The sequence below is a fragment of the Gorilla gorilla genome, chromosome 11 (genome assembly GCF_029281585.2).
Source record: "Gorilla gorilla gorilla isolate KB3781 chromosome 11, NHGRI_mGorGor1-v2.1_pri, whole genome shotgun sequence".
Taxonomy (NCBI): domain Eukaryota; kingdom Metazoa; phylum Chordata; class Mammalia; order Primates; family Hominidae; genus Gorilla; species Gorilla gorilla.
Window position 1 is genome coordinate 91,975,658 of NC_073235.2, and position 886,681 is coordinate 92,862,338.

General features: G+C 37.9%; 11 protein-coding genes, 2 long non-coding RNA genes and 3 pseudogenes across 72 annotated transcripts in view; 9 read left to right on the forward strand and 7 right to left on the reverse strand.

Moving 5' to 3' along the window:
• LOC129531913 (uncharacterized) overlaps window positions 1-3,601 on the forward strand; it is a 5,275-nt gene extending 1,674 nt beyond the window's left edge. The window contains exons 2-3 of the long non-coding RNA XR_008677382.1: window positions 3,128-3,189; window positions 3,465-3,601. This is a non-coding gene — a long non-coding RNA (uncharacterized lncRNA). The remainder of the gene's footprint in view (window positions 1-3,127; window positions 3,190-3,464) is intronic.
• A 22,496-nt stretch (window positions 3,602-26,097) lies between these two features.
• SLC40A1 (solute carrier family 40 member 1) lies at window positions 26,098-46,341 on the reverse strand. Its single transcript, XM_019022640.4, has 8 exons — window positions 45,873-46,341; window positions 45,268-45,335; window positions 40,607-40,766; window positions 38,278-38,393; window positions 37,144-37,270; window positions 30,864-31,109; window positions 29,096-29,737; window positions 26,098-27,704 (listed from the first exon to the last, which is right to left on the reverse strand). The coding sequence occupies exons 1-8, from the start codon at window positions 45,913-45,915 to the stop codon at window positions 27,391-27,393; spliced, it is 1,716 nt and encodes a 571-aa protein (XP_018878185.3). The 5' UTR covers window positions 45,916-46,341; the 3' UTR covers window positions 26,098-27,390.
• Window positions 46,342-130,722: 84,381 nt separating this feature from the next.
• ASDURF (ASNSD1 upstream open reading frame) lies at window positions 130,723-135,661 on the forward strand. Of its 2 annotated transcripts, none has more exons than XM_031008751.3 (4): window positions 130,723-130,922; window positions 133,210-133,263; window positions 134,736-134,765; window positions 135,310-135,369. In XM_031008751.3, the coding sequence occupies exons 1-4, from the start codon at window positions 130,833-130,835 to the stop codon at window positions 135,325-135,327; spliced, it is 192 nt and encodes a 63-aa protein (XP_030864611.1). In that variant the 5' UTR covers window positions 130,723-130,832; the 3' UTR covers window positions 135,328-135,369. The 2 variants fall into 2 exon arrangements, with proteins under 2 accessions (XP_030864611.1, XP_030864610.1); XM_031008750.3 differs by having other exon boundaries at window positions 130,730-130,922; window positions 134,690-134,765; window positions 135,310-135,661.
• ASNSD1 (asparagine synthetase domain containing 1) lies at window positions 135,402-140,119 on the forward strand. The gene is made up of 3 exons (XM_055379230.1): window positions 135,402-136,865; window positions 137,042-137,223; window positions 139,729-140,119. Exons 1-3 carry the CDS (start codon window positions 135,402-135,404, stop codon window positions 140,012-140,014), a joined length of 1,932 nt encoding a protein of 643 aa, XP_055235205.1. The 3' UTR covers window positions 140,015-140,119.
• A 2,555-nt stretch (window positions 140,120-142,674) lies between these two features.
• ANKAR (ankyrin and armadillo repeat containing) lies at window positions 142,675-215,732 on the forward strand. 7 transcript variants are annotated; one of them, XM_055379214.2, is made up of 24 exons: window positions 143,437-144,130; window positions 145,778-146,413; window positions 158,878-159,315; window positions 161,624-161,787; window positions 162,443-162,546; window positions 164,350-164,530; window positions 165,525-165,744; window positions 167,459-167,494; window positions 174,359-174,560; window positions 176,265-176,473; window positions 180,395-180,499; window positions 188,603-188,844; window positions 189,654-189,822; window positions 196,909-197,150; window positions 197,320-197,473; window positions 197,713-197,874; window positions 199,550-199,656; window positions 202,153-202,275; window positions 206,746-206,904; window positions 207,637-207,754; window positions 210,411-210,520; window positions 212,340-212,539; window positions 213,815-213,861; window positions 215,465-215,732. In XM_055379214.2, exons 2-24 carry the CDS (start codon window positions 145,813-145,815, stop codon window positions 215,710-215,712), a joined length of 4,341 nt encoding a protein of 1,446 aa, XP_055235189.1. In that variant the 5' UTR covers window positions 143,437-144,130; window positions 145,778-145,812; the 3' UTR covers window positions 215,713-215,732. The 7 variants fall into 7 exon arrangements, with proteins under 7 accessions (XP_063551451.1, XP_055235193.1, XP_055235189.1 ...); XM_055379218.2 differs by lacking the exon at window positions 212,340-212,539 and having other exon boundaries at window positions 143,418-144,130; window positions 215,465-215,610; XM_055379216.2 differs by lacking the exon at window positions 180,395-180,499 and having other exon boundaries at window positions 143,439-144,130.
• A 12-nt stretch (window positions 215,733-215,744) lies between these two features.
• Window positions 215,745-232,316, reverse strand: OSGEPL1 (O-sialoglycoprotein endopeptidase like 1). 10 transcript variants are annotated; one of them, XM_063695386.1, is made up of 9 exons: window positions 231,798-231,906; window positions 230,539-230,779; window positions 224,281-224,668; window positions 223,247-223,451; window positions 223,022-223,170; window positions 221,951-222,081; window positions 221,755-221,826; window positions 219,641-219,747; window positions 215,745-216,420 (listed from the first exon to the last, which is right to left on the reverse strand). In XM_063695386.1, the coding sequence occupies exons 2-8, from the start codon at window positions 230,757-230,759 to the stop codon at window positions 219,669-219,671; spliced, it is 1,245 nt and encodes a 414-aa protein (XP_063551456.1). In that variant the 5' UTR covers window positions 230,760-230,779; window positions 231,798-231,906; the 3' UTR covers window positions 215,745-216,420; window positions 219,641-219,668. The 10 variants fall into 10 exon arrangements, 7 of the variants coding, with proteins under 7 accessions (XP_063551456.1, XP_055235212.1, XP_055235210.1 ...); XM_055379237.2 differs by lacking the exon at window positions 219,641-219,747 and having other exon boundaries at window positions 215,745-216,253; window positions 231,798-232,316; XM_055379235.2 differs by lacking the exon at window positions 219,641-219,747 and having other exon boundaries at window positions 215,745-216,416; window positions 231,798-231,953.
• LOC109026014 (uncharacterized) lies at window positions 231,893-236,704 on the forward strand. Its single transcript, XR_002005009.3, has 2 exons — window positions 231,893-232,105; window positions 233,969-236,704. It is a non-coding gene; the product is annotated as an uncharacterized lncRNA (long non-coding RNA).
• Window positions 236,705-239,420: 2,716 nt separating this feature from the next.
• Window positions 239,421-253,488, reverse strand: ORMDL1 (ORMDL sphingolipid biosynthesis regulator 1). 6 transcript variants are annotated; one of them, XM_063695390.1, is made up of 5 exons: window positions 253,311-253,488; window positions 252,102-252,490; window positions 251,510-251,690; window positions 244,657-244,808; window positions 239,421-241,015 (listed from the first exon to the last, which is right to left on the reverse strand). In XM_063695390.1, the coding sequence occupies exons 3-5, from the start codon at window positions 251,681-251,683 to the stop codon at window positions 240,880-240,882; spliced, it is 462 nt and encodes a 153-aa protein (XP_063551460.1). In that variant the 5' UTR covers window positions 251,684-251,690; window positions 252,102-252,490; window positions 253,311-253,488; the 3' UTR covers window positions 239,421-240,879. The 6 variants fall into 6 exon arrangements, with proteins under 6 accessions (XP_063551460.1, XP_018877570.1, XP_030864541.1 ...); XM_019022025.3 differs by having other exon boundaries at window positions 252,102-252,211; window positions 253,311-253,438; XM_031008681.3 differs by lacking the exon at window positions 253,311-253,488 and adding an exon at window positions 252,967-253,134 and having other exon boundaries at window positions 252,102-252,211.
• A 24-nt stretch (window positions 253,489-253,512) lies between these two features.
• PMS1 (PMS1 homolog 1, mismatch repair system component) lies at window positions 253,513-347,680 on the forward strand. Of its 14 annotated transcripts, none has more exons than XM_019022021.4 (14): window positions 253,538-253,675; window positions 254,430-254,555; window positions 260,870-261,021; window positions 264,826-265,008; window positions 274,729-274,831; window positions 287,228-287,391; window positions 314,129-314,245; window positions 322,809-322,931; window positions 324,084-324,227; window positions 324,385-325,274; window positions 333,804-334,289; window positions 337,851-337,981; window positions 343,545-343,705; window positions 347,308-347,680. In XM_019022021.4, exons 3-14 carry the CDS (start codon window positions 260,890-260,892, stop codon window positions 347,470-347,472), a joined length of 2,799 nt encoding a protein of 932 aa, XP_018877566.3. In that variant the 5' UTR covers window positions 253,538-253,675; window positions 254,430-254,555; window positions 260,870-260,889; the 3' UTR covers window positions 347,473-347,680. The 14 variants fall into 14 exon arrangements, with proteins under 14 accessions (XP_018877565.3, XP_055235194.1, XP_018877566.3 ...); XM_055379220.2 differs by having other exon boundaries at window positions 253,538-253,646; XM_055379222.2 differs by having other exon boundaries at window positions 253,560-253,696.
• Window positions 288,917-296,514, forward strand: LOC129531914 (glucosamine 6-phosphate N-acetyltransferase-like; annotated as a pseudogene).
• A 1,676-nt stretch (window positions 347,681-349,356) lies between the features above and the next one.
• On the forward strand, window positions 349,357-673,108 carry C11H2orf88 (chromosome 11 C2orf88 homolog). Of its 16 annotated transcripts, none has more exons than XM_055379250.2 (6): window positions 349,357-349,716; window positions 554,073-554,142; window positions 562,018-562,193; window positions 565,027-565,100; window positions 636,648-636,772; window positions 672,300-673,108. In XM_055379250.2, exon 6 carries the CDS (start codon window positions 672,464-672,466, stop codon window positions 672,749-672,751), a length of 288 nt encoding a protein of 95 aa, XP_055235225.1. In that variant the 5' UTR covers window positions 349,357-349,716; window positions 554,073-554,142; window positions 562,018-562,193; window positions 565,027-565,100; window positions 636,648-636,772; window positions 672,300-672,463; the 3' UTR covers window positions 672,752-673,108. The 16 variants fall into 16 exon arrangements, with proteins under 16 accessions (XP_055235225.1, XP_063551463.1, XP_063551462.1 ...); XM_055379249.2 differs by lacking the exon at window positions 349,357-349,716 and adding an exon at window positions 349,717-349,865; XM_063695393.1 differs by lacking the exon at window positions 636,648-636,772.
• LOC101134533 (telomeric repeat-binding factor 1-like) lies at window positions 387,273-388,550 on the reverse strand (annotated as a pseudogene).
• On the reverse strand, window positions 398,628-422,192 carry LOC101134884 (RING finger protein 11-like; annotated as a pseudogene).
• Window positions 529,918-618,062, reverse strand: MSTN (myostatin). Its single transcript, XM_019022028.4, has 8 exons — window positions 615,726-618,062; window positions 615,205-615,262; window positions 613,306-613,401; window positions 612,547-612,728; window positions 545,372-545,464; window positions 536,443-537,146; window positions 534,283-534,656; window positions 529,918-531,856 (listed from the first exon to the last, which is right to left on the reverse strand). Exons 6-8 carry the CDS (start codon window positions 536,813-536,815, stop codon window positions 531,476-531,478), a joined length of 1,128 nt encoding a protein of 375 aa, XP_018877573.1. The 5' UTR covers window positions 536,816-537,146; window positions 545,372-545,464; window positions 612,547-612,728; window positions 613,306-613,401; window positions 615,205-615,262; window positions 615,726-618,062; the 3' UTR covers window positions 529,918-531,475.
• Window positions 673,109-677,254: 4,146 nt separating the features above from the next.
• HIBCH (3-hydroxyisobutyryl-CoA hydrolase) lies at window positions 677,255-816,732 on the reverse strand. 5 transcript variants are annotated; one of them, XM_055379247.2, is made up of 14 exons: window positions 816,440-816,732; window positions 783,356-783,398; window positions 769,400-769,540; window positions 767,136-767,220; window positions 763,074-763,154; window positions 760,247-760,299; window positions 733,879-733,957; window positions 724,891-725,036; window positions 722,225-722,311; window positions 718,762-718,820; window positions 717,495-717,576; window positions 685,577-685,696; window positions 681,493-681,526; window positions 677,255-677,865 (listed from the first exon to the last, which is right to left on the reverse strand). In XM_055379247.2, exons 1-14 carry the CDS (start codon window positions 816,634-816,636, stop codon window positions 677,750-677,752), a joined length of 1,323 nt encoding a protein of 440 aa, XP_055235222.1. In that variant the 5' UTR covers window positions 816,637-816,732; the 3' UTR covers window positions 677,255-677,749. The 5 variants fall into 5 exon arrangements, with proteins under 5 accessions (XP_055235222.1, XP_055235221.1, XP_018877591.1 ...); XM_055379246.2 differs by lacking the exon at window positions 816,440-816,732 and adding an exon at window positions 816,309-816,388; XM_019022046.4 differs by lacking the exon at window positions 816,440-816,732 and adding an exon at window positions 792,238-792,454.
• INPP1 (inositol polyphosphate-1-phosphatase) lies at window positions 813,008-843,999 on the forward strand. 7 transcript variants are annotated; one of them, XM_055379243.2, is made up of 7 exons: window positions 813,023-813,174; window positions 821,333-821,476; window positions 832,467-832,734; window positions 835,036-835,096; window positions 839,113-839,313; window positions 841,519-841,693; window positions 843,257-843,999. In XM_055379243.2, exons 3-7 carry the CDS (start codon window positions 832,531-832,533, stop codon window positions 843,813-843,815), a joined length of 1,200 nt encoding a protein of 399 aa, XP_055235218.1. In that variant the 5' UTR covers window positions 813,023-813,174; window positions 821,333-821,476; window positions 832,467-832,530; the 3' UTR covers window positions 843,816-843,999. The 7 variants fall into 7 exon arrangements, with proteins under 7 accessions (XP_018877587.1, XP_055235218.1, XP_055235217.1 ...); XM_055379242.2 differs by lacking the exon at window positions 821,333-821,476 and adding an exon at window positions 832,072-832,126 and having other exon boundaries at window positions 813,027-813,174; XM_019022043.4 differs by lacking the exons at window positions 813,023-813,174; window positions 821,333-821,476 and adding exons at window positions 816,024-816,409; window positions 832,072-832,126.
• The last annotated feature ends 42,682 nt before the right edge of the window (window positions 844,000-886,681 follow it).

Genomic DNA, 886,681 nt, shown 5'->3' on the forward strand with positions numbered 1-886,681 from the left:
ATTCAAGTAGGAACTGTAGTGGTTTGGAAAGCATGTTTCTATCTTACCAAAGGAGGAACAGAAGATGACCGACCACAAAATTTGAAGAAGATAGGCTGATTAACCTGGGGGATAAGAGAGATTTTCTAAGCCAAAAGATTGAGATCTTCGCAGACAGGTAGAAAAATTAAAATGCCATCTTGAAGACCAGAAGAGATTGATATGACAGGGAAAGGACACCCCCACCTTCACCTGCCCTCTTCAGGGGCTTAGAAAAGGGGAAGATGGGTCAGTTGCTACCAAGTAAGAAATTGTGACCTCTTGTAACAAAGGAGAAGACAGCTGAGAGAACAGAAAACTATTGAGAAGCATTTTTAAAGCCACAAATAGAAATGAAAAATTGATTGGCTAAGCTTAAATATTGAGAGAAGTCTACGAAGTGATTACAGAGTATCTGGACTGATATGGTGGGGGAAGATGAGGAAGAGCAGCCTCAAAGCCTTAGAGCATATTGGGTAACTAAGCATAAACAATGAATAAGCAGAGACTCTAGGCAAATATGAAGTGGAAAAAATATATTTAGAATAAAGGGTGACATGATTGATCAGGAATTCCTAGAGCAGTACCAAGAGACAGAAAAGAGCTGAGTCACTATTAAGAGAGAGAATTGACTCTCAACCTTTGGACACTGAGAGAGCTATTAAATAACTCAGTTCCCCAAGTGTGTTTCATTCCCCATGAGGCCCACATATAGAACTACTCCTGTGCTTCCATGAGATTTCTATTGCCTTTCTTCTACAAATATCTTTACACTAAATCCCTCAGTACTTAACAGAGTCTGACATAAGTTGTCCCTTTTTCTGGCAGCCAAAATTGCCTAACATGCTAAGAAGTGAACTTCATCCTTCTTACAGTGTAGTGGCCAAAAATGGATAAAATCCTACAGATTTATGCTTCCCAGTGAGGAGTAAAAAGAGATTATTACCTTCTGCACTGTGGACATTATCCCCTTTATCCTTTTATTGGCAGCCTCATCAGATTGCTGCTTATACTGACCTCTGTGCCAAGAATCCTCAATTCTTTCATTACTTATGTATTCTTTCAACATATATTTATTGGGCTCCTTGTATGTGCTAGGCACTGTTCAAGGCACTGAAGATGCAAAAGTAAGCTACACTGTCCCTGCCCTCATGGAGTTTAGCATCTAGTGGTGGAGACAGACACTGAACAAGTATCACACTCATGGAAGCTGATTCATTACACACAAGTGAGGAGATGGCCCCAGAACCACTCATGCTCACCATGAGACTGTCTGCCATCGTCCTCCACCCCTCCCCTGGCAGGAAAACAGAGGAGCTTTAGAGCTCCCTCCCAGGGGAGACTCACTGTCTCTACCACTATCTCTGCTTTATCTTCACTTACTTCAGTCAGCACAAAAAACTCAGGCCTCTCAGGAGATCCCACAAACCCAAACTCCAATATCCGTAAGGCTGTGACTTCAGCTCCCACCCCATCTCCAACTCCTCCAACCCTTCTGCTGTACCCTGGAGAGTGCTCAATGCATCATCACTACCCAACATCCTCAAAATGTCCATGAATGTTCCTGTCTCTTAGGGCTCCAACTAAAAGCCACCTCTTCCCTGAGTTCCCTGCTTCCTCTCCAGCCCTCTCAGGTTGTGGCTGTTACAGGTCTCTAGGCCTGGAGGTGGGAAATGTGTCCTCCTTGCTCCGCTTCCAAATCGTTTTCCATCTCTCCTCCTAACCCCTAAACACACACACACACACAGCTTCGAATCTCATGTCATCAGACAACACTATCCATTATCTTCCCTATAGGAGTCATTTACTCATCTGCCCTTTCCTCCTCCTTAAACTTCTCCCAACACCTTTACCCCACCCCTCTCCTGCCACTCCTAACTAATGACCCAACTCCCCTTTTCAATGATAAAACAGGAGAAATCCGAAGAGAACTTAAACAAGTTCTTCACATCTACCTGCCTAATTATATCTGAGTCATGTACTCTCCATTTTTGTCACTACTGATGAATTATTTGTACTCTTAAAGTTACTTAAGTGTCTACTCAAGGGCTTTGCTTTAGCAACTCTTCCATTTCTTGTTCACACAGGGGGATGTTTCCCAATAGCTTATAAAGATAAACATATTACACTATATATACTGTATATACTCTGGAATATATATATAATAGTGTGTATATATATACTGTATATACACTGTATATATTCTGGAAACCTAGCTCTCCACTTAAAAATTAGGTTGCCTTTAGTGAGCTTTGTTATGTGTCTAATTTTCAATTTCCTCATCTATCCAATGTGAAAATTAATGCCAATTTCATAAAGTTGTTGAGTAGGTTAAATGACTTACCATATGCAAAGTACTTTATACAAAAAAAGCGTTCAATAAATGTTAGCTCCAAATTTCCTCAACACTGCGGGTTAAGCACAGGTAAACAATGGAGAAATGAAAACATTACTTTGTTCAAATGAACTGCACTCAAGCTATTCTGATAACACACTGTACAAACTTCTCGTTATCTTTCACTTCCAGCTCTTGTCTTCACAAACCTATTATTTTGACTCTACCATTCACTACAGCCAAGATGAGACACCAAAATGGTATCTATTTTTAAACACTTACTTAAGGATGCAGAAAGGAAAATCTATTTCTAATGATTTTATGCCTAATCTGTGATACTTGGTAGATGAAAAATTGGTCTCCTTCTTCAACTGTAACTGTTCTTAGAAGTCACTTAATTTAAAAATATATATTAATCAATATAACATATACACATGGTAACAAAGCAAATAGCACATATGATAAAAAGCAAAAATAGCACCCACATCTTTCTCTTCTTACCCCCAATACCACATCCTAGAAGCAAACTCTTCCAATTGTTTCTGCTTGTAGTTTTAGTGGTTACCTCCCTAATTCCAGATACTACGATTTTATCTCTATTTTGATTTATCCACTTTAGATAGTATCTAATTAATCCCATACATGAGAGCTTGAAATTCAGGTCACTTACTCATCTCTATTCTTTTCAATATATATTATTAGTATTAATAATTCTATCAGTTATCTTTATATCTTTAAATAATATATTTAAACCTCTATTTCTTATCCCATCAGCTTTTGCAGTATCTCTTGCAACTCACTTATTGAAGGCATAATTTAATGTAAGCTTCAAAAGGGTAAGAAGTTTTGTCTGTCTTTTCCCCCTTTCTCTGTATCTCAAGTACCTAAAACAACATCTGCACCCAGTAGATTCTCCGCAAATATTTGTCAAGTGAATGAATGAATGACTGCATTAATGGTATCAGTGTATTGGCATCCTTACCCTTCCTTCTACGTGTTCTATTTTTCCTCCTATCCATTATACCTTTGGGGTTTTTTTTACCATGTAAGTTTATTAATATTTGCATTCAGTCCTGCAAGCACAGAAAAGCCTTCTATGCTTTATCCATAGGTGACTAGGACTAGAAGTCTTTGCTTTTCCCAAACGTTATTCAGTTTTAGAGAAGAGCCACCTGATGTTTTGCCTGCATGTTGGTTTGGGGAAGAAGGACTGAGGTACCTACTGGTTGCAGCAGCTTCATTACAGACCTCAAACAAATCCGCTGATTTCAACTTCAGTTCTTATTCCCTTGCTATGGACTCAGGCCAGAGATTTTCTGGGATTTTGCAGAAGAGATTGACTTATATCTATCTCCTTGTAGCTTATCATCTATAAACCGATGAATTTCTCAGCCTATTTCATTCACCAAAATATTCCCATTCATTTTCAATCTCCCAAAATTTATTAAAATAATTTGTTTGTTGGTTTATCCACAATTTCATTGTCTACAATGTCATTAGTTTACTTCTCTTTGTGCATCTCTACTTTTTTCTTAGTAGATGTTAAAATGAAGACTTGTACCTTGTCTGACATCTTAACTAGAAGCATTAGAAGTAATTTTTAAAGTGTTCTATTTAATTTGTGTGTATGTGAAAGAATTATGGGATACAGATGATTTGTTACAGACAACTTCTTGCCTTTCTTGCTCTGACCCTGACTTCTCACATGAACTATAATATACAGTTGATCTTTGAACAACAAAGCTTTGAACTGTGTAGGTCCACTTACACATGGATTTTTTCAGTAAAAGTTACACCAAGTATGCCTTACTCTCTTGCCTCCCCTTCCACCTCTTCACCTCTTCTGCCTCTGCCACCCTAAGACAGCAAGATCGACCTCTTCTGTTCCTCCTTCTCCTCAGCCTAGTCAATGTGAAAATGACAAGGATGAAAACCTTTATAATGATCCACTTAATAAATGGTAAATACATTTTCTCTTCCTTATAATTTTCTTAATAGCAGTTTCTTTTCTCTGGCTTACTATATTGTAAGAATACTGTATATAATACATATACAAAATATGTGTTAATCGACTATTTGTTATCAATAAAGCTTTGAGTCAACAGTAGGCAATTAGTAGTTAAGTTTTGGGGGCGTCAAAAGTTATATGCAGATTTTTGACTGCATGGGGGGCTTGGTGCCCCTAATCCCCCTGTTGTTCAAGGGTCAACTGTATTTAATACGTTAGTGTTGATTCTCTTAATGTTCCTTTTTTATTTTTATTTTATTTCAGAGACTTATGTTAATTACGTGATCCATCTTTTAAGACACTTTTTAAATTTGACAAAAATCTAGTTAATAAGAAAATGAATTTAAAAAATAAAACCTCCCTCCTCTCTATATACATACTGCAGACAAGCTCAAATCCTCCCTCATAGAGAATCAAGAAGAGGGAGGAGTGAGGAGGGGTGAACAGGCAATTGTGATCTGGCTTCTTCCTTATATGGCCACAGACCCAGTGTATGGGCACAACCAGTGTTTCCAAGGTGATGAGTCTAGAGAATTCTAGAAAAAATGTCCAACAACTGCCTACACTTATCATACTTCTACATGAACAGAAGCAATTCTCTTACCAATATTCCTTGATTTATCCAATAAACATTATTTTGGAAGGAAGGAGTGTCATATTTATTGATTATACTATGTTCTAACTCTTCTACCTGTGTTACATTTTCTGATTGTTACAACAAAATTAAGAAGTAGGTATCATAGTAGACTTGTCACTTGAAGACTTAACCTTGGGGATTTTAGCTATTTTTCAGTAACCCCAAAAGTGTATAACGTGTAATTTTTCAAAAGCATTCATTTGGCCAGGAGTGGTGGCTCACGCCTGTAATCTCAGCACTTTGGGAGGCCGAGGCGGGCAGATCACGAGGTCAGGAGGTCGAGACCATCCTGACTAACACGGTGAAACCCCGTCTCTACTAAAAGTACAAAAAATTAGCCGGGCGTGGTGGTGGGCCCCTGTAGTTCAAGCTACTTGGGAGGCTGAGGCAGGAGAATGGCGTGAACCCGGGAGGCAGAGCTTGCAGTGAGCCAAGATCGTGCCACTGTACTCCAGTCTGGGCAACAGTGCAAGACTCCATCTCAAAAAAAAAAAAAAAAAAAAAAAAAGCATTCATTTGATGCTGATGCCAAGTTGAAGGCTGAAGTAGTTGAGCAAGTCATTAATCAGGGAGTAAGATGGAATTATTCTGAGCACCCCTATTTCAGCTTGAGTTTGTATTCTCACCTCTCTATTGTAGCTCTCCAGAAATATTCTGGTAGTATTCTTGCATTTGAGTATTCCCATGCCTCAAGATTGTTCCTTAAATATTTCAAGGGTCTGTTATAATCCATACGTAAAATAATGTGACAATGTTCACTCAAGAAAAATGTCAAACTAGTATTTAAGATCATTTTTTTCTCGCCTCCAAAATTCATGTTCTTCCTTTGCTAACCACTAAGCTTCCCTTAATGCTGGGGATAAAACTGCAGCAATAATCACTGTTTCCTACAAATCTACAGCCCCATAAGGAAGGGGGTACCTCTCGCAGCAGCACACTATGCTTCATGCAGGCCGAAGATTCCTCCAGAGTCAACCAGGCAACAATGAAGATTTGTTACAAAATTAACTCCCTCCTAACGACCAAAAGGATAAGAAGAGCAAATGCAAATCACTCAATTAAATCAGTCAAACAACCAGTTTAATAACAGGTAGAGATTTGTGGCCTGAGGAGAATATGAATTAATTATGAAAAATTGACAAAGAAACCAAAATTGGGTTAAGAAGCAATGGCCTAAGTTCTGCCAAACTCAGAGACAGTCTATGACTCAGACAGACTGTGGTTCACCAGCTTCTTGGTAAGTTGGAGGAGTTTCATGAAACTTCATTGTTCTAGTTCATAATAAGGTGGAGCGTGAAGTGTTCCAGTTGTTTTCAGCAACAAGTAAATCAGTGCCTTTGGGCATGGGCGATACTTGGTCAATGACTGAATCTGTTCCTGCCTCCAAAATTTCTCAGCTTGGTTTCTTCAAACCAATTAACTCTGTTTTAGTAAGAGGAGGTTTGCCCATACCTTCTTTAACGAGATTAATATCAGTCCTTCCATAAAATCACTAATGTATAAAAACAACCCCAAATCTCCATCCTTGATTGACTCCAGCAGATATTTATGAGTTTTTCCTGCTGGGTGTCACATATGCTGTTTGATACGGATGTGGACTTCAGTTCTGTTCTTTTTTCCAAGAAAAAATTTCAAAACAACTTTTAAAAAAGATGACGTGGGCCCTATGCTGCTTAGTTAGCTGAGATGCCCTTAGATAAGAATTGTAACCATTTAGAAGGCACGTAGGCTAGTTAATCAATGAAATTATCAGTGTTTTCTCTTAAAGAAAATAGTACACAGAAAAGGTAAAATCTAACTCAAATTGCATATAATAATTGCTGAAGACATTTATATGACACTTCAGAGCTACAGAATACCTTCACATCCACGATTTCCCTGAATCCTTAGAAGATTGTTGGGAGATAGATGTTATTTTCTTTTTAACAGGTTGAGTATCTTGCCTGAGGTGACACAGGTGCTGCATGACCACAGCCAACTCCACTTATATGTAATTTCTTTACTGAGAGCAAACCTGACCTCTGCTAAGTGAGGTGCTGGGGTTACAACCATGAATAAGACAATGTCTTTCTTCACATTGTGTTTGCAGTGTGCATACACGCATTGTCAGTAAAATGTCTAATACTTGTTGGAATCAGATAGAAAGCAGTGTTTTTTGCCAACAGACAAGAAAACTCCTGTCAGACATGATTCTGGTTCAGCTTGACCTGACCCGCTTCAGCTTTGACCTGGGAAGATCATAAATCATGATGAAAACATTGCCCAGTCCTTGTTCCCATTACCTCTTTGCCAGATCCACACAAGTTGCCAAGGGACTGATTTATCAGATTGTTGTTATGAGGACGGCTAATGCCACATTCATCGTGCCAGGTAGTATCTGTACCCAAGATCCTCCCTAGGAAAAAGCAGCAAGAGTTGAAGTTCCGAGAACTAAGAGGAAACTACGACCTAAGAGAGGTCACCTATGACCACAGGTCAGCTAGGTGTGAATGAAAAATTATTCTGCTGATTTATGAAGTGGAAAATATGACAGGAACTAGTGTTTATTCTAGTAAATTCCATGAATTTTACTGAAATCCTGTCAAAAACCAATATGTGAATCTTTCAAACTGTTAGCCAAAGGCAAATGTTAGTGGTCTGATTAGTGGAGTTATCCCAGCAAGCATGTAAAATGTCACAAATGACTTTAACCTGGGTTAGCCTTGTCCTTCCACTTGCCTCTCTCTGCACTGAGACACCTCCCTCTTGTATATTGAGGAATGAGCTTTGTCCCTCATATCTTTCCTGAACCCAGGGAGTTACTCTGGCATCGCCATGACTCACTCTGCAGCCGGGAACCATCTAGAACGTGCAATCATTGTCTTCATTGACAGAGGCCACCTTTCCTTCACATGGGGCCAGCAACAGGAAAGGCTGTTTTTTTTTTTCTTTTTTCTGCCCAACCTATTTGTTTCCCACAGTGTCATCCTACAAAGCAGTACAGGTATATCAGTTGTTACTGATTGGCAAGATAACCAAAGGAATTGGACAGAAAAAGCAGTAGTTTAGTCTAAGAGAGATAGTCTAGGGGCAAAGCATCCAGCAAGTTGAAGGCCTTGCAGTGGTTCCTGCGTGAACTCTCCCCAACTCATAACCTGTTGCCCTGTCTGCACCTTTCTGGTGTAATCTCTGCTCCTTATGTAATCTCTAGATGCAAACCTCCACCTTTGCAAACCCTCACCCTTAACCTCAGTGGTCATCCTTCCCTCATGGGTTAGTAACCCTGAGTCATTCCATCTAGAATAAATTCCAGAGGTGCTCCAGCTGGGCAGTCCAAAGTGGTGCCATCCCAGGTAAATGTCATGTCTGGGTCCTCTCTGAGAATTTCCCATTAATGAAGGCTGTAGACATTCCTCTTTCTTCAGCTATTATCCTGTGAATGACTGTCAGCCAATATACACATATCTCTAAAGGACAGACATTCACTCTTAGGGATGGGATAGCCAGAGTGTAACTAGAAATCACAAAGTGGTAGCCACAAACATGTTTTATTTGGGGCTGCATTTAAAAAGAAGAGAGAGAGAGAGGGAATCAGTTTCTGGGGCAGACAGAATAATAGTCCCCTCCAGAAGTCCATGTCCTAACCCAGAACCTGGGAATATGCTTATTTCCAAGGCAGAAGGGACTTTGCAGATGAGAATAAGTTAAGGATCTTGAGGTGAGGAGGTTATGCCGGATTAATCAGGTGGGCCCGATGGAATCACAAGGGTCCATATAAGGGAAAGAAGGATGAAGGAGAATCAGAGTGAGAGAAATAGAGGTGATCAAGGAAGCAGAGGGTCAGAGACAGAGAGATGTGAAGACGCTATGCTGCTGGCTTTGAAGGTAGTGGTGGAGGCCACAAGCCAAGAAATGCAGGTGGCTAAAAACCAGAGAAGGCAAGGAAATGGATTCATCTGTAGAGCTTCAGAAGGGAGCATAGCCCACCAACACCCTGATTTCCACCCATGACAAACATCTGACCTCCAGAACTATAAGATGGTAAATTTGTATTGTTTAAGCCACTGTCTGTGGTAACTTGTTACAACATCAATAGGAGGCTGATACAGTTTCCACCATTTAAAAGCAGAAGTTTTGAGGTTAAAAAAAAATCTTTCAGACCTCTCTTGGAAAATAGAAAAAAAATCCGTCCACAGAAGGTCTACTTTCCAGGACAGAATTGGCATAGTAGCCTCTGCCTCTGTTAGAAGCAGAATGGGGTCTGCAGTTCTGTACCACTCCTACTTTCTCTGTGTTCTCAAATGCTGAGGGTGAAGAGCCAGCTACGGATTAATATGGACTTGGAGGTTGCGATTCATGGCTGCCCTCTTCACTCGGTACCCTTTCATCACAAGTGGTCACACCATTCTTCCTCTGCCCTTTTACTGACTTGAACAATAGCCTAAATGGCCAGTCATTTGAAGTTTAAAAATTTGCCAATGGAAGGCTTCTGCTTTTATCTTTGCCTCTGAAAGACATTAGACAGAAAATTGGAATGAACCAGGGATGAGAGGTAAGTGAGTCCACAGGCAAGCAAGAAGGAGGGACAGAATCACCCAGGTAAGTATCACCAATGTGGCTCCATATGATCCTGGGTTCAGACAGTTTACTTTGACAGTATTATTTCATAGGTCATTTGTAGTTATCACCTACACAAATGAGGATTCTGCAGATTATGATCACTTGAAGTCCTAGCTTTTTATTTTTTTCAATGTGAGGGAAGAGGGAGCCTAAATTAGATCTTAGCAATATCTGGTCAGTGATTAATGTATACTACGTTTTATAAAATTATCTTTTAAATCCAGTGAATGTTAGCCAGAATTTGGGTTGTTTTGTCTGAAAAGAAAAGCTTTGGCCACAAAACAATCTTCTAATGGTCTTGAAAATAGAAATGCATAATGCTGAATGTTCTTAAAGTGTGCCCAAAGTAAAGTATTTCTGCCATGGAAACCACCCGCTTAGCAACTTGACCACTAAAGAATGTTTCCACTCTATAGAGAGCATCTATGGCCAAGCCAGGAATACCAATGATGAGCTGTAAATGCTTGCAGTTATACAAAAGGCCACTTTATAAAATGGCAGTTGGTATTTTTCTTTTCCAGTAACACTGAATATCAAAAGGCAGCACCGACAGTACATTTCCAGAAATCATAATCATTTCCTCAGTTAAAAACACCTATTCAGAGCCTTCACCTGTTAACAGGCAACTTTACCTGGCTTTATTTTTATAACACCTCTGACAGCTCAACTCTGCAACTGGCCAATCATTGTGGACAGGCCAGTTCTATTATTAGATTGGTTTTGAAGAGTAAGCAGTCCAGAATAGTGGCAGAGATTTCTTCTCCAAAATTGGCTGTTCCCTCTCAGTGTAAACTCTAGTCAAAGAACTATTCTCTCTGGGAAATGGATTTGGAAAATGAGGTAGTTTTAAACTGCTTGTGTGAATACATTTTTTCTTTTCTTTCTTTTTTTTGTTTTTGTTGTTTTATTTTTGTTTTAGATGGAGTCTTGCTCTTGTTGCCCAGGTTGGAGAGCAATGGCGCGATTTCGGCTCACTGCAACCTCCGCCTCCTGGGTTCAAGCAATTCTCTTACCTCAGCCTCCCTAGTAGCTAGGATTACAGGTGCCCACCACCATGCCCAGCTAATTTTTGTATTTTCAGTAGAGATGGGGTTTCACCATGTTGGCCAGGCTGGTCTCGAACTCCTGACCTCAGGTGATCCACCCGCCTCGGCCTCCCAAAGTGCTGGGATTACAGGCGTGAGCTACCGCGACTGGCCATGAATACATTGTTTCATGAACTAAGTCACTCTTTTCTCTGTGGTACATGTGATGTCAAAGTGCACCACGTGGGGATACACATTGTTAACCTATTTGTTTTGGGACCTATTTGTTTTGTATTAGTGTGCTAGGGCTGTTTTAACAAAGTCTCACAAATTAGGTGGCTTACAAAATAAATTTACTGTCTCTCAGTTCTGGAGGCTAGAAATCCAAGATCAAGATGTTGGCAGGGTTGGTCCCTTCTGAGGGTTCTGAAAGAGAATCTGTTCCATGCCTCTCTCACGGCTTCTAGTGGTTTACTGGCAACCATGGGAATACTTTGGGTGCATCACCCTGGTCTCTTTCCAGGGTGAGGAAAGTCAACTTTCCTCCATATTATACTCTGATCTTGTCCTCTTTCCCTGCTCTATCCCTTGTGACTGCATTTATTCCTTGGCTCCAAGATCACCTTTAGGCAGCTGATTCTGTATAAGTTGCTATTTCTAGCCTTGACTTCTCTACCTAGCTACAAACTCATGTTTCCAGTTGTTTGTATCTGAACGGCAGTAAAACTAAAACTGAAAACATCATCTCATTCTCCTTGAGCCATCTTCTCCTACTACATTGTTTCTGTTAATTTATTATTCTTGTATTCAGCCGTCTTTTCCTATTACATTGTTTCTGTTAATTTATTATTCTTGCATTCAGCCAGAATGTACCTTGTGGTCATCATACATTTTTTTTTCTCTTGTCCTCTTATATCCCGTTTTTCTAGAATCCTGTTGTCTCTGTTTCTGATATGTAAATTTTCTGCCTCTGAGTCGTACTAGTCCAGATCCTCATTGCTTTTCACCTGGGTGGCTTAAATTGCTCCCTGTTAGCCTCTCTTTGCTGCATTCTAAACTATTCCCTGTTCATCCGCTTTAACCTTCCAAAAGTTCAGCTGAAAAACATTTGTTCCCCCATTCTCTATAAATTTCAAACTGAGACATAAATTTTAAACTAGTATTTGTAACTGCTATACTGTGGATATACTCTTCTGGTTTTCCTCATCACCTGCCAGTGCTGCACAGGTACCCACTTTGTATTAGTCCATTCTCACACTGCTAATAAAGACATACTTGAGACTGGGTAATGTATAAAAGAAAGAGGTTTCATTGATTCACAGTTCAGCATGGCTGGGGGGGCCTCAGGAAACTTACAATCATGGCAGAAGGAGAAGCAAACACATCCTTCTTCACTTGGCGGCAACAAGAGCAGAACAAAGCAGAGGGAAAGCCCCTTATAAAACATCAGATCTCACTATCATGAGAACAGCATGGAGGTAACGGCCCCCATGATTCAATTACCTCCCACTGGGTCCTACTCATGACATGTGGGGATTATGGGAAATACAATTCAAGATGAGATTTGGGTGGGGATACAGCCAAACCACATCACTCTTCTTTGGCCAAACTAGACAACTTTCTTTGTTTCTTTTCTTTTCTTTTCCTTTCTTTTCTTTTTTTTAATTAAAGGATTTGATAGAAATGGATTATTCCCAACTATGCATCCTTATGGCCAAAGACTTACTTATTCCATATTCTACATAAAGTCATTTTCTGACAGACTAACAGGATCTGTGATGGCTAGCATTTTATTTGATCCTTTTTTATTCCACTTAACATGAGCCCTAATAAAGAGATGGGCTCATGGCATACACTCAACAAGTGTAGTAGCTGACAGCTTTACCAATAGGCCTTGCTTTAGAGTTATTAGCATGCTTATCTATTCTGTCTGCTAGATTGTAAGCTCCTAGAAAGTGAGGATTCTATTTTATTCATCTCTATAAGCCCTGACAATGGTTTGTTCTGGGCCTCGAATAGACAACCAAGAAAGACTGTTAATTTAAACTAAAAACTGTGTTGGAAAACCAACTTAACACACCAAGAAATTGTGTTCCCAGCCAATATATGAGCAGAAGGTTGAAATTATTATTTGATCTTAAATATCTTGTTAAATTTGCATTAACCACTAGATTATGTAACTTTATCTTTGAAACGTCATAACACCTCTCTTACAAATGTTCCATAGGCTGCTAATGGCTGGGGACTTGGAAAAGAGGGGTGGGAAACAGGAGAAGGAAGCTTCATATGCTTATAAACTCTATTGAAAGTGGAAAAAGAAAAAATAATCTTAAATCTTAGTCTTAAGAACGTCCCCATAGACAAAATTTGCAAACATAGTTATTTCTATTGCTCTTTAGTACAAGATTTCTTGCAAGAGACAAGGCCTAGCTTTGCCTAATTATTTAAATTGAACAGTCAGTAATAAATGTTGGTCTTCTTGGGCTTCCCCACAAGCTGACAATGAATCATCCTGGTCTATATTTCTAATTTATCTTGGAGTCTGAACTCACCTACAGAGGGATGGGAGACTACTTTCTTCAAAATGACATCTTTGGTTTCCCCTCAGCTGGTGGGATACATATTCAATTACAATGATGCTGGGATTTCTAAAAATGTAGAAGAATTTGATACTGTAACAGTTGTCAGAGCACCTTGCTTGAAACAAATGAAATCTAAAAATGTAGGTAAATGAGTATGAAAAATATTCACCATTGTATCTATGTAGGAGGCATAGGGATCGCTTCCCACAGCAAGTTGCTCTAGCCTAGGATACTTTAAAATGTAATTCAAGTTGTAAAATGTGATAGACATTATTATTTCCAGAAAATATCTACCAAATTATAGATTGAAAATCAATTGTATATAAGTCACTGTTTTGTAGATCCTATTTCAAAATCAAGCCACAACTACATGAAAGAACTTGTCTGGGTCTTCAGAAATGATCCAATATTCAGGATAATTGTTGTTTACTGTGAAGGGCAGTCAAAAACCAAACCAGTTCTGAGTATTCAGATTAGCTCAGTGTTTCAGAGGTTAAGCAGTGGAGGCAGGTGTCTAGGCTTAGATCCCAACTGTATCCCCTAGTAACTACATTAGCTTTGACAAAGGTATCTAACCTCATTACGCATCAAGTTCTCATCTATGAAATAAGGATAAGCGTTGCCTTCCTCAAAAGCTTACTATGAACATTAAAAGAGACTGTACATAAACGGCCTACTCCAAAGCAGCCACTCAAGCTACTTTAGCTATTTTTAATTCATAGCAGTCGGTTACTCTATCAAATTAAGCTGATAACTATGCTTCTTTTTTTTTTTTTTTTTTTGTGGCACTGAGGTATTTGGATTTCTATGGCTTTTTAAAAACAGCTTTATTGAGATATAATTCACATACTATACATTTCACCCATTTAAAGTATACAACTTAAAGGCTTTTAGCATGTTCAGAGTTCAGTAGCCATCATCACATCTAATTTTAGATCATTTAAAAAAATTTTTTGCTTAATAAATTAATTAATCTTTTAAAAAAATTTGTCATATTATTCCTGCCTCTTACAATTATTGCTAGGTTCTCTGTAAGGATATGTTGAATGAAAGAAGAAACCACTTTATTACTGGAACTGCCAGTATTTTTGAAGTTGGAGAAATGAATAAAATATAATTAGCATGAGGACAATTCTGGATGAGTTTTGTCTTCCTGGCTGTGTCACAGGAAGTCTAAGACCAATCCAGCTTGTAGAGCACAGAAAAAGCCACAAAAGTATTATTTTTCAACAGCTGGCTTGTAGGTTGGATAGTCTGCCCTGAGAATAGAATGAGTCTCTTGATCCAAATATATATAATATTTTTTAAAGGCTTGGGGGAGTAGCAAGGGCAACCCTATACTCCTAGGTGGTGTACAGAGTAGTAATAAAAAGTCACAGGGTGGGAGATCGTGAATGTCTTTAAAATTCTGAGGTCTGAAAAAGAACTCTGGATAAAAAGTACCTTAAGGTACATTACTTCACTTTAAGGACAGGGGAGTCTATTGATGTTTATTTCATCCCTAGCCAAGCAAAGATTGACTAAGATCAGCTATCCATGACTCAGCATTTGAGGGAGAGGGTTCTATTTAGTGTTAGCTTGGACAGGACACAGAAAGTTAGTACCTGGGCAGGAAATTTAAACCCTAGCAGTGGTATTCCAAGGTCGTGGTTCTGAGGTTGAGGTGAGATGGGCTAAAAATGAGATCAAATGGCAAATGAAGGAAAACTGGAACTACTTCACAAACTTGCCTAGGTTGAGTTCTGTTCAAAACATCCACAAACACACATTCACCAACATTCACATTCCTTGGTTCATACACACTGATTGAAAACATATTAGACTTTGGATTTTTCTTAAATAAATCAATAGGTTCTTAGCAAGCTAAATATGTTTATTGTTAACAGTCACCAGAAGTTTCTTTGGACTAGTTCAGGCAACAGCTGCATAAATATTTCTCACACTGGCTGTCTGCCCCACTCGACTCTTTAAAGGAAAGACCACATCTTTTTTTTTTCCAGTTTAGTTCACTGGTTGTATCTCATGTGGACTGACTAAAGAATGTTATTTCTAAAACTAGGAGTGTTCCAAGTATAACTATGACTTCTGGCAACTAAAGAGAGGCCACTAAACGATTTTTTCCCTCTATTTTGCTGATTCCAGTTCATCCTTCAAGACTTAGCTCAGAATATTCAGTATTAAGAAATGAAGACCCATATAAATAAAACCATAAAGTAACACAAAGATTTGAATAAATGGAAGACATGCTATTTAATGGGAAGAAAAATTAAAAGGTTTGAAGTCAACTTTTCCAAATAACATTCTCTGTATTGCTAATCAAAATCTCAATGAGCTCGTTAAGAATTGACAAAACGATTCTAATGATCATATAGAAAAATAAAAATGCTGGCCGGGCGTGGTGGCTCCAGCCTGTAATCCCAGCACTTTAGGAGGCCGAGGCAGGCGGATCACCTGAGGTCAGGAGTTCGAGACCAGACTGGCCAACATGGTGAAACCCCGTCTCTACTAAAAATACAAAAATTAGCCGGGTTTTGTGATGGGTGACTGTAATCCCAGCTACTCGGGAGGCTGGGACAGGAGAATCGCTTGAACCCGGGAGGCAGAGTTTGCGGTGAGCCGAGATTGCACCACTGCCCTCCAGCCTGGGCTACAGAGTGGGACTCCATCTCTAAATAAATAAACAATAAATATGCTAAAAGAATGAGGAAAATTTTGAAAAAGAATGAGAACTTGTCCATGCATGTTATAAAGCTAGAACTGGTACTGACCCATGAATTTCTAGACTCCAGTGAGTGCAACAATAAGGTCTAGAAATAGTACCACATATACATGTGAATTTGGCATCCAATAACAGCTATTTAGTGGGCTCTTATTATATGTCATATATTATTCTAAGCCCTTTACATACACTAATGTGTGAATCCTGGAAACAACTCCAAGAGATACATAGTATTTTTATTCCTGTTTTATAAATGAGAAAACAGATTCATCTAGTTAGTAAGTAATGGAGCCAGTATTTGATCCAGGCAGCCTAACTCCAGCACCTATTAATTACTATACAGCATTTTATATCAGCAAGGGAAAAGATTATTCGACATAGGTAACTAATATAAACCCCACTTTATTTCTTATATCACAGCTAATTCTAGATGGCTTAATTTTATTTAAATAAAACTGTAAAAGTACCAGGGAAAAATATGAGTTTTTTAAAAAAAACTCTATGTGGAAAGACTTTTTTACAGCCCACCCAAAACTCGAAATCAAAATACAGAAGACTGATAGACCCAATTCATAAATATTTTTAAACCAGAATTAAAGTCAAATAAGCAAAGTGGTGAAATAGCCATAGTGCATACGACAGACTAACATTAACATCCCCAGCATACAAAGATCTTTTACCAATCAGATGATGATAAACATGCCTATGAAAAACATGTATAATTCATAAAAATCAGAAAAATAGGCAAGAAGTTGAAAAGTTTAATCTTACTGTTGATTAAAGAAATGCACATTCAAATAAAAATTCTTTATCAGATTGGCAAACATATAATAGATTGACAAAATCTGATGTTGACAAAGGTGTAGGAAAACGGTGATTCGAATTGGTACAACTTTTCTGGAGAGAATTTTGGCATTTATGAATCAAAATTTCAAATGTGTATAACTTATGATCTAGCAACTTTTCCAGGGAACTGTCTGTGGAAATCATTGCTCAAGTACCCAAAGCTGTAAACACAGTGATGTTAATTATAGCATTATCTAAAACAGCAGAAAAACAGAAAACAACCTAATTGTCCTCTGGCTAAACAAAGGCATAAAGTATGATAAAATACTATATGGCCATGAAAAATTGTAACATGATTTTAAATGTATTGCTCTGCAATGATATCCAGGTTATATTGTTGAATGAAAAATTATCAAGATACTGAATAGCATGTGAAGTATGGCAACATTTTTATAAAATTATGGGTATGCAAACACATGTACATGCATGCCTGGAAAGGTTATTCACTAAAATGTCAACAGCAATGATCTTCGTGAAGAGATTTTGGGTCAGTTTTAGTCTCTTGTTTATATTTTCATGATTATTTGGAATTCTTGAATGAGCAAAAAAAAAAAAAAAAAAAACCACTACCCAAACAGAACAGACACAACTGAAGCATGTCTTCTCAGGAAGCCTTCTCTTACTCCAGGTTGGTCTGGACATTGCCCTCTAACCTCCCATAGCAGCCTATACACATCACCACAGCCCTTCCACATCACAATATTAAGATATTTATTTGTATGCTTTGCCTTTCCTTACAAAACATCAGTAAATACATCTGATATCCTATTATTTTGTTTTTCCTGTGCTGAGCTCAGTGACTGACACATAGCAGGCACCAATGACTCAACCTATTTGGGAATTCAAACTAGCCTCCCCTAAAATTATATATTGTAGGAGGGAGTAGGTGTGAGTTTTATGAGATTAAGATGTGTATTTTTCCCCAGTAGTTTTCATAAGCTAGATAAATTGTGGGGAAATACAAAGTAATGACCTATTTATATGGATCTACCTTTAGGCAAGGTTCAAGGTCCCACTAAATTAACATCCTTCAGAATTCTTATTGGAAGTACTGCTGTTTAAGTCTTGCTTGCTACTGACCCTAACTTGATACTGGGAATATGTCTACTTTTCTGAAACTCTCATTTCCTGTATCTGCAAATTAGAAATGAGAATAATTCACCCAGCAACAGGAATGACTGGCGATGAGGAATAGCTGAGAGCGTTTGCTCGAGGGCTCTATTTTAGGTATGCCTCAATTCTGCTCCAAATTTTCCAGTGAACTCTATTTTGACATTGAAAAACAATGTTTTGGCACTACGCTATATTCAGAGACTTTCACAATAAGCTCGTCTTATCAGTTCACCATGTGATGTTTTCCTTTAGCCAGATCACTCATTTTATTCTGGGGTTAGCACTTTTGGACCATAGTTACAGATATGAACTGTGGATAGAAACAGTCTCTAACTAGTAACTATTATTATTTAGTAACATAAAATACAAAATACATGGAAGGGGGGAGTAGGTAACATATTGGGGTACCCAGTATGTTACCTACCCAAAGGGTTAAAAGGAACTCCCTAACTGAAATTATTTAAAAGCTGAAAGACCTAAACTCCCTATCCAAACTGTTAATATATTCATAACCATATTTTAAGGGATGGTGTTGGTTTTGTGGTGTTGATGGTTCTATTACTGCTTTTAACAATTCAAAGACACACTGGTATTAAATGAAGTTACAGCTTTACCCATTGTTAGACTAACCAGAGATAAGCACTTGGCATTATTTCCATCCTTAGGTCTTCAAGTAGTTATCTCATCATTAGTTTGTTTCCCTGTGTTTAGAAGGGTGTGATTTTCACACACTCCTCCAGCCAATGAAAACACCAGTTTTTAATAAGCACGTGAAAACTGTGACTCTTATTTTATAAACGTTGACACTGACAGGTTGATTCATGTCTGAGTATTTGTTTGATCTTTGGAAGTTAAAGTTGGAATTTCTACAATGTGTTATGTTAAACATGTGTCACCATTTTGAACATAACATATTGCATAAAACTGTTTATAAGACCTGTATGCATTGCTAAGCATTTGTTTGCTTAAAATCAAAGATCTAAGAGTTTTAAGAACTGCAAAACATCTGAGAATATGAATGAAATGCTGCCAGGAAAGATAGAAAAGCAAAGGACGATTAGAACTGAGAAGAGTGAAAAAAAAGTATCAGATGCAAATAACCTACAAGCCATAGTCAACACATTTGCACATGAAGAAAACAGTATAACATAATTTATAACACATTTTGACATATATTTATATTATACTTCAATTAACTTAGTTCTAAGATCATACAGTCTTTTCCTTCTTCTTTACACAAATACATATTTCACTTTTAAAAGAGGGCAGTCTTACAGTCAATTTAATGACTATTAACACATCACAATAATAGACTTTTGAAAAAGTCTGCTTATATCTTCCTGAACCTGTGTTTCCAAATGAATGGTATAAGTTGTTCTCCCATTAAGTCAACCATTGGGCTCATTAAGATATGTATTTGAGAAGAATGAGCTTGTTAGTAAACGTATAGATAAAAGATTTAGGTAAGGATTAGGATCTGCTGAAGTGACTGCTGTTAAGCCAGCTACATCTAATTCTCAATACTACTAATGTAGCTCTAAGCAACCTAAAACAATGACCCACTGTGAAAGATAAGTGATTCATCTCACTTGTTGCTTTCTCCCTGACCATTCTCTCAGGTTTTATTGGTTACTGTATAACTTTTTATTAGTTATCTTTCATGATTTCAAATAATAGGCTTAAATTCTCTTTATTTTTTCATTAATTTTAGGAAGTATCTCAATTTCCTCTCTACAAAGTGAGAACGTATGAATGCTCCACTATCCTTCACTTCTTCTCACCTGTAACTCCCAGGTTTTGTTAACTATACCTGACTTTTAAATTACTGGTATTTATAACATTTACAGTATACCCTATCTTTGTTTTATGAAGTCTTGGGTTTTTTTGGTTTTTTAATATAAAATCTTGTGGGTTGTTTGTTCATTTGTTTTAGAGACAGTATCTCCCTCTGTTGCCCAGGATAGGGAGCAAGTGGTGCATCGTAGCTCACTATAGCCTCAAATTCCGGGATCAAGTGATCTTTCTGAGTAGTTGGGACTACAGGTGCGTATCACCATGCACAGCATTTTTTTTTTAAATTTTTTATTTCTTCAGAGACTGAGTCTCCTATGTTTCCCAGACTGGTCATGAACCCCAGGCCTCAAGCAATCCTCCCACCTCAGCCTTCCATGTAGTTGGGATTACAGTAGGCATAAGCCACCATACCTGGCAAAGTCTTGTTTATATAAAGGCTTTTAAAATAAAGCCTTGTTTTTAAATAAAGTCTTGGTTTTTAAAATAAAGTCTTGTTTTTTTAATAAAGTTTTGTTTTATAAAGTCTTGTCCTTATTTTATTAAGTCTTCTAAGCTTTGTTTACTGGTTGATTCTAAAAGTTAGAAATGAATAGCATATAGAACATTATTATTATGTTGATATTATTAACTGCAAAATCAAGTATTATGATTAAACCTCAGGAGAAAGAAATGTAATCCTACGTAAGGAAAACTTTGCCACTCAAAGGAAATGATTTAAGAATCAAAGTGTCCAGGCACAGTGGCTCATGCCTGTAATCCCAGCACTTTGGGAGGCTGAGGTGGGTGGATCGCTTGAGGCCAGGAGTTCAAGACCAGCCTGGCCTGCATGGTGAAACTCTGTCTCTATTAAAAATACAAAAAAACTAGCCAGACATGGTGCTGCATGCCTGTAATCCCAGCCACTCGGGAGACTGAGGGAGGAGAATCTCTTGAACTGAGAATCTGGAGGCTGCAGTGAGCCGAGATCGTGCCACTGCACTCCAGCCTGAGCCAGAGTGAGACCTTGTCTTAAAAAAAAAAAAAAAAAAAAAAAATCAAAGTAAACTTAATTTTCTTTTCTTTTACTCCAGTAATTCCTCAGCATCATGCCATATGAAACAGTTTACTTTGTTTCATGTCTGGAACATGACTTTCTTGTACAAGTTTTTGTGTTTTTCCTAAAGTTTCTTGTTGCTTTTTTTCCAGATTACACAAGAAACATATAAACGCTTCATCATTGCATTAAGGTAGTCCAGCTTCTCCTCCTATGCCCCCCACCCCCCATTCAGCTCCTCTGTTTATCTGCTCTCTCTTACTTGATTTCTCAATAGAAAGGTATTTGACATCCTAGATTAATCTTTATGATCTCTCACTTTTTTTCTCTCATAGTTACTTTGTCTGTTTGCTCTACTTTTAAACCTAGCCTTTTATTGAATGGAGGGAGGGAGGGGCAATCATATTTTTAATTTCCTCTCATTCTCTTTTTGCATAAAACCGTGTACTTTCCTTATAGATACCATTCTTTCATCAATCTCTGAGGACATTAACTAGAATTGTTTAAAATTTTTCTTCCCTAAATAACCTGTTTTTGTTGGTCTATGACTTTCTTTTTTCATCTTAGCCCTATCTGATGCTGTTGGTTTTCCCCAGATATCTGGCCATCAGTGGTTATCTGCACATACTCATGAGAGAAAGACTAGATTGATGAATTCAAGTAGCTTGTGTGGATTTCCTCTGTTGTTAAGTGGGGTTTTTCTTAACAGATATCACAGCGACTGGAAGGATTTCTGTGTTAGTGGGCAAGTCATGTCACTGGGTAGACTTCTTTAAGATACATGGGCAAAGAGCGCAAAGGTCAATCAGGGTTCCACTCCCAATATCAGAACAGGAGGATGTGCTCTGGGCAGGGGTTGTGGTGGGGCATACCTTCACCAAGAGTACTACCCCCATCCTAACTGTTAACTTTCTTCAGCCATTCACTTGCAAATGTCACCATGTCAGTTTCACTGCAAATGTATTCTGCATGGGTGACAGGAGCAGCTGTTTTTTATAGATCCTTCTGCCAACTTTCCTCACTGGTTCTCCTTATCTGTCAATCTAAGCTACTCCGGAAAGAATGGCTTGTACCTGTGTTACAGCCTTTTGTACTAGGGCTTATGTATCAATACTCACTCATCTATTAATACTTTTTTTTTTTTTTGAGACAGAGTCTCACTCTGTCACCCAGGCTGGAGTGCAGTGGCATGATCTCGGCTCACTGCAACCTCCGACTCCCAGGTTCAAGAGATTCTCCTACCTCAGCCTCCTGAGCAGCTGGGACTACAGGCACATGCCACCACGCCCGGCTAATTTTTGTATTTTTTGGTAGAGACGGGGTTTCACCATATTGACCAGGCTAGTCTCGAACTCCTGACCTCGTGATCCGCCCCCCTTGGCCTCCCAAAGTGCTGGGATTACTGGCGTGAGCCACTGCAGCCCTATTAATACTTTTTTATGCCAGAAATTTGTCTTTGATCTGGTGATGATTCCACCCTAGAAATCCTCATTTGCCATAAACAAATAGGCCCCTTAGGATATTAAGGATTTTCTGGCACTTCTCATTAGACAAAGCTCATGCCAGGGTTATGGGATATGGAGTAGAGAAAGCCTTTGGACACAGACAGAAATCATTTTAGATTCTGTTCTGCTACTTACTAGTGCACAAGTACATGATATTTATTCTAAAACTGTTTCCACAACTATAAATCACAGACAATATCTTTTTCACTGAGTTATGGTGAGGACTAAATGAATAAAGTGTTGACAAATAATAGATGTTCAAATGTTAATTCCTTTCCACTGGAGTGTCTTTACTTTAATACCTGGGATTTAATAGGTAAGAAGATATGTATCTATTTAGTTAATACATAGTATTAAATAAAATATTAAATCGATCATTGGCATTCTTTTAATTATCTTCACATTAAGCTCAAATATTACTTTAGATAGGACTTAATATGTGCCCATGTCCTGCTTGAGATCACTTATTATAAGGTCTTTATAACATAGTTCTTCAAAACATGGATTTCTTTTGAAGTGTTTTAGTTATCATAAAATATATCTATTCTCTTACATCTTCAATCTATTTAATTAGATTAACTTCATCATTACAATTGTATACATTAGTTTAGGACAACCACCAAGTTGATTTTGAACATATTTACTTCAAAAACTTTGCAGTGCACTTTTCTCCCAGCAAAATGCAATAAGGAAAATGTTCAAATAGAAAAATATATACTAACCTACATAGAGGCCAGGGTAAAGAACATGAAAAAAAACAATAAAGCACTTACTTGTGTTGTACTTTGATCTTCCATTTGTCCACTCTTTAGATAAAATACTTGCTCCCTTTTGGACTTGAAAACAAGCCTCCTTATAAGGAAAAAAAGTCATTTAACTTTTAAAGTGTGACTAAGTGTAGCCAGTTCAGACTTGTGCTAATTGTGTATGTGTTGTCACAAGGTTCTTCTAACTTTTCAACTCTATTCCTAAATTGCTGTCCTATAAAAGAAAAATTTCCCGATAGCAAAGATTTTTCTGGAAGGTGGATCAAGAGGAAGACAACATTATAAAAAGAAGGAGCAATACTTAACTGACATCATAGAGTTTGAAGTATCATTTGAGAGAGAAAAGTAAAACTCAGTGATCTTTTGTCTTGGCTGAAAGGAATTGTGGACTAAATTTATTTTTAATCACAATAAATATTAATATTAGACTAGATAAGTTGTGTATCTATTTTCCTCTGTTCTATTAAAGTTTTAAATTTCTATATCAACAGTCTTAATGCAAACGTGACTTTTATTTTAACCTTCCTTAGAATGTGGGGAAAAAATACATAATAATAGTCAGCAGACAGAGATAAGGAAACCGAATGATGATATAAAAAAATTTGTTTTCAAAACTTCAGTAAAAAGAAATTATAAGAACAAACCCTAAGCTGTTCACAGTGGGTACTTCTGAGGATTCAGGGAGTGGGATGGGAGAAGTGGACGTTCATTCTTTAAAATTTGGTGCTGTTTTCTTTTTCAAAACAGGAGTGCACCATCTTTATGATTCTGGCAACTTGAAAGCTTTTTAATTTTTTTTAAACGTCATTATCCTATAGCCCAATAGTGCAAACACATGGACTAAAGGAACTATGTGGTAGAATTCGTACTTACATCAGTATGGCAAGTAATAAATACATAGATCATTTGACCTAAAGGAACCTCCAATAAAGGATGCCTAATAGCTTAATACTCTTTACCACAAATGTCTGCCCAGTTCTTTCTTGTTCTCCTTACTTTGCAGTTCTTGTCCATTCATTCTGCTCTCTTCGTACACTTAGTAGCTTTAATTAAATTCTATCTCCTTGCTCACAAACAATCCCCTGAGAGAAAAGCTTTTAAAATGGCATGTATTTTGTTTGGCTAGCAAAGTATTTTTAGCACTTTCAAATAAGTTGTCAGTATTTAAGAATTTGGAGATCCCAGGCCAGAGGCAGTGGCTCACGCTAGTAATCCAGCACTTTGGGAGGCCAAGGCAGTCAGATCAACTGACGTCAGGAGTTCGAGACAAGCCAGGCCAACATGGTGAAATCTCTTCTCTACTAAAAATACAAAAATTAGCTGGGTGTGGTGGTGGGGGCCTGTAGCCCCAGCTACTCGGGAGGCTGAGGCACAAGAATTGCTTGAACCCAGGAGGCGGAGGTTGCAGTGAGCCCAGATCATGCCACTGCACTCCACCCTGGGTGACAGAGTGAGACTCTGTCTCAAAAACAACAAACAAACAAACAAACAAACAAAAAAGAATTTGGAGATTCCAGAATCCCCAGCTCCTCTTTCAGGATCAAAAGATCTGACAACACAGGACCCACATTCCAGCATGGCAATGGGGAGTACTTACAGCTGACCCCTTAACCTGGGTGTACCCTATTACCACTCCAATAGGACTGCCAAGGCCGTGTGCCATTTAGCATGCCTCTTGTACTGTCTTTTGTCTTATGGGAAACAGTAAAGTTATTTCTTATTTATGCTTATTTTCTTAAAGGGTAGGGAAAAAGGAAAAAAAAAATCAAGCAAGCCAGATGTTTCCAAAAAAGGGGGATATTTCTTTATAGAAATGAAGATGATTTACCTATGTTTAATATGCAAACAAAGGGTGTGTATGCTGAAAGAACCAACTTAATAACTGTAAGAAGCCTGCAACAGAGAAAAGCAGGAAAAAAAATCTAATGAATTTGTTTTTAAGTGGGAATAAAATTAAATACTTTTGTAAAATGCAATTACATATAAAACAAATATTTTCCTATTTCACATCTATTTCATTCATTTTAATGACCTAATTGGCTCTGCAGTTATTTGAGTTTGACCCCATATTTAGAAGCACCCCCATAACACAGCCACACAGGTCACCTACCCCTGCCCTACTTCTGTGGTCTGAGGAAGTAAACAACAAAGGCTGTCCAGACCAGCAGTGATTCTTTTCCACTTCCTTCCTCTTCCTGCTCTGAGCAGTAGTCTGCAAAGGTAAGAGCAGCAGCTGTAAAAATTCCTATTAACTCTTCAACTCCATGCTTCTTCTTCCTACACAGGGCCTCTCTCACTAGATGCACAGAATGGCAAAATGCCCATATTAAGAGCTGAGGCCTCCCCTTGCTAATGTGGTTCTGTTCATTTTTCAAGGTCATAGGCCTTCAGTTACAGCTGCAAACATTCAGGACAGATCTTCAATCCCAGCCTTGACCCCTGTGGGAGGGAGCAGAGAGCCAGTTCAAGACAGCAGCCAAACCTAACAGAGGCATCTAGTTTGCACAAACATCATGAACAGATCAGTAGCTGCAGGGCGATGCCAAATGCTCTCAAGTTCTCAATTTTAGGAGAAAGGAAAGGAGGCTCTGATCAACTATGTCTGAGTCCAGTCTGCATCCCTACGACTGATAACAGTTTAGATCAAGTCCCCAGTAAATGTTTCCTTTATGTAGAATGTGGCTCTACTCTCTCTAGAGGCAGCAGACATCTCTCCTCAGCTCCCCGTCATTACTAAGGTCCAACCTCTAGTAAAAATGCTGCCTTGTCTTGTAGTTCACTAAGTAATTCCACATGGTTTCTCTTATTTTATTCAACCAGGAAAGTCGAAAGGTAGGTAGGGTTGTTTTTTACTATCATTTCCAATTTACAGAAGGGAAAATAGAAGTGAGAACTTAAAAGTGCTTAGTGTGACATATTCAAAGTCAAAGAAAGAGTGCTGGGCCTCATGTTTACTACACTTTTATCCAGTAAACCATAAACTAGAAATATGAACAGGGAGATAACACTAAAAATCATGACACTGTAGCCCTTTATAGAGAAAAACAAGTTACCCAAAACAGATGTTCTGTAACAAAAGCCTTGTTAAATAATTGGGGAACAGAATTCAGGAAAAATTAAGATTTTCAAAATATTTTTATATAGAAATTTTTTACAAAGATTTTACAACATAGCAAATCATTATGTCATACTGTAGAAAGATGAAGCAAAGGATTAAACTCCAAGGATAAAGAAAGTGCTCATAGCAACGTATTGCAGTCTCCATGAAAGTGCATATAAACGGTTAAGGCAAAGTACCATCTTGGTACAGACATGTTGCAAACTGACTTTTAAAACAATTTTTTAAAATATATACAAACTTTTTTTTCTTCTATTCTTCTCAAAGGCATTTGAAAGGGATACTTTTATGAATATTCTTGCTGTAGAACAATGTAGAAATAACTTCTGGGTATAAAACAGTAAAAATAAAAATATTCTACCTGAGTGTGTTAAATCAAGTGATTTGTAAAACAAAACCTTCACAAGTGTGGGCTTTCTACATGTAACTTGCCAGGCTGAAGGCTTACACCCTCATGTTCTACAACACAGATCACTAATGATGATAACATGAGTTAAATTGGGATTCTTGCCCTTCTGTGTGGCTTTTGGCTTCTAGGTTCTATGACCAAACTATTGACATATTTGAAGTCTGTATGCAGTCATTGTGTGATAAATCTACTTTACAGCTTTGCTTCTACCTGCAGCTTACATGATAACCATGCTGTGAAGTGCTACATATGCTTCATACAATATGTTGCCCCATCTGATAATAAAAATACAAAGGTGCTCTTTAAGCTAAACCATAAACCTTATTAGAGAATTCTAGTTAAGTGTTTTGTTTTTCCACTTACATGTAAATACCTTAAGATCAATAGGATCAATAAGGATAATATTAGTTATCAAAATTTAGTCTTCATACTTGAAGAATTTGTTTTTAAAAATAACTAAATAAGATGCAAAAAAATAAATTAGCTAGTCTTGAACAAGAGTGAGTTTTGCAGAAAACTGACATATCTGAATTCTAGTACAGATAAGAATCTGTCAAATGATAACTGAATTCACGTGACTAACCACTCTTTTATGTAAGATTGTATCTACTCATGAGAAATAGGGGAATTCAGTGTTATCATTATAGTCTCCGTATTTAAACTGAGTTTTTCTTTTCCAATTTTTTTTCCATGCCTCAACATAAGGGAAATTAATCAGTTAATTTCTGCTGACTTAGGTTTCCTAAACAGCTTTTAGTCCTCAAGGCACAGCTGTGGTAAAAACAGAGCAAAACACCCAGCCATTTATTGGAATTCTGCAGTACAAAATAAGCACATGTGCTCTATATAATCTAGTAACAGGATAGCAACAGTTAAACTGTCTCAAACAACAGATGTATTTGCTTGATTTTCCTTCCTAACTTCTTTTGCATCAGGACCGCAAGCAAAGAGCTTGTTTCCCAGAGTATTTTGGGCAAATCGGAAATACATAATGTGGCCCATTGCCACAAAGGAGACTGAAATCAATACGAGCAAGCCAAAAGCTTCAGGATTTGGAGCCAGGATGACCATGATGAAATGCAGAAGATCAAGAAGATAGTTCATGGAGTTCTGTACACCATTTATAATGCCTCTTTCAGATTCAATTACATTTTCTTGCAGCAACTGTGTCACAGTTAAATCAAAGGACCAAAGACCTATAATAAAATATTTTTTTAAAGATTAGATTTTAGTTTACAGGCATACATTTCAAATTACAGATAAAAATCTGTTGACTTATGCAAAATATACATTTTAGCCTGACTGTCTTTAAGTCACCTTAAATACACCATAGCCTTGCCTTAAGAATTATTTTTCATAAATAAATATTGGGTTATTAGTGGCCTCAATAAATGATTTTTACAGTCATCAGACAAAAAGAAGTCTAATCTACAAACTTCTTAGTTCTGTTTTTCTGTGATTATTCATACTACAAAAACAAAACTTTGAAATCAGAGACATAATAAATCCTATTACAGTATAAGTACTAGTATTTTTTAAGTTTCAAATGACCTAATTAATGGTTATGGTTAAAGTGTAAGGAAACTTTAAACCATTGTTATATTACTGCTAGAGTTCTAAAGCCCAAACAATAAAGCTGTCTTGCCTGGAAATTAATATCTTCAATAAACTAATGAACTGTTTTGTATCACAAGATAAAAACAGTTTCATTTCAAGAGTGAATTCAGAGATAATTCATCAGTACTCTATTAATTATTACTTAAATTTTGCTTTGTAAGAAGTCTTTATGTTTCCTTCCAGGGCTATAAAATCCATTTGTGTGGCAAACTATATAATAAATACATATTGGCTAGAGAAGACCTTTGGAGGATTTTTTTTATCACTTTCACATCTTCTTTTAAAGCCAAAAACATTACCTTTTTAGTGTTGCCCTATGGGAATATTTTCTAAACTACAGTTTTTTTGTTAAGGTTATTGCAGTATCAAGACTCTACTAGATGGCAGTATAATTAATATAGCTAATATCTTTTATAAATTAAATTACATTTAAAAAGTAATCACTTGAGCTCAGTAATTCAAGACCACCTTCGGCAACATGGCAAAACCCCATCTCTACAAAACATACAAAAATTAGCCGGGTATGGTGGCACATGGCTGTAGTCCCAGCTACTTGGGGGACTGAGGCAGGAGGACTGCTTGATCCCAGGAGGTCGAGGCTGCAGTGAGCTGTGACTGCACCACGGCACTCCAGCCTGGGTAACAGAGCAAGATCCTGATCTCAAAAAAAAAAAAAAAAAAAAAAGTAATATTTAAGATATTCATTTAGAAAAAATTATTTTCAAGCCTGAACCATGTTTTAAGTATATGTATATAATAAAGTAAACAAATACAGGTTTTCAAACTATAAAATAAAATATAAAACACAATAAATATAAAGTATAAATAAGTAAAATAAAAATTTCGTAATAGTGGATTTTGCTTAAATGAACATTTAGGGAACATTTCAGATCATTTATTAATGGATTCTCTGAACCTACATTACAAAAAGACACTTTAGTTCATTAATATATAAAAAGAGATTTCTTACCGATTCTAGCAGCAATGACGCCTGCAAACAGCAGACTGACGGAGATTATGGGCACAGATTCAGGACTTGTCTCCGGGACAATATTAGCAGAATTAGACCCATTAGACATGTATATTTCAGTTGTAATTTCAGGTATCTTGGTAGGTGTAATTGACTCTCCTTGAATGAACCTTGATCGGATATCTTCAAAAGGAGAAACGGACAAGTCCAGGGGGCTTCCAGGCATGAATACAGAGATCACACACAAGATCAAACAGGAAAGCTGTGCCATTCCTGAGATCAGACCTGTCCGAACCAAACCACATTTTCGACGTAGCCAAGTAAAAGCTACAGTTCCCATTATTCCAGTTATAGCTGATGCTCCCATCAAAATACTGAGGATGGAACCACTCAGTCCCTGAGTGTAGGCGTACCCTGTGGTGATGCAGTCAAAGCCCAGGACAGTCATATAAAGGAAAGCAAGACCCATGCCAGCCAGAAACACAGGCTGGTTGTAGTAGGAGACCCATCCATCTCGGAAGGTACGGAAGGGCTCAGCCATCTGGGAGGCACAAGTAGGCTCTTGCTCATGTTCAAGCTCATGGATGTTAGAGTCTTTCACACCCATTAGATGAGTTCCCTCCAGGGGTTTTGGCTCAGTATCTGTTAAGAAAAGATACCATTATTTTGTTGGGGAGGACATGCAGAAATAAAAGCCAATTATTAATAGTACTTTTTTTCCTTCTATTCCCCTTCCCAATGGGTACCCTTGGTTAGACATTATAATATGTATTTTCTTTTACTAATAATCTAAGAATTCCAGCCAAGGAATAATCATCAAGTGTCATTTTTATTAAATAAACAAAATACTATTGATCTATTCCTCTTTTTTTTCTCTCTCTCTCTTGCTCTTAGAAATTATACTCCCACCAAAGTAAACAGCAGGAAAACTCACCAGATAAAATATAAAAATTGTCTAAGAAAACACAGTGTATTGGCCAGGCACGGTGGCTCACACCTGTAATCCCAGCACTTTGGGAGGCCGAGGTGGGCAGATCATGAGGTCAGGAGATCGAGACCATCCTGGCTAACATGGTGAAACCCCGTCTCTACTAAAAATACAAAAAATTAGCTGGGTGTGGTGATGGGTGCCTGCAATCCCAGCTACTTGGGAGGCTGAGGCAGGAGAATGGCGTGAACCCAGGAGGCAGAGCTTGCAGTGAGCCAAGATCACGCCACTGCACTCCAGCCTGGGCGACAGAGCGAGACTCTGTCTCAAAAAAACAAAAAACAACCAGCATATTATTTTCGGGGTCCCTGCAGAGCTGGATAAAAGATTCCATTTACCCAGAAGCCCAGCGTCCTCTTCTCCAGTGAAATACCCATCTTTGTGTCCTCACTCCCTTCCACTGTCCTACAAATGACCACATAACTCCCTCCTCACAGAGTCCAAGGGATTCTCTCATTCTCTTTTTTTCCCCACATTTTTTCCCAGTCCTATGACTTAGCTTTGCCCAGCTATCTCTCAAGTAATTGAACCTCTATAACTACTGCTCACATCAAGGAAGAGGGCTAGGGGACCCATTCCAACCCCACCAGATTCAACCTGGAGTTTTTCCCTAGATCCTCAAAAGCCTGCTCTTGCCTCGTCTACCAAAGTGATATATTTAACCTCATCCGGCCCCCACTGGTAATAAAACCTGATACAAATTCAAAATAGTTTTGATCTTCACCAACATTTAAGGTCTGAACATGAGAACAAAAGGAGCAATCATTGTGTTCAGTTTACCTTTGTGTAAATTCAGCTGTTTCAACTCAGTTTCCTCTTCTTTAAGACCAGCTTTCACAGCTAGAGCTGGGGTTTTCTGGTAAACCTTCCAGAGCAGAACATACTCCACGCACATGGATACCAAGTTCCATCCCGAAATAAAGCCACAGCCGATGACTGGGGAGCCAAATGTCATAATCTGGCCAACAGCCATGGGGGCTAAGATGTTGGTTAACTGGTCAATCCTTCGTATTGTGGCATTCATATCTAGAGAGGCAGGTGAAAGAGGCAGGTAAGTGTGCAAACCCATCAAAGAGAGACTGCCCATTTACACAATACGAAGCTGTAAACCAAGAGTATAGATTCCTAAAATGTGGTTTTCTAAAAGTACATTTGTAAGAAAGACATTTTGTTGGAAAAATATTTGTTGTTTGGGTCAAGTCCCACTAAATTTGCCTCAAAAATGATGATCCCCTTGGAATTGCATAAATCAGTCTAATAGCTTTTTAAAATGAATACAGCAGTGACTCTACATTCATTTTTTTCAACAAATATATCTTAAATGCCTATTATAAGCTAGTCATTATTCTCAACAATTCTTAACAGTATAAAGAAAAGTAACATCCTTCCCTGTCTTCACAGAGTTTATATTCTCACAGGAAAGAAAAGACAATAAATCAACAAGCATGTGTGTGTGTGTGTGTGTGTGTGTGTGTGTATACACACACAAACACTGCATATGTCAGATGTTTATTAAATACTATGGTGAAAAGTAATGCAGCAAAAGGGCAGAGAGTGCTCAGGGGAATGTTCTAAATAAGGCGAGGTCAGAGGATCACTGAAAAGAAGAGCATCACAGCAACGAGAAGCACTGAAAAGAAACACTAGCTTGGTCACAAGAGAGATTCTGGAGACCTCAAAAAAAGGAGAACGATAAGGGCAATGCCTGAATAAAGCTGATTTAAGAGACTGGTGCCAACCCCAGGGGACACCATTTGTATTTTCAGTGAGTCATACCCTGGAGCACAATGTGAATGCTTCCCATGGCCTTATGGAAAGCAACGTACTGCCCAAAAAATGGAATTGGAAATAGACAAGTCTTTTGGATATGTTTTGACAAAAAGAAGAACAAAGAAATAGAGTAGCAGAGAAGGAAGTGTGCTAAAGATAGGGATTTTTAAGAGGAGCAAAATTAGAGCAGGATTATGTGCTGCCTGGAATGATACAGTAGATAAGGGATGTAATCTGAATCTACCGCATAACTGAAGGAGTTGTTCTTAGACAGGAACACAATTCATCAATAGTAACAAGAGTAGAGACCACATATATGGCTTCAGGTACAGGTAGGAAGAGAGACGTGATGGTGGAATCACATGGAAGCTTTCTTCTCATTTATTCCATTTTCTCAGCAAAATACAAAGCCAGGTCATTGACGAAAGTGAGGATGGGGGAGGAGGACTTGAACATGTGATGAGAGAGGAGGAACAACTGTGAATGGTCCTCTAGGAAAGTGGAGAAGGAAAGAATCAGAGAAAAAAGTGTGATTATCTGGAAGCATGAAAGGACCAACTCTGTGGCCCTGAACCTCAAGTGAGAATGCTGAGCAAGTTCGTGCATTTTTTTCCAGCCATGCTCTACTGTGGAAAGTTGGGTTTAACCACAGTCTTACCAAACAAAAGTGACAAAATGAGAGGGGGCCAACTGAGCTGAGGGTATATGCCAAGAGATGATCATATAATCATGACTGGCCTTGAATTTTAAGCTGGGTAAGAAAGAGACAAGAGAGAGGTCATGGACAGTGAAAAGGCAGTGGAATGAATGGTTTGTAGGTGCCAACCACATGGATTGTTGAGGCTGTGGTAGTGAAGAAGTTGGTGGAAAGACAGAAGGTGATTTCTCAAGATATGGATGCCTAAGACTGAGATTATGGGAGGAGAGAATTTAGTGGTGATAACAAAGTCTAGAGTTTGACTACGGGAATGTATTCCTGAGTCAGAGTGGAGGACAAAATAAATAAAGAGGAAGTTAAAAAAATGTCCAACACAAAGAAATGATACATGTTTGAGATGATGGAGATGTATCTCCATCTCATCTCATCACAACGTCACTATGTACTCCATAATAAGCACAATTATGTGTCAGTATAAAAAATTAATTAAAATAAAATAAAACCAAAAGTTTTAGGACAAAAAGAAAGTGAAGAAAGTGATCTACTTTTTCACTTCCTGTCTCACAGAACAGAGTGAAAATTAGTGAGACAAGTCTTAAGCAATCATTTGGGTCACCTTAACAGAAAAACAATACGTGACGAAGAAGTACATTAACAGAAGATTGTCTTTATTCCTTCTGTAATTCTTCCTGGTCCTCAATTGCTTTCCAATTAGCCCTATGAGTATATATTGCATATATGATAACAGGAGAACTTTGACATATTTCACCTTTCACTTGAGAGGCAAAGGCAGCCTTCATTGATCTTACACTTGACTGCCACCGCAGAGGTTTCACTACCATCTGCCTTCCACTAACTAATAAGTTTCCAACTCATATGCCAACAGAGAAGTGTGGAATTTATCCAAATAACTCAATAATTGGAATCCAAAAAGCAAGTAACTAAAGAAAACATATATTTGAATCTTAAAGTCCCAGAATGACAACAACAAATTATTTTAGTTAAAATTATTTCTTACCCTTTCACTACTTCAGTTTTTAAGAGCTCACAGAGCTTCCCAGTGTCACCAATTTCCATCTTTTATATTATACTTAGAAAGTTAATAATATGTAGGTGTCAGCAGAAATGTTGTATTAAAAAACAGCATTTATTTTTCTGATGCAGAATGGATAAAAAAAAAAAAAAAAAAAAGACTCAGGCCGCGTGCAGTGGCCCACGCTTGTAATCCCAGCACTTTGGGAGGCCGAGGCGAGTGGATCACGAGGTCAGGAGATCAAGACCATCCTGGCTAACACAGTGAAACCCTGTCTCTACTAAAAATACAAAAAAATTAGCCGGGCATGGTAGCGGGCGCCTGTAGTCACAGCTACTCGGGAGGCTGAGGCAGGAGAAGGGCGTGAACCCAGGAGGCAGAGCTTGCAGTGAGTTGAGATTGTGCCACTGCACTCCAGCCTGGCTGACAAAGCGAGACTCCGTCTCAAAAAAAAAAAAAAAAGACTTAATCATCTTACTGGTAGCAGGCTAGAAAAGAATCAGTCTTATGAACATGCAAATATACGCTCTTTACCAATTTATATTTAGTCTTACATAAGCACACAAATATGTGTTGATTTGATTCCAATTTAACTGTTCTCAGCTACAGCTGTGGCACAGAACATGACATTAAATAACTACTTCTATTATAATGGGTATATTACATCCATAGAAGAAAAATTTTTTTTAATTTCCTAGCAGTTTTGTCTACTTCATATATGAAATCGATTTTTAATCAATACCACACAAACACAAAATTTATCTGCCATACTTGATCAAGCTAACTGGCAGATTACTTTTTAGCATGATGGGCAAGAAAAATCTCAGAAGATACTAATAAAGAGTGATCCTCAAAAGAAATGGAGGAGGAAAAAAAGCAATAGATGGAGTTAAAAAGCCTGGGAAAAGGAAGTAAGATTCAAACGTGGCACAAGAGAATGTTACCGTAAAACACTGTGCTAAATCAAGCACCTAGAAAGTACCTAAATTAGTTAACTGGTTAGCAGTATTCATGAGAAAAATAAACCACCTTTTCTGGAACTTTCCAAACTGGATAATGACTGCTGTATTTTGGCCTGATGCCACTGAAATTCTAAAACTTTTTAACCTTGGCAAGGAAAATTCCTCCTTTTCTTTTACCCTCAGTGATACAGCTTCTAGTTTTAAAACAATCTCTAAAATTAAGAAACACTGTGATGAGGAAATGGGAGCAATCAGCATCCAGCTCACAACTTTTACTTTTCATGGGCATACCCCTCCCCTTTCACCCTCTAAACATATCACAAACAGGTGAAGCCTTCCTGGCCTAGGCCCCTACCTGGGTTTCTTTGCCACAACCTCAAAAATCAGCCTGCATAAACACAAATCCTTCCTGCCTGGAGTAGGTGGGTCTGTGTATAAGAGACACAACCTCATAGGAACCCAAGGCAGCAGGTGGAGTCCCTTCTAGATGCACTTTCCCCCTTCTTTTTCCCATTTTTCCTTTATCCTCCTCCTTTTTCTCTGTTCTCCTTTAACTCTGCAATAGCAGAAATGGCACAAAAAATCCACAATTAGATACTTGCTGACCTTCAGAACTAAAGAAGTTTCTGTTTCCTGTTTTGAAACATGCAGAAAGTTTTCCTTCACTAGTCCACCAGCCCACACTGCTGGCTGGATGTGAAAGAGCACCACTTACTAAAAGCTAATGTAGAGTGGACAAGAGTTCAACAAACATCTCACTTCCTTTCCTACTTGAAAAACATCAGAAAGTTAGAAAAAGACTGAATAGCCTAGATTCTTCCACTCTGCAATAATTCATAATATAAAGACAGACAGCTGAGAAACGACCAGTCATATTTTTGTTGTTATTCTTGGACATCACTTCATAGAAAAATCCCACAGAGTTATGTGGCATGTTTGAACTTATATTTATATGATGTGTGTATATATATGTATGCATATATATATACACGTATATATGTATGTATATATATATACACGTATATATATATGTAAGTGTGTATATATATGTGTGTATATATATGTGTGTGTATATATACATATTAGGACAAGTTAAAGATTCTGGCTAACTTTCTTTTTCATATTTCAGACTTTGCAGAGTCAAATGAGTTAGTTAAAATCAGTTAAGTGAATGAAAATAATTTTATTTTATTTTCATTTTATCTATAGCTGCTGCACAAATCACAGAATAATCATTGTAAAAGTCAACTTTCTTCTCTAAGTATATCCCAACAAATATATGTGTGATCTATTGTCAAAATATATCCTTTTGTACCCTTTGAATTTTAAAACATGGATATATTTTACATGCTTTAAGTACTTTGTTAAAAAGAGAAAGTAAACAAAAAAAGACAAAGCCTTATCATCTAGTTCAATGTGACAAAAAAGACATGAAATTATTCCTCATTATAAATGATCACAGGAAGAAAAGTAAATGAGAATCATGATTTTAGCTCCAGAGAGAATTTCCTGTGATACAGATTCACACATGCTAAATTCATCTTACATACACACCATCCTTTAAATCAATCACTGTGGAATTTCTAACTCAATAATAATACTGCAACCGCAAAGTGATGATTCAGGCAAATTCTTCTTCTAGACCTTCCACAGACTTTGTTCTCCTTCACTCACCCCTCCTTTCTAACTTTTTTTTTAACCAAATGGTCCAAACAAAGCTGCTTGCTAACCCCAGCACATAATCTTGCCTTCTGTATCCTGGGATATGCCATTTAAGTCATCACGAATGGTTTACTTGTCTGTCAGGACAGTTGGGCAATGTGTTTGTTATACCCATTATCTCAGTGATCAGCAGAGTTGACTCAGCTGATCTGACAGGTAGGGGAAGTGTACCCTTCCTCCTTTCCCCTGTGTAATTATCAATCCAAATTGTGTCTGTGTGTCTTATGAGGGGACGGCAGGCAATAATGAGTGAGGGAGGTTATTCTGAGCCTAAGTAATATTGACAGAATAGGACATGTTGCTTTGTAAGCATTCTTCAGATGTTCTTTGACCACTTGTTTATATTCCCAATGAACAACTAAGATGGTAAGCTTCTTAAAAACTATATTCTGTCCTCTATTTCTTTGGTATTTGTAACAGTAATTATATTACATTGTACATAATGTAATAAAATTATAGATTATAACTTTAAGATGGAAGAAATTAACTTCTAGAGTCTCTCCTACAATTGTTTCCATTTGATTTAGAGAAAACATCCATATGATTGATAAGCACCAGTAATAACATTCATAGGTATGAACAGTAAAATCTCATGTCAGATTTGCACTGTTCTAAGTATAAACATTTAGAAAGTTGATTGAATTTAAAAAAAAAAAAAGAGGAAAGAAAAGTTTTTCCATTTGCCAAGTTTGTGTAGGATAAAAGAGAAGTTAGCTATCCTATAAGTTAACTTCGTAACAGTGAGATAAATCAGCACCAAAACTGACAATAAGGTAAGAAAAAAAGTATGCTTTCAATTTATCATTCTTAAAAAATACCCAGAACAAAAATACAAGGCTTACAGCCTCATTTATCACCACCAATTTAAAGTGAATCCTAACATGCTCATTTCATTGAAAGAGAAAGCCAAATTACTTGCTAGTTTGCTTCTGTCTTCTCCTGCAACAACAACAATCCAATCCCTTTGGATTGTGATTGCAGTAGCAGTACTGGCCAAATTTGCAATATTTGCAATAGTGATGATCAGGATATAGCAGGAAGTCTAAAGAATGACAAGAAAAAAATGAGTTATAATGTCAGTTTACCACACTGTACATATGTCACTAAACAAGGCAGTTTAAAATAGTCTTTGGTGGAATGATAAAAAAAAGTATTTTAATTTCATTTATAAGAAATCATTTTACGTTATAGATATGAAACTGAATGAATACCAGTAGTCAAGGGGCATAATGTCCTAACCTGTATCATCTAGATCATCTGTAGTACACATAATACAAAAATTATAATAGTCAGGTGAATACAGTTATAAAATGTTAACACAGTGGTGGTTTTCAACATTTCTCCCACAAATATTGCCTTTGAAAAGAATGTTGAAGGGGAATTGAAAACACCTGTATTTAAGTCAGAGTTCTGACACCTTCTAGTTGCATGACAATGGGCAATCAACTAACGTTCACTTTGTCTTAATTTTTTCAATAAAATGAAGGGAATAGGCTCAAAGATTTCTAAAGTCCTACCTGGCTTTGCAACTCTATAATATCAATCCACATATACACAAGAAGATTCAATATGACACCAAATGCATGGTTTATACCACACCCCATCCCTCTCCTCTTTTCCATCAAGCTCTTATGAAATCACAACATGAAAAGTTATCTGGTTGACATTCCCAAACAGAAGTAACAATTATTATTGGAGGAATGCAATTAAGACTGACTAATATCGATATGGATAACATTTATTAAATAGCACAAACAAAGTATAGGTCACTAAAAAGCTGAAAACAAACAACTGAATTCTACAGTAAACTCTTAGAAATGCCATTAAAAACCAATAGGACAAAACTTAAATTCAAACAATACTTAATGAGTGCCTGTTGTGGGCAAAACAACAACAAAACAAACTATAGGGGATATTACAGTAGACACAGAAATCAATATTAAAAGGTCACACTGGCAAAAAAAAAAAAAATAGCTTCAAAGCATTTTCATCCTTTACCACTACCAGATATTCAATTTTCTGCCATCAAGAATCTCACTGAGAACTTACGAGAACCCATCCATGGTACATGGTCAGAAGCTCATGTTTATGTAAGAAAACCATCATCAGGATGATTCCACACAGGATGACTGAAACATTCTGTACCACCAGCGAGGTTTGGGCCACTGTGCAGAGGAAGAGAGAAAGTGTACATTACATCAAAATGTCTCAGTGAGACTGTTCTTATCCACACATAATTGTTCTACTATAATACATTAATACACAGACCTAATTATTACCAGATAAAAAGAAAACCTTTCTGAAGTCAGTTCTGCCTCAACTACTCCCAATACGACCCAGAGGATCACACCAGACCAGTAAATATGCAACCAAAATGATGAAGTACCACAAGTTTCTCTGTTCATTGAAGTCTATCATAATGACTACATTTTCATTTAGTTTATCTTCTTGAAAGTTTAACATAAACGGAGCTGTAGTATGATATAGACATGATCCACATTTCAGCTCTTTGTTGCTTAAGGTAAAACAATAACATGTATGAGGTTAAAGAGGAAGTTATGAAATCTACAACCTCCTACATGGCAGGCTGAATCTGATAATATGGTATACCTAAATAGAAAAGATACACAAAAATTTGCCAAGAATAAAGCAGCAGTGTATTTCTTTGCATACTAATGCTATTTGCCACTGCTACGAAATTCTAAGCTACCCCTTCCATCACAGATGGCAATTCTCTTAACATGAGGCGCCCATATAGATAAAGCGTTGGAGTAAGGACAGATAAAGACACCTGGTAGCCTTTTCTCTGCCACTCAGTAGGCAGATGATCTAGGGCAGGATACCTAACATCTCTTATGCCTGCGTCTAGAAGGTGAGAATGGTAATACCTGTCTTCCTTACTTTATAGGGTCATAATGATGCTCAAATAAAACACTTATGAAAGCAGTTTGGAAAACATGAAGTTCATATGTAAGGGATAATTACAGCTCTTGTCTTCAAGGATAACATAGTTCATCCTTGCTTGGAAGGTCATATCAAAGACCCAAGAAAAAATAAACTGCTTTCTGAAAGCAGTCTGATATAAAATCCCAACATATAACTCATTCATTCACTCATGCATTCATTCACTGGATAAGGATCAGATGTCAACTAAATAAGGTTCTTAGCTTTTGGGACCCTACAGACCAGAAGAAGAAAAGATATGTGAACAGATCATTATATCTGTGTAAGAGCAGAGGTGGTAACAAAGCCTCATGGGAACACAGAGGAAGAAATGGTAAACTCAGCCCAGAGGTATCAGGAAACATTTTTCATAAAGAGTAATGTATGAGTTGATTATATAGGATAAGTGGGAAATTGTTATCCTACCACACTTTTCTTCATCCAATTCAATATTCTTTCCTAATCTATGATTGCAGTGCTCAACAATCATTAGATTAAAAGTTTCTATGTATAATATTCCTGTGTTCCTATGTATAATGATGCAAAGAAGTAAATTTTTTTCTAGATTACAGAACTTTTTTCTATATGTGTTCTGGTCTACTCATTCTAAAAACAGAAATATGTTCACCTTGACCATTTTCCTAGTAGCATCAAGTCCTAGAATTTGATAAGCCTGTTGCTCTGTGTCCAGAAGCAGTCATCTCGCACTGAAAGAATGAAACCTCAGTCTTTTGCCAACATCTAAGACAGGCATGGTCAGGTCTTGGCATTATCAACTGAGCAATTCAAGAAAATTTACCCTGAATGATCATCCATATTTCCCTTATATACTGGAAAATTTAATTGCTCAATTACTTTCTTTCCTGTATAAAATGACATGATTTCAGTACTAATGCTTAGAATAAATATCAACACATTATTATTTCTTCTTTTTCCCTACAAAATTTATAATTCAGCTCTTTGTGATCCAGGCTCAACTATTCTGCCTTGAAGCTATTCTTAGTTTTCAATTCCCTTATACATACTCTTACATGAAACATAGTAACCAAAGAACAGATGTTAAAGCTGTCTCAGGAACATCACACTAAAGGGACTCCAGTACAAGATACAGTTAGGAAGCCTGAGTTAAGCAAACTTTTAATGTTTAACATGGTTCTCAGAGAAGTGCTACAAGGTTAATCATTAACATATGAAATTTATGAACAGCCAAAGATACAAAAAAATCTATTAGGTCAATGTCCAGGCATCCCAACTTTGTGTGGGAGCCATGGGACCCTCCATCCAGAGGTGGTGCCATCTAAGCCCTCCTCCCTCAAGTGTGGCATGCAGACATTCCCTGGCTGTTTCTCTCCTAGTTTGTTGTTTCCTTTGCTACAGAGGTAGCTCAGGCATTGCTCCCATGAATATAAGGGCTTAATTATATAACAACACTCACCTTTAAGTCTAGCATTCTTGTCCACCCAGTCACCGATGATGGCTCCCAGGACCAGAACAGACCCTGCCACCACCAGCCCGTAGACTGCTGTCAAAAGGAGGCTGTTTCCATAGAGCTCTACCAGAAACACAGACACCGCAAAGTGCCACATCCGATCTCCCTTAAATGAAAAGAGAAAATGTTTTGATGGAATATTTTTCGTTTCTAGTCTATTGTACTCAGGAAGTTGCTTCCTTATCAAAAGGGCACTTCCTGGCTACATTATGAGACTTTCAAAGTCAGTAATTACTCTTAGATTGAATACTGCTCAGATGTTAAAACATTCATCCCAGCACAATGGAAAATATTCTTGCCCAATTATTAAGTAAACTTGAAAAGGCATGATATTAATGAACCGCATATTCTCTTTTTCATTCTAGAAACAAAATGCAGTTTCCAGACCCAAGATGGCTTTTTGAGACAAAAACGTGTTCTCCTGTGTGTCAGGTTTCTCCTGGGGCCTGGAATTTGCCTATCTTGATTGCAGAGGCATAAAGTAGTTTGCTATTGAACCAGAAATCAATTACAGTACAGTTCACAAACATTAGTATACCTTGAGCATCAAGAAAAAGCCAGTTTTCCAATTTGTAAAATGATGGGAATGGACCATATGATCTCCAAGGTTTCTTTCATGTCTAATATCCTAAAACCTATGAGATTTCATAAAGTCATAATTCGAAAGTCATAAAACAGCGGAGCGATCGGAAAGAGGAGAGTAGTAACAGCAAATTCTGGCACTGCATAAACAGTGATGTCAGAAATAAACTTAAATGCCTAAGTAAGTAGTTACGTTAACATTTTAATAAAGATGAGTTTTGAAAGGGGGAAAAAGCTACTTATTTCTTCACACAAACTCCGGAGAATATAGGGAATTTTGGAGTTCATTACCGTGAAATGTGATTTAACAGAAACTTTTAAGTGAATTAGGCAAATTAATGTCTTAAAAAATCTACAGTGGACCTTATTATGAGATTTTAGGCTCCATCCCTGACTTCTGAAATTAACATTAAGGAGGACAACCATGTTCCATCATAACTTATTTCTGGGAATCCCTATAGGAAACCAAATTCCAGGCCTCATAGATTTGACCCTACAGAAATACTTCTACTCCTAGTTCTTCCCAAAGTCTGTTAACATCTTCATGAAAAAATCCATGTATTAGAAGCAAATACTATCCTGGTATGTCAAATGATTTTAAAAATTTAATGAAGCCAAGATAATAATTGTATACATTCAAAACTTAAATTGATGCATGTTAGCAATCATTTACAAAAAACTTCGTGTAGACCAGTAGTTCTCAACTAGAGATGACTTTGCTTCTCCTACCCCCACCCCACCTCCCCGAGGATCATTTGGCAATGTCTGGAGTAATTTTGAGTTGTCACAACAGCAGGGGGGTGGAACTGTTACTTAATCTTTAACCTGAAAAGCAAATGTAGATTTGATTAGGATAAAATGGGATAGGGAGAGGGGAGATACTTTATTCTAATCTCCACTCCTCTGAATAGCTCCCAAGGAAAAGACAAAAATACACACATGTCCCTAATGATAGGTTGCCTCTGTCAGCGAGTTTTCTCTTTCTTAACACACAGGTTAAGAAACACTTTTCTAATACTGTTGTTTCTTTCTTTTTTTCTTACTCTTATTGTATTTTTTAATTGTCTTAGAGTCCTCTAAAGCAAGACATCAAGATAAATGCTATTAAAGTTTTGAATCTTGCTTATTCTTGCATGCCATACCACCTCTTTGATAGAAAGAAAGAAATTGCTCATGTTACCCCAATTTCCAACGGGCTTAGGCTTTAAGAAGCAACAGATTCTATGTTTACAAAAAGCCCAATATTTGGGTAAAGTCTATGTAAATATTGACCAAGTGCCCATCCTTCCTTATTTCCATTTCTTGCCTTCCCACCAATTCTCACTAAACTTGGATGACCTATTTATGTGTCCATGTACTCCCACTGGACTGAGGGCTGAAGGCAAACCTAATAACTGTCAATGAATGATCATGGTCCTCAATCCACTTAATACTTACTAAGTGGCTACTATGTACCCGACATTTGCAGACACTAGAGCTTCAGCAGCGCACAAAAGGTTTTCATGCACCTCACATTCCAGTGAGCACAGAGCAAAAGCAAATCTAGCACAGGGCACGTGCTGCTAAGAGGAAATATAAAGTAGGATGGAGCCGGTGGCAACAAAGGCCTCCATGAGCAAAGTGAGCCTCTTGGAAACGAGGGCTGGAGAAATGCAGACATATTGGGGTTTAAATGGAGAGAGTTTGTAAGATCATGTTATCAGATATAAGCAACTGGCCCCTCTTTTTCACTGTCTTACACTGTCATCTTTTTGTTATTAGATATCTTTTTTAAAGCCCATACTAAATTGTATTATAAGCTCTTTGACAATAGTATCCACTTTTTTTTTTTTTTTTTTGAGACAGGGTCTTATTCTGTTGTCCAGGCTGGAGTGTAGTGGTGTGATCATAGCTCACTGCAGCTTCAAACTCCTGGGTTCAAGCAATTCTTCCACCTCAGCCTCTCAGTAGCCGGGACTACAGGTGTGTCTCATGACACCTGGCTAATTTTAAAATTTTTTTTTGCAGAGACAGAGTCTCCCTTTGTTGCCCAGGCTGGTCTCAGACTCCTGGGCTCAAGGAATCCTCCTGCCTCAGCCTCCCAAAGTGCTAGGATTACAGGCATGAGCCACTGCACCTAGCCAGGATCCACTTCTTACACTACCTTGTATTTTGATAATATAGAGTAAAATGCATTGATCCACTGGCAGATAGAAATGAAGTCAGAAATAAAAGGCATTCAACCCCACACAAAACTAAACTGAGGCAACCTTCTACTCTAATGCCCCTATGTTCAGTGCATAAGAAATCATGATTTGGCAGGGTGGGACGGGAAATGCATATATATATAATATATACACACACACACACAATACAGAAACATAAATGTTTTGTTGTAATAAAATCAGGCAGAGTGCCACACAAGAGAAAAAACATAAAAAGTATAATTACCTAGTGTTAGAGACATTCCTCTTTTGCACTCCTTTGCAGTGGAAAGGAGTAAAAATCCACTAAACCTTATATGATTGTAGTTGCTGCTGTTTGTTTAATCCAACTTTCTCATGAGAACTTCCTTTGCTTGACTTACTGTAAAGTTGGGATAAGCATGTGTCACCTTTCTTGTGGGACTTTTAATGAACATGACAAAATATCCTCCTGGAACAACCACGGTGCCACTGGTTTTCTGGCAAATCTGACCTCCTAACCTATTAACCAAAGGTCACATAAACCATAATCAGAATTTGGAAGAGAGGCATCTTCTTCCTCTAAGAGCAAGGCCAGACCACAGGCTGAGAATTTCAGATACTATTTCCATCACCTGTTATTAATACTTAATATTTACTGAATTAAACTGGGGGAACAAACTATTGCTTTTGATTTATTAAGGGTTGTTTCACTAGGTTTCTACTTAGCATCATCAGCTGTTGGAATTAAAACAAACTCACACCAATTCCACTTTGTTTACATGTATTTGCAGAGTCATCCCTTGTGTAAGCCTCTGGTAAGATAGGAGCTTGCTTTTCTAAAATGTCATCTATAAACTGCTATTTCTTAGAGAACTAATAATGTAGCTTAACAATTTCTCAAAGGCATTGGGTATAGATTTCCTCTTCCAGTGGTTTCCATCCATGTCTTAAGGATGATCCAATAAAAGTTTCCAATTTAAAAGGAAAATAACATTCAAAAAATTTACTCTCAAAATTCTTTCCATTCTTTTAAAATACATATGAGCCATGGACAGAATATAGCCAGATTTATTGCTTTTAAACAATAATTGTTTAATGTTAAAGATTCTAATCATCCTTAAACATATATCTAACACCCTTCTAGTTTATTATTTTTCGGAGAGAGTTTTAGGAGCCCAGATCTACAGAAACACTACGTCTTTTCCAGGACAACCTAGAAAGTCAGAGGGAAAACTGTAAATCCATTGCTGATATTCATTGGATGATTAATTTTAAGATAGCCTCCATTGCCCCAAACTTTATCTAACTATAGATAACATTTTTAAAGACCAGAATTTTTGTCACTCAGATATTTGTTCTGGGGGTCATTTATGTTTCAATTAATCTTAGAATGTTATTATTAGCTTAAGTCAGTCACTCTACCATTCTATTGTATTCTCATGGTGCTGCACGCTGGAACTAAATTTTAACAAAAAAAGAAAACAAAATATTTTAAAATGTGAAGAAGAGAAGGTATATGAGACATCCATCCATCTTTTGTAGCAGATATGTCTATTTACTAAAGCTACTAATGCAACATACAATTTAAAAACAAGGCAAATATTCCTTTCCTTGTTAATCTTGTCTGGATAGTTGTCTATCTACATAAACTACGATGATCTGATAATTAAGTTGCATTAACTAACACTCATGGGGAAAGATCTTCGATGTAAATAACGTTTTCATTAAAGCATGTGTACTTGGATGATTTATTTCTTTAACTGCTTGACAAAACTGGAAGTTGGCTTAATACAACTGGCTGGAACGAAAGGAAATAAAAAATTGCGCAACTGTGTTGTAAGACTATGCATTCTCACTTACCCAAGTAGAGAGAGAATGACCAAGGTAGAGAAGGAATTTTGCAGAGGTCAGGTAGTCGGCCAAGGATCCTGCAAAGACACAGGCGGGGTGAGAAAAAGCGATGGTAGTCACTTAATGAGCTGAGGGCAGAATGCTTATCCATTTGATCTTATTAGAACATGATTATTAAAAACTACTTTGCAGGACAAACCACGTACATTTTATCAAGTTACCTATGAACCGATGTATTTCGTTCACTTAATACCATTCACTAAATTCAGTTATTGACCTAGTCAATAACTGCCCAACTTCACATTTCACATACAGTGAAGAAACTCTTGTTTCAGCATTCTTTTTTGGGTTGGTTGGTTTGTTTGTTTTGTTTCTTTTTTACACAAGGCAATCCAAACTGCCCAATCTACTCCATCCGTGCCTGCGTGCAAACCCCTTTTCCCACACCCTGAATTTCCTTTCTTCCTTAACGTCCACCAAATATGAGTCAAAGGATCTTTTTACAAAGCTATGGTTCACAGCAGAGCCACATTCCTCCAGAACTCGTGTAGAGTTGCTTGTCTCCAAAGCCCCACCTGGGTTTCCACCATATGCATTCGGTCAACGCCACTCACCACAGCATCCTCTCTGGCGGTTGTGATCTCCCGCCCTGGTCATGACACTAGGCGACCCCGCTGGCTCTTCTGCGGCTGCTATCGCTGCTGCTGCTCTCGCTGAGGTGCTTGTTAACAGGAGTGCAAGGAACTGGAGATAGCACCTCTAAAAACACAACAGCCTTGGGCAAAAAGACTACAACGACGACTTTGGCAAAGAACAAAAGAAAAGGGGCCCAGGGATTTTCTTTTTTCCTTCTTTCCAAACTTAGCTAACACTGTAGCTGAAGTTGGAAAGGCAAAGCCTTATGGAAGCGGTTTGGGAGGCTCAGCAGGTCGTCCGAGCCTAGCGGACGCCCTGAGCCAGCTCTCTCCACCGCCGCCGCCGCCGCCGCCGTGGGCCGGGCCCAGCTCTTATACCGAGTCGGGGGCGGAGCTCCCTGCGACCTCCGACTGGGGCCGCCCCGTCCCCTTCAAGGCCGCCCGGGCGTCCCCGCGGCGCGAGACGAGCTCCCGTCAACCCTGCGCGCCGGGCCGTCCCCGCGCCCTTGCCCGGAGGAGTCGCCCGCCCCGGGCGCCAGCGTCCAACCGGCCGCAGACACCTTGCGTGGCTTGCGGGGACCTTCGCTTCGACCTGTTCCACTCCCCGGGTTTTCCTGCTCTCCGGGAAGCCGCGAGGGCAACCTCGGGGGGCGGCCGTGGGGCTGGGAAAAGGAGGAAGGCGCGTGGAGCCAGCGGGGCGGCGTAGGGAGATTCTGCGCGAAACTAAGCGTCAGGTGCTGGAAGAAAGCGCTGTGCACCGGCTACCCCGCCGTTCAGGGAAAGGGCGGCCGCCGGACGGTCGCAGTGCAAAGCTCCAGCCCGAGCTTGGTGGGTGGGGATTCCTTTTTTAACGAAAATAATTTTTAATACAGGTATCTAAATAAATATAATTCATGCCACAGAGGCCGCTTTCCTGGCCGTCCCATTCCGGCCCGCCTGCGGCAGAGAATGCCTTTCCTTCCCCGGACTGCATAGCAGGGCTTCCCTCAAAGAACCAGAATCAAAGGACAGGAAGGGGGCGCAAAGATCAGAGTCCATCCCTCTTGAGAGGAGCAAACGGAGGCTTGCAAAGGTGAAGTCCCGCAGCGAGTTACAGACCTACCCGTATCCCCAAACTGGGGCTTCCAAATCCGTCCTGGAGACAGAATGAGGATGCTGCAGCCCCAGCAAGCCCTTCACCATCATTCCTTCTCCCTCTGTACCCTCTCACCCCGCCCCCACGCGCGCGTCCCTTCCCCACCTAACCTCCAAATGCCCCAGTGACAGGCTTACCAGGAATACCGGTTATCCCAGTTGTGTCCCTGGATCTGTCCCTGTCCAGATAAAGCCATTCGGTGGCCTGGAGGGTGAGGTGAATGACTAAAGAACACCAGACTCTAGCCTTGGTTGACTTCGTTTTAATCCTGCTGTGCCAAACCAACCCCTGGGGCATACCAGCCCCTTTTGCCAGTAGGTTACCTTACCCTTCTTAATCTCACCAAAACCCTGGGAGTGGATCCTACATATTGAAACTCCAACCAGATGCCACACCTTGAGCACAGGCCAGACTGACACCCAGTAGTGAAGGGAGCCACGCATGAGTATGTGCCCTGTATCTGCTCTCTCAATCAGGAGCCCCAAAGGTCTACGGGGTGGGTGCAGCTGGATTCGGTTGGGATGTGGTCTGGTGAGTAGAGATAGGGGTTACAGTTTAACTACTGCTTTTTTCCTTTTCAAGCCCTCTTTTTTCCTTTCTTTCACACGACATTCAAGTTCTTTCTCCCAATTTAGAGAGGTTTTGGTTTGCTAACCGTGGAGAATAGGGTCATTTACACATGCATCCTTGAGAATAAACCAAAGTATACTCAGATGAGTGAACTAAAGTGAAGGAGTGAACTGGTAAATAAACCCCTCCACTTTATGGCGATCCCTTATTAGAGATGAATTTTTTGACAGGTCCTCAACAAGGCACAAAGGATAATGATAGTTTGCACATTTGTCAGAGTGTGTCAGCAACAAGGACCTCCAAGTGCTTTAGATTAATTATTACATATTATAAGAAGGGGTGTCATGCTGTCCCCAACTTCCAGGTGGCTTTTTAAAAGTTCGGTTGGTTAAAAAAAAAAATTACTTCCCGTAGACACTGTTTGAGAAGTATCTGTGGAAAGAGTGGCTAAGTCAGCATATACCTCAAAATGTGATATGGAGTCTCTGTTCTCCATTGTCACCAAGGAGTCCCCAGAAGCCAAAACCGAGAGAATGTTATAAAGAACAAATGGGATACTGCAGTGAAGCAAGTAGGAAAGATACTTTGGGAAGAAAACAAGCAAGGTTCATGACATTAAAACCAGTGAGTGAGCTGTGGAAGGGGAATCTTAAATCCTAATTAATGAGAATAGTTGAGATATGTTAGTTGGGGCTTATGAAATGGAAAGAAATTGAAAATGAAAATAGAATAAAAATCCTCAAACTATTCAGAAAGTGCAAAATGACAGAATTCTTTTGGCTTTGACATGCTAGGTTACAAAGCACCGCTTTAATCACAAGACCCTTCGGGCTCTTCCTCCTTCTGAGAAAACATTTGACCAGTTGAAAATTAAGATTTCTTCCAAAAGTCATATATATGTTTTTGAGAACACAGAACATACAACATTCCCATCAATTTAATCTAACTAAGAAAGTCATGCAAGTTTTAAGTCAGTTTACAAAAAATAGTAGATACCCTAAAGACCATGTGCCAATTTATTTTCAACATGTTTTAAAGTTTGTAACTAGGTTAACCAACTTTTTAAAAATCCCAGCCAGAATAAAATGTATATGGCTATTTAAAATTCATTTAAAGTGTTTATGGTTGGGAAATAAAAACAGTTTTATCATTTCATTTTTAAGTTGCCTTTTCACTTACCGGCCAGGCATCCTCAGTTTCCTCTGCCATATCAGATGTGCTCACCAGGACAAAGGCAGAATAAAGAATGGTCACTATTCCACTGCTCTGAAGAAAAAAAGTAATAGGGTTATCACCAACTATTACAGGAAGGGCTCCAATCCAGGACTGTGCTTCTGTTGGATGTGAACCTTTTTACATTAACTTAGGAGCTATAAAGCCACGTTTCCATTCAAAAATCTTTCTCAGTGTTACAGGCAAATTTCAAGAACGGTTTTATATTTCTATAATATGAATGAATGGCTCTTGAGAAGTTTAAGTTCAACATCTACTTTAAATTACAGACATCCTATTGAAAGATAAATATCCTCCCAGGTCTTCATTTTGTTTGAACATTTCAAATAGATTTGACCTTGCGAAGTTTCTTATGAATGCTGGCTCTCATTGGGGGTGCTCTCTTGCTTCCTCTCTCTCATACACACACACACACACACACACACACACACAGTAGTCTACAGTTTCTAGTTGGAAAAATTAAATACAGAATTCAGAAGATTCCAAAAGAAATATACTCCTAAGGCAAATCCATAGAGACAGAAAGCATATTGGTTGTTTTCAGAGCCTGGGAGGAGGGAAGACTAGGTAGTGACTGCTTTATGGGTATGTAGTTTCCCTTTGGGGTGATGAAAATGGTCTGAATCTAGATAGTGGTAATGGTTTTGCCACAATGTGAAATAATAAAAGTCACCAAAATGGCTCAAGTGGTGAATTTTATGTTATGCAAATTTTGCCTTGATTAAATATATATATATTCTTAAAAGGAAAGTTTGCCATTTTTCAATAATGGTATTGATTGAGATAAATGTAGGCCAAATGTAGTCTCAGGAGATCTTAATCAAATAGAAAGAGACTGTGGAAAGAAAAAAAGAGAAGTCTTGTCCATTACGCTGACTGGAAACTAAAACATGGAACTAAGTTAACTGTTTAGTTTTCTCCATATACAGCCAGAAAATACATAAAATTCTATTTAATAAATACTTCAGTCTCTTAACTTTTGCCGTGGATCGTCACTTTTGCTGTCTAATCTAACTCTCTCATGTTACAATGTCAAGTCTGTTCTCCTGTATTCTGTCTGAATTCATTAAAGCGCGAAACAAATGCTTGGTATCACCACAACAGTATCCCCTTCACATTCTCCAGATGCTGCTCAGCCTTGCCTTCCTCAGGTTGTATAAACAGGGATGGATTTCCCAAGTGTTCAGTTATTTTAGCTGGTCTTCTCGATGCCCTTTTCAACTGCAATTTGATTGCAAGCTCCTCACAGAAGACAGCACAGAACACCTCATCCATCTAAGCAGAGTTCCTGTTAACACATTCTCATATCCTCAATCTTCCTTTTCAGACACGCTACACTGTTTCTAAGCAGCACCTTGAAGCTGATCCCTACTAAGCTGGCCATAAACATATTCATGAAGTTTGCATTTTGCGCTGCTGTCAAAAAGTTCAGAGTTCCTTAATGTTTTGCTTAGGACATAGTTCATGTTTCCAGTGCAAGAGTCCCTGTTTCCAGCTCCCTCCCCACCCCAACCTCTTAGTGGTATGATCTTTGTGTTTGTTCTTCTGTTTTGTTTTTTTTCCAGTAAATACTACTTCCATACTGCTGATTTTTCCCTTATCAAGTCTCACAAAATACCCAATTATTACAGCATGTCAATTATGAGTGCAACATAGTAAAAGATAATGATGTCTCTCAGTCATAAAATCCCTAGACAATATCCTTAGTCTTGGGTCCTTAATTTGTGCTCACACAATAGTGTAATAAGGAAAATCCTAGAACTATAAAGACTTTTATCATGTGACCTGGACAAAGCCCTCTTCTCTGATGCAATTAGGAAATACTGGCTACAGTAATTATATCAGCATTTAAGAAAAGTTAAAAATACAGTATGAAGGCCCCTCCCAAGGATGTCTGTCAGAAATATTTCATTGCAGTGTTATCTACACTGAATCAACATATATAACAATAGACACCATATATTTGGAGCACTATACAAGTGGAAGATATGACACAAGGTGCTTATCAGATATTATCTTATTTTATTTTCACAACGGCCCTATGAAATAATACTGATATTATCTCCAGTGTACATATAAGGAACTGAGACTCAGAGAGGTTAAATAACTCACTAGAGGTCACTCAGCTAGAGAGGGGCAGAGCTGGGATTCAAGCCTAGACTTGTCTGATTGCAAGGCCTTTGTTCTTTTCGCTTTGTTATTCTGTCTCTTACCTGTCTAATAAGCTTGGAACAACACAGGTGATGCCAATAAGCATAAATATGGCTTTTCCTCCCTACCGGCTCCCTTAAAGATGACAGGTACTCAGGTACCAAAAAGACGTTAGAAGTAACTTAGCACTGATGGTGGAGGCCGGCATAAAACCAGGGCCATAGTGGTGAGAGGTACCACTACCCCCTTGGTTGTGTGGGAACCACTTAATACCAGGGGCTGTCGGAGGGTGTCAGTGTGAAGCCTGCTGCCCGAATCCAGGTGATAGTCTAGCTCCGCTTCCAGAGCACTGTATGTTCATAAGACGAACAAACAACCTATTTAATGTTGCCCAAAGCTCAGTTTTATACTTTGAGATATGACAAGGGGAAACTAAGTAAAAATGAAATATTTTGGAGGTTGTCCATGTTTATTTTCAGACTGCTTACTACTGAATTTTGTAATCAGTATTAAAAGATGCGGGAGTTGGGACTTTATAAAAATATTTTGTTATCTCAAAAATAGTCAAAAGGAATTTCTTGGCACTGTACAGGGAAATAAGTGATAAAATTTTAAAGGGGACATGAGAAGTATAGATTTTACAATATGAAGGAGGTTATTTTTAAGTTATTTATAAAGCAGCATTAGATACAGATTTATTATTCAGTATAGAAGATGAGTTTTTCTATGGTACCAGAAGAAATGTATTTTTGAGAATCATTTTTTATATTTAGTAAATGTTCTACCAAAAAGAAGAAGAATATTTGCACAGGTCTTTTCAGTTTTCAATGTGCTTTCATATTTTCTCACTTAATCCTCTAGTGATTGTACAAGGTCTTTGATCAAGGACATTGTACATCACATCAACCCCAAAGGTCCATTGCCTGTATGTGTGTGTCCCTCTGGAGGTAGGGAAGGATTTTAGTGATAGGGGTTGGTGATTTGGTGTACTATGGGTTTGGAAAAGGAATTGAGTAAAGGAGAACTTAAGGGGCTGAACACAAAAGATCAGGGTTTGGAAAGAAAATGGGCAGCATGGTACATCAGAAACAAGCTTTGGATTAGAAATCAGGAGAAAGAGTTCCATCTTTGCTAATAAGCAGCTTTGTGTCTTTGGGCAACTTATTTGACCTCTAGCTAAGCTCTGTTTCCTCATTTGTAAGTTAAGGCAATAGCTGGTCCCTAAGATCAGATTAATCAAAATTGTGATTCAATAACAGTATCTATGGTTATTATTTTCCTCTTAATGTTTTTCTATATAATGAGCATGTATTACTTGTATAATGAACATATATTATATATACAGAAACAAAAAGATTAATTTAAACTTTCTGAGGCTTTAATTCTTCACACACAAGAAGGCTTTATGCCGCCTCAACCTTTGAACAGGGCTAACAGTAAATTTTCTTCAAGGATGCTGATTTATAAAATGCTAATTAAAGTTTTAAAAATGTGAATTGCAATAATAGTTTTTAAAGAAATTTCAATGTCTTCCTAACATATATAGGTATTATTTTAAGATGAAAACGGGTGATGATTTTCTATTCTTTTTTTTTTTTTTTTTTTTTTTTGAGACGGAGTCTCGCTCTGTCGCCCAGGCTGGAGTGCAGTGGCATGATCTCGGCTCACTGCAAGCTCCGCCTCCCGGGTTCATGCCATTCTCCTGCCTCAGCCTCCCAAGTAGCTGGGACTACAGGCACCCGCCACCACACGGCCAATTTTTTTTTTTTTTTTGTATTTTTAGTAGAGATGAGGTTTCACCGTATTAATAGCCAGGTTGGTCTCCATCTCCTGACCTCGTGATTTGGCCTCCCAAAGTGCTGGGATTACAGGTGTGAGCCACCGCGCCCGATGATTTTCTATTCTTGATTTTACACTTGATATCATTATTATACCTCTGGGGAATTTTGAGGTACTCATTAAGGCAACATATGATCCTTGTTCATTTTCAGGTTACTTTATCTGTCTCCTGGATCCAAATAGTCATAACCTGGAAAATAATATCACCAAGTAAGGACCTTGGTTTGATAACTGCTTTGGTGTTTCTGCATTTAAATTAACTGCTTTTTGAGTTGTTTAGTTCATCTGTTACCTGAAATGTAGCAATGCATATTTGAAGTTTTGCTTCCTGAAGAACATCACATTTACATATGAAGACTGATTTTCAATATACACCTATAGAGTTGCCAAAAACATACAACATAGGTTGCTAGAATTGATTGGCAAAAATATCTTTGAGGTTATAAATCCCAAAGAATGTGTCCTCGAACATGTAGGTTTCATTTGCCTGTGGAAGTCCAGCTGAGGCTCGTTTTAACTTCTTCACGGATTGTTTTCTTAGGCTTACCTGAGTCTCCACCAGCACTGGCTGCGAGCTTCCCCTTTTCTGTCCCCGCCCTTTTTTTCTGATACACAGGCACGGCTTATTATTACTCTGTGGCAAGATCAACATGTAACTTCTTGTGCTCATGAGGTATATGTTTTTTGTATAATCTGCTTTGTATTTGCCTTAGCATTAAGATGGATCCAGCCTTTGATTAAAAACAGTAAAGCAACCTTAGGAAATCACATTAGAAAACATTAATGTTTTGACTAATTTAAAAATGCAAACAAAAAACACCTAGACTATAATTTTCAGTTTATAAGGAGGTAGTGTATCATTAAATGAGTTTAGTTTCTTCTTAGTACCAATTACTCTAGAGATTTCTAATTTGTTTGTCCTTATGATGTGGAGCCTACTGCCTTTAAGGTTAATGTGTACTGATATAGAATGATGATTGTGGTTCAGTCTTTCATGAGGTGGACCATCTGAGGTAAAGTTGAACACCAATGGTAAAATGGTTAAAGGTTTGTATCTGTGTCACAGAAGTACCTCTGTACTACTTTTTTTTTTTTTTTAAACGGAGTCTCACTCTGTCGCCCAGGCTGGAGTGTAGTGGCACAATCTCAGCTCATTGCAACCTCCGCCTCCAGTTTCAACTGATTCTCCTGCCTCAGCCTCCTGTGTAGCTGGGATTACAGGTGCCCACCACCATGCTCAGCTAATTTTTGTATTTTTAGTAGAGATGGGGTTTAACTATGTTGGCTAGGCTGGTCTCAAACTCCTGACCTCAAGTGATCCGCCACCTTGGCCTCCCAAAGTGCTGGGATTATAGGTGTGAGCCATGTACTACTTTTTAAAAAATGTCTCACTTTACAAGCAGTTGACCAACTCAAACAAGACTGTAATCCTAGCAAATTAAATGTATTAATCTGCCTATTGTGAGGTGATAATGAGCTGATGATTGGATATTTAGGAAATAATTCCTCACTAAAGTCTCACAAACTGCATTAAATTGGTATCTTCCTTTACTTGATTGTGCTATCTGGCCCTAGGGAAAATCTGGTACTTTTTCTCTTTTCAAGCTGTTCACATTTTTCAAAGCACAAGTATATTACAACTCTTCCGACTTCTTGTGTTCACATATTTCAGAGACTTCTCATCAGTGCCATTTGTCTCAAATTGCTTTGCAAACCATAGCAGTATATAAAATCACCACTGTAAAAATGTCCCAGAAGTGCCCTCACTGTGCCTTTTGGTCAAATTAACTAGCTATTGCCTTCATATAGAAGATCAAAATAACTAACACTTCCAGTTCTCTGCCAAACGCCTTCAAACAAAGGCAGTTTGGCTACACAACTAAACCTAAAAGTTCCACCATAGGTATAAACTGATGGTTCAACACCTAAAAGCATGGGTAAGCGTTTCTGAGGAATACTTACAAAGATTACTGGTCAAAATCTTTCTCTAATTAATTTTGCTATATATGTATGTCCAGGTTAACCCTGAGTGTAAATATTGTTCACATTGTCCCTATATAACTCTGTCACACTCTCAAGAGAAAGAAAACTTCTCTACTGTAATCAATTGGTTTAGAAATTAAAAGAGGGAAGAAGAGCCTTCAGGTATTTAATCTAGACCTTTTTGATTGATACATAATGAATGTAGATATTTCTGGGCTACATGTGATATTTTGATACATGCATACATTGTGTAATGATCAAATCAGGATAATTGGGATATCTATCACCTAAATATTGATCAATTCTCTAGGTTGGGAAAATTATAAATCTTCTCTTCTAGCTCTTTTGAAGTATACAATAAATTACTATTAACTATAGCCACCCTACTGTGCTATGAAACACTAGAACTTATTTTTTTCTATTAAACTGTATTTTCATTCCCTTTAACCAACTTCTCTTCATCCTTACTCCCCACTACTCTTCCCAGCCGCTAGTAATCACCATTCTACTCTCTACCTCCATGTGATCAACATTTTTTAACTCCCACATCAGTGAAAACATGCAATAATTTTCTATGCCTGGCTTATTTCACTTAACATAATGTCCTCCAGTTCCATCCATATTGCTCAAATGACAGGATTTCATTCTTCTTTATGGCTGAATAATATGTGGTTTTGTATAAACATATACATTTTCTTTATCTATTCATCTGTTGATGGACACTTAGTGTGATTCCATTTCTTGGCTATTATGACTATTGCTACAATAAACATGGACATGCAGATATCTCATCAATGTACTGATTACCTAGCAGTGGGATTGCTTGATCATATGGCAGTTCTAATTTCAGTTTTTTGAAGAACCTCCATACTGTTTTCCATGACTGTATTAGTCAATTTTCACACTGCTATAAAGACATACCTGAGACTGGGTCATTTATGGAGAAAAGAGGTTTAATTGACTCTCAGTTCTGCGAGCTGTACAGGAGGCATGTCTGAGGAGGCCTCAGGAAACTTATAATCATGGCGGAAGGTGAAGAGGAAGCAGGCACAATCTTCACATGGTAGAGCAGGAGATAGAGAGCTAAGGGGGAAGTGCTACACACTTTTAAACAACCAGATCTCATGAGAACTCACTCATTATCACGAGAACAGCAAAGGGAAGTCCGCCCCAATGATTGAATCATCTCCTGCCAGCCCCTCCTCCAACACTGGGGATACAATTCCACATGAGATTTGGGTGGGAACACAGAGTCAAACCATATCAATGACTGTACTAATTTACATTCTCACCAACAGTGTATAAGGATTCCCTTTTCTCTACATCCTCACTAGCATTTGTTATTGTTTGTCTTTTTGATCAGGAAGATAATAACCATTCTAATTGGGATGAGATGATATCTCATTGTGGTTTTGATTTGTATTTCCTTTATGATTAGTAATGTTGAGCATTTTTTCATATACTTTTGGCCATTTGTATCTCTTCTTTTGCAAAATGTCTATTCATGGCCGGGCACGGTGGCTCACGCCTGTAATCCCAGCACTTTGGGAGGCCAAGACGGGTGGATCACCTGAGGTCAGGAGTTCAAAGCCAGCCTGACCAAAATGGCAAAACCCATCTCTACTAAAAATACAAAATTAGCCAGGTGTGGTGGCACGTGCCTGTAATCCCAGCTACTCAAGAGGCTGAGGCAGGGGAATTGCCTGAACCCGGGAGGCGGAGGTTGCAGTGAGCAGAGATCACGCCATCGCACTCCAGCCTGGGCAACCACAGTGAAACTCCATCTAAAAAAAAAAAGAAGAAGAAGAAGAAAAATGTCTGTTCAGATCATCTGCTTATTTTTAAATAGGATTTATTTATTTACTTATTTGCTGTTGAGTTGTTTTGAGTTATTTATATATTCTAGTTATTAATCCCTTGTTGGATGAATAGTTTACAGCTATTTTGTCCCATCCTGTATGTTGTTTTCTTTGCTGAGCAGAAGTTCTTTAGCTTGATGTAATCCCATTTGTCTATTTTTGCTTTTGTTGCCTGTGATTTTAAGGTATTACCCAAAAAAAATCTTTACTCAGACCAATATCCTGAAACATTTCCCCAGTGTTTTCTTTTAGTAGTTTCATAGTTTCAGGGCTTACACTTAAGTATTTAATCCATTTTGATTTGATTTTGTATATGGTAAAAATAGGGATCTAGTTTCATTTTTCTGCATATGGATATCCGGCTTTCCCAGAACCATTTATTGAAGAAAACGTCTTTTCCCAGTGTATGTTCTTGAAACCTTTGTCGAAAATGAGTTCACTGTAGGTGTGTGGACTTGTTTCTGGGGTCTCTATTCTGTTGCATTTGTCCAAGTGTCTGTTTTTATGCCAGTACTATGCCTTTTGGGTGACTACAGATTTTTAATATATTTTGAAGTCAGGTAGTATGATGTCTCTAGCTTTGTTGTTTTTGCTCAGGGTTGCTTTGGCTTTATGGAGTCTTGTGTGGTTCCATATGAATTTTGAGATTGCTTTTTCTAGTTCTGTGAAGAATGGCATTGTTATTTTAACAGGCATTGCATTGAATCTGTAGATCACTTTGGGTAATCTTTCATGAGCATGAGACATCTTTTCATTTTGTGTGTGTCCTTTTTAACTTTTCTCATCAATGTTTTATAGTTTTCCTTGTATAGATCTTTCACTTCTTTGTCTCAATTTATTCCTAGGTATTTTATTTGTTTGGGTAGCTATTGTAAGTGGGATTGCATTCTTTATTTCTTTTTCAAATTATTAACTGTCGGCCAGTAGAAATACTGTTGATTTTTGAACATTGGTTTTTGTATCCTGCAGCTTTACTTAATTCATGTATTGGTTGTAACAGGTTTTTGGTGGAGTCTTTAGGTTTTTCTCAATATAAGAGTATGTTGTCTGCAAATAGGGATAATTCTTACTTCTTCCTTTCCAATTTGAATGTCCTTTATTTTTTTTTCTTTGAACACAAATTTTATCTCCTGGCTCAGCTATTAAGAAATTAGACACTATTTTGTAAACCATTCCCAGGAACAGGACTATAAATGCCAGAAGGAATTAACCTACATTCCATTGACCCGAGATTCAGACTCTGACTTTGGGGCAAAAGGGTAATTTTTAAGAGATCATAGTGGTTTGCCTCCTGTCTTTAAGGAAGTGGTATGGCATAGTAGAGGGATGTGCTGTTTGACTCTAGACAAACCTGAGTTTAATCAAGACTCTACTTCTTATTAATTATGTGATGAGATTACCTAAGTTTCTGAACCTCAGCTTCCTTTTCTGTAATATGGAAATAGTAATGTTTCTTTGCATAGCTAATGTAGGCTCATGTGAGATGCCACAAAGAGATTGCCTGGGACTTGGGGAGTTCTCAAATGTTAATTTACTTCTCACAGACAACTTAGGAAACTGCTGGAGAGCTATCTTTTCACTGATCTCTGTATTTCCTGAATCTGTGTTTTGCTTTTTATAACGTGGTTTTCACTTCCTATCTGAAAAAATAATTCTATTTGTCTACATTATTTTATTTGCCTCAAAAATTTGTTTTTCAAACTTTCAGAAAGCAATCCTATTTTGAGTACCTAGAAGTTAAGTTCATACTTACTAAATCTCCATTCTTTATAATTTCATTGACTTCAATCATTCCTTTTTAGAGTCTTCATGTTTACTAATTAGGGGTCAGCAATCTTTAAAAAACTAAGGATCAATCTTCCTTTTGATTTGTTAATGAGGTGGCTAGTACTGACTGGCCAAATCTCCTGGCTAATTTCACAAATTGAGGTGGCAAATGCATGTAGATCACCTGCCTTAAAAGCTTTGGGGATAAGGGGGAGAGGGGTTACAAGTTAGCCACAAACTGAATAACTGAGGCCTATTCACTCAGACTGCAGGAGATGTGTCTATCTTGCTTCGCTTATGTTTCTGGTGCCTAGCACGGTGCCTGTCACATAGTTGTTGCTTAAGAAATGTTTGATGACTGACTAAATGAATGAATGAGCAAATAGATGCCACAGAAAATCAGCCCATGTGTAATTATTGATAATATGCTGTAGGATACAGGTGCCTTGTTATATCAGTTAGGAATGTTTTCAGTCACAAGTCACCTAATAGTGGCGTAAACAAATGAGATTTATTTCCCCACACAGTTTGCAAGAAGGCAGTTGTAGGTGTGTTGACCCAGTGGTTCTATGATGTCAGGTTTAGAGTCTGTTGGACTTTACAGAGTTGCAAGATTGTTGCGGGATTTCCATGCATCATGTCCTTCTCTAACCATGTTCAAAGGCAGAAGTAGCTATGAGTACAGGGCAGGGAGCCTCCCTTAGTAGCCCCTTCTTTTATCAAAGGGGAAAATATTCCTGAGGAGACCCCCAGGGGATTTTCCCTTCACTTCATTGAACAGAACTAGGTCATATACCTGCTCTTAGGCCAGAAACTAGGATCACTTTCCTTGAGATTATAGGCTCTTCAAGTAATATCTAATAGAGGTTCTGCTAGCAAGGAGGAATTAGTGGGGATGGCTTTTGGCAACATGGCAAGACCCCGCCTCTACAAATAATTTTTAAAAATTACCCAGGTATGGTGGTGCATGCCTGTAGTCCCAGCTACTCAGGAGGTTGAGGCAGGAGGATGGCTTGAGCCCAGGATGTTGAGGCTGCAGAGAGTGGTGATCACTCCACTGCACTCCAACCTGGGTGACAGAGCGAGACCCTGTATCAAACAAACAAACAAACCCCAGTGTTCTGTTGATATTCCTTGGCTATAACTAGACGTAGAATTGATGCTTTTAGTTATCACTGCTAAAGTGGAATGCTGAACTAAAGAAGTGCTGTTTAATTAAATGCCATGTATAATTCAAGGAAAAAGACTAATAATGCTTCTGAATTTTCATCAGTACCTGTGATTTTGCCAGCATTTTTTTGGTATTACTTATTATTTAAATGGCTATTTGCCTTATTAAAAGAATAAAAATTTATTTCAACAAATGGAATTAAATTAACATCTGGATTTATTTTGAAAATGTGTTTCTTTTATTGTGAGCCTAAGAATATCTAGAGTTTCTGTTTGCCCTACTAATCAGTGTCCACAAGAAAATAACGAAACAAGATGTGAAAAATTCAAACAGCTTTCTAGTATCATAGTATGATAGAAGCCCTAGATACCTCACCTAGTATCTAGTATCATAAAAGCCCTCAAAATAAATGGAATCCAGCCTTTTAAAATTTGATTTAGTTAAACTACTTGTTTGTGAAAACACGAACTTGGTCTCAAGTTGCTGTTTTCAGTTTCAGCAAAGTACAAGGTTTTAGAAAATAGTAATTCATAGGGTAGCTATGACAGGTTTTGCTGCTTTGTGAGATACTCCAAATTGTTGTTATTTAAGTGATGGGCATCAAATATCAAAATACTAAAAATTGGGCCAGGTGCAGTAGCTCATGCCCGTAACCTCAGCATTTTGGGAGGCTAAGGTGGGAGGATCACTTGAGTCCAACATAGTGACACCTCGTCTCCATAAAAAAATAAACAAAATGAGTCGAGTGTGGTGGCATGTGCCTGTAGTCTCAGCTATTCAGGAGGCTGAGGTAGGAGCATCACTTGAGCCCAAGAAGTCGAGGATGCAGTGAACTATGTTCATGTCACTGCACTCCAGCCTAGATGACAGAGCCAGACCCTGTCTCAAAAAACAAACAAACAAACAAATAAAAAACCTAACAACAACAACAACAACAAAAGCCCTAAAAATTGCGTGCATCATGTAAGGGGTGTCAGGTGAAAATTCCTCCAAAAGAAAGCATTTATTTCCAGTAATTTTTGTATGAGTGTTTAAGATTATAATTTAGATAAGAGTTTTTAAAACATAATTTTCCATTCCCTATCAAACTCTGTCTCCAAATGTATCTACATTTATATTTTATTAAAGACAGATATCTATCAAAGTATAGCTACCAAACCAAAACACTCATTTCTCCTTTTCTAAAAAAAGTCAATACATTAAAATTAAAGGTTATTTATTTTTAAATGTTATGTGTTGTAAAGGACAACCACTGAAAATATCTTATTTATGAGTGGGTCTTTCATATTTTTAAGAGCTTTTGCCAGTTAATGTAACAAGTCATCATCATCAAATAACTTGCTTGACCACTCTAGTAAATATTAAGCATTTATTTAGATATGAAAGTGAAGTTTACAGGATGTAAGATTTTCCTGGTAAGATTGGGACACTTCCACAGAATGCAGGATGGGTGTCGCCCTTACAGTTTCCTAGTAAGTAGATTATATAAAATCGGAATAGTTTCAAATTTGGGTTTTTTTTTCTCTCTTTTATCTGTTCTCCGACTCTTTTTTTAGAACTTATTTTCCACACTACAATTGATTAAGTTTTACATGTTTAGAATCTATGTAGGAGAATATCATTTATAAATCTGTGCTTATGAAATGAAACCTGTCTCCATCAATTTGTCAACTGAGCATTAGAATCCCTGGCTGGCAGTGGGCTGGTTGTTTAATTGGTTAGTAGGTTCATTTGTTTATTTTTGATTGGTGATTTTTTTCTTTATATTTATAAAATTAAGACACAAACTCCAAGAACAGTTACCACTGATCATTGAGCATTTAAAAGTAGGATCTGAGGATTATAAGGGTTATGGGTTGAATCATGTCCGCCACCAAATTCATATGTTGAAGTTTTAACCTTCAGTACATCAGAATGTGACCTCATTTGGAAATAAGATTAATGCAGATGTCATTAGTTAAGAACAGGCCATATTGGAATAGACTGGGCCCCTAATCCAATGTCACCGCTGTCTTATAAAAAGGGAAAATTTGGATACACACACACACATACACACACGAAGAAAGCCATATGAAGATGAAGGCAGATATCTACAAGCCAAGGAACTCCAAAGATTGCCAACAAACCATCAGAAGCTAAGAGAAAGGCATGGAACAGATTCTCCCTTATATCCATCAGAAGGAAGGAGTCAACCCTGTCAACAGCTTGATCTTGGATCTCTGGTCTCGAGAAATGGGAGACAATGAATTCTGTTGTTCTAAGTCACCTGGTTTGTAGTACTTTGTTATAGCAGCTCTAGAAAACCAGTACAGTAATTAATCATAATTAAGCTTCTTGCATCAGAAAGAAATAATGTTTGACTTCTCCCAAGCATTGTTTTTCAGCATCAAACACAATCAAAGTAAATGTGATTGTGCTTTCTGAAACAAACCACTCATCTCACTTCTACCACTCTCCTTACCATCAATACATTATAATTATTTGAAAACTAGTTAATTTTGGTTATCAGTTATATATGCTTAATATTAATGTTTCATATTGCAGAAATACCATAATGTGACACTGATATTGAGTATACATAAGTAATCAAGGAAAAATTAGCATTCAATAATTACAAGAAATTCTAGCATTACAACTAAAGTGCTACATTTTTTACATGAAAAAACATTAAAGCCTCTATATTCCAGGAGACTATTTCAATAATAAGAAAATTAGGGTGGTTGAAGACTAATGATTTAAGGAATGTCTTTCCTTCTTCATAAAGTCAATAAGGGCAAAATTCACAATATTTTCTTTCTGTTCTATGGGTTAAAGATTTAGATATAATATAGAACAATGTGTGGTCACTTGTCAGACGACTAGAGGCCCCACTTCAATATTCTAAAATCTAAGGCCAAAGCCAAGAAATAAACAAGACTTTGTTAGGGCATGGTGAAGTTATTGAGGGAGGTTAAACTCTCCCTTGAAAAAGGGTGGTCCCCACTGAAGAGAAAGGGGAAAAGGAAAGGGGAGAGAGAGAGACAGAGAGAGAGAGAGATAGAGAGAGATTGGCTCTCAGCACAGCACCACCAAGGAAAAGAGAACTATTTGGTTGGTGCAAAAGTATTTATTTTACATATACTAATTCATTGATTCTCACAGTAAGCCCCATGAAGTAGCCATAATTATTATGCCCCTTTTATAGGCAAGGAAATTGAAGTTTAGAACCCTGGGAAATTTTTTTTACTAAATTTTTAGACCTAAAAGCTAAGAAACTAAACTGTTGACCAGAAATAATCCTGTAATGTGCTCTACCTTCTTATATCTGGCTTGAAATATCCTCAGCAGTCATTACCATAGAAGATACTACCTGTACTATCTCAGCAATTCTCAATTCCCTCTTGAGAATTAGGATAGAATTTTTTGCAAACAAATTTATTATTATTATAATAAACAAAATTACGTCTACTCAGCCAAGTGTAGTGCATGAACCTATAGTCCCAGCTACCCAGGAGACTAAGACAGGAGGATTGCTTGAAGCCAAAAGTTTGAGGCTAGCCTAAGCAGTGTACTGAGACCTGGTCTCAAAAAAAAAAAAAAAAAAAAAAAAAAAAAATCTTCTCAGAGCAACTATGAATGGGTAAGTCTCCAAGATGTCATCTCCCTAGCATCCACAAAAACTATAGATAAAGCAAAGCAACTTGAAAATTTAGGGCATATAGATTATGTACAATTTTGTGTCCACACTATTGCATTACTGTTTCAGAAGCAGTGTTCCTAAGATGTCAGTTTCATCAGTGTGAAGTTCTTTTGCAAGCAAGCACTAGATATTCAGAATCCAAGTATAGTCATGCATCACTTAACAACCGGGATACATTCTGAGAAATTCATCATTAGGCAATTTTGTCATTGTGCAAACATCATAGAGTGTACTTAGACAAACCTGGATTGTATAGCCTGCTACACACCTAGGCTATAGAGTATAGCCTATTGCTCCTAGGCTACAAACCTGTACAGCATGTTACTGTACTGGATACTGTAGGCAATACTTACACAATAGTAAGTATTTGTGAATTTAAACATATCTAAACATAGAAAAGATAATGCATTGCACTATGATTTTACAACAGCTAATGACATCACCAGATGATAGGAATTTCTCAGCTCCATAGTAATCTTATAGAGCCACAATCATATATGTGGTCTGTCATTGACTGAAGGGTCATTATGTGGTACATGACTGTAATCAAACCTTATCCACAGTATAAGAAAGGGCCTTCACATATTCCTTGGAACCACTGTAGCACTTCAAAATGTACAGCAAAAAGTTAAATTTGAAGTGCCCACCTTTCATGTATAAATCTCCACATCTTTAATAGATGAAGTGAAAATAAACACCAACAAAATATAAGCACAGAACAGTTCCCTATATGCAACTTTTATCTTTGATAAAAAAGACATTTAAATTTTATTACTCTGGGCCCAGCGCAGCGGCTCATGCCTGTAATCCCAGCACTTTCGGAGGCTGAGGTGGGCAGATCACTTGAGGTCAGGAGTTTGAGACCAACCTGGCCAACATAGTGAAACCTCATCTCAACTAAAAATACAAAAATTAGCTGGGTGTGGTGGCATGCACCTGAAATCCCAGCTACTCAGGAGGCTGAGGCAGGAGAATCACTTGAACCCAGGAGGCAGAGATTGCAGTGAGCTGAGATTGCGCCACTGCACTCCAGCCCGGGCTACTCAAAAAAAAAAAAAAAAAAAAAAAATTATTACTCTGACCAGAAAAATATTTTTTAAAGTGCTAAGACTATAGAATCAAGCATTCTGTCATATTATCAGTGTTAAACAAATAGAGATAAATTAATCAGAATGGAGAACAAAGAAGCAAGGTAAAGTGAAAGACAGTCATAGGAAAATACTTAGAATCTTCAAATGGGACAGTTTTGACATAGAAAATATTCAATAAATACTTTTAAATGAATGAGTGAATGATTAACAATAAATTTTAAAGCTCTCAAAAAACCACCTCTATTATTTAATATTTGTTGTATGACACAAAGTTATTTGACAATATACAAAAGCTTTTGTCTTATTTTCCCTCTTAAATAGAGGAAGAACATCTGGATATTGCCTGTATGAAAAAATGGCTTAAAGAATTTAAGATAGAATGCAAGCTATTTCAGGCAAGCTCTCCAGTTTCTTACATCCATGAGAATTCTTTACAAACAAACAAAAATCACAAGATGCCCTTCACCTGATCTGCCTCAGATTATCATAGCACAGATTCCAGGGCTGGCTGGCTTACCCTTATCTTCGGAGGGAATGATGTTGAGAACTCAAGATAAATATTCAAAGGAGATATGCTGTAAAGAGAAAAGTAAAGGGGAAGAATTTAGTTTGCCTTGTCAAAACAAATTGTCCCTGGATTTACCTTCTAATGAAATAAATGAGCCATGTCTAGATAGGCACAATGTAGAGAAAGGTTTGTTGTTGGTTGGTTAGATCATTTCATTGGAAGACATTCAATATTTAAGAAAAGAAATGTAGTTGCATAATCCTCTAATTGTCAAACATGAAGAATATTCAAGTATGGTGTAAATTTTTTATTAGTTAAAGAAGACTTTGCATAAATGTTAACTGTTCTGTTATTGGTAGCAGTGCACATTTTTTCTTGCCACATCCTCATATTATCTTCCTGCTCAATTGCCTCCTTAATAGTCTCTTACAGCCTGTGAAAACTGAAAGAAAAGGTTTTAATGACTACTATGTAAAGTAAAAATGTTAATTACCTTCCAAACAAACATGAAAGGATAAAACTAACAGCACATCAACTAGGTGGGGGCAGAGAAAATCCTCTGTACTTAGGCCAATGATTCTTTAAACCAAGTGAAGATGCTGCTCATTCCCAACATGAGGAAGAACAAGGATGGGATCAGCAACAGCCCACAGCCTGGAAAATGGGAAGCTTCTGTATGTTATGAGTCTGAGCTTCATAGGAAAGCTTCATTATCCTATCTGAATTATTTTAAGTTTCAGCATGACACAACCACATGAAAATATCAATCCAAAATACATTCCAGAGACATGTGTAACTATACAATCATCTCTAATAATCCCTGCTAGTAGGGAACAGTGGTACAGACAACCCAAAATGTCTTTTTAAAAATCATTTTAATTGGGCTATGGATACAGTCTCATATCAACATATGACATTAAAAAGTTGATGAGCAATCAGAGGTACTACCTCAGTATTTTTGGTAGCTGTCACACTCATTCTTTCAAGAAGTTTGTGTCCAGTGTTGTTGGAAACTGACAAGGCAGAATGCAACCCTAGGAATAAGTTAAGGTCTAAGGGAATATGAAAATTGAGTGGTATCCATTTCTGAGGTCTCTTCCAATCTAAAATTTAGAAATCTGTGTCTGAGAGACAAGGAAGTTAACAGGCTATCACTGGATTACCTATCTCACAGAAAAAGGAAAAGGAGTTTTATAAGAACTTTTGATCTTCAAAGTCAGAAATAAATGTAAAGTAAATGTAGGAGAGGAAGTTAACCTGGGGGGCATACCAGGTGCCAAGAACTAGCTGGCTTAGAACCAGCTGGCTCAAGAGCAGAGAAACATTATTTTAATTAAAAGAAGAAAAGAAATTTTAAAAGAGAGGTGATAGCACATATTATTCATTAAGAATTTAATTGGGAAAACTTCCGAAGAGCATTTCTACTCATTCATATCAAAATAGCCATAGTCCTACCCAAATATCCACACATATTTGTATTTTCAGTGCGTGATACACAAATAGCCTAAGCAGTTCTAGTTCTAAAACATATTTATCAGGAATATTTCATAGCAAATTCCCACGCTGGAGCCCGGATAAAAACTCAAGAGGCTGCTGCCCATTTTAGAATTAACCATGTGGGAAGCTGCAGGATGATTAAGTGAACATAGAATGTCAATGAGCTTTTGAAAGGCAGAAACTTTTTTTTATTCATCTTTGGAAACCCAGCACCTATTACAGTGCTTGGTTCATAGTCACTACTGAATAAGTGGTGTATAGCCATAGGTCACTATCTGAGCTGGGAGCAAATCACAGACTGAAATTCAAATTATGTCAGTAGCTTCTGTGAACTTCTATGAGTCAGTTCCTGTCCATTTGGTCACCTAGGAAAGAGGCTGTCTGTTGGGATGTGTAACGTATCCGATGTACACTGAAGTCCTCATTTAAAAGTGCCAAATTACTATTATTAACTAAAGAACTGGTTCTTTATATTCACAAAGGTGTCTTTCATCTACATACTTGAAAGCACTTCAAATCATAGCAAATTATTCCTATCACTTTTCTAAAACCTTAACATATTTTAAGGATTAAAAATGTGTTTATAGCTCTCATTTTTAATTATTATCTTTACCCAGTCCTAGATGGCTTCACTGTAATTACAACTTTTAAAGCCTTTGCTTGGTCTTTTACCTTTTTTTAGTATTAATGAAATACTTACATTGAAAAGGTTATTAGGTACAAAGAAATAATATAGTAGGCCCTTAGAATCACTAAGTTCAAGGGCAGTATGACTTTAACTCTGCCCATACCTAGACTCAGATAAATCTGAAGAAATATTTGCCGCTATCCTATTCACAATAGCAAAGACTTGGAACCAACCCAAATGTCCAACAATGATAGACTAGATTAAGAAAATGTGGCATATATACACCATGGAATACTATGCAGCCAGAAAAAAGGATGAGTTCATGTCCTTTGTAGGGACATGGATGAAGCTGGAAACCATCATTCTCAGCAAACTATCGCAAGGACAAAAAACCAAACACTGCATGTTCTCACTCATAGGTGGGAATTGAACAATGAGAACACTTGGACACAGGAAGGGGAACATCACACACCGGGGCCTGTTGTGGGGTGGGGGGAGGGGGGAGGGATAGCATTAGGAGATACACCTAATGTTAAATGACGAGTTAATGGGTGCAGCACACCTACATGGCACATGTATACATATGTAACAAACCTGCATGTTATGCACATGTACCCTAAAACTTAAAGTATAATAATAAAAAAAAGAAATATTTGCCACTATCTAGAGACTTGCTATGTCTGAACTATCACTAGCCCTGAATGGATGGGTCAGATCTAGGGCTTAGGTGGCCTGTAACCACCAGGGAACAGCCATAATCAACAACATAAGGCCAAGTCCTCAGGAATCCTGTAAACTCTTGTTCTCCTAGCACTTGAGAAGTCAGGTGTGTTTGAGGGTTGAGAGGTTCCAACAGGACACATTCAAGGGCTCCCTGTACTTCTGCTGCTTAAATCCAGGCCAGTCTTGAGTACAGGTACTTAGCCATTTCCAGGCAACGCTCTGAGAGTCACTTGTTATTGCAACACTCAAAGGCCCAATTTATAACTGGTGCAGAGCTCCCTGTCTTCACTGCTGAAAAGAGGGAAAATGCTAAGAGAAAACGAAAGAAGCCATGAGCCAATAACAGATTCAAAAAATGGTTATGTTTGTTTAAAATCTTTTTTTGAAAAGTACACAGTTCTTATGGAAATGTAATTTATTTCAGTAAATAATAATGAAGTGACTTTTATAGGTAGGATATATATCAGCACTACAGAGATTACAAGGGTGACTAAAATGTAGATTCTAATCCATGGCAGTTATTCTTACCTTTAAAGAAGAAGGAGTTGGGAATCCAATCCTTCTTTAAAGGTAAGAAGTGGACTGGGACTCCCAACCTCCTTCTCCTTTCAAATAGAGGCAGGGAAAGCAAAAGACTCACTTTCCCAAAGTCTCTTAATTGTTAGAGGTGTGAGTCCCTCAACTGCTGTGTGACAGTTTTGGCCAGTAAGAAGTCTGCTGGAGATGTTCAGAGATTTTTTTCTTTTGTGTTATGGCCCTGAATGCTGACGTGCTGCCTGAGGCTGTGGCAGGCATCTTGCAGTCAAATGGGAAAAAACAGGAGCGTCACCATGATGCTGGTCCTGACAACACCGAGCTGCTGAAGCAATGTCATCTGCCACCTCTTCCCAGCTTTTCTGTCATGTGAGAAAAAATAAAGCCCTATCTTTTTAAGCCAATGTCAATCTTTGTTGCTTAAAACGGAAAAGCATTTATAACTGATAAAGAGTAATAAAAGTATTTTTTAGGTACACACATAACCAAGTTCAAAGAAGAAAATTACATGAAGTAGGCACCACTGTACCCCAGGCTGGGTGATGGAATGAGACCCTGTCTCAAAAAAAAGCTGTTTGAGTTTGAGTAGCTTATATTTATTAAAGTCCATTTTATGTTTATTTTATTTATCTTTCTTTCCAGTGTTTCTTAACCATGAAAATAAAAACATCTTAATCCCATTTAATCATGACAAATTACTGTTTATTAAAAAAATTAAACTATCAGTAGCCAATGATTCATTGTGCCCTTCACACAAACCTGATTATTATATGTATATATTCTAAAAATAAATACAATAATGAGCTCCTTGCTTCTGCATAGATACGACATCAAAATTATAGGATGTGCAGGCTTAAGATCAGAGCAGTAAGTCAGAACTCTGATCCTAACCAGCCCCAGGCAAAGCTGTTGGTAAAAAACAAAACTTATTTTAAATAACAACAACAAAAATCCTATCCCAGTGCAGGGAAATGCACTGTGACTACTTGTTCATTAGATTCAAATATCTTTGCTCCTCATGGGTGAGTCCATTAAAGAGGCGGATGAAAAGCCAAATTTTATTTTAAAAAATGAGAATTCTCCAAATGTAATCCAATGGTGAGGATGATCAATTTAGTTATTTATTTAGAGTGTTTAGAGTGTAAGAACACATCAACTGAATAATTGGCATTAGTGGGAAGGACTGATTTCTATTCTCTGAAACAATCTCTACATAGATAATTTTGGAATTTTCCAGATCTGTACATTGTCAGATTTCTGTAAGTATGCTTAATTCTGAAACAGTAATAATTAAGGATATTTTGTGCCAAGGTATCAAGATTAAAAATTCTGTTTTGTGTCTCAGTTTTCCCAAGCAAATTAGCCTTGAGAAGTTATTTTAGTATAGAGTTAAATACTAAGTTACATAAGAAAATAAACTGATGTATTATAGCCTCTAATATTGCTATGTATTTTTAATATTCAGAATAGCGCAAAACAGAGATGACAGATTAAATCCGTTAACATACATTCCCTGTGTTTAGTAGAGCTACAAAATACGTGAAATTATTTTTAATAAATAAAATTATGCCTCTAAAAGGGTACGTGCTGAAAAAATGTCTAACTTTACTATGTTAGTTAATGGGAATCTAAACAAATTAAGAAAATAAATTTTTTCTTCTTGCTTAATTTGTATATACTTTATTTGCATTTACTAATTTGTATTTGATTTTATTTAATTAGTATTTACTTTAAATACTTCACCCATAGAACTTGTGTGTGTGTGTGTGTTTGTGTGTGTGTGTGTCTGCGTGTATTGGTTCTGTTATCCCTTCATAGCTTCAGAAAGCTGATCTATTTATGGCTAAAATACATTAGTCTTGGAATATGCAAGTATTCGTGACTCTCAAGTATCCTAAAATCAAAAGCTAATTTATTTTACTCTTAAAATACATTTAAGCTTCTAAAGATTGTCTGTCTTTGCTTGTGTCTGTCACAGATGGATTTCTATTTAGCAAATATTGTACAACCTGAGAGCAAGGGACTGTCCCTTCTTACATACACATCATTCTCAGCCTCCTCCACTCCCAAACTAACTACCACCATACACACACCATTTTTTAACAAAACCAAGGAGTCATAGCTTGTTTCTTTTAAAATTTCTTTGCAAACAAAAACTAATGGCTCGTGTTTTGGAGTGAAAGTGGCCAACTTCTCAACAAAGGCAGTCGGTAGCAAAGAGAACTTTCTGCTCCCAAAGTAGAAGCAGTGAATCTTCTGTCCACTCCTGGCTGACAGGTATTGGGGAAGCCAGGCAGAACCACTCAAGAATGGGATCCCAAATGCGTGTGCATACCTGCATATCTGTGCATACACATACATATCTCTCTCTTTTTCTCTCTCTGTCTCTCTTACACATTTCCAGCTGGCCATCTGTCCTTAGTAATTTGCTCCATGAAGTAAAACTGATTTTGGTATAAATGATGGAGACTCTACTAAATTACTGAATTCAACTTTGATACCTAAAGAGTTTAACCAAACCTTTCTAAGATTTTCCTAGTCATGCAATCATTAGGTTTCCGTTTAACTTCTTTCAACTCATTCAGAGGCTGATCTTTCATGCACCATCACTTTTTAACCCCTAAAGTTATTTTCTATTACAGAGGAAAATTTTTTATAAATATACATATTTAAAACTCATTCTTAAAATCAAGTTGAATCATGATCAAACTCTTTCAACTCTTGCTAGCTTCACCAGAGCTCATATTGGTGTTACCAATAACTTGTTTTCCAATGCCTCAACTCTTTTGAAAGAATTAACTGGCACTCTCAGGATTTGGTTGGGAGTTTGTTTTTGTTTTGATTAACTGTGTTTATATTTATTTTTAAGCAATTCAATAAAAATAACCAAATTGAAATAATGTATTACTGAATCCATCATTTGATTGAACTAACTGACCAATTCAATCATGAGTGTAATCAAATACAGTGCAAAATACCAAGACTGAAATTTAAATTCGTTCAGAAATATAGAAATTCAGAATATATAACTACATTTATACTACATTTATATATATATATATACACACACTATATATATATATGCATATCATGGTAATGTACTCTCATATATATATTCATATATATATAAATATATATGCATATCATGGTAATGTACTCTCATCAGACAGGAAGGTACTACCATAGGGCATGTTTAGGTAACCTGAAAATACAGTGTACTTTGAAGAGCTTTGAATACATGGAACTGTACAGAACAATATTTATGCTACTAAACAGTGTGTAACAAGGTGTGGCTCTTGAGTGCCGCATCATAATTATTATTTAGACCTTTGAGCTTGTTCAACCATCACTTATAAGTACCAGGAGAGAAGCTAGGCTGAGAGCATGGCAGGCTGCAGCCTGGGTGGGTAGATTGTCAAGTGGTCTGAGTTTGTCTTCAGAGCTTCCCTTCCTTTTGCTGGGCCTTCCTTGGTTGTGTCTCCCTCATTTGCCCTCCAAGTACGCCCCCATACACTTCCTCCACTACCAAACCAGTCTTCTACCCCTCAGCAAAACATGCTCCAGAAAATGATGGAATACATTTCCTTTCATGCATAAATAGCTAATGAAGCTTCATTTGCTATCACCCCTGAATTATTTAAATTTTAGTTACACTACAAATAAACAAAGAATAAAATATTTAATTTTCTAATTTCACGATCCTGGTAAGTGAAGACAGTACTTTTGTAGTAGGAGGTGACACTTTTCCCAGCGAAAGGGCTAGGGGAAGTATAGTAAGCTCAAATTATTTTCAGAATTTGCTATAGATACTCATCTAAACTTAGATCAGGTGAAATATTTCCATGTAAAATGTGAATGCTGGTATTTGCTTATGCCAAGTAATTGGTAACTTTTAGCTTGATAAATTAAACCATAATTATTTTCAAGAGTCATTTTACCCTGAGTTGTCTCCAAATTACTGTAATCTGTAGAAAAATATTTGGTTGTCCACTGCCCAGAGATATTGATCTGTCATTTTTCACTCTGTTCCTGTTGCTCATTTTAACACATTATAATTTGGCTCATAGACAAAAGAGAACAGTCCAATTTTCTTATTTTAGTATTAAGATAATGAAAATAGTAACTTTGTACTAGGTTAAGCAAGAAACATCACGTGAGACAAAGGGCAGGAAAACATGTTAGAATTAGGAGGATGATTGCCATGCAATTAAGTATTAAAGTTTCCCAATATGTTGAGGCTGTATGTTAAATCTTTCCAATATTTCATGAGCCACATAAAGAGTAACATCCAAAGCAGCATTAGCCGATATCCCAATCCCTGTCTCTCTTGTCTCTGACAATGGACATCGCAGTGCGAGATGTGTCTGCCCAGTTCTGCAGCAGTTTGTGTAGCTAATGAGAGATGTTCATACCCCAGGGCTGCTCAAGCTCCATGTTTTTAACATGAGCACTGAGGGTTGTTGGCGCTTTAGGCTGCACTCTTGTAATATGACTTTCTCTCTCCCTCTTTTTCTTTCTTTTTCTATTTTCTTTGCTTCTTACCACCTCCATCCAGTGGCCTTTCAGTGATCCCTACTGTGGTTGTATTTCCCAGGAGATCCAACAAAAACAGGTACAAAGGTTTCCAAAGTCTTTTCTCAGAATTTAAAGGGAAATGGGAGAATTGCTTTGACTAGGCAGGATGGTTTTTGTTGTTGTTTTTTTTGTTTTGTTTTGTTTTGAGATGGAGTCTCACTCTGTCACCCAGACTGCAGTGCAGTGGCTCCATCACAGCTCACTGTAGTATCAGCCTCCCAGACTGAAGTGATCCTCCCACTTCAGGTCCCTGAGTAGCTGAGACTACAGGCACACTCCACCATGCCTGGCTATTTTTGTATTTTTTGTAGAGACTGGGTCTCGCTGTGTTGCCCAGGCTGGTCTCAAACCACTGAGCTAGCGCAATCCACCCACCTCAGCCTCTCAAAGTGCTGGGATTACAGGCGTGAGCCATCACACCCAGCCTAGGCAGGAAATTTTTTAATGAGCTATGATTGGGGGATTCTGAAGTGTTCTTCCTAACCTCATACCAGTTCATTTTCACAATGGAAGCTACTGCAGGTCTCAGGTGAAGAACTCAGACGGATCGAATCTTTAGTGAGCAGTTGACATGCAAGGGAAGCAGCATGATATGCTGAAAAGAACATTGGTCCAGGAATCAGGAGATCTGAATTCTAGACCTGCTGCAAATAAAGTAATTTAAATCAGCATTTATTTGCCCTGGGCCTCATTTTATTCATCTATAAAAATAGATGATCATCAAGGTCCTCTCCAGTATTAAATTTTTGTGAAATCTATAAATTCTACCAATCTGTAGAGGTTCTATAAAAAGGTAACTGATGAGTTAAATTATTAAGTAGAAGTCTGACCTTCCAAGTAATCATAGCACCTTCAGAGAGGAAGAAAAAAGACAAAAACGACAACAGAACAGCAAAGATGTTTCACCCCCTTCTTTTGAAATTATTCACTGTCTTTCTAGTAACAGCTCTGACTATTATAGGCTAATATTTGTCTTTTGGCCTAGTCATATGTTATCTGAACACTAAGCGTCTGAGGCAAAGGAACAGGAAGTAGTTTCAGTTATCGATATCATATTCTTAAAGCTCCTTATACCACAATTATCCAGTTTGGAACTCTGGCAATATAAAGAAAACCCTTCTTTTATATAATTCACAGAAATAATTTGTTAAGACAGAAAACAGATTTACCAATTTGGAGGTCAATGAACTTCTTGGTTGATTTAGAGATAGTTGTCTAGAAGGCTTTAGGGATCTTCGATTTCCTGGTAATAATATGTCACCCATATTTTGTCTTCTTTTCTTAAAGTTATACTATTTAAGCTCCTTTGTAATCTATATTAAAACATTGAATGATGTTCTAATTAAAGTAATAACAATCAAAAATTAAAATTACTTAACAGGAAAGTCATCATTTTCTGATTTTTTAAATTGGATGCCCAGTATCTGAGGTGAATTAAAGACAAGTTCTCCTAAAGGAATTAAGCTTAAATTTACTTATGCTAATTCACTTGAGGTTAGAATAGTTGTAAAACAATGTAGAGCAGGTTCCTCAAAGATAAAACTATCAAATTTGGCCTTCTACTTGAAGATAATACTGTGGTTTGACATAAATAATAGACATTATAAAAACACTCCAGAGAAACTGACACAGAAAAACCATCAAAATCTGATACGCAGTGCAAAAACAGTGCTTATCGGAAAAACACAACACACTTGATTTAAGTAAAACTGGAAAACAAGTCTAAAATAATAAACAAAAAGCCAACAATTTTATTTCACCATCTCTGAATATTTCATTATTGTGTCATTGAATTTTCTGATTCATTCCCATGACTGTTTTCCTCTGCCTTTGTCCTTATTTTGTAGGGCTCAAAATGTGTACAGATCACCCTGTTAGAAGTCTAGAAGACACATTCCCCGCAAAAGTTGCTTCAGTCTGGTTATTTACCTATAAAACAAGAAAATTAAACAAAGATCTCTGGGTTGGGTATTTTAGATTTTAAAAATCTTTTTAGAAGCTGAATCTATTCTTAAGAAAAAAAATATTACCTATGAAACCCAATAGTGTAAATAGGTAGAAGAGTAGCTGTGTGTGTGTGTGTGTGTCTGTGTGTGTGTGTGTCTGTGTGCATAGGGTCACAGGGTGAGAAAGGGCACAGCCCTATGCACTGGGCCTCTCCTCCTCTACTTGATGATCACTGAGCCATCACAGAGTTTGAGAATAACCGTGATCTCTTAGCTATTTCTCCATACAGGCTCTGATATTTGACTCATATTTGCACTCTGTTTGGTACTGCAATTATTATGTTGCAACAGAGCCAACTACATAGCAATGTTTTCCCAGCCCTGAGATATTATAGAGGCACCTCCGGACTCTTGGGGGTAATAATATCCAAAAAAGAAGCCTCGCCATTGGGGTTCTGTAACTTTCCTATCCCCCACACCCCATTTCAACCAGAGCATGTATGTTTTACATATTTTATATGTTTTAGGGTCATATAAAATGTAGTTTGAGAAAAAGACTCTGTGGCTTAAAAAGTTCAAAATCCACTGTTCTGGAACAGTGTTTCTAACCATTGTTTCACCTTGAAGCACAAGAAAAATGGCATTGGCATGCACCTCACAGTTTTGTAAGCATGCCCAGAAATATAGGCAATATCTCCACCCCTTTTCCTCCCTCTCAAGAACACATAAAAACTTTTCAAGAGGATGACCTCAATGTTACTACAGGGTTTGCCTTGAATATGTGTATTTGTTCCTCCTTTGTGGCTAAAATGATTGCTGTTTCCACAATTTCTTGTAAGCAAGAAATGAACAGGAAAAAAAAAAAGAAATGAACTGAGTTAACTTTAACTTAGTTGTTTATTTATAGAATTATTCTATCCTCATGCAGGAACTTTAGCAACCACAAAAAACTAAGTTTGATAGTTAAAAAGAACTACAATGCACCACTAAGTGCCTTCTTAGCTACCTCATGATTTGTAATTCAACTTCAAGGTGGCATTGGCAAGTCAGCACGTTGAAGGGGCCTGATAGTAGCTAGTTTCCTTTTTCAATTCTTTCTAAATGATGAGGTTTAAAAGAGATGAGAATCACCCATACTTGGAGCGAGGTGAAGGGACAATATGGAGGATTTAAAGAGATGATTTGATATGTCCTTGTTTTTAAAGCCTGGTATATTTAAAATGCCTGTGTGTGTAAATACATATGTGAAATATTAACTGATATTTTAATTACTGCCTACAAATAGTAATCATTGAGGTTTTTAAAAATGAAGTTGTTTGTATAGCCACAATGTCCATAATCAACAATCAAATGTATAAATGAATCAGGGCAAAATCAACCATTACTAAATTTGAGGCAACACAGCCTTTCCTTCTCCTTCCAAGTCTCCCATCGTACTATATGCACTTTACATAGTACTGAGGTGGGAGGGTGTATGCAACCACTCCAAATCCAGAGTGTATATCTGTCATCTCTGAGAAGCTACACAGCTTGGAGCTAGAGGGAAATATTTGTGGTTTTGATACCTTCCTGACCTACCTGAAGTGTGAGGTGAGACATAGTGGCTCCCTGAACTCTACTTCATAACTTAAACATGAAAAGGTCTTGACTGCTTAGGAAATGCAATAAATACATAAAAATAATTTTTACAAATATGAAAAGGTCCATCAGGTAAGTGTACAGGATGATTTATGGTTACAGTCCAGGTCTTCTATTTCAGATTCTTTCTTAAAATGTCCAACCTTCACATATTATCAGCTCCAGGGAAATTATTATCCACCATGCCCGAACAAAAAGAAAAGTCAATCCAGCCTTTTGTTTGTTTGGTTGTTTTTTTGTTTTTCTTTTTGTTTTTGTTTTGATAGAGGGATACCATGCTCTAACAGAAATCTAATTTAAAAACAGCTCATCACAAATGTATTAGAAATCAAATTCGTTATTTTTATATCAGATAGGGTTCTCAGCTATAGAAATATATATATTTATTAAAATAACATATGTATTTCCTTTTCTTCACCAAAAAAAATCTCTTTCAGAAGACTAAAAATTTCACAAAGAAAAAAGATTTTCTACTGTGGAAACTCAGTAAAATTAATGTTACTGCTATGTGCCAAACTTCCCATATAAAGTTAGATACCAAATGATACTGGCAATATTTACATTTTTATAAGTTCATTTAAAAATTTACATAACAACATAGAGAAAATTGTAATGTATGTTTTTAAAATATGAAATAGATGCTTTTAGAATAGAATAGAATCTGAATTTGAAGGAACTATTGAGGTCATTTTGTATTTCTGTGTGTGTGTGTATACATAGGTTTATATATAGGTGTTTTTATTCTGCCAGGCAAATGGAGCTTGCAAAGTACAATTGTCACAAACACACAAAATTCTCTCAAATACAGATTGTACGGGATATGTTTGCACAGACTCATTGCCATTGCTGGGCCTGGATCTCAACCTAGTGAAAGCAGTCAGTCTTGAGAGTAGTACAGGAAATTCTTTGCTGCCATCCCCATAACAATTCCAAGCCTGTACAACAAAGCTTGAAGATGTTTTAACAAAGCAAAAACCTTACATTCCATGATTAAAGATAAGACTCAAAACATATTTCATGAGGGTAACAGGTTTACTCAGACTGACCCAATAGTCACATTGACTGAAGCCTTCTTCCTCAGTCCCCATTTGACAGCAGCTTTGGAAAGGGCTGACTGGTGAGCAGGAAACTGGTGGAGCCCTCCCAGCAGCTGGGGGCCAGGGAGCCGGTATTATCAAGTGGCTTGCATAATGCAGATCAGAAATGCTGGAGAAATATGCTCACAAAATATGCATATTTTGTTTTATTTTATTTTCAGATGGTGTCTCCCTCTATTGCCCAGGATAGAGTGCAGTCATGCGATCTTGGCTCACTGCAACCTCTGCCGCCCGGGTTCAAGTGATTCTCCTGCCTCAGCCTCCCAAGTAGCTAGGACTACAGGCGCCCACCACCACACTCGGCTAATTTTTGTAGTTTTAGTAGAGACAGGGTTTCACCATGTTGGCCAGGCTGGTTGCAAACTCCTTACCTCAAGTGATCTGGCCGCTTCGGCTTTTCAAAGTGCTGGGATTAAAGTTGTAAGCCACCACACCCGGCAAAATCTGCATACTTTGAAATCTTGTCTAGGGCTAGCTCTTGGATGGATACTTTATTTCAACATGAGCAGCAGCCTTATCTTTCTCAAATCAAATTTGTCTGCCTTTTCTGGTGGAAAGTTAAACTATCATTGAGATTTGCTTGAGGAAACAAGTATTTGTGTTTTTTATTTTACAATTGGCTCATATTTGAGGGAAGGAGGTAGAAATCTCACTTTCTACACATATAGACTGAAAAATAAAGCATAGCATCATAGGGTTGCTGTGAGGATTAAATGGGTTAATCTAGGAGGTAGAGCAGGGAAATCTCATTTTTAACTTAATCTAGAAGTTGTAAACTTGATATTTGTCAATTGGTTAACTGAGTCTTATTCAAATTATAATTATCAATCTCCTAATAAATCATAACTTTTTTAAAGTTGTTCTTTCAAGATATCTATTATTCCCGAGGGAAATAAAAAAAGACTGTATAAAAATGCTTGCCATCAGTTCTGCTGTTTTCCTTTCAGAAATCATGTATGTGCTGTTCAAGGTCATGGATATTTTGGGATTTGAGATAGCAAACAATCCTGACATTTTTGATCAACACTTGCAAAATGGCAAAGAAGCACATTATGAAAGAATTGCAGGAAGTGGAGCTCTGAGTAGTAGAAAGCAAAGAGAAGACACGACCTTGCATGCTTCAGCCTTCCACAAGCTTGGATCTCTCACTATCTCACATTCCCAGTGACGTGTGTCAGATATCAGCTTCAGCCTCTTAAAGGACTGCAGACTCATACTGGTCAAAAACAAACACTCTGCAAACCGAAAACAACTCAGTCATTGCCCGGAGTTTAGTATTAAGGGAAAAAGTGTTTTGTTAGTTTCCTCTTTCTAAACTTAATAGTCCGTGTATGGATATTTGGAAAAGAAATGTCATTGTTTAGGCTTCTTTTTGCTAGGAAAAAAGGAAGGAAGGAAAGAAGGAAAAAGGAAAGAACGAAGGAAGGAAGAAACAGGAAGAAACCTATTAGCTATACTTTTTTTTTTTTTTTGGCAAATTCCTCTTCCAAGGTTTACAACAAGGGGAAAAAAATCATATATGGACTAATTTAATATGCATTATCTTCCCTAGATAGAGGTGAAAGAGTCATATATAACCCAAACTATTTTTTTTCAGTTGAAATCAATTGGTGAAGTTCCATTATAATAATAACATGTGAATCACCACAATTCAAAAGCCAGCTATGGCACCTGCAGGCATGTGTGAGCCTTGATACCACTCCTTACCTCTCACATACTTGCTTTCAGCTTCCCTGCCGGAGTGGGCATGTGAGAACAGCTAGCTCAGCTCTCACTAGTGAGAGGAAAAAAATATAGTTTGGTTTTCATTTTTTGCTGACACCATATATTTAAACTGGCATGTTTAGACATTTTAGATGGCAAAGGACCCTTAGGTCAGAAAGTCAACCTTTAATAATGCAGAGAAAGCAATTGAAAACATACTTTTAGGGGCTGTAAACTACAATTCCCATTTTGCTATTAAAAAAAACTCATGTCTTTATGGTTTCATGACTAGCTCTTTCCTATTGGAAATGCAATTAGGCTCTGCTACCTCCATTTATTTTAGTTATCACATGCATTTTTATCATACATATTTATTCTGTCTCTAGCAGTGCAAAGAGGGATCATATTGAAGTGCTGGGAGACTGCCAAATCATATCTTTGGTAAAGTGGGCTGCACAGTCTCTGGGATAAAGGAAATTCCTGTTTAAAGGGGCCCATTTGTTCTTAGACTTAAGTTTGTATCATGTGAGTTTTATCCTGGGATTTGTACAGTTGGCCCTCCATATCCATGGATTCTGCATGCAAGGATTCAACTAACAACGTGTGGAAAATATTCCCCCCAAATTAAAAAATAACAATATAACAATGAAAGTAATACAAATTTTAAAAATACAGTTTAATAACTATTTACATAGGATTTACATTGTATTAGGTATTTTAAGTAATCAAGAGATGCTTTAAAGCATATAGAAGGGTATGTGTAGGTTAAATGCAAATACCATTTTATATAAAGAACTTGAGCATCTGTAGATTTAGGTATCGGGGTGTTGAGGAGCATCCTGGAACCAATCCCCATTGGACATGGAGGGACGACTTTATATGAAATTGCTCCTAAAGCGTAGGATATATGGAGAGCCAGTTTTAACTAGTTTGTTTACACTGAGCCTAGTGCAAGACAGATCTGTGAGGGGGAGGAAAAGAAGGGAGAGATCAACCTGCCAGCAAGGGTCTATGACTGTTCAAACCAGTTGAACATGCTTATGGAAGCAGGAAGCACCCTGGATGAAACTAGGTCCAAAAATAATGGCCTTACACTGTGTAAGGGTGTCATAACATTAATGTTCTGAGGCTGACCCATTTTGGCAAAGCTTTGCAACAACTTGGCTATACAATGTGGAAGTTTGTGTGCTAACTAGAAATCAGGAATATGGATTTTCATGTCTGGTTGCAGATTATAAGCTTAAAACTGAGTTCTAACGATCTTACAGTCTACTTATTGTACAGCATAGCTCAATCCTCTTATTGATGCCTGAATAATGGGAGCATGGTAAAAATATAATGTTTCCCAAGGGTTTCTTCACATCTAAGGGTCTGAAGACATTCTCAGATCTTTGTATTTTGAATTTTGGGATGTGTGTGTGTGTGTGTGTGTGTGTGCATGTGGCTGTTTTCAATTCAATGATGGTATTTAAAATTATTGTTTACGGCTGGGCGCGGTGGCTCATGCCTGTAATCCCAACACTTTGGGAGGCTGAAGCTGGCTGGTCACTTAAGTCCAGGAGTCCAAGACTAGCCAGGGGCAACATGACGAAACCCCATCTCTTAACAAAGAAAAAAAGGAAAGTAGCCAGGTGTGGTGGTGCGAGCCTGTAGTCCCAGCTACTCAGGAAGCTGTGGTGAGAGGATCACTTGAGCCTGGGACATGGAAGTTGCAAGATCACTACACTCCAGCCTGAGTGACAGAGAGAGACCTCATCTCAAAAATAATAATAATAATAAATAAAATAAAATTATTGTTTACTCTTACATAAATGAAAATTTTCTTTTATAGTGATAATTCATAACTGAAAGATGCTTTCATGAATTATGCCATAAATCAGTGTGTTTTAAACCAAGGACTTGACATATTCTTGGTGATAGTTATAAAAGGAGTCTGTTCTTTACTCAAACATGAGAAACACTATGTAACTTTGGGCGAGTTGACCTTGAGCCCCAATTTCTTGCCCCATAAAACGGGATTTATAGTAACTCTTTCTGAGGGTTGCTCTGGATTAAGTGAAGACAATGTTTATAAAGCATCTTGGGAATTAGGAGGTGCTCAATAAATATTAGTTCTCTTCCCTCTCTGAGCTCCTTTTCCTCATTCTCCAGGGGATATGTAGAAGCACAAAAGAGATACAAGGACTCCAATTATAGAGAGAGTAGTTAGTTTTCTTTCTTCAAGTAAAGAAGTTAGAATGGTTTTAACAAGTTGTTGCCATATGTCAGGCTTCTATAAAGTTATATGTAGTCACAATGTAACTTCCGTTTCATTGAGAATACATCCCATAATTGCATATAGAATGTTTTAGCTAGTACAAATGTAACCAGAGTGCTTTATATTTTCCAGCCTTCTGGGGCAGTCCTTTTCATTAACAATCAAATAAACATCATTCAAACCCTCATTTGCTTGCCCACAAGAAAATGAGTCTCCTTCTGGGTATTTTTGAGAGCTCCTTCGAGTCCTGCCTGTTTTATTGTCACTTGCCACTTTTTATTAAACTATCCTCTCAGTTCTTGGTTGTCACTGGCCATTTGATCCCCATACTCCGTGTCAATCTTTCTCCCTCTTTTTCACAGCTCCCAAATGAGGCCAGAGCCCCTTCTTCATGTCCCAGGGCAGTGTGAGGACAGGTGGACACTGGATTGTCTTAAATTCCCTTCCCAGGCTCCAGCAGGAGATGTTTCCAGGCTCTTTCCTTGGGTCCTAGCCTGCTGTTGGGTTCAGCTGCCCTGTATATTTGATACATTCTTCCTGACCTCTTTCTCTCCAAGTTCCTAGGCCTCAATCCCCTGTTACTCTACCTGGATGCTCACAGTACTCAAATCAGGTAGATCTACATAAAGACTCTCTCAATGTTTTTCCTCACAGCTTTAAAGCTGAAATATTTCCAAAGTTAGTAACTAAAATCTGGGTTCTAATTCTGTTAATATTATTAGCTAACAGATTTTATTAACTATTTCTATACAATAATTTCATTGAATTTGGGCTTGATTGGCAAGGGGAAAGATGGGAGTTCTAGAAGATGCAGATATATATATATATATATACATATGCATATATATATTTGTATTTCTGTGTGTGTATATAAACGTATATACACACACACAGAGGGAAATAAAAAAGACTGTATAAAAATGCTTGCCATCAGCTCTGCTGTTTTCCTTTTAGCAGCCCTTTCCAAAGCTACTGTCAAATGGGGACTGAGGAAGAAGGCTTCAGTCAATGTGACTATTGGGTCAGTCTGAGTAAACCTGTTACCCTCATGAAATGTGTTTTGAGTCTTATCTTTAATCATGGAATGAAAGGTTTTTGCTTTGTTAAAACATCTTCAAGCTTTGTTGTACAGGTTTGGAATTGTGATGGGGATGCCAGCAAAGAATTTCCTGTACTAATCTCAAGACTGACTGCTATCACTAGGTTGAGATCCAGGCCTAGCAATGGCAATGAGTCTGTGCAAACATATCCCATACAATCTGTATTTGAGAGAATTTGGTGTGTTTGTGGCAATTGTACTTTGCAAGCTCCATTTGCCTGGCAGAATAAAAATACCTATTCTAAATTTCCTTTCCTTGAAAATGATAATAGTAAAGCATTTTGCCAAAATGTTTTCACAGGCATCAGCCTCACAACACCTGTGAGGTGGGCAAAGCTGGCCTTGTTTCTTCATTCTACAGATTGGGAAGAAAATGCTCAGAGAAATTGATGATCATGGTAAGGCTCAAAGAACCCAAGTAATCTCAGAATTCTTTCATTTGCAGCAATGCGTCCCAAACACAACACCAGGGTCAGATTCCTGAATCCTGTCCCTAAAAAATCTGGAGTAGATCTGGGGATCTGCATGTTTGTAAAAATCTCCCTAATAATTCTGGCGCTCAGACAGTTCACCCTAATGAGGTCATAATCAGCAGATAATTGAAGGAAATGCTGACATATCTCGGTGTCTACTGTGATCATCCCCCCATCAGCTTTATGTTCAATTAGATTGAATACTCAATGGAACTGACTGAGAGAGGTCAGAACAGAAATAAAGAAAGCAGAGAAGGAAGTAATTTGGCTCCAGACTGCCTGGGTTCAAATCCCTGCACCTTGACTTAATAGTGTGTAAGCTGGATCAAGTTACTTTACCTCTTTGATCCTCAGTTTCTTCAGGTTTCTGTGAGGATTAAATGGGTTAATCCGGGTAAATCACCTAGAACAGTGGCAGGCACTTAGTAAATGTTATTTATTAGCTATTATTATTATTATTCTAATTTTTAAATCTAATAAAAAATTGAATATTTGACGTTTCATTTTAATGAAACACATATAATCACCAAATATATCAATTGGGGTTCTTTGTATACCAACATAAATCAGCTCTGGCTAACAAAAGCCAAAAGAGGAATTAATAGGAAGTCATGAGACAGCTCACAGAGAAAGGGAAAAGCTGAAGAATTAGATCCCTATTAGGACAGGATCAAGACAGCTATGAATATTTAGATGTCAGGAACCAGTTGACAGTCCCTTAGGGTCCTGTCCTTGGCCTAACATATGGTCTATCCTTGAGAAACATCCATGTGCTGAGGAGAAGAATGTGTATTCTGCAGCTGTTAGATGAAATGTTCTGTACATACCCATTAGGTTCGTTTGGTCTATAGTGCCAGTTAAGTCTGGTATTTCTGTGTTGATTTGTCTAGATGATCTCTTCAATGCTGAAAGTGGGCTGTTGAAGTCTCCAGCTATTATTGTATTAGGGTGTATCTCTCTCTTTAGTTCTAACAATATTTTCTTTATATATCTATACATCTGGGTGCTCCAGTGTTGAATGCATATATATTTACAATTGTTATATGCTCTTGCTGAATTGACTCCCTTATCATTATTTAATGACCTTCTTTGTCTCTTTTTGTAGATTTTGTCTTAAAATCTATTTTGTCTGATATAGGCATAGCTATTCCTGCTCTTTTTTGGTTTCCATTGTCATGGAATATCTTTTTCTATCCCTTTATTTTTCAGTCTGTGTGTGTCTTTATAGGTGAAGTGTGTTTCTTGTAGGTAACAGATTGTTGGGTCTTGTTTTTTTAATCCATTCAGCCACTCTACGTCTTTTGATTGGAGAATTTATTTACATTCAGTGTTGTTACTGATAAGTAAGAACTTAACTCCTGCCATTTTGTTATTTGTTTTCTAGTTGTTTTGTGGTCGTCTCTTCCCTTTTCCCTTCCTTTCTGTTTTCCTTTAAGTGAAGGTGATTTTCTGTGGTGGTATGTTTTAATTTCTTGCTCCTTATTTTTTGTGTATTTGTAGTATGTTTTCTGAATTGAGGTTACCACGAGGCTTACAAATAATATCTCATAACCTGTTACTTTAAACTGATGACAACTTAACCCTGATTGAGGGTCCTGTCCTTGGGATGAAAGAACCACACTCATTATTTCAGATAACATGTTACTTATTTAAGATTCAAATTCCAGATCATCTATTGACTTGGCTGAGGTCATGTGCCCACCTCTTGCCTAAGAGATGAAAGAGCATTCTAACTAAAACTCCCACTAAGACTCTAAAGGTAAGTAAGTAAAATCAGGGTACTGTTACTAGATGGAGAGATACATGCTGGGAAGGCAAAGTAAACAGATGTGTACCATCTTACTAACCTCCAACCTTGAATGCTTGGAATTTGTTTACATTTTGCCACAGATGCCAAAATAGGTGTGTTAAAGTCCTCTGGCTAGCCCCATAAGGAAGCCAATTTGACTTACAATATGCCAGAAACAACATTAAGAATATTTTAAAGCCCAAGATACTAAAGGATTCTTAAGCCTTTAGTTTTTTCATGGGGTATCTGGTTTTTAACTATAGGTATCAATGGGCTAGAAATGTTGCTTCATAGATTCTACAAAAAGAGTTTTTCCAATCTGCTGAATCAAAACAAAGGTTTAACTCTGTGACATGAATCCACACATCGCAAAGAATTTTCACAGATAGCTTGTTTCTAGTTTTTATCGCGGGATATTTGGTTTTTCACTATAGGCCTCAATGGGCTCAGAAATGTCTCTTCATAGATTCTACAAAAAGAGTGTTTCTAACCTGATGAATCAAAATAAAGGTTTAACTCTAGAGATAAATCCACAAAAATCTGTGAGATAAATCCCTAAATCTGAGCCCTTCTCTTTAAAAACTGTGTGAGAATTTTGGAAAACAGGCTCAGGAGCATATAGACCTATAAAAATTTCTAGGAGGCTGGCTGTATAACACCATGTTGACGTAGGAAGGAAACAATACCAGAATAAAAGATGAGGGGATGGGCAGGGCCTGGATTCTGTGGCTCCACTGGAAATAGCAATGGGAAGCTTCCAAAGAAGATATAAAGTTTTCAAAAAGTTAAAACATGATTCATACAAATTAAGAATGCAAATGAATAAAGGTTTTATTGAACCTATTAACTAATATGAGAACCAGAAAAACATTATAGCTGGTGCTAAGAACATTTTGAAGAACTGAATATATATCAGCATTTTGAGGAAGAATGCTAGAATAAGATTCCTAGATTAAATAACAAACTGGTAAATATCTTTCAGGAAAATAAAACCGTAATCAGCATAATATTTAAGTTCCCTTTTATACCAGACAGAAATAATTTGCATCTCTACTGGAGACAAATCTATAAACTAAAATGTAACTTCCCAAAGTCTGGACCAAATAGTAAGTAGCTAGTCTCAAACACAGGTGCATGCCTCTAAGATAACTGAATAATCCTTGATGATGGGCGAGAGCTTATTGTTAAACATTGTCCTTTATGACGAGGAGAGTATGTGAAGAATTCTCTTGATTGTATTTTCAAGCTCTCATAATGTTTCTTAAGAAAGGGATATCAGCAGAAAGCAAGAACTAAGGGAGAAAGAGCAACAGTTGCTGCCAGGGTATCACAGGTAGGAGAGGTCTCTGCCTAGTGGCAGGAGACCAGAGGGGAGGCCTTCCTGCACACAAGGTGTTCCTTTGTCAAGTGTTTTTGAGTAAGAAACCATAATTAATACTTGCAATGGTGACAAGTCACAGTGAGTGCTTCGTGACTAAAGAAGGACATCAAAAGTCTTGTGTGGGTTACATGCTAGAATAAATGGATTTATTAAAATGTCTTGGTTGGTTAAATACCCTGTGTGCCTGATGCCACAAGAATTTTACTGCATATTATTTAGGCTGCTGTTCTTTTTCTGAAGCAGAAAGCATTTTTCTTTCTCAGCTCTTTGGTTTTTGAAATTCCTAAAAATCCAATTTTCTGTCTTTTTAAGTCCTGTAATTCAAGGACAATGCAGTAGAAATCCAACAATATTATGCCATGATAACTTTATTATCCCAGAATAAAATCATTTTTAGGAAGTAATATTTCTCAAGACATTAAAACGGAATGGATTTTTATTTTCTAGAATTGTTTTATTGTATTGCTCTCTGACACAGGAAATGAGTTCAATGGCCTCTAGGATTCCTTTATTTTATTGCGGTCCAAGGATTCTATATTGATTAGATTTCCTAAATGGTCATATAACACATTTTCATGATAGATTAAAACTGTACATTGTGGCAGATTTTGCCAGTTCTTTTAAATTTCATGTCATTAACACAATTAAAATATAAAATATGTGCTGGCTCATTCCTAAGAACTTTTACAATACCATACTTGTGTTGGTCTCCCAAAAATTGAAAACCATTTTGTGAGAATAATGATAAAACACGTATTTTAAAAATTATTGTTTCCCACTAGAGAATAGTTTATGTTTGAATATAAAAAAGAAAAGACGGAAAACAGAATTCCTTGCTATTGATTGCTACATCACAGGTAAACCAAAGACTCCAATATTATTGATGGGGTTAGAGTCCTATGGTATTCTTCACCAAGATGTTTCTTCAGCATCTTTTAGAGCATCTAATTTTTTTTTTTTTTTTTTTTACTATGTGTGTATCTCAGAAGGAAACTTCTGGTCATTATTTGCAACTATCACAAAATGATGAAGCCTTTTGCTGTTTTGTTTTGTTTTCCTTGTTGCTAAAAAGTACTGAATAATTAATGTCTAACTTTTCAGGTCACATTTTTTTAAAAACACATATGCTTCTCTTTCTAAATGACCTAAGTTCTATTTTAATGTGTTTTTTAATACGTGTATTTTGGAGAGAAGGGAGGGTCCCTTCAAAATTAAAAGCAGATGGTAAAGAAGTTATTTGAGACCAAACTATAAAACTGCTGGAAGTCTACTATAGTTAAGTAAAATAAAATTTCATGTCAAAAGCTGGCTTCCAGGAAAATTATTTTGTTTGAAAAAAGACTCAAAATTTCTACTGAGGGCACATGCAAGGTAACAGTAATCTGTCTTTTATTCTTGCTTTTGCAAACAGGCTTAGATAAGGGAACTGAAGAAAATGCACTTTGGGATCTACAGAAAACTTCCTAATCCATTTATCCAATAAATGCTATTTCCGTCTTCTCAGACACTGTTCCAGATGCTGGTAATAATTAGTGAACTAAGTACCCAAGTTCTCAGTCCTGAGGACCTTACAGCCTCGTAACTGAGACAGACAATAAACAAGTAAGCAAAGAAATTAAAGAGATAATTACAGACCGTGGTAAGTGCTATGAAGGAAATAAACAGGGTTCATGATAAGGGGTAGTGGGGACAGGGAAACACTTTTTATTTATTTCGTCCTTAATTTCTTCAGTGACTCAATGGTCATTCGGGAGCATGTTATTTAATATTTATGTATTTGTATAACTTCCAAAGTTCCTCTTGTTATTAGTATATTCAAAGTGTGATTATCTACTCACTATTGTGGTTCTGCAAACTCTCTTTTCTTACCACAAAAGGTAACTGAGTGGAAACATGTCAGTTCCAGGTAACCTATCTACTTTGGGTTGGCTGTCCCATATTCAGATATTTTCCTTGGCATAATAAATAACTTCATATGAGCCAGATTAAATAATATAAGACCATAACAAATAAATATAAGCTAGATTAAAAATATAAGACCATTATAAATAATATAATACCGTTCTGGCATAAAATGTCATATATGGTAAAATTTTTCTACATAAATCCCATACTTGATGGTTATTCAGGCAAAATTAGGGAGCATCTGAGTGAAAATAAATTTTCTTGAATTAGTTGGTAACAATTTGCTTGAATTACGGAGTTAATAGTAGCAAAAACAATTGATTTTCTAAAATATGTAGTAAACTGAGCATTAAATGAACAGTATCATGGGCCTCACCTTAAATGCTGTATCATGAGTTAAACTGAAACTGAGTATTTTAGATTATTATTTAGTTGACTTCTGAAATTGCATAGCTCAATGGAAAGAGTTGTACTAATTTAGAGGTCAGATAGGGCCTCAATTTCAGCTCAGTCACTTAGCAGCTGAGTTTGAGCAAGTTGGTTAAGCCGTCAGAGCCTCAGTTTGATCATCTGTAAAATGGTGCACCACTATGCACTCCTCAGAAGTGTTTTGAAGATTAAATGACTGCATGCACATAACAGCATCCAACACATAAGACATGCTCAATAAATGTGGTAGTTTCTTCTTCTTCTTTTCTTTGAAAATCTTAAGCTGAAATAATGACCATTAAGTGAAAGAAAACTAAATTAAGTAAAATGTGTTTCTTCTGGCAAGAAGATCAGTTTAAGAATATTGATTTAAGAATAACATAGCTCTCAGGGCACATACTGCTGAATTCTCTAAGAAACAATATACAAGTATTTGACTTTAGCAATCTTTAAAATTTAGTTGCACTAATGTAGCTGGTGCTGAGATTTAAGGCTTCAACAACCCATACCTTAAAATAGCTTTTAAATTCCTACATTTGAATTATTTTCCACAATGATAACAACCAAAAACCCACAGGTAAATGACAGAACAGTAGATGAGAAGGAAAAATGTATTAACTTTTGTACTTTCGGGGAAAAAAACCTGAGGGATTCTTAGAAATATGTTTGAATTTGGGAATATCAAACCTTTAAAAAAGTTACGTAAGTATATACCCATTACACAGATTTACCCTCTTAACCATTTGTCCCTCGGACTCCCTTGCTCACTCACATTCTCATTTTCTCTCTATCCAGATGGATAGAGAAATAAATTTTTTTCAAACATTTAATGGTAGGTTGCATATAGCCCTTTACCCCTAACTCCTAAATACTACAGTTTTTTGTATTATAAAAAAGATATTCCCTTACGTACACACACAAAATACAATAAATTTAACATTGATACAAAATGTATCTATTGTCTTTATTAAAATCTTGGCAATTTACACAATAAAGTCCCCATGAACGTAAGCTTTTCCTTGCTTTTTGTTTTTGTGTTTTGCTTTGGGTTTTGGTTTTTAGTTCCTGAGTTTTTCCCATCTAGAACATGACCCAGTAGGATAATTATATTCGGTTTTCATGTCTCTGGACATCCACCACAAAATTGTCAGATTCAAGGGTCAGGCAGTATGTCCAGATCATCCCCATTCCAGGAGCCCCAGGGAGCCCATTTCCCCAATCAGGCCCTGCCAGCATGGGCGAAAGAGGAGAAGTTCCTCAGGCTGCCCTCTTCACTGTCCCTGGCTTTGTCTTTAGGGATAGTCAACAAGAAAGTCTTCCATCTCCTCTGAGGAGGGAAATTTCCATCAACAAAATGTTCTGTACAATTAGACAAGATTAGCCACATGCTACCACATCCTCTGAAAAACCTGGTCTCTGTTATGTTTCTCATAACCAAGGATATTTATTCTTTCCAAATATATTTGTTCTTCTAGTAACTGAGTGCTATCTTCTGTCTCTACTGTGTTTGGAGTATTGTTTTGGGAATCACAGAAGTTTGAGCTCAGGGGAAGGAAGGAGTCCTCCTCAGCTCTTCCTGAGTACCTGCTTTGGCTTCTCAGAGGTGACCACAGGTTGGGAGGGAGGTTGACAGTAGGTTTGCACATCCTCCCTGCTCAGTGGTAGGCAGCCAAGGGAGTAGGCAGCATGGGGATGCTGGGTCTTTTTCACCCACCTGGGTCAAGTGAACAGTGACTCATTCTCAATAGTCATGTTCGCAGGTTACAGACCTTCCCTTCTTCACTCACCTCAGAGAAGGTAAAAAGAGCTCAGTGTGCGAGGCACTGATATGTATGTCCATAGTAACCTGATTATGAGATTCTGTGTACTCACGGTGGAATAAGAGTGGTAAAGCAGTATCTATAGTTTCCTTTTCCTCTTTATGTCAGAAGGAGGACAGAGAAAGGGGAGAAAAAGACCAGGAGTCAAAAGAAGACAAGGACATGCAATCTCTATGTATTTTCATGTAGTGCTGGGTCACTTTCCACCACTAGAGTGTGACCTGGATTCTAAGCTTGATACATAAAATTGACTCTTGACCTGGGCAGGCTCTCCCCACCTCTTCTCCATGCTGCCACCTCCACTCCAAGAAAGCCTAGCTCCATAGTGCATCAGGAACATAAAAATTTCTTCTGAATACTGTGGTTTTTTTGCATTTTAAAGAAGGTTTCCAATATCTTTGAACCCAGAGCTGCATACACATTGGGTGGGAGTTTGGGTGGTGGACAATATTGCTGTGTTAGATTGTGGGCTGGCCCAGGGTACAGTGTATGATCAGGGTATGTTTGCTTAAGGGTCTGTTGTATCTGTGGTGTTAATCTGTCTGGGAAGCAAACTCTAAATACATCAGAGCAATATCCCTCTGAAGTAGGCACCGTTAGAGAATGAAGCCTCTCCCCAAGGAGTCTGCTCAAGGTGCCTGAATTGACATCATTGCTGAATGAAGGTATCACCCAGGTATCAATAGTGGAAACATTCATGGTGCTGCCTCTTTGTGCTTAGTGGAAAATGAGGCAGAAAGTGAGAAATTGGTTTGGGTTTTACTAAATAAAGAGGAAGAAAGAAGAACAAAAGGGGTCAAAAGAATGAACCAGCTGGTTGGAAGGAAAGGTAATGTTCCTATTATCCCCAATCCTGTCTGCTCCACACACATACAACCTGATCTGGACGCCACCTCCTGGAGCCTCATCAGGCACTGTGAGCATATTGGCACCATCCTGGTGGAAACGTGTAATGGCCTAGTATTTCAGCCCAAAAATAATGTTTATAGAAATATTGTCAGATATGGTATGCCCCTCTCTCCTCTCTGGGGATGATGGCCTTGGTATGTTCCTTCTGGCCATGATTGATGACAAGATGCAGGAATTATCCTCTGTACACAGCTCAACCATCAAGGTTGAGGCACCACCACGTGATTTTCATGCTCTGGCTAGAGCGCTGACAGACCTCCTCCAGAGACAACAACAGTTCATGTACCACAGGTGAGTCCTACACCTTGCTCCCTGGAGCAATGTTTCCACAGGTTGCCTTGGGCCCCAGTTCAACACTTTGAAGCCAAAGCAGTCAGAGATACCAAGTGGGTTCTCACCCTTGCCTACTTTTAATCATTTTTCTGTCCATTGGACTCTCTTGCTTCATGTCATCTGGATTAAAGCCACAGACTTCAAGGGATGTCAAAGAAGGCAAAGAAGCTTTCGAGAGAATGGAGCTACTAGTTCTTTATTTCTTTTTAAGTTCTTTTTTTTAAAGTTCTTTTTAAATTTTTTTTTAAAGTTCTTTTTTTAAGTTTTTTTTTTTAAGTTCTTTTGATGATGAACTTAAAGGAAACTTTTTAAGTTCAGAAAGGCTGAGTTACCCAATAAGTGAAAAATCTGGTACTGGGGAACTCAGGGGATGTGACTGCTTGTCTGGTGATGTTTGGCATGAACAGAACAAAGACACCTAATCAAGGGCTGAATGATTCCTCCAGGAATATAATCTAAGTCATCCCTGACCTCCAGGTTTTTGCTTAACTCTAGAGACATAAAGAAGATGAAGCAATCAGGCAGAGTTTTAAAACAAAGGAGTAAAGAAAGGATTTCCCCAATCTTACTCTGCTTCCTGCGCTGTGTTTCTCCTTCCCAGGATCCATCCCATATGAAAAAGCAGGAGGACAGGCTGGGCGCGGTGGCTCACGCCTGTAAACCCAGCACTTTGGGAGGCAAAGGCGGGCGGATCACGAGGTCGGGAGATCAAGACCAGCCTGGCCAACATGGTGAAACCCTGTCTCTACTAAAAATACAAGAATTAGCTGGGTGTGGTGGCACACGCTTGTAATCCCAGCTACTCGGGAGGCTGAGCTGAGTCAGGAGAATTGCTTGAACCCGGGAGGCGGAGATTGCAGTGAGCCAAGATCGAGCCTCTTCACTGCAGCCTGGCCACACACAGCGAGACGCCATCTTAAAAAAAAAAAAAAAAAAAAGGAGGACAAAACTCATTCACTGCATACCAGTGGGAGAGATGAGGAGCTCTTTCTCATGTAAAATAAAATGTTGAAGCAAATTTTGTGCCTAGACCTAGGGCTCACCGTGTTGCTTAATTCCACGGGTCATTTTTCACTTCATATAGATGACTCTGATGTCGAATACAATGTGAATGGGCTCCCTGGAGTCATAGGATACTACGCTCTATACCCCACACCTAATAGAGGGCTAATAAAAAATGCATGAAGGGCTAGGTGCAGTGGCTCAAGCCTGTAATCCCGGCACTTTGGGAGGCCAAGGCAGGTGGATCACCTGAGGTCAGGAGTTCGAGACCAGCCTGGCCAACATGATGAAACCCTGTCTCTACTAAAAATACAAAAATTAGCTGGGTGTGGTGGCGGACACCTGTAACCCCAGCTGCTTGAGAGGTTGAGGCAGGAGAATTGCTTGAACCCGGGAGGCGGAGGTTGCAGTGAGTTGAGATTGTGCCATTGTACTCCAGCCTGGGCAACAAGAGTGATAATCCATCTCAAAAATAATAATAATAAAATAAATAAAAATTTTAAAATGCACGAATGGGCTGGAGCTTGGGGATGGAGTGGCTGTGGCCTACACATTTTGGGAGGTTGGTGTTTTAATGTTATAAGAATGTTTTACATTCTTTTATTTATTATGAAAGAAAATAGAAGCATCTAGCTGAGGCTCCAAACAATTACATTTTAACATTTCATCTGCCATCATCAGAATAACCCTCTAAAGAAATTTCCTTTAAAATGTTCCTCTTCAACAAATATCCACATAAAACTTGTACATGAGTCTTCATGGCAGCATTACTGATAATAGGCAAACAGTGGAAACAATAAAATGTTCATCAACTTATAAATGGATAAATAAAATATGGCATACCCATACAATAGAATATTATTTGGCAATAAAAAGAAATGAGTACTGATACATGCTACAACATGGATGAGTCTTGAAAACATTATACTAAGTGAAAGAAGTCAGTAACAAAAGCCCACATATCATGTGATTCTATTTCTATGAAATGTTGAGAATAGGCAAATCCATAGAGACATAAAATAGATTAGTGGCTGACTTGGGAGAAAACAGGGAATGACTACTAATGCGGCTAATGGGTGTGGGGTTTTGTGTTGAGGCGATGGAAATGTTCTAGAATTATATTTGCTGATTGCTGTACAACTCTTTCAATACATTAACTTGATTAGTTTATACACTTTAAAGGGTAAATTTTATGGTATGTGAATTATATTTCAACAAGGCTACTATAAAAAAGTTTCCACTTTAGATGCAAAGCTCAGAAGTACAAGTAAATAGCAATTCAACAAAGCAAAAACTAAATGAAAAAAAGAAAACACTGCCTGTACCTCAAATAAAGATGGAAAAGAAAAATATCAAAATTGGTTTTCTTTGAGTTGTGGAACTCTCAGTAAATTTTTCTTTCTACTGTATTTTCCACATTTTAAAAAATAGGCATGTATGAATTTTTAATGAAAAAACAAACACCAAAACTAATGCACATAGAAAAAAAAAAAACAAATAAGTACACCAAGAAGTTAACAGACTTTAGTTTGGGGGAGTGGGATGGTGATTGATTTTTAATTTCTTCTTTTTGTGTGTCTTTATTCTCAACTTTTAAATATATAAATAGGCATTACTCACTTAAATAAAGGGAGAAAATTCCTGGATTATGGACATGGCTGAGCTCATTTTCATGTGCTCCCAGAGGTCTGGCCAAGGTGCCATAGGCCTTCATGGAAGGGCGTGCACCATCATGCTAGGCTTGAGGATTCCTGAAAAAGCATACTGAAGCTCTGGAAGGAACTGTTCATGACCAAAGGTAGAAGACGTGACTTGCCCACTTGGAAATTAGTCAGCCTTTAACGTGTCCATTTCGGTACAGCAGTACTTGCTGTTCATCCAGCTTTGATGCTGAGAATAGCTGGCAGCCCAACGTAAAGGTAGCTCATCGGTAAATATCTCCAAAACTCAGAAATTTCATTGAAGACTGGTTACAGTGATTATGAGTAAATACCTTTATCTTCCCTTTCTTTTATATTCACTTTGTCATCCTTTGCTTAACTAATTTGTATCCCTTCCAGTCTCATCTTAAGTCTTCCCAGAAGCTTGCCCTGACCTCTCTCTGTTCACCTAACCCTTTCTCTGGTTTGAGGCTCTTCCTATGTGCTCTCACAGCAAACTGCACTTTCCATGTCACAGTATTTATCGCTTCAGAAGGTAATTTTCTGTTCAGTTCTCTGCCTCTCTAACTACATCATGTGCTACCTGAGGCAAAGACAGCTGTCTGTCTTGTTCACTATTATATTCCCAGTACCTAGTTTAAAATAAAGAAGATCACATTTACTTGTGGGATGAATGAATAATATGTGTATGGCTCTACAGGAAGCACTGCATCAGTCTCATATCTTCATTCTGCACAGGAATTGGGAAGGCACGCTGGATTAGAAGTGGTCTTCCATGCTAACGCAAAACATGCCTTCTGGATGGGTAGTGATACACAGACTGTGTCTCCAACAGAAATCTGGAGAACTACAAAAACAAACTTGTGGTCATTTGAATCTATCTCCCTGTTAGCTAGGGAGAGCTCAATTTTCATTCCAGAGAATCATCTATGTTATTCCTATTGTTTGAGTTATTTTGTTTTTGTTTTTGTAATTGAAACCTGAAAAGGAATCAAAACACTAACAGGAAGCATACGCTGCTAAACAACATCAAGGGCTGGGGGCAGGGAAGAACAGACGGAAGTAGAAAAGGGAGAATGAAAACAAACAGAATAAAACAGCATTCCAAAACGCACTCTTATTCTAAGACAGCAGGAAGCTATCTGACTGTGGTTCTCATGATGTAAAACATTTGACAAGTTGGCTCATCTTCAAGAGAAAAAAATAATACAAACAACTTCTTGATTTCAATCTAGACTTTTTCTTGGACATCAAGCCGAAATATATATATATAATCTTTCTTTTTCCAAGCTGGGATCTTAGCCAAAAAAAGAAAACAGAAAATTCTGAAATTCAGTTTTCATTAATAGGATTACATCATATAGGTCGGGCATGGTAGCTTCCACCTGCAATTCCTTGGGAGGCCGAGGTGGGTGGATTGCCTGAGGTCAGGAGTTCTAGACCAGACTGGGCAACATGGAGAAACCCCATCTCTACTAAAATACAAAAAATTAGCTGGGCATGGTGGTACACGCTTGTAGTCCTGGCTACTCAGGAGGCTGAGGCACAAGAATTGATCGAACCTAGGAGGCAGAGGTTGCAGTGACCCAAGATCACACCACTGCCCTTGAGCATGGATGGCAGAGTGAGACTCTGTCTCCAAAAAAAAAAAAAAAAAAAAAAAGGATTATGTTACATAGGCTGAACATAAACACTGAGAAACAGTGAAAAGACTGGATGAACAGAATATCACCTTCAGAATGAACATAAAAAGGTTGGCTGTTTATCTTGATGATTTTTAAAAAATGTTTGTAATGCTCTTAGAAGACAAACATGCTCCTTCACTGTTTGAGCTCAGCAGTTACTACAGTAGGCACTTCAGGAGTGTCTGTATATCTGGTGCCTTTCCATTCTCTCCCCACTCACCCTCCCATCAACACACACTTGCTAGCACCTTTTCCCTTTAGGAAAGATGAATCCCAGGAAACATGTGATGCCCCCTCCCTGACCACAGGTGACTGAATCAGCACCAACACCTTCCCTCACTATTACCAAACATATGTTCTCAATTTAAAGCAACATACAGATGGCAAAGTCAGTTTGGTTTTAATTCATCCCCTTTTATATCAAGAATAAATTTATGCTGCTCTGAATCACTAATTTAAACACTATTCTATCACAATATAGTGAAAGAAGGAAAAGGGAGGGAGGAAAAACAGAAGGAAGGCGGGAGAAAGAAAAGAAGGAAGGGAGGAAAGGTGGAAAGAAGGAAGAAGGAAAGGAGGGAAAAAGGAACAGAAACATACTAAGCATTTCCACAGAGGTAAAATAAATACACATTAACCTGAGTTATGTCTCAAAGTGATTCGATACATTTTGACCTTTCAAAAGTAAAATCTTGTTATTGGGATTGAGAATTTATAGATACTGAACATATCTATAAAGTCTGCTTCAATCTAAACAATTGTACTACATTAGTCAGGCAGTCATAAAATTACCCATGAACTTTGAATTTAAGTATGAATCCAGGCAGCAAAAAAAAAAATGAAATAACTCTCCTCTTTTGAGAAATATGGAATAAAACTGAATAAGATGAAGCCATTTTCGAGAGTATTTACCTACCTGGTAAAAACAAAAAAGAATTCTTTAACATGTAATGCTATGGTGAATTTAGCTGAATTCTAGTTAAATCCAACATAACTAGTAATAAAATTATATTCATTTATTTAACTATCATTTATTGAAATCTACCACACCAGGCCCTGTAGCAGGCACTAAGGATATAACAATGGACAAAATAGACATAAATTCCTGACACATGGAGCTTACATTTGAGAGGGGGAAGATAAAATAATAAAATATACAGCATAGTCTGTTATATGTGGTGATAAAAGTAAAATAGAGAAAATGAAACAAGGGATGGTCAGGAAATTCCTCAATTAAAAACTTACATTTGATAAAGATCTGAATGGACCTTTAAGTGTATCCACAGTCTAAATGTTTAGATTGAAGTGATACTTTCTGAAAACAAAACATGAAGGGCAACTCTTTCTAGGTAAGAGTAGACTTTCTGTTCCTAGAACAAGGATACCATCAAGGTGGCATCATCCAGCCTTTGTCCAGCTGGCAAACACCATCAAAGTTTTGTGGAGCCTTCCCAGACTCCCTTACTCTCAGATAGGATTAATCATCCTCTCCTCTGATGCCTCCTCACTATGTACAGACTTTTATGACATACCAGGCGTTCTTCCCTAGTAAATTATAGGCGCCTTAAGATTTTTTTTATGGCTCTGTTTGCCCCTAACATGTAGCACAAGGACTTATTCATTATAGGATTTATTATATAACTCTTTTTTTTTTTTTTTTTTTGATACTGGGTCTTGTTCTGTCGCCAGGCTGTAGTGCAATGGCACAATCTTGGCTCACTGCAACCTCCACCTCCTAGGCCCAAGTGATTCAAGGACCTCAGCCTCCCAAGTAGCTGAGACTAAAGGCATACGCCACCACACCTGGCTAATTTTTGTATTTTTAGTAGAGACAAGGGTTTCACCACGTTGGCCAGTATGGGCTTAAACTCCTGACCTCAAGCGATCTACCTGCCTTAGCTTCCCAAAGTTCTGGGATTACAGGCATCAGCCACCGTGCCTGGCCCTCATTTTTTAAAATTTACTGTAACTGTAATTAGTTACAGTAAACACAATTATAAAACAAACATCTCAATATCCAAATTAGTAACCACTAAATAAAACAGCAGTTGGCTAGATTATCCTTGAACTAGATAGAGAATAGGGTACTCCCACCTATAAATTCTTCAAGCGTTTCTCACGGCTTATAGGAGAGACCATTCAGAGACCTTAGCCTGGCATTCAAGGCCTGCAGCAGCTGGATCCTGCCCGCCTTCCCAGCCTCCTCTCCAGCCATCACCCCACACCTCTCCGATTCCAGTCATACCACCATGTTTATCGTCCCCTAAAGCCATGCCTCTGAGTCTCTGCAGAGGCTGTTTCCTTTGCCTGGAGTCCTTGTTCTCCCTCTGTGCCTGGTAAACTCCTGCTCATCTTAAGCATCTGTTCCAGCTTGGTTTCCTTTTAAAAGTCTTCCATGATTTCCTCAGGTAGAGTAACTCTTTCCTCTGAGCTCCCAAATTTCCATTCCTCAGCTACAATTTTTATTACATTGTGGTGTAGCTGTTTCCTTGCCCAGCTTCCCCACTTGGCTGAGACTTCTTTGAGGATAGAGACCATTTTACTCATCTTTGTACCTTCAGTAGGTAGCAACAGTGCCAATCACATAGTAGTAACTTAATAAGTCTAGGTGGACTGAATGTTGAATATATTTTAAATGCTTGACTGAGAACATTCAGTGACATTGTCAGAGAGAAGAAAAACAAGTTTCTAGTGTACTTTTTTCTATATACCATTCTGCACTTTGGGTAAGGTGGCTCACGTTGTAAAAGCATACAGACCTAAACCAATAACATCATTTATCTAAAAAGCAAGAATCCCTTACATCCTTGGTGATAGAACATGTATGTAGTATGCTGTATTTCATATGACATTAAAGATTTAAAATACATTTGAAATTAGAAATGTAAATAAGTGGAAGAACTAAATAAGCAAGTGGTTTTAATTGGGGATGAGTTTGCCCCCTAGGGGACATTTGGCAAAGTCTGGAACCATTTTTGGTTGTTATAACTTGGAGGATGGGGCTGCTGCTACCATGTAGTGGGTAGAGGCCAGGGATGCTGCTAAACATCCTATAAAGTAGGGGTCCCCAACTCCCAGGCCACGGACCAGCCTGTTAGGAACCCGGTCATGCAGCCGGAGGTGAATAGCAGAAGAATAAGCAAAGCTTCATCTGTATTTACAGCCACTCCCCAATGCTCAAGTTACCACCTGAGCTCCACCTCCTGTCGGATGAGCGGTGGCATTAGATTCTCATAGAAGTGCAAACTCTATTGTGAACTGCACATGCAAGGGACCTAGGTTGCATGCTCCTTCTGAGAATCTTATGCCTGATGATTTGTCACTGTCTCCCATCACCCCCAGATGGGACCATCTAGTTGCAGGAAAATTAGCTAAGGGTTCCCACTGATTCTACATTACGGTAATTTATATAATTATTTCATTATATATTACAAGGTAATAATAGAAATAAAGTGCATGATAAATGTAGTGCACTTGAATCATACCAAAACCACTCCCCCCGGCCCCTGGTCTGTGGAAAAATTGTCTTCCACAAAACCGTTCCCTGGTCCCAAGAAGACTGGGGACAGCTGCCATAAATCATAGGACAAACCCCACAGCAAAGAATTATCTGGCCTTAAATGTCAATGGTACCAAGGTTGAAAAACTCTGACCTAACCCTTTTACCTCAAGAAACTATAATTTTTTTTTTTTTGCAAATTACTATAATGACATTGAAGTTATGATGGGTTCTTAGGGGAATGTAATTGGTTCACTAGTCAACTGCTAGGAATGTACGACTTCTAAAAATAATTGTAAAATGTTGTACTCTGAACTCAGGGAAATATCAATCTTGAGAAAAGTGAAGGGCTGGGTATCATGTTCAACATTTGATCAGTAGTAATTTGAACTCTGCTAAAACAATTAGATGATAATAAACATCATATTCAATCTCAAAACATTTGGATAATTATTAATAAGCATTAAAGAAAGCATTATTGCTGATAAAATGGATGATGACTTTGGAAAGAATCACTTGGCTACTTAGCAATAAGCTTACCAACCTTTGTAACATTTCAGCAATGCATACAAGATTAGGGTAGTTTAAAAATCAGAAAATACATCAAAGCAGAATCAGAAAATGTGAAAGTACTCTAAATAATGAAAACTAAGCTTAACTTGCCACCCAGATTCCAGAATATATGTTAAGAATATGGTGAGAATAGCAACACTTCAAACTTACTTACCTTATTCCAGTGACAATATAGGAATGTGATGCAAAACAAAATCTCTACCTCTGTCTCTAACTTGTTACTGACCATATTTTGACAACCTACAGGTGGGCTTCACTTAGATTTACCTTTGACATACAAATACAGATTGAGCATCCCTAATCTGAAAATCTGAAATCTGAAATGCTCCAAAATCCAAAACATTTTGAGTGCTGATATCACCCTACAAATGGAAAATTCCACACTCCGTACCTTTGCTTTCTGATGGTTGAATGTACACAAACTTTGTTTCATGCACAAATTTATTGAAAATATTGTATGAAATTACTTTCAGGCTATGTGTATAAGGTATATACAAAACATAAATGAATTTTGTGTTTAGACTTTAATCTCATCCCCAATATCTCATTATGTATATGCAAATAGTCTAAAATCCAAAAAACTCTGAAATACGTAACACCTGCGGTCTCAAGCATTTCAGATAATACTCAACCTGTGTAACACTTCAAAAAATGAACTTATCATTTTTCCATAATGAAATGGAAGCTCTTAAATTATTTTCAATGGCATCACCCAATTTTTGAGTACCTAGGCTCATAATTCTATTATCTTTCATTTCACTCTCTACACTTCAGCCTCAATATCCAACTACCCTCTGGATTTGTATCCTACAGTATCTTTTCCATTTGATCCTTTGCCCAGTTTATTCCCTTTCATCCCTGCTCTTAAAGCCACCGCTTTAATGAGGTCCTTATCATTTGTTTCTAGATTTCTGTAACAACCTCGAAGGTCTCTTATCTTTCTTTAGTCTCTCCCTGCTCCACTCAGGTTATTACATGACAATGAAATAATAACAGCTACAACTATAATACTGACAATTCTAGGCTACTTCAGCTTGGGGGTTTATAGTCCAAGTTTTGGAGTCAGACTGCCTGGATTTCACGTACTTAATAACAATCCTATGAAGTAGCCACTATGATTATCCCCATTTCACAAATAAGAAAGTGAAAGTGTAGAGGATGGAAGTCACTTACCCTAGGTCACCTAGCTAGTAAACAGGTAGCCAGGACTTGGTCTAGTCAGTTTGGCCCATCTTCCAGCCTATTTTCACTCCGGACTTGGTGGGTCCTATATCCATACCATGGAGCTACTCTCCATATGTCTTGACCCTATCTGCCTAACTTATTTTCTCTTTCAGTATCGCTTTTGCATGTAATAGGCTAGTAACATTTATTTCACTTTTTATGATAATGAATCATTTTGAAATTGTTCTCAAGTAGCTCCATTTTTTTATTTTTTGTCGCTTCATCTAGCCTTAAGTTTTTTAAGTTTTTTTCTCTCGAATTACCTAGTATAACACCAATTAATACATATTATATATATAATATATATTATTTATATAATACATATTATATATATAATATATATTATTTATATAATACATATTATATATATAATATATATTATTTATATAATACATATTATATATATAATATATATTATTTATATAATACATATTATATATATTATTTATATAATACGTAATATATATTATTTGTATAATACGTAATATACATTATTTGTATAATACGTAATATACATTATTTGTATAATACGTAATATACATTATTTGTATAATACGTAATATACATTATTTGTATAATACGTAATATACATTATTTGTATAATACGTAATATACATTATTTGTATAATACGTAATATACATTATTTGTATAATACGTAATATACATTATTTGTATAATACGTAATATACATTATTTGTATAATACGTAATATACATTATTTGTATAATACGTAATATACATTATTTGTATAATACGTAATATACATTATTTGTATAATACGTAATATACATTATTTGTATAATACGTAATATACATTATTTGTATAATACGTAATATACATTATTTGTATAATACGTAATATACATTATTTGTATAATACGTAATATACATTATTTGTATAATACGTAATATACATTATTTGTATAATACGTAATATACATTATTTGTATAATACGTAATATACATTATTTGTATAATCTATAACATATATTATTTGTATAATCTATAACATATATTATTTGTATAATCTATAACATATATTATTTATATAATATATAACATATATTATTTATATAATATATAACATATATTATTTATATAATATATAACATATATTATTTATATAATATATAACATATATTATTTATATAATATATAACATATATTATTTATATAATATATAACATATATTATTTATATAATATATAACATATATTATTTATTATTTCTATAATACATATCATATATTATTTCTATAATATATATCATATATTATTTATATAATATATGTCATACATTATTTATATAATCTATGATATATATTATATATATTATATATAATATATAATATATATTATATATATTATATATAATATATAATATATATTATATATTATTTATGTAATATATGATATATATTATATATTTTTTAAATAATATATATGATATATTATATAATTAATATATAATATATATGATATATTATATAATTAATATATAATATATATGATATATTATATAATTAATATATAATATATATTATATATTATATGAATAATATATAATATATATTATATGAATAATATAAAATATATATTATATATTATATGAATAATATAAAATATATATTATATATTATATGAATAATATATGATATATATTATATATTATATATAATATATATTATATATATTATTCATATAATATATAATATAATATATATCATATATTATTCATATATAATATATAATATATATTATATGAATAATATATAATATATATTATATATTACTTATATAATATATATCATATATATCATTTAAAGAACATATATTATATAATATATATTCTTTATATAAAAATAATATATATTATATATATTACTTACATAATATATAATATATATTACTTACATAATATATAATATATATTACTTACATAATATATAATATATATTACTTACATAATATATAATATATATTACTTACATAATATATATTATATATTACTTATATAATATATATTATATATTACTTATATAATATATATTATATATTACTTATATAATATATATTACTTATATAATATATATTACTTATATAATATATATTATATAATATATAATATATATTACTTATATAATATATATTACTTATATAATATATATTATATAATATATATTACTTATATAATATATATTACTTATATAATATATATTATATAATATATAATATATATTACTTATATAATATATTACTTATATAATATATAATATATATTACTTATATAATATATATTACTTATATAATATATATTACTTATATAATATATATTACTTATATAATATATAATATATATTACTTATATAATATATAATATATATTACTTATATAATATATATTACTTATATAATATATAATATATATTACTTATATAATATATATTACTTATATAATATAAAATATATATTACTTATATAATATAAAATATATATTACTTATATAATATATAATATATATTACTTATATAATATATATTACTTATATAATATATATTACTTATATAATATAAAATATATATTACTTATATAATATAAAATATATATTACTTCTGTAATATAAAATATATATTACTTATGTAATATATAATATATATTACTTATGTAATATATAATATATATTACTTATGTAATATATAATATATATTACTTATGTAATATATAATATATATTACTTATGTAATATATAATATATATTACTTATGTAATATATAATATATATTACTTATGTAATATATAATATATATTACTTATGTAATATATAATATATATTACTTATGTAATATATAATATATATTACTTATATAATATATAATATATATTACTTATATAATATATAATATATATTACTTATTTATATAATATAATATATAATATATATTATTTATATAATATATATTTTTTGTATAATATATACTACATGTTATATATAATTTATATTATATGTATTATTTATATAATACATAATATATGTTATATATAATTTATATTAGATATATTATTTATACAATATATATTATACATTATATAATATATGATTTATATAATATATATTATATGTTATACATAATATATTATATATTATATGTAATATAATATAATATATATTATATTATATATTACATATAATATATATTATATAATATATATTACATATAATATATATTATATAATATATATTACATATAATATATATTATATAATATATATTACATATAATATATATTATATAATATATATTATAATATATTACATATAATATATAATATATATTATATAATATATAATATATAATATATAATATATGTAATATATAATATATAATATATATAATTTATATAATATATATTATTTATATAATATATATAATATATTATATATAATATATGTAATATATAATATATAATATATATAATTTATGTAATATATATTATTTATATAATATATGTAATATATATTATATATAATATATTATATATTATATATTATTTATATAATATATAATATATATTATACATTATTTATATAATATATTAAATATTATATATTATATATATTATTTATAAAATATATTATAGATAATATATATTATTTATAAAATATATAATATATATAATACATATTATTTATAAAATATATAATATATATAATACATATTATTTATAAAATATATAATACATATTATTTATAAAATATATAATATATATTATTTATATAATATATAATATATATTATTTATATAATATATAATATATATTATTTATATAATATATAATATATATTATTTATATAATATATAATATATATTATTTATATTATTTATATAATATATATTATTTATATTATTTATATAATATATATAATATAATATATTATTTATATAATATAAATAATATATATAATATATTATATATATTATATATAACATATATTATATATATAATATATTATATATATAATACATATAATATAAAATATATAATATATTATATATATAATATATAGTATATATTGTATATATTATTTATATCTTATATAATATATGATATATAGTATTTATATAATATATAATATATATTATATATAGTATTTATATAATATATGATATATAATATATTATTTATATAATATATAGTATATATTATATATAGCGTTTATATAATATATAGTATATATTATATATAGTATTTACATAATATATAGTATATATTATATATAGTATTTTCATAATATATAGTATATATTGTATATAGTATTTATATAATATATAGTATATATTGTATATAGTATTTATATAATATATAGTATATATTATATATTGTATTTATATAATATATTATATATTATATATAGTATTTATATAATATATTATATATTATATATAGTATTTATATAATATATAATATATATTATATATAGTATTTATATAATGTACATTATATATAGTATTTATATAATGTACATTATATATAGTATTTATATAATGTACATTATATATAGTATTTATATAATGTACATTATATATAGTATTTATATAATACACATTATATATAGTATTTATATAATACACATTATAAATAGTATTTATATAATACACATTATAAATAGTATTTATATAATACACATTATAAATAGTATTTATATAATATACATTATAAATAGTATTTATATAATATACATTATATATAGTATTTATATAATATACATTATATAGTATTTATATAATATGCATTATAAATAGTATTTATATAATATATTATATATAGTATTTATATAATATATTATATATAGTATTTATATAATATATTATATATAGTATTTATATAATATATTATATATAGTATTTATATAATATATTATATATAGTATTTATATAATATATTATATATAGTATTTATATAATGTATATTATATATAGTTTTTATATAATGTATATTATATATAGTATTTATATAATGTATATTATATATAGTATTTATATAATATATATTATATAGTATTTATATAATATATAGTATTTATATAATATATATTATATATTATTTATATAATGTATATTATATATATAATTTATGTAATATATATTATTTATATACTATATATTATATATAATTTATATAACATATATTATATATATTATTTATATAGTATATATTATTTATATTATTTATATAATTTATATTATATATAATTTATACAGTATATTATATATATTATTTATATAGTATATATTATTTATATTATTTATATAATATATATTATATATATTATTTATATAATATATTATATATATTATTTATATAATATATATTATATATATTATTTATATGATATATTATATATTATTTATATTATATATATTATGTATTATTCATATTATATATATTATATATTATTTATATAATATATATAAGATATATTATTTATATTATATATTATATATATTATATATAGCATTTATATAGTATATATTATATATAGTATTTATATAATATAATATATATATTATAGATTGTATTTATATAATATAAAATATATATATTATATATAGCATTTATATAACATATTATATATAGCATTTATATAATATATATTATATATAGTATTTATATAATATACTATATACATATATATTTTGAGATGGAGTCTCACTTTGTTGCCCAGGCTGGAGTGCAGTGGCACGATCTTGGCTCACCACAACCTCCACCTCCTGGTTTCAAGTGATTCTCTTGCCTCAGCCTCCTGAGTAGCTGGGACTACAGGCATGCGCCACTGTGCCCAGCTAATTTTTGTATTTTTAGTAGAGACAGGGTTTCACTATGTTGGCCAGGCTGGTCTCGAACTCCTGACCTCAGGTGATCCACCTGCCTAGGCCTCTCAAAGTGCTGGGATTACAGGCGTGAGCCACCGGGTCTGGCCAACACTGATTAGTATTAAGTACTTTCAGACTATCTTTAATTAAGTAGGTGAAAACCCATTACAAATAAAAAATGCAAGAAACTGAGGTGAATACCTAATAAGAGGCATTATTATAAGTATAAAAGTCAAGTTGGAGATTCCCAACATTTCTTAACAAATAATCACAGCAAGCTAAATTTGGGCATCCTGAAAAATAGTAAAAATTTTTAGGCTTCATTTGCTAATGCCAAATACAAGGGTTGAAAAATCAAAAACTTTATTTTTCCAATTAGTATAATTGGTCCAGTTGTTCGAGAATAACACCCAGCTTGAGGACATAAAAGCTTCTGACACTTTCAACTGAAATCACAACCTAGATTGGAAGTCAGCAGTGACAGTTTTTACAATTTTTACAATAACAGCATTTGAGCAAGAATCTCAGGAAGGATAGAGAAAAACATTTTTCTCCATTTGGTACCACTTTTACCACTATGGTCACCATTCAGAAACCTTTCATTGGAATGATAGCCACAAGTCTTCAATTTGGCTTATCCATATTCAGAAAAGAGGAAGACATAAGAAGCTTATATTTCTATTGTTTTTGAGTGCCTAGTCTGTGTCAGGCGCTGGAACAGGGTTTCTCAACCTTACCACGATTGACATTTTGGGCCAGATAATTCTTTCTTGTTGGGGACTGCACAGTGCCTTGTGAGATGTTTAGCACATCCCCAACCTCTCTACCCACCAGATGCCAGCAGCGTATCCTCAGTCATGACAATCATGACTGGGGAGCAAAACCATCCCTGGTTAAGAGCCACTGCACCAAACTGAGGTCTTTCTTTACAAATGTCTTATTGATTCCTCATAACAATTTGACAAACATGCCAATAGTATTGTCTCTATTTTACAGATAAGAAAATGGCAACTCAGGGATGCTACCAACTTGGCCCAGGGGACCCAACCTGCCCAGGGTCAGCTGACCCCATGTTTTTTGTTTTTGTTTTGTTTTGAGATGGAGTTTCACTCTTGTTGCCCAGGCTGGAGTGCAATGGCATGATCTTGGCTCACTGCAACCTCTGCCTCCCAGGTTCAAGTGATTCTCCTTCCTCAGCCTCCCAAGTAGCTGGGATTACAGGTCCTGCCACCACGCCCAGCTAATTTTGTATTTTTTTTAGTAGAGACGGGGTTTCACCATGTTGGTCAGGCTGGTCTCGAGCTCCTGACCTCAGGTGATCCACCCAGCTCAGCCTCCCAAAGTGCTGGGATTACAGGTGTGAGGCATCGCGCCTGGCCTGACCCCATGGTCTTGACTGTGCATTGCCACTTCTTTAATGTAGGTGATGTTTGGTTTTGTGCCTCTCTCTCTTGGTTTCTCACCCACAAAGGTACTACCTGTAGGCAGAGGTTCAGAAGAACCTTCAGAAGATAACAATGAAGACAAATCTCATCTCTACAGGGTTGTGAGATGATCTCAGGAATCCTCATATTATGCCCCAAAACCTTCAGCCACAGTATTTCTATGCAGAGCAACAGAATTTTGGTAAATCTTACCCAGAGTGGGTAAATAAGGAAAAATGGCATTATTCTAAAAATATGTTTCAGGAATATGAACTTTAAATGTATAAGGCTCCACCTTTAATTCCTCCCTCTTCCTCAGTTTCCCTGCCAAGTCCCTCATCAAGTAACATGGATGGCTCTTCCACTCAGCTTCTCTTTTCTGTTCCTACAAACTTCACTGTATCCCTGACCCTCACGAGGCTGTATGGCACTCCAGTTTATTCAGCATCCTGCTGCCAGACCAATCTTTCACAATAATTAAATTCACCAGGTTACTGCCCTGCCAGAAAACCACTAATAAATCCTCATTTTCTGAAGCATCATGTTTAAATTTCACTAAATTGACATTCCAGGCCCTTCAAATGCTGTCTCTGTCTACCCCTTAGTCATGTTGTCTCTCCTCCTTGCACCAAATTCCTCACTATCCTACACATTTGCTGAGGAGAATACTGCCTTTTTAAGCCCCTCATCCTATGGCTTCCTTGCTTGTCAATGCCATCCCTTTTCTGCATCTCTGTGTCAAAATCCTGGCCACTCTTGTAGGCCCAGCTCAGTTGAAGGCCCTCCAGAGAGCATTTTGACTATTGCAGCCTCATCAAGGCCTTTAAAGATATTCACAGCCCTGACTGTCTAACCCATACCACCTAGACTCTCAATTTTAACTCTCCGGTATCTGCTGGAGTTTCACGTTTGCCCAGATGGATTATAATTCTGTTGCATGTTGGTACTGTATCTCAGACTTATGGACTATGCTCAGAGAAGGTCCTCAGTGAGCCCTCACAAATGGAATCCATAAAATTCTCCTGCTGCTGTAGGAATAAAGGGAATACTTCAGAGAAATATAAACCCCTAATCTTATCTTTATGTCTGGGGCTCCACCCAATATGAGGTCACCTTATGTTCACTGCTACTTGGAAACACTATTACCAGCACACCTGCCAACTCATTTCCAGCTTTGGCCCTTCGTCAGCCCTGAGCTTTCAAGACTCCTGGTCTCCTTTTCTTATCAGCACACCTTGACTTACTTCTGTATCATGGTCTTTGACACTGACCTTCTTCCTGGGGAGTAAACCTAAATCATCACTCTGAGATTGTGCTTTATGGCCTCTTCACTGGTGTCTCCGGGAATGGAAATTATGACATCATCTGAGCCTATGATTCCCAAAAACAACTGAGGATAAGAACACTTGTGTGTGCTTATTAAACATCCAATTCCCAGGCCCTGCTCCAGACCTACTGCATCAGAATATCCAGGATAAAGGCCTAGGAACTGGAGAGATTGCCAAGCATCCCAGGTGGTTCTTATGATCAGATGAGTTAAGGAAGCACTGATCTCAGCTACTGGGTAATATTTTACCAACTCAGCTGATGAGATATTCGGTTTCAATTGACAATCAGAAAATAGGCATCCTGGAGAAGGAAATTATTGATATCAGAAGCCTGGCAGCATTCCTCCTCATCAACTTCCATTTTTCTAGCTACTAATATAAGGAAGTGTATTAGTCCATTTTTACACTGCTGATAAAGACATACCTGAGACTGGGTAATTTGTAAGGAAAAAGAGGTTTAATGGACTCACAGTTCCACATGGCTGGGGAGGCCTCACAATCACGGTGGAAGGTGAGGGAAGAACAAAGGCATGTCTTACATGGCAACAGGCAAAAAGAGAATGAGAATCAAGCAACAGGGGAAACCCCTTATAAAACCTTAAGATCTCACGAGACTTATTCACTACCATGAGAACAGTATGGGGAAAATCATGATTCAATTATCTCCCACTGGGTTCCTCACACAATATGTGGGAATTATGAGACCTACAATTCAACATGAGATTTGGGAGAAGACACAACCAAACCATATCAGGAAGTATGCTCTATTAATGAACCACTGATATAAAGACTAGCTGTGGCTCCTTAAACAAGTCATCTAGGAATTCTGAACTTCAATTTCCTAACTTATACAAAAAGGGAGGGTTGGACAATATCAGTAGTTTTCTTTTATGGATACTCACTGCATTTGCCCTTAGACTCACCCCTGGGAATTCTAATTTTATTGATACAATTCTGTTGTAAAATTGAGGTTAAAATAAAGTGAACTGGTGATTTTTAAGATGACTCACGGCTCTGAAATAATCCTTTGATTTAATAACTCTATTATTTGTAAATACTTGTATCAATTCTAGACATTTATTTCACAGCATATGTAAATATATATATACTTTTTATTCCATTTTTCAATATCATCTTTGTTAAGTGTTTGACATTTATGTAGAAGAGAGGCTGAATAATTCTCTCTGTGTATTTTTTTGAGATAAGGTCTTGCTCTGTTTCCCAGGCTGGAGTACAATGGCTTGATCACAGCTCACTGCAGCCTCAACCTCCTAAACTCAAGTGATCCCCCCACCTCGGACTCCCAAGAAGCTGAGACCACAGGTGTGCACCACCATGCCCAGCTATTTTTAATTTTAAAAAATTTTTTAAGAGATGGGATCTCCCTATGTTGCCCAGGCTGGTTTAGAACTCCTGGGCTCAAGCGATCCTCCTGCCTCTGCCTCCCAAAGTGCTGGGATTATAGGCATGAACCCCAGCACCCAGCCTGAGGCTGAATAATTCTAAACAATTTGTATGAGTTATTATTACTATACAAAAATATTCAGGAGTATAATGAAATCTTTTAAAATATATAAGCCAAGAGACATGTGAATAGCAACAACCTAGCTGTTAATCCAGTCAAAGGTAGGAGTATATTTATCCATTCCCTCAGTACTTTGACTAATATTTATTGTTGAATGCCTGCTAATTTATCAGCCCCAGTGATAGTTACTAGAGATACAACAATACATGAGAAACAGTCCAATTCCACATTGGAAAAATAAGCATACTGTCAATAAAACAAACATGATAAGGATCACAAAGGAATCCAAGGAGCTACAAGAACACATAAAGAAAATAAAGAAAGTCTTAACCTCCTCCTGTGCTCAGGAAAGGCTTGCAGGAAGAAGTGACAAGTAGGGTGAAACCTGAGAAATTAATTGGAATTAAGTGTGTGTGTTAAGGCAAGGTAAACAGCATGTTGGAAGAACCTGAAGTAGAAAGAGCTTAGAGAGTACTAGGAAGAGAAATAAGATCAAAAAGGCTGGAAATAGTCAATGAAGGGGACAGTGGCACAAGCAACTACCATGTAGGCCCAGGTAAGAGAGTTTAGAATTTAAAAGCACTGGGGAGCCACTGAATACTTTAAGCAAGGGGCTGAAGTAATCTTATTTACATATTTAAAAGTCCCCAAAGTGCTTGGAAGGCAGAGATGCCTGCGTGGGTACAGGGAAAACAGGCTGTTGCAGTAGTCAGGGGAAATACGATGGACTAAAGTGATAGCAGCAGAGATGGAGTAAGGTGAATGGATTTAAGAAATCCATCTGAAGGAACTCAGAAGAGCTTAATGATTGGTGGGCTGTGAGAGGTAGAGGAATCCATGAGTCAAGGTTTCAGATTTGAGCAACTGGGTGGGTGGCCATGTCATTTGCTGAGATAAGAAACCCTGGAAGAGGAAACATAATGAGTTCAGTCTGGGACACATTGAGTGTGAAACATCTGTGAGTCAACCAGGTGCAGGTCTTGAGTAAAATGGGACTAGAACTCAAAAGAAAGACCTGAACTCAAGTTACAAATTGAGAGTTGTCAGCAGATAGATAAAAATGGAAGTCATTAGAGGTGGATGAAAGCACCTGCTATGGAAGGTGCTGGAGCTAAACTTGTATACCTGTAGACCTATTCACTGTCATGTGGTTCACAGTCCAACAAGTGCAGCCACATATGAACAAGGCCAGAATTTTAGTTCAACTACTATGAAAACTACACTGAAAAGCCCTATTATTGATCACTATAGGTATACCCCTTCTCTGTTCTACCCTCTGGAGGTATATTTCCCAATTCAACCCAAAACTAGAAATGCATCTAAAAGTAAACTAGCCACCATTTTGTTTTAATCAAGTAGGCTTCAACAGAGAGTACCTCTTGAGCCACTAAGAGCTTTCAGTTAACTCTTTTCCTTTTTATTTATTTATTTTTTTTTTTGAGACGGAGTCTCACTCTGTCTCCCAGGCTGGAGTGCAGCGGCGCGATCTCGACTCACTGCCACCTCCGTCTCCTGGGTTCAAGCGATTCTCCTGCCTCAGCCTGCCGAGTAGCTGAGATTACAGGCACGCGCCACTAGGCCCAGCTAACTTTTGCATTTTTCGTAGAGACAGGGTCTCACCGTGTTGGCCAGGCTGATCTCAAACTCCTGGCCTCAGATGATCCGCTTGCCTCGGCCTCCCAAAGTGCTGGGATTACAGGTGTGAGCCACTGCGCCCGGCCCAGTTAACTCTTAACAATAAAATTTACAAGTTGAAATATATTTACATTGATATCATGCTTTTCTAAATCATTGAACAAGAAAATAAAGGGAGTAGATTGCAGATTTTGTGTGTGGTCACTCTCGTAGTGATGTGAACTTTACAGTTTACAAGGCTGTGATTATGAAGCCCAAGGTCTGCTAGACTTGTGCCGTATGCAAGTCTGTTCACAGTCGAAGGCGGTTCTCAGGACAGAGTCTATTTTTAAAATGCATTTTGTAGCTTAAAAGAGCACTGCATGCAACAGCTAAGGTTTCTGTTTGAAAGTTCACTTGATATCATAAATAATTACCAATTAACCTAATGAAGATTGACATTTTTGAGATTTGACCCAATTATCCCTTTTCCTTCCTCCATTCCTTTCTCTTTTTCTCCCACTTCTTCCCCTAATTCTTCCCTCCCTCTCTTCATTCCTTTCATCCTCCCTCCTTCTCCTTTTTTTTCTATTTTTCTCTTTTTCCACAGTTTCTGCTTCTAAGCTTTTTATGGAATGACACAGAGCACATATATAAAATCGACACACCTAATACAGCAATGTTAAGCGACCTCTTCTATGTAAAGCACTTTGACAGAACTACAGCATCAGTATTAAAAACTGAAGAGTCCTTGTGGATCATCTTACCCAATTCACCCATTTTACAAATCAAAAAAGGAAAACTTCTATCCCATTGTTATGCTTGAGAATCATCCTAAGGCTTATTTGGCCATCATGCTAGATTTCACATAATAATGACAGACACTCTTTTGTATTATTTTATTAAGTTAGCAGGCCTAGACCTGTACTGACCGATACAGTTAGCCACTGACACATGTGGCAACTGAACCCCTGAAATCTAGCAAATTTGAATTGAAATGTGCTGTAAGTGTAAAATACACAACAGATTTTGAAAATAGCATAAAAAAGTAAAATATCTTAATAATTTTTATATTGATTATATGGTGAAATGGTAATGTATCTAAATACATTACCTTAAAGGACCAGATTTTGACATCTATTTATATCACTTCTGGTTATGAGGTTTAGAAATGTTCTGTTACCAAATAGCAAATTTTAGTTTTTAACTATAGGCAACTCTTTTAAATATTCTTGGCAAATTTAAAGGAGTTAGACTTTATTCAGAGTAATTCTTCATTGCAAGAATAGTAAAGGAGTTACTTAAATTACTTGCCTTAAACCTTTGGACACTGTGGCTTAGTTCTTCTTCTATCATCATCTTGGCCTTAATCACTTATTGTTTAGATCATCAACAAGGAAATGCATCATTGTTAACTATAGAATTAATTCTACTTTGTTTTGGGTCTTCTAGTATGGTGATGGATTCAGTATATCGATATTTTAGTTAATTATTTGCATCTATACTCATGAGTTTTGGGGGCTATTTCTATCAAGTTTTGGTATGTAAACCATGCTGGCTTCAAAAATTGGAGGTTTTCCATAATTTTTCATAATTATCTATGAATTAGACCAGTTCAAATATGTGAAATTGTCAGTTCTTTGTAGGTTAGAAAAATGTCAGTAGTCGAAAAATCACTCAGGCTTACGCCTTTTAAAATAATATTTCTCCAACAATCTTTTCAATTTCTTCTATATTCATTAGTCTTTCACTGTTTACTTCCTTTTCTTGAGTTACGTGTGTTAATTCATATTTAGCCATAAACAGTTTTATCTGGAGTTTCAAATTTATTGCCACTGAATTACAAATAATCTTCTCTTTAAAAGGTTTTCTTTTTAATTCTTCCATGCCTGTGCTTATGTTCCCTTTCTCATTTCTGAATTTATATATTTTCCTTTTTTTTTCCTTTTTAGTTAATCAGGCTTACTAATCTTTTCTAAGAACCTAGGCTTGGTCAGGCATGGTAGCTCATGCCTGTAATCCCAGCACTTTGGGAGGCCAAGGTAGGCAGATCGCTTGAGCCCAGGAGTTTGAGACCAGCCTGGGTAACATGGTGAAATCCCGTCTCTACAAAAAAATAACAAAAAATTAGCCAGGCACAGTGGCACATGCAGGTAGTCCCAGCTACTCTGGAGGCTGATGTGGGAGAATCACCTGAGCCCAGGGAGGTGGAGGCTGCAGTGAGCTGTGATGGTGTCACTGCACTCCTGGGTGACAGAGTGAGACCCTGTCTCAAAAACAAACAAACAAACAAAAAAAACTTTAAAAATCTGTTTTGCAATTTCAAAATTTATCATCATTAAATCTCTGTTCCTACTTGTTTTTGTTTTGTTGCTCTCTTTTTCAGTCTCTTCATTTGAATTTTTAAATCACATGTTTTCATATGTACCTGTTTTGAAAATAAGCAAATGTTTTAAACACTCAGGTGGAAGGGGGAAAAGAGGGAAAAAAAAACATTTTTTCCTTTGTACTTTTCTTTGTCATTTGACTTCTTGCCAAAATATAATCTTATCTTGCCTCTGTAGTTTGACAGAAAAACAAAACAATAAGCATATTTTTAAATTTGTGATTTATTATCTTAGGTCCCACAGAAATTGTGGTGGGTAGGGAAGAAAAAATCTTCATCTCTCACAATCATTCAATAATCAACCCACTATAAAATTTGTCTCCACTCGAACATTTCCATCCCTTCTTGTTCCCATGAACACTGGCATCTATGCCCAATCATGGAGGGTTAATTTCTGGCTAAACTCTGGGATGTTGGAAACATTTAGTGTAAATAAAATGAAAATCTATTTCAAAGTGATATTACAAATCTCACAAAGCTGTGAAGTGATGTTTCAGGAATTACTGAAAAAGCCTTTGACTAAAGAGAAATTCAAGAAGGCTTATATATAATACAATAGGTTCTTCAAGAGAGAATATTTTGAATACCAAAATACTTACAGTTAACTTTGGGAAAACTGATGAAGTATGAAGTTTGCAAATATTTTTGGAAAATCAGCACTTTTTGGTCATTTCAGGCGAATCAAATGTGAAGTGAAAAATGTCAAGTCAGGCTCTCTTATGTTGTTGGGGTTTTTTCTGGTGCTTACAAAAGCCAACACAATTCATTCTTTGTTCATTCCAAAAATTATGGCATAGTGGACATATAACTCCATTTTCTTAAACATCAGATGGTATGAATTTATTTTAATAACTGTTAATATTCAAAGCTTTTTCTGTATTTATGATAAAATTTGTTTTCACTATAAATATTTTCAATTTAATAAAGTGTTCTTGTACAAATTATCCCATTATTACACTTAGCAACGTTCCCAGAAAGTTTAGCAACCTTCCCAGAAACCATGTGAAAACCATTTTTTCCTTCTTCTTACAATAGAATAAAATGTAAAAAGGAATGAAGAGAGAAGGCATTGAGAAATAATTTAACTGCTTCCTAGTCCCTCCCAACTAGGCCTTTCTCACATTGCTTTATTACCAGTTTTTAGTTGAGTTCTGAAGACAATGGGCAAAAAAACCTGTAATACCATATCAGGAGCATAGGTCCTGGAGCCAGGTTGCCTTAATTCATGTCCCACCTTTACTATTTACTGACTGCGTAGTGTTGGGCAAGTTAACCATTCCCTATGCATCCTTATCTATAAAATGGAGACGATATTAATTGCACTTGCTCCTTATGACGTTATTACAAGGATTAAGTGAGTTAAAATATGTAAAGTTATTAAATCAGTGCCTGGTATGTAGTAATAAGTTTCCAATAAATTTAGCTGCTGTTTTTATTCATATATTCATGTTCAAATGCCAAGTATAAAAGCACGTACCTTCAATTGTGTAGTATCATTAATTATCTTCGGTTGCCTTTGAGTGGTTTCATTGGAACAGATAAATAAGAGTTAACTGTAATAGTTGCTCAGGAGTTTTATCATATTTTGTTTACCAAGTAGAAAAATTAACACTAAACAATATTACACTTCCAATTATTTAATTTGGTTATAACAATAGATGATAACTTGATCTTGAAAATAAAGATTATACTCTAAAACAAGTTATAAATATTTTTCTATTCCAACAACATCCCTATTATTTTTCAATCTGTTGTTTTTCTAATATAAAACAATTTAGTTTTATATTAGAAAAAATGTAATTCCAAAGAACAGTAGAAATATCTGACAAAATGATATTATCTTACTCTCTCTGTACTAAGAGAAGACAGTAAAATCTTAGTGATACACATGATCCTTTGCTATTAAGTATAAAAATACCATGTGATGGAAGGATGTGGTCAGAAAAAAAAGTATGGAAAGACTGGAATTCAACTGTTTACCAGGTGTACAATAAAAATGGCAAATATGTTTGCACCTGTGTGGACAAATCTATTCCTTCTGTCTTTTTCCATCCCTTCTACTTATTGTTTTATTCAAATACATTAATTATGGCAACACCAAAGCTGTAAGTTGCTTTTAAAATCTAGGTTTTATTTTCCTAGATGTCATATTGGTATACCAAATCTATTCAACTGTACCTGAAAATGTTTTGATTGATTATTTTAAAACATACCCTAATAACTTGTTTCAGAGGCTCTAGGTTCTCTCTGGAATTTTTCTTTTTTTGAGACAGAGTCTCGCTGTGTCGCCCAGGCTGGAGTGCGGTTGCGCAATCTCGGCTCACTGCAAGCTCCACCTCCCGGGTTCACGCCATTCTCCTGCCTCAGCCTCCCAAGTAGCTGGGACTACAGGTGCCTGCCACCACACCCGGCTAATTTTTTGTATTTTTTTTTTAGTAGAGATGGGGTTTCACCGTGTTGGCCAGGATGGTCTCCATCTCCTGACCTCGTGATCCACCTGCCTCGGCCTCCCAAAGTGCTGTGATTACAGGCGTGAGCCACCATGCCTGGCTGGAATTTTTTTTCATATATGCTTTATTTCTCCCACCAACCTGTCTTTTTTCCAAATTCCCAGGGCTACGAGTATAACATTCTGACTGGTTAGAAAATAAAACTATTCACCCATACATTTGGCAAATACTTAGTAGTGACCTATGTGCCAGACAAAACAGTCATAATCTCTGCCCTCATTGAGGTAAGTTAAGTAAATATAAATAAATACATAGTTACAAACTGCTACAAATGAGAAGGAACATTTTCTAATTAAATTCAGAAGGTCAGGAAAGGCCTCTCTCAATATGAGGAAGCTATTGCAATAGTTTATGCAAGATATGGTGAACTGGCCTTGGATGGTGCCTACGTAATGGAGAGAAGACAGCAGGTTTGGGTTTTATTTTACAAGTAAAATAATAGGACTCTGACAGTTTGAAAAAGAGGGATGAGAAAGAGGGAGGAACTAAAGATGACTCAAAGGTTATGACATGTACAACTTTTTGGATGGAGGCACCATTTACTGAACTGGGGAAAATTAAAAGAGAAGTAGATTTTCAAGGGGATTACATAGAGTTCAATTTGGGATATGTGTACTGTAAGATGTTTGTAAGGCATTTATATTGAAAGGTCAAACGAAGATTTAGATATAACAGGCCTAAATCTCAGAAGAAAGGCATGTGCAAGATCAAGTTGAGCTGTTGGGATTTAAACAGATTAAAAGCCACAGAAGTAGATGAAGTTGCCTAAGACCAGAGTGTGAGTTAAGAAGAGAGGAACGCTTACAACTAAGTCTCAATTACTTTCAACATTTAGAGATTGGATAGGGATGGTCAAAAATGTCTAATTTGACTAAGAAATCAAATAAAACATGATGAATTAAGAGTTATTATTCCCATTTTCCAAAGGAGAAAACCTAGGTTTAAAGAGGTTAAGTAACTTACCCAAGTTGACACAGCAAGTAAGTCATCCAGACACTAGATGCAAACCTAGGTATGTGTGGTACCAAAACTTTATTCATTTCCTGTGCCAAATTGTCAGACATACTACTACTCTGAAATTACTGCTTTTCCATCTGCTAATTTAGGGCTATATCTAACATGTTCCTCTATCAATGTAGACATTTATCTGTTCCCTAAAATATGCTCACACTATGAGTTTAGTCACCAATAAGAATACATCAGTAGAATGCATAATTGTATGCCCTATATTTGCAAATAAAAAATAAATAATTTTTCCTGCAGAAAATAAAAGGCTTAGCCTCATACTCCCTTGCAGTGTGGAATTAAATAAGTCATTAATTTCTTTGAGCTATAGAATCCTCATCTATAAAACAAGCAAAAGAATACCCATCTCACAGGATTGCTGAAGATTAAATGAAATGACACATATTAAAATGCTTGTAAACTGAAAAGTGTTTTACAAGTAGCCATTTTTATTATTATTATTTTTTTCATTTCCAGGGTCATTATATGCTGCTTCTACCAAAAACACTGAAGTTTTCTAATCCCATAATTCATCTCTCTAAAACAGCATTATAACATGATATAAATACAAAAGAGTTTACTTACAGTTAAAGAAGGTACATTAGGTTCAATATATAAAACGAAATGAGTGATCATCAAAACTAAAATAATTTCTAAATAAAATGCTTTCATCTAAACAACTTTTAAAACTTTTCTGTGACATTTCTCATTTTTTATCCCTTAAAATAAATAATTTTCACATAATTATAATAGTTTTAATCAACATTATTTTATATCTCTATACCATTCCACATGTCTAGATATCTTATGTTTATTATAATGAATGTACAGTGTTTCACAGAAATAAAACCATAAATTGTTAATAAGTACTGACCTACAATTGAAAATTTAAAGTATTTTCAGATTTTTGCATTTAAAATTAATTCTGCTATGAACATTTCTTTGCACATAGCTTTTTGTTTCACTTTTAAATTATATTCCAAATATTGGTATGCCAGCAATGTTTAACAACTGCCATCTTTGAGGTCGAGGAGAGGAGGAACGGGAGAAACCCCAATTTTTCCCATTTGCCAGCTTATGTAGTGTACGTACTACAACTGAGAGGTGAAGCCAGCTGGACTTCCTGGGTCGAGTGGGGACTTGGAGAACTTTTCTGTATAGCTAGAGGATTGTAAAATGCACCAATCAGCGCTCTGCGTCTAGCTGGAGGATTGTAAATGCACCAATCAGCACTCTGTAAAAACACACCAATCAGCGCTCTGTGTCTAGCTAAAGGATTATAAACACACCAATCAGCACTCTGTAAAATGGACCAATCAGTGCTCTGTAAAATGGACCAATCAGCAGGACATGGGCTGGGACAAATAAGGGAATAAAAGCTGGCCACTCCAACCAGCAGCGGCAACTGGCTTGGGTCCCCTTCCATGCTGTGGAAGCTTTGTTCTTTTGCTCTTCACAATAAATCTTGCTGTTGCTCACTCTTTGGGTCCGTGCCACCTCTAAGAGCTGTAACACTCACTGCGAAGGTCCGTGGCTTCATTCTTGAAGTCAGCAAGACCAAGAACCCACCGGAAGTAACCAACTCCAGACACATAACCATAGCCAATTTCAAGCTCCAATGGGCATTCAAATACTTTCAAAATCAAGGCAAGAGTACCTGGAAGAAATTATGTTAAGTGAAATAAGCCAAGCATGAAAACACAAACATCTCATGATCTGACTTACACATAGAATCTAAAAAAGTCAAACTCATAGAAGCTGAGAGTAGCATGGTAGTTACCAGAGGATAAGGGACATGGGGAGGATTTGGGGAGATGTTGGTCAGAGGATACAAAATTTCAGTTAGACAGGAGAAATAAGTTCAAGAGATCTATTGCACAATATGAAACTATAGTTAATAACAATGTACTGTATAATTCATGTATGCAAAGACAGTAGATTTTAAGTGTCCTCACTACATAAAAATAAATGTGAGATAATGGATATGTTAATCAATGTGATTTAGCCATTCCACAATATATACATATATCAAAACATCACATTGTACTCTACAAATATATACCATTCTTATTTTTCAAATAAATAAATAGAAATCAAACCAAGAGCAATATTGATCACAAAGCGAAATTTAACAAGTAGCAACAATCTTACAAGATAAATACGAGCCAAAAACTTCCCATGCCCTTTGACCCTTTAACTCTATCTATTCTATTATTATTCTAGTAAAAATGTAGCCTTAGGGTCAGTGGCAGCTGGAGCCTTCTGAAACCGGCTAATTGTTAAATTGTATATGCTGGAACCACACAAATAAGCCCACATAATAACCAGGTAACAGTGCAATGACAGGATCCACACATACCAATACTCACCTTGAATGTAAGTGGGCTAAATGCCACAGTTAGAAGGCACAGAGTGGCAAGCTGGATAAAAAACCAAGACCCAATGGTATGCTATCTTCAAGAGCCCCATCTGAGATGTAATGACACTCATAGCCTCAAAATAAAGGAATGGAGGAAAATCTACCAAGCAAATGGAAAACAGAAAAAAGCAGCAGTTGCAATCCTAACTTCAGACAAGACATATTTCAAACCAACAAAGTTCAAAAAAGACAAGGAAGGGCATTACAGAATGATAAACATTCCAATTCAACAAAAAGACCTAACTATCCTAAATATATGCACCCAACACAGGAGCACCCAGATTCATGAAGCAAGTTCTTGGAGACCTAGCAAGAGACACAGACTCCCACACAATAATAATGGGAAATTTTAACACCCTACTGACAATATTAGACAGATCATCAAGGCAAAAAATTAACAAAGATATTCAGGACTTAAACTCAGCATTGGACCAAATGGATCTAATAGACCTTTACAGAACTCTCCACCCAAAACCAACAGAATATACATTTTTCTCATCCTCACGTGGCACATACTCTAAAATTGACCACATAATTGGACAAAAAACAAATGTCATCAAATGTAAAACAACTGAAATTATACCAAACACACTCTTAGACCATAGCACAATAAAAATAGGAGTCAAGATTATGAAAATCACTCAAAACCATGCAATTACATGGAAATTAAACAACATGCTCCTGAATGACTTTTGGGTAAATAATGAAATTAAGGCAGAAATCAAGAAGTTCTTTGAAAATGACAAGAACAAAGATACAACATACCAGAATCCCTGGGACACAGATAAGGCAATGTTAAGAGGGAAATTCATAACACTAAATGCCCAAATCAAAAAGTTAGAAAGATCTCTAATAACCTAACATCACAACTGAAAGAATCAAAGAAGCAAGAACAGCTCCCTCCCCCTCCCCCCTCCCCCTCTCCCTCTCCCCACGGTCTCCCTCTCCCTCTCCCTCTCCCTCTCTCTCCATGGTCTCCCTCTGATGCCGAGCGGAGGCTGGACTGTAGTGCAGCCATCTCGGCTCACTGCAACCTCCCTGCCTGATTCTCCTGCTTCAACCTGCCGAGTGCCTGGGATTGCAGGTGCACGCCACCATGCCTGACTGGTTTTGGTATTTTTTTGGTGGAGACGGGGTTTCGCCCTGTTGGCCGGGCTGGTCTCCAGCTCCTAACAGCGAGTGATCTGCTAGCCTGGGCCTCCCGAGGTGCTGGGATTGCAGACGGAGTTTGGCTCACTCAGAGCTCAATGTTGCCCAGGCTGGAGTGCAGTGGCGTGATCTCACCTCACTACAACCTCCACCTCCCAGCCACCTGCCTTGGCCTCCCAAAGTGCCGAGATTGCAGCCTCTGCCTGGCCGCCACCCCGTCTGGGAAGCGAGGAGTGTCTCTGCTTGGCCGCCCATCGTCTGGGATGTGAGGAGCCCCTCTGCCCTGCCGCCCAGTCTGGGAAGTGAGGAGCGCCTCTTCCCAGCCGCCATCCCATCTAGGAAGTGAGGAGCGTCTCTGCCCGGCTGCCCATCGTCTGAGATGTGGGGAGCGCCTCTGCCCCACCGCCCCATCTGGGATGTGAGGAGCGCCTCTGCCCGGCCGCGACCCCGTCTGGGAACTGAGGAGTGTCTCTGCCCAACCGCCACCGCCTGTGGGAGCTGAGGAGCATCTCTGCCCGGCCGCCCTGTCTGAGAAGTGAGGAGCCCCTCCGCCCGGCAGCCACCCCATCTGGGAAGTGAGGAGCGTCTCCGCCCGGCTGCTGCCCCCTCCAGGAGGTGGGGGACAGCCCCCGCCCGGCCAGCTGCCCCATCCGGGAGGGAGGTGGGGGGCAGACCCCGCCCGGCCAGCCGCCTGGTCCGGGAGGGAGGTGGGGGGCAGCCCCCGCCCGGCAGCCGCCTTGTCCGGGAGGTGGGGGGTGCCTCTGCCCGGCTGCCCCGTCTGGGAGGTGGGGGGCCCCTCTGCCCGGCCGCCACCCCGTCTGGGAGGTGTACCCAGCAGCTCATTGAGAACGGGCCATGATGACGATGGCGATTTTGTCGAGTGGAAGAGGGGGAAGTGTGGGGAAAGGAAAGAGAGATCAGATTGTTGCTGTGTCTGTGTAGAAAGAAGTAGACATGGGAGACTCCGTTTTGTTCTGTACTAAGAAAAATTCTTCTGCCTTGGGATGCTGTTAGTCTATGGCCTTACCCCCAACCACTTGCTCTCTGAAACATGTGCTGTGTCCACTCAGGGTTAAATGGATTAAGGGCAGTGCAAGATGTCCTTTGTTAAACAGATGCTTGAAGGCAGCATACTCATTAAGAGTCATCACCACCACTCCCTAATCTCAAGTACCCAGGGACACAAACAATGCGGAAGGCCGCGGGGTCCTCTGCCTAGGAAAACCAGAGACCCTTGTTCACAGGTTTATCTGCTGACCTTCCCTCCACTATTGTCCTATGACCCTGCCAAATCCCCCTCTCCGAGAAACACCCAAGAATGATCAATAAATACCAAAAAAAAAAAAAAAAAAAAACACGAAGCAAGAACAAATCAACTGCAAAGCTAGCAGAAGATGAGAAATAACAAAAATCAGAGCTGAACTAAAGGAAATCAAAACATGAAAAACCACTTAAAAGATCAACAAATCCAGGAGCTGGTTTATTGAAAAAAATAATAAAATAGATAGGCCACTAGCTAGACCAATAGAGAAGAAAAAAGAGATGATCCAAATAAAACACAATTGTAAATGATGAAGGGAATGTTACTACTGACCCCACAGAAATAAAAACAACCACTTCAACATTAGGTCAAGTTGTATTTCTTTTGATGATATCATATCTTTGCAACGCTATACTTTTGGTGGTTGCTGGGATAAAGTACAAATACCTTGTGAAAATCAATGAGGAACAGAAAATGAAAGTTATGATGTCCAATCTGATTCCAAGGTTTGAGAAGTTATATAGTGCCTAACAGGCATACATATCCCATTAGCAATTGTGTTAATTTAAGAATAAAATAAAAACATTATATTCTATTTCAATTTATGTATTTTTTTAATGGCTACTAAGTTGTTAGAACACAAATACTAAGTTGTTTAGATTTAACTACTTACTAAAATGACTTATTTGGGTTTTTTGTTTGTTTTTTGTTTTTGTTTTTGGCTTCAGAGACCATGAAAAATTATGGGGACAATAAGAATGCTGTGAACTGAAAAGTTTAGGAGTCTCTAGCTTAGGCATCAAACTCATCAAGAAGGAATAATGGGACTCTAGATGCTAAGCACCAGAAAGTACAGCCATAAAAAAGTTAAAAACAAATATTGTATTGAAAATATGAAAAGGAACTAAAGAGCAGAATTACCACATGGGACAAATAAAAATATGTAACCATGTATTTAGCACTACTTGTAATACTAAAAGAATGGAGACAACTCAAATGTCCAGAAATAGAAAGGTGTTTGAATAAACAATGATAGAATACATGATATAATACCATGCAGCTGTCAAAGGGATGAAGAATATTGCTATACACTACTGTGGAATGATCTCCAGTATATAATATCTGATAAGAAAGTCAAAGTGGCAGAAAATATGTATAGTATGTCATTTGTCTAAACAAAAGGGTATTATATGAATATATATTAAAAAAGCACTTGCTTACAAGTAAAAATACAAGATAATATAAATGATACATTGTAATTATAAATAATTATAATTAAATAAATAGTAATAAATACACGGCCAGGCACAGTGGCTGACGCCTGTAATCTCAGCACTTTGGGAGGCCAAGGCAGGCAGATTACTTGAGGTCAGGAGTTCAAGACCAGCCTGGCCAGCATGGTGAAACCTCATCTCTACTAAAATACAAAAATTAGCTGGGCATGGTGGCCTGTGCCTGTAATCCCAGCTACTCAGGAGGCTGAGGCAGGAGAATCACTTAAACCCGGGAAGCAGCAGTTGCAGTGAGCAGAGATAGCGCCACTGCACTCCAGCCTGGGCAACAGAGTGAGACTCTGTCTCAAAAATAAAATAATACATTTAAAATGATTACTAGACATCAAGTTTTTACTTAAGGTATAAAAAGCCAGAAAAAAAAATCAGTCTCCCACTTTCAAAAACACACACAAAAAAATGGATGATCTGCAAAATCACAGCTTTTCTTGAACACATCAAAAAACTGAGTTTATGCCTTTGATCCCTTATTGCCAACATATGCCACCAGATGTCAAACAACTCAGAAAGAAAAATTCAGCTAAAGTTTTTAATGAATGCTAAAAGTCAGAGGTAAGCTTGTGTGAGAGTACAGAAGCCCTGGGAGCCACAGATACAAGGGGAATTCGCAACCATATTTATAAATTATATAAAATTACATATAATAATTTATATAAATATTATAAATTTATATAAAAATTATTGTAAATTTATATAAAACTATAAATATAATTATTATATGTAATAATTATATAAAACCATATTTATATATTATATAAAATTGAAATAATTTTTTTAATGCTCATCATCACTGGTCATTAGAGAAAAGCAAATCAAAACCACAATGAGATACCATCTCATGCCAGTTAGAATGGAGATCATTAAAAAGTCAGGAAACAGATGCTGGAGAGGATGTGGAGAAATAGGAACGCTTTTACACTGTTGGTGGGAGTGTAAATTAGTTCAACCATTGTGGAAGACAGTGTGGTGATTCCTCAAGGATCTAGAACTAGAAATACCATTTGACCCAGCAATCCCATTACTGGGTGTATACCCAATGGATTATAAATCATTCTACTGTAAAGACACATGCACATGTATGTTTATTGCAGTACTATTCACAATAGCAAAGACTTGGAACCAACCCAAATGTCCATCAATAATAGACTGGATAAAGAAAATGTGGCACATATACACCATGGAATGCTATGCAGCCACAAAAAAAGGATGAGTTCATGTCTTTTGCAGGTACATGGATGAAGCTGGAAACCATCATTCTCAGCAAACTATCACAAGATCAGAAAACCAAACACTGCATGTTCTCACTCATAAGCAGGAGTTGAACAATGAGAACACATGGACACAGGGAGGGGAACATCACATGCTAGGGCCTGTCTGAGGGTTGGCGATGGGGGAAGGATAACATTAGGATACATACCTAATGGAGGTGATGGGTTGATGGGTGCAGCAAACCACCATGGCACATGTATACCTATGTAACAAAACTGCACGTTCTGCACATGTACCCCAGAACTTAAAGTATAAAAAAAAGAAAAAAGAAAAATAATAGTTTTTATAAACCATTGAACAAAGGAAACTTTAGGCACAGATAAATTCACTGGAAAATTCTATATAATATTAATAGAAGAAATAACATTAATTCTACAAAAACTCTTCCAAAACATAGAAAGGAAGTATTAAAATAATAAATCGGAAGGCCATTACACTGAGGCAGCTCTAGAGCTGAGTGCCTACCTAAACAAACCAAAAGCTAAAAGGTTATATTCTAGGTAAACAGAATTTAGCTTAACCAATCAGAAACCAACAACTAACCTCTAACTAGGGATTTTCCATTGGGATGATCCAAATAAGGCTGCTGGTCCACTTTAACCAATCACATATTTTCTTTGCCTTGCATCCATATTTGAATCTTTGGGAAAGAGGTGGACAGTGGCATTCATATGGAATAGTTCTAGAAGAAGCCAAGATAATTTCGATTAACCTTCTTTATAGCTGTCAGACTATGTGAAGATACAACAGGCATGGGCAGCATATAAAACATCTTTCATTGGTGACATTCACAAACCACACTGACCTCTAGATTGTAAAACAGAACTACCAACAATGAAATCTTCAAATCCAACTGGCAGGAGAGCAGTGGATTGGAAAGAAGACGAATATGCTTAGATGAGGCATGTGAGGCACCTGGGCAGAAAATTTAAAGAGCGCTTACTGCAGGACCTGAGAGTCAGTGCATCTTCAAATTTGCACCCTACCACACTCACCACATCCTGTTTCAGCCCTGCACAAGAGCTCCAAAGCGAAGTTGGCTGCAAGCGTCAGGGAGGCCTGATGTCCGCATTCCACAGCTTTGAAGCAAAGCTTGAGAACCAGCCTTATCTCATGTAAAAAGGATTTACTAATCTCTAGACCAGTACTTGGAAACTCTGCCATTTCCCTTGAGAGACCAAGACCAGCCTGATGTGCTTTGTTACTAGGGCAACAAAGCATTCTCCCTGCGTTCTCCCCGGAAAGAGTTTATGGTAAGGATCCAGTAGCTCCTTTCCCAGATCCTAGAGCCTTGCTGGAAAACATCAGCCCAATATCTCAGGCCCTGTCACCTTCTGGCAGAATTATGGATATAAATCACCTATTTAGACTGTGATATTACCTCTCCCTTGACTTCACCCCCTTGGTCCTACAGCCTGCCTTACTTCCCCCTCTCCAACCCCCTCCCCCCACCGGCAATTACCAGCACTGTCTACTTGCTGAGATTTCCCTTTGGTCTGCTAGTCTACGCCTCTTAGAAGAGTCTGTAGTTGAGTCTGTCTCCTTTCAAATGACTTCCAGTCTGTCCTACCCACCAGAGTTAACAGAACCATCCAATCACTGTGACAACCAACAGTACCTCCACACATTTTTTCAAGCATCAGCTAGGGAAACCCCTAGCTCTGTTGAGAATCACTGGAATAGAAGACATAGTTTCCAGTTATATGGTGGGCTGCAGATGGGCAGTCCTGAGCCAGTTAGGCATGACACATGGTACTAGCTAACCGCAAAGCTGACTTCAAGCAATGCAGGAGTTAGAGCAGCTGAGGGAGGAAATAGAAGCAAATAGATAAATATTTTTAAAATAAGACAAAGTGTGAAAGCACTTTTAAGACAGTTTAGCACCATACTAAAATTATTATCACCACTTTGTTTAGTACTGTGTTGTCTTGGGCAGCCCTTGTGAATAAACAAAAACATCAGAACCTGGCAGAGCCGTAAGCAACAGCCCACTTCCCAAAACGGGGTGAAGAGCTGTAGACCAATCAGCGGTGTTGGGTGTTTCCGGCTACTCGATGTGGACAAGATTGTGAGTCAGAACCAATACAAACTTTAACCAGAGCTCCCACTCTGCCAGACACTATAATAGAAGGTGGGGTACAAAGAAGACCAATAGGCTAGGATGCTCAGTCTCATCAGCTTTACAGATAAGCCTCACTATTACCTCTAAACAAAGTGGAAGCCAGTCCTGGCAGCGCACACCTATAACCCCAGCATTTTGGAAGGCTGAGGCGGGCAGATAGCTGGAAGCCAGGACTTTGAGACCAGCCTGGCCAACATACTGAAACCCCATCTCTACTAAAAATACAAAAATCAGCCGGGCATGGTGGCACGCACTTGTAATCCCAGGTACTTGGGAAGCTGAGGCAGGAGAATAGCTTGAATCCAGAAGGCGGAGGTTGCAGTGAGCAGAGATCGCACCACTGCACTCCAGCCAGGGCAACAGAGAAATACTCTGTCTCAAAATAACAGCAACAACAAAGTGAAGTGATACTTCACTTTGGAGCTCTCTTTTTCCTAAACTTGGATTCTTAAAATGTTTCTAAGCTAGCAGTTTTGTAAGAACTTTTTTCCTTAAAAATCTGGCACATTTAAAGTATTGGAAATTCTGGGCTTTAAAAAATATTGGGATTATACCAGTGCTTATTTTTCTCTATAAACTAGTCAGAACAGAGGCCCTTTATATAGAGATACTATAGTGGGATTTATTAATACACTCCAGAAGTAGGGAAATATTTTATATTCACAAAGGGAGACATAAAGCCTGTTCTAAGTTATAGACACACAGACACATAGAGAGGTTATTGCTTCTGTCTTACAACTTCAATCTCAGGTCAAAAGTAAACACAAAACCACAAAAATTCACCAGTTCTTCTGCTTGACCGGCCTTTATGTTAAAACAAACAAACAAAACCTTACTAGCCCACATCTCAAATAGCTGTCCTCCTTCCCTCTCATTTGACACAAAAGTAATTAATTAATTTGAGCTCACAAACAATAAACAAAAAGACTTACAAACTCTTTTCTCTATCACCTCTCTTATTTATTTATTTGAACCCCTGGCCTCAAGTAATCCTCCCACCTCAGCCCCGAGTGGTTGCGATTACAGGTTTGAGCCACTGCACCTATCTACCTCTCTACCAATGAGACTAGACGTCCATCATCCAACAGATACCACCAAATGGTTAGACCACAAAACCAAACTCCCAATCATTGCTGCTATCAATGTATCAGTAATGTATAAGTTATACCTGAATAACTTATCAGGAATGTACAAATCAGAAACGAAAACACAATCTTTAAAAATCAATTAAAAAGGAAAAATATATAACCAGTTGGGATTTCTCTAAGAGCAAATAAAAAACATGCCTGGCCTTAAACAACCCATGATGTATACATTTCTTTCGCCAGACAGTTTGATTCATCACATAAATCCAGTTGGGCATCTCTGTGGAAACTTAAGATTTCCAATAATATAGTATAATTCTCAAAAACCTAAAATCATGTCTCTAATGTGAACATAAAATATATACATGTCAAACTTTTATTCAACTCATTAGTTAGTGAGGGAACCGATAAGACTTTAAAACCAATACAGAATATTAGAAAAGCTAGGCATATATTAATAAAGAAATGTTAGGACAGAATTGCAGGGTTAGATACAAAACTGACTAATGTGTTGCAGAACAATAAATCATAACGTGTGTTGGTATCTGGTACAACAAAAAATTATTTGCATCTCTACCAAACCAGAATCTCTACCAAAGTTAACCTTTGCCCCTACAGAATTGTAAAACAGCCCAGTCAATATAATAAAGTCAAGTCCAGAGCAGCACTGAAAGAGCATCCAGTAAATAAATCTCTTTTGCCTATTTCCAAGTTTTAGTCATTTTTTCCACAGAAATGAGATATTGCAAATATTGCACGGGACATAGATGCACTAAAAAACTATTAATTCATCCGAAGTTCATACTGTATTTTATCCGGCAACCCTAACCACGAGTTAACCAAAACTTTACCAAGTCTGTACAGTTCTTTTGCCAACACGGTATCTCTTAAATCTGTTCCTTAGCTTCATCTTTCCCTAGATAATAAATATCATATTAAGCGCTGTTTCTATTGCACGACTATTCTTCATATTTACCACTGGAGGGCGCACAGAACTCGTAGTATACTAGATAAGAGGTCATGAAGAAACCACCTGAGCGTTTCTGCATCTCAACCACAAGAGGCCAGTACAGGAACCTCAGATTTTGCAACCAGACTGTTTACTCGCTCCCTAAGCAGCCATGCGCAGGCGCGAAACTCCTCCCCAGGCCAGACCGGGCCTGCGCATGCGTTCAAGTGAGCGCGCAGACGCTATTGGTAAGACTCGCGGGAAAAGAAAGGGTGAGCGCGGTTGGAAGCGCGCATGCGCTGTGGCTAATGCCGTAGGCTCCTTCAGGGCTGAGCAATCCCGCGTGTCCTGCGCTCGGTGGAAATGCCCAGCCGAGGGACGCGACCAGAGGACAGCTCTGTGCTGATCCCCACCGACAATTCGACCCCACACAAGGAGGATCTAAGCAGCAAGGTGAGTGTGAGACGCGACGAAAAGGCTCCTGGACTCCGGACCGGGCGCCACTGGACCCTGAAGGTGGTCCGCAGCGGGCAGCGTGGGGCCTGCCCGGGCCTCGGCTTTGCCCTGCTACTTTGCTTTTTTTATTCATAGCACTTGACAGCCACAGTTAGTCCTTTTATTTTCTGAAAACGGTTGCGAAAAGGGAGATCTTGAAATTTGTCCCGAGACTGGACCCAGGTGACAGTGGGGCGGAGTTTTGGTTGGGTGTTTTCCTCCCTAGTCTTTTTAAACTTTTGGAAATACCGCCCACCCCAAATCTGTTCCATCAAAAATATTCTCCATCCAGTTAACCATGCCAGCAACCCGGGGTCCATCCTTGACCCCCATCATGGAAGCCTATCAATTCTACCTTTGAAGCTCATTTCAAATATGTCCCTTTATCACCGTGAACACTCTTACCACCCCAAATAAGCCACCGTCATCTGCTATCGGGACCCCTGCCCCCGGCAAGGCCTTCCTAAGCGGTCTCTCCTCATCCACCTGTTAGCTGCTGCTTCTCCGTTAATCAGAGCAATGGTCCTAAAACACGCATTGGGTTGTCACTCATACCAAACTGGGGGAGAGAGGAAGCCAATATAATATAAGCCTTAACTGCCATAAACAAACAACCTTTAAAGATAAATGGGGGTGGGGAGGGTTATAGCCCTTCAGGTATTACATGTCCTAGATTCTACTTTGGTTCTGTCCCAAACTTACAATGACATCTTGGGCAAGTCTCTTTAATCTTTCTGTATCAGTTACCTTCTTTGAAGTAAAGTGAAATGTACACCTGTCATTCCTAAAATGGGAAAGCCCTGTATAAATGTTAAGTCTCAAAGAATGTTTACAAATTTGGCCTTGGAATTCAACCTCATTACTACAGCTCTGCCAACGGGGGAGACAGAAAGGTGCACACTCATGGGGATTGGGGGTGAATTTTCAAAAGACACGCAGCCCATTCTGATTACCACCATAGCAAGCCACTTACGCATACTGGTGGTTACAGATCCCTGAGGTGTGTGTGAGGTAGCACAAATATGATAAAAGCTGCTTTTAGAGGCTCTTGTGATACTGTGTAATCAGTCATGTTCATAAAATAAATAGAGTTAAAAAGAAACTTAGTTTTCACTTAGTTGAGCCCTCCCCTACAAATAAATGAAGCCCAGGCCAGCATGGTGGCCCAGGCCTGTAGTCCCAGCTACTCGGAGGCTAAGGTGTGAGAATCACCTGAGCCCAGGAAGATCAAAGCTGCAGTGAGCCGTGATCGCACCACTGCACTCCAGCCTGGGTAACAGAGCAAGACCCTGTTTCAAAAAAAAAAAAAAAAAAAAAAAGCCCAGTTCAACAGTGCCAGCTCTATGCTAGTCATTGAGATAAAAAGAGGGAAAAATACAAAGATGGAACATGATAGGTCTTACTGTCCCCAAATAGGGCATTGCTTGATTTGAATGTTTGACTGCAGCACTTAGTACATAAAATCATGAAAATATTGAAAAAAGTAACCCACCCCTCATTCAATTTGCTTTTTTTAAAATCTAAATCACAACTTAATTTTCAATCTAAATCACAACTTAATTCCTTTTGGTGTATATCATATATATATTTTTTTAATTAATTTTTTATTTTTTTTTTGAGACGGAGTTTTGCTCTTGTTGCCCAGGCTAGAGTGCAGTGGTGCAGTCTTGGCTCACTGCAGCCTCCACCTCCCGGGTTCAAGCAGTTCTCCTGCCTCAGCCTCCCGAATAGCTGGGATTACAGGCATGTGCCACTACGCTTGGCTAATTTTGTATTTTTAGTAGAGATGGGGTGTCTGCATGTTGGTCAGGCTGGTCTCAAACTCCCGACTTCAGGTGATCTGCCCGCCTTGGCCTCCCGAAGTGCTGGGATTACAGGCATGAGCCACTGCACCCGGCCTGATGTATATCATATATTTTTAACAAAAGGTATAAACCTTGTTTAGTAACTGTAGTCCTTGGCATGATTGCTGGTTATGAACACGAAAATCCCTGTCTGGTCTTAATGGGTTACCTAACATTTTGCAAGTCTAATCACTGTTTTTTCTCCTCCAGCTTTTCCCCAACTGTACCCCCACACAGACTCCTGTTGAAAATTATCTGTATATTCACGAACTGCCCGTTTGGAAAACCAGTACATCATAGCCCCTTATCCCATCTCTAATTTTAAAACAACCCCTTAAGGGATTTTCATTGAGCATACTTTGAAAACATCTGACTTAAGGAGTTTTTCTTTATTTCAATAGATTAAAGAACAAAAAATTGTGGTGGATGAACTTTCTAACCTTAAGAAGAATAGGGTGAGTTATTATAGGAATTCTGAATAATATTTGGGAGGTTTATTTATGTTAACTATATATTAAAGTTATAAGAAGTATATATAAGATTTAATCATACTTTAACAAAATGTATAGTATTTCAGCATCTTTTAAAATTACAAGTGTCTAGATTCTTTTTTTAAATGGATAGATCTCATAGCTGAAGATGTCTTTTTTCTATCATATGCCATTCACATTGCCTTTGCAACAAATGATACTAGTTGTATTTTGGTATCTTGGAGCTGTAATCACTAATGATGTTTTATACCTGAATTTGATGTTTTCTTTTGATATAAACGAACTTTATATTGAGATGAGAAGAAACTTTTCTTTTAAATGAATGTGGATAATTATTGAACAAAAAAGGATACATTGCTTCCCCTCCCTCCAAAAAATTTTTACATAGATTTTTCTAAATGTGTAACATGGTTATTTAATGCTATTTCCATTAATATGTTATAAACAAGTAAGCTACTGCTTTGTGTATAGTTATAGTGTCAAATTGCATTTTAACATTCAGGAAGAAATGAGTTTGAGCTCTTAAAAGCTTTGTAAAGATTATGTAATAACTGGCTGGTTAGATATTTCTGATATTGTCACTTATGGAATATTAGAAGTTGAGGCACATACAAAAATTAGCCAGGCGTGTGCCTGTAATCCCAGCTACTCAGGAGGCCGAGGCACAAGAATCGCTTGAACCTGGGAGGCAGAGGTTGCAGTGAGCCGAGCACACCACTGCACTCCAGCCTAGGTGACAGAGCAGGACTCCTTCTCAAAAAAAAAAAAAAAGAAGTTGAGGCAGAATTAATACAAACTTTCTCTAGAGGGCAAATTGGCAAAAAGTCTCAACAACTCAAAACTATAACACTTTGACCCAGCAGTTCCATTTATAGTAGTTGATACTTAGGAGAGAATCATGGGAGTGCACAAAGATTTAGTTACAAAGATAATCATCACAACCTTGATTTACAATAGCAAAGAGATGGTAACATCTTAAATGTCTAGTATTTGAAGCTGAGCAAATAAACTGTAATATATTATATCTATATAGCAGTAGGTATAATTTGGTCACCATAGCTTGCTTTGGCATTTTGGTGTTCTTGTAAAAGAACACTTACTGATAAGAAAAAGTATTCTCAATATATTGCTCATTGATAAAAGAAAAGCATAAATCTGCAGGTACAGTAAGAACCTTTTTTGTTAAAATGGAGAGAAAATAGTTTCATTTCAGTAGTAGCAATTTCTGGTAGTTGGGCGGTGGGTGACTTTTATTTGTCTTTTTGCTTATCTGTATTTGCTAAAGTATTGTACTGAATATATGTTCAAGAATTAGTGATAATAGGGTTAAGGATTTTAATATCTACTTTTTAGATCAAAATTTGATATTAGCCTAAATTATGTTTTCCAGAAAGTATATAGGCAACAACAGAACAGCAATATATTCTTTCTTGTAGACCGAACAGAAATGCTGTCTGAGAGCAAGAGTAAGTTTTTTCTTTTTTGGGGTTTTTGGGGGGTGCCTAAATTATACTCATCTGAATGTTAAAATATGTATCTAAAGATTAATGCAGCAGTTTGATTTTCTTCAAATTAGGCTTCCGAAGATGAGTCAACCATTTTATATATATATATATATATATAATGTGTTAGAAAGCAATAGTTATTAACATGTGCTTTAGAGTTTTAAACAGGTCTAAGTATGACAAACCATTACCACTTTCTACCTTTGTGACTTTGGGTGAAATACTTTAAGCCTCCAAGGTATTGTGGGATCTAAATAAGATGCTATGTAAAAAGTGCTTAGCCAAGTGCTTGGGCCAAAATCAGCACTCGGCAAAACGGAAGCTATTTTTCTAAAAGATAAACGTTCTTTATTAGTAGCCTGTTGTTAATTATCATTGGTACTGGCACAGTGTGTGTGTTTATATGGTTTGATTTTGGTAAACAGCTTGTGTTGCCCTCTGAATTGCTAGCTAAAAGTCCAAGAATTTTATGTTATTTAATATTTATTCTCCTTCCCTGCAACAGATATATTGGATGAACTGAAAAAAGAATACCAAGAAATAGAAAACTTAGACAAGACCAAAATCAAGAAATAGTCAACCTGATTTCACATAACAATGTGTGGCATTTGTTGTTCTGTAAACTTTTCTGCTGAGCATTTCAGTCAAGATTTAAAGGAGGACTTACTATATAATCTTAAACAGCGGGGACCCAATAGTAGTAAACAATTGTTAAAGTCTGATGTTAACTACCAGTGTTTATTTTCTGCTCACGTCCTACACTTGAGGGGTGTTTTGACTACCCAGCCTGTGGAAGATGAAAGAGGCAATGTGTTTCTATGGAATGGAGAAATTTTTAGTGGAATAAAGGTTGAAGCTGAAGAGAATGACACTCAAATTTTGTTCAATTATCTTTCCTCCTGTAAGAATGAATCTGAGATTTTGTCACTCTTCTCAGAAGTACAAGGTCCCTGGTCATTTATATATTATCAAGCATCTAGTCATTATTTATGGTTTGGTAGGGATTTTTTTGGTCGCCGTAGCTTGCTTTGGCATTTTAGTAATTTGGGCAAGAGTTTCTGCCTCTCTTCAGTTGGCACCCAAACATCTGGATTGGCAAATCAGTGGCAAGAAGTTCCAGCATCTGGACTTTTCAGAATTGATCTTAAGTCTACTGTCATTTCCAGATGCATTATTTTACAACTGTATCCTTGGAAATATATTTCTAGGGAGAATATTATTGAAGAAAATGTTAATAGCCTGAGTCAAATTTCAGCAGACTTACCAGCATTTGTATCAGTGGTAGCAAATGAAGCCAAACTGTATCTTGAAAAACCTGTTGTTCCTTTAAATATGATGTTGCCACAAGCTGCATTGGAGACTCATTGCAGTAATATTTCCAGTGTGCCACCTACAAGAGAGATACTTCAAGTCTTTCTTACTGATGTACACATGAAGGAAGTAATTCAGCAGTTCATTGATGTCCTGAGTGTAGCAGTCAAGAAACGTGTCTTGTGTTTACCTAGGGATGAAAACCTGACAGCAAATGAAGTTTTGAAAACGTGTGATAGGAAAGCAAATGTTGCAATCCTGTTTTCTGGGGGCATTGATTCCATGGTTATTGCAACCCTTGCTGACCGTCATATTCCTTTAGATGAACCAATTGATCTTCTTAATGTAGCTTTCATAGCTGAAGAAAAGACCATGCCGACTACCTTTAACAAAGAAGGAAATAAACAGAAAAATAAATGTGAAATACCTTCAGAAGAATTCTCTAAAGATGTTGCTGCTGCTGCTGCTGACAGTCCTAATAAACATGTCAGTGTACCAGATCGAATCACAGGAAGGGCGGGACTAAAGGAACTACAAGCTGTTAGCCCTTCCCGAATTTGGAATTTTGTTGAAATTAATGTTTCTATGGAAGAACTGCAGAAATTAAGAAGAACTCGAATATGTCACTTAATTCGGCCATTGGATACAGTTTTGGATGATAGCATTGGCTGTGCAGTCTGGTTTGCTTCTAGAGGAATTGGTTGGTTAGTGGCCCAGGAAGGAGTGAAATCCTATCAGAGCAATGCAAAGGTATGACACAGTGTTTCTTCTCCTGAGAATTCCTGAGACCTATTTTTGACCCTTAAAGCTTTTAGCATTTTGATTGTAAGAATATAGCATATTTTAGGTGCATTTATCTTATTTTCTTTACTGTGATAACATTTCTTTTGATAACATTTTTATATGGATTTCTTTAAACCTCATAGGTAGTTCTCACTGGAATTGGTGCAGATGAGCAACTTGCAGGTTATTCTCGTCATCGTGTCCGCTTTCAGTCACATGGGCTGGAAGGATTGAATAAGGAAATATTGATGGAACTGGGTCGAATTTCTTCTAGAAATCTTGGTCGTGATGACAGAGTTATTGGTGATCATGGAAAAGAAGCAAGGTAATCCTAATCATTTGAGTGTTCTTACGGTATTTTTATAAAAACAGCAGAGTGTAAATGGAGACTTTAAAGTTTGTTTTCTCTTTGGAGACTGTTCACATGAATAAGAGCAGCAATAATAGCTTGGCTTTGTGTTATAAACAAAGTCAGAAACAGAGCTGGGAAGAGCCAGGAGAGCATTTATTTTCTAGAACTCATTCTCTAAGAAATGTCTTTTCAGTAATTTTCAAAGGTAACATAATGACAGGATTGTTTTTAAGACTATAGTGAAAAATACTGTCAAAATAGGCCAGGCATGGTGGCTCACACCTGTCTTCCTAGCACTTTGGGAGGCCAAGGCGGGTGATTCACCTGAGGACAGGAGTTCAAGACCAGCCTGGTAAACATGATGAAACCCCACCTCTACTAAAAATACAAAAAAATTAGCTGATCATGGTGCTGCATGCCTGTAGTTCGAGCTACTCGGGAGGCTGAGAATGGCTGAACCCAGGAGGTGGAGGTTGCAGTGAGCCCAGATCGCGCCACCGCACTCCAGCCTGGGAGACAGTGCGAGACTCTGTTTCCACAAAAAAGACTGTCAGAGTAAAACTGAGACAGTGAAATACTAAGAGAAGGTATTTAGAGGGTTTTGTTCAGCTTTTAATGTTTGCTTTCCTCCCAGTAAGGGCATAAGCCCCACCTGCAAGCCTTCTCCTCCAGTGTTATAGAAACTGGCTTTGTCTCTATAGACATTTCTGTATGTACAGATCCATGCTGATTTGAAGGTAGTCCTTACACTGGATATTCCTCTGCCACGTTTTTTGAACACAATTTAGTTACATATTGCAGATTACCTAAAACCTTCAAAGAAACCAAGGCACTTTCATGTATGTATTCTTGCTTATCAGGTTTATTTTTACCTGTATCATATTTCTGAAGGTAGTGAACAAGTACAGTATTTGAATAAAACTTTCTAAAACATTAAGTAAGGATAAAGGAAGATGTGACATTTAGTTATAAAGAGCAAAAATTCATTCAAGTAGGCTAATTGATTAAGTGGTAGTTTATTACAAGGGTGCAAGCATCCAAGAATAGAAAGTCCAAGTAAGCTTCATGAGAATTAAACATACTACACTTTCTCTCCCTCTCTCTCTCTCTCTCTCTGACTTCATTGTTTCTTGTGTCTACTTCAGTCTTTTCCTCTTTCCACTGACTTGTAGTTGCCTTTACACAGTGGTCTTTCTTAAGTTTCTGGTCCTAGCCCATGTAAAAGTTTGGCTACTATGTCATTATTCTGTCATAATTTTCAAGATTTCACTATAAACTGATAACTAATGCCATAATAAAGTCTGTAAACTGTTAAACTGTTTTCTCTTTGAAGGACATGAGAGAGGTAGAAATTCAGTCTGTTACTTCAGCTAGGTCATAGAGAAAGGAATTTGTCTAGTAAAAGCCCTTACTTATGAAAGTATTATATTATGCTCAAATAAAAATGCATATGAAGAATGTTTAAAGCAGCTAATACAGAATTGTGATATAACAAATATAGTGGCTAGATCTAAATAATTTATTACGTATCTTGACATACATATTAACAGTAGTGTGTTGATTTGATTCTCTAGTTAAATTTGCTTTTGCAACTCATTCATTTTTATGTAATATTCCAGATAACAAATGTCTTTGTCCTTTCCAATCTCTTAACCTAGAATAGGATGTAATAAAACGGAAACACTAGTGTAACTGTATTGCATTTTGAGATGTGGGATGGTGGGTGTTAAAGTATTTTAAACAGAAAAAGAACATAATTTTCTAGAAATTGGGGAAGGAAAAGGGCAGAAAGTTTTTTTTTAATCGAATATTTTGTTTCTAGGTCATCCCAGAATTTAGGGGAAAAAAATCTAATATTTTGTTCTGTTACAGTAATTTATCACCATTTAATTGGTTTAAGTATAATTAAACAATTTTGATTAACAAAATTTTACCATAAGTGTTTTGCAGGTTCAGGACTGTGGAGCCCTTCTATATTGGTTCCATATCCCTAAAGTGTCATTTCTTTAGACGTGATAAAGATCAGACACAGATTGAATAGTTAGTTAAGATCATGCTCGTAGGCTAGGTGCGGTGGCTCACTCCTGTATTCCCAGCACTTTAGGAGGCCAAAGCAGGTGGGTCACATGAGTTCAGGAGTCCGAGACCAGCCTGGGCAATGTGGCGAAATCTCATCTCTACCAACAAATACAAAGATTAGCTGGGTGTGGTAGTGCTCACCTAGGCAAAAAAAAAAAAAAAAAAAATCATGTTTGTTTTCAAGGCCTCCACAAAGATACCTTGTAAAACAATTTGAAATTATTTCTGGACACAATAAACCTAATTTATTTATTGAGATTTAGACTATTTTGTAGTATATGTGTTAAAATTAGTCATGTTATGAAACAATTTGGTTAAATTTTAGCTATAAAACTGTGTATAAATCAAAGCAGGTTGATTTTATTTTTACATAGTGGTTATATTATCTGTCTATTTTAGATTTCCTTTCCTGGATGAAAATGTTGTCTCCTTTCTAAATTCTCTGCCGATTTGGGAAAAAGCAAACTTGACTTTACCCCGAGGAATTGGTGAAAAATTACTTTTACGCCTTGCAGCTGTGGAACTTGGTCTTACAGCCTCTGCTCTTCTGCCCAAACGGGCCATGCAGTTTGGATCAAGAATTGCAAAAATGGAAAAAATTAATGAAAAGGCATCTGATAAATGTGGACGGCTCCAAATCATGTCCTTAGAAAATCTTTCTATTGAAAAGGAGACTAAATTGTAATGTGATTCACAATGTAACAATATAAAAATAAGTTTTTATATAATTATATAAAAGTAAGATACTCTGCTGCTTTACTATTGTATAATATAGTAGTTTTAAAGTTCATTTGGTTGAATTTTCATTTTTTCCTGTCACAGAGCTTCTAAAACCATGGGATTTCCTTAGTGATAGGGAGTATCTTTTGTTATTCATAATAAGCCCCTTTTGATCACACCTGAGTTTATGCTAATGCGGTGACTTAGGGTGAGGTCTCTAAATAGCCTTTAACACCTGCAGCTTGGGAGGCCAAGGCAGAGGGATCTCTTGAGTCCAGGAGTTTGAGAACAGCCTGGGCAACATGATGAAACCTCATCTCTACCAAAAAAAAAAAAAAAGTACAGAAAATTAGCTGGGCATGGAAGCATGTGCCTCCCTACTCAAGAGTCTGAGGTGGGAGGATCACTTGAGCCCAGGAAGTTGAAGCTGCAGTGAGGCTAGGATCATACTACTGCACTCCAGCCTGGGCGACAGTGAGACCCTGTCTCTAAAAATAAAAATAAAAACAAAAATAAAAATCAAGTGATTAGAAGAGTTGGAATTTCATCCCCACCCACCAACCTCTGGGAGGGAGAGTGGTGCTGAAAATTAAGGTCTATTAAACTCTATAAAAACTCTTGAACAAGATTTGATGAGCCTCTGGTTTGCTGAACATGTGGAGGTGCTGGGAGTGTGGTATGCCCAGAGAGGACAAGGAAGCTCCCTCTCACCTTAATGTTTTTTTAATACTTTGCCTTATGCATCTCTTCAATTTGGCTGTGCCTGAGATGTATCCTATATAATAAGCCAGTAAACATAAGTATTTCTATGAGTGCTGTGAGCCATTCTAGCAAATTATCGAACCTGAATAGGGGGTCATGAAAACCCCCAGTTTATGTAGCTGGTCAATCAGAAGTACCAGAGATCCAGACTTGAAATTGCCATCTAAAGCAGAGACACCTTATGGCACTGAGCCCTTAAATGGAAGGATCTGACACTAACTCCAGGTAGATAGAGGCAGGATTAAACTGTAGGATACCCAGCTGGTATTCAGAGAGCTGGAGAATTGCTTGGTAATTCTCCACACATCTGGTGGAAAAAATCCACACATCTGGTGTCAGAAGTGTTGTGTGAGAGTGAAGAGAAACAGTTTGTTTTCCCAGACTCACTCTCTTTGATCACTCCATCCAGAAATGATTCAGTTCCCTCTCTTCAGGGACCATGATTTAGACAGGGTCCTGTTTCATGGATAAAAGAACTACAGGTTTAAAGAAGCTAAACAATTTGCTTGAGGTTCATCCTCCTGAACAGTACTTGTTACTTCTATTACATCTTTTTAGGCAGCTCATTTTCCCACCCCAGTAACTTTTAAAGACTACAGTTGACCCCTGAACAACACATTTGAACTGTGCAGTTCCACTTATATGTGGATTTTCTTCTGCCTCTGCCACCCCGAGACAGCCCCTTCTCCTCAGCCTACTCAACCTGAAGACAAGAATAAATACGTCTTCCTCTACTTACTATGTCTTGCCTCTCATCCACAGTCACTCTCTCCACCTTTTTGTCTATTTATTCCAACCTGACATCCACCCACATTACTCAACTGTTAACTGCCATACCAGTGTCACTGTGAAATCTGTCCATTAGGATTGATACCGTTTCTGGATCTGGCCACCCTTTGATTCTTTAATCACAGTAGCAAATAAATTCTAGGATCCTGACAAACAGGTCAGTAACCTGGCAACGGCTTTCACATGCCCCGAATTTATTCCCTGGAAGATGCAATGTTCAACCAAAATTTAGATACTGCCTACATAGCTTTCATCCCTCAATCTGAAAGCAGACAACTTCAAGTGTCTGTGTGGGCCTGAGCACTAAATTGACATTGCTTATATTGGGAGTAGATGAACTTAAGAGGTTTGCCCCACGGCCTAGAATTGAATATTATAACACCAATACAGTTTAATACTGAAAATAGCTATAACTTATATAATGCTATATTCCAGGTGCTACTCTACTCTGTGAGATTTAAATGTATTAATCAGTCAAACTTTTATAAGGAATTTCCAGGTCATCTCCACCAGAATACTGAGAGAGACAGAGAGAGGATACACATGCATGTGTGTGAACCCCAAGAGGGCCTGGGCATTTACAACCTTCTGCTATTCAATCCCATTAGCTCTGGGATGGAGTTCTGTGTTGATCCTTTAAAAGATGAGGCATCTCTTTCCGAAGATTTGAGACACATGGAACAAACCATTTGGCTACCCAGGGGGAAAACAATCCTTGAAGTAGGAGAGTGTACATATATGGTTCATATTTCTTAAGTGCAAACATGCAAATCTTTGTAAAAAAAAAAAAGCCCTGGAATGGTCCTCATAAATTTATTAATATTTATTTCCATAGTAGCTAAAATAATGACATGGTTACTGGAAGAGAAATTCTGCCCCAAACAGTCACCAAGAACTTCCAAGCTGCTACATTCAGTGGAAGTTTGTTCTCATCTCCCCTGACCGAGCAGCAGCATCCGATAAAGTTGGCCATTCCTTTTTTTTTTTTTCCACACACTTCTTTGGCTTCTGTGACCAATTTTGGTTTTCCTCCTGCCTTCTTGGCTGTTCTTTCATTGTCTTCTTTGCTGACTTCACTCTCTCTACCTGACATTTAAATGTTAAATTTCTCAGGTCTCTAATCCTTGGTTCTCAACTCCTCATTCTGCACGCTCTCCCTTGGTGATTTCAACCCCACTCCTGGCTTCAATTACTATAAATCTGCCAAAATTTATACATCTAACCCCTACTGCCATTCTTAGCCCAGAACTGTTTATCTAAAGCATATCTCACATCTCAATTTCTCTCACAGGTGCTTCAAGGTCAATTAGTACACAACTGAACTCTTAATCTTGCCCTGATATCCTGCTGCTCCTGACAGAAATGTGGTTCTGACTTGGACACAACCTTCTTTTTCAACATATCCCCATTCAATCTGTCACCAACAGGCAACCTCATTATTTTTCAAGTCTGTCCACAGTCCCTGAGCCCCACCTCCACTGCCACTACTGTAGGCTAATCCTTTGGGATGAAATTCAAAATCATTACTCAGCAGCCTGCATGATCTGTCCATCGCGCACCTCTGCAGCTCGGTTTGTGCCCACATCTCTCTTGTTCTCTAAGCAGGGTTTTGCTCGGTTTCTCAACCATTTCAACTTTGGTCTCACTTCAATTCTTTCTCTCCTGCTGTTCCCTGTTCCTGAAAAGCTACTTGTCCAGTTCTTTGCTTGGGTAGCTCTTTTTCATCTTCCAGGCTTGGAGGGGAAAAGGGCACTTCCTTAGGCAGCCTTTCCTAGCCCTGGGCTAGGTTAGCTTTCATTCGAGTGCTGTCATTTCCATCTAATATTGGCACACGGTTAAATATAGCTGTGAGATGATCTGTTCAACTGTAAGCTCCTTGGAGTTTCGTGTCTGCCCTGTTTTCTAGGGTTTCCCGCTTGTAGCTGGGTGCCTGACTCATAATAGGTGTTCCATAAATGCTTGTTGAATGAAAGAATGATGATGGAGGTGGTATTCCAACTCGGGACTGCCTCAACGCCCGGCGCTTTCTCCTCTGCTACTCTGTTTTGGTGTTTTAGCAGAGGCAGATAGTGAGGGCGGCACAGTGCCCACGGCATGCCGCTGGACTAAGCGCTAAGCGGGCTTGGGAAGATGCGCACGCGGGGGGTCTGAGCCAGCCAAGGGGCCGGGCGCCGCCTGGGGGCGCTGCGGCTGCTGCGGGAGGTACCAGGCCTAGTCGCCCGCAGGCTCCGCCCGAGGAGCAGCCCAGCCACCCCAGGGCCGGCAGGATCAACCGCTTCGACCCGCGCCCGGGCGGCGGCAGTGTTGGCCGGCGAGGCGAGGAGGGCCGGGCCGCCACGGTGGGGCGAAAAGCCCTGAAAGTTCCTCTCAGTTCCTTCCGGTGCGCCTCCCGCTCGCCGTTGCGGAGGCCCTGAGGGCGGATTCAAGGCCCCGCGAGAAGCCATCTGAGGCGGCGACGACTGTCCTCAGCCCCACGGGAACGCCGCGGACGCAGCGTCCCTCTCCCGGACAAGAAAACAGCCATTCTAGAGTAGGTTCCTCCCCTTTGCTTGTTTTTTCCCCTTTCCCGTGCCCATGGCTGACGCGAGCTACTTTTGAACGTGGGTCCCGGGCTTGACTCTGGACAGACGTGGGTTCTGTTTCTGAAAGGCGTAAAACTTCAGACATGTCCTGCAACCTCCTGGTCTCCATTTTTGCCTCTATAAAGTGGGCATAACAAGGTCTGACTCACTGACCTGGGGTCTCAGGTGTGGCGCCCAAACCAGCACTATCAGCATTTCCTGTAACTTTACTAAAACGCATGTTTTCTGGCCCCACTACAGCCCATTGAATCAGAAACTCAGTGGTGGGATGCAGCGATTTGTATTTGAACAAGCCCCAGGTGATTTTGATACAAGCTAAATTTTGAGAACCACTATATAGTAGAGACCAATCAGATGAAATAAATCAAACCATTATATAGTAAAGAACCTGGCTCAATAAATAGTAGTTGTGGTTATTATTATTTCAGGAATAGACAGGCATTCATTGGCACAGAAATTGAAGGTTAAGCAAATGCCTCTTTCCTTTTCTTTTTCTTTTTTTTTCTTTTTTTGAAACAGTGTTTTTCACACTTGTTGCCCAGGCGAGAGTGCAATGGCGTGATCTGGGCTCACCGCAACCTCTGCCTCCTGGGTTCAGCCTCCTGTCTCAAGCCCCCCGAGTAGCTGAGATTACAGGCATGTACGACCACGTTTGGCTAATTTTGTATTTTTAGTAGAGACGGAGTTTCTCCATGTTTGTCAGGCTGGTCTCGAACTCCTGACATCAGTTGATCTGCCCGACTCGACCTCCCAAAGTGCTGGGATTACACGCATGAGCCACTGCGCCCCACCCTTTTCTTTCATGCAGGTCAGTATAGTCTTGCTTTAAAAAACTGAAAACAAAATAAATATCCATATGATTTGGATATTTATCCCCTCCAAATCTCATGTTAAAATAGATTCCCCAATGTTGGAGGTAGGGCTTGGTGCGAGGTGTTTGGATTATGGGGGTGGATCCCTCATGAATGGCTTGGTGCTTTCCTGGCAGAGTGAACTCTACCTCTGAGCTCATGAAAGATCTGGTTGTTTAAGAGTAGACACCTCCCCTTTCTCTCTATTGTTCCCTCTCTTACCATGTGACACACTGGCTCCCCTTCCCCTTCCACCATGATTGTAAGCTTGGTCTCACCAGAAGCTGAGCAGATGCTGGTGCCATGCTTGTACAGCCTGCAGAATTGTGAGCCAAATAAACCTCTTTTCTTTATAAATTATGCAGTCTCAGGTATTCCTTTATAGCAACACAAACAGACTAACACGAACATATACAAAAGAATGCCTCTCCAACAACAAAATAGGTATGTAACAGTAGCTTCTCACAGATAAACTTAACATTTCTTTTTGACATACATCTTCTTGTCTTTTGACTTCTTTGAAAAGCAGAACATGGTTAATGATAAAGGTTTTATAATTTTAATTATTTTAATTCAAATTTCAGTTTTCATATACTGCAGTTATCTTTAATTTGAAAACTATAATGGTTGACCATGAAAAATTAATCTTATGTAGGTGAAAGGTACAGATTTATTTCTAGACGAATCCAGTTTCATTGCCATGTCAGATTTTATTGATAATCTTTTCCTTCTTATTCATTGCAGAAGCTTCAAAAAGGACATACTAGATTTAATTAGAAATGTTAAGATTGCCCAAAAAAGGATTACCTAGATTTGAGCAAGTTCAAGATGAAGACACCTACCTGGAAAATTTAGCAATACAAAGAAATGCATCTGCTTTTTTTGAAAAATATGATCGGAGTGAAATACAAGAGTTACTAACTACTGCACTAGTTAGCTGGTTGTCTGCCAAAGAGGATGTGCGCTCTCAAGTAGACCTCCCATGTGGAATTATGAGTCAAATGAATAACGTAGGCTTCTCCACTGCAATCCTACTGACTCCCGTGGACCCTACTGCCCTCTTAGACTATAGAGAGGTCCATCAAATGATAAGAGAGTTGGCTATTGGAATTTATTGCCTAAATCAAATCCCTTCCATCAGTTTAGAAGCTAATTATGATCAGAGTTCTTCTTGTCAATTACCTCCAGCTTATTATGATACCAGAATTGGGCAAATTCTGATCAATATTGACTACATGCTGAAAGCACTATGGCATGGAATATATATGCCCAAAGAAAAACGAGCTAGATTCTCTGAATTGTGGCGTGCCATCATGGACATTGATCCTGATGGAAAACCTCAAACAAATAAAGACATTTTTTCAGAGTTTAGTTCAGCAGGTAAGAGAATTTAACACTTCTTAAATTTTTTTTTTTTGGAACAGAGTCTTACTACGTCACCCAGGGTGGTCACGAACCCCTGAGCTCAAGCCATTCACCCACCTAGGCCTCCCAAAGTGCTAGGATTACAGGCATGAGCTGCTGCACCTGGCCACTTCTTAATTATTTTTATTCAATGCCATTTTTAAAATTTTTAAATTTTATTTCGATAGTTTTTGGGGGAACAGGTGGTTTTTGGTTACATGGCTAAGTTCTTTAGTGGTGATTTCTGAGATTTTGGTGCACCCATCACCCGAGCAGTGTACACTGTACCCCATGTGTAGTCTTTTATCCCTCATTTTCTTCCTACCTTTCCTCTAGAGTCCCCAAAGTCCATTATATCATTCTTATGCCTTTGCGTCCTCATAGCTTAGCTCCCACTTATAAGGGAGAACATAAAATATTTGGCTTGCCATTCCTGAGTTACTTCACTTAGAATAATGGTCTCCAACCCCATCCATGTTTCTGTGAATGCCATTATTTAATTCATTTTTATGGCTGAGTAGTATTTCATGGTATATATATTTTCTTTCTTTTCTTTTTTTTTTTTTGGAGATGGGGGTCTCCCTATGTTGAACAGGCTGGCCTCGAACCCCTGGCCTCATACGATCATCCCATCTTGACTTCCTAGAGTGCTAGGATTACAGACATGAGCCACTGCACCTGGCCACCACGTTTTCTTTATCTACTCATTGGTTGATGGGCCTTTAGACTGGTTCCATGTTTTTGCAATTGTGAATTGTGCTGCTATAAACATGCATGTGCAAGTGTCTTTTTCATATAGTGACTTCTTTTCCTCTGGGTAGATACCTGGTAGTGGGATTGCTGGATCAAATGGTAGTTCTACATTTAGTTCTTTAAAGAATCTCTATACTGTTTTCCATAGTGGTTGTACTAGTTTACATTACAATCCCACCAGCAGTGTAAGTATTCCCTTTTCACCACATCCATGCCAACATGTATTATTTTTTGATTTTTAAATTATGGCCATTCTTGCGGGAGTAAGATGGTACCTCAGTGTGGTTTGATTTGCATTTCTCTGATGTTAGTGATGTTGAGCATTTTTCATATGTTTGTTGGCCTTTTGTATATCTTCATTTGAGAATTGTCTATTCATGGCTTTTGCCCACTTTTTGATGGGATTGTTTGTTTTTTTCTTGCTAATTTGTTTGAGTTCCTGGTAGATTCTGGATATTAGTCCTTTGTTGGAAGCATAATTTGCAAATATTTTCTCCTACTCTGTGGGTTGTCTGTTTACTGATTGTTTCTTTTGCTGTTTAGAAGCTTTTTAGTTTAATTAGGTCACATCTATTTATGTTTGTTTTTGTTGCATTTGCTTTTGGGTTCTTGGTCATGAACTGTTTGCCTAAGCCAATGTCTAGAAGGGTTTGTCTGAGTTATCTTCTACAATTTTTATGGTTTCAGGTCTTAGATTTAGTTCTCGATCCATCTTGAGTTGATTTTTATATAAGGTGAGAGATGAGGATCCAGTTTCATGTGGCTTGCCAATTATCCCAGCACCATTTGTTGAATAAGGGTGCCCTTTCCCCACTTTACGTTTGTATTTGCTTTGTCAAAGATCAGTTGCCCATAAGTACTTGGTTTTATTTCTGGGTTCTCTATTCTGTTCCATTGGTCTCTGTGCCTATTTTTATACCAGTACCATGCTGTTTTGGTAACTATAGCCTTGTAGTATAGTTTGAAGTCAGATAATGTGATGCCTCCAGATTTGTTCTTTTTGCTTAGTCTTGCTTTAGCTATGTGGGCTCATTTTGGTTCTATATGACATTTAAGATTATTTTTTCTAGTTCCGTGAGGAATGATGATAGTATTTCTATGAGAATTGCATTGAATCTGTAGATTGCTTTTGGCAGTATGGTCATTTTCACAATATTGATTCTACCCATCCATGAGCATGGGATGTGTTTTCATTTGTTTGTGTCATCAATGATTTCTTTCAGCAGTGTTTTGTAGTTTTCCTTGTAAAAATTATTCACCTCCTTGATTAGGTATATTCCTAAGTATTTTATTTTATGTTATGTTATTTTATTTAACTTTATTTAATTTTGTTTTTTGCACCTGTTGTAAAAGGGATTGAGTTCTTGATTTGAGTCTCATCTTGTTTGTTGTTGGTGTATAGCAGCGCTACTGATTTGTGTTCATTGATTTTGTATGCTGAAACTTTACTAAATTCCTTTATGGCATCTAAGAGGTTTTTAGATGAATCCTTAGGGTTTTCTAGGCATATGATCTTATCATTGGCAAAAAGCCACAGTTTGACTTCCTCTTTACCAAATTGGATGTCTGTTATTTATTTCTCTTGTCTGATTCCTCTGGCTAGGACTTCCAGTACTATGTTGAATAGAAGTGGTGAGAGTGGGTATCCTTGTCTTGTTCCAGTTCTTAGGGGAAATGCTTTCAGTGTTTTCCTGTTCAGTATAATGTTGGCTGTGGGTTTGTTATAGAGGACTTTTATTACCTTAAGGTATGTCCCTTCTATGGCCATTTTGTTGAGGGTTTTAATCATAAAGCAATGCTGGATTTTGTCAAATGCTTTTTCTGCATCTATTGAGATGATTTTTGTTTTTGATTCTGTCTGTATGATGTATCACATATATTGACTTGCATATGTTAAACCATCCCTTCATCCCTGGCATGAAACCCACTTGATCATGGTGTATTATCTTTCTGATATGCTGTCAGATTCCGTTAGTATTTTCTTGAGGATTTTTGCATCCATGTTCATCATGGATATTGGTCTGTAGTTTTCTTTTTTTGTTATGTCCTTTCCTGGTTTGGATATTAGGGTGATACTGGCTTCATAGAATAATGTAGGGAGAATTCCCTCTTTATCTTTTGGAATAGTTTCAGTAAGATTGATACCAGTTCTTCTTTGAATGTCTGATAGAATGCAGCTGTGAATCCATCTGGTCCTGGACTTTTTTGTTGTTGGCAATTTTTTATTGTTTCAAGCTCTCTACTTGTTATTGGTCTGTTCAGAGTTTCTGTTTCTTCCTGTTTAATCTAGGAGGGTTGTATATTTCCAGGAATTTATCCATCTCCTCTAGATTTTCTAGTTTGTGCACATAAAGGTGTTTATAGTAACCTTGAATGATCTTTTGTATTTTGTGGTATCGGTTGTAATGACTCCTGTTTCATTTCTAGTTGAGCTTATTTGGATCTTCTCTCTCTTTTCTTGGTTAATCTAGTTAGTGATGTATCAATTTTGTCTTTTCAAAAAACCAGCTTTTTGTTTCATTTATCTTTCACATTGTTTTCTTCTTTCAATTTCATTTAGTTCTGCTCTAATCTTTGTTATTTCTTTTCTTCTGCTTGGTTTGGGTTTGGTTTGTTCCTGTTTCTCTAGTTCCTTGAGGTGTGACCTTAGATTGTCTATTTGTGTTCTTTCAGACTTTTTAATGTAGGCATTTACTGCTATGAACGTTCCTCTTAGCTCCACTTTTGCTGTAATCCCAGAGGTTTTGATATCACTATTATCGTTTGGTTCAAAGATTTTTAAATTTCCATCTTGGTTTCATTGTTGACCCAAAGATCATTCTGGAGCAGATTATTTCATTTCCGTGTGTTTATGTAGTTTTGCGGGTTCCTTTTGGAGTTAATTTCCAGTTTATTCCACTGTGGTCTGAGAGGATACTTGATATAATTTTGATTTTCTTAAATTAATTGAGACTTGTTTTGTGACCTATCATATGATCTATCTTGGAGAATATTAAGCCATTTTTTTAAATTTAAAGGTAATTTATCTGGATCAAGGTGATGCCAAGAGCTTTGTGAAGATCTGAGGTCCGTGGAGGTTAAGGATCAGCAAGAGTGGGTGGTAGTTTCCAACAGCGGTAGAGCCTTGACATTTCTGACAAAATTGTGTTTACTTTTGTTTCCCTTTTTACAAATTTACCTGAGGCTCTCATTTGAGAGGACGTGGGACTGATGAGCCATCATTCTGAATGGGCATATGCCAAACTGGTAAAGAAACAACAAGCTCTTTTTAGATTCAGATATCTAGATGGAAACTTTCAGTATAGAAGTCAAATTCTAGAAAGTGATAAAGGTTAGATACATATTGATTAATCATCCACATGTTAAAGCCACGAGAGCCTTTGGATCATCCAGTTAGAGCACCAATAGAGACCTGATCATGGCAGGAAGGAGCACATGTCCTGTTGTGTAACTAAGGGAAGAGGGCTCTTGCTTACTTGATGACAAAGTTAGTTACATCAAGCCACTTCATGGCCCAGGATCTGGTCTATTTCACCCATCTGTGTGTCATATCTGAGGTTGCCACCCTCTATGAGGATTCCCTTGCAATGGTGCACCTGGTAAGGGGATCAGAGACACATAGGAACATTCTAATCAAGTTGTAGGTGGAAACAGAGAGCACCAAAAGACTAATGTTGTCTGCTTTCTACACCTACATTTTCAGGGGTGATACTCAAAACACTTAACCACCAGCACAGTATTGGCACTGAGCAATCAGAATGGATGTCAGCCATAATGCTGGAGCAGGGTCTCAGAGACCTCCTGCTTGTCATATTTACCCTTTTCTGGATCATGGAGCTTTTCAGGTGATCCCTGGGGAGGGAGGTATTCAATGAGCTTGGGGCTGCAGCAATTCACTTTGCCAATTGAGGGTTCAGTATTTTAACAATGTGGTGTTATTGATGCATATTAGCTAAATATCAGTGCTTTCCTGATATGAAACTTATGTCTTGAGTTTTGTGATTCTACTTTTAAAATATCTCTCAAAATCATCTACTTTGGCTTATCTCTACTGCAACACTGTAGTACAGAACACCCTTTTCCACTGCAACAGCATTCTGACTGCTCTGTGCCTCAAACCTTTTTAAAATTGTTCATAAATGAGGCTGGGAACCTTAACAAATCCAGTCACTCTACTATCATGTGCCTGGGGATAGTGCTGGGTGTGTTTACAATAGAGTGCTTAATACTGTTGGCTCCTGGCCAATCAAAGATGAGCATCAAAACCATGCATGGTGGAATGTATCTTTATTCCCAGCTACTCAGGAGGCTGAGGCAGGAGAATTACTTGAGGCCAGGAGTTCGAGGCTGTAGTGTGTTATGTTTGCACCTGTGAATAACTACCACTCTGCAGCCTGGGAAACATAGTGAGACCCCCATCTTTTAGGAAAAAAAAAAGAAAAAAGATGAGCATTACACCTAGTAGAAATATTTTTTTCTCTCTCCACTGCACATTGGGTGTCTGCTTCAGAAACTTCAACAGTGTGTGGTGCAAGCAATGGTAAATGACCACCAGCATACTTACTAGACCTACTGAAGTAGTTTATAGGGGGAATCTCACGGTGGCAGTAGCAGGAATAGGCACAGGTTTCCCCATCATGCACCACACCTGGAGCACCACTGTGAAATCCTACAGGGCCAATAGTCAGACTCTAAGAAAGGGACCTGAACCATTGGGCTACAGGGCTTTTGTGCTACATGATTAAAGAAGCATCAGGTCAGAGGACAGTATACAATAGCAAGATGTTTTAGCCTAGGTTACACTCCAAATTGCATCAGAAACAAGGACATGAGTCAAGTTAGTTTTTGAGAAATGATTCCAAGGAACAGGAGTGAGGGACAGGAAAAGTGAATAGAAAAGGAGGGAGCATCAACCCAAGAATGTGCTGTTGAGCTTTTTCACCACTTGGGCAATTGGGATTTATTTTGCTGGGACACTCTGAGGAGTCATATAGAATACACTGCAGAATTGCCAGCCTAAGGGATGTGTATGGTCTGAATGTTTATGTCTCCCCAAAATTCAAATGTTGAAACCTAATCACCAATGGCATTAGGACATGGGACCATTGGAGGGTGATTAGTTCATAAAGGCAGACCCCTCATGAATGGGATTAATGCCCTTATAAAAGAGGCCCCAGAGAGCTGCCTTGTCCCTCCCACCCTGTACGGATACAGCAAGAAGGTACTGTCTATGAACCAGGGAATGGGTCCTCATCAGACACCACATCTAACTTGATCTTGGATATCCCAGCCTTTACAGCTGTGAGAAATAATTTTCTGTTCTTTATAAGCTACCCAGTCTGTGCTTTTTTCTTATAGTAGCTCTAAATGATTAAGACAGGATAGATGAGGGAAGAGTGTATCCACTGGCTGCTGTTTCTCATTAGCCAAAGTTTGAATGGAGGGTTAACTCGCTCATGCTTTCAGATTTGTTCCTATACCAGAATGGCTGGATGGGTTCCATCAGGAGTCTAACAGCAGTGGCAGAGAAGCCTCAGGGCAAAAATAATCCTGTGGTGCACTTGAGGCAAGGTACAGTCAGGTCAAGTCTGTGTGGAGCAAAAACTACAGTTTAAAAATGTGGTCTGAAAGGATGTGAGGCAGGGAACAAAAGGTGTCTGATACACAGTGTGACTCATGGAAACTTGGCTGCAGCCCTTTCTTCCAAGCTTAGTGTTAGAGATTGATGGAGTGTACCACCTCTCCCCTGGCATGATCAGAGAGCTGGTGTCCCAGCTTTGTAATTGCAGGTACATGGTGTGAAGCTAGCAGCAGTGTAAGTTGTTACATCACCATTCACGTTTGGGAAAACAGCAGCTCCTCTGTTGGCATGACTGGGAAACTGTGTTCACACCTTGCAACTGACCATGTGATTACCTTAAACACTGTGCTACAGTGGATTTCCAAGGAATTGTGCAGAAAGCCAACTCTTTTTCAGAGGGCAGACTGCTGGGAATCCGTCTTGGCCAAGTTAACCTTTATCTCTCACATAGGTTTGCACTCTACAAACCACCAGCAACATCATTCTTTAAAAACAGTAGCAATAGTAGAGAATAGAGCACACCAAAAATCTGGCCATGTTACCCAGTTTTCTCAGCAGGCATTTTAGTTAGGGTGGATCCCTTCATCTAATTCATAAATTCTTAGACTCTTTCCAGAAGGCTAGGAGGATGGAAGGAAAGAAGAAAACATCTCATGATAGCAAAATAGGAGAAGGGAACTTTTAATAGAAATATTGAGAAAAAATGGGAACTTATTTATTATCACAAGTGAGTAATGTGAGTTGGGTTGTTTTTTTCTCTCTTCATTTCCTGTCCTCTATCTGGAATGCCTTCTTCCTGTTCACCCCACACCACTCGTCCACATTCTTCCGAGGGTTATTGCTACTTATTTTTTGAGACTTGATTCAGATACTGCCTCCTCTATTTGGACTCTTATCTGTGCACAGAAAAATACTTTGTATTTTGAATTGAAATTATTGGCTTCATTTCTTTCTTCCTTATTAGACATTAAGCTCCTTCTTGAGAGCACAGAAAATTGTGTCTTTTTTGGTTTGATTTTAAATTCTCAGCACCTTATACAGTGCATGACTTATAGTAAACTTTCAATACATATAGAAATTAAATGGGTAATAATAGAATATAAGGGAATTGGTTGGGCACAGTGGCTCACACTTGTAATTCTAACACTTGAGGAGGCTGAGGTAGGTGGTTCGCTTTAGCTCAGGAGTTCGAGACCAGGCTCTACAAAATATACAAAAATTAGCCAGGCATGGTGGTGCATGCCTGTAGTCCCAGATGCTCGGGAGGCTGAGGTGGGAAGATCACTTGAGCCCAGAAGGTTGAGGCTGCTGCAGTGAGCCAAGATCATACCACTACACTCCAGCCTGGGTGACAGAGACCCTGTCTCAAAAAAAAAAAAAAAAAAAAAATAGAGGTTAAAGCTGTGGAAACTTTTGTTTCCCCTCATTCCCCTCATCCTCCAAATTTCATTTGATCCAATTTTTTATTAAATTCTTTTTTATTATTTACTTTCCTATGACTGTACATATTCCTTCCAGCTAATTTACATAATGTGCACTTTGTTTTTTGAATTTTTTTTTTTTAAAGGGACAAGCTCTTACTCTGTCACCCAGGCTTGAATGCAGTGGCATGATCTCAGCTCATTGCAGCCTCAGACTCCTGGGCTCAACTGATCTTCCTGCCTCAGCCTCCTGAGTAACTGGGACTACAAGAACTTGCCACCATGCCCAGCTAATTTTTTTGTTTTTTATTTTTTGTAGAGATAGGTCTTACTATGTCACTATGTTGTCCCGGCTGGGACATTTCCTTTCTTTAATAACTTTATTTTTCTTTTTTTTTGCTTCTGGTCCTTGATTCAGGGAACATTATTTTTCAAGATATGAACAATCGTGTTTTTTTTCAAGTAGCTAACTTTTCCATGTACTTACTACTAATTCAGTTCCAGTCTTTCGAAGGGAAATATTGAACTCTTCTTGATAAAAAAATGGGATATGAAGTTCCATTTTTTCCTTAGAGATGTCTCTCTTGATAACTTCATCCTCTTCCTTTTGTCAGAACTCATTGCTTTAAGCCCACTTCACCTTCCTTTAGCACCCCTCCCTGCCCCTGGCCCAGTAATTCCAGTGCTTCTTTCATCTGAGAGGCTCTCCTCACCTGCCTGGCGATCCTTGCTGCTTGTTTTCATTTAGGAGTGAGGCAGGAACGCTGGCAGACTTCATTGTAGAGTGATGAGCAGGAACCCCTGACATTCCACTGGGAAGCCTGTCCCCCAGATGTTGTATCTGCAGGTCTGTTTCCTCCAGTATCCTGCTTGGAGGGAGGGCTGTGAGTCTGGGGCCAAAGGAGGGGAAGTGCTGAACTGTGGATATCTTGGTTCAGCACTCAGACTCTCATTTAACTAGTTTTCAGCACAACTGCTCCTCCCAACCCTCAGCTGTGCTTTGTACCCTTTTAGTGAGGAAGAGGAGAAGGGCTGTGCTATCTGGGGAAGATAATCTAGGGATCTCACTACACCTTTTCTTTTAAAAAAATTCTTGCACCATGGCCTGTCCTTCACAGCCTCCACATAATGCTTTCAGTCTCTAAGGCTTCTTGTGGTTTTTGTTGGCTCCCAGCCACCCCAAGCCATGAGGTTTTAGTGCTATCAACAATCCCTCTGGCTTTTTAGACTTCTTTAAACTGCCAGAATCCCTTTCATTTCTTTGTAATTTATCTAACTATTTTGCAGAAAAGAGATGAATTATAGTGGCCATTTTAAAAACCCAAGAGTATTCTGGCCTTTTTAAAAAAAAGATTTGAGAAAGAAAAAAGAAAAAGAAAGGAGGGGACACATTGACATATCATTTACACTTTAGAGCATATATATTACAAACAAACGCCACATTTTCTACAGTCATGTCTTACGACTACAGGCAGTTTTCTCAAGCCTAAATTAAGGGTAACATTGTAGATATAACTATCTTAAAAAGACTATTTGACAAGAAGAAAGTCCTCAATTTCTTTGTAAATGGCAAGAAAATGTAGCACGGGAAATTTGTCATTTTTTCATAGAGTAAAATCAAGTTTTAATTCTTATTTATTAAATGATGATTGCTTAGCTGGCAGATTCTTTGTTTATTATGCATGTCTAGCTTCTTATTGCCAAAAAAAAAAAAAAAAAAAGAAAGAAAAGAAATTTATAGTACTAGCCTGAAAAAACAAACTATGCTTTTGGCCCAAGTGAGAAGCTGATACCCTGGTTAAAGAAAAATCACGTTTTCTTGTTGTTTCATATTTTCCTTGATCAAAGCTGGGACTTATATTGTATCTGTATTCACTTTCCTTAGTAACCTACTCATCTGTCTGCTTTTATCTTACACAATTTTATTGGCATTGTTAACTTAAGAATCATGAGATTTATAAATTTGGAAATGAGACTCTTTCTTTTTTTGAATTATTTTAAATTTTTGTGGGTACATAGCAGGTATATATATTTATGAGATATTTTCACACAGGCATACAATGCCTAATAATCACATCAGGGTAAATGGAGTATCCTTCACCTCACACATTTATCCTTTCTTTGTGTTACAGACAATCCGATTATACTCTTTTAGTGTTTTTAAATGTACAATAAATTATCGACTGTAGTCACCTTGTTGTGTTGTCAAATACTAGATCTTATTCATTCTATCTAACTATATTTTTGTATCCATTAATTATCCTCACTTCCCTCCTGCCCCACCATTCCCTGCCACCTTTTCCAGCTTCTGGTAACCATCTCTATTTCCATGAGGTCAATTGTTTTAATTTTTAGTTCCCACAAATAAGTGAGAATATGCAAAGTTTGTCTTTCTGTGCATGGCTTATTTCATTTAACATAATGTCCTCCAGTTTCATCAAAGTTGTTGCAAATGACAGAATCTCATGGCTGAATAGTACTCCATTGTGTATATGTACCACTTTTTCTTTATCCATTCATCTGTTGATGGACACTTAGGTTGCTTCCAAATCTTGATTATTACGAACAGTGCTGCAACAAACGTGGGAGTGCAGATACCCTTTGATATTCCGATTTCCTTTCTTTTGCGTTTATACCCAGCAGTGGGATTGCTGTATCATACGGTAGCTATATTTTTAGTTTTTTGAGAAACCTCCAAACTGTTCTCCATAGTGGCTGTACTAGTTTACATTCCCACCAACAGTGTACTAGGGTTCCCTTTTCTCCACATCCTGCCAGCATTCATTTTTGCCTGTCTTTTGGATAAAGGCCATTTTAACTGGGGTAAGATGATATCTTATTATAGTTTTGATTTGCATTTCTCTGATGATCAGAGATGTTGAACACCTTTTCATATGCCTGTTTGACATGTGTATGTCTCCTTTTGAGAAAAGTCTATTCAGATCTTTTGCCTATTTTTAAATCAGATTAGAATTTTTTCCTGTAGAATTGTTTGACCTCCTTATATAGTCTGGTTATTAAGCCCTTGTTGGATAGATAGTTTGCAAATATTTTCTCCCATTCTGTGGGTTGTCTCTTCACTTTGTTGCTTGTTTCCTTTGCTATGTAGAAGCTTTTTAAGTTGATGTGATCCCATTTGTCCATTTTTGCTTGGGTTGCAGAATGTGCTTGTGAGGTATTACTCAAGAAATCTTTGTCCAGACTGATATCCTGGAAAGTTTACACAATTTTTTTTTAGTTGTTTCATAGTTTGAGGTCTTAGATTTAAGTATTTAATCCATTTTGATTTGATGTTTGTATATGGTGAGAGATAGGGGTCTAGTTTTATTCTTCTATACATGGATATCCAGTTTTCCCAGCGCCATTTATTGAAGAGACTGTTCTTTCCCCAGCATATGCTCTTGGCACCTTTGTTGAAAATGAGTTCATTGTATAAGTATGGATTTGTTTCTGAGTTCTCTGACCTCCTTTGGTCTATGCGTCTGTTTTTATGCCAGTACGATGCAGTTTGGATGACTATCACTCTGCAATATACTTTGAAGTCAGGTAATGTAATTCCTCCAGTTTTGTTCTTTTTGCTCAGGATGACTGGCTATTCTGGATCTTTCGTGGTTTCATATATATATTTAGGATTTTTTTTCTATTTCTATGAAGAACAGTGACTGCTATTTTGATATGGATTGCAATGAATCTGTATATTTCTTATAAAGGGTTACAGTCTTCAAGCTGGCCATTCTGACAGGCATTTCGAGGAAGAGAGGAACAAGACAGGAATTTAAGCTGAACTGTTTGGCCAAGTATACATATTCAGGTATAGATATGTAACAAGTTATAGGAAGAGCTATGAACATTCATGAAGTGGGTTCTAACATGCGTATTGAACAAACATGCACGTTACGTATGATCCATGTTCACTTTGGGGTGGAGACTTAACATATAAATGCATTACAATTAGGCCCTTATTATACGTCAGAAAGTAAAGCAGGGACTTGAAGGCATTCATGTGTACAGCCTCTGCAAACAGGCCAGAACCACATCGTGGTCAGTAGTTATGAGGAGAAAGTTACTGAAATCAGTCTCTTGTCCAGTCAAAGCTCTAATTATGGCGTGGGGGACAGGAAGATCAGTTATTCAGCATCTGTTGGTGAGCGGGCTGTAATTCTTTTAAAATTGCTTATCTTGAGGACAGTGTTTGTTTAACTGTTAGAGAAAAAAGAAAAACCTTGTGGCAGTTAGAACATAGTTTATTCTTTAAGTAGAGGGGTTTGTGACTTCACCATTGCCTGGCACGGCCCTAGGTTTTCTTTATAGTTTGGTATCTTATTGCCACAAAGAGTCTGTTCTGTCAGTCTTATGATCTGTATTTTAACATTAATGCTGGTCAGTTATTGTGTCTAAACCACAAAAGGAAAGGGGTATAATGAGGCATGTCTGACCTCCCATCCCATCATGGCCAAGAACTTAGTTTTTAAGGTTTCTCTGGGGTCCCCTTGCCCAAAACAGGTCTGTTCAGTCAGTTGTAGGGGGTGCTTAGAATTATATATTTGGTTTACAGCATCTAATTTTTCCTTTACTGTCATGATAGTAGGATTTCACGATAAAATCCTGTGTTCAATCTTCTGCATTTATCCAGAAGCCAAATATGAAATTTCCACTATCTAAAATTTTCCTTTTTTATCATGAAGGTTTGACTGATATTACAAAGGATCCAGACTTTAATGAAATCTATGATGAAGACGTGAATGAAGATCCAACATATGATCCCAATAGCCCTGAAGAAACAGCTGTATTTATGAAATATGCTGAAAATATTATGCTAAAGTTAACATTCAGTACCACACAAATTCAACAGTATGAAAATGTCTTTATATTTGAAACAGGCTATTGGCTTACTAATGCTATAAAATATAATCAGGATTATCTTGATATCTGTACCTACCAGAGACTACAGCAAAGATTATATCTTCAAAAAAAGATTATTCAAAAACACTTTGAGAAGAAAAAAGATATCAGAAGAGGGATAGGATACCTAAAGTTAATATGTTTTCTGATTCCATTTCTACTGAGTTTAAAGAAGAAAATGAAAGTTCCATATTTAAGTAGTCTGCTTCAGCCTTTTTCAGGTAAGAGTATCACCAAAAATCAAATATAAAATATAGGTATATATTAAATATATGTTTAAATGCAATTTTGTTTCTAGTATATGGGTGCAGGCAGTAACCTAGCTATAACCTGTTAGAGAAAACAAACAATTTAATGTCTCTAATGTAATTAAAAACACTCAGTGTATGTATATAGTACTTTGTATATATTTATACCAATTATAAGGGCTACTGAAAGATTTAAAGTAAGTTAAAATAAGTTCTGTATGAATAGGGAAATATTGCCATATCCATGATGGGAAAACACTGTGAATGTATCATATCTCATTCAAATTACTCTATAAATTCAGTGTACTTCTATTCAAATCCTAATCATATTTTTCATTGAAGTATACACACTTACTCTAAAATTATATAGAGCAGCAAGGGGTTATTAATGGTCTTTCATTTCTGAAAAATAGATTGAAACATATTAAAACTACAGTAATTAAATGAGGGCAGTATTGGCACTTTAATAAACAAATAGAACAATGTAAGAGAATAGAGAACTGAAACAGGCCATGATTAATGGAATTTGATGGGACTTCAGTATAAACTCTTCATTCAACACTGATTAGCACACAATTTATACATTTTCATTGCTTGCCAAGCATGTAGGCTTATTATAATGGGCTTTCTATTCAGATGGCAAATTTTCAGCAGAAATTTTGCAAATCCTTTAGTGAAAGTTTGTATCATGAGAATTCAGGTGCTGTGTTTTAGTGAAAGTTTGTATCATGAGAATTCAATATCTGTGAACTATTAGAAATGGAATTATGACAGGGCATGGCTCTTGGGTGGTGGGGAGCATGTATAGAAGTAGGAAAGACTTGCTTAAAGAGAATGTTAGCTATATCTGCAATATCTTATTACTTAAACTATGGGAAGCAAATATGACTAACGTTAATAGTTAATTCTAGGTGTTGAGATCAGGGTGTATAGGGTATATTATTATTTGTACTTTTCTTTACCTTTTATATTTCTCAAAATACATTATGTCCCTTATGTTGATTAAACCATATTCTACTAACCAGTCAAAATATTGAAAAAACCTAGTCTTTGCTGGAATTTGAGAAAAGAAATTTTTTTTGAGGCAGAGTCTTGCTCTGTCGCACAGGCTGAAGTGCAGTGGCATGATCTCGACTCACTGCAACCTCCACCTCCCGGGTTCAAGCGATTCTCCTGTCTCAGCCTCCCAAGTAGCTGGGATTACAGCCACCTGCCACCATGCCCTGCTAATTTTTCTGTTTTTAGTAGAGACAAGGTTTCACTATGTTGGCCAAGCTGGTCTCGGACTCCTGACCTCAGGTGATCCACCCGCCTTGGCCTCCCAGAGTGCTGGGATTACAGGCATGAGCCGCCGCGCCCGGGAGAGAAAATTATTTTTAAAAATAAGTTATCTGTGTAGTTTCATTACTTTCCAGAAATATGGGATGGTTATTTTTGTATGTGAGATATACTCATCTGCTTCTTTATAATGTCTCCTTTTACCTAAACTAGCTGAGATAAGTTTTTGTATATTAAACAAAGATTCTCTTAGGCACAGAGTTTCTGGTCCTTTCTTATAATTGGGAGTAAGATACTAATCTTGAGCTCACTTACAATAAATCAAGAACTGGAACAATGTTTTGAGCATACTTTTGAAATGTCTGTACAATAAAACTACAGAAAGTGCTCAAAATATAAATATATTGTATATATACATATATATGTATATATTTGAGATATATATGTATATATTTGAGAGATATATATATATATAATATATAAACAGTAATTAACTGAGGGCAGTATTGGCACTGTAATATACGTATTTGAGACAGGGTGTCACTCTGTCACCCAGCCGGAGTGGAGTGGCATGATCTCAGCTCACTGCAGGTTTTACCTCCTGGGCTCAAGCGATCCTCTCACCTCAGCCTTCCAAGTAACTGGGATTACATGCGTGTGCCACCACATCCAGCTAGTTTTTGTGTTTTTAGTAGAGACGGGGTTTCACCATGTTGCCCAGACTGGTCTTGAACTTCTAGGCTCAAGCGATCCGCCCCCCTCAGCCTCTCAAAATGCTGGGATTATAGGCATGAGGCACTGTGCATGCTCAAAAATATATTTTAATGTTAAACTATTTATATACATTAACAGCATAAATAATTTTATGCACTATAATTGCCAAGATTTTAATTTCATCTGGAATTTTCTTACTTTGTTTACATGAATGAGAAGCTAGATCTCTTAAAATATGACTTTATGTGCTGTTCACTTTTTAAATAAAAATTTGTTTTCATTTTTGGAGATGACAAGGTGAAGACAGAGCGAGAATTGCCTCCATTTATTTATGGAAGAGATTTTAAATGCCAGAATTTTCACTACAAAGAGAATCAATATTTTCATGTTCATGGAGGAATTGAATTTGATATCAGCACCCCTTCAATTGAGAATGCCTTGGAAGATTTTCAGGTTTAAATGATCATTCCTTAGACAATTTATCATTTCACAACTCTTTTATCCTATTCTCCAACCAAAAAGAGCCTCTGTTGGTACAGACACTCGACAGCTCTCCAAATGATTATTCTCACAACTCAATAATTTTTTCATACATTATTTTAACATCAATGAATTAAGTGCAGATATATGTAAGGTACTGTGTTGGATATCTGAGATAAAATTATAAATAAGCTAGGTACATCTATCATCCTCACAGAATTTAAAGACTTCTAATGGACTATATTTGTCCCAGAATAGGTAACCAAAGAGTGCAGTGGAAATCTCTGGACACTCAGTACACATTCTTCCATTTTCCTCAAAGAATCAGGATTAGAACAGAGATCCTTTAAAATTTTGGAACAGTAATTCTTCACCTGGAATTTAGTATAAAAATTCTACATTTCAATTGTTATTGCTTTTCTACCTTCTGTATACTATATGTCTTTCCTTTTGTATTTTTTCCTCATTCTCAAAGTAAGGATTAGATATATTCAGCTGCTATCCGGGTCTTCTGGAATAGTAAATTTAAAATTTGTCATTTACATATATACTCTTTCATACAAAGAATTCTTATAATTGTTTAGATGTGTCTAAGGATATGTCTTTAGTAACATAACTCATATTTTAGAAAAATTTAGAAAAAATACGAGATTGTGCTGCTAATACATTTATAGAAGATTCAGGATATAAAGAATATTACTCAATACCAGTCATGGAATTTCATGGAAAAAGGTAAGAAGCTTTCACTAATTACTGACATTAACTACAATTTATTGCAAGTTAGTAGAGAACAAAGAAAATGACAAAATGCAAAGGTTAATTTAAACCTTTACAATGGCGATTCCACAATAATAACCACCATGAATGACTTATGGACTCAACAAAATATTAAATGTTATAGTTATTACTTCATGTATTTGATATAGTCTGTGTAACAATCCTTAGAGCTTGTAATTAGTTCTTATAATTAACAGAGTGGTTAAATAGGGGTAGAGATGGGGATCAAATCGCAGCCTATTTGTCTTTTATGTGTTGTGGTTCTTGGATTTTTAAATATTGGACACTGAAATTTGGAAATATGGGAAGTAGAGCTCAGAGGAAACATTTTCATTAGAGGCAAAGATTTAAAAACAAATAAGGGAGTTTTGCTTGTTGGTTCGTTTGTTTGCTTTTAAGGCATGCAAGCAGTTGGGAGGATAGGACCAAGTCTGGAACTTTGGAGAATAGTAACTGAGGTGGGAGGATCGCTTGAGCCTAGGAGTTTGAGACCAGACTGGGCACCATAGTAAGACCCTATCTTTGTTTTTGTTTGTTTGTTTTTGAGACAGAGTCTTGCTCTGTCACCCAGGCTGGAGTGCAGTGGTGCAATCTTGGCTCACTGCAACCTACACCTCCTAGGTTCAAGTGATTCCCCTGCCTCAGCCTCCTGAGTAGCTAGGATTACAGGCATGCGCCACCATGCCTGGCTAGTTTTTGTATTTTTAGTAGAGAAGAGGTTTTGCCATGTTGGTCAGGCTGGTCTCGAACTCCTGACCTCAAGTGATCTGCCCACGTCAGCCTCCCAAAGTGCTGGGATTACGGGCATGAGCCACCATGCCTGTCCATAAGACCATATCTCTACAAAAAATTTAAAAGCTAGCCAGGCTAGGTGGCACATGCCTGTAGTCACACCTACCCAGGAGGCTGAGGTGGGAGGATCACTTGAGCCTGAGAGGTTGAGGCTGAAGTGAACCGTGATTGTGCCACTGCACTCCAGCCTTGGCAACAGAGTAAGACCTTGTCTCAAGAAAAAAGAATACTGTATTTACAGCAATAAATAGTTGCATTTGGAGGAGAAACCCAGGTAATATTAAGAGGTGTCCCACTGACAGAGGTAGGTCAGCAGCTGAAGTATTCACCGCTGAAATCTGGGCATGGGAAGGGTACCTCATGGGGGGAAGGGGAAGAAGGTCGCCGTTTTCCCTCACCTGTGATGATAAGCAAACCCAGGGAACAGAGTTACTCAAAATTTTATCAATTTTCCATTCCAGAATGATAGGGATCAGGGCTGTTTCAAGCCCCACCTATGTTCCAGGGACCTGGTAGGAGGGGGGTTTCTCTAGTCCACTGCTGCAGTGAGTAAAAGCCAAGGAGCCATTGCTCAAAGCATCATTCCATATTACATTCAAGGTAAACTCTCGAGGAGCCAGATATAGACATAATTAGCTTAAAAGAATAAGAGGTAGGTAAGCAGACAGTTAGATGACCTAGAACTTCAGCCAGAGTTAGGCCTTCCAGGAGCTTTTAGACATTGCCCCAGATCACTGACATGGAAGGGACAGAAACAATACAACATGAAGAAGGTATTTTTATATAAAGACTTGATTAATAACAGTTGATAACTATGTTATTAATATACTTACAGTTGACTACAATTTAAACTACCATTTTGTATTTAATTGTTACAGAAAAATTAAAGTTTTGCCAGCATAGAAAGAGAAGTAGCAAATCACTTCAAAGTTAGAGAAACATCTTTATTTTCTTTATTTTTTATAGCTACTATGTGATCTATTTTGAACTAGAAACTTTCTATCAGCAACTATATAAGACACAGTGGTGGGGAGCCATAAATGAAATAGTGAACAATCTGAGACTGAAAAGACTTCCACTGACAGATGCTCAATTACATGAACAATTTAAGAAAAAACTTGGTTTCAAAAGAGCTATGAAATGCAAGGTATTTCAGTGACTACCACATAATTTAGTATATGAAGTTATGTATTATTGATAAGTATGTGTCTCAAACAGATGTTTATCCTAGGGATAATAATAGGTTAAAGTCTTCAATATGAAATAAAATGCCACATTTTAGTAGCTGAAAGGCTATACAATTCTGGATTATGAATTTCTGGCAGAGTACCTGTTAATGCACTGGATTGTGATTAATCTCAATAATGGCTTATACATATTGATTGCTTATTTTGTATGTTAGGCAATATTATAAATCAATGAACTCTTTTAAGGTACGACTAGTTCTATTATTATCATTCCTGTTATACAAATGAGAAATTTGAGGTGTAGAGAGGGATCTTTCACAAATCATATAGTAAATGGCAGAGCCAGGCTTCAGTCCTGGGAACTAAAACCTAAAGAGCAGACCTAGCATCATCAAATCTCCACATCTGTTTCAACAAGCCTTGAAGTACAGCTTCTGGAACTGAGCAAAGAAGCTCACCAGCTTCAAAGGTTAGACTGGTATTTACTTTCCATTTATTTGTTTTCACGTCCACAAATTAAAACCTCAAAAATTTGTTAGTTAAATTTTTAAATATTAGTCAGAATGTCTAAAGAGGGTGACATTTTTACCTTTGGATGACAAACTGTATTTCTATAGCTATATATTTCAAATTTCTAGACTTCTAAATTAGGTTTTTCTTAAATCAGAGAAGGAACCCAATGATCTCCATTTGCTTTTAAAATATTTTAGAAAAAAATTAAAATAATAATAAAAAAATTCCCCAAAATATTTTTTAAATTCTTAATATTTGCTTATAGCTCTAACTACTTTAATCATTATCCAGTAAGAAACTTTCCATGCATGGATCTTGTGAAAATTCTACTTAATTTTAACAGCATTCATGTGATTCTGTTAATACACTTCATGTATTTTTTTCCTTAAACCAAACTTTAGGTGCATTTTGATAAACTGATTCTGGCCTTCTTAATTTTAGAGTATTCCATTTGGTATGAAGTCCGCTGTTGAAAGAGGGTTGTCTGCAGTTTTCCATACATTTAGCCGTAAAACCTCAAGCTCAACAATCAATGTTTCAGATGAAGCAGGTTATACTATTTTTCATCATGCTGCCCTGCACAACAGAGTTTCTATTATATGTCAACTGTGCAATGCTAACTTCAAGGTCAACCAGAGGCGCTTTGTTACGTTCAGCCAAGGTACCATAAAGTTTTTTAACCTAAAATGTTGTTATTTTATTTACCCTTACTCAGCATTAGGAATGCATGTTGATTTTAGAGCAGGTTAAAATTTGGTATTAACTAGAGCAAAATTGAGGTTTTTGTTTCATTTTTCTAAGAAAGGCTTCTTTTAGTTTTCTAAGTATCACTTATAGCTAGCTTATATGGTTTTATATTTGCTCATTGTGTCTCCTTCATTTGAGTATAAGCTCTATAAGAGGGCAAAGATTCAGCCTACTTTATTTGCCGTGGTATACTAATGTCCAGATGAAAGTGTGGCTTAATGGTTGCTCAGAAAATATTTGTTGAGTTAACGCATGGATGGGTGAAGGCAGGATATCATTTGATAAGCACTGGCAAAATTAATATACACTGATATACTATAGAAATTCAGAGAACAGCAATAGATATGACTGTCAGGTCCCAGTAGAACAATCATTCTTTATTCCAGGATCCTCAAACAGGGAATAGTTTCTTTATATTACATATATGTAAATTACATTTAATAACAAAAAATTTCTTTATAATAATAATGTTTAGCATTAATAGCCCCTTTAAGGTTAACCTCATTTAAACTTTAAAAGCTATTTTTATGATTATTAAATATGCATGGATATTTTATAATCATTGAAATAAATTTAGCTAGAATAAAAACAAAGTTTAAAATGAAATTGGTGGCCCTCCATAACTGGAAAGGAAAATATAGATAAATTGTCAGGGGCAGGTGTAGTGGCTCACTACTGTCATGCCAACACTTTGGGAGGCTGAGGCTGGAGGATCACTTGAGACTAGGAGTTCAAGATGAGCCTGGGCAGCATAACGAGACCCCCCCGCCCATAAAATTAAAAAAAAAAAAAACTTAGCCAGGCTTGGTGGTACATGCCTGTAGTCCTAGCTACTCTGAGAGGCTGAAGCAGGAAGATTGCTTGAGCCCAGGAGTTTGAGGTTACACATATATATGTACATATATATGTAAATTGTCAGGAATGGCCAATGCAACAATATTGGCAATAAGAAGTGGTGATTTTATATTTAATGAGGTCAGCTATCTTAATAAGCTATGTTAAATTTTTACAGACACCAAAACAAAATGTTTTGCTTTAACCATATTGAATATCCATAAATTCTGTACTCTATCAGTATGATTAAAATGTTTTGATATTCAGATTCTTCTGTTACTGAAAATATTCAATACATAATACATAATGAACCTAATTAAAATAAGACACAATTCAATCACATTTAAATGCAATAGGTAACACTATTTAAAGATGTATTACTTTAAGCCTTTTTTAGTGTGGAAAAAGTCTTTGATAAATTAAAAGTTTCTCATGCGCCCTCTGACTGCTTGAGTTTCCATTTGCTGAGAATTAGGTAGATTTTGAAGTGTGGAAAACATAGTACTCTACTTCCAATATTATTGCTTAACCAACACAAAATTGTCCCACCTGTGAGTTTTAAGCAGCCATTTTGGGGGCAGAGTTTCCAGGTCTGCTTTTAATGCGTTGTCAGGTGCATATGACATGCCTGGATGACTTGAGACCAAAAGTTATTCTCAACACTGTTCGATGTAATCTTGCCAGATACATCTACATAGTCATTTTGTTCTTATTCATATGAGTTTTCTTGAACAACTTAGGAAACCGCTGTATATTAATGATCATACTTCTATGTGCATTCCCTTTTAAAACAGAGTCATCCAAAGTAGAAGTAAAAAAGGAAAGAAATGGTAAGACATAAATAAAGTATTTGGTGCATTTAAAAAGCCTATTGCGTATATTAGAACTTTTCTTATAGTATATAATCTCTAAAATAGTGTTGCATCAGAATGTTGCATAATGATGTTTTGTATTCATTTTGAAGCATAAATTACTTTCTACTCATAGTTATTTATTGGTATTCCTCTTCAGTTTGGGGAGTTTTCTCTTTTTTTTCCTGTGGAATTTGCTGTCACCTTTATTTTTTATAAATTCAGGCCCACAAGTGGTTTCTACAACTTAAAAAAAAAAAAAGTTATTATAATATAAATTAGATATGCTGCCATCTAGTGGCAGTAACAATCTGTGAGGTCTGAGGAATGAGTCGTTTTTGACTGAGGTAGTAGACTTAACCTCAATGTTGGATATGGAGAAAAACAAAATGTTAAGAGGTTATACTTTCTTTGTCTATATTTAAGAGGCTATACCTTCATACTCGTATAAGAGAATTCAAAAAGGCTTTTGTTTTAAAGAAATTACGTACAACGACCTGAATTGTCAAGGGGGAGGGGATAGTTACTCAAACTGGCCATCTTCCGTTAGAGGAGGAGCACAGCAAACCTGAGATGACCTCAGAGAGGGAGCCCGACCTCATTCTCCCTCCTCCAATCTCCTGCCAGAGCTATCCATTGGCAGATACTGACAAGGAGCCAGAGGACACAGGTTGCTTTTTCTGCAGGTGCAGGAGAGCCAGGGTGGTAAAGGAGGTGAGTGGACCTGGAGCGGGAAAAAAGGAAGCTTACCTGTCCCATCCGCCCTGTAGAAATTTCCAGTTGAGTAACAATAGTGTGCCTCCTACATTATTGCTCTTTCTTTTTCTTTTCTAAGTATCACTTATGGCTACCTTATATAAATTTATTTAGTTAGTTAGTCTCCCTCACTTGAATATAAAGCTCCATAAAGGACAAGGATTTGGTCTGTTTTGTTAGCCACAGTTTCCTAACACCCAGAAAAACGCTTGGCCTTCATAGGTGCTCAGGAAATTTTTCTTGAGGGGTGTACATTTTATTGGAAACCTTAAATACTCTTCAAACAGAACATGTCTTCAATTAAGGCTCTAAGGTATTCTACACAGAAAACCAAAGTTTTTCAGATTAGAGGCAAGGAGAGGGACAGTATAGAGGACAAGTGCTTAGTTTGCCACAAGGACCCCTCATGATTAATGCTCCTCAGCCAGCTTATCAGCTTCCTTCTCCTTTTTAGGGTTTTTTATCCTATCTTAGCATATTCATTATATTTATTTTTACATTTTTATTAGTGATTGCCCTAGAGTTTACCACATTCATTTACAATTATTCCAAGTCTACTTTCAGATAACACTAAGCCACTTCACCTGTAGTGTAAGTACCTTATAATAACAAAATATTCCTAAGTCTTCCCACCTATCATTCATTTACTCATTTCACTTGTGCATAAGCATATATATGTCATTCATTTCATAAATGTCATTCATTTCACTTATGCATAAGCACATATAAGTATCTATATATTCAAACCCTTTGTTGATAATGTTATTATTTATTTACTTATTTTGAGATGGAATCTTGCTCTGCTGCCGAGGCTGGAGTGCAGTGGTGCGATTTTGGCTCACTGCAACTTCCGCCTCCCGGCCCCCGGGTTCAAGCGATTCTCCCACCTCAGCCTCCCATGTAGCTGGGATTACAGATGTGCACCACTACACCATATATGTTTTGAATTTTTAGTAGAGACAGGGTTTCACCATGTTGGCCAGGCTGGTCTCGAACTCCTAACCTCAAGTGATCCACCCACCTCGGCCTCCCAAAGTGCTGAGATTACAGGCGTGAGCCACTGCACCGGGCCTGATAATGTTATTTTGAACAAACTGTTCTCTGTTAGCTCAATTAAGACAAAGAAACATCTTACTTGACCTTCATTTTTTTTTTTTATTCTCTGATGCTCTTCCTTCCTTTATGTTATGTAAGCTTCTAACCTATATCATTTTTCTTCTCTTTGGACAACTTCTTTTAACATGCCTTGCAAGGCAGGTCTACTGGTGGCAAACTCCCTCAATTTTTGTTTGAGAAAGTCTTTATTCCTCATTCACTTTTGAAGGATAATCTTACAGGTTACAGAATTCTAGATTAGTGGTTCCATTATCTCAACACTTTATTTTCCTCCGCACACTTCCTGCTTGCATAGTTTCTGAGGAGAACTTGGGTATAATTCTTATTTTTGCTTCTCTATTAGTAATGTGTTTTCCTCTGGCTTCTTTTAGGATTGTTTTCTTTTTAAAATAATTTTTAATTTCTGTGTGTACATAGTAGGCATATATACTTGGACTACATGAGATTTTTTTGATACAGGCATGCAATGCATAATAATCACATCAGAGTAGAGTATCCATCACCTCAAGCATTTATCCTTTATTTGTGTTACATATAATCCAGTTATACTCTTTTAGTTATGTTAAAATATACAATTAATTTTTTTTACTATAGTCACCTTGTTGCGCTAGCAAATACTAGGTCTTATCTATTCTTTCTATTTTGTACCCATTAACTATCCCCACTTCCCCCCGCTACCCTTCCCAGCCTCTGGTAACCATCATTATACTCTGTATCTCCATGAGTTCAATTGTTTTAATTTTTAGCTCCCACAAATAAGTGAGAACAGGCAAAGTTTGTCTTTCTTTGCCTGACTTATTTCACTTAACATAATGACCTCCAATTCCATCCATGTTGTTGCAAATGATAGGATCTCATTCTTTTTCATGGCTGAATACTACTCCATTGTGTATCCATCTGAATGGATAAATTTTCTCTATCCACTCATCTGTTGATGGACACTTAGGTTGCTTCCAAATCTTTGCTATTGTGAATAGTGCTGCAGTAAATAGGATTATTTTCTTTATCTTTGTTTTTCTGTAATTTGAAAATGATATGCCTCGGTGTAGTTTTTTGTTTGCTTTGACATTTATTTGGCTTGGTGTTCTCTGAGCTTACCAAATCTGTGGTTTGATATGTCACATTAATATGGAAAAATTATCAATCATTATTGTTTTAAATATTTCTTCTTTTCCTTTCTCTCTTTCTTCTCTTTCTGTTCTTTTTTCCCCCTAGACTTTTAAATTTATTTTTATTTTTATTTTTGAGACAGGGTATTTATTGCCCAGGCTGGAGTGCGGTGGCATGATCTTAGCTTACTCCAGCCTCTACCTCTTGCACTCAAGTGACCCTCTCACCTCAGCCTCCCAAGTAGCTGGGACTACAGGCCCATGCCACCAAGCCTGGCTAATTTTGTTTATTTTTTTGTAGAGGTGAGGTCTCACTATGTTGCCCAGGCTGGTTTCAGACTCTTGGGCTCAAGGAATCCTCCCACCTTGGCTTCCCAAAATGCTGGGATTACAGGAGTGAGCCACTGTGCCTTGGCCTGGAGGTTTCTACTGATACATCTTCAGGATTAGAGATTTCTTCCTCTGCTGCATCTAATCTCTTTATAAGCTCATTAATGGCATTCTTCATTTCTTTTACGGTGTTTTTTATCTGTAGCATGTCATTTTGGTTCTTTCTTAGGATTTCCATCTCTCTGTTTACATTGCCCATCTGTTCTTGCAGGCTACTTTATCCATTAGAACCCTTAGCATAGTAATCATAGTTTTAAATTCCCTGTCTGATCATTCCAACATCCCTGCCATGTCTGGTTCCGATGCTTGCTCTGTCTCTTTAAACTGTGTTTTTTGCTTTTTAAATATGCCTTCTAAATTTTTCTTGATAGCTGAACTTGATGTACTGGGTAAAAGAAACTATATTAAATAGGCCTTTAATAATGTGATGGTAAGGTATGGGGGGAGAAGCATTCTATCATCCTATGATGATATCTCAGTCTCTTGGTGAGCCTGCGTCCCTGTACTTTGAACTTCACCAGTGCTTCTCAGTCCTCTCCCCCTGTCCCTTAGGCCAGTCAGGATGGTTAGAGGGGACTGGAGTTGGGCATTTCCCTTGCCTAGGTAGGTTAGGTTCTGATAAAACCCCAGCAGGTTAGGGTCTGATAAAAGCCCAATAGGTTAGGCTCTGGTAAAGTAGTTTCTCTTGAGAGCAGGTCTTGTTAAGAACAGAATGCCCTGGAGTATTTCAAAATGGTTCCTTTTCTCCCTCCCCCTGCTGGAAGTGTGAGGGGATTTTTCTTCAATATTCACTGTGAGGACTTGATAAAACTCCTAGAGGTAAAACACATGAAAGCATGGGGCCCCACTATGATGGATCCTTCTAGAGTTTTTAACTCTCATACTTGTCCACATTGAGCTTCTAGCAATTGTGAATTAATGTTAAGGTTTTCTTACTCCAGTAATGATTCCTTAGGAAGTTTCTGCTTGTGAGTTTCTGCTCTACTGAGTTATGATTCTCTGAATCCATTTGTCTCTCCAATTTTGAGGGTGTCAGTTTGCCCATTACCTCACTTCTCTGACAAACTTAAGGGCTGTTGATTTCTTTAGGGTTGGTTCAGCTTTTTACTTGTTAGGATGAAGTGGTAACTTCTAAGCTCCTTAAATGCCGGACCAGAAACGGGAAGACTAAACAATAATTTTAAATAAATAGATTTGGGTCAGATTTTGTAGACTATTAAGGCTATAATATCAAGCTCCCACTATGAAGGCAGGTAGGAGACACTGGAAGTTTCTGATGGGAGAGATTTAATGAAAACAGTGGTTCACTGAGGAAATATCTTTTAAACTGAGAAATGATTAGGAGTTAGCTAGATCGGTAAGGGAGGAATTGTTTGGGAGAAGGAAGGTGTCAGAGAGCAGGAATAGTCCAGGGTGACCAGATAATTCATCATTCAAATCAGGGAGACTTGAAAGTGAAAGGGCACTATTAATAATTATGCTAGTGCAACAGACATTGACCAGTACTTTCCTGGGTAACCTGGGGCGTGTGATTATGCTACATTTGGGGAGCTACAAGAAAGCCAGAATGAGGAGAACAAGGTATGCATGGTTTTATTGGGAGGTAGATGAAGAAGGTAGTTGTAGCTGGTGTTTCAAGTTAAGTTGGAGCCAGTGGATCCTGTCACTGTTCCTCATAATCAGATGGCCTTGAGAAGCCATTGAACAAGGAGATGAAAAGATCAGATTTATGTTTTGAAAAACTGGGTTGGATAAGGGCAAAACAAGATGGGTATAGCAGTTGGGAGATGATTATGGCTTGGATTAGGATGGTGGTGGTGGTAGAGATGGGTTCTAGAGATTTTTAGACTTGGTGATGGGCTGGTTATGGAGAAGGAAATAAGAGGGAGGTGCCAAAGAGTCTTCCAGATCTGTGGTCTGTACAACTGGCTGGATCATCATATCTCTCACTGATTTAGGAAGCAATAAAAGAGAACCAGGTTTGGAGGGAAGGATAGTAGTTCAATTTTGAATACATTAAGTTTGAGGGGATGTGTGAAGATGCTTTACAAGATGTCAAAGATATAGATCTGCAAATCAGAAGAAATCAGACCTAGAGACATAATCCTTGGAGTCATCAAGTTGCATATGGTAAGCAAAGCCACTAAGAAGAGAAAAAGGCCCAAGATTGAGCCTTAAAGTTCATTTGGATATTAGGACAATGAGAAGGTTCCAAAGGAGACTGCCAAGGTGTAACCAGTAGGGTTGGACAAAAATTGGGAGTGTGATATCACAAAAGCCAAGGGAAGAAATTATTTTAAATAGGAAGAAGTGGTCAATGGTGTAAAATACTACTGAGAAATAAGTAAGATGAGAATTGAAATATGACAGTTGGACTTCAGTGAGAATTCACTCACTATCATGAGAACAGCATAGGGGAACTGCCCTCATGATCCAGTTACCTCTCTCCCTCGACATGTGGGGATTACAATTCGAGATGAGATTTGGGTGGGGACACAGAGCCAAACCATATCAGGTAGTAAAGGTATGAATTGCTATTATGCTTTGGGAGAATAATTTGGCAATATATATTACCAGTAATAATGATGCTGTTGATAATTATACAGTTTTACCCAGTAACTCCCATTTTTGGGAATTTTTTTTTTTTTTTTGAGATGGAGTCTCGCTCTATTGCCGAGGCTGGAGTGCAGTGGCATGATCTCTGCTCACTACAACCTCCGCCTCCCAGGCTCAAGCGATTCTCCTGCCTCAGCCTTCCAAATAGCTAGGACTACAGGCACACACCACCATGACCAATTACATTTTTTTGGTATTTTTAGTAGACCCCAGTTTCACCATGTTGGCCAGGCTGGTCTCAAACTTGTGACCTCAGGTGATCCACCTACCTCAGCTTCCCAAAGTGCTGGGATTACAGGCATGAGCCACTGCGCCCAGCCCATTTTTGGGACTCTACGCAAATAATAAATATCTATATATGATGGAAAAAAATAAAAGAAAAATGCCCATTGGATTTAGTGACATTGAGGCCTTTGTTAACATATATATATATATTTTAATTTCAAAGGATCTTATCTTCAACTAAAAAACATGAGTAAAATGGAAAATAAACAAGAAATAGTTTACCATAAGACTATTTTACACATTGACTTAAATTTTCAAATATTTAACATTTTATTTTTTTTCAAATATTTAATATTTTAAATGTTACTCATTTTTCTTTGCTTATAAAAAAATATGGATTTTTAAAAATTTTTGTTTTTTGTTTCTAAGTATGGATTTTTAGTGGTTGGGATTTTTAATCCTGAGTTAAATAAAGGAATATAGGGTTGTCTAAATTTTTTTTTTAATGCTTACTTTGGAGATTTTATATCATACAATACTAAGCTCTGTGGCTGGATATCAATAAGGCATTTAGGTTTTTTTTAGGAATGGTAGTGCTGTGATCACTGAAGTAATTGTCCATCCATTCTAGGTCCAACACCTCTACACCTTGCTGCACAGGCTTGCTCATTAGAAACAACAGTTTGTCTACTGTGTTCCAAAGCTGATTACACGCTTTCTGAAAAAAGAGGCTGGATGCCGATTCACTTTGCCGCTTTCTATGACAACGTTTGCATCATTATTGCTCTCTGTAGGAAGGATCCTCGTTTGCTAGAAGCTGAGGCAACAGCTGAGTAAGTCATTAAGCATTTATATCAGGTTGAGGTTGATGTCTAGGCAATAATAAAAAGAAGAAGAAAGAAAATTAAATAGAATATAAATTTCTGCTTTTCATGGCTTGCCACACACACTGCCACTGAAAGGCGATAGGTGTGGGTGATCTGAAAGGTATGTAAGGCTTACTCTGCTATCCTTTCTACTCACTGTCTCCTCCTAACCACTTATCATTAGAATTTATAAAGACGAGAGCTTCTATTAACCTATGCATGTTTTCTGGAAGAATAAGGACTAATCCCCAGGGAGTTTTTCCTAACCTTGTTCCAGTAGTATGGTTCTGCAGATTAACTTTTCATGTTAAATGCTTTGCTTAGTGCCCTGGAAGAAGCCTGAGACTAGGGAGGAGAGAGTTGCTCCAAACTGGATCCTACACAACCAGGAGGCAGCCCTAGGACTTCAGATCAAAGCGGATAGACTTTGGATTACAGGAGAAATATTTAGTGGTATCTGGAAAAGAAATACATTAAAAAGAATAAAATAACTTTGAAATTAAAAAATCCCAACAATCTTTTGTTTCACATTTTAGCTGCGGATCAGCATTTAGAGTAAAGGTGTAACTTCTCCTGAAGGTACATTCTTGGCTAGAAATCTAAAGGCCAGGTCATTACTTTGGATCTCTGAACCTGATTTAGGCATAGTTTCATTCAAGTTTTTCTAGGTCTTTGAGTAACCTTTCCACTATTATTCAGTGGTCTAGGGCTAGTATAATGGCTTGACAGTATGAGGGACACCAGCTTCCTCTTGTTGCTCTTAACATGTGGAAGCCACCAGAGGAAGCTGGTGTCCCTCAGATGGCAACTCCTGCTTTCACCATCATGTCTAGCCATGAGAAGAAAGAAGAGGCCAGGTGCGGTGGCTCACACCTGTAATTCCAGCACTTTGGGAGGCCAAGGCAGGCAGATAACTTGAGGTCAGGAGTTCGAGACCAGCCTGGGCAAAACCCCGTCTCTACTAAAAATACAAAAATTAACCGGGTATGGTGGTCCATACCTGTAATACTAGCTACTCAAGAGGCTAAGGCATGAGAATCACTTGAACCAGAGAGGCAGAGCCTGCAATGAGCTGAGGTCACACCACTGCACTACAGCCTGGGTGACAGAGTGAGACTCCATCTCAACAAAAAAAAAAAAAAAAGGAGAAGAAGAAGCTGGGAAATGTAATATTGCACTGGATAGCCAAACAAAATATCTTTACTATCTAAAAATCAGATAGTGGGTTTTCGAGAAAAACTGTTTCTGCCACAATGAGGAAGCTGGGGTTTGAAAACTGGACATGAAGTAATGGGTGTAATTAATTCCTGAGCCTCAGTTACATGATTTGCAAAATGGGCTGATGATATTTGCCTTGCTTTTTCCTTCACTTACGGAGTAGTTGTAAGGCTTAGATAGGATAGTGTATTGTAAGAACTTTGTGTATTATCATCCTCCAAGCAAATTATAAGGCACGATAATTAAGTTGGGGAGGTGGGTAGGGACCCATAGTAAGGATGGCATGGCAAAGGAGGCAAATCCATTTACATGTAGAATACGGAAGATGAGAATTCCTAAGAATAGAAGGTGGTCGTGTAAGTCAGACTTCCTCCAATTGCAGCTTGAATAGTTTTACAAAAAGTAAATTTGACAGTCTACGCGTGTTTAATTGTTATGTTTCTTAATTTTTAGGAATCAGTGCACTCCACTGTTACTTGCTGCCACTTCAGGAGCACTGGACACTATTCAATACCTGTTTTCTATCGGTGCTAACTGGAGAAAAACAGATATTAAAGGAAATAATATAATCCATTTATCAGTGTTAACCTTTCATACAGAGGTTCTCAAATATATAATAAAATTAAATATTCCTGAACTCCCAGTGTGGAAAACTTTGGTAGGTGAGTATAATCTCTTTATAAATACGTGTTCTGATTATTATTCAGTTTAATTATTGATACTCTGAAAGAGAGAAAATAAAATAATACATGCATTATATTTTAAATATTTAAAAATCATGAAATAAACATTTTATTAAGACCAGAAATAAAAATATGAATAATAAAGAGCTGCATTTTTGTGTGTGCAAACGTAGTTTTATTTCCAAGTTAAAATCAAAGATCTGTGACCCAAACAGACTATATTTTACACAATTATATTTATTTTTATTTTCCAACTTTCTCCAGAAGTTCAAACATCCTCCCCTTCATCAAAAAAAAAAAAAAAGGAAAGAGGAAATTTTAAGTGAAAAATATTCCCTCCAACTTATTCCTTGCCTCCTAATTTTAGAGACAAATTTAGCAAAATCTGTTGTTATATTTTGACGAATGTTTTGTGAAGAATTCTGCTGGAGATTTTCTTTTCTTTTTTTTTTTTTTTCAAATTTGCATTCAGTCTAGCCAAAATAAGGGTAAGGGTCACTAGGCCAATTATATGGACGTATCTAATTTTACTCCCTTTCAAGGCCCTCACTAAAATTACATGGAGATTAAACATTATTAATACCACCAGCAGAAGACAAGCATTCAAGGGAAAACAAGAAAGGATACAACAGCAATAAAATATTGGAAGATGGAAACAGAGAGGCAAGACTTAGGACTTAGCCAGCCAGAGAAAATCATTCCAAGCCAACAGTGGGAAAGCTGAGAACCCCTTGGACTCATACCATAAATCCTCAAAAGGCTTGAGAACTGACAGTGCCCGTTAGGAGTGCTCTCCTCAAAGCCTAACTAGGAAAGACCTAAAGATGCCAAGGCTAGAATTCTTAAGAAATAGAAAGGAGAGGGACCCGGGAAACTGGGAGCCTTACCCAAGCATAAAGCATAGGGAATTTCAAGGAAGACAGCAAGGGGAAGTTCCAGAATGGAACTGTGCATCCAGTCTAGAGGAAAAAAATGGGAGGAATTATCAGTAGGTACAAGGAAAACTAAGCAGATGAAATACAGCAGTCTCCCCTTCTCAGCAGTTTATCTTTCTGTGGTTTTGGTTACCTGCAGTACAGTATAAAAAGATATTTTGAGAGAGAGGCATAGAGCACATTCACATAACTTCTATTATTATATATTGTTGTAATCTATTATTAGTTATTGTTAAGCTATTACTATGCCTACAGACTTTATTATAGATATGTATGTTCAGACAGTCTGGTTTGACTTAAGGTTTTTGATTTTACAATTGTGCAAAAGTGATACACATTCGGAAGAAACTGTACTTACAGTCCTCATACAACCATTTCTGTTTTTCACTTTTAGTACAGTATTCAATAAATTACATGAGTTATTAAACACTCTATTATAAAATGGGCTTTGTGTTAGATCATTTTGCCAAACTGTAGGCTAATGTAATTATTCCAAGCACATTTAAGTTAAGCTAGGCTAAGCTATGCTGTTTGGCAGATTAGGTTTACAAATGCATTTTCAATTTACAATGTTTCAACTTACAATGGGTTTATCAGGAAATAACCAAATCATAAGTTGAGAAGCATCTGTCTAGGAAAAAAAATAGTATATACAGGGTTCAGTACTATCCTCCGTTTCAGGCATCCACTGGGGGTTTTGGAATGTATCCTCTGCAGATAAGGGGGGACTGTTGTAAAATAAGGAAATTATTAGGCCAAGGTGGGCGGATCACGAGGTCAAGAGATAGAGACCATCCTGGCCAACATGGTGAAAACCTGTCTCTACTAAAAATACAAAAATCGGCTGGGCGTGGTGGCACGTGCCTGTAGTCCTAGCTCCTCGGGAGGCTGAGGCAGGAGAATCACTTGAACCTGGGAGGCAAAGGTTGCAGTGAACCGAGATTGTGCCAGTACAGTCCATCCTGTGACACAGCGAGACTTCGTCTCAAAATAAATAAATAAATAAATAAATAAATAAATAAATAAATAAATAAATAAAATAAGGAAATTATTACCTGTTTAAAAAAAAAAGAGACACGACCATAGTACATTACAGTGCTCAGCTGTGAATAATAATTGTATAGACATCATCATGTATTTAACTAAAAGCTATAAATATGGAGAAAGGGAAGTAAGAGGAAAGAGCAACGTTGAAAGAGTTAATTTCCCATTTTTCATAACATGAAGTCAATGAAGTCTAAATCAATGTAGCAAAACACAGCAGTGTATATAAATATGTAGAAATAAGGAGATTTATAAATCATAGAAGGTTATAGGGAAGAGTCCAAACCGATTGTATATGGAGTGATGAACACAGAAAAGTGGGGAGGGTGGGGCCCAGGAACCAATAAGTTTTGTTATAGGCCATTTAATAACATTTAACTCTGAATCATGCACATGCATTACTTTGATAAAAATAAAAAACTAAAGCCAAAAAAGAGAAATGAATTGGAGAATGAGAATGATTTTTTTCCAACAACTCATTTTAGGATGGGATAAAATATGTTTAAGATTTTCAACCCCATTCTACTGATTCAAGAAGTCTGGCTCAATACCTGACGTTGGGATTTACTAGGTACTGGGAACATATCCCAGATACTGGATATGAGCCCCAAGAGATATTGGAAAGTGTTTTCAGTGTTTATTTGCATGCATTTGTATCATTTTGTTGTCTTGTTATGAGGAAGTGAGAGGACCATCCTGTTACTTTTACTAAACTAAATCATTGTAAAAACCTACCTTAATAGTAGGAAGCTCTGCCCCCTAACAGGAATGGCCTAAAAGCACATAAAAATTCACCAGGGCTGCTGCTTCCTGCAGCCATTGTGGGGGAAGTCCTGACAATGACACAAACAGAACAACAGTGAGCATCTGGCTACTGCTGTTTTGCCTTGGGCCCTGCAATAGCTCTCCCTCCTCACACTGCCCATTTCCACTATGCATAAAAGAAAAATCAGTTTATTAGAGGTCTCAGGATTAGTTCTTGGAGTAGAAGCTGAATTTTAAAAGAGGATGTCACGGAATGATATAGCCAAGCTAGATTCAGGACAGATTTGGTAATAGAGTGGCTGGCTAAAGAGATGAGGAAAAGATAGTCTGTGTGTTTTTTCCTGTGTGTATATTTGTAATATCCTCTGTCTGTAGTACAAGTTCATCCAAGATTTTATTTAAAGTATCTTTTTTATACTTGGGAAATGTATAAATTCTCATACCTAATTTAATGGATATTAAATTTTTATTGACAATACTGTGGATTACTTTGCTATTCTTGAAAACCCACATTCAAATTTTATTTAACAATTAATTTTAGCCGAGAGAGTTGTATTATTTTCCAAGGGAATTTGAAGTATGTGACCAGCCAATCTAAGTCATTCAGACCAAAGATTAAACATTTCAGCCAGGCACAGTGGCTCATGCCTGTAATCCTAGCACTTTGGGAGGCCAAGGCAAGTGGATTGCTTGAACCCAAGAGTTTGAGACCAGCCTGGGCCACATGGCAAAATGCTGTCTCTGCAAAAAAATACAAAAATTAGCTGGGTGTGGTGGTGCATACCTGTAGTCTCACCTACTAGGAAGGCTGAGATGGTAGATTACCTGAGCCCAGGGAGATCCAGGCTGCAGTGAGCTGTGATCATGCCATTGCACTCCAGCCTGGGCAACAGACTGAGACCCCATTTCAAAAAAAGAAATTTCAGGATTTTTTCACTAATTATATAGACTATAAACCTCAAAGATCATGGGCTGATGGAATTTGTCAGTACTTCATAGGGAGCTGTGCACAGAGGGGAATTTAATGCATGCAGTTGGTGGTAATAGTGGTGACCTCAACTGTTGGTTTTACTTAGCTGGTACAAAAAACAGAATCAAGCATTTCATTGCCTTTTGTGCAAATTACAGCTGTGTTTTTCTGTTGAACACTTAACAGAAATGTTACAGTGTGAAAGCTATAAGCGAAGGATGATGGCTGTCATGTCCTTGGAAGTAATTTGCTTAGCAAATGATCAATACTGGAGATGTATTTTGGATGCAGGTGATGCAAACTCTATTAATATCTTTTTCTTATGCTATTTTATGTAGAGCTATATTTTATTCATCAGTCATTTTTAAATATATTTTTAATTGTAAAGGAAAAATTTTAGTTGATTTTAAGTTTCTTTTGCTGAGATCACTTCATTTACCTGTCAACCATATATTTTATTTTCCACATGGAAGCTGCACAGGATCAAAAAACTGTATCAATTCTATTTGTCTAAAAGCTTGAAAAATTAAAAAATAATGTTAAGTGTTAATTTAAATGTTAAATTACTTTACCACACTACTTTTATACTTACTTTCATTTAGAAATTATTCCTATTCTGTAATTTGCACAATTTACTTTTGAAATTAAAAATAGCAGATTTAGTGTCAGGTCTGGTTTGTAACTACCTCTGCATTTAGAACTTAAGAAAATTGCTTAACCTGTCTTAGTTTACTTTACTCACTAATAAAATGGCTCTACTGGAGTCCGTTCCAAGATGGCCTAATAGGAACAGCTCCGGTCTGCAGCTCCCAGCATGATCGGCGCAGAAGATAGGTGATTTCTGCATTTCCAACTGAGGTACCTGGTTCATCTCCCTGGGACTGGTTGGACAGTGGGTACAGCCCATGGGTGAGCTGAAGCAGTGCAGGGCATCGCCTCACCTGGGAAGCACAAGGGGTTGGGGGATTTCCCTTTCCTTGCCAAGGGAAGCTGTGACAGACTGTACCTGAAAAAATGGGGCATTCGTGCCCAAATACCGTGCTTTTCCAATGATCTTAGCAAATGGCACACCAGGAGATTATGTCCCGTGCCTGGCTCGGCAGGTCCCACGCTGATGGAGCCTTGCTCACTGCTAGCGCGGCAGTCTGAGATTGACCTGCGAGGCAGCAGCCTGGCAGGGGGAGGGGCATTCGCCACTGCTGAGGCTTGAGTAGGTAAACAAAGCGGCCGGGAAGCTTGAACTGGGCAGAGCCCACTGCAGCTCACCAAGGCCTGCTGTCTCTGTAGACCCCACCTCTGGGGGCAGGGCATAGCTGAACAAAAGGCAGCAGAAACTTCTGCAGACTTAAATGTCCCTGTCTGACAGCTCTGAAGAGAGCAGTGGTTCTCCCAGCATGGTGTTTGAGTTCTGAGAATGGACAGACTGCCTCCTCAAGTGGGCCCCTCACCCCCTTGTAGCTTAACTGGGAGACACCTCCCAGTAGGGGCCGACTGACACCTCATACAGGCGGGTGCCCCTCTGGGACGAAGCTTCCAAAGGAATGATCAGGCAGCAATATTTACTGTTCTGCAATTTTTGCTGTTCTGCAGCCACTGCTGGTGATTTCTAGGCAAACAGGGTCTGGAGTGGACCTCCAGCAAACTCCGACAGACCTGCAGCTGAGGGACCTGACTGTTAGAAGGAAAACTAACAAACAGAAAGGAATAGCATCAACATCAACAAAAAGGACATCTACACCAAAACCCCATTTGTAGGTCACCAACATCAAAGACCAAAGGTAGATAAAACCACAAAGATGGGGAAAAACCAGAGCAGAAAAGCTGAAAATTCTAAAAACCAGAGCACCTCTTCTCCTCCAAAGGATTACAGCTCCTTGCCAGCAACAGAACAAAGCTGGACAGAGAATGACTTTGATGAGTTGACAGAAGTAGGCTTCAGAAGGTCAGTAATAACAAACTTCTCTGAGCTAAAGCAGGATATTCGAACCCATCACAAGGAAGCTAAAACCCTTGAAAAAAGATTAAATGAATGGCTAACTAGAATAAACAGTGTAGAGAGGACCTTAAATGACCAGATGGAGCTGAAAACCATGGCACGAGAACTATGTGAGGCACGCAAAAGCTTCAATAGCTGATTCGACCAAGTGGAAGAAAGGGTATCAGTGATTGAAGATCAAATTAATGAAATAAAGCGAGAAGAGAAGTTTAGAGAAAAAAGAGTAAGAAGAAATGAACAAAGCCTCCAAGAAATATGGGACTATATGAAAAGACCAAATCTACGTCTGATTAGTGTACCTGAAAGTGAAGGGGAGAATGGAACCAAGTTGGAAAACATTCTTCAGGATATTATCCAGGAGAACTTCCCCAACCTAGCAAGGAAGGCCAACATTCAATTCAGGAAATACAGAGAACACCACAAAGATACTCCTCGAGAAGAGCAACCCCAAGACACATAATTGTCAGATTCACCAAGGTTGAAATGAAGGAAAAAATGTTAAGGGCAGCCAGAGAGAAAGGTCAGGTTACCCACAAAGGGAAGCTTATCAGACTTAACAGTAGATCTCTTGGTAGAAAATCTACAAGCCAGAAGAGAGTGGGGGCCAATATTCAGCATTCTTAAAGAAAAGAATTTTCAACCCAGAATTTCATATCCAGCCAAACTAAGCTTCATAAGTGAAGGAGAAATAAAATCCTTTACAGACAAGCAAATGCTGAGAGATTTTGTCACCACCAGGCCTGCCTTACAAGAGCTCCTGAAGAAAGCACTAAACATGCAAAGGAACAACCACTACCAGCCACTGCAAAAACATGCTGAATTGTAAAGACCATCGATGCTAGGAAGAAACTGCATCAACTAATGGGCAAAATAACCAGCTAACATCATATGACAGGATAAAATTCACACACAACAATATTAACTTTAAATGTAAATGGGCTAAATGCCCCAATTAAAAGACACAGACTGGCAAATTGGATAAAGAGTCAAGACCCATCAGTGTGCTGTATTCAGGAGACACATCTCACGTGCAGAGACACACATAGGCTCAAAATAAAGGGATGGAGGAAGATCTACCAAGCAAATGGAAAGCAAAAAAATAGCAGTGGTTGCCATCCTAGTCTCTGATAAAACAGACTTTCAACTAGCAAATATTAAAAAGGAGACAAAGAAGGGCATTATATAATGGTAAAGGGATCAATGCAACAAGAAGAACTAACTATCCTAAATATATATGCACCCAATACAGGAGCACCCAGATTCATAAAGCAAGTTCTTAGAGACTTACAAAGAGACTTAGACTCCCACACAATAATAGTGGGAGACTTTAACACCCCACTGTCAATATTAGATAGATCAACAAGACAGAAAATTAACAAGGATATTCAGGACCTGAACTCAGCTCTGGACCAAACAGACCTAATAGACATCCACAGAACTCTCCACCCCAAATCAACAGAATATACATTCTTCTATTCTTCTCAGCACCACATCACACTTACTCCAAAATTGACCACATAGTTGGAAGTAAAGCACTCCTCAGCAAATGTAAAAGAAAAGAAATCACAACAAACTGTCTCTCAGACCACAGTGCAATCAAAATAGAACTCAGGATTAAGAAACTCACTCAAAACCACACAACTACATGGAAACTGAACAACCTGCTCCTGAATGACTACTGGGTAAATAACTAAATGAAGGCAGAAATAAAGATGTTCTTTGAAACCAATGAGAACAAAGACACAATGTACCAGAATCTCTGGGACACATTTAAAGCACTGCGTAGAGGGAAATTTATAGCACTAAATGCCCACAAGACAAAGCAGGAATTGGCCAGGCGTGGTGGCTCATGCCTGTAACCCCAGCACCTTGGGAGGCTGAGGCAGGTGGATCACGAGGTCAGGAGATGGAGACAATCCTGGCTAACACAGTGAAACCCTGTCTCTGCTAAAAATACAAAAAATTAGCCAGGCGTGGTGGTGGGTACCTGTAGTCCCAGCTACTTGGGAGGCTGAGACAGGACAATGGCATGAACCCTGGAGGCGGAGCTTGCAGTGAGCCAAAATCATGCCACTGCACTCCAGCCTGGGCGACAGAGTGAGACTCCATCTCACAAAAAAAAAAAAAAAAAAAAAAGAGAGAAAGCAGGAAAGATCTAAAATCGACACCCTAACATCACAATTAAAAGAACTAGAGAAGCAAGAGCAGACACATTCAAAAGCTAACAGAAGGTGAGAAATAACTGAGATCAGAGCAGAACTGAAGGAGATAGAGACACAAAAAACCCTTCAAAATATCAATGAATCCAGGAGCTGGTTTGTTGAAAAGATCAACAAAACTGATAGACCACTAGCAAGACTAATAAAGAAGAAAAGAGAAGAATCACATAGACGCAACAAAAAATGATAAAGGGGATATCACTACCAACCCCACAGAAATACATACTACCATCAGAGAATACTATAAACACCCCTACACAAATAAACCAGAAAATCTACAAGAAATGGATAAATTCCTGGACACATACAACCTCCCAAGAGTAAACCAGGAAGAAGTTGAATCTCTGAATAGACCATTAGCAGGCTCTGAAATTGAGGCAATACTTAATAGCCTACCAACCAAAAGAAGTTCAGGACCAGACGGATTCACAGCCGAATTCTGCCAGAGATACAAAGAGGAGCTGGTACCATTCCTTCTGAAACGATTTCAGTCAATAGAAAAAGAGGGAATCCTTCCTAACTCATTTTATGAGGCCAGCATCATCCTGATACCAAAGCCTGGCAGAGACAAAACAAAAAAAGAGAATTTTAGACCAATATCCCTGATGAACATCGATGCAAAAATCCTCAGAAAAAACTGGCAAACTGAATCCAGCAGCACATTAAAAATCTTATCCACCACGATCAAGTCAGCTTCATCCCTGGGATGCAAGGCTGGTTCAACATACGCAAATCAATAAATGTAATCCATCACATAAACAGAACCAAAGACAAAAACCACATGATTATCTCAATAGATGCAGAAAAGGCCTTTGACAAAATTCAACAGCCCTTCATGCTAAAAACTCTCAATAAACTAGGTATTGATGGAGTGTATCTCAAAATAATAAGAGCTATTTATGACAAAGCCACAGCTAATATCGTACTGAATGGGCAAAACCTGGAAGCATTCCCTCTGAAAACTGGCACAAGACAGGGATGCCCTCTCTCACCACTCCTATTTAACATAGTGTTTGAAGTTCTGGCCAGGGCAATCAGGCAAGAGAAAGAAATAAAGGGTATTCAATTAGGAAAAGAGGAAGTCAAATTGTCCCTGTTTGCAGATGACATGATTGTATATTTAGAAAACCCCACCATCTCAGCCCAAAATCTCCTTAAGCTGATAAGCAACTTCAGCAAACTCTCAGGATACAAAATCAATGTGCAAAAATCACAAGCATTCTTATACACCAATAATAGACAAACAGAGAGCCAAATCATGAGTGAACTCCCATTCACAATTGCTACAAAGAGAATAAAGTACCTAGGAATCCAACTTACAGGGGATGTGAAGGACCTCTTCAAGGAGAACTACAAACCACTGCTCAATGAAATAAAAGAGGACACAAACAAATGGAAGAACATTCCATGCTCATGGATAGGAAGAATCAATATCGTGAAAATGGCCATACTGCCCAAGGTAATTTATAGATTCAATGCCATCCCCATCAAGCTACCAATACTTTCTTCACAGAATTGGTAAAAACTACTTTAAAGTTCATATAGAACCAAAAAAGAGCCCACATTGCCAAGACAATCCTAGGCAAAAAGAACAAAGCTGGAGCAATCACGCTACCTGACTTCAAACTATACTAAAAAGCTACAGTAACCAAAACAACATGGTACTGGTACCAAAACAGAGATATAGACCAATGGAACAGAACAGAGCCCTCAGAAATAACACCACACATCTACAACCATCTGATCTTTGACAAACCTGACAAAAACAAGAAATGGGGAAAGGATTCCCTATTTAATAAATGGTGCTGGGAAAACTGGCTAGCCATATGTAGAAAGCTGAAACTGGATCCCTTCCTTATACCTTATACAAAAATTAATTCAAGATGGATTAAACACTTAAACGTTAGACCTAAAACCATAAAAACCCTAGAAGAAAACCTAGGCAATACCATTCAGGACATAGACATGGGCAAGGACTTCATGACTAAAACACCAAAAGCAATGGCAACAAAAGCCAAAATAGACAAATGGGATCTAATTAACCTAAAGAGCTTCTTCACAGCAAAAGAAACTACCATCAGATTGAACAGGCAGCCTACAGAATGGGAGAAAATTTTTGCAATCTACCCATCTGACAAAGGGCTAATATCCAGAATCTACGGAGAACTTAAACAAATTTACAAGAAAAAAAAACCCCATCAAAAAGTGGGCAAAGGATACGAACAGACACTTCTCAAAAGAAGACATTTATGTAGCCAACAGACACATGAAAAAATGCTCATCATCACTGGCCATCAGAGAAATGCAAATCAAAACCACAATGATATACCATCTCACACCAGTTAGAATGGAGATCATTAAAAAGTCAGGAAACAGATGCTGGAGAGGATGTGGAGAAATAGGAATGCTTTTACACCATTGGTGGGAGTGTAAACTAGTTCAACCATTGTGGAAGACAGTGTGGCGATTCCTCAAGGATCTAGAACTAGAAATACCATTTGACCCAGCAATCCCATTACTGGGTATATACCCAAAGCATTATAAATCATGCTGCTATAAAGACACATGCACACATAGGTTTACTGTGGCACTATTCACAATAGCAAAAACTTGGAACCAACCCAAATGTCCATCAATGATAGACTGGATTAAGAAAATGTGGCACATATACACCATGGAATACTATGCAGCCATAAAAAAGGATGAGTTCATGTCCTTTGCAGGGACATGGATGATGCTGGAAACCATCATTCTGAGCAAACTATCACAAGGACAGAAAAGCAAACACCACATGTTCTCACTCATAGGTGGGAATTGAACAATGAGAACACTTGGACACAGGGTGGGAAACATCACATACCAGGGCCTGTTGTGGGGTGGGAGGCAGGGGGAGGGACAGCATTAGGAGAAACACCTAGTGTACATGACAAGTTAATGGGTGCAGCAAACCAACATAGCACATGTATACCTATGTAACAAACCTGCACGTTGTGCACGTGTACCCTAGAACTTAAAGTATAATAAAAAAATAAAATAGTTCTACCCCATAGGATTGTTTTGAGAATAGCACTGTCCAGAATGACTTTCTGAAATGATGAAAATGTTCAGTTGGGCATGGTGGCCCATGCCTGTAATCCCAGCACTTTGGGAGGCCAAGGCAGGAGGATATCTTGAGCCCAGGAGTTTGAGACCAGTCTGGGCAGCATAGTGAGACCCTGTCTTTGCCTTTATCTATATCTGTCTATATCTATATCTATCTGTCTGTCTATCTGTCTATCTATCTACACACAGACACACACACACACACACACACACAAAGAAAATGTTCTATTTGAAAATGTCCAATATGGTAGCCACTACCCTAATGTGGTTATTGAACTCACATGAGATGCTCCAGAAATATTAAATGAATAAATTAAAATTTGATTGATCATAGATAGTCCCCTGATATGTTCCTGAAAACCTGTACAAAAAGCTCTGTATCCAAAAGGTGAACTTAAAGAAGTCATCGGGGATGTTTCATTTCAGATAGCTAAATAAATAAGGTCTTTATTATATCTATTATATTTTCTGTCATTTTGTGCATGTCCTATAAGGTGCTTTCTATTTATCATTAAATTGATGTAAGTATAACAGGCATCCACCTGAAGCCAGATTTTCTATTTTCACTATGGCTAATTTCTATCTTTGAGCCTATTGTAATTAATGAGACTAATGTTGCATTTTACTAGATTCAGCACTTTTTGTTTTTCACATCCTGGTATAAAATAAGGATAAAATATAATAAAATACTCAAATAATTGCATAAGCAGTGCCATACGAAGTTGATGCAATAACCAAAACTGACCTGTACCATATGGTAGCACAAAGAATTTATTTATCAATAATCTGAAGCCAGAATTCAGTGTTTCAATGGTGGCTTAAGGTTACTAATATAAAATGTTTGATCATGCTCTGTGAAAATCAAATGTATGAACAATGAGAGCTGCCCATACCAAAAACAAGATGGAAGGTTTCTTCATGTAGTTTCAAATGATAATTTTATAAATATTTTATAGAATTATTTCATAATTATATTGCAATGCCCATAAATATTATTTAAATATTGCCATGATAAATTGACTACAAATGGTTACCAATAATTCATGCTTTTTAATTTTTTTGCTCTTGTCATTACAGGCACCATTCCTGCCTTAATCAATCTATTAAAAAGTTCCAAAATAAAACTGCAGTGCAAAACTGTTGGGTTATTGAGTAATATCTCAACCCACAAAAGTGCAGTGCATGCTTTGGTAGAAGCGGGAGGCATTCCATCTCTAATCAACCTACTGGTTTGTGATGAGCCTGAAGTACACTCTCGCTGTGCTGTCATTCTATATGATATTGCTCAATGTGAAAACAAGGATGTTATTGCCAAATATGTAAGTTCCTTTCATATACAATTATTTTTGACTGACAATAACTCCCTCATATAGAAGTTACAAAAATAGAAACCCACGTTACTATTCAGTGACAAAACTCTCAGGGAAGAATACAGCAGGGAAAAGGGAGAGAGAGGGCGCCTGATGAAAACCCCACCGAAAAGTTGGCATTTGAGTACAGTCCAGAAGTAGATGAGGGAGTATTTTCATAAGTTAGTGTATGTTGATTGCTTCTTGCTGTTTACCAATTACAGTGCAGTGTCTACAATGGCAAATATTTCCTAATGGGGCAATATATTCAATTAATCTCATTTGCTTCACTTAGATAGCTGTATTAACTGTCACATAATGTATCTTATCAGTAGACACATTTGTTTGTGGCACTCATTCTCTCCCAAATAGTTATTTACAGCAAGAAAGATTACAGACTTGTGTTTCTTTTTTTCTTTTTTTTTTTTGAAACAGTCTTGCTCTGTCACCAGGCTGGGGTGCAATGGTGCAATCTTGGCTCACTGCAACCTCCGCCTCGTGGGTTCAAGTAATTCTCCTGCCTCATCCTCCCGAGTAGCTGGAACTACAGGCATGCGCCACCACGCCTGGCTAATTTTTGTATTTTTAGTAGAGATGGGGTTTCACCATGTTGGCCAGGATGGTCTTGATCTCTTGACCTTGTGATCCGCCTGCCTCGGCCTCCCAAAGTGCTGGGATTACAGGCGTGAGCCACCACGCCCGGCCAACTTGTATTTCTAAATAAAGATTACATTTATCTTAAACAAATTCAAATGTAATTTTTTTTTGTTTATTTTTAGAATGGAATCCTAAGTCTGATAAATCTATTGAACTTAAACATAGAAAATGTGCTAGTAAATGTAATGAACTGTATACGAGTATTATGTATAGGAAATGAAAACAATCAAAGAGCTGTGAGAGAACATAAAGGCCTCCCATATCTTATCAGATTTCTGAGTTCTGATTCAGGTGAGCTTCTATCTCTGTATTATTTTATAATGACCAGATATATTAAGTGAAGCAAACATGGGATTGGACTTGTCCTATATGAATAGATGTCCCGAATCTGTCTTTGAATAGATCTAAACATGTGTAATATAACCTTAATATCCAAAACACAATTTATTTATTTTTCCTAACTGCTAAACTATGTAGATACAGTTAAATTTATTTATATTTTATTTTATTTTTCTCAAGACAGAGTCTCACTCTGTTGCCCAGGCTGGAGTGCAGTGGTGTGATCTCAGCTCACTGCAAACTCCACCTCCCGGGTTAAAGAAATTCTTCTGTCTTAGCCTCCTGAGTAGCTGGGATTACAGGCATGCACCACCACGTCCGGCTAATTTTTGTATTTTTAGTAGAGACAGGGTTTCACCATGTTGGCCAGGCTGGTCTCAAACTCCTCACCTTGTGATCTACCCGACTCAGCCTCCCAAAGTGTTGGGATTACAAGTATGAGCCACCATGCCTGGCAGATAATGATTAAATTTAAACTGCTGGGCTTATAAAAATAATTGACTCTCAAAGGCATATTCTTTAAAAAAGTTTAATTAGACATTTTTATCAATGGAAATATTGGCATGGATGATTTTAAAAATACATATAATATGCCTAGGAGAGTATATGCTACCTTGGGGAATAGTACATATTGATAGTAACATATTGATCATGGGTAGCTATTTTGCAAGTGACAACAAGGGCTTCAGATTTGTTAGATATTTGACGTCAAAATTCAAGTTTATCAGGAAGCATTAGGCCAATTATCAGTTCCTAAAGTGCATCTCAGTACCAAGAACATCAAAAGCCATGAGGCAGTTTCAGCAGCTACTGCAAATGGCCTCCTGGGTTCTGTAAGAATAATCTCATTCCAGTTAGCACATGTAACAGGTAAGTTCCAAATATACGGTTTTCCCCAAATTTGGGGGAAGAGAAAATTGAGAAACACTTGCTCATTTTCTTCCTGCTCAGTATATCATTTGGCTTCCTCTTCCAGTTCACCAGGAATAAATACAAAATAAATATATTCGTTAAATGTAAGTCAAGATTAAGAATAAGGGGAATGTAGAAGCGATCTTTCCTTTACTTTAAAACTTCAAATTTAAGCAAGTGTCACCTTCTAAGAACCTCTATCGTGTGGTGACATCATTTGAAAGCCCTCTCCCTTCATAACAAATTCCTTATGCTCTCTCTGTTCAAGTGTTCTTCCATCGCTTACTATGCTCTACTTTATCCTTTAAGAATAGCATCAGAGGCCAGGCGCGGTGGCTCACACCTATAATCCCAGTATTTTGGGAGGCTGAGGCGGATCACCTGAGGTCAGGAGTTCGAGACCACCTGGCCAACATGGTGAAACCCTATCTCTACTAAAATACAAAAATCAGCTGGGTGTGGTGGTGCACGCCTGTAATCTCAGCTACTTGGGAGGCTGAGGCAGGAGAATTGCCTGAACCCGGGAGGCGGAGGTTGCAGTGGGCTGAGATTGTACCACTGCACTCTAGCCTGGGCAACAGAGGGAGACTCCATCTCAAAAAAAAAAAAAGGGGGGGGGGAAAAAGAATAGCATTAGAGAGGGTCAGCTTTTATGTATATTTTAAACATATAATTTTTACTCATTTACAGTCATTCTTTATCTCTTTTTTTGTTTGTGTTTTATCTAACTAATTAAAATTTAAAGATAGGGACTAGGTCTTCTCTTTCTGTTTTCCTTTTCTCAATCCCAGATGCTGTAACAAAGTACAAATTGTAGCAACCATTTGAATAAATAAATAATAAATGAGTTCATGAAAGAAAACTATAGCACCAGGTGTGGTAGCTCACGCCTGTAATCCCAGCACTTTGGGAGGCCAAGGCGGGCGGATCACAAGGTCAGGAGATCAAGACCATCCTGGCCAACATGGTGAAAACCTGTCTCTACTAAAAATACAAAAAAATTAGCTAGGTGTGGTGGCGTGTGGCTGTAATCCCAGTTACTTGAGAGGCTGAGCAGGATAATCGCTTGAAGCTGGGAGGCAGAGGTTGCAGTGAGCCGAGATCGCGCCACTGCACTCCAGCCTGGCAACAGAGAGAGACACTGTCTAAAAAAAAAAAAAAAGAAAAGAAAACTATAGTATGAAATAAATTATTGAAATAAAAGTATTTTTTCCTACACGATAATCTACATTATCTCCTCACCTCCAAGGAAGAGAACTTAATTTTGAAATAAATTTTAATTATTTTTTCCTTTTAGGTAAGCCTCCCTATATAACTTTAGTGCTTTAGCAAATAGTCCTCTTGGATGTTGGTTGTTAAGGTATAGGAGATCACAAAGGCATATTATTAATTCCAGTGTCTTCTTTACCATGTGAGCTACTCTAAGATTTCATGTATTAAAATGGCCCCAAAGTAGATTCACATACAGTGTCTTGAAAAGATGGATTTGTTAACATCTCCTTGGTCTGAGTCTCTATGTCCAGAGCAAGCCTACCCTTGCTAAGTTTGGTTTGTTTTAGGCCTTTCCTTCACCCATTTAGCTGCTTGTATGCACATTCTTATATACATGTATTCATGTATGCATGCTTTCATTCCTACAACGCTTCTGATTTCATATGGTACCCTACTTTCCTGTTCTGTGTTAATAACAAAAGTTTATATGACACCACCACAGAAACTCAAATATGTAACAAAAGCATACAAAATGCTTTTTCAGTTTCAAACTGAGAAAAACTTAAAAGATCACCTCATTTTTTTTTTCTTGGAATGATTATTCACATATTTCTGCAGAAATTGATTTTCTCCAGAGCCTTTGTGATGTTATACAATATGTAGTATTATGTACTCCTTACATTCTAAAATCTGAAAACTTTGGAATTATGACCCCAAAAGTTGTAGATAAAGTCTGCCTTCACCATTAGTCCTCCTTTAGCCAACTCTTAAAGTTGGAGTTCCTTAAGCTTCCATTCTTGTCATACTGCTGCTTTCATCCAGCATACTCTTCTTTACCTCTTATTCACTCCAAAGGAACTCTACTAGGGTTACAATCTATTCTTCCCCGTTCTTTATCCACATCCCTGACATCTTCCCTGAGCTTTAGAGCTACTTTGGATTACTGAATAGCTTAGTAAAGACACTTCCATTCCTTTCAGAATTTGGGTCCAAATGAGAAATAGACAGGAATCAAATAAAGATCAAAACTTCAGCATTATTGTTGGAAAGTTTGCTTTGAGAAAACAACAAAAAGTGCCAAAAAGAACCTAAACCATGCATTTGCAATGACTCATTCTTCAAACTAAAAAATTATGTAACTCACTATTCTTCTCATGGGGAAGAATGAGTAAGGGGTAAATTTTTATTCTTAACATTTCTGAGTTGGCCATGGGTAGAGGAATTTCTGCTTTTTGTACTGATTCAGGAATAGTAGGTAAGGGAAAGAATGGTTTCCCCCACACTCTCTTAATTTTATTAATCTTTCAGGGTTAACATTCCAAGTGTTACTTGAGTGATCTAACTAAAATGTAAAGTTGATCATATCTTCTTCTTTAAATTATTCAGTGACTCTCTATCACCTAGGATATGATCCACGTTTCCAGCATGGCCTATAGCCCTTTTTACTTCCCTACTTCAAGAGGAAATGACCTTCCTGTCACTCCCTTTTTCTCTGATATTACTCTCAAGTAATATTGAACTTATTGCTTTGTTCTTTACTCTGGCCTTTCCTTTTGTTCGACAAGGTCAAGGACCTTGTTTTGTTGGTTCACCTTTATTTCCCTAGTGCCTGGGACAGTGTCTAGCACATAGCTATTCAATAAATATGCATTAAATAAATGATTAGATGATTAAATGAATAAAATACTCATAACAATAAAAATAGTTAATATGTTTGACATAAATTGATATAAAGTGGGTATAGAAGTTGGTATGAACAATAAGGCCTTAACAGAGAGATAATTAACCTTGATAGTATATGAAAAAACAAATGCTGGATTATAGAGCATCTAAAGGATATAGTTAGCTACATGAATGCACAAACACTTTTCTATTTAGTTTTGCTTTTGTAAATATATTGATATTCTACATAATAAAAAAATTAAATCTACAAGGCTGGGGGAAATGAAAACTGAAATAAATTGTATAACTAGATTTAAAAAGAAAAGAATAATGAATACAAATAATTTTAAACACAGTGCATTATATACCATCTTTCTAAAGGTAAACACAAAACAAACTACACACAGATTTTGAGTTCTTTTTAGTGAGCTTGTATGTCATAATGATATGGGTAGAACAATTCTGAACCCATATGATAAGTACCATAGGACTAAAGAAATGAATAAATGTGTTGATATTATTGGGTTCTTACTGTGCAAAGAAATGTGCAGAATGTAGGAAAACAATAAACCCTGTGGGGTTGGATTGGAATTGGAAATGTATGTGCGTATGTATGAGTGTGTGTGTATACACATATACATATATATGTATACATATTTTATATATATGGATTTATATACACACACACACACACACACACACACACACACATATATATATGATCCAGAAGCAATAATATTCCAGTAGCAATGAGCATACCGAGCACCCAAATCTTGGTTTCTAAATATCATCCCTCATTAAAAGGAACCAGAGCTTCTTGGAGAAATAGTTGATTCCAGGGCAGGGGCAGAGAAGGTATATGGTGAGTCAGGAACATCATCATATGGTGACAGAAAGTAATAAAATCCTTTTTTTTACTATCTATATCTATAGGCATATCTATAGGACATAAGGACAACCTGAAGGGGCTCCCACTGGCCAAATCTTAGACAATTTTGAGTACCAACATAAGTAAGAAAGTACACCGGGCACAGTGGCTCATGCCTATAATCCCAGCACTTTGCGGGGCCAAGACGGGCAAATAGCTTGAGCTCATGAGTTCAACACCAGCCTGGGCAACATGGCAAAACCTCATCTCTACTAAAAATGCAAAAATTAGCTGGGCATGATGGCACATGCCTGTATTCCCAGCTACTTGGGAGGCTGAGGTGGGAGGATTGCTTGAGCCTGGGAGGCAGAGGTTGCAGTGAGCTGAGTTCATGTCATTGCATTCCAGCCTGGGTGACAGAGCGAGACCTTGTCTCAAAAAAGAAAAGAAAAGAAAAGAAAAAAGTAAAGGGTTGAATAAAATAGGAGCCTGTGCCCTCATCCTGATAACAACTGGATAAACAAGGAAACAAATAAATAGAGAATAAGGTAGGGCTCTTCCTTATAGCAGAATGTCAATTGACAAATGTGAAGGGGTGGTAGATTTGGAAAATTAGTATTTTGCAAACAGCATAGTAAAGATTGGTTCAGGCAAAAATTATAAATGGTTGCTAAATCTTGGGGGCAAATTTTGATATTTACATGGTCTTAAAGTGTTTTGCTCCTTATTAGTTGCAAGAGGGAAAATAGCAACTATACAGTAGAGAAACTGGGTGATCAAAATTAACATCACCAATGAGGAATAGATGGACATTATATAACTCCACAGAGGATATCCCCAGAACCTAATGTCACTTTTTTTTTGAAATGAGGTTGCTATGTTGCCCGGGCTGATCTTGAACCCCTGGGCTAAAGCAGTCCTCCCACCTTAGCCTCCTGCATAGCTGGGATTACAGGCATGCACCACTGCACCCAAGCCATAATGTCACTTTAAAAATATTCTGGATGGAGGTGCATATCTTGAGTCATGAGGAAACATCAAACAAACCCAAATTGAGGAAAATTCTCTAAACTAAATGACCCATATTCATTAAAAATGTCTATGTCATAAGAGACCAAAAAACCCCTGAGAAAAGTTTCCAGATAATAGAACACTAAAGAGACATAATTAAGTTAAATACATGGTCTTGGTCTGGATCCTGTACTGGAAGAAAGTAAATGTGATAAAGGACGTTACTAGGAAAATCAACACAATATGATTAAAGTATTGCATCTACTAATTGCCTTGTAGTTACATAAAAGGATAGGCTTGTTTTTAGTAAATACACACTAGACTATTAAAGAGATAAAAGGCCATGATGTATGCACGCAACATACCCTCAAATTTAGAAAAGTAAATTATATAGATAAATGGATAGAAAAACCAATATGGCAATATATTAAAAATTATAAATCCAGGTAAAGGTATATAGGAATTCTTTGACTTATTCTTACAACTTTTCTATAAGTTAAAAAAATGCAACTTGTTAAAATATAGGAAAATGTTTAGACTCACTAATACCAAAAATGCAAAACAAGATGAGACAGCATTTTTTCTATCAAATTTGAGCAAACTTGATGTATTTATTTTTAATGATAATACCCATATTCAAAAAAACACAGTGTAACTGGTTAAAAGAATATAGGAGAATGTTTAGAATCACCAGTACCAAAAATACAAAACAAAATGAGACAGCTATCAAATTAGCAAAGTTTACCTATTTATTTTTAATGATAATACTCATACTCAAACACAGTAACATTGATACTTTTGAACTCTGATTATGGAAGGCTAAGATGCTATTATCATTTTTGATAAGCAGTTTACTGAGATGTACTGAGTTATTCCGGTAATTCCTCTACAAAAAACACAAAAATTAGCCTGGTGTGGTGGTGCACACCTGTAGTCCCAGCTACTCAGGAGGCTGAGGTGGGAGGATGGTGGAGGTTGTAGTGAGCTGAGATCACACACACCACTGCACTCCAGCCTGGGTGATAGAGCCAAACCTTGTCTCAAAAAAAAAAAAAAAAAAAAAAAAAAAAAGGGTGGTGGGGAGGGAATGTTTTAATTGTTAAAAATGCAGGCTATTGTTTTAAAATACAACTATATCAAATACATCTATAACTATCTAAATCTATCTTCATAAGAAATAGTACATGAGATTATGCCAAATGTTTGTGTTTAGGTGGTAAATCTAGCCAGTTTTGTTTATTTCTATTTTTCTTTATTTTCTCTAAGCTTTTTATAAATTTGATTTTATAATATGGGAAACTAATGATATGCTGCACTTTGATATTCTTATTTTTCATAAGGTTTATTTAACTTGTTCTTAAATTCATTTGAAGATGTGTTGAAGGCTGTATCTTCTGCTGCAATTGCTGAGGTTGGGCGTGACAATAAGGAAATTCAGGATGCTATAGCTATGGAGGGAGCGATTCCTCCTCTGGTGGCTCTTTTTAAAGGGAAACAAATTAGTGTCCAAATGAAAGGTGCAATGGCTGTGGAATCACTGGCAAGTCACAACGCTCTTATACAGAAAGCATTTCTGGAAAAATCGTTATCTAAATATCTTTTAAAACTCCTAAAGGTAGGAATTTTATGATTACTGGTCATTTTTCTTAGATGATATATTCTATTTTGAATTGTTAAGTGAATAGGAAAACTAAACCAATTCTAGAATAAACATTTTATAAAATACGCATTCCTAAAATGTTCAATAAATGTTCACTGAATTAATGAAATATTTTTAAAAATAGGCATTTCAAATAGATGTTAAGGAACAAGGAGCTGTTGCACTTTGGGCCTTGGCAGGACAAACACTAAAACAACAAAAATATATGGCAGAACAAATTGGATACAGCTTTATAATAAATATGCTTTTGTCATCATCAGCTAAAATGCAGTATGTTGGTAAGTTATTTTCCTTATTTTATTTTTATTTTTTAGAGACAGGATCCTGCTCTGTTGCCCAGCCTGGTGTGCAGTGGCACAATTATAGCTCACTGCAGCCTCAAACCCCTGGGCTCAAGTGATCCTCTTGCCTCAGCCTCCCAAGTAGCTGGGATTACAAGTGTGAGCCACCGTGTCCTCTGCATAATGTAGGACAGGGCACTGGAGTATCATACATGTATCTTGCTTTTCTTTATCAGGAGGTGAAGCTGTCATAGCTCTAAGTAAGGACAGCAGGATGCATCAAAATCAAATATGTGAAGGGAATGGAATTGCACCATTGGTTCGCTTACTAAGAATTAGTACGATTGCTGAAGGCACACTTCTCAGTGTCATCAGAGCAGTGGGATCCATTTGTATTGGTTTGTATACTTATTCTCAATTTCTTAAATATCTGTAAGAACAAGAACAGATTGGGCAGAGAAGTGGAAATTAATCTCTCTTCCTCTCTATCCCCACTGTTTGAGCCCTAAATGGTATTTAATGTATAAAAGACTATTATAACTTTTAAAGTTTGTCTAAGAACTTGGTCAGTAAAAGTGGTATAATTAAGAATCTTATATCAGTCTTGCTCTTGAACAATGGCTAGAAAGGAAAATTAGGACAATAAGCCTTGGCTATTTTGACTGAAAGCAATCTCTTTTTTAAGTTTAAGAGAAAAATAGTTCTTTTGAATCTCAAGAACTATATGTTTTTGAAGATATAGAAGAGTTTCTAATGCTGGAGCACATTCTTGAATGTCTCTGTAATGATCATTTGTTTATATAACATAGAATTCATTGCAAAGGAATTGACATTTTGGGGTACCTGAGAAAATGTGGAACTGTCAGTTGTGACCCACCGAAAGTTAAAATTTGGGTTCTTGCTGACCTTGATGAATGCAGGGTGCTGATTGTAGACTCCTTCTTGCAAAGAAGAGGAAAAATCTTTATTTCCAGATCACTGAATTTCCTCAAAAATAGTCCAGCTGAATGAAGTATAATAGGAATTGATTCTCACATTTTTTTCTCTTTGCTTGCCAAAAGTTTCTTGCAGAAACTCATTCACAATTCCAAGATAATCAGCCAGAGAAGATGTTTCTTTTTTTTTTGGCCAGAGACTCTGACATAAATTACAGTTATTTCTAAAGTTCTAGTAAATGATAATATATATGCAAGGTTGCCTGATATACATACACATGCACATAATCAAATTTCTTCTCATTAGTTCATTTCAAATCTGTCCACATCAGCTGTGCGTGTGTGTGTGTGTGTGTGTGGTGCGGGTAGGGGGTTTGTGGGGACAAAGGTGTTCTTTTTTCCTTCAAACTTCCCTAGATACAATATGTAGGTGACTTCTCGTCATTGTTCACTGAGAGGCTCAATCTCATATTTAACCCATTTATTTAGGGTTAACCCATTTATATAAACCCACTGTATATTTATTGTGACATTTAATATTAGCAAAAGAACAGAGTTAAAATTCTTTGTCCATGTTCACTAGAAAGAAATGAGTTTCTCAACAGGAAATTGCAAGGAGTGGAAAAAAAAAAAAGAGAGAGTTGAGTTTCTCTGGTGAGTTTAGGCCTGCAATTTAAAGTAGTATGTTATAAAGAGACATAGTAAGATTATCTTGTTAGCGTGTATAATTTAAGAAACCAAGAAATTTTAACTTGGTGATTTACTCTAGTCATTTTTGTAGAAGTAAACTTTTTATAGAAAACAACAGAATTATGAACTGAAGTACCTCGCACATAATATTTCTTCAATAAATGATAGCTATTAGTATTCCTTGGTAGTATAATATTTCTAATTTCCTTTGCTTTGTGACTTTTAGGAAGCCACTCACAATTCTAATAAGGTCTCCATGTTTATTCACTTTGTCTTTTAAAAAATTAATTCAGGACTATTAAAATAGTGTCAATATAGCATACCCTTTTGTAACTTACTAACTGTATTACCTTAGAATGCTTTGTCAACCCAAAATATCAAGCTATGTTTGACTTTACCATTTGTAAGATGGAAAAAAATATTACCTCATTGGCGTGGACTCTTACAGGTGTAGCCCATACAAGCAATCCTGTCAGTCAACAATTTGTTGTAGATGAAAATGCCTTTCCAGTACTTATCCAACTACTAAGAAATCACCCTTCTCCTAACATTAAGGTATAAAGGTTTACATTGTTTTCTGATATGGTAAAAATTAACAAATATAATTTTAAGAAAATTTTGTATCTTTATTCAAGTTCATAAACATAAAAATATTTAATCTTTTAAACTAAATCCTATTTTTCTTGGAGAAATAAGCCAAAAATAAAAATAAAAATAAACAAAATCCTAGAAGTTTTAAAAAGGTTGCTTCAAACCATAAGATACTAGTAAATTTTATTAAAATAGGGTTTCTTCAAATATGACAAGAAAATCTTATGTTTTTACTCTTCAAATAAGATTTTCCTCAGATATTTGATTATTTATTCACAAAAGTTCTTTTCTACCTCCCCAGACATCAGTTGCTAAAACTGGGTGGCGATAGTGGGAATGTGTGACTTATATGGGAATATTTCTCAAATATTAGTGAGTCTTGTCAGTACTACACTTCAGACCAGCCCTGCCTTCTGTCAAGCAGCCTCTGTTGGCTGGAGGTAATAGTTTTCTCAAGGGTGGACATCACAAAGAATTATTGTGAGTTGTTGAAGAGTCATTCAGTCTTCCATTTACTTCTACTAAAATGCCTTTAATAAAATGACATTTACATCTATTCAAATACTCTTACCCAGGCTTTAGAAATTCAGGACATCTATAGATGGCCAGGCAAGAAATTATAACAGCAAAAAAATATTTTATTTTCAAAATTTGGTATGCGTGCTACTGGAGATGAGAAAATAGAAATAACATAGGAGGACAATATCTAAGTAAATAGCATTGTTTCTTTTTCTTTTTTTTTTTTTTTGAGACAGAATCTCGCTCTGTTGCCCAGGCTGGAGTGCAGTGGTGCCATCTCAGCTCACTGCAACCTCCACCTCCTGGGTTCAAGTGATTCTCCTGCCTCAGCCTCCTGAGTAGCTGGGATTACAGGTGTGCACCACAACGCTTGGCTAATTTTTGAATTTTTGTAGAGATGGGGTTTCACCATGTGGCCAGGCTGGTCTTGAATTCCTGACCTCAAGTGATCTTCCCTCCTCGGCCTCCCAAAGTGCTGGGATTAAGGTGTGAGCCACTGCACCCAGGCTGTTTCTTTTTTTAATCTTTATTTATTTATTTAATTTTTTTTTAATATTGAGATGGGGTCTCTCACTGTCAGCCAGGCTAGAGTACAGTAGTGCAATCTTGGCTCACTGCAGCCTCTGCCTCCCAGGGTACAGTGATCCTCCCACCTCAGCCTCCTGAGTAGCTGTGACTACAGGAGTGCACCACCATGCCTGGCTAATTTTTTGTATTTTTGTTGGAGATGGAGTTTCACTATTTTGCCCAGGCTGTTCTCGAATTCCTGGGCTCAAGAGATCCTCCACCTTGGCTTCCAAAGTGATGGGATTACAGGCATTAGCCACCACATCTGGTGCATTCTTTTAACAAATGTGTGTCTTATCATAAAAAATGTATCCATCTATATTTCAGTACATATTTTCAATGAGTTTTGAAACTTGTTTAAATAGAACATAAATACATTTCAATACTTTTTCTCAAAAGATTCTATAATGGATAAAACATTTTGCAATAATTCAATAATCATACTTTTCAAATTCATAATGTTTTTCATAGAAATGCATAGTACAACACTTTAAAAACGTATCTACTGAGTCCCAATAATATGCAAAGTTCACCTTCCTAATGGGCTTCAGAATGTACATTAAATGGTTCCAGAACTAGAGGAGGAAAAATTAGTAGTACTATTTCTTAGTACTACTCCCCAAAGTTTTGCTTAAATTAATAGGTGCTGCAGGCCAGGTGCTTTGGCTCATGCCTGTAATCCCAGCACTTTAGGAGGCCAAAGCAGGCGGATCATGAGGTCAGGAGTTCGAGGCCAGCCTGGCCAACATGGTGAAGCCCTGTCTCTGCTAAAGATACAAAAAATTAGCTGGGCGTGGTAGTGTGCACCTGTAATCCCAGCTACTCGGGAGGCTGGGGCAGGAGAATCGCTTGAACCCAGGAGGTGGAGGTTGCAGTGAGCTAAGATCATGCCATTGTACTCCAGCCTGGGCAACAGAGCAAGACTCCATCTAAAAAAAAAAAAAAAAAAAAGGTGCTGCATTAAAGCCTTACAACTCAATGGTCAGTAGTTAACAAGCAGTTCAAAATAGCTTTTTAATCCATGTCAAAAAATTAAAAGAACATTTTTTTTAATATGGAAGGGATACAACTCTGTACTTAGGATAATACCTCCTTACATGCTCTGCTGGCCCTTGTTCCTTTCTCCAGTGCCCTCAAATGGAGCTCTGTGGTTGGTCCCTGAACACAGAAACGATATTTTCTCAGCTATTAAAAATTATGAGGGAGTTGTAAGTGCAGATCTTTCGCTAGTAAGATAACTGGAATCAATGGATTATATTTTAGCAGATTTTATAGTATCTTTCCACAATGTATTCTATATAAATGCCTGCACAATGAAATGTGTAATTTCATAAAGCATAATTGAAAAGTAATTTCTGAAAACCACATGTTTAGGTTGAAGTGGCATTTTCCTTGGCATGCATTGTCCTAGGGAATGATGTGTTACAGAAAGACTTACATGAAAATGAAGGATTTGAGTATGCTGATGTCCTTTATCTTCTTCACTCAACAGAAAAGGTAATACCTTTACAAAATATTGAGGTTCATTTTGAAAAAAATGGTTTTTATACCACATCTTCAAATTATCAAGTCTTCTTCATGGCAATATTCAATGTATTATTTAAGAAAAGACATGTAAAAGATCTCTTTGTAGGTCATTAGTTTGTAATGATGTAATAATACAGCTCCGTATTTTTCTGAGTTGTCCCACTTCATCGTTGAAATGCAGTAATTTTAATGTTTGGTGATGAGTCAAAAAACAAATCTCTTATGTCCCAAATCAAACCTTTAAAATAATTTTATGCCCTTTCAGCCCTCAGTCATTCACTTATCCAATATGCTAAAGGGGTGCTTCTCAAACTATTTGTGATGAAGAAATAGCTTTTTCCCAGCAATCTATTATGGAAGGATAATTTTTTTTTAACTTTAAAAATTTTGAAATGATCTTAGACTTTCCAAAAATTTGTAAAACCAGTATTCTGGTATATCCTTCATCTAGTTTTCCCAAATGTCAACTAGAACATTAACATTGATACAATACTATTAACTAATTTGCACGCCTTATTTAAATTTTGCCAGTTTTCTCAGCAATGTCCCTTTTTTGGTTTTGTTTTTTTTATTTTTTTAATTTAAAAAATTATTTTTATTTTTTTCAATGTCTACTTTTGTTCCAGAATCTAATCCAGGGTCTCACATTACATCTAAATGTCTTGTCTCTTTAGCCTCCAGTTTGTGAAGCTCAGCCCTTCTTTGTTTTTCATGATTTCATGTCTTTCATGATTTTGACATTTTTGATGAATTCAGGCCAGTTATTTTATAGAATATCCCTCAATTTGACCTTGATGTTTTCCCCTAATTAAATTGAAGTTACACCTTTTGGCAAGAATATCACAGAAGTGATGTGGTCTTCTTCACTCACCTTCCCAGTACATCATGGCATGAGGTATATAATGTTGATGTATTTTACTGGTAATCTTAATTTTGATTACTTGGTTAAAATGGGGTCTGTCATAGTTCTTCACTCACTGTTTTTCCTTTTGTAGTTAATAAGTATCTTAAGGTGAGACACTTTGAGATTATGCAAATATTTTGTCTTGCATCACACTTTTGCTCACCAATCTTAGCATCCATTGATGCAACAATAATAAATGTAACATTCGCCTAAGGGCAATTAAAAAAATTCCCTTCTTCCTTCTACGTTTATTAGTTGGTATTCAACTATAAAGAAGATTTGTTTCTTTTCAATGTTTATTCTCAGTTTTGTCATCCCACTGTTAATGATTTTGTGGACTGTCACTGGTCCACGGGCCACACTTTCAACAGCACTACCCTAACGAAATGAGAGCTATTTTCTACAGGGCATTTCACAACCAGGAAGAAAATTGCCAGCGACGTTTCTCTCAGTTCTGTAAGGTTTTAGAAGGATCAAGGAGGGTCAGGAGGTGGGTAGGAATGAAGTCATGTTATTTTTTTAATATAAAATTTTACTCTACTGTGGTTCACAAAAGAGAAGTGCTGCTATAAAAATATGGGAAATATTTTGGGAGGTCGAGGTGGGCAGATCGCTTGAGATCAGGAGTTCGAGACCAGCCTTGCCAATATGGTGAAACCCCATCTCTACTAAAGAGATGAAAATTGGCCGGGCGTGGTGGCACATGCCTGTAGTCCTAGCTACTTGGGAGGCTGAGGCAGGAAAATCACTTGAACCTGGGAGGTGAAGATTGCAGTTAGCCGAGATTGCACCACTGCACTCCAGCCTGGGTGACAGAGCTAGACTCCGTCTCAAAAAAGAGAATATATATATATATATTTACAGTAGAGTAAATATATATATATATATAAAATATATATATGTGGAAACTAATAGGGTGAGGAGACTAAATGAATGTCTGACTGACTCTAAGCCTTTTGCCCCTCTACTCTTCCTTCTAGCTTTTACTCCCATTACCTTACTCCTCATGTGCACCCTTCTTCTCCCTTTTGTTACACATTCCACTCTCAAGTATTCTGCCTTCCTTCCCAGTTTGTTACCACCTGCTTCACTCTCTGGACCCTGCATTTGGCTTATAATAGATTTATTCTTGTGCATCAGTTCTACAAATGGTAGGGAATCTTAGAGAACTAGAAGGTTTAACCAAAGGATTTATCTGGACTTGGCTGAAATTTTTAATTCTAACACTCATCACAAGGCAAGTTAAAAGTCCTCTAGGGTTTCTTGTACTATATTTTGCCTCAAACTACCTGCCCTGCAGAGGCACATTAGTGCTCTTAGGGCTTTAGAGACAGTACTGAACAACTATGGCCCTTCGTTAAACCTATAGTGGGAGACTTCAGATTACACAGGTGTGTTGTAGAAGTTAGAGGGGAGGGAGGGATGTTCAGCAACATTAAATATGTCACTGAATGAATAGCTATCTTATGGATAATGACAGGAATGCAATAAAAATTAAGTCAGGAACCCAGGTTCTTGTAACTCCTAGCCACACTGATACTGTGTACATGGAGATGCAATAGGTTATGTGTTGTTTTCAAATTATAATTTAACTATTTTCATGCTATCAAACTAGAATAATATATGAAATGGACCATTGAGATTGATTTTCACAAGCCACATAAAATTAGTCACATTAATTTAGTTACTGTTATTCTACTCTTTTTAATTAACTCAAATATGTGGGCTAATTAATTATGAATATACTTTTGAAGAGAGGTTAGTGAGCATAATTAACAGGCACTCTTTTCCCATTTATAAATCAGTGGGTATAAAGTAACAATAAGTAACCAGTGGGTATAACCACCCTGGTAGATAGATAGGTAAATGAAAATATATATGAAGTAAAGAGTTTAAGACAGTTGACATTGGGGAAAAAAAGTATGGAAACATATGTCTTTCCTCAAGGATTAATTTTTAGCCCGCTGAACTGGGAATAGCCAACTTGGTTCTTGTCTTGTATCTGATACTAGCTGGCATGGCGGGAGCAGTCAAACTATGGGATTCATTTTGAAACATTAATAGCCACTTTATAATCTAAACTATTTACTGTAGACTTCCAAAGTGATACTGCAGGAGTGAACCCTACATGAAAAAGAAATGGAAATCAGTCAAGTCTTAGCATATTTCTCTCACTTCGCTCTATCTGACCTTGATACACAAAGCATGCCCCTTTGGTTCATTTCCCATTGCCATTCTTTCCTACTTGGCTCTAGGTTCTATTTTGCTGTCTGTTAATCCACGCTTTGACTATGAATGAGACCTAGTTTCTCAAGCCTTTGACTGTACCTAATACCTTTCTTTTTGCCTATTTAGGTGACTGGGTTTTGTGTGTGTGTGTGTGTGTGTGTACGTGATTTTTATTATGGAATATTTCAAATATATATAAAATGACAGGGTAGCATAATGAACCTAAATGTTCCCACCCAGCTTCAGCAGTCATCATCTCATGGCCAATCTTATTTCATCTATACATCTACTCACTTCCACTAAATTATTTTTGATGCAAATTTCAAGCATCATATAATTTTATCTATAAATATTTCAGTATGTACATGCAGCATTTTAATATTATGATTAATAGTGGCAGAAGAAAATTCAGGGCCGGGTGTGGTGGTTCATGTCTGTAATCCCAGCACTTTGGGAGGCCAAGGCAAGCAGACACCTTGAGCTCAGGAGTTCAAGACCAGCCTGGGCAACAGAGCAAAACCCTGTCTCTACAAAAAATACAGAAAATTAGCCAGGTGTGGTGGCACACGCCTTTGGTCTTAGCTACTTGGGAGGCTGAAGTGGGAGCATTGCTTGAGCCTAGGAGGTGGAAATTGCAGTGAGCCAAGATCACGCCACTGCACTCTAGCCTGGGTGACAGAGGGAGACTTTGTCTCAAAAAAAAAAAAAAAGAAAAAGAAAAAAAAGAAAAGAAAATTCACTAAGATGAATGAGTTCTTTCTGTGTGTAATACATTGTTCAAATAACATACTAATAATACAATATATTGAATTATTTTTAATATTAAAAATAAGATTTAGCAATAAGATTTTATCTTTTGAATCTTTCTGGAAGGTCTGCCATACTTATATATCTCTGGCAAGCAGACTAATTCTACAGAAGAAACTAGCTTTTGCTGTTTGCCCAGCCTCAGAATGTTAAAATGTGATTCTTCAGAATACATTATTTTTCTCCTATTCTTCCTTAAAATATAGTACAATGGAATTTTACAAATGAATTTAAGAGATCATATGGAATACCCAACAATATATGGAATGCAATAGATAACATGTTATATACAAGGGTAGTTTTGATTTATCAACTCTACTTTGAAATGTTGAAAGTTACAACATTCTGGAGTAACTATTATCTCTTTTCCCTAGTAATGTCATATTTTACTCCCAGTGATAAGAATGCAATATATTTTAATAAGCAAGAATTTAAAGTCTATTATGTTGAGTAACATGATAAAAGAAGTTCACTATAATGCCTGTTTCTCCTATTTTTAGGATATTTGCTTAAGAGCAGGCTATGCATTAACACTTTTTGCCTTCAATAATCGCTTTCAACAATACTTAATATTGGAAAGTGGAATAATGACCATATCTGTTTTTGAACGTTTTCTTGAATCAACAGTTGAAACTGAGAAGGCAATGGCAGCATTTCAGGTATAAAATTGAGATTAACACCTCAAATTAATAAATATGTCATTTTGTGAAAACTTGAAAATTACAACAATTTGGAGGCCCAGAAAAATGTTTACTTATTTGTAAAAACTTAGTACTTTGCACATAAGCCCCTTCTACCTCATAAAAACTCCATTATCTATGAGGATTTCTTCATTAATACAGAATTTTACAAGTTACAAGACACTTGCTTATGCCTTTATACCGCATCTGATGTTTATAACAAGCCTGTAAGGTTGACAATCAGGTAGTAGTATTTTCATCACCCCCATATTAAAAGTAAATAGGTAGAAAAACATGTTAGCATCCAAGACAGGTTTTCTAACTGCAAATCTTTAGTTGATCACACTGATCCTTCAACCTAGTAACAACTGTATGTATCTGGGAAGTCTTATTCTCTCTCTTCATTTTCTATCCTGTGCCCTTTAAGAGAAGTATTTTCTATGAACCCATATTGAAAGGGTGCAAAAGTTGCAAACATTGTAGGAAGAATAATAGTACCCCCTATGATCACTGCTATGACCAGACAGGGACAAATACTCTAACTCTCCCCACCACCACATGCTGCTTCTATTGAATCCTCTCAACACTCCCTTTACCCTTCTAAGAAGTATCAAAAGAATAAAAAAAAAAAACATAAAAAATTACAAACGTGTAATTAGAGAAGCTGAGTAGAAAATGTTTAAAGACTCTCTGCTTCTTTTCTGTTTTCAGATTGTTGTACTGGCTAAAGTCATTAGAGATATGGACCATATTACTTTGTCTGCAAGAGGTGTTACTATTTTAGTTGATAGTCTGTATTCAGTTCAGACTTCTACTATTGTCTTGACAGGTAAGAAATGACTAGAAGTTAATTTTAGCCACATGAAACTATTTTCAAAAACAGTTTATTGTAATCTGAATAATAATAAAATAATATGCCTGATACACTGCCACAAGTTTAAAGAACGAACTTATGTTTATATCTACATGGAACTCCACAGCAAGTCTACACGAAACAATGGGTGTCTACTCTGTACCCCAAACAGAAGCTGAGTAACTCTGAATACAGACTTTTTGCTTTCCTAATTACTTTTTCAACCCTTAACTTTTTTTCCAAGATATAAATGAGAATTCAACTATGAACTACAAACAGCAAAATAAAAAAACTGATTTATAATAGTGGTGGCAGATTTACACAGATGTACCTCTGTCTGGTTTCCTTTTGTCCAGTTGTGCACATTTTGCTAACACTGAAAAGTTCTTTACATCGCTGTGCAACAAAGCAAAGCAAGATGGTCCCATAGCGTTCTCAACATATTTATTGCTATTGTATAACTGTGTCTACTGCAGACCTAACCCAACAGCTCACACATAATAGGTGATCAGTAATATTTAATTGACTTGTTATGCCACTCTTAAAGTAACATAAGGCAGGGTCAGAATGAGTAATATGCAGTGACTACTACCAATATAAACAAATAAGTATTTGTTTTTTAATTAAAATGTATCACTAAAGGAAACTTTACTTGATGCCATAGAATTATATGTTTATGAAGTATATGTGCATGGCAAGGAAGGAAAAATGAAGCAATGAAAACCTTCTGATGGAAACTAGCTAAAAAAAGTTTAAAGAAGTTATTAAATATGTTTTAATCTAAATAACATTATTAATTCAATGTTATAGTAATTCTGTGACTCTGAAAAACAACTGTAGTGGGTTTACACTCCACAGTTTTTTTTTTTTTTTGAGACAGAGTCTCACTCTATTGCCAGGCTGGAGTGCAGTGGTGCGATCTTAGCTCACTGTAACCTCCGCCTCCCAGGTTCAAGCGATTCTCCTGCCTCAGCCTCCCGAGTAGCTGGGACTACAGGCGTGCACCACCAAGGCCAGCTAATTTTTGTATTTTTAGTAGAGACGGGGTTTCACCATGTTGGCCAGGATGGTCTCGATCTCTTGACCTCATGATCCGCCCGCCTCGGCCTCCCAAAGTGCTGGGATTACAGGTATGAGCCACCACACCTGGCCTCCACATACTCTTATAGGAAAGAAATGCCATATTACATTGGCTTTCAAATATTAAATTAATTCCTCCAGGATGAGGAGAAATGAATCTCAGAAATTACTGGACTTTCTCTGCACTCCACAACCAGTCATATGCATGTCCAGGGTATCTCAGGCAAAGCTTGATATTCAGGCCTCAGGTATAGTGTAAAATAACTGATGTGCTTGGTGTCAAGTTGACATGGTTTCCAGAAGATGCTCCAAAGGCACAGAAGTTTTTAGGAAACTGATTTCTGTTACCAAGAATTCAGTTTTCCTATTTATACCACTTAGCTATTCTCTACTCAGAGTTCCTCCTTCTACTCCTTTGAGAACTATAAACTTTAGTTCTCTTTCTTAGCTGCACCCTTGGTCTGTTTCCATTTCTAACTTCCCATCTTTAAAGGGTCTTTTTAACTTTAAATAGAGCTTACCTTTAGACAATTTTTGCTTTAGATGATACAACCAATTTTCCCCATTCTGAGGCAATAAACACAAGGAATTTGTTGGCTTATAATAGAGGCCAGACAAAAATATAAGGAGAACAAAAACTCACGTCATATCTCAATAAAGTATCCACATACTCCACACAGAAATATGAAAATACATTTTTATCTTCAAACAAATATAAATGAAATAATATTCAGTTGCTAGCTGCACATTTAATTATTGGGACACTTTATTATTTTAAATCTGAAAACATTTCTTTTTATGTAAAAACTTCAGTGATTTTAAACCTCAGTAAGCAATACATTGATTGATTTTAAAGTATTAATAAGGCTTAACTCAAAGCCATTTGAACCACAAAAAGAACATATTAATTTTTTTTTTTTGAGACGGAGTTTCGCTCTTGTTGCCCAGGCTGTAGTGCAATGGCATGATCTCTGCTCACTGCAACCTCTGCCTCCCAGGTACAAGCGATTCTCCTGCCTCAGCCTCCCGAGTAGCTGGGATTACAGGCATGTACCACCACACCCGGCTAATTTTTGTATTTTTAGTAGAGATGGGGTTTCTCCATGTTGGTCAGGCTGGTCGCGAACTCCCGAAGTCAGGTGATCTGCCCACCTCGGTTTCCCAAAGGGCTGGAATTACAGGTGTGGGCCACCACGCCCGGCCTAAATTTTCTTATGATAATTAAATCATTATGTTCATAGTTATTTTTAAAACCCTAAAAACTTCAAAACAAAATATATTCTGAAGATATGGGAGAAAGAAAACCTCTAATTTTCAAATTTTTCCACCCTTACATAAACCTATTTAATTTACACTATTTGTGACAGAAAACCAAACTGTAATTTTGGGGAGTTTATTCTATATTTACATATGCATGCTTTTTCTCAGTGCTGCTTCATTGACAGAGATGTCTTGTGACACAAACTTTTTTCAGTGCTATGTGCAATTAATGAAAGTATTATAAGTTTATATCAATTAAATAACACAAGCATTTTTCTTGTTTAATTTATAGGGAATTTAATAGCAAGCCTGGCTCATTCTAGAGCTGGTATCCCAGAAGCATTTACCACATTAGGAACAATCCAACGGCTCTGCTATCATTTGTACTCGGGAATAGAAGAGGTAAAAACAAGCAAAAACTAATTCTAAAATTAAATATGCTAAAAATATAATTTACCTCTCCCTCTGCGGACTAATTTTCCCACTGATTGACTGTGTTATAGATATAATATAATTCTTATTACTAACTCAAAATTACATGACTGTGTTATATATATAATATAGTTCTTGTTACTAACTCAAAATTACATGACTTTTCTAATACTAATTAGTCATACATATCTGCCATCCACAATTTTAATTCCTATAAAAATATACATTTGTTTCAACCCTAAGACTTAAAATTAGGATTTTAATCACAAAAGCAGTATAAAACAACTACGATTAAAGATTTAAAAAGAACTACCTGTTCAAATTAGTTTCTGATTTAAAAAACAAAAAACCCTACAAAATAAGTCATCTTAATCCTGGAATTAAGAGTCAATCTATAAGTACGTTGATGACAAAGAAACTTATAATTGTTTACTAAGTATCTAATGAAAACTGGTGACTCTGATCTAAGTTATTTCTATGATTTGAAATGAATGAAAATGGAATTCATAGGATAGCTTTCCTTATGTGTCAAGCAGGGTTAGATGTAAGGGTGTGTGAAAGAGGCCGTGCTGGTCACAGCAGTGGCTTGCCTCTGAGTGTTCCCCTGCTCTCTTCCACTAAGGTCTAAAGCAGTGTTACTCCACCTTTAGGGTATATCAGAATCACCTGGAGGGCCTGTTCTATTGCTTGGCCCCATTCCTAGAGTTTCTGAGCCAATACATTTGAGGTGGGCCCTAGAATTTGCATTTCAAACAAGTTCCCAGCAGCTGAACTACAGGTCCAGGGTTCAAGGTGTAGAAGACATATGAGCATACAGAGCAACCGGATGCCAACATAAAGACCAATATGTTCATTCTATGAAACTTTTTATGCTACTATCATATTCCCTACAACTGGCCAGGAACATACTTTAATTAATCATATGACCAATCTATGGGTCATAGACAGAGGGTATTTTCTTCAAAGAACTATTTTTTCTAGAGTCCTGTGGCCTGACACTTGTGCTTCTTTCTGTTTTTGCCTGTGGAAAAGTGAGTTGCTCTTGTAACATCTGAATGTTAAAAAAAAATTTTTTTAAGTAACAAATAAATAAATAAGTTGCTTTCTCTAAGATTTCTGTTACCAAGAGTTCAGCTTTCCTATGTGTACCACTTAGCTATTCTCCAAAGTGTCTGTTCCTACTCCTTTGAGAACGATAAACAAAATAATTAAATAAGAGTTTCTAGGGATGGAACCCAGGCATAATTGTCAAAGTTATATGCGTGATGCTAATGCATTGTCAGGGTTGCATCCACTACCTTAGTTCAAACTCAGGTTCTTTCTTTGGTGGCACATTAGAATTACCTGACACACACACACACACACACACACACACTAGAATTACCTGACACACACACACACACACACACAATTAGAATTACCTGACACACACACACACACACACACACACACTAGAATTACCTGACACACACACACACACACACACCCACCCCTGAAAGGATTCTGATTTAGTTGGTGGGCTTTTTTTTTTTTTTTTTTAAACACTCCAGGTGGTTCTAAAATGCAGTTAAGACTGAGAACAACCACTAGAAATCAATGGCAGTTGACAGCTCTCTGTAAAAATACGGCAGTTAAGCTTCCGTCTATACACTGCCATTTGTTTGCATACATATTTGCTTACACTTGCTCCCTCCCTTCCAGAGACTTTCCTATGAAATAGCTAATTAGAACGTTAAGATATTTTAAGAACAAAGCCCATTGGTTAAGAAAGAATTGTTTCTTCATTTAGGTTCGCGCAGCTTGTTCCTCTGCTCTTGGCTACTTAACATACAATGCAAATGCTTTCCGCATCCTATTAAAAGAATGCAGGAATAAACCTAACCAGTTCATTCGTATAAAAAATAATATCAGCAGAGATGCAAGTATTAACCCAGCATTTTTAAAGGAATTTCAAATGCAACAAACACTGGTGGGACTTCCTTCCTTAAGGTATGGTCCTATGTTAGAAGTTGCAGTAGTGAAATCATCGATAGAGGAGACTTTAATGAGGTTTAGTAAGATCCAACAAGAGGAACTATTCTTGATATGAACATATCTCCTGTATAGCAGAGGATAAACTTTATTCTAAATGACCACTGCCAAAACCTGTTTTAATTCCAACTCAGCACCAGAGTTGTGGGTGCAGACAAGAACACACCTAGATCTTAGAGATCCTCTCTGGCCAGGATTATTCACATTTTAGAAAGTTTTGGGGAGACTGGTTACCACAACATCTGATTCAAGAAGTCACTTTTTAGCAGACTAGGGATACATTTGAGAGTTCTGAGACAAGACCACCACCCTGACCTTAGCATCAAATGGGTTTTCCGGACCAGATCCAAAGCTAGGCCAAATTCCCAGGGTGGAAACAGGGCTAAATTACACTTAGTGGTTAGTTACAGTGAAGTTTGCCAGGTATTCAGAGGATTTTGACTCAATGTTGTGGTTTCATCACAAACTTAACTCCCCCCAAAAAGGGAGGAGAAGAGAATCTCTACTATGGGCATATTTTCTCTTCTGTAAACGTAGCTGAATTACAAGTCTTCTCTCCAAGTAGTGATATTCATACATAGGAAATAGAACTACTCAAGATACGTTAACTCTATGATAACGGAAGAGAATAGGATCCAATAGTGCATCCGAATAGGACCCATGTACAAACATAGATTCTACATCAATTTTAAGTACAGAGAATGGTGAGTACATCTTTGGAGCCACTTTAATTCTTTGAAAAGCTGAAAGTCTAAAATGGGTGACCTACTTTTATAAGCCAGGGAAGCTAAATTATAACTGTTATAATTGATAATTCTAAATAATTTTCATTGGTTCAAGGAATTAAGATAAATAATGTAAGTAGTATTTTACACAGTCACTCCCACAGCTAGCCCATGTGATGACTTTGTAGGAATTAGAAAAATATACCCCTTTCTCAGACCTATCTTCTTCAAAACCCAGCTGAAGTGTCTCTTCTTCTGTAACACTTTCCCTCATCACTTCAAGCAGATTTAATGTTCCAAATGTTTGGAGTAAATAAGTGAGTAAATGAGTGACTGAATATAAAATACTTCTTACAGATAACATGCAGAGTTAGTGGAGGTAACATGTATGAATTAGGCCATTAGGCATTAAACCTGGTACTGTAAGTCTTCATATACTTCTTCATATATTTTTTCTGGGTGCATTATGTCTTCATTTATTTTAATGACAAAAATGTTTTCCTTTTAGTCTGGAGAAGAATGGAGGACCATCCATAATTCCTATCTTTAAAAGAGGTAATTGATTTTTCTTTTATGTATGAAGTACCTTCTAGCCCAGACACTTTATAATTCTGTATTCCATCTCTAAAAATTCAAAATGTAGGCTGGGCACAGTGGCTCATGCCTGTAATCCCAGCACTTTGGGAGGCCGAGGTGGGCAGATCACTTGAGGTCAGGAGTTCAACATCAGCCTAGCCAATATTGTGAAACCCCATCTCTACTACTACTACTACTACTACTACTACTGCTACTACTACTACTACTACTAATAATACAAAAATTAGCCAGGCATGGTGGCGTGTGCCTGTAATCCCAGCTACCTGGGAGGCTGAGGCAGGAGAATCGCTTGAACCTGGGAGGCAGAGGCTGCAGTCAGCTGAGATCGCACCACTGCACTCTGGCCTGGGTGACAGAGTGAGACTCCGTCTCAAAAAAAAAAGTAGAGGGTACCCCCACAAAAAAGTTTACCTGCATACTTCTCTTTTGTAATTCTGTCTACCTAAAATATCTTAATTACAAGCCCATATTAATCATTTTCTGTAAGGCCTTCCCTATTAGTATCACTTGAAAGTGACTCCTGTCTTATTTTGCTTTTCTCAAACCATGCATAGAAGTAAGTCATTATTTAAACGACCTGTAAATATGACTTTGCTGTTTTATATCTGAAACAACTTACCTATCTGAATTCTCAGGGCAGAGACCACATTTTTTCCATTGATACTCTATATAGTTTTGTACATAGTTGGTACATTACACTTGAATGGACTAGATCTGCAGAGATCAGAGTCCAGATCTCATATTATTTATCCCTTCCTATTAGATATGTAATAGGGAATATAAATTACTTATTAATTTCACATATCTGCTTAGTGCTTGTTCGTGTAGGACCAAAATCAGTCTTGATACATTGTCCTATCAAGAAAATCAAGGATAGAAACATTCAGAAGTCAAGATCAGTTTGCTAGAGTCACAAACAGAAAGGGAGAGAATTTAAAAAGACAGTAAAAGGAGAGGAAACAATTTCATGTATTCAGCCAGTATATGAGGGAAGCTAGGTATGTGGGGAGGCTATATAGAAATATATATAGAATATCATGGGTAGAAAAGCATCCATTTTTTATATAGCTTCTTGAATGTAAGAGTAATTTACATAAAAGAATAAAGTCAGTTCACTCTTCACTTTAACACTGGTTTCTAAACAACAACCTGTTTATCAGTCATGATCTGATGAAGTTTTCACAGGTTTGTAGTAACATAAGAAAAAATAAGGACAAGGTAGCACGTTTCTGATAAAATTAATTTCATTCAATATCAAGTCCATCATTTTGAGATAATGCCTTTTACACTTTTTTTAGTGTTAAAATATTCTTTATTTTACATAATGATATTTAAAGTAGTATTCGTTCTTTTATTGGTGCTAACTTGACATAACAAGCTAGCAAACCATATAGTGGTCCCCACAAATTTTTGGCCTCTGACATCTAAATGTCTGGAAGTACTGATCTGTTCTCTTAGTATGTTTTAGTTATGTAAAGAAAATAGAACTACATAGAAGTAGAAGTAATGAGACTATACCTAGGGCTCTCAGGAGAGACATTTAATTGTGGCTAATTTTTAGGGAAGGAGCACCGAAGAAAATTGAAACCTAAAATTCAACCAAAAGATTCTTTGACTTTATTACCTCCTGTAACTAACTTCATGGGACTCTTCAAAGCAACAAAAAAGACCAAGGATTCCCATAATATTTTTTCTTTTTCATCTACAATTACATCAGATATCACAAATGTATCAAGACCAAGAATAGTGTGTTTGAACCAACTTGGGAAACATGTCCAGAAAGCCAACCCAGAGCCTGCAGAAGGCTAATAAAACATTTTAGAATGAAAGGATTCCTGAGCCATCTTTTAAAAATTTTTTTATTTTTAATAATGGTAATATGCAAATAACATAACTGAATAATCTTTTTGAATGGAAGTTCTTGATCTCGATACTAAGCAGATTTTCCTTAGCATGTCTACAGGAATTTAGTGTCACGTCAGAGTTATGGTTTCAAAAAATTAGGATTTCTGTAAACGAAGGCCTGCACTTAAACCTTAAAATTTATTGACTGACATGAGTGGTATAACTAGTGTATATATCAAGAGTTAACATTTTTAAATTGGTGTGCAAGAAGCCTGATTCAAAGTAGCTCACATGGTAACATTTATTGTAATACTTTGAGATATTTAGTAATAAATATCACAAATGTCTAAGTCTTCTAAGACCCAAAATGTATACCTTAAGAAACATTTTGGCCAGGCATGGTGGCTCACACCTGTAATCCCAGCACTTCTGGAGGCCAAGGTGGGAGGATCACTTGAATTCAGCAGTTCAGGACCAGCCTGGGCAACATGGCAAGAGCCTGTCTCTACAAAAAATAGAAATAAAGTTGGCTGGGCATGGACATGCACACCTGTAGTCCCAGCTATTCAAGAGGCTAAGGCAGGAGGATTGCTTGAGTTCAGGAAGTCAGGGTTGCAGTGAGTTGTGATCTGGCTACTGTACTCCAGCTGAGGTCAGAGAGTGAGACCCTGTCTCAAAAAAAAAAAAAAAAAAAAAAAGTCTGAGAGTCAGTGGATGAAGCAGAAAAGAAAAATTAAAAAAGAGAATAAAACAAAAATTTTTTAAAAGGGAAAAAAAGTTTTATTTAAAATTAAAATCTGAAATCATTGCCCATCAAGTACATGAGTATGGCTTTTGTGGCTAACAGTGTTGCTCATTCTCCATATTTATAGTGTCTTTGGTTTGCAACTGGAAAGGGTAATAGTCTTTGTGGCTTAGAACCATATGATGTCTTTGCTCAAATAGCAATGTCTGCTTCTTCTATTTTATAGCTGCAGATAGATATGATACAAACACCTGGCTTCACTGTGTACTTTATTTTACTTACTTACTTATGTATTTATTTATTCGAGATGGAGTCTCGCTCTGTCACCCAGGCTGGAGTGCAGTGGCAGGATCTCGGCTCACTCCGCCTCCTGGGTTCAGGCAATTCTCCTGCCTCAGCCTCTTGAGTAGCTGCGGTTACAGGCGCCTGCCACCACACCTGGCTAATTTTTGTATTTTTAGTAGAGATGAGGTTTCACCATGTTGGCCAGGCTGGTCTTGACCTCCTGACATCAGGTGATCCGCCTACCTTGGCCTCCCAAAGTGCTGGGATTACAGGTGTGAGCCACTGCGCCTGGCTTTACTGTGTACTTTAAAGCTCCCCTTTTCTCCATCCACTTGCTGAATTGCCTCCATACAGTCTGAGGGTCTTGCTATAATCCATTCTCTACCTGGGCTGCAGTAAGCATTGAAAGTATATATTAATTAGCGGTTATTTTCCCCGATATGTACTTAGGGCTTTCTATGTGCTAGAGTCCAAAGTCAGTGGGTGAGTGAGTGGGTGAATGAATTATTATTTATTTATTTGTCTGTTTAAGACAGGGTCTTGCTCTGTTACCCAGGCTGGAGGGCAATAGTGCAATCATAGCTCACTGTAGCCTGTAACTCTTGGGTTCAAAGCAATCATCCCACCTCAGCCTCCTGAGTGGCTAGGGCTACAGGTCCTCGGTCTTTGTTATGCTGAGTGTGGTGGTACAGGCGTGTAGCCCTAGCTACTCAGGAAGCTGAGGTCTCTGCTGTGTTGCCCAGGCTGGTCCCGAATTCCTGGCCTCAAGTGATCCTCCTCCCTTGGCCTCCCAAAGCATTAGGATGAGCTACCATGCAAAGTTTGTGTTCTTAACCACTAAAAAATAAGAGACCTCTTTAATCTTCATATTTAATTCTAAATTATCTTAATGGTGCTGAGTCACAACTTTCTGGTGGATTGACTGAAATATAGGAAATGTGGAGGGAGATGGTCTATTTTATACTAGAAAGGGATACATATTCAAGTGATGAATTGTGTTATCTAGCACCATTAAGGATAAGAATTTATAACAATGGAAATATTAAGTTTCTGTAGATATTTTTAAAAGCCTTTAGAGAGCAACTTTTGAGCTCTGAAACTGGTTTCAGGTAGGCTCAAGACTATACTTTAGGACTATTTTCAGGTTATCAGAGTTTCTTTGCATTCAATGCCAGATATTTCCTGAGCATCTTGGCCTAGCCAGACCATCCTACCACTCCTAAAATTTATACTACTTCTCCTATAAATCTCCCCTATAAAGATTATTTTTATTGGCTGGGCATGGTGGCTCACACCTGTAATCCCAGCACTTTGGGAGGCCAAGGCGGGTGGATCACATGGTCAGGAGTTCGAGACCAGCCTAGCCAGCATGGTGAAACCCCATCTCTACTAAAAATACAAAAAATGAGCTGGGCATGGTGGTGCTTGCCTGTAGTCCCAGCTACTCGGGAGGCTGAGACAGGAGAATTGCTTGAACCTGGCAGACGGAGGTTGCAGTGAGCCGAGATCAAGCCATTGCACTCCAGTCTGGACAACAGAGCAAGACTCTGTCTAAAAAAAAAAATAAAAATAAAAGATTATTTTTATTACTCCACGGTTTTTTTTTTTTTAAACAATGTGTGAAAAGTCAGGCCCTGGAGGCTGAAGTTGGAGGATTACATGAGCCTAGGAGTTGTACTCCAGCCTGGGCAACATAGCAAGATGCTGTCTATAAAAATCGAAATAAAAAATTATGTATGAGAAAGGCCTCCAGATATAGAGGGTTACATTCAAAGAATTGTACATTTAGTTACTTTAATCAAGGCAGAAAAACGGTGATAAGCTTATAATATTTGCAGTACAAAGTTTGGATTAAAAAAAAAATCCAAAAAAACTCCCTCATTTATTTCCATCTGATTATATACAATTTCTCAAATAACTGATGTGAAAGTATGTGGACAACTAAAGCGTACAATACATACTTGAGGGATTACTTACATGTTAAAATTGTAAAACCTCAAATTATATGGATTTTAAAAAATGCATAGACATCCTATTTACCCCAGAGATGATACCTAATAACGAACTCTTAAAATTAATAACATATTATGTTAGAGAAAGTCAGCTTTTGTCTTGATTTGGAAATGTCTGCTTTGACATGACTGATCTAAAATTGCTGTCTTGAGCACATCCGTAATCCCAGCATTTTGGGAGGCCGAGGCAGGCAGATTGCCTGAGCTCAGGAGTTCAAGACCACCCTGGGAAACATGGTGAAACCCCATCTCTACTAAAAAAACAAAAAATTAGCCAGACGTGGTGGTGGGCTCCTGTAGTCCCAGCTACTCAGGAGGCTGAAGCAGGAGAATCGCTTGAACCCAGAAGGTAGAGGTTGCATGCAGTAAGCTGAGATCACGCCACTGCACTCCAGCCTGGGTGACAGAGGGAGATTATCTCCAAAAAATAATAATGATAAAAAAAAATAAAACTGCTCTCTCATTATAAAGTCAGGTTCTTGTTTCAGTAGGAGTTAAAAAATAGCTTCTCCTATCCTGATTTGAGGAAGTGGGGGAAAGTCCTAGGCATGTATGATACAGGGCCAGAATTCAGCAAAATTACTGTGCTTCTTTCAAAGCTTTCTTTCTACCTGCCAGCATCAATACATTCCTTTCTCAAAAGATGTTTTATTTTGGTTTTTAATAATTAAAAGAAAAAAACTATCTTCCCTTGTAAGACTTTTAACACATTACAGTATCTCAGAAGAGCAGGTAAAACATCAAATATAAAAAAAAAAAGAAATAAAATCTTGATGAATAATTAATATTATATATCTTCTATAATTTGATACACAAAACAATAAAAACTTAATTTTAACCTTAATACTACCTTTAGGGACTTTTTTGAACAGCAGAAATCATATCTCCATTTTTAATTGTGGTACTTTTATGGAAGCTTCTCCAACTTCTTTTGATATGTCTACTCCAAGAGGACATCTACATCATAAGCAGACAAATCGCATTATTTATTTGCTTCATGATCCATCACTAGTTCTGCGGACTATTTGCTTAGAATTCTGATGGTATAAATATCAAATATTTAATTCATCATATGTGGTGATGATTCTTAAATACTTACAAATATACTGGGACCTCAAGTCAGGATAATGAAAGCTAGTCTCAATAAGAAATCTAAATTTTGAGACGTTTTTAAAAGAAACAGTTTTGCTGTTCTCAAATACTGTAAATAAGTTAAAAACATAAAATGAAATATAAAAATAATGAAAAATATCTTATAATTCTCTACAAAGCTAAAAAGGTAAAAACATTTTTGCCACACAGCTAAAGTCAAACCTGTATCCATTCACATTTTAGAAATGTCCTAGGTTTCTATAGGTTCTTCTCTGAAGTTTCAAAAGCTGCCTTGCCCCTTTTCTACCATCCTTTGCCATTACTAGCCAAAGAGGTCTTAGTTCCTGCTGTCTTTTTCTGTTCCTCCTCAGTAACTAATTTTTGCTTCAGATTTCTGCTTTTCTACCATGTTGTCCAAGATAAGGCTTTGCTTTGACTGAATCCCAACCTGGAAAAAGGCATTATCTCCAGCCTCAACACTGCCACAAGGGGGCATAACTGAATCAGAGGATATACTCTATCTGAGACAAGGTATCAAAGGGATGCCTTCTGGTACTACTAACTCAATTCAGTTCATTCATCATCAGCATACATGTAATTCATATATAGCACAACTGTCAAGTTACGGAATATAATGCTGACAAGTTGTGTGTATTTTTTTTTTTTTTTTTGAGATGGAGTCTCACTCTGTCACCCGGGCTGGAGTGCAATGGCGTGATCTTGGCTTACTGCAACCTCCGCCTTGAGGATTCAGGCAATTCTCCTGCCTCAGCCTCCCGAGTAGCTGCGATTACAGGCGCCTGCCACTACGCCTGGCTAATTTTTGTATTTTCAGTAGAGACGGGGTTTCACCATGTTGGCCAGGCTGGTCTCGAACTCCTAACCTCAGATCTGCCCACCTCAGCCTCCCAAAGTGCTGGGATTACAGGCATGAGCCACCGTGCCTGGCCAATGCTGACAAGTTTTAAAACATCAGATGAAACAGTGTTCAAAATAGAATTATGTTAGATTATGAAAATAATTGTCTTTTACTATTCCAGAATTAACTTAAAACAGAATTTGATAGTAATTTGAAAAACCAGCCAGGTGTGGTGGCTCACACCTGTCATCTCAGCATTTTGGGAGGCCGAGGTGGGTGGATCACTTGAGGCCTGGAGTTCGAGACCAGCCTGGCCAATGTGGCAAAACCCAAAAACTAAAAATACAAAAAATGAGCTGGGCACAGCTGTGTGAACCTGTAATTCCAGCTACTCAGGAGGCTGAGGCATGACAATCACTTGAATATGGGAAGCAGAGGTTGCAGTGAGCCGAGAATGCGCCACTGCATTCTAGCCTGGGTGACACAGTAAGACTCTAAAAAAAAAAAAGAAAAAAGTAAAAGAAAAAACTGTGCTATTCACTGGAACTTTGATTTGGGAGAGGAAATAAGGCTTGCAGGAAACAGATATCTTTTGGCCAATTCTCAACTGCCTGTGTAAAAGCGTAATCACAACCCACTCTCACACCTGAATGCTTTCTGCATGTTTTCCTTAAATTTCCCAGCATACTTGCTGGTTCTGAGATGTTCTTGAGATTGCAAAAGTCCAGGCCATGGACATAGTTTACATTCTAGTTCCAAAGGAGGGAATTCATCACCCTTACTCATGACCTGTTTCTAACTCACCTAAACTTGCCAAGATTTTTATAATTTGATACTGTAGCAAAAATATTTCTCATATGGTATCAACCTTAACTAGGTTCATGAAAGAAATTTATGTAACTTTCCTTCAAGTACCACCAGAATGTCAATGAAAACCTCATATATAAAGGCAAAATCCAGGCTTTGTCTCAAGTAATGTAACTTGCATAAAGATCATGAATGATACCACATACTTTGGTTCATAGCGGATGCCTTCTATGCCATGTAAAACGCCCAAGCCAGCACGTAGTCTTTCAATACCATTCCTAAATAAGAAGCATTAAAATAAAATCAATAGCTCCAAGATCTGAAGGAAGAAGGCTTAGTATGATAAAACGGCAATTAATATTTACATAGTTATGAGTGAAGCACGTATATCCTGTGGCTTACCATGCAATCATAATGCCATTATCAGTGCATAGTCTGGGAGGAGGACACAACAAAGTGCACTGTGTTGCGTTTGTTAAAATTTCCAGAGCTCTGCGGATATAGAAGTTACTTGCGACACCACCAGATGCAACCTGAAGGAATTGAGAAAACCAAAATAACTATCATATATGGATATGAACCAAGCTGCTAATTAAACCTGGAGAAAAATATCAGCATTAAACAATAATAAACTATCCCATTTTGAGATGGGTAATGGGCAGATGACATATCTATATAATAAAAATTTGGAAAGAAAAAAATTACTAACAATTCTAATAGCATACAAACATTACTAGCATTTTTGTATATTTTCTTCCAACCTTTCATCTAAATATTTATTTAATATAATTACAATCATAGTACACTATTTTAGACCCTGAAATTTTTATTAAATATTTTGTGCATTTTACTACGTAACTCTGAAAAAATTATTCTTTGATATCCATGTAAAATTCCATCTATGAATTACTACCATTTAAACATTTTCCCACTTTAGTTTATAATTTTTAAATGAATACAGTTTAAGATACAGTTAAACAGGATGTTTATCAAGGCTTTTAAGCACAATTAAAGGGATTTCGGCTGGTACAATATAGTGGATTATCAGAACTTTATCAACATTAGTGTCACGAAAGTTGGTATACCACCTCCCACTGCTAAATTTGACTGGCTTATTAAAAAAACAAACAAACAAAGGGATTTCATCAAAGGATGAAGGAAATCCACCTATTTTTCTAAAAATAGTGATAGCAGTTACTGCATTTACTTTCTTTATTGTAAGCCCTCTTTTAAATCCAACAAGAAGATGCAAAATTAGACTTATGTGCCATAGAAGCTATACAGCTGTCCCATAAAGCTGCCAAACTAGTACAAGAAATGGCTGTTAGTCTTTCCTATCCTGCATAATTTCATACTGTCAGGGCTAGCATAAGGCATAAAGATCTGTTCATCCTAAACACAAGGTCAAGGTCTTGGGAAAAAAGTAACATATTGCAAAGTGTAACTATTACTATAAAATGAGATAAAACTTACCAGTACTGCATTATTTTGAGGTAACAAGTCTCTCTGCTTACAAAACAGAATAGCCCGATGTGTTCTTTTCACAAGATGACATGCCATTGTGTGCTGTACTGTGGCAGCAATGTCTGCAGCTGAAGACAGGATTTGCCCCTTCTCAATACCTGCAGAAATGAGCAGCTATTTTTAGGCACAATCCAGGAATATTTATCTGTTCAACTTTACTAATTAGAAATATACCTTCCTCTTTTTCCTTTTTCATTATTATTTTATCAGTAACGTGTTGAAGTCCAGTAAAAGAAAAATCACAATTTTTAGCATGATGTAAGGGAGGTTTGATGTCAAAATGAAATCTATTTCCTTGTTTGGCCAAATGTTCTATGGCTTTCCCACCACTCATGGTGGAGCACTCTGGATGTTTTATTAAAGAAAGTCTTCTTGCCACCTATCAAAGAAACATATTTTTTAGAGTCATAAAATTAAATACTGTGAAACAAAAAGATGCAAAGGAAATAAATTGAAAATTACTAACAAAACAAAAAACCCCTGAATGAATAAAACATGCTATACTTTGGCAAATATAGACTATAGCTGATATTCAGGTAAGCAGACAACCCTGTTCCTTATGATGACCCGAACAATAAGAGGCCAGTCACTGCCCCTGTCTATGTTTGCTCTTCTATTGGGGTTGGAAAATGGGCTTGAAGTTGACAATAACTGCTTAATGATGAATGTCAATAATAAGAACTTGTCCTATACTTCCTATTATTTCACTGTGGGAAGCAGTGTTTTGTTTGTTTGTTTGTTTGTTTGTTTTCCTATATATGGCAGTAGCCTCTGTAGTATTCTAAAACAAAGGGGGGCGGGGGGGGGACCCTGTCTGTGGTGTAAGTAATTGTGTGATTTAATTCTGTGCATTGCATCTTTAATGTCCTTATGTTAATCTATATATATTCCCTTATTTTACCTTTTTTGCAGTATGTTAGTTTACGAAGCACGTTCTTTCACATATATTATTTGGCAAAATACATAACTGTATCTGCAAACTATTTCAGCCTTTATGTACAGATATGAACCTCTTACCATTTTATTAAGAAAGGCTAAGAATTATAAAATTGTGTATACTCTATTTTTTCTTACCATATGTGAATTTTTTTCAGTTTACTAAGATAAAATTCAGAAATATTTAGGTGAATGGTGGTAGCACATCTATTGCTACTTAGTTGAAATGGACAACATAACAAAAAAGAATGGAGAAATTAATTCTTAATTACCTTGTCAAGCATGTCACCTGGTGCTATGTCCAAAGACTTTCCAAGAAGCAGAAAATCTGAAACTCCTTGAACTAATGCCAACAGACAGTGACCTCCAGAAATCAAAAGAACTAAAAAAGGAAATTCTACTTTATTGGTCAACCTAATAGTAAGTGCATGAGCCTCCATATGATGAATGGGAATGAATGGCTTTTTTAACTGTCCTACCAGCTGTAAGCTAAATGATAAGCCCACTCCCAGGCTTAAAGCAAGTCCTGGTTTTATGGTAGTTGCAATTGCTGAGAGGTCACTTGGAGAGATTCTACTGGCAGAAAGAGCTTCTTGTACTATTCGTTGAATATTTTCTCTGTGAAGCTGTTGAGCTGCTGGAGGAACAATCCCACCTGTTCTGAAAGAAAGAAAGACAGCATTTTGTAGTTTTAAGATTGTAAAAATGAAGAAAAATGATATTACAGCTAAAAGCATGTCTTCAAGTTAATCATTATATAGCTGAGTAAGTCAAGTATTTTCTAATTGTGTGCCTTCTAACATAGCACACTATGGTTAAAACTCAGTAAGCAGTAATTAAGGGGATAATGTTTCTGACTTTTTCAATTTATGCACAACAGACTCCCATGGATTTGTTTGTTGACAAATGAAATCACCAAAATAATCTTGTAAAGCATTCCATACAAGTTTTGAGCATGGGAAGGACAGGAAAAAACTGTATTTAAGGAAAATTAATTTCCTTGCTGACAGAAGATTTTAAGAGAGATTACTGCGAAAATATTTGTGTAAAATGATTATATCTTAAACTGGGCGACTGTGGGAATGGAAAGAAAGGGACAGAGAACCTTAAGAACTGTAATAACTAACTGAATATAAAGGGACAGGGGGATTAAGGCATCAAAGTTTGTTCAGCTATTCAGCTGGAATGACCGGGAGAAAAGAAATTCTAAAAGAGAAACATGAAGACAGTTTTATAAAGACGATGAGTTTATTTTAAAACACATTCCACTTGAGGTCACAGCAGGATAGCAGATAGCTTGCAATCCTGAAATACAGTTTGGGAATCTGGTGCTCAGAGTTTGTAATTTGGATTTTTGGTCCATGTAGGATGGTGGATGGCCACTCCAAATGTCAAGTGTAAAGAACTAAGAGACAAATTTGCTAGCAACAAATTTGCTACCATGTGATTGATTTACAATATGAGAACTAGAGCAATAAAATAGTCTGCAAAACGCACTGCTAGTTTCAAAAAAAAATCATCTTCCAATATTTGATGTTGCAAGATCTACTAGTTCTATGTGTAGAAATGAAAATCCTCAGTAAGTGCAATCAATGAATATTTGCTGAGTAATTAAAATATTGTTTCAGGCAATGAGGGGGATATAAATGAAATGATCTGATTTCAACACATCCACATTATAATATAATTTTCCTTAATTCTTCAAAGCTACTTTTTCTCTTATATTCCTCATCTTTGTTAGTGGCATCAAATAACCCTTGGGTTTCAACGTTCATCTTTACTTCCTTTCTCTCCTTCACTCTCCGCATTTAAGTTTATCACCATTCCCACTGCCAAGTCTCAAAAGCCCTCATCTCAGTCTGTTCAACAGTCTTCTAATTGTACTTTCCTAACTATGTCCTTTGATCCTTAGAGCCCATCCTATATTGCTGCCAGAGAATACTCTAAAGCACATGCTACCACTGTTATTCCCCTACTCAAAACCTTTAGTTTCATGGAATTTGGGAGACATCAAATCCAAATTCTCTCCCTGCAACTCATTTCTTCCTTCTCTGTCTTGCCTCCCTCCTTTCCTTTCTATGCCTTTTCTGTGTATTTTATCTTCCAGGGATTATGCTAAACACTAGGGCCAAATAAGAACATGGCTTTATTCTCAAAGAATTAATAACAACAATGTATTTTTGTCTATGATTTGTAGACAGTATGGAGTGTGGATTATGGAACAAAGCTAACAAAGAGGCAGGGAAACCACTGAGGCTTGAAGCTATAGCCAAGAGTCTGTGCAAAAGACAATAAGGGATTGAACTCAGTCAGTGAGAAGGGAGAGGAAAGTTGCAAAAAATATTTGGGAGATGGATTTACTATGAATGGATGACTGATTTGGATGTGGAATGGTAAGGGAGAAGTCAAGGGTGTCCTTCAGGTTTCTGGCTTGGAAGAAGGGACTCCTCCTGCCAAGTAATCCTCTATTATTGCATTTTCCATGCTGTTTCACAATGATCTGCTTACTGTCTTCTTCATTTTTACTGATGGTAGTAGTAGAACTACTATTGTTACTAATAGCTAGCTTGTATTCAGCCCTTGCTATTCAAGAAGAATGCCCTAAAAGCTTTAAAGGAATTCACACTTAATATTCACAACACTAATTTGAGTTAGTGGTCATTATTATCATTTTACAGATAAGGAAACTGAGGCACAAAAAACTGTGCACAGTATCAAATGTAGTAAATGGTTGAACCAGAATATAAGCCTAGTAAATGGCTGAACCAGAATATAAGCCTACACTCTAACCCACTTATATGGTGAGCTGTTCAAAGGCAAGGGTCATATGTCTCATTTATATTTGTATCCCAAATGCCCTAAGTAATGCCTGGCAGCTATAGGTATTCAAAAAATGCTGAGATGAGCCAGGTGGATGGTATCACTGAAGCCTGTTTGCCCAGTAGTCTCCTCAAGTGACCTATGCTCTAGCTAAACTGAATGTCTAGTACTTTCTCACTTCTTTGACTTTGCTGACAATGCTCACTTAGTGATATGGTTTGGATCTGTGTCCCTGCCCAAATCTCATGTAGAATGGTAATTCCCAATGTTGAAGATGGGGCCTGGTGGGAGGTGACTACATCATGGGGGCATATTTTCCCCTTGGTACTGTGTCGTGATAGTCAATGAGTTCTCATGAGATCTTGTTGTTTAAAAGTGTGGGCCGGGAGCGGTGGTTCATGCCTGTAATCCCAGCACTTTGGGAGGCCGAGGTGGGCGGATCACTTGAGGTCGGGAGTTCGAGACAGCCTGACCAACATGGAGAAACCCCGTCTCTACTAAAAATACAAAATTAGCTGGGCATGGTGGCGCATGCCTATAATCCCAGCTATTCTGAAGGCTGAGGGGGGAGAATCGCTTGAACCCGGGAGGCGGAGGTTGTGATGAGCCAAGATTGCACCATTGCACTCTGGTCTGGGCAACAAGAGGAAAACTCCATCTCAAAAGAAAAAAAAAAGTGTGTAGCACCTCACCCCCCCTCTCGGTCCTGCTCCTGCCATGTAAGACGCCTATTCCCAATTTGCCTTCCGCCATGAGTAAAAGCTCCCTGGGGCCTCCCCAGAAGCAGATGCTGCCACGCTTCCTACACAGCCTGTGGAAACATGAACCAATTAAACCTCTTTTCTTTATAAATTACCCAGTCTCAGGTATTTCTTTATAGCAGTGCAAGAATGAACTAACACAGCCAGGTTATAATATTCTTTCCATCTCCATTCACTGAAGGCCTAACGAAAGGCCACTGAACACCTGTGATGTGTCAAACATTGTGTTAGGCACTAGGCATAGCATAGTGATTAATATAGACATGGCCCCTGTCACCATGGCAGTTAGACTCTACTGAGAGAGATTATACATACACAAGCAAATGTATAAATTGTGAAAGTATTACAAAGAAAATATGCAGGGTATGATGATACAGAATAAATAGGATGGGAGTACCTAATTTAGATAAAGTGGTCAGGGTAGTCCTTTCTGTGCCATTAACTTTTACATGTTCAAAAGTTCAGTGCACTCAGGAAAAACTGAAAGGACTGTGAAGCTGAGGCACGGTAATAATAGTTACTGTCTGCACCACTTGTTTTACCTTATGCTATGCTGCCTTGCACTATTAATTCTCCTTGTAGGTCTAGACGTCATGTCTCCATAATCAAGTTAAGCTTCCTTAAACCAAGGACTTTGCAGTACTTCACAGTGCCTTACTAATATCCAACACAGTCCCTTTCACATAGTTATTGTTTGAGGCTTAATCTGCCTCTTTACATACATTATTTCTAATGCCACCCTCCCGTAATTCTATGAGGCAGATGTTAATTTTCCTTTTTTTTTTTTTTTGAGACGGACTCTCACTCTGTCACCCGGGCTGGAGTCCAATGGCGCGATCTCTGCTCACTGCAAGCTCCGCCTCCCGGGTTCACGCCATTCTCCTGCCTCAGCGTCCCAAGTAGCTGTGACTACAGGCACCCGCCACCATGCCTGGCTAATTTTTTTTGTATTTTTAGTAGAGATGGGGTTTCACCATGTTAGCCAGGATGGTCTCAATCTCCTGACCTCGTGGTCCACTCGCCTCGGCCTCCCAAAGTGATGCGATTACAGGCGTGAGCCACAGCGCCCGGCCAATTTTCCTATTTTACTGATGTGAAAACAGAATCAGAGAGGATATGGAACTTGCCTACAGTTACAGAGCCAATACCAAGTGCTTAATTCAGGATTCAAATACAGGACTGTGATTCCAAAATACCAGGCTTTTTCACTATTCAGATGTTGTAAATTGATAGCTTAAAGGTATACTCATCTGTAGAGTATTTTATTTTATTCTTATTTATTTATTTTTTTTTTAGTATTTATTGATCATTCTTGGGTGTTTCTCGGAGAGGGGGATTTGGCAGGGTCATAGGACAATAGTGGAGAGAAGGTCAGCAGATAAACATGTGAACAAAGGTCTCTGGTTTTCCTAGGCAGAGGACTCTGCGGCCTTCCGCAGTGTTTGTGTCCCTGGGTACTTAAGATTAGGGAGTGGTGATGACTCTTAACGAGTATGCTGCCTTCAAGCATCTGTCTAACAAAGCACATCGTGCACCGCCCTTAATCCATTTAACCCTGAGTTGACACAGCACATGTTTCAGAGAGCAGGGGGTTGGGGGTAAGGTTATAGATTAACAGCATCCCAAGGCAGAAGGATTTTTCTTAGCACAGAACAAAATGGAGTCTCCTATGTCTACTTCTTTCTACACAGACACAGTAACAATCTGATCTCTCTTTCTTTTCCCCACATTTCCCCCTTTTCTATTAGACAAAACCGCCATTGTCATCATGGCCCGTTCTCAATGAGCTGTTGGGTACACCTCCCAGACGGGGTGGCGGCCGGGCAGAGGGGCTCCTCACTTCCCAGACGTGGCGACCAGGCGGAGGGGCCCCCACCCCCAAGATGGGGCGGCTGCCGGGCAGAGGCGCCCCCACCTCCCAGACAGGGCGGCTGCCGGGCGGGGGCGCCCCCCACCTCCCAAGAGTATTTTAATACATTCTAAATTAGCTACTAATGTAAAAAATCTGCAAATACGACATTAACAATCTGGATTTCCAGCCGGGCGCGGTGTCTCACGCCTGTAATCCCCACACTTTGGGAGGCCGAGGTAGGTGGATCACGAGGTCAGGAGATTGAGACCATCCTGGCCAACATGGTGAAACCCCGTCTCTACTAAAATGCAAAAAATCAGCTGGGCGTGGTGGTGCGTGCAGGTAGTCCCAGCTACTTGGGAGGCTGAGACAGGGGAATCGTTTGAACTCGAGACGCGGAGATTGCAGTGAGCCGAGATCATGCCACTGCACTCCAGCCTGGTGACAGAGTGAGACTCTGTCTCACCAAAAAAAAAAAAAAAAAAAAATCTGGATTTCCATTTTCCCTTGAAAATTATAGTAATCTAATAACACAGGTCCTGCATTCCCACATGACAACTGGCTAGAGCTGAGTAGTGACCTCCTCCAGACATTTTCCACTTTATATCTTGTCCATTTATTTAGGTAACCTGCCTGGTAGTCCTCTACAAACATCACAGTTTATAATCCTTGCACTATTCTATGCTTTAATACAACAGTGTATTATTATTTATTTAAGTACTAATACAAGTTATATGTATAAATATGAATAGGATTTTTTTTCAATGACTAACAGTTTTCCTAGGACTTCAGCTGAGACCATGAAACACAGAAGTGGAGAAAAGAAGGAATGCATTACTGAAGGAAAATCAATAAATACGGAAGCTGGGAATGAGCTCAGTTTCTTTTGGCAACAGGATTAGTTAAGGTTGGGACCTTATTGTGAAGACCCTTAAAAGCCAGGATGAAGTGTTTGAGGTTTTCTATAGCAGTTATTAAAAGTGTTTGCAAAAAGGAATAAGACAGTAGCTCCTGAAAACTTTTATATATGACAAATACAAAAGAATGATTTTACTTTTTCCAAAAAAGTAGAAATGACTAAGATAATGTCTACTTACTTTAAATGAACTTCAGTTTGGGAATGTATTGCTTCTCCCAACACATTTCCAGTTTCATCCACCACAGCAGCTGCTGTATCATCACAACTGGTTTCAATTCCCAATACTATTTTATGAAGAAATAGTGTTCCAGGATGAAAATTAAAACTTCTTAAAAATTCATAAACTTTCCTTTTTGATGGTTTAAAAAAAACTCCTGCAGTCTTAGTCAAGATTAGCATACTTACTCTATAGATAATTCCTGAAAAAGAATTACAGAAACAACTTATTATTTGCAACTGACATTAGCCAGCTTATTTTTCAATATATAGTTTTACAGAATTACACGAAAGTTTGTAAAATCACCAAAAGTTTGTAAAGGCTATAGCAACATGGGAATATAAACAATATTATGAATGAATATAATGTTCTCCAAGGGGGAAAACGGGTCAGATATAAAATTTTTTAGTATTATTATTACTTGCATGCTGTTCCTACCAAAAGACTTATTAAGACAGCTAATAGAAAGCACAATAATTGATAGAGTCCTCTGAAAAGTGCTATTTATTTTTTGACTGCTAAAATTAAGACAAAATGTGGATTTTCTAAAAAGAATCAAACAACAAAGGCAGATGGAACAGATAAAAATACTGTTAATGTATTCCATCTCCTAAAAACATCTTTCAAAATAAAACTGGATCATTTGGTTCAAAAACAAGAGTTAACATAAACACACACACGCCAACTGCAACCTAACACCTATTTTATCCTTAATTACAATCTTTGGAATTAAATCTCCACTTTTTGCTACAGGTTTTGTCATAACAAGGATCTTCCCAAATCCTTTTCCCCCAAAATAATAGCAGCCCATCACTAAAGCACACTAGTATTTTCACACTGCGAAGCACCTAATTTTATGCCCCCAGATCATCCGTTCTAAAACTTTCTGGGTGTTAAAGCAGGGCCTTTCTCCACCACACTAAAGGGACACGGCATCCCAGGGATTAGAGATGAGCGACCTATTTGCAGAAGGCAGTTGCGGGCAGTGCAGCCCAGACAGACACAACCTAGAGGAATTAGATTTGCACTAACAAAATCTGGACAAGGAGGATTGTACGAAGCACTACTCTTTCGGGCCAAGAAAGCTGCAGGGTGAACCCACGTGACTTGGGTAGCGCTGGTCTCCTGTCGGCTGTAAGGCGGCGACGGGCGCAAACTGGAACCGCTTTTCCAGGTGCGCAAAAGCGTCAGTGGGGTGAAGAGTGAGCAATTTCACCCACCTTCCTCTTGGGCGGCAGTAGCTAGCGCTTGTCTCCTTTCCCTAGTAAAGACTGTCGACTGCCCTTATTGCTGCAGGAGAAAGCCCGAACCTGGCGCCCGGAAGTGATGTCATCGGAACTGTGCAAGGTCCGGTCCAGAGCTGGCTGCTGTTTCGCTAGCGAGCGGCATGCTTAGTGAAGAAAAGCTTAAAGGCCGTCTTTGCCCAAAACGCTCTCTGTGCGGGCCTGCATTTCCCCCAGATTTGCAGGTGATGAGAGTTCTGTAAAATTACACAGCTAGTGACTGGTCCAGCGGAGGCCGAATACAGGTTTGTCTGACTACACAACATCAAGTTCCAAACACTAAGCTACATTAAAAAGAAATTTTTTTTTTGCCCTTGGCTGGAATTTGGTTGCTACTGTGAGAAAAGGATGGGGTAGATTATTCGTCATTCATTTTTAAGGGAACTATCATCAAATCTAAACGTAGGGGTGAGGTACCTGATACTTTCATCGGAGAAATAGGATGGAATCTAGCGGCGCCCCCTAGCAGGGTTACCAGAGAACGGAAGTGTTTCTCGTCGGACAGTGTAAACCGTTTCTCCCACTTCACTAGGAAGAAAGGGGCTGGCTTATTTTTACAATAAAAAAAAAAAAAAAACTCGGGAGACTGAGGCAGGAGAACTGTTTGAACTGGGACCCGGGAGGCGGAGGTAGCAGTGAGCCGAGATCGCGCCACTGCACTCCAGCCTGAGCTACAGAGCGAGACTCTGTCTCAAAAAAAAAAAAAAAAAAAAAAAGGCTGTGGTAAATATTCAGTTGCCTTAAACCATCCTATTTTCATAATGCATTATATTGTCCTTCCTTACTAGGTACACGAAATTCAGCATGGTATGTTTTCAAAGTCTTGCACCTGCTTTTTCTTTTTTTTTCTTTTATTGGTTTGTGAACTTTGTTTTGAACATTGTTTGGACAGATTTATTCCAAGAGTCAGGCTTTTCCCCTGCTGGTATTTAAGATTTTAGTAAGCAAGGACCTTAGAATCCACTGTTGTACAGGGCTGGCATATATACCTGCACTTTGCACGTTGTGAAGCTCTGGGTATAAAAGATGAGTAAATCCCATAACAACATGTTGGGAAGCCACAGAGTACAGTCTAGAGGTGGATACAGATAAATAAGTAAATAATTACCAGAATATGGTTGAGGTTTTTTAGTTGGAACTTACGTTTTTCAAAAATTTCATTTATGTGTAACAATAATGATAAAGTGGCACTATGTACCAGGCACCTGCTGTAGATTAATTTCTTTCAAAATCCCATGAAATAGTTTCTGTCCTCATTTTACAGGCAACTGGGCCACAGAGTTTGGGTGCTTTGGAGGTCACACAACTAGGAAAAGCAAAGCTAGGATTAGAAGTCAGGCCATCTGGCACTGGAGTCTGTTTTCTTAACTGCTAGAAGAGAAAATAACTCACATTTTCTCTAGGGTGCACTGTTGGCCTAAACAAGGGAAAAAAGAAAAATTAAAACCTAAAGTTAGGAAAAATTAGTCATACTGTTAGAGAGGTCAGAGGTTATTTCTGTTATACACTGGAATCCAGTTTGAACATAAAACCTTTCACATCAGGTATTATTTTTCTTACAATTCCAATTATGTTCAGCAGGTATATCCCAATGCTCTTCTGTGCTGTCAAGACAAGCAAGATCCTATTGTGTGTGCTATCATTGGTAGATTCCTTGTCTAGGCACTCTTGGCCAGTGTTGAGTCCGAATGCTGTTACGTGAAACAAGAGAACTCTAGGGCACATTAGTATGGAATTTTATCTTTCCCTTGACCGAATATATGTGAAGTGGCACTTACACAAGACCCATGTATTTAGCAAAGGTGTACATTTTTTATGTTCTTTATTGTAACATAGGAGAGGGTTATTGGGGGAAAAGCATGTATGCTCTCTGAGGCCTGTCTGTACTTTTATGCAGATAGTTAGAATGCCACTCATGGGCATTCTCAAAAAATATGGCCTATGTAAGTTCAACATAAATCGAGAGTTACAGCTGAATCTAGATATGCTTATTTGGTCTCAGATACTGTGTGTCTAGCTTTCCATTTGTAGCCTTCAGAGGAAAATTTTATTATTAATACATATTATATATTAAAACATATAAGAATCTTTCTTTTCTTTTTTTTTAGATGGAGTCTCACTCTGTTGCCAGGCTGGAGTGCAGTGGTGCCATCTCAGCTCACTACAACCTCCACCTCCGGGGTTCAAGCGATTCTCCTGCCTCAGCCTTCCGAGTAGCTGGGACTACAGGTGCCTGCCACCATTCCCAGTTAATTTTTGTATTTTTAGTAGAGATGACATTTCACTATGTTGGCCAGGCTGGTTTTGAACTCCTGACCTCGTGATCCACCTGCCTCAGCTTCCCAAAGTGCTGGGATTACAGGCATGAGCCACCACGCCTGGCCCAAATCCTATTTTTCAATATTTATTTCCTAATTATGTCCTACTAGGTTAGGTTTTATTTTCATTTGTTACATATTTATTGGGTTATTTCCTTTATGCTAGGAACTTTATTAGTTATTAAGGATACAGATGAGGTCCATTCTCTGTTCTCAAGAATCTGAGTCTACAGGCAGAAGACAAAATGCAGTACAGAATTATGGAAATGTGAATGGAAACTGCATTCAGAGAGGGGTATTGCTTGGGAAAAGCCACATTGGCGTGCCACAGATGTATGCCAGCCTGGCAGGCCCATAGTGTGATTACTTGAGTTTCAATATCTGATTCTTTTATAGGCTTGAAATTGGTTTATCAGGTCTAGAAGTGACTGGACTCTGGAGTACTGAGTTACCCACCACAAACTGCTAATAAAATGCTGTGTAAAACCCATTAATACTAATGTATTATTTATGAGAAACACAATTATGGGGAAGCTAGGATAGTTGAGTTTGCTGGTCATTATCTTCCTTGTATTGACCAAATTACAATGAAGGCTAAATCCAAATTATAATCATAAGATTGCTTGGTAAATACAGAACAGAAACAATAGAAATTGTGTGTGGTGCTTTTAATGGCTAGTATTTCAAGCCTGATGCAGCCCTTTCCACTTGAGTCACATTGTCTTACATTCTTTGACTTGGCTAGTGCTAAAAATACATTGCCATTTTCCTTTCTCCATTTTTTTTTTTTTTTTTGAGACGACGTCTGGATTGCAATGGCGTGAGGTTGGCTCACTGCAACCTCTGCCTCCCGGGTTCAAGCGATTCTCCTGCCCCAGCCTCCTGAGTAGCTGGGACTACAGGTGCACGCCACCACGCCCAGCTAATTTTTGTATTTCTGGCAGAGACGGGGTTTCACCATGTTGGCCAGGATGGTCTCCATCTCTTGACCTCGTGATCCACCTGCCTCGGCCTCCCAAAGTGCTAGGATTACAGGCGTGAGCCACCACGCCCAGCCCATCCTTTCTCCTCTTAAATTTTCTTTGCTGACCAGTATCTCTTGATGTGGAACGTTCTTTCATTAGTGGTAATACTGTCAGGTCTTTGGAAGATATTTTGGGTTTTGTTTGCTGAACCATTATGCTTATTTTACAAATTAACTTTTCTGAACTTTATCGTGGTAGAATTTACGTAACAATTTACCATTTTGACCATTTTTAAGTTCAAAGGAACTAAGTACATTCACATTGCTATGCAACTATGACTACCATCTAGCTCCAGAACCTTTTCATCTTCTCAAACTGAAATTCTGTACCCATTAAACAATAAGCTCCCAGCCGGGCACAGTGGCTCTCGCCTGTAATCCCAGCACTTCGGGAGGCTGAGGTGGGCGGATTACCTGGAGTCAGGAGTTCGAGACCAGCCTGGCCAACATGATGGCCGTCTCTACTAAGAATACAAAAATTAGCTGGGTGTGGTGATGAATGCCTGTAATCCCAGCTGCGCGGGAGGCTGAGGCATGAGAATCACTTGAACCTGGGAGGCAGACGTTGCAGTGAGCTGGGATTGCACCACTACACTCCAGCCTAGGCAACAGAGGGAGACTCCCGTCTCAAAAAAAAACAAAACAAAAACAAGAACCAATAAGCTGCCATTCCTTCTGCCTTCCAGCCCTTGGCAACCACCATTCCACTTTAAATTTAATTATTCTAGGAGTTCATAAAAGTGGGATAACACAGTATTTGTCATTTTGTGACTGACTTATTTCACATATCATAATGTCTTCAAGATTCATCCAGGATGTAATATATATCAGAAGTTTCCTCCTTTTTAAGGCTGAGTAATATTCCATTTTGTGTTTATGTCACATTTCTTTTAACCATTCATCCCTTGATGGACACTTGGATTGCTTCCACCTTCTGGCTATTGTGAATAATGCTGCTGTGAACATAGATGTACAAATTATCTGTCCAAGTTCCTGCTTTCACTTCTTTTGGGTATATACCCGGAAGTGGAATTGCTGGATATAATTTTAATTTTTGAGGAATCTCCATACTCAGATGATCTTATTTCCTTATTTTTCAAGTGTGTGGGTCTATGTGTGGTTTTGGCAGGGAAGGGAGAGGGCGAGTCTCTGTCGTTCCCACGTACTCCCCATGACTGTTAAGTGCTGTGTTAGAAGCATATGGTTTGATGAGAATTCTAGGAGAGACAAATGTTTCAAAGGATCTCTGTATTTTCACCGGCAATAACTAATAAATCATCTGGCTTCTCTGTTCCCCCTGTAAAAATTATAAAATGGAGAAAATAATGCATGTTTTATCATCTTGGTAAAATGGTCAACATAAATGCAGAATATTTGAAAACTCCGGGGTTTTCAAAATAAGATTGTCAATAAAAATTTATAATTGCTAATTGGAAAGTCAGAAAATTTATACACTGTAAAATTCCTTTCATACTTTATATCTTAAAACTATTTTACAATGTTAATGAAGTGGCTTATTTCTTTACTAAAGTTCTTGTATTTAAGATTATTTTATCAACAGTTATGCTGTCTGAGTGAACGGACACTGTGATAAACTGCCTTATCTGCTAAACTTAACATTATTTAGAACTTGAGAGCTACACGTAAGTCATTCCATAACCATTGTTTATCAAGGGCTTGAATAATTAGTCAAGAAATGAAATAAATTACAGTGCTACACTGAAAACCCAATTTTACTATTTTTCTAATTATGAAATATTTCAGATTTTGAAAAAATTAAATACTATAAACAACTTCTGTGAGGCCAACATTCAACTTGAGATAAAATCATCCAATACAGTTGAAGCCCTGTGTCCTATATACTTGATACATTCAGGATTCTGACTTTGATGCTTATAATTCTCATGCATTCATTTGTAGCTATATGAAAATTTTTAAACCCAACATAACAAACTACTTGCTACATCGCTGGATCTTTTTTACCTGGAACTGAAATTAGGCAGTAAAATAAAAATGTGATACATCTCATTCTTTTCTTTTTGACACAACAAAGGAGAGTTTATCTCTGCTATTCTACTTACCTTCCCCTTCCCTGCGCTGCACTACTCCAAACCTCCTTTTAGGGTATTTTACCTAGACATGTCTTTTTAGTACTGAACTTGTTCACATTTCTCACATCAACATGTACTATCCATGTTATTGTTTTAGGAATTACTCTTTTCTGTCTATCCTGTTAGAAAGACTATTAAATTGCACTGGTTGACACTGGGTTACTCCATTTGTGTTCTTCATGACTAGCATGAGGCTATTTTTGGGTGATACTTACTGATGACATATATAATATAGAAGACACAGGAGAAATATACTGCATGAAAATCAAGATTCAGCTTTAGCTAGACAAGATGAATCAATAAACTAAAATCTAACAAGATGGAGTTCTATAGGAAAAATGTCTTAAGAGTTTGGTTTAATAAATCAATTTCATATGTGAAGGGTAAGCCATAATTTAACAGCACTACATATTGAAGATTTAAGGTTTTAATGACATAAAGTGAATCAGTGATATGTGGTTGTCAAAATAAAAAACTAAAGTGGTATTAGGCAGCATTAAAAAAAAGCATCCAGAACATGGGAAGTGGTACTCTTTCACAGCATATCTGATCACCTCTTGTATTTAACTCTTGTGCTATATAATAAGTAATAAACTGGAACTTAGAGCAGAATTACCAGGATAGTGGGAGAAATCTGAAACCATATCATATGGAAAATGGTGAAGGCTCTAGTAATATTTATTCCATGCTGTTGACACCAATTTAAAAGTTATCTTTAAATACTTGAAGAGTTATGTAAAGATTAGATTTTTGACTCAATATACAACAAACTGTAAATTCTATTACAAAAATAGAATATACTGTCTTATAAGTCCTCTTCTATTAATATTATTATTAAAACAGAACTAAATGGAAGGGTGGTAATTAATAAAGATTCAAGCTAAGGTAGGGGGCCCGGCATGTTGGCTCATGCCTGTAATCCCAGCCTGACCAACATGAGGTTGAGGCGGGCAGATCACTTGAGGTCAGGAGTTTGAGACCAGCCTGACCAACATGGTGAAATCCCATCTCTACTAAAAATACAAAATTAGCTGGGCATGGTGGTGCACGCCATAATCCCAGCTACTCAGGAGGCTGAGGCAGGAGAATCGCTTGAACACGGGAGGCAGAAGTTGCAGTGAGCTGGGATCACGCCACTGCACTCCAGCCTGGGCGACAAAAAAAACCCGGCTCCAGCCATCTCAAAAAAAAAAAAAAAAAAAAAAAAGTTAAGGCAGGGGGTTGAATTACATGGTGTCTAAGGGCTTCTCTAACCTAGCTTCATAGAGCTCTATAAGCTAATTCACATAGGTATTAGTGAAGGAGATATTATTATGCCCCTTAGGATCTTTATAATTCAAAAGCTAGAAAAAGGATGGGGGCAGGTCAAAGGGACACAGCAGTCAGCTTGTAAGAGCTCCTAATGGTCAAAGCTGGAGGACAATTTGAGTAACAAATCATAATAATGGATTATAACCCAAAGAATGAAATATCTATAAGCCCAGAGTATAAGTGATTTAATAAGTATATGAAGAAGGGACAAATCTTCCTTATAAAAGATTCTAATAAATAATTATAGAATAAGGGAAAACAGGAAATCATCACTAGAACTCCACAGGAGTAATTGCTGCAAGAAAGATCCACCAATGAATGCTAAAATTTGTGGCATTTCTAAGCTCATGACTCCTTAGAAATTGCGATTATGTCTCCTGACTTGAAGTCAGGAGCATTTATGGCATGGCAATTTATTTTGTTCCAAGTAATAGTCATTTTTAGATTTTGTTTTAAACTGGAATGTAGGCACCAAAGGGAAGGGAGTTGGTTTTTCTTGTCTACAAGCTATCCTCAATACCTAACATAATTCCTGTTACAGAGTGGGCCCTTCAAATATCTACTGAGTAAATATTTTTAAAACATTGACGGGAGAAAGCAGTGAAGAAAGCATGTATAAGAGGGAGACTTCTATCTCTGAAGTATGTTAAAAAAATGTAAGCCTTTTGAGAGGAACTTTAAAATAAAGAAAAATGAATGCTTTTTGTTACTTTAATTTTACAAATTCAGTTGCTTAAAAATAAACTTGAAAAATGTCACTTTAATTTTGATGACTAAATTTGGAGGGCTTTTGAAATAATATCACACCAAAGAAAAATTTTATTAAATTATAGATCACCAGTTATTTAAAAATACACGGGAAAAGACAGACATACAAAGGTAGTATCATACAACTGATTTCTAAACTCAATACTTTTGAGATACAAAACAATGATCATTACCCCCAAAAGTCAGTTTACTGACACGAATTGATGTTTAAGTTGGTCTGTAACTCTTTTCATTCAATTCTGTTTATAAATGTTACTGAATTTTTAAATTTTGTCCCATATCTGAACTTTTTTTTTTTTTGACATGTTTACTTCTCAAAGTAGTATATAGTTATTTCTTGCAATTAATGTCAGCAACTATAAGAAGCTTTCCTAAGTCACAAGAATTCAATGTGGTTGCTGTTCTGGAGACAGTTAGCATTTTGGGCTATATATACTAAAACCCACGTATTCAAAGGCAGAATATTAATGGGCAAAATATGGGGGTTGAGAGCAGGAGGACTAAGAAAAGAAAATGTTATCTTTTACTGCAGACCTGCCAAAAAAGACTCCATTACTTACTTTGGTACTATTGCTAGAGACGTTGTTTCTGCCAGACCACAGGTTGGCTATATGGTTGTTCCTTTTATATTTCCTTTTTCAAATGATGACAAACTTTCCCAATTAAATTGTTCAACCAAATAAGCAGACACCTTTAAATTACCATATATTTTTTTGTTGCTTGAAAGAAATAAATTATTTTCTTAATTGGTTTAGCAGCCTTGTATCTGGAAAAGCAGTAAAACCCGCTTTGTTCCAAAATTAGAACACTGACTCAGAGGCTGCTTGTAAGATACTTGGCTATCTTTTATCACCAATCAGTCACAAAGGTGAACCTCCATGAACTCTGTAACGTAATAAATGTAAAAATGGCCTCATTGACCAATACACAATATTAAGCCAGCAAAACCAAAAAAGTACCCTCTTAAGTGGGAACTGGTTTGTATAAAACAAGAGGATATACATCCTCTTACATAAAACAAGAGAAATATGTACGGTAATAAAAATAATCTTTAATAAACTTGTATAGAGAGGATTCCGGTTTACATGTAAGTCTGCTTTAAATAACCACGGCTGAATGACTGGAAATGTTCTTTTCTTAACACAATGCCCATTCATTATAAGTTAAGCTGGTCCTAGTTTCTTACAAATCTCTTATTTCCTTGAATTTATCTACTACACCCTCACTGTGATGCCCTTTAACTTGTAAGCTGGGCCTGCCCAGCCTGCTTATAAAGCCCCTCTTCAGAAATGTACCAGGTGTATTAAACAGAGGCATCATTTAATGGAAATCTGCACTTCAAAACAGCACTTGAAGGACCAGCCATTGGCCCTCCAATGTAAATACTTCTCATTTCACATTATCACAGAAACAGTGCAGTTTACTAACCACTCCTTCCTTGTAAGAAATTCAGTAGCTGTAAAATTTTTTTTCAGTTTCAAAACATTTCAATACTTATTAATTCCAAAGATCCGAACACCATGTAGTTGTGGCATTTTGGGAATCAGTACACTCAGGAGAGAAGCTGTGTTTAGGATGAAGTGAGTTGGATCATACTTCGTATAGAAACTTGCCAGAAAATATCTGTAGAGATAAAAGTTAAGAATATATATAACATCCAAAAATAAAATTACTTGGAACTTAAGACAATTTTAAAGGTAGAAAAAAAGGCCACTAAAGCATAAATACCTAAAAATGAAACTATTTTTGAGCACTAAAACAAGAGGAATCAGTTTGGTCCCAAGTTTATCTCATTAGGAACTAAAAAATTTGTTTAATGGAGGTCCACATTTTCCATTTCTGTAATTGTATTAAATACATTTAATAGAACACACTGCATCCTTTAAAGCAAGGCTTATCAAACTAGGGTTCATATGCCCTCTGTAATTACAGGTGTAGTTCTGTATTTCCATGTATGTTTCTGAAAAAGATCTGGATTCAAAGCATTCATCTTATTCTCAAAAAGTTTTGTGACTCACAGGTTAAGAACCTCTACTGTAAAGCTCCAAAAAATGGGGTTTTAGTGCATTAGTACAATTCCTATCTTTGAAGGAAATAAATATTTGGTTGCCCTTTTGATGTTCTCATTTTCATACTGTAGTTGAGCAGCTCTATAACCAGTTTAACCGGTAACTTGAAAGACACTGTTGTACCATTCCAGCTGCTTTTTAATAATCAAATGCATGTATGTTTTTGGATATCCAACTGAGAATTTGTTTTAACAAGCCCCAAGCCTAAAAAGCACCTTTAAAATCATAAATCACCAAGTCCAGAATGTTTAGTTTTACCTACAGGTATATCATATCAAGGTGCAGACACATCATCTGATTACTAACAGAATAATACAGATAAGATGTAAAGAATAAAACATCATATCTTATTTGTTCATAACTAAGAAGTTAGTTTCTATTTAGGTCTTTGCAGTACGCAAGGAAAGTATTCTAATAGTCTTTACTGACATTAGTTTCTCATAAGGGAAAATAAGTATCTTGTGTAACATGGTTAGAAGAGAGGAGCTACTTCCAAGTATGACAAAAAACATCACAAGAGAATTTTATACATTTTTAAAACCATCTAGATTGAGAAATTCTACAATCTTCCACCTATTTTGCAAACTACAGTCAGAAAATTCTCTAGTGTAAACCATATTCCTCAATTCTGAAATTCTTTCTTCCTTTCATATATTTGAAGACTAAATTTATACTTCCTTTACTGAACAAAATAGGACATCACTTGCATTTAGCAAACTCATTTCATTTCCCACCATCATTATAGGTTTAATCTATAATCTGATAGGTTAGAAATAATAAATCTTATAATGGGTTCTTTTGACTATAACCTAGCATATGTCCCCTTTTTGTCTTTTAATTAAAACCGATTTTGTGTGTAGATTATATGAAAATTACTTGACTCTTTCAAAAACTTAGACAATCCTCTGATGGTATGCAAAACCCAGGTGGGACTCAGTGTGACAACATTTATTTGCCAACAGCTATATTGGAAAGAGACCTGTATTACAAGATAGTAGTTTAGGGTTTAACCTGAGCTCTGAACTCCAACTAGGTGCAAGATCTTCAACAAGGTAATGCATTTGAGTCTGTTTCTTTACTTAAAAATCTGGAATATGGTGGCTCACGCCTGTAATCCCAGCACTTTGGGAGGCCAAGGCAGGCGGATCACCTGAGGTGAGAAGTTCAAGACCAGCCTGGTCAACATGGTGAAACCCCATCTCTACTAAAAATACAAAAAGTGGCTGGGCATGGTGGTGCACGCCTGTAGTCCCAGCTACTGGGGAGGGTGAGGCAGGAGAATCGCTTGAACCTGGGAGGCGGAGGCTGCAGTGAGCCAAGATCATGCCACTGCACTCCGGCCTGGGCAACAGAGCAAGACTCTGTCTCCACAACAAAAAAAAATTCTGGAATAACATTCCATGTCACACCTACCTGACAAATAATCAAATAAGAAAATGTGAAAGCACTGAAAAGTCCTAATGCTATATAGATGGCTTTAATGCTATTTCTTCAGTTAAGTAAGCAATTTAATCAGAATATTTGAAATCATACCTGTTGGTCAAAAAATACATTTTGAGAAATATGGACACCGTATACAGGTACATCTCAGTTGGCCTTTTGTGTGATAGCTGTGATTAAAACTTCCGAATGTCAGGCATTTTACATGTATTATAATGCAATCCTCAATGTTTTACAGATGAGAAAACTGAGCCTTTGAAGAAAATGGCCAAAAGTCACAGAGCTTCAAAGGGGTTGAGCCAAAATCCAAATTCAGGGCCATCTGAATAACCAATATTTTTGTTATTACATGCATGCATGCATTCATTCACTTATTTATTTAATAAATCGGGTCTTGCTCTGTTGCCCAGACTGGAGTACAGCGGTGTGACTACAGCTCACTGCAGCCTCTTAACTCCTAGGCTCAAACCATCTTCCTGCCTCAGCTTCCCACGTAGCTTACATTTATTTTTATTAGACTACACTGACACTTTTCTTTGAGGTTAATATTATATGGGACTAAATCAATTCAAAATTTCCTCAAAGGGCTATAAATTAAGGAAAAAGAACCCCATTATTTTATGATCAGTTTATTCCTTTCACTTGAAAAATGCCTTCCCTTACTTAAATATCTAAAACCTAGTCTCTCTTAAGTTCTAGCATAAGGATTTCCAACACCTCCAAGAAGTCTTTTGTGCTATGCCAGGCTGCACTGACTCTATCATGGACGTTATTATGTATAGGCTAGATGGTACAGAGTATTAAGATATATGAGCAATACCTCTATTATGTGTAGGCCACTGTACTTACTGTGGGATTCAAAGCAATTCATGCACTTATAAATTCTTTGGAGAGACAAAATAAAACATATATACGTTTTTTTATTTGTCAATTATACCTCAATAAAGCTGGGGAAAAAAGGAGGAGGCATTTCAGGTAGGAGATATGATTTGAACAAAGACAGAAATAGGACTACACATGAAATATTCAAGAAATGCTGCTTAGAAGGCCAGGTAGGAGTTGGGTGGGGATAAAATATTTACATCAAGGGAAAAGGAGGTAAGAACTATTTTCTGGAAGGCCCAGAACATCAGATAGGAGAAAGAAATCAGATACCAGATACAGGTTACATGCTATCCAGGTAGATTATTATCTCATTTATTTCTTACAGCATTAGGATTGAATTAGGTATCACTAGCTAGAATTTTATATATGAGCAATCCAAGCTGGCTGAGTGATATATATAGGACTCCACCCAGGTCGGTCTTATAATGAAAGCCTGACCTACTTTTTTCGAAACCATACTCTTTCCCAAGGAGTCTGAATATCTTAATAGGATAGGTGGCCAGTGAAATTCTTCTGATTATCTAAATCATTGCTTAGGGAGATTAATCTGACAGTGCAATATAGAATATGATTATGTATTTCCTTATATGAAACCTAAGGATGGGAGCTGGAATACATTTGACCTGTATATCCTAAATGTCTAGGTGGACTGCTTAGCATGTAATATTGTCTCCGTATGTACTGACTGAAGTGAAAATTAGTTTATTATCAACTTGTTAAAAATTTTGTCTATATTTTATGTTCTATCCGAGGTGCTACTTATTGATAGAAGTTTGCAACAAAATATGTTTCTAATTCCAATTCAATCTGATGAAAAGATATCTTCCTCTTATCCAATCCTCCTCATACCTAAAAATTTCTGCCACTTACAGAATTATTGGGGAAATTGTGAAAAACTTCCGTGAAGATGTAAACTGTACTCCATAGTCCAGTTGTTCCCAATGAGTTAGGAGCCTTGCTTTACCCTGGTCAGGAGTTTCGAAAGGTGTTCCTTTCACTGCATGCAAAAATACGTACATCCCCTGGAAAACAAGCAAGGGGTTATAAATGATCAATATTAAATACAAAATTAGTCTTTGTCAGTAGCATTAACGAGGTTCCAAGCTGTTTGTGAGAGTGTGTGATTTAACTGAGTTCGTTTTAAGCTTTCATATAATAGTGAAAGGCTGTAGCCAGTTTCTTTATAATAAAATAGAACTTTCTGGGGTATATAAATATTATTAAGTGAGAATTGGTAAAAGGTCAACTGAAAGTAACCTGTTTGCATTTCTTTTCGTTAAACTAAAAATAATTATCAGGGTAGCTTCATATCTTTACATTCAGATTTTCTTACACTTTTCCTATTAGGAAATAGGATTACTTTTTCCCCAATGTACAGGAGGTTTTTCTTCAGGGTATATTAGTAAATTTGATGATACTTAAAAAATGATAAAGACATACAAAGTGGTAGAAAACAATAAAATGATTAAAATCTATTGGGAAAAATAGTTTTGAGATATTTAATATGATGACTGCCTTTGCCTTAATAGTTCTCTTCCAAAGCAATAAAAATAGTTTGATATAATAGGTATAATGTTCCACTCAATTCCCTTTTTAAATCGCTATTGTGCCTCAATAGCATTTCTTCTGAAGTCAGTTTTAAAAACTCAAAGCAAATAACATTACTAAAAGCCATTCTGTCAGATCATATGTCTAAACATATAATTTTTTTTATCAATAGGGTAGAAAAAAACCAATCTATAGATTTGGTTTCCTTGAGATTATGATACCCATTTAGACTCATAGGCAGTGTTTCATTCAGGATCACTGCTTGAGACACTTTATGTAATAATGCCTAAATATTATCATGACACAAAGTTTTTCCTTCTAGACGCCACAATGTGATGTCATTTTTCCTACCTCTACTTTTAATGATTATATAGAAAAATTAGGGATTTGAAATTTTATATGATACCAAGTTAACCAAGCCATTCCTTTCAAGGCTTAGTCTACTTCCTAGTTATTCCAGTAGGCAATTCAGAAGTCGTTTAGCTACAATAACACGTAAGCTATGGAGGAAAGGACTCATGTTCAATTGGATTTAACCCATCAAACATTTAATAGGTGGCTTATATGTATGAGACATAGGACATATATGCACATATGAAATTGAATGAGATGTACCCAAGCCTTGGAAAAATTCAATCCTCTAAGAGATGATAAGGAAAAAAAAAATATGCATAAACAGCTAGAAAGTAGGGCAGAAATTGCTATCAAAGGTACAATCAGAATACTCAGCAAATGGCAGGGGAGGGAAAGGTTCCTTGTTGCTGTGCCAAAAGTCTTGATGCTACTTCATTACGTCATTCTTAAAGGTTCAGCTCAAATAACAATTCCTTAGAAAAACCTACCTCATTAGTAATAATTAATCTCCTCTTTATGTAGTTGTATACAATTTTATTGAAAATACGATTACAGTACAATATATCATGTTAGAGTTGTTTGCATGATGTTTGTTTTCCCATTAGCCTGAATACACTCGGAATAAGCACTGGGACACCACAAGACATTAGACATTGGACACTTCCAACATTAGAAATGTTGGAAGATGACATTACGCCAAGGAGTATTTATTCTGTAAGCTCTACGAAACCATTTTCATATGGGCTTTAAAGTGAATTATAAAACAGAAAGTATATGTTTTCAAATCATCGGAGGGTATAGGACCCCCAAAAAGTTAAGAACAACTATTCCAGACCACATAGATATTAGAATATAAGAGAATAATCATCCTCTCATTATTTCCTTCAAACCATATGTACTTAACTAGCGTTTAGAATATCAAAACAGTTTATTTTATACATCTTTTCAGTGAAAAATAATAAAATCTTATCTGGCCATATATCTTCTGCCCCAATATTTTTTAAATTGTTTTTATGTAAAAATGTTTGTGATTATTATTCCTCCATTAAAAGAATTAGAGAACAAAAGTATGTAGCTCATGCTTAGTCCTTACTAAATACCTACTGAATCAAAATGAATCATTCATTTTTAAAGCTGGGCCAAGAATCCTGTGAAGCATTAATACCTCTAAGGGTGAGGTAGCACTTAATAAAGCAACCACTGTAGGTTTCTACTGTACGGTTCAGAAAGGCAAATATACTGTATTTTTCTAACCGGGTGTAACAATTAGGTCCATTTTCTCATTTTTAAAGGCATTCAATATGTACTTCAGATTTTTAATTGGTTTAATGTGGCTATCTTCAAAGGAAACTTAAATTTGGAGTCATGTAATTGCAACTCCGATGGCTAATTAAGTTTTTAGTGTGGTGAACTAATAACAAATAAATCAGAAGTTTGCTTTTCTATACAATGTCAATTACCAATCATTTGTCCATGGTCAACCAACTTGAAACACTGTTAGGGGGTGGTGGTGGTACAGGGATGGCGTCTAAACCGTGGTGGCTCACGCTCAGCACTTTGGGAGGCCGAGGCGGGCAGATCACCTGAGGTTGGGAGTTCGAGACCAGCCTGACCAACATGGTGAAACCCTGTCTCTACTAAAAATACAAAAATTAGCCAGGCATGGTGGTGCACACCTGTAATCCCAGCGACTCAGGAGGCTGAGGCAGGAGAATCGCTTGAACCCAGGAGGGGGAGGTTGCAGTGAGCCAAGATCGTGCCACTGTACTCCAGCCTGGGTGACAGAGTGAGACTCCGTCTCAAAAAAAAAAGACTAACTTATTCAGCAAACATTTAAATACGTTCTTAGTGATACAAAAATTAAAACATAAAGAGATAAACTGCTAATTATAAAACAATGACAAACACATGATAAAAGAATGCAGCATGGGAGTTGTGTAGATTCCTGGAGGGACAGTTTTGCTGTAGGAAATCAGGCAGAGCAGGAAGGAGGGAGAGGTATTAAAATAGTAGAGACTGGGCCGGGCATGGTAGCTCACACCTGTAATCCCAGCATTTTGGAAGGCCAAGGCAGGTGGATCACCTGAGGTCAGGAGTTCAAGTCCAGCCCGGCCAACATGTTGAAACCCCATCTGTACTAAAAATACAAAAATTAGCCAGGTGTAGTGGCACATGCCTGTAGTCCCATCTGTTCAGGATGCTGAGGCAGGAGAATTGCTTGAACTTGGGAGGTGCAGGTTGCAGTGAGCCAAGATTGCGCCACTGCACTCCAGCCTGGATGACACAGAGAGACTCCATCTCAAAAAAAATAAAAGACCCTGAGTACCATGGCTCACTCATGCTTTGCAAGGCTGAGACAGGAGGATCACTTGAGGTCAGGAGTTTGAGACTAGACTGGGTAACACAGCAAGACCCCCATCTCAATCAGTCAATCAGCTGAGCATGGTGGCACACACCTATACTCCTAGCTACTCGGAAGGCTGAGGCAGGAGGATCACTTGAGACCAGGAGTTCGAGGCTGCAGTGAGCTATGATCATGCCACTGCACTCCAGCCTGGGTAACAGAGTGAGACCCTGTCTCTGTAAGAAAAACAAATTGGCTGGGCATGGTGGCTCATGCCTGTAATCCCAGCACTTTTGGAGGATGGTGCAGAAGGACTGCTTGAGGCCAGGAGTTCAAGACCAGCCTGGGCAACATAGTGAGAGCCTATCACTATTAAAATAAAAACAAATTAGCCGGGTGTGGCGGCATGTGCCTGCAGTCCTCAAATTTATTGGGAAGCTAAGGTGGGAGGAGCTATGATCATGCTAGTCTCTTAAAAACAAAAGAGTACTTGGTCCAGGTGAAAAGAAAATATAGTAGAAAAGCTTAAGCCAAAACAATAAAATGAGAGCAAGATGATTTTCTTTATTGCTAGTGTACAGCCTCTATTTAGAGATGGTTGAGACAAGGTGAAGTCTCCTTGTTTCTGCACTGTTATCAACTGGTCTTATATGTCACACAAGAAACTTGGATTTTACCATGACTGCAATGGATGATCACTGAATGACTTAGAGTATGACTTGAGCAAACATGCATTTTAAAAACATCACTCTGCCAAGTTGGAATGGAGAAGGGTAGAGAAGCATCAAGAAGACCATTTGATTTATCTGAGTAATTTACTTGAGGAAAAAATGAGGGTATGAGGATCAAGTTGAGAGTAAAGCAGTAGAAGACAGTGCTCTGAGCAAATGGATATGGAATATAAAGGAAAAGAAGTTATCCTAAGACTTAGGTGACCTTGTATTCTTGTTTGCATAGGATGGTTCTGATTATACCTATTCTCTTGTAGTAGTTATTACCAAAGCTCCATTTTACTCTCTAAACAGCCTGTTTGGACTATACATTACAGGTTGAGTATTCCTTATCCAAAATGCTTTGAAGCAGAAGTGTTTCAGATTTTGGATTGTTTTGGATTTTGGAATATCAGCATATACATAATGAGATATCTTGGGGACAGGGCCCAAGTCTAAACATGAAATTCATTTATGTTTCATATACATCATACACACACAGCCTAAAGATAATTTTATATAGTATCTTTAATAATTTTGTGCATGAAATAAAGTTTTGATTGCATTTTAATTGCAACCTGTCAGGACGTCAGGTATGGAATTTTCCGCTTGTGGCACCACATTGGTGCTAAAAAAGTTTCGAATTTTAGAACATTTTCTATTTTGGGTTTCCGATTAGGGATGCTCAACCTGTATATTAACTGCTTTACCATTAACATTCAGCTGTCTGGCTTGGCCTTTAGATAAGATTAGTAGTGAAGCCAGAGGATCAGATTGTGGGTGGTAAGGGACTAATCAGGAATAAGATAAGTTCCATTTATACTTGTTTGGTTTAAGGTGCAAAGTAATCTGGTGATATAAATAAATAGGAGCATCCTTATTCTACAGGTAGAAACTGAAAATATGGGTAGATGAAGTAACCTAGGTAGAATACATAGCATAAGAAGAGATGAAGAAAAGAACCTTGGGAATAGAAATATTTAAGAGAGGAAAAGAGAAGGAAGACCCCATAAGAAGAAAGAGAAGGTCAGAAATATATGCCGCTGAAAGTGATCCTATAGAAGCCAAAGGAAGCTTCAACAAAAGTGAGATGATTAGTGTAAAATATTTCAGAGAACTCACTATTTAAAAGAAAACACTGTTTGCTCTTACAAAGTCTATCACATAAAATGGACTAAATAGACACATATTTATCATGTCTACCAGCACATCATTCTTATCCTCTTCCAGTCAACTTCAAATATACTCCAGAAGATAGAAAATAAATATTATTGTTATTATTTGAGGCAGGGTCTCACTGTCACCCAGGCTGGAGTGCAGTGGCACGATCTTGGCTCACTGCAACCTCCGCCTCCCAGGCTCAAGCGATTCTCCCACCTCAGCCTCCCGAATAGCTGGGACTATAGATGTGCTGCCACCATGCCAGGCTAAGGTTTTGTATTTTTTGTAGAGACAGAATTTCAGGCTTCACCATGTTGCCCAGGCTGGTCTTGAAATCCTGAGCTCAAGTGATCTGTCCACCTCAGCCTCCCAAAGCACTGGGATTACAGGCATGAGCCACTGCGCCTGGCCAAAATAAATATTAATTTTTAAAAATCAATTTCTCCTGTTTTCCTGTCTTAATGCTTTAAGTTCATTTAAAAAAATATCTTTCAACAAATGTACTGCTAAACTGGATTCAATTAAAATCCTCAACTAACTGTATTTCCTCCTTTTCACGTTACTTTAATAGGTTATTAAAGACAAGAAAAGTCGCTGTCAAGATTTTTTGTTTTTGTAAAAGGCAATTTCCAGGGCTGCATAATATGGTCAGTACAGTCAATCAAAACTTGGATACTCTGTAGAGCTAACACAAGAGAGTAACAAGCAGCAGCTAAGGCACCATAAGATCCTGAATCACATAAGATGATTAAGTTCAAAACTTAAATACTGAAACAGTAAAGTATACTTACACTATTTAGATAGATAAGTTAACAAGGATTGAAACTAAAATGATCTATTTTCTAGATTCTATACAATGAGAAAAAAAAAAGTCTTACTTAGAAAAAGGCCCAATGTTGAAATAAAGCATGAAAGAAAAAAGAAAATTCTATCCCAGATTAGAATTCTTCAAAATTAAGTCTTATATACTAAAAACCACTAAACTATACACTTTAAATGGGTGGATTTTATTGCATGTGAATTATATCTCAAAAAAGCTGTTAAAAAAACAGCTTGTATACAACACAAAACCTTAAGCTTCTTTAAAAACTATGTTTAAACACACATGTCATAAAGTTTACCATCTTAGACACTTTTTTTTTTTTTGAGACGAAATCTCACTCTGTCATCCAGGCTGGAGTACAGTGGAATGATCTCGGCTCATTGCAACCTCTGCCTCCCAGGTTCAAGCGATTCTCCTGCCTCAGCCTCCCGAGTAGCTGGGACTACAGGCATGCGCCACCATGCCTGGCTAATTTTTGTATTTTTAGTAGAGATGAGGTTTCACCATGTTGGCCAGGCTGGTCTTGAACTCCTGACCTTGTGATCTGCCTGCCTTGGCCTCCCAAAGTGCAGGACTTTAAATGTACAGTTGAGTGGTATTAAAAACATTCATACTGTTGTGCAATCATCACCATTACCATCCACATCCAGAACTCTTTTCATCTTGCAAAACCAAAAACTCTGTACCCATTAAGCAATAACTTTCCATTCCTTCCTCCCCTTAATTTCCGGCAACCACTAAACCTAAAACTTTTAAGTGTTTAGTATAATGTGAAATTCTTACCAGATTATGTATAATATTTGTTAAAGTCCAAGCAACAGGAACACTGAAGAAGGGAATGCTGAGTAAGACAATATGAAGCAAGCCAACTCCCAATGCATATGTCAGCCACATACCCCGGCTGTTCATGACACGGGTATTTGGATTCACTTCACTGTGGGCAACTCCAACATTCATGTTTGCTCTGTAGGAAGTAATGAAATGAATCAACACTGATACAACTGGCAACCTAACACCCCCAATTCTGACATGACAAGGTACCTGTGTTGCGAGGATTATTTTTTCCTAGTTATTTTGAAATAGCACACAAACACCATCCAAAATATGCTACTTGTAGATGCTGATGACAGCAGTAAAGAATGTTCAACATTTGACTTTAGGGTAAGACAAGACTTGTTATTATGGTTCTATTTGAAAAAATAGTTACAATGCCTTTCCAAAAGTTTGTTTTCTAGCATGTTGTTTTACTGAATAGGAAAATTCAAACTGAAAGAGAAAACCTACATTTTCTTATATCATGAGAGCAAAGTGAAAAGCCAAAAGCTAAATTTACCAACATAATAAATTTATATTAAAAAGAAAAAGCAGAACTCACCGAGCCAGTGTGTCAAGTAGTCAGACTCTTATATTTGACTTAATGTATCCATAAAGAATGGTCAGAGTTCAGATCACTTCTTTCTGAATACTCAATGTGGAAGGTACATGCTGTTGACATAATGTGGTGTAAAATTTACATGGTCAAGGGATAATGTTTGTTTCTCAATTTTGTGATTAAACTAGGTGAAAATAAGGAGTCTTCTGAATATTTCTCTAGTCAAATCAAAAACTTCAGTTTTCTTTCTTCTTTTTAAAAAAGGTTTTCCCTTCTCCTTTCCATTGAAGATGGACTCCAAAGGAAGAATTGATAATAGTTCTCAGTTCTTTTAAGGATGGTGTTTACTTGAGGCTAAGAATTGCTTAAAATAAAACTGTCCTGAAGAACACCTATCATCCGACGGAGGGGGAAAACGAGGCTAGATTATATTTGGAACAGCTGTGATTTTAAAATACACAAACGCTTGTATTACGGAGTTAGCATACAGACAGGAATTTCTCATAACCCCTTCCAGCAAGTGTTTCCGGAGTATAATGCTCCTTCCGCTCTAGAGACCCATACAACAGGCATCAAGGGTTAAGGGGACGAAATGTTAGTTACACTAAGACCGCTAAAGTCTCCAATTTATATGTGTAAATCTTTCGTCTAAACACCCATGATTTATCATACATTAAACTATTATGTCATACTTAGAACATGCCAACACTCAAGATAGTTTTCCCACGTTCCACAGGATGGAGGCCTGAAATTTACATCTCAGCTGGAAGGCAAAGCTGGTGCGGTACTCATCCTATTCCAACCAGAAAACCTTTCCCCAGCAGGTTTGCCGCGCTGCCCACGACTGGCAAACAATGACCTTACAGACCGTGAAGAGGCTGTTGGCTCTGCCCTCGCCGGTGCCTCCGAAGACGGCGACCCGCAGCGGCCCCTCAGGGGAGTCTCCCCTGCTAGACCGACAGCCCGAGCGCTCTGGGCCAGAGAAAACTCAGCAAAGGCCGCCGCTGCTACCACCTCAGCGCCTCCCCCAACCCGCCCCTTCCTTCTCGCGGCCGCACGTCACGTCAGGACCCTGGCAAGACAGCGAGGATTTGCGTAGGGGGCGAGCCTCTGAGGCCACTTGGCTCTTACGGCCACGCAGGGCGCCGCAGATGCAGCCGGAGCCCACTTTTCCCTCTCAGGACGACCCCTAGGCCGCCAGCAGTTCCCTACCGACGAAGGCGACTGTACAGCGTCCACCGCGTTCGTGCCCACTTATCCGCCGCCCCACTCCGGGCCGCCGGCTCGCAGCAGGACGAGCCCGGCTGCTACGGCCGCAGATACACGCCCTCAGGCCCGGCGCTGCGCAGCTTGCGGAAGCTTTCCCGTAGACACTCGCTGCCAGCGGATTGGCTGCGAGCAGCGCCAATCTCACGTTGCCCCCGGGCGAGGCGAGACTCAGTGCCGCGCTCCCTGCACCCGCTCTGCCGCGCGCGTGCGTGCTGGGTGCGAGTGCGGGGTTGGGCCTGCGCATCGGGTGAGACGCTGGCTGCTTGCGGCTAGTGGATGGTAATTGCCTGCCTCGTGCTAGCAGGAAGGTAGTGTGGTGTGACTAACGGGTATTTATTATATCCTCGATGGCTCGAGGGCCCCGTCCCCTCTACTCGTCCTGGTCCGGGCGCGAACGCTATAGGGCAGCTAAGGGCGCTCCCCGCGGGGCGGGAAGCGAAGCCGGGCTTGCGGGCGCGTACACGTGGAACGCGTTCTCTGAGCAGGTCTGGGCTCCGGGGTGTTCTGGCTTGGTCTTTGTTGCGGCCCATTCCCCAGACCCTTCTGGGTGGAGGACTTAAAATTTGTTTTCCAGGCAGCAGATTTAACCCATGGCAACTGTAACTCATCTTGTGTGGGTGGCGGTTTATAGTATTGTATCCTGTGGCATCATACAAGGGGTGCAAGTTAAACTCTTTAAAGTTAATCACGATTTTTGCTCGTGGCCTTCTGGGTTTATCCGTACGCCGAAGACAGGCACCTGTATTACATGCTAAGGAAATGTGAATACCAAAAATTGATCCTGAGGAAAGTCTTGATTAGGTTTTTTTGGAATGGCCTTTGAAATGTAATTTCCCTCACCTTGGCAGTGCAGAAAGTTTGTGATTTTTATTGCCGAAATAGCTTTCAACATTTTGAAATTGACTTAAGAGAATGTTGGCTGTGTATGTCTATGTATCTTGCATTTCTGTTGGCTTTGTGAACCTAATTGTTTCGGATTTAGTCTGATCTTTAAATAAATGATTTCTTTGTGTTCTCTCTAATGAAAGTCTGTGAGTTCTCTGATCTTTACTTCTTTTTTAGGCACACCTGTTGTCCTTAACTGACTTTCCGGGTCATCAGCACTCCTTCAGAAGTGTTCCTTTTTCCTCCCAGCAAATATGGAAGACTGACTATCCTGATATTCCCAGACATTCTTTGCTGTGATTTGTAAGCCCGATATAAACCCTTCCATTTGGTACACATATGGTATAGAGTGCTATATTCCAGGGGCTATGCTAGCGATGTGTGATTGATATAAAACCCCTGTCCTCAAAGAACTCTGAGTCAGGAGCAACAGACAGAAACACATATTAATAGAGTAACTTGTGATGAGATTAATTAGAAATGAGGTAAAGGGGGACTGCAGGGGAAGGAATACCTAATCTGTTGGCAGGTGAAGGAAAGGAGGCTGCAGCAGGGAAGAAAGGCTTTCTTGAAGAGTTGATACTGAACTAAATCTGGAAGGATGATTAGAAGTCAGCTGAGAGAGAACCATGTGAGCTGAGGAAGGAGTGAGTGTCACCATGTTAAGAGAGACGAGTTGGCTGGGCACGGTGGCTCACACCTGTAATCCCAGCACTTTGGGAGGCCAAGGTGGGCGGATCACCTGAGGTCAGGAGTTCGACACCAGCCTGGCCAACATGGTGAAACCCTGTCTCTACTAAAAATACGAAAACTAGCCGGGCGTGGTGGTGCGCTCCTGTAATCCCAGCTACTTGCAGGGCTGGGACAGGAGAATTGCTTGAACCTAGGAGGCAGAGGTTGCAGTGAGCCAAAATCGCTGCACTCTGGCCTGGGCAACAAAGTGAGACTCTGTCACAAAAAATAAAAAATAAAAAAAGACGAGCTGTGCAGTATGATCGCCCTAGAGCACATTTGGGCAACGATGGGATGACTGGGAGAGTAGGCAAAAATCCAGTTGTTAAGAAGTTTGTACTTAACCTGGTTGGCAATTGGAAACCTTTATAAAAATTTTAAGTGGGGCAGCAACATGATGAAATTTAAATACAGAAAGAACCCTATAGGTGGTTGAGATTCGAGTCAAAATATCAATTAGGTGGTTATTGCAGTAGTTCAGGAGAGAAAGGCCAAATGGAGGCAGTACAAAGAGGAGAGGACTAGTTTGGGAAACATTTAGATAGTAGGAGAGAGATGACTGGGTGGCAGGATGTAGAGGGCGAGTAGAATTTCTAGGATGACTTCAAGGTTTCTAATTTTGCTTTATGTGCCTGGATGGAAGGTGTTTGAGAGCATGGCCTTTGGAGTCAAACATGCCAAGGTGTGCATCCGCCACTTAATAGTTTTGTGATCTTGAGCAAGTTACCATGCCTTTAAATCCTATTTGGTGATAAAGGATGATAGAATATGTAGAGTTGTTGTGAGGATTAAATAGGATAATATATATAAAATTCTCATGTTGGCTATTACTTTTATTATCAAACAAGAAATATAGGAAGAAAGTTGATTACAGGCCGGTCGTGGTGGCTCACGCCTGTAATCCCAGCACTTTGGGAGGCCGAGGTGGGCGGATCACCTGAGGTCAGGAGTTTGAGACCAGCCTGGCCAACATGGTGAAACCTTGACTCTACTAAAAATACAAAAAATTAGCCAGGTGTGGTGGCGGGCACCTGTAATCCCAGCTACTCGGGAGGCTGAGGCAGAAGAATCGCTTGAACCTGGGAGGTGGAGGCTGCAGTGAGCCGAGATTGTGCCATTGCATTTCAGCCTGGGCAACAAGAGCGAAACCTGAAACTCTGTCTCAAAAAAAAAAAAAAAGAAAGTTAGAGAAAGATTCTCTGATCAGTTTGGGACATGTTATGTTTAAGTTGCCTTCAGGTCATCTAAATGATGATATTTAGAAGGTAGATGGAAGTAAGGCCCTAAAGTCCAGAAAAAAAGTATGAGATACAGGTGAGCTGGAGGATGGTGTGGAAGCCAATTGAAATTATGTATATAAAGGGAAGGAGGATACTTTTTCTAATGTTTGCGTTAGCATAAGAAAGATGCTGATAAATTATATTTAGTGGTCCTTCATTACTATTCATGAAGTGAAGGGCTTGCCATGAGTGAAGCATTTGATTGTTCTGCCTGGCATCCAGAGATACGTAATACATAATTTCCTACATTCAAAAGTTGTACAGCAGGAAAAAAAAAAGTTTTACAGTTCAGGACAAAGATGTAGGTTTAATTATACAATTTAATTAATTTAATCTTTACAGTTATTTTACATTGATTATAGGACAAAATGATATTTGATATTTTGAATATATTAGATTATCCAAATACGTAATTAAAATTCACTTCTTTTTTTTTTTTTTACCTTTTTTAATGTGAGTACTAGAAAATTTTAAATGATGTATGTACATTATAGTTCTGTTCAACAGTGCTGGATAGAGTACTGGTTAAAATGGCAGGCTCTGAAATCATGCTACTTTGGTTTTATCCTAGCTCTTACTAACAGCTATATGATACTGAGGAAATTAAACTTTCTAAAACTCAATCAGCTAATCTATAAAATGGAGATAATACAGATATCATATGCTTATGAATTTGGTAGAGACACAAATATTCAGACTGTAGCAATTAGGAGAGAAGAAAGATGACATGACATGGAAGAAGAGTATGAAAAGAGATGCAGACATCTTAAGACCAGAGGACACAATGGGGTGGGGTAGATAAAGTGTGACAGAATTCATGCTATGAATTGCCATGATCTTAGTAAACTAGAAGAATGAGGAATACTGAGATGCAATTATAGAGATTTAAAAAAAAGATCTTGGATTTGGCATTGTAGGAGATGAGGTATTATAGGAAACGAGACAAAGATGATGAGATTAAGACTGCTCAGGAGTCAGTCTAGGTTTATACCCAAAAGTTTTGTTGATCAGTGTTTTTCTTAGATCCTTGAGATTTCCTAGCTGAGGTGGAAGACTTCTTGAACCCAAGCCTAATGTGTGAGCCCCTTTGGGGTAGGGGTTAGAGGTGGGGGGATTGTTCATTTAGGGGTTTAGAGGAGCTCAGTTTAGTCCCAGTACCCTGGGATGTTTTTAGCATTTATATGCCAAACACTGTAATACATTATTTATATATACTACTTTATTTACTTCTCACCTCAATCATATGATATCATTATTAGATCCATTTGATAGATTAGGTGATTGCATTTTAGAGAGTTTAATTTCCTCAGTGTTACATATCTGTTAGTGTAAGAGCTAGGATAAAACCAAAGTAGTGTGATTTCAGAGCCTGCCATTTTAACCACTGCTCTATCCAGCACTGTTCAATGGAACTATAAGCCACATATATCATTTTAAATTTTCTAGTAGTCACATTAAACCGATTTTTTAAAAGGTTAGTTTTAATAATATATTTTATGTAATCTAGTGTATCCAAATAGGATAAAATCATCCTATAATCAATGTAAAAAATTGATATGATTTTTATTAATGCTGAGTTGGAAATTGAGTGTGTATTAGCACATCTCAATTTGGACTACCCAAGTTTCTAGTGCTCTAGTGTTCAGTAAGCTACATATGACTAATGGCTACCATGTTGGACAGTGCAGATCTGTCCCTTAGATCGAGGTAATTCTGAAGCTTTGGAAAAGTGCAGAGGTTCCTTTTGCTTGTGACAGCACTAATTTGTGTGAATGTTATGATGATGGAGTAGCCTGTAGTCCACTGTTTCCCTGCTTGATTGGGACAGTAAAGCCTCCCAGCTGTTGAGAACAACAAAAACAACTATTGAGAGGTAGTTGTTCACAGCTGCTCTCCTGAGAACTGGGTACCCCAAAATTAAATCAAATATATAGATTAATTAGAGGGTAGTTAGTATTTAAAAAGAATTCCCAGCGTTCCTTTACATAATGATTTCTTATTATAATACTCTACATTTTATAAGGCCTTATCATTTGTAGAACAACACTTTATATATACTTCCTTATTTGATTCTTCACAGTAAACCAGTGAGGTATTAGCTCCATCTTTACAGATGATGAATTGATTTATGGAGGGATTTGAGTGATTTGCTCCATTTTTATAGATGACAAGTTGGTTTATGGAGGGATTTCAGTGATTTGCTGAGTTTATGTGTAATAAAGGTGAACCCCCAATACCTATTTTATAGGCTCTGGTCTGTTACATTTTTTTCATTGTGCCAATCACCTTTGCCTTGTATATAGCAAAATATACTGTATTCATGTACTGTGATCAGTTAACACTCTCGGAACCCAGTATGTCGGCCTCTTCCCAGAAGTGCATTCCTTAAACTCCTGTGTAATTGTTATAGTGCCTGTACTCCATTTCCTACTCAATTACTGAGTCTTTCTTTACATGTTTTTGTCTTATGCTGCCTGAGAAATAATCCTAAACTGATGACTTTTTGTTGTGTTTGTTTTTGGTGTTGCTATTTTATTTGCACCTAGATTGCATAGGATTAAATCATCATAGGAGCATGTAACTAGTCATGGGAAACAAAGTACCTTGAGTCCACCCTCAGCCCCCATTTTTTTTGTCCAATAAAATCTTGATTCTGCAGAGGAATTGCATGTTGTCAAGCTTGTGCTTATTTTCCTGTAATCTTTTCTGAAATTAGGCAATAAGATGCAAAAAGCACCCTCCTCTCTGCATGCTTTACGGATGGAATTTCCATAGGACATTTTTGGATTTTTTGTTTGTTTGAACAAAGGATTTCCAGTTACCAACAGAGATTTTGGATCTGCAGGTTGGATCTATAAAGGACCTCAAATGCCAACTTAGAGATTTAAGCTTTATATTATTGGCTTTGAGGAGCCACATGATTAAAATAATGTCGTAGGCAGAATAATATAGAGGATAGTTATCTGACAAGTCTGGTATGAGACCAGTTCAGATTAACAGTAATCCTAACTAAAGGAGCTTAGTGATTGAAAAAGACATTATAACTCATCAGAATGTGTGGATGACTAATGATGTTTAAATGAGACTGTTGGTAAGGCACATAACTGATTGTCATTATCCACTTCCCAAAGTTATATTATCACTTGGTCATTCTCAGCCAACATCACACTCATTATAGCACAATTGTTCTTATCATTATTCAGTTATTACCATAGCATTTGTTTTTAAGAAATCTTTTTAGAACATGCATGTCTTGATTCCAGTATCTGTGAGCTTTCGGTGATCTGCTGTAATGAGTTTGGACCAAGATGTAGTTGGCACAGACATTTAAGGAAATAGATTTGAAATAAAAATCTCAAAAGTACCTGGGCCCAGTTACTTACTCAGCTTTCAGCCTCTTAAATGTCCATAATAATAAGTATAATATTTTATACATAGTACCTACTTTCTATGGTTTAGCGGTTTAAATGCAATTCTATATGTAAAGTGTTTAGCATACTATATATTTAGTGTAGTAGTTGCTGTTCTTATTGTAATCATCATTTTAATAAACGGCAGTATAGACTGGGTGACCAAAGGTGAAGAGTCATTGAGGCTAATTAGGAAATTATATTGGGAACTAAATGTGAGAAATACTGAGAAAAGAATTGATAGGATTTAGGAGTTGATTAGATTTGAGTCAGGGTGAATGGATTATTCCTGTAGGAAAGTTGTGGGTTTAGGGTAGGGATTGGTTAATTATACCCGGAGTTTGAGCTAGTGATTATTTCAGCAGGCAGTTGGAAATACAGGGTTCGAGTTTGCAAGAAAACTCAGAATATAATTAGTCACACAAAATCCTGGAAGGAATTAGAAAAAAAGCAATTTCTTCCTCTAATGTTATTGTGGACTTTTTTTTTTTAGGTGCTTGTGGCAGAATATTGTGGATTTTTTGAACCCATTTTTGGTTATTTTTATTCATAGGCATTTATATGTATTCATATATTAGGTATCAATAGAGGAATTGTTGAAGGACTTGCCTTAGCTCTGCCTCTTAATAACTGGATGACCTTGGACAACTTTTCTAATTTCTTTATGCCTCAGTAGTTTTATAAAATTGAGGTGATAATGGCACCTATTTTCATAGGGTAATAATAAGAAATAGAAGACTTATGGCTGGGCGTGGTGGCTCACGCCTGTAATCTCAGTACTTTGGGAGGCCAAAGCAGGCGGATCAGTTGGGGTCAGGAGTTTGAGACCAGCCTGACCAACTTGGCAAAACCCCATTTCCACTAAAAACGTAAAAATTAACCAGGTGTCCTGGCGGGTACCTGTAATCCCAGCTACTCTGGAGGCTGGGGCAGGGGTGGCTGAACCTGGGAGGCAGAGGTTGCAGTGAGTCTAGATCACGCCACTGCACTCCAGCCTGGGTGACAGCGAGATTTCATCTCCAAAAAAAAAAAAAGAAGAAATAGAAGACTTAATATTGTATTTGCTAACAGTTGAGCGTAGTATACAGTAAGTCTCAGTGAAGATGATCTATTATCATCTGTCATTATTATTGCCATTTGTCCTGTTGGTCAGGAATGTTTAACAATTCTTACAAGTTGCATTTTTATCTTCTAGCTGCTCTGTTAAAAGCGAAAATGAAACAATTGCCTGCGGCAACAGTTCGACTCCTTTCAAGTTCTCAGATCATCACTTCGGTGGTCAGTGTTGTAAAAGAGCTTATTGAAAACTCCTTGGATGCTGGTGCCACAAGCATAGATGTTAAACTGGTGAGTGTCCTTGAGAACCCAAATACCTTTAAGACAAAGAAAGGGGCTGGACACATGTTTTCTCCTTAAACTGTTACCTTTATTTTATTTCTTTACACCAATAAATTATTCTTAGGACATTGGACCCTTTGTCTTAAGAGTAAATCCTTAAAAATAAATTTTAATTTAAATTAACATTATAGTAACACTAAAGGAAATATAAAAGAAAACATGTTCTTTAGGTCTCCAACACCTAAGACATCTAATGTTTGTATTTTCTACAAATATTGGTTATTCATATTTCCTTGTTTTAGGTATTTACTTTTGCATTTTATTTTTTCCATCTAATCTAATTTCAAACCATTTCCCTTGTTACTTTTTTCACATTTTAAAATTTAAGTGCTGTATATTAAATCATTTGAGTAAATATGGCCTATATCACTCATTATGATTTATTGCAATTAGTTTCCATGACTAGTTCCCCTGTTCTAAATAGCTAACACATAGAGATATGGTCTATTTTATTCATTTTTGTGTCCTCTGTACCTGGCTAGTACCTAGTACATACTAGGAAGGTAAATAAATCTGACTGAATGTAAGAATACATTTTTTAAAATCTCTTAATTATCAGATATTTATGCTGTTTCTAGTGTTATAGAACTAGGAACAATGCTGATAGAAATATATTTGTAGGAAAGGGACCTAACTTTTTCTTATCTACCAGATAAGATTCTATGAGATAAACATGTATATATATTTGGACACAAATATATATATATATGTAAAATAAAATCCCTTCTATAAATCACTTCTCATAAAACACTGTGACTTAACTACTACTATACCCATTTTATTATTTATTTATTTATTTATTTTTTATTTTTTTGAGGCGGAGTCTCGCTTTTTCGCCCAGGCTGGAGTGCAATGGCGCGATCTCGGCTTACTGCACTCTCCCTCCCTGGTTCACGCAATTCTTCTGCCCCAGCCTCCTGAATAGCTGGGATTACAGGCACCTGTTACCACGCCTGGCAAATTTTTGTATTTTTAGTAGAGATGGGGTTTCGCCATGTCGGCCAGTCTGGTCTTGAACTCCTGACCTCAGGTGATCCGCCCACCTCGGCCTCCCAAAGTGTTGGGATTACAGGCGTGAGCCACTCGTGCCCGGCCGTACTATACCCATTTTACAGATAATGTTCTGAGAAGTTTCCCAAAGTCTCATAATTAGTAAGTAGTGGAGCTAAGACTAGAATCCAGGTCTTTCTGACTCTTAAAACCCATTCTTGATCTTCTCTCTGTGCCAGTGGTTCTCATGACGTTTGGGTGCATCAGAATAACTTAGGATGTTTGTTAAAACTGTTACTGGGTCTTACTCATACAACTTCATAGTCTAGATGGGGCCTGAGAATTTGCATTTCTAGTAAATTTCTAATTGATGCTGATGGGTTATGGAACACACTTTGAGAACCATTCTTCTATATCAAACCTCTGTTCTGTTTTGAATACACTATAAGCTTTATAAACGAGAAAACAAGTATATTAAATTATACCCAAAGAAAGACAATTTGTTTTTCTTAGGCATTTCATATACTCAGTTCAGTCTGATTAGAGTATAATTGATAATAATTAAACAGGATTAGATAGTTATATCTGACAGACTTCACTTAAGAATCTTTGGCAGGCAAACATCTTTTTCTTAAACATTTCTGGAAGAAAAACTGGTTTTTAAAACAGTGTTACAAAGCCAACAGAAGTCCTGTATAAACTAAGTTATATATTTTAATCTGGCTGTAAATTTTAGTCTCTTGACATTTACCAGTATTTGCTTTGTAGAATTTTAAGATATACACCTTAAATGTGTGGCTCTACATAATAAGAGCTGTTTCATTATGGTTTTATGCTATAATAGCTATCCTGACTATATATGTTTTCATAATTAATTAAATGTGATGGTACTATTTTAAACATTTAAACAAATCTTTGTGTTCTTATTACGGGGTTTCGAGACCATGTTGCCCAGGCTGGTCTCGAACTGCTGACCTCAAGTGATCCACCCATCTCAGCCTCCTAAATTGCTGGGAGTACAGGCGTGAGCCACCATACTTGGCCTGATTTTTCTTTAAAATGAAGAAGACCGACAGTTCCCAGAATGTAAACTTAACTTTATTCATTTATTTATTTATTTTGAGACAGTCTTATTCTGTTGCCCAGGCTGAAGTGCAGTGGTGCGATCTCAGCTCACTGTAACCTCCGTCTCCCGGTCTCAAGCGATTCTGCTGCCTCAGCCTCCCAAGTAGCTGGGATTACAGGTGTGTGCCACCATGCCCAGCTAATTTTTTGTATTTTTAGTAGTGACCGAGGTTTCACCATGTTGACCAGGCTGGTCTCAAACTCCTGACCTCAAATGATCTGCCTGCCTTGGCCTCCTAAAGTGCTGCAATTACTTGCATGAGCCACTGTGTGCAGCCAAACTGAATTTTAGATTGAGAGAGGTGTGAGGAACAAAATCTTAGGCATCTCTCTCCAATGTTTTGTATATCTAATTTATCTAAAAATTGCCGACATATACAGTATTATATCATTTTAGGTTATTAAAAAGATGTGATTTTATTTTAAATACCAGAGTCAGTATAATTATAGAAAGATTTTTTTTCCCCCTTTGTAACTTGCATCTGTGGTCATACACATAAGACTTTGTGGAGTGAAGTCGGACTTATTTATTATGGAAGTTGGCTACCAAATTTAGAATATGGTGTTCATAGAAAGTATGATCACTATGGGAATTTAAATTTTGTTTTTGTTATATATGCATATTTTTAGTATACGAATATAAAACTAAGCTATGAATTGAGATTTTGAAAAAATTTTCATCTGATATGATGGCTCACACCTGTAATTCCAGCACTTTGGGAAGCTGAGGCAGGAGGATCGCTTGGAGCCAGGAGTTTGATACCAGCCTGGACAACAAAGTGAGACCCCACCTGTACAAAAATTAAAAATAAAAATAGTTAGGCACTGTGGCATGCACCTATAGTCCCAGCACCTCAAGAGGCTGAGGTAGGAGGATCACAATCACAAGCCCAGGCATTCAAGGCTACAGTGAGCTATGATCATGCCACTGTACTGTATGTAGCCTGAGTGACAAAGTATCTAAAAAAAAGTCTTGATTTTTTTCAGATTAAAAACTTACTGTAGTTGCTAAATGAGATGTGTTTTCTCAGCAGTTTCCTGTTAGATGGCTGTTTGCAGAAGAAGATTTAGAAAGTTATAATGTAGTAAACATAGATTTTTATGTAAGGGAGAAAGTATTAAATATCAGGTTGATTCCTGCCATAGAAAAGCAAAATAAGGAAACAAAAAACAAAATAAATAAATAAAAATCAGGTTGAATAATGATACTTGCTAGGTTCTTCCTGACTAGAACATGTGTTACTTTGTCGCTGATGGAGTTCTGTTCTGTTTTGTTTTGTTTTGGGGCCATACATACCAAAGGTGTATGTAATTCAGAAGAATTTTTTTAGTCAAATTTAAACATAAATTATTGTTTATTGTAAATACCCATGATAATGAAACAGTGAAAAGAAACCTTAAAGATCAGCCTAACCTCCTTATTCAACAGTTGAATCTGTGTCCAGAGAAAACAAGGGAGTTGCCTGTTGCACCATAACTAGAAATTAGTAGAGCTGAAGAATTTAAACTCTTATATCCATAATGCTATGCTTCCATAAAAGTAAATAAATGTCAAAATTCTTTCACTTGTGTTTCTTTCTAAGTGTGATAACAGTTTAATATTTTTACATATTAAAAGTGTTTTTTGACATTTTATAGGAGAACTATGGATTTGATAAAATTGAGGTGCGAGATAACGGGGAGGGTATCAAGGCTGTTGATGCACCTGTAATGGCAATGAAGTACTACACCTCAAAAATAAATAGTCATGAAGATCTTGAAAATTTGACAACTTACGGTTTTCGTGGAGAAGCCTTGGGGTCAATTTGTTGTGTAGCTGAGGTAAGGTAATTATATTGGTTATTTTACTGATTTAATATTCACTGAACACTACAGTTAAAACTAACCCAGTATTTGGTGAAGTATGGTTTTAATTATTTTTATTATGGTAAAATATACATAACATAAGCCGGGCGAGGTGGCTTACGCCTGTAATCCCAGCACTTCGGAAGGCTGAGGCAGGTGGATCACCTGAGGTCAGGAGTTCGAGACTAGCCTGGCCAACATGGTGAAACCCCGTCTCTACTAAAAATACAAAATTAGCTGGGTGTGGTGGCTCACGTCTGTAGTCCCAGCTACTTGAGAGGCTGAGGCAGGAGAATTGCTTGAACCCGGGAAACAGAGGCTGCAGTGACCCGAGATCGTGCCACTGCACTCCCACCTAGGCAAGATAGAGCGAGATTCTGTCTCAAAAAAATATATATATATGTAACATAAAATTTATCGTTTTAACTATTTTTAAATGTACAATTCAGTGGCAGTGGCATTAGCTACAGTCACATTGTTGTGTATCTATAACCATTATTCATCTCCGCAACCTTTTCATTATTTCAAACTCTGTACCCATTAAACAATAATGCCTTTTCCCCCCATCCCCTAGTACTCACTGTTCTACTTTCTGTCTCTATGAATTAGACTATTCTAGGTATCACATATAAGTGGACTCATAAAATATTTGTTCTTTTGTGTCTGGCCTATTTCTCTTATAATGTCTTCAGGGTTCATCCATGTTGTAACACGCATCAGAATTTCCTTCCTTTTTAAGGCGAATAATATTCCATCATGTGTATATACCACATTTTGTTTATCTGTTCATTTTCATCGGTGGACACCTGGGTTACTTTCACCCACCTTTGGGCTATTGTGAATAATGTTTCTGTGAACATTGGTGTACAAATACCTGTTTGAGTCCCTGCTTTTACTTCTTTCGGGTATATATCCAGAAGTAGACTTGCTATGTCATATCATAATTCTGTGTTTAATTTTTTGAGGAGCAGCAAAGTGTGTTTTGCATTTAAAAATTGTATTAAGAAAATTAGGCAGATATTTAACTATAGCACTTCTCAGAGCCTTTACTATATTCAAGCACATTGTAAATCTCTAAGGTTGGTGATTTATATACGCACTTTTTCCTATACCTACTTGACCATGAAATTCTTTTATTGAGAAAGCATATCATTTTTGTTTGTTTGTTTGCTTGTTCTGTGGACTACACTTTAGAAATACCACTCTAATCGGTACAGTTAGTGAGATTATGCTCTAGAGATGTGAATTGACTTGGTCTAAACCTTAACTAGTTAAGGGCAGATTGGATTTAAGAACTTTACCCTTCTGACTGTGAGTTAGGTGCTCAGTGTCTATGAACTCCTGAGTTCAGTGCTTGGCACACTCATTTGCATAGTACCAATTATACTACACTGCCTCTGCCCCAGATCTTATAACTAGTTTGTAGCAAAGCCCATCTAGAACCTTGATCTCTTCATTTGTTGTCTCAGTTGTGTTTGATCACGTGACTCTGTACTACTTTTTTTGTATTATACTATTACCCTGTGGATGTTGGGCTCTTATTGTGTGACAGTAACTATGTGTCAGGTGACAGGGTGATTGTGAGGGTCTCTTGAGTTATTGAAATTTGCCCAGTAGCCATGTAATCCTTCATTTGTGCTTAGGCTGGCAGACCCTATTTAGGCAAGAATGTTCCAGTACAGTAAAATGATAGGACTTCATACCTGTTGTTCTGGAAAAGTGGCACAGAAATGAGATATTGTTGCTGTCTCCCCTTCTGGTCTTTGGACATCTGTTTAGTAGTCCAGTCTTGCCAAGAATAATGATATATTCTCTAGGTTCATTGTAGTCTTCCCTCAGCCCTTCTGTTTTTGAAGTGCTAGCATAGGATAGTGTAGGTTTTCTCCATTTTTTGTGGCTAGGATTCCAGCTCAGTACAGATACTCCTTGATTTATGAGGGGATTACATTCCTGATTAAACCTTTGTAAGTTGAAAATATCGTAAATTGAAAATGCATTTAATATGCTTAACTTGCTGAGCATTACAGCTTAGCCTAACCTACTTTAAACATGCTCAGAACACTTACATTGGTCTACAGTTGGGCAAAATTATCTGGCAACATAGTACACTGGAGAGGATCTGTTGTTTATCCTCATCGTCACATGGCTGACTGGGAGCTGTGGGTCACTGTCTCAGCATTGCTAGCTTATCCACTGCTTTCTACTGAATGCATATCACTTCCGCGCCACTGTAAAGTCAAAAAATCCTAAGTAGCACCGTTGTTAAATTGGTGACCCTCTGGGTTCAGTTTTTTTTACTTTTGGGCTTTTCTGGCTGTGTAACATGATGTCTTAAGTAGGCCAGAGAAATTGCAAAGGAGATGAAGTTTAAGTGGGAGATTTTGCTGTTGGAGCATAGAGGACTAGGGGCCCTTGCTTATTAGAATCCAGATATTTAGACATCATTAAAGGGAAATTGTTATGTGTACTCTTAAAACCGCTGTCCAAAATCTAGCACACTGTGTACTTCTCTATTTTCCTCAGCACTTGCTTTATTTGGAGTTCACAGAGCCTTCAAATAGATTTTGGGGAAGAGGGACTAGAGGGTTCAATTGGGCATTGTCCGTTTTTCTCCTCAAGACTATAAATGGGAATCCATAACCCTGGATCTTGTACAAAGAGTTTGTCTTTAAAATTGCACGAGGTTTGCATCAGGGAACCTCTGAATCTGCCAGTACTGTTTAGCTGTCAGTGACTACTCTAGAAGTCATTTTTTTTTCTGTTTTAGAGCATAAGTATTTGATTTTTTTTTTTTTTTAGCTGTTGTTCAAACTTGACAGATAGGCTTTAAGCTTTATTTGGTAGATTATTGTCAAAAAAGATAATTTGGCATTTCTGTATTTTCTGCAAGATATATATGTAACCCTTCAGAGCTGAAATTAGTCATAATTAGCTTTGCCTACTAGGTGGCAGCACTATACTTGGTTTTTAGAAATAGGTTTCACATGAGCTGTATGATTTATTCAGATCTTCACTGTAGTTCTGAGTTTAGATGGCAGTTTTGTAAGTCTTTCTCCATTGGTCACTTTCTATCTTGTTTCCTTATTTGATTACTTAAACCCACATGATAGGCAAGTTTATCATTTTGTCTTTGTTTTATTTTGAGGCACTCAAGTGGCCTTGAGTAAATTATAAAATAATTTTGCTCATCAGAATTACAAAAGAATTGTCAAAGTATCACAATAGTGGAAAACTATAAAGTTTTTTTAAAAATGTTTGCAATGCCAAGCATTTATCTTAGAAAATATTAACAGTATTTTATGGAGTTTCCTTTCTTAGAAGTCTTTGGGAAAACCACATATAGATGTGTGTGTGTATGCATGCACACACACACCTACACTAACAACACAATGAATTTTTACGTATGTATACTCCTGATCAAGATTTAGACCATTATCAGAACCCCAGAAGGTTCCCTCATACCCACTCCCAGTCAGTACTTCTCAAAGGTAACTGCTATTCAGACCTCTGTCAACACAGATTAGTTCTTTATGTTCTTGAACTTGATATAAATGAAATCATATGGTATGTGTTATTTTGGCACAGAGTTTTTGATGATGATTTAGGTTTGATTGTACCTGAAAACTAAAGGAAATACAGAGCTAGCTGGAAGGAACTTTTATAGTAGTAGGGGACCCTAGTACACCATCTAGATCCCCCACTTCAGGACTGAGCAGTCAGCCCCCAGCTGCCAAGAGTGTTGGTGACTCACCCCTGAGTCTCCATCTGGAGCTTGCCCTTACTGCAGCTGAAGACAGCTGCCTTACCCAAGTCATGCAGGGCAACCTGCATCCAATGAATCCAGTGACTGGTTGAGGTGTTATAAACGTCCCAGTTCAGGACAACGTTGCCCTATGCCCACTGGTGATCATCCCAAAGAACCCCCCAGTAAACTGCCTGCTCACTAATCTCCATCTCAGAATGAGCTTCATGGATTAGCCAGCCTACAATGTAGGTCTTCTGTGCTTCAGTCTCTTCATAGTACTGATGAGGAAACTGAGGTCTTTTGAAGCCAAATGCCAAGTCTTCTTACCCAACTTCAAAACACTGTCTCTAATAACTCAAGTAATGTTCATTGTCTACTGCATGCAGGGTGCTGCACTAGGTAGTTGATTTCAGAGGAATTGTACACAGTGAAATATGAAATTTGTAACCTATTCAGGTATACATAGTGTGTTCAAGGCAAGGCCCAGAATTCAGTCCTAATTTCATGCCTTTCAGTAATGTATTTTCCGTGGTAGGTTATATTACCTGTTTACTAGCATGATTAGAAATGTATTTATAAAGTTTAAAAATACTTCCATATTAAATATTAAATTATTTACAAATATACCCAGGCCTGCAGTGCTAAGTTCAATAGATAAGTTGTTAGGAGTAGGTGAGTTGAAACTTATATGGGAGGACTGTGAATAGTGTTTGAGAAAAACAGGAAGTAATGTATGTTTGTTGAAGTCAATTACATTTAAAAATAAATATTTTTAAATAAGACTTAATGGGTGCATTTTGGGGGAAAGGAGTTCACTTTTTAAACTTAATGAATATTCCTTAGCACTCAGAAAGAATTGAGGTTTCATATATAGAAAAAATATATTTTCAAGACTGGCTTATTTTGAAACTTTTTAGATGAAAATTACAGTGAATGCAATAAAAATTAGTAATTTGGTTATTTTATCTACCAAGCTAACTGATGCATATAATTTTAAAGTCATAGGGTTGTAAACCATCCTAGGCTCAGTGGATCGATACGTAATTGGGCACACTATTAAACAGCCATCACCTATAACTCTAGTTATTGACATTATTTTCTGTTTATTTAAAAAATGTTATTAAGAAGAAAAATTAAGTTAGACTTTCAGCAAAATTGGCTGGAGAAATCTAAAATACATCTAATTCTATGTTCTTTATTTATATACTTGAATGGTCAGTTTTCCTAATTTGTCAATTATAAAATAACTTCCAACCTTAAACAGTCCAAAGAAGTAAAGCATTATTTTTGTTTTGTTTTGTTTTATAATTTTTATAATTTTTTGTAGAGATAGGGTCTCACTCTCTTGTTCAGGCTGGGCTCAAAATCCTGGCCTCAAGCAATCTTCCTGTCTCAGCCACCCGAATTGCTGGCAGGCAGGAGCCACTGTGCCCTGCAGGCATTCTTTTTATATCTACAGAGTAAACTATTGGTATTTTAAAATGGAATTATTGCTTTCATGATCTGTGATGAGTATATCAGCAACTGACACAAATTTACTCCTAATGGTTTTCTTTAAAATCCTAACAGCAAGCATAACTTCTTGAAATTTATTGTTTGTAGAGCAATAATTTTGAGAAATTTGTCATCTTCAGTGTTTAATTACTAGTACTAATTACTAAGCACAGTGACTGGGTTGAAATAGAAAGAGTGAAAATCCTGTCTTGACCGTCTCATAAAAATTTTTATAAAGATTGTGTATATTATTCCTATCACATAACAAAAAACACATAAAATATTTTTCTTTTTAGGTTTCTTTTTAGGTCATATTTTATATGTGTTATCAAAGAAATGTTTAAGAAACTAACAACATTTTTGAACTGGATTTTACATGGAGGCTGGTTTTAGAAATACAGAACAGTTTATTTTATTTTATTTTTTTTCTTAAAGAACAAATTCTGAAGTAGGAGTCAGAAGCGTAATTCTAAATCCTGAGTGTTTGAATAAGAGACCTGGCCAAAGGCCAAAGTTAGATTAAGTTTTCTGAGAATTTTTTTTTTTTCATTTATCAAGTGAGGGTCAAATACAATAATACATCTTACAGTGTCTTGAATGTTGTGTACATACAAATGCAAGTTATTTCTACTTTGGACTTGTATGTGAAAAGTAGTATGCGTCTGGATAAGATCATTAGACTTGCTTATTCCCCTCTGCAAACAGTATTTCACCTCCGCATTTGATGTATGCTATTCCACATTTTAGGGAAATCCTTTCTAAAATGTAATAGCCATTCATAGGTAAATTCCTTCTAATTCTCACCAAATGCCTTCATCCTGTAGTGTTAGTTCATTTTTTTCTCTCGTTTTTCCCTCAGAAGAATAAATGTCATCCTCTGCATAACATTTACATTTATTGATTCATTCATCCACCATTTAAATGGTTACAGTGTACTGAATATTATTCTCACCTTATCAAGCTCATTATGCAGTTGACCCTTGAACATCACCCAGTTGAGGTGCAGACCCCCCAACCCCACCACTTCGCTATGCAGTCAAAAATTCACATGTAACTTTTGACTCCTTTAAAACTTAACTACTGTTGACCGGAAGATAACATATTTTGTATGTTGCATGTATTATATACTGTATTCTTACAATAAAGTAAACTAGTGTAAAGAATGTTATTAAGAAAATTATAAGAGAAAATAAATATGTTTGCTGTTCATTAAGTGGAAGCTGTTCATTAAGTGTTCATGTTGAGTAGGCTAAGGAAAGGGTAGAAGAGAAGAGATTGGTCTTGCTGTCTCTGGTGGCAGAAAATCTGTGTGTTAAGTGGACCTGCACAGTTCCGACTTGTGTTGTGGAAGGGTCAACTGTACATAATTTTGTGATGAGATAATATAGGATCTGTAGGTTTGTTTTTTGTATCACCTCACATTAAGCCTCCAGGGCTTAGAGGAGCAGAATGAGAAGCTGAGTCGTTTTGAAGATGGAAGTTGGGACTCACTTATTTGTGGGCCCACATACTATAAAAGGGTCAGGGGAAGCCCCTAATGTCATTATGATGGTTCTAAACCAAGGACTTCTGACTCCTTTTCCACAGTGTAGGGTTGTCTCGTATATTTTTTATAGCTGTGATGGAGGAGCTTTAGTCAAAATACGTCTGGGAAGTTTTGAAGCAGTTGGAATATTTTACTTCCTAAGTGCAGCTTCATCACAGGTGATGGAACTCTATTGAAAGGAGAAAAGCCAGGGCCAAGATCTCCCTGTTGCTAGGCTCCCCATAGTGGGTATCTGGGAAAAAGTCCTGCAGTCAGAGTACTTTAATTAGTGCACAATACTTGCACAGGCAGGCAGGCATACTCACACACAGAAAAGAAAACATTTCAGCCATTCAGGCAAAAGTCTGTATTTCACTTGTATTGTAAAGACCCTGTGTTTTCAACTCATTTTTGTGTCAGTTTTCATGTAAAACTTAGCCCCCCCAAAAACTCAAAAGGCTTTATCATAATTGCCTTAAATGAATTTTTGTCAAGAGGATTTTTACCTGAATTATCAGGATATATTCTAAGTTTTTTCTTTACTTTTTATCTAAACATTGAAGGAAAACTATGTTTATCTGAAGTTTAAATGCTTTTATGTAATTTTAATTTTGTAATGATACTGCGATTTCTTGAAACTCAGTAAACTGGACCAGAGAGTCAGTTTTTAATAACTGATAACTAATATAGCCTTCAAGGTCCTCTAAGGACTTGTAAAACTTTTCCTTTTAAAATACTGGTTTTCTTTATTTCTTCTCTTGACACCACTAGGTTCACTCTGCCACCATTCCTCAATGTCTCTAGTAAGAATCACCAGTAATAGTGTGTACTGTTAGAGATGCTCCTGATGGTGGAGTTACTGCAGGCTCAAATGCTAGCTCCTGCACAGCTAATGAATTCTGAACCTGTGCCCGGTCCAAAAAAAAGTTTCCTGCTCCGGACACAGGGTCATATGATGAAATAATCTCTCGAAATACAATTCCCTTTCCTTCCTCTGTGGAACACACTGTATTTCATAAATTTTTGAAGTACACTTACGTGTTTGCTTTATGCTTTACTGTCTTTAGCCATGAATTGCAAAGCATTTCATATCTAAATACGTTTTCATAGTATTCTACAAATTGTAATTTTACAAAATTTTATTGTTGGAAAGTAGAGGTTTTTTTTTTTTTACTTTAACATGAATGTTACATTATGAGCACTAAGGTCTTATTTTGCTTTTTAGCACTTCAGTTTCTTCGTCTAGACTGGAGTATATATGTTTAAAGGATGAGCAAATTAATATCTTATAAGATACTTAAAGTGGTTGAAACAAAATCCCATGTAACCTTATAAAGTATTAGCATCATCTTCATCTTATCATCACCCTTCCCTTAAGGATGATCTGTGTAATCATTTATTCAGGACCATCTAGAAGCCACTGGCAGGGTTAGTACTGGAACTCAGAGTTCCAGGGCCGCCTTTGCTCAGTGACACCAACTTTAGGTCAGGTGGCTAGTTCTTTGGAGTAGAGAAGTAGAATTCAGTTGACTTTAGCATTTTGGAAAATCAGTTGGTTAAATGTAGAATTGTCTTTAAAGGAATAATTATGGAATAATTAGGCACAGAAAAGAAAATCTCTAGCACTTTCTGTCCTCTAAATTACACCATTTTTGAACCATGGAATGTATTTTGGAAGAAGTAGATCCCTTAAGAGTACTCAGAAACTCACAACTTTGTTTTAGGTTCTGCTTTTTTGGGGGATAGTATCACAGTAATAGCTTGACATAGCGCCCCTAGTAAGAGTTTCATAGACTTCATTTTCAGAGAGAATCTAACGTCCTCTGCTGGTACTGTGAGCTGGAGAAGCCGTTTCTTTTTGTTGCTCTGATATTCCCTGCATGCTACCAACATGTTCCACAGAGCTGTAGGCCCTACAGTAAATCTGCTTGGTTAGGGCAGGGTGACAGAACCTTCAAATATAGACCCACCTGGATTCAGATGAGTTCCAACAGTGGGGTTGGATTCTTGTGGTGTCTAAATTATATAGATTTACTTTAGAATATTCAGCTCTTCGTATAAAGATGGCCAAGAAAGATTACTCCCAATTTTGGGTCATCTTTGGCTCACCAGACATGTGAGGAGGCTAACTTCTTCCCAATGCTTTCCTTGCCAGCATCCCCACTCCCCACTTTTTTTTTTTTGTTTTTTTCTGACAATGGCATATTTTACTATTGTACTTTCATACCTACCTCATGGGGTAGGTAAATAGAAAGCTGAGGATGAAGCTAGCTCAAAAGAGGGCAGACACTTCAAAATTTGTATTTCTATGACTAACATCTGAGGAAATATTTTCATGCTGAATGAAATATCTTCTTCACTTATGCTTACGTTTTAAATTTTTTTAATTAATAAAAAATTTAGGCTTAATGAGTTTAAAGCTCAGTTTTAAGAAAAAATATCTGTAAATATATATATAATTTAATTTTTTTTGGACCATAATCTTGAAATACAGAAGTGCAGTTTTACACATAATAAAGAAGGGGGAGGGAATGATCACTTTACCAAAGAACTATTCATTTACCAACAAATTTATGGAAATAGTCTGTTAAAAAGCAAGTTCCCTTAATACAGTTGAAGTACTTGCTTTTACAGACATAAGTCATATAATGCATACAATACAAATGGCATTTCAGGTATACTTGTTTGTGTACGAGTGTTTTAATAAAGTGAAATACTCAAAACAGTAATTTGCAACATAAAAAAATACAAGCTGGCCTGTTGCTTATTCGTGTAACTCTAAGGAATATTACAAAAGAACTGGTCACAAATGTTTATTAGGTAAAATACGCTATTGAGTAAATATATTATGCAATAATCATTTCAAATCTTTGATAATGAACCCATCGCAATATCTAAAGTGTTAGTTTTATTAGATGTTTTTTTCCCCCAGGTTTTAATTACAACAAGAACGGCTGCTGATAATTTTAGCACCCAGTATGTTTTAGATGGCAGTGGCCACATACTTTCTCAGAAACCTTCACATCTTGGTCAAGGTAAGAAAGTAGCTTTGTATACAAACATTCTTTACCTTTTCTGTCTTAATTGTTGGTTTAAAAAAAAAAAAGTTACTCCGTGAATACAAATATATTGCTTTGGGCTTGGTCCTGATAAAGGCTAGTTAACTTCCAAGTAAACATTCAGCCTTTATTCTAGCCACCAGTTTGTTAAATATTTAGAATTGTTCTCAAAAGGAACTGTATTGCTTTGGGCTTGGTCCTGATAAAGGCTAGTTAACTTCCACGTAAACATTCAGCCTTTATTCTAGCCACCAATTTCTTAAATATTTAGAATTGTTCTCAAAAGGAACTGTATGAGAGACTGGACACTTCCATGGACTAGTTACTCCTCTGTAAAAACTAAGAGTATTTATTTTACCAGTGCTGGATTACCAGTGTCATCTTCATATATGAAGAAGATTAAAATTTTATTGAAACATATAAAACATAATTGATTTGGTAATAGTGGAAATAAACCATACCATCAAGATATGATTAAATAGATAATTTAAAATCTATTTGTTAATTTATGGAAAACTTCAAACATGCATAAGAAGTTACTGTACTTATCACTCAGTTTCAACAATTTATCAATTCATTGCTGAAGTTCTTTCATGTAATACCCTCGCCCATTTCTTCCCTTTCTATATTAGTTTGAAGCAAATACATATTGTTTCTACTTGTAATGTAGTTAGTGTTTTATATACTTTTATGTAATATTATTACATTTTAATTGATATCTTTTTTTTTTTTTTTTTATTTTCCTGAGACAGGGTCTCACTCTGTCACACAGGCTGGACTGCAGTGGCATCATCTTGGTTCACTGCAACCTCTGCCTCCCAGGCTTAAGTGATCCTCCCACCTCAGCCTCCTCAGTAGCTGGGACTACAGGTGCATACCACCACACCCGGCTAATTTTTGTATTTTTAGTAGAGACAGGGTTTTGCTGTGTTGCCCAGCTGGCCTCGAACTCCTGAGCCCAAGCGATACACCTGCCTTGGCCTCCCAGAGTGCTGAGATTACAGATGTGAGCCACTATGTTCAGCTGATAAGTGTTTAAATTTCTCTAAAAACTATTTACTTATAAAGGTAAAAAAGATCTCTTTAGGCTTCAGTTTCACATATCTCCTTTAATCTTTTTTTAATAATTTCTAGTGATGGGATGATTAAGAGACTATTAAAGCTATTACCTCTTTAGAGTCATGTTCAAAATAATTATTAGATCTGAAAAGGGACTTGTGGGTTTTGTTGTTGTTGTTTATCCTTCTGCTTCTCCAATTTGTGTTGTAAATTCATGTTTAATTTTGTGTTCCCTCATTGCAATTTATCAAAGTACATTCTGTATATTTTCTGTGGTTTTTTTCCTTCAGTTTTAATATTAAATTATTGAATTTTTTTTCAAATGACTTCTGTCTTCATTTCATGTATAAAATATAAATTTCTTATATTTTAATACTGGTACCAAATTCTCTCACTCGTTCACTTATTTTGTAAATCCTTAGCTTAATTACTGATTACTTTTGCCCATTAGGAATTGATATTTTTGTTCCACATAAAGGAGAGAGTTAATAGAAACTCCTAAGACAATGCACATTTTTTCCTCATTTATTCAGTTAATGAAAATGAGCTCAAGTCCAACAGCTATTTTATTTGATGTAGAATGATACAAATATTATATATGTTTTAATTAAAAATAATAGATTATAATTCTTTTACTATATATCAAAGGTTAGGGCAGACAGAAGGCATTTTTAAAATATGGCTCCTCTCTAGAAATACTCTGACCCCAGTTCTTACGAGTTCAAATTAGGAAACCATTAGGAGATATTTGAGTGGCTATCCAGTAGAGTACTTTGAAGTAATCTAGTCGCCTTATAAAACTTAAAGGAATTTATTTTTGTCTTAGTAGTGACCAGTCTAATCTGGATGGCCATGGCTTTGCATCACTCATACTTCTCATGCTTTTCTTTATTCATCTCCATGGGAACTATGAAATAACAATCCTAGATATGGAATCCATCTGATCTTTGCCCTTTTGCTGTTGATTTTCCCTTTCCTGCTGACCTCAGTCTTCTACCTTAAGTAAATGAGACCAGGTATGCATATCAAGGAATTTCTGTAGTCAACAAATGAACTTTACTTTCTTTAGTATATTTCTTTTATCTCAAAAAACAAGAATAAATACTTAGAAGATCAGTAGTTGCAAAACTACTAATTGCTTTTCATAACTCAGTTTTTTCACCTAATTATAGTTGATTGGTTAGGAAAACAGCAGAAAGTTAAAGTCTTAATTTTAAGTTGTTCTAGGTGGACATATTATATATATCTACAAACACTTTCAAAAGCCTTTTATATTTGTATTGCCTTAGTGCTGATAGGTTTTGAGTGATTGAATCACATACTCACATTTCACCAGCTGTCATTTAGCTTCCATTTAAATATTTTCTGTGTAAGATAAAATTACAGTTCAACCATCCTAATTTATACCTGTACATGTAGGGTTCTTGGACTAATTTCTGCTGTGAGGTGAACATCCCTGCTTAGCATTTACTCTTCATGTCATCTGATATAATGATACCTGTGGGTGGCATAATTGTAGGTATGGGAACAACTTACAACAAAATTTTATTTAGGCATTGGAAAATTTGTTACCCCTTTAAAAAACATAATTTTTTATTATTATTATTATTTTGAGACAGAGTCTTACTCTGTCGCCCAGGCTAGAGTGCAGTGGCGTGAACTCAGCTCAGTGCAGCCTCCACCTCCCAGGTTCAAACAGTTCTTGTGCCTTTGCCTCCCAAGTAGCTGGGATTGCAGGTGTGTGTCACCACACCTGGCGAATTTTTGTGTTTTTTTTAGTAGAGACAGGGTTTGCCGTGTTGGCCAGGCTGGTCTCGAACTCCTGACCTCAAGAAATCTGCCCTCCTTGGCCTCGCAAAGTGCTGGGATTATAGGCGTGAGCCACTGTGCCCAGCCTAAAAAACATATTTTACAATGTTTAAAAATAGTTTACTAGAAATTCCAGCTCTGGTTTTTCTAGGTGTATATTTGTTTTATGGATTAATTCAGCCATTTAAAATGATTTATGTGTTTCACAGTATGTCACCCTAAGTTGCCCTTACCTTCTGTTCACTTCCATTTTAAAGCATTTTTTTAAACTATAAAGAAAAATAGAAATAAGTCTCTATCTTTTAAATTATTCTACCAAGAACATGGAGTAAATTAATAGCTTTAGTGCTATCATTTTCTGTCATCACTTCTATTCCCTTTACCCTAGATAATCAGTATTAAGCTTTCCAAATTGATTTACCCTCCTGGTCAAATTCTTTTAACATCTCCCAGTACTTCTGCCTTAGAAATTTCTCATATATCAAAAGTAGTATTTAAAGGGCTGTGATCATTTTCCTACCCTGTTACTAGAGTTTCAGAACATCATGTTCTTTGTAAATTCCTACGGTGTGTGATTGTGCGTGTATTAAAAGATCTTTTCATCTTAATTTAAGAATGGACCTTTTATTCCTTAAATATTTTAAGAAAACTTTCTGATATATTCAAGCAACCATACCTTTACATTAGGAATATAAATAGCTGCCATTATAATAAATGGCATACCATAGGGTCATGTAAAAATATAACAGGGAGCATATTACAACACTGCAGTTTAATTCTGGTGTTTGTAGGATGTGCTAAAGTTAGAGAGCTGAATGATTTTCTTGTAAAACATTATAGTATAATGGGGCCTCCTCCCTATTATTGGCCAGTATTACTTGGTGTTTTTAAGGAAGCACATTTCTTTTTTTTTTTTTTTTTTTTTTGCTTTTTGAGACAGGGTTCATTTGGAATCAGAAAAGACTTTTCCATAAGTATGTTTTATTCAAACATATAATTCTTATTAATCTCAATTGGCTGGGCGCAGTGGTTCATGCCTGTAATCCCAGCACTTTGGGAGGCCAAGGCAGGCAGATCTTGAGGTCAGGAGTTCAAGACCTGCCTGGCCAACAAGGTGAAACCCTGTCTCTACTAAAAATACAAAAAATTAGCCAGGCATGGGGGCGGGCACCTGTAATCCCACTGAGGCAGGAGAATTGCATGAACCCAGGAGGCGGAGGTTGCAGTGAGCCGAGATTGTGCCATTGCACTCCAGCCTGGCCAACAAGAGTGAAACTCCATCTCAAAATAATGATAATTCTCATTTTACTTTCAGAGGATATTTTTAGGTGCTGAAGCAATAATTTATCAATATACAGATTAGGTATAATGTGGTCTTAGATACGTAACATATATTTAAAAATCAACAGGTATCTCTTTTTACTTTCATATACACATTTATGTTTTGCCCTCTTGATTTCTGTCTTCCTTCTGTCTAGAGCTACAGTGCATGCCATTATATTTGTCATCTAGGAACTTACTGACTAGTGGGGAACACAGGTGAGTGAATAATGACAAAATGAAGCCACTGACTGCCTAGAGAGAGGTTAGCAAGTTTTTCAGAAAAGATGACGTTTGAGTTTGAAGATGGTAGGAGTTTGAAAATGATAGATAAGAAGACATGGAGTGTAACCTTTTGGCAAGAGAAAAATGATGGATACAGATTTTCAAGAGACCATTGCTATCTGCGTAGCAATGAGGGGAAAAAACATAATTTTAAAAACTTGTAGTCTTTAAACTCATTGAAGACCTGTGTCACAGAGAAGTTTAAATGAACAAAGCTCAAGAGAAACACTACATCTTCCTAGAAAAGAAGTGCCTGGTGGCCATTTGCATCCCTGGGAGCATTAACTGAGTCATAGGTGGGTAAAGGAACAAGTCTTCTACAAATAAGGGAGCTTTTATGGTACAAGGAGAAACCAGCTGAACTTTTATAGCCACTTGTGGGCGGACATGACAGAGATTAGAATATGGGATCCTCAAACAGAGCTAGTCCAACCTCCACACTGAATCTCAGCAGGACTTTTGTTGAGTAAAAAGTGATTAAGAAAATTGGGACTGAGCTAGAGAAAGAAGGATCTTAAAACCTTGCTAGAGAAAGAGACCTGATTCCATCTTCAAGACATTTGAAACCAAAGACATTTGAACTGGAACTAAAAGGTTCAACTCAGATAAACTCCTAGTTAGATTGAAGAGATATATTCTTCACTCTGCCTTCTTGGCAGGAAACGAAGCACTTTCTCTGGGAGAAAATATTTTCTTTTTTAGTATCCTTTTATATACAATGTTTGGCAAAAATAAAAATTTTGAGAGACTTGAGGAGAGGAAAATGGGATCCGTAATGAAGAGAAACAATAGTGTAAATAAACTCACCAATAACCCAGATGTTTGAATTAACAGACAAAAACTTAAAAAACTTATGTTAAAGAATTTAGAAGAAAAGATGGTCAAAATTGGTAAGAAGGTAGCAAATTTCAGCAGAGAAATGGAAACTAAAAAACTAAATGAAAATTCTAGAACAAAAAGTACTATGTCTGAAGAATTAATTGGTTGGACTTATTGGAGTCAGGTCAGTAAAAATGATATGCAAACAGAAGCACAGAAGTAGAATGAGAAAAGAGTATCAGAGACCTGTGGGGCAACATTAAATGGTCTAACATGCCTGTGACTGGAATCTCAGGAGAGAGAATGGGGCAGAACAAACCATCTGAAAGAAAAAAAAAAAAAGTCTGAGGGCTGGGCACGGTGGCTCACACCTGTAATCCTAGCACTTTGGGAGGCCAAGGTGGGCAGATCACTTGAAGTCAGGAGTTTAAGACCAGCCTGGCCAAAATGGTTAAACCCCATCTCTACCAAAAATACAAAAATTACCCAATGTTTTTGTGTTTTGGTGCATGCCTGTAATCCTGGCTACTTAGGTGGCTGAGGCAGGAGAATCTCTTGAACCCAGGAATTAGAGGTTCCAGGGTGCCAAGATTGTGCCATACACTCTAGCCTGGGCAACAGAGTGAGACTCTTGTCTTCAACAACAACAAAAAAAACTAATAACATAATTAAGATTGAAAAAAGAAAATGTCTGAGAATGTTTCAAGGTTTTTGAAAAGATATAAAGCCACATACCAAAGACAGTGAACAGAACCAAGTGGAAAAAAAATAAACAGAACCACAGCTAACTACATCATAATTGAATTACCGAAAACCAGTAATGTGTTGGATAGGAGTGTTGTTAAGGCAGTGTATTATACTTTAATTGGAAGTGTTTTTTCTTTTTTAGAGATTCATAAAAGTGTGGCGCTATTTACAGCTTTCACGAAATATTAAAAGCAGCCAGAGGAGAAAATACATTGAATTCAGAGGAACAATAAAAATAATGACAGCTGACTTCCCATTGGAAACATAGAAGTCCAAAAAAAATGGAATGACATCTTTTAAGTATTTAAATTTTTCAGCCGGGTGCGGTGGCTAACGCCTGTAATCCCAGCACTTTGGGAGACCGAGGCAGGTGGATCACCTGAGGTCAGGAGTTCGAGACCAGCCTGGCCAACATGGCGAAACCCTGTGTCTACTAAAAATACGAAAATTATCTGGGTGTGGTGGCGCATACCTGTAATCCCAGCTACTCAGGAGGGTGAGGCTGGAGAATTGCTTGAACCCAGGAGGCGGAGGTTGCAGTTAGCCGAGATCACGCCACTGTACTCCAGCCTGGGTGACAGAATTAGACTCTCAAACGAAACAAAACAAAAAAACAAACAAAATTTGATTTAGACTTCTATAACCAGTAAAAATGCCCTTTAAAGAATGAGTACAAAGTGAAGGCAATTTCATACAAATAAAACAGAGAATCTCCCACCATGCACTACAAGAAATACTAACAGGGTTTTTAAGCTGAAGGAAAATGATTCTACATGGCAACCTGAATCTGCAAGAAGGAAAGAAAAGCACTAGAAAATGTGTGGAAAAAATGGAAAGACAAGTATTTTAAAAACTTATTTTACAAAAACAAAATCAGTATATTGTGGAGTTTATCACACAGAAAAGTAAAACGCATGACAAAAACTTTACAAAAGGTAAGAGTAAATGAGGTACACTATTACAAAGTTGTTACATTGTGAAATATAATTTATTTCATGGTAATCAAGGTAGACTGATAATTTAAGAATATAAGTTATACTCTCTAGAGTAACCACTAAAAGTAATACAAAGTTATATAGCTAAAAAGCCAATTAAAGCATATAAAATGGAGTACTGAGAATGACATGACAGAATTCAGTGTAAGGATTTTGGAGTAGTAGAAGCAGGAGGTTTAGCTTAGAAAGTGGTAGCGTAGGTGTTAGATTATGAAGGGCCTTTTATATCATACCAGGTAGTTTGTACCTTACCATTATGAGCCACTGGAATTTATTTTAGGCAGACGATTGATATCATGTTATTTACAAAATTAACTAGTAGTAATATGTTATTTACAACATTAACTGGTAATTTCTACTATAAATTTTGTCTTACTGTAAGATACTGTCTTCAACTACTAGAGTTTGAGGGGAGGGAAAGGACTTGACATAAATTGGAGAGAGACTCCTAGGATAGAATAGATAGACCTATAAGACTTATGCAATATTGCAGTAAGAAGTAGAGGGAAGAATCAATTCTTTCTGTAGTATCTGCCTTTGGAAACCATTGGATGTTGGTGTTATATGAGAAAGAAAGGTTAGGTGTAGTATCAAACCCAAGGAAGAAGATAATGAGTTCCAGCCTGAGTGTGGTCGATTTCATATACCTTGAGGATAGCCAGGTGGAGTTAATGAGTGAGCATCTGTCTATAAAACTTAAAAGAGTAGTGTAGGTCTCGGATATGTGTCTTAGTTAACCAATTCTAAGATGCACATTTTGTCACACTTGACGTCCCTGAAAACAGATTGTGGCTTATAATTAATGGCCTCCCAAAATCCTTTTTGGAAAAGCAGCAGTTTTGGATGTCCTTATTGTTGTATCAATTGAATTTTGTGCAATATTAATAATTCATGTGTTGATTGGAGGAATAAACAACTTCATATTTTATTGCAACAATTGCTTTATGAGAGTTAAAAAGGGAAATAGTCACAACTAAATGAAGCTGCGTTAAGTGCCAAAGGATTGCTGTCATATGCAAAGCATTGAAATTGATGGCACCAGAAGAAATTTCCATATTCATGGGAGTAAAGAAATTTCAAAGGAATGAGAGGCTGATGTGACCATTTCATGTGTTACACGGGACTGTTGTTAAGGCAGTGTATCATAGTTTAATTGGAAGTGTTTTTTTCTTTTTTAGAGATTTATAAAAGTATGGTGCTGCTTACAACTTCCATGAAAAGAATCATTGGCATATAGGTAGTAGTTGAAGACATGGGAATGGAGGAAACATCTAGGGGAAAAAAGAATGAAGTGAGGTCTCTGTGAATAGGATCTGGTATAGATTCTGGTGTGTGTGTATTTTCCATTTAGCAGTAGAGGCAGAATGCATACCTGCTCTGACTGCTAAATGCATGCATTTCTTGATCTCCATCAGCTTCTGCTCCAAAATTTGGCAGTGACCTTTTTACTTTCCTAAGCCAAAGAATAGTAGCACCAAGGTGTTACTAGTGAGAACTATGTGTTCTCACCATGTTAGAACATGGTGTTCCAAGGAATTTAATCCTGCCTTTGGAAGTGATGTATGCAGGTAAGCCAAGGAAATGCTCTATATAAAAATAGAGGAAGACCCCCCCCCAAAAAAAATCATTAGTAATGTTATATGCTAATGAGGCACCAGATCAAGAAAAAAGCAGAAAAACATCAAGTGTGAGCAAAATAGGAATATTGCATTTCCTTTAGTCTTTTTCCACAAAAATCTTTTCCCCCAATCTTGTTTTATTTTTCTCTTATAGTAAATTTCCTTTAAAAAATTGCAAGTACTATGTGTCTTCCATAAATAAATAAATAATTCAGACAAATACAAACTTTATTACTTTCTCTTATTCTCTTTAAGTATTCATTTAAGACTTTTTTGTTAAATGCCTACAGATTATTCATTGTTGTTTAAGGTGCTAGGGATATAATGGTAAACATGGTAGTTCTTTGCTCTCATACTTGTATTCTAAGAGGCGAGGCAGACAAAAGTTTTTTCAAGTAGTGACATTCTAAAAAGAAAACATAGTTCCACTGTAGAAGCAGCAGCCTTGGATAGGGCATTTAAGGATGGATTTTCAAAAGATATGATACTCTGGGCCAGGCGCTGTGGCTGACGCCTGTAATCCCAGCACTTTGGGAGGCCGAGGTGGGCAGATCACAAGGTCGGGAGATCGAGACCATCGTGGCTAACATGGTGAAACCCCGTCTCTACTAAAAAAACACAAAAAATTAGCCAGGTGGGCTGGCGGGTGCCTGTAGTCCCAGCTACTCAGGAATCTGAAGCAGGAGAATGGCATGAACCTGGGAGGCGGAGCTTGCAGTGAGCCGAGATCATGCCACTGCACTCCAGCCTGGGCGACAGAGAGACTCCATCTCAAAAAAAAAAAAAAAAAAAAAAAAGGTATGATACTCAAGCTGAGATCTGAAAGAGTTAGCTGTGGAAAGGTTGACAGAAGAACATGTACGAAGGGTCTGAGGTGGAAACAATTCTGATGTGCTGTAGGAACAGAAGGAAGGACATCGGTAGGAGAGAAGATAGCCATGGACCAGGTTGTGTAGGACAGTGTAAGCTTTATACCTCTTAATTCCCACCCCTTTTCTCCAGTTAACCAGTGTTACTGATATGGTTTGGCTCTGTGTCCCCACCCAAATCTCATCTCGAATTGTAATCTCCATGTGTTAAGGGAGGGACCCGTAATCCCTATGTGTTTAGAGAAGGTGGTGATTGGCTCATGAGGGCAGTTTCTCCCATGCTGTTCTCATGATAGTGAGTTCTCACGAGATCCAATGGTTTTTATAAGTATTTGACAGTTCCTCCTTCATAAACTCACACTCTCTCATGCCGCCTTGTGAAGAAGGTGCCTGCTTCCCCTTCTGCCATGAATGTAAATTTCCTGAGGCCTCCCAGCCATGTGGAACTGTGAGTCAATTAAACCTCCTTTGTTTACAGATTACCTATTCCAGGGTAATATCTTTATAGCAGTGTGAGAAGGAACGGACTAATACAGTTACTGATAACAGTTTGTAACATTGAGTTACAAGCTATTGTTAGGCCTTCTCAGACTTACATTATATCTCTTCATGAATCTTTATTTAAGTTATGTTGCAAAGCCCACCCACATTAGCATCTTCTGTTTACAGTCAAACTTTTAAGATGCTTTGCACACCACATTTATTTTCTCATCTTGTTGTCATAAAATGTCTTTTTTTCCCCCCTTAGAAACAGGGTTTTGTTCTGTCACCCGGGCTTGAGTGCAGTGGCACAGTCATAGCTCACTGCAGCCTTGAACTCCTGGGCTCAAGGGATCCTCTCACAGCCTCCCAAGTAGCTAGGACTATAGGCATATACTACCATGCCAGACTAATTTTTTATTTTTAAAGACAGGGTCTCACTGTGTTGCCCAGTCTGGTCTCTACTTCCTGGGCTCAAGCCATCCTACTGCCTAAGGCTCCCAAGTAGTTGGGATTATAGGTGCAACCCACCACACCTGGTGAAATCTCTATTTTGATATTATAGTCATTTGGTTAGAGTTTATCTTCCATTATTTTCATCAAATACATTTGGGTGATATACTTCTGGATCTTTGCAAGTCCAAAAATATCTTCATTTTGCCCTATACCTATCTTAACTGGGTGTCAATTTCTTAATTTCTTAATTTCTTAATAGTTAGTAAATTGTTTGTCTTCTAGTGTTATAGGTGAGAAATTTGATGTTAGTCTTTTCTTGTAAGAAACTTGTTCTTTCTGTATGACAGTGTGTAAAATTCTTTTCTTGTCCTCAAAATTTAGGATTTCCGGTAGAATGTACTTTCTTTTTTCTTCCTAAAATATTCCTCCTTATAATGAAGTAAGCTCTTGAAATCTGCACTTAAGCCTTTAACTCGAAAATTTTCTTCTAGTATTTATTTAATTACATCTCCATTTGTTTCTTTTTCTCCTTTTGGAACTTTAAAACTACTAGTAATTTCTTTTTCTCCTCTTGGAACTTTAAAACTACGTAAAATTTTACACTACAGTTTCAAAGTCTTATACGTTCCTTATGATTGCCATTTTCTTTGTGTTTTTGCTCTGTGTTGTAAGCAATGGGACAAAAATTGACCTATTGCAGCAACTTTAGCCTTTTTGACTGATTCACGGTAATAAATATATTTTACATAGCAACCCAGTTCACACACAGCTAATCAAAACAAAATGTCGTGACATAATATTTATCCTAACTATAGGTGATGCACTCTATTTTTCTAGTTTATTCTATCTTTTTATTCTATTTTACTAAAAAAAAAAGATGGTAGTTTTTAAATACTAAATCAGTGGTTCTCAACCAAGGCAACTTTGTTTCCCAGGGAACATTTGGCAGTATCTGGAGATATTTGATTGTCACAACTAAGGAGGATGCTACTGGCATCTAGTGGGTAAGAGGCCAGAGATGCTGCTAAACATTCTACAATGCACAGAACAGTCCCCCACAACAAATTACCTGGCCAAATGTCAATGCTGCGAAGGTTGAGAAGCACTACACTATAAATTTATTTCATTACTCCTCAGTGTAATGATTCTCTACTCTGACTGTACATTCATAAGAATCACATGGGGAGATTGATTTCATAACTCTGAGATTAACTGGTGACTAGTAGTTTTTAAATGTTTCATTCTTCAGTGTTTTAAAAATATGTACCTGTGTACCTATCATATATGGCTATGATAAACATTCAGTCCTAATTTTATGTGGTAGTGGTGTTGTTTTGAGTAAAAGCTAGTGGTTAATCTGATAGTTCAGCAGTATAATTTTTGCACCTTTATTCAGCTTTTCAGTTAAACTATAAGTTAAAAAAATTCTTTTGTTAGGTTATCCTGTGTTTTTGAATGTTGTTGAAAATGAGGTAAATTTAACTAGGTTACCAGATATTATTTCAGGTAAGAATTTCCAGTGACATAAGGTTATTATATAAACTGTGTAATATTATATCTCCTATAAATTATATTTTAAAGTCCAGAATAAGCACCATTCCCAGGTAGTTTGAGCACAGCAGATTTCTTATGATACTGCATTCTTGTAAGCCCATGTTTCTACGCAGTGATAGAAGTAAGATTATACTTCTTTAGACCACATAGACGAGGTCATACTTCGTAGGTCAGTCTTGTTACAAATAGAAGAGTCTAGCATGGAATCAGAGTAGTTTGCAAAGTTGAGCCTTTGGGTTTCTAGAATTGGAGGAGGAGACCTTCAGTTATAGAAGGGGTTAATTACAAATTGTATACGGATTTGAAGATCTGTGACGTTCCTTCCAAATCTAAATATGCTTTTCTCTTGTCTGCCAACAGGTACAACTGTAACTGCTTTAAGATTATTTAAGAATCTACCTGTAAGAAAGCAGTTTTACTCAACTGCAAAAAAATGTAAAGATGAAATAAAAAAGATCCAAGATCTCCTCATGAGCTACGGTATCCTTAAACCTGACTTAAGGATTGTCTTTGTACATAACAAGGTAAGCATTATTTTATCTTTATAAGTTTCTGGGTATATGATATAATAAACAAACAATGTATACTTTCTAAATCAGTTAGATATGGGCTATGACTAAATGTTTGTGTGCCCTCACAAAATTTATTTGTTGAAAACCTAATCACCATGTGATGTTATTAGGGCATGGGGCCTTTGAGGAGTGAAATTCATGCTCTTAAAATGAAGGAGACCTCAGAGGGCTGCCTTCCTTCTTCTGCCATGTGAGGAGGCCACTACATAGTCAGAGGCACCACCTATGAACCAGAAAGTGGGACCTCACTAGATACCAAGTCATCTGGTACCTTGATCTTGGACTTCTCAGCCTCCAAAATTGTGAAAAATAAATTTCTATTGTTTATAAGCTACCTAGTTTTATGGTATTTTGCTATAGCAGCCCAAAGACAACATGTAAAGAGTCTTTTTTCAAAATGTTAGTCCACATTTATCTAGTTTTATCTTTATTACATAAAGAGTATCTTTAATTTGTTGCCTAATATCTATATGATCTGATTGAACTTTTCATTTCTTAATCTCTGAAATCAGGGATTCCCCCAGCAGACGTTTTTCATCTAAGAAATGGCTTGAGTGCTTCCTTTTATCAGGTGCTGTGATAGATTCTCAAAATATGAAAATGAGTAAGACTGGTTCTTTTCCTTTAAAGACTTCACAGTTTAGTGACATTTTTCACCCTCTACACTGTTGATTCTTTGGAAGAGTGTGTGTGTCAGGAGGATACAAGTGTAATTTTGTTACATGGATATGTTGTGTAGTGGCGAAGTCAGAGCTTTTAGTATATCCATCACCAGAATAACATACCTTTTACCTTTTAAATAATTTGTCATCATCCACCCTCCTCCCTCTCTACCTTTGTGAGTCTCCATTGTCTATCATTCCACACTCTATGTCCATACATGTGGTTTAGCTTCCACTTATAAGTGAAAGCATGCAGTATTTGTCTTTTTCTGAGTTTCACTTAAGATAATGACTTCCATTTCCATCCTTGTTGCTGCAAAAGACATGATTTCATTCTTTTTTATGGTTGAATAGTATTCCACTGTGTATACATACACATTTTCTTTATCCATTTATATGTTGATGGCACTTAAGTTGATTCTGTATCTTTACTATTGTGAATAATGCTGTGATAAACATATGAGCACAGGCGTTCTTCTGGTATAATGATTTCCTTTGGGTAGATACCCAGTAGGGAGATTACTTGGTCAAATAGTAGTTCTATTTTTAGTTTTTTTAGAACTAAAAATACTGTTTTCCATAGAGGTTATACTAATTTACATTCCCATCAGCAGTGAGTAAACGTTCCCTTTTCTCTGCATCCTCACCAACATCTGTTATTTTTCATCTTTTTAATCATAGCCATTCTGACTAAGGCAAGATGATATCTCATTGTGGTTTAATTTGCATTTTTCTAGTGATTAGTAATGTTGAGCATTTTTTCATATGCTTGCTGGCCATTTGTCTTCTTTTGAGGAATGTCAATTCATGTCCTTTGCCCACTTTTTAATGGGATTATTTGTTTTTGTTTTTGTTTTTTGAGCTTCTTATACATTCTGGATGTTATCTCTGTTGGATGCATAGTTTGCAAATATTTTCTCCTATTCTGCAGGCTGTCTGTTCACTCTGTTGATTGTTTCTTTTGCTGTGCAGAAGCTTTTGAGTTTAAGGAAAACTCCAGCTCCTTTCTTTCCATTTTTCAAAGCGCCAATAAGAGAAGGTAGTCATCTTGTTGCTTGGTGAATCTTAAAGGAAAGAAAGGTTTATATATTTTCTAATTATTCTGTTTATCTAATGAAATTTCACATGGGTATCCTGCAGGAAAGCAAACTACACAGCAATGTGGAAACCTGATGGGGAATAGGGAATTAACATCTATTGAGGTCCTACACAATGCCAGGACCTGTGCTAGGTGTATTAGTTTTCTGTAATCCTCACAGCAACAACCAAGTGATGTAGGGGTCATATCAGTTTTGCAGTTGTTCTCTGAATGGAATTCAGATAGGTTTAATACTTTGCTCATTGTTGTGCGACTAGTAAATTGAGATGGGATTTGAAACTTAACATGCCTTCAGAGTGCTTTGCACTCTCCCGTGCTCTCTTCCTTTTTTTTTTCTTTCCTTTTTTAAGAGGGTCTCGTTCTGTCACCCAGGCTGGAGTGCAGTGGCACAATCACAGCTCACTGCAGCCTTAGGCTCAAGCAATCCCTTCCACCTCAGCCTCCTGAGTAGCTGGGGCTACACATGTGTACCACCATGCCTGGCTCATTTTTAATTTTTTTTGTAGGGATATGGGGGGTCTCCCTATGTTGCCTGGGCTGGTCTCAAACTTCTGAGCTTTCAAGCAATGCACCCTCTTCAAGCAATACATGCTCCCAAAGTGCTGGGATTACAGGTGTGTGAGCTACTATGCCTGGCCCTTTTTCCTATTTTAATACTACTTTACATTTATATAGTTTTTTCCCATGTTTCAGAACAGTTACAATAACTTTGTGAGATAGAAAGCATTATCTCTGTTTATATGGGGGAACTTAAAGCTCAGAGCAACTAATGGAATTTTTTTATATTTTACAGTAATAGTGCTGAGGTCAGAACCCTTTTTGATCCAGTTTTCTTATTGTCAGGAAGATTCTTTATTAAAGCCATGGTAGAATGTTTTTGATCAAAATCTTTTATCATTTAAAATAAAATAAGAATAGCAACCTGTTCTTGTTGGCATAGAGCTCAACCAAATGATACCTTGAGATGCTTTCCAGTGCCACCGTGCTATGATTCCTTAGGATGTTGATGATGGATGGAGGCTCATCCTATTAATAAAAATAACCCTATGACCTCTGGATCCAGAGGATATTTAGTAATAAAAAGTTTGTCCCTAAATTAATAAAAGACCAACATCAGAAGGAACATAATAATTAGGAAGGAAAAGTAGATGAAAAAGGTAAAATATAAAGAGAAATAGGAATTATATATTTGTAAAAGAAAAGTGGGCTGGGCGCAGTGGCTCACACCTGTAATCCCAGCACTTTGGGAGGCTGAGGTGAGTGGATCACGAGGTCAGGAGATCGAGACTATCCTGGCTAACACGGTGAAACCCCGTCTCTACTAAAAATACAAAAATGAGCCAGGCATGGTGGCATGCGCCTGTAGTCCCAGCTACTCAGGAGGCTGAGGCAGGAGAATCACTTAAACCCGGGAAGCAGGGAGGTTGCCATGAGCCGAGATTGCGCCACTGCACTGCAGCCTGGGCTACAGAGGGAGACTCCGTCTCAAAAAAAGAAAAGAAAAGTGAGTGGAAGAGAAATCTTTTGAGTTAGAAAATATAATAAGTGAAGGCTGGGTCCGGTGGCTCACACCTGTAATCCCAGCACCTTGGGAGGCCGAGGCGGGTGGATCACCTGAGGTCAGGAGTTGGAGACCAGCCTGGCCAACATGGTGAAACCCCATCTCCACTAAAAGTACAAAAATTAGACGGGTGTGGTGGCAGATGCCTGTAATCCCAGCTACTCGTGAGGCTAAGACAGGGGAATCTCTTGAACCTAGGAGGCAGAGGTTGCAGTGAACTGAGATCGCACCACTGCACTCCAGCCTGGGCGACAGAGTGAGACTCTATCTCCAAAACATAAATAAATAAATAATAGGTAAAAACAAGATTATTACTTCACGTGATAAAAATGAATATATTAGAAATATTTGAAATGACATGAGAGTTCTTATTTCAAGTCAAATATGTATCTTCTAAGTTTTTTTGAGAGGTTTATATCATTTTCCCAACCAATGTAAGATTATCAATGTGGGTATTTTCTTTAGAAATTGGAAAGCAGGGGCCCTGCCACTCGCGCTCCGGGCGGGGTGGGTGGCGCCTCGGGCCTCCACCTCCCCCTGCCTGCGCGTGGTCCTGCGTGAGAGGGCAGAGGCAGAGTGGAGGCGTTGGCACGGGACATGTGGGCCGCGGTTGCCGACTGTGGCGCGGGCAGTGGAGGAGGAGGTGGGGCTGGCGCTGAAGTCGGATCCGGATCCGTTGCTGTGCACCCTGGTCGGGGAGAGTCCGATGCGCCTGGGTAGGAGCACCGACTGCGGGGCCTCTACCGACCTTACTAGAAAGATGAAACCTGATGAAACTCTTATGTCTGACCCAAGTCTACTCGAAGAAGTGGACTGGAGGCAGAATACAGCTACATTTTCTCCAGCCATTTCCCCAACACATCCTGGAGAAGGCTTGATTTTGTGGCCTCTTTGTACTGCTGACTTAAATAGAGGGTTTTTTTTAAGGTATTGGGTCAGCTGACCGAGACTGGAGTTGTCAGCCCTGAACAGTTTATGAAATCTTTTGAGCATATGAAGAAATCTGGGGATTATGTTACAGTTGTAGAAGATGTGACTCTAGGACAGATTGTTGCTACAGCAACTCTGATAATAGAACATAAATCCATCCATTCCTGTGCTAAGAGAGGAAGAGTAGAAGATGTTGTCGTTAGTGATGAATGCAGAGGAAAGCAGCTTGGCTAATTTTTAGTATCAACCCTTACTTTGCTAAGCAAGAAACTGAACTGTTACAAGATTACCCTTGAATGTCTACCACAAAATGTTGGTTTCTATAAAAAGTCTGGATATACTGTATCTGAAGAAAACTACATGTGTCTGTTTCTAGAGTAAAAATCTTACAAGAAAATTGTCAAAGGAGCTAATGCTACAAGGCTCCAGTCTTCCTAGAGTTAAAATATTTTGTTGCTGCAGCAGAGTGACCTCCATAAATACTAGACTGAAAAAACATTGTAATACTACAAGTATAATGACATCTACGAGATTACTTTGGGCTGGTGGGAAATGCTGTGAATTTAGATTACAAATGAATATTATAAAGGGGATTTTTTTCATGTCTTTTTTTCTTTTTTTATTTTATTTTATATAATTCATGTCTTGATCTCTAAAACTAGGCAGTCACCTTTAAAACTTTGGATCTTTAAAAACAAATACCCCGTTACTCCTAAAATTTAACTGAAAAAACTCACAGATTTGGGTTTTTTTGTTTTTTTGTTTTGTTTTGTTTTGCTTTCTGCTTAGATTTTATTTTTATTTTTTAAATTTATTTTTATTATTATACTTTAAGTTCCAGGGTACGTGTGCACAATGTACAGGTTTGTTACATATGTATACATGTGCCATGTTGGTGTGCTGCACCCATTAACTTGTCATTTACATTAGGAATATCTCCTAATGCTATCCCTCCCCCTTTCTCCCACCCCCCCAACAGGCCCCGGTGTGTGATGTTCCCCACCCTGTGTCCAAGTGTTTTCATTGTTCGATTAAAGGGATGATTTTTAACCAAAGGAATATATTTTAAACTTGAATCTTTTCTTGCATTGTATTTTTCCAAAAGTTTGGCTTCATTTCTTGGTAGTTAAGAGTATGGGTAATAAGGAGTTATATGTCTGCCGTGTTGCTCATTTAAAAAAAGTATATATTGAATAAGGCTGTTTTTTTATCACAGGCATAAAATTAAATCTTTTTGTTTCAAAGAAACATCTCAGTACACTTAGGGGTGTATCGTTTCCCACATATTAAGTCAGGCTGGATAAATTTGTTATTATAACTAAACATAGTGTAGTCCAACATTCGTTGATCCCAATACAGGCAAATAACCTGGTCAGCCTTTTAAAGAAGTAGAAGAAATGAAAATTATTTGACAAGATTAAAAGTAAAACAATTTAAATGTTTTACTAAAAGTTTATATAGGTCTACGTAGATAAAAAGTACCACTTGTCTTATCTGTGAATTATAACTGTTCCTTTGTTAAAAACACCTAAGAGCAATTATGGTGGGACATCTAAGGTACTTTTTAAACAGTGAATTAGCAAACCTCAGCGTATGTGTTTCTACCTTGATTTTTTTCTTTTCATGGGTATCTGAAGCCTCCCTTCTGAGTAACAGGATTTTCAAAAATGGAGTATCACAAAATTGAGTGAAATACAATACTGAAACAATACTTAAAAATATATTGTACCAGATTTGTCAAATTCATAAAATGTTGATGGAAGCTTTACTTTTTAGTGTGATTATAATGGCACTATTCTGGTCATTATCCTGTTTTTATTTTATTTATTTTAATTATTTTTTAAAGTTGAAGAATTAAATACTTTAATGTTTCTAATTTTTTGCATTCCATGTTACATTAAACCTGTTCATATGATGAGTAGTTTTCTGTTAGGAAAAAAAAAGAAATTGGAAAGCAGTATTTATAGTGTACTACATTTTATTATTTTCAGAGGACACTGTATCAGAACTTATATTTAGCAAACACAAGTTCCTCTATAGCCTTCAGTAATTTCAGATGCAGTTCAAATCCTGGAGAGTATGTTGAAATGATTATACTGTGAAAGTAATATAAAGTTTTTAAAAGTCTTTTTGTAAAATTAAGTATTAGCTATTATAGAGAGAAATCATGGACTGAATTAGAACAAGCTATTTATGTTCAAGCTTTTTTCTCATAGTAGATTTTTTTATTTTTATATTTCTTAATAGTGCTGTTGCACCTTTAAAATGTTAAAATATATTGTTAAACCTCCCAAAATAGCAATGACATGTTACTATAAATCTCTTTGAACATTGAGTCCTACTTTGCTCTTAGCCTTTTTCTTTTAAGCATGCCTACTTTCATCATTCTATATGTACTTTTTTGTAAAGAATTTTTTTGTCTGCTTAGAATTTAAACCTGACGATATTGTTGTCTTTATTTTTTTCTGCATTAGAAACAAACAATCATATTGCGCATAATACAAGAAGTACTATTGCTATTTTGATAACTTGGATTAGGTAGTGTTCCTTCTTTTTATGAAGGTTTAACCTGCCAAGACATTCTTTGAATACTGATAATGTTGATGTTCTTGCCAGTATGGTTATGTTAGAAAGAGGTATTTTTCTTCTTTCATCACCATGTTCCTTGAAAGCATAGTGAATAATGACACAGCCAAAGGGAAATAATTTACAAGTGGATTTAGTGAGTTTATTTAAAGTAGATATTATTTGGAGAACTGCTAGAGCCATTCCTTAGATGAGCACTACAGAAGCTTTAGTTGAAATAACTGAATCCCTGTGAGGTCCTACTGTAAATATTTTTATTTATAAAGTAGTTATTTTGCAGAATTAACAGTTTTTCTCAATATTATAGTATCTGAAACCACTTTAGTATTCTTAGCTATTTCATATGACAATGCGTAATTTCATAGACCACTAGTTCAGAACATAATGTGAAATGTATGATTTCAAATAAGGGCTACTCCTATATACATTATAATTGCTGATTTGTGTGCATACTTGCTTTTCCAAAAATATTATTTGTGGTTTTAAGAATTGTTTTGATTGAATTTTGTTTTGGTAATTAGAGGCCCACTGGTATTGCAAACGCTGAATTGGATGTCATTGATAAAAGAAGGTTTTAACTGTTAGGAAAGAGAGACATGAATTAAAGAATGTTTTCCTTCCTATTCCCACTTCTATATCACATGAGCATTAAGGCTTATTGAGATGTTGGTTTTCAGTGTTGTCTTTGTTTTTGTTGTTGTTGTTGTTTCTTTGTATGTTTTGTGGTCTGTAAGAATGATGTCAGCTCCGAAGGGTTGAATATCTCTGAATTCAGTTAATCTGGGAAGATGCAGGCCCTTAACCAGGAACAGAGACCCAAAAAACTGGCCGTGGAGATTTGGTAGTGAGTGGTGGCTGAAGATTTGGTTTATAAGATGAAGATAAATAAGTGATGCCCTATAATATATATCCCCTGCACTCATGATATTCTCCATGGTCATTTTATCCTTCTCTAACCTTTTACTTGATCATCTTGAATGTCCCAGTTTTGTTTCGCCTGTGCTATGGGGAATCAAGGAAAAGTCTTTTGCCGCATTTGGACCAATGTTAAGGGTCAGTTCCCCTCCCCCAATCCCAGCCAGGAATGTGGAGTCAGTATAATCAGAGAGAGGTTCCAATTCAGGAGTGTGGCTCAAATGCCCCTTCCTTAGGAACGAATTATTCCAGTGCCGATCTGGAAAGTTTGGGTGTGTTTTGTTTTTGTTTCTTTTTTAATTAAAGAAGGTGGACATCTTTTCAGATATATTTTAAGATTAGCTTGGGGCTGATTATCAATATGGTTTGGTTTGGGCGTCTTTTTTTTTTTTTTTTTGGCTACTTACAAATTAATGATTACTAAATTTATTAAATGGTTTTCATGTGTTCTTTTGTTAAGGATTCTTTTACTTTTCACCTAAATTTTGTGAAATATAGAAAAGATGAAAGACATGTAAGTCAAGTTTTAGTGTAGTTTTATGTTTGTAAGCACTATTAGGAATATAAGAATAAGTTCTTATATTCTGTCACACCGTAGGGACACTATAGCAAATAACAGTGTATTGTGTATTTCAAGATATCTAGAAGAGCTTTTGAATGTTGTCATCACAAAGAAATGAGAAATGTTTGAAATGATAGGGTAATTGCCCCGATTCGATCATTGTACTATGTATACATGCATTAAAACATCACATTGTACCTCATAAATGTGTAATTATTGTGTGTCAATTATAAATTTAAAATCAAATGTTTTAAACACTCAATTGCAGAGTTCACTGGTAAATACTTCACTGTAATAAAGCGTCTCTCACAATGTATCTCTGAAGAAACATTCTCAGATTTAGCTTTTCAACCTGTATATGTAAACTCTTCACAGTGCAATAGTGCAATAGAAGCACTATTTGCATTCTTTCTTTCCTATTTGACAGCCTTTTATAGGAGGGAGGGCTGCATCTAGTTCATCTATATTCCCCTTAATACTGAGTGTATAGTACAGGATGGAATATTAAATTAATTAGGTAGTGTTAAAGCCAAAATAGTAAGTGTATGAAACACTAGTTTTAAACACTCTGGCCTCTCTCAGACCTTATTCATAATATTTATTAATAAAATTCATTCTTTTGAATTCCTTGGTGACCTCTTATGTATTTAGGGAGTATATTTTCACTTGTATTCACATATACAATTCTAGTCCATTGCCCTTCCTGGAAGCTAAGTCACTGATACATCTTCTTTAGAACTAATAAAGAATCATATAAAGACTGCATGGATAAAAATAAAATTAGCCGGGCGTGGTGGTAGGTGCCTGCAGTCCCAGCTATTCGGGAGGCTGAGGCAGGAGAACGGTGTGAACCTGGGAGGCGGAGCTTGCAGTGAGCCAAGATCACACCACTGCACTCCAGCCTGGGTGACAGAGCAAGACTCCATCTCAAAAAAACAAAAAAACAAACAAAAAAAAAACTTATTTTTCCTAACCATAACTTTATCCCCATGGACCAACCCCTCCAGCTTTCCTCCTTCTCCCTCCCCTCCCCAGCTTCTGGTAACAACTATTCTGCTCTCTATTTCTATGAAATCAACTTTCTTAGATTCCACATATAAGTGAGATCATGTGGTATTTGTCTCTCTGTGCCTGGCTCATTTCACTTAACATAGTGTCCTCCAAGATCATCCATATTGCTGCAAACGACAGGATTTCAGTCTGTTTTATGGCTAAATGGCATTCTGTTGTATATACAGTGTATACGCATGATATTTTCTTTATCCATTCATCATTTGATGGGCATTTAGGTTGAAAATCAGTATGTCAACCTGATTGAGGCAGTTGAGGGGAAACACTTGATGGACAGTCTTTAAGAGCTGTCAATTTAATGTATTTTGTTGCTATTAACAGTCAAATAGAACAACATAATTGTTCCTTTACTGATCCTCTAACCACATACATTTTATGTACTTATTATTAACCCAGACACACATTCCTCTATTCCAGCACTGTAGATTTCTCTTCCAAACAATAATACCCAGAGAATCCTGTACAAATGTAGCTTTTTGAGATTAGGCCAATGAAAGTCAATGACATGATCTCTAAGGCCCTTTTTAACTCTAAAACTCTTTGATTTTTAAGGGTGTTTACATATGTATATCTTGAGCACTTCATTTCTTTCTTAGAAAATTGGAATTTCACATTTTTACTTAGAAGTTCTACTGAGTTCATATATGAAATCATAAAATAATAAAAAGTAGAAAGTTCTGCAATAAACATGGTTATGCAGATCTCTTTGACATACTGATTTTCAACCTAAATGCCCATCAAATGATGAATGGATAAAGAAAATATCATGCGTATACACTGTATATACAACAGAATGCCATTTAGCCATAAAACAGACTGAAATCCTGTCGTTTGCAGCAATATGGATGATCTTGGAGGACACTATGTTAAGTGAAATGAGCCAGGCACAGAGAGACAAATACCACATGATCTCACTTATATGTGGAATCTAAGAAAGTTGATTTCATAGAAATAGAGAGCAGAATAGTTGTTACCAGAAGCTGGGGAGGGGAGGGAGAAGGAGGAAAGCTGGAGGGGTTGGTCCATGGGGATAAAGTTATGGTTAGGAAAAATAAGTTTTTTTTTGTTTGTTTTTTTGAGACGGAGTCTTGCTCTGTCACCCAGGCTGGAGTGCAGTGGTGTGATCTCGGCTCACTGCAAGCTCCGCCTCCCAGGTTCACACCGTTCTCCTGCCTCAGCCTCCCGAATAGCTGGGACTGCAGGCACCTACCACCACGCCCGGCTAATTTTTTGTATTTTTAGTAGAGACGGGGTTTCACCGTATTAGCCAGGATGGTCTCGATCTCCTGACCTCGTGATCTGCCCACCTTGGCCTCCCAAAGTGCTGGGATTACAGGCATGAGCCACTGCGCCCGGCCCAGGAAGAATAAGTTCTTATATTCTGTCACACCGTAGGGACACTATAGCAAATAACAGTGTATTGTGTATTTCAAGATATCTAGAAGAGCTTTTGAATGTTGTCATCACAAAGAAATGAGAAATGTTTGAAATGATAGGGTAATTGCCCCTATTCGATCATTGTACTATGTATACATGCATTAAAACATCACATTGTACCTCATAAATGTGTAATTATTGTGCGTCAATTATAAATTTAAAATCAAATGTTTTAAACACTCAATTGCAGAGTTCACTGGTAAATACTTCACTGTAATAAAGCGTCTCTCACAATGTATCTCTGAAGAAACATTCTCAGATTTAGCTTTCAACCTGTATATGTAAACTCTTCACAGTGTCACAGTGGTAAAATTAAAATAGTTAAAAATCATGCTCTAGATGAAAAAACTAGATTATAGGGTTTACTGGTAAACATTAAGTTCACTGTAATAAATAAGCTCACAATGCATCTCTGAAGAAACATGCCCAAACTTAGCTTTTCAACCTTTGTATATAAACTCTGCCATAAGTCGCAATGGTCAAAACCATAGTTAAAAAGCATGTTCTAAACATTTGATGACAGAGTTCACTGATTGGTAAACAGTTCAATTCACTGTGAGAAAGCAGCTCAAAATGTGTCTCTGAAAAAAAAAAAAAAAAAAAGAGGACGTAGAAGGATCCTTAGATCTTTACATCTGAAAAGACCACTGAAAGTGTTTTTTGTCTTGCCTCAAATGTTTTAGCAAATAGTGTTTTTAATCCTGTCCACCTCCCCTTTTATCTTTATGTGACCCCAAGAGTTTTAGTGGATTGCCCAATGACTTAAACATTGAATATAGTAGAGGATGAACTACAGTTCACATATCTTAATTTTTAATGCATCATTCATCCTCCCTTACTGTAGCTTCCTCCCACCAACTATACTCAGAGTACTGAGTAGGTGCTTTGGAAGGGTTAAGTGATGGCTTGCACTCTGAAGAAGGTTACGATGTAAATGAGATAAGATGTGAAAGTGTGTAAACATAACATAAATATACCGTAGACCTTGTCATTGCCCAAAACCACACTCACTCCATAATTTCATTGTTAATGTGTTCCTTCTCTAATCACTACCTGATGCCTCTCCATCTTACTCTCTTCAACAATCCTTAGACTCTGTTGGACCTGTGATCCATTGTTCCTACTGCTTTTTAACTGTTTCTTGTCCCCTGGTGTCCTTGGTTCTCTCCTTACCGTGCTTAAATTTTGTGGTCCATCATTATCATCCTTCTCTTGGGCACTCTGTCAGTTCTCTTGGTCCTTTCTACTTAATTGTACTTGTTTGACTAAATCCTGATTAAATCCATCTGGTCATCATTTTGGTATCTGAGCCAGTATGTAGGGGAAGAAAACACACACCCATGCTGAATAGTGCCTCTGTAAATTCATGAGCATTAATCTTCATGCTGCCAGACAGTCATACTCCTGTTTTTCCAGTTAGCAAACCAGAAGCCTTAGGGTTATTCTTCGCTGCTGATTCTCTCACACTCTAATCTGATTCCAGAGTAAATTCCGTAGGTCTACCTTTAAAATATATCTAGAATCTAACGACTTTTCACCATGTCTGTGACTACGACTGTGGTCCAAGCCACCATTATCTATCACCTGGATTTTTGTAATAGTATCCTAATGGACTCTCCCTGCTTACTTCTTACCCTCTTCAGTGTATTTTCAGCTCAGTGATTCTGTAAAAATGTGAGTCAGATCATATAACTCGTGTTTAATTAGTTCCCATCTCATTCAGAGTAAAATCAAAACCTTTATAAGCGGACTATGAATTCTCTATTGGGGTCAGTATATTTTTTTCTGTATAGAGTCAGATGGTAAACATGTTAGGTTTTTAGGGCCGTATAGTTTCTCTTACAGCTGTTCAGCTCTGTTGTTGTAGTGTGAATGTAGCCATAAACAATAATACTTTATTTACAAAAACAAGAAGGCCATGGGCTGTAGTTTGCTGACCTCTGTAGATCTGATGCCTCCATTACCTCTGATTTCATTAATCTTTTTCCTTTTGCTCATTTTGCTTCAGTTGTTTCTGGAACCTGCGAGTCATGCTTCCAGCTCAGGACTGTCGCATTTGTAGTTTCCTTGCCTAGAACATTTTCCCTCAAGTAACTGGTTCAATCCTCAACTTTTAGGTCTTCACTTAAACTTTCTCCGTGAGGCTTTCTTTAGCCTTCCTAAAATTGCAACCATTTCCCCTGTCCCCCCGCTTCCCCACTTTCCTGCTTTATTTTTCTTGAACTTATCAGTATCCAATATGCTATATATTTTATTTATCTTGATTTATTCTCTCTCCTCCTCTAGAATATAATTTCCTTGAAGGGAAGGACTTTGGCTCTTTTTTCACTGTCGTATCCCTAGTGCTTACAGTAGTGCCTCAAGTGGGTGCTCAAAAAACATGTCAAGTGAATGAGGGCTGACAACAGGATCAAGGGCTGAGATGCTGGTGGCACCAGCCCAACTGGACTGTAAGCGTAGGCCTTAAAGCACCTGAGATCCAGAAGCAGATGGTATCAGTGTAGATTAAAGGTAACAACTGGACAGAGAGATAGCAAAACAGCAAGTATTAGCTCTCATACTCTAGACACTTCCCACTTCTATTGGTTGGGAGACTTCTAGAAAGTCACCAAAAAGGGAGGGGTGAGCCTGGCCACTTGGTAGGTGGGTGGTATTCATTCAGTGGAGTAGGAACAACTCTGAACGTGATTTTCATCTATGACCCCCAGGTGGTTGGGTTATAGGAAAATTTTGTTACAGCAGAATTTGGTTATGTGGATAAAATGGTCAAGATTATTCTAAGTAGAGATAGAGAAATAGTTTAAACATAAAATACCTATATAGGCAGGAGAGCACATTTAGAGGCAGTGAAGAGGTTTCTTTAAATGAGTTGGTATTTAATATGAGAGAATAGAGGAAGATAAATCCAGCAATTTAAACTTTTTAAATGAGAAAATTGGAAGCCATTAAAAGTTTTTAAGTAGGGAATTGACATGATCAAGATGCTGCTACCTTTGAAAGTCAGTTTGGCAGTACTCTACAGGGAGGAGCTAGGGAGACCATAAACATTTAGGAAGCTGCTATAAATTGTAGGCTCTAAGGGCCTGAATTCAGACAAACACATCAGATGTGAAAAGCACAAAGTGTCTATTTTCTTTTATAGCTATTATGAGGAAGAATCAATGGGACTAGCTGTGAGTAGAAAAGGACCAGAAAAGGTTTGAAGATAACTGATTTATTTAACTTATATGCCTAAGGAAATAATACTGCATCCTTTTTTAAACCCTGAATGCACACATTTGAGTTTCTCCTATAATGTATCACCTTCATGAATTGCACTGACATAATTTTGATTTTACTCCTAAAAGAAGCTTATAGAAACAAAACTTTTAAAGTGAAATTGTTACTGCACCAGTAGAGAGTTGTTAACTAGTCAATTCAGAGAGAAAAGCTAATCAGCTCTAGGCTGGATAGTATTTATTTTTTAAAATTTAAAATTTTTTTTTTTTTAAGACAGAATCTTGCTCTGTTGCCTAGGGTGGAGTGCAGTGGCATGATCTCAACTCACTACACCCTCCGCCTCCCAGGTTCAAGCAATTTCTGGCTAATTTTAGTATTTTTAGTAGAGATGGGGTTTCACCATGTTGGCCAGGCTGGTCTCAAACTCCTGACTGCAAATGATCCTCCCGCCTCGGCCTCCCAATGGATGTTATTTGTTACCCTTAAAACTTGTTGTTTTGAAAAAAGGCACAGAAGTAGAATAAAGAACCATATTGTTGAGATGTTTGCCTGAACAAAATAGGTTGTATGGGAAGGGAAATAACATTGGTTAGGTACCAGGGAGCTAGCTGATGGGAGTGTTATAAGCTCAGTATCTGTGCGTTTGGTCTTAATACGAAGGAGAATAACTTAAGAATCATGTAGAGGATGGAGTTGTAATGCAGAAAAGATGATTGGGATGGCTTCATTTTGAATGAAAAACAATGTAATCTATAGGGTGTTCTATTAAATGAAAATAGAGAGTAAAGGCTGAAATCAAATACTGCTATGTTGTTACAAAGCAATAGCAGCTTGATTTGTGAGTAACCTTTTCTGTAAAGTGAAATATGTTAGAAATGAGCAATTGCCTCAGGGTTCAAAGACTGAAGAACTTATCAGCAAGGCTGACCAGAAGGGTTTTCTTTTTTTTTTATTGAGATGGAGTCTCACTCTGTCGCCCAGGCTGGAATGCAGTGGCACAATCTCGGCTCGTTGCAACCTCCGCCTCCTGGGTTCAAGCGATTCTCCTGCCTCAGCCTCCCGGGTAGCTGGGACTACAGGCGTGTGCCACCATGCCCAGCTAATTTTTTGTATTTTTAGTAGAGACCGGGTTTCACTGTATTAACCAAGATGGTCTTGATCTCCTGACCGTGTGAGCCACCACACCTGGTCACGTTTTCTTTAAACAGTATTAAGAAGTACAGATAATATAGAGGCAGAGAAGAGAGCTTCAAATATTGTCGTATTTACCTAAGTTTAGTGCTGTTTGAAAGGTAGGTAGTGAACTTTAGAAGGCCAGTTATTGAAATATTTGTTACTTAAATAGTAGTCTCCTATTCCTAAATCATTTTATTATGTATTTTAAATAATAAAATACAAAAATGGATACTACTGTATTGAACAGCTCCTGAATATTATTACTAGTGTCAAGACCAACCATCTCCCTCTGCCAGCTTTGTTCTTGAAAACAGAATGTTACACATTTTAATGTGGTAAGTGGGCCAAGAGAGTTCTAAAAGGTACGTTTTTAAAATTCATCCCCAATGTCTAAAAACACACATTAACTTCTTTTTCTTCTTCCTTTTCTGTGTGAAATTTGAGTAAACTTACTGTTGATTTGCTTCTCATAGAATAGTGTTGAGCTTTTCTCGTAGTTGCAGCGACCTATATTTAAGTTAAAGCTTGAGCTGGCTAGTATAAGAAACAAAATTTGCTTTCCATTAGTTATTTAAATATAGTTAATATAAGAAGTAAATTTATGGCCGGGTGCAGTGGCTCACACCTGTAATCCCAGCACTTTGTGAGGCCGAGGCAGGTGGATCATGAGGTCAAGAGACCATCCTGGCCAACATGGTGAAACCCCGTCTCTACTAATACTACAAAAATTAACTGGGCATGGTGGCACGCGCCTGTAGTGCCAGCTACTCGGGAGGCTGAGGCAGGAGAATTGCTTAAACCTGGGAGGCAGAGATTGCAGTGAGCCGAGATCACGCCATTGCACTCCAGCCTGGTGACAGAGTGAGACTCTGTCTCAAAAACAAAAAAGAAGTAAATTCATTTTCGTTTGGGTAATGAAATATTTCATATATACCAACTGATACTTTTTCATTAGGCTTTGCTTATAAACTTTAAATGTTATAATGATATGATTATTTTTAAAAACCTGAACCCCCGCTACTTCCCTGCTGGAAGAAACCATACCTGTAGCAGCACTATGTGGGAGACTTGTCTTGATGGATGAGAATAATTCTTAATTAATCTTTTTTTCCTTTATTTGTTATATAAAGTGCTTTAGATCTTCAAGATTTTTACTTTTGAGGAAAAAATTGTAGAACTTTCAGAGACCACCACAATCTTCCTTTCATCCTTAGGAAGAACTTACTTAACTACATATCAATAAAATAGACTCGAGCATAGTTTCCAGTTCTGACCTTACATATTGCCACTAACTGGCTTACATTACGTGTCTAGGCTTCAATTTCTTTGTCTCTTTAAAATGGAATAATAGTACCTACCTTACAGAGTAAGGTTTTTAAATGAGAGAAAGCATTCACAGCACAGTGCCTGCTCCATAAGTACTCAGTAGAGGTTAATTGCTATTGTCATTGATGTGAATATTGTTTAAAATCTGATTAGATTCCAAAAGGATTATTAGAGGAAGTGGCCTTAAGACTGGTTCTTCGGAAAGACTATGTGGGCAGAGGTATTCAAAGCAGGGAGAACAGCATGTGCAATGTCAGGGAGTCATCAGAGGTCAGAGAAAGCTTGTCTAAGAAATGAGATGAGGCTACGAAGCTTGCTTGGAGCCAGATTCTGAAGGACCTTGTGTATCTTACATGGGAATGTGTACTTCTTGTTGAAGTGACCAAGAGGGAAGTAAATGAGACATTTCAGTAGGAGACTAACAAAATAAGATAATTCTCATTGCAGTTGGAGGATGGACTAAATTATGTTTAATTGTTGTTAAGAATGTGGAAAATGATTCCGTTGTCTGGGAAGTTACACAAGGAATGGAGAAGAGGGTCTAGGCAAGAAAAATATTTCCGATGTAAATAAGTTTTGATTACGAATTGGAAATAATCTTTCTTGTTTTTAAAGACTGCAAAGAAATGAGTCTCAACAATATCCCTTTGAAAGTTATGCAGAGATCAACTTTATACCTTTACATTTTTATTAATGTTTTATTCTATTTCATTTTATTTTTAGAGACAGGGTCTCACTCTGTTGCCCAGGCTTGAGTGCAGAGGCATGATCATAGCTTACTTCAGCCTCAAACTCGTGGGCTCAAGTGATCCTCCTACCTCAGCCTTCTGAGTAGCAAGGAACACAGGTGCATGCCACCATAACTGGCTAATTTTTTAATTTTTTGTAGAGACAGGGTCTCACTGTGTTGCCCAGGCTGGTCTTGAACTCCTGCCTCAGCCTCCCAAAGTGCTGGGATTACAGGCCTGAACCAACATGCCCAGCTTATTATTTAATTTTTTAAAAGATCATACCTTTACATGGTTGAAAACCCAAAAATGTATGAAAAGGTAGAATGAAAAAATTATTCTTGTCTTTATCTTTCATCTGCCTAGCTCCTATAAACTGCCCCCTCTTTAGGTAAAATGTCTATTAATTTCTTTGCAACCTTCAGGAAAAATAATTATGCATGTTCTCTTTCAAGAAAAGAATATAAAATTAAATAAGAGTAAGAGATTTTAGAACTCATTTGTACTGCATGAATTTTACCAAGACAATCATTTTTGAAAGTTTGAGGCTGCTTAGCAATAATCAATTCATATTAATGTTTATTATGTCAGTAGAATGTGGTTTGTTCTTTTAACAATAGTATTGATACTGTGATGGAATAATCTATAATTTTATACTGAATTCAAAACATTTAGCAGTGTCTTAGTGGTAAGCTGCTATAGCTCATATTGTTCCTGTGTTGCCAATGTGGGGGAAAAAACAACCTTTTAAATATTGTGTTTGTGCCTCTGTACTTTTTGGAGTCAGAGTCAGTGCAAGTACATACGCAGGAGTAAATAATAATAGATATAGATCTATTTATAGTAACTTGTAAGATCTTAGAAGTAAACTTATGGTACTTAAGAAATTTGGCTGGGTATGGTGGCTCACACCTGTAATCCCAGCACTTTGGGAGCCCAAGGTGGGAGGATCGCTTGAGTCCAGTTCAAGACCAGCCTAAGCAACATGGTGAAACCCTTTCTCTTCAAAACATACAAAAAAATTAGCTGGGCGTGGTAGTGTGCACCTGTAGTCCCAGCTAATCGGGAGGCTGAGGCAGGAGAATCCTTGAGTCCAGGAGGCTGAGGCTGCTGTCAACTATGATCACACCACTGTACTCTAGCCTGGGTGACAGAATAAGACCCTGTCTCAAAAAAAAAAAAAAAAAAAAAATTCATTGGTGCTGCTTCTTGTTTGGTGAAAAAAAAAAAAAAATCCAAATATGAATTTAGTACATCTGTGCCTACAATTTGCAAGAATTTTGGCTGCAGTCTAGGCCAATAATATATCCTCTTTATTTAGAAGGAGTTGACTTTGCTCAAGCAGTTTTAGCATTGTACTATTCACTTAACTATGCATCATGTGTGTGCAGCCTACATTTCTCTTTATCACAGATTGCCTTTACAAACAATTGAGGTTTACTAATTAAATATCGAGTATTCTCATCTAAGTTCATTTTCTTCAAGTAGCGTATGTCAGTGAGGTAGGAATTAGGGGCAAGATATATTTGGCTAACTTCAAACCTAAGATGGTGTGCATGTAATAATATATTTTTGAGGTGTTTTTGCACTGTCATCATACTGACTAGAGTCAGATTCTTAGTTGGCACATCCAGGTGCTCCAACTTTGTGTGACCTAGATAGAAAACATATGGAGGTTTGTGTGTATTTTTAGCACATGTTAAGCTTTCGGCCTAAGGGCAAGATTTACAAAAACCTTCAGGAAGTGAAAAGAAAATCTCTGTTTTTGAAAATAACATAGAATTGATGAAACGGTAGAGAAAGCAAACTAAACCTTCAGGAAGTGAAAAGAAAATCTCTGTTTTTGAAAATAACATAGAATTGATGAAACGGTAGAGAAAGCAAACTGAATACTGTATTCTGAATTCCCAGTATTCCCAGTTTTTATTCATCACATTTTATAGTTTAGTTTTTTAGTGATGGGTCCTGTTTTGAAAATGAATCTTAGTTGCCCAATGAGAAGATTTTACTTGTTGGCAGATCACTATTATTTATTGCTAGCCCAAGTGTAACTAGTTTAGAAAATGCTCTTAAATTAGCCCCTCGATCTGATGCAATAAAAATTGCCTAGTGTGAAATAATGCTCCCGGACTCCTAGCATGTTTACTTTAAAGTGAAATCACATTGCATAGTTCTCATGTTTCACAGCTTTTTCTAGGACCAATTTCCTGAAGTGATCTTTTTACGGTTGTGTATACTAACTATTCAGCAGGTCAGGCAGTGAAATAGCATCCTTGCATTAATCAGCAGCTAAGATTTATATCTGTATCTAAGGCATCTAATATAAACTAAAATAAACAGGATGATGTTTACATTAGTAACACCGCAGGCTTTTTAGCTATATTCAGTGCAGGAATTTTAAAACATTAGTTTTTTGGAATATTTCCTTGAATGCTTTATTTTAAAAATGTCAATATCAGAGAGTTAGAATTCCTTTAAAGAGGTACACTTTTTGTGAATAAGTTTGGTGTTTTTTTTTTTTTCTTTTTAGGGAGGGGGTCTTGCTCTGTCACCCAAGCTGGAGTGCAGGGTGAGCCACTCCCACCTCAGCCTCCTGAGTAGCTGGGACTACAGGCATGGGCCACCATGCCCAGCTAATTTTTTATTTTTTTTTTATAGAAACAGGGTCACACTATGTTGCCCAGTCTGGTATTGAACTCCGGACCTCAAGTGATCCTCCCACCTTAGCCTTGTGAATAAGTTTTTATGGTTCAGCTATTCTTTGTCATAAGGAACTTCTGATGTGGAAAGTATGAAGCAGGGGACATTTCATTTCCTATAATTGCAGATTATTCAGAACCTTATCTACTTCCTTTAGTTTTGAACATTGTTCCTTAAATTATTAGCTGCCTAATTGTTGGCTGGCTTAAAACTAGAGCCATAATAGCAGAAGCCAGTAGTTTGCCTTTCCAGAGTGCATGTGCACGCAAAGATTACAGTCTGGCAGTTCTTCAAAAAACATGGAGCTACCATGTGGCCCAGCAGTTCCACTCATAGACCTATACCCAAGAGAAATGAAAACATATGCCAACATAAAAACATGAACATGCATGTTTATGGCAGCATCAGTTATAATAGCCAAAAAGTAGAAACAACTCAAATGCTCATCAACTCATAAAAGGATAATTCAAATGTATTATCTACAATGGAATATTATTCAGCCATTTAAAAGGAATGAAGTACTGATATAAATAAACTTGAAAAGGTTATGCTAAGTGAAAGAATCCAATCAAAGACCATGTATTGTATGATTCCATTTATGGAATATATGAAATATATGAAATATCCTAAGTGGGCAAATTTTATATAGAGAGAAGATAGATTAGTGATTGAAAAGGGATAGGAGTCACTGATGATGGATATAGGATTTCTTTTTGGACTGATAAAATTGTTCAAAGATTAAATCATGCTGTTGGTTGCACAGCTCTGTGAATAATCCAAAAACCATTGAATTATAAATCTAAAGTGGGTGAATTGTAGAGTATATGAATTATACCTTAAACTGTTATGTTAAGAGGAAAGAAAAGCAAAGATTGGTTTGGATTTCCTTAGGTCAAGTAGTAGACAAAAAGTGTAATTTTAACAGGTATGGTGGTGTGACAACTAGCAGCCTTATCTCTAAAAACAGCTAGTTTTCAACTCTACTGGGGTTATTTTTCCCTAGGGAAAAAAAAATGTGTTTATTTGCTCATTCCTTTAACGAGTAAGTATTTAGTGGGCCTTACTAGGTGTCTGGTACTGTTCTTGGTACCAGAGACTCAACACTCAACACTGAACAAGCTGAACTCATCATCTTCCTGCCACCAATCCTGCTCTTCTGAGTTTCTTATCTTGTTGAGTGTTACTACCACCATTCCAGTTTCCCAGGTCAGAAATCTGGGAGGCATTCTCGATTCTTCTCTTTTTATTCCCTCTCCACATGGAGTCAGTCATCAAGCCCATTTCGTACCCTTTAGTCTGTCCCTGTTTTCTCTTTTCCTCCTACCAGAGTGGTGGTTCTGTTAACACAGCCCAGTAATTTTCAGCCGCAGTATATTAATACTAGTAAAGTACCAAAGTTTGCAAATGGTTTATCTTAAAAAGCAAACGAAAAAAACCTAAGGGAATAATCCTGTCAACGTCAGTTTCACTGACTTGCATTCCACTGAACTTTTGCAAGAGGAAGAGAAAGCTGTAGCATGATAGCTAGTATATTAGGAATTAATTACACACAGTCCTCAGGTCACCTATCGGAATATTTTTTGAATGTGAACTTTCAGTTTTGCATGTCTTTCGTAAAAGTTGAGAGTCTCTGAGTTGGAGGAATACAATCACTTTTTTTTCTCTTTTTTTGAGACAGAGTCTGTCTCTCTGTTGCCCACACTGGAGTACAGTAGCGCGATCTCAGCTCACTGCAACCTCCATCTCCTGGGTTCAAGTGATTCTCATGCCTTAGCCTCCCGAGTAGCTAGGATTATGGGTGCCCGCCACCATGCCTGGATAATTTTTTTATTTTTAGTAGAGATGGGGTTTCACCATGCTGGCCAGCTGGTCTTGAACTCCTGACCTCAAGTGATCCACCCGCCTTGGCCTCCCAAAGTGCTGGGATTACAGGCACGAGCCACCACACCTGGCCTATGATCACATTTTATAAAAATCATATTGCTATAGTTTCAGTTCTCACTAAATCATTCTTGCCAAAGATCTTTTTCTAATAGCTATCTCTGATCATGGTATTTTCCCAATTAGATTTATCCAGTGACTCTACATTGCACGTAAGGGAAACTATAAACCCCTTTGCACGATGTGCCAGGTCATTCGTGATTTAGCCCCTATCTGTCTAGTTTCATCTCTAGCAAGGCATTCTCTCTATATGTTCATGATTTGGCATGTACTATCCTATTTGTCAGGAATGCACTTCTTGTGATTTGTCTTAGAGACAAACTCCTGTCAAGTCTGATTGTACTTGCGGCTTCTCTGTGCAACTGACTTAGGTTTCTTCTACGATGCTCCCACTGTGCTATGTAATAGTAGTTTTTATAATGTATTATAATTATTTTAAGATTTTGCTTTCTTTTTATATTTTTAGCTCCTTTAGAGCTGGGACCTTGTCCTTTTATCTTTATATTCCCAGATTTTAGTATGGAATCTGGAACAAAATTGATGCTCAATATGTATTTGTTGAACAAACTCAAAATTAGTTACTTTAAAATTTTTAATTTAACCAAAGTATTTTATGTTATAGTATGAGACGAAATTAAGGGATTAAAATATGCTTATGGTGACTCTACATCCCATTTCCTGGAGCAATTCCAAATTTAAATAGTCTACTTCATTGGCCTTGAAATGTAATTAACAAAACATACCATAATTTTGTTTAGAAATGCAATATACACATTGAACCTATACCTTAAATTTAAAATTGTATACAATTTATTTTTATACTTTGATTTCATATACTTGTTAAAAGAAAAACTTTAGATAAACTAAATTTAACGGTGTTTATTTGAGCAAATAACAGTTTACAAATCAGGCAGCTCCCAGAGCCAGAGTAATTTCAGAGCAAGTCCAGGGCTGCTGCATGGTCAGATGTTATTTCTGGACAAAAAAAAAATGAAAGTGATGGACAGAAAACCAAAGTGAGGTGCAGAAACAGCTGGATCGGTTATAACTTAGTGTTTGCCTTATTTGAACACAGTTTGAACAGTTGGCTGCCTGTGATTGGCCGAAACTTTGTGATTGGTACAAGAGTAGGTTATAGCCTGTTGACACATCCATTTAGGTTACATTTCACTATGTATGGAGAAACTTATAGGCCAAATGTAAAATATACAAGGAGGCAACTTTAGGCTAAACTTAATTTAACATACTTTATGTCTTTTTTCTTATACAGGTCACTTTGAAAGCAATAATAGTGAAAAGTTGAAATTTAGGATGGAGAAATACCTGAATTATTTTTTAGCTCTGCTATTTTGCTGTGCATTATGATACTAATTATTGCATATCTGTATGAAAATGAATGCAAATTTTTGAGAATTTATAAATCCTTAGGTATAAGGATCTGCATAATATGATTAAGGTTGTTACCAAGAACTATATTCTCAAAAATATTCTGACTTTAGGATGCTAGAATAGTAGCTTTCAATCTTTTTTGGACTTTACTATTCTAATGTGCTTTTTTTGAGTTGAGAACCCCAGTGTACTCCTTGCCCCCCTAAAAGCAGATTATTTATTTGAATAGGATAAAAATAATTTTGTTTTGTCTTCACTGGTACCCTCAATTGGAGATTACATAGCGTTATCACAAGGCCATGGGGGATAATCATACATGAAAAATGCATTTGTCAGTCAGACCCTTTACTTTTTGAGAATTCCCAATTAGAGTCTGGAGTTGGTTCTAAATTGTTGTTGTCATTGACTAGACAGGGGATAAATATTGGCAAAGTAAAAGGAGTGAATGTTTAGAGCCAAAAAGATTGAGTATGGATCTTGGTTCCATGACCTACTATTTTTGTTTCTTTGGGTGTAACAATTTCTTTGAGTTTCCGTTTCCTCATCTGTAAAATGAGATAATAATACCTACCTGAAATGATTGTGAAAATAAACATAGTTTCTAGAACAGTAGTACCTAACAAAGAATAAGATTTTCATAAATTTCAGCTCTTATCTGATTGGTATCAATACAACTCTAGGAATAGGTAAAAGATCTTCCTGTTACACTAAATATTGAGTTATTTGTCTTATTGAGTAGTTGTTACACTATCTCTGCTTTCCCAAGCAGGTTGCTGTTTGAGACTCTAAAAACAAAGTGGTTTGCAGATGGCACAGATCAGCAAGCAGAGTCATTGATTATTGTCACCTTGTCCAGGAGAGTGCATTCCTTCATTTCTATTCCTGATGTGCCAGTTAGAGAACATGAGTCTGTTTACTTCACCTTTAGTCTTATTATACGTAATATCATTACCACTACTTCCTGACTACATAGATTCCTGGTTATGGTTAAGGAGTTCCTTTGGCCAGAATCCTTTGGTCCAGTCTCCTCTCTCTTTCTCTGTTATAGACTTCTGCCTCTTTTAGACTGTAGGAAAACAAGACTCTCCCAAGAGTGTGCTGGACATCATTGGTTTTCAAATAGTTAAACAATGCAACTTCACACATGTAGAATGGGAAGCAGTATTTTATTACTCAGTTTCCTTAGCTTGGTTCACTGAAAACCTTTTTTCAGTGAACCAAGCTAAGGAAACTGAGTAATAAAATTCTGCTATTTTATACCTCCTCCATAATCATCAAATATTTAAATCACTGTTATTTTGCTTTCAACAAAAGACCTCCTTTCTGCATTTTAGAACAAAGGGGAGCTTTCTCAGCCTCCAGCCACTGAGTCTCCAAACCTACTTGCTAGTATACCCATTCTTCCCCTTCAGTGTCCTGGTCAAATGTGTCCTATTCCTGCCTCATTATTTCCCTGTCTTCTTGCATTTCCCAGCCAGACTTTCTGAAACACTTGTTTCAGAAAAGTTCTTTTTTTTATATCCTCCCCATAGTCACTATCCAAATTGGTTCCGTTTACTTCTCTAGAACTGTTCTCACACTCTTGATTGCCGTTTAGCCAGCCACGTCTGTTCCTACCATACTCACTCAACATTGGAAACATGATGACTACTTTCTTCAAAAACGTCCTTATTCTGTGTACCACACTTTGCTGCTGCTCTTTCTGCCTCTGTGACCACTCCTTATAGGTTCCTCTTCTTCCTGTGCCTGCCCCTTTAATGCTGATATTGATGTTTTCTCCCAAGCCCTTTGGACAGTTTCCTCCAGACTTAGGAATTGCTAAGTGAATTTGTTGAATTCTACCTGTACTGATGATTTCTCAAGGGATTTGACTGTAATTGGACCTTGTTGAACTGAAGAAATTTCAGTATGTCAAATCTGATTATGTACTTCACCGTCAAACCTTGGTCTAGTCTCTCTGGACCATGATTGTCTTAAAATCTACCCCATGTTGACCTAAAAGGAAGAAGCTGAGGCAGAATTAATATTGAGAGTTTATTTGAACCAGTGTTGAGGACAGCTGCCTCAGACACACTTCCAAATTACTTTGGGGAGTGCTCCGTTAGGCTTCTGTTACAAGCAGGTTTTTAAAAGCAAAAAGGGAGACAAAGAGTGAGTTGATAGAGTTGTTTGTCAGGAATTTTGATTAGTAATTAGCTATACATCATTGAGCTATAGGGCATGGATTATGGTGTCTGGTGTGTGGCATTGTTAGGTCAGTGGCTACTTGTGGCAATAGCAAGCAGTTTTCAATAAATACTTAGCTCAAGGGGGGAAATTACTATCATTTTAATGCCTCTCTGGGCCTGATAATTTAAAAGGGCTCACATTTTGCAGATACAAAGTATTTTTATATATATATACACACACACATATATGTGTGTGTGTATATATATATTTTTTTCTTATTTTCTTTTTTTAAGACAGAGTCACGCTCTGTCACCCAGGCTGGAGTGCAGTGGCGTGTTCTCGCCTCACTGCAACCTCCGCCTCCCCAGTTCAAATGATTCTCCTGCCTCAGCCTCCCGAGTAGCTGGGATTATAGGGGTATGCCACCACACACAGCTGATTTTTGTATTTTTAGTAGAGACAGGGTTTCACCATATTGGCCAGGCTGGTCTCGAACTCCTGACCTCAAGTGATCCGCCTGCCTCAGCCTCCCACAGTGCTGGGATTACAGGTGTGAGTCACTGCAAACAACCTATTGTTTCTCTCTCATCTCCAACATACTCGCAGTGAAAAAATCCAGCCTCATTATTCAGCTTTTATGTTTACAGATTCAGTTAACATTTTGTGAATTCTCTATTTCAAAGGTACAAAGGTAATTTTAAATTATGATTTAATTAAGAATGCGTTTTCCGAAATTTTTATACCTGTTTGACTGTTTATGTAAATCCTGTAACATAGCTGATCATCCTCAGTAAAATAGTAATACCTTACTTGAAGCAGCAATTTGTTTTTAAATATACACGGAAGTCTGTGTTTTGAATGTGAGGATTAGAGGTGGAGAGAGAATCGATATTTAGTGAAACTGTTTTATGCCAGGCACAGGCATATGTGCTTCTCTCCATATGGATTTTTATCTTCCAACAACTCTGAGAAATCTTGTAAAGAGGAGAAAACCAAGGTAAAGGGAAGTTAAATAGATTGTACACTGCAACATAGACAGCTTCTAAAATTCAGAACCAGAGTTTCTTCTGTCAGACCTCATAGCTCATGAATCTCTTCTAAGTGATACTGAAATTTTAAGCTGAGGATGAATGCAAAATATAGGAATAAAATACTGACTTCTTGAGTTTAGTAAATCTAAATTGTATTAAAAGTTATCTGTATCATTTTTGTCCCTAGGCAGTTATTTGGCAGAAAAGCAGAGTATCAGATCACAAGATGGCTCTCATGTCAGTTCTGGGGACTGCTGTTATGAACAATATGGAATCCTTTCAGTACCACTCTGAAGAATCTCAGGTATACTGCAAAAACATTCTCAGATAATTCTGATTTACTAATGAAGCTGTTCACATATTTCCCTTTGGCGGAGTTACAGTGGCAAGAGGTTAGTCTTTTAATATTTTAATCAAATATGTGTGTAAGGTAAAAGAGTCAATACAGAGCTTATGTTAAACCTCTTTCCCCAGCCCTGCTTCCCTTTTTATCTTTTCTTTTTGTTGCTTACATTGATTTTCAAAAAAATTATGTTCAATTTAGAATCTTTTCTGTTTACTTTCTACTATAAAAGAAAAATAGTTGGCTGGGCATGGTGACTCACGCCTGTAATTCCAGCACTTTGGAAGTCCGGGACAGGCGGATGACCTGAGGTCAGGACTTCAAGACCAGCCTGGCCAACATGGTAAAACCCTGTCTCTACTAAAAATACAAAAATTAGCCAGGTGTGGTGGCACATGCCTGTAATCCCAGCTACTTGGGAGGCTAAGGCAGGATAATCACTTGAACCCAGGAGGCAGAGGTTGCGGTGAGCCAAGATTGCACCACTGCACTCCAGCCTGGGTGACAGAGTGAGATTCCATCTCAAAAAAAAAAAAAAAAAAAAAAAGTTTTTCCCCACCTTTCCCATTCCAAATATGTACCTAAAAGTTTTTCTTGATCTATCAGTTTAGATAGTACTTTTTTACTCCCTAATACTGGATGACGTTCTTAACTCAAACTTTTCTTCTTACTCCTTCCTCTTTCAGTCATATCAGCAATAGTTTTATATTTTCAAGCTTAATTATATATACAATTTTTTTCTTCTTTTTTTTTTGAGACAGAGTCTCACTCTGTCACCCAGGCTGGAGTGCAGTGGTGGGATCTCAGCCCACTACAGCCTCCATCTCCTGGGTTCAAGTGATTCTCATGCCTCAGCCTCCCTAGTAGCTAGAATTACAGGGGTATGCCACCACACCCAGCTAATTTTTGTATTTTTAGTGGAGACATCATTTCACTATGTTGCCCAGGCTGGTCTCGATCCTCTGACCTCAGGTGATCTGCCTGCCTCAACCTCCCAAAGTGCTGGGATTGTAGGCGTGAGCCACCACGCCCAGCCTCATATTTTCTTATGTAGCCATTTTTTAAGTCTTCTATCTTTTGTCTGAAGATTGATTCTAAAAGTTGAAAACTTGTATGGACTATAAAACAATCTTCGTTAAAAGCCCAGTATTGTAGTAGGATTACATTTTACCTCTAAAGATCCATTGTTGTATCTCTTATGCCATACAAATGAGAATATTCCTAGAGCCCTGATTAAATGGAATCTCTGTTCTTGTACTCCCATCAGTTGCTCAAAAATTATCATGTTTTTCTTTGCTTAATAAATGGACTATCTTATGTAGTTTTTCGCTTTTTCTGGGATTTTCAAAAGTTTTTTTTTAATGAAAAAGTTTTCTTCATCATGTTAGCAATAAAATCCAACTCTTAGTCATCCTAGCTGTAGTTGGTAATCCATTTCATTACGTCTTTTTGAAGTCATTGTTCTTAGACGCCACTTATTTCTTATTTGGATCATATCTTAGGCCTTCTGCACAACTCTCATCTTCAGATATCTTTTTATAGGAATGATGGTTGGTTGCATTATTACTGGTATGTCATGCCTTCCTCTTTCTTGGCACTCATACTCATTTTTCTTTTTTTTTTCTTTTTGAGATGGAGTCTCGCTTTATCACCCAGGCTGAAGTGCAGTAGCGCAATCTTTGCACACTGCAACTTCTGCTTCCGAGGTTCAAACGATTCTCCTGCCTCAGCCTCCTGAGTAGCTGGGACTACAGCCACAACACCCGGCTAATTTTTGTATTTTTAATAGAGATGGGGTCTTACCATGTTGGCCAGGCTGGTCTCAAACTCCTGACCTCAAGTGATCTCCCCACCCCGGCCTCCCAAAGTGCTAGGATTACAGGCGTGAGCCACTGCATCTGGCCCCATACTCATTTTTCTGAGGCATATCTTTAAGTAACTTCCACAGAAAGAGGGGACATGAGAGGTAATTTTTCATGTCTGTGGCTGGGCATGGTGAGTCACACCTGTCCCAACACTTTGGGAGGCTGAGGCACTTGAGGCCAGAAGCTCAAGACCAGCCTGGGCAACATAGTAAGACCCTGTCTCTAAAAATAAAAATGCAAAAATTGGCCCGGTGTTGTGGCTCACACCTGTAATCCCAGCACTTTGGGAAGCCAAGGCAGGTGGATCGTCTGAGGTCAGGAGTTTGAGAGCAGCCTGGCCAACATGGCAAAACCCCATCTCTACTAAAAATACAGAAATTAGCCGGGTATGGTGGCAGGTGCCTGTAATCCCAGCTACTTGGGAGGCTGAGGCAGAAGAATTGCTTGAACCCGGGAGGCAGAGGTTGCATTGAGCCCAGATCTTGCCACTGCACTCCAGCCTGGGTAACAGAGCAAGACTCCGTCTCAAAAAAAAAAAAAAAAAAAAAACTAGTCAAGCATGGTAGTACATGCCTGTAGTCCCAACTACTTGGGAGGCTGAGGTGGGAGGATCCCTTGAGCCCAAAAGTTAAAGGTTACAGTGAGCTATGATCATGCCATTGCACTCCAGCCTCGGCCAGAAAGAGACCGTGTCTCAAAACAAGCAAATGTAAAAAATAAGTCCAAATTTTCATGCCTGAGAATGATTTCATCTTGCACTTTCGCTTGTTGATAGTCTGGCAGACATAGACTTTTAGATTGAAATTAATTTTTGAGGTCTTGAGTATTTTTTTACTATCCATTTTTGCTAATGGGAAACGATACATTGCACTTCTTTTTTTTCTTTTTTTTTTTTTCTGAGACAGTCTCTTGCTCTGTCACCCAGGCTGAAGTGCAGTGGTGCAATCTCGGCTCATTGAAACCTCTGCCCCCGGGTTCAAGTGATTCTCCTACCTCAGCCTCCTGAGTAGCTGGGATTGCAGGTGCGCACCACCACATCCGACTAATTTTTGTATTTTTAATAGAGATGGGGTTTCACCATGTTGAACAGGCTGGTCTTGAACTCCTGACCTCATGATCCACCCGCCTCAGCCCCCCAAAGCACCCATTTCTTTTTTTCTAGATGATATGTTTTCTTCTATTTGAAAGTTCTTAGGATCTGTCCTTTATCCTTACAAGGATGTGTCTAAGTGTGTGTCTTTTATTATTTGTTTATTGTGCTGAGCATTTGATGTGGATCTTTTGAATCTGAAGGCTCATTTCTTTCTCAGCCCCAGGTTATATACTTCCATCCATTATCACTTCGATAATTTCTATTTTTTATGAACCTCCCTATTGTTATTAAGACCTCCTGTTAATTTTCTCCTATTGTTTTTTCTCAGGTTTCCCGTCTTTAATTTTTTCCATAAGTTTTGAGAGATCTGGTTTTTAAACCATCTGTGGATTTTTTTTTAAATTATGTTTAATTTCCAAGAGTATTTTTTATTGCTTTTTCATACATACTGTTTTATGGATACAAAACTTGGGTCTCTCTAAAGATAATTGTTTTTGTTTTTAAATTATTTGTTCCTTTAATAATTTCTGTTTATTAGGAGGTCAGTTTTGTTTTACTTGTCAGGTCTTTTTCCTCCAGTCCTCTAATTCTCTTGTCTTTCTCCATGAATAGGAAATCTAATTGGGAACAGGGTGTTTGTGGCTGGGCTTATTCACTGTCAGGTTCCACTTGAGTGTTGAGTAATTAAGGTCCTAATTCTGTTCCTGGAGTTGTGCTAAGCAGTTGGCTTCTTTTCTTCTCTTCCATTATTTTTCATAATTTGTTGAAACCTCTTCTGCTACTATGTCCCTTCCCATTCTCTTTGTAGTATTGAGTTCTTAATTGTTGCTTCTCATTTTATTAAAATCTTGGATGGAAGCTTGTACTCAGGTAATGCTTGGGATTTTCTTTGCCAGGGGAAAATTCAGGCCAACCTTAGTGGCCAGCTACGGTATTGGCCATGATGTGACATGGGTCCTATTTTTCAGAGCTCCCTAAAGAGTTGTTTTCTAGTTTTGACACACTCCAGTGCTACTTCAAACTGGTTACAGTCGCTGACTTGGGATGGCAAAGGTACTGTCTGAATTCTGCTGGATTCCTCGTAGCTTCGTGGTACTTTGTTGCCTACAGTGGTAACCCAGGCAGCTTATGGCAGGAGATCTAGACTTGATACCTTTACCATCATGCCCTGGATATTCTAGCTATCATAATTTAGTCTGAAGACTAGCAGTGTTGGCATCACCTGGAAGCTTATTGAAAATAAAGAATCCTGGGCTTCATCCCAGATAGACTGAATCAGAATCTGCATTTTAACAAGGTCCCCAGGTGCACATTCAAGTGTGAAAAGCACTGATCTAGACTTTGGTCAGCTATGATTTCATGAGTGAACGAGACTATCGCATGAATCAGTCCTGTACTTGGAAATCTTTTCCTCCCATCTGTTTTGAGATGTGTTGCCAGATCTGTGCTTACCTATTGAATTTTTATTTTCAATGGGCAAGCACAGATAGAATTGCATAAAGAGTCCTAGTAATCCATCATAGATATGAGAATTTTTGCTGCACCTCTATGTGGTTTTTTTTTCATGGTGGATTGAGGGAATTTGGTAAGCATGTGTTAATGTTCCAGTTCCATGGGCTGTCAGAATGATAAACTTTTGAGTGTCTCTCTGGTGAGAGTGATCATCTAACCAAATCCCTCTTCTGTTATTGCACTGTGTGTCTAAGATGTTGTATTTATGTTGCCACCAGCTACCCATTATCACTCCATTCTTTCTGGGCTTATATGGTTGAAGGAGAATGGTCCTATATCACAGTTTCTTTGAGCCCTTTCTCCATCCCTGGCCAAAAGCAATCTTAAGTTATTTGCCACTGCTGGTTAGTGGTTGTCCTCACTCACCTCACTTCTGTCCCCATTATATGCCTTTAAGTTGTGCAACTTGGCCACCAAGGCCTCTTGACTAGTCTGGGATGACAGTGCCATTGGCCATTAGGAACCTTGGATGTGGAGAATCTTTATATATCTCTTCCCATAATGTGAGGGTAACTTTTTTTTTTTTTCCTCCTGCAGGGACCCCACATGGGAAGAACTAATTATTGGTGGTGATCTCAACAGGGCCACTGCTCTGGTGGCTTTTGTGAGGCATTTCCCATCGTGACTTTGTGGGCTTGATGGAGCTCCTGAAGTTATCCTTTTTGACATCTGTCTTCTCTTTGACATTTCCATCTCTGCATTACTTTATGCTAAGTTCTGAATAAATTCCTCATTGCCTGATTTTAATTCCCAAAACTATATATTTTGTTTCTAGGATTTACAATTTATTTGTTTTCATATTCTTCTCTTCTAAACTTGATTTATAGCTACCAATTCTAATTTCTTTACCTTTTTTTAAGTGTGCGCTACTTTTCTTTTTTAAGAAGCATGTTACATATACTAATAATTTCAAAGTCCTTTTCATATTGCTCTATCATTTCTACTTTCTTGAGACAAAATTATCTAATTCTCTGATATTTTATATGCTTTGAAAATTTAATTTCAAAATCATCTTGAATGCAGGTTTATTGTTTTTGTTGCTTTGTTTTTGCTTTCCCCAACTTCCACTTCTTCCCCATAGTTTGGCAGATAATTCACTCGCCGGCCCCAATTTGACACCAGGTATCATATTAGTAATTCATGCCTCATCCTGCCAAGCTTTTACAGGCCCCTTTTCTTAGGCAGTTTGGCTTAGCCTTGTTCTTGGTTTGGAGTTGTCTCTGTTCTTTCTTGTGACTCTGGCAAGCAGCTCCAGACAGTGGCCACGGTATTTTTAAACTTTTTTTTTTTTTTTTTTGGAGAAGAGGTGCTATATGAGCCCCCTTTTTTAAATGGAAAGACAGATTTCAGTCCCCTGTCTTGAATGGGGTGTTTTCAGTCCTTATTCCTGTACCAGAATTTAATTTCCAGCTGACACATCTTGTTTCTGATCCTAGACCACATAGGACATTTGACCTTAGCCGTCACTCCCTGTTAAATGTTTTGCAGTCATAACATCTTTAACTACTTTTATGTGGGTGGCCTTTTGAAAATTTGTATTTTATCTATCACTGTTATATATTTGCAGTTGGAATGGCGGAGAAGGGGATTTCACATGAATTTGTTTCACTGTCCTGACCAAAAGTGCTTAAATTACTACTGTAAAAATGTAACTTCTTGGTGTTGTGGAGGTTTACTGAAAGAGGAGAAGGATTAGTGTTAGGAGACCAGCCAGGGTTACATCAATATAATCAGGGTTAAGAAGAGGAGATGGGTTTAACAGACTAGGTAGCTGGCAGAGCCCTTATCATAGTAAAGGAGTATAGGATGAGCTAGCAGGATAGAAGTAGGATGAAATATTTTACCAAGTTTTGAATGTGGTGAGATTGAGAATATTTTTGTGACAGCCAGTTGAAGATGGTAAGCACTGGGGAGTGAAATAAATAGCAGCTATACAGCTATATCTTAGCATCACTGGTGTATGGGTAGTTGTTGAAACTATAGGTGTGAATGAAATTAGGAAGAGTAACTAGACAGCAGGAAAAAGGGGGCTGATAATGGAACTTGGGGACCATCATCATTTATACGGGATAAGGAAAAGGAGAGAAACCAGCAAACCAGAATGAAGAGGAGGCATCAGAGAGGAAGCAGAAAGACCAAAGGAGAAGGATGAAACAGATTCATTCAGTGAGACACTTCCCAGATGAGAGAATTGTGAGGGCGTCGGGCTGCAGGGAGTCAAATAAGAGAAGGGCTGCGTAGTGTCCCTTGGAGTTGGTTATTGAAGTAGAAGCCTGCTTATACGGGATTAGAGATGAAGGGAAGAGAAGGGCGGACCATAGCTGAGAAGCAATTAGGGAGGAGAGGTATTTGTATTTTGCTTTCAATTTTTGTTATGCTTTTTAGGAAATTGAGGAATACATTTGGGTACAGAATTTTGTAAAGTCTTATCTAATTTTCAATTTTGTTGCACTGATTTGGTGTCCTAAGTATTTTTCCATGAACTGGCCTGATTTTCACTTTTTACAGCATTTTATGAGTCTACTGTTTTATTTTACTTTGCCATGTAACTTAAACATAGTTTGTTCTTAAGATTATCCTAAACCATTTTTAAAGCTCAGTATCTAGAATAGTAATTATTAAGTGGCCAACCAAGATGGTGTGAAAGGAAATCACTAGCAATATTACATATTTCTTCTTCATTTTGTTATTTATTCTTATTCTCTCAGGGCAGACTTTTTTTAAAGTCACAAACCCAATAAGTCTTTCAGAGGCTAAACAGGTTCTCCCTGATGCCCAGCAGGTGCTTTAAGAAGGGTCTCATGTTACCTGGTAAATTATACAACCATTTTTAAATGCTGTGAAGTTTTGCAGTTAATTAAGTAGTATCATTTTATAATGGATTATACAGATTAATTTATTTTTTCAAATTGGCACAATTTGGCATTGTGACAATAATGCACTTAGTGTTCTAAAACTGTTAATGCATCTCCTTAAACACTTATTTCCAAGGGCAGGGATAGCCATAGACATAGGTGGCAGCTTACAGGCTATGTTAATAAGGAGCCCCACGGTTCCTGCTTAACTAAAAATAGTACCCCCAGTGACTTGCTTGTTTTTCTCAACCTAAGCTAAAATTTTACTATGAGTGTTCCTTGACAGATTAATAACACATCTAGTTCTAGTTGTTTCTGATAAGAGATTTTAAGCCTATATTTTAAATAACTTAACAAAAATCACATAGCTAGTGGTAGAACTGGGATTCAAACCTTGTCAATCTGGCTCTGTCTTATATTCTTAACAGTATAGGATGTTGTCTTTAGCTGTGTTCATTAACTAAAGATAAAAGTGGGAGCATGTTCTCTGCTTCCTATCCCTTCAATATCTTTCTCTTCTCTCTGGTATTCTTTTCTAGTATCCTTCTTCATTTTCTCTTTCTTCTTTATACATTTGTAAAGCAGAGAAAGATAGCATATAAATAATCAGTAAAATTTTTATTGAAGAGTTTTCTGAACAAAAATGAAGCTAAAGTACAACAGTGCAATCAGTATTTAGCCCTGAGGAAGTTAAGACAGAGTAAAAGAGTTTTTTTTTTTTAACTCAGAAATGAAAACCCAGTAAGATTGGCTTTATATAGCATACTCAGAATGAAGATAGAAACAGCAACTTCTTTATAGGAAAAGATGGTTAAAGAGAAAAGGACAAACAGCCAGAGAAAAGTCACAATGTGAGGAAAGAAACTTTTAAAAGACAGAAAAAAGGTTGAGTAGAGATTGAATGCTCTGTGTCCTATGACAGTTAAATATCTGAAAGTATAACCATTCATGAAGATTTTATAAATGCCAATTTTTCCTTAGAGTTGCCAACAAAAAGAGGCAGACAGCACCAGTGTAGCATGCTTTATTATTTTATTTAAAGTTAATACTTAAGACATGATTATCAGGAAGTTTATGGCTTTTTAGACCTTAAGATGAAAATCTGTTTTTTAATTTTTTTATACCTTTCAAAGTGTTGTATATAGCCAGACCCGTGGAACTACATTGTTGACATTGCATATTCTGTAATTATTATATAGATTTATCTCAGTGGATTTCTTCCAAAGTGTGATGCAGACCACTCTTTCACTAGTCTTTCAACACCAGAAAGAAGTTTCATCTTCATAAACAGTCGACCAGTACATCAAAAAGATATCTTAAAGGTAGTATGCTTTAGAAACAAAAAATTATTTGAATTGGAAATTTGTCACATTGTAACAAGGACTGCTTCCAAGAATTTGCTCTAAAATAAAGAAAAAGAAATACAATATCATTTATTAAGCATTATGCATGATAGAAAGACATATGATGTCTCTCTTATTCTTCCTGGCAATTCTGGACTGCATTATCATCGCCATTTATAGTGAGGAAACAAATGTTCAGTGTTTCTCTTAGGCCACATAGCCACGAAATTAGAGAGTTAGTAGTTTTTTTTGTTTTTGTTTTTGTTCTTTTGAGATGGAGTTTCGCTCTCCAGGCTGGATTGCAATGGCGTGTCCCGTGATCTTGGCTCACTGCAACCTCCACCTCCTGGGTTTGAGCAATTCTCCTGCCTCAGCCTCACAAGTAGCTGGTATTACAGGCACCCGCCACTATGCCCAGCTAATTTTTTTTGTAGTTTAGTAGAGATGGGGTTTCACCATTTGGCCAGGCTGGTCTCGAACTCCTGTCCTCAAGTGATCCGCCCACCTCGGCCTCCCAAAGTGCTGTGATTACAAGCCAGAGCCACCATGCCAGAGTTTTGATTTGAACCCTAAGCCTTCAGAACTTCCATGACATTGTGATGTTTAATTATTAAGCCAGTTTTATTGCATGTTTGTACTTGTTTTGAATGCTTGTGCTTCATTTAGGTTCAAGGCCTCCAAAGGAGTATTACAGATAATGCTTTTTTTTTTTTTTTTTTTTTTTTTGAGATGCAGCCTTGTTGTTTTGCCCATGCTGGAATGCAGTAGCATGATTTCGGCTCACTGCAACCTCCATCTCCCAGGTTCAAGCAATTCTCCTGCCTCATCCTCCCAAGTATCTGGGATTACAGGTTCCTGCCACTATGCCCGGCTAATTTTTGTACTTTTTAGTAGAGATGGGGTTTCATCACGTTGGCCAGGCTGGTCTTGAACTCCTGACCTCCAGTGATCCCCCCACCTTGGCCTCCCAAAGTGCTGGGATCCCAGGCATGAGCCACTGTGCCCAGTCATGATAATGCTTTTCCTAATAAGCAGTTGCATCTACTCAATTTCTCAGTTGAATTTGCTGGGTTTTATTGTACTTTTTAATTACATATTATTTTTTCTTTTATTTATTACATGTATTTCTAGTTAATCCGACATCATTACAATCTGAAATGCCTAAAGGAATCTACTCGTTTGTATCCTGTTTTCTTTCTGAAAATCGATGTTCCTACAGCTGATGTTGATGTAAATTTAACACCAGATAAAAGTCAAGTATTATTACAAAATAAGGTAACTCTTTTCAGATAATTTTTTCTTATGCTATTTATAAACATATATTACTGTTTTCATATAAAAAGATTTGTTTATATTTATCTTTTTTTATTATTTAAAATCTTGTCTATTATTTTCATAATTTCCCCTAACATTTGTTAATTTGTATTTTTAGGAATCTGTTTTAATTGCTCTTGAAAATCTGATGACGACTTGTTATGGACCATTACCTAGTACAAATTCTTATGAAAATAATAAAACAGATGTTTCCGCAGCTGACATCGTTCTTAGTAAAACAGCAGAAACAGATGTGCTTTTTAATAAAGTGGAATCATCTGGAAAGAATTATTCAAATGTTGATACTTCAGTCATTCCATTCCAAAATGATATGCATAATGATGAATCTGGAAAAAACACTGATGATTGTTTAAATCACCAGATAAGTATTGGTGACTTTGGTTATGGTCATTGTAGTAGTGAAGTTTCTAACATTGATAAAAACACTAAGAATGCATTTCAGGACATTTCAATGAGTAATATATCATGGGAGAACACTCAGACGGAATATAGTAAAACTTGTTTTATAAGTTCTGTTAAGCACACCCAGTCAGAAAATGGCAATAAAGACCATATAGATGAGAGTGGGGAAAATGAGGAAGAAGCAGGTCTTGAAAACTCTTCGGAAATTTCTGCAGATGAGTGGAGCAGGGGAAATACACTTAAAAATTCAGTGGGAGAGAACATTGAACCTGTGAAAATTTTAGTGCCTGAAAAAAGTTTACCATGTAAAGTAAGTAATAATAATTATCCAATCCCTGAACAAATGAATCTTAATGAAGATTCATGTAACAAAAAATCAAATGTAATAGATAATAAATCTGGAAAAGTTACAGCTTATGATTTACTTAGCAATCGAGTAATCAAGAAACCCATGTCAGCAAGTGCTCTTTTTGTTCAAGATCATCGTCCTCAGTTTCTCATAGAAAATCCTAAGACTAGTTTAGAGGATGCAACACTACAAATTGAAGAACTGTGGAAGACATTGAGTGAAGAGGAAAAACTGAAGTAAGTTTCCAGAGCTTGCATGTGACCTGAATGTTCAGCTCTTTCCATTCTATATGACTCACCGTTTAAAAAGAATTTTTTTCACTTCTTATTTATGGAAAAGCAGATCAGAAAATACCTTTGGCTTGGATAGAGTACCTTTTTTGGTAACACTTTTTTTTTCTGCTAATTTAGGTTTTTTGTTGGGGCGGGGGCTTGTATTATTTTGTTTTTTTTGTTTAAGCCTTAACTGCTTTCTGATATTATTAAGTTTTTTGCTAAAGGTTTTCCATTCATCTTCTCAATTTCAAACCTCCATTTATCTTCTATTTTTTTTTGTTTTATGTTTAATAACTTTTCTGTTGTAGAACTTTTTAAAAAAGCTTTTGCATTGGAACAGTTGTAACTGGTGTTTTTAATATCTTAACTATTCCCTTTCTTAAATTGGTCTCCAAAATATGTAATACAACACAAAAAAATTTGTATTATTGGCGATTCAATTTAGTATTGTTCATTTATACTGTTTCTATTCAGTATAACTTAAGGCTTGCTTCTAAGATGTATTATTTATTATAACTTATAAACTAGTGGGTATTTTTATTACGTAAATAGGTGATTTGATCTGTCTTTGATTAAAATAGTACTTGCCATATTTAAATTAGATTTTCTGAATAAATGTTCCAAAATAATATGATGAATGTTTTTAATTGACTTAGGACACTTAATATAAACACAAAATATTATGTTCTGGTGATCTAATCCAGCAGAAAATGAGAGTGAAATTATACCTCCAATCATATACAGGTATCTGAGTATCTCAATATTATGTCAAATGTGTGGAAAAAATTTTAAACGTAATCCATCATCTGGAGTTTATATTTGGTGATAAACTACCTAGATACTTGACCAGTTTTTTTTTTCATTCTTTCCTTAGCTTATTCAGTCTTATAAAAACAATATCAATTTAAAATGATAAAGACCACTATTAACACCAAAATGAAAAGCCTCCATAAAGCTTTTCTCTTCAGCCTTTTTTGTCATCTTTTTTTTTTAAGTGGGAATGGTTATTATATTTTGTTCTTTTGGAAATATCTGCAAAAGTAGACGTTTTGAAGTATAAAGCCATTACCCCATTTCACCACCAGTCATCTCATAGTCAGTCCTATTAGTCCTGTTTCATCCATACTTCCATTCACTTTCTTTCCCTTTCTTTATTATTCTGAAGCAAATCATAGGCATACCATCTATTTCAGTATGTATCTCTAAGAGATAAAGATATTCATATTTTAAACATAACCATAATACAATTGTCATAACTTTTTTAAAGGTATAGATTCCTTAATATATCAAATATTCAGTGTTCAAATTTATAATTGTTTCATAAATGTCAGATTTTTAAAGATTTGTTTTGAATTATGATGCAAATAAGGTTCACACAATTGTGATTGTCTTTAGTTTTACCTAAATGACACAACTATGCAGTTTAAAGGTGAGGGGACTTAACTTTTAAATACAGTAAGCCCACAAAAGTTGAATTGCATTGCCCAGGGAAATGAACTGAGAATTGTCTGAGAGTAGGAAAAAACCATAGATGTTTCAAGTTCTCATGGAAATAGGGACAGTGTACAAGCTTATGATGGAAACTTATCTTGCTGACTGTTCCTTTGCAGCCTCACAACAGCAGGTATCATTCCAGTTGCTTTTTGGGGAATGTCTGCATTGTTTCTCCTTGTGGGTCCCAAGGTGTCAGGTTACTAGGATTATGATTAATAGGCCTCATCTAAAAATCCATTTACCATCAATTACCGGAATATTCCAGGTAATATTCTGGAATCAAGCTTACTTTCTCTCACATTGCCATAAAGTAGACAAAAGAGGCATTGATGGTCAAGACCTCTGAAGCTTCACCTGGATTCTAATCACAGTTCTTTGTTAGCTTTGTATTAAAAAGTGTGGACAGTCTCTCATGGATTGTTGTGAGGATTAAATAAGATATTGTGTGTTATGATACAAGATCAATTACTAACACATAGTAAATGATTGTTCACAATGTCAATATGATCAGTTTTTAATCTATGAAAGGGAATTTTTCTGTTGAGAAGAACATTTCTCATTTGTTGAGTCAAGATTAAATTGAATTTGGAGGCCAGAAATAGAAACCTATGAAGAAAATATAGGTATCTTGGGATCAGAGTTCTAATTGTATGTCACAGAGTGCTGTGTTAGAACCTTTCAGAGCCAGGGGTCCTGGGACCATGATCAGCTGAGTCTAGTAGCATCATGATTAGTGAGAAGGTAGAGCAAAAATGATACAACACCCAAGAATCATACTAGCTACCATTTCTCTTCCTGTCTTTATCTTGGAGTTCTGTCCATGATCCTAAATTCTCTAAGGTATATTAAGAGATATGAGAGTAGACTCCTCTTCTATAGACCTTCAGTCCATCCTTTTCTTCCTTCTTTTTTTCTTCCTTTTTTCCTTTTCCTTTCTTCTTCTCTCGATCCCTCCTTTCCCTCCATTCTTTCAACTAGGAAATATTAAGGGTTTTCTGCATATAAGGCCTGAGGTACTCTAGCTAGTCACAAATAAAACATACTTTCCCAACTCATGAATGGTGTAGGCTAGTAAGGAAGATTCAGTTAAACAAGAATGTGATGAGCTTTAAGATATAAGTTTTAAATATAAGGAATTAGGGGAAAACTTGGCAGTTGGACTTAATATTATCTATGGGACAGGTAATGCTTCCCTGCATAGAAATTAGCCAGAAGGATTTTAGGGAATTGTGTAAGTTGGAGGTACAGTATATGAGAAGACCCAGAAGCTAGAAGGAACGTGGTGTTATTAAGGAAATAAGATTCTATGACAGGAACAGAATATGAGGGAGTATGTGTAAAGAAAGTTGGGGGAAGGTGAGGGATGGATAATGGAAGGTTCTCAAAGCCATAACAAAGAGTTTGAATAAGGAGTAGGATCAGGATTGTTCAGTTTTCTGATGAGAGCTTGGGACAGATTTTGGAGTCAGGGAGTTACTGACATTGTTTTAGTTCTTCCTTTCTGGAGTTTGTTTTTTGTTTTTTGTTTTTTTCCTTCCTCGCCTTTCTTCTAGTGGATTAAAGTCCAGATATGGGCCATGTGCCCTACCACTGGGGTCTCACTCAGTTGATGTTAGCTTGAACTTTTCATTTGCAGTAGTTATGAATATATTGCTATTTAAACTAAAAAAAAATTGCAACTAGGGTATTATGAAAATGACAAACTTTATAACTAAATGCAGTGTTTAGTCGCAAGAACATTATTTGACTTGACTTCTGGTCAAATCAGGATTAATATTTTCCATTCAAGTTACTAAATCCCTTCTTGACATTAAGTACAACAGTAGCAGCTGCTTTTACTTAACATTTACTTAATATTCCTTTGGACATAACTTTTTATATTTCCCAAAAATGAGTACCATATGTGAAAATTTGCACATTATAATTAATTACAAATGGGGACCTTTGTTTTGAACTCATTTTACCACTGCACAGGAAAAATCTTTAATTTGAATGTCTAAGAGCTAAAAATACTATTTCTAGGACCTGTTTAAAGTAAACTATTGAAAATCATGTGTTTTGTATAGCTAATCCAGAACCTCAGATTCTAAGTAGAAAATAACTTTAAAATTGTGAATGTGGCAAGGTAAGTAACCAAAGGAGCCATTTTTTTAATGTAGTTTACAGTGAAATAAGGTCTTTTTTTAACACTCTTATTCAGGTAACATTTCTTCATTCAGCAGACAGGTACTGAGCACAAACTACATGCCATGCTGTGATCTCCTGTCTTTTAAATCTCACTTTTAACAGCACTGTTCTCTCAATAATATTTTTATTTCTTCACATTCCATATTTTTCCTTGAGATTATTATATGCAGATAATGAAATTCAGTTAGTGTTTTAAGAGCATGAGACTAGAAATAACCTTAATTCTCTAGTCCCAAGTTTAAAACTTTCTTAAAAAGTAATCTTTTAGCAAAGTTACTTAATTTCCAACCATTACTCACCCCTTTGTTGTGAGATTTGTGTTTCTTGGTAGAAAATAATGAGAGCAAAACATTTATCACCACTTACTCTGTGCTAAGTAATATTCTAAGTACTTGGCACACTTTAACTCATTTTATTTCTCACAACAAAACTGAAGTAGATGTGTATTATCCATAAGTTACAGTTGAGCATGAGACACAGAAAGATTAAATAATTTTCATAGGTTTACAGAACTACTAAGAACTACAGAACCAAGCCAGGCTGTCTTCAGAGTCTGTGTTATTAATCACCACACTTTGCTGAACAAATAACAGTAGTTTCCAATTCTGGGTATGTACTGGAATCACCTGTGGAGCTCTGTGACAGCAGCTGCCCAATCTCAACCTAGGCCTAGAGAATTAGAAGCTCTGAGGATGGGATCCAGGTATCACTTTTTAAGAAAAGGGGTGACATAACCGCTGTGCTAGGTCTTTGGCCCTGGAAGTTTCATTTTTCTCATATTGTTGACAAAAAGATCTCTTAACTTTCTACCCAGTGTAATTTTTTTTTTATTCTTGAGTTCTTAGGATCTATCCAGTATAATTTTTCGAACATCCATTATCTTCTACCTTTGAAATTGAGTTAAATTGGATGGTTTGGGTGTGTTTAGTTTATCCAAATTTATCTTTTCATTGATGACTAAAATGAGAATTAAAAAAATTAACAATTAGCTAATCACATACTTTCTGTTTTGTGATTATTGTAGTGACTATAATTTCACTAGCAGTTACCAAATGAAGTATTATATACATAAATTTTCTTTAATGTTGTTCAGGAAATTGTTTATTCCATGTTGATGTTAAAGCAGATATATAAGGAATGCTTCAGATCTGGAATTGATCCATTTCTTTATTCATCCTCTCTTTTTCTGATTGTGGCCCCACACTTTCTTAAATGGTTTTTTTAACTGGGTAAAATTTACCTAATGTGAATTGCAGAGATGTTAATGGTGTAATTTGATGCATTTTCATACATATGTACACACACATAAACATCACCCCAAACAAAATAGAGAACATCTCCGTCATCCCAGAATGGTTCCTCATGCCACCTCTCAGCCAGTCTCCACAGGCAGCCGCTCGTTTGGGTTTTGTTACACTAGTTTGGTTTTGCCAGTACTTGAACTTCACATATGTATAAAATCATGTGATGTATACTCTTTCATATCTGGCTTCTTACCCTCAACAAAAATATTTTTGTGACTCATCCATGTTGTTGAATCTATGTGTAGTAGTTTTTTTTTTTAATCAAAGAATAATATTCAGTTGTATAAATATACCAAAATTTGTTTAATCAGTGTCCAGTTGATGGACATTTGGGTTGTTTCCAGTTTGGGGCTATTATGAGTAAAATTGTGTTGTTTACTTTCCAAATATTTGGGGCTTTTCCAGATATTTTATTTCTAATTTGAGTGTTTCATGGATAGAGAAAATGCTAAGTTAGATTTCAATCTTTTGAAAAGTAATGAGAACTAAAGCCCAGTATATGTTCTGTCTTGACAAATGTTCCATGTTCACTTAAAAAGAATCAGGATTCTGCAGTTGCTAGATGGTAGTGTTCCAAAATGTCAGTTAAGTCTTAAGTAGGTGATAATAGTGCTAAAATCTTCTATAGCTTTGAGGGTTTTTTTTTTTTTGAGGAGGAGGATCTCCAGTTCTGTCAGTTACTGAGGGAGGAGTATATACTGTTGCAACTCTGGCTTCTTATGCTTACTATTTGCATGGTGTATCTTTTTTTCAGTCTTTTAGACTATCCTCGTCTTTACATTTAAAGTGTAGACAAAGTTGGTTGTTACTTTTTAAATTCAGTTTGATAATCTTTGTCTTTGAATTGCAATATTTAGTCCATGTAATATAATAATTGATATGGTTGGGTTTAGGTCTGCCATTTTCCTATTTTCTGTTTGTCCTAGCTCTATTTTGTTCTTTTGTTCCTCCTTTTTGGGGGGAGAGGAGCCCTTTAGGGTTAAAAGAATATATTTCAGTATCTAATTTTAATTTCTTTATTGAGTTTCCATTAGTTTTTGCTTTGGTGATTACATTATGCATCCTTATAATCTACTTGGAGTTAATGTAAAAACCCTGTAAGTATAATTTCACTTATATTTGGTGTCACTTTCCTTAATTGTGCATATATACTGGCAACTAATTCTCATCTTAATCTGAAAACATCTATTTCATCTTCATTGAAGGACTTTTTTTTTTAATGATATAGCCAAATTCTGGGTTCTTTTGCCACTTAAAAGATTTCACTGTTGGCCAGGCGCAGTGGCTCATGCCTGTAATCCCAGCACTTTGGGAGGCCAAGGCAGGTGGATCACCTGAAGTCAGAAGTTTGAGACCAGCCTGGCCAACATGGCGAAACCCCATCTCTACTAAAAATACAAAATTAGCCAGGGGTGGTGGTGCACCCCTCTAATCCCAGCTACTCTGGAGGCTGAGGCAGGAGAATCGCTTAGAACCTGGGAGGCAGAGGTTGCAGTGAGCTGAAATCGTGCCACTGCACTCCGGCCTGGGAGACAGAGAGACTCTGTCTCAAAAAAAAAAAAAAGATTTCACTGTCATCTGGCTCTGCATTGCTCTTTACAACATCCATTATTTTTGCAGTTTCCTATTTGTACTGTTTTTTTCCTCTTTATTTTCAGGATTTTATCTTAATCTTTGGTTTTCAGCAGTTGAATCTAATATACCTACCTGTGAATTTCTTTGCATTTATTCTCTTTGGAGGTTTGCTGACCTTCTTGCATCTGTAAGTTGTATTTCTCCAAATTTGCTGATTATCAACCCTAATTTCTTCACATTTTATTTTCTTTCCCAGTTTTCCATTGTTTATCTGGGACTCCAATGACATATATATTAGATTGTTTGTTTTGCCTTAGGTCACTGCAATACTTTTCCAGTTGTCTTCACTTTTCTGTAAAAACAACACATTTTATCATTTCTATTGATCTGTCTTGAACTTTACAGACCGCTTTCTTTTGCCATTTTTATCTGCTGTTAAGCCTACCCGGTGAATATTTAATTTCTGATATTGTATTTTTTAGGTCTAGAACTTCCACTGTATTTTTTTTATAATTTCCACTAATCTGTTGAGATTCCCCCTTCTGTTTTCTCATTATGATAATCTTTTAAGACCTTAAACATTTATTAAACCTGTTTTTAAGTGGTTTTTTGGTAATCTTGACATCTGGGTCATCTTGAGGTTGGCTTCTACTGACCACTTTTTCTTTTGACCATGACTCTCATTTTCGTGTTTTGTTAGAGTGATAACTTTTGATTGTATAGCAGGCATTGTGGGTGATATGTTTAAAACTCTGGATTCTGTTATCTTCTTCTGAAAAGTGCTGATTTTTGTTCTACCAGGTATTTAAATTACTGACAGATCACCTTGAGCTTGTAGAGGTTTTGTTTTATATTTTGTTAGGGAGAAGCTGTTTCAATTTTGTTCTTGGTCCCAGGGCAACTTCCTTAGTTTAGGACGTAGGTTTTTTATCCTAAGATGTGGCCCTCTTCCAGTTTTAACTGAAAGCCCAAAGTGTTTACCAGGCCATGAAACTGTGGAATTCAGATTCCAAACTTTGTTTCCCTGCAATGGGCAGCAGCTGAAATCTCTGTTCAGCTCATTTAGCCTTCTAATGGTTGTTTTTCTTTGGGTTCCCACACATGGAATTTTCTGGGATTTTCTTTCTCAATTTTCAGTTGTTCTGGAAGCAGACAGCTCTGTGTCCTGGTGACTCAGGCTAATAAGAGTGCAACTTTCTGACTGAGTTCTGACCACCCTGCTGCCCATTAATACTGAGGACTGCCCTCTGGTTAAAAGTCCTGTAAATGTGGGTCTCTGTCTATTTTTTTCACCCCTCAAGGAGTGAATCCATTCTAATTTCTTCCTGCTTTTGGCTGTTCTTCAGTGCCTACTTTAAATAATTGAGGGTTTTGTTTGTTTGTTTGTGTGTTTGTTTGTTGTTGTTGTTTTTTCTTTTTGGTGTTTTTTTTTGGGGGGTTTTTTTGGTTTTTTTTTTTTGAGACAGAGTCTTGCTCTGTCGCCCAGGCTGGAGTGCAGTGGCGCGATCTCGGCTCATTGCAACTTCTGCCTCCTGGGTTCAAGCGATTCTCATGCCTCAGCCTTCTGAGTAGCTGGGACTACAAGTGCACACCAACATGCCTGGCTAACTTTTGTGTTTTTAGTAGAGACAGTGTTTCGCCATTTTGGCCAGGCTAGTCTTGAACTCCTGACCTCAGGTGATCTGCCCACCTCAGCCTCCCAAAATGCTGGGATTACAGGTGTGAACCACCACCATGCCCGGCCAGTAATTGATTTTTATATTTTGTTCAGTGTTTGTCATAGTTATATGCAGGAGAGTTAGTCTAATACATGTTCCTTTGTCATTACTATATCTGGAACACCAGTTCTTTATTTTTATAAAATTTACTTCAGATGGTTAATATATTTCTGATTATGATCTCATTAGTTCTATTTTATTTCTATTCTTAGATATGAAGAGAAGGCTACTAAAGACTTGGAACGATACAATAGTCGAATGAAGAGAGCCATTGAACAGGAGTCACAAATGTCATTAAAAGATGGCAGAAAAAAGATAAAACCCACCAACGCATGGAATTTGGCCCAGAAGCACAAGTTAAAAACCTCATTATCTAATCAACCAAAACTTGATGAACTCCTTCAGTCCCAAATTGAAAAAAGAAGGAGTCAAAATATTAAAATGGTACAGATCCCCTTTTCTATGAAAAACTTAAAAATAAATTTTAAGAAACAAAACGAAGTTGACTTAGAAGAGAAGGATGAACCTTGCTTGATCCACAATCTCAGGTTTCCTGATGCATGGCTAATGACATCCAAAACAGAGGTAATGTTATTAAATCCATATAGAGTAGAAGAAGCCCTGCTATTTAAAAGACTTCTTGAGAATCATAAACTTCCTGCAGAGCCACTGGAAAAGCCAATTATGTTAACAGAGAGGTATGATGATACAATACTTTTTAAGAGTAAAAATATTTATTGTAATAGTTCATACTAGATTAAAATTGAAGGTAGAAGGTTGGGAATGTTTCCTAGTAAGGATTAGGGGTATTTATTTATTTTAATCTTTTAAACATTTGATTTCTAGGCCGGGCACAGTGGCTCATGCCTGTAATCCCAGCACTTTGGGAGGCCAAGGTGGGTGGATCATGAGGTCAGGAGTTTGAGACCAGCCTGACCAACATAGTGAAACCCTGTCTCTACTAAAAATACAAAAGTTAGCCGGGTGTGGTGGCATGCACCTGTAGTCCCAGCTACTTGGGAGGCTGAGGCAGGAGAATCGCTTGAACCTGGGAGGTGGAGGTTGCAGTGAGCTGAGACGGTGCCATTGCACTCCAGCCTGGGTAACAGAGCAAGAGTCTGTCTCAGAAAAAAAAAAAAAAAAAGAAAAAAAATATATATATATATGATTTCTAATCTTTAATGGAATTGTTTATAAATAGTATCAGAACTCTAGATAGTTCACTTCTATCTAGAGTATAAGTATGAAGTAATACTTATGAAGTAAGTATGAAGTAATAAGTATGAAGCTCATTTCTCTTGTACATTAGTGACTTCTCTAGGGTAATTTTGAAGTTAGATTGCCATGTCTTTATTCCATTATGTACTCATTGTTTTGACATTTTCAAACACATAATAAAATAGAAGTATACGATGCATACCTTTATCAGTAATTATCCAAGACTTTGCCACATTTGCTTTACCTTTCTATACAGTATATACACGTACATTTTCTTTCCTTCGCAAAATTAGTTTAGAACAATTCCCCCTCCTATATCTTTCAATATCTCTCTCTCAAAAAATGGCTGTTTTCTCAACTAATCACAATACCTTTTTCATACCTTAAATAATAATAATTCCTTGGAATTTTTCCTCATCTCAAAATACCTTTTTTTCCAGTTTTTAAAAAAATTTATATTTAATTTGTATCTAAACAAGATCGACATACTACATTTGGTTATCTTGTTTATGTATCTTAAAAATCACTATTATTGTAGATTCTGAGTCATTTGTTCAGTGGAATGTTCTATTGTCTGTATTTGCTTTCTTATGTTGTTCAACTTCTCTCCCCTATGTTTAATTGGGGGTTAATTAAACATGGAGGGCTGAATAGATTTAGATTCTATTTTCTGATGAATCTACTTAATAGGCTGGCTATATGCTTCATATTTCATCACATCAAAAGGCACTATCACTAGGTTCAGCTAATGACAGCCTGTCTTTCACTGGAAAGTTTCCCATCAACCTTTCCATGCAATGGTGCCAATCATTGATGATTTTTGCCTGAAATAATTTTATTATTGGTTGTAATATAGGGTATTTCCTTTTCCTATTCTATATGAGCAAATTGCTTTCTGTAAAAATAAATAACCTTGGATGACAAAGCCTGGGGAAACAAAAATAAAAAAGATTAAAAAATAAATAATGACTAACCTATTAACATTTCCCTTTTTTAACTTAATATTTCTTTTTCAGTCAGACACAGGTAGAAGAGAATCATGACAAAAATAATAAAAACCTGAATTTTAAAAAGATAATTTGTTCCCTAGGACACATCGTTAGATAATTCTGTTTCAAAACTTCCAAGAATAAAGCAGAAATCATTTATAAAATGTGTTAAAACTCTTGTTAAAGACACTGCCATCATTGGAGGAGAAAAAAAACAGGGACAGAACACAGAAAAACATCTGTTAAGTCTGTCTTTTTAAATAAGGAAACAGCAACCACATTAACCAAAATCCAGTATCTTTCATAGTATTCTCTTGAGATTGGCTTAGGAAAACGTCAGAGGAACAATTAGAAAATAGTGTCTTAGGCTACATTCAAACAGTTTAAACACCTGATGGTGCTTTTCTCTTTCTTCCCTAAAAGAGCTAGGGTACATCTGAATTTTTAGACTTGACTGCTTTTCTGAATGGCATTTTATAAACTTCATTTAAATTTCAAAAATCTTTTTGCACTTTTTCAAATGATAGGTTTTTAAAAATATTTTTCTATGTGATTGATGTTCTGTTCTTCAAAAAACAAATACATTAAAAACTATTATTGTGGGACCATATTGGCCTGAAAAAAAAATCTTTCTTAATTGAGCATAAACAGGAATAAAGATTAATTCAAAATATTTTTTCCTCCTTCTTTTGGAATGTGGCATCCCCATCACAGTTAATGATGTAAGTTTTTCAAAACTGAGTCAGGGACTAGTTTATCCCACAATGCGACAATGTGGGCAGGGTAATTGTAGGTTGGGCTCAGTTTTCTTGCCAGAGTTCTAATGCTGTTTGTGTAACTTACCTCTAAATGGAATAATTTAGGTATCTATAAAGTAAGGGCTCAATAATAATAACCTTAATGATGGCTAATATTTATTGAACATTTACTATATGATAGGAATTTGGCAAAGTTTTTTCATGATCTTCACATCAACTTTATGAGGTAGATAATATCCACATTTTATAGCTGAGGAAACTGAAATGTAATGGTTAAATAACTTACCTAGGCTCACACAGACAGTAAATAAGCCGTATGTCCAAGATTACAATCTAGACAGTTTAACTGTGGAGCCTGCACCATTAATTGCTATACAGTATCATAATCATCACCACCACCACCATCCCTACTGTCTCTCAGATCGATTTTTAGGATATTGGTTAGATGAAACAGAGTACATGTGATATATAGCCAAAGCTCTCTTCTCTATAATATTAGCTCTCACAGCCATTGGGGTCTTCAACCATTCAGAGCTGATAAGCAAAGATATCAGTGTACTGGAACACAGAACAGTGCCTTGCATACATACCTAGGACAATATCTGCCACAGGGTAGGCACTCAAATATTCATTGAAGGAGTGGCAAGATGGTAACTATTCACATCAACCCCGACAGACACCTTTTTGCCATGACTATTAACGCGTCCTGACCAAGCTAAAACCAATATGTGTGGTTGATTTGTACCCTAGGTGATCTTTGGCTTCCTCAAGTTTTTGCACCACTCAGAATCATTTCATATACCACCTTTGGCAAACATGCCAGACCTGCAGTAGACCGAAGGAAGCTCTCCCAAGCTCTAAATTGATTAATTTATTAGTTCCTAGAAGAAAGAGATTACATGTTTATCTTTTTGTTACAGAAGAAACTTTGAATAGCAGTTGAAAATTTGGCGGGGTGGACCACCTAACTTGACAGTGTATTATTGTGTCTGTTTTGAAGGAATAAAATGGAATTATTTATAAAGTTTTCATTTGTGTTAGAGCCATTTTTAAAATTTCACATTCAATTTGTAACATTCTAGAAGACAGATTATCTTCTTTCTGTATACTGTGTGCAGTAGGTATTTTATAAAATATTAACAGAAATGTAAAACAGTGGTTTCTCATAGGGCTACTTATACCTTTGTATTTTGGTTAATGATGATAACACTTGTCAAAGGGCCCTAGGATTAACTTTTTCCCATAAACCCCCTTATTTTGTGTTTTAGTTAAAGGGCCATAATTTCTTTTTCAGTCTTTTTAATGGATCTCATTATTTAGACGTTTTATATAAAATGACAGCAGATGACCAAAGATACAGTGGATCAACTTACCTGTCTGATCCTCGTCTTACAGCGAATGGTTTCAAGATAAAATTGATACCAGGTATGATAGTGTGGTTTAATATTTTCTGATGTGGAAAAATTAGTCTTGTTCCAAGAGTGACATTTGGGTTTCATGATTTATAGATATGGTGGTATATTTTTGTCTCACTATAAGTACAGTGTCAGCTATGTTAAAACATTTTTTTCAAAACATCACCTCTGCCTGAAACAAGTAAGTTTGGCATCTCTTTCAGTCCAATGCTTTGCATTTGCATTTTCATAACTAATCAAATAGTTTTATTGTAATTTTTGTCATCCTTTGACACAATATTCAAACTGCCTGCTTTGTTTAAATTATTAAAATACTCCTTTAAATGATAAAACACAAACATGTAGGATATTGGAATTGCCTAACAAAAATGGACATCTTTGCTTTTCAAAAGGCATTTGCTTGTTTTGCCAATTAGACGTGTAACATCAGCAGTTGTACTATATGGAGAATGGATGATTTGGTTCCATGGCTTTGCTAAAAGACTGATAACCCTCTTTGCTCAGTATGGAAATTCATTGGGTGGATTTAAAAAGGAAAAAGAAAATCCATCTGGCTAGAGACTTCAGTTTTCCTGGCTGGCCCCTTCTCTGTTCTTTTATAGTTTCCATACTCAACTGCCTTCTGCCCTACCTTCTGTTACTTTCTCTTCATCTGGTATCAAAGAGGTACAGTGGAACCATGAGGAAGGACTCCACTGTCTCCCTTCCTGCCTCTAAACTTGTCATGCCCAAAGTATAGAAAAACAGAGCTCAACCAAAATAGTGTTTGAAGATTTTTAAAGGAATGCTTTACTGAGATATGAAAATAAGTAAAAACAATGTACAAAAGCATGGAGCTGGGTATATACAGAAAATACTTTGGTGTCCCAAACATAAACTAATTTTACTTGATTTTTGTGATTTTTAAGGATACCTAACCTAAGCTTCTTACCTCCTACCTCAATTCTATTAGTCCAAATCCCAGCACTGCCATTTAAAAACAATGTGTTTTGGGGAAAGTCACCTGGCCTCACTGTGTCTTCATTGATAACAACTAATAATTATTGAATAATTATTATGTACAGGGCACTATTCTAAGTATTAAATGTATTAATTTAATCTCCCTAATATCCTTGTAAAGTAGGTTCTATTACTGTCCCCATTTTACAGATGGAAAACTTGAGGCACAGAAGTTAAGTTTGCTCAAGGGGACACAGTTATTGGTAAAACCAGAATTTGAACCTAGGCAATCTGCCTTTAAAGCCTAGCTCTTAACTCATTTATTATATTGCCTTCCTGTTAAAATTTAGATATTTACTCCAGGAAGTATTGGTGAGCATTAACCAAAGTAACAATTAAATCAGTTAGCATGGTACTTGGCAATGGGAGATGCTCACATACTCTCTTTTCTTACCATCCATTAGCCCCCTTTAGCAGGCTTGCAGTCATCTGTTTTAGTCTTCCTAGAAATATTTCTTCCTCAGGGTCCCTGGCATCTTAAAATTTATGTGAAGTGAATTTACTTGAAGCAAGGGATGGGTGGGGGTATATGTGTTTTATTCTCAAATTAATCTGTTTTTCTAATTATATGGCGTTGGTGGCAGGTACTGGTTTTTTCATGAAAGATATTAAACAGGCCAGGCACGGTGGCTCATGCCTATAATCCTAGCACTTTGGGAGGCCGAGGTGGATGGATCACCTGAGGTCAGGGGTTCAAGACCAGCCTGGCCAACACGGCGAAACACTGTCTCTACTACAAAATACAAAAATTAGCCGGGCATGATGGCAGGTGCCTATGATCCCAGCTACTTGGGAGGCTGAGGCAGGAGAATCGCTTGAACCCGGGAGGCGGAGGTTGCAGTGAGCCAAGATCGCGCCACTGCACTCTAGCCTGCATGACCGAGTGAGACTCCATCTAAAAAAAAAAAAAAAAAAAAGATGTTAAACTGCAGGTTGTTGTTGTTTTAAGGATAACTGTCCTTTCTTACCTGCCACTCAATTCCAAGAGCATTTTTTTTTAGCTACCCAGTAAGTTTATATCTCACAGATGCTTTCAGCTCTTAGCTTGTAAGTAGTATTTTTTTAAATCTTATTGAATGCCTAATACTTTCCATAGCATCAAAGATGCAAAAATGATTAAGTCACCTGTAAACTGACTTGATTTGATTGGAATTAACTTTACTTAGATTATCATCAGCATTATTTCCCTTGTCAATAACAGAGCAAGTTAAAGATATTTATGTTTTCTTTCTTCATTTCTTTGTTTTTTTATTTTTTAAATTAGGTTGTATTTTCTTAACAGTTCTGTCTTGTGAGAGTATTGTTGTATTTTACTAACTTTGAATCAACAGTTTGCCTATAGTCACAGTACTTCTTTGGATAAGGATAAAAACATTTGAAAGAGAAGGAATACATCTGGCTTTGAGAGAGAAGATTCTCAATGTGACTCTAAGAACTTTGCATGCTAATAGGAATAGCTTTTTGTCCTGCATCAATAAGAATTCCATATTTTAGGAAGTGAAAACTTGTCAAACCACTTACTCATTTGATGTATTTTCCCTGAAAATTGGTAAGCATTTCACAGTATTTTATGGAAACTTTTCAAGGGTTATTGTTACATAGTTCCAATGTCTCTAACTTTTCCATATCTGAATTTTACAAACACAGAAGTTAAAATATTGCTCAGTTTCCTTATTCGTTGCCAAGTACCTTTTACCCATTTCCACTAGTAATTATGTGAAATGTGTATAATTTTCCAGGGCAAATGTAGTTAGTATTAGACTTTTCATTCTAATCATACTGTAAAAGATTTAAAACTACCAATAGTGAAAAATCACTTAGACTGATATTTTTGGCAATTTTCATATCTATATAAATAGTTAAAAGAGATGTGAACTAGAATATTCTGCTACTGCTTTTTGCCTACCACACACAGTTTTGAGTTCCATTTACGTTTCCCCTGTTGCTCAAACTCATTTCGTTTCCACTGTTAGTCTGTTTGTGTTTCTATAAAGGAATACCTGAGACTGTGTAAGACTCAGGTAGACCTGAGACTAAAAGAAATGATCACAAGCCTTCTTTACAAAGAAAAGAGGTTTATTTGGCTCATGGTTCTGCAAGCTGTACATGAAGCATAGTGCCAGCATCTGCTTTCCTTTTACATATAAGTTCCAAGTTTAAGTCATTTCTTTGCTCTGATGGTAGCCATGCCACTTCTTGAACGATTTGCTGCTTAGGAACTTCTTTCGCTAGATAGTGAAATTAAATAGTGATGACCTGGGTCATCACTCTTAAGTTCAAACTTCTACCGATCCTAAGGGCAGAGGTGTCCAATCTTTTGGCTTCCCTGGGACACATTGGAAGAGTTGTCTTGGGCCACACATAAAATATACTAACACTAATAATAGCTCATGAGCTTTAAAAAAAAATTGCAAAAAAAATCTCATGATGTTTAAAAAAATTTACAAATTTGTGTTGGGCCGCATTCAAAGTTGTTCTGGGCCACATGTGGCCCACAGACCACAGGTTAGACAAGCTTGCCCTAGGGTATGGACACAGTGCAGCCAAAATCCTTGCAGGGACATAAAAAGGATGACCTTTACTCCAGTTTCCAATAAATTCCTCAGTATCATCTGAGACTTTGTCAGCCTTTCACTGTGAGTATTTCTATCAGCATTTTAGTCATAACCATTTAACCAGTTTCTAAGAAGTTCCAAACTTTCCCTCATCTTCCTGTCATCTTCTGAGCTTTCAAACTCTTCCAGCCTCTGCTCTTACCCAGCTCCAAAACCACTTCTACATCTTCAGTTATCTTTATAGCAGTGCCCCACTCCTCAGTACTAATTTTCTGTGTTAGTTTGTTTGTGTTGCTATAAAAGAATACTTGAGACTAGGTAATGTGTAAAGAAATGAGGTTTATTTGGCTCATGGTTCTGCAAGCTGTACATGAAGCATAGTGCTAGCATCTGCTTCTGGTAAGGGTCTCAGGAAGCTTACAATCATGGCAGAAGGCAACAAGGAGCCAGCATGTCACATGGTGAAAGAGGGAGCAAGAGAGAGATGCCAGGCTCTTTTAAACAACCAGCTGTTGTGTGAACTACCACAGAGACCTCACTCATTACCATGGGGATGGCACCAAGCCATTCATGATGGATCTGCCCCATGACCCAGTGCACCTCCCACTAGGCCCACCTTTAACAGTAGAGGTCACATTTCAACATGAGATTTGGAGGGGACACACATCTAAACCATAGCATCTCACTTCATTGAACTCTGTATCTCATCCCTTAATGCTTGATAATATAATATTATATATTATTCTCCAGTTGTTCTCTGGGAAAAATGTTTAGGATACCATCTCTGTAGTCTACCAGCATTGCATCTGCCAACCAGGTCAAGGATCTAGTCTGTAATTGGGAACAGGTAAGGGATTGGATTATTGAAGTCTCAGGATCTGAAACTCTTCAAGTTATATCACATCTCTTTTTTTAAATTAATCCATTGATAGCTACTACTTATCCAAGATTGTACTGTCTCTTTTCCTTTAATTCCAGGTAGCATTATGTAGACTTCATGAAAGAACACTGTTATACAGATACAGCCAAAGAAGACACATCTTTGCTATGTTCCAAAAATATGCATTCTAAAGCCAAATCTGATGCTTTGAAATATGTGCTGTTATGGATTATGTACCCAGTTATACATCCAATCCTGTAGTTTTTAGTTTTATTTTATTTTATTTTATTTTTTGAGATGGAGTCTCGCTCTGTTGCCCAGGCTGGAGTGCAGTGGCATGATCTCAGCTCACTGCAACCTGTGCCTCCTGGGATCAAGTGATTCTCCCATCTCAGCTTCCCTAGTAGCTGGGACTACAGGCACGTACCACCACACTCGTCTAATTTTTTTTGTATTTTTGGTAGAGACAGGGTCTCACCATGTTGGACAGGCTGGTCTCAAACTCCTGATGTTGTGATCTGCCTGCCTCGGCCTCCCAAAGTGCTAGGATTGCAGGTGTGAGCCACTATGCCCAGCCATTTAGTTTTATTTTAATTACTGAGAGTAATTTAAGTAACAGTTAACATGTCAGTTTTATTTGTCCTATTGAAATATTTTGAACAAACAGTATTTTCTTCTAATTAATAATATCTCCATAAATTACGATGTGACTGCTTTTATAATTTGTAAGTTAAAATCACAGAAATAATTCAGGCATTTAGATATTGAAATGGTAGGGTAGAATTTGAAGAGCAGCAGTTGTTAAAACACTTAAACCAGTTTTATTTTCATAAATATCATGGGACTCCATTTTCTCTCCAAAGCAAGAAATGATCTAAACAAATTTAAGGAACAGAACAGCAATAACTGGGATTAAGTTAAATTATATAAAGCACATGTGGTGTCAGTGAGCATTTATGACTTAATGTGAGATCCTATGGGAAATTACTATTTGTTCTCCAACTAAGGAACAAAACTTTGTCCTGACTGTATTAAATTTGAATGAGGGTTCACTAAATGTTTTAACAGCAATTTTTGTTTTTAATGGACATGTTCTGGAATATGAACGTAACTATGTGTTTTTATTTTTTTTCTTTCAGGAGTTTCAATTACTGAAAATTACTTGGAAATAGAAGGAATGGCTAATTGTCTCCCATTCTATGGAGTAGCAGATTTAAAAGAAATTCTTAATGCTATATTAAACAGAAATGCAAAGGAAGTTTATGAATGTAGACCTCGCAAAGTGATAAGTTATTTAGAGGTACACATTATTTTATATATATGTTATTGTATACAGGGGTCCCAACTCCCAGGCCAAGCCGGTTAGGAACCAGGCCACACAGCAGGAGGTGAGCGGCCTCCTAGCGGGCATCACCACCTGAGCTCTGCCTTCTGTCAGATCAGTGGCAGCATTAGATTCTCATGGAAGCACAAACCCTATTGTGAACTGTGTATGCGAGGGATCGAGGTTGTGCACTTCTTGTGGAACAATTTCCTGAAACCATCCCCACCCGCCAGCTGGAAAAACTGTCTTCCACAAAACCGGTCCCTGGTGCCAAAAAGCTTGGGGACTGCTGCTGATTCTATATATAGAGGTATTATAGATTAGCCAGACTTTAAGATACTTATTTCTTAAAATAGTAAATTATTTCCAAATAGTAGAATATTTTCTGTAAGTTTTATTATGTATTTGCAAGAAGAACACTATTTAAAAAAAAAGAACACTCTATTAAGTTTCACATCATAGACTGACTGTGGTAAACTCTATCATGGATTCTTACCATAACATTTTCTTGGGTACATATTGAGGAAAGACCTTATAAATGAGATATTTTGCAGTGAAGTTCTTTTTTAAAAACATTTCATAAATAATCCCCTCAGAAGGGGTTTAAAATAATCCTACCTTTATATTACATACTTTTCTAAAAAGTATTGTAATATAATTCTAAGTCCTGATCTCATCAAGAGGAGTAGAAGGGAAGGAAAGTGAAAGATGGGAATCTTTGAATAAGCGGAAATTTTCATTTTTGTGACAGTATTCACCACAAAAGAGAAATATAAGAGTGGGTTAAAAGGATTAAGGAAGGTTATAAACTTTAAAATATAAGATAGTAGCAGGAAAACAATAGTGTTTCCATCTATATATCTTGTTCTAGATATCCCTCAAGATTGGTATTATTTAAAAAACAAACCTGAACTCTAATGAAGTTTTTCTCCCTTTTTAAAAATGAGCCATTTTTGTTTACAGTTGATAGTGTGCCTGCTGTATTCTGAAGGTCGGACTTCCTTAACAGGAAAGTCTGCTTGTTAAACCTTCTGAAGAATGTATTCAGTAATGTTCTGTGAATCCTTTAGGAACTTTGTCATGTGGAAATTCCCAGCCTATTGTGCGGGTAGCTTAACATTGATAGTTTCTAGAGACTTCAAGGGAATATTTTCTTGTGAAAGAGTTAGTATGAACTTAAAGGTTGAGGGAGCTGTGGGTTGGAAGAACCATGTGGGGAGAAATAAGATTTCAGAAATAACAGGAAAAAAGTAATTGGGACTGGTTTTAAATATTTTTTTGCTAATACTTTACCTTTCAGTGTGTTAAGGTAATAGTGGTATAAGTGTTAAGAAAAATGAGCTAGAAAAAAAAAGAGAGAACTTAAACCACGGGGATGCTTCCATTTAAGGTCAATAAGATGAATCAGAGAGAAAGGAAAGTGAAAGGAGAACCAAGAGAGGGGTGGATGTAAAAGTCAAGGAAGGAAGGAAATTTAAGAATAAGTAGTATGTTCTGTATAGGGTAATAATTGCTAGAAGACTATCAGATATGGCTACTAGATGACATTGGTAACCTTGAAGAGAATCGTAAGGGCAAAGTACAATTGTCCTTGTATATACTCAGTGGATTGGTTCCAGCACCACCTGTGGATACTAAAATCCAGGCATGCTTAAGTCCTGCAGTCAGCCCTCCAGAAACCACATATATGAAAAGTTGGCCCTCCGTATATATGGATTTCGCATCCCATGGTACTGTATTTTCTATCACAGTTGGGGTCGGAAAAACATCCATGTATAAGTGGACCCACACAGTTAAAACCAGTGTTGTTCAAGGGTCTGCTGTGGTAGGAATAGACGACATTTGCCAGTAGTTTAAAGAGTGTAGTAGTGGAAAAGTAGGCAGCAAGTCATATGATAGTGAATAGTGAAAGGAAGGAAGGAGTATATTAAGCATGTCTGTGTTGAACTGGTGGAAGACTGACAATAAAAAATTGCACAGGAGGCCAGGCTTAGTGGCTCATGCCTGTAATCCCAGCACTTTGGGAGGCTGAGGCGAGTGAATCACCTGAGATCAGGAGTTTGAGACTAGCCTGGCCAACATGGTGAAGTCCCGTCTCTACCAAAAATACAAAATTTAGCCAGGTGTGGTGGTGCGCATCTGTAATCCCAGCTACTCAGGAGGCTGAGTGAGGCAGGAGAACTGCTTGAACCCAGGAGGTGGAAGTTGGAGTGAGCTGAGGACGCACACTGCATTCCAGCCTGGGCGACAGAGCTAGACTCTGTCTCAAAAAAAAAAAAAAAAAAAAAAAAATTGCAGGGGAAATGTTCCCCAAAAGGCAAGAGGGAAGATAGGATATGAATTTAAGGTTTAGAAAGAAGAAACTGTCTGAATCAAGAGCAGAAAACAGAAAAGGGGAAAAATGAAAATAATATTTTTATGTAAACTTTTTAAAAAAATTTTCTTAATCATTAGAACCTGTGAAATTTTAGGGGAACTTGAGAGAAGTCATGTTGATATATGTGGCGAAAGAGTAGAAGTTACCTGCTGAGAGTGGAGGGGTTGTGGGAAGGAGTTGGTAATTTTAGTACAGTAACAGATCTGAAAATAAGAGCTGTAGGTACTATAAGAGAAAGTTAATTAGAGAGGAATAAGAAGATTTCCAGGTGTCACTGAGGGCTCTTAAGAGTTAACATTTGTATTGGATCCAGCCAGTACAGTTTTATGACTCAACTATGCTCAGTAGAATTTGTCCAAGGGTAAATCAAAACACCAATTCCTCACCCTGTCCTAGAGGGTGATCTGGCCTCTGCCTAATTTCCTTTTCTTGTTCCTCTTTTTTTTAACAACTATGATGCACCCACACTGAACATTTAGTTCTTTCTCTTCTGTCTGCGTGAGATGCTTTTCTTTGCCCATGATCTTTCCATTAAGGTTTCTTATTTATTAATTTTTATTTATTTATTTTGAGACAAGGTCTTGCTCAAAAGCTGGAGAGCAGTGGCATGATCACAGCTCACTGCAGTCTTGACCTTCAGGCTCAAGTGATCCTCCTGCCTCGGCCTCCCGTGTAGCTGGGACTACAGGCATGCCCCACCGTGCCCACTTTTTTGTGTGTGTGTGGAGACTGGGTCTCACTGTGTTGCCCAGGCTGGTCTCGAACTCCTGGCCTCAAGCAATTCTCCTGCCTTGTCTCCCAAAGTGTTGAGATTACAGGCCTGAGCCACCGCACCCAGCCTGGTTCCTTATTTAAATTCAAGCTTAAAGTCATCTCCTCAAGTAATCTTTTTCCAACTCTACAATCACTCTATCATGTGGCCCAGTTTAATTTTATGCATTATTTATTGACTAAAATGTTCTGTCTTTTGTCTGTTTTCTGTTTCTCTGCACTAGAATGTAAATTGCACAAGAGCAAGTCTTGTTTTTTGGTTCACCACTACATCCCGAGAGCTGACAACATAGTTGATACTTAATAAATATTTGTTGAGTGAATTCATAAAATGAAAATAATCAAGATTCTGTCTTCCTTTTTGCCAGGATAACATGTTTTCTGCTTCAGGGTATATCATGGTAAAATGTGTGACTTTCCCTTTGGACAGGGAGAAGCAGTGCGTCTATCCAGACAATTACCCATGTACTTATCAAAAGAGGACATCCAAGACATTATCTACAGAATGAAGCACCAGTTTGGAAATGAAAATAAAGAGTGTGTTCATGGTCGCCCATTTTTTCATCATTTAACCTATCTTCCAGAAACTACATGATTAAATATGTTTAAGAAGATTAGTTACCATTGAAATTGGTTCTGTCATAAAACAGCATGAGTCTGGTTTTAAATTATCTTTGTATTATGTGTCACATGGTTATTTTTTAAATGAGGATTCACTGACTTGTTTTTATATTGAAAAAAGTTCCATGTATTGTAGAAAATGTAAATAAACTAATATAGACTATTCATTTGATTCTCAAGAACCAGCCATCATCATAATTATGAGTTGTAGGCTCAAAATTGGAAAATAGGTAGTATTTTTGGGTGGTTATTTACTAGGTCCTCTGTGCAGGGAGAAATCAAACATCACACATACTAGCATATCTGACAGTGTCAATATATTTTAAAGTACAATGGAGAGTCAGAGTGGGAGAAAATGAGAAAACGAAGTTTAGAGGAAGAAGAAAACCAGAAATCCTTCCATTAACTTCAATTTAGGGGGTAACAGATTAGATGTTGCTGTCTCTTTGTTATATGGTAATTATTGGATTTGGGGGTCAACTTTTGTCAGAATACATGGGAAGACCTAGATTTTTAACAGAAAACTTAGGGGAATTTTTTTTTTTTTTTAAGACTCTCGCTCTTGTCACCCAGGCTGGAGTGCAATGGCACGATCTTGGCTCACTGCAACCTCCACTTCCCAGGTTCAAGTGATTCTTTTGCCTCAGCCTCCCAAGTAACTGGGATTACAGCCGTCCACCCCACACCTGGCTAATTTTTGTATTTTTAGTAGAGATGGGGTTTCACCATGTTGGCCAGGCTGGTCTCGAACTCCTGACCTCAGGTGATCCATCCACCTCAGCCTCCCAAAGTGCTGGGATTACAGGTATGGGCCGCCACACCGGGCCATTAGGTGAAAATTATCTATTGTACATATGCCCTTTCAAAAACCAGGTCCCACAGTGCACCAAAATACCTTTATAAAAAGTTGAAACATGATTTTTAATGAACATATTTGTTGTGTAAAATAAGACATGTTATTTTGGATACGATGTCTCCACACTCACACCATCTCCCATAACTCTCAAAGATCATCTTTAAATTCCTAAGATCCTTGTGTTAAGTACAAATTGTGAAACCTGGATTCTGCCTTTTCTTCTGCCAATATCATCCTATTTTGCATGACCCAAAATACTGCTTCCCCTGACTCTCCCCATTTCCCCTTTTATAAATGTGAGGCCCTGCTCTGGGAGAGCTTTCTGGGAGTAATCCTTTTAAATTAACTGGGTAAACTGAGGGAAGAGAGGCTCACAGAAGCTATCAAAGATGAAATTTGCATCATACATTTGCACTCACCGTAAGTAAAACTGTAGAGTCATTTTTTAGCCAATATAGTCTGTACTGGTCCTACAACTATGTTGTAGATGAAGAACCTCATTTCTCACCAGTTATGAATTGTGTCAAAGCAGGTTGGTAGGAATGGCAGTAGGTATTTACCACTTATTTGCTAGACAGGTTAAGCACTTACCTTGGCTCATCTCATTTAATGTTCACAGCGAATTTAAATTTGTAGTTACTGTTAAGATTCTAATCCCAGAGCTCCTGTTCTTAACCACCATTATACTGCCTGCCATGAGAAATGGGCCCTAAAGAGTTATTTGGGTCAACTAAACATAGGTAGTTAGGGAGTATAAAACACTCCCTGACACCACTTTAACGAATGCTGGAGTAAATCAACTTTAGGATGCAACTTTTTTTTTGAGACAAGAGTCTCGCTTTGTCGCCCAAGCTAGAGTGCAGTGGGGCGTTGGCTTCCTGCAACCTCCGCCTCCCAGGTTCAAACGATTCTCCTGCCTCAGCCTCCCCCGAGTAGCTGGGATTACAGGCGCCCGCCACCCGCCACCACGTCCAGCTAAATTTTGTATTTTTTAGTAGAGACGGGGTTTCACCATGCTGGCCAGGCTGGTCTGGAGGTCCTGACCTCAAGCGATTGCCCCGCTTCAGCCTCCCAAAGTGCTGGGATTACCCACCGCGCCTGGCCGGCAACGTTTTCCTAACGGTGACTGGAGTAGCAGACTGGCGTGAACAAGAATGGGCTTCAGGTGAGGGTCTAGCGTTGCCCCACGGACCAATCCTGGTTGACGAGGCTAAGGGAAGCCCAGCAACCACGCAGAAGCCCGGCAATCTTCCGCAGCGCTCCCATCCTCCACAAGTCCTTACAACAGCCCCAGCACCACCCGCGGGACCAAATGCTCAAGCTGGGAGCGGCGACAGGGAAGCGCTGGCTCCCAGAATGGAGGTAACGGCCGCTGCGGCCTGGGAGGCTTACCCGGAATTAAGGGCGAGGCGAGGAGATCCGAAGGAAAAGGAAAGCTTCACCCCAAGTTACCCATTTGCCTCTTTAGGCTGGGTTGCCAGATCCCTTGGCCTGGGAGAAGGACTCTTAAGGTATGAGTTCTAAAGTGCTCTTTAGACTCAAGTATGTTGCTTAGGATCCCAGCCTTGGCTATAGTCACAGGGCTGACCCAAAGCCGTACGGAAGTCAGACCTGCAGGCCCCTCTTGAACATGTTGCTGAGAAGGTAGCCATCTATGGTCTGGCCAGACCTAGAAGGTTTTAGATATTTAACTTACCGAAAAATGTTAGACCTGTATTCAGATGAACGGATTTTTGTTACTTTCATTGGCTACGTGATTCTCTGTGATTTTATCCAGATTTTGTGGCTCAGTTTGTAGGAATTGCAACCCAACCCAGCACAGCCCGCATTTCTCAACTAGAAGTGTAAATAGGAGCCACTTTTCCCTCTCCAAATTCTTACCTGTTTTATTTTCATCTTATGTTCTTATGTTTGCAAGCTTCCTCCAGCATTTTTTGGTGGTTTTTTTGAGGGCAGGAGGGAGCAGAAGCCACTAAATAAACTTGGGCTTGGGTCTACACTGAAAACCAAAAATAGATTTAACTTTTGCAAACCAAAAAGCATCTGAGATAGGTCTCAATAAATTTAGAAGTTTATTTTGTCAAAATTAAGGACATACCCGGGAGACAGGTCTGTATGCCTTTTCCCAAAGATGATTTTGAGAGCTATTTAATGGGGAAAGGCAGGCTGGAGGGGAAGGAGGGAGGATATGGTCACATTACTGAATCCACATGTTGCAAGAGAAAAGGAGCAGGTAAAGGAATAGTCAGTGTATTGTCTGACGCTCAGTAAATTCACACTTCACGTAAGATACCTGTGAGATGTTTAACCTTTTATCTGTAGCTATCTGCTTAGGAACAAAGGAAGGGCAGTTTCTTGGATGACTCAGCTTTCAGGTTAATTTTTTCCTTTTGGCATAGTGAATTGGGTCCCAAGTTTTTATTTTTGTTTCACACTCTTTACAGTACCTAATTAATGCAAAGGAAATAATACATTTGGGGACCCAAATGTTGATCACTAACTTAACCAAAGTTACCAGGCAAATTAAAATACCAATAATGATACTAAAATATTTAAATGACTAGACTTGTTCTTGGAGTGGAGCATTTCAGGCAAGCCAATGTTCATGGATTTATAGTGGCTAAAAATAATCTTGAGGTGAGCCAACTAATTTTACAGATGAGAAAATAGAAGGCCAAAGTGACATACGTGACATACATACATGACATACGTGAGCACACACAGCTAATCTAGTGCTCTACTAGTTCCACTTTAAATGTTTATATTACTGTAAACAAAGATAAGTACTGAAAAAAAAATCAAATTTTACTGCAAAGCCAAATGAAAAATGACTTGAGATTGTCACCTTTCTCCCTTTACAAACATAAATAATCAAGAGTTAACTGTTAACCTTGTGAAAGGAAAATAAATCTTGGGGCCCCTAAATCACTAAGCTAAAGGGAAAAGTCAAGCTGGGAACTGCTTAGGACCAACCTGCCTCCCGTTCTGTTCAGAGTCACCCGTCTGCTCACTGAAATAAATGCATATCTGATTGGCGTCTCCAAAGGATTGTTCTCCAAATGATGGTTTTTTCCTAGATGAGTAGATCCTGAGTTATTAGGAAAGCTATTTTAGCAGGTTTGTGAAGTCTCATGTCCTATGAAGAGAAAATAAGGGGAGGAAGGCAGAAAAACAATAAACAAAAGAACAATCCTGGAAAATCTATATAGGCCGCATTGTTCTGAAGTCCATAGATCTATAGGCATGTATGAAAGTGGCTTATGTATGTAAGTAGGTTGCTGTTATTTTCTTCTGAAGTTTAAGTTGTCTAGCTTCACTTTGCAGGGCTTTACGAAAGCCAGGCTTAGTTTTCAGTGACTGAAAATTAGGAAAAATGGGGAAAAAAAGGAAAAAAATTGAAAACATTATTTTGCAGTCTTGTAGCCTGCAAAATGGAAAGATTAGAATTCAGTCCAAAGTAGAAAATAATAAAAATTGAAAAACATTAGGCAAGACTAGAATCTAAGAACAGGTGTACTACAGTTTTTGAAACATAATTTTTCTCCAGTTTCCCATTTTTATTAAAGACAAATCATGGTAGAACTGATTCACTTTATTAAACTTGTTCTGATTATTTGTATACAGTGCAGCAAGAATAATTATTTGTTTTTATATAGGCTTTTAAATTGGCTTTGATGGAACTTTGTTCCATAGAAGGAATCTCAGATAAAATTTTTTTAAAGCCAAGCCCAGCCATGGATTTGTACCATCAAATACCTATCAGTTGGATGAATTCCTCTCTGAGGTTCCAAGATAAACTTGGGGCTCCTGGGCCTGTCAGAAAGTGACATTCTTTCTAAATTAACTGAGACCTGTCTCAGATTTTCGGAGTTCACAGCTTTATTCTAGAGCTTTCATTTAATCTCACCTAAACTTGATAAGTTTTATTTTTAAACCCTTCTTCACTGTTTCCAGTAATAACTAGTATGAACCTGAGAACGTATCTCAATCAATTCAGAAAGTTTATTTTGCCTAGGTTAAGGATACACTTGTGACACAGCCTCAGAAGGTCCTTACGACGTGTGCCCAAAAGTGGTCAGGGTACAGCTTGCTTTTATACATTTTAGGGAGACATGAGACATCAATCAATATGCGTAAGATGTATATTGGTTCAGTCCAGAAAGGCAGGACAACCTGAATCAAGAGGCTTCCAGGTTATAGGTAGACAAGAGATAAAAGGTTGCATTCTTTTGATTCCTTGATCAGCCTTTCATTGAATACACAATTTAATCTGGCTCAGTGAGTCTCAATTTTTATATAAACAGTAGGGCAAAGGAAGCAATCAGGCATTTGTCTCAGGTGAGCAGAAGGATGACTTTCTGTCCGAAACCCGTGAGGATAAGCTATCAGTTTACATTGCCAGGGTGAAATTCAACAGAACTGTTTTAGGGTAAAGATCTTGAGGCCCACAAGGAATTTCCTTGTGGGCAAAATATGAGGGAGGTACATAGCTTTTAAAAATCTTTGTTGCCGTCTTATTTAGGAATAAAATGGGAGACAGGTTTGTCTGATGCATTATAGTTCACAGCTTGACTTTTTCCTTTGCTTATTTTGGGGGTCCCAAGGTTCATTTTTTTTTCACACTAGCAACACACTATTGGACTGTCACAATTGCTCTCAGAGGTTTTCTCTGCTTACTTGATTTTTGGTCACAATTCTTATTCCTCCTTAAAACACTACAAATTAATGTAGAGATATTTTCTCTAGCTTTTAAAAATTCTGTCCCAGTGGTTATCAACTTTGAGCATAATCAGAATCACCTGGAGAGCTTATTAAGCGCTGATAGTTAGACACTGTGCCCACAGTTCCTAATCTTGAGGGTCTGGGGTGGGACTGAAAATTTTTCACTTCTAGTAAGTTTCCAGATGATGCTAATGCTACTTGTCAGGGAGCCACACTTGGAGAACCACTGCTCTATCTCATGTATCAAAGTTCCCCTAACAGTCAATCTCAAGTCAATTTCTATAAGCCCGTATTTCTTACTGACTTCTACTAAAATCTGCCAGACAAAAAACAAACCAGGGCTTAGAAGATCTCAATCTGACTATGCTGTTATAGACATCCATTTCTTCATCTCTGAAATTAAGATGCTGAACTTGATCTCCAAGTACACAATCGTTTCTAACATTCTGTTATTTTGTTTCTTCCTGTTTTTTTTTTTTTTTTTTGAGTGTCAGCAGGATTTGGAACAACCTTTTTTCCCTTACTTATGTCTACTATTAAACATATTTAAATACCTCTGAACTAGCTCACTTTTTCATAAAATCTTTTAAACTAAAGCCGGGAGGGGTAGACTTCTTCCACTGTACTTTAGTTGGACACAAAATCACTATAACAAACTCCTTCATCTCTATCCCCTTTACTTATAGCTACATTTCTTAGTTTATTCAGTGATATTTATTATTACAGCACTCAGTACTACTGAACAGAGAATATAGAGAGAAGACATTCCTTGCCCTCTAGAGGAAACAAAATAAGAGCAATATAATATAAATGTTTTGGTGAGGTTATGTAGTATTGTTAATCTATATGGGTCTGCAGCACCCTCTCGGAAACCAACCTAAAGTTTCTAGTTGTTCCTTAAATTAAATAGTTTTTTAATTTATAAAGAACTTAAATATTCAAGTAGAATTTTCTAGTTAACATTTACACCCAGATGCTTAATAAGACAAAGTAATGACTGGTAATTTAAAATGATCTTTAATTTTGAACTTATTTGATATTTAAGAACTTTCTTATAGGTATTTTAGTTATGTTTTGTAATTTAGATGATAGAAATGAATGAGTTAAGAAACAGGCAAGAAATTGTGAATGGAGCGAACATATTTATGGGGAAAAAATGGTATGTTTTCATGTTCTTTCTTTACAGAGGCATTTTTTGTTTTTAAAGTGGCTTTAATTTTACTTTAGACACTGGTAAATTACAGCATCTTAACTTGCAAGATAGTGATGCTGTACTGTCAAAAATATATTTTAAGTAATTCACTAATAACAATAGCAAAAAAATTCTACATTTTTACATGTAAATTACTAAATACGTATGATACTCGTTATCTATTTTGAAGTTATTTGCACTCTTTTTTGGTCTTTTCTCCTTAGTTTTCTTAGTCAATAGCTGTTGTAGAAGAAACACTTCCCCATATACATAGTAATAATTCTTGATCCCAGATGAAAACAAGATTCCCAGCCACACACACACATTCAGCTTTTAAATTGTCAAAGACTTTATTGAAGCAATTCAGTTTTAGCTGTATTCCCCCATAAAAAAATAAAATAAAATGTCCAATCCTCTGCCCCTAAATTGAAAGGACAGTACTTCATGTTTTGTAGGTTTCTTTGTTATGAGTTTGAGGATACTCTGTTTATGCTAGTATATGAGTATGGGACTTCTCCAACTTTAATGTGCATATGAATCTCTCTGGGCTTCTCTGATTAAGTAGGTCTGGGGTAGAGTCTGATATTCTGCATTTCCAGCAAGTTCTCTGGTGATGCTGATGCTGCTGGTTCAGGGATAACACTTGGATTAGCAAGAGTGCACATAATCCTGAAGTGCTAGATTCCTGAAATAGAATACAGATAGATTTTTAATGCAAATATACACTGAAAATAAAATAATCAGATTAATGAATCTGCTTATGGCTCTCTATTTGGGAAGTCAGGTTTATGTTTTCTCATGGGACATCATTCTTTGTTTAGAAAATCAGATTTATATATCTCAAAAATGTTATGAGGTAGCTGGATCTGCCATCATTTCTTTATTGTACACACAGGCATACCCCCCATGAAGAGGTGGGATCTGTTCCTCCACTCTCGAATCTGAGCTAGTTTATGATTACTTTGCCCGTTAGATTATAACAGACGTGATGCTATACAACTTCCAAAACTACGTCATAGAAACCTTGCAGCCTTCCTGGCTATCTTGAAATGGTAACTGTGGGGAAGCTAATCACCTTGTGAGAAGTCAGTCTAACCTGAGTCTGCCATTGTGTAAAAAGTACAAGCTAGCCAGATAAAGAGACTATGTGTGGAGAAAGAGATATTTGACTAGTTCCCAGTTGTTACAATCATCTCAGCTCTGGTGCCAGACATTGAGTAAAGACATCTTTGGATAACTTCACTCTCAGCAGCCATCTGATTACAACTATGTGAGGTAGCTCAAGTGAGAACCACCCAGCTGAGCTCGTTAACCCCCAGAACCATGAAATAAAAATTGCTGAACCATTAAATTTTGTGGTGATTTGTTTTGAAGAGATAGATAAGCAGAACACTTACATTATGCTAATTTGAGGAGTTTTATTACTGAAATGCCTTTTTGGTCTTCCAGAAAATGATCAGTATAGGGATTGGAAATTCATCTGAAGTTTTCTACAAATAATATTATGGTCTTGATTTTTTAAATTAAAATGTTCTAGTATTAATTTTTATTTTATTTTATTTTATTGAGATGGAATTTGACTCTTGTCACCCAGGCTGGAGTGCAATGGTACAATCTCGGCTCACTGCAACCTCCACCTCCCGGGTTCAAGCGATTCACCTGCCTCAGCCTCCCCAGTAGCTGGGATTACAGGTTCCCACCACCAAGCCCAGCTAATTTTCATATTTTTAGTAGAGACGGGGTTTCACCATGTTGGCCAGGCTGGTCTTGAACTCCTGACCTCAGGTGATCCACCTGCCTCAGCCTCTCAAAGTGCTGGGATTACAGGCATAAGTCACTGTGCCCAGCCTAAATGTTCTAGTATTAATTTATGTATGAGTCATGTCTTATGATGCCTTGGAGATTGGGGATACCAGTATTTTTGAGGCTTCTTTATAGATCTAATTTGTTGCTTTGTCACATAATCGCTAGGGTTTTCCATTTTCACCTATCCAGGCAATCAAACTAGGAGTGAGAGAACAATTAATATACTTTATTGAACATTAGCTTTTCTTTTAACTTTGATCCATGTCATGTTTTGTCTAGATATTGCTCCCCACAGTAGTTTCTTGAGGCACTCTCCTTTGAGCATTACTTCTTTCATAAGGAATGATTTAGTCCCATTTACAAACTTATTTATTTACTCAGTATTTACCAAACATCTGTCATAAACATCCTGGGAGATTGAAGACACAGAGCAATTCAAAATTAAAACATAATCTGTCCTCAAGAAGATTTTGGTCTTAAGTGAGAAAAGTCCACAAATAACCATAATAAACCAATGTTAAGTTGGAAGAATAGAAATGCAGGAGGGATCAGAATAAATAAACGTCATATCAGCAAGGTGATCAGCTTCATGAAGAAAATGGCATTTGAGCTCAGTAATGAGGGCTGGGAAGGTTTTCTTTTTTGTTTTTTAATTAGAAGTTAAGGCATTCTAGACATAGGGAAGAAAAGGATAGAGGTACTAGGTATGAAACATTCAGAACTGTGCCATAGCAAACATTCAGAACTGTGCCATATGTGCCATAACAAAGCTATGGCAGCAAGGTGTGAGGGAGCAACTCAAGTCCAGTTAGAGGCCTGTTGCAGTAGTTAGAGCACACACACAAAAATGCAGGCCCTGAAAATTAGAAGGAAGAACAAAGATTAGTGGAGATGAACTCAACAAGACTTGTTCTTGCTTTTTTTTTTAAATTTTTTTTTATTATTATACTTTAAGTTCTGGGATACATGTGCAGAACGTGCAGATTCGTTACATAGGTATACACATGTCATGGTGGTTTGCTGCACCCATCAACCCATCATCTATTTTAGGTATTTCTCCTAATGTTATCCCTTCCCTAGCCTTCCACCCCCTGACAGGCCCCAGTGTGTGATGTTCCCCTCCCTGTGTCCATGTGTTCTCATTGTTTAACTCCCACTTATGAGTGAGAACACGCAGTGTTCCTGTGTTAGTTTGCTGAGAGTGATGGTTTTTAGCTTCATCCATGTCCCTGCAAAGACCATGAACTCATCCTTTTTATGACTGCATAGTATTCCATGGTGTATATGTGCCACATTTTCTTATTCCAGTCTATCATTGATGGGCATTTGGGTTGGTTCCAAGTCTTTGCTATTGTTGACAGTGCCGCAATAAACCTACATGTGCATGTGTCTTTATAATAGAATGATTTATAATCCTTTGGGTGTATACCCAGTAATGGAATTGCTGGGTCAAATGGTATTTCTGGTTCTAGCTCCTTGAGGAACTGTTCCACAATGATTGAACTAATTTACACTCCTGCCAACAGTGTAAAAGCGTTCCTATTTCTCCACATCCTCTCCAGCATCTGTCATTTCTTTACTTTTTAATGATCTCCATTCTAACTGGCGTGAGATGGTATCTCATTGTGCTTTTCATTTGCATTTCTCTAATGACCAGTGATGATGAGCTTTTTTTCATGTTTCTTGGCCACATAAATGTCTTCTTTTGAGAAGTGTCTGTTCATATCCTTCACCCACTTTTTGATGTTTTTTTTTCTTGTAAATTTGTTTATTTGTAGATTCTGGATATTAGCCCTTTCTCAGATGGATAGATTGCAAAAATTTTCTCCCATTGTGTAGGTTGCCTGTTCACTCTGATGATAGTTTCTTTTGCCCTGCAGAAGCTCTTTAGTTTAATTAGATCCAATCTGTCAATTTTGGCTTTTGTTGCCATTGCTTTTGGTGTTTTAGTCATGAAGTCTTTGCCCCTGCCTGTGTCCTTAATGGTATTGCCTAGGTTTTCTTCTAGGGTTTTTATGGTTTTAGGTCTTATGTTTAAGTCTTTAATCCATCTTGAGTTAATTTTTGTATAAGGTATAAGGAAGGGGTCCAGTTTTAGCTGCATCTGGCTAGTCAGTTTTCCAAACACCATTTTTTAAATAGGGAATCCTTTTCCCATTGCTTGTTTTTGTCAGGTTTATCAAAGATCAGATGGTTGTAGATAGGCGGGATTATTTCTGAGGCCTGTTCTGTTCCATTGGTCTATATATCTATTTTGGTACCAGTACCATGCTGTTTTGGTTACTGTAGCCTTGGAGTATAGTTTGAAGTCAGGTAGTATGATGCTTCCAGCTTTGTTCTTTTTGCTTAGGATTGTCTTGGCTATTCAGGCTCTGTTTTGAAATTTAAAGTAGTTTTTTGTAAATCTGTGAAGAAACTCAATGGTAGCTTGATGGGGATAGCATTGAATCTATAAATTACTTTGGGCAGTATGGCCATTTTCATGATATTGATTCTTCCTATTCATGAGCATGGAATGTTTTTCCATTTGTTTGTGTCCTCTCTTATTTCCTTGAGCAGTGGTTTGTAGTTCTCCTTGAAGAGGTCCTTCACATCCCTTGTAAGTTGTATTCCTAGGTATTTTATTCTCTTTGTAGCAATTGTGAATGGGAGTTCACTCATGATTTGGCTCTCTGTTTGTCTGTTATTGGTGTTTAAGAATGCTTGTGGTTTTTGCGCATTGATTTTGTATCCTGAGACTTTGCTGAAGTTGGTTGTCAGCTTAAGGAGATTTTGAGCTGAGATGATGGGGTTTTCTAAATATACAATCATGTCATCTGCAAACAGGGACAATTTGACTTCCTGTCTTCCCATTTGAATACCCTTTCTTTCTTTCTCTTTCCTGATTGGAGAACTTCCAATACTATGTTGAATAAGAGTGGTGAGAGAGGGCATCCCTGCCTTGTGCCAGTTTTCAAAGGGAATGCTTCCAGCTTTTGCCCATTCAGTATGATATTGGCTGTGGGGTTGTCATAAATAGCTCTTATTATTTTGAGATATGTTCTATCAATACCTAGTTTATTGAGAGTTTTTAGTATGAAGGGGTGTTGTATTTTGTCAAAGGCCTTTTCTGCATCTATTGAGAAAATCATGGGTTTTTGTCATTGGTTCTGTAAATGTGATGGATTACGTTTATTGATTTATATATATTGAACCAGTCTTGCATCCCAGTGATGAAGCCGACTTGATCATGTTGGATAAGCTTTTTGATGTGCTGACGCATTCGGCTTGCCAGTATTTTATTGAGGATTTTCACATTGATGTTCATCAGTGATATTGGCCTGAAATTTTCTTTTTTGTGTCTGCCAGGTTTTGTTATCAGGATGATACTGGCCTCATGAAGTGAGTTAAGGAGGATTCCCTCTTTTTCTATTGTTTGGAATAGTTTCAGAAGGAATGGCACCCTCTCCTCTTTGTACCTCTGGTAGAATTCGGCTGTGAATCCGTCTGGTCCTGGGCTTTTTTTGGTTGGTAGGCTATTAATTACTGCCTCAATTACAGAACTTATTATTGGCCTATTCAGGGATTCAACTTCTTCCTGGTTTAGTCTTGGGAGGGTGTATGTGTCCAGGAGTTCATCCATTTCTTCTGCATTTTCTAGTTTATTTGCATAGAGTTGTTTATAGTATTATCTGATGGTAGTTTGTGTTTCTGTGGGATCAGTGGTGATATTCCCTTTATCATTTTGTATTGTGTCTATTTGATTCTTCTCTCTTTTCTTCTTTATTAGTCTGGCTAGCGGTCTATTTTGTTAATCTTCTCAAAAAACCAGGTCTTGGATTGATTGAGTTTTTAAAGGGTTTTTCGTGTCTCTATCTCCTTCAGTTCTGCTGTGATCTTAGTTATTTCTGGTCTTCTGCTAGCTTTTGAATTTGTTTGCTCTTGCTTCTCTAGTTCTTTTAATTGTGATGTTAGGGTGTCAATTTTGCATCTTTGCTGCTTTCTCCTGTGGGCATTTAGTGCTATAAATTTCCCTCTACGCAGTGCTTTAAATGTGTCCCAGAGATTCTGGTACTTTGTGTCTTTGTTCTCATTAGTTTCAAAGAACTTATTTATTTCTGCCTTAATTTTGTTATTTACCCAGTAGTCATTCAGGAGCAGGTTGTTCAGCTTCCATGTAGTTGTGTGGTTTCAAGTGAGTTTCTTAATTCTGAGTTCTAATTTGATTGCACTGTGGTCTGAGAGACAGTTTGTTATTATTTCTGTTCTTTTGCATTTCCTGAGGAGTGTTTTCTAATTATGCGGTCGATTTTAGAATAAGTGCAATGTGGTGCTGAGAAGAATGTATATTCTGTTGATTTTGGGTAGAGAGTTCTGTAGATGTCTATTAGGTCTGTTTGGTCCAGAGCTGAGTTCAAGTCCTGAATATCCTTGTTAATTTTCTGTCTTGTTGATCTATCTAATATTGACAGTGGGGTGTTAAAGTCTCCCACTATTATTGTGTCTAAGTCTCTTTGTAAGTCTCTAAGAACTTGCTTTATGAATCTGGGTGCTCCTGTATTGGGTGCATATATATTTAGGGTAGTTAGTTCTTCTTGTTGCATTGATCCCTTTACCATTATATAATGCCCTTCTTTGTCTTTCTTTTAAAATCTTTGTTAGTTGAAAGTCTGTTTTATCAGAGACTAGGATGGCAACCCCTGCCTTTTTTGCTTTCTATTTGCTTGGTAAATATTCCTCCATCCCTTTATTTTGAGCCTATATGTGTCTCTGCACATGAGATGTGTCTCCTGAATACAGCACACTGATGGGTCTTGACTCTATCCAATTTGCCAGTCTGTGTCTTTTAATTGGGGCATTTAGCCCATTTACATTTAAAGTTAATATTATGTGTGAATTTGATCCTGTCATTATCATGCTAGCTGGTTATTTTCCCCATTAGTTGATGCAATTTCTTCATAGTGTCGATGGTCTTTCAAGTTGGTATGTTTTTGCAGTGGCTGGTATCGGTTTTTCCTTTCTATATTTAGTGCTTCCTTCAGGAGCTCTTGTAAGGCAGGCCTGGTGGTGACAAAATCTCTCAGCATTTGCTTGTCTGTGAGGGATTTTATTTCTCCTTCACTTATGAAGCTTAGTTTGGCTAGATATGAAATTCTAGGTTGAAAGTTCTTTTTTTTTTTCCTTTTTTTTTTTTTTTTGAGACAGTCTCATTCTGTTGCCCATGCTGGAGTGCAGTGGTGTGATCTCGGCTCACTGCAACCTCTGCCTCCTGGGTTCAAGTGATTCCCCTGCCTCAGCCTCCCAAGTAGCTGGGACTACAGCCCCATGCCACCATGCCTGGCTAATTTTTTGTATTTTTAGTAGAGACGGGGTTTCACCGTGTTAGCCAGGATGGTCTCAATCTCCTGACCTCGTGATCCGCCCACCTTGGCCTCCCAGAGTGCTGGGATTACAGATGTGAGCCACCAAACCCGGCCGAAAATTCTTTTCTTTAAGAATGTTGAATATTGGCCCCCGCTCTCTTCTGGCTTGTTAGGGTTTCTGCAGAGAAATCTGCTATTAGTCTGATGGGCTTCCCTTTGTGGGTAACCCGACCTCTCTCTGTGGCTGCCCTTAACATTTTTTCCATTATTTCAACCTTGGTGAATCTAATGATTATGTGTCTTGGGGTTGCTGTTCTCAAGGTGTATCTTTGTGGTATTCTCTGTATTTCCTGGATTTGAATGTTGGCCTGTCTTGCTAGGTTGGGAAAGTTCTACTGAATAATATCTGAAGAGTGTTTTCCAACTTGTTTCTGTTCTGCCCATCACTTTCAGGTACACTGATCAAATGTAGATTTGGTCTTTTCACATAGTCCCATATTTCTTGGAGGTTGTGTTCATTCCTTTTCACTCTTTTTTCTCTAATCTTGTCTTCACACTTTATTTCATTAAGTTGATTTTCAATCTCTGATATCCTTTCTTCTGCTTGATCGATTCAGCTATTGATACTTGTGTATGCTTCACGAAGTTCTCATGCTGTGTTTTTCAGCTCCGTCAGGTCATTTATGTTCTTCTCTGAACTGGTTATTCTAGTTAGCAATTCCTGTAACCTTTTTTCAAGGTTCTTAGTGTCCGTGCATTGCATTAGAACATGCTCCTTTAGCTCAGAGGAGTTCGTTATTACCCACTTTCTGAAACTTACTTCCATCAATTCGTCAAACTCATCATCTGTCCAGTTTTGTTCCCTTGCTGGCGAGGAGTTGTGATCCTTTGGAGGAGAAGAGGCGTTTTGGTTTTTGGAATTTTCAGCCTTTTTGCACTGGGTTTTTCTCATCTTCGTGGATTTATCTACCTTTGGTCTTTGATGTTGGTGACTTTCGGGTGCGGTTTCTGTGTAGACATCCTTTTTGTTGATGTTGATGCTATTCCTTTATGTTTGTTAGTTTTCCTTCTAACAGGCCCCTCTGATGCATGTCTGCTGGTGTTTGCTGGTGGTCCATTCCAGACCCTGTTTGCATGGGTATCACCAGCAGAGGCTGCAGAGCAGCAAAAATTGCTGCCTGTTCCTTCCTCTGGAAGCTTCGTCCCAGAGGGGCACCTGCCAGTTGACAGCCAGAGCTCTCCTGTATGAGGTGTCTATCAACCCCTGCTGGGAGGTGTCTCCTAGTCAGGAGGCACAGGGGTCAGAGACCCACTTGAGGAGGCAGTCTGCCCATTAGCAGAGCTTGAGTGCTGTGCTGGGAGATCTGCTGCTCTCTTCAGAGCTGGTAGGCAGGAATGTTTAAGTCTGCTGAAGCTGCACCCAGAGTCACCCCTTCCCCCAGGTGCTCTGTCCCAGGGAGATGGGAGTTTTGTCTCTAAGCCCCTGACAGAGGCTGCTGCCTTTCTTTCAGAGATGCCCTGCCCAGAGAGGAGGAATCTAGAGAGGCAGTCTGGCTACAGCAGCTTTGCCTAGCTGCGGTAGGCTCTGCCCAGTTCCAACTTCCTGGTGGCTTTGTTTACACTGTGAGGGGAAAATCGCCTACTCAAGCCTCAGTAATGGCCATCACCCCTCCCCCTACTGAGTTCAGGTGTCCCAGGTCGACTTCAGACTGCTGTGCTGGCAGTGAGAATTTCAAGACAGTGGATCTTAGCTTGCTGGGCTCTACTGAGCTAGATCAGTTAGCTCCCTGGCTTCAGCCCCCTTTCCAGAGGAGTGAACAGTTCTGTCTCATTGGTGTTCCAGACACCACTGGGGTATGACAGAAAACTCCTACAGCTAGCTCAGTGTCTGCCCAAACAGCCGCCCAGTTTTGTGCTTGAAACCCAGGGCCCTGGTGGCGTAGGCACCTGAAGGAATCTTCTGGTCTGCAGTTTGTGAAGACCATGGGAAAGCATAGTATCTGGGCCACAGTGCGCCATTCCTCATGGCACAGTCCCTCAAGGCTTCCCTTGGCTAGGGGAGGGAGTCCCCTGACCCCTTGCACTTCCCGGGTGAGGCGATGCCCTACTCTGCTTCAGCTTGCCCTCCATGGGCTGCACCTGCTTTCTAACCAGTCCCAGTGAAATGAGCCGGGTACCTCAGTTGGAAATGCAGAAATCACCTGCCTTCTGTGTTGATCTCGCTGGGAGCTGCAGACCAGAGCTGTTCCTGTTCGGCCATCGTGCCAGCCACCCTTGTGCTTGCTTTTATCTGTACAGCTGGCCCTCTCTAACCATGGGTTCTGCATTCGTAAGTTCAACTGACTGCAAATCAAAACATTTGGGGAAAAAATGGCAATAAAAAATAACAATATGGGAGTATGTACATATGTTATATGCAAATACTCTGCCATTTTATTATAAGGGACTTTAGCATCGGTGGGTTTTGGCATCCACTATGTGGATTGGTCCTGGAACTAATCCCCTGGGCATATCAAGAGATGACTGTATATATAAATTTCCAGACATCATAGGCATTACAGGTGACTCAATTTGCATCTATCTGCATAAATTATAGTACCATTAGGAAAGGCCACATTATACGGATGGGCACTGGTGGAAGGGTCTGGGTTCAATAAAAACAATTATCTCAGAAAATGTGTTTGCCAAATATATATCCTTTGTACATTAGGTAATAGACCAAGAATCTCTTTAGATGCTGCTTTTAAAAATAAAAATTAGTGTGATATTCATGTCTTAGAAGAGCAGAATGAATACTTCTACTATCAGATACTTACATACAGAATCTTTGAAAGATAAATGATCTTTGCAGCTTAAGGGTAGATTAAAATAATTTTCTTTATAACACATTTATGAAGTAATATTTAGTTTAATCTCCCTGATCAAATGCCCCTTTCTCTTAGAATGGATATCTGAAGTTGTTTTTCTGTCTTACCTATTTCTTCCACAGGTAGAATTTGCATCCACATCTTTTGGGCATCCTCAAATAAAATCTTGTTTATTATTGAGTTAGAAACAAGAACTAAAGCTCACTGAACTCACTGAGTTTCAATAATGCTTGAAACTACCTAATCAATTTTAGACTTTTTTCTTCTCGGATCACCTCATCTGATCTCTCTCTTCTCATGACCATATCAGACAATTAAATTTTATTTACATAAGTTTCTTTCTACTTTTAGTTTTCCTCTTAAATATTATTATATAGTATTGTTATTTGTTACATTATTATATTATATAGTATTAAATGTTAATATATAGAAAAATTAATACATATCATTATGTTATATAAACTATTTCTTATACTTGAAATAGTCTCATTTTCTTAATGTGAAAGTTTTTGATGTCTTTTCTTAAAATGCCTCTCATAATATCTTATTTCAAATATCAGGAAAGATTTGTTTTTGTGATTTATATATTTAAAATGTAAAGGCCATACTTAAAAACGTTAACCAAAAAGTACCAATTAAAATTTAGAAAATTTAGAATCAAATATAAAATATTGAGTATTAAACATTAATATTAAATATTTAAAACTTCTCAGTACTGAATTCTAGTCAATTGAAAGAACAACACTAATGAAAGAAAAAAACAAATAAAAAAGTGACTTGAACACTATTTACAAAAAGGACATGCAATTGGTTACAATTAATGAAGAAATAAAATTAGATCACAACCATTAACATACAAGAAAATATTAAAATGAAAGAGCAAAGGAAAGAGAAAGTGGAAGAAAACAGTCTGATTAGAGAAGAAGAAAGGGAGTGAAAAGGAAGATCACCACGAAACTTCCACCGTTTTCTCCTCTACTTGCATTTTATAAGGTTCTGCACTAGTATGCAATCCTAATGCCTGGATACTCCAGCTGGCCAAAATCTCCTATTTTTATTTTTAACACTGAACTCCTATACCCTAGCACTTGTGTTGACCATTCATTCAGTGCTTATATTAAAGTCAGTAAGTATTGTGACTTTTCTTATATTGCTTCACTTATCTTTATCTTTATTGCCTAGCGATAATTGAACTAGTCTCTTCTAGTACTACTGGAGCCTAACCCAGAAGGCAATCTATTAATATTTGTATTTTTGAATAAAATACTTTATTTAGCTCTCTTTTTCTCCAGTTCTAACTCTGCAGGTGTTAATGTACCAATACTGGTCTTACTCCCCTTGCTCTCCAAAGGAGAAGCATCATGGGAAATAGGATTAATGTTTTATTTGGGACCAACTATTGAGGGGACTTGAATATCAGGCTAAAGGTTTTCAACATTGGAAAGAGCAACTAAATGTTTTTGAATAGGAAGGTAACACAATCAGAACTATATATAAGGAATATTAGTTTAAAAGCATGCTTAAGATGAATCAGAATGAATAAGAAGAGAGGTGGGAGATCAGTTTAGAAAATCATAGTGCTATTACCCAGTCACGGTGGTACATGCCTATAGTCCCAGCTACTCCAGGGGCTGAGGCATAAGAATCGCTTGAACTCAGGAGACGGAGGTTGCAGTGAGCTTAGATGGTGCCACTGCACACCAGCCTGGGCAACAAAGTGAGACCCTGTCTCAAAAAAAAAAACAAAAAAACATACCGCTAAAATTTCATTAATGTATGTTTCAGTCATCTCACATTCATTGTGTTCTTTCAGTATATTAATAGAAGTTTCTTTAGAAGAGCTTGAAGAAGAATTTGACTTTCTTGAGATATGCAAATATATTATTTCTAAACTTAAATTCAATCATACTAAAATTTTAAAGCATATATATTTTTTCAGTTTTCTAGTTCTGATACTTGCCAGTAAAATGTGTTAGTGACTTTGGAGGATGACAAAGATGGAACTTAACAAGAATGTTGAGTTTATGCCATACATGGACAAAAAGATGCTTTAAATTTAATTTTATCTTGATTTTCATAACAGCAAATATTCTTATATTTGCCTAAGGGAAAATGTACATTTTGTTATCTTTCTTTGTGTCATGGCTTTCTAGGTTCCTTGTACTTATTCCTGTCTCTGTACTTTTTCCTGCGTTCCATATGGGCCTAAATGTTTCCAGATTATCTCTTGTTTGTTCTTTCCCACCTACCAAATATACCTCCCTTTTTCTGAATTTGGTTGATCTTGGCTAAACGTTAAAGGAAAAGGAATCAGATAGAAGTGGTTTATATCAATGCAAATGATATAAAGATGCATTCTATCATAAAGGGAGAAAACATAATATGAATGACTGGAATATTTGGATCTTAAGATTCAGTCTCTAATTAATTGAATTTTAGGCAATATAGGGATATATTTTTGCTGTTTGGAGAATATTACCTACTTTCATATGCATGTAAGATGGGTCCTCATATTACATTTTTCTTTCCCCAAAGGATAAAGAAACAGAAACTATAAGTGAAGATGGTAGTTCAAAAGAAGCACATGATATGTCAGTGAAATATATTTAATATATATTTTTTAATTTTAACTTTTATTCAAATATAAGGCATATATGTCCTGAATTTCAGAATCAATAATGCAATATGATGTAAGACTGTGGACTTTGAGGTAGGATAGCTTCAGAACTGAATTCCAGCTCTATTCATTACTAGCTGTGTTACTGTAGACTGTTAACTTTTCAATGAATATACTTCCTCTGTGTTGCATGGGGATAATGTTTACTTTGAAGAGTTTGTAAAGACTGAGAGAAAATGTAAAGCAACTAGTGCAAAGCTTAGGATATAGCAGATACTCAGCAAATATTACTTCGTATTTCTTATCTCTTTTTACCTATTTCTTAAGGGAATTTTACAATTAAAAAGCAAATCATTTTTAAAACACAGAGTCTGTCTCTGTGCACCTAAGTATAACAAACCTTGTTATATATAATTTTTGGTAAGCTATTCATCATGACAGTGTTTTAGAATTAGGTACCATCTTAATTATTAGATATTGACAATAATTTGATACTGTAAATTACAGTTAACTTTCTATTAAGCTAATGAAAGCCCCTTTTTAACTACATAGTTAAAATATTATGTATTCTGTGAAGTTTGCTTTAGAGTATGAATATTTTTGGTCTGATTTTTTACAGTTCTTCAAAGACAATAATAAGAATATTTTCGAGACCCATCTTAAGCAAATCTGGTAATTTACTGAATTTCTCTATCCTTTCTTCTTAGATCCTTCTCTTACAAATCTATTTTGGAAATAGTTTGCATCAGCTTTCAATGGCATAAAATATCTTTCTAAGGTAGATCTGAAAAACTATCAGTGTAATATCTACTTAGGTTGGTTAAGTTTTATATATTTCTTGGGGCAAATTAATTAAATTAATGAAAGCTTATATTCCAACTTCTCTTTGTTTTGAATAAACAAATAATCTTTATTTCAGCAAAATGCTCTGAATGGGTAACAGTGTTGAATAATTTAGAAGTTATATGTACCCCAGACATTTTACTAAATCCTCTCTAGACCTTATAATTGAATGAAATAGAAAAGTGAGAGTAGGGCTGGCCTCAGTGGTTCACACTTGTAGTCCCAGCACTTTGGGAGGCTGAGACGGTGGATCGCTTGAGCCTAGGAGTTTGAGACCCACCAGGGCAACATTGTAAAAACCCCATCTCTACAAAAAATATAAAAATTAGCCTCCCATGGTAGCACACATGTACTCAGAAGGCTGAGGTGGAAGATCACTTGGCTTGAGCCCTGGGAGGTTGAGGCTGCAGAGAACTGTGATCATGCCAGCCTAGGCTACAGAATAAGACCCTGTCTCCAAAAAAAAAAAAAAAAAAAAAGTGAGAGAATAGGAACTAAAGCAGCTTTTGGATGATTCAGGGTAGTAATATAATAGCTAACATCCATTGAAAACTTACTATTTACTAGACACCGTTCTAAGCTCTTTGTATAAACTCATTTAGAGAGCTAGGCATTGCCTGAATTTTAAGTACAGCTTATTGGTGATTTTAAATGAAAATAAAGGCTTCTATTTTTTTTTAAAGCATCCCCACAAACATAATTTCCCACCTACTTTCATCTTTTCTCTCATCCACACATTATTTGTGCTGCATTTTGCATATTGCCTTTTTCATTTTCCAGTGTGCCTGCATGCCTCTCTATTCATATCTTCTTTTGGCATGTGTATATATGCTTTTAGTTCACATGCACCTATATACACATAATCACCATTATAGAGTCCACCCAAGCTCTCAAGTTGGGAACATGGGAACCATTTTAACATCTCCCTGATTATCTTGTCAATTCTACTTGAAAGTTTTTGAGTCTCTTTCCTCTTCTCAACCTATACTGCCACTGCCCTCATTCAAGCTCTAATCACTTCTGGCCTCAGGCATTTTAAAAGTCCTCGAACTAGTCCCTTCTAGTACTACCCAGGTCTTGTCTATATCCCATATTGCAACGAAAGAACCTTTCTCAAATGCAAATCTAATCAAATCACTCTCTTGTGTTCCTTGTTACAGTCAAACTTCTTAGTATGATATATCAAACACTTTATAGTCTGACCTCCATATACATTTTCAGCCTCATTTCCAAATACTTTTTTATCTTCTACATGAACTTTGACATGTTAAGTTGCTTGAACTTATCTAAAATAAACCTTGTTCTTTCCTGCTTCTATATACATTCCTTGCTTTAGAATATACATCTCCAGTTTCCACCTACCTAATCCCTCCTCTACACCATGTCAGTTCTAGAGCTACCCAGCAAACTTCTATTTATCTTACAAGACTCAGAATTAATATTACTTATTGAGAATTCTTTCTTGATTTCCCTAAACAAATTGAGCACCCTCTTCTTTATGTTTTATAAGCTAGTTATTGTTCTGGGCTGACCTCAGTAACACAGTTTTTATAGCTTAGTGCTAATGTCACTGCTGTGACTCTCAGCAGTTTGCAAAGTATCTTCATATGAATCAGCTAGCTTAGTAATTCTGTTTTGTATTACCTTTATGTGATCTCCTCTCCTTCATATAGATTCCTTGGAAAATATTAACTCTAATGTTTCCTAAGCCACTCTGTTATTATTTTCATTGAGATAATTGGTAACCATCTTGTCAGAAATGGGGTAATAAATGGTTGTTCAGCCTCCGCTCTTTCTTGCTGCATGGTCTCCTTGAGGATCTTTGTCAATGGATTCAAACTTGTTTCTGTAATAATTTTGATTTTTTTCCTATGGCCCAAACAGTGTATGAATGTGCATACATAAATGTGTGTTTTTTCTTTCATTTGGCTGTTGCCCTTTTTCATCTCTGTTGTCTATGAGACTACTGTCTGCCTTTTGTTTTTTTCCTCAGAGATTACCCCTTTGACTATTACCCTCTTTCCTTTCTTTTATATTCTGTTATTGTAAAAGTATTATCTATATTTCTTTCTCTACTTTTTACCTACCATTTAGTTTTTAGATTAATTCATGAATTGCAAAAATGTTGCTATTTATTTTAGAAATGGTAGAAAATTTTAAAGGAAAACAAATCTAAATCCCTACCTAGATACGATTTCTATCCTTTAAAAAAATTTTGTTTCTGTGCACATATATAGTATTCATGCAAATTATAATAGTATTAAACATGCTGGTCTGCATATTGCTTTTCTGGTTTGTCAATAAACATGAACAGTAAATATAGTCATATATTTTCATGTTATTAATATAGACTAGAATCACTATCTTGCTTGCAGTATATTATTTCATTATATGAATTTGCTAACAACTTAAAACAGTATTGAATTGTTGCAATTTAGTTTGTTTCCAATATTTTTAATTATAAACAATTGTTTATAATGAAGTGCATTTTTCAAAAACATAGGCCCATTTGTTTGTTTCTTTGGGATAAATTCACAAATGTGAAATTTTTAGAACAAAGAATGTGACTTTTTTTCAAGTCCAACAGAGCCTAAAGGTTAAAAAAAAAGGAATGTGACTTTTTCAAGAAGATGTTTTGCGTATTACCGCGTGTATTCCCCCCCAAAATGATAGTTCTTAACGGTCAGTGGAGATTTTCTTGCACCTTTGCCAACACAAGCTATCTTTGCTCAGCAAGCAAATAAAATATCCAAATAAAATATCTCAGTATTATTTTAATATGCATTTCTTTGATTACTCATGAATATGAAAATATTTTAGTATGTTAATTAGTAATTCTATTTTTCTTGTGAATGCTGTGCTCTGTCTTTACCAGTTTCTTTTTTTTCTGTTTAGAGTGTCAGTATTTTATTATTTGTTAGAACTACTATACTGGGGAGTAAAACTTTGTCCCGTATGTTGTGGGTGTCGACTCTCTGGGGCCAGTGTCATGTAGGCAGTAAAAAGAATTTACCAAGACAGTTCCAGGTAAAGAAAGGCAGGTTTATTAGAGAAAGTATGAAAATGCATTGCAAGGGCAATGGGCAAATGGGCAAGACAGGAGCTGACTGCAAGGAGACAAAGGCTTGCTGGGGAGTTTATGGGATGATACTTGTGCTTTGTGCTGGAGAAGGCTATGTACGCTACTGATAACACCAAGGTTGCAGTGAGCTAACTTGCATTTTTCTATCAGCCAGTGGTCTGGTGATAAGTCAGCTGCAGGACGATTGTGAGTTATTTGCACGGGAGGGCTGTGCCCTGGACCAGAGGAAAGGCAGACTTACAGCTTATCTGCTTTCTCTTTTTGCTTTCCCCTGCTCCTGTCAGCCTGACCCCTTTTCTCTTATTAGGACTCTACACTATATTCTGAAAAAAAAAAAATTACTAATTTATTATGTGCATTTAACTTGATGGTGGTATATTTTGCCATGTAGATGTTTTGGGGTTTTTGTGTCATCAAATATATTAGAGAGTTTTTTTTAAAATGATTTTTGCTCTTGGTGTCCTTCCTAAAGAGAATAATCACAATTTAAAATTACGTAAGTAGATATTTATGTTTTCTTGTTCTTCTTTCTTTTTTTTTTTCTGAGACAGAGTCTCACTCACTTGCCCAGGCTGGAATGCAGTGGTGCGATCTTGGCTCACTGCAACCTCTGCCTCTGGGTTCAAGCTATTCTCCTGCCTCAGCCTCCCGAGTAGCTGGGACTACAGGCAAATGCCACCACACCTGGCTAATTTTTGTAGTTTTAGTAAAGATGGGGTTTCATCATGTTGCCCAGGCTGGTCTCAAACTCCTGGCCTCAAGTGATCTGCCCATCTCTGCCTCCCAAAGTGCTGGGATTACATGTATGAGTCACCATGCCCGGCTGCATTTTGATATAAATCTTTAAAATTCATATGGAAATTCATTTGGTTTAAGAAGTAACATGGGTATTTACCTTTTTTCCCCAAAAATGTTAGCCAGTTGTCCCTCAAACTTAATAAATAATTCACATTTACTTGAAATGCTACCTTTATCTTATGCTAAATTATTATGTACACTCAGGTATATCTGCTGTTAGCTATATTCCCTTGACTAGGTTACTGTATGTTTGCATTTTTCTTTCCTCATCTGTCAAATGGACATAATAAACTCATAATTTCTCATAAGTACTATGTATGAGTCATTAAAATGTAAATATGAATAAAATACATATATCAACATTTAGCACAATGATTAGCCTAGGGTATATGCTCAGTAAATGAGAGTTATTACTGTTATTTATTTTTATTATTAACATTGATAAGTCTATTATATTAGAACCATACTTTTTATAATTATTGCTATGTAATAAATTTTAATATCTCATAGGGCAAAATTTTCACCTTTATGTTTCTGTGAAGCCTAGGAGATTATATTCATCTTCATCTATTAAAATTTTATGTATCTTTATTTAGTATTCTCCACAAGGTATGTAGCTATCTGATGAGACTCTAAATCTTGTTCTTAATTATCCTATCTGTTTTTTTTCCTCCTGAGAATTATTGCTAGGCATAGTCTCTTCTTTGTTTTTTTGTTTCCAATGTTATAGTTTCTTAAACTTAGAAATGTTTATTTTTGCATTTTCAGAGGATTAATATGAGAATTAAGAAGTTTGGCATAATTACAAATGAATTCAGAAAACCTCCATGAACTTCTTGGTAATTTCTGCTTTTTTAATTTAAAAGACGTTTTAAATGCATCATTTTGGAATATTTTCTAAGCTGCATAATTAGAAATTTCTCAGAGAGCTTTTCCTTTCTTATTTTTTCCTTAAAGCTTTGGATTCAGTATGTCAACTGGTATGTAGTATCAGTATTAAAAGTATTACATGAGTGCTAATATGCTGTTAAAGTAAACATGTATAGGGTATAAATACCATCTATATTAGGTCTCAGAAATTATTCCTTTTTAGTCAAGCCATACTTAGAACTATATGTAAAAACTGTATACTTCGCTTTTCAAATAGGTGCTCTTTTTTTTCATGATTCATTTTTTTTTTGCTTGAATTTATCCAATAGGAAAGAGTAGAAATAAGGAAAGTTATCAGTTTCACTGTACAGCTTGGTGGCGTATATTTTCCTCCCCTTTCACTGTTAAAGTGCATTAAATAAAGTAAGTCTTTACTAATAATCTCTTAAAGAGATGATGAGATAAACTATAGAGGAAAAAAAAACTGACTAGCCAGTGGGAGATGTAGAATGAGGGAAATAATTTGGATTAACAGGATAGATATTAGAGGATATCTTAAAATAGTTTTTTTAAATATCTTCCCTATAGGAAAAATTTGAATTGAAAGCCATCGAGAAATTATTTATAAATGGAAAATCAGAGAGTAAAAGATGGGCAAGATAGCTGTATACCTTATATAACTACACATTTTTCTGAACAATTTTTCTTGAGAGGTATGAAAACTTTAAATGCTGAGTATGTTATTAGGTTAATTTTAATTATAGTAGCAAAGTACTGGTTGAAAAACCAAAATAATATAAATAATATGAAAAATAATGATTGCCATGTTTTTAACTTATATTAAACCTAATCTGTAAATTAAATTTCTAACCACTAAGCTTAGATAACAATTATTTTTAAAATACTGCACAGTAATTTATATTCATAATGATGATTCTTAGAACAAGGCAAGGTCTTGAGGATTAAATTTTTTTCATTGTAGTTTAAGTATACCTTATTTATTATATTTAGTTTTTGTAGAATCAATAATGAACATTGTTATCACCATTAGATTCAGTAAATATTTGAATGCCATTCATATGTAAACATTAAGTGAATTCAAAGTGTTAGAGCATTCCATTTTGGAAAAATGGGATGATACATTGCCTGTAAAGATGTACTTTATTTAAATTTTGACTTTTATTTTAGATACAGGGGGTATATGTGCATGTTTGTTACATGGCACTATTATATGATGCTGAGGTTTGGGGTATGGATAACATCACCCAGGTAGGCAATATAGTACCCAATAAGTAGTTTTCCAACCCATGTTCCCCCACTACTTCCCCTGATCTAGTAGTCCACAGTGTCTACTGTTCCCAAATTTATGTCCATGTGTGCTCAATGTTTCGCTCCCACTTATAAGTGAGAACATGTGGTATTTGGTTTTCTATTCCTGCCCTAATTCATTTAGGATGATAGCCTCCAACTGCATCCATGTTACTGCTGATTATGTGTATAACTTGTAGAAAGTAAACTTAGCATTTTATAGTCATTTTTGTATGGAAAAATTTGAATTTGCAAGTTTTAAATGAGAGTGATTGTTTAAAAGATTATTCAAAATTTACTTTCTTTGATTTATGTACAACTTTTAATAACATTTGTATAGCTTGAAATAAGTTTAGTTACATATGATGAGTAGTAGTTAGTATCTACATCAAGAAATAGAATGAGCAAATCAATAATTACATTGCCTTATATTTATGTAGTGCTTGATGCCTTAGAAATTGCCGTCATATACATTTTTATGTAATCCTCGCAGCAATACTGTAGGTCAATACTCTGTTTTGCAGATGAAACACAAAGTGCTTAAGTGACTAACCCAAGGTTAGGCCCTTGTAAAATCCCTTTACTCTTGGTTTAGTAGTTTTCCCACCATGCCAGCATTATACACAGGTTCTTACAGAATTATGGTGCCAATTATACTGTGTCATACAGGCAAATTATATGTTTCTTGTTTATCTCTAAATATATTTAAGCTGTTAACACAGAATGGGAAAAGGGTACGTTACTGGATTCCTTAATGTGAAATGCAAAAACAATTTTCTAGGGAATCATCATCATTACGTTTTGAGGACAAAAATCTGTTTTTTAAAGTCACTTTTGTGGTAAGATATTTGAAAAGCAACTGTTTTCCAAATTTTTGTGCAGTTATTGATGTTAATGAACATCAGTCTTTAATCCTTATGTTTACACAGCCTATCTTGAGAGAAAATATGGCACAAAAGAGATAATTTTATGTATTACAAAAAATACTGGCTCTAGAGTGAAAGAACTATGTTCAAACTCTGCCCTTGGCACTTAGTGACCTCAAGAAAGTCATTGATCTCCTTTGAACTTTAGTTTCTCACTTAGGAAATGAAGGGAAAAATACCAGTTATCATCTGACAAGAATATTCGGAATGAAACAAGATTATATATGTCAAAGTTCTATATAGTTATTTTCATTTATTATCACTAAGAGAATGTATATTTATGTATCTCTTCACTTTTCTATCCAACAGAGAAACATGGGGTTAAATAGGCCCTTTGATTCTAAAATTCTATATTCAATAAGTAAGATTTACAAATAAATTTATTACTCAAGTTTTTACCTAAAAGAAAACTTGTTAAAGTCTTTGATAAAGGTAAGACATATGTAATACAATTATTTCATAATTTTTTTCTAAAACATCTGGATTTTTTAGTCTTTTGAACATAGAGACAGCTACAGTTGTATTTCCTAAGAAGCTGACGCTTTAGTTGCAAACATATAATGTCCTATGTTTCCATTTGTATGAAGCTACTTAGAGAAATATTTTGAGCTTTATTATTTTATTGTAAAGATATGAAAATGAGGAAGTTTACCTCATATTCAACAGCTGACTGAATAAAGGATGTAACAAGAAGTATGTAGTTGGGACAAGTTTGATATTCATAATTTCCCTACCTGCCACACACATTGAAGTCTGAATCTCATAGTCACAGGAAAAGTCTGTAGCAGATAAGGTAGTTTTAGATTCTTATAGTGAAAGGAAATTTTATCCTTTTGTCTTCAAAGTCTGCAGTCTATAGATTACCTTGAATTCATTACCAGTATTGAAATTTTATTTAGTATGTTAAAAAATGCTTCCTCCCCAATCTATAGTCAGTTTTTAGTTACCTGTTTGAGGCAGTACTGCATATGAATTTCCAAGCTCTCATTAGCAGTACGAAGCTTTCGTATTTTCCTATTTGGGCAAAAGAAAGCTTGGGAATTTCTCTCTAGAGTTTACACTCAGTTTTAGGAAGATAATTTTTACAGTGCAATTTGAAATTTTCTTTCCATGTTAGGGAAGTCTTTAGGCAAGAAGATACCCCAAGGCCGGAAGGTAGCAATTTGGTTTGCCTTTTACATTAATTTTAGAATGGTACATTTTTCTCTAATTTGAATTGGATTGCAGACAAGAGTGAACAGGGTGAAAGAGTGAATGGCACAGTTTTCATATCCTTTTGAATTGGGTATTCATGGTAGACTTTGCATTTTACCTAAAATATGAATTTAGACTGTCACATTTTCACATTCGTTTAAACAGATTTATCAAGCATTTAATATGTCAGGAACTATGCTGAGTAGCCTCCTACTTCTAATCTTAAGTCATTATGTGAGGACAATTATCCTTCTTTTAGAAGGGAGGAAATTGATATTTAATAGAGAAATTAGGCTAAGAAAGAGCTGGTTAGCAACATGTCAGGCATTTGAACCTATATCTCAATTCTGCAAGTTCCTTAACTTTTACAAATACAAAATTATTTTTAAATTATAACATTAATTCCAGTTCACTGTAGAACATTTGAAGAATACAGAATATAAAAGGAGAAAATGAAAATAGCTATAATCTCACCCCCTGGAAATAGTATTTTTAGATATTTTCTTCTAGTCTTTTTGACATATTTTACATAACTGGGAACGGTTATGTTCTTTCTTCCAGAAAGTAGGAAGTTTTCAGATTTACCTGTTTGGACAAAAGAAAGCTTGAGAATTTCTCTCTAGAATTTACACTCAGTTTACCCTCTAGAATTTACATTCAAAAAGAATAAGACTGTGTGTACAGTCTTGTTCTTTTCGTATTCCATTGTATAAGCATTACCCCATGTTTTAAAAATAATTTTGTGTTATTTTAACTAGCTGCATAGTATTCCAACATATAGATATACAACTATTTATTTAAATATTCCCTTATTTTTGAACATTTCAGTTGTTATAATATGTCTAACTTTTTGGTTTAAAGTTTCTATGTATCATGTAACACTTAAATAAATTTACAAGCATAACAAAAACCAAGAAAAGTATTTGCCTGATACATAATTGCTACCTCTTATGAGAATTTTAAATTACATGAGAAATTTCAATTTCATGTGAAGATAGCAGGGTACTAAGCTGTACATATTTTAAAATCCCAATTATGTTAATTATACACATGCTCAAATGCACAGGCAAAAAGACTGGAGGGAATTACATAAAAGTCTTAAGAGTTGCCCTCATCTCTTACCTAGGTTATTAAAATAGCTTCCTAATTGATCCCTTAATTCCACTTTTGCTTCCTTCTAGTCCATTCTTCACACAGCAGCCAGACCAATCCTTGAACTACAGAAATCATTTTAAGTCATTTCTCTGTGTAGACCTTCCAGTGACTTTGTCACAGTGAAATCCATAGTCCTTGCCATGGCCTACAAAGTCTTACATATATATGGGTCCCACTCCCCAGCTTTTATTTTCTCTCCGATTTTAATCCTCTACCTCTGATCCCATGTTTCATTTCTCTAACCACACTGGCTCCTTGGCTGGTCCTTCAAGGTGTCAAGCATGCTCTTTTCTTTTCCAGTTGCTATTCCTTCTGGAATGCTCTTCCTCAGGATACCTGCAGTATTTGTTGACTCACTTACTTGAAGTTTCTGCTTGAATATCATCTTATCAGAAAAATCTATAAATGCTATAAAATCTATCATTCTGTAAAAAAATGCATCATTCTATACTATATAATCTACATTATTTTATTTTTAGCACACACCTACAGTACGTTTAATGGTTTGTCTCTACTCACTAGAAACTAAACTTCATGATGATAATTTTTTTTAGTTATTGCTGAATCCCCAGAAACCTCAACAGAGCAGGGCATGTAGTAGGCACTCAATAATTATTTGTTGAACAATAGTGATTTTCTCTGAGTAGTAGAATTGTAGATAGTTTTAATTTAAAATTTTCATTATATTAAGCAAATATTATCATATATATATAAAACCTAAAACTTTAATACATTACAGTTATTCTCTGGGAATTTACCCATTACCTCTGGGTTATCCAACTTATTGGCATACAATTGTTCATAGCATTCTCTTAGAATCCTTTGTATTTCTGTGGCATCAGCTGTAATTTCTCATCTTTAATTTCTGATTCTTATCTGAGTTTTTCTTTTTTCTGAGTCTAGCTAAAGGTTTGCCAATTTTGCTTATTTTGTCAAAAAAATCATTCTTAGTTTTGATGATCTTTTCCATTGTCTTTTTAGCCTCCATTTCATTTACTTCTGCTCTAATCTTTATCATTTCTTTCCTTCTGCTAACTTTAGGCTTAGTTTGTCTTTCCTCTTCTAGTACCTTAAGGTGTAAAGTTAGGTTGTTTATTTCAGATCTTTCTATTTTCTTCATGGAGATGTTTATTACTATATACTTCTTTTTTTTTTTTTTTTTTGACAGAGTTTCACTCTGTCGCTTAGGCTGGAGTGCAGTGGCATGATCTCGGCTCACTGCAACCTCTGTCTCCCAGATTCAAGTGATTCTCCTGCCTCAGCCTCCCAAGTAGCTAGGATTACAGGCACATGCCACCACACCTGGCTAATTCTTTTTGTACTTTTAGTAGAGATGGGGTTTCATCACGTTGGCCAGGCTGGTCTTGAACTCCTGGCCTCAAGTGATCTGCCCACCTTGGCCTCCCACAGTGCTGGGATAACAGGTGTGAGCCACTGTGCCCAGCCCTATATACTTACTTCTTAAGACTACTTTTGCTGCATCGAATAAGTTTTGACATGGTGTGTTTTCATTTTTATTTATCTTAAGATACTTTCTGATTTCCTTTTGATTTCTTTGACTCATTGGTTGTTCAGGAGCATGTAATTTAATGTCCACATGTTTGGGGATTTAAAAATATTTGTCCAGTTATTGATTTCTAGTTTCATACAATTGTGGTTGGTAAATATATTTGATATGATTTTCAATTTCCTTCAATTTGATAAAACTTTTGTTGTGGCCTAACATATGCTCTGTCCTAAAGAATATTCCATGTGTACTTTGGAAGAATGTGTATTGTGTTACTATTAGATGGAATGTTCTATGTATGTCCCTTAGGTCCACTTGGTCTACAGTGTAGTCCAAGTCCAGTGTTTCCTTATTCATTTTCTGTCTGGATGACCTATCCATTCTTAAAAGTGAGATATTGAAGTCTCTCACCATTATTGTATTGCTGTCCATCTCTCCCTTCAGATCTATTAATAGTTGCTTTATATATTTACATGCTCCAACGTTGGGTGCATATATATTTATAGTTGTTGTAGTCTCTTGATGACTTGACCCCTTTATCATTATATAATTATCTTCTTTGTCTCTTTTTACAATTTTTTTATTTCAAGTCTATTTTGTCTGATAGTAGAATAGTCACACTACGTTCTTTTGGTTGCCATTTGCATATAATATATATATATTTTTTCTTTGCTTTTAGTCTGTGTGTTCTCAAAGCTAGAGCAAGTCTCTTGTAGGCAGCTTATGGTTGGGTCTTGTTTTAATAAAAATTTCAGTCACTCTGTATCTTTTGATTGGATAATCTAATTTATTTACATTCAAGGTAATTATTGATAAAGACTTATTGTTTATCATGTTAATTGTTTTCTGGCTGTTTTGTAGATGCTTTGTTTCTTTCTGTCTCTCTTGCTATCTTCCTTGGTGATTTGTTAATTTTCTCTAGTGGTTTGCTTTGATTTGTTTTTTCTTTATCTTTTTGGTATCTATTGTAGGTTTTTGCTTTGTGGTTACAATGAGGCTTACATGAAACATGTTATATTTATAATAGTCTATTTTAAGCTGATAACTTTCATTGCGTACAAAAACACTATGCTTTTACTTCTTCACCTCTACATTTTATGTTTTTGATGTCATAGTTTACACTTTTTATATCATGAATCCATTTACAAGTTATTGTAATTATAGTTACTTTCAATATTTTTGTCTTTTAAGATTTCTTAATTTTATTAGGCAAAGAAGTCAACACTGATATGGTAAGCTGTAATATTTACTGTACAAAACATTTGAATAGTTATTTTATTAATGGTCATTTGTATGTTTCTTGTATGTGTCATCCACTTTGATGATGAATAACTACTAGTTTCGATAGTGATAATTATGTATCAAGGTGTTTTCTTTCAAGTATAAAACTGATTTCTATAACACAGGTCACATGTCTATAATAAAGAAATATGCTTTGCTTTAATTTGTGCTTGGATAGGCTTCCTATGTATAAGGTCTTGTGTTATTGGATATATTCTGAATTTAGCTTAATTTCATTCAGTAATTTATCATTTGAAATTGATGGGGCAGACATTTACCTTTGTATTATGAAATTACTAAATAAACAAATGTGCAACTACAAGTGAAAGAGTTATTTAAATTACTTTAGAGCAAACATTAAAAGCCATATTTGCATAAAAGTCATGATAATTTATAACACCTACTTTTTATAAAGGAAATCTTGTAGAACAGGATGCGTGGTTTTAGGAACTAGTTTGATAGGCATTAAGGATAATGGTTGCAGCCTTATATCAGCATTGGGTACAGTGTATTACTTTATTGTGGTTTGTTGTTTTGGCTTCACAGTATCACAAAAATCTTGATTCACAGATAGCAGTATTGTTGCTCTTACCCGAGATACTTTCCTGAGAGTGAATATGGTCAGGCCAAACTACTATAAACCAAGAGCTTCATGCAAAACTATACTTTCCTAATCAATTGTAGTATCATAAGAATTTGGAATGTGTTCAAAGATAGAAAAAAAAAGATTTTAAGATATATTCTCCTTTTCTCTTCTTTCTTTCTCTCTCTCTCCCCCCACCACCATCTCTAATTGTAAGAGACAAAGCGTAACCATATTTTTTTGCTGATAATCAGTATTTAAAACTAGACTCAAATTAAATTGCTAATATGGTGCAATATAAGTCACTTACTTAAATTCTCAATGAACACAGCGACACAACTCTTAGGATATAATACAAGGTGATATGTAGCATATGTAAACTTTTAAAAGGGTGTTTATAAGGACTATTTTGTAACTTATTACTTATACTAGAGATTGGATGTTATTTGACTTAAGCCAAACCTCAGTATCTATTTTCTTTTTAAGCACTGTTCACATTTAAAGGAGAGGCATAGTTTATTCCATGGATTTAAGTTAAGCTTTTAACATACTTCTCTAAAGGAAATTCCCTATATGTTATTTCTTTCTATGGATTTACATATTGATAAAAAGTTTATTTGAATTGTTGGAAACTAGAAAATGTACGTGAGGAAGAATTTTACTCCATCTGAGGAAAGAAAGGTGGAAGGAAAGAAGACTACTTAGGCTTACTACTTAGTGTCTTTAGAATTTACCATATGGGTAACCACATCTTGGCTGTAAGAATTACGAGTAACACTTTGGGATTTTTGAAGTTTTATGGGACACAAAAAGCTGAGATGTGTTACTCTTCGTACCATTTTATTAGGACCCATTTGAACATATGGTTATAATTATGTATTTGTTACAAATTTTGGAGATGTATGTCAGTTTCTGAAATTGAAGTGGAGGTACATGCATTAAGATTACTGAATTTTGAAGGGGATTTCTAGATTTTACTGATCTCTTACTTTCCTAAAATTTTTCAAGCCACAGCTGTAATTTATAATTTGATAAGTGGTTTGTAGTAGCTATTCAAGTACTCTGTAATGTCAAACACTATGCCAGTATTTATCTCATGATTCTGATCATATTTATGTGTGGTAGAAAAATAGTCAAATGTTTAACATAGAAATTTGACCAAATTTATAGTTTACTCTGGAAATTTGACTAAATTTATTGTATACAATATGAATTAGAAAAATTCAGGAAAGGAAAGTTTTTGGTTATTAGAAACATCTATCCTGTAGTTTCTTTAGAGGCTGATTTTTTTAAAAGCATTAAGCAGTCATTCTTACTGTCTTTAATGACAATTCATTTTATCCCTTGGTTACCATTTTGCCTTATTTTCTCCGACTTATTTGGATTAATTGCTTTAGCAAACATTGTTTAAAAATTTTAATTTTCTAATATTTCTTAAAAAGCTCTATTTGTTTTTTTCTACTCCTAGTTTTTTTTTCTGTAGTTACCTCAACTAGGAGCACACTGACCCCCAACAGGCATCACCCCACTAAACCCCCTAGAAGTTCCACTCTTAAATACATCTGTACTACTCGCATCAGGTGTCTCAATTACCTGAGCCCACCATAGCCTTTCTTTTAATAATACAAACTGGTTGATTTACCCTTCCTTATGAACATCAGAATAGAAAATAAATATGTAATTACTTTAATATATATGTATATCCAGTTATGGCAACAATTGAACAATTTAATATAATTTTGCATGTTAAGGGAGCTTAGAATGTACATTGTACTTTTTGTAAGTTGGTATACCACAGCATGTACATAACTACATATAATAAACCTTATTATTTTTTTTCAGTTGTTTTTGTTTGTTTTTCATAGAACCAATTCAGTTTTTTCTTGATAAACATTCTAACTTATGCTGTTATAATTAAATATGATAAATATTAATATAGCCTGGATATGGCTGGGTGCGATGGCTCACACCTATAATCCCAGCACTTTGGGAGGCCGAGGTGGGTGGATCACTTGAGGCCAGGAGTTCGAGACCAGCCTGGCCAACATGACGAAACCCTTTCTCTACTAAAAATACAAAAATTAGGTGGGCATAGTGGCTCACACCTATAATCCCAGCTACTGGGGTGGCTGAGGCTGGAGAATTGCTTGAACCCGAGAGGCAGAGGCTGCAGGGAGCCAAGATCGCAACACTGCACTCCAGCACAGGCAACAGAGCGAAACTCTTGTCTCAACAACAACAATAACAACAAAAAGATAGTTTGGACAAATGGTCACATATAGTAATTTATGAAGGCCAAGGACTTTTGTTTATATAAACAACTCAAATTGATGTATCATGTGATTTATTATTGTCTCTATGCTTTTGATTAATTTATGAATCAGTCAGTCACATAGTTCATGGTAACATGTCATGGTTAACATGTCAACATCTTACTGCATGTTAGGCAGAATTAAGCTTTATTAAATTTTGCAGTAAAATTAGCGTTTTTCTTGATTCTTTTGACGTGAAAATTACTTCCTATGTTTCTTTTCAAAACCTAAGCAGCAAACTAAGAATTTTCATTTGTCATAGTTGATTTCCAAAAGGACCAGAAAAACAGTTGTAACATAGTGGCTTGGCTGAGGACACTGTACCGCAAAGCTGTAGAGTATTTTATTTTAATTTAAAATCATCTATACCTGAGCTAAAGAGAAAAAGGATCTACTGGGAGAAGATCTGATGCTTTGTTCATCTTGAATAAGCAAATGTATATATTACACTTTACATGTTTTTCCTCATGTATATATTAAAATATAGATATAGTCTCAATGATGCTTTAAATGTACATGTTAATGAACTTCTTTTTCTAAACCTAATTTGACAAATGTCTTTAATAAAAGAGAAGAAAGCAACTGGAACACCTTTGACTCCTTTGATATTCTCCCTTAACTTTTCCTCTCCAAGTTCTATAATTAAAAGTAAATATAATGGCCAAATTAAAATATTTCACACTGTTCTTTCTCATCAATTCTTTAATGTTTTCATCAATATTGGTTTTATAATTATTTTTCACTGTCACTTCTGTAATTTATAGATTAAAAATTATCCAGATTTATTAAATTACTGGAATAGTTCTTTTGCCCAAAACACTTTAATATATTTTTTTAAAAAGTAAACAAAAGCCCTCCTAAAACTATATGTTACATTTATTGTATTTACCAATTTTGATTACTTTGTCATGCTGTAGCGAAGTGATTACTGATCACTTATTATTAAAATATTGGCTTTCCTCTTGGTTCTCTTGGATTAAATACATATGGCTATAGGTTAGCTGGAGCACTGATGAAAATAAATTGTAAGCTCAAACTTCATTATCATTTGTAGCTTAAACATAGTGAATTTGATACAGTGTTACCTCATAATTTTGATGCTCTTTGCAGTAAATTTGATATAGAACAGTTGCTAAAGAAACCCTGTTCAAATGTGTGACCATTTTTATGGAAAACATCTGGGGTAATTATAATTAGTTCAGGATGTGTACTGTTTAAAAATAATCTTGAATTCATGGAGAATGAAGCATATCTTTTCCTTAATGACTAGAATAATCCAAATTAATATGAAAAAAGCCCTTTAAGTTATTGGTAGCTATGCTTAGACTATGCTTTAGAATATTCCATACGGAAATGAGGAGTAACTTTTATGTAAAATGCCAAATTGGCACTTTACACCTGTTAGTGTGTTTCGTTTAGAACAGCTGTGTCTTTTATTATCAGTAAACAGATGCAGAAAGTAATGGAATGTTTTAAAGCAATATGTTAATCCTGTCTTCCACTACTGAACTGTCTCACAATATAGTGATTAAATATTGACTGTGCAGCTGTTACGTACAATTATAGAATTTCTTAGTTAATTTCTCCTTCCCAAGCCCAAATGCTTTAATATTTAGAGATCTAGTTTCTAATCTTAAAGTGTTTCATAATGTAGTTTATTTATTACAAATTGATTTCTGAAGAGAAGTTATTTGAATACTACAGAGACAAATTCATGTTCTTAAAATTCTTATTAAATGTTTCTATGAATTGACGAATGTTCTTGGTAGGATAAACAATTTAAAAATTTTATTTGTTTATTTTTCTTCCCTTGTTCATGAATATGAAGGTGATTATTGAATATAACAATTTTGTTTAAAACTGCCAGCAGTAAGCTAAATAGGAAATTATGGCTCTTTCATCAGACATTTATGAACCAGAGTGTATAATACTTTCTTGGAATGATGAGTATGCAAGTTACTTCAATTATAATAGCCCTTTTGCAGTTTAATTATGTTTTAATTCTTATATTTACCTTGTCAGAGAAGATATTTAAAATGTTGCTTCATTAATTATATGTATTCTTAAGCTTGAGGAACAGTTCTATTAGCTAAGATTGTTATTAATATCTAACATTTATTGTACTCTTAGTATATGAAAGGTATTGTGTGAGGCACTTTATTATAATATTCTTGCCCCATTTTATAGATGAGAAAATTGAAGCTTAGAGATATGAAGTAAATTGACCAAAGTCTTACAGCTAGGAAGTAGTAGAGCCTGGATTTAAACCCAGGCATTTTCACTCTCAAGCCTCTTGTTCTTAACAACTTTACATTTTGCCTGCCATTGGCATCTAATATCAACATTATACTGAGGGGAAATTATGTGCGAAGTAAATTTTGACTGTTCTTTTTTGAAGCCACATTGTTCACTGCAATGTGATTATTAAATCGTTTAGGCAACTTGCCTAAAAAGAAAACGTAATTAAAACATGCATGGAAAGAGAGCTTCACTTCTTGGTATCTCCTCACACAATTACTGTGTTGGTAGTTGACAGTCTACACTAGAACTGGTTTTTTTTAACTCCCTTTATGATTTTACTCTCATTGTACTACTTGCTCAGACAACTCCAGTAATTTATTTGTTCCTCTTCCTAAAAATAACCTTTGCTTCTTTGCTTCAAGAGTTTTAAAAGAGCAGCATGATGTAGTTTTTACCTATGTTACATTATTTATGCATTAACCAGGCAATATCAGTTATTATCAAAACTTTTATTAAATGACATTCCTCTGTCAGGATAGTCATTACTAACTACTTCTATATTCTTAGTTTGTTATATCATTTGTCATAGGATGTAACCCCATTTTATATATGAAAAAACTGGGACCTAGAGATATTCAGTAAATTGGCCAGGATCCCAGCTAGCAAATGATGTTTGTGTCAATTTGATTTTTTTTCTCAAAAGAAAAAAATTTGAAATTTAAAGTGTACAACTAATCGTTTTTTAGAGGGTTTTAAGACTTCGAATTTCACCAGATGGTTACTTAAATATAGTTTCCCTTGACACTGATGAGAATGCTTATAAGATTAACTAGGATCAGCAATGTCATGAGGTATTGCCGGGGGAAATTTAATATATATTAGAAATCCATTATAAGGTAATTCTTAAGGGGCACAATGTTCTTGGTTGCAAGCTGTCTAAAATATAAGAATAGATGTATCTTTGCATGCAATAAGATGAAATGTCATGTTTATAACAGATTTTAAAATGAAAAATATATTTTTGCTCAATTTAATTAGCTATTCTGTACTTATTCAGCATTATCATTTTATTTAAATTTTTATTAGTGTCTCCATCAAAACTAGTTACCCAACACATAGAATATAAGATAAACAATTAAGCTATCACTTTATAGTGTATAGCATAGAGCTTTCCCAGGCAGATATAATTATTTGGATTTTGTTTTTGTTTTACATTTTTGAAGTCTTTTAAAAAATAAAACTTTTACTTTGGGATATTTGTAGATTTACATGCAACCATAAGTAATAGAGATCTTACGTACATTTCACCCAGTTCTCCTCAATGGTAACATATTGCAAAACTATAGTACAATATCATAGCCAGGACATTAGTGTTAATATACTAAAGACAGAATATTTTCATTGATCCCTCATATATTATACGTCCATAATTTTCTTCCTTTTTCTTCTTCTTTTTTTTTTTTTTGGAGACAGAGGTGTCGCCCAGGCTGGAGTGCAATGGCAGGATCTCAGCTCACTACAACCTCCACCTCCCAGGTTCAAGCAATTCTCATGCCTCAGCCTCCTGAATAGCTCAGATTACAGGCATGCACCACCATGCCCAGCTAATTTTTGTATTTTTAGTAGAGATGGGGTTTCACTATGTTGGCCAGGCTCGTCTGGAGCTCCTGGCCGCAAATGATCCACCCGCTTCGGCCTCCCAAAGTGCTGGGATTACAGGTGTAAGCCACTGCGCCCAGCCTATACTTAAATAATTTTCATATACCTGTACTAGAGGTCTATACTTTTGTCATTTCAAGAATGTTACATAATATGGAATCATACAGAATGTAAACTTTTATGATTGGCTCCTTTTAAACTCATTTTAATTCTCTGAATTGTCATCCAGGTTGTTAAATGTATCAGTAGTTCATTCTTTTTTACTCCTGGGTAGTATTCCTTTGTATGGATGTACCACAGTTTGTTTAGTCATTTATCCATTGAAGGACATCTGAGTTATTTCCAAAACAGTAAAATCTGGTTTCATTCACCGTATAATTTATAGCTTTCCATTTTACTCTTCAGTTCATGATTGATTTTTTGTTTTGTATGAGCTTTTAATTTTTTCATTGGAACAGGATTTGGGGGTGGGGATACTAAATGTGGCAGGGTTCAACAAATTTACACTTTATCAAAATAAGGTTCTTAAAGAATATAATGATAACATATACTGTAACTCTTATAGCACAAACCCTCATATTAATTGAAGGTCACAGAAAAATACTGTAATGCTTTAAACAAAAGTTTTAAAATACATCAATGATGCAAGTTTCAAACAAAATGCAGTGATCAAAATACTTAACTGGCCTTTCATCAAGCTTTTACAAACACTGTCTTCGCTGTCTGAGCAAATCACTTTTGGTTTCTTCATGGTCCTCCATCTGTCTTTTAACATGACACTTGTCCGGTTGTTGAATTTATAATGCAATAGTATTTTAGATCACTTTCCCTCTCCATATTTCCTCATGCCAGATCTCAAATTCTTGTCTTCTTCTCAAAACCATGTCTGTTTTTTTTCTAGCTCGATGTTTTTCAGGAATTACTGGTTGACTCTTTGAAACAGGTATCCTGCTTTCAGTGGCTCTTCTGCTTTCTTTTTTCTTTTTTGCACTTTGAAGAGTTCTTACTCTTCTTTCTTTCTTATTAAGGTCTTGTTGCTGGGCTCCACATTTCAACTTAGATAAGAAAAGATTCTTGTGAGACCTTTTTCTTGTATCCAAATTAGCTTCAGTTTCTATTTCAGTATCATTACCATTAGGTTGATCTTGAGAAGTTATTGTTCTTGTTCTTTTACTTTCTACTACTTTTGCTGCTGCCTTCATTAGAAAGGTTGATGAATCCACTCTGCCAATTTGTGTTTTTTAATTGATGGAGTAGGACCATTTACATTTAATGTAATTATGGGCTTTAGCCTGTCATTTTAGATTTTTTCTGTTTCTGCTGTTTTTTATTTATCTGTTTTATTTTTTCTGCTTTCCTATGGGTCATGTCAAAATTTTTTAGAATTCCATTTTGACTTATCTTTAGTGTTTTTAAATATCTCTTCGTATAGTTTTTTAGAGGTTGCTCTATGTATTACATTATATATACTTAACTTATCATTGTCTACTAGTGTTGTCATTTTACTAGTTTTAGTAAAGTGTAGAAACCTTACCTCCCTTTATGTTTTTTTTACCCTCTCCTATTTATAATTGTCTTAAGTATTCTACATATGCTTAGAGCCCCAGGAAACAATATTATATAGATAATAGACAATATTATACTTGTTGTTTCATCCATTAAACATAACTTACAAAACTCGAGAGATAGAATATATAGTATTTATCTATGTTTTTTACTTATCATATTTCTTTCTTCCTGATATTCCAAGGTTTCTTCTTTAATTGTTCTTTCTGGTTAGAGAACTTTAGCTATTCTTATACAGTGGGCCTCCTAGTACCACACTCTCTTTTCCTTCATCTGAGAATGGCTTGATTTACCTGTCATTCCTGAAGGGTATGATTCTCAACATCCAGTAAAAACACCCTAGACTCAATTATATTGATTAGATATCACTTCACACTCACTAGTATGAGTATAATTTTTAAAAGATAATAAGTGTTGGTGAGAATGTGGAGAAATTGTAACACTCATACATTACTGGTGGGGATGTAAAATGGTACAGCTGTTATAGGAAATACAGTTTTGAGTTAAAGAGTTAAACATAATTACCATATAACCCAACAATTCAACTCTCTAGTATATATCCCAAAGAATTGAAAATGGTAGTCAAATATATAGTTGTACACAAATGTTCATAGCAGCACTATTCACAATGGCCAAAAAGTGAAAACCTAAATTTCTATCAATAGATATGTTGTCCACAAATGTGGTATATCTATAAAATGGAATATTATTCAGCCATACAAAAGAATGAGTACTGGCACATAGTATAGTGTGGATAAACCTGAAAAATATTATGCTCAGTGAAAGAACCCAGGTATAAATATCACAACTGGTATGATTCCATTTACCATAGTCCCCCCTTATCCACAGTTTTACTTTCCATGGTGTTAGTTACCTCTAGTTAACCATGGTCCAAAAATATTAAATAGAAAATTCTGGAAATAATTCGTAAGTTTTAAATTTGGGCACATTCTGAATAGTGTGATAAAATCTCGAAAGACTATACATAGGGTTTGGTACCATCTGCAGTTTTAGGCATCCACTGAGGGTCCTGGGACATATCCTCTGTGGACAGGGGGGACTACTGTATATGAAACTTCCAAAATAGGCAAACCCATAAAGACAGAAAGCAGACGAGTAGTTGCCAGTGGCTGGGGGAAGGGATAGATGGAGAATGACTGCTTAATGGGTGTAGGGTTTCCTTCTGAGCATTAAAAATGTCTTGGAACTAAAAGTGATAGTGGCACAACAGTATAGTGGATGTACCAAACGTTAATTAATTGTGTACTTTTAAATAGTTAATGGTTAATTTTATGTGAATTTTTACATCCTTTTCTTCTTTATTCTAAAAAAAAAAAACAGGATACATGTGCAGAACGTGCAGGTTTGTTACATAGGTATAGGAGTGCCATGGTGGTTTACTGCACCTACTGACCCATCCTCTAAGTTCCCTCCCCTTACCCCCACTCCCCAACAGACCATGGTGTGTGATGTTCTCCTTTCTGTGTCCATGTGTTCTCAATGTTCAGCTCCCACTTATGAGTAAGAACATGGGGTGTTTGGTTTTCTGTTCCTGTATTGTTTGCTGAGGATGATGGCTTCCAGCCTCATCCATGCCCCTGTATAGGACATGATCTCATTCCCTTTTATGGCTGCAACATCACTTTTTAAAAAGCTGCTAGAGAAAGCTTCACTTTATGTTGTCTCTGTAGAGTCATCTCTAGCCTGAGTGTGAGCCTGCTTGTGTACATTCCTTATCCCTTCATCTTGCCCCTCCTCCATCCTCTTCCTCTATCTGACTTCCTTCTTCCTTTTTCTCCCTTCCTCCCTTTCGGGGCTTTGATATAAAGTGGCAAGTAGCAGCCTACACACACAAACATTCTGAGTTTTTCCAACAAATTTCACTACACCTACAATAGTCTATCTTCCATGTTATTGTAGGATACAGTTGTGCCAGATTTGCTGTGGCTTAATCAGGATAATTTACTTTCCAATCTACCATTTCTATGCCCTCACCATTGCTGGTCAACCATATATTCTCAGTTTGGTTCTGGTAACACCCCACTTCCAGCATTGTATTTTATATTAGATTTGTTTACTATAACATAAAAAATATAAATGTATTCTTCTCTCATGGAGTCATCAATATAGGACTGATATGGCAGTTTGAAGATGTCAAATTCCTGGGCTTCTACTCTGTTCTTGCACTATCATTCTCAATATGTAACTTCCATCTCATGGTCTAGGATGGCTGTCCTAGATCCTGCCATCACATTTATGTTCCCACCAGTAGGCAGAATAAGAAAGGAAAGTAGAGAGCATTATGTTGTTTTCCTTTAAGGCACAAATAGAAGTTGTACACCATTCTGCTCATACCCAGCAGCAAGCAAGGCTAAGAAGTGCAGTTTTTATCTGGATGGATATGCCTAGCTAAAATGTAGTGTTCTATTCCTAAAGAAAGAGAGATGAATAGAGATCTTAATGGATAAGAAGCAATCCTGCCCCAAGACCTGAGGGTACCACTATTCAATTTATACATTTCTGCTTAATTCCTGTTTTCAAGGCAACAGTTCAGTCCCACTTTCTTCTATGTCTTGTGTCACACTGTCCGAAACCTTTTTTGTTCAAATTCTCCAGCCCGCAAATTTCTAGCATACTACAGGAGAAAGAAGGAATAGAAGAATAATGACCTGGCCGAGTGGTAGAAAGAGGAAAGATCTTGGAACCCATTTCTCAGCCTGCCCTCTCACCCTGTCTTCCGGTACTTGATGCCTTCAAGGGTTAATGCTTTCTAGGATTTTCAGGGTGTATTGTCTTTCTTCTCATCAGGATAACTTATTCTGGCCTCTTCTGTTGTGCAAAGTCAATTGCTACACCTCCATCTACTTTATATCATCAGGAAATGTGAACTTTCTCACCCACTGATAGACCTTTTTTCTTTTTTATTTGTCTTTGTGGAATTATACCTTTATGATTCCTTAACTATCATTTCAGTGAATTTCTGCTAGGAGAGGAAAAAAGCATATGGTCAATTTGCCGTGTTTGCCTGAAAGCTTTATATTTACTATTTTGTGTGAAATGTGTTTTGTAACCACACCATACTTTCTGTTGGTACTGTTTGCCTTAGAACTTTAGTTTTAAAGGTGGTTAGAGGAAGACAAGCAAAGAAGGCTGATAAGAAATAGTTAACAAGAAAAGTCAGGAAAATGTTGTGTCATAGAAGTTGAAAGAAGAAATTATTTCAGAAAGAATAAAATGGTCAGCTGTGTACAGTGCTGCTGAGAGGTAAAATAAGATGAAGACAAACCTGTGACCATTGGATTTGACAACATGAAGTTATTGGTAAATTTGTCAAAAATAATTTCATTGAAGTGATGAAGATCCCCAATATTGTGATTTGTAGAGATTAGGAGGTGAGGGATTAAAGGCATAAACTATAGGTATCCCTTAGAAGATTTTTTTAAAGGAGCAGAAAAATGGATGATAGTGAAGAAAGGTAGGGAATTATGGATAGATTCCATTCATCCTTCCTATTTTTAATATGGGCAATAAATAGCATGTGTATCTGCTAATGGGAATGTTTCAATAGAGAGGGAGTACTTCACAATGTAGAACAGAGAACAGAGTAGACCTAGAATTAGTTTGAGTAAAAGAGTAAGATCATCAGAATTTGTGTAGTATGATCAGCTGGCAGTCAGGAAGGCGTGCAGACATATCACCTTCTCACACATAATGAAGAACTATTAATTTGTTCACCTGACATTAAACAGATATTATGAACACCTGGATATGCAAAGTACTGACTGGGTTAGGCTCTGGGGAAAGGGTGATAGTTGTCTCTGTCCTCATGGAACTAGCAATTCATTAAATAGAGAATTTAAAATGAATTGGTAAGTATAAAGAAAGATAGGGGAAGTATAGGGTGCTGGATGAGCACACAGCAGAAAGGTTCTGGAAGAGGTAACAATAAAGTAGAAATGTGAAGGATTAGTGTGAGCTAGCCAGGTGAAGAGGGAACAATGAAATTGGCAGAAGAAATAGCATATACAAAAGCCCAATAATAAGAGAAACCTTAAAGAAGTTCTGTTTGGCTGAAGCTCAGTAGATAAAAGGGTAATAGCAAGAAAGGAGACTGAAAAGACAAGGATCATATCATTGTAACTTTTGTTAAAGTGTTGGCTTTTGCTGTGGCTCGTCATTGAAACATTTTAAACAGGAATTATATCAGATTTTAGAAGAAAAACAATTCTGGCTACTGCTTGCAGAATACATCAAAGGAGAGCCAGAAACAAGGAGACCAGTTCGAAAACTATCAGCTTAATCCATAACCAATATGAGTTGTCTAAACTAGACATGGATATAGAGAGAAGTAGGTAGACTCAGCAGATATAGTTGATCCCTGCTGGTGAATTCTGTATTTGCAATTATGCCTACTCACTAAAATTTGCTTGTAACCCCCAAATCAGTACTTGCTGTACTTTCACAGTCATTTGTGGACATACACAGAGCAGCAGAAAAATTTGTGTTGTCCAATGCACATGTTCCCAGCTGAGGTTGAACAAGTCAACATCCTGCCTTCTTTTAGTTCTTATACTGTAAACAAATATCTTTTTCACCTATTACTTATTGCTATGTTTTTCTCATATCTGTACTTTTTATTGGTAATTTTACTGTTTAACCTGGCCCTAACCATATATTTAAAGTACTGTCTATATAGTGTTCCTCAGTGCAAGAAGGCCATGATGTACTTTATGGGGCAAGTATGTTTGTTAAGATAAGCTTCTACTGGGTGCGGTGGCTCATGCCTGTAGTCTTAGCACTTTGGGAGGCTGAGGCGGATGGATTGCCTGAGCTCAGGAGTTCAAGACCAGCCTGGACAACACGTTGAAACCTTGTCTCTACTAAAAATACAAAAAATTAGCCAGGTATGGCAGTGTACGCCTATAGTCCCAGCTACTCAGGAGGCTGAAGCAGGAGAATTGCTAGAACATGGGAGGCGGAGGTTGCAGTGAGCCAAGATCGCACCACTGCACTCCAGCCTGGGCGACAGAGTGAGACTCCATCTCTAAAAAATAAATAAATAAAAATAAGCTTCATTATGGTATGAGTTATACTGCTGTTAACCATGAGCTCAATGTTAGTGAATGAAAGGTGTGTTTAAACAGAAACACACTTTCTGTCCTAGACAATAATCTCTTCTCATTATACTCATTTAACCTTGAGGGAGGGGGTTTCGCCTCACATTTCTGGCTTCAGAAACCACGTATTGCACATATGAAAGTGAACCCAAAGATTATCCTATCCTAAACTGTTCCTGAGATTCATTCATACCCACAAACAGACCTATGAACATGTCCAACTGGATGTCTTTTCGGAACATCTAACAATGTTGTGTGTTGACTGATTGCTGAAAATCTGTGACCAGAGGCTCACATGAATGTAATCCTCGGTGGTTTAGTGTTCACTAATTCAGTGTTCATAGCAACTTTATAGAATATAACTTATGCAAATAATAAGAATCTACTCAAGTAATAGAATATACTAGACTTAATAGTTCCTTAGATGGAGGTAATGATGAATGAGAAATAAAAGATAATTCCCAGGTTTTTGTCTTATACAAATGATAGTGCCATTTATGAAAAGAGGAAGAGCAGTTTTCGGGGAGGCAGTAGCCATAGGGGCTAGAGATAATAAGTTTAGTTTTTGACATGTTGAGTTAGATGTTCCTGAAAGACATCCAACTGGACATGTCCATAGGTTCATTTGTGGGTATGAATCTCAGGAACAGTTTAGGATAGGATGATCTTTGGGTTCACTTTCATATGTGCAATACATGTTTTTTGAAGCCAGGAATGTGAGATGAGACGCCCTAACCCAAGGTTAGGGTATAAGATGAGAAGAGATTATGGTCTAGGACAGAATTTTGAGATGTCAATAAAGAGATGACTAAAGGAAGAGGGCATGCAAGGATACTAGAAGCAGAGTAGAGAGAGAAAAATCAAGAAAATATACATTATTAAAGCCAGAAGAAAAGACCATTTCATGAAGGAAGGTGTTTGTATCATCAAATGTTATCAAGAGATTAAGGACTAAAAAGTATTCATTGGATTTAGTGAAAAGTACATTTATAGATCTTTCTGAAGATAGTCTCATGAAGTAATGATGGAAACTTAATTATAGTGGATTGAGTAGACTGTGAAAAAGAGAAATCTGATTTGAAATTAATCTAGATACTTTTTCTTTACCTTCTAAGTTTTCTGTTCAACTTTTGCATTATCATTGATGTTCGGTTGATCACATATAAGCAAGAGATATAGGCATTTTTTCTTGACTGTTTTCCAAGGATGAACCCACTAAATGTCACTGTTTATGGAGCTTTCCATTTCACTCTGTGGAAATGACACAATATGTTCCATCTCTGCAGAGATAGAAAGATGCGCAATGATTTTTACACTTTTTTGTTTTGTTTTGTTTTTTGTTTTTTTGAGACGGAGTCTCACTCTGTCACCCAGGCTGGAGTGCAGTGGCGTGATCTAGGCTCACTGCAAACTCCGCCTCCTGGGTTCACGCCATTCTCCTGCCTCAGCCTTCGGGGACTACAGGCGCCCACCACCATGCCCAGCTAATTTTTTGGGTTTTTAGTAGAGACGGGGTTTCACTGTGTTAGCCAGGGTGGTCTCGATCTCCTGACCTCGTGATCCGCCCGCCTCGGCCTCCCAAAGTGCTGGGACTACAGGCGTGAGCCACCGTGCCCGGCCTTTTTTTTTTTTTTTTTTTGAGACGGAGTCTTGCTCTGTCGCCCAGACTGGAGTGCAGTGGTGCGATCTCGGCTCACTGCAAGCTCTGCCTCCCAGGTTCAAGCCATTCTCCGGCCTCAGCCTCCTGAGTAGCTAGGGCTACAGGCACCCGCCACCACGCCCAGCTAATTTTTTGTATATTTTTTAGTAGAGACGGGGTTTCACTGTGTTAGCCAGGATGGTCTCGATTTCCTGACCTCATGATGCACCCGTCTTGGCCTCCGAAATTGCTGGGATTATAGGCATGAGCCACTGCGCCCGGCCTAATTAATTGTTTTTCTAAGAGCAAGGATCTTACTCTGTTGCCCAGGCTGGAGTCCAGTGGTGTGATCATAGCTCACTGTAGCCTCAAACTCCTGCATTCAAGTGATCCTCCTACCTCAACCTCCCAAGTAGGTAGGGCTATAGATGCACACCACCATGCCTGGTTAAATTTTTTTTTTTATTTTTTGTAGAGACAGATCCCTGTCTCTCTGTTGCCCAGGCTGGTCTTGAACTCCTGACCTCAAGTGATCCTCCCACCTCAGCCTCCCAAAGTACTGGGATTACAGGCGTGAGTCCCCATGCCCAGCAATGAACTTAATTTTGCAATACCTTTGCTACTTTAAATATTCAGTACTCAGGCTGAAATCTCAGTTCTCTGCTCTTTCTTTTCTGCTAACTATAAAAGTTTAGAATAGCTTAATATATTATACACTTTTGGTCAGAGAGTGAATATTTAGTTTATAGAGTATAGAGGATTTTTTTAAAAAATGAAATCGAATTAACAGTTGAACACTCACATTTCAAGAACAAAGTGAAAAATAGTACAAATAAGTTTTAGTGAGAATAATATTGATTTTATGCAGCTATTCTTTTCTTTTTAACTTTTAATGTGCAATAATGGTAGACTTACAAAAATAGTATGAAGAATTCTGTATACACTTCACCCAGATTCTCAAAATATTAACGTTTTACCACATTGCTTTACCATTCTTTCTTTTCTCTGAAACATTTTGAAGATTTTAAGTTGTACACATGATGCTCCTTAACCTCTAAACACTTCAGTGTTTTTTCCCTAAAAATAAGGATATTCTCTCGTGTAATCTTAATACAATCATCAAATCAGGAAATTAACATTGATATAGTACTATTGTCTAGTATATAAGCCTGTGCTGTTCAGTCTGGTGGCCACTAGCCATATGTGGCTATTTAAATAAATTAAATACATTAGAAATTCAGTTTCTCATTTCAGGCACTCAGCAGTCCAGTGGTTATTGTATTGGAGAGCATAGATATAGAACACTACCATCATTGCAGAAAGTTGTATTTGTAATGCTCTAGACATTGAAATGTTGCCAGTTGTCCCATTAATGTCTTTTGTAGTAAATAAAAGATGATATTTTTCCTGTTTCAGGAATGATTGCGCAATCAAGTGACATTTAGATTTCATGTCTTTTTAGTATTGTTTAATCTGGAATTGTTTACAGAATTAATTTATCTTTCAGGTCCTTAACATTTTTCAAGAGTTACAGGCCTGTTATTTTATAAAATGTGCCTTATTTGGATTTTGGTGTTTCCTTCAGATTAGTATCAGATATTGGATATTCAGGAACAATACTACAGAAATGCATTTGTGTCTTTTTCAGTGAATCATATTTGAAGGCCAATTATATCAATTTTTCTTGTTACTGGTAATGTGAACATTGATTTATCAGGTTCATTGATCTATTTCCATTGTAAAGTTGGAGAAGCTTTTTTTTTATTTTAAAAAAGTTCATTTACCAATTTTAACAATCGAGAAAAAAGTCTGACTATAATACTTGATGACATAGACATCGTGTTTAAGTAGAAAACACAAGAATAAAAAAGCAATTATCACAGATAATATTTCACAACTTCAGTTGTTTCCTTCAAATTTGCTTTACGTAATTGGGTGGATATAAATTAATAAACAGAAATTTAAGCAAGATACATGTAACAATTTAACACAACTTGATACTCTAATTTCTTTCAATTTTTCTCAAATTCATCTTTAAGTCTTTCCATCATGGGGCTCAAGGAAATTTAACCAACATATGGATACTACAGTTGAATGTCAAATCTTTACAAAGTACTTAAGAGATACTAAATTCCTCTATATTGCAATTATGAAGAACCTTCATGACACTGTGTTTTGCATGTAGAAAAATGTTAGAGTCCAATATGCAGCTCAACATAAAATAATAAGAAACATTTCTGATTTCTTTGTTAGGTTGAGACCACTTTTCCTTTTCCTAATGAATGATTTTTCTTTACTGTTATGTCACTGAAGTGAAAAAGTAGGTCACCTAGGAGTATATACAAAAAAATAAACACATTAAATGGATAAAACATTACTACTACGTCTTTACCTCTAACACTTCAGAAGCCTAGAGATTTAAAGTATTCTTACATTAACTGGAAGAAAAAATGGAGAAATTCCTTCTTTTTTGAGATCACAACTATGAAGTCATGTGGTTATACAAATTCTGCATTTGTGTGCAAAATGTGAAACACACTTTTTGCTTCTACTTGCTTCATTTTGTCAGTTAGCTAGCAGGACTTAATAGATACCTTTCCAAGAAACAGGGACTGAGTTGTGTTTTATGTAACTTCAGTAACCTCAGCATTACAGTAATGAGGGATGCAGTATCTTTTTGCTATGGTTCAAGACAAGAGGGAAGGAGGTCACAGGAAACAGAATAAATCAAAATTGTTACAGCTGAGTAACTATTTCTCATGAGGTCTCACCGTGGTGCCACCTTCATTTTTCATAAACATGGTGGCATAATTCAATCTCAATAAATCAGAATTCTTAATATTTAAAATTTACCTTGACTTTCAATTATCACCATATTAACAACCAAAATAATTAGATAAAACACACAGGAAAGTGTAATATTAAACCCCACTTTAATAGAGTTGGTTTATTGACACTTTTTTTTTTAATAGAAAAGGGATAGTGCATCTCAGTTTGCTTACAAGCTAGGAGATCACTTTGAATTCTGCATTTCCTGACTGCAAACAGAATATAGCACTTATAACAGATTATAAATAAACTGGTTTTCAAGCATAGAACTAGCCCAATGATAATAATACACTATTTAAAAGGACCTAAGGCAATGAATTCCATTTCTAATGGAAAAAAATAACTGTGCAAACAAGCTTTAAACTACTTTTTTTGTGTGTGCCAGTGTTATAAAATGCAGCTTTTAATAAAACCTTGACCCAAATGCCAGTAACATCAGAAAAGAATTTGGGGATGGGGAGGGGGAAGAGAAGAAAGTTATTTCATTTAGGAAAATAACTACTATCTTTTGCTTATCTTCAGTACATACAATTTAAACAAATACAGCTGCTGTAACACTTTACACAATTCCTATGTACTGGAGCAATAACAAGGTCTAAATACAGTTATATTTTTGAACATTGGGTCAAGGCCTTACATAAAAATACCATCCTACTTTTCTCTCTAAGTTTTGAAATATCATGTACTTTCCCCCAACATCTGCAGCCATCCAGGAATTTTTAGGAAACTTTTGTGCATGATCTTAATTCCTAATCCCTGGTTCTTTGGGCTCAGTGACAACAGATCAAAACCCCCCAACATGCTGGTTCACTTGAAGTCAGATGAGAGACCCTGGCTCAATAGTCTCCTAGGTTGAAAGCAGTGCTGCATCAACTGGCTCCATGGAGGAGGGGCACGTGAAGGATCTCATCTACCAGTCATAATACAGTCCAGGTGGTAGATGTACATGCATGGTAGAAATTGAATTGGGGCTGGGCGTGGTGGCTCACGCCAGTAATCCCAGCACTTTGGGAGGCCGAGATGGGCGAATCACGAGGTCAAGAAATCGAGACCATCCTGGCCAACATAGTGACACCCCGTCTCTACTAAAAATACAAAAATTAGCTGGCGTGGTGGCGCGCCCCTGTAGTCCCAGCTACTCCGGAGGCTGAGGCAGGAGAATCGCTTGAACCTGGGAGGCAGAGGTTGCAGTGAGCCAAGATCGCGCCACTGCACTCCAGCCTGGGTGACAAGAAGGAAACTCCCTCTCAAAAAAAAAAAAAAGAAATTGAATTGGGTCCCCATAAACAAAGTCCATCATACAGATCACACACTCCCAGATCTGTTTTGCTGATCCATCTCTTCCAGGGTCATAAACTCCTTTAGGCAGATGTTGTATAAGGCCTATTCTTTGAGCTATCCTAATTTGTTAGGATAGGTGTTTGCTAGGTGTTGGATGGTAGACTGGAACTGGAACCTGTTCCTGATATGGCAGCGGCTCCTGATACGGCTTAGTTCCCTCGCTAAAGCTAGCCCAGTCGGACTGAGACTCCTGAAGCAGGGAGATGTCATCCGAGGTAGGGGATTTGAGGCAGTTCCCCGTCTTCTGGGGCCGAGGGGTGGGTATGTGATCTGTGCACTGACAGTCTTCTCTATTTTCTACCTTGAAATTAATAAGTATGTGGGATACTTTGAGACTATGTAAATATATTGTCGCTCATACTTTCCTCCACTAGTTTTAGCATCTACTGATGATGATTCTTACTTGAAACAGTTATGGTGGTTTGTGAAATGGTGGTTTTTTTTCTTTTTAAATTTTATTTTGAATTAATTTACATTTACAAAAATTGTAAAAATAGTACACCCTTCACCCCAAATGTTAACATCTTACACAATCATAATATAATAATTGTACTGTGTATAGAAAACAGGAAATTAACATTGATGCAATATTGTTGTTATTATTATTATTTTGGAGACAGAGTCGCACTCTGTCACCCATGCTGGAGTGCAGTGGTGCGATCATAGCTCATATTAACTTCAAACTCCCAGGCTCAAACAGTCCTCCTGTGTCAGTCTCTCTAGTAGCTAGGACTACAGGTACACATCACCACACCTGGCTAATTAAAAATTTTTTTGTGTGTGGTGACAGGGTCTCGCTATGTTCCCCAGGCTGGTCTCGAACTCCTGTCCTCAAGTGATCCTCCTGCCTCAGCCTCCCTCCTCAAGCAAACTCTCGTCCTCAAGTGATCCTCCTGCCTCAGCCCCAAATGTGCACAATCGTGGTTCACTGCAGCCTTGACTTTTTGGGCTCAGGTGATCCTCCCACCTCAGCCTCCCAAGTAGCTGAAACTATAGGCACACACCACCATGCTCAGCTAATTTTTTGTAATTTTTTGGGGAGAGATGGGGTTTCACCATGTTGTCTAGGCTGGTCTCGAACTCATGAGCTCAAGTGATCTACCCACCTTGTCCTCTTAAAATGCTGGGATTTACAGGCATGAGCCCCAGCCTGATACATTATTATTAACTGATTTACAGACCTTATTTAAATTTTGCCAATTTCCCAACTAATGTCCTTCAAAGCAAAAGAAAAAAGTTCTAAATTTTGCCAAACACCTCACTGTTCTTACTTTGGTCCAGAATCCCTCATGTGTTTAGTCGTCATGTCTTTCTTATGTGATTAGCAGAGATTAACAGATGATCATCTTCATCCATGTGACCAACAAGACCAAAAAGGGATAATTCCTCAGTCTTTCTTTTTATGACAAATGGTCGTTAAAAAGTGAGGTCAGGAGTTTGAGACCAGCCTGGCCAACATAGTGAAATCCCGTCTCCACTAAAAATACAAAAATTAGCTGGATGCGGTGGCACGCACCTGTTGTCCCAGCTACTCGGGAGGCTGAGGCAGGATAATTGCTTCAACCTGGGAGGTGGAGGTTGCAGTGAGCCGAGATCGCACCATTGCACTCCAGCCTGGGCGACAGAGCGAGACTCCAACTCAAAAAAAAAAAAAAAGTCATTCTATTCATGATAAATGCTGATTCTCCCCCTACCGCCACACACGCACACCACTTCTAATATATATACCACATTTATTAGTTGGAATTCTATTTTTGGGAAGAATTATCCCTTCTCCTTTATTTACTACTATTGGTAGGAACTCATGCACCTTTAGTCCCAGCCACTCAGGAGGATGAGGCAGAAGGATTGCTTGAACCTGGGGATGTCGAGGCTGCAGTGAGTCAGGATAGTGCCACTATACTCCAGCCTGTGCAACAGAGTGATACCCTCTCTTTCAAAAAAAAAAAAAAAAGAATCCATTACTATCATTAGTTATTTTGATGCTACATTATCCTAGATTTGACCAGTGAGAGCCTTTCAAGCAGGTTTTTATCGACTGAATATGTCTCCTGGTAAAAATGGGATTGTTTTACATTATTGGTAACATTTAATTAAAAGCCACATGGAATATGGCTTTCTCTATCAACTGAGTATCTTAAAGATACTTAAAATACTTGTATCATTGTTAGGGTCCGAAAAAGCAAAGATTACTGATCATATATTGCCGGTAGCTCATATCTAGATTATCCTATGTCTCTTGCCCATCACTGAGAACATTATGTCATCACCAGCATCACTTTATTAATGTTTAATTTGGGCAGATATTCAGTATCTTCAGTTTTCAGATTTGAGAAAAAGCTTATATAATCAGCATTTAGTTATTAATATTTTCTTGCTTGTTAAGTGCCTTTACTAATGCCAGTGCTTGTGAAACTAGATTAACACTATATTTGGGTTGAAACTGATAGTTTACTCATGTAACAGAAGTATCTCTCATAAAGACTTCTACTCCTTTTGGGAGGGAGATGTGAGAGTGGGGGCAGAAACAGTGTCTTAGAAAATCAAAACTGTGTACCTAGTGTCTAGCATTATGTTTGTCACACTTAATACTCAGTAAATATTTGTTGAATAAATGAATAATACCCAAGGAAGGGCCCACCTTCCCATTTCTTTTATTTTCAATTCTTTTAGATGATTTTTAAACAGTCATTTTTCATATGGGCCATTTTTGTTTGTCACATTTTACTGCCTAAATATCTAAAGTTATCAAAGCCTTTCCAAATTGTCTTCTGTGGAAAAATATGTGGGTTGAAATTTTCAAAAAGGGGTAGAGATTTCATCTACAAAAATTAAATTGCTTTCTTTTTTGGACTTAGCTCACAGAGCCTTTAATATGTTAACTACATACCATGAATCTCTTAGAGATGGGAGAATACCCAACATTTTTGAAATTTATTAATGATAAAAACCTATTTTTGTCAGTTTCTAAGAGACTATAGGAAATGCTTATCTGATTTTTTAAAAACTTGCTTAACTCTCTTTAGGCTTATTTCTTTGTTAATATTTGATATTATTTTGTCACTTTTGGACTACTCGATATGCCCCCAAATGAATTTTCTTTCTCACTAACCTGGACAGCCTTTTCTCAGCTAAATATGGCATGTCCTAAGAAGTCCATTGATTGCCCAAAAAGCTGAGCCCATGGATTAGAAATAGCCTTAAGAAGATTACTCATCTAAACATTTGCCACACATTTATCAGAGAAATTTAATGCAATTTTTCTAAGTCATCTAAATTCTTTGTAAGCCATTCTATACACCTTGGTAGGAGATGTTTCATATTTGTAGAAATTTCAAATATTCAAAGAATGTTGAGTCAGTCTCTCAATTGGCAAAATTATACAGAGTAAGAAAAATGTCCATAGAAATAGAACCAAGAGAAGTCTATATAAATAGTAGTGTGAAGAAGAGTGAATTCCTTTGTAGCTGTAACATCACATTTTTTGCATGTTGCACACATTGTTTAGCCATTTCTGAACACATTTCCATTTACGTCATTTGTAAAAACTGCCTAGCCTCATATTCTGGAAAACTGACAAAGTTTGTAATGAACAGATGCAGATTCCATAATTGTAATTGGCCTTTATTCTAAACTAATTTTTGTTTCATGCATTGTTAATGATTTCTATTTTTCTCCATTTTTACCTTAAAATTGGAAAGAGTATATTTTAGAGGGAAATATTTTTTGTTGACTTTTAAAAATCAAGACTTACTACATTATGACCTGTAGGTTCTCCAATTACCTATATTTAAATCTAGAATTTTAAGGGTGCCTTTTTAATATTTCCTGTTAATACTTAATTTTACATAATCTTTTAAATTTTTCTTTTATAATTCCCAGATAAACACATCAGTTTTAAATGAAACCCCTTTTTAATTTTTTTCTATAATTAATACTATCTTGTTTTTAAATAATATATAGATCATTTAGAATATAAAAGATTATAAAGAATTTATTTTATCTATTTTATGTTTTTACAATTCAAGTCTTTCTTAAAGTGAATAATAAATATTAGTAGAGCCTCAAACAGAAACAAAAAGATATATTCTCATACTGTTTTATTATTGTATGATTTTCTAACAATGCCATTTAAAAGACTGACTTTCCAAAGCAGGACTAATTCAGGTGAATCTCTGATTGCCTTAAAGGGACTATATGATCTGGCTGCAAGCATAATGCATGTAGCGTTTTTAAATAAGATGAGATAAACCTGAAAATTTCTGATCTTTGAACAGCTCCTATGACAGCTTCTGACTAGTGCCAAATTTTGTCATATGAATGGGGAACATGATATTTATTAATGAAGGAATGGGTTTTTAAAATAATTTTTTTTAGTGTTTATACATCCTTTTTATTAAAGTATGAAATACAGAGCAAGTGTTTTGGCATATTGTTGCTTGTTATAAGGAAGATTTAATAGCTTGTTTTGGACTATTAATATGAAGAGAAGTCATTTGGAGTTCAGATATATATTTAGAACTAGCATGTGTGCAAAAAGATACAAAGTGAATCAAGAAATTCTGGAAAAGATAGTTTGAAGAAAAGAAGTTGCTATTTTCAAGCTAACATTGGTAAAGTAAATATCGAAAAGATAATTAAATATTTTCTTTATTTTGAATATTTTATTAAGGATCCCAAATAGAAACTTAGAATTGACAGAATTAAATCAGTGAAAGTATGAAACTCTTTTTCTAAAATAATAGGTACATAAATATAATTTTCAAATGGAGTCTAGGAAACCCAAAATGCTTACTGCAGTTAGGTATAGGAGATGATTACAAACTGAACAGCTGTCTGAGTTTAGTAACACAAAGCTATTTGTTACTGCTTGTAGCAAATTTAGTTATGTTATATAAATTAGTTTTCTCTGATTTTGAAAATGTCTTTATCATGATTTTTGCATGAAGAGAAAATCTTCACATTTCACATACTTTTTCAGCAAATATTAATAGGAATTCAATGACTTGTTCTTTAACTTTTAATTTGTTGATCAAAAGATGTGTATAATATTAAAAAATACATGCCAAGTAGGTTTGCTGCATGAATTTTATAGCATATAATAAATGAAAACCCTGGTGACCTTTTGGCCTTGTTGGTCACATGCATGAAGATGATTATCTGTTAATCTCTGCTAATCACTAGTACATCCTTTTACAGAAGACAGAACAGTTTTTGGTTGTGTTTCATTTGCTCTTTTGAAAAGTGCTTTAACAAGAAACTTTAGGAAATCATTTAATATTGTAAGATTAAAAAATAATGGATATTTTCTATCTAAAGATGGTAAATTTAAAATGAGAATTAGAATTCTATACAGGAGTAATATTGAAAAAAAATTCAACATGTATATGTCTCCATATTTTATTTGGGTATTTTTATGGGTTTGTTTTAGATGCCAGTAATAGTTTTTTGAATGTCATAGACTTGAATGACTCTGTTAGACTTGATACACACATACACACACACACACACACACACACACGGCTATCTCTCACACACTTTCACATATGCAGTGCATTATTGTTATAACTGTAAAATTTTAAAAACTGTCAGAGAAAAACAGTGCCTCTCATACTTTGATATATGTATGATTTACCTAGGACCTTGTTAAAATCTAGATTCTAAGTCAATAGTTCTAGGGTAGGTTTTGAGAGTCGAATTATAGCAAGTTCCCAAATCATGACTATTCCGCTACTCCAGGGTCAGAAAACTTTTTCTATTAAGGATAAGGTAGTAATATTTTAATATTTTAGGCTTTGCAGGACAAGAAGCAAAATTGAGGATATTCTGTAGGATATTTCCTCATTATAGGATAAAGAAACAAATGTCCACAAATTTTTTTATTGATGAAATTCAAGAAATAATTGAGAAATTTTTCATGGTATAGCTGTATACACTACTTAATAAAAAGGAATGATCTGATACACACAACAACAGAATGAATCTCAAAAACATTATGCTGGGTGAAAGAGACCTTACACAGAAACTACATACTATGTGATTCCATTTATATGAAGCTCTAGAAAATACAAACTGGGCCAGGCACAATGCCTAATGCCTGTAATCCCAGCACTTTGGGAGGCTGAGGAGGAAGAATCACTTGAGGCCCAGAGTTCAAGACCAGCCTGGGCAACGTAGCAAGACCCCTGTCCCTGTCAGTACACGGAAAATAAAAAAATGTATGTGGGCATAATGGTGCATGCCTGTAGTCCTGGGACGCTGAGGCAGGGGTATGGTGTGAGCCCAGGAGATTGAGGTTACAGTGAGCTATGATCATGCGACTGTACGCCAGCCTAAGTGGCAGAGCAAGACCCCCTGTCTCCTCAAAAGAAAAGGAAGAAAGGAAATACAAACTAAAAAACAATAACAGAAAGCTGATGATGGTTATATGGAGACAGGAGTGAAGGGATGGACTGACTACAAAGGAACCTGAAGGAACTGTTTGGATGATGGAAATGTTTTGTATGCTGGTTGTGGTAGTGGTTATGCAGGTGTATATGTCCTTCAAAACTTATTGAACTTGGGAAAGCCAGCTGACATGTTGTGAGGACACTCAAGCAGCCCTGTGGAGAGATTTTAGGTTCCAAAATGGTGTAGAAGCAAGTTGGCTTCACTCCCCTTCACAGAAAACCACAAACAAGAGAGCACCGAGATCATCACCAGCAATATCCCAGCACTCAAATATTAAGATAAAACAGTCTGTAGAATCACAGGGAAATCAAGAACAAAATCTTTGAGCAAAACTCTATAGGAAAAAAATCTAATAATCCAATTGAAAAATTGGCAGAAGATTTGAATAGAATCTGAAAAGAAGACATACAAATGGCAAACTGATATATGAAAAGGTGCTCAACATCCTTGACCATCAGAGAAATGCAAATCAAAACAACGAGATATCATCTCACACCAGTTAAAATGGCTTATATACAAAAGGTGGGCAATAACAAATGCTGGCAAGGATATGAAGAAAAGGGAACCCTCATACACTGTTGATGGGAATGTAAATTAATATAACCACTGTGGAAAGCAGTTTGGAGTTTCCTCAAAAAGCTAAAAATAAAGCTACCATATGACGCAGCAATTCCACTGCTCTCTGTATACCCAAAAGAAAGGAAATTGGCATACTGAAGAGATACCTGCATTCCCATGTTTGTTGCAGCTCTGTTCATAGTAGCCAAGATTTAGAAGGAACCTAAGTGTTTATCAACAGATAAATAGATAAAGAAAATGTGGTACTTAGGCCAGGTGCAGTGGCTCACGCCTATAATCCCAGGACTTTGGGAGGCTGAGGCGTGTGGATTGCCTGAGCTAAGGAGTTCGAGACCAGCCTGGGCAACATGGTGAACCCCGTCTCTACTAAAGTACAAAAAAATTAGCTGGACATGGCAGCATGTGCCTATAATCCCAGCTACTTGGGAGGCTGAGGCAGGAGAATAACTTGAACCCAGGAAGTAGAGGTTGCTGTGAGCCGAGATCATGCCACTGCACTCCAGCCTGGGTGACAGAACGAGACTCCATCTCCAAAAAAAAAAAAAGAAAGAAAATGTGGTACTTATACTATGGTGTCCTATTCAGCCATGAAAAAGAATGAGATTCAGTCATTTTCAACAACATGGATGGAACTGGAGGTCATTATGGTAAGTGAAATAAGCCAGGCACAGAAAGACAAACATCGCATGTTCTCACTTACTTGTGGGATCTAAAAATCAAAACAAATTAAATCATGGAGATAAAGAGTAGAAGGATGGTTACCAGAGGCTAGGAAGGGTGGTGGGGATGGTTAATGGTTACAAAAAAATATTTAGAATGAATGAATAAGACCTAGTATTTGCTAGCAAAACGGTGACTATAGTCAATAATAATTTAATTGTACATTTAAAAATAACTAAAAGTATAATTGGACTGTTTATAACACAAAGGATAAATGCTTGGGGGAATGGATACCCCATCTTCCATGATGTAATTATTACACATTGCATGCCTGTATCAAAACATCTCGTGTACCCCATAAATACATACATCTACCCACAAAAATTAAAAATATTAAAAAATTTGAGTAGATAGTAATAGAATTGGACTTCCATATCTTCAGTGCCCTTCCCCACAATCGGTCCAGCACCAGGCATGTGGAACATTTCTCCTCCTAACTCATGGTTTCTACACTGGAAAAAGTGAGGTTGAGATGGATAACCATCTTCCCCACCGTCTTGGGTTCCTGACAGGAGACCTGTCCCTGCTTCAACCCACAGGAAGCATTGGGAGTGTGTGAAGGAAGAAATATTCCTGAGGACAGCCAGAGACAAAGCAGGGAGGTGGGACTATCATCCCCAGCCATGGAAACTCTGCTCTGTTACTCCACCAAAGGAGATGCCAAATCAATCAGAGTGGCCTTTCAGTGGCACCATGCTGTAGGAGGTTTGTTCCATCGTTCCCGTGGGCAAAAACCCCTAGCCAGACTTTCTACACGTTACTGGAATATCTCCTGCGGGACCTTCCCAATTTGGGATGGGCAACACTCTGATTGTTTACTAGAAATGAGGCAAATCTGTGCTTAAGGTACCATTTAGTGCCAAAAAAGAGTCTACAACGTAGCAGGGGAAAAAAAAAGTAAATTACAAAGAATCTCTAAGTAAAGGTATCTAATAAAAACCAAAACAAGCCAGACAGAGAACACTGGTGTAAATAACCAAGCCTTCCATCCAAAGACATAGACATACAGGAAGCAACAACAGAGAACCTCCTCTAATGGATAAGGCAAGGAACCAGTGACTGACTTTAACAAGATGGTGATGTGTGAACTCTATGACTAAACATTCAAAATACAGTTTTAAAAAAACTCAGTGATCTTCAAGATAATACAGAAAAGCAATTCAGAAACTTATGAGATAATTTAACAGAGAGACTGAAATAATTTTTAAAAATCAAATATTGGAACTGAGAAATATATTAGTTGAACTGCAAAATTCACTAGGAACTCTTAAGAGTAGACTGGATCACACAGAGGAAAGGATCAGCAAGCTGTAAACAGGCTATTTGAAAATACACAGTCAGTCAGGCATGGTGGCTCACACCTGTGGTCCCAGCACTTTGGGAGGCCGAGGCAGGTAGATCAGGCTGGTCAGGAGTTCGAGACCAGCCTGACCAACAAGGCGAAACCCCATCTCTACTAAAAATACAAAAATTGGCCAGGTGCGGTGGCTCACGCCTGTAATCCCAGCACTTTGGGAGGCTGAGGTGGGTGGATCACAAGGTCAGGAGATCAAGACCATCTTGGCTAACACAGTGAAACCCCGTCTCCACTAAAAATACAAAAATTTAGCCTAGTGTGGTGGTGGGCCCCTGTAGTTCCAGCTACTTGGGAGGCTGAGGCAGGAGAATGGCATGAACCCAGGAGGCAGAGTTTGCAGTGAGCCGAGATTGTGCCACTGCACTCTGGCTTGGGCGACAGAGCAAGACTTCATCTCAAAAAAAAATTAGCCAGGTGTGGTGGCAGCTGCCTGTAGTCCCAGCTACTTGGGAGGCTGAGACAGGAGAATGGTGTGAACTTAGGAGGCGGAGCTTGCAGTGAGCTGAGATTGCGCCATTGCACTCCAGCCTGGGCAACAGGGGGGAAAAAAAAGAAAATACACAGTCAAAGGAGAAAAAAGAACAAAGGAACAAAGGAACAAAGATTGCCTACAAGATATAGAAAATTACTTCAAAGACCAGGTTTAAGAATTACTGGTGTTTAAGAGGAAGCTGAGCAAGAGCAAGGGGTAGAAAGCTTTCAAAAAAAACATTCACAGGAAATTTTCCAAAACTTGAGGAGATAAATATTCAGGTATTGAAAGGCCAGAGGGCTGGGCACAGTGGCTCATGCCTGTAATCCTAGTACTTTGGGAGGCTGAGATGAAACCCCACCTACACTAAAAATACAAAAAATTAGCCAGATGTGGTGGCGGACACCTATAGTCCCAGATACTTGGGAGGCTGAGGCAGGAGAATGGCATGAACCTGGGAGGCGGAGCTTGCAATGAGCCGAGATCTCGCCACTGCACTCCAACCTGGGCGACAGAGCAAGACTCCGTCTCAAAAAAAAAATTATTGAAAGGCCAGAGAATACCAAATTTGTTCCAAATCAGACACCCGTGGATATAATAAACCCTCAAAGGTCAAGGATAAATGGAGGATCTTAAAAATAGCAAGAGAAAAGAAGAATATAACACATAAAGGAGGTTTAATTCATTGGGCAATAGACTTCTCAATAGAAATCAGGCCAGGAGGAAGTGTAGTGACATTTTCTAACTGCCATCCAATAATACTGTACCCAGCAAAGTTTTCCTCCAACTATAAAGGAGAGATAAAGCCTTTCCCAGACAAATAAAAGCTGAGTAAATTCACCACCATCAGACTTATTTTACAAGAAATGCTAACTTCAATCTTAAAAAAACCAAGCTAACATGTGAAAAGAAAACATTGAAAAGTATAAAATCCACTGGTAAAATTAAATACACAGACAAACTTAGGATGTAATTGTGGTGTGATATCCACTCATAACTCCAGTATGAAGGCCAAAAGACAAGTGTCTGGAAAACAATAATAGCTATAGCAACCTGTTAAGAGATAAGCAGTATAAAAATATGTAAATTGAGACAACATAAAGTCAAAATGTGGGAGGGTGGCGAGAATTTAAACGTAAAGTTTTTGTTTTGTTTTTAATCTTTGTTTTCACACTTTTCTTTGAGATCCAAAGTAAATATAAAATAAAATAACTTTGAGATCCAAAGTAAATATAAAATAAAATAGCTTGTCATATCTATAAGATGTTTTTTGTGAGCCTCACATAACCACAATGCAAAAACCTGTAATAGATTCACTAAAAATAAAAAGCAATGAATTAAACATACTAACAGAAAGAAAAATCACTTAACCACAGAGGAAGACAGGAAGAAAAGAAGAGAGGAGTTACAAATCAATGAGAAAATCAACAACAAATTGGCAATAGTAAGTCCTTATCAATAATAGCACTGAATATAAATGGACTCAATTTGCCAATTAAAAGTCATAGAGTGTCTAAATGGATAAAGAAACAACTTTGGGAGGCCGAGGCGGGCGGATCACGAGGTCAGGAGATCGAGACCAAGGTGAAACCCTGTCTCTACTAAAAATACAAAAAGTTAGCCGGGCGTAGTGGCGGGCGCCTGTAGTCCCAGCTACTCGGGAGGCTGAGGCAGGAGAATGGCGTGAACCCAGGAGGCGGAGCTTGCAGTGAGCCGAGATCGCACCACTGCAGTCCAGCCTGGGTGACAGAGCGAGACTCCGTCTCAAAAAAAAAAAAAAAAAGAAACAAGATGCAACTATATGCTGCCTATAAGAAACCCAGCTCACCTATAAAGATGTACATAGACTGAAAGTGAAGGGATGGAAAAAAAGTATTCCATGAAACTGGAAACCAAAAAAGAGCAGGGGGACCTAAATTTAGATAAAATAGACTACAAATCAAAGACTGTCAAAAGAGACAGAGAGGGTCACTATAAAATGACAAAGGGATCTGATATAGTTTTGACTCTGCCCAAATCTCATGTTGAATTATAATCCCCCATGCTGGCGGGGAGGCCTAGTGGAAGGGTTTGGATCATGGGTGCAGATCCCTCATGGCTTGGTACTGTTTTCATGCTAGTGAGTTCTTATGAGATCAGGGCATTTAGAAGTGTGTGGCACCTTCCCACTCAACTCTGTTTCTTGCTCCTGTTTCATTACGTGATATGCCTGCTCTCCCTTTGCCTTCTGCCATGATGGTAAGCTTCCCGAGGCTCCCCTAGAAGCCAAGCAGATGCTAGCATTGTGCTTCCTGTAAAGCCTGAAGAACCATCAGCCAATTAAATCTCTTTTCTCTATAAATTACCCAGTCTCAGCTATTTCTTTATAGCAGAACAGCCTAACACAGAAAATTGGTACCAGAAGTGGGGCTTTACTATAAAGATACCTCAAAATGTGGAAACAACTTCAGAACTAGGTAACAGGTAGAGGTTGGAAGAGTTTGGAGGGCTCAGAAGAAGACAGGAAGATGAGGGAAAGTTTGGAACTTCTTAGACACTGATTAAATTGTTGTCACCAAAATTCTGAAAGTGATATGGACAATGAAGTCCAGGCTGCTAAGATCTCAGATGCAAATGAGGAACTTATTGGGAACTAAAGCAAAGTCATATGTGTTATGCCTTAGCAAAGAGCTTGACTGCATTCTGTTCATGCCGTAGGAATCTGTGGAAGTTTGAACTTCATAGTGATGATTTAGGGTATCTGGGAGAAGAAATTTCTAAGCAGCAAAGGGTTCAAGATGTGGTCTTACTGCTTCTAACAGCCTATGCTCAGATGTAGGAGCAAAGGAATGACTGAAAGTTGGAACTTATATTTAAAAGGGAAGCTGAGCATAAAAGTTTGAAAAATTTGCATGCTGGCCCTGTGGCAGAGAAAGAAAAAGCTTTTTCAGGAGAGGAATTCAAGCAGGCTGTGGAGCAACCACTTGCCAGTTATTCACACAGCTAAAAGAGAGCCAAGTGCTAATATCAAAGACAATGAAGAAAAGGCCTCAAAGACATTTCAGAGACCTTCACAGCAGCCCCTCCCATCACAGGCCCAGAGGCCTAGGAGGAAAGAATGGTTTTGTGGGCCAGGACCAGGGCTCTGCTGCTCTGCACAGCCTCAGGACAGTGCTCTCTGCATCCCAGCTACTCTGGCTTCAGCTTTGGTTCAAAGGGCCCCTGGTACAGCTCAGGGTGCTGCTTCAGAGTATGCAAGCCATAACCCTTGGCAGATTCCACATGTTGTTAAGCTTGTAGGCACATAGAGTGCAAGAGTGAATGAGGCTTGGCAACTTCTGCCTAGATTTTAGAGGCTGTATGAGAAACCCTGGGTGTCCTGGCAGAAGCCTGCTTCAGGGGCAGAGCCCTCATAGAGAACCTCTACTACAGCAGTGCCAAGGGGAAATGTGGGGTTGGAGACCCCACACAGAGTCCCCAATGGGACACTGCCCAGTGGTGCTGTGAGAAGGAGGCCACTGTCCTCCAGACCCCAGAATGGTAAATCCACCAGCAGCTTGCACCCTGAACCTGGAAAAGCTGCAGGCACTCAACACCAGCCCTTGAAAACAGCCATGGGGGCTGAACCCTGCAAAGCCACAGAGGTGGAGCTCCCAAAGCCTTCGGAGCCCACCCCTTGCACCAGTTTGCCTTGGATGTGGGATATGGAGTCACTGGAGATTATTTTGGAGCTTTAAGATTTAATGACTGCCCTGCTGCGTTATGAACTTGCGTGGAGCCTGTAGCTCCTTTCTTTTGGCTGATTTCTCCCTTTTAGAATGGGAATGTTTACTCAGTGCTTATACCTCCCATTGTATCTTGAAAGTAACTAACTTGTTTTTAATTCACAGGCTAATAGGTAGATGGGATTTGCCTTGTCTCAGAAGAGACTTTGGACTTTTGCATTAATGCTGGAATGAATTAAGACTTTAGGGGACTGTTGGGAATGCATACAAGGCGGGCTGGTATTTTGCAGTGTGAGAGGGACATAAGATTTGGGAGAGGCCGGGTCAGAGTGATATAGTTTTGATATTTTCCGTGCCCAGATCTCATGTTGAATTGTAATCCCCAATGCTGGAGCGGGGGCCTGGTGGTAGGTGTTTGGCTCATAGGGATGGATCTCTGAAGGCCCAGTGCTGTCTTTGTGATAGTGAGCTCTCATGAGATCTAGTCATTTAAAAGTGTTCCTGCTCCTACTCTCTCTCTTGCTTCTGCTTCACCATGTGATGTACCTGTTCCCGTTTGCCTTCCACTATGTTTGTAAGCTTCTTGAGGCCTCCCTAGAAGCTGAACAGATGTCAACACTATGCTTCCTATAAAGCCTACAGAGCTATGAGCCAATTAAACCTCTTTTCTTTGTAAATTATCCCACCTCGGGTATTTCTTTATAGCAGTGCAAGAACAGCCTAATACAAGATCAATTTAGCAAGAGGATATAATAATATATATGCACCCAACACCAGAGTTCCCAGGTATATAAAGGAAACATTAATAGATCTAAAGAGAAAGGTATATTGCAATACAACAATAATAGGGGACTTTAACACCCCACTATCATTAACGAACAGATCATCCAGATAGAAAATTAACAAACATCAAAGTTAAACTACACACTAGACCAAATTGGCTTAACTGACCTTTACAGGACATTTCACCCAAATGCTGCAGAATGCTCATTGTTTTCATCAACACATGGAAAATTCTCCAGAATGGACCATATCTTAGGGTATAAAACAATCTCAACAAATTCAAAAATATTGAAATCATATCAAGTATCTTTTCTGACCACCATGGAATAAAACTAGAAATCAGTAAAAAGATGAATGTTAGAAAGTATGAAAACACATGGAAATTAAACAATATGCTCCTAAATGACCAAATGGTCAATGAAGAAATTAAGGAAATTAAAAAATTTCTTGAAATAAATGAAAATGGAAACATAACATACCAAAATCTATGGGATACAGCAAAAGTAGTACTAAGAGGGAAGTTTATAACAATAAGATCCTATATCAAAAATGTAGAAAGACTTCAAATCAACAAAGCAACAATGCACCTCATGGAACTAGAAAAGCAAGAACAAACTAAACTCAGAACTAGTAGAAAGAAAGAAATAATAGAGATCAGAGCAGAAATAAATGTAACTGAGACCAAAACAAAACAAAACAGTTCAGAAGCAGCCTTATGGAGAGGTCTATGTGGCTAGAAACTAAAGGTCAATAGCCAGCAGAGAATTGGTGCCTTCTGCCAAGAGCCAGGTGAGTGAGCCATCTTAGATGCAAACCCCACTGCCTCATTCAAGCCTTCAGATGACTTTAGACCCTGGCTGACAGCTTAATTACAACTTCATAAGAAACTTGAAGCCAGAGTCACCCAACTAAGTCATTCCTGAATTCCTATTCACAAAAACTGATTATAAAGCCAAAGACTAAAAAACTCTTCAAACTATTTGCTTTAAATGGATGTACTTTAGTTTCTTGTTTTAAAATTATACCTCAATAGAATGAATTTTTAAAAAGCTTGATTGAGACCATGAGTGAAGAAAATATGTGAAATTACATTGTAAATTATAGATTGGCATTCAAATATGTTATTATTATTGTTTTAAGTACTTCCGGGGTCCTTTATGTTATGTTATAGTTATGGCAACTAATAATCTGCACCTCTTTCATTAGGAGACTATTTATTCTGAAGTTATACCTACCTGGCCAGTGTACATTTAAGTTAATATTAAGTAGTCATTGCTCTACATATATGTCTGGACTAATTTCTCCAATAGAAGAGTGGGGACTTCTGAACTGTTTGCTTGAGAACTCAGGGTTTAAACATACTATAGTTGCTACTTGACACTTTCAAAAATGGAGATAAATGAAGAAAGTATGGTGGTATAATGTAACAAGTTTTGGACTTTATATCAAGGAAGCTAGGGTTCAGTCTCCACTCCAGCACGAATTCACAAAACAATCATGGAGAAATTACTCAAACTTCCCAGGATACTTTATAAATTTCTTCCTTTATAAAAGTGAAGTTATTAGACTAGGTGGTCTTAACTTCAGAATCCTTGATTCTATGAATTAGAACCCTAAAGGATTAGGGGATTATAATATATAGCGTAAAATAGTATAAATACAGTGTTAAAAGATACTTTTGTTTCTGATCTTATATGAATCTATCTCTTAGGTACTATGAAACTTCAAAGATAGAAGTTTAAAGCTGGGAGCAGGCTCATGCCTATAATCCCAATGGCTTGGGTGGCTGAGGTGGGAGGATTACTTGAGGCCAGAAGTTCAATATGAGCCTAAGCAACATAGGCCCTGCCTCTAGAAATTTTTTTCTTAAAGTTTAGTGCTTTCCTATGACCCTAGTTTTAAAAACAAGTATATTTAAGAGTTTAACGACCTGAAAGTAGCATTGGAACATTGTAGTACCAAAAAAAAAAGGAAAAATAGTATGATTTTTAGACACTTGAACTTCCTGTTTCTCCTTTTAGCCATTAAAACATTTTTAGTTCCCAAATTCTGAAATTATCTGAAGTTATCTCTTAGATTACTAGATTTTTAGTCATAGTAAATAGGTACATGTGTCATAGGAATATATTTCTTTCTTAAATCTTCAAATAAAGATTTTAAAACAAATGTTTTTATACTTTTTCAAATGCTTTTATTCTTTGGTTTTGCATTTCATACCAGAAAGCTAGCTTTCCCTGATATATAATTACATAAGGGTAGTAATCAGTGATCAGTACACATAAAAATTATTTTAAAATTTAGCTCATTATTTTCAAATTGTGCTTTCCTACACTGACATTAGCCTATGCTTAGTGCAGCTTTGGGATCATTTAGACCTAGATTCAAATCTCAGCTTTGTCACTTATTGGCCATATATAAGTTGTTCAAACTTTCTAAGCCTCAGTTTCATTTCTTTCTTTTTTCAAAATGGAGTGAAAATATCTGTCTTATGAAATTGTTGATTAAGGATTAAGTGAGCAAACACAAAAGTGCCTAGCACTGATAAATTTTTCTTTTATTCCTAAAAGTTAGCAAATTTAACAGTGCACTATTAGACCCAACAATTGGGTTTTCGTTTTAGCGCATATGAAGAACTAGTAACAGAAAAAAGATCAGTTTGCTCTCTTAATTTCCATCCTATTCCATTTGCACATAAAAGAATGGAAATAACCCACCCATTTCTTTGGCTTGATATATGGCTATTTTATATTTTTTCACATCGTTGGCACTGAATAGTTTTCATACATGGATTATTAGGTAGTCAAATCATTTTTATAAGTATACAATTTTAAACTATTTTACTAGTGCTTAAATTATTTCCATTTATTCTAGCACTAGTAACTAAATTTATAAAATATGTAATGAAAAGGCAATAATGATACTTTGTCATCAGAAAGATGCAGGTTTGAATCCCAATACTGGATGTGATCTTGGGCTAGCTGCATAATCTCTAAGCTTAAATTTCCTCGGCAATTAAATGATGATAATAATTATTTAGCATGGTACATGGAACATAAACACTCAAAAAAAGTTGTATATCATCATCATTATTAAGTGATAATAATATATTTAACCCTATATGGATTATATATGGATTAACCTTATATGGGTTAAATCTATAACCCATATAGATTACTCTTGGTGATTTCTAATTCTAACCACTCTAGCTGACTTTTAGTGATTTCTGATTCTAACCAGAGTTTTCAAATCTATGTGAAGAATAAACCTATTATTCAAAAGCACATACTTTGTTGATGGCAGACCCATAATATTATCTTTATATTACATGGAAATTTGAAGCAATAGGTTTATGTTACTAAGATTCTTGACAAACAGCTTTACCAAATTCATCATCAGTGTTGGGCTTTGCCAGTCTAACTTAGTGGAAAATATGAATCATGAAATATTTAACGTATAATAAGTACATTTGTTTACCTCCTGTGAGACTTATCACAGCGGTAAGTACATTGTAGGCAGTGTACTAATTACTTTATTAATGTTGACTTAATTTCTATATGTTGGGAGAATTAAAAATGTATAGCATTCTTCATGTACTAGCAAATGGTATTCTGAAAGTTAATAAGAAAGAAATTAATTCATTTTAACTTCTTAGAGGGTCAAAAAAATTAATTCACAAATATTAAAAATCATTTTTACCAAGTCTTGTTACAGATTCTGAAAATGAGATTCAGATGAGAAGAATAATTTTCTTTGTCTCTGTTTAGCTTAGAGGACATATGCCTGTTTTTTTTTTTTTGCATTTAATTTTTACACTTAGATTTTTTAAAAATAGTTTTTTCCTTAGGCTACAGTAACATGTACCTCCCTGAAAAACTTCAGGCAATATAGAGAACAAAATAAAAATTACCCATAGTTTTGCTCCCCTGCATTACCCACTGTGAACATTTCAGTCTGTCTCTTCTAGGCTCTATTTTTTAACAATGTATGTACATCCACCCCCATAAACATGGTAGGACCATGTCTGTCTATGTTACTACATTAAACTTATAGCGCCACTTTATCAATTGCCTTATGACTTTTTCTATTTGGGTCTTAATTTTTTAGCTTATTTTTAAGTGTTCTTTTATGTCAGACATACATAACATGTCAACATATATATAGCTTATACATAACAAAGTCCTGCGACACTTATTTGTGGTACTTTTTTCCTGTCATACAAATTTTCAATTTTTATTTAGTAAAATCATTTTTTTTCTTATTTATATGTTTTGGTATTCAGCTTAGAAAGACCTTTCACCTCAAGATTATGTAGGTATTTAAACTTTTTTTTTGAGTTCTTTTGTGATTTTTGTTTTGTTTTTCTAGTTCTTATGTGGTTTTATTTTACATTTAACTCTTAATCCTTTGCTAAATGCTTAAAGTACTTTGAAGGCCTAATCTAGGAAGTAGGAAAATACAGTTGTCCCTCAGTATTCACAATGAGGATTGGTTCCAGGGCATCCCCCACCTCCCAGCAGACAGCAAAATCTTTGCATACTCAAGTCCCACAATCCTGTGAAAACCAAGTATACAAAAAGCCGGCCCTCAGTATCTGCGGGTTTCACATCAGACAAATACCTCATTTTCCATCTGCCTTTGGTTGCAGATGCAGAACCCGTAGATGTGGAGTGCTGACTGTTTTTATTGAGAAAAAAAGCCGGGCGTGATGGCTCACACCTGTAATCCCAGCACTTTGGGAGGCCAAGGCGAGTGGATCACGAGGTCTGGAGTTCAAAACTAGCCTGACCAAGATGGTGAAACCTCATCTCTATTAGCCAGGCACAGTGGCAGGCACCTGTAATCCAAGCTACTCAGGAGGCTGAGGTTACAGTGAGCTGGGATCAGGCTACTGCACTCCAGCCTGGGTGACAGAGTCTCTGTCTCAAAAAAAGAAAAAAAAAAAGGAAAAAAGAAATCCACATATAAGTGGATCTACACAGTTCAAATCTGTGTTATTCAAGGGTCAATTATGTATGTGTAGGTAAACCCAATAGTTGTTACCTACTTTTTTTTTTTTTTTTTTAGAGATGAGTCTCACTCTCACCAGGCTGGAGTGCAGTGGCACAATCTCGGCTCACTGCAACCTCCGCCTCCCGGGTTCAAGTGATTCTCCTGCCTCAGCCTCACGAGTAGCTGGGACTACAGGTGCGTGCCACCATGCCCAACTAATTTTTGTACTTTTAGTAGAGACGGGGTTTCACCATGTTGTCCAGGATGGTGTCAATCTCCTGACCTCGTGATCTACCTGCCTCGACCTCCCAAAGTGCTGGGATTACAGACGTGATCCACCACGCCTGGCCTGTTACCTACTTTTAAGTGTCCTGAAATGTAACTCTTCCAAGGTTTGAAAGTCTAAAGTTACAGAATCAATCATGTTATCTTAGTTTTTTGGTTTTGGGTTTTGTTTTTTTTTTTTTTTGAGATGAAGTCTCGCTCTTGTCCCCAGGCTGGAGTGCAATGGCAAGATCTCAGCTCACTGCAACTTCCATCTCCCAGATTCAAGTGATTCTCCTGCCTCAGCATCCCAAGTAGCTGGGATTACAGGTGCCTGCCATGATGCCCGGCTAATTTTTGTATTTTTAGTAGTGACGGGGTTTCACCATGTTGGCCAGGCTGGTCTCGAATTCCTAACCTCAGGTGATCCACCTGCCTCAGCCTCCCAAAGTGCTGGGATTACAGGCATGAGCCATGGCGCCCAGCCTTTTTTGTTTTTTTTTGTTTTTTTTTTTTAAGGTTAGGTAATGAACCTTAGGTGCAGTAGTGAACATGGGAGCGAGAGAAGAATAAGGAGTTCAATCTGTTAACTGATTGTGAAGAGTCAATTAGGATAAGTCTCTACCTTCAGACCAGACTTATCTTAGTCTTTAGTGTCACCTTTGCTGAAAGTAAGAGAGGGGCTAATGGTAGAAAGCCTTCAGGGTCTGAAAAAGATTAAGGAAGACCACCAAAGAGCAACAATTTACATCTTAATTATTACTTTTAAAAACTAGCCTTTGTTTATATTTTCTAAAGTCATCACACTACATAAACAAATATTCAAAGACATGTAGATATGAGAGATAAGTATATTGCATATGTATATAAATACATAGAGTTCTCCTCTATTTTACATTACTTTTCTTCCCACTAATGACTTAAGTTCCCCCAAAGACTTTACATCTTGTCCTGCCATTGAGAAAAGGGTATCTGATCCTTGCTATCTCTGGTTGAGATGTCTTATCTCACCTGATTTCCGGGCATGAGCCTCCACTGTCTATATTATCTACTATAAAAATATTTATGGCCAATGCAACTCTTGGTCTATTCTCTATTCATAGTCCAAGTCTGTCATTTATTAGCTGTGGGAAAGTCACTTACTCTCTCTGTGTGTCCGTTTCCTCATCTTTAAAATAGTAGGCAATAATAGTACCTATCTTATGGGGTTGTAAGGATGAAATGAGTTAACCCATGGAAATCACTTAAACAGCACTTAGCACATAATAAATGTTTACTTTATTATCATTATAGTCATCATCACCATCATTATCTTATCAATAGCAGGTTATAATGATTGAGAGCTCAACTGTTTCCTCCTGTTAATTAGGTCCCTTCTTGGTTTAGGGCTGCCCACTTACCAACCTTTGCCATTTGGCTCTCTATCCCTGTTATTAGAATAAATCCCTGGCTAGTGTACTGACTTAATTTTCAACTTTCTTTCATGCCTGGAGGGTTGGGGTGGGGGGAGTAGCAGAATATGGGGAATTTTTCTGGATCGTTTCTGCACTTTCCTGGAGATAAGGGAAGTTTTGGGGTTGGGTCTGGAGGTATTACCTCAGACCTCTTCCACCATTCTGTTGTGACAATCAAATCAGACTTCCTAGTACTGGTATTAGGTTTTTTCCCTCTATTTCAATAGAAGAAACCTTAGTTTAGTTCTCTGAATCCTCCTTTTTTTTTTTTTTTTTTTTTTTTTTTTGAGACATCTTGCATCTTGCATCTTCCCCAGGCTGGAGTGCAATGATGCGATCTTGGCTCACTGCAACCTCCACTTCCCGGGTTCAAGCAATTCTCCTGCCTCAGCCTCCCAAGTAGCTGGGATTACAGGCATGTGCCAGCGCACCCAGCTAATTTTTGTATTTTTAGTAGAGACGGGGTTTCACCATGTTGGCCAGGGCTGGTCTCGAACTCCTGACATCAAGTAATCCGCCCACCTTGGCCTTCCAAAGTGCTGGGATTATAGATGTAAGCCACCGCGCCCAGCTGAATCTTCCTCTTCAGTATCTTTGTGGCACTGTTTTCTTCCCTTTCATCAGTTGGTAAATGCTTTAAGTACTTTGAAAGCCAAATCTAAAGCTTTCAAATAAGGAAGTAGAGGTATGGGTCAACACAATAGCCGTTACCTATTTTCATTGTCCCAAAAATATTTCTTCACTCTTCCAATACCTAAAAGTCTAAAGTTAGAGAATCATTTAGCTCATCTTCATTTTAGAATAGCATTTGCTGAAGGCAAGTATAGGAGATCAGAATGTGCCACCCCAAAATATGTCACTCTGGCATAAGAATTATTTTGAGCTGAAGGCACTCGAGAAATAGCAAATGCAGGAAGAACTCTGTGACCTCTCAACTCTTCTTATCTAAAAGCAGGTTATAAAATTTCCCATGAGAAAAGTGTTCTTCCTGAACCAGGAATAGAAGAACATTCTTAACACTGGAGACTGGGAGTTACTGCCAAAAGAGAACTACACAAACAAACTACACGAACTGAAAACAATCCTTATCTTCCACTGGTTTCCCCCATATATTTCCTGGTCACTGCTTCACAATGTACTGCCCCTAGCCTAATACCCTTTGTCTTATATCCTCACAATTTATCATTCTTTGTTTTAAAAGGTATACACACTTTCGAACCTAACTGCTTTTTCAGACATTCATTTTCCTTATGAGGGCTCCCATGCATGTAAAAATATTAAATAAAACTTGTATGCTTTTTCCCTGTTACTCTATCTTATGTTAGTTTAATTCTCAGGCCCAGCCACAGAACCTAAGAGGGTAGAAGAAAGTTTTTCCTCCCCTATACAAGAAAGGGGCTTATTTCTTCTCCTGCCTTAAGCTGGTCAATGGTACTTCACACAGCTTGAGCTTCCAGTCTTCCAAACCAGACCTTTTTGGAACTGAAACAAAATCATATCATTTTTTTTTCTCCTTGAATGAGTACCTAGATCTTAGAAATAGAAGTCATATTATGAAGATCTTATTTTGGAATTCTAAGCAAGAATTTAGCTTTTTTATTTTACGTTTTATCTGTTCTCCCATATGAGAGCAATATTTATAAATTAGGAGAAAGGTAAAAGAAAGTTAACAATGGGGAGTAAAAAGATCAACTTTTCAATATCTAAAAATATTCTGTTACAGTTGCTTTTATGATCATTTTGAAACAGGATACTTCTACTGCACTTGTGGTGTGTAACTGTAGGAGAATTACATGTCACGTATCCTTTTAAGAACTTCTACTTATTTTTTGATCACATCTTCGATAACTTTGAATGTATAGTCTGAGGGTGTTTCCTTTTTATTTTGGCTATTTAATGAATTGGTTCTTATATAACTATAATGATCATGAATCTTCTTTGTAAATAAGTTACTTTTAGTTACACTCGTTTAGGACTTGAAGATTGCAGACTGTAGTGATGGAAAGGGGGAAGTGAGAACTAGAGTTAAACAAAACAGAACAAGATTATGGTAATATCAACAGAAAAATAGGAGGTCAGGTGGCTTTTGTTATCTATGCCAGTTGTAGAGATTGTGTCTTTTCTTGCTGGTTTAGTAATTTTGGTGCCTATTGTTAAATGTGATAACATCCCTGGCCAGATATTTTGTTCAGGGCCCACTTACAAGTCTGCAGTAGGGAAAGTGGGGACAGGCTGCATCTAAAAGGGTTTTACTCAAGGCCTTGTCCATCGAGTTCACTAATATAATCCGAATATGTAGTAGAGTGGTTGGCATATAGGTGCTCAAATAATGATAATAATAAGATTAATAATAAAATCAGCTGACAGTTATATGATTCTTAGTACATATTGAGCACTGTTATAAGACTTTTAGATATAGGCCGGGCATGGTGGCTCACACCTGTAATCCCAGCACTTTGGGAGGCCAAGACGGGCAGATCACCTAGGTCAGGAGTTTGAGACCAGCCTGGCCAACATGGTGAAACCCTGTCTCTGCTGAAAATACAAAATTAGCCAGGCATGGTGGTGCATGCCTGTAATCCCAGCTACTCAGGAGGCTGAGGCAGGAGAATCTCTTGAACCTTGGAGGCAGAAGTTGCAGTGAGCCCAGATTGCACCATTGCACTCCAGCCTGGGTGACAAGAGTGAAACTCCATCTCAAACAAAAAAAAAAAAAAAACAAAGACTTTTAGATATATTGATTCATTCATTTCTCCCAACAATCTATGAGGTGATATTGTTAGTACAGTATCAATATCACCTCATTTTTACAGATGAGGAAATTGATGCATGTAAGTTAAGTGATTTTCTCAAGTTCTAATGGCTAACAGCTGGTAGAACCAAGATACAAATTTAAGCTGTCTGGCATTGGAGTCCACCTCTTAACCACTAAGCTGCATCTTTTGTTTGTTTATTGTTTATGATATTGATTGAATGAACGAATGAAGCCTGCAGGGTATTGCCAACATGAAAACATTGTCAGAGAGAAAAGAAGTCAAGCTGATAGTTGAAAGAGATGAGGATGTATGTTGAGCCAGACAGGTCAAGTGAAGATGTAGTAGTAAAATAAACATCAAGGTTGGGGAATCCCTGTCAGTGGGAAGGCAAGAGAAAGAGAAAGAGAAGGAAAGAGATACAATCCAGATCAGGTATTTCTCAAAGAAACATTCCGCAAGTCTTTTTTCTTACCCTGTTGGTATAAACAAGTGGCACACCTACTTTATCAAATTATAAGAAAACAGCTATTTTCTCATAAGAAAATTGTTTAATGCATCCACATCCTTACACAATAGATTCTAAATGGCATTATGATAAATTTGCATATGTACACACACTGGTTACTTAAATTTATGGTAACTATATTTTGCAAATGAAAAGATCAGAACATATGATAAGATCAGAACATGTGATATGACCAAACTTTTCTTCTGGTTTGGTGACATGTTTATATAAGAAGTCTTACAAATACATACACATTAATATGCCTAGTGTTCCATTAATGGAACGCTAAGCATGTGGGAGTCATTTATATCCTACTGCTCAAGGTCACCACCAAGGTCTGACTGTAAAAATTCAAAAAATTGCAACCTCAGGCATAAATGGGTTAAATCACATTATGTTTGAATGTTATATATATTTAAAACCATGTTACAACTAACACATTTTTGCATCATTTTTATCATGTGACTAATTTTTTCCCAACATTTGTTGGCATATGTCAGAGTAATTTATTTGGAACACTGCAGTTTTATTGACCATCAATGACTTTTCTGATATTCATTTATCAGCAAAAATGATCTCTGCATCCTTGCTCAGAATTAGACCAGGCAGTTGTACATTTTTGCATATTACTGATGTTTAAATTACCACAATATTTACATGCACAATATCTTTGACCTCTAAAAAGTTTATCTTTAAACTATTCAGTTAGCAAATTCTTTTTTAAAAAATATTTTTTATTTATGGACTTAGGGGTACAAGTACAGTGGTGTTACATGGATATATTGCATAGTGGTGAATGCTGGGCTTTTAGTGTACTCATCACCCAAATAGTGTACATTGTACTCCATAGGATCATGTTTCATCTGTACCTGCCTCCCACCCTCCCACCTTTTGGAGTCTCCAGTGTTCATTATTTACTCTGTATGTCTGCATGTACCCGTTGTTTAGCTTTCACTTATAAGTGAGAACATGTGGTTTTTAACTTCCTGAGTCATTTCACCAAGGATAATGGCCTCTAGTTGCATCTGTGTTTCTGTAAAAGACGTTCTTTCTTTCTTGTTTCTTTTTTTGTTTTTGTTTTTTTCTGCTAGTATTCTGTGGTATATATGTATACCATACTTTTAAAATCCAGTTATCCATTGATGGACACTTAACTTGATTCCATGACTTTGCTATTGTGAATAGGGCTGTGATAAACATACAAGTACAGATTTTTTTTATACAGTGATGTCTTTTTCTTTGGGTAGGTACCCAGTAGTGGAATTGCTGGGTCAAATGGTGGTTGTATTTTTAGTTCTTTGAGAAATCTCCATACTGTTTTCCATAGAGGTTGTACTAATTTACATTTCCACCAGCAGTATATAAGTGTTTCTTTTCTCTGCATCCTCACCAATGTTTACTGTTTTTTGACTTTTTAATAACCGCCATTCTGACTGGTGTAAGATGATATTTTATTGTGGTTTTAATTTGCATTTCTCTGATGATTAGTGATATTGAGCAAGCAAATTCTTATTGGGATGTAATTTAAGAACACAAAATTTACCATAAACAACATCATGTGACAAAGTGGGAAGAGAAGTTTCAAAAAAGATTTGTATTTTTGCTGTCATCTCACTCAGGGTTGTTTAAAAACCAAATCCAATATAAATATCTTAAAAGTTAAGATAACTCAGAAAATTAACATAAAACTGATCTAAGTCACAGTGAATATTATTGTTTAGCCATTTGTTTTTTCTGGGTTTTTTTGCCTTCACCAAAAATTATAAGTTTTATGTTCTAAATTTGGGTGTAAGAATAGATATTCGCATATGCTTCTCTATTTTGGAAATAACAGGATCCACAGTTTATTTAAAGATTATCAAAAAATATTTAAGAACAATGGGTCATTTTCAAATGATAATGCTCAAATCTTTGAACTTATTTTTACTAGTATATTTTCAAGAGCACTTAGACTCCCAAATCTTATATACAAACATGAAAAAATTAGTGCTGCACTATAATAAAATCACAGATTTACATCATATACATATAAGAACATATTAATTTTTTTTTGAGATAGGGTCTCACTCTGTTGCCCAGGCTGGAGTGCAGTGGCACAATCATGGCTTACTGCAGCCTCGAACTTCTAGGCTCAAGCAATCCTCCTGCCTCAGCCTCCTGAGTAGCTAAGACTGCAGGCACACACAACCATGTCTGACTAATTTATTTTTTAATTTGTGGTAGAGATGGAGTCTCACTATGTGGTCCAGGCTGGTCGCAAACTCCTGACCTTAAGTGATCCTCCCATCTTGGCCTCCCAAAGTGCTGGGATCACAAGTGTGAGCTACCTCACCTGGCCAGTGTTAATATTTTTACAATAATTTCAATTCAGCTTGAAGAATATCAGACATGCTTTCAGTTATTAAATTTAATTCCGAGTTCAGGAGTTCAAGACCAGCCTGGCCAATATGGTAAAACCTTGTCTCTACTAAAAATACAAAAATTAACTGGGCATGGTGGCCCGCCCCTGTAGTCCCAGTGACTCAGGAGACTGAGGAGGAGAGTTGCTTAAACCCAGGAGGTAGAGGTTGCAGTGAGCCGAGATCGCGCCACTGCACTCAGCCTGGGCAACAGAGGGGGACTCCATCTCAAATAAAATACAATAAAATAAAAGTAATCCATGCTCACGATATAAGGTTCAGATGTTGTAGAAAGTTTGGATGTGAGATGTTTAAACAAAATCTATTTTCTCTGACTCTTACTTCCGTTACATAGAAATTTTCTATGCTATACATATATATTCCTTTTGGTAGACAAATGACATCCGCTCCATTATTAACTCATATTTTGCAGATGTGTGCTTTGCAACCAATCCTCCCCCATATTTTATTACAGTTAAGACATAAGTTATAGAAAAGTTTTCAGAAATCTATGCCTTTTGTAGCTCTAAGATTTATCATTAGCAAACTAATTTATTAGTTAGTCAGCTTGCCACCAAAACCAGAGAAAACAGCCATTTAACTAGCCATTTGTCTCAACCACAATTTTTCATATGAAATTCTGTAGTTAAATAAGAAGATATTATTATGTGATAGAAACCACTATGACAGTTTCCCAATTTCTATGATATAGCTTTTCTAGTTCCTATAGTAAGACTTTTTCAATTTTGATAACAGCTATGAAAAATAGTTTTGAATAAGGAAAAGATGTTTGAGTAGCATACATTAAAATTAAGAACTCTCGTTCATCAAAAGACAAAAAGAGTGAAAAGACAAGCTACTGTGAAAAGATATTACATCTCACTCTGTCACCCAGGCTGGAATGCAGTGGTGCAATCTCAGCTTATTGCAACCTCCGCCTCCCAGGTTCAAGCAATTTTCCTGCCTTGGCCTCCCGAGTAGCAGGGACTACAGACGTGCACCACCACACCTGGCTAATTTTTGTATTTTCAGTAGAGATGGGGTTTCACCATGTTGGCCAGGCTCTTCTCGAACTCCTGACCTCAGGTAATCCACTCGCCTCAGCCTCCCAAAGTGGTGGGATTACAGGTGTGAGCCATTGTGCCAAGATATTTGCAACACGTAATTGACAAAGATATTTGCTACATATAATTGACAAAGGATTAGTGTCTTGAACATATAAAAAATTCTTACTTATACGTTAGTAAGAAGATGAGCAACGCCATAAGGAACTGGGCAAGAGATTTGAAAAGCACTTCGCAAGTGGTTACTGATATGGCCCATAAACAGTCTAAAAAATACTCAACCTCACTGTAATCAGAGAAGTGCACATTAAAGCTACAAGTAAACTTAGCTGCTTGGCTTAAATTTAAAATTCTGAGAATATCAAACATTGACAGGAATATGGAGCAATTGGAACACATATACTGCTGATGAGCGTACAAATTGGTAAAAAGCACATTAGAAAATAATTTGACATAAATAATATAGTAATATTTAAGTAATAATTAATATTTAATTAAATATATATACACACATAACATATATATATATAACATTGAAGATCCCAACATTCCACATCTAAATGTGTGTGTGTATATACACAGACACACACACACATCCATTAGAACCTCTTGCATATGTGCACCAGGACAGTTGTGCAAAATGGTTGTAGTAGCACTGAGTAATATAAAGAACTGAAAAAAAAACCTCAAATGTTCATCAACAGTAAAATGTATAAATATATTGTGATACCTTTATATAATGGAATGCTACATAGCAATAAAATGCATGAATTACAGCTGCATGAAAGAACTTGAATGAATCTCAGCAGTACCATGTTGAACAAAATAAAAGTAAATGAATACTTAAAGCATTATTTAATTAATACAAATTTCAGAATGTTCAAAAGTAAACATAATTTGAGCTGCAACTGTATGTGGTACAGTTTTTCTTTAGTACCCTAAAGAAAAGCAAGAAAATAAAATACACAAAAGTGAGGAAAGTGGTGACCGCTAAGGGACAGAGGTGAAAGAAAGAAGCTCAGGAAGGGGTACACAGGACTTCAATTGTAATGTAATTTTTTTTCTTAAACTGGGTGATGGAATATAAATATTCATTTTTTGTTATTCATATGTTATATGCTTTATAAATATTCTTTCCTGCCTACTCAACATTTAATAAAAATTATAAAAATAATTATATGAAACAAATTTAAATTTAACTTTTTAATCAAAAAACCTGAAAATGATTATCTTGTAAAATTATACATGCTTTCCCTTCCTTAGGGATAGTAGCTACATTTCCTAGAAATAATGCTGTAAAAATGAGTTAGATCATCAACTGCTATTTCAGAAAGATGTGGTTACTTCCTTCATTAGAAATATTCCAAATAATTAGACTTTATTTAACAGATCAATTTATTCTTTGCCATAATTCTTAAATGTTCACTGATTTTTTTTCAGAATTATAGTGGTATTTATACATTTCTCATTAGCAGTTCTAAGCATGCTTTAAATCATTAAGAAAATATTTAGAAATTGCCATTCCCAAATACTGATATTTTTCAAAACTAAGTGCTACTATTGATACATTACTAGATTTTGCTGAGTAAAGCTCTTTCTACACACAAACATGTTGGCCACCTGCAACTGTTTGTCAGTGGACTTGGTTTGAGAACACTAGTAGTAATTGTAAACTTAGGAATGTGTGACAAGCTAACAGCCAGCTGTGCATATCCTGACTTTTCCCAGGTGTTAAAATAAATATGACCATTTGGTTCACTTGTAACTCAACAAAATATTTCATGATTCATTAGCTTGAAAATCCACTTACAGTTTTTTGAGTAGGTAATGTTATATTCATTTGAAATGAAAAACATATACCCAGAAATATTTGTGGTATTATTACTTATAATATTCAATGGTCTTTTCATAAAATGAAAATAATGTAACATTTATGCAGGTTTTTTCATATTCTTTGTATAGGAAAACACCAGTGAGCCACTTCTGCCTATAGGCATCAAAAAAAATGAAAATGTGTTTCATATTCAATTAGAGTTCAACTTGCCTTGGCAGAACTGAGTTCCAAACTGATTTTACATTAATTACTATCTTTGTTACATACCACATGTTTGATCATTATCTGATAACAATTATTATTGATTGAACACCGGCTGTTAGGTTGTTAGCTCAAGAGACCCAGATGCCTAAATCTTTCCTTGGCTAAACTACCCATCCTTATAAGGTTTCTGAGGGAGAATATACATACAAAAGACAACTGCAACTGGGAAATACAAATCCATTTTACTATTAAATTATCATTGATCTGAAACTCCAAAGCTAGGGTTCCCAGATAAAGTGGAGTGAAATATGTGGCTTAGGTAGCTCCTCCCCTCTTCTCCAAAATTAATGAACTGAAGAAGAGCAAAGAGGATGTAGTGAGCTGAAAGAGAGAAATGAGCTAATAGAGCTCCCTTGCCTCTGCCCCCTTCTATGTACACACTTTTATTTCTTATCTTTTAACACAGTGATTACTAGGGCCCAAGCTTATGATAAAGCAAGAGTGACTCTACCCCTTGAAAGAGAAGATTCATTCTGGCTTTTCTCAGATAAGAGGATAAGTTATCATAACTGGTCAGATTTCTGGCCCTAATTAAGCTTCTTTAATTTGTGGCAGAGACACACTGTATTTTTTTTTTTAAAGATGTACACAGATGCAGCCTGCTTTCTTTCTCTTGAGTGAGATCCGCCATGTGGCTAACCAGAGGATAGTAAGGTCAGGGGAGTAAGGTCCCTGACCCCACCTTTGTGTACTTAACTCTCTTGTTACTTACCACTGCTTTTTATAAAAGTATACTGGGCCTACAGAGATTCCTTTCTTGGAATCAATTAAAAGAGACTATTGGTTAACTCTGACTCCAGACTAGAAACAAAATGTATGCCCATTCTACTTTCCATTCCAAATATTGCCCAGCTTCACACTCTAGCCTATACCAGATTTTAGAAGTTGGCACTAGGGTTTTGCCCAGTCTTTGAGCAGTATTGTCTTTGATCAATATTTAGAAGTGCATAAATTCTGCCTCATTAGGTTTCAGGGGCAGTATAACATACAAGACGAGTGCGAGAAACAAAGTGGATTCCTTCTACTCCTTTTAATCAGGTTTTCATACCAGTTCCAGCCTTATAGAAGAGAAGGGAGGAACCCACACCCGTGTTCTTTGCACACATACATACCCCAATATAGAATCACATTAATGTTTATTCCCTGGGAAGTGGGTGGAGAGGGCCAGGAGAAGGTGGAGGGAGCTCGGATATGGTCTCTACCCAAAAGACTAACTCAATTATGCCAGACACTGCCAAATACACTGGCTTCACAGCATAGGAGTGCACTTATACTAGTTTATTGGTCTCAGAAATATACTTCAAATAAGACTGGCTTTACCATACAGAGAACATTTTTTATTTTTTTTAATACTAAAAGATACACCATTCCTGTTTCTGGGAAAAATCATATATAAATCTTATATAAAGCTCTTTAAAACATATATTTTATAGGTCAAAATTATGGTTTAATTTACCTCATAAGTCCCCGGTTCTTGACATTTTAAGGTGCTTTGTGACCTTAAAGTATCAGACTCGGCCGGGCATGGTGGCTCACACCTGTAATCCCAGCACTTTGGGAGGCTGAGGTGGGCGGATCATGAGGTAAGGAGTTCAAGACCAGCCTGGCCACCATAGTAGAAACCCTGTCTCTACTCAGAATACAAAAATTAGCCAGGCATAGTGGAGCACACCTGTAGTCCCAGCTACTCAGGAGGCTGAGGCAGGAGAATCACTTGAACCTGGGAGGTGGAGGTTGCAGTGAGCCCAGATCACACCACTGCACTCTAGCCTGGGTGACAGAGCGAGACTCTGTCTCAAAAAAAAAAAAAAAAGTATCAGACTCACCGAGGGTATATTTAAAACCACTTTGAAATTCAATGTATTTTCATACAAATGAATGGCCATTATTCTTGTTACAGAGAATTTTGTCAATCTAATGGAAACTGTGAAAACCGTATTAAAATACAGTCATGTGCCACATAATGATGTTTCAGTCAACAATGAACAGCATATATAATAGAGGTTCCATAAGATTATAATACATATTTTTACATATTTTTAAATATTGAGATAGTTTTAGATACATAAATACTTACCATTGTGTTATAACTGCCTACAGTATTAAGTACAGTAACACACTGCACAGGTTTTTAGCCTAGGAGGAATAGGCTATCTCATAAAATGTAGGCATGTAGCTTATATTATCTAGGTTCGCGTAAGTATACTCTATGATGTTTGCCCAAAGATGCAATCCCCTGATGATATATTTCTCAGGATGTATCCCTGTCATTAAGTGACACATGGCTATATATGAATATGTTACTGTTAGAAACACTAAAGGCTAGAATTAATGATTATCTTCATTTTCAATATTGTGATAAAGGAAGAAATGTAAAAAATATTGGAAAAGAAAAAACAAGAACTATTACTAACAGATAATGTGAGTTCTCCTAAACAAAAAATAATCAATTGAAAAACTTTTAGATCTGACCAAATCTAAGATAAATATATACCTTACACTATTAACAGTGGTTACCTCTGGGCAGAGAAGAGAGATGTTGGGTTGGGGGATAAAGGCTGACAATTACTTTTTAATCACTGTATTTTGATATTGTTTGAACTTTTACCATGAGGATGTATTTGTAATATTAAAAACTAAACTAGGTTAACTCTTTACATAACATTTATTTTTAAAATTTTAGCAAAGCACTATGTAAGATGCTTCACTTTGTGTATTGGATATGTTTTATAACTGGGACCCATTATAATACATATATATTACATTTATATGTATATATAATACAATATAGAAGAAATCACATTTTACATTATTTTGGATGCTGTTTGCTAGCATTTTACCTGTAGTAAAACTTCTTTCAAAATTGGAGTCAATCTTCTCAAGCCCTGTTACTACTTTATCAACTAAGTTTATGGACTATTCTAAATCCTTTGTTGTCATTTTAGCAATGTTCATAGCATCTTCACCAGAAGTAGATTCCATTTCAAGTACCCACTTTTTTGCTCATCCATAAGAAGCAAGTCTCACCTGTTCAAGTTTTCTCATGAGATTGCAGCAATTCAATCACATCTTCGGGCTTCATTTCTCTTTTTTTTTTGAGACGGAGTCTCGCTCTGTTGCCCAGGCTGGAGTGCAGTGGCTGCGATCTCCGCTCACTGCAAGCTTCGCCTCCCGAGTTCACACCATTCTCCTGCCTCAGCCTCCCAAGTAGCTGGGACTACAGGCACCCGCCACCACACCTGGCTAATTTTTTTGTATTTTTAGTAGAGACGGGGTTTCACCATGTCAGCCAGGATGGTCTCGATCTCCTGACCTCGTGATCTGCCTGCCTCGGCCTCCCAAAGTGCTAGGATTACAGGTATGAGCCACCGCGCCCGGCCCAGGCTTCACTTCTAATTGCTATTGCTACCTCTCTTGCTGTTTCCACCATATCTGCAGTTACTTCCTCCACTGACATCTTCAATATCCCAAAGTCAGCCATGAGGGTTGGAATCAACTTCTTCAAACTCCTGTGAATGTTGAGAGTTTGATTTCCTCCCATGAATCACAAATGTTCTTAATGGCATCTAGAATAGAAGGTTGTCAGTTTACTTTGCCCAGGTCCATCAGATAAGTCATTATCTATGGCAGCTATAGCCTTCTATAATATATTTCTTTTTTTTTTTTTGAGATAGGGTCTTGCTCTGTCACCCAGCCTAGAGTGCAGTGGTGCGATCACAGTTCACTGCAGCCTTGAACTCCCAGGATCAAACAATTTTCCCACCTCAGCCTCCTGAGTAGCTGGGACTACAGGTGCATGCCACCACACTCAGTTAATTTTTGTATTTTTTCTACAGACAGGCTTTTGCCATGTTGCTCAGGCTGGTCTCAAACTCCCAGGCTCAAGCCATCCACCCACCTTGGCCTCTCAAAGTACTGGGACTGCAGTCATGAGCCACCAAAGCTGGCTGTAAAATGTGTATTTCTTAAATAATAAGACTTGAAAGTCAGAATTCCTTCTTAATCCATGGGCTACAGAATGGACGTTGTATTAATGGGCATGAAAACAACATTAAATGTCTTGCACATCTCCATCAGAGCTCTTTTTTGGGTGATGAGGTGCATTGTCAATGAGCAGCAGTATTTTGAAGGAAGTCTTTTTTTCCTGACTAGTAGGTCTCAACAGTGGGCTTAAAATATTCAGTAACCCATGCTCTAAACAGATGTACTGTTATCAAGGCTTTGTTGTTCCAATTATAGAGCACAGGGTAGATTTAGCATAATTCTTACAGGCCCTAGGATTTCAGAATGGTAAACGAGCATTGGCTTCAACTTAAATCACCAGTTGCATTAGCCCTTAACAAGAGAGTCAGCCTATCCTTGAAAGCCTTGTTTCCAAGCACTGACTTCGCTTCTATAGCTTTAAAAGTCCTAGATGGCATCTTCTTCGAATAGAAGTATTTTTTGTTGATATTGAAAATCTGTTGTTTAGTGTAGCCACCTTCATCAATGATCTTAGCTAGATCTTCTGGATAACTTGTAGCTTCTACATCAGCACTAGCTGCTTCACCTTATACTTTTATGTTATGGATATGGCTTCCTTTAAAAAAAATATGAACCAACCTATGTTAGTCTCAAACATTTCTCCTGGAGCTTCTTTATCTCTCTCAACTTTCACAGAATTTAAGAGAGTTAGGGCATTTCTCTGGATTAGGCTTTGGCATAAGGGAATGTTGTGGCTGGTTTGATCTTCTATCCGACAACTCAAACTTCCTCCTTATTGCAATAAGGCTGAATCACTTATTATTTTTTATGTTCATGGAAGTAGCACTTTTAATTTCCTTCAAGAACTTTTCCTTTGCATTCACAACTTGGCTAACTGTTTGCCATAAGGGGCCTAGCTTTTGGCCTGTCTTGGCTTTAGACCTGCCTTGTTTACTAAACTTAATCATTTCTAGCTTTTGATTTAATATGAGAGACATGCAACTCTTCCTTTCACTTTAACAGTTAAAGGCCATTGTAGGGTTCTAAATTGGCCTAATATCAATATTGTTGCATCTTAGGGTATAGGGAAGCCCAAGGAGGAGGGAGACAGGGAATGGCCAGTTGGAACAGTCAGAACACACACAATATTTATCAATTAAGTTTGCTGTCTTATATGGGCCCAAGTTGTAGCATCCAAAAACAATTACAAAAGTAACCTCAAAGATCATTGATTACATATCTCCATAAGACATAAAATAATAATGAAAAAGATTGAAATACTTAGAGAATTACTAAAATGTGATGTACAGTCAAAGTGAGCACAGCTATCAGAAAAATGGTGCCAATATCCAGAATCTACAAGGAATTCAAACAAATTAGCAAGAAAAAAACAAACAGTCCCATCAAAAAATGGACCAAGGACATGCATAGAAAATTCTCAAAAGAAAGTGTACAAATGGCCTACAAACATACAAAAAAAATCCTCAACAACGTGAATGATCAGGGAAATGCAAATCAAAACCACAATGTGATACCACCTTACTCCTGCAACAGTGGCCACAATAAAAAAATCAAAAAAATAATAGATGTTGGTGTGGATGTGGTGAAAAGCGAACACTTCTACACTGCTGGTGGGAATGTAAACTAGTACAACCACTATGGAAAACAGTGTGGAGATTCCTTAAAGAACTAAAAGTAGAACTATAATTTGATCCAGCAATCCCACTACTAGGTATCTACCCAGAGGAAAAGAAGTCATACAAAAAAGATACTTAAACACACATGTTTATAGAAGCACACTTTTTGCAAAAATGTGGAATCAGCCCAAATGCCCATCAATCACTGAGTGATAAAGAAATTGTGGTATATATGTATGTATGTGTGTGTGTGTATGTGTATATATATATATATGTGTGTGTGTGTGTATATGTGTGTGTGTATATATATTATATATATATATATGATGGAATTATATATATATGATGGAATACTACTCAGCCATAAAAAGGAATGAATTAATGGCATTTGCAGCAACCTGAATGGGATTGGAGACTATTATTCTAAGTGAAGTAACTCAGGAATGGAAAACCAAATATTGTATGTTCTTACTCATAAGTGGGAGCTGACCTGTGAGTATGCAAAGACATAAGAATGATACAATGGACTTTGGGTACTTGGGGGGGAAAGGGTGAGAGGGGGTGAGGGAAAAAAAGACTACAAATTGGGTTCAGTGTGTACTACTCAGGTGATGGGTGCACCAAAGTTTCACAAATCACTAAATAACCTACCTATGTAAACAAATACCACCTGTTCCCCCAAAACCTATGGAAATAAAAAAAGAAAATTAGTGCCGATAGACTTGCTCGATGCAGGTTTGCAATAAACCTTCAATTTGTAAAAAATGCAATACCTTCAGAGGACAATAAAGCAAACTACAAAAAATGAGATATGCCTGAATATAATATTTTGAAACGACACAATTTTAGAAATGAAGAACAGATTAGTGGTCACCAGGAGTTTGGGATGGGAAGAGAAGGCAAGAGGAAGGTGGGAGTTGTTATAAAAGGATAACATGTCTTCTTGTAGAGCAACTGTTCTGTAACCTGATTCTGGTGGCAGTTACACAAACTTACACATATGATAAAGAAACTAAATACATACACAAATAAGTAAACCTGGGGAAATCTGAATAAGATTAGTAGATTGTATCAATGTCAATACGGTATGCTGGTTTTGATATTGTGCCATGATTTTGCAGGATAGTTCCACCATTAGTGGAACGTGCATAGAGATATATATTACTTCTTACAATTTTATGTGAATCTATAATTATCTCAATACAAATTTCAATTAAAAGGATAGCCAAGAAGTTAAGAAAAACCAATGCACAGACTCAAGTAGCTCAGCTAATCCCTAAGTGAAATAGTAAAGAAAACCTGCAACTAGAATGGTAAGACAGCTAAGTATTCATTCATTAAATTGCAATTTCCCTTTCTGCATAGTAATAGAAGTACCGATACATGGCTTCTCAAATACTCTACGTTCTTCATTCTTCCTTATGGGTAAGTGTGACTTTGTACATAATTCCTTACCATTATAATGCTTTCAGCTGGGACCTTGTTTATTTATAAGCTATCTCCATTTTCCTTCCTCCTCCTATAAACCAAAGCAAGAATATGCCTGTGACCTGGTTTTGACCGTGGGTGGCAGAAAAACAAGATAGAAGAAACCTGGGTTCCTGGATAGCAATGTGGACCATAGCCACCTATCAACCTGGAATAGGGAACCTAGGTTGTCATTTTGAACTATTGTATTTTTAGCTTTCCTTGTTGTATATCTACAGTTTCCCTGAACTTGTACACCTAGACACATCAGGGTGTAACTTCAAAACCAAAAAGAAAAGGAAACTGCTAAAGGAGCTACGTTTTTCTGTCAACACAAACAGACTTTGGAATGATATTTTTAATGAGCTAAAATAAAATCACCACAAACCTAAAATTCTACACTTGATGAAAAGATTCTTCAAAAACAAGGGTGAAATAAAACTATCGGACTAAAATAGAGATTATTATGAGAGAATGTCACTAAAAGAAATTCTCAGAGATATACTTCGTTTAGAAGCAAAGTGATCCTATATAAAAGATTTGAGATGCAAAAAGAAAGCAGCTGTGCACAGTGGTGCACACCTGTAGTCCCAGCTACTTGGGAGGCTGAGGCAAGAGGATCACTTGAGCCCAGGTGTTCAACGGTATAGTGCACTATAATCACACCTGTGAATAGCCATTGCACTCCAGTCTGGGCAACATAATGAGACCCCATCTCTAAAAAAAATAAAAATAAAAATTTGAAATTAAAAAAAAGAAAGGAACATTGTCTAAAGTCATAATAAAGTTAAATGGTGAAAAAAGATACAGTTAAAATATTGGAGAGCAATAGCATATAAGTTGGAGGAAGCAAATGTTCTGTGTAATTCAGGAAAAAAAGATTTTGATTAACATAAAATGTTGATAAATTTGCACGTTGTGTGGAATATCACAGTTACTGCCAGAAGAATAAGGAACAGTGTATTGTAAGTTGAGAGAGAAAAACAGAATGATCAAAAGTACTTAATCTAAAGGTAGATAAAAAAGGAAAGAAAGAAATATAGAAGAAGTGGGACAAATATCAAAGTGATAGATATAATTTCTGAGTCATAATAAGTGTCAACAGATTAAATGATATAGTTAAATATTCTATATTTATTTACTTATGGTAGAGACAGGGTCTTGTCCTGTTGCCCAGGCTGGAGTGCAGTGGCCTGATCATAGCTCACTTTAGCCTCAAATTCCTGGACTCACGCAATCCTCTTGCCTCAGTCTCTGGAGTAGCTAGGACTGCAGGCAAGTACGACTATGCCTGGCTAAATTTTAAAATTGTTTTGTAGAGATGGCGTCTCACTATATTGCTCAGGCTGGTCTTCACCTCCTGGCCTCAAGTGATCCTCCTGCCTTGGCCTCCAAGAACACTGGAATTATAGACATGAGCCAGTGCACCTGGGCTAAATGCTGTAGTTACATATTTTTTACTGTACTTAAGCAACAAAGATTGGCTGGGATAAACAAAACATAGCTATGCACTACCTACAATAAGCACATCTAAAATAAAAGGGTACAGAAAGGTTGAGAGTAGAAGAATGAAAAAAGAAAAATTTTGCAAATACCAAGGCCCCCTTCATAAGCCCCCACTCCAAAATTTTTAAGGCAAGAGCATTACTAGGATTGGAAGGTTTCTATCTAATTTTTAAAATTTCGGTCCACCAGGAAGAGTAAGTTTCTTTTATATACTCTAATCAAGAAAGTTTTTTATAAAAATAGATATTTGTTTATTATACAAATAATACAAATTTATCATACAAATAACATTTCCTATAGTATAGTACATATTATAGAAAAAATTAGAAAATACTAATATCTAAATAGGAATTCTTTTTCTGTTATCCAAATACCTGCAGAGTCAAATAGTATGAATATACTTAAGGCTTTCAAAACATATAGCACATGTATCATATACAAATATTTACTATATAGGCAAATATACCATAAAAGCAGTACCAATTTGCATTTTTACTTTCTTGCCCACATCCAACTATGATCTAAGTGTTTTTTTCCCCAAAAATCATATGTTGAAACATGTCAGCCCAAGGTGATAGTATTAAGAGTAGGTCCTTTGGGAGGTGATCAGGTCATGAGGGTGGAGCCTCATGGGGTCCCAGAGAGCTGCCTTGAGCCTTTCATCATGAGTTTATAGTGAGATGACTGCCTCTATGAAGGAAGCAAGCTCTCACCAGACGCTGAATCCGCTGGCACCTTGACCTTGGAATGCTCAGCCTCAAGAACTGTGAGAAATGTTTGTTGTTTGTGAACTATCTGGTTTATGTTATTTTGGTATCGCAGCTTGAACAGACTAAGACACACCCACTCTACCATTATTAAAAATGATAAAATTTCTTGGGAGGCTGAGGCGGGTGGATCATGAGGCCAGGAGTTCAAAACTAGCCTGGCCAAGATGGTGAAACCCTGTCTCTACTAAAAAATACAAAAGTTAGCAAGGCATGATGGCGGGCACCTGTGATCCCAGCTACTGGGGAGGCTGAGGGAGAAAGTTGCTTGAACCCAGGAGGCAGAGGTTGTGGTGAGCCAAGATCACACCACTGCACTCCAGACTGGGCGACAGAGCAAGACTCCATCTCAAAAAATAAAATAAAATAAAATTTCATTGAATTAATGTTATAAACATTTTGACCTAAGTTTTAGAATTATAGGTCCTTCCTTCCTCTTCTCTTCCCTTTTTCTCTTTCTTCTCTTTTTCACTTTCTTCTTTTTCTTCTTCTTTTTTTTTTTTTTTTGAGACAGGGTCTCACTCTGATTGCCCAAGCTGGAGTGCAGTGGCACAATCTCAGCTCACTGCAGCCTCAACCTCCCAGGCTCAGGTGATTCTCCTACTTCAGCCTCCCAAGTAGCTTGGACTACAGGTGTGCATACACAGCTAATTTTTTGTACTTTTTATAGAGATGGGGTTTCACCATGTTCCCAGGCTGCTCTTGAACTCCTGGACTCAAGAGATCCACTTGCCTTGGCCTCCAAAAGTGCTGAGATTACAAGCATGAGCCACTGAACCCAGCCATCAAGATACTCATTTCTATAGACATAGGTAGTATATGTAGTATATGTCTATAGAAATATGCTATATGTCTAGCATATAACACAATGAATACCTATATATTCCCCTACCCAGCTAAGACATAAAACATTGCTAATGTTGAAACTTTGTGTAATTTTCCTGGATTATATTCCCTTTTCAATCACTTCTCTAGGAGTTACCATTATATTTTATTTGATATTTATCATTCCCATATTTTTAGAATACTTTTATTTGTTATTTATCTCTTAGCAAATGATATTATTTTGCAAGTTTTTAAACTTAAGGTAAATGGCATCACAATGTATGTATTCTTCCACAACTTGCCTTTTTTCATCAATACTGTGTTTGAGATATATATATATTAAAATGCATAACCCTATTTCATTCATTTTTACTACTGAGTAATAGTCCATGGTAATTTCATAATCTGTTTTTCTGTTGATAGCAATTTAGCTTATCAAGAACACTGCTATGTTAAACAATAATTCTATCAATATTTTTCCACAAATCTCTTAGGCAAGAGTATCTTTTGGTTAATGAGTGGAAATACTGGTCACGGGCTATACATATTTTCATAGAATGTTGCCACAGTATTTGTAGCAATTTCCATTCATCAGCATATAAAAGTTTATTTCTATACATTCTCACTAATACTTAGTATTGTCAGACATTTACAAATTTGTCATTTTGGCAGGCATAAAGCAATATCGCCCTATGGCTGTAATTTGCATTTTTTGATTACTTATGAGGTTGATCATCTTTTGTCATCATTTGTTTTTCTTTTTTTATTATATTCTCTTTTTTATTATTATACTTTAAGTTCTAGGGTACATGTGCACAATGTGCAGGTTTGTTACATATGTATACGTGTGTCATGTTGGTGTGCTGCACCCATTAACTCATCATTTACATTAGGTATTTCTCCTAATGCGATCCCTCCCCCCTCCCCCAACCCCACAACAGGCCCCAGTGTGTGATGTTCCCCGCCCTGTATCCAAGTGTTCTCATTGTTCAACTCCCACGTATGAGTGAGAACATGTGGTGTTTGGTTTTTTGTCCTGGTGATAGTTTGCTGAGAATGATGGTTTCCAGCTTCATCCATGTCCCTACAAAGGACATGAACTCATCCTTTTTTATGGCTGCATAGTATTCCATGGTGTATATGTGCCACATTTTCTTAATCCAGTCTATCATTGATGGACATTTGGGTTGGTTCCAAGTCTTTGCTATTGTGAATAATGCTGCAATGAACACATGCGTGCATGTGTCTTTATAGCAGTGTGATTTATAATCCTTTGGGTATATACCCAGTAATGGAATGGCTGGGTCAAATGGTATTTCTAGTTCTAGATCCCTGAGGAATCGCCACACTGTCTTCCACAATGGTTGAACTAGTTTACAGTCCCACCAACAGTGTAAAAGTGTTCCTATTTCTCCACATCCTCTCCAGCACCTATTGTTTCCTGACTTTTTAATGATTGCCATTCTAACTGGTGCGAGATGGTATCTCATTGTGGTTTTGATTTGCATTTCTCCGATGGCCAGTGATGAGCATTTTTTCTTGTGACTTTTGGCTGCATAAATGTCTTCTTTTGAGAAGTGTCTGTTCATATCCTTCACCCACTTTTTGATGGGGTTGTTTGATTTTTTTTTTTTTGTAAATTTGTTTGAGTTCTTTGTAGATTCTGGATATTAGCCCTTTGTCAGATGAGTAGGTTGCAAAAATTTTCTCCCATTCTGTAGGTTGCCTGTTCACTCTGATGGTAGTTTCTTTTGCTGTGCAGAAGCTCTTTAGTTTAATTAGATCCCATTTGTCAATTTTGGCTTTTGTTGCCATTGCTTTTGGTGTTTTAGACATGAAGTCCTTGCCCATTCCTATGTCCTGAATAGTATTGCCTAGGTTTTCTTCTAGGGTTTTTATGGTTTTAGGTCTAACATTTAAGTCTTTAATCCATCTTGAATTAATTTTTATATAAGGTGTAAAGAAGGGATCCAGTTTCAGCTTTCTACATATGGCTAGCCAGTTTTCCCAGCACCATTTATTAAATAGGGAATCCTTTCCCCATTTCTTGTTTTTGTCAGGTTTGTCAAAGATCAAATGGTTGTAGATGTGTGGTATTATTTCTGAGGGTTCTGTTCTGTTCCATTGGTCTATATCTCTGTTTTGGTACCAGTACCATGCTGTTTTGGTTGCTGTAGTCTTGTAGTATAGTTTGAAGTCAGGTAGCGTGATGCATCCAGCTCTGTTCTTTTGGCTTAGGATTGTCTTGGTACTGTGGGCTCTGTTTTGGTTCCATATGAACTTTAAAGTAGTTTTTTCCAATTCTGTGACGAAAGTCATTGGTAGCTTGATGGGGATGGCATTGAATCTATAAATTACCTTGGGCAGTATGGCCATTTTCATGATACTGATTCTTCCTATCCATGAGCATGGAATATTCTTCCATTTGTTTGTGTCCTCTTTTATTTCGTTGAGCAGTGGTTTGTAGTTCTCGTTGAAGAGGTCCTTCACATCCCTTGTAAGTTGGATTCCTAGGTATTTTATTCTCTTTGAAGCAATTGTGAATGGGAGTTCACTCATGATTTGGCTCTCTGTTTGTCTGTTATTGGTGTATAAGAATGCTTGTGATTTTTGCACATTGATTTTGTATCCTGAGACCTTGCTAAAGTTGCTTATCAGCTTAAGGAGATTTGGGGCTGAGATGATGGGCTTTTCTAAATATACAATCATGTCATCTGCAAACAGGGACAATTTGACTTCCTGTTTTCCTAATTGAATATCCTTTATTTTTTTCTCCTGCTTGATTGCCCTGGCCAGAACTTCCAACACTATGTTGAATAGGAGTGGTGAGAGAGGGCATCCCTGTCTTGTGCCAGTTTTCAAAGGGAATGCTTCCAGTTTTTGCCCATTCAGTATGATATTGGCTGTGGGTTTGTCATAAATAGCTCTTATTATTTTGAGATACATCCCATCAATACCTAATTTATTGAGAGTTTTTAGCATAAAGGGCTGTTGAATTTTGTCAAAGGCCTTTTCTGCATCTATTGAGATAATCATGTGGTTTTTGTCTTTGGTTCTGTTTATATGCTGGATTATGTTTATTGATTTGTGTATGTTGAACCAGCCTTGCATCCCAGGGATGAAGGCCACTTGATCATGGTGGATAAACTTTTTGATGTGCTGCTGGATTTGGTTTGCCAGTATTTTATTGAGGATTTTTGCATCTATGTTCATCAGGGATATTGGTCTAAAATTCTCTTTTTTTGTTGTGTCTGTGCCAGGCTTTGGTATCAGGATGATGCTGGCCTCATAAAATGAGTTAGGGAGGATTCCCTCTTTTTCTATTGATTGGAATAGTTTCAGAAGGAGTGGTACCAGTTCCTCCTTGTACCTCTGGTAGAATTTGGCTGTGAATCCGTCTGGTCCTGGACTTTTTTTAGTTGGTAGGCTATTAAGTATTGCCTCAATTTCAGAGCCTGTTATTGGTTATTCAGGGATTCAACTTCTTCCTGGTTTAGTCTCGGGAGGTTGTATGTGTCCAGGAATTTATCCATTTCTTCTAGATTTGCTAGTTTATTTGCATAGAGGTGTCTATATTATTCTCTGATGGTAGTTTGTATTTCTGTGGGATCGGTGGTGATATCCCCTTTATCATTTTTTATTGCGTCTATTTGACTCCTCTCTCTTTTCTTATTAGTCTTGCTAGTGGTCTATCAATTTTGTTGATCTTTTCAAAAAACCAACTCCTGGATTCATTGATTTTTCGAAGGTTTTTTTGTCTCTATTTCCTTCAGTTCTGCTCTGATCTTAGTTATTTCTTGCCTTCTGCTAGCTTTTGAATTTGTTTCTTCTTGCTTCTCTAGTTCTTTTAATTGTGATGTTAGGGTGTCAATTTTAGATCCTTCCTGCTTTCTCTTGTGGGCATTTAGTGCTATAAATTTCCCTCTACACACTGCTTTAAATGTGTCCCAGAGATTCTGGTATGTTGTGTCTTTGTTCTCATTGGTTTCAAAGAACATCTTTATTTCTGCCCTCATTTCGTTATGACCCAGTAGTCATCCAGGAGCAGGTTGTTCAGTTTCCAGGTAGTTGAGTGGTTTTGAGTGAGTTTCTTAATCTTGAGTTCTAGTTTGATTGCACTGTGGTCTGAGAGACAGTTTGTTATAATTTCTGTTCTTTTACATTTGCTGAGGAGTGTTTTACTTCCAACTACGTGGTCAATTTTGGAATAAGTGCGATGTGGTGCTGAGAAGAATGTATATTCTGTTGATTTGGGGTGGAGAGTTCTGTAGATGTCTATTAGGTCTGCTTGGTGCAGAGCTGTGTTCAATTCCTGGATATCCTTTTTAACTTTCTGTTTCATTGATCTGTCTAATGTTAACAGTGGGGTGTTAAAGTCTCCAATTATTATTGTATGGGAGTCTAAGTCTGTTTGGTCTCTAGGTCTCTAAGGACTTGCTTTATGAATCTGGGTGCTCCTGTATTGGGTGCATATATATTTAGGATAGCTCTTCTTGTTGCATTGATCTCTTTACCATTATGTAATTGTGTTCTTTGTCTCTTTTGATCTTTGTTGGTTTAAAGTCTGTTTTATCAGAGACTAAGATTGCAACCCCTGTCTTTTTTTGTTTTCCATTTGCTTGGTAGATCTTCCTCCATCCCTTTATTTTGAGCCTATGTGTATCTCTGCACGTGAGATGAGTCTCCTGAATACAGCACACTGATGGGACTTGACTCTTTATCCAATTTACCAGTCTGTGTCTTTTAATTGGAGCATTTAGCCCATTTACATTTAAAGTTAATATTGTTGTGTGTGAATTTGATCCTGTCATTATGATGTTAGCTGGTTATTTTGCTCGTTAGTAGATGCAGTTTCTTCCCAGCATCAATGGTCTTTACAATTTGGCATGTTTTTGCAGTGGCTGGTACCAGTTGTTCCTTTCTGTGTTTAGTGCTTCCTTCAGGAACTTTTGTAGGGCAGGCCTGGTGGTGACAAAATCTCTCAGCATTTGCTTGTGTATAAAGGATTTTATTTCTCCTTCACTTATGAAGCTTAGTTTGGCTGGCTATGAAATTCTGGGTTGAAAATTCTTTTCTTTAATAATGTTGAATATTGGCCCCCACTCTCTTCTGGCTTGTAGAGTTTCTGCTGAGAGATCCCCTGTTAGTCTGATGGGCTTCCCTTTGTGGGTTACCCAACCTTTCTCTCTGGCTGCCCTTAACGTTTTTTCCTTCATTTCAACTTTGGTGAATCTGACAGTTATGTGTCTTGGAGTTGCTCTTCTCGAGGAGTATCTTTGTGGCATTCTCTGTATTTCCTGAATTTGAATGTTGGCCTGCCTTGCTAGGTTGGGGAAGTTCTCCTGGATGATATCCTGCAGAGTGTTTTCCAACTTGGTTCCATTCTCCCCATCACTTTCAGGTACACCAATCAGGTGTAGATTTGGTCTTTTCACATAGTCCCATACATCTTGGAAGCTTTGTTCATTTCTTTTTACTCTTTGTTTTCTCTAGACTTCTCGCTTCATTTCACTCATTTGATCTTCAATCACTGATACCCTTTCTTCCAGTTGATCGAATCGGCTACTGAAGCTTGTGCATTCGTCACGTAGTTCTCGTGCCATGGTTTTCAGCTCCATCAGGTCATTTAAGGACTTCCGTACATTGGTTATTCTAGTTAGCCATTCATCTAATCTTTTTTCAAGGTTTTTAGCTTCTTTGTGTTGGGTTCAAACTTCCTCCTTTAGCTCAGAGAAGTTTGATCGTCTGAAGCCCTCTTCTCTCAACTAGTCAAAGTCATTCTCCGTCCTGCTTTGTTCCATTGCTGGTGAGAAGCAGTGTTCCTTGGAGGGGGAGAGGTGCTCTGATTTTTAGAATTTCAGCTTCCTGCTCTGTTTTTTCCCCATCTTTGTGGTTTTATCTACATTTGGTTTTTGATGATGGTGATGTACAGATGGGGTTTTGGTGTGGATGTCCTTTCTGTTTGTTAGTTTTCCTTCTAACAGTCAGAATTCTCCACTGCAGGCCTGTTGGAGTATGCTGAAGGTCCACTCCAGACCCTGTTTGCCTGGGTGTCAGCAGCAGAGGCTGCAGAACAGCGAATATTGCTGAACAGCAAATGTTGCTGCCTGATCATTCCTCTGAAAGCTTCGTCTCAGGGGGGTACCAGCCATGTGAGGTGTTAGTCTGCCCCTACTGGGGGGTGCCTCCCAATTAGGCTCTTCAGGGGTCAGGGACCCACTTGAGGAGGCAGTCTGACCATTCTCAGATCTCCAGCTGCGTGCAGGGAGAACCACTACTCTCTTCAAAGCTGTCAGACAGGGACATTTAAGTCTGCAGAGGTTTCTGCTGCCTTTTGTTCGGCCATCTGCCCTCTGAGGTGGAGTCTACAGAGGCAGGCAGGCCTTCTTGAGCTGTGGTGGGTTCCACCCAGTTCGAGCTTCCTGGCTGCTTTGTTTACCTACTCAAGCCTCAGCAATGGCTGGCGCCCCTCCCCCAGCCTCACTGCTGCCTTGCAGTTCAATTTCAGTCTGCTGTGCTAGCAATGAGTGAGGCTCTGTGGGCTTCGGACCCTCTGAGTCATGTGCGGGATATAATCTCCTGGTGTGCCGTTTACTAAGACTGTTGGAAAAGCGCAGTATTAGGGTGGGAGTGACCCGATTTTCCCGATGCCGTCAGTCACAGCTTCCCTTGGCTAGGAAAGGGAATTCCCTGACCCTTTGTGTTTCCTGGGTGAGGCGATGCCTTGCCCTGCTTTGGCTCACACTTGGTGGGCTGCACCCACTGTCCTGCACCCACTGTCCAACAAGCCCCAGTGAGATGAAGCTGGTACCCCAGTTGGAAATGCAGAAATCACCTGTCTTCTGTGTCGCTCACGCTGGGAGCTGTAGACTGAAGCTGTTCCTATTTGGCCATCTTGGAACTGCCCCCAACCATTTGGTTTTCTTCCTTGATAAATTGCTTTTTATTCCACATTAGTATTTCATCTTCAAAAGTAGACTGAAAGGCTAGTACAAATTTGTTCATTTAATTAGCAAATAGTTCCTGAGTGCCTTCTATATGTCAGTCACTGTGCTGAATATATAACGTAAGTAACATAGCCACTCTCCTTGCCCTAATAGAGCTTACAAAGTGAGTTACTTTTTTTCTTTTTCATCTTATGGTGTTGAAATATAATTGAATATTTTCCTTTAGACAAATTCAGTTTGATAACCATCACTTTCATTCAAATATCTACTTTTGGCTCCAGGCATCCAGCGGGGTTTCCTAGAATAAAGTCACCTCAGACTGATGTTACAATTTCAAATATTGAATGCTGTTCTTGAAAATGATGTTTTTCTAAAAAATGGTGTCTGATATGCCTATTAGGCACCCAAATAGATAAGCAGTTGATCACTCAGGTCTGGATTTAGAAGATAAATTTAATTTTGGTAGTCACATGTTTCTAAATGATATTTAAAGCTATAAAACAGGATGTAACTGCTGGAGTGGTGGAGGTAGAGAATAAAAGAGGTCTTGGACTGAATCTTGGGGTACTTGAACATTTTGAAGTTGTGGAGATATGAAAAAAGAGAGTTGACAAGCTAAGGGTTATGGAAACACATACACACATTTACAAAGTCCTTGACTTACAATGATTTGAATTACAAATTTTCAACTTTTGCCAAAACAGTACACATTCAGTAGAAACCATACTTCTAGTCCTCATACAACCATTCTGTTTTTCACTTTCAGTACAATATTCAATAAATTACATAAGCTGTTCAACACTTTATTATAAAATAGATTTTGTGTTAGAAGATTTTGCCTAATCATAGCCTGATTTAAGTGTTCTTATCATGTTTAAGGTGGGCTAGGCTAAGCTATCCTATTTGGTAGGTTAAGCATATTAAAGGCATTTAAAAAATACACTCAGAGGTACATGTGCTGGTTTGTTACGTGGGTGTATGGTGTAATGCTTGGGGTTTGGGCTTCTAGTGAACCCATCATCCAAATAGTGAACATAATACCGATTAGGTAGTTTTTCAGCCTTTACCCCATCTCTTCTTCCCTCATTTTGGAGTCCCCTGTTTTTATTATTTCCATCTTTATGTTTCTGTGTACACATTGTTTAGCTCCCACTTATAAGTGAAAATTTGGGCTGGGCATGGTGGCTCATGCCTGTAATCACAACACTTTGGGAGGCTGAGGTGGGCAGATCACTTGAGGTCAGGAGTTCAAGACCAGCCTGGCCAACATGGTGAAACCCCATCTCTACTAAAAATACAAAAACTAACTGGGCATGGTGGTGCATGCTTGTAGTCCCAGCTACTCGGAAGGCTGAGGCATGAGAGTTGAACCTTGGAGGCGAAGGTTGCACTGAGCTGAGATTGCACCACTGCACTCCAGCCTGGACAACAGAGTGAGACCCCATTTCAAAAACAAAACTAAAAAATAAGTGAAAACGTGGTATTTGATTTTCTGTTTCTGCATTAATTCACTTAGGATAATGGCCTTCATCTACATCCATGTTGCTGCAAAGGATATGATTTCATTCTTTTTTATGGCTATGTGGTATTCCATGGTGTAGGATTTCCATACACCAATAGCATCCAAGCTGAGAACCAAATAAATAACTCAATCTCACTTATACTAGCCAAAAAAAATTACCTTGTAATTAACTACCTGGTAAAAAGTTACCTGGTAATTACCAGGTAATTAAATGTATACCAAACACTGATGAAAGAAATCATAGATGATGCAAATAGAAAAACATTCAATGCTTATAGTTGAAAGAATCAATATCATTAAAATGACCATACCACCCAAAGCAATCTATAGATTCAATGCCATTCCTACAAAATTACCCAAGTCATTTTTCACAGAAGTAAAAAAACATTCTAAAACCCATGTGAAACCAAAAAAGAGCTCAAATAGCCAAAGCAATTCTAAGCGAAAAGAACAAAGCTGGAGGCATCATATTACCTAACCTCAATCTATACTACAAGGCTATAGTAACCAAAACAACATGGTACTGGCACAAAAATAGATGCATGTATTAATGAAACAGAAGAGAAGCCAGAAATAAAGCCCACACCTACAACCAACTGATCTTAAACAAAGTCAACAAAAATATACAATGGGGAAAGAACACCCTATTCAATAAATGGTGCTGGGTAAACTAGCCAGGCATATACAGAAGAATGAAACTTGATTCCTACCTCTCATCATATACAATAATTAACTCAAGATGGATTAAAGACTTAAATATAAGACCTCAAACTATAAATGTCCTAAAAGAAAAAGTAGGAAAAACTCTTCTGGACATTGGCCTAGACAAAAAAATTATGACTAAAATTTTAAAAGCAAATTCAACAGAAACCAAAATAGATACATGAGACTTAATTAAACTAAGGCATCTCTGTATAGCAGAATCAACAGAGTAAACAGACAACCTACAGAATGGGAGAAAATATTTGCAAACTATACACTTGACATAGGAGTAATACTTAGAATCTATAAGAAACTTAAACAAATCAACAAGAAAAAAACTAATAACCCCTTCAAAAGTGAGCCAAGGGCATGAACAGACACTTCTCAAAAGAAGACATCAAAGCAGCCAATAAACATGAAAAAATGCCCCACATCACTAACCATCAGAGAAATACAAATTAAAACTATGATGAGATACCATCTTATACCAGTCAGAAAAGCTACTATTAAAAAGTCAAAAAATAACAGATTTGGCAAGTATGCAGTGAAAAGGGAACACTTACACACTGCTGGTAGGAATGTAAAGTAGTTCAACTGTATGGCAAATAGTATGAAGATTTCTCAAAGAACTTAGAACTATCATTCAACCCAGCAATCCCACTAGGGGGCACCTACCCAAAGAAAAGGACATCATTTTATCAAAAAGACACCTGCACTTGTGTGTTTATCACAGCATTATTTATAATAGCAGTCATGGAATCAACCTAAGTGTCCATCAATTGTAGACTGGATTTTTTAAATGTGGTACATACACACCATGGAATACCACACAGCCATAAGAAAGAATGAAATCATATCCTTTGCAGCAACATGGTTGTAGATGAAGGCCATTATCCTAAGTGAATTAATGCAGAAACAGAAAATCAAATACCACGTTTTCACTTACTTTTTAGTTTTGTTTTTGAAATGGCGTCTTACTCTGTTGCCCAGGCTGGAGTGCAGGGGTGCAATCTCAGCTTACTGCAACCTTCGCCTCCAAGGTTCAATTCTCATGCCTCAGCCTTCCGAGTAGCTGGGACTACAAGCATGCACCACCATGCCCAGTTAGTTTTTGTATTTTTAGTAGAGATGGGGTTTCACTATGTTGGCCAGGCTGGTCTTGAACTCCTGACCTCAAGTGATCTGCCCGCCTCAGCCTCCCAAAGTGTTGTGATTACAGGCGTGAGCCACCATGCCCAGCCCAAATTTTCACTTATAAGTGGGAGCTAAACAATGTGTACACATTTTGTATGTTGATTTGGTATCCTGAAACTTTACTGAATCCATTTATAAGTTCCAGGGTCTTTTGGAAATCTCTTGATTTCTGCCTTAATTTAATTGTTTACCCAAAATTTTTTCAGGTGCAAGCTGTTTAGTTTCCATGTATTTTTGTGGTTTTGAGAGTTCTTCTTGGTATTGATTTCTAATTTTATTTTATTATGGTTCAAGAAGATGCTTGATATGATTTGGATATTTTTGAATTTATTGAGACTTGCTTTATGACAGAGCATGTGGTCAAGTTTAGACAATGTTTCATGAGCAGATGAGAAAAATGTACACGCTGTGGTTTTGGAATAGAGTATTCTGTAGATGTTTGTTAGGTCCATTTGATCAAGAGTCCAATTTAAGTCCAGAGTTAGTTTTCTGCTTCAGTGAACTGTCTAATACTGTCAATGGGGTTGTTGAAGTCCCCCACTTATTAATGTATGGCTATCTCTTAGGTCTAGCAGTATTTGTTTTTTAAACCTGGGTGCTCTGATGTTGGGTGTATATTTATTCAGCAGAGTTAAATCTTGTTCAATTGAACCCTTTAATGTTACATAATACCCTTCTTTGTCTTTTTTTTTCTTTTTCTTTTTTTTTTTACTGTTGTTGGTTTAAAGTCTGTTTTATTTGGTATAAGACTAGCCACCCCCACTTATTTGTATGACAGATCTTTCTCCATCCTTTACTTTGAACCTGTGGGTGTCATCACATGTGAGATGGATCTCTTGAAGATAGCAGAAGTTTGGGTCTTGTATTTTAATCCAGTTAAGTACTTGTGTCTTCTAAATGGAACATTTAGGCTGTCAATGTTCAAGGTTAATATTTATATGTGAGGTTTTGTTCCTGTCATAGTGTTGTTAGCTAGTTGCTTTGTGGACACAATTGTGTAATTGCTATATGGGATCTGTGCGTTTTGCACTTATGTGTGCTTTTATGGTAGCACATATCATTCTTTTATTTCCATGGTTAGAACTATTTTTAGCATTTCTTGTAGTTTCAGCCTGATGAATTCCATTAGTGTTTGCTTGTCTGAGAAAGACTTTATTTCCTCTAGAATATGTTTATGAAGCTTAGTTTGGCAGGATATGAAATTTTGGGCTGGTGTTTTTTTATTCTTTAAGAAGGCTAAAGATAGCCCCCAATCTCATCCGGTTTGTAAGGTTTCTGCTGAGAAGTCTACTGTTAGTCTGACAAGATTTCCTTTATAGGTAATTTGGCTCTTTTCCTTAGCTGCCTCTAAGATTTTTTTCTTTCACAGTGACCTCGGTTGGTCTGATAACTACATCTGTTGGGGATGGTCACCTTGCATAGCATCTTACAGGTGTGCTTTGAATTTCTTAAATCTGGGTGTTGAACTGTCTACCCAAGATTAGGGAAATTTTCCTGAATTATTCCCTAAAATATATTTTTGAAGTTGTTTTCTAGCTTTTTCTTTTCTCTCAGGAATGCTATTACATTATAGGTTTGGTCACTTTACATAGTCTCATGTTTCTTGGAGGTTTTGTTCATTTTTTAAAAATTATTTTTCCTTTATTTTAGTGTGGGTTAATTCAAAAGATTAATCTTCAAGCTCTGAAATTCTTTCTCTGATCTAGTCTATTGTTAAAGTTTTCAATGGTATTTTGAAATTCTATTAGTGAATTTTTCAATTCCAGAAGTTTTCTTTGTATTTTTCTTAATATTGTTCTCTTGTCTTTCATATCCTGAATCATTTTTCTGGTTGGTTTGTATTGGATTTAAACTCTCTTAGATCCTGTTGAGTTTCTTTGCAATCCATATTTTGAATTCTTTATCTGTCATTTCAAACTTTTCAATCTGGTTAGCATCCGTCGCTAGAGCTAGTGTGATCCTTTGGAGGTGTCAAGACACTTTGACTTTTGGTACCGCCAGAGTTCTTGTGCTGATTCCTTCTCATTCAAGGTTACTGTTACTTCTTATTTTTGAATTTTCTGTTGTTTGGATGGAATCTTAACTTGTTTTTTACATTTTTTAATCCTTTTTTCCCTTGAGCATATGACTGTAGTTTATGTTGTATATGATCATTCAGATTCATTCCTTATTGCTTTTAGGGGGCCAAGGCTCTGTAGCGGCTCTTTGGTTCTGGGTAGTATCTGTGTGATGGCTTTCTCAGATGCTGCTTGTTGTAGTGGTGTACTGGACATATGAGCCAACGTACTGTTGCCTAAAAGGCTGACAGTGTGGAGGTCTCAGGAAGATTATGGACTAGCATTAAGCGCCCCTGATAGCAGGTTTTTTGTTTAATGGTGCAGTTCAGCCTGTAATCCAGTAGACGGCACTGAAGAGTAAGAGATAGCTTACCCTGGGTTAGGCTAATGTTGACTGGAAGCACCCACCCTGATTGGGGCTGAGGGGTGGAAAGATATCATGTTGGGGTGCATTGAGGTCTTAGGAGAAGGGGTGAGGGTGCACAGTTCCTCATCCTGAGCCAGCAGGAACATAATCCACTTCCTTATTATGCTCCTGTGGCAGGGCTCACAACCTTCGGTACATATTTTGTTCTTTGGATCCTGGCCACAGTGTTGCTGCATGCTACAGATGCACCCTCTGAGGGCTACCATCAAAATGGGCTTGTGGCAGCGCCTCTTTTCCCACTCCAGAGCAGGCAACTCTTTGACTTGTCTTGCCTCTATTACCGGGATGCTGCCATTCTATGTAGGGAGGGTGAGTTGGGCCCTACCCTTTGTGGAAGCCTAAGCTACCAGGGCTCACTTTCAGCAGGGGTAGAGCTGGCATGAAAAGCATGAAAACACTTTCTCCATGTGCATGCATGCTGGTCTTTAGTGAGAAGAACAACTGCTGTATCTGCAACAATATGTGGGGAAACGCAGTAAATAATCCCTTCCCCACATCTGTTCCCAGGCATAGGTGCTGCCCACTTCAATGATTGGTGCTGCACTTGCATTTCCTTTGTCCTAAGGGAGCTGTGCTCCACCGTCTTTTATGGGTGGCCCATCCTGAGGGTTAGATCTCACAGGGTTCTGCAGCTTCCTGGGAACCCATTGGTCCCTTGTGCTTGCAGAAGTCAGAGTGACTTGAGTATGTTTTTGGTTTCGGGGGAACTGCCCCGAAAATCACGTAGGTTCTTTTCTATTTTCCTAAGCGTCGGCCGGCTTGTGAAATAAAGGGACAGAGTACAAAAGAGAGAAATTTTAAAGCTGGGCGTCCGGGGGAGACTTCACACATTGGTAGGATCCGTGATGCCCCACAAGCCACAAAAACCAGCAAGTTTTTATTAGGGATTTTCAAAAGGGGAGGGAGTGTGTGAATAGGTGTGGGTGACAGACATCAAGTACTTAATAGGGTAATAGAATATCACAAGGCAAGTGGAGGCAGGGCGAGATCACAGGACCACAGGACCACAGGACCACAGGACGGAGGCAAAATTAAAATTGCTAATGAAGTTTCAGGCACCATTGTCATTGATAACATCTTATCAGGAGACAGGGTTTTGAGATCAACCTGTCTGACCAAAATTTATTAGGCAAGAATTTCCTCTTCCTAATAAGCCTGGGAGCACTATGGGAGACTGGAGTCTATTTTACCTCTGCAATCTCGACCATAAGAGACAGGTACACCCCGGGGGAACCAGTTCAGAGACCTACCCCTAGGTGTGCATTCTCTTTCTCAGGGATGTTCCATGCTGAGAAAAAGAATTCAGCAATATTTCTCCCATTTGCTTTTGAAAGAAGAGAAATATGGCTCTGTTCTGCCCAGCTCACCGGTGGTCAGATTTTAAGGTTATCTCTCTTATTCCCTGAACAATTGCTGTTATCCTGTTCTTTTTTCAAGGTGCTCAGATTTCATAATGCACAAACACACATGCTGTACAATTTGTGCAGTTAATGCAATTATCACACAGTCCTGAGGTGACATACATCCTCCTCAGCTGACAGGATTAAGAGATTAAAGTAAAGACAGGCATAGGAAATCACAAGGGTATTGATTGGGGAAGTGATAAGTGTCCATGAAATCTTCACAACTTATGTTTAGAGATTGCAGTAAAAACAGGCATAAGAAATTACGAAAGTATTAATTTGGGGAACTAATAAATGCCCATAAAATCTTCACAATCCACGTTCTTCTGTCATGGCTTCAGCCGGTCCCTCTGTTTGGGGTCCCTGACTTCCTGCAACATTTTGGGGGATCTAGTGGTGCGATGACACAAAGGCAGAGAATCTCCAGGAAGGGCAGAGGCCCACCCAGAGTACATAAGCAGAGTGGCACCCATCATCTCAGTTCAGCTCTGAGAGGAGTGCAGACACACCTATGCAAGCTGGCCACTTTCTGTCCTTGGGAAAATCTCAAATTGCCACTGATAATGTTGTCCTGGGTCATGAAGGCAGAGGACCTCCCTAACAGTTTGGCAGTTTGGCAGATTGTCAACAAAGTAAAAGGAGCAGAGCAGCAGTCCAATCCACCCTTTCTGTAGGGCTCCAAGTTCTTTGGGGTCAATCTTTTCCAGACTCGCTGCTTTTCTTTTCTGCATCCCAACTTCTTACTGTGGGCACTCCAACAGATCCTGGTTCTGTTCCCTCAGTTCTCCATACAGAGCTTGTCCATTCACTTGTATGTTTGAGCTTTTTTTCTGAGGAGAACTGGCATTTGATTTCCTTAGTAGCCATCATTTTCCATCTTCTTGCATTTTCAACTTACGATATTTTCAACTTATGATGGGTTTATTGGCACATAACCTCCTCATAAGTTGGCAAGCATCTACATATCTTTCTTCAGCTGGTTGCAGAAGAAGAGTCAGAGAGACACTCTCTGGATAGTCGGGAACGCATATGTCCGTTGCTTTGAACTGCCTCTGAAGGCCATGTGGAAAGAACCTGAGAGTGGCCTCTAAGAGCTGAGAATGGCCTCTGGATGATAGCTAACAGGGAAAGGGGAACCTTAGTCATATATCCCAAGGAACACAATTCTGCCAACAAAAAGAATGAGCTTGGAAGCAGATTCTTCCCCAGAACTTCCCTGATAAGAACTCAGTCCAGCTGACAGCTTGAGTTCAGATTTGTAATATTCTGAGCATACCCCTCTGTGCTGTACCAAATTTCTGATCTACTGACTGTAAGCTAATGAATGGGTGTTTTTTATTTTATTTTTTATTTTTAATTTTTTTATCATACTTTAAGTTTTAGGGTACATGTGCACATTGTGCAGGTTAGTTACATATGTATACATGTGCCATGCTGGTGCGCTGCACCCACTAACTCGTCATCTAGCATTAGGTGTATCTCCCAATGCTATCCCTCCCCCCTCCCCCCACCCCACCACAGTCCCCAGAGTGTGATGTTCCCCTTCCTGTGTCCATGTGATCTCATTGTTCAATTCCCACCTATGAGTGAGAATATGCGGTGTTTGGTTTTTTGTTCTTGCGATAGTTTACTGAGAATGATGGTTTCCAATTTCATCCATGTCCCTACAAAGGACATGAACTCATCATTTTTTATGGCTGCATAGTATTCCATGGTGTATATGTGCCACATTTTCTTAATCCAGTCTATCATTGTTGGACATTTGGGTTGGTTCCAAGTCTTTGCTATTGTGAATAATGCCGCAATAAACATACGTGTGCATGTGTCTTTATAGCAGCATGATTTATAGTCCTTTGGGTATATACCCAGTAATGGGATGGCTGGGTCAAATGGGATTTCTAGTTCTAGATCCCTGAGGAATCGCCACACTGACTTCCACAATGGTTGAACTAGTTTACAGTCCCACCAACAGTGTAAAAGTGTTCCTATTTCTCCACATCCTCTCCAGCACCTGTTGTTTCCTGACTTTTTAATGATCTCCATTCTAGCTGGTGTGAGATGGTATCTCATAGTGGTTTTGATTTGCATTTCTCTGATGGCCAGTGATGATGAGCATTTTTTCATGTGTCTTTTGGCTGCATAAATGTCTTCTTTTGAGAAGTGTCTGTTCATGTCCTTCACCCACTTTTTGATGGGGTTGTTTGTTTTTTTCTTGTAAATTTGTTTGAGTTCATTGTAGATTCTGGATATTAGCCCTTTGTCAGATGAGTAGGTTGTGAAAATTTTCTCCCATGTTGTAGGTTGCCTGTTCACTCTGATGGTAGTTTCTTTTGCTGTGCAGAAGCTCTTTAGTTTAATTAGATCCCATTTGTCAATTTTGGCTTTTGTTGCCATTGCTTTTGGTGTTTTGGACATGAAGTCCTTGCCCACGCCTATGTCCTGAATGGTAATACCTCAGTTTTCTTCTAGGGTTTTTATGGTTTTAGGTCTAACGTTTAAATCTTTAATCCATCTTGAATTGATTTTTGTATAAGGTGTAAGGAAGGGATCCAGTTTCAGCTTTCTGCATATGGCTAGCCAGTTTTCCCAGCACCATTTATTAAATAGGGAATCCTTTCCCCATTGCTTGTTTTTCTCAGGTTTGTCAAAGATCAGATAGTTGTAGGTATGCGGCGTTATTTCTGAGGGCTCTGTTCTGTTCCATTGATCTATATCTCTGTTTTGGTACCAGTACCATGCTGTTTTGGTTACTGTAGCCTTGTAGTATAGTTTGAAGTCAGGTAGTGTGATGCCTCCAGCTTTGTTCTTTTGGCTTAGGATTGACTTGGTGATGTGGGCTCTTTTTTGGTTCCATATGAACTTTAAAGTAGTTTTTTCCAATTCTGTGAAGAAAGTCATTGGTAGCTTGATGGGGATGGCATTGAATCTGTAAATTACCTTGGGCAGTATGGCCATTTTCATGATATTGATTCTTCCTATCCATGAGCATGGAATGTTCTTCCATTTGTTTGTATCCTCTTTTATTTCGTTGAGCAGTGGTTTGTAGTTCTCCTTGAAGAGGTCCTTCACATCCCTTGTAAGTTGGATTCCTAGGTATTTTATTCTCTTTGAAGCAATTGTGAATGGGAGTTCACTCATGATTTGGCTCTCTGTTTGTCTGTTGTTGGTGTATAAGAATGCTTGTGATTTTTGCACATTGATTTTGTATCCTGAGACTTTGCTGAAGTTGCTTATCAGCTTAAGGAGATTTGGGGCTGAGACAATGGGGTTTTCTAGATAAACAATCATGTCGTCTGCAAACAGGGACAATTTGACTTCCTCTTTTCCTAATTGAATACCCTTTATTTCCTTCTCCTGCCTGATTGCCCTGGCCAGAACTTCCAACACTATGTTGAATAGGAGCGGTGAGAGAGGGCATCCCTGTCTTGTGCCAGTTTTCAAAGGGAATGCTTCCAGTTTTTGCCCATTCAGTATGATATTGGCTGTGGGTTTGTCATAGATAGCTCTTATTATTTTGAAATATGTCCCATCAATACCTAATTTATTGAGAGTTTTTAGCATGAAGGGTTGTTGAATTTTGTCAAAGGCTTTTTCTGCGTCTATTGAGATAATCATGTGGTTTTTGTCTTTGGCTCTGTTTATATGCTGGATTACATTTATTGATTTGCATATATTGAACCAGCCTTGCATCCCAGGGATGAAGCCCACTTGATCATGGTGGATAAGCTTTTTGATGTGCTGCTGAATTCGGTTTGCCAGTATTTTATTGAAGATTTTTGCATCAATGTTCATCAAGGATATTGGTCTAAAATTCTCTTTTTTTGTTGTGTCTCTGCCCAGCTTTGGTATCAGAATGATGCTGGCCTCATAAAATGAGTTAGGGAGGATTCCCTCTTTTTCTATTGATTGGAAGAGTTTCAGAAGGAATGGTACCAGTTCCTCCTTGTACCTCTGGTAGAATTCGGCTGTGAATCCATCTGGTCCTGGACTCTTTTTGGTTGGTAAACTATTAATTATTGCCACAATTTCAGCTCCTGTTATTGGTCTATTCAGAGATTCAACTTCTTCCTGGTTTAGTCTTGGGAGAGTGTATGTGTTGAGGAATGTATCCATTTCTTCTAGATTTTCTAGTTTATTTGCATAGAGGTGTTTGTAGTATTCTCTGATGGTAGTTTGTATTTCTGTGGGATCGGTGGTGATAACCCCTTTATCATTTTTTACTGTGTCTATTTGATTCTTCTCTCTTTTTTTCTTTATTAGTCTTGCTAGCGGTCTATCAATTTTGTTAATCCTTTCAAAAAACCAGCTCCTGGATTCATTGATTTTTTGAAGGGTTTTTTGTGTCTCTATTTCCTTCAGTTCTGCTCTGATTTTAGTTATTTCTTGCCTTCTGCTAGCTTTTGAATGTGTTTGCTCTTGCTTTTCTAGTTCTTTTAATTGTGATGTTAGGGTGTCAATTTTGGATCTTTCCTGCTTTCTCTTGTGGGCATTTAGTGCTATAAATTTCCCTCTACACACTGCTTTGAATGCATCCCAGAGATTCTGGTATGTTGTGTCTTTGTTCTCGTTGGTTTCAAAGAACATCTTTATTTCTGCCTTCATTTAGTTATGTACCCAGTAGTCATTCAGGAGCAGGTTGTTCAGTTTCCATGTAGTTGAGCGGCTTTGAGTGAGATTTTTAATCCTGAGTTCTAGTTTGATTGCACTGTGGTCTGAGAGATAGTTTGTTATAATTTCTGTTCTTTTACATTTGCTGAGGAGAGCTTTACTTCCAATTATGTGGTCAATTTTGGAATAGGTGTGGTGTGGTGCTGAAAAAAATGTATATTCTGTTGATTTGGGGTGGAGAGTTCTGTAGATGTCTATTAGGTCCACTTGGTGCAGAGCTGAGTTCAATTCCTGGGTATCCTTGTTGACTTTCTGTCTCGTTGATCTGTCTAATGTTGACAGTGGGGTGTTAAAGTCTCCCATTATTAATGTGTGGGAGTCTAAGTCTCTTTGTAGGTCACTCAGGACTTGCTTTATGAATCTGGGTGCTCCTGTATTGGGTGCATATATATTTAGGATAGTTAGCTCCTCTTGTTGAATTGATCCCTTTACCATTATGTAATGGCCTTCTTTGTCTCTTTTGATCTTTGTTGGTTTAAAGTCTGTTTTATCAGAGACAGGATTGCAACCCCTGCCTTTTTTTGTTTTCCATTTGCTTGGTAGATCTTCCTCCATCCTTTTATTTTGAGCCTATGTGTGTCTCTGCACGTGAGATGGGTTTCCTGAATACAGCACACTGATGGGTCATGACTCTTTATCCAACTTGCCAGTCTGTGTCTTTTAATTGGAGCATTTAGTCCATTTACATTTAAAGTTAATATTGTTATGTGTGAATTTGATCCTGTCATTATGATGTTAGCTGGTGATTTTGCTCATTAGTTGATGCAGTTTCTTCCTAGTCTCGATGGTCTTTACATTTTGGCATGATTTTGCAGCGGCTGGTACCGGTTGTTCCTTTCCATGTTTAGCACTTCCTTCAGGAGCTCTTTAGGGCAGGCCTGGTGGTGACAAAATCTCTCAGCATTTGCTTGTCTGTAAAGTATTTTATTTCTCCTTCACTTATGAAGCTTAGTTTGGCTGGATATGAAATTCTGGGTTGAAAATTCTTTTCTTTAAGAATGTTGAATATTGGCCCCCACTCTCTTCTGGCTTGTAGGGTTTTTGCCAAGAGATCCGCTGTTAGTCTGATGGGCTTCCCTTTGAGGGTAACCCGACCTTTCTCTCTGGCTGCCCTTAACATTTTTTCCTTCATTTCAACTTTGGTGAATCTGACAATTATGTGTCTTGGAGTTGCTCTTCTTGAGGAGTATCTTTGTGGCGTTCTCTGTATTTCCTGAATCTGAATGTTGGCCTGCCTTGCTAGATTGGGGAAGTTCTCCTGGATAATATCCTGCAGAGTGTTTTCCAACTTGGTTCCATTCTCCGCATCACTTTCAGGTACACCAATCAGACGTAGATTTGGTCTTTTCACATAGTCCCATATTTCTTGGAGGCTTTGCTCATTTCTTTTTATTCTTTTTTCTCTAAACTTCCCTTCTCGCTTCATTTCATTCATTTCATCTTCCATTGCTGATACCCTTTCTTCCAGTTGATCGCATCGGCTCCTGAGGCTTCTGCATTCTTCACGTAGTTCTCGAGCCTTGGTTTTTTAGCTCCATCAACTCCTTTAAGCACTTCTCTGTATTGGTTATTCTAGTTATACATTCTTCTAAATTTTTTTCAAAGTTTTCAACTTCTTTGCCTTTGGTTTGAATGTCCTCCCGTAGCTCAGAGTAATTTGATCGTCTGAAGCCTTCTTCTCTCAGCTCGTCAAAATCATTCTCCATCCAGCTTTGTTCCGTTGCTGGTGAGGAACTGCGTTCCTTTGGAGGAGGAGAGGTGCTCTGCGTTTTAGAGTTTCCAGTTTTTCTGTTCTGTTTTTTCCCCATCTTTGTGGTTTTATCTACTTTTGGTCTTTGATGATGGTGATGTACAGATGGGTTTTCGGTGTGGATGTCCTTTCTGTTTGTTAGTTTTCCTTCTAACAGACAGGACCCTCAGCTGCAGGTCTGTTGGAATACCCTGCCGTGTGAGGTGTCAGTGTGCCCCTGCTGGGGGGTGCCTCCCAGTTAGGCTGCTCGGGGGTCAGGGGTCAGGGACCCACTTGAGGAGGCAGTCTGCCCATTCTCAGATCTCCAGCTGCGTGCTGGGAGAACCACTGCTCTCTTCAAAGCTGTCAGACAGGGACATTTAAGTCTGCAGAGGTTACTGCTGTCTTTATGTTTGTCTGTGCCCTGCCCCCAGAGGTGGAGCCTACAGAGGCAGGCAGGCCTCCTTGAGCTGTGGTGGGCTCCACCCAGTTCGAGCTTCCTGGCTGCTTTGTTTACCTAAGCAAGCCTGGGCAATGGCGGGCACCCCTCCCCCAGCCTCGCTGCCGCCTTGCAGTTTGATCTCAGACTGCTGTGCTAGCAATCAGCGAGATTCCGTGGGCGTAGGACCCTCCGAGCCAGGTGTGGGATATAGTCTTGTGGTGCACCGTTTTTTAAGCCGGTCTGAAAAGCGCAATATTCAGGTGGGAGTGACCCGATTTTCCAGGTGTGTCTGTCACCCCTTTCTTTGACTCGGAAAGGGAACTCCCTGACCCCTTGTGCTTCCCAGGTGAGGCAATGCCTCGCCCTGCTTCAGCTCGCGCATGGTGCGTGCACCCACTGGCCTGCGCCCACTGTCTGGCACTCCCTAGTGAGATGAACCCGGTACCTCAGATGGAAATGCAGAAATCACCGGTCTTCTGCGTCGCTCACGCTGGGAGCTGTAGACTGGAGCTGTTCCTATTCGGCCATCTTGGCTCCTCCCCCCTGAATGGGTGTTTTTTAAACTGCTAAGCTTGTGGTAATTTTTATACAGCAATAGAAAATCAATATAATACAAAAAAGGTACATATAAATTGGCAAACATGTAGGTAAATCTAAACAAACATTGTATAAAAGTAACAAAATTATCTACTTGGGTGTCCTCAAAAAAAGATAAAGTAAAATTTGGAGCAAAAAAATATATATACAACTTTTATGAACCCATAAAAATTAAAAATCAATTTACAAAAGCAAAAAAAATTGAGAGAGGCTAGCCATAGTTAAAATATTCTAAGATCTTTATATTTGGGGGGCAGGAATTTGTGGGTGTGGTATCTCCTAAAATCTAAACTACCCTCCTTCTTGGGCAGATGGCCATCCAGCCAGAGACCACAGTTCCCTGCCTCCCATTTTGACTAGGTGTGGCCATATCTAAAGTTCTAATCAATGTGAGTTGGAGTCATGTGTGTGACTTTCGCTTTTTTTGCTTAAAGGGAAATTGCTTGCCGTGGACTTTTCTCTTCCTCTTTCCTGATGTTTGAAACATGAATAATTTTGACTATACAAATGCAGCCTGTAAGGGATGGGGGAGCAAAAAAACAAAAACAAACAACAAAAACAAAACACAAAAAAGAAAAAGAAAAAAAAAAAGGAATCATCTGGGTCCCTGAATGACTCAGTAGAGCAGAGGCATACTGCTAACCTGACTGTATATCCTGGAACTGGAGTGCTACAGTCACAGAAATCTAAAATATAGGGGCATTTCGCATAGCAAAATTTAGGGCTTAGTAGTGAGGCAGTAGCTCTTGTGTTGTTTAGGATACAGAAGCAGTTGGCTTTTCCAGCCTGTAAGGCTCAAATTTCTGGATTCTCTATCCCCTTACTTCTCTGCTTGCAAATTGGCATATTTTTGCCTTAGCTCATCTTTTTCTTATAATACCTTGCTAAAAGCAGCAAGAGCAGCCATTCATATCCTTGTCACTTTTAATAATGTATTATAAGAAATAGCATGAGATAAGACTATGGCTCAAAACCTTTCCTAAAGCCTCTTTCAAGAAAGGAAGAAAATTCTTTGCAAAGGTCAAATTAAGGATGTTGCCTTCCAACCTAAACCTGTTGTTTCAGATGGCCTCAAAGTAGCCATTATTAGAATGAGAAAGAAGGAGACAGGAAACCAAGAAGTCAGGAAAAAGGCAGGCTTAGAAAACATGTCCAAAAAACCCCGTAAAACTTTGATGTAGTTACTGGCATATAAAGGAACAGGAAATGAACAGAAACCTACTGATATGGTTTGGCTGTGTCCCCACCCAAATCTCAACTTGAATTGCATCTCCCAGAATTCCCACATGTTGTGAGAGGGACCCAGGGGGAGGTAATTGAATCATGGGGGCTGGTCTTTCCATGCTATTCTTGTGATAGTGAGTAAGTCTCACAAGATCTGATGGGTTTATGAAGGGGTTTCTGCTTTTACTTCCTCATTTTCTCTTGCTGCCGCCATGTAAAGAAATGCCTTTTGCCTCCCACCATGATTCTGAGGCCTTCTCAGCCATGTGGAACTGTAAGTCCAATTAAACCTCTTTTTCTTTCCAGTCTTGGGCATGTCTTTATCAGCTGCATGAAAACGGACTAATATACCTACTAAGGTGTTTGGGGAATTACACTGCCAATGGGTCTATAAGTAAGATCTTGTGAGAGGCCGTGATCTTTCAGTCCTTAAAACAACCCTCAGCCTCCCAAATCTGCCTCAGCAAAGAAGTGGGCTATTAAAATAGTGCATTCTCCTATTCCCACTCTGTCCTACCTAAACTCCCTCCAAAATCAATTATGGCCACGGAAGATTATGAACAAGGACGAAGCTCTAGAAGGCAAAAGGAGATGCCATAAGTAAGGGGATTTTTCTAAAATATCAGACCAGATGTAACCAAGAAATCCTCTCTACTATTAGGTCAAGGGGCTCTTTATAATTTCTGCCCAGCATAACTTTCATCATGTCTATGAATCAGTGACTCTTCTGTATTTCCCATTCTTCCTTTTGTAACCACCCAAGGGGTTCACCTTGCCCGCTGCCTAGACAGAGCCAATTTATCAAGTCAGGGCAATTGCAATAGAGAAAGAGTAATACATGCACAGCTGGCTGTGCGGGAGACCAGATTTTTATTATTACTCAATTCAGTCTCCCCAAAAACTCAGGGATCAGAGTTTTTAAAAACAATTAGGTGGATGGGGGTGGTGGCGGGGAAAGTGAATTGAGAGTGCTGATTGGTTGGCTCAGGGATGAAATCTTAGGGAGTCAAAGCTGTTCTCTTCTGCTGAGTCAGTTCCTGGGTGGGGGCCACAGAACTGGTTGGCAGGTCCAGGTGGGGCCATCTGGTTGTTAGAAATGCAAAAATTTGAAAAGATATCTCAAAAGGCTGATCTTAGGTTCACAATACTGATGTTACCTTCAAGAAAAGCCAAGAAGTCAGGAAAAAGGCAGGCTTAGAAAACATGTCCAAAGAACCCTGTAAAACTTTGATGTAGTTACTGGCATACAAAGGAAGAGGAAGTTGCAAATCTTATGACCTCCAGAATGATGATTGTTAATATTTAGAATTCCATCCCCTCTCATTTTAACTTGGTGGCTGGTGGCCTTTCATTTGTTTTACAAGAACAGTTTAGCCTTTTGGAAAGGGCTGTTATATAAACTATACACTAAATTCTTTCCCAAAGCTAGTTCAGCCTATGCCCAGGAATGAACAAGGACAGTATATTGTTTCCTCATATGAGAAGCCTCATATGGACTGAACAGAGAGAATCTTGCATCTTCTAGATATCTTGGACTTTGGACTACATGGAATATTACATTGTGTTCCATAGAGAGGGAACGAATCTTTTCTATGTGTGGGACAAAGGTCTGCATGGATATTTGGATGGCCAGACTTCTGGTTTTCCACAAAAGACTGACTCTCCTTCTTCCCAAGTATATAATCTATTTCCCCCTCCTTCCTTGGTACTGGCAAGAGACTACATTTCCCAGTCTGACTTGCAGCAAGGTATTGTCATGTACTAATTTCTCTCTATTGGAGAGAAGTTCTTTGTGCAACTTCTGCCTCATTGGCTTTTAAGAAAATTATTTGTACTGATTTTCTCTCTTTCTTCTTCCTTTGGAATATAGACAAGGCAGCAGTCTAGTTTTGACCATGGAGATGACGACAACATCCTGGCATATGGCAATGCAATGAGATGGGCTAGGGCCCTGAGTAATCTAATGGAGCAGAACTGTCATATTTACCTAGACTGTTCTTTTAGGTTGTTCTGTGAAAAAGAAATAAACATTTTGTTAGCCACTATATCTTTGTTAGAGTAGTTTAGTCTTTTCCCTAATTAATTTAGAGGGCTAAGATAGTGTCTAAGCTTAGACTTTATTAAGCATGCATGAGAACATCTCAAGGATAACTACTGAAATAATAGAAACAGTGTATCTAGCTTCTAGTAGAAAAAGCTTAATCCCCACCTTCCCCCGCAAAAAAAGGAAAGAAAGGAGTAGAGCAAAGGAAAAGCAGAACAAATCACACAAAGTAAGATGACAGAAACAAATCCAGAAATATAAGTATTTTCAATAAATGTAATAAACTAAATTCATCAATTAAAACTCCTAAGAGCACAGAAAGATTAAAAATTAAAAAAAAAGAAATGAAAAAATATACCAGGCAAATAACCAAAATGAAGTTAAGGTAGTTATATTTCTGTCAGACAAAATAAGGTAGTTATATTTCTGTCAGACAAAATGTTCTGTCAGAACATACAAAAAAAATTGGGGGTAGAAAGGGTCACAACATAAAATGTTAAATTTTAAAGGAAGATATAACATTTCTAAAGGTATATTCTCCTAATAATACAACTATGACAAATATGGAGATTATTTTAAAAGAAGTAGAACCCCATCTGGAAAAGTCTCCTTGATTCAGGATGTAGAAAATCTCAAAGAATCCTCAAAAAAGTTCTGGAATCCTAAATAAATTGAGCAAGGTGGTTCAATAAGTTTAACAAAAGAAGTGCAAGAGTTGAATAGTAAAAATTTTAAAATATTACTGACAGAAATTAAAGATCTAAGTTAGAGAGACATTCTGAGTTCACGGATTGGAAGACAAAATATTGTCAAAATGGCATTCTCTCTGAACTGATCTACAAATTCAATGCAATCCCTATTAAAATCCTAGCAGGCTTTTCCTTTTTTTACCAGAAATCGACTGACTGATCCTAAAATTTACATAGAAATCCAAGGACTTGGAATAGCCAAAATAATTTTGAAAGAGAAGAAAACACAGTTTACTTTTTCCTTTGCAATCTGATTGCTTTAACATCTTTGTTGCTTGTTGCACTAGCTTTTAGAACCTCCAGTAAAATATTGATAGAAATAGTAAAAGCAGACATTTTTGCCTTGCTTTTTTTGATTTTAGGGTGAAAGCATTTACTATCACATATGATTTTACCCTTGAGCGTTTTATAAATGCCCTTTATCAGATTGAGGACACTTTCTTTATTTCTGATCAGTCCTTTACTCCTATTCTTTATTCCAAATCATATTGGATTTTGTAGGATGTTTATGATACATCTACTGAGGTGGTTGTGTGGTTTTTGTCGTTTATTCTATTAGTATAGTATATTGCATTAACTCATCCTCAAATGTTAACCAACCTTATATTCCTGAGATAGATCCCCCTTGGTCAGAGTGTATAGTCCTCTTTATGTGTTGTTAGATTCTACCTGATAAGGATGTTTGTTTTAATATTTTTAAGGAATATTTATCTCTATTTTCCTTGTGATGTCTTTACGTGGCTTTGGAATTAGGATAATACTGGCCACATAGAATAAGTGGAGAAGGGTTTTTTCTCTTCTTTTTTCTTAAAGAGCTTATGAAAAAATGAGTATTATTTATTCTTTTTAAAAATTATTTTATTTCAAAAGTTTTTTGGGGAACAGATGGTGTTTGGTTGCATGGAAAAGATCTTTAGTGGTGATTTCTGAGATTTTGGTGCACCCATCACCTGAGCAGTGTACACTATACCCAATGTGTAGTTTTTGATCCCTCACCATCCTTCCACCCTTTCCCCTGAGTCCCCAAAGCCCATTATATCACTCTTATGCCTTTGCATCCTCACAGCTTAGCTCCCACTTATAAGTGAGAACATATAATATTTGGTTTACTTCACTTAGAATAATGGTCTCCAACTCCATCCAGGCTGCAGCAAATACCATTATTTTGCTCGTTTTTATGGCTGAGTAGTATTCCATGGTATTATATATACCACATTTTCTTTATCCACTCATTGGCTGATGGGCATTTAGACTGGTTTTATATTTTTGCAATTGCAAATTGTACTGTTATAAATATGTGTATGCAATTGTCTTTTTCATATAATGACTTCTTTTACTCTGAGTAGATACCTAGTAGTGGGATTGCTGGATCAAATGGTAGTTCTACTTTTAGTTCTTTAAGGAAACTCCATACTGTTTTTGATAGTAGTTGTGCTAGTTTACATTCCTACCAGCAATGTAAAAGTGTTCCCTTTTTACCATACCCACTGCAACATCTATTATTTTTTTATTTTTAAATTATAGTCATTCTTGCAAGAGTAAGGTAGTATCTCATTGAAGTTTTGATTTGCATTTCCTTTGTAATTAGTGATGTTGAGAATTTTTTCATATGTTTGTTGGCCATTTGTATACCTCTTTTGAGAACTGTCTATTCATGTCCTTTGCCCACTTTTTGATGGGATTATTTGTTTTCTTTCGTGCTGATTTGTTTGAATTCTTTATAGATTCTGATTAGTAGTCCTTTGTTGGAAGTATAGTTTGTGAGTATTTTCTCCCACTCTGTGGTTGTCTGTTTACTCTGCTGATTATTTCTTTTGATGTGCAGAAGCTTTTTAGTTTAACTAGGTCCCATCTATTTATCTTTGTTTTTGTCGCGTTTGCTTTCGGGTTCTTGGTCACGAACTCTTTGCCTAAGCCAATGTCTAGAAAAGATTTTTTGAAGTTACCTTCTAGAATTTTTATGGTTTCAGGTCTTAGATTTAAGTCTTTGATCCATGTTGAGTTGATTTTTGTATAAGGTAAGAGATGAGGATCCAGCTTCATTCTTCTACATGTGGCTTGCCAATTATCCCAGCACCATTTGTTGAATAGGGTGTCCTTTCCCCAGTTTATGTTTTTATTTGCTTTGTTGAAGATCAATTGGCTGAGTCTATAAAAATAGATGAATTTTTATACTCGCCTATTAAATAGATCTTTTTTTTTTTTTTTTTTTTGAGATGGAGTCCCACTTTGTTGCCCAGGCTGGAGTGCAGTGGTGCGATCTCTGCTCACCACAACCTCCACCTCCTGGGCTCAAGCAATTCTCCTGCCTCAGCCTCCTGAGTAGATGAGATTACAGGCACCCCCCACCATGCCCAGCTAATTTTTGGATTTTTAGTAGAGACAGGTTTTCACCATGTTGGCTAGGCTGGTCTAGAACTCCTAACCTCAGGTGATCCACCTGCCTTGGCCTCCCAAAGTGCTGGGATTACAGGCATAAGCCACCACTCCCGGCCACAATTTTTATACTAGTATAAAAATAACGTGTATGTAGTATAAAAGTACCATGCTGTTTTGGTAACTGTAGCCCTGTAATATAATTGAAGTCAGGTAATGTGATGCCTCCAGTGTATTCTTTTTGCTTAGTCTTGCTTTAGCTATGTGGGCTCTTTTTGGTTCCATATAACTTTTAGGATTATTTTTTGTAGTTCTGTGAAAAATGATGATGGTATTTTGATGAGAATTGCATTAAATCTGTAGATTGCTTTTGGCAATATGGTCATTTTCACAATACTGATTCTACTCATCCATGAGCATGGGATGTGTTTCCATTTGTTTGTGTCACTGATTATTTCTTTCAGCAGTGTTTTTAGTTTTCCATGTAGAGGTCTTTCACCTCCTTGGTCAGGTATATTCCTAAGTATTTTTTTTACAGCTGTCGTAAAAGGAGTTGAGTTCTTGATTTGATTCTCAGCCTTGTTGTTGGTGGTGTATACCAGTGCTACTGGTTTTTGTACATTGATTTAGTATCCTGAAACTTTACTGAATTCATTTATCATATATCTAGGAGCTTTTTGGATGAATCTTTAGGGTTTTCTAGTTATACAATCATATAATCGGTGAACAGTGACAGTTTGACTTCTTCTTTACCAATTTGAATGCCTTTTATTTCTTTCTCTTGCCTGATTGCTCTGGCTAGGACTTCCAGCATAATATTGAATAGCAATGGTGAAAGTGGGCATCCTTGTCTTGTTCCGGTTCTCTGGGGGAATGCTTTCAACTTTTCCCTATTCAGTATAATGTTGCCTGTGGGTTTTTCATAGATAGCTTTTATTACTTGAGGTATATCCCTTCTATGCTGATTTTACTCATAAATCAGCATAGAAGGTTTTAATCATAAATGGATGCTGGATTTTGTCAGATGCTTTTTCTGCATCTATTGAGATCATATGATTACTGTTTTTAATTCTGTTTATGTGATATATCACATTTATTGACTTCCATATGTTAAACTATCCCTCCATCCCTGGTATGAAACCCACTTGATCATAGTGTATTATGTTTTTGATATGCTATTAGATTCAGTTAGCTAGTATTTTTGCATCTATGTTCATCAGGGATATTGGTCTGTAGTTTTCTTTTTTCATTATGTCCTTTTCTAGTTTTGGTATTAGGGTGATACTGGCTTTATAGAATGTTTTAGGGAGGATTTCCTCTTTCTTTATCTTTTGGAATAGTTTCAGTAAGATTGGTACCAATTCTTCTTTGAATGCCTGATAGAATTCAGCTGTGAGTCTGTCTGGTCCTGGACTATTTTTGGTTGGCAGGTTTTTAAATTTTTTATTATTGTTTCAATCTCATTACTTGTTATTTGTCTGTTCAGTTTCTATTTCTTCCTGATTTAATCTAGGAGGGTTGCATATTTCCAGGAATTTATACATCTCCTCCAGATTTTCTAGTTTGTGCACATAAAGGTGTTCATAGTGGTCTTGAATGATCTTTTGTATTTCTGTGGGGTTGGTCGTAATACCTCCTGTTACATTTCTAATTGAGCTTATTTTGGATCTTCTCTCTTCTTGATTAATCTTGTTAATGGTCTATCAATTTTGTTTATCTTGTCAAAGAGTCGGCTTTTTGTTTCATTTATCTTTTGTATTTTTTTAATTCCATTTCATTTAGTTCTGCTCTGATCTTTTTTTTTTTTTTTTGAGTTGGAGTCTTGCTCTGTTGCCAGGTTGGAGTGCACTGGCACGATCTCAGCTCACTGCAACCTCTGCCTCCTGGGTTCAAGCGATTCTCCTGCCACCAAGCCTGGCTAATTTTTTGTATTTTTAGTAGAGACAGGGTTTCACTATGTTGGCCAGGCTGGTCTTGAATTCCTGACCTCAGGTGATCCACCTCCCTCGGCCTCCCAAAGTGCTGGGATTACAGGTGTGAGCTGCCGCGCCCAGCCTGATCTTTGTTATTTCTTTTGTTCTGCTTGGTTTGGGTTTGTTCTTGTTTCTCTAGTTCTTTGAGGTGTGACCTTAAGATTGTCTATTTATGCTCTTTCAGAATTTTTGATGTAGGCATTTAATGTTGTGAACTTCCCTCCTAGCACTGCTTTTGCCGTATCCCAGAGGTTTTCCTAGGTTGTGTCACTATTATCATTCAGTTCAAAAGAATTTTTTAACTTCCATCTTGACTTTGTTGTTGACCCAAAGATCATTCTGGAGCAGATTATTATTATTATTATTATTATTATTATTATTATTATTATTATTGGGATGGAGTCTCATTCTGTCACCCAAGCTGGAGTACAGTGGTGCCATCTTGGCTCACTGCAACCTCCACCTCCTGGGTTCAAGCAATTCTCCTCCCTCAGCCTTCCGAGTAGCTGGGATTGCAGGTGTGCGCCACCACACCCAGCTAATTTTTGTATTTTTAGTAAAGACAGGGTTTTGCCATGTTGGCCAGGCTGGTCTCAAACTCCTGACATCAGGTGATCCACCTGCCTTGGCTTCCCAAAGTGTTGGGATTACAGGCGTGAGCCACCACACCTGGCCTGGAGCAGATTATTTAATTTCCATTATTTGTATAGTTTTGAGGGTTCCTTTTGGAGTTAATTTCCAGTTTTCTTCCACTGTGGTCTGAAAGGGTAGTTGATATAATTTTGATTTTCTTAAATTGAGACTTGTTTTGTGGCCTATCATATGGTCTGTCTTCGAGAATGTTCCAGGTTCTGCTGAAAATAATGTATATTCTGTGGTTGTTGGTTAGAATGTTCTATAAATATCTGTTAAGTCCATTTGTTCTAGGGTATAGTTTAAGTCCATTGTGTCTTTGTTGAATTCTGTCTTGATGACCTGTCTAGTGCTGTCAGTGGAGTATTGAAGTCCCCCACTATTAACGTGTTGCCATCTATCACATTTCTTAAGTCTGTTTTATAAATGTGGGAGCTCCAGTATTAGGTGCATACATATTTAGGATTATGATATTTTCCTGTTAGACTGATCCTTTCATCATTATATAATGTTCCTCTTTGTCTTTTTTAACCATTGTGGCTTTAAAGTCTGTTTTGTCTGATTTAAGAATAGCTACTCCTGCTCACTTTTGGTTTCCATTTGCATAGAATATCTTTTTCCACAGTTTTACCTTAAGTTTACATGAGTCCTTATGTGTTAGATGAGTCTCCTGAAGATAGAAGATACTTGGTTGGTGAGTTCTTATCTATTCTGCCATTCTGTATATTTTAAGTGGAACTTTTAGGCCATTTACACTTAACATTAATAATAAGATGTGAGGTACTGTTCTATTCATCATGCTAGTTGTTGCCTGAATACCTTGTGTGTTTTTTTTTCATTGTGTTATTGTTTTATAGGTTCTGTGAGACTTGTGCTTTAAGGAGGTTCTATTTTGGTGTATTTCAAGGTTTTGTTTCAAGATATAGAACTCCTTTTAGCATTTCTTTTAGTGCTGGCTTGGTAGTGGTGAATTCTCTCCACTACCTTCATTTATGAAGCCTAGTTTTGCTGGATATAGAATTCTTGGCTGACAATTATTTTGTTTGAGAAGGCTAAGGATAGGACCCCAATCATTTCTGGCTTTTAGGGTTTCTGCTCAGAAATCTGCTGTTAATCTGATAAATTTTCCTTTATAGGTTACCTGATGCTTTTGCCTCATATCTCTTAAGATTCTTTCCTTCGTCTTGACTTTAGATAACCTGATGACTATGTGCCTATGTAATGATCTTTTGCACTGAATTTCCGAGATGTTCTTTGAGCTTCTTGTATTTGGATGTCTAGATCTCTAGCAAGGCCAGGGAAGTTTTCCTCAATTATTCTCTCAAATAAGTTTTCCAAACATTTACATTTCTCTTCTTCCACAGGAGCAGTAATTATTCTTAGATGTGGCTGTCTAACATAATCCCAGTTTTGGGGGGAGCTTTGTTTATTTTTTATAATTCTTTGTCTTTGTCTGATTGGGTTAATTCAAAAACCTTCTCTTTGAGCTCTGAAGTTCTTTCTTCTACTTGTTATAGTCTATTGTTGACACTCTACAGTGCAGTTTGTATTTCTCTGTGTCTTTCATTTCCAGAAGTTGTGATTGTTTTTTCTTCATGGTATCTATTTCTCTGGAGCATTTTTCATTCATATCCTGTATTGTTTTTTAAAATTTATTTAAGTTGTTTTTCACCTTTCTCTGGTATCTCCTTGAATAAGTTAATAATTAACCCTCTGAATTCTTCATCTGGTAATTCAGAGATTTCTTCTTGGTTTGGATTTATTGATAGGGAGCTAGTGAAGTCTTTTGGGGTGTTATAGAACTCTGTTTTATCATATTATTAGAATTACTTTTCTGATTCCTTCTCATTTGGATAGACTATTTTAGTAGAAAAATGTGAAACCCAAGGGCTGCTGTTCAGATTCTTTTGTCCCACAGGGTGATCCCTTATTGTTATGCACTCTGCCTTCCCCTAGGAATAGGGTTTCCTGAGAGCTGGACTGTAGTGTTTGTTCTTGCTTTTCTGGGTCTAGCCACCCAGCAGGGCTACCAGGCTCTGGGCTGGTGTTGGGGAATGTCTGCAGAGACTCCCACGATGTGATCTGTGTTCAGGTCTCCCAGCCATGGATACCTGCACCTGCTCTGGTGGAGGTGGAAGAGGAGTGAAGTAGACTGCAAGAGTCCTTGGTTGTAGATATGTTTAATGTGCTGGCTTTCTCGAATGTTGGTTATGCTAGCAGTGAAGTTGTCATGTGGAGAGACTCAGGAGCTCTGGTTAGCCAGGGTGTTGCAGGCAGTGGAGTTAGCTGTTGGTTTCTCCTTCTTTGGAGCAGGATTATTCTGTCATGAGTAGCTGTAATGTCCTGAGTTGGTTGGCCTCCAGCCAGGAGGCACTTTCAAGAGAGCACCAGCTGCAATATTAGAAGGGGAATATAAGCTTGCCCTAAGTTGGCCAGGATAAATATTTGGGTTTCTCAGGTGATGGATGGGGCCATAAAGCTCCCAAGAGTTTATGTCTTTTGTGATCAGGTACTGGGGCAGGTAGAGAAATACCATCTGGTTGGGTACAGGGTTAGGCAGGTCTGAGCTCAGACTCTCCTGGGCAGAGCTTGCCACAGCCATTGTGAAGGATGGGGCATGGTTCTCGAGCCAATAGAGTTATGTTCCAGAGGCGATTATGGCTGCCTCTGTCACTAGGGAAGTGGAGGAAAGCCAGTAGTGATAGGCCTCACCCAGCTCCCACGCAGCTGGCGAAGCTGGTCTCGCTACCACCATGCCCCACTAACAGCACCAAGTTTATCTCCAGGCAGGCTGTGCAAGAGCCTCAGACCTTGCCCCAGGATATAAACTTTCCTACTGAGAAGACAAGCACAGCTTTCAGGCCTTACCTCTCCCTGTCTGCCCACACAATGGGTGGTGGTCTTACACTCCTTTCTGCAGCAGTTCCTGTTTGCCCCGCTAAATTCTGCTCGAGAGAGTTTGTTCCCAGTCAAAATTATTACAAAGTTTGGTTGAAAGTTTCTTTCACCCTGCATACCTCCCAAATTCTGCCAGCTACCTTCCCCAAAGGCCCCTGTGAAATACAGTGAGGGATGGCTTCCCTAGGTTTGAGCTGGAGAATGGGAGTGCCTACAAGCCTCTTCCCGCTGCTGCTTTTACTTTTAAATTTTGTGCTAAATCTGTTTCAGCTCTAGGAAAGCTTAAGTCCTCCAATAATCTGGATTTTCCCAGTTCCCCAGTGAGTATGTGTGTTTGGAGGTAAGATTTCCCCCTTTCACACTTTGGAAAGTCACAGTTTTTTGTCTTATGGAATTTCCAGTGGTGTGCACTTCTTTCAAAGAATCTGTGAATTCTCTCAGTTTTCCTGGTATGTTCCTGTGGTACTTCTTGGAGCAAAAGTCCATGGTGTCAGTCTCCACATGCTGTTCTGTCCATCCAAATGGGAGCTGCATGTTAGCCCTGTCACTTGTCCACCATCTTCCCTGACTGCTGCTATTTCTTCACTGTCTGATAGATTTAACTAGTGCAGCCATCTGGGCCTGGGATTTTCTTAATGAAAAAAAAATTTAATAATTAACTCAATCTCTTTCCTTATTACAGATCTATTCAGATTTTTCTACTTCATTTAAAATTAATTTTTGGTAATTTGTATGTGTGCAGGAATTTGCCCATTTCATAAAAGTTGTCTAACTCATTGGTATAAAGCTGTTTATGAGATTCCTTTATAATCCTTTTAATTTCTCTAGGGTAAGAGTTAATGTACTCTTTTGGTGATTTGTTTCTTCTCTTTATTTTTTGATCAGTCTAGATGAAGCTTTGTAAATATTAATGCTTTCCAAAAACCAATTTTTTACTTCAATAATTTTATTTATTGCTTTTCTATTTTTTCTTTTTACTTTTCTTTTCTTTCTTTCTTTTTTTTTTTTTGATATGGAGTCTTACTCTTTCACCCAGGCTGGAGTGCAGTGATGCAATCTTAGCTCACTGCAACCTCCACCTCCCAAGTTCAAGCAATTTTCCTGCCCCAGCTGCCGAGTAGCTGGGATTACAGGTGCCTACCACCATGCCTGGCTAATTTTTGTATTTTCAGTAGAGACAGGGTTTTACCATGTTGGCTAGGCTGGTCTCAAACTCCTGGCCTCAAGTGATCTGCCCACCACAGCCTCCCAAAGTGCTGAGATTACAGACGTAAGCCACCACACCCAGCCTATTTTTTCTTTTATTGACTTCTCTTCTAAGCATTATTATGTTTTTCTGCTTACTTTTGTATAGTTTGCTCTTATTTTTCCAGTTTTTTTTGGTAGAAATTTAGGTTATGGATTTGAGATGTTTCTTTATCAATGTATGTGTTTAAAGCTAGAAATTTACCTGTAAGCACTGCTTTAGCTGCATCATATACATTTTGGTATGTTTCGTTTTCATTTATTTCAAGATATTTGCTAATTTACCTTGTGATTTTTAACTTTAACTTCTGGGTTATTTTGAAGTGGGTTGTTTACTTTCCAAATATTTCAGGACTTCAAAGATTTCTTTCCTTGCTAATTTTAAATAGAATTCTTTTTTGTCATAGAATATAACTTTCTGTGAAAAAAAGATATATTTGGAATCTTTTTATATTAGTACACACATTTGTCACTCATAGTGTTATTTCTTTTTGTAGATTTGTATTATAGTCTGATGTCACTTCCTTTTCAGCCTGAAGGACTTTCTTTAGACTTTTTTTTTGTAAGTAGCAATGAATTATCTTGGTATCTGTTTATCTCAAAATATTTTTATTTTATTTTATTCTGCTTCTGACTCGTTAATTTCCTTTTTTGGCACACTAAGGCATAGGTATGAGAAGGTGTAGGGGGCACAAGTCTAGATTTGAAATCAGTTTAACTGTCCATTTTGGTACCACATCTTCTCATAGTCCTCTTACCATGACAGAAGCATTCTTGGTTTATTACTATTCAGAGCCAGGCATGGATTTTGTCTAAAGTTTAACTTTGTTTTTGGACATATGATGTAATGTGACTCTTATGAAAGCCTCTGAACTAGTCTCGTTATATTCCGAGTTTGGGGCTGCATGCAACAGAAGTTGCTAACTAACGTAGGCAATAAAATGGACTTATGGGTATATACTGATTTGCTCACGGAATCTAAATAAGAGTTAAACAGTTAGACTTCTAGCAGTACAGGAACTAAGACACCTTTGGAAATATTAGAAACAAGGTATCTTGGGCCATCCCTTTTGATATCTCCAGGATATCAATGACTGTGCCATTGGATGACTAAATTATAACTACCTTTTTACCTTGTACCTCAGACCTACTAATTATATTTCCTGGGAAAAGATTGGCTAACTTAGGTAACATGTCCAACTCTGTAGTGAGGATCCTGTGACCAACCATTTCAGTAAACCACGTAGGGGTAAATAAGTTCTACAATTAAAGATGTTGCTGTTACCAGAACAGACAGAAAAGATGCTGGACAGACAACCAGGTCAGCTATCTTCTAAGCTCATTGTATCAGCTCATCCTCAAACCACAAGTAACCTGACTAAAAGTTTGCTTTGTTATTTTTGCCTGCCCAGAATTCATTTCCTTGCTATTTGTTGGGGAACCCTCTCTATATCCATTTGGTGTGGGTAAAAGTCCAGGCATGTATATGTGACCCTAGCAAGGCCAATTCAAACTGAAGGGTTTCACTTCTATAATGTTTCTTGGAACTATTAGGGGAAACATATTATTTTTCTTCTGAAGGTTTACCTTCATTAATGAAGGTTAGTTCTGTTTGATATAGAATTTTTGGTTGACTTTTTTTTCTTTCAGCACTTTGAATTTGTCATTCCACAGCCTTCTGAACCTCCATTGTTTCTGATGAGAAGTTAGCTTTTAATTGTATTGCTCCTTTGTGTATGATTAGTTATTTTCTTCTTGTTGCTTTCAAGACTTTGTCTTTCAACATTATAATATGTAGATTAATGGATATTTTTGTATTTGTCTTACTTGGGGTTTATTGGGTTTCTAGGATCTATAGATTTATGTAGTTCTTTTTCTGCCCTCCTGTTCTCTTTTTTGCGGGGACTCCATTACATGTATATTAGTATAGCTGATGTTGTTATACAGGTCTCTGAGATGCTATTCATTTTTCTTCAATCCTTATTCTTTCTGTTCTTCAGACTGTATAATGTATATTGAACTATCATTAAATTCTGTGATTCTTCTACCATCTTGAATATGTTGCTGAGCTCCTATAGTGAATTTTAGTTTAGTTATTTTACTTCTCAACTCTAACATTTTTATTTGTTTTTTAAAAAATAATTTCTATAACCTTATTGAGAATCTCTATCTGTTGGTTCTTTGTTGTCATACTTTAATTTTTTCTACATAGTTTCCCTTGGTTTGGTTCTTTGAAAATATTTATAGTGGCTGCTTTGAAATCATTGCTAGATACAGTATTGGGAGTACAATACTCAGTTTCTATTAACTGCTTTCTCTCCCCAGTATGGATTTTACTTCCCTGTTTCTTTGCATGTCTCATAATTTTCTGTGGAAAACTGTACAGGACCCTGATATTTCCCCCCAGGAAATGGTTGTTGTTTCTGGGTGTGTGTTTGTTCCTTTGTTTAGTAACTTGTCTGGGTTTATTCTGTGAAATCTTTTTCCCTTGCGGAGTATTAGCACTGATGTCTCTCCTTTTGTTTTTTGTTTGTTTGTTTTAGTTTTAAACCCGACTTTCTAGGAACTCCCCATCATCTGCAGAACTTAATAATCTACCATCAATTGGCAGAGATTATTTTTGAACACCTTGATTCAGTAAGGCTTCTGTCATCTGCCAGTTGATCTATGTGTAAGCAGAGGAACACTTTCAGGCCAATTCCACATCTGGCCCAGGTTTTACTTTCCACAGGACCCTTTTAGTCTCCTATGTGCACACATGAGTACATTTTCAGGAGTGTGAATAACTTGGAACTACTACTTCTTCACTATGCATATCAACAGGCTTTATCAAGAATGTGATTGCCCCTACCAGGACTACAACCTTAGACACGTAGAGTCAAGCCATTGGCCCCCTTCCTCTGGCCAGCCTTTGGGAAATCACTTCCACCAACAATGCCATTTGGTATGGGCATCATCCATCACCCCAAATCAAGTGAGCCCTTTTTGGAGACAGCAGAGAAACTGCCATTTCTCACAGCCTGCCCATCCGGTAGAGCCTCCCTATGCAACAAGGGCAGGGGATATGGTGGGAGTAGCCTTAGGCCAGACACCACACATTCCTACCGTTCTCATCTGAAGTTTAGCAATATTTCATATGTAAATGCTTCTTAGACTGTCATGTGTCATTGTTCAATTTCCAGAGTACTGAAATGGTTATTTTGATAAATTAGTCAGATTTATAATCTTTGGGGAGAGGATTTGCTTTGCTTGTTATCTTGTTTTGGTCATTGCCAGAAACTTTGACCTTTTATCTGGAACTTCTGTTTATCTCTGTTTTTCTTGTCCTGCTCAATTTTGATTTCACTCCCATTAGTTTCTATTCATTGTGGGGAACTGTCCTGGAAGGCAGCCCTGGTGGCCCAGTTTTAAGAATTCATGGGTGCAGCACACCAACATGGCACATGTATACATATGTAACAAACCTGCACATAGTGCACATGTACCCTAAAACTTAAAGTATAATAATAGTAAATTTAAAAAAAGAAAGAAAGAAAGAAAAAAAAAGAATTCATGGGGTCTAGATAGCTTCAGCCTCTTCATTCCTTCTTATTGAACTGCTTGTTCTTACTCACTATGGGATTGAACATCTGCTTTTCTTAAAATGCCTCACTGCTTTCCATTGAATACCTAATGTTTACTGTGATTCTTAGGACCATCAGATGGTCTATTTTTTCCTTCTGTCTCTACCTACAGAGATGCCAAACTCTTGCAGGTTTTGTGGCCACTTATGGCCTGTTTGATGTTTGGGTTTTCTGGGAATATGTCACTTACATTTCTTGTAAATGTCGTCCACGGAATTTTGATTTTTCTTTTCAGTTGCTCTATTCTTATGTAGAAATTCAAAAATATTCAAAAAGCATGCCAATACAACTCCATTGCCATCATTTTCTTGTAATCCTGAGGGTTTTTTTAATTGTTGTTAATAAAGTTTTCTAGTTTTTCTCTTAAAGGTTTTCAATGTTTCTGACTAGTTTTATTCCTAAATGATAGTGTTTATTAGAATTAAAAGATAAAAAATATTTTTTTCATTACGTTTTCTGATAGAACACTATTGACTTGTGTATGTTGCTCTTGAATCTGGAATTCATACTGACCTCTTTTTAGTTTAAAAATTGTAAGTTCATTTTGTATATTCTAGAAATAGAGTTATGAAATATATGTAGATAATGACAATTTTTCATCTCATAATTTTTACCTCATATTTTTCCACATCAGTACCAATAAAGATAATTCTTTCTTATTAATATTTATCTATTACTTATATCATTCTATTATAATTTATATAAACTCTTCTTTTTTGACATCTAGATGTTTCCAAATTTTGCTATAACCAACAAACTTTTGCATTTATATGAGTCTTTTCATAGATTGAATTCATAAAATGGAATTACTGAGGTAAATAATATACCTATTTAACATTGTCCTTCTATTTCTTTACTTTCAAAAGTGTTTATTTACTTTCTTAATAAACTTGCTTTTTAAAATCAATATAAAATTGTACTCTTAGGCCAGCCACGGTGGCTCACGCCTGTAATTCCAGCACTTTGGGAGGCCACAAGGGGGGGGTCTCTTGAGACCGGGGGTTCAAGACCAGCCTGTCCGATACGGAGAAACCCCGTCTTTACCAAAAATACAAAAATTAGCTGGGTGTGGTGGTACGTATCTGTAATCCCAGCTACTGCTCGGGAGGCTGAGGTACAAGAATTGCTTGAACCTGGGAGGCAGAGGTTGCAGTGAGCCAAGATCATGCCACTGCACTCCAGCCTGGGCGACAGAGTGAGACTCTGTATAAAGAGAAAAAAAAAAGTTGTATTCCTACTTATTATTTTTAATTCAAATAAATTCTAATCAAATTTATTTCACACCATACATCTATTCTTTCCCCAAATCTCTTTACTCTTAACTTTGTAATGTTTCCAGAATCCAATCACTTCTCACAATTGTCACTAATTTGATCTGGCAAGCACTATCATTTTGGGGGAGCCTGGATTATTGCAATAACAATATAGTTAATCTCTTTCTACTCTAGTGGAAAATTCTATTCTTAGAACCGGGAAGGGGGAGGGATAGCTTTAGGAAATATACCTAATGCTAAATGACGAGTTAATGGGTGCAGCACACCAGCATGGCACATGTATACATAACCTGCACATGTACCCTAAAACTTAAAGTATAATAATAAAAAGAAAAAAAATCACTCAGTTTATTAATACATCTAACCTACTAAACAGTGTGAGCATATGAAAATATGTCAGATGTTATCTGTATTTTGCTCAAAATCCTCCCCTAGTGTTAACCTGATACACAATATAAGTGAAAATTCTTACAATGACCCGTAGGGCCTTTTACAATCTGCTCCCTTTGATATCTCTACCTTATCACCTATTATTCTCCAGCAGATGTCTTTCAAAATTATGTTATCCTTCCTCTTGAACACTATTTTCTTCTTTTGTGTCAAGAAATAATTTTCTTTTAAATCATATTTTTATTAATATTTTAGTTTTTTTTGAGAGCAACATGTTTTTCACACCTCTGCCCTCAAATCTCACCTGGTTTCTGTTCACATCTATCATTATAATCATTTTACTTTGAGTTTCACGGAACCTTGCCCTACCAACCTCCCTTGCAAAGGAATCATAATTAGCAGACACAGCATAGAAGGAAGAGCAGAGCATTCTAGTGCAAGCTTTTGAGCGTGTCTGCCTTTCAAACTCACACGGGAAAGGCACCACCATTTGTATTGGCTGTTCAGTAGGCTCAAGGTTGTGAACACTGTTGTAGGTTCAGTTGCTCACTATTAAAAGTATTAGGTGTACCACTCTGGGTGATAGTACTGCATCCGGAATTTATTCCTTCCCATGGGTTCTTGGTCTCGCTTAATTCAATAATTAAGCCACAAACCCTGACGGTGAGTGTTACAGCTCTTAAAGACGGCGTGTCCGGAACTTGTTCCTTCATATGCTATGTGTCCTGAGTTCCTTCCTTCCAGTGGGTTCATTGTCTTGCTGACTTCAGGAGTTAAGCTGTGGACCTTCACAGTGAGTGTTACAGCTCTTAAAGACAGTGCAGACCCAAAGAGTCAGCAGCAGCAAGATTTATTGTGAAGACTGAATCAACAAGCTTTCCACAACATGCAAACAGACCTGAACAGGTTGCTGCAGCTGGCTCAGGTGGCCAGCTTTTATTCCCTTATTTGACCCTGCCCACATCCTGCTGATTGGTCCATTTTACAGAGTGCTGATTGGTCCATTTTACAGTGTACTGATTGGTGTGTTTTTACAGAGTGCTGATTGGTGCATTTACAATCCTTTAGCTAGACACAGAGTGCTGATTGGTGCATTTACAATCCTCTAGCTAGACAGAAAAGTTCTCCAAGTCCCCACTGGACCCAGGAAGTCCAGCTGGCTTCAGCTGTCATTGCCACTTTTTCCTCAGCCTCGTTCCACTTCTATCTCATTACTGCCACGAGACTTCTGTTTACCCCAGATGCTGGTCTCTACAGAGCCCTGTTGCATTGCAGTCTTTACATTTTGTCATTTTAGGGCAGACAGATGGATTCCCAGTGGCACGTTTCCTATTGGTCTCATGGTTTTTCTTTTCCTCTAAGTTAGGAGAAATGACCATGGGTTTGGGAGTCTCCTTTATTCTTAAAAGACAGTGCTGTTTTCTTTGTAAATGCAAATGGCAAGCTTCATTGAGTATATTTCTTTAATTTAGAACTCTATTAAAATATTTTTCAGTATTTGTGTCATCTGGCATTCTTCTTTTAGCTTTAAATACCAAGGCAACTTTTCCTTATTTTCACATTTTCCTTGGTCAATTTAGTCTGGATTGGGAAGAAGAGAGGCAGACACCATTTATATATTTTTTTGTCCCTTCAGACTATTTTTCTTTACAATATATGCTAATGCTCAATACATATTAGTTTCTATTATTATCCAGTGGAAGTGCAAGTGAGCACTCAAAGTATGATACCTAAAGGTGGCCATTTAAACATTTCATTACATTCAGTGAGAAGGCAGACATATAACGCGGTATTCTTACCATTTTTCATGAGATGAGTGAGTAATTGATCTGTGAAAAGTTTATATTAGAAAACTTGAGAATCTTCAAGAATTGCAGCTATGAAATTAGCACTTCATGACATCATTCCTGGAGCATGAGACTTTTTCTAAGATGGTGCTTCCTCAAACTTATCATCAAATACCTGACCCAAAGAGTCAAAACTTCCTTCTTAAAGTGGATAATTCAGTGAGCAGCTATCCATAAAAGCTAGTTATGGTTGGGCACGGTGGCTCACACCTGTAATCCCAGCACTTTGGGAGGCAGAGACGGGCAGATCATGAGGTCAGGAGATCAAGACCATCCTGGCTAACACGGTAAAACCCCGTCTCTACTAAAAATACAAAAGAAAATTAGCTGGGCATGATGGCAGGTGTCTGTAGTCCCAGCTACTCGGGAGGCTGATGCAGGAGAATGGTGTTAACCCAGGAGGCAGAGCTTGCAGTGAGCCGAGATCATGCCACTGCACTACCGCCTGGGTGACAGAATGAGACTCTGTCTCAAAAAAAAAAAAAAAAGCTAGTTATAAGCAAAATTCTCGTGAACAGCATTGGTGCAATGTATTATGAAGAGATCCTATATGAGAATTTAAACAAGTAGGCCAGGCGCGGTGGCTCACGCCTGTAATCCCAGCACTTTGGGAGGCCGAGGTAGGCGGATCACGAGGTCAGGAGTTCGAGACTATCCTGGCTAACACAGTGAAACCACGACTCTACTAAAAATACAAAAAAAATTAGCCAGGCGTGGTGGCAGGTGCCTATAGTCCCAAATACACTGGAGGCTGAGGCAGGAGAATCACTTGAACTGGTGGGGCAGAGGTTGCAGTGAGCCGAGATCGCACCACTGCACTCCAGCCTGGGCGACAGAGTGAGACTCCATCTCAAAAGAAGAAAAAAAGAATTTAAACAAGTAGGTCCTCTGAGCTAGATCTTACTATGAAAAGTTTTAGTAATTTTGTATAAGATTAAATAAGCACAACAGTGTACATTTAATCACAGTAGAGAAGTGGAATGAAATGCACTTTATCAATAATCTTCAAACTGGGGTAGGATACCTTCAAGGGATATGAAAACTTTCTATGGGGTACAGAAATAGGAATCATTTCAAAGGAATCAATGTCTATATTCTCCATTTTCTACTCTTTCCAAAAATTGAGTGGGAACTCACATGACTTCATAACATCCCTTCTCTCACTTTATGAAATGAAAGCACATACATCTCAAATGGTATGCATTCTGGGCTCCATAAATCAAGGGGAAGCCTTTTTTTGATTGATTAATTAAGTTACCACAACCTATGGGGAATTTCTCTGTTTTCTGTATGTTATGGATGAAAAATGGGTAAGGATGCCAAACTTTGGCCCATGTTAGGATGTTTTTAATTTAGATATATGGTAGAATGGGGTGGTGGGACTAATCATAATTTTCATTTAAGGACTGTGCCTCCTCCATGCCCTCAGATATTGTTAGTGAATATGTGCACTTAAGGAAAGTACACTAAGAGCAAAGGAAGGAAAGCATTAATAAGAAATATTGAATGCTGGCCAGGCGCGGTGGCTTATGCCTGTAATCCTAGCACTTTGGGAGGCTGAGGTGGGTGGATTGCCTGAGCTCAGAAGTTCGAGACCAGCCGGGGCAACATGGTGAAACCCTGTCTCTACTAAAAATACAAAAAATTAGCTGGGTGTGGTGGTGCGTGCCTGTAATCCCAGCTACTTGGGAGGCTGAGGCACAAGAATTGCTTGAACCCGGGAGGCAGAGGTTGCAGTGAGCCGAGATCATGCCACTGAACTCCAGCCTGGGCAACAGCAAGAGACTCTGTCTCATAAGAAAGAGAAATATTGAAGGCTAAAAGCAATCCTTTCCTACATTTAAGAATAAGAAAGTCTTAGCCATACTCATTACCTATTCCCTGGGCATGTCATTAGCTAGAAAGCAAAGCTTCTTGGAAAAACCAAAGCAGTAAAGTTTACTGGTACCGACTTTTTAAAATGTAACTGAAATATCTGTTGGTGCTACCAGATTTTTCAAAACACAATAGATGAAACTCACCAATAAGATTTTCACCTAATTTCTTTCAGATTAGGTGGTATTAAGCAAAGTATGTAAATCCTGTTTTATTAAGTAAATATAATGAATTATTTATTCCAATTATAATCAATCCTAATCATAAAATGTTTCAAAAATTCCCACCTCCTTTTAAAAAATAAAAGGACAACTCTTATACCATTTAATTTATCCCAGTATATACCTTTCTTCATTAAATAAAGAAGAAAAATGTGATCATGGTTCATCTCATTATGGTGTTTTACCAGTACATTTTGTTTGTTTAATTATTATCAAAATTTAAAATATCTTTCTGTCATTTGATCAATTGTATACTAGTAATTATTATAATGATAGCCCAATCCAGAAGATTTTTAATTAGAGCTTTATGATCATGAGTTAAAGATAAAAATAAAAAATTTAAAATCCCAGCTTATGCACAGTTTTTTATTGTAAGCTCATTCTACATGTATTCATTGAGCTCCTCCTTTGTGCTAGATACTTTATGAGTTTCTTGGCTATGTCAGTGAATAAAAGATATTATGCACGTGCGCGCGCACGCGCACACACACACACACACACACACACACACACACACCCCCCTGGTCTCCTGAAATTTACATTATGGGGTGTAAGTAAGCAAAGTGTGATATGTGCTTTGGAAAAATGAGTAAGTAAAGCAGAGTTAGAGGTTAGGAAGTAGGGGCTTGTAAGAGAAGTGATATAGGAAATTGCAATTTTAAATAGGGTGGTAGGGAGAGATTGTGCTGAGAGGGTGATATATGAGGAAAATTTGAAGAATGCGGGGATGTTCCATGTGGCTGTCTGGGGTTCCAGACAGCAGGAACTGTAACACAAAGACTCTAAAATGGAAGAGAGAAGAGCAGTAAAAGGAAGATATCTGGCATTGTGAGGAATAGCTAGAAGACCACTGTGGGTGGAATAAATTCGGGAAGCACAGCAAGAATAGTCAGGGAAGTGTGGTGTCGGGAGGAGACCAGAACATGTAAGGCCTTGTAGAGGACTTTGTCTTTTATTATGACTAAAGTGGATGGCCATTAGAGGATTACAGAGGCATGATATTATTACTCAACTTCTGTATAGGGAATAGATTCCAGGGGGCTAGAAGTATAACAGAAAGGGTTGTTAGGGGCATTTAGGATATCGTGGTGGCTCATACTGAAGACACATAAGAGGAAATGTTAAGAAATGTTGGATTCAGGATATATATTTAAGGTAGATCCAGAAAGATATTGTGATATATTGGATGTGCTATGTGAGAGTAGGAGAGAACTCAGGAATATCTGTAAGGTTTGGTTCTAAGCAACTAGAAAAAATGGAGTTGCTATCAACTGAGATGGCAAAGGCTGCAGTAGAGCAGCTTTGGAAAGAAAGATTAGGAATTTGATTATGGATATGTTGAGTTTGAGATGTCTATTAAAATCCAAAGGGAGCTGTTAAGTAGACATTTGGATAATCAAGTCTGGGGTTTAGGAGAAATGTATAAGCTGGCAATTTAAATTTGGGAGCCTTCGTCATAGAAACAGCATTTAAAGCCACGAGACTGGAAGACATTATGGACAAACTGAGTAGATAGAGAAGAGAAATGGATCAAAGACCAACTCTTAGGATACACCAACATTAAGAGGATGGGGAGAAGGCAAAAAAGGCCTGAGACATAATGACCAGTAGGGTCCTAGGATAACCAAGAGAAAAAAAAAAGCAAAGTAAGTGAATAAAATGTTTCATGGATGAGGGAGTAACTTAAAAAGTTGCTGTTGCAAAAAAGAGCAAAGGATTTTGCTGTTGCAAAAAAAGAGCAAGGATAGCTGGTGCAGGAAGTAAAGGCCAAAAATACATTTATTCTGAAGATGGTAGAAATAAACACCATGCTCATGTGTTGATAGAAGTGATCTTCACACTTTGTAAGAAATAAAACAAAACAAAAATGACAAGATAGGAAAGACAAGGGAGTATTTCTGGATCTATATTCTTGAGTGGGTGAGATGGGATAGGATCTACTACACAAGTGGATAATTTTACTTTAGATCAGAGCACGAATAGTTTATCCATGGTAACAGGCAGGAAAGGAGAATGGGAGCAGAAAACAATTTGTGGAATTTATCCTTTAATTGTGTCAATTTTCTTACAGAAGTAGGAAGTAAGGTCGTCTACTTTGAATGAGGATGCAGAGGAGGTGCTATGACTTGAGAGATACAGTGGGATAATAGTCATCAATGGGAGCAGAAGAGAGAGTGGATTAAGAATGTACTGTATAATCATATACATATAATCATTGCTGAGCAACATTCAGGGTAAAATTAATCATGAATTTGAAAATACTTAACACTCAGAGCTTTATAGTCATAAAGAAAAAATAAAATGTAAAATTCCACTTAAAATGCATGTTTTTGTTCTAGATTCATCTAACAAATATTTGAAGATTAGTCATAAATTCAAAGTCAATGCGGTTGTATAGAAAATATGGTGGGTGATATATCAGTCCTCTATTGTCACAGAGGGGCTGCATAACAAAAATATCACAAAATCTCTGCATAAAACAATACATATTTTCATTTTATTTTATTGAATATTGAGAAACTATAATTGTATATATTTCTGGAGTGCAAAGTAATGCTATGATAGATGTATATAATGTGGAATTATTAAATCAAGCTAGTTAATATATCACCTCAAATACTTAACATACAATGTTATGTACCCTTTGACCAACATCTCAGTTTATTTGTTTTCTTGCTATTGAGTCATTTGAGTATCTTATATATTTGGGATATGTGGCTATATATATTTTTTTGATATTAACCCCTTCCCAGGTTATGGTTTGTAAATATTTGCAAATATTTTCTCCCATTCTCTCATTCTTTCTCTCTCTCTCTCTCTCTTTTTTTGAGACAGTCTTTCTTGCTCTGTTGCCCAGGCTGGAGTGCAGTGGTGTGATGTCAGCTCACTACAGCCTCCACCTCCCAGGTTCCAGTGATTCTCCTGTCTCAGCCTCCCAAGTAGCTGGGATTACAGGCACCTACCAACACATCCAGCTAATTTTTTGTATTTCTTTAGTAGAGATGGGGTTTTGCTGTGTTGGTCAGGCTGGTCTTGAACTCCTGGCCTCAAGTGATCAGGCCTCCTCTGCCTCCCAAAGTGCTGGGATTACTGGCCTGAGCCACCACACCCAGCACCATTCTGTCATTCTTTAGGTTGCCTCTTCACTCTGCTAATTGTTTTCTTTGCTGTGCAGAAGCTTTTTACATGATGTAATTTTTTCTGTCTGTTTTTGTTTTTATTGCCTGAGCTTTTGGGGTCAAATGCAAAAAAATTATTGCCCAGATGAATGTCATGTCATTTTTCCCATATGTTTTCTTCTAGTGGTTTTGCAGTTTCAGGTTGTATGATTACATCTTTAATCCATTTTGAAGTTTTTAAAATATGGTGTGAGATAAGGGTCTAATTTCATTTTTCTGTATATGGATATCCAGTTTCTCTGACATCATTTATTGAAGACACTCCCCTTTTCCCATTATGTATTCTTGGCACCTTTGTTGAAAATCAATTGACTGTAAATATGTGGTTTTGTTTCTGGGCTTGCTATTCTTTTCCATTGGTCTATGTATCCATTTTTATGCCAGTACCATGCTGTTTTGATTACTATGGCTTTGCAATAGTATTTGGAGACAGGTAGTACAAAGTCTCTAGATTTGTTCTTTTTGCTCAAGATTGCCTTGACTATTCATAGTCTTTTTTGGTTCTATATGAATTTTAGCATTGTTTTTCCTATTTTTTTTTTGAAAACTCACATTGGAATTTCAATAGGGATTACGTTTAATCTGTAGATCACTTTGGGTAGTATGAACATTGTAATAATGTTAATTCTTCCAATCCATGAACATGGAATATATTTTCATTTTTTTATGTCTTCAATTTTTCTCATCAAAGTTTCATAGTTTTCAGTATACAGATTTTTCTTTTGAGACAGGATCTGGCTTTATTGCTGGAGTGCAGTGGCACAATCTCAGCTCACTGCAGCCTCTGCTTCCCAGGCTGAAGCCATCCTCCCACATCAGCCTCCCAAGTAGCTGGGACCACAGTGACACACCACCACACCCAACTAATTTCTGTATTTTTTGTACAGACAGGGTTTTGCATACAGATATTTTACCTCCTTGGTTAAATGTATTTCTAAGTATTTTATTCTTTTTGATGCTTTTTTAATGAAATTGTTTTCTTGATTTATTTTTCAAATAGTTTGTTGTTAGTGTATAGAAATGCTACTGATTTTTATGTGTTGATTTTATATCCTACAACTTTATTTGTTTATTCAAACATTTTTTTGATGGAGCTATTAGGGTTTTCTGAATATAAGAGCATGTTATCAGCAGTGACAGTTTCACCTCTGCCTTTGCTGTTTCAAAGCCTTTTATATTTATCTTGCCTAATTACTCTGGCAAGGACTTTCAGTACAATATTGAATAGAAATGATGAGAATGGGCATCATTGTCTTGTTCCTGATCTTAAAGGAAAAGCTTTCAACTTTTTACCATTGAATATGATGTTATCTCTGGGCTTGTCATATATGGCCTTTATTGTGTTGATTTCTAAATTTCTAAACCTAATGTGTTGAGTGTTTATCATAAAATCATGTTTAATTTTGTTAAATGCTTTTTCTGCATCTAGTGAGATAAATATATCATTTTTGTCCTTTATTCTGTCAATGTGATGTGTTACATTTGTAGATTTATGTATCTTGAACCATCTTGCCTCCTACGGGTAAATCCTACTTGAATATATTGAGTGATCCTCTTAACGTGCTATTAAATTTGGTTTGCTGTTATTTTGTTGAGGATTTTTGTATTTATATTTATCAGGGTTATATACTGGCCCATAATTTTCTTTGCTTCTAGTATCCTTGTCTGACTTTGGCATCATTGTAATGCTGGGCTCAAAAAGAGTTTGAAAATATTCCATCTTCTTCAATTTTTTGGAAGATTTTAAGAAGGATATGTATTAGTTATTTTTAAACTGTTTGGTAGAATTCATCCATGAAGCCATTGGGTATTGGATGTTTCTTTGATTGGGGACTTTTTATTACTGATTCAATCTCTTTACTTAGTATTGGTCTGTTCGGATTTTCTTTCTTCATGATTCAACCTTGGTAGGTTGTATATGTCTGGGAATGTATTTCTTCTTGATTATCCAATTTATTGCATATAATTGTTCATGGTAATCTCTTATAATCCTGTGTATTTCTGTGATTTTAGTTATAATTTTTTTTCTCTTTAATTTCTGATTATATTTATTTGAGTTGTCTCTCTTTGTTTATTTGTATTTATTTATTTATTTATTTTTTGAGATGGAGTCTCGCTCTGTCACCCAGGCTGGAGTGCAGTGGCATGATCTTGGCTCACTGCAAGCTCAGCCTCCCAAGTAGCTGGGATTACAGGTGCCTGCCACCATGCCTGGCTAATTTTTTGTATTTTTTTTAGTAGAGACAGGGTTTCACTGTGTTAGCCAGGATGGTCTCAATCTCCTGACCTCATGATCCACCCACCTCGGCCTCCCAAAGTGCTGAGATTACTGGCGTGAGCCACCGCATCTGGACTTCTCTTTATTTTTTAGTCTAGCTAAAGATTTATCTGTTTTGTTTATCTTGTAAAAAAAAAACAACTCTTGGTTTTATTGATTTTTTCTATTGTTTTTCTAATCTCTATTTCTTTTATTTCTGCTCTGATTTTATTTCCTTCCTTCTGCTAACTTTGGGTTTAGTTGTTCTTTTTCTAGTTCCTTAAGGCATAACGTTAGGTTGTTTATCTGAGATTGTCTTTTTTTACATAGGCACTTATTGCTATAAATGTCTCTCTTAGAACTGCTTTTCCTACATCCCATAAGTTTTGGTATGTCCTGCTTCCATTATCATTTGTTTCAAAAATTCTTTTTATTTCCCTTTTAGTTACTTTTTTGATCCATTGGTTGTTGTATTAGTTCATTGTCGCATTGCTGTAAAAAATACGAGAGATTGGATAATTTATAAAGGAAAAGGGTTTAATTGACTCACAGTTCCACATGGTGGGGGAGACCTCAGGAAACTTACAATAATGGCAGAAGGGGAAGAGGCATGTCATATACGGCAGCAGGTGAGAGCAAGTGAGTGTGTGAAGAAGGAACTCTCAGACACTTATAAAACCACCAGATCTCATGAAAATTCACTCACTATTACAAGAATAGCATGGGGGACATTGCCACCATGATTCAGTCACCTCCCACCATGTTCCTCCCTCAACATGTGGGGATCATCAGGATTTTAATTCAAGATGACATGTGGGTGCAGATGCAAAGCCTAACCACATCATTCCACTCCTGGCCACTCCAAATCTCATGTCTTCACATTTCAAAACAACTCCTGCCTTTCCAACAGTCCTCAAATGTCTTTTTTTTTTTGAGACAGAGTCTCACTCTGCAACCCAGACTGGAATGTAGTGGCATGACCTCAGCTCACTGCAACTTCCACTTTTCGAGCTCAAGTGATTCTCTAGTCTCAGCCTCCCTAGTAGCTGGGGTACAGGCATTGGATAATTGCTCCCATTCCAAATGGGAGAAATTGGCCAAAACAAAGGGGCTACAGGCCCCATGCAAGTCTGAAATCCAGCAGGGCAGTCATTACATCTTAGGGCTCCAAAATGATCTCCTTTGACTCCATGTTTCACATCCAGGACGTGCTGATGCAAAGGGTGGGCTCCCATGGGCTCAGGCACCTCCATCCTTGTGGCTTTGCAGGGTACAGCCCACCTCCCAGCTGCTTTCACAGGCTGGTATTGAGTGTCTGTAGCTTTTCCACATGCACATGCAAGCTGTTGGTTGATCTATCATCCTGGGGTCTGGAGGATGGTGGCCCTCTTCTTACAGCTCCACTAGGCAGGGCCCCAGTGAGGACTCTCTGTGGGGGCTCCAAACCCACATTTCCCTTCTGCACTGCCTTAGCAGAGGTTCTCCATGAAGTTTCCACCCCTGCAGCAAACTTCTGCCTGGACATCCAGGCATTTCCATACATCCTTTGAAATCTATATGGAGGTTCCCAAACCTCAATTCTTGGCTTCTGTGCACTCACGGGCCCAACACCACATGTAAGCCACCAAGGTTTGGGGCTTATACCCTCTGAAACAACAGTCTGAGCTGTACATTGGTGCCTTTTAGCCATGGTTGGGATGCAGGGTGCCAAGTCCCGAGGCTGCACAGAGCAGCAGCAAAGCCCTGGGCTCAGCCCATGAAAACATTGTTTCCTCCTAGGCCTCTGTGCCTGTGATAGGAGGGGCTGCTGTGAAAGCCTCTGAGATTCCCTGGAGACATTTTCTCCATCATCTTGGCTATTAACACTTGGCTCCTCATTACTCATGCAAATTTCTGCAGCCAGCTTGAATTCTTTTCCGGAAAATGGGTTTTTCTTTTCTACTGCATGGGCAGGCTGCAAATTTTTCAAACTTTTACACTCTGCTTCCCTTTTATGTATAAGTTCCAATTTCAAACCATCTCTTTGTGAATGTGTAAGACTTAACACTTTCAAAATCAACTAGATCACCTTTGTAATGTTTTGCTGCTTAGAAATTTATTCCACCAGATACCCTAAATCATCTCTCTCAATTTGAAAGTTCCACAGATCTCTAGGGCAAGGGCAAAATGCTGCCAGTCTCTTTTCAAAAGCATAGCAAGAGTGACCTTGGCTCCAGTTCCCAAGAAGTCCCTCATCTCCATCTGAGACCACCTTAGCCTGGACTTCATTGTCTACATCATCATCAGCATTTTGGTCAAAACCATTCAACAAGTCTCTAGGAACTTCCAAACTTTCTCACATCTTTCTGTTTTCTTTGGAGCCCTCCAAACTGTTCCAACCTCTGCCTGTTACCCAGTTCCAAAGTCTCTTCCACATTGCTAACTGTCTCTATAGCAGCACCCCACTCCTAGTACCAATTAACTGTATTAGTTCATTTTCACACTATTATAAAGAAATACCTGAGACTGGGTAATTTGTAAAGGAAAGAGGTTTAATTGACTCACAGTTCCACATGGCTGGGGAGGCCTCAGGAAACTTACAATCATGGCAGAAGGGGAAGAGGTATGTCTTACATGGCAGCAGGTGACAGAGAGCCAAGGTGTGAAGGAGGAACTCTCAGACACTTACGAAACCATCTTGTGAGAACTCACTATCAAAAGAACAGCATGGGGGACACCATCCCCGTGATCCAATCACTTCCCACCAGGTACCTCCCTCAACATGTGGGGATTACGGGGATTACAATTCAAGAGGAGATTCGGATGGGGACACAAAGCCTAATCATATCAGTTGTTCAGAATTATGCAGCTTAATTCCTACATATCTGTGAATTTTCTAGTTTGTGTCCTGTTATCAATTTCTAGTTTCATACCATTGTGATCAGAAAAGATGATAGGATTTCAATTTTCTTAAATTTGTTCACACTTGTTTTGTGGCATAACATATGATCTATCCTGGAGAATGTCCCATGGGTGCTTAAGAATAATGTATATTTCATTGCAGTTGAATAAAATGTTCTGTATATGTCTGTTAGGTTTATTTGGTCTAAAGTGTAGTTCAAGTTCAATATTTTCTAATTAATTTCTGTCTAGATGATCTGTTCATTATTAAAAGTTGGAGTATTGAGGTCCTTCACTACTATTATATTATTGACTATCTCTCCTTTCACATATATTAATATTTGCTTTATATATTTAGGTACTATGATGTTGAGTACATATGTATTTACGATTGCTATATTCTCTTGATAAATTGACCCTTTTATCATTATATAATGACCTGCTTTGTCTCTTCTTACAGTTTGACTTGAAGTCTGTTTTATCTGATATAAGTATGGCTACCATTGCTTTCTTTTCATTTCCATTTGCTTGTAATATTTTTTTCCTATGCCTTCACTTTTGGTCTGTGTCTTGAAAGGTGAGGAGAGTTTCTTATAGGCATCATATAATTGGGTCTTATTTATTTATCCATTCAGCTACCATCTTTTTGTTGGAGAATATAATCCATTTATATTCAAAATCATCAATGATAAGTAATGGCATACTACTGCTATTTTGTAATTTGTCTTCTGGTTGTTTTGTTTTGCTTTTTTCTGTGTTGCTTCCTTTGTGGTTTGATGGTTTTCTGCAGTGGAATGCTTTTAATCTTTTCTATTTATTTTTTCTGTATCTGCTATAGAGTATTGCTTTGTGGTTATCATGAGGCTCACATAGACATTGTATATGTATAACAGGCTATTTCAAGCTGATAACAAATTAATTTTGATCTTACACCACAATTCTACATTTTTACTCCCCTCCGCCATTTTACATTTTTGATGTCAAAATTTATATTATTTTGTAAACTGTCTTCCTTGACAATTTATTTTAGCTATAGCTGTTTTCATAGATTTGTCCTTTAACCATCATACTAGAGATGAAATTGCTTTACACACCACTATTACAGACCTAGAGTATTCAGAATATGACTCTGTATTACTTATACCATGAGTTTTATGCTTTCTTTTGTTTTATGTTATTACTTAGCAGCATTTTGGTTCAGCTTAAAGAATTTTTTTTAGAAATTCCTGTAAGAGACAGGCTTAGTGGTGATGTACTCCATTACCTTTTGTTTGTCTGGGAAAGTTTTTGTCTCTTCCTCATTTATAAAGGACAGCTTTTCTGGGTAAATATTCTTGGTTGGTAATTTTTTCCCTTCAGCACTTTGTATCATCCTGCTCTCTCATGGTCTGTAAGGTTTCTGCTGAGAAATCTGCTGATAGCTTTATTTGAACTACCTTGTGTATGATATGTTTCTTATCTCTTCCTGTTTTCACAATTTTTTCTTTTTCTTTGATTTTTGATAGTTTGATTCTTATGTGTCATGGTGAACTCCTCTTTAGGTTGAATTTGATTGGAGATCTCTGGACTTCCCATACCTCAATATTTGTGCCTTTCCCCAGATATAGGAAGTCTTCAGCCATTATTTATTTAAATAGTTTTCTGGCTTCTTTTCTCTCCTGTTTCTGGAAATCCTATTCTATCAACTTTTGATCTCTTGATGATGTTTTATAATTTCTGTAAGCTTTCTTCCTTCTTAATTTTTTTTTCATTTTGGTCTTCTGCATAGATGATTTACAGTGTTCTATCTTTGAGTTCATTGATTCTTATGCTTTATTGAGCCTACTGTTGGAGTTTTTTTGTTGCATTTTTTAGTTCAGTCATTGTATTCAGCTCAAAAATTTCTATTTTTTTTTTAAATTGCTTCTGTTTCATTGTCAAACTTCTCATTGATTTCACATGTTTTCTATTTGTTTAATTTTCTATGTGTATATTTTTTGTTCACCTAACTTCTTTAAGAAGATTATTCTGAACTCTTTATCAGTCATTCCATAGATCTTCATTTCTGCAGGGTCTATTTTGGGGGCTTTATTATTTCCTTTTGGAGGTGTCATGATTCCCTTATTTTTGTGATCTTTGTGTCATTGTGTTGGTGTCTGTACATTTGAGGAGACACTCACCTCTTTCACTTTTACAGATGTTATTAAGCAGAAATAGACCTTCACTGTTTCATGTAGCCTGTGATTCTGGATGGGCCAGCTGATAAGAACCCTGGGCAGGCAGAGCTTGCTTTTGGGTTCTCTGGAAGGCTGGGCCACTATCTTTGCTCTGAGTTTAGGTGGGGCTGCTGGCTGGATTCTGCAATCGGGCAGAGTTGATGGCTGGACACCACAATTGTCTCTGATTGGGATGGGTCATAGGGTGTATTTTCTGGCCAGGTGGTACCGCTGTTTGCATTGTGCAGTAAAATAGGGTTGCAGGCTAGGCCCTAAGGCTAGGTGGAGTCACTGCTTAGGATAGATGGCAGCAGCCACTATGCTCAGTAGAAATACACAGTTGAGGTTTGCCTCCCGGCCTGGGTAGGGAATTGAAGTGGGCTTTGAGGTTGGGCTGAGCCACTATTTGAACTCCCAGGTAGGGAAGGTCTAGCCCCTGAACTTTGCCAAAATGCACCATGGCAGTCTCTTCCTCTGGGAAGAGCCTTGGGGTGGTCTCTGAGGCTGAGTCAAGTGCTCTTTACACTTCCATGGGGGCAGATCTATCTTCTGCCCTTTGCCAAAATGGGCTGTGGAGGGTGTCTTTCTCTCTGGGTGGGGCCTTTGGGTAGGGTCAAAGACTGGGCATGAGGCTGGCCATCTAGGGATACAAGCCAAGTAGAACTTCCCACCACTTGTGGGAACAACCAGCTTAGCTTTGCCAGTGTATTATGTATTGGCTGGTACCTCTGATGTGGTGCCACTGCTGGCAGGTACACAGAGCTACAACCAAGATTTCTGTGCTGATCTCTGTGAGCTCTTTTCCTTGCTTTGTTTCTACCTGACCCTAGGTGATCTAGTCATGCCATTACCCTCATTTTCCCCCATGAAGTAAGACTCGAGTGGGCTTCCTGGGAAGCATCTCAGAATACGTTGACAACTGGATATATGCCTCTAGTTCTCTTTTTCTACTGTAGAAACTGTGGGCCCAGGATTATCCTCTCTGTTTGGTGCTGTGCCAAGTTGGGGAGGTGAGTGACACAGCCAAAGTGAAACTATTTCTCCTACCCTTCTGATGCCATTTTTCACTGGATTCTGTTATCTCTGAAGGTGTCTCAGGCTTATTCCCAAGTTTTGAGGTTTTCATAAAGGTGTTCTTGTCTGTGCATAGTTGCTAATTGAACTTTCTGTAGTGCATAATGAGGACTGGAACCTCCTATTCTGCTATCTTGCTTACGCCACTCCCCGAACACATATTTATTTTAGTTCCTGATTCTTTGGTTTTGCTTAGTAGTTTTGCTGAATTAATTTGGGTTTTGTAGATCTCATTCTATGTCGACTGTTAGCACCAAGTCAGCTACAAACTTAACTGATCTTAATAGGCTCTCTTAAATGTCTGGTGCCTTGGCTAGGAAAAATAAATATTATAATTAGATAAAATTCTGAGATGAAAATGTAATGAAAACTTGGGACCAAAGATTAAAAGGAAATATTTAGAAAAGAGCTTATTCATTTATTTTTTAAAATAAGTGATAATGTATATCAAATCTTTATACTATTAAGATTCTTTGAATATGTTTAAATGAGTGAAGTTATAGCTTTATTTCTGAATGTCAGTATTTATAATATACCTAAATTATATTTTTTGCAACTATTTCAACTTCTCATGAACAATTTCAGATATCAAGATCAGGGTCCAGGTTTATTTTTTGCAGATGAATGGCCAATTGAGTCAGTACTATGTATCAGACAAACCATCCTTTTCCTACTGAATTGAGATATCACATTTGTCACTTAAATACTCTGGTTGAGTTTGAGGTTATCTATTCCCTTTAACCTGTTTTTAACTATTTTTAAGTGTACAATTTAGTAGCATTAAGTACATTTATATTTTTGTGGAACCATCACCACCATTTATCTCCAGAACTTTTTCATCTTCCCAAACTGAAACTCTATTCTCATTAAACACTAACTCCCTATTCCCCCTCCTTCCAGCCCCTGGCAGCCACTGTTCTACTTTCTATCTTTATGAATTTGACTTTCTATCTTTACTAATTCTATCTTTATGAATTTGCATGTTATTCATATCCATGGGTATCCTTTTGTGACTGACTTATTTCACTTAGCATGATATTCATAAGGTTCATCCATGAACCTTACATTAGCATAATGTTATATTAGCATAACCTTGTATTAGCATATATCAGAATTTCCTTCCTTTGTAGGCTGAATAATATTCCATTTTATCCATTCATCCATCAATGAACACTTGAGTTACTTTCACCTTTTGGCTATTGTGGAGAATGCTACTCTGAACATGGATATCCAAATACCTATTTGAGTCCCTGCTTTCAATTCTTTTGGATATATACCCAATAACTGAAATGTTTTGCCTATTGCTATGCCAATATCGTACTTATTTCTTAGCATTTTGTGATTTTTGTTTCCAATTAAAAGCAATCATTTTATTATTTATACTTCTAGATGCTTATTGCTATTCCAAAAAGCTATTGATTTTGTATATTTTGTTGAACGTAATCACCTTATTATAATGATTCCTGTATTATTTACAATAGAATTTTATTATAGTTTCTTGGGATTGTTTTGTTGTATTCCCTAGCAGTTTGTTTAAACTTTATACATGCACACACTTGGTGTTAGAGTTATGCTTACCTTATTAAATAATTAACGGGATTTTCCACTGTGGCAGTCATGGAGGGTCACTGTTCTGGTCACCTCTTAAAAAAGAACTTACCATTTGATTGCAAGGAGTGCAGTTAGCTGATAGCCTCCAGCTGTAAGTGCCTTCAGAATCTAAGCTTTTGAGCTGAGCCCATGCTTTTCTTGGGAAGCCACAGCCAATGACTGAGCATGGTGCAGACACAAGGTCCTGGCCATTTCTGTCCAATACCAGACTTTGCTAATGGGCAGCATTTGCTGTGGAGGTGCCATTTGTATAACTGAAACTCTGTCAGATCTGCATGATAATCTGAGGCTCTCTTTGCCCAGTCCTGCTTCCTCCTCCTATTATCCTTTTTAGGTGTTGCCTTAGTCTGTTTCCTGTTATAACAGAATACCTGAAGGTGGATAGTTTATAAAAAAACAAAATAATTTGTTTCTTACATTATGGAGGCCAAGAAGTCCGAGGCTGAGGGGCTGTGTCTAGTATGAACCTGCTTACTGGTCAGGACTGTCTGTGGAGTCCCAAAGCAGCAAATGGCATCACATGGTTAGGGGCTGAGTGTGCTAACTCAGGTCTCTCTTCTCCTTCTTACAAAGCCATCAGTCCCATTCTTATGACAAGCCATTGATCCATTAATCCATTAATCTATGCATTAATTAATCCATTCATGAAGGCAGGGTCGTCATGACTCAGTCACCTCTTAAAGGCCCCCCTTTTCAATACTGCCACATTGGGGATTAAATTTCAACATGAATTTTGGAGGGAACAAATATTCAAACCATAGCAGACCTCTTACACTCCGAATTGAGAGAACTATCTACAGTTCAAGATTATGACTGATATGCAAAAGATCATATACGGATTGGCAGTAAAACACATTTTAAAATGGACATGGGGTGTGTACAAAGGTAAATTCCTAATAATTATTATGAAAATCATGCACCTTACCCAAATATCCCGGGAGTAAATGAACCAGTGAATTAATTTGTATCTTATTAACCAGTTCAAATTACTCTTGCCCATTCTCTAAATATATGGAAGTAATTTCTTCTTGCATTGAATAATTCACTTTCACATTCATTGATTTGTTTTAATACCTAGGATGCAGAACAGGTATTATGGATGAATAAATAGAATTCTTAAAAATTCAGATCCTGCTGCTGACTAGATAGGTGACCTTGGGCAAGCTGTTACACCATTCTGAGGTTTATGCATACAGGAAATATTTATCTGCAGGTTCATTTTAAAAGTTAAATATTATGTAAATAAAGTGCCAGGAGAGTGTCTAGCAAATAGTAAGTCCCAAATGTATTCTATAATTATTTTTTTGTTATAAATGGAGCCTCAAGGTCACATACTAAGTGCAGAGCCACTCATGTACTTGTTTCATTACTCCTAATCTGGAGCTTTTTGTTTCATTATGCTGGTTCTAGGTAAATAGAAGGATAGGTGAGATGATAGAGTGGTTGGTTGAGGGGACCTCAGAGAAGAGACCTTTAAGAAGGAAGAGGTGATATCTTAACTGAGAATGTTAGGCCAGTGTCTCTGGTTCCTTTTGGCTAAAGGCTCAGAAAGGAGAAATGCCCCCAAGCTGGTATTTAATTTATATTTATGTTTGAGCAGAAATGCTTCCAAACTGATATTTCATTTTATGTTTATGTTTATATATGATTTACATTTATATTATATGATAATTATACATTTGTTCAAATGTGATGACTACTTTTTATGCTATATTGTAAACTGCAAAATTATGTGTTTTTATAAACACATTAAACACAATAAACAATAATGTGTTTTTATAAGTTAATCCCATGTTTTCTTATCCAGTTTATCTCAAGTTGAAGAACATCTGAGGTCAGAAAGTAGTAGTGGATCCATAGGATAAGCATAGTACATCTTTTCCAGGGTGTTAATTTTACTTAAAAATAGTGTAGTAACATAGCTTAACTTTTACACTAAAATAAATAAAAGCATATTATGGTGTAAAACAAAATTTACATATTTTAAAATAAAATCTGAAGCTTTGACAAATTTTATGACTATAGAATGATCCTTGTGGTAATGTTCACTCTAAGAGATATTTTGGTGGAGTATCTTGAGAAACAGTTGGGAGATTAATAATTTGGGGAAAAATATTTTCTGTTTTTATTCCAGTGTTTTTTTTTATTTTACAAGGTTGAACTTTTAAAATTTACATTCTTTCTTGTAATCGAATAATCTCTTTAGTTTTAAGATTATCTTACCAGAAATTTAAGGAAAATAAAAAGTGCTTTGACATCTTCTGGAGCATTAACAGAGACTCAAAATATCATATTTGCTATCCTGTAGGTAATGTGTGTGTGTGTGTATATATATACATATATATTTTTTTTCTGATTTATATTTAAGTAGTTTGAAGTAAAGCTATGTTAGTTACATTGTAACATTTTCCAATTGAATTGCAATTACATCTTTTAGATGTTTTGTGAAAGACTGTTAAAATTTCATCAAAGTAAGGGGAAAAATATCAATTTTTCCTTATAGTAATTTTTTTGTACCTATAAATGTATACCTATTGCTGCCTTATAAAGTTCAACATATCCTCCAGGGGGCACTAGATGCAATAGTAAATGTATTTACGTTATGCAAATGCAAATGATGTGTGGAGAAGTAATGAGATGGGAAGGCAGCATTCTGACACCATGGTGGTCATGCTGGAGTCATTGTCGCTGGACAGCATCCTGGTAAATGTGTCTTCCTAGGGATGTGAGTCTAGATCAAGCAGTTTGGCTGGAATGCACTTGGAATCTTAAAAGCTCTTTTGAGTGAGAAATCATCAAGGTAAGATTTGCAGAACCAGTATATATATGTGTGTGTATATATATGTGTGTGTGTGTGTATATATATGTGTGTGTGTGTGTGTATATATATACACATATATATGTGTATATATATGTACATATATATTTTTTCATTTTTCAAGAATTCCCGGTTCATTTCACTCTATACAAGGGAATAGACAAGTAAAGTCATATTTATATATACTCATTGCAACTGTAGAATGGGCACAAATCCTATACAATGCTAAACTGTGCTAAGGATATCTAGGCTGCATGTCCTAAGAGAAAGCTTGTGTTCAAAATTATGTCATTGAAGACCAGCACACATATGTCATTTGTTCAGGACCTGGGACACAGTCTAGGCTGGAGAAACCCTGATTGGGTACTTGAATTCACTCTGGCTGATTCTAGGGTAAACTGTAAGCCTCCAAGGCAGCCTGAGGAGTCCTATATATTCTAAAATATTTGGTTCTAATCCAATATACACCTAATATTTCAGTCCTTCATTGTTTCTAACCTAGTCTATTGATGTGCCATATCTATGTGTCTTTTGCCTCCTTGTAAAGGAAAATCTCTAAATATATTTATAATCACTTTAAATAGCTGTCTAATGCTAGTTGATCTGTACTCACTGCTTATTCAACATCTCAAAATAGAATTGATTTTCTTAGAATGAAACCTGCTCCTTTTAAAGCATTTTCAATCTCAATTCTTGACATCACTGTCTATCTAGCTGTTCAAGGAGGAGGTATATTGTTTTTAGACACCTCTTTCCATTTTAGCTTTCATATCACATTGATCACTAAGATTTACCAGTTTTATCTCCCACATGTCCATTCAGGCCAACAACCTCATACTGTCCATTCAGGCCAACAACCTCATACTTAATGTCCCTGCTTCTAGTCTTGCCTCATTTTCATTAATGCTGTTTGCTAATACCAGGGTGTTCTTTCTAAAAGTAGTTGGACTATTTTTAAGTTTCAGTTCTTTGAATTATCACAATTTGTTACAGGATAAGTTTCAAAAATTTTTAGCAGAGCATACAAGGTGTTTCAGGATCTGTCTCTGGTTGCCTTCAGATCCTCATCTCCTCTGCCCATTCTCCATCCCCCCACATCATGTGTGCACAATGAACTGAATATTTTCATGCAGTTTGAGAACATTCACATATGATAAATTAAATTTACTCATCTTGGGGTAGATTTCTATAAATTTTGACAATTACATATAGTAATGTAACCACAACAGTAATTGAGATACAGAAAAGTTTCATCATCCTAAAAAAGCACCTCATGCCATCCCTTTGTAATAAAGCTCTTTGTAGTCTAAGCTTTAGAGCTGAGCCCATGCTTTTCTTGGGAAGCCACAGCCAATGACTGAGCATGGTGCAGACACAAAGTCCTGGCCATTTCTGCGCAATACCAGACTTTGCTAATGAGCAGTATTTGCTGTGGAGATGCCATCGATATAACTGAAACTCTGTCAGATCTGCATGATAATCTGAGGCTCTCTTTGCCCAATCTTTATCCCCAAGCACTGGTGAATTCTGGTCTGTGTTTAGTCCCTATAGCTTTACCTTTAACAGAATGTCAAATAAATGGAGCTGTACAGTATATAGCCTTTTAAATCTCTTTCACTTAGCATAAAGGATTTAAGATTTATTCATATCGTAGTTCTCAATCATTTATATTTACCCCAAGCAAGACAGTCACTCCCACTAACTTCTCATGTCTTCATGACGTTGAGCATTCTTTGTTTCTGAAATGCCTCGTTAAACTGCTGAACATCTGCTCATTTTAAAAAAATACAAACATCTTCAGCTCATTTGTCATTAAACATGACTACTTCAGGCCAACTTAGATATTATTTTTTCTATAATACTACATTGCATTGCAGTGATTTGTGTAGTTGCTTGTTTCTTCTACTCCAGGGTGGGTAAACTACAGCATGTGGGCTATGTCCGCAGGCCAAATCAGCTCACTCCACCAATCTGCCCCCCAGCTTTATGTGACAGAGATAGTATGTGGCCTACAAAACCTAAAAGATTTGTCAAATAGCTCTTTACAGAGAAAATTTGGCATCTCCTACTCCACTTGACTATGAAATCTTTGCATCCCCACAATGTAACTATATCAGTTAGGGGCTTGGTTAGGAAAACAGAAACGATGTTACATATTTTAACACAGAAAGGTTTAATATAATGATATGGTTATAAAAATGTTAGAAGGGTGGGAGAAGCATACAGGAAATGTATTAACCAGAGCCCTGGAACCAAAACTCCTATTGTCCTTATAAGAGCTGGAAATCAGCACTTCTGCTTTGCAGCTACCAGAAGTAAACAAAAAAGAATGGCTCCTGTCTTCTTTCTTCTTTCTAATCTGATGTGAGTACCTCCAAATGACAGAATCTACCAGAAATCAGTTGGCAATGAAGTCTGAGAAACATCATTTTTAAGTTACTACTCCCAGTAGTTCTAGGGAGAATATAGAGATGTGAGTATGTAGGAGCTGAGTGTCAATGGACTGTATTGGCACACTGGCGTACTGTTGTACATAGTAGGTGCTTAGTAAAGATTATTGAATTAAATGAATATTTGGAGTATTTGGCATACTAAATAAGAATTTCACAGAATACCTAGATTAATAAAACCAGTTCTTGCACACTGGCATACTGTTGTATTAAAGTACTTGAGTTTTAAAAAGTAGGATACATTATATTACTCCATAAACATAGTAATTTACCTGACAAATCCATACTTCAATTATAAACTCCAGTCTAATCCATGTCCAAAATTCCATGATTAGAATTTGATAGCAGCTTTATTGCAAGTACTAAAATACAAGTTCTTAAATTGGCCCTTGGAAAGATTATGTACCTTAGCATTAACTTTATACCCAACACCATTTGTTAAAAGAGTAATCTTTCTTGCCCCCAACCCTTGCCCTCACCTCACATGCCACATTATGTTCCAAATCCAAGCCTGGGACATGCATGCACAATGCTCTACTCTTAATAGAGTCAGTGGAACCATGTGGTGGCTGTGTACTAGAGATCAAACTTGACTGGAGGTCTCAACTAGCTAATTTCTCTATCAAGTTTCACATGCTGTATATACCAATCACATTTTGCATAGATGGAGGAGTATGTGTAAATATGGCCTATTAGTAGACTTTTGGTTTCCATTTAAGTGGGAGGAATTATTAGAATGAAGATTTAAAGTGGCATTCTTATTTTAAAATTAAATCATGTACATATAAGTCTGCCACAGTTAGCACCCAAAATTCAGTGTGACCTTTATGGCAGCTGGTGATACTCTAATATTTCTGAGTACTACATAAAAGGTGAAAGGGCGTATCTCCTTTCAGTGTGCATATGTAAGTGCAATAAGTATTAATAGGAGTACATACTTGTAGATAATCCTGGAATGTATATCTAGATTTATAATTAGGAACAGTTATGTGAAACTGATATAAATGTCTGTCATCAGTGGTGTTTGATTATCAATTTCCCTTGTGCATTTTGCAAGGACTATAAGTATATGGTAGCTTGCTTTTCTCAGATTTTATAACAGGTAATGAAAGAGTGTTTAGAATTTCTTTACATTCTTTCATATATAATTATATTTGTTTGGCATCTATGAATTTAGATGCAAGGGTGCTTTTTTATTTGTTTTATTTTGCAAAGTCCAACAAGGCATTATAGAATCTTGAAATGTAATTTTGTGTATGAAATTCAATTCTTAACTGCCTTTTTTTAGTAACCCCAAAAGAAATCTCAAATAGTTATTTTATTATATTCTCCTGCTCTCTGCACATATCTCCCTGACTTCCTGGCTCTCTTAATTTTTCATTCTTTGCTTAGCTTTTTTATTATCCTTATTCCCTGCTATATGCTTCAGTTATGAGATATATACAAAAATTCATGAGGAGAAGTAAACATAAACATAAAAGGATGTTTGTATGGAGGGTTTCAGATGGTTTTACTTTTTCCTTCATTTTTTCTGTATTGTTTGAGGGTGATAAGCATTAGAAAAATGAAGAAATGATTATTTGAATCACAAAGAAAACTAGCATTAATGTTTTAGGATCTTTAAGAACTTGGTTAGTAGAATTCTTAATGTACAGGCTCTAAAGACTAGCCTAGTTTTCCCATGAACAGATTAGTTTTCAAACGAATTGGTTTGACTTGTTCAGAATGTTGTTCTTCTTAAGTGTTCATGAAAAGATTCACTGAATTTTAGTAAGATCTTTGCATTTTATATCTCAGACAAAATGATAACTACCTTTTTTTTTACTGAATTGTCATTGTGAAGGCAGAAACCATACATGTTTTTTCCTCAGTCATATTCTCTATGCTTTTAGCTTCAGTAGATATTTGTTATTTAACGTATAAGTATACTTAGAAGTTAAGAAACATTCCAGCATAAAAATGGTAAAGTATACAAAGTACATTATTATGTAAATATAAAGTAATGCAATGCACAAAGAAACACAAATGGCCAATAATCATGAAAGGTGTTATACCTCATTAAGAATCAAATAATATAGATGGAAAAAACCTATATATCTTTTTTCCAAAGATTCAAAATACTTGATTATCTTCAGGATTGGCAAAGGAATAGGGAAAAATGAGCACTTTCATTCTCTATTGATAAAATGAAAATTACTTCAATTCATTCTGGAAAGCAGTTTGGAAATATGTATCAAAGGTAGAAGATATGGAGCTTTTGTTCCCATAGTACCATAGGTAGGAATTTATTTTAAGGAGATATTCGAGTGTGGTGAGGTGTGGTAAGATGTACATGTAAGGATTTTTTTTTTTTTTTTTTTGAGACGGAGTCTCACTCTTGTTGTCCAGGCTGGAGTGCGATGGTGTGATCTTGGCTCACCGCAACTTCCACCTCCCAGGTTCAAGCGATTCTCCTGCCTCAGCCTCCTGAGTAGCTGGGATTACAGGCATGCACCACCTTGCCTGGCTAATTTTGTATTTTTAGTAGAGATGGGGTTTAACCATGTTGGTCAGGCTGGTCTTGAACTCCCGACCTCAGGTAATCCGCCCGCCTCGGCCTCCGAGAGTGCAGGGATTACAGGCATGAGCCACCGCGCCCAGCCACATGTAGGGATGTTTATGGCAGCATTCATTATATCATAGAAGAATTCGAGCTCTAAATATTCAAGAAATCTATTAAACAAGCTGTGATTCCTTTATATAAAGAAATACCACACAGCCATTAAATGATGTAGATCTATATTTATTGATCTATAAAAGTGTTAATGATACATTGTTGAGTGAAAAAACAGGTTACAATACAGCATGTGTGGAATGATTGCTGTGTATCAGAGGTTGGCAAGCTTTTAGTTGTAAAAGGTCAGGTAGTAAACATTTTAAGTTTTGTGGGTTGTATAGTCTCTGTCATATTACTCAACTCTCCTATTGTAGTGCAAAAGTAGCCAGGGACATGTGTAAAAAAGTGAGCATGGCTATGTTCCAATAAAACTTTATTTACAGAAACAGGCAGCTGCTTAAGTTTGCTGGCCCCCAGGATATATGTAAAAATATGTGTGTGTTTATAAACACACACTTACACACCCATGCATACACACACAGACTGAGCGAGAGAATATACATTTCTAGAAGAATGTTTACCCAAATGGTAACAGTAGATGGCTCTGCATGGGGAATTCTAGGTGATTTTCATTACTTTATATTTTTCTGTATTATATGATTTTTATAGGCACTAGGAAATGTCATAAAAATTATTATTTCATGAAAAGACAGAGCCTATTTACCCTTCAGAAAAAACAGATTCATAGTATAACATCCCAAAGGGTTCTGAGATCTTGCATGTTATATATGTACATATCAGATAAGGTAATATTTAAATATAGTTCACCATTTTGTCTGTGGCAAAATCACCTCATGTCCATGTTGTACTTGTTTCTTTAAAATCTACTTGCTCCTGGTTTTTATAGCTCTTCCCCATTGTGTTACATTCACAATTACCAGATTTACCTAAGAATATTTTTTGAAATCTACAATTGTATTATCTCGGTCTTCTAGAATCTATCAGAAGTAACCCAGTTTTGTAATAGAAAATAAATACACATATGCACACATACACTACTTTCCAGGCTCTTCTGTTTCTATTACTGCCAGCTTTCTGATTTCTCCTCCTATCTCATTAGTATAGGTGCCACCAAGGTTCTGTCCTTGTTCTCTTCTTCCACTACATTGTTGCCCTTGGTGTGCCCGTGTTTTGCCACCTCATGGGAGGACTCATCTGGAAATTCATGGAAGTAGGTGATAGGTAGCAAACCATGTCTTGGAAATTTATTAAAACCAACACTCACAACAACCAGTTACCCATAACTATTTTCAGCTCCTCATGTAGGCTTTAGCTTTCTGTCAAATTTCTCTTGTAGATGTGACAAATTTGGATTTATCAACTCAGCTTTAACATCTGGATCATCACAATATATAACTTTATAAACCTAGCTTTTCAATGTCAGCCTTGAAAGTGTCATGTTTGTGACTTCTGGATATGTATTTGGAGACACAGAAAAGTAAAAGCAGAGAAGCCAGCTGATCTTACCCATCATGTAGGCAAGGTATGTTAGTAGCCCTGACTAGCTAGATTGCTGTGGAAATAAAAAGACGTAGATGCATTCTGGGATTTTAAGAAGACAAATTAGCAGGATTTGATGATGGACTAGATTTAGAGAGATAAGGTGAGGCTCCATCAAAGATAATTCACGGTTTGCTGGCTTGTGCAACTGGGGTATAATAGCTACCCTTTCCCCCATGAAATAGAAGGCTGTCATCATCTGCTGAGAAACAGAAGTGAGGGGTCAGAAGTTGAGGACTTTGCTAGCCAGGTGACAGGAGGATGGGTACTTTAGGCAGAAGGAGCAGCATTAACAAAGGCTTGAAAGTGTGAAAATGATCAGTGTTTTCTGGAAATTTTGAATACTGTAGTGGAATTAGAACATGATGGTACGGGATGTGGAGTAGGGAAGGGCAGTATAGAGAAGTGAGTTTGGAAAAATAAGCTAAAGCCTGATTGTGTCTTGAATCTCATGCTAATTAGTTTACCTTATCTTTATAATTCAGCTGTTCTCAGACAGTGAGATTCATATACAGCTAACGTTTTATATCCAATTGATGGACTAATAGAGTTGCCTTCTTTTATTTTGTAAAGCAATAATGAAAACCATTATCTTACTTAAAATATCAGAGATCTCTTAAAAGACTTTATTTTTCACTTGACAATGGTGGCAAAATAAATCCTAGAGTCAATATAGAAATTATTATAATTATCATAAGACTTTATTTTTTAATTGATGAAGAATTGCTGGAAATTAATAAACACTAGACGTCTATTTGAAAAGAGGAACTCAGAGGCTAGTTACTTAACTTCAACACCTTAGAAAAACAGCCACAAATCACCAGTCAAGTGGAGAGCTTGAGCAATGAAGATAGTAGTAACAGCATTGCTGAGCCTTACCATATGATAACATGCTTAAAAGGGCTTGGCAAATGCTGAACTTCCACTGTCCTGGAAAGAATAACTATTTATGCTTAGTAAATTGGACAAATGCTGGGTCAGTTTTTTAAAAAAAATTTCTGAAGATGTGCTAAGAGGGGAATGAAGTTCATGTGATAGTTTTAGAATTATAAAATTTGTAATTTTAAATGCCCATTTCAAAATATTGATCTTCAGTGTTTATCATTATTGAGAAAGTTTTCTTATATTTTTCTTTATACATGTTTTAAAATATCCATCAGTCCTACTCTTATGGATGATTATATATGAGACTGAATACAATATTCTGAATGATTCAAATATTCTCTTTTTTGCAATATTAACTGTTATTTTTCCTTTTCTTCCACTGTCTATAGTTTTCTGTTAAGGAGGTCTTTAAAAGTGCACACTCAGCATTTTGTAATTTATAAGAATTGTAAATTTACAGGAATTTCAGCAATTGTACTAGAATTGACATAACTCTAAATTATATTAAAGGAAGCTAAAGAACATATAAATCATGCCAAAAATACTTAGGATTGGGAGTACTGGATGCCTCAGGGAATTGGTAATTTGATACAAAGCCTGTCACCTGTTAAAATTTATCCTGGGTCAGTAGTGACTGAAAATCATTATGACCTGACAGGTGTTCAGGATCGTGTGTAAACTGAAGTGGTGAACTCAGTATAGTTCCTATTTGACACATGTATGCATTACTGAAACCACTGCAACATTAATTGATAACTATGCTGGCAATCTTGATTGAGGTGCCAAGGACTAACTGGCCTGAACTCTTTTCACCCCTACTAATGTGCCTTTTAAAATAGGTTCAAGTGTGCTTATGTAGCAGAAAAGTGTGTTCGGGCCTGTTCCTTTCACTAGATTACTTTACTCCTAAAATTGACCATCTATATTTCCCACAGTGGCTCCCCTTATTATAACATCTTAGAGTTTTGTTTTTTTTTTTTTACCCCCTGGCAAAATGTTTTGTCTGTCTTTTGAATAATCAAATTAGATAAAACATTAAGTTGCAGGTACCCACAGGTATAAGCAGTTCCATTTCCCTACATTCTTTCCTTGGAATTTAATTTAGAAGCATGAATATGCTCTTAAATATACAAGAATTCACATCAATCTTAATTAAATATTACTGATTTTTTTCAATGCAGTTAATATTTCTTATTCAAAAAATTGCTGCCTTATGTACAAGCGAGTCAGAAATAAAATAAATCCACTCAACCTTTCCTAGTGGTAGCAAGTGGAGGAAAAGAGAAAGAAAAGGATTGATTCTCACTGGTATCGTAGAGTGAGGAGAACAACTTCTTTTTCCTTGCTAACAGATCATGATAGTATGCAAGTCTACATACATACACTTATCCCCAGCCATGCCAGCAGCAAGACTTTAGCCAGGTGGGACCATAAAAGAAACAGACCTTTAATAAGAATCTAATAATTTTTTAAATTATATATACTCTAGTGTCTCTCCAGCAAGAACATAATTGTGCTGCTTACAAATGACAGGAATGCTTTTTGTTTAGTCTTCTTTAACTAGCAAACTATTCTCCCTTTTTACAAATCCTTCCAGAATGCTAAGGAAAGTCTGAAAAAAACAAATCTTAAACGTGTCTGCATATAGGCAAAAATAATGATGGTATGAAATTTAAATTGGTTTTCCAATAGATGCAATGAATATAACTATATGTCACAGTTTTGCCTCATGGTTAGCAATATGTCTTTGCAAAATTGCTAACCAGGGTTATGGGCATAACTTGTGAGGATGGGACAAAACCAATTTATTTGTAGAATGAATTCATGAATTCATTAGCAACATGCATTTATAAACTGAGCAGTTCCTAGACTCGACAGTAACAAATTGGGCTGATTATAACTGAATTATTCAGTTTTGCTTTGCTGCTTTTGTATAATTATACTGGACATTCCCCAAACATTACTTTGTACTCTACCTTAATAGCTTTGGTAATGCTGTCTTATCTACCTGGAATCTGCTCTATTTTTTTCTTCTTTGTTCCCTATCCTTTCATCCGTACCTCTCTTCTGATCAAGTAAATTTCTAACACGTCTTTCAAGGTTTAGAGTATCTGTCCATTCTTTTCTAGACCTCTCACCATCTCTCCCCACTCATATCCAGTTTCCATTATAGACAGTATTAACTTTTCTTTCTACACACCTAGCAGTCATGTTGTGCTGGTTGTACTTTATTTGTGAGCTACTCAAAAGAGACATTATGGTGTATTTATGGCGCATGTATACATATGTAACAAACCTGCACGTTGTGCATATGTACCCTAGAACTTAAAGTATAATAAAAAAATTAATTATATAAATAAAAAATTATAAAGTCCAAAAAAGAGACATTATGGTGTGTTTAACATGTAGTAAACAAAGATGTTTATCAAGTCAATTACTAAATAAATACAGCTTAATTCTTTTCATTTTTGTTGGGTTTAAATAAATGTTTTTTCACATGCTTAGATGAGCTCTAAAAGACCTAGAGAAATATCTTAAAAGATACGTTTAAATATTTTTGCTTCTAATGAACGTACTTTTAAAATCCTGACCATAATTTTTTGAATCAATGATGGCCTTTAAGATAGTTTTAATGATTGTTAATTTGTGTATATATGTTGAAAAATAGACTTTAAAAAATCAGCTGTTTAGAAGTTCCTCAATTTTATCCTGTGTTCCAGGGAAAAGTAGGGCAGGATCATTTAAGGGCTATAAGTGGCACAAGCCTAGCAGGCTACAGTGCAAAAAAAAAAAAAATTGGCCAAGCACAGTGACTCACGCCTGTAACCCCAGAACTTTGGGAGGCCAAGGAGGGCGGATCACTTGAGGCCAGGAGTTGGAGACCAGCCTGGCCAACATGACGAAACCCCATCTCTACTAAAAATACAAAAAATTAGCTGGGCATGGTGGCGCATGCCTGTAGTGCCAGCTACTCGGCTACTCGGGAGGCTGAGGTGAGAGAATCGCTTGAACCGGGGAGGCAGAGGTTGCAATGAGCAGAGATTGCACCACTGAACTCCAGCCTGGGCAACAAAGCAAGATCCTGTCTCACAAAAAAAAAAAAAAAAAGGAAAAAAAATGCTAATTATGGAAAAGTTTTAAAGTATTCAAAAGTAGAGAGAATAGTTTAGTGAATACCCATTGACCTATTACCCAGATTTAATGTTTATTAACCAATGGCCAGTCTTGTTTTATCTGTTCCCTAACTCATTGTCCCTGCCCCAGATTATTTTTTAAAGGCAGGTTTATTGAGGTCTCATTTATATAAAATGTAATGTATTCATTTTAAAAATAAAAATTGAAGAGTTGGGACAAACAGTTGTATATGTGTTCAAGGCCAGGCACAGTGGCTCACACTTGTAATCCCAGCACTTTGGGAGGCCGAGGCAGGCAGATCAGGAGTTTGAGACCAGCCTGGCCAACACAGTGAAACCCCATCTCTACTAAAAATACAAAAATTAGCTGGGCATGGTGGCGGGCACCTGTAATCCCAGCTACTCAGGAGGCTGAGGCAGGAGAATTGCTTGAACCCAGGAGGTGAAAGTTGCAGTGAGCCAAGATCATGCCACTGCACTCCAGCCTGGGCAACAGAGCCAGACTCCATCTCAAAAAAAAAAAAAAAAAAAGATTATCTTCGAGATACAGACTACTTTCATTACTACAAAACTATCCCTCATGCCACTTTGTTTTGTTCGTCACTACTCCTGCACAGCAGGGCTACCCTGTGGGCTGTGTGCTGAGAGTAGCCCCCTCATGCCACTTTGTAGTCAGTCTCTTCACCCACCCCCACCTCCTGAAAACCACTGATTTATTTTCATTCCTGGAATTTTGCCTTTTTCTAGATGTCATATAAGTTGGCTCAAAAGCCTTTTGTGTCTGGATTCTTCCACGTAAAGCTTTTGATACTCATTCATGATATTGCATGTATCAGTAATTTATTTCTTTTTGTTGTTCAGTTGTATTCCATTTTATGGATGTACCACAATTCATTTACCAGGTGATAGATAGTTAGGTTATTTCCTATGATGGTCTGTTACGAGTGAAGCAACTCTGAACATTCACAAACAGATTTTATTGTGGATGTATGTATTTATTTTTCTTGGGTAAATATCTAGGCATGGAATTGCTAGATTATGTGTTGGGTGTGTTTATTATTATAAGAAACAGCCAAACTGTTTTTCAAAGTAGTGCACTATTTCAGTGAAAAATTCAGTGCAGTTCAGTCAGTGCAAAATTTTATACTGAGAAAACTATTCAAATTTTTTAGCATTAAATTTCTGTAAAAATTAGTTTTAAGTTACTAATAAATCTTTGATTTAAAGTACTTGGTGATTTTTATTACTCAAAGCAAAAAGATTCACTGAGGCAACTATCAAGACATATGACTGCTTACTGCTGGCAAGATCCTGGCCAGAGTTCTCTTGGATAGACTGCAGTATAGCCTTGCCAACTATACGCTCCCCCAAATCACAATGTGGCTGTGAGCTATGGCACAGTACAGCTGACTTGATCTTTGCAGCATGTTTAGATTTAGGAAAGTCAGGGCTTAAATCAGGCTGTATCTTACAAGACTGCAGATCCCAGATTTATTTTTCCGGTTAAATGAAGCTGCCTCTAAAGAAATGCACCTTCTATGTAGAGTTAAAATAGATTCTTTTTAAATTTTAAAAATATCATTGTCATTAAGGATTTTGGGAGGAAAGCGTAAACAATGGCATTATTACATTATCCTTTACCCTGGTGAAATACTTTGATTAAGCTAAGACAGGTTTTTGGTAGTATTTTTTTTTTCATTAGAATTTTGAAAGGATTTAAGTCTATGACATATTTTCAATTTTATTAGAAAATAAAAGGTGCTTTACTTAGTTCTTGCTTTGGTATCGTGTAGAATAGACTCATATATATCATCAACATTTCACTTTCAGCTGGCATTTATCGAGTGCCACAGTGAAGCCCTAGACTAGGTCTCTACTTAGTGTACCCCTTAAGCATAACAGATTAAGTTAAAACTGCTGAAATAGCTTCCCAAAAGATTAAGTTCACAGCCTGCTTTAACCAGGTGCAACATTATCTAATCTGTGATGTAAATACACAGGAATTACTCTATGCTAGTAACCAAATTTTGGCAATTTATAAAAGACAACATTTCTACATTATAATGTCTTTGAAATCTATAGCATAACACAATAAACCAAGGAATTCAGAGGTCTCACTTTATTTTCAGAGAAGGCCAAATAGCTACTTGATAATGATGCCATTCACGATTCCTAGAACTGAAAGAAAGTTCCAATGAGAGCCGAAATGGCTCAACTGCTAGGGCTCAGACATCCTTGAAGTATATCCCCTGGGTAATCAGACTTGGTTTCTTGGGGCTTTCTAAGACTTGATCTGATTTCTTGCCATAACTACCCAGAATAGGTAATGAACACAGTCCCACAGTAATATTTATTTGCACCAAATGCCATTCAGAATCTGTTTAGGATGTCCAATAATTTAGACATAGCCTATATCTTCATTATAGGGTTATTATAAATCTTATATTAAAGATCTAAGTCAACCTGAGGCCAGGGCCAAGAATTTGTGAAAGAAATGCTATGCAGAGCTTAGAAGGAGATGTCCTTTTATTTGGACTCTAAATTTTCAAAGTATTGAGACTTTCAAAGACAAAAGCCAAGACAACTCACTTCCTAAATACAATGGTCTGGGACATTTTTAGAGTAGAGACTCCATAGCCAGGGTAGGAGTACCTGCAACCAGTAATAAGCGAGGTAAGAACAGTTTAAAAGGACTAAGAAAACCACTTGGAGCCATGTTGGCTTTGCAAGAGATAAGGCTCAGCTAATACCCATGTTGCTCTTAAGCCAGAGTCAAGCTGCAGAGACTAATAATTCTCTTTCTTCCTTAGGATCCATGGTGTGATCCCATGTCTACCGGGGTTCAATTATAATAGTCGCAGATTAGGATTGAAGAGATATGTCTTTCTTTACTTTCTTTAACTGATCTCATCTTAATAAAACTACTCCCTCTAATGATGAAAAATGCTTGAGCTTGCTGATCAAAGTTACATGTTTTTACAATGAAAAATTTAGGGTTTTTTTTTAATGAAAAATGTATGATTCCACCCATATGAAGTATGTGAAGTGTCCCTCCACCCCCATGTTGCTTTTAAGATAAATTTGGAGCAGAGAAGCTTTGGCATTGCAGAAGAATGACGTGGCCCTCACAGGCTTCATATTGAGATGGTTTGTTTTGCTTAATTTTAAGGGCAGTATATTCTTGTCTTGATGCATCTGCTTTAATTTAGCTGGGCTCCCTGCTGACTGAGTGTCCTACAGGGGTAGCCACTGAAATATTGCTGGCTTCACCTAATTTTTGGAAGCATTGTGCTGGCACCTGCTGTTGATGACCATGCTATTGCCCCTAGTTATGAGATCCCTGCACCTTGTCATCCACATCTAAACTTAGCAGCCAGTCCAGCAGCCTGTTCAACAAGCTGCACCCTCTTGGATACCTGGTGGTTCTTAGATACTTTCTTAGAAACCATCTGGAGAGGTCAGGATCTAGTGTAGATGCCCTTAGTCTAGGCATTCTCATCAATGCTACTCAATCACTCTGGCACCATATTAGATATAAGACTATGTCTAGCAGAGGAATTCTCATAGAGCTTTCTGACTCTCCACGTTACACTAGAATCAGGGCACCATCCTCAATAATCTTTGATTTGCTCAGAGTTGTTTGGGTTTTCTTCTCTAACTCTCTCCCTCAGCCAAGTTTGATCCCCCAAAAGGGAGCAAGGACACCTTATAACATTTTTCACTTTCTCGCTCCCTCTCACTTTCTCCAACCCAGGAAAAAAAATGATATTATATCCCAATATACTAGGTGGTGCTTTTTCTCTTTTTCCAAGGGAAACAAGCCTTAGCCCCGTGGCTTACCCTTAATGACCAAAAGTCTACCAGGAGAGGAGGGGGAAGAATTGCCAAAAAGAAAAACATTGTGTGGCAAATATTTTACAGAAATCTTCGACTTTGCCTGGGCTTATTTGTAGAGTCCTCCCTCTTCCTTCTTCCTCTTCTTCTTCTTCTTTTTTTTTGTTTGTTTTTTGAGACAGAGTCTTGCTCTGTCCCCCAGGCTGGAGTGCAGTGGTGTGATCTCCATCTCAGCTCACTGCAACCTCTACCTCCCAGGTTCAAGCGATTCTCCTGCCTCAGCCTCCTGAGTAGCTGGGATTACAGGTGCGTGCCATCATGCACAGCTCATTTTTGTATTTTTAGTAGAGATGGAGTTTTGCCATGTTGGCCAGGTCGGTCTCAAACTCCTGACCTCAGGTGATCCACTGGCCTCGGCCTCCCAAAATGCTGGGATTACAGGTGTGAGCCACTGCGCCCAGCCTCATTCTATCTTCCACATGCTTCAAATACATTCTTTTACCACCATTGCTACTGCCCCAATAGTGGAAAACTGTAAATTTCTGAAGTCAAACTACTTACATTTGAAACTTGGTTCACATTAGCTATGTGAATTGAATGAAGTTTCTTTTTTTTAAGTTTGGAGGTGCGTGTAAAGGTTTGTTACATAGGTAAACGTGTGTCACAGGGGGTTGTTGTACATATTATTTACCACCCAGATATTAGGCCCAGTACCCAACAGTTACCTTTTCTGCTTGTCTCCCTCCTCCCACCCTCTCCCCTCAAGTAGACCCCGGTGTCTGTTGTTTCCTTCTTTGTCTTCATAAGTTCTTATCATTTAGCTCCCACTTTAAAGTGAGAACATGTGGTATTTGCTTTTCTGTTCCTGTGTTAGTCTGCTAAGGATAACAGCCTCCAGCTCCATCCATGTTCCTGCAAAAGACATGATCTTGTTCTTTTTTATGGTCACATATTATTCCATGGTATATATGTAACCACATTTTCTTTATTCAATCTGTTATTGATGGGCATTTAGGTTAATTCTGTGTTTTTGCTATTGTGAATACTGCTGCGATGAACATTTGCATGCATGTATCTTTATGGTAGAATGATTTACATACATCTGGGTATATACCCACTAATGGGATTGCTGGGTCAAATGGTAGTTGTGCTTTTAGCTCTTTGAGGAATTGCCATACTGCTTTCCACAATGGTTGAACTAATTTACACTCCCACCAACGGTGTATAAGTGTTCCTTTTTCTCCACAACCTTGCCAGCATCTGTTATTTGAATTTTTAGTAATGGCTATTCTTACTAGTGTGAAATGGTATCTCACTGTGGCTTTGGTTTGCGTTTCTCTAATGATCAGTGATATTGGGCTTTTTTTCACATGCTTGTGGGCTGCATGTATGTCTTCTTTGGAGAAGTATCTGTTCATGCCCTTTGCCCACTTTTTAATGGGGTTGTTTTTCTCTTGTAAATTTGTTTAAGTTCCTTATACATGCTGGATATTAGACTTTTGTCAGAAGCAGAGTTTGCAAATATTTTCTCCCATTCTGTAGATTGTCTGTTTACTTTGTTGGTAGTTTCTTTTGCTGTGCAGAAGCTTTTAAGTTTAATTAGATCCCACTTGTCAGTTTTTGCTTTGATTGAAATTGCTTTTGGTGAAAATCTTTGCCATGAAATCTTTGCCTATTCTTATGTCCAGGATGGTATTGTCTAGTTTGTCTTCCAGGGTTTTTATAGTTTTGGGTTTTACATTTAAGTCTTTAATCCATTTTGTATTGATTTTTGTATATGGTTTAAGGAAGAGGTTCAGCTTCAATCTTCTGCATATGGCTAGCCAGTTATTCCACCATTTGTTAAATAGTCTTTTCCCCATTGCTTGTTTTTGTCAGCTTTGTTGAAGATCAGATGGCTGTAGATTTTGGCCTTATTTCTGGGCTCTCTATTCTGTTCCATTTGTCTATGCATCTGTCTTTGAACCAGTACCATGCTGTTTTGGTTACTGTAGCACTATAATATATAGTTTAAAGTCAGGTAAAGTGATGCCTCCCATTTTGTTCTTTTTGCTTAGGATCGCCTTGGCTATTCGGTCTCTTTTTTGGTTCCATATGAATTAAAAATTATTTTTTCTAGTTCTGTGAAGAATGTCATTCGTAGTTCGATGGAAGTAGCATTGAATTTGTAAATAGCTTTTGGCAGTATAGCTATTTTAATGATATTGATCCTTCCTACCCATGAGCATGGGATTTTTTTTAATTTGTTTGTGTCTTCTCTGATTTCATCTGTGTTTTGTAATTCTCGTTGTAGAGCCCTTTCTTCTTTCTGGTTAGCTGTATTCCTAGGTATTTTATGCTTCTTGTGGCAATTGGGACTGGGATTGCCTTTCTGATTTGACTCTCAGTTTGGCTGTTGTTGGTGTATAGGAATGCTAGTGATTTTTGTACATCAATTTTGCATCCTGAAAATTTGTTGAAGTTGTTTATCAGCTGGAGGAGCTTTTGGGCCAAGACTATGAGATTTTCTAGATATAGAATTATGTCATCTGCAAACAGTGATAGTTTGATGTCTTTTCTTCCAATTTGAATACTCTTTGTTTCTTTCTCTTGTGTGATTGCTCTGGCTAGGACTTTCAATACTATGTTGAATAGGAGTGGTGAGAGAGGGCATCCTTGTTTTGTGCCAGTTTTCAAGGGGAATGCTTCCAGCTTTTGCCTATTCAGTATGTTGGCTGTGGTTTTGTCATAGATGGCTCTTATTATTTTGAGGTATGTTCCTTCAATACCTAATTTATTGAGAGTTTTTATGTTGAAAGGATGCTGAATTTTATTGAAAGCCTGTTTTGCATCTATTGAGATTAATCATGTGGTTTTTGTCTTTAGTTCTGTTTATGTGATGAATCACATTTGTTGATTTGCATACATTAAACAAACCTTGTATCCTGAGGATAAAGCCTACTTGATCATGGTGGATTAGCTATTTGATGTGCTGCTGGATTTGGTTTGCAAGTATTTTTTTTAAGGATTTTTGTATCAGTGTTCATCAAAGATATTGGCCTGAAGCTTTCTTTTTTTATTGTGTCTCTGCCAGGTTTTGGTATCAGGGTGATGCTGGCCTCATAGAATGAGTTGAGAAGGAGTCCCTCCTCCTCAGTTTTTTGGAAGAGCTTCTTTAGAAATGGTACCAGCTCTTCTTTGTACATCTGGTAGAATTTGGCTGTGAATCCATTAGGTCCCAGGCTTTTTTTATTTGGTAGGCTATTTATTACTGATTCAGTTTTTGAGCTTGCTGTTGGTGTGTTCAGGGAATCAATTACTTCATGGCTCAGTCTTGGGAGGATATGTGTGTCCAGGAATTTATCTATCTCTTCTAGGTTTTCTAGTTTGTGTGCATAGAAGTATTTGTAGTAGTTTCTGATGGTTGTTTTTGTTTCTGCGGGGCCGGTGGTAACATTCCCTTCATCATTTCCAGTTGTGTTTATTTGGATCTTCTCTCTTCTTTGTTAGTCTAGCTAATGGTGTATTTTATTAATTTTTTTTTTCAAAAAAAACAACTCCTGGATTTGTTGATCTTTTGAGTGGTTTTCTGTGTCTTGATTTACTTCATTTCAGCTCTGATTTTTGTTATTTCTTGTCTTCTGCTAGCTTTGGGATGATTTGTTCCTGCTTCTCTAATTCTTTCAGTTGTGAAGTTAGGTTGTTAATTTGAGATCTTTCTTACTTTTTGATGTGGGCTTTTAGTGCTATGAATTTGAACAATGCATAGAATATAACAAGTGCTCAATTAATAGTGGCTATTAACATTAAGATCTTTATCACTTCTCTCCTAGACTAGTCATTTGTTTGTGTGGTTGCTTTACACACTGGTCTGTGTATGACACTGGTCTGCATGTATAAATGTGTTAAGGTATTAGCTGGCAGTGATCTTTCTTTTCTATATTTATGCTTCTTTCAAAATTTCTTGTAAGGCAGGTCTGGTGGTAATGAAGTCCCTCAACATTTGCTTCTGTGAAAATGATGTTATTTCTCCTTCACTTAAGAAGCTTAGTTTGGCTGGATATGAAATTTGTGTTTGAAGATTTTTTCTTTAAGAATGTTGAATATAGACCCCCAATCTCTTCTGGCTTTTAGGGTTTCAGCTGAGAGGTCAGCTGTTAGCTTGATCAGGTTCCCTTTGTAGGTGACCTGCCCTTTCTCTCTAGCTGCCTTTAACATTCTTTCTTTCATTTTGACCTTGGAAAATCTGATGATTATGTGTCTTGGGGGTGATCTTCTTGTGTAGTATCCTGCAGGAGTTCTCTGTATTTTCTGAATTTGATCATTGGCCTCTTTAGCAAGGTTGTGGAAGTTTTCATGGACAATATCCTGAAATATGTTTTCCAAGTTGTTTGCTTTCTCCCCCTCTCTTTCTGGGATACCAGTGATTCATAGATTTGGCCCCTTTACATAACGCCATACTTCTAGAGATTTTGTTCATTCCTTTTTATTCTTTTTTCTTTATTTTTGTCTGTCTGATTTCAGAGAACCAGTCTTCAGGTTGTGAGAGTCTTCCTTCAGCTTGATTTATTCTGCTGTTAATACTTGTGACTACATTGTGAAAATCTTATATTGTGTTATTCAGCTCTGTCAGAACCGTTAAGTTCTTTTTTATCTTGGCTATTTCATCCTTCGGCTCCTGTATTGCTTCATTGTGATTCTTATTTTCCTGGGATTGGGTTTTGCCATCCTCTTAAATCTCAGTGATCTTTGTTCCTATCCATGTTCTGAATTCTATTTCTGTCATTCCAGCCAGTTCAGTCTGGTTAAGAACTCTTGTTGGAGAACTGGTGCAGTCGTTTGGAGGATATACAACACTCTGTCCATTTGAGTTACCGGAGATCTTATGTTGGTTCTTTCTCCTCACTGTGTGTGAGTGTTCCTTTAAGTGCAGTGTAGATTGAGTACAGTCAATAGACTTCTTTTCTGGATGTTTTCACCAAACCAAGGCTTTGTGCAGGATCTTTATGTGAAGCTGACTTCTTGTCTCAGGTTTCAGAGGGGAATATGTTAGTGAGGTATTTTTGTTGTTAAAGCTTTAGGGTGTGATTTAGCAGGTGGCACTTAGGTTTCTCAGTCAGTTGGTAGACTCTTGCTCACTTGTGTGGCTCCCCTGTGTTTCCTCACAGTTGCAGCTGTGTTCCCTCTCAATGCTTTGAAAGTATGGGTTCCTCTCCCCCTTGAGTGCTGACTGTAGATTATGACTTGGCACTCCTGAGCTGCCCACTGTAGTTCTGGGGTGATCTCAGTGTTTATGTTCCTTCCCCAACTTGGAGGCAGAGAGGAAGGAATCTTAGTAGTGTTGTGGCTGAGGGTCATTTGCTTGTCTCCTGTGGTCTCCAACCCAGAGAGATACAGGTCAGCAATTGCTCAGTGCAATCAGCCCAGAATGGAGTGTCTTTGTGCTGTGGGCCCCAGCCAGGGGTTTACTGCCTGGTGATGAGCAGTGTGGGGCCCATGGGAAATAGACTGGAGTCTCCTTGGGTTAACTGCAGCTTGTCTGAGGTGTGAATAAGACACTTTGGGTCTTTGCTCCTTTGTTAGTCCAAGGGTGTCAAGGGCAGTCTACTGCAGAGGCAGTAGCAGAGAGGCTTTTAGTTGCCCTGAGAGGCTCTGTCCAGGGAGTTGCCAAGTTGCTACTGGCTCGATAGCTCTGGTCGGGGGTGGCTGGAGGCCCAGACCTGGAGGACCTACCTGGTGAGGAGATATTAGAATGGGCACCCACGTAACAGGCTGGTCACTTTTCTGTTAGGCTGCTGCAGTATGCTTGGGGCCTAGTTGCCTAGGCCAGTCACTAGTTGCCTCATATTTTCCAGTACCTGGAGATATTACCAGGGAAGGCTGTGAAACAGCAAAGATGGCAGCCTGTCCCTTTTTCTGGGAGCTTTGTCCCAAGGAGGTACAGGCCTGTTGCCGGCCCAAAGGCACCTGTAGGAGGTCGCTGGAGACCCTGGTTGGTAGGTCTCACCCAATGAGGAGGAATGGGATCCAGGACCCTCTTACAAAAGCAGTCAGGTCACATTTGGTAGAGCAGCTGTGCTGCGCTGGGGTTCCACTTCAGCCCCCAGTTGCTTCAGGCACTCCAAAGCCTGAAGGCTGGAATGTCTAAGTCACTCAAACAGCAAACATGGTGGTCCTCCCCTCCCTCTAAGAGTGCTGTCCCAAAAAAGATTACAAATCTCTATCAGCCAGAGGACACTGGCAGGGGTGGCTGGAGGCCCCTTTTGGGAGGTCCCACCCAGTGAGGAGGAATGGGATCTGGACCCGCTTAAAGAAACAGTCTGGCCACATTTTGGTGGAGCAGTTGTGCTGTGCTGGAGGATCCCTTCTATCCCTGGTCAGCTTGGACTCTCCAAAGCCCAAAGGCTGGATCAGCTAAGTCACCCAAACAGCAAAGATGGAGTCCTACCCCTCCCTCTGGAAGCACCGTCCCAGGGGGATTTCAAATTTCTGTCAACTGGAGAACATGGTTGAGGCACGGCTGAAGGCCCTGGCTGAGAGGTCCTGCCCAGCGAGGAGGAATGGGATTGGGCATCCACTGAAAGCAGCAGTTTGGCCATGTTTTGGTAGAGCAGCTGTGTTGTGTTGGGAGATCCCCTTCCCCCTGGCCCGGACTCTCCAAATCCTGAAGGCTGGAATGGCTGAGGCACCCAAACAGCAAAGATGGAAGCCCACCCCTAACTCCAAGAGCGCCTTCTAAGGGAGGCGCAATGCTCCTACCAGTGGCCAGCTGGAATTCCAAGCCAGTGGGTCTTATCTTGTGAGGTGCCATGGAAGTGGGGCCTGCAGGCTGTCGCTGCTCAGCAGCCTCAATTGAGCCTCTTTCCTAGTAGTATGTACGGGGGTGTAAGCTCCCACTTTGCCAGAGCTGCAGCTACTTTTGCCAGAAAGCCTGAGTATCTAAGGCTCCAGGGTCTCCATGCTTGCCTGAACGGCTGCTCTGCCAAGACTCCACATAGCCGTGTCTGTCAGACTGAAGGCCCTGGTGGAGTGGGTTCACAAGGAGATCTCCTGAGCCGGGGGTTGCAAAGATCCGTGGGAGAAGCATGATTTCCCAGGGTCGCACATTCACTCACTGCTTCCCTTGGTGGGGGAAGTTCCCTGGCTCTGTGTTGTTCCCGGGTGGCCGATTGTCCTGTCTTGCTTTTCTTCATTCTCCATGGGTCAAGTTGTTTCCTTGATTAGTCCCAGCGTGAGTACCTGGATGTTTCAGTTGAAGGTGCTGTATTTACTTGCTCCTTCTGTTCCCCTCCAGGAGAGTCATGCACCTTAGCTGCTTCTAGTCAGCCATCTTGGCCACTCCCATTCTGAATGAAGTTTCTTAGTTCTCTGTGATTTTTTTTTTTTTTTACCTATAAAATACGTATAATAATAGCCTTACCTCTGCAGATAAGATGATCTAGAAAACACTTTGAACAATGCATGGAATATAACAAGTGCTCAACTAATGGTGGCTATTAACATTTAGACCTTTATCACTTCTCCCCTTGACTAGTCATTTCTAATTGAATTCACTTGTCCCCATTCCCACCCCTAGTCTCTTTCATTTATACTAGTATATAGAATTCAGAGGATCTGAGAATTGGATGGGAAAAAATACATCTTTATTTTGACTTACATTTAACTGAAATTTGACATCTTTCCATTCGAGAAGTCCAATGCTCAGTGCGTCAGAGGCACCAGCATCTTTCCATTCTAAATATAGACTTGAAATGAGAGAATTATTCATAATATCTGTGACTATGTCACTAACAAAAATCACAAATATCTAATATCAAATTGCAGTTGTTGCAGGTATCTCATTTATGCTTACCACTACTTTTAAGTTATGATAGTACTTTCTACTAGGTGGTGTTATTTATTTTATTAATAAGTTTTTGTGCTGTCAGCTTCTATTATATCCCACATTAAAAATATTTTGATGTTATAGTCAATATGATTAGTTTCTTTTCTAAAACAATGAATTTAAACCATTATTCTGAGAAGTGATATATAGGCTTCACCAGATTTTAAAAGGGACTTTTACACACACACACAAAAAGGGCAACACACCTTATTTAAAGTGAGTTTTTTAAGAAAAATTACACATAACCATATTACTCCCTCCTTAACATGTTTCACTGGCTCCCTTCACTGACAGTATCAAGTACACTTGATACTCACTTCTCCCGCAGCACCTTGTGTAAGGATCCACATAGTTGTCAGGACAAGTGTCAACTGGGTACTATTTGTCACATTTTATGAGGCTTTACTTTTACTGTTTACTTTTCTGCTCTCATTAGACTGTGTTTTCTTGAGAGAAGATTATGATTTATTCCTCTCCCTTTCTCTCTCCATAGTTCCCGCAGTAGTACAAGTCTTGAACTCAATGAATGGGTGAAGTCTGATAGAACACAAGTATGAATAGAATTGATATGTTACTTCAGAGGGAAAGTACCAGAGATATTCTGAATTGTTCTTGTGCCCTCCTTTTCTGGGAACAGTGGAAGAAAATGTTATTCCTTTGAGAGGCTGAATGACATACCGGGTGAGACTAGTCAACAAATGTAATGATAGGAGAAGTTTTGTGTCTTTTGGGGGAAAGGATGTGTAAATTTTTTCCTCTGCAGTCATGGAAGGAAGGTATCTTGGCTTCAGTAGAGGTGAGGGATGCTGTCCTAGAAGGACTATGTTGTTGTGAGCTAAATGTCCGACACCTGCATTTAAGGGGGTTAAAATATAATGATAGTAGACTCTTCAAAACTTTGATGAAATAAATGGATGAATATGGGTAGGGTTGCAACTAGTTATTTCTGACCAGACAGAAACATCAATCATCATACTGTTTTTGCATTTATCTGATTTGATTATGGTTAGATTTCAAGGAGGTTCTTGATTTTACTCTAGGCATCCTGTGCTATTACTAAATTCTATGAAAATTATGTTTTAGATCTAAGAATTAAGAAAGAAAAACTTTTTATCTGAGGAATGCAAGCTCCTTTTAATTTAGGCCCAGAGAGGCATAAACTGTGATGGCATGTAACAGTAGTCACATCTCTCTCCCTCTTTGAGCTAAATAATTATCTCTTGAAGCCATTTGCTATGTAGGCTCTAGACTAACTGACACCAAGTAACCATAGAATGCCATGTGCTAGACACTGTAACTCATACCCTGTAGTTTAGTTCAATGATGTATATCCAATCACTACTCAATGTTACTTCTATAAACCAATGAGAATTCCTGTCAGACAACTTTGTATCAGCCCACTCCTTCCCTTTTGCCTTTAAAAACCTGCTAGTACCCATTAACCATTCCCCCACGTACAACTAGTATATATCCATAATAATTAAAAAGAAAACATTTTTTTAAAAGCCTTCCTGTAACAAAGGCTGAGTGGAGTACTCCCCAAGGCAATTTGGAAGTGTGTTTAAGGCTGCAGTTCTCAACCCTGGCTCAAATAAATTGCCTATAATAATTTTGCCTCAGTTTCTTTCTTTAGGTCAACAGAATCTATGTGGTTATTAGGAGATGTCCATTGGGCACCATTCTACATTTTATATCAGCAGGGAAAAAATAGCATTATAAATGGTAACAACTAAATAATCATGCTGAAGAAAAATAAATTGGATTCTTCCTTCACACTTATGACAAAATGGAATTGAGATGAATTAAAGATCTTTAAAGTAAATAACTAAATCATAAAAGTATTAAAATGAAATATAAGATGCATTTTGGAATATACTCCTCACATAGAGGAGTAGGCCTTTCTAAGTATTACCAAAAAAACTGGAAGCCATAAATAAAGACTAAAGTATGTGACATCATACAAATATTTTTAAATTCTGCATTAAAAACGCAAGAAATCATAAAGTCAAAAGAGAAATAGAAATCTGGGAATAAAGAGTTGCAATTTTTGTCATGCATAAAAGGCTATCTTCTTAAATACATAGATTTCTTTAAAGAAATACCAACAACCTAATAGAAAAAAAATGAGTGAAGGATAAAAGCAATTACTAGAAAAGGAAGTACAAGCAATCCTTACTTAAGTAAGATTAATAATCTTACTTAAAATAAGAGAAACGCAATGAAACTCATGATCTGATGCCATTTTTCACCTATCAGACTAGAAATATAAATGATGAGGGTATGGGAAAATAGGTAATCTCATACATTATAATAAAAATATAAATTGGCACAACTTCTACAGAGTGCAAATTGTATTGATTAAAATTAAATATAATCATATTCTTTGATTCTGCAAAGGAAATTTTTCACGAACCCACGTGCAGTGTGGCTCCCTTTCTTCAATATACATGGACGTTGTCATGTAAACTGCAGTAGCCATCTTGTAATTGTAGAGACAACATCACGGCCAAACAAATGCAATGAGCATGGCAGAGTGAAGCAGTGGAAAGCGTTTAAGCCTTCACTGATTTACTAAGCTGCCTATCATTCTCTACCTAGAGTTCCCTTACATCTGAACTTCTATGAGATAATCAGCTTTTCTATTAAGTCCTATTTGAATTGGGATTTCTGTTATTTACAGCTGAATGTATTCTAAGTAGATAAATATGTGTATAGCATGTGTGTACACACATGTATCATATATATTTAGGGATACACATATATATCTACTAAATCAATTGTAACCATTTTCCTGTATTTAGAATGTATGTTATTTCCAACCTTAAAAATAATAACTCTAGTTTTACATAAATGTTTGCATTTTGGGGGGAGGATAAAATTTTAGAAGTGGAATCACCATTAGAACCCCTAAGGATCTTGTTACTGTTAAAAGAACAACTTTTGAAAAATAAAGCAAGGTTTATTTGAACAAAGAACAATTTGCTAGTCAGGCAGCCCTCAGAACCAGAAGAGGTTGAGAGAGCTCTGCTGTGCAATGTAGACAGGCAGCATTTATAGACAGAAAATTGAAGTGAAGTACAGAAACAGCTTGGTTGGTTATAGATCTGTGTTTGCCTTATTTGGACATGTTGCCTGCCTGAGACTGGCTGAAGCTCAGCTGCTGTGATTGGCTGACATGCAGCTATTTGTTATAAAATATACCCCCAAGTCAGGCTTTCAGTTTGTTTACTTAATAAGTTAGATTGCCCTTCAGTTACATAGGGAGGTATGGAGGTTGCCTCAGGCCAAATTTAGTTTAATGTTAAAAATTGGAAGGTACTGGGCAGGGCCTTTTTACAGCTAATGTCCAGTGTAGAGTGTTTATTTCTGATCACACTTACTAATAACACTAGATATTAACATAAAATTTAGTGCAGTTGCAGGTGAAAGGATGTCATCTCATTTTAAGTTACTTTTTTATCATTAGTGAGAATTAATAATGTGGTTTATTAAGAAGTTACATTTTTCCAGGATTCTACTTGTCGGATCAGAATCAGAAAAAAATGGTAGCAAGTGCAAGAGTCTAGGCTCAGGTATCAAATATAAAGAAATAGTAAATAGAGCCAGTCAGTCAGAATCTATTTCTATATCTTTTCACTTAAAGATCTCATGAGCCAATGACAGGAGACAATTTGTTGGGAAGAGAGAGGCTTCAGACACTGGTATTTTTGTGATGCCCTCCCTCATGAGCTGAACTGGATGTAAGGAATTAGAGATATTACACCCCTCCTAGAAGTTCAGACATTTGAGAACAGGGGGATATGGACATTGTACATCATTTTCTGTGTGAGGTCCGTGGAGAGGAGCTTCATTAGAGTGGTTCCCAATGATGTTGCATCTACAAAGTAGAAATGGTGATATAGCATGAGGAGGCTTCAAGTAAAAGCTGGTCAATTTTGTAAGAAATCAAAAGTTACAGTTTTTCACACCTGAGTTAATGACTGTGAAAAATTGTATCTCTACATTTGTATTTCTTACATTATGTATATACCCATCTTAGTCATTTATTAGTCGTGCATCTCTCTGAGCCTCAACTTCCTCATTTCCAAAATGGAGATAATAATTCCTATATAATGTGATTTTCTTCTGTAAGTCATACTCATGGGTCTTGTCCAATTTCCTATAAGTAATTTATTCCTTACTAAGCTGAAGAGAATATATGAGGGCCAAATACACTAACCAGGTAATGTACTAGGTAAGGCTGTGTCAATATATATATGGCCAGATTCCAGCCACTGTCACAATCGCTGCCCTGAGATGACACTGCTGTCTTTGGCCAGGATGAGGAATCTTTGGTGGAACATCTGTCTGGTCAAGCTGGATAGGGCTCACTATTCATAGTCCACACACCTCTCTCAGTGAAGGAAGGACTTCTGCTGGCCCAGCAGTTGCAGAGCTAATTCTCCCATAAGAAACTTACTTGGTGCAATTTGTTTCAGTCACAGGTATGCACTCTGGCCAATGAGAAGATAGGAATCTCTTTAGGTTTGCATCAGTCCTTTGCAACTTTGGTGGAATTCTGTCTGGTGCTGTAAGGAACTTAAGTTCACTGTAAGACACAGGTCTTGGTAGATTCTAGACTTTGGGACAATTTTACTGGCGTATCTACAGGCAAGGCATATCTACAAGTAGGGAGGAGTACACTCATCTGCTTTTCTTATTTTTATTATTTTTTATTTTATTTATTTATTTATTTATTTATTTATTTATTTATTTATTTATTTATTTTTGAGACGGAGTCTTGCTCTGTGGCCCAGGCTGGAGTGCAGTGGCGCAATCTCGGCTCACTGCAAGCTCCACCTCCCGGGTTCACGCCATTCTCCTGCCTCAGCCTCCCAAGTAGCTGGGACTACAGGCGCCCGCCACCACGCCTGGCTAATTTTTTTGTATTTTTTAGTAGAGACAGGGTTTCACTGTGTTAGTCAGGATGGTCTCGATCTCCTGACCTCGTGATCCGCCCGCCTCGGCCTCCCAATGTGCTGGGATTACAGGCGTGATCTACTTTTCTTTACTATAATTTTTATCCCATGGCACCTGGCCTCATTCAGAGCCCAAGATGACCTGGTGTTCCCCAGTAGAATTCTTCACCTAGGGTGCAGGCAGCCATATAATTCACTCCATTACTTGAGTTGCCTGAAAAGTATGCAGCTTTTCAGGAAGATATTCTTGAAGCCTGAAGCCTAGCGATTGCCTCAATGACCACTCAATTGTTTCCATGTAACAATTTTGATTTTCTCCCATAGTCACTTTAGTGTGCTTAGTAAACCAGTGTTTTATGCTTGATTGTCACCTTCAGAATTCTATCTCAGCATTATCAGGATCTCATGAAATCATGTAGGCATACTTTCTTGTATGGACATGTTTTGTTTTGGGCTGGTTGAGAGGTAATGCCAAGGTTCTGAGTTCCATGGGAATACAACAAAGAGACATTTGGCTTCTTAGACTTAGTGTCCGTGGGAGCGGATCTGAGAAAATCTTGTGGAGGATCTATGGCCCAAACCGCATAATCAAATTTTGTTCTGAATGGTGTCCTTCATAAGACGTTAAAGAGAAAAAACCCTTAACACTTGTAGGAAAAGGTTTCTCAATAGAGTAATTTTGAATGGTTAGGATAACAAATTAAACGGTTGAATTAGTGATTTAATCTTTTTTACATTTTTGGTTTAAAGTTACCTTTAAGATAAATTGAGTCAAATATAGCTGTTAGCCCTTCTCAGGAGACGTTTTCAACAGATCTCATTAGGGTCAGAATCTGGTATTATGTTTTACATTTCTATGAATTAATACTAGTGAATAATATTTTGCCTATAGTGCATATATAGAACTAATAAAATGACATTTTATTAAAGTTGATCTTTAAAAAAGTATATGTGTGTGCTTATTTAAAACATCAGCTTTATTATGAAGCAGAAACAATAGCATAATACTGTTAAAATTTTTCTTTCTTATAGTAATCCAAAAGTGGAATCAATGAAAACAAAGCGTGTGTGTCTTGCATCATTGCCAAACTATACAGTTCCATATCAGGAATACTTAGTGTAATGTTAAACCTGACATAAGCTAGTCAACCTTTATAAGTTATCTTATTAAGGAGTTGTCTGTCATTATTTTATATACATTTTATGTCTGGGCAGCCTCATATGTAAAATCTTACATTCAAGAACATCTTGCGTTCTTGACAGGATGTGATACTATTGAAGTATTTTGATGTGTAATCTAGGAAAAAATATTTAAATATTCCTTCTGTCTAGTGTTTTGAATGGCAACCAAGATAAACTTGCTATAAACCATGCATGTTATCTAGCGTAAATATACTCATTTTCCAAATACTTCCTCTGCAAAATGCCATCGAGGCATGGATGGTACTAAATTTAGTACCATTTTTCATTGCTCGACATCTTACTCAGGGATGACCAAAATAGTGTAGTTTGCTTTGATACGTTTTGCAGTGTGTAAACTGGAACTGAATGACCATGCAAATGAAATTTCAACACTCTATGTCACATGCCAGACAAGTCATGACTTGCCTATCATTGCCTATAGTTTCATTTCTTAGTTATATTATTGGTAGTACTCGTATGTTTTATTTTTAAAAGTGATCATTTGATATTTGAAATGGATTTTATCATATTATAGTTTAATCAATATTTGAATTTAGATTTCTATTTGTATGTAATTAATATACAAATAGAAATTATTGAAATGACATTTATATTAATTATACACTATTTAGCAATATTAACACATAGAATTTTAATTATCTTCCCCATTAAAGTTAGTCACTGCTTTATAACTAAGTTACTAAACTGATGGAGGGTGGAGAGGAGGGAGCACTTAAAAAATTTTTATATATGTTATTGCACTTAAGGATTTCTAAGTATTTTACAACTGTTTTGCAATTCAGTTTGAAAATTGGTGCTCACAAAGTTCAGATAAGTGTACCAGTTTCATTAAGTGGTAAGAAAAAAATGTAGCTTCCTTGTGTCTCTGTGGCTTCAGTAAAACTTGTAACTCTAGGACCATATACCCTTGCCAACTGCAATGCATTTGGAAATTGAACCTATGAAAACATATAAATAGTTTTCAGGTCAAGACAAAAACAAGAAATGGGGAAAGGATTCCCTATATAATAAATGGTGCTGGGAAAACTGGCTAGCCATATGTAGAAAGCTGAAACTGGATCCCTTCCTTACACCTTATACAAAAATTAATTCAAGATGGATTAAAGACTTAAATGTTAGACCTAAAACCATAAAAACCCTAGAAGAAAACCTAGGCAATATCATTCAGGACATAGGCATAGGCAAGGACTTCATGTCTAAAACACCAAAAGCAATGGCAACAAAAGCCAAAATTGACAAATGGAATCTAATTAAAGAGCTTCCGCACAGCAAAAGAAACTACCATCAGAGTGAACAGGCAACCTACAGAATGGGAGAAAATTTTTGCAACCTACTCATCTGACAAAGGGCTAATATCCAGAATCTACAATGAACTCCAACAAATTTACAAGAAAAAAACCCATCAAAAAGTGGGTGAAGGATATGAACAGACACTTCTCAAAAGAAGACATTTATGCAGCCAAAAGACACATGAAAAAATGCTCATCATCACTGGCCATCAGAGAAATACAAATCAAAACCACAATGAGATACCATCTCACACCAGCTAGAATGGAGATCATTAAAAAGTCAGGAAACAACAGGTGCTGGAGAGGATGTGGAGAAATAGGAACACTTTTACACTGTTGGTGGAACTGTAAACTAGTTCAACCATTGTGGAAGTCAGTGTGGCGATTCCTCAAGGATCTAGAACTAGAAATACCATTTGATCCAGCAATCCCATTACTGGGTATGTACCCAAAGGACTATGAATCATGCTGCTATAAAGACACATGCACACGTATGTTTATTGCAGCACTATTCACAGTAGCAAAGACTTGGAACCAAGCCAAATGTCCAACAATGATAGACTGGATTAAGAAAATGTGGCACATATACACCATGGAATACTATGCAGCCATACAAAATGATGAGTTCGTGTCCTTGGTAGGGACATGGATGAAGCTGGAAACCATCATTCTCAGCAAACTATCACAAGGACAAAAAACCAAACACCACATATTCTCACTCATAGGTGGGAATTGAACAATGAGAACACATGGACACAGGAAGGGGAACATCACACTCTGGAGACTGTTGTGGGGTGGGGGGAGGGGAGAGGGATAGCATTTGGAGATATACCTAATGTTAAATGACAAGTTACTCGGTGCAGCACACCAACATGGCACATGTATACATATGTAACAAACCTGCACGTTGTGCACATGTACCCTAAAACTTAAAGTATAATAAAAAAATAAAAAAAGAGAAATGAAACAGATATAACTACTCCTTGCTTTCGTATGTGTAAAGCAACTTGACTAGGACCAATTTAATAGGAATTTAACTCCTGAGAACCAGAGTAGCAGACCTAAAATTCCTCAACCAAACTTTTGTGCTAAACAATTAGACTTTTATAATAAAGTGAAAATCAGAAATCCAGAATTAATCATTAGAATAAAAACTGTTGTGTCTTTCAAAAAAATGTGAAAACACTTTAATATAACTTATACTGTTTCTACAAATTAGATGTAAGAAACAATTTCATTTAGTCATAGTACAATAAATTTGATTAACAAAATCCCAATTTACAAAACAGAAGTAAATAAATGCAGAAATATATTCATTATCAAATTATAAAATAAAAGTAACAGTTATTGTTGAGATAGCATCAGTTTATTCTTCATTTCAGATAATAGAGTCAATTATTTTGGTATACTTAGTAATGTTTTTGCAAGTATTAAAATAATGGAACGTTGAGATTTAAACACAATGACAGTAAACCATTGAAATTTCAAATTCACTTTATACAGCCATCATGAATCCATAAATGAATGTTAATCATGTAAAAAAATATAAAATGATTGTAATATAACCATCTAATCATTAACATATGGAGTTTTAAGACCACTATTTAATCTGCTAATTTGCTCTGAAATATAAGTAGTTGCTTTTCTGTGATGCATGACATGCCTTTGTGCCTTAGTACTTAATTTGAAATGTCCTTAGTGTAAAAATATACCAAAGTAAATAAAAAAGGAGACACTTATTTACAAAACAATGTTGTATACATATTATATAAATGCATTATTTCAGTCTTTTTATACAATATTGATAGAGTCGATCATTTCTATTATTTTACCATAAAAACTGCAGTGTTGCAAAGGCAGTGTTGTAATTTTCCAAAGACAAAACTACATACTTCTCCAAGTATGTTATTTTGACATTTTGATAAAAACAAATACCATTTGACTGCCTTTTCAGATAATGCAGTTTCTCCAAGTATGCTACAGAATTGAAAGCTAACCTCTAGAAAAATGATTCTTCTTACATTAAAGAAAATCCATTCCTCATTTGGAGGTGTAGGAAAATGCACCTGAAGAAAAGAGAAACTTACTATTTTACTGAATGTTTTTTATGTGATAAACCTGGTAGCTTCAGACATTCAGCCTATCATATTAGCACCATTGGCATGGATTGTTAATGTACTGTGTCAATTATAATAGGAATGGAAGTTGCATATGCTGCACCATCCCTATTTTTGTGGAATTTTATCTTACCAAGTATACTACCATACAATATAAATTCAAGTGTTTAAGGATGATTCGAATGATGGTATATAACAATCCTGCATTTTACCAATACTGTATGTAGATTTTTCTGTAAATATTAAACAAAACTTTAAAGAAATAGACTTTAAAGCATACTCCTTTAATTCATCAGAACGCAAGGAGAATCGCTTTCATTTCCTCGCTGATGTTGTAATATATAGGAACATAAATGTAATTTGATCTCCTTCTAGCTCAAAAACTCTGGAAATCATAAAACTTTCTTGTATGATTTGTTTGGATGGTTAAATGCCAACCATTGCATATATTCCCCCTTTTAGTTTACATACTGTAGCTTATGCTTAAGTGACTGTAGCATACTCTAGGCCTATAGCCTGTGGTACTTAATTTCACAGCTTCAAAATTGTTGAGGGGAAAACCTTCCATGTTTTAGGAAGTTATGAACGCTTAATATAAATCTCATGAGCACCCACAGCGGTCTACTACCATCGCTGGAATTTTCCCGTATATTATTTGTTCTTTGCCATTAAAATATAGCATATTAATTGGAGACATCTTTGTGGGAGTACAGCAAGGGCCTGCTGAACCTCTGGGGTTTGCTTGGTGTACCAGATGAGTATGAGGATATTTTTGTAAAAATACAAATTCACACTCTCCAGAGCAGTAATTGGCCTTATATCTTTTAGGAGCGATAATCCAATCCCATCCAAAAGCTTCAAAATCCACAGTTAGAGGGTAACGACAGCATCGTGATTCTGTTGAGTGCTCATCACAGTCAAGACCAAAATCCCTTCTGGATCTTTTTGGTGTGTCTGTTACCTTGACCTCTAAAAAGGGATTCTGTTTGAAAAGGAAAGAACAATCAGTAATATCAATAGGCCTGGAAACACTTTTCTACCTACCTTAAGAAGTTATTGTTGAAGAAATAAACTAATAATTTTGCTCATACCACATTTATTTTTTAAAGGCACAGCATTAAGGAATGTTAATTTACACTAGGCTTGATTTTCCCCTTATGTCTCAAAAGAATTTAACAGCAATACAAATTCTCCTAAGGTCAGTTCCATGCCTTTTTAATTTTTATTTTTCCAAGTTTGAGTACCAGACTGCCTGGCACATAATGGATGTCCTGAAAATATTTATGGGAAGAAAGGGAGGGAAGGAAGAAAGGAGAGAGAGAGGAGAAGAAGGAGAAGTTGGGAATGAAGGAAAGAGCTGAGCTCCCTCTCTTCTTGCTTCCTGATTAAATATGTTGGCTAAATATGCCTGGTAACTCCTGGAGGGTTAGGTATAGTCATCCATCCTCCTCACTCAGGAAAACTTGGACAATAAAGCCAGGGCAAAATAGGGAAGGACAAATTCAGAAGAAGAGACGATGATATTTCCTTTATTCTTTCACTGGAAAATGTTTCTATTCAGGTATTTAAAAATTTGTTGATTCTGTCTCTGCCACAATCTTTTAATGCATTTGAGACTTTGTTTCCCTTTACATGAAAAAATCTGAGGAATACAACTTATTAACCACTGGACATATTATCAATTTTGATCATTAAAATTCTACCTATAAAAAGGAACACTTTCTTAAATAATTGACAGTGGTTTTCAACCCATATCTAAATGAAAATAGCTCTGGCAGTGTTATTTAAGACTGTCAAAAATAATAATATTATTTTGGGAGTCATTAACATTTAAAGTAGCATATATAAAGGAAACTAGATCATTTGGAAAATTGTATAGTCTTTTAGACACCTGCACACGTATGTTTATCGCAGCATAATTCACAGTTGTAAAGATATGGAACCAGCCTAAGTGCCCATCAGCGGATGAATGGATAAAGAAAATGTGGTATATATACACCATGGAATACTATTTAACCATAAAAAAGAGTGAAGTAATGTCTTTTGCAGCAAATTAGATGGAGCTGGAGGCCATTATTCGAAGGGAACGGAAAACCAAATACCATACGTTCTTACTTACAAGTGCGAGCTAAGCTATGCGTACGCAAAGACATACAGAGTAGTATAAGGTACTTCGGAGACTCAGAAAGGGATGAGGGATTAAAAACTACATATTTGGTACAATATACACTACTTGGAGTGATGGGTGCACTAAAACCTCAGACTTCACCACTGTACAATTCATCTATGTAGCCAGAAACCACTTGTACCCCCCAACATATTGAAGTAAAACGTGTGTGTGTGTATATAAATATATATATACACATATATATAATAAAAAAGTAATAAAAATGAAAAAATATTGTATAGTATTTTAAAGAATGTTTTATTTAGAGTAGACCTGATCTGCTAATTATATCATCTTTATAACTAAGATCATTGAAAGATTACAAAGGTAACAGGTTTGTTGTTTACAAGTATAATCTTCTTTTGTAAATTATATCAATAGATGAATGTAAAAAGATGTGATCACATTAAGTATTTGAAAACAGAAATTTAGGTAAGCCAGAAGAGTAACCCTAAATTTGTACTAGGAATTCAAATGGTTTTTATTAATTTTTGTGATATATAAGGTATTGTCATTTACTTGGCCTGACACTAAATTAGTCGGCCTTCCCTGAGTAAACTTTTGCACAAGAATGCTATGGCAGCTCAGAAATAAGCTAGGTGGCAAAGGTTAACTAGCATGTAAATTGAAATTTTATTAGGAGTATTCCACAAAGAAATATATACACACATCAGTGCATCAACATCCTACAAATAATGAACATATTTATCATGAGGAACCTTAAATATATTTAATAAAGTATAAGCCTATAAATATCACTCTTAATCTCTCTGAATAAAACATTTAATTATACTTTTAAAAGGTTTATCTGTTTTATGCTAAGCCAAAAATCTTTAACACATTTGGCACCCTTCTGGGAGAAAAAAATAATGTTTGGATTTGTTGGTTTATGTAGTAAAATCCACTATATAGAGTTAATATTTTAATTCTACAGTCATGTATCATATTAATGAAAAGCACTTTATATTTCATTTCCAATTCAAAAGGACTTCTTAAGAAGTTAAGAAGTATGGTATAATTGTTTTCTAAAATCTTGATGCAAAGTAAGAGTATCAAGGGAGTGTTTCATAGGATATGAAATTGGACACCTACTTTTATTGGGTACAGGGCTACCATTGGGGTAAGATACCTTTGTCTAGCTTATGAGCTTAGGGAATTTGTAGCTATTTTCCACTGTTGTTTATTCATATTATGAATAAAAACATAAGGTTATTATAATGTTATTTTCAGTTATCACTTACCAGCCCATCTTCTCCTGGTCCTGGGAAGGTTACAGCAAGATCATGACCATTCTCATCTAAAGCTTTTATTTCAATGCCTAAGTTGGATTCAGGTTGTTTGAGCCAATTTTGCAACACTGTCTTCACATCAATGCTCTGCCAAATACCAGTGCCTGGGTTCATGTCAAGTTTCAGAGATCGGATTCCAGTATACCTTGTACCGTCTTTCATAGGTTTGATGAGTCTCAGGATTTGCACAAACACTGTTGTAGGAGTCTCGACGGGTCTCAAATATATCCATAGTTGGGCCTTTACTACTTTATTGTATTGTATTTTAGAGCTAAATTTAAAGAAGCAACATTTGGGTTTTCCATCCACTTGCATTAGAAAATCAGCTATAAATGAATAAGAAAAGAAAAGTTGCTGAAATTATTTCCCATTAACAAAACCCCTCCATATTAATAGTTGAGCATTTTTTAAAATTAAGATAATGTATGCCTATGCAGTCTTTTAAAATGAAATACTGTGTGGAACTTTATAACTCAAAAAAATGTCAAAGAAAATAATTACCCTAGCTTTTCAGAATTTTTCAGACGTATGTATTTTCAGCTGTTCATCAGGAATCTATTCCCCTTCCAGAGAACTATGGACAAAGGAAGGTTCTATGAAGTAATGAACACTGAATGAAATTTTAAAATGATGATGATTAGAGAGAACAAGAGACACTGTGGAGGAACAACCACTTAGAATTCTTTGGGAATCTGAGTAGTTACACTTACTGAGCAGCTGTACCAATCAGTCTGGAAGAAGGAACCCTTCCCCCAGGCCTGAATTACCTGGGGACAAGACACACTGAGCAACTTACTGAGCCTCGGGAATTAGTAGAAAACACAGTACATCTGTTACATTTTGGCTTTGGAATAGCCTTTTAAAGGAGCAAAACTAAGCAGATAATTAACACAAAAATTTTGATGTTATATTCAGGCTATCTCAAAAGTTCGAAAGTATTGTCTTTAGGGCCAGGCTGTCATGTAAGCACAAGCACTAACAATTTCTTTTATTTTGGTTTTCCAAAATTGTCTATAAAAGGTAAATCTGCTCCAGACCTATTTGATAGCAGAGTCTTAAATGGAAATTCTTTGCTGCATTGTAACCTGATTACTTAATAAGGGAAATAATATTTTAAAACTGTTTGGAGTCTTGTTTAAAGTATATAAAGCATTGTATTAAAGCAAGATAACAGGTAACACAAAATTTTTCTTGCCATGCCTTCTCTGTCAAGGTTCCTGTTTCTCTTTCCTGGAGAAAGTATTCTTTTGAGCTGACTGCAAAAGGAATTGTATGAAATATGTTATCTGTCAGAAGCAGTGTAGATACCACAGGTAAAAGCCCTCCCTCTCAGGAAGAATAAAATATTTTAGAAGGTTATTAAGCACTGTGCCTGCTTGGAAGTACACAAACTGGGTACTCTCAACAATAGTACTATGGTCAAGGTACAAGGAGGACTTTGTGAGCCATAACCTACCCAATTAAAATGTTTATTTCTTAGGCATTTTCTAATATTTAGTTCATGATGATTATTATGCTATGTTTACTTCATTATTGTTCTTACTAACACATTAAGATATTTAATTTTTGCATACTCTTCAGTGTAATAGCTCTCAAAATTAAATTTTTAACTGTGAAGAACAAAAAAATTACTGAGAGAGTTTCAAACAACAGAAATCACTTTAGGTTTTCAGCAGTGCTCAAGTAAGCTTAAACATCCAGCAAGTTTCTTTTTTTTTTCTGTTATTAGTGAAAAAAACTTATTTTACACAACTAAATACAATTCTAAAATCTAATGTAAGTTTTAAACATTGCTTGTAGTATCTCCCAGTCCTTGCCTTGATGGTATTATTGTGAAAGCATAAGCATGCTATCTATATTTGCCTTATTAAATTAATGCTATGCAAGTACTTTATTTTTTAGTTTTTTGTCTCTATAAGAAAACAAATAATGCAGCAGATTTTTGTCTCATTAATATATTCTCATGCAATCTTGAAAAAGAGAAACTCTTTTCCTTTCTACTTACATACAGGCCAACAGCTTGTTAAAAGAGCCTGAAAATAGATCTGTTTCTCATAAACACTAGAACAACAGTCAGCAGAACTGTTGATATACACTAATAGGACTACTTACACTCTGTAGGCATGGTAATGATTGTTTCCGTTGTAGCGTGATAATCGTCATCTTCCAAAGAGCCATCGCTGCTGTCATCCCTCTGGACATCATACTGATCAATCAGTTCCCGGAGTGGAGGAGCTTTGGGTAAAAGTTGTCTTATAGCATCTTTGCTGATGTTAGGAGCTGTTTCCAGACGAAGTTTACTGAGGATTTGTATCTTAATGGCTTCTATTCTTGAAGATTTAGTGTTTTGTCTCCAAGTACATGCATTACACAGCCCCTCTTTTTCCACATTTTCTTTTTGCTCACTGTTCTCATTTAGATCCACTGGACCAGCAACAATCAGCATAAACAGGTAAATATAAACACAGAGTTGCAGTTTTTGCATGATTTTAAAATCAATATAATCTTTTTTCTTGTTCTTGTTTCTTCCTTTTACTTTTCTTTTGCTTTTGAGTAATGCCAAGCAAAATTTTAATGCATGTACAGTCTGAGAGACAACTTGCCACACCAGTGAATCTTTTATACTGTATTCCAAGTGGCTTTTTATATTCCAACTTAGATGAGACAAGTGTCGTCAGGATCTATGATTGGCTCTTGCTCCACAATGAATCTCGCTGTCAGAGGTTAAAACCCTGTCTGTCACAAGTCACCAAGCAGTATTTTGTTACAGTCAAGGGTGAGCTGATTCATTTGACTACTTCATAAAAGAAATAAATCTACAAGTAATAAAAGATATTTGTGACATTTGAAAAACAAAAGTCTATGTTGGCAATAATATAAACTGTACTTAAATCTTACTAATCCTCACACAACTCTTATTGTAATTTAAATAAGTCAATTTTAATTTATACTACATATTTAAAATATGAAATATTACTTCCTCAAAAACTAAAATGATTTTATATTGTTTAGGCAAGTATTTGAAGTAAAAAATATTTTTATTTGTTGTATTAAATTATTTTTAGTGCCAAGTAATTAGGAAAATAAAAATTAGGAAGACCTGAATTAAAAGTTAAGATTATGATACTAGTTGAGAATTTTCATCTATAATTTGAGAAACTTGTTTTCTGACTAAATTCTTAGTAAATATTGGAAGTCATTGTTATTATAACATATTGTGCATGGAATTATTTTTACATAGTTTCATGTCTTTTATTAATATGAAAATTATACTGAACTTTTGACTGAGTGCTATTATTTCCTATTCTAAAGATGCAGATTAACATAACTCAGAAGATGTGTTTTTCATTGTTTATTACCAAGAGGGTAATGTCAGCTAGTAGAAAAATCTCTGAACATAGAATAAGATAATGAATTTTATAACTGGCATGGCAGAGCTTATTACAGTTTGCCTCAGATTTCCAGCAGTAAATATCCAGAGAGTAAAAAGTGCAGTATCTATTCTCTATAAATTATATCAGAATAATATGAGCACATAAAAGAGAAAGAGCATCATGATAAAGGGGTGACCTTTTGTTGTTTCCCAATACTGCGATATGTTTGCACCCCTTTGCCAATTTCTTATTTTGACCAGAGGGCAGACACCTGGCAGGGATTTGGGGTAAAGTCTGGGAGCAGAGAATAGAGCTTTTTGTTCTCTAAATTTAAGTGGCCTCTGTAGGGATCAAACGTTCAACCTTAGCTTTGGGAGCCACAAGATCTAGTCAAATGAACTATTAAAGAGCTAAGCAAACATAGCCAGCAAGAAACAGAAGATATTTCCAGGCCAAAGGAGATTTCTTTTTCCTACTCCTTTTTGGGAAGCTAAGGATTCCTAAGAGATTTAGTCCATTACTTTTTTTTTCCAAGAGAATACAGTGGCTCATATCAAATATTTATTTTTAAAGTCACTACCATTTTTGCACACTGTACACTAATTTACTGCCTCGGTGCACTAAAATGCAACTCAGTAGCCTGAAAAGTTAATGCATTTTCATCAAATTCTTAAGAGGTATCTACATCTCTTGAGAAAAAAATGGCCTTACATAATGCATTGGATTTGCTCATCATTAAAGATTAAGGAAAACCAGACACAAACCAGATGCCCTGAGGATTTCAGATACTCTTTGTTATGGGACAATATTAGATCTGGCTTCTAAGGTTTTATTTGTTTGGTAAATTCATTTTTCAATGTGTAAATCTTTGAAATGTTATGATCATTGTAACACATGCATCTATACAGTTCCAAGTAAGTCAAACTTTTTTTTTTAATATGCTTAGAATTGTATAGCAGTTGAATTGAGAACTCAGGCTCTGGAGTCAGATAGACCTGAGTTCAAATCTCAACTTTGCCACTTCTAACTATGTGATAATGGATGAGATACTTAATTTCCCTAAACTTTAGCTTCCTCATAGGGTTTTGGGGGGATATAATTTAATAATGCATGTAAATTGCTGAATATGGCACCTGTCATATAGTAAGTAATTGATAACTGGCATTTGAGTGCTTGCTCTTTGTTTTATGCAGAAGGGTTTGAGATTATGCTTAAAATTATGCTCCACATGAACTAGAACTGCTTCAGGTCATAGCTGCCAATTATCAGTCACAAAGCCTACTTTCTAGGCCTGTGAGGCAAGTAAAATTTTCTAAGGCAGCCAGGTTACAAGACATGTTCCAGCTCTTTATTCTTATCACCTGGAAAAAAGTGAACAAAGGTTGTCATTTCCGCTAACAGACAATTCTTATTATTCATGATTTCTGTATTCACAAATTTGCCTACTTGCTAAAATTTATCTATGAAACTCAATATTCCTAGCATTTTTCAGTCATTCGCTGGCATTCACAGAGCGGCAAAAAATTTGGGTCCTATCTGACGCACAGGTTCCCAGATGAGGTCAAACAAGGCAGGGTTCCGCCTTTTTGTTTCAGCTCTCACACTATAAACAAATTCCCTTTTTCCCGTCTATTTAGTGCCATGTTTTTACATATTTTGTGCTTCTTTTTTTATTGCTCCTCTTATTGATTTTGCTTTTTAAAAATGGCCCCCAAGCATAGTGCTGACGTGCTGCGTGGTGTTCCTATGTTCCTAATCACAGGAAAGCTGCAATGGAAAGTAGCATGGTGGTTGCCAGGGACTGGGTGAGGCACTGAGGGGTAGTTACTGTGTGATAGATACAGAGTTTCAGTCTGGGAAGATGAAAAATTTCTGAAGATGAATGGTGGTGATGGTTACACAACAGTGTGAATGTGCTTAATGCCACCGAACTGTACACCTAAAAATGGTTAAGAAGCTAAATGTTGTGTATATTTACCACAATTTTAAAAGGCTGTGATATGCCTAAGGGAAAAAAGTTCTTATGAAAAAATGCATGTGCTAGATAAGCATCATTCAGGCCTGAGTTATAGTGCTGTTGGCCGTGAGTTCAGTGTTAATGAATGAACAATATATATTAAATAATGTATTTGTAAACAAAAACATACATAAAACAAGGTTATATATTGATTGGGTGATGTAAATGTTATGACCAGAGGCTCAACTAACCCTGTTTTTCCCCTGGGAACAATAGTTCAATATTTGCTAACTCAGTGTTGGCAACGACTTTATAGAACATAACTACTATGAATAGGGAGAATTGACTATATCTAATCAACTTCTCTAGAGAACAGTATTCAATGGGTGAAGAAGAACTGAAGAAATTTAAGTAAGTTTTATTCCTTCTCCGGTGGCAGTGATTGCAACCTTCCTGAGGCCCCAGAATAGAAGGGCTCACCAGCTATAGGAAACTTCAATGTAGTCTGACTGCCGGAGACCCAGTTCTGGCAGTTCTTATCACAAAGGAGACAGGACAGTACTGCATCATTAGGGTGAGTGGGTAGAGAAGAATTCCTCCTAGTTAACTGGGAGAGCTGCGTCTATCAGCTTGTTGGTTTTGTCTTAAGTTAGCCATCTCTAAAAGCAGCTTCTCACAGGAGTCAGAATTTGGGTAGTTAAGGCAGTATCTCACAAGACTGGTATGGTTCGTCTTTGTACTAGGTAGACTGTTGTGGGCCTCACATTTTCTGTAACCGTCAGTAAGGTGGCAAGCAAAACTCTCTCATCTCTGTTACAAATACTCACTGGTTGTCTCAAAACAATGTTGAGGGTATAAACAATATTTTCCAAAAAAAATTTACGGTTTTATTTTTCCAGTGTGAGATCTACTGAGTGTACTAATGTAAAGACTTGCTGGAAGATTAATGATCATGGCCAAAAAAAGGAGGAGGATGAGATTAGGAATTAGCACAAGAATGAATCATGAAAAATTCAACAGTTTTGGCCAAAAACTCAGAAAGTTTTATCTGATACCTCTTGTCATTAACTTGTGTTTACAGCTGTTTGGTATTACTTTATGCTGATTATTCTTAGAGCCAGAAAAAATCCGTATAGTACTCAACTCACTTAACATCATGAGAAGATAATCATCCCACATTGATGATAACTGATTACCCATGCTTTTGATAGTTAGAAGACAAAAATTTACAAAAACAAAAATATTCTTAAGCTAGGTAGCATGAATACAGGAATAGAAGGCAGGAGACCCAAAATATAGTTCTGGCTTTACTGTTGATGTTTTATGTAACCTTGAATAAGTCAGTTAGCAAACCCTTCATTTATAAATGTATGTATGTGTGAATTCATGTATTAGTTTGTGAAATATTTGAATGCCTATTTTGTACCTGGCACTATGCTAGATTCTGAGGATAAAACAGCGAGCCAGACAGACACAATCACTGTCTTCATGAAACCTATGGACTAGTTTCTTCATATGAAATGTGAATAAATTTGATTAGGTGTGCCCTTTCCATTGAGGTTTATCCCCTAAAGCAGTGATTCTCAAAATTTTGGGTCTCAGGATTTGTTTATACTCTCAAAAACTATTTAGAATCCTCCAAATCTTTTTTGTGTCAGTTATATCATTAATATTTAACACATATATATTAAAACAAATTGTCATGTGCAGGCATATTCAAGCATGCATTTTATTTGCTGACAGAGTCATGATGTCTTCATACATTATGGGGCCTCTGGAAAACTATTGTACACATAAGAAAGAATGAGTGTGAGAAAGGCAAAAAACATCTTAGTATTATTATGAAAACAGTTTTTATTCCATAGACTCTCTGGAAGAGACTTGGGAAGCACCCCAGTGATCCCCACACCGCACTTGGAGAACCATATGCCCAAAGTAGTACTTTTTACACTACTTCAATTGAATACTTCCCCCTTTAACTTGCAGTCCCCTCCTCCCAATACCTGTAGCGTTGCTTTTAATGAGACATCAAACATGGTAATTTTAAAACATTGTTTATTTAATAGTACATAATTATTACAAAAAGCAGAAATGTAAATATTATTGTAATCACCAACTACAAACTTGCAGGCAATCTAGAGGTCATTTGCAAAATATTTGTCAGTTCTAGGGTATAGACTGAAATTAGTAGTCTTAAGGGATTTCTTGTAGATGGTCTTCAGAAGGTCTTGAGGTGACTGTATTCATACTATGGCAATCCTCCTAATAATGTCCTAGTTAATAAAATTCTGCAATCCATTGTCCTTTAAGAGTATAATTAATTCAGGAAAACTTCAAAATGCAATTTCTCCTCTCCCTCCTTCCCAAAATGGGAGCTCTAGTCTATTTATTATAGGCTTAAAATTTATCATAGAAAATAAAAATGAAGTTATAATTTGGCTTCCTCATTTTTTCTATTGAAAAAAAGATACTAGGGGCCAGGCACAGTGGCTCATGCCTGTATCACAGCACTTTGGGAGGCTGAGGCAGATTGGATCATTTGAGGTCAGAAGTTCGAGACCAGCTTGGCGAACATGGTGAAACACCATTTCTGCTAAAAATACAGAAATTAGCTAGGTGCAGTGGCGTGAGACAGAGCGAGACCCTGTCTAAAAAAACAAACTAGACTCAAAGACTTGCTGTTAAAATTGTATAGATTGTCCCCTTCTCGATTATTACAATTCTTATATGTTTGCGTTTTAATGTTTCCTTACTTGTTCTCTAATCCCTACCCTTCCATCCCCCAAATAGACTATGAGCTATTTGAAGGCAGGGAATATTTTGTTCTTTTTTGTCTTTTCAGCTCTTGGTCTAGTACCTGGCACATAGTTAGACGGGGAGAACAGTGTTTTTCTTTGTTTGTTGAGATGGAGTCTCACTCTGTCACCCAGGCTGCAGTACAGTAGCAGGATCTCGGCTCACTGCAACCTCTGCCTCCCGGGTTCAAGCGATTCTCCTGCTTCAGCCTCCTGAGTAGCTGGGATTACAGGTGTGTGCCACCATGCCTGGCTAATTTTTTGTATCTTTAGTAGAGACGGGGTTTTGCCATGTTGGCCAGGCTGGTTTCAAACTCCTGGCCTCAAGTCATCCATCCGCCCACCTCGGCTTCCCAAAGTGCTGGGATTACAGACGTGAGCCACTGCACCTGGCCAGAACAGTGTTTTTTAAATAATTAAACCACTAAATGAACAAACAACTCCTTAAATACCAGAAACTCCAACTTTCCAATTTCTCAGAGAGGTGTATTTTTAGACTTTCTAAGTGAAAGTGTTTTTAGTTTGTTCTGACTGTAGTTCATAGCATTTCTGTTGACTCCCCTCTTCCTGAAACTGGCAGGAAAGGTAAGTATCACAGGTCCCTGTGTTCTTGACACTGCAGTAGTTCTCCAGTGGAGCACTGAGCACTTTGAGTATCCCAGTGCAGCTTTTGCATTTAGTGATCTGGGGCTTCCTAGATCTATGGCTTCTCACACCGTGTAGCTCTTAACAGGGACCATACTAGGGAGTTGCCATGCTGGCTATGACACCACTACTTAAGGTGACTAGATCCCTTCCCCAACATAGGTTCATATTAAGTTTAATGAGTCTCAAAGCTAGCCAGAGGGTAGAAAAGAAGTCTCAAAAGGGGTGTGTGTGTGCATGCATGTGTGTGTGTGTGTGTGTGTGTGTGTGTGTGTGAGAGAGAGCAAGGCAAAGACAGATCAATCTCCCAGTAGGGAGAAGTATGAACTGAGCATAATAATAAATTTATTTTCATTATATTTGATGACCAGTTTTCTGCATGATGTTTTCACTTACTTTAGAACAAACACAGGTTTCCAGAACAGCTGACAATATAGATTGAATTGGCAAATAATTTGTCTTTAGTTTTAAAAAATTTTTAAGTTAATGTTTCTAGTAACCAACCACTCCCCAAGAGAAAAATCTTACAATTAAATCTAAAAATAATAATTTTTTTGATTTAGATTTTTAAATGTATAGTCGTAAAACCATTTTTAGAAATCTTAACTCTCTTTACTCCATTGGTGGTTTGAAGGTAGTAATAGCCTTAGAAAAATTTAGTTCTTTCTTGGAGTCTCATGTTTTATTTCCTTGGAATTGCCTAAAGCGTAGTTTTTCATAATTCACAGAGGACTGGCTTTCAGAGAGTCATTCCATTTCCAAATTCTTTTGTAAATTCTTAGAAAGAAGTCTTTTTAAATATATTCATCTGTTCATTTATACATGTATTTGTTCATTAAACCCTTATTGTGCACCTGGTTTATGATAGGTACTATGCCAGGAATTGGACACAGAAAAAGATGATGCTGTTTTTGCCTAAGGGAAATAAAAAACTTTAGGGCTGTAGGATTTTAAGGTTATTCTATCCACTCTATTCATAAAGAGATGGAGAAACTGAGGCCCAGAGAGAGGTTATATGATTTAAATTAGAATTAAATGAAGAACAGTTTATTTAATTTGCAAAGGCAATTTACAATGAAATACTTTTGAAGCACCAAGTACTTCTTTAACTTCTTTATGTTGAATTAAGAATTTTTTTAATGTTCTAAAATTAACAAATTAGGTCAGTGCTCAATTTCCTGGGTCAGTGCCACAGTGGTGCCCTTTGTTCTTGGACCCTATCCATGGTTCTGGCTTGGCAACTGAAAGATTCAATGAGCTGTTTTTGGCAATTAGTATAGGAGTTTTAATGTCTACTGACTAAATGTACTTTTGGCGCCCATTTGCTCAGGTATTGGGGTCAGTGTTTTGTTATATAACATCATTACTTAACTCAAATTTCAATATTTTAAATTATATATCTATATTCTTGAAATTTAACATTAAAAAGTCAGTAGTTTCTAGTTATTTTAACCACAGAGAGTCACAAGGAGTTATATCTTTGAATTTCTAATTAGTTCAGAAATAGGTACAACCTTGACTTATAGTTTTTTAAAAAAAAACTTTCATTTAATTAGATTTAGCATGAACATTCTGGCCCCTGCTGGGAACTCTAAGAACTACATTACTTCTGCTGTCAATTTTTCTAAGGTCATAAGAACTTCAGTTTAAACCTTGAGTTCAGTGAGTTCAGTGTGATATATTTTCTCTCTCTCTCTCCCCCCCTTTTTTTTTTTTGGTAACCTGCAGAATCTGGCTGAATAAAATATGTAAGTAAGACATTACTATGATTAAGACCCAAAATCTATGTTAAATATTGGATATTTTTAGATGACACATGAATTTAAGTCCCCAGTAATACAAGAAATTTTTCTGGAAATCTAATATATTTTTTAAAAATCTCCATTCAAACTCAGAGGAGAAATCTGATGGGAAGAACTGGTAAAATTCAAATACTTGATAAAGTATGGTATAGTAAGGACCCTTTACTTAGATTTTCATCAAATACTTGTGAACACCCACTATTTGGTTGTGGGTAAGCATTGAATGTACAGTCATGCACTGCGTAACAATCTCAGCAGACCACATAGATGAGGGTGGTCCCAGAAGATTATAACGGAGCTGAAACATTACTACGGCTTAGTGATGTCTTGATGATCCCAACTGAGTGTGGGCCTAGGCTAATGTGTGTGTTTGTGTCTTAGTTTTTAACAAAAACATTTAAAAACCTTTTTTAAAAAGCTTATAAAACAAGGATATAAAGAAAGTAGGCTGGACATAGTGGCTCATACCTGTAATCCCAGTGCTTTGAGAGACCGAGGCAGGAGGGTTGCTTGAGGCCAGGAGTTCAAGACCAGTTTGGGCAGTATAGTGAGACCCCATCTCTACAAAAAATAAAAGTGAAAAATTTAGCTTGGTGTAGTGCCACACACTTGTAGTTCTAGCTATTCGTTTTTTATCTTTTATACCATATTTTTTACTGTACCTTTTCTATATTATATGTTTAGATATACAAATGCCATTGTGTTACTATTGCCTGTGGTATAATATAGTACAGGAACATGCAGTAGTGGTTTGTAGCCGAGGAGCAATAGGCTATACTATGCAGCCTAACTATGCAGTAGATTATACCATCTGGGTTTGTGTAAGTACATTCTATGATGTTCACACAACAGTGAAAATGTTATGTTAAATATGATGTTCATACAACAATGAATTGTGTGCTTCATAAATATTAAATATGAAAATGTGTCAATCATAACACCAGTAATATCTAACAATATTGATATCATTAATATTAACTTGTATTATAAATCTTTGTAAAATTAAAAATTTCTAAATTAAACTTTTATAAAGTGAACGATGGGTTTATAATGTACACAAGATGGAGATGTAGAACAAAATGATTAAGAAACTAGAAAGAAAAAAGTCAGAAAAGATATACCAGACAAATGCTAACAAAAGAAAACTGGAGTCATGATATTAGTCACAGGTTTGAATTTAAGACAGAAAGTAAAAACAAGACAAGGAAATTTTATGATGGTAGAGGAAACACTCCACAGAGAAGATATACCTTTCATAAATCTTAAAGCATGGAACGATTTAATAAAAATACATAAAGAAAAACTGCAGAACTGCAAGGAGAAAGGGTAAGAAACAAAGCAGTAGTAGCAATGCAGCCATAAAAAAGAACGAAATCATGTTCTTTGCAGCAACGTGGATGCAGCTGGAGGCCATTATCCTAAGCTAATTAATGCAAGTACAGAAAAACAAATACTGCATGTTCTTACTTATAAGTGATAGCTAAACGTTGGGTAGTCATGAGCATAAAGATAGCAAAATAGACACTGGGGAGTACTGGAGGGAGGAAGCTGGGGGAAGGGAAACAAGGGTTGAAAAACTACCGTAGGGTACTAAGCTCACTACCTGGATGATGGGACCAATCATACCCCAAAACCTCAGCATCACACAATATACTCAGGTAACAAACCTGCACCCCCGAATCTAAAATAAAAGTTGAAATAAAAAAATAATAGTAGTAGCAGACTTTAATTCACTTCATGGATCAAACAGTTGAAAATTAGTAAGGTATAAAGTATTTGAACAATTAAGTCAATGAGGTTGATGAAAAAAATTTGTAGTGAACGTTATATCCTGACAATGAAAAATCAATCTTATTTTTTAAAGCCCATGAAACATTTACTAAATTGACAAATATTGTAATAAATGTCCCAAATTAGAAATAATCCAGACCATATTCTCTGATCACAGTATAATTAAACAAAAATGAATAGTCAAAATAAAAAATCAACATCTCTTCTTCTACTTGGAAATATAAAAATTGTTTAAAACAACTTTTGGTACAAAGAGGAAACAAGTGTTATCACAGAATGTGTACAAAATAACAGCTAAAACGTTACATACCAAAACTTATAGGAAACAACTGCTGTGTTTAGCAGATATTCATAGCTTCAAATATGTATTGCTAAACAAGAAAGTATGAAAATCACACACTATTTAACTTAAAAAGTTAGAAAATGAACCAAAAAAAGGCTACAAATTAAAGTCAAAGCTAAAACAAAACAAAAAAGATAAAATCATGAATTAAGTCAGAAACTGCAAAGTAATCGAATTGATAATATAAATTTATAACTTTTTTAAAGAGAAAAAACCACACTAGCTTAATTTATCAATACAAAGAATGCACAAATACTGTAAATTCAGAGGGAGAAAGATAAATGGTTTACAGACAGAGAATTAAAAGAGTATACTGCAAAAGTATTATGGAAATAAATTTGAAGACCTGGAAGACCTGTATGAAATGAACATATATAGATTTTCCAGAAAAAGACACAAGCAGGAAGAAAGTGGAATACTCTGAAAAGTGCCAGTCTATAGATGATTCTTCCAAATCCTCAATGGACAGGTAATGTAGAACAGTATTTTTCAAAATAGTGTTTAGATATAAGCATTTTTTACAAAATAGAGTAAGAATAGAATAGAGTGCATGCTCAGAGTAAAGGGCAAATAGAATTATGGGAAACTTTTTTATCAGTGTATATACCAGGTCTCCTTTTGAAGTTGTGTTATTTACTGTGGGTCGCAATCAAAATATTAATACTCTAAAAGCCACCCTTCTAGAATTAAAATAATTAATAAAAATAAATATAGAAATAAATTTGAAGACCTGTGTGAAGCCCAGAGAAAAATTTTAGCTACCATACAATACTGAGTCCTCCTATTCAAGAAAAGGGTGTGTCTTTCCATTTATTATTTGAGATTTAATATTTTCTTTATATTATAGGACCAGTGTTTCTTTACCCTGGTTGTACATTACAATCACTTAGTTAAAAAAAAAAAAAACTGCAGATATCGGCCGGGTGCGGTGGCTCACGCCTGTAATCCCAGCACTTTGGGAGGCCAAGGTGATGGATCACCTGAGGTCAGAAGTTTGAGACCAGCCTGGCTAACATGGTGAAACCCCAACTCTACTAAAAATACAAAAATTAGCCGGATGTGGTGAGACGTACCTATAGTCCCAGCTACTCAGGAGGCTGAATCGCTTGAACCTGGGAGGCGGAGGTTACAGTGAGCCGAGATTGTGCCACTGCACTTCAGCCTGGGTGACAGAGTGAGACTCTGTCTCAGAAAAAAAAAAAAAAAAAAATTGCAGAATATCTAGGCTCCATCACCAAAGATTTAGTCTGGTGTGGAGCACAGGCATTGTGTATTAAGAGCTTAACCCCAAATAAACCAAACCAAATTTAAAATGCCTTTCTCTTTATTTTATAAATGCAACGTACTTTCCAATTCAAACATTAATACATTTTTAAATATAAATATTTCAGAATAGCTAGGTAAATTGTTATAAGGAAAAGAAATGAGACGGGAATATCACTAATGGATATGAAAACATTTTAAGGTGCAATAATTTAAAATGCACAGTTTTGAAAGAAGAATTTAAAAATAGAGAAAAGGCCAGGTGCGGTGGCTTCACACCTGTAATCCCAGCACTTTGGGAAGCTGAGGCGGGTGGACCATGAGGTCAAGAGATCAAGAGCATCCTAGCCAACATGGTGAAACCCCGTCTCTACTAAAAATACAAAAATTAGCTGGGCGTGGTGGCGCGTGCCTCTAGTCCCAGCTGCTCAGGAGGCTGAAGCAGGAGATTCGCTTAAACCCGGGAGTTGGAAGTTGCAGTGAGCTGAGATATCACGCCACTGCACTCCAGCCTGGCAACAGAGAAAGACTCTGTCTCAAAAAAAAAAAAAAAGAGAAAAGGAGTGCAAAAATAGATCCAATCATATAGGAAAACTACAGAAGAGATAAAAGTGTCATTTTAAGTTAGGCCATTAAGTAGATGGACTATATAATAAATGGTATTGGGACAGAAAACTAGCCATGTGGATCCCTGACCACTAAACCATAAGCTCCATGAAAGCAGGGACAATTTTATATGTATCAAAATTTAAATCTCAAAAATGAAACCAGAAAAGTATGAGAAGAAAATGTGAGTATCATACACTATGATGTAAATGTTGGTGTCAAACATTCTTAAGCATGTAAATGTGCCAGAATTTGTTTGAGGTTCTTTGCCGTGATGAAATTTAAAATTAGCTAGGCGTGTTTACCAAGCTTTTCTGCTATAGCTTGGTAGATGTATTTAGATAAAAAATTTAAATTTCAACATGGCAAAGAAAACTTCTAAGTCACACACAATACAAAATATTTCGTAATTTTTCTTGTGATTATTTTTTTGACCATACTTCTTTAGAAGTATGATTAATTTCCAAATATTCAGGTATTTTCCAGATATATTTTTGTTACTGGTTTCTAACTTCTGCTGTAATCAGAGAATGTAGTTGGTATTATTTATATCATTTTACATTTATTAAAAATGGTTTTATGGCCCACCTTATGTTCTATCTTGGTGAATGTTTCATGAACACTTGAAAATAATTTGTGTTCACTTGTTATTGCATGTGTGATTCTTTAAATGTCAAGTCAGGTTTGTTTAAGTTCTATATAGCCTTTCTTATTTTCTATCTGCTCCAACTCTAATGATGAATCTGGCTACTTCTCTTTTCATTTGTCAGTTTTTAAATGTATTTTAAAGCTCTATAATTACTTGCATACATATTTAGGATTGTTATGTTTTAATGATGAATTAAATCAACTCTAATCATTATAAAATCATCTTCTTTATCTCTGGCAGTATCCCTTGTCCTGAAATCAGCTTTGTCTGACATTAATATAGCCACCCAGCTTTCTTAGGATTAGTGTTTTTATGTTGTATCTTTTCCCATCCATTCACTTTCAACCTACCTGTATCTTTATTTTTAAAGTGGTTTTTTTGGTAGACCACATGTAGTTGGGTCTTGTTTTTTTTATTCAGTCTTATAACTTCTGCCTTTTGATTGGAGTTTTTAGATTATTTACATTTAATGTAATTTTCAATATGATTTGGTTTAAGTTTAGTGTTCCATCTGTTCTTTGTTCCATTTTTCTTTTTCTATCTTCTTTCAGATTATTTTTTAGTATTTCATTTTATCTCCACTATTGATTTACTCACTATGCCTGTTTTTTATGTAGATATTTTTAAATTATCATAGTCTACCTTCAAATGATATTTTACTGCTTCATGTGTGATTGCCATCATACATTTTACCTTTACCTATGTTATAAATTCCCTAATGCGTTGTTATTCTTGCCTTAAATAATTTTCTATAAAAAGCCTTAAGTATTTATGCATATATCTATATTTTCCAGTGCTCTTCATTTCCTGTGTAGATAAGTGTTTCAACATAAACACTTTGGCATTTTGGGCTGGATTATTCTTTATTGTGGGGAGTTATGCTGTGTATTGTAAGGTGTTTAGCAGCATTCCTGGCTCAACTTATTGGATGCTAGCAACAACTCTCCTCATTTCATGCCCATTAAAAATGCCTTCAAACATTGCCAAATGTTTTCTGGGGGGCGAGCTCTCTCCCCAGTGGAGAACCACTGTTGAAGATTGAAGTGTCTATATGATAACATTTTCCTTAAGCCTGAAAGAAATCCTTTAGCATTTCTTTTACTTCAGGATTGTTGAGAACAAATCCTCTCAGCTTTTGTTTGTCTGAAGAAGACACTATTTTAATCTTATTTTCAGACATTTCACTGGATATAGAATTCTATATTGCCAACATTTTTCTTTAAACACTTTAAAGATGTTATTTGTATTTCAGATTGCATTGTTTTGACAGGAAATCAATATTACTTATCATTGTTCCTGTATATAGTGTGTCTTACTCTTTGGCTACTTTTAAGATTTTCTCTTTGTCAGTAATTCTCAGCAGTGGTATTTGATATGACTTGATGTGATTTTCTCTATGTTAATAGTGCTTTGGATTCATTGAGTTTTCAGGATTTGGGGGTTTATAGTTTTCATTAAATTTGGAAAAAGCTCAGCCATTATTTATTCATATATTTTTCTCCCCTCATCATTTTCTGGGACTGTAATGACACATACATTAATTAGACAACTTAATGTCCTATAAGTCACACAGGCTATGTTAATATTACTGTTCAGTCTCTTTTTCTCTCTGTACTTCAGTTTTGATAGCTTCCATTGCTATTTCTTCTGGTACAACTGATTTTTTTTCCTGCAGTATCTAATTGTCTATTAGTCTAATCAAGTGAATTTTCATTTCAGATATTATATTTCATCTCTAGACAATTCATTTTTATGTCTTCTATTTTTTTCCTTATTATGCTCATATTTTCCTTTAAAACCTTGGGCATATTTATAGTGGCTGTTTTAAAGTTCTTTGCAAATTCCATTATCTATATCTTTTTTTTTTTTTAATTGAGATGAAGTCTCACTCTGGAGTGCAGTAGCATGATCTTGGCTCACTGCAACCTCTGCCTCTTGAATTCAAGCAATTCTCCTGCCTCAGCCTCCCGAGTAGCTGGGATTACAGATGCCTGCCACCACACCTGGCTAATTTTTTGTATTTTTATTTACAGACAGGGTTTAGCCATGTTGGCCAGGCTAGTCTTGAACTCCTGGCCTCAAGCGGTCCACCTGCCTCGGCCTCCCAAAGTGCTGGGATTACAGGCGTGAGCCACCGTGCACAGTCATTATCTATGTCTTATTTATTTATTTGTCTATTTCTATTGACTGTTTTTTCCCCTTAGTAAGTCTAGTAATTTTTTATTGAGTGCAGGGAATTGTAAATATTATGTTATAGAATAGCTGAAGTTTGTTGTCTTCCTTTGAAGAGTGTTGAAGTTGGTTTAGACAAGGAGTTAAGTTACTTGTAGATCAAGTTAATGTTTTAAAGGCTGACTTTTAAGCTTGCTGGGGTTGGTCTACAGTAGCTTTTACTCTGGGACTAGTTTAGTCTGATTATTAATGCGTGACCTTTCTAGGGTTTTTTAATGCCCTGGGTATTCAACTAGTCTTCCTACTCTGGCTACTCAGAATTTAGAGCCCATTGTGAACTCAAATAAGTGTTCAGCTATTGTTCTTAAGGAGTTCTTTGCCTGGCTCATGAAGTTTCTTTCATTCTATTCATTTACAGCCTATTTCAGATTCAAGGGGACCTCTAGCGCCTTTCTTTGCATAACTCCCTCCTCTCCGGCCCTTTGCCCCACAATACCTAGTCTCCTCAGCGTTTCCAATTACTGATCTGTTTCCTTGACTTAGCAAGATGGCTTTTCTCTTAGTTTTGTCCTCCCTGTACTGTGATCCAAAATCTGCCTCTAGGACAGTTCTGCGCATCACATCATTTGTTTCCCTTCTCCCAGGAATTATAGTCTTATGCTGCCAGTGTCCAATTTCTGAAAAGTTGTTTCTTATATTTTACCCTATGTTCTAATTGTTTACAGCAGGAAGGTAAATATACTACCTGGTTACTAAATGTGGCCTGAAATAGAAGTCCCCTTAGAATGCAAACATAGCAGAAGGGTGGAAATAAAGCACTTATGATAGGAAAAAAATGGCTTTCTTCTTACCTTTAGCCCAGAACCCTTAAAAATAAGAAGGTTAAAAACCCAATGGAAAAATGGCAAAAAGAAATATATATTTCTGATAAGCCTCTGAAAAGATGCTGAACCTCACTCATAATTAAATAAGAACAAAAATTAAAAGATCAGTGAAATACCATTTCTCATTCAAAATCAGGATAAGCATGAGAAAATAACCCCTTCTTTCCCTCTTGGTGGGAGTATAAATTTTACTTTTTATCCATTTTGCAGGACAATCTGGCACTATCTTTTAAATTTTTAAATATGCCGTTGCATTTGACCCAGCAATTCTATCTTTTAGGATTTTACCCTCTGATTAACTTGCATAAACTCTCAAAGATATTTGTAAAGCATGTAATGTTTCAAGTTGGGAACAAAATATATGTACAACTATTAGAAATTAAGTAAGTTATAGTATCTCCAGCTAAATCTATATGTACTGACATAGAAAGGTGAATATCAAATACAAGTAGAAAGGAAAATTTTAGAACAGAATCCATTTTATAACTGTGAAAAAAACATTTCATTTATTATATGTATGCTTTTTCCATAGATATTTCATCCAGCTCTCTGACTTTTAACATTAATTTTCTGCTGATCTGCTCCAGACTCATATTCAACAGTCTATTTTACACGCCTTTTGGATAGTTAATAGGAATTTTCAACTTAACATGTCCAAGGCAGAACTCTTGATTTATCAACACTACCCTCCCCACCCAATCTTCTCTATTTCAGTAAATTGCGCCACAGTTCAACCAGTTGCTTGCTCATGTCAAACATCTGAGAGTCAAGAAATTTTTCTCACTAAGCTTCCTGCTCCACACCATTTAGTGGAAACAGAGGAATCAGAAAGCTAGAAGGTTAAAAAAGTGTGGTCTAGTGTGGGCCACCAAACCCACAAGTACCATAAGTAACTACCACTTTTTTAGCTGGCAATGAATTTGTCACTGTATCAGGCACTTCATATATATTATGTCATTTTATCTTCACAAAACTCTGTGAGTGTTCTCTCCCCATTTTATATTTGAGTTAACGATTTTGGGCTGGGCGCAGTGGCTCACACCTGTAATCCCAGCACTGTGGGAGGCCAAGGTGGGCGGATCACCTGAAGTCAAGAGTTTGAGAACTGCCTGGCCAACATGGCGAGAGCCCGTCTCTACTAAAAATACAAAAATTAGCTGGATGTGGTGATGCATACCTGTAATCCCAGCTACTCAGGAGGCTGAGGTAGGAGAATTTCTTGAACCCAGGAGGCAGAGGTTGCAGTGAGCCGAGATTGGGCCACTGCACTCCAGCCTGGGAGACAGAGCAAGACTCCATCTTAAAAAAAAAAAAGATTTTGAGCAATAATGCTTTAGGGAAAAATGAGGGGTGTGTGTGTGTGTGTGTGTGTGTGTGTGTGTGTGTGTGTGAGAGAGAGAGAGAGAGAGAAAGAGAGAGAGAGAGATACAAATCTTCTCATCCTTCTCTTTCTTGTTGTAGCCTATTGGACCTGCCAGCTGATGGTGACCAGGTGAAATAGATATCCTGAGCACACCTGTTTGATTCCAAGGTAGGTGCTAGTGGCAACATATTACATATTTCTTGTGAGGTGTTGATTCTCACAGCTGGTCTGTGCAGATATTATAGAATTCATTCTTCCTCGGTTATATAGAAACTCCCTTTCTTTCTCAGTTATATAAAAATTAGCTGGCTTTTTGTCTAGAAAGATGTAGTTTTTTAAATAAATATATTCAGTGTGACAGTTAGCAAAATCGCAAGACTGTTTTACAAATTAATTTCATCATGTTTGTGCTATATACCATTCACACAAAAAAATTAATAAAGACACAATGCCCCTGATGACCTCATATTCCAGTGGGGAAGACAGACTTGTAAACAGATATGTTAACATAGAAGGTGGTAAGTGCTCTTCTGAAGATTGAGCAAAGAACTGTCAGTGCAAAAGCACAGAGGACTTTGTTGGAGGGAGTCAAGGTTTAACAGAATAGGTGACATTTGAGCTGGATCTTGAAGGATGGGCAGGAGTTTGCCAGGTGAATGAGGTGATCTCTATATAAAGTGCCTAGTAAAGGGTCAGACACTTGGTAAGACCCAATAAATGTTCACGTCTAGTTCCAGCTAAAGAAGTGTTCCAGGCAAAGGACATAGGTCAGTTCAATTCAAGGAACATTTATTGAGTACTTTGTATATGTCAGGCATTGGTCCAGGTTCTTTGGCCTTATGTGCCAGGCACATCTTGTGAAGATAGAGAATTATACAAGGGTCGGGTGTGAGCCATATTCAGATCAACTATTTATAGATTTTGTTGTCAGAATGGAGCAGGGATGTTTTAACACTGCTGACACAATGCATCTTGATTACAAACCTCTACTACTACAGCATTGAAGCACTGAGATGTAAGTAGCTAATGACTGTACAAGATTCCATTTCATGAAGGCAGTGATGACAATCTAGCCTGACTTCCCCCTGTGTTCTGGGTCACTTTGATCTTCACTAGGGGATCAGGTTCAGGCAACAGCTCTTCCTAACAACACAGATGTAAAGGAAACTAAAACTATTTTACTCCAAAATATACTTAAAAAACATATTTTAAGATGGATACTGAGAGGGTCTGCAGAAAGGAATGGCCCTGCAAGGTTGTCTTTTGGTGGAGGAGATTTGTATTTGTAAAGAAAATGTACATCAGTGAAATCAACAGCCATGCTTTCTCTGAGCCAACCCCCATCCCCCCATCCTCCCATCCCCCCATCCCCTGCCACAACTCCCTCCCTGGATCTAGGAAAGATTAACTCAACCACAAGCTACCATCTATTTTTTCTGAGGGCATCCCTGACATTACCTGAGATACTTTCACCTGCATTACAAGACCTCCCTTAACCCATGCCTTTCCTCTCCTCTCCCTCCCACACCCTGTGACTCCATGTCCCCCAGAGCCCAGAGGAGCTTAGTTCCAGGGAATTGTTTTGTGGGCTCATTCTTTTCCCCTGAAAATTATTTACTCCTAACCCCCATCTTACCTCTCCCCAGTGAGGCAAATATTTAAGCATTAACCATCTTGCCTTTTTTTTGACTTTTTCATATTTTGCATGACTTCTGTGCATACATGAGCATGTTAGTCAATTTGTATGCCTTTTTTCTGTTATTCTATTAGTTTGTTTTATAGACTTAAATTATTAAACCCTTGGGGTAAAAATGTAAACTCCCCTATAGATGGAAGGGCGAGATGCCTGCATTTCCCTTCCAGCTCACTAACTCAGTGGGTTCCACTTGCCCTCTCCTCAGTAAGTCCCTTCATTATATCCAGCCACCAAATCTTGAAGCTTTATTCTATGGTATAGTAGGGAAGAAATAAAAATGAAATCCTAAGCACCCCCCATTCCACAACTGACTTAACAGAACCACCTCTTTCGGCCAAGGGGACCCCAGAGAAACTTTGAAAGCTGAGTTCCCAGCCATGATGGGAAGGGCTTTCTCCCCTAGGGGCTAAACAGAAACCAGCCCTTTCTGAAGACTCTACCACTGATACAGCTATCCACCTGACATTGCCCCTCCTTTTTACCTGGTAAGAGACCACTGAGTATGGAGTGGTTCTGGCCAGTCTATGGAGTATGCACAGTGAGGGTTTTTGTGCCCTCTACTTTTACCTTTTGATGCCAGAGGGCTGAAAACTCCACCCTTGGATCATGCCGACAGCCATTTTTCTAACATGGATCCCATGAAGAGGCATGAAGTTCATGTGGGCATGCATATGTTTCTCCTTTCATAAATATTCATGACTTTTCCTATAGCTTATTGAATATGCACATTTGGCCACCCCATTCAGCATAAATTCCTGTCTTACTCTTCTGACCCTTGAAGTATCTGTTTCTGGCTTCTGGCCAGAGGCCATGCTTCCCAGCCTGTCAGGATGGCCACCTGCAGGCTACAACCCTTTATGTGAAATAAAGCTCTCCTTTCCAAATTTCTGAATCTCATCGTTCTTCAGTTGATATAGTTAATAGTATAGAATAAATAGAATTTATTCTGTTATATACATTTATTACACTAAACACAGAACCTATACATGCCCACATCTAAAACAGAACATTCCAAATGTAAGGAATATTCTATGACTGTTTTCAAGGGCCGTTTTACTAGTACAGCTGGATTGCAAACAATAGAAGTAATGTGCTAGATGTTTTACAAATGTTATTTCATTTAATTCTCATAGCAATTCTTTAAAATAGGAATTATTCTAACCATTATACAAATTAGGAAGCTAAGGCACAGAACGTTTAACTTATCAAAGACTAAACATGGTAGAAATGGGATGTGAAGCCAGGTATATCCAATTCTAAACCCACTTTCTCTCCACTAAGCAGTTTTCCAGTATTAATGCTACCATTTATTGTGTTTCTACTTATTCCAAATGTAATGTGAGATGCTCAAATACGTTCTCCCTGATCCTCATAAAACTTAACACTTTTTAAATTGACAAGTAAAAATTGTATATATTTATGGTAGACAACATGATGTTTTGATATATGCATACATTGTGGAATGGCTAAACCAGGCTATTTAACATATGTATTATCTCACATATTTATTTTTTGTGCATGGTGAAACACTTAAAATCTACTCTCTTGACAGGGTGCGGTGGCACACCCCTGTAATCCCAGCACTTTGGGAGGCCAAGGCGGGCGGATCAGGAGTTTGAGCTCAGGAGTTTGAGACAAGCCTGGGCAATATGGCAAAACCCCGTCTCTACTAAAAATACAAAAATTAGCCAGGTGTGGTGGTGTGCACCTGTAGTCCCAACTATTTGGGAGGCTGAAGTGGGAGGATCGATGCCTGGGAGGTGGAGGCTGCAGTGAGCCGAGATCGTGCTACTCTCCAAGCTGGGCGACAGAGATCCTGTCTCAAAATAAAATTTTAAAAATCTACTCTCTTGTGAACCTAAAGGAAGAAGCTGAGGCAGTAAATATAATTTTAATGAGTTTACTTGAGCCAAGATGAGGACAGCTGCCCAGAAGACTCAGACCTGATAACCTTGTATAAGAGTTCCATTTGACCTTTGTGAAAAGTAGGTTTTTATAGGCAAAAAAGGAAGAAAGTGGGCTGATACAAAGTTGTTTTTCAGGAATTCCCATTGGTTTACAGAAATGACATTGATTAGTGATTAGCTATACATTGTTGAACTCTAGGGCGTGAGTTATGGTGTCCATCATGCAACATTGTTAGGTTAACTTATAGCTATTTGCAGCGACAGTCAGTCTAGAGTCCACATAGCAAGAAGCTTCAAGAGGTGATGAGCTCGAGCAGGGAAAGTGGGATGTCACTGCTGCCTTACTCCCATGCCTCTTTGGGCCTGATAATTTAGAGGAGGCTTACATTCCTCAGAGAAGGTTTCTTTTCTTTCTCACTCTTAAAGCAATTAAGTACCTTGCTTGTTGAAGTCACACAGCGAGCAAGTTATGGATCTTGACTTCAAGCCTAGGTCTGAGATTCCGAAGCCTATTTTCTTTATAATATATTATACCAGAGCTTCTGAACCTTGGGCATACATTAGAGTCAAATGGTTAAATTTGCACAAAGCCCTACCCCCAGAGAGTCTAATTTAATTGGTCTGGAGTAGAGCTCAGGTTTTTTTTGTTTTGTTTTGTTTTGTTTTTGAGACAGAGTCTGGCTCTGTTGCCCAGGCTAGAGTGCAGTGGCATGGTCTCTGCTCACTGCAACCTCTGCCTCCTGGGCTCAAGGAATTCTTCTGCCTCAGCCTCCCACGTACCTGGGATTACAGGCGCCCACCACCATGCCTGGCTAATTTTTGTACTTTTAGTAGAGACAGGGTTTTACCATGTTGGCCAGGCTGGTTTCGAATTCCTCACCTCAAGTGATCCACCCACCTCAGCCTCCCAAAGTGCTGGGATTACAGGCATGAGCCACCATGCCCGGCTAGAGCTCAGTTAATTTTAAAGCTTCTGGGTGATTTTAATGTGTTGGCTGGTTTGAGACCACTGATGGGAAGTATAGTTTATCTATCATGATAAATTGGTGGAAAATGCCCCTTATTGCCTATTTTTTGAGGCTATATTATATAACTCTTTAATGTATTCATGTAGTCAAAAAACACAATAAAATTCCTTTAATCAGATTACAGTCTACAGAGTAAACAACTGAGATTCAGTCATTTAATTAACTGACATCCCTTCTTCTAACCCACTTGTTGACTATTTTTAAGGTGATTGTATTTTCCCAGAAAGTACTGAAAAACATACAGGAAGGGACATGGGAGTACGATAACCTAACTTTCAACCTTGGCTTTGATATTTTCTTGCTAAATGGACTTTGACAAGTTACTTAACATTCTGTAAAATATTGATTATGAAAGAAGTAAAAGGTATTCTTGAAAAGGGTTTTATCTGGGGACAGATGGAGGGAATGCTGCCTCTGGTGGCCTCCTGTTGGGGTCAGATGCACATAGTGCATTGAAAAGGCCATGGGAAAACTTTTCTAGTTTTCCTAGTCAGCCTGGCTGTAAAGCCCATCTTCTACTTTCTACCCCTGCTGCCAATCATTTCTCAAACCACCTTTCTCTTTACACCTAGTCAGGGGTGATTCCTTCATTGCCAGACCACATGGCATTATTGGGAAGTGGCCAGGAGAGGAGGACTCCCTTTTAACCATAGATGCCAGGGTAGGGAATATATGCTTGAGGGGAGGGAAAGGAAATGGATATTTTCAATATCATATTAGGTTAGACATGAAATATATTTTACCATAGGAACAATCTCTGGATGGTCATTAGGTTTCCTGGTTATTCAGTTAAAGCCTATTCGTAATTTTGCCAGATATTTACAATATTTTATATGCAAATAACAGTGTAGTTCAGTAACCTTTTGGGTTCAATAGGCTTTGAAGAATTAGTGTGAAAGCTTAACTGTCATTTTTAACACCGCTTCTGTGAGAAATACGAGATCAATACTTAGCACTCCAAGAAATAGTTTCTCTCGTCTCTAATTCAGCTTAACAAATATAGTGTTCACTGATCATCTAGTGAAGAGGGAATGAGGCAGCTGAAAGAATCCCATTTCCTCTCTGAAGTTTAGCAGAACTCTTTTAGCTACTGATTATAAGATCACAATGTACTTGAGGCCATGGGCCATTTCTTTCCTTCATTTGTGTTCCCCTTCCCCCTGAACGACTTATCACATAGTATGAGCACGTTGTAGATGTTAACGTATACATAGATTAGATTTGAAATTGGTAATGACCTCACTGTCAATGGAAAATAGGACACTGATCATCCATACCATACAGTGACAAAACATTTCTTAAATGATCAGCTTTTGTTGCTGGTAACCAGGTGCCTCTCAGCAGCAAGGCTTAAGAGATGAAGTAACTGGTGCAATAACATATTATAGTGGAAATTATGAGCATGAAGGCCATGGGAAAGGTTCTGCTTGCACTAGAAACTACCTAAAAGACTCTTGTTTCTTGTACCAATGGGGCTAAAATAGCCAAAAAACAAACCTAAATTTGCTTATACAGCTTTCAGCATTACAGTGCAGCCTTTCTAGGCATAGGTTAGTAGAGTGGGATCCTGTGAATGGAAATATTTGGGTAGGTTCTAATGAATCCAGCTACAAATCCTTCACTTGTGTTTCCCTTCCTCCAAAGAAATCTATCACATAGTATAAGCACATTGCGGATGTTAACATACACATAGATTAGACTTGAAATCAGTAATGGCCTCACTATCAATGGAAAATAGGATACTGATAATTTGTACAATGTAATGACAAAACATTCCTTAAAATATCACCAATTGTTGCCTGAATTAACAAACTCCACTGAGTCTTAGTTGTTAGTAGGAGCAGTCCTCCTCTTCCATCTGATAACCTGTAATAATTTCACCTGAGGTGGTTTATTTGCAGGAAGATGACAAATCTCCTAAATGTTAATTCTCACTACTTATCACTTCCAGACCCTGACCTATTCCATAATTAAGTTCAAATCCTCAAAGACCTCAGGGAAGATGGGGAAAGAGAAACATTAGAAAATATGCACGATGGTTGCAGTCTACACAATTTATGAGGCCATAGTAGGTATTTGTAACTCCCTCTTCCACTTCCCTTCCCATGCTCCCTTTGCTCAGTTACCATTTTAGCTAGGTGTTATTATTTATCAGTCAGAGTGACCTGAACCTTCATTCCTGAAATATCTGAACCATTGTGGTTCTTGCTTGGCTTGGTTTGCTCTAATCTTGTAAATTTTACCATGGATATGGAAGGAATTGCTCAGATATGGATATGAAAGGAGTTGCTCAGAGAATGTCTTGCCTTCGAGACATGGTCTTCCCTCTGTTTTGTAGTACCAACACTTTTCCCACTTTATGATTAGGATTAATCGTCCCAGCGAATACAGTAATCCCTTTCTTTCCTTGTTGGTTCAGTGCCTTGAAGACCTCAAAGTGGCTGATGTGGCAGTCTCAGCTTCCATTCAAAGGAACCCTTCTAGTGTTTCCTGGAAAAAGTATTCCTTCCATGGAAACTAAGAGCACAACATTGTGAGGTTGGAAACAAAATTTATGTGAGTAGGTCATTAGGAATAATAATGGAACCACCAATACTTTTACACTTTCATTTACAGATCTAAGTATTCTGGCTATGGAAGAAATAGCATTATATATTAGTTGCTGGCTTGAGAAATATACAATAACTTGTGGGACAGCAACCTAGTCTTACAAGTGGCAACATAAGTTGTCAATAGATTATTCTACCATTTAATCAAGTCAGCTCTTTCCAACGGACATGAAACCATTTCTTCAACTCAGATTCCTTAAATCTCTCATCAGTGAGACTAGCCAGATCATAGTGGGAGAAAAGAATCCCATGTTCTTAAGCCCACACGTGATCAACATGCCCGTTGCTAGGGCCAAAGTGTTCATGGGCCCATTGTACAAGCGCCAGGGTAGCTAGGGGAGGCCCCTAACTGGCATCCACAGGATTGGCCATACTCTTTACTTGATTACTGAGAATCTGTTTTACAGTGGATGCCTTTTAGTAAGCATTAATTTGGGACACAGATATTCTCACTCTGCTTACTCTGAGGGGCCCATCCTAAAACTCTTCCTCAGGCCTCCCTTTAACCATTCCTTAAATTCTGTTTTCCAACCCGCTGACTCCTTGGCCAAAGTGCCACTTGCCTGTGAATCAATGTCGATCTCTACTTCTGTCTGTCTTCCAGTTAGGTTTTGAATCATACATCATGAACCCTTCCACCCTGAGGTCTTTCCACCCTGCTCAGGGACATCCTCAGAGCAGGCTCTATAGTGTTCCCAATTGGTCATGAAACCAATAAACCTCTATAACCTTTCTAGTCAGAATGGGACAATCTTCTTTCTTGTTCTTTTTACTTAAAGCCCTCTTCTCCCTTCCTTCTCCAGGGCTCCTACCATAATCTTTTGTATAAAAGATAAGGAGTTTTAAAACCTCGGATGGCTTAAGTTTTCCCCATGCAAAAAATTCCGGACACACACAAAAAAGTAGAAAAGAACCTGGCTGCCTGCTTGAATAATTGGAGAGGAAAAAATTACAGAGATCATCCCTGAAACACTGCGAAGTATGTATAGCTGATATTATTATACCTATTTTAAAGATGGCAGAAAGGAAATGTGGAAAGAGTAAAGTGACTTTGCCAAAGCTTCCATAACTACCTAAGAATATGAGCAGGGACCAGGATTATGCCTTCTGGTACAGTGAGAGGAGAGTGAATACACAAACCCCATGATTGTGATATGTCTGGGGACCTCTGATTTAAGGAGTGGGGAAAGAGAAGTATTGATTGGTAGAAGAAAAATGAAGATGCAAAGAGCACTCATGAGTGGGTGGTCCCAGAGCTCTGAGTAGATGGTAAGAATCAGAGTCAGGCCTTCCAGAAAATCCCAGTATAAGGTCCTTTACCATCGTTTCCTTTTTGTCCCTTTGCTTAGTATATTATCAACAAGTTTTAGAGGCAAAGAATGGAAAAGGACGTAAAAAGAATATCCAAATAAATATTTCAAAAAGATTAAAATAGAGATGTGGAACATAGGTAACCTAGTGAAGGACAGAACTACTTAACATTCCAAAAATAAATTTGAGTCAGATACAAAGTTGTATAAACTCATAAGGCTAAAGAAAAAAAGTATCATGTTAATATCAATTAGAAATTCTCTCTTCGGCAAAATTGAGTTTTAGTTAACTAGATCAAGTGAATATTTTAAAATCAGTGTAAGAGATTTTTCCTGGACATCTCATTTTGTGTGTTATAGATACTTTTATTAGTTGTAACAGAAAACTCCACTGATGGAAACAGGCCCAAGAATTGAGCAGACATCTTTACATTCTGGTAATCCCAGCTGTGTGACCTAAAGCAAGTCATTTAACCTCTCTGGGCCAAAGGCCTGTTTCATCAATTATGAAGTAAGGAGGTTATGCTAAATGTCCTCTAAGTGTTCTCCCAACTCTCAAAATCAGTTTTTCTATGAAAATTTTAGTTATCCTCATAGAAGCCCTGACATAGGTTTTTAGTTTAAAAGATAGGCTCCAGCAGGGGTCACTATAGCCACATCGAGCTTTGAGTCCGATGCTCTTTCATGTTGTAGTTGATTGTGTGCAAATCACAGTTACCCTTTGTCTTGATTTTTCCATCTGAGACTACATAGACTCTCTTTGTACCTAAATGTAATCCAAATCGATCTTCAAATGTACTCAGCATGTCCATTTCAACTAGGTTTTGTTGTTGCTGTTTATGTTCTCTGATTCTTTTCATTTATTTATTTATTTATTTTTACTCTGAAATTGGAGATCATTTACTTCCTTTGACTCTGGGGTCCTTCAGAAAAATATATTTTATTTGATTAGCTATGTTTAATTTTTTGCCTCTGAGAACTGTGATGAGTAAGTATATTTCTTTAAATATATGAGATTACATTAAAACAAAACACAAAATTCAGTCCTATCCTGAAGGTTTTTAAAAATTCTATGTACACCTGAAAAATGTATTCAGCTCCTTTAGAACCCCTTTTTGAAAATTCTAGAGTTCTTCTAACGGCTTCTACTCCTCCATAGTTAACTTGCTATGTACATAAAGCCAGAATAGACTAGTTCATATATCCAAGAGCAGGGTAAGGATTTCAACGCCAGTTCTAATTTCAATATTACATGTTTTTGCCCTAAAAACTTAGTGACTGTACATACACCATAAAGAATTTGAGGATCACTGTTGATGCTCAAAGGTAGACATTCAGCAAAGTGTTACTCCCAAAAAACCATAGGACTCCCCAGAGTCCTAAGTTTTAAGAGTAAGTCTTGAGTCTTACGTCCTAAGTCTTAGGACTCTTTAGACTATGATTCAATTTAGGACTACTCCAGAGGGGTTCAGTCTGCCCCAAAGGCCCTCCGCAAATTCCATATACTATGCAAAACCTAACACTGGTTCAGTTGTGCTAGGAGTCAAGGAGAGTTAACTTCTTACACCATGCAGAGCAGTGTTTCTAGTCCTTTGGCCTGGTATATATGCCCCCTTCCCCAAATGACACTACTTAACCTAGGGTAGTTCTTGTAGGTGTATGGTGTGCAAATGTAATCTCATTGTCCCTTTTTCCTCCTTATAACTACCTGCCTGCTCCTTTGGGAGAGATTGATATTACCCTTTTCAATTGCAGCACTCCTGCTGCTGCTGCCATTTCCAATATTATTGTGTTAAAGTCCTCATCTAGGCAGGTAGTTGGGTTTATTTCTAGTTGTTAGCAAGCGAAGAAAGCCTTCTATACACTCCTTTCACAGTAAGTGGGGGATGGCCTGGTGACAAATACAGTGAAAGTGATGGTGTATGACTGCTGAGACTAGGTCATAAAGGGCATTGCAGCTTCTGCTTTGGTCTCTTGGATTGCTCACTGAGAGCCAGCTGCCATGCCTCAAGCAGTGCCATGGAGAAGATCTGAGGCCTCCTGTCAATAGCCAGCGCCAATTCGCCAGGCACATTAGTGAGATAGCTTCAAAGCAGATTCTTCCCAAGTGGATTGAGTCTCCTCTCCAGACTTCTTCAGAACAGTCTTTTTTCTACTTATGTATAGCCTCAAACAACCACCTCAGTCTTGATTTTATATAACCAAGTTAGCTGCCATAGCTAACTGATCACGTGTCTTTGAGTCCTAGCCTGTGTAAGGTTTGTATCCCTCGCCTGATCACGTGTGAAAGATGGAGGTACATAGTTCAGACAAGGCTCTGATAAAAGGCAGAAGGTGACTCCCAGGGAAAAGTGTGTGAGCTGAACAGGTCCTTCAAATGGTTTCTATCAATGTCCTGTCCTACTTCTCCCCTACCACTAGTACTTTCTTATCACACTGCTAATACTTAGCGCACTGTAGTCTAATTGCCTGCTTATTTTTAATGTCCACTCTTTTCTGTAGGCTCCTGAAGGGCATGGACTCTAGCTTATTACAGACATACCCTGGCATCTAGCACAATACCTGGCACATAATAGGTAATAACATAAATTTTGTTGTAATAAATGAATAACTTTGTTTTGAAGGTGTAAGCCTTATAAAAAGACTTTGATATTTTTATTGTAGAGTTGCTAACACATTAATAGAAGAACCATCCTCACAATTTGAGAACTGAATTTTACTGTTTACCAGTTGACACTTTGCTTAATATTTCTAAGAATAGGAAATGCCTATAAAGTTCAACAATATACTGCCTTTAAAAAGAAACTTTCTAATGCCATGTAAATCAGATAACTTGTCAGCATGTCAGTGGCACATGTCTACATTCAGGGACTGAAACAGAAACTCATTTTAAATTTAATTCTAAAAGACTGAAAAACATTATTACAGAAATTTCCAGTTTGACACATATGAATTTATTTCAGAAAGTCTGCTATCTCACAGGAATTCTAACACTAGGATACTTTGATAATAATTGAAAGGAATTTATTCAAGCTGTACTAAAATATGCTACAAGAGTGACCTACTTTTGAAAGTAAAGAACTGTTTCCTATGTTTCTTAAAGTGGAAGAGAACTTACTTGTATCAAATTAGTAGTTTATCCTCTTTTATTAAAAACACACACACACAAACACACAAGTAGCCCAAATAGAACCATTTTAAGAACTGAAGAGGCCATGTAATTTACTTTATTGATTACAAAGCCTAATTGATTGTGTAAATTATGTCTTAAATTTCTAGAGGCCAAACTTTCGATCTTGAGTTTGTACCAGAATATCCCTGTGATCCCTTTCAACTACAGAATTTTAGGATTCTAATTATAAACACAGAAAATATAAATGTGCTTAAAATTCTTGGTTTCTAAAATAGTTTTTAATACTTGAAATAATATGATTACAAAGTAATACATATTCATCACAGAAAATTTATAAAATATAGAAAACACAAAGCCAAAACTAAAAATCACTCATAATTCCTTTATTCAGGAGTAATTAATATTAATATTTTTGTTTATCTACTCGGTAAATAAACAAATTGACTGACTACAATATCTTCCTCAGAAATTAAATATTTTTACACATTTTTAAATGACTTATCATTAAACATGACTATACTATATTGTATTATGTTATGTTAATATATGCCAATTTATTTCATTAATATTCTACAGTAGGACACTTAGATTCTTTCAGATTTTTGTTATAATAATATTCAAAACACATACTTGATGGCAAATCTTTTTGTAAATACGTGTGTGGAGGCTAAAGCAAAATTATCTGGATGCTAATTTGTCATGTTGACTGCTGATTAACTCCAGTTCCAAGAAGGCCTCTAAGATTTCCAGTTTATTGATTGTTCCTTGTGTAAGAGAATGTACTTACTGTAAATCCTGCCCTTAGGTCAAAACGACCTTGATATTATACATCAATTGTCCTACACATTCCTTCTGAATCACACATATCTTTTCCTTATGTTCTATAAGTCCTGGGTCTCGGGGGTAAGGGCACAGGGATCCACCGTTTTGTCTTGCCACTCCTGAGACACAGGCATGGCTTCTGTTCCTAAGTCCCTATCAAATGTTTCTTTCTGAGAAACTGGGTTTGTCAGCCTCTTTCTTTGGCCTCTCTGCTTCCTTGGACTTTCTGGGGTAGGTTTGCATAGACCTGTCCACCTCAGAACAATATGTATATGTATTATTTAAAAACATACACATTTTTAATACACATATTTTTAAGAATCTGAGTCAATTTTCCAAATTATCATTCAGAAAGATGTAGTGATTTAGAAGTCTAACAGAAGTATTCAAAAGTTCCTGTTTCCCCCAAATCCTTGCCAGTCCAGAATAATAGCCTTTTAAGAAATCATTGTCGGTCTGATCTGTGAAAAATATTGTTTCCTTGTTGTGAGGATAATTTTATACCAGATCAAAGGAGAGGAGTAGGTATTAAAACTAGAGTTCTACTGACTAATTCTAAACTCTGTGAAGAGTTTTACTTACAGTGAGTCGATTGCTAGAAGCAGAGGAAAAGGGAAATACCAGAAATACCCTGTTGTAAATTTTTCTTTTTTAGTAATATAATAATTTATATTCATGAAGATGATGCTTTTCTGGACCACACATCTGAAGAAACTTCAAACCATAGGTAGAAAGTATATAGTTAGTATAGCTAAAAGTATCAGGGCACTAGATGAATGTTTACAGTTTAAAAAGTAATTAAGGCCGGGCATGGTGGCTCACGCCTATAATCCCAGCACTTTGGGAGGCCAAGGCGGGTGGATCACCTGAGGTCAGGAGTTTGAGACCAGCCTGGCCAACATGGTGAAACCCCGTCTCTACTAAAAAAAAAAAAAATACAAAAATTAGCCGGGAGTGGTGGTGGATGCCTGTAATCCCAGCTACTTGGGAGGCTGAGGCAGGAGAATCTCTTGAACCTGGGAGGTAGAGGTTACAGTGAGCCAAGATTGTGCCACTGCACTCCAGCCTGGGCGACAGAGCAAGACTCTGTCTCAAAAAAAAAGAAAAAAAGTAATTAAATACTAAACTAAAATAGTAATGTATAGGACAAGAATCAGAAAATAAACATTGTTGGGTGACTTATAGCAGAAGTAGAGGAAAATTGAGTTTAGTTTAACATTATAGAAATAAAGATTTGTACTCTTGGCCTGATAAAATTTTAAAATAAACTGTTGCCTCTAATAGGATAATGTTTTGCTCTCATATTTCCCCTTCTTCATCCATAATTTCATTTCATTTTGGATTATTTTTATTTATGTGATCTCTTTGCTTTCATTCAGTCTTTTGGGAATATGACTTCTGCAATGTGAAGGTGAAATTTGCCCCTGTGTGTAATTTTGAAAGGTCGTTAATAGATTCCAAACACAGCTGTCAGTATATTTTTACTTTGGGAATTTCTTGCCTTGGTAGCTTGACCACAATCAGGAAGGTAGAAACATGGCTAGCAGCGGTCAGAGACGAAAGCAGTCTACTCACCCACTGACCTCCAACTTGGGCCAAGAAGGACCTACCCTCTCTTTGTCCTCATCTGTCTTGTGACCAAGCACATGGTGCTGTTACGAAAGCAGCAGCTCTTTTATTAAGGACCAGAGCCTTGCATTTTCTAAGGCCCCACACCCCTGCAAGAGTGTTTATCCTCTCCACAGCGACAGAGTAAGCTCCTAGGTTGCTTTAGTTTGACCTCCCACTATGTGGGAAAAGATTGGTAAATAGGAGTCTTGTGGCTGGAAAGCAAGATGAGTGGGCTTGAGCAACAGGAAAGTATATCTCCATTTGTAGGGATTTTCTAGGACATCATTTTCAGAGAAATAATATTTTTAAAGGTTTTTTTTAAAAAGGGGAAACATGCTGTTTAAAGCATTCCCCTAGTGCCTTTAGTGTACCAGAAGTTTTGTGTATTATTTCTGATCTTTTCAGCAGTCCTATGAGGCTGATACTGTTACTGCCATTTTGTAGATAAGAAAACTGAGCTTCTGAAAAGTTAAATCATTGGCTTAAAGTCACAGAGGTAAAAAAGGCCGTGAATGAAACCCAAGCCTGATTTATTACAAAATTCCTTACTCTTTCCATGCAGCTTAGGTTTTGCTTAAAAACGGCAGGGGAGTGGAGTTCAAAGTTTGCAAGTGTTTATTCTTCTATTTCTGTTTAGATATGCAGTATTACTTGATTTTTTATTTGAACCATGTTTTTCGGCAATCAAAGGATTTATTACAGGATGTTTTCCTGCCGGCAAAGTCTATTGAGCTGAATCACAAACACTGTCTTGCCTTCTGTCACTATTCATAATTTATAGATTGTTGGTTCCTCATTAGCATTATATCTGAGTCATGTATTTTGAACGATCCTTTCAAGGCTTTTGTAAGGATGATAAGGGAGAGGTGGGGCCAGGCATTTTATAGATAACTTTAAGGAGGAAACAAATGATTACTTTATCTGGATATGGATCATTCCAATTCTGCTGGTTCAAGAAAAATAGTATTCAAAGAAAGTGAGAGATAAGTTGAAAGAGTAAATAGGCCGGGCGCGGTGGCTCACGCCGGTAATCCCAGCACTTTGAGAGGCCGAGATGGGTGGATCATGAGGTCAGGAGTTCGAGACCAGCCTGACCAATATGGTGAAACCCCATCTCTACTAAAAATACAAAAATTAGCCGGGTGTAGTGGCCCATGCCTGTAATCCCAGCTACTCAGGAGGCTGAGGCAGGAGAATCCTTGAACCCAGGAGGCGGAGGTTACAGTGAGCCGAGATCACACCACTGCACTCTAGTCTGGGTGACAGAGCAAGACTCTGTCTCAAAAAAAAAGTAAATAACCAGGACAATGATCCATGAAAAACACTAAATGTAATTGCTATAAATCAAGAAATTGAAAAATACCTTTGGTAATATCAGTGCAATGGAGTGAATGTTTATGTCCCTCCCAAAATTTAGATGCCAAAATCTGAATCCCTGATGTGATGGTATTTGAAGGTGGGACTTTTGGGAGGTGATTAGGTCATGAGAGTGACCTCACGAAGGGGATTAGTGCCATTATGATGGACACCCCAGAGAGCTGTCTTATTTCTTTCTACCGTGTGTGAACACAATGAGAAGACAGCAGCCTGCAGCCTGGAAGAGGACCCTCACCAGAACCTGACCATCTTAGCACTGTGTTTTGGACTTCCAGGCTCCATAACTGTGAGAAATAAATTTCTGTTGTTTATCAGCTACCCAATCTATAGTACTTTGTTATAGCAGCCCAAATGGACTGACACAATCAGAAACATATATGGTGGGAACTCAGGATTCAATCAGAGAAGAAGAGTGGATGTATACATTTCTATATTGTCTTATAGTGTATTATATATGATATACACAAAGAAATTTATCACAATAATTTGACTTTATGTAACTGGGGAGTCTCTGTAAGGCTGCTGTCTTCACATCTGATGATGGAACTTGTAAGTCTACAAGACAGGTAGGTGAGAAGGAAAGATAGATGTAAAGAAAGGGGGAGCAGGAACAAGCTGGACCTCACAAGCATAAATAAGGTGGAGCCCACAGGACAGACTGAAACCACATCAGTTCTTGTCTTAGACCTCGGTGGTGTGGGTGGCCTATAGAAGCTGGGCTTTTCTTCATGGAGTTAAACACCCATCCTGGTCTCAGGAGTCAAAGAAGCTAAAGGAGTATCTGGGAAAAGGTGAGGCAGTTTTGGTAGTGTCCACGGCCTCTAATACTTCCTAGATAAGTGACAACATGGTTGGGCTGCAAAATGGCTGCCACTTCATGTCTGCCCTCCATGTCTCCCACGAAAGTCTCCCGTGGCCCAACCTAACAAGAGAAACATACAGGAAAGGGAAACTTGAGAATTTAGTTCAGGCTAGCCATGTTGGTACATTACAAAGTTACCACAGTAAACGAAATGATTATTATGTGTATAGCACTAGAATAAAATGGACAAAATGCTTTTGGCCAAAATAGAATGAACTCTTCATGAGATGAATTCAGATGCCTTCTGACTAACGTAGCACACAGCCCTTCTTTTCAGGTGTCTTGCTGTCTCCCAGCACCTTTAGCAGGTATGAAGCCTAGGTCATATAGCCCTATTTCAGGGAGTTTGCTGCCTGTCTGTGTGTTGGCCTGGAGAGCATGGTGCTGGGCTTTTTTTGCTGCTGTTAACTAATATTCATGCTATCATTGACTCTGCTCTCATATTGCTTCCCTTTCTTCTTCCCTGATAAGTGATGTTTTAGTCCATGTATGCTACTATTACAAAATATCACAGATTAGATCATTTATTTTTAAACAATGTATTTTCTCACAGTTCTGGAGGCTGGGAAATCCAAGATCAAGGCACCAGTAGGAGTCAGTCCTCTCAAACTCTGCTGTGGCTGTGTATAATATCTAGTGAGGGCCTGTTCCATCTATGTCATCTTCTCATGGCATCCTCACATGGTGGAAGACAGAAAGGCGAGAGACAGCCCAACTGTCCCTCGGGTCCCATCCATGAGGGCAGAGAAAGGCCCCACCTCTTGATACTGTTACACTGGGATTAAGTTTTAATGTGCATTTTGGTGAGGGACACAAATATTCAAACCAGAGCAATTCCCTTCTCAAATTTCCAAGTCTCAAAATTTTTTTTTCAAATTTTAAGTTCAGGTGTACATGTGCAGAATGTGCAGGGTTGTTACATAGGTAAATGTGTGCCATGGTAGTTTGCTGCATAGATCAACCCATCACCTAGGTATTAAGCCCAGCATCCATTAGTTATTCTTCCTGAGGCTCTCCCTCCCCCTAACCCCTACCCCAACAGACCCCAATGTGTGTTGTTTCCCCCCATGTGTCAATATGTTCTCATCACTGAGCTCCCACTTATCAGTGAGAACATACAGTGTTTGTTTTTCTGTTCCTGCATTAGTTTGCTGGTGGATGGTCTTGCCTAGATATTGATGGCAGCTGACTGATCAGGGTGGTAGTTGCTGATGGCTGGAGTACCTGTGGCAGTTTCTTAAAATGAGAAAACAGTGAAGTTTGCCACATAGATTGACTTTTCCTTTCACAAAAGATTTCTCTGTAGCATGCAGTGCTGTTTGATAGCATTTTACCCATGAAACTTCCTTCATTTTACCCTTAGAACTTCTTTCAAAATTGGAGTCAATCCTCTCAAACTCTGCTGCAACTTTGTCAATTAAGTTTATGGAATGTTCTAAATTCTTTCTTTTATTTCAACAATGTTCACAGCATCTTCATCAGGAGTAGGTTCTACCTCAAGAAACCAGTTTCTTTGTTCATTCATAAGGGGCAAGTCCTCACTGAGTGTGGTGGCTCATGCCTGTAATCCCAGCACTTTGGGAGGCCAAGGTGAGAGGATCACTTGAGCCCAGGAATTAGGACCAGCCTGAGCAACACAGTGAGAGCTGGTTTCTACCAAAAAAAAAAAAAAAAAAAAAAAAGAAAAGAAAAGAAAAAGAAAAAAAGAAGCAGCAGTAAGTCCTCATCTGTTCAGGTTTTCTCATGAGATTGCATATCATCAGGTTGTAGTTCTCTTGCTATTTCCATCACATCTGCAGTTACTTCCTTCACTGAAGTCTTAAACCCCCCAAAGTCATTCATGAAGGTTTGAATCAACCTCTTCCAAACTCCTGTGAATGTTGAGAGTTTGATCTCCTCCCATGAATTATAATTCTTCATGGCATCTAGAATGGTGAATTCTTTCTACAACATTTTCAGTTTACTTTGCCCAGATTTATCAGAGGAATCACCATCTATGGCGTCTATAGCCTTATAAAATATATTTCTTAAATAATAGACTTGAAAGCCAAAATTCCTGCTTGATCCATGGGCTACAGAATGGATGTGTTCACAAGCATGAAAACAACATTAAGCTTCTTGTACATCTTCATTAAGCTCCATGTATATGTGAAGATGTACACCAATGCTCTGGTCACCGAAGAGCAATGCACCAATGGTGCACTGTCAATGAGCAGTAATATTTTGAAAGAAATATTTTTTTTTTCTGAGAAGTAGGTCTCAACAGTGGACTTAAAATAGTCAGTAAACAGAGATGCCATCATCCAGGCTTTGTTCTTTCATTTCTAGAGCACGAGCAGAGTAGATTTAGCATAATTCTTAAGGGCCCTAGGATTTTCAGAATGTCAAATGAGCATTGGCTTCAACTTAAAGTCATCAGCTGTATTAGCCCTTAGAACAAGAGAGTCAGCCTATCCTTTGAAGCTTTGAAGCCAGGCATCGACTTCTCCTTTCTAGCTATGAAAGTCTTAGATGTTATCTTCCAATATAAGGCTGTTTCATCTACATTGAAAATCTGTTGTTTACTGTAGCCACCTTCATCAATGATGTTGGCTAGATCTTCTGGCTAACTAACTTACTGCAGCTTCCATATCAGCACTTGCTGATTCCCCTTGTACTTTTATATTTTGGAGACTGCTTCTTTCCTTAAACCTCATGAAGCAGTCTCTGCTAGCTTTAAACTTTTCTTCTGGCACTTCCTCATCTCTCTCAGCTTTCACAGAATTGAAAAGAGTTTGTGTTTTGCTCTTGATTAGGCTTCAGCTTAAAGGAATGTTGTGGCTGGTTTGATCTTCTGTCTCAACCACTCAAACTTTCTCCATATTGGCAAAAAGGCTGTTTTGCTTTTTTGTCATCTGTGTATTCAATGGACTAGCATGTTTAATTTCTTTCAAGAGCGTTTCTGTTCTATTCACATCCTGGCTAACTATTTGGCATAAGAGGCCTACCTTTCAGCCTGCCTTGGCTTTTGACATACCTTCCTCACTAAGCTTGATCATTTCTAGCTTTTGATTTAAAGTGAGTCACATGTGACTGTTCCTTTCACTCAGCCACTTAAAGACCATCGTAGGGTTATTAATTGGCCTAATTTCAATATTGTTGTATCTCAGGGATCAGGGAGGCCTGAAGAGAAGGAGAGAGACAGGGTAATGACCAGTTTGTGGAGCATTCAGAACACATACAACATTTATTAAGTTCACTGTCTTATATGGACACGGTTCAAGGTGCCCCAAAACAAATACAAAAGTAACATCAAAAAATCACTGATCATAGATCACCATAACAGATATAATAATAATAATAAAATTTGAAATCAATTGCAAGAATCACCAAAATGCGACAGAGACACCAAGTGAGCATGTTGTTGAAAAATGGTGCCAATAGACTTGTTTGATGCAGAGTTGCCACAAACTCAATTTGTAAAAACCACAGTCACTGTGAAGCATGATAAAGTGAAATGCAGTAAAATGAGGTGTGCTTGTGCTTAAACATTGTAGATGCTCCATACTTTTCTTGATAAGTAAATACATTTTTTGAAACTTTTCTCAAACTTACCATGATATAACATGAGCTGATGGGAATGAATCCTTAACTCTTCTGCTCTAAACATAGAATAACATATGGCTAAAACTTCTTTAGCTATGAAGCTGAGTTTGAAATCAAGAAAGAAAGTCTCCCTAGTATTAGAATTAAAAGGGAAACTTCAAGTCAGAGTGCTAAGCAGAATCTTACGCCCAAACTGCTCATAGAATTGTTGCAATCAGATACAGGCCTTAAACACTGGAGGTGGTTCTACTAATTGTCTCCCTGAAAGGAGATTACAGGCTTCAGACTGTAGGATTAAAGCTAAAACAGCTATTTAGATAAATCCGGGAGTCATAAAGGGTTGGGCTGACTTTGAAATGGAGACTAAGGGAACACTGCCCATCAGCCCAGTTAAGCAACAAGAAGGTTTATTAGTATCCCAGGATGATGAATGAGAAAATATCACCTGCAAGAAATAAAAAAAAAACCCAGTATGTGCCATGCCAAGATGGGGAGTCTGAAATCATGCTGACTATGTGGAAGGACTTTGAAGCCGGGAAATTAGCTAAAAAGGGATCCAATTCGTTTTTGTTGCTGTTTTGGTTTGGTTTGCTTTTCAGTCTTGCTCCTTCTGTAAGGAATCCAGTTCTTTCATGCAAGTTGAGACAAAGAAAAAGTATCCTATAGGCTACTTTTCCACAGAGAACTCTCTTCTAATGAGTAGGTCATAGTCAAACATTGTAAATCATACCATAAAACAAATAACTACATTTGAGACTCAGCAGATGAAAGAAATGGAAGCCAAGGCTTAAAAGAGTAGAATAACCTGACAGAAATATTTACAAAGTATGTTTAAAATATGCACAGGGGTGAAGGAAACCATCAGGGAAGAAAATAACAATTAGAAATTTTTTTTTCCAAGACAGCTGATTAGAGGGTTTTAGCATGCTTCAGCCACTTGGAAACAGCAAGATAGTACATAAAGATCAACTGTGAGCTTTAATTCAAGAAGGAAAATCAGAATCCACTGGAATTGTGAAAGATACTCCAGATCCCAGGGAGGAGAACACTGGCCCCATGATGATGTCCAGCTGATAAAAGTGAGTGAAGCCCCAGTAGGTGAGAGAGGCAGAGAGCCTCCCTCTGTAACTCACCCTTCCACTGGGGATCCAAGCACCCCAGGCTGAGAAAGAAAACTTTGTTCCTCCCAAGCTCTGGAGCTAACTTGGGGAGAGGCTTGGAGATTCTATGAGGGAAAGACATCGGGAAAAGCTGCAGTCAATTTCCCAGACCCAGTGTTGAGAGCAGGATGCCATTTTTAATCTAGGCACATGCAAAGTCAGCCATTCTTTGGCATCCTGGCAGTGTGGCCAAGCAGACATGTTTGTCTCAGGCCAGAGATTGAAGTGCTTGCTCTGGAGTGAGATAGGGGCCTCCACAGGCCAGAGTTGTGGAAAGTGCCTCACCACTAGGCCCTGGAATTGTGTTCTTCCCTGTCACAGGCCTGTGGCAGGAGGAGAGCTGCTACAGTTATGGCCTCTCCTCGGCAACAAGGCTTGCAGCCAGGACCAGCTTGGTAACCTGGAACCAGTCTGTGTGTACCATTGCTGGGTACCTTATCCTGCTCCCCTGAGAGGATAGCAGCAGGGCTCTCTCCACTCCACCGCCAGGCAGAACTCCAGGCATTCAGAGCACACATTTGCCTGGACCAGCAGCCTGAGCCTCCCACCCTTCCTGGAGCAGCAGGGCTCTCTCCCCTCTATGCTCAGGCAGACCACCAGGCATTCAGAGGTCAAAAAGGACAAAGGTCATTACATAATGATAAAGGCTCAACAAGAAGACTTAACTATTCTAAATATATATGTACTCAACATTGGAGCACCCAGATTCATTTAGGAAAAAAAAAACTACTTCTAGTATATAAAAAGACTATAAAAAGACTTAGACAGCCACACAGTAATAGTGGGGAACTTGAACACCCCACTAACAGCATTAGACAAATCATTGAGGCAGAAAACTAACAAATACATTCTGGACTTAAATTCAAAACTTGACCTATCTAATCTAATAGATATTGACAAAATACCCCCACCCATCAACCACAGAATATATATATTCTTCTCATCTATACATGAAACATTCTCCAAGGTTGACCACATGCTCTGCCATAAAGCAAGTCTCAATACATTTTTTAAAAATGGAAATAATACCAACCATACTCTCAGATCACAGTGGAATAAAAACAGAAATCAATACAAAGAAGATCTCTCAAAGCACACTAATACATGGAAATTAAACAGCTTGCTCCTGAGTGACTTTTGGGTAAACAAATTAAGGCAGAAATAAAAAATACCTTGAAATAAATGAAAACAGATATACCCAAATCTCTGGGATGCAGCAAAAGCAGTCTTAAGAGGAAAGTTCATAGCACTAAACACTTACCTCAAAAAATTAGAAAGACCCCAAATTAATGATCTAACATACACCTTGAGGAGCTAGAAAAACAAGAACAAACTAACCCCAAAGCTAGCAGAAGAAGAGGAATAACTAAAAAAAAAGAGTAGAACTGAATGAAATTGAGACCCAAAAATTCACACAAAGAATCAATGAAATCAAAAGTTGATCCTTTGAAAGGATAAACAAAATCAATAGACTGCTTGCTAGATTAACAAAGAAAAAGAAAGATCCAAATAAGCACAATCAGAAATGACAAAGGCGACATTACAATTGAGCCTACAGAAATACAAAAGATTCTCAGAGACTACTATGAACTCCTCTATGCTCACAAACTAGAAGATCTAGAGGAAATTGATAAATTCCTGGAAACATACAACCTGCCAAGATTGAATTAGAAAGAAATTGAAACCCTGAACAGACCAATACTGAGTTTCATAATTGAATCAGTAATAATAAAATAAAAAGACCTACCAACCAAACAAAGCACCAGAGCAGATAGATTCACGGACAAATACTACTAGATGTACAAAGAAGAGCTGGTACTAATTCTACTGAAACTATTCCAAAAAATCAAGGAGGAAGGACTCCTTCCTAACACATTGTATGAAGCCAACATCACCCTGAAACCAAAACCTGGCAGAGACACAGCAAAAAAAGAAGACTACAGGCCAATATCCCTGATGAACACAGATACAGAAATCCTTAACGAAATGCTAGCAGACCAAATCCAGCAGCACATCAAAAAGTTAATTCACCACAATCAACTAGTCTTCATTCCTGGGATACAAGGCTGGTTCAACATATGCAAATCAAATGTGATTTACCACATAAACAGAATTAAAAACAAAAGCATTATGATTATTTCAATAGATACAGAAAAAGCCTTGGCTAAAACCTAACATCCTTTACTGAAAAAAACCCTCAGCAAACTACCCATGAAAGGAACATATCTCAAGATAATAAGAGCCATCTATGACAAATGCACAGCCAACATCATGCTGAATGGGCAAAAGCTGGAAGCATTCCCCTTGAGAAGTGGAACAAGACAAGGATGCCTACTTTCACCACTCCTGTTCAACATAGTATTGGAATTCCTTGCCAGAGCAATCAGAAGAGAAAAAAATCAAAAGCATCCAAATAGGAAAAGAAGAAGTGAAACTATCTCTTGTTGCTGACCATATGATTCTATACTTAGAAAGTCCCAAAGACTCTGCCAAAAGGCTCCTGGAACTGATAAATAACTTCAGTAAAGTTTCAGGATACAAAATCAATGTACAAATATCAGTAGCATTTCTATACACCAATATTGTTCAGGCTGAAAGCCAAATCAAGAACACAGTCCATTTATAATATCCACAAAAAAATAAAATACCTACGAATATATCTAACCAAGGAGGTAAAAGATCTCTACAAGAAGAACTGCAAAACACTGATGAAAGAAATCATAGATGACACAAACAAATGGAAAAATATTCCATACTCATAAATTGGTAGAATAAATACTATTAAAATGGCCACACTGCCCAAAGCAATCTACAGGTTCAATATTCCTATCAAACTACCAATGTCATTTTTCACAGAATTAGAAAAAAAATTCTAAAATTCATATGCAACAAAAAAGAGCCCAAATAGCCAAAGCAATCCTAAGCAAAAACAAAAACAAAAAGCCAGAGGAATCACATTACCTGACTTCAAACTATACTATAAGATCACAGTAACCAAAACAGCATGGTACTGGTACAAAAACAGACACATAGACCAATGGAACAGAATAGAGACCCCAGAAATAAAGCCTCACACCTACAGCCATCTGATCTTTGACAAAGTTGACGAAAATAAGCAATGAGGAAAGGACTCCCTATTCAACAAATGATGCTAGGATAGCTGGCTAGCCATATGCAGAGGAATGAAACTGTACCCCCACATTTCACCATATACAAAAATTAACTCAAGATAGAGTAAAGATTTAAATGTAAGACCTCAAACTGTAAGAATCTTAGAAGAAAACCTAGGAAACACCATTCTGGACATTGGCCTTGGGAAAGAATTTATAACTCAGTCCTCCAAGCAATTGCAACAAAACCAAAAATTGACAAGTAGGATGTAATTAAACCAAAGAGCTTCTGTAGAGCAAAAGAAACTATTAACAGAGTAAACAGGCAACCAACAGAATGGGAGAAAATATTCACAAACTATGCATCAGACAAGGGTCTAATATCCAGAATCTATAAGGAATTTGAATAGTTCAATAAGCAAAAAACAAATAACCCTGGCCAGGCATAGTGTGTCACATTTGTAATCCTAGAAATTTGGGTGTCCAAGATGGGTGGATCTCTGAGCCCAGGAGTCTGAGACCAGGCTGGGCAACATGGCAAGACCCCTTCTCAACAAAAAATTCAAAAATTAACCAGGCATGGTGGTGTGTGCCTGTAGTCCCAGCTACTCAGATGGCTGAGGTATGAGAATTGCTTGAACCTGGGAGGTTGAAGCTGAGTGAGCCATAATCTGCACCACCGCACCCTGGCTTAGGTGACAAAGCAAGACCCTGTCTCAGACACAACAGAACAAAACCTATTAAAAAGTGAGAAAAGAACATGAACAGACACTTCTCAAAAGAAGACAAACAAGTGGCTAACAAACATGAAAAAGTGCCCCCCATCACTAATCATCAGAGAAATGCAAATCAAAACTACAATGAGATACCATTTCATGCCAATCAGAATGGCTATTATTAAAAAATGAACAAACAGCAAATGCTGGTGAGGCTTCAGAGAAAAGGGAATGCTTATACACAGTTAGTGGAAGTCTAAATTAGTTCAGCCACTGTGGAAAACAGTTCGGAGATTTCTCAAAGAACTTAAAAGTACTGTTTGACCCAGCAATTCCATTACTGGGTATATATCGAAAAGAAAAATTGTTCTACCAAAAAGACACATATACTCATATGTTCATCACAGTACTATTCATAATAGAAAAGACATGGAATCAACCTAGGTGCCCATCGATGGTAGATTGGATATAGAAAAATGTGATATATATGTCTCAAATAATTATTAATAGTCTCTTTCACTCTTTTTCACTCAATTTGAGTAATAAGTTGTATGAATACCATAATTACTGGCTGATTGATTTATTGAACCAAAGTACCTACTTCGTGGTCTCCCTCTATTCCTGCTCATAAAATCTCATTGAGACTCCTGGTTTATTGGATTCCTCTTATTTTATTCTAATTTACAAACTCTCCCCAGACATCTTATAGCCTTATTTCTTGCCTAGCCAGTTTAGACTGAGCTCTTTGTTGAAAAGTACCCTATATTTCACTATTCCTCTTTTTTTCCTCTGCCTTACAACCTTTCAAATCTGTGTCTGAAATAATCCACTTGATTTCTTTGCTCCTTTACCTGAATTGATATATTTTGTGATTTTTCTTTAGCAGCAGAGTGAGTCGATGTCACTATGAATTCATTGTCTCCCATCTCAGCTGAGCCCTCAGGGCTTCCTGGTAATGCTCCCATGTGGTTCCTGTCTCTGAAATCCTGCAAATCTCAAACATGACTCTGCCCTAGCACCGATCACACTGTATTGGGTTTTGGGTTTGTAAATCTGTTTATCACACTAAACAGAATTGCTTGGGGTTAGGGCCCTTCTCTTATTCATCTTTATTCCTCTAGCATCTAGCACATTTCTTAGCACATTGTAAGTGCTGGAAATAAGTGCATGAAAAATGAATGAATGAGGACTGGAATGAATAACGAGGCACTAATGCAAGAAGCATAAGTAAGAAAAAAGAAGTTAATTGCAGTTTTCATATTGTGTGACAAGATTAACACCTGACATAAACTTTTCAAACTATGGCAAAAGAGACAAACATACATTTTGTTTCTTATTTATAAGGTATGTGAGACATAATAATAATTGAAAGTATAGATACATCAACATAGGATTTAACTATATTTTTGTGCTTACATCTAAATGGCCTCATATGCCTCTATGATATCTGTTCTGAGGAGCCTAAATTACATTGAGACTCAAGGATATCTGAACATTTTGTCACTGGAGGTTGCTAGCTTATATATTCAAAATATACTGTCAGCCTTGTAAAATATATTCAGTTTTACTGAGTTGCTCTGCTTTCTACCTTAAGAAAATCTCTTTCCTACATTTCTAACCATGTGGGCCATTATGTGGAAGTACTCAGGCTAATCCTAATCCTAATTCTGCTTGTCCACTGTTCGTTTGCCCTATCCTACCTCTGGTGACTTTCCTGTTCTTAATTGTTTTCCAGCACTTGACCATTAGTAGTCTTAAATTCCTGGCCTCTCTCCTTACCACCAGTTATCTAAATTTCTAGATTATTCTGAATTTGCTATCCATGGGACCTTTATCTCTTTGATAGAGATTAATTCTTGTCTGTGCAAATCCTAGTCATAGTCCAACTGAGGTATCTTATAGCAATCATCATCCTAAATATCCAGGAAATTCAACAGATTCAACAATATGCTTTTCAGTGACTATATTATTTGTCTGTGTCTAAAAATCTAAAAAAAAATAAGTACTACTACTTCACTATAATGTGTTTTCTCATTAGGATTTAGGGCAAACAATTGTCTAGCAACTCAAGAAGTGTGTTTTTTGTTGTGGTAATGTTAAGTGGTGACCATCACTGAGGAACAGCTTAAATTCACCAACTGAGGAGATTCTATTCCTAGATCCTACTATTCTGCCAGCAAGAAACATAAGCTGGAGAGAGAAGACTTGAAATTAGAGACTGCCAAGTAATCTTTGGCAATGATGTGGGCCACATCTAGGTGTACTGAGGAGAAGGGCCATATTTATATGAAATAATGCTCTTCTTACTCAAATGTCTATGGTATTCTTCTGTGATTTAATATTAAATGTTTATTACTCAATATCTAAAATGTGAGAGGAGGGTGATGTAGTAGAAAGAACCTTCAGAATGACCTGGGTTCTGATTCTGACATTTACTAGGTGTGTGACTTTTAGGAAGCCACCAACTTTCTCTCAGACTATGTCTTTATCTGTAAAATTGGAAAAATAATACTCACTTCACTGGCTTGCTAAGACAATAAATTTAAAAAGAAATTCAAAGTACCTGACAGAACATCTGGTACAAAACAGGCAATTCTTAAAACAAGTTTTCATTCACGTTGTGATTCCAGTATTTTTTTTTTCTGTCTTCTTACTCATCCACACGTACTTGGTCTCAGCATTTCAAGTTGGAAAAGGAAGTTAAATGATTTTCATTTTAGTTTAAGAAATATGGAATTGGGCCGGTTTGCCAATAGGAGTAGGCTATTTAGATGAGTCTATTTGATTTCAGGATGATGTCCAGCCTCATCCTTCAGCAGCATGAGTACTGCTTGTTCCAGAAGTGTATTGCTGAAAGAGTGGGGTCATACGAAGTCAGGCGTGGGTATCTCAAGAAATTAATGCCAGGGCACAGTTTTGGAAACATGGTCATCCAGTAACATTTATTGCTATTCTGTGCAAAGAAACTTAACTAGACAATGTGAAGTGATGCAAAAGAACAGATCGAATAATATAATTTTATAGCATCAAAAATATTTATGTTTGGACTAGACTTCCTAGATTTTAAACATTATGAAAGATCAGAGTCCAGTGCCTTCCTTGAAGCATCCAATGCCTTCATTTTATGGATGAAGAAACTGTGGCTTAGAGAAGTTAAGTAACTTGCTCAAGTTAACAAAGGCAGTTCTCTTTACTGATAATCCAGTACATTTGCCGTGCAACTCTTCTGATGACACAATCTGGTCCTTGTAGAAATTTAAGAAGTTGTCCAAATTCTACATAAGGAAACTCAAAAAGATAATAAACCAATGCAATCATTTCTAGTTATATAAAGGTTGTTAAATTTATTATTGTAAAAAAATTCTGGTTTGTTGTTGTTGTTGTTGTTGTTATTTTTTGAAACAGAGTCTCACTCTGTCCCCAGGCTGGAGTGCAATGGTGCAATCTTGGCCCACTGCAACCTCCACCTCCCAGGTTCAAGTGATTTTCCTGCCTCAGCCTCTTGAGTAGCTAGGATTACAAGCATGCACCAACATGCCCGGCTAATTTTTGTATTTTTAGTAGAGACGGGGTTTTGCCATGTTGGCCAGGCTGGTCTCACACTCCTGACTTCAGGTGATCTGCCCGCCTCAGCCTCCCAAAATGCTGGGATTACAGGTGTGAGCCACTATGCCCGGCCAAAAATTTCTTATAAATGTTTGCAAAGACCACAAGCTATTGTCTATGATTTGCCTGGGAATTATCCTTGGTGCTTAAATGGCAGATTCTCCCTGTAGAATATGGCTGTCTCCTGAAAGAATGCTCAAGTGATTTAAATGACTGGATTCGGGGGCTATGTGTATGAGAAGGTCTCAAATAAGATCTTCATCTTGGCAGCCTGGATATGAAATCCATAATAAATCTCAAAGAGTGGTCTATTGGAATCAGAAGGAGAATGGGAGATTAAGAAGTTAGAATGGAAAGGAAGTGATAGAGCTGGTGGTAGAGGCTATTTTGCCTGTTTGCGGTTTTTTTTTTTTTTAACTTCTGGAATTCTTAGTAAAATTCCATAAATCCCTCATTTGAAGATATAGGAGAAAATATTTTCTCTAAAAAACCTTACACAGAAGACTAACTTACAAAGAAAAGTCAAAGACTTCATAGGTTGGCAAAATTCTTGTGTGAGATTTCTGCTTTCTTTGGCTCTGATTACTTCATAGATGTTGGTTTATAATATTGTGGGAGAAATGAAGGAAGAATCTGTATTAATAAGAGATGTTTTCATAGTATCCTTGACTTAACTGTGATATTATATTTTCTACCTTTCAATTCTCATTGATTTTGCATATGTTATGCCAGAGCCAACGGAAAAGATAGGTGTGTTGTAAGCTATAATTCCAACTCTAGGCAATCAAGAGTTAGAATTATAGGTCAACAAACTAGAAGTGAAAGAATTTGTGTTAATGAAGCATTTCAGCAGATGTAAACAGTATATCTAGGTTTCACCAGTCTGTGGGTCCAACATTTATTTATGATGTCAACATTACAATGCCTGCAGCCACCAACCTGCCTTTAGCCTTTATATTTTCTCAGCTTTTTTTTTTTTTCTGACAGTGTCAGAAAGAGAACTGTCACACAGACACCTTCCTAATCAGACCTCCATGTTGCCCCCTCCGCTGACAGCGGCCTCATGCAATCCTTCCGCATGGGGTAGACAGTGTCTTTCAGAACTCCAGAACTCCAGCAGATCCTCTGCTGGGGATGTTGCTCCACCATATGCCTGCCTCTTGGGAGGGGGACTCTTGCCGATTTGGTCACTCTTCCTAAGCAGGAAGAGGACTTTCCCTCCACTCCTCAAGACCTAAATAATCATCAAGTCCAGAGAGAAGGAAATAATCCCCACTCACCTGCAAGCTAAGGTGTCTTGGTCGCTATTGCCTATCTCAGGATCTGCCTGTTTCTAAAGTCCTTAAAATGGTACTGTCCATTTTCTTCTAAAGAAACCTGTAACTTCAGAGTGTGGACTTGCCCTGTGAGCCCTAGGGAAACAGGGCTCACATAACAAAATGAAATAATCCAACATCAGAAAATCTGGTTCACTTAGATATCCATGGTGCTACTATTAGGCGCCACAATTGAAGGTATGATCGGCCTAGGGCAGTAGCTTTCAAACTTTAGTATGCATCAGGATCACCTGGAATGTTTACAAAATACAAATCGCTGAACCCCAGCTCCAGAGCTTCTGATTCAGTAGGTCTGGGGTAGGGTGAGAGAATTTGTATTTTTAACAAGTTCCCAGATGACACTGATCCTGATGGGTCAAGAACCACATTTTGAAAACACTAGTCCTGGTGTAGATGAGACCTAGAGAAAATCACAAGAAAATGTAATAGTTCAACATCAGGATGTCTGGATTACTCAGTGAAACATGCTGCTTCGTAAGTGTCACATAGTGAGGGTATATTTAGCCAAGGAATGTAAAACTATATTGCAGTAAGTTGAAAACTACCTTTATGAAAACATTTCAGATAAAATATCACAGTATGAGATGGTGAATCATCTCAAAAACTGCCAAGCCTCCCCATTGCATCAACTGTATTCAAATTTTCACAGAGAATAAAGAACATTGTTTTCCAGGGCCATACAAAACAGTGGTCTTTGCATTCTGTTGTAATACTATTTTCCCTTGTGTATCAGGAAGTGAATTAAGCATGTTTTTCTTTAAAGACTCTTTCCTAATAGCTAATCCTGGAGTTAGCCCAGATTCTGCTCAGATGTAACTTGAAACCAGAGTTACAATAAAGAGAATAAATAATAATATTATTGAATAAATTCAGTTGTAGATAACAGAATGGTAAGAAAACTTAGCCATTTATTTCCTTCTCTTACATAGGACAATTATGTCACTTCAATAACATCACTATTTATTATCACAGATTTACCTTGTCTCAAGAATGATCTAGAAGTTGTAACCAGTGATACATAGGAAGATAAAGTTGGAGAATGAAATGCTTCTGGCCATGTCTTATAGCTGTTAATGTATGCTGGCACTTCCCGATGCCGTGTTACCCATCTCTGAGAATGTCCTTCGTCTCTATTACACAGTCTAAGTCTACCATAAGGAGGAGACGAATAATGTAGGGCGCTGTCATTGTAGGGCAGAGAGCTTTCACTGTGCCCCAGGTGCTAATCTCAAAGCACTCAGAAGCTTAAAGACAGGGTGCAAGATCAGAACTATTTCTTTATGACTCTTAATCTTTCTAAAGGGAATCGGTAGAGAATTGGAAAGCAGTGATTCTAATTTTGTGCCAAGGGCAGATGATTTAGTCTTCTGGGAGAGCACAGAGCCCCCCCAGAGCACAAGGAAAGCCCTGACGCATACATGGGCATAGCAAGGGGATTGCTAGCAGCAAGGAGGTTACCGGTTGACAGAGGCATAGGATCTACCAGGTGCCCCAGATATCACATGAAAATGCCTACTTTGAAAACAAAATAAAACTTGTGTTGGAACATATCTGTTGCTTTGCTTCTTTCCACCCCGGAAATGAAATCAGATTCCTTCTCATGGCTGAGTCCCAATACTGGGACTCAGTAATCAAATTACTGACTGGTACATCATCTCAAATAGAAGACTGAGCCTTAGAGTGCCCAGTGTCCATTAGCCATCAAGTGATATTACGTTAATAAACCTAAGTAGAGGTATGATATTACACTGTAAAGGCATTGGGAGGATTTTTATTATCATTCTAACCTAATGAATACGCCAGCATAATCTCTTTCAACCTTAGATAAACTGAGCTAGGTATTTTGAGAGATTAAGTCTTCCAGGACCAGCCTAGGTTACCATTTAAGGCACTTATGCAGGCAATAATAAGCCTCCCTGCCTTAAAATTAGATAGATAGACAGACAGACAGAGAGGCAGAGAAAGAAAGAGAGAAATATCAAAAGGCTGAGTTCTCAGGATCTATATCCTGGGGTTGGGGGGTAAAGAAGCAGAGTTCATACCAGAATGTGCACATATACACACACACAAAACCTAAAAACAATGTTTTTTGTGTTTGTTTTAAATTTTACACACATTATATACTTTGTTTCTGTTTATTATTTTATTCAACATCATGTTTTTTTTGTTTTGTTTGTTTGTTTGTTTTTGAGATGGAGTCTCGCTCTGTCGCCCAGGCTGGAGTGCAGTGGCACGATCTCAGCTCACTGCAAGCTCTGCCTCCTGGGTTCACGCCATTCTCCTGCCTCAGCCTCCTGAGTAGCTGGGACTACAGGCACATGCCACCACACCCAGCTGATTTTTTGTGTTTTTAGTAGAGATGGGGTTTCACTGTGTTAGCCAGGATCAACATCATGTTTTAAAATTTTTTCATATTGCTAGATTTATAAAAAAGTATTTTCTTCCCACTTCTGCATGAGAACGTGGTATACCCCTCCATTTATATTGGCCTTATTTGTAACCTTTAATATAATTTTACATTTATTTATTGTTGATTTATGTAGGGAGACTTGTTAATGTTTTTGTTACAGTTGTAAGTGATATCTTATTTTCTAATTGTCAGAAAGAGGAACACTATAGATTCTTATATGTTGATCTCATATTTACTTCTTATTTCTTTGTATTTACTTAGTTTCAGGCTTGTCTTTTGTTGGCCAGGACCTACAGTATTCTGTATCAAAAAGAAGTACCTGTCTTATTCCCAAATGCTGAATGTAAAGGGAATGCTTTTAAAGTTTTTCTATTAATATGATTTTTAATAGGTTTTTGATAGATAACTATCAAAGTAAGGGAATTCCCTTCCATTTTTAATTTTCTTATAAGCTTTTTATTATATGCAGTTGTTGAACATTATCAAATTCTTTTTCTACATCTGTTGAGTTGGTCAAATGACTTTCCTCCTTTAGATCTGGCCTTTCTGATTTTAACCATACTTGATCATGATGTGGTGTTATTGTTATTATTATTTATAGCATTTTGGGTTCAGTTAATATTTTTAGGATTTTGCATCTATGCTTATATGTGAAATTGCCCATAATTTCGTTTCTTCTCCTGTCTTCATCAGGTTTAGTGTGAAGACTATACTAGCACTATAAAATGAATTGAGTAGCTTTCCCACTAATGGGGAACACTGTAAAACAGTCTCGACTTGGCCAATTTTAGCCTGTCTTTTTTTTATTATTAAATAACTGGCCAGATTTTCTTAGTTCCATTAGTCTATTGAAGTTTCTTTCACCTTGGGAAATTTGGAAATTTAGAAATTTTATTTTTTTCTAAAACTCGTTTCTGTTTCATCAATTTTTTTTTCAAATTTACTAACTTAAAATTCAGGGTATTCTCTCATAATTTAAGAAAACCTGTAAGTCTTTCAGCTATTTTCACTTTTTTGTGCATTATATTGTTTATTCACACCTTCTTTCCTTTTTCTCTTGGTCAGCGTTTTCATTTAGTTTGAAGTCTTTTGAAATTTTCCTCATGATGTTCTCCTTAATTTGTTATCTCTTTAATCAGTAACTGAGACAGGGTCAATCTAATACAACGGGCAAGAGTTTCAAAAAAGACACTCAACATATATTTATGTGTGTGTGTGTTAATATTTTTGTATGCATTCTTCAAAGTTTAACATAGTACTGCATTTCTTTAACAGTATGATCAGTTGAGCCCATTAATAGCATTATAATTATTGCTGTCATCTTTTGGGTCATCATTTTACTCCAGACAGCATGTTGTCTCAACTGCACTATGGATCTCTAGATTTCTACTTCAGAGCTTCTTTATCACCACTACCTGGCATACCTGCAAGAACCTCTCACCCTTATGACATATGGATAAACCAAGAAGTGCAGAGGAATGAAAACCCATGGATAACCGTTAATCAATGAAGTATAGGAGCTAGAAGATAAATATTCCTCTTTTCTATCCCAGGAGTAGACAATTCTGGAGTGCATTCTGCATGACTCCTCAGAAGTCCCTCCCTGGTGGATGGAGTCCTAGTTTGCCCACTATGGTAAATCAACTTGAAGCACCCATAAATTTGCTTTCCTTCCCTGTTTCACTCTTCCCAGTCCCCTACCCCTGTTCCTTGAGATACTTTTACAAAGTAATCTGCCTGCATACAAGACCTTGATTCAGGCTCTCTTTTTAAAGGAAACTAGGATAAGACACTGCTTTCTTCCTGGGTTTTGTTTCTTTTTTTCCTCTCCTACCATCTATTGGATAATCAATTTGTTTCTGTCGTTCTGAAAGTTACTCTTATTTTACTTTTATTCTTCTGTTGGTTACTCTTAGGTTACTATATCACCTAAGAGTAGGGAAAATAGCTAAAGCTTATTGATATCTCAGTCTTTTCCACAAACAAATCAATGAGCTTCACTGGTTCTTATCATACTTTGATCTATATCCATATGCCCCAAGTTCCTGTTTGTGTCATTTAGCATTCTAATTCTGGATTCATAAAGATTGAATGGGTTTATTTGTAGTAATTTCTCATTTAGAAAATAAGAAAGTCTAATTCTTTACTCATTCATACTTTTCATATCTCACTGCCTACTCCTGGATTCATTTCTCTTTTTCCTGGAGAATGGCCTATAATAGTTATTTCAAAAGGGATGTATAATACTTTTTCTGAAATTTATTTCTCCTCACACTTAAATTATAGTTTAGCTAGAAAAGAAAGTGTTTTTTTGTTTGTTTGTTTGTTTGTCTGTTTTTGAGACAGAGTCTCACTCTGTTGCCCAGGCGGGAGTCCAGTGGCGCGATCTCGGCTCACTGCAAGCTTCACCTCCTGGATTCACGCCATTCTCCTGCCTCAGCCTTCCGAGTAGCTGGGACTACAGGCGCCCGCCACCATGCCTGGCTAATTTTTTTGTACTTTTAGTAGAGACGGGGTTTCACCGTGTTAGCCAGGATGGTCTCCATCTCCTGACCTCTTGATCCACCCATCTCGGCCTCCCAAAGTGCTGGGATTACAGGCTTGAGCCACCGCGCCCAGCTGAAAAGAAAGTTTTTAAGAGTAAATATATTTTCCTTCCAAACTTTGAAAATATAATTGTCTTCTAACCAGTGTTGCTATTCAAAAGTCTAATGCCTAATTTGTATTTTTTTAATGTGATCTTTTTGAAATTGTTACCTTCTTTTTGTCTCTGGAAGCTTTTAGAATTTTCTTTTAATCTTTGATATTGTTAAATTTTGTTGTAATTTGTCATCTTTATTTCAAAATGCTCATGTTCCTTAGAGATCTAATTGTTTTTCACCTTAGGATCATCTTTATTCCTTAGCATAATCTACTCCCTTGGTTAATGACATTTACCTGGAACAAAAGCCTAGGCTTTGGCTTATGGGGGGCAGGGGACGAGAGAGAGAGAGAGAGAGAGTGTGTGTGTGTGTGTGTGTGTGTGAGTGTGTGTGTGTGTGAGGGGGAGAGAGACAGAGAGAGACAGACAGAGAGAGAAGGAGAAGTAGAAAGGAGAGGGAAGGAGAGACAAGGCAAGAAGCACATATTTTAATCTGGATTCCATTATTTCCTATTTTCCCTTTCAAGGGTCTACTTCTCCCTTGGGATATTCTCAGTCCCTCCACTAGAGACACTGTTCATGTCTCAGAACAATGCCTTTCTTTGTGATGTCCTTTCCTGGTCAGAGAATGAGGTGAGGAATGGGAGAAATGGTCAGAGGCCTAATGGGCACTACCTCTTCTGACTTCTCACTCCAGCTAGATCCAGAATCTATCCTATTTTCACATGGCTACGCCCAGTTGATACTCTTGCTTTCCGTCTTCCTGAGATGAAAGTAATGGGCAATGTTCTAGGAAGTTCATACTCATGCACTATATGCATGTGTATGTGTACATGTTGATGCATACCAAATGTCCTGTTTTGCACAGCTATAATTTCTATGCAAACCTGCAAGCCCTTGTCAAACTTTCAACATTAAATAGAAGAGGTATATTCTCACGCTGGCCACAGCTCGACTGATTCTGATTGTACCTCCAGTATTGTGATATCACAGGAAAAAAGGGGGAAAATAACAATATGCCATTAGCACTCTTAGTCCATTTTGTGTTTATATTAAAAAATACCTGAGACCAAATAATTTATAATGAACAGAAATTTATGGGCTCATGGTTCTGGAGGTGGGGAAGTTCAAGATCAAGGAACTGCATCTGGTGAGGGCCTTCTTGCTGTTATTCCCTGCCAGAAAACAAAGGGGCAAGAGAGTGCATGTGAGAGAGTAAGAGATTGAACTCACAGCCTCAATCTCTTTTATAATCATCATTTATCCATTCATGAGGGTGGAGCTCTTATAAACCTAAATGCTTCCCACTAGTCCCCATCTCCCAACACTGTAGCATTGGGGATTAAACTTCCAACACATGCCTTTTGGGGGATACAGTTAAAACTATAGCACATTTTCTACCTCAATCCATATCCCAGTTGTAGCCTGCTAGCCCTCCCCTCCATCCTCACCACCATTTTCTGTCTACATTGGGAGTACTTTTTAATTCCTAAGGACCACTCACAGGGTTTGTTTTCACTGCTGAGCATGGCTCTGGGTTTCATAAATTTCCATTTCTCTCTTCTGGTGTGCCCAGAGTTGGGTGTGAGGCAGGAGCTGGCAGCTTGGTTTTAGTTTCCCATCTGGCCCAGAACTGGTTTTGATTTATTCTTAAACTCTTGTATGGCTATTCAACTTTCTAGGAATGTATTTAGGCAGATTCATACTTTTTCCCCAAGACCCATCACCCTACTCTACTAAATGAATTAAAAAACTAGCATACTATGGAAATAATAGATCCAGCTGAAGAGAGGCAGTATAGCCTAGTGATTAATGGTATGAAGGTATGGTGTCAGATGGCCAGGGTTCACATCCCAGCTCATGAGACTCACTAATGGTATGACTTTGAATGAGTTACTTAATCTCTCTAGATTTCAGTTTTCTGATCTCTAAAATGTAAGTGGCTAATACAGATCTTTTCTCCTTGTTATTTTTCTTTACCAGCTAGGCTCTGTTGTGGACCTTCCATATCATGTAGGCAGCAGTCAGGTGGCAAGGTGTGGTGGAGCTGAAATATAGTGGCTTTCTTAAAGAGAAAAATACAAAATTATAAAAGGCCCTGTGCAAGTAAGAACCCCTGAGAATGAAATCTTCATGAGCCTCACTGCAAATTTCCTAGGCTACAATGGGAATGAAAATAGATTCTAACTTAGTGTTATCCTATAATGTTATTGTGAAATATTTTAAATTAATATAGACCCTGGCAAATAGTAGTATACAATAGGGTTAGCTTTCATTATTCTTGAAGGAAAAAAAAAAAGGTAAGTAGGGTTCTGTGTTTAAATTCATGTGGAAATGCTACACACACAGTCTTTCATTCTTAGAGTTTCACAATACATGTTAACATATTGTAATAGTAGCACAATAATTTAAGCATGCAGATAATTTGTAGCTTCTTTACTTTGTAGTTGATCTGGTCTTCCAATGCCCATCACCCACTGCTTAGAAGAATGAAACAAAAACAGCAATGCCCAATCCAATCTAAAGTTCTATCCAATATTTTAAGTAATTCTTTTAGATAGCAATAAACTTCTCTTGCATAAAATACTGTCTCTTATCTAGCCTCTTGCTCCCCGAAGAAAGCCAGATATATGAGGAGAGAAGTGTATGGCTTGTAGAAGCTGAAGACATATGGGAAGACAGACTCTTTGGATCCACAATGAATGTGCTACACTCGCTGTCTCCTTTCTAGGCTGGGAAGGTCCCCTTTTTGTTTGGTTGCTAACGTAGGCTGCTGGTACTTTTGGATTAGGCAAAGCTGGTTTTTTGAAAAGATCAACAAAATTGATAGACCACTAGCAAGACTAATAAAGAAGAAAAAAGAATCAAATAGATGCAATAAAAAATGATAAAGGGGATATCACCACCGATCCCACAGAAATACAAACTACCATCAGAGAGTACTGCAAACACCTCTACGCAAATAAACTAGAAAATCTAGATGAAATGGATAAATTCCTGGACACATACACCCTCCCAAGACTAAACCAGGAAAAAGTTGAATCTCTTACTAGACCAATAACAGGCTCTGAAATTGAGGCAATAATTAATAGCTTACCAACCAAAAAAAGTCCAGGACCAGACAGATTCACAGCCAAATTCTACCAGAGGTACAAGGAGGAGCTGGTACCATTCCTTCTGAAACTATTCCAATCAATAGAAAAAGAGGGAATCCTCCCTAACTCATTTAATGAGGCCAGCATCATCCTGATAGCAAAGCCTGGCAGAGACACAACAAAAAAAGAGAATTTTAGACCAATATCCCTGATGAACATCGATGCGAAAATCCTCAATAAAATACTGGCAAACCGAATCCAGCAGCACATCAAAAAGCTTATCCACCATGATCAAATGGGCTTCATCCCTGGGATGCAAGGCTGGTTCAACATACACAAATCAATAAACGTAATCCAGCATATAAACAGAACAAAAGACAAAAACCACATGATTATCTCAATAGATGCAGAAAAGGCCTGTGACAAAATTCAACAGCCCTTCATGCTAAAAACTCTCAATAAATTAGGTATTGATGGGACTTATCTCAAAATAATAAGAGCTATTTATGACAAACCCACAGCCAATATCATACTGAATGGGCAAAAACTGGAAGCATTCCCTTTGAAAACAGACACAAGACAGGGATGCCCTCTCTCACCACTCCTATTCAACATAGTGTTGGAAGTTCTGGCCAGGGCAGTCAGGCAAGAGAAAGAAATAAAGGGTATTCAATTACGAAAAGAGGAAGTCAAATTGGCCCTGTTTGCAGATGACAGGATTGTATATCTAGAAAACTCCATTGTCTCAGCCCGAAATCTCCTTAAGCTGATAGGCAACTTCAGCAAAGTCTCAGGATACAAAATCAATGTGCAAAAATCACAAGCATTCTTATACAGCAATAACAGACAAACAGAGAGCCAAATCATGAGTGAACTCCCACTCACGATTGCTTCAAAGAGAACACCAGGGTTCTTGGTCTTCATGCCGGTTTAGATAAAATGACACGGACACACATGGAGTGGTTTTAAGGAGCAGAAAGTTTAATACGCAAGAAAGAAAAGAGAAGGCAGAAGGAAGAGGCTCCCCTGTACAGAGATAGAGCGAGGCGGGCTCCAAAGCTGAAAGAGGGAACCCCGCGCTTAGGTAGTATCAGCCAGTTATAGGCGATGGCTGGAGGAGGCGGTGTCTGATTTGCACAGGGCTCAGGGGATTGGTTTGACTAGGCATGTCATTCACGTAGCCCCCAGAAAAAAACTGGCCCTCCCACCTTAGTCTTTTAACACGCAAATACAGGGCACCATGAGTTCTGCACACGTGGGGATACGTGGGGGTGGCCATGCTGCCAGGCACATGTGGGGGCAAGGGCAAGAGGACAACCGTGAGAATCGCCATGTTGGGTGGACCCAGTTTCTAACGGCTTGCATTTGCATATTAAAGGTTGCCAGCTAGGGTGTAAGAGCCAGGGTTTTCATGCTAGACAAGAGCTGTGAAAAAAACCTTCCAAGAACCCTTTTTTCATCTCTATCTGCCTAAAATAATTTCTTATTAACTCCTACCACAGTTGGTGTTAACTCCTTGGCTCCCAGTAACAATCCCATGTGACATTCTGAAAAAAAAACAGATATTTGAAAGAAAAAATTGGCCAAAAAGATGAAGTGCAGCAAAGAAATGAAAAGTGGTAATGCTGGAAATGAAATTCAAATTGAACATAAATGGAGTTATAGGAGAAATAGTAGACTGAGGGAATGTTGACATTGTTGCCATGTGAAAGACCCTGGATATATAACCAGAGGAACTTTGTAAAGGCAGACTTATCAACACAAATGAGTAAAGTAGTTGTAATGGAAAATATGACGCTGTCTCAAAGCAGGGGTCCCCAACCCGAGGGCCGCGGACGGTACCAGTCCGTGGCCTGTTAGGAACCAGGCCACACAAGAGGAGGTGAGCAGCGGGCAAGTTTGTTTACAGCCTGAGCTCTACTTCCTATCAGATCAGCTGCAGCATTAGATTCTCATACGAGGGCAAACCCTATTGTGAACTGCTTATGGGAGGGATCTAGGTTTCGCGCACCTTATGAGAATCTCCTGATCATCTGAGGTGTAAGAGTTTCATCCCGAAACTAACCACCCCACTGCCCCAATTTTTCATGGAAAAATTGTCTTCCGCGAAACCAGTCCCTGGTGCCAAAAAAGCTGGGGGGCCTGTCTCAGAGGAAGTGATGCTGGCAAGAAAACTTCACATTAAAGGCAGTCTTAGAGATATTTGATGACACTGAAAGCATAAAGGATAAAATTAATGCTGATACAAACTTAGAAAGGAGTATAACAATTTGCCAAGGCATAGAAAAGACACGGGCTCTATATCGTGTTACATGACGGGAGAAACGAGGCTGGAACCACTCAAACTACTCTCGATTATTTTTGAAGAAATAACTCACTTTAATTCTCTATGTTTTTGATGCTTTAAGTTGCAGTATGCTAACTTATTTATTTTATAAATTTTTAATTTCCCTATATGTTTATAATCAGCAATAGGAAAAATTTTAAAGTTTTGACAGAATTTTTTGAAGTTGTAGAACAACTGTAATTTTTGCCTTTGATTATTAAGCTCTCTTGGCACAGTTTCAGGTAGCACAGTCATTTTTAAAGTCCCACACTTCCATGCAAGGCAGAGATTGCTTGGATGATAAAGGAATTTACCTTACAGGATTGTTGGGCAGATTAAAAGAAGTGGTGCATGTCAACACCAACTATGAGATCTGACATATAGTAGGTTCTTAATGAGTGTTCTCTATTTTATGTGACTATTACCAGCTGCTTATTCTTTTAGGAATTTGGGGGAGTTCGTGTGATTATGTATGACCTATTTTATAATTAAAATTTGATAGATTATTAATGTTGGAAACTTTTTTTAAAAGTGTATTCCAAACTAAAAATCTAAGTCTTTTCTTTTTTTTTTTTTTCTTGACAGGGTTTTGCAATGTCACCCAGGCTGGAGTGCAGTGGCGTATCATGGCTCACTGCAGCCTTGACTTCTTAGGCTCAAGTGATCCTCCCACCCCAACCTCCCAAGTAGCTGGGACTATAGGCATGTGCCACCACACCCGGCTAATTTTTTAATTTTTTGTAAGGACAGGGTCTCTCTATGTTGCCCAGGCTGGTCATAAACACCTGGGCTCAAGTGATCCTCCTGCCTTGGCCTCCCAAAGTGCTGGGATTACAAGTGTGAGCCACCAGGCCTGGTCTATTATTTTCTTCAGAACAATTTTTGATAGCTATCTACCCCGTCCAAAATATTCACAAAACTTATGAGTCATTCACAGACTGGAAACACCACATTTATGGGCACTTCCATTAGAAAAGTATTCAAATGAATTATAAATATGATATTGTTTCATTTCCTTATTTTATTTTCATCTATCTCTGGGTTTTCCCTTTAAAAATAAAAAGTGCCAAGTTCCTTTAAAGTATGCTTTTGGGGATTAAGGAATTAATATTACATGAAGCTCATTTGGGAAACTACTAATGGAAGTACCATAGTGATTATAGACAGGTAGACTTTTCAAAGGAATCAGTTCAGCAAGACTGATTCTTATGTGGGAATTTTAAGACCCAAGAAAAGCAATGGAAACAGAGCAGTAAGTATGTGCTTATTACTTAGAGGTTGGTCCTATATTGAAACTAGAGGCTTAAAATACCCGTGGGATTTTTTGCTTTTGTGTTTTTTTGTTTGTTTGTTTGTTTGTTTTAACTAAGTGATGATGTGTTTTGCTGATGAATGAGAACTTCTTTGAGGGGGAATTTGTGAGTTTTAATGCTCTTGAAAAACAATGTATCTGTTAATGGAATCTAGGCAAGTTACTGAAGTGATTGATAAACTGAGTATGGCTTGTATCAGCTTTTGTCTTAAAGGAGAAGTAAAAATCATTTAACCAATAAAATGGCAAAGTACTTGTCGATAGATATTTTAAAAGAAGCAGTTGAGCTAAGACTGCAACCTAGTGGTGAGTTTGTGACTGAAAAACAGTGACTGCATTCATTCTAGGCCATTGATAAAAGGGGCATTTGAATTCAAGATGAGAATGAACAGGCAGAAGTCCATTGTGCCCTTGTGAAGACTGATCTGAAATCATGGTGGAGCAGGGCTAAAAATGGGGAAAGATGGCTGTTACCAGATCCTTGAGGCTGTTAATTTTATGTATTTTCTACTTTATCTGAAGCTTCTGCTCACTTATGTCAGTTTCTTTGTCTCTTTAAAGATGAAGACCTTGTCAAAACCACTGTAGTTTATCTTCTCACACTGGTTGCACTAACTTAGTTTATTTGTTTAATCAGTTTCACTTTAGGGCAGACTTCTGTTTCCTTTTATTTTTGTAATTAAGGCAATTCAGATCATACTCTTCTTTAATTCCAGTAAGTTTTTCATATGAGAGGATTCCAAGATGATTCTAAATGTCATTCTCATTCTTTGACTCCACAATAGTGCTTGGCTTTTTACTGTGTAATGTAGCCTTTATTCCTTACAAACGCTTATTAGAAACTATATTTATTACAGTTTCACATTGCATTGTATTAATATGGAAAATATTATTGACATGGTAATGCTCAGACTTTGTTCTTTTAATGATGATCACCTCTCTCTCTCTCTCTCTTTTTTTTTTTTTTTTTTTTTTTTTGTTAGAGACAAGGACTTGCTCTGTCACCCAGGCTGGAGTGCAGTGGCATGATCATAGCTCACTGCAACCTTGAACACTTGGGCTCATGCTATCTTCCTACTTTGGCCTCCTGAGTAGCTGGGACTATAGGCATATACTACCGTGCCTGGCTAATTAAAAAAATTTTTTTGTAGAGACAAGATCTCGCTATGTTGCTCGAGCTGGTCTTAAACTCCTGGCCTCAAGTGATCCTCCTGCCCCAGCCTCCCAAAGCACTGGGATTACTGGCATGAGCCCCCCACACACACACTAAATATAGGATATTCAAGAAATATAGCATAAGAACTTGAATATTTTAATTGTTATATAACTTATTCTGAGTTTTTAAATCTACTTGTATCTTAATTTTTCTCATTTTCTCATCAATCATTTTTAAGCATATATTTAAGAATTTGTTCAGTGTTTTTTGATTTTTATTGTCAAATCATCCTTGTTCTTAGCACTCTGATTTTTAGTTAGCTTATATTAACTTTCTTTTATATAGTTTTATTTTACCTGCAAAATTACCTGTGATTTGTTTGTTTCCCCCTTCCAAATCTTTTTCCCTGGCAAAGCTTGATATTTAGGTGTGAAGGTTGGTTATTCTGTGTGCTGTAAAATCAGTCCTGCGCTTTCATAAGGATTATCAAAAGATAATATTATTAGCTTTTAAATTCTTTCTCCACTTCAGGTCTTCCACATTTAATTTAAGTGCATTTTCAGAAAATGTCAAATTATCTCAAATGTATATGCTTCTAAGTTTTGAAGATGTGAATCCATAGCTTCTCTGATAGCTCAGGATTGCAAGACTCACCACAGTAAATTGACTACAGATAGCCCACCCCTGTCAGTGAAATGATGTTGTGATGGCTAATTTTAGGAGCCAACTAACCTGGATTAAGAAAAATCTAGAAACCTGGTAAAGCATTATTTTTGGTTGTGTCTAAGAGGGTGTTTCCAGAGGAGATTAGCATGTGAGTCTGAGCGCATGTAGGTGGAGAAGATCCACCCTCAATGTGAGTGGCCACCATCCAATCAGCTGGGGACCTCATGAGAACAAAAACAGAAATGATGGATGTATTGATCTATCTCCTGGAGCTGGGATACACTAATCTCCTACCTTGGACAACAGAACTCCAGGGATTTCTGGACTCAAGTCCTTTGGACTCAAGGATTTACACCAGCAGCCTCCCTGATTCTTAGGTCTTCTGCCTCATACTGAGAGTTATATGATCGGCTGCCCTGGTTCTGAGGCTTTCAGACTATGAGCCATGCTACTGGCATCTCAGGGTCTCCAGATTGCAGATGGCCTGTCATGGGACTTCTCAACCACCATAATAGTGTGAGCCAATTCCCCTGATAAGTCCCCTTTCATATCTATGCAGTCATGTGTCATCTAACAACAGATGTATGTTCTGAGAAATGCATTGTTAGGCAATTTCATTGCTTTGCAAACATGAGAGAGTATACTTACACAAACCTAGATGGTGTAGCCTACTGCACACCTAGGCTATATGGTATAGCCTATAACTTCTGGTCTACAAACCTGTACAGCATGTTACTGTACTGAATGCTATAGGCAACTGTAATGCAGTGGTAAATATGTGTATATCTAAATATACAAAAGGTACTGTAAAACTACAGCATAAAAGACTTTAAAATGGCAGGAGCGCAAGACCAGCCTGGGCAACATAGTAAAACCCTATCTCTACAAAAAATAAGGAAATTAGCCAGGCATGGTCATGCACACCTGTAGCCCCAGCTACTCAGAAGTCTGAGATGGGAGGATCACTTGAGCCCAACAGTTCGAGGCTGCAGTAAGCTATGATCAAACCACTGCACTCTAGCCTGGATGACAGAGACCCTGTCTTTTAGCTTACTGTAAGTTTCTTACTTTATAAAAACTTTTTAATTTTTAAAGATTTTTCTACCCTTTTGTAATAATTCTTAGCTTAAAACATAAACACATTATACATCTGTACAAAAATATTTTTTCTTTATGCCCTTACTCTATAAACTTTTTTCTATTTTTTTTATTTTTTATTTTTTACTTTTAAACTTTTTTGTTAAAATCGAAGACAAAAACACACACATTAGCCTAGGCCTACATAGGGTCAGAATCATCAATATCATTGTTTCCACCTCCATATCTTGTCCTCCTGGAAGTTTTTGAGGGGCAGTAACACACATGGAGCTGTCATCTCCTCTGACAACATGCCTGCTTCTGGAATACCTCCTGAAGGACCTTCTGGAGGCTGTTTTACAATTAATGTCTTTTTTTTGGAAGTATAAGGAGTACACTCTAAAGTAATGATAAAAAGTCAGTGCAGTAAGTTTGTTTACACCAGCACCACCACAAACATGTGAGTTGTGCATTGTACTATGACATTAGCATGGCTGCAATGATATCCCTAGGTGATAGGAATGTTTCAGCTGCAGATAATCATATGGGACCCTCGTATATACAGTTCGTTGTTGACTGAAACATAGTTATATGGTGCATGACTGTGTCTATGTCCTATTGGTTCTGCCTCAGTGGAGAACGCTGATACAGATGCCCTGTATGTAATTCAGAGATTATATCCAGTGATATAATCCAATGAAACTGTTTTGGATCTCCATTGGTCTTTAGAACAGCTTTCTACAAAGTATAGATTTTTTCACTTGATTTTGGATTTGATCTAAATGAGGCAAACCAAGAAACCAGCCACTCTGTAATCAATGCAAAAATCAATGCTGGAATAGTGAATTGTCTGAAGTGCTTTCTCTTTTCCTACAATTCCATTTATGAAAAACAGTCTGGGATCTTTGTTGGGAAATCTGTCACATAAAGATCATGATGGATAACATGGCACTCTAAAGGCAGTTTCTAGTGAAATAAAAGTTAATGGAGCAAAATGCCTTTCTATAGAGTCATGAATGTAATACTGAGGGGAACAAAATAAATGCTTCCCCACCGTACTTAATTAGGTTTTGGAAGGAAGAGGCAAATTAATAAAACAGCATGGCAATTCCCAGAGGTATAGATTTTCAAGATATTACTTATATAAAGCTATAAAAATGCATAGCTTTTTATAGATATTTTTAATGACTCTTAAAACCTTTTTAAAAACAATAATGTTTTTAATAATTCAGATTTATTAATTATCACAGAATTAATGTATTAAAAATGAGAGTATAGGCTGGGCACAGTGGCTCACACCTGTAATCCCAGCACTTTGGGAGGCCGAGGTGGGCAGATCATGAGGTCAGAAGATTCAGACCATCCTGGCCAACATGATGAAATCCTGTCTCTACTAAAATACAAAAAATTAGCCGGGCGTGGTGGAGCATGCGTGTAGTCCCAGCTACTCAGGAGGCTGAGGCAGGGGAATTGCTTGAATCCTGGAGGTGGAGGTTGCAGTGAGCTGAGATTGAGCCACTGCAGTCCAGCCTGGCAACAGAGTGAGACTCCATCTCAAAAAAAAAAAAAGTGTATATTTTGTACTAGAAATTATCACTATATAGGTACAATTTTCTTAACAGAAAATTGTGTTGTGTAAATATGTATAAGATAGCATAGTTATCTGAAAGTATCCTTTACAATATCCTTGAGAAGAAAAAAAGCTTAATCCTTGAGTAGTGCCATGATTCTCATATGAGATAAACCTACAGAGTTTATTTTTCAGGTCTAAAGAGCTTTACCTCACATTCTAAATACATATAAAAGAAATGTAAGAAATGCTGTTTTATTTTATGTTCTATAAAAATAAAATCTTCAGTTGGTGATTAATTTACTTATCTACAGTAACTCTTGAATATATAATTGTTTAAGAGCACATTATTAGGACTTTAGGTAAGAAAACATAAAGCAAATAGACTTTGACCCACAAAATTACAGATTTGGGGAGGGGCAAGAGTGACAGGAAAAAGTAAAAAAAAAACCAAAGGGAAGATGGTTTTTACTTAAATGATAGGCATAAATAAAAGACATCAAAAGAATTGTCAAGTTCTCTCTCTCAACTTTGTAAGTTTAAATAGACTATAGATGTTGGGAAAGAAGATGTACACACACACTCTCCTCAAGTTTCTGATGTACTTGGCTAAGGACAGACAAGCTTAGTGGAAGCCAGCTGGCCACATCTTCAGCATATTTCAGTACAGCTTCCTTTGGCCACCAGAGCGCCCAAAGAGGGATGTAGAGCTGTAAACAAGGTATAGCACTGTTAAGGGATATATAGCTGCACAAAGTAAGTCTTTCCAGATCTGGAAAGCTTAATTTTGTCTTATACTTTTGTATACCAGGGATATAAATTACTATTTGGAAAGAACTTAAGCAATATGTGCCCTGACTGGAAAAAAAAAAAAAATAAGACATCTGGAACTCTGGTTCTCAAGCCAAACTTGGCAGAAAGCTTATTCAGAGGAAAAAGCAGAATGAATGCTCATATATCGGTGAATGGTGTCCTGACTCTAGCTTTCTAGGATCTTGGGAAGCCCATTTCCACCAACACAGTTTTTCCTCCTCCAACCGCATATCCCCAAATGACCACCAAGAGCAATAAGTAAATGGGATATTGAGAAGTGAATAATGGATTTATGGATAATATATCTTGGACAAGCTGAGTACTTGTGCATATTTGAGACACATGGCAAATACTAAAGCTGTCTAAATGTAGCTTTTATACTATTACAAAATAAAAATATATGTGAAAAAACACCATAAAGTTTATTAGCCACTAAAGATCTGTAGGAGGAAATTATATTCAAGTATTATATTAGAACATGAATAATGTGTTAATCTAAATCTGAGTCAAACCATACCGAGAAGGCAATGTTTACTACCATTGAAGTTATTTTTTAAATGGAGTTATATTTTTATAAACTTATATCAACATCATTTTTGTTTCTTATCTTTTTTATTTCTCCCTTCTCTGGCCATTCCACCAACAGTCCCAGATGGCCTTAAACAATGTTTCCCAAAGCATGGTACATACAGTGCCGATGGTACCTGAGATGGTTTTATGTGGTTCAAGGAGGTTTTACTTTTACAGTCTCTATATATAATAAAACAATATAATGAAACCCATCAACCTGAGAATTCACAGATATAAAATTTAAATCACAGATATAAAATTTAAATAAGTTTATACAAAATAAAATGAGTCAATTTAATAAAGTAATAAGGAAATAACAGTAGGGGTGGCACTCAGAGGGGAAAAATGTGAGGGTGGCACTCAATGTGGAAATACAGCTATATATTTTAAGAGAAGAAACTGATTCTTAGTATGAAATAGCATTGTGTCTTTTTCTTCTAATGGAGCTAATGTCTCTTTAAGGAAGTGAAATAGCAGTTTTCATTGGGGTTTTAGAGAACATTATTTAATGGGTCCACACGCCCTATCAAACTGGTAAAAATCCAATGAGAGGTCACAAAAGAAACCAATCCATCTAAAGAACCTAAAAATGCTTGGAATATACAGAGGGTGTTTTTACAGGGAATCTGGACATGGTAATAACCAAGAGTGTTTAGAGCTAAAGATGGATTAATCAGAAATCTATCCACAAGGCACAAAAGGCAGCCAACCTCTACTCAGCTAATCTATGGTTTTGACACAGGGCAAGTGCTACAGGAACTGTAATGGAGAAGGAGAGGGAGTGCAATGGTACTGGAGTCCAGTGCTGGTTCTGCCAAAGATTAGTCATATGCCCCAGGGCAGCCCATTTAAATCAGGATATTTTAAACACACAAATAATACATGTTTATGATGTATGTCTTCAATGAATGCTTAATAAATGTATTGCTTTTCCTCCTACCCAGAATTGCCATCATAGATTTTTGGTTTGTTTACATGCTTCTTTGCATGTGTTTATGTTCATAAAATTGATGTAACACATATTATACAAAACAAAACAAAGAACAAAACCCTCAATGTAGAAATGTATAAAGAAGAAAAGTCTCTAATAGTATAAAAACCTAAACTTAAGAGCTATGTATCCTTATAGGATTTCCATGTTGCACATCCCCCTTAAGGGGATGCCAGTCAATTGATTATCATAGAAGACTATGAATGATGTCTCCTTGCACTTCAGAAAACAACTACATATGGTAGCTCTGTTTATGAACCTGGAATATTTTTTAATGATATGATGTAAGCATATATGTGTATACCTGTGTTTACCACAATTGAAATTAGGTTGTACATAACATTCTACAACTGGCACATATTTCAGTTTCTTAGAATTCAGCACATGTACATCAACTGGCATATATTTGGCTTCTGTACAAATCAGTACATGTATATCTGCCTCATTTTTTAATAGCTGTAGAGTACTCCATTTACTGATGCCTCATAATTTAATTAATTCCTTATTTATGGATGTCTGGATTATGTCTAAATTTTTCTATAAAAGTGTGGTTGCAACCATGAAAAGTTATGCTGGAAGATTTCAATTAAAAAATTGGACCCATAAATTATTTGTGTAATTAAAATTTATTCACAGACAAAATACAAATGATTTTGCAAATATCTTTGTAAAATATTTGATAGTCAGAATCACTCCCATCCCTCAACATACTTATTTTTAAAAAACAAATAAATACTTGCCATGTGCCCTGATTATGTTATGTTCTTTAATAGAGCAGTCCATTTTAATTGGTTGGGTTTTTCCTTTTTCAAAACAACCAGCTCACAGGTGTCCACACAATACTGAAAAATGAAAGTATTTTCTAAGGTGATGAGGGGGAAAGTAATTAATGTGGGCATAGTATAGTCTAATGTTGTTCTTGGTGGGGTGCAGCATCTGTTAGAGAAGAAAACAGAGGCAATAATATTAGCAAGTAACCAAACCAGACAAGTGGAGAGGTAGAGAGATGTGAGTCTTGTGTAAGTCACCATGATCAGAAGATCCTATAGCTAGCAGGACCTTCAGAATACCTACATGAATAATCTCACAAAGATAGACCTATCTCTAAAGAGAACTGGCTGTAGGTACAACTGTGGACCTGGTGAGACAGGCCTTCTCTGTCCTTCTTCCTCTGAGTGCCTCTCCTCCTTTTAAGAGATCCCTTCCCATCCAGCCCAGGATATTTTTCTATCTTGTGGCTACTTGGTTTACAGAGGCCCTCTTCTATTTTACTATGTTTATTCATTCTTGTAAACTGGGCTGGATTTGGGGCCTGAAGATGTAGTATGTTACAACAGGAATAGACTTCTAGTCCAATTTTTCATATTAGAGATGAACAAACTGAAACCAGGGGAGACTAAGTGACCCTATCACAGATCACACAGAGAGATTTTATAAACTATTTTATAACTAGTACTCTATCATTCATTCCAGATATTTTTCTCACCCATCTACTGAAATTCCTTCTCAGTTTCTCAAAGGAGTATAAGAATTGATGACTAGGTCTTTGTGTCTCTAAGGCATTTGAATTTTAACTGGGGAAAAGGCCTTGACCTGGAAATTTTCTAATACTGCAATTGAAAGTTAGATGTTGGGAACAAATAAGGAGGAAGACACATTGGAGACAGAGAACATCAAATCGTAGTCTTTTCATTCATCAGGCCAGCCATATTCAAACATATCATTTTAGTTAGATACAAGTTTCTAATTTAGTAGATACATACAGTAGTTGCAATGCAAAAAAATTTTAAAAAGCTAAATCCTGCTAGTTTTCTTCTGCTGCCCCTGCAGTATGGTGGAATATAGGTGTTGTTGGTAAGATTCAACTACCTCATGTAAATGTTTTAGGATAATACTGTATTGATGATCAAATGTACAGAGAGATTAAAATAAAGCCTCCTGAGGATGTAATATCTATAGAAAATGACTGGCTTGAGAAGGACCTGGATCTCGCTAGCTATCAGTTTATTCCTATGCTAAATAGTTCTGCACAAGTTTATCATAAGGTACAAACAGCAGTAGATCAACAGAGAAAGAGAATAAGCAAATTAGTGCCAGAGTATGAAAATGTATATAATGGATTTTTAGGGAAAACTCATTGTTTCTTTAAATCAATCCTACCCTACACTGGCCTCTCTAAATGTTAGGTATTCGCTATATTTGTTGTATAAATGTGACACTAAATGTAAATGCTCAGATAGATATGATCATTTTGCTGTAAGGGGTCCATGGCCAGAGACCAGAGTGAAGGCTGTGAAATTATAAGAAATATATGTATTGGTCTCTGCCCCCATTCCCTGTAACAGGGCTCCTGAAATCCTTGTAATTTCCTGAGTGATAGGGATGCTAGGAGAATCTTTTGTTCTAATATTTGGTCTTTGACCCTGGTTCCTGACACAGCGATCCTAAATATCCCTTGTAGTTTCCAGGGTGATAGAAGCATCTTTTGTTCTAATGGGGCAACTCTTAGTGGGCTCCTAGATGGGGAATGATCACCAGAAAGACTAAGCCATAGTTATAAGGTTGGAGCTTTCACTATTCTATTCCCCATTCTCAGGAAAGGGAAGACAGGTTGGAAATGGAGTTAATAATTGATTATACCTACATGATGAAACCTTCATAAAAATCCCTGAACTATGGGGTTTGGGGAGCTGCTTCTGGACAGCAGAATGGATAGTGGAGGTTCCTGGAGGGTGAAGTGGCTTGAGAGGGTATGGGAGCTCCATGTGCCTTCCCACATACCTTCCCTTATGCATCTCTTCCCTCTGGCTCTTTGTATCCTTTCTTTATAATAAATGAGTAGAGGTAAATAAAGTGTTTCCCCAAGTTCTGTGAGCTGCTCCAGCAAATTAATAGAATTCAAGGTGGGGGTCATTGGAAGTCCAATTTATAGCCAGCTGATCAGGCCACAGCCTGGGGTTTGCAGTTGGCATCTGAAGTTGGGCAGTCTTGTAGGATCAAACCTGTGGGATCTGATACTATCTCCTGTGGGATAGTATCAGAATTAAACTGAATTAGAGCTGGTGTCTGCCACAGAATCTGCCAGAAAATTGCTTGGTATGTAGAGGAAAAAAAATCCACACATCTGATGTCAGAGGTGTTGAGTGACTGTGAAAGTGGAGGTAGGAAAAACACTCGGGTTTTTCTATATCACAACAGTCTCATATATAGAAAACCTTAAAGACTCCACCAAAAAAAAATTTGCACTAAAAAATAAGTTATTTTGCAGGATACAGAATCAACATATAGATAATTATAGCATTTCTTTATACTAACAACGAGCTATCTGAAAAAATCCAGAAAACCAATTTAAAATAGCTACCAAAAAAATAGGAAGAAATTTAACCAAAGAGGTTAAAGATCTGTACACCGAAAGCTATAAAACATTTATGAAATAAATTGAAGACACAGAAAGATATCTTGTGTTCATGGATTAGGAGAACTAATATTGTTAAATGTCCATATTACAAAGTGATCTACAGGTTCAACATAATCCCTATCAAAATTCCAATGACAATTTTCACAGAAATAGAAAAAATAATACTAAAATTTGTATGGAACCACAAGAGACCCTGAATAGCAAATGCAATCTTGAGCAAAAAGAACAAAGCTGGAGGCATCACACTGTCTGATTTCAAAATATAAGGCAAGGCTACAGTAATCAAAACAGCATGGTACTGACATTAAAAACAGACACACCGAATAGAGAGCCCAGAAATAAATCCACGCTTTTACAGTTAATTTATTTTTGGCAAAGATGTCAAGCATATACAATGGGAGAAAGAACAATCTCTTCAATAAATATTGTAGGGAAAACTGAATATCCACATGCAGAAGAATGAAGTCAGACCCTTATATCACACCATATAAAAAATCAACTCAAAATAGATGAAACACACTTAAACATAAGACCTGAAACTGTAAAACTACTAGGAAAAAACACAGGGGGAAAGCTCTATGACAGTGCTTTGGGGGATGTTTTTTTTGGAGATGACTCCAAAAGCACAAGCAACAAAAGCAAAAATAGACAAATGAGATTACATCAAACTAAAAAGCTCTGCACATAAAGGAAATAATCAACAGAGTGAAAAGACAACTTACAGAATGGGTGAAAATATTTGCAAACCATGCATCTGATCCTTAAGGGGTCAATATCTAAAATATATAAGCAACTCAAACAATTCAATAGCAAGAAAGCAAATAAGCCAATTTAAAAATGTGCAAAAGGCCTGTAATCCCAGCACTTTGGGAGGCCAAGGTGGGCGGATCATGAGGTCAGGAGATAGAGACCATCCTGGCTAACACAGTGAAAACCCGTCTCTACTAAAAATACAAAAAAAATTAGCCGGGCGGGGCGTGGTGGCGGGCGCCTGTAGTCCCAGCTACTCGGGATGCTGAGGCAGGAGAATAGCGTGAACCCAGGAGGCGGAGCTTGCAGTGGGCCGAGATCACGCCACTGCACTCCAGCCTGGGAGACAGAGCGAGACTCCGCCTAAAAAAAAAAAAAAAAAAAAAAAAAAAAAAAGTGCAAAAGAACCTGAATAGATATTTCTCAAAAAAATACATATAAATGACCAAACAGGTATATGAAATAAACATGCTCAACATCATTAATCATCAGGGAAATTCAAATTAAAACTCTAATAAGATATCACCTGACACCTATTAGGATGGCTATTATCAAAAAGATGAATAAGTGTGGAAGGTAAAGGAACTGTTATATACTGTTGCTGGGAATGTAAGTTAGTGTGAAAAGCAGTATGAAGGTTCCTCAAAAAAACAGATCTACCATATGATCCAGCAAAGGAAAGTATGTTGGTGGGATATCTGCACCCCTATGTTCATTGAGCACTGTTCACAATAACCAAGATATGGATTCAACCTAAGTGTTCATCAACAGATGAATGGATGCTATTCAGCCTTAAAAAAAGGAGATAGTCTTGCCATTTGCAATCACATGGATAAACCTTGAAGATATTATGTTAAGTGAAATAAGCCAGGCACAGAAACACAAAAACTACATGATCTCGCTTAAATGTGGACTCTAGGAGAGTTGAACTCATAGAAGCAGAGAGCAGAATGGTGACTGACTGGGTCTGGGGTTGTAGAAAGTGGGTATTGAGGAAATGTTGGTCAAGGACACAAAATTTCAGTTATGAGAAATAAATTCAAGAGATTTCTTGTACATTGTGCTGATTGTATTTAATAAAATGTATTATACACTTGAAATTTGCTTAGAGAGTAGATTTTAAGTGTTTTCATCACAAATACATGAGGTAATACATATGTTAATTAGCTTACTTTAGCCATTCCACAATGTATACATACTTCAAAACATTATGTTGTATACCATAAATGTATATATTTTTTGTGAATTTTTAAAAAATAGTTGTAGCATTAGGACTGATTAGTGAGAGTGTACAAATGAAACCCATGAGCTAAAAACAGAATTAGAAGACATGGTAAATAGGAAAGGTGTTTGAACTTATATGGGCTCTCGTTCATTGAAAATATAAAATACTACTGTTAAAGGTGAACCCTGCTAGAAATTGATGTTACTCCTGGGACCAGGGATGCAATAGTTTTATTAAATGATGCTTTGTGGGATATAGCTTTAAAATAAACTATACAAATCGAGAAAGGATTAACATATAACTGGTTGGTTTAAGTTTATCAATTATTGGTATTTTATTAAATGCTCTTAAAAATGTATTTATTACCAAAGATGTTGAATGATTAAAAAATATATTTATAACATGGGTACCTTTTAGTTTAATACTTAATGTCATAAGGTTATTATAACCATTACATCTTATAATTATTTACAGAGACGCCAGTAATAAAACCTTTAATATTTTTAGAAAATTCTCAAATTTTAAATGGCATAGTGAAATAGGATGAATTTAAAAATAAGAAGCTTATTTCCTATTCCCAGATCTCCAATGGTTATTTAAGTCTCTGCAGGGAAGTTAACTTTAAATGTGTGTGTTTTAATTTATCCTTCTGTTAAGTTAAATTAGATCTATTTTCTTAATCTGCATTTTCCCAAGGGTGCATTTTTCTGTATTACTATTCTATATTGTTAAATACTGAAGTTGCTTAGAGTTGTTTATAAATGACTATGAACAGTGATAAGTATCAGTGTTCATAAATATTTTTCTTTATTTGGAGTATTTATTATATATTCCTATAAGTAGAATAATTGATATTATAACTCTTCAAAGCTATGGGATCATTTAAATTTCAGGAACTTTCAGGATTTAAAATTTTAACAGGGTCTTCACTGAAGGCATCTTATTTACTATTCATTTGTCACCACTTTAATAATCGAAAACATTTTAAACAACTTTTTTATGTTAGTATTTGGATTACTAAAAGGTGAATTTGTTATCTATTTCGGCATGAATAATTTTAGGGTGATTGAAAATGAGGTAGATTTTTTTCCCAGTAACTTCTCAGTCACATTTTCTCCCTCCTACCTACTAGGCCAGATGCACTAGATGTAGTAAATAAGAACTGAGTTCCAGTCTCAGCTAGCATTTCCCTTTGTTCTTGCTACTCAAGGTGTGGAACATGGTTTGTAAAATCAGTATCATGGGAGCTTGTTTGAAATGTAGAATCTCAGCCTTCATCCTATACCTATTCAATTAGAATCTGCATTTTTAAGGATCTCTGCGTGATTCATATGCACACTAAATTTTGAAAAACTCTGCTTTATGCAACTTACAGCAGTTTACTGAATCTCTCTCCTCCTTGGTTTCTCTTCAGTCAAATGATGGGGTTGGCCAAATAATGTGTAGAAATTTTAAAACTGGAAGGAACTCATAATAAGGATTATTGGTTTAGAGCATGGGTTCTGAAACCAGTGTTGTCTGAGTTCGAGTCCCAGCTCTACGGCTTACTGTGTTACCTTGGGCAGATCATATAGCATCTCTGTGCTCCAGTTTCTTCATTTGAAAAATAGGGATTATAATGGTATCTATTTCAAGAAGTTGTGATATTTAAATGTAATAGATGTAAAGTATGTAGATTAGTGCTTGGTACAGAATAAGCACTATACAAACATGAACTCTTCATGATTTAAGATTCTTGATTGACTAGCATTCTAGAACACATGAAGATGCCAATTTACTTGAAAGATACCAGTTGGGGCATTCTCATTATTAGTATGAGTTTGAAGGACTAAGGAAAGTGCCATGGAGGAAGTGGGAATTTGGAACAGTTTTATGGGATAACTAAATTTGAGACTGATTAGAAACAAAAGCATTAGGGGCATTCCAGGTGAAACAAAAATTCCTGGCATGTAGTAGACACCCATATATTTATTTGGTGTCTTCCTTCTAAGGAACCAGCAAATATATGGGTGTCTACTACATGTGAACAAATAAATATATGGGTGTCTACTATGTGCCAGGAATTTTGAGGAAGGGATAAAGTGGCTAGAATCAGAAAGTTTGTTAGGCAGCTAAGGAGCTAAGATTGAATCCTCTTAATTCCAAACTTAAAAATGTTAGCTTTAACTGCCGGGTCTGTCCCACAGACCCTCGCCCAGCAATGGATGAAAGGAGTACTCAGACACAGGTATGCAGTATAAGAGCAGCTAGGGGACTGCCTGGCACTAGCAGCCCAAGAGTGAGCAGTCTTGATAAGCTGGAGCTGCTTGCTTTCATTCAGCATAGACAAAATGCCAAAAGCCTGGAGCAAACACAATCTGCAGGTAATTAACATTATTGTTCCCCATTTTAGGGAGCAGTCATGCGCGCAGATGATCAAATGTTGGTTTCTGGACAACATAAGTAAACAAGCCTGTTTGAGATAAATTCCCCTACACTTCCTTGTACCTACTCTTTGCCCTCTGCCTCAGGGTCAGAGAACAGCTGCCTTCAGCTATTCTCCCCCAAAGGTATGCAGAGCCAGAGCCTTCTGACCTTTCAGAAGGCCTGCTTCTTTACCTATAGTTTCTCCCACCACTCTGACCAATCTCCCACATTTAACTGTGAGAAATAGAGAAATCGTATTCTTTTCTGGCAAATAGAATAAAGTAAATACAGAAAAGCATTAGTAGATGGAATGGGTTAGTAGAAAAGAAAGCAAAAGGATAAGAACCAAGATTTGGTTATTAGATTTTGGAGAATATGTAGTGCAGGAAGCAATTATGACTCTAAGATTTTAAGTCTGAAGGACCAGGAATGTGCTTTTGGCAAAAATGGGAATATGGTAAAAGCTCCTTTGAGGAAAAGATTGCTTTTGGAAATGTCGAAGGTAGTACATCCAGTAAATGTGTCGACGTAGCAGAATGCACTTCATTCAGAACAGGGACAATCATACTTTTACCTTTTATTTTTTGTATTGTTGATCACATTACTAGAATCAAACTTTTAAAATTGTCATATTATGTCATCCATATCATCAATAAGCTAGGCAATCGAGCTTTGCTTTATCCTAATAATGTCAATTTTGTGCAGAAAATGGTTGAGTCTATAAAAATTTGAACTTCAAATTTTTGATAAGCAGTAAGAAAATATAAAACAAAGGAAAACTTTAAAATTCTGGAATGATTATATCTTTGTGTCCTTTATATAGTTCAAATTCTCAAATTCTGTCTACCTAAATATTTTTTAAATGAATTAAATTGAATGGTTTGCAGTATTGGCTTTTTGTGAACCAAAAAAAGAACTTGAAAGACAGTAAGTTTCAGCTCTATTATTTCATTATCCTGGTCCCTGGATAACATTTATATTCAGCCTGAAATGAATTAAGAACAAATGAAATATGTAGCTTTCAGACTTCTCTAAAGCACTCCTAGACCTAGATGACAAAGGTCTTCATCTTTTTGTCCAGGAAATAGCCTAGTATGGTTTACTGTCCCTGAGACTATTAGCCATCATAAATAATATTTACCAGAGTCTTTTGCCTTTAAACTACACAGGAGCAGAAAAACTGATCGGAGGGTGGCATGTGTGTTATAATACTGATTATTGGGTGAAAAGTGCATTTGTGAGCAAATCTGGTGCTGCCTAGCAACTGTTTCTAGGCAGAGTGGCTGGGAGCCAGCTGTTGTCATCATTCAGGAGCTATCAGCCTATTTCTACATACTTTATATCTGTTTTGGATTATTTGGATTCCAGTTGTCAGGTACAGTTTTTCTTAGCAACTCTTAAGGCAGTACTAAATATTTTGCTTTTTAGTGATTGACACACCAAACCCTTACTTTCTACCCATCTCTGAATGTAAAAAATACACAGCTTTTTAACAATAATGGAATATATGTCTGAAGTTGGGTACTTTCGTATTTTGAAAAACCACTGACATCCATTCCTTTTAGGCCTAAACTCTGGCACATTCTTAAGTGGTCTAGGATTACACCCAGGTTTCTACCTACTACTGAGAATGTAAGAGGTGGTATGAAACATGCTTCAGAAACTTTTAACTCGTCTTCTGAAAAATTCATTCCTGGCCTTCTTTGTGTAGTTACTACTTTCACTACTGATCATGATTTATTTTCTTGCCCCTGACCCTTGCAGCAGGATAGAGCTAAGTTAACAGAAGTGAAGCAGTAGACGGTAGAGTAACTAGAGGTTATGCCAGAACTTGATGAGGAGTAGATAGGCCATATTAGTGGAGTAGAAGTCCCTCCAGGGAGAAGAGTGCTCACAAAAATTGAAGGAGTATACAGTAAGTACTATAGCCTAATACTGTTTGAGTACTTCCCGATACTCCTAGGCAGTTCAGCTCCTCTAATTCTGTCCAAGCTTCTTGTTCACACAGTCACTAAATACTTAAGTGTACACTTGCATTCAGTCAACAATGCATTCATCCTTTTATCCCCATGGCTGCTGAGAAGTCTCATCCACTCTCCTTGCTCATTTTCTTACAGCTGTCCAGTCTCCTAACTCATTCCTATTTATCTGCAAACCCACTTCCTCTGTGCCCTCAACCTTTTAACAGGGCACTCCATCACATCTTTTAAAATTGAAACCCCAAGGAGCTTACTTCATTTTCAGTTCCCTCCAACAGAGCCTGTTCTTTGTCCATACCTCATTCATAAGCCAAAGCCAGGAGATAGGTTTTTATCATCTTTAGCTCCCTATGCCACTTCCAGGCCATTTTCACGAGAAGCCCCTCTTCATTTGGGAGACAATATAGGACTTAAGAGATAGGATTTGGACGTAGACCCTTATTTGGGGATGTTAACCTTTATGAGCCTCAATTTCCACATCTGAAAAGAAGGATAAGAATATCATTTGGCGAAGTTGCTATGAGGATTAAATTTATGCATTCTTTTCACAAGCCTTTGTGGATTACTATGTGCTAGGCACTTTTTAAAGTACTCAACAAAACAAATAATTCCTACTCTCATGAAGCTTGTAGTTTCATGAGGGGGAATAAAGTCTTCTTTAAACAAGTAAATACATAAACACAATGACAAAATCTGATATGAAAGAAAGTATATCAAGTGTTTAATTGGAAGTAAAATTTAGATGGTGGTGAGCTGGTTAGGAGAAAGGCTTGGTTAGGAGGTGACATTTAAAGTTACAATAGAAAGATAAGTAGGATTTAGGCAAAGGAGCAAAGGATAGAGGGCATTAGAGAAATAAGGCAGCTTGGCACTTTCTAGAGACTGAGAAAAGGCCATTATGAAAGGGAGAGGTGTTACAGAGTGCAGTCAGAGATGTAGGATGGGGCAGAATTTATAGGACCTGAATATGAAGGCTATATTAGTCCATTCTCACACTGCTGTGAAGAAATACCCAAGGCTGAGTAATTTATAAAGGAAAGAGGTTTAATTCACTCACTGTTCTGCAGGGCTGGGAGGCCTCAGGACACCTACAATCATGGCAGAAGGGGAAGCAAACACATTGTTCTTCGCATGGTGACGGCAAGGAGTAGTGCTAAGCAAAGAGGGAAAAGCTCCTTATAAAACCATCAGATCTCCATGAGAACTCACTATCACAAAAACAGCAGCATAGGGGTAACCACCTCCATGATTCAATTACCTCCCATGACATGTGGAGGTTATGGGAACTACAATTCAAGATGACATTTTGGTGCAGACACAGCCAAACCATATCATTCCACCCCCGGCCCCTCCCAGATCTCATGTCGTCACATTTCAAAACACAATCATGCCTTCCCAACAGTCCCCCAATATCTTAACTCATTCTATCATTAACCCAAATGTCCAAGTCCAAAGTCTCATCTGAGACAAGGCAAGTCCCTTCCATCTATGAGCCTGTAAAATCAAAAGCAAGTTAGTTACTTCCTAGATACTATGGGGGTACAGGCATTGGGTAAATACACCTATCCAAAATGGGAGAAATTGGCCAAAATGAAGGGGCTACAGACCCCATGCAAGTCTGAAATCCGGTGGGTCAGTCAGATCTTAAAGCTCTAAAATCTCCTTTGACTCCATGTCTCACATCCAGGTCACACTGATATAAGAGGTGGGTTCCCATGGTCTTGGGTAGCTCTACCCCTGTGGCTTTGCAGGGTATACTCCCCTCCTGGCTGCTTTCATGGGCTGCTGTTGGGTGTCTGTGGCTTTTCCAGATACACGGTGCAAGCTATCTGTGGATCTACCATTCTGGGGTCTAGAGGACAGTGGTCCTCTTCTCACAGTTCCACTAGGCAGTGCCCCAGTGGGATCTCAGTGTGGGGGCTCCCACACCACATTTCCCTTCTGCGCTGCCCTAGGAGAGGTTCTCCACATGGGCTCCATTCCTGCAGCACACTACTGCTTGGACATCCAGGCATCTTCTGAAATCTAGGCAGAGGTTCCCAAACCTCAGTCCTTGACTTCTGGCCAAACTGTACCTTGGCCCCTTTTAGCCACAGCTGGGACACAGGGCACCAAGTTCTGAGGCTGCATACAGCAGGGAGGCCCTGGACCCAGCCCATGAAACCATTTTTTCCTCCTAGGCCTCCAGGCCTGTGATGGGAGGGGCTGCTGTGAAGGTCTCTGACATAGCCTGGAGACATTTTTCCTATCGTCTTGGGGATCAACATTTGGCTCCTCATTACCTATGCAAATTTCTGCAATGGGCTTAAATTTCTGCCCAGAAAATGGGTTTTTCTTTTCTATCACATTGTCAGGCTGCAAATTTTCCAAATGTTTGTGTTCTTCTTCTTCTTGAACACTTTACCACTTAGAAATTTCTTCTGCCAGATACCCTACATCATCTCTCCCAAGTTCAAAGTTCTGCAGATCTCTAGGGCAGGGGAAAAATGCCACCTGTCTCTTTGCTAAAGCATAGCAAGTGTGACTTTTACTCCAATTCCCAACAAGTTTCTTATCTCCCTCTGAGACCACCTCAGCCTGGACTTCATTGTCCATATCACTATCAGTATTTTGGTCAAGGCCATTCAACAAGTCTCTAGGAAGTTCCAAACATTCCCACATCTTCCTGTCTTCTGAGCCTCCCAAGTCTCTGGGAAGCTCCAAACTTTTCCTTATTTTCCTGTCTTCTTTGGAACCCTCCAAACTGTTCCAACCTCTGCCTGTTATGCAGTTTCAAAGTCGCTTCCACATTTTTAGGTATCCTTATAGCAGCACCCTACTCTACTGGTACCAGTTTACTATATTAGTCTCTTCTCACACTGCTGTGAAGAAATACCTGAGACTGGGTAATTTATAAACAAAAGAGGTTTAATTGACTCACAATTCTGCAGGGCTGGGGAGGCCTCAGGAAACTTACAGTCATGGTGGAAGGAGAAGCAAACACATCCTTCTTCATATGGTGGCAGCAAGGAGCACTGCTGAGCAAAGAGGGAAAAGCCCCTTGTAAAACCATCAGATCTCGTGAGAACTCATTCACTATCAAGAAAACAGCAGCATGGGGGTAACCACCCCCATGATTCCGTTACCTACCACAAGGTCTCTCCCATGACATGTAGGGATTATGGGAACTACAATGCAAGATCACACTTGGGTGGGGACACAGCCAAACAATATCAAAGGAGTTTTACTGTTATTGAGCAAAGGGGGCTTGCTGCCCAATGTGCTAGAAGCCAATATTATGATACCCGGTTTTTGCGAAAAGCTTTATATTGCAAGTTGACTCACAAGAGACACAAGTCAAGCTGAAATATTTCTCCTCGTGCTGACTTTAAGGCAGTAATTTTATTTAAAAAGGTTTAGTGGGTGGATTCTGGGATTAGCAGGTGATTGGCGGAAGGAAAGGTGAGGTCTGGAAAGTCCTCAGGCATGTGCAGCTACCTCTTCATGCTACTTCATGGGTCCCATGTGCATATTCGAAAATGAGTTAGTATGAAACATGCAGTGGAAATTCAGGCTGTGATGTCAGCAGGCTTGTTCTGTGCAGACTCCAGTCGGTCATATTGGTTCCAACTGATTTCAGCCAGCTTCATGATCTTACAAATGGAGGGAATTTCAGTGTTTCAGCAAGTTGTTTCTCTTATCTGCCATCCTGCAAACTCAAGAATTTCTGTTAGTTATGGTGTCTTTAACTCTTTGTGGCACAGTTTCATTACTTCCATTTAAAATGTCATTAGATGCAATGATTTTAAGTAAAGGTATAATATCATTTATGCAATTAAAAGATCTCTGAGGACAGTGCTTGGAACACATTACTTACTTGGTAAATGAAGTTATATTCACATGGTCCTTGCTCTCCAATATTTATGAGGTATAATGTATCTGGGTCACAGTTTTGCTCTCTACCCCAAACTCTTGCCACCACTCTTTGATTAGCTCAGCCAGTGTTCCCACTTCAGAACTCCTTGACATCCACAATTCCAAGGGGCCACTCTTTGGAGCTTCTCTGGACCAGAGGCTTCCCTATCTGTGAAATCTTATATGCCAGTAAACTTCTAGGCCTCCACAGTGGTAAGAAATGAGGATGAAAAGAAAGCCAAGTTGTGAAGGGTTGCTTTGAGGCTAACAAACTGGTACTTTTGATACCAGTGGGCTGGGGGAGGTCCCCAAATGCTGGTGGGACCTTGACTGCAGCCACTGTGCAGGCTCTTGATACCATCGCAGGAGTGAATTCAAGGACAAGTCAGAAAATAGTGAAGGTTACAGAGATTAATTGCAAAGGGAAAAGTACACCCTCAATAAAAGGCAGTGTGGGTGTCCTCAAGAGAGTCACCCACAAGGGGGTTTGGGGCTGCTACCTTTATGGGTTTCCTTAACCAAGGGGTGGAATATTCACGAAAATTCCTGGAAACAGGTGCAGATTTCTGAGAACTGCAGTACCACCCATTTTTATACTAAATATGGATGTTCTTGGAACTGTCATGGCACTGGGGGGCGGGGGTGTGTGATTTAGTATGTTAATGACCATATAATAAGGTCCTATTTGTGAAACCTAGGTAAAATCCAGTGCCATGTTGGGTCCAGTCAGTCTTAGCCAGCTTGGTCCACACCTTGTTTTTCAGGGTTTTATCAGCCCATAGTCTCTAGTCATGTGTAACTGCTGCCTGGAGTTTTTTTTTATTCTCCTGCAACCACCTTGTATTATTCGTGTCAAACTTTATCCTGTAGGAAAAAAAAAAAAAAAGCAACACTGAACTTTATAGTTCCCTAAATACCATGGCACATGCCATTCCCTGTGCTTGAAATGTCCCCTCTTTCCAGGATCACCTTCAAGCTCTTAGTCATCCTGTAGATCTAGCTTGGCTCTCTTCTCTTCTAGGAAGCCTTCCTTGGCAAATGGAAGTAGTTAATCACGTTACACCTCGCGTATAGCTCTTGGTGTTCTTGTGCCTTATAATCATATGTTTATGTTTTTGGCTCCCTGATTTGAACTCTTTGAAAGTGAGAACTTCTATCCATATTATTGTGTTCTCAGTGTCTGACCTAAAGGATTTCTTCAAGAGTTTTTGAGTTCTCAAGTCTCACTAAAAAGAAAGTACCCTAATAAAAAGTTGGCAAATTGGCTGTAAACAATTGGCAACTTCCCTGTATCATAATCTAAACCACATTACTTTGCTGAAGTTTATTCAGATATCTTTGCTCTAAAACTTGGCACCAAATTCTAAGAAAATATTCTATTTTATTCATTTTAATTATTTGATTCAAATATAAAAATATGTTAAAAAACACATAGAAATCTCATTCCTATATTTGCATTTCCACCCTTTTTCTCTCTAGTTGCTATAGTTTAATGTTTGTATTCATGTATTTTTTTATCCTCCCAGTATTTCTTTATGCAAATATAAATGCATCCTTTTCCCTCCTGTCTCATAAAAGTAGTCTAGAATACACGCTGTTTTATTCCTTGCTTTTGTTTTAACATAAAAATTTATTCTGGGCCGGGCGTGGTGGCTCACGCCTGTAATCCCAGAACTTTGGGAGGGCGAGGTGGGCAGATCACCTGAGGTCAGGAGTTCGAGACCAGCCTGACCAACATGGTAAAACCTCATCTCTATTAAAAATACAAAAATTAGCCAGGCACGGTGGCACACCCCTGTAATCCCAGCTACTTGGGAGGCTGAGGCAGGAGAATCACTTGAACCTGGGAGGTGGAGGTTGCAGTGAGCTGATATCACTGCATTGCACTCCAGCCTGGACAACAAGAGTGAAACTGTCTCAAAAAAAAAAAAATTATTCTGGAAAGGCCAGGCATGGTGGTTCACATCTGTAATCCATCCCAGCACTTTGAGAGGCTAAGATGGGAGCATTGCTTGAGCCCAGGAGTTCAAGACCAGCCTGGGCAATATAGTGAGACTTTATCTCTACAAAAAAAGTTTAAAAATTAGCCAGACGTGGTAGCCCATGTCTGTAGTCCCAGCTACTCAGGAGGCTGACATGGAAGAATCACTTGAGCCCAGGACATGCAGGTTGCAGTAAGCAGAGATCACATGACAGAGTGAGACCTTGTTCTAGAGATGTTTCCAAGTCAGTAGTAGATAGAACTCTTCCTTTTTCTTTTTTGCAGATGCATAGTTTTCTATTGTATAGATACACTGTGATTTATTCAACCAGTTCCCTACTGCTGGATACTTGTGTTCTAATTTTTTGCTTTACGAACAAAAAAATTGCAATTGATTGTACAACTATCATATTAGCACAGATACTATCTATATAATATACAGTCATGCACTGCATAACAATGTTTTGGTCAATGACCGACTGCATATACTGTGGCTATCCCATAAGATTATAATACCATATTTTTACTGTACCTTTTCTGTGTTTAGGTACACAAATACTTAGTGTTATAATTGCCTGTGGTATTCAGTACAGTCACATGTGGTACAGGTTTGTAGCCTAGGAGCAATAGGCTACATCTTACAGCCTGAGTTTCTAACTAGGTTTGTGTAGATACACTCTGTGAGTTCACACAATGACTAAATCTCCTAATAATACATTTCTCAGAACGTATTTCTGTTATTAAGCAACTCATGATTCTCTCTCTCTATATATAGTGGGTGTAATATATATATGTATATGTATGTATGTGTGTATATATAACTATATATATATAAAAAAAGAGATTCCTAGAAATAAATCAAAGGTAAATGCATCTGAAATTTTAGTAGATATTTCCAGAAACCCCTTCCTGATGGTTATTCCATTTTTCTTTTTTTTTACATTTTTATTTTTATTTTTTATTTTTCCATAAGTTATTGGGGCACAGCTGGTATTTGGTTACATGAATAAGTTCTTTAGTGGTGATTTGTAAGATTTTGGTGCACCCATCACCCGAGCAGTATACACTGTACCATATTTGTAGTCTTTTATCCCTCACCACCCTCCCAATCTTCCCCCAGGTCCCCAAAGTCCATTGTATCATTCTTATGCCTTTGCGTCCTCATAGCTTAGCTCCCAAATGATGTTTGGTTTTCCATAACTGAGTTACTTCACTTAGAATAATAGTCTCCAATCTCATCCAGGTCACTGCAAATGCTGTTAATTCATTTCTTTTTATGACTGCATAGTATTCCGTCATTTATATATATCACAGTTTCTTTATCCACTCGTTGATTGATGGCATTTGGGTTGGTTTTGCTATTGTGAATTGTGCCGCTATAAACATGCATGTGCAAGTATCTTTTTTGAATTATGACTTATTTTCCTCTGGGTAGATACCCAGTAGTGGGATTGCTGGATCAAATGGTAGTTCTACTTTTAGTTCTTTAAGGAATCTCCACACTCTTTTCCATAGCAGCTGTACTAGTTTACATTCCCATCAGCAATGTAGAATTGTTCCCTTTTCACCGCATCCATGCAAGCATCCACTGTTTTTTGATTTTTTGATTATGTTCATTCTTGCAGGAGTAAGGTGGTATTGCATTATGGTTTTGATTTGCATTTCCCTGATCATTAGTGATGTTGAACATTTTTTCATGTTTGTTGGCCATTTGTATATCTTCTTTTGAGAATTGTCTTTTCATGTCCTTAGCCCACTTATTGATGGGATTGTTTATTTTTTTCTTACTGATTTGTTTGAGTTTATTATAGATTCTGAATATTAGTCCTTTGTCAGATGTATAGATTGTGAAGATTTTCTCCCACTTTGTGGGTTCTCTGTTTACTCTGGTGACTGTTCATTTTGGCGGGCAAAAGCTCTTTAGTTTAATTAGGTCCCAGCTGTTTCTCTTTGTTTTTATCGCATTTGCTTTTGGGTTCTTGGTCATGAAATCCTTGCCTAAGCCAATGTCTAGAAGGGTTTTTCCAATGTTATCTTCTAGAATTTTTATAGTTTCAGGTCTTAGTTTAAGTTCTTAATCCATCTTGAGTTGATTTTTGTATAAGGTGAGAGATGAGGATCCAGTTTCATTACCCTACATGTGGCTTGCCAATTATCCTAGCACCATTTGTTGAAAAGGGTGTCCTTTCCCTACTTTATGTTTTTGTTTGTTTGTCAAAGATCAGTTGGCTGTAAGTGTTTTGGTTTATTTCTGGATTCTCTATTCTGTTCCATTGGTCTATGTGCCTATTTTTATACCAGTACCATGCTGTTTTGGTTGACTATGGCCTTACAGTATAGTTTCAAATCAGGTAGTGTGATGCCTCATTTGTTCTTTTTGCTTAGTCTTGCTTTGGCTATGTGGGCTCTTTTTTGGTCCCATGTGAATTTTAGAATTGTTTTTTCTAACTATGTGAAGAACAATGGTGGTATTTTGGTGGGGATTGCGTTAAATTTGTAGATTGCTTTTGGCAGTATGGACATTTTCACAATATTGATTCTATGCATTCATGAGCATGGGATGTGTTTCCATTTGTTTTTGTTGTCTGTGATTTCTATCAGCAGAGTTTTGTAGTTTTCCTTGTAGAGGTCTTTCAATTCCTTGGTTAGGTATATTTCTAAGGTTTTTTTGTTGTTGTTGGAGCTATTGTAAAAGGGGTTGAGTTCTTGATTTGATTCTCTGCTTGGTTGCTGTTGGTGTATAGAAGAGCTACTGATTTGTGTACATTCATCTTGTATCTGGAAACTTTGCTGAATTATTTTTGTTCTAGGAGCTTTCTGGAGGAGTCCTTAGGGTTTTCAAGGTAAATGATCATATCATCAGCAAACAGTGACAGTTTGACTTCCTCTTTACCAATGTGGATGCCCTTTATTTCTTTCTCTTGTCTGATTGCTCTGGCTAGGACTTCCAGTACTATGTTGAAGAGGAGTGGTGAGGGTGGGCATCCTTGTCTTCTTCGTTCTCAGAGGTAATGCTTTCAACTTTTCCCCATTCAGTATTATGTTGGCTGTGGCTTTGTCATAGATGGCTTTTATTACATTAAGGATGTCCCTTGTTTGCTGATTTTGCTGAAAGTTTTAATCATAAATTGATGCTGGATTTTGTCAAATGCTTTTTCCGCATCTATTGAGATGATCATATGATTTTTGTTTTTAATTCTGTTTATGTGGTGAACGACATTTATTGATTCACATATGTTAAACCATTCCTGCATCCCTGGTATGAAACCCACTTGATCATGGTGGATTATCTTTTTGATATGTTGCTGGATTCAGTTAGCTAGTATTTTGTTAAGGATTTTAGCATCAATGTTCATCAAGGATATCAGTCTGTAGTTTTCTTTTTTGGTTATGTCCTTTCCTGGTTTTGGTATTAGGGTGATGTTGGTTTCATAAAATGAATTAGGGAGGGTTCCTTCTTTCTCTATCTTGTGGAATAGTGTCAAAAGGATTGGTACCAATTCTCCTTTGAATGTCTGGTAGAATTCTGCTGTGAATCCCTCTGGTCCTGGACTATTTTTGTTGGTAATTTTTAAATTACCATTTTAATCTTGCTGCTTGTTATTGGTCTGTTCAGGGTATCTAATTCTTCCTGATTTAAGCTAGGAGGATTGTATTTTTCCAGGAACTTACCCATCTCTTCTAAGTTTTCTAGTTTATGTGTGTAAAGGTGTTCATAAAGTAGCCTTGAATTATCTTTTGTATTTCAGTGGTGCCAGTTGTAATATCTCCTGTTTCGTTTCTTAGTGAGGTTATTTAGATTTTCCCTCTTCTTTTCTTGGTTAATTTTGCTAATGGTCTATCAATTTTATCTTTTCTTTTCTTTTCTTTCTTTCTTTTTTTTTTTTTTTTTTGAGATAGAGTTTCACTTTTCTTGCCCAGGCTGGAGTGCAATGGCACGATCTCGGCTCACTGCAACCTCTGCCTCTCAGGTTCAAGCGATTCTCCTGCCTCAGCCTCCTGAGTAGCTGGGATTAAAGGCATGTGCCACCACACCTGGCTAATTTTGTATTTTTAGTAGAGATGGGGTTTCACCATGTTGGTCAGGCTGGTCTTGAACTCCCAACCTCAGGTGATCCACCTGCCTCAGCCTCCCAAAGTGCTGGGATTACAGGCAAGAGCCACTATGCCCATTATTTTTCAAAGAACCAGCTTTTTTTTTCATTTATCTTTTGTATTTTTATGTTTCAATTTCACTTAGTTCTCTGATCTTGGTAATTTCCTTTCTTCTGCTGGGTTTGGGTTTGGTTTGTTCTTGTTTCTCTAGTTCGTTGAGGTGTGACCTTAGAATGTGAGTTTGTGCTCTTTCAGCGTTTTTGATGTCAGTGCTTAGGGCTATGAACTTTCCTCTTAGCATCGCCTTTGCTGTATCCCAAGGTTTAGATAGGTTGTGTCATTATTGTCATTCAGTTCAAAGAATTTTAAATTTCCATCTTTATTTTGTTTTTGACCCACTGCTCATTCAGGAGCAAGTTATTTAATTTCCATATATTTGCATGGTTCTGAAGGTTCCTTTTGGAGTTGATTTCCAGTTTTATTCCACTGTGGTCTCAGAGAGTGCTTGATATAATTTCAGTTTTCTTAAATTGATTGAGGTTTTATGGTCTATCTTGTAGAAGGTTCCATGCACTGTTGAATAGAATGTATATTCTGCAGTTGTTGGATGAAGTGTTCTGTATATATCTGTAATGTCCATTTGTTCCAAGGTATATTTTAAATCCATTGTTTCTTTGTCGACTTTCTGTCTTGATGGCTGGTCTAGTGCTGTCAGTGGAGTATTGAAATCTCCCACTATTATTGTGTTCCTGCCTATCTCTAGGAGGATTATGGCTGTCTCTGCCGAGTCATGCAGGTTGTCAGGGAAGCGGGGGAAAGCCGGCAGTCACAGGCCTCACCCAGCTCCCATGCAAACCGAAGGGCCGGTTTCACTCCCACTGTGCCCCCTGCAACAGCCCCCAATCTGTTTCCAGGCAGACAGCATGACAGACTTGAAAACATGCCCTGGGCTACCCACCTCCCAGCTGCAAAAGAAAAGAGCTTGGCTCTTCCCCACCCTGTGGAGTCTGCACACAGGATTTGCGCCCTCCCCCGAGTTCTGGTCAGGAGGCTTCTCACCCCATTCAAATTGTTACAAAGTTCAGCTAGAGATTTCCTTCTCTCTGCGGAGTTTCACTCCCTGCTCCTCTGGTCACCCTCCTGATGGATCTCTGTGGTGCCAGGCAGGAATGGCCTGCTAGGGGATGCAGCGAGATCCCAGGTCCTTTCTGCGGCTTCCTCTACCACTGTTTTTCACTCGGCTCTCCAAATTGACTCAGCTCCAGGTAAAGTCAGAAATTTCTCCCACAAACAGACCTTCAGCCTCTCCAGTGGGAGGTGTTTGGGAGAGGAGGGTCTCCCTTTCCCAATTCTGCAGTTGGGGGACTTACAGTATTTGGGTCCTGGGTCCTGCAGGAGCAGTCCACTTCCTTCAGAGGGTCTGTGGGTCCTCTCGGGATTGCTGGTTTGTTCTTGCAGTCAGTATGGAGCTAAAATTCAAATGCGAGCGTCTGCAAACTGCCCTGTCCGGAGCTGCAATCTAGTCCTCCGGACAAAGTATGATCTCTGTCCTCCCAAGAGGAGATCCTCCCATGATCTCCTGCTTTTTTTTTTTTTTTTTTTTTCATTATTCCTTTTTTCTACTCCCACCAGCAATATTTGAAAGCATTTGTTTCCCCATAGCCTCTCCAATAATGTACTATAGGAGTTTTGGATTTTGCCAGATAGTTGAGGAATTCTATCTCAGTGTAATATTAATTTGTATTTTTATTGGTGAAGTTTAGCATCATCTCATTTTTTTAGTGGCTATTTGTATTTTTTCTGTGAACTATTCGTTCATATTCTTTGCTTACTTGTCTATAAAATTGGCCTTTTCATTCACTATTTCTAGAAGTTTTTATATAAGAATACATATAAGCACTCAGTTTGTGCTATGAATTGCAAATGTCTTTCCTATTTGTCATTTCTGTTTTGATTTTGCTAATGGGATATTTTTGACCTACATAAATGTTTGGTTGATTTGTGTTTACATTTGACTATTATGCTATCCAGATTTTTTTTTAATTTTAAGTTCTAGGATATATGTGCGGGACGTGCAGATTTGTTACATAGGAAAACATGTGCTATGGTGGTTTGCTGTACCTACCAACCCATCATTTAGGTGTTAAGCTCCGCATGCATTAGCTATTTATCCTGATGCTCTCCCTTTCCCCATCCCCCCATGACAGGCCACAGTGTTGTTCCCCTCCCTGTGTCCATGTGTTTTCATTGTTCAGCTTCTATTTGTAAGCAAGAATAAGCAGTATTTGGTTTTCTGTTCCTGTGTTAGTTTGCTGAGGATAACGGATTCCAGCTCCAACCATTTCCCTGCAAAGGACATGCTCTAGTTCCTTTTTAGGCTGCATAGTATTCCATGGTGTATATGTACCACATTTTCTTTATCCAGTCTATCATTGGTGGGCATTTGGGTTGATCCCATGTCTTTGCTATTGTGAATAGTGCTGCAATGAACAAACCAAGCAACTATCCAGACTTTGATTTATAGTTAGAAAGGTCTTGGCCAGGCCGGGCATAGTGTGGCTCACGCCTGTAATCCCAGCACTTTGAGAGGCCAAGGCAGTCAGATCACTTGAGGCCAGGAGTTCAAGACCAGCCTGGCCAACATAGTGAAATCTTGTCTCTACTAAAAATATAAAAAATAAGCCAGGCATGGTGGCAGGTGCCTGTAATCCCAGCTACTTGGGAGGCTGAGGCACAAGAATTGCTTTAATCTGGGAGGCGGAGGTTGCAGTGAGCTGGGATTGCGCCACTGCACTCCAGAGCGAGACTCTGTCTCAATTAAAAAAACAAAAAACAAAAAAACAAAACCAAAGAGAGGTCTTGGCCAGGCTCCATGCCTCACTCCTCTAATTCCAGTGCTTTGAGAGGCTAAAGTGGGAGGATCGCTGGAGGCCAGGAGTTTGAGACCAGCCTGGGCAACAGAATGAGACTCCATCACTACAAAAAATTAAAAAATATTTTTAATTTAAGCAAGAAAGATCTTCCCATGATTCTAATAAATATCACCTATGTTGTTTTCTAATACTTTTTATCATTTCATTTCTTTACATTCAAATTGTTGCTCCATTTGGGCCTATTTCTGTATCCCCATAACATAGCAGGAGTACAGAACTGGCTTTCTTTTCTTTCAACTTGCCACTCCATTTCCCCAACACTATTTATTTATTTAAAAGTCCATCTTAACTTTGATTTGGCATGCAGTCTTCATTGTGAACTAAATCCCCATGTGCATTCAAGTCTTTCTCTGGACTTTTTCTACTCTGTTTCATTAGTCTGTCTTTTCATAAGCCAATCCTACATTCTTAATTATTGATGCATTATAGTATGTTTAAACCCCTAATAAGAATAGTACTTTTATTGCTTTTATTTATCAGAATTTCATAGGCTATTTTTTGTTCACTTTTTCCCCCATAGGAATTTTATAATTGGTTTGTCTAGTTCCAGGAAAGAAAATCTACACTTTTTGTTATTATTGTTCCTTAGTAACTTATCAATGTAATACAACTGCTTTATGATAATGAGTCTTTCTGTTAAAGAACACAGTCTTTACATTTGTCTAAGTTAACTTTTATATCCTTTTTATTAGAAAGTTTCTTCTCTAGGTTCTGAACATTTCTTAAATAATTCTTAATACTTTGTCACTTGTTATTATCGATGTGGGATTTACTCGCCCATTCTTTCTTTTTTTTTTGAGATGAAGTCTCACTCTGTCACCTAGGCTGGAGTGCAGTGGCGTGATTTCAGCTTACTGCAAGCTCCGCCTCCCAGGTTCACGCCATTCTCCTGCCTCAGCCTCCTGAGTAGCTGGGACTACAGGTGTCCACCACGACGCCCGGCTAATTTTTTGTAATTTTAGTAGAAACGGGGTTTCACCATGTTAGCCAGGATGGTCTCGATCTCCTGACCTTGTGATCTGCCTACCTCAGCCTCCCAAAGTGCTGGGATTACAGGCATGAGCCACCATGCCCGGCCACTTGCCCATTATTTCTAAGTCATTGTTTACATATATGAAGACTATTAATTTCTATGTATTAATAATTTTATATCCTGCTACTTTGCTGAATTTTCTTATGATCATTTTCATTTGGTATCTGTTGGATTTTTCAGGTATACAATCGTACCATCTGAAAATATAGAAATATATTTTTTTCCCAATTTTTATACCTCTAATTTTCTATGGTATTGGAGGTATAGCCAATCCGTTAGACAATGTTAACTAGTAGTGGTGATTTTGGGCATCTTTGTCTAGTTTCAGACTTTAGGAAGAATATCTTCAGTGTTTCTCCACTAGGAAATGGGCTAGCCTTAAAGTTAAGATAAAATATGTATAATAGTATAATGTTTTCATCAATTCTTATTTTGAGTGCTTTTTAAAAAATCAAGAATAGTTTTGGTTTTTATTAAATTCCTTTTAGCAACTATAAATATAAACATAATTTTCCATCATAAATTTATTAATATGGTAAATTACATTAATATATTTTGTATTATTGAGTTATTCTTGCATTCTTACATAAGCATTGAGAAGGAATCTCACTTGATCATGGTATATTCTCTTAATGTGCTAATTTGTTAATATTTTAGTAAGTCTTCTCAATTGACATTCATAACTAAAGTTGATAATTCTTTTTTGCAGTCTATAAGGCTTTAGTATCATCAATGTTATAACTTATAGTCTGGAATTTTTCATTTTTCTAAAATTGGAACAGTTCAAATAGCATTACCTACTCTCTAAAGATTCCTCTGTGAGATGAGATGGGTACATTTGGGGGTTGAGGAGATATTTGCAACATATGTAAGCAATAATTAAGCTATTCTGCAACCTCTTCTTTAGGATTTCCCTCTATTTCAACACAAAATTTCAGTATTATCTTACAGCATTTAACCTTGATATTTTTAATTATGCTTATGCTTCTATAATCTACTAATTTCTATAGTAATTGACCCCTGTGGAATTTCTGAGTCTGCTGGGGTGACTTTTGAATGATTTAGTTTTCCTGGAAAAATCATTTGTTTCATCTTCCGAGTTTTCAAATTTATTTGCACAGAGTTGTGCAAAGCAGCTTCATAATCACTTTTGTTTCTGTTATTCTTTTCATTTCATTTTTTTTTAATCATTTGCTGTATTTTAGTTTGGAAAGTGAATTAATCTGTCTTATTTTTAGTGTATTTGTTTCTCCTTGTATATTCTATAGCTTTGACTTCATGCAAGTAATTGCTAAGTTGTTTGGTACACAGATATTCATAAATAATCTTCCTTGTGAATTCTCATACTTAGCATTTTTTAAAAGTCTTTATAAATCGCTTTTGGGTGTGAGTTCTGTATTTACTGATTAAAATCACTGCCTGTGCTTTCTTTTAGTTCATATTTGCTCATACTGTTATCTTAATTGAGTTGCATTGTCTTAGAAGTGTCTCTTGTATACAAGACAGGGCTACATTTTGCTTTATGATAGAAGTATATGACTTATTTCATGCACACAAACCCCAAAATTCACATCTAACTATGTTCCACTGGCCAAAGCAAGTTACCTGGCAGTCTAGATTCAAAGAGTAGAAATAAACTTTACTCTTAGGGAGAAGTTACACAATGCTGTGGCCATTTGGATAGGGAACAGACCTACTGCAGGCTGTGAGGTGGACTGCCTGTGTAAGAGCTAACTGGGGAGTGTAGAAGAGATCTGTGTTTGGAGGCAGGTCTCCTACTTGAGTGAAATGTGCAGTTGGCAGACACTCCCACCACTTTTCTAAGGCTTACTTAAGAACCATACATGCACTGGAAGAGAAAGCCAGCATTTGAACTTGTGCTCCTCAGAGTACATGGATGGCTATTCAGTGTTAGCCACAGAAGCAGGGACAGCCAACATAGAGAGCTCCAACTTTCTCCAGTCAAGGAGGGGGACATTTTCTCTCCTCCCTTCCCCTCTTTTGCCCCAATTACAGAAGAGCTACAACAGAGAGAGTAAGGAGGTATCTGGGAACCAGACCCTTGCCCTTCATTCTCACTCTAAGCTGACAGAACCACAGCTTTTGCCTAAGTTAAGGGAGGGTAGGAGAAGAACTAACAACAGAATAAAGTATTTCTGATGGTTGAAAATGGCTGAATGGCTACAGAATCTGGCCAAGATATCATTAAAGGAGCCTCTCCACAGGAAGAAAGAATTTAATAAAGTGCAAAGTATAGACAAGAAAAAGAAAATAGGAAGCAGAGGTGGGTGAAAAAAAGAAGGGGGCAAAATTAATACAATATAATGAATAGAATAACTATTAGATTAGACTAGAAGAGGGTAAGATCCTAGAGGAAGCTGAATGGGGTGGGATCAATGCAGCCTGGACTTGAACAGGAGGAAACAAACTTCATCTTTTAAGACTGGAGGAAAAGGTATTAAGAACTGATATGAACAGGTGATTGTGCAGACAGGAGTCTGGAAAGCTAATAACTTCAATTTTTTTAATGAAGTAGGAAGTAAGAATGTCTAGTGAGAAAGAGAGTAGCTTGAACAATGAGGAGCTTTAGAATAGTCACTGGAATACTAAGGTTGAAATTAATCTAAGGTGGATAGATTAAAAATATTTTTCTCTGTGCTAGCAACAAGCTATAAAAGAGGAAAAAAATTTTAAAGGCCCTCCTGAAAAATAATAGAATGATACATAAGGACATTAAATAATAAATTTTTCGGTATACTTAGTATAAAAACATGAATGCTCCCCCAAATCAAGTAAATGTAATACAATTCTAATTTAAATTTGCATAGGGTTTTGGGGAATTGGATAAAGTGATCTTAAAGGCTATATGGAATAATTAATGTAAAAAGGAAAACTGGTGAGGAGTGACCTGCCTCACTAGATTGGAGCATATCGTGACCTCCTTATAGGCTTTGGTTTTGGCTTAAAAAAAGATAAGTCAGAAGAACAGAATAGAGGGCTCAGAAGTAGACCCAGTACATGTGGATATTTGATATTTAATAAAAATGGTATTTCAGTTAAAAGGAGAAAAGATAGGTTATTTTTAAAATGGTGCTGATCCAACATCCTATTAATCTGGAAAAAAAGTATTAATATATTGAGATAAGTTCCAGATTGATTAAAGAAAAAAGAAATAATAGATTTTATATACATACAAACATCCTTCAAATTGTTGATTAACCAAGATAGGACCTAGAAGTTATAAAGGACAAGACACACATAATTTCCAAATCTGTGTGACAGACGATTAAATTTAAATCAAAAGAAAATGAATGCTATGCTTTATTGAAAAAATTTTAAAAAGGGAATGATAAATTAGGGGAAATTATTTATTTGAAACACATGATAGAGAAGATTTGGGCTATACTAAAGTGCTTACAAATGAATAAAACATAAATAACCAAAAAGAAACAACGGGCAAATTAGATTTGCAGAAAAGGGAATCCAAATGGCCAATAAACATGAAATCATGCTCAGCCTTGCTGGGAGTGAGGGAAATGCAAATAAAATAATAACAATATACCATGTCATAGCCATTAGACTAGCAAAAATTGACAGTGAAAATTGCTGCTGAAAAGGTTTGGGGAGAAGAGTACTCTCATATACGTGGAAATGTTCATTGTTTCAGTCTTTCAAAAATGTAATCTGGTATTATCCATTGTAATTAAAAATACATTTACCTATCCCATCATAGGAATCTATCCCATGGAAATAAAATCACTACTAGGTAAGGCATACACACATTTATGTTTATTGCATCATTGTTTGTACTAATGGAAGACTGGAGACAGAGTGAGTGCCCCTCAGTAGACAAATGGCTCAATATACTGTATTACAGCATACTCATATCATTAGTATCATACAACCATTAAAAGAAATCAATTCGGTTCTTATTAAGGACTTCCCTTGAGCTAGGCCCTCTTTTGATCCTCACCACAACCTTATGTGGTAGGTGGTAATAATGTTACAGGGTAGGAAACTGAAGCACAGAGAGTTTTTAAAAACGTACCCAAGGCCTCACAGAACTACATTCAAAATCTCTCTATTTTCTCTTTATGCCAGTAGATTTGGAGACATTTTGAAATATATTGTTCATCAGTATGAAAATCTTAATACAGAGAAGTATATAAAATAAGATCACAGTATTATAAAACAAATGACTCCCTAAACTTGTACACACACACACACACACACACACACACACACATACATCACAGGATGCTATATATCTAGAATATGTTTCTACTCCAGAAAAGAAGGTTAAATATTAGGTTGTTAACATTTTAACTTTTGGAAGAACTACATTTACTATTCATGGTAAAAAAATTATGGATATAATTTCATAAAGCTATGTATAAAGGAATGACCACTTTTCATGATTATCTGATGGGGGATAGATTTTATATGATTTTTATTTTTACCTTTGTTTTTAATTACTTAACTATTTTTTTAAATGAGCACAGATAATTGAGGGAAGGGGGGACTATATCCATTGTGGGAAAAATTTACATTAATGGAGACATTTTAATGATAATTTTATAAATTCGCCTCAAGACTATGTCTCACATGTCTCTAGAACTTTAAACAAATTAATGCTAACAAGAAAAGGTTTAGTTATTACATATAAGACTTAAAATGTAATGCTCCAAACATCAGGTCTTGAAAGTGAGGGAAGAGAGAGACCCTCTGATATTGTTTTATACTCAGTACCTGTTTTAAGAAAAAAACAAGGAAGTGAAATCAACGACAGGCAGCCCGGCGCCAGGCCCAAAATCGGACCTGGGCCTGCCTGGCCTAAACCTAGTAGTTAAAAATCAACTCATGACTTAGAAACCGATGTTATTCATAGATTCCAGGTATTGTATAGAGGAACATTGTGAAACTCCCTGCCCAGTTCTGTTTCTCTATGACCACTGGTGCATGCAGCCCCTGTCACGTACCCCTTGCTTGCTCAAATCAATCACGACCCTTTCATGTAAAATCTTTAGTGTTGTGAGCCCTTAAAAGGGACAGAAATTGTGCACTCGGGGAGCTCGGATTTTAAGGCAGTAGCTTGCCAATGCTCCCAGCTGAATAAAGCCCTTCCTTCTACAACTCGGTGTCTGAGAGGTTTTGTCTGCGGCTTGTCCTGCTACAAAAGAAGGGTGTTTTTAGCAGAAGTAAAATTCAATCTACATTTCAGTGTATGCAGACCTCTCAAATAAGCAGTTTCATTACAAAAATTGGTGACGTATTTCTCACATTAACAAATTTGAAGTAAATTTAACAGTGTGTTTCACCTATTGAATAGGAAATGGTAAGATTTGTATATAGAGTCTATGTAAATATTTATATACTTTAAATGAATTTTGCCATAAACAAGCTGTACTTACATTACTTTTAATGATATTGATTAAATTGTAAATTCCTGAGGGGATTCATAGTATCACGTTATCATTTAAGAGATTTTTTTCTTTTTTGATTCTGTTCTCCCTGGCTATCATCATCTTGGCATTATGCAGACTTTGTGGTGCAGAGAAATAGTGGACCCAGGTCCCAAAGTTCTCCCTGAATGGCAGAGCATGCATAAGAGGCAGATCTAAAAGTGATGAGGCAGAACAGATATGATCACAGGGCAGAAGCCTCACAGAAGCAGGGGAAACATCCCTGTTTGGAGTTGGGAGTGGGCAGGAGAATTTCTGTTGCTATCCATTTGGAGAGAAGGCTGCAGGAGAAGGGCTATCCTCAGGGGAGGCCCAGGATTCCTGTAGGGCCTGGAGGTGAAGAGACTTCTAAGACAGGATGAGGATGCAGGAAGTTGATTAGCAAGGGATTAGGATTCCAAAGGCTGCAGTGGAAGGGGCTGTGATGCAGGATAATTGTGGGAGTCACCAAAGCTGAGAAAATACAGAAGGGCATAGGGAACTAGACAAGGTAGGAGGTCTGAGCTGGGATTAGGCACTTGCCTTTCTCCCTGTAAAGGAAAGTTATGATTAGTAGCGATTGGCCTCCACCCAACTAGGTACAAATTATATTGGTGCCATAACTGCCTAAGGGTCCCAGGCACTTGGACCTGCCTCCAGTATTTGTTATATGGGCATGGTGACAGTGGTGGAGCAGAAGGGCAAAGTCTCCCAGGAGGCTCACTTGAGTTCTGGGTTGATGAGTACTGTGGTGCTGAGCCTTTGTATTCTCACCGTCTATATAATCACTTACAATGATTATTTTGTGAATATAAAACATCTACTTTCTGGTTATGAGTTAAACTCTTTAGACTCAATTTCTGGGGATTTTTGGTTTTCTTCCCTGAATTCAGGACGTGCCCTACTTCAACTTGGGATGCGGACTGCTAGAGTGTTGTGGTTTTGTCATACTTGGCTGTGAGTGAGACTCATTTCTTTGAGCTCCCTTTGTTTTGTGAAGCTCAGTGTTCCAAGTTCTCTCGTCCCTAAGGTCCTTGGCTGATGACTGCTTCGTAACCACATTCTTCTAGCCAACATGATGTAAACTAACAGAGCTTGCCAGTAGCTCTGTGATCTCTGAGAGATCACTTTAAGAAAAAAGGCTGAATTCATTGACTCACAAAACCAGTCTTTTGGCATACATGGAAGCCAATGAAGAAAGTATGTGAAAAGACAAGTTGCAACAATCCATTCTTAAGAGCCATTGTTGGCCCTTTCTAAATTTCTGTTCTTTTAACTTTTGAAACTGCTGTCTTTGTATCTGAAAACATTAAGCTATTATGAACTAGAATTTGCCAATGCCAAATTGAAAGCAATTTTATGAGTTTAAAATGTCATTGCCAATAAAACGTTACCAAATACTTTCTTTTAGTATTTCAGTGTAGAGTTGAAACATTTCTTTAGATACAGGCAGGGGAAGTTCATTTTTGAAGATATAAGTTATGAGCATTTTAAGAGGGACAATCAGGACCTAGCTGAGGTTTTCATGGATCTAGTTTTGATGTGACTTTCAATCTTAGGTTATTTTGATCTTTTCTTTCTATTTCTTAAATTAAGTTGCTTTGCAAACAACTACATATTTAATGGTCTCAGAATAGGTAAATAACATGGTCATTTTATGGGCTGCTATTGGACATTGTTCTAGTATCCCCAAACTCTACTCCTATCTAATTTTCCTACCTGTCTGGATGGCACTAGGCTTAGAATAAGATTTTTTTTTTTAACCATGGTCATGGTAATATTCGTCCATGTTTCTCTTTAGTGATCCCTACCTCAAAATGCCAAACCCAAATATTAGTCTCTTGGCCTTCTGTTTATTGTTCTTATGAAAATTGCATAGCTTATCTGTGCTAAAAGGGTAGACTTTAAAATTTATTTTCTCCCATGAGGTTTATAAAACGTGACTAAATGAAACTCATGATTTAGCTTTTGGAATGGGAAACAAATTGGAATATTGGGATATAATTCTTTCCCATTTAATGAAAGTATGACTAGACTTTTGACCTACACTGATTCAGGAAAGTGATGTTAAGGCAAAATGTTTTAAGTAATTAGCTCTCTTTCTCAATTTGTGATTTTTTTTTTAAAAAAGAAGAAACTTTGAAAAATTAAAGACAGATACTAAATATTAACTATAAAAGGATTTCAGTATGAGGGATAATAAATGTTTGAAAGATTCCAAGACAGATAAAGTATAAGAATTGCATGGATAAGTAACTTTTAATTCATAATATAAGTGACATTTTCTTATTTACATTTACATGAAAGTCTAGTCATACCTGCTTTAAATGAAATCTAATCAAGTACTTACAGATGAAGAACGCTAAGTGTAACTTTATATTTGGTCTTAAATGATTCATTAGAAAATCCTTGATTTATAGATAAGCAAATTGTCTCTAAGAGACTAGAATATTTTTTAAAGCTCCCCAATTTTTTAGGGCCAAAACCAGAGTTTCAACACAGTTCTCTGGATTATTAGACATCATTAAATTAAACTTTTTTTTCTAAAATATACATAGTGGAAAGAGGCTTCCATGAATTGCAGTAAGGTCTTTGTGCTGGTGCTTGAAGAAAGACCTCATGCTAGGAAATTCTTGCCTCCAGAAATTACCAATATGTCACTTCCTGCAGTGACATATTAATTTGTCACTTTATTTGCCTTAATCAGTCCTACATGGATGGTCCAGTAGGCCTGAACTCAGAATGTAGTTTATACCAGCTTTTAAAAGGCATTTCTTTACCCTATCAAGTAGCATACCTATTAATAGGCATCTAAAATCATACCAAATTTATTTTCCATAAACAGCACATCCCAGCTTCTCAGGCCCACATTCTAAACAAGTAGCAAGTAAGTACACTCTAGGTATAACCATTCCATTATTTACTATTGTCATGTCATCTTATAGAGAGATCTCTTAGATTCAACACAAAATATCCTTCTTTTTTATTTTTGTTGACCTTTTGACAGCCTTTGACTCCTGGCTTAGAAATCAGTTATAAGACAAAATGCAGTAGCTCAGTATTGATCCCCCTGTTACAGATGCTTATGCAGAAGCAGGAACTGAGGAGTAGAAGTATTCTCTTGTTGGATCAGAAAATATTTGCCAGTTCATTAAATAGGAATGTGTTCTGGACTTACTTTTGGATAAACAAGTTGCATTCATTTTTTTCCCTCTCAGCCACGAAAAAGAAAAGACCCATATTCAGATGATATGAGTTTATTATCTGGAACTAGGAGTGACTTAGAGACTACTGGTTCTATTCTCTAATCACTGCCAGAAAAAAGAACATGGCTTCAGATCAACTATCCCAAAATCAAGGTGTTTATTTTTGGTAGACATTTCACCTAGTTTATAACTGACATCTCTATTAATCAAGTTTCCTCAAAGTAATTGTGACCTAGGATGCTCCTTTCTGGTGCAAAGGACATGACATTTAAATCCGGAGAATACCTCTGGATTAAGATGATTATGTGAGCAAACGTGTTTTCTTCTCATAATTTTACCCTTACCTTCTTTATGACTATCTAGTAGAGTAGAAGATTCATAAGCAAGATTAATTAGGATAGTTTATAGGAAACAGAGAAGTTATTATCTTTGTAAATATGAGTAATTTAAAAATTGTAATACAGTAATATTTTAAATTGCTTATACACATATTAATTTTATAACTTTCTGTTTAAGCAGAATATTCTTCTCCCCAGCCACTCTAGGTAATAGTAGTCTAAGTTGGGGAAAAACAGAGTTAAAATCTTTTGAAGGAAAACAAGCCCCAAAATAATGTTGAATATATACAAAAGAGAAGCTTGTAATTAAAAGTCAATGAAAATAAGCTTTGGGAAAAAAGTATAATTGCTAATACTGCCACAAAAACAATACCATGCTTCTCACAAAAGAGAGAAGCAAATTATACTATAATCTCTGCTACTACATTTATGACTATTGAGGTAAGGCAATAAGGATTTATTTCTTTTGTGTTCTCCATCGGTAAAACTGGAATGATAATATTCCCATGTTTACTTAATAAAATACCACGAAAATAGTAAGCTGCTTATTTAAGAGCCTTATTTAAGGTTTAACAATAATAAATACAATTCAAACTTAAGCTCCAATGGACATATCAGAGGATTCCTTTGGAGTTTTCTTATTTAAGACTTTGAGCACATGGAAGCAATTTTTTTACGAGATATTTTAATGAGAATATTTCTTGCCTGGAAAAAAAAATGAAGGTAAATTTAAAGCTGAGAAATTATATATTTGTCTAGATATTTGAGAGTAAATCTATTTTTCATATTCCACCAAAAAGAAAAGAATAAAAGTTCTTATATAAGCAAATACTGTTAAAAAGCAAGTGGAGTGCATTATGTTAAATATGAGTAAGCCTGTTTCAGGATTGACCTCGCCAGATTATTGGATCATCTTGATGTAAACATTATGCAACCGATGTGTTTCTTAACTTTATAGTTTTAGAAATTAGATTTTTATTAGGTCATCCAGGAGATATCAAGTCCTATAAAACTGAGTCTTGCCCTGTGATTTACAAATCTGAGGTCTTAGCCTGAAATTCATAGTACTTCCTAATATATTTATAACTTCCTTTAGTTTTCATCTATTTAACAGACATATCTTGAGTTCCCACTGATTACCAGGCACTCAACTAGGAATTGGAAATACTTAGAAGACATCATTTCTGCCATTTGAGTGAGGATACTAAATGCAAACAATTTATTATAATTATTTATTGTTATGGATACATACATAAAATGTAGTAGGAAGATAGGGGAAAGATCTAAATCAATGACTTAGTATAACTAGGCCCTTTGTTATGAGCTCAATGACCCATTTCCCCATTTTCCAGAAAGAATATGCACGAATTTTAACCAATAACATTATACTAAGTTCCATGTACTCATATGTTTGCATTGTATAAGTTTTTAAACCAGTTATTTTAGGATTAAGATTGCATCTATTAAATCTTTTTCAGCCTTCATTTAGAAAGGGAACATGAGAAGCACTGAAAAGTAAGGCACTGTGATCTACACGGAAACCATATATTGGGCTCACAGCTACTGAATGAGACTGACTGGTGGAGACAGTTTAGTGAACCTGGTAACTTCAGGGTTTTTTTTCTTACTTTTAACTGTGAGACAGAATAGATTAATTGGTGATTTATAGTGAAAAAATACATTTAAAAATTGTTTCATCTCCTTACAAGATATCTATTTGAAAAACTTAGTCCTGCAATTCAATAGGAAGAAAAGGCTTTATTACGGTATGATAAAAGTATGCCTCTTAAAGGCAAATCGGTCAGATGTGTTGGCTCATGCCTGTTATCCCAGCACTTTGAGAAGCTGAGGCGGGCGGATCACTTGAGCTCAGAAATTTGAGACCAGCCCGGGAAACATGGTGAAACCCTGTCTCTATTAAAAATACAAAAAATTAGCCATGCGTGGTGGCACTGTGGTCTCAGCTATTGGGGCGGCTGAGGTGGGAGGATTGCTTGAGCCGTGGGGTGGAGGTTGCAGTGAACTATGATTGCATCACTGTACTCCAGCCTGGGCAACAGAGCCAGACTCTGTCTCGAATAAATAAATAAGTAAATTAATTAATTAAAGGCAAATAAAATTTATTTATAATTTATTTAGAATATTGGTACTTGAAAATAAATTTTTTTCAGTGATTCAATCTACCATAAATTTTTAATAATGCTTCCGTTAAGAATTATTTTATTTAGTCATTTTCAAATATATTTAATCTGATATTTTAGAGGAATGCTATTAGTTCTCAGATGGGCAGATTTTTGGAATATACAAAATATGGAAAAACTTTCATAGGCTAAAAAAGAATAAAAATAAAACTTACATTCCTTGAGTGCACAATATTTGCCAGATATTCTAATGCTAGCAGACATTTCCAGTTTGGGAGCTACTATAAATACAGATGCTATGGATAGTCTTATCTCTTGGAGTACATGTGCATGATTTTTGTTGGTTATACATCTAAGAATGATCATTTCTAAGTCACATCATAGGTATGTATTAGCTTTAGGTGATAATACTAAACATTTCCCAAAGTGGTTGTCCCAAGTTTTCCTCTCATTTACAGTATAAAAGAATCCCAGAAGCATTTACTTCATCTTATAAGAACCAGAACCCTGATTATATTATTAGCATTAGAATTAAATTTAAAAATTTTAAACCAAATAGAGGCCAGTCCTGGTGGCTCACACCTGTAATCCCAGCACTTTGGGAGGCTGAGGCAGGTAGATCACTTGAGGTCAGGAGTTCGAGACTAGCCTGGCAAACATGGTGAAATCCCATCTCTACTAAAAATACAAAAATTAGCTGGGCATGGTGGTGGGCGCCTGTACTCCCAGATACTTGAGAGGCTGAGTCAGGAGGATCACTTAAACCTGGAAGGCAGAGGTTGCAGTGAGCTGAGATCCTGCCACTGTACTCCAGCTTAGACAACAGAACGAGACTCCATCTCAAAAACAATACAATACAAAACAAAACCAAAACTAAAACCAAATAGAATTTCAAGAAATGAAAAAAAATACAGTAACAAAAATTAACCCAAAGCATGAGCTAAGTTGAAAATTAGACATAGCTGAAGACAATTTATAGAACTTTCAATTTACAGAAATTATTCCATATGCAGCACAAAGATATAGAGATGGAAAAATGTGAGCAATTAAGAGACATTGAAGGTAGAATGGGAAGGTCCAACATACGTCAGAGAGGAGTTCCAGGAGGAGAGAATGAGGGGAGGCAATAGTCAAAGAGATAATAGCTGAACAGTATTTATGTTAGATGATAGACATTAATCCTCAGATTTAAGGAACTCAGCAAATTCCAAACAGAATAATTAAACACCCATATCTACACATAAAACTTTAGAGCACCAAATATAAGAAAGAATATTAAAGAAACTATAAAGATTACATACAAAGGAATTGAAGGAATGGAATAATATCTTCAAAGAGCCAAGGGAACATTCCTAGCCAGCTAAAATATTTCAGAAAGAATGTCAAAGAAAGTTGTATTTAGAAAAAGAGTGAGTTTACCACTTAGATCTTGACAGAAAGATTACTAAATGATGTACTAACTGCAGAAGTAACTTAAATCTAGAACAAAGGAATATAAGAAGCACTGGTGAACAAAGAAATTAATATTATAAGTAAAAAAGAGAAATATGCAAAGCAGTTATTTAAAATATGAGAGAATAAAATGAGCAATGTAATGCTGATAGACTTTAAAACTTAGGGAAAATGGGAAATCTTCTGGAAAAATAAAGATTTCCAAAATTGACCCAGCAAGTGTGAAACTTGACTATGTGAAGGAATTAAAAAAAAAAAATCCACTCTTTTTTTTTTTTTTTTTTTTGCTGAGGTCTGCTACACTTTTGCAAAACAGATTGTTCCTATCTTATATAACCTGTTCCAAAGACTGAAATAAATGGAGTGCTTTCCAACTCATTTTATAAAACCATTATAACATTAATACCAATACAGGAGAACTGTTTAAAAACTATAGGTCGATATCACTCATGAACATAATACAAAAATAAGAAAATACATATGCAAACCAAATCCTGCAATGTATTAAAAAGAATTACAACCAAGTTTGGTTTATTCTAGAAATGAATAAATGATTTAGCATTTGAAAATCTATATAAGTTATCACATTAACAGATCAAAGTAGAGAAACCATTTGCTTATCTCTACAGATGGAAAAAAGCAGTAAAAAATCACCCATTCATAAAAAATGTCTTAGAAAACTAGGAATAGAATGGGACTTCCTTGATCTGATTTTCTTAACTGCCAAGCCCTACAACAAACATTGTAGTAAAACATGGAAATATTCCCTTTAAAAGCAGGAACAAAAATAATTCTGCCATTGCTACTGCTATTCAATTATAGCCAGCAAAAAAAGAAAAAAGAAAGAAAAATGAATGACATGAGGACTAGAAACGAAAGACCAATTATTTATTTGATGGAACATTGTCTACATAGAAAATTTTTAAATTATAGATCATCTATTAGAATTATTGAAAGTTCAGCAAGTTAGGATACCATCCAAAATATAAGAAAAATATAGGGTATTAGTTTGTTTTCACACTGCTGATAAAGACATACCCGAGACAGGACAATTGACAAAAGAAACAGGTTTATTGGACTTACAGTTGCATGTGACTGGGAAGGCCTTACAATCATAGTGAAAGGTGAAAGGCACGTCTCACGTGGTGGCAGACAAGAGAAAAGAGAGTTTGGGTAGGGAAACTCCCCTTTTTAAAACCATCAGATCTCGTGAGACTTACCACGAGAACAGCACAGGAAAGACCTGCCCTCATGTTTCAGTTACCTCTCACTGGGTTCCTCCCAGAACGCGTGGGAATTCAAGATGAAATTTGGGTAGAGACACAGCTAAACCATATCATTCTGCCCCGGCCCCTCCAAAATCTCATGTTCTCATATTTCAAAACCAATCATGCCTTCCCAACAGTCCCCTGGAGTCTTAACTCATTTCAGCATTAATTCAGAAGTCCACAGCCAAAATGAGACTCTGAGACAAGGCAAGTCCCTTCTGCCTATGAGCGTGTAAAATCAAAAGCAAGTTAGTTACTTCCTAGATACAATGAGGGTAAAGGCAATGGGTAAATACAGCTGTTCCAAATTGGAGAAATTGGCTGAAACAAAGGGGCTACCGGCCCCATGCAAGTCCAAAATCCAGCGGGGCAGTCAAATCTTAAAGCTCCAAAATGAACTCCTTTGACTCCACGTCTCACATCCAGGTCATGCTAATGCAAGAAGTGAGTTCCCATGGTCTTAGGCAGCTCCACCCCTGTGGTTTTGCAGGGTACTTCCTCCCTCCTGGCTGCCTTCATGGGCTGGCATTCAGTCTATGTGGCTTTTCCAGGTGCACGGTGCTAGCTGTCAGTGGATCTACTATTATGGTGTCTGGAGGATGGTGGCCCTCTTCTCATGGCTCCACCAGGTGGTGCCCCAGTAGGGACTCTGTGTGAGGGCTCCAACCCCACATTTCCCTTCCACACTTCTCTAGCTGAGGTTCTCCATGAGGGCCCTGCCCTTGCAGCAAACTTCTGCCTGGACATCCAGGTATTTCCATTATATCTTCTGAAATCTAGGCAGAGGTTCTCAAACCTCAATTCTTAACGTCTTTGCACCCATGGGCTCAACACCCTGTGGAAGCTGCCAAGGCTTGGGGCTTCCACCCTCTGAAGCAACAGCCCCAGCTATACCTTAGCCCCTTTTAGTCATGGCTGCAGTGGCTGGAACGCGGGGCACCAAGTCTCTAGACCACACACAGCATGGGTAGCCTGGGCCTGCCCCACAAAACTATGTTTTCCTCCTAGGCCTCTGGGCCTGTGATGGGAGGGCCTGCTGTGAGGGCCTCTGACATGCCCTGGAGACATTCCAGCCCGACCCCCCCACCGCCCTCCCCACTCTGTTGTCTTGGGGATTAACATTTGGCTCCTCATTACTTATACAAATTTCTGCAGCTGGCTTGAATTTCTCCTCAGAAAATGGAATTCTCTTTTCTATCGCATTGTCAGGCTGCAAATTTTCTGAACTTTTATGCTCTGCTTCCCTCATAAAACTGAATGCCTTTAACAGCACCCAAGTCACCTCTTGAATGCTTTGCTGCTTAGAAACTTCTTCCACCAGATATCCTAAATCATCTCTTTCAAGTTCAAAGTTCCATAGATCTCTAGGGCAGGGGCAAAATGTCACCAGTCTCTTTGCTAAAACATAACAAGAGTCACTTTTGCTCCAGTTCCCAACAAGTTCCTCATCTCCATCTGAGACATCTGAGCCTGGATTTCATTGTCCATATCATTATCAGGATTTTGGGTCCAAGCCATTCAACAAGTCTCTAGGAGTTCCAACCTTTCCCACATTTTCCTATCTTCTTCTGAGCCCTCCAAACTGTTCCAAACTCTGCCTGTTACCCAGTTCCAAAGTTGCTTCCACATTTTCAGGTATCTTTTCAGCAGTGCCCCATTCTACTGGTACCAGTTTACTGTATTAGTCCATTTTCATGCTGCTGATAAAGACATATGCGAGATTGGGTAATTTACAAAAGGATGAGGTTTATTGGACTTGCAGTTCCATGTGACTGGGAAGGCCTCACAATGATGGCGGAAGGTGAAAGGCATATCTCACATGATAGCAGACAAGAGAAAAGAGAGCTTGTCCAGGGAAACTTTCAAGACCATCAGATCTCATGAGACTTATTCACTGTCAGGAGAACAGCACAGGAAAGACCTGCCCCCATGATTCAATTACCTCCCACCGAGTCCCTTCCACAACACATGAGAATTCAAGATGAGATTTGGGTGGGGTCACAGCCAAACCATATCATATAGCATTCCTGTATAGTCTTTTGTATCCTGCAGCTCAAGCTGGTGAGGTGGTCTGAATGTGAGGGACTATCTCACTAAGAGCATGAGGCACTCTGATAAAGATACGGAAGATTAGGGCCTGACCTTCTCAGTTTCACTGATAACAGAGTAACTAACACTTGCTGTGATTTACAAGATAGAGAAAAGGTCCAAAATTTGACATTAGAGAATTAGGTAGCCAGGCTTCTTATGAACAAATAACAGGGAAGCCAAGTTGGATATTTGCATTTCCTATTCCACCACATTTTAGGAGAAGATGTTTAAGCATTATGAAATATGATCAGCTACTCCCTCAGTGAGGTAATATGCATTTGCCTTTGGGGACTCGGGTTAGCATGACTCCACATGGTAACATTGATTAGGCTTAGCTGGTTTGGGCTTAAGATACAGCATATTAGCTGGATGCTTTAAGAGTAGAACAAATGGCTTTAAGTGGCAAGACTTATCAGATGTGATTCTGTGGGAGAAGTATTAATAGCCTTAAACTGGTACAGGTTGTTTTGAAATTAAGCCTGCCAAGATACTTGTTTGTCCTTGAAGATGAGAACATAAGATAGGAGCTGTTAAAATGTATTTTTGCCATTAAAAGTAATGGCAAAAACAGCAATTACTTCTGCACCAACCTAATGTAACAAAAATACCACAGGTTGGGTGGGCTTAAGCAATAGAAACTTATGCCCCAGTTCTGCAGGATGGGAAGTCGAGATCATGGGCGACAGCACAATTGGGTTCTGATGAGGGCTGTCAAGGAGCCAGGGCAAGCAGGCTCTCTGGTTTCTGTTTTTATAGGGGCACTAATTCCATCCTGAGGGCTTCACCCTCGTGACCTAATTACTTCCCAAAGGCCCCATCTCTAAATATGATCACATTGGGGATTAGGGTTTCAACATATGAATTTGGGAGCAGGGGGGAACACAAACACTTAGGCCATCATAGACTTACAAGGCTGAATCCTAGCTGAGTTATTTACTATTATCAGATGTGGTACAGATTTTCTCCATCAGTGGCATACTGCCAGGACCATCAACTTTGGAACTGGGAAGAGACATACTTAGCTCTCTGAACTGTTTCTTCATCTTTATATATGCATATATTATTACCTGTTTTTCATGGTTTCAGGTTTTTACTGTTGGGGATTCAATCCCAGCAATGTTAGTTTCCTTATGTTTCTGTCTCCTCACGCGCTGCCTCCCATCCCCCATCCCCAACCAGGACCCAAAGATGGACTATGTCATATTGATGGGTTTTAATTTTGCTCTGAGAAAAGAGAAGATAACTGATATTAACCATAGAAATTCCTATGAAGCTTTTTTTTAATGGGACAGCAGCCTCATTGTTCACATGTAATCTCAAATTGGGATGATGTATTGTGGTAAAGAGGTTAGATTCACTATTTTCTTATCACTTTATGTAAATTAGATGTGTAGAGTCAAACTCAGTTCTTAGATCAGGCTGGTTGGGAGTCTGGAATGTTGATAAGAGACTGTGTACATTGAACTTCCTTGTACATAAAAACTGATAGTCTTAGATCAGATAAAGTAGCAATGTCTCAAGAATTGAACTCTCTGGAACTGAGCTAACCACTCTCTTGGGAAATAAAATTTTAATTTAACTATCTGATGGGTTCCCAGGAACTGTCTTTAATTGGTGGCTAGTCCTTTAAATTGAGATGGTAATTTAGTTCAAAACCAGGAAGTGTATTTGGGTTCTTAGAAAGACCTCTAGGAAGCCAATCAAACAAGCACCTTTTCTCCTTTCATATAGAGCATGGGTTATCCATAAATTGCCTCTTGTAACCATAATTCCAATTCTTTATTACAAAATGCAAGTAAAATAGAAAAAAAGTTAAAAAAAAAAAAACAGTGCAATTCTCATACTATTTAAAATATTTTACTGAAGGTGAAGGAAGGCCTGAAAATGAAGCCAAAAGAGGTAGGAAAACTGCACTAGTAGCTAATTCCCACCTAACAACCTCTTAAAATAATCATGGTTTTCTTAGAGGTACTCCAAAACTATTCTATTCAACTTTTCAAAATGAAAATCATTTTATTGGACTTTTTTTCTGACTACAAGTATAATCAATCTTCATTGTAAAGTTTTTTTATAAGTTCAAAAAAATACAAGCCTTTCTCTAAAATTCTTAGTTCTCTCAGTCTCAGCTAATAACCTTACCTTGCTTTACTGAGCACTGACGTGATTCCATTTTTCTTCAACTCTACTCAATAAATATATAATTGGTGGATATTTATTTCTCTTTTTTTGGCCAGAAAAAATTTCATATTACTCAAAATACTTAAATTCAATGGACAGTGGTTCCATTAAGTTTTAAGAGCTTCAGATCTTGGTAGTTAGTGGCAAGAATACCCACAAATAGACTAAGTTTATGGGGGGAAAATAACTTGCTGGGGAAAACAAAACATTTTCTTTGAATTCTTTGTTATCGTCTCAGGCATTACGGTAGGCCAGGTCAATATACTTTTTCATCTGGATTTCTGTGGCATGATTGGTTCATGCCACTGATCTCTACCCACATGCTCAGAGTTGCCAAATTTACCCTAAATCTATTCAAGAACAATTTTTTACATCATTTTTACAATTTAAGAATTTTCAACGGGTGTCTGTTCCTTATCTTAACAAATCACCCTAGCTTGGCACCAGCAGGTTGAACACGCCTTGCTAGTTATTCTCTCATAGACTCATTTTTTTCCCATCCATACTTATTCTATCTGCTCCATGCTCATTGCCACGCCTGTTCTTTGGCATAGGCTATATGCACTCATTCCCTTCTTTCAACAATTTAAATGGTAGGATTGTCTCATGGTTCAGATCCAAACTTACCCACTTTTCATTGACCTCCTGTTATTTGCATTTTACAGTATTTTCTGTCCTCTCCCACTATTATGCATTTACTAGTTTGTTTACTTCTAGCTATACTTTAGTTATTTTATAACTATCTTATCTCTGTGGCTGGCTCTATGTTGGAATTGCCAATGTAATATGAAATATAACATCCATGGCATAGATCGTTGTCCAGAAACACAGAAAACCTAGAAAATATCATTGTTCTGAATACTTTATCACCCTATTCAAGCCAAATATTCTACCATCAGAAGTCCACCAGTTTTGTTGACAACCCATCATTTTTTCAAATCTCCATACCTTTACAATGGATACTGCTCATAACAATTAAGGGATTAGGAATTAGATAGGAGGTTTGCTGCCCAGAACTAGGGCCAGATTTAGCAGGCCATTCTAAGGACACCTGAGATGTTGGAAAGCAACATAGAATAATAGAAGGAGCACTGGCTTTGGACTCAGGCCTGGTTCAAATTCAAGTTCTAGCACATATTAACAGTTACCTTATTTTTTCCATTTTCTCATATTTAAAACAGAAATTATACATACCTCACAATGCTAGTGTGATGATTAGATGAGATGGCATGGCCGAGTGCAGCGGCTCACGCCTGTAATCCCAGCACTTTGGGAGGCTGAGGCGTGCCGATCACCTGATGTCAGGAGTTGGAAACCAGCCTGCCCAAAATGGCGAAACCCCGTCCTAACTAAAATTACAAAAAAATTAGCTGGGTGCGGTGGTGGGCACCTGCAATCTCAGCTACTCCAGAGGCTGAGGCAGGAGAATCGCTTGAACCCGGGAGGCAGACGTTGCAGTGAGCCGTGATCATGCCACTGCACTCCAGCCTCGGTGACAAAGAGAGACTCCATCTCAAAAAAAAAAAAAAATAAAATAAAATAAAAATGAGATGGCATGTGAAGGGCTGTTATGGTTCTCAGCACATAGTAGATGTTCAATAAATAGTAACTATTATCTCTAAGTTAGAGTTAATTCTCTACTACATCTGATGAGGTTAGCAGTTAAGTGAAATATCACAAACCATAAAATATTCGTACATAGAATAGTTTCTTATGTTGAATTATCTGGAATTCGTGAGTACCAATTCATTCAACATTTGGCAGTTGGTTTGCTTTCTAAGAAAAAATGTTCAAAAGATTGAAAGCTGCCTCCTTAGCCAAGGACCACAGCAGAACTCACTCTGTCCTCATAGAGGGCATACACTGTAAGACGTCAAGATAATGCCTGTAGTACTGGGGTGAATGTAGTTCAAATGCCAAGTGCACATGAATTTATATTGTGAAACAACTCCTAAAATGATAGAATCTTGGCTTTGAGAAATTTTATTCTTTGTAAAAATCTCCCTCATAGCTTCCCAGATAGATCATCTGACTTCTGCTTGAAAGGGAAGCTCACCATTTCACAAACCAGACCATCGTCTTCTAAGTTATAACCAATAGACAGTCCTCTCTTAAATAAATCCAGAACTCCCTGCTGTATTATACAGTAAATTCCTCTTCAAAGTTTAGCCTGTTAACTTTCTTTAAAATTCAAGATCGAGAAAATTGTTAAGTACAGTGAGTTCTGAGTTCCTCTCCAAAGAACCAGTATGTCAGTATGTTCAGCTTCCCTGTTCTTTGTTCTCCATCTTAAAGTCTGACTTTCTTGTTCTTTACGTCTTCTTGCCCCTAGTTTCAGTAAACAACCCCCTCCTAGCTTCTGTCACCTGCTCTGTCCTTAGTCACCTGCTCTGTCCTTAGTCATCCTTAGTCACCTGCTCTGTAACCATCCCTCCCACCAAAACTACTCACCCTGCCACTCCGGCTCCTACCTTTGCTCTCTTTAAAATAGCCCAGTCAGAATTAGCTTAGACTGTGTGGTCCAACCCTAGCCAATAGGGGAAAAACATAGCAGTAGGGACTAGCTGCATTAGGAATAAGACCCCCTTCCCCTCCCTTGTCTGGTGTGCTCTCACCATTGCTCCATCCGCAAAACACACCCTTCTATAGAAGTAAATTGCCTTGCTGAGAAAACTTTTGTCTGAGGGCTGTTTTCACTTGGTGGCACTGAGCATTTGCTTCCAACACTGCCATGCCTTCTTCCTGCTGGTTCTAGTACTGCCCATCAGAGCAACGCAGATTAAATACAGTCCCGCGTCCATATGAATACCCCTCAGATTTCTCTTCTCATTCTCCATAACTTCTTCAGGATAAATATTCTAATGTCTTCAGTTATGTGGCTATGCCCTCTTTCAAGGTATATTAGTCAAATATTTAATTTAAAAATCATGAGCTAATAAATATGTGAAAGTCCATAATTCCAGGGAGAAGCTAAACTACGTTGATCAAATTGGGACAGATTGTTTTTAACACCCAAGGCAGTGAGACAATGGAAAGTGACTCATACTGAAAGGCACATATGCCCTAAGTAAAAAAACAGAACATGCAATATAATATGAAATTTGAAATAGCAAATTTTGGACCAATGGTTATTGCAGTATTTATCTGACTTTTAACAATGTCTTATACTCACATTTGTAAGCAAATAAAAGTTGGCCCCATCTTAATGCCAAAAATGGTTATCAAAATAAATGTAGGTGAAGACTTATAGAAGCTTGGATTCATGGGCCCAAGCAGTAATGTTCTTCTCTGTTTAAACTGAGATGAAATTATATAAAGCACCAAAGCAAAGAATCATGCTCAACTCCACAAACATTTCATGCCTTCCATGTGTCAGGTGTTGGAAATAAGTACATAAGATACATAGATTACATAGAGTACATAGTTCCTATCCTCAAGATACTCAGAATTTGGTGGTGGGGGTAGGGGTGGTAGAACAAATATAGGTAACCATAAAAGACAACAACAACAACAAAATCAGATGCTTATTTATTTCCAGGCATGTCTACCTCTTTGGGGATTGTTAAATCTACTTATACCATAGAAATATAGTGTCTATTAATGATGCTTTAAAGACTTCAAAATGTATTTAAGTTCAGCATAAAGATCTTTTGACAGATCTTGTATAGGAAGATGAGGCTTGTTTATTGACAGATGCACATCAGTAAACTTAAAGACCAAACTCAGCACAAAAATGAATGCAGAACAACTTTAAGAACCAAACAAGTGAGAAGAAATAGACTGATGGTATAGTTGACAGCTTATATAGTTGTAAATATAATGAACAGAACTGGATTATACATTACACAGTCAGGAGATACTATTCCACAATAGTCTCATGCTCTGCATTAAACTCTTATTTGGAACTATTCCCTAGTTTGGGTTGCCAGACATTTAGCTACACCTGGAGAACCAGAATGGGTCTAGAGAAGCCTAACAAATGTGAGTAAAGAAAATTCTGTGAGAAAAACTAAAGAATTTTTTTCTTCAGGAGTGAGAAGCTCGGAGGGGCTATTTGATTTTTGTCTTCCACATAAGGAAAATGTCAATCACTTCTCACTTCAGTGACATAATGAGTAAGACTATAATGGCCTACAGTACCATTTGGAAAATTTAATTCATAAGAGCTTTTAAGCATATCATGATATATATTAAGATATTATAATGGCAAACTGCCATGGTTTGAATGTTCCCTCCAAAATTCAGATGTTGCCGATGTGATAGGATTAAGAGGTAGGGCCTTTAAGAGGTGATTAGGCCTTTGGAGCTGTTCCCTTGTCAATGGGATTAAAACCCCTTTAAACGAGGCTTCTTGCGGCATTTAGCTAGGGTTCCCCACCTCTGGAGGATCCAGCCCTCACCAGAAAACCTACCAAACCTGCTTGTGCCATGATCTTGGTCTTCCCATCCTCCAGAGCAGTGAGAAAACACATTTCCCTTCTTTATAAATTATCTTGTCTTAGGTATTCTGTCACAGTAGCACAGAATGGGCTAGAACAGAAACTCTGCTGGTAGGTTTACATTTTCACTTGTTTGGCTATATAGGTAATCTAATGATTTGCAATTTGATTCTGGGAAAATGGTAAACAAGAAGAGGTCTTTCCCACAGTGTCATTAAGGTTCACAACAAAGTTTTAAAGCCTGCTTGGGCATAGAAACAACTAGGAGTAGTGAAAAAGAGTTCAGAAAAAGTTTCAGGAGCAAAGTATGAGACATTTTCTTTTTTTTTTGACACGGAGTCTCGCACTGTCACCCGGGCTGGAGTGCAATGGTGTGATCTTGGCTCACTGCAACCTCCACCTCCCAGGTTCAAGCGATTCTCCTGCCTCAGCCTCCCGAGTAGCTGGGATTACAGGTGCCTGCCACCACACCCGGCTAATTTTTTGTATTTTTAGTAGAGACGGAGTTTCAGTATGTTGGCCAGGCTGGTCTCAAACTCCTGACCTTGTGATCTGCCTGCCTTGGCCTCCCAAAGTGCTGGGATTACAGGCATGAGCCACTGCATCCAGCCAAGACATCATTTTCATACCCACTCCTAGTTCTTCATCAAGAAACATTTTTAGGTGTCTTGAGTTACAGAAAGTGTTAAAGAATCAATACACCATTTCTGCTTCTGAATTTTTAAAGCTTTGTATCCTAAAACCTTAATTAGGGTCTGACATGAAAATGTGTCTGTTGCCTACTCAGAGAAGATATCTGGGCCTCTCAGCCAAATCCGAATAAAATCTTAGCAAATACGAGGTAAGTTCACTGTTTTGGAGAGGCCATTTTAGATTGAACACACAAAAACTAGCACATAAAACCTGAATCAGTGAGAAATATATGTAAGAAATAGCCATGTTTTCCAATAACCACTAAAAGATTTTTTTTTCCCTAGACCAGTGGACTGTTATTATATGAGAAACGAAGAGGTAGAACCTAAAAATGAGTTTCCTCAATGGTCATACCTATGTGCTATTCTATCAGGGTTCATATCCCATAATGGTATTTTTTTTTTCTGTCTCCTCAGTAAGTTTATCTTGTTTGCATTTAAATTTTCCTCTACCCACTCAGTTGGCTTTGGCTTCTTATTTTGTAACCTGAGATAAGTTCTGGGGGTAGGGGTGGAGGTGGTGGGAGCAGGTGGGGAGTTAGTGTCATTTTCTATTCTTTATAAATCTTTTCTGTGATTTGCGTTACCTCTCTCTAGCGTACGTGAATTCTCTAGCCTCCATGTGAATGAACACTCGCAAACTATGCCATCCCCCTCTCCAGTCCTCACCACTTCATTATCAGAAAACCGACTGAGACATTTGACTCTCTGATATGCTTGTAAGAGCCCCAGTGGCAGACAAGTGAATCCCAGGGCCCAGATCCTTCCTGACAAGGCCACATCATCTCACTGCTTAGAGTACTTTTAGAAAGGAGGTCCCTTCTGCCTCGCCAGCATAACCTCCCTTGCTTCTCCCAGAGGTGCAAGCTCTGACTGGTCTGCCTGAGGCAAAAATGGAAGTTAAAGGTGCTCGTTTAAGTAGAGAAACCAGTGGAGGGAGTCAGCTATGTACCTCTGTGGTCTGTCTGTCTGACGTGGAAGTTTTATGGGGCTGGGGATGGAAATGGGAGTTCTTTACAGAGCAAAGAGTATGTGAGTGCCTTGATTTGATTCTGCTAACTGCAAGTTTACTATTTAAAATGCAATCCTCAATCCAGCTCAGTATTTGTTTCCTGTCAACAGCATGGACCCTAGGGTGAGATTGCTTATGTTCAAATTCCAGGATTTTATCATTGCTGTTTTTATGACTTTTACTTCTATGAACTCTGGAGAAAACAAAACCACTAAACACTTGCTACAGCCCCTCACCCTAACCACATTCACCTCAGGCCATCGCTGGGTCCTTCCTCACCCCTTTCACTTCATTCCCCAACTTTTAAAAAGTTATCTCAGCACTTTCAAAATCCTGCAGTTTGTCTCTGCCACCACCAGTTTGAGGAGTTCTTGGTTCCTGTCGCCTCTATCCTTGTTCAAGCCCAGGTGAGGACAGAGGGGCAGAAATGCTATGCCCTGACTCCCAGTTCTAGGCTGGGCAGCTGGGAGGAGAGCCAGCTTTCCCGAATCCCAGGGGCAGAAGGCGCCAAGTTCCCTCGACGCGTCTTCCCTCCAAGTCTTACATGGCACCATCTTGACCAGACGCATGGCCTGCAGTCCTGAGGAGAGAAGTCAAGGCTATTTTCCAGGCCCAACCTGCAAGGACCTGTTCACACTGGCCTGGACCTGAGAGAGGCCCCGCAGAGAGGAGAGCAGAGAGGGCCACTCACAGAAGGGTGGCGGTGCGGTCTCCCCACCAGCCCCAGGCTTGTCCCTCCTGCTCTACTCTCTCCAGTGCACACTCATGAGGGCAGCCGGGAAGATGGCAGAGGCCACAGGCTAGGTCCTCCCTTAGTCATCCCTGCCAGACCTGACCTGGGTCTCCCCCACCAGCTTGGCCAGCCCTACGATGGCAAAGGAAGGGTCAGGCTCCAGCCTGGCAGGAGCAGCTTGGCTCGGTGTGTAGGCCTCGCTCCCTCATGGCCCGCTTCATTTGTAGACCAAAGGCTGGTCCAATTTGTTCTCAAACTGAGTGAAAGAAATTTTCAAGTTTATGGATTTCTCTTCTGATGGAGGCCAGAGACTCTCACCCACTTTTTCTTTCCTTCTGACCTGGTAACTGGGAAGTAAAAAACACAAATTTCTAAGTGTCTCCTCTGCCTAGATCACATCAAGAACTGACGCCATCCCCTCAGTGTGGAACCCAGGGGTCTCCTAAGGATGATTCCAGCACTAGGTTGATAGAAGTTTAAAGCTGGGGAAGGAAGAGCACAAGAAAATTACATAACTTAAGTGAAGAACTAGGCCTAAAAGTGGAACCTTGCATTTGAGCATAATTATTTAGCATGGTGTGCCTGAAATATGTAGAACTGAATAATTTGTTTTATGTAAGTATAATCAATTTGTATACATTAAAATTGATACTGGCTGGGTGCGGTGGCTCACACCTGTAATCCCCACACTTTGGGAAGCCAAGGCGGATGGATCACCTGAGGTCTGGGGTTCAGGATCAGCCTGGCAAACACGGTGAAACGCTGTCTCTACTAAAAATACAAAAATTAGCCTGGCATGGTGGCAGGCGCCTGTAATCTCAGCCACTCAGGAGCTAAGGCAGGAGAATCGCTTGAACCTGGGAGGTGGAGGTTGCAGTGAGCCAAGATTGCGCCATTGCACTCCAGCCTGGGCGACAAGAGCAAGACTCCATCTCAAAAAAAAGAAAAAAAATTGATACTTATCAGGAAAATCAATTAATATAGGTATACTTACATTCTATGATTGTCAGGATGTACCAACTCCAATCCCATTAATCATACTAGCATGAAGAAAAATTACATTTCTGGGCCACTGGGTTTGTATATAACCTTAGCTAATTTAAGCCTGGATAAAAATAAGAATGCTTGATTCATTTAAAATCTGAGATTCTGAGCTAGATTTTTGTGTAACTTAAACTTCTCAACTCTTCTGCAATCTAGGTTTATTTTTTACGATAATGTACCTTCAAAGAGCTAAGTCTCAGTTTGTAGATTGTTAGTTTTTTAAGTTCCACTCTCTTTCGTTGTACTGCTGAACTCTGGGCCTCTGTGTCCTCATCTGTAATGTGGAGTCAAAATTATCACTAAGGTCCCTTCAAGCATGAATTTCGCATTGACTAATCCGTTGTAGAACACAAGGAAAATAATGGTTCTTTTGTAGTTCTCTTGGGACTTTTACTATTGCTAGAAATCATGCTGGGCAGATGCAGGCATCACATGGACTGTGCGGGGAAGTGTAACTCAATAATGGCTATGTTTTGAGGCAGTGGTATTCAATGCTTTAAAGAGTGAGAAAATGGCCTTTAGAGATACTTTGTTTGAAAGAGAAACACGCTTGGAAAATGTTCTTGAGTATTTCTGTATGGAAAAGTATAAAATGGATATGTCCTTTAAATGTTTAAGTACTTCCAACACTTTTGCTCTGCATACTCCTGGTGCAAACGAGGTGGGAAGGGCGGAATCCCTGGCCTAGCTCTGCAAGAGTGGGGTTTCAGGTCAAAGCAGGTCTGGCAGCTCTGCCCGGCCCAAGCGCAGAACCCTTAGCTGGGAAGGCCGCGGCCAGGCTGCGGGGCGCCCTGCAGGCGGGCTCAGTGCCCCGGCCCAGCACCTGTTGTCCCAAGGCAGGCCCCGCGGGGGAGAGGCCTTGGAGAGCAGCGCCCCCCTCTCACCAGGGCGGAGCTCAGGAGAGTTCGCAGCCCAGGGGGCCAAGACCAGGGGCAGGGCCAGCGAAATGCCTCGTTGGCTCTTACTTTCATTGACCTCTGCGATGCCTCGCTGGCTTCTGCTTTCATTGACCTTTGCGGGTCTGTTCCCGCTGCGGCGCCGGCAGCTGCTTGGTAGTTGCGGGGGGCGTGAGGGCGGTGGCCCAGACCAACCGGCTGGCAGCCCAGCTCCGCTCCGCCCGCCCCTGCCTCGGACCCTGCGCCTGAGGAAGTATCGAGGCAACCCTCTGCCACCCGGAGTTCGTGGGTCGCTCCCAGAGGGCGCGCCCTGGAGCCGAGCGCCCTTGGGCGGCCATCTGGGGGCCAGGTGCGGGCCGCGAACCCGCGAGGAGCGCGCGGCGGGCGCGGCGGCGACGGCAGGAGGAGGGGCCGGGAGCCCGGGCGCCGCCGAAGGACGCCCCGTCCTCCACATGCTGCCACTTGGCTGAGCCGGGCGCCGGCGAGAAGGCGGCGCCGCTGCCCTGGCAGCTGGACTGCACTTTGCCCCCGCCCGGCCTCAGCTGCCGCCCGCCCAGACGCCAGCAAGCCCCCCTCCCACGGCAGGGCTGCTCCGGGAGCTTCGGAGACCCGCCCCGGGCCTGAGCGCAGGATTCCTCCGGGACCCCACGGCTGTCCGGACGTGCCATGGGCGCGCAGCTGCCGGGCAACGTGTTGTGTAAGTGAACATCTGGGAGGTGGGTGACTGGTGAAGGGCGGGTGTCTGTCGGTCTTTGCTTGTCAGCTGTGCCTTTTAGATTTTTCAATGGCAGAAACCCATGAGTTACAGGAGGCTTTAATTAAACGAGACCTTTCTCAGCCAGCTGCCGTGGATAGAGCCTCACATCTCCGTCCCCTAATCGAGAAGAGTTAGCCCCTACCCCTTCAATTTTGTTCTGGGCTTCCCAGTGAAAGGTATCTCATTATGAGTTGCAATTCCACCCTGCTTCCTACCTGAAGAGTGAGTGAAGATTTTCAGGTAAGAGATTTGCCCGTGAACATTGCATTGATATGCCAAGCTGTCAGGCTTGTGCTCTGAATGGCATATCATGAGCAAAGTATTAGCTCTCGTGCTCTTTGGAGCTGTGGGAGGCTGAATATTGAGGTGAAATGATGCAAATAAGAAATTAAGAGGAGTAGACGGGTAAGATCCTTTAGCCATGAGTTAAGGGGTCAAAGAAGCAAAGCGGAACAATTGGAGTTGTCTCGCTTGTCTCTGGTCTGACACCAGCCCTTCCCCTATCCTTTAGGGAATTAGGTTAACATAAAATTGTAAACTAGTAAATGTTCTTATCTTTTTAGGATCTAGTGTATGTGGCAGCTCTCTCAGGGAAATTTTTAGATAAGAATTCGGAGGAATATGGAATCTACTTTTATTATGACAAAGTATAAATCAAACCAAGATCAACAGTTGGCTATTCCTTTTTCCCTTTGGATGAGGCTGTTTTCAAACACCTAACATGGCTATCATAAATGGCAAATAACATTATTTAGGCATTCTGCTTTCAAGCAGAATGGTCTGGAGGAATAATTTCAGTTTTTAATTTTGTTTTGCCATTAAACAAAAATTATAATCATTACTTATTTAGGTCCACACAATGTTGTAACAAAAGGATGCTTTAAAATTGTAGACCAACCTCCAATCCATTTTATTATCTCCTCTATAGCACTCCTGACAGGCCAGCCACATTTTGATGGAACACTTCAGTGACAGGAAGCTCATTACATTTTTAGGGGTTCCTCCTTTTCTGTTGTTAGCAAGGCCTTGTTTACGCTGAACTGACAATCACTTAGGAAGCAGTACCTGTTTCTCGTTAGTCCTACCTGGCCAATAGCGCTCCAACTGTGAACTTAGAAACAAGATTTTTCTGCAAAAAGGATCTGAAACCTTAGTCAGTCTGAAAAGGGTCCATGACCCAAAAATAGTTAAGAAATGAAAGGTCTAAAGTGATACAAAATAATATTTTTGTCTCCTTTGCTTGACAGCCTTTCAGATCCGAGCCTCAGTTTCTCATCTGTAAAATGGGAATAATATACTTTGTCTAACCCTAGGGTTATTGTGAGGATTAAATTAATAATATTAATAAAGTACTTAGTAGAGGTGCCTAGGAGTCAGTAAATGTTAGTTATCTTCAATAAATACTAGTTTTTATGTTTCCTTCCTTACCTAAGACCCCTCTCTGTGCTAAAGATCCTTAGCCCAAAATTGAATTCAATAAGTCAGTTTAACCCAAACAGTGCAGGGTGCAATGAGCTGCCATCTTCAAATAAAATAATCTATTGCTTAATTGGCATTTGTAGTAAATACTCAGAAGTTGACTAAAAACCTCACCTCCATACTCCGTGTGCTTTGCTGTCAAGCAAAGGAGACAAAAATAAAGGTAGGCTTTATTAATTTTTAAATTATGCAGTTAAGCATTTCTTGAATCTGAATTTCTTTTTTCTCTTGGCTTGTATTACGTAAAGCCTCTGTATGGTTTGCAGTTTGTTAGATAGACGTTTTAATCTTATGTCATTCATCATGTTAATTCTACTTTTCAGTTTTGTGTCACCTACACATTTGCTGAATTTATTCACCAGACATTCAAGTCACTGATAATAGATAGGACAAGTCCTTTTGCTGTGACCGTGGTACCTCTAGAAACCTGTGGCACAGTAGGAATGGTCCTGGATTTTTGGAGGCTGGTTTTGGAGTCTGGCCCTGACACCTACTAGCTTTGTGACCTTGAGAAACTTCAGTATCAATAAAATGAGGTAACATCTGCCTTTCAGGGTGGTTGTTAAAATTCAAAGTATTGAAAGTGCCAAGTATAATAATGGCTGGAAATCTAGTTGGCCTTCAGTAGATTTTGCTTGAACTAATGAATTAGCTGGACTCAGCCCTTTCTTATCAAACTATTCTAGTCCATAGAGCAGTCTTCTCCATAAGGACATTATGAGAAAAATGTCTTGCTGAAAAGTAAAGATCTTGCACATTCCCTGATCTACCACAAAAGTAAATAACATTAGTTTAAAAATGAATGATTCTTAGCAAATTGTTAGTCCCTAGAAATCCCCAGTCTTTTCCTCCACCCCTCATTGTTCCTTGTTTAATGTTTAAGTTTTGAATTTTGCCAGAGATAGATGTCAAACTATTAGTCTGTAAAGTCTAGGAATTCTAATTCTTTCTTTTAATTTTGAATATTAAAAATAAAAACACTGGGGGAAAAAAGTTCTGTTTGAATCTCTAGTCTCTTGAGACTGCCCTTCTTCTCCATGTTTTTATAGAGGTTGTCAGAATAGTTCTGTGCTGACATCTGCAGGTTCTCTTGGTACCCTGGAATATAATTCACCAGAATGTGAAGGCATGGACTATTTTAAAATGACCTCTTCTGTTTGCACCTTAGTTCTCTCTTAGTGAGGTTTCCATACTTTCCAGCTTGAAAATCATTTGCTTTTAAGGGAGCAAAATGTTGCTGAGCAGTTTTGTTTTCCTTCTCATTAGAATACGCCATCTATCCTTGGATTTGAGAATTTTAAAATGAGGCTTTCTTACTATACTTTCCATATAGTAAGTATACTATGCACAACATGCACTAAGTCGGTGGTTGAGAAGTAGAACCACTCATGGTGTTATAATGTTAAAAGTTTTGGCAGTAGCAAATAACTCTAATCAGTATCTCACATGGGAAGAGCCTTGTATTTTAAGAATGAATTTATTCCTTGTACGTTAAAAGTTGTGAAATTAAGAGTGTTTCACAAGGGGCTGAAGGTAACATAAATTAGTGAAGCTGAATGGGAGGGAGTAACAGATATGTGACCCAAAGAGTGAATGCCTAGCTTAGAAATATTCTAATTCAGAACAGTTTCAACACTGCACTGGCCCAACAAAACACTGGCCCAAACACTACTGCAAGTTTGTAGTCTTTGCATGTAAACAGCCTGCAAGAGGCAGAACTATGTAAATTTCACTGTGTTCTTCCCAACATCTAACATACTATAGGCACATGGATAGTTGATAAATAGGAAAACTTTAGTAAGCATTCATTAATCGCCTTGATGTAGAGAACTGTTCTGTAAAAAATAAAGAAAAAAATAACTCCTGCCCTTGAGGAATATCTAATCTCATTTGGGGAGACAGCACTTATAAATTAAAGACTAGACTTCAGTTCAAGAACAGAATTCTGAGGAAGGGTGGGAGGAGGACTGGGAAGTCTGCAATAAGGAGATGGGGCTTCCCCTATCCTCAAAGATAGTACTTGGGTTTAAGTAAGGAACAGGGGAAAGGGTGCTGGGTGGAGATAAAGGCGAGGTGGTGTGTTTCAACTTAAAGGAGGACTAGAAGTAGGAAATGAGAATGGGTGAGCCAAGGAGACTCACTTGATGGGAGAGGAAATTTCCTTGTATCAGTGAGAAATTAAGTCCATTGGGTAAAAACAGGGCTTTAAAAAATGTTTACATTAAATGTACCTCTCTTCCCCCAAGACACTGTACTGTTAGGCCACAGAAAATAGGAACCATACAGTAACTCTTTAGGTAAAGATGTGGAGTATATGGATCATGAAAGAACTATGAAACTTTAAATGGCAAAATTTTCTGAATTTCTTGGTCCTCTGACCTAGAGTCCTAGTGAATTTGAACACTGTTCTTCCATGTCTCTATACCAGAGTAATGATTCTTTTCAGTGCTCAAAATTACATATACTGCTGCCTACAATTTAATTCAGTGCACAGCACTTAACACTCTTTTATTAATTTATGCCTCCTACTTGTTCTAAAATGAAGTGGTTTTACTACATAAAGACTAATAGAAATTGAATTTGTAGGGGAGGAAAAAAGCTGTCCTCTACCCTCTTAGGTTTGTGACCAAGGCCTGTGAATCAAACTGATAAAAGAGTAATGGCATAAATAGAACAGATTTAAACACACGTATGCACAGGAGTTTGCAAAAGAAATGTGACTGGAGGAGGTGGTTAGAATTTGGGGCTTATCTACCAACTTAACAAAATGATAAAGCGGGAAGAGGTTCTAGATCAGATTTTCTTTACTAGTTGGTCAGAGCTCCTTTTCATTTTTCTGTGAGAATTTATATTATGGTGCTGGAGGAACTGCTGCAGATTGAAGGTCAACATTCATGGCCATAAATAGGAGTGGCCAGATGAAGCCACCTGGTAGCCAGAGTGAAGCCCAGAAGGGCTTAGGGAAATACCTGCTTGTGTATGTGTGTGGTTTTTTTCCTCTACCTGGAGGACCTGGTAAATGAGATGAAGTATTGATACCTGGACTTAAGACATCTATCGCCTGTTCAACAGTTAGTCTATCATCTAATTGTTCAAAATCCTAAATTACTGTTGTCATTCTTAGATTATAATTCTCTTTCCTCAATTATAATCTGGAGATATAATACAACACTTAATAATTAGATGTTAGTAGCTTTAGGAGACAATCTGGAGAGATAAGGAATGGAAATAACACAGAACATGTTCCACGTTCCAAGGGAAGTTCTAGATGCTTTACATATAGATTCACAATTTTTATTTTTTTGAGACAGAGTCTTCACTCTGTCACCCAGGCTGGAGTGCAGTGGTGCGATCTCGGCTCACTGCAACTTCTGCCTCCCAGGTTCAAACGATTCTGCTGCCTCAGCCTCCCTAGTAGCTGGGATTACAGGCATATGCCACCACACCTGGCTGATTTTTTTATTTTTAGTAGAGATGGGGTTTCACCATGTTGGCCAGGCTGGTCATGAACTCCTGACCTCAGGTGATCCACCCACTTTGGCCTCCCAAAGCGCTGGGATTACAGGCGTGAGCCACCATGCCCGACCAAAATCACAATTTTTAGATGACTGAGGTAGAGCCCAGTTCACAGATAAAATCATACCATACCGCTTTATTCAGGTTTATTAGAATCTCAAACATTGTCTCATTTCTTAACAATGTTATTTTCTCTGCCTCTCTATTGAGAAATTTTGGCCCCAAGTGTGACCACATGGAGTCATCCTGAGCCCATCCTGTCAGTGACCAGCTGTACAGTGTGTGTGCTCTAAGTGCCTAAGGATGAAACCGACTTCTCAGTTTCTAAGGTCCCTACAGTAGTGTTCTTTCGGTGACCTTCATACTGACCAAAGTCATATATACAGTATTTTGTAGCTTTTCCTTTTTGGTGAAAGACAAAGAACACTACATTTAAATTGTGTCCATTTCTGTTTGCCTGTTTAACCAATGTCACTTGATCCTGTTGTGAATTTATAGTCCAAGTGAATGATTCTCAATACTCCCAGTACAAAGACCTCCATTTACTGTCCAGTTTTCACGGAGCCCTACAAGAAAGTATATTCTTAATATCCATTATTAGAGAACATATAATGACAAATATGTTACTAGGAACTGAGATATATATATTTTTTATAAACTTATTTTTTATTTTTTTTGAGACTGAGTCTCGCTCTATCGCCCAGGCTGGAGTGCAGTGGCGTGACCATGGCTCACTGCAACTTCCGCCTCCCAGGTTCAAGTGATTCTTGTGCCTCTGTCTCCTGAGTAGCTGGAATTACAGGCACCTGCTACCATGCCCAGCTGATTTTTGTATCTTTAGTAGAGACGGCATTTCACCATGTTGGCCAGGCTGGTCTTGAACTCCTGACCTCAGGTGATCTGCCCACCTCGAGTTATGTTTTAATGAATTGGTATTTTTATTAATCACATCTACACTGAAATTTGAAAGACATTTTATATATATATGCATAAAACTTTTTCAAAGACCATAACATGGTTTTTATTATATATTTACATTAATTCAGGGTGAGACCAATTTTAAGCAATAACTTGAGATATAAGGCATCTTAGAAACTTGTGTAAAGGCTTAAGAATATGACATAAAATGGGACAATGGTAAAATAAACCATCCCTGTTAATCCAGTGTTTAAGATGGACTTCTGGGGAGTTAGCAGCCTATTCGTTTACAGAGCAGATTTTAGAAGTTACTTTTTTTTTTTTTTGCTGGCTTTGTGTTTGGGTCCAACTCATGTCCAAATTATGGCCTTTTTGTGATACCTTCCACTGGCATATTCCCAAGGAATTTACTCCTTTTGATGACACTGCACCCAGAATGGAGGAACACAGCAACAAAATGAACTATAAAGAATGGGCTAGCCAGGCATGGTGGCTCACACCTATCATCCCAGCACTTTGAGAGGCCAAGGCAGAAGGATCACTTGACGCCAGGAGTTCACAACCAGCCTGGGCAACATGGCTGTCTCTACAAACAATATAAAAAATAACCTGGGTATGGTGGCATGTGCCTATAGTCGCAGGTACTCAGGAGGCTGAAGCCAGAGGATAGTTTGAACCCAGGAGTTCGAGGCTGCTGTGAGCCACAACTGGCCACTGTACTCCAGCCCAGGCGATGGACTGAGACCCTGGCTCTAGGACAAAAAAGGTGGGTAGCTGCAGTAAATCACATTTTTTCTTTGACGGACCCAACAGAAGGCCCAGTTGTTGCTAGATCTCTTCCTGAGGATAGTGTCAGGGCTCATTCTATATTTTTAGTGCTTTGAGGCTTCAAATAACATTGAAACACGTAAAGGGGCTTTCTTTTCCTCATGTATGACTGTCATGTGTATATATGTGTCTGTGCATTGTCATTTGAGGGGTAGGGGACAGAGGGAGAGGGAGTGGTGGGTGGAAGGGCACTGTTAGATTTTAATACTTATAGCCTGAATAAATTATATTCTCTTTCTCCTTTTGATTTTGTTAATTTTGGAAGCACTTACATTCTATGGGCACAGGTTCTAAACACATAGTAGACACTCAATATAGACTGGTTGGATGGTTAAGGGATGTTCTGATAGTTCTTTTGTGTATCTTGAGAACTAGGGTATAAAAGATTGATTTAAATATTTTTGAGAAACTGTGTTTTTTAAACAAACATTTTATATTTCTGTAATTAGCCAGTTAAAATGACAAGAAGGCCAAAACACTTCCTGGTTGATATGCAGCATTTAATGTATCAATCACACCTTCAACTGATGACCATAGTCACTTCCCAACCTGACAAATGAATAACAGACTAAAAATTAATTCAGGACAGCTGATCACACCTGCTATCTTAAGGCTAATCATAGCTGCCTAACCACTGACTTGCATTAATGGCTAACATTGTTGAAACTTTATTTCCTCCTTATGAATCAACCATCTTATTAGGAGTGATTGAAATTATACGAAGTTTGTTCTTCATTGGTGTGCAGGCTTATACTGTAATTGCCTTTTAAGTATTTAAAGTACTGTATTGTAACTGCCTTTTAAGTATTTAAAAGTATTTAAACAGCTGCTACTATGAACAGTAGATGCTTCACATGAACTTTTTTTTCCCTCTTGGCTCTTACTTTAAGGATGATGCTTTTTTATTCATGATAAATCTTGAGGCTTCTGTGGGATGGAAACTATAGCATGAAAATCTGATTAACAAATATGTGGGGGCAGTTTACTAATCCATTCAATTAGGGCAGCTGCACCTTCTCAGCATGCCATGAGCAATTCCATTAGATAGCTAGTTACTGGACCAGATGATTACCTAATTACATGAATATATCAGTGTCATTTTTCCCAACACAGGACTTGAAGGCCAGATTTGAGAACTAGTCCTGGGGTAGTAGTACCCAGAGACCTGTTTGGGAGACTGAGAAGGTCTGGGCCATCACGCTCTTGCTGATAGCCCAGAGATCAGGTCAAGGACAGGGGCAATGAGAAGAAAGAAACAGAGACCCTGGGAAGGAGCTATCTCAGTCGTTACCGGCAAGAATTAACTTCAAAGATGGGACAGAGGTTCTATAAGTTCAAGAAAGGGAGAAAGTTAACACTTAAAAACATAGGCTGGATTGGATAAAGTACTGTTGGAGCACTTTTATTCCAAGAAGAAGCTGGAATTCAGAGTGACAGCTCCATTCTTATTTGCCATGTGAACTCTGGGTCAGCAAGTGGAAGAGCCAGACCTATCTGCCTGTTTCATCTATTAGATGGGAAGAGATGATAAACATAACATAAATTAGTAAGCAGATGTGGTAAGTAACTGAAGAACAGTTGTTTTCTATCCTTAATAGATACGGCTAAACCAGCTGAAGGTTAACAACATATTTTAATATCTAGGTATTTTTGGGGTCCTATACTCTAGAAATATGTGCAAATTAAAGTGTGGTGGGGATGAAGTATTACTAATCTATTTCCTTGGATAAGGTTATATATCCCTCTCTCTACCCTCCTTAGCTACAAGTTCAGGAACAACACAATAAAGGACAAAAGACTCTCACATCCAATTTCAAATTGGTTTCTCATTTATTGCCATCATTCTAAATCAAAGCACTCTACCTGTTCCCAAAGGAAGTGACTGACAGATAAAGCCCTTGAACTGGCAACTGGAAGAACTAGAAGTAGGCTTTTGCTCTTCGGTAGGCCCAGAAGATTATGACCACTGAGTTGGGCTGGTTTCAGGCCAATGTAGAAAGGAAGCAGCAGGCCTCACACTGGAGTCCTCCAGCACAGGGAGCTGGTCCGCTCTGGATGCTGCCCATAGGCAATCTTTTTCAGATAAAATACATCAGTCCCCTGGATTTAGGTGCCCCAGAATGTTCTCAAAAACTGTTCTTATATTAAAGTAAAAATTACAGTGAAATACAGTAAACAGATGTTAAAGGTACAATCTAACATGTTTTAACATATACCTCATGTAACTAACATGCCAATTAAGATATAGAATTTTTTAATAGCCTAGAAAGTTATTTCAGGGCCTCTTCCAAACAGTCCTTACTTCTTCCCACCCAAAGGGAATCACTACTATGATTTCTATTCATAGGGTCACTATTGTCCAATCTTGAAATTCATATAAATATGATCCATCTTTTTTATCTGGCTCAACATGTCTGAGATTCATCCATGTGGTTTGACATACCAATAGTTCATCCTTTTTTAATTGTCAAGTTATATTCCATTTTAAGGATATCCCTAATTTGTTTATCCATTTGATTTGCCTACTGATGGACATTTGGGTTGTTTCCAGCTTTGACTATTGTGAATAAAGAAGCTATGGATATTGGTATACAGATTTTTAAAATACCTATGTTTCCATTTGTCTTAGATAAATATCTAGAGATGAAATGGCTGGTTCACAGGGTAAGTGCGTGGTTAACTTTTTAAGAAACAGCCAAGGAATTCTTTAAAATGGTTGTACCATTTTACATTCCTTCCAGCAATATATGCGTTGCATGTCCTCACCAACACTAAGCACTGGGGTTTTTTAAATTTTAGCAATCTTAGTGTGGGTAATTATATTGTGGTTTTAAAAAATAACTTTTTAAGATTTTTAACATACAGTAAAGCTGACTTCATTTTGGTGAACAAGTCTATGAATTTTAACGCATGTTTAGATTTGTTACAGCCACCACCACAATTGGGATAAAGAATAGTTACATCACTCCAAAAAAGGTCCCTCCTGCTGCCCTTTTGGTCACAGTCTACCCCCAACCTCCTGTCAACCACTAATCTATCATCTGTCCCTATAGTTTTGCCTTTATCCAGAATGTCATATAAATAAGTAACCTTTTGAGACTAGCTTGTTCAATCAGCATGCCTTTGAGTCATCCATATTGGTGTACATTAACATCTTTGTTGTCAACTTTTGGCAATTATAAAGCTGTGTGACAGACATTTGCATACAATTTTTTGTCTTTATTTTTTTGAGATGGTGTCTCACTCTGTCACCCAGGCTGGAGTGCAGTTGCGTGATCTCAGCTCACTGCAACCTCTGTTCTGCCTCCTGGATTCAGGTGATTCTCATGCCTCAGCCTCCCAAGTAGCTGGGACTACAGGTGTGCACCACTATGCCCTGCTAACTTTCTTGTATTTTCAGTAGAGACAGAGTTTTGCCATGTTGGCCAGGCTGGTCTCAAACTCCTGACCTCAGGTGATCCACCCACCAAGGCCTCCCAAAATACTGGGATTACAGGCATGCACCACCGTCCCCAGCCAGCATACAATTTTTTATGTGAACACAAATTTTCATGTATCTAGGGTAAATTTCTAGGAGTGGGATTGCTGGGTCTTCTACATGGTTATTCCAACTTTGTGAGAAACTGCCAAACTTTTCCAGAGGCCATGTCATTTTGCATTCCCACCAGCAATGTATGAGAGTGCAGTTGCTCTGTATACGCACCAGCACTTGGTATTATTTTTACCCATTCTAACAGCTACATAGTGGTTTCTTATCATGGCTGTAATTTGCATTTCCCTAATGGCTAATGATATTGAGCATCTTTCATGTACTTATATTTGCTATCTATAGGTGGTACCAAGTGAACTGCCTAAATCTTTCAAATCTTGTTTTCTAAACTGGGTTGTTGTCTTGCTATTGAGTTTTGATACTTATATATTCTGGATTCATTTATTGGCTAGATGATGACTTGCAAATATTTTTTATATTTGCTGGGTTTTTTTCAATCTTTTAACTGTGTTTTTTTTTTCCAGAGCAAATCTTTTTCATTTTGATTCAGTCTAGTTTACCAGTTTTTTTCTTTCATGGTTCCTGCTTTTGGTATCACATCTAAGAACTCTTTTCCTAACCCAAGATCGCAAATATTTTGTCTTCTTGTTTTATAGTTTTACATTTTACATTTAAAACTATGATCCCTTTTGAGTTAATTTTTCTATAAAGTATAAGGTATATTTTGGTGGGGGGAGAGTATATGAATGTCCAATTGTTCCAATCCCATTTGTTGAAAAGATTATCCTTTTTGCATTCATTGTTTTTGGACATGTCAAGTATCAATTTACCAAGTATCAATTTACCATATTTTTGTGGGTGTATCTCTGGACTTGTTTCTGTTTCATAGGTTTGTGGCTAGCCTTTTGTCAATATAGCACTAATTACTGTAGCTTTATAGTCATTCTTAACATTAGATAATAGGAGTACTCCAAATTACTGTTCTTTCTCAAAATTGTTTTGGCCATTCTAGTTTGTGTTTCCGTGTATATATATATATATATATATATATATATATATATATATATCTATATATATAAAACAAATCTGCTGGGATTTTGACTGGACTTTTAGAATCCATTTGTCAATGTCTACAGAAAAGCCTGCTGGAATTTTGCCGAATATACACGTTAATTTGGGGAGGACTAAGAATATTGTCTTTCAGATCATGAACAGCGTTTATCTATTTAGGTTCTTTACTTTTTCTCAGTAACATTTTGTATTTTTCACGTACAACGTACACAATACAAAATGCAGTTTTCCTTCATATGCTTTGTTAAATTTATCCGTAAGTGTTCATGTTTTTGATGCTATTGCAAATGGCATTAATTTCATCTTCTGCTAAGTTTGTAGAAATTACTTTTTATATGTCACTTTTATATGTTAAGACCTTGCTACAATTATTCCAGTAAATATTTTTTGGGGGGGGCCATATAATCTTTAAAATTTTCTCTATACAATTTTGTCATCTGCAAATAATGGCAGTTTTCTCCTTCTCTCAATCTTTATGCTTTGTATGTCTTCCCTTCCTCATACTCAGTGGGACTTCCAGTAAAATATCAAACAGAAATCATGAGAATGACTATTGCTGCCTTGCTCCTGTCATAGGGAAAAAGTGTTGTCTTTCACCACTAACATTACTTTTGAGGAAGGCCTTCCTATTAATACTTTGCTGGGATTTTAAAAATAAAAAATTGTATTTTATCAAAATTTTTTTTCTGTTTCTACTGAGGTGATCATCTGATTTTTTTATGTTAATATAGTGAATTATATTTATTGTCTTTGGAATATCCTTGAATTTCTGGTATAAATCCACTCAGTCATCATGTTTTATCCATTTTACACGTTAGATTCAATTTGCCAACTTCTGGGTCTATGTTCATGAGGGATATTGGCCTGTGGAGTTTTGTCTTCTTGGTAATACTGGCCTCATATAGAATAATTCGGGAAATCTTTCTTTCCTCTTTCTCTCTTTTCTGAAGAGTTTGGATAAGACTGGTATTACTTCCTCGTAATGGACTTGGTAAGAGTTCTCTAGTGTAGCCATTAGGGCCTGGAGGTTTCTTTTTGGAAAGATTTACAATTTCTTTAATTGATGTAGGGCTATCATTTTTTTCTTGTGCCAATTTTGGTAATTTGATATTGGCATAAAATTGTTTATATTATTCCTGTTTGCCTTTTAAATGTATATAGATGTCATAATGCCCATTACACATCTTAATGTGACTTTTCTTGATCAGTCTGTATAGAGATGTATCTATTAGATCTTTTTAAAGAACCAGCATTCATTCTGTTGTCTCTATCGTATGCTTCCCTGATTTCTGTTCTTACCTATTTCTGTCTACTTATTTTGGGTTTAATTTGCTTTTCTTTTTTTAGCTTAAGGTGAAAGCTTATATCACTGATTTAAACTTTTCTTCTTTTCTATTATAAGCATTTAAGTATATAAATTTCCTTCTAAGCTCTAACTAATGCATTTCAAAATTTTGATGTTTTGGCTTTCGTTTAGTTGAAAATGTATTTTCATTTCTCCTGTGATTTTCTTCTTTGTCCCATGGGTTATTTAGAAATATGTTTAGTTTCCAAATATATGAGGCTTTTCTGGATATTTTACTCTGGGGTGGTTAGAAATTGTACTGTGTAATGTTTTAAGCCTTTGAAATCTGCTGAGACTACCAATAGTCTATCTTGGTGAATGTTCCATATGCACTTGATAAGAATATGTAATAGTTGTTGGGTGTAGTGTTCTGTGAATATCAACTCAAGTTGGAGCATAATGTTGTTCAGAACACGTATTTTTTCTTTGACTATTCTAGTAATGTTTTAAGTCTCCAGCTATGCTTGTGGGTTTGTCAGTTTTAAGTTGTGTATCTTTTATAGATAGCATATAGTGGGTGTATTTTTAAAAAAAATAATAGACTGTTTTTCAGAGCAGTTTTAAGTTAACAGAAAAATGGAGCAGGAAGTAGTGTTCCCACGTATCCTGTGTACACACACACACACGCACACACACACACACAGAGCATCTCCCACTAGACACATCGCAATCACCTGAAATCCACGTTATTTTAGGGTTCATTCCTGGTGTTGTACAACCTATGGTTTTTGACAAATGACAGAAATCCATTATTAGTATCATATAGAATAGTTTCATTGCCTTAAAAATTGTCTGTTCCACCTATTCATCTCAGCCTCTTCCATAACCCTTGGCAACCACTGGTCTTTTTACTGTCTCCGGAGTCTTGCCATTTCTAGAATGTCATATAGTTGTAATCATACAGCATGTACCCCTTTCAGATTGGCTTAACTTAGTAATAAGTATTTGAGGTTCCTCCTTTTCTTCCCATGGCTGGATTATTATTTTTTGAGGTGGGGTCTTGCTCAGTCACCCAGGCTGGAGTGCAGTGGTGCAATCAATCTTAACTTACCACAACCTTCAATTCCAACTCCTTGGCCCAAGCGACCTCGGCTTCCTGAGTAGTTAAAACTGTAGGTGTGCACCATCATGCCTGGCTAATTTTTTTCATATTTAATTTTTTTGTAGAGACGGGGTCTTGCTATGTTGCCTAGGCTGGTCTTGAACTCCTGGGCTCAAATGATACTTGCCTCAGCCTCCCAAAGTGCTGGGATTGTAGGCGTGACTATGCCCAGCCTAATTCATTTATTTTTAATGCTGAATATATTCCATTGTTTAGATGTGCCACAGTTTACCCATTCACCAAGAAGGACATCTTGCTTGCTTCTAAGTTTTCAAAGTTATGAATAAAGCTGCTACAGACATCCATATGCAGATTTTTGCATGGATTTAAGCATTCAACTTATTGGGTAAATACCAAGAAGCAGAACTGCTGGATCATACACAGTAAGAATGTTTCATTTTGTAAGAAACTGCCAGACTGTCCTCCCAAGGTAACCGTACCATTTTGCATTCTCACCAACAGTGAATGAGAGTTCTGTTGCTTTTGCCATTATCTCACTGTTTAAATTTACAATTCCTGAATGACATGATGTTGAACACTTTTCCACACGTTTATGTGCCATCTATATGTAAGAAGACTTCCGTGAGGTGTCTGTCCAGATCTTTTGCCCATTTTTCAATTAGCTTGTTCATATTTGTATTGTTGACTTTTAAAAGTTCTTTGTATACTTTAGATAACAATCTTTTATCAAATATGCTTTTGCAGTATTTTCTCCCAGTCTGTGGCTTGTCTTCTCATTTTCTTGACCATGTCTTAAACAGAGCAGTTTTGTAGTGAAGTCCAACTTATCAATTATTTCTTTAACACATCATGCCTTTGGCACTGAATCTAAAAGGTTGTTGCCAAACCCAAGGTTATCTAGATTGTCTCCTATGTTATCTTCTAGGAGTCCTATTTTATATTTAGGTCTATGATCCATTTCAAATTAATTTTGTGAAGGGTTTAAGAACTGTGTCCAGCTTTTTTTTTTTTTTTTTTGGCATACGGATGATTTGGTTGTTCCAGCACTCGTTGAAAAGACTATATATGTGTGGTTTGGATTTTTAAACTAGTCTGATCATCTCTGCCTTTCAATTGTTATTTTTAGTCCATTTTCTTTCAGGTAATTTTTCACATGGAAGGCTTTTTCATATGTTGGTTTTCTAATTGTCCCTCCCCAACCCCCAATGTTCTTCCTTTCCTGTCTTCTTCTGGGTTAAACGTGTCTAATTCTTTCCTCATAAGTCATACTTGCATTATCTCTTTAGTGGCTGCTCTATGTTTTAAATCTTTTCCCTCCATTTTTCAGATTGGACACATCTATAGATTTATGTTCAAGTTCACTAATCCTATCTTTTCCAACATTCAGTAGTCCACACAATGAATTTTTCATTTCACATCTTGGACATTTTAGTTACTGATTTTCCATTTTTATTTTACAATTTCCATTTCTCTGAGATTCTTTTTTTGTTCACTAGTTTCTCCTTTATTTTCTTGGTTATACTTAAATAGCTACTTTAAAGTTCTATTATTAATTTCTATTAAGAAATGCTGGGTCTTTTTTTTTTTTTCCTTGATTATGGGTCAGATTTTCCTGCTTCTTTGTATGGCTAGTAATTTTTTAATTGAATGGTAGGCATTGTGAATAATACCTTGTAAGGCATCTGGCTTATGTTATCTTCCTTTAAATGGTATTGTTGTTTTATTTCTTGTTAAAGGGGATTATTTCTGTTTGAACTTAGTCAAATGTGGTCCATAGGCTGGCTGCCTATTTTTGTAAAGGAAGCTTTATTGGATATAGCCATGCCCATTTGTTTAATATTAATATATTATCTGGCTTCTTTTGTGCTATAATAGCAGAGCTGAGTAGTGGTAACATAGACCCTATGTGTCTTAGTCCATTCAGGATGGTATAACAAAATACCAGAGACTAGTATGGAGTATTTATAAGACTGGGTGTTTATCAATCAATCACACAGATTTATTTCTCACGGTTCTGGAGGCTGGGAAGTCCAAGTTTAAGGCATGAGCATATATGGTGTCTTGTGAAGGCCTGCTTTGTGGTTTACAGCTTTTCACTGTGGCCTCACATGTCAGTAGGGGCAAAGGAACTCTCTGGGGTCTCTTTCATGAGAGCACTAATACTCTAATATCATCACCCAAAGGCCCCACCTCCAAATACTATCACGTTGGGTATTAGGTTTCAATATATGAATTTGGAGAAGCCACAAACATCCTAGCTCACAAGCCTAAGTCACAGCCCTTTAAGAAAACACTTGCCAAACCTTGTTTAGGGTATACTACTGATTCCTAAGGTGTCGCGTTTCTTGAGTAGTAACTAAATACGAAAGTGTTCAATGAGATTGCTCCACTCAGGCTGCAATTCCAAGGATTCTAAGTACTGTATAACTTCTGGTGTCACTGTTCAACTCTTAAGTCCTAGAGGAAGTAATCGTTTGCTAACACTTTGCAGATCCTTATCCTGGACATGCACATCCCAGTACCCTTGACAAGTCTCATGCAGATTTCTGCCTCTCTTCCCAATCTTGAACTCTATCTTATAAATTCCAGCTGTTTTAGTAACCCTAACCTCTGTTCCATCAGAGTTGCCACTCTCTGACTCTCCTGGGGCTCAACTCCCATGGTAATGCTGGGAGATACCCCCAGGTAGAATCCCACAATGACCATCTGTGGGATTTAACATCTTGTGTTTTTCTTCTCTCAGGGATCACAATCCAGTGTTGCTTGTTGCTCTATGCCTGAAAATAATGGCAACATATATTTTGTCTGGTTTTAAAACTGGTTTTGGCAAATGCACAAATCTGGCACTACTTTGTTAGGGTAAGAAAAAAACAAAAGGTCTTAAAAAACAGAATATTCTGATGGTTCCACTGATGGTTCCACTCACAGCCTTTTATTTATCTGACACTCATTGAGTTCTCTAAGTAATTTTTTTCAGGTTAACTGTGTCCAATTCCCTTAACCATCCCTCACAGTAAAAAATAGACACTATGAAAAATCATAACATGCTGATGATTAACAACCAAGACAGTCCCCATCTTCAGTTCAGGCTAGTAAACAAGACAGACACCACACATAACTTGTTTCCCTTTTAAAATTAACATCTCTGAAGTATGCAGCGTGAAGCAGGGCATACAGGGGCATACGGAACTAAAGGTAATTAAAAGCAGAAGACTGCCTTTCCTTTCTTACCCTCATATCACTCTTATTAGGGGTAGGAACAGATGTAGTATTATGAGAAACTGGGTAGAATTTATAGAATAATATATGGTGGTAGACCTGGCAAACATCACCTCCTCTGGACATCTTTAATTACAAACTATTAAAAAATGAATTAGATGCACGCAAGCTTTTGCCTTAAGATCAGTGGTTTCAGGCCAGGCACAGTGGCTCATGCCAGTAATCCAAGCACTTTGGGAGGCTGAGGTGGGCAGATCACTTGACCCCGGGAGTTCAAGACCAGCCTGGGCAAAATGGCAAAACCCTGTCTCTACAAAAACTTAGCTAGGCGTGGTGGCTTGTGCCTGCAGGCCAGCTACTCAGTAGGCTGAGGTGGAAGGATCACTTGAACCCAGGAGGTCCAGGCTACAGTGAGCCATGATTGCATCCTTTACTCCAGCCTGAGTTAACAGAGTTAAGACCCTGTCTCAAAAAAAAAAAAAAAAAAGTGTTTTCAGAAACAGATTTTATGAATTTTTGGAGCTATGTTTAGTCCCAAAACTAAGATACAATCAGGGACCATTAATCTCATTCATAGAGATTACCTGTGCTTCTTACACTTAGTCCTCTTTAAAATGAAGCTGTCTTGTATTGTTTTAGTTATCCTTAAGTCCTTTAAGAGAAGTTCATTCTGTGATAACACACACTTGGGAGGCTTAGAAGGCACATCACAAGCATTGTCATCTATTTATTGACCAAACATCAAACAAGGGTAGGAATGAGACATTTAGGAGGAAAAACCTTTAACCTTAATCTGAGCTTCTGTACAATTTCACAGGGAACAGTCAATAGGTGGCTTTGCTATATGTAACCTATATTGTTTAGAAGTGGCACTAGAGTAAAGCAAACATTGTTTACTACTCTTTGAGTTGTAAATATGTGACCAGGGGATAAACCCAGACTCTAACAGTAGTCCAAGATCTGTAGGTTCATGAGGTTTGGGGAGGAACAAATTTTGATGTGCTTGTTTTGCTTGACAGTATAGATCAGGACTCAGCAAACATTTTTTGTAAAGGGTCAGATAGTACATATTTTAAGCTTTGTGGGCCACATGGTCTGTCACAGTTATTCAGTTCTGCTGTTGTAGTATGAATGCAGCCATGGACACATGTAAACACATGAGCATGGCTGTACAAAAATAGGTAGCTGGAATTTGGCCCAATGGTTTGCTAACCCTTGGTATAGATAAATCTAAGCTAGCAAAAATTGAATTGTTTTCAGTTTTATAAAATATGCAAGATCTTGAAAAAAATGTTTTCCTATTTTGCAAGTTGCCATTTTTATTGAGTGATTATCTTTTCATTTTTATTGAGTGATTTTTTTTCTGATAAGATAAAGCTGTTTTTACCTCAGATTTCTTCCATGTGACCAAAGTGATGAAAGGATTTTTACATGCCACTCAATCATACACTATTTTGCATTCTGTAACTTCAAAATGAAACCTACCTTCTCTTGACAGGTAAACACTACACGTGAACAGTGGTGAAAGGGAACATTGATTACTGAAGTGCCCTGGAGAGGGAAAGCACTGGTCAACATCACATGGACAAATTTCATTGTTTTCTAAAGATGGCCTGGAAGTAGTCTTTGCCACTGCTTCCTCCACAAACAGCTCTTCATAACATGGGCTGCATGAAATCAAAGCAAACTTTCCCATTTCCTACCATATATGAAGGTGAGAAGCAGCATGAGAGTGAAGAACCCTTTATGCCAGAAGAGAGATGTCTACCTAGGATGCCTTCTCCAGTTAATGTCAAAGAGGAAGTGAAGGAACCTCCAGGGACCAATATTGTGATCTTGGAATATGCACACCGCCTGTCTCAGGATATCTTGTGTGATGCCTTGCAGCAATGGGCATGCAATAACATCAAGTACCATGACATTCCATACATTGAGAGTGAGGGGCCTTGAGGCTGTAGGATGACAACACTTTGACTGTGGAGGTGCTAGTTTGAATAAATGTGACAAAAGCAAAAACTGGTGTGAAAAAGTACAAATAACTATCTGGATTTAAAAATGTGTCTACGATAATGTCACTAGTGTAAGAACAACTAGGATGAAATGCATTTTAAGTACTTCTATGTTAAATTTTAAGTACTTCTATGTTAACAGCAATTTCTCTCTGTTTAGTCTTAGATTTTAGTCATCTGAAGGGCTGAACAGAGGTCCTGTGACACCCAATAATCAGCTGAATGTCACAGCACTTCTTCCTAAGTAATGGCATCACCAAAGAAAATGCTAAGGAATAAAAACTGCCCCAAATTCCAATGGTTGAAGTTTGTCCTTTAAAATAACAATTTTTGTTAATTTATACCCAAAAAAGTCCAGATATGAAAAGGGCTTTTCTAAAATTTCTTGGCACGGGAATGGCACTCAAGTCATAGTGATTAACAGTAAGTCTTGTTTGTCAAGGATCTCTACTTCTTGACACAAATGAACCCTGTCTTTAATAAGATATTTATTTTTGTAGATGATGAGAAGTGTAACTACCACCTTGGACCTCAGGGCCCTAACTAATTACAGCTGTTACTGGACGACTCAGACTTTGTGCCTAAAGCCATCTTAGAGATAACAGTTTATAGAAGCCATGACATTAGTGTTTATTGCATTGAATTAAGCCCAGTGATATAACTATACAAGAAAACAAGTATGCGTACCTTTTATAAAGAGCAATCCAATAAATCTTAAAAATAACAGAAAGTCTGCAAGGTAGAAAGTTTCAGTTTTAATTGTGTATTAAGCTTTACTGTCTCAGAGGTACAGAGGGCTGGAATATGGGCATTTATTTCCAGTTTTTTCTTGACTAGTAAGGCGGTCGCCATTAAAATAGACCAGATAATGCATGAAGATTTACAGTTGTATTGCAAAACGGAAAAGATAAAACTGTCCTTTGAGGAGAGTACTCCTTTTCTGGGTTTTTGTTATTTTTTAGTGGTAACACAAGCCTATAGGGCATTTATAGCCACCTATTATACTGTTTCCATAAGCCTGGCTACACCTTTTAGGGAAGCTATTTTTTCTTTTTTACTGTCACAGCACATACACACACACCTTTTTGTTTTAAAGGATTAAGTACTGTTTGAAGATCAGTGGTAACAGAAAATTTGGGAGGGAGAACAAGAAATTAAGACATGACTTGTTGGAAAATTAAGACTTCAGTTTCTAGAATTATCTTTTCATCAAGATTTGGTAGACATTGAGTTTAAATGGAAAGGAAATTATTTAAGCCTGTGTATGTTAGATCCACAATACACCATTGGTATTGAAATATAAAGGTTAAAAAAAAGGCTTATGACCTCTTTAATGAGATAAATATGTATTTGTCTTGTAAGCAGGCAGAAAATCTACCTCTAATTTTAACACTAATACTTTGAAACCCACAATCAAATAGAGTGAATTCTCCAAGTTACATAAGCAAGGAAAACATTATTTGAAATATGCCATATTTTAGTTGCCTTTGGACACCTCATCATTCAACTCTAATTTTACCGAGTCCCGGGATTTGTACTGTCCCATTGTACTTGCAATCTACAATTTATATAATAGAAAAACAACCAAACCCATTCATACAAGGATCTGAAGTTATAAGGTTAAGGGCAGAAAGTTTCCCATAAGTATAAAACATTTCCAGGTCATGAAGAGTAGTTTAGGTTGAGTGACAAAAGCCTAGGTGTGGTTGTTTTTCATTCATTTTGCATCTCACACCAAGACATTTTTGCCGCAAGGTCATCTGCTGCTTAAAATGTACAATTAGGTATATAAAATAAGTACAATGGTGAAAACACAAAGCCAGGTAAAGCAGCATGCCCCACTAAATTTTTCAGTATACATAGGGACAGACAAGTGAGTTTTGGTTGTATCTAAATATTTTAATTTCAGGTTCCTTCTGTGCCCTGGGCCACTATTTCCCAGGGGTGTTACAGAGATGCCTGCCAGATCCATATCAACTAGAAGTCTGATCTCTGTTGCTGCCCTTCCTCAGCAACTATGGCAGTATAGTTTTATCACCAAGCACCATTCCCTTGTCCCTGAATCACATTTTAATAGAGTACAATATCTTGTGTACAATATTTCTGAAACACTTATGTCTGAAATATATGCTGTATTATATGTTAACCCATGACATATATGAACTACAAGGCTTGCATAATCAGTGAGCTAGTGGATAAATCAAGACAGGAGCAAATGGGAGAAAGATGAATAAACAAATGAAAAAAGATGAATAAATGAATAAGAGAGATGAATAAACAAATTTACATTACATGTGGTAGTTATCATGGTATAGGTTGGCCTTCATGACAAGATGGATGAGAATATCACTGATAGGATATTAGCCTTCTTTCATATCTTTATATTGAAATATGGGCTTTACTTCAATTTGAAGGTCTTTCATGAACAATAAAAGAGAGTAGAAGGACTGTCTGAGAAGGCAGGAGACATATAAAACAGATGACTGAAAGACTGACTAGCTCCTGGAAAGGGAAACATTTGGAACATCCAGAGTAAGGGCAAATGGGCTTCTACCAGCACAACAAAGAGCCTCCAGGTGGCAACATGGAAGCAGGTTATCAGAGAAAATAAATGTGCAAATTCCTTATTTACAATGACTCACTTAACCCCACAAACATATTTCACTGCTGCCTTCCCCAGTTGTCGCTTATGTACTGTTGTTACCTTTCAGTTACATGCCTTTGATCCTAAAATTCTCTACTTTTGTTGCCTTTTCAGTTCTTTGCAATCTGCCTGTGGTTATCAGCACTTAAAGCACAATTTTGAAGGGGAAAAAAATGATAATCACCTTAGTCCCAAAGAAATAATTTCTGTCAAACTGCCTTATTAGTATTAAAAACAGACACACTGAATGAAGTAGCATGATATGCATATATCCTACTCAGTATCATTGGCCTTTTATCAAATGGGGAAACTATACTTTCGTATTACATAGTTTTAGAAATTGAAAGTTAGAGACTCTTTATAAGTAATGTCAAGGAACAGTAATTTAAAAACAAAGTTCTAACAAATATATTGTTTGCTTAATCACAATGCCCTCATCTTGTATTTGAATGACTAAATAGGACATGTCTTCCTTGGAGCTGTGGGCATTAGTTCAGAAGCACTACCTGCATCTTAATTTTCAAAACTTAAGTTTTATTAGCAAATCCTCTTCTCTGTAAGACTTAGCTATGAAGTGGTATATTTTTTCCAAATATTTTTCTGAAAACATTTGTTGTTGTAACTGCACAATAAAAGTCCAGTTGCAATTAACTAGTGTGAGTTCTTATTTAACTGAAGCAAATGCTTTCTGACAGTGTGTACTTTGAATTTTTTAACAATATAAAAGACAACATTTTCTGCATTGTTAACAAATATAGAGAACAAAAATCCATTTATACAAATAATTTCTTGGATCATTCAGGTCCAATTTAGGACCTTTAAGAGTATAAATGTAAATGTATCCGATATCATGGCATCTTTATTCCAGATCTGTTACTGAATTATTTGAAAGAAAAATGCTTCACGTAAAACAGATTAAGAACTGAGAAAACATAAAGCAATACCTTCTGGGCTGCCATTTCCTCATCTATGAGAAGGGTGCAGGACATGATCTTTAATGTCTTTTTCAGTTCCGTTGGCTTTTTGTTCTTACAAACCTGAAGTTCACTTAGTTTCTAAAGAGTATGGGACGAAGGAGAAACTATAACAAGTTACAAAAAATTTATTTTGTTTATAAACAAAAATTACAAACAAAAAATTATAAATTTTGTTTGTTAATTTATAAACTTACCTTTAAAATTAAACAAAAATTCAAACAAAAAACAAAATCATAAATTTTGTTTACTTTGTTAATTTATAAACTTACCTTTAGTTTAAAAATTATTCTTGCCTAGAACTTTAAGGTTCTGAGTCTGGAATACCTTTTAGTTCTTTCATACCTTAAAAAGTACTTACTTCATTAACACTATCAATTATTGAATATATCTTTTGAGCAAAAGTCTTCTTGCTTTCAATTAATTTTTTTCTCCTGACTTGAACCTTGTTTGTAAGGATAATTATCACACAAAAGTCTTATGTAAATTATAAAAAAACAGAGTGTCTCTATCTAAGAGATTGGAGTTTCCTAATTTCTCATTCTACCAGATTAACAAATATCACAAATAACAAGAAAATAATCCTTTCAGTTTCACCATGGGATGGTATTCTGATTATTTTAGGGAAGACCAAGTCTGAGTTAATACTGAAGAGGGACGTTAATAAAAATCTTTTCTCTCTGCCCAAGGTTTCTAATGTTTATAAAAGGAGCTCTTCTGCTACAGTAACTCAGTTACTTTAAAACACACTCATATATGGAGAAAATTCTATGAGGCATTAACACAGTATCCAAAACAAAAATTCTATGAGGCATTAACACAGTAACCAAAACAATTTTCAGGGTCTTTATTTTTTATATTGTATACCTAAGTTGATTTCATCAACATACAAGCCACTACCAAAAGCCAAACAAAGATCCCATTTCAATTAGATATACCACTCAAGAGAATCTCTAAAGATCTTCACATTTTTCCATCTTCTAAAACAAGGATTGACAAACTTTTTTCTGACAAAAACCAGACAGTAAATAATTAGGCTTTGTAGGCTTTACCATCTCTATTGCAACTACTCATTTCAAAGCAGCCACAGATAATATATAAACAGATGAGTACAGCTAGTTCCAATAAAGCTTTATTTGTGAATTCTGATAATTTTCACGTCATGAAATATTAGTCTTTGATTTCTTTTCCCAACCATTTAAAAATGCGGAAACCATTCTTAGCTTACAGGGTATATAAAAACAGGCAGCAGGCTGAATTTGGCCCACATGCTGTAGATTGCCAACCCATGCTACAAAATATACCTTAAAAGCCTGTCACCTCAAAATTTCAAATCACTGCTTCCCAAAGACTTAAAGTGATTATTCAAATCTTCCTCAGTAACTTCTTTTAGATCAGCTGGTTTCCATTTTGGACTCTGGTCTTTATCAATTAAAACTGTCAAGAGAAGATACAAATGTTAATACCATTATTTTTGTCTAATATTGCTAGATTTTACTTACTGAATTGACAGAAATTCTTATACTATACTAGGCACATTTTTCTATCATACTTTTTTCCTGCAAAATTTTTATATGTATTCTATTTTTCTTTTAAATTAAATCTCCAGGGATGGACAGCAATATACTTTTGATGACTGGGGTGGATATTTTCTAACTTCCTAAGCCTCATGTCTTAGCTTTAATAAAGCCTACTGAATTAATCCAGTGGTTTAAACATTAGAATTCTTTTTTTCTTCTTGAAATAAAATTGCCAGTGAAACCTCCACATTACAAAACAGGTAAAACCAGTGGTTTAAAGTAAAGGCAGGGGAGGGCAGAGGGACCAGATGTGCCTTCTAACCTCCTCCACATTGAATTTTGGGAGGAAATTAATTGCTTAAGGTAGAGAAAAGGGGACTTCGTGCATAATTAAATGTGGATACTGTTGTTCTGCTGAATCCTCCAGTTCAGACAGCTCTGGATTTAAAAAAATCAGGTTATCATGAAACCATCTAGTTCTCCTATTTCAGTGTAGTCATCACTCATCATAGCCACATAGTATCCCCACAGGATTATGAGGCAATCTGTAACTTCTCCTAAAAAAAAGGGGGAGGAATGTCCAGTATACTGTAGTTACACACACGTTATCATTTGGGAGACTGGGTGGAAGGTATGCAAGATCTCTATATTATTTCTTATAACCGCATGAATCTACAATGATCTCCAAATTTTAAAGTTATGGTTCTGGCAGCAAATTTCAACCATGCTTAAAATGCACATAATTCTTGTGAAGAATGGAAATATTTAAATATGCAAACTATAGTGAACTAGAAAAACCTAATTTAGCATTTAAAGGCTAAAATAGTTAAAGAAGCAGTATGGCAACCAAGGAAGAAGACTGCCTTGGTAGGTGGAGGGAAGCTTTTACATACAATTAAATGCAGATACTGGAGGTTTGTTTTTAAGATTTAACTGCCTACTATGAGATTCTGGTATCAGATCAGTGGCAATATTAAACACTGATGTTCTGATCCCTACTATTTGAAAGTTTTATATTCCGTGGACAGTGTAAACAAAGAACAACCCTGGCACATTTTTTCCACAAGAATCTCTCTCACTCTAAGTCTTCTGGTCAATACTACCTGTCTCCTTGAGATCCCACTGAAGGACAACAGCAAAGAGACTATTAATCAAATTTGTTATTTTATTTCAAGCTAACAATTTTTTTACTAGAGTACATATAAGTTCGTGCCATGTAGGCAGCTCAGGTTTTGCAAGTCTCCTGAGATAGCCACTACATGGAGTTTGAGTGGGTATCCAGCTCCACTAAGATGGTCTTTTTTTCTTCTTCTATAACCACAAAGTAGTAATTTGTTCTAGATGTTAACAGTAAGAATTTTTAACAACTGTTAAATTTGCTAACTTACTTTAACTTGCTAATATGTTTTTATTATTAGCAAACTGCAGCAAACATTTGACTATGTAAAGAACACAACAGTTTTCAATCTCAGAACAGACGCTGCTTTCTGAAAGAGGCAGCAATATACTTTCTCTTCATTAAAAAGTAGCATAGGCCAGGCGCGGTGGCTCAGGCCTATAATCCCAGCACTTTGGGAGGCTGAGGTAGGCGGATTACGAGGTCAGGAGATCGAGACCATCCTGGCTAACACTGTGAAACCCCGTATCTACTAAAAATACAAAAAAATTAGGCGTGGTGGCAGGCGCTTTTAGTCCCAGCTACTCGGGAGGCTGAGGCAGGAGAATGGTGTGAACTCGGGAGGCGGAGTTTGCAGTGAGCCGAGATTTTGCCACTGCTCTCCAGCCTGGGTGACAGAGTGAGACTCCATCTCAAAAAACAAAACAAAACAAAAAAAAGTCGTATAATAAGCACTTCCTTTACGAATCAGAACTTTGATGCTGATTGGTTTCAACATTTTTTCCTCAAAATAACAGTATTTATCTAAAAACAGTATCTTTCTTTTTAAAGGGCTATTATAACATATAATGAATACTTTAACAATATAACCCTGTATGCTTACAGGTCCTCTAAAATCAGAGGTCTAGGCTGTAATCCACATGCAGCAAGAATCTGCAGAGAATTTGTGAGGAAAATGCCTATGTTACTTAGTTTCTACAAGACACACTGCCATCTCCTCTGATCAGCTCCATGTGCTGAATACTAAAAAGATTTCAATCAAGTCCTTATTTCTGATATTGTATCATGTCAGAAATGAAGAGAACTCTATGAAGAGTGATTGTTTATCAAAGCTTAAGAGCTCAGAGAACATAACATAACCTTTTATTCAGATAAAAAAGTATATCCAGGCTGGGCACCGTGGCTCATGCCTGTAATCACAGCACTTTGGGAGTCCAAGGCAGCCAGATCACATAATATCAGGAGTTCAAGACCAGCCTGGCCAACATGGTGAAACCCCGTTTCTACTAAAAATACAAAAATCAGCTAGGCGTGGTGGCATGGGCTGGTAGTCCCAGCTACTCAGGAGGCTGAGGTAGGCGAATTACTTGAACCTGGGAGGTGGAGGTTGCAGTAAGCCGAAATTGCACCACTGCACTCCAGCCTGGGTGACAGTATGAGACCCTGTCTCAAAAAAAAAAAAAAAAAAAAAAAAAAGGATATCCAGAGTCTGCACTATAGTAAAATAATTAATAAAAACAGGAACATTAGATATGCAAAATACATGCAGAGGGAACAACTCATTTTATACAACATAACAGCTTTTTATAAGGATAAGAGTTATGCATAAAAAGGAACTGTTGCAAGTATGCTAGAAAAAAGTCAAGCACTTCACTTGCTTTTTCTAAATATGCTGACATTGGAGATTATAAGCAAAATGGAAAGTATTAGTAAGACAATCTGCAGATGTTACTAATGACATCATATGGTCTTTTTCCCCAGCAATGTTTAACTGCTGAGGTACAGGCAAGAAGGTGGAAAGTAGGGTTAGACCACTGGTCAATTTTGCCAGGCCAGCACAAAAGAGGGAGAAAGGGTAGGGGATTTGAGGGCTTTTTGTAAGGTAATAAATGCATGTTTCAAAGGCCACAGCAGCAGGATGGCAGCAGGATGAGTTTACAAGTTCAATGCTGTACTTATCATATGCAGTCCATAATTGTAGTGGCAGGATTACCTTATATATAAATTAGGGAACAGTGGCCAAATTATGTGAATTTTTAAAACAATTATCAGTTTCAAAGACTGATCTTCCTTTTCATATCTCAGATGGTAACATATTCTTTAAAAACATACACAACTTTGCAATCTTAATAAAAGTTTAATTTTCACTACTAAAACAACTATAGGTTGAGTATTCTTTATCTGGAATGCTTGGGATCAGAAGTGTTTCAGGTTTGATTTTTTTATTTTTTTCAGATTTTGGAATATTCGCATTATACTTATGGTCCAATGAACATTTGAGTGTCATGTTGGTGCTCAAAAAGTTTCAGATTTTGGTACATTTTGGATTTTAGGATTTGGGATGCATAATCTGTATCTTCTTTAATTAACAGCATATGCTCACAAATCCCATTTCCCCAAAATGGTAAGTTCCGATTTGCCACTTACCAGCTCTAACGCCTTCATGAAAGTCATGACCTCTCTGAAAGAAAATTGAGATTAAATGGGGATAATTTCTGGGTGTCCTTATTCTGGGTTATCTTCTCTCTCCTCTATTCACTTCAGCCTTCCACTCCCATGGCCACAACCTGAACCATGACATTCAGAGACTGAACCACCTCTGATAGCCCACTCTCTGATCACCACCTCCTAAATCTTATTTGCTCAAGTATCTCCACTGCTACAAATCATTGATCTTACTGAGGTCCACAGATCCTATGACTTTCTCCCCATCTGTGCTGGCTTCACTTTGCTCTTCATCCAGCCCAATTTCACCAGTCCTTTAATATGGTCACTTTCCTGTCAAAATGTCATCATCTCCCTCAAACCTTTTTTTTCTTTTTTACAATCCTAGCAAAATCCTGGCACCAACTAAACCCTACCACGTACCCCTGCCTGCACTTCAGCAGCTAAGTCTTGCTGCAGAAAATCATACAACTGTGACTGGTTTCATTTAAAATTCATGATCAAAAATCTCAAACAGGCACAGAAAACTGCCAAACAATCCAAGATCTCTTCCCAACTCCCCAAGATAATGATTTTAAGTGTTTTCTGCCTTCTCAACCTCTACCCGTAGAGCACACTCTTATTATAGTCTCAGCCAATTACTTAACCTCTGACTTCTTTAAAAATACGAGAAGCTCTTAGATATGAAGTCTTGTCTTCTCACCACCAAAACACCTGCAGGCAACTGCGGCCATCTGCACCTGCCTTCTCTTTCAATGCCATGGAGGAAAGGACCATCCCTTTTTCAAAGACCAGTCCTCCCTTGCATTCCAATTCACATCCCCTCTTGCCTTCTCAAGGATGGACTTTGCTTGATGTGGTCATTCACTTTTATTTTCCTAGAATCATCAATGTAGGCAATATAGCTGAGTTCAAATGTCTAGGTTCACATCCTGATAGCTACATATTAACTATGTGTCCTCGGACTAGTAATTTCTCCAACCCTAGTTTCTTTACGTGAAAAGGTAATTTATATATCCATCCTAGGATTATTTTAATCCACATCCAAGCACAGTGTCTGACACTAAGTGTTCAGTAAATATTAACTACCATTAGTATCATCAACATAATCTTTTTTCTCTATTGGATCATTCCCAATCATTTTTAAACATGTTCTAATACCTTCCATCTTACAAAATAAAAAAGGAACTTCATTTGATTCCACAGTCCCAGCTTCTATCCTATTTCACTTTCAAGAGTATTCATCTACACATATTCTCTCCACTTCTTCACATCCCATTTTTCCTCTCCAACTTACTACACTCTAACTTCTGCCCCCACTCCTCTAAAATGGCTTGCCAAAACCACCCATGACATCGGCATTGCCAAGGTCAAATGACACTTCTAACCTCGTCTACACTTTGACAGCGTTCAACACTGTCCATTACAACCTCCTCCCCGAAACATTCCTCACTTTCTTTTGTGACACTACACTCTCCTGGTCCTCCTACCTCTCCATCCTTTTTTTCCTTCCTACTGCTCTTTCTCTACCACACCTCAAAATGTTAAGAGTTCCTTAGGGCTCAGGTCTGGACTCTCATTTTCTTTATAATATGATCTTACCTATTCAGTGCTCAACATAGCAGCCTGAGTGATCAATTCTTTAAAGTATAAGATCATGGCATTCCTCTCCTCATAATCATCTAGTGGCTTCCCATTTTACTCAGCCAAAGTCCTTACAGAGACCTTCAAGGCTCTGTATGCTCTGCACAGCCTTTCTCTACACTGTTTCTTCCAACCTCATCTCTCACTCACCACAACCTCTGCCCCCCATCCGCTTCCACACGGCCTCTTTGTGGTCCCTAACACAGGCAGTCATGCTCCTGCCTCACAGCTTTGTTCTTGCAGTTCCCACTGCCTGGGATGCTCTTCCTCTAGATAATGGCATGGGCTCACTTCCTTACTTCTTTCAGGAATTCACTCAAAGAACATCTCAGTGAGGCCTTCTCTGGTCATCCCATCTACAATTCATCCCCCTGTTACTCTATATCACATATCCTGCTTCCTTTTTCTCCTTAATATTTATAATCATATAATATATATTTTATGTATTAATCTTGTTTACAGTCTATTTCCCCATTATAAAGTAAGTTCCATGAGGGCAGGGATTTTGTCTGTTATCCTTCTCCCTACTTCCCAAGATAATGATTTAAACTGTTTTCTGCCTTTTCAACCTCAACCCCTGGAGCACACCTATGTACCTGGAACCTATGTACCTGGGTACCTCTAACAGTGTCTACGACATAGTAAGCACTCTTGTTTAGTAAATAACGAATCCCCAAGGTTCTCTTAATTGCTGTTGGTGTCTTTCAGATTTAAATCTCCAACTCATTCCTCTAATCTCTAACTCCTAAATGCATTCCTTCCCTCACATCCAGCAAGTCCTATCAATTCTGTCTCCTACATGTGTCTCAAATCCATTTACTTCTCTGAATTGCCACCATGCTTGTCTCAAAACTACTATTTCACACCTGGATCACTGCAGGAAATCTATATCTGGTCTCTAAACCGTTCTTGAACCTCTCCAACCCTATCTCCACACAGCAGCAACAATTTCCTTCTTAAAGCAAATTGAACCGAATGAAATGAAAAATCAAATCACCTCCTGCTTAAGCCCAAGAGTCTTCTCAACCTACTCCTTTCTCATCCTTTAGGTCACAAATGAAGTGACATCACAAAGATGTCTTCCCTGATCTACTTAAGGAGGTTTCCCATTGCCCCCCAACTCCCTCCTGTCCCTGCATAATCTCTTCTATCACCAACCCTGTATGTTTTCCTTTAGAGTACTTATCACAATTTATAATTATTTTACTTATTTTGTTTACTTGTTCTTTGTAGTCTCAGTAGACTAAACCCATGAAAATAAAGGACTGTGTCTTCTTATTCAACAATATAAGGCTAACACTGAGCACAGTGCCTGGGACATAGCTAACATATTTGCTGAGAGAATGAAGGCAAGAATCAATCAATCTAGGCAGTGCACTAAAAGTGTAATGAAAAACATGGAATGTGTGAGGTATACAGGAGAGTGGTCAAGAGTGCAGGCACTGGAGTAAGACTGCCTGGTTTCATACGCCATATCTCTGTCACTTAATAGCTGCACAACCTTAGGCAAGTTACACCACTATATAACAATTTCTTCATCTGTAAAATGGAGTCAATAACAGTACCTATCCTTCTAGAGATACCATAAGAGTTAATGGAGCAAATGCATATAAAGTGCCTAGCGTACTACCTGCACATAATAAACAATAGACGTCAGCTGCCATTTACATCCCTCAAGGAGTGACTTTAAGACATGGCTAACAGAGTTATTTCTAACTAGATGAACTACATTGAACATCTTAATAACTATTACATTAAAGTCATTAGGAATGTCTCCTTTCTGGCTATTAAGCCAAATAGTCCCTTTAGTCCATATATTAGTCTAAATAATAAGATGCTTCTTAAGGGTCCTCTGAACATAAAGGATGATTCTGACTTTAAAGAGTTTGTCATCTGGAAGAATAAATAAATATAAATATGAGATGTTTCATGAAATCAATATTCCATGTGATTATTGTCCACTTTATGTTTACAGTGGTACTTTAATAATGCTCATTATTTTAAACATGTAACAGACTAATAACTTCTTTGTGCTTTTACTTTATATATATATCTGCTTATAAATAATCCTCTTCATTTTATGAATGAGGGAATTCACATTTACAGAGTTTACATGCCTTGCCCAAGGTCACAGAGACCATCGCTGAAAGACATTAATTTCTATCTTGAATTCCTCTGAGATGAGGTTAGAGAGCTGCTTACACTGACATGCAAATGTAATTGCTATTTTATAAAGGCTTAATAACAATCTGGATAGCAATACTTCCACACATCTAAAACTAACTGGCCTGTTGTGTTTTTGTAGAGTAAATTTACAGGTGGTTTTAATTTTCTTGTTTGCACTTAGTGTATTTTACAAGTTCTACAATAAACGTATGTTACTTTTAGAACTAAAAAATGACATTTTTTTTAAAATTCTTACCATACAAGCTTGACTTAGCCGATACTCCATAGTTAGTACTTCTTGCAAGGTCTTTGAAGACCCCTCCATGAGTTGCCTTAGTGTGATCTTTAGAGATGTTGGAGACATTTTATTAATTACCTTTTGGAGGAAAAAATTTACTACTGTTAGTCCAATAGTTCCTTTATTGTCTATAATAAATGGGCAGAGTGTCTATGTAAATAATATTAAAATATGCCAAAATCTCATAAAAGATTATACCCTAGCTTAATCCTGCCAAAGCACCAAACAAAAGTTTTCTAATCTGCTACAAAAACAAAACATCATTCCACAAGTGGAATAAATTCTGTAGCTGTGACTAATAAATCCATATTTGTAGTTTGCTTAGCATAAATTATGCCAACTGGCTAAGCAAACAGCAATTACACTTAAATAAAATCAATACACACCTTACAAACCAATCATATTCATGGAGTATAGGAAATAACGCATACAGTGGTCCATTTCCGGGACAAAGTGTCTTGAATCGGCAGAGGTCAGCAAACTACAGAAGAAACAGGATACTAGGCCCCTGCTTGGATAGCCAATGCCTGCTTGTCAGCCTCCCGCTTCGTCCCCTTTTCCCCCACTTAGCTGCCCTCACCCGAACCAAAGAAGTTTAGCCTAGATAAAAGTTTACTAGTCTGCAAAATAGCTCACTTTGTCTGTTCTTATCATCCTGCCCAGCTACTTAGGTCATAAGTCAAATACTTCAAGAGCCCCTGAACTAACTAGGATTGCAATGCATTGTGGGCTGCAACAAAATGCAGCAAGACAACCCTAAAAAAAAAACACCTAAAGCTGCTACCTAACACTCAACAGGTGACGTCCGGGACGACTGTAACCCTGTAGGACTCAGCGTATAAGGAACCGGGGGAGGGACCTGTGCACTAGGAGGTTAAGTTGCTTGTTAAAACTGTGCCGGGTGTGCCTGCACACCAGACACCCAATCTTGCAAGACCGTCATTAAAAGTCTCGCTTTCGCTACTGTCCAGGTCTCTGAGTCCATTCTGTGGGTTTGGACGGGTGAATTGTTTCTCACAACCTGGTGGCCCATACGGCTATCTCTGTGCCTGTGTGGAGTTAAGACTCCAGCCGAGAAGGGAGACGCACCCCACTTGATTTATGTGGCCTGCTCTGGACATCTTGGCTCCCCGCAGAAGCCATAGACAAACCCAAGACTTGTTCAGGAGACAGAGCAGGTGACACAGGGAGAAAAGCAGGCACCATGGCAACCAGCCAACCTCCTGCATGATCCAAGGTAGGAAAGTTGGATTATCAGTACTGCCTTGGTGTTGGGGCATTTTCAGAGAACCCGGAGTGTGCAAGAAACCTCCAGTAAGGGGGGCTGAGTACACAGCAAAAACCTGACACAGAGACTAAGTGAAAATGGGAAACAGGAATTCTAGGCCTACAGAACAAAGGAAAGAGCGAACTAAAAAGACCCCCTCTGACATTCTCCCAGATAGTCCCTTGGGGAGAATGTTGCAGGTTTGAATGGATAATCCCCAAACCAGGAACAAGGAAAAGCAAAAGATGATAGAGTATTGCTGTTTTATCTGGCCCAAAAAGCCCATTTGTCAGCCTTCAGTCTTTTGGCCTAAGTTTGGCTCAGATGAGGACTGGGTGTGCCAAGCTTTAATTCTCTACGTGAATGATAAAACCCATACTCACAGAGGATGTGGGTTATGTTCTTTGTTGGATTAGTGATTTAACCCCATGTTCCCCCTTAAAGAGGAAGAGCACAGTAAAGAGCCCTCACCCAGTGAAAAGCCCTGGGATCCCCAACACGCTTGCCCCTCCCCCAAACATCTCACAAGGCAGAGGACAGGGAGATCGGGTGCAAGACGAAGGTCGAAGAAAGAGGAATCTGGGGATCATGAAGGAGCTAAACCCAGTGCTCCCTTAAATCCTTATCCAAACTTGAGGAAAGAATTAGAACAATGTAAGAAGGACATTGAGAATTTCCCTATTTCTTCTGAACAGTAGACATCTAATAAGTACTCTCTTAGAGAAGTCCCTATGGGACAGGGAGGAGTTGGGTTTGTGAATGCGCCTCTAACAAGTACTGAGGTTAGGAATTTTAAAAAGGAAATGAGGCCATTCTTGGAAGATCCCCTCGGTTTAGCAGAGCAAACCTCAGCTTAGCAGAGATCCCCTCGGTTTAGCAGCTAGATCAATTTTTATGACCCAATTTTTATACTTAGGCTGAGATGATGTCAATCATGAATATTGTGTTTACTGGGGAAGAGAGGGGAATAACTATAAGGGCAGCCATAACCATTTGGGAAAGACAGTGTCCTCCCAGGCAAGAAGTCCTGCCAACTGAGCAGAAATTCCTAAATGCAGATCCTGGATGGGATAACAATAAACAGATCGGGCCCAAATGCAGGACCTAAGGGAACTAATAATTAAAGGGATTAAAAAGTCCACTCCTAGGACATAAAATGTCTCAAAAGCATTCGAGATTCAACAACAAAAAAAGAGGAGACTCCTTCTGTGTTGCTGCAGAGGCTCAGTGATCAAATGAGAAAATATTCAGGATTAAATCCAGAGGACCCAGTAGGGCAAGGCCTTTAATTTTAAAGGTTAATTTTCTGACTAAAAGCTGGCCTGATATTACTAAGAAACTGCAAAAGGTTAATGGATGGAATGAAAAACCAATTAAGGAATTACTAAGTGAAGCTCAGAAGGTTTCTGTAAGAACAAAGGAGGAAACATCGATGAAAAGAAAGGAAATCAGAAAGATAAAGGGGAGGAAACAGCAAACGTAGAGGGCCAGAGAAAGAGTTAAGCTGCTGACCCTGAAGGCAAGGGAAAGCCTGGTGCACAGCTGTGTGTGTGGGAGCCACTGGACTAAGCAGCCAAGACAGGGAAGGCAGTGTAAGACACTGTGCAGGTGTGCTGGTGCCCAGAGAAAAAGAGTCAGAACTGTCTGTCAGACACGGGGGAGCCAGGGCACAGTTAAGGCTCAGCTCATGCCCAGAGAGAGAAAGAGGAAGAAACTGAGTGTGAGGGAAAAAGGAAACAGGGGATGACAGAGAGAGAGATAAAAGAAGAAAATGAGCAAGAGAGAGACTGGAAAAGACAAAGATCAAAGAGACACAGAAGGTGAGACTGGGGAGAAAAATAATGTAAAAGGAAGAAAGAGTACAAGAGGAGGTGAGAGGATGTGGAGAGATTGGCAGGGCTGGGGGAAGGTTCTAGAGGCTCAAGCAACAAGGAGGTGCAAGAAAAGGGTGCAGTGTGGCCACTGAGGCGGGACAGAGCCTGGGAACCGGGCGATGCAAATGAGAAAGGGATGTGGAGGACAGTTTAGGATCAGGAGCAGTGGGTTGCCTATGGATGGCTGTCAGAAGGCAGCAGAAAGGATTCAGATTATGGAAGGGTAAATGGATGAAATGACCATTAAGGTTTTGTTGTTGTTTTACTGAGAGGCTGTAAGTCCACCACGGGCAGCTGTCAGTAAGGCTGCAGAAGGTCTGGGGGGCTATATAAGTTAGATCAGAGGGTTGTAAACTCAAATGACTACAGGGCCAGTAAATGATGAGAAGGAGGGCTGCAGGGCTGTGTGGGGACTGTGGCTAACTGAAGAGGGCACACCCTGTTAAAGGGGCCACAGCTGCTCAGCTGTGATGCCAAATTGTCTGCTTTGTCAGAGGCCAGAATTCTTTTTATCTAAAATGGGATTTTTAAATGCTGGTTATCAGTTCAAAAAACTTAAAAACCCAATAGAGGCAAAAGAGGATGCCAGTTTGCAATCCCTGAAGTAGAGAGAGCTCGTGCTGGGGAGAAGTCTGCCAAGACGCTTTGAGGTGGGATGTTTAAAAGTTCTGTTTCCCAGAGCTTGGCTGGGCTGGGGGAGGATCCCTGCAGCTGAGGAGGAGGAAAAGCCACTAAGTCCCCTCCCAGAGAGGGACAAACCAGAGACCCTCTGCAGTTGCTGGGTCACCAGCAGGGGTGGTGTGGAATACAAACAGTACAGCTCTCGGCCTGCCAGGGAGAGGAATGGTGTCTTCAAAGCAAACAATGAGGAAGTGAGGGTGGAGCCAGGGATGCTTTTGCTAATGAAAGTGCCCCTCAGGAAAGGTGCCACAGGCTGTTAGCTCTTCAAACCAGCAGCTCTTGGCCCAGTGCCAGACCCAGCAGGGCCCAACCAAAGGCACCCTGGGAAGCCAGCTGGTCAGTCCCTTGCCTCCACAATTTCCTCCTGGGGTCAGTGGACCCTGGGGAAGTGCCTCACCTAACTCCAGCCTGTAATCCCAGCACTTTCTGAGACTGAGGCAGGTGGATCACCTGAGGTCAAGAGTTCAAGACCAGCCTGGCCAGCATGGTGAAACCCTGTCTCCACTAAAACTACAAAAATCAGCTGGGTGTGGTGACACATGCCTGTAATCCCAGCTACTTGGGAGGCTGAGGCAGGAGAATAGCTTGAACCCAGGAGATGGAGGTTGCAGTGAGTTGAGATCACATACTGCACTCCAGCCTGGGCAACAGAGCGAGATTCTGTCTTAAAACAAAAAAACAGACTACTGGAAAAAGACCTCCTGGGTTAAGGCCATATTTAAGCAGGACTACTAACCTTCCTACTATAAAAATCAAAGACCAAGTTTTAAAAAATTATATACTGGGCATATCCTCCACCCTGTCATCCCTTAGGTTAAAAAAACTTCTAACTCGAACCCTGCCTCTTGAGTTCACAGTTCACCACTTCCAGGCTGGCAACTCAGTGCTAATTAAAACCTGGAAAGAAGACATGCTCCACCCAAGCTGGGAAAGTCCGTATCAAGTGCTCCTAATCACTAAAACAGCCATATAAACAGCTGAACCGGGGTAAGCACATTACACTCGGGTCAAGAGACTGGTAAAAGAACCCCTGAAAGAAAGGGAAGAGTGAATAGGGAGTGTATAAATCACGTAAGAAACCCTTAAAGCTAACTCTAAGGAAAACCTAAAGGAAGCTATGAGCAGGCTCCGTCATTGGGGGTGGATACGGTTAGGATTAATCCTAACACAAGGGGTGAAAGGAAACCCTATTGGATAGGGCCCAGTACTAGGGGTGGAAAGTAGGAAATATCTAATCAAACTAATAGTCAACATAACTAAAACCTCCACCCCCACCCCCCAAACTATAAAATTTAATGCCTGCCAAGTCTTACCTTGCGAGAATTTACGGAACCAAAGGCAGTTGTCACAAGCAGACAAATATCTATGTCCTAAAACAGACCGTTATTGGGCCCTCTCAAAAAAATCTCTGTGCTAGCTGGAATCAGGTCTGGTGGACCACACAATATCAAGGCCAGCTGAGTCATTCTTCTGAAAACCAACCGTTAAAAAATAAAATATAAGGGCCCCATGCTACCTAACTGTAAAAATTTTAAATGCAATCCTATATTAATTACCATAAACAACCCAGCTACTCTAGACCAGGAACCCTGGAGGTATACATTAGGAATAATTATCTCGGAAAGGGATTCCGTGGGACAGTTAGCTCTTAGGCAAATCACCAATTCCACCCCAAGCCCACCCAGAATTACTAGAACTCCTGGTCTTACTACTTCCTTTAACCCACCAGACAATGACCCTTAAGACACTAACTTTAAGGCAAACTAAAAATTAAAAATATGGGGATGTAACTGCCTGGGTTGAATGGGTCAAATTTTCAGTACTAGCTCTTAATAGAAGCAACAGTTACGCATGCTCTGCTGGGCGGCCTCAAGCACTGGTAGTTGCGTTTCCCCTAAAATGGGATACCAATCCCAGAGGAATGCATTGCATGTTGTCTCTATATCAGGACAGGGATGCATAGGGAAATGAGACTTGCAAAAGTTTATTATTGCTCTTTCCCACCTTGCAAAGGTCAAATCCTAGAGCGATCCCTTCTTTCTCCATAGGGAATATAAACCACTCCTCTTGCCTCTCTAGACAGGGGACAGAGTTCAGTAAGCCCATGGGAAAACTCTCAACTTGTACCCACATCCTAAACGTTACTGGTAAGTCAAACAAAGGCAACTACTCAGCTCTTCATATACCCCAGGCTAATGTCTGGTGGTATTATGGGAAAGGGAACCTCCGTAACCTGTTACCGTCCAACTGGACTGGGACTTGTGCCTTAGTTCATTTGGCCACTCCATTCACCTTGGCATTCCAGAAGATCTCCAAGAATCCACATGGCCACTGAAGTTGGAGAAATCTAACAAATTCTTTTAATTCTAACATTTATATTAACTCAATAGAAGTCCCTAAAGGAGGACCTAATAAATTTAAGAACTAAAGGACACAAAAATAAATGCAGAAATGGAACAAATAGTAGTAGAAAGAAAAAAAGGAGAGAATTGAAGGAAATAACGTATACCATGGTTCATTTCCAAAACAAAGTGCCCTGAATCGGCTTAGGTCAGCAAACCACAGAAAAAACAGGATATACTAGGCCCCTGTTTGGATAGCTGATGCCTGCTTGTTGGCCTCCCACTTCCTCCACCACTTAGTTTCTCTCACCCGAACCAAAGAATTTGAGTCTAAAATAAAAGTTTATTAGTCTGCAAAATAGCTCACTTTGTTTGTTCTTATCAGCCTGCCCAGCAACTTAGGTCATAAGTCAAATACTTGAAAAGCCCCTGAGCTAACTAGGATTGCAGTGCATTGTGGGCTGCAACAAAATGCAGCAAGACAACCCTAAAAACACACCTAAAGCCCTGCCTAACAATCAATAGGTGATGGGACCTACAACACTCAGCCTATAAGGAACCGGGGGAGAGTCCTGCACACTAAGGGATAAATTGCTTGTTAAAACCATGCTGGGTGTGCCTGCATGCCAGACACTCGATCTTGCAAGACTGTCATTAAAAGTCTCGCTTTCGCTATTGTCCAGGTCTGAGTCCATTCTGTGGGTTTGGATGGACAGAGGACATTTTATTTTACAATGTAAAGAAGATGAAGGAGTAGAAATACAGTAGCTCTTTCCTACTCTGTGACTCCAGAGAAGTGTCTTAACTATAGTCTTCACCTAAAAATAAATCTACTCACCTTGGAAAGAGAGAAGACAATTCAAGATTATGTACAGCACTTGTTTACAGCATTTAAGTATTTAATAAAATAAGAATTACAGACCTGACTTGTTGGCTACAATGCTATGCCACTCCTTTTGAAATTAAAGGTGCTATCACTAGTTCCAAGATGTATCTATGATCGTGACTTCAACAGCTGCTGCAAGAGGTCATTACATGCTATGTACATCTGATGCCTGTGCTTTCCTTTATAATCACAACAGATACTTTTCAAGTTTATTGTTGAATGACTATTTCAAAGGTTTAGACTTTACCTGAGTTCAAGAATTCCCTACTTCAAGATTCTGTGTTCTCTGTAGCATCCTTAATTCTGGCAACCAGATTCAAGGAACAGAGTAAATGGATAGGACAGTATCTTACATAGCAGTTGCCAGAGCTTTGAACAGATGACTACGGTACAGGAAAAGTTCAAGGAAAATCAGTATCCTACCTACAGTCACGGTGCTGCTGAAGAGAAAAGATGAGAAGGAAAGAAAAATGATTAAGGGCATTGATAAAACTGGTTCTTCATGGGAACTCATTCTTTGCCCTAGGTGCTTTATGAACATTCTCCCATTTAATGCCCCCGATTACAGTGTACTCCACTGGCCTTTCTGGTTACAGGGCATCCAAGGCAGTCTGCATACTGTGCTAACAGGCCCCACCCTTTCCGTAGGCAAGCAGAAGACACTGAGTCCATTTTGCTGACAAAATCACTAGTTTTCTTTAGCAGGGAACAATACCATCTATTACCTTAGGTGAAAACCTGGAAGAACTTCATTGACAATGCTAACAGGTGTGTATAAGGGAGTGACATGACCACTTTCTGGCTTCATATGCAAGGTCAATGAAGCTCCAATTCCCTAACAGTGCTGCCAGGTGCAAGCACACAATTGTTCCTCAGCACTACCATTATGGTTTACTGCTTATGGTTTCCATTTCTTGGTTTGGCACTTTCTATGTAACCTGGATTTCTCAAAACACAGAAATCTATCTTTTGCTATATTTCCTCAGTTGGTTATCAATTAATTTTATAAGAAAGGCCGCACAGGACCCGTTTATCTGTGCTTGTTTCATACACACACAAACACACATAAATAGGAAGAAAACTTTATTTAAAAAGCTCTGTTGGTTCAGAGATTTCATAAAATTCTAATTAAGAATCCTTACAGTTTCTAACAACTCTTAGTATGCTGGCAATCTAGCACAGAGTCTTCGGGTTTGGACTCTACCGTCAGAGAGTGCTGGGTTAGAATCCTAGGCTTCACCACCTTCTAGATGACTGACCATAGTATCCTCATTTGTAAAACAGGCATAATAATACTGCCAACCTCGTAAAAATGATATGGCAGTGCATGATGGTGCACTGAAACCAGGCAAAACAGGTACAAGAAGAAATATTTATTAAACACATTTCCCTTAGCTTTCATGAGGATACTTTAACATGTTTAATCACAATCTGGAAAAGGGCATGGCAGCATACAAATTTTACAGATGAGGAAACCTGGCTCTGATACTGATAGGGACAGGAGGCACAGAAATTCTGGGAAGAGGGTGGGTCCCCCAGTAAGGGCCCCACCCTCAAGCGTGAAACCATGGACCAAAGTGAGAACACACATTCCTGTTTTCCTGCTCGAATGTTGCCTTTTCCAGAATCACCCTTGGCCTGCCCCACCCCCCCATCCAGTGCCCATAAAAACCTCACCCAGCAGAGAGAGGAGGAGAAGTAGCAAGACGAAGGAGACTACGGTTGGACATTGGAGAGAGGCAGCTTGACTTCAGAGGGATGGCTTGACAGCATTGCTTTGGAGAGGAATCTGGCCAGGGATGGCCAGACTCCAGGGGAAGATTGTCTTCCCACACCATTCCCTTTTCAGCTCCCCTTCCTTGAGAGCCACTTTCATCAACAATAAAATCTCCTGCATTTAACATCTCCAATATGTTCATGAGACCTCATTCCACCTGGATGTCGGACAAGAATTCACTCAGGTGAAGGTGCAAAAGTCTGGCACACTGACCCTCCACTGAGTTGCTAACACGTAAGCCATCAGCAGACGGCAAAGCTAAAAAAGCACTGACTGTAACACTCTTTCTGGGCTTCAGGGGTCATAGGCACCCCCTAGACGCTGCTGCTGGGCTGCACAGAGTTTTGCTCCCGTCAGTGCCCAAAAGCCCTCAACCCAGCTTCTGCACTCACTCACCTGTGTTCCCCACCTCCTGTGAGGGGTGGAAAGTAGCAGGACCAAGCAAATGGAGTCTGTCCCTGCTGGCACAGAAACGGCCGGCTAGTCCTAGCACCTGTGCACTACAGTTACCGCCCATGAAGGTGTCAGGGAAAATTTCCTGCTTCCATATGAATTTGTCTAAGGTTCAAGAATGTCAAAGGCTGAAGAAGTCAAAAAGGAGGAAAAAAAAAAAAAAAAAACCCAAGAAGAGAACATTGCATCAGGTAATAATTAGAAGTGAATATCTCAAAAAAGACATTTATGCAGCCAACAAGCATATGAAAAAATGCTCATCATCACTGGTCATTAGAGAAACACAAATCAAAACCATAATGAGATACCATTTCACGCCAGTCAGAATGGCAATCATTAAAAAGTCAGGAAAAAACAGATCCTGGAGAGGTTGTGGAAAAATAGGAACGCTTTTACACTGTTGGTGGGACTGTAAACTAGTTCAACCATTGTGGAAGACAGTGTGGTGATTCTTCAAGGATCTAGAACTAGAAATACCATTTGACCCAGCAATCCCATTACTGGGTATATACCCAAAGGATTATAAATCATTCTACGAGAAAGACACACGCACACGTATGTTTATTGCAGCACTATGCAAAATAGCAAAGACTTGGAACCAATCCAAATGTCCATCAATGACAGACTGGATTAAGAAAATGTGGCACATATACATCATGGAATACTATGCAGTCATAAAAAAGGATAAGTTCATGTCTTTTGCAAGGACATGGGTGAAGCTGGAAACCATCATTCTCAGCAAACTATCACAAGATCAGAAAACCAAACACCATATGTTCTCACTCATAAGTGGGAGTTGAACAATAAGATCACATGGACACAGGGAGGGGAACATCACACACTGAGACCTGTCGGGAGTTGGGGGTTAGGGGAGGGATAACATTAGGAGAAATACCTAATGTACGTGACAGCCTGATGGGTGCAGCAAACCACCAGGGCACATGTATACCTATGTAATAAAACTGCATGTTCCACACATGTAACCCAGAACTTAAAGTATAATAAAAAAATAAATAAGAGACAGGGTCTTGCTATGTTGCCCAGGCTGGCCTCAAACTCCAGGGCTCAAGGGATCCTCCCACCTCAGCCTCCTGAGTATATGGTACTACATGCATGCCACCATGCCCTATTAAGTAACTCCTTTTTTTCACCACTATTTCCTTAGCTCCAAGAACAATACCTGATAAGTGGTAGTCACTCAAATATTGCTGAGTCAGGATGGTAGGCGTGAAGAAAAACAGAGTCAAGGAAAGGCTTTTTGATTTGTTTACAAAAGCTTTCTGAAAATAATGGTAGAAGAAAATGTGCCAATAACCCAAGAAGGCAAAATTGAAGAAACTGAAAGAGGGAGAAAATTAATATAATTAGTTCTTAGAGGAGGCAGGAAAGGATAGAATGAGAGCACGGAAAGGGCTATTGCCCTTGGCAAGGAAGTGAGGAACATGTTAGAGAAAATCAAAGAAGGGAAGATGAAGAAAGCTAAAGGAGCTCATGTAATATACCTTCAGTTGTTAAAAAGAGAACACAGAAGATGGCCGAATAGGAACAGCTCCAGTCTACAGCTCCCAGAGTGAGCAATGTGGAAGACGGGTGATTTCTGTATTTCCAACTGAGGTACCGCGTTCATCTCACTGGGGCTTGTCAGACAGTGGGTGCAGTCCATAGAGTATGAGCCGAAGCAGGGCGGTGGATTGCCTCACCCGAGAAGCAAAAGGGGTCGGGGAATTCCCTTTCCTGGCCAAGGGAAACCGTGACAGATGGTACCTGGAAAATCAGGACACTCCCACCCTAATACTGCACTTTTCCAACGGTCTTAGCAAACGGCACACCAGGAGATTATATCCTGCACCTGGCTCAGAGGGTCCCATGCCCACAGAGCCTCACTCACTGCTAGCACAGCAGTCTGAGATCAAACTACAAGGAGGCAGCGAGGCTGGGGAAGGGACGTCGGCCATTGCTGATGCTTGAGTACGTAAACAAAGCAGCAGGGAAGCTCGAACTGGGTGGAGCCCACTGCAGATCAAGGACGCCTGCCTGCCTCTGTAGACTCCACCTCTGGGGTCAGGGCTTAGCAAACTGGATAAAGAGTCAAGACTCATCAGTGTGCTGTATTCAGGAGACCCATCTCATGTGGAGAGACACACACAGGCTCAAAATAAAGGGATGGAGGAAGATCTACCAAGCAAATGGAAAACAAAAAAAAGCAGGGGTTGCAATCCTAGTCTCTGATAAAACAGACTTTTAACCAACAAAGATCAAAAGAGACAAAGAAGGCCATTACATAATGGTAAAGGGATCAATTCAACAAGAAGAGCTAACTATCCTAAATATATATGCACCCAATACAGGAGCACCCAGATTAATAAAGCAAGTCCTTAGAGACCTGCAAAGAGACTCAGACTCCCACACAATAATAATGGGAGACTTCAACACCACACTGTCAACATTAGGCAGATGAACGAGACAGATAACAAGGATATCAAGGAATTGAACTCAGCTCTGCACCAAGTGGACCTAACAGACATCTACAGAACTCTCTACCCCAAATCAACAGAATATACATTCTTCTCAGCACCACATCACAGTTATTCCAAAATTGACCACATAGTTGCACTCCTCAGCAAATGTAAAAGAACAGAAATTGTAACAGTCTCTCAGACCACAGTGCAATCAAACTAGAACTCAGGATTAAGAAACTCACTCAAAATCGCTCAACTACTTGGAAACAGAACAACCTGCTCCTGAATGACTACCAGGTACATAACGAAAAGAAGGCAGAAATAAAGATGTTCTTTGAAACCAGTGAGAATAAAGACACAACATACCAGAATCTCTGGGACACATTTAAAGCAGTGTGTAGAGGGAAATTTATAGAACTAAATGCCCACAAGAGAAAGAAGGAAAGATCCAAAATCGACACCCTAACATCACAATTAAAAGAACCAGAGAAGCAAGAATAAACACATTCAAAAGCTAGCAGAAGGCAAGAAATAACTAAGATCAGAGCAGAACTGAAGGAGATAGAGACACAAAAAACCCTTCAAAAAATCAATGAATCCAGGACCTGGTTTTTTGAAAAGATCAACAAAATTGACAGACCACTAGCAAGACTAATAAAGAAGAAAAGATTAAAGAATCAAATAGACGCAATAAAAAATGATAAAGGGGATATCACCACCGATCCCACAGAAATACAAACTACCATCAGAGAATACTATAAACACCTCTACACAAATAATCTAGAAAATCTAGAAGAAATGGATAAATTCCTGGACACATATACCCTCCCAAGACTAAACCAGGAAGAAGTTAAGTCCCTGAATAGACCAATAACAGGCTCTGAAATTGAGGCAATAATTAATAGCCCACCAACCGAAAAAACTCCAGGACCAGACGGATTCATAGCCGAATTCTACCAGAGGTACAAAGAGGAGCTGGTACCATTCCTTCTGAAACGATTCCAATCAACAGAAAAAGATGGAATCCTCCCTAACTCATTTTATGAGGCCAGCATCATCCTGATACCAAAGCCTGGTAGAGACACCACAAAAAAAGGCAATTTTAGACCAATATCCCTGATGAACATTCATGCAAAAATCCTCAATAAAATACTGGCAAACTGAATCCAGCAGCACATCAAAAAGCTTATCCACCATGATCAAGTTGGCTTCATCCCTGGGATGCAAGGCTGGTTCAACATACACAAATCAATAAACGTAACAGACCCAAGGACAAAAACCACATGATTATCTAAATAGATGCAGAAAAGGGCTTCAACAAAATTCAACAGCCCTCCATGCAAAAAACTCTCAATAAACTAGGTATTGATGTGACGTATCTCAAAATAATCAGAGCTATTTATGACAAACCCACAGCCATTATCATACTGAATGGGCAAAAACTGGAAGCAATCCCTTATGTAAACTGGCACAAGACAGGGATGCCCTCTCTCACCACTCCTATTCAACATAGTGTTGGAAGTTCTGGCCAGAGCAATCAGGCAGGAGAAAGAAATAAAGGGTATTCAATTAGAAAAAGAGGAAGTCAGGCCGGGCGCGGTGGCTCATGCCTGTAATCCCAGCACTTTGGGAGGTCGAGGCGGGCAGATCACCTGAGGTCGGGAGTTCGAGACCAGCCTGACCAACATGGAGAAACACCATCTCTACTAAAAATACAAAATTAGCCAGGCATGGTGGCACATGCCTATAATCCCAGCTACTAGGGAGGCTGAGGAAGGAGAATCGCTTGAACCTGGGAGGTGGAGGTTGCGGTGAGCCGAGATCGTGCCACCGCACTCCAGCCTGGGCACTGGGCAACAAGAGTGAAACTCCGTCTCAAAAAAAAAAAAAAAAAAAAAAAAAAGAGGAAGTCAAATTGTCCCTGTTTGCAGATGACATGATTGTATATTTAGCAAACCCCATCATCTCAGCCCCAAATCTCCTTAAGCTGATAAGCAACTTCAGCAAAGTCTCCAGATACAAAAATCAATGTGCAAAAATCACACGCATTCCTATACACCATTAACAGACAAACAGAGGGTCAAATCATGAGTGAACTCCCATTCACAATAGCTTCAGAGAGAATAAAATACCTAAAATCCAACTTATAAGGGATGTGAAGGACCTCTTCAAGGAGAACTACAAACCACTGCTCAACGAAATAAAAGAGGATACAAACAAATGGAAGAACATTCCATGCTCATGGATGGGAAGAATCAATATCATGAAAATGGCCATACTGCCCAAGGTAATTTATAGATTCAATGCCATCCCCATCAAGCTACCAATGACTTTCTTCACAGAATTGGAAAAAACTACTTTAAAGTTCATACGGAACCAAAAAAGAGCCCATATTGCCAAGTCAATCCTAAGCCAAAAGAACAAAGCTGGAGGCATCACGCTACCTGACTTCAAACTATACTACAAGGCTACAGTAACCCAAACAGCATGGTACTGGTACCAAAACAGAGATATAGACCAATGGAACAGAACAGAGCTCTCAGAAATAATACCACACATCTACAACCTTGACAAACCTGACAAAAAGAAGAAATGGGGAAATGATTCCCTATTTAATAAATGGTGCTGGGAAAACTGGCTAGCCATATGTAGAAAGCTGAAACTGGATCCCTTCCTTACACCTTATACAAAAATTAATTCAAGATGGATTAAAGACTTAAATGTTAGACCTAAAACCATAAAAACCCTAGAAGAAAACCTACACAATACCATTCAGGACATAGGCATGGGCAAGGACTTCATGACTAAATCACCAAAAACAATGGCAACAAAAGCCAAAATTGACAAATGGGATCTAATTAAACAGCAAAAGAAACTACCATCAGAGTGAACAGGCAACCTACAGAATGGGAGAGAATTTTTACAATCTACCCATCTGACAAAGAGCTAATATCCAGAATCTACAAAGAACCTAAACAAATTTACAAGAAAAAAAATCAAACAACCCCATCAAAAAGTGGGCAAAGGATATGAACAGCCACTTCTCAAAAGAAGACATTTATGCAGCCAACAGACACTTGAAAAAATGCTCATCATCACTGGCCATCAGAGAAATGTAAATCAAAACCACAATGAGATACCAACTCACACCAGTTAGAACGACAATCATTAAAAAGTCAGGAAACGACAGGTGCTGAAGAGGAGGAGAAACAGGAACACTTTTACACTGTTTGTGGGACTGTAAACTAGTTCAACCATTGTGGAAGACAGTGTGGCAATTCCTCAAGGATCTAGAACTAGAAATACCATTTGACCCAGCCATCCCATTACCGAGTATCTACCCAAAGGAGTATAAATCATGCTGCCATAAAGACACATGCACACATATGTTTATTGTGGCACTATTCACAATAGCAAAGACTTGGAACCAACCCAAATGTCCAACAATGATAGACTGGATTAAGAAAATGTGGCACATATATACCATGGAATACTATTCAGCCATAAAAAAGGATGAGTTCATGTCCTTTGTAGTGACATGGATGAAGCTAGAAATCATCATTCTCAGCAAACTACCACAAGGACAGAAAACCAAATACCACATATTCTCACTCATAGGTGGGAACTGAACAATGAGAACATTTGGACACAGAGAGGGGAACACCACACACCGGGGACTGTTGTGGGGTGGGGGGAGTGGGGAGGGATAGCATTAGGAGATATACCTAATGTAAATGATGAGTTAATGGGTGCAGCACAGCAACATGGCACATATACAAAAGTAACAAAGCTACACGTTGTGCACATGTACCCTAGAACTTAAAGTATAATTTAAAAAAAAGAGAGAGAGAACACAGACTGTTCTAGAAAATTTGATAAATTATTGGGACTTGGATCTTTAGCTATGCCAGAAATGTGTATTGATATAATTTTGTACCCATACAACCTAGTGAACACATTTCTACTTCTTATGGAATACTGGTAAGTGGCTCAACCCATTTATCTGACCCTTTAAAGATTTGTTTAAAGATTAGGGGGAAGGAAAATCAGTTGTCTCCTATTGTCAAAGAGACAACTTCTTTTCTCCTTTATCAAACAATTCGTATTCTCATTTCAATTCAAAAATATTGCTGAGCACCTACAATGCACTACAGGGGAGACAATAACAAAGAGGACGTGATTCTTGCACTTAAAGAGCATTATCAGAACTATAATCACTGCCCTTTGGGTAACACCCCAAAGAACTCTTCTTATGACAAGTTTTATCGAGACATGGGAAATTTCTAACAAAAGGAAAACTCAGGATATTGCCTTTGCCACTCCCTTCAAAAGTCTCCCAGAACACCCAATAATATACAGTGTGACATGCCTACTGTATGGGGTATGCAAAGGTAGAGGCTATATCCTGAGATTTCCTATGTATCTCCTATTGGTTCTATTTCTCTGGAGAACCCTAATACAGAACTCTGTTTGGAATTCATGTATATTTAGGTCATTTTACTTTTAAAAAATGCATTAAAAACAGAACTGATATTGACTTCCATTAAGTACAGAGTAGAGACAATGAACAGCAAATGAGGGATTAAGAGCCTAATTAAAGAAAACAAATTGGCTTATCTCCTATCCAACTCAAAGGAATGCTTAAAGGTGTAGGAAGAATATACGTGGGTGTAATTTTGCTCTCCTCTGAATAAAGGCTGTAGCATATTTCCAATCTGCTAACATGCTGTGAGATAAACTTTCTAATCCTTCAATTCAGAAACCAAATTCACTATTTCTAAAAACTTTCTTTGAACTGCTAAAAATACCATCAAGAAAAAAGTGTAAGCAAGCCACAGATGGCAACCAATGAAGTAATATTCAATGTTCTTTCCACATTACAGAGGTCAGAGGGGAGGATAAAGCATTTGTTCATATTATAGTACAGAAATAATATGAATTGCAAATTTTTTTAAACACTTGCAAGGCACAAGAGAAATAAATCAGTGCAAAACAGGTCAAAACATACATTACCTGAAAGCATTTTCAGCAGAAACAATGTTTTCTACAAGGGCAAATAGTGCACAGAAAATAAAACTAAGAGACACTACTATTAGAAGCATCTTATATGGCTGGATTTTTTTTTTTTTAAGGAAAATCTAAAACAGTCTATCTAATCACTTTTTTAACAAGTCCGTAAAAACATAACAGTTAAATTGACAGGTAGCAAAAGTCCAAAATAATGAATTTCTATTCTGCATTATGGTTGGTTACTGTAGAGAGCTTGTAATGAAATATCTCATATATGCCTGCTCACAATCTTCTGAATACCTTCTCCACATTTTAATAGTTGCCTCTGTCGTAAGCTCCCCATTCTAATCAGTAAAATTAAAGGGTTTCTGTTTGGGTCCCCTACACTTTTGTAAGCTGTCTGTGCTGTCTGTGCCCCTTAAAAAAACATTTTCTGCTTAAGAGTACCTGGTGTGAACTCTCTTTTCTACAACTAAGAATTCTGACCAATAAAGAGGCTGAATATATAAAGATGGAAAAATAAAGTAAATGGGGATGGTGGGTGGAAGAGAGAGAGAAAAAAAACAGTAGTAGTAAAAAAGGAATCATTACAGGTACCACAGACATCAAAAGATATTACGAACAACATTTCCAATAAATCTGACAACTTAAATAAAAGTCACGTATTCTTTATTAAAGAAATATAATCTTGGCTCACGCCTGTAATCCCAGCACTTTGGGAGGCCAAGGCGGGCAGATCACAAGATCAGGAGTTCGAGACCAGCCTGGCCAATAAGGTGAAACCCCGTCTCTACTAAAAATACAAAAATTAGCTGGGTGTGGTGGCGCGTGCCTATATTCCCAGATACTAGGGAGGCTGAGGCAGAAGAATCGCTTGAACCCAGGAGGTGGAGGCTGCAGTGAGCCAAGATCGCGCCGCTGCACTCCAGCCTGGGCGAGACAGCAAGACTCAGTCTCAAAAAAAGAAATAAAATCTATAAATTACAAACCTTCTCACAAAGAAAACTTCAGTCCCAGATGGCTTTACTAATAAAATTTGTATTTTATATATAAACTTTTCCAGAGAACAGGGAAAACAGGAAACCTTTCCTACTTTGTTGTATGAGTCTAGCATAACCTTATTACTAAAACTTGACATGACAATTACAAGAAAAATTATAGACCAATCTCTCATAAACATAATGCAAAATCCTAAACATACTAGCAAATCAAATCCAACAATATGTAAAACACGTATCATGAAAAAATAAGGCTTCTTCCAGAAATACAAAATTAGTTCTTTCAAAAGCCATTGTCCCAGAAACAGACTCCCATCTATCTACAATGTCATTTGATTTTTGACAAAAGACACCAATGCAATCCAATGGGGAAGAAAGAAGTCTTTTCAACAAACTGTGCTGGAACAATTATATAATAATGTGGGAAAAAATTAACCTGGACTTCTATATTTTACACTATGCACAAAAAATTAATGTGAGATAGATCTAGACCTAAACAAAAAAGCAGTAACTAGAAATATTCCAGAAGAAAGCACAGGAAGATATTCTGCAAGTAGCTGAAGTTTTCTTAGGACACAGAAATCAATACCCATAAAAGAGAAAAAGATAAATCAGACTTCCTCAAAATTAAAAACATTTGATCATCAAAAATTACTGTAATTTACATTAATAAAGGGCAAAAATCATATGATCATCTCAATAGACGCAGCAAAATAAGCATGATAAAATCCAACACTCATTCAAAACAGTAATTACCGAAAAAGCTCTTTACCAACTAGGCATAGAATGAACTTCTTCACACTGATAAAGAATATCCACAGAAAACCTACAAAACTCAACATTTTTAATGTTCTTAAAAGCTTCCCCCTTAAGACTGGGAATAAGACAAAGATAGCTATCATCACCTCTACTGAACATTTTGCTGGCAGTGCTAGCCAGTATAGGAAGCTGGTGAGAAGGGAGAAATAAAGGGGGTATGAGAGGGAGGAAGGACGGGAGAGAAGGAGAGGAGAAGAAGGAATAAAGGAAGAAGGAAATATGACATTATGTATACAAATGATGAAAATTCAACCTAATCTGCAAACCATAAATAACTCACTTAAAAAATGAGTTTAGCAAAATCATTAGGTATAAGGTCAAAACATAAAACTTAATTTCAGGGCAGCATGGTGGCTTACACATGTAATCCTAACACTATGGGAGGCCAAGGTGTGTGGATCACCTGAGGTCAAGAGTTCAAGACCAGACTGACCAACATGGTGAAACCCAGTCTACTAAAAACTACAAAAATTAGCTGGGCATGGTGGTGGGCGCCTGTAATCCCAGCTACTCGGGAGGCTGAGGCAGGAGAATCCTTTAAACCCAGGAGGTGGAGTTTGCAGTGAACTGAGACTGTGCCACTGCACTCCAGCCTGGGCAACAGAGCAAGACTCCATCTCAAAAAAGTTTTTTTTAATTTCAATTTTATTTCTATATATCAAAAGATAGAAAATTAAATTTTAAAATGACACCATTTAAACATACATCAAAAAACACCAAATATCTAGGGATAAATCCAATGAAATACATGCAAGCATAAGTCTTCCACAAAGAAGATTCAACACCTACTTCCCTTTTGGCAGTCTGGAATTGAGGTATGTGCTAAGCAGAGTGCCTACACTACCAGTCCCCAATAAAAGTCCTGTGCACCAAGTCTCTAATGCACTTCACAAGATCTCAACTAGTTGCTGGAGGTGCAAGTACCCACTGGAAGAGGACTCTTAGGCACTTACACCTGGTTTCCTCCAGACTCCACCGTCTGTGCTTTTCCCTTTGCTGATTCTGGTTTGTATTCTTTTGCTACAAGAGTACAACTATACGTTGGTGCAGAAGCAATTGTAGTTTTTGCCATTACTTTTATGACAAAAAACATAATAATAGAGGCTGGGCGTGGTGGCTCACGCCTGTAATCCCAGCACTTTGGGAGGCCGAGGCAGGTGAATCCTGAGGTCAGGAGATCGAGACCACCCTGGCTAACATGGTGAAAACCCATCTCTACTAAAAATACAAAAAATTAGCCAGGTGTGGTGGCGGGCGCCTGTAGTCCCAGCTACTCGGGAGGCTGAGGCAGGAGAATGGCGTGAACCCGGGTGGCGGAGCTTGCAGTGAGCCGAGATCATGCCACTGCACTCCAGCCTGGGTGACAGAGCAAGACTCCATCTCAAAAAAAATAAATAAATAACAAAAAACAAAATGTAATAATATATATATGCTGAGTCCTCTGAGTCCTTCTAGTGGGTTGCCAAACTCAGGAGTGATCTTGGGGACCCTTGACACAGAGGGCAATGAACCATTGCCTTTTAGCTTCCAATATTGTTGAGAAACCTGAAGCCTTCATATATAACATGTTTTATTCCTTAAAAACTTGGAGGAACAGTGATTTCTTAAACAGGATATAAAAGAACTATAAAGGAAAAAAGGATAAGCTGGATTACACTAAAATTAACATTTTCTGCTCATCATATGACACCACTGAGAGAGAAAAGGCAAGTCACAGAAAAGAAGATGATATGGTTTGGTTGTGGTCCCCACCCAAATCACATCTTAAATTCCCACGTGTTGTGAGACAGACCCAGTGAAAGGTAACTGAATCACATGGGCAGATCTTTCCCATGCTGTTCTCATGATAGTGAATAAGTCTCACAAGATCTGATGGTTTTATAAAAAGGAGTTTCCCTGCACAAGCTCTCTCTTCCACGTGACTTGCTCCTCCTTGCCTTCTGCCATAATTTTGAGGCCTCCCCAGCCTCACTGAAATATAAGTCCATTAAATCTCTTTCTTTTGTAAATTGCCTGGTCTGGGGTACGTCTTTATCAGCAGTGTGAAAAGAGATGAATACAGAGGATAATATATGCAATATGTATTATCAGACAAAGGATTTACATCCAGGAGGATTCCTACAAATTAATCATGAAGATTTAACAGGAACTTCATAAGAAAAACTACCCACATGGACGATAAATATATGAAATGGTGCTCAACTTCATTAATCAATATGGAAATGCAAATTAAAACCATAATGTCATGCTATTTTATATATCCCAGAAAGATTAAAATGAAAAAGACAATATCAAATGTTGGGCTGGGTATGGTGGGTCACACCTGTAATCCCAGCACTTTGGGAGGCCGAGGCAGGTGGATCACATGAGGTCAGGAGTCAAAGACCAGCCTGGCCAACATGGTGAAACCCCATCTCTACTAAAAATACAAAATTAGCCAGGAGTGGTGGCACATGCCTGTAATCCCAGATACTTGGGAGGCTGAGACAGGAGAATAGCTTAAACCTGGGAGGTGGAGCTTGGAGTGAGCTGAGATTGTGCCACTGTACTCCAGCCTGGGCAACAAGAGTGAAACTCCATCTCAAAAACACCACCACCAACAACAAAATGCGGGTGAGAATGAGGAGCAACTAGTACTTGAATGTAAACTGATACAACTATATTAGAAAATTATTTAACAGTAACTACTGAAGATGAATATACACCTACCTGATGATTTTATAGCACTACTTCTGGGTATATAACCCATAGAAATGTGTGTCTATGTTACCACAAGGCCAAAACTGTTTACAGCAGAATTATTTCTAACAGTAAAATCCTGCAAATAACTTCAAATGTCCAACAGTAGAAATGAATAAGTGAACTGCAATACATCAAACAATGGAGCATCTTAGAATGAACAAACTACTGTCATGTAAGTACAATCTGGATGAATCTCACAAACATAATGCTGAGCAAAAGAAACTAGACACAAAATGATACAATTTCATTTATATAAAATTCAAACAATCACACCTGTAATCCCAGCACTTTGGGAGGCCAAGGCGGGTGGATCAACTGAGGTCAGGAGTTCAAGACCAGCCTGACTAATATGGTGAAACCCCATCTCTACTAAAAAATATAAAAATTAGCAGGTATGGTGGCGGGCACCTGTAATCCCAGTTACTCAGGAGGCTGAGGCAGGAGAATTGCTTGAACTTGGGAGGTGGAGGTTGCAGTGAGCCAAGATCACTTCAGCCTGGGTGACAGAGCAAGACTCTAAAAAAAAAAAAAAAAAAACCTCAAACAAAACGTATGGTGTGAGAAGCCAGTATAATGGTTATGTATTCTGGAGAAGAGGTAGTGAGTGGGAGGGCACACAAGTAAGACATCTGGGGCACTCTGTAAATGTTTCTTTGTGGCAGACTGCCACAATTACTACTTGAGACCTTCACTACAACTGTTACTACTTGAGACTGTCATTACGAGACTGAATGAAGGGGGACGAACTAGAAATGAAAACTTAAGACAAAAGTAACTGTTTTAAAGGAAGGGGCCAGGGGAAGAAGAAGAGGGCTCCCTGCTTCTAGTGAGCAAAGGCAGTGCCTGAGCTTCTATAGCCCTTCCTATTTATTGGGTAACAAGAGCAAGGAGGAAGAGGTAATGATTGGTCAGCTGCTTAATTGATCACAGGTTCATATTATTACTAACAGGCTTCAGATGTACCGAATCTCAAGAAACATTGCACTTGGGGCATGACTGCCCTCAGCATTCCTTATGGGTGGCATACGCAGTTTGTCAGTTTGCCAACATTCTGCATTTATGAGAACAGTTTGTTGTTTACTCATATAGCCTCCAGTGGTAGGATACTGAGTTGATCACGACCCTCAATCTTTCAGCCTCCAACATTTCTCTTATTCATGTGTGAAAAAATATTGAGGTATAAATATATGATTTCTGTATTTTTCTGTATGTTACACTTTAAGAACATGAGTTCTTAAAATATGCATACTCAGAAAAAACTCACAGAATTCAAGCAGTTAAGTATAACATAAGGACCATTACAATCTGCCCCCAGTCATCTTTTTGGCCGTATTTCCTGGTATGTTACTCCTTGTTCCTTGCTCTGCACTTTCCAAACATTTGTCTAAGTATGTGGTATTCTCTGTGGAATACCCTTTGGCACCTGGCAACTCACATAGACTTTGCTTAGATTACACTTCCTCATGAGGCCTCTCAGAATCCCTCCATCGTTTTATGGACATCCATAATAATTTGTGCCTCTACTTTAGACGCACTTGCCACACTGCATTGTAATTGTTTATGTGTGTGTTCCACTAGATTGCAAACTCCCTGAGAACAGATACTGGACTGTCATTTTCATACTTCAGTGGCTGCTGTGGCACCACTCATTCATTCATCATACCTATCATATGAAATACTTTGTCAGAGGTGCCAGGAGATAAGGGTAAAGCAAGCTTCCAGGAGTTAATGGTGTGTGCTAGATATCACTCAATAAAGCAAAAGGTAAGAGGTTGAGAGAAAAAGACGTAACAGAATGAAGACAAGCAGACAGAGGTGCACACACCTTCATGGAGTAACTGCCATTTTAAGGTATTTTACAATATTGCCACTAAAGATCTGGAGCTGTGTTGTGTTGTTGTAAGGCTTAAATGGGAAATATCTCTTGGCATTTGTCCTCAGGGTTAAATGAAACTAAGCTGAAGGTAAAATTTAATTCACAAGTATTTTAATAATAAGTCACATCATCTGTTATATTGAAACCAAGTGACAAAAGCTCTATTATACTCTGTTAAATAGTCTTTAATTTTTTAAGCTAGTTTAAATCAAACATATTTAAGAGTTATGTTCTGCTTTGAACTGTAAATATTTTTCTAAGTAATCATCTTAAACCTTACAAACATATATCTATAAATCATTTCCAGAAGTGTTCCAACTGACAATAAACCAATACAAATATAAAATATTTAAAACAAGAACAAGTCAATGTCTATTTCATTGACTAGTGCAGTTTCACAGAAATATTTCTATTTTTTAGTATATTTTCACCAATCTGAAATGTCATATTACTATATAAAGACCAAAACAGACCTTCAAAACATGGCGCTAATATTCTTTTTCGTATCTACAATAAAAGGCTTAGAGCCAGTGCAAGAAGGCTGCCTTTTGCAACCTGATCTTAAGACTTTTCTGGTAATTTCTTAAAGGCATTAACAATTTATATAAAATGAAAAGATACTATCTAAAGATACAAGTACTACTATTTTATGTTTCCTAAATGCCAATGGTAGCATTTAAGGGTCGCTAAGGCCCATCAGTGAACTAGAAAACTGTTTTCTCTTCTGTCTACATAAACTGATGCATTTTCCCCTTTATCATACTCTTTCCCCAAAGCACAATGTATCCATCAACACTGGCATTAAATTGCTCTTATTAATAGCAATAAATGGTATACTATAATGGGTACATTCAGCAAATACAATGCATACATCTATAGGCCAAACTGTCAGTACGTCATTTTATTTTTTAAATAGTTCTACTGATGTTAAATTATATATAATAAAATTCACTTAAGTGCATAGTTCTATGAGTTTTGATAAGTGTATACAGTTGTATAATTAGCCCCACAATCCAGATATAGAACATTTCTAACACTCCAAAGAGTTCTCCTTACCCTCTGGCAACTGATCTGTTTTCTATTCAAATACTTTTATCTTTTCTAGAATTTCATAAAAATAAAGCCATATAATGAGTGGTCCTTTGCATCCACCATCTTTTGTTGACATACTGCTTCCAAGATTTATCATGCTGTGTGTAGCAGCAGCTCATTCCTTCTTAGAGAAGTAGTATTCCATTGTATAAATATATCACAATAAGCTTATTCAGTAATTAATATGCATTCAGCTGTTTCTAGATTTTGGCTATTATGAACAAAGTTCCAATGAACATGTAAATATAAGCATTTGTGTGGACTCGTGTTTACACTTTTTTGGATAAATCTCGCAGAGTGGGGCTGTTGGGTCTTGGTGAGTTTATGTTTAACTTTTGTAAGAAACTGCCAAACTGCATCCTTGCTGCAATGTGTAAGTTCTAGGTGCCCCACATTTATATATATATTTATATATACGTGTGCAGAACGTGCAGGTTTGTTACATAGGTATACACGTGCCATGGTGGTTTGCTGCACCCATTAACCCGTCATCTAGGTTTTAAGCCCCTCATGTATTAGGTATTTCTCCTAATGCTCTCCCCCTCCCTTTGCCCCCTACCCTGACGGGCCCCAGTGTGTGTTCCCCTCCCTGTGTCAATATGTTCTCACTGTTCAACTCCCACTTATGAGTGAGAATATGCGGTGTTTGGTTTTCTGTTCTTGTATTAGTCTGCCGAGAATGATGGTTTCCAGCTTCATCCATGTCCCTGCAAAGGACATGAACTCATTCTTTTTTTACAGCTGCATGGTATTCCATGGCGTATATATGCCACATTTTCTTTATCCAGTCTCTCATTGATGGGCATTTGGGTTGATTCCAAGTCTTTGCTATTGTAAATAGTGCTGCAATAAACATACATGTGCGTGTGTCTTTACAGTAGAATGATTTATAATCCTATGGGTATATACCCAGTAAAGGGATTGCTGGGTCATATGGTATTTCTGGTTCTAGATCCTTGAGGAATCGGCACATTGTCTTCCACAATGGTTGAACTAATTTACACTCCCACCAACAGTGTAAAAGTGTTCCTATTTCTCTGCATCCTTGCCAGTATCTGTTGTTTCCAGACTTTTTAATGATCTCCATTCTAACTGGTGTGAGATAGTTATCTCATTGTGGTTTTGATTTTGCATTTCTCTAATGATCAATGACAATAAACTTTTTTTCATATGTTTGTTGGCCGTGTAAATGTCTTTTGTTTGTTTTGAGATGGAGTCTTGCTCTTGTCACCCAGGCTGGAGGGCAGTAGGGTGATCTTGGCTCACTACAACCTCTGCCTCCCGGGTTCAAGCGATTTTCCTGCCTCAGCCTCCACAGTAGCTGGGATTATATATGCACTCTACCACACCTGGCTAATTCTTGTACTTTTAGTAGAGACATGGTTTCACCATATTAGTCAGGCTGGTCCTGAACTCCTGACCTCGTGATCCGCCCTCTGCAGCCCCCCAAAGTGCTGGGATTACAGGCGTGAGCCACCACGCCCGGCCACAAACGTCTTCTTTTGAGAAGTGTCTGTTCACATCCTTCACCCACTTTTTGATGGGGTTGTTTTTTTCTTGTAAATTTAAGTACCTTGTAGACTCTGGATATTAGACCTTTAGATGGATAGGTTGCAAAATTTTTCTCCCATTCTGTGAGTTGCCTGTTCACTCTGATGAGAATTTCTTCTGCTGTACAGAAGCTCTTTAGTTTAATTAGATCCTATTTCTCAATTCTGGCTTTTGTTGCAATTGCTTTCGGTGGTTTAGTCATGAAGTCTTTGCCCATGACTATGTCCTGAGTGGTATTGCCTATGTTCTCTTCTAGGGTTTTTATGGTTTTAGGTCTTATGTTTAAATCTAATCCATCTTGAATTAATTTTCACATAAAGTGTAAGGAAGGGGTCCAGTTTCAGTTTTCTGCATATGGCTAGCCAAGTTTCCCAACAACATTTATTAAATACGGAATCCTTTCCCCATTGATTGTTTTTGTCAGGTTTGTCAAAGATCAGATGGCTGTAGGTGTGTGGTGTTATTTCTGAGGCCTCTGTTCTGTTCCATTGGTCTATATATCTGTTTTGGTACCACTATACCATGCTGTTTTGGTTACTCTAGCCTTGTAGTATAATTTGAAGTCAGGTAGCATGATGCCTCCAACTTTGTTCTTTTTGCTTAGGATTCTCTAGAGTACACGGGCTCTATTTTGGTTCCACATGAAATTGTTTTTTCTAGATCTGTGAAAAAAGTCAATGGTAGCTTGATAGGAATAGCACTGAATCTAAAAATTACTTTGGGCAGTATGGCCATTTTCATGATATTGATTCTTCCTATCCATAAGCATAGAATGTTTATCCATCTGTGTCCTCTCTTACTTCCTTGAGCAGAGGTTTGTAGTTTTTTTTTTTTTTTTTTTTGAGACAGAGTTTCCCTCCTGTTGCCCAAGCTGGAGTGCAATGGTATGGTCTCAGGTCACTGCAACCTCCGCCTCCTGGGCTCAACTGATTCTCCTGCCTCAGCCTCCTGAGTAGCTGGGATTATAGCCATGTGCCACCACGCCCAGCTAATTTTTGTATTTTTAATAGAGACAGGGTTTCACCATGCTAGCCAGGCGGGTCTCGAACTCCTGACCTTGAGTGATCTGCCCGCTTCGGCCTCCCAAAGTGCTGGGATTTCAGGCATGAGCCACCGCACCTGGCCTTGAAATATTTTTTTATTGTTGCATCTCTGCCAGGTTTTGGTATCAGGATGAGGCTGGCCTCATAAAATGAGTTAGGGAGGAGTCCCTCTTTTTGTATTCTTTGGAATATTTTCAGAAGGAATGGCACTAGCTCCTCTTCATACCTCTGGCAGAATTTGGCTGTGAATCCATCTAGTCCTGGGCTTTTTTTGGTTGGTAGGCCATTAATTATTGCCTCAATTTCAGAACTTGTTATTGGTCTATTTAGGGATTTGACTTCTTCCTGGTTTAGTCCTGGGAAGGTGTATGTGTCCAGGAATTTATCCATTTCTTCTAGAGTTTCTAGTTTATTTGTGGAGAGGTGTTTACAGCATTCTCTGATGGTAGTTTGCATTTCTGTGGGATCGGTGGTGATATCCCCTTTATCAATTTTTACTGTGTCTATTTGAGTCTTCTCTCTTATTAGTCTGGCTAGTGGTCTATTTTGTTAACCTTTTCAAAAACCAGCTCCTGGATTCACTGATTTTTTTGAAGGGTTTTTTTTCTGTCTTTATCTCCTTCAGTTCTGCTTTGTTATTTCCTGACTTCTACTAGTTTTTGAATCTGTTTGCTCTTGCTTCTCTAGTTCTTTTAACTGTGATGTAAGGGTGTCGACTTTAGATCTTTTCCACTTTCTGATGTGGGCATTTAGTGCTATAAATTTCCCTCTAAACACTGCTTTAGCTGTGTTGTGATTCTGGTACATTGTGTCTTTGTTCTCATTGGTTTCAAATAACTTATTTCTGCCTTAATTTCGTTATTTACCCAGTAGTCATTCAGGAGCAAGTTGTTCACTTTCCATGTATTGTGTGGTTTTGAGTGAGTTTCTTAATCCTGAGTTCTAATTTGATTGCACTGTGGTCTGAGAGACTGTTATGATTTCCGTTCTTTTGCATTTGCTGAGGAGTGTTTTACTTCCAATTATGTGGTTGGTTTTAGAATAAGTGCTATGTGGTACTGAAAATAACGTATATTATGTTGATTTGGGGTAGAGAGTTCTACAGATGTCTATTAGGTCCACTTGGTCCAGAGCTGAGTTCAAGTCCTGAATATCCTTGTTAATTTTCTGTCTCATTGATCTAACATTGAAAGTAGGGTGTTCAAAGTCTCTCACTATTATTGTGTGGGAGTCTAAGCCTCTTTGAAGGTCTCTAAAAACTTGCTTTATGAATCTGGGTGCTCCTGTATTGGTGAATATATATTTAGGATAGTTAGCTTTTCTTGCTGCATTGATCCCTTTACCATTATGTAATGCCTTTGTCTTTTTTGATTGCTTTTGGTTTAAAGTCTGTTTTATCAGAGACTAGGATTGCAACCCCTGCTTTTTTGCTTTCCATTTGCTTGGTAAATATTCCTCCATCCCTTTATTTTGAACCTATATGTGTCTTCGCATGTGAGATGGGTCTCCTGAATACAGCACACCAATGGGTCTTGACTCTTTATCCAATTTGCTAGTCTGTGTCTTTTAATTGGTGCATTTAGCCCATTTACATTTAAGGTTAATATGGTTACATGTGAATTTGATCATGTCATCATGATGCTAGCTGGTTATTTTGCCCATTAGATGCAGTTTCTTCATAGTGTTGTTGGTCTTTATATTTTGGTATGTTTTTGCAGTGGCTGGTATCAGTCTTTCCTTTCCATATTTAGTGCTTCCTTCAGGAGCTATTGTAATACAGGCCTGGTAGTGACAAAATCCCTCAGCATTTGCTCATCTGGAAAGGATTTCCTTTCTCCTTCACTTATGAAGCTTAGTTTGGCTGGATATGAAATTCTGGGTTGAAAATTCTTTTCTTCAAGAATGTTGAATATTGGCCCCCACTCTCTTCTGGATTGTATGGTTTCTACACAGGGATCTGCTGTTAGTCTGATGGGCTTCCCTTTGTGGGTAACCCGACCTTTCTCTCTGGCTGTCCCTTAACATTTTTTCCTTCATTTCAACTTTGGAGAATCTGAAGATTATGTGTCTTGGGGTTGCTCTTCTCAAGGAGCATCTTTGCAGCGTTCTCTGTATTTCCTGAATTTGAATGTTGGCCGGTCTTGCTAGGTTGGGGAAGTTCTCCTGCACAATATCCTGAAGTGTGTTTTAACTTGACTCCATTCTCCCGTCACTTTCAGATACACCAATCAATCCTAGGTTTGGTCTTTTCACATAGTCCTATATTTCTTGGAGGCTTTGTTCATTCTTTTTCATTCTCATTTCTCTAATCTTGTCTTCACATTTTATTTAAGTTGATCTTCAATCTCTGATATCCTTTCTTCTGCTTGATTGATTCAGTTATTGATACTTGTTCTTCAAGAAGATTTATGTTCTTCTCTAAACTGGTTATTCTAGTTAGCAGTTCCTGTAACCTTTTATCAATGTTCTTAGCTTCCTTGCATTGGGTTAGACCATGCTCTTTCAGCTCAAAGGAGTTTGTTATTACCCACCTTATGAAGCCTACTTCTGTCAATTTGTCAAACTCATTTCCGTCCAGTTTTGTGCCCTTGCTGGAGAGGAGTTGTAATCATTTGGAGGAGAAGAGGCATTACGGTTTTTGGAATTTTCAGCATTGTTGCACTGGCTTTTCCTCATCTTCATGTGTTTATCTACCTTTGAGCTTTGATGCTGATGGCCTCTGAATGAGGTTTTTGTGTGGGTGTCCTTTTTGTTGACGTGAGGTGCTTGCTGAAGACAAAGGGAATACAGAATGGGTAGTAGGAGGAGGTAGTCATCAATACTAGCTACAACCATGTGATCAGCTGCAGAAATGGAGACTGTGATTGTCATAAGTATTTCCTCCATCTTTTGCTAAAAACATGTTTGTGCATGCATATACTTGTACTAAGAAAATATCTTTATTTCCTTTTCCTTTATCATGTGACATAAGATTTACTGACTTCATATTGGCATTTAAGTACTGCTAACTTTATGTAATGGTATTTGGGTTGGGAATTGGTACATTTCTGGTCGTACAAAGGGTAGTTGCATTATGTTAGGCATAAGACCTTATTATTGTCTTTATTTGAAGACTCAGGAGATGTGTATGGGTTCAAGTTGACAAGGGGTGGACTTGTGATGGTGAATACTGAGTGTCAACTTGACTGGACTGAAGGATACAAAGTATTGATCCTGGATGTGTCTGTGAGGGTGCTGCCAAAAGAGATTAACATTTGAGTCAGTGGGCTGGGCAAGGCAGATCCACCCTTAATCTGGTGGGCACAAACTAATCAGCTGCCAGAGAATATAAAGCAGGCAGAAAAACGTGAAAAGGAGAGACTGGCCTAGGCTCCCAGCCTGTATCTTTCTCCCATGCTGGACGCTTCCTGCCCTTGAACATCGGACCCCAAGTTCTTCAGTTTTGAGACTCAGACTGGTCCTCATTGCTCCTCAAGCTTGTAGACAGCCTACTGTGGGACCTTGTGATTGTGCAGGTTAATACTTAATAAACTCCCCTTTATATACATATCTCCTATTAGTTCTTTCCCTCTAGAGAACCCTGATACACCAACTTAAAGTATTCCTTGAATTATAAAATGACTATTGATGTAAACATTCCTGGAAGTTGTTAATAATAACAATCTACTTTTGTGAGTTAGGCAAATAAATGGCTGGTCTACCTGCTCTAATTTATGCCTATCCTTGAAAGTTAACAAAATTCTAATACTGTATAAGATCCCATGGGAGAAATTAACTTTGGATTTCCCCCTTAAGAATACAGTAAAAGGCCGGGTGTGGTGGCTCACGCCTATAATCCCAGCACTTTGGGAAGCTGAGGTGGGTGAATCACTTGAGCCCAGGAGGTTGAGACCAGTCTGGCCAACATGGTGAAACCTTGTCTCTACAAAAAAATACAAAAATTAGCCACCCGTGGTGGCACACGCCCGTAGTCCCAGCTACTCAGGAGGCTGAGGTGTGAGGATTGCTTGAGCCTGGGAGGCTAAGGCTGCAGTGAGTTGTGATTGCACCACTGTCCTCCAGCCTGGGGAACAGGGTAAGATTCTGTCTCAAAAAAACGAAAACAAAAAAAATACAGTGACAACAGAGGAAATGTTTTCACCTTTACAGGTAAGACTATCAAAATTTTTTCTCTATATGTTTCCTGACAACTGAAATGTTATGATTACATCTATAAATAGAAAAACATTATGGAATCATGATGTGGAGCCTAATATATATATATATATACACACACACATATATATATACGAAAAACGCTATCAGATGAAGACAAGCTAAAACACCTTTTAAGTATAAGGAAACATACCTTTTCTTTCCTTTGTCTAGAAGTCTGAAATACTCCAAGTCTCATAATCATACTAGAGGTCCACGAATGTCAATACCTGGTATGTACACATTTATACAAAAATGGCTCTTCTGCTGTTAACAGTTATGTGTCAAAAAGATCAAAGTGTACCTAACACAGAAATACTACATAAGACTCAGCTATGGCAAGAGATAGAGTCTCTTGCTTGTTTAAAAAAGATCACTTTTTAATTAAACCTCCTGTTTAGAAAGACCATATTAAGTAGAATTTATAGATCAATGTCCCAATTGCAATGTATCATAAGGTGACTAATCTCCAGTGACCCAGCCCTTCTAATTAAAATGTCCCTAAAACCTTCCTCCATAGGACAAGGAGGACTATTTGGAAATGAAGCATGCTTACTAAAGTCCTCTGTTACATTCAAAGGACATAAAACTAGATTGGCTTTGCCCTCAACGACCAGCAGGTAGACACGGCACTTGGATTTAGGTCAAGGTTAGTGGAACTGATTTCTGAAGCTCACCTAAATTTGGGAAAAAAGAAAACACAATGCATGGGCTATGTCACCACCAATGGAGCACTAATAGCCCCTTAGAGAGGCTTCCCTGTCACTGGACTTCACTATGTTCACTCAGGGCAGAAAGGATTCCAATATTACCTTCAATTGCTCTAGGGCAAAAGATGAACCATCTTGCTGTAAGTTTTCAATAATTTCTTCCACAGTATTGGCTGAAAAACAACTATAAAAAAAGGAAATGTGATTTCACCAATGTGTAAGTGATTTCCTGTTTCTAACATACGATGAATCTGAACATAGGCCTTCCCCCACCTCTATTTCAATAATGAAAAATTGTCTAACCTCTTTAACAGGACGTGAAAAGAAAGAGAGCACTGCTTCCCTGGGTAAGCATTTGCAGTCTACCTTCACTAACATAAAATAAAATCTAAATTTTATTTTTTCTTTTGCATTTTTGCATCTATTTCCATGTAAAGAAACAATTCAACAATGAAAAATCGATGCTTCTAAATTGTAGAGATGGTTGTCTTATTTTCTAATACTTTTCCTCCTCTTGTTTCCCAAAGCCAGTTTGTCAGTCTCTCAAATCATCACACAAAACCTTTTTTGCTGATCGGCTTGATAAGACCTTCAGAGAAGATGAATTTAAAAAGGTAAAAGTTAATTCAATTATTATTTTCTAGCTTCTCTTCTCCACTTAAAAAAAAAAGATATTTTGCACTAATATAAATTCAAATCACTGCACAAAATCTTTTTGCTGTTCAGCTTGGTAAGATCTTCAGAAAAGATGAATTTACAAAAATAAAAGTTAATTATTATTTTCTAGCTGCTCTTCCCCACTTTAAAAAAAAAAGGTATTTTGTACTAAGATGAATTCTCATGGTAGATTACTTAAATATAATGAATTTATTTCACCCAGAAAGAGAGAGAAAGAAGCTACTTTCAAAGGTAAGTGAAAAAAAACCCTATGCTGGCCAGGCATCACGCCTGTAATCCCAGCACTTTGTGAGGGCAAGGAGGGTGAATCACCTTAGGTCAGGAGTTGGAGACCAGCCTGGCCAACATGGCGAAACCCTGTCTCTACTAAAAATACAAAAGTTCGACAGGCATGGTAGCAGGTGCCTGTAGTCCCAGCTACTCAGAAGGCTGAAGCATAAGAATTGCTTGAACCCAGGAGGCAGAGACTGCAGTGAGCTGAGATTGCACCACTGCACTCCAGCCTGGGGGATAGAGCTAGACTCTGTCTCAAAAAAAAAAAAAAAAAGAAGGAAAGCTCTATACTTTCTGATCTCAGAATTCAGTGCACTATCAAACACAATGTAATTAAAATGGTAATTATAATGTTAGCAAATTCATTTTGACATAGTCTTTCTAAAGGAATATATAACTGAGATCTCTTTTTAGGTACCTGTTTATTTTGTCCATGTGTTTCTCAAGTATAAAAGACTTGTCTCGATCAATCTTAGACTGTTTGAAAAGAAAAATCTTTTAATAAATTTGAACACAATTTTTTAATCCTTAAAAATTCATATTTAATGATACACTTTGTGAAAGATTGTCACTTGTCACTTTCAGTCAAATTACATCTAACTGTCTCATAAATAACTACCGCTGTATGATCAAAATTCAGACAGCATGTAGAACTCTAGACTAGCTCTTAAAAGTATCAACAGCAAAAATGTTCTAGTATTTTTATTTACATGTAAAAATATATGTAACCACTATTACATTTGACACATTATCATTAAAATATATCTGTGAATATGTAAGGGACCTGAAAGGTCAACCTGCCCAAATTTCCATCCTAGCCAGAAATTCCCACCATATACCTGGTATGCCTGCAGCTGTGACCTTCAGGGAGAGAAAGCACCTCTCAAGGAGGAGTTCACAAATGCTGGAACAACTGAATAATTAGGTTTCTGTTGTTTTAATTCTGGAACAAAAACCAATGCTAGCATGTTTATAGTTCTAGTTAATCTCTTTCACCTTAACCACGTCCCACGTGACACAGTTTTGTGTCGCCTCATGATCCAGGTCCTTCTCATGGACAAGTTTCAGTTTATCAAGGTCATTCTTCAAGTACGGGACACGTATCTTAGCTGCAGGTGTGGCTGGATGGTAGCAAAGTATAAGAGGGTTCTGCAGGCCCTTGATTGCTTTGGATATACTTTTCTTAATTGGACTAACTCTGAGTTAGTGTTCAGACAGGCCTATGATTGCAGCTGATTCACACTAAGCTCCAATTAAATAAGACTTTTTTTTTTTTTTTTAAACCTGTGCCATTGTAGGCTGTGTTTCTCCTATTCTGTACTTATGAATTTAGCACTTTGGGTTAAAACACAAGATTCGCACTTATCTTTATTAAATTTCACATTATTACTATTGAGCAGATCACTCTAAACTCTAAGGGTTGTTTTTTCATCCATATTCTTTTTCCTAATTTAACTTGTTTTTCTTAGTTCTAAATCAACTTGATCAAAATGCTATCAGTGGTCACCAAATCACTTGAGAAAAATGCTGAATAAGTCTAAGATGACTTCCCTACAAACTAACTCCTATACATTTAGTAGAACTCTTTGATAAGCCCCTTCAACCACCGCAAAGCATAATTCATCCCATATTTACTCAATTCGACAACAGGAGACTATCAAATGCTCTGATAAAAACAAGTGAAATCCTCATGTGCTCTGTATTCATATTCTCTCCACCAAGTACTTGGTCGCCCTGCCAATCTGTACTCATGTTCTTCAGTTCTGGGTAATTTATTTGGTACTATTTCTCCAAATATTTCCTTCCCTCTATCTTCTTTACTATGAATTCCTAATGATTAGACTTTGGACCTCTTGGAATAATACCTCTAGTTTTCCATTCTCTCCCTTTTCTATTTCATTATCCTTTTCTGTTAGAGTTTTCCTCAACCACAGATTTTAATCTGTTCTGGGTTTTTTATTCCCAACTTTTATTATCATCTTTAAAATTTTACAGGCATAACCACTACCAAGGTCAGCCAGTAGCCATCAACATCTAGGCAAGGCCCTCCAGCAGCAAAACAATTATGACTCACCAAAAGCTCAGATGATCATTAGTATTTTTAGCTAAATTATTTTATAATTATAAATTAATAAGATACGTACTTGTGTTTAGAAATCATGCTCCTGCACACTTAATAGACTACAGTATAGTGTAAAATTTTTATGAGCACTGGAAAACCAAAACATTCATGTGACTAGCTTTATTGCCATGGTGTGGAACCAAATTCAGATTCTCTGAGGCATGCCTATATTATTCTTTGAATTACCTTTATAACATCTGTTGTTGTTTAACAGGCAAAATATTTTCCTCTTAAGTTAACAGTTATACACTGGTATTTGTCTAAGTTTCCTTCTTCTTGCATTAACTGTTTCCTTCCAGTGCCTTTGTTGTTTGTTTTGGCCTAGGAATATTTGTTTTTCTATGCAAAGCACTAAAATTAGGAAGCTTTGTGTCTAATGTCAGTTGCAAGTTATGGGATTCTCAATTGTGTTACATTATAAGATGATCAGGCAAGATGTGTTATTAAGGGGTCCATGAATTTCAATGTCTATGGGTTGTTTTTCTTCCAATGTATTGCTTAGGAGTGGGGTGGGATGCAGCGGTTCTGCAAGCCAACTAGGGAAAAGGGACAGAGGTCTTCCAACTTAGTATATCTCACCTCTCATCAGTACAGTACTTCACCAATCTCTACTGTCAGCTAGACCTGCCTGATTTGGTTTCTCTAAGGAGTAAGTCTCTACTCTTCTGCCAGGCTACTGGAAGATAGCTACTCTCAGTTGTACAAGAAGACTTGTGGAGGGGCCAGGTGCAGTGCTCATGGCTATAATCCCAGCACTTTGGGAAGCTGAGGAGGGTGGATCATTTGAGGTCACAAGTTCAAAACCAGCCTGGCCAACATGGTGAAACCCTCTCTCTACTAAAACACAAAAATTAGCTGGGCATGGTAGCACACGCCTGTAATCTCAGCTACTCGGGAGGCTGAGGCGCGAGAATCGCTTGAACCTGGAAGGCGGAGGTTGCCATGAGCCAAGATTGCGCCACTGCCCTCCAGCCTAGGTGACAGAGCGAGACTCTGCTTCAAAAAAAAAAAACTTACAATAAATCCTCCTGTTTTTCTGCCCCATTCTACACCCTAGTCTTCAGAGGGACCTAGTCCCTTTAGAAGGGTCTACAGCAAGAATCAGCTGACTTCTTATTGGCTTTCAGAGTTCTTTGGTTTAAGTTAGCAGCACTCATCCTGCTGATTTCAAGCTTCCAAAATACTAACATCTCATGTCTGCCACTGTCTCCTCTTCTGTTCTACTTGTCTTTGTGGGTTTATGCCTTTTCTTATTCACTTATTACAATTTTGAATGGTGTTTTAGGAGGCAGCATGTATTCAATCATGTTTAACTAGAAGTTATGGAGTGTTTTTAAAGATTCTTGGCTCTTATAAGAAAATTCAAGTCAGACAACATAAGTAAGGAATTAAAAATACATGCTGCAATATACTTTAATATAAATAAATGTCAAGAGTTTACATCTCCACAAATAGTGTTAACATTGAACACCATTTACAGAAATGCCAAAACCCTTGCAAAGAATGATCACAAGGCTATGCACTGAAGTTAACCAGCAGTGGGAAGACAGCTATGCAGCTGCACAGGAAAGAAGGCATCTTATTAGCTGGCTATACTAACAACTGTGAAGCACTGATTCTTCCTCCACGCTTTAAAGTAAATAAATCCTTCGTACATTTATTTATATTTACAAACTATAATATTCACCAACTGCCAGTTTTTTAATCACTTCCCCTCCCCATGAATTAAAACCTGAGGTTAGAATATTAACAAGATTACCTCTGTATGGTAATTTTCTAAGACAGATGCAATATTTTCTTTTGAAGGAGATTTCAAGGCTAACAAATCTTCCTCTAACATGGCCAACTAAAGGGGAGGCGGAAAAAAAGGAAAGATCTTAGGTCCAATAGAAACATAGAAAGCTTTATAAAAATCTCATCTTTTTTAGAATTCTTGACTTTAAATTATGAAGCTGTCTCTTCAGGTGAATCACTGAAAGAAATTTTGACTTAAGTTGAATGAACAGGTATTCCCACACAGCAAATGTAGCCTTCAAAGGAATGGATAAAGATGGAAGGAATTAAGAAGGAGAAATAGAGACTTTTGTTTCTCTCAGCCTATTGAGTACTTGGAACCAAAGACCTACATATAAATTTTATTTTATTTTTAATTAATTTTAACCAAAATTGCCACAAATTATTAGTGGCTACCACAATGCACAACACTATAATATAGCTTCACTTATTTATCCATCTAATCCCTCACTTAATCTACCCTACACTGAGCCAAACAGGACTTTTTACTGTTCCCAGAGCATAGCTAATGCTTTCTTGCCCCTGTGATTTCATTAAATGTTTCCTTTACCTGACAATACCTTTTCCTGATAATACTCACCTTAAGGCCGGCTGTACTGCAACCTTTATAAAAAAAGCTTCTAGTCCTTTCTTACAGGTAAGCTCTTCCTCCTTTCAATTCTTTGAGTATTTTCTTTGTATTGTTTTTACACTTACCATACTTTACCTCTGCCAGATAAGAGAGATAGTTATTTATCTTTTGTACCCACTTCTAATCGCATCCCCAAAGTATATTCCTCTTTTTCATATCCTCTACAGCCCTGAGAATGTCTGTCTACTCATTGCAGATACTAGTATTGAACACATTGACAAAGAAAGGGGTTATGCATCAGCTCTCTCGTATCCTAAATTCCACTGTAATCAAGGGTGTCCCTTCCAGACAGGATAATCGCATGCCCATGTTTCCTTCCTGTTATAGCTCAAGGGAAGCATGAGACTACTCAATGTGACTGAGGATGCCCACAACACAGAGAAAGATCTGAATCTTTGGCCAAACATGATAGAAAGGCCTTCATAACAGTGTACAGAGACAATCTTCAATTTTGTATGCTTCATACATTTTATAGAATCTGTAACAGTGTGAGAAACAAGACCAAAGCTCATCAACATAAAAATTTCCACAGCCAATTTATAAAGTTTATGAAGAGAATTCTATTAGTGACCAAACAGTACATTTTTATGCTATCCAGCTGTTTTACTTCAATGGCCAAAGAGGACGCGTGAGAATAAATCATCATCATTTGTAAAAAGTCCTTGGGGGACTCACATGATAGTCCAACTGTCAGTATAATCTCTGGCATCCTTACCCAAAACAGAAGAATGTTACAGATATGAGGATAAAAAGGGCCATCCTTTGTAACATAAAAGAGACTCTCAATGAAAAATCTGGTCACCTCTAAAAATATAAAACTGCATTAAAAGTATTAATAATAGTTAAATTTTGAGTGTTTACTATTTGTCAATTACTGGGCTAAGCATGTAACATAAATTTTCTAATTTAATTTTTATAGCTTTCCTTGCCATATCCTAAAACACCCTTCCCTTAAGATCTGATCAGCTATTCATCTGATGACCATGTGCTTCCTTGAAAGCTGACTTTACCCCACAGATCGAAGGACAGAGTGTGCATTACCTAGGATAGGCCAGTTGGTATATTCTACCTACTCATACGGTTCAGGAATGAGATAAGCCAGTCCAGTCAGAGTGAACCAAGCCAGGTGAAGCAAAATACATCCTAAGTCTCTTGCTGGGAATTCTGAGGCAAAACTACCTTGAATTGGGTCTTCTGTCACATGTAACACAACGAGTTTCAACTACTATGTAATAGTGTCATCTCCATTCTGCAGACGGGAAAATGGGGGGCAAAAGAGGCTAAGTTCCAGTTAAGACTTAAACTCAAACTGTCTATATATTCTTTTCCACTATGTTATCCTGTGCTGAGAAAATTGGCCACATTGTTTTAAAAAAAAAAAAAAAAAAAAGCAAAGATAAGTAACATGTGTTCCTTGTAACAGATGTGTTTTAGAAAAGTCAAATGCAATTACTTTCAATGCACTAGGGAAACTCATAACCAAAAGAAGCCTTCAAAATGTCCTCATAAAATAAAAGGCTATCTTTTTATATATAAATTTAGATTTGTACATATTAGACTTTCTTAAGGTAGGCATGATTTTTTTTTTAAGAGACTCTAATTGTTCACTTAAAAATACTCACTGAAGGTGCCAACCCTGAATCCAGGTATCATTATCTCCAGTTTGCATATGAGGAAACAGAATTAGAGAGCTTATGCACTTTCTCCAAGGTAACACAGCTATAAACTAACAGGTCCAGGATTCACACCACGATTTCACCCTGAATCCAGGGTGCCAACCCTGAATCCAGGTATCATTATCTCCAGTTTGCATATGAGGAAACAGAATTAGAGAGCTTATGCACTTTCTCCAAGGTAACACAGCTATAAACTAACAGGTCCAGGATTCACACCACGATTTCACCAGAAGTCTGTGGCTCTCAACCACCCATTGTACCTTCCCATGCACTATTTTGTGTTGTTATTCCAACAATACAAAATGCAAACATCTGAAAAAGTACCTTTTCAGAATCTACAAAGTGTGTAGCAATTCCTGCTCTGTACACATCTCTTCCTTTTAGTCTGAATCCTGTTAATGCAAGGAAGTAACCAAGTTTTCCTTGGAGTCGTGGCAAGAAATAACCTCCACCCACATCAGGGAACAGTCCTGTAATTAAATGTAACAAAAAGAGATAATGGTGATTCAAATGAAAAAGATAAATATAACCTCTTTGCCGTAGATCACACAAACCATTTCTCTCTGGAGCTTGAATATACATTACAAACATTATTAAACTAAGTACTATACACTGCAATCAATATCACAAAAGACTTGCTATAAACTGTGCTAACTTGGGTATTTTTCAAAACCTTCATGTCTCATTTCTATAGAAGTCAGTACAGTATTTGATGACACAATGTTTTGTATATTAGAAGTACTCAATGTTACCTAAATTTTCTTACCACTGATTTACTTTTGAAGAATCTCCAAAATAGGTAAAAATTTCAAAAAAAATTATTTCCAAATCAGCACAGGAAAAAAAAATACATAACCTATGGCCTATTATAGCAAAATTATTACCATTTAAATCATGTCCCAACCTTAGTCAATTATCTAATATTCAAGATGTTTAAATATTGATGCAATAATCACGAGTCCTACTAAATGAACAGGTTTATACCTAATAAAATCATTTGCATTTACCCTTTTCTTAACCATCAGTATTTAAAAATTATCTACGGGTAACAACTGAAAATAGCATATAAGGCTAGGCGCGGTGGCTCACGCCTGTAATCTCAGCACTTTGGGAGGCCAAGACAGGCAGATCACCTGAGGTCAGGAGTTCAAGACCAGCCTGGCCAACATAATGAAACCCCGTCTCTACTAAAATTACAAAAATTAGCCGGGCATGGTGGCACATGCCTGTAATCCCAGCTACTGGTGAGGCTGAGGCAGGAGAATCTCTTGAACCCGAGAGGCAGAGGTTGCAGTGAGCTAACGCCACTGCACTGCAGCCTGGGCAACAGAGCAAGACTCCATCTCAAATAAAAATAATAATAAAATAAAGAAAATGGCATACATACAAGTAATTACCAGCACACTCCTTTGGGTGTTTAAGATCTTAAACAACTGTGACCCTCTAGTTTTATAATTTATGTATCTGTTCTAAAGTTTCCTTTAATTATGTTGGGATAAAAATGCAAGCACTAAAATTCTCCCCAGTTCTACTTTACAAAAAGGTTCTAGACTTAAAAGAAAAAGCATCATGCTCCTGTAAACAGAAATATCTCTTAGTATCTCAAACTAGCTAGGTCTCATAACCTCCCCGTGCCATTCCCACAATCTTCCTCCAGCATCACCTACCTCAATAAAGGGTGCAAGTATCCAGCCCTGACACCTTCTCGCACCATCCCCTTAATCCCCATCAGTGACCACATCTTATTGATTTCCCCTCTGAACTGTTCTCCACACAATAGCCAAAGTGATCTTTTAAAAACACAAATCCTTACCAGAGTCTTGCATCCACTGCTTAAAACCCTCCCATGGCTGCCTATTTCTCCTGGATTAAAACGAACACCTTTATCAAAGTCTTCAAGGCCCCTTACCACTTTTTCCACTACATCCCTTACTACTCACTCCCTATACTCCAGCCACTCTGGTCTTCTTTCAGTTCCCTAACATTCTACACTCATTCCTGCCCCAGAGCCTCAGCAGCATGCTGCCCAAGTGGAAAAACCCTCCATCCTGACAACACGTTTTTCTCTTCCAGGGTACCACATTCTCTCTTTTCTCCCCCTTCCCCCAATTCTGCTTCTTTCCAGTCTCCCTCGCAGACACCACCTCCTCTGCTTGACCTCTTGCTCACTGTGCCTAAGCTCCATATTAGGCTACCTCCTCTTTCCTATATACACATTTTCCTTAACTCCTATGACTTTAAATAATATCTATATGCTGATTACTCCCTGCTATGGACTGCATTGTGTCCTTCCAAAAAGTCCTATGTTGAAGCCCTAACCCTCGATGTAACTGCATTTGGAAGCAGGGCCTTTGAAGAGGTAATTAAGTTTAAGTGAGGTCATAAGGGTGGGGTCCTAATCCAACAGGACTTGTGTCCTTATAAGAGGAGGAAGAAACACAGGGATGCATGTGAACAGAGAAAAGGCCACATGAGGACAGAGCAAGAAGGCAGCAGTCTATTAGCCACAGAGAGAGGGCTCAAGAGAACCATCTGCTGACACCTTGATCTCAGCCTTTCAATCTCCAGAACTGTGAGAAAAAAAAATTTCTACTGTTTAAGCAACCAAGTTTGTGGTATTTTGTTATGCAGCCCTAAAAGTTTAATACACTGCGAAATCACTCATGCCTTCTCCCGTGAATACTGAACTCTTAGATCTGCCACCTAAACAGAACCACATGGATAATAAGTATCTCACATTTAACATGGCAAAAGTAGAACTACTGATTCACAAACCTCCAACTACACTGCTCCTTCCCTCATCAGCCTCATCCATCAAGTAGCACAAGTTAAATACCTTGGAGTTATTCCTGATTCATCATACCAGCAAGTCAGTTAAGCCCAAAACATGTTCCAAATCTATTCACTCTTTTCAACTCTATACCTCCAAACTACTCCAAAGCCAAAATCTCTCCAGACTGTGCTGTCCAACAGAACTTTCTACAATGATGAAATCTATAATTTCTGCTGTCCAATAAGACAGCCACTAGCCATATGTAGCTATTAAACACCTGAAATGTAGCTGGTGTGACTGAGGAACTGAATTTGTTTTCTTTAAATTTAATTAATTTATATTAAAATTTTAAAAGCCACTTGTGGCTAGTGGCTATACAGTATTGGACAGTGTAGCTCTAGACTAATGTAATAACCTATTATCCAATCTCACTGCTTCTACTCTGCTACCCCTACAATCCATTATCCTCAAAGCAGCCAGAATCATGGTACTAAAATATAAACATAAACTAGATTATGTCATTGCCTGCTTTATACTCTTCCACAACTTCCCATATTTAGGTTTAAATCTTAACTCTTCACCAGAAGCCCCCATGTACCCTTTTGAGAGCATGTTACATCACTCCTGCCCTCGATTCAGACACAGATTGCCTCTATTTGGTTCCTTTAACAGGCCAAGTTCATTCGTACCTAAGGGTCTTGAGCTAACTTTTCTTAATGCCACAATATTCTGCTCTCAGTTCTTCATGTAGCTGACTCTTGTTATTCACATCTCAGCTTAAAGGACAACTCCTCTGAGAGCATCTTTAATCATTCAATTTAAAGTAGCCATCTGGGAGACTTATACTTTGGACAAGATAGAGTAACAGGAACCAGACTTATCCCCCTACCTGAAACAACTATAAAAACAGACACAATATATGGATCAATAGTGTTTTCAACACACTGAACATCAAGCAATAAAGAAAAGTGGTCTCTGAATATCAGAAAACAAGCAAGGTAAATTCTAGAACAGCTCCAACTTCATGCCTTAAGTGAATTCCCAGGCCCAGCACAGTGCCTCATTTGAGAAGATGAAGCTGAGTCTAGGGAAACCAAGACAGCTAGAATTCCCACAACAGAGTACCAGAGCGGAGAGAGCTGCAGAGAGAAAGCTCTGGAGATCTGCAGGGTGTCTCTTTTAAGTACTTAGCTTAGGAATGGAGAGAGAGAAAGAGAGAGAGAGAGAGTGTGTGTGTGTGTGTCAAGAAACTACATGATTAGTCAGTTTTCACACTGCCCGAGACTGAGTAATTTATAAAGGAAAGAGGTTTAATTCACTCATAGTTCCAAATGGCTAAGGAGGCCTCAGGAAACTTACGATCACGGCAGAAGGCAAAGCAAGCTTGGACCTTCTCACATGGCAGCAGGAGAAAAAAGAGTGAGGAGCAAAGGGGGAAGAGCCCCTTATAAAACCATCAGCTCTTGTAAGAACTCACTATCATGAGAACAGCAAGGGAGACACTGCATCCATGATCCAATCACCTCCTACCAGATCTCTCCCTAGACACATGGGGATTAGGGGGATTACAATTCAAGATGAGATTTGGGTGAGGACACAACACCTAACCATATCACTACATGAGACTAAGGAAAGAATCACAGAAAATGATTATAGAGAACAGTACTGGGAACCCACACAGGACTAAAAACAGCATGTTCCCCACCACCTGGACTAGAAAAACTCATGATTGATGTCATGGGGCACTGTGCAGAACACAAAGCAAGATCTTGCCCCAGTAGTGGAAAATAATTAACCCTAGTTGGAGCATTGCTCCAATTCTGAAAAAAAAAAAAAAAAAAAAAAATTAATAATAAATCTTACAACACTTGAAAATATTAAGATATTTCCCAGGAATTTAAATTCATCTCAGAAGAAATCTCAAAAATACTTAAAAGAATACAAAAATATCCAGCACCCAACAAAGTAAAGTTTACAATATGTACAATTCAATAAAAAATTACCAGCTATCTAAAGATGCAGGAAAATACTAACCATAAAAAGGGGATTTAAAAAAATAAGAACCGACATAAATGTAAGAACCAGCAGACAAAAACATTAACACAGTTATCACAAACATAACCTATATATTCAAGAAGTTAGAGACACAGAAAATTTTTCTTTTTAGAAAAAGAACCAAATCATACTTCTAGAGATGAAAACTGAAATGAATGTATAAGCTGAAAAATACCTGGATGAGATTAAGGGCAGATTAGATCTTGTAGAAGAGAAGATTAATGAACTTAAGGACACAGGAACAGAAACTATCTAAAATGAAAGAGAGAAAAAAAATGTTTTTAATGAATGAAGCATAAGTGAGCCTTATAGAAGTATGACCAGAATTCCTGAAAACGGAATGGGTGGAAAAAAAGTATTTGTAGAAATAATGGCAGAAAATTTTCCAAATTTGACAGAAGTTATAAACCTAAGTAGCTCAATAACCACAAGCATTAGAAATATGAAGAGCACCAAAGCACATCATAATCAAATAGCTTGAAACATGTGATCAAGAGAAAATCTTAAGAGCAGCCAAAGAAAATAAAAAGACACAGGAACAAAAATAAGGAAGAGAGAAGACTTTCTGTAGGAAATTAAATGAGACGACAGTGTAGTAACATCTTTAAATTACTGAAATTAAAAACCAGAGTAGAATCGAATTCCATACCCACATCTCATACAAGTGAACTCAGGTTTCACCTGAGGAAATGAAAGAAGAGCAAACAAAATCTAAAATAAGCAGAAGAAAGGAGGAATGAATACTGGAGCAGAAATCAGCAAAATAAAAAATAAATGAAAACAAAAATCTGTTTAAGATCAATAAAATTAATAAACCTCTAACTAGATTGATCAGGAAAAAAAAAGAGAAGACACAATGACCAATATCAAGAATAAGAGAGCCAGAAATCACTAAGGAGTCTACAGATATTAAAAAGATAATACGGGAATATTATTGTCTTAGTCCATTTTGTGTTGCTATGACAGAATACCACAGACTGGGGTAATTTAGAAAAAAAATTATTTCTCACAGTTCTGGAGGCTGGGAAGTCCAATATCATGGTGCCAACATCACACGAGGGCCTTCTTGGTGCATCATCCCACGGCAAAAGGCAAGGGTGAGACAGGACAAGAGAGCAGAAGGAAAGGGGGCTGAAGTCATCCCTGTATCGGGAACTAACCTGCAAAAACTGGAAGAGCCCCCATGAACCACTCACCTCTTAGTGGTACCAACTCTCAACACTGCTGAGTTGGGAATTAAGTTTCCAACACGTGAACTTCAGGCGACACATACAAAAAAGCAATTATGAACAACTTTATGCTAACAAATTGACAAATTTCTTGAAAGGCCCTGATATGGTTTGGCTCTGTGTCCCCATTCAAATCTCATGTTGAATTGTAATCCCCAGTGTCGAATAAGGGGCCTGGTCCTGGAAGGTGATTGGGTCATGGGGGCAGATTTCCCCCTTGCTGTTCTCATAATAATGAGTGAGTTCTCATGATATCTGGTTGTTTTAAAGTGTGCAGTACTTCTCCCTTCACTCTCCTGCCAGCCACGTGAAGATGCACTTGCTTCCCCTTCATCTTTGGCCACGATTGTAAATTTCTGGAGACCTCCCCAATCATGCTTCCTGTACAGCCTGTGGAACTGTGAGCCAATTAAACCTCTTTTCTTCATAAATTACCCAGTCTCAGGTAGTTCTTTATAGCAATGTGAGAATGGACTAATACAGCAAACTTGTACCAGAGAAGTAGGGCATTGCTATAAAGATACCTGGAAATGTAGAAGTGACTTGGGAACTAGGCAACGAGCCGAGATTGGAATAGGTTGCCTCTTCACTCTGCTAATTGTTTTCTTTGCTGTGATTCTAGAAGCGTTTTACATAATGTAATTCTATTTGTCTATGCACAGACCTTGGGAGCCACCCCTTGCATCAGTGTAGCCTGGATGTTGGATGGATTCAACAACATTTGTATATACGACAACAATTGTATATTTTTGTTTTTGTTGCCTGAGCTTTTGGCGTCAAAGCCAAAAAATTATTGACCAGATTAATGTCACGTCATTTTCCCATATGTTTTCTTCTAGTGGTTTTGCAGTTTCAGGTTGTATGACTACATCTTTAATCCATTTGAGGTTTTTTTCTAAAATATAATATGAAGTATGGGTCTAATTTCATTTTTCTGCATATGGATATCCAGTTTTTCTGACATCATTTATTGAAGAGACTGTCCTTTCACCATTATGTATTCTTGGCATCTTTCTTGAAAATCACTTAACTGCAAATATATGGATTTGTCTCTGGGCTTGCTATTCTTTTCCAGTGGTCTACGTATTCATTTTTATTCCAGTACTATGCTGTTTTCATTACTAAAACTTTGCAATAGTGTTTGAAGTCAGTACAAAGCCTCTAGCTTTGTTCTTTTTGCTTAAGATTATCTTGGCTATTTGCAGTCTTCTTTGGTTCCATATGAATTTTAGAATTGTTTTTTCTATTTTTTTGAAAACTGACATTGGGATTTTGATAGGGATTACACTGAATCTGCAGATCACTTTGGGTAGTAAGAACATTTTAAAAATATTCTTCCAATCCATGAACATGTAATATCTTTTTATTTATTTGTGCCTTCTTCAATTTTTTTCATCAAAGTTTTGTAGTTTTCAGTATACAGATGTGTGTGTGTGTGTATGTGTGTGTGTCTGACTGACATGGTCTGGCTCTATTGCCCAGGCTACAGTGCAGTGGCATGATCTCAGCTCACTGCAGCCTCTACTTTCAGGGCTCAAGCCATCCTTTTATCTCCACCTCCTGAGCAGCTGGAACCACAGGCACACGCCACCACGTCCAGCTATCTTTTGTTATTTTTGTAGGGATGTCATTTCACCATACAGATTTTACCTACTTGGTTAAATTTATTTCTAAGTATTTTATTCTTTTTGATGCTTTTGTAAATGAAATTGTTTTCCAATTTTTCAAATAGTTTGTTGTTAGTGTATAGAAATGCTGATTTTTATGTGTTGATTTTATATCCTACAGCTTTACTGTATTTATTAGTTAAAACAGTTTTTTGTTGGAGCTGTTGGAGTTTTCCATATATATATAAGAGCATGTCATCAGCAGTGACAGTTTCACCTCTGCTTTTCCTGTTTGGATGCCTTTTATTTCTTTCTCTTGCCTAATTGCTCTGGAAAGGACTTTCAATACAGTATTGAACAGAAATGATGAGAGCAGGCATCATTGTCTTGTTCCTTATCTTAAATGAAAAATATATACCTTAACATCAAACTTAATTGGTAGAAGACTAAATGCTTTCCCCTAAAATCAGGAACAAGGAAAAAATGTCCACTCTCACCACTTCTATTCAACATTGTATTGGAAGTTCTATTCTACGCAATAGGGCAAGAGAAAGAAATAAAAGGTATCCAGATTAGAAAAAGGAAAGGAAAAAGTAAAACTGCTCTTACTTGTAAATGACATAATTGTCTCTTTAGGAATTCCAGTAAAGTAGAATCGAATTCTATTCAATTCTAAAGCAACTAAAACTAATAAGTGAGTTTAGCAAGTCTGCATGATAAAGGTAAATACAAAAATCAACTGTATTTCTTTAGACTGGTAACTAACAATTAGAACTGAAAGTTTTTTCAAAAATATCATTAATATGAAATACTTATGGATAAATATGACAAAAGATAAGACCTAAAAACTGAAAACTAAAAATCCATGCTGAGAGAAATTAAAGACCACTTACATAAATGAAGAATTATATCTTGCCCACAGGTCTGAAAAGACTCGATAGTGTTAAGATGTTAATTCTCTCTAAATTCATCTGCAGGCTTTTTTGTTGAAATCGACAAGTAACTCTAAAATACATATGGAAAGATAAAGAACCTATATAGCCAAAGCAACTTGGTAAGATACAAAGAACAAAGGTGGAACATTGTCACTACCTGATTTTAAGACTTACTATAAAGCAACACTAACCAAGACAACATGGTGTTGGCACCATGACTGACATCTATAGACAACTATAACAAAGCTACACAGGCAATTCAGTAACAAAACAATACCCTTTCAACAGTTGGTACTGGAATGATTGTATTTCCATATACAAAATAAACTGTGACTTATATAGGTGATCCACACCCCTCACCATATACAAAAATTAACTCAGAAGTGTCATATGATAGTTTTGATCACAACTCAAAACTGCACAGATCTAAAGGCAAAAATATATTCCCTTAATGATATTTTATCTATAGTGTTAATGTTTTATTTATAGTGTGTTAATGTCTCCTTTAATGTTCTCAGTTTTGTGTTTTCAGATACAATCATTGAGCTAATATAGACTTCAAAGTATCTTCCTATTTAATTTCTTTTTTAAAATCCTTTCATTGTTGCATCTCACACAAGAGTCCATCAATTCCTTCAACAACAGTAAACTCTGAAACATATCAAAAGAAGATGATGCTAAAAGTAATTATAAAAAAAATTCTGGTTGTTTACCTATTGCAGTTTCTGGCATAGCAAAAAGACACTTTTCTGTAGCCACTCGAAATTGCCCATGGACTGAGAGACCAACTCCCTAGAGAAAAAAGGCAAAAAAAGAGGCGGGGGGGATTTAAACATATTGTTAAAAAACAAGCAAATTCACACACTTACAAAATTACAAAGCAAGTAAATTATCTTTATACTCCACAGGAACTTGCTTCAGGGAATAGGTTGTCCCCACCTCTTTCAATTAACTTTGAATTCCACAAACAGCACATGACTATATTCCCCTTTATTAAACATTTACACATGAAGTCTGATCACACCCCCATCCTTGTCTGTCATTCTCTTCCTCCACAGAGACACATAGCTATTATCAATTTGGTAAGTAACCTACGATTTTTTTCCCTATGTATTTCTTATATATGAACAAATGTGTCTATTTATCTGATATATATTTTATATATAAGAATATATACAACTATACATATATAAAATTCACACTCTATTCCATGGCCTGCAAGGCTCTATATCACCTGGCCTAGCCGACCTCTTTGACTTTATCTCCCATCACTCTTCCCGCACTCGTTCCACTAGCCATGGGGGCTTCATGCCATTCCTCCAAAATTTTAAGCTTTTACAATTTCAATTAATCATAAAACTTCTAAGGTAAGAAGAAAAACTACTAGATAAGGCCACTGCCTGCTCAATCACTGCTTTTTCTCTAAGGGAATCTGCTCTGCCCAGAGACTCTTTTTTTCCTTTCCCCAGGAGGGGCTGAACTAGGGATTGGTGATGGACCCAAGGGCAGCCAATGGAGACTAACCAGAATTCAGAGGCCTGGGGAGCAAAGAGGCAGGGGTGAATTAGATAAGGTTCTTACTCTTAGTTACTTAAAACTAAAACACAGTGCACAGTTGTCAGTCGATGACAGGCAGTGAAGCTTAAAGGTCATCTGACATTTGAGCTAAAGATGACAATGATAGCCAGTAAAAGCTGGTTTTATATGCGGTAGAGACAAAAAAAAAAAAAAGAAAAGAAAAGAAAAGAAAAAAACCCTGAGAATGCTGCAGTCTGTACAAGACAGAAAACAAAACAAACACATAAAAAGAAGCAGAGATAGAAAAATAAACACACAACTTAAATTTGCCTCAAGCCCACACCTGCAGTCCAATTTTCAGGAACATAAGCAATGCCTAAGGTCCCTGAACTTGTCTAATAACTGCCCCATTCTCTTTTGTGGATCTTTTTGAGTGAGTCTCTGTTCTTTCCAATTAAAATGTCTCTTCACCACATTTTCAGTTAGAACTAGACCTAGATCCTTCCATCAGCATCACACAACATAAGTCTTTGGGCCCCCAGTATATATTCACTGCAATACTGTTCTGTGCTTTTCCTCCCAACACAACCTCCTAACACTGCTGTCCCTGACTAGCCATTCCCATCACATCTTCTGGAATCTTCATTCCTTTACAAAGGAACAACCTAACAGACCAAATTCTCTACAGAGGGCCCTCTCCACCTCCTGAACTCTATGGAAAAAGAAACTTAAAAACCCCATATTACTTCACATAGAAGCTACAGATCCATGCGGGGTAATTGATTCATTGATTCCATTTGTTATCTTATATTACATACTATGTTTTATTTTAGCATTGGCTGATAATAGTGAATTAAAGAAAAGACATCGATTTGAGTAAAAAGTTATTAATGAAAAACTATCAGAATAAGAGACCACTGACATAAGAATCATTAAGAGGCAATTTTAAAGCCTTTCAATAAAAATGAAGGTTCAGAATAGTCAAGCCACTTCACTTGAAGATACTAGGAATACGCTGAACCATTTTGAATGGGGTATAAAACCCTAATGGCAGATTCGTAACTAATTTTTCTATCTTACATCAAAGAATCTATTATAGGTTACTTGTAAGCAGCCCTCTTAACTTCTGAAATTTGATTTTACATTTTATTTAACCATTAATCTTAGCTGATACTCCTTTGCTAGACTAAAAAGGCTTCAAAGTCTTCAAGTTTTATTGTATTAGCTAATTTTATACAGATTCATTCTCCAAATATAATACTTTATTCCAATTCCAACTCTCCTCAAATCTCTCCCCCAAACCTACCAAACCCAGTAGTCAAATCTCATTTTTCACCAAGCTGAACACTAGCTAAATAGCTCAGTAATATTTGACAGTTGCTCATTCCTACTTTATGAAATGCTTTACTAGGCTTTGAGGCACCATACATTCCTGCTTTAAAATCTAACTCATTAGTTACTCTTTCATTTCTCCCTGATATCAAAGTGTTGACCTGCCACAATAATTAGATGTCATCCTTCTACTCCACTTCACTCTACCCCACTGTACTCTGTCCTGTCTACATGCATTCCCTAGGAGATCTCTTCCAGCCCTAGGATTTTAAGCACCACCTAAAACACTAATAAATTATTTCCCCATCCCTGATTTCTCTACTCAGCTATTTAATGTCTCATCTTGAATGTCTAATAAGTATCTCAACCTTCACACATCAAAAGTAAATCTCTTGATTTCTCCTTAAGTGTGCTCCTCTCTCTGTCTTCACCTCAGTAAACAGCACCACAATTCACCCAGCTGCTCAGGCCAAACATCTCAGCATTACCTTCTTTCCTTTCTACCCCACAATGTAATCTATGAACTATCCTGAGAGCTCTAACTTAAAAATATATCCTGGACTGGGCCACTTTTCACCATCTACACTATTACAACCCTACTTGAAGCCTTTATCCTCTCTTGCCCAGGCTGGTGCATCTTGCTTCTATTCTTGCCACAATCTATCATCTCTATACTAGTCAAAGCACGCTTATTAAAATGTAAAACATATCACGTCATTCTCCCGCCCAGAAGTCTCCAGTGACTTCCCTTCACACTAAAATATTATCATGGCTGATATGGTCCCATATGATCTGGTCCCCTTCTACCTTCCTGATTTTATAGTCTACCATTCCCCACTTTCTCACTTCCCCTCCAGTAAGCCACACAGGCTTTCTTTCTTTTTCCTTTCTTTTTTTTTTTTTTAAACTCTCTTGATGTATAATATCCACTTAAAGGTACACAAACAGTAACAAATAGTAAGTTCGCAAGCATATAGTTTCAATGAATTATCCCCAAATGAACACACCCATGTAACCAAAACCCAGATAAAAACTATCAGAAATTGTGCTATGCACTCTGTCAGTCACTACACCCTCCAACCCTCAAGTAGCTACTATCTTGACCTCTAACAAAGGATTAGAGTTTTTTCTGGTTTATCTAGATATAAATAGAATCACAGAATATATATTACTATCTTACTTCTTTCAGTCAACATTATGTTTGTGAGATTTTATGTTCTTGCATATAGCAGTAATTTGTTCTTTTTCATTGTATAGCACTGTATGAATAAACAATTTGTTAATCCATTCTAATATAAATGGCTATTTGGATTGTCTCCAGTTTTTGGCTATTTCAAGTAACAATTCAGTGGCCATTCTTCTGCATATGTTTTGGTGCAAAAGTGCACACATTTTGGTCAGATATATACCAGGGAGTAAAAGTGTCAGGTCAAAGGGTATTAATAAGCCAGGTACCAGTGGCTCACGTCATGCCTGTAATCCCAGCACTTTGGGAGGCCGAGGTGGGCGGGTCACCTGAGATCAGGAGTACGAGATCAGCCTAGCCAACACGGTGAAACCCTGTCTCTACTAAAACAACAAAAATTAGCCAGGCATGGTGTCATGCGCCTGTAATCCTAGCTACTCGGGAGGCTGAGGCAGGAGAATTGCTTGAACCTGGGACGTGGAGGTTGCAGTGAGTCAAGATTGTGCCACTGCACTCCAGCCTGGAGGACAGAGCAAGACTCCGTCTCAAAAAAAAAAAAAAAAAGTATTGACTCATTCAACTTTAAAATATATCAAAACAATTTTCCTAAGTGGTAGTACCAATTTCTGCTCCACTAGCTGTATATGAGTTTGCTGTTTCTACATCCTCACCAACACTTCAAGAGGTCTTTCACATTTTAGCCATTCTAATGACTATATGTTGGTATTTCACTGAAGTTTTAATTTGCATATCCTTGATGATTAATGCAGTTGAGAGCTTTTTCAGGTTTATTAGCTATCTTGGTATCCTCTTTGTGAAATGTCTGTTCTAATCTTTTGCTGTGAAACGTCTGTTCCAATCTTTTGCTCTTTTTTTTTTTTTTTTTTTACTGGATTTTTGAATTGGTAGAATTCTCTATATATTCTAGACAGGATTCCCTTATCAGATGTATACCAAATATGTTTTCAGTCTGTGGCTTGCCTTTTCACTGTTTCAAGGATGTCTTGGAATGAATAGAAGTTCTCATTCTTAACACATTACAATTTATTCATTTTGCTTATGGTACATTTAGTGTATTATTTAAGTAATCCCTCCCTAACCCCTGGGACTGAAATTTTCTTCGTAAAAAGGTTTTTAAAGACTTACTTTCATTAACAGTTATGGATTATAATTTGTCCATTTCATCAAAATTTTGAAATATATGACCATAAAGTTGTACATAACATCCTCTTGTAATCTTTTTAATGGCTATGGGTTTTATAGGGATGTGCTATTTTTCATTTCTGTATTTGTAACATACTTTGCTTTTATCTTTGTCTTTATCAACTTATCACTAAGGATTTATCAGTTTTAATAGTCTATAAAAATAATTTTCAGCTTTGATATTTACTGTTTATTGATTTTAAATCTTTTTTTTTTGTATTTTGATCATTTCATTGTGATGTCATATAAGGTTACTGCTTATGTTCCAAACATTTGGGATTTCCCTATTATCTTTCCATTACAGATTGCAACCTTAATTCCACTGGGGACAGATAATATATTCTGTAAGATTAATCCTTTAAAATATATTAAGACGAATTCCAAGGCCTATTTTGGCAAGTGTTTCATACACACATGAAATGAACGTGAATTCTGCAGTTACTGAGTGCATGTTCATTAGGTCAAGCTTATTAATTTTCATTCAAATAATGTGTGTGCATATAAAATATGTGCATGAAAATATACGTACTCAGTATGTCTCTGTTTTATCTGTTATTGAAAGAAATATGTTCGAATATTTCTTATGATTGTGGTTCTGTCTATTTCCCCTTTTAGAGCTTTCCACTTGTTTACAAGATTAGTCATTTTTACTTATTTATTTATTTTGAGCCAGAGTCTCACCCTGTCACCCAGGCTGGAGTGCAGTGGCGTGACCTTTACTCACTGCAACCTCGGTCTCCTGAGCTCGAGTGATTCTCCTGCCTCGGCCTCCGAAGTAGCTGGAACTACAGATGTGCACTGCCACACCCAGCTAATTTTGGTATTTTTAGTAGAGATGGGATTTCACCATGTTGGCCAGGCTGGTCTCAAACTCCAGGCCTCAGGTGATGCGCCCGCCTCGGCCTCCCAGAGTGCTGGGATTACAGCCGTGAGCCACCGCACCTGGCCACAAAATGAGCCATTTTTATTTTTAATTAATTTATATTTTTGAGACAGAGTCCTGCTGTGTTGCCCAGGCTGCAGTGCAGTGGCACAATATCAGCTCACTGCAACCTCCGCCTCCTGGGTTCAAGCAATTTTCCTGCCTCAGCCTCCCGAGCAGCTGGGACTTCAGGCGCCCACCACCACACCGGGCTAGTTTTTGTTTTTTCAGTAGAGATGGGGTTTCACCATGTTGGCCAGGCTGGTCTCAAACTCCTGACCTCAAGTGACCCAAATGCCTCAGCCTCCCAAAATGCTGGGATTACAGGCAGGAGCCACTGTACCTGGCCAAGATTAGTCATTTTTACTTTTATTATTTTTATTTTTTATTTTTAGAAGACCAATTCTGTCCACAGTGTATGAATGTTCTAGGTGAAGCTGGGGTGATGGGGAGAGTGAGGTGAAGACAACATCTACAAATCTCATGACTTTTTGTTGTTGTTGTTTTGTTTCATTTTTTGGAGACAGAATCTCTGTCACCTAGGCTGGAGCACAGTGGCGTGACCTTGGCTCATTGCAACTTCTGTGTCCTGGGTTCAAGCAATTCTCCTGCCTCAGCCTCCTGAGTAGCTGGGATTACAGGCGCATGCCCTGCTAATTTTTGTATTTTTAGTAGAGACGGAGTTTCACCATGTTGGTCAGGCTTGTCTTGAATGCCTGACCTTAGGTTATTCATCCACCTCGGCCTCCCAAAGTGCTGAGATTACAGGCATGAGTCATCACACCCTGCCAAGATTAGTCATTTTTAAATGTTTGAAAATATCATACCAGTAGAGTTATTTCAGATAGGCAAAGGTCTGTTCCTATGGTTTCTCCATTTTAGTACTAGTGCCATATTGTTCACTATGGAACTCATTAAGTAATTCAGCTTCATATTTAGTTATAAACCGAGGCTTTTAGACAAGTATTTATAAAGTATCTTTCTGCAGTTGAGTACAGTCAATAATCAGTGATATTAAAATGGTAAAAAGCTGAATAAAGTTTGAAACAGATTGAGCTAAGCCTTATCTTCTAAAGAAGCAAAAATGGAAATTTAGGGCTTGCCAAGTTGGGCCCCTAAGGGGACCTCAGGAACTAGGATAGCCTAGATTCAAGCCATCATTCTAAGATGACCTCGAATTAAGTCCAGCTTCAAATTCTCTGAAGTCCTGACTAGATTGAGATGATCTGGGACTGCTAGTGCCCTTAGCCTGAACACCTACCAGAAACAAAGGTCCATCTTCTTTGGAGACAGAATATCATCCTAGGACTCAAAAATATCTGCATTTTAAATACTCAATTAGAAATAACTCAGAAATAATCAGACATATGAGAAAATACCACAACTAAAGGCACAATAGATACAGACTCACAGGACATTAAAATTTAAATGTACTATCTAACCATTCTACAATTATGGTATGTCCTACCTCAAATAAAGGTTTTTGCCATAAAACGTACGTCATTGGATATTTAAAAAGTTATACCACTTTCCTTTAGTTAGTGTGGTATGCTATCTTAACCCTTCTCTGCCTTATATTTATGGTGTCCCAAGCACTCTGACATTCACTGTTTTTTAACTGCGTTATTATTAAACAATCATCTTCACATGGTAATATAATCTACTATAAACAATGTCAATATGGACAAGCATAACATTTGAACAAAAATGGAAAAGTATGTGAATGTAGTCAAACTCCTACTCTGTCACTGTAAAAATGACTTCCTATTTAAGTTTTTGGCATCCCTAAAGGCAAAATTTAGGCAACCTAAGACTTTACTTTTTAATTAAGAAACCTAGCTAGATGAGTTTTCAGACTGTTCCAATAGGAGAAAAAAGCTGACACAGCTCTGTTTTTGGCTTTAAAAGAACATCTCATTATAAGTACTTTAAAAGGACAATTAAATCCATTCAAACATATAAATACATTAATCTGCAACTAGGAATCAGCACTTGCTCCCATATTTCCAGATATTACTATTCTAGACAAAAAGCAATTTTTTTTAACTGCTCCTTGTGGAGCAGGGCTAACCCATAGGCAGCGTGCCCAGAGTAGCCCAATATTAATTTTCAAAGACTGATAATTATAAAGATATTTAAAGTAACCAAAACAGCATGGTACTGGTACCAAAAGAGGTATATAGACCAATGGAACAGGACAGAGCCCTCAGAAATAACACCACACATCTAAAACCATCTAATTTTCGAGAAACCTGACAAAAACAAGCAATGGGGAAAGGATTCCCTATTTAATAAATGGTGCTGGGAAAACTGGTTAGCCATGTGCAGAAAACAGAAACTGGACCGCTCTCCTTACACCTTATACAAAAATTAACTTAAGATGGATTAAAGACTTAAACGTAAGACCTAAAACCATAAAAACCCTAGAAGAAAATCTAGGCAATACCATTCAGGACATAGGCATTGGCAAAGACTTCATGACTAAAACACCAAAAGCAATGCCAACAAAAGCCAAAATTGACAAATGGGATCTAATCAAACTAAAGAGCTTCTGCACAGCAAAAGAAACTGTCATCAACGTGAACAGGCAACCTATGGAATGAGAGAAAATTTTTGCAAGCTATCTATCTGACAAAGGTCTAATATCCAGAATCTACAAGGAACTGAAACAAATTTACAAGAAAAAAAAATCAAAAAGTGGGTCAAGGATATGAACAGACTCTTCTCAAAAGAAGACATTTATGCAGTCAACAAACATATTATGAAAAAAAGCTCATCATAACTGGTCATTAGAGAAATACAAATCAAAACCACAATGAGATACCATCTCACACCAGTTAGAATAGTGATTATTAAGAAGTCAGGAAACAACAGCTGCTGGCAAGGCAGTGGAAAAATGGGAACGCTTTACACTGCTGGTGGGAGTGTAAATTAGTTCAACCATTGTGGAAGACAGTTTGGTGATTTCTCAAGGATCTAGAACCAGAAACCCCATTTGACCCAGCAATCCCATTACTGGGTATATACCCAAAGGATTATAAATCATTCTACTATAAAGACACATGCACCCATATGTTTACTGCAGCACTGTTCACAATAGCAAAGAGTTGGAACCAACCCAGATGCACATCAATGACAGACTAAATAAAGAAAATGTGGCACATACACACCATGGAATACTATGCAGCCATAAAAAAACAATGAGTTCATATCTTTTGCAGGGACATGGATGAAGCTGGAAGCCATCATTCTCAGCAAACTAACACAGGTACCGAAAACCAAATGTATGTTCTCATAAGTGGGAGTTGAACAATGAGAACACATGGACACAGGGAGGGGAACATCACACACCGGGGCCTGTCGGGAGGTGAGGAGCAAGGGGAGGCAGAGCATTAGGACAAATACCTAATACATGCGGGGCTTAAAACCTAGATGATCGGGTTGACAGGTGCAGCATATCACCATGGCACATGTATACCTGCACGTTCTGCACATGTATCCCAGAGTTTAAAGTAAAATAAAATTTTAAAAAATGTACTAGTAAAAATAAATTTAGTTATTACACCTTTTTTTTAAAAAAAAGATATTTAAGGTTATTTTAAGGCATAGTTAACCACCCATGATTTATATTAATGGCAAGATTAATCCCTCAACGCATAAACACAGACACATGTAAACAATTCAACTTGGTGCTCAAAAAGTAAATATTCCAAAGTAAACAGTTGATAACCACAGTAAAGAAGACAAAAAACTCAGAAAGATACACAATGGGGTGATGTGACTGATGTTTACACAAAAAGTCATGGATTTAAATCTAACCAGGGAGAATGAGTAAGCTCCTGCCCAGAATAAACACTGCATCACAGTATTAGAGAGTATGTGATAGCCTATCGCTATCACTCAGGATAAATGGTGCTTTCAAATAGCACCATTTCAATTTCTTTTGTTAGAAATTCAAGTAGATTTGTCATCGCACATGCTTTCACTATGGCATAAAAGTTACTATTATGACTATTAAATAAGTTTCTTAATGTATCTCTGGGACCACATGCATTAGACTAACAGAACAGCAGGCTGCAAAGTAAAAACAAAGACTTTTTACTATGTTTCTCATATTAACGGGCTCATATTGCATCTTAATATGTATATTGATTATATAATAATGTATTTTAATGGACTAACACATAGAGATTAGCACCAAACAGGTTTTTTTTACCCTGCTATTGGGTATGTATAATTCATGTTATTTTTAGACAAAAATGATATTCAACAACAAATAATTGAGAGAAAATATTTAACTTATTTACGTATTATTATTAATTATTTACCATTCTAGGAGGTCCAGCTCAAAATTAAATTCATCTCCCTTCACTCTCCCCAGCCCACTCCATAGCTACTCTTCTCAAATCTTAGTAAACAGTGCCACCATTTATTCCATGGCCCAGCCTAGACACCTGAAAGTCATTCTTGCTCCCCTTTATCTATCACATACAATCCATCATCAAAACCCATCAAGTCTTCTCCAAAATCTCCCTATCTCCCTCTTAAATCTAACTATCTACCCATTATCTCTACCCTACTTTTTTTTTTTTTTTTTTTTTTTTGAGAGGGAGTCTTGCTCTGTCACCCAGGCTACAGTGCAGTGGCGTAATCTCAGCTCACTGCAACCTCTACCTCCCGGGTTTCAAGCGATTCTCCTGCATCAGCCTCCCAGGTAGCTGGGATTACAGGTGCGCACCACTGGGCCCAGCTAATTTTTGTTATTTTCAGTAGAGACGGGGTTTCGCCATGTTGGCCAGGCTGGTCTGAGACTCCCAACCTGAGGTGATCCACTGCCTCCGCCTCCCAAAGTGCTGGGATTACAGGTGTGAGCCACCGTGTCTGGCCTCTACCTTATATTTAATCACCATGATCTCTCACCCGATTCCCTGCAATAGCTTCCTAAATGATCACTTTACTTCCAATCCCACCCTCCTAAAGTCAATTCTTCCCACCAGAGTTCTTTCTAAAATGCAAATCTGTTCTAGTCATTGCCCCTGCTAAAAAGCACTTAATTAGCTCTCCATATTGATCTGAAGATCAACTACTTAACATGTCCTATAAGAGAGCTGATCTGGCTTCTTGCTTACCTCTATGGCCTCAGAATTTAACCCCTATCTCCTTCACAGTATAAAATGTAGGCATACTGAACTTTGCTCAAATATGAATTCTCTCTTATCTCATTTTCACATATGCTATTATCTTCTCACCCACACACTGTCGTTCAACACTGCATCAAACCCTTACACAATTGCACCAACCATATCGCATTCTTTTACTACTCTCAGCTTTTCTTCCCTGGTTAATTCCTCCTTCCTTAAGCCTCAGCTTAAATATAACTTCCTCCAAAAGGCTTTCCCTACACTACCCCCATCACTACACTATTCGCACATACACACAGTTAAGGCTGGTATTGTTTAATGTATTTCCAGACTACCCCATATTTGCCTGTTTGGACAGTAAGCTCTAGGAGAAAGGAAAACATGTCTGTTTTGTTCACTGTTTTATCACCAGAGCCCAACCAGTATCTAGCACATCTAGACATCCAATAAGTTTTGCTGCTTGGGTAAAATAGTTGAGAACAATCTCAAATGATGGCTAAAGTCATAATGAGCCTCTAGTTAGTTTCGAAGCTCACATATCTATATATCCTTAGGGGAATGAGCTCGTTTTATGGGCAAAGAGCTCTCCTCCGCTTTTCTTCTCTGAAATACTTTCACGCCTCAATAAGAAACAGAAACCTCTAGACCAAAAATCATCCAAACCAACACGGTCAGGGCAGAAGGCCAGATGAGAAATGCACAGGGCAAAAGGTGCCTGCTACTTGACCTTGAACCTAGGGTGGCTTCATATTACAAATGAAAGGAACCCAAAACCTGACCAATATGGCCAAAGGAAATGGCCAAGGGAAAAAAAAACTCCCTGTAAATCTCAGAATCTGTAAGTTTGTCAAAGTTGCCAAGAATATCTATACTCCTGCAAGTCAAAAATTTCCCAGAATGCAATACCTTAATGGGGGGGCAGGGAGACAGAAGGTAGTGAGGTCAAGTTCTTGGTAAGAAAATGAAAGTACTCTCCAACTTAGATATCCCTGGGCTAAAGGGTAGATGGAAATGGGGTATAGGAAGGTAAAAAAAACAAGGGCTCTATCTAATAAGACAGACAAGTAGTAAAATACAATTAAACAGACCATCTGTGGTATATTGACAAGCAGCAAAGGAACATCACTTAGATGATAATCCATTACATCTTGAAAAATCAATATATCCCAATGCTTACCTGTTAAAAAAAAAAAAAAAAAAGCTCATTAAGAAACTAAATGACCCTGAAATTTTACTATAAGAAACTACGCAACTCAAAGCAATCCTACGGCCAGGCGCAGTGGCTCATGCCAGTAATCCCAGCACTTTGGGAGGCTGAGGCAGGTGGATCACTTGAGGTCAGGAGTTCGAGACCAGCCTGACCAACATGGTGAAACCTCAACTCTATTAAAAATACAAAAATTAGCCAGGTGTGCTGGCACGCGCCTGTAATCCCAGCTACTTGGGAGGCTAAGGCAGGAGAACTGCTTGAACCCAGGAGGTGGAGGTTGCAGTAAGCCAAGATCACACCACTGCACTCCAGCCTGGGTGACAGAGCGAGACTCCATCTCAAAAATAAATAAAAATAAAAATAAATAAATAAAAGCAATCCTAACTCTCCCCTAATAAGACAGAAGGAAATCTAAAAGAATCTCATCTGGGGATGACAGGAGATCTATCGCTCTCTATCAAAACAAGATATCCAACCACACTTGGAGAAAGTTGAATAATCAATATAGATAAAAACGAATGCATATAAACAAACACCTTATACACTTAGAAATCCAAGGGAAATTTCCCTCTATTTTTCCTCTCTCAGCTCCTGCTGTGTTACTGATATTTCATTCTTAAAGAAAGCTCCTTTCATATCTTCCAGTTTTTTAAAAAAAAAAGAGATTTAAATTACATAGGTGGGTGGGAAGAAGTATACCAAACGAAGCTGAACTCAGAAGTTTCTCTAAAAATCTTAACTTAATAAAATTATTTCATCTCTTCTTTCATAAACTCTCAGGTTCTCTTTTTTTTCCTGCGGCAGGGTCTCAGATGCAGTGAGACAATCATGGCTCACTGCAGCCTTGAATTCCTAGACTCAAACAATCCTCCCGCCTCAACCTCCCAAGTAGCTGGGACTACAGGCATGCACCACCATGCCTGGTTAATTTTTTGGAGACACAGAGTCTCGCTATATTGCCTAGGCTGGACTTGAACTTCTGGTCTCAAGTGACTCTCCCACGCTGGCCTCCCAAAGCGCTGGGATTACAGGCATGTGCCACTGCGCCCGGCCTCTCAGGTTCCATACTAAGTAAAATAAATGTTGTTATGAAAAACCCGGCACTTTATTATTTAATTAAAAAATGGTTTCTTAAAATGTCTTCTATTCAACTGTCACTAATAGCAAGAAACAGAACACCTTTTAAAACTGAAAAAAGGTACCCATTATGTCTAACAAGTCTTTGCAATATATTAACATAATTCAATCTTTGAGCACTGTTCATTCTTTTTATGAAAATAAGAACATGTCTTCAATGACATTAATCAGTGGATAAACATAATCTGATTCAGTAGTTCCCATTTAACAGAGCACTAGTCAACTTTCATGTGGGTAGTTTATACTACAATAAAGTCATTTGGGTCACGTATATGCTCATTATTTTTATTCCATTCCAATTCCCACTTCTCTAGTCATGACAACATGCTCTTTCTAAAATACACTTTAAAACTTAATTTTCTATTATTGATTGTGTGTGGTGGGGGAATTTTCCCTTTACCTTTCTGAGTTCTTAGCTGGGACTGCTCTAACAAGACAGACTAACAAGAGAAAAACAGTTTATTAACATGTATACCTCATGTATACACAGAAGATTATCCAGGGAGAAATAAAAACTCTCCAAGAGGGAGCCTAAAACTCCAGCTTACATAACAACTTCAACTCGAAAGGATGTGAAGGAAGGTTACCACAAAAAGCATGGTAAATAAGAGAAACGATTGTTTTGCAGATTTATGTTGGTATCTCTGTTGACAGGAGTCTCTTGCAATTTGGTCATCCTTCTCTTCCCCAGAAAGGGAGACACTCTTACAAATAGAGATTTCCTTTCTAGGTACACATTTCTCTTACAAAAAGGTAACTTGTGCTGTTTTCAGAGATGATCCTGTATCTGCTGGTTCTCAAAATAATCTGCTCAAAATAATCATTATGCCAAAGTGGCATATTTAGGGTGGCATATTGTGGTCTCCTATAATCAAAAAACCCTCTCACTAGTAGCATCTTAAGAGCACTTTGAGAAACACAAAAACAATACCTTACTGTGCCATATTTTGAGTTAGGTTGGGGAACCAACTTCATTTCTATTCGAAAATGCAAGAGGTGGTGGAAAAAAAGGAAGACTAGGAGGGAGAGAGAGGAGGAGAGAAGAACCTAAAATGTTCTTTAAATCCAATTCAGTTGGGGAGGGAAACAGGAGTGGTACTACATGTACGAAACAAAAATTTAAGGATTGTCCTCTGTTCTATATCTACTTAATTTTATATTTAAACAAATCTGCAATTGTTATATTCAAGGAATCTTCAAAAAGTTCACGGAATATGCATTATTATGAAAAAACTATGCAAGAACTTCAATTTTTTTTGTATGAAAATCAACTCTTACTAATTTGTCATAACATACCAGAACAGGATCTAGCTTGAGGTCCTAAGAGGGATACAACAGCAGTCTGAAAGGGCCCCTACCAGAGCAACATGAATTATGCTAAAATTGAAGCAAGAACAAATATCAAATTTATGGTAAAGCTTGTGTGGAAGAAAAGTAAAATCACTGGTGAGTTGTGAAAAGTTTGTGAGGAAAATGCCTCAAAGATATCAACAGTTTACAAATAGATAACTCTTTTTAAGAAGGCATGAGACAATGTTCAAGATGCCCACACTGGCAGACCATCCACATCAATTTGTGAGGAAAAAATTCATCTTGTTCATGCCCTAAGTGAAGATGATTGATAGTTAATGGCATGAACAATAGCCAATGCCACAATTCTTTTATAATTGGTTCAGTTTACACAATTCTGACTGAAAAATTAAAGCTGAGCAAACTTTCCATCCGATGAGTGCCAAAACCATTGCATCCAGATCTGCTGCAGACAAGAACAGAGCTTTCAATGGAAATTTTAAGTAAGTGAGATCAAGATCCTGAAGCATTTCTTTGAAGAACTGTAACAGGAGATGAAACATGGCTTTACCAGTATGATCCTGAAGATAAAGCACAACCACAATGGCTACCAAGAGAGAGAAGTGGTCCAGTCAAAGCACAAGCAGACTGGTCAAGAGCAAAGGTTGGCAACAATTTTTTGGGACGCTCAAGGCAGGTTGCTGGTTGACTTTCTGGAACACCAAAGAACTATCATGAAAAGTTAGCCAAAGCTTTAGCAGAAAAAGGCCCAAAGTTTCATCAGAGACTCCTCATACACTATGTAAATGCCCCTACTTACTCCGCTCATCAAACAAGGGCAATTTTGAGAGTTTCAATGGGAAATTATTAGGCATCCACCTTATAGACCTGATTTGGCTCCTTCTTACTCCTTTATGTTTCCTAATTGATATAGATTGGATATCTGTCCCCTCCAAATCTCATGTTGAAATTTATTCTCCAACATTAGAGATGGGGCCACATGGAAGGTGTGGTCATGGGGGCAGATCCCTCATGAATGGCTTGGTACATCCCCACAGTAACGAGTAAGTTCTCGCTCTATCAGTTCATACAAAAGCTGGCTGTTTAAAAGAATGTAGCACCTTCTCTCTTTCTCACTCCCTCTCTCGCTATGTGATATGCCAGCTCTCCTTCCCCTCCTGCTATAATTGGAAGTTACCTGAAGCCCTCACCAGAAGCAGATGCTAGTGCCATGGTTCTTGCACACCCTGCAGAACTGTGAGCCAAATAAATTACCCAGCCTCAGGTATTCTTCTATAGCAACCCAAACAGACTAACACACCAGTCTTTAAAAATCTGTAGATGGCACCCATTTTTCTTCAGTTACCAATATAAAAAACACTGCCTTTGCATAGTTAAATTCCCAGGACCCTCAATTATTTAGGGATGGACTAAATGACTGGTATCACTCCTGACAAAAGAAGTACCTTAAATTTGACAGAGTTTATGTTGAGAAAAAAAGTTATTTTTATTTCTATCTTAATTAATTCCATTTTTCCACAAACTTTTTGACGTCCCCTCATATTAACTTAAGAAAATGCAACCCCAGATGTTTTATATAAATGGCAAAAGAGATAAAAAATTTGTCTTCCCCAGAAACAGAATAAATTTAGTCACTTAAATATCTATTCATAAAAAAATTGTTTCTCTTTCAGAAACACTGGAATAATTTTACATAATTCTGATCTACCATGTGGAGAACCACTCAGTAACATTCATTTTTATTTTACTGTATTTCAAAATACTGAGTAAATGTTTGAATTTCTAAAATCTTAAAGATACTGTGCTACTCTTCATGGTGGGTAACAAGAGAAAATAAAACTGTCATTTTCTATACTGGAAAAAATAAAACCTTCTATAACAAAAACAAAAGGAAAGCCGTGGGAACCAAGCTCTATGGCGCCATCTTTTGGACTGTACAAATTCTTAACAAAATTCTTTTACATTATTGTAAGAAAAAATTTATTGACCAGAATCAAGCAAGTACTATTCCTATGCCTTTTAAGCCCTGTTAGCTCCACGTTATTCTCACACTTCTGTACTAGGGTATGTTAAATACGCAGAAGCCATTGAACTGAGACTGTCTCTCTGCACTTTGAGTTCCTTCATAATAAATTGAAACCTTAGTATGAAAATAAACTGAAACCTAATTTAACAGTATAGTTTTGTAACAAACAGCCATGTTTCAGCCAATCATAGGCAGCCAACTGATCAGACCACACCCACAGAGAGTGAATATCTCATCACACCATGCCCAAATAAGGCAAATGCCTTGCGGTAGCCAATCAGGTAATTTCTCTAATTTGCTTCCACATTCAACCTATGGAAGCTCACTGCTCATGCTGCAAGGTGGAGCTCTCTCAACCTCTTCTGGTTCTGCATGCTGCCAGATTCATGAATTGTTCTTTGCTCAGATAAAGTGTTAAATTTGTATGAAGATTTTAACAGATTAAAAATGTATATATACTAAGCCTACACTAAGCAATTATGTGTAATACTGAAATTCTACTAAAAATTCTGAAAATAAAGGCTTTCTGAATAACAAACTGTAGTCTGAACACCTTACAAAAATTGTTCCTAAAGTGAACTCCCCTCTCCCTAGAATCATCATTACCTGAGAACTTGTTAGAAATGCAAATTCTTGGGCCGAATTCCAGACTAAACTAGAGATGGGGCAGGGAAAGAATCTGCTTTTTTTTTTTAAGATGGAGTCTCGCTCTGTCACCCAGGCTGAAGTGCAATGGCACAATCTTGGCTCACTGCAACCTCCACCTCCCGGGTTCAAGCAATTTTCCTGCCTCAGCCTCTGGAGTAGCTGGGATTACAGGCCCCCGCCACCACACCCAGCTAATTTTGTATTTTTAGTAGAGATGGGATTTCACCACGTTGGCCAGGCTGGTCTTGAACTCCTGGCCTTAAGTGATCCACCCGCCTAGGCCTCCCAAAGTACTAGGATTACAGGCGTGAGCCGCCGTGCCCAGCCTAGAATCTGCTTCTTAACAAGCCCTCCAGGTTACTCTGATACAAACTAAAATGTGAAGAACAGTCTTTGGGAGATTTAGAAAAAAGTCACAGGAGACACAACCACACACAAGAACCTGTAGAGCAGCAGTTTTTAATTTTACCTTCACATTGGTAACACCAGGGAGCATTAAAAATGCCTAGGTCTCATAGCACCACTGCACCCCAGCCTGGGCAAAAGAGTGAGACTCCATCTCAAAAAAAAAAAAAAAAAAAAAAAAGCCTAGGTCTCACTCCACTGTCCACTATCCAATTTAATGATTATGGGAGATAAGGTAAGCCTAGGCACTGGAATTTTAAAAAGACTCCCAAATAATTCTAAAGTGCAAACAAGGTTGAGCGCCAATGATCTAGAGGATTACATTTTCAGAAGCTAGAGTTCATAAAACATCTTATATTAAGAAATGCTGGTGTCTTCAGTTTTCTGTTGCTGTAACTGAGTATCTGAGACTGGGTAATTTATAAAGAAAAGGAATCTATGTCTTACAGCTCTTCTGGAGATTGGGAAAGCCAAGGTTGAAGGGCCATATCTGTTGAGGGCCTTCTTGCTGGTGGGGACTCTCTGCAGAGCCCTGATCTGGTGAAGGGGCAAGAGCATGCCAAACTGGCTTTTAAAACAGACCCATTCCCATGGTAATTAAACCATTCTTCCTGTGATAACCTATTAATCCATGAATGGATCAAACTACTCTACCCTCATGACCCCATCACCTCTTGAAGGCCTCATTTCTTAATACTGTTACATTCAGGATTAAGTTTCAACATGAGTTTCGGTGGGGACAAATATTCAAACCGTAGCATTCCATCCCTGACCTCCCAAACTCATATCCTTCTCACATACAAATACATTCACTCCAGCTCCATATCCTCAAAGTATTGTTTCAGCACCAACTCAAAATTCCAAAGTCCAGAATCCCATCTGTGAAGCCTGTGAAATCAAAACAAGTTATCTATCTACTTCCAAGATACAGTGGTAGGACAGGTATAGGGTATACATTCCTGTAAAAAGTAAAGTAGAGGATCCTCTTCAAAGAGACTTTCCTCCCTGTCTAATTAGGAATAAATGGTAAATTCTCTTAGAAGCAAAATTTATTCAAAGACCTGTGCTAACATTCTTAGATATCTGCTAGCCTTAATAAAGAAATCAATGTACTTCGTGTTCTTAGCTCCCACATTCAGCCTAAATATTTGCCCTGGCATGCTTATACTGGTCCAAGCAAGCATTAGGTCATAGCCTGTTCCTCTTCCTTATTTGGAGGTGTTTTTACCTTTCTCAGCATTCCACAAGTTACTTCCTCCTTCCTTTGTTCTCCTCTGCCTTTGCCTCTTTTAGAAAGTTCTAAGTTGCTATCCAATTGGGACAAATACAGAATGTGAGGTCCCGTTCCAGCCAATGGAAACCGGACACAGCAGTAGGGTGAACGCGTCAGATTATAAATGACCCTGTCCCCTTTGTTCGCTGTACTCTTGTAGCAAAACTGCCGGCAAGTGTACTCTTTCTGCAGAAAGTAAAAATGGCCTGGCTGAGAAAATTAAATTTATGTTCAAGTGCTATTTCTTTGCGGCACCGGGGAACAAGGATTTCTAACATTCCCATTCTAAAAGGCAGAAATAGGCCAAAAGAAAGGAGTAACAGGCCTCAATTCAGTCTTTAAAACCCTGAGAAAGAAGACATTAACTCTTAAAGCTAGAGAGTAATCTCCATTCCATGTCTGAATCCTGTGCACACTGGGATGGGGTTGGAGAGGTGGGCCCTCAAGGTATCAACCCTACTCCTAGAGCTTTCTGGTCTCAACCAGTTAAGAGTAGGTAGCTAGGCAGACATGAGCAGGGCAGAGAGCTCCCTCACACCCAGAATGTCAGGTGACCATCAAGCGATGGTCAGGTGGTTGTTAAACTGTCTCCCTAAAATAATTGGTCACAGCTGGCAGCAGGGAAAGGCAGTCTCCCAGTAGACAGAAAACACCTGAAGCTCGTGATCAGCCGCTTCCCATTAAGATCTCAGGAGCTGGGCGAGTGGGCCCAAGCACGTGCATTTAGATGCAAAATTGCAGTTTAACTGGTATATAACCTTCCTCTAAAAATGTTCAACTTAGCAAGGGGGAAATGCCTCAAATGAGCATGCGCACAACTTGAGTAAACACACTGAGCATATGGCCCCTCTAGTGCTGGCAGGCCACTGCACATGCGGACAGCCCACCCCAAGGAAAAATCAAGGGAGAAGAAACTCAAACCCCGGAACTACGCCAGTGTATAAAACCCCAAGTCAAGGGCCAAACAGAACACTTGAATCTCTCAAGTTGCTTGCTTGGCCTTCTTCCAAGAATACTTTACATCCTATTGTTCCTGTTCTAAAACTTTTTAATAAACTGTCATTCCTGCTCAAAAACTTGCCTTGGTCTCTCACTCTGCCTTATGCCCCTTGGACAAATTCTTTCCTTCAAGGAGGCAAGAATCAAGTTGCTTCAGACCTGTACGGATCCACCACTAACAAGCCCACACTTCAGCTCTCTCCAGTTGAAGCTGCAAACTGGTGCCATGCTGCCAGTGGGTCAACAGTTCTAGAATCTCAAGGGCAGCTCTAGCTCTGACCTCACAATTCCACTTGGCATTCTCCAGAATGGACTCTCTGTGGTGGCTCCACCCCTGCAACAAAGCTCTGCCTGACACCAGACTGTCTAATATATCCTTTGAAACCTAGGTAGAGGCTCACATGCCTTCCTAGCTCTGCTTTCTGACAGCCTGCAGAATTAGCACCACATGGATGCCACCAAGGCTTATGGCTTATATCTTCTAGAGCTGCAGGTCAAGCTGCACCTGGGGCACTTGAGCCATAGCGGGGACAACTGAGGAGCACTGTGCTGGAATTCTGGGAGCAGAGGCCCAAAGCAGCCCCGGGCGGTAAGCTTATAGGGGGAGGCCCAAGTCCATCACCCAAAACCATTTGTGCTAGAGCTCTGGGCCTGTGATGAGAAAGGGAGGCTCAAAGGTCTCGGAAATGCCTTGAGGGTCTTTCTCCCATTGTCTTGATATTCCCTTCCATTAAGTATTACTCTCCTTAGCAAAAATTGCTGCGCCACACCTTGGTTTCCTCTCCCAAAAAGTTTTTTCGCTCTTTACATGGCCAGGCTGAGAGTTTTCCAAATCTTTCTGCTTTCTTTCCCTTTTGATTATAAATTTTATCTTCAGTCATTTTTTTCCCTCTCACAGCTTTATGTAAGCTATTAAAAGTAGCCATGCAGCAGCCTGAATGCTTTGCAGATTAGATAGATCTTCTTCCAGGCATTCTAATTCACGGCTCCAAACTCCTGAATTCCATAAAGCCCTCAGACATGGACACATCCAGCCAGGTTCTTTGTCACTTTATTACAAGGATGCTCTTTACTCCAATATCTTGTTCCTCATTTTCATCTGGGTCCTCATCAAAATGGCCATTACTGTCCATATTTCTATTAGCATTCTGCCCATGACCACTTAAATAATCTCTAAGAAGTTCCACATTTTCCCCAGCCTTGTCTTCTTCTGAGCCCTCACCAGAATCACCCTTAATGCTCCGTTCACAGCAATACAGGTTTTTTTCTATCCTGCTCCTCCAAATTCTTTCAAGTGTCTATCCATTACCCAATTCCAAAGCCACTTCCACAATTTCAGGTATTTGTTATTAGCAACACTTCTCAGTATCAATTTTCTGTCTCAGTCCATTCTGTGCTACTGTAACAGGATACACAGACTAGGTAACTTATAAAACAAAATTTAAAAATGGGTTTATTTAGGTGATGGTTCTACAAACCGGAAAGTTCAAGATTGAGAGGCTGCATCTGGCAGCTTCTAGTGAGGGCCTTATGTTACATGAAAACACGGCAGAGAAATAGAAGAGGTACCAGGCACATGTAAAAAGCCCAAAACATAGGAAGCAACCTCACTTTACAACAACCTGCTCTCGCAGAAACTAACCATTCCCATAAGAACTAACCCAGTCTTGCAAGAAAGATACTAATCCATCTTAACAACATAATCACCTCTTAAAGGCACCACCTCCCAACACCACCACACTGGGAAACAAGCCTCAACATGGGTTTTGGTGGGGACAACCCATACTCAAATCACAGAAGTTTGTAAATCAGACATGAAAAGTGTGGCCTTCCAAACCAAGATAAATACAAAACCCCACTACTAAAAAAAAAGAGACTGTTCACTTCCAGCCTGTTGTTTACTCTTTCGAAGGCTATACAAGATGTTTATTATTTAGGGTATAATTGTTTAAAAATTTCTCTATAACTGTATATTCCTAGTTGTTACGGGAAGGCCAAAAAAAAAAAAAAAAAAAGGTAGGATAATCCTTGCCCTTTCCAGACCATCTAATACAGTTGGGAAGATGAGATATAAAGTAACAATAAAGTACAAACACCAAATTTAGAGTACAGACTGAAAGCACTGACTCAATGGAAGAAGAAATCACATCTAATTGTAGTGTAAGTTGAGCATCCTGAATCCAAAACTCTGAAATCTGAAATGCTCCAATGAGCATTTCCTTTGAGTATCATGTTGGTGCTCCAAATATTTCAGATTTTGGAACATTTCCGATTTCAGATTTTTAGATTTAAGATTTGTTAGATATGAGTTCTAAATTTCTCTTCAAAGAATCAATGTTAGTATGTTCAATTCTTTGCCTTCTACTTTTAAACTTAACTTCCTCATAAAGCAACCTTTTTCGATTACCTGCTCCACCTTGACTCGTTCCAATTTACTGCTCTGCCATAACCATTTTTTCTGCCAAACCACTCACCCCATCACTCTCTTTAAAGTAGCCAATCAGAATTAGTTTAGCCTGTGCGGTCTAACCCTAGCCAATAGGGGAATGACACAGCAGCAGGGGCCATGTGCATCAGGAATAAGAACTCCTTTGCCTCCCTTGTCCAGGTGTATGCTCACCATTGCTCCATCTGTAAGGGCACACCCTTCTATAGTAGTACATTTCCTTGCCGAGAATTAAAAACAAAATGCTACATTCGAGTGCTATTTCTTTTGCGGCACTGAAACTTTATTTATAACATATTGTAAATATTCCAAAATCCAAAACACTCCTTGTCCTAAGCATTTCAGACAAGAGATGCTCAATCCATAATATTTATGGCTATTAAAAAAGAGGGAAGAACTTCAGTCTTTAAGGATGCATGTGGTTGGGCATACCTGATGGAAGAAAAGACACAATATTTTTAAGGGAGCTGATAAAATATAGTATAAAACAAACTTTCTCAGGGGTTCCTCATCTGAACCACAGATCACTGCAAATGATGTGATTATATTCTCAATTCTCCCAAGGATGGTACATAACTAGTACCATTCGAGAAGCACAGGACAGAAATAGGAGCTAATTTATTACATTCAAGGGATGGCTTAGAGCCCTAGTTCTCAAATTAACATGACTCAGAATTACTTGGAGAGCTTGGCTTGTTCAAACAGACTGCTAGGCCCCAGCCTCGAGACTGATTCTCTAGGCAAACCCAAGAACATTTTAGGGCACTAAGACTTAATCCTCTGGTGGAGTTCTGGTTAAGAAAGGCTGATATAAAGTATATCTTTATTTGAAAGTTATTTATGTTCTTTAAATACTGAAAACAGAGACCAGTATGAAGAATCAGCAGCATCTTTACTTCATTTATTCAAGACAACATTATCTTGATCTGTTTCACTGCAGTCTTTTCTTTTGAAATAAATATTCTTGGTTGTTACATATGAGGAATATATACAAACATTATACCAACCTATACAAGCCCCAGAACTGAAGAACATGGCCAGTGCATTCAGATATGATGTGCTAGAGCAATATAATTCTCAGGCTTCTGTAAAAAAAAATGGAAGTTCTGCCCACTTATAGCACCAAAGGGCAGCTTACCAATCCTTTCATATCAGAAGGAGTCTTGAGTTATAACTTTAAGTGATCTCTTGGTCAACTAGACCAAATAGTTATTGAAATATTCTCAGTAATATGTCAGCAATATATTTACCATTTCTGATAATATTTTTATTTTACATTTATACTAAATAACAACTTAGTTGGGGAGAAAACTCTTGGATCCTAACTACTTCACAACTTCTCAACCCATTCATTGACTTCTGTCACATTGTGTAACAGAGAAATCTGAAGAAATCTGTATATAACGTATATCACTAATCACCCCATTTACCTTGATTCCTTGGCCTGACTACTCACAGTTAGCTTTTTTTTCTTAAGGCTTATAATTTTAAAAAATTTACCTGAGCTTTTATCTAGGTATGGGTCTCTTTTCACTTATCTGAAATTTCGTGTTTCCTTTAATTATACATATCTGAGTTTGGGAGTTTTTTGTTTTTACTTAAAGTCTTATTTCATTATATCTGATCATCATTTCTGTTCCAAGTATCTGATTTACTTTCAGTGGAGTACTTATCACTCCTTTGTTGGGTTCCCAGTAACTTTCTTGCATAGTCATTACCTCAAAACATTCATTTTCATCACTTACATATTTTTTTTAATGCTTTGTGAGAGTTTCTCAAGTTTGTTCTCCACAGATACTTCACTATCTGTAATATTAAATTCATCTCTTTCTAATCTACTGCCATTAAAATAAAATGTCAGCTTTGCTACTGTGTATTAGTTCCCAGTCATCCTCCCTGTTTCCTGTTTCCCTTTTTCAACTTGTAGCCCTTTCATCTGAGTTTGCTCTCTCCTTATGGGATTTCTTTCCTGTTCTAATGGGGTCACATTTATTTTTACATGCTGTTGGGTATGCCCATTGTTTTTGTCTTCATTTTTTCCTGGTTTCTTTCACATTCACAGGGCAGCTCTTCCTTCAATGCTTCAGATTCTTTCCCTTCCTCTTACTCTGCAGTAATTTTTTCAGAGAGCTTTCCTTTTCCCCAGGTTAAAGCACAACCAACCCACGCTCAGTTTCTGCCAAGCAGAGGTACAGATCACCCTTGCTAGTAGAATCCCTTCCCAAAATGATGTGCAAGATCTAAGCAATTCCTGGTCCTTATTTAGGGTGGTTCTGCTAGAACAAAGGGGGAACTTCCTGTATTCCAAATAGTTAAGTTCCTTAAAACATTGAACAGGTGGAATTTCAAAAATTCCACCTTTTGGCCTCATACTACCTATCTACCTAGGCTCTACCTACCTGGGCCCTACCTACCTATGTCCTACCTATTGTCACAGCTCAGGATATGCTACCCCAAACTACGGCCACTTGGAGGCCACTGTGACCTCCCCCCTCCTTTCTGTGGGACAGCTGGCCCACAGAAGTTCTCTAACCTACCTCTTCTGAAAGTATGTCTTTTTGTTTTGTTTTGTTTTGTTTTTTGAGACAGAGTCTCACTCTGTCACCCAGACTGGAGTGCAGTGGCATGATCTCAGCTCACTGTAACCTCCCGGGTTCAAGCAATTCTCGTGCCTCAGCCTCCCCAGTCGCTGGGATTACTGGTGCACACCATCACACCCAACTGATTTTTGTAGTTTTAGCAGAGATGGGGTTTCGCCATGTTGCCCAAGCTGGTCTCAAACTCCTGGCCTCAAGCGATTTACCCACCTCAGCCTCCCAAAGTGCTAAGATTACAGGCATGAGCCACGACACCCGGACTTGAAAGTCATTAAACCCTCATGTGACAAGGGCCCCATCCTATACCTGGAGGAAAGGAATGTTACACACAGAGGCCAAGAAGAATCTCAACAAACAAGCCTACCTAAGTTCCCCCATTTATTACTACGGAATAATACCGTTTTTGTCCAATCATACTTCTATATGACTGTCCATTGTTCACTGAACTTACACACAAAAACAGTTTTTCCTGGATCTGTGGGTCTTTGGGTCTTCTTTTCTGAAGGCTCCCACGTCATGTAAAACTTTGATTAAACAAATTTGTTATGCTTCTCTATTGTCAATCTGTCTTTTGTTATATGGATATTGGCCATGACCCCTGCAATCGGTGAGGAAAAGACATTACTTTTTCTCTCCTCCACTACCTTTCTAGGCTCAGTTCAATTCACCATCTTCTCCATGCAGCCCTTTCCTGCCATGAAGACCAATTCTGACCCCTCACTTCTTCAAAGGCTAATCTTTGTCAGTACCATACAATTTACCAATTGTTTTGTAATTATTTCATGTTTTCTCTAACTCCAGGTCAAGTTAATCAATGCCAGTTACATTTTAGACTTCTCTGTAATAGCACAGAGGCAGAATATTTGTCAACTGACAGAAATGCAGTTACAGAGAACTTCAAAAAGAATCCAAACACTTCCACTAAGGTGAAATTTTGAGTAACAGGTACAATTTAGGCAACCAAATCTCTAATACTGAATTTAAAAAAAAAAAAAAAAAAAACAACTCAACATTCTAGTTTCTCTTCTGAAGCTTCTGAAAAGAATCAGTTTATTTTTAAGTAGAAAAAAGGCTCTATATATTAAAAGATAAAAACACAATCAGTTTCCATTGCTTAAAAAAACTTGCTAATTCAAAAAGTTAAAATAGCATATAACGTGTGTGTGTGTGTGTGTGTGTGTGTGTGTGTGTGTGTGTGTATATACATATATTTTTTTGTTTTTGAGACAGTCTCACTTTGTCACCCAGGCTGGCGTGCAGTGGTGCAATCTCAGCTCACTGCAAGCTCCACCTCCTGGGTTCAAGCGATTATCGTGCCTCAACCTCCTGAGTAGCTGAGATCACAGGTGTGTGCCACCATGCTCAGCTAATTTTTGTATTTTTAATAGAGGCAGGGTTTCTCCATGTAGGCCAGGCTGGTCTCAAACTCCTGACCTCAAGTGATCTGCCCACCTTGGCCTCCCAAACTGCTGGGATTACAGACGTGAGGCACCATGCCCGGCCATATAACATAACTAAGAACATAAAATATTCTTTTGGGCTGGGATAGTCTAAAAGTGCTATAAGCAAATATTATATCTCAAGTCTGTCAGGATCCAAAATCCACACAATTATGTTTCAATGAGTTCTATTATATTACATTCATCAGCTCACTTCTGTTTAATAATTATTAACTTATTTTTAATACAACTCACTCATACAATGATCAGAGTAAAAAGTCTACTTACCCCACCCATTGTAATTCCATGAATAAGTGCAACATAAGGTTTCTGGCAAGAACCTGAAAGAAACAGAGCTGTAATTTTAGTTACAGTGTTTAAAATACATTCCCTTTTTCTAAAAAAAAAAACCACATTATATATACTCAAGATTTTCCCTAGGAAATTTTAGCAAGAAACACCAAAGACGACTAAATGTATGGCTTATAAAATACATATTTTTAAATGTCAATCCAACACAATCCTATCTATTCATTATCATTTAACAACTTAACCTTCGATTTTAAACAAAAGCCAGGGCCCAGTGTGGTGGCTGACACCTGTAATCTAACCTCTTTGGGAGGCCAAGGTGGGAGGATTGCTTGAGGTCAGCAGTATGAGACCAGCCTGAGCAATACAGCAAAACCCCCTCTCTTAAAAAAAGTATAGCCAGGTGTGGTGGCAGGCACCTGTGCTCCCAGCTGCTCAGAAAGCTGAGGTGGGAGGAACACTTGATCACTTAAGCACAGGAGGTTGAGGCTGCAGTGAGCTGTGATCATGCCACTGCACTCCAGCCTGGGCAACAGACCAAGACCCTATCTTTTTTTTTTTTTTAAAAAAAAAAAAAAAAAAGGAAGAGCTATGCCACATTATGGTTGGGAACATTCAATATCAAAGATGTCAATTCCCTCCAAATTAACCCATAATTCATTCTAAGTCTAATCATAATCTCAGTAGAAACTTTTGTGAAACCAGATAAAACAATTCTAAAATTCATATGGAAGATCCAAAGTCCAACAGCAGCCAAGAAAAAAGACATGTAGAAAAAGCATCTTAAAGAATTTGGAAACAAAGTAATGATGCATAAACACTATGATCTATCCATTCTACATATTATTTCTGAAGAAACTTTTGCACATGGGAAATAAGGGACCACATACTAGAGTACAACTATCTATGTTAGTAACTACTGGAAGCTAAAATATCCATTAATGTAGAACAGATAATTAATGTTGGATATAATCATAATATTGGATACCACAGAACAGTTACATTCCATGTTGTTAAAAACAATTTATGGAATGGTTACACAGTAAGATAGTATTTATGTAAATTTCTAAACACAAAGTAAAAATCTTTTAGTTCAAACTTAAAATAAAAGCTAAAAAACAAAAGGAATTGGAAAGCTTAAAAAGCAGCGGCCTCTATTTGTCTACTTTGCTGTATAAAATATGATACAATGCTCTGCATTTCTATTTTGTCTTTAAACTTACACCGCACCAGGTGCGGTGGCTCATGTCTGTAATCCCAGCACTTTGGGAGGCTGGGGCAGATGGATCACCTAGGGTCAGGAGTTCGAGAGCAGCCTGGCCAACAGGGTGAAACCTGTCTCTACTTAAAATACAAAAATTAGCAGGGTGTGGTGGTGCATGCCTGTAGTCCCAGCTACTCAGGTGGCTGAGGCAGGAGAATCACTTGAACCTGGGAGACAGAGGCTGCAGTGAGCCAAGATCGCACCACTGCACTCCAGCCTGGGTGACAGGGCAAGACTCTCTCTTAAAAGATAAATAAATAATAAATAATAAAATAAAAATAAACTTATGTTTTACTATTTTAAATACTTTAATGTTAAATCATTATACAGCTTTTTTCATCACTTAGTAATTATTTTCATCAATTCATATTTTTAGAAAAACATATATATCCCCATGTGTTTAATCTACTAGATATTAATTCATGTTTTTATGCCAATATATAAATGTTTATTTGTCTAAAAGGCACATGACAAAAACTGAATTTATTTTTCCAACTATATGTCAAAATACGTTAATATCATGTATTCCATCAAATTCTAACTTAAAATCTTTTAGTTCATAAATATTTAGTAAAAATGTCAAATTATGGTCTAGGAGAATACACTAAAAATTAATGACAATGGTTGTTTTTGAGGAGGGATAAATGGTTGCTTCTGGGGAAAGTAATGGTACTGAGGAAAGCAAAAAAATGGACTGAAATGTAACTTCCAAACTTGAAGTATTATATTTCTTTTGGAGAAATTTTAAATCATCAAGCAAAAACAAAATATTGATGTCTGTTAATTCTGGGCTGGAGGGTACACAAGTACTTATTATGTTATTTCCTGTATCTTAACTTCGCATGCTAGATAAAAGTACTGCTTCACCTCCAATGAAACCTAGAACCTTGAATATAAAGAAATTTTTATTCCTAAGAATTAGGAAATGATACTATACTTCATTTTATAGAGAAAACTGGAACCCAAGTTTTTTCCCCCAAGAAAGCTACCACATGATGAGAAATCCATATTTTCATATTGATTTATTTTTGAGACGGAGTCTCGCTTTGTTGCCCAGGCTGGAGTGCAGTGGTGCAATCTCGAATCATTGCAACCTCCACCTCCCAGGTTCAAGCTGATTCTCCTGCCTCAGCCTCCCGAGTAGCTGGGATTACAGGCACTTGCCACCGCACCCAGCTGATTTTTGTATTTTTAATAGAGATGGGGTTTCACCACGTTGGCCAGGCTGGTCTCAAACTCCTGAACTCAGGTGATCCACCCACCTCAGCCTCCCAAATTGCTGGGATTACAGGCGTGAGCCACCATGCCCGGCCTCATATTGATTTTATAACAAATAGCAGTTAAGTATAGCCTACTAATATTAAAGGGTAACTGTTCTGAAATAAGCACTTAAAATAGTTTAATCAACTTTACTTATTATGCCTGGCACATGGTATTAAAAGTTTAAGTAAGGATGCCTATTGATTACATTTTTAACAAAGTACATACTGTCCACCTCATTTCTTTATTCCATTTCCAAAGCTCTGAGCAGAATACACATACCAACAGCATTGTTTAGCACATATTCTTCTCTGAAGAAAACTGGAGCTATCTTCTGTTTTGCCTTTTCAGCTTCCGAGATCACTAGGAAGGAAAGATTACAAATAAAAAAAAAAGATTTAATAGTCAACATTGTCAACTAGATCAAAAGTATTATGATAATTAAATACTGGGGGAAGGGAGTACTCTAAAATGACTTGTTAAAAGTTTTGAAGTTGCCCCTGCCACAGACATTATATTATAGTCACAGATCCATAGTCGAATGTCAAAGCTTCAAGGCAAAAATTCCTATTCTTGTTTTCCATGCTTCTTACAAAATGTTAGATTAGAAATTATAGGCTGGGCATGGTGGCTCAAACCTGTAATTGCAGCACTTTGAGAAACTAGGTGGGAGGATTCCTTGAGGCCAGGAGTTTGAGACCAGCCTGGTAAAACTCTGTCTCAACAAAAAATGTTTAATTAGCTGGCTGCAGTGCCACATGCCTGTAGTTCCAGCTGCTCAGGAGGCTGAGCCGGGAGGATCATTTGAGCCCAGGATATTGAGGCTACAGTGAGCCATGATCACACCACTGTACTCTGGCCTGGAGAGAAGAGTGACACCCTGTCTCCTTAAAAAAAAAAATAATATATTGCAACAAGCTACATTTTCTTTTGATTATTTTCTCTAGCACTTAAATTAACATTTGCTAGACAAACATTTCCTTTGGTAATATGTCTTAACACAAAATGTATTATATGTGTGTGTATAGTGCTACAACGTATCCCATGTCCTTAAATATTTCTGCCACATTCATTTCCCCCATAAAACATTTATTGAGCACCTACTACATACCAAGTAATGTTTTAGGTGTTGCAGATAATAAAGACAGCAACACAAGATGGCTGTCCTGGAGTTTAGACTGATACTAAAACATATTCTTTGTCCTGTAAGGATTGGGGTGCTGTCAGAATGGGAGCAGGAGATGTGTAATTAATTAAAAGAAGGCTTCCTAGAAGAGGTAACCATAAGCCAAGTTGGAAAAGGTAAATAGGAATTTCCTAGAAAATGACAGAAAGAAAAATTCTGACTAGGGGAAGCAGTACCCTACGAAGCCTCAAAGTCAAGAAAGAAGAGTAAAATCAAGAATCAAACAGCTTTAAAAGACTAAAGGGCAAAGGGAAAAGGTGAGGCTAGACAGGTAAATAATATACTGACATTCTTATTTATTAACATCGATAGAAATGTAAATTCTCAAAGACATTGCTACAGCATACCACTGCCTGGCTTAAAAAACAAATGCTCAGTAAATATCTACTGAATAGTGAACACTATCAAATGGTTTCACTTCTATTGCAATCTTCTATTACCCAGAGTTCACATCTCCTACCATATTCCTCCTCCAGTCAATCTCAAGACTGCTATCAAAGTTTCCTCTTCTATATACTGCAACTCATATGCCTTTCCTGTCTTTAAGTCCTATGAGATTTATCTATTAAAACACAAACTAAACATTTCATAGATATGTTTCCTCTTTTATGGGAAAGTATTACATACAAAATGTTGTCTACCAATTCTTACACTAACTCTAGAATTCTCTTGTTTGTTTTTTGTTTGTTTTGAGACAGAATCTCGCTTTATTGCCCAGGCTGGAGTACAGTGGCACAATCTTGGCTGACTGCAACCTCCACCTCCCAGGTTGAAGTGATTCTCCTGCCTCAGCCTCCCAAGTAGTTGGGATTACAGGCATGTGCCACCATGCCTGGCTAATTTTTGTATTTTTAGTAGAGGCGGGGTTTCACTATATTGGCCAGGCCGGTCTCGAACTCCCAACCTCAGGTGATCTGCCGGCTCGGGCCTCCTAACTCTAGAATTCTGATATCTCTTCCTTCAAAATGTTCCATATGTCGACTTCTTTTCCTGGTTTTTTGGGGTGTTTGTTTTTGAAACGGAGTCTTGCCCTGTCACCAGGCTGGAGTGCGGTGGCATGATCTCAGCTCACTGCAACCTCCACCTCCCAGGTTCAAGCAATTCTCCTGCCTCAGCCTCCCGAGTAGCTGGGACTATAGGCGCATGCCGCCATGCCCAGCTAATTTTTCTTTTTTGTATTTTAATAGAGACGGGGTTTCACCACATTGCCCAGGCTGGTCTCGAACTCTTGAGCTCAGGCAATCCTCCCACCTCGGCCTCCCAAAGTGCTGAGATTACAGGCGTTAGCCTCTGCACCCAGTCCTTTTACTGGTTTTTAAAAAAAAGATTTGACACCTACTTTTATCATTCTGAGGTTTCACTTATACCTAAACAAACAAACAAACAAAAAATGACTACCTTTGTTTATCATCTTTTATTCAGCTCTTATCACTGCTTACCAATTCTAAAAGGAAAGGAATGTAAGTTTTATTGCCTTTGGAATGAAGCTCTTTTACCTCAAAAACTTTCTCAAATTTCCTTCAAATCTTTCTCTGATCTAATTTTTATTCTAATCAATTAGTTCCATCTAAATTAAAATTAAATGTCCTTCACAATCATTTTTTGAAAATTTTCTGAGTGTCCACTTATTGTCTTGGACTATAATCTTTCAAGAAATTACATTTCCTGCACTTGAATCCACTGCTTCATATGTGTAAACTACAATGATTCTACAACTTGTAGCTGTTATTTCCAAACATCAATATAAAATTAGGCCTATATGCAGAAATAGCTCAGTCAGAAAAAGCTAATAAACTCAATACATAAAGCTCTGCCCACCTGTAAACTGACGATTACAGGCCAGACGAAAGGCTAATTCAAGGCTGAAAAACAGTATTTTAAAAATATGCATGTTGTTGGGAGGCCAAGGCAGGCGGATCGCCTGAGGTCAGGAGTTCAAGACCAGCCTGGCCAACATGGTGAAACCCTGTCTCTACTAAAAATACAAAAATTAGCACGGAATGTTGGCAGGCACCTGTAATCTCAGCTACTCGGGAAGCTGAGGCAGAAGAATTGTTTGAACCTGGGAGGTGGAGGTTGCAGCGAGCAGAGATCACGTGACTGCACTCCAGCCTGCGCAACAAGAGCAAAACTCCGTCTCAAAAAAATAAATAAATAAATAAAATAAAATAAAAAAACGCATGTTGTAGGCAAAACAACAGATTCAAAAACAATTCAGTTAACAGATCAGTTTAAGTAATCAAAGTTTTCATTAAACTGCAATTTTAAAATTCATTAATAAGTATTTGAAATTATGTCCTGAATCCAGCTTTTTTCCTATTCCTAAGGTAATGGTTTACGTAAGTTTGGTGAACAAGCCCAAAGATTGTTGTCTTAATACAACAAACAAACAAACATATAAAATTAAAACACAAAGAAAAAAACCATCCCTGAACCCTACCAAATCCACAAGAAACAAGATACAAAATGTAAGAAGTTTTCAATATACTGTACATATAATATGGACAATTATAGTGATTATAATAAATACATGACACTGATGCTGAGAACAGACATTTCTTCTCTTTTGTCTTTAACATTTAAATGTGTATAGACAGACTGACCTGAACAATTATGAAAAATAAAGAGAGTTTCTCTTTTTATCTCAGCATGTTTAAACACGTAAAATATATTTACAATGTAACAGGATGCTATAAATAAGTGCACAGAAGATAGTTGCTTTGGGATCATGAATAGTGGGAAGCATAGGAAAAGTTATGGAAATATGTGAGAGCATGTCATATTTGAAGAATGGCAAGTCAACATGGCCAGATAGGTTATAAGACCAACAGAACTGCTTAATATCAGCTCTTCTAAAATATAAAGTGGACCTATATACCCTAACTGGACATTTTGTTTGTGATGATTCAGGGACAGAGACAACATATTTAAATTTCAAATGGGTATTTGTGTAGTGAGAAAAAAAAATCAGCTATTCTCATTTGCTAATACTAACTGCAAAAGTAAGTCTTTAAATTTTTCTTTTTCCTAAGAATGTATTAACTTTATAATAAGTTCTAAAAAGTAAAGCAAATTACAAATTACTACAAAAATTTGACAATACTTGATCAGTTCTAGTGGGGGGAAAGAGCATTCAGGTGAAAGGGAAAAGTCTTTACCTCTGATATCACCCCCAGCACAGAAAGCCTTTCCTCCAGCTCCCTTTATAATGATCAGGAAAGTTTCAGGATCTTGTTCCCACTTCTATTCAAATGTAACAGAAGATGGTATAAGCATATTATAAACACAAACTCATTAAAGTTACATGCATATGCACATATATTCAATCATATATTCATATACATATGTGTGTGTGACAGTACATATTCTTCTGTAAGGGATATCCAGAAGAATGAATCTCAACCCATTCTTTATCGAATGAACTTCATATGCTTTTCCCAGATAAAGTAGAGGCTATTTCAAAAACGTTGCTAGATGAGTACACTGTGTGATCCAAATTTCAAGATGGCACCTGAAATCTTTGCCATAACTTTGATACCAAGATGAACAAATAAGGGCATAATAATATGTTACATAAACGTATAAATTTGGAGAACAAATCAACCCAAAGACTGCTGATAAATATAGCAATAACCTTTCTACTGTGCTGATACAGGGCTTACTCTTAATATGTAAGTAACATAGTGAAACCACTTATAAAAAATCCAAGTCCTTTGGGATTGGTAAAGACAGCTAATAAATAAGTAGGATGAAAGAATCAAGAGCCAATGAAAATGTGAAAGTCCAGAACAATGGACGAAATGAAAAATTAGTTACCTACAGACAGAAACCTTAACAGGGGTTCTATCAATCTATACAGGTTGAGTATCCCTTATCTGAAATGCTTGGGACCAAAAGTGTTTCAGACTTTTTTAGATTTTAGAATATTTGCATATACAATAAGAGATATCCTGGGGATTGGGAATTCCTTTATGTTTCATATACACCTTATACACATAGCCTGAAAGTAATTAATTTTTCCCATAGGGACCCTGAATAAACAGTGTGTTGTGCACTTGTGTTTTGACTGCGAGCAATCGTGAGGCCAGGTGTGGAATTTTCCACTTGTGGCATCATGTTGATGCTTAAAGAGTTTTTGAATTTTATAGCATTTTGAATTAAGGATGTTCAACCTATACTAGAGAATAAATATGTAACGCACAAGGAAGATGTAGCTGGACAGACATGATTGTCCAAAAGGTTCATGCAATACTGGACTACATTAATTACATTAATAGAGATATTATTCTAACACGAACATTTCTAATTTCTTCCACTCTGGTCCAACTCTGATTTGCAACATTTGGCTTATTTCTATGTATCACATTTTGGGACATATTATAATGGTATCTCAAACAGAAACATAAGAATGGAAGACAGACTCATCAAAAGAAGAATTAAGGAATTGGTAGCCAGGGGAAAACTAGTATTTGTTAAACATCTACATGGCAGACTGTATTAGGTACTTATATATACTATTCACTTAATCTTTACATATCATCATCCCCATTTCAGAGCTGAGGAGATTGAGGTATGGAGAAATTAACTTTCCCAGCCTACACAGTTAATAAATAGAAATCCACGTTTCAAACCAGACCGTCTGACTTTAAGTCCTGTTTTTCTACTATTCCATGCTGCTCACTTAGGAAAGTTTACGGCCTTCTCTGAGAAAAAGCAGGCAGTTTAAAAGCAGCTGTCTGGCCGGGTGCGGTGGCTCACGCCTGTAATCCCAGCACTTTGGGAGGCCGAGGCAGACGGATCACAAAGTCAGGAGATCGAGACCATCCTGGCTAACACGGTGAAACCCCGTCTCTACTAAAAATGCAAAAAATTAGCCGGGCGTGGTGGCAGGCGCCTGTAGTCCCAGCTACTCGGGAGGCTGAGGCAGGAGAATGGCGTGAACCGGGAGGTGGAGCTTGCAGTGAGCTGAGATGGTGCCACTGCACTCCCACCTGGGCGACAGAGTGAGACTCCTCCGTCTCAAAAAAAAAAAAAAAAAAAAAAAGCAGCTGTCTTCAAATGAAAAGGCCGTCAGGTGGAAGCAGATTCGATTTGTACACTCATCCTCTCAGAGGCAGAACCAGTATCACTGGTTTAAAGGTCAGAGAAACACAGAGTGACAGAACACAAAAAGAAACTTGCAAACAAATCAGTGCTATATAAAAGTCAAAGAGTCTGTCTCAGGAGGCAGTGAGCTCCCTATCACCAGGGATGCTCAAGAATACCTGCACAGGGGAAGCACTGAAACCTCAAGAATCAATGGGGCTTACTTAGATGTATATCCCAGAGAATTATGTGATTCTATGGGAGAAAATACCAGAAATGTCCTATTATGATATACTTTGAAAAGAATCCATATAATTGCAATAAGAAAATTACAAACCTTTAGCTGTGGATAAATCTGCCGAATCATATTAAGAGTCAGTGCATTGAGGAACTTTGGTCTGTTTAGTGTTATGACTCCCGCACAACCTTTTTTTTCCAATAGCACCTCTTCTGCTGCATCTGTGTGCTTGGACATTCTCTGTATAAACAAAGAATAACTTTATGACAAAATTTCTTAAGTTTTTATCACAAGCCAACATCAAAACATACATATCAAATGCAAATCTTGCATATTAATGGTAACTAAAGGAAAGAATAACTAGGTACACCTTATAAGTTTCTGAAGTTATTTAGATTATGTAGACGAACAATTCCAAAGCAAATCATACACACCTCCTAAATTTTTATTTCTGAGCTAACTGAATAAGCTGACTTATTATATAGAGCCCAGTCTAGAATTTCTTGGACTTTGAAATACCCTTAAATATTTTAATTGACTACTGTATATCAAGTTCTATGTTACATACTGAGAAAGCAAAGATGAATAAGAGAGGGCAAATAATTCTGACTATTGTAGCTATGGTCAACTTGAAAATAAAGATGATACTTGAGTTGGGGCTTGATGTATCCCAAGAAAAAGGGGAGGTGAGAATTCCAGGCAAAGGAAACAGCATATGCTAAGCCATAAGCAATGACTATTTGGAAATGTTAAGATGTTAAAACATTAGTGGAACAAAGGCTGGCTGAGGAAATGAGAGGTGAGAGGGTAGGCAGAATAAGTAGTTTGCAGCCAGATTATAATATGACAGACTTAATAATTGTGAAGAAGTTTCCTGTATACTGACTTAAAGCCTTGCACAATGTAACTTAATCACCAGGTCTCACTGCTTATGTATTTTGCAGTATTAACTAATAAAACACCTGTAAGGAACACAGTTTTAACTATACTGTGATTTCCCAGGACTCTGCTATACCCAACCATCAGGACTCATGGCATCGCTATTCTTTTTTTAAGTTCTGGGATACATGTGCTGAATGTGCAGGTTTGTTACATAGGTATACATGTGCCATGGCAGTTTGCTGCACCCATCAACCTGTCATCTAGGTTTTAAACGCTGCGTGCATTAGTTATTTGTTCTAAAGTTCTCCCTCCCCTTGCCCCCCACCCCCCAACAGGCCCCAGTGTGTGATGTTCCTTTCCCCGTGTCTGTGTGTTCTCATTGTTCAACTCCCACTTATGAGTGAGAATATATGGTGTTTGGTTTTCTGTCCCTGTGTTAGTTTGCTGAGAATGATAGTTTACAGCTTTATCCATGTCCCTGCAAAGGACATGAGCTCATTCTTTTTTATGGCTGCATAGTATTCCATGGTGTATATGTGCCACATTTTCTTTATCCAGTCTATTATTGATGGGCATCTGGTTTGGCTCCAAGTCTTTGCTACTGTAAATAGTGCTGCAATAAACATATGTGTACATGTGTCTTTCTAGTAGAATGACTTATAATCCTTTGGGTATATACCCAGAAATGGGATTGTGGGGTCAAACAGTATTTCTGGTTCTAGATCCTTGAGGAATCGCCCCAGTGTCTTCCATAATGGTTGAATTTACACTCCCACCAACAGCATAAAAGCGTTCTTATTTCTCCGCAGCCTCACCAGCATCTGTTGTTGCCTGACTTTTTAATAATCGCCATGCTAACTGGCGTGAGATGGTATCTCATTGAGGTTTTGATTTGCATTTCTCTAATGACCAGTAATAATGAGCTTTTCTTTATGTTAGTTGGCCGTATACATGTCGTCTTTTGAGAAGTCTGTTCATATCCTTCACCCACTTTTTGATGGGTTTTTTTTTCTTGTAAATTTAAGTTCCTTGGAGATTCTAGATATTAGACCTTTGTCAGATGGGTAGATTGCAAAATTTTTCTCCCATTCTGTAGATTGCCTATTCATGTTCACTCTGATGATAGTTTCTTTTGTGGTGTAGAAGCTCTTTAGTTTGATTAGATCCCATTTGTCAATTTTGGCTTTTGTTGCAATTGCTTTTGGTGTTTTAGTTATGAAGTCTTTGCCCACACCTATGTCCTGAATGGTACTGCCTAAGTTTTCTTCTAGGGTTTTTACATTTAAGTCTTTAATTCATCTTGAGTTAATTTTTGTATAAGATGTAAGGAAGGGGTCCAGTTTCAGTTTTCTGCATATGGCTAGCCAGTTTTCCCAGCACCATTTATTAAATAGGAAATCCTTTCCCCATTGCTTGCTTTTGTCAGGTTTGTTGAAGATGGCACCACCATTCTTAACACATTCCTTTATGTAAAGGCAACACTTAAAACCTCACATGGGGAAAGTGTGCAATGTAAAATTGAAAATTGAAATTGGAAAATTTTAACTGGAGAATGCCAATTAAAACTAAACAGCACACTTATTAGCAAAAATCTAATAGAACCTAGAAGTACATATTTTGACTGCATTAAGCAACACGTTTATATAACGTTTAAGTTCTCCTTTATGAAATCAAGTTGCATATTTAATATTGGAGTTAATTTTTGTTAAAATTATCAGATAAAAATAGAAATAATTTATATTCACTTAAAGTTACAGGAACAATTCTTAAACAACAGAAAAAGTTGTGTCTTTTCAATTTCATTTGAATTTCTCAGTTTCTCTAATGAGAAATTCAAATAAAAACTTTAGCAACAGTAAGATATATTTTGTAATCACACTGACAGTGATCAAAGTCTGATACACACACACACACACACACACACACACACACACACATCTGATATATTCCTGAGTATAAGTAAACAAACATACTGGGGAAGGATAAACTTACAGAACCTGAAACAGTCTGACACTTTTTTTTCACAGATAGATACACATGGCTTTTATTTTTCTAAATGCTAGGAAACAGTGTTAAGGTTTTGTTTTTGTTTTTTTAACTTTTATTTTAGGTTCAGGGTACATGCGCAGGTCTGTTATATAGTTAAATTCATGTCGTGGGGGTTTGTTGTACAGACTGCCACATAAACCTAGAACCCAACAGTTATTTTTTTCTGCTCCTCTCCCTCCTCCTATCCTCGACCCTCAAGTAAGCCCCAGTGTCTGTTGTTTTCCTCTTTGTGTCCATGTGTTCACATCATTTAGCTCCCACTTATAAGTGAGAACGTGTGGTATCTGGTTTTCTGTTCCTGCATTAGTTTGCTAAGGATGATGGCCTCCAGGTCCCTCCATGTTCCTGCAAAGGACACAGTCTTCTTTTTTATGGCTGTATAGTATTCTATGGTGTAATGTACCATGCTTTCTTTATCCAATCTGCTACTGATGGGCATTTAGGTTGATTCCATGTCTTTGCTATTGTGAAGAGTCCTGCAGTGAACATACGTGTGCATGTGTCTTTATGGTAGTACAATTTATATTCCCTTAGGTATACACCCAGTAATGAAACTGCTGGGTCGAATGACAGTTCTGTTTTTAGCTCTTTGAGGAAATCGCGACACTGCTTTCCACAATGGTGGAACTAATTTACACTCTCATCAACAGTGTATACGCGTTCCCTTTTCTGCACAACCTCACCAGCATCTGTTATTTTTTGACTTTTTAACAATAGCCATTCTGACTGGTGTGAGATGGTATCTCATCATGGTTTTGTTTTGCATTTCTCTAATGATCAGTGATACTGAGCTTTTTTTTTTTCATATGTGGTTGGCCGCATGTCTATCTTCTTCTGAAAAGTGTTTTTTCATGTACTTTGCCCATTTTTTAATGGGTTTTTTTTCTTATAAATTTAAGTTTCTTATAGATGCTGGATATTGGACCTTTGTCAGATGCATAGTTTGCATTTTCTCCCATTCTGTAGGTTGTATGTTTGTTGATAGTTTCTTTTGCTGTCCAGAAGCTCTTTAATTAGATCTCATTTGTCAATTTTTGGTTTTGTTGCAATTGTTTTTGGCGTCTTCGTCATGAAATCTTTGCCCGTTCTTTTGTCAAGAATGATACTGCCTAGGTTGTCTTCCAGGGTTTTTACAGCTTTGGGTTTTACATTTAAATCTTTAATTCATCTTGAGATAATTTTTGTATATGGTGTAAGCAAGGGGTCCGGTTTCCATTCTCTGCATCTGGCTAGCCAGTTATCCCAGCACCATTTATTTATTAAATAAGGAATCCTTTTGTCATTGCTCTATTAGCCAGGTTTGTCAAAGATCAGACACATGTCTGTCTGAAGTCAAAAGAGAAATCTACAAGAATGTTGGAAATGGAAGTGAAGCAGCCGCCCCTGCTTACCAGGGGCATAAGCCATAAGAAAGATTAACTTAAAATGTTAATCTTAATTAACATTTCCCACTCTCTTGCTGAACTTTCCTCCTGGAACCCAACCAGGCTTTCCTAAGACGACTGGAGCCAGAGGTGCTGGCTCAGGAGGGAAACAGAGGTCACTGCTAAATCCTTTCCCTTTATCTCCCATACAGAACAAAAGGCTTTATCTGCAGGGAGGGGAAGGAAAACCCTCAAGCTTGTAGCCCTAGGGCTCTGATGAAGTCTCATTCCAGTGGGGGAAGGAAATAGAGGCCTACTAAATAAAAGTCTTCATCTCAAAAGAGAAGCATTTCAAGACCATAGCCTAAGGACCTTAGTGTTTGTCAACAACAGCTGAAGAAAACGAAGTGGGGACAAAAGAAAAGGAAAATTTAAAAAGGCAGTCAATCTCAATCCCCAGAGGAGGGAGAGGGAGTTGGGGGAAGGAGTAGTGCCTGACTACAAAGAGGAAGCATGGAAAATTTTAGGGGAATGGAACTCCTCTGCATGTATTGGGGTGGTGGGTACATGATTTATAAATCTGTCAAAACTCACAGAAATGTACATCACAAACACAACTGTCTTAGTCCATTCCTGCTGCTACAGCAAAATGCCTTAAACTGGGTAATTTATAAAGAACAGAAATTTATTTCTAACAGTTATAGAGGCTAGGAAGTTCAAGATCAAGATCAAGGCAAGTTCAAGTTCAAGATTCAGTGCCTGGTAAGACCCCATTTTGCATGAGTTCTGTGTGTCCACACATGGCACAAGGAAGGAAAAGGGCAAAGAGGACTAGTTGACTCCCTTCAACCTCTTTTATAAGAGTACTAATCCCATGACAATGGGGTGCTCACGACTTACCACTTCCCAAAAAGTCCCACCTCTTAATACCATCACATTTGGTATTAGGCTCCAACATAGGAATTTTGGAGGGACACATACATTCAAACCATAGCATGAGCTATCTTTTAAAAAGGAAAAAAATTACCTAGGATATCAGGGAATTCCAATATGGAATGCAGACTATGACAAATGAACTGTCAACTGAAGAATCAGAAGATTCATAAATTTGGAAAAGAGAGCTTCACTTCTCATAAACGGCTGCAGCCTGCAGGCTGACCATCCCACAGGCTGGGAAACAGCCTCTGGCAGAAGCCAAGAGCAAGCACTTCTAGTGAGGGAAACAGGAATTTATGCTGAACTGGCTGGCCACATAAACATATTCAACAGGTTATAGGAGGAGCTATGAATATTCACGAACAGGAGGCACATGCATGTATAGTAAGCTAACATGTATGCACATGCATGCCATGCCACGGTAACTCTGGGGTGGAGACTTAACAATTAAATGTATCACAATTAGGCCCTATACATCAAAAGATGAAGCAGAGGAAATGGAGGCCCACTGTGTGCAGCCTCCCTACATAGACTGGCCAGAACCACTCCATCATCAGTGGTCTTTTATTAGGAAGGAATGCTGGTCAGTTGCTGTGTCAAAACTACAAAAAGAAGGAACAACAGTCAGGTGGTTGCTTGAAATCAGCAGGGGAAAATTTCGGCTGGTTTCTGTTTAACTCTTAGGGAAGAAAGCCTAATGGTGGCTAACAAGGGAGGAGGTATTACAAGGTGTGTCCAAGCTCCCATTCCATCTTGGCCAGGAACTCATTTTTTTAGCTTTCTCTGGGGTCCCCTTGGCTAAGAGGGGAGTCTAGTCATTGGGGGGAACAGGATTTTTTCTTTCTCAGAACCTAACTGAATTACACATTATGACATAACCTCAGTGAAGTGACTGTGGTGATGAGGAAGCTAACTAACTTTGGAAATCAGTGAAATGACTAAAAACTGTATGAATGATAAAGGAACTGTATGTACATCAACAGTGTACTCTATCAACATGGCTTTTCATGGTAGCGGGGAGCAGGTAACAATTCTGCAACTGCTTTGCATATATACTAGGTTTAAATTAGTAAGTAATGGAGCCTGGCTCTCACTGTCAGGAGTAGAGTTACAGATAGAACAAGAAGGGAAAGACAGAATGAACCCTGACCTATGGTACTGGATTAAAGACAAAGACATCACTATGAACTCATGTTTAGTTTAATACACATATACAGAAAAAGTACAGAAACAATTAGAGATATGCATGAATACATGGGTAAGTACATAGTGTATATGTATTCTATTACAGATACATACATTACCCTAGCTCTATCCTCTGAGAGAAAGCCATGACACCCAGCAGCAAAGAGCACTCCCAGAGTCTAGATCTTGATTTCCAAATGCAATTCTCCAATAAAGGCAATCAGAGCTCCTTAGAGAAAAGGCTGATTCCAGCACTAAGATAGGGAAAACAGGAAATGAGTTCAGAGCATACCTTCTAGCACCAGAAAGGAAATGTTCAAAAAAAAAAAAAAAATTAAAAGGATGGGGTCATATGAAAGAAATACAAAAGCCAAAATGAAGGAATTCCTAATGGCCAGAACTGGAACAATGAAGCAATCAATAATTTGATATTAGATGATAGCCCAAAAAATAAATATCCATGAGTCCACACAGAAAAAATAAATGGAGGAGAAAAGATAATCTTCCTCGCAGAATTCTAAATGACATACGTAGTTATATCCCTTCCAAGAGACACAGCTTTGTCCCCTCACCTTTTGAGTTTGGGCTGGACTTACTGACTTGCTTTCAATAAGCAGAGCATGAAAGGAAAAATAGTAACTTTACAGTGGAAAACAATAAATGGCACTTACACAAAAGGATAAAAGTTAGCATTACCAATGATGTCATGTAGATACCATGTACTCCCTGATGCATTTGTCAAAACCCACAAATACTCCCTGATATGATGAGATTAGAAGGGCACTTTTCCTCTGTCATATTCTTGCCAAAAACCTTAACTCTAGCCTAATTATGAAAAAAACAACAGACAAGCCCAGATGAGATGGTATTCTACAAGCTACCTGACCACTAATCCTTAAAATTGTCAAGGGCATGAAAAATATGGAAAGATAAGTTGAGAAACTATCACAGACTAGAGGAAACTAAAAAGCATGACAAGTGAATGCAGTGTCATTGATTCCTGGAACAGAATATTAATGAAAAAAAACTGGTGAAATCCAAATAAAGTCTGGAGTAAACAGTAATATACAAATTGTCTTAGTTAAGTTTCTGTTGCTCACACCAGAATACCTGAAACTGTGTAATTTGTTAAAAAAAAAAAAAAAAAAAAAAAGGAATTTATTCCTTTCCTTACAGTTATGGAGGCTGATGTCCAAAGTCAAAAGGATACATCTAGTGAGGGCCTTCTTACTGGTGGGGACTCTGCAGAGACCCAAGGAGGTACAGGGCATCATATGTCAAGGAAGCTAAGCATGCTAGCTCAGATCTCTCTTACTTGTCTTATAAAGCCACCAGTCTCACTCCCATAACCCCATTAATCAATTAATGGATTATCCTTCGTGAGGACAGAGGCCTCGTGACCCAATCACCTCCCAAAGGCCTTACCTTTCAATACATCCACACTGGGGATTAAATTTCAAAATGAGTTTTGGAGCAGGCAAATATTCAAACCACGAAACCAACATTCTGAGTTTTGATAAGTGTACCATAGTAAGAATAGTAGGCAGTTTGCTAGGGCTGCCATAAAAAAGTACCACAAATCAAACGGCTTAAACAACACAAACTTATTTTTTTGTAAAACCAGCAGTTTTATTTTAACCAACATTTGTTTTGATTTCCAAGTTTTATGATCTCTTCTACCTCCAAAAGAAACTGAAGCAACTTATAGATTAAAACAAAGTATAAAGAACCAAAGCATTTAGAGATAAAATAGGACAAATAATGTATCCCTGTGCTGGAATTCATAAGACACAGTATGCTTTAGTAAAAAAAGTGTTAGAATTGAAGCACAAAAAATCCTGGGTTCTAGCCTTAAGTCTCTCTAACTGTGTGGTCTTGTGTAATCTTTATTCCATTGGCAAAACGAAGTCTCTAAAACTTTTTCAATGTAATTTTTTAATATATTTAAAAAATAATATGCTAGCATTAGTATGTGAGGCAAAATGCAGTCGTTGAGGTTGTAGAGGAACCAGTTAAGAGATTAAAGAGTGATTAGGTACAGAGGATTAACAGTAGGAATAGAAAGAAAAGGAGGGGGGAATCCTTTTAAGGAAACGTTTGACAGAACTTGGAAGTTGATTGGAAATAAGAATGAGCAAGATGAGTCCAAGATGACTTTGAGTCTGAACAACACAAACTTATTGTCTCACAGTTCTGAAGGCTGCAAGTCTAAAATCAAGGGGTCAGCAGGGCAATGCTCCTGCTGAAGGTGCTAGGGAAGGAACTATCCTAGGCTTCTTTTCTGGCTTCGGATAGTTCTCCGGCTTGTGGCAGCATAACTCCAATCTTCAACTGACATTATCCTGTGTACATGATTATCTGCAAATTTCCCTTTTATAAGCATACCAGTCATATTGGATCGAGGCCCACCCTACTCAATTATGACCTTAATTACATATACAACAACCCTGTTTCCAGATAAGGTCACATTCTGAGGTACTGGGGACTAGGACTCCAACATATGAATTTTGGGGGACACAATTCAATCCATAATAGCAATGTAGGATTGCATTAGGGGAAACGGAAACTGGGTGAGAGGTACTAAGAACTCTGTACTATCTTTCTAACTTTTCAATAGACCTAAAACTGTAAAATAATAAAAAAATTATCTTAAAAACTTATTTCTATAAAGTCAGGTAATAAAATATAACATTTTCTTAATAAGCAGAATAAAGAGATTTCCCACATCCAGCTGAACCCATAATCTCAGTAAGATCTTTTGTTTTCAATTAAGGGGGCAACCACAGGTAAAATGGAGAAAACCAAAGTTGCCCTGGTTTGCAACACTACTGATTTAGTGTCTATCTTTCTCAGGCACTTTTCCATAAACTATTAGCAAAAATGGAATGCCATACCTTATTCTGCACCTCCCATTGTTAATTCAGCAACTTGCCATGGTCATCTTCCCATGTCACTACTACAGATAAAGCTATCTTATTTTTTTTCTATGTTTCTATGGTAAAACAAAACACACACACAGACAACCACCCAAAGTATAATATAGAACTTAGTCAATTACTATAATGCAAAACTCTTGTAACCACTACCTAGGTCAAGAAATGGAATTTAGCCGCTGAGGGATGCAATCTGGCATAAGCACTGGAAATTTCTCTGTACCTTACTGCTGGGTGTGCTATGAATAGGTATGCCATGAACCCAAGGGCCTGACCACTCCTTGCCTGGGTCATTTTCAAGGTAGCCACCATGAAGAAGAAGGTCTTTTGCTGTAGACACCATGAAGAAGAAGGTTTTTGCTGTGAGCCATCATGAAGAAGGTAATGTCTTCCTCTGGGACAGACAGCAGACTTATTTACAGCTTACTAAAACCAGCAGGTTTCCCAAATTGCATGACAGTTGTACTGTCATGCAATATACTGCATATGCAGGCACTCATACGGGTCCTCTGTATCACTCCCCTGAGGCTTAAGCAAGAGAAACCTTGCTCAGTGTTGCTCGCTGTGCCACTCATAAAAAATTCTATTTTTTCTAATCCAAGAGTGTCACGTCTTCTGCTAGCATCCATGAAATATTAACAAGCTAACTATTAGCTTGTATAGTACTACAGATTGAATGCTTGCATCCTTCCAAAATTTGTATGTTGAAATCCTAAACTCCAAGGTGATGGCATAAGAGTGGGACCTTTGAGAGGTGATTAGGTCATGTCGGCCCTCATGAATGAGATTAACGCCTTTATAAAAGAAACCCTGGAGAGCTTCTTCACCCCTTCTACCACAAGAGGACAGAGAGAGAAGATGGCCAACAAGGCTGTCTATGAACCAGGAAGCTGGCCGTCACCAGACACCAAATCCACTGGCCCCTTGATCTTGAACTCCCCAGCCTCCAGAACCATGAGAAATAAATTTTGTTTTTTATAAGCTACCCAGTTTACGGTTTTGTTACAGCAGCTCAAATGGACTAAAACACTATCATCTACTATATTCTTGGGAACTAGGAATCTAGATGTGGAGGAAAAGAGATTCAGATATAGGATTAAAAGGACTATTAATAATTCTAGGACACCATCTGGACATCATAATAAGAACATGTGTGCTGTCATGAAAATGATATACACAGTATCATTTCATGCACTCCAAACACTATACCCTCAATACTGAATACTACTTTCTAAAAGGACAAAAAGAAAATGAAAATAGAAGTTTTCTCCATATCCAGGTCAAAATTAAATGAGCTTTTGCACATTAAATTAAAATGCTGTTTAAGAATTTAAAATAGGCCAGCATGGTGGCTCACACCTATCATTCTAGCACATTGAGGGCCAAGGCAGGAAGATCATTTGTGCCCAGGAGTTCGAGGCCAGTCTGGGCAACATAGAAACCTCATCTCTACAAAAAATTAAAAAATTAGCTGGGGTTGGTGGTCCATACCTGCAGTCCTAGCTACTCGGGAGGCTAAGGCAGGAGGATCACCTGAGCCTAGGAGTTCGAGGCTACAGTAAGCTAATGTCACTACACTCCAGCCTGGGCAACACAGCAAGACCTTGTCTCAAACAATAACAAATAAAAAAAAGAGTTTAAAATAGATTACGGAGAAAGAAGAAAAAAAAATATTTCCCTGAATATTTTCGTAGTAAGAATATGTCCAAATTAGCCTACAGATACAAATGAGGCCTCACTGACAGGTTCCACTGGCTTTCATTAGCTTGACAAACCTTATACGCAGAAATGCAGAATTTTGTCCTCCCTTCTGGGTTCTATTCCCTACCTTCTATCTTGGAAGGGTCACCGTGAATGTCACACTATTAACACAAAATAATCCTGTCCACTTCTCATAACTCTGCCTGCAATACTGCCATCAATGGCATACTTCCATCACTCCACCATGAAATAAAACGGATCTCTCCCTCTCTTTCTCTTTCTCTCTCTCTCTCTCTCTCAGAAAGGCCACAGAAGAATTGCTTGGGATACATCTTCTCTACCCCTGAGGCACTCATAAAAGCAAACACTGAGATTCAGAATTATTCAACCCCCAGGCCCTGAGAGTCTTTATCTTCCTTCCAGGTGTCTTCTGCCCCATGTCACCACAGTCCCCATATGATCTGGATTCTATGATGTCTTCCCATTCCACCTTTGTACTTATGTCTGAGTCACTGACACTGCTCCTAGTTTTTTTTCTAGGAAACTCCTCAACCTCCATGTATAACAGCTGAATAAAATAAGTAAGGGTAGTGCTATGGTTCGAATATTTGCCCCCTCCCAACTCCTGATAAAATTTAATCCACAATGTGGCAATACTAAGAGGTGAGTGCTTTAAGAGGTGATTGGGCATGACAGTTCTGCTCACATGAATGGATTAACCCATTCATAAATTAATGGATTAATGAGTTAATGAACCAATGGGTTATTATGGGAGTAAGACTGTAGGTTTATAAGAGGAAGAGGCAGACCTGAGCTAGCACACTTTGCCCCCTTGCCACATGATGTCCTATACCGCCTTAGGACTCTACAGAGAGGTCCCACCTGCAAAATGGCCCACACCAGATGCAGCACCTTGACCTTGGACTTCTCAACCTCCGTAACTATAAGAAATAAGTTCCTTTTCTTTACAAATTCCTCAGTTTTAGGTATTCTGTTATAAGCAACAGAAAATGGACTAACACAGTTAGGAAGGGATATGCCAGGCTTCGTATCCCCATCTCCACTTAGGCTTAACAGAGGCACAGTTGCAATAGTTACGTAGTGCCCACTCTGTCAGAGGCTATAGAGCGTACAAAGTAAATCTATGAAAACAGATAGCCAGGATTCAAATCACACCTCATAATTACTAGCTGTGTGACATTTGGGCATGTTACTTAGCCTCCCTGTCCCTCAATTTCTGCCCTGTTATATAGAGATAAGGCTACAATCCCTTAATTCCTAAAATTTTCTAGATTTTGGAAAATAGTACATACTAAATACTTCATAAAACACCCCAAGAGGAGTCTAGGTCCTTGTAATACTTGATTACACAGTAATAAAGGGTTTTTATATTTATGCACCAAACCATAAGTGTTTACGCTAGTTAGGATAAAAACTAAAAGAGCTTCAAGTACATCCAGGTCACATTTTGCCAATGTATTTACCACAAACTAACAAAAAACTTTTGGTTTTGAGGTTTTAGAATTGCAAATAAGAGATCTGTAGTATGTACCCCAGAGAACTATCGTGAAAATTAACTGAGCTAATCCATGACAAGTACTTACAATACCACCTAGAATACAGTGATATCAGATGACTTGTTATTTTTATGTGCAATTTACTTGTCAGCCTCTATAAGAGATATAAAAGTGAATAAAATTTATTTCTTCCTTACAATCTGATAAACTTTGGATATTTAACTTTGCAAGGGTACCATAACAGTAATAGCTAACATGTATAAAATGACTGTCATATGCCATGCACTATGCTAGATTTTTTTTTTTTTTTAAGACAGAGTCTCACTCTGTCACCCAGGCTGGAGTGCAGTGGCGCATCTTGGCTCACTGCAAGCTCTGCCTCCCGGGTTCACGCCATTCTCCTGCCTCAGCCTCCTGAGTAGCTGGGACTGCAGGTGCCCGCCACCATGTCCGGCTAATTTTTGTATTTTTTTTAGCAGAGATGCGGTTTCACAGTGTTAGCCAGGATGGTCTCGATCTCCTGACCTCATGATCCACCCACCTCGGCCTCCCAAAGACTATGCTAGATTTTTTAATGCATTATTGTGATGGTTAATATTGACTGTCAATCTGATTGGATTGAAGGATGAAAAGTATTTTTCCTGGGTATGTCTGTGCAGCTATTGCCAAAGGAGATTAACATTCGAGTCAGTGGACTGGGAGAGGCAGACCCACCCTCAATCTGAGTGGGCACCATCTAATCAGCTTCCAGAGTGGCTAGGATAAAAGCAGGCAGAAGTTGGAAGGACTTGACTTGCTGAGTCTTCCAGCCTTCATCTTTCTCCGGCACTGGATGCTTCCAGCCTTCGAACATCGGCTTCCAAGTTCTTCAGCTTTTGGACTCTTGGACTTATACCAGTGGTTTGCCAGAGGCTCTTGGGCCTTTGGCCACAGACTGGAGGCTGCACTGTCAGCTTCCCAACTTGAGAGGTTTTGGGACTCAGACTGATCCATCACTGGCTTCCTTGCTCCTCAATTTTGCGGACAGCCTATCATGGGACTTTATCTTGTGATCACGTGAGTCAATTCTCCTTAATAAACTCCCTTTCATATATACATATGTCCTATAAGTTCTGTCCTTCTAGAGAACACTGATTAATACAATTATCTTATTTATCATTTATAAGCACTCTAAGGTAGATATTATTATTCTTCTCACTTTATACATATCAAAAGGGAAGCTGTAAGAGACCAAGTAATCCACCCAAGATTAAGCAGTGAACCCATTATTTAAACCCAGGCATTCTGACTTGTAAGAACCATGGTTTTAACCATAATCTTATGCCACCTCCTACAAGGTATGTGTGCCATGTCTTGACACTACAGTTGAGAACCATGATGTACCTAAGGTCAAGGAAATCTGCCATACCAGTATTTCTCTACTTCTCTAACAATGACATTTTAAGTTACACATACAAATAATGCCAGCAAAACAAACGCAAAACTTACCAAATGGTGCAGTATGGTATTAGTCCTTTTGAATGCATTAAACCTGAAACAAATGTGGAATACAATGAGAACAGTAACGTGGGTAGTCATGTCTCAGTTGACAAATAGTATATCACCTTTTGTTTCAGCCTCTTCTAAAAGGTATTACCAGAACAAAAAGTTTTAAAAGGCTTAGCTCTCATTCACTGCTGGTAGGAACATTAAATGGTACAGCCACTTTGCACATGAATTTTATGGTAACTTTATTCATAACTGCCAAAATGTGGAAGTAACCAAGATGTTCTTCAATGGTTGGAAGACAAACCAATTTCAATACAACCATATAAAATATTATTCAGCCAAAAGAAGGAGCTATTATGCCACACAAAAAAAAATTGGACGAAACTTAAATGCATACATACTACTAAGCAAAAGAAGCCAGTCTGAAAAGGCTACATACTCTCATTTCAACTGTATGATATTCTGAAAAGCACAAAATTATGAAATCAGTAGAAAGATCAATGGTTGCCAGGGGTTTGGGGGACAGAGGGAGGGATGAACAGTTGAAACACAGGAGATGTTTAGGGCAGTGAAACTAACCTGTATGATACTGTAATGGTTGATACATGTCCTTATTATTTGTCAAACTTTTCTGCTCAAATTTGCAGGTCATTTTTTGCATCAACTTAAAACTACTCTAAAAAATAAAGTCATTAATCTTAAGAAAAAAGGTTTGTTAAAGATGCAATACAAACAGCATTCTCAGACACTAGAGAGAGGTATAAATTGGTACTGCCTTTCCGGTAAACAGTCTGGAAATACAAATCCACAGCCTTTAAAATGATCACACCCTTCAATCCACTAATTCCGCAAGCATTTGCACTAGGGAAATCTCAGAAATATGACCAAAGTCTGATTGATAAATATGTTCACATTATTTACAGGATGGAAAAACTGAAAACAAAGTAAATGTCTAAGAGTAGAGCATTAAAGACTGTGTCTATTAATACAGCCATTACACAACCACTAAAAATACTAACATGGAAAAGTACTGACAAATCACAAAAAGAGAGCAGGCTACAAAACAATAAACACAACACACTTCTATTTTTTGCTGTCTTAAAAGTGCTTGTTGGGCTAGGAATACAAAGCCTGAGACACAGCTTGACCAAAGTGACCACTAATAATGGACATGAGAATGGTGAGGGTGGGGGCACCAGGGAAGGGGCAGGAACAAACATGGAATGTTGGAAATTGTCTCTATCCCAATGCTGATTACAGGACTGCAGCTATAAGTTCACTAAGCTATAAACTTCAGAACAGTGTACTCAAGTGCCTTATGTAAATTATAATAAGAAAGTAAAAGACAACGCCGGGAACGGCAGTGATTGAGAGAGGCATGAGGAGGGCCTCTGGAATGTTTGTTTCTCGATCCAGGTGCTGGTGATTTAGGTATGTTTCGTTTGTGAAAATTCATCAAGTTGTATCATTATGCTTTGGGCTTTTTAAAAAATTTCCTAAAAGACACAGCTCTTGCCCTTGAGAAACCCACAACGTAATGACAGATGTGCATATAAAAACACTATAGTTAGAATATACTAAGATGCATGCTTTTTGTTTAAGAAGCTAAATTTAAGATCTATGGAAAGAGGTCAAAGCTAGAATCAGTAGCTGCAGCAGCCTGATAAGGGCTGTGCACATGTGCAGATACATATACCAACTAATGGAACTGATAAACTGACAATCTGTTAATTTTTCAAGAATACTCTGAGATTATATGAAGACCAACAGCCTGAGGTTTCACAAAAGGCAATATCACCAGTTACCACTTGTAACAACTTGGATGACTGAATTTATAAAAATATTTGTAATCCAACTTGCCTTTCAGAATTTATATGACTTTTTTATATTACATTCAAATTCAATAATACTATACAAAAGAGAGAAAAGACCTATTTGTTTAAGTCAGTCATAATTCACATTCCTGAACTAGCATTTTTTGAATTTGTCTCACAAGTAAAATGTAGCCCAGCAATTCCAAGACTGGTCTGTACATTAGAATCACCTGGAGACTCGGCTGGGCATGGTGACTCATGCCTGTAATCCCAGCACTTTGGGAGGCCAAGGCAGGCGGATCACCTGAGGTCAGGAGTTTCAGACCAGCCTGGCCAACAAGGCGAAACCCCATCTCCACTAAAAGTACAAAAATTAGCCAGGCATGGTGGCAGGCGCCTGTAATCCCAGCTACTCAGGAGGCTGAGGCAGGAGAATAGCTTAAACCTGGGAGGCAGAGTGTAGAAAGTAAAAAGTTTCCTCTTCGAAGTTTTTCTTCTTGTTAAAGAATAAATCATAAGCGTTAGAAATAATAATTTCTTTTAAAGACTAACTTTCTTCATGCCTCCTTGCTTTGTGCTAGTAACTCTTTGTTAAGCCCTATCCTACGTAACTATTGGACATGCTCACGGGCATGTTCCAGCTCACAGCCCATGCGCCTTCCTTATTTAAAAATGTTATTGCTTCCTTAAACCTTTCGTAAGCAACTTCTTTGTTCTTCCCTGCACTTACCTATTTAGGCTATTAGCATATTGGGTATCAGTTTAAGAGTGTGAGGTCCCACTCCAGCCAATGGATGCAGGACACAGCAGTAAGGACAACCCAAATGCGTAAGGGATAAATATGTCTGCTTTTCCTTTGTCAAGTGTGCTTTCGCCATTGTTCCATCGCCATTGTTCCAAGGGTGATTGAGCACCCTTTCTGCAGAAAGTAAAAATGGCCTTGCTGATAAATCTTTTGTCTCCGTGCTGACTTTTCTTCACAGCACCACTTATCTAACAATTTTGGTATTTCTAACACAGAGGTTGCAGTGAGCCGAGATTGTGCCACTGCACTCCAGCCTGGGTGACAACAGTGAGACTCTGTCTCAAAAAAAAAAAAAAAAAAAAAAAAGAATCACCTGGAGACTGCTAAAAATTCCAAAGCCCAGGTCACACCCAAGACCAATTAAATCAAACTCTGGAGGTGGGGCACAGGCACAGATACTTTGTTTGAAGCTCCCCTAAATGATTTCAAAGAACGAAGCTGTCATTAAAAATCAACACTAACACTTTATAATTATGAAACTGAAGTGACAGATCATATCTTATTTAGGGATACTTTCTAAATAAGGTTTTCATAATTACTTTTAAAGTGTGATCTACACTACCCTAAAACACCATTTCTAAAATGTTTTCAACTTGACTCAATTTTATCTTTTTGGAGATTTTAAGTATAAAAATCCAGAATGACTTTGGATTCCTTAATGAGGCCAGTACCCAAATGTAGGTTCAAGGTTCAAGAGGGTGTTGCCAGATTTGCAACTATTATGTAACAGTGTAAGTACTAACTGCAGTGTTTTAACAAGCAAACAAAGAGAACTCAGGACTAACTCCAAGTCCCAGTTTTATATATAAGACAGAATTTTATTTAACTCAAAGAAAGTTAATGTAAACCTATCAAACAAAGCCACTGTACACAATATAGGTCACAAAAATCTGTGGACCAGTTACTACAAAAAAAAAAAAAAATATATATATATATATATATATATATATATATATATATACACAACCAAATTCCTTGCCAAATACTATATAATCACATTGCTTCCATTTGGTTGGTTGGTTGGTTTTGAGACGAAGTCTTGCTGTGTCACCCAGGCTGCAGTGCAGTGGCACGATCTCGGCTCACTGCAACCTCTGCCTCCCAGGTTCCAGCAATTCTCCTGCCTCAGCCTCCCGAGTAGCTGGGATTGCAGGCATGCATCACCACACCCGGCTTATTTTTGTATTTTTAGTAGAGACGAGGTTTCTCCATGTTGGCCAGGCTAGTCTTGAACTCCCAACCTCAGGTGATCCGCACGCCTGGGCCTCCCAAAGTGCTGGGATGACAGGTGTGAGCCACCGCACCCAGCCCATTCGTTCTAATTCAAATTCAGCTGTCATTTAAAATATGATATTAGCTTTTATACCTCAAAATGTAATTGAGAATTCAGTGTCCCCAGGTAATTCTGAATTTATGATCTTTCCTTTCTATTGGTTCCAAAACTGCCATCTGGTGGAGAGGAAGAGGGCATGCACATCTCCGCTCCCTTTTTTTTTTTTTTTTTTTGAGCCTGAGTCTCTCTGTCGCCCAGGCTGGAGTGCAGTGGTGCAATCTTGGCTCACTGCAGGCTCTGCCTTCCGGGTTCATGCCATTCTCCTGCCTCAGCCTCCTGAGTAGCTGGGACTACAGGTGCCTGCCACCACGCCTGGCTAATTTTTTGTATTTTTAGTAGAAACGGGGTTTCACCATGTTAGCCAGCATGGTCATGATCTCCTGACTTCTTTGTTGATCCGCCCGCCTCAGCCTCCCAAAGTGCTGAAATTACAGGCATGAGCCAGTGTGCCCGGCCTGCTACTTCTAATTTCTTAATTAACTTTATCAGGCTTATTTCCTTCAACTGATGTCAACTTGGCTTTTTAGAAGAGTTATTCTCAAAGTATGGTTCTTGGACAAGTACCATCAACATCCCCTGGAAACTGACTAGAAACTGAAATTCTCTGCCCCACCCCAGACCTACTGAACAAGAAACTGTGGGGCCCAGAAATCTGTGTTTAACAAACCCTCCAGGTGGTTATGATGTGTGAAGTTTAAATAAACAACTGTCTTAGATGAGAACTTTATCACTCAGGAACTTTTTGCAATTATCCAATAAAACAAACGTGGCCTCACGAAATTAAACAACTACATGAAACTGCTTAAGCAGGAAGAAGACATCACAAAGTAGTGCTTAGTGACAATTATTATCCCAGAAGTAGGCAAGGTGTGAATAGAGCAGAAAATCAAGTCCAGGCCAACAATTTAGGCATGGGGTGATGAAGAACAGCAGATGTGGAAACAAAAGGGAGTGATATTATTAAGAGTTTTTATAAAGTAAAAACTCAATGGAAAAGAATGTCAAAAATGACTTTAAGATTTCAAGCCAGGACAACTAGGAGAATATAGAAAAGACAGGGAAAGAAGCTAACTGGTTTGCAGGACAAAATACAAATTCAATTTTGGATTTGAATTTGTACCGACATAAGCAGAAATAGTCAACAGAAGAAAGAGACTAGAGGTTGAAAGAAAAGTTAGAACTAAAGGTTATGTCTTATGCCACATGCATGTACAATCACTGAGACACTGGAATCTCTCAGCTTTCTGTAAGGAATAAATGAGAAGGCTGCAGTTGAAAACTAATTGCCAGAAGGATGCTAACTGTAATTGTGGTATTGCTCAGCAGCATTTTATTTCTGTATTCTATTTATTTATTTATTTTTAGAGACAGGGTCTCACTCTGTCACCCAGGCTGGAGTGCAGTGGTATGATACATGGGCTCAAATGCAGCCTCAATCTCCTGGACTCAAGCCTCCTGAACAGCTAAGACTACAGGCGCACACCACCACACCTGGCTGATTTTTAAATTTTTTGTAGAGACACAGTCTATGTTGCCCAGGCTGGTCTCAAATTCATGGGCTGTGATCCTCCAGCCTCAGCCGCCCAGAGTGCTGGCATTACAGGCTTGAGTCACCATGCCCAGCCGAGCAGTGTTTTAAAACTACTAACATTATCTGGATGGAATGGTAGAGATTAAAAAGAAGAAAAAAAGAAAAAAACTACTAACATTTAAAAATCAAGACATTTCACCTAAAAATGCACTTTTTCCAGGTTTTCCAGAAAAATCAGTAATAATGGAAACCCTGGGTCTATATTCTATAACGGCAACAATGGCTGGGGCTGAGAAGCTGCCTCCTCTCTAGAGCACTCTTTCCAGTTCACCAGTCCCCCATGCTGCCACCTAGCCAGCATCTTTCAATGCTTCCTTCTCGGCCTCTGCATTCAGGCTCATGATTCCTAATACAGAAAACAACCTAACAGAGCATCAAAGATTGAGCCTTTGATCAACTAAGAAACAACTAAGTAGAAGTAAAAGAGAAGACAGGCAAAGAGCAAGAACCAAAACAATACAGTTCAGCAGAGGATGGAGGAGATGGAAAAGGCAATGAGGCCTATTAACAACCTAAAAGTAACCTCTTCCTATTATTTCTATTTTTAGAGACTAGGTTTTTCCATGTTGCCCAGGCTGGAGGGCAGTGGCACAATCATAGTTCACTGTAAACTTGAACTCTGTGGCTCAAGTGATCCTCCCACCTCAGCCTCCCAAGCTGGAAGGATAGGCGTATGCCACCATACCCAGCTAGTTTTTTTATTTCTTATTTTTTGTAGAAACAGGGTCTTGCTATGTTGCCCAGGATTGTCTTGAACTCCCATGTTGGCCTCTCAAAGTGCTAGGATTACAGGTATGAACCACCACACCCAGCAAAGAGCAACCTCTCTGATGAGGCTTCCTGACTCCCTCTCCCTATCTAAATCTGGCTCTCATAACTGTACTTGTCCCTTAAGACACTTACCAGAATTGGTAATCAAAAATTACTTTTGTCTAATTATGTGTTTCCTATCTGCTCTCCTTTCAGACTCCAAGGGCCCTACATAAGGAACAGTAGGAACACCAAGGAGTCCAGAGTGGCTACAGGATAATAGAAATGCCTAGAACTGTGCTTCCCAGCAAGTAGAACAGAACAGTAGGTAATTGTTCATCCATGAATATACTGGGGCCAAATCTGTGAAATCCAGGCTGGTAAAACTGTATTTAATTGCATAAGCAGAAGGGCACCTCTGTGAGCTTCTGAGAAGAATGGCAGGCACTGAAGTAAAACCTTAGCGAGATTAACCTGGCAATCTTGTACAGAAACAATTCACACTGGGAAGAGGAAAAAGTGATTAACTTTGAGACTACTGTTGAAACCTGAATCCACAGGAAGAGGTTAAGGTTTGGGAGTGTGGGAGAACTTAGGTAAGTTTGAGAATCTAGAAGAATGATAGTGCCAAGAGAGACAAAGAGTAAGGGTTATACTTACGTGCAAATTTATTTTTCTTTTCCTTTTTTTTTTTTTTTTTTGAGACGGAGTCTCACTCTGTCGCCCAGGCTGTAGTGCAGTGGTGCGATCTCGGCTCACTGCAACCTCCGCCTCCCAGGTTCCAGCAATTATCCTGCCTCAGCCTCCCAAGCAGCTGGGATTACAGGGCCCTGCCACCACACCCGGCTAATTTTTTTGTATTTTTAGTAGAGACGGGGTTTCACTATGTTGGCCAGCCTGGTCTTGAACTCCTGACCTCAGATGACATGCCCGCCTCGGCCTCCCAAAGTGTTGGGATTACAGGTGTGAGCCCCCGCGCCTAGCCCTTAAGTGCAAATTTATATATGAGGTGCAACTGAGACATTCAGAGGGTTGTGACCAGCACTAGAGCTCAGGGCAAGTCAGGTTAGACAAAAATTTGAGTTACCCTAAGAGAGATGATTTAGGAACCAAAAAAAACAAAAAAAAAGTCCAAGAGCTAAACTGGCACTGGGGTAAGAGGAGAGGCGGTGGAGAGTGGCATTAGAAAAGTAGGCCAGTACCGAAGAAGCCAAGGGAGGCCAGAGTTCAAGTGGGGCTGCCCAACACTGTCAACCATGGCCCAAGGCCTTTTTTCCTCTCAGAAACACTTTCCGTGGCACCCTATTCCCTTATACAGTTGTGGGTTAGGCTATTGTGGACTGGACCATCTTGGCCTCTGCTTTCTAGGATAATACCCACTCCAGGGCTGAATCTGGAAAAGGCATCTCAGATCAAAGCCCCCAAAATGGTCCTGGCCTCACCTACAGAGTACTGCATCTTGGAACGTGGGGTGGAAGAAAGCCAAGCTGAATGGTGGAAATGACAGATCCTTTCCTAAGTCAGCTAACTTTAACAAACATGTCTTTCCAGTTTGTTTCTCTATTTGCTATTTGCTGACAACACTGAAAAAGCGGCAGTAACGATTACGTGTACTGATTTTCTTGGCATTTACTAAATCTCCCCATGAGCTGGTGCAAGGACAACTAATTTTAAGGTATTAAAAAAACAAACAGAAAAGCAACTCTTAAATGTTTAACAAAAATTTACTGAGAATTAGGTCTGTGGATACAGTGTTAGACATCTAGACACTTTCCCCTGAAACTATTCTTCTTAAGTCAAGGAAACACCTCCATCCCTTTTCAGGAAACCCAGAAGGCAAACTCTAAGGCTTAAAGAATCCAGTAATTTAAGTCGTCCTTATTTTAAAGAAATAAGGACGGTTCTCCCTTCAAGTGGGCGCAGCTGCTACCTGGTATGACAGTACAGGGCCAGGCAGTGGGCTGTTTAAGACGCATGCGGCCTAATTTCCTAAAGATGATGGCTACCAGATTTCCTAGGCTGAGCTCAAAGCGCAATGAGGGGTACTTTCAAAAAGTTAAACAATGTTTGCAAACATGCTCCCCCATGCCACGTTAAATGTCCCTCAACACTAGCCTGAAAGTTCCAAATGCCTATACTGACGCTGCAGCCATGCAAGAAAGCTGAATAAAATCACACCACGGGCAGAGAGAGGTGCAGCAACTGGCAAAGCACCTGTGTGTGCTGGCTGCACAAAACATGCCACACAATTCCTCTAAGCTAAATCCGTCCGTGTCCCCAGACTGCACCCAACTTTTAAGAAAGGAAAGAAACTGAGGCCAAAAGAATTAAAGTCGTGTGGGGACAAGCCTGAATTAAGAGCCAGAGTGGCAGAAAACCAGAGTGCTGCTGCAAAGAAGATGCTAGAGGGAGAAAGGAAAGACAGGGACGGGGGCTGGGGCTTGGGGAGGGCCAAGGTTGGGGTCTCACAGCTGCGCCTCTGAGCGCGACTCGAAACTTCGAGGCCAGCAGTCTCCACCCCCGGCCCTTTTCCCACTGTGGCGAGTGCCGCTGAAGAGCCTGCCCTTGGCCGCTCGCTCTCTCACTCACCTCGACATGAGCCTCCACATCTCCCGCTGCCCCATCGCCAAACACTCCGAAGCTAAAGCAGCGGAGCGAGAATCGCTCGGACCGTTCCAGCGCCTCGCGTGAGCCCCGCCCACCGCCGTCCTGCGCCGCCGGGCACAGATGACAAGTCCTCCAGGAAGCCAGAGCGACCGTTTCCGCTACGCGACGGGGAAGGGCGGGGCAAGAACAACGCCTGGAGGAAATAGTTGAGGGAGAGGAAGGGATCGGGGACCGGGCCAGGGAGAAGGCGGAGAGCGAGCTGAGGCGGAGCGGAAGAGGGAGGATAGAGTGGACTAGGGCGGATTCGCAGGAAAGGAGATTGCCCTCTAGAGGCTGTCTTAGCCCAAAGCGCAACCTGTTGTCTAGGCTTGGCCTGCCAATTTGACCAGCAGGGACTGATGTGAAAGACTTTTCTGGAATTTTAGTAATTTTTTATTAAAACGTAAACTTAGTATTCTTTGAGACTCAAGTAGAGGAATTACAGTTGATAAAGGACATCGATGTAGTTTATTCATTCCTAACCCAATACAGCCGAATTCCTTTAATATTAGGATTGAGACATTTTCATTTTTCTTGGGAAAAGTTACAGATCTCCCACTCTTCCTCAAAGACAGACAAGAGTTGTCTGATTAAGACATAATAGATATGTCTTCCCAACTAAAGTAGAAGTTGCTGTTATCAGTGGAAGCATAATTACATTCAGAAAGTAGCTTACTCTTAAATGAAACCAACATTTAACTACTAGGATCCACTATTAAATTGAGGAAAACGTTCCTCCGCTTCCAGATCCACCCAGATGTCTAGCAGAAGACATTTCATCGCCACTATTAAGTATTGACACATTTATCAGAAAGAAGAAATCCGGTGACAAATTTCAGAGAGGACACATGAAAGGAGTTATTCTTAGTACCTTGATATTTAAAGAGATACACTGTTGAGACTTTGATCAAAAATTACGTTGCTAACCTAGGTCAAATGTAATAACCAAATGCCCACTGAGAAGAGGACAGACAACAGACATCACAGAAGGAACTCCTTACCTGCAATCTAGTTTTTAACTGGCTACAGGACATCACCATCTAACATCACCATCATGCCTCATTCACTGCGCACAGAAATGAACCAGTCATCTGACCTAGCATGGTTTACTGGAAAAAGCATGGGCTTTCCTGTTAGACAGACTGAGATTCAAATCTTCCTTGCCGCCCTAGCTTCATGTGTGTGAAACCTGAGTCTCACAAGGCCTTATCGTTAGAAGGGCCCTGTGCTTGTTTTAATGCTGTGCTATTAATAATTTTTGAACAAGGAAACACAAATTTTCATTTTACACTAGGCCTGCAAATTATGTAATCAGTCCTACCCCTAGCACACTAATAGTTTAATGACCTTGAGCAAATTATATAGCTTTTCAGAACCTCCATTTTCTCATCTGAAAATGGATGTGCTGATGATTAGAGGTGTTTGTGAAGATCCATTGAAATATAGAAATATGTGCATAAATTACTTAGGACTTCATAGGTATCAAGACCTGTCAGTTATGCCACACCTTCCACCAAGCTGTCCTTCCTATTCCTAAATTCTCTATTTCTTCTAATGATGCTATCGTCTTCTGGCTTCCCGCTCTAGAAACCTCAGTCCTTTAAAGAAAATTATCTTAACATTCTATTTTGAAGATTTTCAAACATATAGCAAAATTATAAAAATTTAAAGCAAACACCTATGTGCTCACCACATAGATTCTACCTAGATTTACATTTTATCTTGCTTTATTCCTTATCCCAAATACCTTATTTTTAAATGCATTTCAAAGTTAATTACAAGCATCGTTTTACTTCTCCCAAAATATGGCATGTGTCTTACTACCTAGAGTTAAATATTTGTTTACATATTTTCCCTTTTGAGACAAAATTTACATACAACGAAATGCACAAATCTTAAGTGTACATTCACTGAGTTTGACAAATGTATACACTTGTGTAACCAAAATTCCTTAGATATAAACCATTGTCATCACCCCAAAAAGTTTCCTCTCACGATTTCCCAGACATTCTCTGCCTACCACTGCCTTCCCCACCCCAACCCCCGCCCCAGAAGCAACCACTGTTATGTCTCGAGAACCACTGTTTGTTTTGAGACAGGGTCTCACTCTATCACCCAGGCTAGAGTACAGTGCCACAGTCATAGCTGACTGCAGCTTCAACCTCCCTGGGCTGAAGCAATCCTCCCACCTCAGCCTCCTGAGTAGATGGGACTACAGGCACATGCCACCACACCCAGCTAATTTTTGTATTTTTTTTTTTTTGCGAGATAGGGTCTTGCCATGTTACTCAGGCTGGCCTCCAGCTCCTGGGCTCAAGAGATCTCCCCACCTCGATCTCCCAAAGTGCTAGGATTACAGGTGTTAAATACTGCACCCAGTCTGATTTTTCTCTACCATCAATTAGTTTTGCATTTTCTGAAAATTCATATAAAATGGAATCATACAGTGTGCGCTTTTTGTGTATAGCATTTTTCACTTAGCAAAATGTCCATATCGTGTGTATCGGTAGTTTCCTCCATTTTATTACTCAGTAGTATTTCATTATATGAATACCCCATAGTTTACTGATCTATGCTCCTCCTGATAGATTCCTGGGCTGTTGCCAGTTGGGGCTATTATGAATAAAGCTGCTGTAAACATTCTTGTGTAAATCTATTGTAGACATATGTTTCCTATTCTCTTGGGTAAATATCTATAAATAGAATGTCTTGGTTATAGGGTACATCAATGTTTGGTTTTATGTGAAACAGCCAGACCCTTTTCAAGAGTTTGTATCATTTTGGAAAAGAATTCTGGTGGCATACAATCCACAGAATGAGGAATAATATTTATAAATGATATATTTGATAAAAGGCTATCTAGAATATGTAAAGAACTATCACAATTTAAATAACCAAATTTTAAAATGGACAACAGATTTGAATATACTATACAGCTTTCCAAAAAAGATATATGAATGATCAATACTCATATGAAAAGTTGCTCAACATTATTAGTCATCCAGGAAATACACGTCAAAACGACAATGACTTCACACCCACCATAATTTTTTAAAAAACAAGTGTTAGTGAGGAGAATTTGGAATCCTCAGACACCACTGGTGATGTACAACAGTGCAGCTATCTTGGAAAAATGTCTGGCAGTTCCTCAAATGGCTAAACAGAGAGACCATATGACCCAACAATTCCATACCTAGGTATATACCCAAAATAAATGAAAACATAGTCCTCACAAAAACTTGTACATAATGTTTATGGCAGCATAATTGCCAAGAAGTAGAAATAACCCAAATGTCCATCAACTGATGAACAGGTAAAAACAAAAGTTATATATCTGTACAATGAAGTATTATTTGGCAAGAAACAGAAATGAAGTATCGATACATGGTACAACATGAGCAAACATGGAAAACACTGTGCTAAATGAAAGAAGCCAGTCACAATAGACCACATATTATATGATGCCATTTACATGAGTGTCTAGAATAAGCAAATGTGTACAGATAGAAAGTAGACGAGAGGTTGCCTAAGGTTGGAGAGGAGGCAGGAGAATTGGAGAGTGACAGCTAAGGGGCACAGGGTTTTCTGGTAGAGTAATGAAAATATTCTAAAATGAATAGTGGTGATGGTTGGACTACACTGAAATGAAAATATTCTAAAATGGATAGTTATGACAGTTGGCTGAATCATATACTTTATATGGATGAATTGTTTGGTATGTAAATTGTATCTTAATTTTTAAATGAAGAATTCTGGTTGCTCCATATTCTCAGCCACATTTTGTATTATCAGGCTTTTAAATTTTAGTCATGCTGGTGTATGTGTGGTGTTATCTCCTTGTGGTTTTAATTTTCATTTTCCTGGTGTCTAATGATGTTGAGCACTTTTTCATATGCTTATTATCTTCTCTTAATTTTCTTGCCCATTTTTAAATTAGGGTCTTTGTTGTTGTTTTGTTTTTTGTTTTTTTTTTAGACAAAGTTTTGCTCTTGTTTTCCAGGCTGCAGTGTAATAGCACAATCTGGGCTCACGGCAACCTCCACTTCTGGCTAATTTTGTATTTTTAGTAAAGACGGGGTTTCTCCATGTTGGTCAGGCTGGTCTCAACCTCCCGATCTCAGGTGATCCGCCTGCCTCGGCCTCCCAAAGTGCTGGGATTATAGGCGTGAGTCACCGCACCTGGCCAAATTGGGTTATCTTTTCATTCGTGTTTGATATTGTCTTTTTTTTATTATTGTTCAATTATCTATTTCTGTTACAAATTACCCCTAAAATTTAGCAGCTTAAAGCAACCAACATTTATTGTTTCTCAGAGATTCCAAGGCTCAGGAATCAGGGAGAGACTTAGCCAGGTGGTTCTGGCTCAGGGTCTCTCATGAGGCTGCAAAGCGTTGGCTGGGATTGCAGTCATCTGAATGCTCAGCTTCCAAACTTACGTGGTTGTTGGCAAGTTACAGGTCCTTTCACATGGGCCTCTCCATGGGGCTGCTCACAGTGTGGCAGCTGGCTTCCTCTGGAGAGAAAGAGCCCAGAGAAAGAGCCACCAAGACAGAAGCCACAGTACCTTATAACTGTCACTACTGTTTATTTTATTGGTCACGCAGACCAACCCCAGTACAGTATAGAAGATTTTACAAGAGTTTGAATACTCGGACACAAGGATCATTTCAGGCTTTTTTGAAGGCTGGCTATCATACTTGATTTCATTTTTTTCTTTCCTCATTGCCAATCAGTCATCAAGCCATACTAGTTATTTCTTTGAAAGATCTCTCAGATTTGTTCTATCCTCTCGACATCTCCACTGCTACCATTCTAGTACCCACCTGTAACTCATTCCAGATCTAACTTCTCTCTTGTCCCTCAACCATCACACCCTTCAATTCATTCTGCATTTCACTGAAAAGAAATTTTCCTAAGATACAACTTTTGATGTATTATTAAGCTGCTAAATAATTTCACAATTGTCTATAGCTATGTTTTCCAAAACTAGACACAGTTGACTACTGTGCACTTAAAATGTGGCTAGTATAACTGAGGAACTGAATTTTTAAAAATTTACATTTAAAAACTAAAGCAGTGTTAAAATTTTTATATTGATTACATGTTAAAGTAACAGTATTTTGGATGTATTGGGTTAGAAAAAATATAGTATTTAAATTAACTTTACCCGTGTCTTTTTACCTTTTCAATGGGGCTACTAGAAAATATTAAATTACAGCCGGGGACGGTGGCTCACGCCTGTAATCCCAGCACTTTGGGAGGCTGAAGTAGGTGGATCACCTGAGATCAGGAGTTCGAGACCAACGTGGCCAATTTGCTGAAACCACGTCTCTACTAAAAATACAAAAATTAGCCAGGCGTGGTGGCACATGCCCGTAATCCCAGCTACAGGCTGTTCCTCCCAGGGCTGAGGCAGGAGAATCTCTTGAACCGTGCAGGTGGTGGTTGTAGTGGCCGAGATTGCGCTATTGCACTCCAGCCTGGGCAACAAGAGCAAAACCTCGTCTCAAAAAAAAAGTTAAATTACATATGCAGCTCACATTGTATCTGTATTAAACAACAGTGGTCTAGAACATTCCCTTCAAACTGACTGACTTTTGAGGCAACAGAAACCTTAGCTATCCAACCTTATTTACCATTTACCTGCTCTTATTTCTGTCACATGCATCTCTCCTGGATGTCTCTGAGTATATAATGTGGATTTTCTGCCACTGCTCCTCAGCCCATGCAATTCCTTATACCAGGAAAGCCATTCTTCTTTTATCCTCCTCTAAAATTTATTCATCCTAAAGGCTCAAGTCTTATCTTTCTGCAGTAGTATTTTACTGTAACCTCTACTGAACTCTCCTACCTGAATTTCAATTACACTTCTAATTCATAGTTCATTACTTCTCTCTCTCTCCCATCCCGCTCCCCCCAACCCTTTTGAGATGAAGTCTCACGATGTTGCCCATGCTGGACTCAAATTCCTGGGCTCAAGTGATCCTTCCACTTCAGTCTTCCCGGTAGCCGGTACTACAGGCACACATACTGCACTTGGCTTATGACTTACTTCTTACATGATTTTTTGTCATAATTTAATGCTAATTTTCTCTCTCAAATTGTACATTCCTTGAGGATAGGAACTGTATCTTATATTTTGTCTGAATCTTTCAAAAACCTAATGCTGGGACATGGTAAGAGGGCTTACAAATTTGATATACTAATTATGAAGGAAATGTTGTATACAAATAACTTTGTTATCTTCTAACCAGTATAAACCTGGCATTAATGTGGAAAAAATAAGGTTGTAAAATTTATTTGTCAAAATGCAAGTGCTCTTTGATATAAGTACCCATAACATGTGAAAGATTATCCAGGAGCCAGCACAAGGGCTGAAGGATAGAAAAGTGACTCCCTCCTGCTTTCCTTTGTTGGAAATCAATGATTGGCAATCAATGAAGGCTCTGGAGAAACTGCCAAAAGTCATTCTTGTTGGACTGAGGCCCCTCAGCACACCCAGCCCTGTCCCATCCCCCTCTCCCTGAAGCTCTAGCACCAATCAAGGATGTCTGCGAATGCTGGGAATGAAATGCAAGATGCTTATTTTAATTGTCCCAATAGCCCACTCCTGGAAGGACTTCTGAGATCCTGCCTTTTCCTAACTCTAACTGGCTGAGTTACCTAGTCAACTCTACCCTGCCTCCTCACTCATGGGGTAAGTAGGAAATCTCAAGACTCAGCCTTCTACCCCTTTCACGCCTCTTGGAAATGTGCTGCAACCCACTCGTTTTCCTTCCTTTGCATTTGTGATTTTTCTAAAAATTTACAAAATGGTCTTTTGAGTGAAGAGTGTGTTTGACGCCAATGTTCCTTGCCAAGCCAGAGCAAGGCTCTCTGACCCACAGTGAGCTCATTGGTCCCCACCCCAAGGACATAAGCATGGAAGTCTCAGAGTTACTCCTTTGGCCAAGGCCAACTGTGGGATGCATGGATGCACAGAATGTAGACCACCTGCAAGAAGTCCCTGGTGTCTTTCCAAACAAAGAGACCTGGGTCATACAACTAAAGGCCAGAAGTAGGGCATTGCCCAATTACAAAGACAAGAACTGGGGAAAATAGAACTTGATTCCCTGACTCCAAACAGCAGTGTTCATTTCAATTTATCAGTCACAAAATGGTGGTATAGGATACTGTGACAGCTGTAACCCAATAGCACTTAAGGGATTTACCATTTCCTCCTTTGCACTATGGGCATGAATAAGTATCCTTATGGATCTCAACGTTTTGGAGGTACCAGCAGTTAGGTAATGAAATCCTCTGGATCCTTTCCCTTCCTTTTTGTTTGGTATCCAAAGCAAGTTAAATCAGCCCTGTTGCAAGGCTAGTATTCATCAGATAAGCATCAGTATGGCTATGTGATTGTTAAGACATTGAAATACTTCCAAAATGATTGGTAAATAGCCACTGCTCACTGCCAGACAATCTATTTCCTTGGGCCCAAAGGATTCCCAAGAGGGTACTGATGAAGAAACCAACCTGGCACCTGCCAGGTGACTGGCCATAGCTGACTACACTAGATTCCATCCCATGTGCTCATAGTGGGCCCAGATCCCTTTGGAGATGCTGCTCCTTGTGATAGTGCTTGCATACCAGAAGGGATCCATGGTGTCCATCATGCTTTTCCTTCCAGGGCTGAGACCACCTGCTGCAGGCTGGCACACACAGACTTACCCCCAGGGCACTTTAATGTACCATAGCTCTTCAGTATTTTGAATATTACTCTTGCCTTTTTGTATGATTGTGCTAATTATTTTGTGCAACCCAAAGAACAGGACTGGACCCATGCATTATGGTGGAAATATTGAAAGGATCACATAGGTTAAACTGGGAACTGAAAGTATTTGGAAGAGGAGCCACATCTGGGGCCCTTTCTTCTCTATCTCCCTCTCTTGTTGGCTGCATGGAACCTCATGCAAACTTGCAGAATGTCTGCTTCTATTTGGTGCTTTGTCTAATCATGGAGGGGCTATTATGATCCAGCTGCCGTGTTAGTGTTAGGCTCTGAAGGTTACATGGAACCATGGAAGCACACAGTAGGGCCACCTGTTATAGTGTTGGAATCAGAGAAAGCTTCCCAGGAAAGGTAACTGTTTTAGATAGAGAAACTGCGCAGATGAAGCATAATAGGTGACTCCAGCATTTTGACAGTGGCACAATAGAGGTAGGGAAGGGTCAGGTCTCTAGGGACTATGAAGCCTGTCTAAGGGTATTTAAGCAGAAAGATGACATAATCGGATTTGACTTCTATCAGTATCACTTTGAAGCAGGGCCAGCAGACCAGAGAAAACTGATCTCCCTATATGTTTTCTGTACCTTCATACTAATTTGACTTCCAAGAGATTTTTATTTGCCTTCGCTTGTCTGATTCCAACTCTACTTCATGACATCATCTCATAATATTGCTTTTAAATAGTTATTTTTTACATTTCTATTTTGCTTTTATCACACTTGCTAATTGATTAATCTGTTTCTCATTTTCTGAACTCAGCAGAGCAATCTGATTAGCCTAGTGTAACTTTTTTGAGCTGTGAATGGACCAACTTGGATCAAGAGGCCATGGAGTTTAATCATCCATTTACATACTGGGAATGTTCATGGGTTCCAAGATTCTGCGGGTCTGGCAGGCAATTATGGCTTATTTCTCAGATCATCAACCAGTATCCATGCTCAGAGTGTTGATTCAAATAGCAGCTGATAAGCATAGGAGCATTTATAAAATTGGAAAAATTTTAAATAAAGATAGTTCTGTTAGACCAAAAAATGTGTGTATACATGTGCAGAAACATTTTAGAGAAATGCACCCCCAAAATGTTAACAGTGGTTATCCTTGGGTGATGGTGAAAATATGAGTGACTTGCTTCTTCTCTATAATTATTTACATTTTCTATTGTGTCACTTGAGACTAGATAGTTGTTTTGTAACAAATATAAAAGTGGTTTTTAAGGAAATCAGGGAGCATTACACATATCTGCCACATTTTTCCTTATGGCTAATTCCCAAAATACCTTTTGGACAAGTTTTGTCTTTACTACATGCACTTGATTTCTAGTGAGTTGCCACTAGATGGTGAATATACCACATCAAACAAGATTGAAAGGCTTCCATGTTTTCAATAAGCTAATCCCTCCAAATGAAATTTCTTAGAAAAAAAAGTCTTAATACATTTTTCAACTTTGAGATATGGCATACCAAAATATGTCTCTAAAGATTGAAATAAAAATACATACGTAACACATTCACAACATAACACTGACATTATAAAGACTTTGTACTGTATTTTCCAAGAACACAAGCCTTGGTGCACAGAAATAGTACAATGTCCATTTGTAGATTTAACATAATTTACATATTTCTAGTATGCAATGTCAAATTATCTTTATTATTTAAAAATATTCATTTTATGTAGATATAGTCTTGACCTCACTTTGGCAATAAATATTTAAATTTAGCATTAAAACATTCCCAAATGAGTAAATTGATCTGTCCTGCTAAATTTGATAAGTTGGTTTACAAATTCTATGATGTTCTATGAAACTAGTATCACCCCGATACCAAAATCAGGCAAGAACACACAAAAATATTAATCTCTACAGGCCAAAATCGCTGTTGAACATAGATGCCAAACTCCTCAACAAAAATACTAGCAAATCCAACCGAACAGCACATAAAAAAGATAATTCATCATGATCAAGTGGACTTTATTCCAGGGATGTGAGGATGATTCAACATTCTCAAATCAATAAATGTGATTAACCACATCAACAGAATTAAAAACAAAAACCATTTGATCATCTCAAAAGATGCAGAAAAAATATTTGATATAAACCATCATCCATTTGTGATAAAAACTCTCAACAAACTAGATACCTCAAAATAATAAATGCCATATATGACAAACCCACAACCAACTGATACTCATACTGAATGAGGAAAAGTAGAAAGCATTCCCCCTAAGAGCTAGAACAAGACAGGGAAGTCCGCTCTCACCACTGCTATTCAACATAGTACTGGAATTACTAGCTAGAGCTATCAGGCAAGAGAAATAAATAAAGGACATCCCAACAAATTATCTCTGTTCATTGATGACATAATCTTATACCTAGAAAACCCTAAAGACTCCTCCAAAAAGACTCATAGACTTGATCAACAACTTCAGTAAAGTTTTAGGATACAAAATCAATGTGCAAAAATCAGTATCATTTTTATACACCAAATATTTTCAAGCTGAGAACTAAAGCAAAAGTTCAATCCCATTTATAATAGCCACATAAAAGAATAGAATACCAGAATATATTTAACTAACCAGGTGAAAGATCTCTACAAGGAAAACTACAAAACACTGATGAAAGAAATTATACATGACACAAACAGATGAAAAAAATCCCATGCTCATGGATTGAAAGAATCAACGTCCTTAAAATAACCTGCCCAAAGCAATCTGCAGATTCAACACAATACCTATGAAATTACCAATGTCATTCTTCACAGAATTAGAAAAAAACTATCCTAAAGTTGACATGGAACCAAAAAAGAGCCCAAATAACCAAAACAACCCTAAGCAACAAAAACAAAGCCAAATGGCCTTACATTACTTCAAATTATACTATAAGGCTATAGTAACTAAAACAGCTTAGTACTGGTACAAAAAGACACACATAGATTAATGGAACAGAATAGAGAACCCCAAAATAAAGCCATATACCTACAACCAGCTGATCTTTGACAAAGTTGACAAAAATAAACCACGGGGAAAGGGCACCCTATTCATTAAATGGTGCTAGGAAAATTATCTAGTCATATGCAGAAGAATGAAACTGGACCCTTATCTCTCACCATAGACAAAAATTAACTCAAGCTCGATTAAAGACCTAAATGTAAGACCTGAAGCTATAAAAGTCCTAGAAGAAAACCTAAGAAATATTCTTTGGGACATTGGGTTAGGCAAAGAATTTATGACTAAGACCCCAAAAGCAAATGCAATGAAAACAAAAATAGACAAATGGGAATTAAACTAAAAAGCTTCTGCACAGCAAAAGAAATAATCAGCAGAATAAACTGACAACCTACAGTATTACCTAAGTAATGAGGTACCTTATATTACAGAAGGACATTATTTAACAAATTAAAAGACGGTATAATCACCACATGAGAGATCTATTTCTTATCTCCTCTTGCCCTTTCAGTCTCTTGTAGAAACTATTTGCAAATTATGCCTCTGACAAAGTACTAATATCCAGAATCTACAAGGAACTCAAACAAATCAACAAGAAGAAAACAAAAAAATCCCATAAAAAAGTGGGCACTTCAGGAATTTGAGGCTACAGTGAGCTATGATTGTACCACTGCACTCTGCACTCTACACTGGGCGACATAGCAGGGCGATCTCTTGCCAAAAAAAAAAGTTGGTAAAGGACATGAACAGACATTTCTCAAAAAAGACAAACAAGAAGGCAACAAACATATGAAAAATGCCAGTAAGAATAGCTATTATTAAAAAATTATAAAACAACAGATGGTAGCATGGATGTGGAGAAAAGGGAGCCCTTATACACCATCAGTGGGAATGTAAATGAGCACAACGTCTATAGAAAATAGTATAGAGATTTCTCAACCTACCATTCAACCCAGCCATCCCACTATTAGGCATCTACCCAAAAGGAAAGAAATCATTATACCAAAAAGCCACCTGCACTTGTATGTTTATGACGGCACATTCACAATTGCAAAGTCATGGAATCAACCTAAGTGTTCATCAATGGATGAATCAATTTTTTTTAATGTGGTATATATACACCATGGAATACTATGCATTCATAAAAAAGAATGAAATCATGTCCTTTGCAGCAACATGGACAGAGCTGGAGGCCATTATTCTAAGTGAAATAATTCAGAAACAGAAAATCAAATACTGTGTGTTCTCACTTACCAATGGGAACTACACCAAGGGTACACATGCACATAAAGATGAAAATAATAGACACTGGGGACTCCAAAAAGGGGGAGGTTGAGATGGGGGTAAAGGTTAAAAAAAATTTACCTATAAGGTACAATGTTCACTATTTCGGTAATGGGTATGCTAGAAGCCCAAACCTTACTGTTTTGTAATATATCCATGTAACAAATCTGCACGTGTACCCCTGAATCTAAAATAAGTAAATAAACTTTTTAAAAGAGAAAAAACAACCCAATTCTCTGATATTAGCAAGTCCCAGGGAAGTACAATCAAGAAGATCTTCTGTAAAAATTATGGCCATTAAGCTCCACTGGGTTTCCCTATAATTGCTTGCATGTATGTATACATAGCAATAATAATATGTAAGTAGTATATAATTTTTTTATGGTATGTTACAGTATATATATACTTCCCACTGATGGACCCTAGATTCCTCAATATTTGATATTTCTTTCAGGAAGGGGAAATAAAAGCAAATGAGTGTTGAAATGGTATGTTTTTCCACTTATATGGGAAAACGTTGAGTCCTTTACAGTCTCATTTATATTGTCCTGGTATTTAAGTGGCTGAGGCTTTCTACTATTCTAAATACTATATTCTCTTTTCCTATGGCAGATAAAGAAGGAGGTAAGGAAAAAGAAAATAGTAAATATTGATATTCTGTTTTCTGATATTCACCTACTAGGTTCAGAAACCCTCCTTTGAAACTCTTGCCTCAAACTCCTAAATTAAAAAGGAAAAATGACTCATCCCACAATACTAGTGGTAAAATTAATTTAAATTTGTATAATTTCTGCCTACATTTAGGAGCAAAAAACTCAGAGCACAAAGACAGTGGAAGGCAAGACAGCAATGTTTGATATGTGTTACTAAGATTCAAAGTTGCCGGGCACAGTGGCTCATGCCTGTAATCCCAGCACTTTGGGAGGCCAAGGCAGGCGGATTATGAGGTCAGAAGATCGAGACCATTCTGGCTAACATGGTGAAACCCCATCTCTACTAAAAATGCAAAAAAAAAAATTAGCCGGGCCTGGTGGCAGGTGCCTGTAGTCCCAGCTACTCAGGAAGCTGAGGCAGGAGAATCGCTTGAACCTAGGAAGCAGAGGCTGCAGTGAGCTGAGACTGCACCACTGCACTCCAGCCTGGGCAACACAGCAAGACTCTGTCTCAAAAAAAAAAAAAAATTCAAAGTCAATGAGGTAGGAAATAATTTTCAGCTGATGAAAGATTTATGATAAATGGTAATATCAAAGCTTTTTTTCCCCCAATTTTGAAAACAAATTAGACAGCTGCTGCTGTACACTGTCTCCTAGACTCTGGAGTCAAAACCTCTGTACTCATCCGTAGATAAGACTGTCTAAACGAAGAGAATGGGAGACCAGAGATGCAGTGAAGTAAGTGGTAACAGGGAATTAGCTTCCTTTTCCTCATCTTGGTATCAAGCAGTGGGTCTCCAACTTTCATTTAACTCCTTGATCCTCACAGAAGTAACTAATAACTGCATTTGTTGCTATTTTCAAGATAAAATTTAACCGCATATGTCAAGTAATATATGGTTGACCCTTGAACAACATGGATTTGAACTGCGTGGGTCCACTTACAAGCGGAGTTTTTGCAACCAAACACAGATCAAAAATACAATATTTGAGGGATGTGAAACCCGCCTATAAAGAGGGCTGAATTTTTGTACACACGGGTTCTGCTGAGCCACCTGCTGGGCTTTAGGATGCTCGGATTTTGGCATCCATAGTGGGAGGAGTGTTGGAGATCCCGGAACCAAGTATCCCGTGGATATCAAGGGACGACTATATTTAACCTTTCTTCATAACCTTGTGGAAAGAGTAAAAGAAGGAAAAAATGTGTATGAGGGAGTAGGGGGGTAGGGGGAATGTTATGAAGAAAGAAACTATGTGAACTAAGTTCAAAAATAACCGTGTGTGTTCTTTCTGATTTTCCAGTGTTTTCTTTCCATTTATAACAGTTCATTTGTGGAAACTCTAGATTAATCACAATAAGCAAACATTTCACTGTTGGCACATTCTATTACAAGACTTGTGAAAAGCATTTAGGATCAAATACTCAATACGTATGAAGGGATTTGAAAGTTAAAATTGTTTTTAAGTTGTGAGGTGTTAGGAGTAACAGTACAATCCCATTTTCCCAAATATATTTAAAATGTCTCTACAGTGTTAACTAAATGACACACCTTATATCACAGAAGGAAATTACTTAACAAATTCATAAGACAGTATAATCAGCATATGAGAAATCTACCTCTTCTTGTCCCCTCTTGCCTTTCCAGTCTCTTGTTGGCTTAAGTTTTTACCAGAATGATTTGGTAATATCAGGTGTGGAAGAGATAGAATGGGTGCGGTTTAGGAAAAGAATTTGATTCTGTGTATTGGACATTTTAAAGAAGGCTCTTAAAGCTCAATTTTTAATGCTTAAGAAATTAAATGACTTTTAAATGCACTATTCCCTATGAAATTAAATACATACTCATACTTGCCACAAAATATCAAAAGATAGACTGCCAAAATATTCCAAAAATAAAGGTAGGCAAACTTGTTCGAAAGCAAAATACACAAAACGGGGTAAGCAATCAGGATGTAAATATTCAACATAGCAAAGTATGCAATAAAATCATTTTACAAACTAAAATGTATCAGGGAGGATCCAAGAATAAGTTGATTTTAGAGTGGTCTGTGGAAAACTAAAATAAACAAGAAAATATCTAGGGAAGTTTAAGAATGGGAGGAAATGAGTCATTGATAACATGCTTGCTCCAGAGGATAACCTTTGTACCAAACGGCAGAGAACTGACATCTAATCAGCAGAGGTTGGCCTTGGCAGTTTACGAAGGAATGTCCAGAGGGAGCACAGGGAAAGGCAGTCCAACGATCCTTCCCTGAATTTTTTACTCTTCGATGTCAGCCTTTAATTCCCTTGAGATGGGGGAATTCAAATCCTAAGGATTCATAAACTCCAAGGCTTTTGCATTTACTATATTTAACATCTGGGAATTTAGTAAACAACACTTCTGTGGAAAGGTAAGTGAAAAAAAAGATAATTTCCATTTTATGAAGTTTAACATATATGCAGTTTGTGTGTGTATGCATATGTGTGTGTGGATAGAGTGTGATAAAATAAAGATTAAAAACTCAAGGCCCAATGAAAGCTTTTAGAGAGATGCCTATATTCCCATGCCTTCATGACTGTAAATATATCCGCTATGACATACACTAGAAATTTATCCTTTGCTTTTCATATCTTAGCTACTTGTATCACTCAGGACCACATTCTACTCCCACTAGTTTACATAGGTTAGTAACCTTGCACCGTACCTTAAAAACACTCAGTTTTAAATGTTCTATCACAAATGTTAAGGATTCCTTCCCTGAATCATAAATGTGCTTTGCTTTCATTATACAATCTTTTCTAAGGCAGGTATTAATTATTTATATTAGTTAATGATTTAAAACGAACACAAAAATAAGATTGTGCAACATGGAGTTAGGAATCTCTTACAACTTTATCAGTTCAAGTCTGGTCCTTGTTGTGAGTCAACCACATTTTTAAACTACCTAATAGCCTATGGTCAAGTCATTTTTACATATGCCTAACAAAAGAGATACAGGTGACAAGTGCTGTAAAACTATTTTTTTTTTTTTTTTTGAGACAGGGCTTCACTCTGTTGCCCAGGCTGGAGTCCAGTGGCACAATTTCGGCTCACTGCAACCTCTGCCTCCTGGGTTCAAGAGATTCTCCCACCTCAGCCTCACAAGTAGCTGGGACTACAGGCACACAACACCACACCTGGCTAATTTTTGTATTTTTTGTAGAAATTGGGTTTCACCATGTTGGCCAGGCTGGTTGGTCTCGAACTCCTAACCTCAAGGGATCCACCTGCCTTGGCCTCCCAAAGCGTTGGGATTACAGGTGTGAGCCACCACACCCGGCCTGCAAAACTTATTATAGTCCAGTGAACTACAGTCAACACCAATTTCAAGTTTCCAGTAGTTGATTTTAAGTTATGAGGTGGAGCAATGGCAAGCCCCACAGTGCTGATCCGTGTGACAACTGGTAACTTCAATTCTAGTTTGATGTGATTGACATGACTGAGGAAAGGATATGACTGAGTCCAGAAAGGTTGAGAGTTGCCTACTGACATTGCTACCATTCACCTTCCTTATTCTAGAGGTCTTGGCTAATGTGTCATTAAAAAACGTATTTCAAAGGAATACTACATGACAATGAAGTGCTCATATGTGGTGATTAGACAACAGCTTACAAAACAATATGTTTAGTAATATTTGCAAAAACAATACATACGTACACACAGAGAGATGACTGGAAAGTTATACCCTGAAATGTTACAACTGTAGTACATAGAGTAGGTTTTATTTCCTTCTTTATACTTTTTCACATTTTTCAGTTTCCACAAATTTTTCTTCATAATGTGTTATTCTTTTATTTATTTATTTATTTTTACTTTAAGTTCCGGGATACATGTGCAGAATGCGCAGGTTTGCTAAATAGGTATATGTGTGCCATAGTGGTTTGCTGCACCTATCAACCCATCACCTGGGTTTTAAGCCCCACATGCATTAACTGTTTGTTCTGATGCTCTCCCTCCTCTCAACCCCTCTCCCACAGGTCCTGGTGTATGTTGTTCCCCTTTCTGTGTCCATGTGTTCTCATTGTTCAACTCCCGCTTATGAGTGAGAACATAAGGTGTTTGGTTTCCTGTGTTAGTTTTCTGAGGATGATGGCTTCCAGCTTCATGATCTCATTCTTTTTTATGGCTGCATAGTATTCCGTGGTGCATATGTACTACATTTTCTGTATCCAGTCTATCATTGATGAAAACTTGGGTTGGTTCCATGTCTTTGCTATTGTGAATAGTGCAATGCATTACTTTTATAAACACAAACAAGTCACTTGAAAAGAGTAAATAAATTTCATCTTGAGGTATAAATATTAAAAATATTTTGAAAAAGTGAATTTGAGCAGGAAATTACCCTATTGTTATTAAAATGCTATGCCATTGACACAGTAATCCAAAGAAGGATGAATGAAACTAAATAGAGGATCCAGAAATACGGCCTAGTGCATAAAAGAAGTTAATTTATGATACATCAATCATCACAGAATTGTGGGAAAAAATGTTTGCTCAATAAAACTTAAATAGTAAATAGTAAAAAAAAATTTGAGGAAATATAAATGAATATTGATCTGATCTTTGATTTAAAAGGATCTTAGGCATATAAACAAGAAAAAAATCCAGAGATTTGACTAAATAAAAACTTTTTAAATTTTGTAAATAATAAAAACACGTAAAACTAGGAGGCAAACTAAGAAAAAGTATTTGCCACAAATGTGATAAAAGGTTGTGACAAATGATTAATTCAATTGTTAATTGGATTAAACAAGATAAATAATAAGACTACAATATTGCTACTCTGTGGACATCATGAAAGCACAGACATAATGTGTTGTTCATTAAACCATTAGCATAATGATCAGAACATCATACAAGGAATTCTTATGTATTGATGAATTGAGAAATGGTCAAACATGAAAGTATGACTAAAAAAATGTAGAAGGTGGTGGAGGAGAAGGGAAAGTATCAATGGCCAAGAGACATGGGAAAATATTTTATCAGTAATGAAAATGCAATTAAAAGTATGATGAGAAGTCAGGAGAGGTTTTTTGGCATTCCGCATGTGGTAACAGATGTAGTCATGAGATGGGTCACATCATTCACAGTGAGGAGTGTCTTGAATAGGTAAAATCATATTGTCAACCGAAATTCTAGGAATCTAACCTAAAGAGATACAACAGACACTTGATACTTAGGAAGGGTATATCTTCCAGACTCTAGGATTTTCCAAATCTGTGTTTTCACACTGTGTTCCAAGGAGCCCTGGGGTTCTGCAGAGGCATCCCAAAGTCGGCTTCAAAGATAGGAAGAAGGTTTCCCCAATGCTGCCTCAACCAGAGCAATTTGACATTTATCTAATTTGTATGTTAGATTACATGTAAGAACTTTTTCTTAAAGATTCCACTGAAAACATCAAAATGTGGACACCACTGTACTGTATGTATAATTTCTTCAATAAAATGCAATGGAGCATTACTTCTCAAAAACTACTGGAGAAGTGGAGAATAGTCAGAGTGTTATATTCCCAAACACTAGCCTCACAGCATTAACTTAAATCCCTGTTTCAGGAAATGTGTAAATCACTCTATAATTACCTTGCAAATAGTCCAAAGCTCGGATATAAAATCTGCAAATATCCAGGCCCTGTTGCAGTAAGGATAAAAGATTTGTGTTCTATGATGATCAACTGTTTCCTTTAGTATATTTAGTCTGTCATAACAGGAATCAATTTCCACTCAGATGTTTCAGCTGAAGAGACTTTATTGCGGGAACTATTTATAGAAGTTAGGGTTAGGGTTGGATGAAAGGAAACAAGAAACATGGAGGTACCCAGGAGTTAGCACAGCTAGGCCTGAAGAAATAAGGGGAGGGAATCACGTTAGTAGAGCCCAGTGAAGGCTGGCACAGTGGAGCAGGGCTGCCTTGCAGGAGGAGCCTTCAAGGGACAAAGCCACCATCAGAACCCAGCCAGAAGCAGGAAAAGAGGTGGTGAAACATATCCTAACCTTTTTTCCTTTTCCATCCTCCAATCTACTGATGGTGTTACCCATTGGTCAAAACCAACTGGCATGAGACCCCAGCTGGAATAGTTTATGAAAAATTCCACCTTCTGAGGCACAGAGTCTAGCAGAGAAGAGCAGAAGATGGCACTAAAACACAACAAGTGGAGAATAACCAGCATATTTATAACAGAGAAATACAAGTCCCCCCTTACCTGTGGGGGATACGTTTCAAGACCCCTCATGGATATCTGAAACTGCAGATAGTACTGAACCCTTTATATACAATGTTTTTTCCTATACATATCTATATATGATTAAGTTATTAATATAAATAAGGCACAATAAGAGATTAACAACAATTACTGCTAATAAAATAGAATAGCCAGGCACAGTGGCTCATGCCTGTAATCCCAGCTCTTTGGAAAACCGAGGCGGGAGGATTACTTGAGGCCAGGAGTTCCTGGGCAACAGAGTCAGACTCCATCTGCACAAAAAATTCAAAAATTAGCTGGGCGTAGTGATGCACACCTGCAGTCCCAGCTACTTGGGAGGCTGAGGCAGGAAGATCACTTGAGCCAAAGAGTTTGAGGCTGCAGTGAGCTATGATTGCACCTTTGCACTCCAGCCTGGGTGACAGAATGAAGCCCTGTCTCTAAAAATAAAACAGAAAAGTAAAATAAGAACAGTTATACAAATATATTTTAATAAAAGTTATACACTGTGGCCATAACTTTTGCAGTTTGAGGTACAACAGCAAAACTAACATGAATTTCTTTTTCCTTCACAATTTCACAGGTAGAAGATTCATTCTTATCATAGATCTTAGCGACCTCAGCATATGGATTTTTTTCTTTCCTTACTAATTCAAAAACTTTTGGGTTTTCACTTAAAAGAAGCACTTTATGACTTTTCTTTGGCATACCCAAATTGCCAACATTACTACTCTTCTGTTTAGGGGCCATTATTAAGTTAAATAAGTGTTACTTGGACATAAGTACTGCAATACCTTGACAGTAGGTCTGACAACCAAGCCATCTACAAAGTGACTAACAGACAGGGGAGCATCTACAGTGTGGACACACTGAACAAGAGGGATGACCCATGGCCTGGACAGGATACAGCAGGATGGTGCACAATGTAAAACTTATGAATTGTTTTATTTCTGGAATTTTTCATTTAATATTTTCAGATCTTGGTTGATCATAACTGAAACCTTGGAAGCAAAACCACAGATAAGGGGAGACTACTGTACTGGGAACTCAGATGTTCGATAATAGAGGAAACCTTAACTAAATAATGATATCAACCATCCTGCTATTAAATAAAAGTGCTCAGAAGAGCATTATGTAATCAGGGAGTACAGAAGAGAGAGCAACCAACTCCTTACAGAGATTGTAATAAAAGATTTTCCCAAATTAACAAATGAGGTGCTTTGTTGTCCCCCAAGCAAAGTTTCATATATTTTTGCTAATTATATAAACAATACATTTCATTATGGGAAACATATATATAAAACAAAAAGCAAATATCTACAATTCCATCCCCTGCCCTAGACCACTATAAATATCTGTTTATATCTTTCCAGATTTTTTTCTATGCATTTATACACACATGATTATGTTGTTTTCGGGATCACACCATATTATTTTGTAAACTGTATTTTCCACTTAATAAATCATAAATACTATTTTATCCAATATATACCATTCTGCAACATTTTAAAATTTTAACACTTTTTAAAAACTTGCCTCCGTGTATCTAGTTGTAACTAATTTTTATTCTCGGACATTTAGTTTGGTTTCTCTTTTGGCCGTTACCAAATGTACTGTGATGAGACTTTACATTTTGGGGGTGATACATTTTGGATGTCCCATTCAAATTTCATGTTGAGATATAATCTCCAGTGTTGGAGGTGGAGCCTGGTGGGAGGTGTTTGGATCATAGGGGCGGATCCCTCATGAATAGCTTGGGCCATCTCCTTGGTGATAAGTGTGCTCTCACTCTGAGCTCACAGGGATCTCATTGTTTATGTGGCTCCTCCCCCCCAACTCCTTCTTGCTCCCGTTCTCACCATGTGAGACATCTGCTCCCCATCACCTTCCAGCATGATTGGAAGCTTCCTGAGGCCCCCCCAGAAGCAGATGGCATTATGCTTCCTGTACAGCCTGCAGAACCATGAGCCAGTTAAACCTCTTTTCATATAAATTAACCAGCCTCAGGTATTTCTTTATAGTAATGCAAGAATGGCCTAACAAGGGCGGGGGGAGGGGGGGCAGTTTTGTTTTTTTTTTTAAACACACACACAAAAGAAAAGCCACAGAGACATATGTGGCCTTCAAAGCCCAAAGTATTTGCCATCTGACCTTTTATAGAAAATGTTTGTATTATAAATTTCCAGGAATGTAATTTTTAAGTCAAAGTGTGTGAACATTTTTGAGGCTTTCACTACATTCTGTCAAATTGCTCTCCAGAATCGTTGAGCCAATTTACACCCTTCTCAGTAATGTATGAGTTTCTTTAGTTGCTATACATCCTACTCCAAGGGTCACTGGCCCAAATTACTAGCTCTGAGTATTATTTTATTCTCAATTTGATGGTGCATTATCGTTTTAAGTTTTCACTTCTCTTAAAAATGTTTGGCCATTTACATTTTTCTCTCATGATGACGAATTTGCATTTTGCTCATTTTTAGTAGGCTATTTTTTCTTTCTAAGTTCTCTTTAATAAGAATGTTATGCTTATCTTTCATGTATATTGCAAATTTTTTATAATTTTTACTTGTTTTTAAATTTTATTCTATGGGGTTTTTTTTGGATAAAATAAGTTAAAAGTTCAACAGTCAGATCTGTCACTTTTCCTTTGTAATTTCAGCCGTTGTTTCATGCTTAGTTTGAGATTAAAAGCAATTCACTTGTATTTTCTCCTTGCCCTTTTAAGACTTAAAAACATTTAAATCTTTTAATCCTGTTCAAATTTAGTGTCTGGGAAACATTTTAGAAGGATGAATAGGTAATATTATGTTAGTCCTGGAGTCAGATTGCTGGGTTCAAATTTAGCCTCACCAAATACTACATATTTCTGCAAATCACTTAAACTCTTTAAGTCTTAGTTTTCTTGTTTATAAAATGGAGATAACAGTAACATTTACCATAGGGTTGATGTAAGAATTAACAGTTATAAATCACAGAAAGTACTTAGCACAGTGTCATTAGCTATTATTATAGCAGCAAGAGAATACTCTCCCAGGCAAAAGCAATAACATGTATAAAGGTGCAAATGGATGAAATCTGTTTGCATATTCAGGGAACTAGATGTGGTGTAGTAAAATGAGGTGTAATATTCAAGGGGCAGAGTTGACAGATGCGAGGGGTGACGGGTCTTGAATGAGTTGCTCAGGAACTTGCTCTTGATATTATCAGAGATTGGAGCCAATGAAAGCTTTTAAGCAAGCAAGAAACCCTGCAGATGTGTGGTAGCAAAGCGGAAAATGGACTAGATTCCGCCAGGTGCAGTGGCTCACGCCTGGCATCCTAGCACTTTGGGAGGCTGAGCTGGGCGGATCCCCTGAGGTCAGGAGTTCGAGACCAGCCTGGCCAACATGGTGAAACCTCGTCTCTACTAAAAATACAAAATTAGCTGGGCATAGTGGCAGTCACTTGTAATCCCAGTTACGAGGGAGGCTGAGGTGGGAGAATCACTTGAACGAAGGAGGCAGAGGTTGCAGTGAGCCAAGATCATGCCACTGCACTCCAGCCTGGGCGACAGAGTGAGACTCTATCTTAAAAAAAAAAAGAAAAGAAAAGAAAAGAAAAGAAAAATGGACTAGATTTATATCCCTTGCTCCACCCTGTCTTCCCCAAATTTAAATTCCTGCTTCCTAGAGGCAAATTCTTTCACCTTCTATGTCTCTGGTATTTATCTCCTTACTTTTAAGAATCATGTTTAAATTGTTTCTTGATTTTGCCATCATAGATATGATTATGAGGCTAATTAAACAGTAACCCTAACCGCTCTGAGAATGGACCTAAGAAATGAATGTGAGAAAGAAAGTAGAAGCAGCCCACTCGCTAGTGAGTGAAAGCCAGGGAAGGGTGGGGGGATGCGGGGAGAAATTGTCTCAAGTTGGAGAACCCAGGTGCAGGCTGGGAGCAGTACCATGAATTCCATTCAAGAAGCCAAACGTTTTAAGCACCATTTCCTGGAGTTTGCCAAGTTGAGTATTGCCCCAGCCTCCTGTCTTGTTGGTTCCTCACTGCTGAAGAAGACCAAATGTTGACAACTCAGTGAGGCAGTCTCAGCTGGAGTGGAAAAATGTAGCTAAGAAAACGTGCCAGACAAAGCTTTAAGCAGAGCTTCCCAGCTGGATGCCGTGAAACGAATGACAGGGATGCAGATACAGCATGGGTCTTCCCAGCCCTCCAAGTGCAAGGGCTTCTGCAGGAAGCCTTCTGCAGGAGCAGCCTCTTCTGTTTACCCCCATTTTGACCCTTGTAATATCATCCTTTCCTACCTGTGCCAAGAAGTGAAAAGGTGTGTGAAGCACCGCTTTAGAAGGCCCAGTACATTCACAAACATCAGCTTCTGGGCGAGGCTGCTTGGCCTCTTCTATTCAAAAGCTTTGTGTTGCCCTTTTAAGGTTTCATTCCCCCCACCCCCACCCCGCCCACCAACACCCATTCCTACCTAGGTTCAACCCAAACCATCCTTAAGGTACACTGAGTATCACAGCACCAAAGGCTGGAGAGAGATGAGTTCCCCACCCTTGATGCGCTTCCTGTCCAGGTGGCCCGAGGCCCACTCCTTAAGAGGCAAGGCCCAGAGACACTGCTGTGTCTTGAGGAACATCCAGTACGCCTGACATTTCCATTAGAACAGTGGGACCCGGATACCACTGGCAGGAAGTCCATCTTCACAGCTGCCAACCCATCTGTCAAACCCGCAGTCCCCTATGAGAATACAGATGAATGGAGGAGGAAGATTTAAAAGTGAATTCGTGGGCGGCGACAAGGAAACAGCAGCCGTGGCCAAGCTGACCCCAGAGCCCTTCCCTTCCTGGCCCTCCCTCTGAATCATCGCGCTCCACTGGTGACGTCGCGGACGCCCGGCTCGGGCAGGCGTGGGGGGCCCGCGCGTCCCGGGAGCCCCGAGGCGGCAGCGCGCGTTTCCACGCCGCGGTCCCGCGGGAAAGCCGGGGGCGGCGGCCTGGCTGAGGCCGAGCTCGGATCCGGTGCCGAGCCAAGCGGGGCAGTGCGTCGCCGGGGCTTCGCCTTCGCTCGCGTGACCTCCGCCGTCCTCCCCAACCCTCGTCCTCTGGCCGCGCCAGCGGCCGCACGCCCAGCGCCCCTCGCCTAACCTCGCGCCCGGGCCGCGCCTCCTCCTCCTCCTGCTCCCCGCCGCTTCCGTTTCTCGAGGGAAAGGCTGCTGCCTCCTGCTCTGTCCTCATTCCCGGCTTAGGTAACACGTTTTCCTCCTTACGACACCCACCACAGGGTCCCCGCGCCGCTGCCCCTCCTCCTTGGATCTGGGGCCCGGGCTGGTGAGTGGCGCGCGCCGTCGCCTCTCCGCGGGTAGGTGAGTCGATGGCGCCGGGAGGGTTCCTCGCCTCTGCGCGCCGGCCTGCGAGGTCCCTGCCCCGGCAGCGAGGCCGCCCCCGGCCCGGCCCGGCCAGGCATGCCCGGCATCGCCGCTGCAGCCAGCGCGGAGGGGAGCTCGTGAGTCCCGCGGCGCCCTTGGCCCTGCCCGAGCGGCCCGATGGGGTTGGGGGGCGGGAAGAAAGGGTGGCAAACAACGATTTAAAAAATCCAGTCATCAGTATTTGTAGGACGAAGAAGCTGATCTGACAGTTGTCCAGAGCAGTGGCCCAGCTGCAACAGGTAGATGGCGCAGCTGTCAGTGACCCCTTGGTCTCAGCCTTGGCTTTGAGAGATGCATCTGAGTGTCCCTAGCTGCCAGCTACTTCCAGTGACCTACTTGATGAGTGTGAAATAAATATGATGGGACTATATTTAGAAAAATCTTTACTTCCTTGCTGTTAATTCTCTCTGCATTTTGAAAGGTGGTTTTGTGAGGTGTGCATAATTAGTTGGTGTGTCCAGAGTGGTAGCTGGAAAAAAATATTTAACCTGGGTTTGGCCCTATCATGTAGACGGTTAGGCGCAAAGAGTGTGAAAGGAAACGCTTACTTTAGTACATCTATGAAAAACACTTATAAGAAACCACGGCTTGTTTTTTGGAGATTTCTCATTTTAAAGGTATTTTTAAAGTGTTGAATAAGCAGAAGTTTGCCCACTGTATGATGGTGTTCTCTTCAAAAGAACAGTGGGTTGAAAGTATGGACAGACCACTTAAGTGGATCCCATCTGTTGAGTAAAAGATTTTTTAGCCCTTTTACTCTGATTCCTAGCTTTGAAGCCAGAAAAGTTGATAAGGATCAGCCCTGCTCAACTTGATAATAGTATAAGGATGAAAGTAATCCACTGAACTACTCTTGATTGGTGAATTAGCTAAGTGACCTCTTTCTTACCTTTTAAAATAGAGAACATAAGGGAAAAAATAAAGGCAATGGAAGAATTCATTTTTTCAATACAGGTATTTGTTTCCATTCTTATGTAGAGCCTACTTTATTTTTAAGTTTTTATGGATTTTTATACTACTTTTGAAGTTAGCTTAGTCATGAAGAGAATTATGTCAAATACATAGAGTTACACTGTACTTTTTGTGTAGAATAAGCTACCACTTTTCAAGCTTTTGGACTAAACCACCGCTTGCTTGGAAATTGCAGCTTTGACTAATGCCCTTTAAAATGATATACCTTATTATAGATTTAAATTATAGCTTTCCTTGTTATAGTCCTGAAAAAAATGAAAAGATAATTTCTTGTTTGACATAGAAGGCCTGTGAGACAAAAGTTATAAAGGTTATTATATATTTATTTTGCTTTTTAATTCTGTCTCTAATAACAGTTAGAAAATGTCTCATTCTATTTCATGTTATACAGAAATTGCTTAAAAGATAATTATGTTATATAAAGTGATCAATGAAAACAAATGTCATCTTCATTTTTTAAAGGTGAGGATGGTGTATATAAGCACTTTTTCCCGATGTGAGTCCTTATGAATGTTCTTGTTAAAATACTTCGAATCTTGTAATGAAGTTAATAAAACTATGTTAATGTGTTTGGCTGAGAGCTTAGAAATAAAGGCTCTGGCTGGCGTGGTGGCTCACGCCTGTTATCCCTGCACTTTGGGAGGCCAAGGCAGGTGGATCACTTGAGGTTAGGAGTTCGAGACCAGCCTGGCCAACATGGTGAAACCCCGTCTCTAGTAAAAATACAAAAATTAGCCAGGCGTGGTAGCAAGCACCTGTAGTCCCAGCTATTCAGGAGGCTGAGGCTGGAGGATCCCTGGAACCCAGGAATCAGAGGTTGCAGTGAGCCCAGATCGCGCCACTGCATTCCAGCCTGGGCGACAAAGCAAGACTTCATCTCAAAAAATAAAAATTAAGTTAAAATTAAAAAAATAAAAGTTCTGCTTCCCTTCTCCTGTGATTGATGTTGGGTACTGTTTCTCAAACTTGTCTGATTGTAAAATTCCTCAGGGTAGTAGGCAAGTGGGGGAGTGGGTAGAGTATAATAGTGGTTTAAAAGATTCCCAGATTGCAACTTGAGACTTCCTGGATCAGAATTTCTAAGAGAAAGGAGATATTTCAAATAGACAAAAATGATAAAATTTTAAAATAGTCAACAACAACAAAAAAGGTGAGTTTGGGAAATGCAAGTGGGAAATGACTATTGTTGGAATGAATAGTTGATAAAACTTATTAGGACTCCTGTACATAAAATGTTCATATATGGAAACTGATTTTATTAATATGATGATGTCACTCATTTAGGAAATCTGAAACTTTTATATTTTTTTCTGGTCAAGCTTCTGCTGATCAAATTTAGCAAACATATTTTTGCATGTTTAGTCTTTTTTATGTGGTATGTAATGTTAATTCAATTTCTTGAATGTGATAAGAGCATTTTATTAATGGATGACTAATGCAGAGTACTGTAACTAGTAATCCACAGCAAAATATCATACCTAATAATTTCTCTTTCTTTTTTTTCTTTTTTTCTTGAGAAAAGGTCACACTCTGTCATCCAGGCTGGAGTACAGTGGTGTGATCATGGCTCATGCAGCCTCCACCTCTCAGGCTCAAGGAATCCTCCCACCCCAGCCTCCCGAGTATCTGGGACTACAGGCACGTGCCACCATCCCAGCTAATTTTTAAAATTGTAGAGATGGGGTCCCACTATGTTGCCCAGGTTGGTCTCAAACTCCTGGGCTCATGACATCCTCCTGCCTCAGCCTCCCAAAATGCTGGGACTACAGGTGTGAGCTGCTGCACCCAGCCTAATTTCTTTCATATTATAGATTTATTTGTTACCTCTTCCATGTGCCTGATTAAATAATTATAGGCAAGACAGGCATGCAAATTTGAATACCTTATTAGTAGCTTTTTTTTTTTTTTTTTTTTTTTTTTTGAGACAGAGCCTCACTCTGTTGCCCAGGCTAGAGTGCAGTGGTGTGATCTCGGCTCACTGCAATCTCTGCCTCCCAGGTTCAAGCGATTCTCCTGCCTCAGCCTCCTGAGTAGCTGGGATTACAGGTGCCCGCTACCACACCAGGCTAATTTTTTGTATTTTTAGTAGAGATGGGGTTTCACAGTGTTAGCCAGGATGGTCTCGATCTCCTGACCTCGTGATCCACCCGCCTTGGCCTCCCAAAGTGCTGGGATTACAGGCGTGAGCCACCACACCTGGCTCCTTATTTGTAGCTTTTTAAAAAATGACTCTCAACCCCATTCAAAAAAGAAAAAAAATTTTATTTGGCCCTAAAACTTGGTCAGTTATATATAAAAAAATTAACGAAATAGAATATTAAATACCTATAAAATAATTTGACAAGATGAGTTACCATAATGGAAAATTTCAGAATTTATTTTCCTTTTCCTTCTTCCTCTTTACATTGCTTTTCTTTCTCCTTTTTTTGGGGGGGATGGAGAGTGTGTGTTATTTGCTCATTTGTTTTTATTTTTAACCAACTAAATATTTAAAATATAGTAAATTATCCATGTTTAAATTAATTTAAATATTTGCCAACTTTACCAATAGATATTTAAACTTGCCCTTTTCCTCTAAAGTGACAATGGTAGGCTTTGCTCAATGCAAATGAGAGTAATAATTCATATCAAAGGAGTTAAATTCAAGTGACCAAAGAAAATTGTTCTTTTAACATTGCTTAAGGAAAGCATAACTTAAATTGATGCCATAATTTTTCATTATCAGCAACTCTTAAAATGAGGATGGAGGCTGGGCATGGTGGCTCACGCCTGTAATCCCAGCACTTTGGGAGGCCAAGGCGGGTGGATTACCTGAGGTCAGGAGTTCGAGACCAGCCTGGCCAACATGGCGAAACCTGGTCTCTACTAAAAATACAAAAATTAGCTAGGTGTGGTAGCGCATGCCTGTAATCCCAGCTACTGGGGGGCTAAGGCAGGAGAATCGCTTGAATCTGGGAGGCGGAGGTTGCAGTGAGTCAAGATCGTGCCACTGCACTCTAGCCTGGGCAACAGAGCGAGACTCCGTCTCAAAAACAAAACAAAACAAAACAAAACACCAGTGTGGTTGCTGTATGAAATCAACTTAAATAGCCTAGTGCCCTTCTTTAAACCTAATTTTCCTATCGCTACCCCCACTTGTTTTTTAAAAATATAAGTCAACAAATATTTATTATGCCCTTATTATGTAGATGATAAACATCAAAAGCTTTTGAAATGTGCATTTCTTTGAACCTGTAATTTTTTGTTTTTTTAACTTTAAAAAAATTGTGGTAAAAGATATCTAATATCAAATTTACCATTTTAACCGTTTTCAAATTACAACTCAGTGGCATTAAGTACATTCACTTTGTTATGCAACCATCAGCACTGTTCATGTCCAGAACTTTTTCATCATCCCACTCAAAAACTATACCCATTAAACAATGACTCTACCCTCTCTTCCCAACCCTAGTAACCACCATCCTACTTTCTGTCTCCACGAATTTGACATTCTGAGTACCTCATACAAGTGGAATCATAGAGTATTTGTCTTTTTCAGTCTGGCTTATTCATGTGCCATAATGTCTTCAAGTTTCATCCATGTTGTAGCATGTGTCAGAATTTCCTTTCTTTTTAAGGCTGAATAATATTTCCCAATCTCATTTATATGAGAAGTAGATATAAAAAACAGAGAAGTTTTGAACTGGAACAGATCATAGAAATCATCCAATCCAACCTCTCTGCCCCTGCTTTTCTTTTCCTTTTTTATGTTTACAAAATGGGGAAAACAAGTCCTTCAGAGCTTACATCATGTGGCCGAGTTTATATACCTCATTGGCAAAACAGAGCCTAAGAACCAGCTCTTCTGTATCCCAAGCAAGGCTCTTTCTACCGCACACCCTGCAGGCCCATCCAGGCCCATCCAGACAATAAACAGTAAGTGTTAAAGGAGTTGGTGTCTCCAATTAGTATGGCATGAGTTCTAAAGGAAAGATAAATTGACTTTGGAATCTTCCTTAATTAATGAAAAATGTTACATTCAAAATAGATTGAAGATTAAGGCTAGGTGTGGTGGCTCACGCCTGTAATCCCAGCACTTTGGGAGGCCGAGGTGGGCAGATCACCTGAGATCAGGAGTTCGAGACCAGCCTTGCCAACATGGTGAAACCCATCTCTACTAAAAATACAAAAATTAGCCAGGTGTGGTGGCATGCACCTGTAGTCCCAGCCACTTGGGAGGTTGAAGCAGGAGAATCACTAGAGCCTGGGAGGCGGAGGTTGCAGTGAGTCAATACTGTACCATTGCACTCTAGCCTGGGTGATGGAAGCGAAACCCTGTCTGAAAAATAAAAATAAATTAGTAAGATTCTAGATTCTGATTAGCAGTGATCAAAATTATAAATAATATTCTATTGGAAAATATTCTTGCTTCAAACCATACATCTGACCCTTTTTTCTGCCTTGAATTATGCATCAAATTTGTATTTTTAAAAAATTTATTCTTTCTGATAGTTAAGATAGTTATATTGAATCTGCTTCTATTTGTATACTATCTGATTTCAGGTTTCATTTGTGGCAACAGGGTTCTAAAAACATCTCTTAGCATACAAAAACTTAAGCATATACTGTAGTTGGAACACAGCAGATAGAAAAATATCTAAAGGAACAAAGTTTCTCTTTAGTGAAAATACTTCCAACTATGGAAAAGGGAGTTTAAAAAATAAGGTCACTATCAAACTTTAAAATTTTTGTCGGTTTGTTTGTTTGTTTTTGAGACAGAGTTCACCGTGTCACCTAGGCTGGAGTGCAGTGGTGTGATCTTGGTTCACTGCAACCTCTGCCTCCCAGGCTCAAGTGATTCTCCTGCCTCAGCCTCCTGAGTAGTTGGGATTACAGGCATGCGCCACCACGCCTGGCTAATTTTTGTATTTTTAGTAGAAATGGGATTTTGCCATGTTGGCCAGGCTGGCCTTGAACTCCTGACCTCAGGTGATCCACCCGCCTCAGCCTCCCAAAGTCCTGGGATTATAGGCATGAGCCACCATGCCCAGACAAATTTTAAGGTATTTCTAAATGGAATACTTTTTCACAATTTTCAGATGAGTTCTGAGAAGTATCCGAAATTCATCCTTTATAAAATTGTTACGTTACTACAGAATACTTATTATGTAGATCAACTATTTTTTTCCAAGCATTTAATTTACTTTACAAAAAGGCAATATAAGTTGACTCTTAGTGGAACAAGGCTCCCTGTTCTGTTCTTAAGTAACCAGTGAGGGTAGAGCTGACTGTTGCACCTGTTGTTTCCTTAAATTGTTGGATAAAAATCAGCTGACATTCCCCTTTCTAAAAGTCTCTATTTTTAATGTGTCTTACTTCTTGATCTTAACTGATTTGGAAAACACAGCTTTAGCACAGGCTTCCATATACAAGCTATCAGAACAGCATTTGAGAACAAGGGACATCTTTGTAGCCTATTGCTTTGAGCAGCTTCAGTGAGCAAAAATGTAGGCTAATGTGGTCCATTGGTACACTTGCTCACAATAGAGCAAGTGTAGACTGACCAGCTTAGAGTAATGTGTATGTCATCATCATTTGAGATGGAATTGAAGTTTGAAGGTTAGGGAGGAAAGAGAGAGAAATGTTAGGGTTAAATAAAAGATTCACATATACCATATTTAATATCTTTTCTCACAAAACCAAATTAAACTGACTATTTTGAGTGATTTAATTAAATTGATCTTGTCACAGATAGGTCGCCTCTAGATGAAAGGGGATAATTTTAGATTCTGATTTGGTGCTCCAAAAATGTGGTTCAGTTGCTAGTTATTCAGATACAGCCTTGGTTTGTTCTTGTAAATGAATACAGAATATATGTAGACTTTTATACAAATATGGGCCTGTGTGTCTAATGCTGATAAAATCCAAGTACAATAAACAGTGTGACAAGGATGAATTCTGTATTCAAAAAGCTAAGGGAAAATTCATCAGCCAACATTTATTGAACACCTCTGAGTTATGCAGTATGAGTCCTAAGACACCAAATGCATTTAAATCTCTTGTTAGAGCATAGACAAGTAAACCAATGTATAGAGTGTTGGAAAGCTGGGATAGAGATTTGGCCCATCTCCATTCCCCCATGGCCCAGGTGCCTAAGATGGAGGAGGAGTCAGAAATGTCTCCTGAAGGAGCCAACAGTTGAAATGATTCTCCTTTTGCACATACATTTTTAAAAAACAAACCTTTTTAGTGAATTAGAAATATACACATAAACATTAGGAATCTCAGCAGATAGCTAATAAATTGATACAAAGTCAACCCACCCGTGTAACCATCACTCATATCCAGAACACTACCAGAGCCGCCATCAGTAACCCCACCTTCTTCTCCAAGGACACCACCATTGTGACTTCCAACACTATAGGTTGGTTTTGCCTGTTTTTGAACTTTAAATTGATTAAATGGCACAGCATATATCTTTTGTGCCTGACCTCTTTCACTTGACAGCATGTTTTTGTGAGATGCATCCATGTTGTTGCCTATTGTCGCAATTCATTCATTTTCTCTGCTGTATAGCATTTCATTACATAAATATGCTGCAGTTTATTCCATTTTACTATTGATGCTTGTTTGGGTTATTACCAATGTTAGATTATTACAAATAATGCTGCTTACAAGTACGTGTCTTTTAATCCATACCTGCATGAATTTTGTTGGGTAAATATCTACAAGGGAAATTAAATTGCTGGATCATAGATTATACTTATAGTCAACAAATTACAAATAGTTTTCCAAAATGATTATACCAATTTCATTCATGCCCACAGTTCATAAGAGTTTCTGTTGCTCCATACCCTTAGCAAAACTTGAAATTTTCAGTCTTTTTTATTTTAGCTATTCCATTGGATACAGAGTGGCACCCTGTTGAGATTTTAAGTTGCATCTTCCTGATGACTAATATGGTAGACTGTGTTTCTGTATGTTTATTGGCTATTTGGATATCCTCCTGTATGAAGTGCCTATTCAAGCTTCTTGCCCTTGAACTGATTCTGAGAAGGTGAGTGAGCATTAGGTCGAGAAAGCAGGAAGAAGGGCGTGTCAACCAGAGGGAGCAGCATGTGCAAATTTACAATCTTCCCAGAGCAGGAGAGCAAATGGATAGTGCAAAATCAGCTACTAAAAGGCTAAACTTAATCAGAGCCCATGAGGTAATGACAGCAACATCACCCGGATCAACATGAAATAAGACCCAGAAAGTACAGGCAGTCCCAAACTGTAATATTTATTGGATCCTGAGAAATGTTTGACAGTCAAATATCTGAAAGTTGAACATGGCTTACACACTGGGAAAACAACTTAGTTTTCAATGAGCTAAAAGGCAGTATTGCAAATCTCTAGTAAGGCTTGTAGTACAGTTTCCCTCTGGCCTCACAGGAATCTCAGGGGAGGCTACCATTAGCAAGTGGCACAACACAGCGAGCCCCCCTCCATATTTAGTGTGGGCCCACTTCCATTCCCCTGTCCCTTCTGCACAAACAACCTCCAATCTTTAAAACTACTCCCCAAGACAGCCCTTAAGTATGGAGCAAAGGAGAGGTGGGACGAAGTCTATGTTTCCCCTACAACAGCAATGTGATCTGAATAGAACCTTGGCCACTGCCATCATGTGGCCACCTACACAGACTCCTGGACAGCTGTACCCCCTTGGAAAAGGTCATGAGAAACACCTTCTTGTAAAACACCCAGATATTTCACAGAAGCTTGGCCTTTTCCACTAGCAGCAATAGCTGTCAGGCAGGCCCACCACGCAATAGCTTCAAATTGCCATTCCTCAGAAGATGAGAGACAGAATTCAGGATGTGAACCGTGGGGGTGGGGTGGAGTCAATGTGCAATGGGCAAAAATGTGTACTCTGTGAAGTGTTGAATTATCTGCCGGAAGAGGGAAATGTCAACAGAAGTGCTTTGACCCCCTTGCGGATTGATTAGAGAGCAGTTTTGTTTTGTGGCAGGCCCTTATCTATGTCATCACCCTTCTGTCACTGTGGACAACAAAAGGGCACAGCCAGCTTCTGCTACAACCAGGCTCTTCACATGAGAAGGAGCACTCTGGACCCTAGAATCCTCACAAAATATCTCCCTTGACAGAAAAATGGCTCTCCCAAGCCAGTCATAGACTGTCCACCATGAAGCCAGAGTAGTCTCAGCCTCTAGGAGCCAGGGTTTCCACCCAGATGCCCAGAAACTGAAGCAATCAGATCTGGCTGACAAAAAGGAACTTTATTTGGGTTACTCAGAGAATTACAAGTAGTTCCCAGGCTTTGGATTTAATGGAGTAGTAAGTTTTAAGAAAAGGTTTCAGTGACCCGTATAAACTTGCCAACCTCTTACTTTCTCAAGTTAAGACATGTGACTGTGGTTTCTGTGAGGTTGTATTTCATAGTCATAGCTATCATTTATTATCTGCCTTGTGTAAAGCTCTGTGCTCTGTGATATTTTTCCAGAAATATCTCATTTGATCTTCACAACATCACTGCAAGGTAACTATTAATCTTTATATTAAAGGTAAAGAGAGAGTCTCAGAGAGGGTAAGAAAATACCTGATGCCACACAGCTAGTTAGTAGCAGAGTTAGGTTTTGAACCCAGGCCTTTCTGATTCAAAAGCCTGTGTATTTTCCACTATATAGTTTATCCCATCTGAAATATGTCTAAATTATTCAGATAGGATTTTTAAACCTCTGATGTTCTGATAATGGCTGGAAATTTGAGATTTATCTTTGTGGAGAGGTTTGGGTTTCCAAGAAAAGTCTTAAGAACCTTTTTTCCTTCTGACATACTTCAATTCCTTTAGTAGTTCTCCAACTGGACTAGACACTCCTACAAAAGCAAAAGAGACCCTAATTCTATCTGACATTGTGACACAATTTTATGTTAAACATATAGATACGTACATTTGGTTTGAGATGGAAGGAATGAAACTTCTTTAAGCCCATTTTGCTGAAATGTGACTTGAAATAGATTGTTATAAAACAAGGCTTATGAGAGGTTCAGCGCTCACTGCAATATTAATTACTTGGCTGTTAAAGCAAATAGCTCTTAGTGGGAACGACTGCCTCACAGATGTTTCTTATTGACGACATAAATGGGGAGGAAAACACTATCCCATTTTCACTTTTGGCCAGAAAACAAAAGACAAAGGAATAGATTGTGTCAGCTAATAGATTGGGTCGCTAAGGTAACCAAGGCCTGTCTTTCAGGAGAGGTGTTAGGGGCTAAATTATGTTACTTCAAAATTCACATGTTGAAGCCCCAACCCCCAGTACCTCAGAATGGGACTGTACTTGCAGATAGGACCTTTAAAGTTTATGTGAGGTCATACAGGCGGATCCTAATCCAGTCTGACTGGCGTCCTTGTAAGAAAAGGGAGACATGCCAGAGATTAACGCCCACGGTGGAAAGGCCAGGTGAGGCCACAGTGAGAGGGGCCGTCTGCGAGCCAAGGAGCAAAGCCTCAGGAGAAACCAGTCCTGCTGACACCTTGCTCTTGGACTTCCAGTCCCCAGAACTGTGAGAAAGTGCAATTTTATTGTTAAGCTACCCAGTCTTAACAAACTGACACCAGAAGAATTAGGTATTGGGCATGCCCCCTGCCATCAATGCCATGACAGTTAAGGGAGACATCAGTGGAACGTAATAGATGAGCTTTTACTACCCAGAAGGGTCCTTAACAGAGGCTGAAGATCAGCTGGAGAAAAGGTTTTTCTGAGAGTAAAAGGGAAGTCAAATAGTGACGTATAATGATCAAACCTAGTGACAGATATCAACTAGGGGTGTGTGTGTGTGTGCATTTTTTTTTTGCTATGTAATGTACCTTATAATACTAATGTACTTATGATTATTATCCAACAATTACTGATTTTCCCTTATTTTAATAGTTAACAATTGATGAAAAGATTTCACTGGCTAGAGTACTGGTCAACAGTGTGGGCTTCTGCCAGATTGCCTAGGTTTGAATCTTGTACTACAACTTCCTAGCTCTGTGATTTTCAGTGAACAATCTCCTTGTGCCTCAGGTTCTTCATCTGTAAAATGGAGATAATAGTACCTACTTCCTAAGGTTATATAAGAATTAAATGAGTTAATACATGTAAGGTGCCTAGAAGGATGCCTGGCATATAGTAAGCACCTAGTAAATGTTAGCTGTTTCAATTTTAACCTATCTCTGCACAAGAATAACAGATAGCAAAACCATTGTACCTACATTGTTTCACCAAGATACCTGCCAGCAGGTGCCAGCTGCCACTAAAATTGCCAGCATAGAGGTAAAGAAAAATAAGCAACTTGGAGAACTGGAGCTATTAAATCTCAGTGTTTAGAGTTATACAGGATGCTGACAAAAATACAGATTCCTAGGGCTTGTCTCCAGAGATTCTGATTCACTAAGTTGGGGTAGAGTCCAGCAATCTGCTTTTTTAGAAGGCCATCTTGGGTAATTCTGATACAGGTAACTCTCAGAACATCCATTGAGAAATACTAATCAAAAGGAATTTCTTCTATAGTCAAGGCTATTAAATTATGGTAAATGCCATAACTTACTAATCATAAGTCTATAATAATTTTTATTTAAAGTATAATGTTGAAATAAAGTGGTCTTAGGTGAATGATGAGTATGTAAACTTACTTTTAAAAAAATCATCTACTTCATCATGCAGGTATCAAGCCTAGTACCCATTAGTGATGAAATAATCTGTACAACAAACCCCATGACATGGGTTTAGCTATATAACAAACCTGCACATGTAACCCTGAAATTAGAATAAAAGTTGAAAAAATAAATAAGTAAATTAAAAAATCATCTGAAAGATAATTTCCATGGGTTTTAATAAAATGTATTGATAAAATGGAAGAATAAATTCTGCATTAGATGTAGCCTTCAGTTTCTCCATAGACAAATTATTTCAAGTTGAGCCATTCAAGGTTAGGATGAATTGTGCAATGCTTCCTTCAGGTTTGTGGCCTGCCTGTGTGAACTGAGTTGAGGATACATGGAGAGCCAGGGCCTTGGAGAAAGGGAAGTAGCTGAACAAATGCTGGGCTCATTAGCATGGCTGGTGAAAGTGGTTTCAATCTGAAACAGGGCAGTTCAACCTGGAACTTGACAAAATATGACAGTGTTGCCTAGGGCCAAAATGAAGAGTGAACTCTGGGATAACCTTGGAACTGAAAAACCTGATTATTGTGTTATGAGGAATTCCTAAAATCGGTAGACCTGTTCATTACAGGGCTGCAGTGAATAGCCAGTAGTTCTTTCCCATTGGTCAAGTTGCTGTGCTCGCTAAGCAGCAACTGCTCAGGTCAGGTGAGAGTGGTCATTATTGAGGAAATAAAGGTTGGGCCCAAAGAGGACAAATTCCAGATTACTGCAGCATTTGTGCTGAAACTCACCAGGGTTAAATTGATGAGCTTTCTGCGTGAAAGAAGGGAGTGGTGGTGATTTCTGGAGCTTGTAGCCAGGGTGATTAGCTCGCCTGAGTGTTCTTAGGGTGTTATAAGGAGTGTTTCTTGGTTATTCAACAGTGTAGTTAGTACCGTTTCTTTTAAGAAAAAAAATTGATTTTAACACTTGAATAAAAGAAACACTGCTGATATTGTTTATCTTGAAAGCTTTCAAATCAGACTCCTTGAGATCTTCATGCTACTGTTAAGGTAAAAAGCTATTTTGATACTGTTGATTCATTGATTCTTCTGCCTTATAACCACAGAACATTTACTAAGAAATAAAAATTAAGGTTACTGAATGTATACTTTTGTGGCCATGTATTATACTGAGATATGTATGCATATCTGTGATTGTATATTATACATAAGTTATAATTTGTGGTATATATATGTCATATATGCCATCAATTATTTCTAAGGCAACGTGCCTCAGCTTTATTAACGCAGCTATTTTTCCTAATGTTTAGATTCAAGTCAACTAAAGTAAATCTTCCTACATAGCATTCATTCCTGAAATAAAAGGCATTTAAGTAGGCAGGTGCTTTTGTTTGAGTTTTCACTAGATCTTTTCTATCACCTGAAAGCTTTTTGCATTATTACCGCAGTCTCATTTTATTTAGACATTTGCCTCGAGGGGCTGAGACATTCTTATACCTTCATACTTAATTCCCCAAGACATTTAAAAATGTAATTTATTATTATAAAAGCACTGTATATTTCCTGTAGAGTATTTGAAAATTATAGAAAAGCATAATAAAAAATCATCCATAATTCCATTACTCAGTCATAACTACCATTAAAACATCACCTACTAATCCTCCTTTCAAGCTCCTTCTCTCTGTGTATGTGTATGAACACAAATGGATAACATACTCTCAAATTATATATGGTCATAGGTAGTTTTTCCACTTAACATTAGTGCATTGACATATTTCCATATTATTAAATATTCTTCAAAAACATGATTTTACCAACTGTATAATATTTTGTTTTACCAATATTTAAGATTATTTTCAACTTGTTGTAATATTAATCCTCCTTGTGCAGAAATATTTTAACTCAACTCTGATTGCCTTAACACAGATTGAGGGAAAACTGGAGTTACTGACTAAAGGCAGTGACATCTGTAGGGATCTTGACACATTTTTGTCAAATTGCCCTCTGGAAACCTAACTTGTTTGCATGCCTATTAGCAGAGCATCTGTTTCTCCACATCTCCAAGAGGGAATGTAAACTTTAAAACATATACAATAGTCAAAGAGGATGTCTCATTGCTTGTATGTCCTTTTCTTTGATTACTACTGAGACTAGACATATTTTCTCATAGTGGTTGACCTATAATCTTAAGGAGAGAACATATTTTTTAGCAAAATTGTTTAAGATCAACTATTACAAATTACATCTTACTCCCATTGCATCCATGTCTTCAGAGTTGTACTAATTCTCAGCCTCCCAGAGTCCATTAAGGGAATTTTTTTTTTTTTTCTTTTGAGACAGAGTCTTGCTCTGTCACCCAGGCTGGAGTGCAGTGGCGTAATCTCGGCTCACTGCAACCTCCGCCTCCCAGGTTCAAGTGATTATGTTCCTCAGTCTCCCGAGTAGCTGAGACTACAGGCGTGGAGCACCACGTCTGGCTAATTTTTGTATTTTTTTTTAGTAGAGATTCACCATGTTGGCCAGGCTGGTTTTGAACTCCTGACCTCAGGTGATCCATGCACCTTGGCCTCCCAAAGTGCTGGGATTATAAGCATGAGCCACTGCGCCCAGTCCTGGCTAATTTTTATATTTTTAGTAGAGATGGGGTTTCACCATGTTAGCCAGGCTGGTCTTGAACTCCTGACCTTAAGTGATCTGCCTGCCTCGGCCTTCCAAAATGCTGGGATTACAGGCGTGAGCCACCATACCTGGCCTATTAAGGGAATTTCTTTTAATGAAGGAAACTGTATTATGATAATAAATAGCCTCGGCTTGTGTGCAGGAGCAATGCCAAGCCTTGCAGTTTAGCCTTCTGTAACTCTGAAGAAGTTACTTAACCTTGCTATACTTCAGCTTAACTATAAAACAGGGTTGATAATACAATAATTCTCATGAGATAGGAATTTTTCAAGCTTTTCCAGTAAGAGGTAGCTATTATTAAAAATGAGAACTGTTTCTCTCCTAATTGCAGGAAAGCCCCAACAGATATAATCAAGGTATGATAGCATAACACTCTTGGAAGCCAGAACTTTTCAAGTCTCAACAAGTTGCATGTTTCACCTCATTATTCAACCGTTTACTGGGTAAAGGAGCAGCATAGATAGTGGGACTTTTTTTTAACGGGGTGTGAGGAAGTTGGCAATGAGATGGCTTGTGCTACTAGCCTAAGAATGACCTCAGGGCCTTGCAGGACACACAGTGCTTGCTGGTCTGAGGCCAGGTGCAGTGGCTCACACCTGTAGTCCCAGCACTTTGGGAGGCCGAGGTAGGAGGATCACTTGAGCACAAGAGTTTGAGATTAGCCTGGTCAACATGGTAAAACTCCATCTCCACAAAAAATACAAAAATTAGCCTGGTGTGGTGGCATGCATCTGTAGTCCCAGCTACTCAGGAGGCTGAGGTGGGAAAATGACTTGAGCCCAGGAAGTCAAGGCTGCAATGAGCTGTGTTCACACCACTGCACTCCAGCCTGGGTGACAGAGTGAGACCCTGTCTCAAAAACAAAAACAGCAAAAAAGGTGCTAGCTGGTCTGGTACTTAGTACTTTAGAAAAGTTGCCCTGGATAACACGGTGAAACCCTGTCTCTACTAAAAATACAAAAAATTAGCCGGGCATGGTGGTGGGCGCCTGTAGTCCCACCTACTCGGGAGGCTGAGGCAGGAGGATGGCGTGAACCCGGGAGGTGGAGCTTGCAGTGAGTGGAGATCGCACAGCTGCACTCTAGCCTGGGTGACACAGTGAGACTCCGTCTCAAAAAAAAAAAAAAAAAAAAAGAAAGTTGCCCTGGAACTGACAGCATAAGTCCTCATCCATTTATTCTCCCTTCTTCCCACAGGGTGAAAGAAAGCACTACTTCAATACTGCTGCTAAGCCTATGTGATCATTCTAAGGTCATTACAAGAATTTGACTTGCCTTTAGCATTGTGCTTGTGTGTCCATCTGCCTGTCTCTCTAGGGATTTAGATTTTCATTCAAAGATTTTTCTGTCACTGAGAATTTAATTCTTGGTATATTTTTGAGAGTCTAAATTTTTTTTCAAGATTTAAAACAATAAGCTTCAAATGTTAGATTGTATCTAGAGTCTTCCACACTGAGGATGTGAGTATGATATAGACTAGCTGTTCACCAGGCTGACCAGGTTGACTGCCAGATGGGTTGTTAGTAGTGCCAGAGGCACCCTGACATCACTCTCTGAACTGCTTTCTCTTTCACATTCTTGTATTTTTCCAGCTGACGGCCCAGAGGGTGGGTGCCAATTCCACCAGCAGCTGCAACTGAAAAGCAAGGTTCAGAAATGTCAGATATCCTCCGGGAGCTGCTCTGTGTCTCTGAGAAGGCTGCTAACATTGCCCGGGCGTGCAGACAGCAGGAAACGCTCTTCCAGCTGCTGATCGAAGAAAAGAAAGAGGGAGAAAAGAACAAGAAGTTTGCAGTTGACTTCAAGACGCTGGCTGATGTACTGGTACAGGAAGTTATAAAACAGAATATGGAGAACAAGGTAAGAAAGGTCACAGCCAAGGTAACTGCAAAATAGTTGCATCTGTGGCTTTCCCCGTCATAGAATAGCATGCCTTTTGCTCCTCACCCCTATCAGTATACTAGCACCTTGATTTCAAGTAAACATCTTGGATTTTTTTCCTCCTTGTCATGATTACAGTATTGATAAAATGTTCATTGCAGGAAATCTTTAAAATACAGAAAATCAAATAAGAAAATAAAAATCACTCACAATTCTAATACCTAGAAATAAACACTTCAGTATAGAACCTTCCACTTACTAATGAATTTCTTCTTAATAAATAATACATGTTTTCTGGAAAATAAGCAAAAATAAGAACCCTCTTAGTCCCACCACTGGAGAAAACCACAGCTATGCTTTGATAAATATTATAACATTTTCCTTCTATGTGTATGTGTGTACATGACACATACAATGTATTGCAACAGAAATAAGAGCACACTGCTTTGTAACCTGTTTTTTTTTTTTTAACTTGATATGTTAAGTCCTACCTTGTGGATCTCATCATTTATCTAATGGTTTCTTCAGTTATGAGATTGTAGCTGGAGACTTAAAGTCTCCTTTATTCCAGTAGAAAAATATTGTTCTTTGTTATAAACACACAAAGATGTTTATATGTTAATATAACAATGATTACGACTCTTTCTGGAGCTGACTAGAGAAACCGTATTAATAAGTAGAAATAATAATACTAGCAGCACTTATAAATGCTATGTGCCAGCCACTATTCTAAAGTCATTAAATATATTAACTTATTTAGCTCTTATAACAATTTGATGAAGAACTACTATTACAATGCAATGGGTGAAAAAAGGGAGGCACAGAGAGGTTGCACATCAAGTAAATGGTAGGGCCAGTTTTTGAACACAGGCAGACTGGCTCCAGGTTCTGTGTTCTTTGCAATATTATATTGCCTTTTATATGATAATCTAACCATTACATTTGGGAGAATAGAACTTTATGGCAGAAAGCATTATAAAATATTGAAATAATTTCTATGAAATTTTCAAAATATTGAGAATCATTTAGAATCGTTTCAGTGAAATCTTGACCACAGGCAAAGAGATGAAATGCCATCATGAAATCTCTACAAACTATACTTTTTCATGTCATATAAAATCTTGCTCTGATAAACTAAATGAAGCAAATTTATTTTTCTTTTTTACTTATCAATATAGTTGGGTGCAAGGGATGGTTGAGCAACTGGATTAAAAATGTATCAACATTAATTTTTATGGGCTAATATTTGCCTCAAAGCATTATAAAAATTTCAGGCAGTTGTTTATTCATGAGCTAAAATAAATGATATTCCATTTTAGCTGTATAAAATATCTTTATTTCATGAGGCTTTTGTCTTGTAATCTCAGAACCGGTCTTTAAGCAGGCTTGGGAGACTGAGTTTCAGCCCTTGATGAATGGGCTGGTTGCCAGCCCTTGTTGATTTGTACTGTCCCACAAAATAATATGAATAATAAGTGTGGTGGGCATTATTAAAGCTATTGGTCATCTGCAAATGACCGAGTTCAAATATTTGAAGCATGTCCTTGCTTTTGTTCCCTGAGAATATGTGTATCAAAATTTAGCACATATTTTGAGAAAAATTATCTTTACTACAGAGAGGATCAGAAGCAAAATGCATCAGAAAGCTTCGTGATCATACAGAGATGACGGAAGATTCTTACTTGACTCCATTTATTCACTCTATATATTGATACTTAAATTATTGGCCAATAAAATCTTTCTCTTTTTTCATATCCCCTTCCTAGCCTGAATGATGATACATCTGAGAGTGGGGAAACAAACACCTGAAAATGAAAACAAAATCTAATGTTATCTATCCTCTAGCTCCTTCTATCCAGTCTCAAGTCGTGCTTTTAGATACTTGATCAACGAAATTGCCTTGTATAAGCTACTGGGATGTTGTTTACGAGCAATAGTTAAAACATGTCCTTTGCAAATATTCGAAATCTATGGCCCTTAAGTAGAAGGATGAAGTTTCTAGAAGTACTTTTGCAAACTAAACAGGACATAAGGGAACCAGGCATCTACCATGATTTTGACTTTCTAGAGGGGCAAAAGAACATAAAAATATTAGAAAATTAAGCACTGAGCCAAGTTGACTTCGTTTTTTTATACTTGGATTGGTTTCTAGAATTGGAAATTTTGGAATTTCAGTTCTGATTGTGCTATTTAATTTGAAATATAAAATTGAAATCTGTTCAGAATTGAGCATATGTGTGGGTTTTTGTTTTGTTTTTCGTCATACTCTGAATCATTCAGTTTCCAGGCTTGGAAAAAAATATTTCTGGAGAAGAATCCAATGAGTTTACTAATGACTTGGGTAAGTATAAGAATCTTAATGTGTCTTTGTAATTTAATTATCATATGGTATTCTAGTCTCCAGTTTATACCATGAACTAAATGTTTGGAAGCCACTTACTGTAAACAACATAATATATTTGAATGTTAAGGTTCATTCAATTTCTACCTCAGAATATCATGCCATTTAACTTAAGTAGAGAGATGTGGTATCTTAGAATAATTTAGCAAGTCCATGTATCATTTTAGATATAAATCTGTGGCATTTAAGTAACTTATAACTCAAGCTTTGGGAAAATTGCATGGCCCTTTGGGAATCTAATGTAAGTTATCAATGCCCCAAAGATGCCCATCTACAAAATTGTGCGGACAATTTCAGATCCTAGGTTTAAACCCATCTGTGCGCTCTTGGGGGAAGTCCATGGACCTTGGCTAAAAGTACAGAGGTGGCCATGGTTCTGAAATACTGTGTGATCTTGAGCAAATCACCTCATCATTTCTCTAAGTCTCAGAACCTCTGTGAAGTACTTGGATTAACTAAAAGCTTCCTTTTAGTACTAAGTTTTTTGGTTTGTTTGTTTGTTTGTTTTTGAGACAGAGTTGCTCTGTTGCCCAGACTGGAGTGCAGTGGCACAATCTCAGTGCACTGCAACCTCCACCTCCTGGATTCAAGCGATTCTCCTGCCTCGTCCTCCTGAGTGGCTGGGATTACAAGCATGTGCCACCACGCCTGGCTAATTTTTGTATTTTTAGTTAGAGATGGGATTTCACCATGTTGGCCAGGCTGGTCTCAAACTCCTGACCTCAGGTAATCTGATTTCTTTCAGAGAAACAATTTTTTTTTTTTTTTAGTTTGTTTGGATTTGTTTAATAGTAGAAGAATAAAATAGTGAACATTAAACACTGATCATGTGACAAATACTTAAATATCTAGAATCACAATTACAAAGAAAAAATGAATTTCTAGATTAACTCTGAAAATTTTTTAGTCTCCTTCATGCACCACATATTAAGATGCACTTAGTTCTATGTTAGTAATAAGGGAAAGAAATCTTTTAAACCTCTGAAGGTTAAAAATAACACTTATGCCTGACTTATAAGCAATCTTACATTTAAAAATCTACGCTTGACTACTTCACAAACAGTTATTTTAATACATCATTTGTCTAGAATTATAGAGGCAAAAGGCATAGCCACATCCATTTTCCTGTTTGTTAAAAGGGCAGAGAAATGTGGAGAGAGGAAGAGGAGAGATGGTGATGATGATATTGCAGGCAAGACCGGATCATAGGAGGGGATTTAGATTTCCCTCTCAGTGGGATGGGAGATCTCTGGCAAATTGCAAGCAAAGGAGTGATATAATTTCTTCCTTTGAATGATCCCATAAGTTTTGCTGAGCCCAGAGTAGGTGTGCAGTAAGTAGCCATTATTAGCTTTATTATTCCCCAACTTTAACAGTCTAATTTACTTTGAATTAAGTTAATTTAACTAAATTTGACTGTTTCTTGCTGATTCAGACATAACTGTAATAGATGTATATTGTGCTTCCCACACTTTACTGGTCATGTAATCGCCTCAGGATCTTGTTAAAATTCAGTAGGTCGGCCGGGCGCGGTGGCTCACGCCTGTAATCCCAGCACTTTGGGAGGCCAGGGCGGGTGGATCACGAGGTCAGGAAATTGAGTCCATCCTGGCTAACACGGTGAAACCCCGTCTCTACTTAAAAAATATAAAAAAATTAGCCGGGCGTGGTGGCGGGTGCCTGGAGTCCCAGATACTCAGGAGGCTGAGGCAGGAGAATGGCGTGAACCCGGGAGGCAGAGCTTGCAGTGAGCGGAGATCGCACCACTGCACTCCAGCCTGGGCGACAGCAAGACTCCGTCTCAAAAAAAAAAAAAAAATTTCAGTAGGTCTGGGGTGGCATCTGAGGTTCTGATTTTTTTTTTTTTTTTTTTTTTTTTGGTTAGATGGAGTCTCCCTCTGTTGCCCAGGCTGGAGTGCAGTGGCACAATCTTGGCTCACTGCAGCCTCCGCCTCCCAAATTCAAGCGATTCTCCTGCCTCAGCCTCCCAAGTAGCTGGGATTACAGACATGCTAAGCTACCTGCCACCACACCTAGCTAATTTTTTTATACTTTTATTAGAGACAGGGGTTTCACTGTGTTGACCAGGGTGGTCTCGAATTCCTGACCTCAAGTGATCTGCTTACCTCAGCCTCCTAAAGTGCTGGGATTACAGGCATGAGCCACCACGCTCAGCCTAAGGTTCTGACTTTCTAATAAGCTCCCAGCTGATATAGACACTGCTGGTCCTTGGAATAAGAAGGGTAGAAGTAGCTACCTAGATAGCTACTAGATAGCTAGGAGTATCTAAAACGTTCCAAAGTGCCATGTTTTCTTAGTTTTTAAGATTTTTTTTCCTCCACTGCTGTCACTTCTTGTTGCTATTAACTTGCCTATTTTTTACCAGCCTCTTCCCTCACTTCTGTCAAGGGCTGAAACCAGATTAATCAAGGGTCTAAGAAGCATGTTTAAAGCGATGGTAAAGCACCTGGCCTCGGTAACTTATCGTTTCATTTGAAGAAGCAGCTTTGCTTATGTTCTGGTTCTCAATGGGCTCCACAGAGGAGAGCTATTTATATGTATACCATTTAGAGGCATAAAGTTTTACTACATTTAAAGATTGGTATATACCATTTTATGTTACTTAGCATAAACAATTTTAAGTTAAAAGCAATATCATATAAGGAGGTAGAAGCACTTCGGTGTGTTGAAAAACCTCCATTCTTTTCAATAACATATTCAGACACGGACAGGGTGACTTAAGTATATAAAAAGTCAAAAGACAAATTTTAAAAAGATTAATGATCAGGAATTCAGGAATTGTTAACTGGCCTATGTATCCCTTAACTGGGATACAAAATTGTGCCCACATGGGCATTTTTCTAGGGAGGTCTTTTGATTCCTGAAACCCATCCCTTACTATTCAGGTTAAGTGCCTGGGTAGCCACTGAGCATCTGACTTGATGAAGCCCCACCAGGTGATTCTGGCAGTCAGCCAGGCGTAGGAACTGCTGGGATGGATATATTGCCCTCAATCTAAGTGCACAGCTTTTGATTCACTCTCTCGCTGGCTCACTCTCTCTCTGTCTCTCTTGCTTGCTCTCTCACTCTCTCTGTCTCAATCTTTGTCTCATTCTCTCGCTGTCTCTCTCGCTCTCTGTCTCTCTTGCTCTGTCTCTCTCTGTGTCTCTTGCTCTGTCTCGCTCTCTTGCTCTGTCTCACTGTCTCTCGCTCACTGTCTGTCTCACTCTTTTGCTCTCTCTCTCGCTCTCTCGCTCTGTCTCGCTCTCTCTCGCTCGCTCTCTGTCTCACTCTTTTGCTCTCTCTGTCTCTCTGTCTCTTTCACTCTGTCTCTCTCAGTCTCTCCCTGAATCTCTCGCTCTCTGTCTCGCTCTGTCTCTCTTGCTCTCTCTCGCTCTTTCACTGTCTCTCTCGCTGTTTGTCTCTCTTGCTCTCTCTGTCTCTTGCTCTCTCACTCTCTTGCTCTGTCTCGCTCTCTCGCTCTGTCTCTCTCTTGCTTGCTCTCTGTCTCACTCTTTCCCTCTGTCTCTTTCACTCTTCCTGTCTCTCTCTCTCTCGCTCTCTGTCTCTCTCGCTCTGTCTCACTCTCTCTGTCTCACTCTCGCTCTGTCTCTCTCTTGCTTGCTCTGTCTCACTCTTTTGCTCTGTCTCTTTCACTCTCCCTGTCTGTCTCTCTTGCTCTCACTCTGTCTCACTCTATCTCGCTCTCTCTGTCTTGCTCTGTCTCTCGCTCTTTCACTGTGTCTCTCGCTCTCTCTGTGTGTCTCTCTCTCACTCTCTTGCTCTGTCTCTCTCGCTCTTTCGCTCTGTCTCGCTCTCTGTGTCTCTCGCTCTCTCTCTGTCTCTCTCTCTCGCTCTCTCTGTCTCTCTCACTCTTTAGCTCTCTCTATCTCTCTCTGTTCTTTCTCCACTGAAACTCTTGAAATGTAATGGCTTATCGTGTGGCTTTACCCTAGGGGAAAAGATTACCTTGAGGTTGTGTTCAACAGAGGAAGAAACAGCAGAGCTTCTTAGCAAAGTCCTCAATGGTAACAAGGTGGCATCTGAAGCATTAGCCAGGGTTGTTCATCAGGATGTTGCCTTTACTGACCCAACTCTGGATTCCACAGAGATCAATGTTCCACAGGACATTTTGGGAATTTGGGTGGACCCCATAGGTAAGTATAGGAAAGTATGTTTGTTCTTATTTGCAATCTTTTTTTTGGTGGTGGGGTTGGGGATGGGTGTTGGAAAAATAAAAATTATTGAGTGTAGTTTAACTCTGCTAGAAGTTTTTAAAATTTTAAAGTTTTAAAACAATGAGAGTTGAGGTGTATGTGTCATGTGTTCTGTATATATACATATATATTATAGCCGTGTGTATATATATACATATCTATAACAGGTGTGTGTATATACACACACATACATACAGGCACACATGCAAAGATGAATTAACTTATCTTCAAAAGACTTCAGGGACCAGACTGGTAAGTAAATGAGAGAATGAAGTGAGAGCAGTTATGACCAATTGAGCACACATGCCATTTAAAGAGCACTTAGCTTTAGCAGATTGTTGCCATATGGGAGTACAGGCCAGCTCTTCAGATTTTTAAAGAGAAACCAAAATCCAAGGTTTTCAGCGATATAGCCCAATTTCTAACCGTTAGCTACTAATTCAGTTAAACAAGGAAAAAATCAAAAAAACACAGTACAGGTCAAGCAAAAAGCTGAATGTGACGCATGAGCAGTTTGTGAGCCCTGCATGAGCTCTACATTTTTTTTGGTCATGATTGTGATAGAACCATAATGTATAATCCATTGTTTTGAAAATGTAACCCTTTTTTTTGAGACAGAGTTTCGTGTTGCACACAGGCTGGAGTGCAGTGGCACAGTCAGAACTCACTCACTGCAGCCTTGTCCTCCTGAGCTCAAGCGATCCTCCTATCTCAGCTTCCCAAGTAGCTGGGACCCAAGTAGGTGGCACAGTTGCATGCCACCTCACTAGGCTAATTTTTTATATTGGTTTTAGAGAAGGAGTTTTTACCATGTTTCCCAGGCTGGTCTCGAACTCCTGGGTTCAAGCGATCTGCCTGCCTCGGCCTCCTAAAGTGCTAGGATTACAGGCATGACCTACCATGCCCAGCCAGCCTTTATCTTCAATGATGCTATTAATACAAGTTCTAGGTAATAATTTTAATAAGCTCCCCCCTTCCTTTTTTTTCTTCCCCACCCAACACAATGGGACCATTCAAGGACCAGGCAAACTCCTCTCTGGGCCCTTCCCATCCTACAGGTGCATTCACAGGATGATACTGAAATGGGTTTAATCTTCAGATAATTATATCACATTCAGCCAGTGGATGATATATGGAAACTAAAAACCTTTCCCCAAATCTTTGATCATTTAAGGGTAAATTGGCATCAGTTATAGTTTCTGAGGGACAGAGATCTCCTGTTTTTTGGTTCCACCCTGAATTGATTCTGTTTTTGAGCTATTTGAGTCTTTTGCCAGGCACATCCTTAGCCGTGTGTTGACTCCCTAGACATTGGCAGTCAGCTGCTGGCATGTACATCTCTTAAGGGGAAACCTAGTTTCTCTGCCTCTGTTTCATAGGAGCTCCGTTAATTTCTTTTTTTGGTGCCACCATCATTGTCTCTTTCTTCCTTCTAACTTGAGGGACCAAATAATAATAGTAAAAGATAATATTACCTGTGACCTGTTACAGGAGGGGGGCTTTTCTTTTTTTCTTTTCCTTCTTAAAATGTTTGTGGGTACATAATAGGTGTATATATTTATGGGGTACATGAGATGTTTTGACACAGGCACGCAATGTGAGATAAGCACATCATAGAGAATGGGGTATCCATCCCTTTGAGCATTTATCCTTTGAGTAATAAACAATCTAGTTACACTCTTTATTTTAAAACGTACAGTTAAGTTCTTATTGATTATAGTTACCCTATTGTGCTATCAAATAGTAGGTCTTTTTTTTTCACCCATTGGAAGGAGGCTTTTCCATCTCACATTGTACCAGTCCTCTGATTAGTAGTATTTCTAAAATAATCCCACCAATTATTCTGGTTATTACTTTTTCAATGCTTTTGATAAGTAACAAATATTTGAATGCCTGTTATATACAAATTGCTATGCCACAGGAACTATAGACACATCCCCTCCCTTCAAGAGTTCTCACAGTCAGGAAAATGAAACACAAGCAATTTAAAAGTAAAGTACAAGAGGCCAAATAACAATTCAATACAGTGACATCCAAAGGTAAAAAATTATTGGTTACCAAATCAGTAGAAGAGAGAAGTCATATGGAACAGAGTCTTCTAAATGATCTTTACCTGAATCCAAACACATTTGTTTCCTTTTTCAGATTCAACTTATCAGTATATAAAAGGTTCTGCTGACATTAAATCCAACCAGGGAATCTTCCCCTGTGGACTTCAGTGTGTCACCATTTTAATTGGTGTCTATGACATACAGACAGGGGTTCCCCTGATGGGAGTCATCAATCAACCTTTTGTGTCACGAGATCCAAACACCCTCAGGTAAAAGGCAAATATTTTTGGTATGTTATGGTTGTTAGAACTTATGACCTCAGCTTTGCTTGTTGTTAGGATTATCACTATATGACATTCCCATGACTTAACACATGGGAGTGTTGCCATTGAAAGTCTGCATATTTGAATTAAAGTTCTATTTTCAATCTTGGATTTGCGTAATTTTATTTCAGGCCAAGTGCATGCTGGTAGAAATTTTAAAATTAATACTATCCTGTAGAAATCATAGTTTTACATTTGGAATATAGTAATCCTGTTCCCTGTTTCTAGAATCCACTCAAAACCAGATAAGTAGAGTGGTGGTAACACTGCCTTCCAATACATTGGGAATAAGACAGCTGCCATCGCTGTATAGCCAGTTGAACTTTGGTATAATTTTAGAAGTTCAAAACAAAATGTGAAAATTATCCAATGAAAAGATTGGTAGGCATGGCCAGGATCAGAACCTAACTCACACTCCCTTTCTGCCTCCTCCCTTCCACTCTTCCATGCAGTCTTAAACAGAGCGTAGAGAGCGGCCAAGACTCAGCTGCCTCTGATCCATGGCCTGTGCTTTGGGGTTGACTCCAGGGCATGGCAAAGTCCAGGTGGAACAAGCAGTTCAGCTTTTTATTGAAATAGGTCATATTTTTTCACTTATATAGGATTACATATTTTTATTGAACCTGAGCTGCTTCAAGTAACAATCATTTGCTCTTTAATAGTCATAAGTTTATACCTCTTAAGTTTTAATATCTTCCCCCTACCCCCACCATCTTCCAAACTAAAAATAGATTTCTGCTATCTTTAAAAGGTTAATAAGAAATTAAAAAGAATTGGAACAATATGCAGACATAATCATGGCCTAGAAATGGAGGTGGTCAACAAAATAGTTTATGGCACAGATTCAGAGTGAGACTTTGTGGGTTTGAATGCAGATTCTACCACTTTCTAGCTGAGTGGGCCTCAGCAAGCTACTTACTTTCTCTAAGCCTGTTTCCTATCTGTAAATATGTAACAACATAGACAGTAAGTTAAGCATTGATAAAGGGAAGGTGCTATAATTATTGTGGTTGCCAAAACTAATAACATTGAGTCCATCTTTCTTTGTGTTGGAAGCCAACGTGAAACTAGTGAATAAGAATGAAAAGGAGTTACCAAATAAAGAAAAACTTGTTATAAGGATTGTAGAATATTTGCAGATCAAAAAGAGATATCACTTTTCTATTCCTTTTTCCCTACTAAACTTTAAATACTAAAAGTTGTAATGAAATTTTGCAATGGTTCTGGAAGCTGGAAACCCCATAAATGTTTTAGTGTTGTCCTAGATTGATGTGATAATGCCATAAAATTGAAAGCATTTCTAATTGCAACAACTCAGGCAGCTGCATGCATATAAGTAACTTTCTGAAATAAACTAGCTACCTGATATCTATTCCTAGGCTTAAAGGTGTTAAGATTCACCATGTTATGATGAATTGTGTATTTCTTCATATCATTAAGTTTGAAAGTGACATGAGTAATGAAAAACAAATGTGATAATCATCACCAATTGAAATTTTTCTTCTACAGGTGGAAAGGACAGTGCTATTGGGGCCTTTCTTACATGGGGACCAACATGCATTCACTACAGCTCACCATCTCTAGAAGAAACGGCAGTGAAACACACACTGGAAACACCGGCTCTGAGGCAGCATTCTCCCCCAGTTTTTCAGCCGTAATTAGTACAAGTGAAAAGGAGACTGTCAAAGCTGCATTGTCACGTGTGTGTGGAGATCGCATATTTGGGGCAGCTGGGGCTGGTTATAAGAGCCTATGTGTTGTCCAAGGCCTCGTTGACATTTACATCTTTTCAGAAGATACCACATTCAAGTGGGACTCTTGTGCTGCTCATGCCATACTGCGGGCCATGGGTGGGGGAATAGTAGACTTGAAAGAATGCTTAGAAAGAAATCCAGAAACAGGGCTTGATTTGCCACAGTTGGTGTACCACGTGGAAAATGAGGGTGCTGCTGGGGTGGATCGGTGGGCCAACAAGGGAGGACTCATTGCATACAGATCCAGGAAGCGGCTGGAGGCATTCCTGAGCCTCCTGGTCCAAAACCTGGCACCTGCAGAGACGCATACCTAGAGGAACTCTAACCCCGGTGTACCTGTATAAACTGAACTGTGAAACTGTTTCGATTATCTCTGTTTTTTGAGGATGGCTTTGTCCTGTTGCTGGTTAACATTCACCTTCCTCTTTTGAGGAGTATTTTTCCATTATGTATTCATAATAATGTTAATTTCAATAAATGACATTCATGCAGCAATTATATTGGTGTATGAAATTCTTACAGTGAATATTGTGCTGTTAGTGCTGCTTGAAACATTTCAATAAAATATTGACCAGGAGCAGTGGCTCATGCCTGTAATCCCAGGACTTGGGGAGGCCAAGACGGGCGGATCACGAGGTCAAGAAATCAAGACCATCCTGGCCAACATGGTGAAACCTCATCTCTACTAAAAATATAAAAATTAGCTGGGCTTGGTGGTGTGTGCCTGTAGTCCCAGCTACTCAGGAGGCTGAGGCAGGAGAATCGCTTGAACCCGGGAGGCATAGGTTGCAGTGAGCCAAGATTGTGCCACTGCACTCCAGCCTGGTGACAAAGCGAGACTGTCTCAAAAAAAAAAAAAATTGATGAACGAGGAAAAAATCCTGTTAAATTAGTAAAACTATGCTAAACATCTAAGCGATAGAAATTTCTCTGAAATATAAGGGAGAATACAGGAGGGGTTTGCTTGAGTTTTGTTTCCTCTCGAAGGGAAAAATCTGCAATTTTAGCCTGTTGGCAGAACATTTGGAACTTAATCTGCGTAAGTTAGCCAAGTTTATGTACTTTTAACAGTATTCTTGTATTTCTTATAGGAAGTAAAGCCTGGAACACTGTGGGCTCCCCCTTTGCAGAGACAGGGAGGGAGAGACAGGGATACACACACACACACACACACACACACACACACACACACACACACACACACACACACAGTGAAAGACACAGACAAACAGACACATATACACACACAGAAGCAAAAGAGTACAACGAGTAGAGGTTTCTGCAATTTTTGCATATTTACTACACTTTACCAAAAACCAGAGGTGGACTTTAGATATATACAACCCTTGTGTACCAGCATCCCACAGTGAATGTTCTCTGAAGTGGACATAAAGTACTTTTTCTGTATTCTCTGTGGCAGGCCTGGTAACCAGAGAGTGCCAACTGCAGGGATCAAATCCTCGGCTCTGACTTCATTCTGCCCTACGCCCCCTGGGGGCCAAAGGATGTTTCTACAGATCCTCTATTTACAAATGCATGAAAATAACAATCTTATTTTCTGATGTCCTTACACTTAAAAATTTTTGACAAATTACATTTATGTCATATGATATGATGCTTTGAAATATGTATATATTGCAGAAGGGCTAAATCAAACTAACATTACCTTACATTTTTTTTTGTGTGTGTAGTGAGAACACTTAAAATCTGTTAGCAATTTTCAGGTAAACAATACGTTGTTATTAACTATAGTCACCATGTCATAGGATCTTTTGAACTTATTCTTCCTGTTAACTAGAATTTTCTATCCTTTGACCAACATCTCCCAAACACTCCAGCCCCTGATAACCACCATTCTACTCTCTGCTTCTGTGAGTTTGACTTTTTCCGTTTCCATGTGTAAGTGGGGCCGTGTGGTATTTGTCTTTCTGTGCCTGGCTTATTTTACTTAACAATGTCCTTCAGGGTCATCCAAATGACAAGATTTCTTTTTTTATGGCAGAATAGTATCCATTGTGTATACATATTAATACCACATTTTCTTTACCCATTCATTCATATCTTGGTTGATTTCATATCTTGGCTATTGTCAATAATGTCAAAATGAGCATGGGAGTGGAGGTATCTCTTTAACATACTGATTTCTTTTCGTTTTTTTTTTTTTTTTTTTTTTTGAGATAGGGTCTCACTCTGTCACCAGGCTGGAGTGCAGTGGAATGATCATGGCTCACTGCAGCCCCGACCTCCTGGGCTCAAGCGATCCTCCCACCTCAGCCTCCTAAGTAGCTGGGACTATAGGTGCATGCCACCATGCCTGACTAATTTTTGTGTTTTAGTAGAGATGGGGTTTTGCTATGCTTCCCAGGCTGGTCTCGAACTCCTAGGGCTCAAATTTCTCAATTGGAGGGGTCAAAAGCTGGATGGAAGAGGGAATCATTATATTCTGTGAACATCTATAATGTATATTATTCACCATCAATCTTTGCAGAAAAGCCAAAGCCCTTTCTTTAAGCATGTGCCTCTGATGGGTCCGCATTGTTTTTCTTGCGGAAGCCACAACCAGGTGACTATGATTTCTAGTTTTAATTTCTGTAGAGGAAGAACTTAAAAATATTCCATTTTTACAGTGGTGTTTGTTTTTGAGACAGAGTCTTGCTCTGTCACCCAGGCTTGAGTGCAATGGCACGATCTTGGCTCACTGCAACCTCTGCCTCCCAGGTTCAAGTGATTCTCCTGCCTCAGTAGCTGAGCATAAATCTCAGCTACTCTCCTGAGTAGCTGAGATTACAGGCACTTACCATCATGCCCGGCTAATTTTTGTATTTTTAGTAGAGACAGGGTTTCGCCATGTTGGCCAGGCTGGTCTCGAACTCCTGACCTCAGGTGATCCATCCACCTTGGCCTCCCAAAGTGCTGGGATTACAGGCATGAGCCACTGCGCCTGGCCACAGTTTTCTTACCAACTAATTTTTTGGTTCACCTTTACCCACACTTACTAAAGCCTCCAATTCTTTGTTTTCAAACCCACACTCCATTACTTTACATTATATTAATTTAATTATTAGAAATAAAATTGGAATATAGAGTTGTGGAAAGAAGTAAACAATTTTTTTTTTTTTTGAGATGGAGTCTCACTCTGTCACCCGGGCTGGAGTGCAGTGGTGTGATTTTGGCTCACTGCAACCTGCACCTCCCGGGTTCAAGCAATTCTCCTGCCTCAGCCTCCCTAGTAACTGGGATTACAGATGCCTGCCACTATGCCCAGCTAATTTTTTGTATTTTTAGTAGAGACAGGGATTCACCACGTTGGCCAGGCTGGTCTCAAACTTCTGACCTCATGATTCACCTGCCTTGGCCTCCCAAAGTGCTGCCACTGCACCCGGTCAACAATTCTTGGTATGCAGGCAATTTATCTGATGGGAACAGGAGCTGGAGGTAGTGATGGAGGGGTGTTCTACAGAGGAGCCTCTCGGCCATGAAAGTCAAGTGTCTTTTGCATCAGTCTGTGTTTTACAGGAGGATGGAGAGATTAGTCTGCCAGGTCACTTAGACACAGAGTAGTACAAAGAGAGCCTCAACTGCACATCAAGAAGAGCAGTCTTTGGGAATCCAAGTCAACATCCCTTCCTTTCTTGCTCTCACAACCTATATGCAATCACTCAGGAAACTCTCTGGTCTCCACTTTCAAAAATATATCCAGAATTCAGCTATTCCACATCACTGTCCTATACCCCACCCTGCTCCATGCCTTTTTATGCATCACTGGGATTATTGCAATAAACTTCTAACTTGCCTCCATACTGTTCATTCTCAAGACAGAAGCCAGAGTGATCTTTTTCAAACACAGATGAGATCATGTCCCTCTTCTGTTCAAAATTCTCCAAAGCACAATAAAATACCATCTTACACCAGTCAGAATGGCCATTATTAAAAAGTAAAAAAACAAAAACTGATGTTGGCAAGGATGTGGAGAAAAAGAGATGCCTATACACTGATGATGGGAATATTAATTAGTACAACCTCCATGGAAAAGAGTATGGAGATTTCTCAAAAAACTAAAAGTAGAACTACCATTCAATCCAGCAATCCCACTATTGGGCTACCCAAAGGAAAAACAAAATAATCACCTCAAAAAGACATTTGCACTCATGTTTATCACAGCATTCTTCACAATATCAAGGTTAAGGACACAACATAAGTGTCCATCGACGGATGAATAGATTTTTTAAAAATGCAGTATATACATATAGAATACTACTCGGCCATAAAAAAAATCATGTTTCTTACAGCAACACGGATAGACCTGGAGGCCATTATCCTAAATGAAATGACTTAGAAACAGGAAGTCAAAACTGCAGGTTCTCACATAAAGGTGGGAGCTAAATAATGGGTACACATGGACACGCAGTGGAATAATCAACATTGGAGACGTAAAAAGGCTGGGGTGTGAAAGGAGGTAAGGGATGAGATGCTACCTATGGAGTACAATGTGCACTATTTGGGTAATGGGTACATTAAAAGCCCAGACCTCATTGCACAATGTATCTAAATAACACAACTGCACTTATGCCCCTAAACCTATAAAAATAAAAAAGAAATAAATTTAAAAAGGAAAGGCAAAAAATGCTTCCAAATGTTTCCTTGGCTCTCTTAGGGAAAAAGCCAAAGTCCTCATATAGCCTATAAGGCCCACATTCCACCCTTCCTTCTCATCTGCTCTTACTCTCTGCTATGGTCTAAATATCTGTATCCCTCCCCTACCAAATTCATATGTTGAAATCCTAACCCCCAGGGTGATGGTATTAGGAGACAGGGCCTTTGGGAGGTGATCCAGTCATGAAGGTGGAACCCTTATGACTGGGATTAGTGCCCTTATAAAAGGGGCCTGGGAGAGAGCCCTTGACCCTTTCACCATGTCAGGGCCAGCAAGAAGTGCAGTCTGTAATCCAGAAAGCAGGCCCTTACCAGACACTGAATCTGCTTAGATCTGGGACTTCCCACCCTTCAGAACTGTGAGAAATAAATTTCTGTTGTTCAAAAGCCACTCAGTTCATGACACTTTGTTATAGCAGCCCAATAGGCTAAGATTGTTCACATTGTTACAGCCACACTGCCTTTCTTGCTGTGCCCTGAACTTGCCAAGCATGCTTCCTCTGCCTCAGGACATTTGCACTTGCTGTTCTAACTGGAAACCTTTCTCCAGATATCAGCACATTTCCCTCCCTCATCTCCATCAAAACTTTGCTCAAATGTCACTGTATCAGTATGATCTTCACTTATTGCCACCCACCTTTCCCCACCCCATCCTGCACATCCCATCTCCTTCCCTGTTTTGCCCTCCATAGTACCCATGGCCTCCTCATAGAAGTTACAATTTGTCTTGTTAGTCTCTCCCTCTAGAATGTTGGCTTCACAAAGGCAGGGATTTTCATATATTATGTATCTCCATTGCCTAGGCACATTGTCAGTGTTAAATAAGTGGGGACAGAAGGAATTAGGCTCAGAAGCTGAACAAGAAGTAATATGCAGTAGCAACTACATCTTTACTTCTACTCATTATTTCCAAAACACTTCAGAAACCTTTGCTATAATGCTGAGAATTAGTCCTACAGTTGGTCAGTTAAATTCTCAATGTCAAACAACCACTTTAACGTTGAAAGTAAGCCATGGACTTTTGTGACAGAACAAGCATTGGCATATTACCAAAGCTAATATTCAAGTCCTGGCTATCAGCCCTATAAAGAGGTAAGAGGGGAAAGTAATGGTTAAGTCACTTTTCTTCCACTCTCATGGAACAGAGAAAGAATGAGAGCTTACAATAACTAGAATACAAGGAAACTGGCTATTTCTCCCTATAGCAAAAGCTCAGTCCTTCCAGCTGGATTTGAGAATGGATTGCCTGAGACGCAATGTTTAAATTCACCCACGTTGGGTCAAGTATTTCTAAAAGCAGGAAGCTCTATGTCAAGATGGCTTATCACCCTCAATCTTTCAAACAAGCTCAAACTATGACCATAGTAAATTAGTAGGACAGGTGTTGGGACAAACTCATCATGTGGTTAAATAACCGTATCAAGGTAGGCAAAATAATGAAAAGACAGAGTTCATACATTATTTCCCTTAGGATATAGGCAGGAGTGTCATTAAACTCGGGAATTTGTAGCTGTTTCTTTTTCCACCAAGACAGATTTTTAAAAATCAATTTATCACACTAATATACCATGAGGTAGGCCATGCATGTGGCAGTTTAGTGCTATGGTTCTTTAAATTCTAATGATTATGATCTGATTATGCAGATTATCCTGAGAATCATTATCTAATCTACAGGTAATCTAGATTTACACTGCCCAAATGGTAGCCGCTAGCCTCAGGTGGCTATTGTGCACTTGAAATGTGGCTAGTCTGAATTGAGATGTGCTGTGAACATGCACATTGGATTTTATTTTAAAATAATGTTTAAATTTTATTTAAAAATAAGAACATCATAATTCTTTATATTGGTTCTAATGTGAAATGGTATTTTGGGTATGTAGGGTTAAATCAAATATATTGCCACAATTAGTTCTACTTGTTTCTTTGTGCTTTTGTGAATATAGCTACAAGAAAATTTAAAATTGCATGTGTGGCTTGCATTATATTTCTATACAGCACTGATTTAAACCCTCAATTTTTGTCTGTTAGTGCCTGACTCATGTCCATTTTACTTTTTTTTTGGTTCTTTCAATAAACCACCCAGCTAAAGAAAAGTATAAAACCCAAATCATTCAGATTTGCTTATCTTTAAGCATCTTTGATAATTTTTTTTTTACTTAAAAACATATTTTGTAGAGACAGGGTCTTACTGTGTAGCCCAGGTTGTTCTGAAATTCTTGGGCTCAAGTGATTCTTCCATCTTTGTCTCCCAAAATGCTGGGATTACAGGCATAAACTACCACTCCCAGCCAGGTTTTTCACTTAAAAAAAATTGTGGTAACATATACATAACCTAAAATGTACCATTTTAACCCTAAGTGTACAGTTTAGTAACATTAAGTGCATTCACATTCTTGTACAACCAGTGACATCATTCATCTCCAGAACTTCTTCATCTGCCAAACTCCATACTGATTACATAACTCCCTATTTCCCCCATCCCCCCACCAGGCACTGGCAACCGCCATTCTACTTTCTGTCTCTATGAATTTGACTATTCTAGGTACCTCAGATAAATGGAATCATACATTTGTAGGGTTTTGTTTTGTTTTGTTTTGTTTGTTTGTTTGTTTGAGATGGAGTCTCGCTCTGTCGCCCAGGCTGGAGCGCAGTGACGCGATCTTGGCTCACTGCAAGCTCCGCCTCCCGGGTTCACGCCATTCTCCTGTCTCAGCCTCCCGAGTAGCTGGGACTACAGGCGCTGCCACCACGCCCGGCTAATTTTTTGTATTTTTAGTAGAGACGGGGTTTCACCTGTGTTAGCCAGGATGGTCTCCATCTCCTGACCTCGTGATCCGCCCGCCTCTGCCTCCTAGAGTGTTGGGATTACAGGCGTGAGCCACCGCGCCCAGCCTTTAATACATTTTCTACACTTCCTTTCACCTGTTACTCCGCCAGCCATCTGCTTCTACTTAGCATCATCTCTGACTCAGCCCAACTGTTCCTAAGGACTGGGTCCTACACTCAGTAGAGTCTGAAGATCATTGTACTGGGTATCAGTTGCCAATCTTTTGCTGTGGCTCCTGACCCCTTTTGTAACAGGCTCCTGGCATGAGATTGTGAAGTGCCAAGGCATGAGTATTTTCGTAAAGGGTTTTCTGCTGTGTTAAAATGATTGGAGTATGAAAAACAAACTATTGAACCTCAATGAACACAGGTCCCTAAGGGAGCCCTGTGTTCGGAGGAAGTCCAGCAAGAATAAGTCTGCAGTAATACTCTGTATCAGTAACCAATAGGCTTATCTAGGAGAGGCAGAAATGACAAAATAACAATGGCCTAAGTAAGATAGAAGTGATTTCTCCCTCGCTTAAGGGAAGTGGAGTGGTAAGTGCGTCCAGAGCTGAAAGGCGGCTCTATCCTAAAGTCCTCAGGAACTCACGCTCCTTCCATCTCACTGCTCTCCCATCTCCAGACTGTGACAACAGGATCTGCATTTTGGGCAGCAAGATAGAGGGAAAGACAAAGAACAAGAAAAGGGTGAATGATTTTTCATTCCTTTGGCCAGAACCTTGTCACATGAGTACACGTGGCTACAAGGGAAGCTTCCATTCTGAGAAGCCATGTACGCAGCCAGAAACTAGGAGTTTTAGCACCCAGGAAACAGGCATTTGAGGACAACTAGCAATCTCTATCACTCACCACAACTGAGCTGTCCCAGCTTTTACCCTCTGATTACATCCCTTGGACTTATCACTGAGGCCTCATGACATTCATAGCCCGATAATTTCAACTCTTACCCACATTTACTTATCTACTTATGATGCATTTATCCACTTCATCTCCCAAAGAATTAAAAGTGCCCTAAATATGTGCATTCATCAAGATGATAAGGAAAAGGAACTTCCTAGCAACAAAAGCATAATGGAAATAAAAGAGAAATGCAAGTACAGTTATTCCTCTCCTGAGGCCTATGAGAAATCGCTGAGAATCTTGACCCTGGACAACTCGCCTGGACGCCTGCTGACCCCTCCTCTCCAACCACACCTTCTGCCTCTGTGTGTTGAGTGCTCAGAATGCAGACGAGCTTATGTCACATCTCTACTGTGTACATACACTCTGCTGAGCCATTCCACTTAAGGAGTCTGTACACTCTGCACAGGCCACAAACTGGGCATGACTCCTGGCCTCATATTCACAGCCCGGAGTATGCTGTTACTTTCATCAGCCTTTAAACACCCCTACTGTACCAAAAACAGCACTGCCCATCCCATGGCAGAAAAGATAAAATACGGAGGCACACATTTGCTGTTTGCCCAAATGGGAAAGAAACAAACAAACATTTTCTACATTTTTCTTTCTATTTCCAAGTTTTCTTCTTTATGTTTTTCTTTAAGTGCTAAATGCAAAAAGAGAGCATAAACAGTAAGTTGTTACCTTTACCATTCATGCTGAGCAGCTCTAATTGTACCTGGGTTGGCAGGTAGGTTGAAAAACATGTTTCTAAAGCAAACTTAAGTAACTGCAAATGTCCTCCTAAAATGCCAGGGAACTCAAAGCCTGGGTATGCATGCAAATAGACCTTTGAAACTGGTCTGATGGAGCGGCTGTTTTGATCATGGACACCTTTAAAAAAAGGTTTTTTGTTTGTTTGTTTGTTTGTTTTTTCAGATGGAGTTTCGCTCTTGTTGCCCAGGCTGGAGTGCAATGCCATGATCTTGGCTCACTGCAACCTCTGCCTCCTGGGTTCAAGTGATTCTCCTGACTCAGCCTCCAGAGTAGCTGGGATTACAGGCATGCGCCACCACACTTGGCTAATTTTTGTATTTTTAGTAGAGACAGGGTTTCACCATGTTGGTCAGGCTGGTCTTGAACTTCTGATCTCAGGTGATCCACCCGCCTCAGCCTCCCAAAGTGTTGGGATTACAGGCATGGGCCAACGCGCCCAGCCAAAACAGGTTTTATGTATTTATTATTTCTATCTGATACTCAAGGCTAGCCCAAGTTCTGGCTCTAACAAAATGCCTGTAATTCTAAATATGATTTTTCTTTTCTAGCCTGTATTTTCAAAGTTCCTCATCTTAAAGGAGCCTTGAACGTGTAGGATTAAGAGCTTTCTCCCTTTACCCATTTGCAAAAAGCAAACCAGTCCTGGGCTGGCTATATGGTCTTATGACCTGTGCCGGCTCACAAAGCTCCACCCTCAAAAATGTGCCATGCTTGGTTCTGCTACTGCCATGTTGAAGTTCTTAAAAATTTTACCTTCAAATTCATAAGTTTTGTAAGTGAATGGAGGGGCAATGGAGCATGTGCATGAATGGAGGTGTTACGTAGCTCTGAAAATATTCCAAACACTTTCTGCGTTAAGTGACAGATGTTTTGCTGTGATAAGAACATGGAGCATAGTCCCCTTCCCTGTCAGAATGTTACATCACACTTTTCCAGACCACATATGTGAGTTATTGGCCTCAACGACTAGACTCCAAAACACATATAAACCCAAGATTTTGGCAGACAGATTGAGAGCTCAGGCTGCAACAGGGCTAATCTCCGTCAGCCTTTGAGCTAGCTTTCAAAGCCTCGCCAGCCCACACAGCACTGGCACCACTTGCTAGTGTCCAGGGATCTTGCAAGTTGTCTCGGATCTCCCTCACATCCACAGAGGCCTACTTCCGTTCTAAGCAACTAAACTGTAATCACTGGACTTGAAATGAAATTATAACTAATTATGTGGATAATGTACCTCATCTGCGGAGTATAATCTCTGCGAGATTTGTTCTTGTTATTTCCCCCCTCTTTGAGCATTAAAAAAAAGAATCTCTTTGTATGGCAATAAACCATGTGATTCCTGAAATCATACTTTGATCATCTTCTTATTATAGCCATACCAAATAGGAGGAGAAATGTACAAAATGTGTGTGCTTCGTCCCCTTGCAGTTCTAGTCACATAGGGTTCACAGCACCTGTGAGCACAGAATTCTTGTGGACCTATGTTGTATGGGGGTTCAATGAGACTCAAAGCAAGTGCATGGTAAGTGCGTTACATTGCTGATGACTGAGCAAGTGGGGGCACTGACAGTTCCCAGAACCAGAACCTGCTTCCAAAGCAAAAACAAGGCAATGGCATTCTAAGAAACAGGAAAACTAAGGAAACCTCCCATGTCCTTTCTTATTTGTGCTATTTTCCTATATTAGCCAATCACATAGGCTGAAATGATGGCACAAAAGGAAAGGTAAAGATAGGACCACACATAGTTCCTTTCCTTTTCAGTTCCTTGCCAGTAAGCTGAAGGTAGAGAGGGCTGGTAGAATGCCGGGGTATCAAGAAGTGAAATAAAAAGAGTTGAGTTAGTTTCCTGCAATGTTTTTACTGTTATGGTAAGAACAATATATATATTCATGTGTGAACTGTGAAAAATGATTTATGTAATTTTGGTGATACCACATATGAGTTAAATACTCTCCGATCTGCATTTAAAACTGGCATTGGGCTGGGCACGGTGGCTCATACCTGTAACCCCAGCACTTTGGGAGGGCGAGGCGGGTGGATCACTTGCAGTCAGGAGTTGGAGACCAGCCTGGTCAACATGGCAAAACCCATCTTTACTAAAAATACAAAATTAGCTGGGCGTGATGGTACATGCCTGTAGTCCCAGCTATTCAGAAGTTTGAAGTGGGAGGATCACTTGAGCCTGGGAGGCAGAGGTTGCAGTGAGTCAACATGGCACCACTGCACTCCAGCCTGGGCGACAGAGCAAGAAGAGAGAGAGAAAAAAAGAAAAATTGGCATTGCATGAGGTAAACATGAATATTAAACTTCAGACTAATCATTAAAATTGTTATTTTTCTTTATCTATAATGATATCAAACAGCAACAAACAAACACAAAACAACAAAACTCCCAAAACCCAAAAACCATGTCAAGTTGAGAGAGACCATGGAAGAGAGTACAACTCTTTTTCCTTTATGTGCCTGTAAGGATACTTTTCTCCCTACTTTTTGAACAAGGAGCCCCACATTTTCATTTTACACTAGGTCTCACAAATTACGTAGCCAGCCCCAAATAAGTCCCAGTTCTACTTCTAAATTTACTGTCTTTTGTTGTATCTAAATTTTTGTCATATTTGCTAGTGAGGCCCAAACACAGCCCACTTGCAAGCTAGGCTTGCCCCATCTGAAGGCTCTTTCCAGTTATTTGAAAGCTGAGTTAATAAGGGAACCAGGATGTGCATTAGTACATTTCTCATCTTGTAAGTAAGCAAGTACATTCAGCACATTCTAACACTTGCTGTAAACCTATCAACACTCTCCACCAGGTGTCTCTAGCAGATTTGTGCAGGTGCAGATGCAACATTAAAGGCAAATTGTGGCAAACGTCTTGGCTAACTTCTTCAATGGGTCACTTTTTAACTGCATCATGTTTTTTTGTTTTTGTTTTTGAGACAGTCTGGCTTTGTCGTCCAGGCTGGAATGCAGTGGCAGGATCCCTGCTCACTGCAATCTCTGCCTCCTGGGTTCAAGTGATTCTCCTCTGCCTCAGCCTCCCAAGTAGCTAGGACTATAGCCAAGAGCTACCACGCCCGGCTAATTTTTTGTATTTTTAGTAGAGATTGGGTTTCACCAAGTTGACCAGGCTGGTCTGGAACTCCTGAGTTCAGGCAGTCCACCCACGTAGGCTTCCCAAAGTGCAAGGATTATAGGTGTGAGACCGCGCCCGGCATTTTTTTTTTTCTTCTTTTTTTTTGAGACAGAGTCTCACTCTGTCACCCAGGCTGGAGTGCAGTGGTGTGATCTGGGCTCACTGCAACCTCCGCCTCCCAGGTTCAAGTGATTCTCTGCCTCAGCCTCCCGAGTAGCTGGGACTACAGGCACGTGCCACCACGCCCGGCTAATTTTTTGTGTATTTTTAGTAGAGAAGAGGTTTCACCATGTTGGCCAGGATGGTCTCGATCTCTTGACCTTGTGATCTGCCTGCCTCGGCCTCCCAAAATGATGGGACTACACAGGTGTAAGCCACCACGCCCGACCCTTTTTTTTTTTTTGAGACAAAGTCTTGGTCTGTTGCCCACGCTAGAGTGCAGTGGTGTGATCTCTGTTGGCTCACTGCAACTGCCACCTCCCAGGTTCAAGAGACTCTCCTGCTTCAGCCTCCCGTGTAGCTGGAATTACAGGTGCCCACCACCACATCCGGTTAATTTTTGTATTTTTAGTAGAGACGGGGTTTCACCATGTTGGCAAGGCTGGTCTCGAACTCCTGATCTCAAGTGACCCACCCACTTTGGCCTCCCAAAGTGCTGGGATTACAGGCGTGAGCCACGGCGCCCAGCTTGCATCATTTTAAATAAACCATCTTCCTTAACCAATTCGTTCCCTTTATTGTGTTTTAAATTGTCATTAAATAATCCTTAAAAAACTGGAAAAATATGGAGAAGTAAAAAGGAGGAGAAAAATCCAACATTCAAGCATAGCTACTGAGAACATTTTAGCCAATGTTCCTAGAATTGTTTTTCTTCTATGAGTAAAAGAATAAAGATTCAAACCACAGAATGGCAGAAGATATTTGTAATACATATCTGATGAAGGACTTGTGTCTAGAAGAATAATTAAATCAATTCAAAAGTTTACAAGAAATAAAGAGCCAAGGAACATGCTTGATAATGTACATACTTGAACAATTCTCTGTTTCATTAAGATAAATGTTTTTATTTGTGTTTTTGTTTTTTGAGATGGAGTCTTGCTCTGTCGCCCAGGCTGGAGTGCAGTGGCACAATCTTGGCTCACTGCAACCTCCGACTCCAGGGTTCAGGCGATTCTCCTGCCTCAGCCTCCCAAGTAGCTGCAATTACAGGTGACTGCCACCATGCCCAGCTAATTTTTGTATTTTTAGTAGAGACAAGGTTTCACTGTGTTGGCCAGTCTGGTCTGAAACTCTTGACCTCAGGTGATATGCCTGCCTTGGCCTTCCAAAGTGCTGGGATTACAGGCAAGAGCCACTGTGCCTGGCCAAGATAAATGTTTAGAGGTAAAACTGCTAGATCAAATATGTACATTTTAAATGTGGGTACCTATTGACAAAGGGCCCTCTAGAAAAGGTACACCAATTAACCCTTCATCAGTTGGGTGTGGTGACTCATGCTTGTAATCTCAGCACTTTAAGAGGCTGAGGCAGGAGGATCACTTGAACCCACGAGTTACCAGCCTGGACAACATAGCAGCAAAACAAAACAACCTCTCATCAACAGAGGATGAGAATGCTCGTTACTTATATCCTTGCCAACACTAGATGATATCAGTCTTTCAAAATCTAATACGTAAAAAAGGTAAATCAGGTTGTTTTAATACTCTATTGCTTTCTTTAGAACTAATCATATGCTGATGAGATTAGTTGGCCAATTGTATGTAATTAGTGAAGGCCACTGTGTTACTTGACTTGTATGATTTTATGACGCAAAGTAGAAAAAAGTTTAAATAGTTGTATTTTACAGTCAGTGAGAAACATTATAGAGAAGTGTGAACTCAATAGAAGTTTGAACTTCAAGAAGCTTTCGAAGGATTTGAGCTGTCCAGCCACACAATGAGCCACATTCTAACTGCTGTTAATCCTACAGATATTAGACACATTTAAGTAAAATCTAGATGACCTTTTTTTCTGGGATTCCAGCCGTGACATCTAGTTTTCATGATGAATCAGATACCCTATATTAAATTTTTTAAGTATAAAATTATTTTTGAGACAGTGTCTTGCTCTGTCACCCAGGCTGGAGAACAGTGATGTAATCATTGTAGCCTCAAGCAATCCTCCCACCTCAGCATCCCAAGTACCTGGGACTACAGGTGCATGCCACCACGCCTCACTAATTTTTAAATATTTTTTGTAGAGATGAGGTTTCGCCGTGTTGGCCAGGCTGGTCTTGAACTCCTTGGCTCAAGCAATCCGCCTGCTTCGGCCTCCCAAAGTGCTGGGATTACAGGCATGAGCTTCCACTCCCAGCTGTAAAATTCAAATATGTATACTTTTATTTTATTTTATTTTATTTTATTTTATTTTATTTTATTTTATTTTTTGAGACAATGTCTCGCTCTGTTGCCCAGGCTGGAGTGCAGTGGCGTGACCTCGGCTCACTGCAACCTCTGCCTCCTGGGTTCAAGCGACTCTCATGCCTCAGCCTCCTGAGTAGCTGGGATTACAGGTACACATTAACATGCCTGGCTAATTTTTATATTTTGTAGTAGAGATAGTGTTTCGCCATGTTGGCCAGGCTGGTGTTGAACCCCTGACTTCAGGTGATCTACCTACCTCAGCCAACCAAAGTGCTGGGATTACAGGCGTGAGTCACTATGCCAGGCCTAATATGTATACTTAAAAATATATACATTCTTTATGCATTTTCACCTAAAGATACCATCTATTTCTGCAGCTTCAACTATGACTATATATTTGATCCCCAAATTTATAAAAGGAAGAAAGGAAGGAAGGCATAAATTGGAATAGGAAAAAGCCCTAATCTCTCTTTTCAACTCCAAACCCACATTTCCAACTGCCCACTGGCCATTTCCACCTCCATGTCTTGCCAGTCCATGGAACACAACAGGTCCCAAAGTAATCATCTTCCCTCTCCCCCTCACCCTGGCTCCCAGTTAGACTCCAGTATTATGGTTTTCTGATCATAGATCTCCCCTTTATATTCTTCCCTGAGGAAAAATTCTGAAGTTCTGTTCTCATGTAGGGGCTTTCTCCCTGCTCTCTCCCCATTTCCTGACTTTCAACATTTTTTCTTCATTTCAACTTCCACATCACCACTTTGGCAAGACCTCTTCTTGCCTCTGACCCATGCTAGTACACTGCTACAGTCTGAATGTATGCGTCCCTCCAAAATTCATATGTTGGAACTTAAACCCCAAAGTGACAATATTAAGAGGCAGGGTTTTTAAGAGGTTTTAAGGAGTTTTGATAGCTCTGCCCTCATGAGTGGGATTAGTGCCCTCAGAAAAGGAGTCAAGGAGCCAGGTGCGGTGGCTCATGCCTGTAATCCCAGCACTTTCGGAGGCCAAAGCGGGTGGATCATTTGAGGTCAGGAGTTCGAGACTAGCTTGGCCAACCTGGTGAGACCCTGTCTCTATTAAAATACAAAAATTAGCCAGGTGTGGTGGCACGCACCTGTAATCCCAGCTATTCAGGAGGCTGAGGTAGGAGAATCGCTTGAACCCGGGAGGCAGAGGTTGCAGTGAGCCACGATCTCACCACTGCACTCCAGCCTAGGCAACACAGTGAGATTCCATCTCAAAAAAAAAAAGTCAAGGGCTCAAGGAAACCAGGCAGGCCCTTTTTGCCTTTTTGCCCTTCTATCTTCCTCCATGTGAGGATGCAGCAACAAAGCACCATCTTGGAAACAGAGCACCACCCTCACCAGACACCAAATCTACTGGTGCCTTGATCTTGAAATTCTCAGCCTCCAAAACTGTGAGAAATAAATTTTCTTTTTTGCAAATTACCTGGTGTTAGGTATTTTGTTATAGCAGCAGAAACATACTAAGACACACACACCCACTGCCAGCAGGGCTTTGAGCATCGGCAGTCGTTTAAGGAAGCCTACATTAGGGGTTCTGCTGCCGTGGATGATATATGACTGTAGGTGGGGCACAACTCTCTGTGTTAGTCTCTTCATTAGTAAGATAGTCACAAGAGGCCCTTCCAATGCCAACATTGTATAACTGATTCTTAGGCCTTTGTTTCCCTAATAACTCTGGTGACTTTCTGCTAGCTCCTAGGCTTTAGCTTGGCATTCAAGGCCTTCTTCCTGCTTGACCCCATCCCCCACAAAAAAGGATTTGAAAGAATAACAGGTAGGCAGTGAAACTGCAGGCAGAGCACCAAGCTCCTGCTCTACATTCCCCTTTTCTCTGAGATCTGAAGCCCTTCGATGTTGGCTGCTCAAAGTCCCTAAGCTCCAATTTCTGTCTCACCAGGCCAGTGAGGCAGCTGCAAGCAGGAGTTCTCTTTCTCTGTCTCTAAGTCCCTCAATATGAATTTGCAAATGTCTTGGGCTAGGTAAAGATTTTTTAAGCAAAATACTGAGCACTAATCATAATGAAGAAACAGGAAATAACCTTGATGATCATCGATAGAAGAATGGTTGAAATAAAATGTCTAAATATAATGCTATATTATACAGCCAATAAGAAAGAGGAGTTAGATCTAGATGCATTGGGATGAAAAGATATACATGGTATACTGTGTTGCTAAGTGAAAAAAGCAATTTATAGAAGAGTGATCCAGTTTGTAAATTTAAAAAATATTTTTAAAAATCTAAGTATATACAACAAACTACTCACAGTAATTATGCCAAAGGGAGGGCCTACAAAAGTATCTTCATTTTCTCTATTATGGTTGTTGTTTGTTTGCAACAAGCAAGAATTACTTTTATAACTAGGGAAAACAGTGATATAAAAGTTGATACAACATTTCATTTAGAAAAAAGTAACATTTGGGCTACAAGTTATATATATTCTCTGGAATATAAACTTGATGAGAGTAGAGACCTTGTCTGTTTTATATATGGCTGTGTTCCCAGCACTTACAACAGTGTAAATCACAAAGTAGATACTTGGTAAATATTAGTTGAATTAATAATTGAGTGAATGAATATGACCAGAATTATTTGACGTGAATGTTAAGACACTGGAGAGAGTTTCCTATATCTAGTTATCTTCAAAGGAGTATTACATGTGGTATTATGCAAGAATATTTTAAGGGGGATTACTTGAATACTGATATGTACTTTCCCCCAAATAAACATTCCTGGAATATGCTTTATTTTTATTTTTATTTATTTATTTTTTTGAGATGGAGTCTCACCCTGTTGCCCAGGCTGGAGTGCAGTGGCGTGATCTCAGCTCACTGCAACCTCCGCCTCCCTAGTTCAAGCAATTCTCCTGCCTCAGCCTCCCGAGTAGCTGGGATTACAGGCATGCACCACCATGCCTGGCTAATTTTTTTTTGTATTTTTAGTAGAGACGGGGTTTCACCATATTGGCCAGGCTGGTCTCGAACTCCTGACCTTGTGATCCACCTGCCTCAGCCTCCCAAAGTGCTGGAATTACAGGCATGAGCCACCACTCCCGGCCTGGAATATGCTTTAAACATATTTATTTATCTATTTATTTCTCTGCTGAAACTGCAATTTCCTTAATATCATGGCGTATTCTTTCTGTGCTCTGTATCACTCCATTTCAATAAGGACTGTACCAGAACTTCGGGTGCCTAATAATTAACTGAATAATTGCTCAATTATTGATATTTCATTACTTATTTATTATCAATGATAAAAAATGATGCCTTGGGGCCAGGTACAGTGGCTCATGCCTGTAATCCCAGCATTTTGGGAAGCCAGGCGGGAAGAATGCTTGATTGAGCCCAGGAGTTCAAGACCAGTCTGGGCAACATAGGGAGTCCCCGTCTCTACAAAAAATAAAAATAAAAAAATTAGCCAGGCATGGTGGCATGCAGCTGCGGTTGCAGCACTCAGGAGGCTGAGGTAAAGAAATCACTTGAGCCTGGGAGGTCGAGGCTGTAGTTAGCAGTGGCCGTGATCATGCCATCGCACTCTAGGCTGGGTGACAGAGCAAGACCCTGTCTCAAAAAAATAAAAATAAATTTTGAAAAAAATGTGTTGGTATTTAAGGATGGAAACTTTATTTCTATTTGATTTTGGCAACATTAAACTTAGTAGAGTGTCAACTTTCAATCAAGCTAAGTGAGAATGTAAAATAGTTCCTTTTACATTCTCTATGTGCTATATCATAATATTTTTAATATAGGATACACAGAAAAATGTTGCTATTAACAGTCAAATTTTCAACAATAGCAACAACACAAAACTTATGTTTACCACTCAGGGCTTTTTGCTTTGAAGGGAAACTTTATTTACTGCAAAATATTTTAAAGCCAAGAAGATGAAAACACTTGATTTATACAGATTATGGAGAATAGTAAAATTTTTAGCTGAAGAGACCTTTCAGATACCAATTCCCAGCTCATTTATTTTATATTACAGCCTCTCAGACCTAGAAAAGTTGAGTAATCTGTGCACAGTGAGGGGACTCAGTGCCCTCAGACTAATGGTCTCACCATGAACAGTTGTTATATTTTTAATAATAAATGCTATTTGATTTTAAGTAATCAAAGCATTTTTAATTGTTTCAGGCTTTTATGTTGAGATATATTTTAAAATATCATGCAGTAAAAACATCCAAATTCTATTTGCTATTTGTACAAGTCAGTGAGTATACAAATATCGGTTTCCTTATTGTTAACTTAAATCTGCAATTATTAAGATATTGTTTTACCTACACAGCTCCTCCTGAATTATATAAGTCTACTATCATATAGCAAAATATCTAGTTTGAAGAAGGATCATTTAAGTTTAAAGTAACTCAGTAAATTCCCAGACAACCAAATGGTAAGATGAATCAAGCCATAGCTTATGGCATATAGAACATTGTTCTATGTGATTTCCTGAATGGAAAAGAAACCAGTGTATTATGCTGAAACGATAGGAAATGGTGACACTCTGGATATCACAGCAATAGGTTCTCCAGAAAGAAATAATAATAAATACATTTTAGTTTATTGCCAATATAACACTTTGAGAGGGATACAGAAAAACTAGAAAATATCTAGAGAAAGTGACCAGATAGTGAAGATTTTCTTGTTATTCCAAATGGTGTCATTTCTCCCCATCCCACACCTACAGTGTTTGTTTTAAAATAATATTTAGGAAATACTGAATTCTATATATTAATCTTGTGCCTTGCTATGTTATAGAAATCTATTAATTTTAATAATTTTTCAGTTTGGTTCTCCTGAATGTTCTAGATATATAATCAAATAGCACAGATAATTTTGTTTCTTCCTTTCCAACATGTATAATCCATATTTTATTTTCTTTGCATTGGCTAGAAGTTCTGGAAGAATGTGGAAGATGAGTTTAAGTAGGTACAGTTTTCTGGCTCCTTAACATGCACCGATTATCCTTAGTAATGAGAGCTTGTCATGAAAAATAAACAGTAACTTTATCTAGCAAGGAAGGAAAATTTCCTAATTTGCTGTATGATATCTTGGGTCCTTTGGTAGCATTCAACATGTGGCACTCCTACTGGACAGAGGTTTTCTTTTTAGAGTCAGCATCTTGCTCTGTCACCCAGGCTGAAGTGCAATGGCACGATCATGGCTCACTGCAGCTTCAAACTCCTGGGCTCAAGCAATCCTCCCACCTCAGCCTCCCAAGTTACTGGGACTACAGGTGTCAGCCTCCTCCCCTGGCATGGGTGGAGTTGTGCTTGGCTTATAAAAAAGATATGGTCCAGTCAGTAGTGACAAGGAGAAAATGGGATGATTTTACTCAAACAAAACACGAGTCAAGCCCCCCACCAGCTGTACTGAATTACAGTTGACATACCATAAACTGCACATAAAGTATACAACTTGGTAAGTTTTACCCCTGAAACGATCACCACAATCAAGGTAAGGAACATATCTATGATGCTCCAAAATTTCCTCATGCCCCTTCGTAATTTTTCTCTCTTTCCCCTCCCTACTCTACCCTGACCTCCATTCCCGGGGAACCACTGATCTGTTTTCTGTTCCTACAGATTAGTTTGCATTTTCTAGAGTTTTATAAATGGAATTATACCGGACTCTTTTTGGGATGTAGTGGTGTCTGGCTTTCTTCACTGATGATAACTATTTTTATATTCATCTGTGTGTGTTTGTTTATTCGTTAATGCACTCATCAGTAGCTTGTTCTTTTTATTTCTGAGTATTATTCTGTATGAATATACAATTTGCTTATCCATTCACATGTTGGTGGACATTTGGCTTGTTTCTAGTTTTTGGCTATTACAAATAAAGTTGCTATGTACATTCATACATGTCTTCATGTGAACATATGCCTTCATTTCTCTTGGGGATATACCTGGGAGTGGAATAGCTGGGGTAGATTTATGATTAACTTTTCAAGAAACTGCCAAATTATTTTCCAAAGTGGTAGAATCACCAGCTTTGTCTGAGGTTCCATTTGTTCCACATTCTCTTCATCACTTGGTATGCTGCTTTTTATTTACCTATTTCTTTATTCACCTATTCTTCTTCATATGTACCGGTATCTCACTGTGGTTTTGACGTTTCCCTAATGTAGGTTTCTTACCTTTATCACTATTGACATTTTGGACCAAACAATTCTTTGTGGGGAGGGGACACTGCCAAATGTATCTCCAGACACTGCCAAATGTATCTGGCGTGTAGAGGCAAAATTGTGCCCAGTTTAAAATACTGCTCTAATGACCACTGATAATGAACAACTTTTCATGTGCTTATTTGCCATCAATATGTTTTCTTTGGTAAAGTGTCTTTTTATTGCTAAGTAGTATTCTACTGTATGAATATACAATTTGCTTATCCATTCACATGTTGATGGACATTTGACTTGTTCCCAGTTTTTGGCTATTACAAATAAAGTTGCTATGTACAATCATATACATCTTCATGTGAATTTGAAAAAATTTTGTTCATTTTTAAACAAAAGAATAAAATTTGTTGTTTGTCTTATTACTGTTGAGTTGTGAGAGTTCTTACATATTCTACATAAAAGTCATTTGTTGGATATATGTTTAAAACTAATTTCTCCCTTTTTGTGCCTTGCCTTTTCATTTTTAAAACACTGTATTTTGAAAAGCAAACATTCTTAATGCTGATGAAGTCCAATGTATTGATTATTTTCTTTTCATAGTTTTGTGTTTTTATATCCTATTTAAGAAGCTTGACAAAGGTAACAAGTTTTCCCCTGTGTTTTCTTCTGGGAATTTGATGGTTTCAGCTATTATATTTAAGTCAATAATTTTTTTGCACAATTTTTTAGATAGGGGTCTTGCTATGTTGCCCAGGCTGGTCTCAAATTACAGGGCTCAAGCAATCCTCCCAGCTCAGCCTCCCAGGTAGCTGAGATTACAGGCACATGTCACTGCTCCAGCTCTCAGTTAATTTTCATATATGGCATGAGGTAAAATTGAGCTTTACTTTTTAAATAAGAATATCCATTTGTCCCAGCACTTATGTTGAAAACATTATCTTTCTCTATTGAATTGCGTTGGTAGCTCTGTTGAAAATCAATTGACCATATATATTTGTAAGTCTGATATCTGGACTCCCTGTTCTATTCCATTGATCTCTTTGATTGTCTTTATAGTAATATTACAGTATCTTGATTACTGTAGGTTATAATAAGTTTTGAATTTGGGCAGTGTATGTCCTCCAACTTTGACCTTTTTCAAAGTTTCTTTGAATATTCTAGAACATTTGAATTCCTTTTTTCTTTTTTTTGTTAGGATCTCGCTCGTCACCCAGGCTGGAGTGCAGTATAGCGATCACAGCTCACTGCAGCCTCAACCTCCCAGGTTCAAGCAATCTTCCTACCTCAGTTTCCAGAGTAGCTGGAACTACAGGTGCATGATACCATGCCCAGCTAATTTTTAAATTTTTTTGTGGAGACAGGGTCTCCCTATGTTGCCCAGGCTGGTCTCAAACTCCTGGACTTCAGCAGTCCTCCTGCCTCAGCCTCGTAAAGTGCTGGGATCACAAGTGTAAGCCACCACACCTAGCTGACCCTTTGAATTTCTATGTACATTTTAGCATCAGTTTGTCGATCTCTACAAATAAGCTTGCTGGGATTTTGATTGGGATTGTGTTTAATCTATAAATTGGAAAAGAAATGGCAAGCCTATAATCCCAGTACTTTGGGAGGCCGAGGTGGGCGGATCACAAGGTTAGGAGTTCGAGACTAGCCTGGCCAATATGGTGAAACCCCGTCTCTACTAAAAATACAAAAATTAGCCAGGCTTGGTGGCATGGGCCTGTAGTCCCAACTACTCAGGAGGTTGAGGCAGAAGAATCATTCGAACCTGGGAGGCGGAGGTTACAGTGAGCCGAGATTGTGCCACTGTGCTCCAGCCTGGTTGACACAGCAACACTCCGTCTCAAAAAAAAAAAAAAAAAAAATGGCATTTTAAATAACATTTAGGCTTCTAATCGGGTAATACGATGAATCACTTCCATTTATTTAGGTTTTCTTTAATTTCTTTCAACTATAGTTTTTAGTGTACAGGTATTTTCGATACCATGTAAAATATGTTTTATAAATTTAAATTCGTGTTGTTTTTTGTCTATATAGAAAAGTACACTTGATTTTTAAATTGAATTCTGTATCTTGCAAACTTGATACTCTCACTTATTAGGTCTATTTGTTCTACAGACTTGTTTGTGGATTGTTGAGGATTTGCCACCTAAACACATTATCTATGAATAAAGTTTTAGTTTCTCCTCATCTAGATGCTATTTATTTTTGCCTCATCACATGAAATAGAATCTCTAGTTCAATTTTGAAGAGACACTGGATTTTTGTCAAATGTTTGTTCTATAGTATTGAGATGATAATATGATATTATTATCTTTTTGTTTTGTTAATATGGAAAATTACATTGATTTTTTAAGCTTCCATTCATGAGATAAACCCAGTGGATCATGATGTGTTATGCTTTTAAATATATTGCTGGATTCAACTTTGCTATAATTTGATTAAGAATTTTTACATCCGTGTGAGAGCTATTGGCCCTGACAGATTTTCTCATACTATCTTTGGTTTTGAGATCAGGGTAATGAATTCATAAATTCATTAAATTCATAAACTTCATAAATTAAGTTGGGAAGAGTTTCCTTTTCAATAATTTTCTGGAAGAATTTATACAGAAGTGGTATTATTTATTAAATGTTTGGTAGAATTTAATAAAACCTTCTGGGCTTAGAGTTTTCTTTGTGGTAGAGTTTTAAACTGCATATTCAATTTTTTAATAGACATGTGCATATTTCTATTATGTTATCTATTTCTTATTGAGGTAGCTTTGATAGTCTGTGTCTTTGAAAGAATTTGTGTGTTACATCTAAATTGACAAATGTATTAGCTTAAAATTCTTCATATTTTCTTATTATCCTTTTAATAGGATCTGTAATGATATCCTCTCTCCCATTTTTTTGTATTAGTAATTTGTATATTCTCTATCTCCTATCCAATCTGGTTAGACACTTATCAATTTTATTGATCTTTTCAAAGAACCAGCCTCGAATTTTATTGATGTGACAAAGATCTTTTATATATAACACCAAAGCCATAACCCATAAAATAAAATTGTTAAGTTTGACTTTATAATAATTAAACAACTTTGCTCTGCCAAAGAGAATGAAAAGATGTGCAATGAACTTGGGGTAACATCTGCAAATCACATACCTGCTAGAGGACTTGTATCCAGAATATGTAAACAGCCTTCGAAACTCAACAATAAGAATATAAACAACCCCATAAAAAATGGGCAAATGATCTGAACAGACACTTTACTAAAGAAGAGACACATGTCAAATGGTGCGTGTAAAGATGCTCAACATCTTTAGTCATTACAGAAAGGCAAATTAAAAGCACAGTGACATACCACTGTACACCTATTAGAAAGACTAAACTCAAAACACTGCAAACAACAAGTATTGGTAAAGATGCAGAGGAACTGATACTGCCATGTATTGCTTGTGGGAATGAAAAATATTACAGCTACCTTGAAAACTGGCTGTTTGTTACAAACTTAAAACATATACTTATCATGTGCCCCAGCAGCCCCACTCTTAGGTATTTGCTCGAGTGAATTGGAAACACTTGTTCACACAAAACCTGTATGCAGATGTTTACAGAAAGATTTTAACAACAACCAATAACTGGAAACAACCCATATATCCTTCAACCAGTGAATGGATAAAAAAAATTGTTCTGTATATACAGTGGAATACTGCTCAAGCAATAAAAAGGAATAAACTACTGTTTCATACAATATTAATAAACCTTAAACAGATATTGCTAAGTGAAAGAAGCCAGACCTGAGAGACTATATTTTATATGATTCCATTTATAGTGGACTCTTGAACAACACAGGTTTGAACTGTGTGGGTCCACTTACATGCAGATTTTCCTCCCCCTCTGCCACTCCTGAGAAAACATACCAACCCCTCCTCTTCCTCCTCTTCCTTAGCCTACACAACATGAAGATCATGAGGATAAAACCATTATGATGATCCACTTCCACTTAATGAATAATAAATATATTTTCAGTTCCTTATGATTTTAACATTTTTCTTAGCTTACTGTATTATAAGAATACAATATATAATACATATACAAAATTTGTGTTAATCAATTGTTAGTGTTATCAGTAAGGCTTCCCATCAGCAGTAGCTATTAGCAGTTAAGTTTTCCAGAGGTCAAAAGTTGCATGTGGATTTGTAACTGTGTGGGGGTTGGTGTCCTTATCCCGGAGTTGCTCAAAGTTCAACTGTATTTCACTTTTAAACTGTTTATGTTTTTTTTTTCCTGATCATATGAGAACTCTTGAAGGGATAAGACATGTCTATAGTTTCTATGGCATCTAGCATAGCACCTTGCATATAATAAGTAATCAAATAGTTACATTTTGGTGGAGCAAAAAGTTATACATAGATTTTTCAGCTGCAAGGGAGAAGGGAGCTGGCACCCCTCATTGCCACGTTGTTCGAGGATCAACTGTATATGACATTCTGGAAAAGGCAAACTATAGGAACAGGGTACCAATACATGGTTGCAGGATGGGGCAAGTTAACTATAAAGGAGCATAGCACAAGGGAATTTTTGAGGTGATGGAACCACTTTTTAGGTTACTGTGCCGATGGATGTAAGACAGTGCATTTTCACAATCCATGGAACAATACACCAACCAGCATCACTGAATTGCATTGTATGCAAATAAAAAGTAGGAGATGAAATGCAGAACTTTGGCAAATGAATCTAACTGCATTACAGATGAATCCAATTACATTACACATGAATGACTACATTGAAAGGTTAAGAAAGGAGCTGATCTAAGTAACTTTGGAAAACAGTGTTTTGATTGGATATTACAGAGCTAAAAAAACATTATTCCAAAACACAGTACTCTAGTTGGCAAATTTGTTTCACACAGAGGTACTGGCGAATGACTCTGAAACTACTTGATGTGTATACTAGGTTTGAACAAATACTTATTCTGCACACAATGCAAGCCAGGTTTCTCACTGATAGAGAATAGTTACAAATAATCAAAGAGAGAATGTAAGAATAAACTCTATGATTCTGGACTGGAGTTGGAGGTATTAGCATGAACTCATGTTTTGTTTTATTTTTAATTATATATAGTTAGGGAGGTACAGAAATAAATGTTGATATGTATGTATAAATAAGTTAGTATATACATACATTTTCTCCTCTGTTCACTGAATGGATCTAGAAGCAGTGATACCTCACTTAATAATGAGCACATCTAGTTCATTCCTAATAAAAAGAACTAAGGTTCTCTGGAGACACGATTGATTCCAGTGTTGTTGCAGGGCATCTTGTGATGTCAACCCTCCTTAAAAATATAAATAAATAGGCATGTAAAAAAGACACAGACATAAACAAAATGTGGTATATACATATAATGAATATTATCAGCCTTAAAAAAGAATGTAACTCTGACACATGCTGCAACATGGATGAGCCTTGAAGACATGTTGAGTGAAATAAGCGAGACACAAAAGGACAAATATTGTGTGATTCCACTTACACGAGGTACCTAAGGTAATCTTGAGACAAAGTAGAATGGTGGTTGCCAAGGGCTTGGGGGAAGAGGCAATAGGAAGTTGCTGTTTAATGAACACAGAGATTCAGTCTGGGAAGATGAAGAGGTTCTAGAGATGGGAAGTGGTGATTTTTGTGCAACACTGTGAATATACTTAGTGCTATTGAGCTATACCTTAAAAATTGCTAACGTGGGCCGGGCGCAGTGGCTCACGCCTGTAATCCCAGCACTTTGGGAGGCTGAGGCAGGTGGATCAAGAGGTCAGGAGATCGAGACCATTCTGGCTAACGCAGTGAAACCCCGTCTGTACTAAAAATACAAAAATTAGCTGGGCATGGTGGCGGGCGCCTGTAGTCCCAGCTACTGGGGAGGCTGAGGCAGGAGAATGGCGTGAACCTGGAAGGCGGAGCTTGCAGTGAGCCGAGATCGCGCCACGGCACTCCACTCTGGGCGACAGAGCGAGACTCCGTCTCAAAAGGAAAAAAAATTGCTAACATGATAAATTTTATGTTATGTGTATTTTACCAAAATTTTAAAAACAGTTTTACAATGCAAGTCATATGAAGACTAATTTGCAAAGATATTTTGATGAAATCCATGGCAAAATTATCCTTTTTGTAAGTTTAAAATTCTGCTGAAATTAATAAATTAGACTCAAATTCCATCCTGAGAGAACAAAAAGGAGAGTAACCAACCTGAGTCACCATGGCAAAAGCTGGAATAATTTAAGCAAGAAAATAAAAGTATTAGATTTTAAGTCAAAGAATAAAATAAGTATTCATGACTTCATACAAATATCAAGTATTGAATAAGTAAAGAAAGAGAGAAAAGGGAAAAATTTTTCTGTGTAACAGAATTTCAATTAACAAATATAAAAGGAATGAAGAAAATAGAAAATCTCAATTAGAATACCACAGTAATGATAGCTGCAGGCAAGAACAATCGATGAATGCTAAAATTAATAAATAAAAATTTAAGGAGAAATAACATATCTGCAGAACATCAAAAGTGTCTCCTCCTAAATATTGTTGATTATAAAGGGAAAGATAGTGACTTATCTTTGTCTGTTTGTGCTGCCTATAACAAAACACCTGAGACCAGGTAATTTGTAAATAATAGAGATGTATTTCTCACAGTTTTGGAGGCTGGGAAGTCCAGGATTAAGGTACAAGCATTTGGTGTCTGGTGAGGACTGCTTTCTGCTTCCAAGATGGTGTTCTGTTGCTGTATTTTCTGGAGGGGGCAAGTGCTGCATCCTCACATGGCAGAAGGAAGGGAAGGGCAGAAAGGGATGAAAGGAGTGAACTTGCCCCCTGAGCCCTTTTATAAGGTGCTGATTCCATCCATGAGGGTGGAACCTTCATGGACTAAGCACCTGCTGAAGGCCCCACCCCTAAAGACTGTTGTATTAGGGATTAAGTTTCAACATGAATTTTAGAAGGGACAAAAACATTCAAACAATGGCAGTGACTTTACAGCAAAGAAACTTAGTACACAGAACTTCAGTGAGGGGATTAAGATTCACATTGCAGGTAGTGGAATATATGATGAGTGTGCTCTTGATATGATCTGACAAGGGCACATTATCTTTGTGACATTCTTCCCAAAAATATGTGGCCCTGATCTAACCGTGAGAAAAAATCAGTTAACCTAAATTGAGGATCATTCTACAAGCTACCTGACCAGCATCCTTTAAAAGTATCAAGGTCATGAAAGACAAGAAAAGATTGAGGAGCTGTCACAGATGGAGGGAGACTAAAAGGACATAAATGGTATGTGGAATCCTGAATTAGATCCAGGAACAGAAAAAGGATATTGGTAGAAAGACTGGTGAAATCCAAATAGGGTTTGAATTAGGGTTTTGTTAGGGTATTGGTAGCAATGTTAATTTCTTAGAGGTGATACTTGTACTATGGTAGAATGCTAACACTGGGGAAAGCTGGGTGAGAGATGTGTGGAAATTCTATGTACTGTCCTTGCAACTTCTCTAATGAATGCTAAAATTAACGAATAAAATTTATTTTATTAATAAAATTAATAAGCATAAATTATTTAAAAATAAATTTTTAAAAAGAAAAAATACTGACAATATAAGGTGAGGGCAACTATGTGAAACAAGAGAACTGTCAATAAGAGTATAAATTCTTGCAAACACCTTGGAAATTGTTCGGTATTAACTAACAAAGGTGGAAACCTGCATATCCTATAGCTTAGCTATTACAGTTGTAGGTATATACAATAGAAATTCATACCTATGTGTACCAAAGACAAGCACAAGGATGTTCATAGCAGCATTATTTGTAAATGCCAATGAATGGAAATAATCCAAATATCCATCAATGAAAGAATAAAAGAAAATAAAGTGAAATGTTTGTATACTGAAAATGAAATAACTACATACAGCAATATAATTTTGAGCAAAAGAAATTGTAGTAGGCCATTCTTGCATTGCTATAAAGATACCTGAGGCTAAGCATGTGGCTCCTGCCTGTAATCCCACCACTCTTGGGAGACTGAGGTGGTAGTATCCCTCGAGCCCAGGAGTTCAAGACCAGCCTGGGCAACATAGTGAGACTTTGTCTCTGAAAAAAAAAAAAAAAGGCTGGGCGCGATGGCTCATGCCTGTAATCCTAGCAGTTTGGGAGGCCGAGGCGGGTGGATTGCCTGGGGTCAGGAGTTCGAGACCATCCTGATTAACATGGTGAAACCCCATTTCTACCAAAAATACAAAAAATTCGCCAGGCGTGGTGGTGTGCGCCTGTAATCCCAGCTACTCAGGAGGCTGAGGCAGGAGAATCACTTGAACCCAGGAGGCAGAGGTTGCAGTGAGCTGAGATCACGCCATGGCACTCCAGCTTGGGCAACAAGAGCGAAACTCCCTCTCAAAACAAAAAAAAATAAAAATAAAAATAAATTACCCAGGCATGGTGGTGCACTTGTAGTCCCAGCTACCTAGGAGGCTGAGGTGTGTGGATCGCATGAGCCTGGGAGGTCAAAGCAGCGGTGAGCCATGATTGCACCACTGCACTCCAGCCTGGGTGACAGAGCAAGACCTTGTCTCAAAAAATAATTTAAAAAATAATAAAAGAAAATAAAAGGAATTCTGTAGACTGAGTGATTTATAAAGAAGAGGTTTAATTGGTTTACAGTTCTGAAGGCTGTATAGGGAGCATGGTGCCAGCATTTGCTCAGCTTCTGGTAAGACCTAAGAAGTTTACAGTCATGGTGGAAGGCAAAAGGGGAGCCCCAGTATCACATGGTGAGTGCAGGAACAAGGGGAGGGCGGAGGGTGGAGGTGCCATACATATTTAAACAACAGATCTTTTTTTTTTTTCCAGGCTGGAGAGCAGTTGCACGCTGGGCTCACTGCAACTTCCACCTCCTGGGTTCAAACGATTCTCCTGCCTCAGCGTCCCAAGTAGCTGGGACTACAGGCATGCGCCACCATGCCCAGCTAATTTTTGTACTTTTAGTAGAGATGGTGTTTCACCATGTTGGCCAGGCTGGTCTTGAGGTCTTGAATTCCTGACCTCGTGATCCACCCACCTCAGCCTCCCAAAGTGCTGGGATTACAGGTGTGAGCCACCGTGCCTGGCCAACAACCAGATTTTGAGAGAACTCAGTATCACAAGGACAGCACCAAGTCATGAGGAATCCACCCCCATGACCCAAACACCTCCCAATAGCCCCACCTTCCACACTAGGGATTACATTTCGACACGAGATTTGGGTGGGGACATCTAAACTATACCAGAAATCAAACACAAGGCCAGGTGTGGCAGCTCATGCCTGTAATCCCAGTACTGTGGAAGGCCAAGGCAGGAGAATCATTTGAGCTCAGGAGTTCAAGACCAGTCTGGGCAACATAGCAAGACCCTGTCTCTAATTAAAAAAAAAAAAAGAAATCAAACACAAAAGATTTTATACTCTTTGATTCCACTTATATAAAGTTCAAAAACAGGCAAAACTACCCTGTGGGGTTAGAAATCAGAATGGTGGTTACCTTTGGGGAGAAAGAAAGAGGTAGTAATTTGTGAAGGTCACAAGGGGATCTTGTGGAGTGCTAGTAATGTTCAGTTTTTTGCAATTAGTGGTGATTACACAGTTTTTATTATATTTATTGTAACTCAGTTGTACTCTTATGATCTGTGTACTTTTTTGTATGTATGTTATACTCTAATAAAAAGTTTTAAAAATTAAAATATAATTTGTTTTTTTTTTAAACCACATAACTGAGATACATTTGAAGTGCCTTGCTTACTATTAGATAGGTGCAAGGCTGGAAACAGGGAAGCCACTATGGAGACAGCTGCATGAGGTCCTGAGTTGGAGTGGTGTGTATAGGGATAGGGTAGGTGAAACATAGCAATGCTGAGAGGATACAATGGGCAGAACTTAGTGTTTGACTGAAGATGATTAAAGATTTTGGACTATCTGCTTTAAGCCATAGGGACCAAATGGATTTTTCTTAGGGGAGGAGGAACACGGTAGAAGAGATATTTTTGAAAAGTTAATCTGCGTACCACTCATAGCATATGTTGCCTGCTATTATAATTATGTTAATTATAACTGATCTATTTGTAGACATGTCCCTGTTAGTAAATCACAAGCCTCTTGATGGAAGGGACCTGATTTTATGCTTCTATATCCAGGGCCTAACTCTCTGCCTCACTAAAGTAGATTTATTGCCATTTAAGTACATAAATAGTAGACAATAAACACCACATAATGTGGAACTGGATTGGGAATGAACAAGAAAAAAAAATCTTAGAAAGTACATGAAGGAAATGATATTCAAATATGTATTATTAATTTTTAAAGATTGTATTAAACCATATATAGAAAGATTCTTGATTAACCTAGTGAAAAATAGCTATGTCAAAACAATAGCCAGCCTCACACTCAGTGGCAAAGCAATAGAGATATTTGTAGTAAAGAAAGTAGTAAGAAAAGGAACAATTGTTGATCATCACCAATATTTACTATTATTTTGTCAACATAGTAAGATTTTAAATATAGATATAAATATTGGAAAGGAGACTAAAGTATCATTGTTTGTAGTTTAATATGATCACCCACCTAGAAAACTCAAGAGAATTAAGCAAAAAAGATATCAGAATAAAAGATTTAAATAAATTAGCCTTCTTTCCTTCTGTTTACATAACTCATCTTTTTGGTCTAGTGAAAGTCCCTCTTCCTTCATAAGCCAATGCTGAGGAGGGAGGGTGGGAGAGGGAGCTAAAAAGAATTCACCTCATCACTACTGTCACCATTGGATTTATCCATTTATTATCATCCATTCATTCAACAAATAATTTATAACTCTCCTTCCATGCCCCTTCCATTTCCTCCCCCCAAGGTAATTAATGTCAAGAGTGGGGTGTTTATCCTTCCTTGCCTTTCTCTATGCTCTACAAGCATATTCCAACAGTCAGGCTCTATGATACAGTTACAATGGTATATCAGGGCTGCTGGTTGCACCCAGTGTCTGTTCTCTTCTTTCACAGTCATAGAATTTTTATCTGTGTACATGGCTACTGAGTTAAAGACTAGATTTCTCAGCTTTCCTTGCAGATAGATGTGGTCATATGAGCAAGTTCTGCTACTGGAATTTAAACGAGTAATATGTACATATGTACAACTTCTGGTCATGTTCTTTTTCTTCTTCTTCTTTTTTTTTTTTTTGAGAAGGAGTTTCGCTCTTGTTGCCAAGGCTAGAGTGCAGTGGTGCGATCTCAGCTCATTGCAACCTCCACCTGCTGGGTTCAAGTGATTCTCCTGCCTCAGCCTCCCAAGTAGCTGGGATTACAGGCAACTGCCACCATGCTTGGCTAATTTTTTGTATTTTTAGTAGAGACGGGTTTTCACCACGTTGGCCAGGCTGGTCTTGAACCCCTGACCTCAGGTGATCCACCCGTCTCGGCCTCCCAAAGTGCTGGGATTACAAGCATGAGCCACTGCGCCCGGCCCATATTCTTAAAAGAAAGGAAAATGCCTTCCCCTTCCCCTTTTCCCTTTTGCAATGGCTGGAATGTGCACATGATAGTAAGAGTTGGGGCAGCCATGTTGGGTTTTGATGACAGAGCAACAAGATCAAAAGAGCATAAATCTCGAGTCCCAACACCATGGGCTCACTTATTTACCTAAACTTTTTAATTTTATGATTTTTTAAGTTCCAGGGTACATGTGCAGGATGTGCAGGTTTGTTACATATGTTTACCTAAACTTTTATATGAGGGAAAATCATACTTTTTAAAAAAATTTAAACCACTGTATGTGGGCTGTTCCAATGGACTACTGTCCATGCTAAATAATACAAATGTTGAACAACATAGTGTTTCCCCCTGTCTTTAAGGAGCTTGCAATCTAGCATAGAAGTTAAACAAATGATTACAATAGTATATGATAGATGCCATGATAGAGAAGGCACATGGTAAACGAAGCCACCGAGGGGCGATAAAGCCAGTCTATGGAGGACATAATGCTTTGTCTAGGATATGGAGGAGAGAGAGAGTGCAAACCACTTACACCTGCTTGAAACAACTCTTCTATAGTCTTCAGTGACAACATCCTCCTGAATTGCCTTCTACTTCTGACTGATCCTTCCTGGTTTTCTCTCCTATACCAACTGGTAAATGTTGGCCCTTCTCTGGGCTCTCTGAGTCTATTCTCTTCCTGAGTAATCCCCTTCAGTCCAATGACTGTAAATAGTACCTCAATACTGATGACTGCCAAATCCAGCCCTTTCTTCTGGGCTGTGGACTCAAGTTTAATTGCCTACTTCACAGCTCCACCTGCAAGGCTCACAAGCATCTCAAACTCACTGAGTCAAATGTGAATTCTTCCTTTTTCCCTTCCAGCCTGCTCCTCCCACAGTCTCCTCCCTCTCAGTAAAGGTTATCACAATCTTCCCTAGTTGCTCAAGCCAGAAACCTGTGAGTCATTCTTAACACCTCCTTTCCCTTGCCTCCCACATGCAACATATCACCAAGTATGCTCATATACTTCCCCAAACTCTCAAATCTATCTGTTTCTCTCCATCCCAGCCACTACCACTGTGGTCCATGCCACTGTTAACCTTTCTCCTTGCTACTGGTTACAGTTACTTTTTTTTTTTTTCTTTGAGACAGGGTCTCACTTTGTCACCCAGGTTGGGGTACAGAGGTGTAATCATGGCTCACTGCTAAGGTTGGGAGATTGACCTCTCGGGCTCTGTCAATCTTCCTACCTTAGCCTCCCTAGTAGCTGGGACTATAGGCATGCCACCACACCTGGCTAATCTTTGTACTTTTTGAGAGATGAGGTTTGCCATGTTGCCCAGGTTAGTCTCAAACTCCTGGGCTCAAGTGATTCGCCCACCTTGGCCTCCCAAAGTGTTGGGATTACACGCATGAGCTACTACGCCCAACACCAAAAGAATCTTTACAAACACCTTACCATGTAATTTCTTTGCTGTCTCATAGGATTGTGCAACACCATGAGGCACCCTTCACATTGTATTGTACCTCCTAGCTGTGCAACCAGCCAACATTTTGCTCCTCTCCTAAAACATAGTGAGACTCCACCTGTACAAAAAAAAATTAAAAATTGGCTGGGTATGGTGGTATGCACCTGTAGTCCCAGCTACCTGGGAGGCTGAGGTGTGAAGATCCCTTGAGCCCAGGAGTTCGAGGTTACAGTAAGCTATGATCACACCACTGCACTCCAGCCTGAGTGACAGAGCAAGATCCTGTCGAAAAGAAAAGAAAAGAAAACAGATTACTTTGGTGGCAAAGTGAAAAGTTGATTGGATGAGAGAACATTTTGAGGCAGAGAGACCAGAGAAATTTTGCAGGCAAAGGAGAGATAACAGAGATTAGGATAGCACAGGGATGGAGAGAAGAGGACAGGTGCTAGAGATATTTGAAAAGGTAGAATCAAGAGTTTGGCATCTGACTGGATGTCATAGACAGAGTCATGGCCCGCTGTAGATGTCCATGTCTCAATCCCAGGAGCCTGTGACTATGCTTCATGGTAAAAGGGACTTTGATGATGGGATTAAGATTCTTGAAAGGAGGAGATTACGCTAGATGATGAAGGTGAACCCAATGTAATGAGGGTCAGAGTCAGAAAAGGCAATGTGAGGATTGTGGCTAAGGTTAGAGTGGTGTGCTTTGAAGATGGGAGGAAGGGTCCATGAGCCAAAGTATGTGAGCAGCCCCTAGAAGTGGAAAAGGTAAAAGAAATGGGTTATTCTCTACAGCCTACAGAAAGAATACAGCCTTGTAGTCACCTTGGTTTTAGTTCACTAAAACCCATTTTGGACTCTTGACCTCCAGAATCGTAAGATAATAAATGTGTGTTTTAATCCACAAAGTTTACGATAACTTGTTACAGCAGCAATAGGTAACTAATACACTGGGCATGGGTATAAGGGTGAAAGGAGCATTGAGAAGAAGGGCCTTGTACAACTGGGTGGATGGCTGTTTGGGACCCCAGAGTCTGGGAACCCAGAAGCAAGAGTGAATGAGGGGCCGGGTGCAGTGGCTCACACCTGTAATCCCAGTACTTTGGGAGGCTGAAGTGGGGGGATCATTTGAGGTCAGGAGTTTGAGACCAGCTTGGCCAACACGGTGAGACCCCATCTCTACTAAAAATACAAAAATTAGCCAGACATGGTGGCACATGCCTGTAATCCCAGCTATTCAGGAGGCTGAGGTAGGAGAATCACTTGAACCCAGGAGGCAGAGGTTGCAGTGAGCTGAGATCACGCCACTGCAATCCGGCCTGGGCGACAGAGTGAGACTCCATCTTAAAAAAAAAAAAAAACGAGTAGGGGAAGAACAGAAGGTAAAGAAACATTGACGTGGCACTTAGTGAGGTTGGGGTGCCTGTGACACATCCCACTGGACAACTGGCCATAAGGATCTGGCCCTCAGGAGAAAAGCTGACCCCAAGAGAGGGCTTTTGGAGCATCCTCAAATATTCTGTGATTGAAGCCAAGGAGTGAGAGAATTCGCAGAAACAAACAGAATCAGAAGAAAGGAAAGCCTAGAACAAAACCCAAGGAAAACTAACACTCAAGTGGAGCAAAGGGGAGTGGCCAGAGAGGAAGAGGAAAACCCAAGACTTGTGGGTCACAGAAGGCAGAGGAGGGGAGAGTTTCAAGGAGGAAAATCCAACACTTACGGGGCACCAAAAGAAAAGAAGGGAAGAGTTTCAAGGAGGGGACCAGTGTCTCGTGTTCCTGACAGGAGAAAGAAATGCCTGGAGAAAGAAATGATTGAATATCTACGTCAATATTGAAAGTGGATTTAGCATGAGGCTACTATAGTTTAAGCTTCAGAGACCCTTCATAAGCTCAGGAAGGGGCCCTAGAAACTTCGTATTTGTAATTGTTTTATTCTTCCTAAAGAGGGACTCAAAATTCAGAAACTTCAGGGCCTATCAAATTCTTACCAGTATTGATTTCATGGTTAAAAGCTTAAAGCCTGGAGACAAAAGAAGCCTGCTTTCCCTTTCGCTGTTTAGTAACTTTGGATGGGTCACATTAACTTTCAGCCTCGGCTTTCCTCAGTTGTAAAATGGGAATAACGTTTCCTACACCTATAGGGTTATAAGGCTCAAAGAGTACCTACACAGTGCCCCATACATAATCGATGTTTATAAGCGTTAGCTACCATTGTCACTCTTGTCGTTGTTGCCAGAACAAGACAATAAACTCCTTAAGAACAGGATGTGGCATCCCCCAAAGCCCATCACAGGCACACAGACATACTTGCCAAGTGAATACTCCACTCTCCCCCAACTCTCTGCGTGTTTAACTAGAAATACAACTTTAATTATATTCTTAGTGCGACACACACGGTTGGCTTTTCAGCAAGATGCCAGTAGCAGCTTCCTGAAAAAGGGTGCCTTCGTCTCAGTGTTCCCCCTTCTTGGTGAGCCCCGAAACTCACAGATCGTTTGTCTCCCGCACCCCGCCGGCTCCTCCCTCCCGGGTCAACCTGGGACAGACGCGGAGATAACGCACTGACAGCATTAGCATTGTGTGTGCCACTTAAAAGGCGCTCAAGGAATAAGGGATGTTAGTACATTTTCCCCCATCTTTCCTGGCCCGCACTCATTGCCTGGGGGCTCAGCGGGAGTCGCTTGGGGGTGCGGGGGGGTGGAGGGTGCGGAAGGGATGGAGCCTCGCCCAGTGCTTTCGCCTCCTCAGCGTGCTCCCCGGGCCCGGCTGGGTTCAGGGGTCCCTCCGGGCCGCCGGGGCGGGCTAGAGGCCGGGAGCGGGCAGTCGACGCATCCGCCGCCGCCGCAGGAGGCGGAGCGCTGCACCTGGCGGCCGGTCCTCAGCGCCCGGCCCTGAAACGGGTCCAGCCGGTAGTGAGCGGCGGCGGCGACTGTGAGGCCCGGGCCGGGGAGGAGGAGGAGCCGCAGCGGGAGAGAAGGTCGCGCCGGCGGGAGCGCTGGGCCCTCCGCCTCCGTCCTCCGTGGCCCCACCCGGTCCGCATCCCTCGCCGCGCCCCGCCCAGCCCGTCGCAGCCCCGGAGGAGCGCGCGAGCAGCCCGGGATGGTGCGCGCTGCCCCGACAGCCGCCGCCCCGGGGCCCCGAGCCGCCGCCCCGTGCTCCGGGGACAGGGCTCCCCGCGCCCCGCGCAGCTGAGCGCTGCCGCCGCCGCAGCAGGTGAGTCGGGCCCGGCTTGCGGAGAAGGGGCTCGCAGACCCGCCTTGGCCTCCCCCGCCCCGCACGGGCCCAGCCGGAGGGCGGGTAGGCACCTCAGCCGCGCACACCTGCTGCCGGGAAAGGGGCTTCGGGGCCGGGGCTCGGAGCCCAGCGTGCGCCGCTGTCTCCGCTCGGGCCTCGCTCACCCGCTGCTCCCTCCCTCCCTCCCTCCCCCGGCTTCCGTGTCGGGTGTCATCTTTGTGGGGTGCTGGGGGAGGCTGCCGCCTGCGCCCCCAGCGCGCCCCGTGCTGGCAGCACTTCCGCAAACGTAATTGGAGTCGGGAAAACAAAGGCGCTGCCCAGGGAGCCCTCGCCGGGCGCCCACAGCTGCTGCCGCGCGTGGGGACGGGGGGTGGGCGCCGATGCCCGGGTCCTCCTCCGCCCAGGCCGACCCGCGCCCTCGCCGTAAACATCCCTGGGAAAAAGGAGGAGGTGAGAACCTCCACACAGCCCCAGTGACAAGGACGCGGCCACTTGTGTGGCAGGAGGAGGAAATTGACAACGTCTGCCCTCCCAGGTTAATAAATACGGAAAAAAAATACCTCTGCTCTGCCAGCCACCATCCTAGCAGACATCCCCCACCTCGTGCTTTACTTCCACTTGGTCTAACATGTCTCTGGAGCCCTTTTGAGATACTACTGGGGGTTGCTAGTCTTTCTGGGTCATATTTATTGCCCATAGAGCAATTTTCCTGCAAATTTAGGTAAGATGGTGGAAAATTACAAACGCAACTTTCCCCCTCGTTAATCCCATCCCACATGGACAGACAGGTGGGTTAATTACCCTTATGCATTCGCAACCACCGACGTTTCTTTTCATCCCAAAAAGATTGAATAAGCACCTCACAGAACTACTGGAACATATAATACCTTGCTTATTAGTGTGCAAAAGACTTAAAGAGTTGGGGTTCTAATCCCAACTGGTATTTAAATAGATGTGTGTCCTTGGGCATGTCACATCTTCCTGAGCCCCAGTTTTCTCACATGGAAAAGAGGATGGTTGGATATTACAGTGGCCAAAATTTCCCCTAATCCTTCTAGAAGTCCATGATTTTCTAGAAATCTAACCTCTTAAGTATAGATGAATGTGAAGGGTGGGTGGACATACAGTTGACTAAAATATGTAATAAAAGGAGATGTGTACTTGGTAGGTCCTTTCCCCAAGATGTGGGCACTAGCCAGCTAAAAGTGTATGCATCTGTTTTAGCCTTGTTAAGTAAAAGAGGATAGGATCCTCCTCTTTGGGAAGCTTGGCTTTTGACACGTCAAGCTGCTAGCAGAGGTGCAGGATATGATCAGTTGTTTAGTGATAGTCAGATGGCTTGTATTTATCACGAGGTGTAAGTAAAATTTAGGATTGCTTAGGGGAAGGATGGGACATTGTTAATGAGCCCAGTGCAGGATGCTCTGGGGAAATAGGAGGAGAGAGCATCACTTCAATAATGCATTAAAGCTACTAAGTAGTTGTGTGTCCTTCATGTTTACAGCAGTTTATTTCTAAGGCACTTTCCATCTCTATACAAATAAATATAAAAGCGTGAAGGCAAATAAAACACAAAGACAAAAAGCAGAGTTCACAGGTATTTGGTGGTGTGAGTATTGGATCACCAATTCCGTCATATATAGTGTCTGGACTATTAACAGTATTAAGGCATTTTTTTGGGTACTTATTATGTTCAAGACACCATTTTAAACATTTAGTATCTCAATCTCTGTAAGATAAATCTTTCCCCTAGTTCTGTGCATGACAAAAAGGAAGCTCAGAAGGGTTAAGCAACTTACACAAACCACATAATCAGTAAGAGGTAGAGTTAAATTTGACCTCATGTTTCTGGCTCCAAAGCCCAGGAAATTTCCACATGGTGTCCCTCCCTAATCAGAACCCATTAAGTCTCTCCACCTACGCAGATGTCTTCCTTAGCTTCGTGCCTTTGAAAATTAACTTGATTTCAATGTACATGTATTACTTATGTTAAGATTTAGCCATGTAGGATAATTTATATATTTATTACGTATGTATATTAATGTGTGTATGTTTACCCTTTTGTCCTCACCAGTTGTAGATTGAAGGCAGTATGAGGCTGACAGGTTTCTTTGTTTTACTTCCTTTGACAGCAAATCTTAATTTGGCAATCTCATTGTAGGGAAAGGAAGAAATGCAAAAAATGTGTGTCTGCTAGCTATTTTGCACATTGGCTGAAAAATCAAGATGCTGTATATTAAATGAAAAAAATGGCTGGGCAAGGTGGCGCATGCCTGTAATCCCAGCACTTTGGGAGGCCGAGGCAGGTGGATCACGAAGTCAGGAGTTCAAGACCAGCCTGGCCAAGATGGTGAAATCCCACCTGTAATAAAAATACAAAAATTAGCTGAGCGTGGTGGCAGGCGCCTGGAATCCCAGCTACTCAGGGGGCTGAGGCAGAGAATTGCTTGAACCCGGGAGGTGGAGGTTGCAGTGAGCCAAGATCACGCCACCGCACTCCAGCCTGGGCAACAGAGCGAGACTCTATCTCAAAAAAAAGAAAAAAAAAAAACTAGCTTCAGAAGAAATTTATATACATTTGTTTAAACCTGCATACAGGCACACATACGCCTTTTTGTCCCCAGACTGTTGACAGTAGTTTTTTTTTTTTTTTTTTTCAGACAGAGTCTCGCTCTGTCACCAGGCTGGAGTGCAGTGGCTCGATCTCGGCCCACTGCAACCTCTGCCTCCTGGGTTCAAACTATTCTCCTGCCTCAGCCTCCCGAGTAGCTGGGATTACAGGCACATGCCACCAGGCTCAGCTAATTTTTATTTTTTTAGTAGAGACGGGGTTTCATCATGTTGGCCAGGATGGTCTCCATCTCCTGACCTCGTGATTCCCCTGCCTAGGCCTCCCAAAGTGCTGGGATTACAGGCATGAGCCACTGCGCCCAGCCGACAGTGGCTATCTTCAGGAAGTGAGACAAGATGGAGAAAAGAGGATGTTTTTGCTTTTTACCTTATAAAGTTATGTTTGGGCTTAAAATTTTGTTTTTGGAACAAGCATGTGTTCTCTTATTATATAAACTAAAAAGGAAAACAAAAGAAGACTAGAATTAATTGATTTTATAACAATCCAAAGTAAGATAAAATTGAATGTGCCTAAACTCTAATGTTAGGGAAGTGAAATGAGACTCAGGAGATCAAAGTGAAAGGTGGCATACTGAGAATTGGGGGGCAAAGGGTAAAGAGTCTCAGGTGACTGGCTTTTACTTTTTCTAATAGTAACTGTAGCATATTCTACAACTCCTCAGTTTTCCTCCTCAATAAGAATGCTTTGGAGCATACACAATTTATCTGCTTGATTAGGGGTGATAAGAATTTCTTTCTTCCTGGTCTTGCTAGTGGTGGCTGTCTTTGGAAGCATGATTGTTCTGTACAGAACAATCTGGTAGAAGGTAGGAGTTGGAGAAACCAATTTACCTGCTGTGTCATCTCATGAAATTATGGCATTCTGGATGACTTTAGGTATAATTACTTTTAGTAACAATTTAGGAGAAGCAAGTTATCATAAAGTTAAACTAATCTGATGCATATGTACTTGTTAAATACAGTCCCATAGTTCTATCCAATTCTATGTAAAATTAACTAAAACCACTGCTTAGAATCCTTAAAAATTAATACATTTCCAGACTTAGAAATCCAGAGCCATAATACATTCAGACTTTTCAGAATCAAGAAAACACATGCTTAAACTTGGTTAATTATCATTGTGGTAGTAGGTAATCTTGAGAAAGAGGGAATTGTAAAAGTATTTTACAGAAGGGATATTCTCACAATTTTAGGTATTATCCAACATTTCATTTTGGGTTCTAATTATGTTTTAGGCAGAAGGAAATCTCCATCTTTTAATTTAGGAAACTTTGTTCAATAGGTTATCTTTAAAGGCAGAAATCAAGTGCAAAGTCCTACCCTACTACAAGGCCAGTTTGGGTAAAATTTCTTCCTCAAACTCAACTAACATGGCATTTCCTTGGGCATAGCATTTTTGATTCCTGGGAAAAGCAAACAAACACATCTGATATCAATTCTGTGTGGGGCAATGAAAACACCTTAATGCCTCCACCAAGAACATTTCCTTTGAGTTTATAATTCCTCCATGTTTAATTATCCAACATTAGCTGTCTGTTCCCATTTACTCTACTGGCATTTTGGGGGTGAGAGGGGCTTGTGTCAGCCTGATTTGTTTTCCTAAATTCTGAATGATACGTTATCCAGTACTTAGCCCCACTGCTGGATTCAGTAACATTTGCTTTGTAGCTGTTTTTGATTGCCCACATTTGGATGATATTTATTTACTGTTTTTGCAAAATGGCATTGTCTCAAGTTGGCTGGGCAACTTTTGGGATCTACCAGTCATTTGTTCAGACAAGTGATGTTTGGTGCAGGGGCCAAAACAGAAAAGCCAACCAAATAATAAATAATTACAAACGTGGAACACCTAAACCTTGAGCCTATATGTTAATATGTGTCTGCTATAGTTACTGGTTGCTATGTTATGGCTTTAAAAAGAGCACACCCTCCCAAACCCCCACCTCTACCTCAGCACCAACAAAAACTACATCCCAATGTTGTATGTATTCAAAGTAGCCTCTCCCTGCCTTGATCCATTATGATGTAAATCTAGCTGAGCCACGTGTTGATGATTATGTTGAAGAGATGTGAGTGAGAGTTCTGTATTACCTTGTGACCTGGTGGTCCTGCTGCATTTTAGGATGGGAGGGGCGGGGTAGAATGGGGGAGAATAGGGCAAAGATGGGAAGAAATTCAGACCCTTAAAAAACCATGTTTAAGAGATGTGGAAAAAAATTGAATTAATGGGGGCAGAGATGTCTTTCTTTGACATTTGTTGTGGGGCATGTTTTAGAATGGGAGACCAATTCAGGAAACATTTGGCAAATACAAAACAGGAAAGGCCAGCTCTGAGTGACTCTGAGGAAATGTTTGGAAGCATTTTGATCTGAGACCAAGAGTGGGATGGGGGAAAGACAGGGAAAGACAGGGACACTATGAATCAGCAGTGGGCAGAGTGAGCTCTGGTGTGTGGCTTTGAGGAGGATAAAAAGGAGGAACTGGTGCTGCCTGAACAAGCCCGATGTGTGGGTTAACCGTGCCAAAGGAAAGTGAGTGACGAGCCTGGACTGGTAGTTAGCAGTCTGTTGGTTATGTAGAGAGACCTTGTTCCACAGGCAGGTGCGCTCCACTCTGCACAGGGCCTGCTCTCTCTGAGCTCCAATAAACCAATGTACCATGAGCCCTGCTATACTGTGGGGTGAAGAGGAGACATGGCAGTCAGGGCCCAGGATTCCAGGAGAAACTGAGCACTGGAGCAGTGGCAGGAGTGGGTCCCTGTGAGTCATGCTGGGAATTCTTAACTGTTCAGGGCACTTTTAGGGACAAAGTTAAGGTAGAACATACTTGGCCTCAAGGTACTTGGCTCAAGGTAGAGCAAAGGAGGAAGGCACCACACCAAACACATAAAGCAGAATCATACAAAGTGACATGCATGCTGCCTATGACTTTTAAGAAGTACTGTGTTCCTGGGGCCTGTCTGGGGGGTTGGGTGGCAGGGGGAGGGAGAGCATCAGGATAAATAACTAATGCATGTGGGGCTTAATACCTAGATGATGGGTTGGTAGGTGCTGCAAACCACCATGGCACACGTTTGCCTATGTAACTAACCCGCATGTCCTGCACATGTGTCCTGGAACATAAAATAAAGAAGCGCTGTGTTCTTGATTAACATGCTCCAATCCAGCAAAGGCAAGCTTCTTTAGCTATTATGGAGTGCCTTTCTTAATTCTATTTCAAAATCATGCCTGTGCAATTGTGTTTAACTAATGAACAAATATGCCCCAATTCACATTTATAAGGGAGTTTAAATAAAAGACTTTATTATCATTCTTTTGAATGAGTAAACATGACACATTTCAATTTTATTTTCTGTGTAATAAGGCTCCCTGTAAAAGGTGTGCATATCTTTTAAGAGTGTCTCAAAGTCCTTGTGACAGTCCCTTTCAATTCCGTATACTGGGAAGCACAAGGCATTAGATGAATGATCAGACCTCAATTTAGTAACTCTATAATTTTTCAGGAACTCCGGGAACA

What these genes read in the sequence shown, in the direction of transcription:
- PMS1 (XM_019022020.4), top strand. Translation starts at nt 260,890, where the DNA reads ATGAAACAATTGCCTGCGGCAACAGTTCGACTCCTTTCAAGTTCTCAG. An exon ending in ACCTTCACATCTTGGTCAAG is followed by an intron (nt 274,832 to 287,227) that starts GTAAGAAAGTAG and finishes GTCTGCCAACAG; the next exon opens with GTACAACTGTAACTGCTTTA. An exon ending in AAGTATTATTACAAAATAAG is followed by an intron (nt 324,228 to 324,384) that starts GTAACTCTTTTC and finishes TTGTATTTTTAG; the next exon opens with GAATCTGTTTTAATTGCTCT.
- ANKAR (XM_055379214.2), top strand. Translation starts at nt 145,813, where the DNA reads ATGTTAAGATTGCCCAAAAAAGGATTACCTAGATTTGAGCAAGTTCAA. An exon ending in AAAGAGCTATGAAATGCAAG is followed by an intron (nt 164,531 to 165,524) that starts GTATTTCAGTGA and finishes TCTTAATTTTAG; the next exon opens with AGTATTCCATTTGGTATGAA. An exon ending in AATTCCTATCTTTAAAAGAG is followed by an intron (nt 213,862 to 215,464) that starts GTAATTGATTTT and finishes GCTAATTTTTAG; the next exon opens with GGAAGGAGCACCGAAGAAAA.
- INPP1 (XM_019022042.4), top strand. Translation starts at nt 832,531, where the DNA reads ATGTCAGATATCCTCCGGGAGCTGCTCTGTGTCTCTGAGAAGGCTGCT. An exon ending in AACAGAATATGGAGAACAAG is followed by an intron (nt 832,735 to 835,035) that starts GTAAGAAAGGTC and finishes TGAATCATTCAG; the next exon opens with TTTCCAGGCTTGGAAAAAAA. An exon ending in TGAGTTTACTAATGACTTGG is followed by an intron (nt 835,097 to 839,112) that starts GTAAGTATAAGA and finishes GCTTTACCCTAG; the next exon opens with GGGAAAAGATTACCTTGAGG.
- HIBCH (XM_055379247.2), bottom strand. Translation starts at nt 816,636, where the DNA reads ATGCCGGGCATGCCTGGCCGGGCCGGGCCGGGGGCGGCCTCGCTGCCG. An exon ending in AGATTTATCCACAGCTAAAG is followed by an intron (nt 767,221 to 769,399) that starts GTTTGTAATTTT and finishes ACATTTGAATAG; the next exon opens with AAGTGGGAACAAGATCCTGA. An exon ending in TGTGCTAAACAATGCTGTTG is followed by an intron (nt 760,300 to 763,073) that starts GTATGTGTATTC and finishes TGTTTCTTTCAG; the next exon opens with GTTCTTGCCAGAAACCTTAT.
- ASDURF (XM_031008750.3), top strand. Translation starts at nt 130,833, where the DNA reads ATGCCCAGCCGAGGGACGCGACCAGAGGACAGCTCTGTGCTGATCCCC. An exon ending in CTAACCTTAAGAAGAATAGG is followed by an intron (nt 133,264 to 134,689) that starts GTGAGTTATTAT and finishes TATGTTTTCCAG; the next exon opens with AAAGTATATAGGCAACAACA. An exon ending in AATGCTGTCTGAGAGCAAGA is followed by an intron (nt 134,766 to 135,309) that starts GTAAGTTTTTTC and finishes TCCCTGCAACAG; the next exon opens with ATATATTGGATGAACTGAAA.
- SLC40A1 (XM_019022640.4), bottom strand. Translation starts at nt 45,915, where the DNA reads ATGACCAGGGCGGGAGATCACAACCGCCAGAGAGGATGCTGTG. An exon ending in CAAGAATGCTAGACTTAAAG is followed by an intron (nt 38,394 to 40,606) that starts GTGAGTGTTGTT and finishes TCCTCTGCACAG; the next exon opens with TGGCCCAAACCTCGCTGGTG. An exon ending in AGACAGAAGCAAACTAGCAA is followed by an intron (nt 31,110 to 37,143) that starts GTAATTTGGCTT and finishes CTGCCTCTCTAG; the next exon opens with ATATGAATGCCACAATACGA.
- MSTN (XM_019022028.4), bottom strand. Translation starts at nt 536,815, where the DNA reads ATGCAAAAACTGCAACTCTGTGTTTATATTTACCTGTTTATGCTGATT. An exon ending in CATTACCATGCCTACAGAGT is followed by an intron (nt 534,657 to 536,442) that starts GTAAGTAGTCCT and finishes ATTCATTTATAG; the next exon opens with CTGATTTTCTAATGCAAGTG. An exon ending in GACCAGGAGAAGATGGGCTG is followed by an intron (nt 531,857 to 534,282) that starts GTAAGTGATAAC and finishes CTTTTCAAACAG; the next exon opens with AATCCCTTTTTAGAGGTCAA.
- C11H2orf88 (XM_055379250.2), top strand. Translation starts at nt 672,464, where the DNA reads ATGGGCTGCATGAAATCAAAGCAAACTTTCCCATTTCCTACCATATAT.
- OSGEPL1 (XM_055379231.2), bottom strand. Translation starts at nt 230,759, where the DNA reads ATGCTAATCTTGACTAAGACTGCAGGAGTTTTTTTTAAACCATCAAAA. An exon ending in CTCAAAATAATGCAGTACTG is followed by an intron (nt 222,082 to 223,021) that starts GTAAGTTTTATC and finishes CAATTCCTTCAG; the next exon opens with GTTGCATCTGGTGGTGTCGC. An exon ending in AATGGCATTATGATTGCATG is followed by an intron (nt 221,827 to 221,950) that starts GTAAGCCACAGG and finishes CTTCTTATTTAG; the next exon opens with GAATGGTATTGAAAGACTAC.
- ORMDL1 (XM_063695390.1), bottom strand. Translation starts at nt 251,683, where the DNA reads ATGAATGTTGGAGTTGCCCACAGTGAAGTGAATCCAAATACCCGTGTC. An exon ending in CAAATATTATACATAATCTG is followed by an intron (nt 244,809 to 251,509) that starts GTAAGAATTTCA and finishes CTTGTTTTCCAG; the next exon opens with GGGATGTACGTATTTTTGCA. An exon ending in ACAATTTCCCCAATAATTCT is followed by an intron (nt 241,016 to 244,656) that starts GTAAGTGGCAGA and finishes TTATCTCTACAG; the next exon opens with ATATTTTCTGGCAAGTTTCT.
- ASNSD1 (XM_055379230.1), top strand. Translation starts at nt 135,402, where the DNA reads ATGTGTGGCATTTGTTGTTCTGTAAACTTTTCTGCTGAGCATTTCAGT. An exon ending in CCTATCAGAGCAATGCAAAG is followed by an intron (nt 136,866 to 137,041) that starts GTATGACACAGT and finishes TAAACCTCATAG; the next exon opens with GTAGTTCTCACTGGAATTGG. An exon ending in GATCATGGAAAAGAAGCAAG is followed by an intron (nt 137,224 to 139,728) that starts GTAATCCTAATC and finishes TGTCTATTTTAG; the next exon opens with ATTTCCTTTCCTGGATGAAA.